The sequence below is a fragment of the Hemitrygon akajei genome, chromosome 5 (genome assembly GCF_048418815.1).
Source record: "Hemitrygon akajei chromosome 5, sHemAka1.3, whole genome shotgun sequence".
In the NCBI taxonomy this organism is placed as follows: domain Eukaryota; kingdom Metazoa; phylum Chordata; class Chondrichthyes; order Myliobatiformes; family Dasyatidae; genus Hemitrygon; species Hemitrygon akajei.
This window is the reverse complement of record NC_133128.1, coordinates 2524853-3678285: the sequence shown is the minus strand read 5'-3', so window position 1 is coordinate 3678285 and position 1153433 is coordinate 2524853. Positions and strand designations below refer to the sequence as shown.

Here is a 1153433-nt window from a genome sequence, read left to right as displayed (position 1 = left end):
CTACCTTTGAGGTTCTGTTTCTCAGCTTCCTTCCTAACTCTCTGTATTCTGTTTTCAGGACCTCCACCCTTTTTCTACCTTTGTCATTGGTATCAATATGTACCATGACTTCTAGCCACTTATCCTCCCTTTTCAGGATATTGTGGACGTGTTCAGAAACATCTTGGACCCTGACACCTGGGAGGCAAACTACCATCTGTGTTTCCTTTTCACATCCATAGAATTGCCCATCTGTCCCCCTGTCTATAGAGTCCCCTATTTATCCTGTTTAGTTCCCTACCCTTCCAAGCCACAGGGCCCGACTCAGCACCTGAGGCACAGCCAATGTTGCTTCCCCCAGGTAGGTCATCCCACACAACAGTACTCAAAATGGAGTACTTACTGTTGATGGGGACAGCCACAGGGGTGCTCTCCACTATCTGACATTTCCCTTTCCCTCTCCTGACTGTCACCCATTTTTCTGTCTCCTGTAGTCTTGGGGAGACTACCTCCCTGTAGCTCCTGACTATCACTGCTTCACTTTCTCTAACAAGTCAAAGGTCATCGAGCTGCAGCTCCATTTCCCAAACTGGGGTCTCTAAAGAGCTGCAGCTCGATGACCTGGCGCAGATGTGGCCATCGGGGGAGGATGGAAATCTCCTGGAAATCCCACATTTCTTGCTGGAACATTTTTCAATCATGTTGTCAATTTTATCTGCCACAGGAGCTGTCAGCCATCATCTTAGTAGCAGTGAACTTCCCACCTCAGGCCCGAGACAAACAGGCTCTAGACTAACTGAGCAACATAATCAACAGGCATGAAACAGTGCACCCTAATCCCTTCCCATCAGTTTGGGGGACTTTAACCAGGCCATCTTAAAAAGTTTATAAATAATTATTCTCAACATATCACTTGTGGAAGCAGAGGAGCCAACACACTGGACCACTGTTATACCACCATCAAGAGTGCTTACCGCGCCATCCCACGCCCACACTCTGGAAAGTCTGATCGTATGGTTGTACGTCTACTCACTGAGTGCCAGTAGCAGGACCAAAAAGATATGGACAAGGGAGGCGGAGAAGTGCTTATGGAAGACAGTATTCAGGGATTTACCTTTGAGTCGAAATAAATATGCCACGGTTGTCATGACTTCATTAAAGCCTGTGCAGATGAATATGTGCCTACGAGAATATTTAAGTTTGGTGATCTGGAGCTATACAGGAAGGCCAAGTACGACTTACATAGAACATAGAAATCTCTAACTGCACCCACTTCTCTACCTCCACATCAGGCATACAGCTTGTGTTTTCTACAGTGAAGCCTGACATAAAATGCTCAATTAATTCATCAGCCATCTCCTTGTCCCCTGTTATTATTTCTCCTGCCTCATTTTCTAGCAGCCCTATATGCACTCTCATTTCTCTTTTATTTTTAACATACTTGAAAAGACTTTTACTATCCACTTTGAAATTATTTTATAGCTTGCTTTCATATTTCACCTTTTCCCTCTGTAGGTTTTATAAAACTTCCCCAATCCTCTAACTTCCCACTAATTTTTCCTTTGTTATATGCCCTTCCTTTTGCTTTTACAATGGCTTTGATTACCCTTGTCAGCCATGGTTGTGCTATTTTACCATTTGAGTATTTCCTCATTTTTGGAATATACGCATCCTGCACCTTCCTCATTTTCCCCAGAAGCTCACGCCATTACTGCTCTGTCGACATCCCTGCCAGCAGCTCCTTCCAGTTTACTTTGGCCAACTCCTCTCTCATACCACTGTAATTTCCCTTACTCCACTGAAATACTGTTACATCAGACTTTACTGTCTCCCTATCAGATTTCAAGTTGAACGCAATGATATTGAGATCACTGGTTCCTAAGGGTTAGAAACATAGAAAACCTACAGCACAATACAGGCCCTTCGGCCCACAAAGTTGTGCCGAACATGTCCCTACTTTAGAAATTACTAAGTTTATCTATGGCCCTCTATTTTTCTAAGCTCCATGTACCTATCCAGGAGTCTCATAAAAGACCCTATCGTATTTGCCTCCACCACCTTTGCTGGCAGCCCATTCAACGCACTCACCATCCTCTGAGTAAAAAACTTACTCCTGACATCTCCTCTGTATCTACTCCCCAGCACCTTAAACCTGTGTCTCTTGTGGCAACCATTTCAGCCCTGGGAAAAAGTCTCTGAATATCCACACAATCAATGCCTCTCATCATCTTAAACAACTCTATCAGGTCACCTCTCATCCTCCGTCGCTCCAAGGAGAAAAGGCCGAGTTCACTCAACCTATTCTCATGAGGCATGCTCCCCAATCCAGGCAACATCCTTGTAAATCTCCTCTGCACCCTTTCTATGGCTTCCACATCCTTCCTGTAGTGAGGCGACCAGAACTGAGCACAGAACTCCAAGTGGGGTCTGACCAGGGTCCTTATATAGCTGCAACATTACCTCTCAGCTGTATCTCAGCCGTAAACTCAATCCCACGATTGATGAAGGCCAATGCACCGTATGCTTTCTTAACCACAGAGTCAACCTGCGCAGCTGCTTTGAGTGTCCTATGGACTTGAACCCCAAGATCCCTCTGATCCTCCACACTGCCAAAAATCTTACCATTAATACTATATTCTGCCATCATATTGGACCTACCAAAATGAGCCACTTCACACTTATCTGGGTTGAACTCCATCTGCCACTTCTCAGCCCAGTTTTGCATCCTAGCAATGTCCCACTGTAACCTCTGACAGCCCTCCACACTATCTACAACACCCCCAACCTTTGTGTCATCAGTAATTTTACTAACCCTTTTACCTTAAGCTCCCAAATTGCCTCTGGTTCGATACGTAACACCCAATCCAGTATAGCTGATCCCCTAGTAGGTTCAACGACAAACTGCTCTAAAAAGCCATCTTGTAGGCATTCAACAAACTCACGTTCTTGAGATCCGTTACCAACCTGATTTTCCCAATCGATCTGCATGTTCAGATTTCCCACGTCTACCATAACATTGTTCTTCTGACTCACCTTCTCTATTTCCTGTTGTAACCTGCGGTCCACCTCCCGGCCACTGTTGGGAGGCCTGTATATAAATGCCACCAGGGTCGTTTTACCCTTGCAGTTTCTTAACTCAACTCACAAGGATTCAACAACTTTGGATCCTATGTCACATCTTTCTACTGATTTGATGCCACTCTTTACCAGTAGAGTCACACCACCCCCTCTGCCAACCTTCCTATCCCTCTGATACAACGTGTAACCTTGGACATTCAGCTCCCAACTACAACCATCCTTCAGCCACGATTCAGTGACGGCCACAACATCATACCTGGCAATCTGTAATAATGTAACAAGATCATCCACCTAATTTCTTATACTACGCACATTTAGATACAACTCCTTGAGCACCGTAATTGCTATCCTTCCTGATTCCGCATCCCTAATGATTTGATACTCAGCCTATTGGCTGCAACTAAGTCCCATCACCTGCCTGCCCTTCCTGACAGTCTGACTGCACGCTATCTTTACTTTTTTACCATCCATCCTGTCCTAAGTCCCTTCACTCCGGTTCCCAGACCCCTGCCAAGTTAGTTTAAACCTTCCCCAACAGCCCAAACAAACCGGTCCACGAGAATATTGGTCCCCCCTCAGGTTCAGGTGCAACCTGTCACTTTTGAACAGATCATACCTTTCCCAGAAGTGATCCCAATGATCCATGAACCTGAAGCTTTGCCCCCTGTACCAGCTTCTCAGCCACATATTTATCTGCCAAATCTTATGGTCTAATATCTCCACCTCACTAACAATCAACACTGGTGCACCTCACGGATATTTGCTTAGACCATTGCTCTAATCTCTCTACAGCCATGATTGTCTGGCTCTTCATAGCACTAATGCCAATTATAAATCTGTTGTTGGCAGAATTTCAGGTGGTGATGAGAAGGCGTACAGGAGCAAGATAGATCAGCTGGTTGAGAGGAGTTGCAGTAACAACCTTGCACTTGAAGTCAGTAAGACCAGAGAACTGATTGTGGACTTCAGAAAGGGTAAGACAAGGGAATACACACCAGTACTCATACAGGGATCAGACGTGGAGAGAGTGAGCAATTTCAAGTTCCTGGATGACAATATCTTTGAGGATCTAACCTGAGCCCAACACATTGATGCAATTACAAAGAAGGCACGACAGCAGCTATATTTCATTCGGAGTTTGAGGAGATGTGATACGTCACCACAGACACTTACAAATTTCTACAGATGTACCATGGACGCATTCCAACTGACTGCATTACCGTTTGGTATGGGGGTTGGGGGGCACTGCGCAGGATCGAAATAAGCTGCAGGAAGTTGTAACCAGCACTATCTCTGGTTAGTCAGGGTGTCAAAGATCACAGGCAGTAGGCAGGAGAATGGGGTTGAAAGGGATAATGAATCAGCCATGATGGAATGGTAGAGCATATTCAATGGGCTAAATAGCCTAATTCTGCTCCTAGGCTTTATGCTCTTATAGTCTTAAAATGCCTTGAGTTTCCAGTTTGTTTGTTGTCTGTCAGAGAATTTGGACCCTTGTTGTAAGTTTAAAGAGTATACATTTTACTAACAAATCTATTTTGAAGTTTGTATATCAAAATCCATAGACTCAGAATCAGCCGTTGGCCCACATACATTTGCCATGAAACCTCGTGAATGAATCCGAGCTTGTTCAGTTTAACATGAACTCTTTCAGATAAGTCCCTGCAGATTTCTGTTTATCAGAAGACGCAACACAGAACAATACAGCACATGAACAGACCCTTCAGCCCATCTTGCCTGTGCCATCCAAGATGCAACCTAACTAATCCCACCTGCCTCTACATGGTCCATATCCTCCATTCCCTGCCTGTTCACGGACGTTTCTAAATGCTTCTTAAACATTTCTATCATATCTGCTTTCATCACCTTTCTTGGCAGCACATTTCAAGTACCAACCATTTTGTGTAACAAAACTTGCCCGACACATAGTGCATCGTTTTACAGCACAAGCTGTAATACCTGGGTTCAATTCCTCTGGCTGTCTGTAAGGAGTCTGCATGTTCTCCCTGTGACTACGTGGGTTTCCTCCGGGTGCTCAGGTTTCTTCCCACAGTCCAAAGACTTACAGTTACTATTAACGAGTTGTGGGCATGCTATGTTGGCGCAACAAGAATGGCGACACTTGTGGGCTGCCCAGTACAATCCTCACTGATTTGATTTGATGTCGAAGTCGAACAATACATTTCACTGGATGCTTCAATGTACATGTGATTAATTAAAAAGAAAGCTAATTTAAACTTAACCCCTGTCACCCTCAGCCAGTGGCCTCATGCATCTGACATTTCCATGCTGGGAAAAAGACCTTATCTATGCCCCTGATCATCTTCTAAATTTCTATCAGGCTCAGGCTCTGATGTTTCAGAGAAAAGAATCCACATTTGTCTAAGCTTTCCTCATAACAGAAACGGTCTCATCCAGGCAACATCTTGGTGAACCTCCTCTACACTCTCTCCAAAGCCTCCACATCCTTCCTATAATGAGGTGAACAGAACCACACACATTATTCCAAATGTGGCTAAATCAAAGATTTGTCAAGCTGCAATGTGACTTCCCAACCCTAAAACCAATGGCCCACCCATTGTGCCATGCACCTTTTTAACAGCCTGTCTGCTTGCACCCTCAACATCCCTCTCCATATCAATGCTCCTCAGGGTCCTGCCATTCACTCACACTTCTCTGGATTAAATTGCATCATGCCACTTCTCTGCCCCTTTCACCAACTGATCGACATTCTGCTGAATCACCTCACAGTCTTCCTCATGATCTACAACTCCACCAATTATTCTGATTACATCGGAGGTCCTAGCACTGATCTCCGTGGATCAGCACTGGTCATAAACCTCCAGTCAGAATCTCACCCTTCCACCGTGACCCTCTCAGTTCCACGGTCAAAGTGATAACTGGACACTAGCTCTCCAATTATTTTCATGCAGTTAAGCTGGCTAGGCTAGAGTTACTGCATTTATTGTTTTTCATCTTTCTGTGGGCTCGGACATCATTTCACTGCAGTTCTCTGGCTCCAGCTCATCCCCAAGCTGTTCCTGAGACGTTGAGTGTGTGTCTACAGACTTCTGAACCTCCTCCTTGATGGTAGTATTGAAAAGAGGGTTGATAGGTAGCCTTAACGACACCTTCTTGAGGCATTGTCTTTTGAAGGTGCACACACACACACACACACACACACACACACACACACACACACACACACACACACACACACACACACACACACACACACACACACACACACACACACACACACACACACACACACACACACACACACACACACACACACACACACACACACACACACACACACACACACACACACACACACACACACACAATACTGGAGGAACGCAGCATCGATGTGAAAGAGTTAACAGCTGACATTTCAGGCCCAGACACTTGATCAAGACTGAAACACCAACTGTTTACTCTTTTCCATAGAGACTGTCTCACCTGCTGAGTTCCGCCAGCACTTTGAGCGTGTTGCTTGGATTTCCAGCATCTGCAGATATTTTCATGTTTGTCAGCTTTTTTAAGGTGTCCATATGTCATAATGGGGGTGTTGGGAATGGACCCAAAAGCAAGACACAGACACTGAACTACCAGGAACAGGACTAGGCGTGAGAAGGAAGCAAGGAAAGTGAGGAAGAAAGGACGCTGGACATGACAAGGACTCCGGGCCTGTGCTAGGACTTGACAAGGACAGCGGAACCAGGACATGGAACTGGGAACTAGGAGCCTGGGCTTGGACTCCAAGCCAGACTGGAAAAGGACCCAGAACCTGGGTCTTGACTCGGGGTCGGACTCCAGACCCAGGCGAGGACAAGATGTGGCTACCAGACAAGGAGAGACACAGGACTGGACATGAGACTCATGGTCAGGACAAGGAAACCCCAGCACAGGACGAGGGAACCCCAGCACCGGGCTGGGCAAGGAACTCCTGGGCTGAGCGAGGCACATGGACAAGACAAGAACAGAGAGCCTTGGTCGAGGGAGAACAGGAACGCAGAACACAGAGCTGAGGGAGAGACAGGAACTTGGAACACTGAGCCGGGACCCCTCCTTGGGTACAGGACGTAGGGCCGGGATTCAATACACAGAACGCTGAACACGGACAGACAGTTCCCAATGCTAGGAAGCGGCAAAACGGCCAGACCTTCCTAGCAAAGCCGTGGACACAGACAGACAGTTCCAAACAGGGCGAGGCTCCAGGCAGAGGCGAGGCGAGGCGAGGCTCCAGGCAGAGGCGAGGCGAGGCGAGGCTCCAGGCAGAGGCGAGGCGAGGCGAGGCGAGGCTCCAGGCAGAGGCGAGGCGAGGCGAGGCGAGGCTCCAGGCAGAGGCGAGGCGAGGCGAGGCTCCAGGCAGAGGCGAGGCGAGGCTCACGACAGAGGCGAGGCGAGGCTCCAGGCAGAGGCGAGGTGAGGCTCCAGGCAGAGGCAAGGTGAGGCGAGGCGAGGCTCCAGGCAGAGGCAAGGTGAGGCGAGGCGAGGCTCCAGGCAGAGGTAAGGTGAGGCGAGGCGAGGCTCCAGACAGAGGCAAGGTGAGGCTCCAGGTAGAGGCAAGGTGAGGCTCCAGACAGAGGTAAGGTGAGGCTCCAGACAGAGGTAAGGTGAGGCTCCAGACAGAGGTAAGGTGAGGCGAGGTGAGGCTCCAGGCAGAGGCAAGGCAAGGCTCCAGACAGAGGCAAGGCTCGGCTCCTGGCAGAGGCTAGGCGAGTCTCCAGACAGAGGCGAGGCGAGGCTCCTGGCAGAGGCGAGGCGAGGCTCCAGGCAGAGGCAAGGCTCGGCTCCAGGCAGAGGCAAGGTGAGGCTCCAGACAGAGGCAAGGTGAGGCTCCTGGCAGAGGCAAGGTGAGGCTCCTGGCAGAGGCAAGGTGAGGCTCCTGGCAGAGGCAAGGTGAGGCTCCAGACAGAGGCAAGGTGAGGCTCCTGGCAGGAAGGTGAAGAGAAGGAATACAGACAAGGGGTTTGGACAGGAACAACCCAACAGCCAGAGGCTGACTCCTGAAGCTATTTATGAGGCCAGCCCAAACAAGAATCAGCTGCCATAACAGAAACTGGGGAAACCCGGAAAACCTGGAATAAAGAACACGGACCGGACCGTGAACTGGAATGCAGACATCATGATGCTGGGGAGGCTAGTGTCCATGATAGAACTGGCTGAGTTTACAACATTCAGCAGCTTTTTCTGACAGCTGTTGATGCCAGAACTTTCTCTGCCCATGAAACAAAAACTGGCCAGGAGTGTAGTGGGTGCCTGATATTCTAGCATCCCTTTCCTGCTAGTGAACAAAGACGAAACTAGGTGAAATAGGTCTGTACAGCCTAAGATGTAACAACTTGAGTAAGGCAGACCTGTGGGTAATATCTGTCAGAGGACCTATCCTTGGCCCAACATACTGATGTAATCATGAAGAAGGCATGTCAGCTGAAAGATAGTGACACCTGTGGGTTGCCCCCAGCATGTCCTCAGACTTCATGTAAGTGATATGTAGTGTGTTGTGCACCTTGGCCCAGAGGAATTTATTTTGTTTGGTGGTGTACGTGTATACGGGTGAATGAGAATAAACTGAACTTGAACTTTTCAGAGGCTTCGATGTACATGTGAGAAATAAAGCTGATCTAATGTAATCTAACTGAGAGAATGAGGGAAACAGACCTGGGCTCAGCCAGACAGTGAAGCTGAGCTCTGCCCTGGCCCCAGTCCACAAACACCAGGATTCATTCCCGGACAGAGCTTGTGTGGAACACAAAGTTGTGTTAAATTAAATAAATAATTATTCAAATGTTGAATGAAACGAATCCCCTCCACCTACACCATGTCCGGGTCCTTGCACTTCCCTCACATTCATGTGCCTATCTAAACGTCTCTTCAAAGTCTCTAATGTTTCTGCCTCTACCACCACCCCAGGCAGCCACCACTCTGTGTGAAAAACTTGCCGCTCACATCTCCTTTAAAATTGCTCCCTCTCACCTTCAATGTAGACCCTTCGTTTAGACAGATACTGTCAGTCTACTCTCTCTCTGCTTCTCATAATCTTATAAACCTCTATCAGGCCTCCCCTCAGCCTCCAGAGAAAACAACCTATCTGTCCAACTTCTGCCTTCTGATCTAGGCAACGACCCGGTAAAACTCTTCTGCACCCTCTCCAAAGCCTCGACATCCTTCCTGTAGGGGGTGAGCAGAACCGTGTGCTGTACTCGAGCACCCACTCTGCACATAGACAGCACACCGCTCACTCACTCACATTCATCTCACAGATTTCAGCCAGACACAGTCAACTCTCGCAATGAAAGGGCTGCTGTGTTGTGTCCAGCAACAGATGGCACTGCCCTCTGCTTCCAACACAACACAGCCAAAATGAAAATGAAACATACAACTGGCATTCAGGGAAACCAGATGGCCTTTCCAAACTGCTCTGCTCTCTCTGCCGTGAGTGATAGATCTGGTCATGAGAAAGCTGCTGGAATTTAAATCATTGGCCAGATGGACTATTCTACAAGATTCCCTCTGAGTAACAGTATAACATTGAGACCTGTACTCTACTCCGAGTGTACCAACCCGCCTCTCAAACAGGAGCTGTTGGGTTCAAACGTTTCAAAGGTACATTTACTGTCAGAGAAATGTATACAATATACATCCTGAAATGCTTTTTCTTCGCACCCATCCACGAAAACAGAGGAGTGCCCCAAAGAATGAATGACAGTTAAATGTTAGTGCCCCAAAGCCCCCCCAGCTCCCTGTCCCTCGCATAAGCAGCAGGTCCATGGTGTTAACTTGATAAGACAGGATGGAGAATGCTCAGCAAAGGGGATTTCATTTTACAGAGACACAAGAGACTGTAGATGCAGGAAACCTGGAACAACACACATTCTACTGGAGAAACTACTGGAGACAGTCAGAAAGAGTCTTTGCAGAATAAACAGCCCATGTTTCAGACCAAGACACTTAATCAGGACTGATGGTAAAATTGGGGATGGGAAGTATAACGAGGTGGGGGAAGGGTGGAGTAAGAGCGGACGGATGTTCAGCCCACAAAGCTGTACTGACCTTCTAACCTACTCCAAGATCAGCTAAGTGGGTGACAGCAGGAGAGGGTGAGGGAGTGTGGGAGTGATGGGAGGTGATAGGTGAAAGCAGCAAAGATCTGAAGAAAATGGAATCTGATAGGAGAGGATGGTGGAGCATAGAATAAGAGAATGAAGTGGGAGGAAACTGGAGGGAGGAATGGGGTGGGTGTTGATGGGCAGATGGAGAAGGGAAGGAGATGGGATGATGGGAGCCTGCTTGTACGTCCTCGAAGAACTCTAACAGATTTATATACCATATACCATATGATATAGGAGCAGAAGTAGGCCATTCGGCCCATCGAGTCTGTTCCGCCATTCAATCATGGGCTAATCCAATTCTTCCAGTCATACCCACTCCCCTGCCTTCTCCCCATATCCTTTGATGCCCTGGCTAATCAATAACTTATCTATCTCTGCCTTAAATACACCCAATGACTTGGCCTCCACAGTTGCTCATGGCAACAAATTTCACAGATTTACCACCCTCTGACTAAAGAAATTTCTCCGCATCTCAGTTCTAGATGGACGTCCTTCAATCCTGAAGTTGTGCCCTCTTGTCTTAGACTCCCCTACCATGAGCAATAACATTGCCATATCTAATCTCTTCAGGTCTTTTAACATTCAGAATGTTTCTACGAGATCCCCCCTCATTCTGCTGATCTCAAGAGCTGCCAGTTGTTCCTCACACGGTAACCCTTGTGAATCTTCTCTGAACCCTCCCCAATGTCAGTATATCCTTTCTAAAATAAGGAGCCCAAAACTGCACACAGTATTCCAAGTGCTTATAGAGCCTCAATATCACATTCCTGCTCTTATATTCGATACCTTTAGAAATGAATTACAACACTGCATTTGCCTTCTTCACAACCAACTCAACCTGAAGGTTAACCTTTAGGGTATCTTGTACAAGAACTCCCAAGTCCCTTTGAATCTCTGCATTTTGAATTATCTCCCAATCTAAATAATAGCTTTCCCGTTTATTTCTTCCACCAAAGTGCATGACCGTACACTTTACAACATTGTATTTTATTTGCCACTTCTTTGCCCATTCCCCTAAACTATCTAAGTCTCTCTACAGGCTCTCTGTTTCCTCAACACTACCCACTCCTCTGTCTATCTTTGTATCAGTGGCAAATTTAGCCATAAATCCATTAATACCGTAGTTCAAATCATTGACATACATCGTAAAAAGCAGCGGTCCCAACACCGACCGCTGTGGAACTCCACTGGTACCCAGCAACCAGCCAGAATAGGATCCCTTTATTCTCACTCTCTGTTTTCTGCCGACTTGCCAATGCTCCACCCACTTCAAGTGGAAGAAGGGCTAGACCTGCCCATTCACCTCCTCTCTCACCTCCATTCAGGGACCCAGATAGTCCTTCCAGGTGAGGCAACACGTCTACTCTATCTGTGTTCTCTATGTGGCCTCCTTTACATTGTTAAGACCCGACATAGATTGGGAGACTGCTTTGTTGAACACCTTTGCTTCATCCACAAAAAGTAGACTCTCTTGGCAGCCAACCATTTTAATTCCAATCCCCATTCCCATTCAGACATGTCAGTCCGTGGCCTCCTCTACTGCCAGGACGAGGCCACTCTCAGGTCAGGGAAGCAATACTTCATATTCTCTCTGGGTAGCCTCCAACCCCATGGCATGTACATTGATTTCTCCAACTTCAGGTAATTTTTCCCTTCCCCTTTCCCTCTTCTTCAATTCCCCCCTCTAACCCTCCACTTAACTCTTCTCTTCTCCTCACTTGCCTACTGCCTCCCTCGGTGTCCCTCCTCCTTCCCACTCTCCTCTCTTATCAGATTCCTTCTTCTCCAGCCCTTTACCTTTTCCACCCATCACCTCCCAATGTCTTGCTTCATCCCCACTCCACCATTCACATGGCTTCACCAATCACCTTCTAGTTTGTACTCATTTCCTTCCCCAACCTTCTTACTCTGGCTTCTTCCTTCTTCATTTCCAACCCTGATGAAGGGACTTGGCCTGAAATGTTGAATTTATTTCCATAGATGCTGCCTGACCTGCTGAGTTCCTCCAGCATTTTGTGTGTGTTGCTCAGTATTTTCAGCACTTACAGAATATTTGGTGTTTATGAAATCCTCTGTATGTATCCAGGTCCAACACTGCACAAGACCATCCTGGCCACCAAATGACAACTCTATCCACAATGCTCAATCATCACACTTATTCCATAAGACAAAGGAGCTGAAGTCAGCCATTCAGCCCATTGAGTCTGCTCCGCCATTTCATCATGAGCTGATCCAATCTCCCCTTTAGTCCCACTCCCCCGCCTTCTCACCATAACCTTTGATGCCCCGGCTACTCAGATACCTATCAATCTCTGCCTTAAATACACCCAATGACTTGGCCTCCACTGCCGCCCGTGACAACAAATTCCATAGATTCACCACTCTCTGGCTAAAAAGATTTTTTCGCATCTCTGTTCTAAATGGGCGCCCTGCAATCCTCAAGTCATGTCCTCTCGTACTAGACTCCCCCACCATGGGAAACAACTTTGCCACATCCACTCTGTCCATGCCTTTCAACATTCGAAATGTTTCTATGAGGTCCCCCCCCCCCATTCTTCTAAACTCCAAGGAGTACAGTCCAAGAACGGTCAAACATTCCTCATATGTCAACCCTCTCATTCCCAGAAACATTCTAGTGTATCTTCTCTGAACCCTCTCCAATGTCAGCACATCCATTCTTAAATAAGGAGCCCAAAACTGCACACAGTACTCCAAGTGAGGCCTTACTAGTGCCTTATAGAGCCTCAACATCACATCCCTGCTCCTACACTCTATTCCTCTAGAAATGAACGCCAACATTGCATTCGCCTTCTTCAACACTGACTCAAGCTGGAGGTTAACCTTAAGGGTATCCTGCACGAGGACTCCCAAGTCCTGTTGCATCTCAGAACTTTGAATTTTCTCCCCATTTAAATAATAGTCTGCCCGTTTATTTCTTCTACCAAAGTGCATGACAGTATATTTTCTGACATTGTAATTAATTTGCCACTTCTCTGCCCATTCCCCCAATCTATGCAAGTCTCTCTGCAGACTCTCTGTTTCCTCAGCACTACCGGCCCCTCCACCTATCTTTGTATCAACAGCAAACTTAGCCACAAAGCCATCTATTCCATAATCCAAATCGTTGAAATACAACGTAAAAAGAAGCAACCCCAACATGGACCCCTGTGGAACACCACTGGTAACCGGCAGCCAACCAGAATGGGATTCCTTTATTCCCACTCTCTGTTTCCTGCCAATCAACCAACGCTCTATCCATGTATGTAACTTTCCCATAATTCCATGGACTCTTATCTTGTTTAGCAGCCTCATGTGCGACACCTTGTCAAAGGCCTTCTGAAAATCCAAATACACAACATCCACTGCATCTCCCTTATCTAGCCTACTTGTAATTTCCTCAAGAAATTGCACTAGGTTTGTCAGGCAGGATTTTCCTTTAAGGAAACCATGCTGAGTTCTGCTTATCTTGTCATATGCCTCCAGCTACTCCGTAACCTCATCCTTGACAATCGACTCCAACAACTTCCCAACCACCGATGTTAAGCTAACAGGTCTATAATTTCCTTTTTGCTTCTTTGCCCCCTTCTTAAATAGCGGAGTGACATTTCCAATCTTCCAGTCCTCCGGAACCAGGTCAGAATCTATCGACTTTTGAAAGATCATTGTTAATGCCTCTGCAATCTCCACTGCTATTTCCTTCAGAAAATGAGGGTGCATTCCATCTGGTCCAGGAGATTTATCTACTCTTAGACTATTCAGCTTCCTGAGTACTTTCTCTGTCATAATTGTGACTGTGCATATTTCTCTTCCCTGACACCCTTGAATGTCTGGTATATTGCTGATGTCTTCCTCAGTGAAGACTGATGCAAAATACTTGCTCAGTTCCTCTGCCATCTCCTTACCTTCCATTACAATTTCTCCAGTATCAGTTTCTATATCTATATCTGCTCGCACCTGTCTTTAACTCTTTATATACTTTATATACTATTTATTGTTGCGTTTGTTATGTTATAACTGCACTTGCCCCTGGGAAACGCTGTCTCATTCTGCCCTGTAGAGCTGATGTATGGTTGGAATGACAATAACGTTTTTGAATCTTGAATCTTGAAAAAGCTTTTAGTATCCTCTTTGATATTATTTGCTAGCTTCCTTTCATTGTTCATATTTTCCCTCTTAATGACCTTCTTAGTTTCCTTTTGTAAGCTTTTAAAAACTTCCTAATCCTCTGTCTTCCCACTAATTTTTGCTTCCTTGTATGCCCTCTGCTTTGCTTTTACTTTGGCTTTGACTTCTCTTGTCAGCCACAGTTGCATCCTTTTTCAATTTGAAAATTTCTTCTTCTTTGGAATATATCTGTCTTGCACCTTCCTCACTTCTCGGATAAACTCCAGCCACTGCTGCTCTGCTGTCTTTCCCATTAGTGTCCCTTTCCAGTCAACCATAGCCAGTTCCTCTCTCATGCCACTGTAATTTCCTTTACTCCACTGAAATACCAACACGTCGGATTTCGGCTTCTCTTTCTCAAATTTCACAGTGAACTCAATCATGTTGTGATCACTGCCTCCTAAAGGTTCCTTCACTTCCATCTCTCTAATCACCTCTGGTTCATTACACAATACCCAATCCAGTACAGCCGATCTCCTAGTGGGCTCAACAACAAGCTGTTCTAAAAAGCCATCTCGTAGACATTCTACAAATTCTCTCTTGAGATCCAGTGCTGACCCGATTTTCCCAATCCACTCGCATGTTAAAATCCCCCACAATTATCATAACACTGCCCTTCTGGCAAGCCTTTTCTATTTCCTGTTGTAATTTGTAGTCCACATCACTGCAGCTGTTTGGAGGCCTGTAGATAACTGCCATCAGGGTCCTTTTACCCCTGCGATTTCTTAGCTCACCCCATGAAGATTCTGTGCCTTCCATCCTATGTCAACTCTTTCTAATGATTTAATATCATTTCTTACCATTAAAGCCACGCCACCCCCTCTACCTAACTGCCTATCCTTCCGATACACCGTGTATCCTTGGACATTCAGCTCCCAGAGACATGCATCCTTTAGCTATGTCTCAGTGATGGCCACAATATCATACCTGCCAATCTGTAACTGTACGACAAGATCATCCACCTTATTCCTTATGCTGCGTGCATTTAAGTATACCACCTTAAGTCCAGTATTTGGTACTTTTTACATTGATTGCACTGCAACTCATCTCAATGGCTGCAAATTTGCTCCATCACCTGCCTGTCCTTCCTGACATCTTTACTGCTCACTACCTTAGATCTATTTCCATTTTCCCTCTTCTCCACTCCATCATTCCGGTTGCCATTCCCCTGCCAAATTAGTTTAAACCCTCCCTAACAGCTCTATTAAACCTTCCCACCAGGATATTGGTCCCCCTAGGATTCAAGTGTAAACCATCCTTTTTGTATAGGTCACACCTGCCTCAAAAGAGGTCCCAATGATATAGAAACTTGAATCCCTGCCCTCTGCTCCAATCCCTCATTCCATTCCTACTCTCACTGTCACGTGGCATAGACAGTTATCCCGAGATTACTACCTTTGCGTCCTTCTTTTCAATTGCCTTCCTAACTCCTTATATTCTCCTTTCAGGACCTCTTCCCTTTTCCTACCTATGTCATTGGTACCTATATGTACCACGACCTCTGGCTCCTCACCCTCCCACTTCAGGATATCTTGGATGTGATCGGAAACATCCCGGACCCTGGCACCAGGGAGGCAAACTACCATCCGGGTCTCCTGACTGCATCCACAGAATCGCCTATCTGACCCCTAACTATCGAGTCCCCTATTACTACTGCCTTCCTCTTCCTTTCCCTACCCTTCTGAGCCACAGGGCCAGACTCTGTGCCAGAGACATGGCCACTGCCGCTTCCCCCAGGTAGGCTGTTCTCCCCCAACAGTACTCAAACAGGAGTACTTGTTGTCAAGGGGTACAGCCACTGGGGTACTCTCTAGTACTTGACTCTTCCCCTTCCCTCTCCTGACTGTGACCCACTTGTCTGCCTCCTGTGCTCCTGGTGTGACCACCTGCCTGTAACTCCTCTCTATCAACTCCTCACTCTCCCTGACCAGACGAAGGTCATCGAGCTGCAGCTCCAGTTCCCTATCACGGTCCCTTGGGAGCTGCAGCTCGGCACACCTGGCGCAGATATGAACGTCCAGGAGGCTAGGAGACTCCAGGATCTCCCTCATACGAAAGCGAGAACAACAAGCTGCCCTCACACTCATACTTCCTCTTTCCTCAAATAACAGGAAAAACTGAAACCTAAACCTACCTTGCCTCGCCTGTTTCCGCCTAAGCCCTTTGAGCCAGAAGACAGGATTTGTCAGACAAGATTGCCCTTTACAGAAACCATGCTGACTTTGACTTATTTTATCATTAGTCTCCAAGTACCCCAAAAACTTCATTCTTAGTAATGGACTCCAACACTTTCCCAACCACTGAGGTTAGGCCAACTGGCCTATAATTTCCTTTCTTCTGCCTTCTTCTCTTCTTAAAGAGTGGGGTGACATTTGCAATCTTCTACTCCTCTGGGATCAAGTGATTCTTGAAAGATCATTACCAATGCATCCATTATCTTTTTAGCAACCTTTTTTAGGACTCTGGTCTGTAGTCCATTTGTCTAGGTAACTTATCCATCTTAAGACCTTTGAGTTTATTTCACACTTTTTCCTTTGTAATAGCAATGGCACTTACTCTTGCTCCCTGACACTCTGGCAAACTACTAATGTCTTCCACAGTGAAGACAGATGCAAAGTACCCATTCAGTTCATCTGCCATTTCTTTGTCCCCCGTTACTACCTCACCAGCATCATTTTTCAGTGGTCCAATATCAACTCTCACCTCCCTTTTACTCTTTATACAAATGAAACAGGGAATCCTGTACATGTTATTCGACCTGAGTTCCAGGTCATCTTTGACCCACACAAGCTGTGACTTAAACTTCCTCACACTTTTGTGGATGGTATTAATCTGTTATTTCTTCAGGATCCTGCTGAGCCTTTCAGAAACTGTGGAAAGATAGAGAAGTCAGGTTCCTCCTCGTTGTTAGGAACCTCATGCATAATTGTCTTATTTCCTTTGGGAGACTCTCTGAGTCCAAAATAGTTTTCACTTAGTTAGTCAAAGTAGAAAGAACTGCTGTATGTTGGGAGGCATGATGGTGGCTGTTATTGTTGAGGTATAGGTCTGTATGAGTGGGTTTCTGATAGACACCATGTTTGAGGCTATTGTCCAGTTTCCATCGTACAAAAATGTCCAGGAATGGGAGGCAACAATTCGTCTCCGTCCCCATCGTAAATTGAATGTTCTATGTATACTGTTCAGATGGTCATGGTACTGGCAGAGTGCCTACAGTCCCATGAGCCAAGTAAACATCAAGGAAAATACTCGGGGTCACTTCCAGTCCCATCACCCCATCTTGCTGGAAGTCAGACTAAGCAGCATTGAGCTATAGGTTAATTGGAGTTATGGATTCATAGTATTATACTGTGAGGAAATAAATTCACCTAACTCACCCATGCCGTTCAGGGTGTTTACTCAAGTCAGACTCATTTGTCTACCTATGGCCAATATATCTCTAAACCTTTCCTATCCATAGGCCTGTCAAAATGCCTTTGAAAATTTATAGTTGTGCCCACCTCTCCCACTTCCTCAGGCAGCTTGTTCCCCATACTCACCAGCCTGTGAAAAACTTACTGCTCAGATCCCTTTTATATCTTCCCGTTTACCTTTTAACCTACATGCAGGGCCCACTTTATTAGATACCCCCTGCACACCACTCTTATAACGCATGGTCACTTGATTTACTGTCAGCTTAAACCAGACTGGCCATTCTCCTCTAACCTCTCATTAACAAGCGAGTGGTAGCTGTGTGGAATGAGCTTCCAGTAGAAGTGGTAGAGGCAGGTTCAATTTTGTCATTTAAAAAAAAATTGGATAGGTATATGGACAGGAAAGGAATTGAGGGTTATGGGCTGAGTGCAGGTAGGTGGGACTAGGCGAGAGTAAGCATTCGGCATGGACTAGAAGGGCTGAGATGGCCTGTTTCCGTGCTGTAATTGTTATATGTTATATGGTTAACAAGGTGTTTTCACCCACCGAATTGCAGCCGGGATGTTTTTTGTTTTTCACACCATTCTCTGTAAGCTCTAGAGACTGCTGTGCATGAAAATCCCAGGGATCAGCAGTTTCTGAGATACCCAAACCACGCCTTCTGGCAGCAACAATTATTCTACAATCAAAGTCACTTAGATCACATTTCTTCCCCATTCTGATGCTTGGTCTGAACAACAACTGAACCTCTTGACCATGTCTGCATGCTTTTGTGCATTGAATTGCTGCTATGTGTTTGGCTGATTAGATATTTGCATTAACAAGCATGTGTACAGGTGTACCTAATAAATTGGTCACTGAGTGTATGTCCTCTAATTTTAGACTAGGGAAAAGTCTGTGACCACTTACACTAACTATACCCATCAATTGTAAACATTTATACCGCCTCTCCTGGTCTATCCAGTCTTCCTTAATGCCTCAACACCTTCTGTCCAGGAAATAATCTTGTGAATATTTTCTGCACCCTCTCTCACAGAATCATGTCTTTCCCTCAGCAGGGCAACCAGAATCATACACAATACCACAAGCATGGAGTACCAATGCCTTGTGCACAGGTAACATGACTTCCCAAATCTTACACCTAGTATTCTGACCAATGAAGACAGGCATATCAAACAACTTCTTCAATAATCCAGCCATATAATTGAACCATAACCCATTGTGGGAGGAAACTTACACAGTCACGGGGAGAACGTACAAACTGCCTACAGAGGGCAGCAGGAACTGATTCCCAATCACTGATCACTGGCACAGTACAATTTTGCTGTAACCAACACACTACGTGGCAGCCCAGTGGAAGAGTTCGCAATGTAACTAGAACCTGATTAGTGCTTTACGCTGATGTTGGCAAGGGAAGAGAGATTGTACTGCAGGAGACTGTCAGAGTAGTCCCTGTGATCATTCCTGACCACCGGAAAGATCAGCTGGGGTTCCTGTTTCACTCATTTGGCACTGTAACACAGCGGTGATACGACCAGAAGCTGCATGAGTATTCTGGAGGCCGTGGTTCACATCCCGCTTAAAGCAGCCGGGGAATGTAAATTCAATTAAATAACACTGGGATTAAAAAGCTCTCCTTAGTGCTGGGGAGCACAAAACCACCAGATGGTCATAAAGAACAATCTGGCATTTTGTCATCCCCTGGGGGAAGGTAGCTGTCACCTTGACCTAATCTGGCCTGTGTGCAGCTCCAGGCTCATGGCTAAACCAGTCTCCTCCAGGACAACGAGGGGTCACTGACGAAAGCTAGACTTGCTCCTAATGCATAATAAATTATCTCACTTTAAGGGCCCTCTATCTTGCTATTTCATGCTCCTGTTATTTATTGCTATTTATTAATATTTACATTTGCACAATTTTTTGTCTTTTACATTCTTGCTCTTTCATTGATCCTGTTTACAGCTCCTATTCTATAGATTTGCTGAGTATGCAATCTGAATCTCAGGGTTGTATCTGGTGACATGTATGTACTCTGATAATAAATTTTACTTTGCACTTTAAAATTTAATAAGATCATAAGTACAGCTGTAGCTGACAAGGGAAGTCAAAGCTAATGTGAAAGCAAAAGAAAGGGCATACAACAAAGCAAAAATTAGTGTGAAGACAGAGGATTCAGAAACTTTTAAAAACCTACAGGAAGCAACTAAAAGAATCATTAGGAGGGAACTGATGAAATAGAAAAGCATGCTAGCAAACAATATCAAGATGGAGAGTACAAACTTTTTCAAGTATGTAAAAAATAAAAGAGAGATAAGTCTGGATAGAGGACTGCTAGAAAGACAAGGCTGGAGAAATAATAACAGGAGACAAGGAGATGGCAGATGAACTAGATGAGTATTTTGTATCACACTTCACTGTGGAAGACACTAGCAGTGTGCCAGATGTTGTAGTGTGTGAAGGAAGAGAAGTGGGTGCAGTTACTGTTACAAGGGAGATGGTGCTCAAAAAGCTGAAAGACCTAAAGGTACATTAGTCACCCGGACCCGATGAAAGAGGTAGCGGTCGTGATTGTGGAGACATTAGCAATGATCTTTCAAAAATCATTGGACTCTGGCACAGTGCCAGAGGACTGGAAAATTCCACATGTCACTCCACTCTTTAAGAAAGGAGGAAGGCAGCAGAAAGGAAATTATAGACTTGTTAGCCTGACCTCAGTGGTTGGGAAGATGTTGGAGACAGTTGCTAAGGATGAGGTTATGGAGTACTTGGTGACACAGGACAAAGTCAGCGTTGTTTCCTTAAGGGAAAATCATGCCTGATGAACCTGTTGGAATTCTTTGAGGAGATTACAAGTAGGATAGATAAAAGGGATGCAGTGGATGTTGTATATTTGGACTTTCAGAAGGCCTTTGACAAGGTGCCACACATGAGGCTGCTTGCCAAGTTAAGAGCCCATGGTATTACAGGAAAGTTACAAACATGGTTAGAGTATTGGTTGATTGGTAGGAGGCAGCAAGTGGAAATAAAAGGATCCCTGTCTTGATGGCTGCCAGTGACTAGTGGTATTCTGCAGGGGACGGTGTTGGGACCACTTCTTTTTATGATGTATATCAATGATTCAGATGATGGAATAGATAGCTTTGTTGTCAAGTTTACAGATGATACGAAGATTGGTGGAGGGACAGGTAGTGTTGAGAAAACAGGTAGGATGCAGAAGGACTTAGATGGATTAGGAGAATGGGCAAGGAAGTGGCAAATGAATTACAAGGTTGGAAAATGCATGGTCATGCACTTTGTAGAGAAATTAAAGAGGAGACTATTTTCTAAACGTGGAGAAAATCCAAACGTCTGAGATGCAAAGGCACTTGGGAGTCCTTGTGCAGAACACCCTAAAGGTTAACTTGCAGGTTGAGTTGGTGATGAGGAAAGCAAATGCAATATTAGCATTTATTTCAAGAGATCTTGAATGGGTATGAAAGGTTATGGGGAGAAAGCAGGAGACTATGGCTGAGAGGGAAAAATAAATCAGCCATGATTGAATGGTGGAACAGACTTGATGGTTCGAATAGCCTAATTCTGCTTCTCTTTCTTATAAGACCATGAGGCATAGGAGAAGAATTAGGTTATTTGGCCCATCGAGTCTGCTCTGCCATTCAATCATAGCTGATCCTTTTTTCCCCTCCTCAGCCCCACTCCCCAGCCTTCTCCCCGTAACCTTTGATGCCATGTCCAATCAAGAACCTATCAAGCTGTGCCTTAAATACACCCAACAACCTGGCCTCCATAGCTGCCTGTGGTAATAAATTCCACAAATCCACCACCCCCGACTAAAGAAATTTCTTCATTTCTCTGCTTTAAATGGATGCCCCACTATCCTGAGGCTGTGCCCTCTTTTCCTAGACTCCCCCAACATGGGAAACCTCTTTTCCACATCTAGTCTGTCTAGGTCTTTCAACATTCAAAAAGTTTCAATGAGATCCCCCCTCATCCTTCTGAATTCCAGCGAGTACAGACCCAGAGCTATTAAACATTCCTCATATGATAACCTTCTCACTCCCGAAATCATCTTTGTGAACCTCCTCTGGACCCTCTCCAATACCAGCACATCTTTTCTTAGATGAGGAATCCAAAACTGTTCACAATATTTAAGGTGAGGCCTCACCAGTGCCATATAAAGCCTCAGTATATTGAAGAAAATACAGGCCAACATTTGAATGTGTGGGCCTGAATCTGTCTTGTACTTGCTTCAATCAGAATGACAATTTCACTGAATTGCATATTCAATTGACAATTGCCTGGGAAAATCAACAAACTACATTGTTACAGGCTATAGGTCAATCAACACACACTAAATTATGGACAGAAATCCAGTAGTCAACCTTTCATAACTTGATTTTACAATCACCCACACTTTAATCCAATCACAGTCAATCACCAGAGTTAAAGCGTATTCAGTGGCTTCAACAATGCTATTTCAGAAGGATGTTGTAAATAAGGCAATGTTTAACTGGTAAAAGTGTTGCCATCATCATTGTGAATCGAAGCTGTCCTCAGCTTCACCACCATTGACAGCACCAGAGTCTCTGACTCTCCAATGGGAAGTAACAAAATCAATCAAACTTGTACCTTGATGCCGTTTCCAAGGAAACTGAAGTTTCCTTGTGCCAGTGGGATTGTTGTGGGAGGACAGTTAGACAAGGGAGGAAGAGAACAAATGTAATCCCTTCCTAAGTAGTCATATAATCTGCCGTAGTTCAAAAGAGGTTTGAGTGGGAGTTGCGCTCAGAATAAACTGAGTCAGATTTCACACTGAAGTTGGTCTCATGGATGGCCAGCACCCTTATCTCAATGATTAGTTCGACTCAGTGTCCATCTCTCTCATGTGTGGAATGTTATTGATGCTGTTCTTCACAAGGCAGGTGGCAACACGTGTGTGGAAACTATTCTGGTTTCTTCCACCTTCCTTTCCGGTCTGATGAAGGGTCTTGGCCGAAAAGTTGACTGTTTTCCCTCTCCACAGATGCTGCCCGACCTGTTGAGATCTTCCAGCATTTTGTGTGTGTTGCTCTGGATTTCCAACGTCTGCAGAATCTCTTGTGTTTATGATTGGGGTTCAATTTCACTGCTGTCTGTAAAGAGTTTGAGCGTTTTCCCTGTGACTGCGTAGGTTTCCTCCCACATTTCAAAGATATATAAGTTACGGTCAGTGAACTGTGGACATAAAATGTTGGTGCCAGAAGTGTGGGGACACCAGTAGGCTGTCCCCAGAATATCCTGGGGTGTGCATATGGTCCGTATCTCAACATTCCCTGCCTGTTAACACAAATGACACATTTCACTCTGTGTTTTGATGTACATGTGATTAATAAATCTGGATCTGGATCATCAATTTTGACAGATGGTGTGAACAATTTTTTCGAAAGGCAGGGAGGGACAGTCAGCATGAGCTCATGCCTGATAAACGTACTTGAGTGTTTCCAAGGAGGGTCAATGTATCTACGTGGATTTTCACAGGTCCGACAAGGTAGAGTGGGTATTGACTCATGGGATGCAAGGCAAATTGAGAGGAATTATGAAACTGGAAGGTTAATTCCAGGAGGTTTCCACATGGCTCAGCCCTCAGTTCCTCATGTGGGAACATAGAGCAGCATGGCACAGGAACAGGGTCTGCAGCCCAGCTGCCTGTCTATGGTTTGTACCTGTCCATCCCTTGCCTGTTCACGTGTCTGTGAGTCTGCTTTCATCGTCACCTTTGCTCTGGCTGAGACTGTGGGCTTGCTCCGCATGTCTATCTCTGGACTCACTTTCGTTCTGAATACTGTTAGCTTGCTTTTATTGTTTGCGTGATTTGGTTTTTTTCTCTCCCTGCACTTTGGGTGTTTGTTGGTCTTTTTTAGTGGGTTCTTTTTGTTTTCTTATTTTGTGGCTGCCTGTAAGGAAATGAATCTTAATGTTGTATAACATATACATTGCTAATAAACATACTTTGAGCACTGGGCAGTGGGTTCCAGCATGCACTAATCTGTAAAAAAAACTTGTCTCACATCTTCTTTTAACTTTCCCTTCTCACCTTAATCCTCTGCTCTCTGGCATTTGGCATTTCTACCCTGGGAAAGTCCTTGAATTTCAACCTTATAGAATGTAGAACAATACAGCACGGTATAGGCCCTTCAGCCCACAACATTGTGCCGACCTTTACCCTACTCGAAGATCAATCTAACCCTTCCCTCCCACATAGCCCACCATTTTCCTTTCATCCATTAAGGGTCTATTAAATGTCCCGAATGTATCTGCCTCTACCACCACCCCTGGCAGTATGTTTCACACACCCACACTCTCTGTAAAAAAACCTACCTCTGACATCTCCCTTATACCACAAAATCATAAGATATAGGGGCAGAATTAGGCCATTTGGCCCATCGAGTCTGCTCTGCCATTTCATCATGGTCGATCTAATTTTCCCCTTAGCCCCAGTCTCCTGTCTTCTCCCCATATCCTGTCATGCTCTGACCTATCAAGAATCTACATGTTCCACCAATTACTTTAAAATTATGGCCACTTGTATTAGCCATTTTCACTCTGGAAAAAGTCTCTGGCTGTCCACTCAATCTATGCCTCTCATCATCTTGCACACCTCTAACAACTTACCTTTCATTCTTCTTCACTCCAAAGAGAAAAGCTCTGGCTTACTCACTCTCTCCTCACAAGACATGTTCTCTAATCCAGGCGGTATCCTGGTAAATTTCCTCTGCACTCTCTCTAAAGCTTTCATGTCTTTACTATAATATGCTTCAGTCTACTCTGTCTCATAAACTTCTAACAAATCTTCCCTCAGCCTCTGCCATTCCAAATTTGTCCAACCTCTCCCTATATCTTATATGCTCTAATACAAGCAGCATCTTAGTGAACCCTTTCTGCACCCTCTCCAAATCCTCTACACTCTTTTAGTAAATGGGTGATCAGAAAAATACTACACATAGTACTCCACATGTGTCCTAACCAAAATTTTATATACTCTCTTATATGACTTAAATGAATAGAGTGATGAAGAAGTTTACAGTTAAATAGTAAAAACATGGCTTAGGCCTAAAGCTTAGGTTACAGTCTGCTAAACCTTTATGCTGAATATCACAGAGAACAGGTCTCTTTGGCAACCACAGTTCACAAAATGTCTACCATGGAGGTGAGGGAACAGAACCACATGTCCCTGTGTGTCTGTGCATGCCATGTACCGAGATGATCTCAGAAGCGGGTTGGGTGTCAGTCCACAGACAACTGAATGTGGATGTATGGAACTCAGTGTGGGGCAGGCAGAAACTCTTCCCATGGATAAACAGTGCCTGGAGGTGCACTTGCAGAGCTGGGACCATGGGATGAAGATAGGTGGCTCTTTCTCCTCCAGCACTTAAATGAGGACTGAGAAGCCTCCTCTGAGTGATTCTCCTGAAATTCTATAATTCTAGATTCAGGTAGCCCAGGAAATGAACGGATTAACAAACCAATCATCTTACCATAAACTATCTAATAAAACTCTGAGCTATTGAAAAGTACCTCAGGATAGTTCACAGTGTAACATTCCCAGCTGAAAACCATAAGACACAGGAGCAGAACTAGGCTACCGGACCCATTGAACCTGCTCTGCCATTCCATCGTGGCTGATTTATATTCCCTCTCAACTCCATTCTCTTACCTTCTCCCCGTAACTTTTGACACCCTGACTAATCAAAAATCTATCAACCTTTCCTTTAAATATACCCATATGACTTGGCCTCCTCAGCTGACTGTGGCAAAGAATTCCACATATTCACCACTTTCTGACTGAACAAATCCATCCTCATCTCTGTTCTAAATGGATGCTCCTCTATTCTGAGGCTGTGTCCTCTGGTCCTAGACTCCCCCATCCCCTCCACATCCACTCTTTCAATATTCAATAGGTTTCAATGAGATCCTCTCTTATTCTTCTAAACTCCAATGAATACAGACCCAGAGGCTTCAAATACTCCTCATGTGTTAACTTATTTATTCCTGGGATTATTCTCTTGAATCTTCTCTAGCCCTCTCAATGCCAGCACATCTTTTCTTACTAAAGGGGCCTTATGACTGTTTGGATAAGCACAGTTCCAATGCCTTATTCAAGTTTGCTGATGTAGGCCGAATCAAAGGTGGTGATGAATCAACACGTAGAAGGGAGATTGTAAATCCGGCTGAGTGATGTCATTACAACAAGCTCTCACTCAATGTCAGCAAGACCAAGAAACTGATTATAGACTTCAGGGGAAGGAAACCAGAGATCCATGAACCAGTCCCCATCAGAGGATCAGAGGTGGAAAAGGCCAACAACTTTAAATTTCTAGGTGTTATTATTTAAGAACACAGAAGACATTCTTAATTATGCAGAATTAATTATGCAAAGTGCATGACAGTGCCTCTAATTCCTCAGGGATTTGTGAAGATTCAGCATGACATCTAAAACTTCTATAGATGTGTGGTGGAAAGTATATTGACTGACTGTATCACAGCCTGGTATGGAAACACTAATGCCCTTGAACAGAAAATCATGCAAAAAGTAGTGGATACAGTCCAGTCCATCATGGGTAAAGCCCTCCCCACCATTGAGCAGATCTACATGAAACGCCATTGCAGGAAAGCAGCATCCATCATCAGAGATCCCCACCACCCAGGACATGCTCTCTCCTTGTAGCCACCACCTGAAAGAAGGTACAGGAGCCTTAGGTTCAATAAGAGTAATTATCTCTCAACCATCAGACTCTTAACCAAACAGGATAACTTCACTCAACTTCACTTGCCCCATCATTGAAATGTTCCCACAACCAATGGACTCACTTTCAAGAACTCTTCATCTCATGTTCTTGATATTTATTGCTTATTTATTTATATTGTTGTGTCTTCTTTTGTATTTACACTGTTTGTTGTCTTCTGCACTCTGGTTGAGCACACTAGTTGGGTTCATTAGTTATTACTCTATGGATATATTGAGTATGTCCACAAGAAAATGAATCTCAAGGTAGTTCATGTTGACATATACTGTATATACAGTCAACCTTCACTAATCCGACTACCTGTAATCCGGTTCCTTCGATAATCTGGCACTGATTTCAAATTTTCCGCGCAACTGTAATTTCAAATTTCCTGGGCTGCTGTACTAATCTGTTGCGCATTGTTTTGGTTGCGCTAGATTTGTTCATGTGTTGGCGCGCTCTTGTAAGCACAGACAGGCGATTCCTGCTTGTTTTCCTGCCTTAATTAATATCATTTGCGTGAGACGTGGCCGCCTGGCATCCGCCCGTCTCACCCGCCAGTGGCGAGGGAGCTGGCGCATGCTGGGTCAGTCCACCTTCTCACTCGCCTGCCGGCAGTCGCGCACTGCCCTCTGGCACCGCCTGACCGGCGCTCTGTTCTCTTCTGCCTATGACCTCAGATCAGACGTGGCGACCTGCTGAATTTAAGCATATTACTAAGCGGAGGAAGATAAACTAACGAGGAAAGAGCCCAGCGCCAAATCCCCGGCCACCTGGCGGTCATGTGAAATATGGCATATAGAAGACCTCTTTTCTCCGACTTCTGATCACCCAGATATGCTGCTACTATCATCAACAGTTTTTGAAGAAACTGTTGTGCCAGTTTCAGCACCAGTTCCTGATGCTTCACTCATTTTTCAAGATGAAGATGTTGATGATCCTGACAACCCCACACTTGCAGACGTGTAACTTTGCCTGAAGGTATATTAAATGTCTCACTTAGAAGCGGAAGTGTTCAACTGTTCTGTATAAGTTAATTCCTGTACATTTACCTGTACCCCTTATTTTATCTGTGCCTGTACAGTATATTACTTTATTAAAATTTCACTTGCTACTTATTTAATATTTCTGTTTCATTATTATCTAACTTGTATTGATTTACATGATACTTTAAAGGTATGATGAGGTGGTTAGCTATTGCTTAATGAGATCCTTCTGTATTTTGGCATTTTCATTAATCCGGCACTTCTGCAGGTCCCAATGGTGCCGGATTAGTGAAGGTCGACCTGTACTTTGATAATAAGATGTACTTTGTAAAACTGCCAGCTTGACCAATGCCTTGTAAAGCCTCAGCATTACATCCTGACCATTACAGTGTTTTCAAACAACATTTTCAATAACTGCACAGCCATCTTTAGTGTCTAGTATTCGTTGATCATGCCTAATTTTCTCTGAGAAGGTGGGGTGAGCCACCTTCTTGAACAGCTGCAATCCCTCTGGAGAAGCTGCCCCCATGGTGTTGGTGAGGTCAGGGTTCCAGGATTTGGCCACAGCAACAATGAAGGAACAGTGTTGGCACCAAGTTCTGGAAGTGGTGTATCCTGTTGTGGTTGGCAACGATTTGCTCTGCAGACTGCTGCCTTCATGTATTGGTTGTGAGGGAATGAATGTTCAGGATTTTGGAACAGGAATCACGGCTAACAATTAGGCTCAGCCCACCACAACAACTGGAAAAATAAACTCATTACAACTCTAGTCCATGTATTCAATTACAAGTCTCACTCATTGGAATGTGCTAAGTGATAAGTGGAACCGCATTAATAACACATTAATCTTTCGATTGCTGACATTTTCATATGTATCCCTCTTCCAACTGAATCACTTTAACACAAAATCATAACTTCACTAAATCATATGCAATTTCATGCTAATTCATCATTTTGTAACAAATGAGGCGCCAGTATGAAAGCCTTGAACCCTCTTGCTATATAAATATACCTTATTACTCCTATTCTAAAACTATAAATTTACAATTCTAATGTCTCAGTCAAGACAATGTTTTTTGCTGTGAGGAATGTTCATGTCTGGGGCTGGTGCCAAGTAGAAAATGTTGAATTGTAGACACGTACACCAAGACATTCAGAACTTAGCGACAAGATATGGCAAGAGCCTCCAACTTTCAAAGTTCAATGAAAATGTATTATCTATTCTAACCCTGAGATTTATTTTCTTGTGTGCATTCACTATAGATATAAATAAATAACATGGAATCAACAAAAAACTACACATAAAGATGAACAACCAATGTGCAAAAGAAGACAAACTGCAAATACAGAAAAGAACAATAATAAGAAATAAAGAAACAAACAAATAAATAAAAAGTAATACTGAGAACATGAACTATAGAAAGTGAATCTATAGGTGTGGACCAAGAAGAACGTGGTAACCTGTCTCAATGACTATCATCCAATAGAACTTATATGCACTGTGATGAACTGTTTTGAGAGGTTGGTCACAGACATATCAACTCCTGCCTGAGTGGCAGGTGGTCCTGTGCCTGGTAGAGCACCCAAACAGAAGAGCAGAAGCTGGAGGTCATTCAACCCCTCACGTCCTGTCTACTATTCCATGAGATCAAGGCTTACCTGTTATCTGAGCACCAACACTACTGATCCTCTTAACATCCAAAAAGTGACAAGAGAAAGATGTCCATTCTGTGTATTGATCAGCCCTGGGGAGCTTTATGTAAATACTGATCAACTGTCCTTCAAAGTACCCTGGGTGACAGCACAGTACTGTAGTAGTTAGCATAATGGTGTTTAGTGGCAGTGATCAGGGTTCAATTCCCACTGCTGTCTGCAAGGAATTTGTATATTCTCCTCATGTGAGTTTCCTCTGGGTGCTCCGGTTTCCTCCCCCAGTCCAAAGGGTTAGTGAGCTGTGGGCATGCTATATTGATGCTGGAAACAGGGGGCACTTGTGGGCTGCCCCCAGCACATCCTCAGACTAGGTTGGCAGCTGACGCATGACACATTTCACTGTATGTTCTGGTGTTTCAATGTACATGTGACAAATAAAACTAATCTTTAAAAATGATAAATAAGAGTAAAATATGAGAAATTTTGCAAATGCTGGAAAACCAAAATAACACACATACAAAATACTGGAGGAATTTAACAAGTCAGGCAGCATCTATGGAAATGAATAAACAGTCACTGTTTCAGGCTGAAACACTTCATCAGGACTAGAAAGGAAGATACCAGAATAAAAAGGTGGGGGAGGGGAAGGAGGCCAGCTGAAGCCAGGTGGGAAAGGTAAAGGACTGGAGAGGAAGGAATCTGACAGGAGAGGGGAGTGGACCATAGGAGAAGTGGAAGGAGGAGGGCATCTAGAGGGAGGTGATAGGCAGCTGAGAAGAGGTAAGAGGCCAGAGTGAGGAATAGATGATGAGGGGAGGGGGAAGGAGAAATCAATCTTTTTTTTACCGGAAGGAGAAATCAGTATTCAAGCCACCATGTTGGAGGCGAGCCAGATGGAATATAAGATGGTCTCATCCTGGCACGAGAGGTAGCCATGGACTGACATTTTAGAACAGAATGGGAATCGGAATGAAAATATTTGGCCACCGGGAGGTTCTACCTTTGGCGGATGGTGTGGAGGTGCTCAACAAATACTTCCAATAATATGGGGACATTAATGTTCCAGCACACCTCTGGGGGTTTCTTTGTGTTGACAGAGGTTGGGACCGGACTGTGGAATCCGAGGGGAGTTGTTGGAAAGACATGAGGATTTGTGTCAGTGGATGGCTCAGATGATGGAGAGCAAGACCTGCTCCTGAACTGACTCTACGTTTACACTTAATGCACTGAATTACTGCAAAAGATCAATTTAAAATCTATTCCACATTTCCTACAATATAGCTTTTTTTTAAGTGAGCAATTGGGAGGATATTTTATGTGGAACAATAGTCCCAAATCCAAGGCAACACTTCAAATAACAAAGGGATCTTTCCTCAGGCCTTGAACACTCATTAAGCACAGGCCAAGTTCTGTGTTTAAAATGCCTTTTGTCACTTCCTGTTGTAGATTTATCTTTCAAACAATAATGAAAACTTTCAAAGAAGCCATTCTTCAGCCCCAGTTACTCCCTCCCTCACCAACTCATTGCTCACAACTTAACTCCCTTTAACTCGTGGTACATCCACCCGGACTCATCGCTAACTGAAGGGTGTAATAAAGAATAATTTTGACAGGATCTGTACTCTGCAACGCTCTCAGCCAGGGTCCTTTGGTGACAGAGCAGGTAATAAGGTGAAGTATCACCAGCATTTTACCCATTCCAACTTGGAAATGAAATCAGCCAAATTCCATTTCAGCCACTGATCTGGAAATGAGTGAACTCAGCTGTGCTAAGAATGTAGATTAGAGAACAAAAATAGCAATTAGTTGAGTCCAGCTCAGAAGGTACAGCACAGAAGTTTTAAAAAATTTTTACTTTATTTTGAGAGACACAGCGTGGTACAGGCCTTTACGGCCCAACAAGACATACTGCCCATTTAACCCTAGCTTAATCAGAACAAATTACAATGACCAAATAGCCTAGTAACCTCTGGACTGTGGAATGAAAGTAGAGCACTCAGAACAAATCAAGGTGCAAACGGGAAGGAACTTACAAGCATGATGCACTTCATTGACAACAACTTGGCATTTAATACTATCATGATCCCAATACGAATTGTAACCCAGGTTAATTAAACCCAAAGCTCCACCTATAGAGGAACTAAAGATATAAACTATTAAAAGTGGAGTTAGTAGTAAGTATCTCTACCTTATTTGAAAACCTCAGGGTGAAAGCCCTGGAGGAGAGACGATAGCGATAAAAGATCGATTGAAGCTACAGCTATAACAAGCAGCAGCTGTAACAAGACAATACTGGCAGAGACCAGTGTCCAAGATCTCTACTGTATGACCGGGAACTAGTTCAGCTAAATCATACCAAGCGATTTGGTCATTTTGTTTTGTGTTAAGTATTGTGAAGAGACTTTCTGTGGATGACCAACTATTCCATCCAATGAACCAAGAAATAAGATAGCCAGCCACCCTGATGAAGATCCAGCGCAGGAACAAAATGTGTAATGATGTAGAGTAGTGGTAACCAACCTTTTAAGGCCAAGATCCCCTACCTCAGCCTTAGTGAAAGGCGAGATCGACCCCAGATCAATTAGTTACACGCATGTGCACCAGGGCAGAAAAGACTGGAAGTAAAACCCCGCAACCCAGAAGTAGAAATAATGTATGAACACCAGGGGCACCCACCCTTTTTTGCACTGTGGACCAATTTAATATTGACAATATTCTTGCGGACTGGCCGACGGTGGGCGGGGGGGGGGGGGGGGGCGGTGGTGCTAATCACGACCGGAATACAGCCATACTCGAAGTAGGTTCCTTATGTCCAGTCTATTCCGCAATTTAGTTTTCGCGGCTCTCGGCACTTAGCTTTTATCCCGCTTGCTCACGTTTTTTCTGCTCAAGAAACTCAACGCATTTTCCTTTAAGTGTAGGGTGCTTGGACTTAAGGTGCTGAAGCAGTTTTGAGGGCTTCATTGCCTCACTAGACAGCCTGCCAGCCCGAACTCCAGCCTCCCGCCCACCCACCGCCAGACTCTTTGGCCAGGTGTGGCTGGTTGTGGGTGGGGTGAGAGGACAAGGTCAGGGCCGGTGGTCCTCGTACTGGGGCCGCGGCGATCGCAGTCCGGAAAGAGTGACCGACTGAGTAAGGAATGCGACAGGGCGTGCGTCCGCCCTCTTGTAGGATCTATCGGCTGACAAAAGTTTGTTTCAGTAGATCGCAGCGCGGTAGCTGCTCTGATACTTACCAAACCCTGAGATCGTCTGCGAATATTTTAGCACCAGGTTCCCCACGAACATTCGGTGTGCTAAACAGGTTTAGAGGCGGCGCCCATCTGTCTGCGCTCCAGGCCAGTAGCAACGGCACTTCTCGCCGGCTGCGCGAGGTGGACCAGTGATTGCTGGCGCGCGGGTATCACTGCGTTTAGGTGACTGATGACCTTGCGTGGGTTCAAGTTCAATGGTGGCGTGACAGGGAATGAGGAAAGGTGCAGCTGACTCATATTGTTTCTTCGTGGCCCGGTGGTTGGGGGCCACTGAATTACACTGTGTAGTGCAGGAGAGCTACACGCATGCGCACTGGGCAGTAAGAACGGAACTAAAACCCCACAACCCGGAAACAATGCCTCAACAGTATTTGTGTATTTATTTTTCTTTTTTTTTCATGATCTACTGGGATCTCAAAGATCGACCAGTCAATCACGATCAATGGGTTGGCGACCACTAATGTAGAGGATTTAATACGGTCAGATGTATAAGTTTATTTTCATTCAAAGGATCCGAATTTGATTTTTTGCAAGAATTGATTATTTTTGCAAAGACTTTGATAAGTTACTGAAAGAGATTTACTTTGTTTAAAAGTTGTGATGTTGGAGAATTGTGAAAGGAGTTAAGGTGCATATTTGTAATATTTGAATTTGAATTTGTAGACATACCGATGAAGTTAACCATAAGAAAAGGAAATCAAATAGCTTTCTAACTAACTCGGAATAAATAAAAAGGAAAGGTTAGTTTGTAAACCTTTAGATAAGGAATAACACTAGATTTAATAAGTTAGAGAAATTGAAGCAATAAAGGTTATTCTAATGAATCTCACTGATTCTAACTAAACAGGGATCTGGTTTTTGTTGAAATCTGGGATTTGGAACCTAAACAGAATGCTGGAATTTTGAATTGCTCCTACTCATGTAAATATTTTGTATATCTTGCTTTTTTTTTTAAACAGATTTACCACCACAAGTGTGTGTTCTCTATTCACTGCCTCCTTCCGATACCTAGAGCTTCTGATGACCGACTTGCTCCTAGTGTAGTACTACATAATTTGATTTTTCTCTTAAAAAGTGCAGCGACCAGTCACACGACCAGCGCTACACAGGTGTTACATCATTATTAAGCTTCGTTCAAGGCTTCAATATTTCCTCGTTTTCCTCTCTTGCAGTCAACAGCTTCTCCACAATCTCCATCAGCACAGGTGCACCACAAGTTGTGTGCTTTGCCACCCTGCTCTACTCACTTTAGACTTATGACTGTACGGCTAAGCACAGCTCCAATGTCAGATTTAAGTTTGCTGACAATGCCACTGTCATAGCTGGATCAAAGGTAGTGATGTAACAGCCTACAGGAGGGAAATTGAAAACCTGGTTGAGCGGTGCCACAGCAACAACCTCGTAGTCAATGTCAGCAAGGCCAAGCAGCTGATTATTGAAACCAGAGGTCCATGAGCCAGTGGTTATCAGGGATTCGGAGGTGGAAACGGTCAACAACTTTAAATTCCTCAGTGCTATAATTTCAGAGGATCTATCCTGGATCCAGCATGGCAGCGCTTCTACTTTCATAGAAGTTTCAAAGATTTAGCATTTCACTAAAACTGACAAACTTCTATAGTGAAGTTTATTGAGAGGAGTGGAGAGTATGTTGACTGGTATGGAAACACAATGCTCTGATGTAGAAAATCCTCCAAAGAGTAGTGGATACGGCCCAGTCTACAACGAATAAAATCCTCCCCACCATTGAGCAAATCTATACAGAGCACAATCACAGGAAAGCAGTATCCATCAACTGGGACCCCCACCACCTAGGCTATGCACTCTTCTCACTGCTCCCATCAGGAAGAAGGTACAGGAGCCTCAGGACCCACACCACTAGTTTCAGGAACAGTTATTATCCCTCAACCATCAGGCTCTTGAACCTAAGGGAATAAACTTCACTCAGCTTCAATCGCCCCATCATTGAACTGTCCCCACAACCTGTGGACTCACTTTCAAGGACTCTTCTTCTCATGTTCTTAATATTTATTGTTCTATTATTATTATTATTATTATTATTATTATTATTATGCTTTTCTCTTTCTTTCTGTATTTGTGCCATTGGCTGTTGCTTGTCATTTTGACGTTTTCTTTCATTGTGTTTGTTGTACTAACTGTGAATGCCTGTAAGAGAATGAATCTCAGGGTTGTATATGGTGATATATCTGCACTTTGATAATAAATTTACTTTGAACTTATTTATCAGAATTATTCAAGTTCAATGAAATCAGTCTTCAATTGCAAGGAAATGAATGTGAATGTTATCAAAGTCAAGTCAGTTGTCTCTATGTTTCTGTCCAAGTTAACCCTATTTAAGTGCAACTTTGGCCATCGTGACACTCTCCAATTTCCAAACCTCTCTGAGTTGGAAGAGAGAAAGAATGCCAGGTGCTGATCTTCTATTGTACTGTGCCCACCTGGGTGAGCTGCATTAAGACATATCAGAGAGAATTCAGGATCTTCTCTTAATCCAAATTCCTGATTGGGTAATGTATTCATTCCTGAACACTTGTAATAAGGAATTAACAGGAAGGATGGAGAATGTACTCGCTACAAATTAACTTTGAGCTGAAGCCAAGGTTCAAAAAATCCCATCAAGAATTCTGGTTGCAGAAAGAAATCTCAAAATGCTCTGCTGCACTGTGGAAAAAGGTCATGATATCACCTTTAGAAACATAGAAAACCTACAACCCAATAAAGGCCCTTCGGTCCACAATGCTGTGCCAAACATGTCCTTACCTAAGAAATTACCTAGGCTTACCCATAGCCCTCTGTTTTTCTAAGCTCCATGTACCCATCCAGGAGTCTCTTAAAAGACCCTATCGTATCTGCCTCCACCACCGTCACTGGCAGCCCATTCCACGCATTTACCACTCTCTGCGTAAAAAACCACCTTCTGACATCTTCTCTGACCTTCTTCCAAGCACCTTAAAACTATGCCCTTTCGTATTAGCCATTTCAGCCCTGGGAAAAGGTCTCTGACTATCCACATGATCAACGTCTAACATCATATTTAGTGGAGCGCGGTTTCAGTGCACTCACTTAACTTCGTTCAAAGCAGCGAAAGAGACACAAATGACTGAAGGTGGGGATCTGAGACTCCTGATGCTGAGAGGCTGATATCACTGCACCAAGCCCATCCATCACACTGAAAGGTGAAAAAGCAATGAAGTAGTGAATGGTTGGACTACTAATGTACACTCTAAAATTGTTGATGAAATTGTTTTTGCTGTAATTAAATAAAAAATAATTTTATTTATAGCCTTAAAAATTAGAATAATTGTGTTATTATTTTCACTGCTTTGAACTTGAAGCTCAAGTTTTCTTTCATTGTGCATCATAAATGAAAATTCTTTATCATTTTTATATAATGGCTGGTAAGGGAGAGGAGGCACTGGAGATGTAGTCTGGGAGCCAAGGGAGTGGCACCAAAATTTTTGGGAGCCACTGGGACAGAAAGTTAGAACCTCTTTCACAGGATTGATATACAAAATAACGAGGGGCATAGATAGGGTAAATACAATCAGGCTTTCTCCACTGAGTTTAGGGGAGACTACAACCAGAGGTCATGGGTTAAGGGTGAATGATGAAATATTTCTGGGTAAACTGAGGGGGAATTTCTTCACTCAGAGGGTGGTGAGTGTGGAACAAGCTGCCAGCAGAAGTGGTGAATGTCGGTTTGATTTCAACATTTAAGATAAGTTGGGATAAGTGTATGGTTGGGAAGAGGGTGGAGAGTTCAATGGGTATTGAATTGAATTGACTTTATTACTTACATCCTTCATATACATGATGAGTAAAAATCTTTACGTTACGTCTCTATCAAAATGTGCAATGTGCAATTTATAGTAATTTATAATAAATAGTATGTACAATAGGACAGTCAATATAGCATAGAAATACAATTGTGTCAGCATGAATTAATCAGTCTGATGGCCTGGTGGAAGAAGCTGTCCCGGAGCCTGTTGGTCCTGGCTTTTATGCTGTGGTACCGTTTCCCGGATGGTAGCAGCTGGAATAGATTGTGGTTGGGGTGACTCGGGTCCCCAATGATCCTATGGGCCCTTTTTACACACCTGTCTCCGTAAATGTCCTGAATAGTGGGAACTCTCCCCTCCCATATAACCCTCCATTTTTCTATCATCCATGTGCCTATCTAAAAGTCTCTTCAATATCCCTAATGTATTGGTTTCTACCACCACCCCTGGCAGGGCGTTCCATGCACCCACCACTGTCTGTGTAAAAAAACCTATCTCTGACATCCTCCTATACCTTTGTCCAATTACCTTAAAATTATGCCCCTTGTATTAGCCATTTCCACCTTGACTATCCACTCAATCTATGTCTCTTATCATCTTGTACACCTCTATCAAATCACTTCTCATCCTCCTTCACGGAGAAAAGCCCTTGCTCACTCAACCTATCCTCATAAGGCATGCTCTCTAATCCATTCAGCATCCTGGTAAATCTCCTCTGCACCATCTCTACAACTTCCACATCCTTCCTAGAATGATATAAATACACCCGTATATTTGCTCGATGGTGGCTATTCCGTTACCACTCCTCCCTAAGGAGGGTCACCTGAATACCCCATTTGACTTTTGATTTCTAGTTTGGAAATCAGAAGTAAAATTCAAATCAACATCAAATCAAGTTTAGTTATCATTGAAACCATACATAAATATAGCTGAAAGATCAAATTGCTAAGTTTGCTATCAACACTGAAATGGGAGACAGGAACTGGTAACACGTACTGATGAACAGGCAAAAACTCTGCGTGCGCCATCCTTACAGATCACTCCATTAATAAGCAGATGGAGCGAGTTCAGAAGAAGCAATAACAGAGTGTAGAATAAAGTGTCACAGACAGAAAGTGCACGCAACTGACAATAAGGTGCAATGTCATGAAAAGGTCTGGTATGTATCACAGCCTGATATGAAACACCAATGGCTTTGAATAGAAAATCCTACAAAAAGTAGTGGATAAGGTCCAGTCCATCGTGGGTAAAGCCCTCCCTACCACTGAGCACATCTACTTGAATCTCTGTCACAGGAAAACAGCATCCATCGTCAGAGAGCCCCACCACACAGTACATGTTCTCTTCTTGCAGCTGCCATCACAAAGAAGTCCAGGAGCCTCAGGACCCACACCACCAGGCTCAGGAACAGTTATTACCCCTCAACCATCAGGCTCTTGAAGCGGAATAACTTCACTCACCCCATCACTACCTCAACTCTGACCTGATTCCACAAGCTATGGAAGGGAGTAGAGATAGCCCAGTAAATTATAGACCAGTGAGTCTTACTTCAGTGGTTGGTAAATTGATAGAGAAAATCCTGAGAGGCAGGATCTATGAACATTTGGAGAGGTATAATATGATTAGGAATAGTCAACATGGTTTTGTCAAAGGCAGGTCATGTCTTATGAGCCTGATTGAATTTTTTGCGGATGTGACTAAACACATTGATGAAGGAAGAGCAGTAGATGGATTTCAGCAAGACATTTGACAAGGTACCCCATGCAAGGTTTTTTGAGAAAATAAGGAGGCATGGGATCCAAGGGGACATTGCTTTGTGGATTCAGAACTGGCTTGCCCACAGAAGGCAAAGAGTGGTTGTAGATGGGTCATATTCTGCATGGAGGTCAGTGACCAGTGAAGTGCCTCAGGGATCTGTTCTGGGACCCTTACTCTTTGTGATTTTTATAAATGACCTGGATGAGGAAATGGAGGGATGGGTTAGTAAGTTTGCTGATGACACAAAGGTTGGAGGTAGAAACATAGACAACCTACAGTACAATATAGGCCTTTCAGCCCACAAAGTTGTGCCGAACATGTCCCTACCTTAGAAATTAATAGGCTTACCCATAGCCCTCTATTTTTTTAAGCTCCATGTACCTATCCAAAAGTCCCTTAAAAGACCCTAGCATATCCATCTCCACCACCATTGCCGGCAGCCCATTCCAGGCACTCACCACTCTCTGTGTAAAAAAGGTACCTCTAACATCTCCTCATTACCTCGTTGTGGTGTTGTGGATAGTGTGGAGGGCTGTCAGAGGTTACAGCAAGACATCAATATGATGCAAAACTGGGCTGAGAAGTGGCAGATGGAGTTCAACCCAGATAAGTGTGAAGTGGTTTATTTTGGTAGGTCAAATATGATGGCAGAATATAGTATTAATGGTAAGATTCTTGGCAGTGTGGAGGATCAGAGGGATCTTGGGGTTTGAGTCCATAGGACACTCAAAGCTGCTACGCAGGTTCACTGTGTGATTAAGGAGGCATACGGTGCATTGGCCTTCATCAACCGTGGGATTGAGAGGTAATGTTGCAGCTATACAGGACCCTGGTCGGACCCCACTTGGAATACTGTGCTCAGTTCTGGTCGCCTCACTACAGGATGTGGAAACTATAGAAAGGGTGCAGAGGAGATTTACAAGGATATTGCCTGGATTGGGGAGCATGCCTTATAAGAATAGGTTGAGTGAACTTGGCCTTTTCTCCTTGGAGCGACGGAGGATGAGAGGTGACTTGATAGAGGTGTATAAGATGATGAGAGGCATTGATCGTGTGGATAGTCAGAGGCTTTTTCTAAGGGCTGAAGTGGTTGCCACAAGAGGACACAGGTTTAAGGTGCTGGGGGGTAGATACAGAGGAGATATCAGGGGTAGGGTCTTTTAAGAGACTTTTGGATAGGTACATGGAGCTTAGAAAAATAGAGGGCTATGGGTAAGCCTAGTAATTTCTAAGGTAGGGACATGTTCGGCACAACTTTGTGGGCTGAAAGGCCTGTATTGTGCTGTAGGTTTTCTATGTTTCTATGACTCAATTTCAAACACTCTACAGCTCATTTTCTTGAAATTTATTGTTTATTTATTTATCATTATTTTGTTTTCTTTTTCCTTTTTTAAAAATTTGTTGTCTTTTGCTGATTGGTTGTATGTCCATCTATGTTGTGTGCAGTTTTACAATAATTCTACCGTGTTTCTTTGTATCTACTGTCAATCCCCTGAGAAGATGAATCTCAGAGTAGTATATGGTGACTTATATGTACTTTGAAAATAAATGAACTTTGAACTTTGAGGTAGATGAAGAGATCACCTTTATTGTACAAGAGGACTGTTCGAGAGTCTGAACATTGGAACAAGCTTGCAAACAGAAGCTAGAAATAGCAATGACATTTGAATATATTTCATTTGGTTAGGAGGCCACATATCTCTTTACAGGGGACAAGGAGCAAAAGGATCTGGAGCAACAATCACACAGCCCTGGAGTAGCTTGATAGAACAGAGTGTGAGCCAGGAGAGACAGCGCCACACGAACCCCGGTCCGGTATGAAAGCACAGCTTTACAGCTCACAGCACGCCAGGGTTCAAGGCCCACTGCTGTCTGTAAGGAATCCGTACATCCTCCCTGTGACTGCTGCTCTCTTCCATATGCTCTAGTTTTCTCTCACAATCCAGAGACATACAGCTAGGGTTTACTGGGTCACGGGTGTGCACCAGAAGCGTAATGACCCTTGGGGCTGCCCAGCAAAACCTTTGCTGATTTGGTTTGATGCAAACAATGCATTTCACTGAATATTTCATGTTTTAATGTAGTGTGGCTAATAAAGCTAATTTAATCTTTACTTGAAAAGAGAAGTTAATCTCAACAAGAATAATTGGAGAGTAAGTTGGTAGATGGTGATGAGCTGCTGGTAAATATTGTGACATAGTATGTTCCATTTCAAATGCAGGGATCCACCTGCTTCCTGATAACTCTATATGGATTAGATCACCAGCCAGGTTTACAATCTGACTGGTGGCATCCTTCGGTCTCGAGAGACCATGGATCTGCGCCTGGAGTTTCCAGGGCGCAGGCCTGGGCAGGGTTGTATGGGAGACTGGCAGTTGCCCAAGCTGCAGGCCTTCCCCTCTCCACGCCACCGATGTTGTCCGAGGGAAGGGCACTAGGACCCATGCAGCTTGGCACCGGTGACATCGCAGAGCAATGTGTGGTTAAGTGCCTTGCTCAAGGACACAAACACGCTACCTCAGCTGAGGCTCGAACCAGTGACCTTCAGGTTACTAGTCTGATGCCTTGCCCACTAGGCCACGCGCCAACACACAATCTGAGTAACTAGTTTATATGCTGAGGATTGAGGCTATTCTCTATTTTCTGTTTTTATTTCTAACATAAAGATCCCTTATTACCTGGGTAGATTTAGAGACCTTCCTTCGTACGCTGACAATAAGACTTGACAGAAATCATTAAAGTTATGAAAAGACAAGAAGTAGACCTCATGGATCAGTGATTTAAGACAGATAGGTTCAGAGGCACCAGGGACATGTGTGGAAGTTACGAAAACTTGTTTTGAGGCACAAAGTTATTGATCTCATCAAGGCGTGAGTTAGATTTGTGGGGAACATTGGAAAGAGAAGTGAAGAGGTTGCTGGAAGTGGCTGACATGAGAGACTGCAGACAAAGGAAATCTCAAGCAACACACCAAGGCCCAGGAGCAACTCAACGTGTCGGGCAGCATCCATGGAAGGAAAAGGAGGAGCAGGAGGTTGGATGCTGGGATGGAGACATCCCTCAGTCACTTGGCTTACTGAAGTTATTGAGGAATTAGCACAGAATTCCATCAGAGTGGATAACTTGATTAGCCTCAACACTGAACTGGTCACACAACTTACAATCTCACGATCAAGGACTCTACAACTCATGTTCTCAGTATTATTTATTACTTCTTTTTTATTAATATTATTGTTTTGTATTTACACAATATCTGTTGTCTTTTTCATACTGGTTGTTTGTCTGTCTTTGTGTGCAGTTTTACATTGATTCTATTCTGTTTCCACATACTTACTGTGAATGCCCATAAGAAAATGAATCTTAGGTTTCTACAGGTGACATATATGTACTTTGATAATAAATTTTCTTATAACTCTGAGAAACTTGAAGTGGAAATGTCCATTATTTTTTATCAAAAGCACCAATTCTGGGCTACAAAACTCATGGCATAGTACAACAAATGAATTATATTCCTGCAAATGGATCTACCTCACAACAGATTATTATTTTGGAGGAGTCCCAGTAGGAAACAACAGAAAAAGGTTCCCATTTGTTGCACAGATATAAACCAGAAACCCTTCCTTTTTCATGTGCAAACTATAAAATAATAGAAGCTGGTTGTCAGAGAGCAGGGAGCTTTCTGCTGGAGCTGATTAAATATTCTCAGCCTCACTGCCAATACGCCAACCCCAGAACTAGAGAATCCCCAGCCAGTCACTAGAGATGAATTCTTCTTGGAAACCCACCTTATTATAAAGAACACAAGAGATTCTGCAGATGCAAGGAATCCAGAGCAACACACACAACATGCTGGAGGAACTCTGCAAGCCAGGCAGCATCAATGGAAGGGAAAAAACAATCAACATTTTGCATCGGGACACTGGAAACGAAGGAGGAAGATGCCGGAATAAGAGCGTGGGGAGAAGGGAAGGAGGATCTCAGCCCAAATGGTTATCTTCTTCTTCTTCTTCATTTCTATAAATGCTGCCTGACATGCTGAGATCCTTCAGCATTTTGAGTGTGCCTTTAGAAAGAAAACATTTTATTTGTATTACATCTTTCTCTACCCTATCGAGATGTTACAAACAATTTATGATCAATTTTGAGACATGGCAAAACAGCTGTAATGTAAAGAGATTTGAGCACAAAAAGATCCCACAGAGAGCAGTGGGAGAAATGACCAGATGTCAGGAAAGCTCAGCAATGCCTCGACTTTCTGAGGAGGCTGAAACGAACTGGACTTTGCATATCTATACGTACTCCTATCTTTCTACAGATGCGCAGTAGCGAGAATGTGGCAACTCATGGAAACTGCACAAACCACAGTTACAACTATTTATGTACTTATGTACAGGAAATGACATGAAATAGCATTGAATCGTGAATCAGTTAATCACCTTTGACCAAGGGACAAACATTGGAGTTGATATGGGGGAAAATTATACAGAACTCAGGGCAGAAAGAAACCTTGATTTAAAACAACACAAGGATGATGCAGCATACCCTCAGTGCTGCACGTTGCCCAAACTCCACGTTCTGGAAAGGAAGCTGAACCCACAACGTTCAATCTCACACAACCACTGATGTAGAAGTCGATGTCAAAGTCAAGTTTATTGTCACACACAAGTACACAAGTGCAAAGGAGTAACCACCGAGCATCAGAATAGCAGCATAAATAAACATGAATTACACAAAACCATTTCAAGGAACTACTACATTTATCACCAAGTGATCAGAGTGATCACAGTGTTTCTGTACTGAGATGGCGAATATGGTTGTGACTGATCGTTCAGAGTGAACACAGTGTTTCTGTACTGAGAGGGTGATTTGGTTTGTGAATGTTGGTTCAGAGTGGTCACGGTGTTTCTGTACTGAGATGGTGATTAGGGTTGTGACCGTAGGTTCAGAGTGGTCACGGTGTTTCTGTACTGAGATGGTGATTAGGGTTGTGACGGTTGGTTCAGAATGGTCACAGTGTTTCTGTACTGAGATGGTGATTAGGGTTGTGACCGTAGGTTCAGAGTGGTCACGGTGTTTCTGTACTGAGATGGTGATTAGGGTTGTGACTGTTGGTTCAGAGTGGTCACGGTGTTTCTGTACTGAGATGGTGATTTGGTTTGTGAATGTTGGTTCAGAGTGGTCACGGTGTTTCTGTACTGAGATGGTGATTAGGGTTGTGACGGTTGGTTCAGAATGGTCACGGTGTTTCTGTACTGAGATGGTGATTAGGGTTGTGACGGTTGGTTCAGAATGGTCACAGTGTTTCTGTACTGAGATGGTGATTAGGGTTGTGACGGTTGGTTCAGAATGGTCACGGTGTTTCTGTACTGAGATGATGATTAGGGTTGTGACTGTTGGTTCAGAGTGGTCACAGTGTTTCTGTACTGAGATGGTGATTAGAGTTGTGACAGTTGGTTCAGAGTGGTCACAGTGTTTCTGTACTGAGATGGTGATTAGAGTTGTGACAGTTGGTTCAGAGTGGTCACGGTGTTTCTGTACTGAGATGGTGATTAGAGTTGTGACAGTTGGTTCAGAGTGGTCACAGTGTTTCTGTACTGAGATGGTGATTTGGTTTGTGACTGTTGGTTCAGAGTGGTCACGGTGTTTCTGTAATGAGATGGTGATTTGGTTTGTGACTGTTGGTTCAGAGTGGTCACGGTGTTTCTGTACTGAGATGGTGATTAGGGTTGTGACTGTTGGTTCAGAGTGGTCACGGTGTTTCTGTACTGAGATTGTGATTAGGTTAGTGACGGTTGGTTCAGAGTGGTCACGGTGTTTCTGTACTGAGATGGTGATTAGGGTTGTGACTGTTGGTTCAGAGTGGTCACGGTGTTTCTGTACTGAGATGGTGATTAGGGTTGTGACTGTTGGTTCAGAGTGGTCACGGTGTTTCTGTACTGAGATGGTGATTTGGTTTGTGACTGTTGGTTCAGAGTGGTCACGGTGTTTCTGTAATGAGATGGTGATTAGGGTTGTGACAGTTGGTTCAGAGTGGTCACGGTGTTTCTGTACTGAGATGGTGATTAGGGTTGTGACTGTTGGTTCAGAGTGGTCACGGTGTTTCTGTAATGAGATGGTGATTAGGGTTGTGACAGTTGGTTCAGAGTGGTCACGGTGTTTCTGTACTGAGATGGTGATTAGGGTTGTGACTGTTGGTTCAGAGTGGTCACGGTGTTTCTGTACTGAGATTGTGATTAGGTTAGTGACGGTTGGTTCAGAGTGGTCACGGTGTTTCTGTACTGAGATGGTGATTAGGGTTGTGACTGTTGGTTCAGAGTGGTCACGGTGTTTCTGTACTGAGATGGTGATTAGGGTTGTGACTGTTGGTTCAGAGTGGTCACGGTGTTTCTGTACTGAGATGGTGATTAGGGTTGTGACTGTTGGTTCAGAGTGGTCACGGTGTTTCTGTACTGAGATGGTGATTAGGGTTGTGACTGTTGGTTCAGAGTGGTCACGGTGTTTCTGTACTGAGATTGTGATTAGGTTAGAGACGGTTGGTTCAGAGTGGTCACGGTGTTTCTGTACTGAGATGGTGATTAGGGTTGTGATGGTTCAGAGTGGTCACGGTGTTTCTGTACTGAGATGGTGATTAGGGTTGTGACGGTTGGTTCAGAGTGGTCACGGTGTTTCTGTACTGAGATGGTGATTAGGGTTGTGATGGTTCAGAGTGGTCACGGTGTTTCTGTACTGAGATGGTGATTAGGGTTGTGACTGATCGTTCTGAGTGGTCACGGTGTTTCTGTACTGAGATGGTGATTAGGGTTGTGACTGTTGGTTCAGAGTGGTCACGGTGTTTCTCTACTGAGATGGTGATTAGGGTTGTGACCGTAGGTTCAGAGTGGTCACGGTGTTTCTGTACTGAGATGGTGATTAGGGTTGTGATGGTTCAGAGTGGTCACTGTGTTTCTGTACTGAGATGGTGATTAGGGTTGTGACTGATCGTTCAGAGTGGTCACGGTGTTTCTGTACTGAGATGGTGATTAGGGTTGTGACGGTTGGTTCAGAGTGGTCATAGTGTTTCTGTACTGAGATGGTGATTAGGGTTGTGACGGTTGGTTCAGAGTTGTCACAGTGTTCCTGTACTGAGATAGTGATTAGGGTTGTGATGGTTGGTTCAGAGTGGTCATGGTGTTTCTGTACTGACATGGTGATTAGGGTTGTGACTGTTGGTTCAGAGTGGTCACAGTGTTTCTGTACTGAGATGATGATTAGGGTTGTGACGGTTGGTTCAGAGTGGTCACGGTGTTTCTGTACTGAGATGGTGATTACGGTTGTGACTGTTCATTCAGAGTTGTCACGGTGTTTCTGTACTGAAAAGATGATTACGGTTTTGATGGTTGTTTCAGAGTGGTTACGGTGTTTTTGTACTGAGATGATGATTAGGGTTGTGACGGTTGGTTCAGAGTGGTCACGGTGTTTCTGTACTGAGATGGTGATTAGGGTTGTGACGGTTGGTTCAGAGTGGTCATGGTGTTTCTGTACTGAGACGGTGATTAGGGTTGTGACGGTTCAGAGTGGTCACGGTGTTTCTGTACTGAGATGATGATTAGGGTTGTGACTGTTAGTTCAGAGTGGTCACGGTGTTTATGTACTGAGATGGTGATTAGAGTTGTGACTGTTGGTTCAGAGTGGTCACAGTGTTCCTGTACTGAGATGGTGATTAGGGGTGTGACTGTTGGTTCAGAGTGGTTACAGTGTTTCTGTACTGAGATGGTGATTAGAGTTGTGACAGTTGGTTCAGAGTGGTCATGGTGTTTCTGTACTGAGATGGTGATTAGGGTTGTGACTGCTGGTTCAGAGTGGTCACGGTGTTTCTGTACTGAGATGGTGATTAGGGTTGTGACTGTTGGTTCAGAGTGGTCACGGTGTTTCTGTACTGAGATGGTGATTTGGTTTGTGACTGTTGGTTCAGAGTGGTCACGGTGTTTCTGTAATGAGATGGTGATTAGGGTTGTGACAGTTGGTTCAGAGTGGTCACGGTGTTTCTGTACTGAGATGGTGATTAGGGTTGTGACTGTTGGTTCAGAGTGGTCACGGTGTTTCTGTACTGAGATTGTGATTAGGTTAGTGACGGTTGGTTCAGAGTGGTCACGGTGTTTCTGTACTGAGATGGTGATTAGGGTTGTGACTGATCGTTCAGAGTGGTCACGGTGTTTCTGTAATGAGATGGTGATTAGGGTTGTGACGGTTCAGAGTGGTCACGGTGTTTCTGTACTGAGATGGTGATTAGAGTTGTGACTGTTGGTTCAGAGTGGTCACAGTGTTCCTGTACTGAGATGGTGATTAGGGTTGTGACTGTTGGTTCAGAGTGGTTACAGTGTTTCTGTACTGAGATGGTGATTAGGGTTGTGACAGTTGGTTCAGAGTGGTCACGGTGTTTCTGTACTGAGATGGTGATTAGGGTTGTGACTGTTGGTTCAGAGTGGTCACGGTGTTTCTGTACTGAGATGGTGATTTGGTTTGTGACTGTTGGTTCAGAGTGGTCACGGTGTTTCTGTACTGAGATGGTAATTTGGTTTGTGACTGTTGGTTCAGAGTGGTCACGGTGTTTCTGTAATGAGATGGTGATTAGGGTTGTGACTGTTGGTTCAGAGTGGTCACGGTGTTTCTGTACTGAGATGGTGATTAGGGTTGTGACGGTTGGTTCAAAGTGGTCACGGTTTTTCTGTACTGAGATTGTGATTAGGTTAGTGATGGTTGGTTCAGAGTGGTCATGGTGTTTCTGTACTGAGATGGTGATTAGGGTTGTGACTGATCGTTCAGAGTGGTCACGGTGTTTCTGTAATGAGATGGTGATTAGGGTTGTGACTGTTGGTTCAGAGTGGTCACGGTGTTTCTGTACTGAGATGGTGATTAGGGTTGTGACTGTTGGTTCAGAGTGGTCATGGTGTTTCTGTACTGAGATGGTGATTAGGGTTGTGACTGTTGGTTCAGAGTGGTCACGGTGTTTCTGTACTGAGATGGTGATTAGGGTTGTGACTGTTGGTTCAGAGTGGTCACGGTGTTTCTGTACTGAGATGGTGATTAGGGTTGTGACTGTTGGTTCAGAGTGGTCACGGTGTTTCTGTACTGAGATGGTGATTAGGGTTGTGATAGTTCAGAGTGGTCACGGTGTTTCTGTACTGAGATGGTGATTAGGGTTGTGACTGTTGGTTCAGAGTGGTCACGGTGTTTCTGTACTGAGATGGTGATTAGGGTTGTGACTGTTGGTTCAGAGTGGTCACGGTGTTTCTGTACTGAGATGGTGATTAGGGTTGTGATAGTTCAGAGTGGTCACGGTGTTTCTGTACTGAGATGGTGATTAGGGTTGTGACTGTTGGTTCAGAGTGGTCACGGTGTTTCTGTACTGAGATGGTGATTAGGGTTGTGACTGTTGGTTCAGAGTGGTCACGGTGTTTCTGTACTGAGATGGTGATTAGGGTTGTGACTGTTGGTTCAGAGTGGTCACGGTGTTTCTGTACTGAGATGGTGATTAGGGTTGTGACTGTTGGTTCAGAGTGGTCACGGTGTTTCTGTACTGAGATGGTGATTAGGGTTGTGACTGTTGGTTCAGAGTGGTCACGGTGTTTCTGTACTGAGATGGTGATTAGGGTTGTGATAGTTCAGAGTGGTCACGGTGTTTCTGTACTGAGATGGTGATTAGGGTTGTGACGGTTGGTTCAGAGTGGTCACGGTGTTTCTGTACTGAGATGGTGATTAGGGTTGTGATGGTTCAGAGTGGTCACGGTGTTTCTGTACTGAGATGGTGATTAGGGTTGTGACTGATCGTTCTGAGTGGTCACGGTGTTTCTGTACTGCGATGGTGATTAGGGTTGTGACTGTTGGTTCAGAGTGGTCACGGTGTTTCTCTACTGAGATGGTGATTAGGGTTGTGACCGTAGGTTCAGAGTGGTCACGGTGTTTCTGTACTGAGATGGTGATTAGGGTTGCGACTGATCGTTCAGAGTGGTCACTGTGTTTCCGTACTGAGATGGTGATTAGGGTTGTGACTGATCGTTCAGAGTGGTCACGGTGTTTCTGTACTGCGATGGTGATTAGGGTTGTGACTGATCGTTCAGAGTGGTCACTGTGTTTCCGTACTGAGATGGTGATTAGGGTTGTGACTGATCGTTCAGAGTGGTCACGGTGTTTCTGTACTGAGATGGTGATTAGGGTTGTGACGGTTGGTTCAGAGTGGTCATAGTGTTTCTGTACTGAGATGGTGATTAGGGTTGTGACGGTTGGTTCAGAGTTGTCACAGTGTTCCTGTACTGAGATAGTGATTAGGGTTGTGATGGTTGGTTCAGAGTGGTCATGGTGTTTCTGTACTGAGATGGTGATTAGGGTTGTGACGGTTGGTTCAGAGTGGTCACGGTGTTTCTGTACTGACATGGTGATTAGGGTTGTGACTGTTGGTTCAGAGTGGTCACAGTGTTTCTGTACTGAGATGATGATTAGGGTTGTGACGGTTGGTTCAGAGTGGTCACGGTGTTTCTGTACTGAGATGGTGATTACGGTTGTGACTGTTCATTCAGAGTTGTCACGGTGTTTCTGTACTGAAAAGATGATTACGGTTTTGACGGTTGGCTCAGAGTGGTCACGGTGTTTCTGCACTGAGATGGTGATTAGGGTTGTGACTGTTGGTTCAGAGTGGTCACGGTGTTTCTGTACTGAGATGATGATTAGGGTTGTGACGGTTGGTTCAGAGTGGTCACGGTGTTTCTGTACTGAGATGGTGATTACGGTTGTGACTGTTCATTCAGAGTTGTCACGGTGTTTCTGTACTGAAAAGATGATTACGGTTTTGATGGTTGGTTCAGAGTGGTCACGGTGTTTCTGTATTGAGATGGTGATTATGGTAGTTGTAAAAGAGGAATCATGGAATCATAGAAAAATACATCACAGAAACAGGGCCTTTAGCCGAAGTACTCTGTGATGAACTGTTTAAATTGCCTGGTACTATAGCCCTCCATACTTCCACTATCCATGTACCAATCCAGATTTTGAGCTTTCATGCACCACTTGTGCTAGCAGCTTATTCCACTCTCTCATTGCCCTCTGGGAGAAGAAGCTTTCCCTCGTGTTCCATTTAAATAATTCGCCTTTCACCCTTTACCCAAACTCTAATTGCAGTCCCATCCAACCTCAGTGGAAAAAGCCTGTTTGTATTTACCCTAATTATACCCCTCACAGTTTTGAATATCTCCATCAAATCTCCCCCAATTTTCTACATTTTAAGAAATACTATGCTAACCTATTCAATCTCTGGTCCTCCCGTCTCAGTGTTGTATATAGTAATATGTACCTACTTTGATATGAAATCTATTTTGACTTTGAAGTGAATGGTTGAATGGGAGGTAGCTGACCCTGAACCTGTTCTTGTGGCACTTCAGGCTTTTCTACCTCGTGCCCGATGGGAGATGTGGCCTGGCCAGTTGGTGGGGCTGTTTGATGATGGATGTTGCCCTCTTGAGGAAGTGCCTCCTGTCAATACAACTGATGGTGGGGAGGGATGTGTCAGCCAGCACCTACCTGCCTATGTGGTACAGGAGGCTTTTTCTCTGCAGCTGACAGAGAGATCCTGAGTGACATTGAGTCAGATTATCCTGTAGGCACCCACACCCACAGAGACATTTGTCCCAGCAAAGGAGGTAACACATTTCTTTGGGACAGGAGATCCCAGAAGAATATTATAAAAATAAAAGAACACTTTCAACACAGAAATTTTCACTTGAATTCCTTAGAGACTCTGAGTTTCTCTAAGAGCATTTTTTTTACTGTATGGGTTTCAATGAAAATAATTGCAGTTTTTATATCTTTAAGTACGAATGAGGAATGAAAATAGCAGCCACATGATGTGGAACTCCCTGAGGTGTACAGATTGCCAGATGAATAGAAATGACACTAAACTGCCAATGTCTAGCTAATGTAGCTGTGAGCTCTGTACATATATGGTTCTTTGTCAGATTGCCCAATTTATTCTTTTTTGAAAGCAAGGATAAACTGACCTGCCCTCTCTTATCTTAATCCCAGTTAATATGCATTGATGTTCCATGACTAATGTTGGTTACTGCAAAAGACGAAAGGATATCTCCCTTTCCAACTATTTCCCCAGGCTGCCGCAGGCAATGTTCAAATTCTTCATCTTTAATCCTATCATAACCATCCTTCATTCACACACACTGCAATGCTGCAACGCGTTCTGCTTGTCACTCGGTCTTTGCGTGTTCTGAGGGAAAGGGGAGCTTGGAGATGACTATTTATCACATGTATATTGAAACATACAGTGAAATATGTTAACAACCAACAGAAACCATGGAAATGTCGGGGGCAGCCTGCAGAACTGGCCACATATTCCAGCATTCCCACAATGTTCAGGAGAACAATAGCAACGTCACAACACTAACAAGGCAACAGCAAAACACCCACCCACACAGTCAACCATCCATCCCAGGACAGACTGCCTATGGGACTCCAGCCCTTGGCCCCGGACTCTCAGAATGTGGTCTTCACTAGTCAGGGCTCTGAATTCAGAGCTATGGATCAAGTGCTGGGTGATGGGATTAGCACAGAGGGGCCAAACAGCCTTGTTTCCAGGCTGTGAGATTCCATTATTCACATTATTGTCTCTTTAGATCTTTGGCCTTAGACATGAATGCTGTGTCCCTCTCATGACCTAATAACTGTTTCTAACAGCTTTTGTTTTGGTTTTGGATTCGCAATATCTGCCGTGTTTCTTTGGACACTCCATTGTCCACTATGCCAGTGATCATTGACCATGAGGTACAACAGTAGGATTAGGTCATTCAGCCCATTCCACAATCCAAATCAGAGTCAGGTTTATTATCACTGGCACGTGATGTGAAATTTGTTAACTTCACAGCAGCAGTTCGATGCAATACAGTTCTGATCCCTCTGTGAGGATTGGTATGTGTTCCTTCATCTTACCCTTCCTGAAGTCTACAATCAGCTCTTTCATCTTACTGATGTTGAGTGCCAGGTTGTTGCTGTGGCACCACTCCACAAGTTGGCATATCTCACTCCTGTACGCCCTCTCCTCACCACCTGAGATTCTATCAACAATGGTTGTATCATCAGCAAATTTGTAGATGGTATTTGAGCTATGCCTAGCCACACAGTCAGGTGTATAGAGAGAGTAGAGCAGTGGGCTGAGGTGTGGCTGATTTATAATCCCTCTCTACCTCATTGCCCTGCCTCCTCCCTGTAACCCTTGACAACCACTATATTTATTGGTTATTTATTTGGAGATCCAGCTCGGAACAGGCCCTTCCACTCCTTTGTGCCACACCGCCCAGAAACCCCCGATATAACCCTAGCCAAATCACAAGATAATTTACAATGACCAATTAATCTACTTACCATTACGTCTTTGGACTGTGGGAGGAAAGTGGAGCACGTACAACTCCTTATGAACATCAGCCACTCCTCTCCACAACCCCTCAGCACACTTCATCCCCTGTACACTGCCACCTTATGCTTACACTCCACAGCTCATATTTGCACAGCCACTGTCCTGTTGTATTTTCATCTACCCTGTTGCTTCCTAGAAGAGTTCCTCTTGCCAGAAGTCACTTAGTCACTTTCCTGCCAGAATCACCTTGTAGTGAAATTACTCCGACATCTAGCATTACTTTACATACAATCAGTCTAGGGATATAAACTAATCTTATATAAATGCAGCCACACTTAACAGTCACTTGGACATGGTGTTTTATAGAATTTTGCTTTTATACTAATGCATAATGTATGTTTTCCTGCTGCACCACATCTGGAGCAACAATCATTTTGTTCTCCTTTACACTCGTCGACTAAAGAATGACAATAAACAGTCTTGAATGGTAGATCTTGCTAATCAGGGACCAATTTATCCCAGTGACCTTGGGATATTTGCCAGGCCGTTTATCTGTCTGCCCAGCTGGCCACTGTCGCTGCAATAGAAGAATGACCTAAGTGCTGAATCTTTGAGCAGAAGAACCCAGCTGGAGTTACATTCACCAGTTACTAAACCCCTAACAGTAACTAATATTAGAATCCTGATGCAGGGTGCTTTCATTGAGACATACACTCCTTTCTACCCTTCGAGCTGTGTCAGCCAGCATGTCCCGACAGCCCCTATTTAACCCTAACCTAATCAAGGGACAATTTACAATGACCAATCAACCTACTAACCGGCACACACAAAATGCTGGAGGAACTCAGCAGGACAGGCATTTCTCTGGTTTATGATTGAACCTATAACTGGTACATCTTTGGACTGTGAGGGGAAACCAGAGGATCCAGAGAAAAACGATGCAGTCACAGGGAGAATGTATGGGGACTCCTTACAGAGGAGTAGGAGGTTATCCAGAAAAAGTGATAATTCCTCCCTCCCACGGACGCTGCTCGATCTGTTGAGTTCCTCCAGCAGACTGTTTATTGGCCCAGATTCCAGCACCTCAATCTCTGGTGCCTATGTATAAATACATTTATGTTACTGTTCAAAAGAAATGGTATCACAGAAACTCTCCACAGCTGACAGCCTAATAACAGACCTCAAAGTTGAAACAAGATCTGGGTCAGAAAGTCCATTTGGTTCACGTTTACTTTGGTGATGGACATAGAATGTCACAAGAGGATGAGGTGCTGTTTAATCATGCCAATCATTCCCAATCACCTAATCCCAGCAGGAGTACCCTGTCTCCTCCACACAGCCTTCTCTCAATCTATACTCAAACCTGATGCCACCTCATCAGACTTTTCACTGGATTTTACGAGAGAGTGAAGCGATGATTCTGGTATCACAAGGCAAAATACAACGGTACTTGCAATTGAACCATGTCTCAGAAAAAGTGAATGTCAATCACTCAGGTACTTTCCAGAAGCAAAATGCTGAGGAACTCAGCAGGTCAATCCACAACCATGGAAATGAATAAACAGGCCGAAACCCTTCTTCAGGAGTGAAAGGAAGGCGAAAGATACCAGTATGAAAAGGTAGGGGAGGAGAAGGAGGACAATTTTTGAAGGTGATAGGTGAGACCAGGTGGCTGGGAAGGGGGGATGAAGTGAGAAGCAGGGAGGTGATAGGTGGGAAAGGGAAAGAGCTGGGGAAGAAGGAATCCAATAGGAGAGGAGAGAGGCCCGTGGGTGAAAAGGAAGGAGAAGGGGCACAAGGGAATTGATAGCCCAGTGATAATAGGCAGCCGTCGATCCCAGGGGATCATGGGTTTGCGTCTCTGGTGGACAAGGCTAAGCAGCGTCTGTTGTGTAGAGTTCAATGCGGGAGTGACAATCCTTGCCACACTGTACAGCAGAGTGCTGAGGCAGCTCTGACGTCTTGGGCAGCTTGGGCACGGAGCTTTCGGCGGGCTCTCTCTCCCTCTGCTTGCCACTTCAGAGTCGTCTTATACCTCAAGAGACCATTCTTTACCTCCTTAGACACCTGTCTAAGGCAAGTGACTGCCACGTGTTGGTGCTAATACCAAGTGCCTTGCAAGTGTCCTTGTAGTGCAATTGGGGTCTTCCTTTTTCCAGACTCCAGCCCCTCAAGAGAAGGTCTTTCGATATGCGCCAAGTTGTGGCCAAGCCAGTGCGTTTGAGGAAGGTGAACATGGAGGTGATGCCTGTTCTCTCGAGCACTGTGCTGTTGGTAACCGTCTCTACCAGGTACTATCAAGTATGCATCTGAGGCAGTGCATATGGAAAGTGTAGAGTTGCTGCTCTTGCCTTGTGCACGGGGTCCAAGTTTCGCTGTTGATCTCGCTTTTGAGTGACTGGCAATCTGAGACAGTGGAGCCCAGGTATGTGAATTTGTGGACGACTTCCAGCTCATAGTCAACAATGTTAATGGATGACTTGTCACCAACGTATTGTCCCTTCACCTGTGTCTTCTTCAAGCTGATGGTCAAGACGAACTCTCTGCAGGCTTCTGCAGAGCGGATGATGAGATCTTGTGTCTCCTGCTGTGACTGCATCATCGGCAAACAGGAAGTCTCTGCACTTCGGTCCTCGGTCTGAGTCTGGACAGTCCGAAGAGGTTTCTGTCTTATCTTGAATGAAGATAAATATCCTCAGTGGTCTCCCCAAAGCAGACTGCAGAGAAGATGCTGAGCAGGGTCAGAGTGAGGACACAGCCCTGTTTAACCCTGCTGAGGATGTGAAAGGACTCTGATGTGGAGCCGTCAAACACTATGGTCCCCTTCATGTCGTCATGAAATGACCTGAGGATACAGAGTGGGATTGGGGGCAGCCAGTCTTGGCAAGGATCTCAAAGAGGCCCTTTCTGCTCATGAGGTCAAACGCCTCAGTAAGATCGATGAAGGTGACGTACAGTGCTTTCTGCTGTTCTCTGCACTTCTCTTGCAGTTGCCTGAGGGAGGAGATCATGTTGATGGTGGACCGCTCAGCTCTGAGCCCACACTGAGACTCGGGATAGACCCTTTCTGCGAGCAGCTGGAGCCTCTTCAGGGTGACTCGAGCAAAAAGCTTCCCCACAATGCTGAGAAGAGAGATGCTGCGATAGTTGTTGCAGTCACTCCTGTCACCCTTGTTCTTGTAGAGAGTGACGATGTTTGCATCCCTCATGTCTTGGGGTATGCTGCATTCTCTCCTCTGGGAGAGGATTTGGTGCAGTTCTGGGATGAGGGTGCCCTTGGCACCTCAGGAGGGATTCCATTTTTTTCTGGTGCTTTCGCAGAAGGAAATGCTTCCTGTGCCTCGCTGTGGGGTCTACATCAAATTCGATCATGGTGGGCAGAGGCTCAGTGATGTTCAGAGCTTTAGTTGTAACGACAGTCTCTCTGGCATACAGCTCCGAGTAATGTTTGATCCAGCGTCCCATCTATTGTCTTCTATCCTTGATGATCTCGCCCATTGATGACCTTAGTGAGGCAGTCTTGCTCTGTAATGGACTAGTGGCATGCTTGATAACGTTTTACATTCCTCTGATGTTGCCAGTGTCAGCAGCCTCCTGGACCTTGGAGCAGAGCTGGAGCCAGTAGTCATCGGCACACCGTCTGGCAGCCTGTTGAACTTTGTTCCGGGCAGACTGGAGCACTTGCAGGTTCTTCTCTCTAGGAGAGGATTTGTACGCTGTCGGTGCTTTTCTCTTCTCCTCAGTCAAAGGCAAAAGCGCTTCAGAGTGGGCCTTAAACCAGTCAGCAGACTTGACTGTCTTTTTTCTGAAGGTGGATATCACACTGTTGTAGATGGTGTCCCACAGGTTTTCTCATCTCTTGCTGACATTGATATCCGGAGAGCCAAGCAGAGCTTCCACCAGGCCTTGCACAAACTCGGCGATCTTTACAGGGTCACGAGTATTGCTGGTGTCAATGCGTGACTTCCCTTCTGTTCCGAAACGATGAAGTCTCCTCAGCTGAAGCTTTACCGCACTGCACGCAGGGGAGTGGTCAGTGTTGCCATCTGCATTCTGGTAACTGTGCGCAGGGGAGTGGTCAGTGTTGCCATCTGCATTCTGGTAACTGCGCGCCACCTTGACAGTCTGAAGCTTTACCGCGCTGCACGCAGGGAAGTGGTCAGTGTTGCCATCTGCATTCTGGTAACTGCGCGCCACCTTGACAGTCTGAAGCTTTACCGCACTGCACGCAGGGGAGTGGTCAGTGTTGCCATCTGCATTCTGGTAACTGAGCGCCACCTTGACAGTCTGAAGACTGCTGGATCTTGCCAGGTTGAGATCAAGTTGGTGCCAATGTTTGGACCTCGGATGTCTCCATGACACTTTGTGCTGAGGCTTGGTGTTGAAGAGGGTGTTGGTGATACAGAGGTCCTGTTGGCAGCAGAGTTCAAGGAGGCGCTGGTCATTTCCATCCATCTTTCCAGTTCTGAACTGTCCCAAACAGGAGGGCTGGCTGTGGTGGTCGCTGCCAACTCTTGTGTTAAAGTCACCGAGAATGAATAGTGGCTCTTGAGAAGGAACTTCTTTGATGGCAGTGCTCAGTTCATCATAGAACTTGTCCTTCTTGGGTAGAGGTTAATGTAGATGTATACGCAGTGATAATGCTAACTAGGCCCACAGATGTTTGAAGCTGAATCCTGCGCAGTCTTTCAGTTTCTTCGTTTGGTGGTATGATGGCGCCAACTAGGCTGTTTCTTATGGTGAAGCCATCATCAGGTTCTCTGGGCTATTCTGGTGGCTTTCCATGCCAGATGAAGGAGAAGTCTTCTTCTCAAAGGCTTCCAGAGGAAGAGAGCCTTGTTTCAATGTCCTTCTGCAGTCTGCTCAGTTGGTTGTTGATGACTGCGGTCTTGCGGCCTGGAGTTATGGCCTGTACATTCCAAGCACCTATCTTGAGGGCTGAATACTTTTGACTTCTCGTTTTTTTGCCACGTGTAGGTTATCGGTCCACCTGTCAGGGGTTCCTGAGCCCCACACAAGGCAGCACCTATTTGACTGGGGACTGCCCAGCTTGAGGCAGGTGGTAGATGCCCAGTCAGGTCCTAGGATCTTTCCCACCGTTAGAAGCAGCCCCTGGTACCTCACTCTGTGCCAATTGAGTGCAGTGGCTTATTACCGGTAACTGCTGCTTCTCATGTTGTGTCAACACTGAGTAGCGATGCTGGAGTGGGAAGATTTGAAGAACTGGCTGTTGCCCATGCAGCGGGTTCTCCCTCTCTACATCCAAAGGAAGGCCAAGCGCCAATACAGCTTGGCACCAGTGTCATCGCAGAGGTTGCCAAAGTGAAGTTGTAAACAACATCAAAGTGCCTGAGGGACCTCAACTCCGGATTTCTTCCTCAGGGTTTACTCCAAAGCCTTTCCCATGGGTGGGTATGACCACAAAGCAGTGGAGGTTTAAAATCAGAGTTTTCCTTCTCCTAGGTGGGCTGCTGTCCAAGGCTGATGGGCCTCACCTGCCCAAAGCAGCTGGTTTTGAGTTGCCAGTGGTCCAGCTTTGCCCCTTCTCTTGTTAGTAGAAACAGTTCCAACAGGCCGAGTAGCTAAGCCAATGTGAAGGCCAAGAGTTGGACTTTGTTGTCAGGGGCTGTTACAGTCACATGCCATTTGGAGCACTTTGTAGCTAGTGGGAGCTTATCCCCATTTCAGATAAGAGGTCAGAGTGGGGAATAGATAAAAAAAAGGGAAGGGGGAGGAAAAATAATTAATTACCAGGTTTGAGAAATTGATGTTCTTATCATCAGGGTGGAGACAGCCTAGATGGACTATGAGTTTTTGCTCCTCCAACCTGATAGAGGCCTCACCATGGCAGAGAGGAGGCTATCAACTGAGACATCCGAACGGGAATGTGGCCAGGAAGCCACCGGGAACTCCTGTTTGTTGCGGATGGAGTGGAAGTATTCAACAAAGTGATCCCCCAATTTATGTTGGGTCTCACCAATGTAGATGAGGCCACATTGGGAAAAGTGCTCTCAGAGAAATGTTTACACTGAGCCCAAGCAGGAAACAGGTGCCAGAAACTTGCTCGAAGAGGTTTTAAGCAGAGTCTGAATGAAGAAAGAGGAGCAACATAGGGAAGGGAATACAGAGTCTTGGACCGAGATAGCCAGAGGTATGGTCACCGACTCCAGAGCAAAGTGAGTGTGGGGCTGAGAAAGGGCAGAGGTATGGGACATGGGAGATCGCAGAGTCAAAATCAGAATCAGGTTTATTATCACTGACATATGTTGTGAAATTTGTTGTTTTGCAGCAGCAGTGTGAAGACATAAAGTATAAATTACAATAACATACAGGCTATATATTTCTTACATATATTAAATACTACGTAATGCAAAAAGAAAGCAAAAATAATGAGGTAGTTTTCAAGGATTCATGGACCATTCACAAATCTGATGACTGTTCCCAAGACACTGAGTGTGTGTCTTTACTCTCTGATGAGAAGTGAGCATGAATCTACAACTGTCTGCAGCTTTTCCTGATCCTGTGCACTGGGGCCTCCACACCAGAGGCAAGACAAGCAGCTAGAATGCTCTCCACAAGTGTATAAATCAAATCAGTCTCTGAGGAGAGCTAAGAGGAGAAGCAGAGAGGTGGAGAGGCTCGATCTGTAGGTCATGTTCATGGACATGCGGTGATGGTGAATGGAGCTTGGTGTGTAGACCATATCTCCTCTTTGATCGCATTTTTGTTATGTCACTCACAAATTTCTACAGATATATTCTGGAGACCATTCTAACTGGCTGCATCACCATATGGTATGGGAGCTGGTGGGGTACGCTGCCCAGAATCAAAGTAGAAAATTGTAAATTCAGTCAGCTCCATCATGGGCACTATCCTTCCCAGCATTCAGGACACCTTCAAGGAACAATGCCTCTAAAAGGCTGCATCCATCATTAAGGACCCCCATCACCCAGGACATGTCCTTCTCTCATTGCTACCATCAGCGAGGAGCTTCAGGAGTCTGAAGCCTCACACTCAATGATTCAGGAACAGCTCTTCCCCTCTATCATCCAGTTTCTGAATAGACAATAAACCCATGAACACTACCTCATTGCTTTTTTTTCTCTTTTTACTTATTGAATTTAACTACATATATATATAACTATGTAACTGTAAATTACAGAAGTATATACTGTATACATAGTTCTGTGATTTACAGTTTTTATTATTATATATTGAAATCTACTGCTGCCACGTAACAACACATTTGAGCACATATTCCAGTGATATTAAACCCGATACAGATTCAGATTCTCACAACTAAGTGGTTACAAACAAAGGCTCAGATTTGGGAAAGATCTTGGTCATGAATATGCTTAATCACTGTAGAACACATACAATTATTCAATAAAAACACATTATTGAAACATACATAAGGTTCTTTGAAAAGACCAAACATTCCATTCTATTCTTTTCTGAAATGAAGTGTTATATAGTGGTGTGACCTCGTGTTGCTGATTTGAAAGTAGCTTGCTGCTCTTTATTTAGTCACTGTGACATTAATTAATGAAGGTTATTGATCAAGGGAAACTTTTAACATTAACATAAGTAAATGTTATGACTGCAAAAAGGCTAATGAAGCTGTTGTCTTGAGGATATTGTAGGACATTCACAGTGCTAATTATATTGTAAATTATTTTGTGTACAAGTGCATTCAGATTCATCCTTCATGGCTTTTGTGCAGTTCTGGCTCAGGGTAAGATGGGCAGCGTGGTGTGCGGTCATGCAGAGGTTAGCGTGATGCTTTACAGCACCAGATATCAGGGTTCAATTGCCATCAGTGCCTGTAAGAGGTTTGTATGTTCTCACCATGACCATGTGGATTTCTTTCAGGTGCTCTGGTTCCTCCCACATTCCAAACACTTCCCAGTTAAGGTTAATAAGTTGTTGGCATCCTATGTTGGTGCCAGAAACATGGTGACACATGGGGTCAGCACCCAATACATCCTTGGGTGTGTTGGCATTGACACAAGTGATGTTTTTCAATGACAAATAAAGATCATCTCTAATATTTCTGATAAATTGCTGTACAGTTCCTCAGTAAGGGAAGAGACATCTGTCACAGAAGCTCTATACAGAGGAGGAAACCTGTACACCAGTGTCAACTCTTTCATGTCATGGTTGGAGGGCACCACAGGAACGTAGCGGTTAATGTGAATCTTTTACAGCTTAAGGTGTTCTGGAGTTCACAGTTCAATTTTGACACCATCCATATGGAGTTTGTACATTCTTCCTGTGAGTGTGTGCCCCGGTTTCCTCTTACAGCCTAGAGATGTACCAGTTAATAGATTAATAGGTCATGGTAGATTGTCCTGTGATTAGGCCGGGGTTAAATCGGTGTGCTGTTGGGTGGTGCAGCTCTGGGTCAGAAGAGCCTGGTCTGTGCTGTGTCTCTAAAATAAATAAATAACCGGAAATAGGGTTTTAATCCATTAAACCAGATGTCTCCGCCTCTCTTCTTGTCAAGGGCACCATCACTACAGCCAATAAGATGGATTTTTGGCCTCACAATCTACCTCGTTATGATCTTGTACTTTATCATTTACCTGCACTGTACTTGCTCTGTGGCTATGACACTTTACAAGGGACAGAGAACGTTCAGTGCAGTTAAACAATAAAATGCAAGGTTGTTACTGTTCTCCCTCAGTGATCTGATCTGTATGAACAGCATGCAAGACAAGCTTGTCACTGTATCTCAGTACCTGTGACAATAATAAACATTAAAGATGTGCTTTACATGTACTTATATCAAAACATACAATGAAATGTCAATGACTAACAGAGTCCGAGGATGTGCTGGGGACAGCCCACAAGTGTCGCAATGTTTCTGGCGCCAACACAGCATGCCCACAACTCACTGACCCTAACCCGTACGTCTTTGGGATCTGGGAGGAAACTGGAGCACCTGGAGGAAACCAACATGGTCATGGGGAGAACTTACAAACTCCTTTTGCAGACAGTGGTGGGTCTTCCAGTCACTGACGCTGTAAGGTGTTCTTCTGACCACTATTCTACTGTGCCGCCTTATACCAATATCAAATATTCTTCAGGTTGCAATGTGGTGAGAGGGAACAGGTTAATGGCGAGAAGCGGCATTTCATACAGACAGACACGAGTGACACAGCTGCCATGTTAATCAGCTTTCCCCTTGGCGCTTGGGCAAAGTCTCTCAATTTTTAAGGAATCTCATCTTCAGATACAAGATCATGCAGCTTCTACATCCTCGGAGCAATTGTCTAACTGCCACTTACTGTTAAATTGGAAAGCAGAGTGTGCGGTGAATAAGTATCTAGTGAAAGTTGAAGGATTTTGACAATGGCAGCACAGTGAGGGAAAAGAGACTTTCATCCACGATTGGAACCCAGATTAAAATGACATGGCTGTCCAGCCATGTACAGCAGCTTAGCCTGGTAAAACCATCAAAGCCCTTCACACAGGGTAATCACACAAAAATTAATTAGACCTCCAACCTTCAATTTTGATGGTTTAATTAAATTGTTGTCACCTTGCCTGTTCTCAGACACAGATTCATCTGCCCACATACAGCCTGATTATCTCCCATAAATTTAGGCTTTCAGTATATATTCCGCCTTGGAAGAAATGTGTGTCAACTTCTACCTATTTCAGCATCTAGATAAAACAACCACACTTATGCAAAAATAGTTGTTGAGGAGTGGCGTGTGGTGCTTGTAACTTTGAAGCACAAGAATGACGAAGTAATCTATAGGTGAACTTTGGGCACTTGCCAGTCAGTTTGAACTAGGAGCATCCTCCCCCACGATGTGGTACATAGGCAGGGGCCTTCAGGAGGGAAAGAGGAATCGGATCCAATTGCTCTACATAGACATGCAGTACATAGTGCCGTCAGAATCCGTGGGTGGGAAACAGGATCTTCCCCTTCAATCCGTGGGTGGGAACAGGATCTTCCCCTTCAATCCGTGGGTGGGAAACAGGATCTTTCCCTTCAATCCGTGGGTGGGAAACAGGATCTTCCCCTTCAATCCGTGGGTGGGAACAGAATCTTCCCCTTCAATCCGTGGGTGGGAAACAGGATCTTCCCCTTCAATCCGTGGGTGGGAACAGGATCTTCCCCTTCAATCCGTGGGTGGGAAACAGGATCTTTCCCTTCAATCCATGGGTGGGAACAGGATCTTCCCCTTCAATCCGTGGGTGGGAACAGGATCTTCCCCTTCAATCCGTGGGTGGGAACAGGATCTTCCCCTTCAATCCGTGGGTGGGAACAGGATCTTCCCCTTCAATCCCGTGGGTGGGAAACAGGATCTTCCCCATCAATCCGTGGGTGGGAACAGGATCTTCCCCATCAATCCGTGGGTGGGAACAGGATCTTCCCCATCAATCCGTGGGTGGGAACAGGATCTTCCCCTTCAATCCGTGGGTGGGAAACAGGATCTTCCCCTTCAATCCGTGGGTGGGAAACAGGATCTTCCCCTTCAAGTCTAGAGTTAGGTATGGTTATCCTCTCTGCCGTTGTGTTTGTATGTCAAATCCATCAGGAAGGACGAAAGCAGGAGAGTGATGATGTTGATGTGCTCCAGTGAAAAGCTCCCTGTGTGTGGACACCATCACCGTCATGAGCTTAGATTTGCATTCTGTTCACATCGTGATCAGCATCTGTGACCAGTTTGAGTTGGCACTGGCAACCTGACCATCCCCAGGTATCTTCTGACCAGTCCATTGTCCCATTCACCAACAGGCCTGAGTATCTGAGGGGCTGGAGTGAACATGCTAGGTTAAAGGAAAGCTGGGAGTGAACATGCTAGGTTAAAGGAAAGAGGGGGCAGTGCTCCCTCTGGATGACCAGGCAGGTACCCAGAGTCTTCACCACAGCTGTGCCTGATGCATATTGTCCAACTCTCCAGTCTTCTTCTCTTGTTCATCCAGAGATGCAAGCGTAAATGACATCAGTGGGTCACAATGCACTACACTCTGGATGATGGGAGCAAAAGCACATCTCGCATCACCCTCAAGGTGATGAGCAGAATGAGTGTGGAATGGAATTTTATTTCATTTGAGGTCCAGCGCGGTAAAATGTGCTTCATTAAATGTACGCTCAGAGGCCACTTTATTAGGTACTGGAGTAGAACCCCGTGTGGTCTTCTGTTACTGTAGTTCATCCACTTCAAGGTTTGATGTACTGCACGTTCTTCTGCATACCACTGTTGTGACGCGTGGTTATTTATGTTACTGTTGCCCTCCTGTCAGCTTGAACCAATCTGGCCATTCTCCACTGATCTCTTCCATTAACAAAGCATTTTCGCAAACAGAACTGTCACTCACTGAATGGTTTTTGTTTCTCACATCATTACCTGAAAACTCTAGAGACCATTGTGCATGAAAATCCCAGGAGATCAGCATTTGCTGAGATACTCAAACCACCCCATCTGACACCAACAATCATTCCACGGGTCAAAGTCACAGAGATCACATTTCTTCTCCATTTTGATGTTTGGTCTGAACATCAACTGAACCTTTTGACCATGTCTGCATGCTTTTATGCATTGAGTTGCTGCCACGTGATTGGCTGAGTGGATATTTGCATTAACGAACAGGAGTACAAGTGCACCAAATAAAGTGGGCCCTATGTCTCTGATTATCACAGCAAGTAGGATAGAGGCAGGAAAGCTGTTTCCACTGGTAGGTGAGACTAGAACTATGTGACGTAGCCTCAAGGTTCAGGGGAGCAGGTTCAGGATGGAAACTTCTTTTCCCAGACAGTAGTGAATCTGTGGAATTCTCTGCCCAGGGAACCAGTAGAAAATACATATTTATAAGACATAGTTAGATAGATTTTTAGATAGCAGAGGATTTGAGGATCCTGGGGAAAACAGGTAGGTGGAGCTGAGTCCATAGCTGACTAGCCGTGGTCCTGTTTAATGATGAGAAGCTTGACAAGCTGGATGGCCGACTCCTGCTCTTCATTCTTATGCTGGAGGCAATTCAGCATGTGATTTAAGATTTGGTTACGATCGAGTATTTTGTGTCCTTCCCTTGGGTATTTACCCAGTTTTTTAAAAAGTTCCTGTAGAATGGTTCCCACTGCTCCTTTAGACAAGTCATGTAGAGGAGGCCTGGTTCTGCAGTGGAGACAATTCAGTGGTGAGCGATGATAAACTACATGTCGTGAGGGGTCACAAAACAAGAGAGAACAGATATTTAACATGATAAGGCAACAAGGTAACTGAAGGCTAGGGACAGCAGGTTGTGGCCGTCTGGTTCGATGAGTGAACAAGGACTGTGGATGAGAGCTGGGTTTAAATAGGCTGCAGGTGATGAGTTAGAAACGAGTTGGAGGTGAGTCCTCTGAGCTGGGAGGAGTCTGTGAGTACAGGCCTGACAGGCTCCAGACACAGCAGCCTACTGCAAAGGAAAAACTCATCTCCTCTTTGGTTTTTTGGCATGACCTCCAAGCTAAATAGCAGCGAGATCGGGTCACTCAGCAGGGAAAATGGCCTGAAGATCCTCTGATTAATGAGCCCCTGCCACTTGAATCTCTGCTTCCTTATTTAAGCCAACAAAAGCACTTGTGATATTAAACTTCTGTTTCAAATCTCTCTTTAATCTTTTCTGATCTAAAGGGTGTGATTTCAGTTTCCCTAGGGTTTGATCCCCTCGCAGTAATCATGCAAATCTCCTCTGTATTCCACCCGAGCCCACAAGTGTACAGCAGTGAACAGGGGCATACTCTGACTGAGGTCTAACCCCGTGGTTCAGTGTGACACTCTTGTTTTCTGTGTCTCTGCTCATAAAACCAGGCATCAAAGTTCTTCACAGCTTGTGTGTGTGTCCATTTAGTGCAGCACGATTATGTAGAGGTTAATGTAACACTGTTACAGTGCCATCAACCCTGGTTCAATTCCACCGCTGTCTGTAAGGCATTTGTACATTCTTGTCGTGACCCCATGGGTTTCCTGCGGGTGTGCTGGGTTCCTCTCACAGTCCAAAGATCTATAGGTTAGTAGGTATGTTAGTGGTTAGTAGTATCATTAACCACTGATCACTTGGCTGGGCCAGAGTCACCATGTTGTATCAGAATCCCGTTTCATACCTATCAGGAAATATGCTGTTTTGACGCAGCAGTACAATGCAATACTTCATAGAAATAACTAGAGTATAAATTAGAATAAGAAATACAGTAGATTCCAGTTAATTGGGCCATCGGTTAACCAGGGCAGCTGTCTAACTGGGACAACACTTAAAGAACAAAAACTAAATTGAGAAAATAGCCAAAATATACTGATCCCAATGAACCAAAGTCCACTGTGTGTGTGTGTGTCTGTGTCTGTGAGTGTGTGTGTGTGTGAGTGTGAGTGTGTCTGCGTGTGTGTCTGTGTCTGTGAGTGTGTGTGTGTGAGTGTGAGTGTGTCTGCGTGTGTGTCTGTGTCTGTGAATGTGTGTGTGTGTTTGTGTGAATGTTTCTGTGTGTGTGTCTGTGTTTGTGTCTGTGAGTGTGTGTGTGTGTGTGAGTGTGAGTGTGTCTGCGTGTGTGTGTCTGTGAGTGTGCATGTGTGTGTGTGTCTGTGTGTGTGTTCTTGTGTGTGTGTGTGTGTAAGTAGTGCAAAAAGAGAACTTAAAAACATAAATAATGAGGTAATGTACTTGGGTTCATTATCCATTCAGAAAACCTAGGGTGGAGGGGAATAAGTTGTTCCTAAGTATTGAGTGTGCGTCTTCAGGCTCCTGTACCTCCTCGTCTGAATAAATAATAAATAAAAGGGACAATGGTTTAGTTCCATTGCAGTACAGCAATTAGCTTCATGTTGAGTGCCAAACTGACGGACATGAAATGTGTACGGAACATTACTTGACAAACACACACTCTGCATTACTGCCGAGCAAAATCACACACGCAGATGGACGTAACACTAGTGATTCCACTTCCTCAAGGTAAAGGCTGGTGAGTTGCCATTAAAAGTTGGACACTTTGATGTGACTGTATTTTCACTCTGGTTGTAAAATGTTTTGCTACCAATCTCACATAGTGATTAGATCAAGCAGTTTTTAGAAAAATAATGAGCCAAACCAGATGAAAAACACAGATAAGGGAAGTCAAGTTGACTGTTCCCTCCACATTAATCCAAAGGCTTTTAAAGTCTGTTGAAAAGGGTTACGTGGTCAGCGTTAAGTCATGAGAACTTAATGTCTATTGTTAATATTTTAGCAAGGCTGCAATAGTCGTCTCTAAAATGGTTCCAAACCACTTTCTAGAAAATGCCCTGTATTAATGTTAAATATTTTATGATGTTTTGGATTTTAGCTTTTCTCTCCATGCTGTGGTTCCATTAGTGCTCTGTTTCTATGTTCAACAACATTAATGTCGTCTGCCCACAACCATCACCTCTCCCACTTTGATTCCTTTCCTATTGAAATGCCTCTCACACATAATAAGTGTATATAATTCCACCACCTACTCTGTAAGCAAGTTCCAGACATCAACGTCTCTCTGTGTAAAACACTTAGCCCTCAGATCCACTTTAAAACTCCTCCCTCTCTCCTTAAACCTCCACCCTCTTGTTTCTGATACTCCGACTGTGGGGAAAACACATTTGCTTGTTTACTGTATCTGTGTCCATTAATGTTTTATATACCACTATAAGATCCTCCTTCACACCAGGGAAAACAAGACCAGCTTATCCCATCTCTCCCCAGAACAGGCAGATACGGTCAGAGAGTCACAGAAAAGTACAGCACAGACACTGGCCCTTCGGGCTATCTAGTCTGTGCCGACCCATTTAAACGGCCTACTCTCATCGACTCCCAAAGGGTGGTGTAAGACATCTCACCCCATGAGCAAAGTCCTGCGGCGTTTCCCCTGCAATTTCACACACACAGTGGGCGATAGCTGGAATCAGCACGTTTAAGATGCATTTAGAGCAATAGGTAAGGAATAGGATAATACGGGCAAATGGGATTAGTGTTGTACAAAAGCGACAGGTTGACGGGTTGGACCGAAGGGCTTGTTTCTGTGCTATACAGTGACTTTATGACTCTAACGTAGAGTGCAATCAATGACTGCATACGGTCCTCTTCAATCTCATAAAACACTTTCAACCCATCAACTGAGCTAATGGATAATCCCTCTCCAATCTGGCTGCTCACAACATGACTGAATACTGCAATGCCTTGGTTCAAACTGGCTGCTTCAACACAAACCTAATGCATTGGATCAGTCCAGTTCTCTCACCATTCTCCTACCCTCTCCCTCCTCTCCCTGTACCCTTTGACGCCATGACTAATCAGGAAAAGATGAACTTCCACTTTAAATACAGTGTCTATAAAAAGTATTCAACCCCTGCTCTGGAAGTTTTCATGTTTTATTGTTTTACAGCATTGAATCAGTGGATTTAATTTGGCTTTTTTGACACTAATCAACAGAAAGAGACTCTTTTGTGTCAAAGTGAAAACAGATCCCTACAAAATGATCTAGATTAATTACAAATTTTTAAAACACAAAATAATTGATTATATAAATATTCACCGTCTTTAATATAACACACCAAATCATCAGTGCTGCAGCCAATTGGTTTTAGAAGTCACATAATCAATTAAATGGAGATTTGTTTTGGGAGACCTGTGTACAGTGTTACGTACCCGTGACACTTGACAGTGGTACCCTTGTCATATGACAGGGGTTGAAGCTATAATGGACTTGAGGTAATGGTCTTGTGATGGTGGAGTGACGTCATTTTCCCGCCAGTAGAGGTCATGTGACAGTTTTTTTTTACAGGGTATAAAAGGAGGACCCCTCCCTGTGAGGAGGGGCAGTTCGCGGCTGGATTTGCCATGTTGACTTCATGCCACTGTGTAATTTAATGTTATGACACAGTTTAGTTGAAAGATGAAGTTTTATTTAATGCCTAAAATTTAAAAGGTCATTGCCAGCAGTTTCTGTATAATACTGCTAGTTGAGAATCAGTGGAGAGTGAAGATCGGAGTTCGGGAGTTAAAAGATCGAAGAAAGTCGATTTCGACGGTGAAACAGGTTCGACCTTGTTTGATCCTCATTCGGAAGGAATTCGTTGACTATCCCCATGTTAATCCCTGTGAATAGCAGAAAGGATTGGGAACAGTTTTGTAAAGGAAAGGTCAGTGCCTTTAAGCCGTTTCATTCTTCATCTTTCTAAATTCTTCGTGGGAAAAGTTCAATTTGGAATCACGGCGACACGATGTGAAAGAGAATTTAAATTGTCTTAAAAAGTCTCTCCCTTTAATGGACTGTAAGCATTTTGAACTTTTGCAGTACTACTTTGAAGAACTGTTTTTGCAACATCACTTTAAGAACTGTTTAAGCTGCCGCACAGCAGCTGATTTCCGGTTACGTTAGTGATTTATTTACTTTTGGGGGGTTTGTTTTCAGTGTTTAATAAACATGTTATTTGTTATAAAAAACCCCTGTCTCACTTATATATATTTATTGTTGCTTGAATCCGTAACAACAGTCACAGTTTTTCAATTGATTGTAGTAAAAATACACCTGTATCTGGAAGGTCCAGCTGCCGGTGAGTCAGTATCCTGGCAAAAACTACACCATGAAGACAAAAAAACACTCCAAGCAACTCCACAAAAAGGGTATTGAAAAACACAAGTCAGGAGATGGATACAAGAACATTTCCAAGTCACTGAATATCTCTTGGAGTCAATGATCAAGAAATGGAAAGAATATGGCACAGCTGTAAATCTGCCTGGAGCAGGCTGTCCTCAAAAACTGAGTGACCGTGCAGGAAGTGAGGGAGGCCACCAGGAGACCTATGACAACTCTGGAGGAGTTACAAGCTTCAGTGACTGAGATGGGAGAGACTGCACATACGACAGGCATTGAATGCCCAAACCCACAACCACAGGCACTGAACAATCACACCCACACCCACAGACACTGAACACCCACAGGCACAGACACTGAACACCCACACGCACAGGCACTGAACATCAAAACCCACAGGCACTGAACACCCACACCCACAGGCACTGAACGCCAACACCCAGAGGCACTGAACACCAACACCCAAAAGCACTGAAAACCCACACCCACAGGCACTGAACACCCACACCCACAGACACTGAACATCAACACCCACAGGCACTGAACACCCACACCCACAGACACTGAACACCCACACGCACAGGCACTGAACATCAACACCCACACGCACAGGCACTGAACACCCACACCCACAGACACTGAACACCCACACCCACAGACACTGAACATCAACACCCACAGGCACTGAACACCCACACGCACAGGCACTGAACATCAACACCCACACGCACAGGCACTGAACACTCACACCCACAGGCACAGACACTGAACACCCACACCCACAGACACTGAACATCAACACCCACAGGCACTGAACACCCACACCCACAGGCACTGAATATCCACACCCACAGGCACTGAACACCCAGACCCACAGGCACTGAACGACAACACCCAGAGGCACTGAACACCAACACCCAAAAGCACTGAAAACCCACACCCACAGGCACTGAACATCAACACCCACAGGCACTGAACACCCACACCCACAGGCACTGAAAACCCACACTCAGAGGCACTGAACACCAACACCCAAAAGCACTGAAAACCCACACCCAAAGGCACTGAACACCCACACCCACAGGCACTGAAAACCCACAACCACAGGCACTGAACACCCACACCCACAGGCACTGAAAACCCACACCCACACCCACAGGCACTGAACACCAACACCCAAAAGCACTGAAAACCCACACCCACAGGCACTGAACACCCACACCCACAGGCACTGAACATCAACACCCACACCCACAGCACTGAACATCAACACCCACAGGCACTGAAAACCCACACCCACAGGCACTGAACATCAACACACACAAGCACTGAAAACCCACACCCACAGGCACTGAACACCCACACCGACAGGCACTGAAAACCCACACCGACAGGCACTGAACGCCAACACCCACACCCACAGCACTGAACATCAACACCCACAGGCACTGAAAACCCACACCCACAGGCACTGAACATCAACACACACAAGCACTGAAAACCCACACCCACAGGCACTGAACACCCACAAACACACCCACACCCACAGGCACTGAACACCAACACCCAAAAGCACTGAAAACCCACATCCACAGGCACTGAACACCCACACCCACACCCACAGGCTCTGAACACCAACAACCACAAGCACTGAAAACCCACACCCACAGGCACTGAACACCCACACCCACACCCACAGGCACTGAACATCAACACCCACAAGCACTGAAAACCCACACCTACAGGCACTGAAAATCCACACCCACAGGCACTGAACGCCAACACCCACACCCACAGGCACTGAACATCAACACACACAAGCACTGAAAACCCACACCCACAGGCACTGAACACCCACACCCACAGGCACTGAACATTCACACCCACAAGCACTGAAAACCCACACCCACAGGCACTGAACACCCACACCCACACCCACAGGCACTGAACACTCACACCCACACCCACAGGCACTGAACACCAACACCCACACACACAGGCACTGAACATCAACACCCACACCCACAGGCACTGAAAACCCACACCCACAGGCACTGAACGCCTTCACACACACCCACAGGCACTGAACATCAACACCCACAAGCACTGAAAAACCACACCCACAGACACTGAACACCCACACCCACACCCACAGGCACTGAACGCCAACACCCACAGGCACTGAACACCAACACCCACAAGCACTGAAAACCCACACCCACACCCACAGGCACTGAACGCCAACACCCACACCCACAGGCACTGAACACCAACACCCACAGGCACTGAACACCCACACCCACACCCACAGGCACTGAACACCAACACCCACAGGCACTGAACACCCACACCCACACCCACAGGCACTGAACGCCAACACCCACACCCACAGGCACTGAACATCAACACCCACAAGCACTCACACCCACGCCCAGAGGAACAAAACGCCCACGCCAACACCCACAAGCACTGAAAACCCACACCCACAGGCACTGAAAACCCACACCCACACGCACTGCACATACACACTGACACCCACAAGCACTGAACACCCACACCCACAGGCACTGAACACCCACACCTACAGGCACTGAAAATCCACACCCACAGGCACTGAACGCCAACACCCACACCCACAGGCACTGAACACTCACATCCACAGGCACTGAATGCCAACACCCACACCCACAGGCACTGAACATCCAGACCCACACCCACAGGCACTGAATACCCACACCCACACCCACAGGCACTGAACACCCACACCCACACCCACACCCACAAGCACTGAACGCCAACACCTACACCCACACCCACAGGCACTGAACGCCAACACCTACACCAACACCCACACCCACAGACACTGAACAACAACACCCACAAACGCAGCACTGAATGCCAACACCTACACCCACACCCATAGGCACTGAACGCCAACACCCACACCCACAGCCACTGAATATCCACACCCACACCCATAGGCACTGAACGCCAACACCCACACCCACAGGCACTGAACATCAACACCCACACCCACAGCCACTGAACATCAACACCCACAAGCACTCACACCTACACCCAGAGGAACAAAACGCCATTGCCAACACCCACAAGCACTGAAAACCCACACCCACAGGCACTGAACGCCAATGCCCACACCCACAGGCACTGAACATCCACACCGACACCCACACCCACAGGCACTGAAAACCCACACCCACAGGCACTGAACATCCACACCGACACCCACACCCACAGGCACTGAAAACCCACACCCACAGGCACTGAACATCCACACCGACACCCACACCCACAGGCACTGAAAACCCACACCCACACCCACACCCACAGGCACTGAACGCCAATGCCCACACCCACAGGCACTGAACATCCACACCGACACCCACACCCACAGGCACTGAAAACCCACACCCACAGGCACTGAAAACCCACACCCACACGCACTGCACATACACACTGACACCCACAAGCACTGAACACCCACACCCACAGGCACTGAACACCCACACCTACAGGCACTGAAAATCCACACCCACAGGCACTGAACGCCAACACCCACACCCACAGGCACTGAACACTCACATCCACAGGCACTGAATGCCAACACCCACATCCACAGGCACTGAACATCCAGACCCACACCCACAGGCACTGAATACCCACACCCACACCCACAGGCACTGAACACCCACACCCACACCCACAAGCACTGAACGCCAACACCTACACCCACACCCACAGGCACTGAACACCCACACCTACACCCATAGACACTGAATGCCCACACCCACACCCATAAGCACTGAACGCCAACACCTACACCCACACCCACAGGCACTGAACGCCAACACCTACACCCACACCCACACCCACAGACACTGAACAACAACACCCACAAACGCAGCACTGAATGCCAACACCTACACCCACACCCATAGGCACTGAACGACCACACCCACACCCACAGACATAGAACACCCACACCCACACCCACAGCCACTGAATATCCACACCCACACCCATAGGCACTGAACGACCACACCCACACCCACAGACACAGAACACCCACACCCACACCCATAGGCCATGAACATACAAACTTACACCCACAGGCACTGAACGGCAACACCTACACCCACACCCACAGACACTGAACACCAACACCCACACCCACAGGCACTGAACGCCACACCCATACCCACAGGCACTGAACATCCACACCGACACCGACAGGCACTGAACACCCACACCCACACCCACAGGCACTGAACAACCACACCCACACCCATAGGCACTGAACGACCACACCCACACCCACACCCACAGGCACTGAACACCCACACCCACACCCACAGGCACTGAATGCCCACACCTACACCCACACCCACAGGCACTGAACGCCAACACCTACACCCACACCCATAGGCACTGAACGACCACACCCACACCCACAGACACAGAACACCCACACCCACACCCATAGGCCATGAACATACAAACTTACATCCACAGGCACTGAATGCCAAAACCTACACCCACACCCACACCCACAGACACTGAACACCAACACCCACAAACACAGCACTGAACGCCAACACCTACACCCACACCCACAGGCACTGAACACCAACACCCACAAGCACTGAAAACCCACACCCACAGGCACTGAACACCCACACCCACACCCACAGGCACTGAACGCCAACACCCACACCCACAAGCACTCACACCCACACCCAGAGAAACAAAACGCCCACGCCAACACCCACAAGCACTGAAAACCCACACCCACAGGCACTGAACGCCAATGCCCACACCCACAGGCACTGAACATCCACACCGACACCCACACCCACAGGCACTGAACGCCCACATCCACACCCACAGGCACTGAACGCCCACACCCACACCCACAGGCACTGAACAACAACACCCACAGGCACTGAACGCCCACACCCACACCCACAGGCACTGAACAACAACACCCACAGTCACTGAACACCCACACCCACACCCACAGGCACTCAACAACAACACCCACAGGCACTGAACACGCACACCCACACCCACAGGCACTGAACACTCACATCCACAGGCACTGAATGCCAACACCCACACCCACAGGCACTGAACACTCACATCCACAGGCACTGAATGCCAACACCCACACCCACAGGCACTGAACATCCAGACCCACACCCACAGGCACTGAATACCCACACCCACACCCACAGGCACTGAACACCCACACCCACACCCACACCCACAAGCACTGAACGCCAACACCTACACCCACACCCACAGGCACTGAACACCCACACCCACACCCATAGACACTGAATGCCCACACCCACACCCATAAGCACTGAATGCCAACACCTACACCCACACCCACAGGCACTGAACGCCAACACCTACACCCACACCCACACCCACAGACACTGAACAACAACACCCACAAACGCAGCACTGAATGCCAACACCTACACCCACACCCATAGGCACTGAACGACCACACCCACACCCACAGACATAGAACACCCACACCCACACCCACAGCCACTGAATATCCACACCCACACCCATAGGCACAGAATGCCAACACCCACACCCATAGGCACTGAACGACCACACCCACACCCACAGCCACTGAACAACCACACCCACACCCCTAGGCACTGAACGCCCACACCCACACCCACACCCACAGGCACTGAACATCAACACCCACACCCACAGGCACTGAAAATCCACACCCACAGGCACTGAACACCCACACCCACACCCATAGGCACTGAACGACCACACCCACACCCACAGACACAGAACACCCACAGCCACTGAACAACCACACCCACACCCCTAGGCACTGAACGCCCACACCCACAGGCACTGAACACCCACACCCACACCCACAGGCACTGAACATCAACACCCACACCCACAGGCACTGAAAATCCACACCCACAGGCACTGAACACCCACACCCACAGGCAGTGAACGCCAACACCCACACCCACAGGCACTGAACACCAACACCCAAAAGCACTGAAAACCCACACCCACACCCACAGGCACTGAACATCCACACCCACAAGCACTGAAAACCCACACCCACAGGCACTGAACACCCACACCCACACCCACACCCACAGGCACTGAACACTCACACCCACAGGCACTGAACACCAACACCCACACACACAGGCACTGAACATCAACACCCACACCCACAGGCACTGAAAACCCACACCCAGAGGCACTGAACGCCAACACCCACACCCACAGGCACTGCACATCAACACCTACAAGCACTGAAAACCCACACCCACACACACAGGCACTGAACATCAACACCCACAGGCACTGAACGCCAACACCATCACACACAGGCACTGAACATCAACACCCACACCCACAGGCACTGAAAACCCACACCCAGAGGCACTGAACGCCAACACCCACACCCACAGGCACTGCACATCAACACACACTAGCACTGAAAACCCACACCCACAGGCACAGAACACCCACACCCACACCCACAGGCACTGAACATCCACACCCACACCCACAGGCACTGAACACCCACACCCACAGGCACTGAACGCCAACACCCACAGGCACTGAACACCAACACCCACAAGCACTGAAAACCCACACCCACAGGCACTGAACACCCACACCCACACCCACAGGCACTGAATGCCAACACCCACACCCACAGGCACTGAACAACAACACCCACAGCCACACCCACAGGCACTCAACAACAACACCCACAGGCACTGAACACCCACACCCACACCCACAGGCACTGAACACTCACATCCACAGGCACTGAATGCCAACACCCACACCCACAGGCACTGAACAACAACACCCACAGGCACTGAACACCCACACCCACACCCACAGGCACTGAACACTCACATCCACAGGCACTGAATGCCAACACCCACAGGCACTGAACACCCACACCCACACCCACAGGCACTGAACACTCACATCCACAGGCACTGAATGCCAACACACACACCCACAGGCACTGAACATCCACACCCACACCCACAGGCACTGAACACCAACACCTACACCCACACCCACAGGCACTGAACACCCACACCCACAGGCACTGAACACTAACACCTACACCCACAGGCACTCAACAACAACACCCACAGGGACTGAACACTCACATCCGCAGGCACTGAATGCCAACACCCACACCCACAGGCACTCAAGAACAACACCCACAGGCACTGAACACCAACACCTACACCCACACCCACAGGCACTGAACACCCACACCCACAGGCACTGAACACCAACACCTACACCCACACCCACAGGCACTGAACACCCACACCCACACCCACAAGCACTGAACGCCAACACCTACACCCACACCCACAGGCACTGAACACCCACACCCACACCCATAGGCACTGAACGCCCACACCCACACCCACAAGCACTGAACGCCAACACCTACACCCACACCCACAGGCACTGAACGCCAACACCTACATCCACACCCACACCCACAGACACTGAACACCAACACCCACAAACACAGCAATGAACGCCAACACCTACACCCACACCCATAGGCACTGAACGACCACACCCACACCCACAGACACAGAACACCCACACCCACACCCATAGGCCATGAACATACAAACTTACACCCACCGGCACTGAACGGCAACACCTACACCCACACCCACAGACACTGAACACCAACACCCACACCCACAGGCACTGAACGCCCACACCCACACCCACAGCCACTGAATATCCACACCCACACCCATAGGCACAGAATGCCAACACCCACACCCATAGGCACTGAACGACCACACCCACACCCACAGCCACTGAACAACCACACCCACACCCCTAGGCACTGAACGCCCACACCCACACCCACACCCACAGGCACTGAACATCAACACCCACACCCACAGGCACTGAAAATCCACACCCACAGGCACTGAACACCCACACCCACACCCATAGGCACTGAACGACCACACCCACACCCACAGACACAGAACACCCACAGCCACTGAACAACCACACCCACACCCCTAGGCACTGAACGCCCACACCCACACCCACACCCACAGGCACTGAACACCCACACCCACACCCACAGGCACTGAACATCAACACCCACACCCACAGGCACTGAAAATCCACACCCACAGGCACTGAACACCCACACCCACAGGCAGTGAACGCCAACACCCACACCCACAGGCACTGAACACCAACACCCAAAAGCACTGAAAACCCACACCCACACCCACAGGCACTGAACATCCACACCCACAAGCACTGAAAACCCACACCCACAGGCACTGAACACCCACACCCACACCCACACCCACAGGCACTGAACACTCACACCCACAGGCACTGAACACCAACACCCACACACACAGGCACTGAACATCAACACCCACACCCACAGGCACTGAAAACCCACACCCAGAGGCACTGAACGCCAACACCCACACCCACAGGCACTGCACATCAACACCTACAAGCACTGAAAACCCACACCCACACACACAGGCACTGAACATCAACACCCACAGGAACTGAACGCCAACACCCACACACACAGGCACTGAACATCAACACCCACACCCACAGGCACTGAAAACCCACACCCAGAGGCACTGAACGCCAACACCCACACCCACAGGCACTGCACATCAACACCCACAAGCACTGAAAACCCACACCCACAGGCACAGAACACCCACACCCACACCCACAGGCACTGAACATCCACACCCACACCCACAGGCACTGAACACCCACACCCACAGGCACTGAACGCCAACACCCACAGGCACTGAACACCAACACCCACAAGCACTGAAAACCCACACCCACAGGCACTGAACACCCACACCCACACCCACAGGCACTGAATGCCAACACCCACACCCACAGGCACTGAACAACAACACCCACAGCCACACCCACAGGCACTCAACAACAACACCCACAGGCACTGAACACCCACACCCACACCCACAGGCACTGAACACTCACATCCACAGGCACTGAATGCCAACACCCACACCCACAGGCACTGAACAACAACACCCACAGGCACTGAACACCCACACCCACACCCACAGGCACTGAACACTCACATCCACAGGCACTGAATGCCAACACCCACAGGCACTGAACACCCACACCCACACCCACAGGCACTGAACACTCACATCCACAGGCACTGAATGCCAACACACACACCCACAGGCACTGAACATCCACACCCACACCCACAGGCACTGAACACCAACACCTACACCCACACCCACAGGCACTGAACACCCACACCCACAGGCACTGAACACCAACACCTACACCCACAGGCACTCAACAACAACACCCACAGGGACTGAACACTCACATCCGCAGGCACTGAATGCCAACACCCACACCCACAGGCACTCAAGAACAACACCCACAGGCACTGAACACCAACACCTACACCCACACCCACAGGCACTGAACACCCACACCCACAGGCACTGAACACCAACACCTACACCCACACCCACAGGCACTGAACACCCACACCCACACCCACAAGCACTGAACGCCAACACCTACACCCACACCCACAGGCACTGAACACCCACACCCACACCCATAGGCACTGAACGCCCACACCCACACCCACAAGCACTGAACGCCAACACCTACACCCACACCCACAGGCACTGAACGCCAACACCTACATCCACACCCACACCCACAGACACTGAACACCAACACCCACAAACACAGCAATGAACGCCAACACCTACACCCACACCCATAGGCACTGAACGACCACACCCACACCCACAGACACAGAACACCCACACCCACACCCATAGGCCATGAACATACAAACTTACACCCACCGGCACTGAACGGCAACACCTACACCCACACCCACAGACACTGAACACCAACACCCACACCCACAGGCACTGAACGCCCACACCCACACCCACAGCCACTGAATATCCACACCCACACCCATAGGCACAGAATGCCAACACCCACACCCATAGGCACTGAACGACCACACCCACACCCACAGCCACTGAACAACCACACCCACACCCCTAGGCACTGAACGCCCACACCCACACCCACACCCACAGGCACTGAACATCAACACCCACACCCACAGGCACTGAAAATCCACACCCACAGGCACTGAACACCCACACCCACACCCATAGGCACTGAACGACCACACCCACACCCACAGACACAGAACACCCACAGCCACTGAACAACCACACCCACACCCCTAGGCACTGAACGCCCACACCCACACCCACACCCACAGGCACTGAACACCCACACCCACACCCACAGGCACTGAACATCAACACCCACACCCACAGGCACTGAAAATCCACACCCACAGGCACTGAACACCCACACCCACAGGCAGTGAACGCCAACACCCACACCCACAGGCACTGAACACCAACACCCAAAAGCACTGAAAACCCACACCCACACCCACAGGCACTGAACATCCACACCCACAAGCACTGAAAACCCACACCCACAGGCACTGAACACCCACACCCACACCCACACCCACAGGCACTGAACACTCACACCCACAGGCACTGAACACCAACACCCACACACACAGGCACTGAACATCAACACCCACACCCACAGGCACTGAAAACCCACACCCAGAGGCACTGAACGCCAACACCCACACCCACAGGCACTGCACATCAACACCTACAAGCACTGAAAACCCACACCCACACACACAGGCACTGAACATCAACACCCACAGGAACTGAACGCCAACACCCACACACACAGGCACTGAACATCAACACCCACACCCACAGGCACTGAAAACCCACACCCAGAGGCACTGAACGCCAACACCCACACCCACAGGCACTGCACATCAACACCCACAAGCACTGAAAACCCACACCCACAGGCACAGAACACCCACACCCACACCCACAGGCACTGAACATCCACACCCACACCCACAGGCACTGAACACCCACACCCACAGGCACTGAACGCCAACACCCACAGGCACTGAACACCAACACCCACAAGCACTGAAAACCCACACCCACAGGCACTGAACACCCACACCCACACCCACAGGCACTGAATGCCAACACCCACACCCACAGGCACTGAACAACAACACCCACAGCCACACCCACAGGCACTCAACAACAACACCCACAGGCACTGAACACCCACACCCACACCCACAGGCACTGAACACTCACATCCACAGGCACTGAATGCCAACACCCACACCCACAGGCACTGAACAACAACACCCACAGGCACTGAACACCCACACCCACACCCACAGGCACTGAACACTCACATCCACAGGCACTGAATGCCAACACCCACAGGCACTGAACACCCACACCCACACCCACAGGCACTGAACACTCACATCCACAGGCACTGAATGCCAACACACACACCCACAGGCACTGAACATCCACACCCACACCCACAGGCACTGAACACCAACACCTACACCCACACCCACAGGCACTGAACACCCACACCCACAGGCACTGAACACCAACACCTACACCCACAGGCACTCAACAACAACACCCACAGGGACTGAACACTCACATCCACAGGCACTGAATGCCAACACCCACACCCACAGGCACTCAAGAACAACACCCACAGGCACTGAACACCAACACCTACACCCACACCCACAGGCACTGAACACCCACACCCACAGGCACTGAACACCAACACCCACACCCACACCCACAGGCACTGAACGCCAACACCCACACCCACAGGCACTGAACATCAACACCCACAAGCACTCACACCCACACCCAGAGGAACAAAACGCCCACGTCAACACCCACAAGCACTGAAAACCCACACCCACAGGCACTGAACGCCAATGCCCACACCCACAGGCACTGAACATCCACACCGACACCCACACCCACAGGCACTGAACGCCCACATCCACACCCACAGGCACTGAACGCCCACACCCACACCCACAGGCACTGAACAACAACACCCACAGGCACTGAACGCCCACACCCACACCCACAGGCACTGAACAACAACACCCACAGTCACTGAACACCCACACCCACACCCACAGGCACTCAACAACAACACCCACAGGCACTGAACACCCACACCCACACTCACAGGCACTGAACACTCACATCCACAGGCACTGAATGCCAACACCCACACCCACAGGCACTCAAGAACAACACCCACAGGCACTGAACACCCACACCCACACCCACAGGCACTCAACAACAACACCCACAGGCACTGAACACCCACACCCACACTCACAGGCACTGAACACTCACATCCACAGGCACTGAATGCCAACACCCACACCCACAGGCACTCAAGAACAACACCCACAGGCACTGAACACCCACACCCACACCCACAGGCACTGAACACTCACATCCACAGGCACTGAATGCCAACATCCACAGGCACTGAACACCCACACCCACACCCACAGGCACTGAACACTCACATCCACAGGCACTGAATGCCAACAACCACACCCACAGGCACTGAACATCCAGACCCACACCCACAGGCACTGAAAACCCACACCCACAGGCACAGAACACCCACACCCACACCCACAGGCACTGAACGCCAACACCCACACCCACAGGCACTGAACACTCACATCCACAGGCACTGAATGCCAACACCCACACCCACAGGCACTGAACATCCAGACCCACACCCACAGGCACTGAATACCCACACCCACACCCACAGGCACTGAACACCCACACCCACACCCACACCCACAAGCACTGAACGCCAACACCTACACCCACACCCACAGGCACTGAACACCCACACCCACACCCATAGACTCTGAATGCCCACACCCACACCCATAAGCACTGAACGCCAACACCTACACCCACACCCACAGGCACTGAACGCCAACACATACACCCACACCCACACCCACAGACACTGAACAACAACACCCACAAACGCAGCACTGAATGCCAACACCTACACCCACACCCATAGGCACTGAACGACCACACCCACACCCACAGACATAGAACACCCACACCCACACCCACAGCCACTGAATATCCACACCCACACCCATAGGCACTGAATGCCAACACCCACACCCATAGGCACTGAACGACCACATCCACACCCACAGCCACTGAACAACCACACCCACACCCACAGGCACTGTACACCCACACGCACAGGCACTGAACGACCACACCCACACCCACAGCCACTGAACAACCACACCCACACCCCTAGGCACTGAACGCCCACACCCACACCCACACCCACAGGCACTGAACATCAACACCCACACCCACAGGCACTGAAAATCCACACCCACAGGCACTGAACACCCACACCCACACCCATAGGCACTGAACGACCACACCCACACCCACAGACACAGAACACCCACAGCCACTGAACAACCACACCCACACCCCTAGGCACTGAACGCCCACACCCACACCCACACCCACAGGCACTGAACACCCACACCCACACCCACAGGCACTGAACATCAACACCCACACCCACAGGCACTGAAAATCCACACCCACAGGCACTGAACACCCACACCCACAGGCAGTGAACGCCAACACCCACACCCACAGGCACTGAACACCAACACCCAAAAGCACTGAAAACCCACACCCACACCCACAGGCACTGAACACCCACACCCACACCCACAGGCACTGAACATCCACACCCACAAGCACTGAAAACCCACACCCACAGGCACTGAACACCCACACCCACACCCACACCCACACCCACAGGCACTGAACACCAACACCCACACACACAGGCACTGAACGCCCACACCCATACCCACATGCACTGAACACCCACACCGACACCGACAGGCACTGAACACCCACACCCACAACCACAGGCACTGAACAACCACACCCACACCCATAGGCACTGAACGACCACACCCACACCCACACCCACAGGCACTGAACACCCACACCCACACCCACAGGCACTGAACGCCCACACCCATACCCACAGGCACTGAACATCCACACCGACACCGACAGGCACTGAACACCCACACCCACACCCACAGGCACTGAACAACCACACCCACACCCATAGGCACTGAACGACCACACCCACACCCACACCCACAGGCACTGAACACCCACACCCACACCCACAGGCACTGAACGCCCACACCTACACCCACACCCACAGGCACTGAACGCCAACACCTACACCCACACCCATAGGCACTGAACGACCACACCCACACCCACAGACACAGAACACCCACACCCACACCCATAGGCCATGAACATACAAACTTACACCCACAGGCACTGAACGCCAACACCTACACCCACACCCACAGGCACTGAACACCAACACCCACAAGCACTGAAAACCCACACCCACAGGCACTGAACACCCACACCCACACCCACAGGCACTGAACGCCAACACCCACACCCACAGGCACTGAACACCAACACCCACAAGCACTGAAAACCCACACCCACAGGCACTGAACACCTACACCCACACCCACAGGCACTGAACACCAACACCCACAAGCACTGAAAACCCACACCCACAGGCACTGAACGCCAACACCCACACCCACAGGCACTGAACGCCAACACCCACACCCACAGGCACTGCACATCAACACCCACAAGCACTGAAAACCCACACCCACAGGCACTGAACACCCACACCCACACCCACAGGCACTGAACATCAACACCCACAAGCACTCACACCCACACCCAGAGGAACAAAACGCCCACGCCAACACCCACAAGCACTGAAAACCCACACCCACAGGCACTGAACGCCAATGCCCACACCCACAGGCACTGAACATCCACACCGACACCCACACCCACAGGCACTGAACGCCCACATCCACACCCACAGGCACTGAACGCCCACACCCACACCCACAGGCACTGAACAACAACACCCACAGGCACTGAACGCCCACACCCACACCCACAGGCACTGAACAACAACACCCACAGTCACTGAACACCCACACCCACACCCACAGGCACTCAACAACAACACCCACAGGCACTGAACACCCACACCCACACTCACAGGCACTGAACACTCACATCCACAGGCACTGAATGCCAACACCCACACCCACAGGCACTCAAGAACAACACCCACAGGCACTGAACACCCACACCCACACCCACAGGCACTCAACAACAACACCCACAGGCACTGAACACCCACACCCACACTCACAGGCACTGAACACTCACATCCACAGGCACTGAATGCCAACACCCACACCCACAGGCACTCAAGAACAACACCCACAGGCACTGAACACCCACACCCACACCCACAGGCACTGAACACTCACATCCACAGGCACTGAATGCCAACACCCACACCCACAGGCACTGAACATCCAGACCCACACCCACAGGCACTGAAAACCCACACCCACAGGCACAGAACACCCACACCCACACCCACAGGCACTGAACGCCAACACCCACACCCACAGGCACTGAACACTCACATCCACAGGCACTGAATGCCAACACCCACACCCACAGGCACTGAACATCCAGACCCACACCCACAGGCACTGAATACCCACACCCACACCCACAGGCACTGAACACCCACACCCACACCCACACCCACAAGCACTGAACGCCAACACCTACACCCACACCCACAGGCACTGAACACCCACACCCTCACCCATAGACTCTGAATGCCCACACCCACACCCATAAGCACTGAACGCCAACACCTACACCCACACCCACAGGCACTGAACGCCAACACATACACCCACACCCACACCCACAGACACTGAACAACAACACCCACAAACGCAGCACTGAATGCCAACACCTACACCCACACCCATAGGCACTGAACGACCACACCCACACCCACAGACATAGAACACCCACACCCACACCCACAGCCACTGAATATCCACACCCACACCCATAGGCACTGAATGCCAACACCCACACCCATAGGCACTGAACGACCACATCCACACCCACAGCCACTGAACAACCACACCCACACCCACAGGCACTGTACACCCACACGCACAGGCACTGAACGACCACACCCACACCCACAGCCACTGAACAACCACACCCACACCCCTAGGCACTGAACGCCCACACCCACACCCACACCCACAGGCACTGAACATCAACACCCACACCCACAGGCACTGAAAATCCACACCCACAGGCACTGAACACCCACACCCACACCCATAGGCACTGAACGACCACACCCACACCCACAGCCACTGAACAACCACACCCACACCCCTAGGCACTGAACGCCCACACCCACACCCACACCCACAGGCACTGAACACCCACACCCACACCCACAGGCACTGAACATCAACACCCACACCCACAGGCACTGAAAATCCACACCCACAGGCACTGAACACCCACACCCACAGGCAGTGAACGCCAACACCCACACCCACAGGCACTGAACACCAACACCCAAAAGCACTGAAAACCCACACCCACACCCACAGGCACTGAACACCCACACCCACACCCACAGGCACTGAACATCCACACCCACAAGCACTGAAAACCCACACCCACAGGCACTGAACACCCACACCCACACCCACACCCACACCCACAGGCACTGAACACCAACACCCACACACACAGGCACTGAACATCAACACCCACACCCACAGGCACTGAAAACCCACACCCAGAGGCACTGAACGCCAACACCCACACCCACAGGCACTGCACATCAACACCCACAAGCACTGAAAACCCACACCCACACACACAGGCACTGAACATCAACACCCACAGGCACTGAACACCAACACCCACACACACAGGCACTGAACATCAACACCCACACCCACAGGCACTGAAAACCCACACCCAGAGGCACTGAACGCCAACACCCACACCCACAGGCACTGCACATCAACACCCACAAGCACTGAAAACCCACACCCACAGGCACAGAACACCCACACCCACACCCACAGGCACTGAACATCCACACCCACAGGCACTGAACGCCAACACCCACAAGCACTGAAAACCCACACCCACAGGCACTGAACACCCACACCCACACCCACAGGCACTGAACGCCAACACCCACACCCACAGGCACTGAACATCAACACCCACAAGCACTCACACCTACACCCAGAGGAACTGAACGCCCACGTCAACACCCACAAGCACTGAAAACCCACACCCACAGGCACTGAACACCCACACCCACACCCACAGGCACTGCACATACACACTGACACCCACAAGCACTGAACACCCACACCCACAGGCACTGAACGCCAATGCCCACACCCACAGGCACTGAACACCCACATCCACACCGACAGGCACTGAACACCCACACCCACAACCACAGGCACTGAACAACCACACCCACACCCATAGGCACTGAACGACCACACCCACACCCACACCCACAGGCACTGAACACCCACACCCACACCCACAGGCACTGAACGCCCACACCCATACCCACAGGCACTGAACATCCACACCGACACCGACAGGCACTGAACACCCACACCCACACCCACAGGCACTGAACAACCACACCCACACCCATAGGCACTGAACGACCACACCCACACCCACACCCACAGGCACTGAACACCCACACCCACACCCACAGGCACTGAACGCCCACACCTACACCCACACCCACAGGCACTGAACGCCAACACCTACACCCACACCCATAGGCACTGAACGACCACACCCACACCCACAGACACAGAACACCCACACCCACACCCACACCCACACCCATAGGCCATGAACATACAAACTTACACCCACAGGCACTGAACGCCAACACCTACACCCACACCCACAGGCACTGAACACCAACACCCACAAGCACTGAAAACCCACACCCACAGGCACTGAACACCCACACCCACACCCACAGGCACTGAACGCCAACACCCACAAGCACTCACACCCACACCCAGAGGAACAAAACGCCCACGCCAACACCCACAAGCACTGAAAACCCACACCCACAGGCACTGAACGCCAATGCCCACACCCACAGGCACTGAACATCCACACCGACACCCACACCCACAGGCACTGAACGCCCACATCCACACCCACAGGCACTGAACGCCCACACCCACACCCACAGGCACTGAACAACAACACCCACAGGCACTGAACGCCCACACCCACACCCACAGGCACTGAACAACAACACCCACAGTCACTGAACACCCACACCCACACCCACAGGCACTCAACAACAACACCCACAGGCACTGAACACCCACACCCACACTCACAGGCACTGAACACTCACATCCACAGGCACTGAATGCCAACACCCACACCCACAGGCACTCAAGAACAACACCCACAGGCACTGAACACCCACACCCACACCCACAGGCACTCAACAACAACACCCACAGGCACTGAACACCCACACCCACACTCACAGGCACTGAACACTCACATCCACAGGCACTGAATGCCAACACCCACACCCACAGGCACTCAAGAACAACACCCACAGGCACTGAACACCCACACCCACACCCACAGGCACTGAACACTCACATCCACAGGCACTGAATGCCAACACCCACACCCACAGGCACTGAACATCCAGACCCACACCCACAGGCACTGAAAACCCACACCCACAGGCACAGAACACCCACACCCACACCCACAGGCACTGAACGCCAACACCCACACCCACAGGCACTGAACACTCACATCCACAGGCACTGAATGCCAACACCCACACCCACAGGCACTGAACATCCAGACCCACACCCACAGGCACTGAATACCCACACCCACACCCACAGGCACTGAACACCCACACCCACACCCACACCCACAAGCACTGAACGCCAACACCTACACCCACACCCACAGGCACTGAACACCCACACCCACACCCATAGACTCTGAATGCCCACACCCACACCCATAAGCACTGAACGCCAACACCTACACCCACACCCACAGGCACTGAACGCCAACACATACACCCACACCCACACCCACAGACACTGAACAACAACACCCACAAACGCAGCACTGAATGCCAACACCTACACCCACACCCATAGGCACTGAACGACCACACCCACACCCACAGACATAGAACACCCACACCCACACCCACAGCCACTGAATATCCACACCCACACCCATAGGCACTGAATGCCAACACCCACACCCATAGGCACTGAACGACCACATCCACACCCACAGCCACTGAACAACCACACCCACACCCACAGGCACTGTACACCCACACGCACAGGCACTGAACGACCACACCCACACCCCTAGGCACTGAACGCCCACACCCACACCCACACCCACAGGCACTGAACATCAACACCCACACCCACAGGCACTGAAAATCCACACCCACAGGCACTGAACACCCACACCCACACCCATAGGCACTGAACGACCACACCCACACCCACAGACACAGAACACCCACACCCACACCCACAGACACTGAACAACCACACCCACACCCCTAGGCACTGAACGCCCACACCCACACCCACACCCACAGGCACTGAACACCCACACCCACACCCACAGGCACTGAACATCAACACCCACACCCACAGGCACTGAAAATCCACACCCACAGGCACTGAACACCCACACCCACAGGCAGTGAACGCCAACACCCACACCCACAGGCACTGAACACCAACACCCAAAAGCACTGAAAACCCACACCCACACCCACAGGCACTGAACACCCACACCCACACCCACAGGCACTGAACATCCACACCCACAAGCACTGAAAACCCACACCCACAGGCACTGAACACCCACACCCACACCCACACCCACACCCACAGGCACTGAACACCAACACCCACACACACAGGCACTGAACATCAACACCCACACCCACAGGCACTGAAAACCCACACCCAGAGGCACTGAACGCCAACACCCACACCCACAGGCACTGCACATCAACACCCACAAGCACTGAAAACCCACACCCACACACACAGGCACTGAACATCAACACCCACAGGCACTGAACACCAACACCCACACACACAGGCACTGAACATCAACACCCACACCCACAGGCACTGAAAACCCACACCCAGAGGCACTGAACGCCAACACCCACACCCACAGGCACTGCACATCAACACCCACAAGCACTGAAAACCCACACCCACAGGCACAGAACACCCACACCCACACCCACAGGCACTGAACATCCACACCCACAGGCACTGAACGCCAACACCCACAAGCACTGAAAACCCACACCCACAGGCACTGAACACCCACACCCACACCCACAGGCACTGAACGCCAACACCCACACCCACAGGCACTGAACATCAACACCCACAAGCACTCACACCTACACCCAGAGGAACTGAACGCCCACGTCAACACCCACAAGCACTGAAAACCCACACCCACAGGCACTGAACACCCACACCCACACCCACAGGCACTGCACATACACACTGACACCCACAAGCACTGAACACCCACACCCACAGGCACTGAACGCCAATGCCCACACCCACAGGCACTGAACACCCACATCCACACCCACAGGCACTGAACGCCCACACCCACTCCCACAGGCACTGAACAACAACACCCACAGGCACTGAACGCCCACTCCCACACCCACAGGCACTGAACAACAACACCCACAGGCACTGAACACCCACACCCACACCCACAGGCACTGAACACTCACATCCACAGGCACTGAATGCCAACACCCACACCCACAGGCACTGAACAACAACACCCACAGGCACTGAACACCCACACCCACACCCACAGGCACTGAATGCCAACACCCACAGGCACTGAACACCCACACCCACACCCACAGGCACTGAATGCCAACACCCACACCCACAGGCACTGAACATCCACACCCACACCCACAGGCACTGAACACCAACACCTACACCCACACCCACAGGCACTGAACACCCACACCCACAGGCACTGAACACCAACACCTACACCCACAGGCACTCAACAACAACACCCACAGGCACTGAACACCCACACCCACACTCACAGGCACTGAACACTCACATCCACAGGCACTGAATGCCAACACCCACACCCACAGGCACTCAAGAACAACACCCACAGGCACTGAACACCAACACCTACACCCACACCCACAGGCACTGAACACCCACACCCACAGGCACTGAACACCCACACCCACACCCACAGACATAGAACACCCACACCCACACCCACAGCCACTGAATATCCACACCCACACCCATAGGCACTGAACGACCACACCCACACCCACAGACACAGAACACCCACACCCACACCCATAGGCCATGAACATACAAACTTACACCCACAGGCACTGAACGGCAACACCTACACCCACACCCACAGACACTGAACACCAACACCCACACCCACAGGCACTGAACGCCCACACCCATACCCACAGGCACTGAACATCCACACCGACACCGACAGGCACTGAACACCCACACCCACACCCACAGGCACTGAACAACCACACCCACACCCATGGGCACTGAACGACCACACCCACACCCACACCCACAGGCACTGAACACCCACACCCACACCCACAGGCACTGAAAGCCCACACCTACACCCACACCCACAGGCACTGAACGCCAACACCTACACCCACACCCATAGGCACTGAACGACCACACCCACACCCACAGACACAGAACACCCACACCCACACCCATAGGCCATGAACATACAAACTTACACCCACAGGCACTGAATGCCAAAACCTACACCCACACCCACACCCACAGACACTGAACACCAACACCCACAAACACAGCACTGAACGCCAACACCTACACCCACACCCACAGGCACTGAACACCAACACCCACAAGCACAGAAAACCCACACCCACAGGCACTGAACACCCACACCCACACCCACAGGCACTGAACGCCAACACCCACACCCACAGGCACTGAACACCCACACCCACACCCACAGGCACTCAACAACAACACCCACAGGCACTGAACACCCACACCCACACTCACAGGCACTGAACACTCACATCCACAGGCACTGAATGCCAACACCCACACCCACAGGCACTCAAGAACAACACCCACAGGCACTGAACACCAACACCTACACCCACACCCACAGGCACTGAACACCCACACCCACAGGCACTGAACACCAACACCTACACCCACACCCACAGGCACTGAACACCCACACCCACACCCACAAGCACTGAACGCCAACACCTACACCCACACCCACAGGCACTGAACACCCACACCCACACCCATAGGCACTGAACGCCCACACCCACACCCACAAGCACTGAACGCCAACACCTACACCCACACCCACAGGCACTGAACGCCAACACCTACACCCACACCCACACCCACAGACACTGAACACCAACACCCACAAACACAGCAATGAACGCCAACACCTACACCCACACCCATAGGCACTGAACGACCACACCCACACCCACAGACACAGAACACCCACACCCACACCCATAGGCCATGAACATACAAACTTACACCCACCGGCACTGAACGGCAACACCTACACCCACACCCACAGGCACTGAACACCAACACCTACACCCACACCCACAGGCACTGAACACCCACACCCACAGGCACTGAACACCAACACCTACACCCACACCCACAGGCACTGAACACCCACACCCACACCCACAAGCACTGAACGCCAACACCTACACCCACACCCACAGGCACTGAACACCCACACCCACACCCACACCCATAGGCACTGAACGCCCACACCCACACCCACAAGCACTGAACGCCAACACCTACACCCACACCCACAGGCACTGAACGCCAACACCTACACCCACACCCACAGACACTGAACAACAACACCCACAAACGCAGCACTGAATGCCAACACCTACACCCACACCCACAGGCACTGAACACCCACACCCACACCCATAGACACTGAATGCCCACACCCACACCCATAAGCACTGAACGCCAACACCTACACCCACACCCACAGGCACTGAACGCCAACACCTACACCCACACCCACACCCACAGACACTGAACAACAACACCCACAAACGCAGCACTGAATGCCAACACCTACACCCATACCTATAGGCACTGAACGACCACACCCACACCCACAGACATAGAACACCCACACCCACACCCACAGCCACTGAATATCCACACCCACACTCATAGGCACTGAATGCCAACACCCACACCCATAGGCACTGAACGACCACACCCACACCCACAGCCACTGAACAACCACACCCACACCCCTAGGCACTGAACGCCCACACCCACACCCACACCCACAGGCACTGAACATCAACACCCACACCCACAGGCACTGAAAATCCACACCCACAGGCACTGAACACCCACACCCACACCCATAGGCACTGAACGACCACACCCACACCCACAGACACAGAACACCCACACCCACACCCACAGCCACTGAACAACCACACCCACACCCCTAGGCACTGAACGCCCACACCCACACCCACACCCACAGGCACTGAACACCCACACCCACACCCACAGGCACTGAACATCAACACCCACACCCACAGGCACTGAAAATCCACACCCACAGGCACTGAACACCCACACCCACAGGCAGTGAACGCCAACACCCACACCCACAGGCACTGAACGCCCACACCCATACCCACAGGCACTGAACATCCACACCGACACCGACAGGCACTGAACACCCACACCCACACCCACAGGCACTGAACACCCACACCCACACCCACAGGCACTGAACGCCCACACCCATACCCACAGGCACTGAACATCCACACCGACACCGACAGGCACTGAACACCCACACCCACACCCACAGGCACTGAACAACCACACCCACACCCATAGGCACTGAACGACCACACCCACACCCACACCCACAGGCACTGAACACCCACACCCACACCCACAGGCACTGAACGCCCACACCTACACCCACACCCACAGGCACTGAACGCCAACACCTACACCCACACCCATAGGCACTGAACGACCACACCCACACCCACAGACACAGAACACCCACACCCACACCCACACCCACACCCATAGGCCATGAACATACAAACTTACACCCACAGGCACTGAACGCCAACACCTACACCCACACCCACAGGCACTGAACACCAACACCCACAAGCACTGAAAACCCACACCCACAGGCACTGAACACCCACACCCACACCCACAGGCACTGAACATCAACACCCACACCCACAGGCACTGAACACCCACACCCACACCCACAGGCACTGAACGCCAACACCCACAAGCACTCACACCCACACCCAGAGGAACAAAACGCCCACGCCAACACCCACAAGCACTGAAAACCCACACCCACAGGCACTGAACGCCAATGCCCACACCCACAGGCACTGAACATCCACACCGACACCCACACCCACAGGCACTGAACGCCCACATCCACACCCACAGGCACTGAACGCCCACACCCACACCCACAGGCACTGAACAACAACACCCACAGGCACTGAACGCCCACACCCACACCCACAGGCACTGAACAACAACACCCACAGTCACTGAACACCCACACCCACACCCACAGGCACTCAACAACAACACCCACAGGCACTGAACACCCACACCCACACTCACAGGCACTGAACACTCACATCCACAGGCACTGAATGCCAACACCCACACCCACAGGCACTCAAGAACAACACCCACAGGCACTGAACACCCACACCCACACCCACAGGCACTCAACAACAACACCCACAGGCACTGAACACCCACACCCACACTCACAGGCACTGAACACTCACATCCACAGGCACTGAATGCCAACACCCACACCCACAGGCACTCAAGAACAACACCCACAGGCACTGAACACCCACACCCACACCCACAGGCACTGAACACTCACATCCACAGGCACTGAATGCCAACACCCACACCCACAGGCACTGAACATCCAGACCCACACCCACAGGCACTGAAAACCCACACCCACAGGCACAGAACACCCACACCCACACCCACAGGCACTGAACGCCAACACCCACACCCACAGGCACTGAACACTCACATCCACAGGCACTGAATGCCAACACCCACACCCACAGGCACTGAACATCCAGACCCACACCCACAGGCACTGAATACCCACACCCACACCCACAGGCACTGAACACCCACACCCACACCCACACCCACAAGCACTGAACGCCAACACCTACACCCACACCCACAGGCACTGAACACCCACACCCACACCCATAGACTCTGAATGCCCACACCCACACCCATAAGCACTGAACGCCAACACCTACACCCACACCCACAGGCACTGAACGCCAACACATACACCCACACCCACACCCACAGACACTGAACAACAACACCCACAAACGCAGCACTGAATGCCAACACCTACACCCACACCCATAGGCACTGAACGACCACACCCACACCCACAGACATAGAACACCCACACCCACACCCACAGCCACTGAATATCCACACCCACACCCATAGGCACTGAATGCCAACACCCACACCCATAGGCACTGAACGACCACATCCACACCCACAGCCACTGAACAACCACACCCACACCCACAGGCACTGTACACCCACACGCACAGGCACTGAACGACCACACCCACACCCACAGCCACTGAACAACCACACCCACACCCCTAGGCACTGAACGCCCACACCCACACCCACACCCACAGGCACTGAACATCAACACCCACACCCACAGGCACTGAAAATCCACACCCACAGGCACTGAACACCCACACCCACACCCATAGGCACTGAACGACCACACCCACACCCACAGACACAGAACACCCACAGCCACTGAACAACCACACCCACACCCCTAGGCACTGAACGCCCACACCCACACCCACACCCACAGGCACTGAACACCCACACCCACACCCACAGGCACTGAACACCCACACCCACACCCACAGGCACTGAACATCAACACCCACACCCACAGGCACTGAAAATCCACACCCACAGGCACTGAACACCCACACCCACAGGCAGTGAACGCCAACACCCACACCCACAGGCACTGAACACCAACACCCAAAAGCACTGAAAACCCACACCCACACCCACAGGCACTGAACACCCACACCCACACCCACAGGCACTGAACATCCACACCCACAAGCACTGAAAACCCACACCCACAGGCACTGAACACCCACACCCACACCCACACCCACACCCACAGGCACTGAACACCAACACACACACACACAGGCACTGAACATCAACACCCACACCCACAGGCACTGAAAACCCACACCCAGAGGCACTGAACGCCAACACCCACACCCACAGGCACTGCACATCAACACCCACAAGCACTGAAAACCCACACCCACACACACAGGCACTGAACATCAACACCCACAGGCACTAAACACCAACACCCACACACACAGGCACTGAACATCAACACCCACACCCACAGGCACTGAAAACCCACACCCAGAGGCACTGAACGCCAACACCCACACCCACAGGCACTGCACATCAACACCCACAAGCACTGAAAACCCACACCCACAGGCACAGAACACCCACACCCACACCCACAGGCACTGAACATCCACACCCACAGGCACTGAACGCCAACACCCACAAGCACTGAAAACCCACACCCACAGGCACTGAACACCCACACCCACACCCACAGGCACTGAACGCCAACACCCACACCCACAGGCACTGAACATCAACACCCACAAGCACTCACACCTACACCCAGAGGAACTGAACGCCCACGTCAACACCCACAAGCACTGAAAACCCACACCCACAGGCACTGAACACCCACACCCACACCCACAGGCACTGCACATACACACTGACACCCACAAGCACTGAACACCCACACCCACAGGCACTGAACGCCAATGCCCACACCCACAGGCACTGAACACCCACATCCACACCCACAGGCACTGAACGCCCACACCCACTCCCACAGGCACTGAACAACAACACCCACAGGCACTGAACGCCCACTCCCACACCCACAGGCACTGAACAACAACACCCACAGGCACTGAACACCCACACCCACACCCACAGGCACTGAACACCCACACCCACACCCACAGGCACTGAACACTCACATCCACAGGCACTGAATGCCAACACCCACACCCACAGGCACTGAACAACAACACCCACAGGCACTGAACACCCACACCCACACCCACAGGCACTGAATGCCAACACCCACAGGCACTGAACACCCACACCCACACCCACAGGCACTGAATGCCAACACCCACACCCACAGGCACTGAACATCCACACCCACACCCACAGGCACTGAACACCAACACCTACACCCACACCCACAGGCACTGAACACCCACACCCACAGGCACTGAACACCAACACCTACACCCACAGGCACTCAACAACAACACCCACAGGCACTGAACACCCACACCCACACTCACAGGCACTGAACACTCACATCCACAGGCACTGAATGCCAACACCCACACCCACAGGCACTCAAGAACAACACCCACAGGCACTGAACACCAACACCTACACCCACACCCACAGGCACTGAACACCCACACCCACAGGCACTGAACACCCACACCCACACCCACAGACATAGAACACCCACACCCACACCCACAGCCACTGAATATCCACACCCACACCCATAGGCACTGAACGACCACACCCACACCCACAGACACAGAACACCCACACCCACACCCATAGGCCATGAACATACAAACTTACACCCACAGGCACTGAACGGCAACACCTACACCCACACCCACAGACACTGAACACCAACACCCACACCCACAGGCACTGAACGCCCACACCCATACCCACAGGCACTGAACATCCACACCGACACCGACAGGCACTGAACACCCACACCCACACCCACAGGCACTGAACAACCACACCCACACCCATGGGCACTGAACGACCACACCCACACCCACACCCACAGGCACTGAACACCCACACCCACACCCACAGGCACTGAAAGCCCACACCTACACCCACACCCACAGGCACTGAACGCCAACACCTACACCCACACCCATAGGCACTGAACGACCACACCCACACCCACAGACACAGAACACCCACACCCATAGGCCATGAACATACAAACTTACACCCACAGGCACTGAATGCCAAAACCTACACCCACACCCACACCCACAGACACTGAACACCAACACCCACAAACACAGCACTGAACGCCAACACCTACACCCACACCCACAGGCACTGAACACCAACACCCACAAGCACAGAAAACCCACACCCACAGGCACTGAACACCCACACCCACACCCACAGGCACTGAACGCCAACACCCACACCCACAGGCACTGAACACCCACACCCACACCCACAGGCACTCAACAACAACACCCACAGGCACTGAACACCCACACCCACACTCACAGGCACTGAACACTCACATCCACAGGCACTGAATGCCAACACCCACACCCACAGGCACTCAAGAACAACACCCACAGGCACTGAACACCAACACCTACACCCACACCCACAGGCACTGAACACCCACACCCACAGGCACTGAACACCAACACCTACACCCACACCCACAGGCACTGAACACCCACACCCACACCCACAAGCACTGAACGCCAACACCTACACCCACACCCACAGGCACTGAACACCCACACCCACACCCATAGGCACTGAACGCCCACACCCACACCCACAAGCACTGAACGCCAACACCTACACCCACACCCACAGGCACTGAACGCCAACACCTACACCCACACCCACACCCACAGACACTGAACACCAACACCCACAAACACAGCAATGAACGCCAACACCTACACCCACACCCATAGGCACTGAACGACCACACCCACACCCACAGACACAGAACACCCACACCCACACCCATAGGCCATGAACATACAAACTTACACCCACCGGCACTGAACGGCAACACCTACACCCACACCCACAGGCACTGAACACCAACACCTACACCCACACCCACAGGCACTGAACACCCACACCCACAGGCACTGAACACCAACACCTACACCCACACCCACAGGCACTGAACACCCACACCCACACCCACAAGCACTGAACGCCAACACCTACACCCACACCCACAGGCACTGAACACCCACACCCACACCCACACCCATAGGCACTGAACGCCCACACCCACACCCACAAGCACTGAACGCCAACACCTACACCCACACCCACAGGCACTGAACGCCAACACCTACACCCACACCCACACCCACAGACACTGAACACCAACACCCACAAACACAGCAATGAACGCCAACACCTACACCCACACCCATAGGCACTGAACGACCACACCCACACCCACAGACACAGAACACCCACACCCACACCCATAGGCCATGAACATACAAACTTACACCCACCGGCACTGAACGGCAACACCTACACCCACACCCACAGGCACTGAACACCAACACCCACACCCACAGGCACTGAACACCCACACCCACACCCACAGGCACTGAACGCCCACACCCATACCCACAGGCACTGAACATCCACACCGACACCGACAGGCACTGAACACCCACACCCACACCCACAGGCACTGAACAACCACACCCACACCCATAGGCACTGAACACTCACATCCACAGGCACTGAATGCCAACACCCACACCCACAGGCACTCAAGAACAACACCCACAGGCACTGAACACCAACACCTACACCCACACCCACAGGCACTGAACACCCACACCCACAGGCACTGAACAACAACACCTACACCCACACCCACAGGCACTGAACACCCACACCCACACCCACAAGCACTGAACGCCAACACCTACACCCACACCCACAGGCACTGAACACCCACACCCACACCCATAGGCACTGAACGCCCACACCCACACCCACAAGCACTGAACGCCAACACCTACACCCACACCCACAGGCACTGAACGCCAACACCTACACCCACACCCACACCCACAGACACTGAACACCAACACCCACAAACACAGCAATGAACGCCAACACCTACACCCACACCCATAGGCACTGAACGACCACACCCACACCCACAGACACAGAACACCCACACCCACACCCATAGGCCATGAACATACAAACTTACACCCACCGGCACTGAACGGCAACACCTACACCCACACCCACAGGCACTGAACACCAACACCCACACCCACAGGCACTGAACACCAACACCTACACCCACACCCACAGGCACTGAACACCCACACCCACAGGCACTGAACACCAACACCTACACCCACACCCACAGGCACTGAACACCCACACCCACACCCACAAGCACTGAACGCCAACACCTACACCCACACCCACAGGCACTGAACACCCACACCCACACCCATAGGCACTGAACGCACACACCCACACCCACAAGCACTGAACGCCAACACCTACACCCACACCCACAGGCACTGAACGCCAACACCTACACCCACACCCACACCCACAGACACTGAACACCAACACCCACAAACACAGCAATGAACGCCAACACCTACACCCACACCCATAGGCACTGAACGACCACACCCACACCCACAGACACAGAACACCCACACCCACACCCATAGGCCATGAACATACAAACTTACACCCACCGGCACTGAACGGCAACACCTACACCCACACCCACAGGCACTGAACACCAACACCCACACCCACAGGCACTGAACACCCACACCCACACCCACAGGCACTGAACGCCCACACCCATACCCACAGGCACTGAACATCCACACCGACACCGACAGGCACTGAACACCCACACCCACACCCACAGGCACTGAACAACCACACCCACACCCATAGGCACTGAACGCCCACACCTACACCCACACCCACAGGCACTGAACACCCACACCCACACCGACAGGCAGTGAACACCCACACCCACACCCACAGGCACTGAACAACCACACCCACACCCATAGGCACTGAACGACCACACCCACACCCACACCCACAGGCACTGAACACCCACACCCACACCCACAGGCACTGAACGCCCACACCTACACCCACACCCACAGGCACTGAACGCCAACACCTACACCCACACCCATAGGCACTGAACGACCACACCCACACCCACAGACACAGAACACCCACACCCACACCCATAGGCCATGAACATACAAACTTACACCCACAGGCACTGAATGCCAAAACCTACACCCAAACCCACACCCACAGACAATGAACACCAACACCCACAAACACAGCACTGAACGCCAACACCTACACCCACACCCACAGGCACTGAACACCAACACCCACAAGCACTGAAAACCCACACCCACAGGCACTGAACACCCACACCCACAGGCACTGAACGCCAACACCCACACCCACAGGCACTGAACATCAACACCCACACCCACAGGCACTGAACATCAACACCCACAAGCACTCACACCCACACCCAGAGGAACAAAACGCCATTGCCAACACCAACAAGCACTGAAAACCCACACCCACAGGCACTGAACGCCAATGCCCACACCCACAGGCACTGAACATCCACACCGACACCCACACCCACAGGCACTGAACGCCCACATCCACACCCACAGACACTGAACAACAACACCCACAGGCACTGAACGCCCACACCCACACCCACAGGCACTGAACAACAACACCCACAGTCACTGAACGCCCACACCCACACCCACAGGCACTGAACAACAACACCCACAGTCACTGAACGCCCACATCCACACCCACAGTCACTGAACGCCCACACCCACACCCACAGGCACTGAACAACAACACCCACAGGCACTGAACGCCCACACCCACACCCACAGGCACTGAACAACAACACCCACAGTCACTGAACGCCCACACCCACACCCACAGGCACTGAACAACAACACCCACAGTCACTGAACACCCACACCCACACCCACAGGCACTCAAGAACAACACCCACAGGCACTGAACACCCACACCCACACCCACAGGCACTGAACACTCACATCCACAGGCACTGAATGCCAACACCCACAGGCACTGAACACCCACACCCACAGGCACTGAAGACTCACATCCACAGGCACTGAATGCCAACACCCACACCCACAGGCACTGAACACTCACATCCACAGGCACTGAATGCCAACACCCACAGGCACTGAACACCCACACCCACACCCACAGGCACTGAACACTCACATCCACAGGCACTGAATGCCAACACCCACACCCACAGGCACTGAACATCCAGACCCACACCCACAGGCACTGAATACCCACACCCACACCCACACCCACACCCACACACACAAGCACTGAACGCCAACACCTACACCCACACCCACAGGCACTGAACACCCACACCCACACCCATAGACACTGAATGCCCACACCCACACCCATAAGCACTGAACGCCAACACCTACACCCACACCCACAGGCACTGAACGCCAACACCTACACCCACACCCACACCCACAGACACTGAACAACAACACCCACAAACGCAGCACTGAATGCCAACACCTACACCCACACCCACAGGCACTGAACACCCACACCCACACCCATAGACACTGAATGCCCACACCCACACCCATAAGCACTGAACGCCAACACCTACACCCACACCCACAGGCACTGAACGCCAACACCTACACCCACACCCACACCCACAGACACTGAACAACAACACCCACAAACGCAGCACTGAATGCCAACACCTACACCCATACCTATAGGCACTGAACGACCACACCCACACCCACAGACATAGAACACCCACACCCACACCCACAGCCACTGAATATCCACACCCACACCCATAGGCACTGAATGCCAACACCCACACCCATAGGCACTGAACGACCACACCCACACCCACAGCCACTGAACAACCACACCCACACCCCTAGGCACTGAACGCCCACACCCACACCCACACCCACAGGCACTGAACATCAACACCCACACCCACAGGCACTGAAAATCCACACCCACAGGCACTGAACACCCACACCCACACCCATAGGCACTGAACGACCACACCCACACCCACAGACACAGAACACCCACACCCACACCCACAGCCACTGAACAACCACACCCACACCCCTAGGCACTGAACGCCCACACCCACACCCACACCCACAGGCACTGAACACCCACACCCACACCCACAGGCACTGAACATCAACACCCACACCCACAGGCACTGAAAATCCACACCCACAGGCACTGAACACCCACACCCACAGGCAGTGAACGCCAACACCCACACCCACAGGCACTGAACGCCCACACCCATACCCACAGGCACTGAACATCCACACCGACACCGACAGGCACTGAACACCCACACCCACACCCACAGGCACTGAACAACCACACCCACACCCATAGGCACTGAACGCCCACACCTACACCCACACCCACAGGCACTGAACACCCACACCCACACCGACAGGCAGTGAACACCCACACCCACACCCACAGGCACTGAACAACCACACCCACACCCATAGGCACTGAACGACCACACCCACACCCACACCCACAGGCACTGAACACCCACACCCACACCCACAGGCACTGAACGCCCACACCTACACCCACACCCACAGGCACTGAACGCCAACACCTACACCCACACCCATAGGCACTGAACGACCACACCCACACCCACAGACACAGAACACCCACACCCACACCCATAGGCCATGAACATACAAACTTACACCCACAGGCACTGAATGCCAAAACCTACACCCAAACCCACACCCACAGACAATGAACACCAACACCCACAAACACAGCACTGAACGCCAACACCTACACCCACACCCACAGGCACTGAACACCAACACCCACAAGCACTGAAAACCCACACCCACAGGCACTGAACACCCACACCCACAGGCACTGAACGCCAACACCCACACCCACAGGCACTGAACGCCAACACCCACACCCACAGGCACTGAACATCCACACCGACACCCACACCCACAGGCACTGAACGCCCACATCCACACCCACAGACACTGAACAACAACACCCACAGGCACTGAACGCCCACACCCACACCCACAGGCACTGAACAACAACACCCACAGTCACTGAACGCCCACACCCACACCCACAGGCACTGAACAACAACACCCACAGTCACTGAACGCCCACATCCACACCCACAGTCACTGAACGCCCACACCCACACCCACAGGCACTGAACAACAACACCCACAGGCACTGAACGCCCACACCCACACCCACAGGCACTGAACAACAACACCCACAGTCACTGAACGCCCACACCCACACCCACAGGCACTGAACAACAACACCCACAGTCACTGAACACCCACACCCACACCCACAGGCACTCAAGAACAACACCCACAGGCACTGAACACCCACACCCACACCCACAGGCACTGAACACTCACATCCACAGGCACTGAATGCCAACACCCACAGGCACTGAACACCCACACCCACAGGCACTGAAGACTCACATCCACAGGCACTGAATGCCAACACCCACACCCACAGGCACTGAACACTCACATCCACAGGCACTGAATGCCAACACCCACAGGCACTGAACACCCACACCCACACCCACAGGCACTGAACACTCACATCCACAGGCACTGAATGCCAACACCCACACCCACAGGCACTGAACATCCAGACCCACACCCACAGGCACTGAATACCCACACCCACACCCACACCCACACCCACACACACAAGCACTGAACGCCAACACCTACACCCACACCCACAGGCACTGAACACCCACACCCACACCCATAGACACTGAATGCCCACACCCACACCCATAAGCACTGAACGCCAACACCTACACCCACACCCACAGGCACTGAACGCCAACACCTACACCCACACCCACACCCACAGACACTGAACAACAACACCCACAAACGCAGCACTGAATGCCAACACCTACACCCACACCCACAGGCACTGAACACCCACACCCACACCCATAGACACTGAATGCCCACACCCACACCCATAAGCACTGAACGCCAACACCTACACCCACACCCACAGGCACTGAACGCCAACACCTACACCCACACCCACACCCACAGACACTGAACAACAACACCCACAAACGCAGCACTGAATGCCAACACCTACACCCATACCTATAGGCACTGAACGACCACACCCACACCCACAGACATAGAACACCCACACCCACACCCACAGCCACTGAATATCCACACCCACACCCATAGGCACTGAATGCCAACACCCACACCCATAGGCACTGAACGACCACACCCACACCCACAGCCACTGAACAACCACACCCACACCCCTAGGCACTGAACGCCCACACCCACACCCACACCCACAGGCACTGAACATCAACACCCACACCCACAGGCACTGAAAATCCACACCCACAGGCACTGAACACCCACACCCACACCCATAGGCACTGAACGACCACACCCACACCCACACCCACAGCCACTGAACAACCACACCCACACCCCTAGGCACTGAACGCCCACACCCACACCCACACCCACAGGCACTGAACACCCACACCCACACCCACAGGCACTGAACATCAACACCCACACCCACAGGCACTGAAAATCCACACCCACAGGCACTGAACACCCACACCCACAGGCAGTGAACGCCAACACCCACACCCACAGGCACGGAACACCAACACCCAAAAGCACTGAAAACCCACACCCACACCCACAGGCACTGAACACCCACACCCACACCCACAGGCACTGAACATCCACACCCACAAGCACTGAAAACCCACACCCACAGGCACTGAACACCCACACCCACAGGCACTGAACACTCACACCCACAGGCACTGAACACCAACACCCACACACACAGGCACTGAACATCAACACCCACACCCACAGGCACTGAAAACCCACACCCAGAGGCACTGAACGCCAACACCCACACCCACAGGCACTGCACATCAACACCCACAAGCACTGAAAACCCACACCCACACACACAGGCACTGAACATCAACACCCACAGGCACTGAACACCAACACCCACACACACAGGCACTGAACATCAACACCCACACCCACAGGCACTGAAAACCCACACCCAGAGGCACTGAACGCCAACACCCACACCCACAGGCACTGCACATCAACACCCACAAGCACTGAAAACCCACACCCACAGGCACAGAACACCCACACCGACACCCACAGGCACTGAACATCCACACCCACACCCACAGGCACTGAACACCCACACCCACAGGCACTGAACGCCAACACCCACACCCACAGGCACTGAACATCAACACCCACACCCACAGGCACTGAACGCCAACACCCACACCCACAGGCACTGAACATCAACACCCACAAGCACTCACACCTACACCCAGAGGAACTGAATGCCCACGCCAACACCCACAAGCACTGAAAACCCACACCCACAGGCACTGAACACCCACACCCACACCCACAGGCTCTGCACATACACACTGACACCCACAAGCACTGAACACCCACACCCACAGGCACTGAACGCCAATGCCCACACCCACAGGCACTGAACATCCACACCGACACCCACACCCACAGGCACTGAACACCCACACCCACTCCCACAGGCACTGAACAACAACACCCACAGGCACTGAACGCCCACTCCCACACCCACAGGCACTGAACAACAACACCCACAGGCACTGAACACCCACACCCACACCCACAGGCACTGAACACCCACACCCACACCCACAGGCACTGAACACTCACATCCACAGGCACTGAATGCCAACACCCACACCCACAGGCACTGAACAACAACACCCACAGGCACTGAACACTCACATCCACAGGCACTGAATGCCAACACCCACAGGCACTGAACACCCACACCCACACCCACAGGCACTGAACACTCACATCCACAGGCACTGAATGCCAACACCCACACCCACAGGCACTGAACATCCACACCCACACCCACAGGCACTGAACACCAACACCTACACCCACACCCACAGGCACTGAACACCCACACCCACAGGCACTGAACACCAACACCTACACCCACACCCACAGGCACTGAACACCCACACCCATACCCACAGGCACTGAACATCCACACCGACACCGACAGGCACTGAACACCCACACCCACACCCACAGGCATTGAACAACCACACCCACACCCATAGGCACTGAACGACCACACCCACACCCACACCCACACCCACACCCACACCCACAGGCACTGAACAACCACACCCACACCCATAGGCACTGAACGCCCACACCCACACCCACACCCACAGGCACGGAACACCCACACCCACACCCACAGGCAGTGAACGCCAACACCTACACCCACACCCATAGGCACTGAACAACCACACCAACACCCATAGGCACTGAACGCCCACACCCACACCCACACCCACAGGCACTGAACACCCACACCCACACCCACAGGCACTCAACAACAACACCCACAGGCACTGAACACCCACACCCACACCCACAGGCACTGAATGCCAACACCCATAGGCACTGAACACCCACACCCACACCCACAGGCACTGAACACTCACATCCACAGGCACTGAATGCCAACACCCACACCCACAGGCACTGTACATCCACACCCACACCCACAGGCACTGAATACCCACACCCACACCCACAGGCACTGAACACCCACAGCCACAGGCACTGAACACCAACACCCACACCCACACCCACAAGCACTGAACGCCAACACCTACACCCACACCTACAGGCACTGAACACCCACACCCACACCCACAGGCACTGAACACCCACACCCACAACCATAGGCACTGAACGCCCACACCCTCACCCACAAGCACTGAACGCCAACACCTACACCCACACCCACAGACACTGAACGCCGACACCCACACCCACAGGCACTGAATATCCACACCCACACCCATAGGCACTGAACGACCACACCCACACCCACACCCACAGCCACAGGCACTGAACGCCAACACCCACACCCATAGGCACTGAACGACCACACCCACAGCCACTGAACAACCACACCCACACCCATAGGCACTGAACGCCCACACCCACACCCACACCCACAGGCACTGAACACCCACACCCACACCCATAGGCACTGAACGCCCACACCCACACCCACACTCACAGGCACTGAACACCCACACCCACAGGCACTGAACACCCACACCCATAGGCATTGAACGCCCACACCCACACCCACAGGCACTGAACGCCAACACCTACACCCACACCCATAGGCACTGAACGCCCACACCCACACCCACAGGCACTGAACACCCACACCCACACCCACAGGCACCGAACACCCACACCCACAGGCACTGAACACCAACACCCATACCAACAGGCACTGAACATCAACACCCACAGGCACTGAACACCCACACCCACACCCACAGACACTGAACACCAACACCCGTACCCACAGGCACTAAACACCAACACCCACAAGCACTGAAAACTCACACCCACAGGCACTGAACACCCACACCCACACCCACGCCCACAGGCACTGAACGCCAACACCTACACCCACACCCACAGGCACTGAACACCAACACCCACAAGCACTGAAAACCCACACCCACAGGCACTGAACACCCACACCCACACCCACAGGCACTGAACGCCAACACCCACACCCACAGGCACTGAACACCAACACCCACAAGCACTGAAAACCCACACCCACAGGCACTGAACACCTACACCCACACCCACAGGCACTGAACATCCACACCGACACCCACACCCACAGGCACTGAACGCCCACATCCACACCCACAGGCACTGAACACCAACACCCACAAGCACTGAAAACCCACACCCACAGGCACTGAACACCCACACCCACACCCACAGGCACTGAACGCCAACACCCACACCCACAGGCACTGAACGCCAACACCCACACCCACACCCACACCCACACCCACAGGCACTGAACACCCACACCCACACCCACAGGCACTGAACAACAACACCCACAGGCACTGAACACCCACACCCACACCCACAGGCACTGAACACCCACACCCACAGGCACTGAACACCAACACCCACACCCACAGGCACTGAACATACAAACCGACACCCACAGGCACTGAACACCCATATCCACACCCACAGGCACTGAACGCCCACACCCACACCCACAGGCACTGAACAACAACACCCACAGGCACTGAACACCCACACCCACACCCACAGGCACTGATCACCCACACCCACAGGCACTGAATGCCCACACCGACACCCACAGGCACTGAACACCCACACCCACAGGTACTGAACACCAATGCCCACACCCACAGGCACTGTACACCCACACCCACAGGCACTGAACGCCCACACTCACACCCACAGGCACTGAACACCCACACCGACACCCACAGGCACTGAACACCAACACCCACAGGCACTGAACACCCACACCCACACCCACAGGCACTGAACGCCCACACTCACACCCACAGGCACTGAACACCCACACCCACTGGCACTGAACACCAATGCCCACACCCACAGGCACTGAACGCCCACACTCACACCCACAGGCACTGAACACCCCCACCCACACCCACACCCACTGGCACTGAACACCCATGCCCACACCCACAGGCACTGAACGCCCACACCCACACCCACAGGCACTGAACAGCAACATCCACAGGCACTGAACACCCACACCCACACCCACACCCACAGGCACTGAACGCCCACACTCACACCCCTAGGCACTGAACGCTCACACCCACACCCACACCCACAGGCACTGAACGCCCACACTCACACCCACAGACACTGAACACCCACACCCACAGGCACTGAACGCCCACACCCACACCCACAGGCACTGAACACCAACACCCACACCCACAGGCAGTGAACACCCACACCCACACCCATAGGCACTGAACGCCCACACCCACACCCACAGGCACTGATCACCCATACCCACAGGCACTGAATACCAACACCCACACCCACAGGCAGTGAACGCCCACACCCACACCCACAGGCACTGAACGCCCACACCGACACCCACAGGCACTGAACACCCACACCCATAGGTACTGAACACCAATGCCCACACCCACAGGCACTGTACACCCACACCCACACCCATAGGCACTGAACACCCACACCCACAGGCACTGTACACCCACACCCACAGGCACTGAATGCCCACACTCACACCCACAGGCACTGAACACCCACACCGACACCCACAGGCACTGAACACCCACACCCACACCCACACCCACAGGCACTGAACACCCACACCGACACCCACAGGCACTGAACACCCACACCCACACCCACAGGCACTGAACACCCACACCCACTGGCACTGAACACCAATGCCCACACCCACAGGCACTGAACACCAACACTCACACCCACAGGCACTGAACACCTGCACCCACAGGTACTGAACACCCACACCCACAGGCACTGAACATCCACACCCACACCCATAGGCACTGAACATCAACACCCACAAGCACTGAACACCCGCACCCACAGGTACTGAACACCCACACCCACATCCACAGGCTCTGCATGCCAATGGCCACATCCACACACACACACACACACACACACTCACACACACACACACACACACACACACACACACACACACACACACACACACACACACACACACACACACACGTACTGTACGCCCCCCAGGTACTGTATGCCCCCAGCAACTCCCATTGTAAAGCAAATATTCACTGCTACAGACTCACACTGTACACTAATAACAGTACTGCTGGCAACTTCAACATTCTGCAATCTCTTAATAACCAAGGACATTTCATTAACTTGGAAGTTTAAATGTAAAGCAGAAGTCAAAGACAGTTTTGTTAATTCTGGTTTGCACAATTAGCAGCCAGTGGCAGTGAGTCCCAGGTGAGCTCTATACACTTCTACACAATAGGTACAAATCTGACTGACAATGCATTTTAATCCATGTCGAGCATTGCAGTTCTCAGCTTTGTACTAAAACAAACTCATATTAGTTTGTTGTAAATCATGTCTTAAACCTAAGATCGATTTGTGTTGGTGTCACCAGGGACTTAAATCATTCTGGACAAATTCTATAGCCACCTCTATTCCTTCTGCTTCCAAATTCTTCCTCACATTACATTATGGAGGATTTTGAGTATTTCCTTGAGAGGGTAGCTGCAGTTGTAAAGGTGAAGCATATCTCAGTCTCCCTCCACATCGGCTCATGAGCAGGCATAAACTGTGCACCCTTCACTATCATCGAGTGGGATTTTGATCAGGCCAGCTTGAAGAAATCTCTGAACAACTATCATCAACATGCCACCTGTGGAAGTAGAGGAGCCAACTCACTTGACCACTGTCACATCACCATCAAGAATGCTTTCTATGGCAGGGCTATGGAGGGCTGTGGTCCTAGTCAGGTCGATGGAAGTAGGCAGTTTAATGGTTCAGCATGGACTAGATGGGCTGAAGAGCCTGTTTCTGTGCTGTACTTTTCTATGACTCCATGACTCTATGGCTGTACCTGGCTGTACTTCTATTCCCAGCCAAGATGCAGAGGCTAAAAACCGCAACATTATTGATGAGGGTCAAGAAGATATGGTCAAAGGAGGCGGTGGAGTGCTTACAGGACTTCTTTGAGTTAGTGGACTGGGCGATATTCAAGGATTTATCCTTGAGACTTGATGAATATGCCAGTTGTCACTGACTTCAGCAAGACCTGTGTGGATGAGCTTGTGACTTTGAGAACTTACCGGACATATACCCAAATCAATAGCCATGGATGAACCAAGAGATCTGTAGTCTGTTGAGGGCTAGATCTGAGGCATTCAAGACTGGTGATCCAGAACTATACATAAAGTCCAGATAACAACCCATGAAAGGCTATCTTAAGAGTGATGAAACAATTCTGATTGAGGTTATAGATAGAATTGGATGCATATCAGCTCTGGCAGGGTTTGCAGCCATTATTCCTACAAAGCAAAACCTAACATGAATGGCTGTGATGCTTCACACCCAGATGATAGATAGATAGATAGATAGATAGATAGATAGATAGATAGATAGATACTTTATTCATCCCCATGGGGAAATTCAACTTTTTTTTCCAATGTCCCATACACTTGTTGTAGCAAAACTAATTACATACAATACTTAACTCAGTAAAAAATATGATATGCATCTAAATCACTATCTCAAAAAGCATTAATAATAGCTTTTAAAAAGTTCTTAAGTCCTGGCGGTTGAATTGTAAAGCCTAATGGCATTGGGGAGTATTGACCTCTTCATCCTGTCTGAGGAGCATTGCATCGATAGTAACCTGTCGCTGAAACTGCTTCTCTGTCTCTGGATGGTGCTATGTAGAGGATGTTCAGAGTTTTCCATAATTGACTGTAGCCTACTCAGCGCCCTTCGCTCAGCTACCGATGTTAAACTCTCCAGTACTTTGCCCACGACAGAGCCCGCCTTCCTTACCAGCTTATTAAGACGTGAGGCGTCCCTCTTCTTAATGCTTCCTCCCCAACACGCCACCACAAAGAAGAGGGTGCTCTCCACAACTGACCTATAGAACATCTTCAGCATCTCACTACAGACATTGAATGACGCCAACCTTCTAAGGAAGTACAGTCGACTCTGTGCCTTCCTGCACAAGGCATCTGTGTTGGCAGTCCAGTCTAGCTTCTCGTCTAACTGTACTCCCAGATACTTGTAGGTCTTAACCTGCTCCACACATTCTCCATTAATGATCACTGGCTCCATATGAGGCCTAGATCTCCTAAAGTCCACCACCATCTCCTTAGTCTTGGTGATATTGAGACGCAGGTAGTTTGAGTTGCACCATATCACAAAGTCCTGTATCAGTTTCCTATACTCCTCCTCCTGTCCATTCCTGACACACCCCACTATGGCCGTGTCATCAGCGAACTTCTGCACATGGCAGGACTCCGAGTTATATTGGAAGTCTGATGTGTACAGGGTGAACAGGACCGGAGAGAGTACGGTTCCCTGCGGCGCTCCTGTGCTGCTGACCACCGTGTCAGACCTACAGTCTCCCAACCGCACATACTGAGGTCTATCTGTCAAGTAGTCCACTATCCAATCCACCATGTGAGAGTCTACTCCCATCTCCGTTAGTTTGTGCCTTAAGATCTTGGGCTGGATGGTGTTAAAGGCACTAGAGAAGTCAAGGAATGTAATCCTCACAGCACAACTGACCCCATCTAGGTGAGAGAGTGATTTGTGCAGCAAATACGTGATAGCATCCTCCACTCCCACCTTCTCCTTATACGCAAACTGAAGAGGATCCTGGGCGTGCCTGGTTTGTGGCCTCAGATTCTGTATTATCAGCCGCTCCATGGTCTTCATCACGTGCGACGTCAAGGCAACAGGTCTGAAGTCATTCAACTCCTTTGGTTGTGGTTTCTTCGGTACCGGGACAATACAGGATGTTTTCCATTGTCTGGGTACTCTTCTCTGCTCCAGGCTCATGTTGAAGATGCGCTGTAGTGGTTCTCCCAGCTCAGTCGCACAGACCCTCAGTAATCGTGGGGAAACTCCATCCGGTCCAGCCGCCTTGCTGGTACAGATCTTCCTCAGTTGACCTTCCACCTGTGCAGCCGTAATCCTGGGCGTGGGCAAGGTCTCCTGTGAGTGGCTATTTTCCTGTGTCTTTTATGCATGCTTTAAAAGGGAGAATAAAACTACACATATGCCAATCCATGGAGCATCCGGTGACTGTGTTTGCCTCAGATGGCAACAGCAGAACATCTTTCAAGAGGATGAACCCTCACAAGGCATCAGGACCTGATGGCTGTGTGTCAACATCTCTGACGATCTGTCCTGGACCAAACATATTGATGCAAATACAAAGAAGGCATGGCAGTGGCTATATTTCATTAGGAGTTTGAGGAGCCACCAAAGACACTCACAAATTTCGAAGATGTACTGTGGAGAGCATTCTAACTCACTGCATCACTGCCTGGTATGGGGGGGGGGGGGGTGGGGTGGGGTGGCGCTGTACAGGATTGAAATAAGCTGCAGAAAGTTGTAAACTCAGCCAGCTCCATCATGGACAATAGCATCCCCAGCATCAAGGACATCTTCAGAAGTTGATGCCTTAGAAAGGTGGCATCTATCATCTATCTCCCAATACCCAAGACATGGCATCTTCTCATTGCTACCATCATGAGGAGGTATAGGAGCCTGAAGACACACACTCAACATTTCAATAACAGCTTCTTCCCCTCTGCCATCCGATTCCTGAATGGACATTGAACCCATGGACACTACCTCACTTTTTAAAATATATAGTATTTCTGTTTTTTGCACAATTGTAAATCTATTCAATATACATACACTAATTGATTTAGTGATCTATTTATTATTATTATTTTATTTTATTTCTTCTGCATTATGCATTGTGTTGAACTGCTGTTGCTAAGTTAACAAATTTCACATCACAGGCTGGTGATAATAAACCTGATTCTGATTCTGGGCCAGATAGCCTAATTTTGCTCTTATCTTGTTGCAATGTATCTTTGCTGCAAAACAACTAATTCCACAACATCCGTCAGTGATAGTAAACCTGATTCATATTCTGACCAACTTGGTCTCCCTGTTCTTAAGCTTTGTCTTTGAATGTCCATTTCAAACCAATGCCATTTTATAAGCCTGAATTAGAGTTCATTTTTATCAAATTTAGCCAGGAAATGAATTGTGTTCTAGATAAACAGAAGGGCAATAGGTTCTCTTAACAGCAGGAGTCAATACAAGCAATTATAACGCTTGTCCTACAATTCATCGCCACTTCTCACTATTCTGCCTCAATATATCCCCATACGTCTTGAAGCCCCATCCTGGTCCAACCACGGAGGCACCACAGTCAGGAAAGCTCATCAATGCCACTACATCCTCAGAAGGCTAAAGAATTTTGGAATGTCCCCTTCAACCCTCACAAATTTTTATTGATGCACCATAGAAAGCATTCTACACATTTTGGTATGGTCATTGCTCTGTGATTGCAAGAAACTGCAGTTGACACAGCTCAGCACATCATGGAAACCAGCCTCCCCTCCATGGACTCATAGAAGAAACATAGAAAACCTACAGCACAATACAGGCTCTTCGGCCCACAATGCTGTGCCGTACATGTACTTACTTTAGAAATTACCTAAGGTTACCTGTAGCCCTCTATTTTTCTAAGCTCCATGTACCTGTCCAGGACCCTCTTAAAAGACCCTGTCATATCCATAGTGTAGATTCAGTCTACACTGCCTCAGTAAAGCAATCAACAAAATCAAAGACCCCGTCCATCCTGGACACTCTCTCTCCTTCTCCCTCTCACTAGGAAAGGACATACCATCAAGCTCAAGAATGCCTTCTACTCCACTGGTTAGATGATTAAACTATTGAATGATTGCCTAGTACAAGGGTTTGCAACCTGGGGTCCAGGTACCCTCCTTGGTTATTGGTAGGGGCAGAAGGAAGGTTGGGACCCCTGTTCTGGTATGACAAGATGGATTCAGTCTACCTGATTATGACTTTGCACCTTTCTGTGTACAGACACAGAATTTTCTCTGTAACTGGAACACTTTATTCTGCATTCTCTTATTGTTTTCTCTTGTACTAACTTGATGCACTGTTGTAATTAATTGATCTGTATGGACACATTTTTCACTGTATGTGAGACAACAATAATTCATTTTACCAAATATTTGCTGCATATTTCATAAACATGGACATATTTCCTTAACTCATTCATCAGTGAGAATTTGCTCAGCATGAACTGTTCTCTGTGCTGTCAACAGCGCTACCCCACATAACGTAACGGCTCATTCAGTGTGTCACTCACGTAACTGCGCAGACCCAGGAGAGTATCTGTGCCAAATGATGTAAGGCTGTTTGATACACACTGACACACATCACACAACATCAAAAAGTGCTTTTATGGGTCAAAAAGTCAGAAGTAGTAAGAAAATCAAAAGCCCTAAAATACAAACAGAAATGTGCAAAGTTTTCAGCAAGCGGCTCAGCACTGGAAATAGAAAGATACGTTGAAAGGTACGTGGAGGACCGCACTGAAACTGGGTACTTGTCTTGTTAGATTCTGGCTGGTGCTCTTCCCTGTATCACTCCATCCTTCCTGTGGACATTTCATTCCAAACATTAAAGATGAAGGCTTTGTTTCGGCAAGTCTGTCCCCTGTAACTCCACACTCACGCATCCTCTGTGTAAAAGATTCTTTCTTCTATCTTTCCATATTTCAGATCTTTATCCTCCTCTTCCTGATGTATCAGGGCAAATGATCTGCTACCTCTAACAACTGCTCTTCCAAGTCTTGAACTCAAATGAGTAGAGATGTGGAGTGGGAGCTGAACAGCAGCTGTTGGGGTGTGTGCATGAGGGAGAGGAGATGTGTGGCAGGGTGTGTGACACTATTAGTGTGCCCATTACAGACCAGTGACTCATGACCTCACCAGGTACTGCAAAATAGGAACTGGAGAGTGCTGCAGGTGCTGGCGGGTTGGTTGAACAAGCCAGGACTTCCCTCTTTGGCGCAAAAGAGCTGACTTGATAGAGGGGTACAGTACTCGGTGATAAAAGGCAAAGACTGAGTGGACAGCCAGAGACTTTTTCCAGGGTGGAAATGGCTAATACAAGTAGGCATAATTTTAAAGTGATTGGAAGAAAGTACAGGGATAAGGGGAATGTCAGAGGTAGGTTTCTACACCGAGAGCCGAGGGTGCGTGGAATGCACTACCAGGGGTGGTGGTAGAGGCAGATACACTAGGGACAATTAAGAAATTCTTAGATAGGTGCATGGATGACATAAAAATGGAGGGATATGTCAGAGGGAAGGGTTCAATTGATATAAGAGTAAGTTCAAATGTCAGCACAACATTGTGGGCCAAGGAGACCGTACTATGGTGTAATATTCTATGACATGTAATAATCCACTAGTCGGCAGCTGGCTGATGGTCATTACAAGAAGGTTAAAAGAGGATAAAGGGTCAGCACAACATGATGGGCCAAAGGGCCTGTACGGTGTTGTACGATATGGGATGGATCCACTGATAGGCAGCTGGCAGATGGTCATCACAAGATACAGCATCTGTTAAATTGTTTTGTCAGGATTCTCTCTATGTCAACAATGCATTGTGAAGCACAGGAAATGAAGCACACACTTACAACCCCTCTACCATGGCTGTGTACCATTGTGACAGAGGCCAGAAGGTCAGAACTGCATTTCACAGATGACCATATACTCCCTGCCATTGATGCTTCCTGACGTGCTGAGTAACTCCAGCATTTGTGTCTGAATTTCCAGCATCTTGTGTTTGCAGTGGAATAGAAAAGACTGTTATGAGTGCTGAAGAACCAGTTGCTGTTCAGTCAAACCACTGTTTGACTGAATTAAATTGAATGGACTTTATTTCTTACATCCTTCACATACATGAGGAGTAAAAATCTTTACGTTCCGTCTCCGTCTAAATGATCAATCATAGAAATTTATAATAATTTATAATAAATAGAACAGTCAATGTAACAGAAATCCACTCAAAACAGCATGAGCTAATCAGTCTGATGGCCTGGTGGAAGAAGCTGTCCCGGAGCCTGTTGGTCCTAGCTTTTATGCTGTGGTACATTTTCCGGATGGTAGCAGCTGGAATAGTTTGTGGCCGGGGTGACTCGGGTCCCCAGTGATCCTTTGGGCCCTTTTTACACACCTGTCTTTGTAAATGTTTTAAATCATGGGAAGTTCACAACTACAGATGCACTGGGCTGTCCACACCACTCTCTGCAAATCCTGTGATTAAGGGAGGTACAGTTCCCATACCAGGTAGTGGTGCAGCCAGTCAGGATGCTCTCAATTGTGCCCCTGTAGAAAGTTCTTGGGATTTGGGGGGCCCATACCAAACTTCCTCAACCATCTGAGGTGAAAGAGGTGCTGCTGTGCCTTTTCCATTACATGGCTGGTGTGTACAGACCACGTGAGGTCCTCAGTGATGTGGATACCAAGGAACTTAAAGCTGTTTACCCTCTCAAGCCCAGATCCATTCATGATAATCGGAATTAGCCCATCTCCATTCCTCCTGTAATCCACAACCAGCTCCTTTGTTTTTGCAACATTGAGGGAGAGGTTGCTTTCTGTGTGAGAGAGATGTTTCTTCCCATTATTGTTTGAGATTAGGCCAATCAATGTAGTATCGTCTGCAAATTTAATTAGCAGATTAGAGCTGTGGGTGGCGACACAGTCATGGCTATACAGGGAGTAAAGGAGGGGGGAGGGGGCTTTGTACACAGCCCTGAGGGCTTCTGTATTGAGAGTCAGAGGGGCAGAGGTGAGGGAGCCCACTCTTACTACCTGCCGGCGATCTGACGGGAAGTCCAGGATCCAGCTGCACAAGGCAGGGTGAACGCCGAGGTCTCTGAGCTTCCTGTCAAGCCTGGATGGAATTATGGTGTTGAATGCTGAACTGTCGTCCAATAACAGCATTCTCACATAAGCATCCTTCTTCTCCAGATGTGTAAGAATGGTTTGTAGAGCAGTGGCTATTGCGTCGTCTGTTGATCAGTTGTATTGGTAGACAAATTGTAGGGGCACCAGGTTGGGTGTAGCATGATGCAGATGTGAGGCTTGACCAGTCTCTCAAAGTGTTTGCTTATTATTGAAGTGAGTGTGACAGGATGCCAGTTGTTCAGGCATACATTTACAACCCCTCTACCATGGCTGTGTACCATTGTGACAGAGGTCAGAAGGTCAGAACTGCATCTGGTCTTTTTTGGCACAGGGACAATGGTGGATAATTTGAAACGGGAGGGCACTGTACACCGGGAGAGGGAGAGATAAAAAATGTCTGTAAAACACTCCTGCCAGTTGTGCTGCACACATTCTGAGTACTTGCCCTGGGATGCCGTCTGGTCCCGTAGCCTTGCAATTGTCCACTCGTTGGAAACACCTGCATACCTCAGCCTCACAGATAACCAGGTTGCAGGTTGTAGTGGTGGCTTTCCTCGGAGACTCAGAGTTAGCAACGTCGAACCAGGCGTAAAAGCGATTGAGCTCATCCGGGAGAGAGGCCGCGAGGTTGGCGGCACCACTACATTTGGCTTTGAAGTCTGCGATGGTATGCAGCCCTCGCCACAAAGTCACGTGTGCTATTCGATGTGAATCTTGACTCAGTCTTGTCCCTGTATTGTTGTTTCACAGCACTGATAGCTTTGCGCAGATCGTAGCTGCTTTTCTTGAGATCTAGCTGAGCGCCAGCGATGTAAGCTCAATGTCGCGTTGTAAGTTCTGCTCACACGGAACTACTGATCCAGGGTTTCTGGGTCGGGAAGACCCTGACCGACTTCTGGGGGACATCATCATCAATGCACTTCTGGATGAAGCACGTGACTCCATTCGTGAACTTGGAGACATCCTCATCATGGAAAACATTCCAGTCGATGTCATCGAAGCAGTCCTGCAGCATGGAGGTCGAATGGTCGGACCAACACTGGACGGTTTTAACTATGGCCGCCTCTTGTTTCAGCTTCTGCCTGTACATTGGCAAAATCAGGATCGAAGAGTGGTGTGATTTTTCAAATGCTGGGTGAAGGAGAGCTTTATAAGCGTTATGGAAGGGAGTGTTACAGTGGTCAAGTGTTTTATCTCCACAAGGAATACGTTAGGGAGCGGCGGCTGATTTGCAAGCCGCCTTATCCTCACCACAGTCATATACTGTAGATTTGGAACTGAGCTTGCGACACAGCCACTGTATGCGGTAGCATCTTTAGCCAGAGAGTAAAGACTTTAGACTAAGCCTGTGTGAGGAAATTACTTGTGGCAAAAGGCAGTCAGCCACAGGGGTGCAATTACATCAGCTTTCTTACACCTTACCCAGGTACTGGTGTTGGCAGCACACTGCTCACTCACTCCCTCCTTACAGCTGGGCACACTCATCTGGCATGGAGCTTCTCCATTGAGTAGGGTGCCATTAGACATCAGTGTCCACACCAACGTCAAGGCTAGGGCTCTCTCCGGATCTTATTAACCCCATACAGCTTGTCCACACCTTCACACACTGTGCATCAAATAAAGGAATGAGCTTAAGATGAAATATCCAGGGCTGATCCTGCAACTGCTGGGAATCCAGAGTAACAAACACAAAATGCTGGAGGAACTCAGCAGGCCAGCCAACATCTATAAAAATGGATACACAGTCGACCTTAAGGGCTGAGACACTTCATCAGAAGTAAAAAGTAAAGGGGAAGTTGACAGAATAAGAAGGGGAGAGGAGAAGGAGTACACACTAGAAGCTGATAGGTGAAGTCAGGTGTGTGGGGAAGGGGGGCCAAAGTAAGAAGCTGGGTGGTGATGGGTGGAATAGGTAAAGAGCTGGAGAATAGGGCATCTTCTTCTTCTAGCTTGTGCTCCTTCCCCTTCCCCCATCTTATTCTGGCATTTTCCTCCTTGTCTTGGCCCAAAACATCGACTACACTCTTTTCCACAGATGCTGATTTCCTCCAGCAATTTGTGTGTGTTGCATTTGGGCTGAAGTGTTTTCCACACTCACTGGTAGCACAAAGCTCCCTCGGACTTCACCAGGCAGCAGAGCTTGGGCTTGGATTTGGAGATAGGAACGTTGGGCAGGATGTTGATGAGACCACAACTGGAATATAATTTTATCCTTTTTCTCAAGGAAGCTTATAGCAAAATCAGAGGCAGTTTCAAAGAGATTCTTCATTCAATATCCTAGGATGAGACGATTGTCCTATGAGAGAGAGGCTGGAATGTTTGGAGTATTTAGAAAGGGGTGACATAATTGAAAAATATTCCATCCAAAGGGTGGATGTTGAGACATTTTCTTGACTGGGAGAGTCATAAACAAATAGTTCATATAGTCTCAAGAAATGGGGTTGGTCACTTATAATAATTTTTGCTCTGTATTTCTATTATCGTACGTTCAATGATATCCATTGGACAGAAGATATGAACGCCTGAAAGCACGTACCACCAGGCTCAAGGACAGCTTCTACTCCACTCTTAATGAACCTCTTGTGCAACAAGGTGGATTCCTGGCCTCATAGTCCAACTTGTTATGATCTTGCATTTTATTGTTCACCTGCGCTGCACTCTCTCAGTAGCTTTTACACTTTATTTTAAATTGTTATTGTTCTCCCTTGTTCTACCTCAATTCACTCTGTAATGATCTGATCTGTAAGAACAGTATACAAGTCAAGCTCTTCACTGGATCTCGGTACATGTGACAATAATAAACTAATTCCAATTCCAATACATTCAGAATCGGTGTTAATTCTCTCTCTCCGTCTCTCACTCAAGACAGTCACATTTATATCACTGATGAGATTCACCAACATTAAAGCAAATGACTATTCCCACCAGAATCAGGGTTAATATCAGCAGCATCTGTCGTGAAATTTGCTTTGCGGCATATGTCTTTAATGCTCTTGTCTACCTAAAAATTAATATTACTAATCCTGCTTCAAAGTGATCTACTGAAATTTATCCAGGACTGACAATTTCTCTGACAGAATGTGCTCTAATGACATATCCCACAGGGATGCCATCAAGCTGCCGACGCTTATTTCAATCTCTCAGACTGATCAAGTGCTTTTCTTTCAAGACTGAAACACAAATATTCCCTCTGTGTCATCTCCCTGTTAAATCTGCAGGAACAAAACTCACCCACCCTTCAAGAGGGAAATCAACCCTACTATGAGGCCTGACAAAGATACAGTTACTCTGCAGTAAGTCAATGTTCACAGATTACCCTCATTTTGTCATTGACATCATTGGGTACATAGGCACATTCAGAGGCAGATCTCCTTTCGGTGGGGTTCACGGTGAGAGCATGCTGGGCAAGGATACACCCTGGTGATAAAGTCATGGTTGAACTCCTTGGGGATAAAGCTATGGTCAAACACAGCGGTTTAACAAAATATCTAAAGCTTCAGACCTTTAAAGGGCTGTAAAACATAAAGAGTGATCATGTAACTCTGAAATTCAGGTCATCACCACAATGTGTTTTACAAAGTTAGTATGTCCTCTTGTATTAGCCATTCTCATCCAGGGTAAAAGCTGCTGGGTGTCCACTCCAGGTGTGCTCTGCCTCTTGTTATCTCAGCTGGAATCCTGCACAGCTACACAGAACATAGACTATGTAATAGTGCAGTACAGTCGGTGCTGACATTTTAATCTACACCAAGATCAATCTAACCCTTCATTGTCTTACGTAGTCCTCCATATTTCTTTCATCCATATGCCTATCTAAGAGTTAGATGTTCTAATGTATCTGACTCTAACACCACCCCTGGTTGGGTTTTCATGCCCCCACCGCTCTCTAACATTGCCTCGTACTATCCTCCAATCACCTTTAAAGTAAGTCCGCTCATATCAGTCATGCTGCCCAGGAGTGGACTGGCTGTCCACTCGATCTATGCCTCTTACCTTGTACACTGTTCTCAAGTTACCTCTCAACTTCCTTCACTCCAAAGAGAAAAGCTCTAGCTCACTCAATCTTTCCATTTCTCTCATCCAGGCAGAGTCCCCCTGCACCCAGATCCTTCCTATAATGAGAAGATCAGAACTGAAGACAATATTCCAAGTGTGGTCTAATATGGAGCTGCAACGTTAGCTCAGTCCTCTGACTAATGAAGACCAACACACGATCGGGTTCTTAGCCACCCCACGGCAGCTTTGAGGGATCTGTGGTGTGGACCCCAACGTGTCTCTTCCTGCCATTAGCCCTGTGCACTGCTGTCAAGTTCAACCTTTCAAAGTGTATCACTTCACAAACTGCTGGATTGAACTCCACCTGGCACTTCTCAGTCCGGCTGGACTGTTCTATGATCTCTATATTTTATCTGGGAAAAACTTCCTTTTACCGTAGAGTGGTTGCAGTCTGGAATATGATACCTGAGACGGTGGTGAGGGCAAAGACTCATTACATTTAAGAACCATTTGGACAAGGTCCTGAACCCCAAGTCATGATAGGATCCAGACCTAATAAGTGGGATTGTGTAGATTGTCAGCACAGCCAAAAGGCCTGTGCCTGTACTGCTTGGCTCTATAGCTTGTGGTTATTGTGTAAGCTCCTGCCTGGATCTCAATGTTGGATTAAAACGGTGTGTTTGCCCCTCCAATTACAGACCATAGTGAGGGGTACCTAGGCTGCAAATTGGAAGAATTTCAGCTTCCACTCCTGTGAGAACAAAAGTTTTATGGGCGACAGAGACCTGGTGGGTCAGAGGTCATGGTAGGCCCCATGAGTTACTCACTGTTCTGACAACATTCCTTCAGTGTTCTTGAGGACAGTATCCTGGATCCGGAATCTCAGCAGACTGAATTGCTTCAGTCCCAGAGAGAGCACTGAGGCACAGTGTGCAGTGCCACTACTTCTCTGTGCCAATGACTTGATTTAATCCCAACCTCTGGCTTTGCCTGTGTGGAGTTTGCATGTTCTCCCTGTGACCGGGTGGATTTCCTCTGGGTCTCCATTTCCCTTGCACATTCCAATGACGTGCAGATAGGTAGATAAATTATCCCTAGTGAGTAGGTGAGCATCAGAATTTTGGTGGCTGGTGGGTGAGATGATGAGGAAGTAGGGGGAATCAGACTGAATTAGTGTGAATGGATTATGTGTTCAAGGTGAAAGGTAAAATATTTCAGGAAACTTGAGGGGGATCTTCACTCAGAGGGCAATGCAAGTGTGGAACCTTTAAGAGAGGATTGATTACCTACATGAATAGGAGGAGTATGGAAGACGATGGTCCAAATGCAGAGCAATGGGATTAGGTTGAATAACAGTTTGGCATGGACTAGATGGGCCAAAGGGTCTGTTCTGTAGTGCTCTATGATTCTAGTTGACTGACGGTTGGTGTGACTCTCTGAGAACAGGAACATCCTCCTCAGGTGAGAATTTCACCACGTGGAGCCAAGAGCCACACATCAGGTCCAACAGGCCTCCGGAAATGCGAAGTCACAAAGCACAGAAACAGGACCTTTGGCCCAACTCAGCCATGCTAACCAAGATTCCCAGCTCAGCTCGTCTTTTGTCCCATTTGCCTGGGTTTGTCTTCCTCTCCATTCGCCTGTCCAAGTATCTTTTAAACATTGTTAATGTACCTGCCTCAACCACTACCTCTGGCAACTCATTCCACATACAGACTGTCCTCTGTGTGAAGATAACCTCATTGAAACATTCTGCACACTCCCTCTACTGTAGGATAGATAAAAGGAGAATCTCTCCAATACAAACTGCCTCCAGTCTTTATATAAATACCAGGTGGATCTCAAATGGCCTTTTAACATTTCACCATGATCACATCAAAAGTTAAGTAAATGCCAAGAAGGCATTTTTCAGTGTGGTGTTAACTCGAATCACCTGCAAACTGATCCATACCGTTTAACATCTTGTCTTTAAGATGGATTAACCTTCAGAGGGTATTTTATTTTCTATCTACAAGCCTCTGCAAAGAAAGATCATCTTCTAAAATTCAGTAAGAAATCTTACATTCTATAATATCTTAGCATGCCACCTTAAAAGAGTGTGAAGTGTTTCCCTCTAATAAGTTACGATGAAACACAGTAATCTGGTTTTAAAAGCAGCTGCCATTTTGTGCATAGTGAGGCTTTCCGAGCACACCATTTACTTGAGAGATTAACTGAACCTTCTTTATTTTAGCGATGCTGGTTTTGGGCATGTTTGGGAAGCTGTCCTTAACATTGCAACCAGCTGCCTTAACAATCGAACTGGTTTAACGTGGAGGCTGATTCTGCACCAGAATAAAATCACACTGACTGCTCTCCTATCAGTGACAGACACAAAGTATGAAGTCAATGCTACCTGAAATGTAGAGTCTCCTTGAAAGAAGATGAGGGGCATGAACCTTTCAGAAAGAATTCTTTTAACCGGCAGAAATTTGATGCACTGTTGCAATAATTTCAACTGAGATAAACAGCTTCTGCAGACTTCATAGTTGCTCAAGTAGCTGGTAATATGAAGTTCCTTGCAGACAAAATAGCGTTAAGACGCTGCAGGAATGTCACATAACAAGCAGCGTTGAGCATAGAGCCTGCTGCTGAAACAAACGTTCCTGGTTACTCATAAACATGCAAAGCCTTGTTATAAAGCTGGCAATCAGGGGAGAGTATTGAGATCTGTAATTACAATTACATTGCCCAATCTCCACCGGCAACTCGAAGACAAAAGGTTTATTACATTTTATTTTCCATTCAGAAGCTCAACGAATTGCAGATTAGAGATCAAGCCCTTGGGGTAAAGGCTCGGGTATTTTCAGCCAAGACACAGACTTTATGAGAAGTTCAGTGAGGACCAATAAATGTATTTGTAGTCTGTTATAATGAGATCTGATTGTGGGTCACCAGACCGAACCGTTCGAAGTGATTATTTACTCCTAGGAGGATACAAGATGGTTGAGGAGTTTACAATCGCTCCATGAGACCTTTAATTTAATCTACAGAAGGTGAATAAATAAACCAGAGGTCCATGTTTTTCTTCAAGACATCAGCATTCTGACAGGTCCTGCATTAATGGGATTTTTATGCAACTGATTCCCACTATTCGAGCTCTGGTTGGTCTGTTTATCTGCCTTTAGAAACTTTAGCAGCTCAAACAGATATACAGGCTGCTTTGTGCTCTCAAGAGCCTGTGATTGTGTACCAGTGGCGACAGATTGGATAATCCTTCTAATGAGTGAACATGGACATGATAAGCTGAAGAGCCTCCAGTACAATTCCATGGTGTAGTAACAGCAGGAATGGTGTCAAGACCAGTAGATGACCACAATGTGCCGAATGGCTCCATTCTACAAAATGTTTATTATATTCTGTGATTAAACAGCCTTCTGATTTATCCACGGCAATCAGCATGATTATCATTATTTTATGTCTTATTAGAAGGTCCCTCTGGCCCAGCAACCCACAATTTAACACAAAGTTAATTGTGGAACAATGATAGATGGACAGGGGTTAAATCAGCAGACCAGTAACCCAGAGAGCAGAACCTACATCAAAGGGATACCGGTTCAAATCCCACCACAGCTACAATATAACTTATACCTTCAATTAAAAAGTACAATTAATCTCACCACAACAGAGGCAGTGTATTCCAGGCATTCACTACTCTCTCTGTAAAAACAAGTTGCCCCATACATTTCTTTGATCAGTCCCTGTCTCACCTTCGATCTGTTATTGCTGTTATTCCACATTTCTACCCTGAGATAATGGTTGTGGCTGTCTCCCCAGTCTATGCTTCTCATAACTTATAAACTTCAGCAGCAACCTCAGACGCTCAGAAATACAACCAAACTTAAGCCAACCTCTCCTCCGAGCAAAGTGTATTGCCACGTCAAAGGTACAGTCAACAATGCTCAAAGGCTGTTAAACAAAATAACTTAAAGTTAATTGTCTTCATCAAAACAGACAAGCCAATAATGCTTTCTGAAATGTGAATAGGTGAGAGCTGATAGTTCTTTAAGGTTGTGACAAACGGGAGTGCTAGTGGGGACAAGCACCCACGGCCTATTAAATGGCATGTGCCTCAAAAAGCCATAAGACATAGGAGCAGAATGAGGCCAACTGGCCCATCGAGTCTGCTCCACTATTCAATCACGACTGATCCTTTTTCTCTCCTCCTTAACTCCACTTCCTGGCCTTCTCCCCATAAACTTTGATGCCATGACCAATCAAGAACTATTCAATCTCTGCCTTAAATACACCCAACGACTTGGCCTCCACAGCTGCATGTGGCAACAAATTCCACAAATTCACCAACCTTTGGCTAAAAAAAATTATCCGCATCTGTTTTGAAAGGGCAGCCCTCTATCCTGAGGCTGTGCCCTCTTACTATAGAACCATAGAACATTACAGCACAGAAACAGGCCTTTTGGCCCTTCTTGGCTGTGCTGAACCTTTTTTCTGCCTAGCCCCACTGACCTGCACCTGGACCATATCCCTCCATACACCTCTCATCCATGTACCTGTCCAAGTTTTTCTTAAATGTTAAAAGTGAGCCCACATTTACCACTTAATCTGGCAGCTCATTCCACACTCCCACCACTCTTTGTGTGAAGAAGCCCCCCCCTCCAATGTTCCCTTTAAACTTTTCCCCCTTCAGCCCTAACCCATGTCCTCTGTTTTTTTTCTCCCCTAGCCTCAGTGGAAAAAGCCTGCTTGCATTCACTCTATCTATACCCATCATAATTTTATATACCTCTATCAAATCTCCCCTCATTCTTCTACATTCCAGGGAATAAAGTCCTAACCTATTCAACCTTTCTCTGTAACTCAGTTTCTCAAGTCCCAGCAACATCCTTGTAAACCTTCTCTGCAATCTTTCAAGCAACACACACAAAATGCTGGTGGAACACAGCAGGTCAGGCAGCATCGATAAGGAGAAGCACACTGTCGACGTTTTGGGCTGAGACCTACTCTGATTTGCCTCAAGATAGCAAGCACCTCCTCCTCTTCAATCCGTATAGGTTCCATGACCTCACTACTTGTTTGCCTTATTTCCATTGACTCCATGCCAGTTTCCTTAGTAAATACAGATGCAAAAAACCCATTTAAGATCACCCCCATTTCTTTTGGTTCTATACATAGCCGACCACTCTGATCTTCAAGAGGACCAATTTTATCCCTTACTATCCTTTTGCTCTTAATATACCTGTAGAAGCTCTTTGGATTATCCTTCACCTTGACTGCCAAAGCTACCTCATGTCTTCTTTTAGCCCTCCTGATTTCTTTCTTAAGTATTTTTTTTGCACTTTTCATACTCCTCAAGTACCTTATTTGCTCCTTGTTTCCTGTACATTTTATACATCTCTCTCTTCTTCTTTATCAGAGTTCCAATATCCCTAGAGAACCAAGGTTCCTTATTCTTATTCACTTTGCCTTTAACCCTGACAGGAACATACAAACTCTGCACTCTCAAAATTTCTCCTTTGAAGGCCTCCCACTTACCAATCACATCCTTGCCAGAGAACAACCTGTCCCAATCTATGCTTTTTAGATCCTTTCTCATTTCTTCAAATTTGGCCTTTTTCCAGCTTAGGACCTCAACCCAAGGACCAGATCTATCTTTATCCATGATCAAGTTGAAACTAATGGTGTTATGAACTAAAGTGTTCCCCTACACACACTTCCGTCACCTGTCCTAACTCGTTTCCTAATGGAAAGTCTAATATTACATCCTCTCTAGTCAGTACCTCTATATATTGATTTAGAAAACTTTCCTGAACACATTTTACAAACTCTAACCCGTCTAAACCTTTAACAGTATGGGAGTCCCGATCAATATGTGGAAAATTAAAATCCCCTACTATCACAACTTTATCTTTCCTGCAGTTGTCTGCTATCTCTTTGCAGATTTGCTCCTCCAATTCTCGCTGACTATTGGGTGGTCTATAATACAACCCCATTAATGTGGTCATACCTTTCCTGTTTTTCAGCTCCACCCATATGGCCTCGGTAGACAAGCCCTCTAATCTGTCCTGCCTGAACACTAATATTTTCCCTGACTAGCAAAGCCACCACCCCCCCCCCCGCCCCCCACCCTTCATCCCTCTGCCTCTATCACATCTGAAACATCGGAACCCTGGAACATTAAGCTGCCAATCCTGCCCCTCCTGTAGCCAAGTTTCAGTAATGGCTGCAATGTCATAATTCCACGTGTCAATCCATGCCCTCAGCTTGGCAACCTTCCCCACAATACTCCTTGCATTGAAATCTTTAGCGTTTTTTGGCATCTTTTGGCATCCTTTGGCATTCATAGTAAAAGGATTTGAGTACAGGAGCAGGGATGTTCTACTGCAGTTGTACAAGGCCTTGGTGAGACCGCACCTAGAATATTGTGTGCAGTTTTGGTCCCCTAATCTGAGGAAAGACATTCTTGCCATAGAGGGAGTACAGAGAAGGTTCACCAGATTGATTCCTGGGATGGCAGGACTTTCATATGAAGAAAGACTGGATCGACTAGGCTTATACTCACTGAAATTTAGAAGATTGAGGGGGGATCTTATTGAAACGTATAAAATTCTAAAGGGATTGGACAGGCTAGATGCAGGAAGATTGTTTCCGATGTTGGGGAAGTCCAGAACAAGGGGTCACAGTTTAAGGATAAAGGGGAAGACTTTTAGGACTGAGATGAGGAAAAACTTCTTCACACAGAGAGTGGTGAATCTGTGGAATTCTCTGCCACAGGAAACAGTTGAGGCCGGTTAATTGGCTATATTTAAGAGGAAGTTAGATATGGCCCTTGTGGCTAAAGGGATCGGGGGTATGGAGAGAAAGCAGGTACAGGGTTCTGAGTTGGATGATCAGCCATGATCATACTGAATGGCGGTGCAGGCTCGAAAGGCTGAATGGCCTACTCCTGTACCTATTTTCTATGTTTCTATGCTTCTATGAAATGGACACACCTCAGAAGATTATTACCACCACTCACAACCCTTCTATTTGTGACTTTGCATGAACCTTTAACATCATTTATTTTCAACCCCGCTCCACTATCTACTCTGGCACTCTGGTTCCCATCCCCCCGCATATCTAGTTTCAAAGCACCCCCCCTCCCCAATAGCACTAACAAACCTCCCTGCAAGGACATTGGTCACCCTTGTAGTTCAGGTGTAACCTGTCTCTCTTGTATAGGTCCCACCTGCCCCAGAAGAGGTCCCAATGATCCTGAAATCTGAAACCCTGCCCCCTACACCAGTTCCTCAGCCACGTGTTCATCCACCAGAGCATCCTATTCTTACCCTCACTGGCACGTGGCACATGTAGCAATCTGGAGATTATTACCCTCGAGGTCCTGGTTTTTAACCTATCAAGCTCTCTATACTCACTGTTCAGGACCTCCTCACTCTTTCTTCCTACGTCATTGGTACCGATGTGTACCATGACATCTGGCTGATCACCCTCCCATATCAGAATGTTGTGCACGCAATCAGAGACGTCTCTGACCCTGACACCCGGGAGGCAACAATCCATCCGGGATCTTTGTTGCAACCACAGAACCTCCTGTCTGTACCTCTATCTATCGAGTCCCCTATCACTACCGCTCTCCTCTTCTTCCCCCCTCCCTTCTGCACTGCAGAACCAGACTCAGTGCCAGAGATCCGGCTGCCACAGCTCGTCCCAGGTAAGTCCCCCCTCTCCCCAACAGTATCCAAATCGGTATACTTGTTGTTGAGGGGAATGGCCACAGGGGAGCCCTGCTCTGCCTGCCCTTTCCCCTTCCCTCGCCTGATGGTAACCCAATTACCTGTGCACTGCTCCTTTGGCGTAACAACCTCCCTGAAACTACTATCTATAAACTCCTCATTCTCCTGAATGATCCGAAGGTCATCCAGCTCCTGGTCCAGTTCCCTAACGTGGTTTGGTAGGAGCTGCAGCTGGATGCACTTCTTGCAGGTGTCGTTGTCAGGGACACCAGAGGTCTCCCTGACTTCCCACACCCTGCAAGAGGAGCATTCCAACATCCTGCCTGGCATATTCTCTACTCTAAACAAACAAAACAAAACTTATTGGAACCTACCCTCACCTCTGCCTGTTCACGCCGAAGCCTGTTGAGCCAAAGCCATCCCACTCTGACTCAGTCCGCTCCGACGATGGCTGCTGTATATGACGGTCTTTTTTTTAAACCTTTGACGTGCTACGTCACGCGCCTGCACAGTTTGGCCTCTTTTCCCTGATCAGTTAAAAAAAATGGCTTCTCTCTGAGATGCCTTTACTTCTTCACTCTCCGCCTCTTGCTTCTCTTGTCCTAGACTCTTCCACCATGGGAAACATCCTTTCCATATCTACTCTGTCTAGGCCTTTCAACATTTGAAAGGTTTCAGTGAGATCCCCCCTCATCCTTCTGAATTCCAGTGAGTACAGACACAGAGCCATCAAACGTTCCTCACATGATAACCCTTTCATTGCAGAAAGGGACAATTCCTTAACCCACTATCCAATCACAGTACGATTCCTCAACCCACTTTATAAACACAAGAAATTCGGCAGATGCTGTAAATCCAGAGTAATACATATAAAATGCTGGAGGAACTCAACAGATGAGGCAGCATCTATGGAAAAGAATAAAGTGTTTACGGTTTGGGCCAAAACCCTTCAGCAGGACAGATGTTAACTTTTTATTCCTCTCCATAAATGCTTCTCACTTTATATACATTACCATGTGGCTAAAGTACCACTCCAATGCAGTATATATGTTTGCTGACAACACCACTGTTGTTGGCCAAATCAAAGATGGCATCAGATTAGCATATAGGAGCGAGTTTGAAAATCTGGTCCAGTGGTGCCACAACAACGACCTCTCAGTCAACATCGGCAAAGTCAAAGATCATTGACTATAGGAGGAAGAAGCCAAAGGTTCATGAATCAGCCCTCATCAGGGGATAAGAGATGGAGAGAGGATTGATAGCTTGAAATTCCTGCATATCATCCGAAAGAAGACACAACAGCACCTCTACTTATTGGAAGCTTACATAGGTTTAGCATTTCACCAAAAACTTTAATAAACTTCTATAGCTGATTGGTGGAGAGTATCCTGAGTGTCATAGCCTGACATGGAAACACCAATGTCCAGGAGTGGAAAAGGCCACAGAAAGACTAAATACAACCGAGTATTTCATGGGTAAAGCCCTCCCCAACACGGAACAAATTGAAATTCAGTGCTGCCACAGAAAAGCAGCATTCACCATCAAAGACACCCACTATCCGGTCCTGCTCTCTTCTTGCTACTACCATTAGGTAGAAGCTTCAGAGGCCTTAGGTCCCGTACCACCACATTCAGGAACAGTCATTAATCTTCAAGCATCAAGTTCCTGAACAGTGTGGATAACATCATTCACTAAATTCTTTCAAGGACTCTTTACAACTCGTGTGCTCGGTATTATTTTTATTTGCAGTTTGTGTTCTTTTTGCACACGGTTGTCAATCTTTGTCCGTTTATGCATAATTCTTCAAAAATTCTACTCTATTTCTTTATTTTCTCATAAATGCCTGCAAGAAACATAGAAGCATAGAAAACCTACAGCACAATACAGGCCCTTCAGCCCACTAAACTGTGCCAAACATGTACTTTAGAAATTGCCTAGGGTTAACCGCAGCATCTATTTTTCTAAGCTCCATGTACCTGTCCAGGAGTCTCTTAAAAGACCCTATTGTATCTGCCTCCACCACCATTGCTGGCAGCCCATTCCACGCACTCACCACTCTCTGCGTAAAAATACTTGCCCCTGACATCTCCTCTGTACCTACTTCCAAGCACCTTAGAACTGTTCCGTTTCATGTTAGCCATTTCAGCCCTGGGAAAAAGCCTATGACTATCCTATGAACACTGATTCTCAAGGCAGTATATTGTAACATATATGTTATCATATGAGTAGAAAGTACAGAAACCTCAGGACACACCACCAGGTTCAGGAGCAAGTGGAAATCCAAGCCCCACACACAAAATGATGGAGGAACTCAGCAGGTCAGGCAGCATCTGTGGAAAAGAGTAAACAGTTGATTTTTCAAGTGGAGACTCTTCACGAGTCTCGGCCCGAAATGTCGACTGTTTACTCTTTGTCATAGATGTCGCCTGGTCTGCTGAGTTCCTCCAGCATTTTGTGTGTGGGGCTTTTGAACCAGAGGGGCTTTTTCACTCAGCTTCACTTGCCCCGTCATTGAAACGTTTGCACAACCTATGGACTCTCTTTGCAGGATTCTTCATCTCATATTCACAATATTTATTTATTTATTGTTATTATTATTTCCTTTTTACTTTTTGTATTTGCACAGCTTGTTGTATTTTGCACACTAATTGCTTGTCGGCCCTATTGGGTACAGACTTTCATCGATTTGATTATGGTTCTTGGATTTACTGAGTGCACCCACGAGAAAATAAATCTCAGGGTTGTACATGGTGACAGAACCATAGAACTCTACAGCACAGTACAGGCCCTTCAGCCCTCCATGTTGTGCTGACCCATATAATCCTTTAAAAAAAAGTACTAAACCCACACTACCCCATAACCCTCCATTTTTCTTTCATCCATGTGCCTGTCCAAGAGGCTCTTAAATACCCCTAATGTTTTAGCCTCCACCACCATCCCTGGCAAGTCATTCCAGGCACTCACAACCCTCTCTGTAAAAAATTTACCCCTGATGTCTCCCCTAAACTTCCCTCCCTTAATTTTGTACATATGCCCTCTGGTGTTTGCTATCGGTGCCCTGGAAAACAGGTACTGACTATCCACCCTATCTATGCCTCTCATAATCTTGTAGACCTCTATCAAGTCCCCTCTCATTCTTCTACGCTCCAAAGAGAAAAGTCCCAGCTCTGCTAACCTTGCTTCATATGATTTGTTCTCCAGTCCAGGCAACATCCTGGTAAATCTCCTCTGCACCCTCTCCGTAGCTTCCACATCCTTCCTATAATGAGGTGACCAGAATTGAACACAATTCTCTAAGTGCAGTCTCACCAGAGATTTGTAGAGTTGCAACATGATCTCTCTACTCTTGAAGTCAATCCCCCTGTTAATGAAGCCTAGCATCCCATAGGCCTTCTTAACTACCCTATCAACCTGTGCAGCGACCTTGAGGGATGTATGGATTTGAACCTGAAGGTCCCTTTGTTCTTCCACACTCTTAAGTAACTGACCATTAATCCTGTACTCAGTCTTCTGGTTTGTCCTTCCAAAATGCATCACCTCACACTTATCCGGATTGAACTCCATCTGCCATTTTTCTGCCCAACTCTGCAGCCTGTCTATATCCTCTTGTAACCTTCAACAACCTACAGCTCCAACCACAACTCCTCCAATCATCCGCAAACTTACTCACCCATCCTTCTGCCTCTACATCCAGGTCATTTATAAAAATCACAAATAGCAGGGGTCCCAGGACAGATCCCTGTGGCACTCCACTAGTCACCGACCTCCAGGCAGAACACTTTCCTTCCACAACTACCCTCTGCTTTCTTCCTTTAAGCCAATTTTTTATCCAAACAGCCAAGGTTCCACTTATCCCATGCCTCATGACTTTCTGGATGAGTCTCTCATGAGGGATCTTGTCAAATGCCTTGCTAAAGTCCATGTAGACCACATCCACTGCCCTACCCTCATCAATTTCTTTTGTTACCTCTTCAAAAAACTCAATCAGGCTCATGAAGCACGATCTTCCCTTCATAAAGCCATGTTGACTATCCATGAGTAGACTGTACTTCTCCAAATGCTCATAGATCCTATCCTTAAGAATCCTTTCCAGTAGTTTGCAGACCACTGACATAAGACTCACTGGTCTATAGTTCCCAGGTTTCTCCCTATTACCTTTTTTAAACAAGGGAACTACATTTGCCATTCTCCAGTCCTCCGGCACTTCTTCTGTAGCAAAAGAGGATTCAAAGATCATAGCTAATGCTCCTGCGATCTCTTCTCTCAATTCCCACAACAACCTGGGGTGTATCATATCCAGCCCTGGGAATTTATACATCTTCTTAATGTTTTTCAGAAGATCTAGCACTTCTTCTTCCTTAATCTCCACATTGTCCAGCACACAGGCCGACTCTACTTCGACCTCATCCTGATCAAGATCCTTTTCACTTGTGAATACTGAAGCAAAGTATTCATTTAGGACCTCCCCAACCTCCTCCGTCTCCAGGCACGTGTTGCCCTCTTTATCCTTTAGCGGTCCCACCTTCGTTCTCCTTCGTACCTACATATACTGTAGGTAATTTGATCATAAATTTACTTTGAACTTTGGACAAACACAGATTATTGAATCTACAACATGACATTTACTTTTACAAAATCATTTACCACTTTATTAGGTACACCTGGTCATTAATTGAAATATCTAATCAGCTGGTCACGTAGCAGCAACTCAATACTTCAAAGCATGCAGGCATGGTCAAGAGGTTCCGACCAAACATCAGAAGGGGGAAGAGATGTGCTCTAAGTGACATTTACTGTGGATCAATTGTTGGTGCTAGATGGGGTGTTGGAGTATCTCAGAAACTGCTGATCTCATGTGATTTTCACACGCAACAGCCTCTACAGTTTATGAAGAATGGTGTGAGAAACAAAAAATATCTGATGAGCAGCAGTTCTGTGGGCAAAAGCACCCTGTTAATGAGAGAGCTCAGAGGAGGATGGCCAGACTGGTTCAAGCCGACAGGAAACTCAAATAACATACAGCAATGGTGTGTGGAAGAGCATCTCTGACTGCACACATCAAACTTTGAAGTGGATGGCCTACAGCAGCAAAAGACCAGGAACACACACTCAGTGTCACGGAGTTTACATCCAAAATGTTTTGGTAAACAGATAATAAAGCTCAGGCAAAGCTAAAGAAAACCAGGTTTCAATATCTCAGGATCATTCCCTGCAAAGAAGTGAAGAAGCTGTAGAAATAGCAGATAAGTACCCATGGATTCAGACAGCACAGAATGCCCCCAAGTCAGGTCCACCACCAACATAAACTGCAGAAAGAGCAGTTGTAAAAGATGTCCCCAAACGTCGACTGTACTCTTTTCCACGGATGCTGCCTGGCCTGCTGAGCTCCCCCAGCATTCTGTGTGTTCCGCATTCTCTAATTATTTTCGTTTTCTTCCAAGAGTCACAGAGTCTCTGTAATTCTAACACTTTATTCTGCATTGTTATTGTTTTACCTGGTTCTACCTCAATGCATATTGTAATTTGATAGGTATGAACAGCATTCAAGACAAGCTTTTCACTGAATCTCAGAAATAAACCAATAATGACAATAATAAGCTGATACTAATACCAATTCCAATCAAGAAATGTCAACTGCTCATTCCCTTCCATAGATGCTGCCTGACCTGCTGAGTTCCTCCAGTGTTTTGTGCGTCTTGTCCTGCATTTCCAGCTTCTGCAGAACATCTTGCGTTAGAAGTCCTAAGAATTGGGAACACTTTTGGAAGAAAGGAAAGAATGTCTAGAGCACATGGGTAACTGTGCAAGAAATATGTAAACAGACAGGAAACACTTCCATAGATTCAGATAAAGGAAAAGATCAGTAAATGTTATTTTGGCATATTCAATAATTAGACTGGACAATAAAGAATGGAAGAGAAATAAGCACTGTGTATCTATCTTGACTGAAGTGGAAATGGTTGAAAAGAACAGGTTTAGTAAGAATCGAAGCAAAATGGTTAGTGAAATTGTTTATTATCCCTGTCTTAGACAGTTTCTCTCAACAAAACAGTTACATACCACACTGAATGAAGGAAAAAAGCAATTCTTTTCACCGCCCAAGGTGACTCAGACTAACCAAGTGTAGTCATGTCTGTAATATAAAATATCTCTGCACAGAAAGCTGCCACCAACAGCACTCAGACATTGATGTGACTGCCATTGCTGACAGTATGAATGGTGGATGGGAGTTGGCACTGGGAGCACCTCTATCACTCTTCTTCAAGGTAGTCTCTGAACTCTTTTAGCATTTTGTGTGCTATTCTGGATTTGCAGATTCGCTGTGGAAGGTCCCCAGCCCTGCTGTGAATGAGGAGGGTTGTGCCTGGGGTTAGCAACACCAGCCTGTAAAAAGGCAGTGCCACAGAAACACCAGCAGAAACTCCAAAGACCTTATCTTTGGGAGAGGAAGGATACACCAAGTACCTGGTCTACACCTGGGAAAACTTGAAAGACTGGACCAGGACAGAGGACTCTGGCGAGCTGCTTTTAGGGGCTATGCCCCAGTAGGAGTGATGGGCTTAAGAAGAAGACACCTTTGGACTTCCAGCATATTCAGAATCCTTTGTATTTATTCCTCTCCATAGAAACTGCCTGACCTGCTGAGTTCCTCCAGCACTCTGTTTCTGTCTAGACTTCTGAGCTGCAGCCCCTGAGACCTGGACCTCCAAATCATGCCTTCGTACAGGGGTTCTGCTATTATCATTCGTGTCTGAGAGATGGGCTTTCTCATCAGAAATCCGTTGAAGATCCTGGTTTACCACCTGATTTTAAAAATAACTCTTCACAAAAATTCTCATTAAGCCAAGATAGTTATTCTCCCTTCCAGCAGATCTAATGTGTATGAATAGCATTTTTATTTTGAAATCGGAATGCCAGTATCAGCAGCTTTCTCTTTCAGTTCTATTTTCGATTCCTTCTCCCTGAAAAGAGGGCTGCACATTCCTGCATGCCATGAATATCAAAGCAACAGTCACATCTCCTGCGGCGGTGTCTGACTGCATCAGGGCTGTCAGGCTCCGGAGTGCATGAACTGGAAGGGCAAAGTGGGAATTGAAATTACGAGAGTATGAACAGTGGTTTTGTTACCCAATGCTTATTTTTTTACTTGATTTTGAGCCCTGCAGTGTCCCTACAGCAGATCAGTGAAGATAAGGAGTGGTGGTAGAGGCAGATACATTAGGGATATTTAAGAGTTTCTTAGATAGACAGATGGATGAAAGAAAAAGAAGGGCTATGTGTGAGGGAAGGGTTAGATTGATCTTGAAATAGTTTAAAAGTCTGGCACAACATCATAGGCCGAAGGGCCTGTGCTGTGCTGTAATGTTCTCTGTCTGTAAATAAATTCTGCAAGTATTGAATATCACAGGGCTATGGGCTACAGCAGGGTGTGTGGGAATAATCGGACAATAGCCAATGGATGTGGTAGGCTGAGGGAATTTCTTCCGATATGTTTAGTCATAGAATCATAGAGAACTAGAGCACAGAAACAGGTCCTTTGGCCCATCTAGTCCGTGCCAAACTGTTATTCTGCCTGTTTACCCATGTGGGTGTCGTCACCCACAGCTCCAGTCTGCTAATTAAATTTACCGACGACACTACATTGATTGGCCTAATCTCAAACAATAACAAGGTGGCCTACAGGGAAGAAGTCATCTCTCTGAAACAGTGGTGTCAGGAAAACAACCTTTCCCTCAAAGTTGCGAAAACAAAGGAGCTGGTTGTGGATTACAGGAGGAATGGAGATTGGCTAACCTCTATTGACATCAATAGATTTGGGGTTGAGAGGGTAAACAGGTTTAAATTCCTTGGCGCCATTTTCACACCAGACGGTTGAGGAAGTTTGGTGTGGGCCCCCAAATCCCAAGGACTATCTACAGGGACACAATTGAGAGCATCCTGACTGGCTGCATCACTGCCTGGTATGGGAACTGTACCTCCCTTAATCGCAGGACTTTGCAGAGAGTGGTGTGGACAGCCCAGTGGATCTGTAGTTGTGAACTTCCCATGATGCAGGCCATTTACAAAGACAGGTGTGAAAAAAGGGCCCGAAGGATCATTGAGGACCTAAGTCACCCCAACCACAATCTATTCCAGCTGCTACCATCCAGGAAATGGTATTGCAGCATAAAAGCCAGGACCAACAGGCTCTGGGACAGCTTCTTCCACCAGGCCATCAGACTGATTAACTTTTGCTGCTTTGAGTGTATTTCTATGTTTCATTGACTGTTCTATTTATTATAAATTATTATAAATTTCTATGATTGCACATTTAGACAGAGACATAACGTAAAGAATTTTACTCCTCATGTATGTGAAGGATGTAAGAAATAAAATCAATTCAATTCAATTCCTATCTGGATCATAGTCCTCTGTACCTATCCAACCCCTGTACTTACCCAAACTTCACTTAAATGTTGCAATCTATTTTTTACTTATTAAAATGTTTATTTATTTTTGGTATATTGCTTTGTATATGATATTATGATTGGAACCCGAGGTGATGCTGTGTATTTTTCACACTTACACTGACATTGATTCTGAAGGTTAAGAAAGATATTAAAAAGTTACCAAGTGCCATGACTAAGAGCTCTGCATGTGTTTTTGAAGTTGTGTGTGTAAGTTCTGTTGTCTGGAAGAAACATGTTGAATATAGAAGTAAGATAGCTGACTCCCATGAACTGAATGATCTTTTTCAGACATTTTTATGGCTTCTATATCTCATAGTTTTTGACAGTTTTGACATCTGGCTCAGCCAGGGGCCTGCTGGGCAGCCGGTCAGTACTTTCCAGCAGTTTTGTGTGTAGGGCTTGTTCTGCCTCCAGCTCACGTGCACTGACGTTGCCGAAGATGCAGCACTTCAGCACTGGACAGCTCCCACTGGGCAGGCCAGGCACCAAATTGCTAACCATCCCAATGGGTCAGACAGAGAAAAGAAAGGTTGAAGGTTAGCTTTATTTGTCACATATACATCAAAATATTGACACACAGTGAAATGCGTCAATGATCAACACAGTCCAAAGATGAGCTGGGGGCAGCTCGCAAGTGTCACTCTGCTTCTGCGACAAATATAGATTGCCCCCAACTCGCTAACCCTGACCTAGATGAGGGGAAAGCAGAGCACCCGAAGGAAGCTTATGATGTCACAGGGGGAACATATAAACTCATTACTGACAGTGGCGGGCATTGAATTCTGATCACTGGTGCTGTAAAGTATTACACTAGCTGTTACATTACTGTGCCGAGTCTTAGAGCAGTACAGGCCCTTCAGCCCAACCAGTCCATGCTAACCATGGTGTCCACATAGCTAGTTTCAACTTCCTGTATTTGGCCCATATCCCTCTGAGCCCTGTCCCTTCATGTACTTATTCAGGTGCTTCTTAAATTATACTATTATACCTGTCTCAATCACTCAGTAGTAAAGTCAGGCTTTTCAATCAGTTACACTAGGGGAGGTTGTAGAGGGGTAACGCCAGGCCACTGGGTTCAGTGGAAAAAGGTTATAGGTAGAGTGTAGGCATGGAGGGGACATAGCTTAATGGATCACTCGGGTACTATCAATTACAGAGCCACGGAACATGCTGCAAAGGAGATAAAATGAAGCACAAGGTGCACAGGTTTCAACTCCTCGACAAGAAGAAGTTTGAGGGAGAGATGGCTTAATGAATTTTGATTTTGAGTGCAAAACAACAACAGTGACAGGGAACATGAGGGATGAGTGAATTAATTAAAGTACACAGAACTCCAGAAATCCCTTGTAAATTCTGACATCATCTACTCAGTGAAATGAGGCCCAGCATGAGTGCTTGTCGTGTGATCTGGAACCCACATGAGTAAATATTGCAATAATGACACATACTCATTTCAAATCATAATGCCACTTCGATTGAAAAGAGATTGTTACACATTCAGTTATGTAGTTATAATTGGCAGAGTTTGTTACCTCATTGGTAGTGATTGGCAGTTCTGGGAAATATTCCGTAGTGTGTTGAGATACATGAAGCATTTTCTCGAGATGCTGGGGCCAGGAGATGGAATTAAACAACGATCAATGGGTTGTTGATGCAGAAGAGGAAAAGTGTTTTATATTAATTAGTTCTGTGCCGAAGTCATTTTATGAGCAGGAGATTTCATTTTCTTCACTTGGGCATGTCTGGCAAAAAGATGTTTGTACAGACTCAGCAAATGGGAGCAATACAGGTGAATCTAATATCAAAGCTAATTTCTGACAAATCCTGAACCCGATCTCTTCAGAACTTCGTATTACTCAAAACTACTTACCCATCTTCTCCCTGCATTCCTCAAACCTAAGACCTACTACCTCCTTCTTTCACATAGCTCACCAAAACAAAAACCCATATCGCAATGTGGTTTAATATCACATTTGTTGTTTAGTGGCCCCAGTACAGTGCAATACATAATAATTTAAAAAACTATAAATAACAAACAAGTAGTGCCAAAAGAGAGCAAAAAAAAGAAAAGTGAGATGCTGTTTATGAGTTCATCATCCATTCAGAAATTTGATGGCAGTGGCGAAGAAGCTGTTCCTGAAATGTGTATGCATCCTCAAGCTCCTTGATGGTAGTGATGAGAAGATGGCATGTTCCGGGAGAAGGAACTCTTTAACAACAGGTCCTTCAGCGAAACCACTCCATGCCAGCTCATACCCCTCTAAGACTCACCCTTCCTTGCATGTATTCGTGTTTCCTGAATGATATTGTGTCTATTTCACCACTCCATATACTCACAAGCTTCTGTGTGAAAATATTCTCCCTTAGGTTCCTCTTAAATCTCTCCACTCTCATTCTAAATCTATGCATCCTAGTTTTAGACTCCCCTATCCTGGGAAAATACTCGTTACCATCCATCTTACCCATGTCTCTCATAATTTTAAATACTTCAATAAGTTTACCCCTCATTCTCCTACATTCAAGGAGCAAAGGCCTTATCTAGTCGATCTCTCCCTACAACTAAGACCCTCCAGCCCCAGTAACATCCTTATAAATCTTTTCTTCACTCTTTCCAGTTTTATTATGATTTTCCTATAACAGGGTGATTAAAACTGTAGACATGTCTCCAAGTGTGGCCTCACCAACATCTTATACAATAGCAGCATTATTTCCCAACTCCCATACACAGTGTTCTGACTGATGAAGTGCCAAACATCGAAACATAGAAAACCTACAGCACAATACAGGCCCTTTGGCCCACAACGCTGTGCCGAACACGTCCCTACTTTAGAAATTACTTAGTGTTACCCAGAGCCCTCTATTTTTCTAAGCTCCATGTACTTAAACAGGAATCTCTTAAAAGACCCAATTGTATCCACCACAGTCACTGGCAACTCATTCCACGCACTTAACACTCTCTGCGTAAAAAATTTGCCCCAGCATCTCCTCTGTACCTACTTTCAAGCACCTTAAAATTGTGCCCTCTCACTATCTTCACTATACTTTCTGTGTAAACAATACCTACCTCTGACATCCCTCCTATACTTTCCTCCAGTTACCTTAAAATTATTCCCCATTGTATCAGCCATTCCTGTCCTGGGAAGAAGTCCCTGGCTGTTCACTCGATCAATGCCTCTGATCATCTTGCATGCCTCGATCAAGTCACCTCTCATTCTCCTTTGCTCCAAAGAGAAAAGGCCTAGCCTGCTCATAAGACATGCTCCCTAATCCAGCAGCATCCTGGTAAGTCTCCTCCGCACCCTCTCTAAAGCTTCCACATCCTTCCTATAATGAGGCAACCAGAACTGAACACAATATTCCAGATGTGGAACAGATACAGACACCTTCAGAATCAGAGTCAGGTTTAATATCACTGGCATATGTTGTGAAGTTTGTTGTTTTGCAGCAGCAGTACATTGTAACACATAATGATTTAGAAAACTATATATAAAATTAAATTAAACAAGTAGTGCAAGAAGAATTTGTGAGATTGTGTTCATGGTTTTTTTTTATCCGTTAGATATCTGATGGTGGAGAGGAATAAGCTGTCCCAGAAATATTAAGTGTGTGTCTTCAGGCTCCTGAACCTCCGCCCTGATGGTAGCAATGAGAAGGGGGGGGGGGAATGCCCTGGGTAGTGGGGGTGGGGGGGGGTCCTTAATGATGGATACAGCCTGTTGTAGGCATTGTCTTGTTTACAGATTTGACAACAACACTGAAGGAACTGGTCATTAACTTCAGGAATTGCCACAAACACCACTCCCCCCCCCACCCCACCCTCTCTGTATCAGTGCTGCACAGAGCCATCAAACACTCCTCATATGTTAATCCTTTCATTCCGGGGATCACTCTTGTGAATCTCCTCTGGTCTCTCTCCAATACCAGCACATATTTCATTAGGTAAGCGGCCAAAGCTACTCACAATACTCTGTGAGGTCTGGCCAATGCTTTATAAAGCCTCAGCATCCCATCCTTGCTTTTACATTCTAGTCCCCTGGAAATGAATGCTAACACTGTGCTTGTCTTCCTCATCACACATTCAAGCTGCAAATTAACCTTTAAGGAATCCTGCATGAGGATCCCAAGTCCCTTTGCACCTCTGATTTCTGAATTTTCTCGCTGTTTGGAACGCATCTCTCAAATGCTAAGGATGAAATCGTGATCTGCCAGTCAACTTTGTTGTAGCTATTACAGTTCATTTGACAACTCTTTCTGTCATTGTAGGACTCTATCTTGCACTGTTTTCTTTTTACTAGCTCAATGTATTGAATGATCTGCCTGGTACATAGGCAGAAGCTTGTGACAAAACCAAATTTGTAGTAAAACCAATCAGAGGCAATTTCAAAGATATTCACCAGGCCAATTCCTGGGATGGAATGGTTACGCTAATAAACCAAATCCCCAGGCATCACTCATCACAAGCTGAAAGAGCTTCTGGAGTCACTGGGTTTAAGTTTTTGTTTTGTACTTGTACTTTCTCTTCTCTTGTACACTGGTTGTTTGTCTTTGTGTGTAGTTTTTCATTGTTTCTATTATATTTCTTTGTTCTATTGTGAATGCCCACAAGAAAATGAATCTCAGGGCGTGATAATACTTCGATGATAAATTTACTTTGAACTTTGATACAGATTACATGGGGCACCAGGGTGGCGTAGCAGTAACCATGACGCTATTACAGTTGGAGCACGGGGTTTAATTCCAGTGTTGTCTGTAGGAAATTTATACATTCTTCACACGAGCATGTGGGTTTCCTCTGGGTGCCCCTGTTTCCAAAGAGTTTGTAATTAAACTGATCACTGTAAATTGTCCTGAGATTAGGCTGGGGTTATATCAGTGCCGGATGGGGCTGGCCCACCCTGTATCACCAAGTTAAAGGCAGAGAAAGTCATGGTTACCAGCAGAATAACACAAGAGAGTGAAGCCAGTTGTGATAAGTGGAAGTGTTGTCGTGCAGAGTGGACAGCACAAAACAGAGACAGTGCAGTGACTTTCTAGTGTAGGAATGAACTGTTCCAATACAATATTCACAATTTTCTTGTGGACATTCACAGTAAAGCCAAAGATAATAATAGAATTAGTGTAAAATTCCACCCAACAGGATGGACACCAAGTGTGCAAAAGACAACAAACTGGAAATATACAAGAAAAAAAGAATAAATAAATAAGCAATACATATTGAGAATTTGAGATGAAGAGTCCTTGAAAGTGAGTCTACAGATTGTGGAAACAGTTCAGGGACGGGATGAGTGAAGTTATCCCCTCTAGTTCAATGCCTGATGGGTGAGGGGTAATAACTCGTCCTGAATCTAATGGTGTGACTCCTGAGGCTCCTGTACCTCCTTCCTGCTGGCAACAGTGAGAAGAGAGCATGTTCTGGGTGATGGGGTCCCTGATGACGGACACTGCTTTCCTCTGATGGTACTCCATGTAAATGAATTCAGTGGTGGGGAGGGCCTTACCTGTGACAAATTAATACCTCGTTAAGAGGTTGATGAGAGGGTGAGCGCTAATGCAACAGGAAGAAAGTGTAACTGTGCTGGAGGGGACTTTCAACTGAAAGTCATAGGAAATATGAAGACAGGAAGGTTCCATATGCCCAGCCATGCCAGGACCACCAAATTAAAAAACGGACACTATTGCCCAGTCCATCACTGGCACCAACCTACCCACCATCAATGACATCGATACAGAAAAATGTCAGAAAATGGTCAGTAACATCATAAAAAATTCTAGCCACCCTGTCCATGAACTGCTTGCCCCACTCCCATCAGGGAAGAGGCCATGTTGCATCCACTCCAGGAGTAGCAGATTCAAAAACAGTGACTTCCCCAAGCAGTGAGGCTGATCAACACCTCCACCCACTAACCCACCCTCCACACCCCCACCACCACTACGTCATCATTTCCTGTCTACCACTTTATGTGCAGACACTCCTATGCCTAGTGTCTCTTTATGAACATACAATCTAATCTATGTATTTGTATTTATTGTGTGTTTTTCTGAATTATTAGAAACATAGAAAATCTACAGCACAATAAAGGCCCTTCGGCCCACAATGCTGTGCCGAACACGTACTTTCTTTAGAAATTACCTAGGCTTACCCATAGCCCTCTATTTTTCTAAGCTCCATGTACCTATCCAGGAGTATCATAAAATACCCTATAGTATTTTCCTCCACCACTGTTGCCGGCAGCCCATTCCACACACTCACCATCCTCTGAGTAAAAAACTTACCCCTGATATCTCCTCTGTACCTGCTCCCCAGCACCTTAAACCTGTGTCCACTCGTGTTAGCCATTTCAGCCCTGGGAAAAAGCCTCTGACTATTCACACGATCAATGCCTCAATTATTATTCTGCCCTTTATCTTAGTGTGTATTTTTTCTGCTGCATCAGATCAGGAGTAACAATCATTTTGTTCTCCTTTCCACTGTGTACTGGTAATGGCATGAAACAATCTGGAACGGGGACAAAGAGGACAATATTCCAAACCACTGAAAATAAACAGCATGTGAAAAGCAGAAGATAAATAAACAGGAAAATGAAGAGATTCCGAATTAAAATGTGTGTTACTTTGTACATAGAGAAATTGGGGAATGAGATTCATTAATTAAAATGTAATATTAAAAAATTGCAGCAGCTAAGCCATATTAATTTTGAAACTGTCAGAGCAAAAGGGACAGAAAGCAGCAGGGGTGGGAGTTGTACTAATTAGAAACAATATGATGCCATTCGAACAGAGGAATGTATGTAGAGGAACAGTCCCAAAAGAATTCCAAGTAATCCGAGTAACACTTGGGGATCTGTTATAGTACTGGGAGTATGTTACCAACTGTCAAACAAGAACAGCGATAGGCCATTCAGCTCCTTGAGAATCTCCCGTGATCCTAACCGACTGCAGCTGCTCTAAAACTTAAACCCATTTACTTGTATTTTCTTCACATCCCCTGAGACCAGTTACCAACAGAGGAAACAACCTTGCTAATTTAATTGCAGCAGCAATGTTTCCATCAGCTTTTATGTGGGGAAAAAAACAAGGAATGGAAACTAGGTTTAGTAATGAATCATGTCGTATCATCTGCTGGAACTGAAGGGCTTTTAATTATCCAAATTTAAACCAAGACGCAGATGATATTTGTGCTAAGCAAGGCTGGGTTGCCCCACAATATGTGCACTCGTGGTACAGGTCCCAGTTTAAAGTCCCACAGACCGCTATGGACTCGGTGCTGACAAGCTTCTAGGCTGTGTCAAAGCTGCTACACTGCGGGTGGAGAGGGATTCAGGCTCACAGGGCAGAACATATAATGAAAGTTAATATCAATGGAGAGAATTTAGGAGAGGTATAAAAGGAAAGATTAGAAAGCCTAAGAGGAAATATATATAAAAGAGGTGGAAACCATTAAGAGGTACCCCGAGGCACATTAGTACCAGGGACAGATAATCAGAATGGGAGTAGAGCTTCTGCAAGATAACAAGGTAATGTTGCTGCAGAGCACTAGGGATGCCATTGAAGTACTTTCTATCAAGAAGGTAGATATTGAAATTATGGAGTCACTGGGGGGGGGGGGGTTCAGTGAAGAGCAGTTAGTTGAGGCATCACTCAAAAAGATGAAAACATGTCTCTCAGCCTAGGGGGCAGCAAATAACAGAACAGACATATAAAAATGTTCATGCCTTTATTTCCATGCCAAAGCTGAGGCTTCAAGTCTGTCTCTGGCCCTCGGGGGATTGAGTCACACTGTCCCTGCTGCACCCCTACAAGAGGACACTCTGACCAATCTGAAAACATAACCATGCTGACAGGTGAAAGGAATCTACATTGGAATCCATGGATTTTTAGAATGTTTAGAAATGGAATGAGGCGCCACCAGGGGGAAATGAAAGGAAGACAGACTCAAAGTGAGACAGATCGATGAGACTTCACCCAGACACACCTCAAGTATGTCAACCACAACCACTGGTTACCTCAACCACTGCTCTACCCTCTCTGTATCTCTGACTGTGTGGCTAGGCACAGCTCAAATGTCATCTGTAAGTTCACCAATTCACATGTGTTGTAGGCAGAATCTCATATAGTGAAAGGAGAAGTGACTCTTTGAACAGGGTCGTACTCAGTGACAATAGACCAAGTGTTTGATTATGACCAAAAGTTTACGAAAGGTTCAAACAATTAAGTAGTGATAAAGATCTAGAAATTTATAAGGCTGGCAGGAAGGAGTTTAAGGATGAAATTAGGAAAGCCAGAAGGGGCCATGAGAAGGCCTTGGTGGACAGGATTAAGGAAAACCCCAAGGTATTCTACAAATATGTGAAGAGCAAGAGGATAAGATGTGAAAGATTAGGACCTATCAAGTGTGACAGTAGGAAAGTTTGTATGGAACCAAAGGAGATGGCAGAGGTACTTAATGAATACTTTGCTTCAGTATTCACTACAGAAAAGGATTCTGGAGATTGTAGGGATGACTTGCAATGGACTGAAAAGCTTGAGCATGTAGATATTAAGGAAGAGGATGTGCTGGAGCTTTTGGAAAGCATCAAGTTGGATAAGCCTCCAAAACCAGACAAGATGTACCCCAGGCTACTATGGTAAGCGAGGGAGGAGATCACTGAGCCTCTGGTGATGATCTTTGCATCATCAATGAGGACGGGAGAGGTTCCGGAGGATTGGAGGGTTGCAGATGTTGTTCCCTTATTCAAGAAAGGAAGTAGAGATAGCCCAGGAAATTATAGACCAGTGAGTTTTACTTCAGTGCTTGGTAAGTTGATGGAGAAGATCCTGAGAGGCAGGATTTATGAACATTTGGAGAGGCATAATATGATTAGGAAGAGTCAGCATGGCTTTGTCAAGGGCAGGTTGTGCCTTGTGAGCCCGATTGAATTTTTTGAGGATGTGACTAAACAAATTGATGAAGGAAGAGCAGTAGATGTAGTGTATATGGATAGTGTATAGGGTCTTTTAAGAGACTCCTGGATGCTTGGAGCTTAGAAAGATACATGGAGCTTAGAAAAATAGAGGGCTATGGGTAAGCCTAGGTAGTTCTAAGGTAAGGACATGTTCAGCACAACTTTGTAGGCCAGAGTGCCTATGTTGTGCTGTAGGTTTTCTGTGTTTCTATGTTTCAGGAAAGGCAAGTCAGAAGAACACACACCAGTCCTCATTGAGGGGTCAGTAGTGGAAAGGGTGAGCAGCTTCAGGTTCCTGGGCATCAACCTCTCAGGGGATCTATCCTGGGCCCCAATACATTGATGGAATCATGAAGAATGCACAACAGCAGCTGCACTTCTTTAGGAGTTTGAGGAAATTCGGTGTCACCAAAACTTGTAGCAAATTTCTATAGATGTACTATGAAGAATATTCTGACTAGATGAATTACCATCTGGCATGGAGGCTCCAATATAGATGCAGGATTGAAAAAACTGCAGGGGGTTAGAGACTCAGCCAGCTCCATCACGACCACAAGCCTCCACTGAAGGATATCTTCAAAAGGCAGTGCTTCAAGAAGGTGGTATCCATTATTAAAGACCCTCACCATCCAGCACATGCTCTCTTCTCATTACTACCATCAGGCAGAAGGTACAGGAGTCTGAAGACACACGCTTGACATTTTAGGAACATTAGGAATAGCTTCTGCCCTTCCACCATTAGATTTGTGAACGGCCCATGAACCCATGAACACTACCTTCTTATTTTGTTCTCTTTTTGCACTACTTATTTATTTTTTATATATTGCAATTTATACAAATGTATGCACTGCACTCCACTGAACAACAAACTTCACGGCACACGGCATGTCAGTGATGATAAACCTGACGGCAATTCTGAGGGACGAGAACTCGAGGTAACGTTGACGGCATCAGAGAGCTCAGGGTTGTTCCCACTGACAGTGCTGGAAACCTTCATCTGGCTTCATGTATATTTCATGTACCAAGTCCTGTCTGGGATGCTTTGAGGTCTTTCAAATGAGAGGTCTAGATGGAAGTCATCATTGGAATGCTACATCGAATGGTAGAAATACAGTGCAGGGGAAGGTCATTCAGTCCTTTGAATCCATGTGAGCCCTCTGCCTGTGGTTTGTGGTTTATCCCAGTCCCAGGCTTTACCCACAGCTCTACAATATTCAAGATTGTTTGATATTGCAAAGGAGAACAAAATAATTGTTATTCTGGATCTGATGCATAAAAAAAAGAAACAATAAGATTAAAAAACACAGTAATACTAAAAAACACAATAAATATAAATACATACGATAACTTATATACATAGATTGATTGTATGTCCGGAAATTGTCACTAAGCACAGGAGAGTCTGTACATAATGTGACTGACAGGAACTGATAAAGAAGTGGTGGTGGAGGGTGTGGAGGAGTGGGTTAGTGGGTGGAAGCGTTGATCAGCCTTATTGTTTGGGGAAAGTAATTGTTTTTGAATCTGGTGTTCCTGGCCTGTATCGTAACCTCCTTCCTGAAGGAGTGGTTTATTGTATTTTTCATGCACCATCTCAGTTCCCATGACTGACTTTTCACCATCCTGATGGGGAATGCATTCTAACTGCTCGCACTTCGTGTAAAGCTGTTCTCAATATTTCAGTTCTTTTGCCAAATCACCTTTGATTTGTGACCTTAGGCTGTCAGTATTTCCACCAACAGGGAGAGTTTCTCCCCTGTTCAGGCCCCTTTGCTCTGAACACATTATACCTCTTCCTAGCCTTCCCTGCTCAGGGTGGGGCTTGGAGAGGGGAAGGGATCAATTCTAGCTTTCTTGCCTTTCCCTGTAACCAGTTCATCGAATCAGAGGTCACCCCATTCAGAAATAGTCACATGATTACCACTTGACCTTTGAACTTTTCTATAATTTTTCCTGTAAGCCATCCGATAGCTTTTCATCCTATATGGAATATCAAACAGTATAGCACTGGATAGGCCACTCAGCTCACCATTATATTCCAATCTCGATGCCAGTATTTACTTATTTTTATTTGGAAGATGATAGCTCAGAACAGGCCCTTCAATCACTTGAGCTGGGCTGCCGGGCAACCCACCTATTCACCTGTAGCATAATCACAGGACAATTTACAATGACCAATTGACCTCCTAACCGGTACGTCTTTGGACTGTGGGAGGAAACTGCAGCATCCAGAGGACACCAATGCACATATGGGAAGGAATGTATAATCTTGCTTAAGAATGACGTTGGAATTGAACTCCAAGTTGTAAAAGGGTCACAATAACCACTACACCACTGTGGCAGTTCAATACATAGCTTCCTTTTCTGTAGGATCCATATCCCTCCATCTCCTTCACATCCACAAACTTTCTTAAAGTCCACCAAAGTTCAAAGTAAACTTATTACCAAGTACATACATGTCACCATATACAACCCTGAATATTCATTTTCTTGCTAGAATACTCAATAAATCCATAATTGAATAATAACAATGACAGAACCAATGAAAGTCTGAACCAACTGTGTGTTCAACCAACGTGCAAAAGTCAACGAACTGTGCAAAACAAAAAGAAGGAAATAAAAATAAAGCAATAACTATCAAGAGCATGAGATGAGGAGTCGTTGAAAGTGAGTGTATAGGTTGTGGATACAGTTCAATGATGGGGGGAGTGATGTTGAGTGAGATTATGTCCTTTGGTTCACCAGACTGCTGATGCCACCACCATCTCTGTGAGCTTACTCCAGGCACCTACGTACAATGGGTCACTGAGGGCAGTTGTGGAAGCCGCCTGTTTAGGCTTCTGTGTAAAAAAAACTTAACTCTCACGCCAACTTTAAACTTTCCCTTCTAATGTTAAAAATATGTCCTGTGGTGATTGACATTTCTACCCTGGGGAAGATTCAGACTGTCTACCCTATCTATGTCTTTCATAATTTTAAAATAGCTTTCCCATCAGATGAGAACAACCCAAGTGCATCCAATCTTTCCTCATACTCTCTGATCCAGGCAACATCATGGTGAACCTTTCTGCACCCCCTGCATAGTCTATACATCTTCCCCACCCTCGTTCAGTTCAGAACAGAGAAGGCTTACCTGGGAAGGCACTGACCACTTCGAGTCTCTGTGATAGGGCAACATTTATGACTCAGACCATCACCCCATCGGATCAAATACCACCTGTTCTCCCTGTGGTAGGATACAGTGACTACAGAACTCCTCAAGACCTACAGAACCCGAGTGGAAATGAGTTAATCATGATTCCAAGATGGAGCCGGAGAAGATTAAGAGTGGTGTGTGTTTATCCGTGTGTGTGTGTGTGCTCACCTGCGCATATGCCTGTGTATTGTGTTTCAGTAGATCTAAAATAAATAAATTCATTAAAAACAAAGTGGGTTTAAATTTTTTTTTAAATTATTTGTCACGTGCATCGAAACAAAGCGAAGTGCATCGTTCGTGTAAATTAATTCAGCGATGATTGTGCTGGGCAGCCCACAATGCCTCAGGTACCAACATAGTCTGCCCACAATTTACTAATCCTAATTCGTATTTCTTTGTAATGTGGGAAATAAAAATCACTGCACCCAGGGAAATCGACAGAGTCACAGGGAGAATGTATAATCTTTATATATTGGCAAGACCTTTGACAATGTGCCACACATGAGGCTGCTTACTAAGTTATGAACCTGTGGTATTACAGGAAAGTTACTAACATGGTTATAATATTGGCTGATTGGTAGGAGGCAGTGAGTGGGAATGAAAGCATCCTTTTCTGGTTGGCTGTCAGTGACTAGTGGTATTCCGCAGGGGTCAGTGTTGGAGCTGCTTCTTGTTATGCTGTATATCAATGATTTAGATGATGGAATAGGTGGCTTTGTTGCCAAGTTTACAGATGATACGAAGATTGGTGGAGGGGCAGGTAGTGTTGAGAATACAGGTAGGATACAGAAGGACTTAGACAGATTAGGAGAATGGGCAAGAAAGTGGCAAATGAAATACAATGTTGGAAAATGCATGGTCATGCACTTTGGTAGTAGAAATAAATGTGCGGACTATTTTCTAAATGGGGAGAAAATCCAGAAACCTGAGATATAGAGGGACTTGGGAGTCTTTAAGCAGAACAACCCTGAAGGTTAACTTGGAGGTTGAGTCGGTGCTGAGGAAGCCAAATGCAATGTTAGCATTCATTTCAAGAGGTCTAGAGAATACAAGAGCAGGGATGTGATGCTGAGGCTCCACCTTGAGTATTGTGAACAGTTTGGGGCCCCTCATCTTAAAAAAAGATGTGCTGGCAATGGAGAGAGTCCAGAGGAAGTTCACAAGAATGTTTCCAGGAATGAAAGGGTTATCATATGAGGAACGCTTGATGGCTCTGCATCTGTATTCACTGGAAATTAGAAGGATGAGAGGGGATCTCATTGAAACCTTTTGAATGTTGAAAGGCCTAGACAGAGTAGATGTGGAAAGGATGTTTCCCATGGTGGGAGAGTCTAGGACAAGAGGGCACAGCCTCAGGATGGAACGGCACCCTTTCAAAACAGAGATGCTGAAAAATTTCTTTAGCTAAAGGGTGGTGAACTTGTGGAATTTGTTGCCACCTGCAGCTGTGGAGACCAGGTCATTGGGTGTATTTCAGGCAGAGATTGAGAGGCTCCTGATTGGACATGGCATCAAAGGCTACGGGGAGAAGGCTGGGAACTGGGATTGAGGAGGAGAAAAAAAAAGGATCAGCCGTGATTGAATGGTGGAGCAGACTCAATGGGCCAGATGGCCTAATTCTGCTCCTATGTCCTATCTCTCATGGTCTAAACCCCTTACATTCAGTGGTGGGAATTGATCTCTGGTGCAGTAAAATGATTGTACTAACCCATACTCTACTGTACTGTCCATTTACATTAACTTTTGTTTGATGTCCAACGTGTACTGGATTTTGAAGGTTGTCACAGCTGGGGAGTCAGGGAGTGGTAATGGGGATAAGCTTGCACTGCCTGTGAAATGCTCCCAATGGGGTGAGCCTCAAACAGCCTCTGAAAACAAAGTCCAACTCCTGGCCTTCATGTGTGACTTAACTACTAAGCCCGGTGGAACTGCTTCTACTGACAGGAGAAGGGGCAATGGTGGATTACTGGCACCTTAAGGCCAATCTCTTTGGAGGAAGGGACTCATCTGCTGTAGTCGGCAGCTCACGTAAGAGAAGGAAAGCTCTGATTTCAAACTTCCGCTACCTTGCGTCTACACTTACTCGTGGAGTAGGCTTCAGGAGTAAACCCTAAGGAAAAATGCAGTGTCAGGATCCCTAAAGCAGTCCTACATTGAGTTCAATGCGAAGATGATGGTACTAAACTATATCAGTCACTGCTGTTCCTTTGGATTCTTCAGCTGCTTGGAAAGCTGGAGCCTGTCATGGGCAACAGCTCGATCTCCATATCGTACTGCCCAGGCTTGTGTAACAGAGCACCTCATTGTGTCATTAGTTATGACAGTACAAAAGTCTAATCAAAGTCTTATATTCACTCTTCATAACTTCGCCATGTCCACAGTCTGCCCCTGATGCAATATATTTAAATATCATTTTGAGCTTTTCAGCTGTATTTTTTCATGGAGACACTGCTTGTTCTGGCCAGAATGTATCATCCACCCCTGAGTGCGTTCTAGGCTCTGTCAGTAAAGAGCTGACCACCACTGGATGAGGACAGCCGCCAGGAGATGCTTCCACGAGAAGGTTGTAGAGCACATAGAGCAGCACAGAGCGAGGAGCTTTGTTACTGTGGAGGTACGGCTGGGTTTAAATGTTATTGAGAAATCCTAATCATGGCCCAGTGGTGCAGAAAATGCAGAAGTTTTGATGTAGAGTTGTGGTGTGGCACTGTTAAGTGAGAAGTGAAATTTCAAACATTTCTGTCAACTTTTGCAGTGTCAGCAGATCGGCTGATATTAGAGAATTTTGCTCCTGAATTTTTTGAAGGTAGAATTTGATGGGTTATGCAACTGGCAGCTGGAACCCATTAAAGGGACTCTTTACAAATTTGTTGTAGCCCCTTGGTAATTCCTTGTGTGAGGAAGAGAGTAATACACCTCTCCATGGCTGAGAACACAATGACAAGCTGTCAAACCTGTGATAAATACACATGAGTGTCAGGCCCACAGTTCAATGGATTTTTGTTTTTGCTTATTAATGGGGAGAGAGAGCTGAACGGCTTCTTACTAGGGACTACTCACCATCTAAATACAGTGCAGATCAAATGTTCACATTAATCTTTCTTACACACTCAGTGGCCAGTTTATTAGGTGCCTCCTGTTCTTAATAAAGTAGCCACTGAGTGTACGTTCATGGTCTTCTGCCCATCCACTTCAAGATTCAACATGCTGTGTGTTCAGAGATGTTCTCTGCACACCACTGTTGTAACGTGTGGTTATTTGAGTTCCTGTCACCTTCCTGTCGGCTTGAACCAGTCTGGCCATCCTCCTCTGACCTCTCTCATTAACGGGGCGCTTTCGCCCACAGAGCTGCTGCTCATCAGGTACTTTTTGTTTCTCACCATCCTTTATAAACTCTAGAAACTGTTGGGTATGAAAATCCCAGGAGATCAGCAGTTTCTGAGATACTCAAACCACCCCTTCTGGCACCAATAATCATTCCAAGGTCAAAGTCACAGATCACATTTCTTCCCCATTATAATGTTTAATGTGAACAATAATTGAACCTCTTGACCATCTCTGCATGCTTTTATGCATTGAGTTGCTGCCACATGATTGGCTGATTAGATATTTGCATTAATGAGCAGGTGTGCACGTGTAGTTAATAAAGTGACTCTTCACAAACCATTCCACAGCTATCTGGACTATATCTCTTCCTACCCTGTCACTCAAAAATGTCATTTCCTTTTCTCAGTTCTTCCATCTCCACCGCATCTGTTATCAGGATGAGGATTTCCTTTCCAGAACAGGGGTTCCCTTTCACCACCATTGACTATACCCTCACCTGCATCTCCTTCATTTCCAGGACATCCACTCTCACCCAATCTTTCTGCCGCTCTAATAGTGATAGAGCTCCTCTTGTCCTTACCTAGCACCCCACAAGCATCCGTATCCAACACATCATCCTCCACAGCTTCCGCCATCTTTAACGGCATCCCACCAAACACATCTATACTCCCCCCCCCCCCCCCCCCGACCACTTTCTGCAGGCATCGCTCTCTCCGTCATTCCCTTGTCCATTCATTCAAGTGATAATAAAACTAGGTTTGGAGTCAGATCCTGTAAGAGTGGCAGATATTCCCTTACAAAGGTTGCCAGTTAACCAGTAGTGGGATTTCAGAATTGGGCAGTTCCAGTCCATGTTATCGGGAACATAAACTAGCTTTCTATTCTAACTTTATTTCATTCCTCAAATATAAATTTCCCAGCCATGGTGGGATTTGAACATGTATCTGATCAAAAGGCTAGGTGTCTGGATGTTGTACCCTTTCCTGTCATTGCTTTCATAGCCTGGATGTGCCCTTAATCAAAGCTTGGAGTTCAGAGTCAGCAAGTCCTTAGGTATTCATGCAGAAAACACCATGAATGGTGTTCCTCAACCCAGCACTTTCTGTGTAGAGAGGACCCCTCTTGGGAACTACTCCAGCACCAACTGGCACCCTTTTTTACTGCTGGCAATCTGCCAGGGTCTCAGATCTGAAACAGGGAGAAAGAGTCTTCGTCTATATGCAGCTGAGGAATGAATAAGTGAATCAACAAATCTGGAGAAAGATTTGAAATGCAAAATTGACAGTGAACTATTTGGCACTCAGCTTCAGAACTGCATTTATATACATCTTCACACCCCTCCTCTTCATTCAAATTCATAAACTCAGGATTTTAAATTAAAACTCTTCTCCTTGTTTCCTGTAGTAATGTCTTCTTGTCATTATTTCTGTAATTTTCCCTGTTCACTGTAGTGCCTTACGGCTGAGCACGGCATTTTTTCACACTGAATTGCCCACCTATATCTCTCAAAATGCCAACTTTCCATTTTAATATTTTGGTTATGACCATAACACCCATCTTCAGCGTAATTTTTCAAAATTCATTTATTCTTTTTGTGGTCAATTTGTGGCCTCCTCTCCCCACCTTTCACCTCAGGGGAAACAGCCTCTCAGTATTAGTCTTCCAGCTACTCCGAGCTTTGAATTTAAGTGCGCTTTTGACAGCCTCAGGACATTCAGATGACATTACAGCCAGCAAAGTCCTCCTGAAGGGAAATGTGATCATGATGAGATAATTTGTTTATTTTATGAGGGAACTAAGAAATTACTTCTTCACATTAGAACTAATCTGTCGTACAGGATCCAAGTTGTAGATCAGTGCAGTTTTCTAATTGTTATTTCTAATGCCTGTGCTACGTGCAATAATTCCTTTCTGAGTTTTCAGTAGCAGAATAATGTACCGAGTGATTTGTGGTGCATTTTTAATTGGAACTTGTTAATGCATCATGTTGGGCCTCTCATGAATATCGGTGTGAATACAGTTCACATCTCAGTCAATTCGATCATGAGGACCAATGCCCTTCACTGACTGTGGAGCTGTGGTGAACTACATATACCTGTCTGGACACGCTCCCCCCCTGCTGACTGCTCCTGTGGCTCCTCCCACAGACCCCGGTATAAAGGCGATTGGAGGCACTGCTCCTCCCTCAGTCTCCAGGATGCTGTGTGGTGGTCACTTGCTGCTGACGGTGCTTTCTTCCAGCTAATAAAAGCCTACCTTGACTCACATCTCCGAGAATTATTGATGGTGCATCAGGAGTGTTACTGATGCTGTCATACTATGAACTAGACATTGGCAGTTGCAAGTTTGAGATCATAACACCTTAAGTTATAGGAGCAGAATTAGTCCATTTAGCCCAACAAGTTTGATCTGCCATTTTATCACTGCTGATCCATTTCCCTCTCAGTCCAAATCTCCTGCCGTCTATCCATAACCCAACATGCCCTGACTAATCAATAGCCTATCAACTTCTGCCTGAAATATCTGTGGCAAAGAATTCCACAGATTCACCACTCAATGGCTAAAGAAATTCCTCCTCATCTTCATTTGAAATGGACATCCCTCTATTCTGAGGCTGTGCCCTCTGGACCCAAGGTCCTCCACCATAGGAAACATCCTCTCCACATCCACTTTATCAAGGCCTTTCAACATTCGACAGTTTTAATGAGATCCCCCCTCATTCAATTGAACTCCTGTGAGAAAACATACTTTTACAAGATAAATGGAGATCTCCTAAATATTCTGTGTTACATCCTTCGGCCAGATTAACCATGCTGTGCATGATGTGTGGGCAGCCCTTTCCGTGGTGACTGCAAAATATTTCATCTGCTAAAAGTTATTTTGGGACATGCTGGGGGAAAGGAAGGTGAGGTATATACTGTATTTGAGGTGCTCTTTCAGAAGAGGCTTTCACCACACAATTGTGAGTAAGATTTTGGTTGATAAACAAAAGAGAATAAATGTCACTTGAGATCACTGTAGTGTGCAGTAGCTGAAAGATCTCTCAAGTAGCTGAGAAGTGAGAAAGGAGAGAGCCCGGGGTTCAGGCTAACAGTGTAGCAGCCCCTGTGGCAGAGAATGACAGCCCATCACACACTCCCAAACATTATCAGCACGTCTTCCCTGCCTACACTGAGTAGAATCAGCAGCAGTCTTTTCATGGGCTGTACATACCCAATTACAGCACTGCATGTAATCCCCTTCTATCTAATATTCCAATAAGGCCTCCTGCATCTCCGAAACAACATCACAATTACACAATTGAAAGCAGCTCCAGTTCTGCAGGATAATAAGCTGAACGCTGTTAAATCGAAGCAAATGTGTAAAGGGAGAGGTAAAAAGGAATTGCTATATTATGTGGTGATAAACGTGACATTAAAGAGATGACTTCCTGATCACACACTGAAGATAAAGATTAGCTTTACTTCTCACATGTACATCAAAACATCGCAGCGTACAGTGAAATGCTTCATTTGCAGCAACAACCAACACAGTGTGAGGATGTGCCGGGGGCAGCCCACAAGTGTCACTATGTTTCCGGCAGCAACGTAGCACGTCCACACTCACTAACCCCAACACGTACATCCCGAAACATCGAAACATACAGCCAAATGTCTCATTTGCGTCATGGGCTCCACAGTGGTTAGCATGATACTCACCCAGACCACACCTCCATGATGCTCACCCAGGCCACACCTCCATGATGCTCACCCAGACCACACCTCCATGATGCTCACCCAGGCCACACCTCCATGATGCTCACCCAGACCACACATCCATGATGCTCACCCAGACCACACCTCCATGATGCTCACCCAGGCCACACCTCCATGATGCTCACCCAGGCCACACCTCCATGATGCTCACCCAGACCACACCTCCATGGTGCTCACCCAGACCACACCTCCATGATGCTCACCCAGACCACACCTCCATGATGCTCACCCAGGCCACACCTCCTTGATGCTCACCCAGACCACACCTCCATGGTGCTCACCCAGACCACACCTCCATGATGCTCACCCAGACCACACCTCCATGATGCTCACCCAGGCCACACCTCCATGATGCTCACCCAGGCCACACCTCCATGATGCTCACCCAGGCCACACCTCCTTGATGCTCACCCAGGCCACACCTCCATGGTGCTCACCCAGACCACACCTCCATGATGCTCACCCAGGCCACACCTCCATGATGCTCACCCAGACCACACCTCCATGATGTTCACCCAGGCCACACCTCCATGATGCTCACCCAGACCACACCTCCATGATGCTCACCCAGGCCACACCTCCTTGATGCTCACCCAGGCCACACCTCCATGGTGCTCACCCAGACCACACCTCCATGATGCTCACCCAGACCACACCTCCATGATGCTCACCCAGGCCACACCTCCATGATGCTCACCCAGACCACACCTCCATGGTGCTCACCCAGACCACACCTCCATGATGCTCACCCAGACCACACCTCCATGATGCTCACCCAGGCCACACCTCCTTGATGCTCACCCAGGCCACACCTCCATGGTGCTCACCCAGACCACACCTCCATGATGCTCACCCAGGCCACACCTCCATGATGCTCACCCAGACCACACCTCCATGGTGCTCACCCAGACCACACCTCCATGATGCTCACCCAGACCACACCTCCATGATGCTCACCCAGGCCACACCTCCTTGATGCTCACCCAGGCCACACCTCCATGGTGCTCACCCAGACCACACCTCCATGATGCTCACCCAGGCCACACCTCCATGATGCTCACCCAGACCACACCTCCATGATGCTCACCCAGGCCACACCTCCATGATGCTCACCCAGACCACACCTCCATGATGCTCACCCAGGCCACACCTCCTTGATGCTCACCCAGGCCACACCTCCATGATGCTCACCCAGGCCACACCTCCATGATGCTCACCCAGACCACACCTCCATGATGCTCACCCAGGGCACACCTCCATGGTGCTCACCCAGGCCACACCTCCATGATGCTCACCCAGGCCACACCTCCATGATACTCACCCAGACCACACCTCCATGGTGCTCACCCAGGCCACACCTCCATGATGCTCACCCAGGCCACACCTCCATGATGCTCACCCAGACCACACCTCCATGATACTCACCCAGACCACACCTCCATGATGCTCACCCAGGGCACACCTCCATGGTGCTCACCCAGGCCACACCTCCATGATGCTCACCCAGGCCACACCTCCATGATGCTCACCCAGGCCAATTGAAAAGCTTGGATAGACTGAATGTGAAGAGGACATTTCCGATAGTGGGAGAGTCTGGGACTAGAGGGCACAGCCTCAGAACAGAGGTAAGGAGGAAAATCTTTAGTGAGAGGCTAGTGAATCTGTTGAATTCACTGTCATAGACAGCTCTGGAGGCCAAGTCGTTGATTATATTGATAGCAGAGGTTGATAGGTTCTTGTTCAGTAAGAGCGTCAAAGGTTATGGGCAGAAAGTACAAGAATAGGGTTGAGATGTATAATAAACTCAAGATGCGGTAGTAAATTGTATGAGACACTGGCTTTGTGGGAGAAGCCAGAGATTGGCAGTAGAGGATTGCCTCTCTGACTGGAGGCCTGTGACTCATGGAGTGCCACTGTGATTGGTGCTGGGTCTGTTGTTGTTTGTCAACTATATCAATGATAATGCGGTTCACTGGATGGCAAACTTAAGGATAAACACAAAGATTGAGGGTGTGGTGGATAGTAAGGAAGACTATCAGAGCTTGCAGAGGGAGCTGGACTAGATGGAAAATTGGGCTGAAAAATGGCAGATGGAACTTAATGCAGGCAAGTGTAAGGTGGACCAATCGGGTCTTATACAGTGAATGGTAGAGCACTGAGCGGTGTGAGATCTGGGAGTACAGGTCCGTGGTTCAGTGAAAGTGGCATGATAGGTAGCTAGTGTCGGAAAGAAAGCTTTTGGTGCATTGGCCTTCATAAATCAAAGTATTGTTTACAGGAGGTAGGATGTTATGTTGAAATTGTATAAGATGCTGATGACGCCCAATTTTAAGTATGGTGTGATCACCTTCCAACAGGAAAGATATAAATAAGGTTGAAAGAGTTCAGAGAAAATTCATAATGATGTTGCTGTGTCTGGAGGATATAGAAACATAGAAAACATACAGCACAATACAGGCCCTTCAGCCCACAATGCTGAGCCGAACAAGTACTTACTTCAGAAATTACCTAGGGTTACCCATAGCCCTCTATTTTTCTAAGCTCCATGTACCTATCCAGGAGTCTCTTAAAAGACCCTATCGTATCCGCTTCCACCACCATTGCTGGCAGCCCATTCCACGCACTCACCACACTCTGCGTAAAAAAACTTACCCCTGACATCTCCTCTGTACCTACTTCAAAGCACCGTAAAACTGTGCCCTCTCGTGCTAGCCATTTCAGCCCTGGGAAAAAGCCTCTGACTATCCACATGATCAATGCCTCTCATCATCTTATACACCTCTATCAGGTCACCTCACATCCTCCATCATTCCAAAGAGAAAAGGCCAAGTTCACTCAACCTATTCTCATAAGGCATGCTCCCCAATCCAGGCAACATCCTTGTAAATATCCTCTGCACCCTTTCTATGGTTTCCACATCCTTCCTGTAGTGAGGTGACCAGAACTGAGCACAGTACTCCAAGTGGAGTCTGATCAGGGTCCTATATAACTGCAACATTACCTCTCGGCTCCTAAACTCAATCCCACGGTTGATGAAGGCCAATACACCATACGCCTTCTTAACCACAGAGTCAACCTGTGTAGCAACTTTGAGTGTCCTATGGACTCTGACCCCAAGACTTATCTGGGTTGGCTCCATCTGCCACTTCTCAGCCCAGTTTTGCATCCTATCACTGTCCCACTGTAACCTCTGACAGCCCTCCACAACTATCCACAACACCCCCAACCTTTTTGTGTCATCAGCAAATTTATTAACCCACCACTCCACTTCCTCATCCAGGTCATTTATAAAAATCACAAAGAGTAGGGGTCCCAGAACAGATCCCTGAGGCACTTCACTGGTCACCGGCCTCCATGCAGAATATGACCCGTCTACAACCACTCTTTGCCTTCTGTGGGTAAGCCAGTTCTGGGTCTACAAAGTAATATCCCCTTGGATCCCATGCCTCCTTACGTTCTCAATAAACCTTGCATGGGGTACCTTATCAACTGCCTTGCTGAAATCCATATACACTATATCTAGAGGAGGGTGGCTGAGGGGAGTTTTGTTTAGGGGTAAGATATAAAAGCAAAATGGAGGAAAATGTAATTCATTATGTATTCTGTATTGTGTCATTCCTTCGTTAAAAATATATTTTTAAAAATTCTATGAGGTTCGTAAGGCATGACCTGCCTTTGACAAAGCCATACTGATTATTCCTAATTATATTATGCCTCTCCAAATGTTCATAAATCCTGCCTCTCAGGGTCTGTTCCATCAACTTACCAACCACTGAAGTAAGACTCACATGTCTATCATTTCCTGAGCTATCTCTACTCCCTTTCTTGAATAAAGGAACAACATTCGCAACCCTCCAATCCTCCGGAACCTCTCCCGTCCCCATTGATGATGCAAAGATTGCCAGAGGCTCAGCAATCTCCTCCCTTGTCTCCCACAGTAGCCTGGGGTACATCTTATCCGGTCTTGGAGACTTATCCAACTTGATGCTTTCCAAAAGCTTCAGCACATCCTTTTTCTTAATGTCTATATTGTTAGGGTTAATGTTAGGGTTAATTCGAGACTGCCATTACAGGTCAGGAGTGGCTCACGTAATGAGAGGGAGGGGGGAAGCGAAACTGGGGATTCCGCTACACCGCGAAACTACTAGTGTCACGAGATTCAGTAAACAAAAGAAACAGATAACTCGTGCTTGTATGACATCGGGCCAATAAGATGGACACAAGTGCCCGATGTTACCTAATATGTAGCGGGGGGTTGTGCTGGGGGGAAAAGGGATATAAATAAGAGCAGATTGTAAGGGGGGGTCGGAACGCGCCTTCTCCAGCGACTCCGTCGATTCGCTGTGCCAGTTACGAATTCTGCAATAAACCCAAGTTTTGTAATATTCCGGTGTTGGTTGTCTCTCTTCCTAAACGAACACAGGGCAGAATTTCAAGCCCAACATTTGGTGACCCCGACGTGGGGAGGGAGAGACAACACAGGCTGGCGGGTCCGACAGCAGACAACTTGCGGCCGCAAGCTCGACTAAGGTCAGGAAGTGCCTGTTATATCGAAGACTTCCACTAGATAGTTAAATCACTGAGTTAGATCTTGTCTGCTGACGGATCCTCACCAACCCCAAATTACCCTGGGAGAGATCATTCCCGGTGCAGAATCGTGACTGGTAAGTACTAACTCTTATCTGTTTTTAGGAAGATCCTCCGCCCGTGGAAAAGTCTTCTGAGTGAGGGTACCCGCCGCCCACAAAGGGCATAAAAGTCTCAGGAGTGAGGAGGAGAAGAGAAAAGTGTCGCGGTACACCGTAGTACACAGGGATACTGACGGCGCCTACCTTAGACTGGTTGTTAAGAGGAGAAATCTCCCACGCGAAGGTCAGGTTTTGAAAGGCGACCGTCCCACATTTGATCCTCTCTGTGTACTAGGGAGCCATGGAGCACTTCAATTTCGAGTTACCGAAACTCAGACATTTGTGTGTTGAGTAACAGAGTATATGAGAGTTTTTAGAAATATGGTAAAATTGATAACTGTGCGAGTTCAATAATCTAACAGTGAGCAGCCGCAGGGGTCGGACACCATCAAGGTAGGAGTGGAAGTGTTCCTCCGAGGCCCGGGGAAGCTCACCTGGAACGGAAAACGGTGGCATGGTCCATACCCTGTCACCGAGGTCTCCAACAGGGCATTAAAAGGTAAGAAGGGAGGGGAACAATAACTGGCATCATTTTCTGCTGGCTAAATAAGACCTCTGGCAAGTGGGGAGCGTTTCTGGGACAGTCGGCTCTAGGACTGTCTATTTCAATTGCTATCTTTATTACGTGTGGTTGTTGTTGCGGGACTATAGATCGAGCCTTGACCGGAAAGGATGGACCTCCACCGGCGTACCAGGCACCCTTGTTCCCGGTGGAAGGGGAGGACACGGCCCTCCCGGAAAGCGGACGCGCTATGGGAGGACACGGACTGAAATGGACCATGGCAAGGGGGGGATTGTGAATTTGTTCTTGAATAAGTTTTCTGAAATGTTGCATGCTACTTGTAAAAATTGCGGATGTTTAGGGAACCCCTACCCATATTTTGTGACCCTAGGTCGGACAAATCAGGATAAGCAAATAGGGAGGACACGCCAAAGAGTGCCGGGGGACGCTCACCTCCCTGCCTGATCCCGGCAGCCGCGGAAAAGCTTGTAAGGGATGTGGCCTCTGGGAGGCCAAGGGAGGGAGTGTTAGGGTTAATGTTAGGGTTAATTCGAGACTGCCATTACAGGTCAGGAGTGGCTCACGTAATGAGAGGGAGGGGGGAAGCGAAACTGGGGACTCCGCTACACCGAAACTACTAGTGTCACGCGATTCAGTAAACAAAAGAAACAGGTAACTCGTGCGTGTATGACATCAGGCCAATAAGATGGACACAAGTGCCCGATGTTACCTAATATGTAGTGGGGGGTTGTGCTGGGGGGAAAAGGGATATAAATAAGAGCAGATTGTAAGGGGGGGTCGGAACGCGCCTTCTCCAGCGACTCCGTTGATTTGCTGTGCCAGTTACGAATTCTGCAATAAACCCAAGTTTTGTAATATTCCGGTGTTGGTTGTCTCTCTTCCTAAACGAACACAGGGCAGAATTTCAAGCCCAACAATATGCTCAAGCTTTTCAGTCCTCTGTAAGTCATCCCTACAATTGTTCAGATCCTTTTCCATAATGAATACAGAAGCAAAATATTCATTTAGTACCTCTGTTGTCTCCTCCAGTTCCATACACACTTTCCTACTGTCACACTCGGTTGGTCCTATTCTCTCACGTCTTATCCTCTTGCTCTTCACATACTTGTAGAATGTCTTGGGGTTTTCCTTAATCCTGTCCACCAAGGCCTTCTCATGGCCCCTTCTGCCTCTCCTAATTTCATTCTTAAGCTCCTTCCTGATAGCTTTATAATCTTCTAGATTCCTATCATTACCTAGTTTTTTGAACCTTTCGTAAGCTTTTCTTTTCATTTTGACTAGATTTTCAACAGCCTTTGTGCACCATGGTTCCTGTACCCTACCACCCCTTCCCTGACTCATTGGAATGTACTTATGTAGAACGCCATGCAAATATTTCCTGAACATTTGCCACATCTCTGCCCTACATTTCCCTGAACATCTGTTCCCAATTTATGCTTCCAAATTCCTCCCCAATAGCTTCATATTTCCCCTTAATCCAATTAAAAGCTTTCTGAACTTGTCTGTTCCTATCCCTCTCTAATGTTATGGTAAAGGAGATAGAATTGTGATCACTGTCTCCAAAATGCTCTCCCACTGAGAGACCTGACACCTGACCAGGTTCATTTCCCAATACCAGATCAAGTACAGCCTCTCCTCTTGTCTAGATATTGTGTCAAGAAACCTTCCTGAACACACCTAACATACTCCATCCCATCTAAACCCCTTGCTCTAAGGAGATGTCACTCAATATTTGGGAAATTAAAATCTCAAACCACGACAACCCTGTTATTATTACACCATTCCAGAATCTGTCTCCCTATCTGCTCTTCGATGTCCCTGTTACTATTGGGTGGTCTATCAAAACACCCAGTTGAGTTATTGACCCCTTCCTGTTTCTAACTTCCACCCACAGAGACTCAGTAGACAATCCCTCCATAGCGTCCACCTTTTCTGCAGCCGTGACACTATCTCTGATCAACAGTGCCACGCCCCCACCTCTTTTGCCTCCCTTCTTGTCCTGTCTGAAACATCTAAAACCCGGCTCTCAAAGTAACCATTCCTGCCCCTGAGCCATCCAAGTCTCTGTACTGGCCACAACATCATAGCTCCAAGCACTGATCAAGTCTCTAAGCTCATTTACTTTGTTTATGATGCTTCTTGCATTAAAATAAACACATCTCAAAGCCTCAGCCTGAGCACATCCCTTCTGTATCACCAGCTTATCTTCTCTCTCGCATTGTCTCGAAGCTTTTTCTATTTATAGACAATAGACAATATGTGAAGGAGTAGGCCATTTGGCCCTTTGAGCCAGCACCACCATTTACTGTGATCATGGCTGATCATCCATATTCAGTACCCCGTTCCTGCCTTCTTCCCGTATCCCTTGACTCTGCTATCTTTAAGAGCTCTATCTAACTCTTTCTTGAAAGCATCCAGAGAATTGGCCTCCACTGCCTTCTGAGGCAGAACATTCCATAGATCCACAACTCTCTGGGTGAAAAAGTTTTTCCTCAACTCTGTTCAAAGTATCTCCCCATAATCGCAAAATTGTGCTCAAAGGCATTTTCCCTTTGGATGTGTTCCCAGAGATGTTCTTCCCATCCTTTTGTTGAAATATCCCATGCCATTAAATTTACAGAAGACAGTCAGTCAGAGTTCAAGCCAGAAGACTGTCAGATAGGTAATGTCATTCCTTCATTTAAGAAGGGCTTCTGGAATATCCTGGAAACGACAGACTGGTGAGACTTACATCAATGGTTTAGAACAAAGACTGTTACAGCAGAGGGACAGGCCTTTTGACCATGATGTTGTGCCAAGCTAATTAACCTAGTAACCAAGTGCCCAATTAAACTAATTCCTTCTGCCTACACAATATCCATACCCTTCCAATTCCTCTGCATTCCTGTGCCCCTTTTGGAGCCTTTGGAATGCCTTGCTTCTGTTGGCTTCCACTGTTATCCGAGACAAAGCATTCCCGATGCCCATCCCCATCATACAAAGTACATTCCTGACTCCCAACTCCCATCCCCATCCGAGACAGAACATTCCCGACACATCCTCATCTAGACAGTACGTTCCTGACACATCCTGCTTCAACTACTGCACAGAGTCTTGCCATCTTCAGAAGTTTTCTGATGACTCTGCCATAGTTGGATGCATCAGCAAGGGAGATGAGGCTGAGTACTGGGCTACGGTGGGAAACTTTGTCACATGGTGCGAGCGGAATCATCTGCAGCTTAATGTGAAAAAGACTAAGGAGCTGGTGGTGGACCTGAGGAGGGCTAAGGCACTGGTGACCCCTGTTTCCATCCAAGGGGTCAGTGTGGACATGGTGGAGGATTACAAATACCTGGGGATACGAATGGACAATAAACTGGACTGGTCAAAGAACACTGAGGCTGTCTACAAGAAGGGTCAGAGCCATCTCTACTTCCTGAGGAGACTGAGGTCCTTTAACATCTGCCGGACGATGTTGAGGATGTTCTATGAGTCTGTGACCAGTGCTATCATGTTTGCTGTTGTGTGCTGGGGCAGCAGGCTGAGGGTAGCGGACACCAACAGAATCAACAAACTCATTCGTAAGGCCAGTGATGTTGTGGGGGTGGAACTGGACTCTCTGACGGTGGTGTCTGAAAAGAGGATGCTGTCCAAGTTGCATGCCATCTTGGACAATGGCTCCCATCCACTCCATAACGTACTGGTTAGGCACAGGAGTACATTCAGCCAGAGACTCATTTCACCGAGATGCAACACTGAGTGTCATAGGAAGTCATTCCTGCCTGTGGCCATCAAACTTTACAACTCCTCCCTCGGAGTGTCAGACACCCTGAGCCAATAGGCAGGTCCTGGACATATTTCCACTTGGAGTAATTTACTTATTATTATTTAATTATTTATGGTTTCATATTGCTATATTTCTACACTATTCTTGGTTGGTGTGACTGTAACGAAACCCAATTTTCCTTGGGATCAATAAAGTATGTCAGTCTGTCTATCTGTCATTCCCATCCGAGACAGTGCATTCCCGACTCCCGTCCCCATCCGAGACAGTGCATTCCTGACTCCCGTCCCCATCCGAGACAGTACGTTCCCGACTCCCATCCCCATCGGAGACAGTGCATTCCCGACTCCCGTCCGTATCCGAGACAGTACGTTCCCGACTCCCATCCCCATCTGAGACAGTACATTCCTGACTCCCGTCCGTATCTGAGACAGTACGTTCCCGACTCCCGTCCGTATCCGAGACAGTGCATTCCCGACTCCCGTCCGTATCCGAGACAGTGCATTTCCGACTCCTGTCTGTATCCGAGACAGTACGTTCCCGACTCCCGTCCATATCCGAGACTGTGCATTCCTGACTCCCATTGCCATCATAGATTGGACATACCAGACACCCAGCACTGAGCACCGTCTGTTTGAAAAACCTCCGATAGATTTATGGAGTCATGAAAAACTTCAGCACAGAATTTATCTCACTCACTTTAATGGCATGCACTCTGATATTACACATTTCAACCCGGGCATAAAGATACCAGCTCTCAAATCTATCCATGCATCTCATAATCACATACTCAATAGTTCTGGAACAAATTTTTTCTCTTTGCCATCAGATGGGTGTGGAATGGTCCAGAAACCCATATCTCTACCCCACTATTTTGCTCTCTTTTTGCACGATTTATATTTTTATATATTTCTTGTAATACATAAAATATGGTAAATTTTATGTATTGTTCTGTAGTGCTGTAACAAAACAACAAATTACACAACATATATCAGTGATCTGCATTCAGAACCTCTATCAGATCTCCTCTCAGCCTCCACATTTGCAAAGAAAACAACCCAAGGTTGTCCAACCACTAATTACACTGGACAACAAATTTTTTCAAACGTGCTGCTTCCTCAAAATTTTTATTTGTTTATGATAGACTGCTTAAAGATGAATACAAATGTAATATCAGATTATTTGTATCATGTAGGAATTTGGAGAAACAACAAATTAACTTTTATTGAATATAATGTGTTTAATTGCATAATGGTGCTGATGCTTTGCAATAGTTCAACTAAGTTAAGAATATTTTGTTAATGATTTTCATTTGTACTCAGTGTCTGAAGCTTCTTGCTTAATTCACCAGCATTGATGGATTCCAGTTGCCCTGGTATCTTTTCTCCATGATCACAATGTTCTGGTGAAACCTTTCACCATGCTCGTCACTAACAGTACCAAGATTTGCAGGGAAGAAGTCTAAATGGGAATGCAGAGAAGGAATCTTTAGTGACATGTTGCATTTCATGGTTTTATATGCTTGAAGCATGCTTTCAACCAGCTGCATGTAGTTTAGTGCTCTGTAGACGCCGAGAAAAATTTCAACAACTTCCTTGAAAGCCTTCCAAGTGATTTTCTCCAGTCCCACTAGAAATTCTTCAAATTTCCTGTCATTGATGACCTGTTTGATTTGTGGACCAACAAAAATGCTTTCCTTAATCTTGGCATCAGTTATTCTGGGAAACATCTGTCTCAGATATCAAAGTCCTTCATAGAAATTTTTGTGCCTGCTGTTAGCAAATTCCATCCTTACAGTCCTGAACCCAATAATTATTACTCAAACCTGTCCTGCAATGCAGCAGCCGCACCGTCTAAGCATGCCCAAGAATGCCTGGACAAGATAGGAAACTTTCCAGCTTACATTGTAGGCAACATTTTAATTGACTTGAATTATGAATTGAAATACTAAACATAAGTTTATTAAAAATGGTGCATGATAGAGAAATTTCATGATCAGTAGTCCAAAAGACATCAAATACACCTAAAGGTATTCAAGAAGCAAAATCTTTGTTGTCCAGTGTTACTGGAAAAAATCCTTAGGGCTAGGATTTATGTAAATTTGGAAAGTCAGGAGCTGATCAGGAATAGTCATGACTAATTTGATATTAAGTTAGAAAACTGACAACGGCAGGGCTTTCGACAATCTCTGTATAATTTTGATAATACATTTTATTTATTTATTTTAGAGAAGGGCTCTTCCAGCCCACTGAGTCGCACCACGCAACACCTCCCCTATATACCAATATCTTAATCAAAGGACAATTTACAATGACCAATGTACGTCTTTAGATTGTTTAAGCACCTGGAGAAAACTCGCACCATCAGGGGAGAATGTAGAGACAGTGCTGGAATTGAACTCCAAACTTCAGAACTCTCCAAGCTGTATAGCCACAATGCTTTGGTGGTGTTCACCTGGTTAGCTAGTCCAGAGACGTTAAGGTACATAGGATTCAAGGAAGGTTGGGTCCCAGACTGGCTTGGGGATAGGTGGCAGAGGGTAGTGGTGGAGAGATGTGTGTCTGATAGGAAGTTAGTGACCAGTGGTATGTCACAGGGAGCCGTGCTAGGATGATTGGTTGTGTGATATGTCTAGTATGGGGGGGGGGGGGCACAGCACAGGTTTGGAAAAAGCTGCAGAGAGTTGTTAACTCAGCCATCTCTGTCATGGGCACTAACCTCCACAGCATCCAGGTCAAGTCAAGTCACTTTTATTATCATTTTGACCATAACTGCTGGTACAGTACATAGTAAAAATGAGATAATGTTTTTCAGGACCATGGTGTTACATGACACAGTACAAAAACTAGACTGAACTATGTAAAAAAACAACAGAGAAAGTTACACTAGACTACAGACCTACACAGGACGACATAAAGTGCACAAAAAACAGTGCAGGCATTACAATAAATAATAAACAGGACAATAGGGCAAGGTGTCAGTCCAGGCTTCGGGTATTGAGGAGTCTGATAACTTGGGGGAAGAAACTGTTACATAGTCTGGTCGTAAGAGCTCGAATGCTTCAGTACCTTTTCCCAGGTGGCAGGAGGGAGAAGCGTTTGTATGAGGGGTGTGTGGGATCCTTCATAAAGCTGTTTGCTTTGCGGATGCAGCGTGTAGTGCAAATGTCCGTGATGGCAGGAAGACAGACCCCGATGATCTTCTCAGCTGACCTCACTATCCGCTGCAGGGTCTTGCAATCTGAGACGGTGCGATTCCTGAACCAGGCAGTGATGCAGTTGCTCAGGATGCTCTCAATACAACCCCTGTAGAATGTGACGAGGATAGGGGGTGAGAGATGAACTTTACTCAGCCTTCACAGAAAGTAGAGACACTGCTGGGCTTTATTTGCTTTGGAGCTGGTGTTGAGGGACCAGGTGAGATTCTCCATCAGGTGAACACCAAGAAATTTGGTGCTCTTTACGATCTCTACCGAGGAGCCGTCGATGTTCAGCGGGGAGTGGTCGCTCCGTGCCCTCCTGAAGTCAACAACCATCTCTTTTGTTTTGTTCACATTCAGAGACAGGTTGTTGGCTCTGCACCAGTCCGTTAGCCGCTGCACCTCCTTTCTGTATGCTGACTCGTCGTTCTTACTGTTGAGAGCCACCACAGTCGTGTCATCGGTGAACTTGATGATGTGGTTCGAGCTGTGTGTTGCAGCACAGTCGTGGGTCAGCAGAGTGAACAGCAGTGGACTGAGCACACAGCCCTGGGGAGCCCCCGTGCTCAGTGTGATGGTGTTGGAGATGCTGCTCCCGATCTGGACTGACTGAGGTCTCCCAGTCAGGAAGTCTAGTATCCAGTTGCAGAGGGAGGTGTTCAGGCCCAGTAGGCTCAGCTTTCCAATCAGTTTCTGAGGGATGATTGTGTTGAATGCTGAACTAAAGTCTATGAACAGCATCCGAACGTATGTGCCTTTTTTGTCCAGGTGGGTCAGGGCCAGGTGGAGGGTGGTGGCAATGGCGTCATCTGTTGAGCGGTTGGGACGGTACGCAAACTGCAGGGGGTCCAGTGAGGGGGGCAGCAGGGTCTTGATATGCCTCATGACGAGCCTCTCGAAACACTTCCTGATGATGGATGTAAGTGCAACGGGACGGTAGTCATTTAGGCAGGACACTGAAGACTTCTTTGGCACGGGGACGATGGTGGCGGCCTTGAAGCACGTTGGAATGGTGGCGCTGCTCAGGGAGATGTTGAAGATGTCAGTGAGAACATCTGCTAGCTGGTCTGCACATCCTCTGAGCACTCTACCAGGGATGTTGTCTGGTCCAGCAGCCTTCCGTGGGTTGACCCTGCACAGGATTCTTCTCACATCAGCCACTGTGAGACACAGCACCTGGTCATTTGTAGGAGGGGTGGACTTCCTTGCCGCCATGTCATTTTCTGCCTCAAACTGGGCGTAGAAGTTTTTCAGTGCATCTGGGAGGAAGGCATCACCTACACAGTCAGGTGATGTTGTCTTGTAATTGGTGTTGTCCTGGATGCCCTTCCACATGCACCGCAAGTTGCTGCTGTCCTGGAAGTGGCTGTGGATTAGTTGGGCGAGTGCACGCTTTACCCCTCTGATGGCTCGGGACAGTTTGGCCCTTGCTGTTGTTAGAGCTGCCTTGTCACCTGCTCTGAAGGCGGAGTCGCGGGTCCTCAGCAGCGCACACACCTCTGCGGTCATCCATGGCTTCTGGTTAGCACATATAGTGATGGTCTTGGACAGAGTAACAACATCAATGCACGCTGATGTAGCTGGTCACTGATGCTGTGTACTCCTGTAAGCTGGTAGAGTCGCCATCGGTTGCAGTCTCCAGTCAGTGTGCTCAAAGCAGTCTTGAAGAGTAGAGATGGTTCCTGCTGGACAACTTTTAAAAAAGACAATGCCTTTAAAAGGCAGCATCAGTCATCATCAAGGCATGCCTTCTGCTTATTGCCACCATCAAAGAGCCTGAGGACACACACTCAACATTTCAGGAACAACTTCTTCCCCTCTGCAATCTGATTTCTGAATGGACAATCAGCCCAAGAATGCTACATCGCCATTTTATTTCCATCTTTTGTTCTCTTTTTGAACTACAATCACACACATAGCCCAGAAAAAGTATTCAGCACTCTTGGAAGAGTATTTATTTCAATGTTTTACAACATTGAAAAACAGTGGAGTTGATTCAGCCTTTTTTTCTGACACTGACCAACAAAACAAGACTCTTTCATGTCAAAGTAAAAACAGATCTCTACAAAGTGATCCAAATTAATTACAAATATAAAACACAAAATAACTGATTGCAGAAGTATTCACCGCCTTCAAGTCAGTATCGAGTAGGACATCTTTTTCAGCAATTACAGCCTTGAGTCTGTGTGGAAACGTCTCTATCAGCTTTGCACATCAGGACACTGCAATTCTTTCCCTATTCTTCTTTACAGATCTGCTCAAGCTCTGTCAGATTGCATGGGGATTGTGAGTGAAAAGCTTTTTTCAAGTCCAGCCACAAATTCTCAATTGGATTGAGGTCTGGAGTATGACTTGGCTATTCCAAGACAATAACATTGGTTTTTAAGCCATTTTTTGGCTTTACGCTTGGGGTCATTGTTTTGCTGGAAAACAAATCTTCTCCCAAGTTACAGTTCTCTGGCAGACTACATCAGCCTTTCCTCCAGGATTTCCCTGTATTTTGCTGCATTCATTTTACCCTCTATCTTCACAAGCCTTCCAGAGCCTGCTGCAGTGAAGCATCCCCACAGATTGATGCAGCCACCATCTTGCTTCACGGTAGGGATGGGGTGTTTTTAATGACACTATCCCTACCATGAAACAAAGCATTTAGTCTGATGGCCAAAAAGCTCAATTGTGGTTTAATTGTGACGGAGACGGAGGTGGAGTTAAGATGGTGCTAAATGGCGACTCCTTTGTTTGCATCTTCAGAAATAGCTCTATTTCCATCTTTAATATCTTTATTTTCCCGTCAGGGTTCTTGTGAAGCCCCTGAGCTGGAGTTACATGCTGACCTTGGTTCTTTGTGGGAATGGGACCCGTTCTCAGGACCGGCCGATGTTCAGCACGCCAAGGGGTCAGCCTGAGAGGCTGCCTAGTGTTTGGAAGCCTCAGATCTCAGGGCTCCGGAGACGGGCAGATCGAGGGTCAATGTCACAGCTGGAGACTTGTGTGTCATCAGGGAAGCCGGAAAATCTTCTGCTGTGGGCCCAAAGACCCGAGATCTTTGCGATCTTCAGGCACAGAGCTCGTTAACAGTGACAAAATGGACTTTTTAACAACGTAAATGAGTAGGTTGTTGTTATGTCTCCTGCTCGCTGTGAAAATGGAGGACACCTCCCTCTCCCTTATTAGGGAGAGAGAGAATTTGTGGGTTGCCAAATGCCGGATGAATTGCGATAGTCTTTGGGGTAACTGTAAGGTCTGTGTCCTTGCTATCACTTAGCTCACGCTTGTGCTCATTAGCGGGTGCCTTTTTGTTTTGCCGGTGGGGGGAGGGGGGCCGTTGCTTGCCAGCGCTTACATGTGGGAGGGGAAACTGGGGGGGGGGTACTTTGGGGTTCTCATATTTAACTGTCATTCATTCTTTGGGGCACTCCTCTGTTTTCGTGGATGGTTGTGAAGAAAAAGCATTTCAGGATGTATTGTATACATTTTTCTGACATTAAATTGAACCTTTGAATCAAACCATAGAACTTTCTTCTAGCTGACTTCAGAGTCTCCCACTTGCCTTCTGGCAAACTCTAGCCGATATCCTGTGTTTTTTTTCCCCCAACATTAGCTTTGTCTTTTCCACTCTCCCATAAAGCTGCAATTGGTGAAGCACCCGGGCAACAGTTGTTGTATGTGCAGTCTCTCCCATTTCAGTCACTGAAGCTTGTAACTCCTCCAGAGTTGTCATGGGTCTCTTGTTGGCCTCCCTCACTCATCCCCTTCTTGCATGGTCACTCAGTTTTTGAGGACGGCCTGTTCTAGGCAGATTTACAGCTGTGCCATATTCTTTCCATTTCTTTATTTTTCACTTAACTATACACCAAGGGATATTCAGTGACTTGGAAATTTCCTTGTATCCATCTCCTGACTTGTGCTTTTCAATAACCCTTTTGCAGAGTTGCTTGGAGTGTTCTTTTGTCTTCATGGTGTACTATCACCAGGATACTGACTCACCGGCAGTTGAACTTCCCAGCTACAATATTTTTACTATGATCAATTGAAGCAACTTGGCTGCACACAGGTCTCCAAGAACAGATCTCCATTTATTTAATTATGTAATCTCTAAAACTAATTGGCTTCACAAGTGATGATTTGGTGTATCATATTAAGGGTATCATACTTAGGCAATCAATTATTTGTGTTTTGTATTTGTAATTAATTTAGATCACTTTGTGGGGATCTGTTTTCACTTTGACACAAAAGAGTCTTTTTCTGTTGATCAGTGTCAAAAAACCAAATTAAATCCACGTTCAATCCAAATTAAAGCTAAATTCAATGTTTTAAAACAATGAAACATGAAAACTTCTTGGGGGGGGGAGTTGAATATTTTTATGGGCACTCTATATTTTTTCCTCATTCTTTATGGGTGGTGTGCATTTTTCCCTCCGTCTCGGGTCCTCTACCAGAGGCCTGGGAGCTTGAGGGCTCGGCGCAGTGTCCCTGCTGTTCCTAGTAGTGCGCTCTTCTGGACTGAGATCGCAGATGCTGTTCCCAGGATTTGTTGGAGTCACTCTCCCAGTCCAGGTGTCACAGCCCTAAGTGCTCCTATCACCACTAGGATTACTCTGACTTACATTTCCCACATCCTTTCTATCTGCTCTTTCAAGCCCTGGTGTTTCTCCAGCTTCTCATATTCTTTCTTCCTGATGTTACTGCCATTTGGGATTGATACACCTATTACTATTGCTTTCTTTGTTCCTTGTCCAGTGTTACTATATCTGGTCAGCAAGTCTATGTCTATGATCTCAGCAAGTGCATCGAGAAGGAAAAGGAGAAGGATATTGAATTGTGTAAGGTAAGGGAAACACGTAGGGAAGTTATGGAAACTATGATGATTAAAGAAGAGGAAGTACTGGCGCTTTTAAAGAATGTAAAAGTGGATAAGTCTCCGGGTCCTGACAGGATATCCCTAGGACCTTAAGGGAAGTTGGTGTAGAAAAAGCAGGGGCTCTGACAGAAATATTTCAAATGTCATTAGAAACGGGGATGGTGCCGGAGGATTGGCGTATTGCTCATGTGGTTCCATTGTTTAAAAAGGGTTCTAAGAGTAAACCTAGCAATTATAGGCCTGTCAGTTTGACATCAGTGGTGGGTAAATTAATGTAAAGTATTCTTAGAGATGGTATATATAATTATCTGGATAGACAAGGTCTGATTAGGAACAGTCAACATGGATTTGTGCGTGGAAGGTCATGTTTGACAAATCTTATTGAATTTTTTGAAGAGGTTACTAGGAAAGTTGACGAGGGTAAAGCAGTGGATGTTGTCTATATGGACTTCAGTAAGGCCTTTGACAAGGTTCCACATGGAAGGTTAGTTAGGAAGATTCAATTGTTAGGTATTAATATTGAAGTAGTAAAATGGATTCAACAGTGGCTGGATAGGAGATGCCAGAGAGTAGTGGTGGATAACTGTTTGTCAGGTTGGAGGCCGGTGACTAGTGGTGTGCCTCAGGGATCTGTACTGGGTCTAATGTTGTTTGTCATACACATTAATGATCTGGATGATGGGGTGGTAAATTGGATTAATAAGTATGCAAATGATACTAAGATAGGTGGTGTTGTGGATAATGAAGTAGGTTTTCAAAGCTTGCAGACAGATTTAGGCCAGTTAGAAGAGTGGGCTGAACGATGGCAGATGGAGTTTAATGCTGATAAGTGTGAGGTGCTACATTTTGATAGGACTAATCAAAATAGGACATACATGGTAAATGGTAGGGCATTGAAGAATGCAGTAGAACAGAGTGATCTAGGAATAATGGTGCATAGTTCCCTGAAGGTGGAATCTCATGTGGATAGGGTGGTGAAGAAAGCTTTTGGCATGCTGGCCTTTATAAATCAGAGTATTGAGTGTAGGAGTTGGGATTAAAGTTGTACAAGGCATTGGTGAGGCCAAATTTGGAGTATTGTGTCCAGTTCTGGTCACCGAATTATAGGAAAGATGTCAACAAAATAGAGAGAGTACAGAGGAGATTTATCAGAATGTTACCTGGGTTTCAGCACCTAAGTTACAGAGAAAGGTTGAACAAGTTAGGTCTTTATTCTTTGGAGTGTATAAGGATGAGGGGGGACTTGATAGAGGTATTTAAAATTATGAGGGGGATAAATAGAGTTAACGTGGATAGGCTTTTTCCATTGAGAGTAGGGGAGATTCAAATAAGAGGACATGAGTTGAGAGTTAAGGGGCAAACGTTTAGGGGTAACACGAGGGGGAATTTCTTTACTCAGAGAGTGGTAGCTGTGTGGAATGAGCTTCCAGTAGAAGTGGTAGAGGTAGGTTCGATTTTGTCATTAACAAAAAATTGGATAGGTATATGGACAGGAAAGGAATGGAGGGTTATGGGCTGAGTGCAGGTAGGTGGGACTTGGTGAGAGTAAGCATTTGGCACGGACTAGAAGGGCCAAGATGGCCTGTTTCCGTGCTGTAATTGTTATATGGTTAAATGGTTATATGATGACATCACTGTGTCCAAGACCATCACTACTCGCACTAACCAGAAGCCATGGATGACCACGGACGTGCGTGAGCTGCTGAGGACCCATGACTCTGCCTTCAGAGCAGTCGACAAGGCAGCCCTAACAACAGTGAGGGCCAAACTGTCTCAGGCCATCAGAGAGGCAAAGCGTGCAAACCCCCAGTGAATCCACAGCCATTTCCAGGACATCGGTGACACGCGACGCATGTGGAAGGGCATTCAGGACATCACCTGACTGTGCGGGTGATGCCTCCCTCCCAGATGCACTGAACAACTTCTACGCTCGTTTAGAGGCAGAAAAATGACATGACGGCGAGGAAGTCCACCCCTCCTCCAAATGACCAGGTGCCATGTCTCACTGTGGCCGATGTGAGGAGAACCCTGTACAGGGTCAACCCACGGAAGGCTGCTGGACCAGACAACATTCTTGGCAGAGTGCTTAGAGGATGTGCAGACCAGCTAGCAGATGTTCTCACTGACATCTTCAACATCTCCCTGAGCAGCGACACTGTTCCAACGTGCTTCAAGGCTGCCACCATCGTCCCCGTGCCGAAGAAATCTTCAGTGTTCTGTCTAAATGACTACCATCTCGTTGCACTTACATCCATTATCATGAAGTGTTTGGAGAGGCAATCATGAGGCACATGAAGACCCTGCTGCTCCCCCTCACTGGACCCCCTGCAGCTTGCGTACTGTCCCAACCACTCAACAGACGACGCCATTGCCATCACCCTCCACCTGGACAAAAAAGACCCGTACGATTGAATGCTGTTCATAGACTTCAGTTCAGCATTCAACATAATCATCCCTCAGAAACTGATTGGAAAGCTGAGCCTACTGGGCCTGAACACCTCCCTCTGCAACTGGATCCTAGACTTCCTGACTGGGAGACCTCAGTCAGTCCGGATCGGGAGCAGCATCTCCAACACCATCACACTGAGCACGGGGGCTCCCCAGGGCTGCGTGCTCAGTCCACTGCTGTTCACTCTGCTGACCCACGACTGTGCTGCAACACACACCTTGAACCACATCATCAAGTTCGCCGATGACACGACTGTGACGGGTCTCATCAGCAAGAACGATGAGTCAGCTTACAGAGAGGAGGTGCAGCGGCTAACGGACTGGTGCAGAGCCAACAACCTGTCTCTTAATGTGAACAAAACAAAAGAGATGGTTGTTGACTTCAGGAGGGCACGGAGCGACCACTCCCCACTGAACATCGACTGCTCCTCGGTAGAGATCGTAAAGAGCACCAAATTTCTTGGTGTTCAACTGACGGAGAATCTCACCTGGTCCCTCAACACCAGCTCCATAGCAAAGAAAGCCCAGCAATGTAATGCAGAAATGGCTAGTCTAACTTATATGTTTTGGTCATGTGTATGTTTAAATAATTTTTGGAGGGATGTGTTTGGAATATTATCTAAAGTTATAGATATGGATGTTCAACCTACTCCACTTACAGCAATTTTTGGGATTATTCCAGTGGAAGCAAGCAAAGTGTCTGCTTCCGCCCAACATGTGATAGCTTTTTCAACTTTACTGGCTAGGAGAGCTATTTTGTTACATTGGAAAGAATCTAACCCACCTACTGTCTTTTATTGGTTCTCCTCCATAATGTCATGTCTAAGCTTGGAGAAAATTAGAAGCCGGACATTTGATACATTCTTTAATTTTGAACAAATCTGGTGACCTTTTATTCAATATTTTCATATGATTTAATTTATTTTTATTTATTTTTCTTTATTCTCTTTTGGGAAAATCCTTATCCATGAAGGTTCGGAGATGACTGGAAGGATGTGTTTTTTTTCCTCTCTCTCTGTTTTTTTTTCTAATTTTATCCGCAATTGGACTGCCCAATCTTTCTTTTTCTTTCCTTTTTTTCTCTTTCTTTTTTTTTTTGTTTTTTGTTTCAGTTTAGTTAGTGGGTTTTTTTTTCCTTATCAATAAAATTTCCAATCTTTTTTTTTATGATTGTTATGAAGAGTTGTAGTTTTTGTTCTGTCTATTGTATATATAACAGCATAATATTTTACTTATTTGATTTTGATATTATATACTTTTTGTTTTTACTGTTGCTGTTTATATGTCTTTTATATTATCTACTTGTTAAACTCCTCTTCCAATTTGTATATTCTTTATTTGGAAATCAATAAAAAAGATTGAAAAATGAAATGAAAAATGAGAAAGCCCAGCAGCGTCTCTACTTTCTGCGAAGGCTGAGGAAAGTGCATCTCCCCCTCCCCCATCCTCATCACATTCTACAGGGGTTGTATTGAGAGCATCCTGAGCAGCTGCATCACTGCCTGGTTCAGAAACTGCACCATCTCAGATCGCAAGACCCTGCAGCGGATAGTGAGGTCAGCTGAGAAGATCATCGGGGTCTCTCTTCCCACCATTACAGACATTTACACCACATGCTGCATCCACAAAATAAATAGCATTATGAAGGACCCCACACACCCCTCATACAAACTCTTCTCCCTCCTGTCATCTGGGAAAAGGCACCAAAGCATTCGGGCTCTCACAACCAGACTATGTAACAGTTTCTTCCCCCAGGCCATCAGACTCCTCAATACCCAGAGTCTGGACTGACACTAACTTACTGCCCTCTACTGTGCCTATTGTCTTGTTTATTATTTATTGTAATGCCTATACTGTTTTGTGCACTTTATGCAGTCCTGATTAGGTCTGTAGTCTAGTGTAGTTTTTTGTGTTGTTTTACGTAGTTCAGTGTAGTTTTTGTATTGTTTCATGTAGTACTATGGTCCTGAAAAACATTGTCTCGTTTTTACTGTGTACTGTACCAGCAGTTATGGTCAAAATGATGGTAAAAAGTGACTTGACTTAACTTGCTTGGTTGGCCAGTACCTGCTTCTCAGTCTGTATTTGCAAGTCCCACAGGATCTCAACTCTGTCATTCTCCACTACCTTCTTGGGTGTTTCCCATTTGGACTTGGAGTATCCAATCCATACTCAGTGTCGATGTTCCTGTACACAGTTCCTGCAAATTGGTTATGCTGCCCCTGCCTGCACCTTGTACCCTGTGTTGGATGGTTTCAGTGGATTCCTTTCACAGTCTGTATCTTGGGTCTTGTGCAGCCATGATTGCTGTCCCTCAGTCCTGCCATTTCAAGCCATTGGTAGGGCTTCCTTATGTCAGTCACCTCTGATATCTGGCGATGGTACATCCTGTGCAGGGGCTAGTCCTGCCATGGCCTCTGGTCCACTGACTCTGCTTCACCCACTTCCAGTTGCATGTCCTCTGCCTGCTATCTGAGGTATTCTCCTAGCAGGTCATCCTGGGGGGCCATTTTCCTGACATAGTCATGGATGATTTGTATTTCTTCCAGGACTGTGGCCTTGACACCTCCAAGTCCCCGTCCTCCTTTATTCTGGTGGGTGTACTCAACACTGGACTTTGGGTGGAATCCTCAATGTATTGTTAGTAGTTTCTGGGTGCTGATGTCATCGGCTTCCAGTTGGTTCTTTGGCCACCACACTACTGCAGCTGGGTATCTGATGACTGATAGAGTGATTTTGTTCTTCCCATTCAACTGGCTTTTTAGGACTGTATACTGAACCAATCTCCACTTCCACCTAACAGGGGAACATCAAGTGGGCACATCCTGCATCTTCAAAAAGGTGGCATCCATCATTAAGGACCCCCCATCACATGCCCTCTTCTCATTGCTACCATCAGGGAGGAGGTACAGGAGCTTGAAGATACACTGTTGCCTATGGTGAGTTTCCCAGCCTAGTTCCCCTGCCCTATGGTCAACAACACTCAACTCAGGAACAGCTTCTATCCCGTCAACATCAGATTCCTGAATGGACAATGAACCTATGGACACTACCTCAGCATTTTTTCTCTTATCTGCATGACTTATTTATTTATATAACAATTCTGATCGTAATTTATAATGCATGAAATGCATTGCTGCCACATAACAACCAATTTCATGACGTACGTTTGTGATAATCAACCCAATTGTCATTCTAATTCTGCAGGGCCACTGAACCCGCCAACTTCATAGTTCATAAAGTACTTACGAAGGGTGATTGATAAGTTCATGGCTTAAGGTAGAAGGAGCTGAGTTATACAGCTCTTGTTACATGCACATGCAGGTCAACTCCTTGAGCGACTATGCAGAAAATTTGAAGTTAATAACTCATCTCCTTCTACCTTAGGCCACAAACTTACCAATCACCCCTGCTGTAGACTCTTCCTGGAGGTCCAAGATCCGTATGCTCCACGACCGCTGGACTAAGTGTGTAAATGTAGGAGGGGACTATGTTGAAAAATAAATGTGCTCGGTTTTATAAAATTCCGTCTGTGAGGATGCTGTGAGGATTACATTCCTTGACTTCTCTAGTGCCTTTAACACCATCCAGCCCAAGATCTTAAGGCACAAACTAACGGAGATGGGAGTAGACTCTCACATGGTGGATTGGATAGTGGACTACTTGACAGATAGACCTCAGTATGTGCGGTTGGGAGACTGTAGGTCTGACACGGTGGTCAGCAGCACAGGAGCGCCGCAGGGAACCGTACTCTCTCCGGTCCTGTTCACCCTGTACACATCAGACTTCCAATATAACTCGGAGTCCTGCCATGTGCAGAAGTTCGCTGATGACACGGCCATAGTGGGGTGTGTCAGGAATGGACAGGAGGAGGAGTATAGGAAACTGATACAGGACTTTGTGATATGGTGCAACTCAAACTACCTGCGTCTCAATATCACCAAGACCAAGGAGATAGTGGTGGACTTTAGGAGATCTAGGCCTCATATGGAGCCAGTGATCATTAATGGAGAATGTGTGGAGCAGGTTAAGACCTACAAGTATCTGGGAGTACAGTTAGACGAGAAGCTAGACTGGACTGCCAACACAGATGCCTTGTGCAGGAAGGCACAGAGTCGACTGTACTTCCTTAGAAGGTTGGCATCATTCAATGTCTGTAGTGAGATGCTGAAGATGTTCTATAGGTCAGTTGTGGAGAGCGCCCTCTTCTTTGTGGTGGCGTGTTGGGGAGGAAGCATTAAGAAGAGGGACGCCTCACGTCTTAATAAGCTGGTAAGGAAGGCGGGCTCTGTCGTGGGCAAAGTACTCGAGAGTTTAACATCGGTAGCTGAGCGAAGGGCGCTGAGTAGGCTACGGTCAATTATGGAAAACTCTGAACATCCTCTACATAGCACCATCCAGAGACAGAGAAGCAGTTTCAGAGACAGGTTACTATCGATACAATGCTCCTCAGACAGGATGAAGAGGTCAATACTCCCCAATGCCATTAGGCTTTACAATTCTACCGCCAGGACTTAAGAACTTTTTAAAAGCTATTATTAATGCTTTTTGAGATAGTGATTTAGATGCATATCATATTTTCTTTTACTGAGTTAAGTATTGTATGTAATTAGTTTTGCTACAACAAGTGTATGGGACATTGGAAAAAAGTTGAATTTCCCCATGGGGATGAATAAAGTATCTATCTATCTATCTCTATCTAAAATTGACTCCTTCTACCTTAGGCCACGAACATATCAATCACCCCTTGTAAATGTCACCATATACAACCCTGATATTCATTTCCTTGTGGGCATACTCAATAAATCCATATACAGTAATAGACAATCTCACTAATTTGAATGTCCAAGTAGTCCTCATAAACACTGTTGTCCATCTACTTGCTATCCTGATGATAACAGATCAAACAGAAACGTTGACAAATACAACTGACTAATTTCTAGGCCAGGGTCAAGGTCAGGGTGCTCTTGGTGATTAATAGCTTTGGGTACAAATCCACGTTTTACCTCTGTCACCTTCTTCCCAAATCTGTCCAGTCACATCTGAAGCGTTTGTCACCTGTCACAACCACTTGAAGACTATTCCACTCCAGCACTAGCAGGGTGTGAAGGGCAAGACCAGCCCAAACAAGTGTCCAAGACCAATGAAGAACATGAAACCATCTCCAGGAACAGCACAGTAGCTCCTGCAGTCACCGCCCTCCACAGTTTCACTGGTTCATTCCACACATTCAAAAGTTAGGAGAATCAGATTACTTCCACATTCTCGACATTTCTTACCACTCTGAAACAGCTGTGGCTGAATAATTTGTGTTAACTTTAGAAATTCAGCAACTTCACAATTTCATTAAGTTCAAAGGGGAACTTCACTGCCAGAATAAATTTTTAATTGGTTTTGGCAAGGTCTAAGATAGAGATCTGCGAACAGCCTGCAAAGTTGGGGAATTTGTCCTCGTGACAGGTTTCCTTATCCTCACTTTATTTGTTAGGATTTAATAATGGTACAGCTCCTTGGCACTACATGGATACTTACACAGCAGTCTGGGTGAGTGGCCTCAGTGGGACTGACTGTGTACACCTTCAGACACCCATGGGTACTTACACAGCAGTCTGGGTGAGTGGCCTCAGTGGAGATCAGTCCTGTCTGACAGGGGCACTGGATCTTGAAGAAGATGTGATGTACTCGTTCATATACAGGTTCAGTTTGAATCAACATTAGGACCCAGTTCAATCTCTTGTACAAATGTAGTGTCCACAGTTCTAGACTCATGGAGCAGAGAAAGCAAGGAAGCATTTAACATAAAATGCAAACAGATAGATTACTCTTTGCTGCACGTGCAAGATTAATCACTTCTTCAACAGCAAATGAAAGTGTTCACTCTACATCATTTATTTGTAAAATATAATACAGGGGGAACATTTTTAACTTGCCAAGATACAATTTTGGTTCTGGGTTTGTACTGAAATATCTCTCAGACCATGGCAGCCTACATGTATCATGTTGTGGTGAACTACATATACCTTTCTGGACACGCCCCCCTGCTGACTGCTCCTGTGGCTCCTCCCACAGACCCCGGTATAAAGGCGATTGGAGGCACTGCTCCTCCCTCAGTCTCCAGGATGTTGTGTGGTAGTCTCTTGCTACTAATTGTGGTCTCTTGCAGCTAATAAAAGCCTATCGTTCGCCTCCCGTCTCCGAGAGTTATTGATGGTGCATCACATGTGTATGTAGTTAGGGGTTATTCTAGAGTTATGAAAGTATGGGTGGTAGAACATCCTCTACATAGCACCATCCAGAGACAGAGAAGCAGTTTCAGTGACAGGTTACTATCGATGCAATGCTCCTCAGACAGGATGAAGAGGTCAATACTCCCCAATGCCATTAGGCTTTACAATTCAACCGCCAGGATTTAAGAACTTTTTAAAAGCTATTATTAATGCTTTTTGAGATAGTGATTTAGATGCATATCATATTTTTTACTGAGTTAAGTACTGTATGTAATTAGTTTTGCTACAACAAGTGTATGGGACATTGGAAAAAAGTTGAATTTCCCCATGGGGATGAATAAAGTATCTATCTATCTATCTATCTATTAATTAAACTGAGAACCAGTCTTCAGAAAATCAAACCAGTTCACTTTTTAACTGATTCATTGAGGACATGGGACATTCCTATTCTGAAATCACACAGGAGAAGACAACAGATATTCATGTTAGTTAGAAGTAATTGAAAACCAGACTGTGGCTAGAGAAGGCATTAGGGTGTATTAACACTTGGTTAAAGGCACAAGGATATCCTTACCACTGTAAAAGGCTTTACTATACTTACTATGCTAGTTAGCTGTATACTCAGGGATACTCTGGATGTCTAGAGTTCTAGGATCATCCTGCAGGAAGGATTGAATATTCAAAGAGTTTTGTGAGTTGGGATGTGCTCTCAATACAAATAACTTATTGTTACCTTGTAAATAAGGCCATTGAAACGGTTAGTTAAATCACTTAATGTCCATGTATTCAGAAGTATAAAACAATGTGTTGGGAGGGGAAATGGAAATTCTCTCCAGAAGATTTACCGTATCACAGCTCACTCACTGTTAAGACCCACACAAGTCTCACCTACAGAACATCTGATCAGGTTTGTGCTGAGGTTCGAGTAAAGGAGGATGAGGTGTACAAGATGATAAGAGACATAGATAGAGTGGACAGCCAGAGACTTTTTCCCAGGGTGGAAGTGGCAAATAGAGAAGGCATAATTTTAAGGTGATTAGAGGAAAGTATGTGGGGGATATCGGAGCATGGTCAGTGCATGGAACACAATAACAGGGGTGGTGGTGGTAGAGGCAGACACATCAGGGATATTTAAGAAACTCTAATGCACATGGATGATAGAAAAATGAAGGACTTTCGGGGAGTGAAGAGTTAAATTGATCTTAGAGTAGATTAAGCCCTTGGCTCAAAATTGTGGGCCAAAGGACCTGTACTGTTCTATAAAAAAAAAATGGAATCTGGCTGGAGGAGTGCAGAAGAGGAGACAAAAGCATACTTCACTATGGCCAGAGACTTTATCTTCATCTACTCTGAACAAAAGGGTGTGAGATGGGCATGGCCCCACAGGGAAGACTGTTTGTATTTGGAGGTATCACTAAATGGAAGACAGGACAATTTATTTGTCTTTCTGACCTGACTTGCTTCAGCACATCAGAGTTCATTGAACACTGAACAAAGCATATCACAGCACAGGAGAGGTCATTCAACCAAAGATGTTGTACAGACCTTTTCATCTACTCTAAGATCAACCTAATCCTTCCCTCCCACACAGACCTCCATTTTTCCCCACCCATGTGCCTCTCTAAGAGTACCTTAAATGTCCCTATTGAACCACCGCTAGCAGGAATTCCATGCCCTTAAATGTCCCTATTGTACCACCCCTAGCAGGAATTCCAGGCCCTTAAATGTCCCTAGTGTACCACCACCCCTAGCAGGAATTCCATGCCCTTCAATGTCCCTAGTGTACCACCCCTAGCAGGAATTCCAACCCTTCAATGTCCCCATTGTACCACCACTGGCAGGGATTCCATGCCCTTAAATGTCCCTATTGCACCACCACCCCTAGCAGGAATTCCATGCCCTTCAATGTCCCTATTGTACCACCACTGGCAGGAATTCCATGCCCTTAAATGTCCCTATTGCACCACCACCCCTAGCAGGAATTCCATGCCCTTCAATGTCCCTATTGTACCACCCCTAGCAGGAATTCCATGCCCTTAAATGTCCCTATTGCACCACCACCCCTAGCAGGAATTCCATGCCCTTAAATGTCCCTATTGTACCACCACCCATAGCAGGAATTCCATGCCCTTAAATGTCCCTATTGAACCACCCCTAGCAGGAATTCCATGCCCTTAAATGTCCCAATTGTACCACACCTAGCAGGAATTCCATGCCCTTAAATGTCCCTATTGTACCACCACCCCTAGCAGGAACTCCATGCCCTTAAATGTCCCTATTGCACCACCACTGGTAGGAATTCCATGCCCTTAAATGTCCCTATTGTACCACCACCTCTAGCAGGAATTCCATGCCCTTAAATGTCCCAATTGTACCACACCTAGCAGGAATTCCATGCCCTTAAATGTCCCTATTGCACCACCACTCCTAGCAGGAATTCCATGCCCTTAAATGTCCCTATTGCACCACCACTGGTAGGAATTCCATGCCCTTAAATGTCCCTATTGTACCACCCCTAGCAGGAATTCCACGCCCTTAAATGTCCCTATTGTACCACCACTAGCAGGAATTCCAGGCCCTTCAATGTCCCTATTGCACCACCACTGGCAGGAATTCCATGCCGTTCAATGTCCCGATTGTACCACCACTGGCAGCAATTCCATGCCCTTCAATGTCCCTATTGTACCACCACCACTAGCAGGAACTCCATGCCCTTAAATGTCCATATTGTACCACCTCTAGCAGGAATTCCATGCCCTTAAATGTCCCTAGTGTACCACCACCACTAGCAGGAATTCAATGTCCTTAAATGTCCCTATTGTACCACCCCTAGCAGGAATTCAATGTCCTTAAATTTCCCTATTGTACCACCACCCCTAGCAGGAATTCCATGTCCTTAAATGTCCCTATTGTACCACCCCTAGCAGGAATTCCATGCCCTTAAATGTCCCTATTGTACCACCACTGGCAGGAATTCCATGTCCTTAAATTTCCCTATTGTACCACCACCTCTAGCAGGAATTCAATGTCCTTAAATGTCCCTATTGTACCACCCCTAGCAGGAATTCCATGTCCTTAAATTTCCCTATTGTACCACCACCCCTAGCAGGAATTCCATGTCCTTAAATGTCCCTATTGTACCACCCCTAGCAGGAATTCCATGCCCTTAAATGTCCCTATTGTACCACCACTGGCAGGAATTCCATGCCCTTAAATGTCCCTATTGTACCACCACTGGCAGGAATTCCATGTCCTTAAATTTCCCTATTGTACCACCACCTCTAGCAGGAATTCAATGTCCTTAAATGTCCCTATTGTACCACCCCTAGCAGGAATTGCATGCCCTTAAATGTCCCTAGTGTACCACCACCCCTAGCAGGAATTCCATGCCCTTAAATGTCCCTATTGTACCACCACCCCTAGCAGGGATTCCATGCCCTTAAATGTCCCTATTGTACCACCCCTAGCAGGAATTCCATGCCCTTAAATGTCCTTATTGTACCACCACCCCTAGCAGGGATTCCATGCCCTTAAATGTCCCTATTGTACCACCCCTAGCAGGAATTCCATGCCCTTAAATGTCCTTATTGTACCACCACCCCTAGCAAGAATTCCATGTCCTTAAATGTCCCTATTGTACCACCCCTAGCAGGAATTCCATGCCCTTAAATGTCCCTATTGTACCACCACTGGCAGGAATTCCATGTCCTTAAATTTCCCTATTGTACCACCACCTCTAGCAGGAATTCAATGTCCTTAAATGTCCCTATTGTACCACCCCTAGCAGGAATTGCATGCCCTTAAATGTCCCTAGTGTACCACCACCCCTATCAGGAATTCCATGCCCTTAAATGTCCCTATTGTACCACCACCCCTAGCAGGGATTCCATGCCCTTAAATGTCCCTATTGTACCACCCCTAGCAGGAATTCCATGCCCTTAAATGTCCTTATTGCACCACCACCCCTAGCAGGAATTCCATGTCCTTAAATTTCCCTATTGTACCACCACCCTTAGCAGGAATTCAATGTCCTTAAATGTCCCTATTGTACCACCACTGGCAGGAATTCCATGTCCTTAAATGTCCCTATTGTACCACCCCTAGCAGGAATTCCATGCCCTTAAATGTCCCTATTGCACCACCACCCCTAGCAGGAATTCCATGCCCTTCAATGTCCCTATTGAACCACCCCTAGCAGGAATTCCATGCCCTTAAATGTCCCTATTGTACCACCACCCCTAGCAGGAATTCCATGCCCTTCAATGTCCCTATTGTACCACCCCTAGCAGGAATTCCATGCCCTTAAATGTCCCTAGTGTACCACCACCCCTAGCAGGAATTCCATGCCCTTAAATGCCCCTATTGTAACACCACTGGCAGGAATTTCATGCCCTTAAATGTCCCTATCGTACCACCACTGGCAGGAATTCCACGCCCTTCAATTTCCCTATTGTACCACCACCCCTAGCAGGAATTTCATGCCCTTAAATGTCCCTATCGTACCACCACTGGCAGGAATTCCACGCCCTTCAATTTCCCTATTGTACCACCACCACTAGCAGGAATTCAATGTCCTTAAATGTCCCTATTGTACCACCACTGGCAGGAATTCCATGTCCTTAAATGTCCCTATTGTACCACCCCTAGCAGGAATTCAATGTCCTTAAATTTCCCTATTGTACCACCACCCCTAGCAGGAATTCAATGTCCTTAAATGTCCCTATTGTACCACCCCTAGCAGGAATTCAATGTCCTTAAATTTCCCTATTGTACCACCACCCCTAGCAGGAATTCAATGTCCTTAAATGTCCCTATTGTACCACCCCTAGCAGGAATTCCATGCCCTTAAAAGTGTCTAGTGTACCACCACCCCTAGCAGGAATTCCATGTCCTTAAATGTCCCTATTGTACCACCACTGGCAGGAATTTCATGCCCTTAAATGTCCCTATTGTACCACCACTGGCAGGAATTCCATGCCCTTCAATGTCCCTATTGCACCACCACCCCTTACAGGAATTCCATGCCCTTAAATGTCCCTATTGTACCACCACTGGCAGGAATTCCATGTCATTCAATGTCCCTATTGTACCACCCTAGCAGGAATTCCAACCCTTAAATATCCCTGTTGTACCACCACCCCTAGCAGGAACTTTATGCCCTTAAATGTCCCTATGTACCACCACCCCTAGCAGGAATTCAATGTCCTTAAATGTCCCTATTGTACCACCCCTAGCAGGAATTTCATGCCCTTAAATGTCCCTAGTGTACCACCACTCCTAGCAGGAATTCCATGCCCTTCAATGTCCCTATTGCACCACCACCCCTAGCAGGAATTTTATGCCCTTAAATGTCCCTATGTACCACCACCCCTAGCAGGAATTTCATGCCCTTCAATGTCCCTATTGCACCACCACCCCTAGCAGGAATTCCATGCCCTTCAATGTCCCTATTGTACCACCCCTAGCAGGAATTTCATGCCCTTCAATGTCCCTATTGTACCACCACTGGCAGGAATTCCAACCCTTAAATGTCCCTATGTACCACCACCCCTAGCAGGAATTCCATGCCCTTCAATGTCCCTATTGCACCACCACCCCTAGCAGGAATTTTATGCCCTTAAATGTCCCTATGTACCACCAGCCCTAGCAGGAATTTCATGCCCTTCAATGTCCCTATTGCACCACCACCCCTAGCAGGAATTCCATGCCCTTCAATGTCCCTATTGTACCACCACCCCTAGCAGGAATTTCATGCCCTTAAATGTCCCTAGTGTACCACCACTCCTAGCAGGAATTCCATGCCCTTCAATGTCCCTATTGTACCACCCCTAGCAGGAATTTCATGCCCTTCAATGTCCCTATTGTACCACCACTGGCAGGAATTCCATGCCCTTCAATGTCCCTAGTGTACCACCACCCCTAGCAGGAATTCCATGCCCTTAAATGTCCCTATTGTACCACCACTGTCAGGAATTCCATGCCCTTCAATGTCCCTATTGTACCACCACCCCTAGCAGGAATTCCATGCCCTTAAATATCCCTGTTGTACCACCACCCTTAGCAGGAATTTCATGCCCTTCAATGTCCCTATTGTACCACCACTGGCAGGAATTCCATGCCCTTCAATGTCCCTATTGTACCACCACTGGCAGGAATTCCATGCCTTCAATGTCCCTATTGTACCACCCCTAGCAGGAATTCTATGCCCTTAAATGTCCCTATTGTACCACCACCCCTAGCAGGAATTCCATGCCTTTAAATGTCCCTATTGTACCACCACTGGCAGGAATTCCATGCCCTTAAATGTCCCTATTGTTCCACCACTGGCAGGAATTCCATGCCCTTAAATGTCCCTATTGTTCCACCACTGGCAGGAATTCCATGCCCTTCAATGTCCCTATTGTACCACCACTGGCAGGAATTCCATGCCCTTCAATGTCCCTATTGTACCACCACTGGCAGGAATTCCATGTCCTTCAATGTCCCTATTGTACCACCACTGGCAGGAATTTCATGCCCTTCAATGTCCCTATTGTACCACCACTGGCAGGAATTCCATGCCCTTAAATGTCCCTATTGTACCACCACTGGCAGGAATTCCATGCACTCACCACTCTAATGTAAAAAAAAACTTCCTCCCCTTTCCAGTTTCTTTCCGTATGCCATCAGTCTTATGAACACTTGAATTTTAGTCTATTATTATATCAAGTCCACTTGTACATTCAACGAGGTGGACCTCATTCTATATAGTTTATGATTATTTGCACTATTGTTTTTGTTTGCTTTTAATTCTGTACGGAGAGAGCTCAGGGAAATGGGGATGAAATTCCCTGTATGTGTCCTCATACTAGGCAATAATAAAGGATTCTGATTCTACGTTCCTCCAAGCACCTGAAAATTATACCCCGTTGTATTAGCCATTTCCACTCTGGGAGAAAGTCTCTGGCTGTCCACTCGATTTATACATCATATCATCTTGTACACCTCTATCAAGTCACCTCTCATCCTCTTTCACTCCAAAGAGAAAAGCCCTTGCTCACTCACCCTATCTTCATCAGACACACAGGAGTTCCTTTTCTGTTGCCCCTCTGTTTTCCTGTCAGACAAGCAGGTGAGAGGTAAGACCAGATGAAGGGGTAGGTGGGTGGGTGGTGAATCGAGAAGCTGCATCAGGATAGCGACAAGTGCATGAAATTGAGAGGAGATTTGATAGATGTATGCAAAATAATGAAGGGTAGAGATAGTGGAAAAACGACTGGTTGTATTTCCCGAGGTTGTGTGAGACTAGAACTAGAGGTATGGGTTAAAGGTGAAAGGTGAAATATTTCAGGAGAACTGGAGGAGAACTTTGTCACTCAGAGGGTGGCGAGAGTGTGGAATAAGCAGCCAGCAGAAATAGTGGATGCGTGTTTAATTTTAATATTTAAGAGAAGTTTTGATAAGTACTTGAATAGGAGGGGCATGGCCCAGGTGTGAGTCAATTGCAGCATAACAGTACAGTGTAGACTAGATGAGCTGAAAGGCCATTTTCTGTGCCATTCTCTCTGATTCTATGGACAAAGCTACAGAGTGACCCTTAGCCTGCGTGAAGACTGGAATCTGGGAAGTGTGTTCCAAATGGAGGTGCCTGGGGAAGCTGAGGGATTGTGTGGCTGTGTTACACCTGAAAGCTGAGCTGTTGCTGATGCACTGAAGATCAAAGTAAGGGGAACAAATGAACGTATGACAGCAGATGGATTATGGAGTGTGTTTTTGTTCTCCTGATAGGTTACACATTACAGTTGTAAAGCAGAATCATTTCAATACATGAACTGATAATAGAACAGAGGGATCCGGAGGCTCAGTCAGAGCTGCTTGTACAGGATTATTCCACATTGAGGAGATATCTGGGAGATTAAGTGGGGTGGATTTTGTGAAAATGGTTAATACATTTGTTATACACCATTAAGCTTCCAGAAATGTAATTTTTCACACTGTCATTTGCAAGGCTAATATAGTACAACATGCCACACGGTGTATTCTTTATTAAGCTTTGCTGTGTAAATAGTGAATGTATAAAGACACTTGAGCAGCAATGTCTCACTGCATGGCCGCTCCTGCCTGAGTGGTGGTATGCAATGGTAGAGAGGAGGGAGAAGGGTGCCCCCTCCCGTGTCGGTAGGGAGGAGGGAGAAGGGTGCCCCTCCGTGTCGGTAGGGAGGAGGGAGAAGGGTGCCCCCCCCCCCCCCGTGTCGGTAGGGAGGAGGGAGAAGGGTGCTCCCCGTGTCGGTAGGGAGGAGGGAGAAGGGTGCCCCTCCGTGTCGGTAGGGAGGAGGGAGAAGGATGCTCCCCGTGTCGGTAGGGAGGAGGGAGAAGGTGCCCCTCCGTGTCGGTAGGGAGGAGGGAGAAGGGTGCCCCTCCGTGTCGGTAGGGAGGAGGGAGAAGGGTGCCCCTCCGTGTCGGTAGGGAGGAGGGAGAAGGGTGCCCCTCCGTGTCGGTAGGGAGGAGGGAGAAGGGTGCCCCTCCGTGTCGGTAGGGAGGAGGGAGAAGGATGCTCCCCGTGTCGGTAGGGAGCAGGGAGAAGGGTGCCCCTCCGTGTCGGTAGGGAGGAGGGAGAAGGGTGCCCCTCCGTGTCGGTAGGGAGGAGGGAGAAGGGTGCCCCTCCGTGTCGGTAGGGAGGAGGGAGAAGGGTGCCCCTCCGTGTCGGTAGGGAGGAGGGAGAAGGATGCTCCCCGTGTCGGTAGGGAGGAGGGAGAAGGGTGCCCCTCCGTGTCGGTAGGGAGGAGGGAGAAGGGTGCTCCCCCGTGTCGGTAGGGAGGAGGGAGAAGGGTGCTCCCCGTGTCGGTAGGGAGGAGGGAGAAGGGTGCTCCCCGTGTCGGTAGGGAGGAGGGAGAAGGGTGCTCCCCCCGTGTCGGTAGGGAGGAGGGAGAAGGGTGCTCCCCGTGTCGGTAGGGAGGAGGGAGAAGGGTGCTCCCCGTGTCGGTAGGGAGGAGGGAGAAGGGTGCTCCCCCCGTGTCGGTAGGGAGGAGGGAGAAGGGTGCCCCTCCGTGTCGGTAGGGAGGAGGGAGAAGGGTGCCCCTCACCCCGTGTCGCTAGGAAGAAGGGTGCCCCCCGTGTCGGTAGGGAGGAGGGAGAAGGGTGCCCCTCCGTGTCGGTAGGGAGGAGGGAGAAGGGTGCTCCCTGTGTCGGTAGGGAGGAGGGAGAAGGGTGCTCCCCCGTGTCGGTAGGGAGGAGGGAGAAGGGTGCTCCCCGTGTCGGTAGGGAGGAGGGAGAAGGGTGCTCCCCGTGTCGGTAGGGAGGAGGGAGAAGGGTGCTCCCCCCGTGTCGGTAGGGAGGAGGGAGAAGGGTGCCCCTCCGTGTCGGTAGGGAGGAGGGAGAAGGGTGCCCCTCCGTGTCGGTAGGGAGGAGGAAGAAGGGTGCCCCCTGTGTCGGTAGGGAGGAGGGAGAAGGGTGCCCCTCCGTGTCGGTAGGGAGGAGGAAGAAGGGTGCCCCCGTGTCGCTAGGGAGAAGGGTGCCCCCGTGTCGGTAGGGAGGAGGGAGAAGGGTGCCCCTCCGTGTCGGTAGGGAGGAGGGAGAAGGGTGCCCCTCCGTGTCGGTAGGGAGGAGGAAGAAGGGTGCCCCCTGTGTCGGTAGGGAGGAGGGAGAAGGGTGCCCCTCCGTGTCGGTAGGGAGGAGGAAGAAGGGTGCCCCCGTGTCGCTAGGGAGAAGGGTGCCCCCCGTGTCGGTAGGGAGGAGGGAGAAGGGTGCTCCCCGTGTCGGTAGGGAGGAGGGAGAAGGTGCCCCTCCGTGTCGGTAGGGAGGAGGGAGAAGGGTGCTCCCCTGTGTCGGTAGGGAGGAGGGAGAAGGGTGCCCCCCCCCGTGTCGGTAGGGAGGAGGGAGAAGGGTGCCCCCCGTGTCGGTAGGGAGGAGGGAGAAGGGTGCTCCCCGTGTCGGTAGGGAGGAGGGAGAAGGGTGCCCCTCCGTGTCGGTAGGGAGGAGGGAGAAGGGTGCTCCCCCCGTGTCGGTAGGGAGGAGGGAGAAGGGTGCTCCCCCGTGTCGGTAGGGAGGAGGGAGAAGGGTGCCCCTCCGTGTCGGTAGGGAGGAGGGAGAAGGGTGCCCCTCCGTGTCGGTAGGGAGGAGGGAGAAGGGTGCCCCCTGTGTCGGTAGGGAGGAGGGAGAAGGGTGCCCCCTGTGTCGGTAGGGAGGAGGGAGAAGGGTGCCCCTCCGTGTCGGTAGGGAGGAGGGAGAAGGGTGCCCCTCACCCGTGTCGCTAGGAAGAAGGGTGCTCCCCGTGTCGGTAGGGAGGAGGGAGAAGGGTGCCCTCCGTGTCGGTAGGGAGGAGGGAGAAGGGTGCTCCCCGTGTCGGTAGGGAGGAGGGAGAAGGGTGCTCCCCGTGTCGGTAGGGAGGAGGGAGAAGGGTGCTCCCCGTGTCGGTAGGGAGGAGGGAGAAGGGTGCCCCCCCGTGTCGGTAGGGAGAAGGGTGCTCCCCGTGTCGGTAGGGAGGAGGGAGAAGGGTGCCCCTCCGTGTCGGTAGGGAGGAGGGAGAAGGGTGCCCCTCACCCCGTGTCGCTAGGAAGAAGGGTGCCCCCCGTGTCGGTAGGGAGGAGGGAGAAGGGTGCCCCGCCGTGTCGGTAGGGAGGAGGGAGAAGGGTGCTCCCCGTGTCGGTAGGGAGGAGGGAGAAGGGTGCCCCTCCGTGTCGGTAGGAAGGAGGGAGAAGGGTGCCCCCCCCCCGTGTCGGTAGGGAGGAGGGAGAAGGGTGCTCCCCGTGTCGGTAGGGAGGAGGGAGAAGGGTGCCCCTCCGTGTCGGTAGGGAGGAGGGAGAAGGGTGCCCCTCCGTGTCGGTAGGAAGGAGGGAGAAGGGTGCCCCTCACCCCGTGTCGGTAGGGAGGAGGGAGAAGGGTGCTCCCGTGTCGGTAGGGAGGAGGGAGAAGGGTGCCCCTCCGTGTCGGTAGGGAGGAGGGAGAAGGGTGCCCCTCCGTGTCGGTAGGGAGGAGGGAGAAGGGTGCTCCCCGTGTCGGTAGGGAGGAGGGAGAAGGGTGCCCCTCCGTGTCGGTAGGAAGGAGGGAGAAGGGTGCCCCCCCCCCGTGTCGGTAGGGAGGAGGGAGAAGGGTGCCCACCCCCGTGTCGGGAGGGAGGAGGGAGAAGGGTGCCCCCCCCCGTGTCGGTAGGGAGGAGGGAGAAGGGTGCTCCCCGTGTCGGTAGGGAGGAGGGAGAAGGGTGCTCCCCGTGTCGGTAGGGAGGAGGGAGAAGGGTGCCCCTCCGTGTCGGTAGGGAGGAGGGAGAAGGGTGCCCCTCCGTGTCGGTAGGGAGGAGGGAGAAGGGTGCTCTCCGTGTCGGTAGGGAGGAGGGAGAAGGGTGCTCCCCGTGTCGGTAGGGAGGAGGGAGAAGGGTGCCCCTCCGTGTCGGTAGGGAGGAGGGAGAAGGGTGCCCCCCCGTGTCGGTAGGGAGGAGGGAGAAGGGTGCCCCTCCGTGTCGGTAGGGAGGAGGGAGAAGGGTGCCCCTCCGTGTCGGTAGGGAGGAGGGAGAAGGGTGCCCCTCCGTGTCGGTAGGGAGGAGGGAGAAGGGTGCCCCTCCGTGTCGGTAGGGAGGAGGGAGAAGGGTGCCCCTCCGTGTCGGTAGGGAGGAGGGAGAAGGGTGCCCCTCCGTGTCGGTAGGGAGGAGGGAGAAGGGTGCTCTCCGTGTCGGTAGGGAGGAGGGAGAAGGGTGCCCCCCGTGTCGGTAGGGAGAAGGGTGCCCCCCGTGTCGGTAGGGAGAAGGGAGAAGGGTGCCCCCCGTGTCGCTAGGGAGAAGGGTGCCCCCCGTGTCGGTAGGGAGGAGGGAGAAGGGTGCCCCCCGTGTCGGTAGGGAGGAGGGAGAAGGGTGCCCCTCCGTGTCGGTAGGGAGGAGGGAGAAGGGTGCACCTCCGTCGGTAGGGAGGAGGGAGAAGGGTGCCCCCCCGTGTCGGTAGGGAGGAGGGTGCCCCTCCGTGTCGGTAGGGAGGAGGGAGAAGGGTGCCCCCCGTGTCGGTAGGGAGAAGGGTGCCCCCCGTGTCGGTAGGGAGAAGGGTGCCCCCCGTGTCGGTAGGGAGAAGGGTGCCCCCCGTGTCGGTAGGGAGGAGGGAGAAGGGTGCCCCTCCGTGTCGGTAGGGAGGAGGGAGAAGGGTGCCCCTCCGTGTCGGTAGGGAGGAGGGAGAAGGGTGCCCCTCCGTGTCGGTAGGGAGGAGGGAGAAGGGTGCTCCCCCCGTGTCGGTAGGGAGGAGGGAGAAGGGTGCCCCTCCGTGTCGGTAGGGAGGAGGGAGAAGGGTGCCCCTCCTGTCGGTAGGGAGGAGGGAGAAGGGTGCTCCCCGTGTCGGTAGGGAGGAGGGAGAAGGGTGCTCCCCGTGTCGGTAGGGAGGAGGGAGAAGGGTGCTCCCCGTGTCGGTAGGGAGGAGGGAGAAGGGTGCCCCTCCGTGTCGGTAGGCAGGAGGGAGAAGGGTGCCCCCCTCCCCGTGTCGGTAGGGAGGAGGGAGAAGGGTGCTCCCCGTGTCGGTAGGGAGGAGGGAGAAGGGTGCCCCCCTCCCCGTGTCGGTAGGGAGGAGGGAGAAGGGTGCCCCTCCATGTCGGGAGGGAGAAGGGTGCTCCCCGTGTCAGTAGGGAGGAGGGAGAAGGGTGCTCCCCGTGTCAGTAGGGAGGAGGGAGAAGGGTGCCCCTCCGTGTCGGTAGGGAGGAGGGAGAAGGGTGCTCCCCCCGTGTCGGTAGGGAGGAGGGAGAAGGGTGCTCCCCGTGTCGGTAGGGAGGAGGGAGAAGGGTGCCCCCCTCCCCGTGTCGGTAGGGAGGAGGGAGAAGGGTGCCCCTCCATGTCGGGAGGGAGAAGGGTGCTCCCCGTGTCAGTAGGGAGGAGGGAGAAGTGTGCTCCCCGTGTCAGTAGGGAGGAGGGAGAAGGGTGCCCCTCCGTGTCGGTAGGGAGGAGGGAGAAGGGTGCTCCCGTGTCGGTAGGGAGGAGGGAGAAGGGTGCCCCCCTCCCCGTGTCGGTAGGGAGGAGGGAGAAGGGTGCCCCTCCATGTCGGGAGGGAGAAGGGTGCTCCCCGTGTCAGTAGGGAGGAGGGAGAAGGGTGCTCCCCGTGTCGGTAGGGAGGAGGGAGAAGGGTGCTCCCCGTGTCGGTAGGGAGGAGGGAGAAGGGTGCTCCCCGTGTCGGTAGGGAGGAGGGAGAAGGGTGCCCTTCCGTGTCGGTAGGGAGGAGGGAGAAGGGTGCCCTTCCGTGTCGGTAGGGAGGAGGGAGAAGGGTGCCCCCCCTTGTCGGTAGGGAGGAGGGAGAAGGGTGCCCCCCCCCGTGTCGGTAGGGAGGAGGGAGAAGGGTGCCCCCCCCCGTGTCGGTAGGGAGGAGGGAGAAGGGTGCCCCCCCCGTGTCGGTAGGGAGGAGGGAGAAGGGTGCCCCCCCCGTGTCGGTAGGGAGGAGGGAGAAGGGTGCACCTCCGTCGGTAGGGAGGAGGGAGAAGGGTGCCCCCCCGTGTCGGTAGGGAGGAGGGTGCCCCTCCGTGTCGGTAGGGAGAAGGGTGCCCCTCCATGTCGGTGGGCAGGAGGGAGAAGGGTGCCCCTCCATGTCGGTAGGCAGGAGGGAGAAGGGTGCTCCCCCCATGTCGGTAGGCAGGAGGGAGAAGGGTGCTCCCCGTGTCGGTAGGCAGGAGGGAGAAGGGTGCTCCCTCCATGTCGGTTGGCAGGAGGGAGAAGGGTGCCCCCCCCATGTCGGTAGGCAGGAGGGAGAAGGGTGCTCCCTGTGTCGGTAGGCAGGAGGGAGAAGGGTGCTCCCTGTGTCGGTAGGCAGGAGGGAGAAGGGTGCTCCCTCCATGTCGGTTGGCAGGAGGGAGAAGGGTGCCCCCCCCATGTCGGTAGGCAGGAGGGAGAAGGGTGCTCCCTGTGTCGGTAGGCAGGAGGGAGAAGGGTGCTCCCTGTGTCGGTAGGCAGGAGGGAGAAGGGTGCTCCCTGTGTCGGTAGGCAGGAGGGAGAAGGGTGCTCCCTGTGTCGGTAGGCAGGAGGGAGAAGGGTGCTCCCTGTGTCGGTAGGCAGGAGGGAGAAGGGTGCTCCCTGTGTCGGTAGGCAGGAGGGAGAAGGGTGCTCCCTGTGTCGGTAGGCAGGAGGGAGAAGGGTGCTCCCTGTGTCGGTAGGCAGGAGGGAGAAGGGTGCTCCCTGTGTCGGTAGGCAGGAGGGAGAAGGGTGCTCCCTGTGTCGGTAGGCAGGAGGGAGAAGGGTGCTCCCTGTGTCGGTAGGCAGGAGGGAGAAGGGTGCTCCCTGTGTCGGTAGGCAGGAGGGAGAAGGGTGCTCCCTGTGTCGGTTGCTCTGATGATCATTCTGCCAACCAATGGAACCAGCCTCCGCTCCACAGACTCTTTCTGCACTCTTGCTTCCTCTGAAGAGCGGACAGCAAGGCAGCACTCCACCTGGACATTCTCTCTTCCCTCCCCTTTCACCGAGAAGACACAGCGAAGCCTGAAAACACATACTCCAGGATTATGGACAACTTGGAAGCACTGTTAAGCAGGAGTATGTACATCTGTAGTCATGTTTTTCTACAGATATGCAATAGAGAGCAGCCTGACAAGCTGCATCACTGCATGGTAGACAAACTGCACTGTAGCAGACAGAAAAGCTCTACACAGAACTGCCCACTGCATCACCAACACTAGCCTACACACCACCAAGGACATTTTACAAAAAGGTGCTGGAACATGGGCAGTAACATCATATAGGATCTCACCCATCCTGCTCATGAACTCCTTGTCAGGAAGGAGGCTACGTAACATCCACGCCAGAACCACCAGACTAAAAACAGTTACTTTCCCCAAGCAGTAAGGCTGATCGACACCTCTACCCACTAACCCACCCCTCCACATGCCCAACCACCACTAGTTTATCATTTCCTATCAGTCACCTTATGTACAGACACACGTCTGTCTAGCAACACTTTATGGACATACAACCACTCTATGTATATAAGCCATATTTTGTACTGTATCTATAATTATTGTGTTTTTTTATTGCATCGTAACTGGAGCAACAATTATTTTGCTCTCTTTTATACCTGTGTACCAGAAATGACATTAAACAAACTTGAATCTTGAATAGTTTACTTGGATGATGAACTCGTAACATCACAATTCACCTCCTTATGAACTTGCACTTTATTGTCCTCCTGCACTGCACTTGATCTGTAACTATCCTTGCTTTCCTTTGGACTACCTCAATGCATGGTGGACGATGGTAGTGAAATGATCTGTTAGTGTGGCATCCAAAATGAAGTTTTTCAGGATGATAGACTAATTTACCGTTATTTCAATCTACATGCATATACCCTGGAAAAAGCCATGTTCATTTATTAGAGATTTTGGGATGCACCTCCTGGAGACATGGATTCTGACTGGGAAAGTCCTGCCCAATATGCGACTAAGAGACCAGGCAATGAATATCCTTGTTTAGAGCAATCTCAAAAACTCAGTTGTGAAGTGAAGCTTCAAGAAACATGAGGTTGTTTCATTCCCAAATAAGAAAAACCCAAGGAATAGTGTAGGGAAGTGTATTGTCATGCACTTTGGAAGAAGAAATAAAGGCATAAACTATTTTCTAAATGGGGAGAAAATTCAAAAAAAATCAGAAGTGCAAAGGGACTTGGGAGTCCTCATCCTAAAGGTCAGCTTGCAGGTTGAGTCAGTGTTAGGAAAGGCAAATACAATACAAAGGAAAGTGCAACTAAAAAAAATCATTGGCAGGGAAAAGATGAACGTTGGGGAGAAAACTGGCTGCAGCTTGCGGCTGCTCACCAACACCACTCTGCCACCCCTCTCAAAGGGATTTTAAAGAACAGGAGGTGGTGCCGTATCAACAGAACTCGGCTCGAGATCTGCCTGTCGAGGAAGAGGAGGAGTACAATACAAAGGCACAAAAAAGGGATGAGATGAACATTCTTGCGACTTATCATCCAGAAGGAAAGGATTATGGGTTAATGAAAATCGATGAGCCCAGTACACCATACAACAGGATAATAGGAGGTGGTGATGATGATGATGAAGCTGCAATGAATGACTCTGAATTAAATATAAATATTACTGCAGAAATACTAGCTAAAGATAGCAGCTGAGGGAATTAATCCTAAAATCTTAGAACCAAAGGAAGAAAGTAGTGAAGAAGAGGAAGAATTAACAGCAGAAGAACAAGAAAACAAGAAACAGTTTGAAATGAAGAGGAAAATGCACTATGAAGGCATGAATTTCAAATTAGCAAGACAGTTAATAGCCAAGGAACTTGAAGATGAAGATGAGGATGACTTGAAAGAATCCCGACTTAAAGGACTTTGAAGTTGATACAGATGAAGAACGTTTTGAAAATGAAGATCCAGAATTATAGAACAAAGCCATTCTTAAACTCTGACATAAAATATTCCAGTTAACAGCATTAGCTATCATAAGTTTTTAACCTATTGATATGCTGTTGTGTTTTGTGGACAGTTGAACTTAAAATCAGAGGAGTTTCATCTGTGCAGTCAGAATTTGGCAGTTCATGTATTTCTACAGTAATGTAAATAAAATATTTTTGAGAGGTGAGCGGTAAGTTGCCAGTTTGCCTGTACTTCCGCACTTGCGCTAGAATTAGAAAACTGATGAAACACTTTTCTGGAAATCGCAATACTGTAGTAGTATATTTATTGCTTGATGCATAAAACAGAACATATTTCAGCTCCATACTTTGATCAGCTTGACATATTTCCATATGTGTGATACTGTGTCACTGGGTTAAGTTCTATTGATACCTGTGTGGTATCGTTTGTTTGCTGTTTATTTTGATATCTGATTACCAGTTCTAGTTTGTAACATTTTTTTTATTTGGCTATGGAGCTTGCCTTTTGAAAAGGGTTCAAAGAGGAAGTCTTGACTGGGGATTATCTTTCTTTGTTAAGATAATTTCAATGCTGCTGATGGTGTAAATTAAAACAATTGATAGTTGATGTTAACAAAGGTACTCTGGCCCTGTTTATAAGGAATCTTATCAATTGACAGGTGTAAAATATTTTAATAGCACCAGCACCAACAATAACACACCTATAGTTTGCTGTGGGTCAGTCTGTAAAACAAATGTCCTAACAAATAAAAACACAAAATGCTGGCAGAACTCAGCAGGCCAGAGAGCATCTATGGGAGGAGGTAGTGACGACGTTTCGGGCCGAAACCCTTCATCAGGAGGGCTAACAAAATTGTTTCATCATCTGTTGTAATAAACTGTTTGCATCAGGGAATGAAAATAGACAATAGACAATAGGTGCAGGAGTAGGCCATTTGGCCCTTCTAGCCAGCACCACCATTCACTGTGATCATGGCTGATCATACACAATCAGTACCCCGTTCCTGCCCTCTCCCCATAACCCTTGACCCCACTATCTATAAGAGCTCTATCTAACTCTCTCTTGAATGCATCCAGAGACTTGGCCTCCACTGCCTTCTGGGGCAGAGCATTCCACATATCCACCACTCTCTGGGTGAAAAAGTTTTTCCGCATCTCAGTTCTAAATGGCCTACCCCTTATTCTTAAACTGTGGCCTCTAGTTCTGGACTCACCCATCAGCGGGAACATGCTTCCTGCCTCCAGCATGTCCAATCCCTTAATAATCTTATATGTCTCAATCAGATCCCCTCTCATCCTTCTAAATTCCAGTGTATACAAGCCCAGTCGCTCCAATCTTTCAACATATGACAGTCCCGCCATTCCAGTAATTAACTTTGTGAACCTACGCTGCACTCTCTCAATAGCAAGAATATCCTTCCTCAAATTTGGAGACCAAAACTGCACACAATACTCCAGGTGGGGTTTCACCAGGGCCCTGTACAGCTGCAGAAGGACCTCTTTACTCCTATACTCAATTCCTCTTGTTATAAAGGCCAGCATGCCATTAGCTTTCTTCACTGCCTGCTGTACCTGCATGCTTGCTTTCATTGACTGATGTACAAGAACACCTAGATCTCGTTGTACTTTCCCCTTTTCCTAACTTGACTCCATTTAGATAGTAATCTACCTTCCTGTTCTTGCCACCAAAGTGGATAACCTCACATTTATCCACATTAAACTGCATCTGCCATACATTTGCCCACTCACCTAGCCTGTCCAAGTCACCCTGCATTCTCATAACATCCTCCTGACATTTCACACTGCCACCCAGCTTTGTGTCATCAGCAAATTTGCTAATGTTACTTTTAATCCTTTCAGCTAAATCATTAATGTATATTGTAAACAGCTGCGGTCCCAGCACCGAACCTTGCGGTACCCCACTGGTCACAGCCTGCCATTCTGAAAGGGACCGGTTAATCACTACTCTTTGTTTCCTGTCAGCCAGCCAATTTTCAATCCATGTCAGTACTCTGCCCCCAATACAATGTGCCCTAATTCTGCCCACTACTCTCCTATGTGGGACTTTATCAAAAGCTTTCTGGAAGTCCAGGTACACTACATCCACTGGTTAAAAGGGGTAAAAAGCTGCATGTTTATAATCTAAATGATGGCAGAGTTCTCAGTAAAAGTGTGCAGTATATATCTCCACAAATTTTGATTTCAGAAGTGCATTGGATTTGGTTTTGAGTGGCACAAGGTTATAAAGCTTTGAAAGCAAAACAAATAAAAGAGAAAAAAAAATCTCCTTGGAGCGACGGAGGATGAGAGGTGACCTGACAGAGGTGTGTAAGATAATGAGAGGCATCGATTGTGTGGATAGTCAGAGGCTTTTTCCCAGGACTGGAATGGCTAGCATGAGAAGGCATAGTTTTAAGGTGCTTGGAAGTAGGTACAGAGGAGATGTCAGGGGTAAGTTTTTTAATCAGAGGGTGGTGAGTGAGTGGAATGGGCTGCTGGCGGCGGTGGTGGAGGTGGATACGATAGGGTCTTTTAAGAGACTCCTGGATGGATACATGGAGCTTAGAAAAATAGAGGGCTATGGGTAAAGCCAAGGTAGTTCTAAGATAAGGACATGTTCAGCATAGCTTTGTGGGCGAAGGGCCTGTATTGTGCTGTAGTTTTTCTATGTTTTTATATCAAATATTGAAAGGTCTGGATAGAGTGAATGAGGACATGATGTTCCTTTTGTGGGAGAGTCTAGGACAAGAGGGAACTGCCTCAGGAGGAATTTGTGGATGCCAGGTCATTATATTTAAAATAGAGGTTGATAAGATCAGGGATTCAAAGGTTATGGGGAAAAGGCAGGAGAATGGGACTGAGCAGGATAATAAATCAGCCATGATAGAAAGGTGAAGCAGATGTGTTGGATCAAATGTGTTTACAATTCAACCGCCAGGACTTAAGAACTTTTTAAAAGCTATTATTAATGCTGTTTGAGATAGTGATTTAGATGCATATCATATTTTTTTACTGAGTTAAGTATTGTATGTTATTAGTTTTGCTACAACAAGTGTATGGGACATTGGAAAAAAAGTTGAATTTCCCCATGGGGATGAATAAAGTATCTATCTAAATGGCCTTTTTCTGCTCCTATATTTTATGGTCTTATGGACTCACAAGATCTGTTCTCCACAGGCCGCCTGTCAGTCGAACATCCACACGGTAGGAACAACCTCATCAAGGAAGATACCACAGTACAGTACAGGCCCTACATCCCGCGAAATTGTGCTGCCCTATATAAACATACTCAAAGTAACCCTTCCCTTCTACAGAACCCTCCATTTTTCTTACATCTTTTAAATGCCCCCAACGTACAGTATCTGCTTCTATCACCATCCCTGGCAGCACATTCCACACACCCACCACTCTCGGTGACATCCCCCACCCCCAAGCCCCTGTGCTCTTTTTCATTCGCTGTGGAGGAGTTCATTGCTGTACAGGCTGAACGGCCTGTTCACTGCTACTTTCCAGAACCCAACACGTGCACTGCCTTACAGCGCCAGTGGTCGACACAGAGGACCCACCCACTGTATCACTGTATTTTGGAATCCCTCACCCACAGCATGTCCTGCACACACCGACTGCCACTGTAGTGTTTGTGGGCATCATTGTGCTGCCGTTCAGTGACAACCCTCAGTGTATATAGTGAAACTCCAGCAGCGTTTGGAGCAATATGCAACATCAGTCATACATACAAACTAGTTCATCAGTGAGACAGATGGCAGGGGCGCTATGTGGCATGCCCCAGGCCCTAAAACTGCGGGGATGCCAGTTGCAGCTGCCCAGGGAAGGAGGCTTTTGAGGCTGTGTGGGAGAGAGCTGGAGTCCGTTGTAGGCTCGCCCCTCCCATCAGTGCCGCCCTCCAGTGTTTGCTCAATGGAAGACAAGATGGATGTATCTGTCTGCAGCTGCACTAGCGCATGATAAGGAACTGCTGAACCACCAGTCTGCAGGCCATGACACTCAGGGCCTTGAGCTAAATTATATTTAACACTAATCAACAGGAAAGTCTCTTCTGTGTCAAAGTGAAAACAAGTTTCTACAGTTATTACAATTATTAAACACAAAATAATTATTTGCAATAATTACTCACCACCTTCAAGTCAGTATTTAGTAGATGCATCTTTGGCAGCCTTGAGTCTGTGTGGACTCAAGTCCTCAAAGTCTCTATCAGCTTTGCACATCTGGACACTGCAATTTTCCCCCATTCTTCTTTATAAAACTGCTCAATCTCTATCTGATTGCTTGGGGATTATGAGTGAACAGCCCTTTTCAAGTCCAGCTACAAATTCTCAATTGGATTGAGGTCTGGACTCTGACTTGGCCACTCCAGGACATTAACTTTGTTGATTTTAAGCCATTCTTGTGTAGGTTTGGCTGTATGCTTGGGGTCATTGTCTTGCTGGAAAACAAATCTTTTCCCAAGTTGCAGTTCTCTTGCAGACTGCATCAGGTTTTCCTCCAGGATTTCCCTGTATTTTGCTGCATTCATTTTACCCTTTGCCTTCACAAGCCTTCCAGGGCCTGCTACAGTGAAGCATCCCCACAGCATGATGCAGCCACCATCTTGCCTCACAGTAGGGATGGTGTGTTTTTGATGATGTGCAGTGTTTGGCTTATGCCAAACATAACATTTATTCTGATAGCTAAAAAGCTCAATTTTGGCTTCATCAGACCATAGAACCTTCTTCCGGTTGACTTCAGAGTTTCCCACATGCCTCCTGGCAAACTCTAGCTATGATTTCATGTGAGGTTTCTCAACAGTGGCTTTCTCTTTGCCACTCTCCCATGAAGCTGCGACTCTGGTGAAGCACACAATCAACTGTTTTTGTATGTGCAGTCTCACCCATCTTAGCTACTGAAGCTTGTAACTCCTCCAGAGTTGTCATTAAGTCTCTTGGTGGCCTCCCTCACTAGTCCCATTATTGCACGGTCACTCAGTTTTTGAGGACAGCCTGCTCTAGGCAGATTTACAGCTGTGCCATATTCTTTCCATTTCTTGATGACTGGCTTAACTGTACTCCAAGATATTCAGTGACTTTGAAATTTTCTTGTATCCATCTTCTGACTTGTGCTTTTCAATAACCTTTTTGTGGAGTTGCTTGGAGTGTTCTTGTCTTCATGGTGTAGTTTTTGCCAGGATACTGACTCACCAGCAGTTGGACCTTCCAGATCCAGGTGTATTTTTACTACAATGATTGAAACACCTTGACAGCACACAGGTGATCTCCATTTAACTAATTATGTGACTTCTGCAACCAACTGGCTGCACCAGTGATGATTTTTGGCGTGCTGTATTAAAGGGGTGAATACTTATGCAATCAATTATTTTGTGGTTTATATTTGTAATTAATTCAGATCACTTTGTAGAGATCTATTTTCACCATGACACTAAAGTCTTTTTCTATGGATCAGTGCCAAAAAAAGCTAAATTAAATCCACTGAGATTCAATGTTGTAAAACAATAAAACATGAAAACTTCCAGGAGTGGGGGTTGAATACTTTTTATAGGCAGTAAGTATATATATATATATTTTGTGATTGTATGTATTTTCTGTTTTCGTAACTATATATGCTCTGTGTGGCCCCAGAGAAAAGCTGTTTTGCTTATGTTCATGTCACGGTTAAATGACAATTACACTTGAACTTGAACTTGAATTTTCAAAGGCCCCCTACATATGCTTTGGCAGTGCCCTTCACAAAGGTGCATTATCCTGATCAATTAATGTTATTCTCAACAACATTTCCCATCTGTTACAACCGAGTTCTTAATTAATATGTGTGGAAGTAATTAATAAACACTGCTGGAATGCCCCCAGCGCACCCTTGGGTGTGCTGGTCGTTAATGCAAATGATTCATTTCACTGTATGTTTCGATGTACATGTGATATTTAAGTTTGAATCTTGAATATTGACTTTAACAAAGAGATTGATTCTCATGTGTTAAAGATGCACCTAAGGCCTTGCCTATGTAAAAATGATATACAGTATATGTACCATGATAATAAATTTGCTTTGAACATTGATTTGTTTTCCCTTTGAACCATATTCTCCTGCCTTCTCCCTGTAAGCTTTGACACCCTGACTAATCAAAAACCTATCAAACATTGCCTTAAGTTTACCCAATGATTCAGCCTCCATAGCCAACAGTGGCAACGCACTCTACAGATTCAGCTGAAGAAATTCCTCCATCTCTGTTCTGAGCAATGTCCATGTATTCCAAGGCTGAGCCCTCTGGTACTAGAATCTTCCACTATCAGAAACAGCCTCTCCACATCCAGTCTGTCCAGGTCTTTCAATATTACAATCAGTTGCAGCAGTTATTGATCATCCTTCACTGCCCTTGAACTAGGCAACCTGCCAAAGAGAGGTGAAGGTAGGAGAATGGGGTCGAGCCATGATGGAATGGTGGAGCAGCCTTGAAGGGCCGAAAGGCCGAGTTCTGCTCCTGTGTCTTATGGTTTCTACCAGTCTGCATGTTTAATTGAGTTGACACTCTGCAGAAGGATTTGAACTTCAGCCCTACTCCAACTCCAAATTATTAACCACACTGCACCACATCCAACCCTAAACTGTGGAACAGAGGAAACTTCTGTAGGCTACATAGGAAGATACAGCGGTGAGTTTAATTTTTCAGAGACCTGGCGCAGAGTCAAGGCGGAGAACGGCCTCCCGATTTGCCATGAGATTACATGATTCTACACAGTCAATTGCTGCAGTTCAGTTAACAGGTTAAATGGAATGTAAACTACTTTCAAATGCACTTTAAATTGCCTTTTACTTCATTATGTTGTCAGTGCAGAAGTCAAAATACATTTTTTTGACACAACTTTCAAAGAAGAAGGAAATCGTCACCTACACAGATGAGAAAGTGACATATTTTGAAGATCAACAAATTTCCAACATCCTGAATCGATTTAAATTGATTCTGTTCAGATGATTAATTAAGTATATTTTTGAGTTCCTGTAATATGTTACTCTGAATTCAATGAATGTGTTGTGGTGAAATGAAAATGTCATCAAAGCACACAGGCAATATTGAGAGGAAACTTGCGTATGAATATCCTGAAAGAGCCATAAACAGTTTAAAGAATACCCATCACTGTTGTGCTAAATAATTACCTATTCAAGCTATTCAGTACAGGATTATGGTTATAATGAAACTCGTACAGAGGTTAGGAACATATCAATCTGTTACGTTAATGCAATAGCTAATGTCTTCAAGCCAGAAAGATTAGAAAGTGCGTTCTCACCCAGGGACCTTCAGTGAGGAGTGTACTGGACTCTTTGGCAGCTCCCACTGGAGCCGGGGATGCGCACTTTCTATTGACTCACGGTAAGAGCTGGAATATTTACCCCGAGGCTCACTGTCTGACTCAGGGGCAGGCCACCAAGATGGGGCTCTCAGCAATGCATTTTAGCACGGTAGCATCGAGGCTAATGTGATACTTTACAGTATCAGTGATTGGGGTTGATTCTCGCCGCTGTCTAGAAGCAGTTTGTATATTCTCCCTGTGACCATGTCTGTTTCCTCCTGCACTCCAAACACATACAGATTACGGTTAGTAGGTTGTAGGCACGCTACCTAGGTGCTGGAAGCATGGTGACATTTACGTGTCATTGATGCAAAAGATATCTGACTGTATGTACGTGAGACAGGTGGAGCTCATCTTACCACTGTAACCTCCTTTGGCCTCCACTGGCCAGAAACTGCTTCCCATCAGAAAGCGGCGCTGAGGGAACATTCACCCCACTAAACCTCGCACATCAACTCCAGTGGACATACAGCTAACCTGGACCTAGTCTCTCCGTGCAGATGGCTGGAGGTCATTTTGCCAGACTTGTAAGTTAATTGTCCTTGTGAAGCAGGAATGGGGTGGGGTGGAGTTTCCCTTTTCAGCTGCTGTAGACCTCAGGTGAAGATTTTCCCACAGTGCTAGAGATATCAGAATCAGGTTTATTATCACTGACAGATCTAATGGCAGAGGAGAAGCTGTTCCTAAGATATTGAGTAGAGGTCTTCTGGCCCCTGTACCTTCTCCCCTCTGATGGTGGTATGAGAAGAGGGCGTGTCCTGAGTACTGAGGTTCCTGCATGATGGACATGGCGTGCCAGAGTGTACCATGCTACTGCAGCTCAGTGTGTTGCAATTCAGAGTTCAATTCCAGTGTCCTATGCAAGAAAAGCTTGTTTGTCCTTCCTCCTGCTCCGGGTTCCTTCCACGGTCCAAAGAGGTACTGGTTAGGAGCTTAACCGGTCATTGTAAATTGCCCTGTGATTAGACTAGGGTTAAATCAGGGGGTTTCTGGGCAGCGTAGCTTGTTGGGGTAGAAGGGCCTGTTCTGTGCTGTCTCATTTTACTTGTAAATAAAAAATGAACACCAGTGAAGAACCAGTTACACATTTCCAGGAGAGCGCGGTACAGGCTCGGAAGGGAAGCTGCAGAGGGTGGTATAGACTGGGAGGGGAAGATGGAGGGGAAGACGGAGGGGGTGGTGAGGACGTGGGGAGGACGGAGGGAGTGGTGCGGACAGTGGGGAAGACGGAAGGGGTGGTGCGGATGGAGGGGGTGGTGCGGACATGGGGAAGACGGAGGGGAGGATGGAGGGGATGGTGAAGATGTGGGGAGGACGGAGGGAGTGGTGCGGACAGTGGGGAAGACGGAAGGGGTGGTGCGGATGGAGGGGGAGGATGGAGGGGGTGGTGCGGACATGGGGAAGACGGAGGGGAGGACGGAGGGGGTGGTGAGGATGTGGGGAGGACGGAGGGAGTGGTGCGGACAGTGGGGAAGACGGAAGGGGTGGTGCGGACGGAGGGGAGGATGGAGGGGGTGGTGAGGACGGAGGGAGGATGGAGGGGATGGTGAGGATGTGGGGAGGACGGAGGGAGTGGTGCGGACAGTGGGGAAGATGGAGGGAGTGGTGCGGACAGTGGGGAAGACGGAAGGGGTGGTGCGGATGGAGGGGGTGGTGCGGACATGGGGAAGACGGAGGGGAGGATGGAGGGGATGGTGAGGATGTGGGGAGGACGGAGGGAGTGGTGCGGACAGTGGGGAAGACGGAAGGGGTGGTGCGGATGGAGGGGGAGGATGGAGGGGGGTGGTGCGGACATGGGGAAGACGGAGGGGAGGACGCAGGGGATGGTGAGGATGTGGGGAGGACGGAGGGAGTGGTGCGGACAGTGGGGAAGACGGAAGGGGTGGTGCGGACGGAGGGGAGGATGGAGGGGGTGGTGAGGACGGAGGGAGGATGGAGGGGATGGTGAGGATGTGGGGAGGACGGAGGGAGTGGTGCGGACAGTGGGGAAGATGGAGGGGGGTGGTGCGGACGTGGGGAGAAGCTGATACAATGAGTCTTCATTCTTCTGGATTGCTCGTCGGGGGAAACAGTCTAATTTACCCTCCCCCACCCAACTGACTAATCTCATTCCCCCCTCAGCCAAACTGTCCAATAGCTGGGTAGAAACCTATTTCCCCTCCTGCCTTACCAATCTCATTTCCCTAATTCCAACTGGCTCTCACCTTGTCTAATAATAACATTTAAAAAAGTGAATAGGAAAGGTTGCGAGGGCTATTGGCCAAAGGTGGGATCAGTTTCAACTGGCTTCTTGGATGATTTGAGATTCAATGTCATTTCCAATACACAAGTGTAAATGAGAACAAAATAATTTTAACTCCGGATCTGATGCAGAACAAAAGCCAGTAAGATAAAGAGCATAATAATAATAAAAGAGCACAATAAATATGAATATGTAAGCTGGCCTATCTAGCCCCCTCACCAGGTGAACGATGTGTAAATACAGCCCATACACAATTATCCGACAGCAAGGAATAACAGATCATACACCACACACCAAAAGAAAGTGTATTTACTAATTTCAGCTTTATCAAACAGTTAATAAGAGAAAAAAAGGAAGAAAAGTAAGAGAAGAGCCTATTACAGCTGAACCAGTTTAAATGTGCACATGGCGTTGGAGCTCACATTGTCCTAAAACTTGGTATGACCATTACTCATGGTGCTGAATTCTCATCACCAATCACCAGTAGAGCTTCCCATCTTAAACTCCGTCTCACAAAGCACTCCTTCCAATTGCGTCTTCCCATCAAATCAAATCCACGGCATCACTCCTGATCATCTTCTCTCTGCATCTCCCAAGAACCCCACCAGAGTCCATCACAAATCTCTCTCCGCCCAGCTTTATTTAGAACCTTCTCCCAATTCCACCATCCTGACTGGCTGACACAACATTCCTAAGGTGAACATCATAGCCCCTTATCCTTAGCTGAAACCAAAACATTTTACTGCTTTTACAAAACACTACTAAACAAAATACCCCACAGCATTACTAGTAGAAACCTCAACCAGGGCATTACACTTATATACATTGATTGTACGTCCATAAAGTGACACTAGGCACAGGAGTGTCTGTACATAAGGTGACTGACAGGAAATGATAAAATAGTGGTGGTTGGGGGTGTGGAGGGGTGGATTAGTGGGTGGAGGTGTTGATCAGCCTCACTGCTTGATAAAAGTAACTGTTTTTGAGTCTGGTGTTCCTGGCGTGGATGCTACGTAGCCTCCTCCTTGATGGGAGTGAGAGAAGTGGTTCATGAGCAAGGTGGGTGAGATCCTTCATCATGTTACTGGCCCTTTTCCAGCAGCTTTCTATTTCTATGTCCTTGATGGCTGGTAGGCTGGTGTCGGGGATATGCTGGACAGTTTTGACTACCCGTTGGAGAACTTTCCAATATCTAAAAGACATGAATGGAAAAGGTCTAAAGGGATAGGGCCTAGCAAGAGCAAATGGGACCAGTGTAGATGGGAGGCATGGTTATCATAGATTACTTTGGCCAAAGGGCCCATTTCTATGCTGTATGTTGTAAAACAGCATGAAAAATGGCCATTTAGGTCAACAGGTCCATACTGACCACAGCTTTCTACCTGCTGGTCCCAGTTTCCCATGTTTGGTCCTGTACCTAGCTAAATCTCTCAAATGATGCAATTGTTCTGCCTTCCTGTGGCAGCTCATTCAAGATACACACTACCATCTGTGTAAAGAAGTTTCCTCTCAGGTCTCTTTTAAATCTTCCCTCTTTCCCTCTAATCACCTCTGCCTTGGCTCTCTAATTCCGCTTTCCAAACACTCCTGCCTGACTGTTCCAACCCTGACTGTCAGCTCTCTGGGCGAAGGCTGACAAAACCAAATTTGTTAACTTGACTTTGCAATTGATGTGATTCATTTCCTGTAAAGAGCACCAGTGGAATTCTCCTGGTTTTAATGCATATTTATCTGAAAATCAATGAAATTTCCCTCAACTTCTTTAAATGTTACAAACCCATTGCAATTGAACCAATTTAATGAGGCCTCTTGCTTTTTGAATTATGCAGTTACTTTGATCTTTCACAGAGTAACACAGTTACGTAGCTCCCAGTCTGTTTCTGCGATGACACTTAAGGTAATGAGCACATTCAGTGCACTGTGCACAATTAAACATCATATTCATCAGCCCACAGTCCCTCATTCACCACTAATTGGTACTAAGTTGGCAAATTCACTCATACTCGTTGCAGAGAGCAAAATGGATGCCTGAAACACTGGAACACTGTCCGGGGGGGGGGGGGGGGGGGGGGGTGTGTGTGTGTGTGTGTGTGTGTGTGTGTGTGTGTGTGTGTGTGTGTGTGTGTGTGTGTGTGTGTGTGTGTGTGTGTGTGTGTGTGTGTGTGTGTGTGTGTGGAAAGGACTTGTTTTGTTGCTTCTTGTGTTGTGTGTCCTTCTGCTGAACATTGTGGACATGCATTGTTGGTGCCAGATGATCTGAGCAATGGGATCACCATGCACAAAACAACACACACGAATGCCTTCACCATCTGGGAGATTTTAACCAGGCCAGTCAGAAAAAAATCACTAAGCAACTACCATAAACAGATCACTTGCAATACCAGAGGAAACAACACACTGGACCATTGTTACACCACCATCAAGAACACCTACCGTGTCATTCCACGCCCTCACTTCGGGAAGTCTGATCACTTGTCTGTACTTCTACTCCCTGAGTATAGGCAGAGACTGAGGACTGTAGCACCAGCAGTGAGGACCAAGAAGGTTTGGATAAGGGAAGCACAGGAGCACCTACAGGACTGCTTTGAATCAGTGGACTGGACTGTGGTCAGGGATTCATCATCTTTGTGTTGTTCTGCTGAGGGTTGTGGGCATGCTATGCTGGTGCTGGAAAGTGTCGTTGATACTTATGGGTTGCTCCCAGCATACCCTCAGTGTTGGTTGTTAACACAAACAAAATATTTCACTGTATCATAAACACAAAAGATGCTGGAAATCCAAAGCACCAGACATAAAATGCTGGAGGAACTCAACAGAAGAGACGGGAGAGGAATAAACCGTCGACATTTCAGGCTGAGACCCTTCATCTGGACTGGAAAGGAAAGGAGTAAAAAGGTGGGGGAGGGGAAGGTGATAGGTGAAGCATTCTCAATGTATACATGACAAATGAATTTGAATCTTGAATCTTCTGTTCTGTTAGAGGAACAAATTTGTAAAGAGATTTCAGACTGTTGCAAGAAACACAAGGTTGTCATAGTAGGTGATTTAAAATTTCCTCATATTGAATGTGAATTCCACACTGTAAAAGGACTTGATGGGATAGAGTGTGCCAAAATGTGTTCAGGAAAATTTCCTTCATCAGTACGTAGAAGTCCCAATGAGAGAACTTGCAATGCTTAATTTGCTATTAGGGAATGAGACAGGACAGTGATAGAAGTTTGTGTAGGGGAACACTTTGTATCCAGTGGCCACAACGCCATTAGTTTCAAAATAAAGTAAATATGAGGAAAGATAGATCTAGTCTGCAGGTTCTAAATTGAAGAAAGGCCAGTTTTGATGGTATCAGAAATGATCTGGTGAGTGTAAATTGGGACAGGCTGTTTTCTGTCAAAGGTGTACTTGGTACGTGGGAGGACTTTAAAAGTGAAATATTTAGAGTACAAAGCTTGTACTGTATGTGCCTGTCAGAACAAAGGGTAAAAATAACAAATGTAGGGAATTTTGGTTTTCAAGAGATATTGAGGCCCTGGTTAAGAGAAAAAAAGGAGGTGCATTGCAGATATAGACAAGCAGGATCAAATGAGGTGCTTATGGAGTACACAAAATGCAAAAGAACACGAAAGAAAGAAATCAAAAAGGCTAAAAGAAGGCATGAAGTTGCTCCAGCATACAAGGTGAAGGAGAATCCCAAGGGATTCTACAGTTACGTTAAGAGCAAAAGGATTGTAAGGGACAAAATTGGTCCTCTGGAAGATCAGAATGGTAAACCATGTGTGGAGCTGAAAGAGATGAGGGAGATCTGAAATGAATTCATGCATCTGTGTTTACTCGGGAGATGGACACAGAGTCTACAGAAGTGAGGCAAAGCAGCATCAACTTTGGGAGGTGGGGGATAAACTAGTGTTGCAGGGGGATGGGAGCCAGATTGCCAGAATAGATACATAGAAACATAGAAAATAGGTGCAGGAGTAGGCCCTTCGGCCCTTCGAGCCTGCACCGACATTCAGTATGATCATGGCTGATCATCCAACTCTAGAACCCTGTACCTGCTTTCTCTCCATACCCTGATCCCTTTAGCCACAAGGGCCATATCTAACTTCCTCTTAAATATAGCCAATGAACTGGCCTCAACTGTTTCCTGTGGCAGAGAATTCCACAGACTCACCACTCTCTGCGTGAAGAAGTTTTTCCTCATCTCGGTCCTAAAAGGCTTCCCCTTTATCCTTAAACTGTGACCCCTTGTTCTGGACTTCCCCAACATCGGAAACAATCTTCCTGCATCTAGCCTGTCCAATCCCTTTAGAATTTTATACGTTTCAATAAGATCCCCCCTCAATCTTCTAAATTCCAGTGAGTATAAGCCTAGAGAGTGGAGAAGTTGTGGAGACGGACATTGTTAAGACAAAGTCAGGAACCCAAAGGTTAAGCATGGTGCGACTAAGCTGTGCTGCGTATATTTCAATGCAACAAATATCACAGGAAATATCACAAATATGCTCAGGGCATGGAGCAACATGTGGAATTCAGGTATTGGCGCCATTAGTGAGACTTGGTTGCAGGATGGGCAGGATGGAAGATCAATGTTCTGGGGCTCTGTGGTTTTCCCTGCACAGAGGAGGAGGTGTTTGCTACTTTGAGACAAATCCCCAGAGCTTGACAAGGTGTTCCCTTGAAGGCAAGTTCAGATATTGCCAGGGCCCCAGCAGAGATAATTAAATCATCCTTAATGACAGGAAAGGTACCAGAGGATTGGAGGATAGCCAGTGTTCTTCTGCTCTTTAAAAAGGCTTTAAACATAAGCCAGGAAATTATAGGCCAGTCTGATATCAGTTGTGGGAAACTTATTGGAAGATATTCTAAGGGACCAGATATGTATAAGTATTAAGGACAGTCAGCATGGCTTCATACACAGTAGGTCATGTAGAGCTTTTCAAAAGAATGTAGCTGAAGGCAAATGTGGTGAACTAGATATACCTGTCTGACTGCTCCTGTGGCTCCTCCCAAGACCCTGCTGACTACCCCTGTGGCTCCTCCCACAGACCCCTGTATAAAGGCGACTGTGGCCTGCTGCTCTCCCTCATTTTCCCCAGGATGTAGTGTTGTTCTTCAGTCAATAAAAGCCGATATCTCACTTCCTAAGTCTCGGCGTGAGTTATTGATGGTGCATCAGCAAGCCTTCATGTTATCTACATGGACTTCACTAAGGCATTTGAAAAGGTCCTGCATGGGGGGCCCATCCAGAAGGTTCAGTCGTTGGGCATTCAAAATGAGGTAGTAAATTGGACAGGACATTGACTTTGTGAGAGAGGCCAGGGAGTGGTAGTAGAGGGTTGCCTCTCTGAGTGGAGACCTGTGACTAGTGGTGTGCCACAGGAATTGGTGCTGGATCGTTTGTTGTTTGTCATCTACATTAATGATATGGATGATAATGTGGTTAACTGGATCAGCAAATTTGCAGATGAAACCAAGATTGGGGGTGTAGTGGACAGTGAGGAAGGCTGTCAGGGATTGCAGAGGGATCTCCATCAGCTGGAAAAATGAGCTGAAAAATCGCAGATAGAATTTAATGCAGACATGTGTGAGGTTTAGCACTTTGGTAGGACCGACCAGGATAGGACTTCACAATGAATAATAGGGCACTGAGGAGCGTGGTAGAACAACTGAGAATACAGGTCCATAATTTGTTGAAAGTGGCGTCAAGGTTGATAGGGTCATAAAGAATGCTTGTGGCACATTGGCTTTCATAAATCAATGTGTTGAGTGCAGGAGATGGGATGTTATGTAGAAGCTGCATAAGACATTTTGGTCACCTACCTACAGGAAAGATATAAGCAAGGATGAAAAAATACAGAGAGAAATGACAAGGATGTTGCTGGGTCTGGAGGACCTGAGTTATAAGGGAAGATTGAATAGGTTAGGACTGTATTGTTTAGAATGTAGAAGATTGAGATAAGATTTGATAGAGGTATACAACATTTTGAGGGGTTTAGATAGGATAAGTGCAAGCAGGTTTTTTTTACTAAGCACAAACAAGAGAAAATCTGAAGATGCTGGAAATCAAAGCAACACACACAAAATGCTGGAGGAACTCAGCAGGCCAGGCACTCAGTCAGAAACATCGACTGTACCTTTTTTCCATAGATGCTGCCTGGCCTGCTGAGTTCCTTCAGTATTTTGTGTGTGTTGCTTTCTCTACTAACTTCGGGTGGGACTACAACCAGAGGTCATGGGTTAAGGGTGAAAGGTAAGAAGTGTAAGGGGAACATGTCGTGGGAGTGTGGAATGCGTTGCCACCATACATGGTAGATGGGGGCTAGATTTCAACACTGAAGAGAAGTTTGGATGGTAGGGTATGGAGTGCTATGATCCCAGTGCAATTCGATGGGAGTAGATAGGCAGCAAGGACTAAATGGGCCAAAAGGCCTGTTTCTGAGCTGTACTTCTCTATGACTCTATGTAAGTTCAAAATATTTAACCATATAAAACTCCTCATTTGTCAAATACACATGGGAGTGAAACCAGGATGAACAGCATTCCTCTGCACATGGTGGAAAGCTGGCTGCAGTTTGTGGCAGTAATTTGTACAGAATCACAGCACTGCATATTGTAATGAGGTCTTGTGTAAATTCCCTCCTTATTAACACCCCATCACACAGCACTCTCATTATGGGCTCTTTGTTATAACACTCACACTGTAACATCGTGCACTCACAGCAAGGTTATCAGTTATAACACTGACATGCCATCCAACTGTTATTATGATAGCTCTGTTGTACATTGCTCTCATTAAAAGATTTCTAGTAGCAATACCCTGCATGCACCTGCTTTTTATATAGTATTTTATAATAATATTTTAAAAAGTTGGAATTAAAGAAGCCCAGTTTTACCACAATCAGGGGTATTTATAGAGTAACTCAAGCAGGCTTTTTCCACTGAGACTGGTAAGATTAGCACAGCAGGTCATAGGTTAGGGGTGAAAGGTGAAATGTTTAAGGGGACCGTGAGAGGGTACTTCTTCATCCAGAGGGTGGTGAGAGTGCAGAGCAAGCTGCCAACAGAAGTGGTGGATGTGGGTCAACTGCAATGTTTAAGAGAAGTTTGGATAGATATGGAGGGGTATGGAGGCCTGTGGTCCAGGTGTGTTGATGGGACTAGGCAGAATAAGAGTTTGGTGTGGACTAGATGGGCCAAAGGGGGTGCTTCTGCTCTATAATGCTCTATGACTCTATGGAACTGCTCCCACTGTTCTGAGGTTTTTGAGATACCAGGCCACAGGGCCTTTCATGGCCAATGTGGACTTCCCGAGGTGTTTGATAGTAAGCATAAAATAGCAAGACTGAAGGCTGTGGGTTACACGGAAAGGAACCAAGACAGAGTGATACTGAAAGGTGTTTCTCAGACTGGAGAGACATCAGCTTGCAACTTCTGTATTGGAACCACAGCTGTGTGTGATCGATCTGGGGGTGTCGGAGGGGCAGTGAGATGCCATTCCAAAATCTGCAGAAGACTGAGACTGGGGAGGGCAGTGAGCTGTGGGGAGGGCAGCGACAGACTACAAAGAGATAAACGTAGGCTGTTGGAAGGACAGATGCCCTTATGTGGAGATGCAAGATGTCCTTTTGAAGACGGTTTGTGTGTTAAAGAATGTGAAGATGACAGATATTGTAAATGCTGTGTTCCGTTCTGGTTGCCCCTTTATAGAAAGCTTTAGTCAAGCCTAGTCAAGTCAACTTTTATTGTCATTTCCACCATAACTGCTGGAACAGTACATAGTAAAAATGAGACAACGTTTTTCAGGACCATGGTGTTACATGACACAGTACAAAAACTAGACTGAACTACGTAATAAAAAAACACAACACAGAGAAAGCTACACTAGACTACAGACCTACACTGGACTGCATAAAGTGCACAAAAACAGTGCAGGCATTACAATAAATAATAATTCAGCATCCTGGTTTTCTGAGGATAGGTCGAGCAAGCTAGGGCTTTGTTCTTTGGAGCAAAGGCTAATGCGAAGAGGCATAATTTTGAAATGATTTTGGAGATAGTAGGGGGGGGATGTCAGAGGTAAGTTTTTCCGCAGAGCGTGGTGTTTACTGCTGGGGTGGTTGTATAGGCAGGTACGTTAGGGACATTTAAGGGACTCTTAGATTGGCACATGGTTGAAATAAAAATGGAGAGCTATGTGGGAGGGAAGGGTTAGATTGATCTTAGAATAGTTAAAATATTGATACGATGTCGTGGGCCAAAGAACCTGTATTGTGCTGTATGTTTCTATGTCTGATGTTCTCAACAGGTGACAAAGCTGTCAATATTTCATGTATAAACCTAAGATTCTCCTGATGCTGAAAATCCAGAGTAATACACACAAAATGCTGCAGGAACTCAGCAGGTCAGGCAACGTCTATGGAAAGGAATAAAGAGTTGACAGTCTGGACTGAGGCCCTTCATCAGGACCTTGAAACATTTACTCCTTTTCATAAGTGCTGTCTGACCTGCTGAGTACCTCCAGCATTTTGTGTGTGTTACTCTGGATTTCCAGCACCAGCAGCATCTCTTGGGTTTATACATTGACAGCTTTGACACCAGTTGACATGGAAATGTACAGCACAATGCAGGTTCTTCAGCCCACTCATACATTATGAGTAAAGTTGAACTTTAAAAACTGGGGCAATGAGTATAAAATGCAGGCAGTTATGTTAAATCCGTGTAGAGAGCTGCAGCTGGATCAGTGAGATCAAATCTGGGTAATCTCCTTATGGCAGCAATGCTGTGGCTTTAGGGGAATTCACAGAAATTGCTCCATGGAGGTGATTAGACTGAAGAAACAATGTTTGTTCTCCCCAGAGAAGACTGAGGAGATTTGATCAAGGAGCTAACAGTCATGAAGAATTTAAATAGAACACAAGAGAGTGGAGCACAGAAACAGGCCTTCAGCCTACAATGTCTGTGCTGAACATGATACCAACAATGTCTGTGTTTAACATGATAGGGCTTCATGGGAGCATCTCGTTAGCACGACACTATTACAGCTTGGGGCATTCTGGCATTGGGAGTGCAATCCTGGGAGAGTCTGTAAGGAGTTTGTACATTCTCCCTGTGACCCTGTGGGTTTCCTCTGTGTGCTTCAGTTTCTTCCCACATGCTGGTTGGTAGCTTAATTGGCCATTGTAAATTGTCCTATGTAAGCATGACAGCACCTCAACTTCCTTAGGAGTCTGTGGAGATTCAGCATGACACCAAAAACTTTGACAGATGTCAGTGGATGTGTGGTGGAGAGTACATTGACTGAAACACCAATGCTTTGAACAGAAAATCCTACCAAAGGTAGTGGATCAGGCCCAGTACACCTTGGGTAAAGCCCTCCCAACCATTGAGCACATCTACACAGAGCACTGCCACCGGAAACAGCATCCATTATCAGAGATCACCAGCCAGGCCATGCTCTCTTCTTGCTGCTGCCATCAGGTAGAAACATAGAAACATCAAAAGCCTACAGCACAGTATAGGCCCTTCGGCCCACAAAGCTGTGCCAAACATGTCCCTACCTTAGAACTACCTAGGCTTTACCTTTAGCCTTCTATTTTTCTAAGCTCCATGTAGCCATCCAGGAGTCTCTTAAAAGATCCTATCATTTCCGCCTCTACCACTATCGCCGGCAGCCCATTCCACTCACTCACCACTCTCTGAGTAAAAAACGTACCCCTGACATCTCCTCTCTACCTGCTTCCAAGCACATTAAAACTGTGTCGTCTTGTCCTAGCCATTCCAGCCCTGGGGAAAAGCCTCTGACTATCCACATGATCAATGCCTCTCATTATCTTGTACACCTCTATCAGGTCACCTCTCATCCTCTATTGTTCCAAGGAGAAAAGGCCGAGTTCACTCAACCTATTCTCATAAGGCATGCTCCCCAATCCAGGCAACATCCTTGTAAATCTCCTCTGAACCCTTGCTATGGTTTCCAGTAGTGAGGAGACCAGAATTGAGCACAGTACTCCAAGTGGGGTCTGACCAGGGTCCTATATAGCTGCAACATTAACTCTCAGCTCTTAAACTCAATCCCATGATTGATGAAGGCCAATGCACCGTATGCCTTTTTCACCACAGAGTGAACCTATGTAGCAGCTTTGAGTGTCTTATGGACTCCGAAGTCAAGGCCCCTCTGATCTTCCACACTGCCAAAAGCCTTACCATTAATGCTATATTCTGCCATCATATTTGACCTACCAAAATGAACCACCTAACACTTATCTGGGTTGAACTCCATCTGCCACTTCTCAACCCAGTTTTGCATGCTATCAATGTCCCGTTGTAACCTCTAACAGCCCTCCACACTATCCGCAACACCCCCATCCTTTGTGTCATCAGCAAATTTACTAACCCATCCCCCCACTTCCTCATCTAGGTAATTTATTAAAATCACGAAGAGTAAGGGTCGCAGAACAGATCCCTGAAGTACACAACTGGTCACCGGCCTCAATGCAGGATATGACCCGTCTACAACCACTCTTTGCCTTCTGTGAGCAAGCCAGTTCTGGAACCACAAAGCAATGACCCCTTGGATCCCATGCCTCCTTACTTTCTCAATAAGCCTTGCATGGGGTACCTTGTCAAATGCCTTGCTAAAATCCCTATATATTACATCTACGGCTCTACCTTCATCAATGTGTTTAGTCACATCCTGAAGAAATTCAATCATGCTCGTAAGACACAACCTACCTTTGACAAAGCCATGCTGACTATTCCTAATCATATTATGCCTCTCCAAATGTTCATAAATCCTGCCTCTCAGGATCTTCTCCATCAACTTACCAAGCACTGAAGTAAGACTCACTGGCCTATAATTTCCTGGGCTATCCTTACTCCCTTTCTTGAATAAGGGAACAACATCTACAACCTTCCAATCCTCCAGAACCTCTCCCATCCTCATTGATGATGCAAAGATCATTGCCAGAGGCTCAGCAATCTCCTCCCTCGATTCCCACAGTAGCCTGGGGTACATCCCGTCCGGTCCTGGTGACTTATCCAACTTGATGCTTTCCAAAAGCTCCAGCACATCCTCTTCCTTAATATCTACATGCTCAAGCTTTTCAGTCCACTGCAAGTCATCCCTACAATCGCCAAGATCCTTTTCTGTAGTGAATACTGAAACAAAGTATTCATTAAGTACCTCAGCTATTTCCTCCAGTTCTATACACACTTTTCCATTGTCACACTTGATTGGTCCTATTCTCTCATGTCTTATCCTTTTCCTCTTCACATACTTGTAGAATGCCTTGGGGTTTTCCTTAATCCTGTCTGCCAAGACCTTCTCATGGCCCCTTCTGGCTCTCCTAATTTCATTCTTAAATTCCTTTCTGCTAGACTTATAATCTTCTAGATTCCTATCATTACCTAGTTTTTGGAACCTTTCGTAAGCTGAGAAGGCACAGGAGCCTCAGGACTTGCACCACCCGGCTTAAGAACAGTTATTATCCCTCAGCCATCAGGCTCTTGAAAGATAAACATAACTGACCCATCCAATGAGATGTTCCCACAACTAATGATCTCACTTTAAGGATTCCTTATCTTGTGACTTCATGGCCTTGTTATTTTTTGCTGTTTATTTATATTTGCATCTGCGCAGTTTGTTACCTTACTTTGATCTTTCATTGATCCTGTTATAGTTACTATTCTATAGATTTACTGAGTATGCCTACATGAAAATAAATCTCAGAGTTGTATGTGGTGACATATAGGTACTCTGAGAATAAAATTTACTTTGAACTTTGAGTATGGTTAAATAGGTGAGTTACCAGGTGATGAAGCACATTGGGCCGAAGGGCCATTCATCGCTATAACTCTAAATAAATAAATAGTATTAAGTTAAATCTCTTCTACTTGTACTTGATCCATATCTCTCTATTCCTGCAATTCATGTGTCTGTCTAAGTAGATCGTAAATAATCTACTTGCAACTAAAAGCAAAACTGCAGAAGACCAGCTAGCAGAGGGCAGGGACATAAGGGAGGAGAGGCAAGATGAGAAAACAACTTTCTGCAGTTCGTGGGGAGGAGATGGGAAGCAGGTGCTTGTTGGACTGGCATGATTGAAAATCAGTTTGGAAATGAATCCAATAAATAGTTGAAGATGGGAAAGCCTCCAGCAAGCAGGGCAGTGGGAGCATCTGGATTAACAGCATGGGCTGAGGCGGCCACATTCCGTCTGGTTCAATGAGGCCATCAAGCTGCTGTTACTTGCTTTTTAATTCTTTCTGTATGACGGCACTGCAACTTCAACACGTCCACAAGGGCTGTATCAAAGGGAGGAAAGAATGCTCTTACGATAATGCAAAGAGGATGTATCAGCAATAAATGTCTCCAAATCTCCTGGTTATTGCAACTTTGAGAATTCCATCATGATTCTCTCACCAATAATTGTTCTGGTTAAAGCAGATTTAGTGGTAATGCTTTGTACATTAGGTAGTGTTAGGGACTGAAACTGTTTACTTTCATTAGCAGCATCTTTCTACAAATCTTTTGCAAATGGCACCTATGCCACTGGCCCATCTGGCTGAAGGATTCTGTGCCAGGGAGCAGACTAGGCGAGCCGTCCGTACACAACGCTGCAGCGTGAGTGACAGATGTCACAGGTGGTTGATTAAGAAGGAAACCTGCATCTCCATAACACTCCTCACCAGAACCCCACTGTGAAAAACCGCATTTCCTTTCCCTCTACTGATTGCCACTGCAGGATAAGTAAAAGCAAAATCCTTCAAGAATGGAAATTAATTTAGGGAAAGAAAAAATTACTTCCAGAAGATACAGATCGGGTATTTGATACAGCTTAAATGAAGATGGAAGAAAATTATTTGGCTTGGCAAACTTCTGTTTGCCAGTCGTTGTCTGCCTTTGTTTTTGTGTAGCTTTTCATCGATTCTATTAAATTTCTTTGTTCTACTCTGAATGCCCTCAAGAAAATGAATCTCAAAGTAGTGACGCACTTAGATAATGAAGTTATGCTGAACTTCAAACTTTTAAAGACACAGAGCCTATTGAATTGGAACTCCTTGGAGTCATAGAATCATAGCAAAGTACAGCACAGAAACAGGCTCTTTGGCCCATCTAGTCTGTGCCAAACCTTCCAAGTGAAGAAGTTTCCCTTCATGTTCCCCTTAAATTTTTCACCTTTTACACTTAACCTATGACCTCTATTTGTAGTCACATCCAAACTCAGTGGAAAAGCCAGCATGCATTTACCCTATCTATACCCCGTATAATTTTGAATACCTCTATCAAATCTCCTCTCAATCCCCTACATTCCAAGGAATCAAGTCCTAACCTATTCCTTCCTATGAGTATCAGACTAAAAATTCCTTGGTACCTCAAAACACCTGCCACAATAGCACATTCGATTCAGAATTGAATATGCATGAGGCTGTGCAACAAAGACACCTTTACAAGTTGGAATAAATGACCAGTCATTTGCACTCTTCACCAGCGTGAGAGACATTGCAGGGAAGAAGTAGGTGGTGGGTCACCAGTGGGAGGAGAACTGCTCAAGATCATGATGGGGAAGGGAATGTGCATAGATGGAGAGTCAGGGTTATGTGCTGAGGAAGGCTGAGGTTGCAAACTAATGACAGGAAGAGTCACGTTCCTTAATTAGAAGAACTAAAATGCTGGAAATATACGCAAGTCAGGCAGCATCTGTGGAAGGAGAAATTGTGATATTTCACCTCAATGGTATTTCATTGCTGAGTTAGTATTATAATTAACAATGCACATTATCAACCTGGGTGCTTCCTTGACCCTTTACATCCAGCAATGACACAGTGGCAGCACCTCACCCAAAGTGGGTTCACTTATGCGGCTGTTAACTCAGCTTCAGATTCAGATTTTAGATTTATTTCTTTATCACACATACATCAAAACATCCAGTGAAATGTGTTGTTTACGTTAATGACCCAACACAACCTGAGGATGAACTGGGGGCAGCCCATAAGTGTTACCTCACATTCTGACAACACTATAGCATGTCCACATATTTAGGAGAACAACACAAACAACAAAAAAACAAGCCCCTTTCCCAACCACTATTGTATACAAACATGACACCAATCCCAGAATAGGCCACCTCCAGGACTCCAATCTCAAGTCCTTGGCATCAACACTCTCGGACTCGCAGACGTTAGGCATCTGACCTCCAGTCTCCGACTGCACACTGCATCAACTTGTATACAACTGTCCCATCGACAGCCCATTCGCTCTGGACCCCATCTCCTGCCAGGTTAGTTTGAACTCTCCCCAATAGCTCTAGTCAGTGATACTAAACCTGATTCTGATAGCTTTTAATTCTTTGCCTGTAATACCTGTTTATGGTCAGATCTGACAATGTTGCTCACAAATCCCTCATATTTGGGATAAACGGCAGCAAACTACTGCCGTCTTTTGATAACCAGTGTGGCACAGCCCAAACAAACAGAGTAAGAAGTAGCTTGTGGTAACAGACACATGATGCCTTGTCAGAAATCAGACATCTCCACACCTCCTCGCTCTGTGAAGTACTGTATCCTAAAGCATGGGTCGAAGTTCACAAATTTATTGTGAATCGTGAAAACAATCGCAATTAAATTTATACAAAAATACAATTTGCAGCAGGTAATATTATGTATGAAGAAAATAAATGCAAATTGCATTTTTTTCAGGTGTTGGGTATATTTAAATGATTCTGGTGACTAATTTTTGAGGATTGATGTGTGAAATAGAATATAAAAAGTTCACATTTTATTGTTATTTCGGGTTACTCTTGTCATCTCAACTGTCCTCCATCTCTCCCCTGAGGTACATGAACGTTAAGAGACTGAGTTTTTCAGAAGGTCTTAATTCCAGGGATTTTATGGGGTTTCAGTTATGTCAGTATCCCTGTGGAGCTGACTTGTGTTGTAAAATAACACTTAAATAGGTAATTGTAATGTGGAAAAGAGTCTCACCTTCTGAATCTGTCCCGCAGAGACTGTAATGGCAAACTGTATCCCTTACATTTGCCAAGCAATGGTAAGACCATACGACATAGGAGGAGAATTAGACCATTCCGCCCATCGAGTCTGTTCCACCATTCCATCATGGCTGATTTATCATCCCTCTCAAGCTAATTCTCCTGCCTTCTCCACATAACCTTTGATGCCCTGATTAATCAAGAACCTAGCAACTTCCACTTTAAATATACTCAATGACTTGGCCTCCACAGCCATCTGTGACAGAATTCCTCTGGTTAAATAAATTCCTTCTCATCTCTGTTCTAAGAAATGTCCCTCTATTCTGAGGCTGGGCCCTCTGGTCCTAGACTCTCCCACAAAAGGAAATATTCTCTGTACATTCACTCGATTTAGGCCTTTCAACATTCAATAGGTTTCATTGAGATCCCCCCTCCTCAATCTTCAAACTGAACCATGCTATGACACCAGTCCCAAACTGAACCATGCTATGACACCAGTCACCTTCACCAAATGAGATGAGGCACCAACACAGAGTGGGATGACTTGGATGGAAAAGCCCTAATGCAGTTGCAAGAAACACATGGATTGAGGTGGCACAGCAGCGCAGGGGTTAGCGTTTCGCTTTACAGCACTAGTGATCCGAGTTCAATTCCCGCTGATCTCTGTGAGGAGCTCCTGTTTCCTCCTACATTCCAGTGACATACAGATTGGAGTCACAGGTTGTTGGCAGGAAGCATGAAGACACTTGTCGGCTGTTCCCTAGTACAATCCTTGGACTGAGTTGTTTACCGACATAGATGAAGCTTTTCACTGTATGTTTTGATGTTACAATGTACAGTGTGTGGGACAAATAAAGCTAAATCTTTATCTTCCTTTCAGAATGGAGCTGTTTCCTTCCCTGCAGAAGGAAAGCAGGTGGCCCTGAGATTACTTTGGGTAGCTAGAGATGCAGGAGACTGCAGATGCTCGAATTTGGAGCAGAAATCAAACTGTTGGAGGATCTCAGTGGATCAACTGGCATCTGTGGAAGTGCAGGTGTTGGGTCGAGAACCTTCATTGGGTTCCTGCATCACCCCTCTGTCCCACAGATGCAACTCGATCCACTGAGTTCCTCCAGCAGTTTGCCTGTTGCTCCAGATCGCAGTATCTGCTGTCCTTGTCATAGAGTCATAGAGCACTGTAACACAGAAACGGGCATGTTGGCCTATCCATTCCCTGCCACTAACTTGTACTAGACAAAATAAAAGTTCATTTTCTCACTTTCTCCTTCTCATTATGAGTCTCAAATTGCAAACATTAACTGTTTCTCTCTTCATAGATACTGCCTGACCTGCTGAGTGTTTCCAGCAGTTCCTGTATTCATTAATGTGGTAAGTTGGATTAGAACCTTATTTGGTAGCAAGGGGGAGCAGAACTGGGGTACTGGTATAGGAGAAGCCTGGTGATTATAGAGCTGGGCACAATGGAATTGATACATCTCAAGACAGGAGATCGAGTGAGATGGATTCACCTGGAACTCAGGTTGAAAGAGATATGGGCCGTTGAGGGTAAATGGCATTGAAGTCAAGATCATCAAGGATTTGACATAATGAGTGGATCCGACCATCAGACACAGGAGCAGAATAAGGCCATTCAGCCCACCGTTCTGTTCCACCAATCCATCATGGCTCAACCTCTTTCTCATGCTTTCTCACTGTATTCTTTGAAACTTAGACTAATCAAGAACCTATCAACTGGTGCTTTAAATATACCGAATAACTTGGCCTCCACAGCCGTCCATGGTAAAAAAAAATCCAGATTCACCATCCTCTGGCTAAATTCCCCATGATCTCTGTTCTTAATGGATTTCTCTCTATTCTGAGGCTGTGCCCTATGATCCTAGACTCCCTCACAATAGGAAACATCTTCTCCACATCCATTCTATCTAGGCCTTTAAATATTTGATAGGTTTCAATAAGATCCCTTTCATTCTTCTAAACTCCAGTGAATACAGACCCAGAGCCATCAAACACTCCTCAAATGTTAATCCTTTCATTCCCACGATCATTTTTATGAACCTGCTCTGGATCCTCTTCAATGCCAGTACATCCTTTCTTACATTAGGGGCCCAAAACTGCACAGAATATTCTGTGCAATCTGACCAATGCCTTATAAAGCCTCAGCATTACATCCTTGTTCTTTTATTCTAGTCCTCTCAAACTGAATGTTAACATTGCTTTCCTTCCCACCAACTCAACTTGCAAGTTAACCTTTAGGGAATCCTGCACAAAGATTTCCAAGTACCTTTGCACCCCTGATTTTTGAATTTTCTCTTCACTTAGAAAATAACCTAAGCCTTTATTCCTTCTACCAATGTGCATGACCTGCACTATGGTCCATCTGCCACTTCTTCAGCCAAAACTGCAAAAGGTGCAGGAAAGGTTCACCAGGATGTTACCAGTGCTGGAGGACTTTAGTTACAAAGAGAGACCGAAATTGATTTCCCTGCAGTAAAGGAGGCTGAGGTGTATAAAATCTTGAGGGCTGTAGATGTTGGTTACAGAATTTTTTCACAGGGTAGTGGAATATAAAACCAGAGGCCACGGGGTTAAGGTGTAAAGATGTAAAGGGGATCTGAAGGGCAACATGGTGAACACGTGGAACCAATGGGTATAATGACCTTAGGAACACAGTGTTAGACAGGTAGATGGAGAGGAAATGTTGAGATGTGAGCTGATGGCGGACGAATGGGACTAGCTCAACCGAGCAATCTGGCTGTAGGATGAGTTGGGCCAAAGCATATTTCTGTACTGTATGAGTCACAGATAATTCACATGACTTTTATATGTTCTGGTTCTCTGTCATATGTCTGTATAAATTTTAATCCGTGTAAGATTATCAGTAATGATGACTGGAGATTTTCCTCATTGATACACACATCACTCCCAGAACTGAGATATCCCAGATCCACTCGTTGTGCATAATACAGATCCACCTAGATTTATTGAGCACTCGGCTCATCTAGAGTCATAGAGAGGTACAGCATAGAAACAGGCCCTTTGGCCCATCTAGCCCATGCTGAACCACTTAAACTGCCTACTCCCATTGACTTGCACCAGGACCATTGCCCTCCATACCCCTCACATGCACCACTTGTGCTGGCAGCTGGTTCCACACTCTCATGACTGTCTGAGTGAAGAGATTTCCTCTCATGGTCCCCTTAAATTTTTCACCCTTTGTCCTGAGCCCAAGACTTCAGTTGTAAAGTCTAGTCCATGCCAAACTGTTGCACTGCTCGCTCCCATCGACCTGCACTTCGAGCATAGCCCTCCATTCCCCTCCCATTCAAGTACTTATCCAAATATCTCTAAATGTTGAACTCAGACCACTTCTGCTGGTAGCTCATTCCACATTGTCACCACTCTCTGAAGTTCCCTTTCAGGTTCCACCCATATCTTCCAATCACTGCTTCTTGGTCAGCCTGTAGCTGAAAGCCCTGGTCAAATATTGACACACAGACTGATCTGTTCTGGTAATCCTACACTGCCTTTCTACATACTTTGTTCACACATTAAATTTTAGAACATCTGGAGGGAGTTGGAGGTTTGAACCAAATCCGAATTTATCCTTGTTTTATAATCTAGGATGCTTTTTGTCCAATAAACCTCACCAGCTACAGTTGACATTGGATCTGAAATGCTGGGCCAACCACCTTCGAGCAGAATGAGAAAATAACTGCTCCATTTTCAAGGTCCTCTCTGTAGTCTGCCTTATTATAGGCTCATCTCGTCCCCACTTCTCCTCATCAATGCAACTCCTGGTACGGGAAGCTGTGTGCTTGTAATTGCGAAGCAGATGCCGTCACCTGCAGAGCAATGTTCGTTTCTAATGAGAAAGCAAAAAAAATCCCAAAGTTTTCTGAGCTGGCAGGACTGGTGTTATTTAATAGTTATTAATCAAATATGAATCCTGTTCTAAATTAAGACCTGCCCTCCAAGATGTGTAATGTTTGACTTTATTGTCACAGTGAAGCATGGAGGAAATATGCTTCTTCAAACATCAAGTCTGTGCTGTTGGAGTAAGGCCACTCCAGCTCCACTGTTTGCTCATTCCAAACCCCCAGGTAACATGATGCTGCTGAAGCTCCAGGAAACAGAATTGGGAGTTCAAATCCGACTTCCTCTCTAATAGAGTTTGCATGTTCTTCTCGTGTGAAAAACATTTCCGGGTGTCCCAGCCTCCTCCCACAGTCCATACACGTACGGTTAGTAGGTAGGTTGGTCATGTAAATTGTCCTGTGATTGGCTAGAGTGAAATAGGGGTGCTGCTGGGAGGCACAGCTCGGAGGGTGGGAAGGGCCTGTTCTATGCTGTATTTCTAAATAAATAAACAAATAGCATCATGGACCGAGGGGCCTTCTGTGCTCACTTAGTGACACAAATCTAGTCCACTTTGCGATCAATTGCCAACGCCCTTCATGTCCAAATTAGTGCACAAAATCCAATTAATTACATCAGTTTACATGCAGTCAGTTTGGAAGCAGGTGCCAGGAAGACTGCCATGTTGGTTATTTACTTTGCCAGTGATGTACATTCACACTGGGTTCGGCAGACTTGCTTCAGAAAGGGTGTGTGTGTGTGTGTGTGTGTGTGTGTGTGTGTGTGTGTGTGTGTGTGTGTGTGTGTGTGTGTGTGTGTGTGTGTGTGTGTGTGTGTGTGTGTCCCCCTTTCCCCAGTGAGGGACAGTTTGTGTGTGTGTGTCCCTTTCCCCAGTGAGGGTCAGTTTGTGTGTGTGTGTGTGTGTGTGTGTGTGTCCCCTTTTCCCCAGTGAGGGTCAGTTTGTGTGTGTGTGTGTGTGTGTGTGTGTGTCCCCTTTTCCCCAGTGAGGGACAGTTTGTGTGTGTGTGTGTGTGTGTGTGTGTGTGTCCCTTTCCCCAGTGAGGGACAGTTTGTGTTTGTGTGTGTGTGTCCCTTTCCCCAGTGAGGGACAGTTGTGTGTGTGTGTGTGTGTGTGTGTGTGTGTGTGTGTGTGTGTGTGTGTGTGTGTGTGTGTGTGTGTCCCTTTCCCCAGTGAGGGACAGTTTATGTGTGTGTGTGTGTGTCCCTTTTCCCCAGTGAGGGACAGTTTGTGTGTGTGTGTGTGTGTGTGTGTGTGTGTGTGTGTGTGTGTGTGTGTGTGTGTGTGTGTGTGTGTGTGTGTCCCCTTTTCCCCAGTGAGGGACAGTTTATGTGTGTGTGTGTGTGTGTGTGTGTCCCCTTTTCCCCAGTGAGGGACAGTTTGTGTGTGTGTGTGTGTGTGTGTGTGTGTCCCTTTCCCCAGTGAGGGATAGTTTGTGTGTGTGTGTGTGTGTGTGTGTCCCTTTCCCCAGTGAGGGACAGTTTGTGTGTGTGTGTGTGTGTGTGTGTGTGTGTGTGTGTGTGTGTGTGTGTGTGTGTGTGTGTGTGTGTGTGTGTGTCTCCCTTTCCCCAGTGAGGGACAGTTTGTGTGTGTGTGTGTGTCTGTGTGTGTGTGTGTGTGTCCCTTTCCCCAGTGAGGGACAGTTTGTGTGTGTGTGTGTGTGTGTGTGTCCCTTTCCCCAGTGAGGGACAGTTTGTGTGTGTGTGTGTGTCCCTTTCCCCAGTGAGGGACAGTTTGTGTGTGTGTGTGTGTGTGTGTGTTTGTGTGTCCCTTTCCCCAGTGAGGGACAGTTTGTGTGTGTGTGTGTGTGTGTGTGTGTGTGTCCCTTTCCCCAGTGAGGGACAGTTTGTGTGTGTGTGTGTGTGTCCCTTTCCCCAGTGAGGGACAGTTTGTGTGTGTGTGCTTGTGGGAGCTGCTGATCCTCAGAGAGCTGTTTATTAGACTAAACAGGAGGAATTTTTCCTGGTAAATGTGGCATGAAGTTCCCTTCCTGCATGAATTATAATCCATGACCCATCACACTGGATGCTCTGGGAGAAGTGTACACTCCTCGATAGCCTGACATGTAGAGTACTAAGAACGGAGGAAGACATTTGAGCATCTGAAGATCCAATGTGGAAATGTTGCACACGATGTTGTGAAGTGGGAGTGTGAATTGTGTCAAATGTCAGCCTTGGACCTGGGCTGCTGCTGAGAACTGGATCAATGGGACCAGTGATTTTGGGCTATTCGTAAGCACACTCAGCAAAGCTGGTGAAAACAAGAGAAATGTGGCAATATTTCAGCAGCTTTCTCTCAATCTTTGACTATCCCATTAAGGTGAGGGCCATTTACAGTGTGGAATGTGCTGCCTGGGTTGGTGGCAGAGGCAGGTACATTAGGGAACTTTAAGAGACGTTTAGTTTGGCGTGTGAATGTGAGGAAAATGGAAGGATATGGACATTGTGTAGGTTGTTTAATTGACCATTTGATTTTTAATTTATTTGGTTCGGTGCAGTATTATGGGCTGAAGGGCCTGTTCCTATTGCTGTGCTGTACTGTTCTGTGTTCTATATTCTATGTTGTGATAATAACATAGACATCGAGAATTAAACATAGAACATAGAACAGTACAGGTGCTTCAGCCGACAATGTTGTGCCAACCTTTTAACTTATTCTAAGATCATTCTAACCCTTCCCTCACACAAAGCCCTCCACTTTGCTATCATTCACGTGCCTATCTATGAGTTTCTTAAATCTCTCTAATGTATCTGCCTCTACCACCACCCCTAACTGTGCATTCCAGACACCCATCACTGCCTGTGTAAAAACCCACTTTTGATATTCCCCCCTCTTATACTTTCCTCCAATCACCTTAAAATTATTCCCCCGGTATAAGCCATTAATGGTTACATTTAGCCAGTCCTCTCATATCATGCCTCCAGGAGCTGCTTAAAACAGATTTCAAAATGCCACAATCTAATTTCTCCGGGGCCCTTATCTAAAAAGACGGCAGTTTCTTCGTGCTGAAGTGATGCAATGTTCTTTAATTAAATGTATCTGATAGATCTGATTTGCACAAGAGGATGGTCACAGAAGTGGGAATACTGCTGAGATTGCACTGTAGATATTCTGAAATGTGTCTTGTCATTCACTGGAAACTCAAGTGAAAGATGGGAAGTGCTTGTCAGAAAAGAGACTTTATACAAAGAATTATCACGTGGTTTTGATTCTACACAGTGAAATTTGCAGGAGGTGCATAAATAAACACATCGATAACTAACTAATGCAAGATCAAAGTACTGTCTTAATTGGGTGACTTCCCAGGCACATTCAGAATAAAGTGCATTGTTAGCTCCAGGAGATTATCAGGAGATTCTGCCTCCTTTTCTAATCACTCTGGCACCATGATGGATTACAGTTGGCCATCACTTTACCATCACGATTACTGACTTTATAGAATTTGAGATTAAACAAACACATTTTCAGAAAAAACGCACACACTGAAGCCCTCGATGTAGTAGGTATGCCACACTTTGAGCAAGATGAATATTGAAACATCTGTCTTCAAAACATAGAATCTTTGCAGCAAGGCAGAAGAGAATCTCGGTGTGATACCATCGCAGACACTTCCTTTGCACAGCCTGCCTCAGAGCCTGCTTCACATTTCATTGTTCAATTCACCTGTCAGTTCTTTAGTGAGTGTCCTCAGGTCTATCAGATAAAGGGGGTTTGAGAAGAAATAAACTGTGCTTTCCCACATCTGTATGGAAAAGGTTTGAGGATCTGATTGGACCATTCCTTGACCCCGGCCTTCTCCAGGACTGAATCCAAGGTCTTGCTGAACCAGGGCTGGTGCAAAATACATTTCCACACAGAGAATAAAATTCATTCTAGTTGAAAATTTTAAAAATTTGCAAGAATAGGGGATAGTATGGGAGAATGGACTCACTGGACTGGTGTAGAAAGCCAGCAAACTGAGCGGCCTACCCCTGTGCTGTTGTCATCTTATACTCAGTGGCTACTTTATTACGTTCCACCTAAATCTAACATAATGGCCACTGGGTGTATGTTTGTGGTCTTCTGCTGCTGTAGTCCATCCACTTCAAGGTTTGATGTTTTGTGCATTCAGAGATGCTTTCCTACACCACGCTGTTGTGACACGTGGTTATCTGAGTTACTGTTGCCTTCCTGTCAGCTTGAACCAGTCTGGCCATTCTCCTTTGACCTCTCTCATTAACAAGCCCACAGAACTGCCACTCATTGGATGTTTTGTTTTTCACACCATTCTCTGTAAACTCCAGAGACTGTTGTGTATGAAAATCCCAGGAGATCAGCAGTTTCTGAGATACTCAAACCATTGGCATCAACAATCATTCCATGGTCAAAGTCACTTAGATCACATTTCTTCTCCATTCTGCTGTTTGGTCTCAATAAGAACTGAACCTCTTGACCATGTCTGCATGCTCTTATGCACATGACTGATTAGATATTTGCATTAACGAGCAGGTGTACAGGTGTACCTAATAAAGGGGTCACTGAGTGTAAAATCACTGTCATGTACAGGAAACTGACACGAGGACGAACAACCAGAGAAGCACACAGCAACCCACACCTCTTTTAAAGGAGCCACAATACAGATTTACTGGCCTGCTCAGCCAGCTTACATTGCTCACAGTTCCAAAGCTGGATGTTTGCATTGTCTGGGCAAGAATTTGCTGATACTGAGGCATTTCCGATGTTCCAATTTTGCTGTTGTCACATTAGTTTAATCAGGAGGGGTTTGCAGTGACAGAAAGAATTCAATGTGGCAAAATGTGATGTCATCATTTCCTCAGAAATAACAGAAAGTTGGAGTATATTTTTAATGGTGGAGATGGAAATTACTCATGTCAGGACGGAGTAAGTTGTGCTGGAAGTCAACATGCAGATAGAGCAAGTTCTGGATTGAGTAAATTCAAGAAACACAATAGAATCAATGAAAGATCACCTCCAACAGGATGCACAAAACCAATGTGCAAAAGACAACTAACTCTGCAAATACGAAAGAAAGAAAAAGAAGAAATGGTAATAATAGCAAATAAATACGCAACAAACATCAAGGGCATGAGATGGAGAGTCTTTGAAAATGAATACGTTGTGTTATGTTTGATTTTGAGAGGTAGTGCAGAGAGCACACCAGTAGGTCAGCAGACAGGATATCCAACTGAACTTTATTGATAACAGACAGACTTTATTGATCCCGAGGGAAATTGGGTTTCGTTACAGTCGCATCAACCAAGAATAGTGAAGAAATATAGCAATATAAAACCATAAATAATTAAACAATAAGAAGTAAATTACTCCAAGTGGAAATAAGTCCAGGACCAGCCTATTGGCTCAGGGTGTCTGACACTCCGAGGGAGGAGTTGTAAAATTTGATGGCCACAGGCAGGAATGACTTCCTATGATGCTCAGTGTTGCATCTCGGTGGATGCAACACTGCTTGTACAACATGTGAACTCATCCCATGTGGGAGTGGCTAACTGAGTGGTTAGGAATGACCTATTAACTACTTCAATAGATAAGTTTTGCAACCGTTCAGTGATGGAGCGAGAGAAATTGAGTGAAGTTATCTCCACTGGTTTAAGAGCTTGCTACATCAGCTCTGGAGGGGAATGGTGTGTTGGCCTGAACTGTAAGAGGAATTGAGTACAAACGGACAGAGCTCTGGTGAGCACACCTGGAATAATGTGGAAGCAGGCCCTTTGTCCTGACTGGTTCATACCAACAGTGTTGCCCAGTGAGCAAATCCCATCGGCCCATCCTGTCCATGGACCTATCCAGGTGGCTTTTAAATTTGCTAATGTGGTAGGGACTGAAGGAGGGCAAGGTCGGGAGTCTGATTCCTGATATGGCAGATCATAACCCATCTGCTTCAGCTTCTTACATTCACTCTTACAGCCTGTCGTGTTGTGGTCACAGATCATCAGAATTCCCAAAGTTAATTAAAAAAGGAATTGATAAGGAACAGGGGTAAGAATAGGTCACTCAGCTCTTCAAAGTTGCTCCACCATTCACTGACTTACATTAAACAAGGTGTCACAATACTCTTGCCACTATCCCCAAGGGTTTCTTACATTCTGCCCGTGACTACATGACCACAAGACCATAAGACATAGGAGCAGAATTAGGCCATTCAGCCCATTGAGTCTGCTCTGCCATTCCACCATGACTGATTTATTATCCCTCTCAACCACATTCTTCTGCCTTCCCCCGTAACCTTTGACATCCTAGGAGCCATCAGCCTCCACTTTAAGTACACCCAATGATGGCCTCCACAGCTGAATGTCTCAATAAATTCCACAGATTCACTACTCTCCGGCTAAAGAAATCTCTCCACACCTCCATTGCAAAGGGATATCCTTGTTTTCTGCAGTTGTGCCCTCTGGTCCTAAACTCCAGTCTATTGAGGCCTTTCAGGATTCAATAGGTTTCAATGAGATCTCCCTCATTCTTCTGAATTCCAGTGAGTAGAGACCCAGAGCCACCAAATGTTCCTTGCACATTAACCCTTTCATTCTTATGAGCCTCCTCAGGACTCTCACCAATGCCAGCAGGGGTTTCCTCTGGGTGCTCTGGTTTCCTCTCACAGTTCAAAGGTGTACAGGTTATGGTGAGTTGAGGGCATGTTTTTGGCATGAAAAGCGGGGGTTAGTATGTTGTGGGCATGCTATGTAGGCAACACTTATGGGCTGCCCCCAGCACATTCTTGGGCTCTGTTGGTCGTTAACACAAACAATACCTTTCACATGTGACAAGTAAAGCGAATCTTTAATGCTTACCTCCCCTTCTTTTCCAGTCTTGATCTCCCTTGTGCCATGAATATACTTGGGGCTGAGCAGCTCAGTGGTTTCTGGAGCAGAAACCTCCAAAGGCTCACAACCTTCTCCCTGTCTGGGCTAAATGACAGAGGGAAGAGGCAGCAGCAGGTACATATATCCTGAAACTGATGCTTGCTAATGTGTACAATGAAAGTTAGAGAATACAGAAACACAAAGGTTAAATTATAATAAATAAATTTGCAATTTGAAAAATAAATTATGAATAGATCTGTCTGCAATATTGGGCAATATTGTAAAATATGAATAGTGAGATATTAAAATTCTGAACCCACTCAACAGCAAATTACTTTTTAAGATTTTGTTGCATGTTAATGTGATGACTGTGTACAGAACAGTCAGCCCCATGTGTGGAATACCTAATGCACTTCCTCTTTGAGATTTCAACACATGTTCTACTTTTAATTTCAATATGAGGAGTTCTGAACGAAAGGTTAACTACAAGGTTATACTTCTGCGTTCATACTGTATACCTCTAGTAATTAGTTAATTTGGAGGCAATTAACTAATTAATATAAATATCTGCTCGATCTCTTGTGCTTTAATCAAGATTACATCAAATTTCATAACAGTTGTAACAGAGAAGTAGGCCAATCAGACAAAAAGGAGGTTTAGAAATTATCTACTTTTGGGAACTCAGAACTCATTGGATTCAGAAGCCAATTATCAGTAATGTGACCAGGAACCTATCAGGATTTCCAAGAATCCTCTGTTTCTCTACTGTCCTTTAGGAGAGTTAATCTATTGTCCCACCTGGTCTGGGCAATAAGTGACTCACTGAAAAATGTTTCCTGATATTATAATCATTAATGATGACTATATGTCTTTAACATTAGATTTTGGGCCTCATCTCCATACAACACTGACTCCATAAGATTGAACACCATACCAATTAGCTCTCAGTGTTCTCCAGGGTCTTGAACTAGGGACAATGGAATAGTTTATTATGGTCTCATTTTCAACGTCCCCACATCTGGACAGCTGCCATCAAAGGTGGGCACCATCCGACACCTCCATCAGAAGTGGAAGTAGGAGTTCTGTGCTCTTCATATCCCTCTATGGTCACCAGTGGCAGAGTCAGCGTTTAAAACCAAAAGACGTAGGAGCAGAATTAGGCCTTTGGCCCATCACTGCTCCACTATTCCATTATAGCTGATTTATTATACCTTTCAACTCCATTCTCCTGACTTCTTCATGTAACCGTTGATACTCTGACTAATGAATGGCCTGTCAAACTCCTCTTTAATTATAACAATTGGAATCAGAATCAGGTTTATTATCATTGGCATGTGTCTGGAAATTTGTTAACTTAGCAGCAGCAGTTCAATGCAATCCATGATAATATAAAAAGAAAAAAAAACAGTCAATATATACGTATATGTATATTGAATTGATTAACAACAGTGCAAAAACAGAAATAATATATATTAAAAAGTGAGGTAGAGTTCATAAGACATAGAAGCAGAATCAGGCCATTTGGCCCATCCAGTCTGGTCTGCCATTTCATCATAGCTGATCCAAATATCCTCTCAGCCCCAATCTCCTACCTTCTCCTCATATCCCTCCATGCCCAGACCAGTCAAGAACCTATCAACCTCACCCTTAAGTATACATAAAGACTTGGCCTCCATAGCTGCCTGTGGCAAAGAATTCCACGGATTCACCACTCTCTAGCAAATGAAATTCCTCCTCATCTCCATTCTAAAAGGACGCCACTGTATTCAGACGCTGTGTCATAGAAACATAGAAAACCTACAGCACAATACAGGCCCTTCGGCCCACAAAGCTGTGCCAAACATGTACTTACTTTAGAAATTACCTAGGGTTACCCATAGCCCTCTATTTTACTAAGCTCCATGTACCTATCCAAGAGTCTCTTAAAAGACCCTAACATATCCACCTCCACCACCATTGCCAGCAGCCCATTCCATGCATTTACCACTCTCTGCATAAAAAACGTACCCCTGACATCTCCTCTGTACCTGCTTCCAAGCACCTTAAAACTGTGTCCTCTCATGCTCGCCATTCCAGCCCTGGGGAAAAAGCCTCTGACTATCCACATGATCAATGCCTCTCATCATCTTATACTCCTCTATCAGGTCACCTCTCATCCTCCGCCACCCCAAGGAGAAAAGGCCAAGTGCACTCAACATATTCTCATAAGGCATGCTCCCCAATCCAGGCAACATCCTTGTAAATCTTCTCTGCACCCTTTCTATAGTTTCCCCATGCTTCCTGTAGTGAGGTGACCAGAAATGAACACAGTACTCCAAGTGGGATCTGACCAGGGTCCTATATAGCTGCAACTTTACCTCTCGGCTCTTAGACTCAATTCCACTATTGATGCTCCATATGCCTTCTTAAACACAGAGTCAAACTGCGCAGCAGTTTTGAGTGTCCTATGGACTCGGACCCCAAGATCCTTCTGCTCCTCCACATTGCCAAGAGTCTTACCATTAAAACTATATTCTGCCAAAATGAACCACCTGACACTTATCTGTGTTGAACTCCATCTGCCACTTCTTAGCCCTGTTTTGCATCCTATCAATGTCCCACTGTAACTTCTGACAGCTCTCCACACTATACACAACACCCCCAACCTTTGTGTCATCAGCAAATTTACAAACCCATCCCTCCACTTCCTTATCCAGGTCATTTATAAAAATCACGAAGAGTAAGGGTCCCAGAACAGATCCCTGAGGCACACCACTGGTGACCGACCTCCATGCAGAATATGACCCATCTACAACCACTTTTTGCCTTCTGTGGGCAAGCCAGTTCTGGATCCACAAAGCAATTTCCTCTTGGATCCCATGTCTCCTTCCTTTCTCAATAAGCCTTGAATGGGGTATCTTATCAAATGCCTTGCTGAAATCCATATACACTACACCTACTGCTCTACCTACATCAATGTGTTTAGTCACATCCTCAAAAAATTCAATCAGGCTCGTAAGGTACGACCTACCTTTGACAAAGCCATGCTGACTATTCCTAATCATATTACGCCTCTTTAATTGTTCATAGATCCTGCCTCTCAGGATCTTCTCCAACAACTTGCCAACCACTGAAATAAGACTCACTGGTCTATAATTTCCTGGGCTATCTCTACTCCCTTTCTTGAATAAGGGAACAACATCCGTAACCCTCCAATCTTCTGAAACCTCTCCCGTCCCCATTGATGATGCAAAGATCATTGCCAGAGGCTCAGCAATCTCCTCTCTCACCTCCCACAGTAGCCTGGAGTACATCTCGTCCGGTCCTGGAGCCTTATCTAACTTGATGCTTTCCAAAAGCTCCAGCTCATCCTCTTTCTCAATGTCTATATGCTTAAGCTTTTCAGTCTATAAAAAACATCCAGCAGAGTTATTCACCCCTTTCTGTTTCTAACTTCGACCCACAGAGACTCAGTGGATAATCCCTCCATGACTTCCTCCTTTTATGCAGCCATGACACTATCTCTGTTCAGCAGTGCCACATACCCACCTCTTTTGTCTCCCTCCTTGTCCTTTCTGAAACATCTAAAGCCTGGCACTCAAAGTAACCATTCCTGCCCCCGAGCCATCAAAGTCTCTGTAATGGCCACAGCATCATAGCTCCAAGTACTGATCCATGCCCTAAGTTCATCCGCTGTGTTCATCATGCTTCTTGCATTAAAATAGACACATTTCAAACCATTAGTCTGAGTGCGTCCCTTCTCTATCACCTGCCTATCTTCCCTCTCACACAGTCTCCAAGCTTTCTCCATTTGTGAGCCAACCACCTCTTCCTCCGTCTCTTCAGTTCGGTTCCCACACCGCAGGAATTCTAGTTTAAACTCTTCCCAATAGCCTTAGTATTGGGACGTTGGTCCCCCTCGAATTCAAGTGAAACCTGTCCTTTTTGTACAGGTCACGCCTGTCCCAAAAGAGGTCCCAATGATCCAGAAATCTGAATCCCTGACCCCTGTTCCAGTCCCTCAGCCAAGCATTTATCCTCCACCCCAATCTATTCCTATTCTCACTGTCGCGTGGCACAGGCAGTAATCCCAAGATTAATACCTTTGAAGTCCTGCTTCTCAACTTCCTTCCTAACTCCTGGTAGTCTGTTTTAAGGACCTCCTCCTTTTTCCTGCCTATGTCATTGGTACCAATATGTGCCTCTGGTCTTAGATTCTCCCACCATAGGAAACATCCTCTCCACATCCACTCTATCTGTGTCCTCTGGTCCTAGACTCCCCACTATAGGAAACATCCTCTCCACATCCACTCTATCTGTGTCCTCTGGTCCTAGACTCCCCACTACAGGAAACATCCTCTCCAAATCCACTCTATCTGTGTCCTCTGGTCCTAGACTCCCCACTACAGGAAACGTCCTCTCCAAATCCACTCTATCTGTGTCCTCTGGTCCTAGACTCCCCACTACAGAAAACATCCTCTCCAAATCCACTCTATCTGTGTCCTCTGGTCCTAGACTCCCCACTACAGGAAACATCCTCTCCACATCCACTCTATCTAGGCTTTTCACCTTTCAGTAAATTGCAATGAGGTCATACCTCATTCTTCTGAATTCCGGTCAGCACAGGCCCAGAGCCATCAAACGCTCTTTGTTTGACAAGCCATTCAATCCTGGAATCATTTTCATGAGTCTACTTTGAAACCTCTCCAGCTTCAACACATCCTTCAAAGATAAGGGGCCCACAACTGTTCATAATACTCCAAGTGAGACCTCACTGGAGCTTCACAAAGTCTCAACATTACATCCTTGCTTTTATATTCTAATCTGCCTGAAATGAATGCTAACATTCTATTTGCCTTCCTCACCACAGACTCAACCTGCAAATTAATCTTTAGGGAATCCTGCACAAGGACCCCCAAATCCCTTCATACCTCAGTTTTTCGTATTTGCTCTCCATTTGGAAAATAGTCAACCCTTTCATTTCTTCTACCTGCATGAGTATACACTTTCCAACACTGCATTCCATCTGCCATGTCTTTGCTCATTCTGCAAATCCCACTAAGTCCTTCTGTGGTTTCTCTACTTCTTCAAAGCTACCTGCCCCTCCACCTATCTTCATATCATCTGCAAACTTTGCAAAAAAGCCATCAATTCCATCATCCAAATCATTCACACATAATGTAAAAAGAGTTGGCCCCAACACAGACCCCTGTGGAGCACCAATAGTCACTGGCAACCGATCAGAAAAGGCTCCCCGTATTCCCACTCATTGCCTCCTGACAATCAGCCACTGCTTTATCTATGCTAGAATTTTTCCTGTAACACTTTGGCTTGTGAAGCAGCCTCATGTGTGGCATCTTGTCAAAGAACTTATGAAAATCCAAGTATACAACATCAACCAATTCTACTTTGTCTATCCTATTTCTTATTTCTTTAAAAAATTCCAACAGCTTTGTCAGACAAGATTTTCCCTTGAGGAAACCATGCTGACTACAGCCTATTTTATCATGTGCCTCCAAATACCCTGAGACCTCATCCTTAATAATTGACTCCAACATCTTCCCGGTCAGAGGTCAAACTAACTGGCCTATAGTTTCCTTTCTCCTGTCTCTCCCTTCTTGAAGAACGGAGTGACATATGCAATGTTCCAGTCTTCCAGAACTATTCTAGAATCCAGTCATTCTTGAAAGATCAGTACTAATGCCTCCATAATCTCTTCAACCACCTTTCAGAACCCTGGGTGCACACCATCTGCTCCAGGTGATTTATTTATCTTCAGACCTTTCAGTTTCCCAAGGACCTTCTCTCTAGTTATGATAACTTCACACATTTCATGACCCCTGACACCTGAACTTCCACCATACTGTTACTGCAGCGAAGACTGATGCAAAATACTTATATAGTTCGTCCACCATTTCATTGTCCCCAATTACTACTTCTCCAGCGGTCCAATATCCACTCTTGCCTCTCTCCTACACTTTATGTATCTGAGGAAACTTTTGGTATCCTCTTTATTCAATTAGAGACTGGTCAGTATAACATTGTGGGCATCACTGAGTCGTGGCTGAAAGAAGGCCATAGTTGGGAGCTTAACATCAAAGGATATACTTTGTATCAAAAGGACAGGCAGGAGGGCATAGGCAGTGGTATGGCTCTGTTGGTAAGAGACGGAATTACATCTTTAGACAGAGAATGTTGAATCTTTTTAGGTGGAGTTATGGAACTGTAAGGGTAAAAAAACCAGAGTGGGGATCATATATTGGTCTCCAAATAGTAGCCAAGATATGGGGTTGAGTTTGAAAAGGGAGCTGGAAAAGGCATTTAACAAGGAGATTGGGAAAATCAGGTTGGTGTTGGATTGTAAGAGAGGGGAGTCGTTGATGTGGGGTTGAGTTTGAAAAGGGAGCTGTAAAAGGCATTTAATAAGGGTAATGACACAATTGTAAGGGGGATTTCAATATGCAAGGAGGTTGGGAAAATCAGATTGGTGTTGGATCGTAAGAGAAGGAATTTGTTGAACGCCAATGAGATGGCTTTTTAGAACAGTGTGTGCTTGAGTCTACTCAGGGTAATGCTATCTTAGATTGGGTGTTGTGTAATAACCCAGATCTTATTAGGGAACTTGAGGTAAAGGAACCCTTAAGAGACAGTGATCATAATATGACTGAATTCATACTGCAATTTGAGAGGGAGAAGCATAACTCACATTATCAGTATCACAATGGAATAAAGGGAATTACAGAGGCATGAGAGAGGAGCTTGCCCAGGTGGATTGGAGGAAGATACTAATGGTGATACAGGCAGAATAGATACGGTTGAAGTTTACGGGAATAGTTCACAAGGCACAGAATAGATATGTCCCAGAGAGGAAGAAGTTCTCAAATGGCAGGGGTAGGCAACTATGGCTGACAAGGGAAGTTAAGGACTGCATAAAAGCCAAGGAAAGGGCATATAAGGTATCAAAAGTGAGTGGGAAGCTTTTAAAATTGAACAAAAGGTAATTCTAAAGCTATAATAAGGAAAAAGATGAACTATGAGGGCTAACTAGGCAATAATATAAAGCAGGATATGAAAAGGGTGTTCAGTTATATACGGGGTAAAAGGAAGGTGAGAGTTGATATCGGACCGCTGGAGACTGATGTTGGTGAGGTAGTAATGGGGAACAAAGAAGTGGCAGATGAACTTAATGGGTACTTTGCGTCAGTCTTCACTGTGAAAGACACTAGCAATGTGCCAGAGATCCATGAGTGTCTGGGAACAGGTGGATGTGCTATTGCTATTACAAAGGAAAAAAGCTAGAATTTTGTATAGCTGCATGACTCCGGTCCGACTGTGTACGCTGTTTGGGAATGTGTGAGAAAGAGGTTTGGTCGGTTTGGCCTGGAGCATTCTTTTGTCCTATTTTCAATGTTGGACACAGCTGCTTATACAGTTTGTGTTTAGTCACCTTACTGGGGCTGGAAGGAACTTTTTTCCAGCTTATTTTGGGCAGTCTTTGCGTAAGCAGTTCACTGGAGCTATTTGTATTAGAGGCGCTTAGCATGTTTTTTTAAAAGAAAAAAAAAACAATAATTAGGATAGTGGTGAAGTTGTTGTAGGCTTAACAAAGCAGGACCAAGAGTTGCATCGCTGTACAGTTTACTGGCGGAGACAGCAGAGTTCACCGACTGACTCAAGAGGCACAGGTGAGGAGGCACAGGTGAGCAGCAGGTAAAGCTTTTGTACTGGTTGAATAAAAAGTCACTAAATTACAGCTAATTCAATAAAGTAGGGACGATGCAGGATCAGGTGATGTGCTGTAGCTACATGATGTCGGAGCAGATGAACCCCATTGTGGTTCCTGGTGACCACATCTGCAGCAAGTGTTGCCGGATCGAGGAACTCAGGCTCAAAGTTGATGACCTGGAATCTGCGCTTCAAACACTGTGGCACATCAGGGTTGGGAAGTGTTACGTGGATTCTCTGTTTCAGGAGGTAGTCACACCAATTAGATTAGCTGCCTCAAATTCAGTCTGTGGTCAGGGACTGCGAGTGAGGTGGGTAGTGGATCCAAGAGACAGTGCTGGAGGAGACTCATTCCTTGAGCTTGTCCAACGGGTCTGAGATTCTTGCTCCCTGTGTGGATGAGGGTGGGGACTGTAGGAAGGATGAGCAACCTAACTGTGGCACCATAGTTCAGGGAGCCATTCAAAAAAGGGGAGGGAAGAGAAATACAGTGGTAATTGGAGATAGTATAATCAGGGGAATAGACAGAGTCCTCTGTCGTGGGGATTGAGTGTCCCAAAGACTCTGTTGCCTGCCCGGTGCCTGGGTTTGGGATATCTTATCTGACCTGAAGAGGAATTTGCAGTGGGAGGGGAAAGATCCAGTTGTTGTGGTCCATGTGGGCACCAACGACAAGGGTAGAATGAGTAAAGAGGTTCTGCTGAGGGAATTTGAGCAGTTCAGAACTAAATTAAAAAGCAAAACCAAAAAAGTCGTGCTTTCTGGATTACTACCTGAGCCACGTACAAATTAGCACAGGGTCGAGAAGATTAGAGAGTTAAATACATTGGTGTGGGAGAAGTGGGTTTCAATTCATGGGAAATTGGCATTAGTATTGGGGAAGGAGGGAGCTGTTCCATTGGGACGGGCTCCAGCTGAACCGTGATGAGACCTGGATCCTAGTGAATCGCATAGCTAGGGCTGTGGATAGGTCTTAAAACTAAAGAGTAGGAGACTGAGTTCAATAGATTGGAGAAGGATGGATAAAGTGGAAGAGAAAAGTGTAGATAAAGCTAAAGTAAAAGCAAAAGATACAAAAGAGAAATGTAAGAGTGGAGTGCAGAAAAGTTGAAGTGCAAAGGAGAAGATTACCAGATTTTAAAAGCACCATCAGTGTAAGGGCACACTATCTGAATGCCTGTGGTATTTGAAACAAGGTCAGTGAACTTGTGGCACAAATCAGTACAAAGGGGTTTGATCTAGTGGCCATCACAGAAATGCGGTTGTAGGGTGGAGAGGATTGAGAATTAAATATCCAAGGATATCAGGTAATACGTCGTGTGACCAATCCTGCCACGATGTGCAAAACATAGTTTACCACAATACGGAAGGATAGGCAGGAAGGTGAGGGAGGTGGGGTAGCTCTCTTAATTAAGGATGAGATCAGAACGATAGTGAGAGAGGATATATGATTGAAGGAGCAGAATGTTGAATCCATCTGGGTAGATATCAGGAATAGTAAAGGGAAAAAATTCACTGGTGGGAGTTGTCTATTGCCTCTGAATAATAATATTACAGTGCACAGGCAATAAACAGATAAATATCTGAGGCAAGTAGGAACGGAACAGCAGTTATCGTGGGGAACTCTAACTTGCATATAGATTGGCTGAATCAAGTTGGCGGAGGCAGTCTTGAGGAGGACATCATAGAATGCATCTATGACAGTTTCCCTGAACAGCATCTTACTGAACTGACAAGGGAACGTAGAAACATAGAAACATAGAAAATAGGTGCAGGAGTAGGCCATTCAGCCCTTCGAGCCTGCACCGCCATTCAGTATGATCATGGCTGATCACCCAACTCAGAACCCTGTACCTGCTTTCTCTCCATACCCCCGATCCCTTTAGCCACAAGGGCCATATCTAACTTCCTCTTAAATATAGCCAATGAACCGGCCTCAACTGTTTCCTGTGGCAGAGAATTCCACAGATTCACCACTCTCTGTGTGAAGAAGTTTTTCCTCATCTCGATCCTAAAAGGCTTCCCCTTTATCCTTAAACTGTGACCCCTCGTTCTGGACTTCCCCAACATCAGAAACAATCTTCCTGCATCTAGCCTGTCCAATCCCTTTAGAATTTTATACGTTTCAATAAAATCCCCCCTCAATCTTCTAAATTCCAGTGAGTATAAGCCTAGTCGATCCAGTCTTTCTTCATATGAAAGTCCTGCCATCCCAGGAATCAATCTGGTGAACCTTCTCTGTACTCCCTCTATGGCAAGAATGTCTTTCCTCAGATTAGGGGACCAAAACTGCACACAAGATTCTAGGTGCAGTCTCACCAAGGTCTTGTACAACTGCAGTAGAACCTCCCTGCTCCTGTACTCAAATCCTTTTGCTATGAATGCCAACATACCATTTGCCTTTTTCACCGCCTGCTGTACCTGCATGCCCACCTTCAATGACTGGTGTACAATGACACCCAGGTCTCGTTGCATCTCCCCTTTTCCTAATCGGCCAACGTTCAGATAATAATCTGTTTTCCTGTTAATGCAACCAAAGTGGATAACCTCACATTTATCCACATTAAATTGCATCTGCCATGAATTTGCCCACTCACCTAACCTATCCAAGTAACCCTGCATCCTCTTAGCATCCTCCTCACAGCTAACACCGCCGCCCAGCTTCGTGTCATCCGCAAACTTGGAGATGCTGCATTTAATTCCCTTGTCTAAATCATTAATATATATTGTAAACAACGGGGGTCCCAGCACTGAGCCTTGCGGTACCCCACTGGTCACTGCCTGCCGTTCTGAAAAGGTCCTGTTTACTCCCACTCTTTGCTTCCTGTCTGCCAACCAATTCTCTATCCACATCAATACCATACCCCCAATACCATGTGCTTTAAGTTTGCACACTAATCTCCTGTGTGGGACCTTGTCAAAAGCTTTTTGAAAATCTAAATATACCACATCCACTGGCTCTCCCCTATCCACTCTACTAGTTACATCTTCAAAAAATTCTATAAGATTCGTCAGACATGATTTTCCTTTCACAAATCCATGTTGACTTTGTCCGATGGTTTCACCTCTTTCCAAATGTGCTGTTATCACATCTTTGATAACCAACTCTAGCATTTTCTCCACCACTGATGTCAGACTAACCGGTCTATAATCCCTCGGTTTCTCTCTCCCTCCTTTTTTAAAAAGTTGGGTTACATTAGCCACCCTTCAATCCTCAGGAACTAATCCAGAATCTAAGGAGTTTTGAAAAATTATCACTAATACATCCACTATTTCTTGGGCTACTTCCTTAAGCACTCTGGGATGCAGACCATCTGGCCCTGGGGATTTATCTGCCTTTAATCCCTTCAATTTACCTAACACCACTTCCCTACTAACATGCATTTCCCTCAGTTCCTCCATCTCACTGGACCCTCGGTCCCTTACTATTTCCGGAAGAATATTTATGTCCTCCTTAGTGAAGACAGAACCAAAGTAGTTATTCAATTGGTCTGCCATGTCTTTGTTCCCTATGATCAATTCACCTGTTTCTGACTGTAAAGGACCTACATTTGTCTTGACCAGTCTTTTTCTTTTCACGTATCTATAAAAGCTTTTACAGTCAGTTTTTATGTTCCCTGCCAGCTTTCTCTCATAATCTTTTTTCCCTTTCCTAATTAAGCCCTTTGTCCTCCTCTGCTGGTCTCTGAATTTCTCTCAGTCCTCAGGTGTGCCGCTTTTTTTTTGCTAATTTATATGTTTCTTCTTTGGACTTGATACTATCCCTAATTTCCCTTGTCAGCCACGGGTGCACTACCTTCCCTGGTTTATTCTTTTGCCAAACTGGGATGAATAATTGTTGTAGTTCATCCATGCGATCTTTAAATGCTTGCCATTGCATATCCACCGTCAACCCTTTAAGTATCATTTGCCAGTCTATCTTAGCTAATTCACATCTCATACCTTCAAAGTTACCCTTCTTTAAGTTCAGAACCTTTGTTTCTGAATTAACTATGTCACTCTCCATCTTAATGAAGAATTCCACCATATTATGGTCACTCTTACCCAAGGGGCCTCGCACAACAAGATTGCTAACTAACCCTTCCTCATTGCTCAATACCCAATCTAGAATGGCCTGCTCTCTAGTTGGTTCCTCGACATGTTGGTTCAGAAAACCATCCCGCATACATTCCAAGAAATCCTCTTCCTCAGCACCCTTACCAATTTGGTTCACCCAATCTATATGTAGATTGAAGTCACCCATTATAACTACTGTTCCTTTATTGCACGCATTTCTAATTTCCTGTTTAATGCCATCCCCAACTTCACTACTACTGTTAGGTGGCCTGTACACAACTCCCACCAGCGTTTTCTGCCCCTTAGTGTTATGCAGCTCTACCCATATTGATTCCACATCCTCCAGGCTAATGTCCTTCCTTTCTATTGCGTTAATCTCCTCTCTAACCAGCAATGCTACCCCACCTCCTTTTCTTTCCTGTCTCTCCCTCCTGAATATTGAATATCCCTGGATGTTGAGCTCCCATCCTTGGTCACCCTGGAGCCATGTCTCTGTTATCCCAACTATATCATATTCATTAATAACTATCTGCTATCTAACATTAATAACGTGTTGTCTTAGATCTGGTCCTGTGCAATGAGACAGGTAAAATTAGTAATCGTGTAGTTAGGGATCTTCTTGGAAATAGTGACAACAGTATGAATGAGTTTCTCATACAAATGGAGGGTGCAATAGTTCGATCTAAAACCAGTAGATTATGCCAAAACAAGGGAGACCACATCGGGATGAGGAAGGATTTGGATTGGGTAGACTGGGAACCCAGGCTATATGGTGGGACAGTTGAGGAATGGTGGAAGAGTTTCAAAGAGATTTTTCACAGTGTTCAACAAAAGTATATTCTAGTTAAAAGCAAGGACAGTAAGGGTGGGGAGAGGCAGACTTTTCTCTCTGCGTTCCCTCCACGACTCCCTGGTCCACACATCCCTCCCCACAGATCTCCCACCTGGCACTTATCCCTGCAAGCGTAAGTGCTACACCTGTCCCTACACCTCCTCTCTTACCACCATTCAGGGCCCCAAACTGTCCTTCCAGGTGAGGCGACACTTCACCTGCTGCCTGGCCTGCTGCGTTCCACCAGCATTTTGTGTGTGTGTGTTACTTCACTTGTGAGTCTGTTGGGGTAATCTATTGTATCTGGTGCTCCCAGTGCAGCCTCCTCTACATCGGCGAGACTCGGCGCAGATTGGGGGACCGCTTCGTTGAGCTCCTCCGCTCCGTCCACAACAGACAGGATCTCACAGTTGCCACCCACTTCAACTTTGCTTCACATTCCCATTCGGATATGTCCATACATGACCTCCTCTATTGCCATGATGAGGCCAAACTCAGGTTGGAGGAGCAACACCTCATATACCGTCTGGGTAGTCTCCAGCCCCTTGGCTTAAATATTGAATTCTCCAATTTACGGTAATTCCCTCCCTCTCCTTTCCTCCATCCCAGTTTCACTCTGCCTCCTCCTCCAGCTGCCTATCACCTCTCTCATGATTCTGCCTTCTTCTACTACCCATAGTGCTTTCCCCTTACATTCCTTCTTCACCTCTCCTGCCTATCCCCTCCCTGCTTCCCCTCCCCCACCCCTTGATCTTTCCTCTTATTGGTTTTTCACCTGGCACATTCCACCCTCCCCCACCTTCTTTATAGGGCTCCTGCCCCCTCCCTCTTCAGTCCTGACAAAGGATCTCGGCCCAAAACGTTGACTGCTCGTTTCCACGGATGCTGCCCGACCTACTGAGTTTCTCCAGCTTGTTCTACATGTTGCATAGAGTTGGGGGTGATGTATTAGCATGGATAGAGGACTCGTTAACCAATAGAAAGCAGAGAGTTGGGATGCATGGGTGTTATTCAGTGGTGAGTGGTGTGCCACAGCGGTCGGTGCTGGGCTCGCAACTGTTCACAATATATATTAATAATCTGGAAGAGAGGACCAAGTGTAGTGTATCTAAGTTTGCTGATAACACTAAATTGAGTGGAAAACTAAATTGTGCAGAGGATATGGAGAGTCTGCAGAGAGATATAAATTGGATAAGTGAGTGGGCAAGGGTTTGGCAGATGGAGTACAATGTTGGTAAATGCAAGGTCATCTTCTTTAGAAGGAAAAAAAAGTGCTGATTATTATTTAAATGGTAAAAAATTACAGTATGCTATGCTGCTGTACAGGGGGACTGGGGAGTGTTTGTGCATGAATCACAAAAGGTTGGTTTACAGGTGCAGCAGGCTGTCAAGAAGGCAAATGGAATGTTAGCCTTCGTTGCTAGAGGGATTGAATTTAAGAGGAGGGAGGTTATGCTGCAACTGTACAGGGTACTGGTGAGGCCGCACCTGGAGTACTGTGTGCAGTTCTGGTCTCCTTACTTGAGGAAGGATATACTGGCTTTGGAGGCGGAAAAGAGGAGGTTCAGCAGGTTGATTCTGGAGATGAAGGGGTTAGATTGTGAGGAGAGACTGAGTCGCCAGGATAACCAGGGTCAACAAAAGATGTCAACAGTGGATGTCATTCACTTGGATTTTCAAAAGGTATTTGATAAGGAACCACAAAAGGCTGCTTATCAAGATAAAATCTTATGATGTTACAGGAAAGGTACTGGCTTGGGTGAGGAAAGGCTGACAGGCAGCAGGTAGGGAGTGGGAATAAAGGGGCCTTTCTGGTTGACTACCAGTGACTAGTGGTGTTCCTCAGGAGTTAATATCGGGACCACCACTTTTCACATTGTTTGTCAATGATTTGGATAATAGAATTGATGGTTTTGCGGCAAAGTTTTCAGATGATATGAAGATAGGTGAAGGGATAGGGAGTGCTGAGGAAACAATGCAATTGTAGTAGGACTTTGACAAATTGGAAAAATGGGCAAAAAAAGTGGCAGATGGCATAGAGTATCAGGAATGATAATGCATTTTGGTAAAAGGAACAATACTGCGGACAATTACCTAAATGGGGAGAAGGATCAAATATCAGAGGGAGAGGTGCAGAGGGACATAGGAGTCCTCGTGCAAGACTCCCAGAAAGTTAACTTACAGGTTGAGTCTGAGATAAAGCAGGTAAATGCAATGTTGGTATTTATTTCAAACGGAATGGAATATAAAAACAAGGAGATAATACCGAGCCTTTATAAAAAACTAGTCAGGCCACACTTGGCAACAATTTTGGGCCCCATATCTCAGAAAGGATGTCATTGGACAGAGTCCAGAGGAGGTTCAAGAGGATGATTCAGGGAATGAAGGGGTTAACATATGAGGAGCATTTGGGAGCTTTGGGCTTGTAATCACTAGAATTTAGAAGAATGCATTGAAACCTATTTAATGTTGAAAGGACGCAATAGGGTGGATGTGGGGATGATGTTTCCTATGGTGAGGGTATCCAGAACTAGAGGCAGCAGCCTCAAAATTGAGCGGTGACCTTCTAAAACAGGTAAGAAGGAATTTTTTAGCCAGACAGTAGTGAATCTGTGGAATGCTCTGCCACAGGCTGTGATGGAGGGTAAATCTGTGGGTACATTTAAGGCAGAAGTTGATCATTTCCTGATTGGTCAGGGCATCAAAGGATATGGCGAGAAGGAGGTGTATGGGGTTGAGTGAGATCCAGGATCAGCCATGATGAAATCTCGATGGACTGAATGTCCTAATTCTGCTCCTATGTCTTATGGTCTTATTCTTTAATATTATTGACCAGCTTACTTTTGTATTCTATCTTTACCTTCTTAACGACTTTTTTATGGTCTTCTGTTGGTTTTTAAAAGCTTCCCAATTTTCTAACTTCCTACTAAGTTTTGCTGTATTGTATGCCCTGTCTTTAGCTTTTATGTAGGTGTTGACTTCTCTTGTTTGCCATGATTGTGTCAGCTTTCCTTGAGAATACCTTTTGCTCTTTGGAATGTACAAACACGTTTGTACATACCCTGTATCTTGTGAATTATTTCCAGAAATTCCAGCCATTGCTGCTCTGCCGTCATCCCTGCCAGTGTTCTTTTCCAGTCAATTCTGGCCAACTCCTCTCTCATGCCTCTGTAATTCACTTTACTCCACTGTAAGACCATAAGACCATAAGATATAGGAGCAAAATGGGGCCTTTCAGCCCATCGAGTCTGCTCTGCTATTCAATCATGGGCTGATGCAATTCTTCCAGTCATCCTCACTCTCCTGCCTTCTCCCCATACCCCTTGATGCCCTGGCTAATCAAGAACCCATCTATCTCTGCTTTAAATGCACCCAATGACTTGGCCTCCACAGCCGCTCGTGGCAACAAATTCTACAGATTTACCACCCTCTGACTGAATTTCTCCGTATCTCTGATCCAAATGGACGTCCTTCAATCCTGAAGCTGTGCTCTCCTGTCCTAGACTCCCCTACCTGTAAAACTGATAAAACTGACTTTAGCTTGTCCTTCTCAAATTTCAGGGTGAATTAGATCATATTATGATCACTTGCCCCTTAGGGTTCTTTTCCCTTAAGGTCTCTGATCAATTCTGGTTCATTGCACAACACCCAATCCACAATAGCTGACACTCTGGAGGACTCAGCCCCAAGCTGTTCTAAAAAGCCATCTCGTAGGCACTTGAGAAATCCCCCTCCTGGAATCCACACAAACCTTATTTTCCCAATCCCTCTGCATATTGAAATCCCCCATGACTATTGTTACACTGCCCTCTGGCAGACATTTACTACCTCCCATTGTAATATGTAGATCACATCCTTATTACTGTTTAGGGGTTTATATACAACGCATCAGGGTCTTTTTACTCTTGCTGTTCCTCAGCTCTACCCACAACTATTCAACACCTTCTGACCCTAGTGATTTGATTTATCTTTCTAATGTTATAATTTCATTTTTATCCAACAGACCCACGCCACCTCTTCTGCCATCCTACCTGTCCTTTCAATACAATGAGTATCCTTGGACAGAAAGCACCCAGCTATAATCTTTCAGCCATGATTCAATGATGCCTAAACATCTTACATGCCATTCTGCAATTGTGTTGCAAGTCCATCTACCTTATCATACATAGTGCACATTCAAATATAATACACTCAGTCCAGCGTTGACCCGTTTTGATTTTATCCACTTTTACACTGCAACTCGCCCTGTTGACTGCAGTTTTACCCTATCAAGAGGCTCTCTGCAATGCTAACACTTGTTTCTGCATGCTGCTACTGTTTTCCCTTTCGTACTACCTTGATACATGTAACAATCTGACTGGAAGGCACATTTTTCAGGGTATCTCAGCTGATGTCACAATAATAACCCAAAGACCATTGCTCTGGGTTCTCGTGCAGGTACTGAATTCCCACTGCAGTCACTGTAACTCAACCCCACTCAGTCCACTGAATTCCCACTGCAGTCACTGTAGCTCAACCCCACTCAGTCCACTGAATTCCCAGTGCAGTCACAGTAACTCAACCCCACTCACTCCACTGAATTCCCAGTGCAGTCACTATAACTCAACCCCACTCAGTCTACTGAATTCCCAGTGCAGTCACTGTAACTCGACCCCACTCACTCCACTGAATTCCCAGTGCAGTCACTATTACTCGACCCCACTCACTCCACTGAACTCCCACTGCAGTCACTGTAACTCAACCCCACTCACTCCACTGAATTCCCACTGCAGTCACTGTAACTCAACCCCACTCAGTCCACTGAATTCCCACTGCAGTCACTGTAGCTCAACCCCACTCAGTCCACTGAATTCCCAGTGCAGTCACAGTAACTCAACCCCACTCACTCCACTGAATTCCCAGTGCAGTCACTATTACTCGACCTCACTCATTCCACTGAATTCCCAGTGCAGTCACTGTAACTCAACCCCACTCACTCCACTGAATTCCCAGTGCAGTCACTATTACTCGACCCCACTCACTCCACTGAATTCCCACTGCAGTCACTGTAACTCAACCCCACTCACTCCACTGAATTCCCACTGCAGTCACTGTAACTCAACCCCACTCAGTTCACTGAATTCCCAGTGCAGTCACTGTAACTCAACCCCACTCAGGCCACTGAATTCCCAGTGCAGTCACTGTAACTCAACCCCACTCAGTCCAATGAATTCCCAGTGCAGTCACTGTAACTCGACCCCACTCACTCCACTGAATTCCCAGTGCAGTCACTGTAACTCGACCCCACTCAGTCCACTGAATTCCCAGTGCAGTCACTATTACTCGACCCCACTCACTCCACTGAATTCCCACTGCAGTCACTGTAACTCAACCCCACTCACTCCACTGAATTCCCACTGCAGTCACTGTAACTCAACCCCACTCAGTTCACTGAATTCCCAGTGCACTCACTGTAACTCAACCCCACTCAGGCCACTGAATTCACAGTGCAGTCACTGTAACTCAACCCCACTGAATTCCCAGTGCAGTCACTGTAACTCGACTCCACTCACTCCACTGAATTCCCAGTGCAGTCACTGTAACTCGACCCCACTCACTCCACTGAATTCCCAGTGCAGTCACTATAACTCGACCCCACTCAGTCCACTGAATACCCAGTGCAGTCACTGTAACTCGACCCCACTCACTCCACTGAATTCCCAGTGCAGTCACTATAACTCGACCCCACTCACTCCACTGAATTCCCAGTGCAGTCACTATAACTCGACCCCACTCACTCCACTGAATTCCCAGTGCAGTCACTATAACTCGACCCCACTCAGTCCACTGAATTTCCAGTGCAGTCACTGTAACTCAACCCCACTCAGTCCACTGAATTCCCAGTGCAGTCACTGTAACTCGACCCCACTCACTCCACTGAATTCCCAGTACAGTCACTGTAACTCAACCCCACTGAATTCCCAGTGCAGTCACTATAACTCGACCCCACTCAGTCCAATGAATTCCCAGTGCAGTCACTATAACTCGACCCCACTCAGTCCACTGAATTCCCAGTGCAGTCACTGTAACTCAACCCCACTCACACCACTGAATTCCCAATGCAGTCACTGTAACTCAACCCCACTCAGTCCACTGAATTCCCAGTGCAGTCACTGTAACTCAACCCCACTCAGTCCACTGAATTCCCAGTGCAGTCACTGTAACCCAACCCCACTCAGTCCACTGAATTCCCAGTGCAGTCACTGTAACTCAACCCCACTCACTCCACTGAATTCCCAGTGCAGTCACTGTAACTCGACCCCACTCACTCCACTGAATTCCCAGTGCAGTCACTATAACTCAACCCCACTCAGTCTACTCAATTTCCCAGTGCAGTCACTGTAACTCGACCCCACTCAGTCCACTGAATTCCCAGTGCAGTCACTGTAACTCAACCCCACTCAGTCCACTGAATTCCCAGTGCAGTCACTGTAACTCAACCCCACTCACTCCACTGAATTCCCAGTGCAGTCACTGTAACTCAACCCCACTCAGTCCACTGAATTCCCAGTGCAGTCACTGTAACTCAACCCCACTGAATTCCCAGTGCAGTCACTGTAACTCGACCCCACTCACTCCACTGAATTCCCAGTGCAGTCACTATAACTCGACCCCACTCACTCCACTGAATTCCCAGTGCAGTCACTATAACTCGACCCCACTCACTCCACTGAATTCCCAGTGCAGTCACTATAACTCGACCCCACTCAGTCCAGTGAATTCCCAGTGCAGCCACTGTAACTCAACCCCACTCACACCACTGAATTCCCAGTGCAGTCACTGTAACACAACCCCACTCAGTCCACTGAATTCCCAGTGCAGTCACTGTAACTCAACCCCACTCAGTCCACTGAATTCCCAGTGCAGTCACTGTAACTCGACCCCACTCACTCCACTGAATTCCCAGTACAGTCACTGTAACTCAACCCCACTGAATTCCCAGTGCAGTCACTGTAACTCAACCCCACTCAGTCCACTGAATTCCCAGTGCAGTCACTGTAACCCAACCCCACTCAGTCCACTGAATTCCCAGTGCAGTCACTGTAACTCAACCCCACTCACTCCACTGAATTCCCAGTGCAGTCACTGTAACTCAACCCCACTCAGTCCACTGAATTCCCAGTGCACTCACTGTAACCCAACCCCACTCAGTCCACTGAATTCCCAGTGCAGTCACTGTAACTCAACCCCACTCACTCCACTGAATTCCCAGTGCAGTCACTGTAACTCAACCCCACTCAGTCCACTGAATTCCCAGTGCAGTCACTGTAACTCAACCCCACTCACTCCACTGAATTCCCAGTGCAGTCACTGTAACTCAACCCCACTCAGTCCACTGAATTCCCAGTGCAGTCACTGTAACTCAACCCCACTGAATTCCCAGTGCAGTCACTGTAACTCGACCCCACTCACTCCACTGAATTCCCAGTGCAGTCACTATAACTCGACCCCACTCACTCCACTGAATTCCCAGTGCAGTCACTATAACTCGACCCCACTCAGTCCACTGAATTCCCAGTGCAGTCACTGTAACTCGACCCCACTCACTCCACTGAATTCCCAGTGCAGTCACTATAACTCAACCCCACTCAGTCTACTGAATTCCCAGTGCAGTCACTATTACTCGACCCCACTCACTCCACTGAATTCCCACTGCAGTCACAGTAACTCAACCCCACTCAGTTCACTGAATTCCCAGTGCAGTCACTGTAACTCAACCCCACTCAGGCCACTGAATTCCCAGTGCAGTCACTGTAACTCAACCCCACTCAGTCCAATGAATTCCCAGTGCAGTCACTGTAACTCGACCCCACTCACTCCACTGAATTCCCAGTGCAGTCACTATAACTCGACCCCACTCACTCCACTGAATTCCCAGTGCAGTCACTATAACTCGACCCCACTCACTCCACTGAATTCCCAGTGCAGTCACTATAACTCGACCCCACTCAGTCCACTGAATTCCCAGTGCAGTCACTGTAACTCAACCCCACTCACACCACTGAATTCCCAGTGCAGTAACTGTAACTCAACCCCACTCAGTCCACTGAATTCCCAGTGCAGTCACTGTAACTCAACCCCACTCAGTCCACTGAATTCCCAGTGCAGTCACTGTAACTCAACCCCACTCAGTCCATTAAATTCCCACTGCAGTCACTGTAACTCAACCTCACTCAGTCCACTGAATTCCCACTGCAGTCACTGTAACTCAACCTCACTCAGTCCACTGAATTCCCAGTGCAGTCACTGTAACTCAACCCCACTCACACCACTGAATTCCCAGTGCAGTCACTGTAACTCAACCCCACTCCCGCCACTGAATTCCCAGTGCAGTCACTGTAACTCAACCTCACTCAGTCCACTGAATTCCCAGTGCAGTCACTGTAACTCAACCCCACTCACTCCACTGAATTCCCAGTGCAGTCACTGTAACTCAACCCCACACGGACGGCAGGGAAGGAGAGGTCTCTGTGAGCAGCTCTAAGCACTTGGCTGGCATGTTTGCAATCTGGGCCAGGAATTGGAGTTTGGAGGCTCAGTGTCAGTAGCTCTGAGGGTTTGGGGCTGAGGACTGGAGAATGTAGTTCTGGGTTTGGAGGCATGTCCGTGGGTGAGGGAGGGTAGCAGGATGGCCAATGGTCTTGTCTTGCTGTAGGCAGGCATGCAGAGGAGACGGGATGGCTTTGTTGGTAAAAATCAAATTACTGTCTTGGAAAGAGGACGATGTAGAACCCTTGTGTGTAAAGTTAAGAAACTGCAAGGGTATAACGTCCTCACTGGGAGTTGTATACACGCCTCTGAACAGTAGCCAGGATGTGGGATTTAAATTTCCCTGTGAGAAAGAAAAGGCATGTAATAAGGACAATGTTACAGAAGTCATGGGGGATTTCAATATGCAGGTTGACAGGGAAAATCAGGTTGATTCTGCATCCCAAGAGAGGTAATTTATAGAATGCCTACGAATGGCTTTTTAGAGCAGCTTGTGGTTGAGCCCACTAGGGGATCAGTTATTCTGGATTGGGTGTTGTGTAATGACCCAGATTTGATCAGGGAATTTAATGTAAACAAGCAACCTAATAGAGGTGTATAAGATGATGAGAGGCATTGATGGTGTGGATAGTCAGAGGCTTTTTCCCAGGGCTGAAATGGCTAACATGAGAGGGCACAGTTTTAAAGTGCTTTGAAGTAGGTACAGAGGAGATGTCGGGCAAGTTTTTACACAGAGGGGGTGAGTGCATGGAATGGGCTGCTGGTGACAGTGGTGGAGGTGGATACAATAGGGTCTTTTAAGAGACTTCTGGACAAGTATATGGAGCTTAGAAAAATAGAGGGCTATGGGTAACCCTAGGTAATTTCTAAAGTAAGTACATGTTTGGCACAGCATTGTGGGCCAAAGGGTCTGTATTGTGCTGTAGGTTTTCTATGTTTCTAAACCATTTGGAAACAGTGATCAAAATGTGATATAAAACCTCCTGCCTTTTCAAAGGGAGAAGACAGGTAGATGTAACGGTATTACAGTGCAGTAATGGGAATTACAGAGGCATGAAACAGGAGCTGGCCAAAGTTGATTTGGAAGGGGACACTAGCAGGGATGAAGGTAGATCAGGACTGGCTGGGGTTTCTGGGGGAAATTCAGAAGGAACAGGATAGATAATCCGAAAGAAGAAGAAATATTTTAAAGGGAGGATGAGGCAACCGTGGCTGACAAGGGAAGTCAAAGAAGGCATGAAAGCCAGAGAGGGCCTAAAATAGAGCAAAAAATCACTGGGAAGTTAGAGAATTGAAAAGATTTTAAAAACCAACAGAAGACAACAAAAAAAATCATAAGGAAGAAAAGGTGAAACATTTAAGTAAGCTAGCCAATAATATCAAAGAGAATACCAAAAGTTTTTTTCTGATATGTGATGTGTAAAAGAGAGGCGAGAGTTAATCTTGGACCGTTGTAAAATGATGCTGGAGAGATAGTAATTGGGAACAAAGAAATGGTGGATGAACTTAATAAGCATTTTGTGTCAGTCTTCACTGTGGAAGGCACTAACAGTATGCCAGAAATTCAAGAGCGTTGGGGGCAGAAGTGAGTGAAGTTGCTGTTACTATGGAGGTGGTAGTTGAGAAGCTAAAAGGTCTAAAGGTAGGAAGTCACCTGGACTAGATAAACGACAACTCAGTGTTCTGAAAGAGGGGGTTGCAGAGATTGTGGGGCATTAGTAATGATCAGGGGAGGTGCCAGAGGATTAGAGAATGGCAAATGTAGTTCCCTTGTTTAAAAAAGGTAATAGGGAGAATCCTGGGAACTATAGACCGATGAGTCTTACGTCGGTGGTCTACAAACTATTGGGAAGGATTCTTAAGGATACGATCTACGAGCATTTGGAGAAGTACAGTCTACTCAAGGATAGTCAACATGGCTTTGTGAAGGGAAGGTTGTGCCTCACCAGCCTAATAGAGTTTTTTGAAGAGGTAACAAAAGAAATTGATGAGGGTAGGGCAGTGGATGTGGATTTTAGCAATGCATTTGACAAGGTTCCCCACGAGAGACTCATCCAGAAAGTCATGAGGCATGGGATCAGTGGAACCTTGGCTGTTTGGATATAAAATTGGCTTACAGGAAGAAAGTAGAGGGTAGTAGTGGAAGGAAAGTATTCTGCCTGGAGATCGGTGACTAGTGGAGTGCCGCAAGGATCTGTCCTGGGACCCCTCCTATTTGTTATTTTTATAAATGACCTGGATGAAGAGGCAGAAGGATGGGTGAGTAAGTTTGCAGATGACACAAAGATTGGAGGAGTTGTGTATGGAGCTGTAGGTTGTTGAAGGTTACAAGAGGATATAGACAGGATGCAGAGTTGGACAGAAAAGTGGCAGATGGAGTTCAATCCAGTTAAGTGTGAGGTGATGCATTTTGGAAGGACAAACCAGAAGGCTGAGTACAGGGTTAATGGTCGGTTACAGGCAGTCCCTGGGTTACGTACGAGTTCCGTTCCTGAGTCCGTCTTTAAGTCGAATTTGTACGTTGGAACAAGTACATCCGGTATTATTTAGCATCAGTTCATCAAACGTTTGTCTTAGTATGTAGTATATATTTTACCTTTCTATGCATATAAAACTCTTAAGAAACGTATGTATTAAACCACTGCGTTGCTTAGTAATCATTGTAGCTTTCACCGGGGCAGGGCCTTTCACATGCTCCATTAGTCTCAGTTTATCCGTTATCCTTTAAAATTGTTCCGATTGTTGATCGACTGTGGCCTAATGCTTTTGCAATGACAGATGGCATTTCACCTCTTTCCAAATGCTTTATTATATCCACTTTATTTTCAATTGCAATCGCTTCCTGTCAATGGAACAGAAACACTCCGGGCGGCGGGTCCCGAGGTCCGCTGGGTCCTAAGGACCACCGCACTGAGACAGGCTAAATGGGACAAGTGGGGGCTGTGCTGGGTTTGGGTGTTTGATCCTCCACAATATTCAGCGTGGGAATTTAAACTGGAGGTGGCAGTGTTTTTTTACGAGGTCGAGTTGCGAGCTCGACATCAACCCGGCGTGGATGATACGGGAGTCACTGGATCGACATCGACCCAGCACGGGAGCGGTCTGTCACTGGATCAAACTCAGAAACCTCTGTTCTTGAGCCTGGCACTGATCTCACTGCACCACCAGTCGACTGGAACGGTGGGGGGGGGGGGTGGGGGGTGGAATGGGGTCAGGGCGAATCTTAATAAGAAAAATTTAAGCCAAATACTAAGTTAAACACTCAAGGCAGTGTCAATGGCAACGACTTAAAATGGCGAATGGCGTCGCGATCTGACTTAAAATGGCGGACGGTCTTCTCCTTCCTCGGTTCATAAGTACGAGTTGTCCGTAAGTCGGATGTTCAAAACTAGGGGACTACCTGTACTTAAGAGTGTGGATGAACAGAGGGACCTTGGGGTTCAAATCCATACATCCCTCAAGGTTGCTGCACAGGTTGATAGGGTAGTTAAGAAGGCCTTTGGGATGCTAGGCTTCATTAACAGGGGGATTGAGTTCAAGAGTAGAGAGGTCATGTTGCAACTCTACAAATCTCTGGTGAGACCGCACTTAGAGTATTGTGTTCAGTTCTGGTCACCTCATAATAGGAAGGATGTGGAGGGTGCAGAGGAGATTTACCAGGATGTTACCTAGATTGGAAAACAAGTCTTATGAGGCAAGGTTAGCAGAGCTGGGACTTTTCTCTTTGGAGTGTATAAGGATGAGAGGGAACTTGATAGAGGTCTACAAGATTATGAGAGGCATAGATAGGGTGGATAGCCAATACCTGTTTCCCAGGGCACAAATTGCAAACACGAGAGGGCATATGTAACCATATAACATATAACTATATAACAATTACAGCACGGAAACAGGCCATCTCGGCCCTTCCAGTCCGTGCCGAATGCTTACTCTCACCTAGTCCCACCTACCTGCACTCAGCCCATAGCCCTCCATTCCTTTCCTGCCCATATACCTATCCAATTTTTTTAAAATGACAAAATCGAACCTGCCTCTACCACTTCTACTGGAAGCTCGTTCCACACAGCTACCACTCTCTGGAGTAAAGAAGTTCCCAGTCCTGTTACCCCTAAACTTCTGCCCCTTAACTCTCAACTCATGTCCTCTTGTTTGAAACTTCCCTACTCTCAATGGAAAAAGCCTATCCACATCAGCTCTATCTATCCCCCTCATAATTTTAAATACCTCTATCAAGTCCCCCCTCACCTTCTACGCTCCAAAGAATAAAGACCTAACTTATTCAACCTTTTTCTGTAACTTAGGTGCTGAAACCCAGGTAACATTCTACAGACAGACAGACAGACAGACAGACATACTTTATTGATCCCGAGGGAAATTATTAAACCTCCTCTGTGTACTCTCTATTTTGTTGACATCTTTCCTATAATTCGGTGACCAGAACTGTACACAATACTCCAAATTTGGCCTCACCAATGCCTTGTACAATTTTAACATTACATCCCAACTCCTATACTCAATGCTCTGATTTATAAAGGCCAGCATACCAAAAGCTTTCTTCACCACCCTATCCACATGAGGTTCCACCTTCAGGGAACTGTGCACCATTATTCCTAGATCACTCTGTTCTACTGCATTCCTCAATGCCCTACCATTTACCATGTATGTCCTATTTTGATTATTCCTACCAAAAGTTAAGTTCAAAGTTAAGGGAGGGAAGTTTAGGGGAAATATCAGAGGTAAGTTGGTTGTGGGTACATGGAATGTCTTGCCAAGGATGGAGGTGGAGGCTAAAACATTAGGGGTATTTAAGAGCCTCTTGGACAGGCACATGAATAAAAGAAAAATAGAGGGTTATGGGGTAGTGTGGGTTTAGTACTTTTTTTAAGGATTATATGGGTCGGCACAACATGGAGGGCTGAAGGGCCTGTACTGTGCTGTAGTGTTCTAGTGTTCTGGGGGACTGGAAAATTGCAAATGTCACTCCAATCTTTAATAATAGAGAGAGGCAGAGGAATGGAAATTATTAGTCTGATGGTTGGGAAGATGTTGGGATGAAGTTTTGGGGTACTTGGAGGCATGTGATAAAGAAGGCCAAAATCAGCATGGTTTCCTTCAGGGGAAATCTTGCCTGACAAATATGTTGGAACTCTTTGAGGAAAGATCACGCAGGACAGACAAAGGAGAGTCAGTGGATGTTGTTTATTTGGATTTTTAGAAGGCCTTTGACAAGTGTCACACATGACCATGCTTAACAAGAACCCATGGTACCACTGGAAAGATACTAACATGGATAGAAGATTTGCATACTGGCAGGAGGCAGCGAGTGGGAATAAAGGCGGCCTGCTCTGGTTGGCTGCCAGTAACTAGTGGTGTTCTGTAGAGGTCAGTACTGGGGTGTACTTTTCACATTGCATATCAATGATTTGGATGAAGGAATTAGTGGCTTTGTGGCCAAGTTTGCAGACTATACAAAGATTGGTGGAGGGACAGGTAAATGTTGAGGAAGCAGGGAGTCTGCATGAGGACTTGGACAGATTGGGAAATTGGCAAAGAAGTGACAGATTGAATACAGCGTAGGAAAGTGTATGGTCATGCACTTTGGTGGAAGGAATGAAGGAGCAGACTATTTTCCAAACGGAGAAAATCCAAAAATCAGAGTTGGTGAGTCTTTGCAGACAATTCCCTAAAGGTTAACATGCAGGTTGCAAGGAAGGGAAATGTAATGTTAACATTTATTTTGAGAATATGAAAATTTCAAAGCAAGGATGTGATACTGAGGCTTTTTAAGGCATTGGTCAGATCACGCATGCAGCATTTTGAGCAGTTTTGGGCTCCTTATCTAGAAAAAGATATGTTGGCATTGGAGTAGGTCCAGAGGAGGTTCACAAGAATGATTCCAGGAATGAACGGGTTGACATATGATGAGTCTTTGATAGCTCTGGGCCTGTACTTGCTGGAGTTTAGAAGAATGGAGGGGAGATCTCACTGAAACTTATCAAATATACCAGATAGAGTGGATGTGGAGAGATGTTTCCTATGGTGAGTGAGTTTAAGACCAGAGGGTATAGCCTCAGAATAGAGGGACATCCATTTATAATGGAAATGAAGAGGAATTTCTTTAACCACAGTGGATGTGTGGAATTCATTGCCACAGATAGCTGTGGAGGCCAAGTTGTTGAGTATAGTTAAAGCAGAGGTTGATAGGTTCTTGATTAATCAGGGTGTCAAAGGTTACTGGGATATGGCATGAGAAGGAGTTGAGAAGGATAATAGATCAGCCATGACTGAATGGTGAGCAGAATTGATGGGCCGAGTGGCCTAATTCAGCTCCTATGTCTAATGCTGTTTCGTTGTTGTTGTTGTTACTCGTTGTGTTGTCCTGACAAACATTATGGGACAACTCGGTGAACCGAGCAGTATCTGTGGGGGGAAGGAATTGGTGATATTTCAGATTGAAGCTGTGAGTGGAGAGGGGAGATGGTTGGTATAAAGAGAAGTGGCGGATGAAGCAGGAGCCCATGTTCTCAGGCAGAGAGTGAGACCACAGGCAAGTTGTACCAGGTAGAGGAGGGGAGTGGCAGTGAAGTTGTGAGCGAATGGCAGATAAAGACAGACAGAGTGAGGGAGTGAAACAATACATTGAGAGACAGATGGAATGACGTGGTGGGAGAGGAGTGTCAGCTACTCGAGGGAACTGTAAGGCATCCCAGTGCTGGAGTCTGATGGTACAGTAGGTGAGAATGGGAATGAGTATGAAAGAGGTGCATGGCAGGTTCAACCAGAACTAGGTGGGGTTAGTGTCAGCCTGGGAAGGGGAGTGGCAATTGAAATAGCTTTCAATGCTTAGAATGGCTACCACCTTGCCAAACATTCGCCCAGGTTTCGTGATGCTGAGGAGGCCATAGAACAGGCTGAAGGAAGTGCAGGTGAATCTCTGCCTCACTAGGATGAGCTGTTTAAGGCTGTGTATGGTGGTGAGGGTAGAGGTGACTGCAAGGGGAAGTGAAACGGTCAGAGAGGGATTGGTATGGAGGGGTGAGTGGATCAGGGAGTCACACAGGGAGCAGTCCCTGCAGAATGCAGGAAATAGGGAGAAGATGTGACTAATGGTGGGACCTTTTTGCAGCAGGCGGAAATGATAAAGGATGATGCACTGGATGCAGAGACTCATAGGGATGAGGGGAAATCTATCCCTGTTCCATTTGTGGGGAGGGGGGGCAGGGTGAGATGCGAAGGACAAAAATCTGAAGAGGTGCAAGTTCAGGCAGAAGGGAAGTCAAACTTCCCAAAAACGGAGGACAGTTCAGATGCCCCAGCTTCAGAACAAATCAGGTAGAGGTGTACGAACAAGAAGAAAGGAATGGCATCCTCACCAGAGACAAGATGGGAAGAGGTCCAGTCTAGGCTGCTGTGTTGGTCAGTGAATTTATCATTAATCTCAGTAGAATGTTAATGACCTGAAATGGAGATGGAGACCTAGAAAAGGGAGAAATGAGTCAGAAATGGCTTGTGTGAATTTGAGGCCTGAGTGGACTTTAATGGTGAAGGTGATAAGATTAGGAAGCCACATTAACGTAACACAGACAGAGTTGGGAGTGGTACCAGAATTGGTTTGGAACAGAGATAATTGCATGTATCCACTGAATAGACAAGCACTGCTCGAGCCTGTGTGAGTACCCATGGCTAGTTTTTGTGGAAAGTGGGAAGAGCCAAAAGAGAAGGTGCTTAGGGTAAGAATGCACATGCCAGTATCTGTGGCCTCTTGTGTCTCTCTCTGGAGAAGAAACAAGGAGATGACAAAATGGTCTGAAGATGGTCAACAATTAAATTGCAGTGGGGAGGGACTTTGAGGAGAATTCTAATTTACAAAACAATCTGCCAAGTCACATTCCTACAAAAAGCAATACATATCGATTTATCAGGAATCTTCACAAGATTATACTTAGACATAACTAATAATCATATAATCATCTAACAATCACAGCACGGAAACAGGCCATTCCGGCCCTCCTAGTCCGTGCCGAACTCTTAATCTCACCTAGTCCCACCTACCCGCACTCAGCCCATAACCCTCCACTCCTTTCCTGTCCATATACCTATCCAATTTTACCTTAAATGACACAACTGAACTGGCCTCTACTACTTCTACAGGAAGCTCATTCCACACAGCTATCACTCTCTGAGTAAAGAAATACCCCCTCGTGTTTCCCTTAAACTTTTGCCCCCTAACTCTCAAATCATGTCCTCTCGTTTGAATCTCCCCTACTCTCAATGGAAACAGCCTATTCACGTCAACTCTATCTATCCCTCTCAAAATTTTAAATACCTCGATCAAATCCCCCCTCAACCTTCTACACTCCAATGAATAGAGACCTAACTTGTTCAACCTTTCTCTGTATTTTAAGTGCTGAAACCCAGGCAACATCCTAGTAAATCGTCTCTGCACTCTCTCTAATTTATTGATATCTTTCCTATAATTCGGTGACCAGAACTGTACACAATATTCCAAATTTGGCCTTACCAATGCCTTGTACAATTTTAACATTACATCCCAACTTCTGTACTCAATGCTCTGATTTATAAAGGCCAGCGTTCCAAAAACCTTCTTCACCACCCTATCTACATGAGACTCCACCTTCAGGGAACTATGCACTGTTATTCCTAGATCTCTCTGTTCCACTGCATTCCTCAATGCCCTACCATTTACCCTGTATGTCCTATTTGGATTATTCCTGCCAAAATGTAGAACCTCACACTTCTCAGCATTAAACTCCATCTGCCAACGTTCAGCCCATTCTTCTAACCGGCATAAATCTCCCTGCAAGCTTTGAAAACCCACCTCATTATCCACAACACCTCCTACCTTAGTATCATCGGCATACTTACTAATCCAATTTACCACCCCATCATCCAGATCATTTATGTATATTACAAACAACATTGGGCCCAAAACAGATCCCTGAGGCACCCCGCTAGTCACCGGCCTCCATCCCGATAAACAATTATCCACCACTACTCTCTGGCATCTCCCATCTAGCCACTGTTGAATTCATTTTATTACTCCAGCATTAATACCTAACGACTGAACCTTCTTAACTAACCTTCCATGTGGAACTTTGTCAAAGGCCTTGCTGAAGTCCATATAGACTACATCCACTGCCTTACCCTCATCAACATTCCTTGTAACTTCTTCAAAAAATTCAATAAGGTTTGTCAAACATGACCTTCCACGCACAAATCCATGCTGGCTACTCCTAATCAGATCCTGTCTATCCAGATAATTATAAATACTATCTCTAAGAATACTTTCCATTAATTTACCCACCACTGATGTCAAACTGACAGGTCTATAATTGCTAGGCTTACTTCTAGAACCCTTTTTAAACAATGGAACCACATGAGCAATACGCCAATCCTCTGGCATTGGACTATTGAATGAAAAAAAATAGTTAAGAGTGGGGGAGTGCAACTAATTGGAGACCTCACACACCTTTGCCTTTTCATTCAATAGTCCTTTGGTACAGATTCCTAATGAAACGATGTTTTCTCTACAAAGACAACTTGAACTAACATAAGACTCTGAAAGTTTCCCAACTCTTCACCAGGTACTTCTTTTTCATCCAGATAATATTTGCTGGTGTAGCAGACCCACTGACTGGAACATTAGTGTCACTGGGAATGAAACTTAGACATCTGCCTTTCAACTTCTTCAAATCTTTATGAAGAAGACTGCTTGTAGATAATGAACCCATGTGTGGCACTGCAGCACATTCATTAAACAAATCCAATAAAGCCAGCTAGCCAGAAAAGCAATACAGTAAAAATCAATACAGAACAGGTACCAAATCCATCTTCAAAGAACTCGCATCTTCGCCTTGAAATTAACCCCCCGCAACATTACAAATGAAGGAATTTGAGAATTCCTTCAGTGAACACGTCTCAATATTTCTTAATGAGATTTCCTAATTGCCTGCCCCAAAATTCAAAGCACTTTAATTGCTTATTTACAAGCAGACTATACATTCCAGCACATGTAGTTCCTGTAGCCGAATGAAGCTAAGCCTTGACGATATCCAAGGGTACAAGTACGTACTCCTCGGGCACCTTTGTACCTGGCACATTAATTAAGATGAATATGCTAAACTATTATCATAATGATTTCTCTCTTGGAAGGGGAACAAGTTATTCTCTGCACTGGCATTACAAGATCCATGGAAAACTGTGTAAAATCCTCCTCTCGAAGCCTGAAATCTGTACAGCTACAATTATCTTGTATTTTGCACAGAAGTTGGTGAATATGTACATTTAACCTTAAGTATTAATGGTGCAATTGCACTGCATGCATCTTCATGGAAGATGAGGTTCTGTTTAACTGTTAGTATTTATGGATAAATACTTCTGTCATGACTAAATGTAGTATTCAAAAGCCAAGGAGACTGATGAAGGAAGGTGGAGTGAATGGATTCACTCTGCCTGAGGGGTGAAGCACTGAATATCTGATCAGATTCATTCAATTTCCAGTCAATGCTTCAAGATTTCTGATGAATGGTCTTAGTGTAGACTGTTTATTGCCCCCCACAGATGCTGCCTGACCCACTGAATTCCTCCAGTGCTTTGTGTTATTTGAGATTTCCAGCATTGTCAGTCTCCCACGTGACTCTGGTAATCTCTGCTACAGAGAGGAAGGTTTGCAGGATCCCAGTAGGTGGTGGGGCAGGCAGTACCTGATTACCTCAGGTGAGGGGAAAACTGGATATCTCACACCTTCCAAGATATGAGAGGATCCTCCATTCCCCATTTTGGTTCTCCTCACCTGCTTATCACCTCCTTCTGACTCCCCTCCTCCTTCAAGATTCTTTCTTCTTTAGCCCTTTATCTTTTCAACCGATCCCCTCCCACTCTCTTGCCTCATCCACCTTCCCCCTCACCAATAACCTGCCAACTTGTCCTCCTTCCCTGCCTCTCCTTCTTACTCTGGCTTCTGCCCCCTACTTTCCAAACCTGATAAAGGGTCTTGGCCCAAAACGTTGACTGTTTATTCTTTTCCATTCATGCTGCCCGACCTGCCGAGTTCCTCCAGCATTTTGTGTGTGTTCCTTGGCTTTCCAGCTTCTGCAGGGTCTCTTGTGTTTCAGTTGTGAGAATGTAATGGGTACTGCAGCAAAGAGGTAATGACTGAGGAGCGAAGGAGGACAATAAGGAAGGCAGAAAGAACTGGGCATCAATTTATAGAACATGGAATACAGCACAGCACAGACCCATTGGCCCACGATGCTGTACGACCTTTTAACCTACTCTAAGATCAATTTTAAAGCTGTGCCCTCTAGCTCTGGGTACCCCCACTACAGGAAACAGGAAACATCCTCCCTACATCCACTGAATCTAGTCCTTTCAACATTCAGTACGTTTCAATGAGATTGCCTGTCATTCTTCTAAGTTCCAGTGAATACAGGCCCAAAGAAGCCAAACGCTTCTCATATGTTAACCCCTTCATTCCCAGAATCGTCCTCATGAACCTCCTCTGGACTCTCTCCAATGACAACACTTCCTGCCTGAGGGGCACAAAACAGTTGACAATACTCCAAGTGCAGCCTGACTAGTGTCTTATAAAGCCTCAGCATTATCTCCTTGCTTTTATGTTTTATTCCCCTTTAAATAAATGCCAACATTGCTTTTGCCTTTGTTACCACAGACTCAACTTGTAAATTAACCTTCTAGTTCCCTCTGCACCTTTGAAGGTTGAACCTTCTCCTCACTTAGATAATAGCCCACACTATTTTTCCTTTTACCAGAATGCATGATCATACGTTTCCTAATACCGTATTCCATCTGCCACTTTGTTGCTCATTCTTCCAATCTGTCTAAATCCTAAACACAAAGTACACTGCAGATGCTGTGGTCAAAGCAACATGTACAACATGCTGGAGGAACTCAGCAGGTCCGGCAGCATCTGTGGAAACGCTGACTGTTCATTTCCACAGATGCTGCCCGACCTGTTGAATTCCTCCAGCATGTTGTCTAAATCCTGTTGCAATCGCATTGCTTCCTCAGCACTACTTACCACTCCAGCTATCTTCATTTCATCTGCAAACTTTGCCACAAAGCCATCAATTCTATTCTGTTATCCATGCCTGTATATTTCCTGTAACACCATAGGATTTTATCTTGTTAAGCAGCCTCATGTGTGGCATTTATCAAATGCCTTCTGAAAATCCAAGAAAATGACATCCACTGCCTCTCCTTTGTCCACCCTGCTGGTTACTTTCTTGAAGAACTCTTAACAGATTTGTCAGGGAAGATTTCCCTTCACAGAAACCATACTGACTTCAACCTATTTTTTTCATTAGTCTCCAAGTACCTCATAACCTCATCCTTAATAATAGACTCCAACACTTTCCCAACCACTGAGGTTAGGCTAACTGACATATAATTTCCTTTTGCCTTCTTCCCTTCTTAAAGAGGGAGTGACATTTGCAATTTTCCAGTCCTCTGGGACCATGCCAGAATCAAGTGATCCTTGAAAGATCACAACCAATGCACCCATTACCTCTGAATTTCCGGCATCAGCAGAATCTCTTGGGTTTATACATGAAATATTGACAGCTTTGTCACCTGTTGAGAACATCAGACATAGAAACATACAGCACAATACAGGTTCTTCGGCCCATGACATCGTATCAATATTTTAACTATTCTAAGATCAATCTAACCCTTCCCTTCCACATAGCTCTCCATTTTTATTTCATCCATGTGCCAATCTAAGAGTCTCTTAAATGTCCCTAACGTACCTGCCTATACAACCACCCCAGCAGTAAACACCATGCTCTGCGGAAAAACTTACCTCTGACATCCCCTCCTCTACTATCTCCAAAATCATTTCAAAATTATGCCTCTTTGCATTAGCCATTTCCATCCTGGGAAAAAGTCTCTGGCTGTCCACTCGATCTATGCCTCTTATCATCTTGTACACCTCTATCAAGTCACCTCTCATCCACCTTTGCTCCAAAGAACAAAGTCCTAGCTTGCTCAAACTATCCTCAGAAAACCCACACTCTAATCCAGGCAGCATCCTGGTGAATCTCCTCTGCACCCTCTCCAAAGCTTCCTATAATGGGGCAACCAGAACGGAACACAGTATTTACAATATCTGTCATCTTCACATTCTTTAACACACAAACCGTCTTCAAAAGGACATCTTGCATCTCCACATAAGGGCATCTGTCCTTCCAACAGCCTACGTTTATCTCTTTGTAGTCTGTCGCTGCCCTCCCCACAGCTCACTGCACTCCCCAGTCTCAGTCTTCTGCAGATTTTGGAATGGCATCTCACTGCCCCTCCGACACCCCCAGATCGATCACACACAGCTGTGGTTCCAATACAGAAGTTGCAAGCTGATGTCTCTCCAGTCTGAGAAACACCTTTCAGTATCACTCTGTCTTGGTTCCTTTCCGTGTAACCCACAGCCTTCAGTCTTGCTATTTTATGCTTACTATCAAACACCTCGGGAAGTCCACATTGGCCATGAAAGGCCCTGTGGCCTGGTATCTCAAAAACCTCAGAACAGTGGGAGCAGTTCCATAGAGTCATAGAGCATTATAGAGCAGAAGCACCCCCTTTGGCCCATCTAGTCCACACCAAACTCTTATTCTGCCTAGTCCCATCAACACACCTGGACCACAGGCCTCCATATCTATCCAAACTTCTCTTAAACATTGCAGTTGACCCACATCCACCACTTCTGTTGGCAGCTTGCTCTGCACTCTCACCACCCTCTGGATGAAGAAGTTCCCTCTCACGGTCCCCTTAAACATTTCACCTTTCACCCCTGACCCATGACCTCTAGTTGTAGTCTCACCCAACCTCAGTGGAAAAAAGCACGTATGCATTTCCCCTATGTATACTCATCATAATTTTGTATACCTTCATCAAATCTCCCGTCTCCTATATTCATCCTCAAGTGATTTGCCAGTCCTGGATGCAGCTTCTCAATTTAACCCCCTGCTCCACTCACCATCCTTCCCCTCTTCTCTTCTCACCTAAAACCTGCCAGTTGACTATTTATTCCCTTCCAGAAATGGCCCAATCATCCACAAAAGGAAGCATCCTCTCCCCATCCATTTTATCAAAGCCTTCTAATATTCGATAGGTTTCAATGAGATCCCACTCATTCTTACAACTTCCAGTGAATACAGGCTCAAAGCTATCAAACATTCCTCATATGTTACTCCTTTCATTTCTGGAATAATTCTGGTGTACCACCTCTGGACCCTCTTCAATGCCAGCTCACCTTTTCTGAGGTAATGGGCCCACAGCTACTCCAAAGTGCGGTCTGCCCAATGCCTTATAAAACCTCAGCATCACATTGTTGTCCTTATATTCTAGTCCTCTCAAAATGAATTCTAATTTTTCATTTGCCTTCCTTACCACCCACTCAACCTACAAATTAACCTTCAGTGAATCCAGCACGAGGCCTCACAAGTCTCTTTGCACCTCTGATTTTTAAAAATCTTTTTCCCTATTTAGAAAATAGACTTCTTCCATCAAATCATAACCATACATTTCCCTACTCTATATTCCACCTGCCAACTCTTTGCCCATTCTCCCAATCTGTTCAAGTCCTTGTGCAGATTCCCCACTTCCTCAACACTACAGGCATCTCTATTTGTCTTTGCATTGTCTGCAAACTTGACCACAAAGTCATCAATTTCATTATCCAAATCATTGACATATAACATGAAAAGAAGCAGTCCCAATATCAACCCCTGCAGAGAATCACCTGTCACCGGCAGCCCCCTTTATCCCCCTCTGATATAACGTATAACCTTAGACATTCAGCTCTCAACTACAACTATCCTTCAGCCATAATTCAGTGATGGCCTCAACATCGTACCTGGTAATCTGCATATAATCATACATAAGCCCTCTTTTTTGCATTTATGCTGTCAATGACTACCTTTGTCAGACACAGTTGCCACATCCTCCCTTTAGAATACTTCTTCATCCTGCACCTTCCAAATTGTCCGAAGAAACTCTAGCCATTCCCAATCCACCGTCACCCTGCTAATGTCCCCTTCCAATCAACTTTGGCCAGCTCACCTGTCATGCCTCTGTCCTTAAGTTCCTTCATCAAATCCAGTTCATTACACAACACACAGCACAACACACAACACAACACACAACACAATAGGGTTTTCCATAGTAGGTTTAGCCATAGGCTGCTCTAAAAAGCCATCTCACAGGTATTCTACAAATACCTTTCTTGGGATCCAGCACAAACCTGATTTTTACAAACTCCTTGCATTTTGAAATCCTCCGTGACTATTTTTAAATTTCCCTTTTTACATGCTTTTTCTATTCCTTATTGAAATTTATATCCCACATCTTGGCTGCTATTCAGAAGCTTGTTTATAACTGCCATAAGGGTCTTTTTACAATTGTAGTTTCTTAACTTTACCCACAAGGATTCTACATCTTCCAATCCTGTCACCTCCTTCAAAAGATTTCATTTAATTTTTTGTACCAACAGAGCCACTCTACACCCTGCCTGTCCTTTCAATCCTATTTGCATCCTTGGATGCTAAGCTCCCAACAATAATTTTCTTTTAGCCATGACTCAGAGATGTCCACAATGTTATACCTGCCAAACTCTAACTGAGCTAGAAGATCATCTATCTTATTCTGTACATTGTGCTCATTCAAATATAACACCTTCAGTCTTGTATTCATCACCTTTTCGATTTTGCCCCTGTGTTGCACTTCACCTCATCCCACTGACTGCAATTTTCCCCTATCATCTGCCTGTCCTTCCACAGTCTGACTACACACTGTATCTGCTTGTTTACTGACTGTCCCATCACTCACAGTCTCACTACACACTGTATCTGCTTGTATACTGACTGTCCCATCATTCACTGTCTGACTACACAGTGTATCTACTTGTATACTGACTGTCCCATCACTCACAGTCTCACTACACACTGTATCTACTTATATACTGACTGTCCCATCACTCACAGTCTCACTACACACTGTATCTACTTATATACTGACTGTCCCATCACTCACAGTCTCACTACACACTGTATCTACTTGTATACTGACTGTCCCATCACTCAGTCTCACTACACACTGTATCTACTTGTATACTGACTGTCCCATCACTCACAGTCTGACTACACAGTGTATCTACTTGTATACTGACTGTCCCATCACTCACAGTCTCACTACACACTGTATCTACTTATATACTGACTGTCCCATCACTCACAGTCTCACTACACACTGTATCTACTTGTATACTGACTGTCCCATCACTCAGTCTCATTACACACTGTATCTGCTTGTATACTGACTGTCCCATCACTCACAGTCTCACTACACACTGTATCTACTTGTGTACTGACTGTCCCATCACTCACACTCACTACACACTGTATCTGCTTGTATACTGACTGTCCCATCATACACAGTCTCACTACACACTGTATCTACTTGTATACTGACTGTCCCATCACTCACAGTCTGACTACACACTGTATCTACGTGTATACTGACTGTCCCATCACTCACAGTCTCACTACACACTGTATCTACTTGTATACTGACTGTACCATCACTCACAGTCTGACTACACACTGTATCTACTTGTATACTGACTGTCCCATCACTCACAGTCTCACTACACACTGTATCTGCTTGTATACTGACTGTCCCATCACTCACAGTCTCACTACACACTGTATGTTCTTGACTGACCACAAGCAGTCTTAGCCTCCATTTAATGGATTATGTCGAGACCTGCACCAGCAGGTTCTGGTCACGCTGGCCTGTGTACGCATCAAACTCTCTTGCTCAGAGGATAGAATCCTCCATTAAGGAAAACGCTGCAGAAACTTTTACAACACTGAATAATTTTCATTCGAACTGTTAATCCAGATGAGAAGGCAAAACCTCTTGAAACAAAATGACAGGTCTGATGCAGGATCTTAGCTTGAAACAGTGACCATTCATTTCCTTCCATAGATGCTGCCTGACCTGCTGAGTTCCTTGAGCATTTTGAGTGTGTTGGTAAGGATTTCAAACATCTGCAGAATCTCGTGTTTGAGATTAATTTACTTAGAGTTCTCTTGTGTGTCAGTAAAAACAAAATGGCAACTGAAGTCTGCCATTGCCCAGAGAAAGAGGAAGCCGTTAAACACAGCGTAAATGATTGAGCTGTTGCATGCTAATAACTTCCTGCCAGCTCCCTCCCCTTGCACTGACCCACTCCGCTCCCTCCATATGGTTACATTGCTTCCTCTGCTGTTTACCACACTGCCAGCTCCACAATGGGGTGAGTACCTTCCTCCTGAATTCCTGATTGGGTTCATTAGTGGCCGGCTTCAATCCATGACCTCTGGTCTTGGCTCGAAAGCAGAATGATCTTCTGTACACTGTGAAGCGCTTCTCATTATCAGCAACGTCAACTTCTGACCCCAACAAGAGCTTGAAATTGCTCAAAACTTGCTGAAAATACTGAATTTTTTTAAAAAGCTCAAGGAATTCACAAGGCCACAGTTTGCAGAAAACGTGGGTTGAGCAGCATTGCTGGCGGCTTCCATTGGGAGGATTGCAATCTTGGTTCTTCTGTTATTTATTATTCATGCCATTTCAATGCCCTGAATGCATTGGGAAAGAGGAGAGGCTGCTGATCGGAAGCAAATTGACAACAGAACATCAGAGCACTGCGTGGTGAAATCTTAAGCTCTCAATATAATTCTGCAAAGAAGCAAACCCCTCTACCATTCTCTGTATTATTTCTAAATCATTTTGCAAATCTTCATGGCAATGAGATTACTATTAAAATAATACAGTTCCAACAAGGTACACTCATAACAGCAAAACTATTAAAAAGGCATAAGCCCAGAAGATCGAAGGGAAAGAAACAAGCTGATGAAAATCAACTAAAAAGACTATACTGTAGATGTTGGAAATCTGAAATAAAGACAGAAAATTCTGGAAGCTCAAGGCTGGTCAGTCAGCATCTGTGGGGTGAGAAAGACAGTTAATATTTTAGGTTGCCAAAACTAATGATGCCTTGACCTACAATATTAACTCTGTTTTGCTCTCTGCAGATGCTGCTTGGCCGGATGTTTCTTGTATTGTCTGTATTTATTGGTGGTAACTTAGATCAGAAACTATCTCAGTGACAGTGCAGAGGTGGGGTATTTAGCGACTGGTTAGCTGGTCTCAGGGGATTGGGCATAGCCCTGGACAGGTCCTCTGATTTCTTGTGGTAAATATAACCGACTTTGACAAAGCAGGGGGCCACATTTATCAAGTTCTCTGATGAATCCAGACTTGACAGTGAGGGTGAGCATCCTAGGCAATGAGAAGACATCAACAGATTGGCTGGGTGGGCAAGGAAGTGGCCATAGGAGAAGAGGAGTATTGGGTTTGGTTCAGGGAAAATAGACAAGGAACAAGTGGTGGCTACTGACAAACGTTGAGGAACAGAGGGATTGTGAAGGCACATCCACTCATCTCTAAAGACAGCAGGACAGGCCGTTAAGAAGGCAGACACTGTATTTGATTTTATTGGGCAAGACATAGAAAATTAAAGCAGAGGGATCATACCAGAACTGTAGAAATCTCCATTGAGGTCCTCAAGGTCATTCCTTCTCAAGGAAATATTTCCAAAATGATCTTTTCTATTCTTTGCTATACCTCGTCCCACTTTTTGCTGACCAGTGTTTTGGATGAAGTCCTATTTATCTTATATCCATTGTCGACCTCAAACAGCCCAGACATCAGACAGGTCTGGGAAAGGATCCCTTGACCTGAGGTGGTAGGAGAGGTCCCTGCACGGGTAACCCAGTCAGTCAACCCTATATCGCAGCAGGAAGGGAGCTAGATAGATAGACTTTATTCATCCCCATGGGGAAATTCAACTTTCCCCAAAGCTAAGACCAAAGCTCACGATGTCACAGCAGGTGAGCCCTCTTAGAAAAACTCTCCTGTGTGTTTTTTTAAGTCTGAGCCTTAAATTACTTGATTCTTTTAAATATTCATAAAATGTGGTCAACTAAAAGGCAAATATAACAAATCGCAGATGAACGATTCAAGCGGGAACTGGAATGAATTTTAAAGGTTAAAGATAAGCTTTATTTGTCACGTACATTAAAACATACAATGGAATGCGATGTTTGTGTCAATGACCAACACAGTCTGAGGATGTGCTAGGACAGGCCTTGAGTGTTGCCGTGCTTCTGGCTCCAAGATAGCACACCCAGAACTCACCAACCCGTACTAACCCATGGGTCTTTGGAATGTGTGAGGAAATAATCTACACTTTGTAGCTTTGCTACAGGGAGAGTATAGGAACACTTTACAAACAGTGTTGGGAGTTGAATCTGACTGCTGGTGCTGTAAAGTGTTACACTATTACACTTACACTGAATACTAGCGCTATAAAGCACTACACTATTACACTTAGACTGATTGCTAGCACTGTGAAGCATTACACTAATTATTACACTTACATTGATTGCTAGCACAGTGAAGCGTTGCACTATTACACTTACACTGATTGATCACACTGTAAAGCATGACACTATTACACTTACACTGATTGCTTATGCTGTAAAGTGTTACACCATTACACATACACGGATTGATGACACTAAAACATTACACTATTACACTTGCACTGATTGTTAGCACTGTAAAGCATTACACTATCTATTACACTTACATGTCAATAAAATTCAGTCAACAAAAGGGTGAATATGACAGATCTCAGATGAACAATTCAAATGGGAAGTGGGCTGAATATTGTGAGCTGAGAGAGGAACTGAGAATCTAATTGAGGGAAAGAGACATTTTTAGAAGATGAGAACCCAATTTATGAAGAGTGAGCTGGAAATAAAAGGGATAATGGGATAGAGTAAGAATCACAAAGATGATGAAGGGGGAGGCTACAATATTTAGTGTATACAGTGCACCATATTTTTGCGGATGACACTGACAAAGTCTCAGTACTGACCTATAATGGGATATTGGATGGGGTAAAAATTGATAAACATGGGGCATTAGAAAGGCAAGCTATGGTAAAAGTATGAACATTACTTGGGCCAGATGGGATGTGCACGGTGAAGATCTTATACCAGATTGCCAGCTTCCCGGACACAGGCAAGGTGGAAGACGTCACCGTCTTGATCACTGCAGCATATAAAGACAAGCTATGGAACTGCAGGTCACTCAACTCCACCCTGGTGCTGAGAAACAAGGGCTTGGGAAAACTTCAAAAAGCACTTGAGAAAGTTGAGGCTAAGAACATCCAGCATGGATTTGCAATGGGAAACCTGACTTATATTTCTGGTTTGGCTGTTGATAGGTACACAGGAGATGATAATGATGTTCTTTCCTAGGGTTGCAGTGTTTAATAGCAGAGGGTATGCATTTAAGGTGAGGGGGGAAAAGTTCAAAGGAGATGTGTGGGTAAAGTGTTGTTTTAGAGAGCGGTGGGTGCCTGGATTGCACTGTGAAGGGTGGTGGTGGAGGCAGAGACGTTAGAGGCATTTAGAGGCTCTTAGGTACATTCAGACAAGAGGAGCTGGAGCTGGGACGGGACACGGTCAGGTCAGGATTGTTTAGAATAAATAAAACAAAGTTGTGTCCACCAGCTGTAATGAGAGGGAACATGTTTAACATGATGGTGAAGAAAGGTGGTGGGGACAAGGAGAATGTGAGGGCAATGTATTTCACTGTAATGAATGCTGCGTAAAGAGATGGGAAAACAGTGTTAACCAAAGATTTCAATGGGGATTTTAGAGAGTTGAGCAAAGAAAATGGATGGGCCACAGGGATAGAGCAAGGTAATGATTACCAGGAATGTAAGGGTTAACATATGAGGAGTGTTTGATGGCTCTCAGCCTGTACTCGCTGGAGTTTAGAAGGATAATGGGTGATCTCACTGAAACCTATAGAATATTGAAAGGCCTAGATAGAGTGGATATAGAGATTATGTTTCCTATAGAGGGGGAGTTTAGAAGCAGAGGCATAGCCATGGAAAGGGAATAGAGATTAGGAGAAATTTCTTAAGCCAGTGGGTTGTGAATCTGTGGAATTGATTGTCAAAAAAATCTCTGGAGGCCATGACACTGAGTGTATCTAAAGCAGAGATTGATGGGTACTTAATTAGTGAGGGCATCAAAGGTCATGGGGAGAAGGCAGAAGAATGGAGTTGAGAAAGTTAATAAGTCAGCCATGATGGAATGGCAGAACACACTGAATAGGCTGAGAGGCCTAACTCTGCTCTGAGGTCTTACGGCTGAATAGGTCAGAAGTGAGTTGGCACACACACACACAACAAACTGAAAGGCCGTCTGAAAGCATTTAATTCGCCACGATTGTGCTTTCAGCAAAACAACACCACAAATCTCACTGATCCTTGTCCCTTCTTCCCATGGAACGACCAGAGAGCTGTTTCCGAATGATAGAAGGAGAGAAGTACTCAAACTTCATCAGTGAATCAGATGCTTCAGCTGCTGATGGACCTGTCCTACAGTCAGAGAGTGACACTACTGACATGTTGATGTCAAAGGAGATGGCCAATGGGCCCAAGTCAAAGGCAAAGTACTTCTTCACTGGAAAAACTCGAACATTAATAAGTTTAGCTTTATTTGTCACGTGTACATGGAAACATACAGTGAAATGTGTTATTTGTGTCAAATCAAATCAGCGAGACTTGTTTTGGGCAGCCCACAAGTGTTGCCAAGCACTTACTTCTTTGGAATGTTGGAGGAAACTGAAGCACCCAGATGAAGCCCAGGCCATCACAGGGAGAATATACAAGCTCTTTACAGACAGTGGTGGGAATCAAACCCCGATCTTATGCTGTTACACTGCGGTGCCTGCCAAGATCAATGCGTGTAAACATACAGTTTCTCCATTTCAGGATATTAATGTCAGGGCAAGAGGCATTCAGAATCATGTTACCTTTATAATTATTTTAAATATTGTTCTTACAATTTGCAGAACCATCTCACAAGCCCCAAAGTAGAGTGGGCAGATCAATAATCCTGTCATTATAACGTTGGTAGATATTTTTCGTGAAATTAAAACTCCTGTGCAACGTCCAGTTACTCCTTCCTCAATCCTCCCTTGTTCTAGAGATGTTTTCACACTCCTCAATATTCTCACAGTCTGTGTAATAATTATTTATCAACATACTTTCAGGAAGAATTTTAGTGCTCGGCCATCAGTATGATTGCCATGCTCTGAAGTGAAATGAAAACATTGAAATTTAGCAGTCAAGATTGTGGAGGCATTAGTAATGATCTTTCAAAAATCATTGGAATCTGACATGCTGCCAGAGGACTGGAAAATTGCAAATGTCACTCCACTCTTTAAGAAAGGAGGGAGGCAGCAGAAAGGAAATTATAGACCAGTTAGCCTGACCTCAGTGGTTGGGAAGATGTTGGATTCAATTAAGGATTATGTTATGGAGTACTTGGTGACACAGGACAAAATAGGACAAAGTCAGCATGGTTTCCTTCAGGGAAAATCCTGCCTGATAAACCTGTTGGAATTCTTTGAGGAGATTACAAGTAGGATAGCTAAAGGGGATGCAGTGGATGTTGTACATTTGGACTTTCAGAAGGCCTTGGACAAGGTGCCACACATGAGGCTGCTTACCAAAGTAAGAGCCCATGGTATTACAGAAAAGTCACTAGCATGGCTAGAGCATTGGCTGACCAGTAGGAGGTAGCGAGTGGGAATAAAAAGATCCTTTTCTGGTTGGCTGCGAGTGACTAGTGGTGTTCTGCAGGGGTCGGTTTTGGGGTCTCTTCTATGCTGTATCAATGATTTAGATGATGGAATAGATGGCTTTTTTGCCAAGTTTGCAGCTGATACCAAGGTTAGTAAGAGAGGCAGGTAGTGTTGAGGAAATGGAAGGCTGCAGAAGGATTTAGACAGATTAGGAGAATGGACAAGAAAGTGGCAAATGAAATACAATGTTGGAAAATGCACTTCAGCTGTAGAGATAAATCTGCAAACTATTTTTAAATGGGGAGAAAATCCAAAAATTTGAGATGTAAAGGGACTTAGGGGTTCTTGTGCAGAACAACCTAAAGGTTAACTTTCAGGTGAGTCAGTGTTGAGGAATGCAAATGCTATGTTAGATTACAACAGGAAATAGAAAAGGCGAGTCAAAAGACCAATGTTATGGAAGTCATGGGAGATTTTAACATGCAGATCGATTGGGAAAATCAGGTTGGTAATGGATCTCAAGAGACTGAGTTTCTTGATTGCTTTTTAGAGCAGTTTGTTGTTGATCCTACTAGGGGATCAGCTATACTGGATTGGGTGTTAAGTAATAAACTGGAGGCGATTAGGGAGCTTAAGGTAAAAGAACCCTTAGGAATCAATGATCACAATACGACTGTGTTCAACTTGAAATCTGATAGGGAGACAGTAAAGTCTGATGTAGCAATATTTCAGTGGAGTAAGGGAAATTAGAGCAGTATGAGAGAGGACTTGGCCAAAGTAAACTGGAAGGAGCTGCTGGCAGGAATGTCAGCAGAGCAGTAATGGCGTGAGCTTCTGGGGGAAATGAGGAAGGTGCAGGATGCGTATATTCCAAAAATGAGGAAATACTCAAATGGTAAAATAGCACAACCATGGCTGACAAGGGTAATCAAAGCCATTGTAAAAGCAAAAGGAAGGGCATATAACAAAGCAAAAATTAGTGGGAAGATAGAGGAGTGGGAAGTTTTTAAAAACTTACAGAGATCAACTAAAAAAATCATTAGAAGGGAAAAGATGGAATATGAAAGCAAGCAAGCAAATAATATCAAAGTGGATAGCAGAAGTTTTTTCAAGTATGTTAAAAATAAAAGATAAATGACAGTGGGATATGAAACTGCTAGAAAATGAGGCAGGAGAAATAATAATAGGGGACAAGGAGAAGGCTGATGAACTAAACGAGTATTTTGCATCAGTCTTCACTGTGAAAGACACTAGCAGTATGCCTGATGTTGTGTGTGAAGGAAGAGAAGTGGGTGCAGTTACTATTACAAGAGAGGAGGTGGTCAAAAAGCTGAAAGACCTAAAGGTACATAAGTCATCCGGACCAGATGAACTGCACCCTAGGGCGCTGAAAGAGGTAGCGTTAGAGATTGTGGTGGCATGAGAAATGATCTTTCAAAAATCTTTGGGCTCTGGCATGGTGTCAGAGGACTAGAAAATCGTAAATGTCACTCCACTCTTTAAGAAAGGAGGAAGGCAGCTGAAAGGAAATTATAGACCAGTTAGCCTGACCTCAGTGGTTGGGAAGACATTAGAGTCAATTGTTAAGGATGAGGTGATGGAGTACTTGGTGACACAGGACAAGATAGTACAAAGTCAGCATGGTTTTTTTCATGGAAAATTCTGCCTGATAAACCTGTTGGAAGTCTTTGAGGAGATTACAAGTAGGATAGATAAAGGGGATGTAATGGATGTTGTATATTTGGACTTTCAGAAAGCTTTTGATAAGGTGCCACACATGAGGCTGCTTACCAAGTTAATAGCCCATGGTATTACAGGAAAGTTACTGGCATGTTTAGAGCATTGTCTGATTGGTCGGAGGCCGCCAGTGGGAATAAAAGGATCCTTTTCTGGTTGGCTGCCAGTGACTAAAGGTGTTCCACAGGGGTCAGTGTTGGGACCACTTCTTTTTATGCTGTATATAAATGATTTAGATGATGGAATAGATGGCTGTGTTGCCAAGTTTGCAGATGCTATGAAGATTGGTGGAGGGGCAGGTAGTGTTGAGCAAACAGGTCAGATCCAGACAGATTTACACAGATTAGGAGAATGGGCAAGAAAGTAGTAAATGAAATACAACGTTGGAAAATGCATGATCATGCACTTTGTTAGTAGAGATAAATGTGTGGACTATTTTCTAAACAGGGAGAAAATCCAAAAATCTGAGATGCAAATTGACTTGGGAGTCCTTGTGCTGAACACCCTGAAGGTTAACTTGCAGATTGAGTCAGTGGTGAGGAAGGCAAATGCCATGTTAGCATTCATTTCAAGAGGTCTAGAATACAAGAACAAGGATGTGATGCTGAGGCTTTATAAGACACTGGTGAGGCTTCACCTTGAGTATTGTGAACAGTTTTGGGTCCCTCATCTAAGAAAAGATTTGCTGGCATTGGAGACGGTCCAGAGGAGGTTCACAAGGATGATTCCAGGAATGAAAGGGTTATCCTATGAGGAACATTTGAAAATTTTGGGCCTGTGCTCACTGGAATTTAGAAAGATGAGGGGGATCTCACTGAAACTTTTCAAATGTTGAAAGACCTGGACAGAGTAGATGAGGAAAGGATGTTTTCCATGGTGGGGGAGTCTAGGACAGGAGGGCACTGACTTAAGACAGAGGGGCGTCCATTTAAAAGAGAGATGCGGAGAAGTTTCTTTAGCCAAAGGGTTGTGAATTTGTGGAACTTGTTACCACAGGCATTTGTGGAGGCCATGTCATTGTGTGTTTTAAGGCAGAAATTGGTAAGTTTGTGTTTGGATGTGGCATCAAAGGTTAGAGGGAGAAGGCTGGGGGGGGGGGTGTCTTCCCATATTCTTTCACAAGACAATATGAAGGCATTTCATTGACTTATTAAGGAATGGCAGATTTCATGGTGGTCTGGTCATTTTGTGAGCCCAGAGTTCAAGCCTGGAGTTCAGGGATCCATCATCTGCTAGTCTGGAGGTAGAAATCCAAAGTCAATGCCCAATATCTGGAGACTGGAGGCCCAGAGTCCTGTCCTGGGTTGGAGGACTGCCCCTACATGTCCTTGGTGTGTTGGTTGATATCGGAAATGACACATTTTACTGCATGTTTCAATGTACATGGAATGAATAAATCTGAATCGGAATCTGAGATTCATTCCAATGACAAAACCGATCTAAGCAAATTATTCCCTTTGTAAAAAACTCAAATCCCAGAAGACTTGTTTAAATCAGAGACCTTGAAAGCACATGAAACAATTGCTCTCCCTCTAGGTACTGGGAAACTGCCAGACCTAGCAAGAAACAAAGGTTAACATTAGAAAGAAATCACTTAGGGCACTGGAATGGGGAAGTCTATTCACGCAGCTTGAATAAACTTGTTCAAGACTCAACAAATTCTGTTTCTGGACAGAGAACGTATTGTTGAGAAAAAAAAGTGTCCGTGGGGCTGAAATTAATCAAAATCTTCAGCTTTGATCGGGTTAAAGGTCTTTCCATTTCTGCAGGTTCTTTTCTTTAGTTCAGATCGAATCAGCTTGAATGGAGAACATTGTTCTGGCAAAGAACATATTTATATTCCTAATATTGTTGTCAGTGATGTTAGAATAACTTTGTCAGAGCAATAAGTGTGAGTGAGGCCATTAGAAAATGCTAACGAAGCCTTTATATTTTCACTGTTACTATAGCTCAGCAGTTTGATTTATTGCAGCAATAGAAATCAGTCCCAAAAATGTTTTTTGCTAATGTCTTGGTAGAGAGAATCTATCCAAATGACTCAGCTCTGTTAACAAAGGGCAGTCCTGTTTAAATCTGTCCATGGGTAATGAAGAGTTTGGCCCAATACCAAACGTTTTCACTGCAGTGGCAGACATGAGTACAACAGTACGCTTGTCACCATGGTCCAGGTTTACCAACAACATACAAGCTCGTTTGCAAGGCTCTAATCACATTCTAATGTACTCTGCAGTTGGGCACTTTAATATATACAATTACTTTGCCTTACTAATGTCAACCTGTCTCTACTGACTGCACATTCACCCAGATCAAAAGGTTTTGGATTATAGCTGATTCTGGGTGATTATTTCTAGACTGAGAGGCTAGTAAATACTGAGAGAGCCCTGTATTCTCCAACATTCCACCTCAACCAAGTATGCAAAATGCTGCTTTCTTTAATCTTGTCTGCTTAGACTCATTACCATTCTACATGTCTATCCATGGCCTCCTCTTCAGCCATTATGAGGCCATACTCAAGTTGGAGGAGCAACACTTCATATTCCTAATAACACTTCCAAGTCACGTATAGTCTTAAGTTAACTTTGTGTGTAATTAAAATTGTATGTCCTAATGTTTAATAAACTGGGCTTTTTGCTTTCAGTATGAGAGAGAGAGAGTAGCAGCACTGCCAGGACTTCATGCTGGTCAAAGTATGGAGCTGTCATCATGTTTTCTGGTAGATATGCTTTTGTAAATATTGGCAGTTTTCTTTTCACTATTTTTACTAATTTTTTGTGAGTTTGATTTTTGATGCACCTAATAAACAGCCTTTCTCTAAAGTGCTGAGGAACTCCAGGCCTTTTTCCTTTGGTCATAAGCCATGTATCTAAAACATTTCCTTGGTCTTACTGATATTGAGTGCAAGGTTGTTGCTACAACACCACTCAACTAGCTGACTGCATGCTATCTTTGCTTTTTTACAGTCTGTCCTATCCTAAATCCCTTTACTCTGGTTCCCATTCCCCTGCCAAATTAGATTAAACCTTCTATGATAACTCTAACAAACCAGCTAGCGAGCCTATTGGTTCCCTTCAGGTTCAGGTGCAACCCATCACTTTTGAACAGGTCATACCTCCCCCAAAAGAGATCCCAATGATCCAAGAACCTGAAGTCCTGCCCCCTGCACCAGTGTTTCAGCCTCGCATTTATCTGCCAGATCATCCTGCTTCTACCCTCACTGGCTCGTGGCACCGGCAGCAATCCAGAAATTACTACCCGGGAGGTCCTGCTTCTCAGCTTTCTACCTAGCTCTCTAAATTCTCTTTTCAGGACCTCTTTTTTTTTCCTTTCTATGTCATTGGTACCAATATGCACCAATTGCCTGCTCCCCCTCCCCCTCCAAAATACTGTCGATGTGATCCGAGCCATCCCTGACCCTGGCAACATACCATCCGGGTGTCCCATTCACGTCCACAGAATCTCCTGTCTGTTCCCCTGACTATTAAGTCCCCTATCACTACTGCTCCCCTCTTCTCCCTCATTCCCTTCTGCAGCATGGACCTATACTCGGTGCCAGTAACCTGGTCTCCGTGGCATTCCCCTGGGAGGTCATCCGACACAACTGTATATTTATTATTGAGGGGAATAGCCACAGGGGAGCTCTGCGCTAACCTCCTATTCACATTTTCATTTCTTCTGACAGTCACCCAGACACTTGCCTCCTGCAACTTTGGGGTGACTACTTCCCTGTAACTCTGATCGATGATCTCCTCACTCTCCCGTACAAACCAAAGGTCATCCAGCTGCTGCTCCAGATCCCTGACACGGTCTTCAAGGAGATGCAGCCGGATGCACTTTACACCGATGTTCCCTGGGAAACTCTGGGTCTCCAGGACTCCAACATCCAGCATGAAGAACACACAACAGCTCTATACATTAACCCCCTCCACCACCGGCACACAATGACCACAGTGTGCACCATCTACAGAAAGAAGTGCAGGTGCTCCAGCCTACTCTGACAGCACCTCCCACACCCCCAGTCTCCACCACCGAGGGGAGGCAATGACAACATGAGTGTGATATACCTGAGAATCACGTAATCAGATCTTTCATGCAAGCACATGGATAGTTGTTAGTCTATAGTGACAAGTAAGGATTAAATATTATTATAAATGGTACCAGCGAGCAGAACTACCATGTTTAACCCCAAGGATGTGATGCTGAGGCTTTAGAAGGCACTGGTCAGACTACATTTGGCGTCTTGTGAGCAGTTCTGGGCCCCTTATCTAAGAAAGGATGTGCTGGCATTGGAGAGCGTAACAGGGGAGTTTTGCGAGAATAATTCTGGGAAAGAAAGGGCTAATGTATGAGGAGCAGTTGATGGCTCTGGGTCTGTACTTAATGGTGTTTAGAAGAATGACAGGGGATCTCATTGAAATCTATTGAACATTGAAAGGCCTAGATAGAGTGGATGTGGAGAGCATATTTCTAATAGTGCATGAATCTAGGACAAGAAGACATAGCCTCAGAATATAGGGATAACAATTTAGAACAGATGAGGAGGAATTCCTTTAGTCAGAGGTTGGTGAATCTGTGGGACTCATTGCCACAGACGGCTGTGAAGGCCAAGTCATTGGGTAAATTTAAAGCACAGGTTGATAGCTTTTTGACTAGTAAGTCTGTCAAAGGTTACACAGAAAAGACAGGAGAATGGGGATGAAAGGGATAATAAATCAGCCATGATGGAATGGTGGACCAGACTTACTGGACTGAATGACCAAATTACACTAAGTACCCCTGACACAGTAAGACAAAAGGGAAACTTTCAAGTTTACAGCTTAGCTAGAGCCAACTCCACCTCTGAGTCAAAGGCTGACACTCCAGCTCTCACCACTGGTCCATTCCTGACAATGGCTGCTCCACTTGTCTGTTCCGCACTTTTATTTATTCCTCTCTGCACTGCTCCCACCACTGACTGGGCCGCCGGAATGACATCAAACACCTGCGAAGCTCTCCTCTTAAATGAGCGCAGCCGACCTACGAAATGCCTCCTCGCTCTGTGCTGCTGGATTGCATAAAATGGTACATTTCCATATCTCTGCTCATTCACTAACACAGGCAGTACATAAAATCAGTCAAACGCCATACACCATCACCCAATGTTTTATGATGCGTCTTGCATCCAATTTTCAAACACTCATTCTGTGGTTGTGATTGAAAGTCTTGGAATGGTTTACAACATAGAACATAGAACATTTCTGCACAGTACAGGCCCTTCAGCCCACAATGTTGTGCCGACCTTTTAACCTACTCTGAGATCAATCTAACCCTTCCCTCCCACATAGTCCTCTTTTTTTATCATTCATGTGCCTTTCTAAAAATCTCTAAATGTTTCTAATACATTTGCCTATCCTGAAATCTCTTTCAGGATGTTTCATGTACCCACCACTCTGGGTAAAAAATTACTTCCGACAACTCCCTTTATACTTTCCTCTAATCATCTTAAAATTATGCCACCTCATTTGAGGGGTTTGTTACAGCCTGGGCTATCCTAGCACCTCACGGCACACCACATCGCTCTTGGCAGAACCAGCAGTGCAGTAAGCTTCAGAAGTGTGAGAGCGGTCACAGTCAAAGGGCAGGAGGAATGCAGAGTGCCAGCTGGGTGGGCATGTGCCTGTGTCAGCAGCCACCTGTACATTTGCAAACAGGTGTGGTGTAGCTGTCACTGTTCATCCACTCGATAGATTTGTGGACTGCACCTTGGCTAATTTCCACACCTGACAACTGTGCTACTCTGGAAGAGCATGGTGGTGAAAAGCTGAAGGCAGGGGCAATCTGGATGGCCACTTGTCAGCTGGGGCAGTGACCTACAATGCGAACAGGATTCACTGCCAACGACAGCAGATGGAGCTGTCGGATTACGATAATAAAGCCAATCAGCTTTACCACCATCTGACCCGCTGCCAACCTAAAAATCAGAAGACCACCCAGGGCAGCAGGTGTCACCTCTCACCACTTAAACCCAAGCATCCACAAGACCAATATCCAGCCATCAGCTTCAGATGTGCAGAGCTAAAAGCAGTTCCAGTACTGTGGCACTCCCACAGCACTGGACAGAACATTAGACTAGATCACATATCCATAAAACACAGAAGCAGAATTAGGCCATTCAGCCCATAGAGTTGGCTCCACCATTCCAACATGGGCATGGCTGATTTATTATCCCTCTCAACCCCATGTTCCTGCCTTCTCCCCATAACCTTTGACACCCTTACTAAACAAGGACCTATCAGTCTCAACTTTAAATATACCACCTTCTGAATACTGAAGCATAACGTAATCTATAGAAAACAACCAGCCCTTTCTTCTAATACCTCTCAATGATCATCCTTTCCTGAGATGCTCTTGGCTGAGTGTTTGATGACACTGGAATTTAGAAGAATAAGGGAGGATCTCATTGAAACTTATCGAATGTTGAAAGAACTAGCCCTAGATAGAGTGGATGTGGAGTAGGAATGTCAAAACAAGTCGATGGGCTGAATGGCCTTATTCTGCTCCTATATCTTACTTCTGGTTTGCTTGCAACTTTTACAAACCTGGGCTCATATTTTTTATGTTATTTGATGCAATCATTCTGCTTATTCAGCTGCCGTGGCTATGGCCTTGTAATATTTCCTGCTTTATTCTCACAAAAATATTTTCTTTTCATGGCGTATAAGAAGACAGCAGAAAATCATTCAAACTGGCATGTTAGGCCAAAATTAGATTTCATTGTATTTGACAACAGCTCAATGTGCAGACTTTAAAAATCCCTTTCTGCCCGGTTATGGTTCAGTAGACAGCAGCTTTACATCTGAATGGTCCTTGTGTGTTTGAGACCTGGATCCAGTGACGAGTGGTGTTCCGCTGGGACCATATTGAGTTTGCTACTTCTCTTGTGTTAATAATCTGCATGACAGAATTGATGGCGTTGTGGCCAAGTCTGTAGGTAATGCGAAGATCGGTGGAGAAGCAAGCAGTGCTGTGGATCTCACCCAGTCCATCATGGGTAAAGCCCTCCCACCATTGAGCTCATCTACAAGAAGTGCTGTTGCAGGAAAGCAGTGTTCTTCATCAAGGACTCTCACCATCCAGGCCATGCTCTCTTCTCATTGCCGCCATCAGGCAGGACATAAAGGAGCCTCAGAAACGGTTATCACCCCTCAGCCATCAGGCTCCTGAACCAGTGAGTATAACTTCACTCACCCCAACATTGAAACGTTTCCACGACCAATGGACTCACTTTCAAGGACTCTTCATCTCATGTTCCTGATATTGATTGCTTATTTATTTATTATTATAATTGTGTTTGTTTTTTTCTTTTTCTGTTTGCAAAGTTTGTTGTCTTTTGTACATTGCTTGTTTGTTTGTCTTGTTGTGTGTGGTCTTCCATTGACTCTATTGTATTTCTTTGTATTTACTGTGAATGCCCACAAGAAAACAAATCTCAGAATATGACAACATATATGTTCTTGGATAATAAATTTACTTAGAACTTTCAACTTTTGAACAACATACAAGTCAGCAGGTGATGGAAAAGTCTACATTGCCCAATGAGTGCGGTTCCAATAACTCTCATCCAGAATGAAGTAGACTCCCTCCACTTCCTCTTATCCACCCTCTATACATTAACCCCCTCCACCACCGGCACACAATGACCACAGTGTGCACCATCTACAGAAAGAAGTGCAGGTGCTCCAGCCTACTCTGACAGCACCTCCCACACCCCCAGAGTCCACCACCGAGGGGAGGCATGACAACATGAGTGTGATATACCTGAGAATCACGTAATCAGATCTTTCATGCAAGCACATGGATAGTTGTTAGTCTATAGTGACAAGTAAGGATTAAATATTATTATAAATGGTACCAGCGAGCAGAACTACCATGTTTAACCCCAAGGATGTGATGCTGAGGCTTTAGAAGGCACTGGTCAGACTACATTTGGCGTCTTGTGAGCAGTTCTGGGCCCCTTATCTAAGAAAGGATGTGCTGGCATTGGAGAGGGTAACAGGGGAGTTTTGCGAGAATAATTCTGGGAAAGAAAGGGCTAATGTATGAGGAGCAGTTGATGGCTCTGGGTCTGTACTTAATGGTGTTTAGAAGAATGACAGGGGATCTCATTGAAATCTATTGAACATTGAAAGGCCTAGATAGAGTGGATGTGGAGAGCATATTTCTAATAGTGCATGAATCTAGGACAAGAAGACATAGCCTCAGAATATAGGGATAACAATTTAGAACAGATGAGGAGGAATTCCTTTAGTCAGAGGTTGGTGAATCTGTGGGACTCATTGCCACAGACGGCTGTGAAGGCCAAGTCATTGGGTAAATTTAAAGCACAGGTTGATAGCTTTTTGACTAGTAAGTCTGTCAAAGGTTACACAGAAAAGACAGGAGAATGGGGATGAAAGGGATAATAAATCAGCCATGATGGAATGGTGGACCAGACTTACTGGACTGAATGATCAAATTCTGCTCTTACGTCTAATGATCTCATGGAAAGTCTTGGCAGCTGGTTGGACTCACTGTGACCGGTGATCGGTCTAACTGTGTCGAGTGGTTTGACTCACTGTGATTGAGGTTGGTCTCACTGTGTTGGTGATTGGACTCACTGTGAGGGTGATCGGTCTCACTATGTCGTCTGATTGGTCTCTCTGTGAGGGTGATTGGACTCACTGTGAGGGAGATTGGTCTCACTGTGAGGGAGATTGGTCTCACTGTGAGAGTGATTGGTCTCACTGTGTTGGTGATTGGACTCACTTGAGGGAGATTGGTCTCACTGTGTCAGGTGATTGGTCTCACTGTGAGGGTGATTGGACTCACTGTGAGGGAGATTGGACTCACTGTGAGGGAGATTGGACTCACAGTGAGGGTGATTGGACTCACTGTGAGGGTGATTGGTCTCACTGTGAGGGTGATTGGACTCACTGTGAGGGAGATTATTCTCACTGTGAGGGAGATTGGACTCACTGTGAGGGAGATTGGACTCACAGTGAGGGTGATTGGTCTCACTGTGAGGGAGATTGGACTCACAGTGAGGGAGATTGGTCTCACTGTGAGGGTGATCGGTCTCACTGTGTCGTCTGATTGGTCTCACTGTGAGGGTGATTGGACTCACTGTGAGGGAGATTATTCTCACTGTGAGGGAGATTGGACTCACTGTGAGGGAGATTGGACTCACAGTGAGGGTGATTGGACTCACTGTGAGGGTGATTGGTCTCACTGTGAGGGTGATTGGACACTGTGAGGGAGATTATTCTCACTGTGAGGGAGATTGGACTCACTGTGAGGGAGATTGGACTCACAGTGAGGGTGATTGGTCTCACTGTGAGGGAGATTGGACTCACAGAGAGGGAGATTGGTCTCACTGTGAGGGTGATCGGTCTCACTGTGTCGTCTGATTGGTCTCACTGTGAGGGAGATTGGACTCAGTGAGGGAGATTGGTCTCACTGTGAGGGTGATTGGTCTCACTGTGAGGGTGATTGGACTCACTGTGAGAGTGATTGGACTCACTGTGAGGGAGATTATTCTCACTGTGAGGGAGATTGGAGTCACTGTGTCGTGTGATTGGTCTCACTGTGAGGGTGATTGGACTCACTGTGAGGGAGATTGGTCTCACTGTGTCGTCTGATTGGTCTCACTGTGAGGGAGATTGGACTCACAGTGAGGGAGATTGGTCTCACTGTGAGGGAGATTATTCTCACTGTGAGGGTGATTGGTCTCACTGTGAGGGAGATTATTCTCACAGTGAGGGAGATTGGACTCACTGTGAGGGAGATTGGTCTCACTGTGAGGGTGATTGGTCTCAATGGGAGGGAGATTGGTCTCACTGTGAGGGAGATTATTCTCACTGTGAGGGAGATTGGACTCACTGTGAGGGAGATTATTCTCACTGTGAGGGAGATTGGACTCGCTGTGAGGGAGATTGGTCTCGCTGTGAGGGTGATTGGTCTCACTGTGAGGGAGATTATTCTCACTGTGAGGGTGATTGGTCTCACTGTGAGGGAGATTGGACTCACTGTGAGGGAGATTGGACTCACTGTGAGGGAGATTATTCTCACTGTGAGGGTGATTGGTCTCACTGTGAGGGAGATTATTCTCACTGTGAGGGAGATTATTCTCACTGTGAGGGTGATTGGACTCACTGTGAGGGTGATTGGACCTAAAGCTAACCTGTACATCACTGGAATGTGGGAGGAAACTGTTCTCCATATGATCACAGGGAGAATGTACAAACTTCTTACAGCGGCCGGTATTGAACCGTAACTTTACAGCTGGCATTGCATAGTGTAACACCAGCTATCATGCCACCCTGACAAGTGGAAGATTATTGACAAGTGATGGTTAACAGCACTGTCAACGAGACCTCCACTCCTCTGCTGGGGGTGGATTGGGAGCAGTGTGTTATTCAGGCAAACTGAAATAGTTTTGTCTTGTATGAATAAATCAAAATGGGGCAGTTTTTCACCTTATCAGTTAGGAACCAGCATTGAAACCATCAGAAACAGCTTGTCTGGAGCCTCAGTTATTTACACCAGAGATGCAATATCTCAACTGTATCTTGCACAGAGTGAAACTGCCAGCACACCATGCTGGCACACCTGGCTGGAATTTTTGTGTTGTCATTTTTCAGCATTTTGCTTGTGGCACGACTGCACAGGGGCGTGGACATCAGTGAGTTAGACCAGTGGGAAGAATTTAAAAAGAAAACAGCTTTATAGAGTGTCATCGAAGTAGAGGGAGTCAGCGTAGGAGTGCTTTGGCTCAACAAGGCTTCAGCGATAATGGTCACCTCACTACAGGAAGGATGTGGAAACTATAGAAAGGGTGCAGAGAAGATTTACAAGGATGCTTCCTGGATTGGGGAGCATGCCTTATGAGAATAGGTTGAGTGAACTCAGCCTTTTCTCCTTGGAGCGACGGAGGATGTGAGGTGACCTCATAGAGGTGTATAAGATGATGAGAGGCACTGATCATGTGGATAGTAACAGGCTTCTTCTCAGGGCTGAAGTGGCTAACACCATGGCAAACACTGTTTTAAATAGGTACAGAGAGATGTCAGGGGTAAGTTTATTTACAGAGAGAGTGGTGAGTGCGTGGAATGAGCTGCCGGCGATGGTGGTGGAGGTGGATACGATAGAGTCTTTTAAGAGTCTCCTGGACAGGTACATGGAGCTTAGAAAAATAGAGGGCTATGGGTAACACGAAGTAATTTCTAAAGAAAGTACATATTCTGCACGGCATTGTGGGCTGAAGGGCCTGTATTGTGCTGTAGGTTTTCTATGTTTCTACATTTCTATTTCTGGACCTGTATTGAAGCCCAATTCTTACAGGTTTTTAACTAGTGCTAACGTCATGGCACACAGCTCTTGCTGTAGTTTGTCATTTATAGAAATAAAAGTATAACTGTAGTTAGACAGGAACCTTTACCCAACGCCCAAATAATTTGCTAACAATTATAAAGTAAAGGAACTATTACACCCTCAGGGAGAAACATCATATCGGCATAATAAATGAATCTGAACAAAGTTAAAACTGTCAATAAAACCAAATCAATTCTTAAAAACTAAGTATGTGTTTGGATTTCTCTGGAGGAACAAACAATGGGAGGGGGGTCCCAACAATTATGTTCCCTTTTGCAACCCCTCTCTGAGGGAACCCTTTGGTCATCAGAATATAAGACCATAAGACATGGGAGCAGAATTAGGCCATTCAGCCCATCAAGCCTGCTCTGCAATTCCATCATGACTGATTGCAGTTCCCACTCAACCCCCAACACCCCCTGACAACCCCCACCATATCCTTCGATGCCCTGACCTGTCAGGAAACGATCAACTTCTGCCTAAAGTATACCGATGGATTTGGCCTCCACCACGATCTGTGGCAGAGCATTCCACATATTTACTACTCACTGGCTAAAAAAATTCCTCCTTATCTCTGTTCTAAAGGATCACCCCTCAATTTTGAAATCGTACCCCCTAGTTCTGGATACCCCACCAGAGGAAACTCCACATCCATTGTATTTAGTCCTTTCAACCTTTGGTAGTTTTCCATGAGATCCCCCACACTCTCCTAAATTCCAGTGAGTACAGGCCTAAAGCTGTCAAACACTTCTCATATGCTAACCCTTTCATTCCTGAAATCATCCTCGTGAACTTCCACGAGACTCTCTCCATTGACAACACATCCTTTCTGAGATATGTTGACTGTTGACAAAAAACTGCTGACAATACTCCAAGTGCGGCCTGACTAGTGTCTTCTCAATATTTAGAATTATCTCCTTGCTTTTATCTTCTATTTCCCTTGAAGTGAATGCCAGCATTGCATTTGCTTTCTTTGCCACAGACTCAACCTGTAAATTATCCTTCTAAGAGTCTTGCACAATGAATCCTCTGCATCTCTGATGTTTGAACCTTCTCCCCATTTATATAATAGTCCACACTATTGTTCCTTGAAGAAAAATTCATTATACATTTCCAACAGTGCATTCTATCTGCCCCTTTTGTTCCCATTCTTCCAATTTGTCAAAGTCTGCTGCAATCACATTGTTTCCTCAGCATTACCTAGCCCTTCACCTATCTTCGTATCATCCATAAACTTTGCCACAAAGCCATCAAGTCCATGATGTAAATCATTGACAAACTGTGAAAAGTAGCGGTCCCAATACTGACCCCTGAGGAACATCACTAGTCACTGGCAGCCAACCAGAAAAGGCCCCTTTTATTCCCACTTGTTGCCTCCTGCCTGTCAGCCGTTCAGTTATCCATGGCAGTATCATTCCTGTAAAGCCATGGGATTTTATCTTGTTAAGCAGCCTCATGTGTGGCACCTTATCAAACGCCTTCTGAAAATCCAAGTAAATGACATCCACTGACTCACCTTTTGTCCACCCTGCTTGTTACTTCTTCGAAGAACTCTAACAGATTTGTCAGGCAAGATTTCCCTTCACAGAAACCATGCTGACTTTGACTTATTTTATCATTAGTCTCCAAGTGCCCAGAAATCTCATCCTTAATAATAGACTCCAACACTTTCCCAACCACTGAGATTAGGCTAATGTGCCTATAATTTATTTTCATTTGTCTTCCTCCCTTCCTAAAGAGTGGAGTGATATTTGCAATCTTCCAGTCCTCCAGGACCATGCCAGAATCAAGTGATTCTTGAATTATCATGACCAATACATCCATTATCTCTTCAGCAACCTCTCTCAAGACTCTGGGCTGTAGTCCATCTGGCCCAGGTGACTTAACCACCTTAAGAGCTTTGAGTTTGTCTTGCAATTTTTCCTTTGTAATAGCAATGGCACTCACTCCTGCTCCCTGACACTCATGGATCTCTGGCACACTGCTAGTGTCTTCCATGGTGAAGACAGATGCAAAGTACCTATTAAGTTCATCTGCCATTTCTTTGTCCCCATTACTACCTCACCAGCATCATTTTCCAGTGGTCCAATATCAACTCTCTCCTCCCTTTTACTCTTTACATAACTGAAAAAACTTGGTATCCTGCTTTATATTATTGGCTAGTCTCCCTTCATATTTCATCTTTTCCCTTCTTTAGTTGGGCTTTTTTAGTTTCATTTGTTGTATTTTAAAAACTTCCCCATCACCCAACTTCCCACCGACTTTTGCTACCTCATATACCCTTTCCTTGGCTTTTATACAGTCCTTAAGTTCCCTAGTCAGCCACGGTTGCCTACCCCTGCCACTTGAGAACTTCTTCTCTAAGGGACAGATCTATCCTGCACCGTGTGAATTATTCCCAGAAACCTCAGCCATCTCTGCTCTGCCGTCATCCCCACCAGCATCCTCCTCCAATCCACCTGGGCAAGCTCCTCTCTCATGCCTCTGTAATTCCCTTTATTCCATTGTGATACAGATACATGTGACTTGTGCTTCTCTCTCTCAAACTGCAGTATGAATTCAATCATATTATGATCACTACCTCCTAAGGGTTTCTTTACTTTAAGTTCCCTGATCAGATCAGGGTTATTACACAACACCCAATCTAAGATAGCCTTTCCCCGAGTAGGCTCAAGCACAAGCTGCTCTAAAAAGCCATCTCATAGGCATTCAACAAATTCCCTCTGTTGCGATCCAATACCAACTTATTTTTCCAATCCCCTTGCATATTGAAGTCCCCCATTACAATTGTGTAATTACCCTTATTACATGCCTTTTCCAGTTCCCTTTGAAAACTCAAACCCACATCTTGGCTACTATTTGGAGGCCTATATATGATTCCCATAATGGTTTTTTCACCCTTGCAATTTCCTAACTCCACCCACAAAAATTCAACATTCTCTGACCCTATGTCACCTCTTTCTAAAGATATAATTCCATCTCTTACCAACAGAGCCACACCACCACCTATGCCTTCCTGCCTGTCCTTTCAATACAAAGTACAAACGTTTGTATGTCCTTTAATGTTAAGCTCCCAACTATGGCCTTCTTTTGGCCACAACTCAGTGATGCCCACAACGTCATACCGACCTATCTGTAATTGCACCACGAGTTTGTCCACCTTATTCCGAATGATACATGCATTTCAATACTGAACCTTCAGTCCTACATTCTTCATCCTTTTTAATTTTGCCTCTGTGGTACAATTTAATTCTTTGCTCTGCATTTGTACCCAGTCATTGGCTTGTTCTTCCTTACATTCATATAACACCCATCATCTACTGGAGATCTGCTGGCTCATCCTCAGCTCTATCATCCTGGTTCCCATCCCCCTGCTATATTAGCTTAAGCCACTCCCAACAGTTCAGGTAAATCTGCCTGTAAGAATATTGGTCCCCCTTAGATTCGAGTGCAACCCATCCCTTTTGTACAGGTCACACCTGCCCGAGAAAGAAGTCCCAATTATCCAGAAAACTGAATCCCTGTCCCCTGCTCCAGTTCTTCAGCCACATAATTCATCTGCCACCTCATTCTATTCCTATCCTCACTGTGGTGTGGCACAGGCAGCAATCCTGAAATTACTACCTTTGCAGTCCAGTTTCTCAGCTTCCTTCCTAACTCTCTGTATTCTCTTTTCAGGACCTCCTCCCTTTTTCTTCCTATATCATTGGTTCCAATATGTATCATGACTTCTGGCTGCTCACCCTCCCTTTTCAGGATATTGTGGACATGTTCAGAAACATCATGAACCCTAGCACCTGGAAGCAAACTCCCATTTGTGTTTCCTTTTCGCATCCACAGAATTGACTGTAGAGTTGCTTATTATTGCTGCTATCCTCTTCAGCTCCCTACTCTTCTGAGCTACAGGGCCAGGCTCAGTGCCAGAGGCATGGCCAATGTTGTTTCCCACAGATAGGTCAATGTCCCAACAGTATTTAAAATGGGAAGACATAAGAAAGAAAAGCAATGATGTTCTAAAAAGAGAATTTAGAGAGCTAGGTAGAAAGCAGGACCTCCCGAGTAGTAATTTCTGGATTGCTGCCTGTACCTCGTGCCAGGGAGGGTAGAAACAGGATAATTTGGCAGCTAAGGGCATAGCAGAGAATCTGGTGCAGGAGGCAGGGCTTCAAGTTTTTGGATAATTAGGATCTCTTCTGGCGGAGGTTGCAACTGAACCCTAGGGGGACCAATATTCTCGCGGGCAGGCTTGTTAGCGTTATTGGGGAGGGTTTAAACTAATTTGGTAGAGGGGTGGGAACTGGAGTGAAGGGACTCAGGAAAGGGTGGATGGTAAAAAGGTAAAGATAGCGTGCAGTCAGACTGTCAGGAAGGGCAGGCAGGTGATGGGACTTAGTTGCAGCCAACAGGCTGAGTATCAAATCATTTGGGACGCAGAATCAGAAAAGATAACAATTACGGTGCTCAGGATGTTGTATCTAAATGTGCGTAGTATAAGAAATCAGGTGGACGATCTTGTTGCAATATTACAGATTGTCAGGTATGATGTTGTGGCCGTCACTGAATCGTGGCTGAAGGATGGTTGTAGTTGGAAGCTGAATGTCCAAGGTTACACGTTATATCGGAGGGATAGGAAGGTAGGCAGAGGCGGTGGTGTGACTCTACTGGTAAAGAGTGGCATCAAATCATTAGAAAGACGTGACATAGGATCAGAAGATGTTGAATCATTGTGGGTTGAGTTAAGACAGCGGCTGGGAGGTGGACCACAGGTCACAACAGGAAATAGAAAAGGCAAGTCAGAAGGGCAATGTCATGGGAGGTCTTAGCCTGCTGGTCAATTGGGAAAATCAAGTTGGTAATCGATCTCAAGAGCGTGAGTTTGTTGAATGCCGAAGAAGTGGCTTTTTAGAGCAGTTTGTCATTGAGCCTACTAGGGGCTTGGCTATACTGGCAGGATTGGTTACGTAATAAACCAGAAGCGATAAGGGAGCTTAAGGTAAAGGAACCCTTAGGAACCAGTGATCACAACACGGTTGTGTTCAATTTGAAATTTGATAGGGAGAAAGTAAAGTCTGATGTAGCAGCATTTCAGTGGAGTAAGGGAAATTACGGTGGTATGAGAGGGGAGTTGTCCAAAGTAAACTGGAAGGGATGTCAGCAGAGCAGCAATGGCGTGCCTTTCTGGGAAAAATGAGGAAGGTGCAGGACATAAGCAAAAGAATGGTTATACAAAAAGCAAAAAATTAGTGGGAAGTTTTTAAAAACCTACAGAGAGCAAGCAAAAAAAAACTTTAGAAGGGAAAAGATGAAATAATGCAGCAGGCTAGCAAATAATATCCAAGTGGATAGTAAAAGTTTTTTCAAGTATGTTAAAAATAAAAGATAAATGACAGTGGATATAGGACTGCTAGAAAATGAGGCAGGAGAAATAATAATGGGGAACAAGGAGATGGCTCATGAACAAAATGAGTATTTTGCATCAGTCTTCACTGTGGAAAGCACTAGCAGTGTGCCAGATGTTGTAGTGTGTGAAGGAAGAGAAGTGGGTGCAGTTACTGTTACAAGAGAGAAGGTGTTCAAAAAGTTGAAAGACCTAAAAGTACATAAGTCACCTGGACCAGAGGAACTGCACCCTAGGGTTCTGAAAGAGGTAGCATTAGAAATTGTGGTGGCATTAGAAATTATCTTTCAAAAATTATCAGGCTCTGGCATGGTGCCAGAGGACTGGAAAATTGCAAATGTCACTCCACTCTTTAAGAAAGGAGGAAGGTAGCAGAAAGAGAACTATAGTCCAGTTAGCCTGACCTCAGTGGTTGGGAAGATGTTGGAGTCACTTGTGAAGGATGAGGTGATGGAGTACTTGGTGACACAAGACAAGATAGTACAAAGTCAGCATGGTTTCCTTCATGGAAAATCCTGCCTGACGAACCAATTGGAATTCTTTGAGTAGATTACAAGAAGGATAGATAAAGGGTATGCAGTGGATGTTGTATATTTGACTTTCAGAGTGCTTTTGATAAAGTTAATAGCCCATGGTATTACAGGAAAGTCACTAACATGGTTAAAGTATTGGCTGATTGGTAGGAGGCAGTGAGTGGGAACAAAAGGATCCATTCCTGGTTGGTTGCCAGTGACTAGTTGTGTTCAGCAGGAGTCAGTGTTGGCACCACTTCTATGTATGCTGCATATAAATAATTCAGATGATGGAATAGATGGCTTTGTTGCCAAACTTGAAGATGAAACGAAGATTGGTGGAGGGACAGGTAGTGTTGAGGAAACAGGTAGGATGCAGAAGGGCTTGGACAGATTAGGAGAATGGGCAAGAAAGTGGCAAATGAAATACAATGTTGGAAAATGCATGGTCATGCACTTTGGTAATAGAAATAAATATGGAGACTATTTTCTAAATGGAAATCTGAGATGCATAGGGACTTGGGAGTCCTTGTGCAGAACACCCTGAAGGTTATCTTGCAGATTGAATCAGTGGTGAGGAATGCAAATGTCATGTTAGCATTCATTTTAAGAGGTCTAGAATACAAGAACAAGAATGTGATGCTGAGGCTTTATAAGGCACTGGTGAGGCCTCACCTTGAGTATTGTGAACAGTTTTGGGCCCCTCATCTTAGAAAAGATGTGCTGGCATTGGAGAGGGTCCAGAGGAGGTTCAGAAGGATGATTCCAGGAATGAAAGGGTTATCATACAAGGAATGTTTGATAGCTTTGGGTCTGTACTCGCTGGAATTTAGAAGGATGAGAGGGGATCTCATTGAAACCTTTTGAATGTTGAAAGGACTAGACAGAGTAGATGTGGAAAGGATGTTTCCCATGGTGGGAGAGTCTAGGACAAGAGGGCACAGCCTCAGGATGGAACAGCACCCTTTCAAAACAGAGATGCGGAGAAATTTCTTTAGCTAAAGGGTGGTGAACTTGTGGAATTTGTTGCCACCCAGGTCATTGGGTGTATTTAAAGCAGAGATTGAGAGGTTCCTGATTGGACATGGTATCAAAAGTTACAGGGAGAAGACTGAGAACTGGGATTGAGGAGGAGATAGAAAAAAAGGATCAGTCAAGATCGAATGGCGGAGCAGACTTGATGGGCCAGATAGTCTATTCCTGCTCTCATGTCTTATGGAATACTTATTACTGAGAGGGACGGTCACAGGGTTGTTCTCCACTTGCTGACTTACTCCCTTCTCTCTCTTCAGTCATCTATTTATCTGTTTCCTGTAACCTTGGGGTGACTGTCTGTATGTAACTCCTCTCTGTCACCTCTTCACTTTCCCTGACAAGCCTGAGGTCACTGAGTTGCAGGTTCAGTACTCTAACTCGGTCTCTTAAGAGCTGCATCTTGAAGCACCTTGCACAGATCTGGCTAATGGACCAGGTAGTTTTTTAAAATTTCATGATCGCAAGAGTGAATTCATAATTTGCATCTATCTCTTGATTTTAGAGACAGAGATTTAAGAATATAATTTTTAATCGATGATCCAGGTGGGATTTTGTTTAATTGGAGACTCGTTGTACACTCTACCTTATGTCGCTAAGTATAACACACAGAGGATTGTGGCAAAAGACAGGTGCATCAGCACTGACTCTGTTAGAGAACAACAACACATTTCTCACTGTGATTCATGTACATCTGCAGAGGCTAGTAGTGCAAAAACTTGGTGAAACCAAGTCCATTTTTGCCTGAGACGCAAAATGATAACAGCTGATACCAATGCTCCTAAAATGCATGACATTTGTTTCTCCACAATACCGGAGACAGAAACCAAAATAGTTTCTTTGTTTACACTTCTCACAGCCTCATTAAAGCAACCAACATTATCAAAGAGTTCACTGCCCCGGGATGTTCTCTCCTCTCCCATCTGGCAGAGGATATAAAAGCTTGCAAGCACATACCATTATGCCCAAGAATGGCTTCTATCTTAGAGTTATAAGACCATTAAATGCTTCCCTAGTACAAAAAGATGGACTCTTAAACTCACAATCTAGCTCATTGTGATCTTGTCTAACTACAGTGCAGTTTCTCTGTATCTATTACACTTTGTTCTGCATTCTATTATTTTACCTGGTTCTACCTCAATGCATTGTGTAATGATCTGATCTGTGTGAACAGTACGTAAGTCAAGTTTTTCACTGTACCTCCGCACATGTGACAATAATAAACCAATTCCAAAAGGTAAGTGCAAAGCTGAAGTTTGCTGTAAAGATCATGAGGAATGAAATAACGTTTTTGCTTAAATGGTTCGCAGAGGGATTGACAAGCTTTGGATTCCCTGAAAAACCAAGTATTCATCAAATGGATCACAATGACATTCAAGGTCAAGTTCACAAGGAATCAGCCAGAAACTAAATTCATCTTATTTTTACTGACCTAATGTACCTCTGAAACCTGACCTGGAGAGCCAGTGCACAAAACAAAACATGAAAGCAATCCCCAGTGTCAAAATAGCTTGAGAGGGAAATCATGAAATACCGGTAACTGAAAAACACAGAGAGTATTTGCAAATCCTTACTATCGAAGAAAAGATGTGCCGGCATTGGAGAGGGTCTAGAGGAGGCTCATAACAATGAACCCAAGAATGAAAGGTTAATGAATGAGGAGTGTTTGTTGGCTCTGGGTCTACTCACTGGAGTTTGGAAAAATGGTGGGGAGAATTCATTGAAACCTATCTTCTAGTTTAAGATGGCACTTGTAAAGCACAGCAATGATTTTGCTGGTAGCAAAGAAAACTGCTAATTACTTTATTAATCACACATTTTCTCAAAAATGATCTCTGCAATGAATAGCCTGTAACCTCCCTTTCACATTGAGCTTTGAAACTGTCTGTACGAACTGGCATTTTTGAGGTGCGGATTGAAGTCTCGGAGGTGCAGGATAGGTGCGCTGTGGCGCGTATGCACTCAATCCAGTCGGCATGAGCCAATTTTGACAACTGCTGGAGCAGACATGGAGCAGCAGATCCAAAGTGAGGCAAGACACAGTCGAGGCAGCAGGGCCAGGCCCGAAAGGGAGGAATTAGCTGATAGCTAATGACTGATTTAAAGGCCAGGCTAAATTGCAAAGGTCAGGGGGTTGGGGCCAGAGCAGAAGAACAGGTCAGTGTTCAGCTCACTGCACTGTGAGGTTTACTTTGTCTCTGTGCTGAACTGAGGCTGTGGCCTGCAGCTAATGGGCTCCTGGACCAGCTGTGACTGACTTCATGGATTTGCTTTCATGAATTTCGGTTCTGAATGTAATTTGGTTACCTTTATTGTTTCACAATTTGTTTTACTGTACGTTGAGTGTTTGATGATTTTTATTAATGGGTTCTGTTGGGTTTCTTTGTTTTGTGGCTGCCTGTAAGAAGACAAATCTCAAGTTTGTACATAGTATACATACTTTGATAATAAATGTACTGTGAACTTTGAAATATTAAAATGCCTGAATTGAATGTATGCGGAGAGGATGTTTCCTATAGTGGGGGAGTCTAGGACCAGAGAGCGTAGCCTCAGAATAGAGGGTCATCCACTTAAAACAGAGATGAGGAGAAATTTCTTTAACTAGAGGATGGTGAATCTGTGGAATTCATTGCCAGGAACTGCTGAGGAGGCCAAGTCACTGGGTATATTTAAAATGGAGGCTGATAGGTTCGTGATTAGTCAGGGCATCAACGGTTACAGGGAAAAGGCAGGAGAATTGGGTTGAAAGGGATAATAAATCAGCCATGATGGAATGGCAGAGCAAACCTGATAGGCCGAATGGCCTCATTCTGCTCCCATGTTTACGGTCTCACTTTGGTGATTAGTTTACAACTAACTGCTTCTGGATTACGGGATTCATTATCACACATACATGGAAACATACAGCGAAATGCACCAGCACCCCCAAGGGTGTGGTGGGGCAGCCCGCAGGCGTCACCACACATTCCAGCACCAACATAGCATACCCACAATGCTCAGCAGAACAAAGTTCTGATAGAGGTATTTAAAATTATGAGGGGGATAGATAGAGTTGACGTGGATAGGCTTTTTTCATTGAGAGTAGGGGAGATTCAAACAAGAGGACATGAGTTGAGAGTTAGGGGGCAAAAGTTTAAGGGTAACATGAGGGGAAATTTCTTTACTCAGAGAGTGGTAGCTGTGTGGATTAAGCTTCCAGTAGAAGTGGTAGAGGCAGGTTCGGTATTGTCATTTAAAGCAAAATTGGATAGGTATATGGACAGGAAAGGAATGGAGGGTTATGGGCTGAATGCGGGTCAGTGGGATTAGGTGAGAGTAAGCGTTCGGCACAGACTAGTGGGGCTGAGATGGCCTGTTTCCGTGCTGTAATTGTTATATAGTTACATGGTTATAATTTTGAAGCTTATGGATAACTGGTGATAAATTACAGCAGGTTACAGATAGGCTGGTGGAAGGGGGCAGATGTGTAGCAGATGAGTTTTAACGTGGAGGAATGTGAGGTGATGCATCTCACCATAAGAACATCAGACATAGGAGCAAGATTAGGCCATTCAGCCCATTGAGTCTGATTCACCATTCCATGATGATACCAAGAATGAGGAGAGACTACATGGGATCTTGTTGTAAAATGACCGTAGGAGGGCAGGGAGCTGGGGTATGGGGGCACAAGTTATCAATAGTGGGAGGGCAGCTGAAAATGTCCATCAAAGGGCACACACAATACCTAGCTCTGTCAACAGAGGTACAGAGGATAATGGCAGGGGGGCATTGGGGCTCATGTTGAACTGTGATAAACCACTGGTTCAGCCTCACCAGGTGGTTATGTTCAATTCTGTCACCTTGCTATTGGAAAGATGTGATGTTGGAGAAGGTCTGGAGGAGAGTATCTCCTGGGATGAGGAATCACAGTTACTAGGATCAATTGGAGAGGCTGGAACTGTTTCATTGGAGGAGAAATTTGTTAATGTATACTGTGATGTGGGGTCTGGGCAGAGAGGAGAGTGGGAGGTGTTCCCATTGGTAGAGGTTGAAGGCCAAGCATCACAGGTATCCCATGTAGTGATCCATGCTCTGTTCATCCTCCTTACCCTCGTAGTGTTAAAATAAACACACTTCAGCCCATGTGTATTACCTTGCTCCTACCCGCTCCTGCTTACAGACTTAGAGATCATGACATCTACCTTCTACTCCATCCCTCCACATACATACACACACACACACACACACACACACACACACACACACACACACACACACACACACACACACACACACACACACACACACACACACACACACACACACACACACACACACACACACCTTTAGGAACAGCTTTGTCATCAGACAATGAACCCACTTATGACACTACCTCATTATCTTTGCTTTATAGCTGTGAAGCTTGGGTAACCTACAGCCGTCACATCAAGTCCTTGGAGCGTTTCCACATAAGCTGCCTTCAGTGCATCCTGGGAATTACCTGGTGTGAGTGGGTGCCTCACACTGAAATACTTGTAAAGACCAACTGCAGAAGTATTGAGGCCATGATCACCCAGCGTCAGTTGCAGTGGCTGGGGCACGTGATAAGGATGCCCCCATGTCGGCTACCCCGCAGAGTGTTATACGGCCAGCTACATCATGGTCGATGCTCAGCTGGAGGGCCGAAGAAGCGCTATAAGGATCAGATGAAGAATGCTTTAAGGAAGTGTAAGATCAGACCTGAGGACCTGGAGGATGTTGCTGCTGACCATAACACTTGGCGACAGCTGTGTAGGGACGGGGTTCGTATTCTGGAGATGGAAAGAACAACCAGAAGACAGCAGAAGAGAACCAGGAGAAATGCAGCCATGGTTGCCATCACTACCACCACTACCATATTAACATGTCCCACCTGCAATAGAACTTGTGGGTCCAGGACTGGACTGTATAGTCATCAAAGATCTCACCGTTAAAGGTATTTTTGTCGTCATCGGATTCCGATGGACAACCGAAGAGAGAGAAGAGGGAGATCTTTGCTTCCTTTTTGCACTACTTATTGCAGTTATTAATTGATTTTGACCGGTTCATCCACAGCTGGGCATGGAAACACCAATGCCCTTGAATGGAAAATCCTACAAATAGTAGAGGATACAGCCCAGTCCATCAAAGGGTAAAGCCCTCTCCACCTATACATCTACATAGAGCTTTGTCATGGGAAAGCAGCATCCATCATCAATGACCCCCACCACCAGGTTCAGGGACAGTTATTACCCCTCAACCATCAGGCTGTTGAACCAGAGGGGTAACTTCACTTAACTTCACTCACTCCATATCTGCAGATTTTCTCTTGTTTGTGATTGCTTCACTCATTCATCACCGAACTGTTCCCACAATCTACGTCTGTATTCACTTTCAAGGACTCTTCATCTTATGTTCTCAACAGACATATTGATTTGTTTGTTTGTCTATTTATTAATTATTTTCTTTCTTTTTTGCATTAGCAGAGTTTTATGTTTTTTAGCACATTTGGTGTTTGCCCTTCCTATTGGGTGTGGTCTTTCATTGATTCTATTGTGTTTCTTCTATTTACTCTGATTGCCTGCACAGTTGTGTATGGTGAGATATATATACACACACGCATACACTTTGAGAATAAATTTACTTTGAACTTTGATTTTATGTATTGAATTACATTGTTGCCACAAAACAACAAATTTCACAACATATGTTGGTGATACTAAAGGTGATTCTGATTCTGATTTTGACCTGGTGCTCTGGCTCTGGTTCCCAGCCAAATCAGTTTAAAACCATCCTCTTCAGTAGCATTTTCCCAACAACCAGTGTTAGGCTAGCTCGTACATCATTTGCAGATTTCCTTCTCACCTTTTCAAAACAGTAGAGCAGCACATTCAATTCTCCAAACTAAAAGAACAACTTTCAAATCAAGTGAACATTGGAAGATTATAAATGAATATCTGTAACTAGAACATTGAATGTAGAGAAGCACAGTACAACACAAGAACAAGCCCTTCAGCCACAGTGGTGAATCTAACCTATTAAATTAGTAATCAAATGGCCAACCAAACTAATCCCTTCTGCCTACTCAATGTCCATAAGACAATACGAGGTAGGAGCAGAATTAGGCCAATCAGCCCATTGAGTCTGCTCCATTTTATCATGGCTGACCCACTTCCCTCTCATCTCCTTTCTTCTGCCTTCTCTCCATAACCTCAGAACTATCAACCTCCTCCTTAAGTACACCCAATGACCTGGCCCCCATTGCTGCCTATGGCAATGAATTCCACAGCTTCACTACCCTCTTGCTAAAGAAATTCCTCTTTATTTCCATTCTAAATAGATGTCCCTCTATTCTGAGGCAGTGACCTCTGGTCCTACATTCCTCCACTACAGAAAATATCCTCTCCTTGTCCACTCTGTCTAGGCCTTTCAATATTCAATATAGTTCAATTAGATTCCCCCTTCATTCCTTGCTTTTATATTCAAGTCCTCTTGAAATAAATGCTAACATTGCATTTGCCTTCCTCACCACTGACTCAACCTGCAAATTAACCCTCAGGGAATCCTGAACAAGGACTCCCAAGTCCCTTTTCACTTCAGATGATTGAATTTTCTCTCCAATTAGAAAACAATCTACACTTTTATCCCTTTTACCAAAGTGTATGACCATACACATCCCAACACTGTATTCTATCTACCACTTCTTTACCAATTCTCCTACCTGCCCGCAACACTATCTGCCCCTCCACCTATCTTCATATCGTCTGCAAACCTGGCCACAAAAGTATCAATTCTGTCATCAAAATCATTGACATTTAGCATAAAAAGAAGTGGTCCCAACACTGACCGCTGTGGAACACCACTAGTCACTGGAAACTGACTAGAAAGGTTCCCTTTATTCCCACTCCTTGCCTCCAGCCAATCAGCCAATTGCCTATCCATGCTAGTATCTTTCCTGTAATACTATGGGTTCTTATCTTATTAATCAGCCTCATGCACAGCTCCTTGTCAAAGGCCTTCTGAAAATTCAAGTACACAACATCCACTGATTCTCCTTGGTCTATCCTGCTTGTTATTTCCTTAAAGAATTCCAACAGACTTGTCAGGATAGATTTTCCCTTAAGGAAACTGTGATGACTTTGGCCTATTTTATCATGTGCCTCCAAGTACCCTGTGACCTCATCCTTCATAATCGACTCTAACACCTTCCCAACCGCTGAGGTAAGGCTAACTGGCATATAATTTTCTTTCTTTGGCCTCCTTTGTTTCTTGAATTGTGCAGTGACAGTTGCAATTTTTCAGTCCTCTGGAATCAATTGATTTTTGAAAGATCTCTCCTTCAGACACCTCTTTCAAAACCCTGGGGTGTAGTCCATCTGGTTCAGATGATTAATCTACCTTCAGACCTTTCAGCACCCAAACACCTTCTCCCTAGTAATAGCAATTGCATGCACTTCTGCCGGCTATCACTCTTGATCTTCCAGAACACTGCTACTGCCATCCCCAGTGAAGACAGATGCAAAATACTTATTCAGTTTGTTCGCTATTTCCTTGTCCCCTGTTTCTACCTCTCTAGTGTCATTTTCCAGCAGTCCACTCTACTCTCGTCTCTCTTTTACTCTTTGTATATCTGAAAAAACCTTTGGTATCCTTGATAAGATAGTCTCTTGAGCTGAGAGCCTAACTTGTCATGAGCTTGCACCTAATTGTCTACCTGTACTTTCTCTGGAACTGAAATACTTTACTCTGCATTCTGTTATTGCTTTTCCTTACAGCAGCCTCAATGTACTAGTGTAATGAAATGATCTGTCTGTTTGGCAAGCAAAACAGGGTTTTTCACTGTTTCTTAGTATGTGTGACAGAAATAAACCAATTTACAAAGAGACGTATCTTTACTTGCCCCTCCTTCCCAAGATCACTCCCTCTGTGATTCATTTGTCTCCCCCACTACTCCCTGGCTTTTCATTGAATACTGTGAAACAACATCACACTTCCACAAGTTGTGCAGAGGTCAAACATAATGATTGGGCACAAGTTTAGTTGGTTGAGTTACCTCCCTCTTTACTGTAATTCCAAAATAAAAGTGGTTCAAAATATGGACTACTTTGGAAAACAAATGACAAACCTTAGCTTCTGGCTTCTGCCCCCTTCTTTTCTGGTCCTGATGAAGGGTCTTGGCCCAGAAAGTTGACTGTTTATTCCTCTTTTCCTCTTCATACGTAGATGCTGCCTGACCTGCTGAGTTCCTCCATAGAAACATAGAAAATAGGTGCAGGAGTAGGCCATTCGGCACTTCGAGCCTGCACCACCATTCAGTATGATCATGGCTGATCATCCAACTCAGAACCCTGTACCTGTTTTCTCTCCATACCCCCGATCCCTTTAGCCACAAGGGCCATATCTAACTCCCTCTTAAATGTAGCCAATGAACTAGCTTCAACTGTTTCCTGTGGCAGAGAATTCCATAGATTCACCACTCTCTGTGTGAAGAAGTTTTTCCTCATCTCAGTCCTAAAAGGCTTCCCCTTTACCCTTAAACTGTGACCCCGCATTCTGGACTTCCCCAACATTGGAAACAATCTTCCTGCATCTAGCCTGTCCAATCCCCTTAGAATTTTATACGTTTCAATAAGATCCCCCCTCAATCTTCTAAATTCCAGTGAGTATAAGCCTAGTCGATCCAGTCTTTCTTCATATGAAAGCCCTGCCATCCCAGGAATCAATCTGGTGAACCTTCATTGTACTCCCTCTATGGCAAGAATGTCTTTCCTCAGATTAGGGGACCAAAACTGCACACAATACTCCAGGTGTGGTCTCACCAAGGCCTTGTACAACTGCAGTAGAACCTCCCTGCTCCTGTACTCGAATCCTCTTGCTATGAATGCCAACATACCATTTGCCTTTTTCACCGCCTGCTGTACCTGCATGCCCACCTTCAATGACTGCTGTACAATGTCACCCAGGTCTCGTTGCACCTCCCCTTTTCCTAATTGGCCACCATTCAGATAATAATCTGTTTTCCTGTTCTTGCCACCAAAGTGGATAACCTCACATTTATCCACATTAAATTGCATCTGCCATGAATTTGCCCACTCACCTAACCTATCCAAGTCACCCTGCATCCTCTTAGCATCCTCCTCACAGCTAACACCACCACCCAGCTTTGTGTCATCCGCAAACTTGGAGATGCTGCATTTAATTCCCTCGTCTAAATCATTAATATATATTGTAAACAACTGGGGTTCCAGCACTGAGCCTTGTGGTACCCCACTAGTCACTGCCTGCCATTCTGAAAAGGTCCCATTATTCCCACTCTTTGCTTGCTGTCTGCCAACCAATTCTCTATCCACATCAATACAATATCGTGTGCTTTAAGTTTGCACACTAATCTCCTGTGTGCGACCTTGTCAAAAGCCTTTTGAAAATCCAAATATACCACATCCAATGGTTCTCCCCTATCCACTCTACTAGTTACATCCTCAAAAAATTCTATAAGATTCGTCAAACATGATTTTCCTTTCACAAATCCATGCTGACTTTGTCCGATGATTTCACCGCTTTCCAAATGTGCTGTTATCACATCTTTGATAACTGACTCTAGCATTTTCCCCAGTGTTTTGTGTGTGTTGCTCTAGGAATGTTAGTTTAGAATCATCTAGACGATTCATCCTCCCCATTTGATATTGTTTTTTTTTTCATTTTCAGTTTGTGCTTTAAGAAGTTATGCCTGGTTAGGAACAGCAAACATCTGAATGTTCAAGTTAACACAAGAGGGTCACAACCAATTTTCCACATACAAAATCAGCATTTAAAATCTAATACAGTAACATTTTCAAAGCTATCTAAGTTATGTATCAATAAACCTGCCCAGTGCAGCTGTAATAATGATTTGCAGCACTGTTTAGTTCAACCAAAGAATATAATGGAGGAGGTAGAGGCAGAAGGTAGTTATACTGCCCTTTCGCAATATACCTGGTCACAACATATTGATGCAGCTATAAAGAAGGTAAGACAGGGGCTATATTTCATTAGTAGCTTGAGGAGATTTGGTTTGTCACCTAAACCTTCAAAAAGTTCTACAACTGTACTATGGAGAGCATTTGTGGACTGGCTGCATCACCGTCAGGTATGGTGGGGGAGGCCACTGCACAGGGCTGATGTATGTTGTTGAAAGTTGTAAAACTAGTCAGCTCCATCATGGGCACCAGCCTCCATAATATCCAAGACATCTTCAAGAAGTGGTGCCTGAGGAAGGCAGTGTCCATCATTAAGGACCCATATCACCAAGGATATGCCCTCTACACATTGTTACCATCAGGAAGGAGGTACAGAAACCTAAAGACACACACTCACCAAACAGGAACAGCCTCTTCCCCTCCGTCATCTGATTCCTAAATGGACATTGACCCGTGAACATTGCCTCACTACTTTTTTAGTTCTGTTTTTGCTTTTCTTATTTTAACTTAACTATATATAGAAACACATAGATATATATATAGAGAGAGAGAGAGAGAGAAACATAGAAAACCTACAGCAACATACATGCCCTTCGGCCCACAAAGTTGTGCCGAACATGCCCCTACCTTAGAAATTACTAGGCTTACCCATAGCCCTCTATTTTTCTAAGCTCCATGTACCTATCCAAAAAATCTCTGAAAAGACCCTATCGTATCCTCCTCCACCACCGTTCCGGCAGCCCATTCCACGCACTCACCACTCTCTGAGTAAAAAACTTACCCCTGACGTCTCCTCTGTCCCTACTCCCCAGCATCTTAAACCTGTGTCCTTTTGTGGCAACCATTTCAGCCCTGTGAAAAAGCCTCTGACTATCCACATGATCAATGCCTCTCATCATCTTATACACACACACACACACACACACACGCACACTCGCACGCACACACACACACACACACACACACACACTCACACACACACATATGTAGTAATTCAGGTATAAATACTGTAATTCAGGTTTTTTTCTATATTTATTATGTATTACAACGTACTGCTACTGCAAAGTTAACGTTTCACGATATATGCCGGTGATATTATCAGATCGGATTCCTTTCAGCTTTAGACCAGCCAAGCCTGGTGTCTCTGGTGGAACCCAATTCACGTGAATGGGTGAGCAAAGACATATGGACTCACTGGAGACTACAGATGCTGGAATCTGACGCAACACAGAACCTGCTGGAGGAACTCAGTGGGTTAAGCAGCATCAGTGAGAGAAAATAATTTGTCAATGTTTTAGGTGGAAACCCTATATCAAAATATATATCTTGTATTTTGAGATTTTCTTTGTCTTTATTTTAGCTACATTAATACATTTAATTAATTGTTTGTAGAATTTTCTGATGTAAAGACAAAGTATTTGTTTAATATTTCAGCGGTTTCAGCTTCTGCCCGTCTCTATATCCAAGGGACCCACATCTGATTTTCCTACTGTCTCTCTTTTCACTTCAAGAAGCTTTTACATCAATTTTTTACATTTCTTCTCTGCTTATTTTAATATTCTATCCCTCCCAGTTTTAATATTTTTGTCATCTGTTGCTGGATCTCTGAACTCTCCCAACTGTAAAATATTACACCTACTGGCAAATTATATACAGTATTTCTTTAACATTATGTTAAATCTCTCTAATAAGTTATAAAAACATTGTTCAACAAATGGAACTGAAAGATAAGAACCTCAGGTTTCACTGCTGCTTGTCTTTTATGCAGTTATTTGGGAGTAAAATTGTTTCCACTTCTGTAGAGTTGGACATGACAGCTGGAAGAGTGCCCACGAGAGTTCATTACCCAAAACCTCGGCACAACAGGAAGTGTAGGTTTCATCAGACTGATATGTTCGGGGAGGCCAGGACAGACGTGAATTGAAATAAACTTCAAGAAAAACGTCACACTAACTTCAGAATTAGGATAAAGGAGGCCCCAAAAACACTTTTGACATTCTATGGAGCAGCTTTACAAAAGTGATATGGTTTCTTAAGGATATCCTATTCGTGACAATAAAATATTCTTTGCTGACAAATAACACCAGAAAAAAAGCCTTCAATAAGACCTAGAATATCAATAATCAATATATCTCAATGCAAGTGAACATATCAGTCCAATCCAAAAGTTCTATTGCTACATAAGGCCATAAGAAGTAGGAGCAGAATCAGGCCATTTGGCCCATTGAGTCTGCTCCACCATTTGATCATTGCTGATCCATTTCCCTCTCAGCCCCAAGCTTCTGCCTTCTCCCTGTAACCTTTCATGCCCTGACTAATAGAGGAAGCTTCCTCTCCACAACCATTCTAACCAGGTCTTTCAACATGTGGTATGACAAGGTATGACTACATGAACCGGAGAGCTTGTGCTTGTTGTTCCACTCTCCCTCCATCCTATTCCATTGGAGAGCCAAAAACTAAATAGCTATCTCCTTCTAAGCGACACACACAAAATACTGGAGGAACTCAGCAAGCCAGGCAGCATCTATGGAAGAGTACAGTCGACATTTCAGGCCAAGACCCTTCTTTTTCTCTTAGTTTTCCTCAGTTCTCTTTGGCTACACCACTGACAGCACGCTGACTCACTAGAGTGGTACCAAAAACATCCTTGCCTTGCTTGCTTCCTGCTGCTGGCTGGCGTGGGGGAAAGCAGTCTCCACAAATGAAAGGTTAACGTGTGAGGAATGTTTGATGGCTCCTAATCAGTATTTGCTGGAGCTTAGAAAACTGAAGGGGGTGGGGGGCAGGATCTCATTGTAACTTACTGAATATTGAAAAGTCTAGATAGAGCGGATGTGAAGAGGATGTTTCCTACAGTGGGAAAGTCCAGGACCAGAGGCCAGAGCCTCAGTATAGAGGGCCATCCATTTAAAACAGAGATGAGAAGGAATTCCTTTAGCCCGCGGGTGGTGAATCTGTGGAATTCATTGCCACAGACTGCTGTGGAGGACAAATCATTGGATATATTTAAAGCAGAGGTTGATAGATTCTTGATTAGTAAGGGCATAAAAGGTTACAGAGAGAAGGCAGCAGGATAGTGTTGAGGGGGATAGTAAATCAGCTACTTTAGAAGGGTGGAACCAAATGGCCTAATTATGCACCTATGTCTTATGGTCTTATCGGAGGTGATGGGACAGAGGGGAGGGTCCATGTGGTCTACCCACACAGGTTTGAGGTGTGACCAGTCCTAGTCATGGACACACTGATTCTGTCTGTTGAGACCCACATCTCAGCACCGAGCGGCTGCATCTCTCACTCCTGTCACTGAACCATACCCACCGACAGCCTCTCTATGTCGTATAACAGGGCAGTTCACAGCCAGCTGGATTCAGTCCGGTACTGCAGACTGTCAGTCACACATCCAGCTATCTATACTCCTCTAAAGACCAGTGTTAACACGGATTCTATTAATTGAGTGGTGCCACAACAACAACCTCTTACTCAATGTCAGCAAGAACAAGGAGCTGATTATTGAAACCACAGTTCCATGAGCCAGTCTTCATCATGGGATCAGAGGTGGAGAGGGTCAGCACACTTTAAATTCCTCAATGTTATCATTTCAGAGGACCTGTCCTGGGCCCAGCAAATAAGTGAATCTACTTCCTTAGAAGCTTGTGAAGATTTGACATGACATCTAAAACTTTGAAAAACTTCTGTAGTTGTGGAGAGTATATTGAGTGGCTACATTCTGAGTATCTTTACGGCTCTCAAGATCATGCATACCTGTGTCAAGTCAGTCCTCAGCTTTCTTCACTCCGGGGAAAACAAGCCTAGCTTGTCCAATCTTTCCTCATAACTACAGTCCTCCAATCCAGGCAACATCCCTGTGATAATCTCCTTTGCTCTCTCACCAGCGTAACCACATCTTTCCCATAGTATGGTAACTGGAATTGCACACTATACTCCACATACAGCCTAACCAGTGAGTTGGAACATTACAACAGAACATGCCAATGCATACATTCTATACCCCAACTATGAAGGCAAATATGACAAATGCTTTTGTCTTTATCCAGCCACATTCAGGGTATTATGGGCTGGAACAATGTTCCTAAGTGCCCTACCATTTACTATATCTACCCTGTACCTATTTGACTTCCAAAAATGCATCATTTTATACTTGCCATGATTAAATTCCTGCCACTGCTCCATCCAACTTTCCAACTGATCTATATTCTATTGTAGCCCAAAACAATTTTCTTTGCTACCCACACCACAATTTTTTGTGTCTGAGCACCACTCCCTGTGGTACATCATTAGTCCCAAGTTTCCATTCAGAAAATCGTCTGTTCACCACTACCTTTTGTCTCTTGTGACAAAGACAGTTTTGGATCCAGTTAGTCAATTTGCCTTCAGTCCCATAAGACTTATTCTGGACCAGTCTACCATGCAGGACCATGTGAAATGCCTTGATAAAGTCCATAGACAAGAGCTGGACTCATCAGTCTCCTGTGCTACCTCCTAGAAAAATGCAATCAGATCAGCAAGATAGTGTTCCCCTCCACAAAGCTACATAACTCTCCTTTATCAGCTGCTGCCCTTCCAAATGTACAGAAATTCTATTTCATAGGGTTTTCTCCAATAATCTCTCTAATAGTCACGTAAGACTCACTCTTATCCCTTCTGCCCTTCTTAAATAAAGGAACAACCTTCTGGTGCCTTGTCTTTGGTCAACAGTGGTGTAAAGTCTCTGTCAGGGCTCCAGCTTTCTCTTCCATTTTTTCTGCCATAGCATCCTGAGATAAACGTCATCCAGCCCTTCCAACCTTCTGTGTTCTAAGGCATTTTATTTATTTTTTACTATTTATTTCGAGACACAACACAGAAATGGCCCATCCAGCCCTTCGAGTTGTGTCGCCAAACAACCCCTGATTTAACGCTTGCCTAATCACGGGACAATTTACAACCTACTACCTGATATGCACCTGATGAAAACCCACACATTCCACAGGGAGGAAGTACAGACTCCCTATAGAGGACACCAGGATTGAAGTCCAAACGCCAACAGTATCACAGTAAACACTACAATATTGTGACATCTAATACATCCACCTTCTCCAGTGACCAGCTTTCCGTCCCTGAACTCATAATCCACCATGTCTTCTCAATGAATACAGACGAGGAGGATATGTTTAGATGATGTTCCCAGGCTCCAGGCTCCTTAGGTTCTCCCTAGTTTCTCTGCCAGTTTGATGTCACCATTGGGAGTCCCTTAAAATGTCTGGAGTGACAGACTAATACACAACTGAAACAAGCCCTTCAGCCCACCATCTATACTAACCCAATTTACCAGCACTTATCCACAGCCTAGCAAGCCTTGGTAGGGAGATGGCTAGATCCTTGCTTTCAAGGTCAGTGGTGAACACTCTCACTGTGTATAATCCAGGCCAGTAATAGCTGCAGACTGCAGGGGGTGACCCCATGCCCTCACAAATGCAGAGTACAGATTAAAGGCAATACCAGCTCTGCAGCGGATGCTGACAACTCACAGAGAAATAATTGTCAATCCACGTCCAGGGAATTTAGTGACTAATAATTGTCATGAGGTAAGAATATTACCTAAAGACCAACAGAATTGATTCATGTAGCTGAGGATCATTTTTGTGACTGTAAAGCCCAATAGTTTAGATTATAACCCATAAAATATAATTAGTAGTTGAACTATGGATATGAACTACGGGCTGAAAGTATTTTCAATCCTTTCCTACTGTTTAAGTCACCAGCTATCATGTGTCTCTGACATAATACCGTTAAGCAAAAGATAACAAGCTTTAATAGAGGAGTGCAATGTCTCCAGTCTTTGGAAGAGGGAGAAGATAAGGCAATAAAGCCCTACAGGTTAAGATGAGCTAACTCGTTAGGGGAATCATAAAATATAAAACATCACAAAAACAGAACAGAATAGCATTTTCAAATCTTGTACAGACTCAAAATGTCTCCAAAAAAAACCATATAATCAATTCTTCTACAAAGTGAAAGGTATGCACGTTTCCCAGATCCTCTGTGTGATCTGCACCAGTCACCAGTTCATCACATCCAAAATGATTATGTTGAGCTTCAGGGCTTTCTTAAACTGGGATAAAGCACCAAGATTTTTCTATTCATTCAAGAGATGTGGCTTTGCAGGCGGAGCCAGCATTTAATCACCTGTCCCCAATTACCCTTGAGAAGATAATGGTGAACTGCCTTCATGAACCACTGCAGTCCATGAGGTGTAGGTCCACCCACAGTGATGTCAGGGTGCGAGCTCCAGTGATGGTGAATATGAAGGAATAGTGATAGGTCAGGATAGCATGGTGGGTTGGTGGTGGTGCTCCCCTCCCTTTCCAGTCTTGATGAAGAGTTTTGGCCTGAAAACATTGACTGTTTATTCCTCTCCATAGATGCTGCCTGACCTGCTGAGTTCCTTCAGCATTTTGTGTGTGTTGCTCTGGATATCCAGCATCTACAGAATCTCTTGTGTTTATTTTTGCTGCTCTTTCCATTTCAGCTGGTAGAAGTGGTGGGTTTAGAAGGAGCCATCTGAGGAATCTTGGTGAGTTATTGCAGTATTCATTGGATTTTTACATGGTTCATCCATATGCATAGATGTCACAGATGGATGTTATATCATCTGCTAACTTAACAAAGTTTTCATCCATGACAGACAGCAGAGGTCCCCACAAGGATCCCTGTGGAACATTACTAGTGACAGACCTCCAGCCAGCAACCACTAGCCTCTGTTACACGTTATTATTTCACTGCAGAAAATTGCAAGGCAGCAGCACTAATTAAAATAAGCAATAAAATTGTAATCGCTTGTAGTGCTCTCACAATGATAAATGTACCTGTAATATTCACATTTTTACATTTCTATGTATGGTCATAAACTTCCTTGTCTACAGCTATTTATAGCCTTTACGGTTCAACAGCACTTCACTCCACTCACAGAGGTGAAATCAGAAACTCCAAACATAAGACCATAAGACGTAGGACCAGAATTAGGCTATTCAGTCCATTGAGTCTGCTTTGCCATTCCATCATGGCTGATTTATTATCCCTCTGAGCCCCATTCTCCTGCCTTCTGCCCATAACCTTTGACACCCTTCCTAATCAAGAACCTATCAATCTCCACTTTAAATATACCCAATAATTTGCCCTCCACAGCTGTCTGTGGCAAAGAATTCCATAGATTCACCACCCTCTGGCTAAAGAAATTCTTCCTCATCTGCAAATATTGAAAATGTAAATGATTAGACAGCACAGATATAACTGAGGAAGGAATGTAGTGATACCCTCTCAGACAGGAGAGCTAATAATCATGTAATCCAGTGCTGGGAATTACAGTGTATGTTACATAACATACACACCTTCCCCATAAATCACAGCAAAGGCCATAATAGGCCAAATTGTCCTGGAGAAGTAACGGTGATGTAAGGCACACAAGGTCAGAATTTGACAATGCCCTATGAATGGTGCAGTTCCTGAACTCCCTGCTTACTGAAGCTGCTCCACGTTTTGTAATGCAGATACTGCATCTTGCCCTTAACCTCATTGTAATTTGTGCTAGATTGGGATATTAATTGCCCATTAAACTCTCTGCAGAAAACTAGTGTTGGCACTTAATAGCATTTTTAATGAAATGATCATTGTTAATACAATGGTAATCAATCTCTGTGGCAAAGAAAATGACCAATTAAAGTGGTCCTCCCATCCCTGCGTTACCACATCACTGGCACCAGCTCACCAGCCACCAAGGACATACTGTATATACAGAAAGGTGCCAGGAAAGGGCCAGTAACATCATGAAAGATCCCACCCACTCTGCTCCTGGATTGTCTGTCCCACTCCCATCAGGGAGGAGGCTACATAGCATCCACACCAGGACCACCAGACTCAGAAACAGTTATTTTCCCAAAGCAGTAAGGTTGATCCACACCTCCACCCACTAACCCACCCTTCCACCACCCCAACTACCACTACTTTATCATTACCTGTCAGTGTCACCTTATGTACAGACACTCCTGTGCCTAGTGACACTTCATGGACATACAATCAATGTGTGTATATCAGCAATCATATGCATTTATCTATATTGTGTTTTATTATTATTATTGCCATTGTGTTCTTTACCTTTCATGACTTTATCGGGCTGCATTGGTCTAGAGTAACTATTATCTTGTTCTCCTTTACACGTGTGTACTGGAAATGACATTAAACAACCTTGAAACTTGAATTTCATCAACTGTTAAGAAAATGTTAAGCAGAACACAGAACAGTGCAGTGCAGGAAAGGCCCTTTGGCCCACAGTGTCTACGTTGAACATGATTGCAAATTAAACTAATCCCCTCTGTCTGCATGGACAATATCCCTGCAAATTCATGTACCTTTTGAAGATTGCTTCCATCACCTCCCCTGACAGGATGTTGCAGGTACCCACTGCAATCTGTGTAAAAAATTTTCCCCCCTCTCACCTTTAAGCTGGGAGAAAAAGGACTATCTACTTTACCTATGCCTCTCATAATTTCCCCTCGGCATCCAACCCTTCAGAAAAATGCAATCCGTTTGTCCAAAAACCATTCCTATAACTTCTATTGAGGCAATATCCTGGTGAAGCTCCGTGCACCATTCCAAAACATCGACTTCCTTCCTATAGTGTGCTGACCAGAACTGCACTTGTTGCTGCAAGTGTGGCCTGACCAGAGTTTCAGATAACTGTAAACTGACTTGCTGACACTTGTACTCAATGTCCAGACCAACAGAGACATCACTACCATCTCACAAACAAGAGAAAATCGGCAGATGCTGGAAATCCGAGCAACACACACAAAATACTGGAGGAACTCAGCAGGCCAGGAGAAAGTTTCAAAAGTTGAGGCAAGTATTGGGTAGGTCATGGCAGCTGAGATCAGCCCCGTGATTTGTTCATCCTGCAGCATGTGGGAAATCAGGGATACTTCCAGTGTCCCTGACGACTATGTGTGCAGGAAGTGTGTCCAACTGCAGCTTCTGGCAGACCACATTGAGCGTCTGGAGCTGTGATTGGATTCATACTGGAGCATCCGCAATGCTGAGAAAGTCGTGAATAGCACGTTCAGTGAGTTGGCCACACTGCAGGTAAAGGCGACACAGGCAGAAAGGGAAGGGGTGGCCACGAGACAGCGTAGCAGTAGGCAGGTAGTGCAGGAGTCCCCTGAGGTCATCTCCCTCCTAAACAGATATACTGTTTTGGATACTGTTGGGGGAGATGTCTCATCAGGGGAAGGCAGCAGCAGCCGAGTTCATTGCACCATGGGTGGCTCTGCGGCACAGGAGGGAAGGAAAAGGAGTGGGAGAGCTATAGTGATAGGGGATTCGATTGTAAGGGGAATAGATAGGCGTTTCTGTGGCCGCAAACGAGACTCCAGGATGGTACGTTGCCTCCCTGGTGCAAGGGTCAAGGATGTCTCTGAGCGGCTGCAGGACATTCTGGAATGGGAGGGTGAACAGCCAGTGGTCGTGGTGCACATAGGTACCAACAATATAGGTAAAAACGGGATGAGGTCCTACAAGGTGAATTTAGGGAGTTAGAAGATAAACTAAAAAGTAGGACCACAAAGGTAATAATCTCTGGATTACTACCAGTGCCACGTGCTAGTCAGAGTAGAAATCGGAGGATATTTCAGATGAATGAGTGGCTTGAAAAATGGTTCAAATTTCTGGGGCATTGGAACCAGTTCTGGGGGAGGTGGGACCAGTATAAACAGGACGGTCTGCACCTGGGCTGGAATGGAACCAATGTCCTAGGGGGAGCGTTTGCTACTGCTGTTCAGGAGGCTTTAAACTAATGTGGCAGGGGGATGGGAACAAGTGCAGAGAGACAGAGGGGTGTAAAATGAGGGTAGAAGCAAAAAGTAGCAAGGTGAAAAGTAAAAGTGGCAGGCAGGCAAATCCAAGGCAAAAAGCAAAAAGGGCCACTTTTCAACATAATTACATAAGGGCTAAGAATGTTGTAAAAACAAACCTGAAAGCTTTGTGTGTCAATGCGAGGAGCATTCGTAACAAGGTGGATGAATTGAATGTGCAGATAGTTATTAATGAATATGATATAGTTGGGATCACAGAGACATGGCTCCAGGGTGACCAAGGATGGGAGCTCAACATCCAGGGATATTCAATATTCAGGAGGGATAGACAGGAAAGAAAAGGAGGTGGGGTAGCATTGCTGGTTAGAGAGGAGATTAACGCAATAGAAAGGAAGGACATTAGCCTGGAGGATGTGGAATCAATATGGGTAGAGCTGCATAACACTAAGGGGCAGAAAACGCTGGTGGGAGTTGTGTACAGGCCACCTAACAGTAGTAGTGAAGTTGGGGATGGCATTAAACAGGAAATTAGAAATGCGTGCAATAAAGGAACAGCAGTTATAATGGGTAACTTCAATCTACATATAGATTGGGTGAACCAAATTGGTAAGGGTGCTGAGGAAGAGGATTTCTTGGAATGTATGCGGGATGGTTTTCTGAACCAACATGTCGAGGAACCAACTAGAGAGCAGGCCATTCTAGATTGGGTATTGAGCAATGAGGAAGGGTTAGTTAGCAATCTTGTTGTGCGAGGCCCCTTGGGTAAGAGTGACCATAATATGGTGGAATTCTTCATTAAGATGGAGAGTGACATAGTTAATTCAGAAACAAAGGTTCTGAACTTAAAGAAGGGTAACTTTGAAGGTATGAGATGTGAATTAGCTAAGATAGACTGGCAAATGATACTTAAAGGGTTGACGGTGGATATGCAATGGCAAGCATTTAAAGATCGCATGGATGAACTACAACAATTATTCATCCCAGTTTAGCAAAAGAATAAACCAGGGAAGGTAGTGCACCCGTGGCTGACAAGGGAAATTAGGGATAGTATCAAGTCCAAAGAAGAAACATATAAATTAGCAAAAAAAAAGCGGCACACCTGAGGACTGGGAGAAATTCAGAGACCAGCAGAGGAGGACAAAGGGCTTAGTTAGGAAAGGGAAAAAAGATTATGAGAGAAAGCTGGCAGGGAACATAAAAACTGACTGTAAAAGCTTTTATAGATATGTGAAAAGAAAAAGATTGGTCAAGACAAATGTAGGTCCTTTACAGTCAGAAACAGGTGAATTGATCACAGGGAACAAAGACATGGCAGACCAATTGAATAACTACTTTGGTTCTGTCTTCACTAAGGAGGACATGAATAATCTTCTGGAAAGAGTAAGGGACCGAGGGTCTAGTGAGATGGAAGAATTGAGGGAAATACATGTTAGTAGGGAAGTGGTGTTAGGTAAATTGAAGAGATTAAAGGCAGATAAATCCCCAGGGACAGATGGTCTGCATCCCAGAGTATTTAAGGAAGTAGCCCAAGAAATAGTGGATGCATTAGTGATCATTTTTTTAAAAAATCCTTAGATTCTGGATTAGTTCCTGAGGATTGGAGGGTGGCTAATGTAACCCCACTTTTTAAAAAAGGAGGGAGAGAGAAACCGGGGAATTATAGACTGGTTAGTCTGACATCGGTGGTGGGGAAAATGCTAGAGTCAGTTATCAAAGATGTGATAACAGCACATTTGGAAAGAGGTGAAATCATCGGACAATGTCAGCATGGATTTGTGAAAGGAAAATCATGTCTGACGAATCTTATAGAATTTTTTGAAGATGTAACTAGTAGAGTGGATAGGGGAGAGCCAGTGGATGTGGTATATTTAGATTTTCAAAAGGCTTTTGACAAGGCCCCACACAGGAGATTAGTGTGCAAACTTAAAGCACCCGGTATTGGGGGTATGGTATTGATGTGGATAGAGAATTGGTTGGCAGACAGGAAGCAGAGTGGGAGTAAACGGGACCTTTTCAGAATGGCAGGCAGTGACTAGTGGGGTACCACAAGGCTCAGTGCTGGGACCCCAGTTGTTTACAATATATATTAATGATTTAGATGAGGGAATTAAATGCAGCATCTCCAAGTTTGCGGATGACACGAAGCTGGGCGGTGGTGTTAGCTGTGAGGAGGATGCTAAGAGGATGCAGGGTGACTTGGATAGGTTAGGTGAGTGGGCAAGTTCATGGCAGATGCAATTTAATGCGGATAAATGTGAGGTTATCCACTTTGGTTGCAAGAACAGGAAAACAGATTATTATCTGAACAGTGGCTGATTAGGAAAAGGGGAGATGCAACGAGACCTGGGTGACATTGTACACCAGTCATTGAAGGTGGGCATGCAGGTACAGCAGGTGGTGAAAAAGGCAAATGGTATGTTGGCATTCATAGCAAAAGGATTTGAGTACAGGAGCAGGGAGGTTCTACTGCAGTTGTACAAGGCCTTGGTGAGACCACACCTAGAATATTGTGTGTAGTTTTGGTCCCCTAATCTGAGGAAAGACATTCTTGCCATAGAGGGAGTACAGAAAAAGTTCACCAGATTGATTCCTGGGATGGCAGGATTTTCATATAAAGAAAGACTGGATCGACTAGGCTTATACTCACTGGAATTTAGAAGATTGAGGAGGGATCTTATTGAAACGTATAAAATTCTAAAGGGATTGGACAGGCTAGATGCAGGAAGATTGTTTCCGATGTTGGGGAAGTCCAGAACGAGGGGTCACAGTTTAAGGATAAAGGGGAAGCCTTTTAGGACCGAGATGAGGAAAATCTTCTTCACACAGAGAGTGGTGAATCTGTGGAATTCTCTGCCACAGGAAACAGTTGAGGCCGGTTCATTGGCTATATTTAAGATTAAGTTAGATATGGCCCTTGTGTCTAAAGGGATCAGGGGGTATGGAGAGAAAGCAGGTACAGGGTTCTGAGTTGGATGATCAGCCATGATCATACTGAATGGCGGTGCAGGCTTGAAGGGCCGAATGCCCTACTCCTGCACCTATTTTCTATGTTTCTATGTTTCTATGGTATACAGGGGGCCACACTGGGAGCACCGGTCACAATACGTGACACCAACAGACTCACAGGTGAAGTGTCGCCTCACCTGGAAGGACTGTTTGGGGCTCTGAATGGTAGTGAGGGAGGGGGTGTAGGGCCAGGTATAGCACTTGTTCCACTTGCAAGGATAAGTGCCAGGAGGGAGATTGGTGGGGAGGGAAGAATGAACAACAGAGTCACTTAGGGAGCAATCCCTGAGGAAAGCTGAGTGGGGGAGGGAAAGAAGTGCTTGGTGGTGGGATCCCATTGAAGATGATAGAAGTTACAGAGAATTATATGCTGGATGTGGAGGCTGGTGAGAACAAGAGGAACTTATCCCTGGTAGCGTGGCAGGAGGATGGGGTGAGAGCAGATGTGTGTGAAATAGAAGAGAAGCACGTCATTGAGGGTAGCATTAATGGTGGAGGAAGGGAAGCTCCTATCTTTGAAGAAGGAGGACATTGCCTTCATTATGGAATGAAAATCCTGAGAGCAGATACAGCAAAGACTGAAGAATTGTGAGAAGGGGGGTGGCATTTTTACAAATAACAGAGTGGGAAGAGATATAGTCCAAGTAGCTGTGCGAGTCTGTGGGTTTGTAATAGATGTCAGTAGATAAGCTGTCTCCAGAGATAGAGACAAAGAGATCGAGAAAGGGGAGGGAGGTGTTGGAAATGGACCAGGTAAAATTGAGAACAGAGTGGAAGCTGAAGGCAAAGTGGATAAAGTTGATGAGTTCCACATGGGTGCAGAAAGCAGCACCAATGCAATCATTGATGTAGCATAGGAAAAGTGGGGGATGGCCACCAATGTAGGCTTGGAACATAGGCTGTTCCACATAGCCAACAGAAAAGTAGGCATAGCTGGGACCCATGCGAGTCCCCATGGCTACACCTTTTGTTTGAAGGAAGTGGAAGGAGCCAAAGGAGAAATTATTTAGAGTGAGGACGTTCCGCTAGGCGAAAGAGAGTGATAGTGTAGGGGCACTAGATGGGTCTGGTGTCCAGAAAGAAACAAAGAGAAAGAAACCAAGTAGCTGTGGGGTACTTGGGGTAGCTGTGAAGTAGCCCTTCCTGGTGGGAGATGGAGGTGTGTAGACTGGACATCTGTATTGAAAATGAGATGATGAGGGCCAGGGAACCTGAAATCATTGAAAAGATTTAGAGCATGTGAAGAGTCAGGGACGCAGATAGGAAGGGACTGAACTAGGGGGGATAGAACAGAGTCGAGGTATGTAGATATGAGTTCAGTGGGGCAGAAACAAGCTAAAACAATGGATGTACCTGGACAAGCGTGTTTATGGATCTTGGGTAGGAAGTAGAAATGGGAGGTATGGGGTAAGGAAACTATGAGGTTGATGGCAGTGGATTAGAGATCCCCAGAGCTAACAAAGTCGGTGATGGTGTGGGAGACAATACCCTAGTCTACCATAGCACTATCATTTGTCTTCTTTTCTACCCCATCCACTATGTGGTCACTTTCCAGGAGCTTTGGGTGAGCTCTTCATGAATCCTCTATACATCAATGCTCTTAAGGATCCTGCCATTTACAGTGTACTTCCCCCTGCATGGGACCTCCCAAAGTGCAACACCTCACGCTTGCGTGAATAAACCTGATCGACCATTTCTCTGCCCGTATTTCCAATGGATTGATATCCTGCTATATCCTCTGACAACTTCATCACTGTTCACAACTCCTCCAGTTTTGGCACCCTCTGTAAACTTGCTCAACAACCCACTGGTATTTTCATCGAAATCAATTTTATCTATCAGAAACAAAAGAGGCTGCTTTTTTAATTTTCTTACTCTCTGATCCTTTTCTCTCCTTTAGTCTAATGATCACTTCCTTCAACTTAGTTTTCTTTCTGGATCTGATTTGCCTTCAGCTCATCCTACTTCCTTTTCTGTTGTCCCTCTGGTCCTCGGTTCAGTAAGGTTTGCTCCCACTGTTCACTCAGCTTGTCACTGTCATTGACCTCACTGTGGCATTAGAAGCTCACATTTCTAGCCTGTTGCACAAGGAACTATTCCAGTCTAATGGTCTACGAGTGCTCCTGTACAAGTGCAGATGTATGAGTGCAGGTGTACAAGTACAGGTGTACGAGTGCAGGTCTACGAGTGCAGGTGTACGAGAGCAGGTGTACGAGTGCAGGTCTACGAGTGCAGGTGTACGAGAGCAGGTGTACGAGTGCAGGTCTACGAGTGCAGCTCTACGAGTGCAGGTGTACGAGTGCAGGTGTACGAGTGCAGGTGTACGAGTGCAGGTCTACGAGTGCAGGTCTACGAGTGCAGGTGTACGAGTGCAGGTGTACGAGTGCAGGTGTACGAGTGCAGGTCTACGAGTGCAGGTCTACGAGTGCAGGTCTACGAGAGCAGGTCTACGAGTGCAGGTCTACGACAGCAGGTCTACGAGTGCAGGTGTACGAGTGCAGGTCTACGAGAGCAGGTTTCCGAGTGCAGGTCTACGAGTGCAGGTGTACGAGTGCAGGTCTACGAGTGCAGGTCTACGAGTGCAGGAGTACGAGTGCAGGTGTACGAGTGCAGGTCTACGAGAGCAGGTGTACGAGAGCAGGTCTACGAGTGCAGGTGTACGAGTGCAGGTCTACGAGAGCAGGTGTACGAGTGCAGGTGTACGAGTGCAGGTGTACGAGTGCAGGTGTACGAGTGCAGGTGTACGAGTCCAGGTCTATGAGTGCAGGTCTACGAGTGCAGGTGTACGAGTGCAGGTGTACGAGTCCAGGTCTACGAGTGCAGGTGTACGAGTGCAGGTCTACGAGTGCAGGTGTACGAGTGCAGGTCTACGAGAGCAGGTGTACGAGTGCAGGTCTACGAGAGCAGGTGTACGAGTGCAGGTCTACGAGTGCAGGTGTACGAGTGCAGGTCTACGAGTGCAGGTGTACGAGTGCAGGTGTACGAGTCCAGGTCTATGAGTGCAGGTCTACGAGTGCAGGTGTACGAGTGCAGGTGTACGAGTCCAGGTCTACGAGTGCAGGTGTACGAGTCCAGGTCTACGAGTGCAGGTGTACGAGTGCAGGTCTACGAGAGCAGGTGTACGAGTGCAGGTCTACGAGAGCAGGTGTACGAGTGCAGGTGTACGAGTGCAGGTGTACGAGTACACAGAGTACAGGGTGCCAGGTAAGTGAGTCACAAGCACGAACACTATAACCATGTCACAATGCAATGGAGGTAAAGGAAATGTGGCCTCAGAATGATGAGGACCAGGGAAGTGGGGTGGCAGGCATGACAGGAGAAGCCATTGCAGTGTTAGAGTCATCAAACACTACAGCACAGAAACAGGCTCTTTGGCCCATCTACTCTGTGCTGAGCTACTAATCTCCCTGAATGGAAGAAGTCAGTGGCCTTGACAGGCCAAAGATGGAATACAGAGCAACAAGCAATCTGCTGGAGTAACTCAGAGTCTGTGAAGGGAAGAGGAATTGAACTGCATCAGAGCTGCACAGAATGCATCTGATTTGAGCTAAGAGGCAGGATGGTGATGATTACCCCGCTGTGGGTATTCTGACAGGCTTCAAATGCCAAGAGGAAGGCTGAGGAGTGAATCTCTGGGAAGTTACAGATGTGTGGAAGCATCAAAGCCTGGTGCCACTGGAACAATACCAAAGGGGAGTGAGGGGCAATTCCTGAACGGCACTCAGAAGAGCTTCCTCCAGATACTCTTAGCCTGAGGTGAAGTGGGTCTGATCCGTCTGGGAAATGACCTGGGCAAATGGGAAGACTTAGATGGCAGTGATTCACAGTATCATAATTAGTCACAGAATAGGGACAGGAATCACATAAGGTAAATTTCTAATCTGCAGGACCGATGAGGCAAGAACTCTGCCATCAAATGATGGTGCTGAAAGCTTGTTCTGTGACGTGAATCAGAATTAACCTCACAGCAGCTCCAACGAGATGAGATAGATTTCGCCAAAATGAAACAGAACATCAGAAAAGCTGGAACAGAATAACAAGAAATATTTAAGAAGGGGATTTTTCAGTTTGACACTCGTCACAAGCTGAAGAAGGAAAGATAAGGGAAGGGAAGCTGGGGTCCCTGGATAATGAGGGAATTACAGCAGTGACTGGGTGGTCGGTGAAGCGTAGAACACACTGTCTAAATCTCACCCATCAATGAACCTGCATTGCAATCTCATACAGTCAGGCACATGAAAAAACACACCAATGGATTCTTTGTAGCTTCAGATGAAGTATTCTTCTGAAGTATTGCCTCATAACAGCCTCTTGAATTGATTTACTTGTTACAGGATACAAAATCAATGTCTGACTTAATCACCTTTATTCAAACAACTTGACCACAATATATGTCACTCAGATAAATTGATAACAAATGTCCTAATCTATTGTCAGTGATATAATGTAAATGATTATTAATTAAACTGACATCCAACTAATGTCAAGTTTATTATTCTAGAAACTCACTATCACTTGGGAAAATAGTGAAAATATTTATGATACACAGGAACTGAACTATAAATTCATAATCTTTGAGGTTAAAATCGGGAAGGCTGCAGAGACCTGATTTACAATTGCCAGCTTTACAGTCCCACTGTAAACAAGCTGAACACAGAACTTAGAAGAATACAGCACAGTACAGGCCCTTCAGCCGACGATGTAGTGACAACCCTTTAACCTACTCTATGATCAATCTACCAACTTAGAGGAGTACACAGCATCAGTGACCAGCTACATCAGCAAGTGCATTGATGATGTTACTCTGTCCAAGACCATCACTATATGTGCCAACCAGAAGCCATGGATGACCGCAGAGGTGCGTGTGCTGCTGAGGTCCTGCGACTCCGCCTTCAGAGCAGGCGACAAGGCAGCTCTAACAACAGCAAGGGACAAACTATCCCGAGCCATCAGAGGGGCAAAGCGTGCACATACCCAGCTAATCCACAGTTACTTGCAGGACAGCGGCGACAAGGTTTGGCAAATAAGGTGGAAGTAAATCCGAAAGGCTTCTACAGTTATATTAAAAGCAAGAGGATAGTGAGGGATAAAATTGGTCCCTTAGAGAATCAGGGTGGTCAGCTATGTGTGGAGCCGAGGGAGATGGGAGAGATTTTGAACGATTTCTTCTCTTCGGTATTCACTAAGGAGAAGGATATTGAATGGTGTAAGGTGTGGGAAACAAGTAAGGAAGTTATGGAACCTATGACAATTAAAGAGGTGGAAGTACTGGCGCTTTTAAGAAATTTAAAAGTGGATAAATCTCCGGGTCCTGACCGGATATTCCCCAGGACCTTGAGGGAAGTTTGTGTAGAGATAGCAGGAGCTCTGACGGAGATCTTTCAGATGTCATTAGAAACAGGGATTGTGCCGGAGGATTGGCGTATTGCTCATGTGGTTCCATTGTTTAAAAAGGGTTCTAGAAGTAAGCCTGGCAATTATAGACCTGTCAGTTTGACATCAGTGGTGGGTAAATTAATGGAAAGTATTCTTAGAGATAGTATTTATAATTATCTGGATAGACAGGATCTGATTAGGAGTAGCCAGCATGGATTTGTGCGTGGAAGGTCATGTTTGACAAACCTTATTGAATTTTTTGAAGTAGTTACGAGGAATGTTGACGAGGGTAAGGCAGTGGATGTAGTCTATATGGACTTCAGCAAGGCCTTTGACAAAGTTCCACATGGAAGGTTAGTTAAGAAGGTTCAGTCGTTAGGTATTAATGCTGGAGTAATAAAATGGATTCAACAGTGGCTAGATGGGAGATGCCAGAGAGTAGTGGTGGATAATTGTTTATCGGGATGGAGGCCGGTGACTAGCGGGGTGCCTCAGGGATCTGTTTTGGGCCCAATGTTGTTTGTAATATACATAAATGATCTGGATGATGGGGTGGTAAATTGGATTAGTAAGTATGCTGATGATACTAAGGTAGGAGGTGTTGTGGATAATGAGGTGGGTTTTCAAAGCTTGCAGGGAGATTTATGCCGGTTAGAAGAATGGGCTGAACGTTGGCAGATGGAGTTTAATGCTGAGAAGTGTGAGGTTCTACATTTTGGCAGGAATAATCCAAATAGAACATACAGGGTAAATGGTAGGGCATTGAGGAATGCAGTGGAACAGAGAGATCTAGGAATAACAGTGCATAGTTCCCTGAAGGTGGAGTCTCATGTAGATAGGGTGGTGAAGAAGGCTTTTGGAACGCTGGCCTTTATAAATCAGAGCATTGAGTACAGAAGTTGGGATGTAATGTTAAAATTGTACAAGGCATTGGTAAGGCCAAATTTGGAATATTGTGTACAGTTCTGGTCACCGAATTATAGGAAAGATATCAATAAATTAGAGAGAGTGCAGAGACGATTTACTAGGATGTTACCAGGGTTTCAGCACTTAAGTTACAGAGAAAGGTTGAACAAGTTAGGTCTCTATTCATTGGAGCGTAGAAGGTTGAGGGGGGATTTGATCGAGGTATTTAAAATGTTGAGAGGGATAGATAGAGTTGACGTGAATAGGCTGTTTCCATTGAAAGTAGGGGAGATTCAAACGAGAGGACATGATTTGAGAGTTAGGGGGCAAAAGTTTAAGGGAAACACGAGGGGGTATTTCTTTACTCAGAGAGTGATAGCTGTGTGGAATGAGCTTCCTGTAGAAGTAGTAGAGGCCAGTTCAGTTGTGTCATTTAAGGTAAAATTGGATAGGTATATGGATAGGAAAGGAGTGGAGGGTTATGGGCTGAGTGCGGGTAGGTGGGACTAGGTGAGATTAAGAGTTCGGCACGGACTAGGAGGGCCGGAATGGCCTGTTTCCGTGCTGTGATTGTTATATGGTTATATGGTTATGGACACGAGGTGCATGTGGATGGGCATCCAGGACATCACCAATTACAAGACAACATCACCTGTCTGTGCGGGTGATGCCTTCCTCCCAGATGCGCTGAATAACTTCTACACCCGGTTTGAGGCGGAAAATGACGTGGCGGCGAGGAAGTCCATCCCTCCTACAAATGACCAGGTGCTGTGTCTCTCTGTGGCCGACGTGAGAAGAACCCTGTGCAGGGTCAACCCACGGAAGGCTGCTGGACCAGACAACATCCCTGGTAGAGTGCTCAGAGGATGTGCAGGCCAGCTAGCAGATGTTCTCACTGACATCTTCAACATCTCCCTGAGCAGCACCACCGTTCCAACGTGCTTCAAGGCCACCACCATCGTCCCCGTGCCGAATAAGTCTTCGGTGTCCTGCCTAAATGACTACCGTCCTGTTGCACTTACATCCATCATCATCAAGTGTTTCGAGAGGCTCGTCATGAGGCATATCAAGACCCTGCTGCCCCCCTCACTGGACCCCCTGCTGTTTGCATATCGTCCCAACCGCTCAACAGATGACACCATTGCCACCACCCTCCACCTGGCCCTAACCCATCTGGACAAAAAAGACACATACGTTCGGATGCTGTTCATAGACTTTAGTTCAGCATTCAACACAATCATCCCTCAGAAACTGATTGGAAAGCTGAGCCTACTGGGACTGAACACCTCCCTCTGCAACTGGATCCTAGACTTGCTGACTGGGAGACCTCAGTCAGTCCAGATCAGGAGCAGCATCTCCAACACCATCACACTGAGCACGGGGGCTCCCAGGGTTGCGTGCTCAGTCCACTGCTGTTCACTCTGCTGACCCACGACTGTGCTGCAACACACAGCTCGAACCACATCATCAAGTTCGCCGATGACACGACCGTGGTGGGTCTCATCAGCAAGAACGACAATTCAGCTTGCAGAGAGGAGGTACAGCGGCTAACAGACTGGTGCAGAGCCACCAACCTGTCTCTGAATGTGAACAAAACAAAAGAGATGGTTGTTGACTTCAGGAGGGCACGGAGCGACCACTCCCTGCTGAACATCGACGGCTCCTCGGTAGAGAGCGTAAAGAGCACCAAATTTCTTGATGTTCAACTGACAGAGAATCTCACCTGGTCCCTCAACACCAGCTCCATAGCAAAGAAAACCCAGCAGTGTCTCTACTTTCTGTGAAGGCTGAGGAAAATCCATCTCCCACCCCCCATCCTCATCACATTCTACAGGGGTTGTATTGAGAGCGTCCTGAGCAACTGCATCACTGCCTGGTTCGGAAATTGCACCATCTCGGATCGCAAGACCCTGCAGCGGATAGTGAGGTCAGCTGAGAAGATCATCGGGGTCTCTCTTCCTGCCATCACGGACATTTGCACTACACGCTGCATCCGCAAAGGAAACAGCATTATGAAGGACCCCATGCACCCCTCATACAAACTCTTCTCCCTCCTGCCATCTGGGAAAAGGCTCCAAAGTATTCGGGCTCTTACGACCAGACTATATAACAGTTTCTTCCCCCAAGCTATCAGACTCCTCAATACCCGAAGCCTGGACTGACACCTTGCCCTACTGTCCTGTTTATTATTTATTGTAATGCCGGTACTGTTTTTGTGCACTTTATGCAGTCCAGTCTAGGTCTGTAGTCTAGTATAGCTTTCTCTGTGTTTTTTTTATTACATAGTTCTCTCTAGTTTTTTGTACTGTGTCATGTAAACCATGGTCTTGAAAAACATTGTCTTATTTTTACTATGCACTGTACCAGCAGTTATGGTCGAAATGACAATAAAAGTTGACTTGACTTGACTTGAATCTAACCCTTCCTCCCACATCGCCTTCCATTTCTCGATCATCCATTTGCCTATCTAAGAGTCTCTTAAATATCCCGAATGCATCTGCCTCTGCTACCATCCCTGATGCACGTTCCACACATGTGAAAGAAGTTTGACTTGCTACATTGAATTCTGGGGTGCAATCGAAAGTCACATCCCCTTCATTAATTGCCTGTTTCTTCCACTACAGCCTAGTTCTGTCACATCTGTCCAGAGTGGAGGCCAGCCGACTACCCTGAGATGAGGCTTCTGTGGGAAGGAGAGACATCCGGAGGATCTCATTCTGTGCCAGTTACCATTGGGTATGAGAAACAAAGACAGTCAAGGAATAAGTTTTTGAAAACTATTCTATTCTTCACCATTTGTTTTTGTTCTGCTGTTGGCTTACTGACAGGATATGTAGTCATTGACAGAGCAAGAAACCATCCCTGTGACTCAACAAGTCCACAATGACCATTGACTTCCATTTACACTGCTCCGACATTAATCACAACTTTTAATTATCCCCACATTCAGAATCAGATTTATCTCTCACATATACACGTACATGGAAACACAGTGAAATGCATCCCCCCGCGATTCTATCTTTATTATTGCTGGGACTCTCGCCAACATCACTCTCGAATGTTTTTTACGAGGGAGGAGGGAGTTGGGGGTCAGTGTGCTTGAGAACTTATTTTTTGTTCTTTCTACACTGTAACTTCCTTTGGGATCAATAAAGTATCTATCTATCTATCTATCTGTCTGTCTGTCTATCTGTCTGTCTATCTGATCTGTTTTGCTCAGTTTTGTGCAGGAGAAGAGATTTGAGGGTTGATGTGCCTGTTCTGTTTTTGTTCATTTTTTTATGAGGAGGTGGAATTTGGGGTTTGATGGTCATGCTGTCTTTCTTTTCTTTCTTGGTTTCATGACTGCCTAGATAATTGAAGAATTTCAGAAGTAGATACTTTGATAATAAATGAACCTTTGAATCTTGGAACCCATGAATCTTTGTGGGACCATCTTCAGATCATCGTGACAGGACTCTGAGAAGGCAGCTTGCCATCTCCTTGCCAAGCCATGAGGGATGGGTAATAAATGCTGGCCTGGCCAATGGAACTCACGTCCCAGGTATAAACAATATACACATTGTTTTGTTATTGCTGAGGTCAGGGACAACATGCTGGAGACCGGGAGAATGACATGAGAAAAGTGGGTAGCACTCCCATACTCAGCATATTTTCACATTCTGGCAGTGTCGGCATCATTACCTGTCCCAAATTATCTTCGACTAGTGATATGGGGACCACAATGCATCACCTTTGTCCTTTCCTGTCACTTCAAGTAACAATAATTATGGTTCTGATGCTTAAAGTCATGATCAACAAACATTAATATCATTAACCTCCTCCAGATTTCTCTAATTTGGTACTTAGAAGGTTTTAATAGTATTGGGCGGAGCCAATATGTGTTAAAGAAGAGGATGTTGAATTTATCTCTGGGTTTGGCTTGGTTTATTGTTATAGTCACATATACTGGGGTAAGTGGAAAACTGTATTGTATGCTATCCATCCAGATCAATCCATCACATCAGTTCATTGAGGTAGTACCAAGGGACATCATGAAATCATAATGGATCCAAAATTGCTAAAGTATAGCTTTATTTGTCACGTCACAGCCATACTGTGAAATGCAACGTTTGTGTCATAGACCAACACAGCACGGGGATGTGCCGGGGCAACCCACAGGTATCACCATGCCCAGGCACCAGCACAGCAAGTCCACAACTCACTAACTCTAACCCATACATCTTTGGAATGTGGGAGGAAACCGGAGTACACAAGGGAACCCACACAGTCATGGGGAGAATGTACAAACTCCTTACAGGTAGTGTGGAATTTAATCCCAATCACTAACACTGTCAAGTGTTACACTAAATGCTAAGTAACGTACTGTGCAAAACTGGATGATGGTTTGAGCTGTCAGCAGGACGTGGGAATATGGATTGGCTCAGTGAATGGGTAAGGATGAACTGCAGAAAAATTTCACTTCATACACTTTGGTTGGAAAAACAGAAAAGCAGAATGCTTTCTAAATGATAAGAGATCAGGAAGTTTTGGGAGCTGGGTAACCATACATTACATATGGCGTATCTAGATCAAGCAAGTAAAAAGGCTATTGATAAATTGGCCTTTTCATCAAAACAATTTAGTTACAAAAATAAAGACATACTAAGAATATATTCAAGCAAGAGGTTCATAGAATTTTGGATATTAAGGGACTGTTGGGAGATGTAGGTAGTGCAGTAATGATTGGTCACGAAGAGTGAACAGGTACAAGGAGCCAAATGCCCTCGCTCCCATTTCTTTGGCTTGTATTTCTCCTCCTCACTTCTCTAATCACTTGTGGACAACCAATGGTCTAGGAAATTTTTCACTCAATTCAAGCCTTTCTTTACTTCCATCCTGTTGACAATTCCTGCCTCATTCCCCCATTCTCTCAATCTCAACCTCACTAACTTACTGGACATTCCATTTTCTTTACTCACCCCCAAAATGAGCTAAACACATTAATTAAGCATAGAGTCAAAGAAAAGTACAGCACAGAAACAGCACCATCGGCCCATCTTGTCCATGCCAAACCTTTTAAACTGCCTACTCCCAAAGACCTACACCAGGACCATAGCCTTCCATACCCCTACCATCCATGTACATATCCAAACTTCTCTTAAATGATAAAATCCAGCTCACAATCACTACTTGTGCTGACAGCTCATTTCACACTCTCATGACCTTTTGAGTGAAGAAGTTTCCCTTCATGTTCCCTTTAAATTTCTAATTTTTCACCCTTAACCCACGAGCTCTGGTTGTAGTCCCACCCAACCCCAGTGGGTGGGAGCCTGTTTGCATTAACCTTATCTATACCCTTCATAATTTTGTATACTTCTATTGCATCCCCTCTCAGTCTTCCGTGATCCAAGGAATAAAGTCCTAAGCTATTCAATTTTTCATTATAACTCAGGTCTTCCAGACCCTGCAGCATCCTTGCAAATTTTCTTTTGATTCTTTCAAGCTTGTTTACATTTTTTCTATAGGGAGGTGACCAAAACTACACACAATACTCCAAATTAGGCCTCACCAATGTCTTATACAACTTCAGCATAACATCCATCTCCTGTCCTGAATACTTTAATTTATGAAGGCCAATGTGCCAAAATATTTTTATGCCCTTATTTACCTCTGACACTACTTACAATGAATTATGGACCTGTGTTTTCAGATCCCTTTGTTCGACCACACTCCTCAGTACCCTACCGTTCATTGTGTAAGACCTACCCTGGTTGGTCCTACTAAAGTTCACACCTCACACTCGTCTACATTAAATTCCATCTGCCATTTTTCAGCCCATTTTTCCAGCTGGTCCAGATCCCTCTGCACACCATGATAGCCTTTCCACACTGTCCACTATACCCCCAATCTTGGTGTCATCTGCAAATTTGCTGATCCAGTTATCCATATTATAATCTAGACCATTGATATAGATGATAAACAACCATGGACCCAGCACCGACCCCTGTGGCACAACACTAGTCACAGGCCTCCAGTTAGAGAGGCAACCCTCTACTACCACTCTCTGGCTTCTCACACAAAGCCAATGTCAAATCCAAATTACCTCATCTTTAATGCTGAGCAACTTTCTTGACTAACCACCCATGTGGAAATGTGTCAAATGCCTTACTAAAGTCCATGAAGACAACATCTATTGCTTTGCCTTCATCCTCTGTCCTGGTTAAGTATCTTAATTATTGTATACAAATACAAGAGATTCTGGAAATCCAGAGCAATGCATGCAAATTGGTGAAGGAACTCAGCATGTCAGGCAACATCTGCGGAGAGGAATAAACAGTCAACTTTTCAGGCTGAGACCCTTCATCGGAACTGGAAAGGAAAGGCGAAGAAGTCAGTATTGGGAACAGAAGGAGTAGAAGCTCGGACATCCCTCAAAGAGACTTTGCAGTGGAGCAGTAAATCACAAATACAAGAATCATGGTCCTATTTACAACAGCATTGGAGAGATATAGGAACAGACAAGTTAGAAAAACGTTTAATTGGAGTAAGGGGAATTACGAGGCTATCAGGCAGGAAATTGGAGGCTTAAATTGGAAACAGATCTTCTCAGGGAAAAGTACGGAAGAAATGTGGCAAATATTCAGGGGATATCCATGTGGAGTTCTGTATAGGTACGTTCCAATGAGACAGGGAAGTTATGGTAGGGTACAGGAACCGTGGTGTACAAAGACTATAATAAATCTAGTCAAGAAGAAAAGAAAAGCTTACAAAAGGTTCAGAGAGCTAGGTAATGTTAGAGATCTAGAAGATTTTAAGGCTAACGGGAAGGAGCTTAAGAAGGAAATTAGGAGAGACAGAAGGGGCCATGAGAAGGCCTTGGCAGGCAGGATTAAGGAAAACCCCAAGGCATTCTACAAGTAGGTGAAGAGCAAGAGGATAAGATGTGAAAGAATAGGACCTATCAAGTGTGACAGTGGGGAAGTGTGTATGGAACTGGAGGAAAGAGCAGAGGAACTTAGTGAATACTTTACTTCAGTTTTCACTATGGAAAAGGATCTTGGTGATTGTAGTGATGACTTTCAGCAGACTGAAAAGCTTGAGCATGTAGATATTAAGAAAGAGGATGTGCTGGAACTTTTGGAAAGCATCAAGTTGGATAAGTCACCAGGACCAGATGAGATGTACCCCAGGCTACTGTGGGAGGCGAGGGAGGAGATTGCTGAGCCTCTGGTGATGATCTTTGCATCATCAGTGGGGACGGGAGAGGTTCCAGAGGATTGGAGGGTTGGGAATGTTGTTCCCTTATTCAAGAAAGGGAGTCGAGATAGCCCAGGAAATTATAGACCAGTGAGTCTTACTTCAGTGGTTGGTAAGTTGATGGAAAAGATCCTGAGAGGAAGAATTTATGAACATTTGGAGAGGTATAATATGATTAGGAATAGTCAGCATTGCTTTGCAAAGGACAGGTCGTGCCTTACAAGCCTCATTGAAATTTTTGAGGATGTGACTAAACACATTGATGAAGGAAGAGCCGTAGATGTAGTGTATATGGATTTCAGCAAGGCATTTGATAAGGTATCCCATGCAAGGCTTATTGAGAAAGTAAGTAGGCATGGGATCCAAGGGAATATTACTTTGTGGATCCAGAATTGGCTTACCCACAGAAGGCAAGGAGTGGTTGTAGACGGGTCATATTCTGCATGGAGGTCAGTCACCAGTGGTGTGCCTCAGGGATCTGTTCTGGGACCCCTACTCTTTGTGATTTTTATAAATGACCTGGATGAGGAAGTGGAGGGATGGGTTAGTAAGTTTGCTGATGACACAAAGGTTGGGGGTGTTGTGGATAGTGTGGAGGGCTGTCAGAGGTTACAGTGGGACATTGATAGGATGCAAAACTGGGCTGAAAAAATGGCAGATGGAGTTCAAACCAGGTAAGTGTGAAGTGGTTCATTTTGGTAGGTCAAATATGATGGCAGAATATAGTATCAATGGAAAGACTCTTGGCCGTGTGGAGGATTAGAGGGATCTTGGGGTCCGAGTCCATAGGACACTCAAAGCAGCTGCACAGGTTGACTCTGTGGTTAAGAAGGCATATGGTGTATTGGCCTTCATCAATCGTGGAATTGAATTTAGGAGCTGAGAGGTAATGTTGCAGCAATATAGGACCCTGGTCAAACCGCACTTGGAGTACTGTGCTCAGTTCTGGTTACCTCAGTACAAGAAGGATGTGGAAGCCATAGAAAGAGGAGATTTACAATGATGTTGCCTGGATTGGGGAATATGCCTTATGAGAATAGGTTGAGTGAACTCAGCCTTTTCTCCTTGGAGTGACGGAGGATGAGAGGTGACCTGATAGAGGTGTATAAGATGATGAGAGGCATTGATCATGTGGATAGTCAGAGGCTTTTTCCCAGGGCTGAAATGGTTGCCACAAGAGGACACAGGTTTAAGGTACTGGGGAGTAGGTACAGAGGAGATGTCAGGGGTAAGTTTTTTACTCAGAGGGTGGTGAGTGCGTGGAATGGGCTGCCAGCAATGGTGGTGGAGGCAGATACGATAGGGTCTTTTAAGAGACTTTTGGATAGGTACATGGAGCTTAGAAAAATAGAGAGCTATAGGTAAGCCTAGTAATTTCTAAGGTAGGGACATGTTCGGCACAACTTTGTGGGCCAAAGGGCCTGTATTGTGCTGTAGGTTTTCTATGTTTCTATGTCTATTTTCAACTCTTTGTCACAACAAAGTGACAATATACTTAGAACAATACAGTAGAGCAGAGAACACAGAACACTGCAGCACAGAACAGGCTCTTTGGCCCACAATATTAGGCTGATCTTTTAACCTACTCTAAGATCAGTCTAACCCTTCCTTCCTCCATAGCCCTCCATTTTTCTGTCATCCATGTGCCTTTGAGTCTCTTAAATGTCCCTAATGTATCTACCGCTACCACCACCCATTTACTGACAAGACATGACTAGTATAGTGAATTTCATTACAGAATCGTAGGGTGACATTGCAACAAGAATCAGGCATACCCAGATATTACAACCCAACACAGTGTGAGGGAACCGGCTAAAAGCACAGCCCCTGTAGCTTAGAATTAGTTTTGTTTGGAGATCTGAACTCCACAGACTGGGAACTTAAGTAAACCGTTCACTTTTTCAAATTGTGTAGGTGTGCTATTGAAATACAGAAGTCGCCATGGCTTGCCTCACTATGTTACTTCCAACAGCTTGAGGACAAAGTCAGTCATTTTGCTTCAAATAAACAGAAAATCTTAACGGGTGCTTACAAGATACAGTCACGTCTGAAATGGCAGTAAATGTAAGGGAAACCACTTGTGCCCTTGTAAAGTATTAAAATCTCTGCAATGTGGCGGGCTGTCATCTTGGGGTGAGGTGGACGAGGTGGGGGGGGGGGGCAGTTATAAAATGGAAAAGCACATGGGAGAGAGCTGCAGTGTTGTGCCAAAGACACAGGGAAAAGGCATAGTGTATTAATCAGATCATTTTGTTGGGAGCTGTTCTAAACAAAAATGCTTCCAGCAATCACAATCAGCACTGGGTGCATTTGCATCCATATCTCGCCCCCGTGAAATCATCCATTAATGCAATGGGTTTGGATTATCCTGCGATGGAACCTTGTAAACGTGTTCTCGTTGGTAATTTAAGTGAACCTCGAGTGGCTGGAAGTGCCCACCCCACTGATATTCACCATAACCTTTGAATACCAACTGGATTGTACTGCCTTTACATACTTCACCATCCACCTCTGTGACAATTCCTGTTCTCCCCGGAAATCTATTGCCCTGGAAATATTCCAGCAGAAATGAAAATGTTGCTGTTTTGAGAGGACATGATCTATGTAGCAGACAGCCCCTATGGATCCATTATGCACCCTTCTGTCAGGAGCAGGAATGTTCACTTGCCAGGGAAGAAATGGGAGCAGCCACAAGACCATAAGACAAAGGAGCAGAGTTAAGCCATTTGGCCCATCCAGTCTGCATATTACTAATTTATTTTCCTTCTCAACCCTATTCTCCTGCCTTCTCCCCATAGCCTTTGATACCCTTTCTAATCAAGAACCTACTCAACTCAATATACTCAATGTCCTGGCTCCCACAGCCATCCATGGTAATGAATTCTACAAAGTTACCACACTCTGCCTAAAGAAATTCCTCCTTATCTTTGTTCAGAGGCTTTACCCTCTGGCATTAGTGATAAGGATTGTTTGATGCAGTGAGTCACTTGATCTGGATCTCCTGAGTGGTTCTGAGAAGTGCCTTTCCATAATGAGTTCCTTCTAGTGTCACAATGATGGCTTCAGTCTGTTGGGTAAATGACACCAGGGATGTTTACCATGAACAGAGAGGAAACACAGTGGTGAAAATACATGGAAGTGCCCAGGCTTGTTTCACCACTGGGATAATTCTAATGGACAGACTGTCATAGTTCCAATTTCCAGCTAAACGTTTCTTGTTTGTCTCCTGTCATTGAAAAAAATCAAGTGTATCTAACATACGTACTAATGTAAGTGTTACTACATTCTGCATACCCGACTGAGATTGTTATAATTTAACCTTGTTTGGAATTGACTCATGGTGAGTGCTAAGTTGCTGGCTGATGCAACCCAATGACACCACTTTAAAAGTTTTTAAGGTGCGAAACATGAGCCGTCGCTTAGACTGTGGGGAACGTGTGCTGTCAGTGGCCGTTACCTGATATTGTAAGGCAGTGACTTATCCAACAAAAGAAGACAGCTTCTCCAACACTTAATCCACCATACATAATACATCATTGTCAAAATGCTGCAGATATTGAAAGCACAGGAAGGATCTAGAAAGAGTAAAATAAGCAAGAGCACATTGAAAATGCCAGAGAGCCAGTCACCTTCAAAAAGGCAGCTTTTCATGCACCTAATGATGGAGTAGGAAGGGTCTTATTAAATCCACACTCCCTTCATTCACAGTTAAATATGGCTTGAATGACTTGAGCTTATAACACTAATTTGTCACATCACTGGACCATCTCAATGCTCGTAATTGTTCGGATGATAAATGTCAGTCACATGACTTTCCAGCTCTAAATAAACTCCGAAGCACAAGTTGCTATCGTGAATCAGAAGCTGTGGCCAGCCTCGGCTGGTTGGCAACATAAAGACTAAACCACTGAAGCCCCCATGTGTATGCAACTCCACTTGCCCCAACACAGAAATTATCCCACAACCCATGGATTCACTTTCAATGGCTCTTCATCTCATGTTCTCAATATCTATTGCTTATTTATTATTACTATTATTTCAGCTTGTATTTGCAAAATTTGGTGTTTTATGCACAGTGTTTGAATGCCCAAGTTGGTACAGTCTTCAATTGATTGTGTTATAGAACATAGAACATAGAACAGTATAGCACAGTACAGGCCCTTCGGCCCATAATGTTGTGCCGACCCTTAAACCCTGCCTCCCATATAACAACCCCACTTTAAATTCCTCCATATACCTATCTAGTAGTTTCTTAAACTTCACTAGTGTATCTGCCTCCACCACTGACTCAGGCAGTGCATTCCACGCAGCAACCATTCTCTGAGTAAAAACCCTTCCTCTAATATCCCTCTTGAACTTTCCACCCCTTACCTTAAAGCCATGTCCTCTTGTACTGAGCATTGGTGCCCTGGGGAAGATGCGCTGCTGTCCACTCTATCTATTCCTCTTAATATCTTGTACACCTCTATCATTTCTCCTCTCATCCTCCTTCTCTCCAAAGAGTAAAGCCCTAGCTTCCTTAATCTCTGATCATAATCCATACTCTCTAAACCAGGCAGCATCATGGTAAATCTCCTCTGTACCCTTTCCAATGCATCCACATCCTTACTATAGTGAGGTGACCAGAACTGGACACAGGACTCCAAGTGTGGCCTAACCAGAGTTTTATAGAGTTGCATCATTACCTCGCGACTCTTAAACTCTATCCCTCAACTTATGAGAGCTAATACCCCCTAAGCTTTCTTAACTACCCTATTACCTGTGAGGCAACTTTCAGGGATCTGTGGATATGTACCCCCAGATCCCTCTGCTCCTTCACACTACCAAGTATCCTACCATTTACTTTGTACTCTGCCTTGTAGTTTGTCCTTCCAAAGTGTACCACCTTACACTATTCTGAGCTGAACTCCATCTGTCATTTCTCAGCCCACTTCTGCATCCTATCAATATCTCTCTGCAATCTTCGACAATTCTCTACACTATTCACAACACCACCAACTTTTGTGTTGTCTGCAAACTTGCCAACCCACCCTTCTACCCCCATATTCAGGTCGTTAATAAAAATAATGAAAATAGGGGTCCCAGAACAGATCCTTATGGGACACCACTAGTCACAACCCTCCAATCCGAATGTACTCCCTCCACCATGACCCTCTGCTTTCTACAAGCAAGCCAATTCTGAATTCACCTGGCCAAACTTCCCTGGATCCCATGCCTTCTGACTTTCTGAAAAAGCCTACCGTGTGGAACCTTATCAAATCCTTTACTAAAATCCATGTAGATCACATCCACTACACTACCCTCATCTATATGCCTGGTCACCTCCTCAAAGAACTCTAACATGCTTGTTAGACATGATCTGCCCTTCACAAAGCCATGCTGACTGTCCCTGATCAGACCATGATTCTCTAAATGCACATAGATCCTATCTCTAAGAATCTTTTCCAACAGCTTTTCCACCACAGACGTAAGGCTCACTGATCTATAATTACCTGGACTATCCCTACTACCTTTTCTGAACAAGGGGACAACATTTGCCTCCCTCCAATCCTCCGGTACCATTCCCGTGAACAACAAGGACATAAAGATCCTAGCCAGAGGCTCAGCAATCTCTTCCCTCGCCTCGTGGAGCAGCCTGGGGAATATTCCGTCAGGACCCGGGAACTTAACTGTCCTAATGTGTTTTAACAACTCCAACACCTCCTTTCCCTTAATATCAACATGCTCCAGAACTTCAACCTCACTCATATTGTTCTTACCATCATCAAGTTCCCTCTAATTGGTGAATACCAAAGAGAAGTATTCATTGAGGATCTCGTTCACTTCCATAGCCTCCAGGCACATCTTCCCACTTTTATCTCTAATCGGTCCTACCTTCACTCCTGTCATCCTTTTCTTCTTCACATAATTGAAGAATGCCTTGGGGTTTTCCTTTACCCTACTCGCCAAGGCCTTCTCTTGCCCCCTTCTTGCTCTTCTCAGCCCCTTCTTAAGCTCCTTTCTTGCTACCCTATATTCCTCAATAGACCCATCTGACCCTTGCTTCTTAAACCTCATGTATGTTGCCTTCTTCCACCTGACTAGATTTTCAACCTCACTTGTCACCCAGGGTTCCTTCACCCTACCATTCTTTATCTTCCTCACCAGGACAAATTTATCCCTAACATCCTGCAAGAGATCCCTAAACATTGACCACATGTCCATAGTACATTTCCCTGCAAAAACATCATCCTAATTCACACCCGCAAGTTCTAGCCTTATAGCCTCATAATTTGCCCTTCCCTAATTAAAAATTTTCCTGTCCTCTCTGATTCTATCCTTTTCCATGATAATGCTAAAGGCCAGGGAGTGGTGATCACTGTCCCCCAGATGCTCACCCACTGACAGATCAGTGACCTGACCCGGTTCGTTACCTAATACTAGATCTGGTATGGCATTCCCCCTAGTTGGCCTGTCAACATACTGTGACAGGAACCTGTCCTGGACACACTTAACAAACTCTGCCCCGTCTAAACCCTTGGAACTAATCAGGTGCCAATCAATATTAGAGAATTTAAAGTCACCAATGATAACAGCCCTATTATTTTTGCACCTTTCCAAAATCTGCCTCCCAATTTGCTCTTCGGTATCTCTGCTGCTACTAGGGGGCCTATAGAATACCCCCAGTAGAGTAACTGCTTCCTTCCTGTTCCTGACTTCCACCCATGCTGACTCACAAGAGGATCCTGCTACATTACCCACCCTTTCTGTAGCTGTAATAGTATCCCTGACCAGTAATGCCACCCCTCCTCCCCTTCCCCCCCTTTCTATCCCTTTTAAAATACTGAAATCCAGGAATATTGAGAATCCATTCCTGCCCTGGTTCCAGCCAACTCTCTGTAATGGCCACTACATCATAATTCCATGTATGTATCCAAGCTCTCAGTTCATCATCTGTGTTCCTGATGCTTCTTGCATTGAAGCACACGCACTTCAACCCTTCTACCTTACTACCTTTACACCTTCTATTCTGCTTCTCTTTCCTCAAAGCCTCTTTATATGTTAGATCTGGTTTTACTCCATGTACTATACTTGCAGCTCCCGCATGACCTTTATCCTCCTCCACCTCACTATCTGCTCTAACACTCTGGATCCCCTCCCCCTGCAAATCTAGTTTAAACCCCCCGGAGCAGCACTAGCAAACCTTCCCGCAAGGATATTAGTCCCTCTCCAGTTCAGGTGCAACCCATCCTGTCGGAACAGGTCCCACCTTCCCTGGAACAAAGCCCAATTGTCCAGAAACATGAAGCCCTCCCTCCGGCACCACCTCCTTAGCCACGTATTTAGCTGCATTATCTTCCTATTTCTCGCCTCACTAGCACGTGGCACGGGTGGCAATCCTGAGATTGCAACCCTGGAGGTCCTACCCTTCAAATTTGCACCTAACTCCCTAAACTCTCTTTGCAGGACCTCCTCCTTCTTCCTATCCACATCATTGGTCTCTACATGGACCACGACATCTGGCTGCTCACCCTCCCTCTTGAGAATATGGCGAACTCGATCCGAGATATCGTGGAGCCTGGCACCAGGGAGGCAACAGACCATCCGGGATTCTCGATCTCTTCCACAGAACCTCCTATCTGTCCTCCTAACTATCGAATCCCCTATCACTACTGCTCTCCTCTTTTCCCTCCTTCCCTTCTGAGCTGAGGGTCCAGTCTCGGTGCCAGAGACGCAACCACTGCAACTTGTCCCTGGTAGGTCGTCCCCACCAACAGTATCCAAAATGGTATACTTATTGTTGATGGGAACGGCCACAGGGGAGCTCTGCTCTTCCTGTCTATTCCCCTTCCCTCTCCTGACAGTCACCCAGCTACCTGTCTCCTGACTTTTAGGGGTGACTATCTCCCTGAAACTCCTGTCTATTTCTGCCTCTGCCTCCCGAATGATCCGAAGTTCATCCAGCTCCAGCTCCAGATCCAGTTCCCTAACACAGTTTGTCAGAAGCTGCAGCTGGATGCACCTTTTGCAGGTGTAGTCATCAGGGACAATTGTACTCACCCTGACTTCCCACATACTGCAAACAGAGCACCCGACTGCCCTAACTGCTGCCTCCATTACCTACTCCTAAGCTAATTAGATTAATTAAAGGAGCTTACCCAGCCTTAACTCACTGGGAGCAAGCTCGTCCTCAGCCTCTGCTCGCGAAAGCCTCTCAAGCCAAAGTCTTCCTACTCTGTCTCTGTTATAGTTATTAGTCTATGAATTTACTGAGTACGCCTGCATGAAAATGAATTTCAGGCTTGTATATGGCGACAGATATGGACTTGGATAATATATTTACTTTCAACTTTGGCGAGGAGCGTTGGTACCCTTTACTTTGGCACCTGTACTGAAATTCAGCTTTGATGTTAGATCATAAGACCATGTGACACACAGAAGGAACAGAAATACACCATATGGCACTGTTTCATTCCATCATGGCTGATTTATTATCTCTCCTTTTCATTTCATGTCAGCTGAAGGGTCCAAGGGCAGCTGCAAGGATTAGCATGTCAATTCTGTTCTCTTGTCAGTACTTTTCTTGTGTTTAACTTTACTATGTTTACCTACCATTTTTATGTAATCATCTACATATGTGTAATTGTTTCATAGATTTTCTAGTTATTGCAGTATAACTGATTCTGAATTTTCGGGGCAGCTTCACTGTTTTTCAGCAGCACTTGTCACACCAGGTGAATCTGACTATTTCGTAGGTTAGTGGTCATCACTGGAATGTTGTCCTCTTCGCACCACAACTTTGTTTTTATAACATTATCACATCTGTTAATATGATTTGTCGATATTATTTTATGTGTGGTCTATGATATGTGTACCTTAGTCCCTGAGGAGCATTGTTTTGTTCAGCAGTATACATGTGCATGGTTGAATGACAATAAACTTGAACTTAAACTTAATAAACTGGTCATAACCACCAGGTTTTATGCCTCATTTTTGACTTCCAAAGAACCTCTGGATCAATATCACCAGACAGAAAGATACTGTATCTACTCTCTTTCTTTTGGGAGAGAATTTCAATTTGATATCTGCTTCAGGGAGGAACTCATTTCATCACATACCCTGGGGAGGTATATGGTTGCTGTAAATCTTTGTGGAGATACGTCATGCTGACTATCCCTAATTAGTTCATGTTTATCCAAATACTCATATATCCAGTCCCTTAGAATACCTTCCAATAACTTTCCCACAGCTGATGTCAGGCTCACTTGCCCATAATTTCTTGTTTTTTTTACAGCCTTTCTTAAACAGCAGAACAACACTGACTATCCGCCAATCCTCTGGTACCTCAGCTGTCACTAAGGATGATTTAAATATCTCTGTTAGGCCCTGTATTTTCTGCAAATGCCTCCAGCAGGGTCAGAAATAGTACTCTGTCAGTCCTTAGGGACTTATTGACCCTAATTTGCCTCAAGATCATAAGACATAGGAGCAGGATTAGACCATTTGGCCTATTCATTCTACTCTGGCATTTCATCATGGCTGATCCAATTTTCCACTCAGCCCCAATATTCTGCCTTCTCCCCATACTTTCATGCCCTGACCAATCAAGACAGCAAATGACTCCTCTGTAATCAGTATAGGGTCTATGGAGTTGATGGCATTTTGCCTCACTTCTATAGATTCTGTGTCCATCTCCTAAGTGACTACAGAAGCAAAAAAATCATTTATCATCTCTCCCATCTCTTTCGGCTCCACTCATGGATTACCATTCTGATCTTCCAGAGGACCAATTTTGTCCCTTTCAATCCTTGGGATTCTCCTTCACTTTGTCTGCCTGGGCAACCTCATGCCTTTTTTAGCCCTCCTGATTTCTTTCTTAAGTGTTCTCTTGCATTCCATAAGCACCTCATTTGTTCCTGCCTGCCTATACCTGCAATGCACCTCTTTTTGTTCTGAACCAGGGCCTCAATATTTCTTGAAAACCAAGATTCCCTAAATCTGGTATCTTTACTATTGTTAAGAGTGAAGAGCATAACCTTTAGGTATAAAATCATATTGATGAGTTTGTAAGTGGTCACATAGGATATTGTGGGCTGAGTCTTGTGAAAACAGTAGCCAGCATAGACATGTATCTGAAGGAACACTCATTCTTCTAAATTCCTGTGGGTAGAGGTTCCTACCTGGAGTTGGACTGCGCCCTATCAGTGAGTGGAGCACGATAAAAAGCAACAATTTCGTTTAGGTCTGCCGCAGCAGATGAAAAGAGGCAGCACATCAAGGGAGTTTTTGCAGTGGACTGCATCTAATTAGTAAGTGGGAGCACAACAAGAATCAATTAATTCATTCAGGTCCGCCACTGAAGCTGAAAAAAGGCAGCACTTCATGACAGATTTTGGAGTTGGACTGTGCCCAATCAGTGAACAGGATTCATTAGGAAGAGTGAATAAAAATAAGGCAGGTACAAGCGGGGCAGACGTATTGGAGTGCCTTTGCTTCATCAGGCTTGGCTGAGGTAAGTATTTGGTAGGTTTCTTCTTCCTCTTTACTTTCTCATTTCTTGTCTGTTAGGGCACAGATGTACAGTGAGAATGACTCCAGGGGTAGAGACCTCCAGGCTCCCAGATAATCACACCTGTACCAGGTACACTGAGCTGCAGCTCCTCAGAGAATGTATTAAGGAACTGGAGCTGCACCTCAATGACTTTTGGCTCATATGGAAAACTGAAAAAGTGATAGAAAGGAGCTAATAGTAAACACAAAGTACACTGCAGATGCTGTGGTCAAATCAACACGTACAAACAAACTCAGCAGGTCAGGCAGCATCCGTTGAAACGAGCAGTCAACGTTTTGGACCGAGACCCTTTGTCAGGACTGAAGAAGGAGTCCTTCCAGGTGAGGCAACACTTCACTTGTGAGTCTGTTGGGGTAATCTATTGCATCCAGTGCTCCTGGTGTGGCCTCCTCTACATCAGCGAGACCCGACACAGATTGGGGAACCGCTTTGTCAAGTACCTCCACTCCATCCGCCACAACAGACAGGATCTCCCGGTTATAACCCACTTCAACTCTGCTTCACATTCCCATTCAGATATGTCCATCATGGCCTCCTCTACTGCCATGTTGAGGCCAAACTCAGGTTGGAGGAGCAACACCTCATATACCGTCTGGGTAGTCTCCAGCCCCTTGGTATGAACATCAAATTCTCCAACTTCCGGTAATTCCCTCCCTCTCCCTTCCCCCATCCCAGTTTCAATCTGCCTCCTCTTCCAGCTGCCTATCACCTCTCTCATGATTCTGCCTTCTTCTACTACATATAGTGCTTTCCCCTTACATTCCTTCTTCACCTCTCCTGCCTATCCCCTCCCTGCTTCCCCTCCCCCACCCCTTGATCTTTCCTCTGATTGGTTTTTCACCTGGCACATTGCACCCTCCCCCACCTTCTTTATAGGGCCCCTGCCCCCTCCTTCTTAAGTCCTGACGAAGGGTCTCGGCCCAAAATGTTGACTGCTCCTTTCAATGGATGCTGCCCAACCTGCTGAGTTCATCCAGCTTGTTTGTACGTATATTCCAAGATGGCGGCGCGACGCAGCTTGCAGCGGCCACTCTGGAGCTGATTATCTGTTATTTGTGAAGTGGGGTGCCGTGCGCAATCATAATCGATTGAAAACATATGTGGGAGCATGGAGGAACATCGGGAACATCTCCAGGAAGACCTTCTTCATTGCTGCTGCTGCTGTGATCTGGGACTCTGCTGGGAAGAATAGGCCCCCAGACCCCGGGGTCGCGTTGTCGATGGCTGTTGGCGGGGCCGTCTTAATACGCTCGGCAGAGGATGGTGCTCGGAGAAGCTGTGCCGGAGGGGATGGTCGTCGGCTCGGAGGTTCGACGGACTCAGAGTCCGCTGCAGTCAGGTCGCTTTCGGTGTGTGCTGCGTCTGCGAGGCTGGGTTCGACGGAGCTTTCATTGTGTGCTGTGTCTGTGAGGCTGAGTCGGGCGGTGCTGTGGAAGTCTATAGCGGGGGTACTCTCTTCTGCCGCCGGCGTGGGATGGCGAGTCTGTCGGGACCCTGGGGACTTGTGGAAACTGTGTGGTGATTTCTTTTGAACTTAGAGTCTTTTAACATCTTTGGACTATTTTTACTGTGCCCATGGTCTGTTTTTTTTTTATCAATTATGCTATTGTTTGCACTGTTGTAACTGTATGTTGTAACTATGTGGTTTTTGTGCAGGTCTTGTAGCTTTAGTTTTTGGTTTTGTTTGTCTGGTGGATTTGGAGCTCCTTTCTGGGGAATGCGCTAAGACGGTAGCGCGATATTAATACGCAGCAGCCTCTCTGGACTCTGGATTGGGGATTGCCAAACGTTATGTGGATTTTCTGGTGCAGTCTGTTTTGTCATGTGCTTTTGTGATATCATTCTGGGGGAACGTTGTCTCATTTTTTAACTGCATTGCATTTGTGGTTTCTAAATGACAATAAACTAAATCTGAATCTGAAAGGAGCTACAGGGAGGTAGTCACTTCTAAGTTGCAGGAGGCAGTGACTGAATGGAGAAGGAGGGGAAGTGAGCAGCCTCTGCCGAGTACACCTGTGGCTGTTTCCCTCAATAATAAGTATACCACTTTGGATACTGTTGAGGGGGATGACCTACCAGGGGGAGATGCAGTGATTGGGTCTCTGGTACTCTGCTTCAGAAGAGAAGAGAGGTGAAGAGGACTGCAATGGTGATAAGAGTAGGAGGAATTGAGACAAGATTCTGCGGGCGTGATAGAGACACCCGGATGGTACATTGCCTCCTAAGTGCCAGGGTCAGGGATGTCTCAGATCAGGTCCACAGCATTCCAGTGAGCAGCCAGAAGTCTTGGTAAATATTGGCACCAATGACATAGGTAGACAAGGTGAGGAGGTCCTGAAGAGAGATTTTAGGGAGCTAGGTAGTAGGCTGAGAAACAGAACCTCCAGGGTAATCATTTCTTGATTGCTGCCTGTGCCTCATGCCAGTGAGGGAAAGAATAGGATAATTTGCAAGTGAATACATAGCTGAGTAACTGGTGCAAGGGGCAATCTTTCAGATTTCTGGATCATTGTGATCTCTTCTGGGGAAGGCATAACCTGTACAAAAGGGATGGTTTACACTTGAACCTGAGAGTCAAGATTGTTAGAGCTGTTCGGGAGGGTTTAAATTAATTTGGCAGGGGGATGGGAACTAGAATGGATGGGTTGAGGATAGAGTAGTTGGTTTACAAGCACAGTGTTTATGAGGCTGCTGGCAAGGAGAGGCTCATGATCAGTAAATATTGCAGTCAACAGATGAGTTGCAACGTAATGAGGGACAAAATCGAAATAGAGGACTGAAGTGTTGTATTTGAATGCACACAGTAAATGGAATAAGGTAAATTAACTTGTAGTACAGTTACAGATTGGCATGTATGACGTGGGCATCACTGAATTGTGGATGAAAGAAAATTATAGCTGGGAGTTTAACATCCAAGGAAACACATTGTATTGAAAGGACAGGCAGGTAGGCCAAGTGGGTGGCATGGTTCTATTGGCAAAAAAATGAAATCAAATCATTAGAAAGAGGTGACATAGGTGTAGAATCATTGTAGATAGTGCTAAGGAACTGCTGGGGTAAAAAGACCCAGATGGGGGTTATATACAGAACCCCAAACAGTAATAAAGCTGTGGTCTACAAAACTACAACGGGAGATAGAAAATGATTCTGGGATTGAATGGCTTGTCATATGAAGAGCGTTTGATGGCTCTGGGCCTGTATTCACTGGAATTCGGAAGAATGAGAGGTGACCACATTAAAAGCTATCAGACGTTGAAAGGCCTTGATAGACCAAGGGATACAGAATCAAAATAGAGGGATAACCATTTAGAATGAAGTTAGAGGAATTTCTTTAGCCAGTGAGTGGTGAATCTGTGGAATTTGTTGACACAGGGGGCTGTGGAGGCCTAGTCATTGGGTATGTTTGAGACAGATAAATTTTTAATTAGTCTGGGCATGGAGGGATACGGGAAGAAGGCAGAAAATTGGGGCTGAGAGGGAAATGGATAAGCCATGATGAAATGGTGAAGCAGACTCGATGGGCCTAATGGCCTAATTCTGCTCCTATGTTTTATGGTCTCCTGATCTTTTCCTCATAGCACATTCCCTCCATATCTGAGATGACCTGAAAATCCTTCTCTGATCAGCTATCACTGAAACAATATCTATCCTTCAAAAGCAGGGTCAAAATCATTCAGCACACTCGAGATGTGGCCCCACTCACATGTCACTCAGCTATACTAAGGCTTCCCTACACTCGTACTTAACCTCCCTGAAATCGGGGCTGGCATTGTTTCCCCCATCTCTAGTTAATTCATTTTCTACCATTCCATCAGCCTTTGCGATTAGCTACAGCACTTGGCTTAACCTGAGCTATTACCAAACCATGTCACTTCTCATTCCTTCAGACCGTACTGCGACAACATTCGATCTTTAATAAAATCTCTTTCAGAAACAAGAGGACCTGATAGAATTGAACAGTTCACTGAGGTGGACGTCAGATATACAATAAAGTCTTTCTGAACTTCAATAAAAAATCTTACATAAGATGCCTTACTGTGCATGGAGTGGCAATTTTAGAGTCATGGTTCAATGCCAAGAATGTTTCTAAATACACTTTAAAGAAAAAAACTTCACTGACACTATTTCAAAACTTTCGCAAGGCATCAGGAATGTGAGAAAACAAATGGGCTGTGAGACTAATGAATACCCTGCCACCACCGAGCTCTCATCACAGCGAGCTGTTTACTGTTTACTGTACTGTTTATTGTTTACCTGTACTGTGCACTTCACTTGCATTTTGAATTATATTTAAATAATTTTTTTATGGTAACATTTTGTTCTATATGCTGTGTGTAATATATGTTTTGTGAGTGCACCGTGGTCCAGTGGAATGTTATTTCATTTGGTTGCATCTCGTGGGATTGAGTTCAAGAGCCGAGAGGTAATGTTACAGCTATATCGGACCCTGGTCAGACCCCACTTGGAGTACTGAGCTCAGTTCTGTTCACCTCACTACAGGAAGGATGTGGAAGCCAAAGAAAGGGCGCAGAGGAGATTTACAAGGATGTTGCCTGGATTGGGGAGCATGCCTTATGAGAATACGTTGAGTGAACTCAGTCTTTTCTCCTTGGAGCAATGGAGGATGAGATATGACCTGATAGAGATGTATAAGATGATGAGAGGCATTCATCATGTGGATAGCCAGAGGCTATCCCAGGGCTGAAATGGCTAGCATGAGAGGGCACAGTTTTAAGGTGCTGGGGAGTAAGTACAGAGGAGACGTCAGGGGTAGGTTTTTTTTACACAGAGAGTGGTGGGTGCGTGGAATGGTTTGCCGGTGACGATGGTGGAGGCGGATATGATAGGGTCTTTTAAGAAACTCCTAGAAAGGTACATGGAGTTTAGAAAAATAGAGGGCTATGAGAAACCCTGGGTAATTTCTAAAATAAGTACATGTTCGGCACAGCATTGTGGGCTGAAGGGCCTGTATTGTGCTGTAGGTTTTCCATGTTTCTATGTACAGTCAGATGATAATAAACTTGAACTTGAATGTAATTAAGTTGTGAAGAATTTATTTTTACTAGTTTATTTGTCAAAATAGTTAATAAACTTTAGCCAAGATCTAAGAATACAAGAGGTGTAAGAGTATTTTCTGCATGTACATCAGCTGAATTCTCTCAGAATGAGAACACTTATCAAAAATGACTCAATTTCAACTACGATCTCAAAGCAACAGATGTAACATAACCCAATCTTTTGTATGGAATTGAAAGTTATTTTAGATAAGTTTTCCATAGAGCAAAGTATATGGTGAAACAGATTGTGGTACACCAATCCTCACAATTTAAAAAAATCCAATTTCTCACATCCTAATGTGTTATAAAAATAAAGCTTTCTCATCATGTACTTTGTTTCTCTGTGAGTTGGCTGCAACAGCAAAACAATCCACTTGTGGTTTGATGTGAAATAAAATTATTTTAAATGTTTTCTGTGCACAACTGATGGCCAGAACTCTTTCCAGTTGCTGGATGCTTCAACAATTCAGCCCAGTGCCCATCTTTCCTGCCTCACAGTGCGGTATGATGTCTTATTCACACGCATCTCACTTGTCCAGCACCTCTCCATCTTCTGTGGGTAAGGTGACCACTGCAACCAGCATTAGAATGCCATAAGATGTAGATACAGAATGAGTCAATCCGCCTATCAAGTCTTCTCCACCATTCTATCATTGCTGATGTACTATCCTCTCAACCCCATTCTCCTGACTTCTCTCCGTAACCCTTGACACCCTTACTAATCAAGAACCTATCAATCTCTGCTTTAAATATACCTAATAACTAGGCCACCACAGCCATCTGTGGCATTAAATTCCACAGATTCAGCACCTCTGACTAAGCTAAAGAAATTCCTCTTCGTCTCTATTCAAAAGGAGGAAAATACTTTCCAATCTGCTCAAGTGCACACCCCCAGAAGTTTCAATCCAATCTGGCTCACAGTGACACAGAAACATAGAAAATAGGTGCAGGAGTAGGCCATTCGGCCCTTCGAGCCTGCACCGCCACTCAGTATGATCATGGCTGATCATCCAACTCAGAACCCTGTACCTGCTTTCTCTCCATACCCCCTGATCCCTTTAGCCACAAGGGCCATATCTAACTTCCTCTTAAATATAGCCAATGAACCGGCCTCAACTGTTTCCTGTGGCAGAGAATTCCACAGATTCACCACTCTCTGTGTGAAGAAGTTTTTCCTCATCTCGGTCCTAAAAGGCTTCCCCTTTATCCTTAAACTGTGACCCCTCATTCTGGACTTCCCCAACATCAGAAACAATTTTCCTGCATCTAGCCTGTCCAATCCCTTTAGAATTTTATACGTTTCAATAAGATCCCCCCTCAATCTTCTAAATTCCATTGAGTATAAGCCTAGTCGATCCAGCCTTTCTTCATATGAAAGTCCTGCCATCCCAGGAATCAATCTGGTGAACCTTCTCTGTACTCCCTCTATGGCAAGAATGTCTTTCCTCAGATTAGGGGACCAAAACTACACACAATATTCTGGGTGCGGTCTCACCAAGGCCTTGTACAACTGCAGTAGAACCTCCCTGCTCCTGTACTCAAATCCTTTTGCTATGAATGCCAACATACCATTTGCCTTTTTCACCACCTGCTGTACCTGCATGCCCACCTTCAATGACTGGTGTACAATGACACCCAGGTCTCGTTGCATCTCCCCTTTTCCTAATCGGCCACCATTCAGATAATAATCTGTTTTCCTGTTCTTGCCACCAAAGTGGATAACCTCACATTTATTCACATTAAATTGCATCTGCCATGAATTTGCCCACTCACCTAACCTATCCAAGTCACCCTGCATCCTCTTAGCATCCTCCTCACAGCTAACAACACCGCCCAGCTTCATGTCATCCGCAAACTTGGAGATGCTGCATTTAATTCCCTCGTCTAAATCATTAATATATATTGTAAACAACCGGAGTCCCAGCACTGAGCCTTGTGGTACCCGACTAGTCACTGCCTGCCATTCTGAAAAGGTCCCGTTTACTCCCACTCTGCTTCCTGTCTGCCAACCAATTCTCTATCCACATCAATACCATACCCCCAATACCGGGTGCTTTAAGTTTGCACACTAATCTCCTGTGTGGGGCCTTGTCAAAAGCCTTTTGAAAATCTAAATATACCACATCCACTGGCTCTCCCCTATCCACTCTACTAGTTACATCTTCAAAAAATTCCATAAGATTTGTCAGACATGATTTTCCTTTCACAAATCCATGCTGACTTTGTCCGATGATTTCACCTCTTTCTAAATGTGCTGTTATCACATCTTTGATAACCGACTCTAGCATTTTCCCCACCACCGATGTCAGACTAACCGGTCTATAATTCCCCAGTTTCTCTCTCCCTCCTTTTTTTAAAAAGTGGGGTACATTAGCCACCCTCCAATCCTCAGGAACTAATCCAGAATCTAAGGAGTTTTGAAAAATTATCACTAATGCATCCACTATTTCTTGGGCTACTTCCTTAAGCACTCTGGGATGCAGACCATCTGGCCCTGGGGATTTATCTGCCTTTAATCCCTTCAATTTACCTAACACCACTTCCCTACTAACATGCATTTCCCTCAGTTCCTCCATCTCACTAGACCCTCGGTCCCTTACTATTTCCGGAAGATTATTTATGTCCTCCTTAGTGAAGACAGAACCAAAGTAGTTATTCAATTGGTCTGCCGTGTCTTTGTTCCCTATGATCAATTCACCTGTTTCTGACTGTAAGGGACCTACATTTGTCTTGACCAATCTTTTTCTTTTTACGTATCTATAAAAGCTTTTACAGTCAGTTTTTATGTTCCCTGCCAGCTTTCTCTCATAATCTTTTTTCCCTTTCCTAATTAAGCCCTTTGTCCTCCTCTGCTGGTCTCTGAATTTCTCCCAGTCCTCAGGTGTGCCGCTTTTTTTTGCTAATTTATATGTTTCTTCTTTGGACTTGATATTATCCCTAATTTCCCTTAGCAACCTCCTCACAGCTAACACTGCCGCCCAGCTTTGTGTCATCCGCAAACTTGGAGATGCTGCATTGAACTCCCTCGTCTAAATCATTAATATATATTGTAAACAACTGGGGTCCCAGCACTGAGCCTTGCGGTACCCCACTAGTCACTGCCTGCCATTCTGAAAAGGTCCCGTTTACTCCCACTCTTTGCTTCCTGTCTGCAAGGAAGTGCAGGGCACCGCTTTGTGCATCTGCAAGGGCAAACACCCACTAAACACATCAGGAATATTCACACCTCTTGTGCTTGTATCTTCCATGGCAGGTGTCATCTTGGAGAACTGTGTAATGTTTTGGTTGACCTGTTATACGAATGACGCAGTTAAACTAGAAAGTGTACAGAGAAGATTTATTAGGATATTGCTAGGATTAGAGGACTTGAGTGAAAGGGAGAGGTTGTCCAGGCTAAATCCTTATTCCTTAGAACACAAGAGATTGAGGGGCAACCTCTTCATAATGTTTAAAATGATGAGAGGCATAGATTTAGGGTAGTATATTGGTTAGTGTAACACTATTACAGTGTCAGTGACCTAGGTTCAATTCCACCGCGACCTGTAAGGTGTTTGTACATTCTCCCAGTGACCACACAAGCTTCCTCCTGGTGCTCTGGTTTCCTCCCACATTCAAAAGATATTAGTAAGGGTTAGTAAGTTGTGGGCATGCTACGGTTGCATGGTGATATTTGAAGACTGACCCAGCACATTCTCAGACTGTGTTGGTCGTTGATGCAAACAAGATTCAAGATTTTTAATGTCATTACAAGTGTATGGAGAACAAAATAATTGTTACTCCAGCAGTCCACTGTATGTTTTGATGTTTTGATGTACTCATGGCAAATAAATCTAAACTTTAAGCTCAGATGCCTCATAGGTTGCAAGGAATGATCAAACCTGAACATCGACGGCTCCTCGGTAGAGATCGTAAAGAGCACCAAATTTCTTAGTGTTCACCTGACGGAGAATCTCACCTGGTCCCTCAACACCAACTCCATAGCAAAGAAAGCCCAGCAGCATCTCTACTTTTTGCGAAAGCTGAGGAAAGTCCATCTCCCACCCCCTCCCCCATCCTCACCACATTCTACAGGGGTTGTACTGAGAGCGTCCTGGGCAGCTGCATCACTGCCTGGTTCAGAAATTGCACCATCTCGGATCGCAAGACCCTGCAGCGGATAGTGAGGTCAGCTGAGAAGATCATCGGGGTCTCTCTTCCTGCCATTACGGTCATTTACACTACATGCTGCATCTGCAAAGGAAACAGCATTATGAAGGACCCCATGCACCCGTCATACAATCTCTTCTCCCTCCTGCCGTCTGGGAAAAGGCTTCGAAGCATTCGGGCTCTTAAGACCAGACTGTGTAACAGTTTCTTCCCCCAAGCTATCAGACTCCTCAATACCCGAAGCCTGGACTGACACCTTGCCCTATTGTCCTGTTTATTATTTATTGTAATGCCTGCACTGTTTTTGTGCACTTTATGCAGTCCAGTGTAGGTCTGTAGCCTAGTATAGCTTTCTCTGTTTTTTTTAATTATGTAGTTCAGTCTAGTTTTTGTACTGTGTCATGTAACACCATGATCCTGAAAAACGTTGTCTCATTTTTACTATGCACTGTACCAGCAGTTATGGTCGAAATGACAATAAAAGTTGACTTGACTTGACTTGACTTGACCTATCCATTACTATTAGTGACCTCAGCTCAAGTCTGGAGCCTTTCTCTCCAAGTAGTTATTCAAGCAAGACCAGGTCTGCGATCCAACTCTGTGAGTGATCTCCTCCACCCTCCTGTCTAACCGCAGAGTTAGAAAAGAACAGAAGGAATTTCTCTCATCCGAGGAGACAGGTCAACTCCAGCTCTTCAGGTCTTCAGACCTGGTCATACTTCTCACTGTATACTTGCAGTCCTGCTCTCTACTGACAGCATAGCCATGATGATATGGGACCCTGCAGTACGTTCTGGATCATTTAAAAACATAAAGCAGCTTTATTTCGCACAGGAAGTGTTGTGTGTCGTCTGGTGCTTTTACAGCTCCAAGCATCAGAGTTTGGGGTTCAATCAGGAGTTTGCACCTTCTCCCTGTGACCATGTGGCTTTCCTCCAGGTTTCCTCCCAAAGACGTGAGGGTTGTTGTAAATTGCCCTGTGATTAGAGTAGTATTAAGTAGATGGGTTCCTGAGTGTTACACCTCATTGGGCCAGAAGGGTCTGTTCCATGTTGTATCTCAAAACACATAAATGCACATGGAAACTTTGGAACATACAGTCAAATGTGTCGTTTGTGTCGACTTAAGATTTGCTGGGGGCAACCCACAAGCATCCCAATGCTTCTGGTGCTAACATAGCATGTCCACAACTTACTAACCAGAAACTCGACTTCTTTGGAATGTGGGAGGAAACCAGAGCACCCAGAGGAAACCCATGCGGTCTCAGGGACAATGTACAAACAGTGGCAGAATTGAACCTGGATCGCTGGAAGTGTAAAGCAGTACACTAGCCGCTATGCCAACATGTAGTTCCTGTGCACATCAGGATTATGTGATTACACCATTAACCTGAAAAGACGAGTGGTAACATCGCTGAAACCTTTTTGCCTGCATCACCTTTACATTTCAGAGGTTGTCACAAAGTTACACACTTAGGGTTCACCCTCACTGACTCAAGCCCACTATGGAGCAGACAGCCTAAGGAAAACCTGACTTCACCTCTTGCGCTACAGGAGCAGTTGTCTCTAAAGCTGTGGTGTCAGGACCACACTGAACTGTAGTGAGACCTGCACTCAGCAGAAGTCATGGTTCAAGGTTCAAAGTTCTCTAACGGTCTCCCTAAAACATGAAGAAGAGTGCAAGAAAAGCCAGCACCATCCAAATAAGGCTACATCTGTCTCTGAGTGCAATCACTGCTCTGACTACAGTGACGCCTTGCTTTGTCTCTGGACTCAAGACTTTTACTTAGCTCTGAGCTGAACTGACATTGTGGCCTGTTCCGACTGCAGTGACACCTGGCTTTGTCTCTGGACTCATGGTGTTTACTTATCTCTGTGCTGAACTGACACTGTGACCTGCTCTGGCTACAGTGACACCATACATACTCTGATAGTAAATATACAAAGTATTTTAAGCTTTGTGAATGCTTTGATAGACATTTCACACACTGTTCTCCAGCAGATTAGAGGCAAATCTGTCATCTCTCAAAACTGAAGGAGCCAAAGAAGAGAGAAATTGAAAAGTGTTAGTGTTCCGAGGGAGTTTTGGACGTCCTTGTAGAAAATTAATGAAAGGTTGAGCAAGGAATTGAGAAGGCAAAAGCCTACTGGCCTTTAATGAAAGAGAATTTAAGTACATGGGTAAAGGTTCCTTACTGTAATTAAACTGAGCTCTGGTGTGACTGCACCTGTGAACGGGTCTCATCTCCTCTCTGAAGAACAGCTATATTTGTGATAATGGTTGGAGATTTTATTGATGTATTTTAATAATGCTCTCAGGTGCATGGGGCACAATCTCCACATTTATTAGTAGCATAGATTAGCCTTCACGCAGATGTGGATGGCCTAGTGGACCAGAGAGACGTGTGGGAGGGGAAATATTGCACAGAAACATGCATGGAGCTCAGAAGGCAAAGACATAAGGAATTGAGCCAAGAGTGAGTCACTATTCATGGTGTAGTATGGCAGAAAGGCTTTTCACTCAAATCCTCCTCAAAATTCCTACTCTCAGCTTCAAAATGGAAAAATGATTTTATCCATCTTGCCCTGCTTCTCAATGTTATAAACTTCAATCAGGTCACCCCTCTGCCTCCTTCGCTCCTGGGAAAACAAGCCCAGGCTCCCAGTTTCTCTCCTAATTAAAACCATTCAATCTTGGCGAATCTCCTCTGCCTCTCTCCAGCACAGTGACATCGCTCCCAGAAATGCATACAATACACATGTGGCTTAACCAGCATTTTGTAAAGCCAGTTCACGGTTTATTGACAGGACCGACAGTGGGGGAGCTGGAAGGCCTTGGTTGTAGCGTAGACTAGGCCACGTGCCACGGTGTAGCTTGTTGTAACCACACGAGAGAGATGACGCCAGGGGCGATGTGATGTGCAGTGTCAGTGCTGCCCTCCAGTGTTTGCTGAGTGGAAGACCAGCTGGATTGCGTTGATCTGCAGACTGCTACATACTTGTTCTTGCCGATAACATTCACGCACTCAGGGACTTTGGTTATTTTGTATATAACTCTGTGTGACTGCATGTTTAATGCTATCTTATATGTGCTATATGTGCCCTGTGCTGTGTGTGACTGTTGGGTCTGTCCTTTGGTCCCAGAAGAAGACTTTCATTAGGCTGTATTCATGGGTATTCATGCATGGTTGAATGACAACTAAACTTGAACAGAATGTGTCAACCTTTAGATTGCATGATCAACCTATGAAGACAAGTACATGTCCCTTTTACCAGCTTATCTACCCATTTTGCAACTTTCAGCCGACTATGGACTTGAACGCTCATGTTCCTCAGTCCATCAACATTCCTTGATACTTTACCACTTACTGTGTACATTTCGGGTAGATGGAGCTTGTAAGCCTGGGAAGGCAGTCCACCTAAGAGATGTAAAACTCTGATTTCAAACCTCTGCTGCCTTGTGGCCATATCCACTCATGGGAAAGGTTTCGAGAGTAAACCCTGAGGACAAATCTGGAGCTGGAGTCCCTAAGGCAATCCAACGTTGCCTTCAATCTTGTTCTGGCATCGCCTGTGAAGACATGGGTGCCAAACTGTATCGGCCATTGCCCTTCCCTTGGACAACATCGGTGTTGTGGAAAGGGGAGACTTGCTGCATGGGCAACAGCCGGTCTTCCATACAACCTTGGCCAGGCCTGCGCCCTGAAGAAGACTTTCCAGGCGCAGATCCATGGTCTCGCGAGACTAATGGATGCCATATATACATACATACTGTGTACTTTCTACCACAATTTACTTCTGCAGGTAAGGGGGCTGGGGACTGTTATTGTCACTGTTTTTATCTGTGAGTGAGGGAGTCAGGGACTGTTATTGTCACTGTTTTTATCTGTGAGTGAGGGAGTCAGGGACTGTTATTGTCACTGTTTTTATCTGTGGGGGAGGAGGTCTGTGAATTTTGTTTCTTTTCTTTTTTATGCCGGGGGGGGGGGGGAGAGTTGATGTCTTTTCTTTCATCAATACCCATGGTCTTTCTGTATTTCATGGCTAACTGGAGAAGACAAATATCAGAGTTTGTATTGTTCATGCATACTTTGACAATAAAATGAACCTTTGAACCTTTAAACCTTTGAACACTTGGCCTGTCTTTCTACCTAATTTATTTCTTCCTGTAACTTTAAAGACATCTTATGGTCTTTACAACATTGGCAAAGATTTTCTTGTGTTTGCGTTTTTAAATCCACAACCTATGGACTCACTTTCAAGGATTCTTCTCATGTTCTCAATATTTATTGTTTGTTTGTTTGTTTATTTATTTATTATTGATACAATTATTTATTTATTTTTCTTTCATTTTTGTATTTGCACAATTTGTTGTCTTTTGTACACTGGTTTTCTGCCCTGATGGATGCGATCTTTCATTGATACTATTATGGTTATTAGATTTATTGAGTATGCCTGCAAGAAAATGAATCTCTGGATTGTACATGGTGATAGATATGTATTTTGGTAATAAATTTACTTTGAACATCATATCCAGTAGTCACAGAAGTGACACCAGTTGCTCACCCTACCTTCTCCGTCACTTCAACAATTTTGTTTTCTTTCTTTCTCATTCCTGACTAAGAGGCTTGGACCTGAAATGTTTACTGATTATTCTTCTACAGATACTGCATGACTCAGTATAGAACGGAGAACATAGAAATCTACAGCACATTACAGGCCCTTTGGTCCACAATGTTGTGCTGACCATGTAGTCTATTCTAGAAAATGCCTAAAATTTCCCTAGCACATAGCCCTCTATTTTCTAAGCTCCATGTAATTATCTAAGAGTCTCTTAAAAGACCCTATTGTATCCGCCTTCACCACCGCCATCGGCAGCCCATTCCACACAATCACCACTCTCTGTGTGAAAAACTTACCTCTGACACCCCCCCCGTCTCTACTTCCAAGCACCTTAAAACTATGCCCTCTTGTGTTAGCCATTTCAGCCCTGGGAAAAAGCCTCTGGCTATCCACACGATCAATACCTCTCATCATTTTATACACCTCTATCAGCTCACCTCTCATCCTCCGTCACTCCAAGGAGAAAAAGCCAAGTTCACACAACCTATTCTCAGAAGGTGTGCTCTCCAATCCAGGCAAAATCCTTGTAAATCTCCTCTGCACTCTCTCTATAGTCTCCACATCCTTCCTGTAGTGAGGTGACAGGAACTGAACACAATACGCATTACGCTATGTTTCATTTTTATTTCAGATTTCCAACACATGAAGAACTTTTAACATTTTGATCGACAATAACAGCTCGGATTGGATGTAGAGATTCCAGTGAGAGGGTAAGCAGACAGAGATGCTCACTCTGGAGAGAAAGCCAGCCAAGAGCATATTGGAAGAGTTTTCAAGACTGCAAAATTTGGGTAGACTATTTTCCAATATATTCTCTCAGCACATGCAGTGATCACTAACTGTGGAGAGTGAAGGCTGACTATAAACACTTTACCACTGAGGTTGAGAAATCTATAGGACAGACTTTACTGAGGAGTTAAATTCAATAAATAATTTGACAATGAAAGAGATTATGGGATCCAAGGGATAAAATACTTTTGAAACTTTGTGAAGCACAGAGAGGCCAAAATAATGTTGCTCTGTTTGCTAGCAACATACACTTCAGTGATTTCTGCTGCCAGTGACTAACTTTTGACAAAGCACAAATTTATTTCTCTCCAAGAGCTTTTCTTTGGTGAAGAGAGTTTTTACACAGCTGATGGAACAAATAGTACAAATTCGATCACCTTCAGAACTAAGACTGCATGACTTCCTTTAGTAATCTTATGCTGAGTTCCTGCAGCTCTAAGGCACTCGCGACGAAGTGGGAGTCTAGAACCAGAAGACACAGCGTCAGAATAGAAGGGCTTCCTTTTAGAAAGGATATAAGAGGAATTTCCTTAGCCAGAGAGTGGTGAATCTGTGGAATTCATTGTCATAGGCAGCTGAGGAGGCCAAGTCTTTATGTATATTTAAGGCAGAGGTTAATAGCTTCTTGATTGGTCAGGGCATGAAGAGATACGGGGAGAAGGCAGGAGATAGGAGGTGAGAGGAAAAGGAGCTAAGATGAAATAGTGGAGCAGACTCAATGGGCCAAATGGACCTATATCTTATAGAAAGTAAATCCTACAAATGGTCAAATTCCAAAATAAAGCGGAAAATGCAGTGATGTATGATAACAGAACTCAACTATCAAAGCTACTTCCTCACAGCTTCATCAGTCTGAGTTCAATCTTGACACCAGTGCTGTCTGTGGGGAGACTGTAAGTTGTCTCTGTGAAATGTGTGCTTTCTCCCACACCCATGGTAATGAGGAGTTTTATCAGGGTGCTGCCTGGACTAGAGAGCATGCCTTAGGAGGTTAGATTGAGCAAGCTAGGCCTTTTCTCTTTGGAGCAAAAGAGGATGAGAGGAGATTTGATAGAGGTGTACAAAATGACAAAAGGCATAGATCAAGTGGATAGCAGTGATTTTTCCCAGGGTGGAAATGCCTAATATGGGAATGGCTAATGGGAAATGGCTAACAATAAAGAAGCAATCATAATGATAAGAGTTGTAGAAAAGAACAGCATAAAAACAGGCCCCTCAGCCTATCCATTCTGTGCTGAACCATTTAAACTGCCTACTCCCATTGACCTGCACCAGGACTATAGCCCTCCATATCCCCTACCGTCCATGTACCTATCCAAACTTCTCTTAAACATTGAAATTGAGCTTGCATGCATCACTTGTGCTGGCAACTCATTCCACAATTTCACGACCCTCTGAGTGAAGAAGTTTCTCCTCATGTTCCCCTTAAACTTCTCACCTTTCACCCTTAACCCATGACCTCTGGTTGTAGTCCCACCCAACCTCAGTGAAAAAAGCCTGCCTGCATTTACCCTATCTATACCCCTCATAATTTTGAATACCTCTATCAAATCTCCTCTCAATCTTCTTCATTCTAAGGAATAAAGTCCCAACCTATTCAATCTTTCTTTATAGTTCAGGTCTTCCAGACCCAGCAAGGTCCTGGTAAATTTTCTCTGTACTCTTTCAACCTTGTTTACATCTTTCCTGTAGGTAGGTGACCAAAACTGCAAACTTGACAAGAAGACACACAAGGAAGGGAGTTAAATACAATTATCAAATCACTAATTAACTGTAATATGGGCATTAGGCCTTACCAATGTCTTATACAACCTCAAAATAAAATTCTATATTCTGTACTCAATAGTTTGATTTATGGAGGCCAATATCTCAAAAGCTTTCTTTCCAACTCTATCTACCTGTGAAACCACTTTCAAGGAATTATGGACCTGTATTCCCAGAACCCTCTGTTCAACCATACCCCTCAGTGCCCTACCATTTACTATGTAAGACCTACCTCGATTGGTCTTACTGAAGTGCAATACCTTGCAACTGCCTGCATTAAATTCCACCTGCCATTTTTCACCCCATTTTCCAGCTGGTCCAGATCCCACTGCAAGACATGAGAGCCTTCCTTGCTGTCCACTACACCCCCAATCTTGGTGTCATCCTCAAATTTTACTGATCCAGTTAACCACATTATCATCCAGATCATTGATAAAGATGTCAAACAACAAAGCACCCAACGCCGATCCCTACGGTTCTCCACTGGTCACAGGCCTGTGATCAGAGAGGCAACTATCTACTACCACTCTTTGGTATCTCCTACAAAGCCAATGTCTAATCCAATTTACTACCTCATCTTGAATGCCAAGTGACTGAGATTCCAAGAATGGTTCCAGAGTAAGAGAAAGTTGCAAATGCCGCGCTACTCTTTAAGGGAGGGAGGTTGAATAAAGGAAATTATAGGCCAGTTAACACAAGGAAATCTGCAGATGCTGGAAATTCAAGCAACACACTCAAAATGCTGGTGGAACGCAACAGGCCAGGCAGCATCTATAGGAAGAAGTACAGTCGAAGTTTTGGGCCAAGACCCTTCGTCAAGTCCTTCGTCACCAGCATTTTGTGTGTGTTGCTTATAGGCCAGTTAGCCTGACTTCAGTGGTTGGGAAGATGCTAGAGTCCATTATTAAAGATGAGATTTCAGAAGTACTTGGAGGCACATGATAAACTAGGGCAAAGTCAACAGGGTTTCCTTAAGGGGAAATTTTGCCTGACAAGTTTGTTGGAATTCTTTGAGAAAATAGCAGACAGGATAGACAAAAGGGCAATTGGTGGATGTTGAGTACTTGGATTTTCAGGATTTTGACAAGAGGCCATGCATGAGGCTGCTTAACAAGATCAGAGCCCAATGTATGAAAAGAAAGATACTAACATAGATAGAAGATTGATAATTGGCAGGAGACCAAGAGTGGGAATAAAGGGATCCTTTTCTGTTTAGATGCCTGTGAGTAGTGGTATTCTGCAGGTGTCAATATTGGGACTGCTTCTTTTCACATTCTATGTCAGTGATTTGGATGACTGAACTGATGTCTGTGTGGCCAAGTCTGCAGATAATCAGAATCAGAATTATTATCACCGGCCTGTGTAGTAAAATTTGTTAACTTAGCAGCAGCAGTTCAATGCAATACATAATACAGAAGAAATAAATCAATCCTTCAATTACAGTATGTGTATATTGAATAGATTAAAAATCATGCAAAAACAGAAATAATATATATTAAAAAAGTGAGCCAATGTTCACGGGTTCAATCCATTTAGGAATCAGATGGCAGGGGGAAGAAGCTGTTCCTGAATCACTGAGTGTGTACCTTTAGGGTTCTGTATCTCCCACCTGATGGTAACAGTGAGAAAAGGGCATGCCTTTCTGAGACACCACCCCCCGAAGGTGTCCTGGGTAGTTTGTAGGCTAGTACCCAAGATGGAGCTCACTAAGTTTATGACCCTCTGCAGCTTCTTTTAGTCCTGTGTAATAGCCCCCCCCCCCGCCACCCCCCCATACCAGACAGTGATGCAGAATACTTTCCATGGAACATCTTTAGAAGTTTTTGAGTGTATTGGTTGACATATCAAATCTCTTCAAACTCCTAATGAATTATAGTTGTCTTGCCTTCTTTATAGCTGCATTGATATGTTGGGACCAGGTTAGGTCCTCAGAGATCTTGACACCCAGGAACTCGAAACTGCTTACTCTCTCCACTTCTGGTCCCTCTATGAGGACTGGTATGTGTTCCTTCATCTTACCCTTCCTGAAGTCCACAATCAGCTCTTTCATCTTACTGATGTTGAGTGCCAGGTTGTTGCTGTGACACCACTCCACTAGTTGGCATATCTCACTCCTGTACGCCCTCTCATCTTCATCTGAGACTGGAAGATAGTGTTGAGAAAGCAGGGGGTCTGCAGTAGGATTTGGATAGATTGGGAGAATGGGCAAAGAAGTGGCAGGTGTAATATACTGCAGGCAAGTGTATGGTCATGCACATTGGTAGAAGAAATAAGTGCGTAGATGAATTTAAACAGGGAGAAGATTCAAAAATCAGAGGTGCAATGGGACTTAGAAGTCCTTGTGCAAGATTCCAGAGATTCACAAGATTAACTTGCAGGTTGAGTCAGTGGTAAAGAAGGCAGGGAGAGGTCAAAATAGAACAGGCCTGTGTGCTGGACATTGTGGAGATTAAGGAAGAAGAAGTGTTGGATCTTCTTAAAAACATCAAGATTGATAAGTCCCCAGGGCCAGACGTGATATACCCCAGGCTGCTGTGGGAAGTGAGAGAAGAGATCGCTGGAGCAGTAGCTATGATCTTTGAATCCTCTTTGGCTGCAGAGGAGGTGCTGGAGGATTGGAGAATGGCAAATATAGAATCCTGGGAACTATAGTCCGGTGAGTCTTATGTCGGTGGTCTGCAAACTATTGGAAAGGATTCTTAAGGATAGGATCTACTAGCATTTGGAGAAGTACAGTCTACTCAAGGATAGTCAACATGCCTTTGTGAAGGGAAGGTCGTGCCTTACAAACCTAATTGAGTTTTTTGAAAAGGTAACAAAATAAATTGAAGAGGGTAGGGCGGTAGATGCGGTCTACATGGACTTTAGCAAGGCATTTGACAAGATCCCTCATGAGAGACTCATCCAGAAAGTCATGAGGCATGGGATAAGTGGAATCTTGGCTGTTTGGATAAAAAATTGGCTTACAGGAAAAAAGCAGAGGGTAGTAGTGGAAGGAAAGTATTCTGCCTGGAGGTCGGTGACTAGTGGAGTGCCGCAGGGATCTGTCCTGGGACCCCTGCTCTTTGTGATTTTTATAAATGACCTGGATGAAGAGGCAGAAGGATGGGTGAGTAAGTTTGCGGATGACACAAAGATTGGAGTAATTGTGGATGGAGCTGTAGGTTGTCGAAGGTTACAAGAGGATATAAACAGGATGCAGAGTTATGTAGAAAAGTGGCAGATGGAGTTCAATCCGGATAAGTGTGAGGTGATGCATTTTGGAAGGACAAACCAGAAGGCTGAGTACAGGGTTAATGGTCGGATGAATAGAGGGACCTTGGGGTTCAAATCCATACATCCCTCAAGGTTGCTGTGCAGGTTGATAGGGTAGTTAAGAAGGCCTTTGGGATGCTAGGCTTCATTAACAGGGGGATTGAGTTCAAGAGTAGAAAGGTCATGTTGCAACTCTACAAATCTCTGGTGAGACCGCACTTAGAGTATTGTGTTCTGTTCTGGTCACCTCATTATAGGAAGGATGTGGAAGCTATGGAGAGGATGCAGAGGAGATTTATCAGGATGTTGCCTGGATTGGAAAACAAGTCTTATGAGGCAAGGTTAGCAGAGCTGGGACTTTTCTCTTTGGAGCGTAGAAGGATGAGAGGGGACTTGATAGAGGTCTACAAGATTATGAGAGGCATAGTTAGGGTGGATAGCTAGTACCTGTTTCTAAGGGCACAAATAGCAAACGCCAGAGGCCATATGTCAAAGTTAAGGGAGGGAAGTTTAGGGGAGACATCAGGGGTAAGTTTTTTACACAGAGGGTTGTGGGTACCTGGAATGATTTGCCAGGGATGGTTGTGAAGGCTAAAACATTAGGGGTATTTAAGAGCCTCTTGGACAGGCACATGTATGAAAGAAAGGTAGATGGTTATGGGGTGGTGTGCGTTTAGTACTTTTTTTAAGGAATATATGGGTCGGAACAACATCGAGGGCTGAAGGGCCTGTACTGTGCTGTAGTACTCTAGTGTTCTAGTGGAAATGCAGTCTTAGCATTCATTTCAAGAGGATTAGAATATAAGAGCAAAGATTAATGCTGAGTCTTTATAAGGCCACACTTGGAATATTATGAGCAGTTTTAGGCCTCTTGTTTAAGAAAAGTTGTGTTGGCATTGGAGAGGATCCAGAGGAGGTTGATGAGAATGATGCCAGGAATAAAATGGTTAACTATGAGGAGTGTTTGATGACCCTGGCCTGTACACAATAGAGTCCAGAAGAATAACGGGGGATCTCATTGAAACCCATCGAATGTTGAAATGCCTAGATAAAGCAGATGTGGAGAGGATGTTCTCTACAGTTGAAGAGTCCAGGAGCAGAGAGCACAGCCTCAGAATAGAGGGATATCCATTTAGAACAAAGATGAGGAATAATTTCTTTAGCCAGAGACTGGTGAATCTGTGGAATTCATTGCCACAGAAGGGTGTGGAAACCAATATATTGAATATATTTAAAGTAGAGGTTAGTAGATTCTTGATTAGTCAGGGCATCTAACGTTATGAGGAGAAGGCAGGAGTATGGGGTTGAAAGGGATAATAAATCAGCTTTGAAGGAATTGAGGAGCATACTCAATGGGCTGAATGGCCTAATTCTGCTCCTAAGTCTTATGATCTATTGTTTGTTAATTACAACATAAAATAATTACAAAATAAAATACAACATTAAAACATAAAATTAATTAATACATCACACTGCATAATTTGAACAAAACTTAATATGTTCCCACAGTAATCGGCCCTGTCTAAAAGAATTCAGCCGCTGATATACATCAGCTGTTCTCAAACACAATGCACTTTATATGGCGAGAGTATAGTGCTCGGCATGTTACAGCCTGCATCACAGTGCACTAAGCAGTCAGCTGCAAATTACAGTAAGCCATCAGCAGGAAGACAACTTGGCATGTATAAAATGGAGAATGTTTGCAAATGAAAACGGCAGCAGTATTCTCTCAGACTCTGATCCATAATTCAACGGGGCTTTGTAATCCGACACATCTCTTTGCAGGCTCTCAGACTCCCAGACAGCGGTAACACAAAGTCTGGGACAGTGAACATGTTGTTGTGCATGTTGGGCCATCAATTATGTTCCAGTTAATGAGGTTTAATTTATGATAGCAGGATGGTGCACGTTTTTGCACGGATTGTTTATCTGACTCTAACTGAACGACTGCAGCACTGCAGTGCTCAAGGACGGGAAGGAGAATCTTACAACCACGGACATTGCTGTGGGTTCTAGGCGCTCTCGCAGGCGGGCACCTGAAAGGGGATTACAATCACATACGTGAGAATGCCCACATTCCAGCCAATTAGGGATTCTGGTAATTGTATTTAACTCTCTTCCCTGTCTGTCAGCCTAGTCAAGTCTAGTCCAAGTGCAAAGGGAGAGACGGCAACACTCAGTTTTAATAAGAATGCCTTTTCCAGAATGTGGGCTAAGGTCAGCAGGGAGTCTTCAATCAAGACTTAACAAAGCTGACACATGAGGAAGAGAGTTAAATACAATAACCAAAACCCTAATTGGCTGGAATGTGGGTATTCTCATGTGCTTGATTGTCATTCTCTTTCAGCTGCTCACCTGTGAGAGCGCCCAGAACCCATGGCAATGTTGTGACAGAGAGAACTGTTTCTACAGGCACACAAACCAGCCATTAGGTGATGAATACAATTGACTTTCAGCAGCAACAATCAATAAAACCTGGGGTACATCTGCAATGGTGAGTGCAAACACTGGCAGGCAACTCTGGAAATCATGGAACACAGCAGAGAGTACTGAACAACACACACAAAATGCTGGAGGAACTCAGCAGGCCAGGCAGCATCTATGGAAAAGAGTATATTCGACATTTCGGGCCAAGACACTTCAGCAGGAAATGTTGACTGTACTTTTTTCCATAGACGATGCCTGGCCTGCTGAGTTCTTCCAGCATTTTGTGTGCATTGCTCGGATTTCCAGCATCTGCAGATTTTCTTTTGTTTGAGAGAGTACTGGAGATACTCAGTAGGGCAGGCAGGATCATGGACAGGACACAGTTAATACTTCATGCCAATGACCTACCATCAGAACTGGAGAAAGGTAGAACTGCAAAGAGTATTAAGCTGCAGAGAAGAGAGGAGATATGGTGAGGACAGAAAGGAAGAGCTGTGCCAGAGCGGAGAGCGAGAGATTCAAGTGTTGGGCTCAGTACCAATTTAAAGAGGTGCCAAACATGCAGAAAATGTTGAAAACACTCAGTAGGTTGAGTAGCATCCGTGGACAGAGAGACAGAAACAATGAGCCAAGTCAATTCCTCGTCTTTAGTCAATATATACAGTCCTCTGTGATCAAGAGCCTTGCAATGGGCTTCTCTGAGTCCCTTTACATCATTGCTGGTAACTTCAATCAGGGGTTTCCATAATACTATCAGCACATCTCCTGTTCCACTAGGAGCCCAAACACCCTTGACCATTGCTATAATTTTAACTTCTCCCTGCTTCAGGCTGAGGTTACCCCCTGCTTTAAGAAGACCACTATCATACTGGTACCCAAGAAAAACAAGATGATGTGCTTATTGACTATTGCCCAGTGGCTCTGACATCTGCTGTCATGAAGCAGTTTGAGAGGCTTGTCATGGGACTCATTAATCCTGGCCCTACACTCCTCTCTGAGCACAAGGCACATCTCACCCATGTCAATCACTCACCATGGCCAAAGCCAAATGGATTTCTGTAGCAGTTGTACTTCCATCATGGTATACATGTGGATATCTGGGTTTACCCACAGAAATATCGACTACCCTTAGAACTTTGGGGTAATGAAAAATGTTATCTCTTGCTGAGATCCAAACTCTCCAACCATGGAAGCTCTACAACTGTAAAGCACACAATATTGATGAAAACTCCTTCAAAGACCATTTCATGATGCAGGGGCTCGGCCCAAAACATCGACTCTTTATTCACTTCCATAGATACTGCCTGACATTCAGAATTCCTCCAGTATTTTATGTGCGTTGCTCTGGTTTTCCAGTATCTGCAGAATTGCATATCTTTTCCACACTATAGTACACAGAATTGTCCATGACACATCCCCAGACACTGTTAAACAACACATCCCCAGACACTGTTAAACAACACATCCCCAGTCACTGTTATACAACACATTCCCAGCCACTATACTACACATCCCCAGCCACTGTTATACAACACATTCCCAGCCACTATACTACACATCCCCAGACACTGTTATACTACACACCCCCAGCCACTGTTATATGAGACATTCCCCAGCCACTGTTAACTACACATCCCCAGCCACTATACTACACACCCCCAGACACTGTTATATTACACATCCCCAGCCTCTGTTATACAACACAATCCCCAGACACTGTTAAACTACACATTCCCAGCCACTGTTATACTACATATCCCCAGACACTGTTATACTACACATCCCCAGCCACTGTTATACGACACATCCCCAGCCACTGTTATACGACACATTCCCAGACACTGTTATAGTACAAACCCCCAGACACTGTTATACGACACATTCCCAGACACTGTTATAGTACAAATCCCCAGACACTGTTATACTACACACCCCCAGCCAATGTTATATTACACATCCCCAGCCTCTGTTATACAACACAATCCCCAGACACTGTTAAACTACACATTCCCAGCCACTGTTATACTACACATCCCCAGACACTGTTATACTACACATCCCCAGCCACTGTTATACTACAAATCCCCAGCCACTGTTAAACAACACAACCCCAGACACTGTTATACTACACATCCTCAGCCACTGTTATACGACACATCCCCAGCCACTGTTATACGACACATTCCCAGACACTGTTATAGTACAAACCCCCAGACACTGTTATACGACACATTCCCAGACACTGTTATACGACACATCCCCAGACACTGTTATAGTACAAATCCCCAGACACTGTTATACTACACATCCCCAGCCACTGTTAAACAACACAACCCCAGACACTGTTATACTACACATCCCCAGCCACTGTTATACGACACATCCCCAGCCACTGTTATACGACACATTCCCAGACACTGTTATAGTACAAACCCCCAGACACTGTTATACGACACATTCCCAGACACTGTTATACGACACATCCCCAGACACTGTTATAGTACAAATCCCCAGACACTGTTATACTACACATCCCCAGACACTGTTATAGTACAAATCCCCAGACACTGTTATACTACACATCCCCAGACACTGTTATACGACACATTCCCAGACACTGTTATACGACACATCCCCAGACACTGTTATACGACACATTCCCAGACACTGTTATACCACTCATCCCCAGCCACTGTTATACGACACATTCCCAAACACTGTTATACCACTCATCCCCAGCCACTGTTATACGACACATTCCCAAACACTGTTCTACGACACATCCCCAGACACTGTTATAGTACAAGTATAGGTATAAGTATACTGTTTTGAATACTGTTGGTGGGGATGACCTACCAGGAACAAGCTGCAGTGGTCCTGTCTCTGGCACTGAGGTTGGACTCTCGACTAGGAAGGGGAGGAGGGAAGAGAAGAGAGCGGTATTGATAGGGGATTCTATAGTCAGGGGGGCAGATACGAGATTTTGTGGGGAAGACCGGGAGTCTCGGATGGTACGTTGCTTCCCTGGTGCCGGGGTCAGAGACATCTCAGATCGGGTGCAGGTTATTCTCGAGAGGGAGGGCAAGAATCCAGATGTTGTGGTCCATGTAGGGACCAATGACGTGGGTCGGATGAGTGAGGGGGTCCTGCGTAGGGAGTTCAGGGAGTTAGGTGCGAAGCTGAAGAGAAGGACCCCCAGGGTAACAATCTCTGGATTGCTACCTGTGCCACGTGCGAGTGAGGCAAGGAACAGAAAGATTAATACGTGGCTGAGAGGATGGTGCAGGAGGGAGGGCTTCAGGTTTGTAGATAATTGGGCTTTGTTCCAGGGACGGTGGGATCTGTTCCGAAGGGACGGTTTACACCTGAAATGGAGCGGTACTAACATTCTTGCAGGGAAGTTTGCTAGTGCTTCTTGGGGGGGTTTAAACTAAATTTGCGGGGGGCGGGGATCCAGAATGTGAGAGAGGATAGCGAGAGGAAGAATAAAGGACAGGGGGGGACTACACGGTTCCGGAATATTAAGTGTGTAGTAGAGAAAGGTGAGGCGGAACAAGTGATAAGGAGGACACATGTACAGAGGGATGGTCTGACGGAACATGGAGTTAAATGTGTTGAAAGAATAAGTAAATTTAGGAAGGACAACAAAATTCTAGGGGCGTATAGCCCGATGGGAGTTCGGGGAGCTGGGTTAAGCACAATAGGCAGCGATTCAAACAGAGAGAGGAGAAATGGGCTAAAAATTCTATATCTGAATGCACGGTGTCAGAAATAAGGCGGATGAGCTTGAAGCCCAGGTGCGAATGGGTAACTATGATGTTGTTGGGATAACGGAGACATGGCTGCAGGGAGATCAGACCTGGGAAATGAATGTACAAGGGTATACGTGCTATCGTAGGGACAGAAATGTGGGCAGAGGGGGTGGGGTGGCCCTGTTGGTGAGGAATGAGATTCAGTCCTTTGCAAGGGGGGACATAGGGTCAGGAGAAGTAGAGTCTGTGTGGATAGAATTGAGGAACAGTAAGGGCAAAAGGACCCAAATGGGTGTTGTCTACAGGCCACCAAACAGTAGCATGGATATTGGGTGCCAGTTGAATAGGGAGTTAACATTGGCATGTGGCAAAGGTAATGTCGCAGTAGTTATGGGGGATTTCAACATGCAGGTGAACTGGGAGAATCAGGTTGGTGCTGGACCACAGGATAGAGAGTTTGTAGAGTGCCTACGGGATGCATTCTTGGAACAGCTTGTACGAGAGCCGACCAGGGACAAGACTATTCTGGATTTAGTGTTATGTAATGAACAGGATTTGATGAGCGATCTTGCAGTAAGGGAGCCATTAGGAGGTAGTGATCATAATATGATAAGTTTTTATCTGCAATTTGAGAAGGATAAGGGCAGCTTGGAGGTGTCAGTGTTGCAGTTGAACGGGGAAACTATGGAGCCATGAGGGAGGAGCTGGCCAAAGTTGACTGGACGGATAGCCTAGCAGAAAAGACAGTGGAACAGCAATGGCAGGTATTCTTGGGAATAATGCACAAGGTGCAAAATCAGTTCATCCCCCGGAGAAGGAAGGATTCAAAGGGGGGAAAGGGGCCACAGTGGTTGACAAAGGAAGTCAGAGATTGCATAGCATTAAAAAAAAGGAAGTATGACAGAGCTAAGGTGAGTGGGAGGACAGATGATTGGGAAGTTTTTAAGGAACAACAGAACTTAACTAAAAAGACAATACGGGGAGAAAAAATGAGGTACGAACGCAAGCTAGCTAGGAATATAAAGGAAGATAGCAAAAGCTTTTTTAGGTATGTGAAGAGAAAGAAGTTAGTTAAGAACAATGCTGGGCCCTTGAAGAATGAATTAGGTGAAATTGTTATGGGAAACAGAGAAATAGCAGAAGAATTTAATGAGTACTTTAGATCTGTTTTCACTAAGGAAGACACAAGCAATCTCCCAGATGTATGGATGGGCCAAGGGCATAGGGTAACAGAGGAAATGAAACAGATTGACATTAGGAAGGAAACGGTGTTGAGAAGACTGATGGGACTGAAGGCTGACAAATCCCCAGGTCCAGATGGTCTGCATCCTAGGGTACTAAAGGAGGTGGCCCTGGAAATTGCGGATGCATTGGTAATCATTTTCCAATGTTCCTTAGATTCAGGATCAGTTCCTGAGGATTGGGGAATGGCTAATGTTATCCCACTTTTTAAGAAAGGAGGGAGGGAGAAAACAGAGAACTATCGACCTGTCAGCCTGACATCGGTGGTGGGGAAGATGCTAGAGTCCATTATTAAGGATGAAATAGTGGCATATCTAGATAGCAGTGATAGGATTGGGCCGAGCCAGCATGGATTTACCAAGGGTAAATCATGCTTGACTAATCTGTTGGAGTTTTTCGAGGATGTAACCAGGAAGTTAGACGGGGGAGATCCAGTGGATGTAGTGTACCTCGATTTTCAGAAGGCATTTGATAAGGTCCCACATAGGAGATTGGTGGGTAAAATCAAAGCTCAGGGCATCGGGGGGAAGACATTGACATGGATAGAAAACTGGTTGGCAGATAGAAAGCAAAGGGTAGCGGTGAATGGGTGTTTCTCGGAATGGCAGGTGGTGACTAGTGGGGTGCCACAGGGCTCGGTATTGGGACCACAGCTGTTTACAATTTACATCAACGATTTGGATGAAGGCATTGAAAATAACATCAGCAAATTTGCTGATGATACTAAGCTGGGTGGCAGTGTGACATGTGATGAGGATGTTAGGAGAATTCAGGGTGACTTGGATAGGCTGGGTGAGTGGGCAGATACTTGGCAGATGACGTTTAATGTGAATAAGTGTGAGGTTATCCACTTTGGGAGTAAGAACAGGAAGGCAGATTATTATCTGAACGGTGTAGAGTTAGGTAAGGGAGAAATACAAAGAGATCTAGGAGTCCTTGTTCATCAGTCACTGAAGGTGAATGAGTAAGTGCAGCAGGCAGTGAAGAAGGCTAATGGAATGTTGGCCTTTATTACAAAGGGAGTTGAGTACAAGAGCAAGGAAATCCCCTTGCATTTGTACAGAGCCCTGGTGAGACCACACCTGGAGTATTGTGTACAGTTTTGGTCTACAGGGTTAAGGAAGGACATCCTGGCTGTTGAGGAAGTGCAGCGTAGATTCATGAGGTTAATTCCGGGGATGTCCGGACTGTCTTACGCAGAGAGGTTAGAGAGACTGGGCTTGTACATGCTGGAATTAAGGAGATTGAGAGGGGATGTGATTGCAGCATATAAGATCATTAAGGGATTGGACAAGATAGAGGCAGGAAATATGTTCCAGAGGCTGGGAGAGTCCAGTACCAGAGGGCATGGTTTGAGAATAAGGGGTAGGTCATTTAGGACAGAGTTAAGGAAAAACTTCTTCTCCCAGAGAGTTGTGGGGGTCTGGAATGCACTGCCTCGGAAGGTAGTGGAGGCCAATTCTCTGGATACTTTCAAGAAGGAGCTAGATAGGTATCTTATGGATAGGGGAATCAAGGGATATGGGGACAAGGCAGGAACCGGGTATTGATAGCAGTTGATCAGCCATGATCTCAAAATGGCGGTGCAGGCTCGAAGGGCCGAATGGTCTACTTCTGCACCTATTGTCTATTGTCTATTGTCAAACCCACAGATACTGTTATACGACACATTCCCAGACACTGTTATACTACACATCCCCAGACACTGATATACTACACATCCCCAGACACTGTTATACTACACATCCCCAGACACTGATATACTACACATCCCCAGCTACTGTTATACGACACATTCCCCAGCCATAAGAAACTGCTAACAATTTATTTCTATGTTCATATTTTCAAATGCTGGCCTTGCCTGGAGCAGTCTAACATTGAGAACAGTTGTACGCTCGGCTGAAGTTGGGGTGGTTACAGGTTTATTTCAGATGGTGGTAATAATGCAAGCAATTTGTGGTAATAAATCAAGAATGACACACAAGATGTTCATTGGCAAAACATCAAAGTACATTTGGTCTCTTGCAGCAGCTCTGAGTGAGTCGTCTACCTTGCATATTCGTTCTGACACACTGCCCTTTTCGATCTTTACTTGCATCTCATTCTCCTTGTCATATTTCACCAATTGTAATTGCAATGTTTATACTCATCTGTAACAGAGGAGCACAGCCAGCCATGGCCTAATGCTGAGATCATCGCCTTTCAGAAAAGAAACACTCTTGGGTTCGCATCTATACTGTGTAACACTTACCCAACAGGCTGGTATATGTCTAGGGGAAAAGGAGATCCAGCCACACACCAACCCCACCTCCCGTACACGCAGGTGCTGTGAGAATCAAATTTATGCCTCGCGCCCGCACACAGTATCAAATTCACACCAGATACTGTTATGAAATACACTTTAAAGAGTTTACTAAAACTAAAAGAGTACTAGGCAATACAATATATATGAAAGGAAAGAAAAAAAACAAAAGGCGCCAACTTATCAAAGTTCAGTCAGTTTAGTGCACATCGTTGGAGCTCAACCATCGAACCATTCGACCCCTCGTCGCTTGCCTCCGACCTCCACGTCTTCGCACCTGGGACCACCCCCGGTGGTCAACCAAGCAGTGCAGCGCACGTCCACTTTCCTCGGCGTCTTCCTCTCGACTCTCCTCAAAAGACCGCGAAACCCCCCCCCAAGTTCCCAGCCTCACAAGACAAAATAACATTCCCCATTGGTTAACAAATGAATACAATCCCCATATCAGCAAGTCTAAAGCTAAACAACTGCGAGAGAAACACTTATCAGACAAAGAAGCATTCCTACTCTTAACAAACCAAAGAAGCCATTTTGAGTAACATACACAGGACATTGTACAACTGTCAATCACAGCCTGATACATTACTGACAAATAGAGGACAGAAACCTTCAGACTCTGAAAGAAAATGCAAGTTAACTTTTAGATCAATTTTTCTGTATCTTACAAGAAAATTTACATTCTATCTCATAATCGCCTGCAAAATGCTGGAGGAACTCAGCAGGCAAGGCAGTGTCTGTGGAAAAGAGTACAGTCGATGATTTGGCTCAAGACCCTTCATTAGGTCCCGCTGAAGGGTCTCAGCCCGAAACATCGACTGTAATCTTTTCCATAGATGCTGCCTGGCCTGCTGAGTTCCTCCAGCATTTTGTGTGTGTTGCTCAGATTTCCAGCAGATCTTCTCTTGTTTGTGATTCTATCCCATATTACCCGTGTTTCCCAATGTTGGTCTCTCCTTTCTCCATGCATGATATTTCTTGTGCACAGTCAATTACATGGTTGAGAGACAGGTTGATGAGGCAACTTAATTGCACTTGTCTCAGTGAATTCGTCTTAACTGATCTGTCATTATTTCCTGAAAAGAGACAATTCTTTCCTCAGATTCTCCTTTCCCTACACTGATAAAATAATAAAATTCACTGTCATATCCCAACTGCCCTGCCACCTAGATGACTGAACCTTTAAGGTGAGATATTGTTACTAAACCTCCTCACTATTAGTATACTTGTTTGCCCTCCTCTTGCAACAGATACCCAGGGGAGCGTGAGATGTCTGCTGCACATGATACCCAGGTGTAAGGCACAGGAAGATGAGGTAAGGTAGAAGGTTAGGCTTTAAATGCCGCATTCTCTCATAAACTGGAATAAATATTCTCCAGTCAAAAGCTGTAATGATGATGAATGGAGCAGCTGGTGTAGGTGCTCCCACAGATGACAATGTGATCCATAGCTCCAGCTTTCTGCCACACTGTCTGCTTATTATTATTCTCAAGTAGTCATACACTTCCAGTACCACAAGTTTCAGCCCATAGCACCATAAAATATTGGAGCAAATTTATGCCATTAGGCCCATCAAGTCTGCACCACCATTCAATCATGGCTGATTATTTATCTTTCAACTCCATTCACCTGCCTTCTCCATGTAACCCTTAATTCCTTTGTCAATCAAGAAATGATCAATCTTTCCCTGAAAACACCCAATGATTTGGCCTCCACAGCTGTCTGCGGCAATGATTTCCACAGACTTACCACTTTCTGTTCCAAATGGATGTCCTGAAACATCGACTGTACTCAATCACTTATGAAAGGTAAATAGAGGGACATCCATTCAGAACAGAGATGACGAGAAATTTCTTTAGACAGAGAGTGGTGAATCTGTGGAATTCATTGCCATAGACAACTACTGAGGCCAAGTCATTGGGTATCTTTAGAGTCATTGAGTCATAGAATACAACTACAGAAAAACAGGCATTTCAGCCCATTTAGTCTATGCCAAACCATTAATTTGCCTAGTTCCATCAACCTGCAACCCAACCATTGCTCTCTATACCCCTCCCATCCATGTGCCTATCCAAATTTCTTTTAACTGTTGAAATCGACCCCACATCCACTACTTCTACTGGCAGCTCGTTCCACACTCTCACCACCCTCTGAGTGAAGATGTTTCCCCTTAAATATTTCACTTTTAACCCATGACCTCTAGTTCTAGTCTCCTCAACTTCAGTGGAAAAAGTCTCATTGCATTTACTTGTCTATACCTCTCATAATTTTGAATACCTCTATCAAATCTCTCCTCAATCTTCTATGTTCTAGGGAATAATGTCCTAACCTATTCAACCTTTCCCTATAACTCAGGTCTTCAAATCTGGGCAACATACTTGTTGATCTTTTCTTTCAATCTTATTTACATCTTTCCTTGTAAGTAGCTGACCAAAACTGCACATATTACTCCAAATTAGGCCTCACCAACATCTTGTACAACTTCAACATAACATCTCATCTCCTGTACTGAGTACATTGATTTATGAAGGCCAATGTGCCAAAAGCTTTTGTTTTGACTCTAACTACCTGTGACACAACTTTCAAGGAATTATGGATCTGTATTCCCACTGTTCTACAGCCACTCCTCAGTGAAGGAGACGAGGGGGTTCCATTACCAGAAGTTTGAGAAATTGATGCTCCCCCACATTCCTTCACCATCCCCCATCTCCTGTTCCCCATCTCACCTTATCTCCTTGCCTGCCCACCACCTCCCTCTGGTGCTCATCTCATCTTTTCTTTCTTCTATGGCCTTCGCTTCTCTCCTATCTGACTCCCCTTCTCCAGCCCAGTATCTCTTTCATCAATCAACTTCCCAGCTCTTTACTTCTTCCCTCCCCTCCCAGTTTCACACCTTGTGTTTTACTCCCTCCCCTCTCCCACCTTTAAATCTACTCCTCATCTTTTTATCTCCAGCCCTGCCAAAGGGTCTTGGCCCAGAAAGTCAACTGTACTTTTTCCATAGGGGCTGTCTGGCCTGCCGAGTTCCTCTGTTACAAATTCTCTCACTTGAGATTCAGCATCAACTCGATTTTCACAATCTACCTGTGTACTGAAATCCCCCGTGACTTTCATAACATTGCTCTTTAGACATGCCTTTTCTATGTCCTGTGGTTGAGGATGGTTTAACTATCTTTGCCAGGACCCCTGTAATTTCTGCACAAGCCTTTCACAGGGTCCAAGGGAACACTTTGTCAGGCCCTGGGGATTTATCCACCTCAATTTGCTGCGAGACAGCAAACAACTCCTCTGTAATCTGGATAAGGCCCATGGCCTTGCTGCTGATTTGCCTCATTTCTATAGACATTCCCTGAGTAAATACAGATGTAAAAAATCCATTTAACATCTCCCTCATCTTTTTTAGCTCCACATGTAAATTACCACTCTGAACTATTGAACCAACTTTTGTCCGTTGCAATCCTTTTGCTCTTAAAGTATCTGTAGAAGCCCTTAGGATGCTCCTTCATCCTGTCTACTACAGCAACCTCGTACCGAGGTTTAAACTGAGTTTGATAGGTTCTTAATTAGTCAGGGCATCAAAGGTTATGGGGAGGAGGCAGGGGAATGGTGTTGAGAGGGATAATAAATCTGCCGTGAATAAATGATGGAGCAGATCCAATGGGCCAAAAGGCCTAATTCTGCTCCTGTATCTTAGGACTTTATGATCTTGCCTGAAGAAATTCTTCCTCATCTCTGTTCCAAAAGGGACGTCTCTTTTTTCTGATGTTGTGCCCTCAGATCCTCGATTCGCCCATTGATGGAAACAGATGAGTTTGTCCTTTTCCCCCTTGGTACAGTCAGGGTCCAATGTTACTAAGGTTCACTGCTCTCGCATCTCCCAACTGCAGACAACTCCTCTCCTGCTTACTCGAATGACCTCCATTGTGCCATAGAGGACCAAGTGGCAGCTGTGAAAGGAGAGCTTGAACAACCAAAAGATCCAACCACAACCACAGCCACCACTTACCCTTGTTCACACCGTAACAGAGCATGTGGACCCTGGATTGTCCTCTACAGCCACCTGAGGACCCACCAATGGACAACCCCTCAGGACAGCATCATACTCAACTCGAGCTATCACACTCCTATTTGTACCATGTATTATTTCCGGCGAATTCAGCATCTCAATGGAAAGCAGCCAAAGTAACCAGAACCAGTAAATTGTTGGGACACTTTAAGTTGTAGGGATGCCTCAAGAATTGCAGAGGATGGATGAGAGATGTTTGTAAGAGGAAAGCAAATTACTGCACTGTTACTAACAGGTGGTTCCCAGTTGATACAACAGTTTGAGGATAGGTGGGCAGAAAGCAGACAATGCAAAGCTCTGCTGGGGCAGTTGCAAGCATTGTTTCCCGTCCTGACTGTTGGTGCTGAACCACAGTGCGAGGGAAGAGCTCTGTAGCAGATATCTATCCAGTGTGAGGGCACTGCCAACCAAGGAGTTCGAACATCCTAAGTTAGTTATAAGTCAGACAGAGAATTAGTAAAGTAAGCAATGAACAATGTTTGATATAGAACTGCAAGAGGCTGTAAATAATCAAGGCAGGTTTAAATCTGAATCTGAATGTAGTAAAATGAAAACGTTAATGGAAATTCCGGAAGAAAGAGGCCTGGTATATGGCAGTGGGATGACAGAACCTTGCTGAGTGTCTGCAACAGTATGACAAAGCCAGCTTATAATTACTTTCCACCTATACACTGGATAAATCAACACTCCCACCGATGGTGATTAGAACCAGCTACTGTAGTAAGTGGACTGTGTACAAACAACCCTCAATACTGATCATGACAATGGGATGAAATTTAAACACAGGCAGTTTGATGATGTATTGGATCTATTGTCTTTCAGGATCGGCACTACAAATAACAGCCCAATACAGCAGTAATCTTATAAAGCCCTTCAAATTATTTTCCTGACTAGTTTTATATGAATGTTCAATTCACTCACTTTAGACTTAATTTTTGTGAAGGCTTGACAAGAGTAAGAAGGTAATTCATTTGCATGTGAAATCTATTTAACAGCCAAATTCATCCACAATGTTCAATCCTTACAAGCTGGGAGCATTAATGACACAATAATGCTGTCTTTATTGGGACAGCAATGAAGGGGCATTGTAAAAGTCTTTCAAATCTTTTCTATACAATGGAATTAAACTACAAGAGCCGCCTCGGGACGTGTTATACAACAGAGATGATGAATATATCGAGGTGGTGATTCACACTGAAGTACTTGGTTACTCACCACAATATCTGAAATATCACTAGATCAACAACAAATTGACAAGCGATTTAACCATCAACAACATATTGACAAGCGATTTAACCATCAACAACATATTGATGAGCGATTTAACCATCAACAACCCCAACAGATCCTGATGACACTACTCATCTTCTAGAGCAGGGGTTCCCAACCATTGTGCTGCCATTAACCCAGGGGTCACTGGGCCCTAGATTGAGACCCCCTGCTCAAGAGTATTCAGCACACAATCTCTATCATGCTTTTCTCCAATTCTCCTTCCCCAGTTACCTTTACAGAGATGTTAACCAGTTCATTTTGATAATTCAGTTTCAATGTTGTCAAGTGTGGTTTTTGTAGAATAAGCTGTCCCCTCTTCCAATATCATTATAAATTCCTCCAATATCATTTGCTTTGAACATTTCTTGCACATTACATACTGTCACATTTCAGACATAACTCTCCAGCATCACAAACAAACATTACTCACGTCCATGAGTTTCCTATTCAAATAAACACATTACCATCTCATCGTAGAACAGTCTGAGTACAGCTTCATGTCACCCAGTGACAGTCCGTCATTGCTAACATCTGTAATTTGACTTACCTGTGGAGAGAAAAAGACAAAAGTTCAAGAAACATTTCCAACATCAGTAAAGTAATAAAAACAATGTGTTCTGAGCTTTGTGAAATTATTGGGGTTAATCTGTACAGTGAAACATCCAGAACAACCAGTTTTACGTGGCATTCAATGGACAAGTAGTGAAGGCCATTGACAGTTTCCTGTTATCCACTTGTTTCACTGACAATGATCAACCATAGGCCCAATAACTCCATCAGGAAACAGTTGCTTCTGACACTGCATTTCATAAACAATCTGATGTGGACTTAACAACACAACACAAACAGTACCATTCCCCTGCACAGCATGTTTCAAATTCTTTGTAGACAGTTATCAGGCAGAAAACATCACCTCTTAAACCCTCAATATAAATTGATTTCAGGACTCACACCACCAGCTTCAGGAACAGTTATTACCACTCAACCATCAGGCTCTTGAACCAGACTTTACTCACCCCATCTCTGAACTGTCCCCACAACCTATCGACTCACTTTCAAGAGCTCTTCAGGGTTCCCAGGATAGAAATTGCAGAGGTACCCAATCTCATGTTCCCAACTGTTATTGCTATTTTATTCATTAATATTATTACTTCTTATTTCTTTGCAGTTTGTTATCTTCTGCACTCTGAACATACTAGTGGGCAGTCTTTCGTTGATTTTGTTATGATTATTCTTTAGATTTAATGGGTATTCGCACAAGAAATGAGAGATCACTGGGCGCAAAGAAGAGGCTGGGAATATCAATAACTGTAGCGCTTCTCTTCCTGACAAACTTAACATATTCTACGCAAGATTCGAACAGAAGAGGAGCGTCCCACCCCCGCTGGATGAACCGGATCTGGTGGCATCAAGATTCATCGTCACTGAGGAAGACGTTAGAAGAGCCTTCCTGAAGATAAATCCAAGGAAGGTGACGGGCCCAGATGGCATCCCAGGATGGGTTCTCCGGGCCTGTGCAAGCGAGCTAGCTGGAATGTTTGCTGACATCTTCAACTGCTCCCTGCTTCAGTCTAAGATCCCCTCGTGTTTTAAGAAGGCAACGATAATCCTGGTGCCGAAGAAAAGCAAGCTGGCATTCCTGAATGACTACCAACCTGTGGCTCTGACATCAATTACTATGAAGTGCTTCGAGCGATTGGTTATGGCACACATCAACCATGATCTACCGGTCAACCTCGATGCTTTGCAATTCGCCTACCAGAGCAACAGGTCAATGGCAGATGCCATCTCTCTGGCACTACATCCCTTCTTAGAACACCTGGAGAATAAAGACGAATATATAGGGCTCCTTTTCATTGACTACTGCTCTGCCTTTAATACCATCATTGCAAATAAACTGATTCCTGAGCTCCGCAACCTGGGTCTTAGCACTCAGATCTGCAGCTGGATCTTCAACTTCCTCACAGACAGGACCCAAGCTCTCCTCTACAATCACTCTGAGCACCGGTGCCCACAAGGCTGTGTACTCAGCCCCCTGCTGTACTCACTGTACACCCATGATTGTGTAGCCAAGTTTCCACTGAACTCAATATATAAGTTTGCTGATGACACCACAATTGTAGGCTGTATCTTGGGTAATGATGAGTCTGAGTACAGAGAGGAAATTAAGAACCTGGTGGCATGGTGCGAAGACAATAACCTATCCCTCAACGTTAGCAAGATGAAGGAATTGGTTGTTGACTTCAGAAGGAGTAGCGGACCGCACAAACCAATCTACATCGGTGGTGCGCAGGTGGAACGGGTCAAAAGCTTCAAGTTCCTTGGGTTGAATATCACAAATGATCTGACTTGGTCTAACTAAGCAGAGTCCACTGCCAAGAAGGCCCACCAGTGCCTTTATTTCCTGAGAAAGCTGAAGAAATTTGACCTGTCCCCTAAAACCCTCACTAATTTTTATAGATGCACCAAGAAAGCATTCTTCTAGGGTGCATCACAACCTGGTATGGAAGTTGTCCTGTCCAAGACAGGAAGAAGCTGCAGAAGATTGTGAACATAGCCCAGCACATCACACAAACCAATCTTCCATCCTTGGACTCACTTTACACCACATGCTGTCAGAGCAGTGCTGCCAGGATAATCAAGGACACGACCCACCCAGCCAGCACACTTTTTGTCCCTCTTCCCTCCGGGAGAAGGTTCAGGAGCATGAAGATACATACGGCCACATTTGGGAACAGCTTCTTTCCAAGTGATAAGACTGCTGAACAGATCCTGACCTGGATCTGGGCCGTACCTTCCAAATATCTGGACCTGCTTGCAGTACCTTACTTTCCCTTTTCTATTTTCTAATTATGATTTATAATTTAAATTTTTATTATATTTACTTCGATTTGTACTTCAGGGAGCATGGAGCGCAGAATCAAATATCGCTGTGATGATTGTACACTCTAGTATCAATTGTTTGGTGACAATAAAATAAAGCAAAGTAAAGAAAATGAAACGCAGGGTTGCATTTGGTGACATAAATGTACTTTGTTAATACATTTAATTTGAACTTTGAACACATACTGAGGCACAGTAAAAAACTTTGTTTTGCTTGCCATCTGTAGAGATAATTAATTTCATTACAGGAGTACATTGAGGCAATACAAGGGAAACCAATAAAACATAATTGTAATGTCAGACTGCTAATCACTGTATGAAGCTATGCCCATCCTATTGAAGGAGAGACATTTGTTGTCTGAATCTCAGAAAGGGCATTTGTTTTAAAGAATTAGGGTCACTTAACATTTTCCAATTCACACTCAGCAGAGCCAGAATCACTCTGCTGGATCCCCAACCAGGAGGTGAAAATGAAGAACATTCTCAAGTACAGGAGTCCAAATGGACATGTTGGCAGCTGCTCCCACTCACAAAGTGCTCATGGTCCCTTCAGCCAGCTTCTCGACTCGGTAAGTTCCGATCATAGGTCCATAGGTCGGGGGAAATCGAAGTCCTTTACAAAAAGGCAAGAAATGCAAAGTGCCCAGGACTGGAAATGTCTACAGAAAGTGGTGGATACAGCCCAGTCCATCACAGGCAAAGCCCTCGCCACCATGGAGCACATTTACGAGGAGCACTGCCACAAGAAAGCAGCATCCATCACCATCCAGGCCATGATCTCTCCTCACTGCTACCATCAGGCCTTAAGTCCCAAACCAACAAGTTCAGAAATGGTTTTTACCCTACAACCGTTAGGCTCCTGATCATGTGTGAATAACTGCACTTACCTCAACTCTGAACCTATTTAACAACCTACAGATTCACTTTCAAGGACTCTACAACTCATGCTGTCAGCACAAATTATTTTCTCTTTATTTGCAAAATTGATTGTCAGTCTTAGTTTATGTATATTTTGACAAATTATACTGTATTTCTTTACTTTCCTCTGTGCCTTCAAGAAAATGAATCTTATGGTAGTACATGGTGACATATACCGTACGTACTTTGATAATAAAATTGCTTTGACTTTGGAAAGTATTGTTATATTTATATGGACCATAAGACCATAAGGTATAGGAGCTGAATTAGGCCATTTGGCTCATCGACTCTGCTCCACCATTTCATCATGGCTGATCCAATTTTCCTCTCAACCCCAGTCTCCTGCCTTCTCTCCGTATCCCTCCATGCCCTGACCAATCAAGAATCTATCAACTCTGCCTTAAAAATACATATCCACAGCAGGTTGTGCCAAAAAATTCCACAGATTCATCACACTCTAGCTAAAGAAATTCTTCCTCATCTCAATTCTAAAAGGATGCCCCTCTATTCTGAGGCTGTGTCCTCTGTGTTTTAGACTTTCCTACCATAAGAAACATCCTCTCTGCATCCACTCTATCAAGGCCTTTCACCATTCAATACGTTTCTATTAGGTCACCCCTCATTCTTCTGAATTCCAGTGAATGCAGGCCAACAGCCATCAAACGCTCTTCATATGACAAGCTATTCAATCATGGAGTTACTTTTGTGAACCTCATTTGAACACTCTCTAGTTTCAGCACATCCTTTCTAAGATAAGGAGCCCCAAACTGTTCACAATACTCCAATGTGAGGCCTCATACATATGACTACATAAAGTCTCAACATTATATCCTTGCGTTTATATTCTAATCCTATTAAAATGTATGCTAAAATTGTATTTGCCTTTCTCAACACGGACTCAAATTGCAAATTAACCTTTAGGGAATTTTCTCTCCATTTAGAAAATAGCCAACCCTTTCATTTCTTTAACCAAAGTGCTGACCATACACTTCCCGACACTGTATTCCATCTGCTATTTCTTTGGCCATTCTCCTATCCTGTCTGTCGTTCTGTAGCCTCTGTACTTCCTCAAAACTACCTGCCCCTCCACCTATCTTCATATTGTCTGCAAACTTTGTGACAAAGCCACCAATTCCATCATTCAAATCATTGACATATGATGTAAAAGCAATTGGTTCTTACACAGGCCCCTGTGGAACACCACTATGCACAGGCAGCCAATCAGAAAAGTTTTTCCCACTCTTTGCCTCCAGCCAATCAGCCACCGCTATACTCATGCTAGAATCTTTCCTGTAACACCATGGGTCGTTAACTTGTTAAGCAGCCTCATGTGTGGCACCTTACATCATCTGATTCCCCTTGTCTATCCTGCTTGCTGTTTCTTCAAAGAATTCCAACAAATTTGTCAGGGAAGATTTTCCATTGAGGAAACTATGCTGACTATGGCCTATTTTACTATGAGCCTTCAAGTACCCTGAGATCTCATCCTTAATAATCAACTCCAACATCTTTCCAACCGCTGAGGTCAGACTAACTGGCCTATAGTTTCCCTTCTCTGCCTTTCTTCCTTCTTGAAGAGTGGAGCGACATTTGCCATTTTCTATTCTTCTGGAACCATTCCACAATCTAGTCATTCTTGAAAGATCATTAGTAATGCTTACACAATCTCTTTAGCCACCTTGCCACCTCCTTCAGGATGCTGGGGTGTATACCAGCTGGTCCAGGTGACTTACCTACCTTCAGAAGTTTCAGTTTCCCAAGAACATACTCTCTCGGTATCTCTAAGAAAAATCTTATCCCCGCTGGTTCAGTCCCTTCCTACCTACATCTGTGACACCTCACACGCTCTTGATCTTTTCAAGGATTTTAGGTTCCCTGGCTCCATAATCCTATTTTTACTATGGATGTCCAGTCCCTACACACCTCCATCCCTCGCTAGGAAGGCCTCAAAGCTCTCCATTTCTTTCTGAACACCAGATCCAACCAGCTTCCCTCCAAAACCCTCACTCTAAATAATTTCTCCTTTGGGTCCTCCCACTTCCTTCAAACTAAAGGGGTAGCTATGGACACTTGTATGGGTCCCAGCTATGCCTGCCTGTTTGTCAGCTACGTGGAACAGCCCACGTTCCAAGCCAACAGTAGTGGTCCCACACTTTTCCTACACTACATCGACGACTGCATTGGTGCTGCTTCCTGCACCCATGCTGAACTCGTTGATTCCATCCACTTTGCCTCCAACTTCCACCCTGCCCTCAAATTCACCTGGTCCATTTCTGACACCTCCCTTCCCTTTCTCAATCTCAGTGTCTCAATCTCTGGATACAGCTTATCCACCAATGTCTATTATAAATAAACAGATTCTCACAGCTACCTGGATTATACCATGTCCAACCCTGCTACTTGTGAAAATGCCATCCCCTTATCTCAATTCCTTCACATCTGCACTCAAGATGAGGCTTTTCATTCTTGAACAAAGAAGACGTCCTCTTTTTCAAAGAAAGGGGCGATCCATCCTCCACAATCAATTGTGCCCTCAACCACAACACTTCCATTTCACGCACGTCTGCACTTACTCCATTCCCCCGCCAAGCTACCAGGCCCAAGGTTCCTCTTGTCCTCACCTACCAATCCACCAGCCTCTGTGTTCAGCACATAATTCTCTGAAAAGTCTGCCATCTCCAACTGGACCCCAGCACCAAACACATCTTTCCCTCCCCCCCCACCACTTTCTGCTCTCCACTGAGATCGCTCCCTACACGACTTCCTTGTCCATTTGTCCCTCCCCACTGATCTTCCTCCTGGCACTTATCCTTGAAAGCAGAACAAGTGCTACACTTGTCCCTACACCTCCTCCCTCACTACCATCCAGGGCCCCAAACAGTCCTTCCAGGTGAGGCAATATTTCACCTGTGAGTCTGCAGGCTTCATATACTGTGTCCAGTGCTCCCTATGTGGTTCCTGTATATCGGTTAGACCCAACATAGATTGGGAGACTGCTTCGTCGAGCATCTACACTCCGTCCGCCAGAACAAGCGGTATCTCCCAGTGGCCACCATTTTAATTTAACTTCCCATTCCCATTCCCATTCTGATATGTCCATCCATGGCCTCCTCCACTATTGGGATAAAGCCTCACTTCGGCTGGAGGAACAACACCTTATATTCCGTTTGGGTAGCCTCCAACCTGATAGCATGAACATCGACTTCTCAAACTTCCAGTAATGCCTCCCTGTTCACTATTTCCCATCCTCTTAGCCCTCTCTCATGCTATCCCTTGCCTGCCCTTTGCCTCCCTCTGGTGTTCCTTCCACCCTTTTTTCTTTCTTCTATGGCCTTCTGTCTCTCTCACCAATCAACTTTCTAGCTCTTTGTTTCATCCCTTCCAATCCAAGTTTCACCTTTCTCTCACTTGAAGTTTCTTCAAGTTTCTCTCTCCGCTCCTCCACCTTTCAAATCTATTCCTTACCTTTTGCTCTCCAGTCCTGCTGAAAGGGTTCAGCCTGAAACGTTGACTGTCCTTTTTTCCATAGATGCTACCTGGCCCGCTGAGTTTCTATAGCATTTTGTGTGTGTTGCTCAGATTTCCAGCATCTGCAGATTTTCTCCTGTTTGTGATTTTCTCCCTATTTATAGTAACTACATACACTTCATGACCCCTGACACCTGGAACTTCCACCATACTGCTAGTGTCTTCCACAGTGAAGATGATGCAAAATACTTATTTCCTTGACCCCCATTACTACCTTTCCAGCAGTCTGATATCTCTGTTTTTCACTTTATGTATCTGAAGAACCTTTTGGTATCTTCTTTAATATTATTGGCTAACTTACTTTCGTATTCCATCTTTACCTTCTAAATGATTTTTTTTAGTTGCCTTCTGTTGGTTTATAAAAGCTTCCCAATCCTCTGACTTCCCACTAATTTTTGCTCTATTATATACCCTCTCTTTGGTTTTTATGTTGGCTTTGACTTGCCTTGTAAGCCACGGTTGTGTCATCTTTCCTTTGGAACACTAGCTTCCTCCTTGGTAAGTATATATCCTGAGCCTTCCAAATTGCTTGCAGGAATTCTGGCCATTGCTGCCCTGCCATCATCCCTGCCAGTGTTCATTTGCAATCAATTCTGGCCCGCTCCTCTCTCATGCCTCTGTAATTCCCTTTGCTCCACTGTAATACTGATACATCCAGCTTTAGCTTCTCCTTTTAAAACTTCAGGGTGAATTTGATCATACTATGATCACATGCCCCTAAGGGTTCCTTTACCACAAGCCCAGTAATCAATTTTGGTTCATTGCAGAACATTCAGTCTAGAATAGCTGATCCTCTAGTGGACTCAACCATGAGCTGTTCTAATTAGCCATCTTGTAAGTCCTCTAGAAATCCCCCCTCCTGGAATCCAGCACCAATCTGATTTTCCCAATCTACCTGCATGTTGAAGTCTCCCAGGACTATTGTAATATTGTTCTTTTAGCATGCATTTTCTATCTGCCATTGTTAATTGCAGGCCACATCCTTACCGCTGTTAGGGGGTCTTTATACTACTCCCATCAGGGTCTTTTTACCCTTACAGTTCCTTAGCTCTATTCACAATGATTCATCACCTTTCAATCCTAATGATTTGATCTGATTTTTTTACCAACAGCACAATGCTTCCCCTCTGCCTTTCTGCCTATCCCTTCTCTACAATGTGTATCCTTGGACATTAAGCTCCCAGCTATAATCTTCTTTCATCCAGTGATGTCTACAACATCATATCTGCCAACTACAACTGTGCTGCTAGTTCATCTACCTTATTCCACATGCAGCACGCCTTCAAATATAACACCTTCAGTCCTGTATTCACCTTTTTTGATTTTGGCCACCTTTTACATTGCAACTCCTGTTGATTGCAATTTTGCCTCTCCTCATGGCATAGTAGCTCTGTTTGTAAACCCAGTATTTTCAGCACTATTATCCACCTTTCCTACCATACTTCTCGCACCATGCTCAATCTTTTGATTCCTAACTTTGTCTGAGGCCTTTGTTTGAGATCAACAGCCTTGATAAGACAACAACTAGAGTTATGGGAGCAGTTTTGTCTCACCATTAATGGATTATAGCCAAAGTTCAACAGACTAATCTACAGGACGGCAGAACAGAGTCTGATGAGAAGAGGATGGGTTGACTAGCCTGTATGCAACAGAATTTAGAAGAATGTTGTGATTTGTCATTGAAATATAAAACAGGTTTACAAGGTGCACAGGCTGGCTACAGGAAGATGGTTCCACTGGCTGAGCTGTTTTGAACCAAGGGGCATAGACTCAGGTCCCAGGGTAAGATCGTGAGATTTCTTCATACTTGCCATAGAAGGACAAATCACTGAGTATATTTAAGGAGGTAGGTTTCAAGATGCAAAATGCATCAAGGTGTGTTGGAAATGGATGGGAAAGTGGTGCCGAGAGAAGATCAACCATGATCAAGAAATGTTCAAAGAAACATGGCCCACTAACATTCCTATTCTTACATAAAACTTTGAATACTACAGCACAGTACTGGGCCTTCATCCAATGATGTTGTGCTGATCTCGTAACCTACTCTAAAATCAATCTAGCCCTTCCCTCTCACATGGCCCTCCACTTTTCCATCATCCATGAGCCAATCTAAGAATCTCTTAAATGCCCGCAATGTATCTGCCTCCACCAATACCCTTGGCAGTGCCTTTCATGCACCCACCACTTACTGTGTGAAAGAAACCTACTACTGACATCCCCCCTATACTTTCCTCCAATCACCTTAAAATTGTAGCTTCCTGTATTAGCCATTTCTTCCTGGGAAAAAAAGATGCTGATTGTCCACTCTCTTCTGTGCTTCTCGATTTTAGTTCACATGCATTCTTCCTTTATATGAACTATTTTTTAAAGTTATAGTAATTTTATGTCTTTGCATTGTACTCCTGCCACAAGACAACAAATTTCACATCATATAGACAGTGGTAATAAAGGTGCCACTTGATGGAAACAGTTCACACTCCTACACATTAAGTGATATTCCAACGATATTTTGCACATTGTACAGAGCTTCCCAGAACATGATCAGAAATCTCCATGAGTCTGGCTGATGTAAGGGAAGCTGGAGTGAAAGAGAGACAGTTTTGGAGGGGAGTATTGGTAGTGAGGAGGGCGGGGTACCTTAAGAAGAGATTTCCAGCACAGAGGGTGCTGGCTGATGCATGATGAGATTAAAGGAGAGGACACCAAATGCTAGAAAGCAGCCGACATAACAGAGTGCCAGCATACGACAGGCTTGGAGGAGGAAGATGGGGGAGATTTCGGATCAATTTAGAAGGAATGGGTGGAAGCAGGAAAATGTACAATTGTCACCTAGAGGGTTTCATCATCAACAATCCAATGTATTTTTTCTTTGATATTTAGTTCTCTAAAATCTGTGATTATACCTTCCATACAGCAATATAAACTGCTTTTCAAGTGAACAGTTCAATTTTTCAAAAACACAAGAATTCTGCAGATGCTGTAAATCCAACATATACAAAATTCTGGAGGAACTCAGCAGGTCAGGCAGTATCAATGGAGGGGAATAAACAGTCAAAATTTCCAGCCGAGACCCTTCAGGACTGGAAAGGAAGGGTTAAGATGCCAGAATAAGAAGTTTGGGGGAGCAGAAGGAGTACAAGCCAGAGGGTGATGTGAAGGTGGCTGGGTGGAGGAGGGAGGATGAAGTAAGAAGTTGGGGGGTGATAGTTGGAAAAGGTTAAGGACTGAAGAAGAAGGAATCTGATAGGATGGGAGAATGGACCATGGGAAAAAGGAAAGGAGGAGGGGCACCAGGAGCAGGTGGGAAGAAGAGGTAAGAGGCCAGAGTAGGGAATGGAAGAAGAGGGAATGGGGAGGGGAAATTACCAGAAGGAGAAATCATGCATCAGATTGAAGACTACTTAGTGGGAGTATGAAATGTTGCTCCTCCACCCTGAGAGTGGCTTCATTGTGGCAGGAGACAAGGCCATGGACCAACATGTTGGAAGAAGAATGGGGATAGGAGTTAAAACGGGTGGCCACAGGGAAATTCAGCTTTTTTTATGGAACAGAGGTGTTCAACATAATGGTTCCTCAGTCTACATTGGGTCTTGCCAATGTTGAGGAGGCCACATTGGGAGCACTGGATATAATAGACTACCCCAACAGATTTGCAGGTGAAGTGTTGCCTCACCTGGAAGGATTGTTTTGGGCCCTGAATGGAGATGACAGAGGAGGTAAATGAGCAGATGTAGTACTTTTTGCAGGGAAAGGTGCCCTGGATGAAGAATGAATGGATGAGGGACTCAGGGAGGGAGAAATCCCTGCAGAAAGTGGAGGGAGGTAAAGATATATGTTTGGTGGTAGGGATCCTGGAAAGGAAACCCTGCTCTTTGAAAAAGGAGGACATCTCTGATTCTTGGAAAGGGAAGCCTCATCTTGGGAACAGATGTGATGCAGATGGAGGAAGAGAAAAAGGAATGGCATTTTTACAGGAGACAGAGTGGGAAGAAGTATAGTCAAAAGGGTATAGGTAGGTTTATGAAAGATTTTGGTAGGCAGTTTATCTCCACAGATGGAGTCAAAGAGATTGAGAAAGGGAAGAGAGGTGTCAGAAATGGACTGAGAGAATTTAACAACAGGGAGAAAGTAGGAGGCAAAGTTGTTGAAATTGATGAGCTCAGCATAAATGCATGAAGCAACAGCAATGCAGTCATCAAAGTAGCACTGAAGAGTTAAATTTTCATTGTGTTTGGACGACTGTTAAACTGAATAAAAAAATAAGTCCAGAAGTAAAAGAACTGGGTAATACAGTCAACATGCATGGATGTACCACAGTCTGTCAGTGCTCCTCTTCTGCAGCAACCTTGTCTTTCTCATTCTGAGATAATACCTCTGATGAAAATGGAAGCAGATACCAAAAACAAGCAAAAGTACCTCATGAGAAAAAAGTTGGCAGATAATTGAGTCTTCATCTATTAAATATTCTTTTGCACAAGCAATAACCATGCTAAGTCATTGAGCAGGTGTGCTCCACACAGTGCTGATTGTTGGCATGGCACCAGGGTGATGACTACAGTGATGGACTATGATGGGTACAACCTTTCCTTTCTCCCTTCAAGGCCAAGATAATGCAGCAAGTTCTGCTTCACCACTGACAGAGGGAGGAAACTGACATTGAGAGAAATAGAAAAATCGAAAAACAGTCCTAGTCTGGTGGAAATAGCCATGGTGTTGCTGTCAGGTTGTTCGCCAGCACTGCTCAGCAAGGTTTAACATCACAACTGTAGAATACTGATCAAATTTTTTCTTCTTTTAGGAACATATGACCAATTCAACCAGGAAGGGTTGCTTGTCAAACATTTCTTTAGTGCTTTGGTTGCAAGTATCATGGGTTGGACAATACAACTGACTTCCTGATTTCCTCTTCTCATCTCAGGCAATAGACAAATTTGTACAGTGAACTGAACAAATTGCCTCTTCCAGGGCTTTTGACTCTCTATAAACCCATCCAAGCCCTGTCACCAGTGGATCAACTCTGACTATGCCTTCACCGGGCTCATCGGAACAGATTTCTAAGCTTGCTTTTGACACAAACGTGAGAAATGATGATGATGCAAACAGCAGAAAGACTCATGCTGGAGGCAGGAGAGATTTCCACCCCCAGAAACAGTGAGGATTTGTTTTGTTTCAATACCACTATCCGGCCTGCCATCAAGGACATATACACAGAAAAGTGCTGGCAAAAGGGCCAGTAACATCATGAAGGATGCCACCTACCTGCTTATAGACTGTTTGTCCCACTCCCATCTGGGAGGAGGCTACATAGCATCCACACCAGGAGCACCAGACTCAAAAACAGTGACTTTCCCCCACAGTAAGGCTGATCAACACCTCCTCCCACTAACCCACCCCTCCACACCCCCATCACCACTACTTTATCATTTCCTGTCAGTCACCTTATGTACAGACACTCCTGTGCCTAGCATCACTTTATGGACATACAATCAATCTATGTATAAAGCTATCTTATGTATTTATAATTATTATACTTTATTAGTACTATTTTCTTTATCTTTTCATGCTTTATTTGTTCTGCATCAGATCTGGAGTAACAATCATTTTGTTCTCCTTTACACTTGTTTACTGGAAATGACATTAAGCAATCTTGAATACAGTCAGCTCTTCATATGACAAGCTGTCCAATCCTGGAATCATTTTCATGAACATCCATTGAACTTTCTCCAGTTTCAGCATGTGGAAACCATAGAGAGGGTACAGAGGAGATTTACAAGGATGTTGCCTGGATTGGGGAGTATGCCTTATGAGAACAGGTTGAGTGAACTCAGCCTTTTCTCCTTGGAGTGACGGAGGATGAGAGGAGACCTGATAGAAGTATATAAGATGATGAGAGGCATTGATCGTGTGGATAGTCAGAGGCTTTTTCCCAGGGCAGAAATGGCTGACATGAGAGGGTGCTGTTTTAAGGTGCTTGGAAGCAGGTCAGAAGAGATGTCAGGGGTAAGTTTTTTACGCAGAGAGTGGTGAGTGTGTGCAATGGCTGTCGGCGACGGTGGTGGAGGCGGATACAATAGGGTCTTTTAAGAGATTCCTGGATAGGTACATGGAGCTTAGAAAAATAGAGAGCTATGGATAATCCTAGGTAATTTCTAATGTAAGGACGTGTTCGGCACAGCATTGTGGGCCAAAGGGCCTGTATTGTGCTGTAGGTTTTCTATGTTTCTATGTTGACATTGAGGAAGCTCAAACAGGATTTAAAAGAATGAGGTTGTTTTAGCATAATTATCGAGGGCCTTTGTCATGTCACACCTAGAATACTGAATGCCTTCACTTAAAATTCATTTAGGATTGGGATCAGCAGATTTCTGGATGTCAGAGGAATGGAAAGAAAGCAGCTATGAGTTTATTGAATGTTGAGACATGTCTTTGGGCAGAATTGCCTGAATTTCCATGTCCTCTTGTCCAATGTTTTTCAGGCTGGTAATACCTTGTTTTGAGAGTTCTCGTCTTTGATTTTAAACCATCCCACTTGGTGGGCTACTCACTATCTCTGTCATCTACTCTGATCTGGAGTTACAATTATTTTGTTTTCCTTTGCATGTGTGTGGTGTGAGGCCCAGTGGTTAAGGCGTTGGGCTAGTGAACTGAAGGTTGTGAGTTCAAGCCCCAGCCGAGGCAACGTTTTGTGTCGTTGAGCAAGCCACACATTGCTCCAGTCCACCCAGCTGAAAATGGGTACTGGCAAAATGCTGTGGGTTAACCTCGCGATAGACTAGTGTCCTATCCGGGAGGGAGAGTCTCGTACTCTCAGTCACTTCATGCCATAGAAACCTGCATATGTACTGGCCTGATGAGCCTATAAGGCTCGGGACAGACTTTAATTTTAACTTTAAATTTTGCACTTTTGTACTGGAAATAACATTAAATAATCTTGAATCTTGAATACCACTATCCCACATTCATCAAAGACATCTGTTCCATTTCTATTCAGTCAGTTCATCCCTACGTTAATCAATCCACACACTTACAACACGTCCCCAGAGGATTTAGGGCCTGGTCTGGATTCGAAATCCCTCCCTGAACTCCATGATTCTCTGCAGCTCTCTCTGTTTTGAGGTACCCCAGTGCAGTGGGATATTATCAATGTAAGTGCCAACCCAGCACTGAAACCGCCTATCTGCCATCTAGGACATATAAACATAAAGCTGCCAGAAAAGGGCCAGTAACATCATGAAGGATCCCATCCACCCTGCTCATGGACTGTTTGTCCGACTCCATCAGGGAGGAGACTATGTCGCATCCACGCCAGGACCACCAGACTCAAAAACAATTTCTTTCCCTAAGCAGTAAAGCTGATCAACACCAACACCCACTAACTCCACCACTACTTTGTTGGTTCCTGTCAGTTCCTATGTACAGCCTAATGTCACTTCATGAACATACAATCAATCTGTGTTTATAAGTCATCTTATGTATTCATATTTATTAAGTTTTTAAAAATTATTATTGTGTTCTTTATGTTATGCTTTTTTGGAGCTGCATCGAATGCTGCATCCTTCATGCTTGTGTACAGGAAATGACATGAAACAATGTTGAATGTTGATTAGGTGGATGGCATGGTTCCCTGAGAGAAGGTAAAATAAACCAGTTGGAAGGCACGACAATATCATTCAGTCTCATTCGTGTTACTGGAGCTGGCTGGAGATATTGTTCGATCATGAAATCATCAGAGGCAGTTTGCGAGTGACCTGGAGGTAATAATCTGATACTTGATGCAGATGTGTGTAATTGCCCACCAGGGAACCAAAGTTGCAAACTTTCCTGCCCCAATCTGAAAGATAATGAAAACTATGAACAAAGTCCTCCAGTCTAAATTCATACCTCCTGAAATTAGATTTCCCCAAGCATCTCTGTCTCCCATTTAACTACTGAAATAACCATAGATCTTGAGTGACAAATGTTTTGGAGAATTTTAGGTCCTGTCACAGAACTTGAAAAAAAAGTGTGAAAAGGTTTATTGATGCAGAAAGAGAAATAACTGGTCATTAAAATCCGTACAACAGCAATCAATGACAGACGTTGCCTTCACAGGGCAGTGCAAACTACATCAGTACAAATAAAAGCTGTTGTTGTGTGCCAAGAAACAATTAAGGAATGTTCAAAACGTCTTTATATCTGTCCTTGTCTCATTAGAAATTTATTTACAATATCTCTACCTTGCTCTATCTAAAACCCGCACTGGAACTGAATTGTACTGAAGCTGGAATTAGCAGCTACATATTGAAGCAACGTTTTTACAAAGTTGTTTCACATTGATTTTAACAGAATGTACGGTCCTGTAATATGTTTTTTTTTGGAATTACAACAGATTCATAAGGTGGGTAAAGGGATAAATACAAAAAACACACATAAAATGCTGGAAGAACTTGGCAGGTCAGGCAGTGTCTATAGAGAGGAATAGACAATAGACAATAGGTGCAGGAGTAGGCCATTTGGCCCTTCCAGCCAGCACCGCCATTCACTGAGATCATGGCTGATCATACACAATCGGTACCCCGTTCCTGCCCTCTCCCCATATCGCTTGACCCCACTATCTATAAGAGCTCTATCTAACTCTCTCTTGAATGTATCCAGAGACTTGGCCTCCACTGCCTTCTGGGGCAGAGCATTCCACATATCCACCACTCTCTGGGTGAAAAAGTTTTTCCGCATCTCAGTTCTAAATGGCCTACCCCTTTTTCTTAAACTGTGGCCTCTAGTTCTGGACTCACCCATCAGCGGGAACATGCTTCCTGCCTCCAGTGTGTCCAATCCCTTAATAATCTTATATGTTTCAATCAGATCCCCTCTCATCCTTCTAATTTCCAGTGTATACAAGCCCAGTCGCTCCAATCTTTCAAAATATGACAGTCCCGCCATTCCGGTAATTAAACTTGTGAACCTATGCTGCACTCCCTCAATAGCAAGAATGCCCTTCCTCAAATTTGGAGACCAAAACTGCACACAATACTCCAGGTGGGGTCTCACCAGGGCCCTGTACAGCTGCAGAAGGACCTCTTTACTCCTATACTCAATTCCTCTTGTTATAAAAGCCAGCATGCCATTAGCTTTCTTCACTGCCTGCTGTACCTGCATGCTTGCTTTCATTGACTGATGAACAAGAACACCTAGATCTCGTTGTATGTCCCCTTTTCCTAACTTGACTCCATTTAGATAGTAATCTGCCTTCCTGTTCTTGCCACCAAAGTGGATAACCTCACATTTATCCACATTAAACTGCATCTGCCATACATTTGCCCACTCACCCAACCTGTCCAAGTCACCCTGCATTCTCCTAACATCCTCCTCATATTTCACACTGCCACCCAGCTTTGTGTCATCAGCAAATTTGCTAATGTTACTTTTAATCCCTTCATCTAAATCATTAATGTATATTGTAAACAGCTGCGGTCCCAGCACTGAACGTTACGGTACCCCACTGGTCACAGCCTGCCATTCCAAAAGGGACCCGTTAATCACTACTCTTTGTTTCCTGTCAGCCAGCCAATTTTCAATCCATGTCAGTACTCTGCCCTCAATACCATGTCCCCTAATTTTGCCCACTAATCTCCAATGTGGGACTTTATCAAAAGCTTTCTGGAAGTCCAGGTACACTACATCCACTGGCTCTCCCTTGTCCATTTTCATAGTTACATCCTCAAAAAACTCCAGAAGATTAGTCAAGCATGATTTTCCCTTCATAAATCCATGCTGACTCGGACTGATCCTTCCACTGCTATCCAAATGTGTCGTAATTTCCTCTTTTATAATTGACTCCAGCATCTTTCCCACCACTGACGTCAGGCTAACCGGTCTATAATTCCCTGTTTTCTCTCTCCCTCCTTTATTGAAAAGTGGGACAACATTAGCCACCCTCCAGTCAGCAGGAACTGTTCCTGAATCTATAGGACATTGGAAAATGATTACCAATGCATCCATGATTTCTAGAGCCACCTCTTTAAGTACTCTGGGATGCAGACCATCAGGTCCCGGGGACTTATCAGCCTTCAGACTCAACAGTCTATCCAACACCGTTTCTTGCCTAGTATAAATTTCCTTCAGTTCATCCTTTACCCTAGTTCCTTTGACCACTATTACATCTGGGAGATTGTTTGTGTCTTCCCTAGTGAAGACAGATCCAAAGACAGTTCCTTTGGCCACTATTACATCTATTAATAGAGTCAAAGTTTTGGGCTGAGACCCCAGTCCTGATGATATTCCTTGCTAGAACTGAAAAGGATCGAGATAGAGGGGATGTGGGAGGGAACTAGTTAGAATGTTTAATCAGATCAGCTCTCTGTAGGAAGAAGAGCAGCCTGTGGTTGAGCCCAACAGAGTATCAACTATTCTAGATTGGGTATTGTGCCATGAACCAGAATTGATTAGAGACATTAAAGTAAAAGAACTTAAGGGGCAAGTGATCGAATTCACCCTGAAATTTGAAAAGGAAAAGCTCAAGTCAGATGTACCAATATTACAGTGGAGTACTGGGAATTAAAGGGGTTTGAGAGAGGAGTTGCCAGAATTGATTGCAAAAGAACACTAGCAGGGATGACGGCAGAGCAGCAATGGCTGGAAATTCTGGCAGCAATTCGGAAGGCATGGAATATATAAATGCCAAAGAGGAAGAAACATTCTAAAGGAAAGATGACACAACCGAGTCAAAGCTATTATAAAAGCCAAAGAGAAGGCATATAATAGAGCAAAACTAAAGGGAAGTTTGAGGATTGTGAAGTTTCTAAAAACCAACAGAAGGCAACTAAAAAAGTTATTAAGAAGGCAAAGATTGAATACAAAAGTAAGCTCCCCAAAAATATTAAAGGGGATATCGAAGGTCCTTTCAGATACATAAAGTGTAAAACAGAGGGGAGAGTGGATATCAGATCACTGGAAAATGATACTTGAAAGGAAGTAATGGGGACAACAAAATGGTAGATGAAGTGAATAAGTATATTTCATCAGTCTTCACTGTGGAAGACACTAGCAGTATGGTGGAAGATCCAGCTGTCAGGGGGCATGAAGGGTCTGAAATTACCATAAATAGAGAAAAGGTTCTTGGGAAAGTGAAAGGTCTGAAGGTCTTTAAGTCATCTGGACCAGATGGTATACACCTCAGAGTTCTGAAAGAGGTGGCTGAAGAGATTGTGGAGGTATTAGTAATGATCTTTAAAGAATCACTAGATTCTAGAATGATTCCAGAAGACTGGAAAATTGCAAATGTCGCTCCACTCTTCAAAAAAGGAAGAGAAGCAGAAGAAAGTGTGCAAACTTAAAGCACACGGTATTGGGGGTATGGTATTGATGTGGATAGAGAATTGGTTGGCAGACAGGAAGCAAAGAGTGGGAATAAACGGGACCTTTTCAGAATGGCAGGCAGTGACTAGTGGGGTACCGCAAGGCTCAGTGCTGGGACCCCAGTTGTTTACAATATATATTAATAATTTAGACGAGGGAATTAAATGCAGCATCTCCAAGTTTGCGGATGACACGAAGCTGGGCGGTGGTGTTAGCTGTGAGGAGGATGCTAAGAGGATGCAGGGTGACTTGGATAGGTTAGGTGAGTGGGAAGTTCATGGCAGATGCAATTTAATGTGGATAAATGTGAGGTTATCCACTTTGGTTGCAAGAACAGGAAAACAGATTATTATTTGAACGGTGGCCGATTAGGAAAAGGGGAGATGCAACGAGACCTGGGTGTCATTGTACACCAGTCATTGAAGGTGGGCATGCAGGTACAGCAGGCGGTGAAAAAGGCAAATGGTATGTTGGCATTCATAGCAAAAGGATTTGAGTACAGGAGCAGGGAGGTTCTACTGCAGTTGTACAAGGCCTTGGTGAGACTGCACCTAGAATATTGTGTGCAGTTTTGGTCCCCTAATCTGAGGAAAGACATTCTTGCCATAGAGGGAGTACAGAGAAGGTTCACCAGATTGATTCCTGGGATGGTAGGACTTTCATATGAAGAAAGACTGGATCGACTAGGCTTATACTCACTGGAATTTAGAAGATTGAGGGGGGATCTTATTGAAACGTATAAAATTCTAAAGGGATTGGACAGGCTAGATGCAGGAGGATTGTTTCTGATGCTGGGGAAGTCCAGAACGAGGGGTCACAGTTTAAGGATAAAGGGGAAGCCTTTTAGGACCGAGATGAGGAAAAACTTCTTCACACAGAGAGTGGTGAATCTGTGGAATTCTCTGCCACAGGAAACAGTTGAGGCCGGTTCATTGACTATATTTAAGAGGAAGTTAGATATGGCCCTTGTGGCTAAAGAGATCAGAGGGTATGGAGAGAAAGCAGGTACAGGGTTCTGAGTTGGATGATCAGCCATGATCATACTGAATGTCGGTGCAGGCTCGAAGGGCCGAATGGCCTACTCCTGCTCCTATTTTCCATGTTTCTATGTTTCTAAAGTAACCTATTGGCCTCAGTGGTTGGGAAAAAGTTGGAGTCAATTATTGAGGATGAGGTCTCAGAGTACTTTGAGGCACATGATAAAATAGTCAGTACACACCATAGTTTCCTCAAGGGAAAATCTTGCCTGACAAATCTGTTGGAGTTTTTTGAAGAAATAACAAACTGGATAGACAAAGCAGAATCAGTTGATATTGTGTCCTTGTTTTTCAAAAGGCCTTTGCAAAGGTGCTACACATATGGCTGCTTAACAAACTACAAGCTCATGGTATTACAGGAAAGATTCTAGCATGGACGAAGTAGTGGCTGACTGACAGGAGACAGAAAGTGGGAATTAAGGGAGCCTTTTTTGGCTGGCTTCTGGTGATTAGTGATATTCCACAGGGGTCTGTGGTGAGATTGTTTCCTCTTACAAACGTTTGTACATTAAAATGTCAATAATTTGGATGGTGGAATTGATGGTTTTGTTGCAAAGTTTGCAGACAATATAAAGATGGGTGTAGGGGAAGATAGTTTTGAGAAAGTGGAGAGGCTACAGAACGACTTAGACGGATTAGGAGAACTGGCAAAAAATGGCAGATGGAATACAATGTCGGGAAGTGTATGGTTATGCACTTTGAAGGAACAAATGAAAGGGTTGACTCTTTTCTGAATGGAGAGAAAATACAAAAAACTGGTGTTTTTTTGTGCAGAATTCCCTAAAGATTAATTTGCAGGTTGAGTCTGTAGTGAGGAAGGCAAATGCAGTGTTAGCATTCATTTCAAGAGGACTAGAATATAAAAGCAAAGATGTAATGTTGAGATTTTATAAAGCACTGGTGAGGCCTCACTTGGAGTATTGTGATCAGTTTTGGGCCTCTTTTCTTAGAAAGGATGTGTTGAAACTGGAGAGGGTTCAAAGAAGGTTTGTGAAAATGATTCCAGCATTGAATGGCTTGTCATATGAAGAGCATTGAATAGCTCTGGGCCTGTATTCACTGGAATTCAGAAGAATGAGGGGTGACTTCATTGAATTTTATTGAATGGTGAAAGGCCTTGAGAGTGTGGATGTGGAGAGGATGTTTCCTCTGATGGGAGAGTCTAAGACCAGAGGACACAATTTCAGAATAGAGAGTCGTCCTTTTAGAATGGAGATGAGAAATTTCTTTCGCCAGAGTGTGGTGAATTTGTGGAATTTATTGCCACAGGCAGCTGTGAAGACCATGTCTGTATATATATTTAAGGCAAAGGTTGATAGATTCTGGGATGGTCAGGGCATAAAGGGATATGAGGATAAGGCAAGAGATTGGGGGCTGAGAGGAAAACTGGAGCAGTCGTGATGAAATGGCAGAGCGGACTTGATGGGTCAAATGTCCTAATTCTGTTCCTACGCCTTATGGTCTAAGAAACTTCAAAGGTGGTATGAATTTTTGTTTGTTTGTTCTAATTGCCCTATAATGCTTCACTTTCTAAAAGGGATCTTTGTGTAATACCCTGAGTATATGTTGAACTTAGTAATTCAGAGATAGTAATTTAGTACTGCCTAAAGTTTGATTGGAGTACTGCACAGACTCAGTCGAAGTGTTCCTGCACAAATCCAGCAAAGAGCTTTAAAATTCCAGTCTCTAGAAAAGAGAGGTCATCGTGGGAGCAGTCATTATCGGTGGTCTGAGTCAGAGTGATAGGCTTTGGCTCAACAGGGTTTCAGCGAGAACAGGCAGAGGCAAGGTAAGTGGGTAAGTTCATCTCTTATTTCTTTTTTCTTATTTAATTCTTAAGAGAATAGGGGTATGTCTACAGAACCAGTTTTTGGTTCTGGGTGTCAGGTGTGGGATTTTTGAGAGACTTCTAGCCTTCCTGATGGCCACATCTGCACCAGATGCATTTGGCTGCAGTTACTTCGAGACTGTGTTAGGAAAGTGGAGCTGCAGCTCGATGTCCTTCAGCTTGTTAGAGAAAGTGAAGCAGTGATAGACAGGAGCTACAGGGAGGTAGTCTCCCCAAGACTACAGGAGACTGATAAATGGGTGACTGTCAGGAGAGGGAAGGGGGAACATCAGATAGTGGAGAGCATCCCTGTGGCCGTCTCCCTCAACAATAAGTACTCCATTTTGAGTACTGTTGGCGGGAACGATCTACCTGCGGGAAACAACAGAAGCCGTGCCTCTGGCAGGACTGAAGGTGCTGTATTTAAATGCATGTAGCATTCGGAATTAGGTGGACAAACTCATGGTGCAATTTGAGATTGGTCGGTATGACGTTGTGGGCATCACTGAGTCGTGGCTGAAAGAAGGCCATAGTTGAGAGCTTAACATCAAAGGATATACGGTACCTTGTATCAAAAGAACAGGCAGGAGGGCATAGGCGATGTGGCTCTGTTGATAAGAGATGGAATTACATCATTAGAAAGAGATGACAGAGGATCAGAGAATGTTGAATCGCTGTGTGTGGAGTTAAGAAACTGCAATGGTAAAGAAAACATTATGGGAATCATCTATAGATCTCCAAATAGTCGCCAAGATGTGGGGTTGAAATTTCAAATGGAGCTGGAAAAAGCATGTAATAACGGTAATGACACAATCATAATGGGGGACTTCAATATGCAAGGGGATTGGCAAAATCAGGTAGGTGTCATCGCAGGAGAGGGAATTTGTTGAATGTCTATGAGATGGCTTTTTTAGAACAGCTTGTGCTTGAGGCTACTAGGGGAAATGTTACCTTTGATTAGGTGCTGCGTAATAACCCAGATCTAATTAGGGAGCTTAACGTAAAGGAACCCTTAGGAAGCAGAGGTCATAATATGATTGAATTTGTACTGCAATTTGAGAAAAGAAGCATAATTCACACGTATCAGTATCACAATGGAATAAAGGGAATTACAGAGGCACGAGAGAGGAGCTTGTCCAGGTGGATTGGAGGAGGATACTGGTGGGGATGATGGCAGAGCAGAGATGGCTGAAGTTTCTGGGAATAGTTCACAAGATGCAGAATAGATATGTCCCACAGAAGTAGTTCTCAAATGGCAGGGGTAGGCAACTGTGCTTGACAAGGGAAGTTAAAGACTGCATAAAGACCAAGGAAAGGGCCTAAAAGGTAGCAAAAGTGAATGGGAAGTTGGATGACTGGGAAGCTTTTAAAATCCAACAAAAAGCAATTAAAAACCTAGAAGAAGGGAAAAGATGAAATATGAGGGAAAACTAGCAATAATATAAGGATACTAAAAGGTTTTTCAGTTATATAAAGAGTAAAAGGGAGGTGAGAGTTGATATTGGACCATTGGAAAATGATGCTCACAAAGTAGTAATGGGTAACAAAGAAATGACAGATGAACCTAAAGGGTACTTTGCATCTGTCTTCACTGAGGAAGATACTAGCAGTTTGCCAGAGGACCGTGAGTGTCAGGGAGCAGGAGTGAGTGCCATTGCTAATATGAAGGAAAAAATGCGAGGCAAACTTAAAGGTTTTAAGGTGGATAAGTCACCTGGACCAGATGGACTACATTCCAGAGTCCTGCGAAAGGTTGCTAAAGAGATAGCACATGCATTGATCATGGTCTTTCAAGATTCGCTTGATTATTGCATGGACCCGGAAGACTGGAAAATTGCAAATGTCACTCCACTCTTTAAGAAGGGAGGAAGGCAAAAGAAAGGAAATTATAGGCCAGTTAGCCTAACCTCAGTGATTGGCAAAGTGTTGGAGTCTATTATTAATGATGAGGTTTTGAGGTACTTGGAGACTAATGATAAAATTGGTCAAAGCCACCATGGTTTCTGTTAGGAGAAATCTTACCTGACAAATCTGTTAGAATTCTTTGAGGAAGTAACCCACAGGGTGGACAAAGGAGAGGCAGTGCATGTCATTTACTTGGATTTTCAAAAGGGATTCAGTAAGATGCCACACATGAGGCTGTATAACAAGATAAAGTCCTATGCCATTACAGGGAAGATACTAGCATGGATAGAAGAATGGCTGAAAACTAGGAGGCAGTGAGTGTGAGTAAAAGGGGCATTTACTGGTTGGCTGCCAGTGACTAGTCGTGTTCTTCATGGGTCAGTATTAGGATAGCTACTTGTTATATTGTTTGATAATGCTTTGGATAATGGAATTAATGGCTTTGTGACAAAGTTTGTAGATGATATGAAGATAGGTGGAGGGGTAGGTAGTGCTGAGGAAGTAATGTGATTACAGCAGGACTCGTGTAAGACTCCCAGAAGGTTAATTTACAGGTTGAGTCTGTGGTAAAGAAGGCAAATGCAATGTTGGCATTTATTTCAAGGGGAATAGAATATAGAAGCAAGCATATAATGCTGAGACTTTATAAGACACTAGTCAGGCTGCACAGTACTGTCAACAGTTTTGGGCCCCATATTTCAGAAAGGGCGTGTTATCATTGGAAAGAGTCCGGAGGAGAAAGTTCACGAGGATGTCTCCGAGAATGAAGGGGTTAACATATGAGGAGCGTTTGGCAGACTTGGGCCTGTACTCACTGGAATTCAAAAGAATGCAGGGGATCTCACTGAAAGCACACTAATGTTGAAAGGACTAAATAAGGTGGATGTGAAGAGGATGTTTCCTTTTGTTGTGGTATCCAGAACTAGAGGGCACAGTCTCAAAACTGGGGGCAACCTTTTAGAACAGAGGTAAGGAGGAGGTTTTTTTAGCCAGAGAGTGGTGCATCAGTGGAATGCTCTGCCATTGACAATGGCTGGGGCCAAGTCCGTGGGTATATTTAAAGCAGAAATTGATAGTTTCCTGATTGGTCAGTGTATCAAGGGATATGGTGAGAGGGCAGGTGTATGGGGTTAGCCATGAAGGAATGACGAAGCAGACTCAATGGGCTGAATGCCTGTGGTCTAACCTTTGGTCACACAGTCCAGATCGCTGAGACCTGAGACCATCTCCCCCTGCAGCAGCGGACAGCTGTGTGTAAACAGTGAAGCTGCTAAAGATGGCTCTTGTGTTCCCTGGGGCAGGCTCAAGGTCTTGTTCTCTGTACTAACATTCAGGATCAACACCCTTTTCTATTTCGTCTGACTTCAGTTGCTCTATTGAGTGAATGTTTATCAGAAAGAGGAAAGTAACACCACTAAATGACAGGTTTTCACAGCTGGTAATTGTGGCTTTGGCTGCTGGCACAGTAGGTGCATTCAATGAGCAGTCAAAATACACAAAGCTAAGTATCACAGATTTGCTTCTAGATCTACGTGCAGCGCAAGGAAGTTAGACCAAAACAAACAGTGTTGCAGTGGAGAATCCAGCCTGATATTTGCACAGCTTTAAAATGCAATATAGTTACCTATCACTGTCATTCACAGGGTAAGGTAACTTAGTGGATGGAGCTGATCTAGGGAAGTGAGGGGCAGGAAGTTCAACGCTACCCTGACCAGGAACACTGAGGCTGTTAGGGTTTCTGTCACAAATTAATCAAATTTGAGTTCAAGAGCCTCAAGGTAATGTTACAGATCAATAAAATTCTGGTTGGACCACACGTGCTCAGTTCTGGTCACTTCACTAATGGAAGAATATGGAAGCTTTAGAGAGGGTGCAGAGGAGATTTACCAGGATGCTGTCTAGATCAGAGAGTATGTCATATGAGGATAGATTGAGCGAGCTGTGGCTTTTCTCTTTGGAGTGAAGCAGGATGAGAGGGGTACAAGATGATAAGAGGCATACATAGAGTCAATAGCAAAAGGTATTTGAATAAAAATTTACAATTTTAAAGAGACCATGATGCTCAGAAATTCTATAGAGCTGGCAAGATAAGTTGAAATAGATATTAGATAAACACATGGGTTCCTTAAGGTTGTTATAGCCGGGGGTGGTAAAGGGGACAAGCTCCCACTACCTAGTAAATGCTCCCAATGGTGTGTGTCTCAGATAGCCTCTGACAACCAAATCCGGCTCCTGGTCTCCGATTAGCTACTAAGCCCAGTGGAATCATTTCTACTGACAAAATGGGCAATGGCACCTTAAATGCAATGCTTTAATTGGCACCTTAAAACGAGTCGCTTTGGGCAGATGGGGCTTGTCAGCCATGGCGGGCAGCTCATCCAGGAGAGGGAAAACTCTGATGCTGAGCCTCTGCTGCCTAGGATGTAACATCCATGGTCAACCCTGTCTGATGGAACCTCAAGCACATGGGATCCTTGGAATTATAGTGCACAGACAGAATTCAAAGCTGATCAAGCGGTGGTAAGCTGCTTGGGCCTGAACTGGAGAGATCTGTGCAATGATCATCCAACATAAAGGAAGGACAATTCCCTCTGGAACAGATCCTGGGAACTATATTTTCAGAAGGTCACCTGGCCTTAGAGAAGGCCTGGGAATAAAGGAATTAATTCTGCAGGAAACTAGAAACATTTTCTTTTCTTTAGAGAAGAGAAAGCTAAGGGGAGATTTAAGAGAGGCTTTCACAATTGAATAAGCATTTGGAGTAAATGATAGTCTACATCTAAAGGGTGCAGATGCAGAGGCACACTGGAGTCTGGAGACACAGGACACTGGGATCTGATGCCAAAATAATCTGCTGGAGGACCTCAGCAAGTCAGGCAGCATCTGAGGAGGCAGAGGAAGTGTCAACATTTCAAGTTTAGACAGTCTATAGCAGGATCTGAAGAGATGTAAAAGTGGATTCAAAACTCAAGTTCAAGAGGGACTTGATTATTTCATGGAAAAGGTCAAATCTGTAAAAATTCTTGGGAAGACTAATTGAAAACCTGTAACCAAGTATCAGCCATGATGGAATAGTGGAGCAGACCTGGTGGACCAAATGGCCTAATCTTGCTCCTATGTCCTATGCTCTTAAGACCACTCCATTATCCTTTGTTGCAACCCTAGGCACAGCTGAGAGTACAGACACATGTCGAAAACATGGAAGTTAGTGAGGCTCCAGGGAATGACAAGCTGTTCAGACCCACCCTCTCTCCACTGCATTTCTAGTTAACATTCAATTACTTGAGAACATAGAAACATAGAAAATAGGTGCAGGAGTAGGCTATTCAGCCCTTCGAGCCTGCACCGCCATTCAGTATGATCATGGCTGATCATCCAACTCAATACCTTGTACCTGCTTTCTCTCCATATCCCCTGATCCCTTTAGTCACAAGGGCCATATCTAACTTCCTCTTAAATATAGCCAATGAACCGGCCTCAACTGTTTCCTGTGGCAGAGAATTCCACAGATTCACCACTCTCTGTGTGAAGAAGTTTTTCCTCATCTTGGTCCTAAAAGGCTTCCCCTTTATCCTTAAACTGTGACCCCTCGTTCTGGACTTCCCCAACATCGGAAACAATCTTCCTGCATCTAGCCTGTCCAATCCCTTTAGAATTTTATATGTTTCAATAAGATCCCCCCTCAATCTTCTAAATTTCAGTGAGTATAAGCCTAGTCGATCCAGTCTTTCTTCATATGGAAGTCCTGCCATCCCAGGAATCAATCTGGTGAACCTTCATTGTACTCCCTCTATGGCAAGAATGTCTTTCCTCAGATTAGGGGACCAAAACTGCACACAATATTCTAGGTGCAGTCTCACCAAGGCCTTGTACAACTGCAGTAGAACCTCTCTGCTCCTGTACTCAAATCCTTTTGCTATGAATGCCAACATACCATTTGCCTTTTTCATCGCCTGCTGTACCTGCATGCCCACCTTCAATGACTGGTGTACAATGACACCCAGGTCTCGTTGCACCTCCCCTTTTCCTAATCGGCCACCATTCAAATAATAATCTGTTTTCCCGTTCTTGCAACCAAAGTGGATAACATGTAAGACGAGCTCAGAGCAAGGCTGGTGTTCCAATGGGAATCTGAATCAGGTTTAATATCACTAGCATATGCCATTGAACTGGTTATTTTGCAGCAGCAGTACATTGCAATATATAATAAAAGCTATAAATCACAATAATCAATCAATCAATCAATCAAGTAAGTAATGCAAAAAGAGAACAAAAAAAAGTGATGCAGTGACCATGGGTTCATTGCCCATTCAGAAACCTGATGGAGTGGGGGTTAAAGCTGTTCCAAAAACATTAAGTGTGTGTCTTCAGCCTCCTGTACCTCCTCCTTGATGGTAGCAATGAGAAGAGGGTATGGGGGTCCTTAATAATAGATCCTCCCTTTCTGAGACATCACCATTTGAAGATGTCCTCAATGCTGGGAAGGCCAGTGCCCGTGATGAAAATGGCTGAGTTTGCAACTTTCTGCAGCTTTCTCTGATCCTGTGCCGTGCCCCCTCCGTACCAGACAGCAATGCAACCAGTTAGAATGCTCTCCACAGTACCTCTGTAGAAATTCGTGGAAGTCTTTGGTGCCACACCAGGTCTCCTCAAACTCCTAATGAAATATAGCCACTTGTTCTGCTTTCTTTGTGATTGCATCAATATGTTGGGCTCAGGATAGATCTTTAGAGATGTTGACACCCAGAAACTTGAAACTGCTCACCCTTTCCATTGCTGATCTCTCGATGAGGACTGGTGCGTGTTCCCTCAACTTCCCCTTCCTGAAGTCCACAATAAATTCCTTGGTCTTACTGATTTTGAGTGCAAGGTTGTTATTGTGACACCACTCAACCAACTGATGTCTCTCACTCTTGTACGCCTCCTTGTCACCATCTGAAATTCTGCCAATAATAGTTGTGTCATCGGCAAACTTATAGATGGCATTTGAGCTGTGCCTAGCCTCACAGTCATAGAGAGTAGAGTAGGGGGCAAAGCACACATCCTTAAGGTGCGTCTGTGTTGATTGCCAGTGAGGAGGAGATGTTAGTTCAATTTGCACTGACTGTGGTCTTCACATAAGGAAGTCAAGGATCCAGTTGCAGAGGGAGTTATAGAGGCCCAGGTTTTGGAGCTAGTTGATCAGGAACTACTATGTTCTTTGATCAACTGAAACATGGCTCAGCCCAACTCCCCAGCCACCCCCCCCCCCCCCCCCCGACTCAATCATCTCAATCATCCTGTGAGGGGACTTTCCAGCTACTGCATGGACCATAGAGTATTCTTGGGCAAGATAAGAGATAATGACTTCTGCTTCATGATCATTGCTTTGTAATATACTGAGGTGTTGGTCTCAGCTTATTTCAGCTCTCTTGATCTAGAAAAATTGTTCAGGAAATGTCACCCCTTTTATCTACTGAGGGAATTCACCTCTGCCAACTTATCAATGCTCTATATGACCTTGTGCCAATGTCAAGGTGGCACTGGACAAATTATACCCAGCTGTCAACTCTTTAGACTGCAAAACCTGAATGTTGCCAGGGACTTCAATCAATCTAAGTAGATGAGACAGAGTATGGGAAGAGTTTGTGTATTTTGTTTTATTGTGTAGTTAGAATAATAACCTAGCTCTAAATGTCAGCAAGATGAAAAAGGTGATCAAGAAAATGAATCAACATTTGTACTTTCTCAGGTGCCTGAGAAGATTTGGCTTGTCCAAGAAGATTGTCTTGAACTTCTGCAGACACTATCGAAAGTATCCCGGAAGATTGAAGCTCAGCCTGGTATAGCAACTGCCCTGTTCCGGACCCAGTCCACTTCAGGCTCATCACTTCTTTCCATCCAGTCCTTCTTAGCACCTTGTTTCAGGAAAGTTGACTATATCAACAGGCACACACACCACCCTGGCCATTCCTTTTTCTGGAGAGGTTCCAGCGGAGGTTCATGAGAAAGATTTCGAGAATGAAAAGGTTAATGTATGAGGAGTGTCTGACAGCTTTCTGTCTGTACTCACTGGAGTTTAGACAAATGAGGGGAGATTTCATTGAAACCTATCAAATATTGAAGGAACTGGAGAAAGTGGATGTGGAGAGGATGTGTCCTACAGTGGGAGTCTAGGACCAGGGGGCACTGTCGCAGAATTGAGGGATGGCCATTTAGAACACTGATAAGATGAAATTCCTTTACCCAAGGGGTTGTGAATTGGTGGAATTTGTTACCTCAGGCAGCTCTGGAGGCCGGGGTTGTTGGGTATATTTAAGGCAGAGCTTGATAGGAGATGCTATCAAAGGTTACAGGGAGAAGGCTGGGGAGTGGGGCTGAGGAGATGGCAAAAAGGATCAGCCAGGATTAAATGGCGGAGCAGACTCAATGGGCCAAATGACCTAATTCTGCACCTATGTCTTATGGTCTATATTTAAAGTGTCAGTCAAAGGTTATGTGGAGAGGGCAGGAAAATGGGGTTGAGAGGGATAATCATGATGAAATGGCAGAACATATTCAATGGACCAAATAGCCTTATTCTGCTCCTATATCTTATGGATATCAACCCATTCTGCTGGGGTGAGTAGCAGAGTTAACTATTCACTTTACTCTGAGATCACAAATGCTGGAGGAGGGATGAGGCTTATCCTGGGACAGCTCAGCACTTTTACAATGCTTGACTCCCCTAAACAATAACCAGAGGTGGAACCAAGAGCATCAGTGAAGGGAAGCAATTACATTTCCTGTAATGAACACACAGACTGCGGTACACTGGGCCTTGTTGATTGCATTGCAATGAGGGCAGGCTAGACTGGAAGCTGCAGAAAGGGTTCAGGGGCTAGGAAGAGTCTCAACTCTTGTCTTATGTGGAAAGACAGCCTTGCAATTGGATAGAAAAGGGCATTACATTTCTATTTCTAGCCTTGGGATGGAAGGGAAGTCACTGACGAAGACCTGGAGATGGTTGTGGCAAGGATATTATTCCAACTCTTGCAGGTCTGGGATAATTAACAACCTTAAGTATCTTCCTTTTAATGAGACAAGGTTCCAGCCAGCGGACAGCTTTCTCCATGATACCCAAACACATTGATAGCACATTTGGTCAAAAGGTGTTTGTTGTGAGAGAGAGTTTATTATTCCTCAGCTTGGGAGTCTGATAAAGGCTGAAATCTGATGGTCCCTGCCAAACTCGAGCTGAACATTAGTGAGCAATTATTGGTAAGTAATAACATAATTAAACTCTCCTTGATCTTCCAGCCAGTTACAGGTATCAATTTTAACTGACATTTTGATGACAAACTCTGCCATCTTCATCAAGGTTGATGCTTGGGCATGTTTAGTCCGGTGGCATTTATACCCCCATCACCCATCCCTCCTGATTTGTTAGTACTCATCCAATCAGATCTCTGCTGTCACACAATTGAAGTCCAGTTCGTACTTAGAGCGAGAGATTTGTCTATGTAAAAATTCTTTTCCTCTAGTTTTATTTTAATGGCTTCCTTCATCAAGCTGTCCCAAAAGCTATTAGCACAGCACAGTAATTCTGTGCTGTCGAAGTTAATCCTATGGCCATTCCAGACTCGGAGAATCTCCACAAGGAAATAAGATGAATACACACAGAATGGCTATAAGGTGAAGGAAAGCAATCGGGCCCCTAAAAGGGCCGACGGAAAAACCAGGAGACCTAACAATGAGGAGGAACCCGTCGCCACTGCCTATCTTCCCTATATTTCCACTGGTTCTGGAAGGATTTCAAGAATCCTGAATAAATGCCGGATTAATACCATCCACAAACCCATAAGGAAGTTCAAATCACAGCTTATGTAGTTCAAAGATGACCTGGGACTCAGGCTGGCTGGCGTTTACAGGATTGCCTGTGAGTGCAGAGCAGCGTTGGGAAAGCACTAGATCATTTTTCAATAACATATTTGATAATGGGGAAGTGGGCAACGTGCAGATGCACTGGTTGACATACCGGTAATTTCAATAAGCATCAGCCAGAATACTCTGAGGAATGAGGGAGGAATCAGATGAGAAGTTGCCAAAGCTTAAGACAAATTCTGACAGGCAGATGAGACTGTTAGTGGAAGGGCACTGGCTGGATTTTCTTCAGGAAAGAAATAGAGGGCCCTATGATCTCCTTGATGGGGGATGAAAATATATAGGGAACAGACAAGGGAATGAAAAATTGAGCTTATTGGGGCCAGAGAAGGCAGGATAACAATGGCTCTACTAGGGCAGTCCTGTCATTGGATCTTGGGTGAGGGGTAGATGTGGGCAATGCAGTGTGATTTTATCCCTTCTCACTTTCAAAATAGCACCATGGGCTACTCCTCCGAGGGGTGGCATCACGATGCTGTTTGTAAACAAGAAACAGCCCATCCTGACACATTTCAAATTATAGTTGCTGACTTCCACTAGGCCTGTTTGAAGAAAACCCTGCCCAATTATCTCCAGCATGTAACCTGTTGCACGATAGGTCCCAAGACACTAGACCACTGCTACACAATGATAAGGAATGCTTATCGTTCCTTCCCAAGACCGTAGTTTTGACAAGTCAGATCATTTAGTTGTACTCCTGCTACCTGCATTCAGACAGAGCCTAAAGAGCAAGGCCTCAGAGATCAAGATAGCCAAGAAGTGATCAGGATAGGCTGAGGAACAGTTACAGGATTGCCTTGAGTCAGTGGACTGGACAATGATCAAGAGCTCATCTGAGGAACTGAATGACTACACCAGGGTGGCTACAGACTTTATTCAAACAGCTGTGGATGAGTGTGTCCTGACAAAATTGTTCAGGGTTTTCCCCAATCAGAAGTCCTGGATGAACAATGAAATCGAAATCTCCTGAGAGCCAGATCGGAGGCATTCAAGTCTGGAGATCAAGGATGCCACAAGAGGTGCAGGTCTGATCTCCAGAAAGTTATTTTTCAGGCAAAGTGGAGATTCTGGACTGGACTGGAATCAATGAGGGACGATCAACATCTATGACTGGGTTTGAATGTCATAACTTCCTACAAAGCTAAATCTTTGGTTTCAGTATCTGAAGATGATGTGCAGGCTGTCTTCAAGAGAGTGAATCGAGTGTAAGCATCCGGTCTGGTCGGAATACCTGGCCAAGTACTGAAGATCTGTACCAACCAACTGGTTGGTGTATTCGTACATATTTTCAACCTCTTGCTCCGGCAGTGTGATACCCACCTGCTTCAAACAGTCTTCAATCGTACTGGTGCCCAAGAAGAGCATGGTAACCTGTTTAAATGACTATCGCCCACTGACATATACATCCACAGTGGTGAAGTGTTTTGAGAACCTAGTGTTCAAGCGTATCAGCTCCTGTCTGAATGAAGACTTGGATCTGCTCCAATTTGCCTACCAAAGCAAAGCATCTTGTTGGCTTTTCACACAATCCTGGAATATCTGGACAGGAGTATTTTTTTAAAAAAAGGGACCCAGCAAATCAAGAAACAACAGCCACGTGACTGGATTTGTTGGAAGTGCTGAAGGGATGGTTGAGAGTTTAATTAAAGAGTTTACAGTTCCTAAAGTCACAAAACATCAGAACAGGCCCTTCAGCCCAACATTCACGTGGCAACCAATAAGCATCCATTTTAATCTAACACGTTTTATTCTCCCCACGTTCCCCCTCTGGTCATAGGGACAAGATGCCAACACAACTAGACAGGAGCTGAGGTCAGCGTTGAACCTGGGTCCGAAGACTGTGAGCCTCAACACCAACTGTCATCCTAAAAATGTGAAGTTCAGCTTCTCTTTCCACAGGGTCAGGAGTTTGTGAATAAGTGTTAGACACAGGAATAGCAAAGAATGGAGGGGAATTGGCATGCAGAAGAGATTGAGTTTAATTTGGTATTGTGTTCAGTTCAGATACCATGGTCTGAAAGGTTAGTACTGCTCTGTAAGACCATAAGATTAGAAGACATAGGAAAATTGGATCATGTCTAATTAAGTCTAAGTTCTGTGTTCTAAGCTGTGAACACTTAACATTTAAACACTTAACAATTAAACACTTAACAATTAAAACTCAGTGATCATGAGGAGGTTCTTTCTCTTGATTTGGGCAGGTCCACGCCTGGACAATTAAATAACAGTGGGAAGAATACAATTAAATATTCTCGAAAACCAAAGAGCTTTGGCCTGACAGTCAGAGTCAAAGGAAATAGTGGCACCAACAGTAAAAATTAGGCAAAAGCCCTGCAAAATGTATCTAAGAAGTAGGAAATAAATGATGAAATATGATGTCAATCAAGTGGAGTTAGGTCAGAGGAACTTCACCAGGATGAATTCAGGAATGAAAGTCATGCAGCGTGCAAACACACTATTGTATTCAACCCAAACTATCCATGTTAACCAATCTGACTACCTGAATAGTCCCATTTGGCTGCGTTTGGCCCACGTTCCTTCAAACCTTTCCCAACTATTTGAATGCCTTTTAAACTTTGTAATTGTAGCCCACTCAGTACTTCCCTTTGCAACTCATTCCAGATACCCACCACCCTCTGTGTGAAAAATTACCTCTCAGGCCCCCTTTAGCTCTTTCCCCTATCACCTTGAACCTACACCTGCTATCTTTAGATTCCTCACTCTGGGAAAAAGACTGAATATCAACTTTTCTATTCTCCTCATGACTTTATAAACCTCTGAAAGGTCACCCCTCAGTCTTGTTCGCTCCATGGAATACTGACCCAGCCTGTCCAGTCTCTCTTTCTAACTCAAGCCCTACAGTCCCAGCAGCATTCCTGGAATCATTTCTTTGCTCTCTATAGCCTTATAATATCATTCCTACAGCTAGGAGACAAAAACTGCATGATTGTGCCCTATAAGGAAAGTTTAAATGAGTGTGGACTCTATTCACGGTATTTCCAAAGAATGCGATGAAATTTCATTGAAACCTATAATTTTCTTAAAGGGCTGGACAGAGTAGATGCTGAGAGGTAGTTTCTTGTTATGGGAGAGTCCAGACCCCAGGACATGGTCTCAAAATCAGAGGGAGCCCATTTAAGACCGACATGTGGAAGACTGTATCATCTCAAGTCTTTGGAACTCCTTGCCACAGAGAGCAGCGGGGGGAGGGGGAGGTGGGGAAGAGTCCTTGGGTATATTAAAGACCAAGGGAGACAGATGTCTACAGTTATAAGATATCAGCCTAAGAGCAAGGTAGAATTGCAGAATGTTGGATTAGCCATGATCCTACTGGAGGACTGAATGAATTCCTCCTGATCTAATGGTCCTATCATTAACTGTGTTCAGATCAGATGGTCCTGCAATATCAACAATCCTGATCACTTGGAATTTTTTGTCTCCCACAAGAGACAACTGGCAAGTTTGAGTTGATATTGTGATATTAAATATGTGTGTTCATGTGCTGTCAAAATTTAAACAGTACGGAGAAAACTAACAAGGAAGTTGCTGAGACTTCAGGACCTGAGTCTTGAAGGTTGAATAGGTTAGGACTTCATTCCCTGTAACGAAGGAGAATGAGGAGAGATTTGATAGAGGTATATAAAATTATGAGGGGTATAGATAGGGTAAATGCAGGCTGTTTTTTACAATTGAATGAGACTACAATTGGAGGTCATGGGTTAAGGATGAAAGGTAAAATGTTTAAAAGGAACATGAGGGGGAAGATCTTCACTGTGTGAGCATGGAACAAGCTGCCAGTGGAAGTGGTAGATGCGGGTTCAATTCTAACATTTAAGAGAATGTTGGATAGGTACATGGATGGAAGGGGTATGGAGAACAATGGTCTGAGTGCAGGTTGATAGGACTAGGCAGAAGAATACTTCAGCATGAACTAGAGAGGCCAGAGAGCCTGTTTCTGTGCTGTAGTCCTCCATGATTCTATGACTCTATGATCTGCATGGACAAAAAACTTAGCACTCAATTACTAATTAAGATTAGCATGGAAATTGTTGGTAATACTTGAAACATTTCACAAATCACTCTAACAAACAAGTTCAATTGAGCAGTTAATCTAATGCTTTGTTACTAGAAGCACCATGAAGAAAATGGATTCTCTCTGTCATGAATAAGTCACTACAAATGGAATATTTTGAATGAAGTGTAAGAAAGTAGAAAGGTAAGCCCTGCTGATGACTAGCATGTTTTATGTCACACTCAGGCTTTGAAAGCCTCTGACATCTTGTTCAGGTGATGAAGTACTTCTGTGAGTTCTTGCACATTGCACATTAGGCCCTCACTGAGCTTTCAGTGGATGACAAGCACCATCAGTTCAGATGCTTCATCACAAGGGGGAGAAATAATTCCCAGTTACATCACCAAATAACCCATAGGACCACAAAAGTGGGCAGTTTACAGTACAGAGGCACAAAATGTTTTGGAAGGTTCATAGGAACCTCTCCATGACTAATGTCTGTAGAACATAGAACAGTACAGTCCTTTCAGCCCACGCTGTTGTGCCAACCCTTTTAACCTACCGCAAGATCCCCTTCCCTCCCACACAGTCCTCTATTTTTCTATCATCCAAGGTAAAACCTCGAACTTAGCTACATTAAATTCCATCTGCCATTTTCAGCCCAATTTTCCATCTGATACAGATCTCTCTGCAAGCCATGATAGCCATCCTTATTGTCCACTGCACCTCCAGACTTAATGACATCTGCAAAGTTGCTGATCCAGTTAACCACATTATCATCCAGGTTATTGACATAAATGACAAACAACAAAGGGCCCAACACCGATCCCTGAGGGATCTGCATCAGCTGGAAAATGAGCTGAAAACGGCAGACGGTATTTAATGCAGTAAGTGCGAGGTGTTTCACTTCAGTAGGACCAACCAGTGTGGGTTTTACACAATAAATGGTAGGGCACTGAGGAGTGTGGTAGAATAAAGGGATCTGGAAATACTGGTCCATAATTCATTGAAAGTGGTGTCGAAGTAGGTAGGAAAGTTTTTGGCATGTTGGTCATCATAAATCAAAGTATTGAGTACAGGAGTAGGGATGTTATCTTGAAGTTGCATAAGATGCTGCTAAGGCCCAATTTGGAGTCTTGATTGCAGTTTTGGTCACCTACCTACAGGAAAGATATAAATAAGACTGAAAGAGTACAGAGAAATTTGACAAGGACGTTGCCAGATTAGAATTTTAATAGTAGGAAGTAGGAAATTGAGAGGAGATTTGATAGAGGAATTCAAAATTATCAAGTTTAAATATAGGGTTAAGTTAAGCAGGCTTTTCTCACTGAGGTTGGGTGGGACTACACAGAGGTCATGGGTTAAGGGTGAAAAGTGAAAAACTTAAGGGGAACATGGGGGGAAACATCTTCACTCAGAGGGTGGTGAGAGCGTGGAACAAGCTGCCAGCAGTAGTAGTGCGTGTGAGCCTGATTTCAACATTTAAGAGAAGTTTAGATTGGTACATGGATGGTAGGGGCATGAAGGGCTTTGGTCTTGGTGTAGGTTGATAGGAGTAGGCAGTTTAAAAGGTTTCAGCATCGACTAGATGGACTAGTAGGGGACTCCATAGTGAGAGGTACAGAAAGGGGTTTCTGCGGCAACAGGCGGGATTTAAGGATGGTGTGTTGCCTCCCTGGAGCCAGGATCCAGGACGTCATGGACCGATTGCAGGATATCCTCAAGGGTGAAGGTGAACAGCTGGAAGTGGTAGTGCATGTCGGCACAAATGACATCGGGAAAAAGAGGAAAGAAATTCTGCAGCATGACTTCGGGAGAACTTGGAAGAAGGCTGAAAAGCAGGACCTCCAGGGTGGTTATCTCCGGTTTGCTTCCAGTTCCTCGTGCTGGAGAGGGCAGGAACAGGGAGATATGGGAACTCAATGTGTGGCTGAGGAGCTGGTGCGGCAAACAGGGTTTTAGATTCTTAGACCACTGGGATCTGTTTTGGGATAAGAATGAATTGTACAAAAGGGACGGGTTGCATGTTAACAGGCGGGGGACCAGCATTCTGGCAGGCAGGTTTGTCACTGCTGCATGGGTGTGTTTAAACTAATAAGTGGGGGGAGGAGACGAACTGGAAATATAAGGATGGAGTTAAAGGGAAAGAGAGAATAAGAAAAGTTAAGAAAGACAACAGAATTGACGGGGGCAGAAAGCTCAGGAAGAGATCGGAGAGTATGGCCAAGTGCAATAGGGATCGATGTGAGAAGCGAGGGGAGTAATGGATTAAAAGCATTATATATGAATGCACAAAGTATAAGAAATAAAGTGGATGAGCTTGAAGCTCAGTTGGAAGTTGGTAAGTATGATGTTGTAGGAATAACAGAGACATGGCTGCAAGAGGACCAGGGCTGGGAAATGAATATTCAAGGATATACATCCTATTGAAAGGACAGACAGGTGGGCAGAGGGGGTGGGGTGGCTCTGCTGGTGAGGAATGAAATTCAGTCTCTTGCGAGGGGTGACATAGAATCAGGAGATGTAGAGTCAGTATGGATAGAATTGAGAAATTGTATGGGCAAAAAGACCCTAATGGGAGTTATCTACAGGCCCCCAAATAGTAGCCTGGGTATAGGGTGCAAGTTGAATCAAGAGCTAAAATTAGCATGTCGCAAAGGTAATACTACGGTTGTAATAGGGGATTTCAACATGCAGGTAGACTGGGAAAATCAGGTTGGTACTGGACCCCAAGAAAGGGAGTTTGTGGAGTGCCTCCAAGACAGATTCTTAGAGCAGCTTGTACTGGAGCCTACCAGAGAGAAGGCAATTCTGGATCTAGCATTGTGTAATGAACCGGATTTGACAATGGATCTCAAGGTAAAGGAGCCATTAGGAGGTAAGTGACCATAATATGATAAGTTTTAATCTACAATTTGGGAGGGAGAAGGGAAAATCGGAAGTGTCAGTATTACAGTTGAACAAAAGGGACTATGAACCCATGAGGGAGGAGCTAGCCAAAGTTGACTGGAAGGATACTCTCACAGGGATGACAGTGGAACAACAATGGCAGGTATTTCTGGGAATAATACAGAAGGTGCAGGATCAGTTCATTCCAAAGAGGAAGAAAGATTCTAAGGGCAGTAGGGGGCGACCGTGGCTGACAAGGGAAGTCAAGGACAGTATAAAAATAAAAGTGAAAAAGTATAACATAGCAAAGATGAGTGGGAAGCCAGGGGATTGGGAAACTTTTAAAGAGCAACAGAAGATTACTAAAAAGGCAATACGGGGAGAAAAGATGAGGTACGAAGGTAAGCTAGCCAAGAATATAAAGGAGGATAGTAAAAGCTTCTTTCGGTATGTGAAGAGGAAAAAATTAGTTAAGACCAAAGTTGGGCCCTTGCAGGCAGAAACAGGTGAATTTATTATGGGGAACAAGGAAATGGCAGACGAGTTGAACAGGTATTTTGGATCTGTCTTCACTAGGGAGGACACAGACAACCTCCCAGATGTAATAGTGGCCACAGGACCTAGGGTAACGGAGGAACTGAAGGAAATTCACATTAGGCACAAAATGGTGTTGGGTAGACTGATGGGAATGAAGGCCAATAAATCCCCAGGGCCTGATGGTCTGTATCCCAGGGTACTTAAGGAGGTGGCTCTAGAAATCATGGAAGCATTGGTAATCATTTTCCAATGTTCTATAGATTCAGGATCAGTTCCTGATGATTGGAGGATAGCTAATGTTATCCCACTTTTTAAGAAAGGAGGGAGAGAGAAAACAGGGAATTATAGACCAGTTAGCCTGACATCAGTGGTGGGGAAGATGCTGGAGTCAATTATAAAAGATGAAATAATGGCACATTTGGAAAGCAGTAACAGGATCGGTCCGAGTCAGCATGGATTTACAAAGGGGAAATCATGCTTGACTAATCTTCTGGAATATTTTGAGGATGTAACTATGAAAATGGACACTGGAGAGCCAATGAATGTAGTGTACCTGGACTTTCAGAAAGCCTTTGATAAGGTCCCACATAGGAGATTAGTGGGCAAAATTAAAGCACATGGTATTGGGGGTAGGGTACTCACATGGATAGAAAATTGGTTGGCAGACAGGAAACAAAGAGGGATTAACGGGTCCTTTTCAGAATGGCAGGCAGTGACTAGTGGGGTACCACAAGGCTCAGTGCTGGGACCGCAGCTATTTACAATATACATTAATGATTTAGATGAAGGGATTAAAAGTAACATTAGCAAATTTGCAGATGACACAAAGCTGGGTAGTAGTGTGAAATATGAGGAGGATGTTAGGAGAATGCAGGGTGACTTGGACAGGTTGGGTGAGTGGGCAGATGCAGTTTAATGTGGATAAATGTGAGGTTATCCACTTTGGTGGCAAGAACAGGAAGGCAGATTGCTATCTGAATGGTGTCAAGTTAGGAAAAGGGGAAGTACAATGAGATCTAGATGTCCTTGTTCATCGGTCACTGAAAGCAAACATGCAGGTACAGCAGGTAGTGAAGAAAGCAAATGGCATGTTGGCCTTCATAACAAGGAGAGTTGAGTATAGGAGCAAAGAGGTCCTTCTGCAGTTGTACAGGGCTCTGGTGAGACCCCACCTGGAGTATTCTGTGCAGTTTAGGTCTCCAAATTTGAGGAAGGACATTCTTGCTATTGAGGGAGCGCAGCGTAGGTTCACAAGGTTAATTCCTGGGATGGTGGGACTGTCAAATGTTGAAAGATTGGAGCAACTGGGCTTGTATACACTGGAATTTAGAAGGATGAGAGGGGATCTGATTGAAACATATAAGATTATTAAGGGATTGGACATGCTAGAGGCAGGAAAAATGTTCCCGATGTTGGGGGAGTCCAGAACCAGAGGCCACAGTTTAAGAATAAGGGGTAGGCCATTTAGAACAGAGTTGAAGAAAAACTTTTTCACCCAGAAAGTTGTGGATCTATGGAATGCTCTGCCTCAGAAGGCAGTGGAGGCCAATTCTCTGGATGCTTTCATGAAAGAGTTAGATAGAGCTCTTAAAGATTGCGGAGTCAAGGGATATGGGGAGAAGGCAGGAATGGGGTACTGATTGTGTATGATCAGCCATGATCCCATTGAATGGCGATGCTGGCTCAAAGGGCTGAATGGCCTACTCCTGCACCTATTGTCTGTTGTCTAGAAGGCCTGTTTCTGTGCTGTACTTTTCTATGACTCTCTAATCTTCTGTCGCTACCCTGTCTCATTCCCGAACAGGAGATCTAGTATTGCTCTCTCTCTCGTTGGGACTTCCATGTACTGATGAAGGAAACTTCTCTGAACACATTTGACAAATCTGTCCCATCTAGTCCTTTTACAGTATGGGAGCTCCAGTCAATCTGGAAAGTTAAAAATCACCTACAATAACAACATTGTGTTTCTTGCAGCAATCTATGATTGCTTTATAAATTTGCTCCTTTAAATTCTTTTGACGGTTGGTCGGTCTATAATAGAATCCCATTAATATGGTTATACCTTTCTTATTCCTCAGTTCTATCCTTAAAGCTTCACTGGATGAGCTCTCGACTCTTCTGACTAAAATGCCACCCCTCCTTATCACATCTAAGACAATGGAAGCCTGGAACATCAAGCTGCCAGTCCTGCCTCTCCCGCAACCAAGTCTCACTAATGGTTACAATTCCACATGCTGATCTATGCCCTAAGCTCGTCTGCCTTTCTTACAATTGTTCCTACATTGAAATATATGCAGCTCAGAATATTAGTCCCACCATGCTCATCCTTTTGATTTTTGACCTTGTATGTTCATTTAACCACATCTTTCTTCACCACTCCACTATATGTTCTGTTGTTCCCTGCAACTCTAGAAAGGTTCTGAAAGGGTTCAAGAAATTAAAAAAAAGTCTGTTCTAGTAGCACATGGTAAACACAAGAGATTCTGCAGATGCTGGAAACCCCAGTACAACATACACAAAATACTGGAGCAGTTCAGGCAGCAGCTATGGAGCAGAACTGTCTATGCTTCAGGCTGAGACCTATCATCAGGACTGGAAAGGAGGAGGGAAGAAGCCAGAATAAGAAGGTAGGGGAGGGAAGAAGTACACAATGGAAAGTTTAGAGGTGAGACCAGGTGAAGGGGAAGGTGTAGCAGGTGGGTTGGGATCTAGTGGCAGGTGAGTTTGTAACCAATGAAGGTGAATTAAAGATGATTGGGAATAAATGGTAAGGCACCATAAAGAAGAAGAATTATGTAGCTATTGTTGTGATTGAGAATGTGCTGCCTGAATCTGTTGTTGAATTGGTATCAGAATAGGAACTTACAAAGGGAAATTGGATAAATATTTGAAGAACTGCAGGACCAACAGAAGATCAGAGAATTAGACTAATTAGAGGTTCCTTCAAAGAGCCAGCGCACACCATATCAGCAGAATGGCATCTATCTGTGCTGTGCCTTCTCATGGTTGTAAGAACGTGAGGAAAAGTACACTACGTGATAAAGCTTTTAAGCAGCAAAGTAGAAGAAAGAGATACACGCACAACTTAATTAAGTTGTTAAAAAGATATGGAATTATTGAGGTATGGATTACAAAACCAAAGAGATAACAGAAACTAATATAAATCTTTGAATATCCTGCATTTAATATATGCAAATAAAAAAGGATCTGGTCCCTTTGAAATAGCTATAAAACCTACATTTCAGGCCCTGCACATACATGAACAATTGTATAAGTCAATGGCTCACAGGTTCCATTTAATATCAGAGAATGTATACAGTATAGAAGCTGAAATTCTTACTCTTCACAGACATTCATGAAACATAAAAAATCCCAAAGAATGAATGACAGAAAAGCGTTTGAACCCCAAAGCACCCTGGCCCCCTCCCACACACAAGCAGCAGTAAAAGCACCACCCCCCAACTGTCTCAGCAGAAGTATCACCCCCTACCTGTCTCAGCAAAAGTATCACCCCCTACCTGTCTCAGCAAAAGCATCACCCCCCCACCTACCTCAGCAAAAGCATCACCCCCCACCAACCTCAGCAAAAGCATCACCCCCCACCTGTCTCAGCAAAAGCATCACTCCCCCACCAACCTCAGCAAAAGCATCACCCCCCACCAACCTCAGCAAAAGCATCACCCCCCACCTGTCTCAGCAAAAGCATCACTCCCCCACCAACCTCAGCAAAAGCATCACCCCCCACCTGTCTCAGCAAAAGCATCACCCCCCACCTACCTCAGCAAAAGCATCACCCCCCCACCTGTCTCAGCAAAAGCATCACCCCCCACCTACCTCAGCAAAAGCATCACCCCCCCACCTGTCTCAGCAAAAGCATCACCCCCCCACCTACCTCAGCAAAAGCATCACCCCCCCACCTGTCTCAGCAAAAATATCACCCCCCCACCTGTCTCAGCAAAAGCATCACCCCCTACCTATCTCAGCAAAAGCATCACCCCCCCACCTGTCTCAGCAAATGCATCACACCCCCACCTGTCTCAGCAAAAGCATCACCCCCCCACCTACCTCAGCAAAAGCATCACCCCCCACCTGTCTCAGCAAAAGCATCACTCCCCCACCAACCTCAGCAAAAGCATCACCCCCCCACCTGTCTCAGCAAAAGCATCACCCCCCACCTGTCTCAGCAAAAGCATCACCCCCCACCTATCTCAGCAAAATGCATCACCCCCCACCTATCTCAGCAAAAGCATCACCCCCCCACCTGTCTCAGCAAAAGCATCACCCCCCCACCTACCTCAGCAAATGCATCACCCCCCACCTGTCTCAGCAAGTGCATCACCCCCCCACCTATCTCAGCAAATGCATCACCCCCCACCTGTCTCAGCAAATGCATCACCCCCCACCTATCTCAGCAAATGCATCACCCCCCCACCTACCTCAGCAAAAGCATCACCCCCCACCTGTCTCAGCAAAAGCATCACTCCCCCACCTGTCTCAGCAAAAGCATCACCCCCCACCTACCTCAGCAAAAGCATCACCCCCCACCTGTCTCAGCAAAAGCATCACCCCCCACCTGTCTCAGCAAATGCATCACCCCCCACCTGTCTCAGCAAAAGCATCACTCCCCCACCTGTCTCAGCAAAAGCATCACCCCCCACCTACCTCAGCAAAAGCATCACCCCCCACCTGTCTCAGCAAAAGCATCACCCCCCACCTACCTCAGCAAATGCATCCCCCCCCACCTGTCTCAGCAAAAGCATCACCCCCCACCAACCTCAGCAAATGCATCCCCCCCCACCTGTCTCAGCAAAAGCATCACTCCCCCACCTGTCTCAGCAAAAGCATCACCCCCCACCTACCTCAGCAAAAGCATCACCCCCCCACCTGTCTCAGCAAAAGCATCACCCCCACCAACCTCAGCAAATGCATCATCCCCCCCACCTGTCTCAGCAAAAGCATCACCCCCCACCTATCTCAGCAAAAGCATCACCCCCCCACCTGTCTCAGCAAAAGCATCACCCCCCACCAACCTCAGCAAATGCATCACCCCCACCTGTCTCAGCAAAAGCATCACCCCCCCACCTGTCTCAGCAAATGCATCACCCCCCCACCTATCTCAGCAAAAGCATCACCCCCCCACCTGTCTCAGCAAATGCATCACCCCCCTACCTGTCTCAGCAAAAGCATCACCCCCCCCCACCTGTCTCAGCAAATGCATCACCCCCCCACCAACCTCAGCAAAAGCATCAGCCACCGCCACTACCCAGTGTGCAAGCAACAGCAAAGCCGTCAAAGAAATCATAATCTGAAGTTCATAAAAAAACACTGTTCATCCCAACACTTTGGCAAGTGCAGGCTCTCTCTCTATCTTTTTCTCTCTCACTCTCTCTCTGACAATGGGGAGAGAGAGGTATCACTCCTGCCACAGCGAGAGGGAAACCAACATTTCCGTTATGATCCGGACAGAGGATTCTTTTGCTTCATGAGCCTTCAATCCTATGGAAGGATGGAAGGAAGACTCTGTGAACTGTGAGATGTCAATTGATACAAATCATTTGGCTGAATTTTCCCCCATTAGTTAAACAAACTAAACAGACTGGATTAATGTCATCACTTTAGCTTGTCTTCACACACTAATATTAAAACAATAAACACACTACATTGAGTTATCATGTCTAAACATAAAAGCAATTTTCTTAATTCCTGCTTTAATTATTGTCACCTTTATCACTGGGATTTTTAACACACTGAAGCCTGCTGGCAGCTAATTCCCATTGGACAATGTGGTGGTATCCATCAGTCCATCAGTTCAAAGGGAGAAACAGAGTGAGCAGGAAAAGTGAGGATGTTTATTGCACAATTCAGTGCCCTCAGCTTCCTGTTCAAAAATTCTTCGAAAATAAAAAATGTGCATTATTTCCATGAGTCTTAGCCCCTGAGAAATACTCAGTGGCGACATCCAGGAGTAGAAACAGTAACAATGGAGACAATATTTCTGTTTGAGTTTCTTCAGATCATAGAGTCATACAGCACAGATCAGGCTCTTCAGCTCAATTCCTGTGCAGGGTCAACCCACGGAAGGCTGCTGGACCAGACAACATTCCTGGTAGAGTGCTCAGAGGATGTGCAGACCGGCTAGCAGATGTTCTCACTGACATCTTCAACATCTCCCTGAGCAGCACCACGATTCCAACGTGCTTCAAGGCCACAACCATTGTCCCCGTGCCGAAGAAGTCTTCAGTGTCCTGCCTAAATGACTACCGTCCCGTTGCACTTACATCCATCATCATCAAGTGTTTCGAGAGGCTCGTCATGAGGCATATCAAGACCCTGCTGCCCCCCTCACTGGATCCCCTGCAGTTTGTGTACCGTCCCAACTATTCAACAGATGACGCCATTGCCACCACCCTCCACCTGGACAAAAAAGACACATATGTTCGGATGCTGTTCATAGACTTCAGTTCAGCATTCAACACAATCATCCCTCAGAAACTGATTGGAAAGCTGAGCCTACTGGGACTGAACACCTCCCTCTGCAACTGGATCCTAGACTTGCTGACTAGGAGACCTCAGTCAGTCTGGATCGGGAGCAGCATCTCCAACACCATCACACTGAGCACGGGGGCCCCCCAGGGCTGCGAGCTCAGTCCACTGCTGTTCACTCTGCTGACCTACGACTGTGCTGCAATACACAGCTCGAACCACATCATCAAGTTCGCCGATGACACGACCGTGGTGGGTCTCATCAGCAAGAATGACGAGTCAGCTTACAGAGAGGAGGTGCAGCGGCTAACGGACTGGTGCAGAGCCAACAACTTGTCTCTTAATGTGAACAAAACAAAAGAGATGGTTGTTGACTTCAGGAGGGCACAGAGCAACCACTCCCCACTGAACATCGACGGCTCCTCGGTGGAGATCGTAAAGAGCACTAAATTTCTTGGTGTTCAACTGACGGAGAATCTCACCTGGTCCCTCAACACCAGCTCCATAGCAAAGAAAGCCCAGTAACATCTCTACTTTTTGCGAAGGCTGAGGAAAGTCCATCTCCCACCCCCCATCCTCACCACATTCTACAGGGGTTGTATTGAGAACATCCTGAGCTGCTGCATCTCTACCTGGTTCGGAAATTGCACCATCTCGGATCGCAAGACCCTGCAGCGGACAGTGAGGTCAGCTGAGAAAATCATCAGGGTCTCTCTTCCTGCAATCACGGACATTTGCACTACACGCTGCATCCGCAAAGGAAACAGCATTATGAAGGACCCCATGCACCCCTCATACAATCTCTTCTCCCTCCTCCGTCTGGGAAAAGGCTCCAAAGCATTCGGGCTCTCACAACCAGACTATGCAACAGTTTCTTCCCCCAAGCTATCAGACTCCTCAATACCCGAAGCCTGGACTGACACCTTGCCCTTCTGTCCTGTTTATTATTTATTGTAAATGCCTGCACTTTTTTTGTGCACTTTATGCAGTCCTGTGTAGGTCTGTAGTCTAGAGTAAGCTTTCTCTGTGTTGTTTTTTTTTTAATTACATAGTTCAGTCTAGTTTTTGTACTGTGTCATGTAACACCATGGTCCTGAAAAATGTTATCTCATTTTTACTATGTACTGTACATAGCAGTTATGGTTGAAATGACAATAAAAGTGACTTGACTTGACTTCATTCATGTCAAACCAGTTACCTGTCTGAGCCATCTCCATGCTGTCTGTGTTTGGCCCATATCTCTGTAAACTAGGGATTCCCAGCCTTTTTATGTCATGGACCTTTACCATTCACCGAGGGGCTTCATGGGCCTCAGGTTGGGAACCCCTGCTCTAAACCTTCTTTGACCATGTACCTGCCCAAGTGTCTTTTAAACATTGTCACTGCATTTTCCCCTATTACTTCCTCTGGCAGTTCTCTCTATAACCACCATCCTGAGAATGAAAAAAAGTGCACCTCTGGCCCACTTTAAATTGTACCCCTCTTACTTTAAATGAACTTACTTCAATGAACATAGAACAGGAAAAGGCCTTTAATCATGTAAGATCACCCTTTAATCACCTACACTCCAGGGAAAAAAGTCCCAGCATATCTAGTCTCTTTTAACTCAGACCCTCTAGTCCTATTATCATCCTAGTCTAACTTCTCTGCATGCTCTCTAGCTTAATTAAACCCTTCCACAACAGCACACAATACGTAGCAATGGTTTCCACAGCTATAATATGATGTCTTTGCCACCTCATTTATCTGTGTTGCCCCTTCTATTTTTCAATCAATAAACCACTTGTTTAACACAAAGGTACCAAATTTATCTCCCTGCGTATAAAGGGAAAAGTAACCATAGAAATGACAAATACATCTGCTTTCTGATCTCCACGACTCTTTGGGGAATTAGTCACATCTACACTGAGGAAAGGCTCTTATTAATCACACAGCTATGTTATTTTGCAAAACTGATTCTCAGGAGGGAGAATAATCTCAAGGTAATTCACATCCTTCTGTGGGTGACTGAGAGCTGAATATAAAAGAGAATGTTGAAGTTGACTTGCAAGTTGTTGATGCAGCTTGGATTAGAGAGCATGATTTCTGAGGATAGGCTGAGCCAGCTTGGGCTTTTCTCCATGGAGTGAAGGAGTGTGACAGAGGTGAGCAGGATGATAAGAGGCATCGATTTAGTGGATAGCAGTGATTCTTTTCCCAGAGGGGCAAATGCCTCCTGTGAGAGGGCATAATTTCAGAGTTATTGGAGTTGAGTATGGCGGGGGGTGGGGGATGTAAGAAGCATTTTTTTTAACATTGAGAGGGGTGAGTCCATGGAATACGCTGCCACATGTGTTGGTAGAGGCAAATATATTAGGGACATTTAAAAGCCACTTAGGTAGGCATATAGATGATAGAAAAATGGAGGACTGTGGGAGAGAAGAGTTCAATTGATCTCAGAGCAGGTACACGGTAGGCACAAAACCATGATAATGTTGTACCATAAAGGAACCACTGAATGAGTGATGGAAGCTGCTGGTCTTCAGAGAATCCTTGTTATCGGACCACTCTGAGCTGACATGTCCTTGGAAGGAAAACAAACTTTCAGCATTTCAGCATAAGAGTAGGGGTGTCTTACTCCTATTAGACAGAGCCCTAGTGATATTGCTTTTCAAATATGGCACCCAATTTAGATTCCCATTGAAGGAAGAGGACAGAGGAAGTGCAGTACAGGTTCACCAGACTAATTCCTGAATGGTGGCACTGTCCAGAACCACACGGAGTCTCAAAATTGAGAAGAAATCTCACTTATAACCATATAACAATTACAGCACAGAAACAGGCCACCTCGGCCCTTCTAGTTTGTGCCAAACGCTTACTCTCACCTAGTCCCACCTACCTGCACTCAGCCCATAACCCTCCATTCCTTTCCTGTCCATATACCTATCCAATTTTACTTTAAATGACAATACCGAACCTGCCTCTACCACTTCTACTGGAAGCTCGTTCCACACAGCTACCACTCTCTGAGTAAAGAAGTTTCCCCTCATGTTACCCCTAAACTTTTGCCCCTTAACTCTCAACTCATGTCCTCTTGTTTGAATCTCCCCTACTGTCAATGGAGAAAGCCTATCCACGTCAACTCTATCTATCCCTCTCATAATTTTAAATACCTCTATCAAGTCCCCCCCTTAACCTTCTATGCTCCAAAGAATAAAGACCTAACTAGTTCAATCTTTCCCTGTAACTTAGGTGCTGAAACCTGTTTATATGAACAAAATCAATACAGGGCTTCTGAGGATCAATGCAGAGACAATACACCTCTTGGCAAAGTAAACTGGGAACTAATGTTCTCAAAATAAAGGATCAACCATACAGACATAGCTGAGGAAGAATATCTTTATCCAGAACGGAATGGATATTTGGAATTCATTAGTAAATAAAGTTGAAGAAATATCATCAGAGTGTACTTAAGACAAATATCGTACAGGAATGTGGTAAAGGCCTGTACTGTGTGTGTAGAGTTCTGTATCATAGAGGAACAAGGTAAAGTCCCGTACCATGTGTGTAGTGCTCTGTATCGTAGAGGAACGAGGTAAAGGCCTGTATTCTATGTTTTAAACAAACAAATGGCCATATCGAAGGATACTGTCTTTCTGATGCTGCTCAGAAAGCAGGATCACAATTGCTTCTTCAATGATTAACCGCATATTATTTTTTAAGTTTTAAAATTAAGATCAAAACCATTGTATCAGCAATACATGGGTAGAACTGAAATAAATTAAAAGGTCTAATTTCTTAATGGAAGATTGGATAGAAAGCACTTGAAGATTGCCTGGCAAGCTGTGGATTGAATGGCATTTGAAGATTAACTGTGCAGTTGTCCATTAAATGGTTGGTTATAGTTTGAGCAGGGAGATGTAAATTAAAAAGATGTATCTGCACAGTAAGGTCTTTGATCAATGAACTACTTCCAGAGCTCTGGTGGAAAATCATTTAGAGAGTGTATTGGCCAAACTGGAGATAATCTTCTCAAAAATTCTCTCTTATGCCACGGTGATTTTGTGCAGATATTATCGTTGATTAATGAAGTAGTGACAATAATTATGGTCTTTAAGGGAAAAAGGATGAGGCTTGTTGCTTATTTACATGTATTCACTGTTTTTACATTAAAAAATATTACAGAGACAAATTGAAATAAGTAAGAACATAAGAAATCGTTGCCATCTGACTCATCGAGCCTAGTTCGCCCTTCAATAACATCGTGGCTGACCTGGATGGGTACTCAACTCTCCCTACTTGCCTCTTCCCCAGAACCCTTAATTCCCCTGCTATGCAAAAATCTGTCCAACTATGTCTTAAATATATTTAATGTGGTGGCCTCTACTCCTTCCCTGGGCAGAGAATACCACAGATTCACCACTCTCTGGGAAAACTAGTTCCTCCTCATCCCCATACTAAATTCACTCCTAGCCTGATCTGCCAGTGGAAACAACCTTTCTATCTATCTATCCCTTTCATCGTTTATATGTTTCTGTAAGATGATATTTCATTGTTCTGAATTCCAGTTGTATTGTCCCAGGTGACTCAATCTCTCCTCATAGGTTAACAGCCCCGCTCATCTCTGGAATCAACCTGGTGAACCTCTGCACCGCCTCCAAAACCAGTATATCCTTCCTCAGGTAAGGAGACCATCCAGAACTGCATGCAATACTCCAGGTACGGCCTCACCAGTACCCTGTATAGTTGCAGCATAATCTCCTTGCCCTTAAATTCAATCCCGCTGGCAGTGAAGGCCAGCATTGCAATTTGCCTTCTTGATAACCAGGAAAGCAACCTTTTGTGATTCATGCTTACGCACTTCCAAGTCCTGCCGCACAGCAGCGTGCTGCAATCTGTAACTATTTCACCACGTAGCAGATCTTCTCTTTTCCCTTTGTATTTACTCCATCTGCCAGACCCTTGCTCATTTACTTGACCTATCTATATTACTCAACACCATACTGAAATGGTTAAATGTCTGGGGTGCGATTTGAACCTATAAAGCTTTGCCACAGGGCTATAGCTGTCAATCACTAACATGGCATGTGTTGGTCTCAGGGTAAGGGAAATGGAGGTAGTGGAAACCCAGCTTACACTGCCTGTATCTTAGCCTGACAGTCACCTCTTTCATACCAATTCCATTGGAAGTCTGCTGGTGAGAGAATGGAAAATTCCAATGTCTTTGGTCGAGAACGACTACTCTAAAATGTATCAGAATCAGAACCAGAATCAGGTTTATTATCACCAGCATGTGACATGAAATTTGTTAATTTAGCAGCAGCAGTTCAATGCAATACATAAAGACATAAAATAGAAGAAAAAACAATAATAAATAAATACATCTTATTCAGTATACTTTATACAGTATACATGTGTTGAATAGATTAAAAATTGTGCAAAAAAACAGAAATACTATATATTTAAAAAAAGTGAGGCAGTGTCCAACGGTTTAATGTCCATTTAGGAATCGGATGGCAGGGGGAAGAAGCTGTTCCTGAATCGCTGAGTGTGTGCCTTCAAGCTTCTGTATTTCATACCTGATGGTAACAGTGAGAAAAGGGCATGCCTGGGTGCTGGAGGTCCTTAATAATGGACTCTGCCTTACTGAGACACCGCTCCTTGAAGATGTTCTGGGTAGTTTGTAGGCTAGTACCCAAGATAGAGCTGACTAGATTTACAACCTTCTGCAGCTTCTTTTGGTCTTGTTCAGTTGCCCCTCCATTCCAGACAGTGATGCAGCCTGTCAGAATGCTTGCCACGGTACAACTATAGACGTGTTTGAGTGTATTTGTTGACATGCCAGATCTCTTCAACTTACTAATAAAGTATAGCTGCTGTCTTGCTTTCTTTATAACTACATCAATATGTTGGGACCAGGTTAGATCCTCAGAGATCTTGACACCCAGGAACTTGAAGCTGCTCATTCTCTCCACTTCTGATACCTCTATGAGGATTGGTATGTGCTCCTTCGTCTTACCCTTCCTGAAGTTCACAATCAGCTCTTACATCCTACTGATGTTGAGTGCCAGGTTGTTGCTGTGACACCACTCCACTAGTTGGCATATCTCACTCCTGTACGCCCTCTTGTCACCACCTGAGATTCTACCAAAAACAGTTGTGTTGTCAGCAAACTTACAGATGGTGTTTGAGCTATGCCTAGCCACACAGTCATGGGTATATAGTGATTAGAGTAGTGGGATAAGCACACACCCCTGAGCTGCACCAGTGTTAATCGTCAGGAGGAGGGGGTGCTATCTCCAATCCGCAGAGATTGTGGTCTTTCAGTTAGGAAGTCAAGAATCCATTTGCAGATGGTGGTATAGAGGCCCAGGTTCTGCAACTTAAGACCATAAGATATATGAGCAGAAGTAGGCCATTCTGCCCAGAGTTTGCTCCACCATTCAATCATTGGCTGATCCAATTTTTTCAGTCATCCCCACTCCCCTGCCAGCTTCCCATATCCTTTGATTTTCTGGCTAATCAAGAACCTACCTATCTCTGCCTTAAATAAACCCAGTGACTTGGCCTCCACAGCCACTCGTGGCAACAAATTCCACAGATTTGCCACCCTCTGACTAAAGTAATTTCTCCGCATCTCTGTTCTAAATGGATGTCCTTCAATCCTGAAGTCGTACCCTCGTGCCCTAGACTCCCCTACCATGGGAAATAACTTTGCCATATCTAATCTGTTCAGGCCTTTTAACATTTGGAATGTTTCTATGAGATCCCCCCTCTTTCTCCTGAACTCCAGGGAATATAGCCCAAGAGCTGCCAGATGTTCCTCATACGGTAACTCTTTCATTCCTGGAATCATTCTCATGAATCTTCTCTGAACCCTCTCTAATGTCAGTACATCCTTTCTAAAATTAGGAGCCCAAAACGGCATACAATACTGTAAGTGTGGTCTCACGAGTGCCTTATAGAGCCTCAACATCACATCTCTGCTCTTATATTCCATACCTCTAGAAATAAATGCCAACATTGCATTCGATTTCTTCACCACCAACTCAACCTGGACTATTGTGGGAATGATGATATTAAATACTGAGCTATAGTCGGTGAACAGCATCCTGATATAGGTGTTTGTGTTATCCAGGTGGTCTAAAGCCGTGTGAAGAGCCATTGAGATTGCATCTGCTGTTGACCTATTGTGACGATAGGCAAATAGCAATGGGTCCAGGGCCTTGTTGAGGAAGGAGTTCAGTCTAGTCATGACCCACCTCTCAAAGCATTTCATCACTGTAGATGTGAGTGCTACCAGGCGACAGCCATTAAGGGAGCTATGTTATTCTTCTCAGTCAGTGGTATAATTGTTGAAACAGAGATCACAGGGTCATCAGGTGCAGCAGGGATCTTCACAGCTGTAGCTGTATTCTCCTTTTCAAAGCAGGCATAGAAGGTGTTGAATTCATCTGGTAGTGAAACATCGCTGCCATTCATGCTACCGGGTTTTGTTTTGTAGGAAATAATGTCTTGCAAACCCTGCCAGAGTTGTTGTGCATCTGATGTCACCTCGAACCTCATTCTACATTGTCTCTTCACCCTTGAAATAGCCTTGCTGAAGTGATGGCGTGGAAGAGCACGGTAGGCATTCTTGATGGTGGTGTAGCAATGATCCAGTGTGTTGCTTCCTTTGGTACTGCAAGTGATTTGTTGATGTTGCAGTGCACACCCGGTTCATTCAGCCAAGTGGTATCGGACCAGGTTAATGAAAGGCATCAACCAGATTAGAGTGACTCCACAACCCAACATACATCACCACACTAAACTCCACAGCCTTATTTCTCCCAGCCCCACATAAACATCCACCAGCCCTACCCTCCAACCGAATCCTAAAGTCCAAGGGGGCATACACCTTACTAACCCTAGGTGCACCCCCACAAACACAATGATTTGTATAAGGAGAGGGAAGATCCAATAAAGGCAAGTGTTGGACCTGGTTAATGAAGGCACGGGCCAGTTCAAAGTGGCAGGGTTGCGTGACACTGAATCTCGAGTGACAAGATCAAGAAGCACAAGAGGGATGATTCTCCCACTGTCTGCATACTCTCAACCTCAATGTAATTATTGATTTTGAAATTTCTCCTTTTGTAAAAATGTGGCTTACAAAGATAATTGAGAGTTCCCATTGTATGGGTATCAAAAACAGGAGAACACAGGTTTAAGGTGAGAGGAATCTGTTTTAAAGGGAGTTTGAGGGGTAGGGTTTATTTTACAGAGCAGTTGATGTTTGGAACTCACTGCCGGAAGAGTTGGTGGAGTCAGATACAGTCAGAGATGTTTAGACAGGCACTTGAATTGCAAGGTGTAAAAGGATACCATTTCAATATAGGCAAATGCGATTAGTGTAGATGGGCAAAAAGGATAGGATAGACATAATGGACTGCAGGACCTGTTTCTCTGCCGTAGAACCCTGGCAGAAACCATTCATACTCCATAGTTTAAGGAAATATTTTCATAAAAATCTGAAATTCTAACTGCAAGAATCATCAAGTTTAATTTTTTTCTTTCTCATTAGGGGTTGTTTTGGAGTTAATTATGTAGCTAGCAACTAGAAATGTTATTAACTTTGCTTCAAGTATTGGATATCAATTGCATTCAGTGGTAATTGAACATCACTGTTGAGCAAGAGCTTGCAGCCTGCCAGTGTATGTTGTCTGGAGCTGGAGACTTTGGAAGGTACGACCCAACACTATAATTAGGAGTCTGTTAAGTTTACACTTTATTTCCACTGAGTGTTAAGTTTGTCTCCAAAGTGTAACAGCAACTTGAATGCACTTGTTGTGCATATAATTAATGGATATTTATATAACTATGCAACTCAGGATAACAGCTGGAGTGCAAGATGATATGATGATGTGATTTTTCACTAAAGAATTTAACTGAAAAACTGGGCATATCTGGTAAAAAGATTGTGTGTTAAAGAGGATTAGAGTGACAGAGCTGTCACTGGCTCAAGCCATTAGCTTTCATCACTACTACTGAGACAAATTGCTGTGGGTTTTTTGACCTGGCTTTAATTTGTAATTTAGTTCAAATAACATTTCATAAAATTTTTTTAACAATAAATCTCTGGATTATTGATAGGTTTTGTTCAAATCCTTGTTTATTTTTCACCTTTTGCTTAAATATGAGTCCGCTGGAGGCCAAAGAAGTTGGCCTGTCCTGGGTTTGGAGACTGTGTATGTGCATGGTGGGTGGGAGGGAGGAACAGGGCTTGTTCCACTGTTGTTGCTTTGTTCTGTTTTATTGTGCTCTATGTTGTTCTGCCAAACATTGTGCTGGAACCAGAATGTGTGGCGACATTTGTGGGCTGCCCCTGCACATCCTCAGTGTGTTGTTAACACAAATGACGCATGTCAAAGTGTAAGTTTCGATGTACATGTGATAACTAACTCTAAAATCTGTAATCTACCACAATGGTCTTTTTTTTAAAAAGAGATAGCCCAAAAGTAGGAAACATGAAAAATTGAGCCTGAGCTGACCTACAGAATAAATGGTAGAGACTGCTTTCAAATGGCATCACGATTCTGTCTCCCTGAGGAATAGGGGTTCTGAACATAAAGTACTCAGGAGGAGGACCTAACGTACATTGGAAAATGCACCTCACAGCCCAGAAATTGCACTCAATTAGAAACTTGAGTTTTGGACTGCAAGGGAATTTCCCCTGGTGAAGTGCTGAAGGATTTGAACATTGTTGACTGCATTCACCCATCATACTCGGGGCTTTCCACACCATCCACTTTTCTTCACAATTCCTCCATATGTGAAGAGCTCCCTACACCTAATGTGGTAGGCTGGTCCACACACATTGTGCGGAGTATACTGCAGGAGCTCTGTGTTCAGCACCTGTCAGTTAAGTCACAGGTCTAAAACTGTATTAGACAGGGAAGATTTGTAACTGACGTGATGCAGATATCAAACAAATTTTAAAATGAAATGAAATGATTTCCCCTATATTGTGAATGACAGCAAGCAACTGAATTGTGTTGTATATTTGTAAATCTATGAAAATGGTATATTGTTCAAAAAAAATCCTTTAAAAAAAATAGGCTTCTCACAGCCTGCCAAGCCATTTTAACTTGATTATTTCCAGATCTCATATATGCGCTTTCATTAAACAACTGGAACCCTGTCTCTTCCCAACTCATCTGATGCTGAAACCATCATTGAAACCCTTCATACCTCAGGGGCCAACCATTCCAATGTATTCCAGCTTTCCTTCCTCATTCCCAACATCTGTGTGGCTAGACGCAGCTCAAAGGTCAGCTATGAAATGAGAAGGCGAACTGAAGTGAGATATACCAGATGGTTGAGTGGTATTCAAACAACAACCTTGCACTCAACATCAGTAAGACAAAAGAGCTGGTTGTGGACTTCAGGAAGGGTAAGACAAGGGAACACAAAGCGATCCTCATAGAGGGATCAGAAGTGGAGAGACTGAAAAATTTCAAGTTCCTGGGTGCCAAGATCTCTGAGGATCTAATAGAACCATAGAACATTACAGCACAGAAACAGGCCTTTTGGTCCTTCTTGGCTGTGTCAAACCATTTTTCTGCCTAGTCCCACTGACCTGCACCTGGACCATATCCCTCCATACCCCTCCCATCCATGTACCTGTCCAAGTTTTTCTTAAATGTTAAAAGTGAGCCCGCATTTACCACTTCATCTTGGCAGCTCATTCCACACTCCCGCCACTGTGTGAAGAAGCCCCCCTTAATGTTCCCTTTAAACTTTCCCCCTTCACCCTTAACCCATGTCCTCTGTTTTTTTTCTCCCCTAGCCTCAGTGGAAAAAGCCTGCTTACATTCATTCTATCTATACTCATCATAATTTTATATACCTCTATCAAATCTCCCCTCATTCTTCTACGCTCCAGGGAATAAAGTCCTAACTTATTCAACCTTTCTCTGTAACTCAGTTTCTCAAGTCCCAGCAACATCCTTGTAAACCTTCTCTGCACTATTTCAACCTTATTAATATCCTTCCTGTAATTTGGTGACCAAAACTGCATACAATACTCCAAATTCGGCCTCACCAATGCCTTATACAACCTCACCATAACAATCCAACTCTTATACTCAATAATTTGATTTATAAAGGCCAATGTAACAAAAGCTCTCTTTACGACCATATCTACCTGTGACACACCTTTTAAGGAATTTTATATCTGTATTTCCAGATCCCTCTGTTCTACTGCACTCCTCAGTGCCCTACCATTTACCGTGTATGTTCTACCTTGGTTTTTCCTTCCAAAGTGCAATACCTCACACTTGCCTGTATTCAACTCCATCTGCCATTTTTCAGCCCATTTTTCCAGCTGGTCCAAATCCCTCTGCAAGCTTTGAAAACCTTCCTCACTGTCCACTACACCTCCAATCTTTGTACCATCGGCAAATTTGCTGATCCAATTTACCACATTATATATCAATGGACCCAGCACTGATCCCTGTGGCACACCACTAGTCACAGGCCTCCACTCACAGAAGCAATCCTCCACTACCACTCTCTGGCTTCTTCCATTGAGCCAATGTCTAATCCAATTTACTACCTCACCATGTGTGGTGAACTACATATACCTGTCTGGACACGCCCCCTGCTGACTGCTCCTGTGGCCCCTCCCACTGATCGTGGCTCCTCCCACAAATCCCGGTATAAAGGCGATTGAGGCCTGAGCCCGGCCCTCAGTCTCCAGGATGTAGTATGGTGGTCAACTACTGCTTGTTCTTTCTTCCAGTCAATAAAAGCCGATATCTCGCCTTCACGTCTCAGAGAGAGTTATTGATGGTGCATCACCATGTATACCTAGCGGCTGAATCTTCCTAACTAACCTCCCATGCGGGACCTTGTCAAAGGCCTTACTGAAGTCCATGTAGACAACATCCACTGCCTTCCCTTCATCCACTTTCCTGGTAACCTCCTCGAAAAATTCTAATAGATTTGTTAAACATGCCCTACCACGCACAAAGCCACGTTGACTCTCCCTAATAAGTCCCTGTCTACCCAAATACTTGTAGATCCTATCTCTCAGTACTCCTTCCAATAATTTACCTACTACTGATGTCTAACTTACCGGCCTATAATTTCCTGGATTACTTTTAGAGCCTTTTTTAAACAAAGGAACAACATGAGCTATCCTCCAATCCTCCAGCACCTCACCCGTAGATACCGACATTTTAAATATATCTGCCAGGGCCCCTGCAATTTCATCACTAGTCTCCTTCAAGGTCCGAGGGAATACCCTGTCAGGTTCAGGGGATTTATCTACTCTGATTTGCCTCAAGATAGCAAGCTCCTCCTCCTCTTTAATCTGTATAAGTTCCATGACCTCACTACCTGTTTGCCTTATTTCCATTGACTCCATGCCAGTTTCTTTAGTAAATACAGATGCAAAAAGAATTTAAGATCTCCCTCATTTCTTTAGGTTCCATACATAGCCGACCATCAGAAACCTGGATCATTTAGCTGCCAGTCCTGCCCTCCTGTAGCCAAGTTTCACTAATGGCTATAATGTCGTAATTCCATGTGTCAATCCAGGCCTTCAGCTCGTCAGCCTTCCCCACAATACTCCTGTCATTGAAATAGACACACCTCAGAAGATTATTACCACCACACACAACCCTTCTATTTGTGACTTTGCATGAACTTTTAACATAATTTATTTTCACCACTGCTCCACTATCTGGTTCTATCTGGTTCCCACCCCCCCTGCAAATGTAGTTTAAACCCCACCCCCCAATAGCAATAACAAACCTCCCTGCAAGGATATTGGTCCCCCTGTAGTTCAGGTGTAACCTGTCTCTCTTGTATAGGTCCCACCTGCCCCAGAAGAGGTCCCAATGATCCTGAAATCTGAAACCCTGCCCCCTACACCAGTTCCTCAGCCACGTGTTCATCCGCCAGAGCATCCTACTCTTACCCTCACTGGCACGTGGCTCAGGTAGCAATCCTGAGATTACCACCCTCGAGGTCCTGCTTTTTAACCGATCAAGCTCTCTATACTCACTGTTCAGGACCTCCTCACTCTTTCTACCTATGTCATTGGTACCGATGTGTACCATGACATCTGGCTGATCACCCTCCCATATCAGAATGTTGTGCACGCAATCAGAGACATCCCTGACCCTGGCACCCAGGAGGCAACAAACCATCGGGGAGTCTGTCACGACCACAGAATCTCCTGTCTGTACCCCTGACTATTGAGTCCCCTATCACTACCACTCTCCTCTTCTTCCTCCCTCCCTTCTGCACTGCAGAACCAGACTCAGTGCCAGAGATCCGGCTGCCACAGCTCGTCCCAGGTAAGCCATCCCCCCCCCCCCCCCCCCAACAGTATCCAAATTGGTATACGTGTTGTTGAGGGGAATGGCCACAGGGGAGCCCTGCTCTGCCTGCCCTTTCCCCTTCCCTCGCCTGATGGTAACCCAATTACCTGTGCACTGCTCCTTTGGCGTAACAACCTCCCTGAAACTACTATCTATAAACTCCTCATTCTCCTGAATGATCCGGAGGTCATCCAGCTCCTGCTTCAGTTCCTTAACGCGGTTTGTTAGGAGCTGCAGCTGGATGCACCTCTTGCAGGTGTCGTTGTCAGGGACACCAGAGGTCTCCCTGACTTTCCACATCCTGCAAGAGGAGCATTCCAACATCCTGCCTGCCATTCTCTCTACTCTAAACAAACAAAACAAAACTTATAGGAACCTACCCTCGCCTCTGCCTGTTCACGCCAAAGCCGTCCCACTCTGCTGCCCGCTGTATATGGCGGTCTTTTTTTAAAAACCTTTGGCGCTCTACGTCATGTGCCTGTGCAGTCTAGCCTCTTTTCCCCGAGTAGTGCAAAAAATGACTTCTCTCCGAGATTCCTTTACTCCTTCACTCTCAGCCTCTTGCCTCGATTTAAAAATCAATGCAAAAATCAAAAATAAATATCATCCCAACATATCAATGCAGCTATAAAGAAGGCAAGACAGCAGCTATACTTCATTAGGAGTTTGAAAAGAACTGGTTTGTCACTTAAAATACTCAAAAACGTCTGTAGATGTACTGTAGAGAGCATTCTGACAGGCTGCATCACTGTCTGGTGTTGGGGTGGGGGGTGTGGGCTAATGCATAGGACCAACAGAAGCTACAGAAAGTTGTAAAGTTAGTCAGGTCCATCTTGGGTACTAGCCTCTGTGGAATCCAAGACATCTTCAAGGAGCGGTGCCTCAGAAAGGTGCGTCCATTATTAAGGACCCCCGTCACTCAGGGCGTGCCCTCTTCTCATCGTTACCAACAGGAAGAAGGTACAGAAGCCAAAAAGCACACACTCAGTCATTCAGGAACAGCTTCTTCCCCTCTGCCACCTGATTCCTAAATGGACATTAAACCCATAAACATTATCTCACTTTTTTATATATATAATTTCTGCTTTACACTATTTTTAATCTAACTAAAGGTCAAAGTAAATTTATCAGCAAAGTACATATATGGCATCACTCATCTTCTTGCGGTAATCACAGTAAATACCAAATAACACAATAGAATCAATGAAAAGTCGTACACAGCAAAGACAGACAAACAACCAATATGCAAAAAAAGACAACAAACTGTGCTAATACAAAAATAAAAATAAAACAAAATAATAACAATAACAATAAACAAGCAATAAATATTGATAACATAAGATGAAGAGTCCTTGAAAGTGAGTCCATTGGCAGTGGGAACATTTCAGTGATGGAGCAGGTTAAAGTTGAGTGAAGTTATCCTCTCTGGTTCAAGAGCCTGATGATTGGAGGGTAATAACTGCCCCTGAACCTGGTGGTAAGTCCTGAGGCTCCGGTACTTCCTTCCTCATGGCAGCAGTAAGAAAAGAGCATGGAAAATGTAGTGCAGGTCAACAATAAGGTGCAAGGGCCTCGATGAGATAGATAAGACTCTCAAACAGACTTCAGATACTATAAAGATGAACTTGTGATCTCTCCATCTTCCTTACTGCAGCCTTGCACCTTGCTGTCTACCTGCACTGCACTTCCTCTGTAACTGTGATATTTTATTTCTGCATTCTGTTATTGTTTTATCTTGTATGACCTCAATGCACTGTGTAATGAATTGATCTGCATGATGTCAAGGGTGACCCTAGTTTGTAATGGGGTCCAGAATAGACGCTATGAACTGTGCTGCTATTAAGAGAGAGAGAGGGAGGCGTCCAGCGCAGTGAGAGAGAGACAAAGACTGCTCGAAAGATTGATGTTATGCTTTCTCTACCAGTTGTTTACCTTTCCACAAGGACACTTGCCTGCTTGTAAAAGTTCTTACAGAGAGAGCGGAGGCCGGAGCAGGTTGACGGACAGCTGGTGTCCAACCTGTGGAGATAAAAACCAGGTCCGCTGTTACACAGACAGTCACACCACAAGATACACAGTTTGGACACTGAATGAGCATTGTTGCACCCACAAGAAGGTGGGGTTTTGGAGGATCAATTCAGGGAAATCGATCAGTGGCTCACAGTGTGAAAAGGTGCGACCAGTGGGGAATTATTCGTGTGTCCATCCTTGCCTGGGTGATAATTCCACCACTGAAGAATGATCGTACGTATCATGGTCATAGTCAGTGACCACAACAGGACTTTGGAAGACAACGGGAAGATCGACGGCATCACCTCTCATCTCTCTTTCTCCAACATTACTCAAATAACTATCTGGAGCTGAACTGAACTCTGTTCACCATCGTAAGACTGTACCCATTTACCCCTAGGTTTGAAAGAGCCTAGTATTGTTCCTATTTCTATATATATATATATATATATAATTGCTAACCTGTTCAATATATTTGCACATTGCATACTCACAATGTGTTTTCCATTTCTGCTGGTTCTTTAACCCGGTCACGGGGTACGTGACAATGAACAGTGTGCAGTATACTTTGTGTGTATTACTCTGCACTTTCAGCATCTGCAAGGCAAATTTTCCCACTGTACCTCAGTACATGTGACAATAATGTAATTATTTATTGAAATACAGTGCTGAATAGGCCCTCCTGGGCCTTTGTGCTATGCCACCCAATAAATCTCAATTTCGACCATAAGATTATAAGATATAGAAGCAGAATTAGGCCATTTGGCCCATCGAGTCTGCTTTTCCATTTCATCATGGCTGATCTAATCTTCCTCTCAGCCCCAATCTCCTGCCTTCATTCCGTATCACTTCATTCCCTGAACAATCAAGAACCTATCAATCTCTACCTTAAATATACATACAGACTTGGCCTCCACATCTGTCTGTCGCAACAAATTCCACAGAGTCACCATTCTCTGGCTAAAGAGATTTCACCCTAATCTAGCTTAGGTTGAACAAGTTAGGTCTTTATTCTTTGAAGAGTAGAAGGTTGAGGGGGGACTTGATAGAGGTATTTAAAATTATGAGGGGGATAGATAGAGTTGACGTGGATAGGCTTTTTCCATTGAGAGTAGGGGAGATTCAAACAAGAGGACATGAGTTGAGAGTTAAGGGGCAAAAGTTTAGGGGTAGGTAACACGACGGGGAACTTCTTTACTCAGAGAGTGGTAGCTGTGTGAAACGAGCTTCCGGTAGAAGTGGTAGAGGCAGGATCGATTTTGTCATTTAAAAAAAATTGGATAGTTATATGGACAGGAAAGGAATGGAGGGTTATAGGTTGAGTGCAGGCAGGTGGGACTAGGTGAGAGTAAGAGTTCAGCACGGACTAGAGGGGCCAAGATGGCCTGTTTCCATGCTGTAATTGTTATATGGTTAATCACGGGACAATTTACAATGACCAATTAACGTATCAACCGGTACATATTTGGACTCTTGGATGAAACCGGAGGACCAAGTGGAAGCCCACATGGTCACGGGAAGAATGTACAAATTCTTTATAGGTAGCGGTGAGGAATGAACCCAGGTCACTGATAGTGTAAACCATTGTGCTAACCATTACGCTACCATGCCACCAATTTTCTAAAAGCCTATGAGTATTTTCTGGGAGAGAGTATCTCCTTGAAGCAAAGATGGATGAGAGGAATTCTGATGGAAATATACCAGGCCAAAATGTGTTTACTTGGGGTAAATAGAAGAAAGCCGTTTCTATCAAGGGCCGATTCAAGCACCAAAGAACATTCATTCAAAATGGTAGTAAAAGTTACAGGAGATCAGTGAAAATATTTCAGTGTCTTAATCGTAGAGCTATACTGAACAGAACTAGGCCCAACTCATCTATGCTAAACACAGTGTTTTTCCGAACTCACTCCATTTGCCTGCCTCTAGCCCACATCCTTCAAAACCTTTCCTATGCACACACCTGTCCAAATGCCTTTTAAACATTATAACTATACCTGCCTCTACCAATTCCTCAGCAACACACACAAAATGCTGCAGGAACTCATCAGGTCAGGCAGCATCTATGGAGAGAAATGAACAGTTAATGTTCAGGCCGAAACACTTCATCAGACTGAAAAAAGAATGCAGAAGCAAGAATAAAAAGGAGAGGGCCGGGGAGGAACTCAAGCTGGCAGGTGATACCCACCTACCTCCCCCCCCCCCACCTAGTCCCACCTATCACCCTCCAGCTTCTACTTCTCCCCCTCCCCCATTCTTATTCTGGTTTTTACCCTCTTCCTTTCCAGTCCTGAAAAAGGGTCTTGGCCTGAAATGTGGACTGTTAATTCTCCTCCATAGATACTGCCTGACCTGCTGAGTTCATTTGGCATTTTGTAAGGGATACTCTGGATTTCCAGCATCTGCATAACCTCTTGTGAGTATCAATTCTTCCTTTTTTGGCACAGAGAGCAATTACCCCTGGAACTCTTTGCCTGATGGAAGTCACTTTAATACAAATAACAATCAGACTAAGGATAGAATCGCATTGACCATGATTGTCACAAGAAAATTGGAAAGGTACACAGAGAGCTGAAAGAAAGAGGGAGGAAATAGAATCAGAATCAGGTTTATTATCATTGGCACGTGTCGTGAAATAGGACTTGATGGGCCGAATGGTCTCTTTTCTTGCGACATCAGCTCTATGATTCTGAGAATGACTGGGCCACATGCAGTGCATTCACAGAGGCAACTCATTGCTCACTTTCTCAAGCAGTGTTTCCAGCTGCTTCACAGAGACTAGGGCAAAGCACAAATAATTGACACAAGGAATGTGTGTGGCCAGTGGGGGTGGGTGAAGGTCTGCATTGAAATATGGCAAGTTCTTGCAATTGTTCTCTATTTTTTCCCACATCTGTGTGATTAATAGCAGGAATTGGAAATGAATAAGCTCCATTTTTTAGTTCTTCATTCACAGCCAACATTTCCCCATTCTTTGATTCACACATTTGATCATTTCCGTTTTAAATGGCTTGCTTTTAATTCCTCCCATTCTGCATTGGAGAGAGATCACAACACGATGACAGGCTTCAGCACAGCCAATCCAGTAGTTGGCCAAATCCCAGGTGCCCTTTTCACTTCCTGCATCTCTTTATCCCTCTCCCTCTCTGCCTGCAGTCAGAAGGTCATGGGTTGAAGACCCATGGCAGAGACTTGAGTGCATGATTCAGCCCTGCCAGAGCAGCTTGCCACTACAGCCAGCCCACACCCATTGGGAGCAGGCTTGAGACCGTTCCAGCTCAATTCACCAAGTATCTTTAGCAGCTGTCAAACAACAAGAGCATTTTAAATCATCTCCCAGAGATGAAAAAGATTGAAAAAGATTGAGAACAGAACAGGAAGCAGAGAGTTCATTGCTGACTCAGACTCTCAGCTCTCCCAGTATTTAACTGAAAACTCATTACAGTACCAGATGGCTTCAGTATACCCCTAAATAAAGTGTTACACCATGATAATGTGTTCAGAGAAAATAAAGTAAAATTGCAGTTTGTGTTTTCAACATTTTACGACTGTACATATTAGCATAACAGTATGTAGGGTGTAGCTTGTCCACACCAGATCACAGAGTGTTACACGAAAAAAGTAGCCTATGGAGCTTTCCTCGCGACGATTCCGTCTGTCCCATTCTTCAGCCTTGCAATTATCACAAGACACAAGACAGGATAGAGGGGCGATCATTTAAAACAGAGATGCAGAGAAATTTCTTTAGCCAGAGGGTGGTGAATTTGTGCAGCTGTGGAGGCCGGGTCGTTGGGTGTACTTAAGGCAGAGATTGATAGGTTCTTGATTGCGCATGGTGTCAAAGTTTATAGGGAGAAGGCCGGGGAGAGGGCTGAGGAGGGGAAAAAAATGATCAGTCATAATTGAATAGCAGAGCAGACTTGACGGGACAAATGGCTTCATTCGGCTCCCATGTCTGTATGAAAAAATCTGGATTTGGAGTCCCTAATACAGTACTAATTGAGTTCAATGCTGACTCCTGCAAAGCTGCTGCTACCAAAGTGTATCAGTTTCTGCCATTCCTTCAGGTTCATCAGACGCGTGGAGAGTGGCAGTTTGATAGAGCTTGCTCTTCATATCGTACCGTCCAGGTTTGTGTATCTAGGTAGCTAAGACGCAATATCCATGGTCAACTTTGACTGACAGAGATGGATGTGCAAGTCAGGGAAGGAATAGAATGACAGTACAGAGATGAATGAGTGGCTAAGGAAGAGGTGCAGAGGGCAGGGTCATACCTGAATCCAAGGGGGACAAATATACTTGCAGTAGGTTTGCTAAAGCTGTTGAGGAAGGTTTAAACTAATTTAGCAGGGAGATAGGAGCCAGATTTATAGGGCCGAGGATAGAGCATTTGGTATACAAGTGGATGCAATGTGCAGTGAGACTCTCAGAAAGGACAGTGGGTGGAGTTAAGAAACTGTAAGGGTTAAAAAAAAATATTATATAGGCCTCCAAATAGTAGCCAGGATGTGGGCTTGAGATTGCAAACAGAGTTGGAAAAGGCACATAAAAGGGTAATGACCCAATTGTAATGGTGGACTTCAATATGCAAGGGGATTGGGAAAATCAACTTGTAAGAGAGGGAATTTGTTGAATGCTTACAAGATGGCTTTTAAGAACAGCTTGTGCTTGAGCCTACTTAGGGAAAGGTCATCTTAGATTGGGTGTTGTGTAATAAGTCAGGTCTTATTAGAGAGCTTAATGTAAAGGAATCCTTAGGAGGCAGTGATCATGATGTGGTTGAACTCATACTGCAGTTTGAGAGGGAGAAGCATAAGTCACAGGTATCAGTATCACAATGGAATAAAGGGAATTACAGAGGCACGAGAGAGGAGCTTGTCCAGGTGGATTGGAGGAGGATACTGGTGGGGATGATGGCAGAGCAGAGATGACTGAAGTTTTTGGGAATAGTTCATAAGTTGCAGGATGGATCTGTCTCGGAGAAGAAGTTGTTCTCAAATAGCAGGGGTAGGCAATCATGACCGACAAGGGGAGTTGTGGACTGCATAAAAGCCAAGGAAAGGGCATTTAAGATAGCAAAAGTGAGTGGGAAATTGGATGATTGGGAAGCTTTAAAATCCAGCAAAAGTATAGTAAAAAGCTATAAGAAGGGAACAGATGAAATATGAGGGCGCAGTAACCAATAATATAAAGCTAGATACGAAAAGGTTTTTCAGTTATATAAAGAGTAAAAGGGAGATGAGAGTCAATATTTGACCATTAGAAAATGATGCTGGTGAGGTACTAATAGGGGACAAAGAAATGGCAGATGGGTATTTTGCATCTGTCTTCACTGTGGAAGACCCTAGCAGTGTGCAGAGGTTCGTGAGTGTCAGGGAGCAGGAGTGAGTGCCATTGCTATTATCAAGGAAAACGTGCTTGGCAAACTCAAAGATCTTAGGTGGATAGGTCATCCCAGCCAGATGGACTACATCCCAGAGTCCTGAGAGAGGTTGCTGAAGAGATAACGGATGCATTGGTCATGATCTTTCAATAATTACTTTATTCTGGCATGGTCCCAGAGGACTGGAAGATGCAAATGTCATTCCACTCTTTAAGAAGGGAGGAAGGCAAAAGAAAGGAAATCATAGGCCAATTTGCCTAACCTCAGTGGCTGGGAAAGTGTTGGAGTCTATTATTAAGAATGAGATTTTGGGGTACTTGGAGATTAATGATAAAATAAGTCAAAGTCAGTATGGTTTCTGTGAAGGGAAATTTTGCCTGGCAAATCTGTTAGAGTTCTTCGAGGAAGTTGTTACATGTTTCAGGGTGAACGAAGGAGAGGCAGTGGATGTAATTTACTTGGATTTTCAGAAGGTGCTTGATAAGGTGCCACACGTGAGGCTGCTTAACAAGATAAAATTCTATGGTGCTAAAGGAAAGATACTGGCATGGATAGAGGAACGGTTGACAGGCAGGAGGCTGCAAGTGGGAATAAAGGGGGCCTTTTCTGGTTGGCTGCTAGTGACTAGTGGTGTTCCTCAGGGGTCAATATTAGCACTGCTACTTTACACATTGTTTGTCAGTGATTTGGATAATAGAATTGATGGCTTGGTGGCAAAGTTTATGGATGTTACGAAGATAAGTGGAGGGGTAGGTAGTGCTGAGGAAGCAATGCGATTACTACAGAATTGAGACAAATTGGAAGAATAGACAAAAACAATAGCAGATGGAATACAGTGTTGGGAAATATATGATAATGCATTTTGCCAAAAGAAACAGTGCGGTCTACTATCGAAATGGGGAGAAAGTTCAAACATCAGAGGTGCACTTAGGCATTTATTTCAAGGGGAATAGAATGCAACAGCAAGGAAATAATGCTAAAGCTTTACTAATTAGGATGCACTTCATTAACAAACCTTCCCGCTAGGATATTAGTCCCTCTCCAGTTCAGGTGCAAACTGTCCAGTTTGTACAGGTTGCACCTTCCCTGGAGGAGAGCCCAATGATCCAAAAACCTTATGGCCTCCCTCCTACACCAACTCCTTTGCCATGTATAATCTTCCTAGTTCTGGCCTCATTAGTATTTGGCATGGGTAGCAATCCTGAGATCACAACCATGGAAGTCCTGCCCTTTAACTTAGCATGCTCTGCATGCCACCTTGACTGAACAGAAGAACACTTTTAGTAATAAATTAAGACAACTGCGCTGCTCCAGAGAGCACTATATGAAGTCTTTCTTACCCTCAGCCATTTGGCTCTACAATGAAGTGATAACCCCATCCTGTTAGACTGTTATTAACCCTTGTTTTCAAGAGCTGTTTTAAAGCTCTGCTTATCTCTGTTCACCACACGGTGCTATCAAGACACCCTGTGCAATACTACCATCACTTCTTATCTGGATGGTGTAAATGTGCACCATTACTATATAATATTATGCTAGTTCTTGCACTACCATCTTAAATGGATGAACTTGTAAATCATGTAATCTTTGCCTTGTAAACTTGGACATCTTATTTTCAGGTAACTTATTTTTTATAAGTTCTTACTTCTTTTCTAATATTTGTATATCTGTGCTATTGAGATACTTTGGTATTAATAAAGTATCATTCTAAATCTCCAAACTCCCTTTGCAGAACCTCATTACTCGTCCTAACCATGTCATTGGTACCTTCATGGAGTTTGACTTCTGGCTGTTTGTCCTCCCAATTAAGAATGCCGAGGACTCGATCCGAGATATCCCAGACCTGGCACCCAGGAATTAACACAGCATCCAACAATCTCGTTCTCACCTACAGAAACTTCTGTCCATTCCCCTAACCAGTGAATCCCCTATCACCACAGCGTGCCTCTTCACCCTCACCTTCCCTTCTGAGCTGCAGAGTCAGACTCAGTGCCAAAGATCCAACCACTGTAAGTCAACCCACCCCACAACCGTATCCAAAGTGAATATGCCAGAATTCCTGTGAGATTTGGTTTTTAGAACAACTTGTGATTGAGCTCACTAGAGGAAAGGCAATTCTGAATTGCATGTTGTGTAATGATCCAGATTTGATAAGGGAGCTTGAGGTAACGGAAACCTTAGGAAGCAGTGATCATAATATGATTGAATTGATGATTGATGTGCATAGTTACATGAAGGTGGAATCTCATGTGGATAGGGTGGTGAAGAAAGCTTTTGGTATATTGGCCTTTATAAATCAGAGCATTGAGTATAGGAGTTGGGATGTAATGTTAAAATTGTACAAGGCATTGGTAAGGCCGAACTTAGAGTATTGTGTACAGTTCTGGTCACTGAATTATAGGAAAGATGTCAACAAAATAGAGAGAGTACAGAGAAGATTTACTAGAATGTTACCTGGGTTTCAGCACCTAAGTTACAGGGAAAGATTGAACAAGTTAGGTCTTTATTCTTTGGAGCGTAGAAGGTTGAGGGGGGACTTGATAGAGGTATTTAAAATTATGAGGGGGATAGATAGAGTTGACGTGGATAGGCTTTTTCCATTGAGAGTAGGGGAGATTCAAACAAGAAGTCATTTGAGACTTAGGGGGCAAAAGTTTAAGGGTAACATGAGGGGGAACTTCTTTACTCAGAGAGTGGTAGCTGTGTGGAACAAGTGATGCACCATCAATAACTCACTCTGAGACGTAAAAGCGAGGTATCGGCTTTTATTGACTGGAAGAAGGAATGAGCAGTGAGTGACCACCATACTACATCCTGGAGACTGAGAGGCCGGGCTCAGACCTCCATCACCTTTATACAGGGGTCTGTGGGAGGAGCCACAGGAGCAGTCAACAGGGGGCGTGTCCAGACAGGTATATGTAGTTCACCACATTGAGCTTCCAGTAGAAGTGGTAGAGGCAGGTTCGGTATTGTCATTTAAAGTAAAATTGGATAGGTATATGGACAGGAAAGGAATGGAGGGTTATGGGCTGAGTGCAGGTCAGTGGGACTAGGTGAGAGTAAGCGTTCGGCATGGACTAGAAGGGCCAAGATGGCCTGTTTCCATGCTGTAATTGTTATATGGTTATATGGAATTCACCCTGCAGTTTGAGAGGAAGAAGCTAAAGTCAGTGCATTAAAGGGTATTATGAAGGCATGAAAGAGGAACTGGCCAAGTTTGATTGGGAGGGATCACTAGAAGGGATGAAGGCAGAACAGCAATGTCTGGAGTTTCTGAGGATAATTCAGAAGGCACAGAATATATACATCCCAAAGGTGAAGAAATAGTCTAAAGGGAGGATGAGGTGAGAAGTGAAGTTAAAGTCAGCATGAAAAATATTGAGAGGATATATACACAGAACAAAAAGTAGTGCAAAGTTAGAGGACTGGGAAGCTTTTAAAAACCAACAAAGGCAACTAAAAAGCAGAAGGAGAGAAAAGATGAAATAGGAAGGTAAGGTACCCAGAAATATAAAAGGGGATATGTAAAGATCTTCAGATACATGAAGAGGAAAAGAGAGGCAAGAGTGGATAAGGACCCATGGAAAATTATGCTGGAAAAATAGTAATGGGGGACAAAGAAATGTTGTATGAACTTAATAAGTATATTGCATCAGTTATCACTGTGGAAGATACTAGTAGATTGCCAGAAATTTGAGAGTGTTGGCGGCAGAGGGGAGTGTACTTGCTGATGCTTAAGAGCAGGTGCTTGGGATACTGAAAGGGCTAAAGGTAGATAAGTTACTTGGACCAGGGTTCTGAAAGAGGTAGCTGAAGAGATTGTGCAGGCATTAGAAATGGCCTTTCTAGAATCACTAGATTCTGGAATAGTTTCAAAGGGCTAGAAAATTGCAAATGACGCTCCATTCTATAAGAAGGGAGGGAAGCAGAAGAAATGAAATTATAGGCCAGTTAGCCTGACTTCAGTGGTTGGGAAGATGCTTAAATACTGGTCGAAGGGAAAAAGGCTTAAACTGTTTTCTAAATGGGAAGAAAATACAAAAAATCAGAGGTCCAAAGGGACTTGACAGTCGTTGTGCAAGATTCTCTAAAGGGCATAGCCTCAGAATAAAGGGAAATCCCCTTAGAATAGTGATGAGGAGAAATTCCTTTAGCCAGAGGGTGGTGAAGCTGTGGAATTCATTGCCATGGACAGTTGTTGTGGTGGCAAAGTCATTGGGTATGTTTAAAGCAGAGGTTGATATGATCTTGATTAGTCAGAGCATCAAAGGTTATGGAGAGAAAGCAGGTAAATGTTTTTTGAGAGTGATAATAAATCAACCATGATGGAATGGTGGAGCAGACTCTGGGCAGAATGGCCTAATTCTGCTCCTGTGCCTTATGGTTAAGGCCTTTTTAGCCAATCCATCTGAATAGATGAGGGTCCAGCACTGATCACTAAGGTAGCCCTTTGAAAACAGTCTGCTAACCAAAGAACAATCAGTTAATTCCAGATACTCGAAATCTTGAGCTACACACACAAAATGCTGGAGGAATTCAGCACGTCAAGCAGCACCTATGGGAAGATGTACTGTCGACGTTTCGGGCCGAGACCCTTCGTCAGGACTAACTAAAAGGAAAGATAGTATCCCTTACTATCTTTTCTTTCGGTTACTGTAGTCCTGACGAAGGGTCTCGGCCCGAAACGTCGATGGTGCTTCTTCCTATAGATGCTGCCTGGCCTGCTGCGTTCCACCAGCATTTTGTGTGTGTTGCTTGAATTTCCAGCATCTGCAGATTTCCTCGAGGTTGGTAGTCTGATGGCTTGGGGGAAATCTGTTACATAAATAAACAGCTGAATGGCGGTGTCTGGGATTCTGTCCGTTTCTGTACTCCCGCCGAGTATTTCATTGCCACAGATGTAGTCCAATTTAATGTCCATTGGAGAGCAGAATGGACGGGAGAGCTGGCCAGCTAGGGCTTGCTTTTTTCCTGGCACGGACTCCTGCCCGTTCACCTCGCTTCTGCTTCCTCGCACACCGCGTACGCTGTCCCCACCTCCGGCCACCGGCATCAGGCAACTCCGAGGACTGCAGGCCCGATTCCCTCAGCAAGCCGAGGTCACGCAATCTAACCAGCAGATTTTCATGAAGGTTTGTTTTTGAGCGATCTCTGTATTGTAGCAGTATCTGGCGATGGTAGATAGTCGCTCTGTTATCCATTGCCCTAAACCCTAATTGTGCCTTAAAATTAGATTAAAAAACTGAACTAAAGTAGCACCAGATCCGAAAGGCCACTGCTGCTGTGTGCCGCGCCGCCTACTGGCCATACACATTGCCTGATCTGCTGAATTCCCTCAGTATTATGTGCGTTGCAGTTAATTCTTACTTGAATTGAATTGTTTTTTGTCCTTTAACCCAAGGTTTAAACCAACCAGGGCTCCCAACCTTTTTGAATGGCATAGACCACCATTATTAAGCAAGGGGTGTGTGAATGCCAGGTTGAGAACCCCTGCTTCAACCAATATTCCATGCATGCTAACTACTCATCTTGAACATAGCAACTCCAATAGACTTTTTTTTTGTTCTAATAATGTATTTTGTTGCAGAATTTGTGCACAAGTTTATGTTTCAGTTGTGAATGCTGCTTAACTGATAGTCCTTGTCTGTGATGGTACTGTGAGTTTCTCATCGCACCTGTACAGACATGAACTTCAGATTACCGTAATAAACTCAATTTTGACGATTAAATTTACTTTGAACTTTGGCTCTAATCTTTAGATCATACACTCTGCCTTCTAAACATCTACCCCAAATGTTCCATCATTTCTTAAAATCTTGAAAACTTTGATAATTTCTTAACTTTCCACATGTTGGGACATACACAGCACCTTACACATACACAGCACCTTGCACAATCTCTCCCATATTTGAAGCTCAGTTATCATTCTTTTAAATCAACATTGCATTCTCTCTGCCGAATACCTCCCAGTTCAGATTACAGGGTGCCTAGAGTGCTTTAACCTGAGCTAAAGGTGCTCGAGCTCTTATTTGTAACTACTTGGAAATATAAACAAAAACAAAAGAGCCTTTATCCTAATTGCAAACAATGATGTTGGCTTTCTGCGGTTCGCAGAAAATGATTGTTCAAACAGGAAATGTTGATGACCCATGGGGATTTAAGCTGGAACTGAAACTGAGCCAATCGTTTGTACAGGCTGAATGAACAAAGAGTTGAAGGAGAGGCCCTCTGCATGGATACAATTCTACTGATTTGTTCCATTTGCCTTAGCAACTCCTCCAGAACCAATAGTGTAGAGATGAGGAATGTTTTATATTAAATAATGTAAAAGTCGCAATTGTTTGTTTTGCTTTGATTATGTTATCACACAGGACATTGACAGAAAGAGTAAATCTTTAAGATATTAATGAGATTGAGGTTTAGCAGTCTGCAATTCACATTGAATGGTCTCTGTAATCAGGTACTATTTCAGCAACTCCCTTCAGGACTACAGGCTCAGCATGTGTAATGAATGGATGTGCCACTGTAATCCAGCTTCCTTCTGTTGCCTGCTCCTCCATGGTGGAGTTTGCAGATGCAGGGTCTGGGTGCCTCTTTAACGCTGATGGAAGGGGTGCAAACATGGGGAAAACACTCAGTCTTTTCAAAGTGGGGATGACAGTGCATACCCAGATACAGATTATATTAATAATTGACTATCTATGGGCAGCACCAGATGTAATTTGCTTTGACACAAAAACCACCTCCAGCTTGCCTATCAGTTCCGTTCCTGTCTGAAACAGGCCTACAGCCTGTATTCATGCTAACCGTACAGTACACATCTGATAGATAGATAGATAGATACTTTATTCATCCCCATGGGGAAATTCAACATTTTTTCCAATGTCCCATACACTTATTGTAGCAAAACTAATTACATACAATACTTAACTCAGTAAAAATATGATATGCATCTAAAATCACCCTCTCAAAAAGTATTAATAATAGCTTTTAAAAAGTTCTTAAGTAGTTTACTTAAATACATTGAGTCCTAACCCCGGCACTTTAACATATCTTACTCCTGGCGGTTGAATTGGAAAGCCTAATGGCATTGGGGAGTATTGATCTCTTCATCCTGTCTGAGGAGCATTGCATTGATAGCAGCCTGTCGCTGAAACTGCTTCTCTGTCTCTGGATGGTGCTATGTAGAGGATGTTCAGGGTTTTCCATAATTGGCCGTAGCCTACTCAGCTCCCTTCGCTCTGCTACCGATGTTATACTCTCCAGTACTTTGCCCACGACAGAGCCCGCCTTCCTTACCAGCTTATTAAGACGTGAGGCGTCCCTCTTCTGCGCTACAGAAGGTTATTTTAAGAGCAACCAAAACAATTCTGATTGAAGCTATCAACAGAATCAGACACATATCAGCTCTGGTAGGACTTGCAGGCTGTTATTTCTTACAGTGCAAAACCTAACATCATGAGTGGCTGTGATGCTTCACACACAGAGAAGCTCAATGCCTGTATTCACACTTTGCTGCAAATCCCTGCAGCATCCAGTGACCTAAGGATGTAGAAGAAGAAATTTGTAAAGAGATCACACAGTGTTGTAAGAAACATAAAGTTATACTAACAGGTGATTTTAACTTTCCACGTATGACTGGGAATCCCACACTGTAAAAGGGCTAGATGGGGTAGAGTTTGTCAAATGTGTTCAAGAAAGTTATTCTTCATCAGAACATAAAAGTGCAAACAAGAGAATGTATGATACTGGATCTGCTATTACAGAATCAGACAGGACTGTCAGGCCTGTCAGAGTAAAAGGTAAAGATAACAGATGGAAGGAGCCTTGCTTTTCAAGAGATATTGAGGCCCTGGTTAAGAAAAAAATGGAGATGCACAGCAGATATAGACAGAAAGCAACAAATGAGGTGCTGATGGAGTATAAGAAATACAAGAGAATACATAAGAAATAAATCAGGAGGGCTTAGAGAAAAGGCATACAAGGGGTGATTGATAAGTTCGTGACCTAAGGTAGAAGGAGTCAATTTTAGAAAACCTAGCACATTTATTTTTCAATATAAGTCCCCTCCTACATTTACACACTTAGTCCAGCAGTCGTGGAACATACGGATCTTGGACCTCCAGGAAGTGTCCACAGCAAGGGTGATTGATAAGATCGTGGCCTAAGGTAGAAGGAGATGAGTAATACAGCTCTCGTTACATGCACATGAAGTTCAACTCTTTGAGTGACTATGCAGAAAGTTTGAAGTTAATAACTCATCTCCTTCTACCTTAGGCCATGAACCTATCAATCACCCCTGTAAAGTTGTTCTAGCAGACAGCGTGAAGGAGAATCCGAAGGGATTCTACGGATATGTTAAGGGCAAAAGGATTGCAAAGGACAAAACTGGTCCTCTGGAAGTCCAGATTTGTAATCCATGTGTGGTGCCAAAACAGGTGGGGGAGATATTAAATATTTTTTTTTGCATCTGTATTTATTCAGAAGACAGACACAAAGTCTATAGAAGTGAGGCAAATTGGCATCAACTTTATGAACCCTGCACTGACTACAGAGGAAGAGGTGTTTGCTATCGTAAGGCAAGTCAGGATGGATAAATCCCCAGGACCTCAAACTCTACGGGAGGCAAGTACAGAAATTGTCGGGGCCCTAGCAGAGATACTTAAATCAACCTTAGTAGACTTCCGGTAAGATGGCGATCGCTTAGCTGCTCCGAACTTTTGTTCCGTTACTGTCGCTACCTTTGCACTAAATGTCTCCATTTTATAAAGCTTAGTTAGGAATTATTTCGGTATCTCTTACTTGCCTGTGAATATATCTAACCTACAATGTCTAGCAAGAGTTCTAAATCCGGGAGAAAAGAAACTACAACCTCGTCGGACGTGACGATGGAGGCGCTTGAAAATCTCCGAGACGAAATCTTAAAGGAAATTAAAACCGCTTTCAAACAGTTAGAAGAGAAACTGGATTGGATCAACGATAAAGTGGACAAACATGCTGAACACTTATCTCGCATCGATTCGACTTCTGAAGCTTTAGAAAGTCGGGTTCGATACTTGGAGACTCTCTGTTCCAGCTTAGAGGAAAAATCTAATAAACTTCTTTCCAAAACGGTGGATCTCGAAAATCGCACCAGACGCTGCAACATCAGAATTCTGGGATTACCAGAGGCAACTGAGAAGGGGTCAACCGTGAAGTTTTTCGCCGAGTTTCTCTGTGAGATATTCGGGAAGGATCTGCTTCCAAACCCGCCTGAGCTGGAACGGGCACACAGAGTCTATGTCTCTCCCGGAATTCTGGGATCCCGTCCACGACCAGTAATCTTGTGTTTCCATCAATACCAGGTAAAACACAGTCTGATTGTGGAGGCACGTCGCAGAGGCTCTTTTTCTTTCCAGGATACAACCATTCGCTTTGTGGAAGATTTTGCACCCCAGACCTTAAAGATGCGCGCTGAGTAAGAAGGTTGGCGTCATTCAATGTCTGTAGTGAGATGCTGAAGATGTTCTATAGGTCAGTTGTGGAGAGCGCCCTCTTCTTTGTGGTGGCGTGTTGGGGAGGAAGCATTAAGAAGAGGGACGCCTCACGTCTTAATAAGCTGGTAAGGAAGGCGGGCTCTGTCGTGGGCAAAGTACTGGAGAGTTTAACATCGGTAGCTGAGCGAAGGGCGCTGAGTAGGCTATGGTCAATTATGGATAACTCTGAACATCCTCTACATAGCACCATCCAGAGACAGAGAAGCAGTTTCAGCGGCAGGTTGCTTAAGAACTTTTTAAAGCTATTATTAATGCTTTTTGAGATGGTGATTTAGATGCATATCATATTTTTTTTACTGAGTTAAGTATTGTATGTAATTAGTTTTGCTACAACAAGTGTATGGGACATTGGAAAAAAGTTGAATTTCCCCATGGAGATGAATAAAGTATCTATCTATCTATCTAAAGGTGTAATGAAAGTGCTTTTTGATCGTGGTTTCAAACCTTCCTTTCGTAATCTTGCTGACCTAAGAATCAAGTTTAATACCGGGGAATTCAAGTGGATCAAATCAGCGAGGGAAGCTGAAGCGTTTGCGGCAAGTCTTCCGGCTATCCAGTCATCTTCGGAATCTGATCGGACCTCCTAAAATGGTGGATAAGTACTCCTCGTAGTAAAATTACTTTCTCTGGACTCGGAATTCACTTGAATCACTCAGACATTATTCACTGAAACTCTAAAGGCTGTTGACAATCTCTCCTGGGATTTGGTGTGTGTGTAATCTATTTTTACCTCTGTATAACTTTACCTGCAGAGTTCTACAACTAAATCTAACTTGTTTTGGAGGTTTGAAGTCTTTAGTGAAGGCCTCCCTGTTTGTCGGTTCACAGTTCAACTGCTGATTTATTTTTCCTCTGTTTTAAATACTTATTTATTTTATCTTTTTCTTTTCTTCATCCCCTTTTTTTTTCCATTCTCTGAATGTTTTTTTTCTCCCTTCTCGGTAAACGGTTGATAAATACTCGTCTTGAATTTATAATTCTCCCCTTCCTCTTTTTTTTCTTTTTCCTTCTTACCTTTTTTTTTCCCCTTTCTCTTACTTTATTCTTCTATAATATTTCGCGGGTAGGTTAGTTTTGATTTTCTTCCGATTCGCTCTGTATTAAGTTGTATATCTCGGCAGAAGGTGTTCTAATCTGTAGTTATGTTTTCTAGTGCATAAACTAGTTACTGTTTGTTATAGCATTTATACGGAACTGCTGTCAATGACACAGATCTGGAAGTTGTATTTGGGTTAATTTTTCTGGTAGAGCTAGCTACTTGTTTTGGTAGCCGTCTAGTTTTGGGTTGTGTGGGTGGGATGAGTTTTCCAGTTCCAACATTTCTTTATTGTTTAGGACATGTTTATATTTTGACCTTACAAAGCTATGTTTACATCTCTGCTCCCAGACTGCTATTGTACCGCTTGATTTTTTATATGCCTGCTGCCTTTTATGCATTAGTAATTGATAATGGCTAGTGCACTTAAATTTGTGAGCTGGAATGTAAAGGGACTGAACCACCCTGTTAAAAGGAGGAAGGTATTCTCACATATTAAACAACTCAAAGCTGACATTGCTTTCCTCCAAGAAACTCATATCCGTTGTTTCGATAACTCCCGGCTTCTGTCCAAGTGGGCGGGTCAGCATTTTCATTCATCCTTTGCCGCTAAAGCTAGGGGAGTCTCCATTCTTATTAACTCAAATATTCCTTTTGAACTCCATAATAAAATATCGGACACAAACGGCCGTTTTATTATTGTTTCTGGTAAACTATATAACACTAAAGTTGCCCTAGCAAACCTGTATGCCCCCAACTTTGATGATGTTAACTTTTTTGAACGGTTTTTTTCCTCACTACCAGACTTAAACTCATACTCTCTTATATTGGGTGGTGACTTTAACTGTTGGTTGGATCCTAAACTGGACCGATCGTCCTCTGTTACCAGATCACCTACCAAATCTGCCTTAGCTATTCAGTCGTTTCTCTCTAATTTTGGTATCTCTGATATATGGCGTTTCCTCCATCCTACGGAGAGAGATTATTCCTTTTTCTCACATGTTCACCATACCTTCACTAGAATTGACTATTTCCTACTCGATAACCAACTTATCCCATTTGCCCACACTTGTGACTATCAGAGTATACTGATTTCTGACCATGCCCCAATTACCCTCTCTCTGAACTTTCCCGGTCTCCCTCAGAGGAACAAACACTGGCGGTTCGATTCAACTTTATTATCGGATGATGATTTCGTAAAATTTATTAAAGACCAGATAACCTTCTATTTTAACACTAATACATCACCTGAAGTGCCATCCCAGATTGTCTGGGATGCCATGAAAGCATATTTGAGGGGTCAAATAATCTCTTACACAGCAAATCTCAATAGAAGATCCCGTGCAGATCGAGCAGACCTCATTAACCAGATTAAAGATGTGGATCAATTATATGCCCAAACTAAGAACCCTGAATTATACAAGAAGCGCGTTGAACTCCAAACTAAATTTAACCTTCTGTCCACTCAACCTGTCGAACGCCAACTTCTCGAAAGCAAGAGCTGCTTTTACATTCATGGGGATAAGTCTGGTAAATTCCTAGCCAATCAGCTGAGGCGTTCCAAAGCCAAACAACATATTACAAAGATCCGGAAGGAGAACGGAGACTTTACATCGGATCATTTAGAAATTAATGACGCATTTAAAAAATTTTATTCTCAGCTTTATTCCTCTGAATCCCTGAATGACAATATCTCTGTGGATCAATTTTTACAGAATCTGAATATCCCCTCACTTTCATCTGATTTCAAAGCCAAACTTAATGCGCCTATATCACTAGAAGAAATATCTTTTGCAATTTCTGCACTGTCCTCAGGGAAATCTCCTGGACCTGATGGGTTCCCTATGGAATTTTATAAATCATTCTCCTCACTTCTTTCTCCTCAGTTACTCTCAGTATTATCTGATTCGTTTAACTACGGCAAATTGCCACCCTCTTTCAATGAGGCATCTATTATTCTTCTTTTAAAAAAGGGCAAAGACCCAACAGAGTGTTCCTCGTACAGGCCGATCTCTCTGCTCAATGTTGATGTAAAGATCTTAGCTAAAGTGTTGGCTCATAGATTAGAAACCGTTATTCCCTCCATTATCTCTGATGACCAAACAGGCTTTATTAAAAACCGTCTCCCTTTTTTTAACATTCGGCGTCTATTTAATATTTTATACTCAGTTCCAACTGGGACTCCAGAATGTGTTATCTCCCTCGATGCAGAGAAAGCATTTGATTGTATAGAGTGGAACTACCTTTTTGCAGTCTTAGAAAAATTTGACCTCGGCCAAAGTTTCATCTCTTGGATCCAATTGCTGTACCTGTGTCCTACTGCTTCTGTTCTAACTAACTTTCAGAAATCCCAAGTATTCAATCTCAAACGTGGCACCCGTCAGGGATGCCCCTTAAGTCCCTTTCTCTTTGATTTGGCTATAGAACCTCTGGCGATAGCATTTCGAAAATGTCCTGAACTGACCGGGATTTGGAGAGGGGGTGTTGAACATAAAGTCTCTCTCTATGCTGATGACTTACTACTCTTTCTCTCATATCCGTCTACATCCTTACCTCTAATGTTTTCACTTCTTGACCAGTTTAGCCAGATCTCTGGCTATAAACTCAACTTACATAAGAGTGAACTTTTCCCAATTAATAAAGAAGCACAAGAACTAATATTTTGAGATCTCCCTTTTAAAGTAGTCCATAATCAATTTACTTATCTTGGAATTACAGTCACAAGGAAGTTTAAAGATCTCTTTCGTGAAAACTTTGTCAACCTCTCATATGCTACAAAACAGAGTCTGGTACAATGGTCACCTCTATCTATGTCCTTGGTAGGTCGTATCAATGTTGTCAAAATGTATGTTCTCCCCAAATTCTTATACTTATTTCAATCTATCCCAATTTTTATTCCTAAATCTTTTTTTGATTCCTTAGACTCTATTATTTTGTCATATCTGTGGCAGAATAAGCGCTCTAGAATTAATAAAATCCACCTCCAAAAATCTAAAAAAGAGGGTGGCATGGCTTTACCTAACTTTCGCTTATATTACTGGGCAGCTAATATACGTTGTGCTGCCTTCTGGTCTTTCTTCCACGGTCAACCTGAGTGCCCTAACTGGGTGGCAATGGAGTTGAGCTCCACTAAAGAATTATCTATATCTGCACTTCTTGGCTCTGCACTCCCTAGCAGTCTGCCCAGATCAATAGCTAATCCTCTGGTTAGACACACTTTGCGTATATGGGCTCAGTTCAGGAAATGCTATGGTTTCCAGGGGTTTTCCATTTCTAGCCCTGTCGCACATAATCACCTTTTTTTACCTACCACGTTCGATTCAGCATTCCATGTTTGGTACAGGAAGGGCATTAGACATTTTGAAGATCTCTTCATTGATAACCGCTTCACTTCTTTTCAACAGCTCTCTGTTAAGTTCAACCTGCCTAACGCTCACTTTTTCAGATATCTCCAAATCCGACACTTTACTGCTCCTTTAATTCCTAACTTTCCTGAAATGCCTGCGAAAAATGCTATGGACCTATTTCTCTCCATTAATCCACTAGGTAAAGGTTTAATTTCAATTATCCAAGATAAACTAGCAGCCTTACGACGGGCCCCTGTGGATAAAATTAAAATGGCCTGGGAGCAGGATTTAAATATCTCCTTATCCGAGGAGAGCTGGGACTCAGTTTTCAAATCGGTTAACTCAACCTCTCTTTGTGCTCGCCATTGTCTCTTACAGTTTAAGATTGTTCATAGAGCCCATATGTCTAAATCTAAACTATCTCGATTCTACCCTAGCATTAGTCCGCTCTGTGATAAATGCAAGAGGGGCGTGGCCTCTCTCATCCATATGTACTGGCTCTGTCCTAGCTTGGAGAAATTCTGGAAAGATGTCTTCACTACACTATCGGGTATTCTGAATCAGCACCTAGAACCTAACCCCTTAATTGCTCTGTTCGGTTTTTGGGGCGAGACAGATTTATGTCTGGGTCCGACCAAATGCCGAATAGTATCCTTTGCCTCTCTCCTGGCGAGACGCTTGATCCTCCTTAGATGGAGAGATGTTGCCCTGCCCACTCATGCGCAATGGCTTAACGACATTATGGCCTGCTTGGACCTCGAAAAAATTCATTATTCAGTTCTCAATTCGGATTTAAAGTTCCATAAGATCTGGGGGCCTTTTATCGAGTACTTTCATAACCTTCCTCTTGACTAGGGTTTTTTTTTCTTTTCAGTCCCTTGCTTTCAGCTCCCTTTTTTTTCTGGTAGTAGGCATTATTATCCTCTGTTGCTAAGTGTATTTACAGTCTGGGAGTTTGACTGTCCGGACTTATACTCTCTATATTGTGTGGTGGTTGGTCTGGAATTGTTTTTTTTTCTTGTGTTGTGGGGTTTGGGGAGGACACTAAGCTCACTTGTCTTTAATTTAGGTGCTTTTTTGTTAAATTCTCTTCCTGTGTAGCATATTGTTATTGTATGCTTAACCTTGCTCTATATTAATGCTCCTCATTGGGATTTGGGGTTTTTAATTTTGTAAAATGTTTTGAAAAACTAATAAAAAAATCAAAAAAAAAAAAATCAACCTTAGTGACCAGAGAGATACCAGAGGATAGGAGGATGGTTGATGTTGTTCTGCTGTTTAAAAAAGGCTCTAAGCATCAACCAGGAAAATGTAGGCCAGTGAGTCCGACACCAGTTGTGGGAAAGTTATTGGAAGGTGTTCTAAGGGATTGAATTGAATTGACTTTATTACTTACATCCTTCATATACATGAGGAGTAAAAATCTTCACGTTATGTCTCCATGTGCAATGTGCAATTTATAGTAATTTACAAAAAATAGTATGTACATCAGGACAGTCAATATAACATAGAAATACAATTGTATCAGCATGAATTAATCAGTCTGATGGCCTGGTGGAAGAAGCTGTCCCGGAGCCTGTTGGTCCTGGCTTTTATGTTGCGGTACCGTTTCCCAGATGGTAGTAGCTGGAATGGTTTTTGATTGGGGTGACTCAGGTCTCCAATGATTCTCAGGCCCTTGTTACACACCTGTCTTTATAAATGTCCTGAATAGTGGGAAGTTCACATCTACAGATGCGCTGGGCTGTCCGCACCACTCTCTGCAGAGTCCTGCAATTGAGGGTAGTACAGTTCCCATACCAGGCAGTGATGCAGCCAGTCAGGATGCTCTCAACTGTGTCCCTGTAGAAAGTTCTTAGAATCTGGGGGTCCATACCAAACTTCTTAAACCATCTCAGATGAAAGAGTTGTTGTTGTGCTTTCTTTCACCACACAACCAGTATGTACAGACCATGTGAGATCCTCGGTGATGTGTATGCCGATGAACTTAAAGCTGTTCACGCTCTCAATCCCAGATCCATTGATGTCAATAGGGGTTAGCCTGTCTCCATTCCTCCTGTAGTCCACAACCAGCTCTTTTGTTTTTGCAACATTGAGGGACACTATGTCAGGGTGATGACTTCTTCTCTGTAGGCTACCTCATTATTATTTGAGATTCAGCCAATCAGTATAGTATAGTCAGCAAATTTAATCAGCAGATTGGACCTGTGGGTGGCGACACAGTCATGGGTATACAGAGAGTAAAGGAGGGGGCTTAGGACACAGCCCTGAGGGGCTCCTGTGTTGAGATAGACTGTGGACCAGATATATCAGTATTTGGATAGACAAGGACTGATTAAGGATAGTCAACATGGCTTTGTGCATGGTAAATCAGGCCAACCAGTCTTATGGAATTACTTGAGGAAGTTACCAGGAAATTGGATGAAGTCAAGGCACTGGATGTTGTCTACATGGTTTTCAGCAAGGCATTTGACAAGATCCCGCGTGGGAGGTTGGTCAAGGAGGTTTGGTCACTTGGCATTCAAGATGAGGTAGTAAATCGCATTAGATATTGGCTTTGTGGGAGAAGCTGGACTGTGGTTGTAAATGGTTGCATCTCTGACTGGAGGCCTGTCACTAGTGGTGTGCTATAGGGATCGGAGCTGGGTCCATTACTTTCTGTCATCTATATCAATGATCTGGATGATAATGTGATTAACTGGATCAGCAAATTTGTGGATGACACCAAGATCAGAGGTGTAGTGGACAGTGAGGAAGGCTATCATGGCTTGCAGAGCGATCTGCATCATCTGGAAAAATGGCCTGAAAAATGGTAGATGGAATTCAATGCAGACAAGAGCAAGTTTATGCGCTTCAGTAGGACCAACCAGGGCAGGTCTTAGAGAATGAAAGGATCATTCAAACAAACAGGAGCAAACAAATGGATCCGGTCCATAATTTGTTGAAAGTGAGGTGACAGGTAGATAGGGTCGTAAGGAAGGCTTTTAGCATTTGTAAATCAATGTGTTGAGTACAGGAGATACGATATTATGTTGAAGTTGTATAAGATGTTGGTGAGGCCTAATTTGTGTACTGTGTGCAGTTCTGGTCACCGACCTACAGGAAAGACGCAAACAGAGTTGAAAGAGTACAGAGAAAATTTACAAGGATGCTGCTGGGTCTAGAGGACCCGAGTTATAAGGAAAGATTGAATAGGTTAGGACTGTATTCCTTCAAATATAGAAGATTAACGGGAGATTTGATAGAGGTATACAAATTATGAGAGGTGCAGATAGGGTGAATGCAAGCAGGCTCACACCCATTGAGTTGGGTGGGACTACAACCAGAGGTCATGGGTTAAGTGTGAAAGGTGAAATGTTTAAGGGGAACATGAGGGCAAACTTCTTCACTCAAAGGGTTGTGAGAGTGTGGAATGAGCTGCCAGCATGTGGTGCATGCGAGCTTGATTTCAACATTTAAGAGAAATTTGGAAAGATACATGGATAATAGGGATATGGAGGGATATGGTCCTGGTGCAGGTCGATGGGTGTAGGCAGTTTAAATAGTTTCAGCAAGGACTAGATGGGCCAATGAGCCTGTTTCTGTGCTGTACTTCTATGACTCTATGTCCCTGTGATCTCTATCTCAGAGGCTGCCGTGAGAAAATCTTTCTGAAGTATGAAACTTCGTGTACCTATGACAACCAACTGGTGGGAGTGTATAAGGCCATCTTCTATTTCTCACTGCTGCTGTTCAAGATTGCCACCTGCTTCAAAAGGGTGACAATCGTACCAGTGCCCATGAAGAACTGCCACAACAAATATCATACAGTTGCTTTGAGAGGTTGGTCATAGCCTAACCAATGACCTGGGCCTGCTGCAATTTGCCTATCACCACAATAGGTCTACAGCGGATGCAATCTCACTGACTGTCCACATGGCCTTGGGTCACCTGGGCAACAGCAATTCTTACATCAGGCTACTGTTTATTGAATACAGCTTAGAGTTCAACACAATCATACCCTCAGTTTTAATCCACAACCTCCAAAACCTGGGCCTCTGTATCTTCTGCAATTGGATACTTGACTTCTACAGCTGGAGAACACAGTTTGTGTGGATCAGAAATAACATCTCCTCCTCGCTGACAATCAACACTTGTGCGTGCTACTCTCTCAACACCCACAACTGTGTGGTTAGGCACGGCTCAAATGCCATCAAAAAATTTGCCGATAACACAACTATTGTTGGCAGAATTTCAAAGAGTGATGAGGAGGCGTACAGGAGCGAGATAGATCAGCTGGTTGAGTGGTGTTGCGATAACAGCCTTGCACTCAATGTCAGTAAGACCAAGAAATTGATTGTAAACTTCAGAAAATGTAAGATGAGGGAACATACAGCAGACTTCATTGAAAGATCAGAAGTGGACAGAGTGAGCATTTTCAAGTTCCTGGGTGTCAACACCGCTGAAGAGCTATCCTGAGCCCAACATGATGATGCATTTGCAAAGAGAGTCATTTCATTACGAGTCTGAAGAACTTTGGAGGCCTGATTAGCAGTGGGAATACAGTACTTCGAGGAGGTTACTCACAGGTCAGCAAAGCTTGTATAAAAGGGAGCTTCGTGCAAGTTTGGACTTTCCAGAGGCCCAATCAGCAACAGGAGTAGAGCACTGCAAAGTAAAAAAACGTACTGGGAGTCTCTTAAAAGACCCTATCGTATCTGCCTCCACCACCGTCACTGGCAGCCCATTCCACGCACTCACCACTCTCTGAGTAAAAAACTTACTCCTGACATCTCCTCGGTACCTACTTCCAAGCACCTTAAAACTGTGTCCTCTTGTGCTAGCCGTTTCAGCCCTGGGAAAAAGCCTCTGACTATCCACATGATCACTGCCTCTCATCATCTTATACACTTCTACCAGGTCACCTCTTATCCTCCCTCACTCCAAGGAAAAAAGGCCGAGTTCACTCAACCTATTCTCTTAAGGCATGCTCCGCAATCCAGGCAACATCCTTGTAAATCTCCTCTGTACCCTTTCTATGGCTTCCACGTCCTTCCTGTAGCGAGGCGACCAGAACTGAGCACAGTGCTCCAAATGGGATCTGACCAGGCTCTTATATAGCTGCAACATTACCTCTCGGCTCCTAAACTCAATCCCATGATTGATGAAGCCCAATGCACCATATGCTTTCTTAACCACAGAGTTAACCTGTGCAGCGACTTTGAGTGCCCTATGGACTCAGACCTCAAGATCCCTCCGATCCTCCACACTGCCAAGAGTCTTACTATTAATACTAAATTCTGTCATCATATTTGACCTACCAAAATTAACCATCTCATACTTATCTGGGTTGAACTCCATCTGCCACTTCTCAGCCCAGTTTTGCATCCTATCAATGTCCTGCTGTAACCTCTGACAGCCCTCCACACTATCCACAATAACTCCCACCTTTGTGTCATCAGCAAAGTTACTAACCCATCCCTCCACTTCTTCATCCAAGTCATTTATAAAAATCACTAAGAGTAGGGGTCCCAGACCAGATCCCCGAGGCACACCACTGGTCACTGACCTCCATGCAGAATATGACCTGTCTACAACCACTCTTTGCCTTCTGTGGGAAAGCCAGTCCTGGATCCACAAAGCAATGTCCCCTTGGATCCCACGCCTCCTTACTTTCTCAATAAGCCTTGCATGGGGTACCTTATCAAATGCCTTGCTGAAATCCATATACACTACATCTACTGCTTTGCCTTCATCAATGTGTTTAGTCACATCCTCAAAATATTCAATCAGGCTCGTAAGGCACGACCTGCCTTTCACAAAGCCGTGCTGACTATTCCGAATCATATTATGCCTGTCCAAATGATCTCTACTCCCTTTCTTGAATAAGGGAACAACATCCACAACCCTTCAATCCTCTGAAACCTCTCCCGTCCCCATTGATGATGCAAAGATCATTGCCCAAGAGTCAGCAATCTCCTCCCTCGCCTCCCACAGTAGCCTGGGGTACATCTCATCCGGTCCCTGTGACTTGTCCAACTTAATGCTTTCCAAAAGCTCCAGCACATCCTCTTTCTTAATATCTACATGCTCCCATGGATGTGGAAAATCATGGAACCTGACAGTTTCCCTGATGACTACACCCACAGGAAGTGCAGACAACTCAACTCATGAAAACTGCATTAAGAAGCTGGAGCTGGAGTTGGATGAATTGAGGATCATCTGGAGGCAGAGCAACTGATAGATATGACTTCTGAGCAAGTGGTTACACCCACAGTGTAGAATTTGGGGAGTAGATGGGTGAACGCTGTGAAAGGTAAAAGGAGAAAGAAGTCAGTACAGGGTCCCCCTGTAGCCATTCCCCTCAGCAACAGGTATAGCCCTTTTGGATATCGATGAGGGCAATGACCTATCTGGGCAAGGCAACAGCAGCCAAACCTACAGCACGGTGGTCGGTTGGCTCTGAGCCTCAGAAGGGTAGGGTGAAGTCAGGTGGAGTAATAATCAAAGCAGACTCAATAGTTAGGGGGACAGAGGTATTCTGTGGCAGCAAAAGAGACACCAGGATAGTGTGTTGCCTCCTGGGTGCTAGGGTCCAGAATGTCTCTGAACTGTTGTAGAATATTCTTGAAGGGGAGGTTGAGCAGCCATAGGTCAGGATACATGTTGGTACCAATGACATAGGCGGGAGAGGGGTCGAGGTCCCTGCAGTAAGTTTGGGGAGTTAGGAAGGAGGCTGAAGAGCAGGACCGCCGAGGTGGTAATCTCCGGATTACTCCCAGTGCCACGAGCTGGGGAAGGTCAGAACAGGAAGATAGCGCAGATGAATGAGTGGTTGAGGAGATGGTGCAGGGGGCAGGGTTTCAAGTTCTGGGATCATTGGAACCTTTTCTGGGGAAGGATTGACCTGTACAAGTGGGACAGGTTGCACCTGAACTGGTGGGGAACTAATATCCTGGGAGGGAGGTTTGCTAATACTACTGGGGAGGGTTTAAACAAGATTTGCAGGGGAGTAGGAACTTAAGTGAAAAAGCAGAGGATGTGGTGATTGGCACACCAGTAGAGACAGACTGTAGGGAGCTTATGAGGATGGATAAGCAGATGATAGAGCAAACATGTACTCAGCCATTTGGTTTGAGATGTGTCTATTTTAATGCAAGGAAGATGAACAAGGCAGATGAACTTAGAGCGTGGATCAATACCTGGAACAATGACATTGTGGCCATTACTGAGACTTGGATGTCTCAGGGGCATGAATGGCTATTGAACATGCTGGGCTTTAGATGTTTCAAAAGAGATAGTGAGGGAGGCAAAAGAGGTGAGGGGAGTGGCATTGCTAATCAGGGATAGTAACACAGCTGCAGAAAATGAAGAAGTCATGGAGGAATTGTCTTCTAAGTCAGTGGAGTTCCACACGGGTTGGTGTTGGGACCACTGCTTTTTATGATGTATGTCGATGATTTGGACAAAGGGATTAATGGATTTGAGCTAAATTTGCCGATGATATAAAGATAGGTGGAGGAGTAGATAATGTTGAGGAAACAGAGAGCCTGCAGAGAGACTTAGATAGTTCAGTGGAGTGGGCAAAGAAATGGCAAATGAAATATGATGTTGGAAAGTGTATGATCATGAACTTTGGTGGAAGAAATAAACAGACAGACTATTATTTAAATGGGGAGGGAATTCAAAATGCAGAAATGCAAAGGAACTTGGGAATCCCTGTACAGGATACCTGAAAGGTTAATCTCCAGGTTGAGTTGGTGCTGAAGAAGGTGAATGCAATGTTGGCATTCATTTCTCGAGGTATAGAATACAACAGCAGGAATGTGATGTTGAGGCTCAATAAGGCACTCGTGAGACCACACGGAGTATTGTGTGTAGTTTTTGCTTCCTTATTTTAGAAAGGATATACTGTACATGGATGGAAATTACAATGAACATTTACAAAATGGAGAGGATAACAGCATCTGTTAATCATAAGCTGGAACAATTTGATTCATACTGGGAAAAATGGTTTAACTACATAATGCCTCATAGGCCTGATTTTATTCTCACAAATCAATGAATCTGTTGTAAAAAAAATCACTCCCTACTTGTTCATAGTTCTTTCCTTTTGCTTGTTTTTTCTTCCCACTCTTTTCTACGAGTGTATACCCCAGATAAATACTTTGTGGAGATTTTGTGATATATATGATTATATGATATATATGTACAATGTCTGAAATACATCTTATGGAAATACTTGTTTGATGAACTTCAATAAAAAAAAATACAAAAAAAGAAAGGATATTCTGACATTAGAGAAGGTTCAGAGAAGATTCACGAGAATGATTCCAGGAATGAAAGGGTTAATGTACGAGGAACGTCTGGCAGCTCTTGGGCTGAATTCCCTGGAGTTCAGGAGAATGAGGGGGGATATCATAGAAACATTCTGAGTGTTAAAAGGCCTGAATAGATCAGATATGACAAAGTTATTTCCCATGTTAGGGGAATCTAGGACAAGAAGGCACGACTTCAGGATTGAGGGATGTCCATTTAGAACAGACATGCGGAGAAATCACTTTAGTCAGAGGGTGGTAAATATGTGGAATTTGTTACCATGAGCAGCTGTGGAGGCTAAGTCATTGGGTGTATTTAAGGCAGGGATAGATAGGTTCTTGATTAGCCAGGGCATCAAAGAGTATGGGGAGAAGGCAGGGGAGTGGGGATGACTGGAAGAATTGGATTAGCCCATGATTGAATGGCAGAGCAGACACGATGAGATGAATGGCCTACCTCTGCTACTATATCTTATGATCTTAAAGCAACATATTTCATAACACATGCCAGTGCTATTATATCTGATTCTGATTGTGACCTAGATGCTTTTCCAATGTTATGAGAGTTTCTGTCTCGAGCATCCTTCCATGCAAGGTATTCCAGATTCCAGCCTCTCCCTGGCAGGAATAATACTTGTTCACATACCCTCTCAACTACCTTGAAATATGTCCCGTGGCTTTAGATATCGGTAAATGTTTCCTTATGTTCACCAAGTCACTGCCCTTTGTCAGTTTGTATGAAAGTATGTCAACTCACCTTAATTCAACCCAAACAATAAACATGTTGAACCTATACTACACCAAAATTTTCTGACCAAAGGCGGCGTATGTATTGTTATTTTATTTAATAGTGCCCCAGCTGATATTGACTGATCGAACATCTACCGAGCAGCTAAAGAAAAATTCCTTGCAGTGGTTGCAGAAAATCAATGTGATGGCTGCGGAAGATGGGACTACAAATGGATCCCCCGAGTCTTCAAACATATACTTGGCGGCTCTTTATACCATGATTTGCTTACAGGAAACCTAGCCTCGACCCATTTTTTCTGGAAACATGGAGAAAGAGGTATGATTAAAGCTGAGGATTGCAGATTTTCATAATGTCTGGAGACTTGGAATGCAGTACGAGGAATATCAATAAAAAAGTAAGTCATTAACCTTCCACTGAAGTCTCACATGAGCAGCATGCTGCAATGAAAAGTGGAATAAAAATGTATGCATTCAGGCATACCTGTCAATCTCAAGAAGCAATTTTTGTATTCCACTCCCAGCTCTGTACCTCTGTTGGGCAAATGAGGTTTAAAAACCACAAATATTTCACTCGACGCAGCATGAACTGTTTAATGTCTATCACAAGTCACTGTGCATTGTTGGACAAAATAAACTTCAAAGTTCAAAATAAATGTATTGTCCAAGTACATCTATGTAACAATAAACAAACTTTGAGATTCATTTTCTTGTGGGCATTCACAGTAAATACAAAGAACAACAAAAAAATAATAAATATTGAGAACATGAGATAGAATCCTTGAAAGTTAGACTATAGGTTGTGGGAACATTTCAGTGCTGGAGTGAATGAAGTGGAGTGAAGATATCCCCTCTGGTTCAAGAGCCTGATGTTTGAGGGGCAATAACTGTTCCTGAACCTGGTGGGGTGGGTCCTGAGTGTATGAAATCACTAATAACTGGGAAAAGCAGAAACAAATGCCCCTTGCAAAATAACATCTTTGGCCAACCATATCTTTTCTGACTATCTTTGGACTGTAAGTTGAGTAGTTTTTGTTGCACAACCAAAGCCTGCAACAGTTTCCGGAGAAGTTGACAGGGCTGGAAAACTGCATTCCCATCAGTCAGCGTTATTCAAGCCTATACTTAACTGAGCTCTTGCAGAATAATGGGAACCTCAGAAATAAATTAAATGAAGAACCACCAAAATGAATATCAAAAACCACCCAGTGAGTTAAATCTGCAGGTTGAGCAAAAGTCAGTTTAAACTAAGAGAGAGGAACTCAAATGGATTACATTAACCGACTGAACTCCTTGACTATCACTCATCAGTACCCATTACAGAGTATAAAATATGCATATGTGGATGATGGCATGTCATTTTTTTATAATTCTGTGCAAGGTCTACCAGCATTTGATCTAATTTCCAAACGCACACACGATGCCTGCAAGCATTCTTTTTCCAGAGTACATCCCCTGGGATTGTATTCTACAACAAAGTATATTTGGAACATCATCCACTGAAAAATGTTGAATGGATTACAGGGGAAAACAGAATACATTGAAGAATGCATGGTGTACTGCAGGTAGAATCACTGAGATCTTTAGGAAATAAAGTTTGACAGCACAGGTCTAGATGTTTATCATTCCATGTTTCATACTGATGGGATATATTACAGGACAATGGAAACTGCATTATTCAGTCAAGTTTAAACACAAGATAAACACAGTGTGTATCCAGCAGTATCATTTCTCCTGCTTTGCCTCTGAATGAACATTTGTGATTTATTTTGTAATGAAGGAATGTGTGTGAAGGATCAGCCATTCACTGCAGGGAATTACCACTGACAAACAGCTGTAGTGAAGATGAGCCATGCATTGGGAGGGTGCTAATTGTCCTGGATGTTTAGTCAACCGTGGCGATGATCCCAGAAATTGATCCATGCTATTCTTAGTTCCATATGAGGGGAGATTGATAATTTTGTGGCCTAAGGTAGGAGGAGATGAGTTATTAACTTCAAACTTCCTGCATCATCACTCAAAGAGTTGAACTGCACGTGCATGTAACGAGAGCGTCTTGGACCTCCAGGTTGTCCACAGCAGGGGTGATTGATAAGTTTGTGACCTACGGTAGAAGGAGATACAGCTCTCATTACATGCACATGAAGTTCAACTCTTTGAGTGAAAATGCAGAAAGTTTGAAGTTAATAACTCATTTCCTTCTACCTTAGACCACAAACTTATCAATCGCCCCATGCTGTGCACCACTTCTGGAGGTACAAGATTCGTATGCTCCATGACCACTGGACTGTGTGTAAATGCAAGAAAAATAAATGTGCTAGGTTTTCTAAAATTGACTCCTTCTACCTTAGGCTACGAACTTATCAATAACCCCTCGTACTTCCATAGGAGGCCTGGGGGTAGCCCACAAAACTGGTGCCATGCTTCCGGTGTCAACATGTCAAGCCCATAACACTTAACTCATACATCTTTGGAATATGGGAGGTAACTGGAGCACTCGGAGGTAACCCAAAAGGTCTCTGGGACAATATACAAACTCCTTACAGACTGCAGCAGGAAGTGAACCCAGATCAAGAGCATTGTAACTGCAGCTACGCAACTGTGCCGACCTATCCAACAGTTGACACAGATACAAGAGGGAGGAGAGGGAGCTGAATCCTGCTTGTCACGCAAATAAGAACAAGGTCATGCAAGACTTAGTCTAAGCTAAATTACTATGGCAGCTGGAGTTCACCTCAGGCACAAAGACACTGCTGTCAAGGAAGGGTGATTACCCAGTGATCAGAAACTGTACCTGCATGATCTGTGACCACAGACAGGGTTTACATGCTGGGAGGAAAAGAAAGGGTCAGGTACCCCGCTGGTAGCTTTTACACTGAGACTAAGTACACAGAAATAAATAGTATTCGGAGTGGGCTACTTGGCCCCTCAGACTTATCCCTTCGTTTAATAAGATCATGGCTAATTGGATAACTACCTCATCTCTAGATTCAAATCTACTTTTACCTTATGGTATATTAAAACTCCATCTATTTCTGTTCTATATATATTCAATATCTTTGCTTCTACCATCCTTTTTCAAAGAGTTTCAAAAATTCAATCTGTTGAGAGAATAAAAATTGTCCATTCTGTAATGGACATGCTACAGCTTATTTTTTTTAAAGAATAAAATCCATTTTAGATTTTTACGCATGATAAAACATCCCCTTTATGTGCCTTGGGATCTTCGACACTTCAACCAAGTGCACTCTCAACTCCAGCAGATACAAGGCCAGATGCGCAACATCTTCTTGTTGAACAACATTCCCATCCAGGAACAAGTCAAGACAACCTTCTCCAAAATGATTCCAACACATAACATCTTCCCTTAAATAAGGTAACCAGTACTGTATACAGTACACGAGATACAATCATATCAATGGCCTATGTAACTGAGGTGCAACCTCCCTTCCTTGGTACACAATTCTTTTAACTACAAACTTCCCTAATGACTTGTACACCATCCTTTTGAGATTCATATATTTGGACATCCAGGTCTGTCTGTAATACACAGTTCTCCACAATCTCTTGCTATTTAGATAAATAGTTTAAAGAGTTTTATTGAATACCTTCATTAAATCCTGATGAGGGGTCTCAGCCCAAAACTATTCATTCCCCTCCGTAGATGCTGCCTGATCTGCTGAGTTCCTCCGGCATTTTGTGTGTGTGTTGCTCAAGAGTTCCAGCATCTACAGCCCTCATGTATTACTTCCCATTTTCCCACATTATACTCCAATTCTGGAGGCCGAGTCATTGGGTTTATCCAAGGTGGATTGATAGGTTCTTGATTAGTCAGAGCATCAAAGACTATGGGGAGAAGGCAGGAGAATGGAAATGGGAGAGATAATAAATACAGCAATGAACAACAGACTTGATGGGTTGAATGACCTAATTTTGCTCCTCTGACTTCTGGCCTTATATCATGCCCTGGTTCACATCTTTACTGTTATGCTGTAGGTATAGCAGCTCTGTAAGAGCAATCTGTTCTACTTTCAGTCTGGGTTATTGTTGAAGGGAAGGGATGATGTGGAATGTGTAAGATGCTGGAACTGGGGGGGAGGTTTTTTTTGGTGAGGAACACTGAGGTTCGTCTTGGGGTTTTTGTTCAGCGGGAGCTGAAGAGGGAAGACGCCGGGGAGAACCGATCATAAGATACAACCCAATGGGAGATCCGTTTGTTCAAGATGGATTGCGAGCAACGTTCGGAAGGTGGTGTGTGCTTTCACACAGACCGAGGGCCCAGCGCATGAGTGACAGAGAAGCTCAAGTTGAGCTCCACCTTGTACACATTTCATTGTTTAATTAGAATAGGCCTTTTTTGTTTTTCTTTACTAACCCTTAAGTTAAGATGATTCATTAATATAATTCCTTTAATCATATGCAATGTACTGTCTGTTATTTTGTGTCATGAATTTGTAACAGGGTAGCAAAATACACAGCATTCACACAAACTGGGGTTTGAGGTGGGAGAACTGTCTCAATCTCACAGGTGTGGCGGAACCGGAGAGTGTCTTCCCTAGACTTATGCAGCCAAGGAAACCAGGATGCTTCAGTTATTCGTTAGTTCACTTCTGAACTTACCTACAACCATCAGTCTCCTGAGGTACTGTGGATAACCTACCTCACTCACCTCAACTCTGAACTGATTCCACAATCTACAGACTCAATTTCAAGGACTCTACATTTCAGTATTATTTATTTTCACAATTTGTCTTCTTTTTCATATTGGTTGTTTATCAGTCTTTATGTATAGTTTTTCATAAATTCTATTGTATTTATTTTCCTGTAAAGAAAATGAATCTCAAGGTAGTGTATGGTTAACATATGTACTTTGATACATGTATATTTACTTCAACTTTGACCTTCCTATGTCTTCCATAACCACCGTTTGCTTTTTCACAATTTACTTTTCTACGTATGGTTAGCAAGTTAACAACTGTAATTAGTCATTAACATAAATCATAACAAGTTAAGCTTTGTGTCACACCAGTCTTTACAGACTTTCACCAACATTCTGCTCCCTGTTAGCCACCCATACAATAAGCTTTATTTTTCACAATAGTTATTCAGAATAGAAGAAGTTACTCTTTTAGAAGAGATAAGGAGGAATTTCTTTAACCAGAGGGTGATGAATCTGTGGAATTCTTTGCCACAGGCAGCTGTGGAGACCAAGTCTTTATGTATATTTAAGGCAGAGGTTGATAGATACTTCACTGTTCAGGGCATGAAGGGATATGAGGAGAAGGCAGGAGATTGGGGCTGAGAGGAAAATTGGATCTGCCATGATGAAATAGTAGAGTAGACTTGAAGGGCCAAATGGCCTAATTCTGCTCCTTTATCTCATGATCTTATGCTTTTATTCCACTGCAGAGCATGTCATCATTACTATTTGTCACTTATCAATACCAACACTGTCCCCACCCCCGACCATGATTCAATTAATTGCCCTTTGTAGAGCAGAACCCAGGTTAAAGGGAAGTCTGAGTCCTGGCTACAATCTGACACAGTTGTGGGAAGGAGAAAGAGGGATTAAAGTGGGTGGTAGGCCAGAAACTATTGATTAATTTCTATTTGAACAGATTGGAAGGGCTTGGCTTTGAAACAAAGCTGTTAAAACAGCACAGAAATGAGAAGTTGGTAAAAATTCTGATTAATATACGTTTTCCATGAGATCTGTAAATAGGGGCATGCATAGGTATTGCAGTTGACCATCTATTGAGGTATACGTACATGTTGGTAATGTTATGGAGCAAATGTATACGTGCCCTTAACCTCAAGTTATATAGTAGATACACTCAGTGTATGTAGATGCCTACTGTACTTAATAAATTGGCCACTATTGCATGTTCATTTGTTCAGCTGCTCTAGCACATCCGCTTCAAGGTTCCACATGTTGTGCATTCAGATTTCCCCTCCTTCACTGGCAGCATCTTGAGAGGGAAATGGACAGTTGAGATTTCAGGTTGAGAACTTCCATCTGGATTTCTAATAAAGAGTCTCGACTCAAAATTAACACAGTTCATTTCCTTACAGCACTGAGTTGCTCCAGCATTTTGTGTGTACCTTTAGGCAAATATTAGACTGATTGCACATTTTAATCAGCATTTTCATTATTCAGAATTCCAATGAAGATGTTCTAGCTGATCAAATTCATTCTGATCAAATTCTTACTGTGAAATAAAGCAACGTAACAATTATATCTCACCTTATCTAAACAAGTGTTTTATCTAAATTCATCTGTAAAACATCATATCGACCTCCTGATGTGATTTAAAAATCACAAGAGGACATTATTGTTACATGCCTGGTTACTCTCTTATTCTGTTAGATACTGCACAGCAAAAGATCATCACTAAATCTTTAAACTGCTATCTTATAGAGAGGGTAGTCACACTGAAACTCAGATGCACCTGATGGGCATTTATGATTATTATATTTTAATATATTTAAAGATACAGTATGGTAACAGGCCCGCCTGGCCCAACAAGCCCCTGCTATACAATTTCATCCATGTGACCAATTAAACTACTAACCTTGTATGTCACTAGAACATAGAGCACCCTGAGAAAGCCCACACAGTCATGGGGACAAACATACAAATTCCTTACAGACAGTAGCAGGAATTGAACCCAGGTCATTGGCATTGTTAATAGCATTATGCTAAAACTACAATATTGTGCCATATTTGGTCTTCTTTATGTATAGACCATAAGACCATAAGCTATAGGAGCGGAATAGGCTATTTGCCCCGTTGAGATTGCTCTGTAATTTCATCATGATTAATCCATTTCCCTCACCCCAATCTCTAACCTTTCATGCCCATGACTAATCAAGAATCTATAATCCTCTGCCTTAAATATAGCCAATGACTTGGCTTGCACAGCTGCCTGAGGCAACAAATTCCATAGATTTACCACTCCCTGGTGAAAGAAATTCTTCATCTCCATTCTAAAAGGAAATCCCTCTATTCTGAGGATGTGTCCTCTGGTTTTAGATTCTCCCATCAGACGAAACGTCCTCTGTAAATCTACTCTGCTAAGGCCTTTTAGCATTTGATAGGTTTCAATGAAAGTCCCCCTTCATTCTTATGTATTGCAGTGAACGGAGGCCCAGGGCCATCAAACACTCCTCATATGATAAGGCTTTCAATCCCAAAATAATTTTCATGAGCCTCCTTTGAACCCACTCCATGTAAGCACATCTTTTTAGTGGCCTAAAACTGCTTACAGTACTCCAAATGAGGCCTCACTAGTGCCTTATAAAGCCTTAACATTACATCCTTGCTTTTACATTCTAATCCTCTTGAAATGATTGCTAACATTGCACTCACCTGCAAATTAACCTTTAGGGAATTCTGCACAAGGACCTCTAAGTCCCTTTGCACATCAGTATGTTTTGAATTTACTCCCATTTAGAAAATAGTCTATGCTTTTGTTCCTCCTACCAAAGTGTGTGACCATACCCTTTCCAATACTGTATTCCATCTGCCACTTCTTTGCTGATACTTCTAATCTAAGTCCTTCTGTAGCCTTTCTGCTTCCTCCATATGACCTGCTCCTCCAACTATCTTCATATCATCTGCAAATTTGGCCACAAAGATCACAAGGTCACAAGACAAAGGAGCAGAAGTAGGCCATTCAGCCCATCAAGTCTGCTCCGCCACTCCACCACGAGCTAAACTATTGTCCCATTTAGTTCCAATTTTTGGCTTTTTCCCCATATCCCTTGATACCCTGACTACTTAGATACCTATCAATCTCCTCCTTAAACACCCTCAATGATCGGGCCTCCACAGCTGTATGTGGCAACGAATTCCATAAATCCATGACCCTCTGGCTAAAAAGATTTCTTCTCATCTCTGTTTTAAATGGGTACCCTCTACCCTCTAATGATTAAAGGCCCGAAACACCTGACGATCTCAAAGTGCATTACTGATGATGTGTTCCAGGGCACACCCGGTTCGTTGAACCAAGTGGTGTAGGACCACAATAATGAAAGGCATGGGCCAGATTAACCTGGCTTCACCACATGAGCCTATCCGCCATAGCACCTCATACATCACCACTCAAAACTCCGCAGCCTTACATCTTCCAGCCACCAGCCCAACACTCAAACCTAACCCTGTGCCCTCTTGTCCTAGACTCACCCACCAAGGGATACAGCCTTTCCACATCTACTCTGTCCAACCCTTCAACATTCGAAATGTTTCTATGAGATTCCGTCATAGGATCCAAGAGCTGACAAATGCTCCTCATATGTTAGCCGCTGCATTCCAGGAATCATCCTCGTAAATCTTCTCTGAACTCTCTCCAACATCAGTACATTCCTTCTAAGATAAGGGGCCCAAAAGTGCACACATTATTCCAAATGAGGTCTCACCAGTGCCCCATTGAGCCTCATCAACACTTCCTTACTCTTACTACACTATTCCTCTTGAAATGAATGCCAACGTAGCATTCACTTTCCTTACTGCCGATCCAACCTGGTGGTTAACCTTTTAGGGTATCCTGCACAAGGACCCCCAAGTCCCTTTGCACTTCCGATTTTTGTATTTTCTTCCCATCTAAATAATAATCTGCCTGATTATTTCTTTTTCCAAAATATACAACCGTACATTTCTCAACATTATATCTCATCTGCCATTTCTTTGCCCACTCTCCTAAACTGACCAAGTCTCTCTGCAACCTTTTTGTTTCTTCAACACTTCCTGCTTCTCCACCTATCTTGGTGTCATCTGCAAATTTAGCCACAAAACCATTTAATCCATAATCTAAATTATCAATATACAGTGTAAAAAGAAGTGGCCCCAACACCGACCCCTGAGGAACACCACTAGTAACCGGCAACCAACCAGAATAGGATCCCTTTATTCCCACCCTTTGCTTTCCGCCTATCAGCCAATGCTCCACCCATTCCAATATCTTTCCTGAAATTCCATGGGCTGTCATCTTATTAAGCAGTCTCTTTATGCGGCACCTTATCGAAGGCCTTTTGAAAATCCAAGTACACAACATCCACAGCCTCTCCCTTGTCAATCTTATTTGAGATTACCTCAAAAAATTCCAATAGGGTGGTGAGGCAGAATCTTCCCTTCATGAAACCATGCTGGGTTGGGCCTATCTTGTCATGCACCTCGAGGTATTTCATAACCTTGTCCTTGAGGATCGACTCCAATAACTTTCCAACTACCGATGTCAGACTAATAGGTCTGTAATTTTCTTTTTGCTGCCTTCCTCCTTTCTTAAATAGCAGAACTACATTTGTGACCTTCCAATCCTCCGGAACCATGGCAGAATTTATTGATTCCTGGATGATCATTTCCAATGCCTCCACAATCTCCAAAGCCACCTCCGTCAGAACCCGTGGGTGCACCTCATCCGGTCCGGGAGACTATCCTTACTCCATTTAGCTTCCCAAGTGCTTTCTCTCTAGTAATCTTCACTGTACCTGATTCTATTCCCTGAGACCTCTGGCTATCAGGTATGTTGCTAATGTCTTCCACTGTGAAGACTGATGCAAAATACTCATTTAGTTCCTCTGCCATCTCTTTGTTACCCATAATAATTTCTCCAACATCATTTTCAATCGGTCCTATATCTATCCGTGTCACTCTTTTACTCTTCATAAATTTAAAAAAACACTTAGTATCCTTTTTTATGTTAATTGCCAACTTCCTTTCATAATTCATCTTTTCTGCCCTAATGACTTTATTAGTTTCCTTCTGTAAGTTTTTAAAAGTCGTCCAGTCCTCAGTTTTCCCACTAATTTTTGCTTCCTTGTATGCCATCTCTTTTGTTTTTATTTTAGCCTTAACATCTCTCGTTAGCCACATCTGTGCCATTTTTCCATTCATGATTTTCTTTTTTCTTGGAATATATTTTTCCTGCACTTTCCTTATTTCTTGTAGGAATTTCATCCAATTCTGCTCTACCATCCCTCCATCTAACTTACTTTTCCAATCAACTTGGGTCAGTTCCTCTCTCTTTTTTTTGTAATATAGTTTTTTATTTAAGTTCATCATCAAACAAACATTTCCATAAGATGTATTTCAGACATTGTACATACATATCATATAATCATATATATCATAAATCTCCACAAAGTATTTATCTGAGGTATACACTTATAGAAACGAGTGGAAAGAAAAAACAAGCAAAAGGAAAGAACTATGTACAAGTAGGGAGTGATCTTTTTTTTACAACAGATTCATTGATTTGTGAGAATAAAATCAGGCCAATGAGGTGTTATGTAGTTAAACCATTTTTCCCAGTATGAATCAAATTGTTCCAGCTTATGATTAACAGATGCTGTTATCTTCTCCATTTTGTAAATGTCTATTGTAATTTCCATCCATGTATTTAAAGTTGGGCTCTCCTGTGATAACCATTTCCTAGTAAGAGTCTTTTTACCAGCCATCAACAGTATATTCATTAAAGATTTATCTCTTTTCAACCATTCTTGAGGTATATATCCAAAATATATGGTCCTACTCTCCAAGGGTATTTCACATTTAAAGATATCTTGTAGGGCATTGTGTATCCCCCTCCAATAGTTTTTGATAACAGGGCAGTCCCAAAAAATAAGATAATGATTTGCATTTTGATTTCCACAATTTCTCCAGCAAACAGGGAGGTTACTATCATAATGGGATTTCTGAGAGGGTGTAATAAAATATCTTATCAAGTTTTTCCATCCAAACTCCCCCCATTTCTGTGAACTGGTACACTTCCATTGATACCTCCATATTGTTGTCCATTCTTCCTCAAATATAATTATCCCTCCTTCCTTCTCCCATTTGTTTTAATGTATGAAGTCGAATGTGTTTTAAGATTTGACAACCCCTTATACATGCTTGAAATGATTCTACTACCATTATCTGAATTATATGCTTTTCTAAAGAGCTCTATCAAGCATGTACTTGCCCTGGTTACATTTTTAAGCGTCTTATTAACATATTGTCGCATCTGTAAATACCGATAAAAATCTTGTTTTTCTAATAAGTGTTTCTCTTTAAGCATTTCAAAACTGAACAGTGTTCCTTCTTTCATTATGTTGCAAAGAGCTGTTATTCCTTTAGTTGTCCAGTCCTTAAATCTAGCATCCAATTTATTTGGTGTAAAATCAGAGTCATATGCACACCATTTAAGAATTGCAATATATCCCTGTAGATTATATTCTTTTATAGTAGTTTTCCATATTTTAAGAGTCAATTTCACCCATGGGTTATCAATAGTATTTATGTACCTCTGCGGTTGTTATCAACCAAAATTGCTTGTATGGGGATGGGAAGTACCCGCTCCTCAATGTTTTTCCATTGACTGCCATATGATGGGTTGCACCAACATATCACAGCTCTCAACTGTGCGGCAAAATAATAATCTCTAAGAGAAATTAGGCCCCATCCCCCCTTTTCCTTTGCTAATTGCAAAGTTTTGAGATGAACTCTAGGCCTTTTACCCTGCCAAATATACCTTGGTAGCATCTTGTTCCATTCACTGAATTGATTTTGATTAATCTCTGTTGGCAGGGTCTGAATGAGATATAACAGTCTGGGCAGTATATTCATTTTAATAGACTCAATCCTTGAACTGAGACTGAAAAAAGGAATCAGGCTCCATCTTGCCACATCTTCCTTAACTTTTTTATATAAAGGCTGATAATTACATTCTGATAATTTTGCCAAATCTTTTTGCATAATGGTGCCCAAATATTTGAAAGACTCTGTATGCCATGCCCAGGGGTATCTACTTTCAGTTTCTCTTGGTGGTCTATAGTAATATGAAAGTAATTGTGTTTTATCTATGTTGATCTTGTATCCTGATAATTGACCATATTGTTCAAAGGATTGCATCAATTTAGGTAAAGAGTATGTTGGTTGCCCACAGATAGATCAAAATGTCATCTGCATAACAAGCCAATTTATGCTCTGTCCCTTTAATAGTAATTCCCCTGATATCTTTATTTTGTCTGATGGTTGAGAATGAAATAAATAGTTTGGCTAAGCAAGAAATCAGAGAAAACTTAATGTTTCTGAAATAGAGACATTATGAAAGTGGATCAAAATCTATGAAAATACTGGCATAGAAACTGAAAAAAAAATAGCAGAAAATACAATTCATTGAATTAGGGACCCAAGAACGGAAATGATAAAAAATAAGCTAAGTGAAATTCAAGAAGCTTTTGAAGTGTTTTACAAAACTCTATATTCCAAAGTTTTGAGCTAATGGTTGCAGATATAACATGAAGAGTAGCGGTGACCATGCACAACCCTGTCTCATGCCCCTTTCTAGGGTAAGACTATTTGATAAATATCCATTGATTTTAATCCTAGCAGTGGGATTGTCATATAGTGTCTGTATAGTTTTAATAATTATGTCTTGGAAACCAAATCTATGTAAAACTCTGTAAAGAAAATTCCAATTAACTGAATCAAATGCTTTTTCAGCATCCACACTTATCATTATTGCTTCGATTTTATTTTTTTGTATATGATCCATAATGTGAAGTGTCCTTCGTATATTGTCTTGTGTCTGGCATTGTTGTATAAAACCTGTCTGATCGTTACGTATCAGTATGGGTAGAAACTCCTCTAATCGTTTGGCCCTGATGGAGGTAAATAACCTATAATCTACATTAAGAACGGATATTGGTCTAAATGACCTGCATTCCATTTTATCCTTGCCTTCTTTTGGTATAGCTGAGATTATCGCTTCCTTCCAACTGGGTGGCATTTGTGCCTTTTTTAGCGCCCAGTTCAGTGTGGGCAGTAAAACAGGAATTAACTCATTTTTAAATTCTTTGTACCACTCTATCATGTATCCATCTGATCCTGGTGACTTGCTTAATTTAAGCCTACTAATTGCAGTTTTTAATTCAACTTCAGTTATGTCAGCAGTCATCGTTCTATTTTGTTCTTCGCTTAAAGTGGGTAACTCTAGAGAATTCAAGAAGGTGACAATTTGGGTTATGCTTCCCCCTGGAACTTTGGAATCTAGAGTTTTGTAAAACACTTCAAATGCTTCTTGAATTTCACTTAGCTTATTTTTTTATCATTTCCGTTCTTAGGTCCCTAATTCAATGAATTGTATTTTCTGCTATCTTTTTTTTCCAGTTTCCATGCCAGTATTTTCATAGATTTCGATCCACTTTCATAATGTCTCTGTTTCAGAAACATTAAGTTTTCCCTGATTTCTTGAGTAGCCAAACTATTTATTTCATTCCTAATTCTTTTAATTTCCCCTAAAGTATCCTGTGACAAATTCAATTTGTGTTTTTTCTCTAGTTCCTTCAGCCTATTTTGTAATTCCTCTAAAGTTTTATTCCTCATTTTTTTCTTATATGAAGACATTGCTATAATTTTCCCTCTTAAGACCGCCTTCAGAGTATCCTATAAAATGGGAGGTGAAACCTCTCCATTATCATTAAATTCTAAGTAAAGACCAATTTCTTTTTTAATTTGTTCCTTAAAGTATGGATCATTGAGTAGACTTGAATTTAGTTTCCAAATAGTATTCTTTGGTTGTAGGGAGATGAGGCTAAGTACAGGGCTACAGTGGGAAACTTTGTCACATGGTGTGAGCAGAATCATCTGCAGCTTAATGTGAAAAAGACTAAGGAGCTCGTGGTGGACCTGAGGAGGGCTAAGGCACCGGTGACCCTTGTTTCCGTCCAAGGGGTCAGTGTGGACATGTGGAGGAGTACAAATACCCGGGGATACGAATGGACAATAAACTGAACTGGTACACTGAGGCTGTCTACAAGAAGGGTCAGAGCCGTCTCTATTTCCTGAGCAGACTGAGGTCATTTAACATCTGCCAGATGATGCTGAAGATGGTCTACGAGGCTGTGGTGGCCAGTGCTATCATGTTTGCTGTTGTGTGCTGGGGCAGCAGGCTGAGGGTAGCAGACACCAACAGAATCAACAAACTCATTTGTAAGGCCATTGATGTTGTGGGGGTGGAACTGGACTCTCTGACGGTGGTGTCTGAAAAGAGGATGCTGTCCAAGTTGCATGCCATCTTGGACAATGTTTCCCATCCACTCCATAATGTACTGGTTAGGCACAGGAGTACATTCAGCCAGAGACTCATTCCACCGAGATGCAACACTGAGCGTCATAGGAAGTCATTCCTGCCTGTGGCCATCAAACTTTACAACTCCTCCTTCGGAGTGTCAGACACCCTGAGCCAATAGGCTGGTCCTGGACTTATTTCCACTTGGCATGATTAACTTATTATTATTTATGGTTTTATATTGCTATATTTCTACACTATTCTTGGTTGGTGCGGCTGTAACGAAACTCAATTTCCCTTGGGATCAATAATGTCTGTCAGCCTGTCTGTCTGTAGGTCAAAATCAACAGATAAATATATAGGTGCATGGTCACTTACATCTATTGTCCCAATTCCACAGGTGTTTATTTTGTCTTTGTCTTTTCCAAATGTTATGAAGTAGTCTATTCTTGTATATACAGAATGGGGAGCAGAATAACGAGTGTAATCCCTTCTGTCGGGGAAAAGGTCCCTCCATATATCGATTAAACCAACATCCTCAAAAAGTGTATTAACTTTCTTATGTAAAGATTTTGTTTCATAGGTTTTTCTATTGGAAGAGTCTAAGTTTGGTTGTAATTGTAAATTTAAGTCTCCCCCACATATCAGGTGACCTTCTATTTCCGTTACCATGATATCAGTAATTTTCTGAAAGAAACCAATATCACTTCCTGGGGATGCGTCTATATTCAATAGAGTAACTGAATTTCTGTCTATATTCCCCCTTACCAGAATATATCTGCCCTCTTTATCTCCCATTTCAAATACTTTTTCAAAATTTAGCTTACTTGAGATAAGAATAGCAACTCCTCTCCTATGTCCTGATTTATATGAGGAGAAAAACAAATTAGTGAAGCTCATTCTCTCTAGTTTTTTATGGTCATTATCACTTAAATGAGTTTCCTGTAAATATACTATATGGGCTTGTTCATCTTTCATTTTGGATAAAATTATCTTATGTTTGATTGGATTTAATAGCCCATTAACATTAAAAGAAATGAATTTTACCTTGTCCTTAGCCATCTGTATTTATCTGTCAATGTATCATTGAAATTAGAATAAAACTTAATCGATCTACTCCCTGAACAAATAAGAACCAAGAAATAAAAATAATAACAAAAATGGCAACGAACTTGTGATTCCAAGGCTGAGGTCTCTAGTAGATGACCCTGCGTTGAGCTAGAGGAAATGTCTAGCTGTGGGGGATAACCCCTCCTACTTGTGAGTTGAGGGCCCCCATTGCAGTATTCATAAGTCAGTGAACAAATCTATTACGCAGAAAAGATTTCGCTGTGTAATCCTCCTATATATACATATATATACACACACACACACACACACATATATATATATTACATACATACACATATATGCACACATATATATATTCTCATTTTGGTGGGGAAAAAGGAGTAAGTGAGCGAATAAAGAATAACAACTAAGTAATATAAAATCCACATTATAATAAGTATTTCTCGAGATAAGTATATCACCGTCTACTTTTGCTTCCGTTTAGCTTCTCAACATTTTTAAAGTTAGCCAAACCTTATGGCTCTTCTGAAGGGGGTGAGGACTGTCTTTGGGAAACTCCTGGTCTCTTCCTGGTATATTTCTCTCAGCCTTCTCAATTCTCGCACTATTTCCCAAGCGGAGTGGGATAATTCCTCAGCCAGGCTTTCCCTCGTTTTGGTCACGCTGACGGGCAACCCTCTGGCCTTAATGTCTGTAGTCGCCTCTTCCACTGTCTGGTACAACCGCATTCCGTCGTCATAAAACACTCGAAGCTTAGCAGGGTACGGAGTTTGAAATCTAATCGTTTTTTGCTTTAGTAGTGGCTTTACTTCAGAGTATTCTTCGTATTTCTGCAGGAACGCGCGGGGGTAATCTTGGTTGAAGTACATTAATTTATCTTCTAAAAACACGCTCTTCTTACCCCAGGCCCTTCATAGAATCTCTGCCTTGGTGCTGTACCGAAGGAATTTAATTATTATTGAGCATGGCTTATCTTGGGTAGACTTCAGGACTAACACGTGGTGGGCTCTTTCGACTTCCAGCTCCATAGCCGATGGAAGATCCAACGCGTCCCGCAGTAACTTTCCGACAAACTCCTTCATAGACGAGCCCTCCGCTCCTTCGGGAACGTTGTAGATTCTGATATTTTTCCGCCATGATCTTCCCTCCAGGTCAAGCAGTTTACCTTCTTGATGATTTAGTATTTTAATTGTCTTACTCAATATCCGTTCTACGTTTTGAACGTGATCTTCCACCTTTTCAATTCGAGTCTCTGCCACCGCTATTTTTTGATTGACGCTGGCGAGCTCTAACTTAATATCATGTAGCTGCTGCTTTATATCTTTCTGGAACTCCCTTATCTCTTTCAGAATTTCGATCATATTCACTGCTTCGCCTGAACGAGGCCCAGTGTCCGCCTCGCTAGCACGCAGTCCGGTAGGAGAGCCGCTCGCTGCACTCCTTTTGGCTGCAGGCTCCGCAATGTTGCTTGTTTTATTTCCATTCCTTTTCCCCATTCTTGCCCCTCTTTTCAGTTCAAATATTTTTCAAAAAATACTATATTTGATGGGTTAACGGGGCTTAATATGCGTTTTTCCGGAGCAGCTAGTGACTTAAGCTGCCATTCTCGATGATGACGTCACTGGAAACCCAGTTCCTCTCTCATACCACTGTAATTTCCTTTGTTCCGCTGATATATCAGTACACCTGATACCACCTTCTCCTTTTCAAATTTGAAACTGAACTCAATCATGTTATGATCACTACTTCCAAGGGGTTCCATTACCTCTAGCTCCCTAATCACCTCAAAGCCATTAATTCTTTCATCCAAATCATTGACATATAATGATGAGGGGCATTGATCGTGTGGATAGCTAGAGGCTTTTTCCCAGGGCTGAAATGGCTAACATGAGAGGGCATAGTTTTAAGGTACTTGGACGTAGGTCCTGAGGGGATGTCAGGGGTAAGTTTTTCATACAGAGAGTGGTGGGTGCATGGAATGGGCTGCCGGTGGTGGTGATGGAAGTGGATCCAATAGCGTCTTTTAAGAGCCTCTTAGATAGTTACATGGAGCTTAGAAAAACAGAGGGCTATGTGCTAGGGAAATTCTATGCATTTCTACAGTAGATATCATAGTCAGCACAAGATTGTGCGTTGAAGGGCCTGTAATGTGCTGTAGGTTTCTATGTTCTATTTTCTAATTTAAAAAGGAGCAATCCCAACACAGACCCCTTTACTCCCACTCTTTGCCTCCTACTGATCAGCCAATGATTTATCTATGCTAGCATCTTTCCCATAATACCATGGGCTCTTAACTTGTTAATCCACCTCATATTTGGCACCTTCTCAAAGGCTTTCTAAAAATCCAAGCACTCAACATCCACCAGTTCTCTCTTATCTAGCCTGGCTGTTGTTTCCTCAAAGAATTCCAACAGATTTGTGTGGCAAGATTTCTCCTTAAGGAAACCATGCTGATTTTGGCCTATTTTATCTAGTGACTCCAGGTACCCCAAAACCACATCCTTAACCACATTATTTTCCCAACCACTGAGGTCAGACTAATTAGCCTGTAACTTCACCTCTTCTGTCTCTCTCCCTTCTTGAAGAGTCAAGTAACATTTGCGATTTTCCAGTTCTCTAGAACCAAGCTAGAATCCATTGATTCTTGAAAGATTATTACTACTGTCTACACAATCTCTTCAGCCACCTTGGCCAGAACCCTGGGGCATTGACCATCTGGTCCAAGTGACTGGATCTACCTTCAGACCTTTCAGTTTCTCAAATACCTTCTCCCTAGTAATGGCAACTTCATTCACTTCTGCCCCCTGATACTCTTGAAGCTCTAGCATATTGCTAGAACCCTCCACAATGAAAACCAATGTAAAATACTTATTCAGTTCATCCACCATTTCCTTGTCCCACATTACTGGAGGCAACATACCATCCAGGTGACTCTATTGTTCCCACATAATCTCGTCTCTATTCCTCTGACTATTGAATCTCCTATTAATACTGCAGTCCTCTTCACCTCTCTAGTCACTGTGGCTCCACCCTAGAAGATTGTCTCCCTCAACTGTATCCAAAGTAGAAAACTTATTATTGAGGGGAACGGCCAAAGGGATACATTGCACTGGCTACCCATTTCCCATCCTTTCCCTGACAGTCACCCAGTTATCTGCCTTCTGTAATCCCAAGTGACTACCTCCCTGTAGCTCCAATTTCTCACTTCATCAGTCTCCTATATGAGCCCAGGGTCATCGAGCTGCTGCTCCAGTTTCTTAATACATTCTCTGGAGTGCTGCAGCTCAACGTACCTGGTGCAGAATTCCCACATCTCACACAATCTCAAATGTATTCATACTTGGTAGACTTTGGGTACACTTAACTCAAATAGTGAAAGTGATTTAAGAAGGTACAGACATAACTTGCAAAATTAATACAAGTTAATCAGATTTTAACTGTAAGTTTAAGTAAAGAACAATGCCTATGTTCCACATTGGTTATCCGAACACCACTGAAAAAACATTGGAAATAGCCAGCAGGTCAGATTGACTCTTGAGGAATATTTATGTTACCAATGATAAAGGATAAAGTTAACTAAGAGTAGCTGAGAGGAGAGGTTTGGAAAGTTTGCCTGCTGCCTTTCACTTTGGCTGAATTAATTACATGTTAAACAGAGGGCCACGTGGATACTGAAGAAATGTGTGTTGAGCAAGTGCAGTCAGCAAATCTACCAGGGATGGATCACTGACACTTGATCAATCTGAACAAGTCTATATCAGAATGAAAAGAATTTGTTGCTTTGAATTACCATTCCTGATCAATAACTGGCAAAATCTAGAATTGATCTGTTGCTGCAGGCATTGTGAAGTTAATTTTCCCATATAAAACACCACACTGCAACACCAATGAATTTCATAGTCTGCACTTCTTACACTTTCATATTGATGCAATCTTTTTGAAAAAAAGTTAGAGCAAGTTTCAAGGATTGATCGAACAGGGAGCTGTGTTCTTCACTTTATTATTTATGCTATAACGACATCAAAAACCTTGGTTTAATCTACCCTGAATCCCTCACAGACAATACAGATCACAGAATATCTGAATGTAACAAAACAGAAATGGTTTTAATGCATCGGGTATTGGACAGAACTCTGGAAAGAGGGAGCAGTCCTGTCAGGAAAGGCACACTTGAATGAGGATGGGGTCAGTGGCCCTGCAAATCAACTCACCAGAGCTGACGATGAAGCTTTCAGGATCTGAATCAACTTCCTTATATGATGTGAAATTGGTTATTTAGTGGCAGTAGTACAGTGCAAAGACAAAATTACTAGGAATTACAATATAAATCGTGCAAATATAGAGGAATAAAGAGTTCATGGACAGTTGTGAAATTTGATAGCAGTTTCTAAATCATTGAGTGTGGGGCTCCTGTCCCAACTCCCTGACAGCACTAATGAGAAGAGGGTATGTCCTGGATGGTGGTGGTCTTTAATGTCCTCCTTGAAGCACCTCTTCTTAAAGATATCCTCAATGGTGGGAAGGCTTGTGTCTGTGATGGACCTGGCTGGAATTACAAACTTTTTCAGCCTCTTACAATCCAGTGAGTCCTAGGCTCCATACCAGGCTCTGCAGCCAGTCAGAATGCTCTCCACCATATATCTGTCAAACTTTTACCAGAGACTAAATCTGAGTGGAGGATGTTGGTGAGGAGAAATTTAGAATATTAAGCAGAAAGGGTGTAACAATAACTAGAGTTTGTCAGGAAGTTAAAACTTTAAGAGGCTACCCCCAGTTTGAGCCAGAGCAGAAAAGTATTGTGAAATGGCAGAATTGAAGGTTTTATCAATGCATGAGGCATTGTGACAAGAATGACCAAAAGAGAAGGGAATTATGCAACGATTAAAGTGCTGAGCAAATCAGTGGATCGAACAGCATCCATGGGCGGAAAGGAAAGGAACCGGTCCTGATGCTGAGTTTCAGTGCGAAACGTTGGCTCACTGAATCCCTCCAGTTGACTGTTGTCCCAGATTCCAGAATCTGTTTTTGAGAAATAAATGGATGTGATCTACTCACCATTACAGGGTGAATTTGCACATTGCTCAAGGTCGCAATATACTTATGTTTTTTTTTAAAGAAGATAATGGGAAAGACAGATATGGAGTCATCCAGGAAGTAAAGAGTAGGATAAAGGCATCCCACAGGAAAGATTTTAGCTCAGAAAAAATAATTAAAAAATATAATCAGTTTGGGTGAAGCAAAGAAACAAGGGTAAAAAGGAATTAGCTTGGAACGTGGCACAGTATACACAAGAACAGGCCCTTCAATTAAACCAATTAAACTAGTAATTAAAGGTGAACTAAACTAATCCCTTCTGCCTACACAATGTCCTCATTCCTCCACATTCTCTTCTTACACACAAAGTAAAAGCTTTTTAAAAAATCAGGAATTAAAGAGAGACATAACAAAAGTCATGAGGGATTTGAATCTACAAAGTGATTGGCAAACCAGATTAGTAACAAAAGAGGCAGAGAAATTCATGGAGTGTATCGAGATTTTTCCCATTTTACTATGTTGAGGAATTAACGATGGAACAGTCTATCTTAAAAAAAAGTAATGTGCAATGGGAAAGTGTTAATTAACAATCTGGTAGTTAAGGAGTCTATAAAAGGACTGAAAATGATTCAGTTCAATCTGAATAAAGCAACCATGAAACTGAGGCATGAGATGGCAAAGGCAGAATGACAAACTTCATTAGAAGCTGCAATGAGACGGTAAGAAAACTTTCACCCAGCTGGGTGGTGAAAGCTTGGAACTCACTTCCTGAAAGGCTGAATCTCAAGATCGATTGACATTTGGAAAGTGAGGTCAGTCTAGTAAAGAGGCTCTGAGGTAAAAGAAGGCCAATTCCTGCTTCTCATTGGTCTCGTTTATGGCAGAGGGCAGTTGGCCCATTAGCTTCTTGGCTATCAGACTAAATGCTATGGTTGGCATAAGCCAAATACTGGATATCACATCATCTCTTCCGTGAAGCATGGTGGTAGCTGCATCATGCTGTGGGGATGCTTCACTGCAACAGACCCTGGAAGGCTTGTGAAGGCAGAGGGTAAAATGAATGCAGCAAAATACAGGAATTCCTGGAGGAAAACCTGATGCAGTCTGCAAGAGATATGCAACCTGGAGAAGATTTATTTTCCAGCAAGAAATGATCCCAAACATAAAGCCAAAGCTACACAGGAATGGCTTAAAAGCAACAAAGTTAATGCCCTGGAGGGGCCAAGACAGAGTCCAGACCACAATCTAATTGAGAATTTGTGGCTGTACCTGTAAAGGACTGTTCACTCACGATCCACATGCAATCCGACAGAGCTTGAGCAGTTCTGGAAAGAAGAATGGGGGAAAGTTGCTTTGTCCAGATGTGCAAAGCTGGTTGAGAGATTTCCACACAGACTCAAGGCTGTAATTGCTGCCAAAGGTGCATCTACTAAATGCTGACTTGAAAGGGGCTGAGTACTTATGTAATCAATTATTTTCTGTTTTATATTTGCAATTAATTTAGAACACTTTGTAGAACAATTTAGTCGGCCGCATCTTGGGTACCAGCCTACAAAGTACCCTGGACATCTTCAGGGAGCGGTGTCTCAGAAAGGCAGCATCCATTATTAAGGACCTCCAGCACCCAGGACATGCCCTTTTCTCACTGTTACCATCAGGTAGGAGGTACAGAAGCCTGAAGGCACACACTCAGCGATTCAGGAACAGCTTCTTCCCCTCTGCCATCTGATTCCTAAAAGGACATTGAACCCTTGGACACTACCTCACTCTTAAAAAAAATATATAGTATTTCTGTTTTTGCACAATTATTAATCTATTCAATATATATACTGTAATTGATTTACTTGTTTATTTATTATTATTATTTTAGTTTCCTCTTCTTCTATATTATGTATTGCATTGAACTGCTGCTGCTAAGTCAACAAATTTCACAACACATGCCGGTGATAATAAACTTGATACTGATTCTGAGATCTATTTTCATTTTGATACAAAAAATAAGCCAAATTAAATCCACTGTGATTCAATGTTGTAAAACAATAAAACATAAAAACTTACAAGGGATGTGAAAACTTTTTATAGGCACTGTATGTCGTGAAATTTGTTGTTTGCAACAGCAGTACGTTGTATCACATAATAAAAAAATTATAAATTACAATATATAAATCAAAGATTACATAAAAATTGCTAAAAGAGAGTAAAAAATTGAGGTAGTGCACATGAGTCCATTAATCATTCTGTAATCTGATAGCTGTGGAGAAAACTCTGATCCTGAAACATTGAGTGTGAGTCTTCAGCTCCTGTACCTCCTCATTGATAGTGGTAAAGAAGAGGTCATCGGCATCAGCAGTAGTGGAAGGTAGGAGGAACACCACCAAACGCGGTGAGTTCTTTCTCCTTGAAAAGGGGTTTTTCTTGTTTTTTAAACTATAAAAAAGAGATGGGGTCTAGTGGAGCAGCCATTATTGGAGTGGGTACGAGAGTCAGAGAGGTAACTTAGAGGCTTTGACTCCAGCTGCTTCAATGAGAAGAGGCTGAGGCCAAAGAAACAAATTAGAAGGGGTAGCCCATTGTACAGTGCAGGCAGGATGGCAGATATGGCAGTGCAATGATCCTGCTGCAGGATGTGGGAATTCATGGAACCTGATGGTCTCCCTGATGCCTACATCTACAGGAAGTGCAGCCAACTCCAGCTCCTGAAACACCACATGAAGGAGCTGGAGCTGGATGAACTAAGGATCACCCGGGAGGCAGAGCATTGATAGACAGGACTTCTGAGTAGGTGGTTACACCCAGAGTGCAGAATTCGGGGAGTAGATGGGTGAACACCAAGAGAGGTAAAGGGATAAAGAAGTAAGTGCAGGGTCCCCTGTGGACAGACCCCTCAGTAACAAGTATACCCCTGCGGATACTGATGAGGACGATGACCTATCTGGGCAAGGCAGCAGCAGCCATGCCTTGGTGCTGAGCCATAGAAGGGTAGGGTGAAGTCAGGTGGAGCAATAGTCATATGGGACTCGATAGTTAGGGGGACAGATAGGAGATCCTGTGGCAGCAGAAGAGACACTGGGATAGTGTGTTGTCTCATGGGTGCTAGGGTCCAGGATGTCTCTGAGCATTTTCAGAATATTCTTGAAGGGGAGGGTGAGCAGCTGGAGGTTATAGTACATGTTGGTACCAACGATATAGGTTGGTGAGTAGAGGTCCTACACAGTAAGTTTAGGGAGTTAGGAAGGAGGCTAAAGAGCAAGACCTCCAAGATGGTAATCTCCGGATTACTCCTAGTGCCACGAGCTGGGGAAGGTCAGAACAGAAAGATCATGCAGATGAATGAGTGGCTGAGGAGATGGTGCAGAGGGCAGGGTTTCAAGTTATTAGATCATTAGATGTATGGACATGGCCTCCTCTACTGCCATGATGAGGCCAAATTCAGGTTGGAGGAGCAACACCTCATATATCGTCTGGGTAGTCTCTAGCCCCTTGGCATGAACATTGAATTCTCCAACTTCCCATAATTCCCTCCCTCTCCCTTCCCCCATCCCAGTTTCAATCTGCCTCCTCCTCCAGCTGCCTATCACCTCTCTCATGATTCTGCCTTCTTCTACTACCCATAGTGCTTTCCCCTTAAATTCCTTCTTCACCTTTCCTGCCTATTCCCTCCCTGCTTCCCCTCCCCCACCCCTTGATCTTTCCTCTTATTCGTTTTTCATCTGGCACCTACCAGCCTTCTCCACCCTCCCCCCACCTTCTTTATAGGGCTCCTGCCCCCTCCCTCTTCAGCCCTGATGAAGGGTCTCGGCCCAAAACGTTGACTGCTCATTTCCACGGAAGCTGCCCGACCTGCTGAGTTCCTCCAACTTGTTGTACGTGTAGCTTAAGAATGAAATTCGGAGAACTAGAAGGGGCCATGAGAAGGCCTTGGCGAGCAGGATTAAGAAAAACCCCAAGGCATTCTACAAGTATGTGAAGAGCAAGAGGATGAGCTGGGTGAGAATAGGATCAATCAAGTGTGAAAACATGTGCATGGAGACTGAGAAGGTAGCAGACATACTTAATGAATATTTTGCTTCAATATTCACCAGGGAAAACTGTTGGGGATTTGTGGGGATGACTAACAGCGGACTGAAATGAAGAAAGGGGTTGTGCTGGAGCATTTGAAAAGCATTAAGTTAGATAGGTTGCCGGGTCTTGTCAAGATATACCCCAGGCTACTGTGGGAAGCGAGGGAGGCAATTGCTGACCTTCTGGTGATGATCTTTGCATTATCAATAGGAACGAGAGAAATACCAGAGGATTGGAGGATTGTATATGTTGTTCCCTTGTTCAAGAAAGGGAGTAGATTAACCCAGGAAATTATAGAACATTGAGTCTTACTTCAGTGGTGGGCAAGTTGTTTGAGAAGATCCTGAGATTTATAAGTACTTGGAGAGACATAATCTGATTAGGGATAGTCAGCATGGCTTTGTCATGGGCAGGCCTAACCTTGTGAATTCTTTGAGGATGTAACAAAACACATTGACAATGCTAGAGCAGTGGATGCAGTGTATATAGATTTCAGTAAGGCATTTGATAAGGTTCCCCATGCAAGGCTCATTCAGAAAGTGAGGAGGCATGGGATCCAAGGGGACCTTGCTTTGTGGATCCAGAATTGGCTTGCCCACAGAAGGCAAAGGGTGGCTATAGAGGGTTCGTATTCTGCATGGAGGTCAGTGCCCAGTGGTGTTCTGCTAGGATCTGTATTTGATTTTTGTGATTTTTTTATAAATGACCTGTATGAGGAAGAAGGGTCGTTTAGTAAGTTTGTTGATAACACAAAGGTTGGTAGTGTTGGGGATAGTCTGGAGTGTTGTAAGGGGAACATCGATACGATGCAGAACTGGGCTGAGAAGTGACGGATGGAGTTCAACCCAGGTAAGTGTGAAGTGGTTCATTTTGGAAGGTCACAGTTTAAGACAGAACATAATATTAACGGGAAAACTCTTGGCAGTGTGGACGATCAGAGAAATCTTGGGGTCTGAGTCCATAGGACACTCAAAGCTGCTGCACAGGTTGACAGTGTTGCAAAGACATCTTGAATTCTTCTTGGTGTGTTGCCTTCATCAACCATGGGATTGAATTCAAGAGCAGTGAGGTAATGTTACAGCCAGACAACACCTTAGTTAGACCCCATTTGGAGTACTGTATCAGTTCTGGTCACCTCATTACAGGAAGGATGTGGATACTATAGAGAGAGTGCAGAGGAGATTTACAAGGACGTTGCCTGGATTGGAGAGCATGCCTTCTGAGAATAGGTTGAGTGAACTTGGCCTTTTCTCCTTGGAGTGACAGAGGATGAGAGGTGACCTGCTAGAGGTGTATAAGATGATGAGAGGCATTCATCATGTGGATAGCCAGAGGCTTTTTCCCAAGGCTGAAATGCACAGTTTTAAGGTGCTTAGAAGTAGGTACAGGGGGAATGTCAGAAGTAAGCATTTCACACAGACCGTGGTGGGTGCATGGAATGGGCTGCCAGTGAAGGTGGTAGAGGTGGAGACAATAGGGTCTTTTAAGAGACTATTAGATAGGTACATGGAGCTTAACAAAGTAGAGGGCTATGCACTAGGGAAATCCTATGCAGTTTCTAGAGTAAGTTACATGGTTGGCACAATCTTGTAGGCTGAAGGGCCTGTAATGTGCTGTAGATTTCTGTGTCCTGGATAGTGAGAGACCTTCATGATGACTGCCACCTCCTTGAGGCATTTCCCTTTAAGGATGTTAAACATAGAAACATAGAAAACCTACAGCACAATACAGGCCCTTCAGCCAACAAGGTTGTACCAAACATGTCCCTACCCTAGAGATTACTCAGCTTACCTATAGCCCTCTATTTTTCTAAACTCCATGAACCTATCCAAAAGTCTCTTAAAAGACCTCCACCAACTTTGCCGGCAGCCCATTTCACACACTCACCATTCTCTGAGTAAAAAACTTAACATTGACATCTCCTCTGTACTTACTCCTCAGCACCTTAAACCTGTGTTCTCTTGTGGCAATCATTTCAGCCCTGGGAAAAAGCCTCTGACTATCCACATGATCAGCGCCTCTCATCATCTTATACACATTTATCAGGTCACCTCTCATCCTCTGTCGCTCCAAGGAGAAAAAGCTGAGTTCACTCAACCTATTCTCATAAGGCATGCTCCCCAATCCAGGCAACATCCTTGTAAATCTCCTCTGCACCCTTTCTATGGCTTCCATAACCTTCTTGTACTGAGGCGATCAGAACTGAGCACAGTACTCCAAGTGGGGTTTGACCAGGGTCCTATATAGCTGCAACATTACCTCTCAGCTCCTAAATTCAGTTCCACGATTGATGAAGGCCAATACACCATACGCCTTCTTAACCACAGAGTCAACCCGCACAGCTGCTTTGAGCGTTCTATAGACTCAGACCCCAAGATCCCTCTGATCCTCCACACTGCCAAGAGTCTTACTATTAATACTATATTCTGCCATCATATTGGACCTACCAAAATGAACCACTTCACACTTATCTGGGTTGAACTCCATCTGCCACTTCTCAGCCCAGTTTTGCATCCTATCAATGTCCCGCTGTAACCTCTGACAGTCCTCCACACTATCCACAACACCTCCAACCTTTGTGTCTTCAGCAAACTTACTAACCCATCCCTCCACTTCTTCATCCAGGTCATTTATAAAAGTCATGAAGAGTAAGGGTCCCAGAACAGATCCCTGAGGCACTCCACTCGTGACTGACCTCCATGCAGAATATGACCTGTCTACAACCACTCTTTGCCTTCTGTGGGCAAGCCAGTTCTGGATCCACAAAGCAATGTCCCCTTGGACCCCACGCCTCCTTACTTTCTCAATAAGCCTTGCATGGGATACCTTATCAAATGCCTTGCTGAAATCCATATACACTCATTTACTGCTCTTCCTTCATCAATGTGTTTAGTCACATCCTCAAAAAATTCAATCAACATGTTCTCAATGCTGGAGAGGCTAGTGCCCATGATAACTTCCTGAAGCTTTTTCCACTCCTGTGTTGTGGCCCCTCCATACCAGATAGTGATGCAACCAGTTAGAATGCTCTCCACGGTACATCTGCCTCCACTCACAGGCAGATGGAGGTGGAATGCTTGAGATTTTGTTAAAAACAGATAATTACAATGAGAGAATATAAACAGAGAAAACAAATGGTAAACAGAATCAAAGTGAAGAGCAGATTGAAAACATATATTTAAGAAACACCTCTTGTGAAAGCACGTCTTTCTTGTTTCTAGAAAATTCTTGTGATGGTCTTTACCAATGGGTAGCTAATCTTGTAGCAGACATGGGGAGCTGTTAGTATGATACAAGTTCCTTTGGACAGGACGTGAGCAGTAGGCGTCACAGAACGAAAGCTCAAATATATCACTTCCAATGTTCTTGTCTACGTCCAAATGTAAGGACAGGGGATTGTGAGCATAACTGAAGCAGGCACTGGGTTCGCTCTGTAACACAGTTAGGTAAACAGAACTATCACATGAGGAAAAAAATAGACAACACATTCATGGTATGTCAAGAAATATCTATGTCAGGATGCTGTTTATTGACTACAGTTCAGCATTTAACACAATAATTCCTGCAGTCCTGATCAAAAAACTCCAAAACATGGGCCTCTGTACCTCCTTCTGCAACTGTATCCTTGACTTCTTAACCAGAAGCCACAATTTGTGCAGATCGGAAATAATATCTTCACCTCACTGACTATCAACACTGGCGTACCTCAGGGATGTGTGCTTAGCCCACTGCTCTACTTCCTCTACACCCAAGACTATCTCACTAGGCATAGCTCAAATGCCAAATATAAGTTTGCTGATGCTGCAGCTATTGTTGGCAGAATTTCAGATGGTGATCTGGGTGTGTACAGGAGCAGGATAGATCAGCTACTTGAGTTTGTCACAGCAAAACTTTGAACTCAAACAAGAGAAAATTGGCAGATGCTGGAAACCCAAGCAACACACACAAAATGCTGGAGGAACTCAACAGGCCAGCCAGCCAGCATCTGTGGAAAAGAGTACAATTGATGTTTCAGCCGAGACCCTTCAGCAGGAGGCTTGAACAATGGCAGTAAGATGAAAGAGCTGACTGTGGACTTCAGGAAGGGTAAGACGAAGGAATACATACCAATCCTCATAGAGGGATCAGAAGTGGAGTGAGTGAGCAGCTTCAAGTTCCTGGGTGTCAAGATCTCTGAGGATCTAACCTGGTCCCAATGTCAGGAAGACCAAGGAATAGATTGTGGACTTCAGGAAGGGGAAGAAGAGGGAGCTCACCAGTCCTCAGAGGGATCAGAAATGGAAAGAGTGAGCAATTTTAAGCATCTGGGTGTCAATATCTCTGAGGACCTATCCTGGACCTAACATATTAACACAGCTACAAACAAGGCACCACAGCAGCTATAGTTCATTAGAAGTTTGAGGAGATTTGGTATGCCACCAAAGACCCTTGCAAATTTCTAGATATACATAGAAAGCATTTTAACTGGCTGCATCACCGTCTGGTATGGGGGTGGGGGGTGTTATTGCACAGGATTGAAATAAGCTGCAGAGTTGTAAGCTTAGGCAGCACCATCATGGGCACCAGCCTCCACAGTATCCAGGACATCTTTAAGGAGAGATGCCTCAAAAAGGCAGCATCCATTATTAAGGACCTCATCACCCAGGACATCCCGTGTTCTCATTGCTACCATCAGGAAGGAAGTACATGCTCAACGATCCAGGCACAGCTTCTTCCACTCTGCCATTTGAACTCTGAATGGACATAGAACATTATCTCATTACTTTTTTATTTCTACTTTTGGACTACAGGTACTTATTTAATTTAACATATTATATATGATATACACACACATACATATACATATTGGGTTGATATTATGTCCATCATGGCTGATTAATTATCCCTCAACCCCATTCTCATGCTTTTCCCCCCATAACCTTTGACATCCTGACTAATCAAGAACCTATCAACATTTGCTTTAAATATAATGAATATCTTGACCTCCACAACCATCTGTGACAAGGAATTTCACAGATTTACCACCCTCAGAAATTTTTCTTAAAGGGACATTCTTGTATTCTGAGGCTGTGTCTCTGGTCCTAGACTCACCCATTACATAAAACATCCTCTCCAAGTCCACTATATCTAGCTAACTACCCCTTTCAGTGTTCAATAGGTTTCAATGAGATTCCACCATTTTCTAAACTCCAGTGAGTATAGGATCAAATGTTGTTTTTATACACCAGCCCTTTCACTTCTGGAGTCATTCTGTGAATGTCCTCTGATCCCTCTAGAAAGCATTTGATACAACATCAAAACAAGTGAGGGGATTCGAAGGAGTTGGGATTGTTCTTCTTGGAGCAGGAAAGGTTTGAGGAGTGAGCAAAGATATAAATGGTTTTCATGAAATAAGGATCAGTTACAAAAAGACAAATGGTAGAGTGAGATTCAGAGGACCATGCCAACCAAGGCACTGACTGCCTCCATTTGGCTAATATCCCTCTAAAGCAGGGGTTCCCGACTTTTTTTTAATGCCATGGTCCCCTACCATTAACCCAGGGGTCTGTGGACCTAAGGTCGGGAACCCTGCTCTTAACCTTCCCTATCCACATGATACAAATTGAAATCTGGATGCTACCATCCGTGTAATGGTAGCAAACTCAATAGGAATTTGAAAAGTGGTAAATTCATGAAATCCCTCTATAAACACAAATTATTGATGTTACAATTGTATCATAGAATGCACCCAAGAAATACCAATTAAAATATACAAAGCTATTAGAACAGATTATCTGACCACGCAGAAACCTTGTGACAATCATTGAAGAGACAGCATTCCCTTAAGAGACTGAAGGACAGAAAAAATACATATACTTGAAATCTGAACCCAAACTAGGAATGCTGGGAATACTCACCCAGATTAGACATTTGATGAAGGGTCATTCATCCAAAGTGTTAAATCAGTTACTTTCATAGAACATAGAACAGCAGAACATGGTACTGGCCTTTTGGCCCATGATGTTGTGCCAATCTATTAACCTACTCTAAGATCAATCTAACTCTTCCTTCCCATATACATAGACCTTCATTCTCCTATCATCCATATGCCTATCTAAGAGTCTCTTAAATGCCCCTGTATCTGGCTCTACCATCTCCCTGGAAGGATATTCTATGCTCTCATCGCTCTCTGTGGAAACAGCTACTTCTGACAACCTCCTATACTTTCCTCCATTCACCTAAAATTATGCCCCTTCATATTAGCCATTTCTGCCCTAGGAAAACTTCTTTAGCTATCCACTCTATCTATGCATCTTATATACCTCTGTTGTCACCTTTCATCCTCCAAAGACAAAAACCTTAGTTCACTCAACCATTCATCATAAAACATGCTCTCTAATCTAGTCAGCATGTGGGTAAATCACCTCTGCACCTTCTCAAGAACTTCCACATCTTATAATGAGGCGACCACAACTGAGCATTGTACTCTAAATGTGGACTAACCAGGCTTTTAAAGATCTGTAACATTACCACACGACTCTGACTACTGAAGGCCAACACACTGTCTGCCTTCTTAATAACCCCATCAATTTGTGCGACAATTTTGAGCAATCTATGGACGTGGATTCCAAGATCTCTCTGTCCCTGCACCCTGCTAATTCATCATAGTTCATATCGACCTGATGAGTATTTAAGTACTTTTTGTTTATGTTCATGGAAAAGATGTTGTAATGGTTGTGTCATAAACCCAGCAGTAGGATGAGGATAGAAAAATAAGTGGCATCATACACAGATGCACATGGTGGATCATAAGACCAGAATTAGGCCATTTGGCCCATTGAGTCTGCTCTGTCATTTCATGGCTGATCCATTTTCCCTCTCAGCCCCAATCTCCTGCCTTTTCCCCAAATCCCTTCATGCCCTGACTAATCAAGAATCTATCAAACTCTGCCTTAAATATAGCCAATGACTTGGCCTCTACAGCTGCCTGAGGCAACAAATTCCACAGATTCACCACTCTCTGGCAAAAGAAATTCCTCATCTCCATTCTAAAAGGAAATCCCTTTAGGATCTCCTTTTAGAATGTGTCCTCTGGTCTAAGGATGTGTCTTCTGGTCTTAGACTCCCCCACCAGAGGAAACATCCTCTCTAAATCTACTCTGCCAAGGCCTTTCAACATTTGATAGGTTTCAATGATACTCCCCCTTCATTCTTCTGTATTACAGTGAGCAGAGGCCCAGAGCCATCAAACGCTCCTCATATGATAAGGCTTTCAATCCAAAATCATTGTTGTGAACTTCCTTTGAATCATCTCCACTGTCAGCACATCCTTTCCAAGATGAGGGGCCCAAAATTGCTCACAATACTCTAAGTGAGGTTTCACCAGTGCTTATAAAGTCTCAATGTTACATCCTTGCCTTTATCATCACTGTTGAGCTTGGGGTGTTTTACTCAATGTTGGCTGCCATGGCCTGGAGCTACACTGAGAACTTTCAAGAGGAGAATGAAGTGAGTAAAGAAGGGCGGAGAGAAACATGGGGTTTCCAAGCTTTGGGCCTAGCCACCTGAAGGAATGATCACGGTGGGAATTACATTTGGAAATGATAAACTGATGAATGTTTGTACCTCAGACTAAGTGAGTGGGGGAGATTGGAAAACAAGAAAGAGAATTTTAAAATTCAAATATTGTCAGACTGTAGTTCTGAGAGCAAATACTGAAAGAGAAGCTTCATTGAGGTCTCAGAGCAGTATGGCTGACAACAGCATTTCAATGCCCAGAGTGGGCAGTATGGCTGACAACAGCATTTCAATGCCCAGAGTGGGCAGTATGGCTGACAACAGCATTTCAATGCCCAGCGTGGGCAGTATGGCTGACAACAACATTTCAATGCCCAGCGTGGGCAGTATGGCTGACAACAGCATTTCAATGCCCAGAGTGGGCAGTATGGCTGACAACAGCATTTCAATGCCCAGCGTGGGCAGTATGGCTGACAACAGCATTTCAATGCCCAGAGTGGGCAGTATGGCTGACAACAACATTTCAATGCCCAGTGTGGGCAGTATGGCTGACAACAGCATTTCAATGCCCAGAGTGGGCAGTATGGCTGACAACAGCATTTCAATGCCCAGAGTGGGCAGTATGGCTGACAACAGCATTTCAATGCCCAGAGTGGGCAGTATGGCTGACAACAGCATTTCAATGCCCAGCGTGGGCAGTATGGCTGACAACAGCATTTCAATGCCCAGAGTGGGCAGTATGGCTGACAACAGCATTTCAATGCCCAGAGTGGGCAGTATGGCTGACAACAGCATATCAATGCCCAGCGTGGGCAGTATGGCTGACAACAACATTTCAATGCCCAGCGTGGGCAGTATGGCTGACAACAGCATTTCAATGCCCAGAGTGGGCAGTATGGCTGACAACAGCATTTCAATGCCCAGCGTGGGCAGTATGGCTGAAAACAGCATTTCAATGCCCAGAGTGGGCAGTATGGCTGACAACAGCATTTCAATGCCCAGCGTGGGCAGTATGGCTGAAAACAGCATTTCAATGCCCTGAGTGGGCAGTATGGCTGACAACAGCATTTCAATGCCCAGCGTGGGCAGTATGGCTGACAACAGCATTTCAATGCCCAGCGTGGGCAGTATGGCTGACAACAACATTTCAATGCCCAGAGTGGGCAGTATGGCTGACAACAGCATTTCAATGCCCAGCGTGGGCAGTATAGCTGACAACAGCATTTCAATGCCCAGAGTGGACAGTATGGCTGACAACAGCATTTCAATGCCCAGCGTGGGCAGTATGCCTGACAACAGCATTTCAATGCCCAGAGTGGGCAGTATGGCTGACAACAGCATTTCAATGCCCAGAGTGGGCAGTATGGCTGAAAACAACATTTCAATGCCCAGCGTGGGCAGTATGGCTGACAACAGCATTTCAATGCCCAGAGTGGGCAGTATGGCTGACAACAGCATTTCAATGCCCAGAGTGGGCAGTATGGCTGACAACAGCATTTCAATGCCCAGAGTGGGCAGTATAGCTGACAACAGCATTTCAATGCCCAGAGTGGGCAGTATGGCTGACAACAGCATTTCAATGCCCAGAGTGGGCAGTATGGCTGACAACAGCATTTCAATGCCCAGAGTGGGCAGTATGGCTGACAACAGCATTTCAATGCCCAGCGTGGGCAGTATGGCTGACAACAACATTTCAATGCCCAGAGTGGGCAGTATGGCTGACAACAGCATTTCAATGCCCAGAGTGGGCAGTATGGCTGAAAACAACATTTCAATGCCCAGCGTGGGCAGTATGGCTGACAACAGCATTTCAATGCCCAGAGTGGGCAGTATGGCTGACAACAACATTTCAATGCCCAGAGTGGGCAGTATGGCTGACAACAGCATTTCAATGCCCAGAGTGGACAGTATGGCTGAAAACAACATTTCAATGCCCAGCGTGGGCAGTATGGCTGACAACAGCATTTCAATGCCCAGAGTGGGCAGTATGGCTGACAACAGCATTTCAATGCCCAGAGTGAGCAGTATGGCTGACAACAGCATTTCAATGCCCAGCGTGGGCAGTATGGCTGACAACATTTTAATGCCCAGAGTGGGCAGTATGGCTGACAACAGCATTTCAATGCCCAGCATGGGCAGTATGGCTGACAACAGCATTTCAATGCCCAGAGTGGGCAGTATGCTCAGAAGAAAACTGGTGTTGGAACTGGATTCCCTGGTCTAAGAGCAGGAGGGTTGTGTCCAAGAGGAGGATGCAGCAGAAGGTATAGAGCATTATGGGCAATCAGTTTCACCCCCTCCATAACATAATGGACAAACAGAAGAGCACTTTTAGCAGCAGACTAATTCTACTGAGGTGCCCCACTAAACGTCACAGGAGATCCGTGAGACTCTACAACTCCTCCTCCTTAAGTATACAAGTATAAGATTTCATTGCACATCTGTCTTTTGCACTATTACTTTTTAATGCACATTTTGTATTTTTTTGTGCCTCAATGCTTACATTTTGTATTGTAAAGTATATTCTTCTGACTAAGCAACCTTGCAACAATAATTTCTGTGTTGCCTTTAAGGCATTTGTTTAGTTTATTATATTTTCGTTTTAGTAATTCGTTTGTTATCGTTTTCTAGTTAAAGTTAAGGTTGTTTAAAGTAAATTCGTTGTCTGTGATATATCACGGCATGCGATGACGTCACACACGGTTTCGCCGCGTCTTGTGGGAAAATACCGGTTTGGAGAAACGGGAAGGAGGGGGCTTATGTGTGCAGGATCAGCGCGAGAAAAGTTTTCTTTCTATGCACTAGAAACATTAGAGAAGCAACGCCGTAAGTTCATGAGATAATCGATATGTTGAATTAAAAATGTTAATGCTGATTCTGTTAAAAGTAATGACGGCTGATAAAGTTTATGTTTTTTGTTACTTAAAGAGTTGCGGATAGTTTGTGTTGAAATGTATTTAAAGCCAGTCGATGGGGTAGGTAGATTCTGACTGTATGTTGCACTTTAATGTAATAAGGTTGTTGTAGTTTTACTTTTGCAAGTATTTATGATGTAAATGTGATGTCAAGAAGGAAACAAATACTGTATATATTTTGTATTGTTTTATCAACAGTTTTCACCATACGTTAATGTTGAAGAGTGAACAGTAAATGGTTAATCTTACTGGGACTGCCTCATTGACTGGTTTATGCTTGGTGTTTAGTTCAGAGTTCTTTTACACCTGTGCGAGAACACTACAATTTCCTTTGGGATAAATAAAGTTTTATCTTGTCTTATAAACTCCTTGCCACCTCCTCTTGTCTCTGCCATGTCCATCATCATCACCATCACTACTTCTCCATTATTGTCACTCTGTTTCCATCTGTTGAGCATTGGTGCAGAGGGCCAGTCAATAGCTAACCAAACTGTAATAATTCGCTGGATGCAGAGTGAGGGACTGCTCAGTGGGTTGGCTCCAGCATGCCAGTCCTTGCTGTGAAACAATGGCTCAGCTACAGTGTGCAGGAAAGTGAAGCTGCTTGCAGCTCGTCTCATTACCATTGACTAACACAGCAACAATGCTCAATTATTGCAAGCTTCGAAATAAAAGATGCTAAAACATCAAGTAGTAGAATTTTAATGTGTCTCATGACAAGTTATTAAATTATGTGCACATGTAAAGTGTGTATCTGCCAGCTCCTGCCATTTAAACCACTGTTAAATTGAGCTTCAAAATGGTGGACAAAGTGGCGTAGAAAGACAGATTTGAGAATCTTTTAAACAACAACCATTACATCCATTAACACTCTCTCTTTATTATGCAGCGCTGCTGCCGGTTGGTGAAAGTTAAACAGAAATAACCACAGTGTTGTTAAGAGTGATGGCGCTGAGCTATGCTCCGAGGCTTCCAAACTGTGCAATCACCAAAAACGTAATCTTCTATCATCTCCGTCCCTTTTATCACAATATATGAAACAGAAACGTGCAAAGGAACAGGAAGAGACCTCATCTCCATTAAATGATCATAATTGATCAGCTAAAGTTATTGCCTACTTTCTCTCCATATTGAAGCCAGTTGTAAGATCAGGGTTCAATTCCCATCACTGTCTGTAAGGAGTTTGTACTTTCTCCCCATGACCACATGGATCTACTCTGGGTGCTCCGCTTTCCTCCCACATTCCAAAGATGTTTGTGAGTTGTGGAAATGCTGTGTTGGTGCCAGAAATGTGACAACACTTGAGGGTTGCTCCTAGCACAATCCTCGCAAATTTGATTTGATGCAAATGCCATTTCACTTATATCTTGATGTAAACATAAGTTTGTGCGAAATCCTCATGTTTTAAACACTAGCAAATAGAAAGCTTAACTGCACTCCTCCTCTTCCTGTGCCAGTCCTACATTTGCAAGGATAAGTTTGTTCTCCCTAAAAAGCAAGTATATTCTTCTTCCAACAGGAGTCTGGAGCGAAAGACAACACTTAAGCTGTGATCTCTCCCAACTACAGCAAGGCGTCCTTGCTCCTGCCATCTACATACTACCTGCCTTGTTAACTGCCTGTTGTACCCGCTCGCTCTCTTGTATTGAGTGGAGTACAAGCTCACTGCACCTCTCTCTTTCCTACGTACTGATGTCCAGATGGGTAATCTCACCTTTATATGCATTAGAGTGGATCTGACAGAGCAATGCAACTTTATGAGGAGCATAGATAGGGCAGACAGTAGTCATCTTTTTCATGTGGCAAGGGTGTCCACTCTGGTACGTGGCATATTTTCTATATATCACAAGGCAAAGGGTTAAGGTGGAGTTTAAGAGGTTTAGAGGAAGGCGGTTTTCACCCAGAAGTTGGTTGGAAGCTGGAATGGCAAGGGTGGAGACTGACAATATTCAAGGGGCAACTAGATGAGAACTTGAATTGTCAAGGTGATGAAGGGCCATGGCCATGGACTAATCACCGATAAATGGGATTAGTACAGATGGTCGGAATGGACATGGTGGGCTGAAGGGTCTGTTTGCCATACAACTCTTTCACATGTACTTTAATTTTGCACATTAATCTCATAGATTCCCAATTGTATTCAATACAATCACATACATCAGCCCTCCCTCATCTGTACTACATCATCACAGAATTCCAATCTGTTACTTAGCATATTCTCTGATAAATAAATGTTGATGTTGTCCAGCATTTTCCCCACCATTGATATCAGCTAATTGGACCAGAGTCCACAGTTTTCTCTCCACCTTCTTTTTATTTTTAGCATAACAGAAATACATTAGATATCCTCCAGTCTACTGAACTGTTCTACGGAACTTTGGAAAATGACCAGCAATGTACTCATGACATTGAAGCCACTTCTTTAAATACACTTGGATGTAGATTATCAGCCCCTGCTGATCTATTGGTCTTTAATTTGTCAACTTCCCTAACAAAATTTTCTCTCTAATGCTGCTACATTGATCTTAATCAATTCCTTGCTCTCAATAGACCAAACATTTCTCAGGTTATTCGTATCCTCTTTTGTAAATATGAATTTAATTGGTCTGCTATTACTTCGTTCCCCACAATAAATTCTCTGTTTCTGACTAACAGACTTACATTTATTTTCACTAATCAATTTCCCCAAACATCGAAAGAAAATTTTACAGTTGGTTTACTCTCATTCTCTCTTTTCTCTTTCTAATCAATCCCATTGTCTTCCTTTGCCAAACTCTGAACTGCACGCATTCCTCAGGTTTTTTTCAGCCCACTTTATGTGTCTCCTCCTTGGATCAAATATTCTCCCCTCTGTAATGGTTGAGCCACCTTTTCAAGGTATTTTTTTCATATCAGACAGGAAAGACAATTGTAATGCATCCGTGTGCTCCTTAATCTCAAGTTCAGCTGTTTGCTTTATTCTGCAATTAGTCTAGACACCAATGCAGGTTGACTTGGAACACTTTAAGTTACAATACTTAAGTGTACATTTAAAAAAAATATCTATAGAATGTTATCAACAGCTGACTGTTCAGGCATTGAAAGAAGATAACGAGATGCTTCCACTGTGACTTTTCCAGTTGGTGTGGATGGAAGTCTGGCCACGTGTTCTTTTGACCCCTTTCCAATGTTGGCCCGATAAGTAAGCTCACAGTAACCCTTCATACTTTCCTTTACTCTGATTCAGGACCTTGGTCTCAGAATCAACTCCCCCATTGTCCATCCTAATGAAGATTTCATTCATGTTACTGCTGTTCTTCTCCAGAAGACCCAGAATAATGTTTCTTAATTAATCCTTTCTTATGACACCATATCCACTCTATAGTAGTCTATTTTCCAGTTGGATTCCCAACACATTAGTCCACAAATCCTTCATGAGTAATTTCTTGCTCTACTATATAATTGATAATTTGATTTACATAATCTATACAAAATTACAGTTGTACCCTTATCATGTGCATCTCTTATTTCCTGTTCAGTGCCATGCCTTACATCACCACTTTTGTTTGGGGTCTGTATGCAATAGACAATGTTTCTAGCTCCATCCATTCAGGATTCTCTGGACTACAAACAATTTCTAAACACGAGAGATTCTGCAGATGTGGATAATCTTGAGCAAAATGCACAAAATGCTGGGAGGAACTCAGCAAGTCAGGCAGCATCTGTGGAGAAGAGTGAGTCCTGATGAAGTGCCTTGACTTGTTTGCTCTTTATGAGATAACATATGCCACTGAACAGATCTGACAACTACAGTAAGTACGGTGCAAAAGCTGTGTACTTTAGATGGGAAAGAAATCTGATTCCCTCTGTGTGTCAAATCCTCTTCACTGTGAACTATTTAATGATGTTGCACAGTGACACAGTGACTTTTGTCCTCTAAATCCCAAAATGAAAAGCTCTGGTCTCATATCCTTCCCACTCTCACCCCCTCACACCTGCCACTGAAGCAGATGCAGAAAGGTGCAGTTCTGACATGCCCAGGATATGTGAAACAGACCGAAATATACTCTGCATTTCTACAGGTATACCATGGAGAGTGTTCTAACTGGTCAGCAATGGAGGGGCCACTGCAGAAAGGCAGAAAGTTGTGAAGTCATACTATTCATTCTGGATACTAGCTTCCCTAACATCAAGGTCATTTTCAGAAGGCAATACTTCAAAAAGGTGGCATCCATCATTAAGAACCTCCGCCTCCCAGGACATGCTCTCTTCTCATTGCTATCATCAGGGATAAGTTACAAGAGCCTGAAAACACAGTGTTTCCCTCCTTCAGTGTTACAGGTTCTCTCCTGCCAACAAGCTACATGTTGAAAACTTACAAAATAATCACATTCTAAATGCACTTCAGGGAACAAACTAAATTGTAAGGAATGCAAAAAAAAATGGTCAAGGTGTTTGGAGCCATTTTCTGAATTAACTTAAGGTTATTAAAATTGATACATTTTAATAACACAGCATTTTACCTTTGCAGATGACAGTTTCTGCTCTGGTGGTCTCAGAGCATTCAATAATATTAAAACTAAATTTATACATAATGAATGATCACATCAATCTGTATCACTGTCTCAAGCACCAACGGCAGAAACAGATTTAACACTGCTCTGTATGGCTTAGCAAGATTAATTCTGTATTAATACTTTGATGCTGTCAGGAGAATTTTTTTTTAAATTCTGACAATTATTTTAGGTTACCTCAAGCAAATCCTAAGCTAATTTTTCTTTGATTTATTACAGAGTGAGCTCCTGATCTCAGACATGCCACTATGGGGAGCTGGAAGCCAAAGGATCAAAATGACATAATGGCAGCAAAGAGCATTGAATTCTGGATATCTCAGCAACTCATGAACAGCTGCTTATAGCAGCTCTCTCGTCTGTCTATCAGAATCAGAATCAGGTTTATTATCACTGACAGATATTGTGAAATTTGTTGTTTTGTGGCAGCAGTACAGTGTAATACATAAAATTACCATAAATTACAACAAAAAAATTAAAAAATAAGTAAGTAGTGCAAAAAAAGAGCAAAATAGTGAAGTAATGCTTGTGAGTTCATGAACCGATCACGTCTGATGGCAGAGAGGGAGAAGCTGTTCCTGAATCGCTGAGTGTGTGTCTTCAGGCTCCTGAACCTCCTCCCTGCGGTAGTGATGAGAAAAGGGCATGTCCTGCCTAGTGAGGGTCTTTAATAATGGATGCTGCCCTTTGAAGATGTCCTCAAAGGTGGGGAGACTAGTTTCTTAACCAGACACATACCACAAGATACAAGAAATAAATACTTGATTTATTTCAAACATATCCAATAACTATACTTTCAGGCATGCAAAGCCACTTTGAATGTTGAAATCTCAGTCAGAGTATTGATCGGGCTGATGCTATCGACCTGTGCACAGGTTAACCACTGCAGCATTCCTGAATAGAACAGATGGGTTCAAGGAGGGGAATCATCACAGAAAATAAAATCCACGGCTGACAAAACTTCACAAAATGTACCTGGACTTCTCAAACATGCTGCAAAATAGAGGTTCAAATTACAATCCAGAAGAGTATTTAGTAAATTGCTCAGAAATTTGAGAATGCCTAAATGGTAATACTCTGATGGTCTGGGAGTCCAAAGATGTCATTGCGGCATGGCCAATGTCGAGTGTAAACCACCAGCAGAGCCTAAGTGAAGACTTAAGAAAATTAGCCTCAGGGTGGTGGTTGGTGGTCCAGGGAAGTTATTTATTCTCCCTCTCGCAGTGCATTACTGGCGCTGTAGCCCCAACTGCAGATTGATTGATACAATACAGGCAGCAATCTGAGGAACAGCCATGGTCCATTGGGGAGTGTTCTCAGTTCTACAACAGAGATGAGGAGCAATTTCTTTAGTCAGAGTATGGTGAATCTGTGGAATTCATTGCTACAATTGGCTGTGGAGCCAATGTCATTGGGTTTATTTAAAATGGAAGTTGATAGGTTCTTGGTTAGTCATGGTGTCAAAGGTTACAGGGAGAGTCAGGTTGAGAAGTATAATAAATCAGCCATGATAGAATGGCAGAACAGACTTGATGGGCCAAATGGCTAATTCTGCTCCTATGTCTCATGGTTTTATGGCTGAAATTTATGGGTTTATGCTCCATCAGAGTACAAATTTTTCATCTGAAACCTCAGTGCTATAGCGCAGAAGCATTACACCGCTGGATGTGACATCACAGGTTGACATAAAAGTTCCCCATGGCTTTATTTCAAAGAACAGAGGAGTTCTTCTCAGAGACTGAAAACCAAAAAAAAAACAGAAATTAAATATCAGAAATAGTATAGAAAATACCAGGCACACTCAGCAGGCCAACCAGCTTTTGTGGAGGTAAATGGATATTAAGCATTTTTTGAGTTGAGACCCTTCATCTGGTCAAAACATTGACTGTATATTCCCCTCTCCCCCACCCCCACAGATACCACTCGAACTACCCAAGTTCCTCTGGCACATCGTTTCCTGTTCCAGATTCCTGTGCTCCTCATTTCTGATAAACTGCATGAGCACTCCTGGCATACAAGAGGCTGCCTGAGTGGCAGAATTTAGAACCATTGCAGTCAAACATGAAAGATAAATCCGACCCACTGCCCAGGGTGCTGTTGAGAACAGAACCAAACCCCCAACAAAGCTTTTACAAAGAACAATATGTCATAAGCACCTGGTTTGACCTATAGAGTAAACAAGCAACAGACCAACTGAGTACCTGATGAATGAATCCCATAGATCGTTGGTGGTGCATTTACAACTGGGAAATAATATCACACAGGAAGATAAACAAGGGCTGCTGTAACGTACATTGGAACAGAACTAATTGGGTAATAATTTGCAACAACCTAATGAAAATAATAAAAGCATAGCAAACATCAATGAAGTTACTCTGTCACCCAGGCTGCTGGTGAACAAAAATTCACCAGAGGCAATTTTGCCTGAGATCCACTGTTCTCTTTGTCCATTTTTGTCTCTACAAAAAATTGAGCCATCAATCATCAAAGAACTCACTGTGGAAATGAGATTATACCCTAGTTGTCTTCTTCAATGTCAAAAGATACTTTAGGATCTAATAGGGCTATTAGACTTCCCTGAGGACAAGACAGAGCAGCTGCTGGAATTCCTTGGTCATCACTTGGCCATGTGCCAAAAGAATAGTCAGCTATTTAAAGTCAGCTATTGTTGCATAAGTAATATCAAAAGAGATGTAAGTATTTTAAAAGAACAGAAGTAGCTGGAGAGAATAGGGTCTCTCAGAGACCAAGGGGACATTGTTGTATGGAGCCACAGGAGATAGAAAGGTCCTTAGTGAATACTTACAGATATGTTTTTACCATGGAAAAAAAGATATGAAGACTTCAAAATCAAGAAAAATAAATGGGGAGGGCTTGGGGATAATCTGCATTATAGTAGAAGTGGTGCTTGATGTCTTAAAAGGTATGAAGATAGACAAATCTCCAAGGTTTGACCAAGTATATCCAAAAAGACTGTGGGAGCCCAGATTGAGATATCTGCATCACCATTAGCCACAGGTGAGGTGCCAGTGGAATGGAGGGTGGTGATTGTTGTGCCATTATTAAAAAAGAGCAGCAAAGAAAAATGTGGGAACTGTAAACCAGAATCATCTGTGGAAGGGATTGTAAGTACTGCAGAGGTTTCTGAGGGATAATGTATATGTAGATCTGAAAAGACAGTGGTTGTTCAGGTGCAGTCAGTATGGTCTTTTGTGCCAAAGATGATCTTACAAATTTGATTAAGTTTTTTGATGAGTTGACTAAGAAAGTTGATGAAAACAGGGCAGTAGACATGGTCTATATGACCTTAAATGAGACAATTAATATGGTTTAACATAGTAGCTGAAAGATGATATCGCTAGGAATCCAGAGAGAGCTAGCTAATTGAATACAGAATTTGCTTGACGGTAGAAAGTAGGTGAGAGTGGTAAGTTGTTTCTTGGACTGGAGGTCTGTGACTAATGGTATACCTCAGGGGTTTGTGCTGGGCCCACTGCTGTTTGTCATTTATATTACTGATTTGGATAAGAATGTACCTGGCATGATTAGTAAGTCTGCAGATGACACTAAAAATGGGGGCATAACGGACAATAAAGTATCAAAAATTACAGAGATCTTGATCAGCTGAGTAAGCTGCCAGAGAAAGCAATAGAGGCAGGTCAACAGCAACAGTTAAAAGACATTTAAATATATACATCAATAGGAAGAGTTTGTAGAGGAATGTGTCAAACATGGATAAATGAGACTTGCTTGCAGGGCATCATGGCTGGCATGGAGGATAAGGTCAAGGGGTCTGTATAACTCCAAAAGAATCACAATCAGGTTTATTATCACTGACGCAAGTCGCGAAATTTGTTGTTTTTCAGCAGCAGTACAGTGTGATACATAAAAATGGCTCTAAGTATAAACAGTGCAAAAGAAGAATAACAAGAGTGTTCATGAAATAACATCTCATTTTTTAGATTTCTTAATTTAAATGTCAAAAATACTGAATACTAAAGGGCATAATTTCATTGTTAACCAGTCTGGGTAAATAGTAAAGAGCAGAATTTCACCACAAGAGCTGACAAGGCGGATGCTGAGAGGATTTGCCCCTCAGTTGGGGACATAGAATTTCACCTGCTGCGCAGGTTGACTCTGTGGTTAAGAAAGCATACGGTGTATTGGCCTTCATCAATTGTGGGATTGAGTTTAGGAGCCCAGAGGTAATGTTGCAGCTGTATAGGACCCTGGTCAGACCCCACTTGGAGTACTGTGCTCAGTTCTATCGCCTCACTATAGAAAGGATGTGGAAACAATAGAAAGGGTGCAGAGGAGATTTACAAGGATGTTGCCTGGATTGGGGAGAATGCCTTATGAGAATAGGTTGAGTGAACTTGGCTTTTTCTCCTTGGAGTGACGGAGAATGAGAGGTGACCTGATAGAGGTGTATAAGATGATGAGAGGTGTTGATTGTATGGATAGTCAGAGACTTTTTCCCAGCGCTGAAATGGCTAACATGAGAGGGCACACATTTAAGATGCTTGGAAGCAGATACAGAGGAGATGTCAGGAGTAAGTTTTTTTACGCAGAGAGTGGTGAGTGCAGATACGATAGGATCTTTTAAGAGACTCCTGGACAGGTACGTGGAGCTCAAAAAAATAAAGGGCTATGGGTAGCCCTAGGTAATTTCTAAGGACATGTTTGGCACAGCTTTGTGGGCTGAAGGGCCTGTATTGTGCTGTATGTTTTCTATGTTTCTATGTCAACCAGTCTGGGTAAATACTAAAGAACAGAATTCCACTGTTAACCAGTCCAGTCTCTATATTTAAGAAAAGATGTGATTGCATTGCAGGGTAATTAAGGTTCTGAGAATGAAAGGCTTGCTGTATGAAAGATGCCTGAGTGAATTGGGTTTATACTCATTGGAGTTGAGAAGGTAAACACAACTGAAACAGGAGAGATTCTGAGGGGGGCTGACAAGGTGGATGGATGCTGAGAGGATTTTCCCCTCAGTTGGGGTATCCAGACATGACAAAACAGCACAGGAACAGGTCCTCCAGCCCACCATGCCTGCACTGACCAAGATGCAATATTAAATAAATCCTATCTGCCTGAAAATGTAGATAGCCCTCTATTTACTTCCAGTTCATGTGTCTGTCTAAATACCTTTTAAATATTGCATTCAAACTCCCAGGCAATGCATTCCAGATACCCACCTCTGTAAAAAATTGCCTAGCCAAATCCTTTAAATCTACACCCCTTACCTCCCCCCATACTAAACCTACATCCTCTAGCAGTTACATTTTAACAATGGACAAAAGACTCTGACTGTCTAACTTCATTTCTGCCTCTCTTCATTTTATAAACTCCTATCAGGTTGCCCTTCAGTTTCCAATGCTCTGGAAAAGACAACCTAAATGTGTCCAACCTCTCTTACAGCTAATAAAGTCCAATCCTAACATCATCCTGGTGACCTAACCTGAACCTTCTCCAAAGATCAGTCTCCTTCCCGTATGCCCTTCCACAGGAACTTCTACTTCCCACAACCACCTTTGACAGAGCATCTTACTAAATGTCTTCTGGAAATTAAGTACAGGTATTGGCATCTGGGTTTCTTTCTCCACGGGACATTTTCCTGTCTATATTTCCACATGAAGACCATTCAGCCCAATGTCTGCTCCACCAATCAGGGCTTCCACCTCTCCACCCATTCTCCTACTTTCTCCACAAATGAATGGCAGCATTCTACAAAAGGTCTCTCAATGAGTATTTATTTGGTCTTTATAATATAGAAATGATCACAAGTAAATTTAAAATAATGTGAAATGGATAAATTTGAAAGTTTGTCTCTAAGATTTATTAAGCATTGGTATTTATGTACATTTTAAATATTGTAGATACAGAACATCTTAAAATGACATCAAGTCACTATCATTGCATTATTTATCCCAAGGCAATTCCAGCTTATGCACTCACAAACAAGAGAAAATCTGCAGATGCTGGAAATCTGAGCAACACACACACACACACACACACACACACACACACACACACACACACACACACACACACACACACACACACACACACACACACACACACACACACAAAATGCTGGAGGAACTCAGCAAGCATCTATGGAAACTGAGTTGCTAGAGCTGGATAGCTGTGACACTACCTTGTTAGTTAATCTAATTGAACAGTCATAAATTTAGGGAGTGTTGGAAAATTAAAACCAGAGCAACAACTAATTTCACTACGCTCCTGGCATACCCTAGGGCCTCGGCTTTAGGGAACCAGCTCATGACTGTTGCCCTGCCCTCGTGCCTATCATTTTTATGTGACTGTTCCACTTAGTTTTTTTGTTGGGGTGAAGTGCAGGACACTGATGGTAGGGGACTTGCTGATGTAATGCCACTGACTGTCCAGGAACGGCAGCTGGACACTTTCCTCTGCCTGGTTGCTGAGACATTTCTCAGGACATGTGTCTCATCTCTTGACACGTTGTGGCATGAATTGTCAACACACATCTTGCTTCATTTGCTGAGGGGAATCATTTGCAAATATCCCAATCTCTGACCTTGTGGTGGAAAACTGTTTATTAATGAAACAGCTGAAGATCATTGGCTCTTCAGGGTTCCCAACGTGGGATCCACAGACTCCTTGGTTAATGGTAGGGGTTGATGGCGTAAAAAAGATTGGGAACCCGAGTTGGTTCTTGAATACTAAGACACCTGACCTGAGAAGCTACATTAAGATGGCACCTGCGTACAATGCTACCAAGGTGGATGTCTTCTACATAGACCATGAAACCATATATTTCACTTTTATGTCTTTTACATTTGTTTTTCGTCTAGAACATGATTCCGAACTGTTGGAGCCTATGAATTGCAATTTGGAGATTGTTTAGGTGTTTCAGCGCTCTGCTGTCCCCGAGAGGATTCTGGGAGACAGAGGCATTGTGTACGAACCTCATAGTGAGATGGCTGCGGGATCAGACATGAGCCATTATACATCTCCATTCCACCAATTAAACCGACAAGGGTGAATTTAGACATTTTTTACATTCTGTATTTAGTTTTAGTCCTATAGATTTTTATATTCTGCATTTTCACCCGATCTTTCTCATTATTTGTGTGTGGGGAAGGGTATTTGGGAGTCGATGTGCCTATTCTGGTTTTGTTCATTTTTTTGTGAGGGGAAGGGGGAATTGGGGTTGATTATCACGCTGCCATTCTTTTCTTTCTTGGTTTTATGGCTATCTGGAGAAGAAGAATTTCAGAGCTGTACACTTTGATAATAAATGAACCTTTGAACTTTTGATTTATTACTAACAACCACAGGCTATTGCTGCAATGGCTTGAGTGCTTTACCTTTTGTACCCATGGACATCCAACAGTGTGAACACAACTGAGCAAAGTGAGCTAAGTTGAGCATGTTTCATTGGAGGAGTATCTGAGAAACAGTGATCATGCGGCTAGGGAAAAGCAGGAAAATAAAAAGGAGCAATGAATAATGAAGAATGGATATGAACGAGTTAGAATGGACCTGGCTCAGGTGGAATACACCTTCAAACATATCCTGACCCTTCACTGTTCACCTGACAGAAACAGTATTTGTTTTTCCACTTTAAAAAAATCTATTCAATATATGTAATTGATTTCCTTGTTTATTTATTATTATATTTAAAATTTTATTTATTATTTATTTATTTTTTCTCTGCTGGACTATGTATTGCATTGAACTGCTGCTGCTAAGTCAACAAATTTCATGTCACATGCCGGTGATAATAAACCTGATTCTGATACTACCACCATTGGTACAGAATCCTTAGATCTCACACCATCAGGTTCAGGAATAATCATTACCCTTTAATCATCAGACTCCTTAAGCAGCATGGATAATGCCATTCACCAGAACTCTGAAATGTTTCTACCAACTGCAGATTCACTTTCAAGGATTCTTTACAACTCATGTTCTCAGTATTATTTTTACTTGCATGGTTTTTCTTCTTTTGTACACTGGTTGTTTGTCAGACTTTGTTTATAGTCTTTCATAATGAAATTTTTATTTTTCTCCTGTAAATGCCTGCAAGAAAATTAATCACAGGGTAGTAGATAAGTATTTGATAATAAATTTACTTTGAACTTTGAGGAGGAGGGCTAGTGGTGCTGTGTGAAGGAACATTCAAGCCCAGAGCTCCATGTGGAGTATGATGACAGGAAGTTTGAATTCAAATTAAAAAAATAAGAAGATAAATGTTGATTATCAGGTTCAAAATAAAATGGGGAATTTTAAAAAAGTGCAAGTTAGAATTGTGGAAGGAAAAAGCAACAAAGAGTTTATGATAGTAGATGAGTGACCACCACAAAGAGGAAGACTTAGTTACTAGCCTATTATCATAAATAATAAGGGGACCATAAATTTGATATAATCATACAAAACCATAAGATATAGCAGCAGTATTAGGCCATTTGACACATCAAGTCTGCTCCACCATTTCATCATGGCTGATTCGATTTTCCCCTTAGCTCCAATCTCCTGCCTTCTCCCCGCATCCCTTCATGCTCTGATCAATCAGAAACTATCAACCTTTGCCTTAAATATACATAAAGACTCGGTCTCAACATACAAAATGTAAAAGGAAAGTCAGCGAAGAACAGAACAGATTAAGAACTGCTTTGAGGACATTGCTGGCATATTAAATGACAATCCACAATAATAGATCGACAAAATAATGAGATGGTACCAAAAAGACTCGGAGTGTTCAGAGTGGAAAAGTCAAAGTTGGCAAGGCAATCCTGGGCTGCTGAAAAATGTCAAGGTAGAAACTGTGAAGATGCTGATATTAGATCTGTTAATTTTTCTGGAATTTTGGAATAGTGCCAGAGGTCAGGGGGGTTTAAAAAGCACCATGCTGCTTGACGTGGACAGAACAAGTAGGTAACTGCATGCCACCTCACGTAACATCTGGTAGAGACTAGAACCTGGCACTAAGTGAAGGTCATTTGGAAAACTAGGATTAGAAACATTTCTGAGGACACAAATGGATTTGTTCATGTAGAATGCACTTAACAAATCTGATGGAGTTTTAAAATTAAATAACTAAACAAATTGATGAAAGGAGTGCAGAAGCCATTTGATTAAGAGATATGTAATAGACTTATTAGCAGAATGCAGTCCATCAGGTTAAACAACATCAGCATCAATCATGCATTAGCTGAGGGACAGAACTCAGCATGGTGGAAGATGGATGTTCACTGGGCTGGGGAGAGGAATCCAAAGCTGCATCCAAGAGGGCTGCACCCCAGCGCAATCTGTGCCACATTCTTTGGTAGAAAAATGAGTACAGGCAAGAGGAATTAAAATACACAACTCTCAAGGGAGTACAGGAAAGGAGACAGACATTTATCCATATGAATCTCAGAAGCATACAACAAAAACTGGAGGAGTACAAAAGGTTAGGGAGCATCTATGGAGGAAATGAACAGTTGGCGTTTTGGGCCTTGACTGTTGTTAGTTCCTCTGGCTTTTTCAGTTGTTCTGCATTTCCAACATTGGCAGTTTCTTGCCTCTATAAGACAAACAAGGTAATATAGTTGTTTGAAAGCAAACAGAATCCTTCAGGTCAGGCAGCATCTATGGAAATGAATAAACAAATGGTCGACATTTCAGGCCAGGACCCTTCTTCAGCACTGGCTCTTGATGAATGGTCTCAGACCAAAACACCAACTATTTATTCATTTCCATAGATGCTTCCTGACCTGCTGAGCATTTTGTCTGTGTTATTCTGGATTTCCAGCATCAGCAAATCTCTTGTGCTTACATAGTAAAAACAGAATCCTTGCTTTGATAAAGTGCAAAAATACAGAGATCATGGTCAAGTTGATAATTCACTGCACGGACCTCAACAGCTGGGAAAGCAGTTCTAGAGAAGAGACCCTCTGAGGCTGAATACAGGTCAGCTATAGTACAGCGAACACATTCAAGGGTACATGTTACCTAGACTTGGCAAGCCTCAGCAATGTAGGTCCCAAAAAGAGTGCAGGAATGAAGGATGGAAGTATTAAAGGAGCCTGTGTGAGTCAGTGAGCAGAAAGGGTAATGGGGGAGCAGACACTCATGCTAGCACACAAGCAGCACAAGCTTGGATAGCCTCGAGTCTACTGGGGCCAGTGTGGCCCAGTGTGGATGTAACAAACCTATAGATGATAGCTTTTTCAGTAAGACCCAAGACAGAGATGGAAAACAGAGGTGAAAATGGGCAGTCTCACTCCTAGAATCTTAGATAGAACATAGCACAGTACAGGCCCTTCGACCCATGATCTTGTGCTAACCTATTAACCTACTCTAAGGTCAGTCTAACCCTTCTCTCCCATATATCATCCATGCGCCTATCTTAAATGTCCCTAATGTATCAGCCTCTGCCCTCATCCCCAGCAGGGAGTTCTAACACCTACTATTCTAGGCATAAAAAAACAACTTTGACATTCCCCCCATACTTCCTACCAATCACCTTAAAATTAAGCCCCCATGTATTAGCCAGTTGTACCTGAGGAAAAGTCAATGGCTGTCCACTTGATCTATGGCTCTTATCATCTTGTCCACCTCTATTAAGTCACCTCCCATTCTCCTTCGCTCCAAAGAGAAAAGCCCTAGCTTGCTCAAACTATCCTCACAAAGCATGCACTCTAATCTAGGCAACATCCTGGTAAATCATCTGTGCACTCTATCTAAAACTTCCACATCATTCCTATAGTACCTCAATCAGAACAGAACATAATACTCCACTGCGTTATTACTGCAATGCTGTTCAATATTAACATGAAATTTGACAGAATTGATTTAGAGAAAACGCTTTCACTGGAAAGAGGGTCAGCAAAATCTTCGCATACAAGATAGTGGATTGCAAGAAGGGGAAATCTTCACTGAGTGGTGAGCAGTGGAAAGGGTGAGCAGCTTCAAGTTCCTGGGTGTCAAAATCTCAGAAATCAGGAACCCAACACATTAATGCAATCAAAAGGAGACACATCTGTAGCTATACTTCTATCATAATTTGAGGAGTAGTATGTCACCAAAGATTTGAACATTTCTACAGAAATACTGTGGTGTGCATTCTGACTGGTTGCATCATACTTGGTATGGAAGCTCTTATACAGACAGTCACACAAGGCTGCAGAAGGTAAGAAACTCAGCCAACTCCATCAAGGCCACAGCCCTCCCAGCCATTAAGGACATCTTCAAGAGTGGGGTGTTGTGAATATTCCATCAACTACTTCATTATTCACAAGAGATCCTGCAGAGACTGGAAACTAGAACAACACACACAAAATGCTAGAGTGACTCAAAAGGTTAGGCAACATTTATGGATAAGAATAAACAGTTGAAATTTCAGGCTGAATCAGGAACAAATGAAGGGTTTAGGTCCAAAGCGTAAACTATTTATTCATCTCCCCAAATGCTGCCTGACCTGCTGAGTCCCTCCAGCATTTGTGCATGTGTTACACTACCTCATTACTCCACTTTTTGTACCATTTATTTTTGTAATATATAGATTTGCTTGAAGCTATCATTAAAGAAGAAATAGCAAAGCTGTGATGTATTAGCATGGATAGAGGACTGGTTAACTAATAGAAAGCAGAGAGTTGGGATGCATGGGTGTTATTCAGTGGTGAGTGATGTGCCACAGCGGTCGGTGCTGGGCTTGCAACTGTTCACAATATATATGAACGTTCTGGAAGAGGGTACGAAGTGTACTGTATCTAAGTTTGCTGATGATACTAAATTGAGTGGAAAGGCAAAGAGCACCAAGTTTCTTGGTGTTCACCTGACAGAGAATCTCACCTGGTCCCTCAACACCAGCTCCATAGCAAAGAAAGCCCAGCAGCATCTCTACTTTTTGCGAAGGCTGAGGAAAGTCCACCTCCCACCCCCATCCTCATCACATTCTACAGGAGTTGTATTGAGAGCATCCTGAGCAGCTGCATCACTGCCTGGTTTGGAAATTGCACCATCTCGGATCGCAAGACCCTGCAGCGGATAGTGAGGTCAGCTGAGAAGATCATTGGGGTCTCTCTTCCCACCATCATGGACATTTACACTACATGCTGCATACACAAAGGAAACAGCATTATGAAGGACCCCATGCACCCCTCATACAATCTCTTCTCCCTCCTGCTGTCTGGGAAAAGGCTCTGAAGCATTCGGGCTCTCACGACCAGACAATGTAACAGTTTCTTCCCCCAAGCTATCAGACTCCTCAATACCCGAAGCCTGGACTGACACCTTGCCCTATTGTCCTGTTTATTATTTATTGTAATGCCTGCACTGTTTTTTGTGCACTTTATGCAGTCCTGTGTAGGTCTGTAGTCAAGTGTAGCTTTCTCTGTGTTGTTTTTTTTACGTAGTTCAGTCTAGTTTTTGTACTGTGTCATGTAACACCATGGTCCTGAAAAACATTGTCTCATTTTTACTATGTACTGTACCAGCAGTTATGGTCGAAATGACAATAAAAATGACTTGACTTGACTTGTGCAGAAGATATGGAGAGTCTGCAGAGAGATATAGATAGGTTAAGTGAGTGTGTAAGGATCTGGCAGATGGAATACAATGTTGGTAAAGGTGAGGTCATTCACTTTGGAAGGAAAAATGGAACGCTAGATTATGATTTAAATGGTAAAAGGTTGCAGCATGCTGCTGTGCAGAAGGACTTGGGAGTGCTTGTGTATGAATCACAAAAGGTTGGTTTGCAGGAACAGTAGGCTATCAAGAAGGCAAATGGAATTTTGGCCTTCATTGCTACAGGGATTGAATTTAACAGCAGGGAGTTATGCCACAACTGTACAGGGTACCGGTGAGGCTGCATCTGGAGTAATGCATGCAGTTCTGGTCTCCTTACTTGACGAAGGATATCCTGGCTTTGGAGGTAATGCAGAGGAGGTTCACCAGGTTGATTCCAGATTTTGAAGGTTTAAGACTATGAGGAGAGATAGTGTCACCTGGGACTGTACTCACTGGAATTCAGAGGGATGAGAAGAGATTTTATAAAAGCACATAAAATTATGAAAGGCATAGATAAGATAGAGATTAGAAAGTTGTTTCCACTGGTATATGAGACCAGAACTAGGGGACATAGCCTCAAGATTTGGGGGAGTAGATTTAGGATAGAGATGAGGAGGAATTGCTTTTCCCAAAGAGTGGTGAATCTGTGGAATTTTCTGCCCAATGAAGCAGTGGAGGCTACTTCAGTAAATATATTTAAGACAAGGTTGGATAGATTTTTGCATGGTAGGGGAATTAAGGGCTATGGGGAAAAGGCAGGTGGGTGGAGATGAGTCCATGGTCAGATCAGCCATGCATGATCTTATTGAATGGTGGAGCAGGCTCAACAGGACAGATGGCCAACTCCTGCTCCTATTTCTTATGTTCTTATTTTTGTGTCTTTGAACTGTACCGCTGCCGCAAAGGAACAAATTTCATGTCATATGTCAGAGTTATTAAATCTGATTCAGATAATAAATCTGAATTTGATTCTATAACAATGAGATTGAAGATAATTATCTCATCATTGTAATAGGGAAAAGGAATGCAGTGAATTGCTAAGATCAGGAGTGTGAGGCTGAAAGGACAAAGGTACAGCTTGAGGAGTGAATTTTGAGGGTAATTGGATAGATCACTGAAGAGGAGAGACTTTCAGGACTACAGGAAGAGTAGGGAGTGGGACTAATTTGGGTACTCATTCGAGGAATGGGCACCAAGAAAGCCACCCACATTGAGCTGGTTATTAACTTTGGCAGACTGTATGAACATGACTAGATTCTCCTCCAGAAAGGCAATGACCACCAATTGTGATCATCTATTTGCTATGCAAGTCCAGACAGCAATACTTTCACACTCCACATTTGCAGCTTCCATTTATTTCATACCTGTGATGTGGTAACACACCCACAAAGGCTAAATCCAACTGGAAACAGACACGTAGCTAAAAGCTCATGGTGCCAATGTATTTGGGAAAAGATGCATTCTGTGGAATCTTTTGGAGGTGAAGGACATGGAGAGTTTAAGGAGGAAATTTAGAGCCTCATAGACAAACACCTGCTAATGATAGAGAACGGGAAATTCAGACTTTTGTCAATTGCAGAATTAGGATTTACAGGAATTATTGGAGATTTCTGACATGGACATGAAGGAATTCCTTCAATACAAGAATCAAAAGGTGTTGCAGAGCTAATAGAATGGCAGTGAAGTTAGAAGTGCGGACGGTACTTGGCATGCTACCAAAATGTTACAACTTGTTATAGCAAGATATGAAGTCACAACCAATGGATGTTTAACTCCTCAACAACGAGACCATCATAATCATTGCCCAGACATATGAGCATTTGCATAAACTACAAGGGCAAAATAACCCTTTTTAGGTGCATTGCAAGTAACAAATAGAAAAGTTGTGCTCATCAACTATGTGATATCAGATAGTATACATGGAGAGTTCCTTCCAGGTAGTAAAAATGACAGGTGTGCATTTATGCAAGACCATAAGATATAGGAACAGAATTAGGCCATTTGGCCCATTGAGTCTGCTCCACCATTTCACCATAGCTGATCCAATTTTCCCCTGAGCTCCAATCTCTTGCCTTCTCCATGTATCCCTTCATGCCCTGACCAATCAAAAATCGATCAACCTCTTGCTTAAATATATGTAAACACTTGGCCCCCACTGCTGCCTGTGGCAACAAATTTCACAGATACACCACTTTCTGGCTAAAGAAATTCCTCCTCATCTCTATTCTAAAAGGACGCTTCTCTATTCTGAGTCTCTGTCCTCTGGTCTCAGACTCTTCTCATCTTCATCTCTTCTCTCTTCTCATCCAGAAGGATCTTCTCTCACATCCACTTTATCAAGGCCTTTCACCTTTGGACAGGTTAAAGCAGCACCATTCAGAGTATGCTGAAGTATTTCACAACCAATCAAGTACAGGTGTGGCTGCTATTCAATTGCCAGAGAATTTGCTCATGGCAAGCTCCTACAAACAACAATGGGTGGTGAACTGACTGTTTTTGTAACTGTTGATTGGGATAACTATTGTCCAGGGCTTTACTGATTGGTCCCAGACTCTTCAAAAGTGCATTGTGGAATCTTTTCTGTCCACCCCAGGGGGCAGTCAGTGTTGTAGTGGAATGTCACATCTGAACAAAAGCTTCTCCAACCAAGTTCTCCTTCTGCAGTGTGGGCTGATTCTCTAGAATGGTATGTGAACCAAACCTTTGGACGAAGTACAGGCAGCCAATATCATGTCTCAGAAAGTAGATTCACATCACTTACTATACATAAATCAGTCTATTCCATTCAAAATTATCTATTTTGTGCTGAACTAACACAAAGTTTATCCTGTAGATATATGTTCATTAGATGTTGTATCATGACTGGTCAAGCTAATTTTATAAATGACATTCAGCAATCAGAGAAGACAAATGCCTTCCAAAAAGTCTGAGCTGGATCTCCGCCCACACTGCCTCGAAGAAGTAAGTGTTCCAGCAAACTGTTCCTCTCAATCATTGTAATCATGATATGCTACAATAGATGAGAAATAGGAGATACAATTATTGCAGATTTTCAAAATGACACATTGCACAGTTTTCTGAAGATAAATACATCTGAAAGCAAGCATAAAATGTTTGTTAATTAATGCTTTCAACACTTACTTTACTGAATATTCTGGAACAGCATATCAGTCATCTTCCGCAGAACGTCTTTTTAAAGGATTTTTATAGGCATGCGTTTACTGTTGGCCACAAATACATTATGATGAATGAGTAGAATTGGAGGAAAATGGACTTCATACTTCAATATAGTTCCCAGAGTGGTGAGATGGGAAGCTAGGGAGATGTGCAGGCAGAGGTCAAAGCAAAGAGTAGAGGTGTATTAAACACAAGGGTGAAATGTAGAGGGAATAGGAAGGCAGGAGGAGGCACCAGTTGGGTCAAATGGGCTGTTATTACAGAAGTTGAAATAATTTTACATAGTGCAGCCAGGAGTCTGTCGGCTACGTGAAACAGTTGAAACCAGTTAGTACATTTTCAGATGTGGTCACTGAGATCACGCAAAAAGACAGGAGCCAACAAGAGCATAACAAATCCAGTAAAGCTAATGAGGGCACCATTCATAGAATTCACCCTGCAGGCTGAGAGGGAGAAGATAAAGTCAGGTATATCAGTATTACAATGAAGTAAAGAGAATTACTGAGGCATGACAGAGGAGCTGGCCAAAGATGATTGGAGGGAAATGACAGGAGAACATGATAGCATTATGGCAGAACAACAATGGCTGGAGTTTGAGAGAACAATCTGGAATGTGTGATCGATACATCCCAAAGTTGAAGAAGTATTCCAAAGGGGGAATAAAACAAGGGAAATGGCTAACAAGGGATGTTAAAGGCAGCATAAAAGGAAAAGAGGGGACATATAATAGAGCAAAAGTTGGTGGGAATTTAGAGGATTGGGAAGCTTTTAAAAACCAGTAGAACAGAAGACAACTAAAAACTTGAGAGAAAAGATGAAATCCAAAAGGTAAAAGAGGACACACACTGTTCTTTTTCAGAAAGATAAAGAGTAAAACAGAAGCAAAAGTTCTTATTGGACTGCTGGAAAATGACACTGGAGAGGTAGTAAAGGGGGACAAAGAAATGGTGGAGGAACTGATTGAATATTGAGAGTTAGTCTTTACTGTGCAAGACACAAGCAGAATGCCAGAAATGCAAGAGTGTCAGGGAGCACAAGTGAGTGCCATTGTTATTACTAAGGTAATGAGAAGGTGTTTGTGAGACTGAAGGTCTAAAGGTAGATAAGTCACCTGGATCAGATGCTGCACAATACCCCAGAGTTGTGACAGAGCTAGCTGAAGAGATTGTGGAGGCATTGGTAATGATCGTTCAAAACTCACTAGATCCTGGATTTGTTCTGGAGTCCTGAAAAATTGCAAATGTCACTTCACTCTTTAAGAAAGAAGGGAGGCAGGAAAAAGGAAATGATAAGCCAGTTAGCCTGACCTCCGTGGTTGGGAGTCCATTTTAAGGCTAAAGTTACAGGGTACTCAGAGGCACATGACAAAATAGGCTAAAGTCAGAAGAAAGTTGAGGAAATCACTGACAGAATAGACATGCAGTGTCAGTGAATGTTGTTTAAACCATAAGACCATAAGATATAGCAGCAGAGTAGGCCATTCAGCCCATCGAGTCTGCTCTGCCATTCAATCATGGGCTGATCCAATTTTTCCAACCATCCCCATTCCCCTGCCTTCTCTCCATACCCTTTGATGCCCTGGCTAATCATGAACCTATCTATCTCTGCCTTAAATACTCCCAATGACTTGGCCTCCATGGCTTCTCGTGGAAACAAATTCCACAGATTTAACACCCTCGGACTAAAGTAATTTCTCCACATCTCTGTTCTAAATGGACGTCCTTCAATCCTGAAGTCGTGCCCTCTTGTCCTAGAATCCCCTACCATGGGAAATAACTTTGCCATATCTAATCTGTTCAGGCCTTTTAACATTCAGAATGTTTCTATGAGATCCACTCTCATTCTCCTGAACTCCAGGGAATACAGCCTCGTATGGTAACCCTTTCATTCCTGGAATCAAGCTCATGAATCTTCTCTGAACCCTCTCCAATGTCAGTATATCCCTTCTAAAATAAGGAGCCCAAAACTGCACACAATACTCCAACTGTGGTCCCACGAGTGCCTTATAGAGCCTCAACATCACATTCCTGCTCTTATATTCTATACCTCGAGAAATGAATGCCAACCTTTCATTCGCTTTCTTCTCAACCAACTCAACCTGGAAGTTAACCTTTAGGGTATCTTGCACAAGGACTCCCAAGTCCCTTTGCATCTCTGCATTTTGAATTCTCTCTCAACCTAAATAATAGTCTGCCCATTTATTTCTTCCACCAAAGTGCATGACCATATGGTTTCCAACATTGTATTTCATTTGTCACTTCTTTGCCTATTCACCTAAACTATCTAGGTCTCTCTGCAGGTTCTATGTTTCCTCAACACTACCCACCTATCTTTGTATCATCGGCAAATTTAGGCACTAAACCTTTAATACAGTAGTCCGAATCATGGACATGCATCATAAAATCAACAGTCACAACACTGACCCCTGTGGAACTCCACTGGTAACTGGCAGCCAGCCAGAATAGGATCCCTTTATACACACTCTGTTTTCTGATGAGCAGCCAATGTTCCACCCATGCTAGTAACTTCCCTGTAATTTCATGGGCTCTTACTTTGCTAAGCAGCCTCATGTGCGGCACCTTGTTGCACCACGTCTACTACATCTCCTTTGTCTACCCTTCTTGTAATTTCCTCAAAGAATTGCATTACATTTGTCAGGCAGGACTTTCCTTTCAGGAAACCATGCTGGCTTTGGCCTATCTTGTCATGTGCCTCCAGGTCCGTAATCTCATCCCTAACAATCGATTCCAACAACTTCCCAACCACTGATGTGAGGCTGACAGGTCGATAGTTTCCTTTCTGCTGCCTCCCACTCTTCTTAAATAGTGGAATAACATGTGCAATTTTCCAGTCATCCGGTACAATGCCAGAATCTATTGATTCTTGAAAGATCATCCTTAATGCCTCCGCAATCTCTCCAGCTACTTCCTTCAGAACCTGAGGGTGCATTCCAGCAGGTTCAGGAGATTCATTCACCCTCAGACCATTTACTTGGATTTTCTGAAGGCCTTTGGCAAGGTGCTGCACAGAGAGCTGCTTGACAAGAGCCCATGGTATTACAGGAAAGATACTTGCATCGATAGAAGATTGGCTGACTGCAGGAGGCAAAGAGTTGGTATAAAGGCTATTCCAGTCAGCTGCTGGTGACAGTGGTGCTCTTCAGGGGTCAGCATTTCTTCTTACTTTGTATGTTAATGATATGGATGATGGATTTGATGGCTTTGTGGCCAAGTTTGAAGATGATACAAAGATAGGTAGGGGGCTGGTAGTGTTGAGGAAGCAGGGAGTCTGTAAACAGACTTGGGCAGATTGGGAGAATGGACAGAGCAGTGGCAGATGGAATATAGTGCAGGGAAGTGTATGGTATGCTCTTTGGTAGAAGGAATAAAAACACAAACTGTCTTCTAAAATGGGAGAAACTACAAAAATATGAGGTTCAAAGGGACTTGGGAGTCCTTGTGCAGAACTCCCTAAAGGCCAACTTGCAAGTTGATTTGGAGGTGAGGAAGGCAAATGCAATATTAGCATTCATTTTGAGACGACTAGAATATAAAAGCAAGGATGTGATGCTGAGGCCTTACTTGGAGTACTGTGAGCAGTTTGGGCCCCTTATTTAAGGAAAGGTATGTTGGCATTAGAGAGGTTCCAGAGGAGGTTCACAGAATAATTCTGGGTATGTAAGGGTTAAAGTTTGCGGAGGTTTCATTGGCTCTAGGTTTGTACTCATTAGAGTTCAGAAGAATGAGTGGGAGGGGGGAAATCACATTTAAACCTTTTGAGTATTGAAAGGCCAAGGATATCTAGAGGATTTTTCCTATAGTGGGGGAGTCTAGATCAAGAGGACACATCCTCAGAATAGAGGGATATCCATTTAGAACAGAGTTGAGGAATTTCTTTAGCCAGTGGGCAGTGAATGTGTGGAATTCATTGCCACCTACAGCTGTAGATGTCAAGTCATTGATCATATTTAAAGAAAAGGTTGACAGATTTTTGGTTAGTCAGAGCATCAAAGGTTACGGGGAGAAGGCTGAAGAATAGGGTTGAGAGGACTGATAAATCAGCCATGATGGAATGGCAGAGCAGACTCAATAGGCCGAGTGGCCTACTTCTGCTCCTATGTCCTACTTAATAGTCAGTTCATGGAAGACAGAACAGTCCTTAAACAGGCCCTTTGGCTCATGATATGCTGACTGTAATGCCATTTTAAAGTAATCCCATCTGCCTGCACATAGTCCCTGTCCTCCATCCACTCTGATCATGAATCTGTCTAAATGCCACTCAGATGTTGCTATTGTACCAGCTTTCACCACCTCTTCTGGCAGTTCATCCAGGCTCCCACCAGTCTGTGCCGAAGAACATTTTCCAGAGAAAAAAATCCAAATTTATCCAGCCTTTCCTTGTAGCTAATACTACATTATCCAGGTTATATCCTGGTGAAACCCTTCTGCACCTCCCCAAAGTCTCCACATTCTTCCTGCAATGGGATGATCATAACTGTACATGTACGCCAAATGTGACCTAATTGAACTTTTATATAGCAACAACATGACTTTCCAACTTGTCGAAACAATGCACTGACCACTGTCTTGATTGTACTATGCTCCTCGTCCTTGTCTTTCCCCTTGGTGAATGCCAATACACAGTTTTCATTTTGTGCCTTGCCCACTTCCTTCCTTTCTCTTTAAGTAGTCCTACCCTTGCCCTATTACCCTTTTGTTTATATGTATGAAATACCTTGAGATTCCCCTTAATATAAGGATATTTAATGCACTAGTCCAGGCACTAGGTTCATCTCCTTTACTCATAATACCCCTCACATTGAAATAAACACTCTTTCAGCCCATCATTTCAATCATTGTTCTGCCTATCCTTTCTTCTAACCTTATTTGACCTAACTTCCACTTTCCCCTCAGTCCCCCCACTTTCTGAGCTACTGCTCTGGCTCCCCACCCACTTTAGTTCTTCAGCTCAGGCCCTTTAGCTGCAGGGTTTTTTTTTATTTTCACTTCAAATGAAAATGCAAGTACCAAAAATGGTTAGGAGGGCAAATCACATTTGCTCTTTCACCAGGAAGTTTCAATACAACACTAATACAGATTCTACAATCACTCTGGGGAGATCACACCTAGGGAGAGGTGAAACTTGTTGTCCAGTAAAGGAAGAATATGACAGTATCAGACGAGATACAAAACAGCTTCACAAGATTAATTCCTGAGACAAGGGGCTTCTTCCACGAGACACAGCAAGGTTGACCTGTACTCAGTGGAGCCTGGAAGAACAAAAGATGGTCTCAAGAGGAGAAGACTAGGTAGATGGCAAAACATTGTCTCCTTGGGTGAATAGTTCAGGACTGGGATTCACAGTATTTTGACCTCACTTTATTTCAGACCTCACTTGAAGAGTTGTAAAACTGGAATGTTCTACCCTTTGCATTTTGAAGAGCAAGATCAATTGATTTTGGACTAGAGGACAGTAAAATTTTGGGGATGAGGCAGAAAGGTTTTTACTGACTAGAAGAGAAAGCTCAAGGGAAAATGGCCTTTACCTATTCTGGTGGCAGTCTCATTTATACACTCAGATAAATCTTAATTTTAAAATTTATGCTAATTGAGGGAGAATTAATGGGGAGAATTTTAACCTCCTTCAAAACAGTGGCTGCAAGTGGTTTCTGGGATGCAGGTTAACATCACAACCAGAAAACTGCATTTGAAGTCTATGGTCTTCCTCAGTACTTCTTATTTTGAATGAACGTTCTTAGTGTTGTAAAGGCACAGGAGCTGAACCTGAACTCATAACAGTCTGACTGAGTCAACAGTAAGATCCACTGATCAACAGTGTCCCCTAATATCTATATCATCTATATTTTGTCTACAGTAAAACAAGTTGCACATTAAGCTATTCATCAAGTGGTTTAATAAATTGAGAATACGAGAGGTCTCCTGGCTCACTTTACACCAGGCAGTCGTACCTCTGTAGCAAGCTATGTGTTAAGTCTCTCCCTTAAGAAACAATGATCCTTTTCTTGAACCAAACCTTTCATCTCTACTGGACAGTAGAACAAACTATTTCAGCTGCTTTAATGCACCCCTTTAGCATCAAAATGGGTTGCTTCATTCTTGTTTTATACCAATATTCTCACATCAATGATGTCACTTCCTTGCACAAAAGCCGAGCAAAGCTGACAAATCGCAGGCTTGTTGTAGCTGGATTCCTCATTTATTTAACCAACAGACTGTATCTCAGTAGAACTGGAACAAATATATTCAAACCAAATCTTTGCCCAGAACATTGCTGTGTGTGTGCAGAATTCTCAAACAGCCCACTGCAGTGGCAGCATACTTATTCCAGCTCTGCATTGAACAGGCTAATGACTGTGAATCTGGGAGCTTTAATATTACTTAACAATTAATAGCCGTCAAGCACCAGACTATTCAAGTACTCATTAGGTCTGAATAATATTAATCATCATGTTGTTTTGACAATGCAGAAAAATATTGTTTTTTTGGTTTACATTAGGAAGAATGTTCACAGAGATTTGTATCTTGGAAATGTGTTCTGTTTGTGTTGACCTCCTTCAGTGACAAAATAACCTGGAGAGAGTTGATTTAATAAATGGGGAAAGTGGGCTTGTTGGGAATGTAGTGACACCTCGCTAGGTCTATTGTAGGTTCTTAAGTGGTTCTGGAGATTTGATGCACTGGCAGCAGTTGGATGCTGTAAATAGGGTGCACTAACTCCAACTCCAAGTCGCAAGAGGATATGGGCTTACAGCCATCAATCTTCAGTAGCAGACTTCTAGACTCCAGAGACCAGTGCTTCTTTCCAAAAAAAGAGGGCAGGTCAGCCTGGACCATTCTTGTCCACATCAACAAAAGGACAGATATCTGGGAATAAGTCACCAGTTTATCAGATGGTTCAGGATTGTGCTTAAAGAAACCACAGAAAGAACACACTGCTGGTTAAAAGAAGGACAAAAGGCCAAAGAAAGTGTTGTTGTTTAGCAGGGGTGAAGTAATGAATTCTGCATTCATCAAGGTTATAATTGTCAAAGGAGGGTTGCCCTTTCTCATGTCCAATTCTACCAAGCAATCACAGGTTATTACCACCAACTGCAGAATGAAGCATCATAGATGAGTCTGACCTGAGAAAAACCTCGTGATTCAATGGAATTTGGTTTAAGTGGTAGCCAGATTATTTTTTCAAGAATCCACTGTGCAAAGTCAACACTTACTCAAACAATGAATCCTCAGAATCTATCAAGAGTGGTTGCAAGTGGAGCAGATATTAGGTGAAATTTTAGGAATCATCATGGAGTTCTCCTTCATCACTATTGTGGAAGGCACTATTAGCCTGAAACTTAACCAGACCAGTTACTTAAATACAGTGAAGACCAAACTAGTGAAACTCAATCAGAGCAGCTATGAAAATGTAATGAAGACAAGAGGAGGTTTTGTTATAGCCTTTGGAGACTGTTGACTGTAAAAGCACCAATGGGATCCCCTACCTCAGAGGTAAAATCTAAGTAATTTCAAAATGTGTGTTTTCATCTCGATCTTCACAGTTTAATGGTTGTTATGAGCGTCAGTGGACAAACAATTTCACACAAGATTCCCTGATCATTCCCTGATATAAAATGATTGAAGTATTTAACAGCAGGGTACTAAAACTAGGCTGCACTTGAAACTTGAGTCAATACTCGATTAAGCAATCATTATAGTCATGGAATTATAGAGTGGTGATGGCATCATTTATTGTAAAATACAAGATAAACCCAAATCATTTCTGGATCTGCAACCATGGCAACTTGGATGGATGACACACTAGGAAAAGGGAAAGAAAGAAATGGAGGAATTCAAACCCAAGCCCAAATACTCTCCCGTTTCACAACTCTGGATACACCATCCACCCTTAACACAACTTTAACCCAGCAACATAACAGTAGTTTTATGATTTAAGAAGAAGACTGATGTTAAGTAATAGGCATTTTATCATCTGGTTTGGCTATAGTATTTAGAGACTAAGATAGTTGAATAGATCGTTGGGGATTTGAACTTCATGAGCAGTCCACAGCTTAAATTAGGAGCAGAACCACTCTTCTGGAGAGTGAATACATGGAAAGGTTAGGCCTTGATGGTATCCCTGGCCATGTCCTGAGATCCTGTCCAGGTTATTTGGTGGGGGTATTTATAGAGACAATTTTAGCCTCTCCCAACTGCTTTAAGAAGACCACTATCATGTTGATATCTAAGCAAAACAAGATAATGTACCTTAACAATAATTGCCCAGTGGCATCATGGAATTCTTTGAAAGGCTGGTCATGATATACATTAACTTCAGTCTTCCAGACAACCTCAACTCACTGCAATTCACCTACCACTGAACAGGTCTACAGTGGACACAAGGTCGCTGACCCTACACTCATCTCAGGAGCATAGGGACAGTAAAGACATCTGGTCATATTATTGTTTAGTGACTTCATATTCAACTTCAATACTACAATTCCAAGCAAACTCATCACCAAAATACAACCCTAGGAATCAATGCCTCCCTCTGCAACTGGATCCTTGACTTCCTGACCAGCATACCTCAATCAGTCAGGATAGACAGAAACACCTCCACCAGAATTATTCTAAACAATGGGGCTCAAGAAGGTTACATCCCCAGGCCCCTACCCCACTCCCTGTACATTCATGCCTACACGGCCAGATTCTGCTCTAACTCCATCTACACGTTTGCAGATGTTACCACTTTAGGGGGCTGTATTTCAAATAACGAAGAGTCAGAGTACAGGAAGGACATAGAAAGCTTTGTGACATGGTGTCATGACAACAACCTTTCCCTCAATGTCAACAAAGGAGCTGGCCATTGACTTCAGGAAGGGGGTGGTGCACATGCTCCTGCTTACGTCAACAGTCTTGATGTTGAGAGAGTTGAGAGTTTAAGTTCCTAGTAGTGAACATCTCCTGCACCCTGTACTGCTCCAACCATGACATTAGCATGGCCAATAAAGCTCACCAACACCTTCACCTCCTCAGAGGGCTAAAGAAATTTGACATGTCTCCATTGACACACGCCAATTTTTATCATTATACACCATAGAAAGCATCCTATCCAGATGCATCATGGTTTAGTAGGGCAACTGCTCTGCACATGACCAAAAGAAAATGCAGACAGTTGTGAATAAAGCTGAACGTATTACAGAAACCAGTGTCCACACTGATGCACCATCAATAACTCACGCTGAGACTTAGGAAGTGAGATATTGGCTTTTATTGACTGGAAGAATAAACAGCACTACATCCTGGGGAAAATGAGGGAGAGCAGCAGCCCACAGTCGCCTTTATACAGGGGTCTGTGGGAGGAGCCACAGGAGCAGTCAGACAGGTATATCTAGTTCACCACACACACCATGGACTCTGTCTATACTTCTTGCTAGCTCAGTAAAACAGCCAGTATATTTAAAGACTCCCGCCCCCCCCCCCCCCCACCACCTGTACATTCTATCTTCTCCCATTTTCCATCAGGCAGGAGATACAAAAGCCTGAAAGCATATATCACCAAGCTCAAGGGCAGGCTACATAAGACTATGTTCTCATTGAACAGTCCCCAGCATGAGGTGGATTCTTCACCTCATAATCTACCTCGTTAAGACCCTGCGCCTTACTTTTATGTGACTGCACTTTCTCTGTAGCTTTTACACTTCATTCTGTATATTAGAGTCATAGAAATGTACAGTACAGATACTGGTGTAGGATAGATCTGTCCCACAGAAGAAGTAGTTCTCAAATGGCAGGGGTCAGCAACTGTGGCTGACAAGGGAAGTTAAGGACTGCATAAAAGCCAAGAAAAGGACATGTTAGGTAGCAAAAATGAGTAGGGATGGATGATTGGGAAGCTTTTAAAATCCAACAAAAGGCAAATAAAAAAGATTAAAAATGAGTGCAAGCTAGCCGATAATATAAAGCAGGATATTAAAAGTTTTCTCAGTTATATAAAGAGTAAAAGGCAAGTGATAGTTGATATTGGACAACTGGAAAATGATGCTTGTGAGGTAATAATGGGGGACAAAGAAATGGCAGATGAACTTAATGGGTACTTTGCATCTGTCTTCACTGTGGAAGATACTAGCAGTGTATCAGAGGTCTGTGAGTGTCAGGGAGCAGGAGTGAGTGCCATTGCTAGTACAAAGGAAAAAGTGTTAGGCAAACTCAAAGGTCTTAGGGTCAATAATTCACCGAGACCAGGTGGACTACATCCAGAGTCCTGAGAGAGGTTGCTGAAGAGATAACGGATGCATTGGTTATGATCTTTCAAGAATCACTTAATTCTGGCATGGTCCTGGAGGAGGGGAAGATTGCAAAATGGCATTCCACTCTTTAAGAAAGAAGGAAGGCAAAAGAAAAGTAGTTATGGGCCAGTTAGCTTAACCTCTGTGGTTGGGAAAGTGTTGGATCTACGATTAAGGATAAGGTTTCAGGAGACTAATAATAAAATAAGTCAAAGTCAGTCTGGTTTCTGTAAGGGGAAATATTGTCTGATAAATCTTACAGTTCTCTGAGGAAGCAGGGTGGACAAAAGGAGAGGCAGTGGATGTTGTTTACTTGGATTTTCAGAAGGCATTTGATAATGTGCCACACATGAGGCTGGTTAACAAGATAAAATCCTATGGCATTACAGGAGAGATACTGACATAGATAGAGAAATGGCTGACAGGCAGGAGGTAGCAGGTGGCAATAAAATGGGCCTTTTCTGGTTTGCTGGCAGTGACTAGTGGTGTTCCTCAGGGGTTAGTATTGGTATCACTACCTTTCACTTTGTTTGTCAATGATTTGGATAATGGAATTGATGGCTTTGTCACAAAATTTGCAGATGATACAAAAGTAGGTGGAGGGATAAGCTGTGCTGAGAAAGCAATGTGATTGCAGCAGGAAGAATGGGAAAAAAGTGGTAGATGGAATAGAGTGTAGGGAAATGTATGATAATACATTTTGGTAAAAAGAACAATAGTGCGGACTATTATCTAAATGGGGAGAAGGTTCAAATATCAGAGGTGCAGAGGACCTTGGCGTCCTTATACAAGACTCCCAGAGGTCTGTGGCAAAGGCGGCAAATGCAATGTTGGCATTTATTTCAAGGGAAATGGAATATAAAAGCAAGGTTATAATGTGGAGTCTTCATAAGACACAGTCAGGCCATACTTGGAGTCTTGTCAACAGTTTTGGGCCCCATATTTCAGAAAGAATGTGTTGTCATTGGAGAGAGTTCAGAGGAGGTTCACAAAGATAATTCCAGGAATGAAGGGGTTAACGTATGAGAACTGTTTGGCAGCTTTAGGCCTTTATTCACTGGCATTTAGACGAATACGTGGGGATTTCATTGAAACCTACCTAATGTTGAAAAGACTAGATAGGGTGGATGTGGAGGGGATGTTTCCTATGGTGGGGTATCGAGAACTAGAGGAACAGCCTCAAAATTGAGGAGCAACCTTTTAGAACAGAGTTAAGGTGAAATTTTTTAGCCAGAGAGTAATGAATCTGTGGAATGCTCTGCCACAGACAGTGATGGAGGCCAAGTCTGTGGATACATTTAAGGCGGAAGTTGATAGTTTCCTGATTGGTCAGGGCATGAAAGGATATGGCGAGAAGGCAGGAGAAGGCAGGGGTTGAGTGGGATCTGGGATCAGTCATGATGGAATGATGCAGCAAACTTGATGGGATGAATGACCTAATTCAGCTCCTTTGTCTTATGATCTAAGTCTCACTTATGGCTACATTAATAAATGCATATGTTAGAATGGTATTCCTGGACTACACTTCAGCATTCAACACCATAATTCCCTCCCCTCTCGACAGGAAGCTCAGGGACCTCGGCCTGCACCTCTCCTTGTACAGCTGCATCCTAGACCTCCTATCGGATCGCTGGCAGTTGGTAAGGATGGGCTCCCTCACCTCTGCCCCTCACAGATACCTTCCAGGATTGTGTCCTGAGTCCCCTCCTCTACTCCCTTTACACCCATGACTCCAATCTACAAGTCTGCAGATGGCACAATATTTATCTGCCTTATTTCTAGTGGTGATAAGACAGCCTGCAGAGGAGAGGTGAACACCCTGACACAGTGGTGCCAAGATAACAACCTCTCCCTCAATGTCCAAAAAGCAAAAGAGCTGATCGTGGATTACAGGAGGAACGGAGACAGGCTCGCCCTGATCAACATCAATGGGATGGCAGTGAGAGGGTGAATAGTTTCAAGTTTCTCGATGTATACTGTACCGAGACTATACAGACCAGCTGTGGGGCAAGAAAAGCACAACAGTGTCTCTTCTACCGCAGGCAACTGAAGAAGTTCAATATGAGTCCTCAAATTCTCAAGCCCTTCATTGAGAGCATCTTGACTGGCTGTATCACTGCATGGTACAGGAACTGCACCAAACTTGATCACTGGGAACTGCAGGGTGGTACAGACAGCCCAGCACATCTGTGGATGTGAACTTCCCTCCATTGAGGACATTTATAGCAGCAGGTACATAAAGAAGGCCTGGAAGATCATTGGGGTCACCAGTAACCCCAACCATAAACCCTTCGTCCACTATCAACTCTGCCCTCCGTCGCGTCTCCCGTATTTCACGCACCTCTGCCCTCACCCCATCCCCCCGCCAGCCCACCAGGGATAGAGTCCCCCTGGTCCTCAACTATCACCCTACCAGCCTACAGATCCAACGCATAATCCTCTGTAACTTCCGCCACCTCCTACGTGATCCCACCACCAACCACATCTTCCCTTCCCCCCCACTCTCGGCTTTCCGCAGGGATCGCTCCCTACATGACTCCCTTGTCCATTCATCCCCCCCATCCCTCCCCACGGACCTCCCTCCGGGCACTCATCCCTGCAAACGGAAGAAGTGCTACACCTGCCCCCACACTTCTTCCCTCACTACCATCCCAGGCCCCAGACAGTCCTTTCAGGTGAGGCACCACTTCACCTGCGAGTCAGCTGGGGTGATATACTGTATCCGGTGCTCCCGATGTGGTCATTTATACATTGGGGAGACCCGCCGCAGACTGGGAGAACGTTTCACCGAACACCGGCGCTCGGTCCTCCAGCAGTGGCGGGATCTCCCCGTGGCCACACACTTCAATTCCACAGACCGCTCCCACTCCAATATGTCTGTCCATGGCCTCCTCTACCGTCAAGATGAGGCCACATGCAGGTCGATGGAGCAATACCTTATCTCTTGCCTAGGTAGCCTCCTTCCTGCCGGCATGAACATCCAACTCACTGACCTCCGTTGATACCCCTGCCCCCCACCCTTACCCCCATCCCTATCTATTATTTTAGTCTGGTTCTCTTTCTCTCTCTTTTTCCCCCCTCACTATAATCTCCCCCCAGCCCTACCTTTCTTTCTCTTTTATTTCCCATAATTCTCCACCTTCCCCCTAGCCCATTTCCCTCTAGCCCATCACTTCCCAGCTCTCTACTTTATCCCTCCCCCACTTCTTATCCCCCCTTGACCATCCCATGTTACTTCACTCCTGATGAAGGGTTTCGCCCCGAAACGTCGTTATTACCTCCTCCCATAGATGCTGTCTGGCCTGCTGAGTTCTGCCAGCTTTTTGTGTTTTTTATTGATTTCCAGCATCTGCAGATTCACTCGTGTTGCCCATAAACTCTTTCAGCTGCTTCTGTCTGGCAAACAGTACCACAGGATTAAAGCCCGGACCAAAAGTTTCTATGTACCAGCCATTAGACTTATAAATTCAGATGTCTGTACATTGAAATGGAGTTATAAATCAATGATTTCTACTCCCTCATATTGTGGGATTGATGTAAGATTTAAATAAATAAAGTACAATATCATAATTCCATGTATTGATCCATGCCCTAAGCTCATCTGCCTTTCCTACGATACTTCTTGCATTGAAATAAATGCAGCTCAGGACACTAGTCACACCGTGCTCAACCTTTTGATTCCTGACTTTGCCTGAGGGCTTATCAACATCTGTCTTGACAACCTTTCTGCTAACTGTTCTGGAACTCTGGTTCCCATCCCCCTGCAACTTTAATTTAAACAATAAACTTTGTTATTTTACCTCAATGCACTTTGTAATGAATAGAAAAGTAGGCAAGATAAGCTTTTCATTCTATCTTAGTACATCTGATAACAATGAATCAGACTGGGAATTCTGTGCTGAGTGGCTCACCTCATGAAAACCAAACCACGTTCTCCCATCCACAAAACACAAGTCAGGAAACATGGAATACTCCTCATCTGCGTGGACAAGGGCAGCTCCAACAACTCAAAAGCAGCAGGGGACTATCCAGGACAAAACTATGCAGTTGGTTGGCACTTTATCCACTACCGTAAATATTCATAAACACCTCCTTCTGTCCACCCCTCCCCACCAACCAACCTAAGCTGCATGCTTCGCCTGGTCCATTTTATGCTACTGACACATGACTGCACTGCTAGATCCACCTCAAGCGGAACCATCAAATTCACTGATGAGACAGCAGTGGTTGGCCTTATCAACAATGACAATGAGACAGCGTAGACACCTATACAATTCATCTTCAGAATCTGGGTGTTGTTGCTAGGCCAACATTTATTTCCCACCCCTTGTCACCCACACAAAACGGTGAGCCAGTTTAGTGAACTGTTGCAGAGCTCGTGGTGAAGGCATTTCTACAGAGCTGTTGGAGAAAGACTTCCAGGACTTAAGACCATCAGACATAGGAGCAGAAATAGGCCTCGTGGCTCATCAAATCTGCTCCAGCAATTCATGATTTATTATCCCTCTCAATCCTGTTCTCTGGTCTTCTCTCCATAATCTTTTGCACCCTGATTAATCAAGAACCTATCAACCTCGTAAATATACCCAAATACTTGGCCTCCACAGCCACCTGTGGCACTGAATTCCACAGGTTCACTACTCTCTGACTAAAGAAATTCCTTCTCATCTCTAATCTAAATGGACATTCCTCTGTTCTGAGACTGTGTCCTCTTGTCCTAGACTCCCCCAATATAGGGAATATCCTCTCCACATCCACTCTATCCAAGCCTTTCATAGAACATAGAATATAGAATAGTACAGCACATTACAGGCCCTTCAGCCCACAATGTTGTACTGACCCTCAAACCCTGTCTCCCATATAACCTCCCACCTTAAATTCCTCCAAAGTTGAAAAACCTTCCTCTAATATCCCCCTTGAACTTCCCTCCCCTTACCTTAAAGCCATGTCCTCTTGTACTGAGCAGTCGTGCCCTGGGGAAGAGGCGCTGGCTGTCCACTCTATCTATTTCCTCTTAATATCTTGTACACCTCTATCATGTCTCCTCTCATCCTCCTTCTCTCCAAAGAGTAAAGCCCTAGCTCCCTTAATCTCTGATCATAATCCATACTCTCTAAACCAGGCAGCATCCTGGTAAATCTCCTCTGTACCCTTTCCAATGCTTCCACATCCTTCCTATAGTGAGGTGACCAGAACTGGACACAGTACTCCAAGTGTGGCCTAATATTGACTTGCAGGAGGCCTAGAGTAAGAATAAAGGGGACCTTTTCTGGTTGGCTGCCAGTGACTAGAGGTGTACTGCAGGGTTCTATGTTGGGACCACTTCTTTTCACTATATGTGTGTCCTTGGATGTTAAGCTCTTAACTCTTCTTTTTTTTTCTCCAGTCCTGCTGAAGGGTCTCGGTCCAAAACATCGATTGTACTCTTTTCCATAGATGCTGCCTGCCCTGCTGAGTTCCTCCAGCATTTTGCCTGTGTTACTTGGATTTGCAGTATCTGCAGATTTTCTCTTGTTTGTGATTAGATGATGGAATTAATGGCTTTATGGCCAAGTTTTTGAAAGAATTGAAAGAATACTTTCAATATTCAATAGGTTTTAATGAGATTACCCCCTTATTCTTCTAAATTCCAGTGAGTATAGACACAGAGCCATCAAATGCTCTTCATATGTTAACCCTTTTATTCCTGGAATCATTCTCGTGAACCTCCTTTAGATCCTCTCCAATGGCAGCACATCTTTCACCTGCTCCTATGTCTGATGGTCTTAAGTCCTGTAAGTCTTTCTCCAACAGCTCTGTAGAAAAACCTTCACCACGAGCTCTGCAACAGTTCACTAAACTGGCTCACCGTTTTGTGTGGGTGACAAGGGGTGGGAAATAAATGTTGGCCTAGCAACACCACCCAGATTCTGAAAATGAATTGTATAGGTGTGCTTTCTATAGAAAGTAGTAACTGTCTCCACAAGTCTCCAGGTGGAATGGACCTGCATCAGTGCTGCCCAATTCCACAGGACTGGAAGTGGACCACCCTGCAGTGCATTTTGGGAAGAGCTGTTGAACTGTTCTGCAACATTCTCAAATTTACCATTAGATGTGTGGTAGTCAGATGTTGACAGATCATTAGATGTATATCCCTCCAATGTGAATCCCTCGGCAGATGCAAACTGTGGGCTGCTACTCATTAAGATTCTTGATACTTCAATATTTCCTCAAATTCTGTGCAAGTATGAAAAATAATGCTAAAATGATGGATGAGAGGTGACCTGATAGAGGTGTATAAGATGATGAGAGGCATAGATTGTGAGGATAGCCAGAGGTTTTTTTCCCAGGGCTGAAATGGCTAACACGAGGAGGGCACAATTTTAAGGCGCTTGGAATAGGTACCAAGGGGATGTCAGGGGTAAGTTTTTCACACAGAGAGTGGTGGGTCCGTGGAATGCACTGTTGGTGGCGATGGTGGAAGTGGATACAATAGGGTATTTTAAGAGCCTCTTAGATAGGTACATGGAGCTTAGAAAAATAGAGGGCCATGCGGTGGGGAAATTCTAGGCATTTTCTAGAGTAGGTTACATGGTCGGAACAACATTGTGGGCCGAAATGCCTGTAATGTGCTGTAGATTTCTATATTCTATGTAACTTCTATGGAAGTGTGACTGTAATAATCATACAAAGAGAGCAGGGTATACAGTAGCTGTGTAACTAACAAGGCCTAGCACTGATCTTCAATCAATGCCCATCTCATACCATGCTAATAGCTGCTTACAACAGATGACAGATTTGCAATCAGAGGTGTTACGGATCTGCAGATAAAACCTACTCTGCCAATGTTTGTTCAGGGAGCGACAGCTTCTTTCTGTTCCACACACATCAACTACCAAGAGTGGCTGCCTCTTGGAATGAAAAGTTCAAAATAGAGAAGGAGGCATTCAGGTGCCCCTGAAGTTCAAAGTTCAAAGTAAATATATTATCAAAGTATGTATACTGTATGTCACCATATACTGCACTACCATGAGATTCATTTTCATGCACACATTCACAGTAAAACAAAGAAATACAAAAGAAGCAATGAAAAACTAGACACAAAGATTGACAATTTGCTAAAGAAGACAAACTACAAATACAAAAAAAACTTTAAAAATGATGATAATAATATTCAGGGAATCTTGGTTTTCAAGAGATATTGAGGCTTTGGTTAAGAGGAAAATGGAAGTGCATAGCAGGTCTTGGCAAGTAGGAACAAATGAGTACAAGAAATGCAAGAGAACACTTGAGAAAGAAAGCAAGAATGCAAGAAGGCATGAAGTTGCTCCAGCAGACAAGGTGAAGGAGAATCCTAAGGGATTCTACAGATACGTTAAGAGCAAAAGGATTGCAAGGGACAAAATTGGTCCTCTGGAAAACCAGATTGGTGATCAATGTGCAGAGCCAAAACACATGGGTGTGATCTTAAATGAATTCTATGCTTCCATATTTGCTCGGGAGACAGATACAGAGTCTGTACAGGTGAGACCAACTTCATTACAGACGAAGAGGTGTTTGCCACCCTCAGGCAAATCAAGGTAGATAAATCCCCTGACAAGGTGTTCAATTGGACCCGAAGGGAGACAAGTGCAGAAACTGCTGGGGTCCTAACAGAGATATTTAAAACATCCTCAGCGAAAGGACAGGTATCAGAAGACTGGGAGATAGCCAATATGGTTCTGCTGTTTAAAAAAGGTTCTGAACAGAAACCAGGAAATTATAGGCCAGTGAATCTGATATCAGTTGTGGGAAAGCTATTGGAAGGTATTCTAATGGACCAGATATACAAGTATTTGGATAGGCATGGGCTGATTAAGGATAGGCAGTATGGCTTCGTGCGTGGTAGATCATGTCTAATCAATCTTATCAAGTTTTTTCAAGAAAGTTACCAGGAAAGTTAATGAAGGCAAGGCAGTGGATGTTGTCTACATGGACTTCAGTAAGACATTTGACAAGGACCCACATTGTCAAGAAGGTTCAGTCATTCGGCATTCAGGATGAAGTTGTAAATTGGGTTAGATGCTGGCTTTGTGGAAAAGGCCAGAAAGTGGTAGTAGATGGTTGCCTCCCTGATTGGTGACCTGTGACTAGTGGAATGCTGCAGCGATCAGTTCATTGTTATTTGTCATCTATATCAACGATCTTGATGATAATGTGGTAAACTGGATCAGCAAATTTACAGATGACACCAAGAATGGGGTGTAGTGCACAGTAAGGAAGGCTATTATGGCCTGCAGAGGGATCTGGACCAGCTGGAAAAATGGGCCGAAAAATGGCAGATGGAATTTAATGCAAACAAGTGCAAGGTGTTGCACTGCAGTAGGATCAACTAGGGGAGGTCTTACACAGTGAATGGCAAGGCATTGAGGAATCTGGAAATGCAGGCACATAATCCGTTGAAAGTGATGTTACAAGCTTTTAGCCTTCATAACTCAATGTATTGAGTACAGAAGGTGAGATGTTATGTTGAAGGCGTTGGTGAGGCCCAACTTGGAGTATGGTGTGCAGTTTTGGTCATCCCTTCCTATAGGAAAGATGCAAATAAATTGGAAAGAATGCAGAAAAGAATGACAGGGATGTTGCCGGATCTGAAAGACCTGAGTCATAAGGAAAGATTGAATAGGTTTGGACTGTATTCTTTAGAATATAGAAGATTGAGAGTAGATTTAGTAGAGGTATATAAAATTGATAGGGTATATGCAAGAAGTTTTTTTTCCCCAATGAGATTGGGTGGGGAGTCTCAAGATGGCGCTCATGGAGTAAACTGCTTCTAGGCTTTGCTCCAAACCTTTTACATCTTTTTAACCTACAAACACCCCTTAAAGGATCTTTTTATACTTATTCTAAAGGGGTCTAAACATACAGAATTTTTTCTTTTTAACTATTTGAATTACTCTCAACTTGTTGAAATGTCTAGAGCAAAAGAATCGAAACAGACGAAAGAACCGATAACTTTAGAAACAATTGTGCAGCTTATAGAAGACAAATTTGAAGAACTGGAGAGAAAAATAACCATAAAGTTTTTTCGGTTTGATGAGCATTTGAAATTTGTGGAAGAAAAGCTCCAGACGCTTTCACTGGAATCACAAAAACAACAAGCAAGTATTTTGGCTCTTGAAGAAGCCGCTCGCAAGAAAGATCGTATAATTGAAAAAATACAAGAAGAGCAAACTTCGACTTCTCAACAGATGGATCGCTATAAAATTAAAATTACTGATTTGGAAAATCGCTCTCGAAGACAAAATCTTCGGTTAATTGGGATCCCGGAAAAATTTGAAAGCGGTGATCTTACCGTTTTCTTCTCTAAATTCCTAATGGATGTCCTGGGCTCAGAGGTACTGGATATTCCTCCTGTAATTGATCGGGCACATCGGGTCTCCAGATTTCAGGTGGATTCAAGCTTGAAACCACGACACGTAATTCTCCGGATCCATTATCCCCATATCAAAGAACGTTTGATTCAGGCAGCTCGTAAAAAAGGCATGATAACCCATCAAGATTTCAAATTTCGCATTTTGGAGGATTATAGCCCGGAGGTCTTACGGGCTAGGCTGGCTTTTAGATCGGTTATGTCGAATTTTCACCAGAAAGGCTACAAGCAAGCGCTGTTATTTCCAGCACACCTGAGAGTCACTCTTCAGGATGGATCTTTTCGGCTGTTTAAATCGCCAATGGATGCTCAAGGTTTCCTGGAACAATGACATTCTATCGGGCTGACCAATGTAATCTAGCCTATAGATTTGGATCTGCTATAGATTGACGTTTGGTTTTCTTTTGGTATGGTTTACATGTATTTCTTACATACGGTTAAAGCTTTTTTTTGCTGGGTTTATTCTGACTTTATATTTTTTCATATTATTAATCTATTAGCGTTGAAAATAACCTATTAGGATTTTTTCTTCCTTTTTGCTTTTCTTTTTTTAAATCGATATATGCTCTCTTTTACACTTTTAACATTTGAATATTACGATTGGGAAAAAAATAAAATGGCGTTTCTTCTTCCCGACAGGCTCTAGTGTTTGCAGCGTCATAACTGTTTTGATGTGTTTGAAAGTTTTAAACTTTCATTTATTGTTTTAATTCTTTTTTTTAAACCCTTTTGTTTATATACATTTATAACACTAATTTTATATTTTAACTTTTGTTATATCAACCCTTTTTTATAATGTGGGTTGTTTGTATTTTTTTTTAACTTTGTTACGTTTGAGTTGCCGTCTTGAGACAAGGGGGTAATTTTAGTATTAGATCGCTCGCTTGCCTCTTTTTGGCTTTTTTCCTGGGGTTTTGAGGGTGGTGGGAGGGGGATTTTTCTTTTTTCTCTTTTTTTCGCTTGCTTTTTGCTTAGTTTTATTTCATGGGCTTATATGAAACTACAAAAATGGCTGCAGTGCTGTGACTTCCGGTTTCTCCTTGAACTTACTTCCTTCTTCTGGGTTCATGAGTTCACTTTTCTTTCAAACTCATGTGTCAACTGTAATATATATTGTCAATATGGATAAGACTATTAACTTTGTTTCTTGGAATACTAATGGTTTAAATCATCCGATCAAACGGAAAAAAATATTCAAAGTATTCCATAGAATGAATGCTAATGTTATTTTTGTACAAGAGACTCATGTAAGGAAGGTGGATAGTCAGCGGTTGTTTAGGTTTTGGAAGGGCCAACAGTATCACTCAAATTTGCAAGCTAAAGTGAGAGGTGTTTCTATTTTTATAGACTCATCAACTGCTTTTATACATCATGAAACAATTTCAGATCCGCAAGGTAGATTTTTGCTTATTACTGGTTTACTTTTTAATCAAAAAGTTATTTTAGTTAATGTTTATGCTCCAAATACTGACTGTCCTGAATTTTTTAAATGCTTATTTACATCCTTTCCCAATCTGAATCAATGTAGATTGATAATGGGCGGGGATTTTAATTGTTGTCTAAACCCTTTGATGGATAGATCCAAGCCCATTCAAACTTTTCCGAATAAATCGGCTTCTCTTATTAATTCTTTTATGATTGATTCAGCTATTTGTGAAATTTGGCATTTTTTACACCCTAATGACAAAGAGTTCTCATACTTTTCCCATGTGTATCATAATTACTCAAGAATTGATTACTTTTTCATTGATCAGCATTTACTTACAGATGTTATGGATTGTAAATATGACTCTATTACTATATCTGATCATGCACCTTTGAAGTTATCTATTAAGGTGACGGATTCATATATTAGTACTAAAGGTTGGAGGTTTAATCCTGGTTTACTGCAGGATTCTGACTTTGTCAACTTTATTAAACAACAAATTGATTTGTTTTTCTCAATAAATTCTACAGCAGAGATCTCTAGTGGAATTTTGTGGGATACTTTTAAGGCATATATTCGTGGACAGATTATTTCATATTCTGCTGGAGTTAGGAAACGAACTAATTCTAAAATATTAACATTAGTTGATAAAATCAAGGCAATTGACAAGATCTATTCATTGACCCCTAGTAAAGAACTTTATAAAGAAAGAATGGAACTTCAAATGGAGCATAGTTTATTATTAACATCTTCGATTGAAAGTCAGTTAATTAAATCGAAAGCTCAATTCTATACATATGGAGATAAGTCTGGTAAACTACTAGCTAACCAATTGAAAATTGCTTCGGATAAGTGACAGATTACTAGGATTCGCAAACAAGATGGTACTTTGACGATTGATCATAAAGTGATAAATAAAGCCTTTCAAGATTTTTATAATTCCTTATATCAATCAGAATGTACTAAGGACTCTTCTATAATGAATGAATTCTTAAGGAAATTGAATATTCCAAAAGTAACTGTTGAGGATAGACTATTTTTGGATACACTTATTACGGAGTCTGAAATAGAAAAGGCTATTTTTTCAATGAACTCGGGTAAAGCTTCGGGTCCAGATGGTTTTTCTGCAGAATTTTTTAAATCCTTTTTTTCCAGACTCTCTCCTTGGCTTTGTAAAATTTTTAAAGATGCATTAAGTATAGGTAAACTACCACAATCTTTTTATGAAGCTTCTATTTCTTTAATTCTTAAAAAAGATAAAGACCCTACTGAATGTGCATCCTATCGGCCTATATCTTTGCTGAATACGGATTTTAAGATTTTTAGTAAAATTTTGGCTATTAGATTAGAAAATATATTGCCTCGGATTATTTCTGAGGATCAGACTGGATTTATTAAAAATCGCTATTCATCCTTTAATCTTAGAAAATTAATTAATATTGTTTATACCTCTTCATCTAAAAGCCCAGAATGTGTCATCTCTTTAGATGCCAAAAAAGCATTTGATAGAGTCGAATGGTCATATTTATTTAATACATTGCAACATTTTAATTTTAGCTCAAAATTTATATCATGGATTAAATTAATATATCAGAAACCTTTAGCTTCGGTCTTCACCAATAATCAAAGATCCCCTTTTTTTCAGTTATTTCGGGGTACAAGGCAAGGTTGTCTTTTAAGTCCTTTATTATTTGACATTGCTTTAGAACCCTTGGCTATAGCCATTCGTGAATCACCCAATATTTTAGGTATTACCCGTGGGGAGACGATGTATAAGGTATCATTATATGCGGATGATTTGTTATTATATATATCTGACCCTGAAAGATCTATTCCTGCTATTTCTTCTTTGCTTGCTCAATTTAGTAATTTTTCTGGATATAAATTGAATTTTAATAAGAGTGAACTTTTTCCATTAAATATGCATACTTCAATTTATAATCATGTACCATATAGAATTGTTACAGATTATTTTACTTATTTAGGTATTAAAATTACTAAAAAACATAAAGATTTATTTAAAACTAATTTTTTACCTTTAATAGACCAAATTAAGCAACTTGCTAATAGGTGGTCTCCATTATCTTTGTCTTTGGTAGGCAGAGTTAATGCCATTAAGATGATGATACCACCTAAATTTCTATATCTGTTTCAAGCATTACCAATTTTTATTCCCAAATCTTTTTTTGATATGGTTGATTCTAAAATATCTTCGTATTTGTGGCAGAACAAAAATCCTAGGCTAGGTAAAAAATATTTACAGAAGCCTAAGAAGGAGGGCGGCTTGGCTTTACCAAATTTAAGATTTTATTATTGGGCAGTTAATATACGGTATTTGATATTTTGGACACAAGAATCGACTACAGTTGCTGGCCCACAATGGGTGAATTTGGAATGTAAATCTGTGCAAGATTTCTCATTGATCTCAATCTTAGGATCTTCACTTCCTTTTTCGTTACTCAAAATGAATAAACAGATAACTAATCCCATAGTCAAGTATACATTACGAATCTGGTTTCAATTTCGTAAATTTTTTGGTTTGAATAAGTTTATGCTGTTAAGTCCTATAATATCTAACTACTTCTTCCGACCATCATCTATAGATCAAGCTTTTCTTTTATGGAAAACAAAAGGTATAACATGTTTTCGTGATCTGTTTTTGGATGATAACATTATGTCCTTTGAACAGTTATCTAATAAATATAATTTATCTAAAACCCATTTTTTTAGATATTTACAAGTTAGAAATTTTCTATATAATGAACTAAAATCTTTTACGAAAGAATGTCCATTGGACATTACAGAAAGAATTTTAGCTCTCAATCCTTGTCAAAAGGGTTTAGTAGCTATCATTTATAATATGATTATGAAAGTACAGCCAGATATATCAGAAAAAATTAAGAAGGAATGGCAGGAAGAATTGCATTACCCTATATCTACTGAGCAATGGGAAAAAATTTTATCATTGGTAAACTCATCCTCTATCTGTGCTAAACATGCTCTAATACAATTTAAGGTTGTACATAGAGCTCACATGTCTAAAGATAAACTTGCTCGATTTTATTCTTACGTTAATCCAACCTGTGATAGATGTCATTCTGATATTGCTTCATTGACTCATATGTTTTGGTCTTGTCCTTGTTTACAAAACTATTGGAAAGATATTTTTAATATTATTTCAAGAGTTTTAAATATTAACCTCCAACCACATCCTTTTACCGCAATTTTTGGTCTACCAATGATAGATAATAAGCGTTTATCCGCTTCATCCCAACGAATGATTGCATTTGTTACACTAATGGCTAGAAGATCTATTTTACTGAATTGGAAAGAAATTAACCCTCCAACTGTATTTCAGTGGTTTTCTCAAACTATTTCCTGTTTGAGTTTAGAAAAAATTAGAAGTGTGGTTTTTGATTCTTCAGTTAAATTTGAGGAGACTTGGAGACCATTTATTCAACATTTTCATATGAATTAAATGGTCTGATCCTGAACCTTATTGTTACTATCATGAATTGTATGGATGGAGGTTCGGAGTCATCAGCATTACTGTATGTATTTAACATTATGCAATTGCCCATGTTAGTTAGTTTTTTTTTATTATTAGTTGTTTTTTTTAATTCTTTTAGTTTTTTTTGGGGGGGGGTTCTTTTTCTCCTTTTTCTTTTTTTTTCTTAATTCCTTTACATTAATATTATGAGTTTGGGAGACTTTATATATTGATTAATACATATCTGATTGTTAATTAATCTATTAATTGTGTACTCTCAAACGTTTTGTACTTATATTTTACTTATGTTTTTCTTAAAATTAATAAAAAGATTTGAAAAGAGATTGGGTGGAACTACAACCAGAGGTCATGGGTTAAGAGTGAAAGGTGAGAAGTTTAAGGGGAACATGAGGGGAAACTTCTTCACTCAGAGGGTCATGAGAATGTGGAATGAGCTGCCAGTAGAAGTGTTGCATGCAAGCTCACTTTCAACATTTAAAAGAAGCCTCGATAGGTACATGGATAGTAGAGATATGGAGGTCTATAGTCACGGTACAGGTTGATGGGAATAGGCAGTTTAAGTTGTTTCAGCATGGACTAGATGGGCCAAAGGGCCTGTTTCTGTGCTGTATTTCTCTGGGACTCTAATAATAATAAAGCAAATGAATAATACTGGAGACATGAAACAAAGTGTTCTTGAAAGCGAGTCTGTAGGGTATTTAATCAGTTCAGAGTTGAAGTGGGTGAAGTTATCGATGTTGGTTCCAGAGCTTGATGGTTGAAGGGTAATAACTGGTATGGAAACTCCAATATACACATTCACAAGAGGTTGCAGAGGGTTGTAGACTCAGCCAGCTTAATGATGGGCACAGCTCTCCCTGCTTTCAAGGACATCATCAGAAAATGATGCTTCTAGCAGGCAGCATCCATTATGAAGGACCCTTACCATCAAGTCATCCCCTTGTCTCATTACTGCCAGCAGGGAGGAGACACAGGAGCCTAAAGATCCATAATAAATAGTTTTTCACCTCCTCTATCAGATTTTGGAATGGTCGGTGAACGCATTAATACCACCTTGCTGTACTTCTTTTGCACAATTTATTTATGTTTATTGTAATGTAGTAATTTTCTGTCTCGTAATGCTGCCACAAAACAATGACTTCCATGACATATGTCATTGGTAATAAACCTGATTCTGACTTTTGAACGGTGCATGAACCCATGAACACTACTTTGTTATTCCTTCTCCCCTTAACTTTTAGTTTTGTAATTTATAGTAATTCTATGATTTTGCTCAGTGCCACTGGCAAAAATAACAAATTTCACAGCATCTAGGTCAGTGATCATAAATATGAATCTGATCACTTCTTCAATTACTCTGCACAGCCTTTCATGAAGACAAAAATGGGGAAATTGAAAACGAAGACTTTAGAGCACAAAGATCCCAAGGTAGCAGAGATCCCTCCTCTCTTTTCACTCAAAGGTGAAAAATCTGCAACAAGCACTTCCGAGCACTGGAAGTTCAGCCCTAATACCATCTCTGCAGAATCCGTCAACTTCACTGCAGAATAAGTGAATTGTTGCTTTCCAGACCAACCCTCAGCAGCACTAAGGCTCCATTGGGCAAAGCATGTCAGTCGCATACCCAAAGCCAAGATTCAGAACAGACACTCTGTTCCAGGCTCTGTCAGAGAAGGCATTACCAGAAACCCTGAGGCTCATGGTCATTCCAAGTGAAGAGATACATTTGGGGTGACACAAAACATGAGCCAATGACTTGGCAAGGCAAGGTTATATGTACATTATGGATGGAATATACTTAAGATTCAAGATTGTTAAATGTCATTACCAGTACACAAGTGTAAAGGAGAATGAAATAATTGTAACTCCAGATGTGATGCAGTGCAAAAGTAAACACAATAACATAAAGAACACAATAATAATAAAAAATACACAAGAAATATAAATAAATAAGATAGCTAAAATACATAATTGATTGAATGTCCATAAAGTAGTGCTAGGCAGAGGAGAGTCTGGAGATAAGGTGACTGACAAGAAATGATAAAGTAGTGGTGGTGGTTGGTGTGGAGGGGTTGGTTAGTGGATGGAGGTGTTGATCAGCCTTACTACTTGAGGAGAGCAACTACTTATGAGTCCGGTGTTCTTGGCATGAATGCTATGTAGCCTCCTCCCTGATGGGAGTGGGACAAATAGTCTATGAATAGGGTGGATGGGATTCTTCATGATGTTACTGGCCTTTTGCCAGCACCTTTCCATCCTATCGGACTATCTTTGATATCGTCTGTGGCTTCATCAATCATCTCAGCACCAGAGCTGAAGCAAGCCGCCTCAATCCCGAGAGTCCCCTTAAAACAACGGTAACTTTCAGAACATATATTTTCAGCACTATTTCAACATTCTTTGAAGTCTCTTGGGCATGTTATTTGTAAGCTACTGATTCTGGAGGATAGTGATCTAGTTTCATATTCTTCTTGTCCTGGATTCAGACTTATTGTAGTCAATAAAGTCACAGTTAATTCAATCTGTTCACAACTCGTTTTGTTAATACTCATATGGTTCTGTGATCAGCTCTCCAGACAGTTTCACTCTGTGTCATTCTGAATTGAGCTACAGCAGTTTGAAGAGTGTTAATGTCAAGGAAGAACAAGGTACCAGTGTGCTGGTGTCAGCTACTTTGAATCCTGGTGATTCTCCTCACAATCACTTGGTGTGAGCTCTCTGTGTTTTCATTACACCCGAGCCACACTGCAGGCAGCGTTGGGCCAGTTGAGGCAGTCAGGAGATCAGGTACCAACCCCATTCCAGAACATACCATATCCCTCCTAAACAACAGAGTAAACTGTCTGTGAAATTTCATTTCATCGATGTTCCACATCAGTCCATAAACATTGCGTTCATGGAAGAAAACTGACAAATGTTTATCATGACTGAATTATTTATTCATCCATTTTTTCAAAGTCATTGTCAATGTGACAATGATTGCTATCCATTCTGCAGCTCTCACACCATCTTTGGCACTGAACTGATCTCAAATGACAATTTCTTCCTGCTGTAGCACAAGGAAATGTGTGGAGTTCAGCCAGAAATGTCAACTGTTTCTTTAACCATGTAACCATATAACAATTACAGCACGGATCAGGCCATCTTGGCCCTTCTAGTCCATGCCGAATGCTTACTCTCACCTAGTCCCACTGGCCCGCACTCAGCCCATAACCCTCCTGTCCATATACCAATCCAATTTTACTTTAAATGACAATACCGAACCTGCCTCTACTACTTCTACTGGAAGATCATGCCACACAGCTACCACTCTCTGAGTAAAGAAATTCCTCCTCATCTTACCCTTAAACTTTTGCCCCCTCTCAACTCATGTCTTCTTGTTTGAATCTCCCCTACTCTCAATGGAAAAAGCCCATCCACATCAACTCTATCTATCCCCCTCATAATTTTAAATACCTCTATCGTCCCCCCTCAACCTTCTACGCTCCAAAGAATAAAGACCTAACTTGTTCAACCTTTCCCTGTAACTTAGGTGCTGAAACCGAGGTAACATTCTAGTAAATCTTCTCTGTACTCTCTCTATTTTGTTGACCTCTTTCCTATAATTCGGTGACCAGAACTGTACACAATACTCCAAATTCGGCCTCAACAATGCCTTGTACAATTTTAACATTACATCCCAACTCCTATACTCAATGCTCTGATTTATAAGGGCCAACATACCAAAAGCTTTCTTCACCACCCTATCCACATGAGATTCCACCTGCAGGGAACTATGCACCATTATTCCTAGATCACTCTGCTCTACTGCATTCCTCAATGCCCTACCATTTACCATGTATGTCCTATTTGGATTATTCCTACCAAAATGTAGCACCTCACACTTATCAGCATTAAACTCCATCTGCCATCATTCAGCCCACTCTTCTAACTGGCCTAAATCTCTCTGCAAGCTTTGAAAATCTATGTCATTATCCACAACGCCACCTACCTTAGTATCATAAAGTACCTTAGTATCTTTTCCTCAGATGTGAACATAGGCCACATCTCGCAAAGACACAGCGTATCAGGAGATGTGGCCTATGTTCACACTTAAACAGGAGAGTGACAGTTGCCAGCATTTCAGTTATTCCTGCCTGTACAGTATCTACAATGTTCCTGCCTGTACTTGTGATGTCCCCACCACGTTCCTGCCTGTACCCGCCATGTCCCCACCAGATCCCCAGCACGCCCCTGCAATGCTCCTGTGAGCTTCAGCTTGTTTGTGTATCGGATTTCCAACTTGCAGATTTCTATCTGTGGTTTACTTTCGCGTATTAGCTTCTTGTATTTACACAGTGGAGTGTTACACAACTCACTTAACCCAGGAGTATCAGTGAAGCAAATCTGTTTATCACAGCAGTCAAAACCCAATTGCGAAACTTATTGCAGCAACTGACATGTGAGACTGTGCTGTAAGTAATGGCTGCCACATCAACCTTCCGGCAATACTTAGTCTCCACATTAATGCACACAGCTTTTCTTTTAACAGCACTGAATAACTGGTGAACTGATTTATAAACCCATTCTAATTCTCTAAAATATCAACAATACTGGTGTATTTGGCACTTCTCAGACACTTGTGTTCCACCACACTCCCAATTACAGAACATAGATCAACATAGCAGAGGAATGGACCCTTCAGCCCACAACACCTGTGCTAAGCCTGCTGCCAATTTAAACTAATCCCGTCTACTTATACATGGTCCATATCCTCCATCCCTTGCCTGTCCGTGTGTCTGTCCGCATGCTCTAACAGGCACCACTCTGTAAAAAATCTTTCGGCATTTCAACGCTGCCCCACTCACCTTTAATCTAAGCCTGTTAGTATTTGACATTCCTACCCTGAGAGAACGACTTTGATTGTCTATGCTCTCCATGCCTTTCATAATTGAAGATACTCTGTGAGGTCACTACTCAGCCTCTGATACTCCAGGGAAAACAACCCAGATTTGACCAACCTCACTCTTATCTAGGCATCATCCTGGCGAACCTCCCCAAAACCTTCACATCCTTCCTGTACACTACTCAAAATGTGGCTTTATACTCAATGCCCCAATAGACAAGGCAGGTGTGGCATAAGCCTTCTTTCTATCTACTCATGTTGCCATTTACAGGAAGCTATGAATATGTTGAAAGATATAGCACAATATGGATTACCTCAATCATTTACAGATATGGGAGGAGAAATGGCAGATGGAATTTAATTCATCCAAAGTGAGCTGCGGCACTTTGGGAAACAAATGGAAAGGAAACGTAAACAGTTAGTGGAAGGACTGTAACAGTACTGATGTACAGAGATATCTGGGGCTTCAAGTTCACAACTCTCTGAAAATGGTTACGCAAGTTGATGGAATGGCAATGAGGGTATACGATATGTTTGCCTTATTAATCAAGGAATTGAGTTCACAAGTCAGGATGTTATGTTACTTTTTTTATATAAAACTCTGGTTAGGCTGCATCTGGCATACTGCATTCAGTTCTGGTTGCCCCAGTATAGGAAGGATGTGCAGGATTTAGATAGGGTGCACAAGAGGTTTACGAGGAAGCTGGGCAAACTTGGCTTGCTTTCTCTGGATCAGCAGAAACTGAGAGGAGACTTGATAAAAATTTATAAAATTTACAGTGACAAAGTTAGTGTAGAGCCAGTATCTTTCTCCTAGAGTTGATATCAAATAGGGATTTAAGGTGAGAGCGGGCAAGGTTTTTTTACATTGAGAGTTTTGAGTGTCTTGAATGATGGAAACATGATGGAAGCAAATATGATAGAGATCCATAAGAGGCTCTTAAATAGGCTCACGAACAGAGAGTTACAGACATTCTGCAGGAAGAAGTGAGCTTAATTAGTTCACCACAACATCATGGGATGGTCTTGTACTCTACTGAAGTAGATTAGGAGATCAAGAGTACACGTTTAACATATAAAAACAACTTACTCTTGCTCTTAATTTATTAGTTCATCTCCAGGCTCATATGTTTTTCCTTTTTTTATACTGCACTCTACTCAGTTTAAGACTCAGCAGTCTCACTCTAGCAGCAAAGGCACTGGCAGAACAATTTAGTGCTTACTCTCAGTATGTGCGGTGCTCCAGTGTTTATACTGTGGAACCATGTATTCAGTCAGCCAAGGAACATCAGGAGAATGTGCTTGTTACACTGCCAGTCAATGCTCACTAGCCCAACCATAAAACAATTATTATTCATAACTGAGAGTAACACCACAAAACCAAAAGCAACATGTATACTTCACAGCAAGGTACACAAAACCACACAAAGGAATGGTGCTCACATACTGAGGTGACTTCATGAATCTCTTTCACAGTTTCTTTTGCATTCACTTCATGGATTTCAAGATGCTGACATGGTTATAAACTATTCTCTGACATTATCATGCACATCCTGCAAACTTTGTAAGGCTTTCTACACAGCCAGGTAGTTAACCAAACAATGAGAACCACATCTAACAATCACGTCATTATTTCAAGATTTCAATGCTCCTCCTTTAAAGAGCAGACACACCTGTGAGTTGTTAAAGTAAGCACCGATGTTTGACAGAATGATTAAAACATGACAGCAGCATGTCTTTCTGACAACCCCCAGGACATGATTCAAAACCACTCACAGCCCAACCCTGAAGTCATATAGATAACCTCTTTGTTAGAATACAAGGCACCCCACTCCTCTCTGCCTCAGGGATGCTGAGTTCCTCCTGTAAAGAATGCTTTATAGCTTCAGTCCAAGAGTAAAGCTGCACTGTATGGTTTAGTGATTCACAACAACCCTTGTGTGACCATTTCTGGTGAGTTAACCACAGTGAACTATGTAATCATGAGATGAAAGGATTGCACGCTCTACCTCCCTAACATCGTGTTATTCACGGCAGGTGCCATGTTGCACAAAGGGCCAAATACTCATTTTTGATGCAGCTTTACTGAAATATTGCACTAGAAAGTGAGGGTGATTCATTTCTGATCAAATACTGAGAGTGTATTCAAACCACAGTATCCCTCCTGTATACAGAACATTGAACCTTCAAACCGTGGTGAAGACTGAATGGATATAGAATCACCTGGCAGTGCTCTTCAATGAGGCAGATGAAAGCAAATGTGGGACTACTGATAGCAAGACAGTCTGAAAAACAACTCATCCTATTGTTCCCTTAGTCATTACATTAAAGGTTAAAATTCCTCCATTGTACAGGGATCAAATCTTTCTTCCTTTTCTCTGTGCCCAGATTGTGTGCGAGGGAGGAACAGATGCCTCGGGAAATCTACATATGAATATAAACATTGGTAATAAAAAAAGCTTTCCTTTAAACAATTCAGCAATTTATTTCAGAATTATTTTTCAGTTTGAGTCCTGCAAGATCAAAGAATATTGATTCCGAGCACTATATATTTTGACAATACTAGTGTGGATAATCTGGAAAAGAATGTTTTCAGTTTGGTAGGAAAGAGAAGTGAAATGTGCAGCTGGCCGCTGTAATAGGAAAGTTGGAGACTTGAAGCATAGGTTCTGAAAGGCTTAATGTTTATTTCTTTTTCCCTCTTGTTTGTTTAATTCATTTGCAAGGGGCAAAGGCAATAGAAGCCCACAGATACCAATATTTTACAATAATACCATAACATGCTGAAAGTCTACATTAAGCAAAGGAGCACTCATGGGTTCTGTCTGACATTAATGATCACATCTCTATGGAGAGAAAGATGGTTTCAAGCTCTGTTGCTCAGTTATTGCCATTGTTTTATACATGAATTTCTCATATCTCAGTGTTTTGTAGTTTTTTTATTTTATTAATATGAACTGAAAATTCTCAAGAAAAGCCTGCAGCCAGGCCCTAATTGTGACATTTAAAAGTCTGATGTGTACTATTCTAGTGAAATTATTACAACATTTAATTGCCTTCGTATTAATGCAGAGGGAAGTCTTTGCCAGTGTTTCACAACTACAATATATATATGTTGTGTAATTCTAATACCATTCTCCTGACTGCTCAACCCAATTAATCTTTAACATTCTGTTCCACCAGCAATAGGATGTTCTAGACTTTCCTTCAGCAACAGTTTCTGGCAGAGATTTAATTTTACAACCAGCCCTGTGGAAATTGTTTCTGAAATTATTTTAGATTAGTGTCCTGTTATCATTTCACCTTCCAATGGAAATGTTTCATTATTCACCTTTTACAATCTATAATATTACTCTGAAGCTTTCTAGGAGAAAAATGTCCTAACTTATCCTCACAAATGTACCCGATATGCTTTGGCAAAATCTGTGAAGCTATACAGAATTCTTTCAATTGTTTTACATCTTTCCTTGACTAGAGATCAAAATCAAACAGTATGTTAGACTGAGATGTTCCTTTGCTTCTGAAATGAACGGAGAGAATGCTGGAATACTCAGCAGGTCAGGCAGCATCTATGGAGAGAAAACACCAGATTAATTAGCTTTGTTTTGTTCTCACAGATGCTGTTTGGCTGCCAAACACTTTCAGAATTCTCAGCGTTTGCTTTTTTTTGCATTCTTTTCACCTTCTTTCCTCTATTATGAATTTAACCATAGTACTCTTCCTTGTCATTTAAAAGAACAATTATTTTAAATCATTTTGAACTATTATCCTCTTATCTTTAATTAAGAAGGTGGGAAATTTAGACAGATGAAGAAAAATGTCTTCACTCCGAGAGTGGAGAACCTCTGTAACCCTCTGCCACAGAAGACTGTGGAAGACGGTTACTGAATATATTTAAGAAGGTTGAAGAATTCAAGACACAGAAGATATTTGGGACATGGAGAGAGAATGGGGACATGATCTTGAACCAGAAGTTCAACCATGATCATATTAAATGCTGGAGATACTTTATGAATGGCTGACGTCAACTCCTACCTTTTACATTTCTTGGTTAATGATCCTGCCTCTTATCAAGATCTCACTACATGTGCAATGGATTCAGTTTGATTCTTAACCTTTTGATACAGAATTTTCTTCTTGGAAAGTCTGTTTGCCAATCTCTGTTGAGATGGATATTCAACTGGCAGTCAAGACTCTCTGGGTGATAGTTTCATAAGAGAGGAATGTTAACCCAACAGCAGACACACAACTTGGCTTGAAAGCTCTGCAGTGTGGGCTATATTTTACTGTCAGAACTATTATTCTGCATGTGAGATGTTAAGCCAAGGTCCTAAATTTTTTTTAGGAACTAGCAGGAATGAGATGTTGTTATCCATCAGCCAACATCACTGGAATAACTGAGGCAAACATTATCTGTTGCTTCTGGAGGGATTCTGCTGTAAGAAATGTGGTTCTTATGACAGTCAAATAACAACTTCAGTGCTACACTTTAGAAATTCTTCAATGGCTTCAGCAATTTCTGAACATGTTGGAATTTCAGAAAAACAAGACTATTCATTCTTTCCAAAATGTTTTACTTGATGTTCGTCTTCTATTAATTGCAGCCGACATACATTTTTTCATCATGATGGTTTATCAATGCCTTCCTGACATCTTGTTATTTGGATAAGATGCAATGCTCTATCCTACATATGTATTTTTGCAGTGAAGCATTTCATATCCAAATATCATTTTTCCTACATTACGGCCGTGATTGCACTTCAAAACCACTTCTCTTCGAGAGACTGTGAAAGGTGCAATATAAATGCAAATCTGTCCTTTATTAAACTTTATAGAAATAAGTAGAGGTTCCATCCTGCAAAGTGGATACCAAATGCAAAATATTCAAGGCGTGCTGAATTCAGAGCGTGTAGCCCAACCAGTGTCATTTCGATATGGTGAAGGTTCCCTTGATCCATCAATCCAATCTAAATTTAAACATTGATACTGCATCCACCTTAACCCCATGTCCTGGAAGTGAATTTCACAGCCTTAAACTCAAAATTCCACATGTAGAAAGTTTTCACTCTTTTTTATTTTCAATGCCATTATTTTATCATATATCTTTGGTGCCTCGCACATGATGTTTATAGAAGGTACCCCACAGACAGGCTCACCAGTGGTATTGGCTTTCTTCAAATTTTCTTCACCTATACAAGGTACAGGTTGGAAGTCTAATAAAATACAGCAAGTGTAGAAGCAAAAAAAACACGGGAAATTCAAAAGCACATAGGGTAAAAGCATGCATTTCATTTTCACCTATCCTTCTGAGTTAATGTAATAGATCAGGTGCCACAGCTGCAGTGTGTACCTACCCCAGAGAATGAAAAGGACCACAGGTGACAAGTCCATAAGATATATAAGTAGAATTAGTTTATTTGGCCAATTGAGCCTTCTGTGTCATTTCATCATGGTGATCTATTTTTCCTCTCAACACCAATCTCTTGCCTTCTCCCCATATCCCTTCATGCCCTGACCAATCAAGAATCTATCAATTTCTCCACAGCTGCCTGAGGCAACAAATTCCATAGATTCACAACTCTCTAGCTCATATATGTCAAACTCAAGGCCCGCGGGCCAAATCCGGCCCGCGGTGGAATTATCTTTGGCCCGCGAGATAATATCTAATTACTATTAAAGCCAGCCCCAGTAATCGAAGCGTCTATGGCATATGATATGGCTAATGCTGAGTTTATTCAGGTACCAGGTTTTCAGGGTTTTTAGTGTTTATTCGGCAGTCTTGCTCGGCAGTCTTCTTCAGAAGAAACGGAATTTGTAAAGTGAAACACTTTGTAGTTATAGCAGAGACTGAGACACATGAGAGCAGGCTGAAAAAACGGAGGCAACGAAAGCTGCGTTCGCACACGTCCGACTGATCCAGCCCACATGAAGCTGCATTTTGCTCTATCCGGCCCGTGACCTAAAATGAGTTTAACACCCCTAGCTAAAGAAATTTCTCCTCATCTCCATTCTAAAAGGATGCCCCTCTCTGTTGAGGCTGTGTCCTCTAGTCTTAGTTTCTCTAACCATAGAAACATCCTCTCCACATCCACTCTATCAAGCCCTTACATCATTTGATAGATTTCAATTAGATCGCCCCTCACTCTGCTGAATTCCAGTGAATACAGGCTCAGAACATCAAAATGCTCTTCATATGACAAGCTGTTCAATCCTGGAATCATATTCATGAATCCTTTTGAACCCTATCCAGTTTCAGCACATCCTTTCTAAGATAAAACTGTTCACAATACTCCATGTAAGGCCTCACCAGTGCTTTATAAAGTCTCAACATGATATCCTTGCTTTTATACTCTAGTCCTTTTGAAATGAATACTAAAATCACATTTGCCTTCCTCAGCACAGACTTATGCAAATTAACCTTCAGGGAATTTTGCACTAGGACTCCCAAGTCCATTTGTGCCTCAGATTTTTATAAATCCTCTCCTTTTAGAAAATAGTCAATGCTTTCATTTGTATGATCATACACTTTCTGGCACTGTATTCCATCTCCCACTTATTTGCCCTTTCTCCTAATCTGTCTAAATGCTTGTTGCCTCTCAATTTCCTCAAAACTACCTGCCCCTCCACTTACCTTTGTATCATCTTTAAACTTTGCAATGAAGCCTTCAATTCCAACATCCAAATCATTGACATATAACATAAAAAGAGTTGGTCCTAACACAGACCCTTGTGGAACCCACTAGTCACTGGCAGCCAACCAGAAAAGGCTCCCTTTATTCCCACTCTGTGCCTCCTGCCAACCAGTCACTGCTTTATCCATGCTAGAATCTTTCCTGTAATACCATGGGCTCACAGCCTGTTAAACGGCCTGATGTGTGGCACCTTATCAAAGGCCTTCTGAAAACCCACGTACACAACATCAACTGATTCTCCTTTGTCTATCCTGCTTGTTACTTTGTCAAAGAATTCCAACAGATTTGTCAGGCAAGATTTTCCCTTGAGAGCAGCTGACTATGTTTTCCCATGCTGACTACGGCCTATTTTATCATATGCCTCCTAGTACCTTGAAACCACATCCTTAATAATCGACTCCAACATCTTCCCAACCACTGAGGTCAGACTAACTAACCTATAATTTCCGTTCTTCTTGAAGAGTGGAGATCCATTTGCATTTTTTCAGTCTTCTGGAACCATTCCAGAATCTAGTCATTCTTGAAAGATCATTACTTATGCCTCCACAATATCTTCAGCCACCTCTTTCACAACCCTGGGGTGTACACCAACTAGTTCAGGTGACTTATCTATCTTCAGACCTTTCAATTTCCTAAGAATCTTCTCCCGGTAACTTCACACACTTCATGACCCCTGACATCTGGAACTTCCACCATTCTGCTCGTATCTTTCACAGTGAAGACTCATGCAAAATTCTTATTCAGTTCATCGACCATTTCCCTGTCATTCATTACTACTATTCCAGCATCGTTTTCTGGTGGCTCAATATCCACTTTTGCTTCTCTTTTACACTTCATGTATCTGAAGAAACTTTTGGTACCCTTTTGGCTAGCTTACCTTTGTATTCTAACTTTACCTTCTTAATGACTTTTTTAGTTGCCATCTGTTGGTATTCCAATCCAACTTCCCACTAAGTTTTGCTCTATTATATGCCCTCTCTTTGGGTTTTATGTTTGCTTTGACTTCTCTTGTTAGCGACAGTTGTGTCATCTTTCCTTTAGAATACTTCTTTCTATTTGGGATGTATATATCCTGTCCCTTCTGAAATGATCCCATAAATTCCAGCCACTGCTGCTGTGCTGTCATTCCTGCTAGTGTTCTTTTCCAATCAATTCTGGCTAACTCCTCTCTCATGCCTCTGTAGATCTCTTTACTCCACTGTAATACTGATACATATGACTGTAGCTTCTCCTTCTCAAATTTCAGGGTGAATTTGATCATATTATGATCACTTTCCCCTAAGGTTTCTTTTTACCTTAAGTTCTCCAATCAATTCTGGTTCATTGCACAAGACCCAATACAGAATAGCTGATCCCCTGGTGGGCTCAACCACGAGCTGCTCTAAAAAGCCACCTTGTAGGCTTTCTAGAAATTCCCCCTCTTGGAATCGAGTTGCAACCTGATTTTCAAAGTCTACCTGCATATTGAAATCCTTCAAGTCTATTGTAAAATTGCCCTTTTGGTATGCATTTTTTATCTCCCTTTGTAATTTGTAGACCACATCCTTACTACTATTTGGGGGTCTTTATATATCTTTTTACCCTTGCAGTCTCTTATCTCTGTCCACAATGATTCAATACCTTCCAACCCTATGTCACCTCTTCCAAATGATCCGATTTCATTTTTTATCAACAGAAAAATATTATCTCCCAGCTATAATCTTCTTTCAGTAATGATGCCTGCAACATCATACATGCCAATCTATAACTGTGCTACAAGTTCATCTACCTTATTCCATATACTGCACGCATTCCAATATAACACCTTCACTCCTGTATTCATCTTTTTTGATTTTGTCTGCCTTTTAAGTTGTAACTTATCCTGTTGACTGCAATTTTGCCCTCTCATCAGACTGTCCTTGCTAGGAGTCTCACTTCACATTGCCTGTTTGTAAACCAACTACCTTGCCTTCAGCACTGTCACTCCAGTTCCCAACCCACTACCAAATTAGTTTAAACCCACCTAAGCAACCCTAGCCAGTCTGCCCACAAAGATATTGGACCTCTTGCATTCAGGTGTAAGCAGTTCCTTTTGTACAGGTTGTACCTTCTCCTAAAGCAGTGGTTCCCAACGTGGGGCGTATGCCCCACAGGGGGGTAATTTGATTTTTAAGGGGGGCAATTCGAGAATGAGTTATTAACAGTGAATTTTTTCTAGTAAGGCTGTGTGAGTATGAGTGTGTGTGCGAGTTAATACATGTGTATATACAATATGCATACATAAAAATACTTGTGTGTATGTACATGTGTAATTGCGTATGTACTGTATATATAGTGTATCACCATCATTACAACCATCAAATGGATTTCATAATTAAATTAATGAATTGACTGATGTAGGAAGGAACGAATGAACAAGTCCAAACGCGTAAGAAACTCGTACGAGGTCGCGCCAATGCTGCTTTTTGCAGCCATAAGCCATCCTACTCTTGGACAAACCTTGCCGTCTATACTGGTTCAAAATCCAGGAACTCCTAATCATCAGTATTGTGAGGCCATATTTATCATTTTATTTCTCAATGACAGGAAAGGGCTAAGCATGATGTCAGTAGGTCCCCTTGCACATCAGAAGATAATGAAGCCACAGGTGTACACTGAAACAGGAGGGTTAAAGCAAAGGCTAAAGGTAATGATCTGAAATGTGGACTTTGTTTCTCTTCCCACAGATGTGCTCTGACCTGCTGAGAGTCTCCAGAATGTTTTGTTTTCTTTTTAGATTTCCATTCCTTGCAGTGTTATGATTTTCACCAACTGCTGGGGAGTCTGAAATTTAAATCTTAGTATCAGTAGTCATGGCTTCTTCCAACCCCTCTGCAGATGTCCTCCTGAAGAAGTCCATGCCACCCCTATCATCTGTGTCCACTCAACTCTTACTCCTCTGCCCACCCAATACTGCGCGAAATGTGAATGAGCACAATGCCGGAGAGTATCTACAAACGTTTGTACAAACAACCTGCTGGAGGAACTCAGCGGGCTGAGCAGTGGCTGGGGAGAGAAAGAATTATTGATATTTCAGGTCGAAACCCTACCCCAGGACAACAGGAATATTATACTCAGTGTAATATGCTCTCACTTTGTCCTCAGAATGATGCTGAGGATTATACTTCAAATGAAATATTGAACTGATTCAAATTCAAGCTCAAGTTCAATTTACTGTCATTCAACTGTACAGACGTATAACACCAAACAGCCATCCTCTGGACCAAGATGTAAAACACAGTACATGTAACCAACATAAAACAAAGTAATATTACCACAATTAAATTAACAAATAATAAGTTGCATTTACAACACAAATTAAAAAGTAAACTGTGTAACATGACTGGTACTTTATAACAAGGAGACCAGCGTGGATCCTGACTTCTTGTTCAGAGGCATTTATTTATTTATTTATTTGTATTATTTCGATACAGCTTGGAACAGGCCCTTCCCACCCAATGAGCCATATTGCCTAGCAACTCAATTAATTAACACAAGCTTAATCACAAGACAATTTATAATCACTAATTAACCTACTAACCTGTACATCTTCGGACTGTGGGAGGAAACACATGCGGTCATAGGAGAACTTAAGCTCCTTACAGATGGCACTGGAAGTGAACTCCAAACTCTGATGCCCTGAACTGTAGCAGAGTTGCACTAATTGCTACTCCACTTTGGACCATCAGATGTAAAAGGTTGCACACAGTAGTTTAAGAATAGAAGAGAGACACTTGCTAACATCAGCAACACATTGAAAAGAAGCCCATCCCATTTCCTTTTTATCATCTATGCAAGGCATAAGGGTGTCACAATCAGAATCAGGCTGAATATCACTGGCATACGTTGTGCAAATGTTGTCCTTGTGGCAGCAGTAGAATTCAATACATAATAATAGAAAAAATATGAATTACACTATGTATACATATAATAGTTAAATAAGCAGTGCAAAAATAAAAATAATTAAGTAGTGAGGTAGTGTTCAATGTCCATTCAGAAATCAGATGGCAGAGGGGAAGATAGCTGTTCCTCAATCATTGAGTGTGTGGCTTCAAGCTATTGTACCTCCATCCAGATGGTAACAATGAGAACAAGGCATGTCCTGGGTGATGGGGGTCCTTAATGAATGATGCCACCTTTTTGAATCATCACTCCTTGAAGCTGTCCTGGATATTGCAGAAGCTAGTGCCCATGACACAGCTAACTAAGTTTATAACTCTCTGTGCTTCTTTTGATCCTGTGCAGTAGCCCCATCCAGACCAGAAAGCGTTGCAGCCGGTTAGAATGCTCTCCATGATACATCTGTAGAAATTTGCAAATGTCTTTGGTGACATACCGAATCTCTTGAACTCCTCATGAAATATAACTGCTGTCATGCCTTCTTTGTCTCTGCATCGATATGTTGGCCCAGGGTAGATCCTCAGAGGTACTAACACCCAGGAAATTGAAATTGCTTGATATTTTCACAGACAAAGAGTGATACCTCCTGGAAACAGGTCCCTCAGCCTATTCTGCACCCATATTCTGTGCCCCAATGTGCCTCCTGAAAGGAGTATTCCTCATGTTCTACAAATCACCCAGCTGAGTCAATGACCACACATAGAGCTTGCCAGGTGAACACATCAGATCTCCTGAAGGTCATTTATGAACCAGAACGACATTTACAATGATCCAGTAGTTTCACATCACTGTCTTCCAGATTTAAAATCAGTGGTCTGAATCTCTCAAAACTAGTACTGTAATTTCATCAGTACACACTGCTGAAGATTTTGGATGTATATTCCCTGTGGTTTGCAAACACAAGCATTTAATTGGATAAAGTTTGTTTTTGAACCTCCTGAATGTATTACATTACATCTTTTACAACTGATATCAAAAGTGCATGAGCCTAATTTCACTATAATTCAGCATCTTCAGGTGATTCCAGTTTAAGACGGCACTACCAAACATGTGCGACAGCTCTCTGGTAGTTCAAAAGGCAAGACATTCGGCTTAAAATGATACTAATAACACTTTTTCTTAAGTAAATTATCACCACAAATAATGAAGAGGCAAACAAAGGTGAAGTGAGTTCGATGGATGAACCATTGGAGATGGAGTGAGCCAGTGGGACAAGAGAAATCAAGGCAAAAGAGTTCCGATTTAAACGATATACTGGAATGACAGGGCAATCCAGATCAGAGCAGTGAGCCAATTTTGCATGCTCTCCTACGATGGTGACTCCACTTTCAATGATGCTGAGGCCATGAAGACTGCCCCCAGCTGCTGTGCTCCGTGCCCAGTAATATGATGGACTGATACCGAGGCTTGGACCTACCCCAGGCTGATCCAGGTTTGGATCTAACACAAGAACACTAGAAATAGGAACAGGAGTAGGCTACCTGGTCTGTCGAGCCTGCTCCATCATTCAATAAGGTCATGGCTAATCTGGCCGTGGACTCATGTCCACATTAGACCATAAGATATAAGAGTGAAGTAGGCCATTCTGCCCATCAAATCTGCTCCACCATTCAGTCATGGGTTGATCCGATTCTTTCAGTCATCCCCACACCCCTGCCTTCTCCCCATTTGCTTTGATGCCCTGGCTAATCAGCAATCTATCTATTTCTACCTTAAATGCACCCAATGCAGCTGCTCGCTCCAACAAATTCAACAGATTTACCACCCTCTGACTAAAGTAATTTCTCTGCATCTCTGTTCTAAATGGATGTCCTTCAGTCCTGAAGTTGTGTCCTTTTGTCCTGGACTCCCCTACCATGGGAAATAACTTTCCCATATCTAATCTGTTCAGGCCTTCTAAAATTGAGAATGTTTCGATGAGATCCCCCTCATTCTCCCAAACTCCAGGGAATACAGCCCAAGAATTCCTCATACGGTAACCTGTTCCTTCCTGGAATCATTCTCGAGAATCTACTCTGAACCCTCTCCAATGTCAGTATATCCTTTCTAAAGCCCAAAGCTGCACACAATACTCCAAGTGTGGTCTCAAGAATATCTTATAGAGCCTCAACATCACATCCCTGCTCTTTTATTCTATACCTTTAGAAATGAATGCCAACATTGCATTCACCTTCTTCACCACTGACTCAACCTGGAGACTGACATTTAGGGTATCTTACACAAGATCTCAGAAGTCCCTTTGCATCTCTGCATTTTGAATTCTCTCCCCGTCTAAATAATAGACTGCCCATTTATTTCTTTCACCACAGTGCATGACCATACACTCTCCAACATTGTATTTCATTTGCTACTTCTTTGCCCATTCCCTTAAACTATTGTAAAGGGGGTTTCTTCTTTTCCTTTGTTACTGTGTATGTAATCAAAATGGCGTCTTTGTTTTGTTAAAAGTAGGAATGCTGGCGCCTTTGTTAAAAGTAGGAATGCTGGCGTCTTTGTTATGATAAGTGCTGGAAGCTTGTTTGGGACTGTAAACTGATTGTTGGCGGGGATTTTGGGGAGTCGGTGCGATGGAGTGAGAGAGAGAGGACGGGATGCTGGGTGACGGAACGGACCCCGAGCGGGGGTCCCCGGCCCAAGGGTTTCGGTGAGGAGAGGAGACGGAGACAGAGGAGTGTGGAGTGTCTGGTCGACCACCGTGGGGGTCCCAGGAGGCGGGTCGAGGAGTTCGGAGGGGATCGAATGCCAGAAGACTTCAGTAATTGAGCTCCAACGGTTGTGCACGAAGTGGTTTGGACTTTGATAAGTTTGGCGCCTTTTCTTTTTTTTCTTCTTCATATATACTGTATCGTTAGTAATCGCTTAGTTATAGTAATCTTTATAAATTGCACTCATTTAATCGCATAAGGTGTACTGTCTGTTTTTTGGGCAAGGCGGGGACATCACACAGCATCCACACCAGCTGATTACCCAGTTTGGCGGGGCCGAAGGCTGCTTCCCCTAGACTAGAACGAGTTTGAGCGATGCCTGAGGCGACCCAGGGGTTACACTATCTAAGTCTCTCTGCAGACTCTCTTTTTCCTCAACACCTCCTGCTCCTCCACCTATCTTTGTATCTTTGGCAAAGTTAGCCACAAATCCATTAATCCCATAGTTTAATCATTGACATCATAAAAAGCAGCAGTCCCAACACCAACCCCTGTGGAACCCCACTGTTAACTGGCAGCCAGCCAGAATAGGATCCCTTTATTCTCACTCTGTTTTCTGCAGACCAGCCAATCCTCCACCTATGCTAGTAACTTCCCTGTAATTCCATGGGCTCTTATCTTGCTAAGCAGCCTCATGTGCGGCACCTTCTGAAAAATCCAAATACACCACGTCTACTACATCTCCTTTGTCTACCCTGCTTGTAATTTCCTCAAAAAATTGCAGTAGGTTAGTCAGGCAGGATTTTCCTTTCAGGAAACCATGCTGGCTTTGGCCTATCTTGTCATGTGCCTCCGGGTACTCTGTAATCTCATCCCTAACAATCAATTCCAACAACTTCCCAACCACTGATGTCAGGCTAACAGGTCTATAGTTTCCTTTCTGTTGCTGCCTACCTTTCTTAAATAGTGAAGTAACATTTGCAATGTTCCAGTCATCCGGTACAATGCCAGAATCTATTGATTCTGTTAAGATCATTGTTAATGCCTGCGCAATCTCTCCAGCTACTTCCTTCAGAACCCGAGGGTGCATTCCATCAGGTCCAGGAGATTTATCCACTCTCAGACCATTAAGCTTCCCGAGTCTCTTAAATGATACTCTTAGATGTCTTCCACTGTGAAGACTGATGCAAAATACACATTCAGTTCCTCTGCCATCTCTGCATCTCTCATGGCAATCCCTCCAGCATCATTTTCTATTGGTCCTATTGCTACACTCAACTCCCTTTTACCCTTTATATACTTAAAAAAGCTTTTAGTATCGACTTTGATATTAGTCACCAGCTTCCTTTCATAATTCATCTTCTCCTTCCTGATGACCTTCTTAGTTTCGTTCTGTAAGTTTTTAAAAGCTTCCCAATCCTCTATCCTCCCACCAGCTTTCCCTCTCTTTTGCTTTTACTTTGGCTCTGACTTCACTTTTTAGCCACGGTAGTGTTCTTCTTCCATTTAACATTTTTTTCTTATTTGGAATATATCTACTCTTATTGCATAAACTCCAGCCATTGCTGCCCTGCTGCTCTTCCTGCTAGTATCCCATTCCAGTCAACTTCGGCCAGTTCCCCTCTCGTGCCATTGAAACTTCCTTTATTCCACTGAAATATCAACACATTGGAATTTAGTTTCTCCTTCTCAAATTTCGAAGTGAACTCGATCATATTGTGATCAGTGTCACTGAAGAGTTCCTTAACCCTTATCACCTCTGGATCATTGCACAACACCCAATCCAGCACAGCCGATCCCCTAGTGGTCTCAACAACAAGCAGTTCGAAAAACCCATCCTTTAGACCATATATGTCAAACTCAAGGCCCGCGGGCCAAATGCGGCCCGCGGTGGAATTATCTTTGGCCCGCGAGATAATATCTAATTACTATTAAAGCTGGCCCCAGTAATCGAAGCGTCTATGGCGTATGTTATGGCTAATGCTGAGTTTATTCAGGTACCAGGTTTTCAGGGTTTTTAGTGTTTATTCGGCAGTCTTGCTCTGCAGTCTTCTTCAGAAGAAATGGAATTTGTAAAGTGAAACACTTTGTAGTTATAGCAGAGACTGAGACACATGAGAGCAGGCTGAAAAAACGGAGGCAACGAAAGCTGCGTTCGCACGCGTCCGACTGATCCGGCCCACATGAAGCTGCATTTTGCTCAATCCGGCCTGTGACCTAAAATGAGTTTGACACCCCTGCTTTAGACCTTCTGCAAATTCTCTCTCTTGTGGTCTAGTACCAGCCTGGTTTTCCCAAACCACTTTCATGTTAAAATCCCCAACAGTTAACTCCAATTATCCTTCCTGCCTTTTCCCCATAATCCTTAATACCCCTACTATACAAAAAACTATCCAATATTGTCTTGAACATCTTCACTGAAGTAGCCTCCACTGCTTCATTCTGCAGGAAATTCCACAGACTCCCTACTGTCTGGGAAAAATAGTTCCTCATGATCTCCATCTTAAGTCTACTCCCCTGAATCTTAAGGCTATGTCCTCTCATTCCAGTCTAATCTACCAGTGGAAACAACTTCCCTGCCCCTATCTTACATAGCCCTTTCATAATTTTATATGCTTTTATAGAATCTCCTCTCACCCTTCTGAATTCTAGCAAGAACAGTCCCAGAGTTCCAAAGAGACAGGGAAGTTATGGCAGGGTACAGGAACCGTGGTGTACAAAGGCTGTGATAAAACCAGTCAAGAAGAAAAGAAAAGCTTACAAAAGGTTCAAAGAACTAGGTAATGTTAGAGATCTAGAAGATTATAAGGCTAACAGGAAGGAGCTTAAGAAGGAAATTAGGAGAGCCAGACGGGGCCATGAGAAGGCCTTGGTGGGCAGGATTAAGGAAAACCCCAAGGCATTCTCCAAGTATGTGAAGAGCAAGAGGATAAGACGTAAAAGAATAGGGCCTATCAAGTGTGACAGTGGGAAAGTGTGTATGGAACTGGAGGAAATGGCAGAGGTACTTAATGAATACTTCGGTATTCACTATGGAAAAGGATCTTGCTGATTGTAGTGATGGCTTGCAGCAGACTGAAAAGATTGAGCATGTAGATATAAGAAAGAGGATGTGCTGGAGCTTTTGGAAAGCATCAAGTTGGATAAGTAGCCGGGACCAGATGAGATATACCCCAGGCTACTGTGGGAGGAGTGGAAGGAGATTGCTGAGCCTCTGGTGATGATCTTTGCATCATCAATGGGTACGGGAGAGGTTCCGGAGGATTGAAGGGTTGTGGATGTTGTTCCTTTATTCAAGAAAGGGAGTAGAGATAGCCCAGGAAATTATAGACCAGTGAGTCTTACCTCAGCGGTTGATAAGCTGAAGGAGAAGATCCTGAGAGGCAGGATTTATGAACATTTGGAGAGGTATAATATGATTAGGAATAGTCGGCATGGCTTTGTCAAGGGCAGGTCCTGCCTTACGCGCCTGATTGAATTTTTTGAAGATGTGACTAAACACATTGTGAAGGAAGAGCAGTTGATGTAGTGTACATGGATTTCAGCAAGGCATTTGATAAGGTACCCCATGCAAGGCTTATTGAGAAAGTAAGGATCCAAGGGGACATTGCTTTGTGGATCCAGAACTGGCTTGCCCACAGAAGGCAAAGAGTGGTTGTAGACAGGTCATATTCTGAATGGAGGTCAGTGACCAGTGGTGTGCCTCAGGGATCTGTTCTGTGACCCTTACTCTTCATGATCTTTATAAATGACCTGGATGAGGAAGTGGAGGGATGGGTTAGTAAGTTTGCTGATGACACAAAGGTTGGAGGTGTTGTGGGTGGTGTGGAGGGCTGTCAGAGGTTACAGCGGGACACTGATAGGTTGCAAAACTGGGCTAACAAGTGGCAGATGGAGTTCAACCCAGATAAGTGAGAAGTGGTGTATTTTGGAAGGTCAAATATGATGGCAGAATATAGTATTAATGGTAAGACTCTTGGCAGTTTGGAGGATCAGAGGGATCTTGGGGTCCGAGTCCATAGGACGCTCAAAGCAGCTGCGCAGGTTGACTCTGTGGTTAAGAAGGCTTATGGTGCTTTGGCCTTCATCAGTTGTGGAATTGAATTTAGGAGACGAGAGGTAATGTTGCAGCTATATCAGACCCTGGTCAGACCCCACTTGGAGTACTGTGCTCAGTTCTGGTCGCCTCACTACAGGAAGGTTGTGGAAGCCATAGAAAGGGTGCAGAGGAGATTTACAAGGATGATGCCTGGATTGGGGAGCATGCCTTATGAGAATAGGTTGAGTGAACTCAGCCTTTTCTCCTTGGAGCTACGGAGGATGAGAGGTGACCTGATAGAGGTGCATAAGATGATGAGAGGCATTGATCATGTGGATAGTCAGAGGCTTTACCCAGGGCTGAAATGGTTGCCACAAGAGGACACAGGTTTAAGGTGCTGGGGAGTAGGTACAGAGGAGATGTCAGGGGTAAGGTTTTTGCTCAGAGAGTGGTGAGTGTGTGGAATGAGCTGCCGGCAACGGTGGTGGAGGCGGATATGATAGGGTCTTTTAAGAGACTTTTGGATAGGCACATGGAGCTTAGAAAAATAGAGGGCTATAGGTAAGCCTAGTAATTTCTAAGCTAGGGATATATTCAGCACAACTTTGTGGGCTGAAGGGCCTGTATTGTGCTGTAGATTTTCTATGTTTCAGATAACACTATCTCTCCTCATAGTCTCTCCCCTCATTGCTGGAATTTCTTCTGCACCACCTCCAAAGCCAGTATATCCTTCCAGAAATAAGGAGACCAGAACTAAATGGAGTACTTCAGATGTGGCCTGACCAGTACCCTGTACAGTTGCGGCATAACCTCCCTGCTCTGAAATTCAATCCCTCCAGTAATGAAGGCCAACATTCCATTTGCCTTCTTGATAGCCTGCTGCACCTGCAAACCAACCTTCTGTGATTCTTACACAAACACTCACAAGTCCCTCTTTACAGCAGTATGCTACAATTTTTTAGCATTTAAATAATAATCTGATCTTCCATTTTCCTTCCAAAGTGGATGACCTTGCATTTACCAACATTGTACGCCATCTGCTAGAGCCTTGCCCACTTACTTAACCGATATATATCTCTCTACAGACTCTCTGTATGTTCTGAACAATTTGCTTTTCCACTCTATTTAGTCTCATCAGCAATCTTAGATACACTAGACTTGGTCTCCTCTTCAAGAATGTTAATGTACATCATGAACGGTCGCGGGCCCAGCACCAACCCCTGCGGCACATCGATCATCACTGATTGCCAACTAGAGTAACACCCATGTATCCCAATGTTGGAAGTCAAATCCAGATAAAGTCACTCAGAGACCGCCTAAGTACAAACTCTTTAGTCAAAGCACCCGGGGCTTACTCAGTTAGTCGCTCAAACAGGACCAGTCTGCCTGTGACTGTTCTTGCCCGATCCACCAAACTAACTCACAATTCCCCTTACAACACAGATAGACTGTAGATCCTGTCCCTTGAAATGCCCTCCAGTAACTTTCCCACCACTGATGTTAGACTCACTGTCCTGTACTTCCCTGGCTAGTACAAGTAGGTCTTCTTAAATAAAGGCACAACATTAACCATACTCCACTCTTACAGTGCCTGACTCTTGACCAAGGTTTTAATGTATGTTAAGATCATTGGGGCTGGATGATGAAAACAGTAAATCAGTCTATGTACAAAAACAAAAATGGCAGCTTGCAGAGGCAGCTCGAAGGTGCAGCCAAGCTCATTATGATTGTAGGAACCATCTCAAAGGGCCATATCATCTATTCCCTCTCTGATTATTTTTGATGTACTTAATTCTAATGAGGAAATTAATTGTTGGGTTGGGAACTATGGTTCATCCTCAGTTGAAGTACTGTAAGCAGTTCTGGTTCATCAGACTGACGGGCAGAGGGGGTGGGGTGGCTCTGTTGGTGAGGAATGATATTCAGTCCCTTGCAAGGGGGGACATAGAATCAGGGGATATAGAGTCAATATGGATAGAACTGAGAAATTCTAAGGGTAGAAAGACCCTAATGGGAGTTATCTACAGGCTCCCAAACAGTAGTCTGGATATAGGGTGTAAATTGAATGAAGAGTTAAAATTGGCATGTCGCAAAGGTAATGATACAGTTGTCATGGGGGATTTCAACATGCAGGTAGACTGGGAGAAACAGAATGGTACTGGACCCCAAGAAAGAGAGTTTGTGGAGTGCCTCCGAGATGGATTCTTAGAACAGCTTGTACTGGAGCCTACCAGGGAGAAGGCAATTCTAGATTTAGTCTTGTGCAATGAACCGGATTTGGTCAGGGACCTTGTGGTAAAGGAGCCATTAGGAGATAGTGACCATAATATGATATGTTTTAACCTACAATTTGAGAAGGAGAAGGGAAAATCGGATGTGTCAGTATTACAGTTGAACAAAGGGAACTATGGAGCTATGAGGGAAGAGCTGGCCAAAGTTCAATGGAACAATACCCTAGCAGGGAAGACAGTGGAACAACAATGGCAGGTATTTCTGGGAATAATGCAGAAGGTGCAGGATGGGTTCATTCCAAAGAGGAAGAAAGATCCTAAGGGGAGTAAGGGGCGGCTGTGGCTGACAAGGGAAGTGAAGGACAGTATAAAAATAAAAGAGAAGAAGTATAACATAGCAAAGATGAGCAGGAAGCTGGAGGACTGGGAAGCTTTTAAAGAGCAACAGAAGATAACAAAAAAGGCAATACACAGAGAAAAAATGAGATACAAAGGTAAACTAGCCAAGAATATAAAGGACGATAGTAAAAGCTTCTTTAGGTATGTGAAAAGCAAAAAAATAGTTAAGACCAAAATTGGGCCACTGAAGACAGAAACGGGTGAATTTATTATGGGGAACAAGGAAATGGCAGATGAGTTGAACAGGTACTTTGGATCTCTCTTCACTAGGAAAGACACAAACAATCTCCCTGATGTAATAGTGGCCAAAGGAACTAGGGAAATAGATGAACTGAAGGAAATTTATATTAGGCAAGAAACGGTGTTGGATAGACTGTTGGGTCTGAAGGCTGATAAATGCCCGGGACCTGATGATCTGCATCCCAGGGTACTTAAGGAGGTGGCTCTAGAAATCATGGATGCATTGGTAATCATTTTCCAATGTTCTATAGATTCAGGATCAGTTCCTGTGGATTGGAGGGTGGCTAATGTTGTCCCACTTTTCAAGAAAGGAGGGAGAGAGAAAACAGAATTATAGACCGGTTAGCCTGACGTCAGTAGTGGGAAAGATGCTGGAGTCAATTATAAAAGAGGAAATTATGACACATTTGGATAGCAGTAGAAGGATCAGTCCGAGTCAGCATGGATTTATGAAGAGAAAATCATGCTTGACTAATCTTCTGGAGTTTTTTGAAGATGTAACTATGAAAATCGACAAGGGAGAGCCAGTGGATGTAGTGTACATGGACTTTCAGAAAGCTTTTGATAAAGTCCCACATAGGAGATTAGTGGGCAAAATTAGGGCACATGGTATTGGGGGCAGAGTACTGACATGGATTGAAAGTTGGCTGGCTGACAGGAAACAAAGAGTAGCGATTAACGGGTCCTTTTTGGAATGGCAGGCTGTGACCAGTGGGGTACCGCAACGTTCGGTGCTGGGACCACAGCTGTTTACAATTTACATTAATGATTTAGATGAAGGGATTAAAAGTAACATTAGCAAATTTGCCGATGACACAAAGCTGGATGGCAGTGTGAAATGTCAGGAGGATGTTATGAGAATGCAGGCTGACTTGGACAGGCTAGATGAGTGGGCAAATGTATGGCAGATGCAGTTTAATGTGAGGTTATCCACTTTGGTGGCAAGAACAGGAAGGCAGATTACTATCTAAATGGAGTCAAGTTAGGAAAAGGGGAAGTACAACGAGATCTAGGTGTTCTTGTACATCAATCAATGAAAGCAAGCATGCAGGTACAGCAGGCAGTGAAGAAAGCTAATGGCATGCTGGCTTTTATAACAAGAGGAATTGAGTATAGGAGTAAAGAGGTCCTTCTGCAGCTGTACAGGGCCCTGGTGAGACCCCTCCTGGAGTATTGTGTGCAGTTTTGGTCTCCAAATTTGAGGAAGGACATTCTTGTTATTGATGGAGTGCAGCGTAGGTTCACAAGGTTAATTCCCGGAATGGCGGGACTGTCATATGTTGAAAGATTGGAGCGACTGGGCTTGTATACACTGGAATTTAGAAGGATGAGAGGGGATCTGATTGAAACATATAAGATTATTAAGGGATTGGACACGCTGGAGGTAGGAAGCACGTTCCTGCTGATGGGTGAGTCCAGAACTAGAGGCCACAGTTTAAGAATAAGGGGTAGGCCATTTAGAACAGAGATACGGAAAAACTTTTTCACCCAGAGAGTGGTGGATATGTGGAATGCTCTGCCCCAGAAGGCAGTGGAGGCCAAGTCTCTGGATGCTTTCAAGAGAGATTTAGATAGAGCTCTTATAGATAGCGGGGTCAAGGGATAAGGGGAGAGGGCAGGAACGGGGTACTGATTGTGTATGATCATCAATGATCACAGTGAATGGTGGTGCTGGCTAGAAGGGCCGAATGGCCTACTCCTGCACCTACTGTCTATTGTCTATTATCATATTATAGGAACGTTGTGGAGGCTTTGAAGAGGGTTCAGAAGAGATTGACCAGAGTGTAACCTGGTTAGAGAACATTAGCTGTAAGAAGAGGATGGATAAACTTGGCAAACAGGAGGAAATCTGCAGATGCTGGAAATTCAGGCAACACACACACACAAAATGCTGGTGGAATGTAGCAGGCCAGGCAGCATCTATAAGGAGAAGCACTGTCGACGTTTCAGACCGAAACCCTTCATCAGGACTACAGTAACTGAAAGAAAAGATAGTAAGAGATTTGAAAGTAGAAGGGGGGGGGGGGAATGCGAAATGATAGGAGAAGACTGGAGAAGGTGGGGTGAAGTCAAGAGCTGGAAAGGTGATTGGAAAAAGAGATACAGAGCTGGAGAAGGGAAAGGATCATGGGACGGGAGGCCTAGGGAGAAAGAAAGGGGGAGGAGAGCACCAGAGGGAGATGGAGAACAGGCAAAGAGTGATGGGCAGAGAGAAAAAAAAGAGGCGGGGGGAAAACAAATAAATCAGGGATGGGGTAAGAAGGGGAGGAGGGGCATTAACGGAAGTTAGAGAAGTCAATGTTCATGCCATCAGGAAGGAGGCTACCCAGACGGAATATAAGGTGTTGTTCCTCCAACCTGAGAGTGGCTTCATCTTGACAGTAGAGGAGGCCATGGATAGTCATATCAGAATGGGAATGGGACATGGAATTAAAATGTGTGGCCACTGGGAGATCCTGCTTTTTCTGGCGGACCGAGCGTAGGTGTTCAGCGAAACAGTCTCCCAGTCTGCGTAGGGTCTCACCAATATATAAAAGGCCACACTGGGAGCATCGGACACTCTGTATCTCTTTTGCCAATCACCTTTCCGGCTCTTAGCTTCACCCCACCCCCTCCGGTCTTCTCCTATCATTTTGCATTTCCCCATCCCCCTCCCACTTTTAATTCCCTTACTATCTTTTCTTTCAGTTAGTCCTGACGAAGGGTCTTGACCTGAAACGTCGACAATGCTTCTTCCTACAGATGCTACCTGGCCTGCTGCGTTCCACTAGCATTTTTTGCGTGTGTTGGAGAAACTTGGGTTATATACTCTGGAATGTAGGAAACTGAGGGACAACCAGGTAAAAGTATATTAAATTATGAGAGGAATTGATAGAGTCTTTATCCTAGGGAGAAAATGTCAAACGCTATAGGGTATAGGTTTACGATGAGGGGGGAATGGTTAAAGGGGATTACAAGGTGAGTTGTTTATTATAATACATAGTGACTTGTGGGTGACTAGAAAGTGCTGCTAAAAGTGGTGGTGGAAGTAGATTCAGATTTAGACTTATTTATCACATTTTCTATACATCAAAATATAATACAGTGAAATGCATCATTTGCATTAAGAACCAACAGAAGCAATGGATGTGCTGGGGACGGACATTCTGGTGCCAACATAGCATAGCCACAGCGTTAGGCAGAGCAACACAGAATAGAAAAGAACAGAATCCTACGAGCAGGAAAACAAGCCCTTTCTTCACTTCCACCCACCCACAGATGCAGAAGGTCTTGCAGTCTAGGACAGGCCTCCAGGCTTCCAGGGGTTGTACATTAATGCAGAGTTGCATTCATGCACTAGGGGAAGTCTGGGCTCAGATGTTGTTTGCAGGTCCATTCCCTTCAGTCAAGAATGTCGTGGGGCTTATCGACCAAACTTATTTAGATGCTTTGTCATTTACCTTCTACACCTGAACTACTGAGATTCCAATGACCTTGGTTCTGGAGTATTGTTACTCAATGGAACTAGACAAGGTTTGGCACAGACTAGATGGGCCAAAAGGCTTGTATCTTCGCTGTAGTACTCTATGACTGTACTGATCAGGTGCACATCAGCTCTAAAGACTAACTCCACCTCCAGAGAAACTTGTGGAGATAAGGTGAGAAAGACTGAGAAGTGTTTTGGAACAATGACACAGCGCAGTTGGACCCAGGTCTTCACTGAGATGGATTCTGTTCTAGGCACTGATTCAAATCATGAACTGCAGCCTTTTTCATTTTTGAGCTTCTTGTTGGTGGAAGTGGTGAGAGGAATGAGTTGGACATGTTGCTGTGGGATGGTCAAGGGCGCATATCCAGCACAGAGTCACAGTGTGGAGGGCTTCCCACACTGTTAACTGCCCCTCAGACCCTGGTTCATGGCCTTCATGCTCTCAGTGGGGTGGGTGTAGATGCTGGGCTGTACAACACTGAGAAAACTATGCATCCAATGAGTGTTGGTGAGTAGTGGCTGAGGGTTCTGTGCTCTGCCTAACCACGTGTATTCTATTGCTTCTCTGCCTTCAGAAACCTTTTCATTCAGAATCCTCTTTCTTTGCCCTAGAGGAAAGGTGGAGCTTCCAATCTGGAAAACACTTGAACCACTTAATCTCCTGGTCATTCTCATCAAACTGTTTCTCTTTGATAGAGAACCCAGCAATAAACCATCACTTTGGGAAAGTGCATTTTTCTATTTACAAATATTGATGATTCATCCCATCACAAAATTCATTAAAGAGAAATACTGCAAAGTTTCTTCCACACCTCTGATCAAACTAGCTTCTTACTAACCATTCAATGGAAGTAATGCAGACTGTTTTGAAAGGTAGCACACATGTGAGGTTGCCAACAGAAATTAATTGTTCTGCTTTTCTGAAAGAAAAAGAGACAAATAGAAGCTTTCTGGCTGCTGTGGTTTGGGGGTGGAAAGTGTTTATCTCACTCATAAAAAAAACTCAGTGATGTTAGCAATAAGATCTCAGTTCTAATTATCCACAAACTGAACAACTCCAGCATGTGGCAAACGCCTTAAGGTGTGAAAGGAGTGATTTTGCACTGTATAAAACATAGTGTTTTCTATTATATTGTGTTGCAGTGTGGATAACACATCGAGGTAGGGTGGCTTCAGAGGAAAGTAATTAGGTTTTAAATGGTGGGAGAATGGAAAATGTTGGTGTTCAGAGGGACCTGGTCTTTATACATGAATCACTGAAGTTAATGTGTGGGTATGAACACAATTAGGAAATAAAATAGTTTAATTAGTCTTTATTGCAAGAGGATTTGAAGAAAAGAGTAAAGATCTGGTGCTGAAATGAAGAAGGGCTGTGGTAAGCCCACTCGTGGAATGAGAAGGACATATGTGACAAAGGCTGTACAATAACTTCACCAGGTAAAAGACTAGGTTGCAGGCATTTTCCTATGAGGAAAGATTTAAAAAGTTGGGCCTGGGAATCTGTAGAATTGAAAAGAATGCAAAATAAAGAATGAAGGTTACAAGTTTCTATTAGAGTGGTTCCTTGAGGTTGTTATAGCCGGGTGGGGGGGAGGGTTAGAAGGGATAAACTCCCGCTGCCTATTAAATATTCCCAATCGTGTGCATCTCAAATAGCCTCCAACAATCAAGTCCAGATCCTGGCATTCACATTTGGCATAGTTACAAAGCACGCAGAACTGATAGGAGAACGGCTGTTGTACGAAAGCAGCATCCATCATCAGAGATCCTCACCACCCAGCCGTGTTCTTTCCTAGTTGCTGCAATCAGGTAGAAGGTACATGAACCTCAGGACTCATACCACCAGGTTGAAGAACAATTACTACCCCTCAACTATCAGACGAAGGGTAAATCTATCAGACGAAGATTTAGAAGCAGAAGTAGGCCATTCAGCCTATCGAGACTACTCCGCCATTCAATCATGGGCTGATCCACTTCATCCCATCATCCCCACTCCCCTGCCTTCTCCCCATAATCCTTTGATACCCTGGCTAATCAAGAACCCATCTATCTCTGCCTTAAATACACCCAATGACTTGGCCTCCACAGCCGCTCATGGCAACAAATTCCACAGATTTACCACCTTCTGACCAAAGTAATTTCTCCACATCTCAGTTCTAAATGGACGTCCTTCAATCCTGAAGTCATGCCCTCTTGTCCCGGAATCCCCTATCATGGGAAATAATTTTGCCATATCTAATCTCTTCAGGCCTTTCAGCATTTGTAATGTTTCTATGAGATCCCCTCTCATTCTCCTGAACTCCAGGGAATACAGCCCAAGAGCTGTCAGACGTTCCTCATACAGTAACCCTTTCATTCCTGGAATCATTCTTGTGAATCTTCTCTGAACCCTCTCTAATGTCAGTATATCCTTTCTAAAGTAAGGAGCCCAGAACTGCACACAATACTCCAAGTGTGGTCTTACGAATGCCTATAGAGCCTCAACATCACACCCCTGCTCTTATATTCTATACCCCGAGAAATGAATGCCAACATTACATCCGCCTTCTTCACAACTGCCTCAACTTGGAGGTTAACCTTTAGGATATCTTGCACAAGGACTCCCAAGTCTCTTTGCATCTCTGCATTTTGAATTTAATCCCTATCTAATAATAGTCTGCGTATTTATTTCTTCCACCAAAGTGCATGACCATATGCTTTCCAACATTGTATTTCATTTGCCACTTCTTTGTCCATTCCCCTAAACGATCTAAGTCTCTCTGCAGGCTCTCTGTTTCCTCAACACTACCCGCTCCTCCACCTATCTTTGTATCATCGGCAAATTTAGCCACAAATCCCTTAATACCGTAGTCCGAATCATTGACTTACATCGGAAAAAGTAACAGTCCCAACACCGACCCCTGTGGAACTCCACTGGTAACCGGCAGCCAGCCAGAATAGGATCCCTTTATTCCCACTGTCTGCTTTCTGCTGAGCAGCCAATGCCCCACCCATGCTAGTAACTTCCCTGTAGTTCCAAGGGCTCTTAACTTGCTAAGCAGCTCATATGCGGCACCTTTTCAAAGGCCTTCTGAAAATTCAAGTACACCATGTCTACTGCATCTCCTTTGTCTACCCTACTTGTAACTTCCTCAAAAGTTTACAGTACATTTGTCAGGCAGGATTTTCCTTTCAGGAAACCATGCTGGCTTTGGCCTATCTTGTCATGTGCCTCCAGATACACCGTAATCTCATCCCTAACAATTGATTCCAACAACTTCCCAACCACTGATGTCAGGCTAACAGGTCTATAGTTTCCTTTCTGCTGCCTCCCACCCTTCTTAAATAATGGAGTAACATTTGCAATTTTCCAGTCATCTGGTACAATGCCAGAATCTGTCAATTCTTGAAAGACGATATATCGATAACACTTCTGCAATCTCTCCAGTTACTTCCTTCAGAACCCGAGGGTGCATTCCATCAGGTCCAAGAGATTTATCCAACCTCAGACCATTAAGCTTCCTGAGCACCTTCTGAATCATAATTTTCACTACACAAACCTCACTTCCTTGACATTCTTAAATGTCCGGTATACTGCAGATGTCTTCCACTGTGAAGACTGATGCAAAATATGCATTCAGTTCCTCTGCCATCTCTGCATCTCTCATGGCAATCCCTCCAGCATCATTTTCTATTGAAAAGTGCAGGGGTGAAAACAGCAGTGGTGTGCGCTTAGCCCACTGCGCTACTCTCAATATACCCATGACTGTGTGGCTAGGCATAGCTCAAATACCATCTATAAATTTGATGACAATACAACCTTTGTTGGTAGAATCTCAGGTGGTGATAAGAGGGTGTACAGGAGTGAGGTATGCTAACAAGTGGAGTAGTGCTGCAGCAACAACCTGGCACTCAACGTCAGTAAGACGAAAGAGCTGATTGTGGACTTCAGGAAGGGTAAGACGAAGGAGCACATACCAATTCTCATAGAGGGATCAGAAGTGGAGAGAGTGAGCACTTTCATGTCTCTGGGTGTCAACATCTCTGAGGATCTACCCTGGTCCCAACATATCGATGTAGTTATAAAGAAGGCAAGACAGCAGCTAAACTTCATTAGGAGTTTGAAGAGATTTGGTACGTCAACAAATACACTCAAAAACTTCTATAGATGTACCTTAGAGAGCATTCTGACAGGCTGCATCACTGTCTGGTATGGTGGGGTGGGGAGCTACTGCACAGGACCGAAAGAAGCTGCAGAGGATTGTAAATTTCGTCAGCTTCATCTTAGGTGCAAAGTACCCAGGACATCTTCAGGGAGCGCTGTCTCAGAAAGGCAGCGTCTGTTACTAAAGACCTCCAGCACCCAGGGCATGCCCTTTTCTCACTGTTACCATCAGGAAGGAGATACAGAAGCCTGAAGGCACACACTCAGCGATTCAGGAACAGCCTCTTCCCCTCTGCCATCCGATTCCTAAATGGACATTAAACCATTGGACACTACCTCACTTTTTTAATATGCAGTATTTCTGTTTTTTCATGTTTTTTAAAATATACTGTAGGTAATTGATTTACTTGTTTATTTATTATTATTATTATTTTTCTCTTCTAGATTATGTATTGCATTGAACTGCTGCTGCTAAGTTAACAAATTTCACTTCACATGCCAGTGACAATAAACCTGGTTCTGATTCTGCATGAGCACCAGCTTGCTCTCCACATCGTGTTGCCCTGGCTTGCGCATACAATGTAGTCACAGCTAAGACACAACATCCATGGTTGACCCTGATTAACCGAGGGCCTTTATTAGAGTGATGACCTCTGATATTCCCCATGACTGGGATGTCTGGAATCACAGTAACATTTCAATATACAGGTTTTGCATTCAGGGTGGAGAAAGAAGAAATGCTTTTACCCAGAGGATGGTGAACCTTTGTAAGTGTCTAACCAGGAGAGCTGTACCATCAACATCCAGGAGGTCACCAATGGCAAGAACCTCAACTGGTTGACCACATTAATACAGTGATGACAGCAAGTCAGAGACTGAGTATTCTGCAACAAGTGAGTTACTTGTTCATCCACAACATCAAACATTCCTCTCCTCCATCAGCTGCACATCATGACTGCAGTGTGAACCATCCAGAACTCATCCACTGTCACCAAGATGGTCAAGGGGTGTGTATCCCTGCTAATAACATCATTTGTAGCTTCATTACAATCATACACCATCCTGGTTTAGAAATGTATAACTATTCTTTCAGTGTCATTGAGTTTAGCATACCACAAAGCACAGGAGTAGACCCCTCAGCCCACAATAATTAACCACCTAACCAAACTAATCAGTGCTGTGTATACAATGTCCATATCCTTCCATTACTGCATATTCATGTTCTTGCCTGGTCCACACCATCTTCTGCTGAAGTGTTCACCTGTGAGTCGGCTGGTGTGGTGTACTGCGTCCGGCGCTCCCGGTGCGGCCTTTTATATATTGGTGAGACCCAATGCAGACTGGGAGACCGTTTCGCTGAACACCTACGCTCGGTCCACCAGAAAAAGCAGGATCTCCCAGTGGCCACACATTTTAATTCCACGTCCCATTCCCATTCTGATATGTCTATCCATGGCCTCCTCTATTGTCAAAATGAATCCAAACTCAGGTTGGAGGAACAACACCTTATATACCGGCTGGGTAGCCTCCAACCTGATGGCATGAACATTGATTTCTTTAACTTCCGTTAATGCCCTTCCTCCCCTTCTTACCCCATCCCTGACATATTTAGTTGTTTGCCTGTTCTCCATCTCCCTCTGGTGCTCCCCCCCCCCCTTTCTTTCTCCTGAGGCCTCCCGTCCCATGATCCTTTCCCTTCTCCAGCTCTGTATCACTTTCGCCAATCACCTTTCCAGCTCTTAGCTTCATTCCAACCCCTCCGGTCTTCTGTTATCATTTCACATTTCCCCCTCCCCCCACTACTTTCAAATCTCTTACTATCTTTCCTTTCGGTTAATCCTGACGAAGGGTCTCGGCCCGAAATGTCGACAGCGCTTCTCCCTATAGATGCTGCCTGGCCTGCTGTGTTCCACCAGCATTTTGTGTGTGTTGTTGTTTGAATTTCCAGCATCTGCAGATTTCCTTGTGTTTGCCACACCATCTTCTTGTAGCTTTCATCAACCAGCCTGAAGTCCAACACCATTAGGTTTAAGAATAGCTACTTCCCTTCAACAAGTCAGTTCTAAAAGTTAAAGATTAGCTTTACTTGTCACATGTATATTGAAACATCCAGTGAAATGAGTCACTTCTGCCCTGCCTCTTGAACTTAATACTTCAACTAATCAAAGCACATATGAAATACACCTTCCTTCTCACACTATACACCCGTGTAGCCACTTTCAGGGTGCTATGGATGTGGATTCCAAGGTGCACCTTGACATCTACACTTTAAAGGTTTTGCCATCAGAAGTGTATTGTTTTGATCTCCCAAAGTACAACATTTTATACTTGGCCAAATTAAACTTTACCATTGCTCCATCAATATCTGTAACTGATCTAAGTTCTGAACTTTCCTTTCATACAGCACAAGGCAGGCTATAGTGCTTATACATGTGCCCAACAACATTTCCCAAAGGCACAGGGAAAAGCAATAACTGTCAGCCTTTTCAGTGATGTCAATGTATGAAAAATAAAAAAAATAAAAATTAGCTTCTGTCATCAAGAGTTAATGCAATTGTGCTCAAAATTTAAAACATTTAAAACCAATGTCCAGCTCAGCGACACAGCTAATCTGCTACTGCTGCAAACAGCTAAACTCTACCTGAGAAGCTGCATTTTCTTTGTACTGACCTTTATAAAACAGTAACTGAAACCCATATACATACAAGTTATGATATCATTTCTTAGCTTGGAGGCAAACACATACAAGGGGCTGATTTTAATTATATTTTATACACTGAATCACAACTCACCACAAAAATGAAAGGCATTTGCACCTTTGAAATCTGATAGGTAGAATTAGTTTGTCTAATATTCTCAATGAATTGTTTTCTTCAAGTTAACAGCCTGTGGAATAGATCTACAGTATGCATTAACTGCAGAAAGAGCAAAGCTGAGCGTTGAAACAGCACTTCCCGAGCAGTGCAGTTCCTGTGCACATTGAAGTTAGTGGAAAATAACATCAGTAACACCACAGGTTTGTACAGTCATAGGAGTCACAGAGCAATACAGGCCCTTCAATCCAACCAGTCCATACTAACCATGGTGTCCATACAGCTAGTCTCAAGAATCTGTGCTCCACCCACATCTCTCTAAGCCCCACCCCACCATGTACCTGTCCAAGTGCTTCCTAAATGATACTATTGCACCTGTCTGAACCATTTCCTTTGGTAGCTTGTTCCATATAGCCACCGCTGTCTACTTGAAGAATTTTCCCCTCAGGTCCCTTTTCAATTTTTTCTCTCTCACCCTAAACCTATGCCCCCTAGTTTTTGACTTTCTTACCCTGGAGGAAAGACTGTTACAGTCCACATTATCTGTGCCTCTCATAATTTTAAACATTTCTTTCAGGGTACCCTTCATTGCCCTACATTCCATAAAGATTTAGCCTGACCAACCTCTCCATATAACTTGGACACTTTAGTTCTGGCAACATCCTCTTAAATCTGCTCTGTACTCTTTCCAGTTTAATCATATACTTCCTATAACAGGCTGACCAAAACTGTACACAGTGCAGCATCACCAATATCTTATACAACTGTAACATAATGTTCGAACTCCTATACTCACGGTCCTGACTGATGAAGGCCAGCAAGCTAAGGGCCTTTTTCACCACCTTTCTACCTCTGTCAATGAACTATACACATTCACTCCTAAGTCCCTCTGTTAATTATACTCCCTCCCTCCCTCCCTACTAATCACAGTACAAGACCATAAAACATAGGAGCAGAATTAGGCCATCCAGCCCATCAAGTCTGCTCCACCATTCAATCACAGCTGATCCTTTACAAGGAATCATCCTTGTAAACCTCCTCTGGACCCTCTCCAATGCCAGCATATCTTTTCTAAGATGAGGGGCCGAAAACTGTTCACTATATTCAAAGTGAGGCCTCACCAGTGCCTTATAAAGCCTCAGCATCATATACATGCTCTTGTATTCAAGACCTCTTGAAATGAATGCTAACATGGCATTTGCCTTCCTCACCACCGACTCAACCAGCAAATTAACCTTCAAGGTGTTCTGCACAAGGACTCCCAAGTCCCTCTGCATCTCAGATTCCTGGATTTTGTCCCCATTTAGAAAATAGACCGCACATTTATTTCTACTACCAAAGTGCATGACCATGCATTTTCCAAAGTTGTATCTCATTTGCCATTTTCTTGCCCATTCTCCTAATCTGTCTTTCTGTATCCTTCCTGTTTCCTCAACACTACCTGCCCCTCCACCAATCTTCGTATCATCTGCAAATTTGGCAACAAAGCCATCTATTCCATCATCTAAGTTATTTATATACAGCATAAAAAGAAGTGGTCCAAACACTCACCCCTGCGGAACACCACTAGTCACTGGCAGCCAACCAGAAAAGGATCCTTTTATTCCCACTCACTGCCTCCTACCAATCAGCCAGTGCTCTAACCATGTTAGTAACTGGTTGGCTTTCCAAACGACACCACCTGACATTTATCAGGGAGAGCAGAATTGCATTGAAATGTCTGGACAGATTGAGACTGCATTTAAGCTCGTCAGACAGAAGAACCCACTGGCTGGCTGACTGGTGAAGGGGGGTCGACTGGACACATCGCCTGAAGCAGCTGCAGGCGATGGAGAAGGCTACTTTCAGGGCTGGGAGGGAGAGGATGGGATTGCGGGGAAGCACCACACCCAGGTCATTGCCCACAACCACCATTCAGTTCCTCTCCTATCCCACCGCTTCAGTACCTACCGGAGTGTCTGCTGCTGATGTAGCAGGTGGGGACAGGGTGGAGGAAAGGTTCATAGTAGAAGACAGCCACAACATGGGTAGAGTGCAATGGAACATTTTGGATTTGATAGAACCACATGCTGCCAGCTTGCTCGACATCTGCAAGCTCACAGTGAGGCAGCAAGTTACCCTTGGTCTCTGTGAGTGAGCAATGAGGGAGAAGGTAGTGCTTGGCCTCTGTGAGTGCACAGTGAGGGAGCTGTAGTGTTTGGTTTCTGTAGGCTCGCCATGAGGGAGCAGATCGCACTCGGTCTCTGTGAGTGCACAGTGAGGGAGCAGGTAGGGCTCGGCCTCTGTGAGTCAGCAGTGAGGGAGCAGCTCACAGTTGGGCTCTATGGCACGCAATGAGGGAGCAGGTGTTGTTTGATCTCTGTGATTACACACAGGGAGGCTTCCCAGCTGAACAGGTGAGAAGACAGCTGAAACGTCTCCACCCAAGCAAGGCTGCGGGCCCGGATGGTGTCAGCCCCAGGGTGCTCAAAGCCTGTGACCCCCAGCTATGTGGAGTACTTCACCATGTCTTCAACCTGAGCTTGAGTCTCCAGAGGGTTCCTGTGCTGTGGAAGACATCCTGCCTCGTCCCTGTACAGAAGACGCCATGCCCCAGTGGCTCCAATGACTACAGACCAGTGGCATTGACCTCACACATCATGAAGACCCTGGAGAGACTTGTTCTAGAGCAACTCCGGCCTATAGTTAGGCCACACTTAGACCCCCTCCAGTTCGCCTATCAGCCCTGACTAGGAGTTGAGGATGCCATCGTCTACCTGCTGAACCATGTCTACGCCCACCTGGACAAGCCGGCGAGAACTGTGAGGGTCATGTTTTTTGACTTCTCCAGTGCATTCAACACCATCCGCCCTGCTCTGCTGGGTGAGAAGTTGACAGTGATGCAGGTGGATGCTTCCCTGGTGTCATGGATTATTGATTATCTGACTGACAGACGTCAGTACATGCGCTTGCAACACTGTGTGTCAGACAGAGTGGTCAGCAGCACTGGGGCTCCACAGGGGACTGTCCTGTCTCCCTTTCTCTTCACCATCTACACCTTGGTCTTCAACTACAACACAGAGACTTGCCATCTTCAGAAGTTTTCTGATGACTCTGCCATAGTTGGATGCATCAGCAAGGGAGATGAGGCTGAGTACAGGGCTACGGTGGGAAACTGTCACATGGTGCGAGCGGAATCATCTGCAGCTTAATGTGAAAAAGACTAAGGAGCTTGTGGTGGACCTGAGGAGGGCTAAGGCACCGGTGACCCCTGTTTCCATCCAAGGGGTCAGTGTGGACCTGGTGGAGGATTACAGATACCTGAGGATACGAATTGACAATAAACTGGACTGGTCAAAGAACACTGAGACTGTCTACAAGAAGGGTCAGAGCTGTCTCTATTTCCTGAGGAGACTGAGATCCTTTAACATCTGCTGGACGATGCTGAGGATGTTCTATGAGTCTGTGGTGGCCAGTGCTATCATATTTGCTGTTGTGTGCTGGGGCAGCAGGCTGAGGGTAGCGGACACCAACAAAATCAACAAACTCATTCGTAAGGCCAGTGATGTTGTTGGGGTGGAACTGGATTCTCTGACGGTGGTGTCTGAAAAGAGGATGCTGTCCAAGTTGCATGCCATCTTGGACAGTGACTCCCATCCACTCCATAATGTACTGGTTAGGCACAGGAGTGCATTCAGCCAGAGACTCATTCCACCGAGATGTAACGCTGAGCGACATAGTAAGTTATTCCTGCCTGTGGCCATCAAACTTTACAACTCTTCCCTCGGAGTGTCAGACACCCTGAGCCAATAGGCTGGTCCTGGACTTATTTCCACTTGGCATGATTAACTTATTATTATTTATGGTTTTATATTGCTATATTTCTACACTATTCTTGGTTGGTGCGGCTGTAACGAAACCCAATTTCCCTTGGGATCAATAAAGTATGTCTGTCTGTCTGTCTGTCTGTCTGTCAGGTCGCGCTTGGTCTCTCTGAGCACCCAGTGAAGGTGAATGTAGTGTTCGCTCACCTCGCCACAATTTTTCCAGTGGGGTGCACCCATTTAGCAGTAACCCTCACCTTCATCCCACTGGCAGCCATGCCGAACTTATACTGATATGGGGTTTATATTTTCTCAGACATAACATTAATTCCCTTAGAGTGTTTTAATTACATTAATTTACTAATTATTTCATCTGTAAGCACAATGCAGAAAGAATAGTGATGAGCATCACCACTAATATCACTAGATACAGTTGCATTTGAAAGTTGTGTTATATTATCACTATTCGGAACTGATTCCATTATAGCTATTCCAATAATCCATAACTACAAGCACTTCCCTATAGGTCAACATGCTGTGATTGTGTCTACCTAACTCCATTACTGTTCTGATGGATGTTGTGGGTAAAATACAGATTGTTCATATTTGTTCACTTTACCAATAACTGAATGACAGTGTGCATCTGAGATAATTTTATTCAGATAATTGAATGGCTGATGAATACACATGTTTAAGTGACATTTTCTGGCTGCTATTTCAAGTGATCTACTGTCAAAATGCAAACAGATATTGTACAAATATGATAAAGATGAAAACGTAATCCCTCGATTGTGAAAGTCCTTCACTTCATCTGACACTTGCAGCAAGCAACTCAAATTCTACCAGGTGGTATGATTGCGATGATGGTTCAGATATGTAATTTCCTCTGATGAATACTGGAAACAGTGCTGCGGGAAAGGGTGGACGATGTGCGAGCTCTCTGCCAACTGCGGCTGCAAAACAACTGAAATAAGAAACAGACTAACCCACGTCTTAACATTTGTAATGAAATCAGGTTCATTCATAATCTCAAAGTATGTGGGAAAAGTGATTACGACAGTGCCTATTTTGCTTGAGAGGGGATGGACACAATTCAATTGGAGAAAGTATTTTAACTTAAATAAGACCAACTGGAAAACTGAGGGATAAGTTAGCTCAGAGAAAGTGGAAAAATGAAATGTAAAATTCTTAAGTATACAAAAAAATGGCAAGAATTTAAAACTATGTTTCATTCGTCTAAAAGAAATCTCCGATCCCTGAGTACATAGATAGGGTGAATATATCCATTCTTTTTCCCAGAGTTAGGGGAATCAAGAACTAGAGGGCAAAGGTTTTAGGAAAAAGGGAAGAAATTCAATAGGCACCTGAGGGACAACATTTTTAAACAAAGGATTTTATGTACAGTATATGGGAAGACCTGCGAGAAGAAGTGGTGAGATGGAATAGAGTTGGACAGTTACATGGATTGGAAAGGTTGAGAAGGTCATGGGCCAAATTCTGGTAAATGGAACTAGTTTTGATGAGATGCCTCAGTCAGGATGGACCAGGCCTGTTCTGTGCTGTATAACTCTATGAAGTAAACACTACAAAACAAAAACGTTCCTTTCAGTGGTGAGGAAGGCAAATGTGATGTCAGCATTCATTTGAGAGGACTAGAATATAAAAGTAAGGATGTCATGCTGAGGCTTTACAAAGCTTTGGTCAAACCAGAAAGGGGTATTCTGCGAAGTTTCAGGCCCCTTACCTAAGATTCCAATCCAGATGGTTATGATCATTGAGTTTTCTAGACTTCCATCAGTGTAAAGTGTACGTATAATTAATAATATCTTAATCACAGAGTCCATTGCTAAATGTATTGTGAGCAGTTTTGGGCCCCTTATCTAGGAAAGGATGTGCTGGCATTGGGGAGGGTCCTGAAGAGGTTCATGAGAATGACCACAGGAATAAAAGTATTAACATATCAGGAGCATTTGATGGCTCTGGGCCTGTACTTGTTGGAGTTTAGAAAATGAAGGGGATCTCATTGAAACCTATCGAATATTGAAAGCCAAGATAAAATGGATGTGGAACGGATGTTTCCTAAAGTTGGGGATTCTAGGACCAGAGTGCTCAGCCTCAGAATAGAAGGATATCCCTTTTGAATAGAGAATAGGAGTAATTTCTTTAGCCAGGGGTGGTGAACTTGACTGTGGAGGCCAAGTCTTTATGTATATTTAAGGCAGAGGTTGATAGATTCTTGACTGGTCAGGGCATGAAGGGACATGGGGAGAAGGCAGGAGATTAGGGTTGAGAGGAAAATTGAATCAGTCATGATAAAATAGCAGAACAGCACAATGGGCCAAATGGCCTAATTCAGCTCCTATATTTATTGGCCTTATAGTAATTTATTGTCACAGAACGATTGTAGTGCCAAGTCATTGGGTATATTTAAAACAGAGGTTGATAAGTTATTGATTGACAAGGGCATCAAATGTCACTGGTGTGTATTTAATATTTCAGTAATATTTGAGTTATTTTGTAAATACATTGCTTGATTAAGCATTCTTTGTTGTTTATATAATTCATTATGGTTGTATATGCTGCCTTGATTTAAACAAGCACAAAGCTAGACTCACATTTTGGACTCCTGGGTGTTCCTTTGAAAGAGATACTGTTTGAACTTACAAAAGATAACAACAGAGAGAATTTAAAAACGCAAAACGAGGAAATCTGCAGATACTGGAAATTCAAGCAAGACACACAAAATGCTAGTGGAACGCAGCAGGCCAGGCAGCATCTATAGGAACAAGTACTGTCAACATTTCGGGCCGAGACCCTTCGTCAGGACTACAGTAACTGAAAGAAAAGATAGTAAGAGATTTGAAAGTAGAAGGGGGAGGGGGAAATTTGAAATGATAGGAGAAGACTGGAAGGGGTGGGGTGAAGCTAATAACTGGAAAGGTGATTGGCAAAAGGGATACAGAGCTGGAGAAGGGAAAGGATCAAGGGACGGGAGGCCTAGGGAGAAAGAAAGGGGGAGGGGAGCACCAGAGGGAGAACAGGCAAAGAGTGATGGGCAGAGAGAGAAAAAAAAGGAGAGGGGGAAATAAATAAATCAGGGATGGGGTAAGAAGGGGAGGAGGGGCATTAACGGAAGTTAGGGAAGTCAATGTTCATGCCATCAGGTTGGAGGCTACCCAGACGGAATATAAGGTGTTGTTCCTCCAACCTGAGTGTGGCTTCATCTTGACAGTAGAGGAGGCTATGGATAGACATATCAGAATGGGAATGGGACGAGGAATTAAAATGTGTGGCCATTGGGAGATCCTGCTTTCTCTGGAGGACAGAGTGTAGGTGTTCAGCGAAACGGTCTCCCAGTCTGCGTTGGGTCTCAACAATATGTAAAAGGTCACACCGGGAGCACCGGACGCAGTATACCACACCAGCTGACTCACAGGTGAAGTGTCGCCTCACCTGGAAGGACTGTCTGGGGCCCTGAATGGTGGTGAGGGAGGAAGTGTAAGGACAGGTGTAGCAGTTGTTCCACTTACAAGGATAAGTACCAGGAGGGAGGTCAGTGGGAAGGGATGAGGGGGACGACTGGACAAGGGAGTCATGTAGGGAGCGAACCCTGCGGAAAGCAGAAAGAGTGGGGGAGGGAAAGATGTGCTTGGTAGTGGGATCCCGTTGGAGGTGGTGAAAGTTATAGAGAATTATATGCCTGGAGGCTGGCGGGGTGGTAGCTGAGGACAAGGGGACCTTATCCCAAGTGGGGTGGCGGGCGGATGGGGTGAAGGCAGATGTGCGGGAAATGGGAGAGATGCGTTTGAGAGCAGAGTTGATGGTGGAGGAAGGGAAGCCCCTTTCTTTAAAAAAGGAAGACATCTCCTTTGTCCTGGAATGAAAAGCCTCATCCAGAGAGCAGATGCGGCGGAGACAGAGGAATTGTGAGAAGGGGATAGCATTTTTGTAAGAGACAGGGTGGGAAGAGGAATAGTCCAGGTAGCTGTGAGAGTCAGTAGGTTTATAGTAGATATCAGTAGATAAGCCATCTCCAGAGATGGAGACAGAAAGATCAAGAAAGGGGAGGGAGGTGTTGGAAATGGACCAGATAAATTTGAGGGCAGGGTGAAAGTTGGAGGCAAAGTTGATGAAGTCAACGAGCTCAGCATGCGTGCAGGAGGCAGCTCCAATGCAGTCATGGATGTAGCGAAGGAAAAGAGGGGGACAGATACCCGTATAGGCTTGGAACATGGACTGTTCCACAAAGCCAACAAAAAGGCAGGCATAGCTGAGACCCATACGGGTGCCCACGGCTACACCCTTGTTTTGGAGTAAGTGGGATGAACCAAAGGAGAAATTATTGAGAGTAAAGCCTAATTCCGCTAGATGGAGGAGAGTGGTGGTAGAGGGGAATTGGTTTGGTCTGGAATCCAAAAAGAATTGGAGAGCTTTGAGACCTTCCTGGTGGGGGATGGAGGTATATAGGGACTGGACAACAGAGAGAAGGCAGAAGAATGGGGTGGGAAAGGATAATGATCAACCATGATAGGCCACATGAAAGTTTGGAGAGGAGGGGACTTCAGTCAGGTTGGTTGCCCGAGGATAAAAGGCAGGAGCGGGTTACAGCAGCTTAACAGCTTTGAACAATGGCCAATTGGCATTTGGGATTGATTAGGAAGAGAAAATTAAAGAAAGGCAGGGGCAGGTACAACAACCATCATCTGAGTGGACAGAGTCAGAGTGGTGTTCTTATGGCTTTAGCTCTCCGAGGCTTCAGCAAAGAGAGCTTTCACTCAGAACAAACAAAGGAAAGAAAGCTCAAGTTTTTTTTCCTTCTCTTTATATCTGTTCAACCAGCAAAGTGGAGATTACAGGCAGGATAGTGAAATGCCCATCTTGCGGGACGCGGGAAGGCAGGGTGATCTACAGTGGCCTGATGACTGCAGCTGCGAGAAGTTCATCCAGCTGCAGCTTCTAACAAACTGTATTAAACAGTTGGTGCAGGAACAGGATGAATGCAGATCATTCAGAAAGCTGAATGGCTTATAAATAGGACATATAGAGAGGAAGCAACATCCAAGTGCAGGACACAGGAAACTTGGTAACAGGAAGGGAAAGCGGTTAAAGAGGCAGTGCAATACTCCTGTGGTCATTTTCCTCAATGACAGGTTTACCATTCTGGATATTGACTGGGGTGGGGGGGGTGGAATGACCTAACAGTGGAAAGTCACAGCGATCAGGACTCAGTGAGTCTGTCTCTGTGATACAGAAGGGAAGGGGGGAAAAGAAGCACACTGTAGTGATAAGGATTCGTTAATTAGGGGAATGGACAAGAGGTTCTGTGGGTGAGAACAAGAGTACCGGATTGTATGTTGCCTCCCAGTTGCAGGGTCCGGGATATCTCGGATCAGTATTCCTAAGTGGGAGGGTGAACACTCAGAAGTCATGGTCCAACATGGGGAGGATGGGTGATGAGATTCTGCAAAGTGAGTTCAGGGGGTTAGGTGCTAAGTTAAAGAGCAGGACCTCCAGGGATGTGATCTCAGGATTACACCCGTGCCACGTGTTAGTGAGGCCAAAAATAAGAAGTTTATACAGTTTAATATATGGCTAATGATCTGGTGTAGGAGGGAGGGCATATGATTTTTGGATCATTGAGCTGTCCTCTGGGGAAGGTGGGATCTGTACAGAACAGACAGTTTAGACCAAAACTGAAGAGGGACTAAAATCCATGTGGGAAGGTTTTAATGCTGCATGGTGGGGTTTAAACTAGAGTTGCAGGGGGATAGGAACCAGAGTTCCAGAACAGTTAGTGGAGAGGGTGTGGAAGCAGGAATTGGTAAGACCTCAGTCAAAGTTAGGAATCAAAATGTTGAGCATCGGGCGACTAGTAAACTGAGCTGCATATATTTCAATGCAGTAAGTATCGTAGGAAAGGAAGATGCTGAAGATAAGGTAGCTGGTTTAACAACAGGGGCAATGTGTAGTGAGAAGAGACTGTTGATAGGGCAAAATTGCAGTCAGGATGAGTTGCAACATGAGGGTAGTTAACATTAGGGTAGTTAAGAAAGCTTATGGGGTGTTAGCTTTCATAAGTCGAGGAATAGAGTTTAAGAGTCATGGGGTAATGATGCAGCTCTATAAAACTCTGGTTAGGCCACACTTGGAGTACTGTGTCCTGTTCTAGTCGCCTCACTATAGGAAGGATGTGGAAGCATTGGAAAGGGTACAGAGGAGATTTACCAGGATGCTGCCTGGTTTAGAGAGTATGCATTATGATTAGAGATTAAGGGAGCAAGGGCTTTATTCTCTGGAGTGAAGGAGGAGGAGAGGAGACATGATAGAGGTATACAAGATATTAAGAGGAATAGATAGAGTGGACAGCCAGCACCTCTTCTCCAGGGCACCACTGCTTAATACAAGAGGACATGGCTTTATGGTAAGGGGTGGAAAGTTCAAAGGGGATATTAGAGGAAGGGTTTTTTACTCAGAGAGTGGTTGGTGCACGGAATGCATTGCCTGAGTCAGTGGTGGAGGCAGATACACTAGTGAAATTTAAGAGTCTACTAGACAGGTATATGGAGGAATTTAAGGTGGAGGGTTATGTGGGGGGCAGGGTTTAAGGGTCAACACAACATTGTGGGCCGAATGGCCTATACTGTGCTATATTGGTCTTTGTTCTTTATAAAAGGTGGACAAAATCGAAGAGGACTGAAGGTGTTGTATTTGAATGTGTACAGTATACAGAATAAGGTAGAGTAACTTGCAGCACAGTTGCAGCTAGGCAGGTATGTTGTTGTAGGCATTACTGAATCATGGCTGAAAGATTATAACTGGGAGCTTTATGTCCAAGGATACACATTCTATCAAAAAGATAGGCAGGAAGGCAGAGGGAGTGGCATTGCTCTGTTGGTTAAAAATGGAATCAAGTCATTAGAAAGAGGTGACATAGGGTCAGAAGGTGTTGAATCATTGTGGATGGAGCTAAGGAACTGCAAGGGTAAAAAGACCCTGATGGGAGTTGGATACAGACCCCCAAACAGTAGTAAGGACGTGGCCTAAAAATTACAATGGGAGATAGAAAATATTCGGTCTGGGTAGTCTCCAACCTGGTGTCATGAACGTTGATTTCTTGAACTTCCGGTAACGCCCCTCCCCATCTCCTTCACCATTCCCCATCCCCTTTTCCCTCTCTCACCTATCTCCTCGCCTGGCCATCGCCTCCCTTTGCTGATCTCCCCCCTTTTCCTTTTTCCATGGCCTTCTGTCTTCTATTAGATTCCCCTTTTCCAGCCCTGTTTCTATTTCACCAATCAACTCCAGCTCTTTACTTCATCCCACCTCCTACCAATTTCACCTATCACCTTTTAAATCTCCCACCTTTGAAATCTTTTTTTCTCCTGCTGAAGGGTCTTGGCTCGAAACGTTGACTGTATTTTTTTCAATAGATACTGCCTGGCCTGCTGAGTTCTTTCAGCATTTTGCTTGTGTTGCTTGGATTTCCAGCATCTGCAGATTTTCTCTTGTTTGTGGAGAGATGGAAAATGCATGCCAAAAGGGCATTGTTACAATAGTCATGAGCGACTGCAATATGCAGGTAGATTGGGAAAATCAGGTTGGTGCTGGATTACAGGAGGGGAAATTTCTAGAGTGCCTATGCAAGAGCTTTTTAGAACAGCTTGTGGTTAAACCCGCTAGAGGATCAACTATTCTGTTTTATGAACCAAAATTGATTACAGAGCTTAATGTAAAAAAAAAACCCTTTGGGAAATAGTGATCATAAATGATGCAATTCACTCTGAAATTTGAGAAAGAGAGGCTAAGTTCAGGTCTTTCAGTATTATGGTGAAGTAAAGGGAATTACAGAGCCATGAGAGAGAAGTTGGCCAGGCCTGAATGGAAAAGAACACTGGCAAGGATGATGCTACAGCAGCAACGGCTGGAATTTCTGGAAGCAATTTGGAAGACACAGGATATATACATCCCAAAGAGGAAAGAGTAATTTAAAGGAAGGATGACACAACCATGGCTAAAAACAGAAATATTAAGACTATAAGACCATAAGACAAAGGAGCAGAAGTCAGCCATTCGGCCCATCGAGTCTGCTCCACTATTTTATCATGAGCTGATCCATTCTCCCATTTAGTCACACTCCCCCGCCTTCTCACCATAACCTTTGATGCCCTGGCTACTCAGATACCTATCAATCTCTGCCTTAAATACACCCAATGACTTGACCTCCACTGCCGCCCGTGGCAACAAATTCCACAGATTCACCATCCTCTGGCTAAAAAAATTTCTTTGCATCTCTGTTCTGAATGGATACCCTTCAATCCTTAAGTCAAGCCCTCTCGTACTAGACTCCCCCAACGTTGCCACATCCACTCTGTCCATGCCTTTCAACATTCGAAATGTTTCTGAGGTCCCCTCTCATTCTTCTAAACTCCAAGGTGTACAGTCCAAGAGCGGTCAAACATTCCTTAACCCTCTCATTCTTGGAATCATTCTAGTGAATCTTCTCTGAACCCTCTCCAACATTAGCACATCCTTTCCTAAATAAGGAGCCCAAAACTGCACACAGTACTCCAAGTGAGGTCTTACCAGTGCCTCATAGAGCCTCAACATCACATCCCTGCTCCTAGATAGATAGATAGATAGATAGATAGATAGATAGATAGATACTTTATTCATCCCCATGGGGAAATTCAACTTTTTTCCAATGTCCCATACACTTGTTGTAGCAAAACTAATTACATACAGTACTTAACTCAGTAAAAAATATGATATGCATCTAAATCACTATCTCAAAAAGCATTAATAATAGCTTTTAAAAAGTTCTTAAGTCCTGGCGGTAGAATTGTAAAGCCTAATGGCATTGGGGAGTATTGACCTCTTCATCCTGTCTGAGGAGCATTGCATCGATAGTAACCTGTCGCTGAAACTGCTTCTCTGTCTCTGGATGGTGCTATGTAGAGGATGTTCAGAGTTTTCCATAATTGACCGTAGTCTACTCAGCGCCCTTCGCTCAGCTACCGATGTTAAACTCTCCAGTACTTTGCCCACGACAGAGCCCGCCTTCCTTACCAGCTTATTAAGACGTGAGGCGTCCCTCTTCTTAATGCTTCCTCCCCAACACGCCACCACAAAGAAGAGGGCGCTCTCCACAACTGACCTATAGAACATCTTCAGCATCTCACTACAGACATTGAATGACGCCAACCATCTTAGGAAGTACAGTCGACTCTGTGCCTTCCTGCACAAGGCATCTGTGTTGGCAGTCCAGTCTAGCTTCTCGTCTAACTGTACTCCCAGATACTTGTAGGTCTTAACCTGCTCCACACATTCTCCATTAATGATCACTGGCTCCATATGAGGCCTAGATCTCCTAAAGTCCACCACCATCTCCTTGGTCTTGGTGATATTGAGACGCAGGTAGTTAGAGTTGCACCATATCACAAAGTGATATTCTTCTATACTTTATTCTTCTAGAAATGAATGGCAACAATGCATTCACCATCTTCACCACCTACTCAACCTGGAGGTTAACCTTAAGGGTATACTGCACGAGAACTGCCAAGTCCCGTTGCATCTCAGAACTTTGAATTCTCTCCCCATTTAAATAATAGTCTGCCCATTTATTTCTTCTACCAAATTGCATGACCGTACACTTTCTAACATAGAACATAGAATAGTACAGCACATTATAGGCCCTTCGGCCCACAATGTTGTGCTAACCCTCAAACCCTGCCTCACATATAACCCCCCACCTTAAATTCCTCCATATACTTGTCTAGTAGTCTCTTAAACTTCACTAGTGTGTCTGCCTCCACCACTGACTCAGGCAGTGCATTCCACGCATCAACCACTCTCTGAGTGAAAAACCTTCCTCTAATATCCCCCTTGAACTTCCCACCCCTTAACTTAAAGCCATGTCCTCTTGAACTGAGCAGTGGTGCCCTGGGGAAGAGGCGCTGGCTGTCCACTCTGTCTATTCCTCTTAATATCTTGTACACCTCTATCATGTCTCCTCTCATTCTCCTTCTCTCCAAAGAGTAAAGCCTTAGCTCCCTTAATCTCTGATCATAATCAGAGATTATGATAATAATAATTATTATATTATTATATATTATTATATTAATATTATTATTATAATCATAATCATAATCAACCTCTTTAAACCAGGCAGCATCCTGGTAAATCTGCTCTGTACCCTTTCCAATGCTTCCACATCCTTCCTATACTAAGGCAACCAGAACTGGACACAGTACTCCAAGTGTGGCCTAACTAGAGTTTTATAGAGCTGCATCATTACATCGTGTCTCTTAAACTCTATCCCTCGACTTATGAAAGCTAATACCCCATAAGTTTTCTTAACTACCCTATCTACCTGTGAGGCAACTTTCAGGGATCTGTGGACATGTACCCCCAGATCCCTCTGCTCCTCCACACTACCAAGTATCCTGCCATTTACTTTGTACTCTGCCTTGGAGTTTGTCCTTCCAAAGTGTACCACCTCACACTTCTCCAGGTTGAACTCCATTTGCCACTGCTCAGCCCACTTCTGCATCCCATCAATGACTCTCTGCAATCTTTGACAATCCTCTACACTATCTACAACACCACCAATCTTTGTGTCATCTGCAAACTTGCCAACCCACCCTTCTACCCCCACATCCAGGCCATTAATAAAAATCACAAAAATTAGAGGTCCCAGAACAGATCCTTGTGGGACACCACTAGTCACAACCCTTGAATCTAAATGTACTCCCTCCACCACGACCCTCTGCCTTCTGCAGGCAAGCCAATTCTGAATCCACCTGGCCAAACTTCCCTGAATCCCATGCCTTCTGACTTTCTGAATAAGCCTACCATGTGGAACCTTGTCAAATGCTTTACTAAAATCCATGTAGATCACATCCACTGCAGGACCTTCATCTATATGCCCGGTCACCTCCTCAAAGAACTCTATCAGGCTTGTTAGGCACGATCTGCCCTTCACAAAGCCATGCTGACTGTCCCTGATCAGACCATGATTCTCTAAATGCCCATAGATCCTATCTCTAAGAATCTTTTCCAACAGCTTTCCCACCACAGACGTAAGGCTCACTGGTCTATAATTACCTGGACTATCCCTACTACCTTTTTTGAACAAGGGGACAACATTCACCTCCTTCCAATCCTCCTGTACCATTCCTGTGGACAACGAGGACATAAAGATCCTAGCCAGAGGCTCAGCAATCTCTTCCCTCGCCTCATGGAGCAGCCTGGGGAATATTCCGTCAGGCCCCGGGGACTTATCCGTCCTAATGTATTTTAGCAACTCCAACACCTCCTGTCCCTTAATATCAACATGCTCCAGAACATCAACCTCACTCATATTGTCCTCACCATCATCAAGTTCCCTCTCATTGGTGAATACTGAAGAGAAGTATTCATTGAGGACCTCGCTCACTTCCACAGCCTCCAGGCACATCTTCCCACTTTTATCTCTAATCGGTCCTATCTTTACTCCTGTCAACCTTTTGTTCTTCACATAATTGAAGAATGCCTTGGGGTTTTCCTTTACCCTACTCGCCAAGGCCTTCTCATGCTCTCTTCTTGCTCTTCTCAGCCCCTTCTTAAGCTCCTTTCTTGCTACCCTATATTCCTCAATAGACCCATCTGATCCTTGCTTCCTAAACCTCATGTATGCTGCCTTCTTCCACCTGACTAGATTTTCCACTTCACTTGTCACCCATGGTTCCTTCACCCTACCATTCTTTATCTTCCTCACCGGGACAAATTTATCCTTAACATCCTGCAAGATATCCCTAAACATCGACCACATGTCCATAGTACATTTCCCTGTAAAAACATCATCCCAATTCACACCCGCAAGTTCTAGCCTTATAGCCTCGTAATTTGCACTTCCCCAATTAAAAATTTTCCTGTCCTCTCTGATTCTATCCTTTTCCATGATAATGCTAAAGGTCAGGGAGAGGTGATCACTGTCCCCCAGATGCTCACCCACTGACAGATCTGTGACCTGACCCGGTTCATTACCTAATACTAGATATAGTATGGCATTCCCCCTAGTCGGCCTGTCAACATACTGTGACAGGAATCCATCCTGGACACACTTAACAAATTCTGCCCCATCTAAACCCTTGGAACTAATCAAGAGGCCAATCAATATTAGGGAAGTTAAAGTCACCCATGATAACAACCCTGTTATTTTTGCACCTTTCCAAAATCTGCCTCCCAATCTGCTCCTCGGTATCTCTGCTGCTACCAGGGGGCCTATAGAATACCCCCAGTAGAGTAACTGTTCCCTTCCTGTTCCTGACTTCCACCCATACTGACTCAAAAGAGGATCCTGCTACATTACCCACTCTTTCTGCAGCTGTAATAGTATCCCTGACCAGTAATGCCACCCTTCCTCCTCTTCCCCTCCCCTGTCCCTTTTAAAGCACTGAAATCCAGGAATATTGAGAATCCATTCCTGCCCTAGTGCCAGCCGAATCTCCGTAATGGCCACTACATCATAATTCCATGTATGTATCCAAGCTCTCAGTTCATCACCTTTGTTCCTGATGCTTCTTGCATTGAAGTACACACACTTTAGCCCTTCTACCTTACTACCTTTATACCCTTTATTCTGCTTCTCTTTCCTCAAAGCCTCTCTATATGTTAGATCTGGCTTTACTCCATGCACTTCTTTCACTGCTCTATCGCTCTGGGTCCCATCCCCCTTGCAAATTAGTTCAAACCCTCCCGAACCATGCTAACAAACCTACCTGCGAGGATATTGCTCCCCCTCGAGTTCAGATGCAACCCATCCAATCTGTACAGGTCCCACCTTCCCCAGAAGAGATCCCAATGATCCAAAAATCTAAAACCCTGCCCCCTGCACCAACTCCTCAGCCACGCATTCAACTGTCATCTCCTCCAATTCTTACCATCACTATCACGTAGCACTGGCAGCAATCCTGAGAACGCCACCCTTGAGGTCCTGTTCTTCAGCCTTCTGCCTAGTTCCCGAAACTCACACTTCAGGACCTCATCCCTCTTCCTGCCTATGTTGTTGGTCCCAACATGTATCACGACTTCTGGTTGCTTTCCCTCTCGTACCAGGATGTCGTGCACCCAGTCAGAGACATCCCGGACCCTGGCACCCGGGAGGCAACAAACCATGCGGGTTTCCTTCTCACGTCCACAAAATCTCCTGTCTGCTCCCCTGACTATAGAGTCTCCAATGACGACAGCTCTCCTCTTCTCCGTCCCATCCTTCTGCAACACAGGGTCAGATTCAGTGCCAGAGGCCCTGCCACCGTGGCTCACACCTGGTCGGTCGTCCTCACCAACAGCATCCAGGACGGTAAACTTATTATTCAGGGGAATGGCTACAGGGGTGCTCTGCACTGCCTGTCTACTCTCCTTCGCTTTCCCCCCTCGGACTGTCACCCAATGACCTGCTTCCTGCAGCCTAGGTGTGACTACTTCCCTGTAGCTCTCATCTATGACTGACTTATTCTCCCTTATAAGTCTAAGGTCATCTATTTGCTGCTCCAGATTCCTCACACGGTCATTGTATTTCATTGTATTTCATTTGCCACTTCTTTGCCCATTCCCCCAATCTATCCAAGTCTCTCTGCAGACTCTCTGTTTCCTCAGCACTACCGGCCCCTCCACCTGTCTTTGTATCATCAGCAATCTTAGCCACAAAGCCATCTATTCTATAATCCAAATCGTTGATATACAACGTAAAAAGAAGCAACCCCAACACAGACCCTGTGGAACACCACTGGTAACCGGCAGCCAACCAGAATGGAATCCCTTTATTCCCATTCTCTGTTTCCTGCCAATCAGCCAATGCTCTATCCACGTATGCAACTTTCCCGTAATTCCATGGGCTCTTATCTTGTTTAGCAGCCTCATGTGCAGCACCTTGTCAAAGGCCTTCTGAAAATCCAATTACACAACATCCACTGCATCTCCCTTGTCTAGCCTTCTTGTAATTTCCTCAAAAAATCGCAATAGGTTTGTCAGGCAAACCTTTAAGGAAACCATGCTGAGTTTTGTCTATCTTGTCATATGCCTCCAGGTACTCTGTAACCTCATCCTTGACAATTGAATCCAACAACTTCTCAACCACAAATGTCAAGCTAACAGGTCTATAATTTCCTTTTTGCTTCCTTGCCCCCTTCTTAAATAGCAGAGTGACATTTGCAATCTTCTAGTCCTCTGGAACCATTCCAGAATCTATTGACTTTTGAAAGGTCATTGCTAATGCCTCCGCAAACTCCATAGCTACTTCCTTCAGTACACGAGGGTTCATTCCATCTGGTCTGGGAGATTTATCTACCCTTAGACTATTCAGCTTCCTGAGTACTTCCTCTGTTGTAACTGTGACTGCATACACTTCTCTTCCCTGACACCCTTGAGTGTCCGGTATACTGCTGATGTCTTCCTCAGTGAGACTGATGCAAAATACTCGTTCAGTTCCTCCGCCATCTCCTTATCTCCCATTACAATTTCTCCGGCATCATTTTCTATCGGTCCTATATCTACTCTCACCTGTCTTTTACTCTTTATATACTTGAAAAAGCTTTTAGTATCCTCTTTGATATTATTTGCTATCTTCCTTTCATTGTTCATCTTTTCCCTCTTAATGACCTTCTTAGTTTCTTTTGTAGGCTTCTAAAAACTTCCCAATCCTCTGTCTTCCCACTAATTTTGCTTCCTTGTATGCTGTCTCCTTTGCTTTTACTTTGGTTTTGACCTCTCTTGTCAGCCATGGTTGCATCCTTTTTCCATTTGAAAATTTCTTCTTTTTTTAGAATATATCTGTCTTGCACCTTCCTCACTTCTCGCATAAACTCCAGCCACTGCTGCTCTGCTGTCCTTCCCACTAGTGTCCCTTTCCAGTCAACTTTGGCCAGTTCCTCTCTAATGACATTGTAATTTCCTTTTCTCCACTGAAATACCGACACATCGGATTTCGGCTTCTCTTTCTCAAATTTCACAGTGAACTCAACCATGCTATGATCACTGCCTCCTAAGGGTTCCTTCACCTCAATCTCTCTAATCACCTCTGGTTCATTACACAATACACAATCCAGTACAGCCGAACCCCTAGTGGGTTCATCAACAAGCTGTTCTAAAAAGCCATCTCGTAGACATTCTACAAACTCTCTCTTGAGGTCCAGTGCGGACCTGATTTTCCCAATCCATTCGCATGTTAAAATCCCCCACAATTATCATAACACTGCTCTTCTGGCAAGCCTTTTCTATTTCCTGTTGTAATTTGTAGTCCACATTACTGCAGCTGTAGGGAGGCCTGTATATAACTGCCAAGAGGGTCCTTTTACCCTTGCGATTTCTTAGCTCAACCCATAAAGTTTCTGCACCTTTTGATCCTATGTCACCTCTTTCTAATAATTTAAAATCATTTCTTTCAAATAAAGACATGCCACACCCTCTGCCTACCTGCCTATCCTTCCGATACACCATGTATCCTTGGACGTTCAGCTCCCAGAGATATACATCCTTTAGTCACATCTCAGTGATGGCCACAATATCATATCTGTAGCTGTACGACAAGATCATCCACCTTATTCCTTATGCTGCGTGCATTTAAGTATAACACCTTAAGTCCAGTATTTGCCACTTTTTGCTTTGATTGTACTGCAACTTTATTGCACTACAACTCATGCCAATGACTGCAAATTTGCCCCATCACCTGCCTGTCCTTCCTGACATTTTTACTGCTCACTATCTTAGATGTATTTCTGTTTTCCCCCTCCTCCGCTTTATCATTCTGGTTCCCATCCCCCTGCCAAATTAGTTTAAACCCTCCCTAACAGCTCTATTAAACCTATTAAATATTACATTTAATATTAAAAATAATATTAAAAAGGATACCAAGACAGTAAAAGAAAGGTGAGAGTGGATATTGGACTGCTGGAAAAACAATGTTGGAGAGGTAGTAATGGGGGACAACGAAATAGCAGATGAACTGATAAGTACTTTGCATCAGTCTTCACTGTAGAAGACACTAGCAGTATGGTGGAAGATCCAGGTGTTGGGGGACATGAAGTGTGCGAAGTTACCATAACTAGAGAGAAGGTTCCTGGAAAACTGCAAGATCTGAAGACAGATAAATCACTTGGACTAGATGGTGTATACTCCAGAGTTCTGAAAGAGGTGGCTGAAGAGATTGTGGAGGTATTAGTAATGATGTTTCAAGAATCACTAGATTCTGGAATGGTTTCAGAAGACTGGAAAATTGCAAATGTCACTCCATTCTTCAAGAAGGGAGAGAGGCAGAAGAAAGGAAACTAGAGGCTAGTTAGTCTGACCTCAATGGTTGGGAATATGTTGGAGTAGATTATTAAGGATGTGGGCTCCGGGTACTTTGAGATACATGATAAAATAGGCCATAGTCAGTACAGTTTTCTCTAGAGAAAATCTTGCCTGACATATCTGTTTGTATTCTTTGAAAAACTAACAAGCAGTATAGACAAAGGGAAATTGGTTCATATGTTATGCTTAGATTCTCAGAAGGCCTTTGACAAGATGCCACACATGGGGCTACTTAACAAGCTACGAGCCCATGGTACTACAGCCAAGATTCTAGCATGGATAAAGCAGTGGCTGGTTGGCAGGAGGCAAAGAGTGGGAATAAAGGGAGCCTTTTCTGACTGGCTGTTGGTAACACAGGACTCTGTATTGGGACCAATTATTTTTATGTTTTATGTCAATGATTTGGATGATGGACTTGATAGCTTTGTTGCAAAGTTTGCAGATGATAAGAAGATAGGTGGAAGGGCTGGTGGTTTTGAGGAAGTAGAGAAGCTATAGAAGGACTTAGACAGATTAGGAGAATGGGCAAATAAGTGGCAGATGAAATACAATGTCAGGAAGTGTTTGATCATGCACTCTTGTAGAAGAAATGAAAGGGTTGACTATGCTCTAAATGGAGAGAAAATACAAAAAAACTGAGGTGCAAAGGGACTTAGGAGTCTTTGTGCAGGATTCCCTAAAGGTTAATTTGTAGGTTGAGTCTATGGTGAGGGAGGCAAATGCAATGGTAGCATTCATTTCAAGAGGTCTAGAATATAAAAACAAGGATGTAATATTGAAATTTTATAAAGCACTGGTGAGCCCTCACTTGGAGAATTGTGAGCAGGTTTGGGTCCCTTATCTCAGAAAGGATGTGTTGAAACTAGAGGGGGGTTCAAATGAGATTTACAGAAATGGTTGCAGGATTGAATGACTTTTCATATGAAAAGCATTTGATGGCTCTCGACCTGTGTTTACTTAAGAAAAATGAGGGTGACCTCTTTGAAACCTATTGAATGGTGAAAGGCCTTGATAGAGTGGATGTGGACAAAATGTTTCTTTTGTGGGAGAATCTAACACCAGAGGACATAGCCTCAGAATGGATGAGTGTTCTTTTAAAATGAAAGTAAGGACGAATTTCTTTAGCCAGAGAGTGGTGAACCCATGGAATTCTTTACCCAGGCAGCTGTTGAGGCCAAGTCTTTATGTATATAAAGAGACTGATAGATATTTGGTTGGTCAGGGTATGAAGGAATACAGAGAGAAGGCAGGAGACTGGGTCTGTGAGGACAATTGGATCAGCCATGATGAAATGGTAGAGCAGATTGGATGGAAGGTTATGTGGGAGTGAAGGGTTAGATTGATCTTAGAGTACGTTAAAAGATCATCACATCATGGGTCATCAGGTCTGTACTGTAATAACATTCTATGTTCTCTGCACAAATATGTAAAAATGGGATGAAATGTGAGCAAAAATAACTTGAATTATAACAGGGAATAAAGATAATAAGATACAGGAGAAGAATTAGACCATTTGGCCCATTGAGTTTGCTTTGCTATTTCATCATGGATAATCCATTTTTTTCTGAGCCCTGATCTCCTGCCTTCTCTCCATATCCATTCATGTGTTACGAATGTGCCACAACTCTGAGGGGCCGAAGGGTACAAAGTCGCCCCCTCCTTCTTGAGAATCGCAAGATCGCTATTAATTCGGGTCTGGGACCCAGGAAATGAGAGAGAATCCACAAGGTTTGGAATGTGTCCTGGCCTCAGCGAAACAAAACCATTGATAACGGCTATTGTCTCTTGGAGACAGAATTGTGTATTGAGTACTGTACTATTCATTGAAGCCCCTCAGGGGACGACCAGAGTGGGCTGGTTGAGGGATTGCGTCATCCCAACCTGATTGACATCTGAGACCCCGTGAGTAAGGATAAAAGAGGGTCTGGGGAACAACCCCTTTAGACGCACCAGGAGAAACGCTAGAAATCCTGTGACAGCGTTTAATAGCGACAGCCGGTGGGGGGCTCGTGTGCGTCCTGCCCTTGCCTGGGATTGGTGGGCTCGCCACGGAAGAACGGCTTAGCTAAAGGAGAGGCCACAAGTGAATGGCCACACCAACGAGACTCTGACGGATCGAAATCATAAAAGGAAAGCCGGCAAGTTTCTCAAAATCTCTCTCTCTCTCCAACCATTGCAACCCAGCGGTCCCCAAAGGCTGCAGCCTGCATGAACTGAGTGACTTTTATATTTCCATCGGACAATACATTATCGCCTAGACAATGATAGAGCTATTTCTTATTGATTATTATTATACCCGCACTTTAGATTTAGTATTGACGATGTATATTATCTGTATATTTGCATTGATATTATTTTTGTGTATTTTTACTAATAAATACTGTTAAAAATAGTACCATCAGACTTCAATGGACCGCTCTATCTTTGCTGGTAAGTGACCCAGTTACGGGGTTTGTAACACATGCCTTGACCAGTGAAGAATCTATCAACCTCTGCCTTAAGTATATATAAAGACTTGGCCTCCACAGTTACCAGTGGCAAAGAAATTCCACAGATTCACCACCCTCAGGCTAAAAAAATTCCTCCTCATCTCCATTCTAAAAGGACAAAACTCTATTCTGAGGATGCGTCCTCTGGTTTTAGACTCTCCCATCACAGGAAACATAGGAGATAAAGAAAAGCCTAAAGCATTTAATAAATACTTTCAGAGAACAAGTAGTAGCAGAGAGGATAAAGAATCAAAGGAAACAAAATAATAGGAAAACTGGCAGAGTTGTGCTGAACCCAGGTTGCTGAAGAAGAAAGCTGCAGAAATAATGGATGGGATGAGAAGCAACTTAGTGGACTCTGGAACGATACCCGAGGATTGGAAAAAGGTGAATGGAACTGTAGCATTTCAGGAACAGGGAAGAAACAATAGGAATAATTCTGACACTGATGTAACCAGTTGTTTTATTGTTAAAGTGCACTTCTGTATTCACCCTGGTAATGCTAAAATAGCTGCCTGTGCCTTTAAGAGAAAATGGTTTGCACGTGTGGAGTAGAAAGAAGAGTTACAATGTTCTAGAACGAACTTCAAATGCTGAGAGTTGCTTTTCCAAAGTTTGGTGAGGAAAGGTGAATAACATTTGATAATATCCACATCAAATCATTTATACTTATTTGTAAATCTAGAATATCGGTAATCTGACATGTTTTACATGTGGATGTTTTAGATTTTCATGAGTAAGGGATTGGCACTGGATAGTGTGGTTGTGCAAAATTCCTTAGTGGCCTGGTAAGTTAGTCTTTCTAGTGATTTTAACTAAAGGCAGCATATTGCAGAAGTTTATTTTTGTCTTACTTTATTGTTTCATGACCGAATGGGAACATAATGGAGTAATGTGAATGTGTTAATCTGTTCACGTAACGTGAGCAAGAAGAATTCGTTTCAGGGTCTAGCCTATAGGTGTTCAGAAGTTAAGTATGTGTGTGCCAGTATACTTTTTAATTAATATGTGATGAATTCATTCAAATTTTTGATGTTGTGTATGAGATACAGGGTTGGTGGAATTCTAATATTGTTTGTATTGTTTTTTCTTTAGAATTTTCTTCTAAACTTCTAAAAAATAGTTTTCTATATTTTGTTTTATTTATTTTTATAATGCATACATAACTAGTTGATATACATATATGGACCAAAATTAAGTTGAGACTGTAACAGCAGAAACTGTATTTTTTAAATTAATTTTGTCATCTTTATTTTGATATCCACTTTCTGTAGTAAAACATTTAAAATTGATAAAGGAATTTAAAGATCCAAAAAAGTGTTTGTTGTCCTGAGTGTGTATTTTTCCCAGGTTACAAAACTGGAAAAATTGGAAGTCCATTATTGATGAGGTGCTTGAAAAATCAGTATAATTACGGAGAGTTATCATGATTTGAAGAAAGTGGTGTAGGGAAACCATGGGAGCTTTGAGGATTGATCATTGATAAGGACAAATTTGTGGATTCAAATTCATAGAAACATAGAAAACTTACAGCACTATACAGGCCCTTTGGCGAACAAAGTTGTGCCGAACATGTCCATACCTTAGAAGTTACTAGGTTTACCCTCTATTTCACTACGCTCCATGTACCTATTTAAAAGCCTCTTAAAAGACCCTATCGTATCCGCCTCCACCACTGTTGCTGGCAGCCCATTCCACGCACTCACCACTCTCTGAGTAAAAAGCTTACCCCTGACATCTCCTCTGTACCTACTGCCCAGCACCATAAACCTGTGTCCTCTTGTGGCAACCATTTCAGCCCTGGGGAAAAAGCCTCTGACTATCAACACAATCAATGCCTCTCATCATCTTATATACCTCTATCAGGTCACCTCTCATCCTCCTTCGCTCCAAGGAGAAAAGGCTGAGTTCACTCAACCTATTCTCATAAGGCATGCTCCCCAATCCAGGCAACATCCCTGTAAATCCCCCCTGCACCCTTTCTATGGCTTCCACAACCTTCCTGTAGTGAGGTGACCAGAACTGAACACAGTACTCCAAGTGGGGTCTGACCATGGTCCTATATAGCTGCAACATTACCTCTCGGCTCCTAAATTCAATTCCACGATTGATGAAGGCCAATACACCATATGCCTTCTTAACCACAGAGTCAACCTGCACAGCTGCTTTGAGCGTCCTATGGACTCAGACCCCAAGATCCCTCTGATCCTCCACACTGCCAAGAGTCTTACTATTAATACTATATTCTGCCATCATATCTGCCTACCATAATGAACCACTTCACACTTATCTGGGTTGAACTCCATCTGCCACTTCTCAGCCCAGTTTTGCATCCTATCAATGTCCCGCTGTAACCTCTGACAGCTCTCCACACTATCCACAACACCTCCAACCTTTGTGTCATCAGCAAACTTACTAACCCATCCCTCCCCTTCCTCATCCAAGTCATTTATAAAAATCACGAAGAGAAAGGGTCCCAGAACAGATCCCTGAGGCACTCCACTGGTGACTGACCTCCATGCAGAATATGATCTGCAGACAAGCCAGTTCAGGATCCACAAAGCAATGTCCCCTTGGATCCCATGCCTCCGTACTTTCTCAATGGGCCTTGCATGGGGTACCTTATCAAATGCCTTGTTGAAATCCATATACACTACATCCACTGTTCTTCCTTCATCAATGTGTTTAGTCACATCCTCAAAAAATTCAATCAGGCTTGTAAGGCACAATCTGCCCTTTACAAAGCCATGCTGACTATTCCTAATCATATTATGCCTCTCCAAATGTTCATAAATCCTGCCTCTCAGGATCTTCTCCATCAACTTACCAACCACTGAGGTAAGACTCACTAGTCTATAATTTCCTGGGCTACCTCCACTCCCTTTCTTGAATAAAGGAACAACATCGGCAACCCTCCAATCCTCGGGAACCTCTCCCGTCCCCATTGATAATGAAAAGATCATCGCCAGAGGCTCAGCAATCTCCTTCCTCGCCTCCCACAGTAGCCTGGGGTACATCTCATCCGGTCCCGGTGACTTATCCAACTTGATGCTTTCCAAAAGCTCCAGCACATCCATATAATATAACCATATAACAATTACAGCACAGAAACAGGCCATCTCGGCCGTTCTAGTCCGTGCTGATGCTTACACTCACCTAGTCCCACTGGCCCACACTCAGCCCATAACCCTCCATTCCTTTCCTGTCCATATACCTATCCAATTTTACTTTAAATGACAATACCGAACCTGACTCTACCACTTCTACTGGAAGCTCATTCCACACAGCTACCATTCTCTGAGTAAAGAAATTCCCCCTCATGATACTCTTAAACTTTTGCCCCTTAACTCTCAACTCATGTCCTCTTGTTTGAATCTCCCCTACTCTCAATGGAAAAAGCCTATCCACGTCAACTCGATCTATCTCCCTCATTATTTTAAATACCTCTATCAAGTCTCCCCTCAACCTTCTACGCTCCAAAGAATAAAGACCTAACTTGTTCAGCCCTTCCCTGTAGCTTAGGTGCTGAAACCCAGGTAACATTCTAGTAAATTTTCCCTCTCCTCTCTCTATTTTGTTGATATCTTTCCTATAACTTGGTGACCAGAACTGTACACAATACTCCAAATTCAGCCTTACCAATGCCTTGTACAATTTTAACATTACATCCCAACTCCTATACTCAATGCTCTGATTTATAAAGGCCAGCATACCAAAAGCTTTCTTCACTACCCTATCCACATGAGATTCTAGCTTCAGGGAACTATGCACCATTATTCCCAGATCACTCTGTTCTACTGAATTCCTCAATGCCCTACCATTTACCACGTATGTGCTATTTGGACTATTCCTACCAAAATGTAGCACCTCACACTTATCAGCATTAAACTCCATCTGCCATCATTCAGCCCACTCTTCTAACTGGCCTAAATCTCTTGGCAAACTTTGAAAATCTACTTCATTATCCACAACGCCACCTACCTTAATATCATCTGCATATTTACTAATCCAATTTACCACCCCATCATCCAGATCATTAATGTATATGACAAACAACATTGGACCCAGTGCAGATCCCTGAGGCACACCACTAGTCATCAGCCTCCAACCTGACAAACAGTTATCCACCACTAGTCTCTGGCATCTCCCATCCAGCCACGGTTGAATCCATTTTACTACTTCAATATTAATACCTAACGATTGAACCTTCCTAACTAACCTTCCATGCGGAACCTTGTCAAAGACCTTACTGAAGTCCATATAAACAACATCCACTGCTTTACCCTCGTCAACTTTTCTCGTAACCTCTTCAAAGAATTCAATAAGATTTGTCAAACATGACCTTCCATGCACAAATCCATGCTGACTATTCCTAATCAGACCCTGTCTATCCTGATAATTATATATACCATCTCTAAGAATACTTTCCATTAATTTACCCACCACTGACGTCAAACTGACAGGCCTATAATTGCTAGGTTTACCCTTTTTAAACAATGGAACCACATGAGCAATACGCCAATCCTCTGGCACCATCCCCGTTTCTAATGACATTTGAAATATTTCTGTCTAAGCCCCTGCTATTTCTACACCAACTTACCTCAAGGTCCTAGGGAATATCCTGTCAGGACCCGGAGATTTATCCACTTTTATATTCCTTAAAATGCCAGTACTTCCTCCTCTTTAATTGTCATAGTTTCCATAACTTCCCTACGTGTTTCCCTTACCTTACATGATTAAATATCCTTCTCCTTACTGAATACTCATAGTGATCCTCTCTCTTAATATCTACATGCTGAAGCTTTTCATTCTGCTGAAAGTCATCACTACAATCACTAATATCCTTTTCAATAGTGAACACTGAAGTAAAGTATTCATTAAGTACCTCTGCTATTTCCTCCAGTTCCATACACATTTTCCCACTGTCACACTTGATAGGTCCTATTCTTTCACGTCTTATCCTCTTGCTCTTCACCTACTTGGAGAATGCCTTGGGGTTTTCCTTAATTCTGCCTGCCAAGGCCTTCTCATGGCCCCTTCTGGCTCTCCTAATTTCCTTCTTAAGCTCCTTCCTAGTAGCCTTATAATCTTCTAGATCTCTAACATTTCCTCGCTCTCTGAACTTTTTATAAGCTTTTTTCTTCTTGACTAGATTTATTACAGCCTTTGTACACCACGGTTCCTGTACCCTACCATAACTTCCCTGTCTCATTGGAACATACCTATACAGAACTCTACACAAATATCCCCTGAATATTTGCCACATTTCTTCTGAACTTTTCCCTGAGAACATCTGTTTCCAATTTAAGCCTCTAATTTCCTGCCTGAGAGCCTCATTATTCCCCTTATTCCAATTAAACACTTTTCTATTCCTATCTTTTCATATCTCTTTCCAATGCTACTGTAAAGGAGAAAGAATTATGATCACTATCTCCAAAATGCTGTTCCACTGAGAGATCTGACACCTGACCAGGTTCATTTCCCAATACCAAATCAAGTACAGCCTCTCCACTAACACCAACAAACTCTACCCCATCTAAACCCCTCGCTCTAGGGAGATGCCAATCGATATTTGGGAAATTAAAATCTCCCATCACGACAACTCTGTTATTAATACACCTTTCCAGGATCTGTTTCCCTATCTGCTCCTTGATATCCCTGTTATTATTAGGTGGCCCATAAAAAACACGCAATAAAGTTATTGACCACTTCCTGTTCCTAACCTCCACCCACAGAGACTCCACGGACAATCCACCTTTTCTGCAGCTGTGACACTATTTCTGATCAACAGTGCCACGCTCCCACCTCTTTTGCCTCCGTCCCTGTCCTTTCTGAAACATCTAAAACCCAGCACTTGAAGTAACCAATCCTGTCCCTGAGCCATCCAAGTCTTTGTAATGGCAACCACATCATATCTCCAAGTACTGATCCATGATCTAAGATCATCCTCTTTGTTCACAACACACCTTGCATTAAAATAGACACATCTTGAGGCTTCGGTCTGTGCGTGTCCCTTCTCTATCACCTGCCTATTCTCCCACTCGACTGTCTACAAGCTCTCTCTATTTGTGAGCTAACTTCCTCTTCCCCAGTCTCTTCAGTTCAGTTCCCACCCCTCAACAATTCTAGATTAAACTCTCCCCAGTAGCCTTAGCAAACCTCCCTGCCAGGATATTGGTCCCCCTGGGATTCAAGTGCAACCTGTCTTTTTTGTACAGGTCACACCTGCCTCAAAGGAGGTCCCAGTGATCCAGAAATCTGAATCCCTGTCCCCTGCTCCAATCCCTCAGCCACGCATTTATCCTCCACCTCATCCTATTTCTGTTCTCACTGTCGTGTGGCACAGGCAGTAATCCTGAGATTACCACCTTTGTGGTCCTGCTTCTCAACTTCCTTCCTAACTCTCTGTAGTCTTTTTTTCAGGACCTCTTCCCTTTTCCTACCTATGTCATTGGTACCAATATGTACCACGACCTCTGGCTGTTCTCCCTCCCATCACAGAATATCTTGGACACGATCAGAAACATCTCAGACCCTGGCACCTGGGAGGCAAATTACCATCCGAGTTTCTTTCCTGTGTCCACAGAATCGCCTGTCTGACCCCCTAACTATAGAGTCTCCTATCACTACTTCCTTCCTCTTCCCTTCCCTACCCTTCTGAGCCACGCTTCCCCCAGGTAGGCTGTCCCCCCCCACAACAGTACTCAAACAGGAGTACTTATTGTCAAAGGGTACAGCCGCAGTGGTACTCTCTAGTACCTGACTCTTCCCCTTCCCTCTCCTGACTGTGACCCACTTGTCTGTCTCCCATGGTCCTGGTGTGACCACCTACCTATAGCTCCTCTCTATCACCTCCTCACTTTCTCTGACCAGGCGAAGGTCATCGAGCTGCATCTCCATTTCCCTAACTTGGTCCCTTAGGAGCTGCAACTCGACACACCTGGTGCAGATATGTCTGCCTGGGAGGCTGGGAGATTCCTGGACCTCCCACATCTGACACTGGCCTCAAACACATACTTCCTACCTCACCTCATCCCGTTACTGCCTAAGCCCGTTGAGCCAAAGCCCTACTACTCTGCTGCCTCTCACTCCGCTACCCGCTCCAACGCTGCCTGCTGGATATGGCTGCCTTCTTTTTAAGCCTTTCATGCTCTACTGACTGATGTCACGCGCCTGCGCAGTCTCGCCTCTCTTTAACCTGAGTCGTAAAAAAAACTCCCAGCGCTGCGAAAAGTCAGCAGTTCATTCGCAGCCTTCTTGCTTCGACTCAGCTCGGTTTCATTCAGTTACCTCACAAGAAGTAAAAAAATACACAAAAATTATAGACTTAAGAAAGTCAGATGAAAATGCTAGATTCACACAGAGGCAGAGGAAAAGCTATTTTTCACCAGCTTGCCTGGATCAGTTTTCACCTATTCATAATTTATATTAATTTGCCATTTATATTTAATAATTAGATGAAAAGACAACAGAACATCAAATTTTCTGATGGCAAGCAACTCAGAGACAAGTGATGTGCAGACACACAGAATGTAAAAGGATTGTTACAACAATAAAGGAGATCATTCTGCCCAACTCTGTGCACAGTAATCCATTCAGTCCCTCTCTCCCATAGACAATGTCAAGATTGTACAGAGTGGGATTAGTTAGACTGTTGTTAACTGGATCCAATATAGGTTTGTGCCTCAAAAATGGCCTGATGAGATGTATCCCAGGTTGTCATGGAAGGCCAGGGAGGAGAATGCTGGAGCTGTGACAGAGACCCACTACGTCTTTGAACTGTCAAAGGAAACCAGAGCACCCAGGGAAAACCAACGCATTCCACGGCGAGGACGTTCCTTACAGAGCGGCACCAGAATTGAACTTCACGTTGAGCTGTTCAAACTGCTACACTATGTCACTGTAGATGAAGCAGATAATTACCGGGAAAGGATTCATCTGTACACAGAGAGGGAGATGTTAATCAAGCATAATTAGCATGGTTTATTAAGGGGTGTATACAGTATGTGTCTCTCCAATTTGATGGCATTTTTCCAGCAGGTGACACAGCATGTTCAGGAGGACAGTTATGGAGGGGCTTTTGACACGTACTCCTGTGGGAAACTATAAAAGATTAGAGCCTGCAGCATCCGGAATACTTTGGCAGACTGAATGCAAAACAAGGACAAAGCTGTACAAGATGGACAGGTACATCTAAAGTGGAAGGGAACCTGTGTCTTTGAAGACAGATTTGCTCATGCTACTTGGCAGGGATATCGAAAATTCAATAGTTTTGTTAGAGGTGGAGAAATTAACTTGAATGTAGTGCAGAAATCAAACAGACTGAGGTAAGTTAGTGCTCCTAGTTCAGAGAAGTGAGAATAAGTGGAGAGGATCAGTATTGACTGTAGCAATTCCCACACTTCACATGACAGAAATCTGCCATACACAGCTGCAGAATACCAACTTGTTTAAATAGTAGAGCTGCGGAACAGGTACACAGCATTGAGGAATTGACTTTGGTACAGGAAAAAATAGCAAGTTAACATTACACCGACCAGTACACATCAACCGGGACTCCTCCTGGTTAACAGTATACTGACCAGTACACATCAATAGGGTCTCCTCCTGGTTAACAGTATACCGACCAGTACACATCAACCGGGACTTCTCCTGGTTAACAGTATACCGACCAGTACACATCAATCGGGTCTCCTCCTGGTTAACTGTATACTGACCAGAACACGTCAACAAGGTCTCCTCCTGGTTAGTTCATTAGCAATGTTGAGTATCGAATCAGACCTTCCAGCTGCAGCTGCTTCAGTGATAATGAACAGACCTGGCTGACAGAGCTGCTGAGCTCTGATTAATATCTAAATGTGCACAAATTTAGACGATTCATCCAGTTCAGCCTCCTGATATTCAAGGAAACCCTCAAACTAAATGAATGGTGAAACATTCTGCTGTACCCAATTAGATTGAGAAAATAAGTCCAAGGAATACTTCACAATGGCAATCGGACTCAGCAGGGGGCCATCATAAACAAGAAATATTGCAGATGCTGGAAATCCAGAGTGACACACAGAAAATGCTGAAGGAACATAGCAACTCAGGCAGTAACTATGGAATTGAATAAACAGTAGACGGTTCAGGCTGACACCCTATCTCAAGAAGCCATTATGCCTGTTGTAACTGAAGAGATTGCCAATATTCTCAGTCTTGGCAGAATCCCTGCTTAAAACTAGCTTGCAATGACATTTACCAAGCAACACACTCAAAAATGGTAGAGGAACTCAGCAGGTCAGGCAGCATCTATGGGAAATAGTACAGTCAACCTTTCAGGCCAAGACCCTTTGGCAGGACTGGAGAAAAAAAAGCTGAGGGGTAGATTTTAAAGGTGTGGGAGGGGAGAGAGAAACACAAGGTGATAGGTGAAACCTGGAGGGGTGGGATGAAATAAAAAGCTGGGAAGTTGATTGGTGAAAGAGATACAGGGCTGGAGAAGAAGGAGTGTGATAGGTGGGGATAGAAGGCCATGAAAGAAAGAAAAGGAGAAGCTCCAGGGTGAGGGAGGCAGTGGGCAGGCAAGTAGATAAGAAAAGGCAGTGGGAGAAGGAAAAGGCAATGGGGACGTGAAGGAGAGATCTTGACAGATCTTTTGTACAATAAAGATGAGCTCTTGATCTTTCAGCCTACCTCATCATAGCCCTTGTACCTTATTGTCTACCTGCACTTTATAAGTGTAACTGTATCACTATGCAGTCTGTTATTATTTTCCCTTTGTACCAGCTCAAAGTACTTTGGAATGCTCTATGCAGATGGTATGCAAAACAAATTAAACTGATTATTAGCTCTGGACAGAATATCTGCTGGGAGAAAACTTTGCCCAACTCAATCAGGAAAAACAACAGTTTTGAAATTCATCTGGACAACACTCAGTAACTCATGTTATCAAAGTGCAAGTGAAATTAACAAATCCTGACCATGTTTCAGTGTGAGTTAACAACAGTTAACAAGAAAAAGCATTAATTTGTGGAAATTTTTTGTACCCCAGTTCCCATTTTAGGGGTATTTAGATCTTGCAAGTATATCAATATTGATATAATTTTTTTCTGCAGGATGACTGACACTGATCTCTCACAGACAAGGAAAGAGATTTTAGTAAAGTAGAAGGTTGAAACTAAATGATGCTTACAGGGTTGGGTGCATCTCTCTGGCAGTTTGAGAGGGCTCAAAACTTGGAGAGAGAGAGGACATGGGAGATACTAGAATCAGGAGCAAACAACAACTTGCTGGAAGAAGTAGAAAAGGGAAGATCATATCCACAGATGCACAAAGGGAAGGTCACATCTACGGATGCATGTGTAACCAGGTGACATTGAATATCATTTTTTATTGTTAAAGTGCACTTATGTATTCACCCCGGTAATGCTAAAATACCTGCTTGTCCCTTTTAGAGTAAATGATTATGTCATTATGCACAGGTGGAGTAGAAAGAAGAGTTCAAACAAGAGAAAATCTGCAGATGCTGGAAATGTGAGCTGGAGGAACTCAGCAGGCCAGGCAGCATCTATGGTAAAAAGTACAGTTGGTGCTTTGGGCCAAAACCCTTCAGCAGAAAGAAAGTTGCAAGGTTCCAGAAAGGACATCGAATGCTAGCTGTATGGTGAGGAAAGATTTTTGCAAGGTGGCAGTGCTGGATAACGTGGTTGTGCCAAGTTCCTTATCTGCCGAGTATGTTAGGCTTTTTAATAACTTAAACTCCAAGGCAATATATCAGAAAAGTTTATTTTTGTCTTTCTTTATTGTTTCATGACTGAATGTGAATGTAACAGAGTAATGTGAATGCGTTGATCTCTGTTCATAAAGTGTGAGCCAGGAGAATTCATTTCAGGGTTTAGCCTATAGATTTTTGGAAGTTAAGCAAGTGTGTGCCAAAGTGAGTATATTTCTTAGATAAGATGTATTTATTCATATTTTGATGTTGTATATAAGGTCCAGGTTGGTGGGATTCTAATGTTGTTTGTATTTTTTTAAAGAAATGCCACTACTGTATTGTATATTGGTTTTGTATGTTTTGTTTTACTTATTTTCATACTGCATACATAACAAGGGTGTGGTCTGAAATTAATCTGAGATTGTAACAGCAGGAACTGTGGTTTTTTAGTTTATTTTGTCATTTTTATTTTGATACCCTCTTTCTGCATTAAAACATCTAAAACAAATAAAGGAATTAAAGACCCAAAAAAGCATTTGTTGTCCTGCGTGTGTATTTTTCTCCAGGCTACAAAACACATGTTCTTCCAGCTGTTTAGGTTTTGCTTAACTAGACTTGGTTTTGTCCCGGAAACAAATCAAACTGCACCCAATGCTCTGAAAGTCAAGTTCAGGGACACACTCACTCAGAATCCTTGCCTCAGGACCCTTGCAGGTTTTCTCCTCTGAATCAAGGCAGTTTGCTGCTTCCTGCTACATTTCAGAGGTTCAAGAACAATGGTAACAAAGTAGGAATTATGCCCATTTTCACCTATGCAACTTTTCCATCAGTTGCAGGAGACACTTGGCTTCACAATTCATTTGTTCATTGTATGCCAGATCGTGTGATGTGGATAATGATAGTGTTTCCATGACTATGATTGTTCTTGGCAAATTTTTCTACTGAAGTGTTTTGCCATTGCCTCCTGTGTAGGGTCTTTACAAGAAGGGTGCCCCCATCTTGGGGGGAATACTCTTCCGAGATTGTCTGCCTGGCATCAGTGGTCACACAACCAGGACTTGTGATATGCACCACCTGCTCATACGACCATCCAGCAGCTGCCACCATGGCTTCATACGGCCCTGATCAGAAGGAGCGCCTTACACCCCCTCTGGTGGAGAAGTAACTTCACCCCACCACCCTGCTTCACTACAGAGCTCCTAAAATTACAAGCATTCATAGAGGGCACGCATCTGTTTGTACTTACAAATACCAAACCCTCTGGCAAACTCCAGAAGTAAACTATCTGTCAAGAGCACTGTTCTTTGGATGCCTGTGCAGGTTCGTTTAACCACTTCTGGAGAGCTCCACCACCCTCCACTCATTCTTGAAGAAGCTAGAAGAAATCTGGTGACATTGTGGTGCAACTCATCAAGGCTACTCCCTAGATAGATGCTACCAAAGTGGAAAATTCAAGGCCTCACTCCCATGGTCCCTGAAGAAAGAAGCAACAGACAGCACAGCTATAAACCTTTGTTTGTATTTGCCGACAATGGAATTTATTAATTATTTTCATTATTTCTTGAAGCCAGAAGGTCATTTTAATACCCAGAAACACCACCATTTTCTAAGCTAACAATTTTACTAAGACAGCCATGAATGAAAAAATTACATCAGATATAGTGTGCCTAAATTAACCTCAAATAGACCCATTGTCTGATGCAGCAGGTTACTCGTAGATGTACAGAAGATTATTAGACAAATAACAGTCAAGGATTGGAGGTAACTTTTCAATATTAATGGCTTTTAAAGATTCACAATGCAGATTCTCAGTGTTTCAAGACAAATGCAAATCATGGTAGCCCATTTTTGACTGGCTATTGCTGCTTTAGTCTATCCCATTTCATGTGTGCTCCAGCCTGGGCTCAAAAAATTAAATTATACGTTGCATAAATTTGTTTGGCATTCTCCAATCTCATAAATTGAGGAGTTTAAATTATTAAAGTAATTCTGCAGGTAGAATAAAAGAAATTATAACCATTAGTGAAAGGGCCTTAAAATTCAGAACAAATACATAATATACCTTTAAACAAAGTACAGGAAAAACAACAGGAACTTTACCCAAAAAGCTAATGAAATATTTAAACCATTAATATACTTCAATCAATTAGAAACATTAAAAGATATAAAGCAGATAAATAGAATTGAGACAGATAAGCCAGGGTCTATCCAAATGCTGGGATAGCCTGAAATAGGCTTGAGGTTATAAAAAGACTCCTCCTATATTTAAGTGTTTTTTGAACCGAGCTGCAACATGATACTGGCAAGCCAGGGATGTGGGAACATTGAGGACAGACTGAAATTTAGCAAACTGTTTTTGACTTGACAATGAAAATTAAATTATTTACAATATTAAGTGAAGAGATAGTTTCTCTGAATAGGAGTACAAGCAATTTTTATTTGAAGGTGGATAACATCAGCAGTGCCCTCAACATGTCAAATATTATTGATCAGGGATTACGATTAAACTCCTTTTCCAAGTGATTAAGCTTGTAAACTGTGCTGGACCAATTAAGATGCGCAAAGAAAAGCCAAAGCACAGACACTTTAAAGCCTCCAGGCCAGATCTTTTATATACCAAACCAAAACACTGAAAATGATGGAAATCTCAACTAAAAGAACAAAATACCAGAAACACTCAGCAGTTCAGACACTATCAGTTGAAAGGGAAGCAGAGTTGATGTTTCAGGTCATGTTTCGATGACATACATACAGAAAATAGAGGAAAAATACAGTGCCATAGAATGAATACACAGGAATTATCTGATCTCCTGAATGCCTCATTCAGAATGTCCAGGCATGACCTGTATTTACTCTGTTCAATTACATTTTTCATATCGTGGAATACATTTCCAGAGAACTTCACGGGCATAATCAAACAATGGGCCATATACTTGATCATAAGGGTGAAATTTACCCACTGCATTTTACCTATCACCATAAAAAATAAGTCTATAGCAGACATGCCATGCAGGCTTGGATCTCCTGGACAATGCAAAAACCTGTCAGGTTGCTGTTCATTGACAATAGCTCAACATTTAACACCAGCATTCCTACAATCCTGATCAAAACCTGGGCCTCTGTACATCCCTCTGCAACTGGATCCTTGACTTCCTAACCAGAAACCACAATCTGTGCAGATTGGAAATAACATCTCCACCTCACTGATGATCAACACTTGCACACCTCAGGGATGTGTGCTTAGCCCACTGTTCTACTCCCTCTACACCCATGACCGTGTGGCTATGCAAAGCTCAAATGCCATCTCTAAATTTGTGGATGAAACAACCGTTGTTGGCAGAATTTCAGTGGTGACAAAAGGCTGTACAGGAGTGAGATATATCAGTTAAAAAACACAAAATGCTGGCAGAACTCAGCAGGCCAGACAGCATCTATGGGAGGAGGTAATAACGATGTTTCGGGCCAAAACCCTTCATCAGGAGTTGTGGTGAACTACATATACCTGTTTGGACACGCCCCCCCCCCCCCCCCCACCGCTGACTGCTCCTGTGGCTCCTCCCACAGACCCTGGTATAAAGGCGATTGGAGCCACAGACCCTTCCTCAGTCTCCAGGATGTTGTGTGATGGTCACTTGCTGCTTGTGCTTTCTTCCAGCCAATAAAAGCCTACCTTAACCCACGTCTCAGAGTTATTGATGGTGCATCAGGAGTGAAGTAACATGGGATGGTCGAGGGGAGATAAGAAGTGGGGGGAGGGATAATGTAGAGAGCTGGGAAGTGATAGGCTGGAGGGAAATGGGCTAGGGGAAGGTGGAGAATTATGTGAAATAAAAGAGAAAGAAAGGTAGGGCTGGGGGGAGAGATTATAGAGAGGGGGGGGGGGGAAGAGAGAGAAAGAGAACCAGACTAAAATAATAGATAGGGATGGGGGTAAGGGTGGGGGGCAGGGGTATCAACGGAGGTCAGTGAGTTGGATGTTCATGCTGGCAGGAAGGAGGCTACCTAGGCGGGATATATCAGTTAGTTGATTTGTGTCACTGCAACAGCCTTGCACTCAGTGTTAGCAACACCAAAGAGCCAATTGTGGACTTGACAAAGGGTAAGACAAGTGAACACAAGCCATTCCTCATAAAGGGATCAAAAGTAGTGAGAGTGAGCAATTTTAAGGTCTTGGGTGTCAGAATCCCTGAGGACCTAACCTGGTCGCAACATATTGATGTGGCTATGAAGAAGTCAAGGGGCCATATCTTATTAGGAGTTTAAGGAGATTTGGTTTGTCAACTAAGACACTTGGAAACTTATACAAATGTACCGTAATGAGTATTCTGACTAGCTGCATCCCCATCTGGTATGGGGGTAGGGTGTCTACTGCAGAAGATCAAAGTAAGTTGTAGAAACTTGTAAAGTTAGCTCCATCATGGGTACTAGCCTCCATAGTATCCAAGACATCTTCAAGGAGCGATGCCTTAGGCAGGCGGTGTCCATCATTAAAGACCCCCAGCACCCGGGACCTGTCCTCTTCTCAATGCTATCATCAGGAAGGAGGTACAGAAACCTGAAGGTACACACAATGATTCAAGAACAGCTTCCTCCCCTATGCCATCTGAATTCTAAATGGCCACTGAACCCATGGACACTACCTCACTACTTTTTTGGGGGGTTTTTGCACTACTTATTTTAACTTAACAATTTAATAGACATAAATAAAATTAATGTAATTCAGTTTTTTGTTTTCTATATTTATTTATCATGTATTTCATTTTACTGTGGCCATTAAGCTGACAAATTTCATAACATATGCTGGTGATATTAAACCTGTTCTGATTTAAGGAATAACCTGCAGAAGATGGGCTACAAGGGAATTCCATATTGAGAGACAGGACAGTGTTAGAGGTCAAAATCCATAAGACCATAAGACATAGGAGCAGCATTAGGCCATTCCACCCATCTAGTCCACTCCACCCTTTCAATCATGGCTGATCTTGGATCCCATTCACCCTATAGACCTGCCTTCTCACCATATCCCTTGATGACCCAACCAATCAGGAATTTATCAACTTCCACTTTAAATATACCCATGAACTTGGCCTTCACCGCAGTCTATGGCAGAGCATTCCACAGATTCACTACTCTTTGGCTAAAAAAATTCCTACATGCTTCTGTTTTAAAAGGTCGCCCCCTCAATTTTGAGGCCATGCCCTCTAGTTCTGGATACCCCCTCCAGAGGAAACACCCTCTCCGCATCCACTTTATCTAGTCCTTTTAACATTCAGTAGGTTTCAATGAAATCTCCATGCATTCTTCTAAATTCCAGTGAGTACAGGCCCAAAGCTGCCAGACGCTCATCATATATTAACCCCTTCATTCCCAGAATAATCCTCGTGAGTCTCCACTGGACTCTCTCCGATGACAACACATCTTTTCAGAGTAAACACAAAGTACACTGCAGATGCTGTGGTCAAATCAAGACATACAAAAAAGCTGGATGGACTCAGCAGGTTGGGCAGCATCCGTTAACAAAAGAGATAAGGGGTCCAGACCTGTTGACAATACTCCAAGTATGGCCTGACTAGTGTCTTATAAAGCTTCAGCATTATCTTTTTGTTTTTATATTCTATTCCCTTTTAAATAAATGCCAACATTGACTTTGCCTTCTTTACCACAGATCCAACCTGTGAATTAACCTCTGGGAGTCTTGCACGAGGACTCCTAAGTCCCTCTGCACCTCTGATGTTTGAACCTTCTCCCCATTTATATAATAGTCTGCAGTATTGTTCCTTTTACCAAAATACATTACCATACATTTCCCAGCCCTGTATTCCCTCTGCTACATTTTTGCCCATTCTTCCAATTTGAAATCAAGATGATACAGAAGGCAAGAATTGGTGGAGACTATGGAGAGTTACAGAGGATTTTAGGCTTTGCCGGCAGAATAGAACATGTAGATGTACAGCACAGAATCAGGTCATTTGGCCGTGATTGTACATCTGCCTGCACATGCCTTATCCCTCCATCCCCTGCCTGTTCTAAATGCCTCTAAAACACCTCTGTCATAATCTGCTTCCACCACAACTGATAGTGCAATTCATGCATCTACTACTCACTGTGCAAAGAACCTGCCCAGCACATCTCCCTTAAACCTTCCCTCCTCATCTTAAAGCTATGTCCTCTAGTGTTCGATATTTCTACCCTGACAAAAAGACTCTGATTGCTTACCCTAATTATTGTTATCGTAATTCCCCCTCAGCCTCTGATGATCTGGGGAAAACAGCCCAAATTTGTCCACTCTTTCTTTCTATCTAATGTAACCCTCAGGTTCTGTCAGCTGCATAGACCAGGAAAGACAATCTCTGGCCCCACCAATCGTATGAGATTGAGGTGCAAAACCTCCTGTTTGTGTGGATGCTGCGTGATGTGTCACCCTGTTACAAATCACGCACGAAATAACAGAGTACACCAAATGCAACTAAACGGTTTAACTTTATAATTCCTATTTTGACTAAGGGTTAGTAAAGTAAAACAGAAAGAAGAGGCCTGTGTGCTGGACAATGTGGAGATTAAGGAAGAAGTGTTGGATCTTCTTAAAAACATCAAGATTGATAAGGCCCCAGGGCCAGACATTCTATACCCTAGGTTGCTGTGGGAAGTGACAGAAGAGATTGCTGGAGCATTAGCTATGATCTTTGAATCCTCTTTGGCTGCAGGGGAAGTGCTGGAGGACTGGAGAATGGCAAATGTAGTTCCCTTGTTTAAAAAAGGTAATAGGGAGAAACCTGGGAACTATAGACCGGTGAGTCTTACGTCAGTGGTCTGCAAACTACTGGAAAGGATTCTTAAGGATAGGATTTATGAGCATTTGGAGAAGTACAGTCCACTCATGTATAGTCAACATTGCTTTGTGAAGGGAAGATCGTGACTCACGAGCCTGATTGAGTTTTTTGAAGAGGTAACAAACAAAACTGATGAGGGTAGGGCAGTGGATGTGGTCTACATGGACTTTAGCAAGGCATTTGATAAGGTCCCTCATGAGAGACTCATCCAGAAAGCCTTGAGGCATGGGATAAGTGGAACCTTGGCTAGAAGAATGAGAGGGGACTTGATAGAGGTCTACAAGATTATGAGAGGCATAGATAGGGTGGATAGTCAGTACCTGTTTCCCAGGGCACCAATAGCAAAACACCAGAGGGTATATGTACAAAATTAAGGGACGGAAGTTTAGGGGTGACATCAGGAGTAAGTTTTTTACACAGAGGGTTGTGAGTGCCTGGAATGACTTGCCAATGATGGTGGTGGAGGCTAAAACATTAAGGGTATTTAAGAGCCTCTTGGACAGGCACTTGGCTGAAAGAAAAATGGAAATTTATGGGGTAATATGGATTTAGTACCTTTTTTTAAGGATTATATGGGTCGGCACAACATAGAGGGCTGAAGGGCCTGTACTGCGCTGTAGTGTTCTATGGTTCTAAAAGAAAAGGCATATCTTTGCTTGAAAATACTCCTGTAATGGTTTTCTTGCAGTTGAGTATTAGAAGCTGTTTGTGCATTCATGGCCAGTAGCTAAGTCCTGATCTAGCAGTGACCGATGGCTCATGGAATGCTGCTGGGAAGTGAATTAGTTCTGGTCAAGTGGATGCACCATGTGGGACAAGATGGCTGGTCTTCGTCAGGTAGGTCAGCCTTGCTAGATGCATAGTTACCAACCTGTCCTTGTCCTGAGCACTGAAGTATCTGGAAAAGGTCAGGGATGAAACAAGCCAGTGGAAGAACACAAAGAGCAGCATCACCCAATCAGTCAACTAGCATCTGTAGACAATACTTCAGCTCAAAACTCGAAGTAAATTTATTATCAACATACATATATGTCACTATATACAACCCTGAGATTAATTTTCTTGTGGGCATTCACAGTAAATACAAAGAGAAAAAATAAAAATAATAAATAAACAATAAATATCAAGAACATGAGATGAAGAGATCTTGAAAATGTGTCAAAAGGTTGTGGGGACAGTTCAGGGATAAGAGGAGTGAAGTAGAGTGAAATTATCCCCTCTGGTTCAAGAGTCTAATGGTTGAACGGTATTAATTGTTTCTTAACCTGGTGGTGAGGGTCATGGGCTCCTGTACCTCCTTCCTGATGACAGCATCAAGAAGAGAGCATGTCCTGTATGGTAGGTGTCACTAACGATGGATGCTACTTTTCTGTGACAATGCTCCACATAAATGGGCTCAGTGGTGGAAGGGCTGTACCTATAATGGACTAGGCCATATCCACAAGTTTTTGTCGGCTTTTCCATTCAAGCTCATTGGTGTTTCCATACCAGGCTGTGACGCTCAGCAAGCTTTCCTCAGAAAGCCATATTTTAGCAACTGTACTCGGATTTGTTTTCCCTTAAAAAAGCAACCCAGGTATTATTTGATTTAACAGTGTCCTTATACTATTACAACAACATAAATGTACAAGCTTGGCCACTAACAAGGAGAGAGTTTTGCATTTGTACAGCTCTTTTGTACCCTTAGAACATTTCAGGAATGGCACCTCCTGTGAGATATTTTGAAACACCTGTTACTGCTGGTGCACACAAACCATTTACTTAGTTGCTGTTTATTAAAATAACCCATCTGGAATTTCAAATCACAGCTTCTAATTCCTTTCAAGAAGCTTCACCTTTGTTATTTCTCTTTCAAGGCGTTAGGAATAACAAGTTAAATCATTGTGGGGGCTGGAGTCAGTATCCACAAAGTGATGGAGTGGTTTAAAAATAACTGAAGATGAGCTGGCCCAGATAATTGCTTCCCTGTCACGAGAACCGACTCAGAGTAAACCTATCCATTCCATTAGATTGTGTAAAAGGACACATTAGAGCTGTAAATATGGTATAAATGTGAATTGTATGCAGGATTCAAAACAAACAGGTATTCCATCTGCTGCTTTATTTGATGAGAAAATCTGCTCATTAGTTTGTGCCAATAAACAGTGAAACCTGTGCTCTGTGCTGCAAAATCCAGCTGGCAGTAACAGAAAGGGTTCCTGGTCTTGGATGTGCGTTTGTCATAGTTGTGACCATTTGCCCTCAGAAAAGAGGTCATAGGCTCAGGACAACAGGAATGGGGAATTAAAATGGAGAATGTTGGAAATACTCAGCAGACTCAGCTGTACTTGTGGAGGAAGAGAGGAAAGCAGTTAACATTTCAGCTTAATGATGTGTCATCAGAAATGAAGGAACGATATTCACAACCTACTGTCAGCCAGCACCATTCTCTTCACCTGGTCCTCACCCAGTTGCACATATTCACATCACCTCATCCCCCTCTTCAGAACTTAAAACATGTGTGACTTCTACCTTTGGCAGTTCTGATAAATGGTCTGAAATGTAAACTCAGTTTCTCTTTCCTCACACACTGAATGGTCTGGCAAGTATTCCCAGTTCAAAAGTTAAAAAGTTCATTTAATATCAAAGTAGGTATCCATATACAACTCTGAGATTTGTCTTCTGATAGTCACAAAACAAAGAAAAAACTTGAAAGTTATTCTGAGAGAAACATCAAACTCACCCACTGCACAAAAAGAACAGCATCACAATCATTAATCCTCCAAACCTCCCATGCATAGAACCATAGGACTATAGAACACTACAGCACAGTACAGGCCCTTCAGCCCTCCATGTTGTGCTGACCCATACAATCCTTAAAAAAAGTACTAAACCCACATTACTCCATAACCTTCTATTTTTCTTTCATCCATGTGCCTGTCCAAAAGGCTCTTAAATACCCCTAATGTTTTAGCCTCCACCACCATCAAGTCATTCCAGACATTCACAACACTCTATGTAAAAAACTTACCCCTGATGTCTCCCCTAAACTTCTTTCCCTTAATTTTGTACATAGGCCCTCTGGTATTTTGCTATTGGTGCCCTGGGAAACAGGTACTGACTATCCACCCTATCTATGCTTCTCATAATCTTGTAGACCTCTATCAAGTCCCCTCTCATTCTTCTACGCTCCAAAGAGAAAAGTCCCAGCTCTGCTAACCTTGCTTCATATGACTTGTTCTCCAAACCAGGCAACATCCTGGTAAATCTCCTCTGCACCCTCTCCATAGCTTCCACATCCTTCCTATAATGAGTTGACCAGAATTGAACACAATACTCTAAGTGCGGTCTCACCAGAGATTTGTAGAGTTGCACCATGACCTCTCTACTCTTGAACTCAATCCCCCTGTTAATGAAGCCTAGCATCCCATAGGCCTTCTTAACTACCCTATCGACCTGTGCAGCGACCTTGAGGGATGTATGGATTTGAACCCCAAGGTCCCTTTGTTCATCCACACTCTTAAGTAACTGACCATTAATCCTGTACTCAGTCTTCTGGTTTGTCCTTCCAAAATGCATCACCTCACACTTGTCCAGATTGAACTCATTCTGCCATTTTTCTGCCCAACTCTGCAGCCTGTCCATATTCTCTTGTAACCTCTGACCACCTACAGCTCCATCCACAACTCCTCCAATCATCGTGTCATCCGCAAACTTACTCACCTATCCTTCCACCTCTACATCCAGGTCATTCATAAAAATCACAAATAGTAGGGGTCCCAGGACAGATCCCTGTGGCACTCCACTAGTCACTCCACCGACCTCCAGGCAGAATACTTCCCTTCCACAACTACCCTCTGCTTTCTTCCTTTAAGCCAATTTTTTATCCAAACAGCCAAGGTTCCACTTATCCCATGCCTCATGACTTTCTGGATGAGTCTCTCATGAGGGACCTTGTCAAATGCTTTGCTAAAGTCCATGTAGACCACATCCACTGCCCTACCCTCATGTTTTGGTGAAAGCATGGAATTACATGCAACACACACACAAAATTCTGGAAAAACTCAGTAGGCCAGGCAGCAACTATAGAAAAGAATATGGTTGACATTTCTGGCCGAATACCTTCATCTCATCCAGATAAAGGATCATGGCCCGAAATGTTCACTATACTCTGCAGAGTTCCTCCAGCATTTTGAGTGTGTTGCTTAGATTTTCAGCACCTGCAGATTTTCTCTTGTTTGTGGTTGGACTTATATGCTACCATTTAGTGCACCAAATACTAGGCTGAGATAAATTTCTAGATTCAGCTTTTTAAGTTTGCAGTCAGTTTTGCAACATCTTAGCTTATCAAAATTTCATATGAAATATCAGCTTTATTCCATGGCATTAGAGGATGTCAGCTACAAGTAAATAATGTGAGTTGAGATTGGATCTTCGTAGACAGCTGAAAAGAGGATCAATGGGATATAATTTACAAACATGACTCAGAAACCATTTAAGTAGTCTGCTGATTTCTCAGTTTCTCACTATTGCATGTTTATTGAAGAGTTTTTCTGCTTGTAAGTAGCTAAGTGTCCTCAACAGTGTCATAGTGAGGGACTTTATCTTCCCCTCGACTGATTGGAACTTCCTGAGTACAAGAAGCTTAAATGGGGTGGGATTTTTTTAATGCATCCAATCAGGATTCTTAAAACACTTTTTGGAGAGTCCGACTAGAGGAGAAAACATACTGGACCTGTCATTTATATTTTACCTTTTTATTTACAGTGCAGAATAGGCCCTTCCAGCCCTTTGAATTCCACCACCCAACAAAACCTGACAGCCCTGATTTAACCCTAAACTAACCTTGGGACATGTTAGAATGAGCAATTATCCTTCTCTTTGGACTGTGTGAGGAAATCGGAGCTCCTAGAGAAAACCCACACATTCAACAGTGAGGACAGACAGAGACTCCTTACAGAGGATGCCTTGAGTGAACTTTGAACTCCGACACCCCAAGCTGTAATAGCATTGAGCTAACTGCTACACTACCGTGGAAATAAGCCAGGTCAGGTGACTGACATGAGAACGGTGTACATTTTGGGAAAAGTGACGACAACTGGTCAAGACAGGAGCTAAGGGGTGCTGATTGGGAGCAACTGCTGTCACATAAGTGTGAATTGTTTAAAGACCGGCTGATCAGAGTTCAGGATTGGCATGTTCCAGAAAGAAGTAAGGGCAAGGATGGTAAGGTAAGCAAACCTTGGATAATCTGAGGGGTCCTAAATCTAAGCAAGATAAAGAAAGGATAGGTAAGGGCTAGAACACAGAACAAAGAATATAGAACATTATGTACATTACAAGCACTTCTGCATATGATATTGTGCCGACCTTTTAACCTACTCTAAATCTAATGCTTCCCTCTCAAATAGCCTTCTATTTTTCTGCCATCCATGTGCCGACCCAAGAGTTTCTTAAATGCCATAATATATCTGCCTCAGCCAACACCCTGGCAGTAAGTTCCATGCACCGACAAATATCAATGTAAAGAAATCCAAGACCTTGGCCTTAATACTTCTTCGTGCAATTGAATTCTTGATTTCCTTAGTTACACACCCGTTCACCCGTACAACCTCAGTTCAGATGGGCAGCAGCATCTCCTCCACAATCTCCATTAGCACAGGTGCACCACAAGTCTGGTGTGTTTAGCCCCATACTCTACTTGCTTTGCACTTTTGAAAGGCACATCAATATAAAGGGAATAGAAGGATATGGATAATATACAAGAGATGGATATTTACTCTACATTGTCATCAAGATCAGTGCAACATAGTGAGCCGAATGGCCTGTTCAGTAGTGTTGTATGTTTCAAAAAAATAGACCATAAGATGTAGGAGCAGATGAAGGCCATTTGGCCTATTGAGTCTGCTCCACCATTCAGTCGCGGGCTGATCCAATGCTTCCAGTCATCCCCATCCCCCTGCCTTCTCACCATACACTTTGATGCCCAGGCTAATCAAGAAACTATCTATCTCTGCCTTAAGTACACCCAATGACTTGGCCTTCACAGCCACTTGTGGCAACAAATTCCACAGATTTACCACCCTGTGACAAATGTAATTTCTCTGCAGCTTTGCTCTAAATGGATGTCCTTCAATCCGGAAGTCGAGGCCTCTTGTCCCAGACTCCCCTACCATGGGAAATAACTTTGCCATATCTAATCTTTTCAAGCCTTTCAACATTTGTAATGTTCCTATGAGATCCCCTCTCGTTCTCCTGAACTCCAGGGAATACAGCCAAAGAGCTGCCTCATATGGTAACCCTTTCATTCCTGGAATCATTCTTGTGAATCTTCTCTGAACCCTCTCCAATGTCAGTATATCCTTTCTAAAATAAGGAGCTCAAAACTGCACACAATATTCCAAGTGTGGTCTCACAAATGCCTTATAGAGCATCAACATCACATCCCTGCTCTTATATTCTATACCTCTAGAAATGAATACCAACATTGCATTCGCCTTCTTCACCACCAACTCAACCTGGAGGTTAACCTTCAGGGTATCCTGCACAAGGACTCCCAAGTCCCTTTGCATATCTGCATTTTTAATTCTCTCCCTATCTAAATAATAGTCTGCTCATTTATTTCTTCCACCACAGTGCATGACCATACACTCTGCAACACTGTATTTCATTTGCCACTTCTTTGACCATTCCCTTAAACTATCTAAGTCTCTCTGCAGCCTGTCTGTTTCCTCAACACTACCCACTCCTCCACCTATATTTGTATCATCTGCAATCTTAGCCACAAATCCATTAATCCCATTGTCCAAATCATTGACATACATTATAAAAAGCAGCAGTCCCAACACCGACCCCTGCAGAACTCCACTGGTAACCGGCAGCCAGCCAGAATAGGATCCCTTTATTTCCACTCTCTGTTTTCTGCCAACCAGCCAATGCTCCACCCACACTAGTAACCTCCCTGTCATTCCATGGGCTCTTATCTTGCTAAGCAGCCTCATGTGCGGCACCTTGTCAAAGTCCTTCTGAAAATCCAAGTACACCACATCCACTACTTCTCCTTTGTCTACCCTGTTCATAATTCCCTCAAATAATCGCAGAGGGTTTGTCAGGAATGATTTTCCTTTCAGGAAACCATGCTGGCTTTGGCCAATCTTGTCATATGCCTCCAGGTATTCTGTAATCTCATCACTAACAATTGATTCCAACAACTTCCCAACCACTGATGTCAGGCTAACAGGTTTATAGTTTTCTTTCTGCCTCAGACCATTAAGCTTCCTGAGCACCTTCTCAGTCGTAATTTTCACTGCACAAACTTCACTTCCCTGACATTCTTGAATGTCCGGTATACTGCAGATGTCTTCCACTGTGAAGACTGATGCAAAATACTCATTCAGTTCCTCTGCCATCTCTGTATCTCTCATTACAATATCTCCAGTGTCATTTTGTATTGGTCCTATATCTACCCTTGACTCTCTTTTACCCTTTATATATTTAAAAAGACTTTTAGTATCTTTATTTAACATTGGTCGCCAGCTTCCTTCCATAATTCATCTTTTCCTTCCTAATGACCTTCTTAGTTTCCTTTTGCAAGTTTTTAAAAGCTTCCCAGTCCTCTTTCTTCCCAATAGCTTTGTGTTCCTTGTATGGTCTCTTTTTTTGCTTTTACTTTGGCTCTGACTTCACTTGTCAGTCACAATAGTGTCTTTCTTCTATTTGAAAATTTCTTCTTATTTAGAATACAGTATATCTGGCTTACACTTCCCTCATTTTTCACAGAAACTTCAACGATAGCTGATCTGCTGTCCTTCCTGTTGGTGTCCCTTTTCAGTCAACTGTGGCCAGTTCCCCTCTCATGCCATTGTAATTTACTTTATTCCACTGAAATACCAACAAATTGGAATTTAGATTCTCTTTCTCAAATCTCAAAGTGAACTCAATCATATTGTGATCACTGTACTCTAAGGATTCCTTAACCTTAAGGTCTTATATCACCTCTGGATCATTGCACAACACTCAATCCGGTACAGCTGATCTCCTAGTGGACTCAACCACAAAGTGTTCTAAAAAACCATCCCTTAGACATTCTACAAATTCTCTCTCTTGAAATCCAGTACTGGCTTGGTTTTCCCAATCCACTTTCATGTTAAAATCCCCAACGATTATCATAAGATTATCATTCTGACACACCTTTTCTAACTCCTGCTGCAATTTGTAATACACATCCCGGATGCTGTTTGGAGGCCTATATACAACTGCCATTAGGGTCCTTTTATCCTTGCCATTTCTTAACTCAACCCATAGAGGCTCTAAACCTTCCAATCCTATGTCATTTCTTTCCAATGATTTAATATTAATTTTTATACACAGAGCCCCTCGGCCTACTGACCTATCTTTCCGATATGCCATATATCCTTGGACATTCAGCTCCCAATGGCAGCCATCCTTTATCCAAGTTTCAGAGATGGCCACAACATCATTTCCTAAAATGCAGCTAAATTTCAAGATCATACATTTTATTTCTTATGCTGCGTGTATTCAAATATAACATTTTCAGTCCAGTATATGTTGCTTTCTGTTTTAACCACACCTCTATTGCCCTGTAACTCATCCCACTGGATGTGAGTATGTTTCATCTCCTGCTTGTCCTTTCCATTTTTGATTTACTTGTGTTTTTTGTGTCCTCAGCCCTATCACAGCAGTTCCCATCCCCTTGTCCTCCAAAATCCTGGTGGGGATGTTTGCTAAGGCTACTGGGGAGAGTTTAAATTAGAATTGTTGGGGGTGGGAATCAAACTGAAGAGACTGGGAGAAGAGGAGGTTGGCTCACAAATAGAGAAAGCCTGTAGACAGTGCGAGAGGGAGAATAGGCAGGTGATAGAGAAGGGATGTGCTCAGACCGAAGGTTTGAGCTGCATCTATTATAACGCAAGGAATATTGTGAACAAAGCAAATGAGCTTAGAGCGTGGATCAGTACTTGGAGATATGATGTGGTGGTCATTACAGAGACTTGGATGGCTCAGGGACAGGAATGGTTACTTCAAGTGCCGGGTTTTAGATGTTTCAGAAAGGGCAGGGAGGGAGGCAAAAGAGGTGGGGGCACGGCAATGTTGATCAGAGATACTGTCCCAGCTGCAGAAAAGGTGGATGCCATGGAGGAATTGTCTATGGAGTCTCTGTGGGTGGAGGTTAGGAACAAGAGGGGTCAATAACTTTACTGGGTGTTTTTTATACGCCCCCCGATAGTAACAGGGATATCGAGGAGCAGATAGTGAAACAGATCCTGGAAAGGTGTAATAATAACAGAGTTGTCATAATGGGAGATTTTAATTTCCCAAATATTGATTGGCATCTCCCTAGAGCAAGGTGTTTAGATGGGGTGGAGTTTGTTAGGTGTATTCAGGAAGATTTCCTGACACAATATGTAGATAAGCCTACAAGAGGAGAGGCTGTACTGGATTTGATTTTGGGAAAGGAACCTGGTCAGGTGTCAGATTTCTCAGTGGGAGAGCATTTTGGAGATGGTGATCATAATTCTATCTCCTTTACAATGGCATAGGAGAGAGATAGGAACAGACAAGTTAGGAAAGCATTTAATTGGAGTATGGGTAATTCTGAAGCTATCAGGCAGGAAATTAGAAGCTTAAATTGGAAACAGATGTTCTCAGGGAAAAGTACAGAAGAAATGTGGCAAATGTACAGGGGATATTTGTGTGGAGTTCTGCACAGGTATGTTCCAATGAGACAGGGAAGTTATGGTAGGGTACAGGAACTGTGGTGTACAAAGGCTGTAATAAATCTAGTCAAGAAGAAAAAAGCTTATAAAAGGTTCAGAGAGCAAGGAAATGTTAGAGATCTAAAAGATTATAAGGCTAATAGGAAGGAGCTTAAGAAGGAAATTAGGAGAGTGAGAAGGGGCCCTGAGAAGGCCTTAGAAAAATAGAAACATAGAAAACCTACAGCACAGTACAGGCCCTTTGGCCATCAAACTTGTACCAAACATGTCTCTACCTTAGAAATAATTAGGTTTACCTATAGCCCTCTATTTTACTAAGCTCCATGTACCTATCTAAAAGCCTCTTAAAAGACCCTATCGTATACGCCTCCACCACCGTTGCCGGCAGCCCATTCCACGCACTCACCACTCTCTGAGTAAAAAACTTACCTCTGACATCTCCTCTGTACCTACTGTCCAGCACCTCAAACCTGTGATCTCTTGTGGCAACCATTTCAGCCCTGGGAAAAAGCCTCTGACTATCCACATGATCAATGCCTCTCATCATCTTATACTCCTCTATCAGGTCACCTCTCATCCTCCGTCACTCCAAGGAGAAAAGGCCGAGTTCACTCAACCAATTCTCATAAGGCATGCTCCCCAATCCAGGCAATATCCTTTTAAATCTCCTCTACACCCTTTCTATGGCTTCCACATCCTTCCTGTAGTGACGTGACCAAAACTGAGCACAGTACTCCAAGTGGGATCTGACCAGCTTCCTATAGAGCTGCAACATTACCTTTCGACTCCTAAATTCAATTCCACGATTGATGAAGGCCAATACACCGTATGCCTTCTTAACCACAAAGTCAACCTGCGCAGCCTACCATGGCGGACAGGATGAAAGAAAACCCCCAAGGCATTCTACAAGTATATGAAGAGCAAGAGGATAAGACGTGAAAGAAGAGGACCTATGAAATGTGACAGTGGGAAAGTGTGTATGGAACTGGAGGAAATAGCAATGGTATTTAATGAATACTTTACTTCAGTATTCACTATGGAAAAGGATCTTGGTGATTGTAGTGATGACTTGCAGCAGACTGAAAAGCTTGAGCATGTAGATATTAAGAAAGAGGATGTGCTGGAGCTTTTGGAAAGCATCAAGTTGGATAAGTCACTGGGACCGACTGAGATGTACCCCACGCTACTGTGAGAGGAGAGGGAAGAGACTGCTAAGCCTCTGGCGATGATCTTTGCATCATCAATGGGGATGGGAGAGATTCCAGAGGATTGGAGGATTGAGGATGTTGTTCCTTTATTTAAGAAAGGGAGCAGAGAATGTCTAGGAAATTATAAACCAGTGAGCCTTTACCTCACTGGTAAGTTGATGGAGAAGATCCTGAGAGGTAGGATTTATGAATATTTGGAGACATAAAATATGATTAGGAATAATCAGCATGGCTTTGTCAAGGGCAGGTCGTGCCTTATGAGCCTGATTGAATTTGTTGAGGATGTGACTAAACACATTGATGAAGGGAGAGCAGTAGATGTAGTGTATATGGATTTCAGCAAGCCATTTGATAAGGTACCCCATGCAAGGCTTATTGAGAAAGTAAGGACCCAAGGGGACATTGCTTTGTGGATTCAGAACTGGCTTGCCTACAGAAGGCACAGAGTGGGTGTAGATGAGTCATATTCTGCATGGAGGTTGGTCACCCTGAGGCCAGTGCCTCAGGGATCTGTTCTGGGACCCTTACTCTTTGTGATTTTTATAAATGACCTGGATGTAGAAGTGGAGAGATGGGTTAGTAAGTTTGCTGATGACACAATGGTTGGAGGTGTTGTGGATAGTGTGGAGGACCATTAGAGGTTACAGCGGGACATTGATAGGATGCAAAACTGGGCTGAGAAGTGGCAGATGAAGTTCAACCCAGATAAGTGTGAAGTGGTTCATTTTGGTAGGTCAAATATGATGGCAGAATATAGTATTAGTGGTAAAACTCTTGGCAGTGTGGAGGATCAGAGGGATCTTGGGGTCCGAGTTCATAGGACGCTCAAAGCAGCTGCACAAGTAAGACTTCATACGGTGTATTGGTCTTCATCAATCGTGGAATTGAATTTACGAGCCAAGAAGTAATGTTGCAGCTATGTAGGACCCTGGTAAGACCCCACTTGGAGTACTGTGCTTAGTTCTGGTCAGACCCCACTTGGAGTACTGTGTTCAGTTCTGGTCACCTCACTACAGGAAGTATGTAGAAACTATAGAAAGGGTGCAGAGGAGATTTACAAGGATGTTGCCTGGATTGGGGAGCACGCCTTATGAGAACACCATCCACAAATAGCTGACGATACAACTGACCCCACTGGAGGAAGGGCAGGACTGGCTGATGCAGGTACCGGTGTTTAGGTGTTTTAAAAGGAATAGGATGGGAGGTAGAAAAGGTGGGAAGGGGTGTGGTAGTAGCATTACTGGTCAGGGATAGTATCATGGCTATAGAAAGGGAGGACGCTGCAGAGGGAGTGTCCACTGAGTAGGTGTGGGTGGAAAAGGATCTTAGCGATTGTAGAGATGATTTACAATGGATTGAAAAACTTGAGCAGATAGACATTAAGAAATATGATGTGCTGGAGCTTTTGGAAAACATCAAGTTGGATAAGTCTCTGGGACTGGATGACATGTACCCCAGGATACGGTGGGAGGCAAATGAGGAGATTGCTGGGCCTCTGGCAATAATCTTTCATCATCATTGGGGACAGGAGAGGTTCTGGAGGATTGGAGGGTTGCAGATGTTGTTCCCTTATTCAAGAAAGGGAGTAGGAATAGCCCAGGAAATTATACACAAGTGAGTCTTACTTCAGTAGTTGGTAAGTTGATGGAGAAGATCCTGAGAGGCAGGATTTATGATCATTTGGAGAGGCATAATAGTCAGCTTGGCTTTGTCAAAGGCAGGTTGTGCCTTACAAGCCTGATTGAATTTTTTGAGGATGTGACTAAACACATTGATGGAGGTAGAGCAGTAGATGTAGTGTATATGGATTTCAGAAGGCATTTGATAAAGTACCCCAGGCAAGGCTTATTGAGAAAGTAAGGAGGCATGGGATCTAAGAGGACCTTGCATTGTGCATCCAGAACTGGCTTGCACACAGAAGGCAAAGAGTGGTTGTAGACAGGTCATATTTTGCATGGAGGTCAGTGACCAGTGGTGTGCCTCAGTGATCTACTCTGGGACCCCTTTTCTTCATGATTTTTATAAATGACCTGGTGAGGAAGTGGACGAATGGATTAGTAGATTTGTTGATGACACAAAGATTAGTAGTGTAGTAGATCGTGTGGAGGGCTGTCAGAGGTTACAGCAGGACATTGATAGGATGGAAAACTGGGCTGAGAAGTGGCAGATGGAGTTCAACCCAGATAAGTGTGAGGTGGTTCATTTTGGTTGGTCGAATATGATGGCAGAATATAGCATTAATGGTAAGACTCTCAGCAGTATGGAGGATTAGAGGAATCTTGGGTCCGAGTCCATAGGACACAAAAGGCTGCTGCACAGGTTGACCCCTTAGTGATGAAGGCATACGGTGCATTAGGTTCATCAACTGTGGGACCTTGAAGGAGACTAGTGTTGAAATTGCAGGGGCCCTGGTGGATATATTTAAAATGTCGGTATCCACGGGTGAGGTGCCGGAGGAGCTCATGTTGCTCCGTTGTTTAAAAAAGGCTCTAAAAGTAATCCGGGAAATTATAAGCCGGTAAATTTGACGTTGATAGCAGGTAAATTATTGGAAGGAGTATTAAGAGATAGGATCTACAAGTATTTGGATAGAAAAGGACTTATTAAGGAGCGTCAACATTGCTTTGTGAGTGGTAGGTCATGCTTAACCAATCTATTAGAATTTTTTGAGGAGGTTACCAGGAAAGTGGATGAAGGGAAGGCAGTGGATGTTGCCTACATGGACTTCAGTAAGGCCTTTGACAAGGTCCCGCATGGGAGGTTAGTTAGAAAGATTCAGTTGGTAGGTATACATGGTGAGGTAGTAGACAAGTGTGAGATATTGCACTTTGGAAGGACAAACCAAGGTAGAACATTCAAGGTAAATGGTAGTACACTGAGGAGTGGAGTAGAACAGAGGGATCTGGGAATACAGATACATAATTCCCTAAAAGTGGCATCACAGGTAGATAGGGTCGTAAAGAGAGCTTTTGGCACATTGGCCTTTATAAATCAAAGTATTGAGTATAAGAGTTGGAATGTAATGGTGAGGTTGTACAAGACATTGGTGAGATCGAATTTGGAGTATTGTGTGCAGTTTTGGTCACCTAATTACAGGAAGGATATTAATAAGGTTGAACGAGTGCAGAGAAGGCTTACAAGGATGTTGCCAGGACTTGAGAAACTGAGTTACAGAGAAAGGTTGAATAGGTTAGGACTTTATTCCCTGGAGCGTAGAAGAATGAGGGGAGATTTGATAGAGGTGTATAAAATTATGATAGGTATAGACAGAGTGAATGCAAGCAGGCTTTTTCCACTGAGGCTGGGGGAGAAAAAAAAACAGAGGACATGGGTTAAGGGTGAAAAAGGAAAAGTTTAAAGGGAACATTAGGGGGAGCTTCTTCACACAGGGAGTAATGGGAGTGTGGGGTGAGCTGCCAGTTGAAGTGGTGAATGCAGGCTCACTTTTAACATTTAAGAAGAACTTGGATAGGTGCATGGATGAGAGGAGTATGGAGGGATATGGTCTAGGTGTAGGTCAGTGGGACTAGGCAGAAAAATGGTTCAGCACAGCCAAGAAGGGCCAAAAGGCCTGTTTCTGTGCTGTAATGTTCTATGGTCCTATGGTTCTATGGATTGAGTTTAAGAGCTGAGAGGTAATGTTACAGCTGTATAGGACCCTGGTCAGACCCCACTTGGAGTACTGTGCTCAGTTCTGGTCACCTCACTACAGGAAGGATGTGGAAACTATAGAAAGGATGCAGAGGAGATTTACAAGGATGTTGCCTGGATTGGGGAGTATGCCTTATGAAAACACCATCTACAAATAGCTGACAATACAACCATTGTTGGTAGAATCTCAGGCGGTGACGAGAGGGCGTACAGGAGTGAGATATGCCAACTAGTGGAATGGTGCCACAGCAACAACCTGGCACACAGAATCAGTAAGACGAAAGAGCTGATTCTGGACTTCAGGAAGGGTAAGACAGAAGGAACACATACCAATCCTCACAGAGGGATCAGAAGTGGAGAGAGTGAGCAGCTTCAGTTTCCTGGGTGTCAAGATCTCTGAGGATCTAACCTGGTCCCAACATACTGATATAGTCATAAAGAAGGCAAGACAGCTGCTGTATTTTATTAGGAGTTTGAAGTGATTTGTCATGTCAACAAATATGCTCAAAAACTTCTATAGTTGTATCGTGGAGAGCATTCTGACAGGCTGCATCACTATCTGGTATGGAGGGGCTACTGCATAAGACCAAAAGAAGCTGCAGAAGGTTGTAAATCTAGTCAGCTCCAGCTTGGGCACTAGCCTACAAAGTACCCAGGACATCTTTAGGAAGTGGTATCTCAGAAAGACAGTTTCCATTATTAAAGACCTCCAGCACCCAGGGCATGCCCTTTTCTCACTGTTATCATCAGGTAGGAGATACAGAAGCCTGAAGGCACACACTCAGCGATTCAGGAACAGCTTCTTCCCCTCTACCATCTGATTCCTCAATGGACTTTGAAGCTTTGGACATTACCTCACTTTTTTAATATACAGTATTTCTGTTTTTGCACATTTTTTAATAATCTATTCAATATACGTAATTGATTTACTTGTTTATTTATTATGTTTTATTTTATTTATTATTACTGTTCTTTTCTCTCTCTCTCTACTAGATCACGTATTGCATTGAACTGCTGCTATTAAGTCAACAAATGTCACATCACATGCCAGTGATAATAAACCTGATTCTGAATCGGACAGTCAGAGACTTTTTCCCAGGGCTGAAATGGCTAACACAAGAGGCACAGTTTTAAGGTGCTTGGAAGTAGGTACAGAGGAGATATCAGGAGTAAATTTTTATGCAGAGAGTGGTGAGTGCGTGGAATGGGCTGCCAGCAATGGTGGTGGAGGCGGACATGATAGTGTCTTTTAAAAGACTCCTGGATAGCGGGCACCTGGAGGTTAGAAAAATAGAAGGATCTGGGTAATCCTAGGTAGTTCCTAAAGTGAGTACATGTTCAGCACAGCATTGTCGGCTGAAGGGTCTGCATTGTGCTGTAGGTTTTCTATGTTTCTATTCAATATACATAAGCTGTAATTTATATATTTATTTATTTTTTATTATTTTATTTTTTATTCTATATTATGTATTGCATTGAACTGCTGCTGCTATTAACAGATTAACAGATTTCACAACACAAGCTAATGATAATAAACCTGATTCTGATTCTACATTCCCATGAGTAAGTGAAGGTTTTTCAAGAGACTTTGGGAAATTCGTTGAAAGGCTTTGTTTGCTCTTGAGAACCTTTTTCTGAGACAATGTTTCAGATGTTGGACGTGTTGCCCATGATCCAAGTCTCTATGCTGGACTGGCACTGGTCTGCCATTCCTGCTGAGGGATGTGGAGATGCTGCAGAAATGTCATTGGTGGTGACCTCTCCAAATGTTCTGGTGTATCAGGACATGAGATGCCCACCTGAGGATATCCAACTTCTGACTTGCTATTGGAACTACAGTATTTATAAATCTATTTCCCTGGTCTTGTTGAGTCTTTAGCCCAATGAATCCATGCTGTCCAAATTGTCAACTTGAACTAGTCCCATTTCCTTGTATTTGACCCATATCCCCCAAAATCTTTCATCTCTAAATGTCTTTTCAACATTGTAACTGTAACCACCTCTACCACTTCCTTTAGCAGCTCATTTTATATACCTGCCATCCTTGGTGTGAAAAAGGTACACCTCAAACACCTTTTAAAATTATTTTTATTCAGAGAGATATAGTACAGTAACAGGCCCTCCAGTCCAACAAGCCTGCATGGCCTAATTACACCCATGTGACCAATTAACCTATTAATGTGGGAAGAAATGTGAGCACCTGGAGGAAACTCACACAGTCATGGGGAGAACATGCCAAACTACTTACTGATGGTGGTCAATATTGAACCCAGGTTACTAGCACTATAATAACATTATGTTAACTGCTATGCTACTATGTCACCCTCTCACTTTGAACCTGTGCCAGCTACTTTTAGACTCTTCAGCCCTATGAGAAAGACTGTGACAAACTACCTTATAGAACATAGAATAGTACAGCACATTACAGGCCCTTCGGCCCACAATGTTGTTCTGACCCTCAAACCCTGCCTCACATATAACCCCCCACCTTAAATTCCTCCATATATCTATCTAGTAGTCTCTTAAACTTCACTAGTGTATCTGCCTCCACCACTGACTCAGGCAGTGCATTCCACGCACCAACCACTCTCTGAGTGAAAAACCTTCCTCTAATATCCCCCTTGAATTTCCCTCCCCTTAACTTAAAGCCATGTCCTCTTGTACTGAGCAGTGGTGCCCTGGGGAAGAGGTGCTGGCTGTCCACTCTGTCTATTCCTCTTAATATCTTGTACACCTCTATCATGTCTCCTCTCATCCTCCTTCTCTCCAAAGAGTAAAGCCCTAGCTCCCTTAATCTCTGATCATAATCCATACTCTTTAAACCAGGCAGCATCCTGGTAAATCTGCTCTGTACCCTTTCCAATGCTTCCACATCCTTCCTATACTGAGGCAACCAGAACTGGACACAGTACTCCAAGTGTGGCCTAACTAGAGTTTTATAGAGCTGCATCATTACATCGCGTCTCTTAAACTCTATTCCTCGACTTATGAAAGCTAATACCCCATAAGTTTTCTTAACTACCCTATCTACCTGTGAGGCAACTTTCAGGGATCTGTGGACATGTACCCCCAGATCCTTCTGCTCCTCCACACTACCAAGTATCCTGCCATTTACTTTGTACTCTGCCTTGGAGTTTGTCCTTCCAAAGTATACCACTTCACACTTCTCCGGGTTGAACTCCATCTGCCACTTCTCAGCCCACTTCTGCATCCTATCAATGTCTCTCTGCAATCTTTGACAATCCTCTACACTATCTACAACACCACCAATCTGCAAACTTGCCAACCCACCCTTCTACCCCCCATTCAGGTTGTTAATAAAAATCACGAAAAGTAGAGGTCCCAGAACAGATTCTTGTGGGACACCACTAGTCACACCCCTCCAATCTGAATGTACTCCCTCCACCATGACCCTCTGCCTTCTGCAGGCAAGCCAATTCTGAATCCACCTGGCCAAACTTCCCTGGATCCCATGCCTTCTGACTTTCTGAATAAGCCTACCATGTGGAACCTTGTCAAATGCCTTACTAAAATCCATGTAGATCACATCCACTGCACTGCCTTCATCTATATGCCTGGTCACCTCCTCAAAGAACTCTATCAGGCTTGTTAGGCACAATCTGCCCTTCACAAAGCCATGCTGGCTGTCCCTGATCAGACCATGATTCTTTAAATGCCCATAGATCCAATCTCTAAGAATCTTTTCCAACAGCTTTCCCACCACAGACGTAAGGCTCACTGGTCTATAATTACCCGGACTATCCCTACTACCTTTTTTGAACAAGGGGACAACATTCGCCTCCCTCCAATCCTCCGGTAGCATTCCTGTGGACAACGAGGACATAAAGATCCTAGCCAGAGGCTCAGCAATCTCTTCCCTCGCCTCATGGAGCAGCCTGGGGAATATTCCGTCAGGCCCCGGGGACTTAACCGTCCTAATGTATTTTAATAACTCCAACACCTCCTCTCCCTTAATATCAACATGTTCCAGAACATCAACCTCACTCATATTGTCCTCACCGTCATCAAGTTCCCTCTCATTGGTGAACACCAAAGAGAAGTATTCATTGAGGACCTCGCTCACTTCCACAGCCTCCAGGCACATCTTCCCACTTTTATCTCTAATCGGTCCTACCTTTACTCCTGTCATCCTTTTGTTCTTCACATGATTAAAGAATGCCTTGGGGTTTTCCTTTACCCTACTCGCCAAGGCCTTCTCATGACCCCTTCTTGCTCTTCTCAGCCCCTTCTTAAGCTCCTTTCTTGCTACCCTATATTCCTCAATAGACCCATCTGATCCTTGCTTCCTAAACCTCATGTATGCTGCCTTCTTCCACCTGACTAGATTTTCCACTTCACTTGTCACCCATGGTTCCTTCACCTTACCATTCTTTATCTTCCTCACTGGGACAAATTTATCCCTAACATCCTGCAAGATATCCCTAAACATCGACCACATGTCCATAGTACATTTCCCTGCAAAAACATCATCCCAATTCACACCCGCAAGTTCTAGCTTTATAGCCTCATAATTCGCCCTTCCCCAATTAAAAATTTTCCTGTCTTCTCTGATTCTATCCTTTTCCATGATAATGCTAAATGTCAGGGAGCGGTGATCACTGTCCCCCAGATGCTCACCCACTGACAGATCTGTGACCTGACCCGGTTCATTACCTAATACTAGATCTAGTATGGCATTCCCCCTAGTGGGCCTGTCAAAATACTGTGACAGGAATCCATCCTGGACACACTTAACAAACTCTGCCCCATCTATCTCTGCCCCACCTTATCTCTCTTCATCATGTGAAGCCTCAGCCTCCTGTGGTTCAGGATAAAAAGTCCCAGCCTATCTATTCTCCTGAGAGCTCAAGCCTTCCAGACCCAGTAACATGCACATAAATGTTATAGTGGTGGATGGAGCTAATGAAGTGAACTGCTTTATCCTGAATCGTGTTGAGTTTCCTCAGCCCTGCTAGAACTGTACTCTTCTAGGCACATAAAGAGTATCCCATCACATTCCTGACATGTCCAGGGAATGGGGTGCCAGTGGGTGAGTCTCTCATCACGGAATATCCAGCCTCTGCCCCACTATTTATCTGATTGTTTCAATTGAGCTTCTCACCAATATTGATGGTGTGGGACTCAGCAATACTGTGCAACTGAATGCTATTTATTAATTGGAAGAATGCAAGGATTGTGGCAATTAGTACATATTTATTTAATGAAAAAAGATAATTATATGAAGCAGAAAGAATATGCTGAACGAGGGAGAGATGAGGATGCTTTGGAGTGTTAATCAATTGGGCTGAAGGCACTGTTTCTATTCTATAGAATCCCAAACAGTTTTAGAGCATAATCCGGTGGAATTGTTAACAACTAGAAAAATCACAGCAGCTACTTATGCATTCATTCTTTTGCAATATACAAGAGGTAAGTTCAAATAGAATTTAACATCACATTTTTGGGAATGATGCAATGCATACAAAAGCATCTTTGTTCACAAAAGGAAGACATCTAAAGGTTTAGCCCTAGATTCAAAGAACCATATGGGTATTATTGTACAGTGGAAAAAAAGGGTAACGTTTTGGGATGAATTATTTCAAAGTTCATGTATGCATTATCTTCGGGTTATCCAGGAAACATCAATAGCTGAATGCCTTTTGCAAACTTTTGAGTGAACTCAGCTGAAAACTGAAACAAGTAAAGCAATTCATCTGTTAAAAGCAAAAACCCAGAATTAATCAAAACGTGTTTGGGACATGAATCAATTGACCTAGGAAAACTGAAGTAGTTGACCTTTGAAGCTGAAAACTGATTGCATAACTGTGCCTAGGGTGAGCAGAGCTGTCCTAGTTCATTGTGACATGCTATAAATGTTAGCTATGCTCAGTGATCCTGGCAGAAAATGAGGAACAATAGGAGCAACAGAATCTGAAAATAATAGTAATCAACAGAAGGCCAACTGAATAGAATAGAAACCTGAAAAGGATCCACACACACACACACATCTTCACTTATACAGCGTCAATTCCAGAGCAAAATGGGGATCTTGATCACTTGGGTAATTGGGCTGAGGAATGGCAAATGGAGTTTAATTTGGATCGGTGTGAGGTGTTACATTTTGGGAAAACAAATGAGTATGGCATTTTCCCAGGGTTAATGGCACCTAACAGCGACTCCTTCATTTGCATCTTTGGAAACAGCTCTATTTCTATCTTTAATATCTCTATTTTTCCCTTTCAGGGTTCTTTTTGAAGACCCTGACCTGGAATTACATGCTGACTACGCTTCTTTGTGGGAATGGGACTCACTCTTGGAGTTTCACAACTGGCTGTTATTCGACACACCGAGGGCTTAGCTTAAGAACGCCGCTTGGCTTCGGAGGACTGAGTTTTCATGATTCTCGAGATGGGGGGATCGGAGGTCGGTGTCCGAGCAGAAGACTGATGTGTCATGGGAGATGGAAGATCTGAGGCTGTGTGCCCAGAGACCCGAGGTCTTTGGGCACAGAGCTCGGATAAAGCAACACAATAGACTTTTAACATTGTAAGCCAGCGAGTTGTTTGCTATGTCTCCCCTCTTGCTGTGAAATGGAGACACCCCTTTCTCCCTTATTAGGGAGACAAAGCCTGTGGTATGCTGAATGCTGGGTGAACAATGTGGTCTTTGGAGTACAGCAAGTCTGTCTTTGCCATTGCCTTGCTCACGCTTGAGTGCTCGGTGGAAGGTGCCGATGCTTTTTTTGCCGGTGGGGGCAGGGGGGGATTATTGCTTGCTGCTGCTTCGCACAGGAGGGAGGGGAGCTGGGGAACACTTTGTGGTTCTAACATTTAACTGTCATTCATTCTTTGCGGCACTTGTGGATGGTTGCGAAGAAAAAGCACTTCAGCATGTATAATGTATACATTTCTCTGACATTAAATGTACCTTTGAACCTTTGAACAAATCATTGAATGGTTATTCCTTTCCATAGATGCTGCCTGACCTGCTGAGTTCCTCATGCATTTTGTATGTTGCTTAGGATTTCCAACATCTGCAAAATCTCTTGTGTTTATACCCTTTGTAGTTTTATGTACTTCAATCATGTTTAAAACTGCTCTGCTCCATGGAAAACAGACTTCTCCAGTCTCCTCTTGTTACTGAACTGTTGCATCCCAGGCATCATCCCAGATGAGCTTCTTGCTAAATATTGGAGCTGCACTCATCCAGCTAAATGTTCCTTGACTTGTATCTTGTAGTCAGTGGAACAGCTTTGGGTTGACACAAGATGAATTACTCCCTACACTCCCCAGCTGGAAATGGCACATATCAAAAACTCTATTCTTGCCACATTGAACACTTACCAACATGCTTACCAACAGAGCCATTCTACAATAGATGCCATAGCATCTGTCTTGCACCTAACATACCGAGAAAAATAGGACACTTATGTACTGTATGTCAGAAAGATGCTTCTGGATTTCAGATTGGTGTTCCACACACCTTGATGAGAAAACCCCTACTCCTCGGTCTAAAGACATCATTGCGTAACTGGATATTGGACTTCCTAACAGATCTCAGATAGTCAGGATGCATCTTCCTAATCCTTCCGTGAAGTTGGATATTTTTCAGTGTGAATGCTTTCATTATAAATGTTAGATTTTGACAGTTAATGTTTCCAGAGCAGTGAAAATAGATTTTCTGATTCCCAGTAAAATCTTAGCATAATATTGAACTATAATGGCAGTAATTTCTTAATAATTCCAGAAACAAATGAGAATAGAACTATTCACAAGAACTCTAATAGACAAGTTAGTTGGAACATTTGCTTTACTTTGCTGCTCAGTTTGTTGAAATCCAGCTTTTCGTGGCTCTAAGTGATCCATCAAAATTGTATGGACAGGAAAATATAAACTGCTACAATAAAATTGGGCTTTCATTAAAATTATTTTTGTCTTTGAATGGAGATCCAGTGGTTGAGTATCAAGAGGACACAGAGTTATCAGGAGAGACTATATAGCATGGGAGTGTATTGGAGAGATTTAAACTAATTTGGCAGGGGGATGGGAACCGGAATGATAGAGTGGAGGAGGGGGAAAACAGAAATAAATCTAAGATAGTGAGCAGTAAAGATGTCAGGAAGTACAGACAGGTGATGGGGCAAATCTGCAACCATTGGGATGAGTTGTAGTGTAATAAAGTTGCAGTGCAATCAAAGCAAAAAGTACCAAATACTGGACTTAAGGTGGTATACTTAAATGCACGCAGCATAAGGAATAAGGTGGATGAATTTGTCATACAGCTACAGATTGGCAAGTATGATATTGTGGCCATCACTGAGACGTGGCTAAAGGATGCATGTCTCTGGGAGCTGAACGTCCAAGGATACACGGTGTATAGGAAGGATAGGCAGGTAGGCAGAGGGGGTTTTGTGGCTTTATTGTAAGAAATTATGTTAAATCATTAGAAAGAGGTGACATAGCATTGAAAGGTGCAGAATCTTTATGGGTTGAGCTAAGAAATCGCAAGGGTAAAAGGACCCTCTTGGCAGTTATATACAGGCCTCCCTACAGCTGCAATAATGTGGACTACAAATTACAACAGGAAATAGAAAAGGCTTGCCAGAAGGGCAGTGTTATGATAATTGTGGGGGATTTTAACATGCGAGTGGATTGGGAAAATTAGGTCGGCACTGGATCTCAAGAGAGAGAATTTGTAGAATGTCTACGAGATGGCTTTTTAGAACAGCTTGTTGTTGAGCCTACTAGGGGATTGGCTGTACTGGATTGGGTGTTGAGTAATGAACCAGAGATGATTAGAGAGATAGAGGTGAAGGAACTCTTAGGAGACAGTGATCATAACATGATTGAGTTCACTTGGAAATTTGATAAAGAGAAGCTGAAATCTGATGTGTCGGTATTTCAGTAGAGTAAAGGAAATTACAGTGGTATGAGAGAGGAACTGGCCAAGGTTGACTGGAAAGGGACACTAGCAGGAAGGACGGCAGAGCAGCAGTGGCTGGAGTTTATGCGAGAAGTGAGGAAGGTGCAAGACAGATATATTCTAAAAAAAGAAGAAATTTTCAAATGGAAAAAGGATGCAACCGTGGCTGACAAGAGAAGTCAAAGCCAAAGTAAAAGCAAAGGAGAGGGCATACAAGGAAGCAAAAATTAGTGGGAAGACAGAGGATTAGGAAGTTTTTAAAAGCTTACAAAAGGAAACTAAGAAGGTCATTAAGAGGGAAAAGATGAACTATGAAAGGAAGCTAGCAAATAATATCAAAGAGGATACTAAAAACTTTTTCAAGTATATAAAGAGTAAAAGACAGGTGAGAGTAGATATAGGACCGATGGAAAAGTGATGCCGGAGAAATTGTAATGGGAGATAAGGAGATGACAGAGGAACTGAACGAGTATTTTACATCAGTCTTCACTGAAGAAGACATCAGCAGTATACCGGACACTCAAGGGTGTCAGGGAATAGAAGTGTGCGCAGTCACAATTACGACAGAGAAAGTACTCAGGAAGCTGAACAGTTTAAGGGTAGATAAATCTCCCAAACCAGATGGAATGCACCCTCATGTTCTGAAGGAAGTAGCTGTGGAGATTGCAGAGGCATTACCGATGATCTTTCAAAAGTCAGTAGATTCTGGCATAGTTCCAGAGGACTGAAAGATTGCAAATATCACTCTGCTATTTAAGAAGGGGGCAAGGAAGCAAAAAGGAAATTATAGACCTGTTAGCTTGACATCGGTGGTTGGGAAGTTGTTGGAGTCAATTGTCAAGGATGAGGTTACGGAGTACCTGGAGGCGTATGACAAGATAGGCAGAACTCAGCATGGTTTCCTTAAAGGAAAATCCTGCCTGACAAACCTATTGCAATTTTTGGAGGGAGTTACAAGTAGGCTAGACAAGGGAGATGCAGTGGGTGTTTTGTATTTGGATTTTCAGAAGGCCTTTGACAAGGTGCCGCACATGAGGCTGCTAAGCAAGATAAGAGCCCATAGAATTATGGGAAAGTTACATACGTGGATTGAGCTTTGGCTGATTGGCAGGAAACAGAGAGTGGGAATAAAGGGATCCCATTCTGGTTGGCTGCCGGTTACCAGTGATGATCCACAGGGGTCCGTATTGGGGCCGCTTCTTTTTTCATTGTATATCAACAATTTGGATTATGGAATAGATGGCTTTGTGGCTAAGTTTGCTGATGATACAAAGATAGGTGGAGGGGCTGGTAGTACTGAGAAAACAGAGAGTCTGCAGACAGACATGGATAGATTAGGAGAATGGGCAAAGAAGTGGCAAATGAAATACAATGTTGGAAAGTGTATGATCATGCTGTTTGGTAGAAGAAATAAATGGGCAGACTATTATCTAAATGGGGAGAGAATTCAAAGTTCTGAGATGCAACGGGACTTGGGAGTCCTCGTGCAGGATACCCTTATGGTTAACCTCCAGGTTGAGTCAGTGGTGGAGAAGGTGAATGCAATGTTGGCATTCATTTCTAGAGGAATAGAGTATAGGAGCAGGGATGTGATGTTGAGGCTCTATAAGGCACTGGTAAGACTTCACTTGGAGTACTGTGTGCAGTTTTGGGCTCCTTATTTAAGAAAGGTTGTGCTGATGTTGGAGATGGTTCAGAGAAGATTCACTAGAATGATTCTGGGAATGAGAGGGTTAACATATGAGGAACGTTTGACCGCTCTTGGACTGCACTCCTTGGAGTTTAGAAGAGTGAGAGGGAACCTCAGAAACATTTCGAATGTTGAAAGGCATGGACAGAGTGGATGTGGCAAAGTTGTTTCCCATGGTGGGGGAGTCTAGTACAAGAGTGTGTGACTAAAGGATTGTAGGGCATCCATTCAGAACAGAGATGCAAAGAAATTTTTTTTAGCCAGAGGGTGGTGAATCTGTGGAATTTGTTGCCAAGGGTGGCAGTGGAGATCAAGTCATTGGGTGTATTTAAGGCAGAGATTGATAGGTATCTGAGTAGCCAGGGCATCAAAGGTTCTGGTGAGAAGCCGAGGGAGTGGGACTAAATGGGAGATTGGATCAGCTCATGATGAAATGGTGGAGCAGACTTGATGGGTCGAATGGCCGACTTCTGCTCCTTTGTCTTATGGTGTTCTCTAAGGCAAAGAGATTGACAGGAGAGTGTACAGGGGTTTATAAACCCATAAGGGTCACAGATATTGTACACTATCACAGTCTTTACCTCTGTTCAGGGAAGTCTAATGAGGTTTATAAACCCACAAAGGACACAGATATTGTAGAACAGCCATGATTGTTCTAAACAAGTGCTCCGTAAGGTTGTGTCCTCAGCTCTTACTCTACTCCCTGTGCACTCATGAATGACTGGCTGGTATCTCCATGCAATTAACACCATCTACACGTTTGCAGATGATACCACCATAGTGGCCGCATCTCAGAGTACAGGAAAACAAAAGAGAGCCTATTGATATTGTATCATAACAACCATTTCACGTGAATATCACTAATAGCCTGTCATGGTCCAATGACATTGATACCACAGCCAAAAAAGCTCACCAATGCCTCTACTTCCTCAGCTGGCTGGAGAAACTTGCAACGTCCCCCATTAACATTAGCTATTTTTATATATGCACCATAGAAAGAAAGCTATTCAATGTATCACATTTGGCAGAGCAGCCCAAGACTGCAAGAAACTGCAAAGAGCTGTGGACAGCCTACTGCTTCCTTGTGCAAGATACACTAAAGGTTAACCTCCAGGATGAGTCAGTTGTGAAGAAGGCGAATACAATGTCGTCAATCATTTCTAGAGGCATAGAATATAAAAACAGGGATTTAATGTTGAAGCTCTATAAGGCACTCGTGAGACCACACTTGGAGTACTGTGTGCAGTTTTGGGCTCCTTAATTTAGAAAGGATATACTGACATTGGAGAGGGTTCAGAGAAGATTCATAAGAATGATTCCAGGAATGAAAGGATTACCGTATAAGGAATGTTTGGCAGCTCTTGGGCTGCATTCCCTGGAGTTCATGACAATGAGGGGGTATCTCATAGAAACATTCTAAACGTTAAAAGGCCTGAGCAGATTAGATATGGCAAAGTTATTTCCCATGGTAGGGGAGTCTAGGACAAGAGGGCATGACTTTAGGATTGAAAGATGTCCATTTGGAACAGAGATGCGGAGAAATTATTTTAGTCAGAGGATGGTAAATTTGTGGAATTTGTTACCACGAGCGGCTGTGGAGGCCAACTCATTGGGTGTATTTAAGGCAGAGATATATTCTTGATTAGCCAGGGCATCAAAGGTTATGGGGAGAAGGCAAGGGAGTGGGGATGCCTAGAAGAATTGGGTCAGCCCATGATTGAATGGTGAGGCAGACTCAATGGGTCAAATGGCCTTCTTCTGCTCCTATACCTTATGGTCTTATGGTCTAAAACTGCATAGAATACTCCAAATTAGGCCTCACCAAGTCTTGTACAACATCAACATAACATCCCATCTTCTGCACTCAATACATTGATTTATGAAGGTCAATGTGCCAAAAGCTTTCTTTACAACCCTATCTACCTGTGACAGAACTTTCAATGAATTATGGACCTGTATTCCCAGATCCCTTTGTTTTACCACACTCCTTAGTACCCTACCGTTCACTGTGTAAGGCCTACTCTGGTTGGTCCTACTGAAGTACAAAACCTCACACTTATCTGCATTAAATTCTCGATGGGCCAAATGGCCTACTTCTGCTCCTATATCTAATGGTGATTTTTTGACTGCATTCATGGGTATTCATATATGGTTGTAAGACTATTAAACATTACCTTGAAACCAGCTTGCTCTGCTTGAACTCAGTCTGCGCTTCTCGCTGTCAACATAATCATAAGCCAGTAATTCTCACATCTCCCATGGGTCAGGAATGTCAAAAACCTGAAAGCATGTACCACCTTCCACAAGGACAGCTTCCACCCCACTTTTATACAACTAATGAATGGTACCCTAGTATGAAAGAGCTTTGACCACCTGCCTGTGTTGAAAAGCCAGCAGCAAAAGAGTGACAGTGAAAAAAAGCTTTGACGAGCAATCATTCTACATTTGGGATAGACTAGAAGAGCAAATAAAAGGAAGGCAGGGGCAAGTGCAATGGCTATCGTCTGAGTGGAGCGAGGTTTCAGTAGAGAGAGGCTTCAGTCAGAGAAAGAAAAAGGAAAAGCTCTAGGTAAAGCTTTTTTCCCTTCCCTTCTTTATATCTACTCAGTTAGGACAATAGAGATGCCACGCAGGATAGTTGAATGCTCTTCTTGCAGGATATGGGAAGGCAGGGAGACCTCCGGTGTCCCCGACGATTACAACTGTGAAAAATGTATCCAGCTGCAGCTTCTAACAATTCGCATTAAAGAACTGGATCTGGAACTGGATGATCATTGGGGAGGCTGAGGGGGTGATAAGATAGGATATATAAAGAGGTAGTTACACCCGAGATGCAGAACACAGGAGACTGGGTGACAGTCAGGAAGGGGAAAGGGGTTAAGGAGCTCGTGCAAAGTACCCCTATGGCTATCCCTTTCAACAACAGGTATATCACTTTCAATACTGTTGCGAAAGGGGTTGACGTCACAGAAGAAAGTCACAGTAGTCAGCTCTCTGGCACTAAATCCAGCTCTTTGGCTCAGAAGGGAAGTGGGGAGAAGAGGCAAGCTGTGGTGATAGGGGATTCATTAACTAGGGGTTGGAACATGAGTTTTTGTGGGTGAGAACATGATTTCCAGATGTTATGTTGCCTCCCGGGTGCTAGGGTCATCGTTCTTAAGTGGGAGGATGAACAGCAAGAGGTCGTGGTCCATTTAAGTACAAATGACATTGCTAGGACGAGTGACTTGGACGAGTGCACAGGGAGTTCAGGGAGTTAGGTAATAAGTTAAATTCCAGGACCTCCAAGTTTGTGATCTCAGCATTGCTACCATGCCACATGCCAGTGAGGCCAGAACTAGGAAGATTACACAGTTTAATACATGGCTAAGGAGTTGGTGTAGGAGGGAGGGCATAAGATTTTTAGATCATTTGGCTTTCTTCCAGGGAAATTTGGACCTGTACACACGGGATGATTTGCACCTGAACTGGAGGGGGACTAATATCCTAATGGGAAGGCTTGATAATGCTGCATAGTGGGGTATTAACTAGAAGGGAAGGGGGATGGGAACCAGAGTGCCAGAGTAGTTCATGGAGAGGTTGTGGAGGCAGGTGTTGATAAGACCTCAGACAAAGTTAAGAAGCAAAACCTTGAACCTGGTGCGAATAGAGACTTGAGCTGCATATACTTCAAGGGAAGAAGTATTTTAGGAAAGGCAGGTAATAGTGCTAAAGATGAGATAGCTGGTTTACAAACAGAGACAATGTGCAGTGAGGAGAGGATGTTGACAGGGCAAAATGGCAGTCAAAAAGATGAGCTGCAACATAAAAGGCAGGCAGAATCGAAAAGGGTGAATACAGGACTGAAGGATATATTTGAATGCACACAATATACGGAACAACATAGATGAACTTGGAGCAGACCTGCAGATTGGCATGTATGATGTTGTAGGCATCATTGAATCATAGCTGAAAAAAAGATGATAACTGGGGAGCCTAATGTCCAAGGATACACATTGTATCAAAAGGATAGGTAGAAAGGCACAGGGGGGTGGTGTTTCTCTGTTGGTAAAAAGTTAAAATAAAATCCTTAGAAAGAAGTGACATAAGGTTGGAAGGTGTTGAATCATTGTGGATAGAGATAAGGAACGCAAGGGTGAAAAGACCTCGATAGCAGTTGCATATAGATATCCAAACAGTAGTAAGGATGTGATCCACAAATTACAACCAGAGACAGAAAATGCATGCCAAAAGGGCAATGCTACAATAGACATGGGGGATTTCAAAGGCAGGTAGATTGTGAAAATCAGGTTAGTGCTGGATTCCAGGAGGGGGAATTTCTAGAGTAGCTTTTTAGGGCAGCCTGTGGTTGAGCCTACTAGGGTATCAGCTATTCTGGACTGGGTGTTGTGCAATGAACTGGAATTGATCTTAAGGTAAAAGAACTCTTAGGGACAAGTAACACACACAAAAAGCTAGTGGAATGCACTGGGAGATCCTGCTCCCAGTGGCCACATATTTTAATTCCACGTCCCATGGCTGGAATTTCTGGAAGCAATAAGATATATACATCCCAAAGAGGAAGAAGTATTCCAAAGGAAATACTGTGTGGAATGAGCTTCCTGTAGAAGTAGTAGAGGCCAGTTCAGTTGTGTCATTTAAGGTAAAATTGGATAGGTATATGGACAGGAAAGGAGTGGAGGGTTATGAGCTGAGTGCGGGTAGGTGGGACTAGGTGAGATTAAGAGTTCGGCATGGACTAGGAGGGCCGAGATGGCCTGTTTCCGTGCTGTGATTGTTATATGGTTATATGGAAAGATGAATAACCGTGACTAACAAGAGAAGTCAAAGCCAATATAAAAGCCAAAGAGAGGACATATAATAGAACAAAAAATAGTGGGAAGTTTGAGGATTGGAAAGCTTTTAAAAACCAACAGAATGCAACTAAAAAATTCATTAAGAAGGTAAAGATGGAAAATAAAACCAAGCTGGTAAATAATATTAAAGTAGATACCAAAAGTTCCTTCAGATACATAGTGTAAAAGACAGGTGAAAGTGGATATCAGACCTCTGGAAAACTATGCTGTAGAGCTAGTAATGGCGGACAGGGAAATTGAGGATGAATTGAATAAGTATTTTGCATCAGTCTTCACTGTGGAAGACACGAACGGAATGGTGGAAGTCCTAGGTGTCAGGGTCATGAAATGTGTGAAGTTATCATTACTAGAGAGAAGGTTCTCAGGAAACTGAAAGGTCTGAACATAGATAAGTCAGCTGAACAAGATGGTATACATCCTTGGAATCTCAAAGTGGTGGCTTGAGAGACTGTGGAGGCATTAGTAATGATCTTTGAAGAATCACTAGATTCTGTAATGATTCCGGAATACTGGAAAATTGAAAATATCACTCCAATCTTTAAGCAGGAAGAGAGGAAGAAGAAAAGAGATGATAGACCAGTTAGTCTGACTTTAGTGGTTAGGAAGATGCTGCAGTTGATTATTAAACAGGAGTCTCAGGGTACTTGGACTCTGTAGTCAGCATGGCTTACCCAAGGGAAAATTTTGCCTGACAAATCTGTTAGAATTCTTTGAAGAAATAACAAGCAGGATAGACAAAGGAGGATCAGTTGATATTGTGTACTTAGATTTTCAGAAGGCCTTTGACAAGGTACCACACATGAGGCTCTTTACCAAGCTACGAGTCCATGCTATTAGAAAACATAGAAACATAGAAAACCTATGGCACAATACAGGCCCTTCGGCCCACAATGCTGTGCTGAACATGTAATTGCTTCAAAAATTACCTAGTGTTACCCAAAGCCCTCTATTTTCCTAAGCTCCATGTACCTATCCAGGAGTCTCTAAAAAGACCCTATCGTATCCACCTCTACCACCATCGCCAACAGCGCATTCCAAGCACTCACTACACTCTGCATAAAAAAAACTTTCCCCTGACATCTCCTCTGTACCTACTTCCAAACACCTTAAAACTGTGAGCTCTCGTGTTAGCCATTCCAGCCCTGGGAAAAAGCCTCTGACTATTCACACGATCAATGCCTCTCATCATCTTATCAGGTCACTTCTCATCCTCCACTACTCCAAGGAGAAAGGCCAAGTTCACTCAACCTATTCTTATAAGGCATGCACCACAATCCAGGCAACATCCTTGTAAATCTCCTCTGCACCCTTTCTAGCTTACACATGCTTCCTATAGTGAGGCGACCAGAACTGAGCACAGTACATCAAGTGGGGCCTGACCAGGGTCCTATATAGCTGTAACATTACCTCCTGGCTATTAAACTCAATCCCACAGTTGATGACGGCCAATGCACTGTATGCCTTCTTAACCAGGGAGTCAACCTGCACAGCAGCTTTGAGTGTCCTATGGACTCAAACCCCAAGATCCCTCTGATCCTCCACACTGCCAAGAGTCTTACCATTAATACTATATTCTGTCATCATATTTGACTGACCAAAATGTAGAGTTATAATGAAATGGCTTCTTTGTGAGTAACTGATGAGCTAATGCTCTGTTTAGTTGGAATGCTTGGGTTATAATATTGATAATGGATAAAACTAACCAATGGAAGCAACGTTATTCTATCTGTATGTGTGGGAACCCGGAGTGAGTACGCGGGATTTTTCAGGAGGAGAACCGAAGGGGAAGGACGTGCTGGATGCGCTCTGGTTGACCACTGAGATTGGTCCCAGGCGGCTGGTTGAGGAGGTCGGAGGAGATTGAATGGTGGACCGAAGGCTTCGATAATTGAGCTGCAACGGTTGTGCATGAATTGATTGAACTCTGATAAGTTTTGGCGCCTTTTTCTTTGCTTTTTATATTGTATCGCTATTAATTACCTAGTTCCAGAAGATTTATAAAGTGTACTCTGTAAACATACATTGTGCGCTGTCTGATATTGTGTGTGGGGGTTTGCATCAATGTGCATTACACAGCATCTACGCAAACGGGGGACGCGGTTTGGCGGGTGGACGGATTTTCTGCTAGACATGCACAAGCCGATAGCCCTGGGCGTTACACTTTCATAAGCTTTTCTTTTCTTCTTGACTAGATTTTCAACAGCCTTTGTACACCATGGTTCCTGTACCCTACCTTCCTTTCCTTGTCTTATTGGAATGTACCTATGCAGAATGCCACGTAAATATCCCCTGAATATTTGCCAGATTGCTGCCGTACATTTCCCTGAGAACATCTGTTCTCAATTAATGCTTCCAAGTTCTTGCCTGATAGCTTCATATTTCCCCTTACTCCAATTAAACATTTTCCTAAATTGTCTGGTTCTATCTCTCCAATGCTATGATAAAGGAGATAGAATTGTGATCACCATCTCCAAAATGCTCTCCCACTGAGAGACCTGACACCTGACCAGGTTAATTTCCCAATACCAGATCAAGTACAACCTCTCCTCTTGTAGGCTGATCTACATATTGTGTCAGGAAACCTTCCTGAACACACCTAACAACCTCCACCCCATCTAAACCCTTTGCTCTGGGGATATGCCAATCAATATTTGGGAAATTAAAATCTCCCACCATGACAACACTGTTATTATTACACCTTCCCAGAATCTGTCTCCCTATCTGCTCCTCGATGTCTTTGTTACTATTGGGTGGTTTACAAAAAAACACCCAGTAGAGTTATTGACCCCTTCCTGTTTCTAAGCTCCACCCACAGAGACTCCGTAGACATTCCCTCCATGACTTCCTCCTTTTCTGCAGCCGTGACACTATCTCTAATCAGCAGTGCCATGCCCCCACCTCTTTTGCATCCATCCCTGTCCTTTCTGAAACATCTACAGCCTGGCACTCTAAGTAACCATTCCTGCCCCTGAGCCATCCAAGTCTCTGTAATGGCCACAACATCATAGTTCCAAGTACTGTTCCATGCTCTAAGCAATCCACTTGGTTCATGGTGCTTCTTGCATTAAAATAGACACATCTGAAACCATCGGTCTGAGCGCATCCCTTCTCTATCACCTGCCTATCCTCCCAACACACTGTCTCAAAGCGTTTTCTATTTGTGAGCCAACCACCCATTCCTCTGTCTCTTCAGTTCGGTTCCCACCCCCAGCAATTCTAGTTTAAACTTTCCCCAATAGCCTTAGCAAACCTCCTTGCCAGGATATTGGTCCGCCTCAGATTCAAGTGCAACCCTTCCTTTTTGTACAGCTCACACCTGCCCCAAAAGAGGTCCCAATGATCCAGAAATCTGATTCCCTGTCCCCTGCTCCAATCCCTCAGCCACACATTTATCCTCCATCTCATTCTGTTCCTATACTCACTATCACATGGCACAGACAGTAATCCCAAGATTATTCCCTTTGAGGTCCTGCTTTTCAACTTCCTTCCTAACTCCCTGTAGTCTGTTTTCGGGATCTCCTCCCTTTTCCTACCTACGTCTTTGGTACCAATATGTAACACGATCTCTGGCTGTTCACCTTCCCACTTCAGGATATCATGGATGTGATCAGAAACATCCCGGATGCTGGCACCTGGGAGGCAACCACCATCCATGTTACTTTCCTGCGTCTGCAGAATCACCTGTCTGACCCCTTAACTATAGAGTCCTCTATTACTGCTGCCTTTTCCCTTTCCAGATTCTGTCTGAGAGGCGCGGCCACTGTTGCTTACCCCAGCTAGGCCGTCTCCCCCGACAGTATTTAAATAGGAGTACTTATTGCTAAGGGGGACAGCTGCTGGGGTACTGTCTAATATCTGACTATTGCCCTTCCCTCTCCTATTACCCACTTATCTGTCTCCCGAGTCCCCGGTGTGACTAGTTGCCTATAGCTCCTCTCTGTCACTTCCTCACTTTCCCTGACCAGACGAAGGTCATCGAACTGCATCTCCCGTTCCCTAATTTGATCCCTAAGGAGCTGCAGCACAATGCACCTGTTGCAGATGTGGCTGTCCGGGAGGCTGGGAGTCTCCCGGACATCCCATATCTGACACCCAGTACAGAACACTGGCCTCACAGACATACTTCCTGTTTCTATTCTGCACAAGTAACATACCTCGCCTCAACCTGTTATCGCCAAAGCCCCACTGAGCCAAAGCCCTTCTACTCTTGTCTATCTCTACTCTGATGCTCAGTCTATGAAGCTGTCCTCCTTTTAAACTCTTCCCACTGGTCTAACTCGCTGGTGCCCATATGCTTACACAGGAAAGATTCTAGCATGGATAAAGCAGTGGCTGATTGGCAAGAAGCAAAAAGTAGAAATAAAGGCAGCCTTTCCTGGCTGGCTGCTGGTGACTAGTGGTGTTCCACAGTGGTCTGTGTTGGGACCAATTCTTTTTATGTTTCATGTCAGTGATGTGAATGATGGAATTGTTGGCTTTGTTGAAAAGTTTGCAGATGATGTGAAGATAGGAGGAGGAGCAGGTAGTTTAGAGGAAGTAGAGAGTCTACAGAAGGACTTAGACAGATTAGGAAAATGGGGGAAAAAATGGCAATATTATTTTCAAATCAATTCAGCCCAAATCCTCTTTCGTGCTTCTGTAATTCCCTTTACTCCACAATAATACTGATACATCTGACTTTAGCTTCTCCTTCTTAAATTTCAGGGTGAATTCTATCATATTATGATCACTTGCCTCCAAGGGTTCTTCTACCTTATGCTCCCCAATCAATTCTGCTTCATTGCATAACACCCAGTCCAGAATGGATGATCCTCTAGTGGGCTCAACCACAACCTGCTCCAAAAAGCCATCTCATAGGCACTGTAGCAAATCCCCCTCTTGTAATCCAGCATCAACATGATTTCCCTAATCTACTTGTATATAGAAGTCCCCCATGACTATTGTAACATTTCCCTTTTATATTAGAAAGGATATGCTGATACTGGAGAGTGTTCCAAGGAGGTTCACAAAAATGATTCCAGTATTGAATGGCTTGTCATACAAAGAGTGTTTGATGGCTCTGGGCCTGTATTCACTTGAATTCAGAAGAATGAGGGGTGACCTCATTGAAATCTGTTGTGAAAAGATTTGATAGAGTGGATGTGGAGAGGATGTTTCCTGTGATGGGAGATTCCAAGACCAGAGGATACAGTCTCAGAATAGAGGGACATTCTTTTAGAACAGAGATGAGGAGGAATTTCTTTAACCAGATTGTGGTGAATCTGTGAGAATGCAGCTTTGGAAGCCAAGTCTTTATGTATATTTAAGGCAGAGGTTGATAGATTCTTGATTAGTCAAGACATGAAGGGATATGGGGAAAAGGTAGGAAATTGAGGCTGAGAGGAAAATTGGATCTGCTATGAAATGGCAGAGCAGACTCTATGGGCCAAATGGCCTATTTCTGCTCCTACATCCTATAGTCTTATGCATAAGATGGACTCTTGACCTCATTAGACACCATGTTATGGTCTTGCACTTTGTTGTGTACCGACGCTGCTCTTTCTGTACCACTTTATTCTGCATCTTGTTAAGTTTTCTACCTTGTTCTACCTCAACGCAATGTTGGAATGAATTGATGTGTATAAACAGCATCCATTCAAGGTTTTCACTAAACCTTAGGACATGTGGCAGTAATAAACCAATTCACCAATTTACCAAGAGGGGATAGTGCTAGTTACAAAACCAATGTTTAGAAAACAATCAGACAGGTATGTACATTCCTTGGTATCAACACCTCTGAATATCAATCTTGAGCACTACATAGTGATGCAATTACAAAGAAGACATGACAGTGACTATATTTCATATGGAGTTTGTGAGTGTCTCTGGTATGTACCAAAGACATTCACAAATTTCCTCAAATGTACCATAGAGAGCAATCCAACCAGTTGCATCACCATCTGGATTGGAAAAAAGCTGCAGGAAGTTGTCAACTCAGCGAGCTCTATCATGAGCACTAACCTCTCTAGAAAATCATTTGTGCTTAAGGTTCCCAACCTCTGGTTTAGAACAATACTGGTGAAACACGAGCAAGTGAGACTACTGTTAATAGGCTTTGACTACAAATCTCTATGCACCTCATTTTATATACTTCTATCAGGTCTCCCCTCAGCCTCCAACACTCCAGAGAAAACAATCCAAGTTTGTCAATCTAAGTCCTGCCAAAGGGCTTTGGCCCGAAATGTTGACTGTACTTTTTTCCATAGATGTTGCCTGGCTTGTTGATTCCTCCAGCATTTTGTATGTGTTGCTTGGATTTCCAACATCTGCAGATTTTCTCTTGTTCAAGTTTGTCAACCTCTTCTTTTAGCATATATTCTTTAATCCTGGTGAATCTATTTGGTATTGTCTCCATTATTAGTGAGGTGAACAGAAATGCACAAAACACTTCAATGTTTTATACAGCTGAAACATAACTTGCCAGCTTTAATACACAATGTTTCAACTGATTAAGGCAAATATGCTGTGTGCCAGCTTTACCACCTTATCCCATTGTGTTGTCACTTTGCAGGAGCTATGGCTTCTGCCCCAAGATTCCTCTGCACATCAATGCTCTCTAGGGTTCTGCCAGTTAATGGGTACTTTCTTCTTGCATTTGACCTCCACTTTCTTGTTCTTCAATCCAGAACCAAGATCATTGTTATCTCAAATCAGAGAAGGATCTCCCAATACCCTCACCATGCCACTCACCAACCCCATCAACTTGTATCTGGCCCACCTGTGGCAGAATCTGTGACAAATTTGCTCAATCTACTCAGAACCCCAGGAGACTCCCTAAGAAGAACGGTGACAATTATATGTACGACTTCAATAAGTTAAAGATAATTATTGAAATAATGTGATTTGTTCATTTTGCTCTCTGTGCACAGTCTTGACATTAAATGTAAAGATTCTTCATCTTTGGTTTATTGTTCCTAGTTATTAGTGTAGAAACACTATTGATTCTCTCCTGTGTATATGTCACCTCTCTTTATTTGGTATTCTGAAAGGCAATAGAGTTAAGGTAATCATGTCATTGGTGGGGTTAGGGTGGGGTAGTGCATAGCAGAACTGAAAATCTGAAGACTGGCTGTGAAATTTCAAAATCCAATGTGACTTATACGTATCAGTGCATCACCTCTGAGGGATGCTTTTGTGTCCTTAATACTCTTTCATGATATAAATAATCCGGCCCTCTATGGGATAAATACAAGATACCAATCACTTTCACATTTCAGATATACTTAACTTGAAGTAACTGACATTACACATTTCATAACCATGAGCACTTTTGATTTCTCAATCCCCACCAAGGTCATTCTGACATTAACATCTGTGGTTCTATTAACAATGTGGAACTCAATATTGTCCCTGAAAAAAGTGAGCAAAATGAACAGGCGTTCACTGTGATGGCCAGCTCCAACCTTGTAATTCATTGCATGGTCACTTTCAAGGATTTATGCAAGTTCAGGTAAATATTATCTGGAAAAAAATGGCAAATTCTGGAAACACTCAGCAGGTCAGGCAGTATCTGGGGAGAGAAACCAAATTAATATTTCAGGTCAATGACCTTCCATCAAAACTTTGATTAAACTACTACTTCTGAATATAATTTCTTTGAATCTTCTCTGTGAGTTAGATTTAATTAATGAAGTAAAATCTTACTATATGCAATTTATGAGCTTTTATATTCACATTTTTTAAAGCTGGCATATTTACTTCTACAACTCAGACATTTTATTAACTTTTCAACATTTGGCACATGAGAGCAGTGCAGCTAAAATGTTTATAAAAGAGGAGTATCAGAGGGATTAAAAGGATTTGAACTGATAGAAGTAATGATTGTCAAATATGAACCTGTGCAGATTGTTTTTAATGACCAAGTTACAAGACTGAGTAGAAATGGAAACAACCACATCTGAGTGTCCATCTAGGACCACATCCCACACATTTGGGAAGAGACCATTATCTCAGAGGATCTCAGATACACATATTTGTGATCATCTTCAAGAAAGGAGAGAAATCCACCTCTAGTAACTACAGAGCTGTCCCTGCTATTCCCTGCCGTCTCCTACAGAGTTTCAGTGATGAGTACCAGGAGTCTGATACTCAAAAATGCCTTGAATCTTCTCTGCTCAATTGGTAATCTTTTCCACCTTCTCTAAAGCCCCCGGACCAGAACTCACTTCATCACATGAATCTTTTAGCCACACATTTGTCTCTCAAATCTTACAGTATTTGCAGATGGCTAGGGAGAAAATCAGAGATGGTAATTTTTAAAGTTCTGCTTTCTAATTTAGTGCTTAGCTCCTCATACTGGCTGTACCAATGGAGTGATTTCTGTGATGATAGGACTCACATCAAAGAGATTTGGTTGGTTCAGCCTTGAGTATAGGAGAATAAGAGATGATCGCGTGGAAACCTATTCACTCCTAACATGTATGGATAGACTAGATAGCAGAAGAATATACTGAATGGCTGGGTAGATAAAACCAAGGAGTCACAATCACAGGATATGGAGACTGCTATTTAGAACCAAAGAAAAAAGAAATTTCTTTACCCAGAGGCTGGTGAGTCTGTGGAATTTTCTACACAAGGACACAGTAGAAACAAAGTTATTAAGTATATTCAAGTAGGTAGACCTCTTTCATAATGACAAAGTGATCAAGTGATATGGAGAGAGGGCAAGGGCAGGGAACTGAAAGCTATTATCAGCCAGGAGTAGGCTCCTGTTTTATTTTAATGCACAGAATCCTTTGTCCTGCCTATGACCAGATCCTCTTCAGCGCAGAGCAGATATCCCAAATTCTAGCATTAGGCAAGCAACACAGTCTACTGGACTTCTGTTCTTTACAGCAGAGAACAGAGCCACTCTCACACTATATTCTTAATTGTTCCCTCAGCCCGAATAGCTTTTTGTATCACAGCAGCATGAACAGTTTGTCAGCCATACTGAAGCCCCACTCAATCCAAACAAGCTGAGAAAACTATAACCCACTGACTGCATGTTCCCCAGTGCCCAACTATTTCCCCTATATCACTTTGCATGGTTCATTTTTGTTCATACTTCTCCAGACAGAATTCCACTTTGGTCTTTGTGCCCACCAAAACATTCCATTGATAACTTCCTGTACCCATGTAATTTCTTCTCATTGACTACAGTAGGACAGAGGAAAACTCAACTGTTGGCCTACACCGCAAGATCAACAGACCTTTCAGCTTCCCAGCACATTCTCCCTAGTAATAGCAACTGAACTCACTTCTGCCCCCTGACACTGGCATACTGCAAGAGTCTTTCATAGTGAAGACTGATGCAAAATACTTGCTCAGTTTGTCTGCCATTTCCTTGTCCCCCATTACTACCTCTCCAGCGTCATTTTCTAGCAGTCTGAAATCTATTCTTGCTTCTATTTTACTGCTTATATATCTTTTTATACCCTCTCCCTCTCAAACTGCAAGGTGAATTCTATCATATTAAGATCAATGCCTCCGAAGGGTTCCTTTACTTTAAGCTGCCTAATCAAATGCACACGTCTGTTGAAATCACTGAATATGCACCATGAGAAACAAGGGGCCAAGAACTGAGCCCTACTGATCCCCACTGTGTGCAACATTATTCGCTAGATTTCCCAGCAACCATCACCCTTTCTTTCTGCCACTCAGTTCAATTCCACACTTACCTTGGATCTTCTGGGCACAATTAAATTAAATGTCTAAACTGACAAACATGAAGCCAAAGCAAAGTTAGCTGTTGAGCTTGATCAAAAATGTGTTTATAGAAAAAGAGATTTTGAATTCAAAAACTTCAAACCAGCCAATGAAGGGCAGAGCTCACAAGAAGCTTGAGATGGAGGAAAGCAAAATTCAGAGAGACATTCAACTAGAGACAATTATAGAAAGAGGCACAGATAAGGATTATAGGTGATGGAGGCTGAGTGATGAGAAACTCACTACTTACTTCATGGTACTCACAGTGACAAAGATTGGCATTTATCCTTTCCTGATCAAATTTTACCCCAGGAACAGAAATGTGATTTTCTCTCCACAGATATTGCCTAATCTGATCTGTTCCCACCATTTTCTAACTTTAATTCCAATTTCCAGCATTTGCCAAGGTTGTTGGTACCAAGATTTATTTATTTTGCTTTTATATAGGTAGGAAAAGGGAGGAGGTTCTGAAAGCAGACTACAGGGAGTTAGGAAGGAAGTTGAGAAGCAGGACCTCAAAGGTAGTAATCTTGGAATTACTGCCTGTGCCACGTGACAGTGAGTATAGGAATAGATTGAGGTGGAGGATAAATGTATCACTGAGGGATTGGAGCAGGGGGCAGGGACTTCTGGATCATTGGGACCTCTTCTGGGGCAGGTGTAACCAGTACCAAAAGGACGGGTTGCACTTGAATCTGAGGGGGACCAATATCCTGGCAAGGAGGTTTGCAAAGGCTGTTGGGCAGAGTTTAAACTAGAACTGCTGGGGGGCAGGAACCAAACTGAAGTGATGAAGGAAAGGGAGGTTGGCTCACAAATAGAGAAAGCTTGGAGACAGTGGAAAAGGGAGGACAGGCAGGTGATAGAGAAGGCATGCACTCAGACTGATGATTCAAGGTGTGTCTATTTTAAGCGAGGAGTATTTTGAAAAAAGCGATGAGCTTAGAATATGCATCAGCACTTGAAAATATGATGTTGTCAATAACTCTACTGGGTGTTTTTATGAACCACCCAATAGTAATAGGGAAATCAAGGAGCAGATAGGGAGACAGATTCTGGAAAGGAGTAATAATAACAGGGTTGTTTTGGTGGGTGATTTTAACTTACCAAATATTGATTGGCTTCTCCCTATAGTGAGGGGTTTAGATGGGGTGGAGTGTGTTAGGTGTGTTCAGGAAGGTTTCTTGACACGATATGTAAATAAGCCTACAAGAGGAAAGGCTGTACTTGATCTGGTATTGCGAAATTAACCTAGTCGTGTGTTAGATCTCTCAGTGGGAGAGCATTTTGGAAGTAGTGATCACAATTCTATCTCCTTTACCATAGCATTGGAGAGGGATAGGAACAGACAAGTTAGGGAAATGTTTAATTGGAGTAAGGGGAAATATGAGGCTATCAGGCAGGAACTTGGAAGCATAAATCGGAAACAGATGTTCTCAGGGAAAAGTACGCAAGAAACGTGGCAAATGTTCAGGAGATATTTGCATGGAGTTCTGCGTAAATACGTTCCAATGTAACAGGGAAGCGGTAGGGTACAGGAACCATGGTGTACAAAGGCTGTTGGAAATCTAGTCAAGAAAAAAGGTTATGAAAGGTTCAAAAAACTAGATAATGATAGAGATCTAGAAGATTATAAGGCTAGCAGGAAGGAGTTTAAGATTGAAATTAGGAGAGCCAGAAGGGGCCATGAGAAGGCCTTGGCAGACAGGATTAAGGAAAACCCCAAGGCATTCTACAAGTAAATGAAGAGCAAGAGGATAAAACATGAGATAATAGAACCAATCAAGTGTGACTGTGGAAAAGTGTGTATGGAACCAGAGGAGATGGCAGAGGTACTAATGAATACTTTGCTTCAGTATTCAATAAGGGAAAGGATCTTGATGATTGCAGGAATGACTTGCAGCGGACTGAAAAGCTTGAGCATGTAGATATTAAGGAAGTGGAAGTGCTGGAGCTTTTGGAAAGTATGAAGTTGGATAAGTCACCGGAGAGGCATAATATGATTAGGAATAGACATGGCTTGTCAAAGGCAGGTCGTGCCTTACAAACCTGATTGAATTTTTGCAGACATGACTAAACAGATTGATGAAGATAGAGCCATAGATGTAGTGTATATGGATTTTAGCAAGACATTTGATAAGGCAAGGCTTATTGAGAAAGTAAGGAGGCATGGGATCCAATGGGACATTACTTTGTGGATCCAGAACTGGCTTTCCCACAGAAGGCAAAGAGTAGTTGTAGACGATTCATATTCTGCATGGAGGCCAGTGACCAGTGGGGTGCCTCAGGGATGTGTTCTGGGAACCCTGCTCTTCTTGATTTTTACAAATGACCTTGGATGAAGAAGTGGAGGGATGGGTTAGTAAATTTACTGATGACACAAAGGTTGGGGGTGTTGTGGATAGTGTGGAGGGCTGTCAGAGGTTACAGCGGGACATCGATAGGATGCAAAACTGGGCTGAGAAGTGGCAGATGGAGTTCAACTCAGATGAGTGTGAGGTCGTTCATTTTATTAGGTCAAATCTGATGGCAGAATACAGCATTAATGGCAGGACTCTTGGCAGTGTGGAGGATCAGAGGGAGCTTGGGGTCTGAGTCCCTAGAACATTCATAGCTGCTATGTGCAGGTTGACTCTGTGGTTAAGAAACCATATGGTGTATTGGCCTTCATCAATTGTGGGATTGAGTTTAAGAGCCGAGAGGTAATGTTGCAGCTATATAGGACCCTGGTCAGACCCCACTTGGAGTACTGTGCTCAATTCTGGTCGTCTCACTACAGGAAGGACATGGTAACCATAGAAAGTGTGCAGAGGAGATTTACAAGGATGTTGCCTGGATTGGGGAGCATGCCTTATGAGAATAGGTTGAGTAAACTCGGCCTTTTCTCCTTGGTGCGATGAAGGATGAGAGGTGATCTGATAGAGGTGTACAAGATAATGAGAGGCATTGATCATGTGGATAGTCAGAGGCTTTTTTCCCTGGGCTGAAATGGCTAGCACGATAGGACATAGTTTTAAAGTACAGAGGAGATGTCAGGGGTAAGTTCTTTTATGCAGAGAGTGGTGAGTGCGTGGACTGGGCTGCTAGCGATGGTGGTGGAGATGAAAATGATAGGGTCTTTTCAGAGACTCCTGGATGGATACATGGAGCTCAGAAAAATACAGGGCTATGGGTAAGCCTAGGTAGTTCTAAGGTAAAGACATGTTTGGCACAGCTTTGTGGGCCGAAAGGCTTGTATTGTGCTGTAGGTTTTGTATGTTTCTATGTTTTATAGTCTTAAATATTTATTAAGATTATCTACAATCTTTCCTTTTCCCAGTGTAAATATTCCCAGGTACACTATCTCTTCAATTAATGCAGTAGCTAATCCTATGCATAATTTAATTACCATTCACTGCACAATCTCAGAAGCACCCTACCATACAACCCGTGGCCAGTATTGTCCGACTTAATTCTATTTATTCTTTTCTAATGTGCAGCTTGTTTCAATGATTTAATTACCACTCTCTCCATTTCCCATTCCCATGTCATCTCAGTATTGAGCTTACTTAGTTGTTCATTATTATTTCCCAAACTATAATTTTGTAATTACAATTTATGAAGGCTGAATCATGCCAGATAACCTAACTGAACCTTTTAAAGCAGTGATTGCAATAATAGACAGGGGATGTTAATACATGCTATTTCAAGGACCTTTTGGAAAATATCTGATACAAATACTTGGACTGATAGCCAAACCTGATACTTGTCACATACAAAACCTCTCATGGTCCTAGAACATATCTGATACAATCAAGAAAACTCACTAATTCCTCTCCTTTCTGAGGAGGCTGAAGAGATCTGAACTTTGCACATCTATACTCAGGTCATTCTACAGATGTGTAGTGGAGAGCACCCTAACAAGCTGCATCACTGCATGGTACAGAAACTGCATGCGGCAGACAGGAAGACTCTACAATGGTTAGTCAAAACTGCCCAATGCATCACTGGCACCAGCCTATCAATCATCTAGGACATATATACAGAAAGGTGTCAGAAAAAGACAAGTAACATCATGAAGAATCCCATAGACCCTGCTCCTGGACTATTTGTCCCACTCCCATCAGGGAGGAAGCTATGTAGCATCTACGCCAGGACCAACAGACTTAAAAACAGTTACTTTCCCCAAGCAGCAAGGCTGATCAATACATCTACCCATTAACTCCACCACTTCTTTATTATTTGCTGTCAGTCAGCTTATGGGCATGCAATCAATGTATGTATATGTATATAAGCTCTCTTATGTACTTACATTTATTGTGTGTGTTTTATTATTATTGTGCTCTTTTTTTTTGTGTGTTGCATTGGATCCAGAGAAAAAAATGTTTAATTCTCCATACATGTGCATTGGAAATGACATTAAACAACCTTGAATCCTTGAATTATCGATTTGATGGAATTGTTGATTTGGCAAGGAGATTGACTGAGCATGAGTCAGAGTTGGAAACACATCTTTCTAACTTCAGCCATCTATGGAGAAGATGTTTCCTGTGGGTGGAGAGGATGTTTACTATGGCGGGAGAGTCTAAGACCCGAGGACACAGCCTCAGAATAGAGAGGCATCCTTCAGAATGGAGATGAGGGGGAATTTCTTTACCCACAGAGTGATGAATCTGTGGAATTCTTTGACACAGGCAGCTGTGGAGGCCAAGTCTTTATGTACATTTAAGACAGAGGTTGATAGATTCTTGATTGGCCAGGGCATGAAGGGACACAGGGAGAAGTCGGGAGATTGGCCTGAGAGGAAAATTGGATCAGCCATGTTGAAATGGTGGAGCAGATACAATGGGTCAAATGGCCCAATTCTGCTCCTATGTCTTATGGTCTTATTTATAATTGGATCCCACCACCAGACATATCATCCCCTCCTCTCCCCTCTCTTCTTTCCCCAAGTCCCTATGTGGTGTACTTGGATTTTCAGAAGGCCTTTGACAAGGTGCCACACATGAGGCTGCTTAGCAAGCTAAGAGCCCATGGAATTACAGGGAAGATATTAGCATGGGTGGAGCATTGGCTGGTCGGCAGAAAACAGAGAGTGTGAATAAAGGGATCCTATTCTGGCTGGCTGCCGGTTACCAGTGGTGCTCCACAGGGATTGGTGTTGAGACTGATGCTTTTTACGATGTATATCAATGATTTGGACTATGGTATTAATGGATTTGTGGCTAAATTTGCCGATGATACAAAAATAGGTGGAGGAGTGGGTAGTGTTGAGGGAACAGAGAGCCTGCAGAGAGACTTAGGTAGTTTAGGGGAATGAACAAAGAAGTGGCAAATGAAATACAATGTTGGAAAGTGTACGGTCATGCACTTTGGTGGAAGAAATAAATGGGGAGACTATTATTTAGATGGGGAGAGAATTCAAAATGCAGAGATGCAAAGGGACTTGGGAGTCCTTGTGCAGGATACCCTAAAAGTTAACCTCCAGGTTGAGTCAGTTGTGAAGAAGGCAAATGCAATGTTGGCATTCATTTCTAGAGGTATAGAATATAAGAGCCAGGATGTGACATTGAGGCTCTATAAGGCACTCGTGAAACTACACTTGGAGTATTGTGTGCAATTTTGGGCTCCTTATTTTTGTAAAGGAAATACTGACATTGGAGAGGGTTCAGAGAAGATTCATAAGAATGATTCCAGGAATGAAAGGGTTACTGTATGAGGAACGTCTGGCAGCTTGGAGCTCAGGAGAATGAGGGGGAATCTCATAGAAACATTCCAAATGTTAAAAGCCTGAACAGATTAGAGATGGCAAAGTTATTTTCCCTGGTAGGAGATTTTAGGACAAGAGGGCACAACTTCAGGATTGAAGGACATCCATTTAGAACTGAGATGTGGAGAAATTACTTTAGTCAGAGGGTGGTAAATCTGTGGAATTTGTTGCCACTAGCGGCTGTGGATGCCAAGTTATTGGGTGTATTTAAGGCAGAAACAGATAGATTTCTTGATCAACCAGGGCATCGAAGGGTATGGGTTGAAGGCAGGGGAGTGGGGATGACTGAAGAATTGGATCAGCCCATGATTGAATGGCAGAGCAGACTCGACAGGCTGAATGGCCTACTTCTGCTCCTATATCTTATGGTCCTATGGATTGTTATCACTATGAACCCCTTGTCCACTCATCGCATCCCACCGATTCCCCTCCTTACCCAGGCACTCACCCCTGTAACTGTACTTTTCTATGCTCCACCATCCGAAGCCCTTCCAGGTGAAGCAGTCATTCACAAGTGAATACTCAGTGTCATGTTTCGTATCCAGTGCAGCCTCCTCTACATCAGTGAGACTGCATACAGAATGGGGTCCATTTTGCCAAGCATCTTCATTCCAACCACCGTGCCAGCTAGGATCTCCAAATGGCCAGCTATTTTAATTCCACTTTTCATTTCCCACTGACATATCTGCCCCAGGATTGCTCTGCTGCCAGGCCAAATGCAAAGTGAAGGAACAGCACCTCATGTTCAGCTTAGCAGTTTCCAATCTGATAGAATGAAGTCAAGTCATATTTATAGTCTTTTAACTATATACGTATATATATATACAACCTATATAACCAGATAATGTATATAGAAATGAGACAACTTTTCTCCAAACCAGGGTATAAAACACAGTAGTATACATAACACATATGATACACGATAACTTATGAAGGTAGGATAAAATCTACAGATGAACTTCCTGAATCTGCTGCCCTTCTGTCCCCTTTCCCCTTTTTCTTTTTCTATCTTCTCCTAATTCCATATCTTCACCATCGCCATCTGTCCATCATCTACACACTACTTTGTGGAAGGAGCTAAAGCTGGTCCTGGAGGTATGTCTGGAAATAAGGGAAGGCTAATCTCAAAAATATAAGAGAGGACCTGGAGAAAGTAGACTAAGAGTGGAAATTGTGGGTAAGATGTTTGCTCAGAAGTAGAATAAACTAGTGTTCAGGGCCAACATGTTCCCATTATGGTAAAAAGCAAAGATGACAAGTTTCTTCAAGAGACCTAAAACATTCTCTTTCTTGACATCAACATACCCTAGAATATCAGCCTACCCCACACTGACCTCATACTCTTCCATGTCCTTCTCCTTGGTGATTACCAATGCAAAGTACTTTGCCCACATCCTTTGGCTCCAAGCATAAATTCCTTCTTTTGTCCTTGAATGGTCCTACCTCTCCCTAGTTTCTCTTTGATTTTAATGTACTTATATATAAAATGTCTTGGAAATTTCCTTAATCCTACTCACCATGGATACTTCATGGCTCCTTTTGGTCCTTCTGATTTCGTCTAAATCTGTCTAGTTTAAAATAATATTTTATTTGCTTTCAATGATTTAAGTATGTTCTTGTTCTTTGCAAATTGATAGTCTGTGTCTAACATACATTACTGATTGGAAAATCAGAGTTTTCCCCAAATGGTTTGTAGAAAAAAAGAACAGTGTGAAGGTTTAGGTCTGTTGTGTCTTGTCCTTACTGATAAGAAACGTTGAATTAGCCAAAATCTGGAATTTGATGCATGGTTGTGCTCTTTTCATCTATTAGTTGAAAGCAGTCAGTTAGAAGTCATATCATACAGTATACTTAATTCCCTTTGAAACAGGGCTGGATGATTTTAATTTTTTGTAACAGACATTTATCTGCTCTGCAGTTGAAAACACTAACCTTTTGCAGTCTCTTGAGCTGATAAATTGCTCGTTAGAACATTACTCACCTGTAGACAGCAGCAATGGAAGGTATATTTTCTGACCACAAGCTCCCATCATAAAGCTTGATCCATCAGGAATGCACTTCATGTTTTACTCTTTGACTGTCAGAGTCAAATAGTATGGATAGACCCTTCAGCCCACTGGCTCTGCATCGACCATCAGGCCCTAATTTATGGTAATCCTGTATGAATCCTACTTCAATCTCCCTGCATTCCCAATAGTTCTTCACAGATTCTACCATTCACTTTCACTTCAGGCGATCGACAACAGCCAGTTAACCTACTGACCAGCACATCACTGAGTTGTGTAAGGAAATTGGAACACCAATAGGGTATGGTCACAGGGAGGGAGAACACTCAAACTTTACTTCCAATAACTTATTTGTACATTATTTAACATTCTCATAAGAGTCAGTTGCTGCTACTGCTGCAGCTTTACAGTTCCAGTGATCCAGGTTCAATGCTAACCTCAGGTGCTATCCGTGCAGAGTTTGCACATTCTCCCTGAATGATCTGATTTCCTCCCACATCACAAAGACCAGTTGGCAAGTTACTCTATAGGCTAATGGCAAAGGAAATCAGAATGGTTGACAAGCAGTTGTAAGGGGAATGAAATATTGGGATGAGACAAAGATGAAAAGGACTAAGCCTCTCCCAGGAATCAGCATGCACCTGTAGGGAGGCATCACTTTCTCTGCGTCATTACTGTGCATCTGATGAAATGCTCCTCTCCAGTGGCTGACTCTCACTAACCTGGTGACACTGGCAATAATTGAAGAAATGGAACCAGCTTACAACCGTTGAGATTCAGGGCAGGCTTCTCAGTATGCTATTCACAGGGGCAGCTTTGTTGAGCTACTTGAGAGTTTTGGAGCACTTTCCACTGCAATCCAAATGTGTACTGTACAAGCCAGAAAGGCTGAAGGTGAATAGTTCATCACAGGAAAACATCTCTCGTTCATGCTAATAGAACCATGACTGGCATATAAAAATAGACGGTATAAGCTTATAGAAGTAATTCAAAAAGCAGCAGTTCTGGAGACTAAACATGGCTTTCTCATGGGCAGAAAGCTCACTAGTTTTAAGGGGAAAGCAAGATAGGAAAAACACATTAAAATATTCTATGTCTCCTCATAAATGGCACAAATATTGCAAACCAATGGACTGGTAAGATCTGAGTGCAGTACTCCAGATGTGGCTAAAGCTAAAGTAGTATACAGCTGCAACAGAACTTATTGACTCTTAAGTGCAGTGCCAGAACTGATAAAGGCAAAGAGCTATAAGCACGAGAAGCTAAAGGACATTCACATTAGTTAAAGAAATAAAAAGAGCATAAAAAGCCAATGAGTTTGAAAACCCTGGGGTTTAATAACGGTAGCTGAAACAATCTGCAGGAGTCAGAAAGGAACAAAAATATCCCTACATAGCATTTAAAGGCAGTGAGAAAATGGCGAACCACCTTGCAAAGGGACTGTGAAAATGGTGAACTCTTTCAAAAACAGTGGGAAAAGGGAGAACTAACAAAGGGAGTGAGTAAATGGTGAACTGTCAAATGAAGTGAGAAAATAGGGAAATATATAATATTAATTATACTATAGATTAAATATACTATAAATTATAATATAATAACTTATAATAATATAATAACTTAACCTATAAATTAATTATACTATAGAATATAGTATTAATGGTAAGACTCCTGGGAGTGTGGTGGATCAATGAGATCTTGGGGTCCGTGTCCGTAGGACACTCAAAGCTGCTGCGCACATTGATAGTGTTGTGTGGTGTTTGCCATTCATCAACCATGGGATTGAGTTCAAGAGCTGTGAGGTAATGTTATAGCTATATAAGACCTTAGTTACACCCCACTTGGAGTACTGGGTTCAGTTCTGGTCACCTCACTACTGGAAGGATGTGGATATTATAGAGAGATTGCAAGGATGTTGCCTGGATTGGAGAGTGTGCCTTATGAGAATAGGTTGAGTGAACTTGGCCTTTTCTCCTTGGAGCAAAGGAGGATGAGAGGTGACCTTATTAAGATGTATAAGATGACGAGAGGTATTGATTGTGTGGATAGCCAGAGGCTTTTTCCCAGGTCTGAAATGGCTAACGTGACAGGGCACAGTTTTAAGGTACCTGGAAGTAAGTACAAGGCGGATATCAGACGTAAGTTTTTCACACAGAGGGTGGTGGGAGCGTGAAATGCACTGCTGGCGATAGTGGTAGAGGCAGAGTCTTTTAAGAGACTCTTGGATAGGTACCTGGAGCTTAGAAAAACAGAGGGCTATGCGGTAGAGAAATTCTAGGCAGTTTCTAGAATAGGTTACATGTTTGGAATAACATTGAGGGTTGTAGGGCCTGTAATATGCTATAGATTTCTATATTTTATATTCTATCAAATGGAGTGAGAAAATGGTGAACAATCCAAGGGTTGAGGAAATTGTGAAGTATCTACCAATGGAGGAAGAAAATGGTAAACTATCAAAGAGTAACAAAAAGATGAACTATCAAAAAGAGCCAGAAAACTATGAACTTGCAAAGGGAGTGAGAATATTGTGAACTATCGAAGGAAGTGAGAAAATAATGAACTGAATATCAAAGTGAGTGAGTGAGAATATTGTGAACTATCGAAGGAAGTGAGAAAATAATGAACTGAATATCAAAGTGAGTGAGAAAATGGTGAACAGTCAAAAGGAGTGAGAATATTGTGAATTATCAAAGGGAGTGAGAAGCTGGTGAATTATCTATCAAAGGGAATGAGAAGATGGAAAAATATCAAAGGGGGTGAGAAACTGATGAATTATCTATCAAAGGGAATGAGAAAACTATGAATTATCAAAGAGAGTAAGAAAATTGTGAATTGTCTATCAAAGAGAATAGGAAAATGGTGAACTGTCAAAGGGATTGAGAAAACGATGAACTATCAAAGGGGGCGAGAAGATGGTGAACTATGAAAGAGTGTGGAAAAATGGTAAATCTATCTGTCAAAGTAGGTAAGAAAATAGTGAACTATCCAAGGGAGTGAGAAAATTGTGAACTATCAAAGGGTGTGAGAAAATTGTGAACTGTCAAAGGGAGTTAGAATATTGTAAACTACAAAAGGAGTGAGAAAATTCTGTACTGCATATCAAAGTGAGTGAGAAAACGGTGAATTGTCAAAAAGAGCGAAAACTATGAAAGTGTGAGAAAATGGTGAACTATTAAAGGGAGCAAAAAAGTGGAGAACTATATATCAAGCACTGGTCCAACACTATTAGAATGGAAATGCTAAAAATTATTAAGTACTTGATCACAGTACACAAATGATTGGGCAAATTCAACATGATTTTATTACAGGGATACTGTATATGACAAATCTGTTCAATGCTTTTTCGATTGTAACTAGCAGAGGGTCACAGTGGGAATATTAAATATTTTATTTTCAAATAGAATTTGATATAATGCTAAAAAGTAATTATTACAAGAACAAAGGACAGCAGCAGGAGTAGGGTGACTCATCCCCTCAAACCTGCCCCACAATTCAATGTGATAATAGCTAATCCACCCTAATCCTCAACATTTCTATGCCAGTTCAATGGTTTCCCAATCTTCCAAATATTAATTCATCTCCCCATTCAATGTTTCTATTAACCAAGACTCATTAGTCCACTGGGGTGGAGAATTTAGAGGCTGATATATCTGCATAGAGTGGGTCACAGGGTATTTATAAGGTATATGGATGAACACCTAGATAGAAGACAGTAAGTTCAAGCAAATGGGTCATTCTTTGGACCCCCAAGCAAGTGTGACTCTACGAACATCAGGTCATGGGCCTCAGCTGTTTCCAATCAACATCAGGAACTAAAGTGAAAGGGCAAATGTAAATATCCAGATTTGTCACCAATACAATACAATTAGTCAAGGATACAAAAAAGCTTTAAAAGGGAGTGACAAGAAATGGCAATGACCTTTCAAAAGGGAAGGTCATTGAGGTTGGAGAAGCAAATGTTACTTGCCACTGAAAAGACAAAGGCCAGACCTCAATGTTGTTAACATTTGCTGCATGCAGGCATAAATTGCTTCAGTTGTTTAGAAAGTGTAAATAAAACAGAGCATGGTGGTATTACCAGCAAGCATGCATAATCCTGATCTTATCAGAGAAAGACAATCATCCATGGAACAGTTGAAGATAAGTGTACATTGTGGATTCCTTCAGAGATGTCCTAGGACTGGGTTGATTGACCTCTGTAACCAAATTGTTTTACTTGGTGTGAAGTATGGTTTCAACTATTTTCCCCTTGATGCCCACTGACTTCAGTTTTCCCACGGCACCTTGGTGCCTCACACTTGGTCAAATGTTGCCTTGAAGTCTCACTGTGGAATTCATTTATTCCATACAAATTTAGAAACATAGAAACCCTACAGCACAATATAGGCCTTTTGGTCAACAAAGCTGTGCCAAACATCCTTACCTTAGAACTACCTCAGCTTACCCATAGCCCTCTATTTTTCTAAGCTCCACGTATCCATCCAGCAGTCTCTGAAAAGACCCTATCATTTCTGCCTCCACCATTGCTGCCGGCAGCCCATTCATGCACTCACCACTCTCTGAGTAAAAAGCTTAGCCCTGACATCTCCTCTGTATCTACTCCCCAGCACCTTAAACCTGTGCCCTCTTCCGGCAACCATTTCAGCCCTGGGAAAAAGCCTCTGACTATCCACACAATCAAAGCCTCTCATTATCTCGTACACCTCTATCAGGTCACCTCTCATCCTCTATCATTCCAAGAAGAGGTCAAGTTCACTCAACCTATTGTCATAAGGCGTGCTCCCCAATCCAGGCAACATATTTGTAAGTCTCCTGTGCACCCTTTCTATGGTTTCCACATCCTTCTTGTAGCGAGGCGACCAAACTGAGCACAGTACTCCAAGCGGGGGCTGACCAGGATCCTATATAGCTGTAACATTACCTTTTGGCTCCTGAACTCAATCCCATGATTGATGAAGGCCAATATACCATATGCTTTCTCAACCACAGAGTCAACCTGCGCAGCAGCTTTAAGTGTCCTATGGACTCAGACCCCAAGATCCCTCTGATCCTCCACACTGCCAAGAGTCTTACCATTAATACGAAATTCTATCATCATATTTGACCTACCAAAATGAATCACTTCACACTTATCTGGGTTGAACTCCATCTGCCACTTCTCAGCCCAGTTTTGTTACCTATCAATGTCCTGCTGTAACCTCTGACAGACGTCCACACTATCCACAACACCTTCAACCTTTGTGTCATCAGCAAACTTACTAACCCATCCCTCCACTTTCTCATCCAAATTCATTTATAAAAATCACTAAGAGCAGGGTTCCCAGATGAGATCCCTAAGGTGACCAACCTCCATGCGGTATATGAGCCGTCTACAACCATTCTTTGCCTTCTGTGAGTAAGCCACTTTTGGATTCACAAAGCAATGTTCCCTTGGATCCCATACCTCCTTACTTTCTCAATAAGCCTTGCATGGGGTACCTTATCAAATGCCTTTCTGAAATCCATATACACTACATCTACTGCTTTACCTTCATCAATGTCTTCAGTACCATCCTCAAAAAATTCAATTAGGCTCGTAAGGCACGACCTGCCTTTCACAAAGCCATGTTGACTATTCCTAATCATATTATGCCTCTCCAAATGTTCATAAATCCTGCCTCTCAGGATCTTCTCCATCAACATACCAACCACTGAAATAAGACTCACTGGTCTATAATTTCCTGGGCTATCTCTATTCCCTTTCTTGAATAAGGGAACAACATCTGCAACCCTCTAGTCCTCCGGAACCTCTCCTGTCCCCATGGATGATGCAAAGATCATTGCCAGAGACTCAGCAATCTCCTCCCTTGCCTCCTACAGTAGCCTGAGGTACATGTCGTCTTGTCCCAGTGACTTATCCAACTTGATGTTTTCCAAAAGCTCCAGCACATCCACTTCCTTAATATCTACATGTTCAAGCTTTTCAGTCCGCTGCAAGTCATTCCTATAAGCACCAAGATCCTTTTCTGTAGTGAATATTGAAGCAAAGTATTCATTAAGTACCTCTGCTATCTCCTCTGGTTCTATAAACACTTTTCCACTGTCACACTTGATTGGTCCTATTTTCTCATGTTTTATCCCTTTGCTCTTCACATACTTGTAGAATGTCTTGGGGTTTTCCTTAATTCTGTCTGCCAAGGCCTTCTCATGGCCCCTTCTAGCTCTCCTAATTTCATTCTGAAGCTCCTTCTTGCTAGCCTTATAATCTTCTAGATCTCTATCATTGCTTAGTTTTTGAACCTTTTGTAAGTTCTTCTTTTCTTCTTGACTAGATTTACAACAGCCTTTGTACACCACGGTTCCTGTACCCTACCATCCTTTCCCTGTCACATTGGAATGCATCTACACAGAACCCCACACAAATATCCCCTGAACACTTGCCATATTTCTTCCCTATGTTTCCCTGAGAACAAGTTGTGATTTGGAAAAAGTTGTGATGGAGTCTGCAGTTTAGACCCTAGAGTGTAGAAAAATGAAAGGAGATTTGATAGATAGAGGTATACGAAATTATAAAGGGTATAGATAGGGTAAATGCAAGCAGGATTTTCCACTGAGGTTGGGTGAAATTACAACTAGAACTCATGTGTTAAGTGTGAAAGGTGAAATATTTAAGGGGGACATGCGGAGGAAAATATTCATTAAGAGGGTGATAAGAGTGTGGAATGAGCTGGCTGACCAAGTGTGGATGTGGATTTGATTGCAACATTTAAGAGATGTTTGAATCTGTGCATGGATGGGACCGGTATGGAGGGCTATGTTCTGGGTGCAGGCCGATGTGACTAGGCAGATTATAGTTCGTCATGAACTAGATGGGCCAAAAGGCCTTTTTCTGTGCTGTAGTATTCTATGACTCTATTACCCCGTCAATAACTGACAAAATCCAAACAGAACAGCAGGGAAGTATGTATTAAGGAGTAAATGCTGTTTAATAGCAGTTTACAGTTATGTGTAATGGTATGGTGTTTCCAAAGCAGAAACAAATAACTATAGATAAGGTGATCAGCAAAGAAAAGCAATGTTTTTCTAATCACTTGTGTTGAATATTGATTGATGGGTGTTGGAAAAATATTCTATTGTTTCAAAAGACTTTGAATACAAGAGGTACCCTGGAGACAGAGTAGAGAGTATAAGGGGTTGCCACCACTCTGCTATTCTCTGATCATCTGATTATCACCAACTAAACATATGATTTCACACACTCAGTTCTTCAGGCAATTAATTACATTTCAGGCAAACTTTCTAATTCCGTCAGTATCTTCGAAACTTAGTATGTAGAATATAATCAAATGTTTAATAATTGTTTTCAGTAAAATATGTCCATTTTTGACTATTGTAAATAAATCTGAAACATTTCTCTTTTAGCAAAGGTTATATTTAAGTAATATAAACCTTTATGAAATCTACAGAGTATGCATTAACCATAAATATTAATGGCCGGAGCCGTGGGTGATCCTAGTTGCAAAATCTCAGATGTTATCTATAAATTTTCATGCAGATCTTTCCAAAATGGTTCACTTAAAATATCACATATCTGAACAATTATAATGCTAACTGATGCACAGTCTCTGACAGATTCATTCAGATTGGGAATTTACTAAAAGCTTTCATTAGAGCTTAGTGTATGCTGTCAGTTTCAGAATAAATAATAGATGAAAATTTAACACCGGAAGAAGTATTGTTGCAACCTACTACAGCTCCCAATACAGTGAAACTGACAGGATAATTTCAACCTTTAAAGAACACTCAAAATTAGGGAAGTCCTGACAACTAAAGCATTAATAATTTGCCTGCTCCTCAGCATCTAAATTCATTTGCAAGGTAAAAATTTGTATTGATCAAATAAACATTATATCAATAAACTGTTATTTTAATAAGTTAAGGAACTACACCAGATCAAAAAATCTCTTGTGGTGTTCTTACTAACATGGGTCTGATTTTTAAATACAATATTTGAGATCAATTTATGTAAAAATTGTGGACATAAACCTAAATTTTATAATAAAAACAAGAAGAGTGCTTGCTGGAAATACTCAACAGGTCAAGCAGCATCTGTGGAGAAAGGGTGACAGATTAACACTTCAGGTCAATGATTTTCCATCAGAATTGCACAAAAGAGTTAGAGCTCAACGATGTTTGAAGTTGCAGAGAAGGGGAAGTGATAGGCAACATGTAGTGGTAGTGCTGCTTGAAGAAGGTTATAGAAATTTGCTCATCCCAGATTACCTGAATGGAGGAGGTACCAGAGCAGAGAGAAGGTCATATATGTAGAACTGTAAAATATAAACTAGAGAAGCAAAGAGTGACAAATGTTGTATATCTAAAATGAAATGGAAACTGCTGGATACATTCAGCAGGTCAGGCAGCATTTCTTCAAACAGTGAAATGGTATGAATGTTGTTGATTGATGATCATTTATCAGAGTTGGAAAGGCTGTTTATCTGAAACTACTGAATGCAGTATGATGTAGCAAGGGCTGGTTACATACCAGGACAGATAGTATTCCATGAGTTCACACAGACTCCCAAGCTCATTCCCACCTCTCTGACTTTGGCCTTTGACTCAGTTCCACCAGAGTCTAAGATAAGCTCAGGGAACTAGATCTCATCTTCTGACTAGGATGTAGGATGACTTGGCCCTTCACTTCAGTTAAGGACCAACTCCAGTCTGATCAGAACTGACCAGTTCAGATGAAAGCTCATTAACTGCCTTTCTCCCTCCATAGATGCTGCCTGATCTCCAGACTTCCAGAACTTGCAGCATTTTCCAACACTTTTTTCCTGTTTTTCCCATTTTCATTCATCTCCTTCTTTTCTGTCTGCTTTTCCAACCTAACAACTACTGTCAGACCTTTCTCTCCCCATAGATGATCATAAAACAATAAGATATAGAAGCAGAATTAGGCCATTTGTCCCATCAATTCTGGTCCAACATTTCATCATGGCTGATCCAATTTTCCTCTCAGCCCCAATCTCCTGCCTTCTCCTTGTGTCCCTTCATGCCCTGACCAAACAAGAATCTATCAACCTCTGCCTTAAGTATGGATAAAGACTTGGCCTCCACAGCTGCCTGTGGCAAAGAATTCCACAGGTTCACCACTCTATGGCTACAGAATTTCTCCCTCATCTCCATTCTAAACGGATGTTTCTCTATTCTGAGGCTCCGTCCTCTGGTCTTAGACTCTCCCATCCTCTCCACACCCTCTCTATAAAGACCTTTCACAATTTGATAAATCTCAACAACGTTCTTCTGAATTCCAGTGAATAGAGACCCAGAGCCTTCAAATGCTCTTCATATGACAAGCCTTGAATTATTTTTGTGAACTTCCTTTGAACTCTCTCTAGTTTCAGTGCATTCTTTCTAAGATAAGAAGCCCAAAAGTGTTCACAATACTTCAAGTGAGGCCTCAGCAGTGCTTTATAAAGTCTCAACATTACATCCTTGCTTTTATATTCTAGTCCTCTTGAAATGAATGTGAACATTGCTTTGCCTTCCTCAGCATGGACTGAACCTGCAAATTAACCTTCAGAAAACCCTGCATAAGGACTCCCAGATCCTTAAGCGCTTCAGTTTTTTTTTGTATTTTCTCTCCATTTAGAAAATAGTAAACTCTTTCATTTCTACCGAAGTGTTTTACCATATATTTCCCAATGAGGATGTCTCCAAGTTCAAGGAAGGGGTCAAGAGCTTCATTCAGAAGGACTTTGTCCCCCAAAAATCAGGGTCTATCCAAACCAGAAACCCTGGATCAATAGTTTCATGCACGCTGCACTCACCGTATGAGTCAGAGCTTTCGCTGCCAGTAAGCACCAGGAACTCAAGAAATGCAGTTACAATCTACACAAAGTCATCAAGGCAATGAATTGACAATACAGGGGCAAGATCCAGACTCAACTCTCCACCAACAACACACACAGCTTCTGGCAAGGTCTGCAAACCATTGCAGACTTCAAAGATAAATGCAGTGGTGCTGCCAACACCACTGCCTCTCTCCCTGATGAGCTAAACTATTTTGTGAGCAAACACAAGGAAATCTGCAGATGCTGGAAATTCATACAGCACACACAAAATGCTGGTGGAACACAGCAGGCCAGGCAGCATCTATAGGAAGAAACACTGTCGACATTTCGGGCCGAGACGTCCCAAGTGTCCCAAGGGTCTCGGCCCGAAACGTCGACAGTGCTTCTTCTTATAGATGCTGCCTGGCCTGCTGTGTTCCACCAGCATTCTGTGTCTGTTAAACTTTTTTGTGCTCGGTTCGATGTTGCCAATACTGATACCCTTGAGGAGAGCTTCCGAAGCGACCTGCACCTTGGTCATCTCTGAGGCTGAAGTACGCAGGTGTTTCCAATGGGTGAACATTCGCAAGGCTGCAGGACCGGACGGCATCCCAGGGCGAGTACTCAGGATGTGCACGGCACAACCGGCAGGTGTGTTTGCAGACATTTTTAGTCTCTCCCTCTCCCAGTGTAGAGTTCCCTCCTGTTTCAAAACATCCACCATTGTCTCTGTACCCAAAGAGACCAAGATTACATGTCTGAACAACTGGTATCCTGTTGCACTCACCTCAATAATAAGTAAATGCTTTGAGAAGCTGGTCAAGGACTATATCTGCAGCACTCTACCACCCACACTGGACCTCCTACAAATCGCCTACTGACACAACCGATCGGCAGATAACATAATAGCCACTGTTCTACACACCATCCTGACACATCTGGAGAAGATTGCTTATGTGAGAATGCTGTTCTTGGACTACAGTTCAGCATTCAACACCATCATTCCCTCCAGGCTCGACAAGAAGCTCAGAGACCTCAGCCTTCATCCTGCCTTATGCAGCTGGATCCTAGACTTTCTGTCAGATCACCGGCAGGTGGTAAGAGTGGGCACCCTCACCTCTGCCCCTCTGTCCCTCAACACAGAAGCCCTCCAGGGGCTTAGCTTCCTCCTTTACTCTCTGTACACCCGTGACTGTGTCGCCACCCACAGTTCCAATCTGTTAATTAAATTTGCAGATGATACTACATTGATTGGCCTTATCTCACATAATAATGAGATAGCCTACCAAGAAGAAGACAACACCCTGACAGACTGGTGTCATGAAAACAACCTCAATGTCACAAAGACAAAGGAGCTGGTTGTAGGCTACAGGAGAAACAGTGATAGTGGATCTGGGGTTGAGAGAGTGAACAGCTTCAAGTTTCTCAGTGCACACATCACCAAGGATCTCACTTGGTCTATACATACTGGCTGGGTGGTGAAAAAAGCACAACAGTGCTTCTTTCACCTCAGATGGTTGAAGAAGTTCGGCATGAGTCCCCAAATCCTAAGGACTCTCTACGGGGACACAATTGAGAGCATCCTGACTGGCTGTTTCACTGCCTGATATGGGAACTGTACTTCCCTCAATCGCAAAGCTCTGCAGAGAGTGGAGTGACAGCACAGCACATCTGTGAATATGAACTTCCCACTTTTCAGAACATTTACAGTGACAGGTGCGTAAAAAAGGCCAAAGGGTCATTGGGGACCCCATGTCACCCCAACCACAAACTGTTCCAGCTGCCACCATCCGAGAACTGGTACCGTAGCATTAAAGCCAGGACCAACAGGCTCTGGGATAGCTTCTTCGACCAGGCCATCAGACCAATTAATTCATGCTGAGACAACTTTACTTCTAAGCTATATTGACTGTCCTGTTGTATATTTTACTGTACATACTATTGATTACAAATTACTATAATTTGCACATTTCACATTCAGACTGAGACATAATGTAAAAATTTTTAGTCCTCATGTATGTGAAGTATGTAAGAAATAAAGTCAATTCAATTCAATTCCATCTGCCATTTCTTTGCCCATTGTCCTAATCCGTGTAAGTCCTTCTGTAGCTTCTCTACTTCCTGAAAGCTATCTGCTCCTCCATCTGTCTTAGACAATAGACAGTAGGTGCAGGAGTAGGCCATTCGGCCCTTCTAGCCAGCACCGCCATTCACTGTGATCATCGCTGATCATACACAATCAGTACCCCGTTCCTGCCCTCTCCCCATATCCCTTGACCCCGCTATCTATAAGAGCTCTATCCAACTCTCTCTTGAATGCATCCAGAGACTTGGCCTCCACTGCCTTCTGGGGCAGAGCATTCCACATATCCACCACTCTCTGGGTGAAAAAGTTTTTCTGCATCTCTGTTCTAAATGGCCTACCCCTTATTCTTAAACTGTGGCCTCAAGTTCTGGACTAGTTCCCATTAGCGGGAACATGCTTCCTGCCTCCTGTGTGTCCAATCCCTTTAATAATCTTATATGTTTCAATCAGATCCTCTCTCATCCTTCTAAATTCCAGTGTATACAAGCCCAGTCGCTCCAATCTTTCAACATATGACAGTCCCGCCATTCCGGTAATTAAACTTGTGAACCTACGCTGCACTCCCTCAATAGCAAGAATGTCCTTCCTCAAATTTGGAGACCAAAACTGCACACAATACTCCAGGTGGGGTCTCACCAGGGCCCTGTACAGCTGCAGAAGGACCTCTTTACTCCTATACTCATTCCTCTTGTTATAAAGGCCAGCATGCCATTAGCTTTCTTCACTGCCTGCTGTATCTGCATGCTTGCTTTCATTGATTGATGTACAAGAACACTTAGATCTCGTTGTACTTCCCCTTTTCCTAACTTGACTCCATTTAGATAGTAATCTGCCTTCCTGTTCTTGCCACCAAAGTGGATAACCTCACATTTATCCACATTAAACTGCATCTGCCATACATTTGCCCACTCACCCAACCTGTCCAACTCACCCTGCATTCTCATAACATCCTCCTGACATTACACACTGCCACCCAGTTTTGTGTCATCGGCAAATTTGCTAATGTTACTTTTAATCCCTTCATCTAAATCATTAATGTATATTGTAAACAGCTGTGGTCCCAGCACCGAACGTTGCAGTACCCCACTGGTCACAGCCTGCCATTCCGAAAGGGACCCGTTAATCACTACTCTTTGTTTCCTGTCAGCCAGCCAATTTTCAATCCATGTCAGTACTCTGCCCCCAATACCATGTGCCCTAATTTTGCCCACTAATCTCCTATGTGGGACTTTATCAAAAGCTTTCTGGAAGTTCAGATTCACTACATCCACTGGCTCTCCCTTGTCCATTTTCATAGTTACATCTTCAAAAAAACTCCAGAAGATTAGTCAAGCATGATTTTCCCTTCATAAATCCATGCTGACTTCTACTGCTATCCAAATGTGTCATAATTTCCTCTTTTATAATTGACTCCAGCATCTTTCCCACCACTGACGTCAGGCTAACCGGTCTATAATTCCCTGTTTTCTCTCTCCCTCCTTTCTTGAAAAGTGGGACAACATTAGCCACCCTCCAATCAGCAGGAACTGTTCCTGAATCTATAGAACATTGGAAAATGATTACCAATGCGTCCACGATTTCTAGAGCCACCTCTTTAACTACCCTGGGATGCAGACCATCAGGTCCCGGGGACTTTTCAGCCTTCAGACTCAACAGACTATCCAACACCGTTTCTTGCCTAATATGAATTTCCTTCAGTTCATCCATTACCCTAGTTCCTTTGGCCACTATTACATCTGGGAGATTGTTTGTGTCTTCCCTAGTGAAGACAGATCCAAAGTACCTGTTCAACTCATCTGCCATTTTTTTGTTCCCCATAATAAATTCACCCGTTTCTGTCTTCAATGGCCCAATTTTGGTCTTAACTTTTTTTTTGCTATTCACATACCTAAAGAAGCTTTTATTATCCTCCTTTATACTCTTGGCTAGTTTATCTTCGTACCTCATTTTTTCTTGGCATATTGCCTTTTTTGTTATCTTCTGTTGCTCTTTAAAAGCTTCCCAGTCCTCCGGTTTCCCGCTCATCTTTGCTATGTTATACTTCTTCTCTTTTATTTTTATACTGCCCTTTACTTCCCTCGTCAGCCACGGCAGCCCCTTACTCCCCTTAGGATCTTTCTTCCTCTTTGGAATGAACCCATCCTGTACCTTCTGCATTATTCCCAGAAATAACTGCCATTGTTGTTCCACTGTCTTCCCTGCTAGGGTATTGTTCCATTGAACTTTGGCCAGCTCCTCCTTCATAGCTCCATAGTTCCCTTTGTTCAACTGTAATACTGACACATCCGATTTTCCCTTCTCCTTCTCAAATTGTAGGTTAAAACATATCATATTATGGTCACTACCTCCTAATGGTTCCTTTACCTCGAGGTCCCTGATCAAATCCGGTTCATTGCACAACACTAAATCTAGAATTGCCTTTTCCTTGGTAGGCTCCAGTACAAGCTGTTCTAAGAATCCATCTCGGAGGCACTCCACAAACTTCCTTTCTTGGGGTCCAGTACCATTCTGATTCTCCCAGTCTACCTGCATGTTGAAATCCCCCATGACAACTGTATCATTACCTTTGCGACATGCCAATTTTAACTCTTCATTCAACTTACACCCTACATCCAGACTGCTGTTTGGGGGCCTGTAGATAACTCCCATTAGGGTCTTTCTACCCTTAGAATTTCTCAGTTCTATCCATACTGACTCTACATCCCCAGATTCTGTGTCCCCCCTCGCAAGGGACTGAATATCATTCCTCACCAACAGAGCCACCCCACCCCCTCTGCCAGTCAGTCTGTCCTTTCGATAAGATGTATATCCTTGAATATTCATTTCCCAGGCCCTGTCCGCTTGAAGCCATGTCTCTGTTATTCCCACAACATCGTACTTGCCAATTTCCAACTGAGCCTCAAGCTCATCTACTTTATTCCTTATACTTCATGCATTCATATATAATACTTTTAATTTGTTACTCCCCTCTCCTTTCATATCAATTCCTATTTCACTTGGCCATACTGTATGATCTCTTGTTGAGTTTTCTACTCCATTGATTCTGTTGTCCTTTTTAACTTTTCTTATTTTCACTTTCCCTTTAACTCCATCCTTATATTTCCAGTTCATCCCCTCCCCCCCACTACTTAGTTTAAACACATCCGTGTTGCAAGTGGCAAACCTGTCTACCAGAATGCTGGCCCCCGCCTATTAAGGTGCTACCCGTCCCTTTTGTACAATTCATCCCTACCCCAAAACAGATCCCAGTGGTCCAAGAATGTAAATCCTTGCTTCTTGCACCAGTTCCTCAGCCACACATTCAGATCCATTATCTCCCTCTCCAGCACGAGGAACTGGAAGCAAACCAGAGATAACCACCCTGGAAGTCCTGCTTTTCAGCCTTCTTCCGAGTTCTCTGAAGCCCTGCTGCAGAATGTCCTTCCTCTTCTTCCCGATGTCATTTGTGCCGACGTGCACTACCACTTCTGGCTGTTCACCTTCACCCTTGAGGAATCCTTGCAATCCGTCCGTGATGTCCTGGATCCTAGCACCAGGGAGGCAACATGCCATCCTTAAATCTCGCCTGTTGCTGCAGAAACCCCTTTCCGTACCTCTTACTATGGAGTCCCCTACTACCACAGCTCTTCCTGATGTCTGACTCCTCGGCTCTGCTTCTGCACCAATTTACAGCTCGCAGACCTGCCCACCTCTCAGACTGGCAGTATCTTCTGTCCTGACAACTTCCAAGAGGGTGAACCTGTTTACAAGAGGTAAATCCCCTGGGGTCTCCTGTACTTCAAGCATCGTCAAGCACTTCCTCATCGTCGCCCCCTTTCTCTCTTCCAGTATCCTCAGTGTAATGACCTCACTGTAGGTCCTGTCAAGAAAATTCTCATTTTTGCGGATAAACCTGAGGTCATCCAGTTCTTTCTTCAGTGTTGCAACATGCTCCTTCAGAAGCTGAATCTGGACACACTTTCCACAGCTGTAGCAGCCGGGGGCACCATCAGTGTCCCTGACCTCCCACATCATGCACGTAGCACACTCAATTAGCTTAGTGGTCATGTCTTCACCCTCTCCAATTGTGCCTGGCATAATCTCCTCCCTCAGCCTCCTCACCGAAGACTCTCGAGCCAAAGACTAGCACTTTTCGCACCAGGCACTTCCCTCGACCAGGTCTTCATATCATCTGCAAACTTTGTATCAAAGCCATCAATTCCATCATTCAAATCATTGACATATAATGTAAAAAGAATCGGCCCCAATACGCACCCCTGTGGAATATCACTAGTCACTGGCAGCCAACCAGAAAAGGCTTCCTTTATTCCTTCTCCTTGCTTCCTGCTAATCAACCACTGCTTTATCCAAGCTATATTCTTTCCTGTAACACCATGGGCACATAACTAGTTAAGCAGCCTCATGTGTGGCACCTTGTCAAAGGCCTTCTGAAAATCCAAATTCACAACATCAACCAGACAGACAGACATACTTTATTGATCCTGAGGGAAATTGGGTTTCGTTACAGTCGCACCAACCAAGAATAGTGTAGAAATATAGCAATATAAAACCATAAATAATTAAATAATAAGTTAATCATGCCAAGTGGAAATAAGTCCAGGACCAGCCTATTAGCTCAGGGTGTCTGACACTCCGAGGGAGGAGTTGTAAAGTTTGTTGGCCACCAACTCTCCTTTGTCCATTCTGTTTGTTATTTCTTCAAAAAATTACAACAAATTTGTCAGGCAAGATTTTCTCTTGAGGAAACCATGCTGACTACAGCCTATTTTATCAGTGCCTCCAAGTACCCTGAGACCTCATCTTTAATAATCAACTCCAATATTTTCCCCAACTACTAAGGTCAGACTAACTGGCCTATAGTTTCTTTTCTTCTGCCTCTTTCCCTTTTTGAAGAGTGGAGCATCATTACAATTTTCCAGCCTTCCGGAACCATTCTAGAATCTAGTGAGTCTTGAAAGTAATTTACTAAAGCTGTTTGATTTGCAGAGCACTTCCTACATTCTTTGTTTTAGTTTGGGGTTCTCTTGGAGTATTTTTGTTTTTTTTTATTACCTATTACAATGCTAGTATATCATACTTTTGTTCTTCTTACATTAAAAATTATGGAATTCTCAAGTTCCCTGTATTTGTCTCAACATTCTGTAATTATAAATGAACTTATGGTGCTGCAGCACCATGTTCAGCCCGTTTATTATCTGTTGCTGCTATTTTTGTAGACTTTGCCCTCCCTGGTAGCATACACTTCTTTGATTCAAGATTGCTTAATATCATTTCATGTACACAAGTGTAAAGGAGAATGAAATAATTGTTACCCCAGATCCGAAGCACTACAAAAAAAAACACAATAAGATAAATGAACATAATAATAATAAAAGTGCAATAAATATAAATACATAAGATAGCTGATATAAATAGACTGTTTTTATGTCCTGTATAAATTCATAGCAATGCCATTGGCAAGAGATTCTCGCTCACAGTGCTGAATTCTATAGGAACATCTCAAATCAAATCAAGTTTAATTATCATTCAACCATACATGACCACAACCAAATGAACAACATTCTCTGGGGGCAAGGTGAAAAACATTAACAGCACATTCAAAATAGTGAGCAAAAATAAATATAGTCACACAAAAAGCACGTATATAGTCCAAGACCCTCAGCGACATGACCAACAAAGTTATGGTACAATTTACCGACAGTGCACAGACGCACACAATTCGGCCTGTCATCCCACTAATTGAACACTGGAGGGCAGCACCGATGGGAGAGGCCAGTCCTCAGCCAAGCACGCATGCAATGTTGCATTGGCTCCAACATCTCCTCATCAGGACTGCAGCAGCAGGCAAGTCCACACTTTGAGGTCTAGTTCTCACTACAATTGAGGCTACGCAGCTCCCATGCAGCCTGCCTCAATACCAAACAAGGAAAACAGGCCAGCAGAATCTTACGTCATCAATAAAATCTTACATGTCCAACAGGATCTTGCAATCATGAGAGAAATATCCAAGACAATCACTGATGGTTACAATAATCCCTGCCTTGGCTCATGCATCTATTATGCATCTAGTATTGGGTTACAGTCAGGAAGGGGAATGGGGTTATGGAGCCTGTGCAGAGAAACTCTCTGGCCAGACCCTTCAACAACAGGTATATCATTTTAGATACTGTTGGAGGGATAACAGAGGACCTAATAGAGAAAAGTCACAGTAGTCAGATCTCTGACTCAGAAGGCAAGGGCGAAGAAGAAGCATGGTGATGATAGGAGATTCATTATTTTGGGCAACAGGCAGGAGGTTCTGTGGGCAAGAACTATATTGCCAGATGATATGTTGCCTCTGGGGTGCCAGGGTCTGGGATATCTCAGACTGAGTCCTCAGCATTCATAAGTTGGAAAGTGAACAGCCAGAAGTCATGGTCCATATTGGTACCAATGACATGGGTAAGATGAGTGACAAGGTTCTGCATAGGGAGTTCAGTGAGTTAGGCTTTACGTTAAAGGGTAGGACCTCTAGGGCTATGACCTAAGGACTGCTACCCATGTCTTATGCTAATAAGGCCAGAACTAGGAAGATTTAATACAAGGCTAAGGAGTTCGTGTAGGCGATGGCATAAGAATTTTGGATCACTGGGCTCTTTCCAGGGAAGGATAGTTTGCACTTGAAATAGAGGGGGACTAATATACTAAAGGGAAATATTTTTAATGCTGCACGAGGACGGGAGGGGGGTAGTGTGGGTTGCAGGAGGATGGGATCTAGAGAGCCAGACAGTTAGTGGAGAGCTTGTGGTGCCAGATGTAGGTAAGATCTCAGACAAAGTTAGGAATCTAAAGGTTGAGCATGGTGAGACTACTTGTCCTGAGCTACATATATTTCAGTGCAAGAAGTATTGTAGGAAAGGTGGATGATATTGCTGAAGATGAGGTAGCTGGTTTACAAACAGAGTAATGTGTAGTGAGGAGAGGCTGTTGACAGGGAAAAATTGCAGTCAACAGGATGAGTTGCAATGTAAAAGGTAGAGATATTTGGAATAAGGGAGATGAATTTGTAGCACCGTTGCAGATTGGCATGTATGATGTTGTAGGCATCACTGAATCATGGCCGAAAGAAAATTATGGCTGGGAGCTTAATGTCCAAGGATACACATTTTACTGAAAAGACAGGAAAGCAGAAGGGGCAATATTGCACTGATGGTAAAAAAAATGAAATCAAATCATTAGTAAGAAGTGACATAGGATTGGAAGATGTATCATTGTGGATAGAGCAAGGGTAAAAAGATCCTAATGGGAGTTGTATACAGACCCCCAAACTGTAGTAAGGATGTGGCTACAAATTACAATGGTAGATAGTATATGCATACCAAAAGGACAACATTACAATATGCAGGTAGACTGGGAAAATCAGCATGGTACTTAATTCCAGGAGAGAAGATTTCTAGAGTGCCAATGAGGTGGCTTTTTAGAGCAGCTCAGGTTTGAGTCCACTTGGGGATTAGCTATTCTGGTTTTGGTATTGTGTAATGAATCAGAATTGATTAGAGAACTTAAGGTAAAAGGACCCTTAAAGACAAGTGATCATAATATGATTGAATTTACCCTGAAATTTGAGAAGCAGAAGCTAAGTCAGATCTATCAGTATACAGTGGAGTAAAGGGAATTACAGAGGCATGAGAGAGGAATTGGCCAGAATTGACTGAAAAAGAATACTGGCAGAGATGACAGCAAAGCAGCAATAGCTAGAATTTTGGGAAGCAATGCACTAGGCACAGGATATATACATCCCAAAGAAGAAAAAATATACTAAAGGAAAGATGACAACTGTGGCAAACAAGAGAAGTCAAAGCCAACTTAAAAGCCAAACAGAGGGCATATAATAGAGCAAAAATTAGTGGGAAGTTAGAGGATTGGGAAGTTTTAAAAAATCAATGGAAGGCAACTAAAAAAGTCATTAAGAAGGTAAAGATAGAATATGAAAGTCAGCTAGCCAATAGTATTGAAGAAGATATCTAAAGTTTCTTCAGACATGTAAAGTTAAAAGAGAGGTGAAAGTGTTTTCTAGCAGATTGATATCCAATGTTGAAGAGGTAATAATGGGGGACAAGCAAATGGAGGACGAACTAAATAACACACGCAAAATACTGGCGGAATTCAGCAGACCAGGCAGCATCTATGGAAAAGAGTACAGTTGGCATTTTGGGTCGAGACCCATCAACAGGACTCGGGGTCTGGGCCCAAAATGTCGACTGTACTCTTTTCCTAGATGCTGCCTGGCTGCTGAGTTCCTCCAGCATTCTGTAGGCATTGCTTAGATTTCCAGCTTCTGCAGATTTTTTCTTGTTTGAGATTGGATGAACTGGTTAAGTATTTTGCATCAGTCTTCACTATGAAAAATACTAGCAGTATTGTGGAAGTTCCAGGTGTCAGGGATCATTAAGTATGTGAAGTTACCATAACTAGAGAGAAGGTTCTTGGGAAACTTAAAGGTCTGAAGATAGATAGGTCACCTGAACCAGATGGTGTGCACCCTTGGGGTCTAAAAGAGGTGACTGAAGAGATCGTAGAGGCATTATTAATCATCTTTCAAGAATCACTAGATGCTGAAATGGTTCCGGAAGACTGAAAAATTGCAAATATCACTGCACTCTTCACGAAGGGCGAGAGGCAGAAGATAGGAAATGATAGGTCAGTTAGTCTGACCTCAGTGGTTGAAAGATGTTAAGAAGCAATGATTAAGGATGAAGTCTCAGGGTATTTGGAGGAACATGTTAAAATAGTTTGTAGTCAGCAAGGATTCCTCAAATGGAAATCTTGCCTGAAAAATCTGTTGGAATTCTTGAAGAAATAACGAGCAGAATAGACAAAGGAGAATTGGTTGATGTAGTGAACTTGGATATTTAGAAGGTCTTTAACAAGGTGTCTCACATGAGTCTGCTTTAACAAACTGCGAGCAAATGTAATTACAGGCATGATTCTAGCATGGATAAAACAGAGGCTGATTAGCAAGAGGCAAAGAATGGGAAGAACGAGGACCTTTTTAAGAAAAACTTAGATAGGTACATGGATGAGAGGGTATGGTCCAATCATCTAGGACCAGAAGGCCTATTCTGTGCTGTATCTCAATGAAAAAAAAACTCAGTAACATGCTGGTTAGTAAATGAATTAGCTCCTGTAAATTGTTGTGGTATAGCTGGCTGGTAGGAGATTAATGAAGAGTTGATGGATATATGAGAGAATAGATTACAAAGTGAGGGAATGGGATAGCTTTGAGAACCAATATAGACTTCATCGGCTGACTGGCTTCCAATGTCATAATGAAATAGAAAATGTGCCTTTGAGTATTTCTTTAAACTAGCACCATCTCTCTGGCCATAACTGAGCCTGGTAGACCATAAGACCATAAGACATAGGAGCAGAATTCGGCCATCTGGCCTTTCAAGTCTGCTCCGCCATTCAACTATGGCTGATCCTTTTTTCTATCTCCTTCTCAATGCCAGTTCCCAGCCTTCTCTCCGTAACCTTTGATGCCATGTCCAATCAAGAACCTATCAATCTCTGCCTTAAATACACCCAACAACCTAGCCTCCACAGCAGCATGTGGCAACAAATTCCACAAATTCATCACACTTTGGCTAAAGAAATTTCTCAGCATCCCTCATCCCTGTTTTAAAAGGGCGTCCCTCTATCCTGAGGCTGTGCCCTCTTGTCCTGGACTCTCCCACCATGGGAGACGTCCTTTCCACATTTACTCTGTCAAGGCCTTTCAACATTCGTAAGGTTTCAGTGAGATCACCCCTTAACCATCTGAATTCCAGTGAGTACAGACCCACAGCCATCAAAAGTTCTTCATATGATAACCCTTTTATTCCTGGAATCATGCTTGTGCACTTCCTCTGGACCATCCTCAATGCCAGCACATCTTTTCTAAGGTGAGGGGCCCAAAACTGTTCACAATACTCAAGGTGAGGCCTCACCAGTGCCTTATAAAGCCTCAGCATCATATCTTTGCTCTTGTATTCTAGACCTCTTGAAATGATATGAAATGGTATTTGCCTTCTTCACCACCGACTCAAACTGCAAGTTAACCTTTAGGGTGTTCTGCACAAGGACTCCCAAGTCCCTCTGCATCTCAGATTCCTGGATTTTCTTCCCATTTAGAAAATAGTCTGCACATTTATTTCTACTACCAAATGTATGACCATGCATTTTCCAACATTGTACTTCATTTGCTACTTTCTTGCCCATTCTTCAAATCTATCCAAGTCCTTCTGCATCTTACCTGCTTCCTCAACACTAATTGTCCCTCCACCAATTCTTGTATCATCTGCAAACTTGGCAACAAAGTCATCTCTGCCATCATCTAAATCATTAAGTAAAGCATAAAAAGAAATGGTCCCAACACCGACCCCTGCGGAACACCACTAGTCACTGGCAGCCAACTGGAAAAGGATCCATTTTTACCCATTTGCTGCCTCCTACCAATCAGCCAATGCTCTAACCATGTTAGTAACTTTCCGGTAATACCATGGGCTCTTAACTTGGCAAGCAGCCTCATGTGCAGCACCGTGTCAAAGGCCTTCTGAAAGTCCAAACATACAACATCCACTGTATCCCCTTTATCTACCCTACTTGTAATCTCTTCAAAGAATTCCAACAGGTTCGTTTGTCAGGCAGGATTTTCCATGAAGGAAACCATACTGACTTTATACTGTCTTGTCCTGAGTCACCATGTACTCTATCATCACACCCTTAACAACTGACTCTAACATCTTCCCAACCACTGAGGTCAGACTAACTGGTCTATAATTTCCTTTTTGCTGCCTTCCTCCTTTCTTAAAGAGTGGAGTAACATTTGCAGTTTTCCAGTCCTCTGGCACCTTGCCAGAGCCCAATGATTTTTGAAAGATCACTTCTAATACCACCACAATCTCTAATGCTACCTCTTTCTGAATCCTAGGGTGCAGTTCATCTGGTCCAGGTGACTTATGTACCTTTAGGTCTTTCAGCTTTTGAGCACCTTCTCTCTTGTAACAGTAACTGCACCCACTTCTCTTCCTTCACACACTACAAAATCAGGCATTCTGCTTGTGTCTTCCACAGTGAAGACTAATGCAAAATACTCATTTAGTTCATTAGCCATCTCCTTGTCCCCCATTATTATTTCTCCTGCCTCATTTTCTAGCGGTCTAGATCCATTCTCATTTCTCTTTTATTTTTAACATAGTTGAAAAAACTTTTACTATCCACTTTGATATTAATTGCTAGCTTGCTTTCATATTTCATCCTTTCCTTTCTAATGATTTTTTAGTTGCTCTCTGTAGGTTCTTAAAAGCTTCCCAGTCCTCTATTTTCCCACTAATTTTTGCTTTGTTATATGCCCTTTCTTTTGCTTTTACAATAGCTTTGACTTCCCTTGTCAGACATGGTTGTACTATTTTACCATTTGAGTACTTCTTCATTGTTGGAATACACATGTCCTGTACCTTCCTCATTTTTCCAAGAAACACACACCATTGCTGCTCTACTGACATCCCTGTCAGCATCTCCTTCCAGTTTACTTTGGCCAACTCCTCTCTCATATCACTGTAATTTCCCTTACTCCACTGAAATACTGCTACATCAGACTTTACTTTCTCCCTATCAGATTTCAAGTTGAACACAAACAAACTTTCTGGAGTTGGATGGCGGGTGGCGACTCCAGTGGAGTCGATGCCTCAGCATTGGTCACAGTTGATTTGCTAAGGTCATATATTTTACGCATAAATACTTGTTCTGAAAGTGGAACTTTTTCCAAATGCAACAATGGTAGTTTTTCTCCAGAGAGCTCAGGCCTCTTGATGAACACATCAGAAGGATGAACAGAAGTGGAAACTGAGCTGTGTCCTGGATTGTGATTTTATTTTATGCATTGTGGTCAGTGAAACTAGTGCACTTTCAGAAAGGTGGCTCTGAGACACAATCCTGTGCCCAGTCTCACCATGGATGTTTATTGTAGTTAGAGATGGCCCCCAAGCTACATAGAACATAGAATAGTACAGCACAGTACAGGCCCTTCAGCCCACAATGTTGTGCCGACCCTTAAACCCTGCTTCCCATATAACCCCCCACTTTAAATTCCTCCATATTCCTCCAAGATGATGGGAATGCTCCACTGTTTCCAGGATCTGAACCTTGTGCCCAGTTGTGGAAGTCATTTACTTTCTAATTATGGCATAGAAGACCAGTCAGCCATCAGGTCTGGTTACCCTTTGCTGAACTCTCAAATCCTTCTTCAGATAACGAGACCAAATCTGCACATGGTATACAACTCAATCTTACCAAGGCCCTGAACAACTGCAGCAAGACACCTCTGCTTCTCTACTCAAATCCCCTTGCTATGAAGGCCAGCATACTCTTTCTATTAACCCCAGCTGCATCTACATGCTTACTCTCAATGACCAGTACACAAGGACATCCAGATTGCTTTGCTGTTCCCCCTTTTGCATTCACCTGAGTGAATAACCTGACAGCCATCCACATTTCACTGTATCTGTCATATAATGCCTACTCTCTCAACCTGTCCAAGTCACAATGGAGATTCTCTTCCACCAGCTCAGAGCTCACATTCCCATCCAGCGAGAGAAATTCAAATGTGCAAATACATAAGCTATGGGCCAATACATCACAGTTACATTCCTCTCACCATCAGTAGTATCTGCAGAAGGCACAGCATCAAGAAGGCAATGCCCATCATTAAAAACACAAAGATATCAGAAGTCCTGAGAAATGCACTCAAAATGCCAGAGGAACTCAGCAAGTCAGGCAGCATCTATGGTGGGTAATAAACAGTTAATGGCTCTTCATCAGGATTGGACAGGAAGGAGGCAGGAGCCAGAATAAGAATGTGAGAGGAAGGGAAGGAGTACAAACTGCCAGGTGATAGGTAAAACCATGTGGGGGGAAGCTGGGTGGAGGGGGACCAGGATGAAGTACGTATGAAGTTGGGAGGGGGTAGATGGAAGAGGCCGAGGAAGAAGGAATCTATTAACAGAAGATAGTGGACCATGGAACCAGAGGAGGAGTTAGGGGAACAGAAAGAGATGATAGGCAGGTGAGGTGAAGAGAGAGGGAGAGAAGGTAACCAGAATGGGGAGAAAGAGAGAAGATAATTTAGAGAAATTGATGATCATGCATCAGTTAGTTAAAGAAATCATCAAAGATCCTCAGCATCTGGCTATGCCATCTTCTTGCAGCCACCATTATGCAGGGGGTACAGAAACCTGAAGTCTCACACACCAGGTTCAGAAATGACTATTCCCTTCAACCATTCAGTTGTTCAATCAACCAGAAAAACACTAATCACAATAGTTTCTCAACAATATGACAGTTTTGGTCACTTTATACTAAATTAACTTTGGTATTTACATCATTAGATAAGCAGCATTCACAAGAAAATCATGAATTAAACGTAATTTATAAAAACCATCACAAAATGCTGGAGGAACTCAGCAGGTCAGGCAGCATCTATAGAAATGAATAAACAGTCGACATTTCGGGCAGAAACCCTTCTTCAGGACATTTTGATGATTTCCCTTCTTGTGTTTGTGATAAACATAAGCTGTATAATTTATGTTTATTTTTGTGAGTTGGTGCTTATACAATGATCTGTGCCTGTGAGACTGCTGCAAGTAGGTTTTTCATCGCACCTGTGAATATGACAATAAACTCGACTTTGAGCTCCTGCCAACCTGATTCTCTCTCTGAAAGCAAGCGTAGAAGAAACTTAGCCTGGGTAATTCTCCCCACACTGAAACATCTGCAGCGTCTGCCACTGTATCTGCGTGTTCAGATCTTGACAACATAGTTATCTCAGGATCCATTGGAAGATTAGAGTAAAGATCATCCCAAAACTGAGGTCACTTTATAAGTTTAATATCTGAAATCAGATACTTTTTTCAATGGAAAATTGACTACTAACATTTTCCAACTAGTCCATTTACACTGACAAATTCAGTAACATTAAATAATACATTTTAGAAATATAATGTGGTATTTGTGTTCTGCCAAGCCCAATCCTGGAAAGTTTCACTGGAAAAAAAAAACAGCATGTGGTTTGTGTTTCCCTCTCGGTACATGTGAGAAAAATAAACTAACTACCAATTACCAATGACCAGTCCTTAACTCCATTACAGGTTCCCTGCATTACTAGCTCAGGGTTTTTCAGTGTACACGTACAAGATAACATTAAAATTATGCCAAGTCCCTGTAATGCCAGGTAAGGCATTGAGTTAGGCACCAGTTTCCAGTGCTGAAAATTAAATCCAGAGTAGATGACAGCCTTCTAGACATAGTGACCATAAGGGTCCACTGTTCAATGGGTCTTAGAACACTTGCCACTGGCGACTATTGTAAAATACAAAAGTACTCTATGATAATTGGCAACTTCTCTGAAGTTAAGATTATATTGTATGGAATAAATGTCTCACTGGTATGTATTTTTGAGACTAGAGTGGAGACAGACACACTCTGCATATAGAACAGCCCTGGGGAAACACTTGATGCTGGTGCTGAGAAGTATGCACAATTACCACATTCAAAAGGGAAAGTGAACGGGTTTACAACATCGTACAGTGGAGCCCTTGGTCTATTACAAACCATTCTTATGCTAATGGAATCCTTGGTTATGTCAAGACTGTGAAAATCATGAAACATTGATCAACTGAGGAAATAAGTATAAAATAATGGTAAAACAAAGGGTCTTTGACCTGCATCATAAATTCTGTCTTTCTCCCCAAAGCTATGTCCCAATCTGCTGATTATTTCTAACATTCTGGAGCCAGCAAATATTTTGACATATACCAAGAACATAAAACATAGAACAGTACAGTTCCTTCAGCCCATGATATTGTCCTAACCTTATAACTTACTCCAAGATCAATCTAACCATTTGTCTATCTAAGAATCTCTTAAAAGTCCCAAATATATTTGCCTCTAACACCACACCTGGTAGTGCGTTTCATGCACCAACCACTCTCTTATCTTTAACATCCCTCCTCCTATTAAGTCCCTTCATAATAGCAATTTGCACTCTTGGGGGAAAGGCTCTGGCTGTCCACTCTACCTGTGCGACTATAAACTTCTGTTAAGTGACGTCTCACCTCCTTCACTCCTGAGATAAACCTGAGCTTGCTCAAGCTATTCTCATAAGACATGCTCTTTCATCCAGATAGAATCTTGGTAAATCTCCTCTATACCTTCTCCAAACCTTCGACATCCTTGAGGTGATCAGAACTGGACACACTACTCCGAGGATGGAGATGTTGGAGTACAAGTAGAGACAGCTTGTAGGGAGTTTGTGAGGAAAGATAGGCAGATATTAAAGCAAAGATGCACTTATCCTGATGGTATGAGATGTGTCTATTTTAATGCAAGGAGTATCATAAACAAGGTGGATGAACTTAGAGCATGGATCAATATGTGCAACTATGACATTGTGGCCATTACAGAGACTTGGATGTCTCAGCAGGAATGGGTGCTGTGTGTGGCAGGCTTTAGATGTTTCAAAAAGAACACAGAGGGAGGCAAAAGAGGTGTGGGCATGGCGTTGCTAACTAGGAGTTGTGTCACGGCTTCAGAAAAAGAGCAAGTCATGAAGGGTTGGTTTACTGAGTTAGTGTGGGTGGAAGTTAGAAACAGGAAAGGGGTAATAACTCTTCTGGGTGTTTTTTTATAGACCCCCCTATAGTAACAGGGATATCGAGGAGCAGATAGGGAAGCAGATACTGGAACGGTGCAATAATAATAGGGTTGTTGTGATGGGTGATTTTAACTTTCCTAATATTGATTGGCATCTCCTGTACGCAAGGGGTTTAGATGGGGTGGAGTTTGTTAGGTGTCTTCAGGAAGGTTTCTTGACACAATATGTATATAAGCTAACTAGAAGAGAGACTGTACTTGATATTTTAATTTGGAGCAAGAAAGCTGCAGGTGAGTGGCTGATTTTTCAGAGTAAAGGGAGTTTTTTTTACTGCTCGGGGTTAAAGAGAGGTGAGACTGCACAGGCACGTGACATCAGCCAGTAGAATGCGAAAGGTTTAAAAAGAAGACTGCCATATCCAGCGGGCAGTGGAGTGAGAGGTAGTAGAGTTATATGGCTTTGGCTCAACGGGCTTAGGTGGTAACGGGATGAGGCGAGGTAGGTTTACCTGTGCTATTTGCAGAAAGGAGGTAGTATGTGTGTGAGGCCAGTTTTCTGTGCTTGGTGTCAGAGGTAGAGGGTCCTGGACTCTCCCAGCCTCCTGGATGGCCATATCTGCACCAGGTGTGTTGAGCTGCAGCTCCTGAGGGACTGAGTTAGTCAGGTCAAGTCAAGTCAAGTCACTTTTTATTGTCGTTTCCACCATAACTGCTGGTACAGTATACAGTAAAAACGAGACAATGTTTTTCAGGATCATGGTGCTACATGAACAATACAAAAACTACACTGAACTACGTAAACCAACACAAAAACTATACTAGACTATAGACCTACCCAGGACTGCATAAATTAACACAGAACATTACAACAAATAATAAACAAGACAATAGGTGCAGCAGAGGTCAGTAGGTTGGTAGTCTGATGGCTTGGGGGAGAATCTGTTACATAAATAATCAGCTGAATAGCAGCGTCCAGGATTCCGTCTCTTTCTGTACTCCTGCCGAGTATTTCATTGCCACAGATGTAGTCCAATTTAATGTCCATTGGAGAGCAGAATGGACGGGAGAGCCAGCCGGCTAGGGCTTGCTTTTTTCCTGGCACGGACTCCTGCCCGCTCGCCTCACTTCCACTTCCTCACACACCACTTATGATGTCACCAACTCTGGCCACCGGCATCAGGCGACTCCGAGGACGGCAGGCCCGATTCCCTCAGCAAACTGCAGTCGCGCAATCTAACCAGCAGATTTTCATGAAGGTTTGTTTTTGGGCGATCTCTGTATTGTAGCAGTATCTGGCGATGGTAGATAGTTGCTCTGTTATCCATTGCCCTAAACCCTAATTGTGTCTTAAAATTAAATTAAAAAACTGAACTAAAGTAGCACCAGATCCGAAAGGCCACTGCTGCTGTGTGCCGCGCTGCCTAGTTAGGGAACTGGAGATGCAGCTCGATGACCTTTGCCTGGTCAGGGAGAGCAAGGAGGTGATAGAAAGGAGTTATAGGCAGGTGGTCATGCCAGGGCCACGGGAGGCAGACAAGTGGGTCACAGTCAGGAGGCGGAAGGGGAAGAGTCAGGTACAAGAGAGTACCCCTGTGGCTATGCCCCTTGACACTAAGTACTCCTATTTGAGAACTGTTGTGCAGGGGACAGCCTATCTGAGGGAAGCAGCAGTACCCGTGCCTCTGGCACAGAGTCTGGCCCAGTGGCTCAGAAGGGTAGGGAAGGGAAGGGAAGAGGAAGGCAGCAGTGATAGGGGACTCTATGGTTAGGGGGTCAGACAGGCGATTCTGTGGACGCAGGAAAGAAACTCGGATGGTAGTTTGCCTCCCAGGTGCCAGGGCCCAGGATGTTTCAGATCACATCCATGATATCCTGCAGTGGGAAGGTGAACAGCCAGAGGTCATGGTACATATTGGTACCAACAACGTAGGTAGGAAAAGGGAAGAGGTCCTGAAAAACAACTACAGGGAGTTAGGAAGGAAGTTGAGAAGCAGGACCACAAAGGTAGTAATCTCGGGATTACTGCCTGTGCCACGCAACAGTGAGAATAGGAATAGAATGAGGTGGAGGATAAATGTGCGGCTGAGGAATTGGAGCAGGGGGCAGGAATTCAGATTTCTGGATCATCGGCACCTCTTTTGGGGCAGGTGTGACCTGTATAAAAAGGACGGGTTGCACTTGAATCCTAGCGGGACCAATATCCTGGCGGGAAGGTTTGCTAAGGTAACTTCAGAGAGTTTAAGCTAGAATTGTTGGGGGGTGAAAACCAAACAGAAGAGACTAGGGAAGAGGAGGTTGGTTCACAAATAGAGAAAGCTTGTAGACAGTGCGAGAGGGAGGATAGGCAGGTGATAGAGAAGGGATGTGCTCAGACTGAAGGTTTGAAATGTGTCTATTTTAACGCAAGTAGTGTTGTGAACAAAGCAGATGAGCTTAGAGTGTGGATCAGTACTTGGAGATATGATGTGGTGGCCATTACAGAGACTTGGATGGCTCAGGAACAGGAATGGTTACTTCAGGTGCTGAGTTTTAGATGTTTCAGAAAGGACAGGGAGGGAGGCAAAGGAGGTGGGGGCGTGGCACTGTTGATCAGAGATACTGTAACGGCTGCAGATAAGGTGGACGCCATGGAGGGATTGTCTACAGAGTCTCTGTGGGAGGAGGTTAGGAACAGGAAGGGGTCAATAACTTTACTGTGTGTTTTTTATAGGCCGTCCAATATTAACAGGGATATCGAGGCGCAGATAGGGAAACAGATCCTGGAAAGGTGTAATAATAACAGAGTTGTCATAATGGGAGATTTTAATTTCCCAAATATTGATTGGCATATCCCCAGAGCAAAGGGTTTAGATGGGGTGGAGTTTGTTAGGTGTATTCAGGAATAATTCCTGACACAATATGTAGATAAGCCTACAAGAGGAGAGGCTGTACTTGATTTGGTATTGGAAATGAACCTGGTCAGGTGTCAAATATCTCAGTGGGAGAGCATTTTTGAGATAGTGATTATAATTTTATCTCCTTTACAATAGCATTGGAGAGAGATAGGAACAGACAAGTTAGAAAAGTGTTTAATTGGAGTAAGGGGAATTATGAGGCTACCAAGCAGGGAATTGGAGGCTTAATTTGGAAACAGATGTTTTCAGGGAAAAGTACGGAAGAAATGTAGCAAATACTCAGGGGATATTTGTGTAGAGTTCTGTATTGGTATGTTCCAATGAGACAGGGAATATATGGTAGGGTACAGGGACTGTGGTGTACAAAGGCTGTAATAAATCCAGTCAAGAAGAAAAGAAAAGCTTACAAAAGGTTCAGAGAGCTAGGTAATGTTAGAGATCTAGAAGATTATAAGGCTACTAGGAAAGAGCTAAAGAAGTAAATTAGGAGAGGCAGGAGGGGTCATAAGAAGGTCTTGGCGGGCAGAATTAAGGAAAACCCCAAGGCATTCTACAAGTATGTGAAGAGCAAGAGGATAAGAAGTGAAAGAATAGGACCCATCAAGTGTGACAGTGGGAAAGTGTGTATGAAACCGAAGGAAACAGCAGAGGTACTTAATGAATACTTTACTTCCGTATTCACTTTGGAAAAGGATCTTACTAATTGTAATGATGACTTGCAGCAGACTGAGCATGTAGATATTAAGAAAGAGGATGTGCTGGAGCTTTTGGATAGCATCAAGTGGGATAAGTAGCTGGGACCAGACAAGATTTGCCCCAGGCTACTGTGGCAGGCAAGGGAGAAGATTGATGAGCCTCTGGCAATAATCTTTTCATCATCAATGGGGACGGGAGAGGTTCCGAAGGATTGGAGGGTTGCGGATGTTGTTCCTTTATTCAAGAAAGGGAGTAGAGATAGCCCAGGAAATTACAGACCAGTGAGTCTTACCTCAGTGGTTGGTAAGTTGATGGAGAAGATCCGGAGAGGCAGAATTTATGAACATTTCGAGAGGTATAATAGTCAGAATGGCTTTGTCAAGGGCAGGTCATGCCTTAAAAGCCTCATTGAATTTTTTGAGGATGTGACTAAACACATTGATGAAGGAAGAGCAGTAGATGTAGTGTGTATGGATTTCAGCAAGGCATTTGATAAAGTAACCATATAACCATATAACAATCACAGCACGGAAACAGGCCATTCCGGCCCTCCTAGTCCGTGCCGAACTCTTAATCTCACCTAGTCCCACCTACCCGCACTCAGCCCATAACCCTCCACTCCTTTCCTATCCATATACCTATCCAATTTTACCTTAAATGACACAACTGAACTGGCCTCTACTACTTCTACAGGAAGCTCATTCCACACAGCTATCACTCTCTGAGTAAAGAAATACCCCCTCGTGTTTCCCTTAAACTTTTGCCCCCTAACTCTCAAATCATGTCCTCTTGTTTGAATCTCCCCTACTCTCAATGGAAACAGCCTATTCACTTCAACTCTATCTATCCCTCTCAACATTTTAAATACCTCGATCAAATCCCCCCTCAACCTTCTACGCTCCAATGAATAGAGACCTAACTTGTTCAACCTTTCTCTGTAACTTAAGTGCTGAAACCCAGGTAACATCCTAGTAAATCGTCTCTGCACTCTCTCTAATTTATTGATATCTTTCCTATAATTCGGTGACCAGAACTGTACACAATATTCCAAATTTGGCCTTACCAATGCCTTGTACAATTTTAACATTACATCCCAACTTCTGTACTCAATGCTCTGATTTATAAAGGCCAGCGTTCCAAAAGCCTTCTTCACCACCCTATCTACATGAGACTCCACCTTCAGGGAACTATGCACTGTTATTCCTAGATCTCTCTGTTCCACTGCATTCCTCAATGCCCTACCATTTACCCTGTATGTTCTATTTGGATTATTCCTGCCAAAATGTAGAACCTCACACTTCTCAGCATTAAACTCCATCTGCCAACGTTCAGCCCATTCTTCTAACCGGCATAAATCTCCCTGCAAGCTTTGAAAACCCACCTCATTATCCACAACACCTCCTACCTTAGTATCATCAGCATACTTACTAATCCAATTTACCACCCCATCATCCAGATCATTTATGTATATTACAAACAACATTGGGCCCAAAACAGATCCCTGAGGCACCCCGCTAGTCACCGGCCTCCATCCCGATAAACAATTATCCACCACTACTCTCTGGCATCTCCCATCTAGCCACTGTTGAATCCATTTTATTACTCCAGCATTAATACCTAACGACTGAACCTTCTTAACTAACCTTCCATGTGGAACTTTGTCAAAGGCCTTGCTGAAGTCCATATAGACTACATCCACTGCCTTACCCTCGTCAATATTCCTCGTAACTACTTCAAAAAATTCAATAAGGTTTGTCAAACCCTTATGCAAGTACCCCATGCAAGGCTTATTGAAAAAGTAAGGAGGCATGGGATCCAAGGGGACACTACTTTGTGGATCCAGAACTGGCTTACCCACAAAAGGCAAAGAGTGGTTGTAGACTGGTCATATTCTGCATGGAGGTCGGTCACCAGTGGAGTGCCTCAGGGATCTGTTCTGGGACCCTTTCTCTTTGTGATTTTTATAATTGACCTGGATGAGGAAGTGGAGGTATGGGTTAGTAAGTTTGCTGATGACACAAAGGTTGGAGGTGTTGTGGACAGTGTAGAGAGCTGTCAGAGTTTACAGCAGGACATTGATAGAATGCAAAACTGAGCTGAGAAGTGGCAGATGGAGTCCAACCCAGATAAGTGTGAAGTGGTTCATTTTGGTAGGCCAAATATGAATGCAGAATATAGTATTAATGGTAAGACTCTTGGCAGTGTGAAGGATCAGAGGGATCTTGGGGTCCGAGTCCATAGGACGCTCAAAGCAGTTGCATAGGTTGACTCTGTGGTTAAGAAGGCGTATGGTGTATTGGCCTTCATCAATCGTGGAATTGAGTTTAGGAGCTGAGAGGTAATGTTACAGCTGTATAGGACCCTGGTCAGAACCCACTTGTAGTACTATGCTCAGTTCTGGTCACTTCACTACAGGAAGGATGTGGAAACTATAGAAAGGGTGCAGAGGAGGTTTACGAGGCTGTTGCCTGGATTAGGGAGCATGTCTTATGAAAATAGGTTGAGTGAACTCTGCCTTTTCTCCTTGGAGTGACGGAGGATGAGAGGTGACCTGATAGAGGCATACAAGATGATGAGAGGCATTGATCGTGTGGCTAGTCAGAGGCTTTACCCAGGGCTGAAATGGTTGCCACAAGAGGACACAGGTTTAAGGTGCTGTGGAGTAGGTACAGAGGAGATGTCAGGGGTAAGTTTTTTACTAGAGAGTGGTGAGTACATGGAATGGGCTTCCGGCAACAGTGGTGGATGTAGATCCGATATGGTCTCTTAAGAGACTTTTAGTCTCTTAAAAGAGACTTCCGGCAGACCACAGTACGTGCGCTTGCAACACTGTGTGTCAGACAGAATGGTCAGCAGCACTGGGGCTCCACGGGGGACTGTCCTGTCTCCCTTTCTCTTCACCATCTACACCTCAGACTTCAGCTACAACACAGAGTCTTGCCACCTTCATAAGTTTTCTGATGACTCTGCCATAGTTGGATGCATCAGCAAGGGAGATGAGGCGGAGTGCAGGGCTACGGTGGGAAACTTTGTCACATGGTGTGAGCAGAATCATCTGCAGCTTAATGTGAAAAAGACTAAGGAGTTGGTGGTGGACCTGAGGAGGGCTAAGGCACTGGTGACCCCCGTTTCCATCCAAGGGGTCAGTGTGGACATAGTGGAGGATTACAAATACCTGGGGATATGATTGGACAATAAACTGGACTGGTCAAAGAACACTGAGGCTGTCTACAAGAAGGGTGAGTGCGGTCTTTATTTCCTCAGGAGACTGAGGTCCTTTAACATCAGCCAGACAATGCTGAGGATGTTCTACGAGGCTGTGGTGGCCAGTGCTATCATGTTTGCTGTTGTGTGCTGGGGCAGCAGGCTGAGGGTAGCAGACACCAACAGAATCAACAAACTCATTTGCAAGGCCAGTGATGTTGTGGGGGTGGAACTGGACTCTCTGACGGTGGTGTCTGAAAAGAGGATGCTGTCCAAGTTGCATGCCATCTTGGACAATGACTCCCATCCACTCCATAATGTACTGGTTAGGCACAGGAGTACATTCAGCCAGAGACTCATTCCACCAAGATGCAACACTGAGCGTCATAGGAAGTCATTTCTACCTGTGGCCATCAAACTTTACAACTCCTCCCTTGGAGTGTCAGACACCCTGAGCCAATAGGCTGGTCCTGGACTTACTTCCACTTGTCATGATTAACTTATTATTATTTAATTATTTATGGTTTTATATTGCTATATTTCTTCACTATTCTTGGTTGGTGCGGCTGTAACGAAACCCAATTTCCTTCGGGGTCAATAAAGTATGTCTGTCTGTCTGTAGATAGGTACATGGAGCTTAGTAAAATAGAGGGCCTAGTAAAATACAGGGTAAACCTATTAACTTCTAAGGAAGGGACATGTTCGGCACAATTTTGTGAGCCGAAGGGCCTGTATTGTGTTGTAGGTTTTCTATGTTTCCATGTTTCTACCTGGTATTGGGAATTGAACCTAGTCAGGTGTCAGATCTCTTGGTGGGAGAGCATTTTGGAGGTGGTGTCTCCAACTCTATCTCCTTCACCATAGTGCTGGAGAGGGAAGGAACAGACAATTGGGGAAAACATTTAATTAGGGTGAGGGGAGATATGTTGCTGTTAGGCAGGAACTTGGGAGCATAAATTGGGAGCAGATGTTCTCAGGGAAATGCACAGCAGAAATATGGTAAATTGTATAGGGAACATTTGCATGGAGTTTTGTACAGGTATGTTCCATTGAGGCAGGGAAAGGATTGTAGGGTTAAAGAACCATGGTGTACAATGGGTGTAGAAAATCTAGTTAAGAAGAAAAGAAAAGCTTACAAAATGTTCAAGAAACTTTGTACTGCTGGAGATCTAGAAAATTACAAGGTTGCTCGGAAGGAGCTTAAGAATGGAATGAGGAGAGCAAGAAGGGGCCATAACAAGGCCTTGATGAGCAGGATTAAGGAAACCCCCAAGGCATTCTACAACTATGTGAAGAGCAAGAGGATAAGCTGTGTGAGCATAGGACCAATCAGGTGCAAAAGTGGAAATGTGTGCATTGAGTTGGAGGTGGTACCGGAGGTACTTAATGAATACTTTGCTTCTGTATTCACCAGAGAATAAGACCTTGGCAATTGTGGGAATTGCTTACAGCGGACTGAAACATTTGAGCATATAGACATTAAGAAAGAAGATGTGTTGGACCTTTTAAAAAGCCTTCTTTCTTCAGTGGTTGGTAAGTTGATGGAAAAGTCAGGTCCTATTTTGCATGGAGGTCAGTGCCCAGTGGTGTGCCTCAGGGATTTGTTCTGGGACCGCTTCTCTTTGAGAGTTTTATAAATGACCTGGATGAGGAAGTGGAGGGATGGGTTAGTAAATTTGCTGATGACACAAAGGTTGGGGGTGTTGTGGATAGTGTGGGGGCTGTCAGAGGTTACAGCGGGATATCAATAGGATTCAAAACTGGACTGAGAACTTACAGATGGAGTTCAACCCAGATAAGTGTGAGGTGGTTCATTTTGGTAGGTAGGTCAAATATGATGGCAGAATATATTATTAGTGGTAAGACTCTTGGCAGTGCTGAGGATCAAAGAGATTTTGGGGTCCAAGTCCATAGGACACTCAAAGCTGCTGTGTAGGTTGACTCCGTGGTTAGGAAGGCATACGGTGCATTGGCCTTCATCAACCATGGGATTGAGTTTAAGAGTCGAGAGGTAATGGTATAGCTATACAGGACCCTGGTCAGACCCTATTTGGAGTACTGCGCTCAGTTCTGGTCACCTCACTACCCCAGGAAGGATGTGGAAACTATAGAAAGGGTGCAGAGGAGATTTACAAGGATATTGCCTCATTTGGGGAGCATGCCTTATGAGAATAGGTTGAGTAAACTCGGCCTTTTCTCCTTGGAGTGGCGGAGGATGAGAGGTGATCTGTTAGAGGTGTATAAGATGATGAGAGGCATTGATCGTATGGATAGTCAGAGGCTTTTTCTCAGGGCTGAAGTGGCTAACATGAGAGAACACAGTTTTAAGGTGCTTGGAAGTAGGTACAGAGAAGATGTCAGGGGTAAGTTTGTTATGCAGAGAGTGGTGAGTGCGTGGAATGCATTGCCGGCAATGGTGGTGGAAGCGGATACAATAGGGTCTTCTAAGAACCTCTTAGATGGGTACATGGAGCTTAGAAAAGTAGAGGGCTATGCGCTAAGGAACCTCTAGGCAGTTTCTCCAGAACAGTACGTTACAAGGTCGGCACAACATTGTGAGCTGAAGGGCCTGTAATGTGCTGTAGATTTCCATATTCTATGTTCTATGTTCCAAGTGTGGTTTAACCAGAGTTTTATAGAACTGTAACATCACCTTGCAGCGCTTGAACTCAATCACTCGACTAGTGAAAACCTCAACACACCATATGCCTTCTTAACCATCCTATCAACTTGCACAGCAACTTTGAGGTATCTATGGACATGGATCTCAAGATCTGTTGTTCTATACTGCCAAGAATCTTGATATTAATTAACTCTGTATTCTGCCTTCAAATTCCACCTTCCAAAACGAATCCCTTCACACTTTTCTGGGCTGAACTCCATCTGCCATTTGTCAGCCAGGCTATGTATCCTGTCAATGTCTCATTGTAACCAATGACAGCCTTCTACACTATCTACAACATCACCAATCAAGAAGATAAAAACCTTTGAACTATCACAATGACTGGTCTTTATTGCATTAAGGCCTGGAGTATCTACTACAGGCATCACAAAACTCTGGTTTTGTATTTTTAAAATATACAAAGCCACTAATACTATCTTTGTGAAATCCTCAAATTTCACTGAAAGGTTAGACAAACCAATATCAGTGTCTTTCCCCGGGCTAACATCCCAACAATGGAGCTTTAGTTCCCCTAGTTAGCTGCATCTCTTTGGCCACATCAGCTGCAAGCCCAATACAGGACCCATGTATCAGACCATTTGTTCCAAACTCTGTCACGGGAGGACTGAAAAATATCAAAATAATGCTTAAACCTTCTTTGAAGACATGCAAATCTGTACTGCTTCTTGCTAACCTATGACTGCTCAAAATAGATGATAGTTTTAAGAACTTCAAGGTACTGCATGGGGATCACACAGAAGGCCTGTGTAAGTAATAGAAGGCATGTCACAAACTAACCACCTCCCTCATCCCATGACCAATCAGTGAAAGCATCTCCAATTCACATATTGGCCTCATCAGCCATCTCATAATCCAAAAACTCAGAATGGAATGAAGTCACCCTTAATCCTGAGGGACTGTCTAAGAAAAAGATCAGAAATCAATTATGTAAAGGAGCATGTAACACACACAAAATGCTGGAGAAACTTAGCAGGCCAAGCAGCACTTATGGAAAAGAGTATAGATGATGTTTTGGGCCAAGACCCTTCAGAAGTTCTGCTGAAGTGCCAGCCCGAAACATTGACTGTACTTTTTTCCATTGACGCTGCCTGGCCTGCTGAGTTCCTCCAGCATTTTGAGTGTGCTACTTGGATTTCCAGCATCAGCAGATGTTCTCTTGATTGTGTAAAGGAGCAATCAATACCTTGTCCACACTCCATGTTTGTATCTAAAGTTCAGAAATAAATGGAGAAAGGCAAGTTTGATTGCATCTTAACTCTCTCATGTTTGGGGCAAAGAGATGGCATTGCAGCAACGTATGCAAAACATCAACAATTTATAAGAATAGAATGAAGCAGTAATAATCCAGTAGCAATGCCATAAAACAGACTTTTGATGTGTTCATACACTGACTGAATAGCAAAGTGATAATTGAGATCATTGCAAGCCATATTACAATAGTGTGGTGAAAATTTATTGTTACATAAAACTTAATTTTTTCATGTAAAATAGAAATGAGTTGAGATTATGTCAGAAACATGTCAACAATGAGATTCTGATTCATTATCTGATCCTATTACCAGCTTTCAACCAATGAAGTATCTGTATGTAAAAGTGATGTAACTGACAAAAGGCTCTCATTACATTAATTACAAGTCCATGATTAAAACCATGGTGTGTGTTCAATGCTCTATAATCGCATGAATGATCTTTCTGGCTCAGAAGGCATTTGAAGCAGACTCTACTCTGTCCCTGCAAAGTCCCCTCAATGTCAGAAAAAATTATTTCATGCAATATTAATTTGATGAAAACTGCAATGACCTTGATGACAATCATGGGGTCTGCAAAGGAAGAACATAAGATCTGCAGTCCAATTGTTTGTACTCTGATTCTGATTGTGTTATTTAACTCTTCTGCTGTGGGCCCAGCATAGCTAGGTACCTGAGAGGTTGGAGGCAGATATCATGCAGGTGGAAGTAAGGGCTTGTACTTACACAAATAACAACTTTGCTGATGTCAGTGTCTGTGGTAATTAGGCCATATTGGGATCATACAGCCTTGTGTTCAGGTGCTGGTATCCACTAAAGTCAAACTCACCTGAGATCAGTGGCTGGTCCTTCAGTTGCCTTGGCAGCAAAATTCAAAAATTCACTTCCTAATAACTCCTGTCTCCCTTCATTCCTGAAAATCCATCACTTTGTCCAGACTTCTGATCGCTTATCCTGCAGCTTCATGGAAAACTTCATCTGATAAAATGTCCATGAAGTACCTTGGTGTCACAGGAAGTAGTTGCCAGGCCAAGTTGAACTGGGGTACACCACATATATACACATACATGCATACACACATATACAAAATGCACATTCACCTCATACATAAACAAGCACATATACACATAACACATACACACAGTAGGCTCAAGACTGAGCAAAGATAAACAAAACAGAGGGAACTTAACTTGAGGAACAAAACAAGGCACAAGTCCACTGAAAACTCAAATGAGACACAGGTGGAAATAATCAACTAATCATCTGGGGAGAAAGAATGTCGAAGCATGGAGGACACTGGTGGCCACCAGTCATCAGTGTGAAGCACGACACTGGGAACATTTTGTTTCATTGAAACGCCTATGGTACCTGACAAGTTGCTGCTACTGATTATTCTCCAAAACACACTGGAATTCAGGCTAAGCTGTGATTTTAGTCCTGCTTGAATCACATACACTATTAGGCTCACATTCTAAAGGATCACAGATGGGTAACGTGGATAATGCATCACCTTCACAGTTTACTGGAGAGAAAAGACCAGGACCACTAAGGTAATCTGTTCCATTGGAATAAATTCCATTTGGGGATATTTATGTTATCCTGCAGTTTTATTCTTAGTTTCCATTTCCCTTATACATGACATAGGCTAGTGAAATATCATTTTTCACAGTAAATCTGCAGCAATCCATAGTAATATTTTTATTATATTGATCAACATAACTAAAAATGAATACAATCCAGAAATATCTGAAATAAAAGTAAACATTGCTGAAACAAAGCATTTGGTCAGAAACTGGCATGGTTTCGAAGGGCTGATAATTTCAAGTACTATTCCACTTTTCAAGAAGAGAGGAGGAAGCAGTCAGGCCAGATAGTCTGAATTCAGTGGTTGGAAAAATGTTGCAGTTGATTGTTAAGGATGTGGTTTCGGGGTACTTGGTGGCCATCATAAAATAGGGCAAAGTCAGCATGGTTATCTTAAGGGAAAATCTTTTTGACAAACCTGTTGGAATTCTTTGAAGAAATAACAAGTAGAATAGACAAAGGAAAATTATTGAATATTGTGGACGGATTTTTAGAAGGCCTTTGATAAGGTGCCACACATAAAGAGAGGAAATTTCAAGAGTGCCTACAACATTGCTTTTTAGAGCAGCTCATGGCTGAACCCACTAGGGGATCAGCTATTCTGGCTTGGGTGTTGTGTAATGAAGCAGAATTGATTACTATAGACGGTAGAAGTACTGGTAGATGGTACTGGTAGATGGTAGAAGTACTGTAGAAGTTAAAAGAACCATCAGGGTAAAAGATCATAATATAATCAAATTCATCCTGAATTTGGAGGAGAGGTAAAAGTCCTATATATCAGTATTACAATAGAGTAAAGGGAATTGCAGAGGCATGAGAGAGGAATTGGCCAGAATTGATTGGAAAAGAACACTGGCAGGGATGATAGCAGAGCAGAAATAACTGGAATTTTGGGAAGCAATTTGGAAGGCACAGGATAGATACATCCCAAAGAGAAGCATTCTAAAAGATAGATGACACAACTGTGACTAACAAGAGAAGTCAAAGCCAACATAAAAGCCAAAGAAGGGGTATATATTTGAGCAAACTTAGTGGGAAGTCAGAGGATTGGGAAGTTTTAAGAAAAACCAACAGAAGGCAACTAAAAAGGTCATTAAGAAGGTAAATAAGAAATACAAAGGTGAGTTAGCCAGTAATATTAAAGAGGATACTAAGAGTTTCTTCAGATACATAAAGTATAGAAAAGAGATGAGACTGGATATCGGACCATTGAAAAACGATGCTTGAGAGATAGTAATGGGGGAAAAGGAAATGGTGGAAGAACCGAATAGGTATTTTGCATCAGTCTTTACTGTGGAAGACACTAGCAGTCTGGTGGAAGTTCCAAGTGTCAGAAATCATGAAATATAGGAGCTTACCATTACTAGAGAGAAGGTTCTTGGGAAACTGGAAGGTCTGAAGGTAGATAAGTCACCTAAACCACAAGATGTACACCCTAGGGTTCTGAAAGAAGTGACTGAAGAGATTGTGGAGAAATTAGTAATGATCTTTCAAAAATCACTATGGATCCAGAATACTGGAAAATTACAAATGTCACTCCACTCTACAAGAAGGGAGAGAGGCAGAATAAAGGAAATTATAGGCCAGTTAGTCAGTTGGGAAGATGGTGGAGCCAATTATTAAGGATGAGCTCTCAAGGTACTTGGAGACACATGATAAAATAGGCTGTCGTCACTATAGTTTCCTCAAGGGAAAACCTTGCCTAACAAATTTGTTGGAATTCTTCACAAACAACAAAGGAGAATCAGTTGATTTTGTGCACTTAGATTTTCAGAAGGCCTTTGACAAAATGCCACACACGAGGCTGTTTAACAAGATACAAGTCCATTGTATTGCAGGAAAGATTCTAGCTTGGATAAAGCAATGGTTGATTGGCAGGAGGCAAAGAGTGGGATAAAGGGAGCATTTCTGATTGGCTGCCATGACTAGCGGTGTTCCGCAAGGACCTGTGTTGGGACCAATTCTTTTTAAGTTATATGTTAATGATTTGGATGATGGAATTGATAGCTTTGTTGCAAAGTTTGCAAACAAAATGAAGATAGGTGGAGGGGCTGATAGTTTTGAGGAAGTAGAAAGGCTACAGAAGACTTAAATTAGAAGAATGGGCAAAGAAATGGCAGATGGAATAACAGGGTCAAGAAGTGTTTGGTCATGCACTTACATAGAAGAAATGAAAGGGTTTACTATTTTCTAAATAGTGAGAAAATACAACAAAAAACTAAGGCTCAAAAAAACTTGGGAGTCTTTGTGCAGGATTCACTAAAGGTTAATTTGCGGGTTGAGTCTGTAGTGAGGAATGCAATTGTGATATTAGCAGTCATTTCAAGACGACTAGAATATATAAGCAAGAATGTAATGTGAGTTTATAAAGCACTGCTGAGGCCTCACTTGGAGTATTGTGAGCAGTTTTATCTTAGAAAGGATGTGCTAAAATTGGAAAGGGTTCAAAGAATGTTCATGAAAATAATTCCAGGTTGGAATAGCTTGTGATATTAAGAGTGTTTGATGGCTCTGGGTCTGTATTCACTGGAAATCAGAAGAATGAGGGCTGGGTGACCTCTGTAATGTATGGATCTATTTCTTTTCAAATAATGACTCCCCTTAGAACTTCGGATGGAGTATTATCTACACATGCATCTCTCTCTCTCTCTCTCTCTCCCCCCCCCCCCCCAATTCTGAATACACCAGTTAAAGCACCAAATTTCTTGGTGTTCACCTGGCGGAGAATCCCACCTGGTCCCTCAACACCAGCTCCATAGCAAAGAAAGCCCAGCAGCGTCTCTACTTTCTGTGAAGGCTGAGGGAAGTCCATCTCCCACACCCCCACCCTCATCACATTCTACAGGGGTTGTATTGAGAGCATCCTGAGCAGCTGCATCACTGCCTGGTTTGGAAATTGCACCATCTTGCAGTGGATAGTGAGGTCAGCTGAGAAGATCATCAGAGTCTCTTCTCCCGCCATCAAGGACATTTACACTACACGCTGCATCTGCAAAGGAAACAGCATTATGAAGGACCCCTTGCACCCCTCATACAATCTCTTCTCCCTCCTGCCATCTGGGAAAAGGCTCCAAAGCATTCGGGCTCTCACAACCAGACTATGGAACAGTTTCTTCCCCCAAGCTATCAGACTCCTCAATACTCAGAGCTTGGACTGACATCTTGCCCTATTGTCTTGTTTATTATTTATTGTAATGCCTGCACTGTTTTTGGGCACTTTATGCAGTCCTGTTTAGGTCTGTAGTCTAGTGTAGCTTTCTTTGTGTGTGTGTTTTTTTTTTTTTACGTAGTTCAGTCTAGTTTTTGTACTGTGTCATGTAACACCATGGTCCTGAAAAACGTTGTCTCATTTTTACTATGTACTGTACCAGCAGTTATGGTCAAAATGACAATAAAAGTGGCTTGACTAAAGCCTGCTCCTGCAGGTGTGTTTTTACTTTAATTGATATTTGGTTGCAAAAACACAGCAAATTGGCGATGAGTACAAACCTGATGCAAGAGAATATCACCCACTGCACCTACAGCTATGGGACAATTACAGAATGAGATAGTGACAGGAAAGAGTTAAACAGTATGGAGTAAGCTGTCACGGATGCTAATAAAGGTAGCATAAGTAACTGCATAGTACACAGTGAAATATGCACAACTAGCAAAGTTAAAGTGAAAATTATACATCAATGGTTTTAGTTGGGAAAGTTGACAAATTTGATAGTACTAATGAAGGCTGGGAGTTGTACATCAAGAGGGTTGAACTGTATTGTAAGGTGAATGATGTGGGTGAACAAAAGAAAGTTTCTTAACTTAATGGGTGCTAGAATGTACAGTATCTTCTGCAACTTTGTAACCCCTGAAAAGCCAACGAGCAAGATCTTAGACAGAATTGATACAATTTTACACAATTACTTGAGCCCTAAACTGCTGGTAATAGTTGAGAATTTAGATTTTTCTAAAGGAACCAGTTAAAGGATGAAGGCATTTCTGAATACATCGCAGAACAGTGCAAACTTTTCCAGTACTGTGACTTTAGAGGTGGACTTACAGATGCATCAACGGATAGACTTGTATGTGGCATGTATAGGCAAAATACTCAAAAGAGGCTACTGTCAAAATGAAACCTAACCTCAGAATAGGCATGGACCATTGCAATATTGTTAGAGACCACAGGAAAGGGTGCAGCAGAACTACAGAAAAGAGGTTAGAATGTGAAATGCACAATATGTCCCTGAATGGTGCAGCAATCCAAAAAGGTTATTGATGTGGCAAATCCTCCCATGATGCAAATGACTGTTGGTTCAAAGAAAAAGTGTGAATAAAGTGTGACAGATAAGGTCACAGAGAGAGTGTGCAAGTTACAGACACAAAACTAAGCAAACACATAATGTGACCGAATATGAAACAGGATCAGACTACAGTGTCTGACAAAGATGAGCTATCATGTCTAGAACTACATAGTGTTACTGAAGCAGAACACAAAATCATATGGATCACAATAGAAGTGTCTTGTGTGAAACTGTAAATGGAGCTGGATAAACAGTCAGCTTTGTCTATGATTTCAGAGGCTGACTACAACACACTGTTTTCTAAGCTACCATTAGGGAAGACCTCAGCAAAACAGGTGAAAAAGTGTCTCCTAAAGGCAAAATGAAAGTGAATGTGACCTATCAAGGCTGAACACAGCATTTGGAGTTTTATGTGCTGAAGAGAGGAGGACTGGCACTTTTGGACGTGAATAGTTGAGAAAGATCAAACTAGACTGGCACACAATCAAACCTCTCAATGAGTCATCAACAGGCAACTGCAGTCCAAATGGTAACTCTAACCAGGGACCATCACAGCTGCTTAATGCTAATGAGAAGGTGTTTGAGAGAGGTATTAGTAAACTCAAAAGCATGAAAGCCAGAATTGAACTGGATGAAGCAGCAACACCAAGTTTCCTTAAAGCAGATTCAATACCGAATGCACAATGTCCTAAAGTTGACACTGAACTTCAGAGCTTGCAGGAGTTTGGAATTCTCTCCAAGGTTGAGTGAAGCAATTGGGCCATGCCCATTGTTCCAGTGATCACGAAAGGGAAGGCTGAAGCCTTTTGTACATGTAGGGATTTCAAAGTGAGCATCAACCTGGTGCTGCATACTGTGCAGTATCCCCTGCCATGAATACAAGACATTTTTGCATCTTTGGCAGGTGAGGTTTTCCAAACACTGACTTCAGACAGTGGTTTTCAATTACTGACTTGTCACATGCCTATCTGCAAATGGAGATGGAGGAGACAAGAAAGAACACTCCCAAGGAAATGGTACATTATAATCATCTTGTCTTTGGTGTCACATCAGCCCATCAATTTGACAAAGAGCAATGGACCAGGTGCTCTAAAGTATCCCAGGAACACAATGTTATCTTGATGACATCATTGTGACTGGCAAGAATGATGAAGAGTACTTCCAAACCTTGGTAAAGTGCTTACCAGGCTGAGTGAGTATGGTCTGCGCACAAAGAGAGAGAAGTGTGAGTTTTTCCAAGAATGAAATCACATATTTACTTTATTTTATTGTCACCAAACAATTGATACTAGAGTGTACAATCATCACAGCGATATTTGATTCTGCACTTCACGCTCCCTGAAGTACAAATCGAATACAATAAAAATTTAAATTATAAATCATAATTAGAAAATAGAAAAGGGAAAGTAAGGTAGTGCAAGTCAGGTCCAGATATTTGGAAGGTACGGCCCAGATCCTGGTCAGGATCTGTTCAGCAGTCTTATCACAGTTAGAAAGAAGCTGTTCCCAAATCTGGCCTTACGAATCTTCAAGCTCCTGAACCTTCTCCCGGAGAGAAGAGGGACAAAAAGTGTGTTGGCTGGGTGGGTCATGTCCTTGATTATCCTGGCAGCACTGCTCCAACAGCATGTGGTAAAGTGAGTCCAAGGATGGAAGATTGGTTTGTGTGATGTGCTGGGCTATGTTCACGATCTTCTACAGCTTCTTCTGGTCTTGGACAGGACAACTTCTATACCAGGTTGTGATGCACCCTAGAAGAATGCTTTCTACGGTGCACCTATAAAAATTAGTGAGGGTTTTAGGGGACAGGCCAAATTTCTTCAGCTTTCTTGGGAAGTAAAGGTGCTGGTGGGCCTTCTTGGCAGTGAATATGTCCACAATATGTCGGGTGGCAGGAGAGAGCCAGGTCTCCGTGAAACAGAATATACAGCAGTTCTGCATCTCCCTGCAGTAGGTGAGTCTCCCTTTAAGATCATCCACCTTGTTCTCTATGGCTTGCATATTAGCTAGTAGGATGGTGGGCAGAGGGACCCTAAAGCCCCTCCACTTCAATCTGACCAGCAGCCCAGCTCTTTTTCCATGTTTCCTCGGTAAATAGTGCATCTTTCCAGGTTTTCATTGATGCAGTGTGTTGTTGGCAGCTCTTTGAAGTTGGTGGACGCATCCTGCAGGGATCGATTAGCAGGTCACGTCATCGGGTGCTCCAGGTTGGGCCGAGTGACCACTTGCAACTGCCAGGGGCCCGGGCTGTCAATTGGGTTGGGCCCCGAAGCCAACACTTAATCCCAGAGGGCTGGGCTGCCAGCTGAAACAAGTCCGTGAACTGAGTCACAGTTGAGGAGGCCTCTGCTCCAGCCGAGCCCCGGGCTCGATTTCCAAGGTCTGCAGTGGAGGCCTCAGTTCCGGCAGCTGTGGATGGCCACCAACTGGGCTCTACGGTGGTTGCTCCGGGGAATTATTGTGGGCATGTCTTTGACAAGCATGGCTTAGCTAAGTCACAAGAGAAGACTGAAGTAGTGCTACAGGAACACAAACTGGAAAATGTATCACAACTCAGGTCATACATGGACCTTGTAAACTACTAGCACCAGTTTTTCCCAAACGTTATTACAGTGCTGTATTCATTGAATGCATGCTGCAGAAAAGAGCAAAGAGAAAATGGTCAGAAAGATGTGACAGAGCATTCAAGGAAACAAAGAGGCTAATATCATCTGATGAACTGCTCACCCATTACGACCCATCACTGCCCATCAGACCAGTGTGCAGTGCGTCCACTTCTGGTATTGGAGCCATTGTCACATACAATGAATGATGAATCTGAGCGTCTGATTGCATTTGCTTTAAGATCACTGACGAGCACAGAATGCAACTCCACACAGATCAACTGAAAGGCCTTACTCTAATAAGGGAATAAATAAGTTCCACCGCTGCCTCAACGGACAAAAGTTTACACTGATGTCAGATTACCAGCCCTATGTGTTCCTTTTCAATCCTAGGAAGGGAATTCCAGTGATGCCAGCTACCAAGTTACAACTTTGGACACTGTTCCTAGGATCCCACTCTTATAACTGAAACACTCGGAATTTCTCGGCTGCATAAGTCTAGGGAAGACTATCTCTGGCCCTGCCAAATGTGTGAGATTGAGGCACGAACCCACCTCAAAACTCCTGTTTGTGTGGATGCTGCATAATTCATTATCCGGTTACAAATAAGTGCCACAAAATAAAAGACAGTACACCACATACAATTAAAAGATTTAGCTTTATAACTCTTAATTTGACTAATGGGTTAGTAAAGAAAGAACAAAAAAAAGCCCATTTTAATGAAGCAGTCTAATGTGCACAAGTTGGAGCTCCCAGTTTCCCTGTTGCCAATTCTCCATCGATCCCACCCTGGGCTTCATCGAATCACGGCCCCACTCCGGGTCAGATTCGATGACCTCTTCTCTCCAGCGTCATCGCTCATCATCTCTAACAAAAGCTCCAAGCTCAACTTTAGTGTCCCTCACCAGATAAACCTCCCCAAATTCTGACCATCCTAATTAGATGGCACACATTTTCCTATCTCTTATCTTCAACAGTAACCCAAACCTAAGCTGAAAAACAAGCAGCTCGCACAGAACAGCACAAAATGAAATACAGAACAGCAGAACAGTAAAAAATATGAACCAGGGCATTAAACTCACCTCCCACCAAAATAGTCATGTCCTCATGACTTTTAAATAATTTGTCATCCTGTCATTAATAACACTGTTTTCAAAGGAATTTTGTGATATCAGAACCTCTAATCCATTTGCAAAGGGTAGTGACATACAGTATGTGCATGAAGAGTATTGCAAGTACTCTGTAAGTGTAATGAATGCAGTCTTACACTCATCACCTTCCCCAATACAGACCAAATTGTGAGCAGTTCTTTCAGAAAATTTTCTTGGTCTTCCAGACCTCAACTTGACCTCCACCATTTCTGTTAACCACCATTTCTTAATTACATTATGAACTGAGGAAACAGCTACCTGAAAACACTTTGCTATCTTCTTATAGCCTTCTCCTGCTTTGTGGGCATCATTTATTTTAATTTTCAGAGTGCTAGGCAGCTGCTTAGAGGAGCCCATGGCTGCTGATTGTTGGGACAAGGATTGAGGAGACAGGGTATTTATAAAGCTTTGAAATTTGCATCACCTGGCCTTTCCTAATGATGACTGTGAACAAGCCATAGCACTAACGAGCTAATTAAGGTCTAAGACCTTGGTAAAAGTTATCTGAGAGCTCAAATCTCTTGGGGTGCCCAAACTTCCGCATGGTGCTCCATTCCTTTTTTTTCCACTCTAAAATTATACAAAACAAAAATAATACACTAATCTTGCTTAAAATGTTGAAAAGAATGTTGCATCTTTAACTTTATGACTTTTGGAGATCAGTTTATCTTCTACTCACTTAACTATTCACAGTAACAGAAATTTTGACCAGAGATGCCCAAACGTTTGCATGCCACTGTATGTGTATGAAGAGTATTGCAATTACTCTGTCAGTGTAATGAATGCAGTCTTCCACTCATCGCCTTCCCTAATACAGACCAAATTGTATGTATTCCGTAGGTCTAGCTTTGTGAATACCTGCACTCCTTTCAGCATCTTGAAAGCTGTATTCATGAGTTGAATGGAGTTAGTGATTCTCGGCCATTATGTGGTTTAATTATGAGTTTGTTGAATGCTTATGAGATGGCTCTCTAGAGCAGTTTGTCATTGAGCCTACCAGGAGATCAGCTATACTGGATTGGATGTTCTATAATGAACCAGAGATGATTAGGGAGCTTAAGATAAAAGAACCCTTAGGAGACAGTAATCACAATATCATTGAGTTCAAATTGAAATTACATATTGATGCATCATCAATAACTCTCTGAGACGTGAGGCGAGATATCGGCTTTTATTGACTGGAAGAAAGAACAAGCAGCAATTGGCCACCATGCTACATCCTGGAGACTGAGGGCAGGGCTCAGGCCTCAATCACCTTTATACCGGGGTCTGTGGGAGGAGCCACAGGAGCAGTCAGCGGGGGGGGGGGGGGGTGAGTCCAGACAGGTATATGTAGTTCACCACACATAGGGAGAAGGTAAAGTCTGACATAGCAGTATTTCAGTGGAGTAAAACAAATTACAGTGGTATGAGCAAGGAGTTGGTCAAAGTAAATTGGAAAGAGCTGTTGGCAAGGATGACAGCAGAACAGCATGATGTGAGTTTCTGGAGAAAATGAGAAAGGTGCAGGATGGATGTTTTCCAAAAACAAAGAAATACTCAAATGGCAAGATTGTGGAACTGTGGCTCAATTGTACTGTGATGAGAATCCTTGATGAGGATGAATTGGACCCAAATGCTGGGGTATCTGAAGCAAAGTCTGAGACAGATATGACACTAGATCTGAGCTCAAAACTAACACTAGATGATATCACGATTAAACACCACAGTTCAGGTGTTCCTTAAATACACAATTCTTGGCACTTGAAACATGATTACCATTTAGCGGGACCATCCTGAACCCTTAAAGGGGTCACCTCAGCAAATGTACTCTAGGGAGTTTGAATGTCTAAATCCTGGAACCTGGCACAGTTGGGGCCATCTCATAACACTCATGGTCCCAGAGCATATCCTACGCAATCAGGAAAGCTCACCAACACCTCTACTTTCTGAGGAGGCTGAAGAGAGCTGGACTATGCACGTCACGTCATTATATAGATATGCGGTAGAGAGCATCCTAACAAGCTGCATCATAGTATGGAACTACACTGTGGCGGACAGGAAGGCTCTACATCACAAAGCATCCCACCCACCCTGCTATGTGTCAGGACAACCAGACTCAAAAATGGTTACTTTCCTCAAGCAGTAAGGCTGATCAACATCTCTACCATGAACTCACCCCACCACACCCAACTCCACATCACCACTACTTTATCATTTTCCTGTCAGCCACCTTATAAACAGACATTCCTATACCTAGCGTCACATACAATCCATCCATGTACATAAATTACTTTATGCATTTATATTTATTGAGGTTTTTCAATTATTATTGTGCTCTGTACCTTTTTGAATGTTTTTGTGCTGTGTTGGATCAGGAGTAACAACTATTTTGTGCTCCTTTACACTTGAGTTTTGAAAATGACATTAAACAATCTTGAATCTTCAATCTTCTATTTTTACTTCAGACTGACTCTAATTGCGATAGTTGCAGCAAAGTAAAGGAGCCCAACAATCTGAACAATCAACACAGATTTCCTTTGGTGTCATCTTTAATATCAAAGGCAAAGGTAATGATGTTTGAAATAAGCCATGTGCAAGCACAACTAGCAGCAGGAAAAGAGTTTAAGTGACACAATAGTCAAGGAACTTGATAGTCAAGGAATCTCTGTGGCCGTGAGGTGATCTTTCCCTGGGCAGGATGGTTGGAGCAGGTGCAGAACTTTTTGACATGGGACATTTGGTCTATGTTGGCACTTACAACATAGGCAAGAAGGGACATGAGGCCCTGAAAAGGGAATTTAGAGATTTGGGTACAAAATTTGAAAACAAGACCTCCAGGGTTATAACCTCAGGATTACTCCCTGTGTCACATGCCAGAGAACAGAGGAAAAGGAAGGTAGGACAAAAGGAGCTGGTACAGGGATTAGTCTACAGATTTTCGAATTATTGGGATTTCTTCTGGGACGAAATGACATGTCCAAGATGAAAAATGTGTAGTTAATAACTTTGTAGATGACACTAAAATAGGTAGTCATTGACAATGAAGACCGTTATCAGGATTTAAAGGGGGATCTTCATCAGCTGGAAAAGTGGTCTGACAGTGAAGAAGGATATCAACATTTACATTTACATTGACAGTGAAGGTGGTTATCAACATTTACATTTACAATGACAGTGAAGATAGTTATCAGAATTTACATGAGAATCTTCATTAGCTGGGGAAGTGGACTGAGGAATGGCGGAATTTAATTTGAATAAATACGAAGTGTTGTATTTTGGGATGACAAATGAGGATGGGATTTTCATAATGAATGGCATGACCCTGGAGATGGTGTTGTAGAACAGAGGGACCTAGAAGTACATGGTTCCTTGAAAGTGGTGCCACAGATACACAGGGAGGTGAAAAAGACTTTTGCCATGCTGGCCTTCTTCAGTCTAGTGTACTGAGTACAGGAATTGGAAGGTTTCATTGCAGTTATACAAGATATTGGTGAGGCCTCATTTGGAATATTGTGTCCAGTTTTTGTTGCCCTGCTCTAGGAAAAGATGCCATTAAGCTGGAGAGGATGCAGTTGAGATTTATGAGGACGTTTCCAAAATTCTAGGTACTGAATAATGAGGAGAAGGAGTGAAGGTTGGGACTTTGTTCATTGGAATGTAGAAGAATGAGGGATGACCTTATAGAGGTGTATAAAATTACGGGGGCATAGGCAGGGCCAATGCGCAGTCTTTTTCCAGGGGTAGGGTAATCAAGAACTAGAGGGCACAGATTTGTGAGGTGGGAGGGTCTTTTTCTCCCAGACTTTGGTTAGTATATGGAATGAGCTGCCAAAGGAAGTGTTTGAGCCATGTACAATAACAATAAAACTTTTTGGCTGCAATGAGCAAAGGTAGGTTTGGAGAAAAAAGGGTGCAGAATTTCATGAAAAGAACACCTCTCCAACTGTTAAGCATGGGGGTCGTTTGATCATGCTTTGGGCTTGTGTTGCAGCCAGTGGCATGGGGAACATTTCACTGGTAGAGGGAAGAATGAATTCAACTAAATACCAGCAAATTCTGGAAGCAAACATCACACCTTCTGTAAAAAAGCTGAATATGAAAAGAGGATGGCTTCTACAACAGGATAATGATCCTAAACACACTTCAAAATCCACAATGGGCTACCTCAAGAGGCGCAGGCTGAAGGTTTTGTCAAGGCCCTCACAGTCCCCCACCCTAAACATTATCAGAAATCTGTGGATAGACCTCAAAAGAGCAGTGCATGCAAGACAACCCACAGAACTCTGCCGGCAAAAGTGGTGGAGGCAGATACGATAGGGTCTTTTAAGAGACTTTTGGATAGGTACATGGAGCTTAGAAAAACCGAGAGCTATGGGTAAGCCTAAGGTAGGGAAATGTTGTGGGCCAAAGGGCCTGTATTGTGCTATAGGTTTTCTATGTTTCCATGTTTTTTTAACTAGTAGCCTTCTGCAAGGAAGAATGGGTGAAAATCCCCTAAAGAATTGAAAGACTCTTAACTGGCTACAGAAAGTATTTACAAGCTGTGATACTTGCCAAAGCGGGTGTTACTAAGTACTGACCATGCAGGGTGCCCAAACTTTTGCTTCAGCCCCTTTTCCTTTTTTGTTATTTTGAAACTGTAAAAGATGGAAATAAAAAGTAATCTTGCTTAAAATATTAAAGAAATGTGTCATCTTTAACTTGATGCCTTTTGGAAATCAGGTCATCTTTTACTCACTCAGCTATTCACAGTAACTGAAATATTGACCGGGGTGCCCGAACCTTTGCATGCCACTGTATCTCACTAGGTGGTAGCACTCAGTTGCTCTGGTGCTCCGCTTCATCCCCTTCACGATCCTGCTGAAACTCCGCCTGTCCTCAGATAGTCCTCCTGATTCACCTGCCTCAGCGTGAGAAGTGTTGGAATCTCCTCCTCAGTCAGTGGGGAGTAAGCAAAAAGCAGCGTATACGACACCCTCATTTCCTCATCCTCTGAGTCCATATCCCATTCAGGGTTGGGGGTTGGTCTAATCTTTCCTTTTGTTGGTCCTTCAGTCTCTCCACATCGCCGCAGAGTCCTCTTACTAGGTGTAGGGTTCAGGTCGGGCTCTGGGTCAACCTGCACCTATTGTTCCAGAGGTAGAAGGTGGTTCCGACTGAGAACCTTAACAGGCCCATTCTCATCCTCTGGTTGCATCTGGAAAACTAGTATGTTTGGCACCAGATATACATCGGGCATAGCCACCCAGCAGTCAGCCAACTTGTGCTTCCCAGGTAGCCCCAAATGCCTTATGAGGACTCAATCTCCCAGCATGAGATAGGAGAATCTAACCTTTTGATCAAACCTCCTTTTATTTCCTTGCTACTGCTTGGTAGTCACAATCTCAGCTAATTCATAAACCTTTTTCAGCTCCCTTCTCATATCAGACACATACTTCAGATAATTCTTTGATGGTAGATCATCCTCACCAGTCCCAAAACAAAGGTCGCTGGGGAACCTTGACTCATGTACAGACATCAAATAATATTGGCAAATACCTGGTAGCTTCATTTTGTGTACAGTTGTAGCAGTGGACCAGATGTCCAATATGTCAACTCCACTTGATCTTTTTGCTGATTTCCAAGGTTCCGAGCATGTCTAGAAAGGTCCAATTATATCTCTCGGGTTGGGGATCACCCAGCAGGTAATAAGGCATAGTCCTCAACTTCTCCACTTCAAGCATGCTCAGTAACTCATATATAAGCATAATCTCAAATTCCCATTCCTGATCACTATGTATCCGCCTGGGGAGGCCATAATAAATTAAATACTTCTCCCATAACACTTTGGTCACTGTGGACACCCTCTGATCCTTGGTAGGCATATCTGGTGTAATGATCTGTAATGACCAAGACATTCACCATGCTGCTGGCATCTGGCTGTATTGACAGGAAATCCACACCAGGTCAAGGGTGCCACACTCTGCAAGTGAGACAATGGAGCAACCCTCATTGGCAGTATCTTCCTTCATATACATCGAATGCACAACTTGGGTCCTCTTTGACCTCTAGCTTCATTCGGGGCCGGTAGAACTGATCTCTGAGCAATCCATATGGCTTTTCAACCCCCAGATGGCCAGAATCATCATAAAGTGACTTCAACACAATCTTCCAATACAGAACCAGCTGAGAATGCAGAGGCTGGTCCAGACACAATGTGACCTGGTATAGGATCTGGTTCCTCAACTCCAATCTGGATCATTCTCTCAGTAACTGAGACACCATAGTGTGTTTCACCCTCTCTGCATGGGCCATGTCTCCCTTTTTGACCACTGACCAAATGGTACCAATGCCCAGGTCATCTTGCTGAGCAGCTGCCACTTCTCCAGGACTCAATTCCGGCAACAGGTTTGGCTTCAGAGCAGTCAGGTTGCAGTAAGCTTGTGGAATAGCACCATCAGAAGCTCCCAATTGATCTACCGCTCGATCCTGCCCTTGCCTTTCCTCTGCTTTCACCATGATGGAAAACTGGCATATGGCTTTCTCTCCAGGTATAGGAACGCTTTCTAATTCTTCATCCCTGTTCAGCCCTTCATGTGAACATCGGGACAGAGCATCAGCATCAATGTTCCTACTTCCCAGACGGTACTTCAGGCTGAAATTATAGGCAGACAACGATGTCAACCACCGATGGCCTGTGGCATTCAATTTTACTGAGGTTAGGATATAAGTTAGGGGATTGTTGTCCATCTTCACCTCAAATTTGGACCATAGAGGTAGTCACTCAACTTATCCACCACAGCCCATTTCGATGCCAAGAACTCCAACATGCATGGGATAGTTTTTCTCAGAGGGTAACAGACTCTGGCTGACAAGTGCAACTCTGTGCCCTGATCCTGATACAGGACACTCCCTAAGCCCTCTCTGCTGGTATCCGTATCAATACATAAGGCAATCGGTGGTCTGCAAAAGCTAGCACAGGTGCTTGTGTCAGCAGCTCCTTCAGCAACTGAAAGGCCTCTTCACATTTTGCATCCCATCTCGCTCAGGGTGAAGATAATCTTTACTTTCCTCGCCTTTTGTCCTCTTCCCTTTCTTCCCCAAGGGAAGATAACTGCATAGAAGCTGATTTAAAGGGTGATTCACTTTTGTCCTTCATGAACCTCCGATAGTACCCACAGAACCCAAGGAATGAGCACAAAGCGCTTACAGTCTGGGACCTTGGCCATGTGGTCACCGACTCCATCCTGTGAGACTGTGTGCCCAACATAGTTGACAGATGTCTTGCAGAACTGGCACTTGTCCAGGGAAAGTTTTAACACTTCAGCTTTCAGGCCGCCCAGCACCTTTAGTAGCCTCGCTTCATGTTCCTCCAAGGTGGACCCAAACACTATGAGGTCATACATTTACACCAATATCTCAAGCAAGTTCATATCCCCCACTGTTTTCTCCATAACATGCTGGAAAGTCGCAGGAGCTCCTGATATTCCCTGGGGCATCCTTTCAAACTGGAAGAATCCCACTGGGGATATAAATGCCATCTTCTCTTTGTCAGCCTCCCTCATGGGGATCTGGTAGTATCCATTCCTCAAGTCCAGCACACTGAACCACTTCGCACCCCTCAGATAGGCCAGTGCATCTTCGATTCTCAGGACCGTATACTGATCGAGGACGGTATGCCTGTCATAGCTTCCCATTCTTCTTCATGGCCACTACGACTGGGGACGCAGAGAGGCTTCTGGACTCAGTGATGATCCCAGCTTCCTTCAGCTTCCACAAATGCTGCCGAACATCTTCCATCTCTCCAGTGGCCAGTTACCGTGACTTTTCTCTGAACAGGGTGTCCTCGATCACCCGGATTGCATGGCGAGTGCTCTTGGAACAACCCACATCAAACTTGTCAGTAGAAAAGACACCTTCCAGTTTCAACATCATCTCTATCAACCTCCTCTTCCAACCCACAGGTACCGGGGAGTCCCCAAAGTTGAATGAGTCAGCAGTCAACTTTCCCTTTTTCAAAAAGAGTTTCTCCCTGGCTTGTCTCACAGGGATACTAGATATTACCATCACTGGGAAGAGGTGTGCCAGGGGCATCCCCTGCTTGAAGGTGACCTCTCTCTTCATAGTGTTCCTGACAATTACTGCTTTCCTATTTGTGTGTACAACTGAGGGTTTCTGCAGTTTGGGCCTCACTAGTACCCCAGCAGGTAAGCCCAACTCCTCTTCGTGGTCTTCTGGATCATCCACCAAGAGGGCCTCGGCCTCAGGCATTCCAGGAAATTTTGGATTTCCCATCACTCTCACTACTTCCCTGGGCTGTAACACGATTGGTTTTGACTGGGTGAACCATGCAGTCCCTCGTCTTAGCTCATTATCCAGCCCAGTGCAGCTACGCACTTCCTCAAAAGCAGCTCAAAACAGGGTGAATGGACAACGTTCTGAGGAAGCTCTCTCCAGCTCTCTTGCTGCAGGCTCCCAGGAGTCTCCTCACAATAGGAGTGTTAGTCTCCACAAGAATTGAAACTCTACCCTTCTCAACGGGGTCCGTACAAACCAGTGCTAATGCATCAAGGACCTCAGCCACTCGCACATCTTCCTCCAGCTTCATTGACAAATAACCATCATATATGGACTAAGGCCCCAGATCTCTAGTGCACCGAGTGGTGTCAATGGTAAATGTGTCAAATACTGATTGTAAAACCAATGGTACAGCAAAGTGACCTGCAATCCTATGTCGAGTATGGCTCTAGCATAAATACTCTCTATCCGTAGTGATACACTGGAGCTTGGCCCCACTAAGCCTTCAAGAATAGGGTTTTTTTGCTTTAGGGTGTTCCTTGATATATTGCTTGGAACATGTTCCCCCAAGACGCCAGGCTGTTCCCTCATGAATCTCTTCTAAGTTTCCTGATGTCTCTCTCTGCATCGGTACATGGGAGCTCACTCTCCAAGGGGTTTCCTGTTGTTCACACTCCTGCCTAAAGTGTCCCTCTTCACCACAGTTATAACAGACAATACCAGCCACTCCTCTTCACATGGGACCCTGGCCACTAGCAGCCCTCTGCTTAAACTGTCACCTTAGGGGGTCCACCTCCCTATCAACTCCATTGTACGGGATTAAGGGGCACACCCACTGATAACAACCGGGACATCTCACCTTTTCTAGTGTTTGCAAGTAGGCTGCAGAAGTGGCAAGGGCATTCTGTGTCTTTACGGCTCTCACTACGTCAGCAGCCTGGCCTCTCAAACTCTCAACCAATCCCTCTTTTTTTATGTCATCAGAGCACTGCCATTCATCTAACAACTGAGAGGTATGCACCGCCTAACTTCTCTTTTCCCTCGGGGGTGGGCTTCACCCCAGAGAACATTCTCAGCTTTCGATAGCTATGACCCTCTGCCTGGGCACTGCCATTTATTCGCCAGGGAGGTAAGGGCTGACACCAACTCAGAAGTCCCACTCTTCACTGGGGGGCTCATTAAACATTCCAAATCAGACCACTCCTTCCATTCTCACGGCAGAAACGAGAAGCAACCTGTCTTTGAAGTCTTCACCCCCAGCTACAGGAGACTTGGCTTGCGATTAGGCTCACTCTCCAACACCCTCTTCCTCCCGGAAAGTATGGACAGCCCACGCCCCCCCCCTCCCGGGGCCCCAATAGTACCAAGTAGTTCCACTGCCATTACATCAGCATTAGTCTAAACTAAAACAAAGTCTCTGCCCACCATTTTATCAAACCTCCTCTCCACAATCGTAACTGTTCCTAAGGCTTTAATAGTACTTAAAGTTCGAATTAACAATTCATCAGGGATACAAATGTCGACCCCACTCAACACGCATGCATTCGTTACCAGTAACCCTGTGGATTTGCTCCACTGCTCAACCCCTCCAGCATCCTTAACCACATATTGTAATCACTTTACAGGACAATAGTTTAGCACACACGTAAACACACAACCATTGATCAATGCTCAAGGCAATCACACAGCTTCCAACGAAATCGATCTTGGGCGATACCCCAAAACACTCTGATTTCCCTGGCTGCATCAGTCTAGGGAACACAAATGTCTTCCCCACCAAATGTGTGAGATTGAGTGAGCCCACCTCAAAACTCCTGTTTGTGTGGATGCTGCATATTTCATTATCCGGTTACAAATAAGTGCCACAAAATAACAGACAGTACACCACATACAATTAAAAGATTTAGCTTTATAATTCTTAATTTGACTAAAGGGTTACCAAAGAAAGAACAAAAAAAAAATGAAGCAGTCTAATGTGCACAAGTTGGAGCTCCCAGTTTCCCTGTTGCCAATTCTCCATCAATCCCACCCTGGGCTTCATCGAATCACAACCCCACTCTGGGTCAGATTCGATGACCTCTTCTCTCCGGCGTCATCTCTCTTCATCTCTCTCTAACAAAAGCTCCAAGCTCAACCTTAGTGTCCCTCACCAGATAAACTTCCCTGAATCCAACCATCCTAATTAGATGGCACACATTTTCTTATCTCTTATCTTCAACAGTAACCCAAACCTAAGCTGAAAAATAAGCAGCTCACACAGAACAGCACAAAATGAAATACAGAACAGCATAACAGTAAAAAATATGAACCAGGGTGTGGTAAACTATGTGTATACCTGTCTGGACACACCCATCTGCTGACTGCTCCTGTGGCTCCTCCCACAGACCCCTGTATAAAGGCGATTGGAGGCACTGCTCCTCCCTCAGTCTCCAAGATGTCGTGGTCACGTTTGCAGCTAATAAAAGCCTATCTTTTGCCTCCCGTCTCCGAGAGTTATTGATGGTGCATCACAGGGCATGACATAACGTACAGTTTAAATGTATCAAGTAACACAGTAATAGAACATAGAACATAGAATAGTACAGCAGATTACAGGCCCTTCGGCCCACAATGTTGTGCCAACCCTCAAACCCTGCCTCCCATATAACCCCCCACCTTAAATTCCTCCATATACCTGTCTAGTAGTCTCTTAAATTTTACTAGTGTATCTGCCTCCACCACTGACTCAGGCAGTGCATTCCACGCACCAACCACTCTCTGAGTAAAAAACCTTCCTCTAATATCCCCCTTGAACTTTCCTCCCCTTAACTCAAAGCCATGTCCTCTTGTATTGAGCAGTGGTGCCCTGGGGAAGAGGTGCTGGCTGTCCACTCTGTCTATTCCTCTTAATATCTTGTACACCTCTACTTACTTTACTTTATTGTCACCAAACAATTGATACTAGAGCGTACAATCACCACACTGATAGATTGTCACTTCTTCCACAGTTGCTAACTGAAGAAGAAAAGTATTCATACTGAGACCCAGCAGAAGTGTTCCAGACAGTATCGGTGGACTAGTTGCCGGTACAAAATTCATTAATACAAAGAGAAACAAGGAATGACTGACATTGTCAAAAGTCTATGTCATCTCCATGCAAGAATGGTCAGCTCATTGTAACGCTATGTTTCTAGAGTTCTCAGTGAGACAAGACCAAGTGTCAGTTTGTGAAAGACACAGATCTGTGGATCTCGTGTGTGGTTCCCTCTAAACTGTGTACTAGTGTGTTAGAAAATCTGCATGAAGGACACCTGGGTACAGTCAAGATGAAGAGTCTCACCTGGAGCTCACTGTGGTACCCGGTAATAGATAAACAGATTGAAGACTTAGTTTGAGATGCCAACAAGTTAAAAATCACCCTCATAGGCATTGTTACACCCATGGGGGCTGTCATCACCATGGTACAGAGTACATACTGCCTTTGCTGGGCCATTCACATAACACAGGTTTCAGATTGCTGTGGCCAGAAGTTAAACCAATGAAGTAAACCACCTCAAAAAAAAATGTTCCTGCACTGATGACTATCTTTGCCAGAAATGGCTTACCTGAACAAATTGTGAGTGACAATGGATGACAATACCTGTCAGAGGAGTTCAGACTTAAAAAATGGCATCAGATATTTCAAGTCAGCTCCTCACCACTTAGCACCAAATGGGTTAGCTGAATGGTTTAACCAAGCCTTCATGAAGTCCATTAAAGCTATGTGCAAGTAGGACATTTCTCTACAGCACAAGGTGGACAACTTCCTTTTTGTGTATTGAAACTCTATTCATGCTGTGACAAATCAAACACCTGCAATGCTGTTCATGAGCAGGAACCTAAGATCTTGCATAGGCTTCCTGAAACCAGACCTACGGAGTGAAGTGCAGAATAAACAGTTCAATCAGTTGCCAAGTGAATCAGCATGGAGCTTCCAGATTGGACAGGAAGTCCTAGTGTGTGATTACCGAGAAGACAAGTGGACACCCAGTAGGATAGCTACAAGAACTGGACCTCTGATGCACGCAGTGGATGTTGGAAATCAGACATGGGGATGTCATGTGGACTAGATACTGGTTGCGTAACCGAAGAACATACCTGAGCATGCAACAAGATGGACACAACATGACACTAGCAACTGAGAACATTGTCTTCAACAAGACACCTACCAAACCTGATGCACTCCTCAGGTCCAGAGGTGCAATGACTTCTTTTCTTTGTGAGCAATGACTCCCGTTAGCACTATATATAGATCTGTTGCCTACGCATGCACATTTCTTTCTCTCTCTCAATGTAGCTGTAAAGATACCTCATTAAAACCAATCTAGTGGTGAAAGGCCTTGATACAGTGGATGTGGAGAGAATGTTTTCTAGGATGAAAATGTTAAGACCAGAGGACAGAGCCTCAGAATAGAACAGAGATGAGGAGGAGTTTCTTTAGCCAGAGAGTGGTGAATCTGTGGAATTCTTTGCCACAAGCAGCTGTGGAGGCCAAGTTTGTGTGTGTATTTAAGGCAGAGGTTGATAGATTCTTGATTGGTCAGGGCATGAAGGGATATGGGGAGAAGGCAGGAGATTGTGACTGAGAGGAAAATTGGATCAGCTGTGATAAAATGGTGGAGCAGAATTCTGCTCCTATATCTTATGGTCTTAAGCCCTTAAATGTTTATGGAATAGGCAACCAGTGCCAATTGCCTTTGTGGCCATTCCCCTCAGCACCAGGTATACCACTTTGGATACTGCTGGGGGCAATTACCTAGCAGAGGATAGCCACAGTGGTTAGCTATCTGGTACTGAGTCTGGCTCTGCGGCTCAAACGGAAAGGAGGTAGAAGAGATGAGTTGTAGTGACAGGGAATTTGTTGGTTAGGGGAACACAAAGGAGGTTCTGTGGATGAGAAAAAGACTCCTGGATGATCTAATGTCTCCAGAGTGCCAGGGTCCAGGGTATCTCAGATCAAGTCCACACCATTCTTAAGTGGGAAGGTGAGCAGCCAGAGGTGATGGTCCACATCGGCACAACTGACACGGGTAGGATGGGCGATGAGGTTCTGCAAAGTGAATTCAGGGAGATAGGTGTTAGGTTAAAGGACAAGACCCCCCAGGGTTGTGATCTCAGGACTGTTACCGTGGCACTTGCTAGTGTGGCCAGAAACAGAAATATCATACAGTTTAGCACATGGCTAAGGAGTTGCTGCAGGAAGAAGGGCTTCAGATGTTTGGATCATTGGTTTTGAGCTCTCTTTCAGGGCAGATGGGTACTGCACAGAGGGACAGCTTACACCCGAACTGGAGGGAGGTTAATATCCCTGTGGGAAAGCTACACATGGGGGAGGTTAAACTAGAGTTGCAGGGAGGTGGGGCACCAGAAAGGATAGTGGAGTAGTTGTGGAGAAAAATGTTAAGCCTACATACAAGGAGAACTGTAGGAAAGACGATGAGCTTAGGGTATGGATTAGCATGTGGAATTATGACAACGTGGCCATTAGTGAGATTTGGTTGTAGCAGAGGCAGGACTGGCAGCTCAATGTTCCAAGTTTCTGTTGTTTTAGATGTGACAGAGTGGGAAGGATTATAGGGCAGTAGTGGCATTACTAGTCAGGGGAAATCTCACAGCATTACTGAATCAGGACAGAGTGGAGAGCTCGTCTAGAGGCTTTATGGGTAGAACTGAGGAATAAGAATGCCATCCTTTTAGAAAAGAGATGAGGAGGAGTTTCTTTAGCCAGGTGGTTGTGGAATTCTTTGCCACAGGCAGCTGTGGAGGGAAAGTCTTTATGTATATTTAAGGCAGAAGTTGATAGATTCTTGATTGGTCAGGGCATGAAGGGATACAGGGAGAAGGCAGGAGATTGGGGCTGAGAGGAAAATTGGTTCAGCCATAATGAATTGGCAGAGCAGACTCGATGGGCCAAATGGCCTAATTTTACTCTTAAATCTTATTGTCCTATAGTCTTAACAAGATCCCAGGGTATTACAGGAAAAATATGGCCGTAGCTGCAATATGTACTGCCATAAAATAGACCAGTTACTCACCAAGGCTATCTTGTTGAAGCCTCCCCAGTCAATAACTGAACTCATCAAGAAAGGCACTAGCAGCAGGTGTAGGGGACTACTCGATGGTTCCTCTCCAAGTTGCACACTATCCTGACTTGAAACATATTGCAGGTCCTTTATTCTCTCAATGTCTAGGTGCTGGAACTCCAAATAATGAATCCAGTACAATAAAATACGACACTTGACCTCATAATCTACCTTGCTACAGTCTTGCATCTTATTGTCTGTCTGCACTGCATTTTCTCTGTAACTGTCAAACTTTATTCTGTATTCACTTATTGTTTTACCTTGTAATACCTTAATTGCACTGTTGTAATGAAATGATCTTTATAGATGGTGTTCAAGATAAGTGACAACAATAAGTCAAATTACTGTTTTACCCTTCTCAACAGCATTCAAATTCAAGTTTAAATTTATTGTCATCTGACTGTACACATATACAACCAAACAAAACAGCATTTCTCCGGACCACAGTGTATCCACAAGATATATATCACACACAGCACATAAAATTAACTATTACCATAATAACACAGGTAAACAATAAACAGTAACAGCATTGTGGGAGTCAGAAAGTACTTCACAACCGTCTTCTACATAAAGATTATCAATGGCAGTAAATGCTAGCCTTGTTAACATTAACTATATCTGATAAGAGTATAAACATTAAAAAAAATGTCAAGACGTATTTATTTTTATTGTGGGTTATCACCCCAGAGGAAGGAAGTTGGGAGGCAGAAGGAAGTCTCATGAGGCGGTTATTAAACACATTTTTAAGGCATTACACAAGTTAATAAATGCAAAAGACAGGCAATCTCTCCTCATACCTTCAATCCTGGAGTCATTCAATGTGCTCAAAGTTTGTGCCCAATTTGCCCTTACAAAGGTGTGATGTCTTTTTGTTAGCTCACCACAAATAAGAACCAGTACTCCATCTACTTTTATAGTTTGGAGTCATACAGAAAAGAAACAGGCCCTTCAGCCTATCTAATCAGTGCTGAACCATTTTGTCAACACATCCAGTTGAGCAGACAGGGAGATAGCATACTCGACCACTGCTACTCTCCCTTCCACAATGCTTACAAAGCACTCCTCCATTCACCGCTTGGGAAATCTAACCACTCCTCCATCCTGTTTCTGCCTTTGTACAGGCAGAAACTGAAACAAGAGACGGCCACTGTTGATCCGACCATGAGTTTCCATGTTACAGGACTGCTTTGATTACGTCAACTGGAATGTTTTTCATGAAGAGGATATCTTCGAGTTCACAGAAGGGTTCACGAGCTTCATCTGCAAGTGCATTAAGGATGTTGTCTCCCCAAAAATCGGTTAGGTTCTATCCAAATTAGAAACCCTGGATCAACAGCTCCATGCATGCTGCACTTACCATGCAAGACAGAGCTTTCGCTGCCAGTAACCAACAGGAACTCAAGAAATGCAGCTATGATCTATGCAAAGTTATCAAGGCAGCAAACTGACAATAGAGGAACAAGATGCAGACACAACTCTCCACCAACAAAACATGCAGCTTATGGCAAGGTCTGCACACCATCTCAGACTTCAAAGCTAAGTGCAGTGGTGCTGCCAACACCACTGCCTCTCTTCCAGATAAGCTAAATCTTTTTTGTGCTCGGTTTGATGTTGCCAATACTGAATCCCCTGAGGGGAGCTACCGAAGCAACCTGCAACTTGGTCATCTCTGAGGCTGAAGTACGCAGGTGTTTCCAACGTGTGGACAGTCGCAAGGCTGCGGGACCGGACGGCCTCCCAGGGCGAGTACTCAGGATGTGCACGGCACAACCGGCAGGTGTGTTTACAGACATTTTTAATCTCTCCCTCTCCCAGTGTAGAATGCCCTCCTGCTTCAAAACGACTGGTGTCCTGTCACACTCACCTCAATAATAAGCAAATACTTTGAAAGGCTGGTCAACAACTACACCTGCAGCACTCTACCACCCACACTGGAACTCCTCCTCTAATCCTCATGCATTAGAGTATTAGCTATTGGAGAAGTTGGATAATTTTCTCTGGAGCATCGGAGGCTGATTGGAGATCTTAGAAGTTTATATTATTGCAAGAGGCATATGGGTAGATTGTCAGAATCTTTTACCCAGTTCATCCTCTGAACCCCAGATCCACTGAATTGAATTGACTTTATTTCTTACATCCTTCACATACACGAGGAGTAAAAAATCTTTACGTTACGTCTCTGTCTAAATGTGCAATGTGCTACCATAGTAATTTATAATAAATAGAATAGTCAATGTAACATAGAAAACCACTCAAATCAGTTAATTCAGTTAATCATTCTGATGGCCTGGTGGAAGAAACCTATTGGTCTTGGCTTTTAGGCTGCGGTAGCGTTTCCTGGATGGTAGCAGCTGGAATAGATTGTGGTTGGGGTGACTCTGGTCCCTGATGATCCTTCAGGCCCTTTTTTCATACCTGTCTTTGTAAATGTCCTGAATCATGGAAAGTTCACAACTACAGATGTGCTAGGCTGTCCACACCACTCTCTGCAAATCCTGTGGTTAAGGGAGGTACCGTTCCCATACCAGGTAGTGATGCAGCCAGTCAGGATGCTCTCAACTGTGTCCCTGTAGAAAGTTCTTCGGATTTGGGGACCCATAACAAACTCATTGTAAAATTGCCACCATCTCCAAAGCATCCTTCATGTAATGTGCCAACCAAATTTTTATATCAGTTGTAACATCACTTCCTAACTTTTATACTCAGTGCCCTAACCAATGAATGCAAGCATGGTGATGGCCTTCTTTACCATCCTATGTCCTTGTGTTGCCATGAGGGAGCTATGGACTTACACCCAAAGGTCCTTCTGTGAATCAATATTTCAAAGGATCTTGCCATTCACTGTCTACTTCCCTCTCATGATTAATCTCCAAAGTGCAACATCCCTCACATAGAACCATAGAACATTACAGCACAGAAACAGGCCTTTTGGCCCTTCTTGGCTGTGCCGAACCATTTTTCTGCCTAGTCCCACTGACCTGCACCCAGCCCATATCTCTCCATACACCTCTCATCCATGTACCTGTCCAAGTTTTTCTTAAATGTTAAAAGTGAGCCCGCATTTACCACTTCGTCTAGCAGCTCATTCCACACTCCCACCACTCTATGTACGAAGAAGCCCCCCCCCCCAATGTTCCCTTTAAACTTTTCCCCCTTCACCCTTAACCCACGTCCTCTGATTTTTTCTCCCCTAGCCTCAGTGGAAAAAGCCTGCTTGCATTCACTCTATCTATACCTATCATAATTTTATATACCTCTATCAGATCTCCTCTCATTCTTCTGCGCTTCAGGGAATAAAGTCCTAACTTATTCAACCTTACTCTGTAACTCAGTTTCTCAAGTCCCGACAACATCCTTGTAAACCTTCTCTGTAATCTTTCAAATTTATTAATATCCTTCCTGTAATTTGGTGACCAAAACTGCACACAATACTCCAAATTCGGCCTCACCAATGCCTTATACAACCTCACCATAACTTTCCAACTCTTATACTCAATACTTTGATTTATAAAGGTCAAAGTACCAAAAGCTCTCTTTACTACCCTATCTAACTATGATGCCACTTTTAGGTAATTTCGTATCTGTATTCTCAGATCTCTCTGTTCTACTGCACTCCTCAGTGCCCTACCATTTACCTTGTATGTTCTACCTTGGTTTTTCCTTCCAAAGTGCAATACCTCACACTTGTCTGCATTAAACTCCATTTGCCATTTTTCAGCCCATTTTTCCAGCTAGTCCAAATCCCTCTGCAAGCTTTGAAAACCTGAATTAAACTCCGTCTATATTTCTCTGTCCAATCTCATTTTGATTATATCCATTGATGGTCTTCCTCATTATTCACAACTCCTTGTGTATGGTTTGCAAATTTACTAATCATCCAATTTACATTTTCATCCAAATCATTAATATATATCACAAATAACAGAGGTCTTAGCAATTGTCCCAGCAAAATACTACTGATCACAGATCTTCAGTCAAAGAAACACCCCCATCACTGCCTTTCCAGTCTTCAATGACCAAGACAATTTTGAATCTAATCTACCAAGTCACTGTGATATTTTGGTGATTCATGTTTTTAATTAAATGTTAATTTTCAGGCAATGTCAAGTAAATGCTCCTCCAGAATACCCTCTGTAAATTTTGAAACAGCATTATCTAAGTTCAGACAATGTTTACATGCACAACAAAAAGCCAAAAAGCAAGTTGAATAATTTTCATTAATTCTTTGGATGTCTTCTCTGTGTCCATGTGAAAAGATAAGTCTTCTAAATGGATGTAACAAATCTGAATAATGCTCTGTATTATGATCAAAATGTACTTAATGGCAAAACTTACTGCATTTCAATCTAATTTCTGCACCAGCTCCATGAAATTATATGCTTAGTAACAACTTACTCACAGAAGTTTTTGGGTTCTGTCAAAGTCACTCAGCTCCTGACTTTATCCAACATGGACAAAAAAACTGAATTCCCATTGTGAAGTGACAGTAACTGCCCTTGACATCAAGGCAGCATTTGATTGAGTATAGCATCACAGAACTCTGCCTGAACTGAGTCAATGGGAATTAAGGGGAAAACCTTACATGGGCTGTAATCATTCCTGGCACAAAGGAGAAGGCTATGGTGATTGGAGGTCACCTCTTCACCTCAACAACATCAAGAGTTCCTCAGGTAGTGTCTTATACCAAACCACCCCTTAGCTGCTTGATTAGTGAGCTTCCCTCAATCAGAAGGTCAGAAGTGGGATACTTGCTGGCATTCAGCATATTCGTGATTCCTCAGATAATGAAGCAGTCTACAAGTGAGTCTACAAGTGAGGCCAATATCCAGGCCTGGGCTGATAGGTAACAAGTAAAATCCATACCTCACAGGTACCAGGCAATGGTGATGTCCAAAAAGAGAGAATCAACTCTCACCCTCTGACCTTCAAATGCATCACTATCACTACATCCCCCTCTAGTGGGGGGGATGGGAGGGGGCATACCATTTAGTAGAAACTGACCAGGCGTATCCATATTCACAGATTGGATACAAAAGCAGGTCAGAGGCTGGGAATCCTGTGGTGAAGAACTCAGCCCCTAACTCTGCAAAGCCTGTCCACCAACTGCAAGGTTCAAATCAGGAGTGTGAAGGACTATTCCCCCTTTCCTGGATGAGTGCAGCTTCAAAAACACTCTAGAAGTTTGAAACTATACAGGATTCAGCAGCTGTTTGATAGGCATCCATCCACCAGGGAGATAAAGGTAAAGAACTCTTAGGAGGCAGTGACCATAATATGATAGAATTCATATCTGACGTGAGAGCATCTTTCAGGAGGCTGAACACAAAGAGAGCATCTGGCCCAGACAATATACCTGGCCAAGCGCTAAACACGTCTGCTGAGAACTTTAATCTTTCAGTCGGCAGTCTGAGGTCCCACCTGCTTCAAGGAGACTTCAATTAATCCAGTGCCTAAGAAGAATGTATAACCTGTCTCAATGACTATCATCCAATCACACTTACATCCATTTGTAATGAAGTGCTTTAAGAGATTAGTGATCAACTCCTGCATGGCAAGCAGTTTGGATCCACTCAGATTTGCCTACTGTCACAACATGTAACAGAAGATGCCATTTAATTGGCTCCTCACTCAATCCTGAAACAACTGGACAGAGAAGGTGCATACATTAAGATGTTCTTCATTGACTACAGCACAGTATTCAATACCATCATCCTCTCAAAACTAATCAATAAGATTCAAGTCTCAATCCCTCTTTGTGCAACTGGATCCTCGATTTCCTCACTTGCAGATCCCAGTCAGTTTGGAATGATAACAACATCTCCTCCACAGTCTTCCTCAACACAGATGTGCTTACCCCTTGTGTGCTTACCTCCTGTTCTACTCACTTTATGCTGATAAGAATGTGGCTAAGCACAGTTCCAATGCCATATTTAAGTTTGCTGATGACATCACTGTTGTTGGCTGGAGCTCACATCCTCCACCTTTGATCTAGCCAATGAAAGAGAGTCTGCAAATGCAGGAAATCCAGTGAAACACACAGAAAATGCTGGAGGAACTCAGCAGGTCAGGCAGCATTTATGGAAATAAATAAATAAACAGTAGACATCTCAGGCCAAGTCCTTCAATCAGGATTAAGAAAGGAAGGGAGAAGACAGCAGAACAAGAAAGTGGGAGGGAGGGAAGAAGGACAAGCTACAAGGTGATAGATGAAGCCTGGTGTGAGCAAGGGGGCATTAACCAGGTATGTATCTGGGAGGTGACAGGTGAAGCCAGGTGGGTGGGGGAGGGGCATGAACTAAGAAGTTGGGAGGTGATAGGTGGAAAACCTATCTGGAGAAAAAGAAATCTGATAAGGTCCCATCAATGTAGAGGAGGCCACATTGGGATCATTGGATACAAATGACAACCCCAACAGAATAAAGAGCTGCAGAGAGGTATTCACCCGTAAGTTGCAGAAGGCAGGTCCTTGGATGACTGTCTGGAGAAGAAAAGGGAATAGGCAGCCAGTGAAGAGTACTCCTGTGGCTATTACCCTCAATAATAAGTATACCACTTTCCATATGTTTGGGGGGGGGGAACAACATAGTAAGGGCAAGGGACAGTGTCCAGATCACTGGCTCTGAGTCTAGCTCTGTGGCTCAGAAGGGATTGGGAGAAGAGGAGTGCAGTAGTGATAGGGGATTCTATAATTAGAGGAGCAGAAAGAGGATTCTGTAGACATGAAAGAGACACACGGATGGTATATTGCCTCCCAGGAGCCAGGGTCAGGAATGTCTTAGTTCAAGTCCATGGCATTCTAAGGGGGATGGGTGAACAGTCGCAAGTCGCAGTACATCATTTTCACCAACAACATAGGTAGGAAAAGGGGTCCTGGAGAGGGAATATAGGGAGTAAAGTTGAAAACTGAAAAGCAGGAACTCCAGGGCAGTAATCTCTGGATTGCTGTCTATGCCACATGCCATTGAGGGTAAGAATATGATGATTTAGCAGAGAAATGCGTGGCTGAGGAAATGGGGCAGGGCAGGATTTCAGATTTCTTAATTATTGGGGTATCTTCTGGGGAATGTATGACCTGTATGAAAGAACAGATTGCACCTGAACCTGAGGAGGACCAATATCCTTGTGGGCAGCTTTACCAGAGCTCTAGGGGAATGTTTAAACTAATTTGGCAGGGGGATGGGAACTGAACTGATAGGGCTAATGTTGGGGTAATTGGTATACAATTAGATGCAGTGTGTAATAAGGCTGTGATTAAGAACATGCAGATGACAGGGCAAAATTGCAGTCAGTGGGATGAGTTAAAGTGTAATGGGCTGCAATAAAAAATGGCGATGAATACAGGACTGAAGGTGTTACATTTGAATGCTGCAATATACAGAATAAGGTAGATGATTATATGCTGCAGTTAGAGATTGGCAGGTATAATGTTGTGGGCATCTCCGAGTCACGGCTAGAAGAATGTGAAAGTTGGGAGGTTACCATTCAAGGATACACATTGCATCAAAGGGCAAGCAAGTAAGCAGAAGGGGTGGCATGGCTCTATAGGCAGAAATGAAATCAAATCCTTAGAAAGAGGTGACATAGGATCAGAAGGTGTAGAATCATTGTTGGTTAAGAAACTGCAAAGGTTAAAAGAATCTGTTGGGAGTTACTGTATATACGTGCCTCTGATGTCGCAGCTCAGGAGGATTAATGGCGTCCAACGGTGACTCCTTTGCTTGCATCTTCGGAAACAGCTCTATTTCCATCTTTAGTATCTCTATTTTTCCCTTTCAAGGTTCTTTTGAAAATCCTGACCTGGAGTTACACGCTATGGTTCTTTGCGGGAATGGACCCACTCTTGAGGCTCCATAACTGGCCATTGTTCGGCATGCCTAAGAGTCCGGCTCGAATTCAGAAGCCTATGATCTCGAGGCTCTCTGAAGAATGGTGTATCGAGGGTCAGTGACACAACAGGAGACCCATGTGTCATTGGGGGGGTGGGGTGGGGGTTAGGATATCTGCTGTGTGCCTGAAAACCCAGGATCTTTGCAGTATTCAGGCACAGAGATCGAAAGAAACGACGTAACGGAATTTTAACATCATAAACCAGCGAGTTGTTTGTTATGTCTCCCTGCTCGCTGGGAAAATGGAGACATGTCTTTTTCCTTTATTAGGGAGAGAGAGAACCTGCGGTATGTCGAATACTGGGTGAAACGCGAAGTCTTTGGGGTAACTGCAAGTCTGTGTCTTTGCTCTCGTTTGAGTGCTCGGTGGTGGTGCCGATGCTTTTTTTTGCCGGTGGGGGAGGGGGACCGTTGATTGCTGCCGCTTATGCGTGTGAGGGGGGAGCTGGAGAGTGACTTTGGGGTTCTAACATTTAACTGTCGTTCATTCTTTGGGGTACCCCTCTGTTTTCATGGATGGTTGCAAAGAAAAAGCATTTCAGGATGTATTTTGTATACATTTCTGACATTAAATTGTACCTTTGAACTGTAGCCAGAATGTAGGATACAATTTTCAACAGAAGATGGAAAAGGCATGTAACAAGTGAAAAGTTGCAATAATCATAGGGGATTTCAATATGCAGTTAAATTGGGTAAATCTGTTTTGTACCTGATTTCAGGAAAGGGAATTTGTAGAATGCTTATGAGATTGCTTTTTAGAGCAGCTTGTTGTTGCGCCCACGAGGGGAAAGGCAATTCTGGATTGGGTGTTGTGTAATGAACTAGATTTGATTCAGGAGTGTAAGGTAAAGGAACCCTTAAGAGTCAAGGATTATAACATGATAAAATTCACCCTGCAATTTGAGAGGGAGAAACTGAAGTCAGATGTATCAGTATTATAGTGGCATAAAGGGAATTACAGAGGCATGAGAGAGGAGCTGGCCAAAGTTGATTGGAAGGGGACAGTAGCAGGGATGATGGAGAACAACAATAGCTGGAGTTTCTAGAAGAAATTCAGAAGGTAGTAAGAAAGAAGAAATAATATTCCAAAGGCAGGATGAGTCAGCTATGACAGATTGCAAATGTCACTCCACTCTTTAAGAAGGGTTGGGGGGCAGAAGAATTATAGGCCAGTTAGCCTGACTTCAGTGGTTCAAGAGATATTGGAGTCTGTTATTAAGGATGAGGATTAGAGGTAATTGGAGGCACATGATAAAATAGGGCAAAATTAGCAAGGTTTTCTCAAGGGAAAATCTTACCTGACAAATTCATTGGAAGTCTTTTAGGAAATAACAGTCAGGGTAGACAAAGGAGATTCAGTGGATATTGTTTATTTTAATTCTCAGAAGGCCTTTGACAAGGTGCCACAGGAGGCTGCTTAACCAGATAAGAGCCCACAGTATTAAAGGAAAGGTGCTAACATAGACAGAAGGCTGACTGGCAGGAGGCAAAAAGTAGGAATAAAGGGGGCCTTTTCTGGTTTGCTGCTGATGACTAGTGGTGTACTACAAGGGTGCATGTTGAAACTACTTCTTTTCACATTGTATGTCATGATTTGGATTAAGTAATTGATGCCTTTGTGGCCAAGTTAGTGGATGATACAAAAATAGATGGAGGAGCAGGTGGAGTTGAGGAAACAGGATGTCTCCAGAAGGACTTAGACAGATTAGGGGAATGGACAAAGAAGTGATAGATAGAATAGAATGTAGGGAAGTGCATGGTTATGACCTTTGGTAGAAGGAATAAAAGTGCCTAGTATTTTCTAAATGGTGAGAATGTTCAAAACTCCAAAGTGCAGACTTGTGAGTCTTTGTGCAGGATTCCTTAAAGGTTAACTTGCAGGTTGAGTCAGTGGTCAGGAAGGCAAATAGAATGTTAGCAATCATTTTGAGAGGACTAGAAAACAAAAGCAAGGATATAATGTTGAGTTTTTATAAGGAACATAGAGTATTGTGAAGGTTTGGACTCCTGATCTGAGAAAGGATGTATTGGCATTGGAGAGGCTCCAGAGGAGGTTCACAAGAATGATTCTGGGAATGAAAGGTTAACATATGAGGAGTGTTTGATAGCTCTGGAGCTGTATTTGCTGGAGTTTAGAAGAATGTGAAAAGAATGTGAAGGGATCTAACTGCCAACTATCAAATATTGAAAGGATTAGATAAAGCAGATGTAGAGAGGATGTTTCCTGTAGTAGGGGAGTCTAGGACCGCATAGCACAACCTCAGAACTGAGGGATGTCCATTTAGAACAAAGATGAGAAAAAAATCTTTAGCCACAATCTGGTGAACCTGTGGAATTCATTGCCACAGATGGCTGTGCAGACCAAGTTATTGGGTATATTTAAGGTGGGGCTTGACAGGTTCTTGCTAATTAGGGCATCAAAGGTTATGGAGAGAAAGCCAGAAAAAGGGATTGAGACAGATAAAAAAGCACCAATGATGGAATGGTGTACCAGACTCGATGGGCTTAGTGGCCTAATTCAGTTCCTGTGGCTTATGGTGAATCTGGGAGCCAAGTCACCAGGTGCATTTAAGGCAGTGGTTGATAGGTTCTTGATAAGTCAGTGCATAAAAGGCTATGGGGAGAAGGCAGGAGAATGGAGCTGAGAGGGAAATGGATCAGGCTTGATAAGATGGTGGAGCAGACTCAATGACCAAATGTTCTAATTCTGCTCCCATGTCTTATGGACATGAGGAACTCTATCCCTGTTAAAGTAGCAGGAAGATGGGGTGTGCACTGATGTCCGGGAAATAGAAGAGAAGAAAACAGCTTTGACTATGGAGAAAGGAAACCCTGTTCTTTAAAGAAGGAGGACATAAATGATGTCCTAGAAAGTAATGATTCATTCTGGGAGCAAATATACAGGAATGAAAAAAAAAACAAATGACATTTTTACAGGAAATAGGGTGGAAAGAGGGATATTGAAGATAGCCATGGGAACAGTGGATTTATAAAAGATATCAGTAGACGGAGAGATCAAGAAAGGGAAGAGGCATGTCAAAAATGGACAAAGTTAATTTAAGGGCAGTGTGGAAGTTGGAGGCAAAGTGGATGAAATTGATGAGCTCAGCATGAAATGCATGATGCTGCACCAATGTAGGTGCCAAAGTAGCCAGAAAGAGTTTGGGAGAGTTACCAAGGAAGACCTGGAATATCAACTATTCTATGTGGCCAATGAAAAGACAAGTATAACTGGGACGCATATGGGAGCCCATGGCTACACCTTGAATTTGGAGAATGTGAGAGGAGCTGGAAGAGAAATTGTTGAGGGTGATGACCAGTTCCACCAGACAGAGGGTGGTGGTGGAGGGTAATTGGTCAAGTCTGTGTCAAGAAAGAAGCAGACAGCTTTAAGGCACTCATGATGAGGTTAAAAGTGTATAGGGACCAAGGTTTCTTCTGACTTTTTTTACTGTTGCACAGACCAACTATTTCTCTGAGTAGGAAATTTTTGCATGTCCTGAGAACTACATAGCACTTTAATAAAAGATTATATAAAAGAAAAGTCCAGCTGCATGGCAATGAAGGTTATGTGCACAGAAGCATTTGAGTTACTATGCAGTCGTATACCCATGCAGCTTACAGGAACAGTGATAGGGACTCGATATCCATGGTGAAAATGAGGTGGTCAGAGCCAGGGAATTGAAAGTTGTTTCGGAGATCAAGAGCACTCCAAACTCACGAGTTCCACCAGCTGGAAAAACAAGGGCAGCAAAGCACCAACAGGGAACATCAACCCCTGAATATGGCATCCAAGCTACACAGCATCCTCATTACGAAATACATCCCTGTTTTTCACCGTCTTTGTATCAAAACCCTGGAACTCACTCATTAACAGTGCTGTGGGTAGACCCGCATCTCAAGGGCTGCTGTGATTTAAAAAGGCAGCTCACTACCACTACGGAGGGGTAATTAAATGCTGGTTCAGCTAGCAAAACCTGCATCCTTTCAATGACTAAAATACAACAGATTAACGTGAGTAATGTTGTAATCAAAGATCAGTTGATGTTGTGTACTTGGATTTTCAGAAGGCTTTTGGAAAGGTGCCACACATAAAACTACTTAACAAGCTATGATCCCATGGTATTACAGGAAAGATTCTAGCATGGATAAAGCAGTGACTGACTGGAAGGAGGCAAACAGTGGGAATAAAGGGAGCCTTTTCTGGATGGCTACCAGTGACTGGTGGTGTTCACAGGGGTCTGTGTTGGGACAGATTCTTTTTACATTTCTTGTCAATGCTTTGGATGATGGGATAGATGGCTTTGTTGAAAAGTTTGCAGATGATACGAAGATAGGTGGATGGGTGGGTAGTTTTGAGGAAATAGAGAGGAAGTAGAAAGACTTAGACAGTTTGGGAGTACAGGCAAAGAAACGGCAGATGGAATACAGTGTTGGGAAGTGGATGGTCATGCACCTGGGTAGAAGAAATGAAAGGGTTGACTATTTTCTAAATGGAGAGAAAATACAAAAAAACTGAGGTGCAAAGGAACTTGGGAGTCCTTGTGCAGGATTCCCTAAAGGTTAACTTGCAGGTTGAGTCTGTAGTGAGAAAGGCAAATGCAGTGTTAGCATTCATTTCAAGAGGACTAGAATATAAAAGCAAGGATGTAATGTTGAAACTTTATAAAACACTGGCGAGGACACACATCGAGTATCATGGGCAGGTTTGGGCCCCTTATCTTAGTAAGGATGTGCTGAAACTGGAGTGGGTTCAAAAAAGATTCATGAAAATGATTCCAGGATTGAATAGTTTGCATTATAAAGAGCGTTTTATGGCTCTGCACCTGTATTCAGTAGAATTTGGAGGAATGAGGGATGACCTCATTGAAACCTATTGAGTAATGAAAGGCCTTGATAGAGTAGATGTGGAGAGGATGCTTCCTGTGCTGGGAGAGTCTAAGACCAGAAGATATGGCCTCAGAATAGAGGGGTGTCCTTTTAGAATGAAGATGAGGGTTAATTTCTTTAGCTAGAGAGTGGTGAATCTGTGAAATTCTTTGCCACAGGCAGCCTTGGAGGCTAAGTCTTTATGTATATTTAAGGCAGAACTTGATAGATCCTTGATTGGTCAGGGCATGAAGGCATATGGGAGAAGGCAGGAGATTGGGGCTGAGAGAAAATGGTATCAGCCATGATGTAATGGCAGAGCACACTCGATGGGACAAATGACCAAATTCTGCTCTATATCTTGCGGTCTTATGGTCTTAAGATTGCCTGAACTTAGAGTAATAGTGGGAATGCAAAGATTTTTAAACCCTGAAATTAGTCTCGAAGGTGAGGATGGAGCAGTTGTGTGTCATGATTTTTAATTAAATTTACCAACCAGAACCAGAACTACCTCTCCTGTATGCTGCCATTTAACATCTCCGAGAGATACTCAATAGATAAAACAACGTCTATGGAGAGAGAAAAACAGTTATCTTTTCAGGTCAAGAACCTTTCATCACAACTGATGTTTCTCTTCCACAAATATGTTCTGGCCTACATGCTATTTCTAGCATATTCTGTCCATGCTAGCACCTACTGGTTATTGGTTTTCCAGTTGTCTGCTTGTCCTCTCCTCTCCTATTGCTGGTTCTAAGCCTGCCAACTAGAGCCCCTTCTTTCATTAGAAGGCATAAGGTAAGCAGGGGTAAGATAAGACAGGCATATAGGGTGGTAGAGGACTTGAAGGGGGTCCTGCCTGAGCAGTACTGCCCTGACTACTTGTGACAAAGGAGGACACCGAGCTGGATAAAACATCCTTTGTAGACTATTTGATAATGATTCTCCACCAGCCACACATTATCTAGATTCAGACCAATCTTATTCTAGAGAAGGGTAATACATGGTGAGCAATTTCCAACCATCAAAAACTGACAGATTAACTTTGATTCAACTGCTTTCATCCATATAGAACATTTACCAACATATAAATAAATGTATGTACAGGGAGACCCTACACAATTTGGTGTTCTTTCACTGATTCTGTTATCATTAATATTCTATAGATTTGTTGAGTATGGCCATAAGTAAATGAATCTCAGGTTTAAATTTGGTGACATATACGTACTTTGATGATAAGGTTTACTTTGAAATTGAATTGTATACCACTTTATTCTTCCAGCATTTATTACCCATCCTGAATTATTATCAAATGTTAATCTGCATTTATAAATCTCTGCAGGATTTCAAGTGAACATACTCCCACAGAGCTGCTGGATCAGGAATTTCAGGATTTAGATCCAGTGGTGATGAGGGGAAAGTTTTTTTCCTTCCCCCTTCCTTCTTCTTCTATTGCCCACTCTAACCCAACCTCAAATCGAAGACCAAAACAATGTTCCATGTATGGTCTCACTTAAGTACAGGTCCACAATCCCTTATCTGAAATCCTTGAGGCCAGTTGCATTTCAAAATTCAGAATTTTTTGGATTTCAGAATCTCTCCTTATTGGTTCCAGGACCCGCCGCAGATGCCAAAAAACACGTATGCTCAAGTCCCTTATTTAACCTGGCTCAGAGAGGGTGGACTTTAGCACCCAGCGGAGCTCCAGACCACACACATCCTCCCATATACTTTAAGTCATACTAGATTACTTATAATACCTAATACAATGTAAATGCTAAGTAAATAGTTGTTATATTGTATTGTTTAGGGAATAATGACAAGAAAAATATTTTATTTCCAACAAAAATATTCAATAAAACATAAAAATATACAGCTTCAAACGAATTGAATCAAACACATGGTAAATGACTTATTGGAATAAATGTAGAACGTCACTGTCACTATAAAACTTCAGTAACTTGTCTTTCTGTTTCTTTAAATCATATACAGTGGTAGCTCCAACACCATATTCTTCAGTAAGACGCTGCACAGACACACCACAATCAAGCTTCTCCAATAACTCCACTTTCTGCATTATTGATAATGATAGATGCTTCCTTCTCTTTTTCTCATTGTTACCCATAGGGGTATCTGCAGCTCTTTTTGACATTTTCAGTGTGAAATTAAACACAAAGTCAACAGTGAACACAAAATATCAGTGAACAGCAAATGCACGTGTAACCAGCACAAGCACTGAGCCACAATTGACGTCTGGCAGCCCCTGCTAATGCTGCTACGTCACACCTGAGTGACATCAGTTGTTGGCGAAAAACTTCAGTTTTTGGATCTTTTTGTTATTTCAGAATTTCGGATAAGGGTTTGTGGACTTGTACTATATAATTGTGATAAGATATCTCTACACTTGTACTCAAACCCTCGTGCAAGATAGGGCAGAAAACTGGTTCCTGTAACTAACGATACAAAACTGCAGATGTGGAGATATGAAACAGAAACAGAAGATGCTGGAAGTACTGAGCAGGCAGCATCTGTGGAGAGAAAGGATTAATCCTTCAGCTTGAAGATTCTGTGAATAAGAGAAAAAAGATTTTAAATTGCAGAGAAGGAGGAAGCAGAGATGGTTTGGACAATGGGAATATCTGTGATACATTGAGACCAGAGTTGCTTAGAGGGTGACTTTTTAATGGGACCTTAAGAGGTAAAGATCCACAAGGGTCCTGGAGGAACGTTGTTTTGTTTTTACTGTGTACTGTACCAGCAGTTTATGGTCAAAATGACAATAAACTTGACTTGACTTGACTTGACTAAGGATTGGTGAGGGGGGAGTTGGGAAAGGGTAGCTACTTGTCTGTAATCTGTTAAATCATATGACCAACCACACCAAGGTGCCCACACATCCATTCCCAGGAACTAAGCAACCAACAATTATTATCAAGCATTGGATTATAATAAAAGCTCTCATCTCTGCTGTTGAAACAGCTACAAGTTTGCACATCTGCTACTGAAGCAGATCATTTATCTTTCGCACAGCAAACAAAGAAAGGAAATTCATGACTGACTGGAAACTTGTGCATGATTTGTTCCTTGTTGGACAGTGTTACAATCTCAAATGTAGATTTTATATGCTTTGCACTATTTTCAAGTGTTATTGTGGAGACAAGTGCAGTGCGATTGATGATGTCATCACACACACAAATAACACTGAGGGATTGGCATCCATTCTAGGGTGCATCCAGTGTGAAAATCCCTGCCTTATTTCTTGCACAAATCTTGTAAGCACTTGCAAGGATTTTTGTTGTTATTTCACAGAAATTGGTACCATTGAGTCCGACCTTGCAGAATACATACCTGTCCTGTTTTAGTAAAAAAAAAATTAAAATATAAAATGAATAAATCCATTCAAATGATGCTTCAGACACCAGTATACTTTACTGAGATTCTAAATTTGAAATGTAAATCAAGCTTCCTGAGTCAGTGCTATATTCAGAATGAGTTTTGGACACAGTAGCGCAGGAGTCATACACTGCATATGGCAAATGATAAGAGCGGGACTTGGTAATTGCATTTTCTTGGTGAAGAAAAAATTATCTCAGAATTTCAAATAGATCATTCAGTGTGTTTGTTGTTTAAGAACAATCTAAACATGAAAGGTATCATAGATGGTCTAATTCTGAAGCTAGTAGGAAATAACAAACGGTCCCTGGTGTATGCTTAGAATTTACCTACACAATCCTTCACTAATTAAATTTCTGCATTGAGAAAGCTGCACTCTACTGTTACACATTTGAGATTAACATAATTATATCACATGAAATTATGATTGCATACCTGCCTGAGGTTTTCAAAATTTGACTTTTCTTGCATTGTGGATATAGTCCCCTCACGTTCCATGTTTCAAGTCAAGGCTAAAAATAGCATACTGCCTGCTACTATCATTTCAACATGTTCTAGTCAAGGTCATTGCAGTAATATTCTGCAAAAACACAAAATGTCAAAGATCACATTATACCTTGCTTCCATTTTCATTACTTCAATCAATGTTTAATTCAATGGCTTGGCAGCTCTCCCTGACCTGTGTCTTAGTCCCTAGTGTTACTTCAGACACTGCAATCATCACTAGCCTGTTATTAGGCCCCAAAAAAGATTTATCTTCTTTATCTCTGAAGTTTAATTCTTTATGGTCCAAAGAAAAATTAAATTACAGGCCACCTCAACTCAAGAGAGATTTTGTTCACAATTACTCTGGGAATTGTTCATTCCCCTGTGAGACAGAATCAAGTTTGCCTATCCTATAATGAAGAGACATCAACAATGAAGGTATTGTAATTGCAATCAACAGCTGAACAGGTGAGGAAGCATTGCTGATCAGCAAGTTCAAGAAAAGGAAGTTCTGATTTGTGAAAAAATCCTCCAAAGCACAGGATCACAAGAGACTGCAGAGGGTTCTAGGTTCAGCCAGTTCTATTATAGGCATAATCCTGCTCATCATCAATGGGCAGTATCTCGAGAAGGCAGAATCCATCACTAAGGACCCTTACCATTCAAGACATGTCCTCTTCTTGTTATTACCATCAGGGACGAAGCACAGAAGACTGAAGAATGCATTGAACATTTTAGGAATAACTGCTTCTCCTCTGTCAGCAGATTTCTGAACTGTTCATGAACACCACCTCATTATTCTTATTTTTGCACTACTTATTTATTTTGTAATTTATAGTAATTTTTATGTCTTTGCATCATGCTGCTGCCACAAAACAACAAATTCAACATCACATAAATCAGAGATAACAAACATGATTCTGATTTTAAACCTGTGTTGCCATTGCTGTTAGATTCTCTTTGCCAATTGGCATTTCACTTTGATCAAAGAAGTTGAGGGGAGAGCAGAATTGGGCTCTTTTGAATGGTCCTTTACGATGGAACCTCCCATCTCTTGAACCTCCAGATGTCCTAATATCAAATTCAAACCTTCATTAATATAAATATAAAATGTGAATAAGATTTTTGGAATATCACTTTCATAAACACCACAAATCTGGAAAAGCTGAATTGAATTAATTTTATTACTTACATCCTTCATATACATGAGGAGTAAAAATCTTTACATTACGTCTCCAGCTAAATGTGCAATGTGCAATTTATAGTAATTTATAATAAATAGTATGTACAACAGTTCAATATAACATAGAAATACAATTGTATCAGCATGAATTAATCAGTCTGTTGGCCTGGTGGAAGAAGCAGGCCCAGAGCCTGTTGGTCCTGGCTTTTATGCTGTGGTACCATTTCCCGGATGGTGGAAGCTGGAATAGTTTTGATGCTGAGTGTCAGTTTTAGTAGGCAGACTTGTCTAAATATATATAGCTAGGGTGTCTAATACTTGCACAGTGGAGCATATTATGTCTTACCAGTTACTGAATAACACTTAATACTACTGAACTAACACAAAGCTAAGGACGCAGATTGGGGGACCACTTCGTCGAGCACCTCTGTTCCATCCACCACAACAGACAGGATCTCCCGGTTGCCACCCACTTCAACTCTGCTTCACATTCCCATTCGGATATGTTCATACATGGCCTCCTCTACTGCCATGATGAGGCCAAACTCAGGTTGGAGGAGCAACACCTCATCTACCGTCTGGGTAGTCTCCAGCCCCTTGGCATGGACATCGAATTCTTTAACTTCCAGTAATTCCCTCCCTCTCCCTTCCCCCATCCCACTTTCACTCTGCCTCCTCCTCCAGCTGCCTATCACCTCTCTCATGATTCTGCCTTCTTCTACTATACATAGTGCTTTCCCCTTACATTCTTTCTTCACCTTTCCTGCCTATCCCCTCCCTGCTTCTCCCCCCCACCCCTTGATTTTTCCTCTGATTGGTTTTTCACCTGGCACCTACCAGCCTTTTCCTTCCCACCCTCCCCCCACCTTCTTTATAGGGCTCCTGCCCCCTCCCTCTTCAGTCCTGATGAAGGGTCTCAGCCCGAAACATTGACTGCTCATTTCCACGGATGCTGCCCGACCTGCTGAGTTCCTCCAGTGTGTTGTACGTGTTGCTTTGACCACAGCATCTGCAGTGTACTTTGTGTTTACTCTTATTTCTATTTCTCTACCACCTTCCTATTTTAACGAATATATAGTATAGTACAAAAATCTTAAGCACTATCACTATATATATATAGATATGTGTGTGTGTGTGTGCGCCTAAGATTTTTGTGCAATACTGCAGGTTTTCTGCTAATTACACTTGTGGGTTAGGTATTCCAGGTTCGGTGCCTACCAAACAAGAGTCATACATTATAAATTCTGTACATATGAAAATAGTTGGCAGCAATTTAACTCCTAAGCTGCAGAAGTATAAGATGAATTCTGTCTAGTTACAGGGATTTTTGAAGGATTTCCTTATGATCAGCTAGCAGGTCAAATGTTATCCTTGCTAACCATACCATCCTTCAAAGTAGGCTAACCCAGCACTAAAACCAAGCTTAAACCTTTCAGTCTAGAAGGAGACAATTTTGCTTTGAGCATTTGTATGAGCACTAGTAAAAGTACATTTCGTTATCCATGATGACAAATTAAGATTAAACACTCAATATATTTCATTCATATTAAGGGCAGGAACAAATGTAACAGGGAACATCATCAGAAGCCATCCGGCCACATGCAGCACAAGTGCTTCTTCCACAATAATTACTTCTCATTAACCTGGAAGGTACAAGTCAGTCACTCTGAAGACTCACATTTGATTTCTCAGAGTCTAAATGTGGAGATAATAGTTATTCTATTGAACTAACAGCAACAGTTTGCTTAATTTATAATCAAATGCAGGAGCACACACCAGATAGACAGCACGTGGAATTAAGGATATGTTTTGAGAATGCAGGAAATATCCTACATTAAATGATGAGATGATATTTAAGTAAACAGCACTCTGTAGTTATGTACCATAAAATCTACTCTATCGTCAAAATGTAATCCTGCTGCAACACGCTGAAAGTAATGGGGGTATATTGAAATAATTATTTTCCAAAAATCACAGAAATGCTGCGAGGGTGTTACAAACAATAAATGAGCTTTAAAACTCAACTGTAATGCAGGTCAAAGCTACAGACATTGATGGGAGGAAGATACCTCAAAGAGTGGTAAAATGAATTTTGACAGGAATGCAGGAATCTGAGTTGAAATCCAGCAGGACAGAATAACACCATTTAGTCAAATTATGTTAATATTTCATTGAATGGCAAAACTTAAAGGTGAACCATAAGACAATATAAGACACAGGAGCAGAATTAGGCCATATGACCCATCCAGTCCATTCCACCATTCAATCTAACTGATTTACAGTATTATTCCTCTCAATCCGATTTCCTGCCTTCTCTCTGTAATCTTTATCACCTTTCTTAATCAAGAATCTATCAACCTCTGCTTTAAATATGTCCAGTGACTTGGCCTCCACAACCGCCTGTGGCACCCACTGCTGTAACAAGTTGCTGAGTTCTAAGCAGTGCAGGTGAAGGTGACTCCACTCTCCCAATGAGGAACAGAGCTTGGAGCAAATGTACAGTGAAAAATTATGCTTATTTCGTGCTTTATATAATAGTGGTAAAAATATATACAGTTTACTGCATGCAATGTTTGCTAAATGTGTTCTCAGACAGTATGGACATTGTACACTTATCTTATGTACCACAACCTTTAAGCAGAACTGATTCTATAATTGAACAAAATAAATTCCCTTGTTGTTGTTGAAAAACACCTCCCTTTGCCTTGGATTAGACAGATACATGGTTTCAGACTTCTTGAGGCAGGAAAATATATTGAATAATTTCAGAACAAACTTTTGCTGCCTGAGGAATGCTTACCTCATTCAGATTCACTTGGTTGAAAGAACTTCTCAGTATTTACAGTGAAACAATGCTTCATAAATCTTACTAATATTTCCTCACACCTTGCCTAAATTTACTTCCAAAATATATATTATATTCATAAAATTGCATAGAACATAGAACATATGACAGTACAGCAGAGTATGGGCACTTCGGTCCATGACATTGCGTTGATTTATATAAACCTACTCTATGATCAATCAAACCTTTCCCTCCTACACAGCCCAAAACCTTCAATTTTTCTATTATCCATGTGCCTGTCTGAGTGTCTCTTAACTGTTCCTAACTTATCAGCCTCAGCCACTAACCCTGGCAGTATGTTCCAGGCACCCACCACTCTCTGTGTAAAAATCCGAAATCTAATATCTAATTCCCTAAACTTACCACCACTCACCTTAATATGATGTTTTCTGATATTAGCCACGGCCACTCTAGGAAATATGTGCTGACTCTCCACTCTACACCTGCCTCTTATAGTTTATACAACTCCATCAAGTCACCTCTCATTCCTCTTGGCTTTCACTTGCATAACACTGTTTTCATAAGACGTGCTCTCTAATCCAGGCAGCATCCTCATAATTCTCCTCTGCACACTTTCTAAGGCTTCCACATCCTTCCTATAAAGAGGTAGCCAGAATACAATACTTCAAGTGTAGTCTAATCAGAGTTTATAGAGCAGCAACATTACCTCAGAGCTCTTGAACTCAATCCCCTGTCAGATGAAGGCAAAGAGATGCTTAGTAAATAGGAGGGTCTCAAACATGAAATATTGAAAGTAAGTTTAGAGAACCTTGGTTATTGAAGGATATTAAGGCTCTGGTAGTGGGAGAAGCCAGCAAGTGATAGTTAGGGTGGTAATTGTCTTTCTGACAGGAGAGCTGTAATACCAATACACCTCAGGGATCAGTGCTGGGTCTGTTGTTTGTTATCTATATCAACGATCTAGATGATAATGTGGTAAACTGGATCAGCAGCTTTGTAGATGACACCAAGATTGGGGGTGTAGTGACAGCAAAAAAGTCTATCAACTGGATCTGGACCAGTTGGGAAAATGGGCTGAAAAATGATTAATGGAGCTTAATGCAGACTAGTGTAAAGAGTTGCACTTTATGGGAACAAACCAGACTTACACAGTTACACAGTTAATGGCTGAATTTTGAGATATGTGGTAGCTCAAAGGGTCCCGGGAATACAGATTTATAATTCCTTGAAAGTGACATTACAGTTAGATACATTCATAAAGAGAGCTTTTGGCATATTGGCCTTTATGAATCAAAGGATTGAGTACAGGAGGTGTGATGTTATGTTGAAGTTGTATAAGACATTGGTGAGACCAAATGTGCAGTATTGTGCGTAGCTTTGGTCAACTACCTATAGTGAAAACTTACATGGATGTTGCCGGAACTTGAAGACCTATGTTAGAGGAACGGGTTGTAGAGGTTAGAACTTAATCACTGGAGCACAGAATAATGAGATGAGATCTTATAGAGATTTCTTCAAGGGTATAGATCGGGTGAATACATGCAGGCTCTTTACCCTCAAGTTGGGTGACACTAGAAATAGTGCTCACAGCTTTAGGGAGTAAGGTGAAATATTTAAAGGGGAATCACCTTCACTCAGAGGGCGGTGAAGCTATGGAATAAACTGCCAGCAGAAGTGTTCGATGGATTCTCAATTGTAACATTTCAATCATAAGATCATAAGACCATAATACAAAGCAGAAGAATTATTCCATTCAGCCCATTAAGTCTGTTCTGCCATTCCATTGTGGCAGATCTATTATCCCTCTCAACACTGTTCTTCTGCCTTCTTCCCATAACCTTTGATGCCCTTACTAATTAAGAACCTATCAACCTTTGCTTTAAATATACCCAATGACCTGGCCTCTGCAGCCATCTATGGCAATGAATTTCACTGTTTCACCACCCTCTGGCTAAAGAAATTCCGTCTCATCTCTGTTCTAAAGGGATATTCTATTTTGAAGCTGTAAAATGCATAGGTACATGGGTGGGAGTGGCATGCAGGGCTATTAACTGGGTGTGGGTTGATGGGACCAAGCAAAAAATCCAATTGGCATGGACTGGATGGACCAAAGGACCTACTTGTGTGCAGTAATGGTCTACGACTTCCCAATTTACTATGATGAAAGACAAGGATGCAGAGAACAAACATATTTTATAACTACCACATCAACACTTCCTACAAAAATTACACCCGGTGGAATGAAAAACTAACTCCTAAACAGCAATAGAAAATAATGGACAAATAAAATTTGATTAAATGAATATAAAATGATTCAGGCTTCTCATGATTCAGGGCATTTACAAAGACAGGTGTGAAGAAAGGGCCAGAAGGATCACTGAGGACTTGAGTCACCCAAACATAATCTATTCCAGCTGCTACCATCCGGGAAACGGTACCGCAGCATAAAGCCAGGACCGACAGGCTCTAGGACAGCTTCTTCCACCAGGCCATCTGACTGATTAACTTATGCTGATTTGAGTGGATTTCTATGTTACATTGACTGTTCTATTTACTATAAATTATTATAAATTACTATGATTGTACTATGCACATTTAGACTGAGATGTAAACGTAAAGATTTTTACTTCTCATGTATGTGAAGGATGTAAGAAATAAAGTCAATTCAATTCAATTCAAAAGGAAAAATAAACTTTTTAACTATAAGGTAAAACCATAATATTATCCTTTAAGAAACCTCCCCAGCAGACGAAGTTGACTACATTAATGTGTTCACTTGAACTGTGTGAACAGTACTGCTGATGGGAAAACAGCAAGACAGAATGGAGATTCAGCATGGATCTAATTTCAATGTATTTTCTACCTCAAAAGGCCAGCATTTTCATCACAACCAATATGTTATTGGCTGTACTAGACTGCGCATGCAATTTTACAATCTATAATCCCAGCAGGCCCTATTCAGTCAGATTATCCTTTCTGCTGCTCTGAGCTGTGTGCACAGAGACCCTAGATGATCTTCAATTGAAGTGGGCAACAAGTCTCATCGTTGGCAAGCTGGAATCAATTTCAGTCCTGTTTCGGAAAGCACCAGATAATTTTTGTATTCCTTGTGAAAAGCTGCCACAGTTTTAAATGTATGAAAGAGCCATGAAGAAATATCTATGTCTCCTGGTATATTCTGATGTGGGAGAACAAGCACAGTGTTGTGTATTTGGATGCAGTTGAATGAGAATTATACCCTGTGTACATACATTTCTCTAACATTGGGACACTGACCTTAATGCCAACAAGGCTAACACAAGTGTCAGCTGACATTTGACAGTTTGCAAAAATTTCAATGGAGTCACTGGAATGGAAACAGACCCTTATCCCAATACATGGTGACTATGTTCCCCAGGAAGCTAGTCCTATCTGCCTGCATTTTACCTATAGCCCTCTAAACTTCTCCTCTCCATGTATATATGTAAATAGATTTTAAATGTCACTAATGTGTCCGCCTCAACCACGCACCATTTCAAGCAGCTTATTCCAAATATACACCACTCGTTGTGAAAAGAAGCTATCCCTAATCTCATCACTGATCTTAAACCTATGCCCTCTTGTTTTAAGTTCAAAGCTCAACGTAGATTTATTATACAACTTTGAGATTCATTTTCTTGCAGGCAGCCGCAGGAGAAAAAGAAATACAATGGAATCCATGAAGAAACACCCATTATAAAGACTGACAAACATCCAATGTGCAAAAGAGGACAAATAGTGTCAATAATAAAAAGTAAACAAATAATACTCAGAATATAAGCTGTAGAGTCCCTGGAAGTGAAGTAAGTCCACAGGTTGCACCTCCTGTTTTATACATATGCACAGCGTATGCCATATGTTTTACTAGGCAATCTGAGCAGAATCTGAATATATATTGAAAACTAATTATACAGCGCTTAAGTTCCTCTTTCTTGTGAAAAGACCATAAGAACATAAGCCTTAGGATCAGAATTAGGCCATCCAGCCCACCAAGTATGCTCCACCATTCCATTAGGGCTGATTTATTATCCCTTTCAACTCCACTCTCCTGCCTACTCACTGTAAACTTTGATGCCATGATGAATCAAGAACCAATCAATCTCTGCTTTAAATATACCCATTGACCTGGCCTCCACAGCTACCCGTGGGAACGAATTCCACAGATTCACCACCATCTGGCTGAAGAAATTCTGTTTCAACTAAATATTTCTCTATTCTGAGGCTGTGCCCTGGAGGAAACATCTTCTCTACATCCACTTTGTCAATGCTTTGCAATATTTGATAGGATTCCTTCAGATTCCACTCCCTCCAATCTTCTAAACTACAATGAGTACAGGCCCATGCCATCAAACACTCCTCATATGTTCACGTTTTCATTCCCGGAATCATTCTTGTTTACCTCTTCTGGACCCTCTCCAATGCCAGCACATTTTTTCTTACATAAGGAGTTCTAAACTGCTCACAATACATTTAGTAATGGACTATGTGGTTAGAAATTATTAATTATGCATACACTTTACATAGGTGGAGAGGGTTGGAAATTCGAAAATCATAACCATCAAAAGTGAATTGAAATCAGATTATTTTTGGCACTTGCATCAATGTACAGTGAAAGGTTTGTCTGGCATACTGTTCAGACAGATCAATTCATTACACAGTGCATTGAGGTAACAGAATGTAGAATACAGTGCTACAGTTACAGAACAAGAGCAATGCAGGTAAACAATTTCAAGTAGGTAAAGTGCAAGGTCATAATTATATAGACTGTGAGTCTATCTTATTATACTAACTAAGGGAACCATCCAATAGTCTTATAACAGTAAGGTAGAAGCTCTTCAGACATTCAGAGAATGTCTGGGGTGGATGGAGTCCTAAATTATATTGACCGCCTACTGAGACAGTGAGAAGTATAGACAGAGTCCATGGAGGAGAGTCTGCTTTCCATGATGTGCTGAGCTGTGTCCACTCTCTGCAGTTTCATGCAATCATAGTCAGAGTTGTTGCCATACCAAGCCTATGGTATACAGATAAAAATTGGTAAGTATCAGTGGGGACATGCCAGATTCATTGAAGGTGACTACATTGATGGGTGAGAGTCTAAGAGATTAATCACATCAAATCTGAAGTAGACTCACACAACAGGCAAAGACAGGTAGCACCTAAATAAAAAGACAAGCCTAGGACATTATGCAATATTACAGCCCAGTCCCAAGCCGGTTATTTTGTATATACAGTGCTATGCAAAAGTTTGGGCACCCTTGGTCAAAATTTCTGTTACTGTAAATAACTAAGCGAATAAAAGATGAACTGATTTCCAAAAGGCATAAAGTTAGAGATGACACATTTCTTTAATATTTTAAGCAAGATTACTTTTTTATTTCTATCTTTTACAGTTCCAAAATAACAAAAAAAGGAAAAAGGCCCAAAGCAACAGTTTGGGCACCCTGCATGGTCAGTACTTTGTAACACACCCTTTGGCAAGTATCACAGCTTCTGTAGCCAGCTAAGAGCCTTTCAGTTCTTGTTTGGGGGATTTTTGCCCATTCTTCCTTGCAAAAGGCTTCTAGCTAAAAAAAAATGGAAACATAGAAAACCTACAGCACAATACAGACCCTTTGGTCCATAAAGTTCTGCCGAACATGTCCCTACCTTAGAAATTACTAGGCTTGCCCATAGCCCTCTATTTTTCTAAGGTCCATGTACGTATCCAAAAGTCTCTTAAAAGACCCATAGTATCCGCCTCCACCATCTTTGCCGGCAGAGTTCTGTGAGATTCTTGGGTCGTCTTGCATGAACTGCTTTTTTGAGGTCTATCTGCAGATTTTCGATGATGTTTAGGTCAGGGGACTGTGAGGGCCATGGCAGAACCTTCAGCTTGCACCTCTTGAGGTAGTTCATTGTGAATTTTGAAGTGTATTTAGGATAATTATCCTGTTGTAGAAGCCATCCTCTTTTAATCTTCAGCTTTTTTTTAGACGGTGTGATGTTTGCTTCCAGAATTAAATCAGATGTTTGCTGATACTTAATTGAATTCATTTTTCCCTCTACCAGTGTAATGTTCCCCGTGCCACTGGCTGCAACACAAGCTCAACACATGATCGATCCACCCCTGTGCTTAACAATTGGAGAGGTGTTCTTTTTATGAAATTCTGCACCCTTTTTTGGCCAAACATACCTTTGCTCATTGCAGCCAAAAGGTTCTATTTTAACTTCATTAGTCCATAAGACTTATTTCCAAAATGCATCAGGCTTGTTTAGATGTTCCTTTGCAAACTTCTGACACAGAATTTTGTGGTGAGGATGCAGGAAAGGTTTTCTTCTGATGACTCTTCCATGAAGGTCATATTTGTGCAGGTGTCGCTGCACAGTAGAACAGTGCACCACCACTCCAGAGTCTGCTAAATCTTCCTGAAGGTTTTTTGCAGTCTAACAGGGGTTTTGATATGCCTTTCTAGCAATCCTCTTGGAAAGTTTTGAAGCAGTTCTCTTGGAAAGTTTTCTTGGTCTTCCAGACCTCAACTTGACCTCCACCGTTCCTGTTAACCACCATTTCTTAATTACATTATGAACTGAGGAAACAGCTACCTGAAAACGCTTTGCTATCTTCTTATAGCCTTCTCTTGCTTTGTGGGCATCATTTATTTTAATTTTCAGAGTGCTAGGTAGCTGCTTAGAGGAGCCCATGGCTGCTGATTGTTGGGACAAGGTTTGAGGAGTCAGGGTATTTATAAAGCTTAGAAATTTGCATCACCTGGCCTTTCCTAATGATGACTGTGAACAAGCCATAGCCATAACAAGTTAATTAAGGTCTGAGACTTTGATAAAATTTATCTGAGAGCTCAAATCTCTTGGGGTACCTAAACTTTTGCATGGTGCTCCTTTCCGTTTTTCCACTCTAAAATTATACAAAACAAAAATAATACACTAATCTTACTTAAAATGTTGAAAAGAATGTTGCATCTTTAACTTTATGACTTTTGGAGATCAGTTCATCTTCTACTCACTTAACTATTCACAGTAACAGAAATTTTGACCAGGGATGCCCAAACTTTTGCATGCCACTGTATGTGTATGAAGAGTATTGCAATTACTCTGTCAGTGTAATGAATGCAGTCTTCCACTCATCGCCTTCCCAAATATGGACCAAATTGTATGTATTCCGTAGGTCTAGCTTTGTGAATACCTGCACTCCTTTCAGCATCTTGAAAGCTGTATTCATGAGTTGAATGGAGTTAGTGATTCTCGGCCATTATGTGGTTTAATTATGAGTTTGTTGAATGCTTATGAGATGGCTCTCTAGAGCAGTTTGTCATTGAGCCTACCAGGAGATCAGCTATACTGGATTGGATGTTCTATAATGAACCGGAGATGATTAGGGAGCTTAAGATAAAAGAACCCTTAGGAGGCAGTAATCACAATATTATTGAGTTCCAGTTGAAATTTCATCGGGAGAAAGTAAAGTCTGACGTAGCAGTATTTCAGTGGAGTAAAGCAAATTACAGTGGTATGAGCAAGGAGTTGGTCAAAGTAAATTGGAAAGAGCTGTTGGCAGGGATGACAGCAGAACAGCATGATGTGAATTTCTGGAGAAAATGAGAAAGGTGCAGGATAGATGTTTTCCTAAAACAAAGAAATACTCAAATGGCAAGATCGTGGAACTGTGGCTCAATTGTACTGTGATGAGAATCCTTGATCAGGAGAATTGGACCCAAATGCTGAGGTATCTGAAGCAAAGTCCGAGACAGAGTATTACAGGGATCCCCAACCTTTTTTGCACAACGGACCGGTTTAATATTGACAATATTCTTGCGGACCGACTGACTGGGGTGGGGGGGGGGGGTTGTTAATCACGACCGGAATATAGGTGAAACAGCTCCTCCTCCCACTCATGGACATGTAAGACACAGTCTTTTTCTGTCCGCCTTTAATCTCCCCCTTTTCTGACTTAAACTTTGAAATTTCAACTTTATTCAGTCGGATCTGAGCAACAGTTATAATTATGGCCACTTTAAGAAACACCAAACGGAACCCGGATCCAAGCAACGGAAAGTCTAAAAAAGCTGATGAGTTTTCAGAGGAACCCCCTTGGGTGAAGAGATTAGAGTCTCATATCAGCAGTATCGGCACTGAAATAACCCAACTAAAAGAGAAATTTGAAGAAAAAATTGACTCTCTGAGCCTCGATCTTAAAGAAGTTATTCGAAATGCAGCTGACCTTTCTTCTCGTTTGGAAAAGGCTCAACAACGAATCATGGATCTGGAAGCTCAGTCGCGTCGGAATAATATTCGAATTGTTGGATTAAAAGAGAAATCAGAATCTGCCAACACACTGGATTATTTTGCTAAAATGTTTCAGTCTTTATTTCCGGAGGTTTGTTCGCAACCCACGGAGATTGAAATGGCTCAGAGAACCGATGCTTTAAAACTTTTGCATCAAGGTAAAAACAGGAATATTGTTGTGCATTTTCTCCATTTTAGAGACAAAGACCGCATTATTAAGCTTACAAGAAAACAAAGGTTGTTTCAATTTCAAGGTTCGGAGATTCACTTTTTTGACGATTTTCCACGCGAAATTGTTAAGAAGCGTGCTGGATTTGCTTCAGCTATGAGATTAGCGTATCAAAAAAAGCTCTTCCCATCATTAAAAATATCCAGCTAAATTAAGGCTTTTTGTCAAAAATTCTGGAGCTCATATTTTTGATGACCCAGCCGAAACATTGTGTTTTATTAACTCTTTGCCCGACGAGTCTGATGACGAGTCTGAAGCCTGAAGTTTGAATGATCTACAACAGTTTGATTGTCTCGTGGCATAAAGAGTGATGAAATTGGAAGATTTGATGGTTATAGAAAGTCTTTACCTTAAGATTTATGTTTATCTCTGAAAAAGACTGGTTTGGATGGTTTTAATCTCAGAAGACATAATGGAAGAACTGTTGAAAGACTGTAGATAACTTTGAACCATCTAGAATTTTTTCTCTGCAGCATTTAAATAAACTAACTTTTTTTTTGTTCCGTATGCTTTTGTAAAGATCTTTTAAGTAATTATTTGTATTTCTTTATATTTTAAAGATAGATTGGATAATTTAAAGATGGCAATTGTTTTTCTTTTGTGCAAATATTTCAAGAATTGTTTTGGTTGTGTTTTTCTTTCCTTATCTAATACTATGAAGGTTACTTTCAAAACTGAAGGTTGTTTTGTTTTACAAAAAAAAAACTGTTCCTTCCAATTTAATTATATTGAGATACATGTTGACTATAACGAGTTTTATGTTTGGTAGAGGGAGACACAGATCACTTTTTTCATTTTTTAAATTTAGGTAGGTGGAGTTTATAATCGCTTCTATGCTTTTCTTGGGGCTTGCGTCGATCGATATCAACTTATTTCTGGGCTTTGTAGTTTGGGTGTTTTTTTTCTTTTTTTATCCCCATTATGGAATCCCGGAGCATACGCAAATTATTATTATTGTTCATCTCTGCCATTTTCGGCTATCTTATCCTGACATGCATCTAAATATTCTTTTTAGATACAAAGTCTCATGATGATATCTAAACAGTTAAATGTTTTAAGTTGGAATGTCTGTGGTTGGAACCATCCTATTAAGCGTAAAAAATCATTTAAAATTATTAACCGATTCCAACCTGATACAATTTTTGCTCAAGAGACGCATATCAGGTTATGTGATAAAAATCAATTTTTTAAATTTTGAAAGGGTTCTCAGTTTCATGCAAACTCTCAGAGTAAAATTAGAGGTGTTTCTATTTTTATTGATTCCAATATCCCTTTTAATCAGGAGGATATTATAGCCGATATTAATGGTAGACTTTTGCATGTTAAAGGATTAATTTATAATAGGAAAACGGTTTTGGTTAATATTTATGGACCAAATGTAGATGATACCTCTTTTTTTAAAGCTGTCTTTGCTCTATTACCTGATTTAAATGAATATATGTTAGTAATGGGTGGTGATTTTAATAATTGTTTAAATCCTTTAATGGATAAGTCATCACCCAAACATCAACTCCCTAATCGTTCTGCATCTCTTATTAATTCCTTTTTAATTGATTATGGTCTAATTGAAATATGGAGGCATATGCATCCTAGTGATAGAGAATACTTTTTTCTCACATGTTCATAATATATATTCGAGAACCGACTATTTTATAGCTGACCCTTGACTTCTAATTAATGTTCAGAAATGTGAGTATGATGCAATTGTTATCTCTGATCGTGCTCCTTTTATCCTAATATTTGAACTGAAAGATGTTGCTTCTACCAGACCATTTTGGCGTTTTCCAGAACACTTGTTACAAAGTTCAGAATTTGTTGAGTTTATTGAAACTCAGATAAAAGAGTCTTTTTCTCTTTAATAATACAGGAAACGTCTCAAAGTTAGTAATTTGGGATACATTAAAAGCCTATTTACACGTTCAGATTATTTCGTATATAGCAAAACTGAAGAAACAAACAAGAAGAGAACTAGATAAAATCTCTAAACAAATTAAAGAATTAGATAACTTCAATGCAACCTCTCCAAATGTTTCATTTAAAAGAGTAGAGTTACAATCACAATATAATTTATTATTAACATATCCTATTGAAGGATATTTGCTTAAATTGAAAAGTCAATTTTAAATTTTTGGGGATAAAAATAACAAGCTCTTAGCTTCCCAATTAAGAGCAGCTAAAGCTAAAAGACAAATTTTAAAGATTCATAAAAATAATGGAGATATAGCAAGTAACCATGAAGACATTAATAATAATTTTCAAGATTTTTATTCTGATCTTTATAGATCTCAATTTCCTGCAGATTCCTCCAAAATGAAGGCTTTTTTAAATATAAGATTAAATTTCCTCAAATTTCTGCTGAAGATCAACAGATGCTGGATGCTCCAATTACCGAGCATGAAATTCAGAAAGCTATTCTATTAATGCAATCAGGTAAAGCTCCTGGACTTGATGGTTATTCGGTAGGATTGTACAAAAAAATTGAAAAATTACTTTCTCCGTATCTTTTGGAAATATTTCATGAATCCTTTGAGAAGGGTAGTTTACCTTCTTCCTTTTATGAAGCATCTATTTCCTTAATCCTTAAGAAAGATAAAGATCCTACTGAATGTTCATCGTATAGACCTACTTCACTATTAAATGTGGATGCAAAAATTCTCTCTAAGATAATGGCTAACCGCTTGGATATTTTTTAAACTAAAATCATCTCTACGGATCAAATGGGCTTTATTTAAGGCTGTTACTCTTTCTCCAATGTTCGGAGATTGATAAACATTATATATTCACCAATATCTAAGCAACCTCAATGAGTTATCTCTCTCGACGCAGAAAAGGCATTTGATAGAGTTGAGTGGCCATTTTTGTTTAAAATATTAGAAAAAATTGGTTTTGGTAATAATTTTAATAGGTGGATTCAAATGATTTATAAGAATCCTATTGCCACAGTTATTACTAGTACTTTCAGGTCCTCTTTTTTTCACTTTCTCGTGGTACTAGACAGGGATGTCTGTTAAGCCCTTTATTATTTAATCTTGTATTGGATCCTTTGACAATAACACTACGTGAAGCTAAAAATATTCATGGTATCTCTATGAATGGAACCATGCATAAGATTTCTCTTTATGCAGATGATCTTTTAGTGATTATTTTGAATCCTGAGGAATCAATTCCTAATCTTTTGGAAACACTAAAAGATTCTGGTAAATTTTCAGGATATAAACTTAACTTGAATAAAAGTGAATTGTTTCCATTAAATGCCCCTGTTTTTATATATAATGATATTCCTTTTAGAATTGTTAATACTTTTAAATATTTAGGTATATAATTACTAAAAAATATAAAGATCTTTATAAAGCTAATATAGTTCCTTTAATGGATTCCATGAAACAATTATTTTCTAGATGGAATCCACTTACTCTCTCTTAAATAGGTCATATCCGTGCTGTGAAAATGATGATTTTACCTAGATTTTTATATATTTTCCAAAATATACCTATCTTTTTAACTAAAATTTTTTTTTGATCAAACTGACTCTCATATTTCTTCCTTTATTTGGAACAATAAAAGACCAAGAATTAATAAGTAGCATTCACAAAAACCTAAAAAAGATGGTGGACTTGCACTTCCTAATTTAAGACTGTATTATTGGGCTGTTAATATGAGACAATTATGTTTTTGGCTATATTGGCTCGACAAGAGCCCAAAACTACTATGGGTTGATTTGGAATTAAAAGCTGTTAAACAATTTCATTTAACTTCAATATTAGGAGCTCCATTACCTCTACAACTCTCTAAAATTCCAAATTTAAATCTTTACCCTGTTATTAAACAGTCCTTACGGATTTGGTTTAAGTTTCCAAATTCCTAAAATTTTAAACAATTTAAGTTGTCTAGTTTTTTATATCAAAACTTTTTATTTAAACCTTCAATAACTGATCCCATTTTTCTCCTATGGAGAAATAAAAGGATCTGTTCTTTTACAGATTTATTTTGTGATGGTCGATTATTGACTTTTGAAGAGTTAATTAACAAATATTCTCTCGCTCATACACATTTTCTGCAATATCTTCAGGTTAGACATTTTTTACAACAATATTTATCTAAGTTTCCATATTTGCAAGAATCTGATTTGTTGGTTACCATTTTGAAGTTGAATCCTTTAGTGTGAGGTTCCATTAGCAGAATTTATAATTTACATTTGTTACAAAAAGCGAACCTCTCACTAAAGATTAAACAAGATTGGAAGAAAGAACTTAATATGACCTTTGTTAATGAAGATTGGTTGCGAGTTTTGAAAAACATAAATTCCTCTTCTATATGTGCCAATCACTGTTTAATTCCATTTAAAATTGTTCACCATTATTATTTAACGAAGGAGAGACTATCTAAAATATTCCCTAGTATAGACAACCACTGCAGTAGGTGTAAAACTGAAGTAGCTAATTTGTCACATATGCTCTGGCCATGTTCTTTATTAAAACTGTTTTGGAAATCTTTATCTTCTACAACTTCTAAAGCTCTTAAAATTAATTTACAACCTAACAGATTGACTGTTCTATTTGGAATAGTTCCGCATCATATTCAGGGTATTTCATCTTAAGATCAACATGTAATTGCATTTGTTACATTATTGGCAAGAAGGGCTATTTTATTAAAATGGAAAGATACCTCTGTCCCTACACTGATTGAATGGTTTTCTCAAGTAATGTTATGTCTCAGTTTGGAAAAAATTAGAAGTAGAACTTTTGATCCCCGATTTGATTTTGAGAGAAGATGGAGATCTTTTGCAAAATATTATCATTTAATTTGAATTATTTTATATGGTTTCCTTCCAATCTTATTCTACATAAATATGAATTGGCTGTTGATGATTCTTTTTCTTTATATATATAGATGATGGTAAGACATATTGCTCCTGGGGTTGATTCCTAATGGGTTTTTTCCCCATTTTTTGTAGTCAATGGGTTTTTTATCTTAGTTAGATGGGGTTCTTTTTTTTCTTCTTTTCCTTACATAGTTTTTTTTTCATTTTTATATATTACAATCAGTTTTTTGTCTTCTTTAGCTTTATTAATTGTATGTATATTAATTTGTTGAAGTTTTGTATCATCTTATAGCTGTAGAAGATTATGTACCAATAAAAAGATTCTAAAAATGCAATATAGCTGAAACTATAAGTCACTTATAAGTGGCTAATTAATACACTCAATTTTGTTTCCAAAAGGGTTTATCTAATGAATTTAATATTAACTCACAGTGCATATTTTCCTCGCATGAATATAGTGATAAGTCAATTATAGGTCACTTATAAGTGAATAGCATCATAACATTTTAAGTAACATAGAACAAACATAGAACATAGAATAGTACAGCATATTACAGGCCATTCGGCCCACAATGTTGTGCCGACCCTCAAACCCTGCCTCCCATATAACCCCCCACCTTAAATTCCTCCATATACCTGTCTAGTAGTCTCTTAAACTTCACTAGTGTATCTGTCTCCACCACTGACTCAGGCAGTGCATTCCACGCACCAACCACTCTCTGAGTGAAAAACCTTCATCTAATATCCCCCTTGAACTTCCCTCCCCTTACCTTAAAGCCATGTCCTCTTGTACTGAGCAGTGGTGCCCTGGGGAAGAGGTGCTGGCTGTCCACTCTATCTATTCCTCTTAATATCTTGTACACCTTTATCATGTCTCCTGTCATCCTCCTTCTCTCCAAAGAGTAAAGCCCTAGCTCCCTTAATCTCTGATCATAATCCATACTCTCTAAACCAGGCAGCATCCTGGTAAATCTCCTCTGTACCCTTTCCAATGCTTCCACATCCTTCCTATAGTGAGGCGACCAGAATTGGACACAGTACTCCAAGTGTGGCCTAACTAGAGTTTTATAGAGCTGCATCATTACATTGTGTCTCTTAAACTCTATCCCTTGACTTATGAAAGCTAACACCCTATAAGCTTTCTTAACTACCCTATCTACCTGTGAGGCAACTTTCAGGGACCTGTGGACATGTACCCCCAGATCCCTCTTCTCCTCCACACGTTTGGATATTAAACACACAGTTCATATTTTCCTCATATGAACATATAAAATCATTGCAACCCATCAATATTGGTGAATCAGTGGGAGCCCTGGGCTTGTTTCCCTACAACAAGACGGTCCCATCGAGGGGCGATGGGAGACAGCAATACTCAAAGGGGGTTCCTTATGTCCAGTCTATTCTGCAATTTACTTTTTGTTGCATTCATTGCAGAAAACTGCGCTTCACAGAGATACAATGTTGGAAATGGAAACAACGTTTTCAGTGCTTTCGTGGCTATCTCAGGATATTCAACCTTGACTTTGATCCAGAATGCTGGCAGAGATGTTATATCAAACATTTATTTCAGCCCACTGCCATTTGCAAGTTCAAGGAGTTGCTCTTCTTCCCACGCTGATCATGGATGATTCACCGGGGACATTCACAAATGGGTCATGGACCCATTCCTTTTCATGTCTTGGGTCATTTGCGGTTGGGAAAAAAATGCTCGAATTCTGTCGACAGCGAAGTTAGGTGATCGTGCAGCAGCTGTGAGAAGGACGGTGCAGCCTCACTCTCTCCCAAAATCCCAACTAATGTTGGGAACATTTCAAATATGCCCCTGTCCACTTGCCGTCCCCACAGTCCCAGTTTGGCTTTGAAAGCAGACACTTTATCTGCCAATTTAAAGACAGTTGTCATTCTCCCCTGAAGTGACAAATTGAGTTCATTGAACAGGTTGAAGATGTCACACAGATAAGCGAGTTTTGCTATCCACTCCTCATCACTGAATTGTGCTGCCAGTGGTGACTTTTTTCCTGAATGAAATCTCTGTAGCTGCTCTCTTAACTCAAAAACCCTGGCCAGGATTCTTCCCCCTTGATAACCACCTGACTTCAGTGTGAAAGAGAAGGCATTTGTGCTCTGTATCCATTTCCTCGCAAAACTGCTCAAACAGACTTGAGTTAAGGGTTTTTACTTTGATGTGATTGATAACTTCGACAACGTCACTCAATTCACTGTTAAGATCAGGTGACATTTTTCAGCTAGCCAGCATTTCCATGTGTATGACACAGTGTGTAGACTGGCATTCAGGAGCAACCTCTTTGATTCAGGTAGTGAAACCAGACAGCCGTCCAGTCACAGCTGCAGTCCTGTCTGTGCATATTCCAACACAGAATGACCAGTCCAGTTTGCCTGACATGTAGTCATTCAAAGACTTGAATAGTTCTGCCCCAGTTGTGTTAGCTGGTAGTGGCAGTGCGCACAACATATCCTCGTGCACATCGTCTTGAAATATATATTGCACATACACCAGCAGTATTGTCTTGTTGTCAACATTGGTAAACTCGTCAACCTGGATAGCATTCCATGATGACTTGTTAAGCCGTTCCAACAGCTGTGCTTCAATGTCCTCCGCTATGTCATCAATTCTCTGTGAAATTGTGGTAGCTGAAAGAGAAACCTGTGCCATCTTGTTAGCTGCAGTTTCTCCCAACAGTTCACAGCACATGTCCTTGGCAGCAGGCAGAATCAATTCTTCACCAACAGTGAAAGGCTTCTTTGCCTTAGCAATACGGCTAGCCACTAACTACAATGCTCTCAGAGCAGCAGCATTTGTGGAGGTGGTGGCTCTCAGCACTTGCTTCTGTCCCGCTTGCTCATGTTTTTTCCACTCAAACAACTCAACGTGTTTGCCTTTAAGTGCAAGGTGCTTGGATTCAAGGTGCCGAAGCAGTTTTGAGGACTTTATTGCCTCATTAGATAGTTTGTCTCCACATATCACACACAGGGGGCTTGGAGCGTGTGAGTCACCGGTCGCAATAAAGCCATATTTTATGTACAACTCGTCGTGTTTTCTGTTGAAGGAGGCTTTCTTTTTTTTTGTGGTCTTGGCCTCAGCTGTTTCTGCATTATCAATATCGTTATGCCTTTTATGTCCCCTACCACCTCTTCCAAAGAAGCTCTCAAGCGACGTTAGATAGACGTGATGTGAGATGTGAGAGAGTTAGATAGAGCTCTTATATATAGCGGGGTCAAGGGATATGGGGAGAGGGCAGGACTGGGGTACTGATTGTGTATGATCAGCCATGATTACAGTGAATGGTGGTGCTGGCTAGAAGGGCCGAATGGCCTACTCCTGCACCTACTGTCTATTGTCTATTGACGTTTGTTTTTTACTCATACTGACTGATGACCTTGCATGCGTTCAAGTTCAACAGTGGGCTTGACAGGGAAAGAGAAAAGGTGCAGCTGACTCATATCATTTCATATCACCAAATCATATCATTTCTAGTTTTGTGAATACCTGCACTCCTTTCAGCATCTTGAAAGCTGTATTCATGAGTTGAATGGAGTTAGTGATTCTTGGCCATTATGTGGTTTAATTATGAGTTTGTTGAATGCCTATGAGATGGCTATCCAGAGCAGTTTGTCATTGAGCCTACCAGGAGATCAGCTATACTGGATTGGATGTTCTATAATGAACTGGAGATGATTAGGGAGCTTAAGGTAAAAGAACCCTTAGGAGGCAGTAATCACAATATTATTGAGTTCAGGTTGAAATTTCATAGGGAGAAAGTAAAGTATGACGTAGCAGTATTTCAGTGGAGTAAAGCAATTAACAGTGGTATGAGCAAGGAGTTGGTCAAAGTAAATTGGAAAGAGCTGTTGGCAGGAATGACAGCAGAACAGCATGATGTGAGAACAAAGAAATACCCAAATGGCAAGATCGTAGAACTGTGGCTCAATTGTACTGTGATGAGAATCCTTGATGAGGATGAATTGGACCCAAATGCTGGGGTATCTGAAGCAAGGTCTGAGACAGAGTATGACACTAGATCTGAGCTCAAAACTAACACTAGATGATATCACGATTAAACACCACAGTTCAGGTGTTCCTTAAATACACAATTCTTGGCACTTGAAACATGATTACCATTTAGCGGGACCATCCTGAACCCTTAAAGGGGTCACCTCAGCTAGATGTACTCTAGGGAGTTTGAGTGTCTAAATCCTGGAACCTGGCACAGTTGGGGCCATCTCATAACACTCATGGTCCCAGAGCATATCCTACACAATCAGGAAAGCTCACCAACGCCTCTACTTTCTGAGGAGGCTGATGAGAGCTGGACTATGCACGTCACGTCATTATATAGATGTGCAGCAGAGAGCATCCTAACAAGCTGCATCATAGTATGGAACTACACTGCGGTGGACAGGAAGGCTCTACATCACAAAGCATCCCACCCACCCTGCTATGTGTCAGGACAACCAGACTCAAAAATGGTTTACTTTCCTCAAGCAGTAAGGCTGATCAACATCTCTACCATGAACTCACCCCACCACACCCAACTCCACATCACCACTACTTTATCATTTTCCTGTCAGCCACCTTATAAACAGACATTCCTATACCTAGCGTCACATACAATCCATCCATGTACATAAATTACTTTATGCATTTATATTTATTGAGGTTTTTCAATTATTATTGTGTTCTGTACCTTTTTGAATGTTTTTGTGCTGTGTTGGATCAGGAGTAACAACTATTTTGTGCTCCTTTACACTTGAGTTTTGAAAATGACATTAAACAATCTTGAATCTTCAATCTTCTATTTTTACTTCAGACTGACTCTAATTGCGATAGTTGCAGCAAAGTAAAGGAGCCCAACAATCTGAACAATCAACACAGATTTCCTTTGGTGTCATCTTTAATATCAAAGGCAAAGGTAATGATGTTTGAAATAAGCCATGTGCAAGCACAACTAGCAGCAGGAAAAGAGTTTAAGTGACACAATAGTCAAGGAACTTGATAGTCAAGGAATCTCTGTGGCCGTGAGGTGATCTTTCCCTGGGCAGGATGGTTGGAGCAGGTGCAGAACTTTTTGACATGGGACATTTGGTCTATGTTGGCACTTACAACATAGGCAAGAAGGGACATGAGGCCCTGAAAAGGGAATTTAGAGATTTGGGTACAAAATTTGAAAACAAGACCTCCAGGGTTATAACCTCAGGATTACTCCCTGTATCACATGCCAGAGAACAGAGGAAAAGGAAGGTAGGACAAAAGGAGCTGGTACAGGGATTAGTCTACAGATTTTCGAATTATTGGGATTTCTTCTGGGACGAAATGACATGTCCAAGATGAAAAATATGTAGTTAATAACTTTGCAGATGACACTAAAATAGGTAGTCATTGACAATGAAGACGGTTATCAGGATTTACAGGGGGATCTTCATCAGCTGGAAAAGTGGTCTGACAGTGAAGAAGGATATCAACATTTACATTTACATTGACAGTGAAGGTGGTTATCAACATTTACATTTACAATGACAGTGAAGATAGTTATCAGGATTTACATGAGAATCTTCATTAGCTGGGGAAGTGGACTGAGGAATGGTGGAATTTAATTTGAATAAATATGAGGTGTTGTATTTTGGGATGACAAATGAGGATGGGATTTTCATAATGAATGGCATGACCCTGGAGATGGTGTTGTAGAACAGAGGGACCTAGAAGTACATGGTTCCTTGAAAGTGGTGCTACAGATACACAGGGAGGTGAAAAAGACTTTTGCCATGCTGGCCTTCTTCAGTCTAGTGTACTGAGTACAGGAATTGGAAGGTTTCATTGCAGTTATACAAGATATTGGTGAGGCTGCATTTGGAATATTGTGTCCAGTTTTTGTTGCCCTGCTCTAGGAAAAGATGCCATTAAGCTGGAGAGGATACAGTTGAGATTTATGAGGACGTTACCTAAATTCTAGATACTGAATAATGAGGAGAAGGAGTGAAGGTTGGGACTTTGTTCATTGACATGTAGAAGAATGAGGGATGAACTTATAGAGGTGTATAAAATTACGGGGGCATAGGCAGGGTCAATGCGCAGTCTTTTTCCAGGGGTAGGGTAATCAAGAACTAGAGGGCACAGATTTGTGAGGTGGGAGGGTCTTTTTCTCCCAGACTGTGGTTAGTATATGGAATGAGCTGTGTTTGAGGCATGTACAATAACAACATTTAAAAGCCATTTGGACAGGTACATGGATATTGACCAAATGCTGACAAATGGGACTGGCTCAGATGGGAATCTGTGTGAACCAAAGATGATTCCATGCTAGATGATTCTTGGAAGGTTGTACCTGAACTGGAAGGGGTCCCAATAGCCTTGTGGTGGGGGGCAAAATACAAGATGCTGCAGTGCTTGTGCAAAAACCTGAGGTACAGCAACTGCAGAGGAAAATGGACAGTTAAGTGGTTCAAGCTCAGATTCTTCTTGTGGACTGGAAGAGTTGAGACGAGAGTCAGTACAAAAAGTTGTGGGGAAGGGGCAGAACAAGAGCCAGCAGGCTGCTGGATCCAGGAGAGAAGGGTGATAGACAATGGAGGAGGGGAGTGTGGAAATAGTGATGAGGCTGGAAGGTGAAAGATGGAGGCAACAAAGGGCTGCAGATGATGAATGCTGATAGAAAAGGAAGGTGGATTGCGGAAACAATTATGAGAAGTGGGCTGGGAATAAGGGAACAATACGAGCAGGAATTCAGTGGGAGAGTGTGGCTGGTGGGCAAATAGAGTTAATGGAGGAGGGAAAGGAAGGGTGAAGGAGGGCTGGAGGACATGGCAGTATTGGGTGTGTGAAAGAGGAATCAGGTAGATCAGGCGGAAAAAGAAAAGAGAGAGAGGGCAACACAGAATTAATTAAGCCAATGACATTTAATCCATTTTGCCTTCACATGGTCCATATCCCTCCTTTCTCTGCACATTCATGTACCTGTCCAAGAGACTCTTAAAAATCTCTATCATAATTGGAGTACAGAAGTTTCAGATGCGACTGGGGACTGCGTGACTCAACTGATCAGGGAGAGCATTACTGCAGCACTCAGTAAGTGACAAAATTTTAAGGGAATTGGAGGACATAAGAAATGATTCTCTGATTCTGGTGAACAGTGGGTTAAAATTAAGTGCCAGCTTGTGTATGCTCTGTTCTGTGAAAAATTGCAGAGACTGTCCTTGACTGAAATAAACTGCCTTCAACAACACACACAAAATGCTGGTGGAACACAGCAGGCCAGACAGCATTGATAGGGAGAAGCACTGTCGACGTTTCGGGCCGAGACCCTTCATCAGGACTAACCAAAAGGAAAGATAGTAAGAGATTTGAAAGTAGTGGGGGGAGGGGGAAATGCGAAATGATAGGAGAAGACTGGAGGGGGTGGGATGAAGCTAAGAGCTGGAAAGGTGATTGGCGAAAGTGATACAGAGCTGGAGAAGGGAAAGGATCATGGGACGGGAGGCCTCAGGAGAAAGAAAGGCCGGGGGGGGGGGAGCACCAGAGGGAGATGGAGAACAGGCAAACAACTAAATATGTCAGGGATGGGGTAAGAAGGGGAGGAGGGGCATTAACGGAAGTTAGAGAAGTCAATGTTCATGCCATCAGGTTGGAGGCTACCCAGCCAGTATATAAGGTGTTGTTCCTGTAACCTGAGTTTGGATTCATTTTGACAATAGAGGAGGCCATGGATAGACATATCAGAATGGGAATGGGACATGGAATTAAAATGTGTGGCCACTGGGAGATCCTGCTTTTTCTGGCGGACCGAGCGTAGGTGTTCAGCGAAACGGTCTCCCAGTCTGCGACGGGACTCACCAATATATAAAAGGCCACACCGGGAGCACCGGACGCAGTATACCACACCAGCCGACTCACAGGTGAAGTGTCGCCTCACCTGGAAGGACTGTCTGGGGCCCTGAATGGTGGTGAGGGAGGAAGTGTAAGGGCAGGTGTAGCACTTGTTCCGTTTACAAGGATAAGTGCCAGGAGGGAGATCGGTGGGAAGGGATGGGGGGGACGAGTGGACAAGGGAGTCGGGTAGGGAGCGATCCCTGTGAAAAGCAGAAAGGGGGGGGAGGGAAAAATGTGTTTGGTAGTGGGATCCCATTGGAGGTGGCGGAAGTTACGGAGAATTATACGTTGGACCTGGAGGCTGGTGGGGTGGTAGGTAAGGACAAGGGGAACCCTATCCCGAGTGGGGTGGCGGGTGGATGGGGTGAGGGCAGATGTGCGGGAAATGGGAGAGATGCGATTGAGAGCAGAGTTGATGGTGGACGAAGGGAAGCCCCTTTGTTTAAAAAAGGAAGACATCTCCTTCGTCCTGGAATGAAAAGCCTCATCCTGAGAGCAGCTGCGGCGGAGACGGAGGAATTGTGAGAAAGGGATAGCCTTTTTGCAAGAGGCAGGGTGGGAAGAGGAAAAGTCCAGGTAGCTGTGAGAGTTTGTAGGCTTATAGTAGATATCAGTAGATAGGCCATCTCCAGAGATGGAGACAGAAAGATCAAGAAAGGGGAGGGAGGTGTCGGAAATGGACCAGGTAAATTTGAGGGCAGGGTGAAAGTTGGAGGCAAAGTCAATGAAGTCGACGAGCTCAGCATGCATGCAAGAGGCAGCGCCAATGCAGTCGTCGATGTAGCAAAGGAAAAGAGGGGGATGGATACCGGTATAGACTTGGAACATGGACTGTTCCACAAAGCCAACAAAAAGACAGGCATAACTGGGACCCATACGGGTGCCCATGGCTACACCCTTGGTTTGGAGGAAGTGGGAGGAGCCAAAGGAGAAATTATTGAGAGTAAGAACTAATTCCGCTAGACAGAGGAGACTGGTGGTAGAGGGGAATTGGTTAGGTCTGGAATCCAAAAAAAAGCGAAGAGCTTCGAGACCATCTCGGTGGGGGATGGAGGTATATAGGGACTGGACGTCCATGGTGAAAATAAGACGGTGGGGGCCAGGGAACTTAAAATCATTGAAAAAATTCAAAGCATGAGAAGTGTCACGAACATAGGTGGGAAGAGATTGAACAAGGGGGGATAAGACAGTGTCAAGGTATGCAGAAATGAGTTCAGTGGGGCAGGAGCAAGCTGAGACAATAGGTCTACCTGGACAGGCAAGTTTGTGGATCTTGGGTAGGAGGTAGAAACGGGAAGTGCAGGGTGTGGGAACTATGAGGTTGGTGGCAGTGGATGGGAGATCCCCAGAGCTGATAAGGTTGGTGATGGTATAGGAGACAATGGCCTGGTTCTCCTTAGTGGGGTCATGATCAAAGGGTAAATAGGAGGAGGTATCAGAGAGTTGTCACTGTGCCTCAGCCAGGTAGAGGTCAGTACGCCAGACAACAACAGCTCCCCCCTTATCAGCAGGTTTTATAGTGAGGTTGGGATTGATGCGGAGGGAGCGGAGAGCAGAGCGTTCGGAAGGAATGAGGTTGGAATTGGAACAGGGTGTGGTGAAGTCAAGACGGTTGATGTCCCGTTGGCAATTAGCAATAAAGAGATCCAGAGCAGGCAGAAGCCCAGAGCAGGGTGTCCATAAAGAGGAGGAGGGTTGAAGACGGGAGAAGGGGTCATTGGTGGGGGTAGGAGAGTCCTTGTCAAAGAAGTAAGCTTGGAGACGGAGATGGTGAAAGAAGAGTTCAGCGTCATGGCGCACGCAGAACTCACTGAGGTGTGGGCGAAAGGGGACAAAGGTGAGGCCCTTAATGAGGACAGAGCGCTCTGCCTCAGAGAGTTGAAGGTCGGAGGGAATGGTAAAGACTGCCTTCAGTTTGTTTAGATTAACAACTCACAGCTGTCCCTTTGAGAACGACCTGTGGGCTGTATTTTACATAGGTTGCATATCTCATGCCCTACAACGTCACATCACTGATCTATGTTCCCACCTTTGTCTTTTCAAGTTTTACTGATAAGGCAAGAATTTGTCTGTAATTAAAACCCGTGATATAGAGTACTCTCTTATCTAAGTAATTAAGTTTTGTTGTAACTGATTTGGTGGGAATATCCATGAAACTGATTGTTCTTTGTTTTGCCAGTTCTATAAATTGTCATGTTCCTGAGTGTTAGACTGAAAGCTCGTCAGAGCCGCCAGAGAGAGAGAAAGTTTCTCTCTCTGATGATCGGCTCTGAGTTTTTCTTGCTGGCTGAGCTTGAAGAAATAAACTGGTGTAAAGGACAAAGTAAAGACTTGTGTGTGGTGTGGTTATTTGGTCCGGTAAATTTAAGTTTACATAAGGATACCCTGAAGGGACTGACAAATGTGTGGTACATCTTAAAAGAAAGAAAAGGGTGTCACTTTGATGGGGTTATATTATAGGCCTCACAATCGGTAGCAGGAATTAGAAAACAGATATGTTGTCAGATCACAGTTTGATGTATAAACAATAGGCTAGTAGTATGGAGGATTCTGCCTTCCACAGTTTTGAATGGGATTGCTGTCGAGTAAGGGAATTTGATGAAGTGTAATTTGTAAATTGCTTCCAAGCAATTTATTTAGATATTTAACAGAGTGTGCAAAGAGTCATATGAGGGAAGGGGATGTACAAGAGATTGAGGGTGGAAAGGTGATGAACATTTCTGTGGAGGGCATCTTTGTGCTCAGTGGCCATAATTTAATATTTTCTTGTAGGAAAAGGATAAGGATGGTGCTGGAGTTAAGGCCTTAACTTGGTGAGGGCTGATTTCAATAATGTAAGACAGGAACTAGGAAAAGTAGATTAGGAGCAATTGCTTGAAGGAAAAAGTATATTGAATAAGCGGGAGATTTTGAAAGGTGAGGTAGCAAGAGTGAACAGACTCATCATAAGAACATAAGAAATAGGAGCAGGAGTAGGCCATCCAGCCCACGAGCCTGCCCTGCTTTGCAATAAGATCATGGTTGATCTGTCCGTAAACTCAGCTCCATTTACCTGCTTTTTCCCCATAACCCTTAATTCCCCTGCTATGCAAAAATCTATCCAACTGTATCTTAGATATATTTAGTGAAGAAGCCTCAGTTACTTCCTGGGGCTGAGAATTCCACAGATTCACCACTCTCTGAGAAAAACAGTCTCTCCTCATGTCCATCCTAAATCTTCTCCCCTGAATCTTGAGGCAATGTCCCCTAGTTCTAGTCTCACCTACCAATGGAAACAACTTTCCTACTTCTATCTTATCTATCCCTTTCAAAATTCTGTATGTTTCTATAAGAACCCCTCTCATTCTTCTGAATTCCAGAGAATATAGTCCCAGGAGACTCAATCTCTCCTCATAGGTTAACCCCTTCATCCCTGGAATCAACCTGGTGAGCCTCATCCGCACTGCCTCCAAAGCCAGTATATCCTTCCTCAATTATGGAGATCAGAACTGTACATAGTACTCCAGGTGCAGCCTCACCATAACCCTGTATAGTTGCAGCATGACCTCCCTGCTCTTGAATTCAAGTCCTCTAGCAATGAAGGCCTACATTACGTTTGCCTTCTTAATAACCTGTTGTACCTGCAAGCCAACTTTTTTCAATTCATGCCTAAGCACTCCCAAGTCCCTCTGCACAACAGTATGCTGCAGTCTTTCACCATTTAAATAATAATCTGTTCTTCTATTAGAAAAGCCTTCTGGAAATCCAGGTATACGACATCCATCTGTTCCCCTCTATCATGATCCTGTTAAGTGTAAAAGGTAAATATGGTAAGGTTAGAGAGATTTGGGAACCTTAGTTTACAAGGGAAATTGAAGGCTTGATTAGGAAAAAGAAGAAACATAAAGGCATTTGGTGTCAAATGAATCCTTTTAAGTTTATAGGGGATAAAGGAGAAGAAAGCAGTTAGGAGTGTAAAATAGTCATGAAATGGCCTTAGCAAGGAGGATTAAAGAAACTCTCAAAATCGCTAACAAACATATTAGAAGCAAGAGGGAAACTAGGGAAAGTTCAAAGTAAATTTATTATCAAAGTACATATATGTCACAATATACAGCCTGAGATTTGTTTTCTGGTAGGCATACTCAATAAATTCATAATAGAATAATAACCATAATAGAACAGAGAACATAGAGGTTTACAGCACATTACAGGCCCCTTGGCCCACAATGTTGTGCTGACCATGTAACCTGCTCCAGAGACTGCCTAGAATTTCCCTAGCACATAGCCCTCTGCTTTACTAATCTCCAGGTACCTAGGTAAGAGGCTCTTAAAAGACTCTAATGTATCTGCTTCTAAAACCGCCGCTGGCAGTGCAATCTAGGCACCCACCACGCTCTGTGTGAAAAAATTACCCCTGACATCCTCTCTGTACCTATTTCCAAGCACCTTAAAACTATGCCCCCTCATGTTAGCCATTTCAACCCTGGGAAAAAGCTTCTGGCTATGCACACAATCAATGCCCTTCATCATCTTCTACACCTCTGTCAGGTCATCTTTTATCCTCAGTTGCTCCAAGGATAATAAAATCTATGAATTAATAATAGAATCAAAGAAAGACCACAACAATTTGGGTTTCATCCTAATTGAATATTCTGATTGAAATTCAGCAGGGAGAATGTGGAGAATGGAGAGTTAGGGGAGGTGTGCACTGATATTCTTTGGAGAGGGTGCAGAAGAGGTTTGCCAGGATGCTGCCTGGTGTAGATGCCATGTATCATCATGAGAGGATGGAGGGTTGTCTTTTCTGGAGCAGTGGAGACTGAGGGTATATCTGAGAGAGGCTTACAAGATTATGAGAGGATTAAAAATAGAGCACACAGACAGTATCTGTTTCCCAGGGTAGATGTGTCTAATACCAGAAGGCATACATTGAAGGAGAGAGGGGGTAGGTTCAAGGGGGATATGAGGGGTAAATTTTTTACTCAAAGAGTTATGAATCCCTCAAATGCACTGATGGTATGGTGGTACGGATAAATACATTAGAGGCTTTTAAGAGATGTTTGGATAGGCACATGGATGTAAGAAAGATGGAGGGTCATGGACATGGTATAGGTAGAAGGAATTAGTGTTTGGGTGTTTTTGATTCGCTTCTTAGCTGGTTCAGCACAACATTGTGGGTCAAATGGCCTGTCTCTGTCTTGTTCTAGATTCTATATTCTATGTTCTGTTATTCCCTCTGGTTCAAGAGCCTGGTGGTTGAGGGGCAATAATTATTCCTGAACTTAGTGATGTGAGTCCTGAGGCTCCTGTACCTATGTCCTGGTGGCAGTAGTGAGAATAGAGTGTGTCCTGGCTGGTGGGAGTCCCTGATGACAGATGCTGCTCTCCAGTAACAGCATTCCATGTAGATTTGCTCAATGGTGGGGAGGGATTTACCCATGATGGACGGCTATATCCACTACTTTTTATAGGACTTTCCATTCAAAGACATGGGTGCTTCGGTACCAGGCTGTGATGTTGTCAGTCATATACTCTCCACTGCACATCTGTAGAAGTTTGTCAAAGTTATAACCATATAACAATCACAGCACGGAAACAGGCCATTCCGGCCCTCCTAGTCCATGCCGAACTCTTAATCTCACCTAGTCCCACCTACCCGCACTCAGCCCATAACCCTCCACTCCTTTCCTGTCCATATACCTATCCAATTTTACCTTAAATGACACAACTGAACTGGCCTCTACTACTTCTACAGGAAGCTCATTCCACACAGCTATCACTCTCTGAGTAAAGAAATACCCCCTCGTGTTTCCCTTAAACTTTTGCCCCCAACTCTCAAATCATGTCCTCTCGTTTGAATCTCCCCTACTCTCAATGGAAACAGCCTATTCACGTCAACTCTATCTATCCCTCTCAAAATTTTAAATACCTCGATCGAATCCCCCCTCAACCTTCTACACTCCAATGAATAGAGACCTAACTTGTTCAACCTTTCTCTGTATCTTAAGTGCTGAAACCCAGGTAACATCCTAGTAAATCGTCTCTGCACTCTCTCTAATTTATTGATATCTTTCCTATAATTCGGTGACCAGAACTGTACACAATATTCCAAATTTGGCCTTACCAATGCCTTGTACAATTTTAACATTACATCCCAACTTCTGTACTCAATGCTCTGATTTATAAAGGCCAGCGTTCCAAAAGCCTTCTTCACCACCCTATCTACATGAGACTCCACCTTCAGGGAACTATGCACTGTTATTCCTAGATCTCTCTGTTCCACTGCATTCCTCAATGCCCTACCATTTACCCTGTATGTTCTATTTGGATTATTCCTGCCAAAATGTAGAACCTCACACTTCTCAGCATTAAACTCCATCTGCCAACATTCAGCCCATTCTTCTAACCGGCATAAATCTCCCTGCCCTCATTATCCACAACACCTCTTACCTTAGTATCATCGGCATACTTACTAATCCAATTTACCATCCCATCATCCAGATCATTTATGTATATTACAAACGACATTGGGCCCAAAACAGATCCCTGAGGCACCCCGCTAGTCACCGGCCTCCATCCCAATAAACAATTATCCACCACTACTCTCTGGCATCTCCCATCTAGCCACTGTTGAATCCATTTTATTACTCCAGCATTAATACCTAACGACTGAACCTTCTTAACTAACCTTCCATGTGGAACTTTGTCAAAGTCCTTGCTGAAGTCCATATAGACTACATCCACTGCCTTACCCTCATCAACATTCCTCGTAACTACTTCAAAAAATTCAATAAGGTTTGTCAAACATGACCTTCCACGCACAAATCCATGCTGGCTACTCCTAATCAGATCCTGTCTATCCAGATAATTATAAATACTATCTCTAAGAACACTTTCCATTAATTTACCCACCACTGATGTCAAACTGACAGGTCTATAATTGCCAGGCTTACTTCTAGAACCCTTTTTAAACAATGGAACCACATGAGCAATACGCCAATCCTCCGGCACAATCCCCGTTTCTAATGACATCTGAAAGATCTCCGTCAGAGCTCCTGCTATCTCTACACAAACTTCCCTCAAGGTCCTGGGGAATATCCGGTCAGGACCCGGAGATTTATCCACTTTTAAATTTCTTAAAAGCGCAAGTACTTCCACCTCTTTAATTGTCATAGGTTCCATAACTTCCTTACTTGTTTCCCACACCTTACACCATTCAATATCCTTCTCCTTAGTGAATACCGAAGAGAAGAAATCGTTCAAAATCTCTCCCATCTCCCTCGGCTCCACACATAGCTGACCACCCTGATTCTCTAAGGGACCAATTTTATCCCTCACTATCCTCTTGCTTTTAATATAACTGTAGAAGCCTTTCGGATTTACTTCCACCTTATTTGCCAAACCAAACTCGTAACTTCTTTCAGCTTTTCTAATCTCTTTCTTAAGTTTCCTTTTACATTCTTTATATTCCTCGAGCAATTCCTTTACTCCATGCTGCCTATATCTATTGTAGACATCCCTCTTTTTTCGAACCAAGTTTCTAATATCCCTTGAAAACCATGGCGCTTTCAAACCTTTAACCTTTCCTTTCAACCGAACAGGAACATAAAGATTCTGTACCCTCATAATTTCACCCTTAAATGACCTCCATTTCTCTATTCCATCCTTCCCATAAAACAACTTGACCCAATCCACTCTCTCTAAATCCCTTCACATCTCCTCAAAGTTAGCCTTTCTCCAATCAAAAATCTCAACTCTAGGTCCAGTCCTGTCCTTCTCCATAATTATATTGAAGCTAATGCTATTGTGATCACTGGTCCCGAAGTGCTCCCCAACACATACATCTGTCAGCTGACCTATCGCATTCCCTAACAGGAGATCCAACACTGCCCCATCTCTAGTCGGTACTTCTATGTATTGTTGCAAAAAACTATCCTGCACACATTTCACAAACTCTAAACCATCCAGCCCTTTTACAGAATGAGCTTCCCAATCTATGTGTGGAAAATTAAAATCTCCCACAATCACCACCTTGTGTTTACTACAAATATCTGCTATCTCCTTACACATTTGCTCTTCCAACTCACGCTCCCCATTAGGTGGCCTATAATACACTCCTATCAGTGTTACTACAACTTTCCCATTTTTTAGATTTTCCCAAGTTTTAGATGTCTCCGAATCTTTGCAAATTCCTAAGGAGGTGGAGGTGCTGCCACGATTTCTTCATAATTGCACTTACTTGCTGGGCTCAGGATAGGTCCTCAAAAATAATAACACGGGGGAATTTAAAGTTACTGATCCTTTCTACCTCTAATTTTCCAATGAGGAGTGGCTCATGGACCTCTCACTTCCTCCTCCTCAAATCAATAATCAGCTCTGGAAAGATCCAGAATTGGCTTGCCCACAGAAGGCAAGAGACTCTGATTTTCCACACTGCCAAGAGACTTAGCATTAATACTGTATTCTGTCTTCAATTTTGACCTTACAAAATGAACCACTTCGCAGTTACCTGGGCTGAACTCCATCTGCCACTTTTCAGTCCAGATCTGCATCCTATCGATATCCCACTGTAATCTCTGACAATCTTCTCTGCCAAGAGTCTTAAGAAGGTATATGGTGTGTTGGCATTCATCAACCGTGGGACTGAGTTCAAGAGCCATGAGATAATGTTACAGCTATATAAGACCTTAGTCAGACCTCACTTGTGAGTACTGTGTTCAGTCCTGGTCATCTCACTATAGATACTATAGAAAGAGTGCAGAGGAGATTTACAAGGCTGTTACCTAGATTTGAGTATGGCTTATGAGAATAGGTTGAGTGAACTTGGCCTTTTCTCGTTGGAGTGATGGAGGATGACAGGTGACCTGATGGAGATGTATAAAATAATGAGAGACATTAATAGTGTGGATAGCCAGAGGCTATTTCCCAGGGCTGAAATGGCTAACACGAGGGGGTATAGTTTTAAGGTGCTTGGAAGTAGGTACAAGGAGGATGTCAGGCATAATTTTTTCACACAGAGAGTGGTGGGTGCATGGAATGCACTGCTGGCGGCGGCAGTGGAAGCGGATACAATAGGGTCTTTTAATTGCCTCTTAGATAGGTACGTGGAGCTTAGAAAAATAGAGGGCTATGTGATAAGGTAATTCTAGGCTGTTTCTCAAGTGAATGTACACGTTACCATGTACTACCTTGAGATTCATTTTCTTGCAGACATTTACAGGAATAAAAAGAAATTTAATAGAGTTTTATGAAAAAATATACATAAGCAAAGACTGACAGATGTTGAGATTCCAGTTATAGTACACATCCTACTAAACGAGGCCTTGCAGGCAATGTAGTTGCAAGAGTGCTTTTGATAAGGAGCTCTCTGAGAGGTAAATTGAACTATTCTTTACACCTACTAGATATGTGGGAGTAGAGAAATAACCTGAAAGATAATTTTGCAATCTCTTCAATAAACCTGAAAAAGTATCAGTTATTTGTTTTGTCCTTCATAGAAAGAATTTGGTGTGAACATCAGTTTTTTTTACCTGATACCAAATTGGGTGATGGATCAGTCAAATGCGTTAGAGTGGTATTAATTAATCAGTGTGCATTGCATTGGCTTCAAATTAACTTCAAAGAGACGCTATTTTAATTGATTATACTGCGTGAAAGACAACTTTGATCAAATAAAGATAACTTCCCCCACATACTCCAGCTTTGATGCAAATAATTAAAACATCATTTACTTGAAGAAAGAAGTTTCAATGGGATGGATCTTCAATCTGTTATTAAATGTTCACTTACCCAGAAATCACCCAGTATTTCATTGATAGTTTTTAATGATTTACTGTCAGATGCTCTGTGTATGAATGTTTCAGATGAAATGGACTGCTCTGTGAATGTCTCTAATAGCTCATTTATCAACAATTCACAACTATATTTATGCCAGTGAATTTTTAAATAGTAAAACAGTAAAACCATAAGGTTCCAGGATCAATTTCCCATCAATTGTTAGTTTAAAAAATCTCAGTTAAAAAAGAACAACAGGACTGGTCAGATTCTGCTATATTGCCTGCCAGAACCATGGTTTACACTTGAAGTATGGTCACTTGAGCCAGCTTCTGGGGGCTTTTCCGCTTTCATTTCAGGCATTGTCAACTCAAGGAAAAAGCAAAACACAATTCATAATGATGGAGATCAGATTAACATGGAATGGACTTTGACCAATCACTGAGCAGGAGCATGAGAAGAGAGCTACCTTTTCACTTAGGTTCGCACTCAAGATGAAAAAGGCAATGCTTCGTGGCAGTTTTTCGGTGTTGGACTGCAAGCAATCACTGACCGGGACTAATTAGAAAAGGCAAATAAGGCAAGTGTGAGGAGAGAGGCCATTCATGGAGCTGACATCAGTGTGAGTGGACCAGTGTTGGAGTGGCTTTGGCTTATCAGGCTTAGGCAAGTTGACTATCTGGTAGGTTTCTTTGAATTTCTACATTCTTCATTTCTTGTCTGTTAGGCACAGTTAGTGCAGTGAGAATTGCTCCAGGTGTTCTGTTTTGTTCTGCAGGTGAGATGTGGAAGTTCTAGGAGACCTCCAACCTCCTGGATAAGACCATAAGACATAGGAGCAGAATTAGGCCATCTGGCCCATCAAGTCTGTTCCGCCATTCAATTATGGCAGATCCTTTTTCTTCTCCGACTCAACCCCAGTTCCCAGCTTTCTCCCCATAAACTTTGATACCATGTCCAATCTAGAACCTATCAATCTCTACCTTAAATACACCCAACAACCTGGCCTCCACAGCTGCATGTGGCAATAAATTCCACAAGTTCACCACCCTTTGGCGAAATAAATTTCTCTGCATCTGTTTTGAAAGGGCACCCCTCTATCCTGAAGCTCTCCTGTCCTAGACACTCCCACCATGGGAAAGATCCTTTCCACATCTACTCTGTCTAGGTCTTTCAACATTCAAAAGGTTTCAATCAGATCCCCCATCATCTTTCTAAATTCCAGCGAGCACAGACGCAGACCCATCAAACGTTCCTCATATGATAACCCTTTCATTCCTGGAATCATCCCAGTGAACCTCCTCTGGACCCTCTCCAATGCCAGCACATCTTTCTAAGATGAGGGGCCCAAAACTGTTCATAATTCTCAAGGTGGGGCCTCACCAGTACCTTATACTCAACAGTTTGTGACTGTTCAATGCAGACTATTTTATTTACCACAGGAATTCACTACTGTCCTCATAGTCGGTGTCTACATTTCCCCCAGTGCTAATGCTAAGAAGGCGCTCTGTGAACTGTATGGAGCTATTAGCAAACTGCAGAACGCACACCCTGATGGACTGTTTATTGTCGCCGGAGATTTTAACCACATGAACTTTAAGTCAGTGCTCCTCAAATTCCATCGGTATGTGGATTTTGCAACTGGGGCGAAAATGTGTTGGACCTGGTTTACACAAACATCCCCGGCGCATACCGGCAGAGCCCCGCCCCCACCTCGGTTACTCAGACCACATTTCTGTTATGATAATCCCAGCATACAGACCGCTCGTCAGACGCTCCAGACCTGAAGCAGGTGAAAACCTGGCCAGCAGGAGCCATCTCTGCTCTTCAAGACTGCTTTGAGCACACTGACTGGCACGTGTTCAGGGAGGCTGCAACTGATGGCGACTCTACCAACTCAGAGGAATACACGGCACCAGTGACCAGCTACATCAGCAAGTGCATCGACGACGTCACTGTGTCCAAGACCATCACTATACGTGCTAACCAGAAGCCATGGATGACCGCGGAGGTGCCTGCGCTGCTGAGGAACCATGACTCTGCCTTCAGAACAGGCAACAAGGCAGCCCTAGCAACAGCAAGGGCCAAACTGTCCCGGGCCATCAGAGAGGCAAAGCATGCACACGCCCAGCTAATCCACAGCCACTTCCAGGACAGCGGCGACATGCGGTGCATGTGGAAGGGTATCCAGGACATCAACTACAGGACAACATCACCTGACTGTGCGGGTGATGCCTCCCTCCCAGATGCGCTGAATAACTTCTACGCCCGTTTTGAGGCAGAAAATGACATGGCGGCGAGGAAGTCCACCCCTCCTACAAATGATCAGGTGCTGTGTCTCATCGTGGCCGATGTGAGAAGAATCCTGTGCAGGGTCAACTCACGGAAGGCTGCTGGACCAGACAATATTCCTGGTAGAGTGCTTACAGGATGTGAAGACCAGCTAGCAGATGTTCTCACTGACATCTTCAACATTTCCCCGAGCAGCACCACCATTCCAACGTGCTTCAAGGCTGCCACCATCGTCCCCATGCTGAAGAAGACTTCAGTGTCCTGCCTCAATGACTACCATCCCGTTGCACTCACATCCATCATCATGAAGTGTTTCGAGAGGCTCGTCATGAGGCACATCAAGACCTTGCTGCCCCCCTCACTGGACTCTCTGCAGTTTGCGTACCGTCCCAACTGCTCAACAGATGACGCCATTGCCACCACCCTCCACCTGGCCCTAACCCACCTGGACAAAAAAGACACATACATTCGGAAGCTATTCATAGACTTCAGTTCAGCATTCAACACAATCATCCCTCAGAAACTGATTGGAAAGCTGAGCCTGAGGGGATTGCAACCTTCCTCTGCAACTGGATACTATTCTTCTTGACTGGGAGACCTCATTCAGTCTGATTCAGAGGCAGCATCTCCAACACCATCACACTGAGCACGGGGCCCCCCAAGGCTGTGTGCTCAGCCACTGCTGTTCACTCTGCTGACCCATGACTGTGCTGCAACACACAGCTCGAACCACATCATCAAGTTCGCCGATGACACGACCGTGGTGGGTCTCATCAGCAAGAACGATGAGTCAGCTTACAGAGAGGAGGTGCAGCGTCTAACGGACTGGCGCAGAGCCAACAACCCTGTCTCTTAATGTGAACAAAATAAGAGAGATGGTTGTTGACTTCAGGGGGGCACAGAGCAACCACCCCCGCTGAATATCGATGGTTCCTCAGTAGAGATCGTTAACAGCACCAAATTTCTTGGTGTTCACCTGGCGGAGGATCTCCCCTGGTCCCTAAACACCAGCTCCATAGCAAAGAAACCCCAGCAGCATCTCTACTTCCTGCGAAGGCTGAGCAAAGTCCATCTCCCACACCCCATCCTCATCACATTCTACAGGGGTTGTATTGAGAGCATCCTGAGCAGCTGCATCACTGCCTGGTTTGGAAATTGCACCATCTCGATTGCAAGACCCTGCAGCGGATAGTAAGGTCAGCTGAGATCATCATCGAGGTCTCTCTTCCCGTCATTACGGACATTTACACTACATGCTGCATCCGCAAAGCAAACGGCATTATATGAAGGACCCCACACACCCCTCATACAAACCCTTCTCCCTCCTGCCATCTGTGAAAAGGCACTGAAGCATTCGGGCTCTCAGGAACAGACTGTGTAACAGTTTCTTCCCCCAAGCTATCAGACCACTCAATACCCATTGTGTGGACTGATACTCAGAGCCTGGACTGACACCAACTTACTACCCTCTACTGTGCCTATTGTCTTGTTTATTATTTATTGTAATGCCTGCACTGTTTTGTGCACTTTATGCAGTCCTGGGTAGGTCTGTAGTCTAGTGTAGTTTCTAATCTGTTTAAGTCCTGTTTAAGTTCCTAATCTGTTTAAGTCCTTCTGCATCCTACCTGTTTCCTCAACACTACCTGCCCCTCCACCAATCTTTGTATCATCTGCAAACTTGGCAACAAAGCCATCTATTCCATCATTAAATCATTTATAGACAGCATAAAAAGAAGTGGTCCCAACACTGACCCCTGCAGATCACCACTAGCCACTGGCATCCAACCAGACAAGGATCCTTTTATTCCCACTCGCTGCCTCCTTCCAATCAGTCAATGTTCTAACCATGTTAGTAACTTTGCTGTAATATCACAGGCTCTTAACTTGGTAAGCAGCCTCATGTGTGCTACCTTGTCAAAGGCCTTCTGAAAGTCCAAATATACAACATCCACTGCATCTCCTTTATCTATCCTACTTATAATCTCCTCAACGAATTCCAACAGGATCGTCAGGCAAGATTTTCCCTGAAGGAAACCATGTTGACTTTGTCCTATCCTGTCCTGTGTCACCAAGTACTCCGTCATCTCATCCTGAACAATTCACTCTAACATCTTCCCAACCACTGAGGTCAGGCTAACTGGTCTATAATTTCCTTTCTGTTGCTTTCCTCCTTTATTAAAGAGTGGAGTGGATAACCACATCTGCACCAGGTGCTACAAGAAGTAGCTCCTCAAAAAATGTATCAAAGAACTAGAGTTGCAGCTTGATAAACAGGCTTTTACGGGAGAATGAGGAAATGATTGATAGGAGGTACAGGGAGGTAGTCATCATAGGTTGCAAGAGGCAGATAACTGGGTGACTGTAAGGAGAAGGACGGAAAATGGGCAGTCAGAGCAGAGTACACCCGGTGACCATTCCCCTCAGTATAGCGCTTGCGATAATGTTGAGGAGGATGACCAAAGGGGGAGGGGGAGGAGCGATGGGGGGGGGGGGGTCCATAGTGACCAGATCTCTGGCACTGAGTCTGGTGCTATGGCTTATAAGAGAAGAGAGGTGAAGAGGACTGCTGTAATGATTGGAGATTCCATAGTCAGAGGAAAAGAGGCAAGATTCTGAGGGTTCATTGAGACACTCGAATGGTATGTTGCCTCACAGATGGCAGGGTCAGGGATGTCTTGGATCAGGTCCATGGCATTTTAAAGGGAGATAGAGAGGAGTCATGTCTTGGTACATATTGGCATCAATGACATAGGTAGGCAAGGTGAAGAGAGATTTTAGGGAGCTGGGAGATAGCTGAAAAACTAGATCTTCAGGGTAGTAATCTCTTGATTGCTACCTGTGCCACGCACCAGTGAGGGTAAGAATAGGATGATTTGACAGATGAATCTGTGGCTGAGGAACTGGTGCAGAGGGCAGGGGTCAGATTAATGGATCATTGGGATCTCTTTTGGGGAAGATACAATTTGTACAAAGTGCATAGGTTACACTTGAACATGAGGGGGGGCCAACATCCTTGTGGGCATGCTTACAAGAGCTGTTCAGGAGGGTTTAAACTAATTTGGCAGGGGGATAGGAACCGGAGTGATAGTGCTGAGGATAGTAGTTGGCTTAAAAACAGAGACAGTGTGTAGTGAGACTGCTAGCAAGGAGAGACTGATAATAGGGCAAAATTGCAATCAAGAGGATGAGTTGCAATGTAAAAGATGACAAAATCAGAAGGGTGAATAGAGAACTGAAGGTGTTATATCTGAATGCACACAACATACGGAATAAGGGAAATGAAATTGTAGCAGTTACAGATTGGCATGTATGACATTGTGGGCATCACTGAATCGTAGCTGAAAGAAGGTTATAGCTGGGAGCTCAGTGTCCTAGGATACACATTGTATTGAAAGCACAGACAGGCAGGCAGGTTGGTATGGCTCTGTTAGTAAAAAAATGAAGCTAAATCATTAGAAAGAGGTGACATCGTATTGGAAGGATTAAATCATTGTAGGAAGAGTTAATGAACAGAAAGGGTAAAAAGACCCCGATGACAGTTATATAAAGACCCCCAACCTGAAGTAAAAGATGTGGTCTACAAATGACAACAAAAAATAGAAAAATCATGTCAAAAGGGGCTCTGTAACAACAGTCATGGGGGATTTCAATATGCAGATAGATTGGGAAAATCAGGTTGGTGCTGGATCCCAAGACGAGAATTTCTAGAATAATGACAAGATGATTTTTTAGAGCAGTTCATGGTTGATCCCACTTGGGGATCAGCTATTCTGGCTTGGGTATTGTGCAATGAACCACAATTGATTAGAAAGCTTAAGGTAAAGGAACCCTTAGGGAAATTTAATCATAATATGATTGAATTCACCCTGCAATTTGAGAAGAAGCTAAAATTCGATGTATCAGTATTACTGTGGAGAAAAGGAAATTACAGAGGCATGAGATAAGAGTTGGCCAAAATTCATTGGAAAAGAACACCAGCAGGGATTATGGCAGAGCAGCAATGACTGGAAATACTGGGAGCAATTCAGAAGGCGCATCCCAAAGAGGAAGAAGTATTCGAAAGGCAGGATGATACAATTGTGGCTGACAAGAGAAGTCAAAGCCACCATAAAAGTAAAAGAGAGAGCATAGAATAGAGCAAACATTGGTGGCAAGTTAGAAGATTGGGAAGATTTTAAAAACCAACAGAAGGCAATTTAAAAAGACACTAGGAACGAAAGATGGAATACCAAAGTAAGCTAGCCAATGTTATTAAAGAGGATACCAAAAGTTTCTTCAGGTACATGAAATGCAAAAGAAAGTGGATATTGAACCACTGAAAAATGATGCTGGAGAGGTAGTAATGGGGGAGAGGGAAATGGTGGATTAACTGAATACATATTTTGCATTAGTTTTCACTGTGCAAGACACTAGCAGTATCTCATAAGTCTGAGAGTCTTGGGGGCGGAAATGTATAAAGTTGCCATTACTAGGGAGAAGGTTCTTGGGAAAGTGAAAGGTCTGAAGGTAGAGAAGTCACAAGGACCAGATGGTGTACACACCATGCTTCTGAAAGAATGTGAAGTAATTATGGAGGTATTAGTAATGATCTTTAAATAAACAGTAGATTCTGGCATGGTTCTGGAGGGCTGGAAAACTGGAAAAGTTACTCCTCTTTTCAAGAAGGAAGGAAGGCTGAAGAGAGGAAACTATAGGCTAGTTAGTCTGACCTCTGTGGTAGGGAAGATGTTGGAGTCCAGTATTAAGGATGAGGTCTTAGGGCATTTGGAGGCACATGATAAAATAGGCTGTAGTCAGCATGGTTTCCTCAAGGAAAAATCTTGCCTGACAAATCTGTTGGAATTCTTTGAAGAAATAGTAAGCATGATAGACAAAGAATTGGTTGATGTTGTGTACTTGGGTTTTCAGAAGGCCTTTGACAAGGTGTGACAAATGAGGCTACTTAACAAGGTACTAGTTCATGTTATTACAGGAAAGATTCTAGAATGGGTAAAGCAGTGGCTGATTAACAGGAGGCAAAGAGAAGGAATAAAGGGAGTTTTTTTCTGGGTGGCTGCTGGTGACAAGTGGTGTTAGTGCTGTTATGGGAGCAGGATTAGACCATTTGGCCCATCAAGTTTGCTCCACCATTTAATCATGGCTAATCCTCTTTTCCCCCCTTGGTCTAATGTAGCAGCCTTCTCCCTATAATCTTCGATGCTGTGTCCAATCAAAAACATATCAAGTGCTGCCTTAAATACACCCAATGGCCTGGCCTCCACAGCTGCCTGTGGTAACAAATTCAACAAATTCACCACCCTCTGGCAAAAGAAATTTTTTCACATCTCTGTTTTAAATGGACTCCCCTCTACTGTGAGGCTGTATCCTTTTGTACCTGACTTCTCCACAATGGGAAACATCCTTTCCACATCTACTCTGTCTAGGCCTTTCAACATTTGAAAGGTTCAAATGAGTTCCCTCCTCATCCTTCTAAATTCTGGTGAGTATAGACCCAGAGCTATCAAATGTTCCTCATATGATAACCCTTTCATTCCCAGAATCATCCTTGTGAACCTCCTCTGAACCATCTCCAATGTCAGCACATCTTTTCTTAGATGAGAAGCCCAAATCTGTTCACAATACTCAAGGTGCGGCCTCACCAGTGCCTTATAAAGTCTCAGTATCACATCCTTGTTCTATTCTAGACCTCTTGAAATTAACGCTAACATTGCATTTGCCTTCCTCATCACTGACTCTACCTGCAAGTTAACCTTCAGGGTGTTTTGCACTAGGACTCCCAAGTCCCTTTACAACTCAGATGTTTGGATTTTCTCCCCACTTAGAAAATACTCTGCCTATCCTTTTTATAAATCATTGATATACAGCATAAAAATAAGTGGTTTCAACAACGACCCCTGTGGACCACCACTAGTTACTGGCAGCCAACCAGAAAAGAACCTTTTAGTTCACACTCACTGCAATCAGCCAATTCTCTAACTAACCAAGCCAGTGAATTTCCTGTAATACTATGGGCTCTTAACTTGGTAAGCAGTCTCATGTGTGGCACCTTGTCAAAGGCCTTCTGAAAGTCCAAATATACAACATCCACTGCATCCCCTTAACCTATCCTACTTGTAATCTCCTCAAAGAATTCCAACAGGTTTGTCAGGCAAGATTTTCCCTTGAGGATACCATGTTGACTTTGCCCTATCTTGTCCTGTGTCACCAAGTACTCCATATCCTCATCCTTAACAATTGACTCCAACATCTTCCCAATCACTGAGGTCAGGCCCACTGGTCTATAATTTATTTTTTTTCTGCCTTCCTTCTTTCTTAAAGAGTGGAGTGACATTTGCAAATTTCCAGTCCTCTTGCACCATGTCCAATGAATTTTGAAAGATCATTACTAATGCCTCCACAATCACTACTACTACCTCTTTCAGAACCCTAGGGTGCAGTTCGTCTGGTCCAGGTGACTTATGTACTTTTAGGTCTTTCAGCTTTTTGAGCACCTTCTTCTTTGTAATAGTAACTGCACTCACTTCTCTTCCCTCACACCCTTCAGCATCTGGCACACTCCTAGTGTCTTCTACAGTGAAGACTGATGTAAAATATTCATTTAGTTCATCTGCCATCTCCTTGTCTCCCATTATTTCTTCAGCCTCATGGTCTAGCAGTCAGCTTACAGAGAGGAGGTGCAATGGCTAACAGACTGGTGCAAAGCCAACAACCTGTCTCTGAATGTGAACAAAACAAAAGAGAGGTTGTTGACTTCAGGAGGGGACGGAGCGACCACTCCCCCGCTGAACATTGATGGCTCCTTGGTAGAGATCATTAAGAGCACCAAATTTCTCGGTGTTCACCTGGTGGAAAACTCACCTGGTCCCTTAACATCAGCTCCATAGCAAAGAAAGCCCAGCAGCGTCTCACTTTTTGCGAAGGCTGAGGAAAATCCATCTCCCGCCCCCCCCATCCTCATCACATTCTACAGGGTTTGTATTGAGAGCATCCTGAGCAGCTGCATCACTGCCTGGTATGGAAATGCATCATCTCGGATCGCAAGACCCTGCAGCGGATAGTGAGGTCAGCTGAGAAGATCATTGGGGTCTATCTTCCCACCATTATGGATATTTACACTACACGCTGCATATGCAAGGCAAACAGCATTATGAAGGACCCCACGCACCCCTCATACAAACTCTTCTCCCTCCTGCCATCTGGGAAAAGGCACCGCAGCATTCGGGCTCTCATGACCAGACTATGTAACAGTTTCTTTCCCCAAGCCATCAGACTCCTCAATACCCAGAACCTGGACTGACACTAGCTTACTGCCCTCTATTGCGCCTATTGTCTTGTCTATTATTTATTGTAATGCCTGCACTGTTTTGTGCACTTTATGCAGTCCTGGGTAAGTCTGTAGTCTAGTGTAGTTTTTTTTTCTGTGTTGTTTTATGTAGTTCAGTCTAGTTTTCGTACTGTTTCATGTAGCACCATGGTCCTGGAAAACATTGTCTTGTTTTTACTGTGTACTGTACCAGCAGTTATGGTTGAAATGATAATAAAAAGTGACTTGACTTGATATCCACTTTCATCTCTCTTATTTTATACATATTTGAAAACTTTTACTATCCAATTTGATATTGTTTTGCTAGCTTGCTTTCATATTTAATCTTCCCCCCAATGATTCTTTTATTTGCTGTCTGTAGGGTATTAAAAGTTTCCCAATCCTCTGTCTTCCCAATAATTTTTGCTTTGTTGTATGCCCTCTCTTGTGTGTTTACATTAGCTTTGACTACGTTGTCACCCACAGTTGTACTATTTTGCCATTTGAGTATTTCCTTGTTTTTGGAATTCATCTATCCTGCACCTTCCTCATTTTATCAGAAACTCACACCATTGCTGCTCTGCTGTCATCCCTGCCAGCACCTCTTTCCAATTTACTTTGGCCAAGTCCTCTCTCGTACCACTGTAATTTGCTTTACTCCACTGAAATATTCTATCATCAGACTTTTCTTTCTCCCTATCAAATTTCAAGTTGAACTCACTTATATTATGATCACTCTCTCCTAAGTGTTGTTTTACCTTAAGCTCTAAAATCACCTCCAGTTCATTACATAACACCCAATCCAGTATAGCTGATCCCCTAGTAGGCTCAACAACAAACTGCTCTAAAAAGCCATCTTGTAGGCATTCATTAAACTCACTCTCTCGCATCCATTTCCAACCTAATTTTCCCAATCGACGTATATGTTGATACCCCCATGACTATCATGCCCTTTTGACACATTTTTTCTGTTTCCTGTTGCAAGCTATGGTCCACATCCCAGCTACTGTTTGGAGGCCTGTATACCACTGCCACCAGGATCCTTTTATCCTTGCAGTTTCTTAACCCAACTTACAAGAATCCAACATCTTTGATCCTACATCACACCTTTCAACTGATTTGATGCCATTCTTTACCAGAAGAGCCATGCCACCCCTCTGCCTACCTTCTTATCCCTCCAATAGAATGCGTAACCTTGGACATTCAGCTCCTAACTACAACCATCCTTCAGCCACACTTCAGTCATGGTCACAACATCATACCCAACAATCTGTAAAATTGTTCCACAGGGGTCTATGCCAAATTAGTTTAAACCCTCCCGAATAGCTGGTGTTATGGTGAAACGGTGGAGCAGTCTCGATGAGCCAAATGGCCTCATTCTGCTCCTATATCTTATTGTCTTAAGGACATTCCCTCATCATCCCTCTCCCATCAGGCAGAAGTTGCAAAAACTTAAAAGCACATTCCACCAGGCTTAAGTACAGCTTCTATCCTATTGTTATCAAACTCTTAAATGGACCTCTTGTACAATAAGATGGACTCTTGACCTCACAATTGACCTTGTAATGAGCTTGCACTTTATTGTTTACCACACTGCTCTGTTGCTGTTACACTTTATCCTGCATTGTTATTATTTTATCTTGCTCTACCTCAGTGGACCATTGTAAGGAACTGATCTGGATGGACGGTATGCAAGAAAAGTTTTTCAATGAACCTTGGTAATATGACAATAATAAACCAATTTACCTGCGTTATACAAGCAGTGAGGAGATATGGGTAAGGTAAGGCCATATGAGAAGTACTTTGTGCAGTTTTGGTGAAAGCCCTTCAGAAAATGTTTTGGCCTTAGGAGCAGTGCTGTGTCAGTTCACCGGGAAAATAGAGGGTTGAGATGTGAGGTGAGATTTAGTTACATAAGCTCATATGCATGATCTCATTGAACCATGCAAGATCCTGAGAGGGAATGACAGGTTCATTCCTAACTGGCTATTTTCTGTGGTTTATGCATCTGGAATTACTGCTCAAGCATTTCGGATGAGACGAGGAGAAAGCTCTTTCCCTCCACAGAAAGTAATGAATGTTAGTACATTATGGATCAGAGACTTTTCAGTGCTAAGGGAATTAAATGATATAAGGGTAGGTAGGATTGGAGTTGAGAATCTGTCATGATTCATTTAAGAGCAGATTTAAGGCAAGCATATATACTGATCATCAGCTAAGATTTTACATATAGATAATACTGCATATGTTTAATATTGTACACGAGGAGCTACAGAGCCCAGTGACATGATGTTGGGGCAACAACATTTTCTTCAACGTCAGCAAGACATAAGAAATGGACAATGACTTCAGAAATTGGGGCAGAATACAAACCCCTGTATCTATCAATGGTGGTGAGTTGAGAAATTCTACTTCTAAGGGGTAAATCCTATCAATAACTTGACCTGGTCCAGTCATCTACATCTTGCTGACAATCAATACTGGCACACCTCAGGGGTGTGTGCTTCACCCACTGGTTTAGTCTCTCTACACAAATGAATGTGGGCTAGGCATAGCTCAAATAGCATCTATAAATATGCTGATGATACAACTATTTTGGCAGAATGTTATATGGTGACAAGAGGACCAAGGCATTGTCTCTTTTGCCTCCTTCCATTAGATAGATGATACAAAAGTTTATGAATACTTATCACCAGGCACAAGGACAGATTCTATCACATTGCGTTGAGACTACTGAACATATTTCTTTTACAGAAAAAGGTAACTCTCAACTTCCCAGTCTACTTCATCATTTATCTACCAGTACTGCAAACTCTCTGTAAGTGTAAAACATTATTCTGCATTCAGAATTGTTTTTGCTTTTGTACTACATGATATATTTCTGCATGGATGGCTTGCAAACGAAGCTTTTCACTGTATCTTGGTATACGTAGCAATAATAAAACAATTACATGATAGGCAGTATCTGTGCAAAAAAAACAGAACTCAAGTTTTAAGAAATCTGCAAAGCTTTTATTTTAGATCTCCAGTTTTTTTATACGTTTGTCTAAAAATTCAGTTTAAGATTTACCTGTGGAAGATTGGAGAGCCTAGTAAACATGGCACTACATATTTTAAGTTGTAAAGTTAGAAGAGAGAAAAATAATATTGGTCATAGGGGATTTCAATATGTACATAGATTGGTAAAATCAGGCTGGTGCTGGGTTCCAGGAGGGGAAATCTCTGGAGTGCCCATTAGATGGCTTTTTAGAGCAGCTCATGGTTGAGCGCACTAGGGGATCAGCTTTTCTGGATTGGGTATTGTGAAATGCACCAGAATTGATTAGAGAGCTTAAGGTAAAAGAACACTGAGGGGTAAGTGATCATAACATGATCAAATTCATCCTGAACTTTTAGAAGGAGAAGCTAAAGTCAGATGTATCTCTATTACAGTGGAGTAAAAGGAATTACAGAGGCATGAGAGAGGAGTTGGCCAGAATTGATTGGAAAAGAACATTGGCAGGGATGACAGCAGAGAAGAAATGGCTGGAATTTCTGGAAACAATTCGGAAGGCACAGCATACAGTATATACAGTGTATAAGATGATGAGAGGCTTTGATTGTGTGGGTAGTCAGAGGCTTTTTCCCAGGGCTGAAATGGCTAGCACAAGAGGGCACAGTTTTAAGGTGCTTGGTAGCAGGTACAAAGGAGATGCCAGGGGTAAGTTTTTTATGTAGAGAGTGGTGAGTGCGTGGAATATGCTGCCGGTGACGGTAGTGGAGGCAGATACGATAGGGTCTTTTAAGAGACTCATGGACAGGTACATGGAGCTTAGAAAAATAGAGGGCCATGGGTAACGCTAGGTAATTTCTAAGGTAAGGACAGGATCAGCACAGCTTTGAGGGCCTAAGGGCCTGTATTGTGCTGTAGGTTTTCTATGCTCTTTCTGTGTTCTATGTTCTACATCCCAAAGAGGAAGAGGGAGAAGCAAAAGTCACATGTATCAGTTTTCAAAGGGATTAAAGGGAACTGCTGGGGCATGAGAGAGGTGCTTGCCCAGGTGGATTGGAGAAGGATACTGGCGAGGATGACAGCAGACCAGAAACGGCTGAAGTTTCTAGGAATAGTTCACATGGCACAGGATAGATAAGTCCCACAGAGGAAGAAGTTCTTTAATGGTAGAGGTAGGCAACTGTGGCTGACAAAGAGAGTTAAGGACTGCATAAAAGCCAAGGAAAGGGCATACATGGTAGCAAAATTGAGTGGGAAGTTGGATGATTGGGAAGCTTTTAAAATCTAACAAGAGGCAACTAAAAAAGCTGTAAGTAGGGAAAAGATGAAATAAGAGGGCAGACTAGCCAATAATATAAAGCAGGATACCACTAGTTTTTCAAGTCAAGTCGAGTTGCTTTTTATTGTTGTTTCGACCATAATTGCTGGTACAGTACACAGTAAAAACGAGACAACGTTTTTCAGGACCATGGTACTACATGAGCAATATAAAAACTACACTGAACTACGTAAATCAACACAAAAACTACACTAGTCTACAGACCTAACCAGGACTGCATAAAGTACACAGAACAGTGCAGGCATTACTATAAATAATAGAACATAGAACATAGAATAGTACAGCACATTACAGGCCCTTTGGCCCACAATGTTGTGCCGACCCTCAAACCCTGCCTCCCATATAACCCCCCACCTTAAATTCCTCCATATACCTGTCTAGTAGTCTCTTAAACTTCACTAGTGTATCTGCCCCCACCACTGACCCAGGCAGTGCATTCCACGCACCAACCACTCTCTGAGTAAAAAACATTCCTCTAATATCCCCCTTGAACTTCCCTCCCCTTACCTTAAAGCCATGTCCTCTTGTACTGAGCAGTGGTGCCCCGGGGAAGAGTTGCTGGCTATCAACTCTATCTATTCCTCTTAATATCTTGTACACCTCTATCATGTCTCCGCTCATCCTCCTTCTCTCCAAAGAGTAAAGACCTAGCTCCCTTAATCTCTGAACATAATCCATACTCTCTAAACCAGGGAGCATCCTGGTAAATCTCCTCTGTACCCTTTCCAATGCTTCCACATCCTTCCTATACTGAAGCAACCAGAACTGGACACAGTACTCCAAGTGTGGCCTAACCAGAGTATTATAGAGTTGCATCATTACATCGCGACTCTTAAACTTTATCCCTCAAATTATGAAAGCTAACACTCCATAAGCTTTCTTAACTACCCTATCTATCTGTGAGGCAACTTTCAGAGATCTGTGGACATGTACCCCCAGATCCCTCTGCTCCTCCACACTACCAAGTATCCTGCCATTTACTTTGTACTTTGCCTTGGAGTTTGTCCTTCCAAAGTGTACCACCTCACACTTCTCCAGGTTGAACTCCATCTGCCACTTCTTAGCCCACTTTTGCATCCTATCAATGTCTCTCTGCAATCTTCGACAATCCTCTACACTATCTACAACACCACCAACCTTTGTGTTGTCTGCAAACTTGCCAACCCAACCTTCTACCCCTACATCCAGGTCATTAATAAAAATCACAAAAAGTAGAGGTCCCAGAACAGATCCTTGTGGGACACCACTAGTCACAACCCTCCAATCTGAATGTACTCCCTCCACCATGACCCTCTTGCCTTCTGCAGGCAAGCTAATTCTGAATCCAATTGGCCAAACCTCCCTGGATCCCATGCCTTCTGACTTTCTGAATAAGCCTACAGTGTGGAACCTTGTCAAATGCCTTAATAAAATCCATGTAGATCATATCCACTGCACTACCCCCATCTATATGCCTGGTCACCTCCTCAAAGAACTCTATCAGGCTTGTTAGACACAATCTGCCCTTCACAAAGCCATGCTGACTGTCCCTGACCAGACCATGATTCTCTAAATGCCCATAGATCCTATCTCTAAGAATTTTTTCCAACAGCTTTCCCACCACAGATGTAAGGCTCACTGGTCTATAATTACCTGGACTATCCCTACTACCTTTTTTGAACAAGGGGACAACATTCGCCTCCCTCCAATCCTCCGGTACCATTCCAGTGGACAACGAGGACACATTGTGTGTCCTATCTGACATATGGGGACCAAAGCTGGTGACAGTACTCCAAGAGTGGCCTGACTAGTGTCTTATGAAGCTTCAGCATTATCTCCTTGCTTTTATATTCTATTCCCCTTGGATTAAATGGCAACATTGCATTTGCAACAAAGACAATAGGCACAGTAGAGGTCAGTAGGTTGGTAGTCCGATGTTTTATAGTTATATAAACAGTAAAAGAGAGGTGAGAATGGATATTGGACCACTGGAAAATGATACTGGTGAGGTAGTAATGGGGACAAAGAAATGAAAGATGAATTTAATGGGTACTTTGCATCTGTCCTCACTGTGGAAGACATAGAAACATAGAAAATAGGTGCAGGAGTAGGCCATTCAGCCCTTTGAGCCTGCACCGCCATTCAGTATGATCATGGCTGATCATCCAACTCAGAACCCTGTACCTGCTTTCTCTCCATGCCCCCTGATCCCTTTAGCCACAAGGGCCATATCTAACTTCCTCTTAAATATAGCCAATGAACCGGCCTCAACTGTTTCCTGTGGCAGAGAATTCCACAGATTCACCACTGTCTGTGTGAAGAAGTTTTTCCTCATCTCGGTCCTAAAAGGCTTCCCCTTTATCCTTAAACTGTGACCCCTCATTCTGGACTTCCTCAACATTTGGAAACAATCTTCCTGTATCTAGCCTGTCCAATCCCTTTAGAATTTTATACATTTCAATAAGAACCCCCTCAATCTTCTAAATTCCAGTGAGTATAAGCCTAGTTGATCCAGTCTTTCTTCATATGAAAGTCCTGCCATCCCAGGAATCAATCTGGTGAACCTTCTCTGTACCCCCTCTATGGCAAGAATGTCTTTCCTCTGATTAGGGGACCAAAACTGCACACAATATTCTAGGTGCAGTCTCACCAAGGCCTTGTACAACTGCAGTAGAACCTCCCTGCTCCTGTACTCAAATCCTTTTGCTATGAATGCCAACATACCATTTGCCTTTTTCACCGCCTGCTGTACCTGCATGCCCACCTTCAATGACTGGTGTACAATGACACCCAGGTCCCGTTGCATCTCCCCTTTTCCTAATTGGCCACCGTTCAGATAATAATCTGTTTTCCTGTTCTTGCAACCAAAGTGGATAACCTCACATTTATCCACATTAAATTGCATCTGCCATGAATTTGCCCACTCACCTAACCTATCCAAGTCACTCTGCATCCTCTTAGCATCCTCCTCACAGCTAACACCGCCGCCCAGCTTCGTGTCATCCGCAAACTTGGAGATGCTGCATTTAATTCCCTCGTCTAAATCATTAATATATATTGTAAACAACTGGGGTCCCAGCACTGAGCCTTGCGGTACCCCACTAGTCACTGCCTGCCATTCTGAAAAGGTCCCATTTACTCCCACTCTTTGCTTCCTGTCTGCCAACCAATTCTCTATCCACATCAATACCATACCCCCAATACCGTGTGCTTTAAGTTTGCACACTAATCTCCTGTGTGGGACCTTGTCAAAAGCCTTTTGAAAATCTGAATATACCACATCCACTGGCACTCCCCTATCCACTCTACTAGTTACATCTTCAAAAAATTCTATAAGATTTGTCAGACATGATTTTCCTTTCACAAATCCATGCTGACTTTGTCCGATGATTTCACCTCTTTCCAAATGTGCTGTTATCACATCTTTGATAACCGACTCCAGCATTTTCCCCACTACTGATGTCAGACCAACCGGTCTATAATTCCCCAGTTTCTCTCTCCCTCCTTTTTTAAAAAGTGGGGTTACATTAGCCACCCTCCAATCCTCAGGAACTAAACCAGAATCTAAGGAGTTTTGAAACATTATCACGAATGCATCCACTATTTCTTGGGCTACTTCCTTAAGCACTCTAGGATGCAGACCATTTGGCCCTGGGGATTTATCTGCCTTTAATCCCTTCAATTTACCTAACACCACTTCTCTACTAACATATATTTCCCTCAGTTCCTCCATCTCACTAGACCGTCGGTCCCTTACTATTTCTGGAAGATTATTTATGTCCTCCTTAGTGAAGACAGAACCAAAGTAGTTATTCAATTGGTCTGCCATGTCTTTGTTCCCTGTGATCAATTCACCTGTTTCTGACTGTAAAGGACCTACATTTGTCTTGACCAATCTTTTTCTTTTCACATATCTATAAAAGCTTTTACAGTCAGTTTTTATGTTCCCTGCCAGCTTTCTCTCATAATCTTTTTTCCCCTTCCTAATTAAGCCCTTTGTCCTCCTCTGCTGGTCTCTGAATTTCTCCCAGTCCTCAGGTGTGCCACTTTTTTTTGCTAATTTATATGTTTCTTCTTTGAACTTGATACTATCCCTAATTTCCCTTGTCAGCCATGGGTGCACTACCTTCCCTGGTTTATTCTTTTGCCAAACTGGGATGAACAATTGTTGTAGTTCATCCATGTGATCTTTAAATGCTTGCCATTGCATATCCACCGTCAACCCTTTAAGTATCATTTGCCAGTCTATCTTAGCTAATTCACGTCTCATACCTTCAAAGTTACCCTTCTTTAAGTTCAGAACCTTTGTTTCTGAAAAAACTATGTCACTCTCCATCTTAATGAAGAATTCCACCATATTATGGTCACTCTTACCCAAGGGGCCTCGCACGACAAGATTGCTAACTAACCCTTCCTCATTGCTCAATACCCAAACTAGAATGGCCTGCTCTCTAGTTGGTTCCTCGACATGTTGGTTCAGAAAACCATCCCGCATACATTCCAAGAAATCCTCTTCCTCAGCACCCTTACCAATTTGGTTCACCCAATCTATATGTAGATTGATGTCACCCATTAGAACTACTGTTCCTTTATTGCACGCATTTCTAATTTCCTGTTTAATGCCATCCCCAACCTCACTACTACTGTTAAGTGGTCTGTACACAACTCCCACCAGCGTTTTCTGCCCCTTAGTGTTATGCAGCTCTACCCATATCGATTCCACATCCTCCAGGCTAATGTCCTTCCTTTCTATTGTGTTAATCTCTTCTCTAACCAGCAATGCTACCCCACCTCCTTTTCTTTCCTGTCTATCCCTCCTGAATATTGAATATCCCTGGATGTTGAGCTCCCATCCTTGGTCACCCTGGAGCCATGTCTCTGTGATCCCAACTATATCATATTCATTAATAGCTATCTGCACATTCAATTCATCCACCTTGTTACGAATGCTCCTCGCATTTACACACAAAGCCTTCAGGCTTGTTTTTACAACACTCTTAGCCCTTATACAATTATGTTGAAAAGACACCAGCAGTGTTCCAGAAGTCTGCTAGTGTTAGGGAGCAGCAGTGAGTGCCACTGCTATTACAAAGGGAAATCTCAGAGTTCTTAAAGAGTACTGGATGATTGCAAATGTCACTCCACTCTTTTAAGAAGGGAGGAAGGCAAAAGAAAGAAAATTATAGGCTTGTTAGCCTAACTTCAGTGGTTGGGAAAGTGTTGGAGTCTATTATTAAAGATGAGGTTTCAGGGACTAATGATAAAATAAGTTAAAATCAGTACAGTTTCTGTGATGGGAAATCTTTCAGGAAGTAACAAGCAGGGTGGACAAAGAAGAAGCAGTGGATATCATTTCCTTGGATTAAGTTGGAAGAATGGGCAAAAAAGTGGCAGATGGAATACAGTCTTGGGAAATATATGATAATGCATTTTGGTAAAGGGAACAATAATCCAGACTATTATCTAAATGGGGAGAAGGTTCAAACATCAGAGGTGCAGAGGGACTTTGGCATCCTTGTACAAGACTCCTAGATGCTTAATGAGACTGTGATAAAGAAGGCAAATGCAATTTTGCCATTTAATTCAAGGGGAATAGAATATAAAAGCAACAAGATAATGCTGAAGCTTCATAAGACACTAGTCAGGCCGCACTTGGAGTACTGTCACCAGCTTTGGTCCCCATATGCCAGATAGATGCGTTATCATTGGAGAGAGTCCAGAGGAGGTTTACGAGGATGATTCTGGGAATGAAGGGGTTAACATAAAAGGAGCATTTACCAACTTTGGGCCTGTACTCACTGGAATTTAGAAAAATGCAGAGGGATCTCATTGAAACCAACAGAATGTTGAAAGAAATAGATTGGGTGGATGTGGAGAGGATCTTTCCTCTGGTGGGGGTATTGAGAAATAGAGGGCACAGCCTCAGAACTAAGGGGTGGCACTTTAGAAGACAGGTAAGGAGGAATTTTTTTAGCCAGAGAGTAGTGATTCTGTGGAATGTTCTGCCATAGACTGTGTTGGAAGCCAAGTCTATGGGTATATTTAAGGCAGAAATTGATAACTTCCTGATCAATTAGGGCATCAAAGGATATGGCGAAAAGGCACGTGTATGGGGTTGAGTAAGATCCAGGATCTGCCATGATGGAATCATGGAGCAAACTCAATGGGCTAAATGGTCTAATTCTGCTCCTATGTCTTATGATCTAAATATTCTAACGATCAGATGACACAACCGTGGCTAACAACAGAGTCAATGCCAACATAAAAGCCAAACAGAGGGCATATAATAGAGCAAAGATTAGTGGGAAGTTAGAGGATTGGGAAGCTTTTAAATACCAACAGAAGGCATCTAAAAAGTCATTAAGAAAGTAAAAGAAATCTAGTCAATAACATTAAAGAGGATACCAAAAGTTTCTTTAGATACATAAAATGTACAAGGGAGGCAACAGTGGATATCGGATCGCTGGAAAATGATGTTGGAGAGGTAATAATGGGGGGCAAGGAAATAACAGATGTACTATATAAGTATTTTGCATCACTCTTCAATGTGGAAGATACAAACAGTATGGTAGAAGTTTTGGGTGTCAAGGGGCATGACATGTGTGAAGTTACCATAATTGGAGAAGGGAAACTGAAAGGTCTTAAGGTAGATAAGTTACCTAGGCCAGATGGTGTACACCCCAGAGTTCTGAAAGAGAATGTGGACGTATTAGTAATGATTTTGGGTGGCTGGAAATGTATAGACCATAAAGGAACTTCGGTAAAGGAATGAGAGTCAACGCCTGGATGTTTATCATTAATAATTTTTATTTTATTGTAAATAAGTCTTTAATCCTTGCCTAAAGTTTGAGAGTCAATGATGTTTTATTGTAAACATCTTTAATTTGAATAGGAACAGAGACCCAATGTATAATTTATTGTAAATAACTTTATTTATTGTATAAGGAGTCAGATTTAATGAATGGTTTTTTCTATGTAAATAACTTTATTTTGTAATATTCCTGAATAAAGTATTTTTGAAAAAATATTAGTAATGACCTTTAAAGAAACGGTAGATTCTGGCATGGTTCTGGAGGACTGGAAAACTGGAAATATCACACCCCTCTTCAAAAAGGGTGAGAGGCAGAAGAAAGGAAATTATAGGCCAGTTAGTCTGATCTCAGTGGTTGGGAAGATCTTGGACTTGATTGTCAAGGATGTGGTTTTGGTATACTTGGAGGCATTAGATAAAATTGGCTGTAGTGAGCATGGTTTCCTCAAGGGAAAATCTTGCCTGGCACATCTGTTGGGGCCATCTCTCCCAGACTCACTTGCTGGAGACTGCTGTCTCTCCCAGTGTCAGTCACTGGAAACTGCAATCGCTGCCAGTCTCACTCGCCAGAGACAGAGACTCTTCCTGTCTGACTCACAGGAGTCATGCCATTCAGCCTTGATGAAATGGTGGAGCAGACTCGATGGGCCAAATGGCCTAATTCTGCTCCTATATCATATGGTCTTATGGTATAAATCAAAAGGATCATTTTACAGGATCCATCAGATGTGTGGCATGATATTTCTGAATGTGACCTACGAAGGTCCCTTCCTATAATAAGACAAACACAGAGATAATCATTTTAAAGGGTGAACAAGGTACATGAATAGGAAGAATATGAAGGTCTATGGTCCGAATACAGGTCAATGGGACTAGGCAGATTAATAGTTCAGCACAGAATAGATGGGCTAAAGAGACTGTTTCTGCACTGTAGTATTCTCTGACTCCATGCTCCATGCTGAACAAACGTAGAATTTAATTACCAGGAGTTGAAATTTCCTTCCATATTCATTCCGTAACTGGTAAAGTGTAAACTTCAGGTAAAAGTCAGTGTCGCAAATATTACTGACATCTTTAAATCACTTCTGTAAATCAGTGGTGTGATTATAACAATTTTCAACTGAACTGTTTACAACAATTGAACTTCCTGTCTTCTCCATTTTATAAAACTGACAGTCAGCAAATGAATATTTTAATAACTAACATTTTTTTGATATTGAATGGATATGGCTACAGAAGAACCTCTAAGATTTCATGCTCACAGTGGACAACTTCGCATAACAACTGAATATTGAGGACTTGAGTGTGGACTTTAGTGCTTCACAAGCTATCTTACCTCCATTCAATTCTAGGGAATAAAATCTGGCTGCAGCATTATGCCATCTGCATCTGATAATTATCATGTCATAGGTAAAATGGGGAAATCGTGCAATTCTTGAAATTAGTACCACTATTCAATTAGATGATGTCTGCTATATGCACTCTAATACCAATGCCGAAGAAGATTCAAGATTCAAATTTATTTGTCACATGTACATTAAAACATGCAGCAAAATGTGTTGTTTGCATTAACAACAAATACACCCAAGGATATGTCATGGGGGAGCCCACAAGTGCAGCCACATGCCTACCATGCCCACAATGCTCAGCAGACCAAAACTGAACACGACATTCCTCCCTCCCACCCATACACATACACAGTCCATAATCTCAGGAAAGTTCTCCAGTTCCAGCCTCTGACAGACACAGATTTGAGCCTGCAGACATCGGACTTCAACCTCCCCAGTAGACTCACACAGAATTACAGATGATCAGTTCATTCTCAGGCCTTGATTTTCAGCAACAATCCCAGGACACGCCAATCACAAAACACTAGGTCTCAAAATCGAGACTCGCCAAAGCCAGGAACACGAACAGTTGGTATCAAACTCCCGTCTCACTGATTTGCAAACTCATTGGAGGTCACTGGAACTCGTTCCTCCTACCCACATGGAACTCTGACTCTGGAATCTGCCGACAATTTACTGATGGGGGGTGTGGGGATTCCCTCATCCACTCTCTACTGGGGATGTCCCACATTTCTATTGCAGCAATGGTTGGAATCTCTGAAAGCAATTTGGAAGACAAGGAATATATATATCACAAAGAGGAAGCAGTATTCCAAAGGAAAGATGACACAAACCTGGCTAACAAGAGAAGTCAAACCCAACATAAAAGCCAAAGAGAGGACATATGATAGAGCAAAGATTAGAGGGAAGTTAGAGGATGTGGAGGCTTTTAAAAACCAACAGAAGGCAACTAAAGAATTCATTAAGAGGTAAAGATGGAATACAAAAGCAAGCTAGCCAATAATATCAAGTTTCCTCAGATACATAAAGTGTAAAGTGAGGTGCAAGTAGATATCGGACCACTGGAAAACAATGCTCAGAGATTGTAATGGGGGACAAGAAATGGTGGATGAACTGAATAAGTACTTTACATCAGTCTTCACTGTGGAAGACACTAGCAGTATGGTGGAAGTTCCAGGTATCAGGGGTCATAAAGTGTGTGTAGTTACCATTACCAGAGAGAAGGTTCTTGGGAAACTGAAAGGTCTGAAGGTAGATAAGTCAACTGGACCAGATGGTGTACAGCCCAGGGTTCCAAAAGATGTGGCTGAAGAGACTGTGGAGGCATTAGTCATGCTCTTTCAAGAATCACTAGATTCTGGAATGGGTCCAGAAGACTGGAAAATTGTAAATGTCACTCCAATCTTCAACAAGGGAGAGGGGAAGAGGAAACTATAAGCCAGTTAGTCTGTGCCTCAGTGGTTGGGAAGATGTTGGAGTTGATTATTAAGGACGAGGCCTCAGAGTACTTGGAGGCATGTGATAAAATAGGCCATAGTCAACGTGATTTCCTCAAGGGAAAATCGTGCCTGACATATCTATTGGAATTTTTTGAAGAAATAACAAGCAGGATAGATAAAGGAGAATCAGTTGATGTTGTGTATTTAGATTTTCAGAAGTCCTTTGATGAGGTCCTACATGAGGTTGCACAGGAGTCTGTGTTGGGACCGATACTTTTTATGTTATATGTCAATAATTTGGATGATGCAATTGATGCCTTTGTTGCAAAGTTTGCAGACAATATTACGATAGGTGGAAGAGTAGGTAGTTTTGAGAAAGTAGAGAGGCCTCAGAAGGTCTAGACAAATTAGGAGAATGGACAGAGAAATGGCAGTTGGAATACAGTGTGGAAAAATGTATGGTCATGCTCTTTGGTAGAAGAAATAAATGCATATACTATTTTCGAAATGGAAAGAAAATTTAAAAATCCAAGGTGCAAAGGGACTTGGAGTCCCTAAAGTTCATTTTCAGGTTGAGCTTGTGGTGAGCAAGGCAAATGCAATGTTAGCATTCATTTCAAGAGGACTAGAATATAAAATCCAGGATGTAATGTTGAGACTTTATAAAGTACTAGTGAGGTCTCCCAGACAACCTAACCCACTGCAATTCACCTAGTGCCAAAACAAGTCTACAGTGAACAGCATCACCTTGGTCCTAATCTCATCTCTGGAGCATCTGGACAAGAAGGAGACCAAAGTTATTGTTTATTGACTGCAGCTCTACCTTTAAATAATATGCTTCCAAGTAATGTCATCTTCTAATCCTGGTGCTCAGCCCTCTCTTTGCAACTGAATTCTTGACTTCCTGACCAACAGACCATAATCTGTAGTAATAGGCAGAAACACATCCACCACAATTATTCTCAATAATAATGCCCTGCAAGGCTGTATCCACAGAACCCTATTCTATACTCTCTGTACACTCATGACTGATGACTGTGTGGCCAGATTCTGTTCTAACTTTACAGATGATACTATGATAGTAAGCTTCATCTCAAATAATGATGGGTCAGAGTGCAAGAAGGAGATAGCCATGGTGTCAATGATTTCAGGAAAGAAAATGGTGCACATGCTTCTCAATGATGCTCGGGTTGAGTGAGTTGAGAGCTTCAAGTTCCTAGGAGTATACATCACCAATAGCCTGTCTTGGTTCAACCATGAGTATGTCACCAAACACTCATGCAGATTTCTACAGATAAATGGTGGTTGCATCATGACTTGATATGGATGTGCTAATGTGCAGTATCAAAAGAGGCTGAAGAGAGTTGCAGACTCAGTCAAACCTATCATGGGCACAACCCTCCACAACATCAAGGTAATCTCTAAGAGGCAGAGCCTCAAGAAGGAGGCATCAATCATTGACGTTTGCTATCTAGGTCATACTCTTTTTTCATTACTTCTTTCAAGGAAGAGCTACAGGAGCCTGAATACATAGACTCAATATTTTAGGAACTGTTTTTTCCCCTTCTGCCATTAGATTTCTGAATGGTTCATGAGTTCTACCTCTTTATTTCTGTTCTGTACGATTTGTTTTTGTCTTACACTGTACTGCTGTCACCAAACAACAAATTTCATTACATATATCAGTAATAATAAAACTCATTCTGATGTATCCTTTGACACTCACTAAATCTTTTTGATGCATCCTGTCTGGATTCATCATGGCACAGTATGCCAGCTACTCTCCACATGAGTCCAGAATCTGCAGAGAGTTGTGAACAAAGCATCAAGGAAAATATCCTCCTTCCATGGACTCTTTCTACACATCTCACTGCCTCAGTAAAATAGCCATAATAATCAAAGTCTACCTGCACTGCACTTTCTCAGTACTGTAACAATTTATTCTGTACTCTTTCTGTTTTCCCTTGTACTACTTGATGCACTGTTTTAATGAAATGATCTGTATGGACAGTATGCAAGACAAGTCTTACTGCACAATTGTGGAAAAAGCTCAGTACATCACACCTCTTGTATGATAAGATCAACTCCTGGTCTCACCATCTACCACGGCACGATCTTGCATTTAACCGTTTACCTGCACTGCGTTTTCTCAGTATCTTTTACACTTTATTCTGCATTGTTTTTGTTTTACTCTATTCTAACTCAATGCACAATGCAAAGATTTTATCTGTAAGGAACAGTATGCAAGACAGGCTTTTCACTCTATCTTGGTACATGTGACAACAATAAACGAATACCAATTATAAACCAATTTTCTAATATACCAAACTGAATGCCTCTTCTCCAGTTTAAGCAGTAATGGGACAAGGATTCTCACAAGTTATTGAGGATTTTACAATTTCTGAAGGAGGCTTTGAGAACATCCTTGAATTGTTCTGTCTGTCCAACAAGTAATCTTATTCCCATGAGCAAGCTTGGAGGAGAGTATCTATTTTGAGAGATTATTGGGACAGGAAAGGTCTCTGACATTGCTTCTCTCATTCTGCTGGTAAACTTGGACAAATATATTCTGACACCATTTAAATTACCTTTCCAGTGCACATCAGGGCAACTACAGATGAGCAGTAATGTGACTTTTCTAATATTGTTCACATTCTGAAGAAAAAAGAATGCCAGAGCAGGGAGAGCAGTCGACATTGTGAGAGTCTCAAGAGTGCTTTACTGGACTTGAAGCTGAAATGTTTCTCACACTAAGAAAATACCGAATTATTGACTACTCTAATTCATTTTCCCACTTACATTCCTAATGGCACTTTTGGGTATTATTCACTCCCAAGAAACCAATATTATAATGCCCTGACATGATCTTCAAAGTGAATAAATAGAACTTGAACTCACTCAGATTGCTTTCATATTACAATAAATGTGAGTGGTTTAACTAAAAAATAACAATATTTATATAATATTTATACAATATTTATATAATCATCCTAAAAAGATCCTGCTTTTCCTAAGTCCACAATCAGTTCTTTGGTCTTACTGAGTGCAAGGTGTTGCTATGACACCACTCATCTGGCTGATATATCTTGCTCCTGTACGCCTTCTCTTCACCATCTGAAGTTCTGCCAGTAATAGATCTATCATCAGCAAATTTATAGAAAGGATTGGAGCTGCATCTAGCCACACAGACATGGGTATACACAGTAGAGCAGTGGGCTTAGCCTAAATCCCTGAAATACACCAGTGTTGTTCATCAGCGAGATGGAGATGTTATTTCTGATTCGTACAGATTGTTGTCTTCCAGTTAGGCAGTCGAGGATCCATTTGCAGTGGGAGCTACAGAGGCCCAGGTTCTGGAGTTTTTCGATCAGAACTGTGGGAATGATTGAAGGAATGTAGGAATGTAGAAAGCAGAATATTTTACCAGCAATGGAATATGTTAAGGCATAGTGTGACCAGGCAACAGAAAAATCAAAACTGGGATTTAAATATAGCAAAGTACAACATACGTAGGGTGCCATGATAGTGTAGCAGTTATTAGCTCAGGGTGCCTAAGTTCATAGTTCATTTTCAGCATCCTCTGCAGAAAATTTGTACATTCTTCCTGTGTGCACTTGCATTTCCTTCCACCCCCCCCCAAAAAAGTGTACCAGTTAATGGATTCTAAATTGTAAATTTAATATCTACTAACTGATTATTGTAAGATACCCTGTAATTAGGCTAGGGCTAAATAGGTGGGTTGCTGGATGGTGTGGCACATTGGGCTAGAAGGGCCTGTTCCACATTATAACTCAAAATAAATAAATAAACATATTTAGGAAAGATAGATGAACAGTTGAGGTGGAGGAGTCTTACTTATCAAAAATAACTGAATAACTATATAAAGTGTGATGCAAACCCCAGTAACAGAAATTAAATCAAAAGGTACAGCAATAAATGATTTTTAAAAAAATGTTTAAACTGGATTTGCTGGGGAATGTGAAGTTACAGAGACTGAACAAGTTGACTAATTTCTTAGAAGAGGGAACAAAGAGTATCATTGAGGGCAAGGCAGTGGTTGTGATTTACATAGACTTCAGTCAGGCATTTGACAAAGTCCTACATGAAAGACTGGTTCAATGGATTAGGGCCTGTGGGACCCAGGGCAAGTTGTCAAAGTGGACCCAAAACTGACCTGGAAGTAGTAGACAGAGGGTGTTACCAAAGGATTTTTTTTTGTAATTGGATGCTTGCGACTAGTGGTGTTCCATGGGGATTGATATTGGGACCCTTGTTTGTAATATACCTGAATGACTTGGATGTGGATGTTGGATGTAGATAAAACAAAGTGTGGAAATTGTTGAAAGTGTGGAGGTAATCTCAGAATGTAAAGATATTACAATGTACATGGAACATAAAACAGTTCAGCATAGTACAGGCCCTTTGGCCCAAGATGTTGCACCAACCTTTTAATCTTTTCTAAGATCAATCTAACCCTTTCCTCCCACGTAGCGCTCCATTTTTCTTTCATCCATGTGCCTATCTAAGAATTTCTTAAATATTCCTAATGTATCTGTCTCTATGACCACCCCTGACAGTGAATTCCACATGTCCACTACTTTCTGTGGAAATGACCACCTTTGATATCTCCAAAATACTTTCCGCCAATTATCTCAAAATTAAGTCCCTTCATGTTGGCTATTTCCATCCTTGGAAAACGTCTCTGGCTGGCCATTTGAGGAGATACCAGGAAAATTGATGAAGGAAAGGCAGTGGATGTTGTCTACATGGATTTTAGCACAGTCTTTAACAAGTCCCCACATGGGAGGCTGGTCAAGAAGGCTCAGTCAATTTGCATTCAGGATGAGGTAGTATATTAGATTCAACATTGGCTTTGCAGAAAACCAAGAGTGGTAGTAGGTGGTTGCTTCCCTGACTGAAGGCCTGCAACTGGTTGTGTACTGCAGGGATTAGTGCTGGGTCCATTGTTGTTTGTCACCTATATCAATGATCTGGATGATAATGTGGTAAACTGGATCAGAAAATTTGCAGATGACACCAAGATTCAGGGTGTAGTGGGTAGCAAGGAAGACTATCAAAGCTTGCAGTGGGATCTGCATCAGCTAGAAAAATGGGCTGAAAATGACAGATGGAATTTACTACAAATGCACATGCTGTGTTACATTTGAGGTCAAACCAGGCAGAACTTATACAGTGGAGGGTGGGGAACAAAATGGTCATTGGGGTTGGAGAGGATTACGGGAAAGGGAAAAAAATGGGAGGAACAGATTTAGATGGGAAGGAAAGAGAAAGGAGAACACAGGAGACAAAGGTTTACACTGATCATCAGGAATTTCATATATTGAGAAAAAATTATGACTTGGACAAGTCTTTTTTCTTTACCAATAATGTGTACATAATTCTGACGTCTTGTGCAATTGCAATGTCAAGATTGTGAGTCTGAAAGATCCCCTGCCCATTGAGTAGAGGAAATGTCTGCTGTAAACCACAGACCAAATGATTCCAAAAGCAGCTTACACTCTGAAGAATTAGTATTTGATGATGTGCTCTACCTGTCCACATTGCCTCCCAGCTAGAAAGACACAGGAAAAGGAGGGAGTCATAAAGTCCTTTGACTACGTTGTGCTACCCTTAGTTCATCATCAGTTTGCTCTTTTGTTACTTAGTACTTGAGACATCCTATCAGTCTTAGTCTTTCATATTTTGATTGATCTGGCATGTGCAGACTTTTCAGAAATCCAGCTTCAGGTTTACTATTATACTCCATCTTTTCACCCTCAGGATATTACACAGCACTTTCATAGCCCATAGATTACCTTTAAAACACAGTGCCTTCTTGAAAAAAAAATGCACAGCAAGCTCTCATTCTTGGCAGCTAACCTTTAAACCCTAATTGAACTATTCATAGTTATTGTCGATGGATGAAAATGAACCTAGTTAGACTGAGATGTCACACAAAAGGGAGGGAAAAATAAGGAAGCAGGTCCCTCTTGATAAGTCTTTGAAAACCACTGAAAGAAATATTGATCAATGGCAAAGTCTTTGAAATGTATTGCTTTCTCTTCCTCTCAGCTAAGGAATGTTTTATATTGTAGGAGTTGGGGGTGGTGGTGGTGATGGGGAATATATTCTTAATTAACTGATTGCATTAAAATCTGATAGGAGAAAACATCATAGAATATTGAAATAGATCATTTGTTTTTAAAAATAAATGAACAAATGTATCTACTGTAAACATTTGGAAATCTCCCCCAAGGTTTGGTTGTTAATGATCTTTCTTATCCACTGCCCAGTTTGGACAGGGTGGGCTTTTTTAAATTAAAATATTAATAATCAGCAATCCAATTTGCATAATATGCTAATACAATCCATTTTCTGTTTGTTATTTCATTTGTTCCTTGACAAGCAAATGAAAAAAAAAAGAATTTTGGATGACTAATGGAAAGTATGAGGCATATTAATCATAGTGTTAAAAACAACATGAATTCAAATTTACTTATATTAGTTAATAAGTACAAGATGAGTTTTAAGCTAAAAATAAAACAGAAAATACTGTTAATGCTCATTTGCTAATAAAAAGTAAGGAACTGTGTTAATGCTTTGAGTCAATGGCCTTTGTTCGATATTTGTGTCTGTCAGAATATTACCATTCACTGTGTAACTACACCTATGAATGGACAAGTGCTGCAAAGACATTTTGTCATTCAACAGTTTTTGCCCCTTATTACCAGGCTCTGCTACATCAGTAAAGCCTTGATTCCTCGTGTATGAGCTGGAAGGCTAAAGCAAACATTCAATTTGTGCTGTTTGAATTCTTTGTGTTCAATAATTTCAGTCAGAATGCAGATGGTAATACTATGCAAAGCCCTGGACAGTATAATATGGTGAGAAATTGGTTTCTGCGCTGCAGTTCTGGTCAGACTTTGGCAAGTTATATCACCAACCTTTTGTTTTGAACCCTCACCTACAAAAGACCATAGGATCTTTGAAGTACTGATCTTTCTGCTCCTCTTCAAGTTACATTAATAATAATTCTTCGATTAGTAACAAACACATAAGCTGCATTTCCATCACTTGTTAAAAGAGATGGATTTATTTTTTGCTGGAACTATGTTCAGTACATTTAGAAGAATACTACCAACTCTATGAACACCGAAGACAGGTTCTTTTCCAAACTTGACTTCCAAGTTATCCACAATTCCCATACACAAACTGAAGACATAAGAAACTGTACATGATGGTATCTGGAGCAAACAATAAACTGGTGGAAGAACTCAGCAGGTCAAGCTGTATCCTCTGAGGCAACGAGATGGTCGATACATCTATGGTTGAGATCCTGCATCAGGCTCCGAAACATCAGCCACTCCTTTGCTTCAACAGATACTGCTTGGTGCATTCATTTCTTTCAAGTTTATTTTATTTAAAATAAGGTCAAAGTTCAAAGTAAAATTTATTATCAGGGTACATGCATGTCACCACATACAACCCTGAGATTATTTTTCTGTGGGCATGCAGTGACTGTAAACAGGATCAATGGACAACAAACTGTGAAACTGTAGCTATAAATAAATAATGAGCATGAACTAACAAGAGTCCTCAAATGAGTGCAGTTATCCCCTTTTGTACAAGAGCCTAATGGTTGATGGTTAGTAACTGTTCTTAAATCTGGTGGTGAGAATCCTGAGGCACTTGTACACTTGTACCTTGTACTAATGGCAGCAGCGAGAAACAAACAAGGCCTAGGTGGAGAGGATCTCCGATGATGGATGCTACTTTTCAATGGCAACATTTCATGTAGGTGTGCTCAATGGTTGAGAGGGTTTTATCTGTAATGGACTGGGCCAATTCCACTACCTTTTGTAGGATTTTATGCTCAAAGGCATTGGAGTTCCCATACCAGGCCATAATGCAGCCAGTCAACATACTTTCCACCACGACTTTATTAAATTGTAGAGTTATACAATGCAGAAAATGCACTTCAACCCAACTGGTCCTTACTGACCAAGATATACCATCTAGGCAATTCAGTGCCCTATGCCTACCATTCCATACCCAAACTACATCTCAAGAAGTCTGATCACTTGGCTGTTCCTTGCCTACCTACACACAGGCAGAGGCTAAAGAGCAAAGCTCCAGAGATTAGGACAACAAAGAGGTGGTCCAGGGAGGCAGAGGAGTTGCTATGGGATTGCTTTGATTTGGTGGACTGAACCATGTTCAAAGACCCAACTATGGATCTGAATGAATGCAGCACGGTTGTCACAGACTTTATTAACACTGTTGTAGACGAGTGTGTCCCCACAAAATCATCCTGACTCTTCCCCTGCTGGAAGTCATAGATGAACCATGAGATCCACAATCCACTGGGGACCAGATCAGAGACGTTCATGTCAGGTGACCAAGAAAGTTATAGAAGGTCCAGGTACAACCTCATGGGTGAAGTGGCAATTCCAGAATAAGCCAGAATCAATGAAAGATGCTCGACAGGTATAGCAGGACTTAAATGCTATCATCTCTTACAAAGTAAAATCAAACAACATAGGCAACAACAAGGCTTCACTTCTAGATGAGCTCAATGCCTCCTGTGCTCACTTTGACCATTAAAACATGGAGGAAAACACGAACTCCCACAGCCCCTACTGATCCTATGATTTCAGTCTCTGAAGTCAATGAGCGAGAAGCATTCAAGACATTGAGTCCACAAAAAGCACCCAGCCTAGATGGAGTACCTGGACAGTACTAAAGACCCATGCAGATTAACTGGCTGGAGTGTTCATTATATCTTTAACATCTTGCTTCAGCAGTCCGAGGTACCCACCTGCATCAAGCAAGCTTCACTTATACTAGTACCTAAGAAGAACGTGATAATCTGCCTCAATGACTATAGTCCGGTAGCATTTACATCCGCAGTGATGAAGTATTTTGAGAGGTTCTCAGACAATCCCTGCCTGAGAAGCAGCTTGGATCTGCACCACTTTGTCTACTGGCACAATAGGTCTCATTGGCTCTTCAATCAATCCAAGAAAGTCTGGCCAGCAAAGATACATACACCAGGATGTTCTTTATCAACTACAGCTTGGCATTCAATACAATCATCACCTCAAAACCAATCAATAAACTTCATGACCTTGCCTCAATATCTGCCTGTGCACTTGGATCCCCAATTTCTTCACTTGCAAACTCCAGTCAGTTCAGATTGGCAACATTTCCTCCACAATCTCCATCAGCACAAGTACACCACAAAGCAATGTGCTTAGCCCCCTGCTCTACTAGCTTTACACTTATGACTGTGTGGCTAAGCACAGCTCTAATGTCATTTTCAAGTTTGCTGTCATAGTCTGAATCAAGGGTGGTGACTAATCAGCATATAGAAGGGAGATTGAAAATCTGAGTGGTGCCAAAACAACAATCTTTTACTCAACATCAGCAAGACCAAGGAGCTAATTGTGACTTAAAGAGGTGGAAGCCAGAGGGCCATGAGCCAGTCCTTATTGGAAGATCAGAGGTGGAGAGGGTCAGAAGCTTTAACTTCCTTGATCTTATCATTTTGAAGGACCTGCCCTTGGCACAGCATGTTAAGTGCAATTATGAAGAAAGCACAGTACAACCTCTACTTCATTAAGAGTTTGCAATGATTCAGCATGACATCTAAAACTTTGACAAACGTCTATAGATGTGTAGTGGAGAGTATATTGACTGGCTGCATCACAGCCTGGTTTGGAAACACCAATACCCTTGAATGGAAAAGCCTATAAAACATAGTGGATACCGCCCAGCTCATCATGTGAGGACATCAGCGAGGACATCAGTCCTCACATCATGTGAAGACATACCCCCCACCAGTGAGGACATCTACATGGAGCATTGTTCAAGAAAGCAGAATCCATCATCAGGGAACCCCCATCACCCTGGTTATGGTCTCTTCTGATTTGTGTTACCAGGACGAAGTTACAGGAGCCTCAGGACTCACACCACCAGGTTCAGAATCAGAATCAGAATCTGGATTAGTATCACCGGCATATGTCATGAAATTTGTTAGCTTTGCATCAGCAATACAATGTGATTATAATAAATATAGAAAAACACTGTGAACATATGTGTATATTAATTAATTAAATTAAAATAAGTATGAAATTTAAAAAATGGTAGTGAGGTAGTGTTTAGGGGTTCAGTATCCATTTAGAACTCGGATGGCCGAGGGATAGAAACTGTTCCTGAAACACTGAGTGTGTGCCTTCAGGCTTCTCTACCTCCTTCTTGATGGTAATAATGAGAAGAGCGCATGTCCTGAGGTGGTGGGGTCCTTAATGATGGATGGCACCTCTCTGAGGCACCACTCCCTGAAGATGTCTTGGATACTACAGAGGCTAGTACACATGATGGAGCTGTTACTACTCCCTGCAGTTTAATTCTATCCTGTGCAGTAGCCCCCTCAAGCCCCCATACCAGAATACCAGACAGTGATGCAGTCACACAGAATGTTCTCTACCATACATCTCTAGAAATTTTCAAGTGTTTTAGGTAATAAACCAAATCTCCCCAAACTCCAAATGAAATATAGCTGCTGTCTTGCCTTCTTTACAGCTGCATTGATATGTTGGGACCAGGTTAGATCCTCAGAAATATTGACACCCAAGAACTTGAAATTGCTCATTCTCTCCACTTCTGATCCCTCTCTGAAGATTGGTTGGTGTTCCGTTGTCTTACCCTTTCTGAAGTACACAATCAGCTCTGCAGTGTGCAAAGCACACATCCCTGAGGTGAGCCAGGGTTAATGGTCAGTGAGGTGGAGATGTTATTACCAATCTGCACAGATTGTGATCTTCTGGCTCGGAAGTTGAGGATCCAGATGCAGTCAGGGGTACAGAGGCACAGGTTCTGTAGCTTATTGATCAGGACTGTAGGAACGATGGGGCAGTCAATGAACAGCAACCTGACATTGGTATTTGAGTTGTCCAGGCTACATGAAGAGCCATTGAGATTGCGTCCGTCATAGCCCTATCGTGATGATAGGCAAATTGCAGTGGATCCAAGTCCGTGTTGAGGCAGGAGTTGATTCTAGCCATGACCAACCTCCCAAAGCATTTCATCACTGTAGATGTGAGTGCTACTGGATAATATTCATTAAGTCAGCTCACACTTCTGTCACGTATCCCGTGACTGAGTTAAAGAATCACAGAACCAGCAGAAATGGAAAACACAATGGAGTCTGGTATTGCTATAAACTAATAGTGTTTATTAGTAACTAAGCAATACAGTAATATGAATGCAAATATATTGAACAGGTTAGCAATGATATAGTTTTATATATATATATATGTGGAAATAGGAACAAAACTAGGCTCTTCCAAACATAGGGGTAAATGAGTACAGTCTTACAATGCGATGAAGAGAGTTCAGTTCAGTTCGTGGTATTTAGTTGAGTAACGTTGGAGAGAGAGAGAGAGAGATGAGAGGTGACCTGGTGCCACCGATCTTCCCGCCGTCTTCTGAAATCCTGTTGTTCTCCGAAACCCTGTTGCAGTCACCGACTTTGACTATATCATGTACGACCGTTCTTCAGTGGTGGAATTATCACCCAGGCAAGGGTGGACACACAAATAATTCCACACCGGTCGCACCTTTTTACACTATGAGCCACTGATCGATTTCCCCGAATCGATCCTTCAAAACCCCACCTTCTTGTGGATGCACCAGAGCTCGTTCAGTGTCCGAACCTGCGTGTCTCGTGGTGTATCTCCGTGTGTCTCAGTGGATCTGATTTTTATCTCCACATGTTGGACACCAGCTGCCCATCAACCTGCTCCTCCCTTTTCTTTCTGTAGGCATTTTGCAAGCAGGCAAGTAACCTTGGGGAAAAGGTAAACAAGCTGGCAGAGAAACAATAACATCATCTTTCAAGCAGTTTCTGACTCTCTCTCTCTCTTAATATTGCTCTGGATGTCTCCCTCTCTCTCTTAATAGCAGCATAGTTCATAGGGTCTATTCTGGACCCCTTTACAAAGTAGGGTTACCCCTAACACTTCACTTCTGGGCACTGGTATAATTGTTGCCCTTTTGAAGCAGGTGAGATCATCTGACAATACCCTTGCCCAGTTGGTTGGCATAAGTTTTCAGAGCCTTACCAGGTACTCCATCAGGGCCTGCAGCCTTGCAAGGGTTCCACCTCCTGAAGGCCAGCCTGACATTAGCCTCTAAGACAAGAGGTCACAAGGTCACTTGGTGCAGCAGGGATCCTCACAGTTGTAATTTTATTCTCCATTTCAATGTAAGCATAAAAGGTATTGTGGTTGTCTGGTAGTGAAGCATCACTACCATTCATGGTGTAGGGTTTCACTTTTTGTTACGTACCCGTGGGTATCTTGTGACTGTCACATGGCCATGCTGACAAGGCTCTGCTGTGCATGATGTAATGGTCTTGTGATGGTGGAGTGATGTAATTTTCCCACCAGTGAGAGGTCATGTGATGGCTTTTTCCAACAGGGTAAAAAAGGAGAACCCCTTCCTGTGACGCAGGTCAGTTCGTGATTTAATTCGTCAGTGACTCCGTTCTGCTGTGTATTTGATTTTATGACACAGTTTCGTTTTAAAAGTGGAATTTTAATTTTTACTGTAAGAATTGTTGTGCCAGCAGTTCTGAAAATCACTGCCAGTTAAAGTCCATTCGGAGAGTGAAGAATTATCGAAGTTCGGGAAGCCAAAGAATCGAGAAAAGTTGGTGTTGTCTGCGGTGAAACAGGTTCGACCTTATTTGATTTTCTTTCGAAAGGTATTAGTAACCTGCAATCCAAGATGACTCCTGCTAAAAGAGCAGAAAGAGCTGGATGTAGGGTTTCGCCAAGGAAAAGGTCAGTGCCTTTAAGCCATTTTATTTCCTTCATTGTAAATCCTTCGGGCAAGGCATACTTTGGCTGGGATCAGCAGTAACGTCACGAAAGAGAATTTATTACTTCAAGTAAAGTCTCTCCTAATCATTTTGGACTTTTTGCAATACTACTTTAAAGAAATAAGTTCGCATTTCTCACTTTAAGAAATGTTTGAGCTGCCATATAGCTGCCGACTTCTGGTTAAGTTAGTCGTTTGTTTACTTTTGGTTTTTTTTTTTAGCAATGTTTAATAAAAGTTTTATTTGTAATTAAAAAACCTGTCTCAATTATATATTCATTGTTGCTGGATCGTAACACTTTGTAGGAAGTAATGACCTGCAAACCCTGCCAGAGTTGATGTGGATCCAATGTCACCTCCAACCTCGCTTGGAGTTATTTCTTAGCTCTTGAAATAGCCCAATGCAGGCCATACCTGGTTATCTTGTACATCTTAAAGGCCATAAATATAGCCCTCAGCAGAATACAAAATTCCTGGTTCATCCAAATCTTTTGATTTACAGTAAGTTTTCCTAGGCACACAATCATCCACACAGGTTTTAATGAAGTCAGTAACAACTGTGGTGTACTCATCCAGACTCAAAAGATGAATCCCTGAATAGTGTCCAGTCCACCAATTCAAGGCAGTCCTGTAAAGCATTCCTGTGGCTCCCTTGTCCATACCTTCTTGGGCCGCACTACTGGTCTTCAGTCTCTGCCTGCACTCCAGGAGTAGAAGTACAGCCAGGTGATTAGACTTTCCAAAGTGTGGGCTTGACACAGCATGGTAAGTACACTTGACGGTGGTGTAAAAGTGGTGAAGTGTGTTGTTTCCTCTGGTACTAAAAGTGACTTGAAGTAAATATTTCAAGCTGACCTGGTTAAAATCCCCCAAAATGTTGGGGAAGGCATCAAGATGTGCTGTTTCATGACTGTTGATCACATTACTCAGATCATCTGGAGCCTGTTTGACATTGGCCTAAGGCGGAATGTATGCTACTACCAAAACGATAGCTGAAATCTCCTACAGCAGGTAAAATGGACAGCCCTTGATCATAATGTGTTCCAGATCTGGTGAACAAAACTGGCACAGCACCATCACATTTTTACACCACGAAGAACTGATTATGAAGCAACTCCACCCCCACCTGCCTGTAGTGTTAAAAGACACAGCAGTCCTGTCGTGGTGGTGTATTGTGAACCCGTCAATCTGAATCGCTGCGACCAGAACGTTAGAAGTTAACCAAGATTCCGTGAAACAAAAAAAATGAAATGGCTTTTAATGTCTCTCTGGTACAGTGCCCTAGCACAGAGACCTTCAATCTTATTTAACAGAGACTGAACGTTTGCCAGCAAGATAGTCAGTACTGGAAGCCGAAAATGTCTTTTTTTAATCACACTATTAGCCTGTCACAACAACCACATTTCCGCCGCTGTCACTTTAAGGGACAGTCCACGGGCCGCAGATCTATTTACATCAGATTTAAGCAGCTATGCATTGCTCAATCACATTAAAACATCGCTATTAATTGTACGGAGCTCAGATGCAGTTGTGGTTGTCAGATGAAGCTGACTGAAACGGGAATATTCTGGCCCACAAAGTTGTGCTGAGCAGGTCTCTACCTTAAAATTACTAGGGTTATCCATAGCCCTCTATTTTTCTAAGCTCCATGTACCTATCCAAAAGTCTCTTAAAAAATCCTATCATATCCACCTCCACCACCATTGTCGGCAGCCCATTCCATGCACTCACCAATCTCTGCATAAAAAACTTACCTCTGACATCTCCTCTGTATCTACTCCCCAGCACCTTAAACCTGTGTCCTCTTGTGGCAACCACTTCAGCCCTGGGAAAAAGCCTCTGACTATCCACACAATCAATGCCTCTCATCATCTTATACACCTCTATCAGGTTACCCCTTATCCTCCATTGCTCCAAGGAGAAAAGGCCTAGTTCACTCAACATGTTTTCATTAGGCATGCTCCTCAATCCAGGCAACATCCTTGTAAATCTCCTCTGCACCCTTTCTACGGCTTCCACATCCTTCCTGCAGTGAGGCGACCAGAACTGAGCACAGTACTCCAAGTGGGGTCTGACTAGGGTCCTATATAGCTGCAACATTACCTCTCAGCTCCTAAATTCAATTCCACGATTAATGAAGGACAATACACTGTATGCCTTCTTAACCACAGAGTCAACCTGCACAGCTGCTTTGAGCGTCCTATGGACTCAGACCCCAAGATCCCTCTGATCCTCCACACTGCCAAGTCTTTCCATTAATACTATATTATGTCATCATATTTGACCTACCAAAATGAACCACTTCACACTTAACTGGGTTGGACGCCATCTGCCACTTCTCAGTCCAGTTTTGCATCTTATCAATGTTTCACTGTAACCTCGGACAGCCCTCCACACTATCCACAACATCTCCAACCTTTGTGTCATCAGCAAACTTACTAACCCATCCCTCCACTTCCTCATTCAGGTCATTTATAAAAATCACAAAGAGTAAGGGACCCAGAACAGATCCCTGAGGCACAATATGACTTGTCTACAACCACTCTTTGCTCTCTGAGGTTGATCGTTTCCATCACAGAGGCCTTACAATTTGTCTTTAATTGACACCCCGGAGTCAACAGTTATTATCTCTCAACCTCAGGTTCTTGAACCAAAGGGGTAACTTCACTCAACTTCCTTCGCTCTATCACTGAAATGTTCCCACAACATACGGCCTCACTTTCAAGTAATCTTCATCTCATGTTCTCAATATTTATTGCTTATTTATTATTAATATTTCTTTATTTTTGCATTACAGTTTGTTGCCTTTGCACCACCCATATTAGTACAGTCTTACATTGATTCAGATTTATTGAGTATCCATCCATGAAAATAAATCTCAGGGCTGTACTGAGTATAGTGAGGAAAGTCACAGAAGAGAATGGGAGAGGAAAGGCACGTTGTGGTGATCGGGGATTTGTTAGTTAAGGGAACAGAAAGGAGGTTCTGTGGGCGACAATGAGATTCCCTGATGGTATGTCAACTCCTGAATGCCAGGGTCTGGGACATATTGCATCAAGTCCTCAGTATTCTTAAGTGGGAGGGTGGACAGTCAGAAGTTGTGGTCCAAGTAGGTACCAATGATGTGGGTAGGCTAAGTGACAAGGTTCTGCATAGACAGTTCAGAGAGTTGGATGCAAAGTTAAAGGGCAGGAACTCCAGCGTTGTGACGTCAAGATTGCTACCCATGTCACATGCTATTGAGGCCAGAACTAGGAAGATTATACAATTTAATATGTGGATAAGGAGTTTAGTGTAGAAGGGAGGGCATAAGATTTTTACATCATTGAGCACCCTTCTGTGGAAATTGGGACCTGTACAGAAGGGATGGTATGCATCCGAACTGAGGAGTGGGGAAACTAATAACTTAGCAGGGAGGTTTGTTAATGCTGAAAGATGGTGTTTAAACTAGAGTTCAGGGGAATGGGAACCAGAGTACCAGAGCAGTTAGTGGAGAGGTTGTGGAGGGAGATATTAGTAAAATTTCAGGCAAAGTCAGAAGTCAGAAGGTTGAGCATGGTGTAATTAATGTCCTGAACAGCATATATTTCAATGCAAGGAGTATCGCAGGAAAGGCCGATGAGCTCAGGGCATGGAGCAACACCTGGAATTATCATGTTGTAGCCAATAGTGAGTCTTGGTTGCAAGAGGAGCAGGACTGGCAACTCAGTATTCTGGGGTTCTATTGTTTTAGACATAACAGAGTGGGAGGGATTAAAGGAGGAGTGTTGGCGTTACTAGCCTGGGAAAATGTCAGGAAAGTGCTCTGTCCAGACAGACTGGAGAACTCGATTAGTGAGGCATTATGGGTGGAACTGAGAAATAAGAAAGGTATGACCATGCTAATGGGGCTATATTACAGATCACCCAACAGTTTTAGGGATTTAGAGAAACAAATTTGTGAAGAGATCGCAGACTATTGCAAGAAACACAAGGTTATTATAGTATGGAACTTCTCGGCCTGAAACATTGACTGCACTCTTTTCCATAGATGCTCCCTGGCCTGCTGAGTTCCTCCAGTATTTTGTGTGTGTTGCTTGGATTTCCAGCATCTGCTGATTTTCTCTTGTTTGAGGTTGTTATAGTAGGTGATTTAACTCTGCACATATTGACTGGGAATCTCATACTGTAAAAGGACTAAATGGGATAGAGTTTGTCAAATGTGTTCAGGAAAGTTTCTTTCATCAGTATGTGGAAGTCTCAAAAAGCAAGCATGCAATACTAGATCTGTCATTAGGGAATGAGACAGGGAACGTAGGGAACATGACAGAAGTTTGTGTAGGAGAACACTTTGTATCCAGTTACCACAATGCCATTAGTTTCAAAGTAAATAGGCAAAGAGATGGGTCAGGTCCGTGGGTTGAGATGCTAAACTGAAGAAAGGCTAATTTCAATGGTATCAGAAATGATCCGGCAAATGTGGATTGGGGCAGGCTAATTTCTGGCAAAGGTGTTCTTGAAAACTGGGAGGCCTTCAAAAATGAATTTTGAGAGTACAAAGCTTATATGTGCTTGTCAGAATTTAAGTAAATAAAAAAAGTGAAGGGAACCTTGGTTTTCATTAGAAAATGAGGCCCTGGTTCAGAGAACAAAGGAAGTGCACAGAAGGTGTAGGCAAGTAAGAACAAACAAGATACTTCAGGAGTATAAGAAATGCAAGAGAATACTTAAGAATGAAATTAGGAGGGCAAAAAGAAGGCATGAGGTTACTTTAGCAGACAAGGTTGAGGAGAATCCTAAAGGATTCTACAGGTATGCTAAGAGCAAAAGGATTGCAAGGGACAAAATTGGTTCTCTGGAAGACCAGAATGGCAATCCATGTGTGGAGCCAAAAGAGATGGGGGAGATCTGAAATGCAATCTTTGAACCTCTATTTACTCGGGAGATGGATACAGAGTCTATAGAAGTGAGGCAAAGTGTGATCAATATCATGAACCCTGTGCAGATTACAGAGAAAGAGGTGTTTGCTGTAAGAATAGATTGATTTGGCAGGTGAAAGTGTGGCTGAGGAACTGGTGCAGGGGGCAGTGGTTCAGATTTATGGATCACTGGGATCTCCTCTGGGGAAGGTATGACCTGTACAAAAGGGACGGGTTAAACTTGAACCCGTAAGGTTCCAAATATCCTTGTGGACAGTTTTGCTAGAGTTGTTCAGGAGGGTTTAATCTAATTTGGCAGGGGGATGGGAACCAGAGTGATAGTGCTGAGGATGAGGTAGTTGCTTTACAAACAAAGACAATATGTAATGGGACTCCAAGCAAGGAGAGGCTAAAGGAGGCCAAAATTGGAGTCAACGAGATGAAAGGCAGACAAAATTGAAAATGGTGAATACAGGACTGAAGGTGTTATATTTGAAAGTGCCCTGTATACAGAATAAGGTAGATGAACTTTTAGCACAATTACAGATTGGCATGCATGATATTCTTGGTATCACTGAATCATGGCCGAAAAAAAATTATAGCTGGGTGTTTAACGTCCAAGGTTACGCATTATATTGAATGGACAGGCAGGTAGGCAGAGGCACTGATGGTAAGAGATGAAATCAAATCATTAGAAAGTGGTGACATAGGATTGGAAGTTATTTTATCATTGTTGGTAGAGCTAAGGAACTGAAGGGAGTTGTATCAGTGGTATACAAATTACAATAGGAGAATCAGAATTGATTAGGGAGCTTAAGGTAAAAGAATTGTCAGCGGAGGTGATCATATTCACTCAAAAATTAAGATGTATCAATATTACAGTGGAATAAAAGAAGTTACAAAGGCATGAGACAAAAGTGTGAATTTCCGGACACGAGAAAATAACATACTAGACCAAGTCTACACAAATATTCCAGGAGCATTCAAAGCAACCCCATCTGCACACCTAGGACAATCAGACCATATCTCCCTCACACTGAGCGCAGCTAACAGACCACAGATCTGCAGAGTAAAACCAACCATCAAGACAGTACATGTGTGGTCTCAGGAAGCCACCTCAATGCTACAGGACTGTTTTGACAACACAGATTGGGGCTTGTTTGCAAAGGGAGCAGACCTGGAGGAATATGCTGGTTCAATCCTAGGATATATTAAGTTTTGCACAGAAAATGTAATAACACAAAAGACAATTAAGGTGTTTCCCAATCAAAAGCCATGGATTAACAGCAATGTGAGGGCACTGCTCAGGAGCACGATGCAGCCTTCAGGTCAGGAGACAAACAAGCCTAAAGTGAAGCACGGGGGAACCTCCGCAGGAGCATCAGGGATGCAAAGCGCAAATACAAATTGCACATTGAAAATCAGTTTGATTACAACAACCACCGCAGTATTTGGAAAGGCATCAAGGCGCTGACAGACCACAAAACCAATAATTTGCTGCCAAATGATGATGCCACATTGCCTGATGTCCTAAACCAGTTCTTTGCCCACTTTGAAACTCAGAGGGAGGAAGCTGCTCCACTCATCAATCTACCTGACGATGAGTCCACACTGGTCCTTAAGCAACGTCAGCTGAGATCCACCCTGAGGAAAGTGAATGCGAGTAAGGCAGCTGGCCCAGACGGAGTGCCCGGCCAGGTACTGAAAGCATGTGCCGACCAGCTTGCTGAGGTGTTTACAAGTATATTTAACCTCTCACTGCAACAAGCTGCTGTTTCAACATGACTTAAAACCTCCACCATCATCCCAGTGCCCAAAAACTCAGCTGTGAAGTGCCTGAATGACTATTGCCCTGTAGCGCTGACACCTATAGCCATGAAGTGCTTTGAGAGACTTGTGCTCTCACACATTAAAGCTATAATCCCACTTGATCTGGACAAACACCAGTTTGCCTACCGGGCAAACTGCTCTACAGAGGATGTAATCACAACAGCCCTCCATATTGCTCTGACTCACTTAGAGAAACCAAACACCTATGTGAGGATGTTATTTGTGGACTTCAGTTCTGCATTTAACACAGTCATCCCCCATAAACTGGTCAGCAAACTGAACATTCTTGGCCTTGGTTCCTCCCTGTGCTCATGGGTCATGGACTTTCGCACAGACCGACAACAGCAAGTCAGAGTTGGTAAGCACACCTCCACCACTCTCATCTTAAAAATAGACACCCCGCAGGGCTATGTGTTGAGTCCTATGCTCGACACACACTTCACACATGACTGCACCCCCATCTACACCTCCAACTCCATAATTAAATTTGAGAATGATACCACAGTGGTTGGCCTGATCTCGGACGAGGATGAAACAGCCTACAGGCTCGAGGTGGATCATCTGATGGAGTGGTGTAAGGACAATGACCTGGTCCTTAACACTTCTAAAACAAAAGAGATGATCATTCACTTCAGGAGATCAAAGGACAGAGTACACACTCCCCTCCATATATGTGGAGCGGTAGAGGAAAGTGTGGAAAACCTAAAGTTCCCTGGAGTTATGTTGTCAAAACAGCTGACATGGACCACCAACTCCTCGCTGCTTGTAAAAAAGGCACAACAAAGGCTCTTCTTCCTCAGCAAGCTGAAACAGGCCAAACTCCTACAAAAGCTGTTGCTTAACTTCTATAGAAGCACAATTGAAACCATCCTGACCAATAGCGCCACAGTGTGGTATGCCAGCTGCACAGCTGCTGAGCGACAAGACCTGCATCGCGTGGTGAAAGCGGCCCAGCGAATTGTCAGGATGGAGCTCCCAGGACTGGACACCATCTATTCCAGCAGACTCAGGAGGAAAGCAATCAGCATAACCAGAGACACCACACACCCCGGCCACTCCCTGTTTGACCCTCTGCCATCCAGCAAAAGGTTCAGGACACTAAAAGCCAGAACAAATAGACTGAGGAACAGCTTCTACCCCAGAGCTGTGGCCTCCATCACACCACTCCCACAGAGCAATGATTGAAACTGTGAGCACACACATGCACACACAAGGACTCAAATACTTACACTAATGGCACTTTGTACATTACTGTGATATTCTGGTACTGCTACAACTTATTTTCTGCTACTTATCTATTTAATACTGTTTTTTTATTACTGTCTTGTTTTTATCTACGGCTTTATTTAATTGCCTGAGAGGAAGCTAAACAGAGTTTCATTGTACCTATGTATAATGACAATAAAGATCATTCAATTCAATTCATTCAATGAGACAGGAGTTGGCCAAAACTGATTAGAAAAGCACTCTGGCAGGGATAAGCCCATAAGACCATAAGATAAAGGAGCAGAAGTAGGCCACTCGGCCCATCGAGCCTACTCCATCATTCAATCATGGGCTGATCCAATTCTTCCAGTCATTCCCACTCCCCTGCTGTCTCCCCATACCCTTTGATGCCCTGGCTAATCAAGAACCTATCTATATCTGCCTTAAATACACCCAATAACTTGGCTTCTATAGCCGCCTGTGGCAACAAATTCCACAGATTTACCACCCTCTGACTAAAGTAATTTCTCTGCATCTCTGTTCTAAATGGACATCCTTCATTCTCATGACACTTCTATGCCCTAACAGGAATGAACACATAAGAACAGAAAAAGAACAACTTACCAGATACCCTACCTTGGCCAAGTTTGATCTCACCTAAGCCTGATGAGTCAAAGCCACCTGAAACACTGGCACACTCAAAGAGTAGACACTCTGCTTGCACTTGTGTTATTTTTATTGGCCATTTCCAATGAATCCCTCTCATTGATTTTTCCCAGGGTAAGGGTACCTAAAACTAGAGGGCATAGGTTTATAGGGAAAAAGGAAAGATTTAAATGGGATCTCTATGACTCTGTAAAGCTCAAGTGCTTCATCACTCATTTTTGAATTCAACAATTACAGTTTCTTTCCAGTCAACAAGATTTGTTGACTGGAAAGAAACACAGGTGCTTCTTCTTCATTATCACTTGTTGATATCCTCTTCTTGAATCCTGAAACTGTTCTTGAATCGCTCAGTGTATGGCTTCAGGCTCCTGTACCTCCTACCTGAAGGTAACACAGATAAAAGGGTGTGCCCTGGGATAACCTTTTCATTCCCAGAATTATCCTTGTGAACCACCTCTGAACCCTCTCCAACGCCAGCACACCTTTTCTTAGATAAGGAGCCCAAAACTGTTCACAATACTCAAGGTGAGGCCTCACCAGTGCCTTTATAAAACCTCAGCATCACATCCCTGCTCTTGTATTCTAGACCTCTTAAAATGAATGCTAACATTGCATTTGCCTTCCTCACCATCAACTCTACCTTCAAGTTAACCTTTAGGGTGTTCTGCACAAGGACTCCCAAGACACCTTGTATCTCAGATGTTAGGATTTTCTCTCCATTTAGAAAATAGTCTGCACATTTATTTCTTCTACGAAAGTACATGACTATGCATTTTCCAACATTATATTTCATTTGAAACTCTCTTGCCCATTCTGCTAATCTGTCTAAGTCCTTCTGCAGCCTTTCAGTATCCTCAACAGTACCGACCCCTCCACCAATCTTCGTATCATCTGTAAGCTTGGAAACAAAGCCATCCATCATCTAAATCATTGATATACAGCATTAAAAAAAGTGGTCCCGACACCGACCCCTGCAGAACACCACTAGTCACTGGCAGCCAATCAGAGAAGGATCATTTTATTCCCACTTGCTGCCTCCAACCAATAAACCAATGCTCTAACCATGCTCGTAAAATTCCTGTAATACTATGGGCTCTTAACTTGGTAAGTATCCACATGAGTGGCACATTGTCAAAGGCCTTCTGAAAATCCAAATATACAACATCCACTGCATCTCCTTAATCTATCCTACTTGTAATCTCCTCAAAGAATTCCAACAGGTTTATCAGGCAAGATTTTCCCTTCAGGAAATCATGCTGACTTTGCCCTACCTTGTCCTGTGTCACCAAATACTCCATAACCTCATCCATAACAATTGACTCCAACATCTTCCCAAGCTCTGAGGTCAGGCCCACTGGTCTATAATTTCTAGTTTTTCAGCCTTCCTTCTTTCTTAAAGAGTGGAGTGATATTTGCAGTCTGCCAGTCCTCTTGCACCATACCAGAGTCCAATGAATTTTGAAAGATCATTACTAATGCCTCCACAATCATTATCGCTAACTCTTTCAGAACCCTAGGGTGCAGTTTATCTGGTCTGGGTGACTTATATACCCTTAGGTTTTTCAGCTATTTGAGCACCTTCTCCCTTGTAATATTAACTACACTCACTTCTCTTCCACCACACCCTTCAACATCTGGCACACTCCTAGGGTCTGATGCAAAATACTTACTTAGTTCATCTGCCATCTCCTTGGTTCCCATTATTTCTCCGGCCTCATTTTCTAGCAGTCTTATATTCACTCTCAACTCTCTTTTATTTTTTACATACTTGAAAAATCTTTTACAATTGTTTCAAGCAACACACACAAATGCTGCTGGAACGCAGCAGGCCAGGCAGCATCTATAGAAAGAGGTACAGTCGACATTTGGGGGCGAGACCTTTCATCAGGACTAATGAAGGGTCTCGGCCCGAAACGTCAACTGTACTTCTTCCTATAGATGCTGCCAGGCCTGCTGCGTTCCACCAGCATTTGTGTGTGTTGCATGAATTTCCAGCATCTGCAGATTTCCTCATGTTTGCGCTTTACAATTAGTTACTAATTTGCTTTCATATTTCACCTGTTCCCTCCTCATGATTCATTTAGTTGCTCTCTGTAGGGTTTTAAAAGCTTCCCTATCCTCTCTCTTTCCAGTAATTTTTGTTTGTTTTATGCCCTCTCCTGCTTTTACATTAGCTTTGACTTCCCTTGACAGCCACGGTTGTAGTATTTTGCCATTTGAGTATTTCTTCATTTTTGGAATGCATCTATGCTGCACCTTCCTCATTTTTCCCAGGAACTCACAACATTGCTGCTTTACTGTCATCCCTGCCAGCATCACCTTCCAATTTACTTTGACAAACCCCTCTCTCATACCACTGTAATTTGCTTTACTCCATTGAAATATTGTTACATCAGACTTTACTTTTTCCCTATCAAATTTCAAGTTGAACTCAATCATATTGTGATCACTACCTCCTAAGGGTTATTTTACCTTAAGCTCCCTAATCACCTCCCAATCCTGTATCGCTGATCCACTAGCAGGCTTAATGACAAACTGCTCTAAAAAAGCATCTTGTAGGCATTCTACAAACTTGAGAATCATTTCCAACCTGATTTTTCCACATGACCTGCTTGTTGAAATCTCCCATGACTATGATGTTATTGATGGTCTAAAATTTCCTGGGAATTCCACTGTAAATCTTTCAAACAAATCTAACATTGAAGAGCATTTTGAGCAGGTATATCCTCCAAAGTACTGTGACTGTCTTCCCAATGAATTATGGTTCCTGTTGTATAGGTCTCAGCCCCTGAACCCAACCATCGAGCTCTGTATTTTTTTGAATTGTACTTTTTTACTGGTTTGTGAGCAGGGACTCTGGTAGGCTTGGAGAGTGTGTAGTTCTTTATATTCGCCCCCTCATGATAAACATTGAGATAATTACTTACTTGATGGATGTGAATTCCATTGTTCTTTCATCCTCCATTTTTAGTGTACTCATCATCTTACAGATATGGTCTATCAATCATTTCCCAAAGAACAGTGTTTGCTTATTTGAACCTTTATTTGCAACATTATTTCCCAAAATCTATATTTTTCCAAAATCGCCAGTTAGTCTGAACTATTTTTGATGAAGTGGGGAGCAACTCCTCAGATGGATTCTGCCATTCTCTTATCTTCTCATAACTGAGACAGGAACCCAATAGTATCAAAAATATGTAAGTTCAATGCCCACTCTGGTGTTTCTCTAAGCTCGACTCTCCCTTGACTACATGCTTTAATAGGTAAAGTTATTACTTATGAAAACAAAATCAAATGATTTGATATGGTGACAAGAGGGTGCACAGGAGTGAGATATGCCAACTAGTCGAATGGTGCCACAGCAACAACCTGGCGCTCAACATCAGTAAGACGAAAGAGCTGATTGTGGACTTCAAGAAGGGTAAGACGAAGGAACACATACCAATCCTCATAGAGGGATCAGAAGTGGAGAGAGTGAGCAGTTTCAAGTTCCTGGGTGTCAAGATCTCTGAGGATCTAACCTGGTCCACAAATAAAAATGTAGTCATAAAGAAGGCAAGACAGCGGCTATACTTCATTAGGACTTTGAAGAGATTTGGCAATCAACAAATACACTCATAAACTTATATAGGTGTACCGTGGAGAACATTCTGAAAGACTGCATCACTGTCTGGTATGGAGGGGCTACTGCACAGGACCAAAAGAAGATGCAGAGGGTTGTAAATCTAGTCAGCTCCATTTTGGATACTAGCCTACAAAGTACCCAGGACATCTTCAGAGAGCAGTGTCTCAGGAATGCAGCGTCCATTATTAAGGACCTCCGGCACCCAGGGCATGCCCTTTTCTCACTGTTACCATCAAGTAGGAGGTACAGAAGCCTGAAGACGCGCACTCAGCAATTCAGGAACAGCTTCTTCCCCCCTGCCATCCGATTTCTAAATGGACTTGAACCCTTAGGCACTACTTAATTGTTTTTAATATACAGTATTTCTGTTTTTTGCACTTTTTCAATTAATTCAATATATGTATACTGTAATTGATTTACTTAGTTATCATTATTTTTTTCTCTTCTATATTATGTATTGCATTGAACTGCTGCTGCTAAGTTAATAAATTTCACGTCACATGCCGGTGATAATAAACCTCATTCTGATTTTGGTTCTGGTGCCTCAGGGATCTGTTTTGGGCCCAATGTTGTTTGTAATATACATAAATGATCTGGATGATGGGGTGGTAAATTGGATTAGTAAGTATGCTGATGATACTAAGGTAGGAGGTGTTGTGGATAATGAGGTGGGTTTTCAAAGCTTGCAGGGAGATTTATGCCGGTTAGAAGAATGGGCTGAACGTTGGCAGATGGAGTTTAATGCTGAGAAGTGTGAGGTTCTACATTTTGGCAGGAATAATCCAAATAGAACATACAGGGTAAATGGTAGGGCATTGAAGAATGCAGTGGAACAGAGAGATCTAGGAATAACAGTGCATAGTTCCCTGAAGGTGGAGTCTCATGTAGATAGGGTGGCGAAGAAGGCTTTTGGAACGCTGGCCTTTATAAATCAGAGCATTGAGTACAGAAGTTGGGATGTAATGTTAAAATTGTACAAGGCATTGGTAAGGCCAAATTTGGAATATTGTGTACAGTTCTGGTCACCAAATTATAGGAAAGATATCAATAAATTAGAGAGAGTGCAGAGACGATTTACTAGGATGTTACCTGGGTTTCAGCACTTAAGTTACAGAGAAAGGTTGAACAAGTTAGGTCTCTATTCATTGGAGCGTAGAAGGTTGAGGGGGGATTTGATCGAGGTATTTAAAATGTTGAGAGGGATAGATAGAGTTGACGTGAATAGGCTGTTTCCATTGAGAGTAGGGGAGATTCAAACGAGAGGACATGATTTGAGAGTTAGGGGGCAAAAGTTTAAGGGAAACACGAGGGGGTATTTCTTTACTCAGAGAGTGATAGCTGTGTGGAATGAGCTTCCTGTAGAAGTAGTAGAGGCCAGTTCAGTTGTGTCATTTAAGGTAAAATTGGATAGGTATATGGACAGGAAAGGAGTGGAGGGTTATGGGCTGAGTGCGGGTAGGTGGGACTAGGTGAGATTAAGAGTTCGGCATGGACTAGGAGGGCCGGAATGGCCTGTTTCCGTGCTGTGATTGTTATATGGTTATATATGGTTATATGATGTCAGACCTGATGAGAGTTGCAAGGATTTTCTATTTCATATTTCTAGCATTTGCATTATTTATGAAAGGTTTTAGTGAATATTCTCTCTGATTACTGAGGGCCTGTGCGACTGAGCTGGGAGAACCACTACAGCGCATCTTCAACATGAGCCTGGAGCAGAGAAGAGTACCCAGACAGTGGAAAACATCCTGTATTGTCCCGGTACCGAAGAAACCACAACCAAAGGAGTTGAATGACTTCAGACCTGTTGCCTTGATGTCGCACGTGATGAAGACCATGGAGCGGCTGATAATACAGAATCTGAGGCCACAAACCAGGCACGCCCAGGATCCTCTTCAGTTTGCGTATAAGGAGAAGGTGGGAGTGGAGGATGCTATCACGTATTTGCTGCACAAATCACTCTCTCACCTAGATGGGGTCAGTTGTGCTGTGAGGATTACATTCCTTGACTTCTCTAGTGCCTTTAACACCATCCAGCCCAAGATCTTAAGGCACAAACTAACGGAGATGGGAGTAGACTCTCACATGGTGGATTGGATAGTGGACTACTTGACAGATAGACCTCAGTATGTGCGGTTGGGAGACTGTAGGTCTGACACGGTGGTCAGCAGCACAGGAGCACCGCAGGGAACCGTACTCTCTCCGGTCCTGTTCACCCTGTACACATCAGACTTCCAATATAACTCGGAGTCCCGCCATGTGCAGAAGTTCGCTGATGACACGGCCATAGTGGGGTGTGTCAGGAATGGACAGGAGGAGGAGTATAGGAAACTGATACAGGACTTTGTGATATGGTGCAACTCAAACTACCTACGTCTCAATATCACCAAGACCAAGGAGATGGTGGTGGACTTTAGGAGATCTAGGCCTCATATGGAGCCAGTGATCATTAATGGAGAATGTGTGGAGCAGGTTAAGACCTACAAATATCTGGGAGTACAGTTAGACGAGAAGCTAGACTGGACTGCCAACACAGATGCCTTGTGCAGGAAGGCACAGAGTCGACTGTACTTCCTTAGAAGGTTGGCGTCATTCAATGTCTGTAGTGAGATGCTGAAGATGTTCTATAGGTCAGTTGTGGAGAGCGCCCTCTTCTTTGTGGTGGCGTGTTGGGGAGGAAGCATTAAGAAGAGGGACGCCTCATGTCTTAATAAGCTGGTAAGGAAGGCGGGCTCTGTCGTGGGCAAAGAACTGGAGAGTTTAACATCGGTAGCTGAGCGAAGGGCGCTGAGTAGGCTACGGTCAATTATGGAAAACTCTGAACATCCTCTACATAGCACCATCCAGAGACAGAGAAGCAGTTTCAGCGACAGGTTACTATCGATGCAATGCTCCTCAGACAGGATGAAGAGGTCAATACTCCTCAATGCCATTAGGCTTTACAATTCAACCGCCAGGACTTAAGAACTTTTTAAAAGCTATTATTAATGCTTTTTGAGATAGTGATTTAGATGCATATCATATTTTTTACTGAGTTAAGTATTGTATGTAATTAGTTTTGCTACAACAAGTGTATGGGACATTGGAAAAAAAGTTGAATTTCCCCATGGGGATGAATAAAGTATCTATCTATCTATCTATCTATCTATCTGAAGCAGACCAGAGAACTCATGCCTTTTTCTCCTACCCCTCATTGGCTTTAATGAAGACAAATCATGTCTTGTTTTTGGTCCAAAAGCATATGAGCCATTTTTAAAAAAAATAAACATTCCGAATTAGATTATGTGTTGTTTATTTTCATTGATTATTTTGGGTATTGACCATGGCCAATCTTGATTAACTATCTTGAACTGTCCTTAAGAACCACTGGTTAAAGTACTGTCAGCCTTATTGGTTTGAGATGAATACACAGGGACATTGAGGAATAATGTCCCCAAATCAGGAATCCAAATCTTAGAATGCAGATTCCTTGTTAATTCAGCATTTGGTTCCTGCATTCTATCTGCCCATTTTTTAATCTTTATCAGTAGTAGAACAGGAACAGGCCCTTCAGTCCACATTTTTTAAAATTCTGTAATAATGGTTGATTATTCAACCGCAACACTGTGTTTCAGGAGTCTCCTCAAACATTTAGCTGCCAGCAAGCACAATTTCATTTAATGAACAAAAATGAATCACTAGTTAAGGTTATTTTTAGTTTTGGCAGCTGGGAAATTACTGTAGCAAATTTGGCAGCCTGAGCGCTTTGTGATCAAATGTCTGTGAAATGTATTCCTACTTAGACTTTACAAATGTTCTGTTTATTAATAGCAAAGGCCTACTTAGAGTGTAACTTGGCCACTGAACTCAACATTTTTATATGTTTTAGAATTATTATTCAGAATTACTGATAACAGGTATTAGTTCAGAAATTTGGAAACCAGGAAATTAAACTTTACAGGCACTTAAACAGGAATAGTCAGTGGTGCTCCCAAATCAAGATCTCAGTAGAATAGAATTTAATAGTATCGTATCCGTGAGGACAAGAGATTGATACTAAATAGCTACCCTGAGGTTGGCTTTCATCTAATTAGCTTTTGAAAATTGTAGAACATGATAACAAGAGCTCAGCAGATAACCATGTCGCTACTTCAGTATTTCTAAATTGTTCTCAAAGGTATACCCCTGAGGCCATTAAGCATCAACAAACAGAATGTGATCACATGTAGGTCAGACCAGGCAGCGATGCTCTCATTGCAAGTCTCTGATGAAGGAGGTGAATTTTTGGTCCAACCTAATTGTTAGCTGTTATCTTGAAATTTATTTTCCAAACTTATTACAATGACATTTAAACTTTCAAACCATCATTTGCTAGACTACTAAAAGGAGCACAAGTCCGCCTGAATATTTAGCTCCTCAGGGCCTTGTTAATGCAAGATAAGTAATTCAAATTAATTTTAATTGGATAGTAATTACAGCTAAACTTTATTCGAGTTTGCTGCCTGCAAAGAAATATGACATCACCTCCATAAAATATGCAACACATTTCTCAGAAAGGATGTTCATTGTGATGTGATATAGTTTTAATCAATTCTGCCAATCAATGCATTACAGTCTGGAGTTTAAAGTACCTATTGTATTATTAACTTTGTTTAAACTCGCAGGCCCATTAGACCGAGACCAGCATGTTTTGTAAAGGATAACTCAGGTAAGGTCTGTGCTCCAACAGACCTGTAAATGCTTCTCATAATGAAACCACGTTCCACTTGGAATCATGCAGCAGGAAAGAATGCCATTCAGTTAATCATACCAATGTTATCTCTTTGAAAGACAAGTCATATTATCCCTCTTCCCTCCTGTTTTAATAGAACTGTTTATTCCATGACTCTTGACCTACTGTTCTTTCAGTTCTATATTCCAGATCCTAATAAATCGGAGACAAAAGGAAATTATCCTTGCCTTTCTAGATTTTTTGACATAATGTTGATAAAATAACCATGAGCAATCTGTCCATAATCACAGGAGAATGTTTTTCTTTCTATATCAGCAGTTCTTCATCATTTTGTAGATCTTTATGATATAGCCTCTTATCAGTAAAATATAATTCACATGAAGAGTCAGAGTCATAAAAAACTACAGGACACAAACAGGACCTTCAGTTACTCTAGTCTGTGCTGAACCATTTAATTTGCCTAGTACCATTGACCTCCACCCAGACTATGACTCCATACCCCTGTAATCCATTTCTCTTTAACGCTGAAATCCACCACTTGCACTGGCAGCTCATTCCACACTCTCAACACCCTCAGAGTGAGGATGTTTCCCTCCAACTTTTCACCTTTCACCCTTAACCCATGACATCTAGTTGTAGTCTCACTCATCCTCAGTGGAAAAAGCCTGAATGCATTTACCTAATCAATACCACTCATAATTCTGTATACCTCCATCAAATCTCCCCTCAATCTTCTACGTCCTAGGGAATAAAATTTTAATCTATTCAATACTTCCTTATAACTCAGGTCCTTCAGTCTCAGCAACATCCTTGTACATTTTTTCTGTACTCCTTCAGCCTTATTTAAATCTTTGCTGTAGACCGGCTGAACCACCGCACCCACTGAACGGAACTCACTGGGTTTGCGGGGAAAGGGCCTACTTGTGGCTCGCAGGAGAGGCAGCTAGCCGATGGGACACCCAACAAGAGAGCAGAAATTGGATGGGATGCCGCTTCCTGGCTTACCTTGTACCCCACATGTGAATGGGTGAAAACCCTGGACCAGCACCCTTCCCTTCTCTGGCAAAAGCGAGGAATCTTACAACCGGAGCGCTTCTCGATGGTAGCTTTCCCCTATCTATGGGGCAGCCTACAATTCAAAGGAAATCATCAACCTGGCCACAGTTTTGGAGGAGATGGCCAATAGTACCACTAAGGCAATGGACGGCATCCAGGATCAGGTGAGGGCCATCACTAAATAGCCCTTGATTTTGTTCTGGCTCACAAAGGAGGTGCATGTGCTGTTACAGGACAAGAGTGCTGCAACTACTTCCCAGATGAATCAGAGAACATTACTTCTCTCTCTGCTCACATTCAAAAGGAGGTAAATAAAACCCAGAAAATCAGAGTTGACCTACATGGCTTTAGCTCAAAAGGAGGATTGTGGCCCTTCAGTGACATTTTCGCAGGATGGAGCGGTATACTGCCACACTACGCTATCATCATCGCAGGAGTACTCATACTTATTGCACTTTTCTGATGGTTATGGCCCCTTGTCAGCCGGTGCTTTTGTCCCACACCGACAGAGATGTTTATACAAAGAGTCAATAGACAATAGACAATAGGTGCAGAAGTAGACCATTCGGCCCTTCGAGCCTGCATCGCCATTCTGAGATCATGGCTGATCATCTACTATCAATATCCGGTTCCTGCCTTGTCCCCATATCCCTTGATTCCCCTATCCATAAGATACCTATTTAGCTCCTTCTTGAAAGCATCCAGAGAATTGGCCTCCACTGCCTTCCGAGGCAGTGCATTCCACACCTCCACAACTCTCTGGGAGAAGAAGTTTTTCCTTAACTCTGTCCTAAATGACCTACCCCTTATTCTTAAACCATGCCCTCTGGTACTGGACTCTCCCAGCATCTGGAACATATTTCCTGCCTCTATCTTGTCCAATCCCTTAATAATCTTATATGTTGCAATCAGATCCCCTCTCAATCTCCTTAATTCCAGCGTGTACAAGCCCAGTCTCTCTAACCTCTCTGCGTAAGACAGTCCGGACATCCCAGGAATTAACCTTGTGAATCTACGCTGCACTTCCTCTACAGCCAGGATGTCCTTCCTTAACCCTGGAGACCAAAACTGCATGCAATACTCCAGGTGTGGTCTCACCAGGGCCCTGTACAAATGCAAAAGGATTTCCTTGCTCTTGTACTCAACTCCCTTTGTAATAAAGGCCAACATTCCATTAGCCTTCTTCACTGCCTGCTGCACTTGCTCATTCACCTTCAGTGACTGATGAACAAGAACTCCTAGATCTCTTTGTATTTCTCCCTTACCTAACTCTACACCGTTCAGATAATAGTCTGCCTTCCTGTTCTTGCTCCCAAAGTGGATAACCTCACACTTATTCACATTAAACGTCATCTGCCAAGTATCTGCCCACTCACCCAGCCTATCCAAGTCTCCCTGAATTCTCCTAACATCCTCATCACATGTCACACTGCCACCCAGCTTAGTATCATCAGCAAACTTGCTGATGTTATTCTCAATGCCTTCATCTAAATCGTTGATGTAAATCGTAAACAGCTGTGGTCCCAATACCAAGCCCTGTGGCACCCCACTAGTTATCACCTGCCATTCCGAGAAACACCCATTCACCGCTACCCTTTGCTTTCTATCTGCTAACCAGTTTTCTATCCATGTCAATATCTTCCCCCCAATGCCATGAGCTCTGATTTTACCCACCAATCTCCTATGTGGGACCTTATCAAATGCCTTCTGAAAATCGAGGTACACTACATCCACTGGATATCCCTTGTCTAATTTCCTGGTTACATCCTCGAAAAACTCCAATAGATTAGTCAAGCATGATTTGCCCTTGGTAAATCCATGCTGGCTCGGCCCAATCCTGTCACTGCTATCTAGATATGCAACTATTTCATCTTTATTAATAGACTATAGCATCTTCCCCACTACTGATGTTAGGCTAACAGGGCGATAGTTCTCTGTTTTCTCCCACCCTCCTTTCTTAAAAAGTGGTATAACATTAGCCATTCTCCAATCCTCAGGAACTGATCCTGAATCTAAGGAACATTGGAAAATGATTACCAATGCATCCGCAATTTCCAGAGCCACCTCCTTTAGTACCCTAGGATGCAGACCATCTGGACCTGGGGACTTGTTAGCCTTCAGTCCCATTAGTCTACTCATCACCGTTTCCTTCCGAATGTCAATCTATTTCAGTTCCTCTGTTACCCTATGTCCTTGGCCCATCAATACATCTGGGAGATTGCTTGTGTCTTCCCTAGTGAAGACAGATCTAAAGTAATTATTAAATTCTTCTGCCATTTCTCTGTTTCCCATAACAATTTCACCCAATTCATTCTTCAGGGGCCCAACATTGTTCTTAACTATCTTCTTTCTCTTCACATACCTAAAAAAGCTTTTGCTATCCTCCTTTATATTCCTGGCTAGCTTGCGTTCGTACCTCATTTTTTTTCTCCCCGTATTGCCTTTTTGGTTAAGTTCTGTTGTTCCTTAAAAATTTCCCAATCATCTGTCTTCCCACTCACCTTAGCTCTGTCATACTTCTTTTTTTTTTAATGCTATGCAATCTCTGACTTCCTTTGTCAACCACTGTGGCCCCTTTCCCCCCTTTGAATCCTTCCTTCTCCGGGGGATGAACTGATTTTGCACCTTGTACATTATTCCCAAGAATACCTGCCATTGCTGTTCCACTGTCTTTTCTGCTAGGATATCAGTCCATTTAACTTTGGCCAGCTCCTCCCTCATGGCTCCATAGTCTCCTTTGTTCAACTGCAACACTGACACCTCCGATCTGCCCTTATCCCTCTCAAACTTAACATATTAACATATAAAAACTTAACATATTATGGTCACTACCTCCTAATGGCTCCTTTACTTCAAGATCGCTTATCAAATCCTGTTCATTACACAACACTAAATCCAGAATAGTCTTGTCCCTGGTCAGCTCTCGTACAAGCTGTTCCAAGAATGCATCCCTTAGGCACTCTACAAACTCCCTATCCTGGGGTCCAGTACCAACCTGATTCTCCCAGTTCACCTGCATGTTGAAATCCCCCGTAACTACTGCGACATTACCTTTGCCACATGCCAATGTTAACTCCCTATTCAACTTGCACCCAATATCCATGCTACTGTTTGGGGGCCTGTAGACAACACCCATTAGGGTCTTTTTGCCCTTACTGTTCCTCAGTTCTATCCACACAGACTCTACTTCTCCTGATCCTATGTCCCGCCTTGCAAAGGACTGAATCTCATTCCTCACCTACAGGGCCACCCCACCCCCTCTGCCCACATTTCTGTCCCTACGGTAGCACATATACCCGTGTACATTCATTTCCCAGGTCTGATCCCCCTGCAGCCATGTCTCCGTTATCCCAACAACATCATAGTTACCCATTCGCACCTGAGCTTCAAGCTCATCCACCTTATTTCTGACACTTCGTGCATTCAGATATAGAATTTTTAGCCCATTTCTCCTCTCTCTGTTTAAATCACTGCCTATTGTGCTTAACCCAGCTCCCCGAACTCCCCTCGGGCTATACGCCCCTTGAATTTTGTTGTCCTTCCTAAATTTACTTAAACTTTCTGCACATTTAACTCCATGCTCCGTCAGACCATCCCTCTGTACATGTGTCCTCCTTATCACTTGTTTCGCCTCACCTTTCTCTACCACACACTTAATATTCCAAAACCGTGTAGTCCCCACCTGTCCTTTATTCTTCATCTCACTATCCTCTCTCACATTCTGGATCCCTGCCCCCTGCAAATTTAGTTTAAACCCCCCCAAGCAGCACTAGCAAACTTTCCTGCAAGAATGTTAGTACCGCTCCAGTTCAGGTGTAAACCATCCCGTCGGAACAGATCCCACCTTCCCTGGAACAAAACCCAATTATCTAAAAACCTGAAGCCCTTCCTCCTGCACCATCCTCTCAGCCACGTATTAATCTGTATAATCCTTCTGTTCCTTGCCTCACTCGCACGTGGCACAGGTAGCAATCCTGAGATTGTTACCCTGGAGGTCCTGCCCTTCAGCTTCGCACCTATCTCCCTGAACTCACTACGCAGGACCCCCTCACTCATCCAACCCATGTCGTTGGTCCCTACATGGACCACAACATCTGGGTTCTTGCCCTCCCTCTCGAGAATAACCTGCATCTGATCTGAGATGTCCCGGACCCCGGAGTCCTGCTAGAAGGAAGGTGACTTCAGAGAGACTGAGGTGCAAATACTGAGGATGGAGACTACAATGACATGGAAAGCCCTTCGGCCTATCCCAAGGGTTACTATTCACCCTTCTTATAGGAATATGAAAATTAAGACATACAACAACCCCGACATTGATAATCCTAGTTGTCATGAAATGACAAAAGGAGAGGATGAGGAATTATACGCAGAATTAAAAGGGCTAGAATCTAACTGACTTATTGGCAACTTGACAAATCATTCTGTGAGAATAATGTGTGAACAAAGAAGTCTTTTTGCATGGGAAAACTTCTTGGTCTACCCTTACCTGCATGTGAGAACAATGCATAACAGCGGCTCCACACAATATTCTGGGCTCACTTGGCTGCAGATTTTCTTAAGCTCGGTGAGCAGAGACTCTGTGTTGCCAACTGAGAACATAAGCTTGCTAATAAACAGTATGTACTTTTAAGTAAATTGTGTTTGACAGTTATTCCTGGGTCTGAACTTAAAGGCCTGTGGTAGGGAGACAGATCAACAAGATTAACTGGCCTTTCTTAAATATCAGAACAACACTAGCTATCCTTCAATCCTACAGTACCTCACCTGTTGCTAAGGATAATTTAAATATCTCTGCTAGAGCCCTTGCAATTTCTGCACTTTTCCTCCCACAGGATCCGAGAGAACATCTTGACAGGCCCTGAGGAATTGTCCACCCTGATTTGCCTCAAGACAACTTCCTCTGTAATCTGTATTGTGTCAATAACCTCACTGTTGGTTGTTTCATTTCTATAGACTCTGTGTCTGTCCATCTCCCAAATAAATACAGATGAAAAAAATCCATTTAAGATATTTCCCACCTCTTTTGCCCCCACACAGAGATCCGTTCTGATTTCCAGATGACCAATTTTGTCCTTTGCAATCCTTTTGGTCAATATATCTGTAGAAGCCCTCTACTAGAGTAACGTTCTGCCTTCTTTTAGCCCTCCTGGATTTTTTTCTGAAGTGTTCTCTTGCATTTCTTATACTTCTGAAATACATCATTTGTCTCCAGATATTTCTCTATTTCAAAGATCTTGAAACATATTTTTTAAACCTTGCATGTTTAGTGTTCCATTAATGGAAGTTATTTTTAAAATTGTCCCTATTATTTCCTTTCAATTTACCCAATATGATTAATTTTGTTGCTAGGAGGGAGAATATATTCTCTGAGGTAAAATGAACTGTAAACTTGGCACAGAGAGTTTTGCAAGTTTAATTCCAAGAATAAATCTATGAGGACAAATTAAGTAGGATGGACCTAAATACCTTGGAGTTTAAAGAAATTAGGTTATTTCACTGATATAAAAAAAAGATTCTTGCGATGTTTCCATGAATGCAAGGTCTATAACCAAAGGCCATAACCTCGGGATAAGGTTTCAGTATTTATAAGCAGCCAAGCCAAAGGGAAACTTCTTCAATCAGAAATTTTCAACATCAAAGGTTTTAACTGAGATGTCTACAACTGAGTTCAATAAATATTTGGGTATTGAGAAAATTACATGGTAAAGTATGGCAGGGAAGTGAATTTGATATAGTTGAGTTATGACCTCAGTAGAGAACACTTATCAGATGGCTTATTCATGCTATATCAGGGATAGACAACACTCTGTACTTGATTCAATGATTGGTTCAATTGCAAGTGTGATCTCACAGATTTGAAGAGGACTCTTTCCCATGTATGTGGCCCCATCTCCAGTTGTCTCCCATCAACTTGGACTGCCTGACACAGATCCAAGGCATCACTCTGTCAAGATGATGTGGTAGCTGGAATGTAACAGCCACCCATGTTAGTAATGACATTATCATGCATAGGTAATGCCCATTTCTCAAGATAGAAGATCAAAAACCTGGAAAATCCAGAACATTAAAGACAGCCCCAACAGCAGCAGATCTGTACATTATTTGCTATTATGGCCCGAGTTTCTCAGTCACTTGCTCTGCCCCATTTCTGAAAACTAAATCAAGCTTTGCCCTCTCCCTAGTAGGGCTGTCTTAAGAAACTGTCCTGAACCTGCTGGATCCACCCCATCTAAGCCCTAGGCACTATGGATTTTCAGCTTACATCAATTAAGTTAAAATCCCCAATCCTCTCTCCTGCTATGACATCACTCTCTATTTGCTGCTGCTTCATGCACACATGCTGAGCTCATCAATTTCAACAACTTTGCCACCAATTTCCACCCAGCCCTTAAATTCACTTGGTCCATTTCTGATACCTTTCTCACATTTCTTGATCTCTCTGTCTTCATCTCTGAAGACAAATTGTCTGCTGATTCCCATGGCTATCTTGACAATACCTCTTCCCACCATGACTCCTGTAAAAATGCTATTCTTTTTATTCAGTTCCTTCATCTCTGCTGTATCTGTTCACAGGATGAGGTTTTCCTTTCCAGGACATCAGAGGTGTCCTCCTCCTTTAAAGAACCTGGTTTCTCTTCCTCCACCATTGGTGCTGCCCTCACCCTCATCTCCTCCATTTCCTCGACATCTGCATTCACCCCATCTTCCCGCCACGTTATCAGAGATAGAGTTCCACTTGTACTCAACTACCACCCCATGAGCTTTGTATCCAATAAATTATTCTCCACACCTTCCACCATCTTTAACGGGATCCTACCACCAAACACATCTTTATCTTCCCCTCCCCCACTCTCTGTTTTCTGTAGGGATTGCTCCCCCTGTGATTCCCTTGTTCATTTGTTCCTCCCGACAAATCTCCCTCCTGACATATACCCATGAAAGCAAAAGAAATGCTACAACTGGCCATTCACCTTCCCCTTTACCTCCATTCAGGGCCCCGAACAGGGTGCCTTTTCAGATGAGGCAACACATCAACTGTGAATCTGTTGGGGTTGTTTATTGTGTGTGTTAATCTATTATTCTTGCATCCTTTTTCAATTTCCTTGCATATAACCTGTAGCACCCAAGGTCCCAAAACATGCGTCCACTGTTATACTAAGATAAAGAATGCCTACCATTCCATGCCCAGACCACATTTCGGTAAATTAGATCACTTGGCTGTCCTTCCCCTACTAGCATATACACAGAGGCTAAATAGCAAAGCTCTAAAGATGAGGCCAACAAAGAGGTGTCATGGGAAGCTGAGAAGTGGCTACGAGATTGTTTTGAGTCAATGGACTGGGCTGTATTCAAGGACTCGTCTATAGATCTAAATGAATACAGCATAGTTGTCACAGATTTAATAACACAGTTGTAGATGAGTAGGACCCCACAAAATTATTCAGAGTCTTCCCCAACAAGAAGTCCTGGATAAACCATGAGATCCACAATCTGCTGAGGGCTAGATCAGAGGCATTCGAACTTGGTGACCAAGGAAGTTACAAAACATCCGGGATAAGATCTCTGGAAAGCCATCTCACAGGTGAAGTAGCAATTCTAGACTAAACTTGAATCAACAAAGAATGTTCAACTGTTGTGACAGGGCTTGAATACTACCATTTCTTATATAATTAAATCAAGCGACAAGGGGACAAAAGAGATTTGCTTCCAGGTGAGCTCAATGCCTTCTATGCTCACTTTGTTAGCCAGTGTTAATCCACTGTTTAAAAAAGGCTTAAACAAAAACCTAGAAATTACAGGCCAGTGAATCTGACATCAGTTGTGGGAAGGTTATTGGAAGGTATTCTAAGGGAATAGACGTATAAGTATTTGGAAAGACATGGACTGACTAAGGATCATCAGCATGGCTTCATGCGTGTTAGATCAGGTCTAACCAATCTTATAGAGTTTTTCAAGGAAGTTACCAGGAATGTGGATGAAGGTAAGGCAGTCGATGTTGTGCACATGGACAAGACATTTGACAAGGACCGCATGAAAGGTTGGTCAAAAAGGTTCAGTCATTCAGCATTCAAGATGAGGTAGCAAATTGGATTAGATATTGGCTTTGTGGTGGTAGTAGATGGTTGCCTCTCTGACTGGAGGCCTGTGACTTGGGTGCACAAGTGGTGACTCACTGCACAGTCAATTTACGATGACACCAAGGTTAGAGGTGTACTGGACAGCAAGGAAGCTATCGTTACTTGCAGAGAAATCTGCATCAGCTGGAAGAAAGGGCTGAAAAATAGCAGATGGAATTTAATGCAAACAAGTATGAGGTTTTGCACTTTGGTAGGGTAGATCTTACAGAGTGAACTGTACTGCACTGAGAATTGTGGTGAAAAGGGATCTGGGAATACAGTCCCTAATTCATTACAAGTGGCATTTCAGGTAGGGTCATAAAGAAAGCATTTGGCACATTGGCCTTCATAACTCAGGAGATGGGATGTTATGTTGAAGTTGTATAAGATGTTCTCACTGACATCTTCAACATCTCCCTGAGCAGCGCCACCGTTCCAACGTGCTTCAAGGCCACTACCATCGTCCCCATGCCGAAGCAGTCTTCAGTGTCCTGCCTAAATGACTAGCCGTCCCGTTGCACTTACATCCATCATCATCAAGTGTTTCGAGAGGCTCGTCATGAGGCATATCAAGACCCTGCCGCCCCCCTCACTGGATCCCCTGCAGTTTGCGTACCGTCCCAACCGCACAACAGACGACACCATTGCCATCACCCTCCACCTGGACAAAAAAGACACATACGTTCGGATGCTGTTCATATACTTCAGTTCAACACAATCATCCCTCAGAAACTGATTGGAAAGCTGAGCCTACTGGGCCTGAACACCTCCCTCTGCAACTGGATCCTAGACTTCCTGACTGGGAGACTTCAGTCAAACCGGATCGGAAGCAGCATCTCCAACACCATCACACTGAGCACGGGGGCCCCCCAGGGCTGTGTGCTCAGTCCACTGCTGTTCACTCTGCTGACCTACGACTGTGCTGCAACACACAGCTCGAACCACATCATCAAGTTTGCCGATGACACGACCGTGGTGGGTCTCATCAGCAAAAATGACGAATCAGCTTACAGAGAGGAGGTGCAGTGGCTAATGGACTGGTGCAGAGCCAACAAACTGTCTCCTAATGTGAACAAAACAAAAGAGATGGTTGTTGACTTCAGGAGGGCATGGAGCGACCACTCCCCGCTGAACATCGATGGCTCCTCGGTAGAGATCGTAAAGAGCACCAAATTTCTTGGTGTTCACCTGGTGGAGAATCTCACCTGGTCCCTCAACACCAGCTCCATAGCAAAGAAATCCCAGCAGTGTCTCTACTTTCTCATCACATTCTACAGGGGTTGTATTGAGAGCATCCTGAGCAGCTGCATCACTGCCTGGTTCGGAAATTGCACCATCTCGGATCGCAAGACCCTGCAGCGGATAGTGAGGTCAGCTGAGAAGATCATCGGGGTCTCTCTTTACGCCATTACAGACATTTACACTACATGCTGCATCCACAAAGGAAACAGCATTATGAAGGACATCATGCACCCCTCATACAATCTCTTCTCCCTCCTGCCGTCTGGGAAAAGGCTCCAAAGCATTCGGGCTCTCACGACCCGACTATGTAACAGTTTCTTCCCCCAAGCTATCAGACTCCTCAATACCCAGAGCTTGGACTGATACCTTGCCCTATTGTCCTGTTTATTATTTATTGTAATGCCTGCACTGTTTTTGGGCACTTTACGCAGTCCTGTGTAGGTCTGTAGTCTAGTGTAGCTTTCTCTGTGTTTTTTTTTATGTAGTTCAGTCTAGATTTTGTACTGTGTCATGTGACACCATGGTCCTGAAAAACGTTGTCTCAGTTTTACTATGTACTGTACCAGCAGTTATGGTCGAAATGACAATAAAAGTGACTTGACTTGACTTGATGTTGATGAGGCCTAATTTTGAGTATTGTGTGCAGTTTTGGTCACCTACCTACAGAAAGATGTAAACAAGGTTGAAAGAGTACTGAGAAAATTTATAAGGAAGGTGCTGGGTCTAGAGGACTTGAGTTATAAGGAAAGATTGAATAGGTTAAGATTGTATTCCATAGAATGTAGAAGACTGAGAAGAGATTTGATAGAGGTATACAAAATTATCAGGGCTATAACCAGTTTAGGGTGGAAGGTGAAAATTTAAGGGGAACATGAGAGGAAACTTCTTCATTCAGAAGGTCAAAAGAGTGTAGAATGAGCTACCAGCACAAATTGCACAAGCAAGCTCAATTTTAATCTTTAAGAGAAGTTTGGATAGGTACATGGAAGACAGGGGTATGAAGGGCTATGGATCCAGTGCAGGATGATGGGAGTAGGAAATTTAAATGGTTTTGACATGGAGTAGATGGGCCAAATGGCCTGTTTCTGTGCTGTACTTCTCTATGACCATCAAAACATGGAGAACCATCACAAACTCCTACAATCCCCAATGGTCCTATGATTTCAGTCTCTGAGGTTGATGTGCAAGCAGCCTTCAGGAGGGTGAACCCAATAAAAGTATCCTGCCTGGACAGGATACCTGATCAAGTAATAAAGACCTGTGCTGATCAATGGCTGGAGTGTTCACTTAGTTCTTTAACCTCTTGCTTCAGCAGTCTGAGGTACCCACCTGCTTCAAGCAGGCTTCAATTATACCGGTACCTAAGAAGAACGTGGTAACCTGCCTCAGTGACTGTCTTCCAGTCACACTTGCATCCATGGTAATGAAGTGTTTTGAGAGGTTGGTGATGAAACATATCAACTCCTCCCTTAGTAGTGACTTGGATCTGCTCCATTTTGCCTACCTGAGCAACAGGTCAACAGCAGACACCATCTCATTGGCTCTTCACTCAACCCTGTTACATTGAGACAGCAAAAGTGCATATATCAGGGTGCTCTTTATTGACCACAACTCAGCATTCAATACAATCATCCCCTCAAAACTAATTAATAAACTTCAGAACATTCGCCTCAATACCTTCTTGTGCAATTGGATCTCTAATTTCCTCACTTGCAGACCTCAGTCAGTTAGGGTTGGCAACAACATCTCCTGCATGATCTTCATCAGCACAGGTGCACCACAAGGCTGTGTGCTTAACCCACTGCTCTGCTCGCTTTGCAAATACGACTGTGTGGCTAAGTACGACTCCAAAGCCATATTCAAGTTTGCTGATGACACCACTGTCATAGGCCAAATCAAAGGTGGTGATGAATCAGCATATAGGAAGGAGACTGAAAATCTGGCTGTGTGGTGCCATGACAACAACCCCTTACTCAATCAGCTTTTCCTGAGGATCGAGTTTGCTAATTTTTTGAGAAATTAGGTCTTGTTTATTCTCTTCCATTTCCATAGCACTTACGTCATCCTTCTCTTTCATTTCTTTTTTCTTCTTTAAAGGATGAGTATCTTGATCTTGGGAACGTGCATTTATTTCACTGGAGTATTCTCATATTAATCCTTCTATTGCTCCTTTTATGATCTGATCTCTCCTGATGGTTTCCTCATCTAAAACATCACCTGACGAATCCTCTGTTTTCATATCTCCAGTGACTCCTACCTTTTTAGCCTTCCATTCAACCAGCTGGACTTTGGTCATTGCATGTCCTTTTATAAGCAGCTTTTTGTCTCCTGCTTGAAGGTTATGCAATAACCTTATTGCATGCAGAATAAATTCTGCTTCTTTATATTCACAAAAGCCGAATGCTTGCAACTTTCCTGAAGTTCTTTCAACTCTCTTCCAGCTTAAAACCAAGCCATATTTTGCAAGTAACTGCCTGATAAGCATATCAGAAGCTTTCTCAAATACATCGCCTATAAAAATTGTAGTCAGACCACTACTTTCATCACTTTCAAGCTTCATCTGAGCAGCATGGTCCTTCCTTGGTCCAATATACTTTCCAACCAGAGGCACAGTGGCTGGCACCAACATCTGCTTGTCCTGTTGGGTAAGGGTTTATAGTGTACAGCATGGAGACCATCCAGTACCTTTTCAAATTCACTTTCAGTTGACTCGATTGCAGGGGATGTGGCATGCAACTGGTGGACGGATCTCCAATCAAGCTGTAGTTTTCTCATCTGTTCATAACCCCACAATGCTGGCCTTTCTGCTTTTACCACTTACAAAGTGGCTTGTTGGTTGTTGAATTTCACTGTTATGTATGTCATTCCCACAGGAGTTACCTTTTTTCCAGTATAAGTTCTTAGTTGAATATTTGCAAGCTTCAGTTTAGTATCTTTGAAATGCCATTCAAACTCATTTTGTGGAATGACTAAATCAGATGAGCCCATGTCCAATTCCATTTATCTGTTGTTTACTTCTGGTTTAAGCCATATTGCTTGTTTATTATTAGTTTTCTATTGTAAACATCAAGGCTAGTTGGTCCTGTGTCACTCTCCTCATTGTCAGATTTTTTTCATCAATAGCATGCAGATTAGTGCTCTTTTTGAAACTGTAATTTGATTTTTTAGCTTTTTTTCTTCCCTGTGCAGATCATTTCTATTTGGTCACCCAACATGTTTTTTGTATGAGTCCTACTTTGTTGCATTTTCTGCAAGTTTTGCCTTTAAATCTGCGTTGGTCTGGGCTATGTGAGCCCCTACCACAATGATAACAATTTGTTCAACAGGCTGGTTTCTGTTTAGATTTTGCAATTTTGTTCAGCTCACATTCATTCCTGACTACAACTCAATTGCATCTCTGTCTGCTCTTTCCATTGGTGCAGCAATTCCAACAGTTCTTTTAAATGTAAGTAGTGCCTTTGTTAGGGGACATTTTTTAGTGCTTTCTTTGTAAGATTTCACAAACAAAACAATCTCTCAGTGCATCATTAAGCTCATTACAGAACCACAAAAGCTCAGACAATCTCTTCAGTATAACCACATATGCTGAAATGAACTCCCCTTCTGTTTGATTGGGCTTTCGATACCTAAAATGTTCTGCAATCAACAATGGTCCTGGTTCTAAATATTCGTGCCTTACTTTCATGATATTCTTTGTCTTAGAATTCTTTGAGGAGAATAGGATAGATAAGGGGGAAGTAGTGGATGTTGTAAATTTGGACTTTCAGAAGGCCTTTGACAAGGTGCCACACATGAGGCTGCTTACCAAGTTCAGAGCCCATGCTATTACAGGAAAGTTACTAACATGGTTAGAACATTGGCTGATTAGTAGGAGGCAGTGAGTGGGAATAAAAGGATCCTTTTCTGGTTGGCTGCCAGTGACTAGTGGTGTTCCTCAAGTGTCGGTGTTGGGACCACTTCTTTTTATGCTGTATATAAATGATCTAGATATTTTGGCTTTGTTGCCAAGTTTGCAGATGATATGAAGATTGGTGGAGGGGCAGGTAGTGTTGAGGAAACGGGTGGGATGCAGAAGGACTTAGACTGATTAGGAGAATGGGCAAGAAAATGACAAATGAAATACAATGTTGGAAAATGCATGGTCATGCACTTTGGTAGTAGAAATAAATGTGCAGACTATTTTCTAAACAGGGATAAAATCCAGGAATCTGAGATGCAGAGGGACTTGGAGGTCCTTGTGCAGAACACACTGAAGATTAACTTGCAGGTTGAGTCGGTGGTGAGGAAGGCAAATGCCATATTGTAGCGGTGTGCTACACACAGCACTGGAATAACAACAGGTAGACGGTGAGTTGAAGTTGCATTAAAGCTTTATACAAACTTCGCGGCCTCGCTTTTAAGCCTTCTCGTTTCCGCCCTCCCCGGACAGGAATGCTGTAGGGGGCGCATATTCACAGTCCCTCCCTGCGTGCGGGCTTTTCCCCTTGCTGGTGAAGAAGGCCTGGTGCCCTTTTTGAGGCCGGCCTCCCTGCCGGCATGCACCATTTTGTGAGCCGATTCAAGTGCGCTGGAAAGAGGGTCGCCACAATATAACCATTAATTTCAAGAGGTCTAGAATACAAGAGCAAGGATGTGATGCTGAGGCTTCATAAGACACTGGTGAGGCTTCACCTTGAGTATTGTGAACAGGTTTAGTTCCTCATCTTAGAAAATAGGTGCTGCTATTGGAGAGGATCCAGAGGAGGCTCACAAGGATGATTCCAGGAATGAAAAAGTTATCACACGAGGAACATTTGATGGCTCTAGGCTTGTACTCACTGGAATTCAGAAGGATCGGGGGAGTCTCATTGAAACCTTTTGAATGTTGAAAGGCCTGGACAGAGTCGATGTGGAAAGGATGTTTCCTACAGTGGGAGAGTTTATGACAAGAGGGTACAGCCTCAAGATAGAGGGGTGCCCTTTTAATACAGAGATGTGAAGAAATTTCTTTTGCTAAAGTGTGGTGAATTTGTGGCATTTGTTGCCACATGGAGCTGTGGAGGCTAGGTCATTGGGTGTATTTAAAGCAGATATTGATAGGTTCTTGATTGGTTAGGAATCAAAGGTTAGGAACTGGGGTTGAGGAGGAAATAAAAGAAAAGGATCAGCCATGATTGAACGGTGGAGCAGACTTGATGGACCAGATAGCTTAATTCTGTTTCTATGTCTTATGGTCTTATATCAGCAAAGCTAGTTTTGGCAGGCTAGTTTGGAACAGTCAAACTTGAAGCAAACTGTATGCCTTTCAGCCCAATGCATTCAGCAAAATTAGTACTTGTTTCTCATTGGTTATTTCATTTGCTTCAAAAGACTGTTCAATTAGCTCAGTATACATGATCCAGTCACCCACTGAGTAATCAAATGCGTCTATCTTTCTGATGCAGCCAGCCACTTCTGCTCTCTTTTTTCTTATTATTATTACCCAGTATTCAATGCTTATGAACCTGTTAATTCTTCTGCTTGCTGTCCTTTTTTTAAGACTTGACCGCTCCTGCATGTGCTCCATTGTTTTTCACTCAACTATTCCTTGTTACACCTTATTTTGAACTTGGATATCTCGCTGTACTTCAACAGGTTGCTAGCCATTCCATCTCAGGGTTGTTTTAAAGATGCCTTGTTTCCACTGTTATGTGTTGTAACCCCGAAACATAAAATTAATTGAAAGCATAACAAAAGAGTCTGAAATGTGAATCTAATTTTGTATTTACTTTAAGTGAGGTGTGAACCTATTAAATGCCTCATGTGTGGCCATTTGTCAAAGGCCTTCTGAAAGTCCAAATATACAACATCCACTGCATTCCCTTTATCTATCCTACTTGTAATCTCGTCAAAAAATTCCAACAGGTTTGTCAGGCAGGATTTTCCCTGAAGGAAACTATGCTGTCTTTGTCCTATCTTGTCTTGTGTCACCAAGTAGTCCATCACCTCATCCTTAACAATTGACTCAAACATCTTCCCAACCACTGAGGTCAGGCTAACTGGTCTATAATTTCCTTTCTGATGATATGGCAGAGAAGACTCGATGGGCCAAATAGCCTAACCCTGCTCCTATAACTTATGGTTTAAGAGTGAGATTGCAGTCACGTCAGGAAACCCCCTCAGGTGAAAAATGAAGCAAATGCCTGAGCAACAGCAGAGACCTCACAGAAGGAAGAAATTTGGCGCAGAGCCAAACTCAGGCCTGAAACAGAAAGGCCTTCAGGTAACACCACCTTTGACCCTTCACTGGAAAATCTGTTCAGAGACTTTTTGTCTGCCCAATGGAGCAGAGATTATGCTTTGAGAAAGGAACTCCAAATCCTGCTGTAACACCCTGGGAAAGGTTTCATGCTTATGTATTGGTCTTTCTGTAGAAGCAGTGTTTGGGTTATATTTAGAGATAACGGGTGCTTTGGAATGTGAAGGTGTTTTCGGGAGGATGTTTTCATGCCATGTGCCTGACACCAGGGTGATCTATGTCTTTTGTTCGGTGGGAAATGAAGAGAGAAGACAGTGGAATGGAGCCATGATCCAATAAAGGCCAGAAAAATTGAAGGAGGATTGGCGAAGCAGAAACCGTGAGCTCCAACTTGTGCACATTAGACTGTTTCATTAAAATGGGCCCTTTTCTTTTTTCGCTTTTTCTTCACTAACCCTGTAATTAAATTAAGAATTATAAAGCTGAATCACTTAATTCTATGCGGTGTACTGTATGTTATTTTGTGGTACTGATTTGAAACTGGGTAACAAATCAGGCAGTATCTACACAAACAGGGGGATTTTGGGGTGGACTTGCATCTCAATCTCACCTGTTTGTTAAGGCCAGAGATTGTCTTCCCTAGACTTATGCAGCTGTCAGAACCTGAGGGTTACACTTCAGAAGGGTACCAAGATGCCTTCTTATCAACAAATTGATGATATTGTGAACTATCTCCTCAGGTGTGAGAGGATGGCCAAGATTTGATTTAAATCGCAGCAAGAGGCAGAGAGGGAAGAGGTAAAAGAAGCTCGGAGAGAAGCTTTTTTATAACTGATAAGGGCAAAGAGGCTAGACTGCGCAGGTGCATGATGTAGCGCACCAAAGGTTTAAAAAGAAGATGAAGTTTTCAACGGTTATTTAAATTGCAGCAAGAGGCAGTGAGGGAAGAGGTAAAAGAAGCTTGGAGAGAAGCTGGGTTTTTTTAACTGGTCGGGGCAAAGAGGCTAGACTGCGCAGGCGTGTGACGTAGCACTCCAAAGGTTTAAAAAGAAAAACCGCCATATACAGAGGACATTGTCACAGTGGACTGAGGCAGAGTGGGTCGGCTTTGGCTCAATCAGGCTTCGGTGAGGACAGGCAGGGGTGAGGTTGAACGGGGCACAACTGCGCAAGTGAGTGAAAGTCGGCCTCTGAGATCAGCGGGGGAATTTAAAAAGCGAGCAGAGGCTGAGTACGAGCTTCACTCCAGGTGAGGTAAGGCCGGGTAAGCTCCTTTAATTAATCTAATTAGCCTAGGAGTAGGTAATGGAGGCAGCAGTTAGGGCAGTTGAGTGCTCTGTATGCAGTATGTGGGAAGTCAGGGTGAGCACAATTGTCCCTGATGACTACACCTGTAAAAGGTGCATCCATCTGCAGCTCCTGACAAACTGAGTTAGGGAACTGGAGCTGGAGCTGAATGAACTACAGATCATTCGGGAGGCAGAGGCAGAAATAGACAGGAGTTTCAGGGAGATAGTCACCCCTAGGAGTCAGGAGACAGGTAGTTGGGTGACTGTCAGGAGAGGGAAGGGGAATAGACAGGAAGAGCAGAGCACCCCTGTGGCCGTTCCCATCAACAATAAGTATACCGTTTTGGATACTGTTGGTGGGGACGACCTAATAGGGACAAGTTGCAGTGGTTGCATCTCTAGCACTGAGACTGGACCCTCAGCTCAGAAGGGAAGGAGGGAAAAGAGGAGAGCAGTAGTGATAGGGGATTTGATAGTTAGGGGGACAGATAGGAGGTTCTGTGGAAGAGATTGAGAATCCCGGATGGTCTGTTGCCTCCCTGGTGCCAGGGTCCGCGATATCTTGGATCGAGTTCTCAGTATTCTCAAGAGGGAGGGAGAGCAGCCGGATGTTGTGGTCCATGTAGGGACCAATGATGTGCGCAGGAAGAGTGAGGAGGTCCTGAAAGGTGAATTTACGGAGCTAGGTGCCAAGTTAAAGGACAGGACCTCCAGGATAGCAATCTCAGGATTGCTACCAGTGCCACGTGCAGGTGGGTTTAGAAATAGTAAGATAGTGCAGATCAACACGTGGCTGAAGACATGGTGCAGGAGGGAGGGCTTCAGATTTATAGATAATTGGGCAGTTTTCCAGGGAAGGTGTGACCTGTTCCTGCGGGACGGTTTACATCTGAACTGGAGAGGGACAAATATTCTTGCAGGTAGGTTTGCTAGAGATGCTTCAGTGGATTTAAACTAGATACGAAGGGGCAGGGGAAGCAGAGTGTAGGAACAGATGTATGGGAGAAGGAAGAAAAAGAAGACAGAAAAGTTCTTTGTACTGTTAGAGATAAACAGAGAGGAAGAGGTGGAGAATTTCTTAAATGCATTTATTTTAATGCTAGGAGCATTGTAAGAAAGGTGGATAAGCTTAGAGCATGGATTGATACCTGGAAATATGATGTTGCAGCTATTAGTGAACCATGGTTGCAGGAGGGGTGTGATTGGCAACTAAATATTCCTGGATTTCGTTGCTTCAAGTGTGATAGAATTGGAGGGACAAGAGGAGGAGGTGTTGCATTGCTTGTCAGAGAAAATATTACAGCGGTGCTCTGGCAGGATAGATTAGAGGGCTCGTCTAGGGAGGCTATTTAAGTGGAATTGAGGAATGGGAAAGGTGTAGTAACACTTATAGGGGTGTATTATAGACCACCTAATGGGGGAGAGAGAATTGGAGGAGCAAATTTGCAAGGAGATAGCAGATATTTGTAGTAAGCACAAGGTTGTGATTGTGGGAGATTTTAATTTTCCACACATAGACTGGGAAGCCCATACTGTAAAAGGGATGGATGGTTTAGAGTTTGTAAAATGTGTGCAGGATAGTTTTTTGTAGCAATACATAGAGGTACCGACTAGAGAAGGGGCAGTGTTGGATCTCCTGTTAGGGAATGAGATAGGTCAGGTGACGGACGTATGTGTTGGGGAGCACTTCGGGTCCAGTGATCACAATACCATTAGTTTCAATATAATTATGGAGAAGGATAGGACTGGACCTAGGGTTAAGATTTTTGATTGGAGAAAGGCTAACTTTGAGGAGATGCGAAAGGATTTAGAAGGAGTGGATTGGGACAATTTGTTTTATGGGAAGGATGTAATAGAGAAATGGAGGTCATTTAAAGGTGAAATTTTGAGGGTACAGAATCTTTATGTTCCTGTTAGGTTGAAAGGAAAGGTTAAAAGTTTGAGAGCACCATGGTTTTCAAGGGATATTGGAAACTTGGTTTGGAAAAAGAGGGAGATCTACAATAAATATAGGCAGCATGGAGTAAATGAGGTGCTTGAGGAATATAGAGAATGTAAAAAGAATCTTAAGAAAGAAATTAGAAAAGCTAAAAGAAGATACGAGGTTGCTTTGGCAAGTGAGGTGAAAATAAATTCAAAGGGTTTCTACAGTTATATTAATAGCAAAAGGATAGTGAGGGATAAAATTGGCCCCTTAGATAATCAGAGTGGACTGCTATGTGTGGAGCTGAAAGAGATGGGGGAGATTTTGAACAATTTCTTTTCTTCGGTATTAACTAAGGAGAACGATATTGAATTGTGTAAGGTAAGGGAAACAAATAGGGAAGTTATGGAAACTATAACAATTAAAGAAGAGGAAGTGCTGGCGCTTTTAAGGAATATAAAAGTGGATAAATCTCTGTGTCCTGACAGGAAATTCCCTAGGACCTTGAGGAAAGTTACTGTGGAAATAGCACGGGCTCTGACAGAAATATTTCATATGCCATTAGAAACACGGATGGTGCCGGAGGATTGACTTATTGCTCATGTGGTTCCATTGTTTAAAAAGGGTTCTAAGAGTAAACCTGACAATTATAGGCCTGTCAATTTGACATCAGTGGTGGGTAAATTAATGGAATGTATTCTTAGAGATAGTATATATAATTATCTGGAAAGACAGGCTCTGATTAGGAACAGTCAACATGGATTTGTGCATGGAAGGTCATGTTTGACAAATCTTATTGAATTTTTTGAAGAGGTTACTAGGAAAGTTGATGAGGGTACAGCAGTGGATGTTGTTTATATGGACTTCAGTAAGGCCTTTGACAAGGTTCAGCACGGAAGGTTAGTTAGGAAGGTTCAATCGTTAGGTATTAATATTGAAGTAGTAAAATGGATTCAACAGTGGCTGGATGGGAGATGGCAGAGAGTAGTGGTGGATAACTGTTTGGAGGCCAGTGACTAGTGGTGTGCCTCAGGGATCTGTACTGGGTCCAGTGTTGTTTGTCATATACATTAATGATCTGGATAATGGGGTGGTAAATTGGATTAGTAAGTATGCAGATGATACTAAGGTAGGTGGCGTTGTGGATAATGAAGTAGGTTTTCAAAGCCTGCAGAGAGATTTAGGCCAGTTAGAAGAGTGGGCTGAACGATGGCAGATGGAGTTTAATGCTGATAAGTGTGAGGAGCTACATTTTGGTAGGAACAATCCAAATAGGACATACATAGTAAATGGTAGGGCATTGAAGAATGCAGTAGAACAGAGTGATCTAGGAATAATGGGGCATAGTTCTGTGAAGGTGGAATCTCATGTGGATCGGGTGGTGAAGAAAGCTTTTGGTATGCTGGCCTTTATAAATCAGAGCATTGAGTATAGGAGTTGAGATGTAATGTTAAAATTGTACAAGGCATTGGTAAGGCCGAATTTGGAGTATTGTGTACAATCATGGTCACCGAATTATAGGAAAGATGTCAACTAAACAGAGAGAGTACAGAGAAGATTTACTAGAATGTTACCTGGGTTTCAGCACCTAAGTTACAGGGAAAGGTTGAACAAGTTAGGTCTTTATTCTTTGGAGCATAGAAGGTTGAGGTGGGACTTGATAAAGGTATTTAAAATTATGAGGGGGATAGATAGAGTTGACGTGGATAGGCTTTTTCCATTGAGAGTAGGGCAGATTCAAACAAGAGGACATGAGTTAAGAGTTAGGGGGAAAAAGTTTAAGGGTAACACTAGGGGGAATTTCTTTACTCAGAGAGTGGTAGCTGTGTGGTACAATCTTCCAGTAGATGTGTTAGTGGCAGGTTCGGTATTGTCATTTAAAGTAAAATTGGATAGGTATATGGACAGGAAAGGAATGGAGGGTTATGGGCTGAGTGCGGGTCAGTGAGACTTGGCGAGAGTAAGCATTCGGCATGGACTAGAAGGGCCAAGATGGCCTGTTTCCGTGCTGTAATTGTTATATGGTTTTTTGATATTGCAATGTCCAGGAATGGTTACTTCAAGTGCCAGGGTTTAGATATTTCAGAAAGGACAGGGAAGAAGGCAAAAGAGGTGGGGGTGTGGCACTGTTGATCCGGGATAGTGTCATGGATGCAGAAAAGGGGGACGCTATGGAGGGATTGTCTACGGAGTCTCTGTGGGTGGAAGTTGGAAACAGGAAGGGGTCAATAACTTTACTGTGTTTTTTTTATAGGCCGCCCAATAGTAACAGGGATATTGAGGAGCAGAAAGGGAAACAGATCGTGGTAAGGTGTAATAATAATAGAGTTGTCATGATGGGAGATTATAATTTCCCATATATCGATTGGCATCTCCCTAGAGCAAGGTGATTAGATGGGATGGAGCTTGTTAGGTGTGTTCAGGAAGGTTTCCTGACACAATATGTAGATAAGCCTACAAGAGGAGAGGCTGTACTTGATCTGGTATTGGGAAATGAACCTGGTCAGATGTCAGATCTTTCAGTGGGAGAGCATTTTGGAAATAGTGCTCATAATTCTATACAGACAAGTAAGAAAAGCGTTTAATTGGACTAAGGGGAAATTGGAAGCTTAAATTGGAAACAGATGTTCTCAGGGAAAAGTATGGAAGAAATGTAGCAAACGTTCAAGGGATATTTGTGTGGAGTTTTGTATAGGTGCGTTCCAATGAGACAGGGAAGTTATGGTAGGGTACAGGAAACTTGGTGTGAAAAGGCTGTTATAAATCTAGTCAAGAAGAAAAGAAAAGCTTACAAAAGGTTCAGAGAGCTAGGTAATGTTAGAGATCTAGAAGATTATAAAGCTAACAGGAAGGAGCTTAAGAAGGAAATTAGGGGAGCCAGAGGGGACCATGAGAGGCCTTGGCGGGAAGAATTAAGGAAAACTCCAAGGCATTCTACAAGTATGCGTTGAGCAAGAGGGTAAGATGTGAAAGAATAGGACCTATCAAGTGTGACAATGGGATAGTGTTTATGGAACTGGAGGAAATAACAGAGGTAGTTAATGAATACTTTACTTCAGTATTCACTATGGAAAAGGACCTTGGTGATTGCAGTGATGACTTGCAGCAGACTGAAAATCTTGAGCATGTAGATATTAAGAAAGAGGATGTGCTGGAGATTTTGGAAAGCATCAAGTTGGATAAGTCCCCAGGACTGGATGTGATGTACCCCAGGCTACTGTGGGAGGCGAGGAAGGAGATTGCTGAGCCTCTGGCGATGATCTTTGATTCATCAATGGGGATGGGAGAGGTTCTAGAGGACTTTAGGGTTGCAGATGTTGTTCCTTTATTTAAGAAAGGGAGTAGAGATAGCGCAGGAAATTATAGACCAGTGAGTCTTACCTCAGTGGTTGGTAATTTGATGGAGATGATCCTGAGAGGCAGGATTTATGAACATTTGGAGAGGTATAATATGATTAGCAGTAGTCAACATGGCTTTGCAAAGAGCAGGTCGTGCCTTACAAGCCTGATTGAATTTTTTGAGGATGTGACTAAACACATTGATGAAGGAAAAGCTGCAAATGTCGTCAAGACATTTGATAAGGTATCCCATACAATACTTATTGAGAAAGTAAGGAGGCATGGGATCCAAGGGGATGTTGCTTTGTGGATCCAGAACTGGCTTGCCCACAGAAGGCAAAGAGTGGTTTTAGACAGGTCATATTCTGCATGGAGGTCACTGACCTGTGGTGTGCCTCAGGGATCTGGGACCCTTACTCTTCGTGATTTTTATAAATGACCTGGATGAGGAAGTGGAGGGATGGGTTAGTAAGTTTGCTGATGACACAAAGGTTGGAGGTGTTGTGGATAGTGTGGAGGGCTGTCAGAGTTTACAGCGGGACATTGATAGGATGCAAAACTGGGCTGAGAAGTGGTAGATGGAGTTCAACACAGATAAGTGTGAAATTCTTCATTTTGGTAGGTCAAATATGATAGCAGAACAAAGTATTAATGGTAAGACTCTTGGCAGTGTGGAGGATCAGAGGGATCTTGGGATCTGAGTCCATAGGACACTCAAAGCAGCTGCATAGGTTGACTCTGTGGTTAAAAAGACGTACGGTGTATTGGCCTTCATCAATCGTGGGATTGAATTTAGGAGCCGAGGGGTAATGTTACAGCTATATAGGACCCTGGTCAGGCCCCTCTTGTAGTAATGTGCTCAGTTCTGATCGCCTCACTACAGGAAGGATGTGGAAGCCATAGAACGGGTGCTGAGGAGATTTACAAGGATGTTGTCTGGATTGGGGGGAATGCCTTATGAGAATAGGTTGAGTGAACCCGGCCTTTTCTCCTTGGAACGGCAGAGGATGAGCGGTGACCTGATAGAGGTGTATAAGATGATGAGAGGCATTGATCGTGTGGATAGTCAGAGTCTTTTTCCCAGGGTTGAAATGGTTGCCACAAGAGGACACAGGTTTAAGGTGCTGGGGAGTAGGTACAGAGGAGATGTCAGGGGTAAGTTTTTTACTCAGAGAGCGGTGAGTGCGTGGAATGGGCTGCTGGCAATAGTGGTAGAGGCGGATATGATAGGGTCTTTTAAGAGACTTTTAGGTAGGTGCATGGAGCTTAGTAAAATAGAGGGCTATAGGTAAGCCTAGTAATATCTAAGGTAGGGACATGTTCAGCACAACTTTGTGGGCCAAAGGGCCTGTAGTATGCTGTAGGTTTTCTATGTTTCTATGTCCTGAGGAGGAGTGGGCCTGCCATCTAGTTGCACTACTGACAAGTAAAGCTCTGAAAGCCTACATTGCAATGGATGAAGGCCGTTCTGACAACAATTATGACCTGAAGGAGATGCTGCTGGGTAAATTTGATATCTTGACAGTTCTATTTCCAACGTTTCTGTTCCAGTAGTCACCCACCGAAACATACTATTGCCTAAAGGGTCTCCACCGGTAATGGATTTGGTCAGAGCAGAGGTCCAAGGACAGGATTGTTAGGGGCATTGTTCTGGAGCAGCTGTTGTGGGTTCTTCCTCCAGACACCAGAATATGGGTCCAAAGGCATGAGCTAGTGATGGACTCACTGTAGCCCAAAGGCCATGCAGTACTTAATGCCTATAAGAGGGAGCCATCAAGGTTTCCATTCAAAGCAACAGAGACTCTTACCTTATAAGGGACTCTCAGGGTAGTTCTGCAGAATTGGGGAGTGTGAGAAATGAGTGCAACCAACCTTTGACTTTTATTTGCTACTATTGTCAGCAGCCAGGTTATAAGTCCTCTGTATGTCCTCTCAAGAAACCCAAATTGTCATGTATGTGCTATGTACTAAGAGAGGGAGAATGTAATGATGATGATAATGACTGTAATGATTGTGAGTATGCTAATGGAAAATAAGCAGAATGTGAAGAGAAAGAAACTATGTTTATAATATCAAATTTAATGGAAAAGCTGTTAAGCTCCTTTAGTTTCTGGTAGCTCACTGTTATTTATTAAGAAAAGTCATGCCCCTGCCTTTGGTGTTGACTCCAGTCACCAACCACTTGTCCAATGTGTCAATGTTAACTGGAAGTCTGAACCACTGGCAGAACTCATTATTAAGCTGTTTGACCCAAATTATTTGATGAAATGGGCTAGCACGAGAGGGCACAGTTTTAAGGTGCTTGGAGGTAGATAGAGAGGAGATATCAGGGTAAGTTTTTGGTGCCGAGAGTGGTGAGTGTATGGAATGGGCTGCCGGCGATGGTGGTGGAGGTGGATATCATAGGGTCTTTTAAGAGACTCCTGGACAGCTATATGGAGCTCAGGAAAATAGAGGGCTATGGGTAACCCTAGGTAATTTCTCAGGTAAGGACATCTTCGACACAGCTTTGTGGGCTGAAGGGCCGGTATTGTGCTGTAGGTGTTCTTCTTCTTCTACTATGAAAGTGGAGGTGCTGGAGAAATTACCAGTTGACATGACTCTGGAGAAGAGATCTGCCTGTGTTACATGAGTTACCGAGTAAGGAAAATAGCCAATCACATTCATCTGTTACACTATCTACGAGTAGGTAGTGCTGTCTCTTGTTTTGTCATAACTCATGCTAAAACCAAAGCAATGGACAGATTACAACCTCTACCTAACTTGGATGCTAGTCTGTGCAAGGGAGGAACTAAAAGACCTAGAAAGTAACGCCGACAATAGCGCCACGAGAAATATGCTGATTCTCCTGCCTCTGTTGATATTTGTACAGATGATGTACCCATTGATGATGACTTGGAAAGGGTCATAGAGGCCTGGAAAGGTTGACCTCTCCCATCAAATCAAGTTTAATTATCATTCAAACCATATATGGATACAGTCGAATGAGGCAGTGTTCCTCTGGGGCCAAAGTGCATAACATACAATCAAAATAAGAAGAGGTAAAAAGACACACACATTGTTTTGAAGAAACCACATGTATAGTCCAAGTCCCTGAGCAACTTGAAAAACAATGGTACAGCTCTTGGAAATCCACTCAGTCATTCCACTGAAGGGTAGCACTGATGGGAGAGGCCAGCTCCCAACTGAGCATGACTCGCACACTCCACCACCTCCAGCGTCTTCTCACCTGGACTACAGTAGCAGGCAAGCATGTGGCTTGAGGCCTAGTCCTCTCTCCAACTGAGACCACACTGCTGACTCATTTCCTGTCTCACCACCAAACAAGGGAAACAAGCTTACGGCATGAATGAACTCTTCTCAGGCTTCCAGCCAGGTACATGTAACAATTATAACCGATGTTTCAATGACAAACTCTGCCATCTTCTTCAGGTATGATACCTGGCATGTCTAGTCTGGTGATATTTATACCCTTATATTCCCTTCTGGCTGATTGGTTGGTCCTTATCCAATCAAGTTTTTGCTCTTCCACCTTGCTTACAATTGAATTCCAATTCTTACTTAGAGCAAGACATTTGACTTTGTTAAAATTTTTTACTCTACCGGTAGTTTTATTTTAATAGCTTCCTTTACAAAGTGGTTCCAAAAGTCATCGGCATGGCACAGTAGTTTTGTGCTGTTGAAGTTAATCCTATTGCTATTGTGAATGCAATGTTCTGCTACCTCCAATTTCTCTGGATAACCTAAATGGATACACCTCCTGTGCTCCTCGATGCGCAGTTCCACCATGCATCCCATCTGGCTGGCAGACACTCCACCGCATCCACAGGGAATCCTGTAACCACCAGCCAGCTTGAATCCCAGGTCATCTTTGACCCACGTCAGCTGTGACTTGAGTTTCTTTACTGGTTTGTGGATGGTATTAATCCACTATTTCTTCAGGATCCTGGTGATCCTTCAAGAAATTGTTCTGGATTCCAGAAATCCAGAAAGGTTTGCAGGGAGGTGGTTGTCTTATGAACAATGAAACTGAGATTTTCAGAGAAGATTCAAAAGAGCCAAGGAATATGGGTAATAGTTCCAGAATAATCTGTCAGTAATTTAGGACCAAGATAAAGAGAAATTATTTTATGTAGATGATTATTCATTATTATTTTATTATTTGTTAATTTATTTGTGGTAATATGACTTTATGTGTTGTGTGTGAGTTATATGTACTATGTGTGTACCTTGGTCCAGAGAAATGTTGTTTTGTTTGGCGGTATACATGTATGCTGGTGAATAACAATAAACTTGAACTTAAATCTCAGAGATCAATGGATGCTTGGTTGTGGATTGCATTCAGAACTGAGAATGAGAGATACTAGGGATCATGTGATTGGTTAACAAAGAGTACTTACTATCCCAATATGATCAAATACTGTATTAAATGATCAACTGGACAGTTTTAGTACCCACTTTGCATGTTTGTATACAGTACAATAGGCATATGAATTTAAATTTGAATCAAAGGAATTAACTGCTTTCCTAGTGCTATTAAATTTCAGCTACTTAAGCAAATGACATACATTTTGAGATTGCACTCCTTATTTCAACAATAAGTATATAATGAACAACCCTATAATGTCGTATCACAACACCATAAGATACAGGAGCAGAATTAGGCCATTTGGTCCATTGAGTCTTCTCTGCCATTTCATTACGGCTGATCCTATTTTCCTCTCATACCCAATCGCCCGCCTTTGCTTCGTATCCCTTCATGCCCTGATCAGTCAAGAATCTATCAACCTCTGTCTTAAATATACATAAAGACTTGGCCCCCACAACTGCCTGTAGCAAAGAATTCCACAGATTCACCACTCTGGCTAAAGAAATTCCTCCTTATCTCCATTCCAAATGGAAGCCCCTCTAGCTTGAGGCTGTGTCCTCTGGTCTTAGACTCTCCCAGCACAGGAAACATCCTCTCCACATACACTCTAACAAGGCCTTTCACCATTCAAAAGGCTTCAATGAGGTCACCCCTCATTCTCCTGAATTCCCAGAGCCATCAAATGCTCTTTACATGACAAGCCAGTCAATCTTGGAATCATTTTCATGAATCTCCTTTGAATCTTCTCCAGTTTCAGCACATCCTTTCTCAGATAAAGGGACTAAACCTACTCACAATACTCTATGTGAGGCCTCACCATTGCTTGAAAAAGTTTCAACATTACAACCTTGCTTTTATATTCTAATCCTCTTGAAAAGAATGCTAACATGGCATTTGCTTTCCACATCACAGACTCAAACTGCAAATTTCCTTTGTCCCAAGTCCCTTTACACCTCAGTTTTATTTGCATTTTCATTCCATTTAGTAAATAGTCAACAGTTTCATTTCTTCTACCAAAGTGCATGACCAAACATTGTATTCTACCTGACATTTCTTTGCCCAGTCTCCTAATCTAAGTCCTTCTATAGTCTCTCTACTTCCCCAAAAATACCTATCCCTTCACTTATCTTCATATCATCTGCAAACATTTCAACAAAGCTATCAATTCCATCATCCAAATCATTGAAAAATAATGTACAATGAGTCAGTCCCAACACAGACCTTGTGGAACAATGCTAGCCACCGGCAGCAAGCCAGAAAAGGCTCCCCTTATTCCCATTCTTGGCCTTCTGCCAAGTAGCCACTGCTTTTTTCATGCTAGAATCTTTGTGTAATATCATGGACTTGTAGCTTGTTAAGCAGCCTCGTCTGTGGCACCTTGTCAAAGGCCTTCTGAAAATCGAAGTACACAACATCAACTGATTTTCCTTTGTCCATTCAGCTGTTTATTTCTTCAAAGAATTCCAACAGATTTTTCAGGCAAGATTTTCCCTTGAGGAAATCTTGCTGACTATGGCCATCTAACTCCAAGTACCCTGAGATCTCATCTTTAAAAATCAACTCCAAAATTGTGCCAGTTACTGAGGTCAAACTAACTGGCCTATAGTTCCCTTCCTTCTGCCTCTCTCCCTTCTTGAATTTTCTAGTCTTCTGGAACCACTCCAAGATCTTGTGATTCATCCATTAGTAATGATCTTTCAAGAATCTTTGAGTTAACAGATCTATTTTTATTTATTTCATCAACTAATCCAACATATGTTATTTGCATACTCTGTTGCTTACTGTTAAATTTAAATTCTGCTTATGATAATATCCTGATTAATAAATAAGTCTTAGTTCCTGATTTTGTTGTCTGCCTTATTTGATAATTATCAAGGATTGGTTAATTCATTCACACCAGCTTGAGTGGATCCTGATGGGAAATAGGGGGTTTAAAAGCTATTATAATCTAAGACAATTGATGCCAAATTTAAGCATCATTAACTCTGAGTAGATAATCATCCCCAGGTGTATCTTTGACAAGATAGTAAGGTACAGTAGATTTGTCCAAAGCGCCAACAGATATTCTCATTGGAGTATAAATCGCAGTGTTCACACAAATTCATGCCTCTGCTATCATTACCTATAACCAAAAATCACACCTACAGTGTTTGAAATAATACATTGGTATATACCTCAAACAAGAGAACACCTATAGATGTTGGAAATCCAAGCAACACACACACACACAATGCTGGAGTAACTCAGCAGGCCCGGCAGCATCTATGAAAAAGAGTGCAGTCAATGTTGAGTGTACTCAATACCTTATTTCTTTTTTACCCTTTCTATAAACATTTCCTAAATCCTACATCACTCCCTCAGTACCTCTCTAAATCTTACTGACAACTAGAACTGTGATATATAAAAGACCTAGATGAAAATGTAGATGTTTGTTAGTAAGTTTGCAGAGGATATGAAGATTGCTGGTGCTGCTGTGCTTGCATGATGGGGGTCGGTGCTTCTGCTGGTGCAAGTGGTGGGAAGGGGAGGGAGAGGGTTGATACTTCTGCCGTTGCTTGTGTAATGGGAAGGGAGGAGGAGGGGGAGGGCTTTGGAGTACTGATGTTTCTATCATACATTCTGTGGGGTTTCCTTTTTCATGGATGCCTGCAAAGAGTAAGAATTTCAGGTTGTAAAATGTATACATTCAGTACTGAATATATGAATTTCCCCATGGGGATGAATAAAGTATCTATCTATCTATCTATCTATCTATCTATGATATTAAATTGAACCATTTGGACCATTTGATTTGTGGATACCTTAGCAAAGTGGCAAAAGATACAATGGATATAAATCAGTGGATATGGCTGGAGAAATTGTAGATGTAGTTTAAACTAGCCGAATGTGAGGTGTTGCACTTTGGGAGATCGAATGTAAATAGACAATACACTGTTAATGACAAGACCCTTTATCAATGATGTTGATGAGCAGAGGGATCTTGGGATCCAAGTTCATAGCTCCCTGAAAGTGGCTACACAGGTTGACAGAGTAGTAAAGAAGGCTTATGGCCTGCTTACTTTTATTAGTTAATGACTGAGTTCAAGATTCAGGTAATTATAATGTAACTTTACAAACCATAAATAGACCACTTTGCAGTATTGTGTTTAGCACTGGCTATCTCATTATAAGAAAGCTGTCAAGGGTTTGAAAAGGATTTATCAGTATGTTGTCTAGATTTGAGGGTGTGTGCTACAAGAAGAGGTTGGACAAACTTGATTTATTTTCTTTGGAGTGGTGGAGGCTGAGGGGAGATCGAATTGAAGTTTATAAGATTATAAAAGACACAGATAGCCAATATCCATTCCCATGATAGAAATATCTAATACAAGAGTGTATGCATTTAAAGTGAGAGAGTAATTTCAAAGCAGATATGCAGGGCAAGTTCTTCTTATAGAGAGTAGTGAATGCCTGGGCTTGTGATGCACAATTTGTCTTCTTTTGCACATTGGATTTTTGTCAGTCTTTGTTTATGCATTGTTTTTCCATAAGATCTGTTACATTTATTAATTTTCTTGTAAATGCCTGCAAAAAGTGAACAAGGTAGCATATGGTAATATATAGTATCCTGTTTATGTACAAAGTACATTTTGATGTCACTTAGACAGAATTCATTTTTACTTGCATCAACAACACATAATACTGTATGTAAAACATGAAAAAATTAGTGTAAGATCTCAGCAGGAACGCAGCATCAGTGGGAAGAGAAATAGAGTCAATGTTCCAGGTAAAGAACCTGTCATCAGAACTGGAAAGTCTGTTTAAAATTGCAGAGAAGGACATGATGGAAAGAATAGAAGTCACCAAGAGGAATTTCAGTCCGTTTCTTTTACTTTTGCTGTTTCTTTCTCCCAGTACTTAATAACAAAGTAATAATCCTTTATTACTACCACCCAGTGACTCTGACATCTGCTATCATGAAGTTCTTTGATAGGCTGGTCATGATCTCATTAATTCCAGCTTTCCAGGCAACTTCGATCCACTGCAACTCACCGACCGCAAAAACAGGTTTACAGCAGATGCCATCTCTCTAGCTCTACATTCATATCTGGAGCATCTAGACAGTAAAGACACCTATATCAGACTGTTGTTTATTGATTAAAGCTCCATCTTCAATATTATAATTCCAAGCAAATTCATCAACAAACTCAGGCCCTGGAAGTCAATGGCTCCCTCTGCAAATGGATCCTTAACTTCCTGACACACAGAAGTAGGGATATACAGAAACACCCCAACCAGAATTATTCTAACCTCTGGTACTCCAGAAGGTTACATTGTCAACCCCCTACCCTACTCCCTGTATTCTCATAATGACATGATAAAATTCTGCTCCAACTCCATCTACAAGTTTGCAGATGTTACCATTGTAATGAGCTGTAAATAATAGTGAATCAGAGTACAAGAAGGAGGTGAAGTCATGTTGTCATTCAGTGTCAACAAAACAATAGAACTCATTGGATTCAGGAAGGAGGGAAGTGTACATCCTCCTTGCACATCAGTGGTGTTGAGGTTGAGAGGGTTGAGAGCTTCAAGTTCCAAGGAGGGAACATCATCAATAGGTTGTACTGGTATCAGTACCACATAGGCATCATGTACAATAAAGCTCGCCAACACCTCTAGTTCCTCAGGAGCCTAAAGAAATTTGGCATGTCTCCATTGACTCTTACCAATTTTTATTGATGCCCCAAAGAATGCACTGTCTGTATGAATAACGGCTTGGTATGGAAACTGCTCTGCACTGACTGCACAAAACTGCAGAGTTATGGACAAAGCTCAGCACTTCACTGGAACCAGCCTCCCCCCTCCATGGACTGTCTAAACTTCTTGCTGCCTCTGTAAAGCAGCCAGCATAATCAAACACCCCACCCAACCAAGGCATTCTCTCTTCTCCCCCCCCCCTCCATTAGACAAAAGATAAAAAAGCCTGAAAACACATACCATTATGCTCAAGGGCAACTTCTCCCCAACTGTCATAGGACTATGAAATAGTCCTCTAATGTGATAAAGTAAAATCCTGACCTCAGATTCTATCTTTCACTGTGGAAGATACTAGCAGTATGGTGGAAGCTCTAGGTGGAATATTAAATAAGCTAGCCAATAATATTAAAAGGGATACCAAAAGTTTCTTCAGATACCTAAAGTGTAAAACAGAGATGAGAGTGGATATCAGACTGCTGGTAAACAATGCTAGATAGGTAGTAAAGGGTGTCAATGAAATGGTGGACAAACTGAATAAGTATTTTCCATTAGTCTTCACTGTGGAATACACTAACAGTATTGTGGAAGTTCTAGGAGTCCGAGGGCATGAAATGTGTGAAGTTACCATAACTAGAGAGAAAGTTCTTGGGAAACTGAAAGGTCTGAAATCACAAGGTAGCACATGATAGGTCACCTGAACCAGATGGTGTACACCCAAGAGCTCTAAAAGAGGTGAATAAAGAGATTGTAGAGGCATTAGTAATGATCTTTCAAAAATCACTAAATTCTGGAATGGTTCCAGTAGACTGGAAAATTGCAAATGTCACTCCACTCTTCAACAAGGGAGAGAGGCAAAAGAAAGGAAACTATAGGCCAGTTAGTCTGACCTCAGCGGTTATAAAGGTGTTGGAGTCGATTATTAAGGATGAGGTCACAGGGTACTTGGAAGCACATGATAAAATAGGCCGAAGTCACCATGGTTTCTTCAAGAGAAAAATCTTGCCTGACAATTTAAGGGAGCCTTTTCTGGCTGGTTGCCAGAGATCAGTGGTGTTCCACAGGGGTCTGTGTTGGGATTCTTTTTATGTTACATGTCAATTGAACATAGAACACAAAACATAGAAATCTACAGACTCTTCAGCCCACAATGTTGTGCCAAGCACGTAACCTACTCCAGAAACTGCCTAGAATTACCCTACCACATAGCTTCCTATTTTTATAAGCACCATGTACCTATCTAATACGCTTCTAAAAGACCATATCGTATCCGCCTCCACCACCATCGCCAGCAATGCAGTCTGTGCACCCAGTGCACCCATCACTCTCTGTGTGAAAAACTTACCCCGACATCCACTCAATACCTACTTCCAAGCACCTTAAAACTATGCCACCTTGTGTTAACCATTTCAACCCTGGGAAAAAGCCTCTGGCTATCGACACGATCAATGCCTCTCATCACCTATATACCTCTATCAGGTCACCTCTCATTCTCTGTTGCTTCAAGGAGAAAAGGCCAAGTTCACTCAACCTATTCTCATGAGCACGTTCTGCAATCCAGGCAACATCCTTGTAAATCTCCTCTTCTCTTTCTATTATATCCACTTCCTTCCTGTAGGAGGTGACCAGAACTGAACACAGTACTCCAAGTAGGGTCTATATAAGACCAAAGTCTTATATAACTGCAACATATCTCATGACCCTTGAACTCAGTCCCACAGTTGATGAATGCCAACACACCATATGCCTTCTTAACAACACTTTCAATCTATGCAGCAGCTTTGAGTGTCCTATGGACACGGACCCCAAGATCTCTCTGATCCTCCACACTGCCAAGAGTCTTATCATTAATACTATGTCTTCAAATTTGTCCTACCAAACTCCATCTGCCACTTCTCAGCCCAGTTCTACATCCTATCGATGTCCCACTGTAACCTCCAACAACCTTCCAGACTATCCACAACAGCCCCAACCTTTGTGTCATCAGCAAACTTACTAACTCACCTTTCTACTTCTTCATCCAGGTCATTTATAAAAATCTGAAAAAGGGGGGAGGGGGTCCCACCACTGGTCACTTACATCCATGCAGAATACGAACCACCTACAACCACCCTTTGCCTTCTGTGAGCTCACCAATTCTGGATCCACAAAACAATGTTTGCTTGGATACCATGCCTCTTTATTTCTGAAGGAGCCTTTCATGGAGAACCTTATTAAATGCCTTATTGGAATTGATATACACTCCATCCACTGCTCTACCTTCATCAATACAGTATGTTTTGTTACATCCGCAAAGAACTCAATCAGGCTCATAAGGTACAACATGTCCTTGACAAAGCCATGCTTACTTTCCTTAATCAGATTATGTCTCTCCAAATGTTCATAAATCCTGTTTGTCAGAATCTTCTCCAACAACTTTCCCACTACTGAAGTACGACTCACTGGTCTTTAATTTCCTGAGCTATCTCTACTTTCTTTCTTGAACAAGGAAACAACATTTGCAACCCTCCAAACTTCTGATACCTCTCCCATCCCCATTCATGATGCACAGTTCATCACCAGAGGCTCAGCAATCTCCTCCCTTGCTCCCCATGGTAGCCTAGGGTATATCTCATCCAACGATTTGGATGATACAAAAGTTGCAGATGATATGAAGATAGATGGAGGGGCAGGTAGTTTTGAGGAAGTAAAGAGGCTACAGAAGGAGTTAGACAGATCAGGAGAATGGGTAAAGAAATGTGTGATGGAATACAGGGCTGGGAAATGTCTGGTCATGCACTTTGGTATAACAAATGAAAGGGTTGACTATTTTCTAAATGGAGAGAAAATATAAATAACTGAAGTGCAAAGGGACTTGGGAGTCATTGTGCAGGATTCTTTGAAGGTTAATTTGCAGGTTGAGTCTACGGTGAGACAAGCAAATGCAATGTTAACCTTCATTTCAAGAGGACTAGAATATAAAAGCAAGGGTGTAGTGTTGAAACTCTATAAAGGATGTGCTGAACAGGAGAGGTTAAAAGGAGTTCACGAAAATGATTCGAGGATTGAATGACTTGTCATATGAAGAGTGTCTGATGGCTCTGGGGCTGTATTCATTAGAATTCAGAAGAATGAGCGGTGACCTCATTGAAACCTATCAAATAGTGGAAGGCCTTGAAAGAGTGGATGTGGGAGAAGACACAGCCTCAGAATAGAGGACTGCCCTTTTAGAATGGAGATGAGGAATTTCTTTAGCCAGAGAGTGGTGAATCTATAGAATTCTTTGCCGCAGGCAGCTGTGGGGGCAAATCTTTATGTATATTTAAGACAGAGGTTAATAGGTTCTTGATTGGTCAGGGCATGATATGGGCAGAAGGCAGGATTGAGGCTTAAAGGAAAATTGGATCCGCCATGATGAAATGGCAGAGCAGATTTAATGGCTAAATGACCTAATTATGCTATGTTATGGTCTATGGTCTCAATATGAACTTGCACATTATTGTCTACCTGCACTGCACTTTCTCTGTAATTGTAACACTTCATTCTGTATTTTATTAGTGGTTTCCCATGTACTACATCAGTGCACTGTTGTAATGAATGTGGTTGCATCCAAAACAAGATTTTCAATGTATACCAGTACCTGGGACAATAATAATGAACTAATGATAACAGTGTTGCATGTGTGCATGTAGGACTTTGCTGTGTGCAAGTTGGTTACTATGATTCTAACATTACAATACTGACGGGCAGGACAAAAATTGTAGGAGTCTCTGAGGGAGGACTGAAAGAAGAATGTACATTTACTAATATAGAGTACAGGAAGCGAAGATTGTATTGAAATGTTTCTGAGAAGTACTGTCTCTGAGGCAAAGGTTTTCAGAGTCGGTGGTGACAGAGATCTGTGGTCATTTGTGAACTGAGTTTCTGCCAAAGGCAAGACGTCCTAGCTTGCATCATGAAAGAATATAATTATGTGTGTCAGATACAACTTATCTTTAGCAAATCTGTACCAGCTGTCTTTTATTAATACATGATACTTAAATAAGAATTAATTTTGTTCTTGACAATTATTACCATCAGGTAGAAGGTACAGAGGCCTAAAGACACACACTCAGCAATTCAGGAACAGCTTCTTCCCCTCTGCCATCCATTTCCTAAATGGACATTGAATCTTTGGACACTACCTCACTTTTTTTAATATACAATATTTCTGTTTTTGCACATTTAAAAAAAATATTCAATGTATGTAATTGATTTTCATGTTTATTTATTATTATTATTGTGTTTATTTTATTTATTTTTTCTCTCTGCTAGATTACGTATTGCATTGAACTGCTGCTGCTCAGTTAACAAATTTCACATCACACGCCAGTGATAATAAACCTGATTCTGATTGTCTTAGTAAGTTAATCCAGCAGCCCTGCAGTTACCAGCTTTAATTCTTCCCTAGTATTGAGTTTATAGAATCATAGAAAATTCATGACAAGGAAGGAAGCCATTCTTTCCAACAGATCGATGTCAGATTAAAAAGATTAAAACAACACACACAAAATGCTGGTGGATTTTGTGTGTGTTGTTTGAATTTCCAGCATCTGCAGATTTCCTCGTGTTTGCTCTTTAAAAAGATTAAAACTGTAATCCTCCCTCCCAGTACTTGATCAGTAGCCCTTCATATAGGCAGCCAAATGAGTTTGAAATCACTTACAAAATGACTGCAGCGTGGAAGTTGGCTGATCCATTCAATATGTACTGGTTCTTTGAAAGAGCAATTCAGCAATTCCTACTTCCCTGCCCTCTCTCTATAGCACTTTTTATCTTTCAATATGAAATCTATCTCCACTTCTAACTCTGACAATGAATTACAGACCATGACCATTTACTGTGTAAATATGTTTTGTTCATATCACTTTTGGGTCTTTTGTCAGTCACATGAAAGTGCTATGTTCTCTGATTCTAGATCACTCTGCCCATGAGAACAGCTATTCTTCTGTTTCCTCCTTGTCAAACTATATGGCCAACTATTATCATTTTCAAACTTCCTACATTCAAGTCTAAACCATGCAAAAGAAACTAGATCGCAAAGTATTGAGCCTTGTGGAACGCCACTTTTAAAAACCTTCCACTGAATTTGCCTTTAGGTCTCATGCATCTTTAGCTTCTTGACCAGACTTCCATGCAGGACCTTCTCATAAGCCTTGCAAAAATTCAGGAAGACCATATCAAACTCATCGCTGTCTTCAACTCTCCTTGATACCTTCTTAAAAATCCATGTGAAATGAAGATTAAAACATTGTGCTCAGTCTCAGGATTCAGGATGCTTTTCAACCAGAGAGACAAAACATGCTAAATTGTTCCTTTTTAAAAAGGTGCAAGAAGAGAGATTGTTTGGACCCTAACCCTATTCCTGGTAAATGGCAATTCAAGGTAATAAAACAGTTAATAAGCAACATGCAGAAAATGCTGGAGGAACTCAGCAGGCAAGGCAGAATCTATGGAAAAGAATACAGTTAATGTTTCAGGCCGAGAACCAAGGTTTCTATAGATGCTACCTGGTCTGCTGAGTTCTTCCAGCATTTTGTGTGTGTTGCTTGGATTTCTAGAATCTGCAGACTTTCTCTTGTCTGCAATTGAAAAACAGTAAATATATATTTCAAAGAAAGGATGTATAAAGCTGACCGGTTAGTAAATACAGATTCAAGAGTACCTTTCAAAAGACAACAGAATTTATAGTTGAAGAAAAATGCAAGCATACAGAGAAAGAATGAGTGTTTTGGGCTAATTGGATGGCTCTACTTTTGGGCTTCATTTTGTTTTGCTGTCTGTGAAAGTCATACACATTTTGCATTAAAAACAGTCTCAAAACATCTATAGATTAGTGACTCTTTTCAGCGTGCGTATATATATATATATCAAGGCAGGCCTCCTGCAGCACGTTTCTCCTAAATGAAATAGATAAAATCTGAGATCAAATGTCCTAAAAGTCTTGCTTACATGACCAACTTAAATTTCAGTAAAAATACTACTTCAAACCAATGTCCACAAGAGAAGAATAAGCTAATCAACCTGAACTATTCCAAACTTGTCTGCAGATGACACCATTATTAATGTCATGTTCAGCTACATGAAAACAATAACACAGATCTTCACAGATCTCACCAGGACAGCTAAGTGAAAGAACATCAAAGATAAACTCAGGCAAGCAAATTCATTTATCGAACAGAGAAGTATCTACTTCAATCACACATCACAAGTACACAACATTTTCAGTCAAATTTACAACATGCAGGGATTAAAAATAGTCATTTGTGTAAATGAAAGTGTTAAGAATAGCTTCCTCCATCAGGAGATAGCCAGATAAATATAGAGTTTTGCATCTGAAGACACAAATAGAGTCAGACGGACAGTGATGCAAGCCAGTGTACTACTTATGTGATCATATGCTGATGATCATGCTGTTGCTGTTTTCAGGCAGTTAATTATGTAAATTAATTATTTTAAACCATATGTTGTCATTTAAGGTTAACTGAAGCTAGTTCTGCTTTTAAAGATTTACTTGCAAAAGGAAATTACATTCTAATTTCAGTATTATGTAACCTATCCTCATGAAAATTCTCTTCAGCCTGGTTCCCAGTTTTACCCAGATAGATCCATAATCCTGGAACATAATTACAGCAATGTTTGGATTCATAGTCATACAGCCCTGCAGCACAGAAACAGGCTCTTCAGCCCATCAAGTCCTTGACCTGGTTTTCTGCCTAGTCCTATCTACCTGCACCCAGACTATAGCCCCCCAAATCATCCTTGTACCTATCCAAACTTCCTATAAGTATTACAATTGAACACAGATCTACCATTTTCACTGGCAGCTTATTCTACACTCACACCACCCTTTGAGTGAAGATGTTTACTCTCAGATTACCTAAATATTTCATCTTTCATCCTAAACCAAGACCTCTAATTCTCAACTCACTCAACCTCAGTGGAAAAAGCTTGCATGCATTCACCCTATTTATAATCCCCAATTTTATACATGTCTAAGGTTCATCCCCATTCTCCTGCACTCCAGGGAATAAAGTCCTAACCTATTCAACCTTTCCCTATAACTTAGGTCCTCAAGTTCCAGAAACATCCTTCTAATTTTTTCTTCATTCTTTCAAACCTATGAATATCACCTTTCCTGTACGTAGGTGATCGGAATGACACACAATATTCCAAATTTTGACTGATCAACATGTTGTAAAACGTCAAAATAACATAATAATTTCTGTATTCAATACTCTGATTTATGAAGGGCAATGCAGCAAAAAACACAAGAGAGTTTACAGATCTGGAAATCTTTAGCAACAGATAGAAAATGCTGGAGGACCTCAGCAAGTCAGGCAGCAGCTATGAAGTGCCAGATGTTCTCTTTACAACCCTGGTTTGACTTCCCAAAGTGCAACACCCCACACTTGTCTGCATGAAATTCAATCCTCCATTTTTCAGCTCATTTTCCCAGCTGGTCAATATCACTTTGCAAGTTTTGATAGGCTCTTCTCTGTCAATTATACCCCCAGTCTTGTTGCCACCCATACTCAAATCAGCTGATTCAGTTTAATACATTGTCATCTGTAATATTGATGTAGATGATAAACAACAAAGAACCCAGCACTGATCCCTGTGGCACACCACTAGTCACAGCCCTTCAGTCAGAGGGACAACCATCTATTACCACTCCCTGGCTTTTCCCGCTAAGACCATGTAGAATCCAATTAGCTACTTCACTCTGAATGCCAAGTGTTACAAATAAGTGGCTACCCCAATTAGCTGACAGCCCAGTTAACCAGAATCTACTGAATATGGATAGACATGGCCTAATTAGGGATAGTTAGCAATGCTTTGTGTGAGGTGTGTCATGTCTAATCAATCTTATACAGTTTTGAGGACGTTGATGAAGTGGACCTTTTCTACCTGGACTAGTATAAGATTGGTTAGACATGAAACACCATACACAAAGCATTGCTAACTATTCCTAATTAGGCCATGTCTATCCATATTCAGTAGATTCTGGTTAACTGGGCTGTCAGCTAATTGGGGCAGCCACTTATTTGGAACAACTCTTTGTTACGTAACCCCATAACCAGGTAACTTACCAGCAAAGATAGCGGGATCAGCTGAGTCGGATGCTACTATTTTCAAACGTTTTATTCAAAAAAGGGCACAAGCGTATGGTTAATACAAAACATTCAGATCATATACATCGTCAAAACTCAATCTAAAACACCGGTGTAATAATAATCAATCAGAAGTAAGCTCTATAGTTGTCTAGGGGTAATACTGAGTCCAATTGAAATGTAAAGAGTCACTCAGAAGTTTGCAGGCTTTCCCTTTTGGGAACCGCTGGGGTTTTCACGTTGTAGAGAGAGAGAGATGATTTAGGAAGGATAAACACTTGCCCGTTGTCTTTGCAGAGCAAATCCTTGGAATCAGGGGAGCAGGCTTCCCCGTTGTTAGTTAAAAGCAGTCTTTCGTTGGTTCTAGCCACAGATTCAACATTTGGAATCTAACGCACGTGGCTTCCTTCAAAATGGCTTCCTGCTCCCACGGGAATCGGTATCGTGCTTCCTTGGTGTCTCCTTGGTGCGTCTGAGGGTTTCCCCCCCTCAGACCCTCCTTTATACTTCTTCACGGGATCGCAGGTGTCAATCAGGTTGCAGGTAATGCGATCTTTCTCTCAACCAGCCCACTTTGCACGAGGGCTTTTCACGTGGTCTCCATGAGACAATAGTCAATGTCGCCTTTATTCTGCTCCTTGGGAGAACGTGGTCTTCCGCACGTCTCTCTCTCTCTCTCTCCCATTTTCCTGTGTCTATTCAGCACATCTCTTTCTCTCTTGGGTCAGTTGACCCCCCCACCTCGACTAAGGCTCTTGCGATTCTCACAAAGGAGGGGGCCGAGGGCATAACATCTTAAAGAACAAAAACTAATTGAGAAGATAGTCAGGATTTCCTTCATTTATTTGGGACACTGTGCTGCTTAATCAGGAGAGGAGATTGTTGCCAAACAGTTCCTAACTGGTGTCAGTTAGTTGCATGCACTTGTATTAGACACCACATCATGCTAAGAGCAGATAGTTTTTAAACAGCATCAGTTGTGTGTGTTGGTGTTCAAAACGCAGTGATAGCTGGTGAAAAATAAGTAGCAAGACAAATCAGAACTGTTTTGCTTACAGAGATTTCAAGCAATCCAGCTTGAAATTTGTCAATGCCAACAATGGCCAGAAGTGAAAATGAAACAATATCACAACTTAAACAAATTAGAAACTATAAAGAATTTAAATCTATCAATAATTATCTTGAATGTTACAATGAAAATTAAGATTTGGAAGATGCAGTTGTCAAAAGAATTGTATGAAGATAGTTAAATATCTCCGTTAGGTGACTGTGCTAATATTGTTTATTTACAGTCAATCAAAAGAACACATACACTGGGTGAATTCCTCAGTTAATAACTACAAACGTTTGTATTAGGAACCAATACAATTTTTACAGTACTGTAGAAGTATTGGTAATATTCCAATTTGTCCTGTACTTTACTTAACTATGCAATTTATAACTAAGTGAAATAGTAGTTTGCCTTTTTTAATACCTTTTAAACTATTTTCATGAAATTTCAGCTATTTGGGGTAGCTGTTTAATTGGGTCAAAATATACTGACCTTGATGTGTCCTATTTATCTGGAATATTCTATAATGATTCATTCACAACTGATATCAGGCTTACCAGCCTGAGATTTCCTTGCTTATTCTTCAAGCCTTTCTTGAACAATGGAACAACATTGGAGCAATCCTCCACTCCTCCAGCATTTCAACCATGGCTAAGGAAGGGAAATACCTCCGCCAGGGCCACTGCAATTTCTGCACTAGCCTCCCTCAATATCTGCAGAGACAGCTTGTCAAGACTGGGAGATTTATGCACACTAATTCATGTCAAGACAGCCCACATGTCTTTCATTAACTGGATGCAGCCCATGACCTCACTACTCTTTTACCTCAGTTCTATAGTCTCTGTGTCTAACCCGAGTGAATACAGACACAAAAAATGTTTAAAATCTATCCGTCTCTTTTTGCTTCATGCATAAATGACCATGCTGATATTGAGAAAACTCTAGACCATGAGACCAACAAGCAGAATTAGAAGCAGGCTAGTCGGAGCATTGACTCTACTCCACCATTCTATCATGGTTGATTTATGATCTCTCTCAACCTCATTCTCCTGCCTTCTCCCGTAACATAGAAAAAGTATTCTCAAGGCAGAATGATTCAACCATAGCTGACAAGATAAGTCAATGCCAAAGAGTGGGCATATAATAGAGCAAAAATTAGAGGGAGTTAGAGGTTTAGGAAGCTTTTAAAAACCAACAGAAGGCAACTAAAAGAGTCATAAAGAAGGAAAAGATGGAATACAAAGGTAAGCTAGCCAACAATATTAAAGAGGATACCAAAAGTTTATTCAGGTATATAAAGTGTAAAAGAGAACTGAGAATAGATAGAATAGCTGGAAAATGATGCTGAAGAGGTAGTAATGGGGGATAGGGAAATAGCAGATGAATTGAATAAGAATTTTGCATCACTCTTCACTGTGAAGACACTAGAAGTATGCTGGGAGTTCGAGAATGCCACAGGACAAAAGTGAGCAGTTAGCATGACTAGGGAGGTGACTGGGAAATAAAAGGTCTGAAGTTAGATAAGTCACCTGGACCAGATGGTCTACACTCCAGGGTTCTTAAAGGGGCAGAGGAAGAGATTTTGGAGGCATATGTAATTATCTTTCAAGAATCAATTGATTCTGACACGGTTCTGGAGGACTGGAAAATGGCAAATGTCACACCACTCTTCAAAAAGGGAGAGAGAAAGAAGAAAGAAAATTATAGGCCAATTATTTTGACCTCAGTGGTTGGTAAGATGTTGGAGTTTCTTGTTAAGGATTCTATAAAGCACTGGTGAGGCCTCAGTTGGAGAATTGTAAACAGTTTTGGGGCCCTTATCTTAGAAAAGATGAGCTGAAACTGGAGAGGTTTCAAAGGAAGTTCACAAAAATGATTCCAGGATTGAACAGCTTGTCACATGTGAATGTTTGATGGCTCAGGGCCTGTATTCCCTAGAATTCAGAAGAATGAGAGGCAACCTGATTGAAACCTATCGAATGGTGAAAGTCATTGATAGAGTGCATGTTTCCTATGGTGGAAGAGTCTAAGACCAGAGGACGCAGACTCAGAATAGAGAGGCATCCTTTATTTTAGAAAAGAGATGAGGAGGAATTTCTTTAGCCAGAAAGTGGTGAAACTGTGGAATTTTGTGAAAGTAAGCATTCGGCACGGACTTGAAGGGCCGAGATGGCCTGTTTCTAAGCTGTAATTGTTATATGGTTATATCGTCCCGTTAGCATGGTCATATCTTTCTATCACTCAGTTTCACCCATAACACCTCACTAGACAAGTTTTCCTGTCTGTCCCCTCACTGAGCACTACCGTGACATCTTCCCTGTCTAGTAACGCCATCTGTCCTCCTATAATCCCTCCCACTCTATTGCATCTGTGGGAGTGGACCTGCAGAATATTGACATGCCATCCTTGGCTTTCTTAAAATAATTCCAACAGATCTGTCAGGTAAGATTTTCCCTTAAGGAAACCATGTTGGCTTTGACCTATTTTATCATGTACTTCCAAGTACACAGAAGTCACAAAAAACCAGAAGATATAGGAGCAGAATTGGGGCATTTGGCTCATGAAATCTGTTGCACCATTTCATCATGGCTGATCCAGTTTTCCTCTCAAACCCAATCTCCTGCATTCTCCCCGTATCCCTTCATGCCCTGACCAATCAAGAACCTGTCAACTACAGTGTCTAAAAAAACTATTCAAGCTTTTCCTCCTGGAACCTTTCATGTTTGATTGTTTTACAACATTGAATCACAATGGATTTAATTTGGCTTTTCTGACAGTGATCAACAGAAAAAGGCTTTCATGTCAAAGTGAAAACATATTTCTACAAAGTGATCTAAATTAATTACAAATATAAAACAAAAAATAATTGATTGCATTAAGTATTCACTCCTTTTAATATAACACACCAAATCATCATTGACGTGGCCAACTGGTTTTAGAAGTCACATAATTAGTTAAATGGAGACCTATGACCAGGAGCAATCGATATGAAACTGAGACAGGGTTCATAAACAAATCCCGAGATTTATTAACTTCTGCTCAAAAACATCAAAAAGAAAACAAACAACTAACTTAACGGAAAGTTAACAGTTAGGCGGCAATATCTAACAAACAGTCAAACATAGAAACTGTTCTTAACGAGTTCTCATCCAAGCACAGACTTAAAGTGGTAAATTTAAAAGCCCATGTGATTTATACAGTCATTAAGTAGAGACTTCCCCGAAACAACGATTCCTTCGAAGTAATGACGAATCTGCCGATCATAGCTGAGAGATGCCTTGTCCGAAAAAACCACAAGGAAATAAAAGGAACTGACCTTTTGACTGGAGGGTGGTCACTGCACAAACCTTCCCACCTTGCAGGGGTTTAACTCATATGTGCATGCCACAATTCCCGAACAAATTCAAAAAGACTGATCATTCCCAAGACGCTGAATGACATTAACTTTATCCAATCCTTTGAACTCGGATAACTCTGGTAATGCCTTCACTCTCCGATACTGGACTGTAAGGGAAAAATAAACGCGCAACAAACAAAACTGATGGAGCCTCCACACCTCCGACTGGCAACAACATCGCACAAAAATAAAAATGCGTCATAGTCGCGGCTTTTGTTTAAATACCATTTGGAACATGCCATCACGTGACATAACATCACCCCACTCACAAGACCATTACATCATCCCATTGCCCCGTGTTCAAACTATGGGCATGTAACATCAGCCAAGGTGTTTCAATTGATCATAGTAAAAGTACACCTGTATCTGGAAGGTCCAACTGCCGGTGAGTCAGTATCCTGGCAAAAACTACACCATGAAGACAAAAGAACACTCCAAGCAACTCGGGAAAAAGGTTATTGAAAAACACAAGTCAGGAGATGGATACCAGAACATTTCCAAATCACTGAATATCCCTTGGAGTACAGTTAAGTCAATCAATAAGAAATGGAAAGAATATGGAACAGCTATAAATCTGCCTAGAGCAGGCTGTGCTCAAAATCTGAGTGACCATATAAGAAGGAGATTGATGAGGGAGGTCACCAAGAGACCTATGACAATCTGGAGGAGTTACACACTGCAGTGGCTGAGATAGGAGAGACTGCACATACAACAACTGTTGCCCGGGTGCTTCACCAGTCGGAGCTTTACGGGAGAGTGGCAAAGAGAAAACAACTGCTGAAAAAAACTCACATGAAATAGAACCATAGACCCATAGAACACTACAGCACAGTACAGGCCCTTCAGTCCTCCATGTTGTACCGACCCATATAATCACAACCTCTAACGCTACCTCTTTCAGATCTCTAGTTCCAAACCATAGGTGCAGTTCCTCTGGTCCGGGTGACTTATGTACCTTCATGACTTCCACCCATACTGACTCAGTTGGTATCTTCCCTTGCTGCAGCAAAGATACTCTCCTTGATTTGCAATGCTACTCCCCAACCTCGTTTCCTTTCCTCCCTGTCTCCCTTGAAACATCTAAACCCTGGATACACGAGTAATCATTCCTGCCCTTGTGACAGCCACCATATAACCATAGAACACTACAGCACAGTACAGGCCCTTCAGCCCTCCATGTTGTGCCGACCCATATAATCCTTAAAAAAAGTATTAAACCCACACTACCCCATAACCCTCCATTTTTCTTTCATCCATGTGCCTGTCCAAGAGGCTCTTAAATACCCCTAATGTTTTAGCCTCCACCACCATCCCTGGCAAGTCATTCCAGGCACTCACAACCCTCTGTGTAAAAAACTTACCCTTGATATCTCCCCTAAACTTCCCTCCCTTAATTTTGAACATATGCCCTCTGGTGCTTGCTATTGGTGCCCTGGAAAACAGGTACTGACTATCCACCCTATCTATGCCTCTCATAATCTTGTAGACCTCTATCGAGTCCCCTCTCATTCTTCTACATTCTAAAGAGAAAAGTCCCAGCTCTGCTAACCTTGCTTCATATGAGTTGTTCTCCAAACCAGGCAAATTCCTGGTAAATCTCCTCTGCACTCTCTCCATAGCTTCCACATCCTTCCTATAATGAGGTGACCAGAATTGAACACAATACTCTAAGTGCGATCTCACCAGAGATTTGTAGAGTTGCAACATGACCTCTCCACTCTTGAACTCAATCCCCCTGTTAATGAATCCTAGCAACCCATAGGCCTTCTTAACTACCCTATCAACCTGTGCAGCAACCTTGAGGGATGTATGGATTTGAACCCCAAGGTCCCTCTATTCATCCGACCATTAACCCTGTACTCAGCCTTCTGGTTTGTCCTTCCAAAATGCATCACCTCACACTTGTCCAGATTGAACTCCATCTGCCATTTTTCTGCCCAACTCTGCAGCCTGTCTATATCCTCTTGTAACTTTCGACAACCTACAGCTCCATCCACAGCTCCTCCAATCTTCGTGTCATCTGCAAACTTACTCACCAATCCTTCTGCCTCTATATCCAGGTCATTTATAAAAATCACAAATAGCAGGGGTCCCAGGACAGATCCCTGCGGCACTCCACTAGTCACCGACCTCCAGGCAGAATACTTTCCTTCCACAACTACCCTCCGCTTTCTTCCTTTAAGCCAATTTTTTATCCAAACAGCCAGGGTTCTAGTTATCCCATGCCTCATGACTTTCTGGATGAGTCTCTCATGAGGGACCTTGTCAAATGCTTTGCTAAAGTCCATGTAGACCACATCTACTGCCCTACATCCACCTTGGCTAAGGATTGCCAGAAGGTCTGCGGGAAATTCTGAAGTCAGCTGGAAGAAGGTTCTGTGGTCTGATGAAATCAAACTTGAGCTTTTTGGTCATCAGACCTCATGCTATACTAGACAGAAGCCAAACACCATATATCATGAAAAACACATCTCCCTACCGTGAAGCATGGGCTGGCTGCATCATGCTGTGGGAATGCTTCACTGCAGCAGGCCCTGGAAGGCATGTGAATGTTGAGGGTAAAATGAATGCAGCCAAATACAGGAAAACCTAACGCAGGCTACAAGAGAACTGTGACATGGGAGTAGATTTGTTTCCCAGCAAGACAATCATATCAAGCATAAAGCCAAAGCTACATAGGAATGGCTTAAAAGCAACAAAGTTAAAGTCCTGGAGAGGCCAACTCAGAGTCCACACCTCAATTGAATTGAGAATTTGTGGCTGGGCTTGAAAAGAGCTGTTTACTCACGATCCCCATGCAATCTGACAGAGTTTGAGTAGTTTTGTAAAGAAGAATGGAGAAGAATTGAAGAGTCCAGATGTACCAAGTTAATAGAGAAGTATCCACACAGACTTAAGGCTGTAAATGCTGTCAATGGTGCATCTACTAAATACTGACTTGAAGGGGGTGAATAATTACACAATCAATTATTTTGTGCTAAATAATTGTAATAAGTTTAGACCAATTTATAGAAATTTGTTTTCACTGTGATATGAGAGACTTTTCTGTAAACCCACTGTGACTGAATGTTGTAAAACAATAAAACATGAAAACTTTCAAGGGGAGAAAATACTTTTGATAGGCATTATATATTGCAGACCATCCAACAGTCCATGGGATTTTGAGAAACAAATTTGTAGAGAGATCTAAGACTGTTGTATGAAATATAAGGTTGTTATCATAGATGATTTTAAATTTCCACAAATTGACTAGGTCTCCAAAACTGTTTAAAGGACTAGATGGGATAGAGGTTGACAAATGAATTCAGGAACATTTCTTTAGTCAGTTCGTAAAAGTCCCAAGAAGTGTGTAGTACTTGATCTGCTATTCGAGAATGAGACAGAAGTTTTTGTCAGGAAACACTTTGCATCTAGCAATCATAATAAAATCATAAGACTATAAGATATAGGAGCAGCATTAGTCCATTTGGCCCATCGAGTCTGCTCCAGCAATTCATCATGGCTAATCCAATTTTCCTCTCAGCCTCAGTTTCTTGCCTTCTCCCCACATCACTTCACAGCTCTATCTCTAAATCCTTAAAAAGTCTCTAATTATGGGACCTTGTCTAAAGCCTTGTTAATATCCATGTGGAAAACTTCTACTGTGTTGCGCTTTTAAACTTCTGGGTCACCTTTTCAAAACAACTCAATCAAATTTATAACATCTCCTCCTCGCTGACGATCAACACTAGTGCACCTCAAGGGTGCGTTCTTAGCCCACTGCTCCACACTCCCTATACCCATGAGTGTGTCGCTAGGCATAGCTCAAATACCAACTATAAAATTGCTGATGATACAACGATTGCTGGTAGAATCTCAAATGGTGACGAGAGGGCGTAAAGGAGCAAGATATGCCAACTAGTGGAGTGATGTCACAGCAACACCTGGCATTCAACATCAGTAAGTCGAAAGAGCTGATTGTGGACTTCAGGAAGGATAAGACGAAGGAACACATACCAATCCTAATAAAGGGATCAGAAGTGGAGAAAGTGAGCAGTTTCAAGTTAGAAACATAGAAACAAAGAAAACCTACAGCACAATACAGGTCCTTTGGCCCACAATGCTGTGCTGAACGTGTACTTCAGAATCAGAATCAGGTTTATTATCATCGGCATGTGACGTGAAATTTGTTAACTTAGCAACAGCAGTTCAATGCAATACATAATCTAGCAGAGACAAAATAAATAAATAAAATTGAAAAAAAAATAAATAAACAAGTAAATCAATTACATATATTGAATAGATTTTAAAAATGTGTAAAAACAGAAATACTGTATATTAAAAAAAAGTGAGGAAGTGTCCAAAGATTCTATTTTAGAAAATTGGATGGCAGAAGGGAAGAAGCTGTTCCTGAATCGCTGAGTGTGTGCCTTCAGGCTTCTGTGCCTCCTACCTGATGGTAACAGTGAGAAAAGGGCGTGCGCTGGGTGTTGGAGGTCCTTAATAATGGACGCTGCCTTTCTGAGCCACCACTCCCTAAAGCTGTCCTGGGTATATTGTAGCCTAGTGCCCAAGATGGAGCTGACTAGATTTACAGCCTTCTGCAGCTTCTTTCGGTCCTGTGCAGTAGCCCCTCCATACCAGACAGTGATAGCTGTCAGAATTTTAGAAATTACCAAATGTTACCCATAGCCCTCTATTTTTCTAAGCTCAATGTACCTATCCAGGCTTCCAGATACTCATCCAATGACTGAACCTTAATGCTACCTTATTCCTCTATGTATGAAATCTTGCTTCTCCAAATTATCTTTAGGAACTTCTATGTATGAGCTTCCTGTAGAAGTAGTAGAGGCCAGATCAGTTGTGTCATTTAAGGTAAAATTGGATAGGTATATGGATAGGAAAGGAGTGGAGGGTTATGGGCTGAGTGCGGGTAGGTGGGACTAGGTGAGATTAAGAGTTCGGCACGGACTAGGAGGGCCGGAATGGCCTGTTTCCGTGCTGTGATTGTTATATGGTTATATGGTTATATGGTATGGAAACCAAAAGGATAAAAGTGGAAAATCTAAATCAGCACTAATTAAAATTTAAATCAATTAATTTAATCATTCAATAAACTGAACAAATTAGCAGAAAGCTTAAAAACTGAGGACACATAAATGAAGTAAATGCAACAAACTAACAAAAATAGCATTAGATCTGACAAAAATAACACAAAACAGGAGCAGGGCATTGGTAATGATGAGATGGGGGAGATAAATAAAATTAATGAACTGGGGAATCATTCTATCTCTAACCGACAGTAAGATGTGTGGTGCAGACTTCTCAAGCAGAGAGAAGTTCAATAAAATGCTATGTAAATTAATTCTACAGAAGACCTGATACGATAAACAAATGAATGCATATATTTGACACAAAATAAACGGGAACAAATTCAAACCATTAATAATGGGAACTACTGAATTAAATAAATTCAGCAACATGGAAACAACTGCAGAGAAATTCAAACCAATAAATGAACTTCATAAATGCAGTATTACATGAACTGGGTGACAATTTCAAAGAAAGAAATGAATGAAATTAAAAGCAATGTGCTTGATGAGTAGCAGGGAGGAACAGGAAATGGAATGGATTTCAAGGAATTATAAAGAAAAAGCCAATAAACTGCAATTTAGTTCCATCCTGACCTTGAAACCAAACAAAATAAACTTTATCACTAACAAGAGAAAATCGGCAGATGCTGGAAATCCAAGCAGCACACACAATATGCTGGAGGAACTCAGCAGGCCAGGCAGCATCTATGGAAAAGAGTACAGACCTGCCAAAGAGTTTCAACCTGAAACATCAACTGTGCTCTTTTCCATAGATAATGCCTGGCCTCCAGAGTTCCTCCAGCATTTTGAGTGTGTTGCAAAGTAAACTCTATACCCTTACATAAAATAAAACAGCTTTTTTTTTGCACCCTACATAAAATGAACTGAAAGTCTTGGTAAGGAAGAACCAGAGAGAAAACAGGGAAGGGTGGAGGAATGGCCGGGGATGATTGAAAGACAGAGATAAATAGAACAGGGGAGTCTCCTTAGAATCAAGATCCTTAGAGTTAACTGAGATTTCAAGTGGGGGTTGAATAAGGATGAGGAGATGGGAAAGAGGGTAATATGGCTAAAGAAAAAAGAGATTGCAGGTAGCCTCCAATCATTTGGCAATATTCAGTAGAATGTGTAGAGTGAGATATAGCTTTAGAAAGCTGGACTATGGTCATTAGTAGAATGTGCAGTTTGGTAGAGTGTCATTGAGTGGTTCTGCTCAAAGGAGTTTCGTAGGAAAATGTGCATTCAAGTTACCTTTATACACCTTCACAGCTTTCAAAATCAGAATCAGAATTAATATCATTGCTTAGGTCACGAAATTAATTGTATTGCATTAGTAGTACATTGCAACACATAACAATTTTTTAAACATCTAGAAATTAAAGTAAGAGATATATATATAAAAATAATTTAAATTAGTAATGCAAATAGAGAGCAAAAAAAAAGAAAAAGCAGTGAGTTAGTGTACTTGGGTTCATTGTCCATTCAGAAATCTGATGGTAGAGGGAAAGAAGCTGTTCCTGAAATGTCGAGCATGTATCTTCAGGCTCCTGTATTTCCTCATTAATGGTAGTAATAAGAAGAGACCATGTCCTGGATGACAGGGATCCTTAATGATGAATGCCACCTTCATGAGACATCGTCTTTTGAAGGTGTCCATGATGCTGGAGAGGTTAGTGCCCATGATGGAGTTCATAACTTTTTCATCTGAAATCTTTAGACTCACAGGAACAGATCAATGAACCTGTTAAGATGTATAACTACTCCTCCCTCCCCATCATCTTCAGCATGGGATCTCCCTTGGGCTATGTACTAAGTCCACTGCTGTACAATCAGCTCACACGTGACTCCACAGCCAAGAACCCAAGCAATCACATTGTTAACTTCGCCACTGACATGACAGTGGTGGGGCTCATCACTAACAACAATGAGACAGCCCACAAGAGAGGAGGTGGAAGAGCTCAAGGCCCAGTGCCGGGTAAGTAACATCTTCCTCAATACCAACAAGACAAAAGAGATGGTTATCAACTTCCAGAAAAATCATGGCACTCACATCCCTCTTTAGATTGGCAGCAGCAATGGAAACAGCAGGCAGTTTCAAATTCCTGGGGGTGCACATCATGCATAACCTCTCATGGTCCCAGAACAAATCCCTCACAGTCAAGAAAGCTTACCACTGCCTCTGCTTTCTGAGACTGAAGAGAGCTGGACTATGTAGATTAATACAATCATCCACAGATGCACTATTGAGAGCATCATGACATACTGCATCATTGTTTGGTATGGAAATTGCACTGCAGCAAACAGAAAGGGGCTATAGCAGGTGGTCAAGTCTGCCCAATGCATCACCAGCGCCAGTGTATCTGCCATCAAGGACAAACAGACAGAAAAGAGCTGGAATAAGGATAGCAGTATCATAAAGGATTCCATCCACCCTGCTCAAGAACTGTTTGGCCCACTCCAATCAGGGAAATGGTGACGTAGCATCCATGCCAGGTCCACCGGACTCAAAAACAGTTACTTTCCATAAGGAGTAAGGCTGATCAGCAACTGCACCCATTCACTGGGAACCGAATTGAAGAGACTGGGGAAGAGGAGGTTGGCTCACAAATAGAGAAAGCTTGTAGACAATGTGAGAGGGAGGAAAGGCAGGTGATAGAGAAGGGACGCGCTCAGACCAAAGGTTGAAGATGTGTCTATTTTAACGCAAGGAGTGTTGTGAACAAAGCAGATGAGCTTAGAGCATGGACCAGTACTTGGAGCTATGATGTGGTGGCCATTACAGAGACTTGGATGGCTCAGGGACAAGAATGGTTACTTCAAGTGCCAGTTTTAGATGTTTCAGAAAAGACAAGGAAGGAGGCAAAACAGGTGGGGGCATGGCACTGTTGATCAGAGATAGAATCACTGCTGCAGAAAAAGTGAACGCCATGGAGGGATTGTCTACAGAGTCTCTGTGGGTGGAGGTTAGGAACAGGAAGGGGTCATTAACTTTACTGAGTGTTTTTTTATAGGCCGCCCAATAGTAACATGGATATGGAGGAGCAGATAGGGAAACAGATCCTGGAAAGGTGTAATAATAACAGAGTTGTCATGATGGGAGATTTTAACTTCCCAAATATCGATTGGCATCTCCCTAGAGATAAGGGTTTAGATGGGGTGGAGCTTGCTAGGTGTGTGTAGGAATCTTTCTTGACACAATATGCAGATAAGCCTACAAGAGGAGAGGGTGTACTTGATCTGGTATTGGGAAATGAACCTGGTCAGGTGTCAGATCTCTCAGTGGGAGAGCATTTTGGAGATAGTGATCATAATTCTATCTCCTTTACAATAGTGTTGGAGGGAGATAGGAAAAGACAAGTTAGAAAAGAGTTTAATTGGAGTAAGGGGAATTATGAGGCTATCATGCAGGAAATTGGAAGTTTAAATTGGGAACAGATGTTCTCAGGGAAAAGTATGGAAGAAATGTGGCAAATGTTCAGGAGATACTTGGGAGAAGTTCTGCACAGGTACGTTCCAATGAGACAGGGAAATTATGGCAGGGTACGGGAACCGTAGTGTACAAAGGCTGTAATAAATCTAGTCAAGAAGGAAAGAAAAGCTTACAAAAGCTTCAGAGAGCTAAGTAATTTTTAGAGATCTAGAAGATTATAAGGCTAACAGGAAGGAGCTTAAGAAGGAAATTAGGAGAGCCAGAAGGGGCCAGGAGAAGGCCTTGGGGAGCAGGATTAAGGAAAACCCCAAGGCATTCTACAAGTATGTGAACAGCAAGAGAAAAAGATGTAAAAGAATAGGACCTATCAAGTGTGACAGTGGAAAAGTTTGTGGAACCCGAGGAGATAGCAGAGATACTTAATGAATACTTTACTTCAGTATTCACTGTGGAAAAGGATCTTGGTGATTCTAGTGATGACTTGCAGCAGACTGAAAAGTTTGAGCATGTAGATATTAAGAAAGAGGATTTGCTGGAGCTTTTGACAAGCATCAAGTTGGATAAGTTATTAGGACCAGACGAGATGTACCCCAGACTACTGAGGGAGGCAAGGGAGGAGATTGCTGAGCCTCTGGGGATGATCTTTGCATCATCAATGGGGATGGGAGAGGTTTTGGAGGATTGGAGGGTTGCAATCCATTATTGTGGATTATTGTTCCATTATTCAAGAAAGGGAGTAGAGATAGCCCAGGAAATTATAGACCAGTGAGTCTTACCTCAGTGGTTGGTAATTTGATGGAGAAGATCCTGAGAGGCAGGATTTATGAACATTTGGAGAGGTATAATATGATTAGGAGTAGTCAGCATGGCTTTGTCAAGGGCAGGTTGTGCCTTGTGAGCCCGATTGAATTTTTTGAGGATGTGACTAAACACATTGATGAAGGAAGAGCAGTAGATGTAGTGTATATGGATTTCAGCAAGGCATTTGATAAGGTACCCCATGCAAGGCTTATTGAGAAAGTAAGTAGGCATGGGATCCAAGGGGATATTGCTTTGTGGATCCAGAACTAGCTTGCCCACAGAAGGGAAAGAGTGGTTGTAGACAGGTCATGTTCTGCATGGAGGTTGGTCACCAGTAGAGTGCCTCAGGGATCTATTCTGGGACCCTTACTCTTCGTGATTTTTATAAATGACCTGGATGAGGAAGTGGAGTGATGGGTTAGTAAGTTTGCTGATGACACAAAGGTTGGTGGTGTTGTGGATCTTGTGAAGGGCTGTCAGAGGTTACAGTGGGACATTGATAGGATGCAAAACTGGGCTGAAAATAGGCAGGTGTTCAACCCAGATAAGTGTGAAGTGGTTCATTTTGGTAGGTCAAATATGATGGCAGAATATAGTATTAATGGCAAGACTCTTGGCAGTGTGGAGGATCAGAGGGTTCTTGGGGTCCGAGTATATAGGACGTTCAAAACCGCTGCGCAGGTTGACTCTGTGGTTAAGCAGGCGTATGGTGTATTGGCCTTCATCAATCGTGGCATTGAATTTAGGAGTTGAGAAGTAATGTTGCAGCTATGTAAGACCCTGGTCAGACCCCACTTGGAGTACTGTGCTTCACTACAGAAAGGATGTGGAAGTCATAGAAAGGGTGCAGAGGAGATTTACGAGGATGATGCCTGGATTGGGGAGCATGCCTCATGAGAATAGGTTCACTGAACTCAGCCTTTTCTCCTTGGAGCGACGGAGGATGAGAGGTGGCTTGATAGAGGTGTATAAGATGCTGAAAGGCATTGATCGTGTGGATAGTCAGAGGCTTTTTTCCAGGGCTGAAATGGTTGCCACAAGAGGACACAGGGTTAAGGTGCTGGGGAGTAGGTACAGAGGAGATATCAGGGGCAAGATTTTTTTACTCAGCGAGTGCTGAGTGTGTGGAATGGGTGGTGGAGGAGAATACGATAGGGTCTTTTAAGAGACTTTTGGATAGGTACATGGAGTTTAGAAAAATAGAGGGCTATAGGTAAGCCTAGTAATTTCTAAGGTAGGGACATGTTCGGCACAACTTTGTGGGCCAAAGGGCCTGTATTGTGCTGTAGGTTTTCTATGTTTCTAACACATCCCCAACTACCACTAGTTATCTTTTCCTGTCAGAGTCACATTATGTACAGATACCTAACCTGTACCTAACCCCACTTTATGTATATACAATCAGTCTATGTATATGAGCTAATCTTATATATTTAAATTCCTTGTGTTTTTATTGTGCTGCATTGGATCTGGAGAAATAATCATTGTATTCTCCTTTACACTTGTAGACTGATAAATGACACTAAACAATCTTGAATTGTGAATCTTGAATCTTCGAAGTATCAGAAGTTTGAGGGCAGGAGGACAAACAAAATAATAGGGCTTGTATAGAGGAACAGAGAGATCTTAGAACTCAGATTATTTATCATGCATGCCTTTACTTTGTCCTTCACCTCACATTTTTGATTAATTTCCTGATTCACCCTTTGTCAATCCATTTCTCTGCTTCTAACACTCTATCTTTGGCACTGAAGCATTTCTCTAAGGCTACATTCACACTACACCGGATAAATCCATAACCAAAGCTTTTTCTCTTCATTTTTACCCTCCGTCCACACTAAAATAGTTTTTCATCTGCCCTCTTCGGCCCTCTTTTATGGATCAAGCTTTTCTCTTATGGAAAACAAAAGGTATAACATGTTTTTGTGATTTGTTTTTAGATGATAGTGTTATGTCCTTTGAACAACTATCTAATAAATATAATTTACCTAAAACCCATTTTTTTAGATATTTGCAAGTTAGAAATTTTTTGTATAATGAGTTACAGTCTTTTCCAAAATTATGTCCATTGGACATTACCGAAAGAATTTTAGCTCTGAACCCTTGCCAAAAGGGTTTAGTAGCTATTATTTATAATATGATCATGAAAATACAGCCAGAAGCATCAGAAAAAATTAAGAAGGAATGGAAAGAAGAACTTCATTGTCTTATATCCGCTGAACAGTGGGAGAAAATTTTACTATTAGTCAATTCGTCCTCTATTTGTGCTAAACATGCCCTAATACAATTTAAGGTTGTACATAGAGCTCATATGTCTAAGGATAAACTTGCTAGAATTTACTCTTATGTTAATCCAACCTGTGACAGATGTCATTCTGATGTTGCTTCATTGACCCATATGTTTTGGTCTTGCCCTTGTTTACAAAATTACTGGAAAGATATTTTCAGTATTATTTCAAGAGTTCTGAATATCAATTTCCAACCGCATCCTTTCACTGCAATTTTTGGTTTACCAATGGTGGATAATAGTCGTTTATCCTCTTCATCTCAACGATTGATTGCGTTTGTTACATTAATGGCTAGAAGATCTATTTTATTGAACTGGAAAGAAATTAATCCTCCAACTATATTTTAGTGGTTCTCTCAAACTATCTCTTGTTTGAGTTTAGAAAAAATTAGAAGTGTTGTTTTTGATCCTTCAGTTAAATTTGAAGAAACTTGGAGACCATTTATTCAACATTTTCATATGAGTTAAATTGTCTTTTCCTAAACCTCACTCTGATTATCCTTAATTATTTGGATGGAGGTTCGGATTTATTGGCACTACTGTATGTACTTAACATTATGCAATGGCCCATGTTGGTTAGTTTTTTTTTCTTTCTCTTTTTTTGGGGGGTTATATTTTTTTCTTTTTGTCTCTTTTGTTCATAAATACTTTGAGTTTGGGAGGCTATATATACTGATTATTATATATTTGAATGTCTACTTAAACTATTACCGGTAATTATGTACTCTCAAACACTTTGTATTCATGTTGCATTTATGTTTGTTTAAAAATTAATAAAAAGATTTAAAAAGAAAAAGAGAAAGGATCTAAAAAGCGTAGATTGGGACAGGTTGTTCTCTGGCAAGGATGTGATTGGTAAGTGGAAGGCCTTCAAAGGAGAAATTTTGAGAGTGCAGAGTTTGTATGTTCCTGTCAGGGTTAAAGGCAATATGAATAAGAATAAGGAACCTTGGTTCTCAAGGGATATTGGAACTCTGATAAAGAAGAAGAGAGAGATGTATAACATGTATAGGCAACAGGGAGGAAATAAGATGCTTGAGGAGTATAAAAAGAGTAAGAAACTACTTAAGAAAGAAGTCAGGAGGGCTAAAAGAAGACATGAGGTTGCTTTGGCATTCAGGGTGAAGGATAATCCTAAGAGCTTCTACAGGTATGTTAAGAGCAAAAGGATAGTAAGGGATAAAATTTGTCCTCTTGAAGATCTGAGTGGTCGGCTATGTATGGAACCAAAAGAAATGGGAGAGATATTAAATGGGTTTTTTGCATCTGTATTTACTAAGGAAACTGGAATGGAGTCCATGGAAACAGGCAAACTAGTAGGAGGTCATGGAACTTATACAGATTAAAGAGGAGGAGGTGCTTGCTGTCTTGAGGCAAATGAGAGTAGATAAATCCCCAGGACCTGACAGGGTATTCCCTTGGACCTTGAAGGAGACTGGTGTTAAAATTGCAGGGGCCCTGGAAAAAATATTTAAAATGTCAGTATCTACGGGTGAGGTGCCAAAGGATTGGAGGATAGCTCATGTAGTTCCATTATTTAAAGAAGGCTCAAAAAGTAAGCCGGGAAATTATAGGCCGGTAAGTTTGACATTGGTAGTAGGTAAATTATTGGAAGGAATACTAAGAGATAGGATCTACAAGTATTTGGATAGACAGGGACTTATTAGAAAAAGTCAGCATGGCTTTGTGCATAGTAGGTCATGTTTAACCAAACTATTAGAGTTTTTCAAGGAAGTTACCAGGAAAGTGGATGAAGGGAAGGCAGGGGATGTTATCTACATGGACTTCAGTAAGGCCTTTGAAAAGGTCCCGCATGGGAGGTTAGTTAGGAAGACTCAGTCGCTAGGTATACATGGAGAGGTAGTAAATTGGATTAGACATTGGCTCAATGGGAGAAGTCAGAGAGTGGTAGTGGAGGATTGCTTCTCTGAGTGGAGGCCTGTGACAAGTGGTGTGCCACAGGGATCAGTGCTGGGTCCATTGTTATTTGTCATCTATATCAATGATCTGGATGATAATGTGGCAAATTGGATCAGCAAATTTGCTGATGATACAAAGATTGGAGGTGTAGTGGACAGTGAGGAAGGTTTTCAAAGCTTGCAGAGGGATTTGGACCAGTTGGAGGAATGGGCTTAAAAATGGCAGATGGAGTTTAATGCGGACAAGTGTGAGGTATTGCACTTCGGAAGGTCAATCCAAGGTAGAACATACAAGGTAAATGGTAGGACACTGAGGAGTGCAGTAGAACAGAGGGATCTGGGAGTACAGATACATAATTCCCTAAAAGTGGCATCACAGGTGGATAGTGTCATAAAGAGAGCTTTTGGTACATTGGCCTTTATAAATCAAAGTATTGAGTATAAGAGTTGGAATGTAATGGTGAGGTTGTATAAGACATTGGTGAGACCGAATCTAGAGTATTGTGTGCAGTTTTGGTCACCTAATTACAGGAAGGACATTAATAAGGTTGAAAGAGTGCAGAGAAGGTTTACAAGGATGTTGCCAGGACTTGAGAAACTGAGTTACAGAGAAAGGTTGAATAGGTTAGGACTTTATTCCCTGGAGCGTAGGAGAACGAGGAGTGATTTGATAGAGGTGTATAAAATTATGATGGGTATAGATAGAGTGAATGCAAGCAGGCTTTTTCCACTGAGGCTAGGGGAGAAAAAAACCAGAGGTCATAGGTTAAGGGTGAAGGGGGAAAAGTTTAAAGGGAACACTTCTTCACCTAGAGTGGTAGGACTGTGGAATGAGCCGCCAGATGAAGTGGTGAATGTGGGCTCACTTTTGAAATTTAAGAAAAACTTGGACAGGTATATGGATGAGAGGGGTTTGGAGGTATATGGCCCAGGTGCAGGTCAGTGGGACTAGGCAGAAAAATGGTTCGGCACAGCTTCTGTGGTTCTATGCTTCTATGGTTTTATGGTAACTCAACAAATGCGCACCAAGTCTTTCACGGTGAGATTCGACACCAAACATGTTGCTTGTTTTCGGTAGATATGTCCTGCTCATGCGCAGTAGGAGGAGATTTGCCGAAGTATCCATTTCAATGTGGACAGATATATTTTTTTAAATGCCTATCGTTTTTACGTGAAACTGGCATTTTCAAAATTATCCGGTCTAGTGTGGACGTAGCCTAAGTTTAATCAAGAGGCCCATTGTTGTTTTATGAAAAAGGGTCTGGGATGTTTCTGATCGCGTCCACGATATCCTGAAGTGGGAAGGCGAACAGCCAGAGGACGTGGTACATATTGGTACCAACAACATAGGTAGGAAAAGGAAGGAGGTCCTGGCAACCTTCCTAGAGCAAGGGGTTTAGATGGGGTGGAGTTTGTTAGGATGTATTCAGGAAGGTTTCCTGACATAATATGTCGATAAGCCCACAAGAGGAGAGAGTGTATTGGATCTGGTATTGGGGAATGAACCTGGTCAGGTGTCAGGTCTCTCGGTGGGAGAGCATTTTAGAGATAGTGATCATAATTCTATCTCCTTTACCATAGCATTGAAGTGGGATAGGAACAGACAAGTTAGGAAAGCATTTAATTGGAGTAAAGGGAAATATGAAGCTATCAGGCAGGAACTTGGAAGCATAAATTGGGAATAGATGTTCTCAGGGAAATGTATGGCAGAAATGTGGTAAATATTCAGCAGGTATTTGCGTGACGTTCTGCATAGGTACATTCCAATGAATCAGGGCAAGGATGTAGGGTAGAGGAACCATGGTGTACAAATGCTGTTGAAAACCTAGCCAAGAAGAAAAGAAAAGCTTATGAAAGGTTCAAAAAACTAGAAAATGATAGAGATCTATAAGATTATAATACTATCAGGAAGGAGCTTAAGAATTAAATTAGGAGAGCCAGAAGGGGCCATGAGAAGGCCTTGACGAGCAGGATTAAGGAAAACCCCATGGCATTCTACAAGTATATGAAGAGCAAGAGGAAAAGACATAAGAGAATAGGACCAATAAAGTGTGACAGTGGAAAAGTGTGTATGGAACCGGAGGAGAAAGCAGAGGTACTTAATGAATACTTTGCTTCAGTATTCACTATGGAAAAGGACCTTTGCGATTGTAGGGATGACTTACAGTGGACTGAAAAGCTTGAGCATATAGGCATTAAGAAAGAGGATGTGCTGGACCTTTTGGAAAGCATCGTTGGATAAGTCATCGGGACCGTATGAGGTATTATGTGGGAGGCAAGGGAGGAGATTGCTGATCCTCTGGCAATGATCATTGCATCATCAATGGGGACGGGAGAGGTTTCAGAGGTTTGGAGGGTTGCAGATGTTGTTCCCTTATTCAAGAAAGGGAGTAGAGATAGCTCAGGAAATTATAGACCTGTGAGTCTTACTTCAGTGGTTGGTAAGTTGATGGAGAAGATCCTGAGAGGCAGGATTTATGAACATTTGGAGAAGCATAATATGATATAGAATATCCAGCATGGCTTTGTCAAAGGCAGGTCATGCCTTAAGAGCCTGATTGAACTTTTTGAGGATGTGACTAAACATGTTGATGAAGGTAGAGCAGTAGATGTAGTGTATATGGATTTCAGCAAGGCATTTGATAAGGTACCCTATGCAAAGCTTATTGAGAAAGTAAGGAGGCATGGGAGCTAAGGGGACATTGCTTTCTGGATCCAGAATTGGCTTGCCAACAGAAGGGAAAGAGTGCTTGTAGATGGGTCAGATTCCACATGGGGTTTGTTGACCAGTGGTGTGCCCCAGGGATCTGTTCTGGGACTCCTTCTCTTTGTTGTTTTTATAAATGATCTGGATGAGGAAGTGGAGGGATGGGTCAGTAAATTTGCTGATGTCACAAAGGTTGTGGGTGTTGTGGATACTGTGGAAGGCTTTCAGAGGTTACAGCGGGACATCGATAGGATTGAGTTTAAGAGCCAACATGTAATGTTACAGCTTTATAGGATTCTGGTCAGATCCCACTTGGAGTACTGTGCTCATTTCTGGTCACCTCACCAAAGGAAAGACGAGGAAACTATAGAAAGGGTGCAGAGGAGATTTACAAGGATGTTGCCTGGATTGGGGAGCATGTCCTATGAGAAAAGGTTGAATGAACTTGGCCTTTTCTCCTTGGAGTGACGGAGGATGAGAGGTGACCAAATAGAGATGTATAAGATGATGAGAGGCATTAATTGTGTGGATAGTCAGAGGCTTTTTCCCAGGGCTCAAATGGCTAGCACTAGAGGGCACAGTTTTATGATGATTGGAAGTAGGTATAGAGAAGATGTCAGGAGTAAGTTTTTTTATGGAGACAGTGATGAGTGCATGGAATGGATGTTGGTAGCAGTGGTGGAGATGGATACGATAGGGTCTTTGAAGTGACTCCTGGATAGGCACAAGGAGTTTATAAGTATATGGAGATAGAGGGCTATGGGTAACCCTAGGCAATTTCTAAAGAACATGTTCAGCACAAGATCGTGGGTCGAAGGACCTGTATTATGCTGTTGGTTTTCTATGTTTTCTATATTTCCATATTCTATGTTAGTTTTACCCTGGTCACCCAACTAGTTCAGTCCTTCCAATATTGTTTCATAGCAACATCGTTTCCACACTTAATTCCTATTTTTCCTTATTCTTATTGACTCTGATTCGTTAACTCTGTTTCCCCACAGATGGTGCTTTGACCTGCTGAGTGTCTTCAGTACTTTTTTCTGTTCTCATTTCAGATTTCTAGCAACTGCACTTTTTATTTTTCAGGGCAGTTCAATTTCATTTGTGCATTTCAGTTCCTTATCCTGAAGTTTGAATGTCTACTTAAACTATTACCGGTAATTATGTACTCTCAAACACTTTGTATTCATGTTGCATTTATGTTTGTTTAAAAATTAATAAAAAGATTTAAAAAGAAAAAGAGAAAGGATCTAAAAAGCGTAGATTGGGACAGGTTGTTCTCTGGCAAGGATGTGATTGGTAAGTGGAAGGCCTTCAAAGGAGAAATTTTGAGAGTGCAGAGTTTGTATGTTCCTGTCAGGGTTAAAGGCAATATGAATAAGAATAAGGAACCTTGGTTCTCAAGGGATATTGGAACTCTGATAAAGAAGAAGAGAGAGATGTATAACATGTATAGGCAACAGGGAGGAAATAAGATGCTTGAGGAGTATAAAAAGAGTAAGAAACTACTTAAGAAAGAAGTCAGGAGGGCTAAAAGAAGACATGAGGTTGCTTTGGCATTCAGGGTGAAGGATAATCCTAAGAGCTTCTACAGGTATGTTAAGAGCAAAAGGATAGTAAGGGATAAAATTTGTCCTCTTGAAGATCTGAGTGGTCGGCTATGTATGGAACCAAAAGAAATGGGAGAGATATTAAATGGGTTTTTTGCATCTGTATTTACTAAGGAAACTGGAATGGAGTCCATGGAAACAGGCAAACTAGTAGGAGGTCATGGAACTTATACAGATTAAAGAGGAGGAGGTGCTTGCTGTCTTGAGGCAAATGAGAGTAGATAAATCCCCAGGACCTGACAGGGTATTCCCTTGGACCTTGAAGGAGACTGGTGTTAAAATTGCAGGGGCCCTGGAAAAAATATTTAAAATGTCAGTATCTACGGGTGAGGTGCCAAAGGATTGGAGGATAGCTCATGTAGTTCCATTATTTAAAGAAGGCTCAAAAAGTAAGCCGGGAAATTATAGGCCGGTAAGTTTGACATTGGTAGTAGGTAAATTATTGGAAGGAATACTAAGAGATAGGATCTACAAGTATTTGGATAGACAGGGACTTATTAGAAAAAGTCAGCATGGCTTTGTGCATAGTAGGTCATGTTTAACCAAACTATTAGAGTTTTTCAAGGAAGTTACCAGGAAAGTGGATGAAGGGAAGGCAGGGGATGTTATCTACATGGACTTCAGTAAGGCCTTTGAAAAGGTCCCGCATGGGAGGTTAGTTAGGAAGACTCAGTCGCTAGGTATACATGGAGAGGTAGTAAATTGGATTAGACATTGGCTCAATGGGAGAAGTCAGAGAGTGGTAGTGGAGGATTGCTTCTCTGAGTGGAGGCCTGTGACAAGTGGTGTGCCACAGGGATCAGTGCTGGGTCCATTGTTATTTGTCATCTATATCAATGATCTGGATGATAATGTGGCAAATTGGATCAGCAAATTTGCTGATGATACAAAGATTGGAGGTGTAGTGGACAGTGAGGAAGGTTTTCAAAGCTTGCAGAGGGATTTGGACCAGTTGGAGGAATGGGCTTAAAAATGGCAGATGGAGTTTAATGCGGACAAGTGTGAGGTATTGCACTTCGGAAGGTCAATCCAAGGTAGAACATACAAGGTAAATGGTAGGACACTGAGGAGTGCAGTAGAACAGAGGGATCTGGGAGTACAGATACATAATTCCCTAAAAGTGGCATCACAGGTGGATAGTGTCATAAAGAGAGCTTTTGGTACATTGGCCTTTATAAATCAAAGTATTGAGTATAAGAGTTGGAATGTAATGGTGAGGTTGTATAAGACATTGGTGAGACCGAATCTAGAGTATTGTGTGCAGTTTTGGTCACCTAATTACAGGAAGGACATTAATAAGGTTGAAAGAGTGCAGAGAAGGTTTACAAGGATGTTGCCAGGACTTGAGAAACTGAGTTACAGAGAAAGGTTGAATAGGTTAGGACTTTATTCCCTGGAGCGTAGGAGAACGAGGAGTGATTTGATAGAGGTGTATAAAATTATGATGGGTATAGATAGAGTGAATGCAAGCAGGCTTTTTCCACTGAGGCTAGGGGAGAAAAAAACCAGAGGTCATAGGTTAAGGGTGAAGGGGGAAAAGTTTAAAGGGAACACTTCTTCACCTAGAGTGGTAGGACTGTGGAATGAGCCGCCAGATGAAGTGGTGAATGTGGGCTCACTTTTGAAATTTAAGAAAAACTTGGACAGGTATATGGATGAGAGGGGTTTGGAGGTATATGGCCCAGGTGCAGGTCAGTGGGACTAGGCAGAAAAATGGTTCGGCACAGCTTCTGTGGTTCTATGCTTCTATGGTTTTATGGTAACTCAACAAATGCGCACCAAGTCTTTCACGGTGAGATTCGACACCAAACATGTTGCTTGTTTTCGGTAGATATGTCCTGCTCATGCGCAGTAGGAGGAGATTTGCCGAAGTATCCATTTCAATGTGGACAGATATATTTTTTTAAATGCCTATCGTTTTTACGTGAAACTGGCATTTTCAAAATTATCCGGTCTAGTGTGGACGTAGCCTAAGTTTAATCAAGAGGCCCATTGTTGTTTTATGAAAAAGGGTCTGGGATGTTTCTGATCGCGTCCACGATATCCTGAAGTGGGAAGGCGAACAGCCAGAGGACGTGGTACATATTGGTACCAACAACATAGGTAGGAAAAGGAAGGAGGTCCTGGCAACCTTCCTAGAGCAAGGGGTTTAGATGGGGTGGAGTTTGTTAGGATGTATTCAGGAAGGTTTCCTGACATAATATGTCGATAAGCCCACAAGAGGAGAGAGTGTATTGGATCTGGTATTGGGGAATGAACCTGGTCAGGTGTCAGGTCTCTCGGTGGGAGAGCATTTTAGAGATAGTGATCATAATTCTATCTCCTTTACCATAGCATTGAAGTGGGATAGGAACAGACAAGTTAGGAAAGCATTTAATTGGAGTAAAGGGAAATATGAAGCTATCAGGCAGGAACTTGGAAGCATAAATTGGGAATAGATGTTCTCAGGGAAATGTATGGCAGAAATGTGGTAAATATTCAGCAGGTATTTGCGTGACGTTCTGCATAGGTACATTCCAATGAATCAGGGCAAGGATGTAGGGTAGAGGAACCATGGTGTACAAATGCTGTTGAAAACCTAGCCAAGAAGAAAAGAAAAGCTTATGAAAGGTTCAAAAAACTAGAAAATGATAGAGATCTATAAGATTATAATACTATCAGGAAGGAGCTTAAGAATTAAATTAGGAGAGCCAGAAGGGGCCATGAGAAGGCCTTGACGAGCAGGATTAAGGAAAACCCCATGGCATTCTACAAGTATATGAAGAGCAAGAGGAAAAGACATAAGAGAATAGGACCAATAAAGTGTGACAGTGGAAAAGTGTGTATGGAACCGGAGGAGAAAGCAGAGGTACTTAATGAATACTTTGCTTCAGTATTCACTATGGAAAAGGACCTTTGCGATTGTAGGGATGACTTACAGTGGACTGAAAAGCTTGAGCATATAGGCATTAAGAAAGAGGATGTGCTGGACCTTTTGGAAAGCATCGTTGGATAAGTCATCGGGACCGTATGAGGTATTATGTGGGAGGCAAGGGAGGAGATTGCTGATCCTCTGGCAATGATCATTGCATCATCAATGGGGACGGGAGAGGTTTCAGAGGTTTGGAGGGTTGCAGATGTTGTTCCCTTATTCAAGAAAGGGAGTAGAGATAGCTCAGGAAATTATAGACCTGTGAGTCTTACTTCAGTGGTTGGTAAGTTGATGGAGAAGATCCTGAGAGGCAGGATTTATGAACATTTGGAGAAGCATAATATGATATAGAATATCCAGCATGGCTTTGTCAAAGGCAGGTCATGCCTTAAGAGCCTGATTGAACTTTTTGAGGATGTGACTAAACATGTTGATGAAGGTAGAGCAGTAGATGTAGTGTATATGGATTTCAGCAAGGCATTTGATAAGGTACCCTATGCAAAGCTTATTGAGAAAGTAAGGAGGCATGGGAGCTAAGGGGACATTGCTTTCTGGATCCAGAATTGGCTTGCCAACAGAAGGGAAAGAGTGCTTGTAGATGGGTCAGATTCCACATGGGGTTTGTTGACCAGTGGTGTGCCCCAGGGATCTGTTCTGGGACTCCTTCTCTTTGTTGTTTTTATAAATGATCTGGATGAGGAAGTGGAGGGATGGGTCAGTAAATTTGCTGATGTCACAAAGGTTGTGGGTGTTGTGGATACTGTGGAAGGCTTTCAGAGGTTACAGCGGGACATCGATAGGATTGAGTTTAAGAGCCAACATGTAATGTTACAGCTTTATAGGATTCTGGTCAGATCCCACTTGGAGTACTGTGCTCATTTCTGGTCACCTCACCAAAGGAAAGACGAGGAAACTATAGAAAGGGTGCAGAGGAGATTTACAAGGATGTTGCCTGGATTGGGGAGCATGTCCTATGAGAAAAGGTTGAATGAACTTGGCCTTTTCTCCTTGGAGTGACGGAGGATGAGAGGTGACCAAATAGAGATGTATAAGATGATGAGAGGCATTAATTGTGTGGATAGTCAGAGGCTTTTTCCCAGGGCTCAAATGGCTAGCACTAGAGGGCACAGTTTTATGATGATTGGAAGTAGGTATAGAGAAGATGTCAGGAGTAAGTTTTTTTATGGAGACAGTGATGAGTGCATGGAATGGATGTTGGTAGCAGTGGTGGAGATGGATACGATAGGGTCTTTGAAGTGACTCCTGGATAGGCACAAGGAGTTTATAAGTATATGGAGATAGAGGGCTATGGGTAACCCTAGGCAATTTCTAAAGAACATGTTCAGCACAAGATCGTGGGTCGAAGGACCTGTATTATGCTGTTGGTTTTCTATGTTTTCTATATTTCCATATTCTATGTTAGTTTTACCCTGGTCACCCAACTAGTTCAGTCCTTCCAATATTGTTTCATAGCAACATCGTTTCCACACTTAATTCCTATTTTTCCTTATTCTTATTGACTCTGATTCGTTAACTCTGTTTCCCCACAGATGGTGCTTTGACCTGCTGAGTGTCTTCAGTACTTTTTTCTGTTCTCATTTCAGATTTCTAGCAACTGCACTTTTTATTTTTCAGGGCAGTTCAATTTCATTTGTGCATTTCAGTTCCTTATCCTGAAGTTTCCTCACCAATGCCACCCTCCTGAACACGTTTGTGCATTTCAGGTGAATCCATTGTAAATATTTCAAGGAATTCTACCTACCATGTCTCTAAAAGGTTTGCAATGAGACCAATGAGAATGTAATATTCCAGCAAAGTTTCATTTCCACTGAAGAATCCAGGAACTTCCGGATATTAATATTTTACTGAACATACATCTATTATGTACTTTGGAAAATAGTCAGATCAAATTTTAATCTCTGTCAGGTTCTTTCCATATCTTCTACTTCAAAATATAATCAGGACAATGAAGCTGTTCCATGTTCTTAAAAATGTTGTAAAATTCATTTGAATTGTTCACATAAAATGACATTCAAATATTCTCTTTTTTTTACACAGTTGTTAGTCAATCTGCATCCAGAATTCACTCCTTTTTGTGTCCATATCTCCCTCATTTAATAGCAATGTTAAAACTAAAATCAATCAAGGTTTTACACATATATGATTATTTCAAAGAAGAATATTGTGAATATATTAAATGTGTACAGTGGGGAGTTCCTAGTTATACCACAAGAGGACAAATCCATCAAGTACAAATCAGCTGTTCTATTTAAATCAGGACATCTCAAGGATGCAATCTAAGATGAAGTTCTGGATCTATTGAGAATTACATGAGGTAAAAATGTATAACTTCATTCTGTCTCTTACCTACTTAAAAACCCAAAGGATCAAATATGAATCTCATTATGGAAATAAAGATCCACAAAAATAACAGGTTGAAGAATTTAAGGAAAAAGTCCTACTGTATCATGAGAAGAAGTATGATGTGTTGCAACCATGAAGAAAATAGTATTCAACTATTTAACTAATTTGCAGTAGTGAGTGAGTAAGAGACTTTGTTGCAGGTCAGAAGCCACTTGAAAAGAACAAGTCTTGTCCGGATTGAGACAATTTGAAGTAGCAAGGGAGCTAGAAATATCGTTGCAGGAGCTATTTGAAAACTGCAAGTCTCATCCAGAGTCAGCTTTATTTGAGCCAATAAAAAGAAAGGATGTGTGAGCAGAGCGGCCATTATGTGAGTGGACCAGTATTGGAGTGGGAGGCTCTAGCTCAACAGGCTTCGGCGAGAACAGATTGGGTATCTAAATAAAATTCCTCATAAGTTTTTTCTTCTTCTTCTCTGTCTGTTAGTACATAGCTAGTGTACTGAGAATGTTTCCAGAGTTAGTGGCATGTTCTCTGTTTGAAATGTGGTAACTCTGGGAGACCTCCAATATTCCTGAAAGCTAATTCTCTAAGAAGTGCATCAAGCTGCAGCTCCTTGGAGACAGTGTTAAGGAACTGGAGCTGCAGCTTGATGACCTTCAGCTCATATGGGAGAATGAGAAGGTGATAGATAGGAGCTACAGGGAGGCAGTCACCCCTATGTTACAGGAGGCAGGTACCAGGGTGGCTGTCAAGAGAGGGAAATGGAATAGACAGCTCGTGCAGAGTACCGCTGTGGCTGTTCCCCTCAGTAATAAATATACCACTTTGGATACAGTTAGAGGGGTCGAAGTACCAGGGAAAGCCACAGCGAGCAGGTCCCTGGCACTGATCAGGCTCCGTGGCTCAAAAGGGAAGGGGAGAAAAGAGGACTGTGGTAGTGGTAGAGAATTCCATAGTTAGAGGAGCAGACAGAGATTCTGTGGATGTAAAAGTGTCACCCAGATGGTATTTTGAAGCCTGCTGAGTTCCTCCAGCATTTTTTTGTGTGTTGCTTGGGGTTCCAGCATCTGCAGATTTTCTCTTGTTTGTGATTGGGTGACAGAATTGATGACTTTGTGTTGAGGAAGCAGGAAGGCTGCAGAAGGACTTAGACAGCTTAGGAGAATGGGCAAGGAAGTGGCAGACAGAATACAGTGTCGGGAAGTGTATGGTCATGCACTTTGGTAGAGGAATAAAAACATAGGCTATTTTCTAAACGATAAGAAAATTCAAAAGTCTGAGGTGCAGAGAGACTTGGAATTCTTGTGCAGGATACCCTAAAGGTTAATTTGCAGGTTGAGTCAGTGGTTGCAAATGCAATGTTAGCATTCATTTCAAGAGGACTAGAATGTTATGGTCCGGAGCCCGCATTCCGGGTCTTGATCCGGTCCGCGAACTCCGGACTCCAGGTCTTGTAGCTGTCCCTCCTTTCACCCTTAAGCCCAGATAGGATCATCTTGGCTTAAGGAGGTGCACCTGAGACCTATCGGCTGGCAGGTGTATATATAGGGGTTCTGGGACTGAATCTAGTTGGTTTTTTTTTTTTTTTGCCAGGGTGGTTGCTGCATGTGGTTTGGAACTTGTTGAGGGAAAGAGAGTGGGGAAAGGAGTGGGAATTGCTGGGAGGGGGTTGCCCGGGTCTGGTAATGGCAGACAAGGTGAGAGGAGGGGCTGAGGGAAAGAGAGTGGAGAAGGAGTGGGATAGGGATTTGGGATCAGAGTTGGGCAGCTGGGGAGAAATGGATTATTGTGAAGGGAGAAATATAGGGAATAAGGAGATAATGAGGGGATGGATGAATGAAAACTGAGACAAAGGGAATAAAAGAATAAGAAATGACAGTGGAGAGAGTTCTGAAAGTGAGGAAGATGAACAAGTTCAGAGAGGAGGTGTTGTCATAATTAGGTTTAATGAGTAGGTGCAAGGACACATGAAGAAAATTAACCTGTTTATGCTAACAACAACTCTGACAAATAAGATAGGGGAAATAGTATTTGCAAAAGTCCTTAATGGTGGCAATTTATTGGTAAGATGTGCGAATGAGGAACAACTTGAGAAAGCACTCAAGCTAAAAGAGATAGGAAAATGCAAGGTGGAATATACAGGGAGGGTGGGAGCACGAAATGGTGGTTGTAAAGGAGGGATCATTGGTGTACCAATGAGTATAAACATGGAGGAGTTGAAGAGGAATATCAAAGGGGGGAAAGTAATTAATGTTTTAAGACTGAAAACAACAAAGGAGGGAATGAAAAAGGAAAGTGAAACAGTATTGATTGAATTTGAAGAAGAAAGAGTGCCAAGGAAAGTGTTCCTGGGTTTCATGAGTTACCCAGTAAGGGTATATGTGCCAAAGCCATTGAGGTGCTATAATTGTCAAAGGTTTGGACACATAGCTAAAAACTGTAAAAGGCAAAGGAGATGTGCTAGATGTGGGGATGATCATGAATATGGAAAGTGCGGAACAGGAGTGCAACCAAAATGCTGTAATTGTGGAGGAGCTCATAATGTGGCGTATAGTGGGTGTGAGGTTATGAGATGGGAGAATAAAATTCAAGAAATAAGAGTGAAAAGAAAGATCACTTATGCAGAAGCTGTAAGAATGTCAAGAGAACAGAATAATGCTCCTAATGACCAGAGAGCAATAGGGATGCAAGAGATGCAGCGAAGAGTAAATGACAGGATTTATGTGGAAAAAAAAGCTCTAGTAACATTCATTGCAGGAGTCATTAATAGTATGGCAGAGGTAAAGTCGAAAAGTGACAAAATTCAGCTGGTGGTCAAAGCAGCAGTAAACCATTTAGGGTTAGTAGGACTGATATGGGAAGAAGTGAGGGAGAACCTCACTAATCAGTCAAGCCAGCAAGTGTCATAGGTTGGTTAGTACTCATTATGGTGATTCTTTTGCAATGGAATGCAAGGAGTTTACTGGCCAATGGCCAGGAATTTAAGGACTTTATTAAGGAAATGGTTGTAAAACCGGATGTAGTGTGTATTCAGGAAACTTGGTTGAAACCAGCTTTAGACTTTGTGGTACATGGGTATACAATGATAAGGAAAGATAGAACTTTAGGGGGAGGAGGAGGTTGTGCTATGTTAATCAAGCAAGGTATAGTGTATCGAGTACTGGAAAAAGGAGATGATCAGGAATACATAGTGGTGGAAATATGGGAGAGAGGGGAGGGAGTGGTTATAAATAACTACTACAATCCATGTAAAAGGTTGGATTTGGACAGCCTACTAAGGATACAAGGACAAAATAGACAAAGTAGTGTGGTGTGCAGATTTCAATGTTCACAGCACAATATGGGGGGATCCGATTACAGATTCAAATGGAACGGTAATTGAAGAGTTGATGGAAGAAAGGGATTTGGTATGTATGAATGATGGTAGAGGAACAAGGATAAACATAACAACAGGAACTGAGTCAGTATTAGATATTACATTAGTGTCTAATGTCTTGGCTGGCATCAGTAACTGGGGAGTTTGGACGGCTTCAACCGTAGGCAGTGATCACTACCCAGTTTTATGTTCAGTGGGTGAAAGAGTTGAAATAAGACCAGGTGGGGGAGTCCCAAAGTGGGTGTTTGGAAAAGCAGATTGGGGTTAGTTCCAGAAGTTAAGTGAAGGAGCATTGACAAAGATTGACATTTCTGGAGATATAGATGAATTAAACAGTCAGATGACTTCAGCAATTATTATGGCAGCAGAAGGATCTATACACAAGAGTAAAAATAGGATGAATAGAAAAATTGTGCCATGGTGGACAGAGGAATGTTGTCAGGCTGTAAAAAAAACAAAAATAGAGCATTCAGGCTAGTTAAAAGAACCCATAATATGCAGCATTTGATTCAATATAAGAAGGCACAGGCAGTGGTGAGAAGAACTATATGTCAAGCTAAAAGGGCAAGTTGGAGGAGTTTTTGCAACAAAATAGGAAGAACAATGCCTGTGGGAGAGGTATGGGGAATGATTAAGAGGAGGGGGGGAAGATAGAAGGGATTGGGAGTATCCAGTAATGATACCTGAGGAGGAAACAGCAGTCTCCAGCAGGGATAAGGCTGAGATCATGGCCAAGTCATTTGTAAAGATACATAGTTCAGAAAATTTGTCTGAAGAAGGGAGAAGGAGAAGGGAAAGAACAATGAGTCAATACCCAGGTGTGTTAAACAGGAGGAAAGAAACAGATGCTATAATTGATGATCCATTTACTTTGGCAGAAATGGTGACAGCAATAAAGAGATCGAGACCAACCTCCCCAGGGAAAGATCTAATATGCTATGCTATGTTATGTTAAAAAATCTAGGAGAAGGAGCGCTCTTGAAGTTACTGTGTTTTTATAACAGAGTGTGGGAGGAGGGAAGGTCACCAAGTGCATGGAAAGAAGCAGTAGTAATTCCAATAAGGAAACCTGGCAAGGATCCGTCAAAACCCACTAGCTACAGGCCAATAGCACTAACATCAAATATATGTAAGGTAATGGAAAGGATGATAACTGAAAGGTAATCATATGATCTTGAGAAGAGAGGAATGCTGGCAAGTTATCAGTGGTTTTAGGAAGGGAAGGAATTCCATGGACTCAGTGATAAGGTTAGAGACTGAAATAAGAAAGGCCCAGGCAAATAAAGAATCAGTAGTTGCAGTGTTTTTTGACATTGAAAAAGCCTATGATATGATGTGGAAGGAAGGATTATTAATTAAACTGCACAAGATGGGGGTTGGGGGGAGAGTTTTTAATTGGATTAAAGATTTTTTGTTTGGTAGAAAAATCCAAGTTCGGATTGGATCAGAATTATCAAAACAGTACATAGTGGGAAATGGCACACCTCAGGGTAGTGTGATTAGCCCATTACTTTTCATCATTATGATCAATGATGTCTTCACAAAGGTACCAGTGGATATAGGTAGGTCACTGTTTGCGGATGATGGGGCCTTATGGAAAAGAGGCAGGAACACGGAGCATAAAATCAGGCAACTACAAGGAGCAATTGATGAAGTGGTAGAGTGGGGTTATGATTGGGGATGTAGATTTTCAGTGGAAAAAACTCAAACTGTATTTTTCACTAGGAAAAGAATTGAAGTAGGGAAGAAGTTGAGGATGTATGGGATTGAATTAGAAAGGGTTGGATCATTTAAATTTCTGGGAGTTATATTTGATTCACGATTAACATGGGCAGACCATATCAGGAAAGTTGAGGAGAAATGTAAAAAAGTAATAAACTTAATGAGATGTTTGACTGGTAGGGAATGGGGAGCAAGTTGTTCAGCATTAAAGAGAATGTATGTGGCTTTAGTAAGATCTGTGTTGGATTATGGAAGTGTAGCATATGGATCAGCAGCTAGGTCTCTTATAAGGAAACTGGATGTGATTCAAGCTCAGGTTTTGAGAGTGTGCAGTGAGGCTTTTAAAACATCGCCAGTATCAGCCCTGCAGGTAGAAATAGGAATAATGCCTTTGGAATTAAGAAGGATGCAATTGATGGCAAACTACTGGATTAATTTGCAGGGACACAATGATTCTCACCCTGCTAAAGGAATGTTGCAGGAGTCCTGGGAAAATGGGAGGTTTCAGAGGGAAAACTTTAATAGGGTAGGGAATGATCTTGCTAGATCATGTGGAGTGTTTGATCTAAGGATAAGTCCTTCAGTAGTTTATCCAGTTGTAGCTCCATGGAAGCTGGTATGGCCTAACGTAGACTGGCATTTGTTAGAGGTAAAAAGGAAAGGAAAGTATAAAACTGATTTGGTAAGTGCATTTAACTGTCATGTGATGGAAAAGTATAGTGATTATACTCAGGTCTATAAAGATGGTGCTAAGGAACCTGAGACAGGAGTGACAGGGTTTGGGGTTGCTATACCAGCAAAAGCAATTGCAATCAGCAGAAGAACATCTGATAAGTTAGCGGTGTATACAGTGGAGATGATGGCAGTGTTGGTTGCGTTGGGTGGAGAAAACTAAACTAGTCAAAGTGTTGATATGCTCAGATTCATCTTCAGTACTAGCAAGTTTAAGGTCTTCTCACTCAAACAGCCAGCAAGATGTACTTCATGAAGTCCTTCAGTCAGTCACAAGAGTTGCAAATCAGGGAGGTCAGGTTAAATTTCTATGGGTTCCAGCTCATGTAGGGGTGAAGGGCAATGAAAGGGTGGATGAGTTGGCAAAGAGGGCAATAAAGAAAGAAAATATAGAAATGCACATTAGTATCAGTAAAGCAGAGGTTAAGTGTGTAATCTGGGAAAAAATTAACCAAATGTGGCAAGAAAGATGGGACAGGGAGGGGAAAGGGAGGCATTTATATCAAATACAAAAAAGTGTTGCAGGTACTAGGGTAGGAAGTAGATACAGAAGAGAGGAAATTGTGTGGACTAGGTTAAGGCTGGGGCACTGTGCACTAAACCAAACATTGAAATTGATAGGGAAACACCAGACAGGATTGTGAGAGGAATGTCAGGAAGAGGAGTCAGTAGAGCATGTAGTTCTGAGTTGCAGGAAGTATGGGATACAGAGAGAGATTATGAGAATTAATCTAAGGGAATTGGGGGTGCAGGAATTCACATTAAAAGGTTTGCTGGGCATGGGTGAGAGAACACAGGTCAGGGTATTTTTAGCTTTCTTAAGGGGTACAGGGTTTTTTTTTATAGGATATGATGGATAAACAGAAATAGGGTACTAGGATGGGGAGGATAAAGTGTAGGTTAGGGTATGTGTATGTGTGCGATTGGGTGAAGAGATTTAGAATGTGAGTCCATCGCATACTCCGGAGCAGAAGGTGGCGGTAATGCACCATTAAGCTGGGTGCCAACCGCCGTAAAACAAGACAGAGAGAGAGAGTCTAGTTGGGGGTTGTTCTGTTCCTCTGTGGGTCTTGTGCTTGCTGTTCTGTCTGGTTTGCTTTGTTTGTGCTGTTTGCCTGGCTATCCTGTGCTGACCCTGGCTTGGAGTATCCACTGTTAATCATCTAGTTCTGTAAGTCTGTTCTTGTAGTCACCCTGGACTGAGCTCCCTTCTGATCCCTTGCCTCTGTTGGGTAAGCAGGCTAGACTGCTGTTGCCTGGTGGGAGACTCTGACCCTTTCCTACCCCTTACTTCTGATAGGTTGTGCCCTGTAACCTGCTCAGGCCCCTGTGTCTGGGGTCCTGCCTTCGCCCAGGACTCCGGGATCCTGCCTTCGCCCAGGACTCCGGGATCCTGCCTTCGCCCTGGACTCCGGGGTCCTGCCTTCGCATGCCATGGTGTCCCCATCTTGTTCTATCCTTTAGTTCCTGTCCTGTCCCTAGTACTTCAGTGCCTGCGTCCTGCATTTGGGTCCAGTCTCCATGTCCCCCTTGTGACATAGTATTACATTATTGCTTTTATATTCTATCAGAATCAGGTTTATTATCACTGGCATGTGACGTAAAATTTGTGAACTTAGCAGCAGCAGTTAATGCAATACATAATCCAGCAGAGAAAAAATGAATTAATAAGAAGAATAATAAATAAAATAAAAATAATAATAAAGAATAAACAAGTAAATCAGTTATGTATATTAAATAGATTAAAGTGCAAAACCAGAAATACTGTATATATATATTTTTTTAAAGTAGGTAGTGTCCAAAGATTCAATGTCAATTTAGGACTCAGGTGGCAGAGGGGAAGAAGCTGTTCCTGAATCACTGAGTGTGTGCCTTCAGGCTTCTGTACCTCCTTCCTGATGGTAACAGTGAGAAAAGGGCATGCCCTGGGTGCTGGAGGTCCTTAGTAATGGACATTGCCTTTCTGAGACATCACTCCCTAAAGATGTCCCGGGTACTTTGAAGGCTAGTACCCAAGATGGAGCTGACTAGATTTACAACTTTCTGCAGCTTCTTTCAGACCTGTGCAGTAGCCCCTCCATACCAGACAGTGATGCAGTCTATTAGAATGCTCTCCACAGTACAACTACAGAAGTTTTTGAGTGTATTTGTTGACATGCCAAATCTCTTCAAACTCCCAATAAAGTATGGCCGTTGTCTTGCTTTCTTTATAACTACATCAATATGTTGGGACCAGGTTAGATCCTCAGATCTTGACACCCAGGAACTTGAAGCTGCTCACTCTCTCCACTCCTGGTCCCTCTGAGGATTAAGGAGTATTGTGAGCAGTTTTTGGCTCTTAATCTAAGAAAGAATGTGCTGAGATTGGAGAGGGTTCAAAGGAGGTTTATAAAAATGATTCCATTATTGAAAAGCATTTGATGACTCTTGGCCTGTATTCACTGGAACTTAGAAGAATGAGAGGGGATCTCATTGAAATATATCTTATGTTGGAAGGTCTCAATAGAGTGGATGTGGAGAGCAAGTTTCCTATAGTGAAGGAGTATAGGACCAAAGGGCACAACCTCAGAGTAGAGGGATGTCTATTTAGAATGAAGATGACAAGGAATTTCTTTAGCCAGACAGTGGTGTATCTGTGGAATTTGTTACCACAAGTAGCTGTGGAAGACAGCTCATTTAGTATACTTAAGGCAGAGGTTGATAGATTTTTGGTAAATCAGAGCATGAAAGGTTACGGGAGAAGGCAGGAGAAAGGAATTGAGTGGGAAATGGATTAGCCAAGATGAAGTGATGGAGCAGACTGAATGGGCTGAGTGGCCTAATTCTGTTCAAATGTCTTAATAGTTTTATGGTAACATTTTTGAGGTCCTGAAGTCATATGTAGTTGAAGGACTTTGGGAAGTAGGAAGGGGAGATTCCTTTGGCACTGCACCACCTCTCTGTCAGGAGGCATTTGTTCAAGATGGACAGGTTACACTTTTAGAAGGTTGAGACTACTGTCTAAATAGGTGTAATCAGGTGACCGTTGAATATCTGTTTATTGTTAAAGTGCACTTACTGCATGTATTCACCTTGGTGACACCAAAATAACTGCCTGTGCCTTTAAGAGAAAACTGTGGAGTCCAACGAGCAAACATGAGGAAATCTGCAGATGCTGGAAATTCAAGCAACACACACAAAATGCTGGTGGAACGCAGCAGGCCAGCCAGCATCTATAGGAAAAGTACAGTCGACGTTTCCGGGTCTCAGCCTGTACTGTACTTCTTCCTATAGATGCTGCCTGGCCTGCTGTGTTCCACCAACATTTTGTGTGGGTTGTGTGAGTCAAACGAAGAGTTGCCATGTTCTAGAAAGGACGACATTCAAATGCTTTTCCCAGGTTTGGTGAGGAAAGGTGAATAATATTTGATAATATCCATGTAAATTCATTTATACTTGTTTGTAAATCTAGAATATCAGTAACTTAACGTGTTTTACATGTGGATGCTTAAGATGTTCACGAGTAAATTGATCAGCACCGGATAGTGTGATTGTGAAGTTCCTTAATTGGCCTACTAGGTTAGTGTATTTTAGTAATTCAACTACAAGGCAATACAAGATAAGTTTATTTGTCTTTATTGTTTCATGACTGAATGTGAATGTGTTAATCTCTGTTCACGTAGTGTGAGTGAGGAGAACTCATTTCAAGGTCTATCCTATATTTGTCTTGAAGTTAAGCACGTGTGCCAAATGTGAGTATATATCAGTTGATATGAGATGTATTTATTCATATTTTCGATGTTGTGTATAAGGTACAGGGTTGGTGGGATTCTAATGTTATTTGTATTGTATTTTTGTAGAAATGCTACTACCATATTGGTTTTGTATATTTTGCTTTAGTTATTTTCATACTGCATACGTAACAAGGGTGTGGTCTAAAGTTAAACTGAGATTGTAATGGCGGGAACTGTTTTTTAAAATTTATTTTGTCATTTTTATTTTGATACCCTCTTTGTGCAATGAAATATCTAAACCAGATAAAGGAATTTAAGACCTGAAAAAGTATTTGTGGTCCTGCATGTGTATTTTTCCCCAGGCTGCATAGGTAATGACTATACCTCAAATTTGACTCAACAAATGACATGACTGGCACCTACATTTCTTGGATGGAGGCTGTTCAGTCAAGAAAAATAAAAGTTTGTAACAATATTGAGCTAGGAAGATGTTATAGTACTGGAGAGGATAGATGAAGTACAGAATCTATTTGGTTGGATTTAATGAGCAAAAAGCTACTTGTCATTTACTGGGAGTATTCTATGACACACCAATAGTGATAGCTCCCTTTACATTTGTTCCATTAATTCAATACTGCTGGACCACTATTTTTTCCTTGCATATTTTCTTCTGATTCAGAATTGTTTTATGTCATTTCCTGTTCACGAGTGTTAGGAGAATGAAATAATTGTTACTCTAGTTCTGATGTAGCACAAAAATCTAAGCTCATCCACCTTTCTTACAATTCTCCTAGCATTAAAATAAATGCATTTAAGAAATTCTCCACCTCTTACTCTCTGTTTATCTCTAATGGTGCAAACAACTTTACTATCTTTTTCTTCCTTCTCCCATACATCAGTTCATACACTCTGGTTCCCCTCCCCCCTTGTATCTAGTTTAAATCCACTGGAGCTTCTCTAGCAAACCTACCTGCAAGAATATTTGTCCCCCTCCAGTTCAGATGTAAACCGTCCTGCCAGAACAGGTCCCAACTTCCCTGGAAAACTGTCCAATTATCCACAAAGCTGAAGGCCTCCCTCCTGCACCATGTCTTCAGCCACGTGGCACTGGTAGCAATCCTGAGATTGCCATCCTGGAGGTCCTGTCCTTTAACTTGGCGCCTAACTCCCTAAACTCACCTTTCAGGACCTCCTCACTCTTCCTACCCACGTCATTGGTCCCTACATGGACCACAACATCTGGATGCTCACCCTCCCTCTTGAGAATACTGAGAACTCGATCTGAGATATCGCGGACCCTTGCACCAGGGAGGCAACAGACCATCCGGGATTCTCGATCTCTTCCACAGAACCTCCTATCTGTGCCCCTAACTATCGAATCCCCTATTACTACTGCTCTCCTCTTTTCCCTCCTTCCCTTCTGAGCTGAGGGTTTTACTCTCGGTGCCAGAGACGCAACCACTGCAACTTGTCCCTGGTAGGTCGTCCCCACCAACAATATCCAAAACGGTATACTTATTATTGATGGGAACGGCCACAGTGGTGCTCTGCTCTTTCTGTCTATTCCCCTTCCCTCTCCTGACAGTCACCCAGCTACCTGTCTCCTGACTCTTAGGGGTGACTATCTCCCTGTAACTCCTGTTTATTTCTGCCTCTGCCTCCCGAATGATCCAAAGTTCATCCAGCTCCAGATCCAGTTCCCTAACATTGTTTGTCAGAAGCTGCAGCTGGATGCACCTTTTACAGGTGTCATCAGAGACAGTTGTGTTCACCCTGACTTTCCACATACTGCAAATGGAGCACTCAACTGCCCTAACTGCTGCCTCCATTACCTACTCCTAAGCTAATTAAATTTATTAAAGGATCTTACCCAGCCTTACCTCACTTGGAGTGAAGCTCGTCCTCAGCTTCTGCTTGCCGAAGCTTCTTGAGTTGTGCCTTCCTACTCTGTCTCCCTCTACTATGTTGCCTGCTCCGTTAATCTGCTTGCTTTTTAAATTCTCCCGCTGCCTCACGGGCTGACTTTCAAGCGCTTGCGCAGTCATGCCCCATTCAAACCTCGCCTCTGTCTGTTCTCGCCGAAGCCTGTTGACCCAAAGCCGTCCCACTCTGCCTCAGTCCACTCCGACGATGGCCACTATATGGTGGTCTTTTTTTAAACCTTTGGCGAGCTATGTCACATGCCTGTGCAGTCTATCCTCTTTTCCCTGATCAGTTTTTTTTTTTAAATGGCTTCTCTCCAAGATGCAGTTACTTCTTCACTCTCTGCCTTTTGCTTCGAATCAAAAGCAAGTGGCGGATTCAGGGATTCATCTTCGAACCTGGATGAGTATGCGGCAGTTGTTACCAATTTCATTAAAACCTGTGTGGATGAGTGTGTGCCTACAAAGTCTTACTGCACATTCGCAGACCAAAAGCCATGGATAAACCAGGAGTACGCTGTCTGCTGAAGGCTAGATTTGTGTCATTCAAGTCTGGCGATCCAGGCATGTACCAGAAAACCAGGTATGATCTGCGGAGGGCAATTTCAAGGGTAAAGGGACAATTTTGAATGAAGTTGATGGCAGCCACCTCACTGACGATCAACACTGGTGCACCTCAGGGGTGTGTGCTTAGCTCATTACTCTACTCTCTCTATTCCCATGACTGTGTGGCTTGACACAGCTCAAATAGCATCTATAAATTTGCTGATGATACAAGCATTGTTGGTAGAATCTCAGGTAGTGACGAGAAGGCGAACAGGAGTGAGATATGCCAACTAGTGGAGTGGTGTCACAGCAACAACCTGGCACTCAACGTCAGTAAGACGAAAGAGCTAATTGTGAACTTCAGGAAGGGTAAGATGAAGGAAAACATACCAATCCTCATAGAGAGATCAGAAGTGGGGAGAGTGAGTGGTTTTAAGCCCCTGGGTGTCAAGATCTTTGAGGAGCTAACTTCGTCCCAACATATTGATGTAGTTATAAAGAAGGCAAGACAGCGGCTATACTTCATTAGGACTTTGAAGAGGATTGGCATGTCAACAATTACACTCAAAAGCTTCTATAGTTGTACCATGGAGAGCATCCTGACAGGCTGCCTCACTGTCTGATATGGAGGGAAAGAAGCTGCAGAGGGTTGTAAATCTAGTCAGCTCCATCTTGGGTACTAGCCTACAAAATACCCAGGACATCTTCAGAGAGCAGTGTCTCAGAAAAGCAGCATCTATTATTAAGGACCTCCAGCACCCAGGGTATTCCCTTTTCTCACTGTTACCATCAAGCAAGAGGTACAAAAGCCTGAAGGTGCACACATAGGCTTCAGGAACAGCTTCTTCCCCTCTGCCATCAGATTCCTAAATGGACATTGAATCCTTGGGCACTACTTCACCTTTTTAATATACAGTATTTCTGTTTTTTGTACTTTTTAAAATCTATTCAACATACATATACTGTAATTGGTTTACTTGTTTATTTATTATTATTTTTTTTTATCTTCTAGATTATGTATTGCGTTGAACTGCTGCTGCTAAGTTAACAAATTTCACATCACATGCTGGTGATGATAAACCTGATTCTGACATCGGATGCATGACAACTCTGGCAGGACTTGCAAGACATTACTTCTGTGAAACCTAATAGCATGAATGGCAGCGATGCTTCACTACCAGATGAATCCAACGTCTTCTATGCACTCTTTGAAAGGAAGAATATAACTACAGCTGTGATGATAAAAACACAAAATGCTGGCAGAACTCAGCAGGCCAGACAGCATCTATTGGAGGAGGTAGTGACGACGTTTCGGGCCGAAACCCTTCATCAGGAATGAAGTAACATGGGATGTTCGAGGGGGGATAAGAAGTGGGGGGAGGGATAAAGTAGAGAGCTGGGAAGTGATAGGCTGGAGGGAAATGGGCTAGGGGAAGGTGGAGAATTATGGGAAATAAAAGAGAAAGAAAGGTAGGGCTGGGGGGAGATTATAGTGAGGGGGGGAAAGAGAGAGAAAGAGAACCAGACTAAAATAATAGATAGGGATGGGGGTAAGGGGGGGGGGCAGGGGTATCAACGGAGGTCTGTGAGTTGAATGTTCATGCCGGCAGGTAGGAGGCTACCTAGGCAGGAGATAAGGTATTGCTCCATTGATCTGCGTGTGGCCTCATCTTGACGGTAGAGGAGGCCATGGACAGATATGTCGGAGTGGTAGTGGTCTGTGGAATTGAAGTGTGTGGCCACAGGGAGATCCCGCCACTGCTGGAGGACTGAGCGCCAGTGTTTGGTGAAATGGTCTCCCAGTCTGCGGCGGGTCTCCCCAATGTATAAATGGCCACATCGGGAGCACCGGATACAGTATATCACCTCAGTTGACTCACAGGTGAAGTGGTGCCTCATCTGAAAGGACTGTTTGGGGCCTAGGATGGTGGTGAGGGAAGAAGTGTGGGGGCAGGTGTAGCACTTCTTCCGTTTTCAGGGATGAGTGCCTGGAGGGAGGTCGGTGGGGAGGGATGAGGAGGATGAATGGACAAGGGAGTCATGTAGGGAGCGATCCCTGCAGAAAGCCGAGAGTGGGGGGGAGGGGAAAATGTGGCTGGTGGTGAGATCACGTAGGAGGTGGCGGAAGTTACGGAGGATTATACATTGGATCTGTAGGCTGGTAGGGTGATAGGTGAGGACCAGGGGGACTCTATCCCTGGTGGGCTGGCGGGGGGATGGGGTGAGGGCAGAGGTGTGTGAAATACGGGAGACGCGATGGAGGGCAGAGTTGATAGTGGTCAAAGGGAAGCCCCTTTCTTTAAAAAAGGAAGACATCTCCTTTGTCCTAGAATGAAAGGCCTCATCCTGAGAGCAGATGCGGCGGAGGAATTGAGAGAAAAGGATAGCATTTTTGCAGGAGACAGGGTGGGAGGAGGAATAGTCTAGGTAGCTGTGGGAGTTAGTAGGTTTATAGTAGACATTGGTGGATAGGCTGTCTCCAGAGATAGAAACAGAAAGATCTAGAAAGGGGAGGGAGGTGTCGGAAATAGACCAGGTGAATTTGAGGGCGGGGTGAAAGTTGGAGGCCAAGTTAATGAAGTCGACGAGCTCAGCATGTGTGCAGGAAGCTGTGATGTTCCCTGCTGCACCTGTGATCTTTGTCTCAGAGATCGATGTTAAGCTGTCTTTAAAGAGAGTGAACCCCGCAAGGTGCAAGGTCCCAATGGACTACCTGGTTAGGTTCTGAAAACCTGTGCCAACCAACTGGGAGGAGTATTCCAGGACATTTTCAACCTCTCACTGGTATGGGCGGAAGTTCTCACTTGCTTCAAAAAGGCAACAATCATACTAGTGCCTCAGAAGAACAGCGTGAGCTGCCTTAATGACTATCGCCTGGTAGCACTCACATCTACTGTGATAAAATCCTTTGAGAGGTTGGTCATGACTAGGCTGAACTTCAGCCTCAGCAAGGACCTGGGACCATTGCAATTTGCCTATCACCACAATAGGTCACCAACAGATGCAATCTCAATGGCTCTTGATGCAGCTTTAGACCTCCTGGACAACACAAACACCTATGTCAGGATGTTGTTCATTGACTATAGTTCAGCATTTAATACCATCATTCCCAGAATCCTGGGTTAGGGTTAGGGAATTTGCAGAACCTGGGCCTCTGTACCTCCCTCTGCAATTGGAACCTCAGCATCCTAACTGGAAGACCACAATCTGTGCAGATTGGTGATAACATCTCCCCCTCGCTGATGATCAATACTGGTGCATGCACCTCAAGGGTGTGTGTTTAGCCCACTGCTCTACTCTCTATATACCCATGACTGTGTGGCTAGGCATAGCTCAAATACCATCTATAAATTTGCTGATGATACATTGTTGGTAGAATCTCAAGTGGTGACAAGAGGGCGTACAGGAGTGAGATATGCCAACTAGTGGAGTGATGCCGCAGCAACAACCTGGCACTAAACGTCAGTAAGATGAAAGAGCTAATTGTGGACTTCAGGAAGGGTAAGACGAAGAATACATACCAATCCTCATAGTGGGATCAGAAATAGAAAGAGTAAGCATCTTCAAGTTCCTGTGTATCAAGATCTCTGAGGATCTAACCTGGTCCCAACATATTGAAGCAGTTATAAAGAAGGCAAGACAGAGTTTGAAGAGATTTGGTATATCAACAAATAACCACAAAAACTTCTGTAAATGTAGTGTGCAGAGCATTCTGACGGGCTGCATCACTGTCTGGAATGGGGGGGGGGGGGGTGGCGGCTACTGCACAGGACTGGAGAAAGCTGCAGAGGGTTGTAAATTTAGTCAGCTCCATCTTGGGTACTAGCCTACATAATACTGAGAACATTTTCAAGGAACAGTGTCTCAGAAAGCCAGCGTCCATTATTAAGGACCTCCAGCAGCCAGGACATTCCCTTTTCTCACTGTTACCATCAGGTAGGAAGTACAGAAGCCTGACGGCACACACTCAGTGATTCAGGAACAGCTTCTTCCCCTCTGCCATCTAATTCCTATTTCTGTTTTTGCACAATTTTTAATTTATTCAATATACATATACTGTATAAAGTATATTGAATAAGATTTACTTATTTATTACTATTATTTTATTTTTTCTTCTATATTATGTATTGCATTGAATTGCTGCTACTAAGTTAACAAATTTCACATCAGATGCCAATGATAATAAACCTGGAGGCTACCTAATTCTGGAGGCTGAGGGGCAGCCTTTCAGATGTTTATAAAATATGTGGGCATTGATAAAATACATAATTACATTTTTTTCCAAGGGTAGAGGAGTCTAAATCTAGAGGACTTAATTTGAAGTGAGAAGAGAAATATTTAGAGATCTGTGGATCAGCTTAAGCAGCCAGAGAAGATGGGGTTTAGTAAAGTTGAGGGGTGACCTTATTCAAACAAGTAGTGGCCCATCTTTGTGTACAGTACAATGGAACAGGGTGTATGGGATGTCCAGGGAGGGTAAGCACCTCTGATGAAGCAGCTCATTGTGTCCATTCTGGAGAGGCTCACTCACCTTAGGGCCCCACTGGACACTCACTCTCACTTGTGGCTCCAAGTAGCTGTATGCATGCAACAACAGCCACAGCCTGATACACCACACTGACGGGTGGGCTAAACCAACTGAGAGTAGCCAGCAGCCTCACACCTTGGTGAGATAGGGACATGCCTGTGCTAGCATGCAAAGTCAGCTCTGGCAGACTAGGTGGATGGTATCTACAGTGAGATCCAATAGCCAGGAGGGCAGTAATGCACTACTCTGTGGAGACCGAAAACCATCACAAGGCACAAGAGATGTCATGGTTATCCACTACAACCAAGGAAGACCCCATTTGTGCTGTTTGCTCATATAACTGGACCCGGACTTCTAAGTTAAAGAGTGCGGAACTCCCACACAGGTTATCCCCATTATTGTTGGACAGGATGGAGAACTACTACAATGTCCCATAATGAAAAGCCTGATGTACAGAGGAATTTCTTTTCACAGACAGTGGTTAATCTCTGGAATTCTGGGCCCTGGCAGGGGGTGGAAAACAGAAGTAGACTGAGTAGAGGAGAACGAAGAAATGGCAAAGAAGAAGGATTGAGGCTCAAATTGAGGATCAGCCTTGCTCATATGAAATGATGGGGAGGTGTGAAAGGTTTTATGGCCCATTCTGACTTCTATTTACCTATGTTCATGTGGCTGTCTCCTTCATTGCTGATCTCTATCAACATAGGAAATAAGTGTTTTAGGGTCATAAAAACCAAAGGAATCTCACCCAATATCTGTCCACAATTTGGGAGGAGGTTAAAATTCATTCCCACAAGTTTAAGTGAAGGTTTTGTGATCTGATTTATTGTTGACTGCTTGTTAAGACACAGTACGAATTTACAGTCAAACATGCTATACCAGAACAATCTTCAAGAAATGCAAATAGCTGTTGTGACAAGGGTCCCCATGATGTCAAGGTCTATTTGTAATCACAATGAGAGGTAAGCAAAATATAGACCCTTGTTTCTCAGAAGCCAATGAGAAATTGTTAAATTAAATTATTGAAATATTAAATGATTCCACTAAGTGTAAATTGAGATATTTTCTATGTAATGACAAGATGGCCGTGTTCAAAACACATGTTGAATTGAACAGAGCAATCTACTTTAGAAAAAGCATTTTTATATATTTTTTCAATACTCTAAAACAGTAACAAGCTTAGACTTTTGTCTGGCTAAGAATTTTCACAACCTTGGATTCAATTTAACTCAAGGGTATAAGATTGATGGTCTGGTATACCTTTTGGTGACAAAGGGATTTAAAGGTTTTGATCAGAGCGGCTAGAACAGCCTGAATGTCATATGATATTGCTTTGGAGGCAGTCTACGGTTTAAGATGAATTGCTTCTCATAAAGACCTGCACCAAATGACAAGATTCAAACCACAAGGTCCCAATCTGTGATGACATGCCACTGCAAAGCTACTGTCTTTCATTTTATACTCATAGGACCAAACTGATGGATTTTGGCTATGATAGCTATTTTATAATAAAATGAAAAAATGTTTGCCTGAATTCATTTTGAGGCATAGGTGGAGACCAAAAATAAATTGTGAGAAAACAGTAGCTGCTTGATCTGTAGCTTATCAATACGCTCATCAGTATCAATTCTATAACCTTTACAATATTTTCAAATGTAGAATCCATGCATGCAACTTGGAACAATCTCAAAGAGTAGCAGCATAAGCCTTTATTGTGATTTGCTGTGCAATATTTATTGGTTATCGAAGTTCCACTGCTGCACACCATTGAAGTGTTTTCGGCGATATATTCATATTTCTTATTTCCACAAAGAAAGGCCTTTGTTAATTCTAAGTGAGATTCACCACAGTCATGGGGTAATACAACATACATCAAGCCACTCATCACACTATATATCAGCTGACTAGTGACAACAAATGTATACTAATTACAGCTTCCTGCACTTGATTGGTTGAGTATTTCATTGACTAATTGCAGGATTCTTTCTCTATTTGAATAAACCTAAATTAATCCTCCTCCAAAATGAAGTAGCTGAAACACTACTAGGCTTGCAAATGACCTCACACTAACAGGAGGTTTAGAATCACAGAGAAATAGAGCTTGTACAGCATAGAAACAGGCTCTTCAGCATCCAAGCCAGCCATCATGCCTAGCTAGAATTATACCATTTGCCTGCATTAGTTCCATATCCCTCATTTATACATATGCCTCCAACACATCTTTGAGCAACTTGTTTCAGACACCAATTGCACTGTATGTGGAAAAAAAAATCTTTCAGATGTCACCTTAACCCCATGCTCCTGTGTTTTAGACATCCCTATTAAGGAAAACATATTCTTGCTATCGATTCTATAGCTATTCTGTTAATAATCTTGTATAGCTCTATTATGTCACCTCCCTTCCTCCATCACTCCTGTGGAAATTGACCTAGCCCTTCCAATCTCTGCTGATAATTCAAGCCCTCCAATCAAGGCAACATTTTTGTGAATCTTTTCTGCACATCTCCAGCTTAATCATGTATTTCTTATAACACAGTTACCAGAACTACACACAGTACATCAAGTGAGGTCTAACCAATGGTTTCCTAAGGAAGGCACATTCAGAAAGTCAGGAGGCATGGGTTTCAGGGAAACTTGGCTGTGTGAATTCAGAATTGCTTGCCCACAAAAGATAAAGGGTAGTAGTAAGACCATAAGATGTATCAGTAGAATTGGGCTATTTGGCGTATTGAATCTGCTCTGCGATTTCAGCATGGCTGATCCATTTTCCCTCTCAGCCCTAATCTCTTGCCTTCCCTCCATAACCCTTCATGCTCTGACCAATCAAGAATCCATTGGCCTCTGCCTTAATTATACACAAAGACATGGCCTCCACAGCTGCCTGGGGCAACAAATTTCACAGATTCACCACTCTCTAACTAAAGAAATTCATCCTCTTCTCTATTCTAAAGGGACTCCACTCTATTCTGAGGCTATGTTCTCTGGACCTAGATTCTCCCACCTTAGGAAACATCCTCTCCATATCCACTCTATCCAGGCCTTTTACCATTTGATAGATTTCAATGAGGTCAGCCCTCAATCTTTTGAATTCTAGTTGAGTACAGGCCCAGAGACCAAGGTCAGTGAGTAACTGGCAGTCTTACTAAACACCAAGGAGGTTTATAAAATTATAAGGCAGAGTAATAAGATAGACAATCAGAAACTTTTCCCGGGTAAAGGGAAAATGCATAGGTTTTTGGTGAAAAGAGAGAAATTTAAAGGAAATCTGAGAGGCAAGGTTTTCAAACAGGTGGTGATAGTTAAATGGAGCGAGGTGCCAGAGAATCTGGTATTGACAGAAGAAACTACATTTTAAAAGCATTTGAATGAGTACATAGATAAATAAAGAGTAGAGGGAAAATAGGAATCTGTAGATAAGCATCACATTTGGCATTGATGAGTTGGGGCAAAATGCTAATTTCTATGCTGTAAAGCTTTATGATATTCTATCATATTCAGATCTCAAGAATGAATTTAAAGAATCCTTCATTCCGGGAAGATTCCAGTTAATCTCTTCCATATCTCATTCAATGCTTCCAGGCCCTCCATGAAGTGTTGCACTGTGAACTGGACAAACTGTCACTTGACGGCAGAACCAGTGTTTTAGAATAAATGGACCTGTCTTTGTTTATAAAATTCTGGTATCCAATATACTTTACCAATTCTCCTTCAATCCGTCCAACCATTAGCAAATGCCAGTTTATCAATGTAGAGCAGGACTTGTCACATATATTAATCAGAGTTATTCAAGCTCAGCCCATTAGTTGACAGGAAACTGCACAATCGTCTTTTTAAAATGGATTACTAGTTCAGAATAGGAGATAACTTGAAGGGAGATTCAGCATGTTGGAATGCCGTGTACTTGCCTACTTCAGCACAGAAGAGGTCATTTGGCCTTTCAGATCCATGTAGGCTCTTAGCTCAACAATCCTATCAGTCCCACTGCATCTCTTCTTATTTCCCTACATCCTGCAACAGACTCTCCCTCGTATGGCCATCAATTCCCTCTTGATTCTTATGCCACTCCCCTACATTAAGAGGAGATTTCGAGTAGCCAGTTAATTCAGCTGCATGTCATTGGAATGTGGGAAGATATCAAAGCATTCCATCGAAACCAAAGTAGTCACAGGGACCACATATAAATTGCACACAGGTGACACCCAGGGACAGGGTCTAATCTAGGTCCTTGCAAATATATAGCAATAGCATTAACTGCTGTGCCAGTGTGTGGCACCAGGAATCACCAACATTTGTCCCCAGATGATGTTAATTACATCCTGCTGAATGCACTCAGCACTCAGGGCTACCAGAAATAGAGACTGGAAATTTTCTGTGGTACTAGGAGCAATATAAGTAACCTGTGTTTAGAAAGGCAAACATTTCAATCATTTGTTCCCAGGCTCCATCAGTAGAGTTCTGTAACTTGCTGTTAGAAGACAAATGAGAATGATCTGGGATTTGTTGCCCATTGATTTCTTCAATTTATTTTTCTCTCCTATGGGAGAAATAGTCAATGTTCACTGAACACCTTCCTCTGAAGGGTTAGTCAAGACAGAGTGCTCATTATAAAGGGAATTAAATTGGACAACATATATTCTGCAGCTCTTGAATAAATTATACATTGTAATTTATTTAGGAATAAAGGATAGCTAATTATGAATTTTATAAAATCAAACAAATTTCAATATTTATTTTTCTTATGAGACTGATTAGATAACATCTGGAACACTGCTTCAATTCTGTCATCACACTTTAGGAAGGACATTAAGAAACTAATAAGGGATTTACTAAGAGATTTAGTGATAGATTTACAACAATGGTTCTAGTGATGAGGGATTACAGCTTCAAGATTAGAATGGTGAGAAATTTGGGTTGTTCTCCTTGGGACAATGGATAGATTTGAAAGAAGAGCAAAAGATATTAATGGATTTAGAGAGAATATAGTACAATAGAATTTCCCAACAGCTGATTGCTCAAGGAACTGGGGGCACATATTTAAAGTAATGCTCAATAATTACAGAAGTGATTAGAATGAAAAATATTTTTAGCAGAGCGAGTTTATGATCTGGAATCTGTAAAGACTGAGGTGAAAATAATGAATGTGATTCCAGAATTTCCAAGCAGAATTTGGAGCAAGAAGGATGCAAGTGTATGGCTGATCTTTCGGAGCAAAGGGAGTTTTTTAATACTCAGGTAAAAGAGAGGCAAGACTGCGCAGGCGCCAGTAGAGCGCAAAAGGTTTAAAAAGAAGACTGCTGTATACAGTGGGCAGCGGAGTGAGAGGGTAGCAGAGTGATAGGGCTTTGGTTCAACGGGCTTAGATAGAGCTCTTAAAGATAGCGGAGCCAGGGGATCTGGGTAGAAGGCAGGAACGGGGTACTGATTGTGGATGAAGGTGAGGTAGGTTTACATAGAACATAGAACACAGTACAGGCCATTCAGCCCACAATGTTGTGCCGACCCTTAAACCCTGCCTCCCATATAACCCTCCACCTTAAATTCCTCCATATACCTGTCTAGCAGTCTCTTAAATTTCACTAGTGTATCTGCCTCCACCACTGACTCAGGCAGTGCATTCCACGCACCAACCACTCTCTGAGTAAAAAAACCTTCCTCTAATATCCCCCTTGAACTTTCCTCCCCTTAACTTAAAGCCATGTCCTCTTGTATTGAGCAGTGGTGCCCGGGGGAAGAGGCACTGGCTGTCAACTCTATCTATTCCTCTTAATATCTTGTATACCTCTATCATGTCTCCTCTCATCCTCCTTCTCTCCAGAGAGTAAAGCCTAAGTATCATAATGCATACTCTCTAAACCAGGCAGCATCCTGGTAAATCTCCTCTGTATCCTTTCCAATGCTTCCACATCCTTCCTACACTGAGGCGACCAGAACTGGACACAGTACTCCAAGTGCGGCCTAACCAGAGTCTTACAGAGCTGCATCATTATCCTGCGACTCTTAAATTCTATCCCTCGACTTACAAAAGCTAACAGCCCATAAGCTTTCTTAACTACCCTATCTACCTGGGAGGCAAATTTCAGGGGTCTGTGGACATGTATCCCAGATCCCTCTGCTCCTCCACACTCCCAAGTATCCTGCCATATACTTTGTACTCTGCTTTGGAGTTTGTCCTTCCAAAGTGTACCACCTCACACTTCTCCGGGTTGAACTCCATCTGCCACTTCTCAGCCCACTTCTGCATCCTATCAATATCTCTCTGCAATCTTCGACAATCCTCAACCCTATCCACAACACCACCAACCTTTGTATCATCTGCAAACTTGCCAACCCACCCTTCTACCCCAACATCCAGGTCGTTAATAAAAATCACGAAAAGCAGAGGTCCCACAACCGATCCTCATTGGAATCCACTAGGCACAACCCTCCAATCCGAATGTACTCCCTCCAGCACGACCCTCTGCTTTCTGCAGGCAAGCCAATTATGAATCCACCTGGCCAAACCACCCTAGATCCCATGCCTTCTAACTTTCTGAATAAGCCTACCGTGTGGTACCTTGTCAAATGCCTTACTAAAACCCATGTAGATCACATCCACTGCACTATCCTCATCTATATGCCTGGTCTGTCATGGTCTGGTCCGAAGTCTGCATTCTGGTTCACGGTCCGGTCCGCGGACTCCGGACTCCAGATCCTCCAGCTGCCCTTTGTTTCGGTTGGACTTAACCATAAGCACCTGATGCTCATCTTGTTGGCTGGGCATATAAGTGGTCCTCGGATTGAGTGTGGTTGGGGGGTTGTCTTGTCAAGCTTCCCTGGAAACAAATGGCTGGTGGAAGGTTAGAATGGCCACTTGCCATCTTTAGGCTGGGATGGAGAACCATTATTCTTGGAGCCTTGCTGTCAGTAGTCGGAGCTGTCAGTGCGGTATGGATTTGGCTGTTTCCTGGGCCAGCTGGGTGGCTGTCAGCCACTCTGAGCTAGGTAGGGATCTGGTTGTTTCTGTAGCAAGCCAAGGTTGCTGGCTGTAACTGTGACTCGAAGCAACCCCAATGCAGAGATGGAACTGTCTGTTGTTCTTTGGTGTTTGTCTCTTCCTGTCCTTGCCCTGTGGGGTAAATCAGGCTGTTCTGCCATTGCTCTGCAGGGGGAATCTGTCTTGTCTTGACAGTCCAATTTCTCAGGTAAGGCCGAATGCAAACAAGCAGCAAAGCATTGCTGTGCTTTGTCCAAGTCTTGATGAGCACTACAATGACAAGTATGGAGTTAAATACCATCATAATGAAATAATAATTACTGACACATGCATATTCACTAGTGCAATTGCCGTAACTGCTGCACTGCCAAATCTGTGGATGTGCCATTATCTCAAACAATATTGAGATGGCCTACAGGGAAGAAGTCATCTCTCTGACACAGTGGTGTCAAGAAAACAACCTCTCCCTCAATGTTGCAAAGACAAAGGAGCTGGTGTGGATTACAGGAGGAATGGATACTGGTTAACCCCTATTGACATTGATGGATCTGGGGTTGAGGGTAAACAGCTTTAAGTTCCTTGGCACCCACATCACTGAGGACCTCACGTGGTCTGTACACACCAGCTGTGTAGTGAAAAAGGCCTCTTTCACCTCAGACGGTTGAGGAAGTTTGATATGGGACCCAAATCCCAAGAACTTTCTACAGGGGCACAATTGAGAGCATCCTGACTAGCTGCATCACTGCCTGGTATGGAAACTGTACCTCCCTTAATCACAGGATTCTGCAGAGAGTGGCGCGGACAGCACAGTGCATCTGTAGTTGTGAACTTCCCATGATTCAGGACATTCACAAGGATAGATGTGTACACAGGGCCCGTAGGATCACTGGGGACCCAAGTCACCTCAACCACAATCAATTCCAGCTGCTACCATCCAGGAAATGGTACCGCAGCATAAAAGCCAGGACCAACAGGCTCCAGGACAACTTCTTCCACCAGGCCATCTGACTGATAAACTCATGCTGATTTGAGTGTATTCTATGTTACATTGACTGTTCTATTTATTATAAATTATTATGATTGCACATTGCACATTTAGACGAGAGACGCAACGTAAAGATTTTTACTCACGTATGTGAAGGATTTAAGAAATAAAGCCAATTCAAGTATGGTTTCCATGTGCCTGACACATCTTTTGGACTTTTGAGGAAATAATAGGCAAGATAAACAAAGGAGACTTATTGAATGTTGTTTATTTAGATTTTCAGAAGGCATTCGACAAAGTGGCACACATGAGGCTGCTAAAACTGATAAGAGCCCATCTGGTTGGCTGTCTGTGACCAGTGGTGCTCCACAGGGTTGATGTTGGGATGGATCCTTATTACATTATATGTCAATGAGAGAATTGATGGCTTTGTGGCCAAGTTTGCAGATGATACAAAGACAGATGGAGGGGCAGGGAGTTTGCAGAATGACTTGAACAGATGAGAGAATGGGAAAAGAAGTGGAAGTTGGAAGTATATGGTCATGCACTTTTGTAGAAGAAATAAAGGTGTAGACTATTTTCTAAACAGGGAAAGAATTCAAAAATCAGGTGCAAAAACACTTGGAAATCCTTATGTGGAATTCCCTAAAGGTTAATTTGCAGATTGAGTCAGTGGCAGGGAAAGTAAATGCAGCGTTAGCATTTATTTCCAGAGGACTACAATATAAGAGCAAGGATGTAATGCTGAGGCTTTACAAGGCATTGGTCAGATTGGACTTGAAGTATTGTGAGCAGTTCTGTGCCCTTATCAAAGAAAAGATGTGCTGGCTTTGCAGAGGGTCCAGAAGAGGTTCATGATAATAATTCCAGGAATGAAAGGGTTCACAAATAAGGCGCGTTGATGGCTCTGGGTCTGCACTTACTGGAATTTAGAAGAATGAGAGGGGATCTTATTGAAACCTATCAAATATTAAAAGGTCTGAACAGAGTGGATTTGTGGAGGATGTTTCCTATAGTGGATGAGACTAGAACCAGAAGGCACAGTCTCAGAATACAGTGATGTCTGTTTAGAACAGAGATGAGGAGGAATTTCTTTAGCCAAAAGGGAGTGAATCTGTGGAATAAATTGCTACAGATATCTGTGGAGGCCAAGTCAATGAGAATACTACATTTAAAGTGGTGGTTGATAGTTTTTGATTAGTCAGGGTGTCAAAAGTTATGGGGAGAAGGCAAGGGAATGGGGTTGAAATAGATAATAAATCTGCCATGATGGAATGGCAGTGCAGACTTGATGGGCCAAATGGCCTGATGGCCTAATTCTGCACCTGTCTTATGGTCTAAAACAAGTCTGTACAACTCCTCTTAATACAGTTTTCTAATTCAGGCAGCATCCTGGTAAATATCTTCTGCAAATTCTTCACATCCTTCCTGTCATAGGGCAAACAGAATTCACTTGATCACAACATACATACTGCCAACCAAAGAATGAAGACTTTCATCAAACTCATTAACCTAATTTACCTGAATACAGCTAACAAATTATGCTCATGACAGCCAACTTACCAAGTGGACTTCAAACAGACATTAAATGCCCTGATCTAGGGCATTTAGTGCCTACAGTTTTATGTTTCTGCTTTTACCATTTTGGTTGAGATGCACTTACAATTGCAACAAGCCTATTGGTTGATTATTTCCCTGTCCCTGCCCATGTTTCAACAAGATCATCAGTTACCACAGCCATACTTCTTTCAAAGAAAGTGTTCTTTCTATCTGTTGAAGGAATAAAATGCCTTGGCAGAGTTCCTTCTGAAAGGACTATAGTCCTAAGAAGTTCCACAAGATTATTACTGCATCTGGAGTTAACAAACACGTTAAGGAATCAGCAGAGTACAATGATAAAATGGAAATTTTTACTGAGTATCATCTCTGTAGGACGACAACTTTACATAGGCATGATAAAAAGCAGCATCCACCATCAAAGATTCTCGCTGCTGTCATCAGGTAGAAAGTACCAGAATCTCAGGACTCACACCACCAAGTTCAAGAACAGTTACTACCCCTCAACCACCAGGTTCTTGAACAAAAGGGGATAACTTTCACATAGTGGGATCAGAAGTGGAGGGAGTGAGTAGTTTAAAGTTCCTGGGGTGTCAAGATCTCGGAGGATCTAACCTGGTCCCAACATATCGATGTAGTTATAAAGAAGGCAAGACAGTGGCTATAATTCATTATAGATGCACCGTGGAGAGCATTCTGACAGGCTGAATCACTGTCTGGTATGGAGAGCCTACTGCACAGGACTGAAAGAAGCTGCAGAGGGTTGTAAATCTAGTCAGCTCCATCTTGGGTACTAGCCTACAAAGTACCCAGGACATCTTCAGGGAGCGGTGTCTCAGAAAGTCAGCATCCATTATTAAGGACCTCCAGCACATAGGGCATGCCCTTTTCTCACTGTTACCATCAAGTAGGAGGTAGAGAAGCCTGAAGGCACACAGTCAGCGATTCAGGAACAGCTTCTTTCCCTCTGCCATCCGATTCCTAAATGGACATTGAACCCTTGGACACTACCTCACTTTTTTAATATACAGTATTTCTCTTTTTTGCATGTTTTTTAACCTATTCAATATATGTATGCTGCAATTGATTTACTTATTATTCATTATTATTATTTTATTTTTTCTCTTCTATATTACGTATTGCATTGAACTGCTGCTGCTAAGTTAACAAGTTTCACGTCACATGCCAGTGATAATAAACCTTATTCTGATTCTTATTCTGAACTTCACTCATTTAATTACTCATTTATCTTGTTAATTCATGCTTGTTATTTATTGCTACTTATTTATTATCTGCAGTTGTATAGTTAGTTTACAGTTTAGAGTTCCTGATGTTTACAGTTTTACAGATGTTGCTTTCAGTTACTGCTCTATGGATTTGCCCACAGAAAAATAATCTCAGGTTGTTCGTGGTAACATGTATGTACTCTGATAATAAATTTTACTTTGAACTTTGATAAAATGGTCAGTAGAAGATTTTATATTCTAATGTTGATATAATTATTCAGACAATATTAGAGCAAATAACAGGCAATATTTGATATTAAAAGTTATAAAAAGTAAACAAGCTTTTAATCTGTATTGTTTCTCAGATACATGTCTAAATCTGTTTCGATCTGGTCATTCAAATCTCTTTCTGGATGAAACACATAACAGGGATGATATGATTATCTTCTATGCTGATGGAAACTCAAATGAAGACCTCGTGGTGACTGCAGCAACACAACTTAAACATAGAGCCACGTTATCTGTGATTATCGCTCCAATCTGTTTCAGGGAACAGCCCCCGACATCAGACATTTTAGCCTCGCTCCAAAATCTTGTTGTCAATAATCCTACATTCCAAAAAATAACATCTCTTGCCCAGACTTTTTCATGCATTTCTCTCATTTCAGATGACATGAATAACAGACCAAAACCATTCATCTCATACTACCAAGATGGCAAAACTAAACAACAGAAAAATCTCACTAGATTCTGTCACTAATGACAAAACAAAATAATGGGCACTACAGCAAATAAACAGAAAATAATATGGATATTTGAGAGGGCAGTGATCTTGAAGACATCATTACTGCCTCACTTCACTAATCAAAGTCTTGTTCTGTTGATGAACACAAATAAAATGTCATCAAGAATTAGCACATGTACTTTACATACACATAATAAAGATCCAACAGCAAGTAGCAACTGACATTTCTGAATTTCTTCATGTTGATATATCATAGTTTTGTATGTAAGCACCAGAAACAGGAAATACAATTATTGTCAGCTTGTATGAGAACCAAATCAGATTATAATCAAATGGTGTACTCTCAAGGAGCAATCAAGAGGCTTCTTCTTTAACCAAAAAAATCTGAAATTATTTAAATTAAAATTGGATAAAGGGAGAGTATTTTATAATGTTAAGCTGAATAAAGATATTCACTCAGTGGTGACTTTATTAGGTACACCTGTGCATATGCTCATTATTACAAATATCTAATCAGACAATCATGTGGCAACAACTCAATGCATAAAAGTGTGCAGACATGGTCAAAAGGTTCAATTGTTGTTCAGACCAAATATCAGAATGGGGAAGAAATGTGACCTGACCATGGACAAACTCAGCAGGTCAGGCAGCATCTATGGAAATGAATAAGCAGATGACACTTCAGGATTAGAAAAGAAGATTAAAGAAGCCAGAATAAGAAGGTGGGCTATGGAAAGGAATACAAACTAGAAAGTGATAGGTGAAGCCAGGTGGGTGAGGGAAATGAAGTAAGAAACTGGGAGGTAGAAAACTGGAAACTGGGTGGAAAAGATAAAGGGATGAAGAAGGAATCTGATAGGAGAGGAAAGTGGACCATGGGAGAAAGGGAAAGAGGAGGGGCACCATGTAAGGGCTATAGGCAGGTGAGAAAAGGGAAGAGTGGAGTCAGAGAGGAGAATGGAAAAAGAGGGAAGGGGGACTGGGATAAAGTACCAGAAGTTAGAGAAATTAATTTTCATACTATCAGGGTTGGAGGCTACATAGGTGGAATATGACATGTTTCTCCTCTATCCTAAAAGTGACCTCATCATGGCAGAAGAGGAGGCCATGGACTGACAAGTTGGAAGGGAATGGGGTTGTAATTAAAATGGTTGGTCACCAGGAAATCCTGCTTGTTGCAGATGGAGTATAATCTGGATAAGTGTGAAGCGTAGCAGCTTGACAGTTTATGTGTAAGAGGAAAGTATACAATAAATAGCAGGACCCTAAGAAGCACTGATGAATAGAAACATCTTGGGGAACAAGTGCATTGCTCACTCAAAGTGTTACACACGTGGATAGAATCGTAAAAAAGGCATATGTCATACTTTACTGGTTGGCACATTGAGAATAAACTTAGGAAGTCACAATGCAGCTACATAAAACATTGCTTAGGCCTCAACTGGAATACTGTGTGCAGTTCTGGTCACTGCATTTTAAGAAGGATGTGGAGACTTGCAAAGAGAGCAAGAAGATATTGAGCAGGGTATAGTAGTAGCTACAAGATTGAACAAATTTCAGTTGTTTTCTCTGGAGACTGAGGGGTGAGCTGACAAGAGTATATAAAATTATGAGATTCATTGATGGGGAGGATAGTCAATCTTTTTCCAGGTGGAAACGTCAAAGACTAGAGGACATAGCTTTAAGGTTAGAGAGGGAAAGTTTAAAAGAGGTTTGTGAACTGCAATATGTAATTTATTTAAGAGCTATAGAAGCCATTGTCCAATATTGTTCTCTATATAATGTGCATTATGCCTTGTCTAACCCATCAGAGGAAGAGGTTCAGTGAACACTTGATTGGTTTTCCCATATGAGAGAAAAATAAATTGAAGAAATCAATGGGCAACAAATCTCTGATCATTCTCATTCATCTTCTAATAGTTAGTTACAGAGCTCCAATCACAAAAACCCAAGAACATCTGATTGACATTTCTGCCTTTCTGAACACTGATTAATTTGTTCATACAAATTCAATTTGATTTTCTCCACAGATTTTCTTTCTCTGAACTTTTCTTCTGGTAATACGGAGTAAGTAAGTGACTTGTAGATAATATACTTATTTAAAGCATCTGGGCATTGGTGAGACGTACCTTCCGGAACTGGAGATCCTGAGACTGCATTGGCATTTGATGTTGACACTATGGTTTTATAATGGAATAGAATCAACTAATATCACATGAACTGTCTATCAATAGACTGTCCGCAGTAATTCTGACAGGTCTAGTGATGTTATCTTGTATTCATTAGAGCACATTATACTCACTTCCTTCCATAAACTAACAAAAAATTCTCAAATCTTAAACTTTCTTTCAGAATGAAAACATAATCTTCAGATATTGCTCATAAATTAGAAGAAAATACTGAAGGCACTCTTCAGTATTGCATATCCACTGATGAACACAAGATAATATCACTTGCCATGTTCTGTTAGCATTCATGTACACCTTGACTGGAAATGCACTTCATTATTGAGAGACTCCTGACACTGCTCCTGCCATGCCCTTCTGCACATCACTGATGGTTTAAAGGAGACTGGGCATTCATTAGTTGGACTGGATATGTTCTACTTCTGGTAGACGTAACCATAAGACCATAAGATATTTAAGCCAAATTCAGTCATTCAGCCCATCAAGCTTGCTCTGGCATTCAATCGTGGCTACACACACAAAATGCTGGTGGAACGCAACAGACCAGGCAGCATCTATAGGAAGAAGTACAGTTGACGTTTTGGGCTGAAACCTTTCGTCAGGACCCATTATGCATTATGATCAGAGATTAAGGGAGCTAGGGCTTTACTCTTTGGAGAAAATGAGGATGAGAGGAGACATGATAGAGGTATGCAAGATATTAAGAGGAATAGATAGAGTGGACAGCCAGAGCCTCTTCCCCAGGGCACCACTGCTCAATACAAGAGGACATGGCTTTAAGGTAAGGGAAGGGAAGTTCAAGGGGGATATTAGAGGAAGGTTTTTTACTCAGAGAGCGGTTGGTGCGTGGAATGCACTGCCTGAGTCAGTGGTGGAGGCAGATACACTAGTGAAATTTAAGAGACTACTAGACAGGTATATGGAGGAATTTAAGGTGGGGGGTTATATGGGAGGCAGGGTTTAAGGGTCAGCACAACATTGTGGGCCGAAAAGCCTGTACTGTGCTATACTATTCTATGTTCTATGACTGAATCATAGCTCAAAGAATTTTACTCCCTCAAGTTGCACATGTAAGATTTAAACAAACTCAATTCAAAGCTCAAGTAAGTGGTTTGGAAGGTCAAAAGAGCCCATGAAATTTCCTTTGTGAACAGGATCAAGGAGAATTTCAAGGCATTTTATACTTGTAATACCGTGGTTCATAAGTTTACTATTATGCTGTTTGTATTTCATTTATGCTGTTCTGTAAGAGCAGCTTGTTTTGAGCTTGCTCCATTTTCAGCTTGTTTGGGTTACTGTTGAAGGGATGATGTGAAATGTGTGTCATCCAATTAGCGGGAGGCTTTCTTGGTGAGGGACAATAAGGTTGGTCTTGCTTTTTTTTTGTTCAGCAGGAGATGAGGAAAGAAGATGCTGGGGAGAACCAGTCATAGCATACAATCCAGTGGGAGACCCGTTGTTTGAGATGGATTGTGAGCGATGTTCAGAAGGTAGTGTAGACGTTCATGCTGATGACAGCCCAGCTAGTGAGTGACAGAAAAGTTCAAGGTGAGCTATAGCTTGTGACAATTTGACTGTTTAAATAGAATGGGTCCTTTTCTTTTTGTTATTCTTTACTAACCCTTTAGTTAAGATACACAAATATAATTCCTTTAATCATATGCAGTGTACTGTCTGTTATTTCATGGCACCAATTTACAACAGGGCAGCAAATTACACAGCATCCACACAAATTGGGGTTGGGGTGGGAGAGCACCTCAATCTCATGAGCTTGGCAGAGCCAGAGTTTTTCTTCCCTAGATACACGCAGCTAAGGAAACCAGAGGGTTCCATATTTATATTAAGAAAAAAAGGATAACTAAGGGGATCCATTCAAGAATAAAAGAGAGAATTTGTGCTTGAAGTTAAATCAAGTGATTGAGGTAATAAATGGCAACATTGAGAAGTAATCGCAGGGTAGTGAAAATAAAGTGAGGCATGTTGATGTGCCGGTACATATTGAGATTAAGGAGGATGTAGCGCTGGGTCTTCTATAAAGAATTAAAATTGATAAACCCCCGGGGCCTGAGGGATATATGCCAGAATATTGAAAGAAGCAAGTGAGGAGATTGCTGAGGCTTTCATAAGGATTTTTGTGTCTTCACAAGCATGAGGTGAGGTTCCAGAGGACTGGAGAGGAACAAATATTGTGCCTTTGTTCAATAACAGAAATAAGGACAATCCAGGTAATTATAGGCCTACAGGTAGGGAAGAATACTGAGTTTTAAAATTTACGTAAATTTGGAAATGTATGGCCTGCTGAGAGTCAGGCAACATGAATTTGTGCAGGTTAGGCAGTTCATGTCTTATAAACTTGTTTGACTTTTTTGAGGAGGTGACAAAGAGGTGTTTGAAGAAGGTAACACAGTTGACTTTACCTATATGGTTTTTAGTAAAGTGTTTGGTAAGATAACTCATAGTGGGTTTATGCAGAAAGTAAAGATGCAGGGGTTTGGGTTTGCAAGTTTTGACACCGGACTGGCTTGGCAACAGAGAATAAAGAGTGGGGGAGGAAGGCTGTTATTCTGGCTAGAGGTCTTTGATCAGTGGTGTTCTTCAAGGATTGGTGCTGGGAATGCTGTCATTTGCTTTAATTGGTAGAGGTATTGATCATACGTGTAAGGAAGTCATGCAGCAGCTGCATAAAACTTTAGTCTGACCACACAGACTATTGTGCAATTTCTTGTCATGCCATTACAGGAAGGATGTGGAGATTATGGAGAGGATGGGGTGTAGACAAAGTTTACGAGGATGTTGCCTGGTTTAGAAGGCATGAGCTATCAAGACTGGTTGAACAAACGTGGTTTATTCACCTTAAAGCATCAGAGGCTGAGGAGAGACTTGACTGAGGCTTGAAAATTATGAAAGACATAGATAGGGTAGACAGCCCGAATCCTCCTAGGTTGGAAATTTCAAACAACACAGGGCAGAGATAGGCCAGATTGTCCAAATCTCTTCCCTGGGTTAGAAAACACCACACCACAGGACATGCTTTAAAGCTTAGAGGAGGCAAATATTTTTATGCAGAGAGAGATAAATGCCTGGAATGAGTTACCAGTGGTAATATTGAAATCTGCCACTTTGGTGGAGCTTAAGAGGATGTTAGATATGAAGAGAATGGCAGGATGTGGATGATACACAGGAGGTTCTTTTGTCACTTTCTTGCCTATTCTCCTAATCTGTCTAAGTCCTTCTGCATCCTACCTGTTTCCTTAACACTACCTGCCCCTCCACCAATCTTTGTATCATCTGCAAACCTAGCAACAAAGCTATCTATTCCATCATTAAATCATTTATATACAGCATAAAAAGAAGTGGTCCCAACAATAACCCCTGCGGAACACCACTAGTCACTGGTAGCCAACCAAAAAAGGATCCTTTTATTCCCACTTGCTGCCTCCTTCCAATTAGCTAATGCTCTAACCATGTTAGTAACTTTCCTGTGACACCATGGGCTCTTAACTTGGTAAGCAGCCTCATGTGTGACACCTTGTCAAAGGCCTTCTGAATGTCCAAATATACAACATCCATTACATCCCCTTTATCTATCCTACTTGTAACCTCCTCAAAGAATTCCAACAGGTTCATAAGAAAGAATTTTCCCTGAAAGGAAACCATGCTGACTTTGTACAATCATGTCATGTGTCACCAAGTACGCCATCACATCATCCTTAACAATTGACTCCAACATCCTCCCAACCACTGAGGTCAGGGTAACTGGTCTATAATTTCCTTTTTGCCACCTTCCTCCTTTCTTAAAGAGTGGAGTAACATTTGCAATTTTCCCGTCCGCTGTCACCGTGCCAGAGTCCAATGATATTTGAAAGATCATTTCTAATGCCACCACAACCTCTAACACTACCTCTTTCAGATCTCTAGTTCCAAACCATAGGTGCAGTTCCACTGGTCCGGGTGACTTATGTACCTTCATGACTTCCACCCATACTGACTCAGTTGGTATCTTCCCTTGCTGCAGCAATGATACTCTCCTTCATTTGTAATGCTACTCCCCAACCTCGTTTCCTTTCCTCCCTGTCTCCCTTGTAATATCTAAACCCTGGATACACGAGTAATCATTCCTGCCCTTGTGACTTCCACCATAGAACTATAGAACTCTACAGCACAGTACAGGCCCTTCAGCCCTCCATGTTGTGCCGACCTATATAATCCTTAAAAAAAGTATTAAAACCACACTACCCCATAACCCTCCATTTTTCTTTCATCTATGTGCCTGTCCAAGAGGCTTTTAAATACCCCTAATGTTTTAGCCTCCACCACCATCCCTGGCAAGTTATTCCAGGCACTCACAACCCTCTGTGTAAAAAACTTACCCCTGATGTTTCCCCTAAACTTCCCTCCCTTAATTTTGTACATATGCCCTCTGACATTTGCTATTAGTGCCCTGGGAAACAGGTACTGACTATCCACCCTATCAATGCCTCTCATAATCTTGTAGACCTCTATCAAGTCCCCTCTCATTCTTCTACGCTCCAAAGAGAATAGTCCCAGCTCTGCTAACCTTGCTTCATATGACTTGTTCTCCAAATCAGGCAACATCCTGGTAAATCTCCTCTGCACTCTCTCCACAGCTTCCACATCCTTCCTATAATGAGGTGACCAGAATTGAACACAATACTCTAAGTGTGGTCTCACCAGAGATTTGTAGAGTTGCAACATGACCTCTCTACTCTTGAACTCAATCCCCCTGTTAATGAAGCCTAGCATCCCATAGGCCTTCTTACTACCCTATCAACCTGTGCAGCAACCTTGAGGGATGTATGGATTTGAACCTCAAGGTCCCTTTGTTCATCCACACTCTTAAGTAACTGACCATTAATCCTGTACTCAGTCTTCTGGTTTGTCCTTCCAAAATGCATCACCTCACACTTGTCCAGATTGAACTCCATCTGCCATTTTTCTGCCCAACTCTGCAGCCTGTCTATATCCTCTTGTAACCTTCGACAACCTACAGCTCCATCCACAACTCCTCCAATCTTCATGTCATCCACAAACTTACTCACCCATCCTTCCACCTCTACATCCAGGTCATTTATAAAAATCACAAATAGCGGGTGTTACGTCCGTGGCCCCCTTCTTTTTGAGAATCGCAAGATCACTATTAAGTCAGTTCAGGAGACCCAGGAAATGGGAGAAAGACATGCAGAATCCACAAAGAGTTTGGAATGGGTCCTGGCCTCCGAAAGGTGGAACCATTGATAACGGCTATTGTGTCTCGGAGACGGGATTGTGTATTGAATACTGTACGATGCATCGAAGCCCCCAGGCAATGAACCGAGGGGGGGTTGGTGGAGGGATTGCAGCATCCCAACCTGATTGACATCTGAGACCCTGTGAGTCAGGATAAAAGAGGGTCTGGGGAACAGCCCCTTCAGACGCACCAGAAGAAATGCTAGAACTCCTGTAACAGCGTAATAGCGAAAGCCGGTGGAAGCAGCCCACGTGCGTCCTTTTCCATTTGCCTCAGAATTGGTGGGTCTTGCCACGGAAGAACGGTTTTAGCTAACGACAAAGGAAAATTCAGCCCCCACCGACTCTTGAAGGATTGACCTCATAAAAGGAATGGGCAAGTTTAACTCTCTCTTGACTCCAACCAAAGGCTGCAGCATACAGTTTGAATGAACTAAAGTGACTTTTATATTTCCATCGGACAATACATTATCCCCTAGACAACGATAGAGCTATTTCTTATTGATTATTATTATACCCGTGCTTTTAGATTTAGTATTGATGACGTATATTATATGTATGTTTGCATTGATATTATTTTTGTGTATTTTTATCAATAAATACCGTTAAAAATAGAACCAACAGACTTCAACAGACCTCTCTATCTTTGCTGGTAAGTGACCCAGTTACGGGGTACGTAACACAGGGGTCCCAGGACAGATCCCTGCGGCACTGCACTAGTCACCAACCACCAGGCAGAATACTTTCCTTCCACAACTACCCTCTGCTTTCTTCCTTTAAGCCAATTTTTAATCCAAACAGCCAAGGTTCCACTTATCCCATGCCTCATGATTTTCTGGATGAGTCTGTCATGAGGGACCTTGCCACATTATATTATTTTGAGCAGCTTTGGTCACCTACCTACAGGAAAGGTGTAAATAAGGTTGAAAGAGTACAGAGATAATTTACAAGGATGTTGCTGGGTCTGGAGGACCTGAGGTTTAAGGAAAGATTGAATAGGTTAGGACTTTATTCTTTGGAGCTTACAAGATTGAGAGGAGATTTGATGGAGGTATACAAAATTATCAGGTGTATAGATAAGGTAAATGTAAGCAGATTTTTCCACTAAGGTTGCAAGAGACTATAACAAGAAGTCATGGGTTAAGGGTGAAAGGTGAAAAGTTTCAGGGCAACATGAGGGGAATCTTCATTCAGAAGGTCATGAGAGTGTTGAATGAGCTACAAGTGGTGCATGCAAACTCAATTTCATCATTTAAGAGAAGTTTGGATAGGTACATGGACCTTAGGGGTATGGAGGGCTGTGGTCCTGGTGCAGGTCGATAGGAGTAGGCTGTTTAAGTGGCTCAGCTCAGACCAGATGGGCTGAAGGGCCTGTTTCTGTGCTGTATTTTTCTATGACAACATTAAGATTCCCTATATTGATCCATGCTGTACATTCATTATTCATTAAAATAGACACATTCAACCTATCCCACTTTCTGCAATTTAGCCTTATCAACTGTCTATCCTTCTAACAGACTCTCTACACATTGCACTTACCTGTACATCAATTACCCCTTCCTCTGAATCTTATGCTGGATCCCATTCTTCTACCAAACTAGTTTCAACACTTCCCAACATCTCTACCGTAAGAAAATTGGTCCCCTCAAATTCTGGTGCAACCCACCTAATGTCATACTCTCCAGAAGAGATCTCAATGATCCACAAATATGAAAGGCTGCTGCCTGCACCAGTTCCTCAGCCATACATTCATCTACCAAATAAATCATCCCATTCTTTCCCTCACTTGCAGACGGCAGAGGCAGTAATCAGATTACTATGCATCAGGTACTGCTTTTCAACTTCCTTTCTGCACACAATTCCAAGAGGAAGTACGTTCAGAAATCTAATAAAGCACAAAACAGATCCAAAGTCATGTTTTAAATCTATGAATCAAGAGCAAAAAGTAGAAAATAATCATAGGTTTCTCAGCATAGCATGTGCTAGCTATGGCTGTAGAAGTGAGACATGCTGTAATGATGACACTTTTTATGCAATTCATAAGCACAAAATCTGATGCATTAAAAGGGATAAATAAACTTATGTTGGCAATAAAATGTCAAGTGTCACATCAGGGTCTTGAATCTCTTAGAACACAGGACTTCAATAAGACGACCATCATTTGTCACTAAACACCAAGAAATCTGCTAATGTTATCTGCAATGTCATGTCAACCATGTCTTATCAAAGGCAGATGGATGGAATGGTGGGGGAGGGGGAACATGAGAAATGGCTTTCTTAAGTGTAATTATTTGATCTAATAACAAACTGAAAGCATTTCTTTTGCAAAGAAGATAATCAAAAAGAATCATTTATGACTCCTTCATTAACCCAGTATACTTCAACTTTTTAGATTGGGTATTGAGCAATGAGGAGGGGTTAGTTAGCAATCTTGTCGTGCGAGGCCCCTTGGGTAAGAGTGACCATAATATGGTGGAATTCTTCATTAAGATGGAGAGTGACATAGTTAATTCAGAAACAAAGGTTCTGAACTTAAAGAAGGGTAACTTTGAAGGTATGAGACGTGAATTAGCTAAGATAGACTGGCAAATGATACTTAAAGGGTTGACGGTGGATATGCAATGGCAAGCATTGAAAGATCGCATGGATGAACTACAACAATTATTCATCTCAGTTTGGCAAAAGAATAAACCAGGGAAGGTAGTGCACCCATTTCACAAGGGAAATTAGGGATAGTATCAAGTCCAAAGAAGCAACATACAAATTAGCCAGAAAAAGCGGCACACCTGAGGAGGACAAAGGGCTTAATTAGGAAAGGGAAAAAAGATTATGAGAGAAAGCTAGCAGGGAACATAAAAACTGACTGTAAAAGCTTTTATAGATATGTGAAAAGAAAAAGATTGATTAAGACAAATGTAGGTCCCTTACAGTCAGAAACAGGTGAATTGATCATGGGGAACAAGGACATGGCAGACCAATTTAATAACTACTTTGGTTCTGTCTTCACTAAGGAGGACATAAATAATCTTCCGGAAATAATAGGGGACTGAGGGTCTAGTGAGATGGAGGGAAATACATGTTAGTAGGGAAGTGGTGTTAGGTAAATTAGAGGGATTAAAGGCAGATAAATCCCCAGGGCCAGATGGTCTGCATCCCAGAGTGCTTAAGGAAGTAGCCCAAGAAATAGTAGATGCATTCGTGATAATTTTTCAAAACTCCTTAGATTCTGGATTAGTTCCTGAGGATTGGAGGGTGACTAATGTAACCCCACTTTTTAAAAAAGAAGGGAGAGAAAAACTGGGGAATTATACATCGGTTAGCCTGACATCGGTGGTGGGGAAAATGCTAGAGTCGGTTATCAAAGATGTGATAACAGCACATTTGGAAAGCGGTGAAATCATCGGACAAAGTCAGCATGAATTTGTGAAAGGAAAATCATGTCTGACGAATCTTATAGAATTTTTTGAAGATGTAACTAGTAGAGAGGATGGGGACAGCCAGTGGATGTGGTATATTTGGATTTTCAAAAGGCTTTTGACAAGGTCCCACACAGGAGATTAGTGTGCAAACTTAAAGCACACGGTATTGGGGGTATGGTATTGGTGTGGAAAGAGAATTGGTTGGCAAACAGGAAGCAAAGAGTGGGAATAAACGGGACCTTTTCACAATGGCAGGCAGTGACTAGTGGGGTACCGCAAGGCTCAGTGCTGGGACCCCAGTTGTTTACAATATATATTAATGATTTAGACAAGGGAATTAAATGCAGCATCTCCAAGTTTGTGGATGACACGAAGCTGGGCAGTGGTGTTAGCTGTGAGGAGGATGCTAAGAGGATGCAGGGTGACTTGGATAGGTTAGGTGAGTGGGCAAATACATGGCAGATGCAATTTAATGTGGATAAATGTGAGGTTATCCACTTTGGTTGCAAGAACAGGAAAACAGATTATTATCTGAATGGTGGCCAATTAGGAAAAGGGGAGGTGCAACGAGACCTGGGTGTCATTGTACACCAGTCATTGAAAGTGGGCATGCAGGTACAGCAGGTGGTGAAAAAGGCAAATGGTATGTTGGCATTCATAGCAAAAGGATTCAAGTACAGGAGCAGGGAGGTTCTACTGCAGTTGTACAAGGCCTTGGTGAGACCGCACCTAGAGTATTGTGTGCAGTTTTGGTCCCCTAATCTGAGGAAAGACATTCTTGCCATAGAGGGAGTACAAACAAGGTTCACCAGATTGATTCCTGGGAAGGCAGGACTTTCATATGAAGAAAGACTGGATCGACTAGGCTTATACTCACTGGAATTTAGAAGATTGAGGGGGGATCTTATTGAAATGTATAAAATTCTAAAGGGATTGGACAGGCTAGATGCAGGAAGGTTGTTTCCGATGTTGGGGAAGCCCAGAACGAGGGGTCACAGCTTAAGGATAAAGGGAAAGCCTTTTAGGACCGAGATGAGGAAAAATTTCTTCACACAGGGAGTGGTGAATCTGTGGAATTCTCTGCCACAGGAAACAGTTGAGGCCAGTTCATTGGCTATATTTAAGAGGAAGTTAGATATGGCCCTTGTGGCTAAAGGGATCAGGGGATATGGAGAGAAAGCAGGTACAGGGTTCTGAGTTGGATGATCCGACATGATCATACTGAATGGCAGTGCAGGCTCAAAGGGCCGAATGGCCTACTCCTGCACCTATTTTCTATGTTTCTATGTTTCTATGTTCTTGGGTTCCATTGACTTAGATGTAATAGAGTGGATTAAAGGGAAGAGGTGGCATTACCAACAGGGAAAATGTTATAGCTGTGCTCAGTCAGGTCAGAGTAGACAACTCATCTCGTTAAGGCTTTATGGGTAGAATTGAGAAATAAGAAAGGTATGACCATGCTAATGAGATTATAGTATATTATACCACCCAACAGCCTATGACATTTCATCATCATTATTATTGTGTGCTGTGTTGTATGATGGTCATGTTCTCATAACCATAATTGTTCTTGGCAAATTTATCCATAGAGGTCATTTGCCATTGATTTCTTCTGGGGAGAGGCTTTACAATAGACAGGTGACCCCATCCATATTTAGAGATTGTCTGCCTGGCATCAGTGGTTGCATAACCAGGATCTGTGATATGCACCAGCTGCTCATATGACCATCCATCATCTGCTCCCATGGCTTTATGTGACCCTGATTGGGAGTTAAGCAGATGCTACACCTTGCATGAAGGTGACCTGCAGGCTAGTATAGGGAAGAAGCACCTTATACCTCCTTTGGCAGAGTTGCTTCTCAAATCTGCCATGTAATGCATCTAGAGTACTGGGTACAAAATCATTATTACTTAAGGAAGGATGTCTTGACAGATTTCAGAGAAGAAAAGTTAAAGGAGATTACAGATTTGGGAACATACAACAACAAATAGCTCCCCTGCCCCCACTTTCTAACTCTGACTCCTCATCTTTTTTTTCACCAGTTCTGCTAAAGGGTCTCGGCGAAAAATGTAGATTGTAATCTTTTCCACAGATGCTGCCTGGCCTGCTGAGTTCCTCCAACATTTTATGTGTGTTGCTTGGATTTCCAGCATCTGCAGTTTTTTTCTTGTTTAGAACAAATAATCTACTGGAAAGAGTCATGCAACATCTGTGGAAGGAAAGGAACTGTTCATGTTTTGGTCTGAAATTCTGCATCAGGACTGAGATGTGGAGAGAATGTTTCCTCTATGGGATAACCTACAATGAGAAGTTACTGTATAAAATAGTAGTCATTATTAATGATAAGGCAATTCTTTTTTCTCACAGGGAGATGCAAGTCCTTGGAGTGTAGGGAAATTGCAGGCTAGTACTTGCAATCAGAGTTTGAATCCAATGGTCTGGATTGTCTCCTCTGCTGCATCGCAAGAAAAGCAGTGGGCTATTCTTGCTCCTGGAATATTATTTCTTTACACTATCTCTAAGACAGAGATTTTTTTTCAAATAAAGAGATTAAAACCTGTATGAAAAGGACAGGTTGCATTTGAATCAGAGGGGGACTAATATCCTGGCAGGGAGGTTTGCTAAGGCTATTGGGGAAGAGTTTAAACTAGAAAGGCTGAGGGGTGGGAACCGAACTGAACAGATGGAGGAAGGGGCAGTTGGCTCACAAATTGAGAAAATTGCAGACAGTGTGAGAGGGAGGATAGGCTGGTGATAGAGAAGGGATGCGCTCAGACTGATAGGCTGGTGATAGAGAAGGGATGCGCTCAGACTGATGATTTGAGATGTGTCCATTTTAATGCAAGGGGTATCATGAACAAAGCAGATGAGCTTAGAGTGTGCATCAGTACTTAGATCTATGATGTTGTGGCCATTACAGAGACTGAGATGGCTCAGGGGCCAATTGACAGACAGACAGACATACTTTATTGATCCCGAGGGAAATTGGGTTTCATTACGGCGGTACCAACCAAGAATAGTGTAGAAATATAGCAATATAAAACCATAAATAATTAAATAATAATAAGTAAATTATGCCAAGTGGAAATAAGTACAGGACCAGCCTATTGACTCAGGGTGTCTGACACTCTGAGGGAGGAGTTGTAAAGTTTGATGGCCGCAGGCAGGAATGACTTCCTATGATGCTCACTGTTGCATTTCGGTGGAATGAGTATCTGGCTGAATGTACTCCTGTGCCTAACCAGTACATTATGGAGTGGATGGGAGTCATTGTCCAAGATGGCATGCAACTTGGACAGCATCCTCTTTTCAGACACCACCATCAGAGAGTCCAGCCTACTTAGAGTGCCAGCCTTTAGTTGTTTTAGAGAGGACAGGGAGGGAGACAAAAGAGGTGGGTATGTGGCACTGCTGATCAGAGATCGTGTCACGGCTGCACAAAAGGAGGAAGTCATGGAGGGATTGTCTACAGAGTCTCTGTGGTGGAAGTTAGAAACAGCAAGGGGTCAATATCTGTTTTTATAGACCACCCAATGGTAGCAGGGACATCGAGGAGCAGATGGGAAGACAGATTCTGGAATGGTGCAGTAATAACAGGGTGGGAGATTTTAATTTCCCCAATATTGATTGGTTTCTCCCTACAGTGAGCAGTTTAGGTTGTGTGGAGTTTGTTAGGTGTGTTCAGGAAGGATTCCTGACACAACATGTCAATAATCCTACAAGAGGAACAGACAAGTTAGCAAAGTGTTTAATTGTAATAAGGGGAAATATGAAGCTTTCAGGCAGGAACTTGGAACCATAAATTGGGAACAGATGTTCTCAAGGAAATATACGGCAGAAATGTGGCAATTATTCAGGGGATATTTGTGTGGCATTCGGCATAGGTACATTCCAATGAGACAGGGAAAGGATAGTAGGGTACAGGAGCCATGGTGCACAAAGGCTGTTGAAAAGAAGAAAAGAAACGCTGACAAAAGGCTTAAAAAACTAGGTAATGATAGAGGTCTAGAAAATTATAAGGCTAGCAGGAAGGAGTTTAAGAATGAAATTAAGAGAGCCTGAAGGGGCCATGAGAAGGCCTTGGCGAACAGGATTACAGAAAACCCCGAGGCATTCTACAAGTATGTGAAGAGGATAAGATGTGACAGAATAGGACCAATCAAGTGGTACAGTGGAAAGTATATATGGAACCAGAGGAGATAGCAGAGGTACTTAATGAATACTTTGCTTCGGTATTCACTACAGAAAAGGACCTTGGCGATTGGAGGGATGACGTACAGCAGACTGAAAAGCTTGAGCATATAGACATTAAGAAAGAGGATATGCTGGAGCTTTTGGAAAGCATCAAGTTAGATAAGTCACCAGGACTGGACAAGATATACCCCAGGCTACTGTGGGAGGTTGCTGAGCCTCTGGCGATGATCTTTGAATCATCAATGGGGACGGGAGAGGTTCCAGAGGATTGGTGGGTTGCGGATGTTGTTCCTTTATTCAAGAAAGGGAGTAGAGATAGCCCAGGAAATTATAGAGCAGTAAGTCTTTCTTCAGTGGTTGGTAAGTTGATGGAGAAGATCCTGAGAGCAGGATTTATGAATATTTGGAGAGGCATAATATGATTAGGAATAGTTAGCATGGCTTTGTCAAAGGCAGCTCATCCCTTATGAGTCTGATTGAATTTTTTGAGGATGTGACCAAACACATTGATGAAGGTATAGCAGTAGATGTAGTCTATATGGATTTCAGCAAGGCATTTGATAAGGTACCCCATGCAAAGCTTATTGAGAAAACAAGGAAGCATGCGATCCAAGGAGACATTGATAGTATGCAAAACTGGGCTGAGAAGTGGCAAATGGAGTTCAACCCAGGTAAGTGTGAGGTGGTTCATTTTGGTAGGTCAAATATGATGGCAGAATATAATATTAATGGTAAGACTCTTGGCAGTGTGGAGGATCAGAGGGATCTTGTGGTCCGAGTCCATAGGACACTCAAAGCTACTGCGCAGGTTGATTGTGGGGTTAAGAAGGCATACGGTGCATTGGCCTTCATCAACTGTGGGATTGATTTCAAGAGCTGAGAGGTAATGTTACAGCTATATAGGACCCTGGTCAGACTCCACTTGGAGTACTGTGCTCATTTCCGGCCACCTCACTACAGAAAGAATATGGAAACTATAGAAAGGCTACAGAGGAGATTTACAAGGATGTTACCTGGATTGGGGAGCATGCCTTATGAGAACAGTTTGAGTGAACTTGGCCTTTTCTCCTTGCAGTGACGGAGGATGAGAGATGACCTTTTAGACGTGCATAAGATTAGAGGCATTGATCGTGTGGATTGTCAGAGGCTTTTTCCCAGGGCTGAAATGGCTGACACGAGAGGGCACAATAGGGTATTTTAGGAGACTCCTGGATAGGTACATAGAGCTTAGGAAAATAGAGGGCTATGGGTAAACCTAGGTAATTTCTAAAGTAAGAACATGTTCGACACAGCATCATGGGCCAAAGGGCCTGTATTGTTTTCTATGTTTCTTACAATGTTTCTATGTTTTTATGTTTCAATGTTTCTAAAACTGTATGTACTGTAGTTCTCCAGCTGTGGTATCACAAAAATCTGGTAAAATTACAGCAAGACTGACTTAAACTAGGAAACATGATGGCACCACTGACCAACAGCAACATTTTACAGACAGCACACAAAACTTCAAGATACTCTTGTAGAACTACCTCTGAACTACAATTGCTGTGGTCTGGAGCCTGTAATTTCCCTTTTAACAATGTACTTTTGAACTGACTATACAATCTGGCACTTTTATGATCTCCTGGGGTATTTGGCATACTAGACTCTCAAGAATGCAGGTACAGCCAGGGCAGCCATCGCAGGGGGTGTACACTGCATTGAGGTCTGATGGGGGAAGACAAATCCATTGTCAGCTTCATTACTCCGCACTGATTAAAGTGTTGAGTAAGATTAAAATCATCAAGGATTAGAGTGGAAAACGTACAGGTGTTCAGCGCCATTTCCCTTCAGTTGACCACTGTTGGGCAGGAGATGCAGGAGTCATGGGTCCCAATCCTCGAGGTTTGGGAGCAGTTTTTGTCCTGCAGTCATCGAGCTCCTGAATGGGCTTCACTTGCCTCTGCGCTGAACAGGCTCCGTAGATACGGACTCACTTTTGAGGACTCTGCAATTAATGTTCCATGTGTTCGTTTGAATTCTTTTTTCTACTGTTTGCACAATTTGAACCGGTTTACTCACTTCAGCACTAAACTGACTATTCAACAATGGCCTGCAACCATCGGCACTCGCCTCAGTGCTGAAATGGCTTTGTGGCTGTAGACTCAGTTTCGGGGACTCTGCTGATCATGGTCTTGTGTGTTATTTGAATGCAGCAGGCCAGGCAGCATCTATAGGGAGCAGCACTGTCGACGTTTCGGGCTGAGACCCTTCGTCAGGACTAACTGAAATGAAAGATAGTAAGAGATTTGAAAGTAGTGGGGGGAGGGGGAAATGCGAAATGATAGGAGAAGACCGGAGGGGGTGGGGTGAAGCTGAGAGCCGGAAGGGTGATTAGCAAAAGGGATACAGAGCTGCAGAAAGGAAAGGATCATAGGACGGGAGGCCTAGGGAGAAAGAAAGGGGGGAGGGAAAAAACTAAATATATCAAGGATGGGGTAAGAAGAGGAGGAGGGGCATTAACGGAAGTTAGAGAAGTCAACGTTCATGCCATCAGGTTGGAGACTACCCAACCGGTATATAAGGTGTTGTTCCTCCAACCTGAGTGTGGCTTCATCTTGACAGTACAGGAGGCCATGTATAGAGATATCAGAATGGGAATGGAATGTGGAATTAAAATGTGTGGCCACTGGGAGATCCTGCTTTCTCTGGCGGATAGAGCGTAGGTGTTCAGTGAAATGGTTTCCCAGTCTGTGTCAGGTCTCACCAATATATAAAAGGCCAGACCAGAAGCACCGGATGTAGTATACCACACCAGCCGACTCACAGGTGAAGTGTCGCCTCACCTGGAAGGACTGTCTGGGGCTCTGAATGGTGGACAGAGAGTAAGTGTTCAGTGAAACGGTCTCCCAGTCTCCCCTCCTCCACTCCTTACCTCATCCCTTATTTATTTATTTATTCCTTCCCCCCCCCTTTTCTCTTTCTTTTTTTTCTCTCTCTGTCCCTCTCACAATTACTCCTTGCATGTTCTCCATCTCCCTCTGGTGCTCCCCTCCCCCTTTCTTTCTCCCTAGGCCTCCCGTCCCATGATCCTTTCCCTTCTCCAGCTCTGTATCTCTTTTGTCAATCACCTTTCAGGCTTTCAGCTTCACCCCACCCCCTCCGGTCTTCTCCTATCAATTTTGCATTTCCCCCTCCCCCTCCTACTTTCAAATCTCTTACTATCTTTCCTTTCAGTTAGTCCTGACGAAGGGTCTCAGCTCGAAACATCGACAGTGCTTCTTCCTATAGATGCTGCCTGGCCTGCTGCATTCCACCAGCATTTTGTGTGTGTTGCTTGAATTTCCAGCATCTGCAGATTTCCTTGTGTTTGCTTGTGTGTTATTTGTTTATTCTTTTATTATTTTCACAATTTGCACTTTTTTGCACATTGGGTGTTTGATACTATTTATTATGTTAGGTTTATGAATGAGTTCTAATGTTTTTTTTTGTGAGGCTCCCTGCAATATGAATCTCAAGGTTGTATACTGCAATGTGATTTGGTGTAAGTATTTGTTCAAGTTATATTTGGACTAATATGTCAAAGAAATAAACCCATGATGTGCTTCCTATATATAGATCTGAAAATTAAATCTGAATATCAAATCTGAATCTTAAATTGGATTCACTGCTGCCATAAGTGAATGATCAACAATAACATTCATTTCACTCACAACTCAAAACGTTCCATGCTCATACACAAAACTGCACATTCTCAAGGTTCTATTGGCTGCGTAAGTCCAGGGAAGACAATCTCTGGCCCCACCAAACATGTGAGATTGAGGTGCAAAACCTCCTGTTTGTGCAGATGCTTCATGATGTGTTACCCTGTTACAAATCAGTACAACAAAATATCAGACAGTACACCATATGCAATTAAACAATTTAGCTTTATAATTCTTAATTTGACTAAAGGGTTAGTAAAATAAAACAAAAAGAAAAGGGCCTATTTTAATGAAAGTCTAATGTGCACAAGTTGGAGCTCACAACTTCCTTTCCGCTGATATCCCGGTGCTTCATTGACTCCCAGCCCCATTCAAAGTCCACTCCTTTCTGGTGTCTACGACAGCTCCCTTCTGGCATCTTCAACCGAATAAAAGACCCAAATCACCTCAGTCTCAGGCACACAACAAGAAAAAACACTCCCTTCATTGGACAGCGCACATTCCAAAGCCCCCATTGTCTCTAGCCATAACCCAAACACTCCTGCTATTGAAAAACCATTGCATTGGCAGTAAAATCTTTCCCAGGGTGTTACACTGACATAGAATAAATATTAGTACAGTGCAGCAACAGGTCCTTCAGCTACAATGAATATTTGGAGAGGTATAATATGATTAGCAACAGTCAGCATGGCTTTGTTGAGCTTGATTGAATTTTTTGAGGATGTAACTAAACACAGTGATGAAGGAAGAGCAGTAGATGTAGTGTATATGGATTTCAGCAAGGCATTTGATAAGGTACTCCATCAAAGGCTTATTGAGAAAGTAAGGAGGCTTGGGATCCATGGGGACATTGCTTTGTGGATCCAGAACTGGCTTGCCCACAGAAGGCAAAGAGTGGTTGTAGATGGGTCATATTCTGCATGGAGGTCGGTCACCAGTGGGGTGCCTCAGGGATCTGTTCTGGATCCCTTACTCTTCGTGATTGTTATAAATGACCTGGATGAGGAAGTGGAGGGATGGGTTAGTAAGTTTGCTGATGACACAAAGGTTGGAGGTGTTGTGGATAGTGTGGAGGGCTGTCAGAGGTTACAGCAGGACATTGATAGGATGCAAAACTGGGCTAAGAAGTGGCAGATGGAGTTCAACCCAGATAAGTGTGAAGTGGTTCATTTTGGTAGGTCAAATATGATGGCAGAATATAGTATTAATGGAAAGACAATTGGCTGTGTGGAGGATCAGAGGGATCTTGGTGTCCGAGTCCATAGGATGCTCAAAGCAGCTGTGCAGGTTGACTCTGTGGTTAAGAAGGCATACAGTGTATTGTCCATCATTAATCGTGGAATTGAATTTAGGAGCCGAGAGGTAATGTTGCAGCTACATAGGATCCTGTCAGACCCCACTTGGAGTACTGTGCTCAGTTCTGGTCACCTCACTACAGGAAAGATATGGAAACTATAGAAAGGGTGCAGAGGAGATTTACAAGGATGTTGCTTGGATTGGGGAGTATGCCTTATGAAAACAGGTTGAGCGAACTCGGCCTTTTCTCCTTGGAGCGACAGAGGATGAAAGGTGACCTGGTAGAGGTATAGTAGATGATGAGAGGCATTGATCGTGTGGATAGTCAAAGGGTTTTTCCCAGGGCTGAAATGGTTGCCACAAGAGGACACAAGTTTAAGGTGCTGGGGAGTAGGTACAGAGGAGATGTCAGGGGTAAGCTTTTATACGCAGAGAGTGGTGAGTACATGGAATGGGCTGCCGGCAACAGTGGTGGAGGTGGATACGATAGGGTCTTTTAAGAGACTTTTGGATAGGTACATGGAGCTTAGAAAAATAGAGGGCTATGGGTAAGCCTGGTAATTTCTAAGGTAGAGACATGTTCAGCACAACTTTGTGGGCCAAAGGGCCTGTATTGTGCTGTAGGTTTTCTATGTTTCTATGATCTTGTTGCAATATTACAGATTACTAGGTACATATGATGTTGTGGCCATCACTGAATTGAGACTGAAAGATGTTTGTAGTTGGGAACTGAATGTCCAAGGTTACACATTATATCAAAGGGATAGGAAGGTAGGCAGAGGGGGTGGTGTGGTTCTACTAGTAAAGAATGGCATCAAATTAGTGGAAAGATCTGACATAGGATCAGAGGACTTTGAATCCTTGTGGGTTGAGTTAAGAACCTGCAAGGGTAAAAGGACGTTGATGGAAGTTATATACAGGCCTCCCAACAGTGGCTAGGAGGTGGACCACAGGTTACAACAGGAAATAGAAAAGGTGAGTCGAAAGGGCAATGTTATGGCAGTCATGTGAGATTTTAACATGCAGGTTGTTTGAGAAAATCAGGTTGGTAATGGATCTCAAGAGAGTGAGTTTGTTGAATGCCTAAGAGGTAGCTTTTTAGAGCAGTTTGTCGTTGAGCCCAATGGCAATCAGCTATACTGGATTGGGAGTTATGTAATGAACTGGAGGTGATTAGGGAGGTAAAGGTAAAAGAACTCTTAGGAAACAGTGATCACAATATGGTTCTGTTCAATTTGAAATTTGATGGGGAGAAAGTAAAGTCTGATGTAGCAGTATTTCAGCGGAGTAAGGGAAATTACAATAGTATGAGAGAGGAGTTGGCCAAAGTAAATTGGAACGAGCTGCTGGCATGGATGTCAGCAGAGCAGCAATGGCGTGCATTTCTGGGAAAAATGAGGAAGGTGCAGGACATGTGTATTACAAAAAGAAGACGTGCTCAGATGGTAAAATAGTACAACTGTGGCTGACAAGGAGAGTCAAAGTCATTGTAAAAGCAAAAGAAAGATATACAACAAAGCAAAAATTAGTATGAGATTGGGGATTGGGAAGATTTTAAAAACCTACTGACAGCAACGAAAAAAAATCATTAGAAGGGAAAAGATGGAATATGAAAGCAAGCAAGCAAATAATATCAAAGTGGATAGCAGAAGTTTTTTCAAGTATGTTAAAAATAAAAGAGAAATGAGAGTGGATGTAGGACCGCTAGAAAATGAGGCAGGAGAAATAATAAGGGGGTCAAGGAGATGGCTGATGAACTAAATGAATATTTTGCATCAGTCTTCATCGTGGAAGACACAAGCAATATGCCTGATGTTTTAGTGTGTAAAGGAAGAGAAATAGAAACATAGATAGAAACATAGAAAACCTGCAGCACAATACAGGCCCTTCGGCCCACAAAGCTGTGCCGAACATGTCCTTACTTTAGAACTACCTTGGCTTACCTATAGCCCTCTATTTTTCTACCCTCCATGTATCCATCCAGGAGTCTCTAAAAAGACCCTATCGCTTCTGCCTCCCTTCACAACCGTCACCGGCAGCCCATTCCACGCACTCACCACTCCCTGAATAAATATAAACTTACCCCTGACATCTCCATTGTACCTACTTCCAAGCACCTTAAAACTATGCCCATCATGCTAGCTATTTCAGCCCTGGGGAAAAAGCCTCTGACTATCCACATGAACTATGCCTCTCACTACCTTGTATACTTCTATCAGGTCACCTCTCATCCTCCGTCGCTCCAAGGAGAAAAGGCTGAGTTCACTCAATCTATTCTCATAAGGCATGCTCCCCAATCCAGGCAACATCCTTTTAAATCTCCCTTGCACCCTTTCTATGGTTTCCATGTCCTTCCTGTAGTGAGGTGACCAAAACTGAGCACAGTACTCCAAGTGGGGTCTGACCAGGGTCTGATATAGCTGCAACATTACCTCTCAGCTCTTAAACTCAATCCTATGATTGATGATGGCCAATGCACCGTATGCCTTCTTAACCACAGAGTCAACCTGCACAGCAGCTTTGAGTGTCAATAGACAATAGGTGCAGGAGTAGGCCATCTGGCCCTTCGAGCCAGCAATGCCATTCAATGTGATCATGGCTGATGATCCAGAGAATTGGCCTCTACTGCCTTCTGAGGCAGAGCATTCCACAGATCCACAACTCTCTGGGTGAAAAAGTTTTTCCTGAACTCCATTTTAAATGGCCTACCCCTTATTCTTAAACTGTGGCCTCTGGTTCTGGACTCCCCCAACATCGGGAACATGTTTCCTGCCTCTAGCGTGTCCAATCCCTTAATAATCTTATATGTTTCAATCAAATCCCCTTTCATCCTAAATTCCAGTGTATACAAGCCCAGTTGCTGCAATCTTTCAATATATGACAGTCCCGCCATCCCGGGAATTAACCTCGTGAACCTGCGCTGCACTCCCTCAATAGCAAGAATGTCCTTTCTCAAATTTGGAGACCAAAACTGAACACAATACTCCAGGTGTGGTCTCACCAGGGCCCTGTATAACTGCAGAAGGACCTCTTTGCTCCTATACTCAACTTCCCTTGTTATGAAGGCCAACATGCCATTAGCTTTCTTCATTGCCTGCTGTACTTGCATACTTATTTTCAGTGGCTGATGTACACGAACACCTAGATCTATGGACTCAAAGCCTAAGATCCTTCTGATCATCCACACTGCCAAAGAGTCTTGCCATTAATGCTATATTCTGCCATAATATTTGACCCACCAAAATGAACCACTTCACACTTATCTGGATTGAACTCCATCTGCCACTTCTCAGCCCAGTTTTGCATCCTATCAATGTCCCACTGTAACCTCTGACAGCACTCCACACTATCCACGGCACCCCCAATCTTTGTGTTATCAGTAAATTTACTAACCCATCCCGTCCACTTCCTCATGGAGGTCATTTATAAAAATCACAAAGAATCGGGGTCCCAGAACAGATCCCTGAGGCACACCACTGGTGGATACAGTTACAGTTACAAGAGAGAAGGTGCGCAAAAAGTTGAAAGACCTCAAGGTCCATAACTCACCCAGACCAGAAGAACTGCAGCATAGTGTTCTGAAAGCTATAGCATTAGAGATTGTGGTGATATTGTAAATTATCTTTCAAAAATCATTGGACTTTAGCATGGTGCCAGAGGACTGGAAAATTGCAAATGTTACCCTACTCTTAAGAAAGGAAGAAGGCAGCAGAAAGGAAATTATAGATCAGTTAGTCTGACCTCAGTGGTTGGGAAAATATTGAATTCAATTGTTAAGAATGAGGTGATAGAGTACTTGGTGGCACAAGACAAGATAGTCCAAAGTCAGCGTGGTTTCCTTCAGGGAAAATCCTGCCTTATGAACCTGTTGGAATTCTTTGAGGAGACTGCAAGTACGATAGATAAAGGGGATGCAGTGGGTGCTGTATATTTGGACTTCTAGAAGGCCTTTGACAAGGTGCAACGTATAAGGCTGCGTACCAAGTTGAGAGCCCACGGTATTACAGGAAAGTTACTAACATAGAACATTGGCATTGCTTCTTTTTATGCTATATATAAATGATTTAGATAATGGAATAAATGGCTTTGTTGCCAAGTCTGCAGATGATAAGAAAATTGGTGGAGGGGCAGGTAGTGTTGAGGAAACAGGTAGGATGCACAAGAACTTAGACAGATTAGTTAAATGGCAAGGAAATGGCAAATGAAAAACAATGTTGGAAAATGCATGGTCATGCACTTTGGTAGTAGAAATAAATGTGTGGACTATTTCCTCAATGGGAAGAAAATACAGGAATCTGAGATGCAGAGGGACTTAACAGTCCTTGTGCAGACCACCATGAAGGTTAACTTGCAGGTTGAGTCAGTGGTGAGGAAGGCAAATGCCATGTGAGCATTCCTTACAAGAGGATGTATTGCTGAGGCTTTATAAGGCACTGGTGAGGCCACCTTGAGTATTGTAAATAGTTTTAGGCCTTTAATCTTAAAAAAAATGTGCTGGCATTGGAGAGGTTCCAGAGGAACCTCACAAAGATGAATCCAGGAATGAAAAGGTTAGCATACAAGGAACATTTGATGGCTCTGGATCTGTACTCACTGAAATTCAGAAGGTTAAGGGAGGATCTCATTGAAACCTTTCAAATGTTGAAAGGCCTAGACAGAGTAGATGTGGAAAGGATGTTTCCCATGGTGGAAAAGTCTTCAACAAGAGGGCATAGCCTCAGGATAGAGGGGCGCCCTTTCAAAACAGAGATATGGAGGAAGTGTGGTGAATTTGTGGAATTTGTTGTCACATGCAGCTGTGGAGGCCAGGTCACTGGGTATATTTAAGGCAGAGAACAATAGGTTTTTGGTTGGACATGGCAATAAAGGTTATGGGGAGAAGGCCGGGTGCTGGGGTTGAGGAGGAGATAGAAAATAAGAACCATGATTGAATGGCAGACCAGACTAGATGGGCCAGATGGTCTTATAGTCTCAAACAGATTATCTGCCTGCTTGTGGCTTACGTACCTGCATTCCATGCTCGTTCATGGGCCTTGTAAACACTACTATCATGTCTGCTTCCACCTATTTCCTAGGCAACACACTGCAAGCACCTACCAATTTCTGAGTAAAAACATTGCCACATGAATTTATTTATCCCCTCTCACCATAAAAGCTATGCCTTCTAGTATGTGAGATTTTCTCCCTGGGAAAAAGGACTCTAATTATCTGCCTTGTCTCTGCCTCTCATAAATTTATATACTTCTCTCAGTTCGCCCCTCAGCTTCCCACAATCTAGAGAAAACAATTCAAGTTTCTCCAATCATTCCTTTATAGTATTACCCTCTAATGCAGGCAACATCCTGCTGAACATTTTCTTCTGCACACTTTCCAAAGCCTCCACATCCTGTTACAAGGGAGTGACTGGGGACAAACCCAAGTGCAGGCCACAGGCATGGAGACAGGTTCGAGAGGCACTAGCACAGTTGCGAACGTGGAACAGATAACCAGAGGAGTCTTGACTCAGAGACAAGGTTTACATAGAATATCCAGGGAATGGAGCAGGGCTGAGAACTAACACTCCTAAGGGATCAGGAAACAAGGTTTGCACACACTAGAATCAACGAACTGGTGACCCATGACTGTGCCACCAGAGATCTTATCCTATATTCTCTAATGGAAACCAGATGTGCTGTAATTAATTGAACTAGCAGCAAATGGGGATCAGATGACAGGAATTAAGGCATAATCAAGGAGGTAGGAGTGAGATGGGGGATAGTCAGACACGACCATGACACATCCTTCCTGTAATGTGGCAACCAGAACTTCACACACCACTACAGATGTGGTTGTATCAATATTTTACAACGCTGCAACATGAACTTCTTAATCTCCCCTTTTATATTCAACACCATGACCATTTCTTTTACACCTGAAGTATACTCCCTACCTGTTTGGATGAGTGTAGCTCCAACAACATTCAAGAAATACAAAACCTTTCTGGAATAAAGAAGCCTAATTGGTATACAATCCACTTCTTCAAATGCTCATTTCTTTTAACATTGGAAAAACATAACACCATTTACAGGATACAATGCAGCAACTCAACAAAGCTTTGTCAATAGCACCTCCTTTGCTTTGAAGGCCAAGGTAGTGGACACAATGAATATTACCTCAGATAACCATCATTTCATCACTGTCATTCAATCTAAATTTTTGAATATCCTACCACTACAACTGTGGAAAATTATTCTCTTTATTCACCACTTTTCAAGACTACTGCAGTTGATAAACCCAGCTCACTACTGAAAGGTGTTGTAATCTATCCCACTTGGTTCAGTCCCTGCCCAGTTACATCCATGACATCTTGATCTCCTCAACAACTTTCAATTCTCTGTCCCTGACAGCCTCATTTTCACCATGGATGTCCAATCTCTATAAACTTCTATCGCGATCAAGGAGTTTGGAAAGCTCTCTGCTTCTTTCTCAACAGAAGACCCAAGCAGTTTCTCTCCACCACCACCCTCATCTATTGACAGAACTAGTCATCACTGTCAACAAATTCTCCTTTGGCTTCTTCTACTTTCTCCACATTTGAGGTGTATGTAGCCATTGGCACCCATATGGGCCTCAGCTGACCCTACCCTTTCATTGGTTAGGAAGAATGGTTCATATTCAAAGCTTTGCTAGGTAATGCTGCCCAATTCTTCATGAGCTAAATGACGACTGCACTGGTGCTGCTTCATACACCCCAGTTGAGCTTGTCAATTTCAGTAAGACCACAAGATGTAGGAGCAGAATTAGGCCTTTTTCTGCTCTGCCATTTCATCATACCTGATCTAATTTTCCTCTCAACACCAACCTCCTGCCTTTCCCTCGTATCCCTTCATGCCCTGACCAATCAAGAATCTATCAACATCTGCCTTAAATATACATAAAGACTTGTCCTCCCCAGCTACTTGGGGCAAAGAATTCCACAGATCCACCACTCTCTGGCTAAAGAAATTCATCTCCGTTCTAAAAGGACACCTCTCTATTCTGAGGCTGTGTCCTCCGGTCTTAGATTTTCTTACCATCAGATACATGTACTCCACATCCACCCCATCAAAGACTTTCATTATTCAAGCAACACACACAAAATGTTGGTGGAACGCAGCAGACCAGGCAGCATCTATAGGAAGAAGTACAGTCAATGTTTCGGGCCGAGACCCTTCGTCAGGACTAACTGAAAGAAAAGATAGTAAGAGATTTAAAAGTGGGAGGGGGAGGAGGAAATCCGAAATGATAGGAGAAGACAGGAGGGGGAGGGATGAAGCTAAGAGCTGGAAAGGTGATTGGCAAAAGGGATACACAGTTGGAGAAGGGAAAGGATAGATAGATAGATAGATAGATAGATAGATAGATAGATAGATAGATAGATAGATAGATAGATAGATAGATAGATAGATAGATACTTTATTCATCCCCATGGGGAAATTCAACTTTTTTTCCAATGTCCCATACATTTGTTGTAGCAAAACTAATTACATACAATACTTAACTCAGTAAAAAAAATATGATATGCATCTAAATCACTATCTCAAAAAGCATTAATAATAGCTTTTAAAAAGTTCTTAAGTCCTGGCGGTAGAATTGTAAAGCCTAATGGCATTGGGGAGTATTGACCTCTTCATCCTGTCTGAGGAGCATTGCATCGATAGTAACCTGTCGCTGAAACTGCTTCTCTGTCTCTGGATGGTGCTATGTAGAGGATGTTCAGAGTTATCCATAATTGACCGTAGCCTACTCAGCGCCCTTCGCTCAGCTACCGATGTTAAACCCTCCAGTACTTTGCCCACGACAGAGCCCGCCTTCCTTACCAGCTTATTAAGACGTGAGGATCATGGGACAGGAGGCCTAGGGAGAAAGAAAGGGGGAGGGGAGCACCAGAGGGCGATGGAGAACAGGCAAGGAGTGATTGTGAGAGGGACAGAGAGAGAAAAAATAAGAGAAAAGGGGGGGGGGAATAAATAAATAAATAAGGGATGGGGTAAGAAGGGGAGGCAAGGAGACTGGGAGACCATTTCGCTGAACATTTACTCTCTGTCCACCAGAGAAAGCAGGATCTCCCAGTGGACACACATTTTAATTCCATGTCCCATTCCCATGTCTATCCATGGCCTCCTCTACTGTCAAGATGAAGCCACACTCAGGTTGGAGGAACTACACCTTATATTCTGTCTGGGTAGCCTCCAACCTGATGACATGAACACTGATTTCTCTATCTTCCGTTAATGCCCCTCCTCCCCTTCTTACCCCATCCCTTATTTACTTATTTATCCCCCCCCTTTTTTCCTCTCTTTTTTTTCTCTCTCTGACCCTCTCACAATCACTCCTTGCCTGTTCTCCATCTCCCTCTGGTGCTCCCCTCCCCCTTTCTTTCTCCCTAGGCTCCCTGTCCCATGAACCTTTCTCTTCTCCAGCTGTGTGTATCCTTTTTGCCAATCACCTTTCCAGCACTTAGCTTCATCCCTCCCCCTCCTGTCTTCTCCTATCATTTCAGACTTCCCCCTCCCCCTCTCAAATCTCTTACTATCTTTTCTTTCAGTTAGTCCTGATGAAGGATGTCAGCCCGAAACGTCGACTGTACTTCTTCCTATAGATGCTGCCTGGCCTGTTGTGTTCCACCAACATTTTGTGTGTGTTGCTTGAATTTCCAGCATCTGCAGATTTCCTCATGTTTGCACTTTCATTATTCAACAGCTTTTAATGAGGTCACCCCTCATTCTTCTGAATTCCAATATAGGTGCAGAACCATCAAACATTATTCATTTGAGAAGACATTCATTTCCTGGGATAATTTTCATGAACCTGCTTTGAATTCTATCCAGTTTCAGCATATCCTTTCTTAGATAAGGGACTTAAAACTTCTCACAATACTCCAAGTGAGGCTTCACAAGCGCTTTATAAAGTCTCAACATTACATCTAGTCCTCTTAAAAAGAATGCAAACATTGGATTTGCCTTCCTCACCACTGACCCAACTTGCAAATTAATCTTTAAGGAATCCTGCACAAGGACTCCCAAGTCCCTTTGTTTTTCATTTTGTATTTTTTCTCCATTTAGAAAATAGTCAACTTTTCATTTCTTCTGCCAAAGTGCATAACTATTCACTTCCCCATACTGCATTTCACCTGCCATTTCTTTGTTCATTCTTCTAAACTGACTCAGTCTTTGTAGCCTCTCTTCTTTCTCAAAATGACCTACTCCTCCACCTATCTTCATATTGTCAGTAAACTTTGCAATAAAGCCAACAATTCCATCATCCAACTCATTAACATAACATAAAAAGAATTGGTCCCAACACAGTCCCCAGTGAAATGCCACTAGTCATCTCCAGCCAACCAGAAAAGGCTTCCTTTATGTCCACTCTTTGCCTCCTGGCAATCAGTCACTGCTTTATTCATGCTGTGTAATACTTTGGGCTCATAGATTGTTAAGCAGTCTCATGTCAAAAGCCTTCTGAAAATCCCAAGTGCACAACATCAACCAATTCTCCTTTGTCTATCTTCCTTGTTATTTCTTCAAAGAATTCCAAAAGATTTGTCAGGCAAGATTTTCCCTTGAGGAAATCATGCTGACTATGGCCTATTTTATCATGTGCCTCCAATTACCCTGAGACCTCATTCTTAATAATTGATTCCAACATCATGCCACTGAGGTCAGACTAACTGGCCTATAGTTTCCTTTCTTCTGCCTCTCTCCCTTCTTGAAGAGTGGAGTGGCATTTGTAATTTTAGAAATTTCCAGAACCATTCCACAATCTAGTGATTCTTAAACGATCATTACTAATGCCTCCATGATCTCTTCAGACACTTCTTTCAGAACCCTGACATGTACACCATCAGGTTCTGGTGACTTATGTACCTTCAGATCTTTCACTTTCCCAAGAATCTTCTCTCTAATTATAGTAACTTCACACACTTCATGACCCCTGACACTTGGAACATCCACCATACTGCTAATGTCTTCTGTAGTGAAGACTGATGCAAAATACATATTCAGTTCATCCGCAATTTCCTTGTCCCCCATTGCTACCTCTCCAGCACTATTTTCCAGCGGTCTGATATCCACTTTCGTCACTCTTTTATACTTTATGTATCCGAAGAAACTTTTGGTATCCTCTTTAATATAATTAGCAGGCTTACTTTTGCATTCCATCTTTACTTTCTTAATGACTTTTTTAGTTGCCTTCTGTTGGTTTTAAAAAGCTTCTCATTCCTCTAACTTCCCATGAAATTTTGCTCTATTATATGATGTCTCTTTGACTTTTATGTTGGCTTTGACTTATCTTGTTAGCCATGGTTGTGTCATCTTGCCTTTAGAATTCTTCTTTCTCTTTGAGATGTATATATCCCATGTCTTTCAAATTGCTTCTAGAAAGTCCAGCCATTCTTTCCCTGTTGTCACCCCTGCCAGTGTTTTTTTCCAATCAATTCTGGCCAACCACTTCCTCATGCCTCTGTAATTCGCTTTACTCCACTGTAATACTAATACATCTGACTTTAATTTACCTTTCTCAAATTTCAGGCTGAATTCGATCATATTATGATCACTTGCCATTGAGGTTTTTTTTACCTTAAGTTCGTTTGTCAATTCTGGTTCATTGCACAACACCCAATCCAGAACAGCAGATCTCCTAGTGGGCTGAACCATGAGCTACTCTAAAAAGCCATCTCACAGGCACTCTGGAATTTCCCCCTCTTGAAATCCAGCACCAAACTGATTTTCCCAATATTGAAGTCCCCAAGGACTATTGTAACATTGCCCTTTTTGCATGCATTTTCTATCTCCCACTATAATTTTTAGGCCACATCCTTACTACTGTTTGGGTGTCTGTATACAACTCTCATCAGGGTTTTTACCCTTGGAGTCCTTAGCTTTATCGACAAAGATTCAACACCTTCCGACCCTAATGATTAAATTTTCTCTTTCTTATGATTTGATTTCATTTTTTTACCAGTAGAACAATGCCACCCCCTATGCCTTCCTGCCTGTCTTTTTGATACAAAGTGCATCCTTGGACGTTAAGCCCCCAGCTATAATCTTCTTTCAGCCATGATTCAGTGATGCCCACAACATTATGCCTGCCAATCTGCAACTGTACAGCAAGTACGTCTACCTTACTCAATATACTGCGCACATTCGAATATAACACCTTTAGTTCTGTATTCATCCTTTTCAATTTTGTCCGCCTTTTACATTGCTACTCATCCTATTGACTGTAATTTTGCCCTATCAACAACTTCTCCTCACTACAGACTACCTCTGTTTGTAAACCAGGTAGCTCATCTTCAGCATTATTATCTGCTTTTCCGAGATTTCTTGCATTCAAACATATGCAGCTCAGGACACTATTCGCACCATGCTTAACCATTCGATTCCTGACTTTGCCGGAGATCTTACCAACATCTGCTTCCACAACCTCTTCACTAACTGTTCTGGCACTCTGGTTCCCATCACTCTGCAATTCTAGTTTAAACCCCGTTGTGCTGCATTAACAAACCCTCCCGCTAGGATATTAGTCTCCCTCCAGGTCAGGTGCAAACCACCCCATCTATGCAAGTCCCACCTTTCCTGGAAGAGAGCCCAATGATCCAAAAATCTTCTGCCCTCCCTCCAACTCCAACTCCTTAGCTATGTATTAAACTGTATAATCTTCCTAGTTCTGTTCTCACTAGCACATAGCACGGGTAGTAATCCTGAGATCACAACCCTGGAGGTCCTGCCCTTTAAATTAGCACCTAAATCCCTGAACCACCTATGCAGGACCTCATCCCTTGTCCTACACACGTATTGGTACCTACATGGACCATGATTTCTGTCTGTTCACCCTTTCACATAAGAATGCTGAGGGCTCAATCCGAGATATGACAGACCTTAACACTAAGAAGGCATCCAGGAATTTTGATGTCACCCACAGAACCTCCTGCATGTTCCTTAACTAACAAATCCCCTCTCACCACAGCATGTCTCTTTTGCCCCTTTCCTTTCTGAGTCACAGTGGCAGGCTCAGTGTCAGAAACCCAACCACCATAATTTTCCTCTGTTAGATCATTCTCACCCCCCTTAGACAGTGGACACTTTGGATAGTTGTCTCCTGTGCCTCCAACTTCCATCATGCCGTTAAATTCACTTGGTCCATTTATGACACCTCCCCTCCCTTTCTCAATCTCTCTGTCTCCATCACTGGAGACAAACCATTTTACCTACATCTTTTATAAACTTACTGATTCCCACAGCTATCTTGGCTATACCTCCTCCACTCTATGTCCTGTAAAAATACTATGGCCTTTTTCAGTTCCTCCATCTCTACTGCATCTGTTCCCAGGATGATGCTTTCCTTTTCAGGATATCAGAGATATGCTCTTTCTTCAAAAATGGGGTACCCTTTCCTCCACCATTGCTGTTGCCATCACCCACATCTCCTCCATTTACCAGACATCTGTGCTCACCCCATCTTCCTGCCACCTTAAAAAGGATAGAGTTCCTCTTGTCCTCACCTACCACCTCAGCAACCTCCACATTCAACAAATCTTCCTCCATAACTTCTGCCATCTTCAATGGGATCCTACCTCCAGATACATCTTTATCACCCCCACCCCACTACCCTCAGTGATCACTCCCTCCATAATTCTCTTGTTTAATTGTCCATCCCCACTAATCTTCCACCTGTTACATTGCCCTGCAAGTGACCAAATTGCTACACCAGTCTATTTACCTCCTCCCTTACCTCCATTCAAGACCCCAAACAGTCCTACCTGGTGAGGTAACACTTCACTTGTGAATCTTTTGGGGTGATCTATTGTATCTGGTGCTCCTGCAGCAGCCTTCTCTACTTTGATGAAACCCAACGTAAATTAGGAGACTGCTTTGTCGAGCACCTCTACTCCATCCACCAAAAGTGGAATTTCCCAGCAGCCAATCATGTTAATTTCTGTCCCCATTCCCTTTCCAACATGTCAGTTCATGGCTTCCTCTTTTGCCATGACAAGGCCTCTCTCAGAGTGGAGGAGCAACACCTCATATTCTGTCTGGGTAGCCTCCACCTGATGGCATGAACATCAATTTCTCCTTCCAGTATTTTTGCCCTCCCCCTTTCCTCATTTTCTATTTCCCCACTCTGGCCTCTTACTTCTTCTCCTCACCTGTTTATCACCTACCCTGATGCCCCCCTTTCTTCCCTTTCTCCCATTGTCCTCACTCCTCTCCTATCAGATTCCTTCCTTTCCCATTCAAATATATTGTCACCTGACTGTACATATACACAACCAAACTAAAGAAGGTTTCTCCGGACCACGGTGCACCCACACACTCACATATATCATAAACCAAAATATTATACTATATGTAAGTAAGTTAATAAATATAATTCAAAATGCATGTAGTAAAGTAAAGCACAGATAAACAGTAAACTACTTGTTGTTCTAGTGATGAAGCTTCACTGGTGACAGAGTTCTCAGTAGTCTCGCAGCTTGAGGGAAGAAGCTGTTACACAGTCTGGCAGTCGTAGTCCTGATGCTCTGTACCTCTTTACTGATAGTAAAGCCAACAGACACCAACAGAATCAACAAACTCATTTGTAAGACCAGTGATGTTGTGGGGGTGGAACTGGACTCTCTGACGGTGGTGTCTGAAAAGAGGATGCTGTCCAAGTTGCTTGCCATCTTGGACAATGACTCCCATCCACTCCATAATGTACTGGTTAGGCACAGGAGTTCATTCAGCCAGAGACTCATTCCACTGAGATGTAACACTGAGCGTCATAGGAAGTCATTCCTGCCTGTGGCCATCAAACTTTACAACTCCTCCCTCGGAGGGTCAGACACCCTGAGCCAATAGGCTGGTCCTGGACTTATTTCCGCTTGGCATGATTAACTTATTATTATTTAATTATTTATGGTTTTATATTGCTATATTTCTACACTATTCTTGGTTGGCGCGGCTGTATCGAAACCCAATTTCCCTCGGGATCAATAAAGTATGTCTGTCTGTCTGTCTGTAATGGGTCAAAGTAGGATGGTGGTAGGGATTCTCAACAATGCTTTAGGCCCTTAATCGGGAACACTTCCAGCAACTGTCACATTTCGGGAGAAGGGGACCCTGAAGATCTTCTCAGGGGATTTTACTGTCCTCTGTAGGGTCTTGCAGTTCAATGCCTTGCAGTTTCCATACTGCACAATGATACAGCCAGACAGGACACACCCAATGGTGCTCCCGTAGAAAGTTGTTAGAATTGGGGCGGGGACCCTTGCATGCCTTAATCTCCTCAGAAAGTGTAGCTGCTGCAGGGCCTTCTTGACTAATGAGGAAGTGTTGAGGGTCCAGATTAGATTGTCCATTATGTGAACACCAAGGAACTTTGCACAATAGGAAGAAGTCAACCTGTGCCTTCCTGAAGTCCACAATCACCTCTTTAGTCTTATCCATGTTGAGACTCAGTTTGTTGTTCTCGCAGCAACTGACAAGCCCCTCTACCTCCTCTCTGTATACTGACTTATCATTGTTGCTGATAAAGCCAGCCACTGTAGTGTCATCAGCAAACTTGATGATGTGGCTTAAACTGAATCTGGCAGTGCAGTCATGAGTCTGCAGTGTGAACAACAACAGACTGAACACACAACCCTGGGGGCACCAGTGCTCAGCATGATAGAGCTTAAGATGTTGCTGCCAACTCAGACTAAGTGGGGTCTTACCATCAAAAAATTTAAGATCCAGTTACAGAGAGGGGTGTTGAGTCCCAACAAGGGCAGTTTACCCACCAGTCTCTGAGGGATGATCGTGTTAAATGCTGAAATCGATGAACAACATCCTGGCACACGAGGAGGGACAGAACAGAATGGAGGGCCAAGGCTATGGCATCACCAGTGCACCTATTTGAGCAATGAGTCCAATGTAGCTGGAAGGTAGGTTCTTATACATTCTATTACCAGCCACTCAAAGCACTTCGTGATTGTCTTGAAGTCAGTGCCACTATGTGATGATGATCATTTAGGCCAGTTACCGTCACTCTCTTGGACATCGGAATGATGGTGGCTATCTTGAAGCCTGCAGGGACAGTATATTGTTTCAGAGAGATATGAAAGTTGTCTGTTAAGATAGCTGTCAGCAGGGCCAGAGTCCCTCAGCACCTGACCTCTCCCAGGATGGAGGAGCAACACTTTTACCTTTCCCACACACCTGGCTTTATCTATCATTTTCTAGTTAGTTCACCTTCCCCCTCAATCACTTTTTTGTTCTGGTCTCTTTCCCCTTCCACTCCAGTCCTGATGAATGGTCTCGACCCGAAATGGTGACTAACCTGCTGAGTTCCTACAGCATTGTGTGTATTGCTCCATATTTCCAGCATCTACAGAATCTCTGGTATTTGTAGTTAGGTGCTAAATCCTTGGCAATTTCAACTGCCTATTTCCAGAGTTTATGAATTCACAAAAGGAAGTTAAAAATTAAATTTACATGATGAATAAGGAAAATCGAAAAAAAGAAATGAAATATTTTCTGTTTCTGTGGGGTTATTTTGTCTTCCAACAATACATTGATACTTTTTAAAATGAATTATCCTGCATTGTTATTTTCTGAAATGCTTTTCTGAAAGCCTTTCAATACTTCTTCCTTTTCTAAAGCTACCATGGGTATCATGGCCAGTTTAAAATTGTTTTCACTTACTGTGCATACATATTCATAGTCAACAGCAGCTTGCCTTCAAATTGTACCAATTTTTTCAAACCCGTGACTGGGTGACTTCAAGATTAAAACTAGTAACATACATTAAAAATACATACCACAATATTTTCTTCAATGATTTATCTTCAAATTATCCAAGGATATAACATGAAAATCATGCATTAGACAGGCTGCAGATTTCCTGCTCTATCAGGTACATATCAATGTCAAAGGTACCAAAGGCAACAGCTTATGATCACAGCTAGCGGCTATCAAACCTAGTCATCCAGTAATCTGCTGGCTTCATTTTGCTCTATGGGGTATCAAAGGTTAGCAATCCAAACAAAATTGTCAGTCTAAATAAATGACAGTTTTGGTAAAATTATCCAAACTGTGTCTGGAGTGTGTTTTTTGGAATGTGATTATTGGATAGTATGTGTGATGTGCAGTGGATTTACTTCTTGCTATCTTACAAAATTCTCTAGATCCTGGGAAGAACCCAGGGGATGGAAAATAGCAGCATACTACCCCAGTTAAGTAAGTAGAAAGCTGGAAACTGTAAGCCAATTATCTTGATTTCTGTCAATGGAAAAATCATGACATGAGGAAAATGGTGATGGCAATAAAACATCTGGAAAATTACAATTAAGATCAAGCCATCTCTACGTGATTTTGTCAAGAGGAAATGTTGTTTTCCACATTTATCAGCACTATTTGGGGATGAACCATTCAGTTTGATAAAGGGGAACCAGATGCATTGCACTTGCAGTTCTAGAAAGAAATCACTATAGTGCCAAATGAAAGAATAAAAGATTCAAGGTTTTATGACTTTGAGGTAATATATTTGCATGGATGACAGCAACACTAACTAAAAAACACAGGAATGTAGAAAAAAGTGGCAAGATTTTAGAATGAGACAAGAAAATGAAGAGTTTCTTTACTCAGACTGAATCTTTAGTATTTTCTATGCCACAGAGCTGTCAAGACTCAATCATATTACAGATTTGAGACAGAGGTTATGGGTCTTTAATAGGAAAGTAAAAACAAGGCTGGGGAAACTAGACTGGCTCCAACAATGCTCACAAGAAGATCACCAAACAGCATATCTTCTAACTAGGCACATTATAACTATTAGGAATCAACAATGAATTTAACAACAATCTAAAAGCAAAAACTACAGATACAAGAAATCTTAATAAAAATTTAGAAATGGTGAAGGTACTCAGCAGTTCAGTCAGCATATTTGAAATGAGAAACAGATTATCTGTTTTTATTATTGAATTTAACAATTTCAGATCACCAACCTTTCCAGTTTGTGTCAGAACTGGCCATTTCTGATAAAAGATCACAACCCAGCAACAATGCCTCTATTTTTTTCTTCCCAAAGCTACTGCCTGAACTGTTGAGTATTTCATTTGCTCCTTTTTATTGCAGTTTTCTAGTAACTGCACTGTTTTGTATCTTACAGTTCCAGTAATATTTTATTTTATCTCGATTCTCATTCATCTCCCTCTACTTATGTCTCCTTCAAGAAGATCAACTGTAATAAATATCTTTTGTATGTCCTCTCAGCTGGTATAGCCACCACTGGTGTCATTCAGTCTCTTTTGGTCTCCACCCTATCACAGATACACCCTTTATTCTGTCTACTTTCCTCTTTTCTCAGTGACTTAAAACACATTGAATTTTAGTTTTTCCCCAAGTTCAGTTAAATAGTAATCAACCTGAAACATTAATCTGTTTTTTCTCTCATAACAGATGCTGCTAGACTTGCTGAGTATTTTCAGTATTTTGTTCTTAATTTTAATTTAATTCAATACAGTGGAGGCTCAAGTGCAGTGAGGACCAAAGAGCAATTTACTGACCTTGCGGGTGTTGTGCTGGAAAAACCATGTTGCCTCAATGCCCCGGGCCAGGAGCTCCAAATACAACATGGTGCAAGTTGCCCTGCCATGTACAAAAAACGAGTTGCATGAGAAATAGTGTCATTCCGCATGTCCCTGATGTGGAAATCTTGTCCAAATTGTTAAATGACTCACACCTATAGCTGCCCAGTCAAGTTTCCAGAATGATGTAAAATGAAACAGAAAATGGCAGCTTCATATCTTATTCCAGAAAAGTAAAAGTTGACTGTTTTCTCATGTAATTCTGGGGTAAACAGCATCGCGCAAAAAGGAGAGGAGTTTGGAGAGTATCTTAGCCCGTCAAAGCCCTTTGGACTGAGGTGGGATGCAAAAGGGAGACATGGCTCAGGCAGAGAAGAGGAAACATGCGGCGGTGCCTCCATTACTGAGAGAATGGCCTCAGTTGGCATTGCGGAACCAGATCCTATACCAGATCACATCACTTCCGGACCAACCTCCGCATAAGAAGAGTTATGATCAAAAGGTGAGGTTCTCCCAACTCCTGCTGGGAGACTGAGTCCTCATAAGGAATTTAGGGCTACCTGAGAATCATAAGCTGGCTGATAGCTGGGCAGCTATGCCCTATGTTGTGGAGGGTCAGATGGTAAACCTGCCAGTTTTCCGGGTGAAACCAGAGGATGGAAATGGGCCTGTCAACATTTTCTACTGGAACCACCTTCTGCCTCTGGGACGAGAGGTGCAGGTAAACCCAGAGGCAGACACTATACCCCCCTTAATCGCAGGACTCTGCAGAGGGTGGTGCGGCCAGCCCAACGCATCTGTAGTTGTGAACTTTGCATGATTCAGGATATTTACAAGGACAGGTGTGTAAAAATCGGTTGTAGGATCATTAGGGACCCAAGTCACCCCAACTGCAATCTATTCCAGATGTTACCATCTGGGAAACAGTACAGCAGCATTAAAGCCAGGACCAACAGCTTCTTCCAACAGGCCTTCAGGCTGATTAACTCATGCTGATTTGAGTGTACTCTATATTACATTGACTGTTCTATTTATTATAAATTATTATTAATTACTACGATTGCACATTGCACATTTAGATAGAGATCTATTGTAATGCCCTACCATTTACCACGTATGTCCTATTTGGATTATTCCTACCAAAATGTAGCACCTCACACTTATCAGTATTAAACTCCATCTGCCATCTTACAGCCCACTCTTCTAACTGGCCTACATTTCTCTGCAAGCTTTGAAAACCTACTTCATTATCCACAACACCATCTATCTTACTGTCATCTGCATACTTACTAATCCAATTTACCACCCCATCATCCAGATCATTAATGTATATAACAAATAATATTGGACCCAGTACAGATCCCTGAGGCACACCACCAGTCACGGGCCTCCAACCTGACAAGCAGTTATCCACCACTACTCTCTGGCATCTCCCATCCAGCCACTGTTGAATCCATTTTACTACTTCAATATTAATAACTAACGATTGAACCTTTCTAACTAACCTTCCGTGTGTAACTTTGTCAAAGGCCTTACTGAAGTCCATACAGACAACATCCACTGCTTTACCCTCGTCAACATTCCTAGTAACCGCTTCAAAAAATTCAATAAGATTTGTCAAACATGACCTTCCACGCACAAATCCATGTTGACTGTTCCTAATCAGACCCTGTCTTTCCAGATAATTATATATACCATCTCTAAGAATACTTTCCATTAATTTACCCACCACAGACGTCAAACTGACAGGCTTATAATTGCTAGGTTTACTCTTAGAACCCTTTTTAAACAATTGAACCATATGAGCAATACGCCAATCCTCCGGCACCATTCCCAATTCTAATGACATGTGAAATATTTCTATCAGAGTTCCTGCTATTTCTACACTTACTTCCCTCAAAGTCCTAGGGAATATCCTGTCAGGACCCGGAGATTTATCCACTTTCATATTCCTTAAAAACGCCATTACTTCCTCTTCTTTAATCACCATAGTTTCCATAACTACCCTACTTGTTTCCCTTACCTTACACAATTCAATATCCTTCTCCTTAGTGAATACCGAAGAAAAGAATTTGTTCAAAATCTCCTCCATCTTTTTTGGTTCCACACATAGCTGTCCACTCTGAATCTCTAATGGACCAATTTTATCCCTTACTATCCTTTTGCTATTAATATAACTGTAGAAACCCTTCGTATTTATTTTCACCTTACTTGCCAAAGCAACCTCATATCTTCTTTTAGCTTTTCTAATTTCTTTCTTAAGATTCTTCTTACATTCTTTGTATTCCTTGAGCACTTCATTTACTCCATGCTGCCTATATTTATTGTAGATCTCTCTCTTTTTCCGAACTTAGTTTCCAATATCCCTTGAAAACCATGGCTCTCTCAAACTTTTAACCTTTCCTTTCAACCTAACAGGAACATAAAGATTCTGTACCCTCAAAATTTCACCTTTAAATGACCTCCATTTCTCTATTACATCCTTCTGTGGTGGTTCAGTCCGAAGTCCGTGGTCTGGTCCACGGACTCCGAACTCCAGGTTTTCCGATGGTCCCTTGCTGTGGTTGGACTTAACCAGAAACACCTGAGGCTCATATTGGAACTGGGAATATAAGTGGCCCTGGCATTGAGTGTGGTGTTGGAGGGGGGGTCGGCCGTCCGTCCGTCCGTCCGTCCGTCCATCCATCCATCCATCCATCCATCCATCTTGTCAAGATACTCATGGCACAGATGGCCGGTGGAAGGCTGGAATGGACTCTTGCCATCCTTGGGGCCGCATTGGAGAACCATGGCTTCTGGGAGCTTTGCTGGTAGTAGTTGGAGCGGTCTTTATGGTATGGATTCAGCTGTTTCCTGGGCCAGCTGGGTGACTGTCAGCCACTCCGAGCTAGGTAGGGATCCGGTTGCTTCTGTAGCCAGCCAAGGCTGCCGGCTGTAACGGCTACTCGGAGCTACCCCGATGCAGAGGTGGAACTGTCTGTTGTTCCTTGGTGTTTGTCTCTTCCTGTCCTTGCCCCTGTGGGGTAAGTCTGGCTGTTCTGCCATTGCCCTGTGGGGGGAATCTGTCTTATCTTGTCTTTGCCTCCATCGGGTAGGTCAGGCTGTTCTGCTGTTACCCAATGGATGGTCCTGCCCCACCTTGGTGTGAAGTTATAGATGAGTCCCGGCCTGTCCCTGGATAAGCCCCGGCTCTATGTTTGTGTACTGTTCTGTTTCATGTCATTGTCCTGTTAAAGATGAGTCTTGGCTTGTCGGAGGATCCATGTTGATGTACAGTTCCTAATCTACCCCTAGCTCCAGCCTCCAAGTACCCCAAGCTCCAAGCCTGCGGCTCCATGTTGATGTACAGTTCCTAATCTACCCCTAGCTCCAGCCTCCAAGTACCCCAAGCTCCAAGCCTGCGGCCTCCAGCCTCAAGCCTCGACCCAAGCCTGCGGCCTCCAGCCTCAAGCCTCGACCCAAGCCTGCGGCCTCCAGCCTCAAGCCTCGACCCAAGCCTGCGGCCTCCAGCCTCAAGCCTCTAGACCCAAGCCTCGACTCAAGCCTCAAGACCCCAAGTCTCTAGCCAAGCCTCGTCACGTCCTCGTCTGGGTTTGGGGGTCTGAGCCCAAGGCAAGACCCAGGTTCTGGGTCCTTGTCCAGTCTCGGGCTCGGAGTCCACCTCAGGCTCCTTGTTCCCCATCCCTCGTCCTGGTCCTGCTTCCCCTGCCTAGACTGCATCCCGTCCTGTCCTTGGGTTCCATCTCATCCTGTTTCAGGGACTCCAGTGTCTGTGTCCTGCAGTTGGGTCCTGATTCAACACCTGACTTATGACACCTTCCTATAAAACAAATTGTCCCAATCCACTCCTTAAAACCCTTTTAGCCTTTCTCCAATCAAAAATCTCAACCCTGGGTCCAGACCTATCTTGCTCCATAATTATATTGAAACTAATGGCATTGTGATCACTGGACCCAAAGTGCTCCCCAACACATACCTCCGTCACCTGACCTATCTCATTCCCTAACAGGAGATCCAACACTGCCCCTCCTCTAGTTGGTACCTCTATGTATTGCTACAAAAAACTATCTTGCACACGTTTTACAAACGTAGATAAGTTTATGATAAGATAAATGTAGATAAGTCACCTGGACCAGATGGTGTACACCTCAGGGTTCTGAAAGAGATGGCTGAAGAGATTGTGGAGGCATTAGTTATTACCTTTCAAGAATCACCAGATTGTGGAATGATTCTGAAGATTGGAAAATTACAAATGTCACTCCACTCTTCATCAAGGGAGAGAAGCAAAAGAAAGGAAACTATAAGCCAATTAGTCTGACCTCAGTGGCTAGGAAGATATGGAAGTTAATTATTAAAGATGAAGTCACAAGGTACTTGGAGGCACATAATAAAGTATGCTGTATTCAGCAAGGTTTCCTCAAGGGAATATATTGCCTGACAAATTTGTTGGAATTGTTTGAATAAATAACAAGCAGGATAGACTAAGCAGAATCGGTGGATATTTTATACTTGGATTTTCAGAAGGCCCTCTGACAACGTGCCACACATAGCAAGCCACGAGCCCATAGTATTACAGGAAAGATTCTACCATGGACAAGGCAGTTGCTGATTGGCAGGAGGCAAAGGGATCCTTTTACGTTATATGTCAATAATTTGGATGATGGAATTGATGGCTTTGTTGCAAAGTTTACAGACGATATGAAGATAGGTAGAGGGCAGGTAGTTTTGAGGAAGTAGAGAGGCCACAGAAAGATTTAAACAGATTAGGAATATGGACAAAAAATGGCAGATGGAATACAGTGTCGGTAAGTGAATGGTTATGCACTTTGGTAGATGAAATGAAAGGGTTCATGATTTTCTAAATGGAAAAAATACAAAAAAACTGAGGCACAAGGGAATTTGGAGTCCTTGTGAGGATTCCCTAAAGGTTAATTTGTAGGTTGAAACTGTGCTGAGGGAAGCAAATGCAATGATAGCATTCATTTCAAGAGGATTAGAATATAAAAGCATGGATGTAATGTTGAGACTTTATATAACCATATAACCATATAACAATCACAGCACGGAAACAGGCCATTCCGGCCCTCCTAGTCCGTGCCGAACACTTAATCTCACCTAGTCCCACCTACCCGCACTCAGCCCATAACCCTCCACTCCTTTCCTGTCCATATACCTATCCAATTTTACCTTAAATGACACAACTGAACTGGCCTCTACTACTTCTACAGGAAGCTCATTCCACACAGCTATCACTCTCTGAGTAAAGAAATACCCCCTCGTGTTTCCCTTAAACTTTTGCCCCCTAACTCTCAAATCATGTCCTCTCGTTGGAATCTCCCCTACTCTCAATGGAAACAGCCTATTCACGTCAACTCTATCTATCCCTCTCAACATTTTAAATACCTCGATCAAATCCCCCCTCAACCTTCTACGCTCCAATGAATAGAGACCTAACTTGTTCAACCTTTCTCTGTAACTTAAGTGCTGAAACCCAGGTAACATCCTAGTAAATCGTCTCTGCACTCTCTCTAATTTATTGATATCTTTCCTATAATTCGGTGACCAGAACTGTACACAATATTCCAAATTTGGCCTTACCAATGCCTTGTACAATTTTAACATTACATCCCAACTTCTGTACTCAATGCTCTGATTTATAAAGGCCAGCGTTCCAAAAGCCTTCTTTGCCACCCTATCTACATGAGACTCCACCTTCAGGGAACTATGCACTGTTATTCCTAGATCTCTCTGTTCCACTGCATTCCTCAATGTCCTACCATTTACCCTGTATGTTCTATTTGGATTATTCCTGCCAAAATGTAGAACCTCACACTTCTCAGCATTAAACTCCATCTGCCAACGTTCAGCCCATTCTTCTAACTGGCATAAATCTCCCTGCAAGCTTTGAAAACCCACCTCATTATCCACAACACCTCCTACCTTAGTATCATCAGCATACTTACTAATCCAATTTACCACCCCTTCATCCAGATCATTTATGTATATTACAAACAACATTGGGCCCAAAACAGATCCCTGAGGCACCTCGCTAATCACCGGCCTCCATCCCGATAAACAATTATCCACCACTACTCTCTGGCATCTCCCATCTAGCCACTGTTGAATCCATTTTATTACTCCAGAATTAATACCTAACGACTGAACCTTCTTAACTAACCTTCCATGTGGAACTTTGTCAAAGGCCTTGCTGAAGTCCATATAGACTACATCCACTGCCTTACCCTCGTCAACATTCCTCGTAACTACTTCAAAAAATTCAATAAGGTTTGTCAAACATGACCTTCCACGCACAAATCCATGCTGGCTACTCCTAATCAGATCCTGTCTATCCAGATAATTATAAATACTATCTCTAAGAATACTTTCCATTAATTTACCCACCACTGATGTCAAACTGACAGGTCTATAATTGCCAGGCTTACTTCTAGAACCCTTTTTAAACAATGGAACCACATGAGCAATACGCCAATCCTCCGGCACAATCCCCGTTTCTAATGACATCTGAAAGATCTCCGTCAGAGCTCCTGCTATCTCTACACAAACTTCCCTCAAGGTCCTGGGGAATATCCGGTCAGGACCCGGAGATTTATCCACTTTTAAATTTCTTAAAAGCGCAAGTACTTCCACCTCTTTAATTGTCATAGGTTCCATAACTTCCTTACTTGTTTCCCACACCTTACACCATTCAATATCCTTCTCCTTAGTGAATACCGAAGAGAAGAAATCGTTCAAAATCTCTCCCATCTCCCTCGGCTCCACACATAGCTGACCACCCTGATTCTCTAAGGGACCAATTTTATCCTTCACTATCCTCTTGCTTTTAATATAACTGTTGAAGCCTTTCGGATTTACTTCCACCTTATTTGCCAAACCAAACTCGTAACTTCTTTTAGCTTTTCTAATCTCTTTCTTAAGTTTCCTTTTACATTCTTTATATTCCTCGAGCAATTCCTTTACTCCATGCTGCCTATATCTATTGTAGACATCCCTCTTTTTTCGAACCAAGTTTCTAATATCCCTTGAAAACCATGGCGCTTTCAAACCTTTAACCTTTCCTTTCAACCGAACAGGAACATAAAGATTCTGTACCCTCATAATTTCACCCTTAAATGACCTCCATTTCTCTATTACATCCTTCCCATAAAACAACTTGACCCAATCCACTCTCTCTAAATCCCTGCGCATCTCCTCAAAGTTAGCCTTTCTCCAATCAAAAATCTCAACTCTAGGTCCAGTCCTGTCCTTCTCCATAATTATATTGAAGCTAATGCTATTGTGATCACTGGACCCGAAGTGCTCCCCAACACATACATCAGGGCATAGTACAAGTGAATCCTCACTTGGGGTATTGTGAGTAGTTTTGGACCCCTGATCTTAGAAAGGATGTTCTGAAACTGGAGAGGGTTCAAAGGAGGTTCATGAAAATAATTCCAAATTTGAATGGCTTGTCATATGAAGAGCGTCTAGACCATAAGACATATGAGCAGAATTTCACCATTCAGCCCATCTAATTTGCTCAGCCATTCTATCATGGTTGATTCCAAATCCCACTCGACTCTATATATCTGCTTTCTAGACATATCCTTTGATGCCCTGACTGAACCAGAAATGAATAACTTCCGCCTTAAGTATACCCACGGACCTGGCCTCCACCGCAGTCTGTGGCTGAGCATTCCACAGATACATTACTTTTGAGCTAAAATATATCCTCCTTACCTCCATTCTAAAAGGTTTTGATGGTTCTGAGCCCGTATTCATCAGAATTCAGAAGAATGAGTGATATCCTCATTGAAACCTAATGAATGGTAAAAAAGCCTTGATAAAATGGATGTGGAGAGGATGTTTTCTACGGTGTGGAGCTGCTGTGGAGGCCTAGTCTTTACATACATTTAAGGCAAAGGTCAATAGGTTCTTGATTGGTCAGGGCATGAAGGGATATGGGGGCAAAGCAGGAGATTGGGCTTGAAAGGAAAATTGGATCAGCTATGACAAAATAGTGGAACAGATTGGAAGGGCCAAATGGTATAATTCTACCCCTATAGCTTATGGTCTTACGTTTATCATGGGTTATTTGGACCAAAGGGCTTGTTTCCATGCTGTTTATGCATTGTGTTGCTGAATGGCTAGAGGTGGACCTCGAAAGACTTTGCTTCAATTTACCCTGTGAGAAATGATGGGAAGATCCCTGAGTGGACTCTGTTCACTGCTGAACTTGTGTCATTTTGGAATGATGCTCATGGTTACAGTGTGCCTATGGTTTTCACTCTCTTTTTGATGGATATTTTTCAAGCCATATCCCAACTCAACATAACAAGGCCTTAAGACCTGACAGCATCCTCAATAAAGTGCTAAAACTAGGCAGCAGTGTTTAGCATGATGCTGTTACAGCTCAGGGCATTGGAGTTCAGAGTTCATTTCCAAGCTTGTTGTTTCCTTCTGTGTGCATGTGGATTTCCTCTGGACAATCTTGCTTCCTCCCACATTTAAAAAATAGTTAGTGGGTTAATTGTTAATTGTAAATTGTTCTGTGATTAGGCTAGGGTTAAATCAGTGTGTTTCTGAGCTAGAAGAGCCTGTTCACACTGTTTCTCTAAATAAATAATAAAATTAAATAAAATTACCAATGGTGTATGAATAAATTGGTAATGAACCAATTCTTATGTGAGAATGCAGTTCTTGGACTACAGTTCAGCATTCAACATCATAATTCCATCCAGGCTTGACAGGAAGCTCAGAGACCTCGGCCTTGACCCTGCCTTGTGCAGCTGGATCCTGGACTTCCCGTCAGATCGCTGGCAGGTGATAAGAGTGGGCTCCCTCACCTCCACGCCTCCGACTCTCAACACAGGAGTCCCTCAGGGCTGTGTACTAAGTCCCCTCCTTTACTCACATGGCTGTGTCACCGCCCACAGCTCTAATCTGCCAATGACACTACTTTGATTGACCTAATCTCAAACAATAGTGAGGTGGCCTACAGGGAAGAAGTCATCTCTCTGACACAGTGGTGTCAAGAAAAAAAACCTCTCCCTCAGTGTTGCAAAAACAAAAGAGTTGGTTGTGGATTACAGCAGGAATGGAGATGGGCTAATCCCAATTGACATCAATGGATCTGGGGTTGAGAGGTTAAACAGCTTTTTTAAGTTCCCGACATCCACATCACTGAGGACCTCACATGGTCTGTACACAACAGCTGTGTGGTAAAAAAGGCACCACACCACACTCTTTCACCTCAGACGGTTGAAGAAGTTTGGTATAGGCTCCTAAATCCTAAGGACTTTCTACAGGGGCACATTGAGAGCATCCTGACTGGCTGCATCACTGCCTGGTGTGGGAACTGTACCTCCCTTAATCGCAGGACTCTGCAGAGAGTGGTGCGGACAGCTCAGTGCATCTGCTATTGTGAACTTCCCATGATTCAGGATGTTTACAAAGACAGGTGTGTAAAAAGGGACTGTAGGATCATTGGGGACCCGAGTCACCCCAACCAGAGTCTATTTCAGCTGATACTGCAGGATAAAAGCCAGGACCAACAGGCTCCAGGACAGCTTCTCCCACCAGGCCATCAAACTGATTAACACACTGATTTGAGTGGATTTCTATGTTACATTGACTGTTCTATTTATTATAAATTATTATAAATTACTATGATTGCACATTGCAAATTTAGACAGAGACGTAACATAACTCCTCTTGTATGTGAGGAATGTAAGAAATAAAGTTAATTCAATTCAACCTTTACACTGTTCAACTAAGATACTCAAATTCAAAAAAACTAGCCTAACATTACTTGTTCTTTGTTCATTTTAATTCCTACAGCAAACCTTCTCTTTTCTCTTGTAAATTTAGATCAGAACAGTCTTGATTTTATGGATGCTCAGATTTAAATGTAGTTGAGATCTGAAGATCAGATTTGATATATGTGTAAAGGCTTTAAATGAATCTCTTACCTTCTCTTTCCAAGGATAAAATATTTACAATCCCAAGGGCTATTACAAAGCACTGACTATTTTAGATCATATATATGATGGAATTAAATAGTTGAATGTAATTTTATTGAAAACATCAAACATCTACGAGCATTTGGAGAAGTACAGTCTACTCATGGATAGTCAACATGGCTTTGTGAAGGGAAGATCGTGCCTCACGAGCCTGATTGAGATTTTTGAAGAGGTAACAAAAGAAATTGATGAGGGTAGGGCAGTGCATGTGGTCTACATGGACATTAGCAAAGCATTTGACAAGGTTCCTCATGAGAGACTCATCCAGAAAGTCATGATGCATGGGATAACTGGAACCTTGGCTGTTTGGATAAAAAATTGGCTTAAAGGAAGAAAGCAGAGGGTAGTTGTGGAAGGAAAGTATTCTGCCTGGAGGTCAGTGGAGTGACTAGTGGAGTGCCACAGGGATTTGTCCTGGGACCCCTGCTATTTGTGATTTTTATAAATGACCTGGATGTAGAGGTGGAAGGATTGGTGAGTAAGTTTGCGGATGACATGAAGATTGGAGGAGTTGTGGATGGAGCTGTAGGTTGTTGAAGGTTACAAGAGGATATAGACAGGCTGCAGAGTTGGGCAGAAAAATGGCAGATGGAGTTCAATTTGATCAAGTGTGAGGTGATGCATTTTGGAAGGACAAACCAGAAGACTGAGTACAGGATTAATGGTCAGTTACTTAAGAGTGTGGATGAACAAAGGGACCTTGGGGTTCAAATCTATACATCCTTCAAGGTTGCTGCACAGGTTGATAGGGTAGTTAAGAAGGCCTATGGGATGCTAGGGTTCATTAACGGGGGATTGAGTTCAAGAGTAGAGAGGTCATGTTGCAACTCTACAAATCTCTGGTGAGACCGCACTTAGAGTATTGTGTTCAATTCTGGTCACCTCGTTATAGGAAGGATGTGGAAGCTATGGAGAGAGTGCAGAGGAGATTTACCAGGATGTTGCCTGGTTTGGAGAACAAATCATATGAAGCAATATTAGCAGAGCTGGGACTTTTCTCTTTGGAGCATAGAAGAATGAGAGGGGTATGGTAGAGGTCTACAAGATTATGAGAGGCATAGATAGGGTGGATAGTCAGTACCTGTTTCCCAGGGCACCAATAGCAAACACCAGAGGGCATATGTACAAAATTAAGGGAGGGAAGTTTAGGGGAGATATCAGGGGTAAGTTTTTTACACAGAGGGTTGTGAGTGCCTGGAATGACTTGCCAGGGATGGTGGTGGAGGCTAAAACATTAGGGGTATTTAAAAGCCTCTTGGACAGGCACGTGGATGAAAGAAAAATGGAGGGTTCTGGGGTAGTGTGGGTTTAGTACTTTTTTTTAAGGATTATATGGGTTGGCACAACATGGAGGGCTGAAGGGCCTGTACTGTGCTGTAGTGTTCTATGGTTCTATGGTTCTATCATTGCTGTGGTCAAAGATATTGGATGTAAAGTCAAAAAATATGGAATGACAAAGGATAAAATAATTTGTTATTTTAAGAATATATTTCAGTGAAACATTCGGAGTGTATGTCGCTCCAGGAGATGCTATCACTTGACTAGCATGTTAACCTAATGATTATAACACATAAAATAATCCCAAGTGATCTTTTATGCAGTCTAATAGACCCCAATGGGATTATTTGAAAAGAAGCAAGCTGTTTTGCTTCTTTGTTTTTCTTGACAAACGTTTACCCTAAACCAATGAAAAATTCAAATGGCTTTTATCCTGAGCTCATAACTATTTTTCAATCAGATTACAATTTATCAAAGGCAAAGTAAGAAATTAATCTTAGGGTTATACATAGTGACACATATGTACTTAGATAATAAATTTACTTTGAACTTAAATTGATTACCAACATACATATATGTCATCATATACTACCTCAAGGTTCATCTTTTACAGGCATTTATAGGAAAATAAAGAAGAACAATATAAAAAAATTATACATGAACTAATATTGACAAACAACCAATGTGCAAATAAGTGCAAATAAGAAAATAAAGACATAATACTGAGAACATGAAAACTTAGTAGAGTCACAAACAAGAGAAGATCTGCAGATGCTGGAAATTCAAGTAACATACATAAAATGCTGGAGGAATTCTGCAGGCCAAGCAGCATCTATGGAAAAATGTCTAGTCGATGTTTCAGGCCGAGACCCTTCAGCATGACTGGAGAAAAGAAGATGAGGTGTAGATTTAAAAGGTGGGGGGAGGGGAAAGAGAAACACAAGGTCATAGGTGAAAATGGAAGGGGGAGGGATGAAGTAAAGAGCTGGGAAGTTGATTGGTGAAAGAGATACTGGGCTGGAGAAGGGGTGAGTCTGATAGGAGAGGAGAGAAGACCATGGAAGAAAGAAAAATGGGAAGGAGAGATGGGGGTGGATTACTGGAAGTTCAAGAAATCAATGTTCATGCCATCAAGTTGGAGGCTACACAGACGGTGTCGTTCCTCCAATCTGAGTATGGCGTCATCGCAACAGTACAGAATGCCATGGACTGACATACTGGAATGGGAATGGGAAGTGGAATTAAATGGGTGGCCACTGAGAGATCCTGCTTCTTCTGGCAGATAGAGTGCAGGTGCTCAGTGAAACAGTTTCCCAATCCCCATCAGGTTTCACCAATATACAGGAGGCCACACCAGGAGCACCAGGCACAGTAATATGACCCCAACAGATTCACAGGTAAAGTGTCACTTCTGCCAGAAGAACTATTTGGGGCCCTAAATGGTAGTGGTGGAGTAGGTGTAGGGGCAGGGCTTAGCACTTGTTCTGCTTGAAATGATAAGGTGCTAGGAGGGAGATCAGTGGGAAGAGATGAATGGACAAGGGAGTCATGTATGGAGCAATCCCTGTAGAAAGTGAAAAGTGGGGAGAGAAAGATGTGCTTGGTGGTGGGATCCCATTGGAGACGGCAGAAGTGCTGAATGCGGACACTGGTGGCGTGGTAGATGAAGACAAAAGGAACCCTATCCTGGTGGGGAGGATGGTGTAAGAGCAGATGTGTGTGAACTGGCAAGATGTGGTTGAGGGCATCATTGGAAGTGGAGGAAGAGAAGCCCCTTTTTTTTGAAAAAGGAGGAGGATATCTCCTTTGTTCTTGAATGATAGAGTTCTGGAATAGTAAAGTCTTTGATTTCCTCTACTTTCTTAAAAGTTTGCAAAGATTCAGCATGACATCTAAAACTTTCATAAACCTACAGATGTGTATTGGAGAGTAAATTCACTGGCTGTATCACAGCCTGGTAAGGAAACACCAATGCCCTTGAACAGAAAATCCTACAAAAGGACCTGGACACCATCCAGTCCATCACAGGTAAAGGTCTCCCCACCATTGAGCATATCTACATGGAGTTTTGTCACAGGGAAGAAGCAGCCATCATCAAGGATCCCCACCACCCAGGCCATGCTCTCTTCTCACTGCTGGCATCAGGAAGAAAGTACTGGAGCCTCAGGACCCATCTCATCAGGTTCAGGAAGAGTTATTACCCCACAACCATCAGGCTTTTAAACCAGTAGGATAACTTTACTCAACTTCATCACTTGTCCTATGCAGAACCCCGGTCACTCATCCTACCTATGCCATTGGTACCTATATGGACCACAACCTCTGGCTGTTTACCCTCCTACTTAAGAATGCTGAGGACTCAATCCAAGATGTCCCAGAACCTGGCACCTGGGAGACAACATATCGGAATCTTGTTCCAGGAATATTTGCATTTGCACACTTTGCTGTCTTCTGCACTTTTGTTGATCTTTCATTGATCCTATTACAGTTACTATTCTATAGATTTGCTGAGTATCCCCACAGCAAAATGAATCTCAGGGTTGTAAATGGTGACATATAGGTACTTTGAAACTAAAATTTACTTCGAACTTTGAAACCTATTAAATATTGAAAGGACTATTTAAATATTGATAGAGTGGGGAAGTCCAGGAAAGCACACCATCAGACTAGAGGATGTCCATTGAGATTAGAGATGAAGAGTAATTTCTTTAGCCAGGGAATGGTGCATCTGTGGAATTTATTGCCACAGACAACTGTGGATGACAAGTCATTGGATTTACCTTAAGTGAAGGCTTATAGGTTTTTGATTAGATAGGCATCAAATGATATGGGGAGAAGGCAGGAGAATGGGATTGAAAGCAATAATAAATCACATTCATAATAAATGGTAATTTTTCAATGAACAGAACATGATATGGAGCAACCACAGTCATCCTGCTGGTTCCAAAGTAATGTAATTGGAGCATAATTTACAGCCACCGACATTGAGTCAGGGTTCACTTTAAGAGGCTGGTCTGACATAATGACATAATTTCATAAAGGACTTTTACCACTCTTTGTTTGCAGTATTTGGGAGTACCATAAGTGAGTTTTTTCATAACCATAAAACACCTCCATAGCTTTTATTTGCAAAAGCCTACATTGGTGACTCCAATGGTCTAGGACGATTCCAGAGTTTATGAACATGTCCCGATGCACTGGCAACACATTCACTTTGAATCAGCTGGAGTTTTGGGAGCAAAATGCCATTGCTTAGTTTGTTCAAGCCGAGGCACAATTCATGCTGCTAGAAATTCCAGACAACACCAAATATTTCTCTGTGGTGGCATTGCTCACCGACTCCATGGCTGCGAGAGTGGTGAGTCTACTAGAACACCTGCCTGAACATGATAAACACCAATCACTGAAAACTCACCTTCTACAGACTTTTGGACTATCAGAGTCTAAGCACACCGAACAGTTGTTCTCTTTGCATGCTCTCAGTGCTAATGGACCACATTCTCTCTCCTGGGAAATCACCCTCCTTGTTTTATTTTTAAAGAATTCTTCATGCAAAGAAAAAAGCTTGATCAAATTCGCATAACCCTCGCTAAAGTACCTGTGAAGGACTATAGGAAGCTTGCTAAAATGGCTGATAGTCTATATGCAGTCAGGCAGCGGTACATCATTACTCCTTTCCTCGCCTCAATCAGCAAGGCCCCCAATGTAAGGAGGCCTGCAGGTGCGAAACAGACGATGTTAGGCCTTTATTTTTACCATGCTTGCTTTGGTACGAGCACCAGGAAGTGCCAACTGCCTTGCAGCTTTGACAGTGCCATCACATAGGAACATCAACTGTGGATTTCAGCTACCAGCTTCATCTACTGTTCATTACAGACACCCTTTCAGAGTTACACTTTCTGTGTGACATGGATGCTCAAGTGAGTGTGCTGCCAGCATCACCTACAGGTGAAGGCATGAGAAGGCAAATAGCAACAAAACCTCACTGGAGGCTGCAAACGGCAGCAGGATACAGACTTCCAGGACACGACAGATGACACTCTGTTTCAGTGGGTGATGTTACACATAGGAGTTGGTCCTGGCTAAGGTGGCTAGACCTCTGTTCAGTGCAGATTTTCCATTTGCCCAAGGACTATCAGTCAATCTTAAGAACTGTCGGCTTTTGAATGTCAAAGATTTTGGGTCATTACCTCATTTCCCTAGTAAGTACCCCACAACGACTCTGTCAAGCACATGCGCCTTTGCATGTGAGTTGATTCAACTGCTGGGCAAAGTCCCAAACCTTACCAAGCCCACATTCTCCACTACAGTCACAAAATATGAGATAGAGCTCCACATTTCTGCAACTGACCTGCCAGTCCTTGCCCATGCATGTAGACTGGACCCAGAAAAGTTGGCAATTGCAAAGGCTGAGTTTGTCAACATGGAAAGACTTGGCATTGTATGCCAGTCAAATAGCTCCTGGGCTTTAACTCTCTATATGGTTCCTAAGTCCAATGTTGGCTGTCACCCATGTGGTGATTAATGATGGCCCCTGATTGTTACCCAGTCCCACACATCCAAGACTTTTTGACATGCCAGAAAGTAACTTTTTCCAAAGTTGATTTAGTAAGGGGTGATATTTCTATCATCAGGTGCCTATGTGCTTGAAGGACATTCCCAAAACAGCTGTAATAATTCCATTTGGCCTCTTTGAGTTTCTGCACATGTCATTTGGTCTGAAAAATGCAGCACAGATCCTCCAATGGTTGATCTGTATTAAATGTCTGTATTAAAAGACATAGATTTTCCTTTTGTTTACCTGGATGACAAACTTACCCACAGTGCATCCAAATTTGAAAACGTATCTCATCTCCGCACACTTTTCGAGTGTTTAAGTCAATATGGGTTGATTATTAACCCTGTTAAATGCCAGTTTTGGCTCTCAACTATTCCCTTTCTCAGCCAATGCATCTTTGCAGAACATACTGCGAAGATGTAGGGAAAAAGGAAGAAAAAGATAATAAAACTGATCGCATCGTTAGGGACAAACAGAGAGGAAGAGGTGGAGAATTTCTTAAATGCATCTATTTTAATGCTAGGAGCATTGTAAGAAAGGTGGATGAGCTTAGAGCATGGATTGATACCTGGAAATATGATGTTGTAGCTATTAGTGAAACATGGTTGCAGGAGGGGTGTGATTGGCAACTAAATATTCCTGGATTTCATTGCTTCAGATGTGATAGAATTGGAGAGACAAGAGGAAGAGGTGTTGTGTTGCTTGTCCGAGAAAATATTACAGTGGTGCGCTGGCAGAATAGATTAGAGGGCTCATCTAGGGAGGCTATTTGGGTAGAATTGAGGAATGGGAAAGGTGTAGTAACACTTATAGGCGTGTATTATAGACTACCTAATGGGGAGCGAGAATTGGAGGAGCAAATTTGTAAGGAGATAACAGATATTTGTGGTAAGCACAAGGTTGTGATTGTGGGAGATTTTAATTTTCCACACATAGACTGGGAAGCCCATTCTGTAAAAGGGCTGGATGGTTTGGAGTTTGTAAAATGTGTGCAGGATAGTTTTTTGCAGCAATACATAGAGGTACCGACTAGAGAAGGGGCAGTGTTGGATCTCCTGTTAGGGAATGAGATAGGTCAGGTGACGGACGTATGTGTTGGGGAGCACTTCGGGTCCAGTGATCACAATACCATTAGTTTCAATATAATTATGGAGAAGGTTGAGATTTTTGATTGGAGAAAGGCTAACTTTGAGGAGATGCGAAAGGATTTAGAAGGAGTGGATTGGGACAATTTGTTTTATGGGAAGGATGTAATAGAGAAATGGAGGTCATTTAAAGGTGAAATTTTGAGGGTACAAAATCTTTATGTTCCTGTTAGGTTGAAAGGAAAGGTTAAAAGTTTGAGAGCGCCATGGTTTTCAAGGGATATTGGAAACTTGGTTTGGAAAAAAAGGGAGATCTACAATAAATATAGGCAGCATGGAGTAAATGAGGTGCTTGAGGAATATAGAGAATGTAAAAAGAATCTTAAGAAAGAAATTAGAAAAGCTAAAAGAAGATACGAAGTTGCTTTGGCAAGTGAGGTGAAAATAAATTCAAAGGGTTTCTACAGTTATATTAATAGCAAAAGGATAGTGAGGGATACAATTGGCCCCTTAGAGAATCAGAGTGGACAGCTATGTGTCGAGCTGAAAGAGATGGGGGAGATTTTGAACAATTTCTTTTTTTCGGTATTCACTAAGAAGAAGGATATTGAATTGTGTAAGGTAAGGGAAACAAGTAGGGAAGTTACGGAAACTATGACAATTAAAGAGGAGGATGTACTGGCACTTTTAAGGAATATAAAAGTGGATAAATCTCCGGATCCTGACAGGATATTCCCTAGGACCTTGAGGGAAGTTGGTGTAGAAATAGCAGGGGCTCTGACAGAAATATTTCAAATGTCATTAGAAACGGGGATGGTACTGGAGGATTGGCGTATTGCTCATATGGTTCAATTGTTTAAAAAGGGTTCTAAGAGTAAACCTAGCAATTATAGGCCTGTAAGTTTGACATTAGTGGTGGGTAAATTAATGGAAAGTATTCTTAGAGATGGTATATATAATTATCTGGATAGACAGGGTCTGATTAGGAACAGTCAACATAGATTTGTGCATGGATGGTCATGTTTGACAAATCTTATTGAATTTTTTGAAGAGGTTACTAGTAAAGTTGACGAGGGTAAAGCAGTGGATGTTGTCTATATGGACTTCAGTAAGGCCTTTGACAAGGTTCCACACGAAAATGGATTCAACAGTGGCTGGATGGGAGATGCCAGAGAGTAATGGTGGATAACTGTTTGTCAGGTTGGAGGTCGGTGACTGGTGGTGTGCCTCAGGGATCTGTATTGCGTCCAGTGTTGTTGTCATGTACTTTAATGATCTGGATGATGGGTTAGTAAATTGGATTAGTAAGTAAGCAGATGATACTAAGGGTAGGAGGCGTTGTGGATAATGAAGTAGGTTTTCAAAGCTTGCAGAGAGATTTAAGCCAGTCAGAAGAGTGGGCTGAACGATGGCAGATGGAGTTTAATGCTGATAAGTGTGAGGTGCTACATTTTGGTAGGAATAATCCAAATAGGACATACATAGTAAATGGTAGGGCATTGAAGAATGCAGTAGAACAGAGTGATCTAGGAATAATGGTGCATACATAGTTCCCTGAAGGTGGAATCTCATGTGGATAGGGTGGTAAAGAAAGCTTTTGGTATGCTGGCTTTTATAAATCAGAGCATTGAGTATAGGAGTTGGGACGTAATGTTAAAATTGTACAAGGCATTGGTAAGGCCGAATTTGGAGTATTGTGTACAGTTCTGGTCACCGAATTATAGGAAAGATATCAACAAAATAGAGAGAGTACAGAGAAGATTTACTAGAATGTTACCTGGGTTTCAGCACTTAAGTTACAGAGAAAGGTTGAACAAGTTAGGTCTTTATTCTTTGGAGCGTAGAAGGTTGAGGGGGGAACTTGATAGAGGTATTTAAAATAATGAGGGGGATAGATCGAGTTGACGTGGATAGGCTTTTTCCATTGAGAGTAGGGGAGATTCAAACAAGTTGACATGATTTGAGAGTTAGGGGGCAAAAGTTTAAGGGTAACATGAGGGGGAATTTCTTTACTCAGAGAGTGGTAGCTGTGTGGAATGAGCTTCCTGTGGACGTGGTAGAGGTAGGTTTGGTATTGTCATTTAAAGTAAAATTGGATAGGTATATGGATAGGAAAGGAATGGAGGGTTATGTGCTGAGTGCGGGCCAGTGGGACTAGGTGAGTGTAAGCGTCGGCATGGACTAGAAGGGCGTAGATGGCCTCTTTCCATGCTGTAATTGTTATATGGTTATATGGTTATACAAAACCCTTCCCATCAAAAGTAGCCACTACTATTAATTTCCAACTGCGCCACACTTCTAAAAAAACTACAGTTTTTAGGCATGGTGAGTTTCTATCACTGCTTCATTCTATGAGCTGCTGAACTTATACTTCTCCAATACAATGCATTTAAAGACAATAATCCTAATCAAGTGCTTGACAGGTCAGCAGACATAACCAAGGCATTTGATGGTACCAAACAAGCTCTTTCCAACATGACCCTACTGATACACCTGCTCCCCAATGCATCTATAGCAAGTACAACTAACACTTCAGACTAAGCTGTGGGTACTGTGCGTGAACAGTTAATCAGAGGTGTGTGGCAGCAGCTCGCCTTCTTCAGCTAGCAGTTCCATCCCCATGAAAGGAAGTACAGCACATTTCACCATGAGCTTCTCAGTCTCTATCTGGCTGTTCACCATTTTCATTTTCTTCTATAGGGTCTACATTTCACAGTGTTCGTTGTCCACAAACCCCTCGTGCATACGATGGCCAAAATATCAAGCTCTGGGTCTGCACAGCAGCAATGACAACTGACCTACATATCAGAGTTCACAATTGATGAACATATCAAGAGGAAAAATAATGTCATGGCTGATTGCCTCTCACAGCCAGCCATTTAAGCATATACATAGCAGCTGACTATGCCAGCATGGCAGCTGACCAAGTTGCTGACCCAGAGATCTAGGCTTACTAATCAACAATCATCAGCATAAGGTTGGCTGATATTAAGTTTGGCAAAGCTGAGGTTTCTCTCTTGTGTGATGTCTCAGTCACCCTCGCATCATAGTCCCCACAAACTGAAGGCAGACTGTTTTGACTCCACACATGGCCTCTCGCATCCGGCTAAAAGGCCTCGCAGAAACTGGTTACACTGAAGTTTGTGTGGAACAGCCTGAGAAAGGACATGCATGATTGGACTGTAGCCTGTGTTGAGTGCCAGGGGGCAAAACATAACCATCAAGTTCAGACACCATTGGCACCTTTGAAGACCCTGAGCAACAGTTTGACCATGTCAAACTGGACCATTTTGGTCTGCTTCCCCCCCCCCCCCCACCACCACGATTTCACACACCTCCTTACCATGATGGATCATACCACCAAGTTGCCAGAGTTCATCCCTCTAGCATTGACAAAGGCCACAGATGTGGCTTGGCTGTTCATCAGCACTTTGGCACCCCGTCTGATATTTCCTCTAACCACAGTTCACAGTTCATTTCAGACCTCTGGGCTGCAATAGCCCAGAACCATGTTGTTAGGCTACATCACACCATGGCATATCACCCGCAGTCCAATGGCCTATGTGAGCGACTTTAGAGTGCAGAGTAAAGTGTAGAGTGCCCTCCTGCTTCAAATTATCCACCATTGTCCCTGCATCAAAAAAACCCAAGGTAACATGCCTGAATGACTGGCATCCTATCGTACTCACCTCAATAATAAGCAAGTGCTTTGAGAGGCTGGTCAAGGACTACATCTACAGCATGCTACCACCCAAACTGGACCCCCTACAATTCGCCTATTGCAACAGCCACTGCTCTACAAACCATCCTGACACATTTGGAGAAGAAGGATGTTTATGTGAGAATGCTGTTCTTGGACTACAGTTCAACATTCAACATCATAGTACCATCCAGGCTTGACAAGAAGCTCAGAGACCACAGCATTGACCCTGCCTGTGCAGATGGATCCTGGACTTCCTGTCAGATTGCCAGCAGGTGATAAGAGTGGGCTCCCTCACCTCCACCCCTCTGACTCTCAACACAGGAGCCCCTCAGGGTTGTATACTAAGTCTTTACTCCCTGTATACCCATGACTGTGTCGCCACCCACAGCTCTAATCTGCTAATTAAATTTGCTGACGACACTACATTGATTGGCCTAATCTTAATCAATAACGAGGTGACCTACAGAGAAGAAGTCATCTCTCTGACACAGTGGTATCAAGAAAACCACCTTTCCTTCAATGTTGCAAAAACAAAGGACCTGGTTGTGGATTACAGGAGGAATAGAGATGGGCTAACCCCTATTGACATCAATGGATCTGGGGTTAAGAGGGTAAACAGCTTTAAATTCCTCGGTGTCCACATCACCGAGGACCTCATGTGCTCTGTACACTCCAGCTGTGTGGTGAGAAAGGCACAACAGATGGTTGAGGAAGTTTGGTATGGGCCCCCAAATCCAAAGAACTTTTTACAGGGGCACAATTGAGAGCATCCTGACTGACAGCATCACTGCCTGGTATGGGAGCTGTACCTCCCTCAATTGCAAGATTCTGCAGAGAGTGATGTGGACAGCCCAGCACATCTGCTGTTGTGAACATCCCATGATTCAGGACATTACAAAGACAGGTGTGAAAAAGGACCCGAAGGATCACTGGGGACCTGAGTCACCCCAATCACAATCTATTCCAGCTGCTACTCCCTGGGAAACGGTCCGCAGCATAAAAGCCAGGATCAACAGACTCTAGCACAGCTTCTTCCACCAGGCCATCAGACTGAATAACTCACTCTGAGTGTATTTCTATGTTACATTGACTGTTCTATTGATTGTAAATTACTATGATTGCACATTGCACATTTAGATGGAGATGTAAGGATTTTTACTCCTCATGTATGTGAAGGATGTAAGAAATAAAATCAATTCAATTCAATTTTAACACTCCTTAAAGGCTGCTCTGAGGTCTTTCATCTTCATTCCACCCTCCTCAGTAAATTCAATTCCTTTGCACCTATTCCTACCTCCCATCAAGGCATACGGCACTCTTGGGTTCTAGTTGACGAACATTCTTCCTTGTTTATCTTCGTCCAATTCCCCTTAGACATCTTGCTATGGCTCATTCCACATTTTGAATGGACAGAAAATACTTCCATCATCTATAAGAGGGGTAAACCTGATGTATTTTGGTAGATCATCTTAAACCAGCCCACCATGTTACCATGCCCCTGCCATCACAACATAACCATGAGCATGTCAACACATCTCTGGATAAGCCAGATATCTCTGTTGTTCTCCCACACAAGGAATATAGAACCTGAGCTGGCGGCTCATCCAAGCTCCACAAAGACTCTCAATGCCAGTTTTAGTGAATCTGGGGAGCCTGTGCATGGTAATGTAATTGGTGGTTACATACATAATTCACAGTTACTGACATTGAGTTGGGATTCACTTAAAGTGGCTGATCTGACATGATGACATAATTACATAAAGAAATTTTATTGCGCTTTGTGTTCAGTGTTTGGGAGTACCATAATTGAGTTATTACAGTTTATCATAAACATAACATGCCTCCATCATTTTTATTTGCGAAAATTTGCACTGGCAAAGCAACAGAACATCTCTTGATGAGAACAAATCTAGGTTTTCTGAATAAAGGGTCAAAGGATAGACTTATAGTGTTTGCAGTTTTTTTGGTTTTCAATTCATACTGTGCAACATTATTTGTTTATCACCTCTATTAGGAAATATCAAATCACAGGACATGCCAACAAAACTACCTTAAATTGCACATTCCTAAATGCACTACTTAGAATCTGAAAATCAACTTATTCATTTCAAATGGCATAAGACCTCTGATGAAATAGTAATGAGGGTAACATATAATCATGTTAAGCATTTGTAAATATTGTAAACAACAATTTTCAGGCTCATTAGTTACCAGCAAGAACAGGTTTAACAGACAAACAAGAACAGTGGTTTTGTTAAACATTATTATGTTATTATTGAACATTCAGCCATTTGATGAGGAAAGGGCAACATTAGATTCCCAGAAATTTATCAGATTTAAAAGTATTACCATAGCATTTTATTTCACTGAGAAAATCAAAATTACAGCATTCCATTTTAACATAGCACCATAACATAAAGAGCTCAGTTGGCAAAGTATTCTAACTGAAACTTAAGAATTAAAATTTCTAGAATATAAAAGCAAGGATGAATGCTTAGACTACATAGGGTATTGGTCAGACCGCACAAACTATTGTGAGCAATTTTGGACCCTTATCTAAGAAAGGATGTGCAGACATTGGAGAGTCCAGAGCAGGTTAATGAGAATGATTCTGGGAATGAGAGTGTTAATGTATGAGGCACATTTGATAGTTCTGGGTCTGCGCTTGTTGAAGTTTAGAAGAATGAAGCGGAGTGAGGGGTTCTCATTAAAACCTACTGAATATTGGAGGCCGAGACAGATTGGATGTGGAGAGGGTACTTCCTATTGTGGGAGAGTCTAGGACCAGATGGCACAGCTTCAGAATAGAGGGATGTCCATTTAGAACAGAGATGAGGAGGAATTTCTTTAGCCAAGGCTGGTGAATCTGTGGAATTCATTGCCACAGACAGTTGAGGAGGGCAGCTCAATGGGTGTATTGAAAGTATAAGTTGATAGGTTCTTGATTTGTAAGGACATCAAAGGTTAACAGAGAGAAGACAAAAGAATGGGGTTGAGAGGGATAATTTAATAGTTTGTCTAGATGGACCAAAGGGCCTGTTTCTTTGCTGTAGTGTTCAATGACTCTATGACTCTATAACTCTAAAATCACTATGATGGAATGGCACAGTAAATTCTATGGGCCGAATGGCCAAATTATTCTCCTATGTCTTCTAGCTATATGTTCTCAAAAGTGTCACAGGGGAATTATGGGATGTTTAAGAGAGAATAATTTGCAGAGCAAACCAAAAATAAAAAGACAAAGAATGGGAATGATAGGATGGCTCTGCTGCGAATCAGCATAGAATTAATGGACCAAGTGGTCTTCTTCTGTGCTGTACTAAGTTAAAGAAAAGGGTATTGATATGACATGACTATGTGTACTAATGGATTAATTCCTGGCTACCTGACCTGAGCTTGAAGGGACATGACTAGATGCATTGGGTTTTGAATAGGCTGTAATATGCTGGCCCCCTACTCATTACTTTAATCAGCTCAATTTCGTATTAGGCAGAGGGGTAGCTTGAGAGACATCCTTCTGGAAAGCAGACAGGCCATTTGTCTCAGAGTAGGAAAGTGATAACAGCCAATGTCTTTGTGCAGATTTGGTTGGGATTAAGGGATGGAAAATTTATAAGCACAAAGTGTCAGTTGAATTCAGATCTGCTATAATTCAGTCAGGTTCAAGATCGGTATTTCAGAATCAGAATCAGGTTTATTATCACCGACGTGACATGAAATTTGTTAACTTAGCAGCATCAGTTCAATGCAATGCATAATCTAGCAAAGTGAGAAAAAATAATAATACATAATAAAACATAATAAACAACTAAATCAATTATGTATATTGAATAGATTTAAATAAAAATGTGCAAAAACAGAAATACTGTATATTAAAAAAGTGAGGTAGTGTCCAAAGCTTCAAAGTCCATTTAGGAATCAGATGACAGAGGAGAAGAAGCTGTTCCTAAATCACTGAGTGTGTGCCTTCAGGCTTCTGTATCTCCTACCTGATGGTAACAGTGAGAAAAGGGCATGTCCTGGGTGCTGGGGATCCTTAATAATCCTTAACACTCCTTAAAGGCTGCTCTGAGGTCTTTCATCTTCATTCCACCCTCCTCAGTAAATTCAATTCCTTTGCACCTATTCCTACCTCCCATCAAGGCATACGGCACTCTTGGGTTCTAGTTGACGAACATTCTTCCTTGTTTATCTTCGTCCAATTCCCCTTAGACATCTTGCTATGGCTCATTCCACATTTTGAATGGACAGAAAATACTTCCATCATTTATAAGAGGGGTAAACCTGATGTATTTTGGTAGATCATCTTAAACCAGCCCACCATGTTACCATGCCCCTGCCATCACGACATAATCATGAGCATGTCAACACATCTCTGGATAAGCCAGATATCTCTGTTGGTAAATGGTAGGGCATTGAAGAATGCAGTGGAACAGAGTGATCTAGGAATAATGGTGCATAGTTCCCTGAAGGTGGAATCTCATGTGGATAGGGTGGTGAAGAAAGCTTTTGGTATGCTGGCCTTTATAAATGAGAGCATTGAGTATAGGAGTTGGAATGTAATGTTAAAATTGTACAAGGCATTGGTAAGGCCGAATTTGGAGTATTGTGTACAGTTCTGGTCACCGAATTATAGGAAAGATGTCAACAAAATAGAGAGAGTACAGAGAAGATTTACTAGAATGTTACCTGGGTTTCAGCACCTAAGTTACAGAGAAAAGTTGAACAAGTTAGGTCTTCATTCTTTGGAGCGTAGAAGGTTGAGGGGGCACTTGATAGAGGTATTTAAAATTATGAAGGGGGATAAATAGAGTTGATGTGAATAGGCTTTTTCCATTGAGGGTAGGGGAGATTCAAACAAGAGGACACGAGTTGAGAGTTAGGGTAGCTGTGTGGAACGAGCTTCCAGTAGAAGTGGTAGAGGCAGGTTGGGTATTGTCATTTAAAGTAAAATTGGAAAGGTATATGGACAGGAAAGGAATGGAGGGTTATGTGCTGAGTGAGGGCCAGTGGGACTAGGTGAGAGTACGCGTTCAGCACGGACTAGAAGGGCCGAGATGGCCTGTTTCTGTGCTGTAATTGTTATATGGTTATTTGACATTTATGTTCCCTAAGCAAATAACAATCCACAATTACAGTGTGCAAAGAAAATTTCTTTAAATATCTTTTAAAATAAATATTGCAACATTTGCAGACAAAGCAACCACTACACAAATAAAAAATGAGAAATTATCACAAACATTTATTAATTTTAAATATAAATTAAATTAGCCATCTAGATTCAATGATGATTCAAACTGCTCAGATATTATACTACCCAGAATAATGTAGTTAATTTTAATCTTTATATTTAACCATTATAAATTGGATTGATAATTTTTGAATATCAAAGGAATCAAGGGATATGCTAAAATCTTACTGAATGGCTGAGATGACACAAAGGGCCAAAAGGCCTACTACTGATTTTGTTTCTTATATTCTGATCCAAACTCTGTGATGAACCTCTGCCAATATTTCATATTTTATGTTTAGGAACATTTTGAAGTTCATTGCCAAATATAGAAAACTGATTAAATCAACATGAATTATGCATATCCAAGAACAAGTAATGGATTGCTTGAAACACCAGGAAACAAAAAAAGTAATAGTGTACATTTCTTCGGTAGGACAAATTCAAAATCATCATAATATCAAGTAAGCTTCAATAAAAAATAAACCTACAGTTAAAAGATGAAAAAAGAATGTACCTAACCAATTAAATCACAGAATGGATACAGCATAGAGGGAAGATATTCACCCAATCTACCTAAGAGTCCAGCCATATCACGTCCGCACTAGTGATACTTGGTGGTTGGCATGGAAGTATTGGGCTGAAGCTATATTACTCTCTGAATACCCACAGATCTGCAATAACATTTAGATACTTATCCAAGCCACATATATAAGCCCACTTTTTAATACTACCAATGATTTTTCTTTATTACTCCCCATTCCAGATCATAATTACTCATGCTGTAAAAAAAATTGCCTCATGTCATTTTCTGCCATTTGTTGTCAATCTATTTCATCTAGCTCATAACCCTTTTTATGATGGAAACAGATGATCTCTACCTTAACTCTACTGATTTTCATAGTCATAGAGAGATATAGCACAAAAGCTGACCCTTCAGGCCATCAAGTTTTCACTGATCATTGGCATTAATCCTGTATTATTTGCATTACGCATTAAGGTCAAATTAAACATCCATATCAGATTTCCTCACAACCGCAGTTGTTCCAAGATGAATAATCCCAGTCCATAGCTCTCTGTAAATGGCAAGAGAAGTAGAGAGTGCTGCTTGCTTATCTTCGTCGGTTGGGGCACCAAGTGTAAAGGTCTGGAAATCATGTTACAGCTGTAAAATATTTTGGTTAACACACATATGATTACATATGCAGTTCTGATTACCATGGCTTTAGAAAAAATGCAAACGAGGTTTGCCAGGATGTTGCCAATAAGGAGAGGTTGAGCAATCCAATGGAGACCTTAATCTCAGAGTAATTAATGGTGACATATATATATTTGTGGTAGTCCTTCAGATTCGAAGAAGACACACTGTTGTGCAGTTCATCTGTGGACACTGAGGTGGCTCTGCAGTCCCAGTCTGGAAGCGCAGAGTCTAGCACAATGGGCACACTGGAAGTCCGTTGTTGTAAAATTGTGGCTGCTGTTCTGTGATGCTGCTCTTGGTTTTCCATCAGTTTTTGGCAGCACCTGTCTTCTAAACTGGCTTCATAGCCCAGGCCTCGCCAGCGGGTTCAGTCAGCAGCCGCAGCTTCTAGTTCCCTTAGCTGGATGTCACAGTAACATAGTTTCCTTCACAGCATCTTTGTAGCGCTTGCATGGATGACCTTGAGGTCTCTTTCCGGTCTCCAGTTCACCACAGAGCAGCTGGCGAGGCATACGGTGGTCGTCCATTCTGGTGACGAGTCCCACCCACCACATCTGGGCTCTGATGATCAGGGACTCAATGCTGGTGGACTCCGCTCCACGACCTCCAGGTTGGAGACACAGTCTTGCCAAGAATGCCATGAATGAAGTGGAGGGCACACATGTGAAATTTCTCCATTTGTTTGATGTGTCGTCGGTACAGAGTCCAGGTCTCACATCCATTTAGGAGAGAAGGGATGACCACAGTTGCTGAGATTTTCAGCTTTGTGGAGATGCAGATGTTGTGTTGATTGAGCCTTGATGATCCTTGAGTCAATTTCTTTGTCCAAAGACCCATCACTCGAGATGATGCTTTCCAAGTATTTGAAGCTGTTTACATTTGTCAGCTGGGTGTCATCAACAGTAATTTTTGGTTCTATGTGGTTGGTGTTTGGCATAGGCTGGTGAATTACTTCTGTCTTGTTCAGGCTGATAATCAGGCCAAAGAGCATAGCAGTGTCTGAGAATGTGTTCAGCATCAACTGTAGATCACTGTCTTTGTGCGCCAGGAGCGCACAGTCATCAGCAAAGAGGGTTTCTTTAATGACTGTATGGAGGCACTTCGTCTGTGTGTTCAAGTGGCAAAGGTCAAAGAGGGAGCCGTCCAATCGATACCTGATGTACACTCCCTCCTTCAGACCTTGACAACATGCAAGTGAAGAACAGATTTAGCAGGACTGGGGCTAGTACACAGCCCTGCTTCACCCCATTGGAAATGGCAAATGCAGCTGACGTATCACCACTGCAAAGGACCTGTCCTGTTATTCCGTCGTGGGGCAGCTGAATCATCTTTATGAATTTCCTGGGGCATCCGTAACGTCTCAGGATGATCCAGACAGCTTCCCTGTTTACAGTGTCAAATGCCTTTTTCAGGTCAACGAAGACAGAGTAAAGAGGCTTGTCCTCCTCGATGTACTTCTCCTGGACTTGCTTCACAGCAAATATCATGTCTACTGTACTCTGTTCTAGACAAAAGCCACTGCACCTCTGGGAGGTTCCTTTCCGAGACAGTGACAAGTCTGTTCAGGAGAATTTGGGAAAAAATCTTGCCTGCGATGGACAGCAGTGAGATACCCCTGCAGTTTCCACAGTTTGATTTGCTTCCCTTGCTTTTGTAAAGAGCCATGATGAGGACATCGCAGAAGTTGTCAGACATCTCCTCTATGATCCAGATGTCTTCCAGAATATCTTGGGACGCCTGTAAGGCACTTAGGCCTAATGCTTTGTAGATCTCAGCAGGAATGCCATCCTGCCCTGTTGCTTTATTTGAGTTCATCTGCGAGATCACTTTCTTGATCTCATCAGTAGAGGGCAGCATGTCTAGGTCATCCAGGACTGGCTGCTGAGGGATCTGCTGTAAGACATCAGGATCAACTGTGGATGGCCTATTGCCTATTGAGTAGGTTAGAAAACTGTTCAGCCCAGTGGTTTTTCAGTCCCTTGGAAATGCACTTTCATAATAAATTTACTTTGAACTTTGAACTAAAGTTTTGAGAAACATAATGACAGCAGATGTCAAAGAGTGGAAATCATAAACACAAGAGATTCTGCAGATGCTGGAAATCTAGAGTAACACACACAAATTACTGAAGGATCTCAGCAGGGCATGCAGCATATACAGAGAGAAATAAACAGTCCTCGCCTAAAACTATTTTTTATTTCCATAGATGCTGCCTGACCTGCTAAGTTCCTCCAGCATTTTGTGTGCCACTCTCAGAGAGTGGAAATATCAAATAACAGAGGGCAAAGGTTCTTAACAAGAAAGCAAGAAATTTTAAAGAAGATTTACAAGGAAAGCTTTTTTTCAGAGTAGTAGGTGTCTGAAATATGCAACAAAGAAGATGGTGAAAGCAAATAGGATAACCATGTTTCCAAGGAATTCAGACAGGGATAAGAACAGGCAGGAAATGGAGGAATATAGACCATTGTGAGCAGATGACCATAAGGCCATAAGATATAGGAGCAGAAGTAAGCCATTCAGCCCATTGAGTCTGCTCCGCCATTCAATCATGGGCTGATCCAATTCTTCCAGTCATCTCCAGTCCCCTGCCTACTCTCCACACCCTTTGATGCCATGGCTAATCAAGAACCCATCATCTCTGCCTTAAATACACCCAATGTCTTGGCCTCCACAGCCACACATGGTAACAAATTCCACAGATTTGCCACCCTCTGACTAAAGTAATTTCTCCGCATCTCTTTTCTAAATGGACGTCCTTCAATCCTTTAGTCATGCCTTCTTGTCCTGGACTCACCTACCATGGGAAATAATTTTGCCATATCTAATCTGTTCAGGCCTTTTAACATTTAGAATGTTTCTATGAGATCCCCACTCATTCCCCTGAACCCCAGGGAATACAGCCCAAGAGCTGCTAGACGTTCCTCATATGGTAACCCTTTCATTCTTGGGATCATTCTCGAGAATCTTCTTGGAACCCTCTCCAATGTCAGTATACAGTATGCTTTCTAAAATAAGGAGCCCAAAACTCCACATGATACTCCAACTGTGGTCTCACAAGTGCCTTATAGAGCCTCAACATCACATCCCTGCTTTTATATTCTGTACCTCTAGAAATGAATGCCAACATTGCATTTGCCTTCATCACCATCGACTCAACCTGGAGGTTAACCTTTAGGGTATACTGCACAATGACTTCCATGTCCCTTTGCATCTCTGCATTTTAAATTCTCTCCTCATCTAAATAATAGTCTGCCCATTTATTTCTTCCATCAAAGTGCATGACCATACACTTTCCAAAATGGTATTTCATTTGTCACTTCTTTGCCCATTCCCTTAAACTAAGTCTCTCTGCAGACTCTCTGTTTCCTCAACACTACCCACTCCTCCACCTCTCTTTGTATCATCGGCAAATTTAGCCACAAATCCATTAATCCCATAGTCCAAATCATTGTAAAAAGCAGCGGTCCCAACACTGACCCCTGTGGAACTCCACTGGTAACTGGCATCTAGCCAAAATAGGATCCTTTTATTCCTACTCTCTGTTTTCTGCCAATCAGCCAATGCTCCACCCATGCTAGTAACTCTCTTGTAATTCCATGGGATCTTATCTTGCTAAGCAGCCTCATGTGCGGCACCTTGTCAAAGGCCTTCTAAAAATCCGAGTACACCACATCTACTGCATCTCTTTTCTCTACCATGCTTGTGATTTCCTCAAAATATTGCAGTAGATTAGTCAGGCAGGATTTTCCTTTCAGGAAACCATTGCTGGCTTTGGCCTATCTTGTCATGTGCCTCCAGGTACTCTGTAATCTCATCCCTAACTATCGATTCCAACAACTTCCCAAACACTGATGTCAGACTAACAGGTCTATAGTTTCTTTTAGCTGCCTCCCACCCTTCTGAAATAGCGGAAGAACATTTGCAATTTTCCAGTCATCCTGTACAATGCCAGAATCTATCCATTCTTGAAAGATCATTGTTAATGCCTTCACAATCTCTCCAGCTACTTCTTTCAGAACCCAAGGGTGCATTCCATTAGGTCCAAGAGATGTATCCACTCTCAGACCATTGAACTTCCTGAGCACCTTCTCAGTTTTAATTTTCACTGTATATATTTCACTTCCCTGACACTCTTGAGTGTCCAGTATACTGCAGATGTCTTCCACTGTGAAGATTAATGCAAAATACGCATTCAGTTCTTCTGCCAACTCTGCATCTCTCATTACAATATCTCCAGCATCATTTTGTATTGGTCCTATATCTGGCCTCAACTCTCTTTTACTCTTTATATACTTAAAAATGCTTTTAGTTTCTCTTTGATATTAGTCACCAGCTTCCTTTCATAATTCATCTTTGCCTTGCTAATGACCTTCTTAGTTTCCTTCTGCAAGCTTTTCTAAACTTCCCAATCCCCTATCTGCCACAGGGCGCGGTATTGGGACCACAGCTGTTTACCATTTACGTTAACAATTTGGATGAAGGCATAGAAAATAACATCAGCAAATTTGCTGATGATACTAAGCTGGGTGGCAGTGTGACATGTGATGAGGATGTTAGGAGAATTCAGGGTGATTTGGATAGGCTGGGTGAGTGGGCAGATACTTGGCAGATGGTGTTTAATGTGAATAAGTGTGAGGTTATCCACTTTGGGAGTAAGAACAGGAAGGCAGATTATTATCTGAACGGTATAGAGTTGGGCAAGGGAGTAATACAAAGAGATCTTGGAGTCCTTGTTCATCAGTCACTGAAGGTGAATGAGCAAGTGCAGCAGGCAGTGAAGAAGGCTAATGGAATGTTGGCCTTTATTACAAAGGGAATTGAGTACAAGAGCAAGGAAATCCTCTTGCATTTGTACAGAGCCCTGGTGAGACCACACCTGGAGTATTGTGTACAGTTTTGGTCTCCAGGGTTAAGGAAGGACTTCCTGGCTGTAGAGGAAGTGCAGCGTAGATTCACGAGGTTAATTCCTGGGATGTCTGGACTGTCTTACGCAGGGAGGTTAGAGAGAGTGGGCTTGTACACGCTGGAATTAAGGAGATTGAGAGGGGATCTGATTGAAACATATAAGATTATTAAGGGATTGGACAAGATAGAGGCAGGAAATATGTTCCAGATGCTGGGAGAGTCCAGTACCAGAGGGCATGGTTTGAGAATAAGGGGTAGGTCATTTAGGACAGAGTTAAGGAAAAACTTCTTCTCCCAGAGAGTTGTGGGGGTCTGGAATGCACTGCCTCGGAAGGAAGTGGAGGCCAATTCTCTGGATGCTTTCAAGAAGGAGCTAGATAGGTATCTTATGGATAGGGGAATCAAGGGTTATGGGGACAAGGCAGGAACCGGGTATTGATAAGGAATTGATCAGCCATGATCTCAAAATGGCGGTGCAGGCTCGAAGGGCCGAATGGTCTACTTCTGCACCTATTGTCTATTGTCTATTGTCTATCTTCCCAAAGGCTTTGGCTTCTTTGTATGCCCTCTCTTTTGCTTTTACTTTGGCTCTGACTTCACTTGTCAGCCACGGTAGTGTCCTTCTTCCCTTCAAAAATTTCTTCTTATTTGGAAAATATGTCCAGCACTTCCCTCATTTTTTTGCAGAAACTCCAGCCATTGCTGCTCTGCTGTCCTTCCTTTAGTGTCTCTTTCCAGTCAATCTTGGCCAGTTCCACTCTTAAGCCATTGTAATTTCCTTTATTCCACTGAAAAACTGACACATTGGAATTTAGTTTCTCCTCAAATTTCAAAGTGAACTCGATCATATTGTGATCACTGTTCCCTATGGGTTCCTTAACCTTAAGCTCTTTTATCACTTCCGGATCATTGCACAATACCGAATCCAGCACAGCCGATCCCCTAGTGGGCTCAACTACAAGCTGTTATAAAAGCCATGCCTTAGACATTCTACAAGTTCTCTCTCTTGAGGTCCAGTACTGGCCTGGTTTTCCTAATCCACTTTCATGTTAAAATCCCCAACGACTATCATCACATTGCCCTTCTGACATGCCTTTTCTATCTCCTGTTGTTATTGGGGTTTAGTGTAATTTGGCAGAATAGTTAACACAGACATCGTGGGCCAAAGGGTTTGTTCCTCTGCTCTATTGGCAGTTGTGAGTTTGTATATTAACTTATTATTGTCACATGTATTGCAGTACAGTGAAAAAAGTCTTTCATATCATGCATATACATCAATTCATTATAACAGTGCAGTGAGGTAGTACATTTCAAATATTGAATGGTCTGGATAGAGTGGATGTGGGTGGATTTTTCATATCATGGGTGAGTCTAATACCGGGGGAGAAAATAGAAGGATCTCAGACTAGAGAGACATCTGCATATAACAAAGATGAGCAGAAATTAGGTGGAGCTTTGGAGGAATGATGGTGCCTAACGGCAACTCCTTTGCTTGCATGTTTGGAAACACCTCTATTTCTACTCTTAATATCTTTTTTTTCCTTTCAGGGTTTTTTTGAAGACCCTGACCTGGAGTTACACATAGGCTTCAGTTCTTTGCAGGAATGGGACCCATTCTCAGGGTTATATGACTCTCCGCTATTCAACATGCCAAGGGTTTGGCCTGAGAATCTCGATTGTGTTCAGAAGCTTAAGATCTCAGGATCTGGAGATGGGCAGATCGAGGGTCGGTATCAGGGCCGGAGACTCGTGTGTCGTCAGGGAGGCCGGAAAATCTTTCACTGTGGGCCCAAAGACCCAATATCTTTGCAATCTTCAGACACAGAGTTCAAAAAAAGTGACAAAACGGACTTTTAAGATTGTAAACCAGCAGGTTACTGTTATGTCTCCTGTTCGCTGTGAAAATAGGGGACACCTCCCTCTCCCTTGCCAGGGAGAGAGAGAGAACCTGTGGGTTGTCGAATTTTGGATGAAATGCAAAGCTTTTGGGGTGACTTTGGTCTGTGTCTTTGCTATTGCTTGGCACACGCTTGGGCTCGGTAATAGTACCAATGCGCATTTATTTTTGCTAGTGGGAGGGGGGGATCATTGCTAGCAGCTGCATACATGTGGGAGGGGGAGCTGGGAGTTACTTTGAGGTTCACACATTTAACTGTCGTTCATTCTTTGGGGCACTTCTCTGTTTTCGTGAATGTTTTGCAAAGGAAAAACATTTCAGGATGTATATTGCATACATTTCTCTGACATTAAACTTGAATTTTGAACCTTTGAAATTTCCTTAGCCAGAGGGTGGTGAATCTGTGAAATTCATTGACAAGACAGATGTGAAAGTCAAATAAATGAGTATATCTAAAGCAGAGCTTAATAGGGTCTTGACATGGTGTCGAAGGTTATGTGGAGAAGGCAGGAGAATGGGGTTTGAAAGAGATAATAAATCAGTCATGATCAGACTAAATGGGCTGAAAGGCCTAACTTAGCTCCTCTGTCTTATAGTCTACAAGGTAAAACAATAGCAGCGTACAGGCTAAAGTGTTACATTTACAGACAAAGTGCAATACAGGCGAACAAAAAGTCATAATGAGGTAGATTGTGAGGTCAAGAATACACCTTATCATACTAGGAAAACATTTTAACAGAAGGATATGAGCAACAGAGGATGAAAGGTGAACTGATACAGGTGTATAGGATGAGAAGCATCCATCGTGTGGATAGCCAGAGGCTTTTTCCCAGGGCTGAAATGACTAACACCAGGGGGCACAGTTTTAAGGTGCTTAGAAGTAGGTACAGGGGGGTGTCAGAGGTAAGTTTTTCACACAGAGAGTGGTGGGTGCATGGAATGTACTGCCAGTGAAGGTGGTAGAGGCGGAAAAGACTCTTAGGGACATTGAACTTAGGAAAATAGAGGGCTATGCAATAGGGAAATTCTAGGCAATTTCTATAGTAGGTTACATGGTCAGCACAACATTGTGGGCCAAAGGGCCTGTAATATGCTGTATGTTTCTTTGAATCTGTGATAGCTGATGCTAGGTGGTAGATACTTTTAGACATTTGCATCTTCTGCCCTATGGGAACAAAACATAGAACTGTGCAACCCCTATTGAGATCAATCAAACTGGGGTTGAGAGGGTGAACAACTTAAAGTTCCTCAGCACACATATCACTGAGGATCACACGTGGTCAGTACACACCAGCTGTGTGGTGAAAAAAGAACAACAGCACCTCTTTCACCTCAGACAGTTGAGAAGTCTAGTATGAGTCCCCCAGTCCTACGGACTTTCTACAGGGGCACAATTGAGAACACTCTGACCGGCTGCATTACTGCCTGGTATGGGAACTGTACTTCTCTCAATCGCAGGGCTCTGCAGAGAGTGGTGCAGACAGCCCAGCGTATCTGTAGATGTGAACTTCCCACTTTTCAGGACATTTACGGACACAAGTACATAAAAAAGGGCCTGAAGGATCATTGGGGACCTATGTCATCCCAACTACATACTGTTCTAGCTGCTACCACCCAGGAAATGGTACCACAGCATAAAAGCCAGGAACAACAGGCTCTGGGACAGTTTCTTCCACCAGGCCATCAGACTGATTAATTCACGCTGATACAATTGTATTTCTATGTTATATTGACTGTCCTGTTGTACACATGATTTATTACAAATTACTATAAATTGCACATTGCACATTTAGACGGAGATGTAACATAAAGAGTTTTACTCCTCGTGCGTGAAGGATGTAAGAAATAAAGTTAATTCAATTCAATTCATAGGAACAGGCTTAATTAAATTAGTAATCAAATGTCCAACTAAATTAATTCCTTCCATCTACACAATGTCCATATCCCTCCAGTCCAGGGTTTTCCAACATGGGGTCTTCAGATCCCTTGGTTAATAGCAGGAGTCCATGGCATAAAAAAAGTTGAGAACCCATACTTCAGTATCTACCTATTCATGTGTCTATCTACGAGCTTCTTAAACACCTCTATTATACTGGGCTTCACCACCATTCCTGGCAGCACATTTCAGGCACCATCACTCTCTGTGTAAAATAACCTTCTGAGACATCATCATGGTTTTGGAGTGGGATAGGAGCAGACAGTATGGGAAAGTATTTAATTGGGTGAGGGGAAATTATGATACTACTATTATGCAGGAACTTGAAAGCATAAATTTGCAACAAATGCACCAGCGAAATAGAACACAGAACATAAAACATAAAAAACCTACAGCATAATACAGGCCTTTCAGACCACAAAGCTGTGCCGAACATGTCCTTACCTTAGAAATTACCTAGGGTTACCCGTGGCCCTCTATTTTTCTAAGCTCCATGTACCTATCCACCACCGTCACCGGCAGCCCATTCCACATACTCACCACTGTGTAAAAAACTTACCCCTGACATCTCCTCTGTACCTACTTCCAAGCACCTTAAAACTGCCACAGGGCGCGGTTGAATCTGTGGTTATGAAGGCACATGGTGCATTGGCCTTCATCAATAATGGGATTGAATTTAGGTGCTGTGAGGTAACATTGCAGCTATATTGGACCCTGGTACCCTGGTCAGACCCCACTTGGAGTACTGTGCTCAGTTCTGGTTGCCTCACTATAGGAAGGATGTGGAAACCATAGAAAGGGTGCAGAGGAGATTTACAAAGATGTTGCCTGGATTGGGGAACATGCCTTATGAGAATAGGTTGAGTGAACTATGATTCTCCACACTGTCAAGAGTCTTACCATTAATACTATACTCTGCTGTCATATTGGACCTACCAAAATGAACCACCTCACACTTATCTGGCTTGAACACCATCTGCCACTTCTTAGCCCAGTTTTGCATCCTATCAATGACCCGCTGTAACCTCTGACAGCCCTCCACACTAACCACAACACCTCCAACCTTTGTGTCATCAGCAAATTTATTAACCCATCCCTCCACTTCCTCATCCAGATCATTTATAAAAATCACAAAGAGTAGGGGTTCCAGAACAGATCCCTGAGGCACACTACTGGTCACAGGATTAGTATCAGATGATAGTAGTGTAGCAGATGTTATTCCTTTATTCAAAAATAGGAGTAAATATGACCCTGAGAATTATAGTGAATCTTATTTCAATGGTGGAGAAATTATTAGAGAAGATTCTTAGAGTCAGGATTTATAAGTATTTGGAGAAGCATAGTCTGATTCCGGATAGCCTGCATGGCGCTGTGAGGGTTAGGTCATGCATCATATGCTTGATTGAATTCTGTGAGGATGTGACAAAGTACATTGATGAAGGTAGACTAGTGGATGTGGAGTACAGTACATAGATTTTAGTAAGGCATTTGACATTAGGGGTATTTAAGAGCCTCTTGGACAGGCACATGGATGAAAGAAAAATGGAGGGTTATGGGGTAGTGTGGGTTTAATACTTTTTTTTAAGGATTATATGGGTTGGCACAACATGGAGGGCTGAAGGGCCTGTACTGTGCCATAGTGTTCTAAGGTTCTATGGTTCTATGGACAGTAGGCTTATTCAGAAAGTCAGCTGGCATGAGATCCTTGGATACTTGGGAATTGTTTTGCTACAGAAGGCAGAGGGCAATTGTGGATGGAATGTATTCTACCTGGAGGGAAGTGACCAGTGGAGTTGCACAGGGATTTGTTTTGTGATCCCTGCTTTTTGCGATTATTTTATAAATGACTTGGAGGAGGAACTGGAAGGGTGGGTTAGTAAGTTTGTAGATCATATGAAGGTTGGTAGAGTTCTGGATGGTGTAGAACAGGGGTGGCCAAACCACGGCTCGCGAGCCACATGCGGCTCTTTGGCATTCAATGTGTGGCTCATGGAAATATGTTGGTTGACCTTTTTACGACGTGCTGCCATTGCGTAGAAATGAATGGGAAAGCATTCTGGCAATAAATAGAACCACGGGAAATCCCTTGAGACTTAACTCCATCGCTCAAGAGTTGGTGAGAATCGCTACATAGCACTGAAGACAGAGGCGCGAGTTTCAAAATACACGACATAGATCTACATTGTTGGGTGCTGAAGGCAAAAGTAGCGCTGACGTAGATCTACGTCGTTTGGCACTCAAAGTGTTAGTGAGTCTAGGCCTGACCTCACTCACGTCATGTACATTAACGCAGTGTAACACAGGACGCTGAATTGTGCAGACCTAATTGGTACACTGCAGATACAAGTTTTGTTTACAAGTGGCTGTAAAAATTTTGTGAAAGAAGATGGCGTCATCAAATTGTAAGAAACGAAAATATGAAGATGAAAACAGACATTTTAAGCCACAGTGGGAAGAAGATTTTGCATTCACCGTTAAAGGAGGTAAACCTTTGTGTCTTATCTGCAATGTGTCACTCAGTCATTATAAAGCCAGTAATTTGAAATGCCACTATGAAACAAATAACAAAAACTTTTCAGCTGATTATCCATATAAATCTGAATTACGGAAAAACAAATTAACTGTGTTAAAATCATCTCTAAATAGCCAAATATTATCTAAATATTATGATAAGAATGTAACTTTGTAAGGTGGTATCTGATTAAAATATCCCTAATTTTATTGGTTTGCTTTTTTTTTACATATTTTCCTCCATATTTTGACCAGATATTTACTTAAACAAATAAATATCATTAAAAATATGTTTTTTCCTTTTTATTTTTATTTTTGGCAGTCTCATCTTATGTTACTGAAATGCAAATTTGCATATTTTTCTTAGATGTTCCCGTAGTCCATTACGGACTACGCTCAATATAGTTAAAACAATCATCAGTCAAGATTTTTAAAACATTTGGTATATATGTACATTATGATTACTGAAACTACTACAAATTAACTGTTTAAAAAACTACATGCATGAATAAATATTGTTGAGTACATGTATTTCTTAACATTTATATAAAATTTTTGTAACAAAATGTGTATGTAACAATAAAAACATGTATGTAAATTTTGTTCATGTCTTGCGGCTCTCAAACATCTGAAGTTAATCGTATGTGGCTCTTACATTAAGTAAGTTTGGCCACCCCTGGTGTAGAAAGCTATTGTAGGTACAGTGCCCTGGGTAAGATTTCTACTGCTATGCTATAAAGTACTTTTATTTTAGTAGTTTTCTGTAAAAGCAATGCGTCCTGCTAGTGTGAATGTTTTGTTTTTGGCTAAAGATAAGAAACCATGTTGTTAACTTAGGAATGTGATGTCAGCCAATAAGGGTTGTTTTGGTACGTGTTGTAACCTTCTGCCTAGTGGAACATCCGAGAGTGTTGGCCAGGAGCAGATTTCTGAAGGACAGTAGCATGGTCTTGGTTTTTTTCTTGGGGGAGGGGGAAGCTGCAGCACAAGGGAAGATGCCACAGAGTGCAGTTCGAAGGAGAGTCCCCACTGTAAGAAGTGCTTTGGGGAGATAAGTGGCTCCAAGGAGGAAGAGCCAATAGTTCTGAGAGAGCCAGTTCGTTCGAGATGGTCTTCAAGGAAAACTTGGACTGTGGCGGGTATCTTCAGCAGACTATGGGTTCAGTGCATGAGTAAAGCAATACGCCTGACTAGTCCAGAAAAGAGCTCCAAAGTTTATGGGCACATTTAGACTGGTTTAACTGTAATGGGCCCTACTAATTTTCTTTCTTTTTCTGTAACCGTTTGATAAGGTTGAAAATTTGGTAAACATATTTCTTTTGTAATTTTATGCTGATATACAATCTGTTAATTTCCTGGCGAATAACTTTGCATGGAGCAGTACTTACATAGCATTCACTCCAATTCATGTTCCTCCCACCTTTCTTGTTTGTTTGAACCCCAAATCATACGGACCTTAAACGTATATTGCTTGTGAAAGGTAGCCTTCTCACCGCAGAGTCACGGGGCTGTTAGCAGAGTTAGCTAATGAGCCAAGTTTATATATGAGCCCAGTGAGAGGGTTACATAGGTTACAATGGGACATTGACAGGATGTAGAGCTGAGTTGAGAAGTGACAGATGGAATTCAACTCAGGAAGTGTGAAGTGATTCACTCTGAAAGGGTGAATTTGAAGGCAGAATATTGGGTTAATTGCAGTATTAACAACAGTGTGGAGAAACAGAAGGATCTTGAACCATGTCTATAAATCCCATAAAGCTGCTGCACAAGTTGACGATGATGACGATGCTGAGGATGTTCTACGAGCCTGTGGTGGCCAGTGCTATCATGTTTGCTGTTGTGTGCTGGGGCAGCAGGCTGAGGGTAGCAGACACCAACAGAATCAACAAACTCATTCGTAAGGCCAGTGATGTTGTGGGGGTGGAACTGGACTCTCTGACGGTGGTGTCTGAAAAGAGGATGCTGTCCAAGTTGCATGCCATCTTGGACAATGACTCCCATCCACTCCATAATGTACTGGTTAGGCACAGGAGTACATTCAGCCAGATACTCATTCCACCGAGATGCAACACTGAGCGTCATAGGAAGTCATTCCTGCCTGTGGCCATCAAACTTTACAACTCCTCCCTCAGAGTGTCAGACACCCTGAGCCAGTAGGCTGATCCTGGACTTATTTCCACTTGGCATAATTTACTTATTATTATTTAATTAATTATGGTTTTTGTATTGCTATATTTCTACCTATTCTTGATTGGTGCGACTGTAACGAAACCCAATTTCCCTCAGGATCAATAAAGTATGTCTGTCTGTCTGCAGGGTGGAGATATACTTCTACCAAAGAGGTGTACGGTACTCCTTTCCTCCTGCAGATCACCCTTGGGCAAGGTGTAGCAACTGCTTAGACCCCCAATTAGGATCACGTGAAGCCATGGAAGCAGGTGATGGAAGGATAGTTGTATGAATAGTTGGTGCATATCACAAGTCATGGTTATGCGACCACTGACACCAGGAAGACAATCTCTGAGGAGTATTGATAATGGCTAGGGTCACCCATCTTGTAAAGAGACTGCCCAGAAGAAGGTAATGGCAAACCACTTCTCTAGAATTTGCCAGGAGCAATCATGATCACATAATGATTGCTCATGTCATAAAACTTGGCACATGTTGAATGAATGAATGGTGTATTGGCCTTCATTTATTGGAGGATTGAGCTCAAGAACCACAATGTAATAATACAGCTCTATAAAACCATGCTTAGACCACATGGACTATTGTGTTCAGTTCTGATAACCTCATTATATTCCTATGTAGAAGCTTCAGAGAGTGTGCAGAGGAGACTAACCAGGATGCAGCATGGAATAGAGAGCATGTCTTATGAGCATAGGTTGAGCAAGCTAGGGCTTTTCTTCTTGCAGCAAAGGAGGATGAGGCATGACTTGACCAAGGTGTCCAAGATGATAAGATGCAAAGTAAGAGAGGACAGCCAGAGACTTTTTCCCAAATTGAAAATGGCTAGTATGAGGGGACATAATTTTAAGTAATAGGAAGAAAGTATAGGGCAATGTCAGATGTATGTTTTTCACACTGAAGGTGGTGGGTGTCTGGAATCCTCTGCCAGGAGTGGAGCTGGAGACAGATATATTAGCGACATTTAACAGACTCTTAGATCGGCACATGAATGAAAGAAAAATATAAGGCTTTGTGGAGGAAAAAACTCCGCAAAAAGGTTATTGAAAAGCACAAGTCAGGAGATGGATACAAGAACATTTCCAAGTCACTGAGTATCCCTTGGAGTACAGTTAAGTCAATCATCAAGAAATGGAAAGAATATGGCACAGCTGTAACTCTGCCTATAGCAGGCCCTCCTCAAAACCTGAGTCACCATGTAAGAAGGGGACTAGTGAGGAAGGCCACCAGTCATGGCTTTACAGGAAAGTGGCAAAGAGAAAGCCACTGTTGACAGAAGCTCACGAGAAAACTCAGCTAGAGTTTTCCAGAAACCATATGGGAGACTTTGAAGTCAGCTCGAAGAAGGTTCTAGGGTCTGATGAAACCAAAATTGAGATTTCCTGTCATCAAACTAAACACTGCTCCTGTCTCCTATGGTCTTAACTCCACAGAATTATGTGGGGATAAGACCATAAGAGACAGGAGCCGAATTAGGCCATTCAGCCCATCGAGTCTGCTCAGCCATTCTACCAGAACTGATCCCAAATCCCGCTCAATCCTGTACACCTGCCTTCTCACCATTCCTTTGATGCCCTGACTGATCAGGAAACTAATAATTTCCATCTTAAATATACCCACGGATGAAGCCTTCACCGCAGTCTGTGGCAGAGCATTCCACAGACTCACTACTCTCTGGCTAAAAAAATTCTTCCTTACCTTTGTTCTAAAATGTCACTCCTCAATTTGAGGCCATGCCCTCTAGTGTTGGATAACCCTACCATAGGAAACATCTTCTCCACATCCAGCTAAATAAGTCCTTTCAACGTTAGTTTGATTTCCATGAGATCCCCCTGCATTCTTCTAAATTCCAGTGAGTACAAGCTCAAAGCTGCCAAACTCTCCTCATAAGTTAACCCCTTCATTCCTGGAATCATCCCAGTGAGCCTCCTCTGGACTCTCTCCAATGACAACACATTCTTTCTGAGAAATGGGGCCCAAAACTGTTGACAGTACTGTGAGTGCGGCCAGCCTGACTTGTGTCATATAAAGGCTCAGCGTTGTCTGCTTGTTTTTATATTCCGTTCCCTTTGAAATAAATACTAAACATTGCATTTGCCTTCTTTACCACAGACTCAACCTGTAAATTAACCTTCCGGAAATCTTGCACAAGGACTCCTAAGTCTCTCTGCACCTCTGAAATTTGAACCTTCTCCCCATAAGATAATAGTCTTCACTAAAGTTCCTTTTACCAAAATGCATTATCATGCATTTCCCAACACTGGATTCCATTTGCCACTGTTTTTACCCATTCTTCCAACTTGTCTAAGTCCTGCTGCAATTGCATTGCTGCCTCAACACTACCTACCCCTCCACCTATCTTTATATCATCTGTAAACTTTGCCACAAAGCCATCAATTCCATTGACAAACAATGTGAAAAGTAGCAGTCCCAATACTGACACCTGTGAAACATCATTAGTCACTGGCAGCCAACCAGAAATGGCTCCTTTTATTCCTACTCACTGCCTCCTGCCTGTCAACCATTCCTGTATCTTTACTGTAACACCATAGGACCTTATCTTGATAAACAGCTTATAAGTAACGCCTTATCAAATTTCTTTTAAAAATCCAAGTAAATGACATCCACTGCCTCTACTTTGTCCACCCTGCTAGTTACTTCCTCAAAGAACTCTAACAGATTTGTCAGGCAAGTTTTTCCTTTACAGAAATCGTGCTGACTTTGACTTTTCCAAGTACCCCAAAACCTCATCCTTAATCACAGACTCTAACACTTTACCAACCACTGAGGTTAGGCTAACCGGCCTATAATTCCCTTTCCTTTGCCTTCTTCCCTTCTTAAACAGGGGAATGACATTTGCAATCTTCCAGTCCTCCAGGGCTATGCCAGAATCAAGTGATTCTTGAAAGATCATGACCAATACATTTGTAATCACTTCAGCAACCTCTCTTAGTATTCTGTGAAGTAGTTCATCTGGCCCAGGTGATTTATCCACTGAAGACCTTTGTGTTTGCCTACTACTTTTTTCTTTGCATAACAATGGCACTCACTCCCACTCCCTGACACCCACAGAACTCTTGGCTTACTGCTAGTGTCTTCCAAAGTGAAGACAGATGCAAAGTACTTATTAAATTCATCCACCATTTCTTTGTCCCCCATTATTACCTCACCAGCATAATTTTCCAGTGGTTCAATATCAACTCTCACCCCCTTTTACTCTTTACATAACTGATAGAAACTTTTGGTATCCTGCTTTATATTATTGGCTAGTTTGCCCTCATATTTCTTTTGCTATTTTAGGTATGTTTTGTTGGATTTTAAAAGTTTCCTAATGATCCGATTTCCCACTCACTATTACTACCTTATATGCCCTTTTCTTGGCTTTTATGCAGTCTTTAACTTCCCTGTCAGCCATGGTTGCCTACCGCTGCCATTTGAGAATTTCTTACTCTGTGGGACATATCTATCCCGCGCCTTGTGAACTATTCTTAAAATCTTCAGCCATCTCTGCTTTGTTGTCATCCCTGTCAGTATCCTCCTCCAATCCATCTGGACAAGTTCCTCTCTCATGTCCCTGTAATTCCCTTTATTCTATTGTGATACTGCTACATGTGACTTATATTTCTTCCTCGCAAACTGCAGTATAAATTCCATCATATTATGATCACTGTCTCCTAAGGGTTCCTTTATATTAAGCTTCCTAATAAGATCTGGGTTATTGCACAACACGCTATCTAAGATAGCCTTTCCCCAAGTAGGCTCAAGCACAAGCTGCTCTAAAAAGCCATCACATAGGCATTCAACAAAGTCCCTCTCTTGTGATCCGACACCAACCTGATTTTCCTAATCCCCTTACATATTGAAGTGCCCCATTACATTTGTGTCAATTTCCTTAGTACCTGCTTTTTCCAGCTCCATTTGACAATCTCAACCCCACATCTTGGCTACTATTTCGAGCCCTATATATTATTCCCAAATGGTTTTTTCATCTTTATGATTTTTTAACTCCATCCACAGAGGTTCAATATTCTCTGACCCTCTGTTGCCTCTTTCTAAAGATGTAAACAGGTTGAGTGAACTCAGCTTTTTCTCCTTGGAGCAACGGAGGATGAGAGACAGACAGACAGACATACTTTATTGATCCCGAGGGAAATTGGGTTTTGTTACAGTCGCACCAACCAAGAATAGTGTAGAAATATAGAGGTGACCTGATAGAGCTGTATAAGGTGATGAGAGGCATTGATCGTGTGGATAGTCAGAGGTTTTTTCCCAGGGCTGAAATGGCTGACACAAGAGGGCACAGGTTTAAGGTGCTTGAGAGTAGGTACAGAGGAGATGTCAGGGGTAAGTTTTTTTACACAGAGTGGTGAGTACGTGGAATGGGCTGCTGGCAACGATGGTAGGGGCGGATACGATAGGGTCTTAGAAACATAGAAAACCTACAGCACAATACAGGCCCTTTGACCCACAAAGTTGTGCCGAACATGTCCCTACCTTAGAAATTACTAGGCTTAGCTCCATGTACCTATCCAAAAGTCTCTTAAAAGATCCTATCGTATCCGTCTTTTAAAAGACTTTTGGATAGGTACATGGAGCTTAGAAAAATAGAGGGCTATGGGTAAGCCTAGTAATTTCTAAGATAGGGACACGTTCAGCACAACTTTGTGGGCCGAAGGGTCTGTATTGTGCTGTAGGTTTTCTATGTTTCTATGTAATTCCATCTCTTACCAACAGAGCCACACCACTGCCTATGTCTTCCTGCCTGTCCTTTCGATATAATGTATATCCTTTGATGTTAAGCTCCTAATTATGGCCTTCTTTGAGCTACAACTCATTGATGCTCACAACATCACACCAACCAATCTCTAATTGTGCCACGAGTTCGCCCACTTTACTCCGAATGCTACACACATTAAAATACAGCACCTCCAGTCCTGAATTCCATGCCCTTTTGAATTTTGGCTTTGTGATACAACTTAACTCTTTGCTCTGTCTACATTTGTACCCAGTCATTGGCTTGTCCTTCTTTATATTCATGTTGCATCCATCATCAACTTGTAAACCTGCTGGCTCATCCTCAGCTCTATTATACTGGTTCCTACGCCCCTGGGATGCTTCACCTTAGCAGGCCCTGGAAGGCTTGTGAAGGTAGAGGGTAAAATGAATGCAGCAAAATACAGGGAAATCCTAGAGGAAAACATAGTGCAGTCTGCAAGAGAACTGTGACTTTGGAGAAGATGGGTTTTCCAGCAAGACAATGACCCTAAGCATAAAGCCAAAGCTACACAGGAATGGCTTAAAAGCAACTAAGTTAATATCCCAGAGTGGTTAAATCAGAGTCCAGACCTCAATCCAATTGAGAATTTGTGGCTGGACTTGAAAAAGACTATTGACTCACAATCCCCATGCAATCTGACAGAGCTTGTAAAGGTGAATGGGGAAAAATTGTAATGTCCAAATGTGCACAACATGGATAGAGACCTATCGACACAGACTCAGACTGTAATTGCTTGTAGTGTTTAATAATTGTAATAAATTTAAACCAATTTGTAGAAATTTGTTTTCACTTTGACATGGAAGGGTCTTTTCTGTTGATCAGTGTCAAGAAAGCTAAATTAAATCCACTGTGATTCAATGTTGTAAAACAATAAAATGTGTAAACTTCCGGGGGGGGGGGGGGGGGGGTGGTGAATATTTTTCAGAGGCACTGTACATCAACAGATTTTTGCTCAAGAAATTCATTGATTGTAAAGATACCAGACATAAAAGACTGTTATTGCATCTGTTCTAACCTTCGGATGACTCCACAAGTCTATATTGTGGTAGACAGTAAAACAAAAATAGTTTTTATGCTGTCTGAAGCTCTGACAGTAAAAATGATGTCTTGTAAAAAAGAACCAAGGACAGTACAGTGTAAAAATAGGCCCTTTGGCCCACAATGCTGTGCCAAACTAACTAAATTAGTAATCAAATATCCTTCCATTTCCAGCACATTTATGAACACCTCTATTGTACTTGCCAACACTACCATCCCCTGGCGGCACCCACCACTCTGTGTAAAAAACTTGCAGATCTCCTTCAAACTGTCCCTCTCACCTTAAATGCACGCCCTCTTGCATTAGACATATAACCCTTTGAAAAAGATACTGACTGTATAAGCCTCTTATAATATTATAAACCCTAACAGATCTTCTAAGGTTCCTAAAGTTGTTATAGCTGGGGTGGTAATGGGGATAAGCTCCCACTACCTATTCAGATTCAAAGAGTCCAAGCATATTCAGTTCAGCTCAGTATTCGTTACCTGTTGGCTGCCCCATTTTAAAGTTGCCCAAAATAGCATCAAAAAGAGGAGCCACCAGACACACATAATGTAAACCACAGAGTCCAATACGCAAACCGTGTCAATTAAACTATGCCCAAGACCCCAGACACTGGCACCATCCTCCAACAGTATTAAGGGAAAGAGTGACCATTTGACTGCAGGGACCTTCCTCCGGCAACAGCGAGTGAGGCGGATAGACAGCACTGAACACCCACTTGCCTTCCACACTCGCCACTATGATTTCAATCTTCCACAGTGCTTTAATCAGTGAGAAATGATGTTGATGATGGGCTCACACCCTGCCTGCAGGCTTCTTGGCCCCAAGGTCGTATCTTTCGCTCGAAGCCTCACAGAACCTCCTTGGACACAGCAAAGCGCTGGGTCACTCAATTAGCCAGATAACACACCACCAAAATGTAGATCACAGGCTCCAACAGTAGCAGAACCATATTTGAAAAAAAAATGAAGACGTAAAAGAAATGAAAAAAAAAGTTTCATGATCCATCTGCAGGATATTGTCCTTGGTCGCATTGCTCGTTTGCGCCATCTTATTTTGTGATTGAATATTAAATGCTCCCAATGGCATACATCTCAAACAGCCTCTGACAACCAAGTCCAGATATTAGCCTTCACAGGTGTCTCAGCTGCTAAGACCAGCGGTACTGTTTCTACTGACAGGAGAAGGGGCAAAGGCAGCTTACTGGCACCTTCAAAACCAGTTGCTTGAGGCAGATAGGGCTTATCAGCCGTGGTTGGTAGCTCATCTAGGAGGAGGAAAACTCTGATCCAACCCTCTGCTGTCTTGCAGCTATACCCGCTCATACGGATGGCTTCAGGAACAAACCACAAGTGAAAATCTGGAGTTGGAGACCCTAAGGCAGTCCGATGTTGAGTTCAACATTAACTGACAACTCATGTAATGTTACTGGTGCCAAACTATTATCAGTGTCTCTGTACCTTTGTGTTTATCAGATGCATGGAGAGTGGGAGCTTGCTATAAGAACATCAACTTGCTTTCCATATCATACTGCCCTAGCTAATGTATAAAGACAGCGAGGACACATCCATGGTCAACCCTGACCAGCAGAGGCCTCTATCAGATCTCCTCTCAGCCTCTACTACTCCAGAGAAAACAAAGTTTGTCCAAGCTCTCGTTATAGCATGTGTTCTCTGATCCAAGCAGCATCCTGGTAAACCTCTTTTGCACCCTCTACAAAGCCTTGATGTAGCAACCGGGAATGAATACAATACTCCAGATGTGGCCTTTTACCAAATGCAGTTATGTATTCAGAAATTTCTCTTCCCACTCACTTTCTATTGGTGAGTCAGATATATGTCTCAAGCAGGTATCCTCATGAAATTAAGATAAAATTATGAAGAATAAGGAAAAACATATAGTCTTCAATAAACCAGACTGTGATATGAGTAGCAAAATACAGAGGGGCTTTTGTGAAAAAAAGAACCTCTTTAGATTCCACATAAATTTTGTTTCCATTTCTGCTTTTTAGAATATAAACATATAACATTACAGCACAGTATACTAAGTTTTATATCAGTAGTGGGCAAACTACTGGAGTGCAGTCTTAGAGATTGGATTTACAAGCTTTTAGAGAAGCATGGTGTGCCTGGGGATAGTCAACATAACTTTGTGAGGGACAGGTTGTGCCTCACAAGCTTGATTAATTTTTTTGAGGAAATGACAAAACAAATTGATGAAAGCAGAGCAGTGGATGTGGAGAATATTTTAGTAAAGGTTTGACAAGGTAGGCTCATTAAGAAAATCTGGAAGCATGGAATCCAGGGAAACCTGGCTGTTTGAATTCAGAAACAGCTTGACCACTGCAGTCAGAGGGTGGTAGTAGATGGAGTGTATTCTGCCTGGAGATCCATGACCAGTGATGTTCCACAGGGATCTATTCTGGGACCCTTGGTCATTATAATTTTTATAAATGACTAGATTAGGAAATGGAAGGGTGGGTTAGTAATTTGGAGAGACACAAAGGTTGATGGTGTTGTGGATAGTGTAGAAGGTTGTCAGAGATTACAATGAGACACTGACAGGATGCAGAGCTGGACTAAGAAGTGGCAGATGGATTTCAATCTGGAAAAGTGTGAAGTGCTTTGACCAGCGACCAATCAGTGTTTCGGATTGATTAGCAAGAGCAAATTAAAGGAAGGCAGGGGCAAATGCAGCAGCCGTTATTTGAGAGGGTAGAAGAAATGAAAGGGTAGACTATGTTGTAAATGGAGAAAAAATACAAAAAACTGGGTGCAAAGGGACTTGGCAGTTCTTGTGCAGGATTCCCTAAAGGTTAATTTACAGGTTGAATCTGTGGTGAGGAAGGCAAATGTGATGTTAGCATTCATTTCAAGAGGACTAGAATATAAAGCAAGGATGCAATGTTGAGACTTTATGAAGCACTTGTGACCTCATGTGGAGTTTTGTGAGCAAGTTTGGGCCCTTTGTTTTAGAAAGGATGTGCTGAAACTGCAGAGGGTTCAGAAGAAGTTCATGAAAATGATTACATGATTGAATGGCTTGTCTTATGAAGAGCATTTGATTACTCTGGGCCTGTATCAACTAGAATTCAGACGAATGAGGGGTGACCTCATTGAGACCTATCAAATAGTGAAAGGCCTTGATAGAGTGGATGTGGTAAGGATGTTTCCTCTGATGAGAGAGTCTAAGGACAAAGCCTCAGAATAGAGGGGTGTTCCTTTACTTCATTTTCAATGGAGATGAGGAGGAATTTCTTTAACCAGGGAGTGGTGAATCTGTGGAATTTTTTGCCACAAGCAACTGTGGAAGCCACACCTACGTGTATATTTAAAGGAGAGGTTGATAGATTCATGATTGGTCAGGGCATGAAGGTATATAGGGAGAAGGTAGAAGATTGGCGCCATGATGAAATCACAGAGCAGATTCAAGGGGCTAAATGACCTAATACTAATTCCTATATCTTATGGTCTTAACATAGAGGAACAAAGTGATCTTGGGGTCCATGTCCATATATCCCTCAAAGTTACTATTCAAAGTGAAAAGATGGTTAAGAATGCTTACGTGTGTTGGTCTTCATTATTTGGAGGATTGAGTTCAGTAGCCACAAAGTAATGTTGAAGCTCAATAAAATTCTAAAATACTTGACTATACTTTGAATATTGTGTCAGTTCAAGAAGGATTTGGAAGCTTTAGAGAGGGTGCAGGGGAGATTAGTGTTCCTCTGGGGCCAAGGTACAAAACACAGTACATATAGTAACACACAGCATACAACACATATACTTACAATAACACATACAGTCACAAAATAACTTTAGGAAAAGAACCTGAGTAACATGGACTGAAGATTGATGGTGTTGGCCTGGAGTGACATTTCTGCAAGAACAAGCATGCAGCAGTTCCTCATTGCACACAGGATAAGTCACAGATAAAGACAGAGTGGCTAGTCTTGCATTGGGTCAGCCGCAGATGAAGGCAAATTAACTTGCCTCATGATGGGCTGACCACAGGCAAAAGCAAATCAGCTTGTCTTGCACTGGGTACACTGCAGACGAAGGCACATCAGCTAGTCTTGTACTGACCAAACTGCCGATGAAGGCAAATCAGCTGTCTTGTGCTGGGTCAGCTGCAGGCAAAGGCATTCCAGCTTGTTTTCCAGGGATTATACACTGGAGAGCAGTACCAGTGAAAAAGCCAGCCTCAAGGGGCCAGCCCTCAACCCAACACAGATTCCAGTATGTCTGCCATGCCTCTATTCTTTCCAACACCACCTCCGGTGCCTCCTTCCCTCGGTGGCTGTAAACGGCAACACCGCTGTATGAGGACTGAGCCACAGAACAAATGAGACTGCACAGCTTCCCTGTTGTCAGTCTCGCCAATGAACCAATGAACCAGTCTTGCAGTATTTTATATTACCAATGTCCAACAGAATTTTGCGTTCACAAGAAAAATATTTAAGACAAACACTTTTGCACCGTTTGAGAGGCTACTACGTTTAAGCGCACCACCATTTTACCTCATCTTATCTTTATGAGGATAGGTTGAGCAATCTAGTGCCAACATTTTAAACTATTCCAAGATCAATCTGATGCTTCCCTCACACATAGTCCTCCATTTTTCTTTCATGTGCCTATCTCAGAGTCTATTAAATGTCCATAATGTATCTGTCTCTACCATCATCTCTGTCCAGGGGTTCAGGGTTTTTCTTTTAGTAGCAAAAGTGGCTAAGATGTGACTTGACAGAGGTGTACAAGATGATAGGAGGCTCTGATTTAGTGGACAGCAACCACATTTTTTCCCAATGCATAAATGATTGATATGAGAGGGCAACACACACAAAACACTGGGGGAGCTCAGCAGGCTAGCCAGCTTCTATGGAAAAGAGTACAGTCAACTTTCTGGCCCGAAACCCTTCAGCAGTCCTGTTTGTTGCTTGGACTTTCAGCATCTACAGATTTTATCTTGTTTGTGATATGAGAGGGTATAATTATAAGATAATTGGAGGAAAGTATATGGTGGATGTCAGAACTAGTTTGTTTTATACAGTTGGTACATGGAACACCCTGACAGGGGTGGTGGTAGAGACTGATAGGGACATTTAATAGACTCTGAGACAGGCACATGAAAAATGGAGGACTATGTGGAAGGGAAGCATTAGACTGATCTTGGAATAGTCTAAAATGTTGGCACAACATCATGGACTGAAAGTTCTGAACTGTGCTGTACTGGTTCTATGGAACAAAGGAGGTGTCAGCGATATTATAGATAGCAAGAAATTCTAGATGACACAAATGCTGTTGATGCTATCTAAGAGAGTGTGATAAAAACTTGGTAATCATAGATAATCTGTCTGCTTAAGGAGTAAATAAAAGAAGGTGAATAAGATTATGAAGAGTAAAAAGGCAAAGAAATCATGTTAGAACAGTGAAAGCAGCAGAATTGTTATGTAGCATCTGTGCAAAGAAAACTAATCTTACATCAGAAATGGGCAGTTCTGACAAGCAAATTGTTATCTTTAATTGTTATATTTAATAACAAATTCCAAAAGCTGTGACATGTCTAAAAATATGATGATGTGCTGTTCTTTGGGATAAATTTTATTTTTTGACGCAGTGGGGAAGAGCGAAAAAGGGAGTTCATATTGGATGTTGATACAAAATTAAAATGACTGGCAGCAACAGCAGAATGGAGGACTTCTGTAAATGAAATCTCAAAATGGGATGCATTGTGACCAGTTTTCCAGATGCAAGTTGGATACTGGCAGGAATGATGGCAGAGTAGAGATGGCTGAAGTTTCTGGGAATAGTTCACAAGGCGCAGGATAGATATGTCCTACAAAAGAAGAGATAAAAAAATAGATATGTACTCAAATGACAGGGATAGGCAACCATGGCTAACAAAGGAAGTTTATGACTGCATAAAAGACAAGGAAAGGGCATATAAGGTAGCAAAAATGAGTGGGAAGGGCTAGGCAAACAAAAAGGTCTCAAGGTGGATGTCACCTGGGCCAGATAGACTACATCCTAGAGTCCTGAGAGAAGATGCTGAAGAGTTAACAGTTGCATTGGTCATGATCGTTCAAGAATCACTTGATTTTGACCTGGTTCTGGAAAAGTACTGGAAAATTGCAAATGTCACTCCACTCTTTAAAAAAGGAGGAAGGCAAAAGAAAGGGAATTATGGGCAAGTTAGCCTAACCTCAGAGGTAGGGAAAGTGTTTACATCTATTATTAAGGATGAGGTTTTGAGGTACTTGGAGATGAATGACAAAATAAGTCAAAGTCAGCATGGGATCATGAAAAGGGAAATCTGTTAGAGTTCTTCGAGGAAGTAACAAGCAAGGTGAACAAAGGAGGGGCAGTGGATATCATTTACTTGGATTTGCAAAAGACATTTGATAAGGTACCACAAGATAAAATCCTATAGCATTATAGGAAAGATACTGGCATGATAAGCAGGAGGCAGCAAGTGGGAATAAAAGGGGCCTTTTCGAGGTTCCGGTGATGTCATCGTCCAGAATGGCAGCTTAAGTCAATAGCTCCTCCAGAAAAACGCATATTTGCCCTGTTAATCCATCAAATATAAGATTTTTCGAAAATATCTGATTTGGTAAGGCGGGCAAGAATGGGGAAAAAGAATGGAAATTAAAAAAAGCATCACTGCAGGTCCTGTAGATGACAGGCGTGCAGCGAGCGGCTCTCCTATCCAAACGCGTGGTAGCGAGGCTGACGATAGGCCTCGTTCAGGCGAAGTGGCAAATATGTAAAAAATTCTGGAAGAGATACGTGAGTTCCAAAAAGACATAAAACAGCAACTAAATGATATCAAGTCAGAGCTCGCCAACGTCAATCAAAAAATAGCGGTGTCAGAGACATGAATTGAGATGGTGGAAGATTGTGTGCAAAACGTGGAACGGATACTAAGTAAGACAATAAAAATATTAAATCAAGAAGAAAATAAACTGCTTGACTAGGAGGGAAGGTCACGGCGGAAAAGTATCAGGATATACAATGTTCCCGAAGGAGCAGAGGGTTTGTCTATGATGGAGTTTGTATGAAAGTTGCTGCGGGACGCGCTAGAGATTCCTTCGACTATGAAGCTTGAAATTGAGAGAGCGCATCATGCGCTCACCCCGCGGCCTACTGCAGAGAAGATAAGCCACGCTCAATAGTAATTAGATTCCTTCGATACAATACCAAGGCGGAGATTCTACAAAGGGCCTGGGGTAAGAAGAGGGTGTTTTTGGACGGAAATTGATATATTTCGATTAAGATTACCCCCCGGCGGTCCTGCAGAGACGTAAAGAATACTCTGAAGTAAAGCGAATACTAAAGCAAGGAAAGATTAGATTCCAAACCCTGTACCCTGCTAAACTGTGAGTGTTTTATGAAGATGGGATGCAACTATATCAGATAGTGAAAGAGGCAACTACAGACATGAAGGCCAGAGGGTTGCCCATCAGCGTGATCAAACCGAGGGAAAGCCTGGCTGAGCAGTTATTCCGCTCTGCTTGGGAAATAGTGAGAGAATCGAGAAAGCAGCAGACAGGAGGAGGGCGAGAGAAATATATCAGGAAGAGACTGTTAGATTTCCGAAGACAGCCCTCACCCCCTCCAGAAGAGCCATAAGGTTTGGCTAACTTTAAAAGTGTTGAGAAGCTAAACGGAAGCAAAAATAGATGGTGATATACCTATTTCGAGAAATATTTATCATAATGTGGATTTTATATTACTCAATTATTCTATTTTATTCATTCATTCACTCCTTTTCCCCACCTAAATGAGAATATATATATGGGAGGAATACACAGGGAAATCTTTTCTGTGTAATGGATATAGATTTGCTTACTTACTTATATGGGTACTGCAATGGGGGCCTTCAACTCACAGGTAGGAGGGGTTATCCCCCACTGCTAGACGTTTCCTCTAGCTCAACCAGGATCATCTACTAGAGACCTCAGCCTTGGAATTACACCTTCATTGCCTTTTTTTTCTTATTTGCGTTTCTTGGTTCTTATTTGTTCAGGGAGTAGATTGATTAAGTTTTATTCTGCTAATTTCAATGATATATTGACAGATAAATACACATGGCTAAGGACAAAGTAAAATTCATTTCCTTTAATGTCAATGGGCTATTAAATCCAATCAAACGCAGTGGAATTCTATCCAAAATGAAAAAAGAACAAGCCCATGTAGTATATTTACAGGAAACTCACTTAAGTGATAATGAGCATGGAAAACTAAAGAGAATGGGCTTCACTAATATGTTTTTCTCCTCATATAAATCAGGACATAGGAGAGGTGTTGCTATTCTTATCTCAAACAAGCTAAATTTTGAAAAAGTATTCAAAATGGGAGATAAGGAGGGCAGATATATTCTGGTAAGGAGGAATATAGATGGAAATTCAATTACTAAATTGAATATATACACACCCCCAGGAAGTGATATTAGTTTCTTTCAGAAAATTACTAATATTATGGTAACGGAAACAGGTCTCCTGATATGTGAGGGAGACTTAAATTTACAATTACAACCAAAGGTAAACTCTTCCAATAGAAAAACCTATGAAACAAAATCCTTACATAAGAAAGTTAATACACTTTTTGAGGATGTTGGTCTAATTGATATATGGAGGGACCTTTTCCCCAACGGAAGGGATTACACTCATTATTCCCCATTGCGTATATACATGAATAGACTATTTCATAACATTTGGAAAAGACAAAGACAAAATAAACACCCGTGGAATTGGGACAATAGATGTAAGTGACCATGCACCTATATATTTATCTGTTGATTTTGACCTACAACCAAAGAATACTATTTGGAAACTAAATTCAAGTCTACTCAATGATCCCTACTTTAAGGAATAAATTAAAAAAGAAACTGGTCTTTACTTAGAATTCAATGATAATGGAGAAGTTTCACCTCCCATTCTATGGGATACTCTGAAGGCTGTTTTAAGAGGGAAAATTATAGCGATATCTTCATATAAGAAAAAATAAGGAATAAAACATAAGAGGAATTACAAAATAGGCTGAAGGAACTAGAAAAAAAACAAATTGAATTTGGCACAGGATACATTAGAAGAAATTTTAAAAATTAGGAATGAAATTAATAGTTTGGCCATGCAAGAAATCAGGAAAAACTTAATGTTTCTGAAACAGAGACATTATGAATGTGGATCTAAGTCTATGAAAATACTGGCGTGGAAACTGAAAAAAGGATAGCAGAAAATACAATTCATAGAATTAGGAATCCAAAAACAAAAATGATAAAAAAATAAGCTATGTGAAATTCAAGAAGCTTTTGAAGTGTTTTACAAAACTCTATATTCCAAAGTTCCAGGGGGAAGCATCACCCATATTGACATTTCCTGAATTCTCTAGAGTTACTGACTTTAAGCGAAGAACAAAATAGAACGATGACTGCTAACATAACTAAAGTTGAACTAAAAGCTGCAATTAGTAGGCTTAAATTAAGCAAGGTATACAGCAGAGTAGTACAAAGAATTTTAAAATTAGTTAATTCCTGTCTTACTCCCCACACTGAACTGAGCTCCAAAAAAGGCACAAATGCCTCCCAGCTGAAAGGAAGCGATAATCTCAGCTATACCAAAAGAAGGCAAGGATAAAACGGAATGTGGGTCATTTAGACCAATATCCGTTCTCAATGTAGAGTACAGATTATTCACCTCCATCATGGCCAAACGATTAGAAGAGGTGCTACCCATACTGATACATAACGATCAGACAGGTTTTACACAACAACGCCAAACACAAGACAATATACAAAGGACACTTCACATTATGGATCATATACAAAAAAAAATCAAAATAGTGATAAGTGTGGATGCTGAAAAGGCATTTGATTCGGTTAATTGGAATTTTCTTTACAGAGTTTTACATAGATTTGGTTTCCATGACAGAATTATTAAAACTATACAGGTATTATATGACAACCCTACTGCTAAGATTAAAATCAATGGATATTTATCAAATAGTCTTATGCTAGAAAGGGGCATGAGACAGGGTTGTGCATGCTCACTGCTACTCTTCGCATTATATCTGGAACCATTAGCTCAATACATAAATTGAAGATATCAGGGGAATTACTATTAAAGGGACAGAGCATAAATTGGCTTGTTATACAGATGACATTTTGATCTATCTAGGGCAACCAACATATTCTTTACCTAAATTGATGCAATCCTTTGAACAACATGGTCAATTATCAGGATATAAGATCAACATAGATAAAACCCAATTACTTTCATATAACTATAGCCCACCAAGAGAAATTGAAAGTCGATATCCCTGGGCATGGCAAACAGAGCCTTTCAAATATTTGGGCATCATTATGCCAAAAGATTTGGCAAAATGATCAGAAAGCAATTATCAGCCTATATATAAAAAAATTAAGGAAGATATAACAAGATGGAACTTAATTCCTTTTTTTTAGTCTCAGTTTAAGGATTGAATCTATTAAAATGAATATACTGCCCAGACTATTATATCTCTTTCAGACTCTACCAATAGAGATTAATCAAAATCAATTCAATAAATGGAACAAGATGTTATCAATATATATTTGGCAAGGTAAAAGGCCTAGAGTTTGCCTCAAAACTTTGCAATTAGCTAAGGAAAAGGGGGATGGGGCCTACCTTCTCTTAGAGATTATTATTTTGCAGCACAGTTGAGAGATGTGATATGTTGGTGCAACCCATCATATGACGCTCAATGGAAAAACATTGAGGAGTGGGTACTTCCCATCCCCACACAGGCAATTTTGGCTGATAACAACCTACAAAGGTACATAAGTACTATCGATAACCCATGAGTGAAATAGACTTTAAAAATATGGAAACCTATTATAAAAGAATATAAACTAGAGGGAGATATTGCAATTCTTAAATGGTGTGCATAGGACTCGGATTTTACGCCGAATAAACTGGATGCTAGACTTAAAGACTGCTCAGCTAAAGGAATAACAGTTCTTTGCAATATAATGAAAGAAGGAACACTGTTCAGTTTTGAAATGCTTAAAGAGAAACACTTATTAGAAAAACAAGACTTCTGTTGGTATTTACAGATGTGGCAATATGTTACTCGGACGGTTAAAAATGTAACCAAGGCAAGTACATGTTTGATAGAGCTATATAGAAAAGCATATAATTCAGATAAAGGTAGTAGAATAATTTCAAGCATGTATAAGGGGTTGTCAAATCTTAAAACACATTTGACTTCATACATTAAAACAAAATGGGAGAAGGAAGGAGGGATAATTATATCTGAGGAAGAATGGACAATAATATGAAGGTATCAATGGAAGTGTACCAGTTCACAGAAATGGAGGGAGTTCAGATGGAAAAACTTGATAAGATATTTTATTGCACCCTCTCAGAAATCCCATTATGATAGTAACCTTCCTCTTTGCTGGAGAAATTGTGGAAATCAAAATGCAAACCATTATCATATTTTCTGGGAATGCCCCATTATCAAAGACTATTGGAGTGGGATACACAATGCCCTACAAGACATCTTTAAATGTGAAATACCCTTGGAGAGTAAGACCATATATTTTGGATATATACCTCAAGAATGGTTGAAAAGAGATAAATATTTAATGAATATACTGTTGGTGGCTGGTAAAAAGACTCTTACTAGGAAATGGTTATCACAGGAGAGCCCAACTTTAAATACATGGATGGAAATTACAATGGACATTTACAAAGTGGAGAAGATAACAGCATCTGTTAATCATAAATTGCAACAATTTGATTCATACTGGGAAAAATGGTTTAACTACATAACACCTCATTGGCCTGATTTTATTCTCACAAATCAATGAATATGTTGTAAAAAAAAAGATCACTCCCTACTTGTATATAGTTTTCTCCTTTCGCTAGTTCTTTCTTTCCTCTCTTTTCTATAAGTGTATACCTTAGATAAATATTAGGTGGAGATTTGTGGCATATATGACTATATGATATATATGTACAATATCTGAAATACTTCTTATGGAAATGTTTGATGATGAGCAATAAAAAATAAATTACAAAAAAAAAGGGGCCTTTTCTTGTTGGCTCCTGGTGACTTGTGGTGTTCTCAAGGGTCAGTATTGTGACCGCTGCTTTTCACATTGTTTGTCAATAATTTAGATAATGGAATTGATGGTTTTGTGGCAAAGTTTGTGGATGATATGAAGATAGGTGGAGGGGTAGGTAGTGCTGAGGAAACAATGCAATTGCAGCAGGACTTAGACAAATTGGAAGAATGGGCAACTAAGTGGCAGGTGGAATATAGTGTTGGGCAATGTATGATAATGCATTTTGGTAAAAGGAACAATAGTGCGGACCATTATCTAAATGGGGAGCGGTTCAAATATCAGAGGTGCAGAGGGACTTAGGAGTCCTCGTGCAAGACTCCAGAAGGTTAATTTGCAGGCTGAGTCTGTGGTAAAGAAGGCAAATGCAATGTTGACTTTTATTTCAAGGGGAATAGAATATAAAAGCAAGGTCATAATGCTAAGCCTTTATAAGACACTAGTCAGGCCGTACTTAAAGTATTGTCAGCAGTTTTGGGCCCCATTTCTCAGAAAGGATGCGTTGTCGTTGGACAGAGACCAGAAGAGGGTTCAACAGGATGATTCCAGGAATGAAGACATTATCATATGAAGAGTACTTGGCAACTTTGGGCCTATAATCACTAGAATTTAGAAGAATGCGGGAGGATCTCATTGAAACCAACCAAATGTTGAAAGGACTAGATAGGGTGGATGAGGAGAGAATGTTTCCTATGGTGGGTATATCCAGAACTAGAGGGCACAGCCTCAAAATTGGGGGACACCCTTTAGAACAAAGGTAGGGAGGAAATGTTTTAGCCAGGGAGTAGTAAATCTGTGAATGGTCAGTCACAGACTGCGGTAGAGGCCAAGTCCGTGCGTATATTTAAGGCAGAAGTTGATTGTTTCCTGATTGTTCAGGGCTTCAAAGGATATCACAATAAGGCAAATATATGGGGTTAAGTGGGATCCGGGATCAGCCATGATGGAATGACCGAGCAGACTCAATGGTCTTAATGGCCTAATTCTTCTCCTATGTCTTCAATGGTTTCAAAGGTACATTTAATGTCAGAGAAATGTATACAATATACATCCTGAAATACTTTTTCCTCGCAACCATCCACAAAAACAGAGGAGTGCCCCAAAGAATGAATGACAGTTAAATGTTAGAACCCCAAAGCCTCCCACCAGCTCCCTCTCCCATGAGTAAGCAGCAGCAAAGCATCAATAAAGACACAGACTTAGGTCTCTGGGTACACAGCCAGAGATCTTCCATCTCCCATGACACACCAATCTCCAGCAGAGGCACCAACCTCGAGTCCGCCCGCCTCCACAGCCACAAATTCCGAAGGCAAGCTAATCTTCTAGGCTACATCCTTGGTATATTAAATAATTATGGTCTTCTGTAAACAATTTTACCACAGTTGAAATTGAGCTCTTTGGAAACTCAGCCTAATGATTCTGTGCACAATTCACTGTTGCAACTAGTCTTCATGCAACTAGTCACACAACACATCTTCCTTCACTGATGACATGAACTGGACCATTGGATTTTACCTGCAACCTTTCTTCAATAGTCACAGTAAAATTTGGAGCACATCATGCAAAAACATTAATTAAAGTAGCTTCAATTTGACATTTTTGGAGAAGGAACGTGGAGGATCAGAACAGGAGTGCGGCGGGAGCCGTTTTGATCTTTGGAGAAGGAAAAACATTAATTAAAGTAGTTTCAATTTGACATTTTTGGAGAAGGAATGCGGAGGCTCAAAACAGGAGTGCAGCAGGAGCCATTTTGATTTTTTCTTATTCTCATCAGAGTTAAGAGAGGCGAGACTGCGAAGGCGTGTGACGTTGGGCAGTGAAGCGCGGAAGATTTAAAAAGGGCAGAAATTCTAAATCGGGTTTCATTTGGAGCAAGAAATCGGAGGATCAGAACGGGAGTGCAGCAGGAGCCATTTTGATTTTTTCTTATTCTCATCTGAGTTAAGAGAGGCGGGACTGCACAGGCATGTGACATTGGGTAGTGAAGCAGGGAAGATTTAAAAAGGACACGCCTTATACAATGGGCAGCATCATTTGCAGGCAACGAAGTGAGCCGAGAGCAGAGTGTAGGCTTAAGGGCTTTGGCTCAACGGGCTTAGGTGGAAGCGGGCGAGGCAAGGTAGGTTTAGGTTTCAGTTTTTCCTGTTTTTTGAGGAAAGGGGAAGTATGAGTGTGAAGGCAGCTTGTTGTTCTCAGTGTCGGACGTGGGAGGTCCTGGAGTCTTCTAGCCTCCCGGATGTCCACATCTGTGCCAGGTGCACCGAGCTGCAGCTCCTCAAGGACTGTGTTAGGGAACTGGAGCTGCAGCTCGATGACTTTCCTCTGGTCAGGGAGAGTGAGGAGTTGATAGAGAGGAGTTACAGGCAGGTGGTGACACCGGGGCCATGGGAAGCAGACAGATGGGTCACGGTTAGGAGGGGGAAGAGGAAGAGTCAGGTACTAGAGAGTACCCCAGTGGCTGTACCCCTTGACAATAAGTACTCCTGTTTGAGTACTGTTGGGGGGAACAGCCTACCTGGGGAAAGCAACAGTGACCATGCCTCCGGCACAGAGTCCGGCCCTGTAGCTCAGAAGGGTAGGGAAAGGAAGAGGAAGGCAGTAGTAATAGGGGGTCAGTTAGGCGATTCTGTGGACGCAATCAGGAGACCCGGATGGTAGTTTGCCTCCCTGGTGCCAGGATCCGGGATGTTTCTGATCGCACCCAAGATATCCTGAAGTGGGAGGGTGAGGAGCCAGAGGTCGTGGTACATATAGGTACCAATGACATAGGTAGGAAAAGGGAAGAGATACTGAAAGGAGAATATAAGGAGTTAGGAAGGCAGTTGAAAAGAAGGACGCAAAGGTAGTAATCTCGGGATTACACTATGCCACGTGACAGTGAGAGTAGGAATGGAATGAGGTGGAGGATAAATGTGTGGCTGAGGGATTGGAGCAGAGGCTCAATTCAAGTTTCTGGATCATCGGGACTTCTTTTGGGGCAGGTGTAACCTGTACAAAAAGGACCGGTTACACTTGAATCCTAGGGGGACCAATATCTTGGCGGGAAGGTTTAATAGAGCTGTTATGGAGGGTTTAATTTGGCAGGGGGATTGGGAACCAGGATGATGGAGTGGAGGAGAGGGAAAACAGAAATAGATCTAAGGTAGTGAACAGTAAGGATGTCAGGAAGGGCAGGCAGGTGATGGAGCAAATTTGCAGCCATTGGGATGAGTTGCAGTGCAATCAATGCAAAAAGTACCAAATACTGGACTTAAGGTGTTATACTTAAATGCATTCAGTATAAGGAATAAGGTGGATGATCTTGTTGTACAGTTACAGATTGGCAGGTATGATATTGTGGCCATTACTGAGACGTGGCTAAAGGATGCATGTCTCTGGGAGCTGAACGTCCAAGGATACACGGTGTATCAGAAGGATAGGCAGGTAGGTAGAGGGGGTGGTGTGGCTTTAATGGTAAGAAATGATACTAAATCATTAGAAAGAGATGACATAGGATCGGAAGGTACAGAATCTTTAAGGGTTGAGCTAAGAAATCGCAGGGGTAAAAGGACCTTGATGGCAGTTATCTACAGGCCTCCAAACAGCTGCAGTGATGTGAACTACAAATTACAACAGGAAATAGAAAAGGCTTGCCAGAGGGCAGTGTTATGATAATTGCAGGAGATTTTAACATGCGAGTGGATTGGGAAAATCAGGTCAGCACTGGATCTCAAGAGAGAGAATTTGTAGAATGTCTACGAGATGGCTTTTTCGAACAGCTTGTTGTTGAGCCCACTAGGGGATCGGCTGTACTGGATTAATGAACCAGAGGGGATAAGAGAGATGGAAGTGAAGGAACCCTTAGGAGGCAGTGATCACAACATGATTGAGTTCACTGCGAAATTTGAGAAAGAAAAGCCGAAATCCGATGTGTCGGTATTTCAGTGGCGTAAAGGAAATTACAGTGTCATGAGAGAGGAGCTGGCCAAAGTTGACTGGAAAGGGACACTAGCAGGAAGGATGGCAGATCAGCAGTGGCTGGAGTTTATGCAAGAAGTGAGGAAGGTGCAAGACAGATATATTCCAAAGAAGAAGAAATTTTCGAATGGAAAAAGGATGCAACCGTAGCTGACAAGAGAAGTCAAAGCCAAAGTAAAAGCAAAGCAGACGGCATACAAGGAAGCAAAAAATAGTGGGAAGACAGAGGATTGGGAAGTTTCTAAAAGCTTACAAAAGGAAACTAAGAAGGTCATTAAGGGGGAAAAGATGAACTATGAAAGGAAGCTAGCAAATAATATCAGAGGATACTAAAAGCTTTTTCAAGTATATAAAGAGTAAAAGACAGGTGAGAGTAGATATAGGACTGATAGAAAATGACGCTGGAGAAATTGTAATGGAGATAAGGAGAATGGCAGAGGAACTGAATGAGTATTTTGCATCAGTCTTCACTGAGGAAGACATCAGCAATATACCAGACATTCAAGGGTGTCAGGGAAGAGAAATATGTGCAGTCACAATTACGACAGAGAAAGTACTCAGGAAGCTGAATAGTCTAAGGGTAGATAAATCTCCTGGACCAGATGCAATGCACCCTCGTGTTCTGAGGGAAGTAGCTGTGGAGATTGCGGAGGCATTAGCAATGATCTTTCAAAAGTCAATAGATTCTGGCCTGGTTCCGGAGGACTGGAAGATTGCAAATGTCACTCCGCTATTTAAGAAGGGGGCAAGGAAGCATAAAGGAAATTATAGGCCTGTGAGCTTGACATTGGTGGTTGGGAAGTTGTTGGAGTCGATTGTCAAGGATGAGGTTATGGAGTATCTGGAGGCATATGACAAGATAGGCAGAACTCAGCATGGTTTCCTTAAAGGAACATCCTGCCTGACAAACCTATTGCAATTTTTTGAGGAAATTACAAGTAGGCTAAACAAGAGAGATGCAGTGGATGTTGTGTGTTTGGATTTTCAGAAGGCCTTTGACAAGGTGCCGCACATGAGGCTGATAAACAAGATAAGAGCCCATGGAATTACAGGATGTTACATACGTGGATAGAACATTGGTTGATTGGCAGGAAACAGAGAGTGGGAATAAAGGGATCCCATTCTGGTTGGCTGCGGGTTACCAGTGGTGTTCCACAGGGGTCCGTGTTGGGGCCGCTTCTTTTTACGTTGTATATCAACAATTTGGATTATGGAATAGATGGCTTAGTGGCTAAGTTTGCTGATGATACAAAGATAAGTGGAGGGGCCAGTAGTGCTGAGGAAACAGACAGTCTGCAGAGAGACTTGGATAGATTGGGGGAATGGGCAAAGAAGTGGCAAATGAATTACAATGTCAGAAAGTGTACGGTCATGCACTTTGGTAGAAGAAATAAATGGGCAGACTATTATTTAAATGAGGAGAGAATTCAAAATTCTGAGATGCAACGGGACTTGGGAGTCCTCGTGCAGGATACCCTTAAGGTTAGCCTCCAGCTTGAGTCAGTGGTGAAGAAGGCGAATGCAATGTTGGCATTAATTTCTAGAGGAATAGAGTATAGGAGCAGGGATGTGATGTTGAGGCTCTATAAGGCACTGGTAAGATCTCACTTGGAATACTGTGTGCAATTTTGGGCTCCTTATTTAAGAAAGGATGTGCTGACATTGGAGAGGGTTCAGAGAAGTTTCACTAGAATGATTCCGGAAATGAGAGGGTTAACATATGAGGAACATTTGTCTGCTCTTGCACTGTACTCCTTGGAGTTTAGAAGAATGAGGGGGGACCTCATAGAAACATTTCGGATGTTGAAAGGCATGGACAGAGTGGATGTGGCAAAGTTATTTCCCATGGTGGGGGAGTCTAGTACGAGAGGACATGACTTGAGGATTGCAGGGCGCCCATTCAGAACAGAGATGCGAAAAAAAAATTTCAGCCAGAGGGTGGTGAATCTATGGAATTTGTTGCCACGGGCGGCAGTGGAAGCCAAGTCATTGGGTGTATTTAAGGCAGAGATTGATAGGTATCTGAGTAGTCAGGGCATCAAAGATTATGGTGAGAAGGCGGGGGAATGGGACTAAAGGGGAGATTGGATCAGCTAATGATGAAATGGCAGAGCAGACTCGATGGGCCGAATGGCCGACTTCTGCTCCTTTGTCTTATGGTCTTATGGACATTGGACACACAGGAGATGACAGCTGCTGGAGTTTGGAATAATAAATAATCTGCTGGAAGAACTCAGGGTGTCAAGCAATATCCGTGAGAGAAAAGGAATTGATGCAATCCTGATTCAAGATTTTAACCGGAAAAATTGACAGTTTTACTGTATGTACACACACTGACTACTGCATTGTCCCCATTATGTTGTACAAAGAAAATAGAAGCAGTTCATGAAACCCATTGCACCAACTAGCAAGCAGCTATGCATCCTAAGTCTAATTTAATTCTATTTTATTTAGGATGTAGAAAGAAAGCAGAGCAAAGGAAACCCATTTTGAATTAAAATACATGCAAGCCCCTCAAGCACAGGACTAAACACCAGGATTGAACCCAGTCACTGGAACTGAGAGGCAGCTGCCTCATTATGCTGCCCATAGGTCCTTTAGGTCTAAGGCTTTTCTCAGTAAACAACCCACTAAAAAGGTTACAATGTTTATGAGCTTGCCTGGAGTTTCTGTCAGAAACTGCTTTTTGAAGATCTCCTTGATAGCGGAGCTAATACCCATGATGGAGCTGCAGCAACTTGTGGAGTTTCAAATAGAAGCTCCACAAGCTGCCCCAGCTCCATCATGGGTGCTAGCCCCACCATCAAGGACATCTTCAAAAAGCAGTGCCTCAAGAAGTCAGCAGCTATTATTGAGGATCTTCATCAAACAGGATTTTGCCCTCTTCTCATTAGTACCATGGGGGAGGTGATACAGGAACCTGAAGATACACACTATAATGTTTTAGGAACAGCTTCTCTCCCTCCACTATTAGATTTCTGAATGGTCCATAAACCCATGAACATTACCTCACTATTTTTCTTTCTTTTTGCACTATTTATCTGTTTTGATGTTTCTTATTGAAACCTATAGTAATTATTATGTATTGCTACCACAAAACAACAAATTTCACTATATACATCAGTTATAATAAAACTAATTTTGGCTCTGATTCAGAAGTTTGACTTTAATTCAAAATTCTGCATGTAATATTGTCATTGCCCTATTTTAACATATTTTTGCAAATTTCACAAATTTCAATGAGATTTCAAAATGAGTTTGAATGCAACTGAGTTTATGTTCAGAACAACAAACAAAAGTAGACTCAGAGTCATACAACCTGGAAATAGGCCCCCTTCAGCCGAAGTGATCCATATTGATTGTTGTCTAACATGCCAGTCTGATCTGCCCGCGTATGACCTGTAGCCCTCTAAATCTCTCTTATATGTATACTGTACATACCCACATGGCTTTTACATGTTGCCAATGTGCCTACCTCAACCAAAATCTCTAACAACTCGTTCTAAAAACGTACCAGCCTTTGCGTGTGAAAGTAGCCCCCGATGTCCCTTTTAAACCTCCCACCTCTGATCTGAAACCTAAGCCCCTTTGTTTTTAGCACCCCTTCCTTGAGAAGAAGATCATGTCCTTTCACCCTATCTATGCTCCTCGTGATCTTATATATCTCTATCATATTACCCCTCAATCTTCTGTATTCCAGGGAATAAAGCCCTCGTCTACACAACCTCTCCTTGTAACTCAGGACCCTATGTTCATGCAGCAGCCTAACAAATCTTTACTGCACTCTTTGTATTTTAATAACATGTTTCCTATAACAGGGTGACCTAAACTCTCCACAATTCTCCAAGTGAGGCATCACCAGTGTCTTATATAACAGCATATAACTTCCCGACTATTATACTCAATGCCCTAACAAACGAAGGCCAGTGGGCCAAACAACATTTTCTGACCCTATCTATCTGTGATGCTGCTTTCAGTGAACTACACTCTTGAAGTTCAGGTCCCTCTGTTCTAAAGAAATCTTCAGGCCCGACCATTCACTATATAAGCCCTACCCTGATATGATGTCCCAAATCTCCAGAGTTTATGTTCAGAACAACAAAGAAAAATTAAATTCAACTCAGTCATACAGCATGTAAACTCAGAGTCATACAGCCAGACAGACAGACATACTATATTGATCCCAAGGGAAATTGGGTTTTGTTACAGTCGCACCAACCAAGAATAGTGTAGAAATATAGCAATATAAAACCATAAATAATTAAATTATAATAGGTAAATTATGCCAAGTGGAAAGTGGCTCAGGGTGTCTGACACTCCGAGGGAGGAGTTGTCCCGTCTGCCCACAGAGTCATAGAGTATGGGTACCATCTGCCCACAGAGTCATAGAGAAGTACAGCACAGAAACAGGTCCTTCAGCCATTCTAGTACTTGCCAAAATCATTTACACTGCACTGGGACCAGAGCCCTCCATATCCTTACAAACCATGTATCTATCCAAACTTCTTAGAATGAGAAGAGGCAGAGCAGAGTAATGATGGCACTAAATGCCGACTTCGTTGCTTGCATCTTTGGAAACAGCTCTACTTCCATCTTTAATATCTTTATTTTTCCCTTTCAGGGTTCTTTTGAAGACTCTGACCTGGAGTTACATGCTGACTTTGGTTCTTTGCAGGAATGGGACCCATTCTTGGGGTTTCACAACCAGCTGTTTCTCGACACGACAAGGGCTCAACCTAAGGGTCCGGATCGGATTTGCAAGCCTAGGATCTCAGGGCTCTGAAGACGGGCAGATTGAGGGTCGGTGTCACAGCAGGAGACCCGTGTGACATCAGAGGAGTTGGGATATCTGCGACTGTGCATCTGGAGACCTGAGATCTTTGCGATGTTCAGGCACAGAGCTCAGTGGAAGCGACATAATGGACTTTTAACATCGTAAAACAGCGAGTTGTTTATGTCTCCCTGCTCGCTGGGAAAACTGAGACACCTCCTTCTCCTTTATTAAGGAAAGAGAGAGAGCCTGTGGTATGTCGTATATCAGGTGAAACATGAAGTCTTTGGGGTCTGTATCTTTGTTATTGCTTTGCTCATGCTTGAGTGCTCGGTGGCGGGTGCCAATACTTTTTTTGCCAGTGGTGGGAGGGGGGACTGTTGCTTGCTGCCGCTTATGCGTGGGAAGGAGGGGAGCTGGGGGGCCTTTGGGGTTCTAATATTTAACTGTTGTTCATTCTTTGGGGCACCTCTTTGGTTTTCATGGATGGTTGCAAAGAAAAAGCATTTCAAGATATATATTGAATACAGTTCTCTGAAATTAAGCTTGACCTTTGAACCTTTGAGATGTTGAAATTGAGCCTGCATGCGCTACTTGTGCTGACAGCTCATTCCACACTCTCACAACCCTCTGAGTGAAGAAGTTTCCCTTCATGTTCCCCTTAAACTTCTCATCTTTCACCCTTAGCTCATGGCCTCTGGTTGTAGTCCCACCCAACCTGAGTAGAAAAAGCCTTCTTGTATTTACCCTATCAATACCCCTTATCATTTTGCATACCTCTATCAAATCTCCCCTCAATCTTCTATGTTCTACGGAATACAGTCCTAACCTATTCACTCTTTCTTATAACTCTGATGCTCCAGACCCAGCAACATCCTTGTGAATTTTCTCTGCATTCTTTCAACCTGGTTTACATGTTTCCTGTAGGTAGGTGACCAAATCTGCACACAATACTCCAAATTAGGTCTCACCAAGATCTTATACAACTTCAACATAACCTCCGTCTTCTGTACTCAATATGTTGATTTATGAAGGCCAACATGCTAAAAGCTCTCATGACACTCTCTACCTATCAAGCCATGTTTGACCCATAACCCTCTAAACCTTTCATATCCATGTACCAATCTACATGACTTTTAAATGTTGCTAATGTACCTGTCTCAAACACCTGGGAGACTGATATCTCCCAAATCACAAAAACTCACATTTTTCTGGATTGAAAGCCATTTGCAACCTCAACCTATACACTTAGCTGATCGCCCTAAAATTTTTCATAACCTTCTACATTACCTACAACACCATCTATTTTAGTATCAAATTCTGTTCCCTAAGCAGAAATTCCTGATAATAAAGACTTTGCAGATTTAGGAAATGTTCTTTATAATTGAACCCAGTTTAGTGATCAATTCAACTGTAGCTTCACAGCAAAAATTCTTCTACCAGCTAAATCCACTTTGAAGCACACACTGTCAAACCACCATTCGTCAATGCCATTATATCTATCAACCAACAAATAGGTGTAGTGACTGGTATCAGGGATCTCCTGGCAGTCTTCCAACTAAAATAGAAACAAAAGCTTCAAAACAATGTATTTTTAAAGAACAACTTGCATGTGGCTAAATGCTGATATTAATGTTTTATCTCAATTCTTTATTTTCACATTCTGAAGATACTTTAGTAAAAAATGCATTATATGGATATCCAACTGCATTGGAATGAAGATGATGCTGATGCCACCTAATCAAGGGTATTCCGTCTGGGTGATGTACAGACAAAGATAAATAAGGAAAGAGGGAAGTAAATAAACAAATAATGCTGGAGTTGTGAAATGTAGAACACACACTGCAGTATATCTGAAATAAAAGAGACCATAAGACCATAAGATATAGGAGCAGAAGTAGGCCATTTGGCCCATTGAGTCTGCTCCACCATTCAATCATGGGCTGATCCAATTCTTCCAGTCATCCCTACTCCCCTGCTTTCACCTCATACCCTTTGATGCCCTGGCTAATCGAGAACCTATCTATCTCTGCCTTAAATACACCCAATGACTTGGCCTCCACAGCCACTCATGGCAACAAATTCCACTGACTTACCACCCTGTCACTAAAGTAATTTCTCCACATCTCAGTTCTAGAAGGACGTCCCTCAATTCTGAAGTCATACCCTCTTGTCCTAGAATCCCCTACCACGGGAAATAACTTTGCCATATCTAATCTGTTCAAGCCTTTTAACATTTGGAATGTTTCTATGAGATCCCCCCTCATTCTCCTGAATTCCAGAGAATACAGCCCAAGAGCTGCCAGACGTTCCTCATTCAGTAACCCTTTCATTCCTGGAATCATTCTCGTGAATCTTCTCTGAACCCTCTCCAATGTCAGTATATCCTTTCTAAATTAAGGAGCCCAAAACTGCACACAATACTCCAAGTGTGGTCTCATGAGTGCCTTATACACTCATAGTGATTTAGATGCATATCATATTTTTTTACTGAGTTAAGTATTGTATGTAATTAGTTTTGCTACAACAAGTGTATGGGACATTGGAAAAAAGTTGAATTTCCCCATGGGGATGAATAAAGTATCTATCTATCTATCTATCTATCTATCTATCTATCTATCTATCTACAGCCTCAACATCACATCTCTGCTCTTATATTCTATACCTCTAGAAATTAATGCCAACATTGCATTCGCCTTCTTCACAATGGATTCAACCTGCAGGTTAACCTTTAGAGTATCTTGCACAAGGACTCCCAAGTCCCTTTACATCTCTGCATTTTGAATTTTCTCCCCATCTAAATAATAGTCTACCCATTTACTTTTTCCACCAAAGTGCATGACCATACACTTCCCAACATTGTACTTTATTTGCCACTTCTTTGCCCATTCCCCTAAACTATCTATCTCTGCAGGCTCTCTGTTTCCACAACACTACCCGCTCCTCCAGCTATCTTTTTATCATTGGCGAATTTAGCCACAAGTCCATTAATACCATAGTCCAAATCGTTGACATGCATCCTAAGAAGCAACGGTCCCAACACCAACCCCTGTGGAACTCCCCTGGTAACCAGCAGTCAGCCAGAATTGGATCCCTTTATTCCCACTCTCTGTTTTCTGCTGACCAGCCAATCCTCCACCCACGCTAGTAACTTCGCTAAAATTGCATGGGCTCATATCTTGCTAAGCAGCCTCACGTGCAGCACCTTGTCAAAGGCCTTTTGAAAATCCAAGTACATCACGTCTACTGCATCTCCTTTGTCTACTCTGCTTGTAATTTCCACAAAAAATTGCAGTCAGTTTGTCAGGCAGGATTTTCCTTTCAGGAAACCATGCTGGCTTTGGCCTATCTTGTCATGTGCCTCCAGGTACTCCGTAATCCCATTTCTAAAATCGATTCCAACAACTTCCCAACCACTGATGTCAGGCTAACAGGTCTATAGGTTCTTTTCTGCTGCCTCCCACCTTTCTTAAATACGGAGTAACATTTGCAATTTTCCAGTCATCTGGTACAATGCCAGAAACTATCCATTCTTGAAAGATCACCGTTAATGCCTCCGCAATCTCTCCAGCTACTTTCTTCAGAACCCAAGGATGCATTCCATCAGGTCCAGGAGATTTATCCACCCTCAGGTCATTAAGCTTCCTGAGCACCTTCTCAGTCGTAATTTTCACTGCACAAACTCCACTTCCCTGACACTCCTGAATGTCCGGTATACTGCAGTCTTCTTCCTCTGTGAAAACTTTTGCAGAATACGCATTCAGTTCCCCTGCCATCTATGCAGCTCTCATTACAATATTTCCATCATCATTTTGTACTGCTCCTTTATCTAAGAAGGTTGGCGTCATTCAACGTCTGTAGTGAGATGCTGAAGATGTTCTATAGGTCAGTTGTGGAGAGCGCCCTCTTCTTTGTGGTGGCGTGTTGGGGAGGAAGCATTAAGAAGAGGGACGCCTCACGTCTTAATAAGCTGGTAAGGAAGGCGGGCTCTGTCGTGGGCAAAGTACTGGAGAGTTTAACATCGGTAGCTGAGCGAAGGGCGCTGAGTAGGCTACGGTCAATTATGGAAAACTCTGAACATCCTCTACATAGCACCATCCAGAGACAGAGAAGCAGTTTCAGCGACAGGTTACTATCGATGCAATGCTCCTCAGACAGGATGAAGAGGTCAATACTCCCCAATGCCATTAGGCTTTACAATTCAACCGCCAGGACTTAAGAACTTTTTAAAAGCTATTATTAATGCTTTTTGAGATAGTGATTTAGATGCATATCATATTTTTTACTGAGCTAAGTATTGTATGTAATTAGTTTTGCTACAACAAGTGTATGGGACATTGGAAAAAAAGTTGAATTTCCCCATGGGGATGAATAAAGTATCTATCTATCTATCTATCTACCCTCGACTCTATTTTACCCTTCATATACTTAAAAAAGCTTTTATCTTCTTTGATATTAGTCATCAGGTTCCTCTCATAATTCATCTTTTCCTTCCGAATCACCTTCTGAGTTTCATTCTGCAAGTTTTTAAAATCTCCCCAATCCTTTATCTTCCCACTAGCTCTGGCTTCCTTATATGCCCTCTCTTTTGCTTTTACTTTGGCTCTGACTTCACTTGTCAGCCACAGTAGTGTCCTTCTTCCCTTTGAAAATTTCTTCTTATTTGGAATATATCGGTCTTACACTTCCCTTATTTTTCGCAGAAGCTCCAGCCATTGCTGTCTTTCCTGTAAATGTCCCTTTCCAGTCGACTTCGGCCAGTTCCCCTTTCGTACCATTGTAATTTCCTTCATTCCACTGAAATACTGATACATTGGAATTTAATTTTTCCTTCTCAAATTTCAATGTGAACTCGATCATATTGTGATCACTGTTCCCTAAGGATTCCTTAACTTTAAGCACTCTTATCACCTCTGGATTATTGCACAACACCCAATCCAGCACAGCCGATCCCATAGTTGGCTCAACAAGTTGTTCTAAACAGCCATTCCTTACACATTCCACAAATTCTCTCTCTTGAGGTCCAGTACTGACCTGGTTTTTCCAATCCACTTTCATGTTAAGATCCCCAACAATTATCATGACATTGCCTTTCTGACACACCTTTTCTATCTCTTGCTGTAATTTGTAATCCACATCCCAGCTGCTTTTTGGAGGCCTGTATACAACTACCATTAGGGTCCTTTTACCCTTGCCATTTCTTAACTCAACCCATAGAGACTCTATACCTTCTAATCCTATGTCATTCCTTTCTAATGATTTAATATTATTTCTTATACACAGAGCCACATCATCCCCTCTGCCTACTAACCTATCTTTCCGATACACCGTATATCCTTGGATGTTCAGCTCCCAATGGCAGCCATCCTTCAGTCAAGTTTCAGAGATGGCCACAATGTCATACTTGCCAATCTGTAGCTGAATTTCAAGATTGACCATTTTATTTCTAATGCTGCGTGCATTCAAATACAACACTCTCAGTCCAGTATTTGTTGCTTTCTGTTTTAACTGCATCATGCCTCTATTGTCCTGTAACTCATGCCACTGGCTTTGATTAAGCCTAATCTCCTGCCTGTTCTTTCTATCATCTCTGTTGCACGTTATCTTTGATTTATTTCTGTTTTCCCCTTCCTCAGCCTTACCACTCCGATTCCCACTCCCCTGTCAAATTAGTTTAAACCCTCCTTAACAGCTCTATTAAATGTGCCTGCTAGGACATTGGACCCCTTTGGGTTCAGGTGTAACCTGTCCTTTTTGTACAGGTCATACCTCCCCCAGAAAAGGCCCCAATGATCCAGGAATCTACACCAGTCTCTCAGCCACACATTAATACGCCTGATCATGCTATTCTTGCACTCACTAGCATGTGGCACAGGCAGCAATCCTGAGATTACTACCCTAGACGTCCTGCCTTTCAACTTCCTACCTAACTCCCTGAATTCTCTCTTCAGGACCTCCTCCTTTTTTCTACCTATGCCATTGGTACCAATGTGTACCAAGACTCTGGCTGTTCACCCTCTCCCTTACCAAAAATATTGTAAAATCTTCATTTAAAGAAAAGCTGAGAAAATGTTACATGTTAATTACCTCACAGCAGAATTAGTGAGTTCTTACACAAACAAATAAGGCTGGACTTCCTAAATTGTTACATTCAATGTTAATTCCCAAGGATTTCAAAGTTCAGAGTAAATTTATTATCAAAGTACATGTATGTCATCATATACCACCCTGAGATTCAGTTTCTTGTGGGTATACTCAATAAATTCCTAAACCATAATAGATTCAATGAAAGGCCGCACCTATAGGATGGATAACTGGTGCACAAAAGACACCAAGCTGTCCTCCTATATGTTGATTTTTCACCACCTTTGATTTGGACTAGAACAGTGGTGTCATCAGCAAACTTAAATATTGCATTAGTGCTATGCATAGCCACAGAGTCATTAGTGTAAAGTGAGAAGAGCAAGGAACTAAGCACAGAAGATTGTGGTGCACCTGTGCTGATAAAGATTCTAGAGGAGATGTTGTTGCCACTCCAAACTGACTGGGGTCTGCAAGTGAGGAAATTGAAAACCCAATTGTACAATGAGGTATCTTGGCCAAGATCCTGAAGCTTATTGATTAGTTTTGATTATCGCATTGAATGCCAAGCTGTAGTCGATAAAGAGCATTGTGATGTATGCACCTTTGCTGTCCAGATGTTCCAGTGTTGAGTGTTGAATTTGTCACAGTCCCAACTGTTAATTTCCCATATTCTCCTAATTCCCTTTGATTGTGGCACACCTGGTTCTCATCTAAACCTGCAGCATAAATATGCCAGCTTTGCATCAACTCATCGCAAGATCGTTGCTTTAGTCAATGTGGTAATTCACGTTCTCAGCCACTTAGGATTGTGTATTCTAAACTTTACTTCAGTACCGAGGTTTACCTGTGTGACTCTGTCTCTCCGTGTCAAGATATGTATTGCCTGCTGCTTGGCTTTCCATTTGCCGTTCAGCTCCAGCCACGCTCACGCCCTCGTCTGCATCCTAACTCTACCTCCATGCTAGTGTTCTGCATTTGGGTTCGCCCGTTCCTTGCAACAGAATGACCTGGCCACCATGGACCCAGCGGACACAAACACCCTTCAACAAGCCCTTGCCAGCCAGGGTACCCTCCTGGGACAGCACGACCAACTCCTCCGGGAGGTCATGGAGAACCTCCATTCCCTGTCTGCTCATGTCACGCAGATCAGTAACCAGGTGGACCGTGTCTCCACTCATATCACTCAACTCACTCCTGGAACCCAGCCTAGCCAGCCCAGACAGCCTGAGGCGGCAAACCCCACATGTCTCCAGTGGGGGCATACTTCCCAGTTCACCTGCCATCCTGGAATCGGTTGAACTCTGTCCCTTTTGAAGCAACATTTCTGGTGGCCCACCATGGATGCTGACACTCACTCCTTCATCTCTGCCTGTACTGTGTGTGCCCACAGAAATGCCTCCCATTGGCCACTTGCCTGGCTGCTTCATCCCCTACCAGTCCCTGGCCACCCTTGGTCCCAGGACTATGGATTTCATCAGTGGACTACCCCCTTCACATGGTAACACAGCTGTACTCACCAAGGTGGACCATTTTTCCAAAGCCATGCACTTCATAGCCCTTCCCAAACTCCCTACAGCCCGTGAAACAGCCAACCTCCTTGTCCAACTCATCTTTTACCTTCATGGAATTTCCTCTGACATTGTTTCTGACCAGGGCCCCCAATTCATCGCCCAAGTCTGGAAATCCTTCTGTCAAGCCCTCGGAGCTTCAGTAAGTCTGTCTTCTGGTTTCCATCCACAGATTAACAGTCAAACGGAGTGAGCAAATCAGGATTTGGAAGCAGCACTGAGCTGAATTTCCACCAGTAATCCGTCATCCTGGAGCACCCATCTCATTTGGGTTGAGTATGCTCACAACCCTCTGGTCAGCACCGCCACCGGTATGTCTCCTTTCGAATCCTCCCTAGCCCGAAAATCAACCCCCTCTGTTTCCTGCCCATGAAGACGACATCACCATGCCTTCAGTTCAGGCCCATCTCTGCTGGTGCCGCAAGGTCTGGAAGGATGCACGCTCGGCCCTGCTCCGCTCTGCTGACCACAACCGGAGTATCGCCAATTGCCACTGAATTCCAGCACCCAACTATCAGCCTGGTCAGAAGGTTTGGGTCTCTTCAAGAGACATCCCCCTCAAATCTGAATCCAAGAAACTCACCCCTCATTACATCAGACCATTTGAAATCGAGAGCATCATTAACCCTTCAGTGGTCAAACTCAAACTACCCAGATCCATGCGCATTCATCCCACGTTCCACGTCTCCCAACTGAAACCTGTGTTTGTCAACCCTTTGTGCCCTCCTGCTGAGCCTCCTCCACTCGCCCAGGTCATCGATAATTACCCAGCTTGCACTGTCCGGCAAATACTGGATGTGTGCCGCTGAGGCAGGGGTTTCCAGTACCTCGTCGATTGGGAGGGATACGGTCCTGAGGAGCACACCTGGATCCCCCACTCCTTCATCTTAGAACCTTCTCTCATCCGAGATTTCCATCACGACAATCCAGGCAAGCCTGGTGGTTCACTTGGGGACTCCCGTTGGGGTGGGGGGGGGCGGTATTGTCACAGTCCCGACCGTTAATTTCCCATATTCTCCTGATTCCCTTTGGTTGCGGCACACCTGATTCTCATCTAAACATGCAGCATAAATATCACGGCTTTGCATCAACTCATCGCCAGATCGTTGTTTTAGCCAGTGTGGTAATTCACATTCCCGGCCGTTTAGGATTGTGTATTCTAAGTTTTACTCAGTACCGATGTTTACCTGTGTAACTCTGTCTCTCCGTGTCAAGATAAGTTTTGCCTGCCGCTTGCCTTTTCATTTGCCGTTCAGATCCAGCCACACTCACGCCCTCATCAGCATCCTAATTGATGCACCATCAATAACTCACGCTGAGACTTAGGAAGCGAGATATCGGCTTTTATTGACTGGAAGAATAAACAACACTACATCCTGGGGAAAATGAGGGAGAGCAGCAGTCCACAGTCGCCTTTATACAGGGGTCTGTGGGAGGAGCCACAGGAGCAGTCAGACAGGTATATCTAGTTCACCACACTAACTCTATCTCCCTGCCAGTGTCCTGCATTTGGGTTTTCCCGTTCCTTGCAACAGAATTACTAGTAGTACACTCTCATATACAGTTGATCGCCATTAACTGAGCCTTTGGTTAATCCAGACAACTGCTTATTTCTGACAAATCTTAAAAAAAATAAACTAATCCAGAGCACCCCACTTTGTTTCATTGGGACTCATGCCTTGTGGCTATGACACCACACTTTGCTGAGAGCAAAGTTTTTAAAAAAACTTCAGTTGGGTGTTTTTATGTTCTAAAGGCAGTGATTTTTGTCACTGATAGTTGGCGAGAAATAAGTAATTCAAAACTGATTTGCTCACTGAAGTTTCAAGCATTCAGGCTTGGAGATGCCAGAAAGAGTCAGGAGCGAAAATGAAATGATTTCACTCTTTCAACAAGTTAGGACCTACAAAAAATTTGATTGTATCAATAATTGTACTGAAAGTTAACCTCTATTTGGATATCAATGATATGAATGCATTCTCAGTTTTTAAAGCAACACATACAAAGTGCTGGAAGAACACAGCAGGCCAGGCAGTATTTATGGAAAAGAGTAAACATTCCAACATTTCCACTGATACCCTTCATCAGACTGAAATGACTGTTCGGGATCAATAAAGTATGTCTGTCTGTCTGTCTGTCATTTAGCTTTTAAAACACAGTTTGAAAGAAACTTCATGAAAACTATAAGACCCATAAATGTAAGCATGGGAGTACCTCAAAACTGCTCTGTTAATCAGCATGACAACTTCTGATATGATACTCCTCACATACACTTTCCTGCCCTTTAATGAAAAGAAACCTACCTATCTCCTCTATGGGCAAAGAGTTCAATGATTCCACCCTCTGAGAGAAGATTTCTGCTGTCTCTTGACAATCAGCAGTATTTTGATGCCGTGATCTCTACCCCTTTGATCACCTTTCACCTCACACTTCACAGTCTCTGAGGAGACTGTGATCAAAATATGATTGAGTAAAACTTGGAATTTGATAGGGAGAAAGTCTGACATAGCAGTATTTCAGTGGAGGAAAGGAATTTAGTGGTATGAGAGAGGAGTTGGCCAAAGTAAATTGGAAGAAGATGGTGGCAGGAATGACAACTGTGAAACAATGGTTTCTGGAAAAAATGAGGCAAGTGCAAGATAGATGGATACCCCCTCCATCTTGAGGCTGTTTCCTCTTGTTCTAGACTTTCCCACCACTTTCACATCCTTTCCACATCGACTCTGTCTAGGACTTGCAACATTCCAAAATGTTGTAAAATGATGTATTCCAAAAACAAAGAAGTACTCAAATGGCAAAATAGTACAATTGTGGCTGACAAGGGAAGTCAAAGCTAATGTAAGATCGAAAGAGGGGGCATATAACAAGGCAAAAAATTACTGGGAAGACAGAGGATTGGGAAGCTTTTGAAAACCTACAGAAAGCAACTAAAAGAATCATTTGGGAGGGAAAAGATGAAAAATGAAAGCAAGCTAGCAAACATTATCAATGTGGATAGTAAAAGCTTTTTCAAGTATATAAAAAGTAAAAGAGATGAAAGTGGATATAGGACTACTAAAAATGAGGATGGAGAAATAATAATGGAGGATGGCAGATGAAATGGTTATCATATGAAGAATGTTTAATGGCTCTGGCTCTGTACTCGCTGGAATTTACAAGGATGAGGAGGGATCTCATCAAAACTTTTCGAATGTTGCAAGTCCTAGGCAGAGTCGATGTGGAAAGGATGTGAAAGTGGTGGGAAAGTCTAGGACAAGAGGAAACAGCCTCAAGATGGAGAGGTATCCATTTAAAACAAAGATGTGGGGAAATTTCTTTAGCTAGAGGGTTGTGAGTTCGTGGAATTTGCTACCACAGTCAGCTGTAGAGGCCAGGTCATTGAGTGCACTTAAGACGGAGATCGATAGGTTCCTGATTGGCCACGGCATCAAAAATATGGGAAGAAGGCCAGGAAGTGTGGTTGAGGAAGGGTAAAAAAAAGAATCATTCACCATTAAGTGGTGAAGCAGACTTGATAGGCCAAATGGCCTAATTTTGCTCCTATGCCTTATAGTCTATGGTACCTTACCCCTAGCACACACAAAATACCATCATGTACCCCACTCTGAAACCCCATCACTCCATATTCCTACTCACCACCTTTAGTTTTTTAAACTTTTATAAGAGCATAAGATCATAAAATATTGGTGCAGAATTAGGCCATTTGGCCCATTGTGTCTGCTCCACCATTTTATCATGACTGATCCATTTTCCCTTTCAGCCCCAGTCTTCTGACTTCTCCCCATATCCCTTCATGCACTGACTAATCAAGAATCTATCAACCTTGCCTTAAATATACAGAACCCAAAGACTTGGCCTCCACAGCTACCTGTAACAATGAAATCTGCAGCGTCATCACTCTTTGGCTAAAGGACTTCCTCCTCATCTCCATTCTAAAAGGGCACAGCACACCTCTAGTATGAGGCTGTGTCCGCTTATCTTAGAGTCTTCCAGCACAGGAAACATCCTCTCCACAACTACTCTATTGAGGCCTTTCAACATTCAACAGGTTTCAATGAGGTTACCCCTCATTCTTTTGAATTCAGTGAGTCCAGTCAAATGCTCTTCATATGACAAAACTTTCAATCTTGAAATTATTTTTGTGAACCTCCTTTGAACCCCCTCCAATGTCAACACATCTGTTCTTAGATAAGGGGTCAAAAACTGCTCACAATACTCCAGGTGAGGCCTCACTAGTGCCTTATAGAGCCTCAACATTACATTGTTGCTTTTATATTCTAGTTCCCTTGAAATGAATGTTAACAACGCATTTGCATTCCCCACCACTGACTCAGTCTGCGATTTAACCTTTAGGGAATCTGCACAAGGACTCCAAGTCTCTTTGCAACTCAGATTTTAGAATTTTCTCTCCATTTAGAAATAGTCTACCCAAAATGCATGACCATACACTTCCTGGCACTGTATTCTATCTGCCATTCTCCTTATCTGTCTAAATCCTTCTGTAGCCTCTCTACTTCCTCAAAACTACCTATGCCTCCACCTATCTTCATAACGTCTGTAAACTTGGCTACAAAGCCATTAATTCCATCAAAGTCATTGACATATAACATACAAAGAAGCAGTCCCAACCCAGACCCCAATGGTACACCACAAGTCATGGCAGCCAAACAGAAATGCTCCCTTTAATCCCACTCTTTGCCTCCTGCCAATCAGCCACTGCTTTATACATGCTATAATCTTTCCTGTAATATCATAAGCTCATAAGTTGTTCAGCAGCCTCATTTGAAGCACCTTGTCAAAGGCCTTTTAAAATCCAAGTACACAACATCCACTGATTCTCCTTTGTTTATCCTGCTTGTAATTTCTTCAAAGAATTCAAACAGATTTGTCAGGCATGATTTTCTCTTGAAGAAGCCATGCTGTCTACAGCTTGTTACATCACGTGCCTCCGAGTAACCCAAAGCCACATCCTTAACAATTGACTCCATCAACTTACATTGGACAGGGTTCAGAGAAGATTCACAAGAATGATTCCAGGAATGAAAGGGTTACCATATGAGGAACATCTGGCAGCTCTTGGGGTGTATTCCCTGGAGTTCAGGAGAATGAGGGGAAATCTCATAGAAACATTCCGATTGTTAAAAGGCCTGAGCAGATTAGATATGGTAAAGTTATCTCCCATGGTAGGGGATTCTAGAACAAGAGGGTATGACTTCAAGATTGAAGGATGTCTTTCTAGAACTGAGATGTGGAGGAATTACTTTAGTCAGAGGGTGGTAAATCAGTGGAATTTGTTGCCATGAGCGGTTTGGAGGCCAAGTCATTGGATGTATTTAAGGCAGAGATAGACAGGTTCTTGATTAGCCAGGGCATCAAAGGATATGGGATGAAGGCAGGGGAGTGGGGATGACTGGAAGAATTGGATCAGCCCATGACTGAATGGCGGAGCAGACTCGATGGGCCAAATGGCCTATTCTGCTCCTATATCTTATGGTCTTATCTTCCCAATGACTTAATTCAGCCTAACTGGCTAATAAAAACATAGAAACATAGAAATGTACAGCACATTACAGGCCCTTCAGCCCACAATGTTGAGCCGACCACACAACCTACTCTAGAAGCTGCCTAGAAATACCCTACCACATACCCTTCTATTTTTCTAAGCTCCATGTACCTATCTAAGAGTCTCTTAAAAGACCCTTTTGAATCCACTCTACCACCTTCGCTGGTAGTGCATTCCATGCACCCACCACTATCTGTGTGAAAAACTTACCTCTGACATCTCCTCTGTACCTGCTTCCAAGCATCTTAAAACTATGCCTCCTCTTGTTAGCTGTTTCAGCCCTGGGTAAAAGCCTTTACCTATCCACACCTCTCATTATCTTATACAACTCCATCAGGTCACTTCTCATCCTCTGTCACTCCAAGGAAAAAAGGCCAAGTTCACTCAACCTATTCTCAGAAGGTATGCTCTCCAATCCAGGCAACATCCTTGTAAATCTCCTCTGCACTCTCTCTACAGTATCAACATCCCTCCTGTAGTGAGGTGACCATAACTGAACACAGTATTCCAAGTAGGTTCTAAGCATTACCTCATGGCTCTTGAACCCAAGATGAAGGCCAACTCATCAGACACTTTCTCAACAACACTGTCTACCTATGGACATGGGCCCCAAGATCTCTCTGATCCTCCACACTGCCAAGAGTCTTAGCATTAATATTATATTCTATCTTCAAATTTGACCCACTGAAATGAACCACTTCACACTTATCTGCGCCGAACTCCATCTGCCACTTTCCAGCCCAGTTTTGCATCCTATCGACATCCTGCTGTAACCTCTGACAACCCCCAACCTTTCTGTCATCAGCAAACTTACTACCCACCCTTCTACTTTCTCACTCAGGTCATTTATAAAAATCACAAACAGGAAGGGTCCCAGAACAGAATCCTGCGGAATACCACTGGTCACCATCCTCCATGCAGAATACAGACCGTCTACAAGCACCCTTTGCCTTCTGTGGGCAAGCCAATTCTGGATCCACAAAGCAAGGTCTCCTTCGATACCATGCCTCCTTACTTTCAGAAGGAGCCTTGTATTGGGGACCTTATCAAATGTCTTACTGAAATAATTACCATGTATTGGAAGGTACTAATGTTGTGTAACAACAAATCTCATGACCTAGAAAAGTGATATTGAACCTGGTTCTGATTACACAGAGCTTTTCACTGATTCTACTGTTTTCTTTTGTAAATTCCTGCAAGGAAACAAATCTCAGGGTAGAATATGGTAACATAAACGTAATTGAATAATAACTCTGAGTCTTGAACCCCACCACTCCCACCCTCTGAGCCCTCACCTCAGGGACAACCCCATCACCAAATGGTCCATTTCCATTTGATGACTCCCTCTTCCCTCCATGTCCTACTGGGTGAGGTGGTGGGTGAGATTCCCTGTGTAGTAGGTTGATAAGCAGCTCCACTATGCTTGGTCCCAATCCCAGCTGCAAAGGGAGGAGGGGAGGGGGTTGAGCACAAGGCCAGGAACTCCCATCCTGTCAAAAACCACCAAAGCCACAGAAATGCCAGCAGAAGCCCCAAAGGCCTCTCATCACTGGTAGAGGAAGGATCTTTGCCCAGAAAGCTTATGGTGAAGGCAGAAACCATGGGGCCAATGAATTTTCTATTGGCCCAGGACTGAAGGACTCTGTTGAGCTGCTGTTGGTGGCCTATGCCCCTGTAGGGGTGATGGGCTTAAGAGGATGGTGCGCGGAGTTCGATGTCAGGGGATGGAGAAAGAGCTGGCTGATTTCATTGTGGAGGATTGATCAGACCAGGGTGGGAGATGTAATCTACATAGACTTTAACATGACTATTAACAAGGTCCCAGATGGTAGACCGCTCTGGAAGATAGTGTGAGACACAGAGAGATCTGTCTGACTGATTTACAAATCAAATTAGACATTCTACAAATTCTCTTGAGATCCAGTATTCACTTGGTTTTCCCAATCCACTTTCATGTTAAAATCCTCAACGGTTATGATAACATTGCCCTTGTTAGGGTTAATGTTAGAGTTAATTCGAGACTGCCATTACAGGTCAGGAGGGCAGAATTTCAAGCCCAACACCCTTCTGACATGCCTTTCTGATCTCCTGCTATACTTTGTAATCAACATCCCAGCTGCAGTTTGGAGGCCTGTATACAACTGCCATTAGGGTCCTTTTACCCTTGCCATTTCTTAACTCAACCCATAGAGACTCTACACCTTCTGATCCTATGTCATCCCTTTCTAATGATTTAATATTATTTCTTATACACAGGGCCAGACCACCCACTCTGCCTACTAACCTATCTTTCCGATACACTGTAGATGCTTGAATGTTCAGCTCCCAATAGCTGCCAAGTTTCAGAGCTGGTCACAACATCATACTTGCCAATTTGTAGCTGAATTTCAAGATTGTCCATTTTATTTCTTATACTGAGTGCATTCAAATATAACACTTTCAGTCCAGTATTTGTTGCTTTCTGTTTTAACTGCACCACACCTTTATTGCCCTGTAACTTATCCCATTGGCTCTTACTATGCCTCATCTCCTGCCTATCCTTTCTATCATCTCTGTTGCACACTATCTTTGATTTATTTCTGTTTTCCTCTTCCTCAGCCCTATCACTCTGGTTCCCATCCCCCTGTCACATTAGTTCCTTTGTGAAGTCCAGACTAACCTCTTCCTGTGACAGCTATAACAACTGCATATTAAAGTGGAGTAAAGGGAATTACTGAGGCATGAGAGCAGTGTTGGCCAAAATTGATTGGAAAGGAACACTGGCTGAGATGATGGCAGAGCAGCAATAGCTGGAATTTCTGAAAGCCATTAAGAAGGTGCAGAATATATTCATCCCAAAGATGAAGAAGTATTCTAAGACAAGATGACATAGCTGTGGCTAACAAGAGAAGTCAAAGCCAACATAAAAGCCATATAATATGGGCATATAATAGAGCAAAATTAGTGGGATTTAGAAATTTGGGAAGCTTTTAAGAGCCAACATAAGGCGACTAAAAAAGTAATTAAGGGAGAAAAGATGGAATTTGAAGGTAAGCTAGCCAATAATATTAAAGAGGATACCAAAAATTCCTTCAGATACATAAAATGTAAAAGAGAGACCAGAGTGGATACCAGATGGTATAAACCCCAGGTTCAGAAATAGGTGGCTGAAGAGATTGTGGAGGCATTAGTGATGATCTTTTAAGAATCAATTGATTCTGGTGATTCTGGAGGACTGGAAATTTGCAAATATCACTCCACTCTTCAAGAGAGAAGAAAGGTAGAAACATTGAAAACTTTTGCATGTTGAGAAGCCTAGACAGAGTAGCTGAGCAAAGGATATTTCCCATGGTGGGAGAGTCTAAGACATAAGGGCACAGCCTCAGGATAGAGGGGTGCTGTTTCAAAACAGAGAAGCAGAGAAATTTCTTTAGCCAAAGGGTGATTAAATTTGTGGAATTTGTTGCCACATACAGCTGTGGAGGCTAGATCGTAGGGTGTACTTAAGGCAGAGATTGATAGGTTTTTGATTGGAAATGGCATCAAAGGTTATGGGGAGAAGGACAGGAACTGGAGTTGAGAGGAGAAAAAAAAGGATCAACCATGATTGAATGGCAGAGCAGAATCGGTGGGTCAGATGACCTAATTTTGTTCCTATGGTCTTATTTAGAACAGAGATGCAGAGAAATTACTTTAGTCAGAGGGAGGTAAATCTGTGGAATTTGTTGCCACAAGTGGCTGTGGAGGACAAGTCATTGGGTGTACTTAAGGCAGAGATAGATAGGTTCTTGATTAGCCAGGGCATCAAAGGATATGGGGAGAAGGCAGGGCAGTGGGAATGACTGGAAGAATTGAATCAGCCATGATTGAATGGTGGAGCAGAATCGACAGGCCAAGATCAGTTGCTTCAGGTGTGATAGAGTAGGAGGGGCCAGAGGAGGAGGTGTTGCATTGCTTGTCCGAGAAAATCTTATGGCGGTGCTTTGGAAGGATAGATTACAGAGCTCCTCTAGAGAGGCTATTTGGGTGGAATTGAGGAATGGGAAAGGTGTAGTAACACTGATAGGAGTGTATTATAGGCCACCTAATGGGGAGCGTGAGTTGGAAGAGCAAATGTGTAAGGAGATAGCAGATATTTGTAGTAAACACAAGGTGGTGATTGTGGGAGATTTTAATTTTCCACACATAGATTGGGAAGCTCATTCTGTAAAAGGGCTGGATGGTTTAGAGTTTGTGAAATGTGTGCAGGATAGTTTTTTGCAACAATACATAGAAGTACCGACTAGAGATGGGGCAGTGTTGGATCTCCTGTTAGGGAATGCGATAGGTCAGCTGACAGATGTATGTGTTGGGGAGCACTTCGGGACCAGTGATCACAATAGCATTAGCTTCAATATAATTATGGAGAAGGACAGGACTGGACCTAGAGTTGAGATTTTTGATTGGAGAAAGGCTAACTTTGAGGAGATGTGAAGGGATTTAGAGAGAGTGGATTGGGTCAAGTTGTTTTATGGGAAGGATGGAATAGAGAAATGGAGGTCATTTAAGGGTGAAATTATGAGGGTACAGAATCTTTATGTTCCTGTTAGGTTGAAAGGAAAGGTTAAAGGTTTGAAAGCGCCATGGTTTTCAAGGGATATTAGAAACTTGGTTCGGAAAAAGAGGGATGTCTACAATAGATATAGGCAGCATGGAGTAAAGGAATTGCTCGAGGAATATAAAGAATGTAAAAGGAAACTTAAGAAAGAGATTAGAAAAGCTGAAAGAAGATACGAGTTTGGTTTGGCAAATAAGGTGGAAGTAAATCCAAAAGGTTTCTACAGTTATATTAAAAGCAAGAGGATAGTGAAGGATAAAATTGGTCCCTTAGAGAATCAGGGTGGTCAGCTATGTGTGGAGCCGAGGGAGATGGGAGAGATTTTGAACGATTTCTTCTCTTCGGTATTCACTAAGGAGAAGGATATTGAATTGTGTAAGGTGTGGGAAACAAGTAAGGAAGTTATGAAACCTATGACAATTAAAGAGGTGGAAGTACTGGCGCTTTTAAGAAATTTAAAAGTGGATAAATCTCCGGGTCCTGACCGGATATTCCCCAGGACCTTGAGGGAAGTTTGTGTAGAGATAGCAGGAGCTCTGACGGAGATCTTTCAGATGTCATTAGAAACGGGGATTGTGCCGGAGGATTGGTATATTGCTCATGTGGTTCCATTGTTTAAAAAGGGTTCTAGAAATAAGCCTAGCAATTATAGACCAGTCAGTTTGACATCAGTGGTGGGTAAATTAATGGAAAGTATTCTTAGAGATAGTATTTATAATTATCTGGATAGACAGGATCTGATTAGGAGTAGCCAGCATGGATTTGTGCGTGGAAGGTCATGTTTGACAAACCTTATTGAATTTTTTGAAGAAGTTACGAGGAATGTTGATGAGGGTAAGGCAGTGGATGTAGTCTATATGGACTTCAGCAAGGCCTTTGACAAAGTTCTACATGGAAGGTTAGTTAAGAAGTTTCAGTCATTAGGTATTAATGCTGGAGTAATAAAATGGATTCAACAGTGGCTAGATGGGAGATGCCAGAGAGTAGTGGTGGATAATTGTTTATCGGGATGCAGGCCGGTGACTAGCGAGGTGCCTCAGGGATCTGTTTTGGGCCCAATGTTGTTTGTAATATACATAAATGATCTGGATGATGGGATGGTAAATTGGATTAGTAAGTATGCCGATGATACTAAGGTAGGAGGTGTTGTGGATAATGAGGTGGGTTTTCAAAGCTTGCAGGGAGATTTATGCCGGTTAGAAGAATGGGCTGAACGTTGGCAGATGGAATTTAATGCTGAGAAGTGTGAGGTTCTACATTTTGGCAGGAATAATCCAAATAGAACATACAGGGTAAATGGTAGGGCATTGAGGAATGCAGTGGAACAGAGAGATCTAGGAATAACAGTGCACAGTTCCCTGAAGGTGGAGTCTCATGTAGATAGGGTGGTGAAGAAGGCTTTTGGAACGCTGGCCTTTATAAATCAGAGCATTGAGTACAGAAGTTGGGATGTAATGTTAAAATTGTACAAGGCATTGGTAAGGCCAAATTTGGAATATTGTGTACAGTTCTGGTCACCGAATTATAGGAAAGATATCAATAAATTAGAGAGAGTGCAGACACGATTTACTAGGATGTTACCTGGGTTTCAGCACTTAAGTTACAGAGAAAGGTTGAACAAGTTAGGTCACTATTCATTGGAGCGTAGAAGGTTGAGGGGGGATTTAATCGAGGTATTTAAAATTTTGAGAGGGATAGATAGAGTTGACGTGATTAGGCTGTTTCCATTGAGAGTAGGGGAGATTCAAACGAGAGGACATGGTTTGAGAGTTAGGGGGCAAAAGTTTAAGGGAAACACGAGGGGGTATTTCTTTACTCAGAGAGTGATAGCTGTGTGGAATGAGCTTCCTGTAGAAGTAGTAGAGGCCAGTTCAGTTGTGTCATTTAAGGTAAAATTGGATAGGTATATGGACAGGAAAGGAGTGGAGGGTTATGGGCTGAGTGCGGGTAGGTGGGACTAGGTGAGATTAAGAGTTTGGCACGGACTAGGAGGGCCAAGATGGCCTGTTTCCGTGCTGTGATTGTTATATATATATATATATGTTATATATGATCAGTTTTTAACTGTACCTTGGTACATGTGACAAATCCGTGTTTACTGTCCATAACTAGGTCATGCTTTTCAAAATGCTCATAAAACCTACCCTTAACAATCCTTTCCAATAGATTTCCTACCATTGTTATGAGGGTCACCAGTTTATAATTTCCAGAATCATCACTATTTCCCTTCTTGAACAATCTTCCAGGACCTTGCCTGAGACCATAAAGGTCTGGGTCAAAGCCTATGTTGAACATGTGCTGTGCACAGGTGCGCACGCACATACTTTTTTCAACCAGCGCACAAAGGAAATTAATATGCGCACAAAATGTTAGTTACCCAAAATAATGTAATAATAAATAATTATACTTATTGAAAATAATCTTTTAGCTAAATGTTTCTGTTAACTAGATAGTCGGCTTTTCAAACACCACAATGCACGGCACTAGTTTATGTAACCTCACCTTTCCTGTTCCAGTTTGTTCAGCTGCATCACAGCAGCAGCCATCTTTGGCGGACAGTGTTCATATTGTAAAGTTTACAAAGATCTGCTTCAAATCCTGTAGGTAGCTTACTAAGTTTTTATTGAAAAAAATATTGTTTCACTCTGTCGAATTCAAAAGAAGCGAAGGGCGTGAAGCACAAAAGAACTGCAAATTTGTTTAAAGTTGAATGGCTTAAAAAAATAGTAGAAACTGCTACACCGAAAACGTCACAGTGGATACAAGTTCACTGTTGACTTTTATAAATAGTCTTTGTGTTCATTTAGAAGAAAGGTTTCCTGAAGATGAGGTACAAGAATGGTCAGCTTTTGATTTCTCCACAATTGCAGATTGTGACTTCACATTTGGTGATGAACACGCTAATGCTTTATGTATAAAATATCATGATTTTCTAGTTGAAAATATTGTAATAGTTAGACAGTTAAATGATTTCAAATTTTCTGTGCAAGAAAAAATTAAATCCAAACTGATTCCAAACTTTGCTCAAATGGTGGCATTTGTACTTCAAAATGAACAGTTTTGTGACCTTGCACAGTTGATGAACATTGAGGGAACTTTTCTTGCATCTAGTGCGGACTGTGAGCGAGGTTTTAGCCTAATGAATCAACTCAAAAACAAGCTGAGAATTTAGGTGAATGTCATTTGGATATGTTAATGAGAATCAAAAGCTATCAACTGGATGGAAGTTCTATTAGTCTAGATAGAGTTTACAAAGAATGGGTAAATGCCAAAGACAGGAGAGAAAAAGTAACTCAGTGACTGAAATATGTATGTTGATTTGTTGTTATTGTGTGCAGTTTTATGTCAAATATTTTATAGACCTACATAAACTGTGCCATGTGTGCATTCAGTGCGCACATACTTTTGTCACAGGGAAAAAATTTGCACAACATAAGATTTTTGTGCACACTGACAATTTCATCCCTTGTCTCTCTTAATAACCTAGGGTATATCCATCAGGCCTTGATGTCTTATCGACTTTAACATTCTTCAAGAGATTCAACACCACCTTTTTCTATATCTCAAAATGCTGGAGCATAGTATCGGGCTCATCTCTGATTTTACTATCCTCCCTGTCCTTTGCTTCAGTGAATACTGATGCTAAGTATTCATTTAGGACCTCATCCTTCATCTCCAAGCACATGTTCCCCCTTTATATTGAGTTGTCCTCCCCTCCTCCTACTTATCCTTTTGGTCTCGATGTAAATATAGAACATCTTGGGATTCTCTGAAATCCTACTTACCAAGGACTTTTCATGGCCCTTCTTAACTTTTCTAATCCCCTTACTGAATTCCCTTATTGCTTTCTGTATATTCCTCAAGGGTGTTGTTCAATTTTAGCTTCCTGAACCTTACATGCACTTCCTTTTTCCTTCTTGACTTCCTCTCTTGTCGTCCAAGGTTACCTTACCTTGTTATCATTGTTCATTCTTTGTTACTGGAAAATACCAGTCTGTATTCTGTACAATTGGTCTTTAAACAACTTCACATGTCATATTTTGGATGCCCAAACACAACTGATCCCAATTAACTCTCACTTGCTTCGGCCTAATGCTCTCATAATCTGTTTGATGTTGTGGTGTTCACCAAACTCGGCAATTAGCTTGCAGACATTTCATCACCAGTTGAGGCGGCATCCTCAGTGCACGGTTGTTTGTGTTTCTCTCTGGGAGTGCTCATGTTTATACAGCCTCCCATTCACTTGCCTTGGTCCTGATTGGCTACCCCTTCAAATGACCTTTGAATTTCATTGGCTCGTATTTCTTTATGTTACCTAAAGTTCACAAGCCAGATGTCCCACTAAATCCATTGTATCTCTACCAGGAACACCAGCATACAAACTTGCAATAGAACTCTGAAGGCAGCTAAAACACCTGCTACGTAGCTCCCAATATTCCATCAACAGTGCAAATTTCTTAAATTGGATTAAAAACACTAAGATGGAAGAAGATGAAATCTTTTGATGTTACAGCGCTGTTTACTTCAGTCAACCTACACTTGCCAAGAGAAACCATGAAAAAACTACAGAAGCCAAATATGAAGCACAGACACTGACACCCAGCAGCAAAGGTAAACTATTAAACCTTTGGCTATCAATACATTTCAAGTTTGAAGGGAAGATTTATAAACAACTCAAAGGAACGCCAATGGAACCACTGATATCCAGCTTCATCACCGAGGCCGTGATACAAAGGCTTGAAAAGATAACGCTTCCAGTCCTCAAACCCAAACTCTGGGTAGGATATCTAGATAACACCTTTGTCATACTCAAATGAAATGAAATAGAGGATACCTTTAACCAATCAACAACATATTCAGCGCCATCAAGTATACAATGGAAAGAGAAATTAACATCAGACTCATATTCCTGGATGTACTTATCATGAGAAGGACAGACTGTACATTAGAGGCATCCAGAAGGGTACACACACACGAACCAAGTACTGAACTATCACATCAACCCAGCCTGCCTCAAGTAAAGCTGCATTTGCACCTTATTTAAGAGAGCACAAACACACTGCAGCACCATTGAACTACAGGCTAGGAAAGAGAAGCACTTTTTCAAAGTGCTCCAGAATGATGGTTATCCATGGAATTTCATCAGGAGATGCTTACTAATGACAGAAAGTCATGCAGGCCCTACTCAGTGTGCATTGAAATGCACAACCTTGCCCTACACCAAAAATATTTCAGAAATTACAGCTCAACTGCTCAAACCTCATGGCATCATAATCACTCACAAACCAATGGTGACTTTAAGGAAATTTGTCTCGAGGGCCAAGGTACCAGTAAAGATAACCAACAAAAGCAATGAGGCCACCTGTGAAGACTGCAGCAAGAACTACATTGGCCAGACAGGAGGTAAACTCTCAACTCGTTTACGGGTACACAAACTGATGGTACAGAGACATGTTCCACTGTTGCTTATCCTGATACATGAAGACCAAGAAGGACACCACTTTAACTGTAACACTGCAGAGGTTTTGGCACACACAAACAAGAGGCAGGCACAAGAATATTTAGAAGTGTGATTCTCTTCTGATAGCTCTGTAAACAAACATATCAAAATAGAGGCCATCTATGAACCCCTAAGAGCCAAAGAAACATGAGCCAATAGAATTCAAAGGTCAACTGAAGGTGTAGCCAATCAGGACTGAATCAAGTGAACAGGTGAGGGGGGGGGAATATATGACTGCAAGCACACCCAAAGAAAAACACAAACAACTGCGTACTGAGACTGCTGATGAGACATCTGTAAACTAACTGCCAAGCTTGGCAAACACTGCAACATTAAACACCTCAATCTGAGCTACCAATATTCACCACTACCCTAAACTCTCATAATCTGTCCTCCCCTAATAACAGTTTCTCACAAGGCCTATTTTTATTCTTATTCATAGGGATTCAGGATAAATTCTTCAGACTTCGGGAGTTGGGATAACTGTTTCTAAATGTTCCACCATCGAAAGGTCAGTCACTTGGCAAGGCTCATTTCCCAAGACAAGATCCATGATAACCCCTCCTCCAACTGGATTGCCCAAATATGTTTGTTTTAAAAAAGAACTCTCCTGGATGTACTTAACAAATTTTGCCCCATCTAATCCTCTCACACCTGGAGGTCCCTTATTGGGGAAGTTGAAGTCATCTAGTAGGACAACCCTGAAAGAAAGAAAAGAAGGACAGTTATATCTGCTATCCTGACTAGTTCCAGCACTAGGAAACTTTTCCCAATAGCACAGCTGTCTAAAACATAAAGGCTTAGCTTTAGGAGACACAGGAGAAACTGCAGATGCTGGAATCTGAAGGAACAGACACAAAATGCTGGAGGAACTCAGTAGATCAGGCAGTATCTATGGAGGAAATGAACAGTCGACGTTTTGGGCTAGATCCTTCATCTGGATTGGAAAGGAAGAGGACAGCAGGCAGAATAAAAGGTTAGGGGGAGAAGGATGAGCAGGAACAGGGATGGCAGGAGGGAGGAAAAGGGTTTTAAAGTAGGGGATGATTTGAGAAGCTTGGAGATGGTAGGCTGAGGAGGCAAAGGGCTGAATAAGGAAGAATCTGATAAGAGAGGACAATTAACCAGGCAATAAAAGGAAGACAATGGATAATCAGACGGAGGAAGATGACAACAATAAGCAGATCATGTGGGTGAAGGAGAAAAAAAGAAAAGGGGTAAAAACACAAGGACAAGGGAAGGTGGTGGGGGCAATGGGGGAACGGGAACAAGAGTTGAGTGGTTACTGGGAATTAGAGCATAGATCTAGAACACAGAATATAGATATAGAACAGTACAACACAAGAAAAGGAACTTCGGTCCACGATGTTGTGCCAGACTAATTAGCAATTAAAACCCCATCTAAACTAATGTCCATATCTCTCCATTTTCTACGTGCATGTGCCTAGCTTAGTATCTCTTCAACATTCCTATTAAATTTGCCTCCCCCACTACAACAGAGAGCACTTTCCAGGCATCCATCACTCTGAGGTAAAAACCTGCCCCACACATTTTCTCGCTTTAAATGCATACTTTCTGGTATTTGATACTTCAACTCTGAGATAAAGATACTGCCTGACTGCTCTATCATTGCCTCTCATAATCTTATAAACCTCCATCAGATCTCCCCTTAGCCTCTGCTGCTCTGGAGAAAACAACCCAAATTTGTCCAACCTCTCCTTGTAGCACATCCCCACACTCTCAACATCCCTCCAACCAGAACTGAATGCAGCACTCCAGCTGTGGCTTAACTAGAGTTTTATAAAGGTGTAACATAACGTTAAGATATCTGAGCTTTATAACAAAGGCTTTATAACGTGAGACAGGGTCAGGGGTTAAGAAATTTAGAGTGGATCTGTAAAAGAACTTTATTATCCAGTGATTGGTTGGAAACTGGAATACTATGCTTGACTGATTTTCCACACTAACTTTAAAGTCACCTGATTCACAGAAAAATTTATTATATATAAATTTGAAAAATTTTTTGGTGTACTAATAGCAGTAATATCCAATAGTGCAGAGAAGACCTATCAGTAGCACAGCACCAAGTCCCTGAAAGTGTAGGATTATTGGAAATTTGCCTTATTCATAAGGCTGTTTATAGAATTTACTACATGTAATCTGCCTCACTCACTACATTAAATCAATCATTACATTTCAAAAGTCCCTTATTCATTTCAAGTCAAGTCAAGTCAAGTCACTTTTATTGTCATTTCAACCATAACTGCTGGTACAGTACATTGTAAAAATGAGACAACGTTTTTCAGGACCATGGTGTTACATGACACAGTACAAAAACTAGACTGAACTACGTAAAAAAAACAACACAGAGAAAGCTACACTAGACTACAGACCTACACAGGACTGCATAAAATGCACAAAAATAGTGCAGGCATTACAATAAATAATAAATAGGACAATAGGGCAAGGTGTCAGTCCAGGCTTCGGGCATTGAGGAGTCTGATAGCTTGGGGGAAGAAACTGTTACATAGTCTGGTCGTGAGAGCCCGAATGCTTTGGAGCTTTTTCCCAAATGGCAGGGGGGAAGTCCTTTGGTGCATCCAATGGTCAAATGTGAACATTCATCGCTAGACCAGCATTCCTGATGCACTAAGTAGTCTGCTAAAATAATATTTGAATCTGATATCAGCATGTTGATGTCTCATGAAATCACCATGCAGGAGAAAAGTGAAACAGGAAAAAGGACAATACTCATATTCCTGTATTAGTTTTCAAAAGCAGCAACAGATGTAAATTCTGATACTTCTATCTGTTTACCCTTTCTTTTAGAAATGAGGCATGTCAAGGAAGCATTAACAGCTGAAAGAGAAGACAGTCGGAACAATATGGTGAAAAAGAAATTCTTCTTAATTTTGCCTAATAGTGAGCAATAATGTCAAGCACAACATGAGCGCAGTCGAAAACTGAGCACCATAAGAGGAACAGTGTCATTATCTTTGTGATATTTAGCAGTTTATTCTGCAATTTTCAGTGAATCAAAAGGATAAGCTATATCAGGCTGCAAGAGTTACCATTTGTAAATTCCCATATATTTTCAACATGTTCTTTTTGCAGACCCTGAGAGTATGATCCCAGCCTCAGGCACTGTAACAATCAATGCTGATGAATGACGAGAAATGGTTTCTTTATTGTGGTCCTCACTCAACAGAAAGATTCCATTATCTCTTTAAACATCTTCACTCCATCAAACTGACAGGGGCAAGCAGTTGCATAGTCTACTGCCTTTCTCAGCCACACTCTGGTAGCTCATTATATATAGACAGAAATTGAAAAATAACAAAATTTCAAAGAAAATTTCCTACCTGTGCACCAAAAATATTTGTGAAGTGTTTCTTTCCTATTATGTATTGAGTCTTTAATTTTTTTAATCTAAGTATTTATTATGAAATGTAATTGAAAATTTCCTAAATAAAGGACCGCTTCACCTAGACGTACTTGGGCCTCTATATGATTGGAAGAAGTGAAGTAGAAGAGCAGTTATGGCATGATCTAGAACGTCATGGAGAGAACTGTCCTTACAGAATGCTGAAATGGCAGTTGAGTGGAAGGTATTTAAAGAGGTGGTGTTATTTTGAAAGTATCAAAAAAATACTTGCATATTATATGTGAAGGTTTATAATCTGGAAGCTGAAGGTTAGGCGGTTAGGCATAGAAAGGGTAAAGACAAAGTTGCAGCAAAAGGAGCGTACACTGTTGAATGCCGTGTTACCATTGGATCAACTTGACTGTGCCCCTCCTGCTCTATGGTAATCAGTTACAGGATTTTGATCCTATGAACAATGCTGCCCTACCCCTTCAACTTGGTGGGTTAGGGAGATGCCAGAAAAGAATGACTTGCGCATCGATAATTCACCTTAGCTGTATGGAGTAGACAAAGAATGGGGATACCTCAGAATATCAATGAAGTCTTTTATCTAGAACTCAACACCTCATTTTGCAAATGGATCCTTGACTTCCAGACCAACATACTGCAATCCAATAAGAATAAGCAGCAACTGATCTTCTGTCATGATTATCCTCAACACTAGTGCCCCTCAAGACCATATCCTCACCTCACTACTCCATTCACTATACACTGACAAAAGTATGGCCAGATTATGCTCTAACTCCATCTACATATTAGTAGATTATACTGTTGTTGTGGGGTAATTCTGATTCAGAAAGGAAGAGAAAATTCAAAATTCATAGGTAAAAAGGGAGTCCTCGTACAGGATTCCCTACAGGTTAACTTACAGATTGAGTGAGGTAGAAAATACAATGTTACCATTCACTTTGAGAAAACTAGAATATAAGAAGGATGTGATGCTGAGGCTTTATAAGGTATTGGCCAGACGGCACAGAGTATTGAAAGCAGTTTTGAGGTTGTTTAATTATCATTCACCATACATGAATATAGCCAAACGAAACAGTGTTCCTTCAGAACCAATGTGCAAAGCACATAGCACAAAGAGCACATATGGTTATAATTTCAGAAAAAGCATACTGTCACAAAGAGATGAAAAATAATAATATAGCCCAAGAGCCTGTGTGGCAGCTTGTCCTGGTCCAGCTTATTCTTTCACCGAGCAAACACCAGAGGGCCACTTCTCGAAGAAAGAATCTGCTGGAACTGCAGAATGTCCAGAGATGTTCACAAGAATGATTCTGGGAATGTAAGTGTTAACATATAAGGAGCATTTCATGGCTCTGGGTCTATACCAGCTGGAGTTTAGAAGAATGAGGTGGTGGAATCTCATTTAAACCCATGGAATATCGAAAGGCCTAGATAGAGTGGATGTGCAGAGGATGTTTCCTTTGGTATGTGATCAAAGAAACTAATAAATTTTTTTAGATGTACTGTGGAGAGCATTCTACCTGGTTGCATCACTGTCTGATATGGGCAGGGCGGAGGGGTGGGGTAGTAGATGTGCTACTGCACAGAATCGAAGTAAGCTGCAGACAGTTATAAACTTAGTCAGCTCCATCATGGGCATGAGCCTCCGTATATTCCAGGACACCTTTGAGGAGTGAGGCCTCAAAAAGGCAGCTTCCATCATTAAGGATCCCCATCACTCAGGTCATACTTCATTCTCATTGCTACCATCAGGGAGAATGTACAGAAGTCTAAAGGCACACACTCAGTGATTCAGGAACAGCTTCTTCCCCTCACCATATGATTCCTAGATAAATATTGAACTCATGCAGCTTTAAAGTACCTCACTTTTTTAATATACATTATTTCTGTTTTTGCACTATTTTTAATCTATTTAATATACATACATATGCTTACTGTAATTTATTTTTCCTTCCATATTATCATGTATAACATTGAACTGCTGCTGCTAAGTTGACAAATTTTACAACATGTATCAGTGATAATGAACTTGATTCAGATTCTCAAAATAGCACAATGGAACACAGAACATCAAAGTGCTAGTGAGGCCAGAAATAGGAAGATTATATAGTTTAACACATGGTTAAGGAATTGGTGTAGGATAGAGGGCAGAAGATTTCTGGATCATTGGCTCTCTTCCAGGGAAGGGGGACCTGTACAGAAGGGTCAATTTGCATCTGAACTGGAGGGGTACTAATATTCCAGCAGGAAGATTTGTTAATGCTTTACGGTGGGGTTTAAGCTAGAGTTGAAGGGGAATAGGAACAAGATTGCCAGAACATATTTGTCAGGCAAGATTTTCCCTTGAGGAAACCATGCTGACTACAGCCTGTTTAATCATGAGTCTTCAAGTACCCTGAAATCATATCCTTAACAATCAACTCCAATATCTTCCCAACCAATGAGGTCAGACCAACCAACCTATCATTTCCATTCTTCTGCTTCTCTCCCTTCTTGAAGAGTGGAGTGACATTTGCAATTTTTCAGTCTTACAAAACCATTCAGAATCTTGAGATTCTTGCAAGATCGTCACTAAGCTTGTCTTACAAAACTCCTTGAAACTTTCTTCCCTTACCTTCTAGTCATGCCCTCTTGTACTTAACATTTCTAACCTAGACTCTCTATGCTTCTCATGATTTTATATAGTTCTATATAGTTTAATGTAGTCTCACCCTTTAGCCTCCAATCCCAACATGCAGCTGGTTGAATCTACAATCTTCTGCAACCTCTTTTGATCACAAAGTAAGAAAATCAGCTTGTAAGCAAGAAATGTGTGCAATGAAATAAGGGACATTTAATGAAAAAGTGCTGTAAATTAGCATCATAGGGTTAATTTGATGTTGACCTGTTCATTGCTTGAGCAAATCTGCAAATAATAACATAAACCATAACATCATATTAATTTTGCATCATTTTGAGCTAGGTGGTGTTGGCGCGTGGCCTAGTGGATAAGGCATCGGTCTAGTGATCTGAAGGTCACTGGTTCGAGCCTCAGCTGAGGCAGCATGTTGGGTCCTTGAGCAAGGCACTTAACAACACTGGTGCCAAGCTGTTTGGGTCCTAGTGCCCTTCCCTTGGACAACATCGGTGGCGTGGAGAGGGGAAGGCTTGCAGCTTGGGCATCTTCCGGTCTCCCATACAACCCTGCCCAGGCCTGCGCCCTGGAAACCTATGTTTCAAAATAGATAAAAATATATAATATATAAATATTACCAAATGCGATTTAGTGAAAAAAAATCAATAACTTTACTTGACCATCCAAAATAAATAGAGAGAGATCCAAACCACTCCAATGATAGCTACAAAGCAGAGCGCTCATTGTTTTGAAAACAGGAAGATTTATTTTAGTTGATTTGTTCACACCAAAAGATGGATCAAACTTGACTCAACCTTTCACTTCAGCAGTCTGATATACCCAGCTGCTTCCAGTGGCTGAGAATGCAGTAACCTGCCTCAATGACTATCATCCAGCAGCTCTTACATCCACTGTGATGGTGGTTCGAGAGGTTGATCATGAAGCATATCAACTTCTCCTTGAGGAGTGACTTTAATCCATTTTAATTTGTCTACCGTCACAAAAGGGTAAGAACAGATGCCATTTCATTGACTCTTCATTCAGCTCCGGAACTCCTGGACAATGAAGATGCTTATGACAGGATGCTCTTTGATTACAGCTCAGCAATCAACATTATCATCCCCTCAATATTCATTGCTAAGATTTCAAGTCCTGGGTCCCAATACCCCCTCGATTTCCTCACTTGTAGATTCTAGTCAGTAAGTATTGGCAACAACACCTCCTCCAGAATCTCCACCAACACAGGTGCACCACAAGTCTGTGTTTAGTCCCCTGCTCTACTCATTTTATACCCATGATTGTGTGCCTAAGCATGGCTTCAATGCCATATTTGTGTTTGCTCATGACACCACTGTCACTGGCTATCAAAGGTGGCAATGAATCAGCATATACAGTACTGTAAGAATGAGACTGAAAATCTGGCTAAGTGGTGCCAGATCAACAACCTCTCATTCAATGTTAGCAAGACCAAGGAGCTGATTATTAACTTCAGGAGGAGGTCCATGAGCCAATCCTCATTAGGGGACTGGATGTGAAGAGGGTCAGTAAATTTAAATTCTTTGGCATTAACGTATCAGAGTATCTGTCTTGGGACCATACGTAAGTGCCCCATCATAAAGAAATTATAACAGCGTCTCAACTTTCTAAGAAGTTTGCATGTTACCAAAAACTTGATGAGCTTCCACAGAGGTACAGTAAGAAATTAATCTTGAGATCTAGTTTGCTCATTGAAAAATTCTGATAGCTTTAAGTGCAAAATTAAGTGCACATTTTGAAAAACTACTCTAAATATACTGCTCAGTCATCACAAAATATAAACTAGGCAGCAGGACTTCTCACGCTTTGAATTTTTTCAATGATTTTAAGTTCCCTGGCCCCAACCGCCTTATTTTCACCATGGACGTCCAGTCCCTATATACCACCACCCCCCACCAGGAAGGTCTCAAAGTTCTCCGCTTCTTTTTGGATTCCAGACCTAACCAGTTCCCCTCAAACACCACTCTCCTCCATCTAGTGGAATTAGTCCTTACTCTCAATAATTTCTCCTTTGACTCCTCCCACTTCCTCAAAACTAAAGGTGTAGCCATGGGTACCTGTATGGGTCCCAGCTATGCCTGCCTTTTTGTTGGGTATGTGGAACAGTCCATGTTCCAAGCCTATGCGGGTATTCGTATAGCTTGTTGACTTCATTAACTTTGCCTCCAACTTTCAACCTGTCCTCAAATTTACCTGGTCCTCTTCCAACACCTCCCTCCCCTTTCTTGATCTTTCTGTCTCCATCTCTGGAGACGACTTATCTACTGATATCTACTATAAGCCTACAGACTCTCATAGCTACCTGGAGTATTCCTCTTCCCACCCTGTCTCTTGCAAACATGCCATCCCCTTCTCGCAATTCCTCCGTCTCCGCCACATCTGCTCTCAGGATGAGGTTTTTCATTCCAGGACGAAGGAGATGTCTTCTTTTTTTTTAAGAAAAGGGGCTTCCCTTCCTCCACCATCAACTCTGCTCTCAAACACATCTCTCCCATTTCACACACATCTGCTCTCACCCCATCCTTCTGCCATCCCACTCAGGATAGGGTTCCCCTTGTCCTCACCTACCACCCCACCAGCCTCCTGGTCCAACATATAATTCTCTGTAACTTCCGCCACTTCCAACGGGATCCCACTACCAAGCACATCTTTCCCTCCCCCGCCTTCCTACTTTCCGCAGGGATCACTCCCTACGTGATTCCCTTGTCCACTTGTCCTCCCCATCCCTCCCCACTGATCTCCCTCCTGGCACTTATCCTTGTAAGCGGAACAAGTGCTACATCTGCCCTTACACTCCCTCCCTCACCACCATTCAGGGCCCCAGACAGTCCTTCCAGGTGAGGCGACACTTCACCTGTGAGTCAGCTGGTGTGATATACTGCGTCCGGTCTTCTATATATTGGTGAGACCCAACGCAGACTAGGAGACCGTTTCGCTGAACACCTACGCTCTGTCCACCAGAGAAAGCAGGATCTCCCAGTGGCCACACATTTTAATTCCACGTCCCATTCCCATTCTAGTATGTCTATCCATGGTCTCCTCTACTATCAAGATGAAGCCACACTCAGGTTGGAGGAATAACACCTTATATTTCATCTGGGTAGCCTCCAACCTGATGGCATGAACATTGATTTCTCTAACTTCTGTTAAAGCCCCTCCTCCCCTTCTTACCCCATCCCTTATTTATTTATTTATCCCCCCCCCCCCTTTCTCTCTCTCTCTTTTCTTTCTCTCTCTGCCCCTCTCACAATCACTCCTTGCCTGTTCTCCATCTCCCTCTGGTGCACTCCTCTCCCTTTCTTTCTTCCTAGGCCTCCTGTCCCATGATCCTTTCCCTTCTCCAGCTGTGTATCCCTTTTGCCAATCACCTTTCCAGCTCTTAGCTTCATCCCTCCCCCTCCTGTCTTCTCCTATCATTTCGGATTTCCCCCTCCCCCTCTCACTTTCAAATTTCTTACTATTGTTTCTTTCAGTTAGTCCTGACGAAGGGGCTTGGCCCGAAACGTCGACTGTACTTCTTCCTATAGATGCTGCCTGGCCTGCTGCGTTCCACCAGCATTTTGTGTGTGTTGCTTGAATTTCCAGCAGCTGCAGATTTCCTGGTGTTTGCAGCAGGAGTTGTGATGTGTGCCTAAGTTTTTCTCCCTAGAAGTCACTTGTACTAAGCTCCATATATAAAAAGTTATGTTATCTAGAACATTTTATATGCTCTGGAATTAGCAAAATTCTTAAATAATCATCATTATAAAATTAGAACTACATTGGCTGCTAGAATATTGTGCACTGGAAAACATTATATAAAAAAAACACCGGTAGGAAACAAGGTGAAGTAAACTTTAAGGAACCAGTCAAATCCACTGCAAATTGTTCACTATTATAAATAACACCACTTCCTAATTTATCACAGTCATCTAATCTTAATGCATTGAGTGTGGTCTTCATGCTTCAGTACCTCCTACCTAAGAGGTAATAAAGCAAAGTGGACATGTCTTAGATAACATGTGAATTACTGATAGATGTGGCTTTCTTGAGACACCACCTCTTCAAGGTGTCATTGGATGATAGGCAGAGTTTTGCCCATGATGGAATTGGCTAACTCTATAACGCTCTGCAGCCTCTTGCAATCCTGTGCGTTGGACAAAACATGGAAGTACCTTCACAAACTCCCACAGCCCTTGACTACCTTGTGACTTCAGTCTCAGAGGCAGACATGAGAGCATCCTTCAGGAAGGAGAACTCACGGAAAGCATCTGGCCCAGACAGGGTCCTGGCCAAGTACCTATACTGATCAACTGGCTAGAGTGTTCACATATATCTTTAACCTCTCACTTTAGCAGTCTCAAGTACCTACCTGTGTCAAGCAGGCTTCACTTATACTGGTGCTCAAGAAGAACATGATAACCTGCCTCAATGAGCATCATCCAGCAGCACTTACATCCACTGTGAAAAAGTTCTTTGAGGGGTTAATGATGAAACAGATCAACTTCTGCCTGAGAAACAACTCAGATGCATACCAATTTGCCTACTATCACAACAGGTTTACAGCAGATGTCATTTCATTGGCTATTCACTCAATCCTGGAATATCTGGACAGTGAAGATGCATACATCAGGGTTCTCTTCATTGACAACAGCTCTACCCTCAAAACTAATCAATAATCTTCCAGACTAGGCCTCAATACCTCCTTGTGTAACTGGATCCTCGATTTCCTCATTTGCAAACCCTAGTCAGTTTGGATTGGCAACAACATACCGTCCACATTCACCATCAACACAATTGCACTACAAAGTTCAAAGTAAATTTATTATCAAAGTACATGCGTCGCCATATACAACCCTGAGATTCATTTTGTTGTGTCTGTTCAACTACATATCAATTAAATAAAAGAGCGCATGCAGGAGATGGTTTTAACTAGTGAATTCACTTGGAGTGAGAGAGATAGAGAGAGAGAGAGAGAGCAATGCGCATAGATAGACAACAAATCAATATGCATGCGTAAACAATAGATCAATGCGTAGTGCTAAGGGAAGTCATTGATCTAAAAGAAATAGATCCATAAATTACACCTCCTCCCCTTTAGATTAATGCGATATAAAACTGTATATATACAAAACATTCAATTTCCTTTTCGTAAACCATATTCCAAATAAACATGCTCTCACAATAATGGTCCATAAATAACTTCACTATATTAAAGATTCCGTCTTTTAGGTGGTGCTCTGGTTCTTTCCAGATAGCGCCTCTGGACCTGTGGAGTGGCGTCAGGTTTGGTAGGTGTCTTGTCTAAGACAATGTTTTCATTTTTGTGTGTCACATTGCTGTCTGTGATATAATCATCACTGAGAGGTAAGTCCAGGAGTGGCTGTAATAGATAGATAGATAGATAGATACTTTATTCATCCCCATGGGGAAATTCAACATTTTTTCCAATGTCCCATACACTTGTTGTAGCAAAACTAATTACATACAATACTTAACTCAGTAAAAATATGACATGCATCTAAATCACTCTCTCAAAAAGCATTAATAATAGCTTTTAAAAAGTTCTTAAGTAGTTTACTTAAATACATTAAATACAATCAACCCCGGCACTTTAGCATATCTTACTCCTGGCGGTTGAATTGTAAAGCCTAATGGCATTGGGGAGTATTGACCTCTTCATCCTGTCTGAGGAGCATTGCATCGATAGCAACCTGTCGCTGAAACTGCTTCTCTGTCTCTGGATGGTGCTATGTAGAGGATGTTCAGGGTTTTCCATAATTGACCGTAGCCTACTCAGCACCCTTCGCTCAGCTACCGATGTTATACTCTCCAGTACTTTGCCCACGACAGAGCCCGCCTTCCTTACCAGCTTATTAAGACGTGAGGCATCCCTCTTCTTAATGCTGCCTCCCCAACACGCCACCACAAAGAAGAGGGCGCTCTCCACAACTGACCTATAGAACATCTTCAGCATCTCACTACAGACATTGAATGATGCCAACCTTCTAAGGAAGTACAGTCGACTCTGTGCCTTCCTGCACAAGGCATCTGTGTTGGCAGTCCAGTCTAGCTTCTCGTCTAACTGTACTCCCAGATACTTGTAGGTCTTAACCTGCTCCACACATTCTCCATTAATGATCACTGGCTCCATATGAGGCCTAGATCTCCTAAAGTCCACCACCATCTCCTTGGTCTTGGTGATATTGAGACGCACCAGTAGTTTGAGTTGCACCATATCACAAAGTACTGTATCAGTTTCCTATACTCCTCCTCCTGTCCATTCCTGACACACCCCACTATGGCCGTGTCATCAGCGAACTTCTGCACATGGCAGGACTCCGAGTTATATTGGAAGTCTGATGTGTACAGGGTGAACAGGACCGGAGAGAGCACGGTCCCCTGCGGCGCTCCTGTGCTGCTGACCACCGTGTCAGACCTACAGTCTCCCAACCGCACATACTGAGGTCTATCTGTCAAGTAGTCCACTATCCAATCCACCATGTGAGAGTCTACTCCCATCTCCGTTAGTTTGTGCCTTAAGATCTTGGGCTGGATGGTGTTAAAGGCACTAGAGAAGTCCAGGAATGTAATCCTCACAGCACCACTGACCCCATCTAGGTGAGAGAGGGATTTGTGCAGCAAATACGTGATAGCATCCTCCACTCCCACCTTCTCCTTATACGCAAACTGAAGAGGATCCCGGGCGTGCCTGATTTGTGGCCTCAGATTCTGTATTATCAGCCGCTCCATGGTCTTCATCACGTGCGACGTCAAGGCAACAGGTCTGAAGTCATTCAACTCCTTTGGTTGTGGTTTCTTCGGTACCGTGACAATACAGGATGTTTTCCACTGTCTGGGTACTCTTCTCTGCTCCAGGCTCATGTTGAAGATGCGCTGTAGTGGTTCTCCCAGCTCAGTCGCACAGGCCCTCAGTAATCGTGGGGAAACTCCATCCGGTCCCGCCGCCTTGCTGGTACAGATCTTCCTCAGTTGACCTTCCACCTGTGCAGCCGTAATCCTGGGCGTGGGCAACTTGTGTCCATCTTGTTGGATGCAGTCGACTCAAGTGTGTTCTTTGGTTGAGCATCCAGTATCTAGTCCACATGACTTCTCCAAGTGAGATCGCTAACATTCACGCTACTTACTGTCGTTACATATCTAGAGAAGAAGGATGCTTATGTGAGAATGCTGTTCTTGGACTAAAGTTCAGCATTCAACACCATAATTCCACCCAGGCTCGACAGGAATCTCAGAGACCTCGGCCTTGACACTTCCTTGTGTCTCTGGATCCTGGACTTCCTGTCAGGTCACCAGCAGGTGGTAAGATTTAGCTCCCTCGCCTCCACCCCTCTGACTCTCAACAGAGGAGCCCTTCAGGGGCTGTGTACTAAGTTCCCTTCTTTACTCTCTGTATACTCATGACTTTGTCGCCACCTACAGCTCTAATCTGCTAATCTGCTGACGACACTACATTGATTGGCCTAATCTCAAACAATAACGAGGTGGCCTACAGGGAAGAAGCATCTATCTGACACAGTGGTGTCAAGTAAAGAACCTCTCTTGAGAGCATCCTGATTGGTTGCATCACTGCCTGGTATGGGAACTGTACTTTCCTTAATCTCAGGATTCTGCAGAGAGTGGTGCAGACAGCCCAGCACATCTATAGATGTGAACTTCTCATGATTCAGGACAGGTGGTGTAAAAAGGGCCTGAAGGCCTGAGTCACCCCAATCACAATCTATTTCAGCTGCAACCATCCAGGGAACGGTACCACAGCATAAAAGCCAGGACCAACAGGCTCCTGGACAACTTCTTCTACCAGACCTTCAGGCTGATTAACTCACACTGATTTGAGTGTATTTCTATGTTACATTGACTTTTCTATTTATTATAAATTACTAGGATTGCACAATGCACATTTAGATGGAGATGCAACATAAAGATTTTTACTCCTCATGTATGAGAAGGATGTAAGAAATAAAGTCAATTCAATAGTGAATCAATAGTGAATAGTGAATAGAGTGAACATCAGTGGTCCAGTTCTAGTGGTAGGAGCTATCCTACCAGGTGTCCACTTGTCTTTTCAGTAATCACACGCTAGGACTTCCTGCCCAACCTCAAAGCTCCTTGTTGCTTCATTTGGCAACTGGCAGAATGTTTGTTCTGCACTTCCCTCCACAGATCTGGTTTCAGGAGGTCTATGTGAGATTTCAGATTCCTGCTCATAAACAGCATTGCAGGTGTTTGATTTGTCATCGTATGAAAAGAGTTCAGAAACACAAATAGGAAGTTATCCACCTTGTGCTGTAGAAAAATGTCCTTCTTGTCCTTCACTTTAATGGACTTCTTGAAAGTATGGATAAACTTTTCGACTAGCACATTCATTGCAGGCTGGTGAGGAGCTGACTTGAAATATCTGATGCCATTTTCTTCATAAACAGTCTAAATTTTTCTGATGTGTATTGTGATCTGTTGTCTCTCACAATTCAAATGAGCATCCACAGCAATCAGAAACATGAAGTCCAGAAAATTCAATATGTACTCTTTGCCATGGTGATGATGGCCACTCCCACAGGTGTAAAAATGCCAGTGGGGGTGCATTTTGAACTTCTTGGCATCTTAAATAGCTTTTGGCCAAGTCTTCAATATGTTTACTTATTTCCTTCTCAACCACTTTGTCATTAACATTAAGCAGTTGTGCCAATCTCTGGTTAGTAGTAGCATTTGGGTTGCAGTTGCCTGTTGATGCCATACTGAGAGCTTTGATTGAGTGCCAGTTTAGTTGGATTTTCCTAAACCATTCACATCCAAAAAGTGCTGGCCCTCCGCTATTCAATACATAAAGTTCTAACTGCTGTGTTGACCTCCATATGTCACACTCACTTTCAGTTTACCTTTGGAAGACAGTTTTTCACCTGTGTTGGTCTTTAGCATCACTGATGTCTTCTCTAATGATAGCTTAGAAAAAACATTGTAGTCAGCCTCTGAAATTATTGGCAAAGCTGACCTTGTATCCAGCTCTATTTTCAGTTTTACACCAGACTCATCTATTGTAATCCATATGATTTTGTGATCTGCTTCAGTAATACTATACAGTTCTAGGCATGACCGTTCACCTTTGTCAGACTGTGCAGTCTGTTTCACATTCAGTCACTTTATGCATTTGATTAGTTTTGCGTGTGGAACTTTTCAGACAGTGGTTTTTCTCTTTGGTTGTACTTTTTGCCTGATTTGCACATTCCCTCAGTGTGACCTTGTCTGTGACACTTTCTGCAAACTTTTTCTTTCAAACAACAGTCATTTGCATCATGGGAGGATTTGCCGCATCAATAACGGTTTTGGCTTTTTGCACCATTCAGGGGCAAGTTATGCATTTCACATTCTAACCTTTTTTTCTGTAGTTCTGCTGCACCTTTTGCTGCAGTCTCTAATGATATTGCAATGCTAATGTAAGGTCTCTTTCTGCCAGTAGCCTCTTTTGAGTGCTTTGACAATGCATGCCACATACAAGCCTGTCTCTTAATACGTCAGAAAGTCCATTTCTAAAGTCATAGTACTGAGAAAATTTGCACAGTTCTGTAATGTATTCAGAAATGCTTTCATCCTTTGACTGGTTCCTTTTGTAAAATCCAAAACCTCAGTTATTACCAGCACTTTATGGCTCAAGTATTTTGTAAAATTGTAACAATGTTGTCAAACATCTTGCTTGCTGGCATTTTAAGTGTTACTCAGTTGCATAAGAGACTGTACATCCTACAACCCATTAAGCTAAGAAATGTGGGGCCTTTCATTTGCTCCTCCATATTGTTTACATTACAATACAGTTCCACCCTCTCAATATACAACTCCAACCTTCACTAGCGTTATCAAATTTGTCAACTTTCCCAACTAAAGCCACTGCCATGTTATTTTCACTTTAAATTTGCCAGTTGCATGTTTTTCATAATGTACTATGCTGTACTCACTCATCCCTTTGTTAGCTTCTATGGCTTACTCTGTACTGTTTAACTCTTTCCTCTCGCTGTTTCGTCCCACAATGGTGTTGTCACTGTAGGTGATATTCATGATATTCTTGGACATTCAGGTTCGTACTCATTGCCCATTTGTTGGGTCTGTGCAACTACATATCAATTCAATAAAAGCCACATGTGGGAGATGGCTTTAACCTGTATTCACATTGCAGGGAGGAAGAAAAAGAGCAATGTGCATGTGTAGACAACGGATCAATACCTAGTGCTGAGAGGAGTCATTGCTCCAAAAGATATAGATCCATACGTTACAAATCTTCTTGCAGGCATTCACAGTAAGTGCAAAAAACAGGATAGAATCAATGAAAGACCACACCCGCTTCCCCCCCCCCCACTGATAGGATGGACAACACCAATGTGCAAAAGATAATAAACAGTGCAAACACAAAATCAGAAAAAAATAATAAATAATCAATGAGTATTGAGAAAATGTGTTGTACAATGCTTGAAAGTGAGTTTAAGACTGTGTGCTTAGCCCCCTGCTCTACTCGCTTCGTCCCTATGGCTGTGAGCCTAAGCACAGCTCCAATGTCATGTTTAAGTTTGCTGACAACACCACTGTTGTTAGCCAAATCAAAGGTTGTGACAAATCAGCCTAGAGGAGGGAGGTTGAAAATCTGGCAAAATGGTGTCACAATGAGGCAGAGATAGACAGGAGTTTCAGGGAGATAGTCACCCCTAGGAGTCAGGAGACAGGTAGTTGGGTGACTGTCAGGAGAGGGAAGGGGAATAGACAGGAAGAGCAGAGCACCCCTGTGGCTGTTCCCATCAACAATAAGTATACCGTTTTGGATACTGTTGGTGGGGACAACCTACCAGGGACAAGTTGCAGTGGTTGCATCTCTGGCACCGAGACTGACCCTCAGCTCAGAAGGGAAGGAGGGAAAAGAGGAGAGCAGTAGTGATAGGGGATTCGATAGTTAGGGGGACAGATAGGAGGTTCTGTGGAAGAGATCGAGAATCCCGGATGGTCTGTTGCCTCCCTGGTGCCAGGGTCTGCGATATCTCGGATCGAGTTCTCAGTATTCTCAAGAAGGAAGGTGAGCAGCTGGATGTCGTGGTCCATGTAGGGACCAATGATGTAGGTAGGAAGAGTGAGGAGGTCCTGAAAAGTGAGTTTAGGGAGATAGGCGCCAAGTTAAAGGACAGGACCTCCAGGATGGCAAACTCAGGATTGCTACTAGTGTCACGTGCAGGTGGGTTTAGAAATAGTAAGATAGTGCAGATCAACACGTAGCTGAAGACATGGTGCAGGAGGGAGGGCTTCAGATTTATAGATAATTGGGCAGTTTTCCAGGGAATGTGGGACCTGCTCCAGTGGGACGGTTTACATCTGAACTGGAGGGGGACAAATATTCTTGCAGGTAGGTTTGCTAGAGAGGCTCCAGTGGATTTAAACTACATACGAGGGTGGAGGGGAACCAGAGTGTAGGAACAGATGTATGAGAGAAGGAAGAAAAAGAAGACAGTAAAGTTCTTTGTACTGTTAGAGATAAACAGAGAGGAAGAGGTGGAGAATTTCTTAAATGTGTTTATTTTAATGCTAGGAGCATTGTAAGAAAGGTGGATGAGCTTAGAGCATGGATTGATACCTGGAAATATGATGTTGTAGCTATTAGTGAAACATGGTTGCAGGAGGGGTGTGATTGACAACTAAATATTCCTGGATTTCATTGCTTCAGATGTGATAGAATTGGAGAGACAAGAGGAAGAGGTGTTGTGTTGCTTGTCAGAGAAAATATTACAGTGGTGCTCTGGCAGAATAGATAAGAGGGCTCATCTAGGGAGACTATTTGGGTGGAACTGAGGAATGGGAAAGGTGTAGTAACACTTATAGGGGTGTATTATAGACCACCTAATGGGGGAGAGAGAACTGGAGGAGCAAATTTGCCAGGAGATAGCAGATATTTGTAGTAAGCACAGGGTTGTGATTGTGGGAGATTTTAATTTTCCACACATAGACTTGTGTGGAAAATTACTGTAAAAGGATAATGAGGTGGGATTTCAAAGCTTGCAGGGAGATTTATGCCGGTTAGAAGAATGGGCTGAACATTGGCAGATGGAGTTTAATGCTGAGAAGTGTGAGGTTCTACATTTTGGCAGGAATAATCCAAGTAGAACATACAGGGTAAATGGTAGGGCATTGAGGAATGCAGTGGAACAGAGAGATCTAGGAATAACAGTGCATAGTTCCCTGAAGGTGGAGTCTCATGTAGATAGGGTGGTGAAGAAGGCTTTTGGAACGCTGGCCTTTATAAATCAGAGCATTGAGTACAGAAGTTGGGATGTAATGTTAAAATTGTACAAGGCATTGGTAAGGCCAAATTTGGAATATCGTGTACAGTTCTGGTCACCGAATTATAGGAAAGATATCAATAAATTAGAGAGAGTGCAGAGACAATTTACTAGGATGTTACCTGGGTTTCAGCACTTAAGTTACAGAGAAAGGTTGAACAAGTTAGGTCACTATTCATTGGAGCGTAGAAGGTTGAGGGGGGATTTAATCGAGGTATTTAAAATTTTGAGAGGGATAGATAGAGTTGACGTGAATAGGCTGTTTCCATTGAGAGTAGGGGAGATTCAAACGAGAGGACATGATTTGAGAGTTAGGGGGCAAAAGTTTAAGGGAAACACGAGGAGGTATTTCTTTACTCAGAGAGTGATAGCTGTGTGGAATGAGCTTCCTGTAGAAGTAGTAGAGGCCAGTTCAGTTGTGTCATTTAAGGTAAAATTGGATAGGTATATGGACAGGAAAGGAGTAGAGGGTTATGGGCTGAGTGCGGGTAGGTGGGACTAGGTGAGATTAAGAGTTCGGCACGTACTAGGAGGGCCGAGATGGCCTGTTTCCGTGCTGTGATTGTTATATGTTATATGTTATAAAAGGGATGGATGGTTTGGAGTTTATAAAATGTGTGCAGGATAGTTTTTTGCAGCAATACATAGCAGTAGCGACTAGAGAAGGGGCAGTGTTGGATCTTCTGTTGGGGAATGAAATAGGTCAAGTGACGGAAGTATGTGTTGGGGAGCACTTCAGGTCCAGTGATCAAAATACCATCAGTTTCAATATAATTATGGAGGATAGGACTGGACCCAGGGTTGAGATTTTTGATTGGAGAAAGGCTAACTTTGAGGAGATGCAAAAGGCTTTAGAAGGAGTGGATTGGGACAATTTGTTTTATGGGAAGGATGTAATAGAGAAATGGAGGTAATTTAAAGGTGAAATTCTGAGGGTACAGAATCTTCATGTTTCTGTTAGGTTGAAAGGAAAAGTTAAAAGTTTGAGAGAGCCATGGTTTTCAAGGGATATTGGAAAATTGGTTAGGAAGAAGAGAGAGATCTACAATAAATATAGGCAGCATGGAGTAAATGAGGTGCTCGAGGAATATAAAGAATGTAAGAAGAATCTTAAGAAAGGAATTAGAAAAGCTAAAAGAAGATACAAGGTTGCTTTGGCAAGTAAGGTGAAAATAAATCTGAAGGATTTCTACAGTTATATTAATAGCAAAAGGATAGTGAGGGATAAAATTGGTCCCTTAGAGAATCAGAGTGGACAGCTATGTGTGGAGCTGAAAGAGATGGGGGAGATTTTGAACAATTTATTTTCTTCAGTATTCACTAAGGAGAAGGATATTGAATTGTGTAAGGTAAGGGAAACAAGTAGGGAAGTTATGGAAACTATGACGATTAAAGAGGAGGAAGTACTGGCGCTTTGAAGGATATAAAAGTGGATAAATCTCCGGATCTTGACAGGATATTCCCTAGGACCTTGAGGGAAGATATTGTAGAAATAGCAGGGGCTCTGACGGAAATATTTCAAATGTCATTAGAAACGGGGATGGTGCCGGAGGATTTGCGTATTGCTCATGTGGTTCCATTGTTTAAAAAGGGTTCTAAGAGTATACCTAACAATTATAGGCCTGTCAGTTTGACATCAGTGGTTGGTAAATTAATGGAAAGTATTCTTAGAGAAGATATATATAATTATCTGGATAGACAGGATCTGATTAGGAACAGTCAGCATGGATTTGTGCGTGGAAGGTCATGTCTGACAAACCTTATTGAATTTTTTTGAAGAGGTTACGCGAAAAGTTGATGAGGGTAAAGCAGTGGATATTGTCTATATGGACTTCAGTAAGGCCTTTGACAAGGTTCCGCATGGAAGGTTAGTTAGGAAGGTTCAATCATTAGGTACTAATATTGAAGTAGTAAAATGGATTCAACAGTGGCTGGATGGGAGATGCCAGAGAGTAGTGGTGGATAACTGTTTGTCAGGTTGGAGGCCGGTGACTGGCGGTGTGCCTCAGGGATCTGTACTGGGTCCAATATTATTTGTTATATACATTAATGATCTGGATTAGTAAGTATGCAGATGATAGTAAGGTAGGTGGCGTTGTGGATAATGAAGTAGGTTTTCAAAGCTTGCAGACAGATTTAGGCCAGTTAGAAGAGTGGGCTGAACGATGGCAGATGGAGTTTAATGCTGATAAGTGTGAGGTGCTACATTTTGGTAGGAATAATCCAAATAGGACATACATGGTAAATGGTAGGGCATTGAAGAATGCAGTAGAACAGAGTGATCTAGGAATAATGGTGCATAGTTCCCTGAAGGTGGAATCTCATGTGGATAGGGTGGTGAAGAAAGCTTTTGGTATGCTGGCCTTTATAAATGAGAGCATTGAGTATAGGAGTAATGTTAAAATTGTATAAGGCATTGGTAAGGCCGAATTTGGAGTATTGTGTATAGTTCTGGTCACCAAATTATAGGAAAGATATCAACAAAATAGAGAGTACAGAGAAGATTTACTAGAATGTTACCTGGGTTTCAGCACCTAAGTTACAAGAAAAGGTTGAACTAGTTAGGTCTTTATTCTTTGGAGCGTAGAAGGTTGAGGGGGGAACTTGATAGAGGTATTTAAAATAATGAGGGGGATAGATCGAGTTGACGTGGATAGGCTTTTTCCATTGAGAGTAGGGGAGATTCAAACAAGTTGACATGATTTGAGAGTTAGGGGGCAAAAGTTTAAGGGTAACATGAGGGGGAATTTCTTTACTCAGAGAGTGGTAGCTGTGTGGAATGAGCTTCCAGTGGAAGTGGTAGAGGCAGGTTCAGTATTGTCATTTAAAGTAAAATTGGATAGGTATATGGACAGGAAAGGAATGGAGGGTTATGGGCTGAGTGCGGGCCAGTGGGACTATGTGAGAGTAAGCATTCAGCATGGACTAGAAAGGCTGAGATGGCCTGTTTCTGTACTGTAATTGTTATATGGTTATATGGTTAGAATGCTCCTCACCATTCCTCTGTAGAAATTTGTAACAGCCTTTGGTGACATACCAATTCTCTTCAAACTCCTAACAATGTCAGGCCACTGGTGTATTTGCTTCAGAATTGTATCAATGTATTGAGCTGAGGATAGGCCCTCTGAGATGTTGACCTCCCAGGAACATGAAGTTGCTCACCTTTTTTACTATTGACCCACACTCAATAAGGACTCAATAAGGTGTGTGCTCTCTTGACTTCCTCTTCCTGAAGTCCACAATTATTGTCTTCGTCTTGCTGATGTTGATTGCAAGATTGTTATTGGAACTACTCAACTATTTGATCAAAGAAAAGTGTGCAGGATTTTCACAGTAAATGGTAGGGTCCTGGCAAGTGTTGTAGAACAGAGGGATCTTGCAATACAAATACATGGTTCTCTGAAAGTGGCATCACAGGATAGTGAAGGCACACTGGCCTTCATTAGTCAGGGGACTGAGTATTGAAGCTGGGATAATATGTCAAAGTCAAAGTAAATTTATTATCAAAGTACATATCCACTATGTCTATCTTGAGATTCATTTTCTTGCAGTTGTACAAGATATTAGTGAAGCTGCATTTTGAATATTAAATTTGGTTTGGGACATCCTGCAATAAGAAAGGGGCCATTAAACTGGAAAGAATACAGAAGAGCTTTACAAGAATGTTGCTGGGATTTGAGGGACTAAATTATGGAGGGACTTGAGCAGTTTGGGATGTTTTTTCCTTGGAGTGTAGGAAAATGAGAGGTGATCTTATTGAGGTGTATAAGATTATGAGGGGCACATATAGGATAAATGCATCTTTTTCACAGGGTTGGGAATCAAGACGAGAGGGTTTAAGGTAAGAGGAAAGAGATTTAACAGAAACCTGAGCGGCAAATTTTTCACACAAAGAATCATCAGTGTAGAGAATGAGCTGCTAAAGAAAGTGGTTGAGGCAGGTATATTAACACTTTGCGAGCTCCATCATGGCCAAATAGCTTCTTCCCATCTGCCATCAGATTTCTGAATGGTCTATGAACACTACCTCACTAGTTCACTTTTGCACGATTTATTTTTATAATGTATTGCACTGTGCCACGGCCAGAAAACAACAAATTTCACAACATATGTCAGTGATCATAAGCCTAAACCCACTTCTGATTCTGGAAATCATTTAAAAGGTACTTGGACAGGTAGATGGACAATTAAGGGTTAGAGGGATATGGCCCCAATGTAGGAATTGCTTAGATGGAAGCTTTGGTCAGCATGAACCAGATGAACCTGCTCTCTGTTATATGATTCCATGACTCTATGACCAGAACTACCTAAGAAATGCCAGCAATTCCTTCCCAAATTGCCAACATTTCCTAATGTATGCATCAGAAAGTTTTGGATTCCTCTGTGAATATACATAAAAATCTTGAATTAGTCACTCCTCACAAAAGATTTGTTATTTGCATTATAAGACCATAAGACATAGAAGCAGAATTAGGCCACCATCTGCTATATAGGACGCTGGTCAGACCCCACTTGGAGTACTGTGCTCAATTCTGGTTGCCTCACTACTGGAAGGATGTGGAAGCCATAGAAAGAGTGCAGAGGAAATTTACAAGGATGTTACCTGGATTGGGGAGCATGCCTTATGAGAATAGGTTGAGTGAACTTGGCCTTTTCTCCTTGGAGCGAAGGAGGATGAGAGGTGACTTGATAGAGGTGTACAAGATGATGAAAGGCATTGATTGTGTGGATCGTCAAGAGGCTTTTTCCCAGGGCTGAAATGGTTGCCACAAGAGGACACAGGTTTAAGGTGCTGGGGAGTAGGTACAGAGGAGATGTCAGGGCTAAGTTTTTTACTCAGAGAGTGGTGAGTGCATGGAATGGGCTGCCGGCAACGGTGGAGGAGGCAGATATGATAGGGTTTTTATGAGGTTTTTAGATAGGTTCAGGGAGCTTAGTAAAATAGAGGGCTACAGGTAAGCCTAGTAAATTATGAGGTAGGGACATGTGCGGCACAATTTTGTGGACCGAAGGGCCTGTATTGTGCTGTGGGTTTTCTATGTTTCTATGTTTCTCTATCTGGTTGATCAAGTCTGCTCCACCATTCAATCATGGCTGATCGGTTCTTTTCTATCTCCTCCTCAACACCAGTTCCCGACCTTCTTCCCGTAACTCTTGACGCCATGTCCAATCAAGAACCTATTAATCTCTGCTTTAAATACAGCCAACAACCTGGCTTCCACAGTAGCATCTGACAATAAATTCCAGAAATTCACCAGACTTCAGCTAAAGAAATTTCTCTGCATCTCTGTTTTGAAAGGGCGCTCCTCTATCCTAAGGCTATGCCCTCTTGCTCTAGACTCTCCCACCATAGGAAACATCCATTCCACATCTACTCTGTCTTGGCCTTTCTGCATTCGAAAGGTTTCAATGAGATCCCTGCTCATCATTCTCAATTCCAGCGGTTACAGACCCAGAGCCATTAAACGTTCCTCGTATGATAACCCTTTCATTCCTAGAATCATCAGTGTGAACCTGCTCTGGACCCACTCCAATACCAGCACATTTTTCTAAGATGAGGGGCCCAAAACTGTTCACAATACTCAAGGTGAGGCCTCACCAGTGCCTTAGAAAGCCTCAGCATCACATCATTGCTCTTGTATTCTCTAGACCTCTTGAAATGAATGCTAACATGGCATTTGCCTTCCTCACCACCGACTCAACCTGCAAGTTAACCTTCATGGAGTTCTGCACAAGGACTCTCAAGTCCCTCTGCATCTCAGACTCCTGGATTTTCTCCCCGTTTAGAAAACAGTCCACACATTTATTTCTACTACGAACATGCATGACCATGCATTTTCCAACATTGTATTTCATTTGCTACTTTATTGCCCATTCTCCTAATTTGTCTAAGTCCTTCTGCATTCTACCTGTTTCCTCAACACTAACTGCCCCTCCACCAATTTTTGTATCATCTGCTAACTTGGCAACAAAGCTATCTATTCTATCATTAAATCATTTATATACAGCATAAAAAGAAGTGGTCCTAACTCTGACCCCTACTGAACACCACTTGTCACTGAAAGCCAACCAGAAAAGGATCTTTTTATTCCCACTTGCTGCCTCCTACCAATCAGCCAATGCTCCAACCATGTTAGTAATTTTCTGGTAATACCATGAGCTCTTAACTTGGTAAACAGCCTCATGTGTGGCACCTTGTCAAAGGCCTTCTGAATGTCCAAATATACTACATCCACTGCATCCCCTTTATCTATCCTACTTGTAATCTCCTCAATAAATTCCAACAGGTTCATCAGGCAGGATTTTCCCTGAAGGAAACCATGCTGACTTTGTACTATCTTGTCCTGTGTCACCAAGTACTACAAAACCTCATCCTTAACAATTGACTCCAACATCTTCCCAATCACTGAGGTCATGCTAACTGGTCTATAATTTCCTTTCTGCTGTCTTCCTCCTTTCCTAAAGAGTGGAGTAATATTTGCAATTTTCCAGTCCTCTGGCACCATGCCACAGTCCAATGATTTTTGAAAGATCATTTTAATTGCCACAACAATCTCTAATGCAACCACTTTCAGAACCCTGGGATGCAGTTTCTCTGGTCCAGGTGAGTTATGTACCTTTAGGTCTTCCAGCTTTTTGAGCACCTTCTCTCCTGTAACAGTAACTGCACACACTTCTCTTTCTTCACACATTACAACATCTGGCACACTGCTAGTGTCTTCCACAGTGAAGACTGATGCAAAATACTCATTTGGTTCATCAGCCATCTCCTTGTCCCCTGTTATTATTTCCCCTGCCTCATTTTCTAGCAGTCCTACATCCACTCTCATTTCACTTTTATTTTTAACATACATGAAAAAACTTTTACTATCCACTTTAATTTTGTTTGCAAGCTTGCTTTCATATTTCATCTTTTCCCTTTGAATGATATTTTTAGTTGTTCTCTGTAGGTTTTTAAAAACTTACCAATTCTCTATCTTCCCATTGATTTTTATTTTGTTGTATGCCCTTTCTTTTGCTTTTACAATATCTTTGTGACTTCCCTTGTCAACCATGATTGTGCTAATTTACCATTTGAGTATTTTTTCATTTTGGAAATACACAAGTCCTGCACCTACCTCATTTTTTGCTGAAACGCACGCCACTGCTGCTTTGCTGACGTCTCTGCTAGCAGCTCCTTCCAACTTACTTTGGCCAACTCCCTTCTCATACTACTGTAATTTCCCTTACTCCACTGAAATACTGCTACATCAGACTTTACTTTCTCCCTATCAAATTTCAAGTTGAACACAATCATATTGTGATCACGGGTTCTTTTACCTTAAGCTCCCTAATCACCTCTGGTTCATTACATGACACCCAATCCAGAACAGCTGATCCCCTGGTAAGCTCAACAACAAACTGCTCTAAATAGCTATCTCTTAGGCATTCAACAAACTCACTCTCTTCAGATCCAACCTGATTTTCAAAATCGACCTGCATGTTAAAATCTCCCATGACTACCATAACATTGCCCTTTTGACTTGCCTTTTCTAATTCTTGTTGTAACCTGTACTCCACCTCCCAGCCACTACCGGTATGCCTGTATATAATTGCCATCAATGTAATTTTACCCTGGCAGTTTCTTAACTCAACCCACAAGGATTCAACACCTTCCAATCCTATGTCACATCTTCCTACTGATTTGATACCATTCTTTACCAGCAGAGCCACACCACCCTCTCTACTTACCTTCCTATCCCTCTGATATAACACGCAACCATGGATATTCAGCTCCCAACTACAACCATCCTTCAACCATAATTCAGTGATGGCCACAGCATCATACCAGGCAGTCTGTAATAATGCAACAAGATCACCCACCTCATTTCTTATACTACATGCATTTAGATACAACACATTGTGTACCATATTTGCTATCCTTTCTGACTCTGACTTTATGACTTTATATTTTTCACAGAGTATTATAGCAATGCTTAAGGTTCCTTAAGATTGGTACAGCCGGGGGTGGTTGTGAGGTAAGAGTGGCCTCCTTCACCTCTGCCCCTCTGACCATCAACACAGGTACTCCTCAAGACTGTGTACTAAACCCTCCCTTTACGCTCTGTATACTCATGACTGTGTCACCACCCACAGCTCCAATCTGCTAATTAAATTTGCTGATGACACTACAGTGATAGGCCGAAAGTCAAATAATAATGAGTTAGACTGCAGAGAAGAAGTCATCACTCTAACACAGTGGTATTCCTGGCAGAGTGCTCGGAGGATGTGCAGATCAGCTAGTAGATGTTCTCACTGACATCTTCAACATCTCCCTGAGCAGTGCCATCGTTCCAACGTGCTTCAAGGCCGCCACCATCATCATCCCCATGCTGAAGAAGTCTTCAGTGTCCTCCCTTAATGACTACTGTCCTGTTGCACTCACATCCATCATCATGAAGTGTTTCGAGAGGCTGGTCATGAGGCACATCAAGACCCTGCTGCCCCCCTCACTGGACCCCCTGCATTCCGTGTACCGTCCTAACCGTTCAACAGACGATGCCATTGCCATCACCCTCCACTTGGCCCTAACCCACCTGGACAAAAAAGACATGTACGTTGGAATGCTGTTCATAGACTTCGGTTCAGCATTCAATATAATCATCCCTCAGAAACCAATTGGAAATCTGAGCCTACTGGGCCTGAACACCTCCATCTGCAACAGGATACTAGACTTCCTGACTGGGAGACCTCAGTCAGTCCAGATTGGGAGCAGCATTTCCAACACCATCACACTGAGCACAGGGGCTCCCCAGGGCTGTGTGCTCAGTCCACTGCTGTTCACTCTGCTGACCCACGACTGTGCTGCAATACACAGCTCGAACCACATCATCAAGTTCACCGATGACACGACCATGGTGGGTCTCATCAGCAAGAACGAGTCAGCATACAGAGAGGAGGTGCAGCGGCTAATGGACTGGTGCAAAGCCAACAACCTGTCTCTGAATGTGAACAAAATGTTGACTTCAGCAGGGCACGGAGCAACCACTCTCTGCTGAACATCGACAGCACCTCGGTAGAGATTGTTAAGAGCACCAAATTTCTTGGTGTTCACCTGGCGGAGAATCTCATCTGGTCCCGCAACACCAGCTCCATAGCAAAGAAAGCCCAGCAGCATCTCTATTTTCTGCAAAGGCTGAGGAAAGTCCATCTCCCACACCCCCACCCTCATCACATTCTACAGGGGTTGTATTGAGAGCATCCTGAGCAGATGCATCACTGTCTGGTTCGGAATTTGCACCATCTCAGATCACAAGACCCTGCAGCGGATAGTGAGGTCAGCTGAGAAGATCATTGGGGTCTCTCTTCCCGCTGTTACAGACATTTACACTACACACTGCATCCGCAAAGCAAACATCATTATGAAGGACCCCACACTCCCCCCCCCCCCCATACAAACTCTTCTCCCTCCTGCCATCTGGGTAAAGACACTGAAGAATTTGGGCTCTCATGACCAGACTATGTAAGTTTCTTCCCCCAAGCCATCAGACTCCTCAATACCCAGAGTCTGGAATGACAGCAACTTCCTGCCATCCAATGTGCCTAGTGTCTTGTTTATTATTTATTGTAATGCCCGCACTGTTTTGTGCACTTTATGCAGTCCTGGGTAGGCCTGTAGTCTAGTGTAGTTTTTTCTGTGTTGTTTTTACGTAGTTTAGTGTAGTTTTTGTACGGTTTCATGAAGCACCATGGTCCTGAAAAATGCTGTCTCATTTTTACTGTGTACTGTACCAGGAGTTATGGTCGAAATGACAATAAAAAGTGACTTGACTTGACTTGACTTGACTTGGTGTCAAGAAAACAACCTCTCCCTCAATGTCACAAAAGCAAAGGAGCTGGTTGTGGACTACAGGAGGAATGGAGGCAGGCTAACACACTAACAGCATCAATGGATCTGGAGTTGAGAGGGTGAACAGCTTTAAGTTTCTCGGTATACACATCACTGAAGATCTCACGTGACCTGTACATACTGGCTATGTGGTGAAAAAGGCACAACAGTGCCTCTTTCACCTCAGATGGTTGAAGAAGTTTGGTATGGGCCTCCAAATGCCTTCTACAGGGGCACAATTGAGAGCATCCTGTCTGGCTGCATCATTGCCTGGTATGGGAACTGTACCTTCCTCAATCACAGATCTCTGTAGAGAGTGGTGTGGACAGCCGAGCGCATCTGTAGTTAATAGACAATAGACAGTAGGTGCAGGAGTAGGCCATTTGGCCCTTCTAGCCAGCACCGCCATTCACTGTGAACATGGCTGATTATACACAATCAGTACCATCTACAGTATCATCTGTAGATGTGAACTTCCCACTATTCAAGACATTTACAAAGACAGGTGTGTAAAACTGGCCGAAAGGATCATTGAAGACCTGAGTCACCCCAACCACAAACTGTTCCAGCAGCGACCATCTGGGAAATAGTACCGCAGCATAAAAGCCAGGACCAACAGGCTCCGGGCCAGCTTCTACTACCAGGCCATCTGACTGATTCATTCAAGCTGACGCAACTGTATTTCTACTTTGTATTGACTATCCCTGTTATACGTAATATTTATTATAAACAACTATAAACTGCACATTGCACATTTAGATGGAGATGTAACATCAAGATTTTTACTCCTAATGTATATAAAGGATGTAAGTAATAAAGTCAATTCAATTCAACTCAATTTAAATGCACCCAATAATGTGTGTCTCAAATAGCCTCTCACAACCAAGTCCAGCTCCTGGTCTTCACGTGTGGTTTAGCTACTAAGCCCAGCAGAACCATTTCTCCTGATATAAGAAGAGGCAAAGGCAGGTTACTGGTGCCTTAAAACCAGTTGTTTCAGGCACATGGGGCTCATAAGCAGTAGTTTGCAGTTCATCTAGGAGAAAGAAAACTGATTTCAAACCTCCGCTGCCTTGCACTATACTCACTCATTGTGAAGGCTTCAGTTCTAAACTGCAAGGATGAATCTAGATTTCTTAAGGCAGTCCCATGTTCAGCTCAATGCTGATTGGTAACTCCTGCAACACTGCTGCTCCCAAACTACAGCAGTCTCTGCCGTTCCTTTGGATTCACCAGTTGCAGGGAGAGGAATACCCTGCTACATGGACAACAGCTTGCTCTCCATACTGTACTGCCCTGGCTTGTATATTGGCTTGCATACCACATAGGCAGCTGGGATGCAACATCCATAGTTGAAAGTACATAGTTCAAAGTTAAATTTATTCGTAGTGCAAATATGTCATAGAAACATAGAAACACAGAAAACCTACAGCACAATACAGCTCCTTCGGCCCACAAAGTTGTGCCGAACATGTCCCTACCTCAGAAATTACTAGGCTTACCTATAGCCCTCTATTTTACTAAGCTCCGTGTACCTATCTAAAAGCCTCTTAAAAGACCCTATCATATCGGCTTCCACCACCATTGCTAGAAGCCCATTCCACGCACTCACCACTCTCTGAATAAAAAACTTACCCCTGACATCTCCTCTGTACCTACTCCCCAGCACCTTAAACCTGTGTCCTCTTGTGGCAACCATTTCAGCCCTGGGAAAAAGCCTCTGAATATCCACGCTATCAATGCCTCTCATCATCTTGTACACCTCTATCAGGTCACCTCTCATCCTCTTTCACTCCAAGGAGAAAAGGCCGAGTTCGCTCAACCTATTCTCATAAGGCACTCTCCACAATCTAGGAAACATCCTCGTAAATCTCCTCTGCACGACTTCTATGGCTTCCACATCCTTCTTGCACTGAGGCGACCAGAACTGAGCACAGTACTCCAAGTGGGGTCTTACCAGGCTCCTACATAAATGCAACATTACCTCTTGTCTCCTAAATTCAATTCCACAATTGACGAAGGTCAATACACCATACGCCTTCTTAACCACACAGTCAACCTGCACAGCTGCTTTGAGCGTCCTATGGACTCGGATCCCAAGATCCCTCTGATCCTCCACACTGGCAAGAGTCTTGCCATTAATACTATATTCTGCCAACATATTTGACCTACCAAAATGAACCACTTCACACTTATCTGGGTTGAACTCCATCTGCCACTTCTCAGCTCAGTTTTGCATCCTATCAGTGTCCCGCTGTAACCTCTGACAGCCCTCCACACTATCCACAACACCCCCAACCTTTGTGTCATCAGCAAACTTACTAACCCATCCCTCTACTTCTTCATCCAGGTCATTTATAAAAATCACGAAGAGTAAGGGTCCCAGAATAGATCCCTGAGGCACTCTACTGGTGACCAACCTCCATGCAGAACATGACCTGTCTACAACCACACTTTCCCTTCTGTGGGCAAGCTAGTTCTGGATCCACAAAGCAATATCCCCTTGGATCCCATGCCTACTTACTTTCTCAATAAGCCTTGCATGGGGTACCTTATCAAATGCCTTGCTGAAATCCATATACACTACATCTACTGCTCTTCCTTCATCAATGTGTTTAGTCACATCCTCAAAAAATTCAATCGGGCTCACAAGGCACAACCTGCCCTTGACAAAGCCATGCTGACTACTCCTAATCATATTATATCTCTCCAATTGTTCATAAATCCTGCCTCTCAGGATCTTCTCCATCAACTTACAAACCACTATAGTAAGACTCACTGGTCTATAATTTCCTGGGCTATCTCTACTCCCTTTCTTGAATAAAGGAATAACATCTGCAACCCTCCAATCCTCTGGAACCTCTCCCGTCCCCATTGATGATGCAAAGATCATCGCCAGAGGCTCAGCAATCTCCTCCCTCACCTCCCACAGTAGCCTGGGCTACATCACATCCGGTCCCAGCGACTTATCCAACTTGATAACTTTCTAAAAGCTCCAGCACATCCACTTTCTTAATATCTACATGCTCAAGCTTTTCAGTCTGCTGCAACTCATCACTACAATCACCAAGATCCTCTTCCATAGTGAATACTGAAGTATTCATTAAGTACCTCTGCTATTTCCTCCGGTTCCATACACAATTACCCACTGTCACACTTAATAGGTCCTATTCTTTCATGTCTTATCCTCTTGCTCTTCACATACTTGTAGAATGCCTTGGGGTTTTCCTTAATCCTGTCTGCCAAGGCCTGCTCATGCCCCTTCTGGCTCTCCTAATTTCCTTCTTAAGCTCCTTCCTATTAGCCTTAAATCTTCTAGATCTCTAACATTACCTAGCTCTCTGAATCTTTTGTAAGCTTTTCTTTTCTTCTTGACCAGATTTATTACAGCCTTTGTACACCACGGTTCCTGGACTCTACCATAACTTCCCTGTCTCATTGGAACGTACCTATACAGAACTCTACACAAATATCCCCTGAATATTTGCCACATTTTTTCCGTACTTTTCCCTGAGAACATCTGTTTCCAATTTAAGGCTCCAATTTCCTGCCTGATAGCATCATAATTCCCTTTACTCCAATTAAAAGCTTTTCTAACTTGTCTGTTCCCATCTCTCTCCAATGCTGTTGTAAAGTAGATAGAATTATGATCACTATCTCCAGAATGCTCACCCACTGAGATCTGATACCTGACCAGGTTCATTTCCCAATACCAAATCAAGTACAGCCTCTCCTCTTGTAGGTTTATCTACATACTATGTCAAGAAACCTTCCTGAACACACCTAACAAACTCCACCCTATCTAAACCCCTTGCTGTAGGGAGATGCCAATCGATACTACAGTAAGACACATACTCCACTCTCCCCTCCTACCCCTCCTCACAGCCCCCCACCCTGCTCTCATGACTATACCCCTCCCTCACCTGAAACCAACACAGTGGGCTTCACAACTGAACAGGTGAGAAGACAGCTGAAACGTCTCCATCCAAGCAAGACTGCAGGCCTGGATGGTGTCAGCCCCAGGGTGCTCAAAGCCTGTACCCCCAGCTATGTGGAGTATTTCACCATGTCTTCAACCTGAGCCTGAGTCTCCAGAGGGTTCCTGTGCTGTGGAAGATGTCCTGCCTCGTTCCTGTACCGAAGATGCTGCGCCCCAGTGGCACCAATGACTACAGACCAGTGGCATTGACCTCCCACATCATGAAGACCCTGGAGAGACTTGTTCTAGAGAAGCTCCGGCCTGTGGTTAGGCCACACTTAGGCCCCCTCCAGTTCACCTATCAGCCCCAACTAGGAGCTGAGGATGCCATCGTCTACCTGCTGAACCGTGTCTACGCCCACCTGGACAAGCCGGCGAGCACTGTGAGGGTCAGTGCGTTCAACACCATCCACCCTGCTCTGCTGGGTGAGAAGCTTACAGGGATGCAGGTGGATGCTTCCCTGGTGTCATGTATTATTGATTACCTGACTGGCAGACCACAGTACGTGTGCTTGCAACACTGTGTGTCAGACAGAGTAGTCAGCAGCACTGGGGTTCCACAAGGGACTGTCCTGTCTCCCTTTCTCTTCACCATCTACACCTCAGACTTCAACTACAACACAGAGTCTTGCCATCTTCAGAAGTTTTCTGATGACTCTACCACAGTTAGATGCATCAGCAAGGGAGATGAGGCTGAGTACAGGGCTACAGTGGGAAACTTTGTCACATGGTGCGAGCAGAATCATCTGTAGCTTAATGTGAAAAAGACTAAGGAGCTGGTGGTGGACCTGAGGAGGGCTAAGGCACCGGTGACCCCTGTTTCCATCCAAGGAGTCAGTGTGGACATAGTGGAGGATTACAAATACCTGGGGATACGAATGGACAATATACTGGACTGGTCAAAGAACACTGAGGCTGTCTACAAGAAGGGTCAGAGCCATCTCTATTTCCTGAGGAAACTGAGGTCATTTAACATCTGCCGGACGATGCTGAGGATGTTCTACGAGGCTGTGGTGGCCAGTGCTATCATGTTTGCTGTTGTGTGTGCTGGGGCAGCAGGCTGAGGGTAGCAGACACCAACAGAATCAACAAACTCATTCGTAAGGCCAGTGATGTTGTGGGTGTGGAACTGGACTCTCTGATGGTGGTGTCTGAAAAGAGGATGCTGTCCAAGTTGCATGCCATCTTGGACAATGACTCCCATCCACTCCATAATATACTGGTTAGGTACAGGAGTACATTCAGCCAGAGACTCATTCCACCAAGATGTAACACTGAGCGTCATAGGAAGTCATTCCTACCTGTGGCCATCAAACTTTACAACTCCTCCCTCGGAGTGTCAGACACCTTGAGCCAATAGGCTGGTCCTGGACTTATTTCCACTTGGCATGATTAATTTATTTTTATTTAATTATTTATGGTTTTATATTGCTATATTTCTTCACTATTCTTGGTTGGTGCGGCTGTAACGAAACCCAATTTCCCTCGGGATCAATAAAGTATGTCTGTCTGTCTGCCTGTCTGATACTTGGGAAATTAAAATCTCCCATCACGACCACTCTGTTATTATTACACCTTTCCAGGATCTGTTTCCCTATCTGCTCCTCAATATCGTTGTTACTCTTGGGTGGCTTATAAAAAACGCCCAGTAAAGTTATTGACCCCTTCCTGTTCCGAACCTCCACCCAGAGATTCTGCAGACAATCCCTCCATGGCATTCACCTTTTCTGCAACCATGACACTATCTCTGATCAACAGTGCCACACCGCCACCTCTTTTACCTCGCTCCCTGTCCTTTCTGAAACACCTAAAACCTGTCATTTGAAGTAACCAGTCCTGTCCCTGAGCCATCCAAGTCTCTGTAATGGTCACCACATCATATCTCCAAGTACTGATCCATGCTCTAAGCTCATCCGCTTTGTTCACAACACTCCTTGCATTAAAATAGACACATTTCAAACCTTCAGTCTGAGCGCGTCCCTTCTCTATCACCTGCCTATCTTCCTTCTCGCACTGTCTACAAGCTTTCTGTATTTCTGAGATAACCTCCTCTTGCCCAGTCTCTTCAGTTCGGTTCCCACGCCCCAACAATTCTAGTTAAACTCTCCCCAGTAGCCTTAGCAAACCTGCCCGCCAGGATATTGGTCCCCCTGGGATTCAAATGCAACCCATCCTTTTTGTACAGGTCACACCTGCCCCAAAAGTGGTCCCAATGATCCAGAAATCTAAATCCCTGCCCCCTGCTCCAATTCCTCAGCCACACATTTATCCTCCACCTCATTCTATTCCTATTCTCACTGTCGCGGGGCACAGGCAGTAATCCCAAGATTACTACCTTTGCGGTCCTGCTTTCTAACTTCCTTCCTAACTCCCTGTACTCTTTTTTCAGGACCTCCTCCCTTTTCCTACTTATGTCATTGGTACCAATATGTACCACGACCTCTGGCTGTTCTCCGTCCCACTGCAGGATATCTTGCAAGCGACCTGAAATATCCTGGGCCCTGGCACCTGGGAGGCAAACTACCATCCGAGTTTCTTTCTTGCATCCACAGAATCGTCTGTCTAACCCCCTAACTATAGTTGCCTTTCACTACTGCCCTCTTCTTCCCTTCCGTACACTTCTGAGCCACAGGGTCAGAATCTGTGTCAGAGGCATGGCCACTGTTGCTTCCCCCAGGTAGGCTGTCCACCCCCCCCCCCCCAACAGTACTCAAACCGGAGTACTTATTGTCAAGGGGTAAAGCCACAGAGATACTCTCTAGTACCTGACTCTTCCTCTTCCCCTTCCCCCTCCTGACTGTGACCCACTTGTCTGTCTCCCGTGACCCTGGTGTGACCTATAGCTCCTCTCTATCACCTCCTCACTCTCCCTGACTTGGCAAAGGTCATCGAGCTGCAACTCCAGTTCCCTAACTCAGTCCCTCAGGAGCTACAGCTCGACACACCTGGTGCAGATATGGCTGTCCGGGAGGCTGGGAGACTCCAGGACCCCCCACATCTGACACTGAGCACAGAAAACTGGCCTCACACACATACTTCCTACCTCGCCTGCCTAAGTTCGTTGAGCCAAAGCCCTCTCACTCTGCTGCCCGCAGGATATGGCGGTCTTCTTTTTAAACCTTCTGCGCGTGCTACTGGCTGACAATACACACCTGCACAGTCTCGCCTCTCTTTAACCCGAGTAGTAAAAAACTCCCTTTGCTCCGAAAAATCAGCCATTCACTCGCAGCCTTCTTGCTCCGAGTATGTCACCATATACAACCCCAAGATTCTTTTTCCTGTGGGCACCTTCACAAATCTATAAAACAGTAAGTGCAAACAAGATCAATAAAGAACAAACTGAAGTCCTTAAAGTGAGACCATTGGCTGTGGGAATTCCAGAAAGAGAATCAGTGTAGTTATGCCCTTTTGTTCAAGAGCCTAATGGATGAGTTGTAGTAGCTGTTCTTGAACCTGGTGGTTTGAGTCCTGAGGCACCTGTACCTTCTACTTGATGTAGCAGTGACAAAAGAGAATGGCCTGGTTGGTGAGGATCTTTGCCAATGGATGCTGCTTTTCTACAGCAACATTTCATGTAGATGTGCTTGATAGTAGGGAGGGTTTACTCGTGATGAACTGGTCCAAATCCACTACTTTTTGTAGGATTTTCTGTTTAAAGGCATTGGTGCTCCCTACTGCAGCCAGTCTGAACATTTTCCACCACACATCTAGAGAGATTTGCTAAGGTTTTTGATGACATGCTAAATCTCTGTAGATTCCTGAGGAAGCAGAGGCACTGTTGTGCTTTCTTTGCAATTATATTTATACAATGGGTCCAGGACAGATCCTCTGAGATAGTGACATGCATAAATTTAAAGTCAACCCAAACCAACAGCGGACCTCATTAATAGGAACGTACACCCCAATTCCTTTGGGGAAGGCATGAGGGAGAAAGTAGGCGTGTTCATTTTATCAGAGTATGATGGCTAAAGGGACAAGGTTACTAACTCAATTATGCTTTTTTAAAATTTATTAAGTGCATTTATATGTGGGAAGGTTTGTTAATGCTGCACGGTGGGGTTTAAACTAGAGTTGCAGGGGGATGGGAACCAGAACACCAGAACAGTTAGTGGAGAGGTTGTGGAGACAGATGTTGGTAAGACCTCAGTCAAAGTGTGGAAACAAAAGTTTGAGCATGGTGCAACTAGTCTCCTGAACAGCCTGTATTTCCAAGCAAAAGTATTGTGGGAAAGGCAGATAATAGTGCTGAAGGTGAGGGAGCTGGTTTACAAACAGAGGAAATGTGTAGTGAGGAGAGGCTGTTAATAGAGAAAAATTTGCAGTCAACAGGATGAGCTGCAATGTAAAATGCAGACAAATCTGAAAAGGGTGAATACAGCATTGAAGGTGTTGCATCTGAATGTGCCCAGTATACAGAATAAGGTAGGTGAACTTGCGGCACGGTTGCAGATTGGCAGGTATGATGTTTTACAGGTATCACTGAATCATGCAGAAAGATTATAGCTGGGAGCTTAATGTCCAAGGATACACATTCTATTGAAAGAATAGGCCGGAAGGCAGAGAGGGTGCCATTACTCTGTTGGTAAAAAAAAATAAATCAAATCATTAGAAAGATGATTGCTCGTAAAAAAACAAGGGTTGAGTCAGGAACGTTCATACCGTGACCCGGTTAATCCGAAAGGAGACCGATCCTGACACTATGCGCCAGCAAGAATGGCTGACTGTCTGGTGTGACAAGCTATGACATGAAATTAGAAAGAGGTGACACATAGGTTCTAAAAGTGTTGAATCATTGTGGATAGAGCTAAGGAACTGCAAGAATAAAAAGACCCTGATGTGAGTTGTATACAGACCGCCCCACCCCCCTCCAAAAGGTAGTAAGGATGTGGCCTATTTATTACAATAGGGGATAGATAATGCATGCCAAATGGGCAATGTTACAATAGTCATGGGGGACTTCAATATGCAGGTAGATGGGTAAATCAGGTTGGGGCTTGATTACAGGAGAGGGAATATATAGAGAGCTTATGAGGTGGCTCTTTCGAGCAGCTTGTGGTTGAGCCCAGTAAAGGAACAGCTATTCTGGATTAGGTGTTGTGCAATGCTCCAGAAATGCTTAGAGACCTTATATAAAAGAACTTGGGGGCATGAGAGAGGAGTTGCCAGAATTGATTGGAAAAGAACATTTGCAGGGATGACAGCATAGTAGCAATCGCTGGAATTTCTGAAAGTAATTCAGAAGGCACAGGATATATACATTCCAAAGAGGAAGAGGTATTCTAAAGGAAAGATGACATAACTATGGCTAACAAGAAAAGTCAAAGCCAACATAAAAGCCAAAGAGAGGGCATACAACAGAGAAAAAAAATATAGTGGGAATTTAGAGGATTGGGAAGCTTTTAAAAACCTACAGAAGGCAACTAAAATAGTCATTAAGAAGGTAAAGATGGAACATGAAAGTAAGCTAGCCAATTAATATTAAAGAAGATACCAAAAGTTCCTCCAGATACATAAAGTGTAAAAGAGGTGAGAGTGGATATTGGACCACTAGAAAATGATGCTGGAGAGGTAGTACAAGAGGACAATGAAATGGCAGACGAACTGAATAAATATTTTGCATCAGTCTTCACTGTAGAAGACACCAGCAGTATGGTGAAAGTTCCAGCTTTCAGGGGGCATGAAGTGTGTGAAGTTACCATAACTAGAAAGAAGGTTATCGGTGTAATGTATTATGTGAGTATTCGTAGGTCAGAGTGCATATGACGTCAGAATGCGGGGTTTTGTAAAATGGAAGTCTGGTGAATAAACGTGTGTGTTTAATACTGTGGTGTCCGAGTCACATTAACGCTATATGGTGTCAGAAGAAAGCAGAAAAGAAAGGAAGAGAAGACACGTAAAAAGATGTCACAGTTACAGCCACCGTCAAGTTTAAGCCTACGAGGTAATATTGCTGAGAATTGGAAGGTACGGCTCCAGCAGTTTGAGCTGCTTTGCACCGTTAGTGGCGTAGATGACAAGATGGAGAAAGTGCAGTGTGCTACGTTTCTGCATGTGGCTGGAGCAGACGCAATAAAGGTTTGCAACACGTTTGTCTTCCAAGAGGGTGAGCGAGATAAAATTGAAGTGTTGAAGAAGAAGTTTCAAGATTACTGCGAACTGAGAAAAAACCTACCGTACATTCGACACATATTTTTTACGAGGGCTCAAGGACCGACAGAGACTATAGACGCCTACGGAACAGATTTGAAGAACAAGGCAAAAAACTGTGAGTTCGGACAACTGCATGATTCTTTAATCCGCGACAGGATTGTATGCGGCATACAAGATGATCATGTGAGAGGCAGGCTGTTGAGAGAGGCGGAGCTTACATTGGAAAAAGCGATTGATATGTGCCGTGCTAGCGAGATCACGTCGAGTCAGGTTAAAATGCTTAATGAAGAGACTGAAGTATACAAAATAAAAGCTGTGAAAACTGACAAGAGTAGGACAAAGCCAGCTCCACAGGATAATCAAAAGGAAGTTAACTGCAACAGATGTGGTTATAAACATGGATACAAAAAATGTCCAGCCTTTGGTAAGACATGCAAATTACACAGAAAGAAAAATCACTTTGCAAAGATGTGCAAATCGCAGGAGCAAGCAAGGAAAATGCATGCTGTGGAACAGAGTGAGTGCAACAGTGACATGTTCATTGGAACAATTGAAGTGGAACAGGGGGTATGCATCAAGAATATTGATAATGCAGAGATGGATGTTGAAGATGAATGGACTCAAGATCTGACAATAAACAGGAGGAATGTGACATTTAAGCTTGACACTGGGGCGAAGTGCAATGTAATGTCAGCAGAAACATTCAACTCACTGGACATCAGAGGAAAACTTGGAAAATCCACCTGCAAGCTTGTTGGATATTTTGGCCACAAGACAGCGTCATTGGGAAAGAAAACACTCACCTGTGTGTATAAAGGACAGAAACACAAGATAGAGTGTGAGATTGTGCAACAGCATGTTTCGGCAATACTAGGCAGAGCAACATGCATAGAGCTAGGCCTGGTGAAGCGAATCTATGGTGTTGAGAAAGAATGACTTTCTCAAAGACTTTACTGACTTGTTTTCTGGACTAGGATGTTTACCAGGGAAACACCATATCCAGATTGATCCAACTATTGCACCAGTCGTGCATGCTCTGAGGAAGGTTCCAGTAGCTCTCAGGGATCGAGTAGTGGAGGAATTACACAGAATGGAACAGAAGGGAGTCATAACGAGAGAAATAGAACCAACCGACTGGGTGAATAGTATGGTGACAGTGGTCACAGAGAAAAAGATTAGGATTTGCATGAATCCACAAGATTTCAACTGAGCCATCAAAGAGAGCACTATCCGCTGCTCACGGTTGAAGAGGTTGTCTCCCGCATGCCTAATGCAAAATACTTTTCAGTATTGGATGCAAATCAAGGTTTCTGGCAGATCAAGCTGGATGAAGAAAGTTCCAAATTATGCACTTTCAACACGCCCATGGGGAGATATCGTTTCCTGCGTCTACCCTTTGGGATTTCTCCTGCATCAGAGGTGTTCCAGAGGTCAGTGGCACAATTGATTGAAGGCCTGGATGGAGTGGTCAGTATCATTGATGATTTGCTGATATGGGGTGACACCATTGAGGAGCATGATCAGAGATTGAGGAAGCTTCTGGAGAGAGCATGTGAGTTCAACCTAAAACTGAACAAAAGTAAATGTAGGATCAGAACTACAGAGATCAAATACATAGGTCACGTACTCAGCGCTGATGGGCCAAAACCAGATAATGAAAAGATCAGGGCTGTGGTACAGCTACCACCACCTGAAGACGAGCAAGGACTTTTGAGGTTCATGGGCATGATACAGTATCTTGCCAAGTTCATTCCCAACTTATCGGAGGTCAGTGCTCCACTTCGAAAGCTACTAGAGAGCAACACTGAATGGCATTGGGAAGATGAACAAAAGAAAAGTTTTGACACATTGAAGCAGTTGGTTACCAATGCACCAGCACTCAAGTTCTACGATGTCAATAAACTGGTGACAATGTCTGTGGATGCCAGTTCGGAAGGAATAGGAGCTGTTATACTGCAGGATGGGAGGCCTGTGGCGTATGGATCACGAGCACTTACAGACTGTCAACGCCGATATGCTCAAATCGAGAAGGAATTACTTGCCATAGTGTATGGGTGTGAGAAGATCCACCAGTATGTATATGGCAAAGAAATCCAGGTTGAGAGTGATCACAAACTACTTGAGAGCATCTTCAAAAAGCCACTTCATCAAGCTCCTATGAGGCTGCAAAGGATGCTTCTCAGGCTACAGAGGTACACTCTCACAGTTACCTATAAGCCAGGAAGAGAACTGCAAATCGCTGATGCTTTGAGCCGTGCTTACCTCAAAGAGCAAAAGGAAGAGTTGCTAGGAAGAGAGCTGGAGGTCAACTGGGTTACACCTCAGCTACCTATTTCTGAGGAGAAGTTGAACATGTTCAGGAAAGCGACTGCAGAAGATCCTGAAATGCAAATGCTAAGAGACATTACAATGAACGGATGGCCAACAGAAAGAAAAGATGTTCCAAAAGAAATACAGAAATACTGGATATTTAAAGAGGAAATTAGCTATGCATCAGGACTAATGTTCAAAGCGGCAAAACTCATAGTACCAAATCAAATGAGACAGGAAATGCTCAACAGAATTCATGAGTCACACCTGGGGATAGTGAAATGTAAAGAAAGAGCAAGGGACATTCTCTATTGGCCAGGTATGTCAACTTAGATAGAGGACATTGTGTCTCAGTGTGCTGTTTGTAATGAAAATAAAAACAGCAATCCAAGAGAGCCTTTGCTTCCCCATCCACTACCAGGAAGACCATGGGAGAAGCTTGGCACAGATCTCTTTCACTACAATGGTGCAGAATATCTGCTTTGTGTGGACTACTATTCAAAATATCCGGAAATCACCAAGTTAAGTGACACGTCCAGTCAAGGTGTCATTACTGCAATGAAGTCGACATTTGCAAGACATGGTATTCCAGATATTGTCGTCAGTAACAATGGTCCACAATATGCCAGTGGTGAGTTTAGAGAGTTTTCAGAAAGCTGGGAATTTCAATATGTTACTTCCAGTCCTGGGAACGCTCAGTCTAATGGACAAGCAGAGAGAACTGCACAAACTGTGAAGAACATGCTCAAGAAGGCACAAAGCAGCAACAGTTACCTGTATATTGCTCTGCTTGAATACTGCAACACACGGACTGAGGGTGTGGGGTTCTGTCCTGCACAGCTGTTGATGGGACGTCGTCTGAAGTCCAAGCTGCCAACATCCACAACTCTACTGACTCCTGAAAGTAATGCTCAAGTACATGACAAGCTAAAGTACAAGCAAATAAAGCAAAAGAGCTACTATGACAGACATACAAGACAGTTACCAGATCTGCATGTAGGTGAAAATGTCAGAATACAGAGAGGAGACACTTGGCAGCCAGCTGTGGTTGTGAACAGGCATCAGCAACCAAGATCCTTCACAGTTCGCACGCCGGATAGAAGAGTCTACTGGAGGAACAGGAAGCATCTGCTGAAGACAGGTGAGAGGGTGTTTCCATGTACAGATACACAGGACATTTCCACAGATACAGACATGGAAACAAACGACACCAAGAGTGAGGGGCATGACGAAACCCCACGACGCAATGACGGTGAAAGTTCAGCGCAGACAGACCGAGGTGGAAATGCAGACACAGAGGTTACTCGAGAGACCGACTCTGAAGGACAAGCACAGTCACAGTTCTATCGCACAAGGTCTGGGAGACAAGTCAAACTTCCAGCTAGATACAGAGACTAGATCTACCTACAGTCTCGCACAGTTTAAGACAAAATCATACATGTTATAAGTTCCAAGGTGTGAAATAAAAGGTTTATTAGTCTATGTTAGTAAAAGAAAATATACTGCTGTTAGTATTGTAAGATACAATGTAGAATACAATATAAGAAGTTAAGATTTTTATTAGTTTATGTCATGGCTGTTGTAAGGTTAGAAAGTCATACCTAGAAGCATTGTTTTGGTAATTCACAGTATTGTTAAAAAAAAACTTGAGAAGGGGGATGTAATGTATTATGTGAGTATTCGTAGGTCAGAGTGCGTATGACGTCAGAACGCGGCATTTTGTAAAATGGAAGTCTGGTGAATAAACGTGTGTGTTTAATACTGTGGTGTCCGAGTCACATTAATGCTACAATTGGGAAACTGAAAGATCTGAAGGTAGATAAGTCACCTGGACCAGATGGTCTACACCCGAGAGTTCTGAAAGAGGTTACTGAAGAGATCATGGAGGCAGTAGTAATGATCTTTCAAGAATCACTAGATTGTAAAATGGTTCTGGAAGACAGGAAAATTGCAAATCTCACTCCAGACTTCAAGATGGGAGAGAGACAGAAGAAAGGAAACTATAGGTCAGTTAGTCTGACCTCAGCCGATGGGAAGATGTAGGAGTCGATTATTAAGGATGAGGTCACAGGGTACTTGGCAGCACATGATAAAGTAGGCTATAGTCAGCAAGGTTTCCTCAAGGGAAAAGCTTTCCTGACAAATTTGTTGGAATTCTTTGAAGAAATAATAAGCAGGGTAGACAAAGGAGAATTGGTCAATGTTGTGCACTTGGGATTTTCAGAAGGCCTTTGACAAGGTGCCACACAAGAGGCTGCTTAACAAGCTCTGAGCCCATGGTACTACAGGAAAATTTCTGGCATGGATAAAACAGTGGCTGATTAGCAGAGAAAATAGTGGGAATAAAGGGACCCTTTTCTGGTTGGTTGCCAGTGACTAATGGTGTTCCACAGGGGTCTGTGTTGGGGCCACTTCTTTTCAAGTTATATGTTAATGATTTGCATGATGGAATTGATGGCTTTGTTGCAAAGTTTACAGACAATATGAAGATAGGTGGAGGGGCAGAAAGTTTTGAGGAAATAGAGGGGCTACAGAAGGACTTCAGATTAGAAGAATGAGCAAAGAAATGGCAGATGGATTAGTGTCAGGAAGTCTATGGCCATGCACTTTGGTAGACAAAATGAAAGGGTTGACTAAGGGTTTCTAAATGGAGAGAAAATACAAAAAAACTGAGGCACAAAGGGATTTGGGAGTCCTTGTGCAGGATTCCCTAAACGTTAATTTGCAAGATGAGTCTGTGGTGAGGAAGGCAAATGCAATATTAGCATTCATTTCAAGAGGACTAGAATATAAAATCAAGAATGTAATGTTGAAACTTTATAAAGCTCTGGTGAGAATATTACTCAGAATATTGTGAGCATGCTTGGGCCTACTTATCTGAGAAAGGATGTAGTGAAAGTGAAGATGGTTCAAAGGAGTTTCACGAAAATGACTCCAGGATTAATTACTCATCATATGAAGAGCGTGTGATGGCTATGGGCCAGTATTCATGAGAATTCAGAAGAATGAGGGATGATCTCAATGAAACCTATTGAATGAATGGATATGATATGATAGAGTGGATATGGAGAGGATGTTTCCTATGGTGGCACTGTCTAAGACCAGAGGATTCTGCATCAGAATAGAACGGCGTCCTTTTAGAATGGAAATGAGAAGGAATTTTGTTATCCAGAGAGCGGTGAATCTATGGAAGTTGTTGTCAGAGGCAGCTGTGGAGGCCAAGTCTTTATGTATATTTAAGGCAGAGGATGATATATTCTTGATTGGTCAAGGCATGAAGGAATATGGGGAGAAGGCAGGAGATTGGAGCTGAAAGGAAAATTGGATCAGCCATGATGAAATGACAGAGCAGACTTCATGGGCCAAATAGTCTAAATCTGCTCCTATATCTTCTGGTCTTATATGACTTTAAGATAAGCTGTTTGAACCATTTCATCAACTTTAATAATATTTAAAATGTTTCCAAATATTTTTAAGTGTCAAAATGAATTTTGGAAGTATGATTCTGATGTGAATATGGTGCATTTAGAGCAATCAAGCAATTATTATATTAGAGGAAATTGTAACTCATCTATAACTGGAAAAAAGATTTACATCTTTCATGTCCCTTTAAGATCTTTAAATTTTTTTTACAAGCAATTAAATATAATTGAGGAGTAATCAGAGTTTTTTCCAAACTGGCTCTCCTAAATAGCAATGCAATAATGGCCAAATAATCTGTCTTTGTAATTATGATCAAGAAATAATTATTGGCCTTGCCACTGGAATGAACTATATTTCTCCTTAGCATATTGCAATGAGAATTTTTTTTCATTTCAGCTCGCCTGAAAGACAGGAAGTATAAGCAGTATAGGCCTTTAACACTATAATGAATTTTTGTGCTCCAAGTCTGGAGTGGAATTTGAAGCCCTTTTCTCTGAGAAGTCATGTTTCAAAGCCAAAGCCAAGAAAAAATGTTTTTTTTTCCCACTTAGGACTTATTTATTGTGGTAGAACTCAAATTGCTCTAACTGCTCTAACTTTAAGACAAAAAAAAAGGGAAAGTAGCGCAAGTAGTGGCAGCAGATTCCATAGGAACTCTCAAAAGGTTGACATACTCAACTCAAAAGGACTTAATTGTCAGGTTTTGGAACTAAATCCAACATAAGGAAATAAACTGAAAGGTTCTTTCAAAGATACAGCTAGGTGTTGAATGATCTTTCAACAAAAAGAAATTGCTGGAGATACTCAGTCGGCTGGGCTACATCTGAAAAGAGAAATGGTGAGGCAACATTTCAGGTCAACATCCTTCATCTAGATTAAAAGGGTAAACATGAGACAGCCAGTATAGAGAGGTTAATGAAAGGGTGAAGCAAGAGATAGATGCATCCAGGTGAGATGATATGCAGAGGGAGGAGGGAAGACTGGAAATAGTGGCAGATATTGAAAGGTTAGGTGGTGGCAACAAAGCAAACCTAGGGAGATATTGCCAAAGGTCACTAATTTCTTTGAGCCTCTCCAGCAGTTTGACGTTTACTGCAGTTTCCAGCATCTGCAAACTGGAATTGGTTTATTATTGTAGTAAGGTAGAGTAAAAAATAACCTGTCTTGCATACCATCCATTCAGATCAATTTATTACAATAGTGCATTGAAATTGTACAAGGGGAAACAATAACAAATTGCAGAATAAAGTGTTACAGTTCCAGAGAAAGGGCAATACAGGTAAACAATATTGTGAAAGACTATAATGAGGTAGTCTGTGAGGTCAAGAGTTGATCTTATTGTTCTCGGGGAAAGTACAGAGCCTTGAGCCTTGTGGTACATGCTTTCAGGATTTTGTATCTTCTACCCAATTGTAACGGGTGGGGGGTCCGCTGGAAGAAAAGAGAATATCCAGTATGGATGAGGTCTTTGATTATGCTGGCTGCTTTACTAAAGTAACGAGAAATATAGACAGAATAAAGAGAGGGGAGTCTAGTTGCTGTACTGTGTCAACAAAGCTCTTGCAGACACAGGCAGAGCAGTTGCTATATCAAACCATGATGCATCTGGATAGGATGCTTTCAGTGCTGCATGGATAAAAATTGGTGATGATCAAAGCGAACATAATTGAAGAGATACTACAGTATAGAAATAAAAAGTCATATATTTACCTAGAGAAAAAAATAATCGAGAATACAAAGAAGAAAGATTAAAGAACATTGATGTTGGTCAAATGCATTATGGGTGTCTAACACTTCCTTTTTGATTTGTGACGACATCTGAAGGATTATTCAAAGTGGACTGTTCCTTTAAAAAGAGAGAGAGGGAGCGAACAGTGTGTGTACTATTTCAGGGAGAAAGAGCAAAAAAAAAGTCTGTGAGTTGCCATGGCAGTAGCAAGGCAGAACTATATGATGAACAGCTGGTGTTCAGCACTTGTGGAATATATACAAGGTCAACTGGCTTTGTAATGAGACACACGAGACACGCCAGACACCAGAGACAAGGAAGACACTGACACTGGTTGAGCTTAGTGCACCCACGGCAAAGGTGTTTTTGCTCACAGTGTGGACAAAGGGGTGGCCGGTGGGGAGCTATCGGTGTGTTTAACCCTGGCCTGGGTTGATAGCTTACCGTGGAAAACTGGCATTTTTGTTTGTGTGGTCACAGTCGGTGACTTTAATAAGTTTCGGGAGCAGGAGGACGACGTGGAAGATTCGACGGCATAGGCACTGGGAAGACAAAACATCTCTCTCTCTCTCTTCAAACTACTCAACTCAAATTCCAGAACTGAACTGACTGCATACCTATACCATCATAAGACTGTATCATTTCACCACCTAAACTGGAAGAAGTTTGGGAACTTTATTTATTCACTTATTTATGCATATACTTTGCTAACCTGTTTATTTTGTTTTATATTACTCTATCATGTAGTTACTAATAAAATAGTGTTTATAACAGAAGAATCAGACTCCAGCTGCGTCCATTTCTGCTGGTCCTTTTTAACCCGTTATGGGATACGCAACAGATTGAACATCTCTTTTTTACCCCATAATGGTGTTTTCAGCAGAATCAATACTGTCATATTTTAGACACAATAGAATGGGCGGGATTAAAGGGTGGTGTTACTGGTCAGGGAAAATGTCGCGGCAGTGGTCCATCAGAACATACTGGAGAACTTATCTAGTAAGGCTTTATGGGTGGAATTGAAAAAGAAAAAAAGGTATGACCACATTAATGGGACTATATTACAGACCACCCAACATTCCTACAGATTTAGAGGAACAAATTTACAGAGAGATCACAGAATGTTTCAAGCAACATAAGTTTATTATGGTAGGTGATTTTAACTTTGCAATATTGGCTGGGACTCCCATACTGTAGATGAATTAGATGGGATACAGTTCGTCAAATGTGTTCAGGACTGTTTCGTTAATCAGTTCGTAGAAGTCCCAACGAGGGAGTATGCAATACTTGATTTGCTGTTAGAGAATGAGACAAGAAGGATGACAGAAGTTTGTGTAATATAACAATTTGCATCTAGTTAACACAATTCCACTAGTTTCAAAGTAAATATGCAAAAAGATAGATCTAGTCCGCGCATTGAGATTCTAAATTGGAGAAAGGCCAATTTTGATGGTTTCAGAAAGTATCTGGCAGGTGTGGACAGGCTGTTTTTTGGCAAAGGTGTACTTGGAAAGTAGGAGGCCTTCAAAAGTGAAATTTTGAGAGTACAAAACTTATATGTGCCTTTCAAAATGTAAAGATAACACTTAAGAAAGAAATCAGGAGGGCTAAAAGAAGCCATGAGATTTCCCAAGCAGATAAGGTGAAGGCGAATCCTAAGGGATTCTACAGCTACATTAAGAGCAAGAGGACTGTGTGGGACAAAATTGGTCCTCTGGAAGATCAGAATACTAATCTACATGTACAACCAAAAGAGATGGGGAGATCTTAAATGAATTCTTTGCATCTGTATTTACTCAGGAGACAGACACAGAGTCTATAGAAGTGAGGCAAAGCAGCATCAACTTCATGGACCCTATACAGATTACAAAGGAAGTGGTGTTTGCTGTCCTGAAGCAAATTAGGGTGGATAAATCACCAGGGCCTAACAAGGTGCTCCCTCGGACCCTGTGAGAGGCAAATGCAGAAACTGTTGGAGCTATTTGAATCATCCTTAGCAACAGGTGAGGTACCAGAAGATTAGAGGATGGCCAGTGTTGTTCTGCTGTTCAAGAAAGGCTCGAAAAATAAAACAGGAAATTACCTTATCATTCACTGTGTAAGACTTAACCTGGTTGGCCCTACTGAAGTGCAACACCACACACTTGTCTGCATTAAATTCCATCTGCCATTTCTCAACCCATTTTTCCAGTTGGTAACAATCCCTCTGCAAATCCCTTAGACAGAGTGGTGAGCCTAACATCAGTAGTGAGAAAGTGGTTGGAAAGTATTCTGAGTAATGAGATGTATGAATTTTTGGATTTAAACATGACTTCATGCGTGGTAGATTATGTCTAACCAATCGGAAAGAGTTTTTCGGGAACTTACCAGGACAGTTGATGAAGGCAAAGCAGAGGATGTTGTCAACATGGACTTCAGCAAGGCATTTGACAAGATCCTGCATGGTAGATTGATCAAGAAAGTTAAATCACTTGGCATTCAAGATCAGGTAGTAAATTGGGTTGGACATTGGTTTTGAGGGAGAAGCTAGAGAGTGGTAGTAAAAGGTTTCCTCTCTATCTGGAGGCCTGTGACTAGTGGAGTGCCACAAGAATCGATGCTTGGTCTCTTGTTGTTTGTCATGTATATCAATGATCTGGATGATAATGTATTAACTGGATCAGTAAATTTGCAGATGACACCAAGATTGGGAGTATACTGGACAGCGAGGAAGGCTATCATGGCTTGCAGAGGGATCTGGACCAACTGGAAAAATGGGCTGAAAAATGGCAGATAGAATTTAATGCAGTCAAGTGCATAGTGTTGCACTTCAGTAGGACCAACCACGGTAAGTCTGACACAGCGAATGGTAAGGCATTGAGGAGTGCAGTAGAACAAAGGGATCTGGAAATACAGGTCCTTAATTCATAGAAAGTGGCATCACAGGTAGATATGACTATAAAATGCTTTTGGCACACTGGTCTTCATAAATTAAAGTATTTAGTACAGGAGATAGGATGTTATGTTGAAGTTGAATAAGACATTGGTAAGGTCAAGTTTGGAGTACTGTGTGCAGCTACATAGGAAAGATGTAAATAAGGTAGAAGAGTATAGAGAAAAGTTACAAGGATGTTGCTGGGTCTGGAGGACCTGAGTTGTAAGGTCCAAATGAATATGTTAGGACTTTGTTCCTTGGAACATAGAAAATTGAGAGGAAATTTGATAGAGATATACCAAATTATGAGGTGTATGGAAAGGGTAAATGCAAGCAGGGTTTTTCCACTGAGCTTGGGTGCAACTACAATCAGAGGTCATGGGTTAAGGGTGAAAGTTGAAAGGTTTAAGGGGAATATGAGGGGAAACTTCTTCAATCAGAGGGTCATGAGAGTGTGGAACGAGTTGCCAGTACATGTGGTGTATGCAAGCTCGATTGCAATGTTTAAGAGAAGTTTGGATATGTACATGGATGGTAGGATTATGTAGGATAATGGGCTCAGTGCAGGTTGATGGGAACAGGCAGTTTAAATGGTTCTGAATGGACTAGATGGGATGAAGGTCCTGTTTCTGTTCAGTACTTTTTATGACTCTGTGACTCTAGTGGCTGTCCATGGTCCTGAGGGTATGTGCTTTTAGGCTTTTGTATCTTCTCCTTGATGGGAGTGAGAAGAAGAGATAATGTCCAGGGTAGGTGGGGTCTTTGATTATGCTTTGACTTTGTCTGCTTTACTAAGGCAGAGAGAATTGTACACATAATCTATGAAAGAAAGGCTGGTTTCCGGTAATTGTTAGGGTAAAGGATGCTACTGAAATGACACTCTCGAGAAAGACCTAAAGACATAGGAGCAGAATTAGGCCATTTGGCCCATTGAGTCTGCTCAACCATTCAATCATGACTGATCCTTTTTTCCCACTTCAGCCCCTCTCCCCGGCCTTCTCCCTGTAACCTTGATGCCATGTCCAATCAAGAACCTATCAAGCTCTGCCTTAAATACACCCAATGACCTGGCCTCCACAACTGCTTGTGGTAATAAATTCCACAAGTTCTCCACCATCTGGCGAAAGAAATTCCTCTGTTTCTCTGTTTTAAATGGACGCCCCTCTATCTGGAGGCTGTGCCCTCTTGATCTAGACTCCCCCACCATATGAAGCATCCCTTCCACATCTACCACGTCTAGGCCTTTCAGCATTCAAAAGGTTTCAATAAGATCTCTCCTCATCCTTCTAAATTCCATCAAGTACAGACCCAGAACTATCTAACATTCCTCATATGATAACCCTTTCATTCCTGAATCATCATTGTGAACCTCCTCTGAACCCTCTCTAATGCCAGCACATCTTTTATTTGATGAGCTCATAACTATTTGCAATACCCAAGGTGCCCCCAACAGTACCTTATAAAGCATCAGCAACACATCCCTGCCCTTGTATTCTAGACCTCTTAAAATGAATGCTAACATTGCATTTGCCTTCCTCACCACCGACTCAACCTGCAAGTTAACCTTTAGGGTGTTCTGCACAAGGACTCCCAAGTCCCCTTGCATCTCAGATTTTTGGAGTTTCTCCCCATTTAGAAAACAGTCCACACATTTATTTCTACTACGAACATACATGACCATGCATTTTCCAACATTGTATTTCATTTGCTACTTTATCGCCCATTCTCCTAATTTGTCTAAGTCCTTCTGCATCCTACCTGTTTCCTCAACACTAACTGCCCCTCCTCCAATTTTTGTTTCATCTACTAACTTGGCAACAAAGCCATCTATTCTATCATTACATCATTATATACAGCATAAAAAGAAGTGGTCCTAACTCTGACCCCTACTGAACACCACTAGTCACTGGCAGCTAACCAGAAAAGGATCCTTTTATTCCTACTCACTGCCTCCTAACAATCATCCAATGTCCTAAACATGCCAGTAACTTTTGTGTGATATGGCTCTTTATTTGGTAGGAGCTTCATGTGTGGTACCTCATCAAAGGCCTTCTAAAAGTCCAAATATACAAACTCCACTGCATCCCCTTTATCTATCCTACTTGTAATCTCCCCAAATAATTCCAACTGATTCATCAGGCAAGATTTTCCCTTAAGAAAACCATGCTGAATTTGTCCCATCTTGTCTTGTGTCATCAAATATTCCATAACCTCATCCATAACAATTGACCCCTACATCTTTCCAACCACTGAGGTCAGGCTAACTGGTCTATAATTTCCTTTCTGCTGCCTCTCTCCTTTCTTAAAGTGTGGAGTGACATTTGCAATTTTCCAGTCCTCTAACACCATGCCAGAGTCCAATGATTTTTGAAAGATCATTAGTAATGCCTCCACAATCTCTACCACTACCTCTTTCAGAATCCTAGGGTGCAGTTCAACTGGCCCAGGTGACTTATGTACCCTTAGGTCTTTCAGCTTTTTGAGCATCTTCGCCCCTGTAATTGTATAGTAACTGCACTCATTTCTTTTCCCTCACACCCTTCAACATCTGACACACTGCTAATGTCTTCCACAGTGAAGACTGATGCAAAATACTTCTTCAGTTCATCTGCCATCTCCTTGTCCCCTGTTATTATTTCTCTGGCCTCATTTTCTAGCTGTCCTATATCCACCGTCATCTCTCTTTTTTTACATACTTGAAATAGCTTTTACTATCCTCTTTGATATTGTTTTCTAGCTTGCTTTAATATTTCATCTATTTTTTCCTAATGACTCTTTTAGTTGCTCACGGTTTTTAAAAGCTTCCCAATCCTCTCTTTTCCCTCTAATTTTTGCTTGTTGTATGCTGTCTCTTTTTGTTTTTACATTAACTTAGACTTCCCTTGTTAGCCAAGGCTGTACTATTTTGCCATTTGAGTATTTCTTTGTTTTTTGAAACATCTATCCTGCACCTTCCTCATTTTTCCCAGAAACTCACGCCATTGCTGTTTTGCTGTCAGCAGCTCCTTCTGACTTACTTTGGCCAACTCCTCTCTCATACCACTGAAATACTGGTATGTCAGACTTTACTTTCTCCCTCTCATATTTCAAGTTGAACTCAAATCAAATTGTAACCACTGCCTCCTAAGGGTTTTCTTTAAACCTTAACCTCCCTAGTCACCTCCAGTTCATTACATAACACCCAATACAGTATAGCTGATCCCATAAGACCATCAGACAAAGGAGCAGAAGTCGGCCATTCGGCCCATCGAGTCTGCTCCGCCATTTTATCATGAGCTGATCCGTTCTCCCATTTAGTCCCACACCTTCTCACCATAACCTTTGATGCCCTGGCTACTCAGATACCTATCAATTTCTGCGTTAAATACACCCAATGACTTGACCTCCACTGCTGCCCGTGGCAACAAATTCCACAGATTCACCACCCTCTGGCTAAAAAAAATTTCTTCGCATCTCTGTTCTGAATGGATACCCTTCAATCCTTAAGTCAAGCCCTCTTGTACTAGATTCCCCCACCATGGGAAACAACTTTGCCACATCCACTCTGTCCATGCCTTTCAACATTGGAAATGTTTCTATGAGGTCCCCCCTCATTCTTCTAAACTCCAAGGAGTACAGTCTAATTGCGGTCAAATGTTCTTCATATGTTAACCCTCTCATTCCCAGAATCATTCTAGTGAATCTTCTATGAACCCTCTCCAATATCAGCACATCCTTTCTTAAATAAGGAGCCCAAAATTGCACACAGACCTCCACGTGAAGACTTACCAGTGCCTTATAGAGCCTCAACATCACATCCCTGCTCCTATACTCTATTCCTCTAGAAATGAATGCCAACATTGCCTTTGCCTTCTTCACCACCAACTGAACCTGGAGGTTAACCTTAAGGGTATCCTGCACGAGGACTCCCAAGTCCCATTGCATCTCAGAAATTCCCTCCTCATTTAAATAATAGTCTGCCCGTTTATTTCTTCTACCACAGTGCATGACCATACACTTTCCAACATTGTATTTCATTTGCCTCTTCTTTGCCCATTCTCCCAATCTATCCAAGACTCTCTGCAGACTCTGTTTCCTCAACACTACTGGCCCCTCCACCTATCTTTGTATCATCAGCAAACTTAGCTACATCCATAATCCAAATTGTTGATATACAACATAAAAAGAATCGGCCCCAACACGGAACCATGTGGAACACCACTGGTAACTGGCAGCCAACCAGAATGGGATCCCTTTATTCCCACTCTCTGTTTCTTGCCAATCAGCCAACACTCTATCCACATATGTAACTTCCCCGTAATTCCTTGAGCTCTTAGCTTGTTTAGCAACCTCATGTGCTGCACCTTGTCAAAGGCTTCTGAAAATCCAAATACACAACATCCACTGCATCTCCCTTGTCTAACCTACTGGTAGTTTCCTCAAAACATTGCAATAGGTTTGTCAGGCAGGATTTTCCTTTAAGGAAACCATGCTGAGTTCTGCCTATCTTGTCATATGCCTCCAGGTACTCCATAGCCTCATCCTTGACAATCGACTCCAACAACTTCCCAACCACCGATGTCAAGCTAACAGGCCTATAATTTCCTTTTTGCTTCCTTGCCCCCTTCTTAAATAGCGGAGTGACATTTGCAATCTTCCAGTCCTCCAGAACCAGGCCAGAATCTACTGACTTTTGAAAGATCATTGCTAATGCCTCCGAAATCTCCACAGCTACTTCCTTCAGAACACGAGGGTGCAATCCATCTGGTCCAGGAGATTTATCTACCCTTAGATTATTCAGCTTCCTGAGTACTTTCTCTGTCGTAATTGTGACTGCGCATACTCCTCGTCCCTGACACCCTTGAGTGTCCGGTGTACTGCTGATGTCTTTCTCAGTGAAGACTGATGCAAAATACTTGTTCAGTTCCTCCACCATCTCCTTATCTCCCATTACAATTTCTCCAGCATAATTTTCTCTCTGTCCTATATCTACTCTCACCTGTCTTTTACTCTTTATATACTTGAAAAAGCTTTTAGTATCCTCTTTGATGGTATTTGCTAGCTTCCTTTCATAGTTAATCTTTTCCCTCTTTATGACCTTCTTAGTACCCTTTTGTAAGCTTTTAAAAACTTCCCAATCCTCTGTCTTCCCACTATTTTTTGCTTCCTTGTATGCCGTCTGCTTTGCTTTTACTTTGGCTTTGACTTCTCTTGTCAGCCACGGTTGCATCCTTTTTCCATTCGAAAATTTCTTCTTTTTTTGAATATATCTGTCTTGCACCTTCCTCACTTCTCACATAAACTCCAGCCACTGCTGCTATGCTGTCCTTCCCACTAGTGTCCCTTCCAGTCAACTTTGGCCAGCTCCTCTCTCATGCCACTGTAATTTCCTTTTCTCCACTGAAATACTGACACATCGGATTTCGGCTTCTCTTTCTCAAATTTCACAGTGAACTCAATCATGTTATGATTACTACCTCCAAAGGGTTCCTTGACCTCAATCTCTCTAATCACCTCTGGTTCATTACACAGTACCCAATCCAGTACAGCCAAGCCCCTAGTGGGCTCAACAACAAGCTGTTCTAAAAAGCCATCTCGTAGACATTCTACAAATTCTCTCTCCTGAGATCCAGTGCCGACCTGATTTTCCCAATCCACTCGCATGTTAAAATCCCCCACAATTATCATAACACTGCCCTTCTGGCAAGCCTTTTCTATTTCCTGTTGTAATTTGTAGTTCACATCACTGCAGCTGTTAGGAGGCCTGTGTATAACTGCCATCAGGGTCCTTTTACCCCTGCGATTTCTTAGCTCAACCCATAAAGATTCTGCACCTTCTGATCCTATGTCACCTCTTTCTAATGATCTAATATCATTTCTTACCAATAAAGCCACGCCACCCCCTCTGTCTACCTGCCTATCCTTCCGATACACCGTGTATCCTTGGACGTTCAGCTCCCAGAGACATGCATCCTTTAGCCACGTCTTAGTGATGGCCACAATATCATACCTGCCGATCTGTAGCTGTACGACAAGATCATCCACCTTATTCCTTATGCTGCGTGCATTTAAGTATAACACCTTAAGTCCAGTATTTGCTACTTTTTGCTTTGATTGCCCTGCAACTTTATTGCACTGCAACTCATTCCAATGGCTATAAATTTGCCCCATCACCTGCCTGTACTTCCTGACATCTTTACTGCTCACTATCTTCAATTTATTTCTGTTTTCTATCTCCTCCGCTCTATCATTCCAGTTCCCATCCCCCTGCCAAATTAAGTTAAAACCTTCCTAACAGCTCTATTAAACCTTCCCACCAGGATATTGGTCCCCTTCGGGTTCAGATGTAACCCTTCCTTTTTGAACAGGTCATACTTCCCCCAGAAGAGATTCCAATGATCCAAGAATCTGAAGCCCTGCCCCCCTGCACCAGTGTCTCAGCCACACATTCATCTGCTTGATCCTACTATTCTTGCCCTCGCTAGCACGTGGCACCGGTAGCCATCCTGAGATCGAGGTCCTGTTTCTCAGCTTCCTTCCTAACTCCCGGAAATCTCTCTTCAGGACCTCCTCCCTTTTCCTATCTATGTCATTGGTACCAACATGTACCAAGACAGTTGGCTCTTGCCCTTCAGAATATTCTGGACCCGATCCAAGACATCCCGTACCCTGGCACCTGGGAGGCAACACACCATGCGGGTATCTCTATCAGGCTCACAGAATCTCCTGTCTGTTCCCCTGACTATGGAATCCCCTATGACTATCGCATTCCTCTTCTCCCTCCTTCCCTCCTGCACAACAGTGCCAGGCTCAGTGCCAGTGACCTGGTCACCGTGGCCATCCCCTGTCAGGTCATCCAAAATGATTTACTTGTTGCTGAGGGGGACAGCCACAGGGGTGCTCTCCACTATCCGCTCATTTCCCTTCCTTCTCCTGACAGTCACCCAGTTTTCTGACCCCTGTAGCCTAGGGATGACTACCTCCCTGTAGCTCCTGTCTATCACCTCTTCACTTTCCCTAATAAGCAGTAGGTCATCAAGCTGCAGCTCCAGATCCCTAACACGGTCTTTGAGGAGCTGCATCTCGGTGCACCTGGCGCAGATGTGGCCATCAGGGAGGCTGGAGGTCTCCCAGGATTCCCACATCTGACACCCTGAACAAAGCACTAACCTGGCAGACATGCTACCTAATTCTACAGGAATGAAACAAGAAAAAATAAGTCTACTCACCTACTTACCTCGCCAAACACACAAACTTTTTAAACCATTAGCTCATACCGTTAGCTGTGTGAGCCCTGCTGTTCCTCCGCCTGTCCGGGCTGATTTGCCAAGGCTCCTTGGCTCAATGAAAAACTGCTCTAAAAAGCCTTCTTGTAGGTATTTAACAATCTCACTCTCTTGAGGTCTATTGCCAAGATGATTTTCCTAATTAACATGCATGTTGAAATCTCCCATGACTATCATAACATTGCCCTTTTGACACAACTTTTTTAATTCCTGTTGTAACCTGTGGACCACATTCCAGATACTGTTATGAAGCCTGTATGCAGCTGCTATCAGGATTCTTTTACACTTGTAGTTTCTTAACACAACATCTTCTGATCCTATGTCACATCTTTCTACTGATTTGATGGAATTCTTTACCAGCAAAGCCACGCCACCCCTTCTGCATATCTTACTTCAGGCTTACTTCCCTCACAGGAAAATAGCCACTCACAGGAGACCTTGCCCACGCCCAGGATTACGGCTGCACAGGTGGAAGGTCAACTGAGGAAGATCTGTACCAGCAAGGCGGCTGGACCGGATGGAGTTTCCCCACGATTACTGAGGGCCTGTGCGACTGAGCTGGGAGAACCACTACAGCGCATCTTCAACATGAGCCTGGAGCAGAGAAGAGTACCCAGACAGTGGAAAACATCCTGTATTGTCCCGGTACCGAAGAAACCACAACCAAAGGAGTTGAATGACTTCAGACCTGTTGCCTTGACGTCGCACATTATGAAGACCATGGAGCGGCTGATAATACAGAATCTGAGGCCACAAACCAGGCACGCCCAGGATCCTCTTCAGTTTGCATATAAGGAGAAGGTGGGAGTGGAGGATGCTATCACGTATTTGCTGCACAAATCACTCTCTCACCTAGAGGGGGTCAGTTGTGCTGTGAGGATTACATTCCTTGACTTCTCTAGTGCCTTTAACACCATCCAGCCCAAGATCTTTCTTTCTTTTCAAATCTTTTTATTAGTTTTTTAAAAAAAAAACAGAAGAAAAATATTGTTACAAGACATTTGAGAGTACATAATAGATTGATAAACATTCAAATATATATTGATCCATACATAGAATCTCTCAAACTCATATAATAATATAAATGATTAAGAGAAACCCCCCCCCAAAAAAAACAACAACTAAATAGAAAAAAAACTAACCAACATGGGCAATCGCATAATGTTATATATATACAGTAGTGCCTATGACTCCCAACCTCCATCCACACAATTCAGGATAGTGACAATAAGGTTCAGGATCAGACCGTTTAATTCATATGAAAATGCTGAATAAATGGTCTCCAAGTTTCCTCAAATTTAACTGAAGAATCGAAAACCACACCTCTAATTTTTTCTAAACTTCAACAGGAAATAGTTTGGGAAAACCACTGAAATACTGTTGGAGGATTGGCTTCTTTCCAATTCAGTAAAATGGATCTTCTAGCCATTAGTGTAATAAATGCAATCATTCGTTGGAATGAAGCAGATAAACACTTATTATCTATCATTGGTAGGCCAAAAATTGCAGTAAAAGGGTGTGGTTGGAGATTAATATTTAAAACTCTTGAAATAATATTAAAAATATCTTTCCAATAGTTTTGTAAGCAAGGACAGGACCAAAACATATGAGTTAACGAAGCTATATCAGAATGACATCTATCACAGGTTGGATTAACATACGAGTAAAATCGAGCAAGTTTATCTTTAGACATATGAGCTCTGTGTACGACCTTAAATTGTATTAGAGTATGTTTAGCACATATAGAGGATGAGTTTACCAATAATAAAAATTTTTCCCATTGCTCAGTAGAAATAGGGCAATGCAGTTCTTCCTGCCATTCCTTCTTAATTTTTTCAGATATATCTGGTTGTAGATTCATAATCATATTATAAATGATAGCAACAAGACCCTTTTGACAAGGATTAAGAGCTAAAATTCTTTCTGTAATGTCCAATGGACATTCTTTCGAAAAAGACTTTAGTTCATTATATAAAAAATTTCTAACTTGTAGATATCTAAAAAAATGGGTTTTAGATAAATTATATTTATTAGATAATTGTTCGAAGGACATAATGTTATCATCCAAAAACAGATCACGAAAACATGTTATACCTTTTGTTTTCCATAAATAAAAGGCTTGATCTATGGAAGATGGTCGAAAAAAGTAATTAGCTGTTATAGGACTTGACAGTATAAACTTATTCAAACCAAAAAATTTACGAAATTGAAACCAGATTCGTAATGTATACTTGACTATAGGATTAGTTATCTGTTTATTCATTTTAAATAACGAAAAGGGAAGTGAAGATCCTAAGATTGAAATCAATGAGAAATCTTGCACAGATTTACATTCCAAATTTACCCATTGTGGGCCAGCAACTGTAGTCGATTCTTGTGTCCAAAATATCAAATACCGTATATTAACTGCCCAATAGTAAAATCTTAAGTTTGGTAGAGCCAAACCGCCCTCCTTCTTAGGCTTCTGTAAATATTTTTTAGCTAACCTAGGATTTTTGTTCTGCCACAAATACGACGATATTTTAGAATCAACTGTATCAAAAAAAGATTTAGGAATAAAAATTGGTAATGCTTGAAATAGGTATAAAAATTTAGGTAGTATCATCATCTTAATGGCATTAATTCTACCTACCAAAGACATAGATAGTGGGGACCACCTATTAGCAAGTTGCTTAATTTGATCTATTAAAGGCAAAAAATTAGTTTTAAATAAATCTTTATGTTTTTTAGTAATTTTAATACCTAAATAAGTAAAATAGTCTGTAACAATTCTATATGGTACCCGATTATAAATTGGAGTATGCATATTTAATGGAAAAAGTTCACTCTTATTAAAATTCAATTTATACCCAGAGAAGTTACTAAATTGAGCAAGCAAAGAAGAAATAGCAGGAATAGATCTTTCAGGATCAGATATATATAATAACAAATCATCTGCATATAATGATACCTTATACATCGTCTCCCCACGGGTAATACCTAAAATATTGGGTGATTCACGAATAGCTATAGCCAAGGGTTCCAAAGCAATGTCAAATAATAAAGGGCTTAAAGGACAACCTTGCCTTGTACCCCGAAATAGCTGAAAAAAAGGGGATCTTTGATTATTAGTGAAAACCGAAGCTAAAGGTTTCTGATATATTAATTTAATCCATGATATAAATTTTGAACTAAAATTAAAATGTTGCAAAGTATTAAATAAATATGTCCATTCGACTCTATCAAATGCTTTTTCGGCATCTAAGGAGATGACACATTCTGGGATTTTAGATGAAGAAGTATAAGCAATATTAATTAATTTTCTAATATTAAAAGATGAATAACGATTTTTAATAAATCCAGTCTGATCCTCAGAAATAATCCGAGGCAATATATTTTCTAATCTAATAGCCAAGATTTTACTAAAAATCTTAAAATCCATATTCAGCAAAGATATAGGCCGATAAGATGCACATTCAGTGGGATCTTTATCTTTTTTAAGAATTAAAGAAATAGAAGCTTCATAAAAAGATTGTGGTAGTTTACCTCAGCCCAAGATCTTAAGGCACAAACTAACGGAGATGGGAGTAGACTCTCACATGGTGGATTGGATAGTGGACTACTTGACAGATAGACCTCAGTATGTGCGGTTGGGAGACTGTAGGTCTGACACGGTGGTCAGCAGCACAGGGGCGCCGCAGGGAACCGTACTCTCTCCGGTCCTGTTCACCCTGTACACATCAGACTTCCAATATAACTCGGAGTCCTGCCATGTGCAGAAGTTCGCTGATGACACGGCCATAGTGGGGTGTGTCAGGAATGGACAGGAGGAGGAGTATAGGAAACTGATACAGGACTTTGTGATATGGTGCAACTCAAACTACCTGCGTCTCAATATCACCAAGACCAAGGAGATGGTGGTGGACTTTAGGAGATCTAGGCCTCATATGGAGCCAGTGATCATTAATGGAGAATGTGTGGAGCAGGTTAAGACCTACAAGTATCTGGGAGTACAGTTAGACGAGAAGCTAGACTGGACTGCCAACACAGATGCCTTGTGCAGGAAGGCACAGAGTCGACTGTACTTCCTAAGAAGGTTGGCGTCATTCAATGTCTGTAGTGAGATGCTGAAGATGTTCTATAGGTCAGTTGTGGAGAGCGCCCTCTTCTTTGTGGTGGCGTGTTGGGGAGGAAGCATTAAGAAGAGGGACGCCTCACGTCTTAATAAGCTGGTAAGGAAGGCGGGCTCTGTCGTGGGCAAAGTACTCGAGAGTTTAACATCGGTAGCTGAGCGAAGGGCGCTGAGTAGGCTACGGTCAATTATGGATAACTCTGAACATCCTCTACATAGCACCATCCAGAGACAGAGAAGCAGTTTCAGCGACAGGTTACTATCGATGCAATGCTCCTCAGACAGGATGAAGAGGTCAATACTCCCCAATGCCATTAGGCTTTACAATTCTACCGCCAGGACTTAAGAACTTTTTAAAAGCTATTATTAATGCTTTTTGAGATAGTGATTTAGATGCATATCATATTTTTTACTGAGTTAAGTATTGTATGTAATTAGTTTTGCTACAACAAGTGTATGGGACATTGGAAAAAAAGCTGAATTTCCCCATGGGGATGAATAAAGTATCTATCTATCTATCTATCTATCTATCTATATCTTCCTAACCTACCGATACTCTTGAAGGCACCTTCCATAATTTTGCTGATGTTTGAGAGTAGACTGAAAAAGTAATAATTGACTAAAGAGAATGCTGCCTGACCTGCTAAGTATTTCCAGCATCTCCTCTTTTTATTTTCTCGCTGTACCACATGAGTTTGACTAAAGGCATTTCAGTTACTGCAGGAGTCTTCGGCACTACAGCCAGGATGCTACTGTACACAACTGTTGTTAACAGAATCTCAAATGGTGACAAGAAGGCATATAGGAGTGAGACAGATCAGCTAGTTCAGAGGTGTCACCACAGCAGCCTGCACTCAATGTCAGTATAACCAAAGCATTAATTGTGGACTTCTGGAGAGAAAAGTCAGAAGAATACACAGCAGTCCTCATCATCAGTATTGGAAAGAGTGAGTTGCTTCAAGTTTCTGGAGATCGACATCTTTGAAGATCTATCCTGGGGCCAACCATGAAGAAGGCATAGCAGCGACTATATTTCATTGGGAGTTTGAGGAGGTTTGGTAAGTCACCAAAAACTCATGCAAATTTCTATTGATGTACTGTGGACACCATTCTAACTGGTTGTATCATTGTCTGGCATGAATGCACAAATGCAGAGGTCCGGAGCTGTAGAGGGTTGTAAACTCAGCCAAACTATTCTTCCGCCTAGTTCGAATCAGAATTGGGATTAATATCATATAACCACTTAACAATTACAGCACGGAAACAGGCCTTCTCAGCCCTTCTAGTCCGTGCTGAACACTTACTCTCACCTAATCCCACTGACCCGCACTCAGCCCATAACCCTCCATTCCTTTCCTGTCCATATACCTATCCAATTTTGCTTTAAATGACAATACCGAACCTGCCTCTACCATGAAGACCTAAGAAGGTTGGCGTCATTCAATGTCTGTAGTGAGATGCTGAAGATGTTCTATAGGTCAGTTGTGGAGAGCGCCCTCTTCTTTGTGGTGGCGTGTTGGGGAGGAAGCATTAAGAAGAGGGACGCCTCACGTCTTAATAAGCTGGTAAGGAAGGCGGGCTCTGTCGTGGGCAAAATATGGGACATTGGAAAAAAAGTTGAATTTCCCCATGGGGATGAATAAAGTATCTATCTATCTATCTATCTACTGGAAGCTCATTCCACATAGCTACCACTCTCTGAGTAAAGAAGCTCCCCCTCGTGTTACCCTTAAACTTTTGCCCCCTAACTCTCAACTCATGTCCTCTTGTTTGAATCTCCACTACTTTCAATGGAACAAGACTATCCATGTCAACTCTATCTATCCCCCTCATAATTTTAAATACCTCTATCAAGTGCCCCCTCAACCTTCTATGCTCCAAAGAATGAAGACCTAACTTGTTCAATCTTTCCCTGGAACTTAGTTGCTGAAACCCAGGTAACATTCTAGTAAATCTTCTCTGTACTCTATTTTGTTGACATCTTTCCTATAATTCGGTGATATATATATCACCAGCAGTCGTCATGAAATTTATTGTTTTGCAGCAGCAGTACATTGTAATATATATGTAATAAAAAAATTAAGTACAATGAGCATATATAAAAATATTAAATAAATAGTGCAAAAAGAGAGAGAATAATACTGGGGAAATATTCGTGTGTTCAATGTCCATTCAAAGATCTGATGGTGGAGAAAAAGAAGCTGTTCCTGAAACATTAAATGTGTGTCTTCAGGATTCAGTACCTCTTTCTTGATGGTAGCAATGAGAAGAGGGCATGTCCTGAATGATGGGGGCCCTTAATAATGGATGCCGCCTTTCTGAGATATTGGTAGTGTTATGAGTGCTGAACAGACCTGATGGAAATGGGGTGCAGAGTTAACCATTTCCCCCCCCCTTTGAGAACTATGAACTATTGCTATTACTATGCTGCTAATGAGAGATAGAGATGAAGCACAGAAGCAGGGACATCTGCTACAGATAAGAGAGAGAGAGACACACATTTGATTTATGTATTATGGCTTCTTCACTGATTGTTTACCTTTCACTACAAGGACGTTACTTTGCTCGTTAACATTCCTGAGGAGACAGCAGGAGTGGCCTACTTTGATGGACATTTTGAATTGATGGATGGGCTGATACCCGTCAGTGGGAATAAAATACAGGTGTGGGGAGACACCCTCGGACGCACCAGTGGACACTGACCGAGTGTTGTGCACCCACAGGAAGGTGGGGGCTTCGAGGACTGAATCAGGAGATCGGTCAATAAAGCTCACAGTGTGACGGCAGGGCCGGTGGGGACTTGTGTGTGTGTCCACTCATACCAGAGTGACGAGTCCACTACAGAAGAACGGTCTAGCCGAGAACGAAGGGATCATAACTGAATGACCACAACGGTACAACGGAATCAGAATACAACAGAAAGTTTGCTGGCTGCAGCAATCTCTTGCTCGCTCTCTCTCTCGCCAACAAATTACAATACAACAACCGTACCTACCTCAGCACACATGAACTGAACTGAACTCTATGTTCTCTTATGACAATTCATTTACCCCTAGATATTGATAGAGCTTGTTTATTATTGTTGATTATTATTCCTACACTTCTATGTTTATTATTGCTAACCTGTTTTATATGTATATTTGCATTTTTGATATTGTATTGCTTAGTTTACTAATAAACACCTTTAGTTTTCGGTACCACCAGACTCCAACGGATTCTTCTATTTCTGCTGGTCTGTAAACCCAGTTACGGGGTACGTAACAGTAGTATAAAAATTGCTGTTCTATGCTAGGTGCCATCTTTAATCTTCAGTTTCTCTTCACTAGTAAACCCCTATCACTGTCCTGTTTAACTTTTCTCTGTTCTATCACCTCTTAATAAAATGATCTGAATCAACAAGTTTTGGGCCTCTTCCCTGACTTCTAAAAGAGCTTTGGATTAAAACACCAGAATCTAACATGGCCATATTCACCTGTGATGCCACTTCCAAAGAATTATGGATCTGTATTCCCGGATCCCTTTGAAAAGCCATAAGTCTATGGTAGTGTAAAAAGGTTGTCAGTAGTGCTCTGTTTATTAAATAGGATTAGGATCATGTAAGTCAGCTCAAAAACCTAACATCTGTAGGTGAGTAGCTGTCCCTGAACCTGTTGGTGTGGTATTTCAGGCTTCTCCACCTCATGCTCAACTGTAGCAATGAGAAAAGGCATGACATAGATGGTGGGAATTCTTGGTAAGAGATGACACTTTCTTGAGGCAGCAGCTCAAGTAGATGCTTTAAATAGGGGGAAAGATAGTGCTTGTGATAGACCATGGAATGTCCACTAGTTTAAATCTAATGTTAAATCATGTTATGAAGCAAAAGGAAAATTCTATAGATGCTAGGAATCTGATATTGATATTGTGATTTGTACTTCCTCTGAGAACTTTCAAATAGTTCTGTTTGAATAAATATTTACAGCATTCATTTAATTTAAAATGATGATGAGTCTACATAGAAAATTATTCATAATTTAGCACTAATTAAGTAATTGAGAAGCAGAAAAAATAATATGGATGGAATTTACACCATAACAGAGGAGTTGTTTGAACATTATTGAAGACCTGCTCTCCCCAACATCAAGAACATTTACAAAAGACCATGTCTCAGGAAGGCGACATCCATTATTAGGTGATCTCCACCATCCAGGCCATGACTCTTCTCTTGTGGTGCCATCTGGCAAGAGGTACAGGAACCTAAAAACTCTCACCTAAAACTTCTTCCCCACTGTCATCAGGTTCTTGTACTAACTTGAAGTATCATAATTTTATTTTGGATATGTCTTTTTCTCACTCTCAAGTTAAGTTAATGTATTTATTTTGTTTATTTTGTCATGTAACTTATATTATTTTAAGTTTATGTTAACTTATCTTTATCATGTTTATATTGCAACATAATTATGACAATAAACATGAAATTGAATTTCAGCTGTGCCTTGGTGTATAAAACAATCTAATCCTCCTGCCTGAAGCATAATTTTCTCTTAAATAACACTGAAATGCACGTTAAATACCAAAAAGACCCTTTCAAATAAAGTACTTTGGTACATATATTCCTAGCTACTATCAACACATATTTTTAATAAAAAAGCCAGTCTCTACAAGAGTGATATAATACTTATACAACAGATTTTGGTGGAAGTTGAGAACACTTCCACAAAAAGGAATTGATAACATTAAGTTTGCATTTGATGGATTTCTAATAAACAAAATTAATAAAAGATCAAGGGAAAAATGGCAGGTATATGGAGTTTAGTCAGTAATGAGTCATGATCTTACTGAAAGGCAGGACAAGCCAGAGGGGCTAAAATTGCTTGCCCCTGATTTCCCAGTTTGAATAGAGACCAGAGAGAAAATGGTGTGACTAATCCAATCAGAAAAAACAGACTGCTCTTAGAAGTACCTTGATGAAGTTCCATACCTCATTTTCTTCTTTCATTATACTCTTAGCCAGCAGGACTTTATCTTTATTCTATCACTCAAGGCCCTCACCATCCAGGACAAGCCCTCTTCTCATTACTATTATCATGGTAATATTATTAATAGGAGGTACAAGACCCAAGATGGCAGCACGACGCAGCTTGCAGCGGCCACTCCGGAACTGATTATCTGTTATCTGTGAAGTGGAGTGCCGTGCGCAATCATAATCGATTGAAAACAGACGTGGAAGCACGGAGAAACATCAGGAACTTCCAGGAAGACCTTCTTTGTTGCTGCTGCTGCTGTGATCCGGGACTCTGCTGGGAAGAACAGGCCCCCAGTCCTCGGGGTCGCGTTGCCGATGGCGGGGCCGTCTTAATACACTCGGCAGAGGATGGTGCTCGGAGAAGCTGTGCTGGAGGGGATGGTCATCGGCTCAGAGGTTCGACGGACTCAGGTCGCTTTTGGTGTGTGCTGCGTCTGCGAGGCTGGTTTCGACGGAGCTTTCATTGTGTGCTGCGTCTGCGAGGCTGAGTCGGGCGGCACCGCGGAAGTCCATAGTGGGGGTATTCCCTTCTGCAGCCGGCGTGGGATGGCGAGTCTGTCGGGACCCTGGGGACTTGTGGAAACTGTGGTGATTTCTTTTGAACTTACAGTCCTTTAACATCTTGGGACTATTTTTACTGTGCCCATAGTCTGTTTTTTTTATCAATTATGCTATTGTTTGTACTGTTGTAACTATATGTTGTAATTATGTGGTTTTGTGCAGGTCTTGTAGCTTTAGTTTTTGGTCTTGTTTTTTGTCTGGTGGATTTGGAGCTCCTTTCCGGGGAACACGCTAGACGGTAGCGCAATATTAATACGCAGCAGCCTCTCCGGACTCTGGATTGGGGATTGCCAAACGTTACGTGGATTTTCTGGTGTAGTATGTTTTGTCATATGCTTTAGTGATATCATTCTGGGGGAACGTTGTCTCATTTTTTTAACTGCATTGCATTTGTGGTTTCTAAATGACAATAAACTGAATCTGAATCTGAAATCTATACTCAATGATTCAGTAACAGCTTCTTCCCGTCAACCAATAGATTGCTGAATGATCCATTCACAACCTCGATATTTCTTTGGTTTTGGCACTATTGATGAATATTGAGACATGACACTCATTTTGTGCACCACGAGACTGTAATGTTTTTGGTTATACAGGTGACTTACAAACAAGTTCAACCCTAATTAACAAAAAGTGATAAAACCAGATGGGATACTTATTACTTATTATTGTTTCACATACGCTCTCTGGAAAACAACAGTAAAACAACTGAAAAGAATGGCAGTGTAATAATCTTTCATGTGTATCTTTTCATTATTTGTAAAATCAATGGAAAAAAGATAGATGGACGAAATCTTTTCCACACAATTGTGACTGCACATAAAATCAAATAGTATTTCAGACTATAAAGTCACTACTTTGTACTTGTTGTGTGGCTAGAAGGCAAACAAGCACCTCTCCTTTACCTGCTTGACCAGACTTCTTGTGAAATTGTGACAACATAGACTAATTCTTGAAATATATTGTTTTACACTCCAAGGCAACTTCCCTTCCTACAGGAACAGAAATTAGTTAGAGTTGTGTCCAGTTTAAGCTCTTGCTTTAGGCAATGAGAAAGTTAGTAAGGGACCAAAGAAGGTTGCAACACACAAATGTTTTGATACTTTTACAGTGTATATCTAAAAAAAATCCAAAATGTTTATTTAAAAGTCACTTAAGATGAGCTTATCTTATTCAGTTAAGCTGGAGCTTACTGGGATGTAGCTTTATTTAATTAAAAGGTATAGCTACCTGTACTTGATAAGCATATTATCCTAAGTTATGACAATAGACAATGCACAAGAAACGTGCTAATGTCATACTTGCTGAATCATATTCAAAATAATCATAATTTAAAATAAAAAGGAGGTTTTGCTTACATTTCCTTCCTCTCTTTCAGCAAGGACCTAGAGAGAAGCCCTCCATTGGCTGGGGTCAACCATGGATTTTGCATTCTAGCTGTACATGAAATCCAGGGCAGTATGAAATGGAAAGCAATCTGGTGCCTATGCAGCAGGATCATCTTCTCCATGCAGCTGGTGAATCCAAAGGAACAACAGAGACTGATACAGCTTGGCACCAGCGGCATTGCAGGAGTTGCCAGTCAGCAATGAACTCAAAGTAGGGCTGCCTTAGGGACTTTAGCTCTGGATTTTTCCATTGGGGCTTACTCCCAAAGCCTTCACCATGGCTAGAAATAGCCAGAAGACAGCAGAGGTTGTATAATTAGAGTAAGGACTAATTGCACCAAAATATCACACATACTAACAAAAGACTTAAATAAATTTGGCCCCAAACAATCATGCACACAATCGTTGAGTTCACTTAAAACTTTGGTGTAATTGAAATTTACTATTTTCCTTGCAAATGCTGCTTATCCGATGCTATATGCCTCTGAAGCTGTTGCAAATATGTTCTTTGTTGCACCTGTGCATACATGTACTTGTGTATATCACAATAAACCTATGACTATTTATCTATTAACTAAAAATAAAAACAGAACTGATCTGTGACAATATAATTGCATATATATGTTTGTACCATGAGTTAACAAAGTCTACCATTCAGATTTAAATTTTAAAATTGAAACTATCATTTGCAGACCGAGTTCTGTCTTGCCTGCTTGTACACAAACATTGGCTCCCCAAGTTACAAATGACATGAATCACGGAATTCCAACAATACACAAATTCTCCCGTACATTATTAAAGCATTTTTCAAGCTAGTAAAAGTAATTATAAAAAGTTCCACGGTATTCATTAATTATTGGATGTAGTATACATTAAGTAATTTCAATTATGGATAATGATATAGTTGATCATTCAATGAAGTGAAGGACATGTATATGTCTTTATGTGTATGTATAACCACATGATGTAGATGTTTCTGACTTGCAGGGAGTTTGATTTATGGAAGGATCTCTGCAAAAGAACTTTCCGATAACCCAGGGGATGTTTTTCTGAGATCCTCACTGAAGGAGATGGATTCTACTATATCAGTTCTCCCTGATATCTTGAAAATTTCTCCTTAACCTTTTAAATGGCAGATTGAAAAGGAAGAACCTATTTCCTTTGGCAAAGAGGTCAAAAACCAGGTTTAAAAGAATTGGTAAATGAATTACAGAGGAGAAGAAGGGTGTAATTACTACCTGAAAGTGTTGCAGAATTAGAACTCCCAAATTTTAAAAATGCCAAGTTGTGTTCTTTGAAGGCATTGCACTGCAGGACTAATGATGAAATCTGGAAGATCGGAAAGTTGGATAACTCTTTGTTAATGTCCTTCCATGTCACTGATTTGCTACTGATTTGCTCATAGTTGACTATTATTTTCACTTTGGCATCCATGGAAATCTTGAAATGCTCCCTTGTTTATTCAACTAATGAGTAGTGATTCTAATAGTGGGGGAAACATCAATCAGTATTTCCCTCCAGTCTGAAAATAATAAACTACTCTCTAACTCTCAGTCAGTTTTGTACTCTAGTTACCGCTGTACCTTAAGCCCCCAAAAAATTCCTCCTTACCTCTATTCTAAAGGGTCACCCCTCAATTTTGAGGCTGTGCCCTCTAGTTCTGGAAATCGCCACCAAAGGAAACATCCTCACCATATCCATCCTATCAAGTCATTTCAACATGCAGTAGGTTTCAATGAGATTTCCCCGCATTCTTCTAAATTCCAGTGAGTATAGGCCCAAAAGCTGCCAAATGCTCCTCATAGATAATTTAGAGAGCTAGGCAGAAAGCTGAGAAACAGGACATTCAGAGTGGTAATTTCTGGATTGCTGCCTGTGCCATGCGCCAGTGAGAGTAGAAACAGGATGATCTGGCAAACTAATGTGTGGCTTAGAAGCTGGTGCAGGGGGCAGGGCTTCAGATTCTGGGATCATTGGGATCTCTTCTGGCGGAGGTATGATTGTACAAAAGGGACGGGGTGCACCTGAACCTGAAGCAACAAATATTCTCACAGGCAAATTTTTTAGAGCTGTTGTGGAGGGCTTAAACTAATTTCGCAGGGGTGTGGGAACCATAGGGATGGGACTCACGATAGGATGAATGGTGAAAAAGAAAAAAGAGCATGCAGTCAGACTGTCAGGAAGGGCAGACAGATGATAGGACATAATTGCAGCCAGCATGGTGATTATCAGTGCATTAGGGATGCAGAATCAAAAAGGGAAGCAAATACAAATACAGTACTCGAAGGTGGATGATCTTGTTCCACTATTACAGATTGTCAGGTATGATGTTGTGGCCATCACTGACTTGTGGCTGAAAGATAGTTGTAGTTAGAAGATGAATGTCCAAGGTTACACATTGTACCGGAGGGATAGGAAGGTAGGCAGAATGGGTGGCGTGGCTCTGCTGGTAAAGAATGGCTTCAAATCAGCAGAAAGATGTGACAGGAGCAGAAGATGTTGAATCCTTGTGGGTTGAGTTAAGAAACTGCAAGGGTAAAAGGACCCTGTATGATAGTGCTGAGGATGAGCCAGCAGATTTACAAGTAGATGATGGAGTTAACATGAATGTAAGGAAGAACAAGCCAATGAGTGGGCACAAATGCAGACAGAGCAAAGAGTTAGATTGCAAACATGAGGAAATCTGCAGATGCTGGAAATTCAAACAACAGTGTTGAAAGAGTTAGATTGTACCACAGAGGAAAAACTTAAATGCTCGTAGTATTCAAAATAAAGTGGACTAACTCGTAGCACAATTAGAAATTGGTCGATATGATGTTGTAGCCATTACTGAGTCGTGGCTGAAAGAAGGCCATAGGTGGGAACCTAACATCAAAGGATATACCTTGTATCATAAGGACAGGCAGGAAGGCAGAAGCGGTGGTGGTGTGGTGTGTAAGACATAGACTTACATCTTTAGAAAGAGGTGACATAAGGTCAAAGAATGTAGAATATTTGTGGGTGGAGTTAAGAAACTGCAAGGGTGAAAAAAACATTATGTGAATCATATATAGCTCTTGAAATAGTAGCCAAGATGTAAGGCTGAGATTGCAAAGAGAGCTGGAAAAGGCAAGTAATAAGAGTAAAGACACAATTGTAATGAGGGACATCAATATGCAAGGGGATTGGGAAAAACAGATTTGTGTCAGATCACAAGAGAGGGAATTTGTTGAATGCCTATGAGATTGCTTTTTAGAGCAGCTTGTACTTGAGCCTACTTGGGAAAAGGCTATCTTCGATTGGGAGTTCAGTAATAACCCAGATGTTATTAGGGAGCTTAATGTCTAGGAACCCGTAGGTGACAGTGATCATAATTCATACTACAATTTGAGAGGGAGAAGCATAAGTCACATGTATCACTATCACAGTGGAATAAAGGGAATTACAGAGGCATGAGAGAGGAGCTTACCCAGGTGGATTGGAGGAAGATACTGGCGGGGATGACAGCAGAGGAGAGATGGCTGAGGTTTCTGCGAATAGTTCATAAGGCGCAGGATAGATATGTCCCACAGAAGAAGATCCCATCTGGCAGGGGTAAGCAACCATGGCTGACAAAGGAGGTAAAGGACTACATAAAAGCCAAGGAAAAGGCGTATTAGGTAGCAAAAGCGAGTGGGAGGTTGGATGATTGGGAAGCTTTTAAAATCCAACAAAAGACAACTAGAAAAGCTATAAGAGAAAAGATGAACTATGAGGGCAGACTAGCTGATAATATAAATCACGATACCAAAAGCTTTTTCAGTTATATAAAGAGTAAAAGGGAAGAGAGAGGATATTGCACCACTGGAAAATGATGCTGGTGAAGTTGTAATGGGGAACAAAGAAATGGCAAATGATCTTAATGGGTACTTTGCATCTGTCTTCACTGTGGAAGAGTCTAGCAGTATGCCAGAGATCCGTGAGTGTCACAGAGCAGGAGTGAGTGCCATTGCTATTACAAAAGAAAAAATGCTAGGCAAATCCTCAGGTTGAAGGAACAACACCTTATATTCTAAACACAAAGTACACTGCAGATGCTGTGGGCAAATCAAGATGTACAAAAAAGCTGGATGAACTCAGCAGGTTGGGCAGCATCCGTTGAAAGAAACAGTCAACGTTTCAGGTCGAAACCCTTCATCAGGACAAAGGGTTTCGACCTTATATTCTATCTGGTTAGACTTCAACCTGATGGCATGAACATCGATTTCTCGAACTTCCAGTAATGGCACTCAGCCTCTCCTTCACTATTTCTCACCCATATTTCCCTCTTCATCTTATCTCCTTGCCTGCCCATCACCTTCCTCTGGCGCACCTCCCCTCTTTTCTTTTTTCCATGGCATTCAGTTACCTCCTATCGGGCTCCCCTTTCTCCAGCCCTGTATCTCTTTCAATATTCAACTTCTCAGCTCTTTACTTCATCCCTCCCCACTTCCGGTTTCACCTATCACCTGTGTTTCTCTCTCCCTTCTCTCAACTTTTATATCTACTCCTCATCTTTTTTTCTGCCATCCTGCCAAACTATCTCGGCCTGAAAGGTCGACTGTACTTTTTCCATAAATGCTGCCTGTCCTGCTGAGTTCCTCCAGCATTTTGTGTGTGTTGCAGGGATATGATGTTGAGGCTTTCTAAGGCACTGTTGAGGTCTCACCTTGAGTATTGTGAACAGTTTTGGGCTCCTCATCTAAGAAAATATGTGTTAGCATTGGAGAGGGTTCAGAGGAGGTTCACAAGGATGATTCCAGGCAGCTGTGGAGGCCAGGTTGTTGGGTGTATTTAAGGCAAAGTTTGATAGGCTCTTGATTGGACATGGCATCAAAGTTTACAGGGTGGAGGCCAGGGAGGGGGGCTGAGGGGCTGAGGAGGGGGATAAAGGATCAGCCATGATTGAAGAGCAAAGCAGACTTGATGGGCCAAATGGCATAATTCTGCTCCTATATCTTATGGTCAACAAAGCTTCTTTATCATCCTAGTGTCTTTGAGGATCTATAGACTTGAACCCCAAAGTTCCTCTGTTCCTCAATTTGCAGTATTAACTCTGCTTCTCTTTCCAGAGATGTTACCTGTCCTGCAGAGTACTCTCGATTTTGTTTATATTTTAGATGAAGGAACGATGTTTCCCCTGTTAGGACAGGAGGTTTGGATTGCAATGAAGAGAAACTTCTTTACTCAGTGGATCCTGGAATTCTTTACCCCAGGGGCTCAGTCATTGTGTTCATTCAAAACACAAATTGATAAGAGTTCTAAACGTTGAAGGGAGTCAAAGATAGTCAAAATAGTTCAGGAAAAAGACACTTAATTTGAAGATTAGATAGGATCCAGGAAAAGCTAGTTAACTGGATCTTTAATTGGCTCAATGGTAGGAAGCTGTGGGTATTGGTGGAAAGTTGTTTTTTTTCCTGACTGGAAGCCTTTGACTAGTGGTATACCATAGGAATTGATGCTAGGACTTTTTCTGTTTGATATTTAGACAAACAATTTAAATAACAATGTAGCAAGGCATGGTCAGCAAATCTGCAGATGATACTAAAATAGTTGGCATTTTATACAATGAAAAAGCTAGCAAAAATTACAGAGAGATTTTGTAAATGGGTCAGGGATTAACAAATGGCTTTCAATTCATATAAGCTTGAGGTGCTTCATTTAGGCAAGTCAAACCAGGATAGAACTTTAGTGAATGATAAGGCTCCTGGGGAGTGTTGTAGAACAAAGGAATTTATGAGTAGTCATATAAATTCACTGAAAGTGGAATCATAGGTAAACAGGGTGGTGAAGAAGGCACTTAGCACACTGGTCTTCATCAGTATAGAATAGAGTATTGTATACAGTTTTGGTCACCCCATTGTTGGAAAGAAGTCATTAAACTGGAAAGAGTGAACAGATGATTTACAAGGATGTTGCCTGAGTCATAGAGAGATGTTAGGCAGGCAAGGACTTTATTCCTTAAAGAGGTTATAAAATCATAAGAAACATAGATAGGGTGAATGGACGGTCTTTTTCCCAGAGAAAGGGAACCAAAAACTAGAGGGCATAGGTTTAAGGTGAGAGCAAATTTAAAAGGGACCTGACAGGGAACTTCTCCATGTGGAGGGAAGTAAGTAAATGGAATGTGCTGCCAGAGAAAGTTGAGGTAGATACAGTAACAATATTTTAAAAGACATTAAGAAAGGTATGTATATGGATATACATACATACAATATATGGATATTGTCATTTAAAGTAAAATTGGAGAGGTATATGGATAGGAAAGGAATGGAGGGTTATGGGCTGAGTGCGGGCCAGTGGGACTAGGTGAGTGTAAACATCGGCATGGACTAGAAGGGCCGAGATGGCCTGTTTCTGTGCCGTAATTGTTATATGGTTATATGGTATATGATAGGAAAGTTTTAGAGCAGGTATTCCGAACCTGGGTTCCACAGACCCCTTGCTTAATCATATTGGTCCATGGCATAAAAAAGGTTGGAAACCCTTGGTTTAGAGGGATGTAGGCCAAATAGAAGCAAATAGAACAGAAATTATGTTAAATGGTTAACTTGGACAAGTTGGGTTGAAGGGCCTGTTTCAGTGGTCTATTACTCCATGATTCGATTACCCATGATCTGAATGAATGGCAGAAATGGCTCAAAGGGCTAGATCATCTGGTCACACTTCTTAAATTCTCAGAATATGAAAAGACTGCATGGTGCAAAGAACATTTCCCTGATGCCCAATAACCCTAATAATAATGTCATTAGAGACTACCCACATCAGGGAAAGCATATTGTTCAAAATCTAACACTTTAAATATATTGAGAATAATAGTTGCCTGGGGAGTGATAAAGAAGTCATTTCACTCAACAGGCTATAACAGCCATCTGAACTATGATTAGATTTCAGACATAAAAACCCTCCCTTGTATTGATCTGTAATGTATATGACTTAAATGCCTGTAGTGTTTAATCAGCTTTTGGTCAGATCCCTGATTTATAAAAAATTCTAATAAAAAATCAGCAATTGATAGATAGATAGATAGATAGATAGATAGATAGATACTTTATTCATCCCCATGGGGAAATTCAACATTTTTTTCCAATGTCCCATACACTTGTTGTAGCAAAACTAATTACATACAATACTTAACTCAGTAAAAATATGATATGCATCTAAATCACTCTCTCCAAAAGCATTAATAATAGCTTTTAAAAAGTTCTTAAGTAGTTACTTAAATACATTAAATACAATCAACCCCGGCACTTTAACATATCTTACTCCTGGCGGTTGAATTGTAAAGCCTAATGGCATTGGGGAGTATTGACCTCTTCATCCTGTCTGAGGAGCATTGCATCGATAGCAACCTGTCGCTGAAACTGCTTCTCTGTCTCTGGATGGTGCTATGTAGAGGATGTTCAGGGTTTTCCATAATTGACCGTAGCCTACTCAGCGCCCTTCGCTCAGCTACCGATGTTATACTCTCCAGTACTTTGCCCACGACAGAGCCCGCCTTCCTTACCAGCTTATTAAGACGTGAGGCGTCCCTCTTCTTAATGCTGCCTCCCCAACACGCCACCACAAGAAGAGGGCGCACTCCACAACTGACCTATAGAACATCTTCAGCATCTCACTGCAGACATTGAATGACGCCAACCTTCTAAGGAAGTACAGTCGACTCTGTGCCTTCCTGCACAAGGCATTGTGCATTAATTGTGATATAATTAATACAAGCAATTACTAACTTTCCATAACTTTATATCAATTGAAGACACAGGAATCCTTAAAGGTATTTTCAATCTCTCATTACTACAGTCAGAATTTCTCACCTGCTTCAAAAGGGCAACAATTATACGAGTGCCCAAGAAGAGCAGAGTGAGCTACCTTAAAGACTATCATCTGGTAGCACTCACATCGACGGTAATGAAGTGCTTCAAGAGGTTGGTTATGGCTATAATGAACTCCTGTCTCAGCAAGGACCTGGATCAACTGCAATTTGCCTATCACCACAATAGGTCTACAGTGGATGCAATCTCATTGGCTCTCCATGCAGTCTTGGATCACCTGATAATACTAGTACTTATATCAGAATATTATTTATAGAGTACAGTTCAGTGTTTTACACAATCATTCCTACAGTTATGATTGAAAAGCTCCAAAACCTGGGCCTTTTTAATTCCCTTTGCAAAATGGATCCTTGACTTCCTTACCAGAAGACTAGTCTGTGCACATTGGAAACATCTCCACCTCATTGATAATCAACACTGGTGCACCTCAAGGATGTGTGCTTTGCTCACTACTTTACTCTCTCTACACCCATGTCTGTGTGGCTAGGCACAACTCAAATGTCATCATTTGCTGATGACACAGCTATCAATGGCAGAATTTCAAATGGTGATGAAAAGGCGTACAGGAGCAGGATACATCAGCTAGCTGTGGTATCATGAGCACTAGCCTCCATAGTATCCAGTACATCTTCAAGAAGCGATGTCTTAAAAAGGCGGCATCCATCATTAAGGAACCCCATCACCCAGCCCAAGCCCTTTTCTCATTGCTACCATCAGGGAGGGGGTACAGGAACCTGAAGACACATACTCAATGATTCAGTAACAGCTTCTTCCCCTCTTCCATCATATTTTCTGAATAGACAATGAACCCACGAACACTACCTTACTACATTGTTTTGCATAGATATATTTACTACAATTCACAGTTTTTATTATGTACTGCAATGTACTGCTGCCATATAACATTAAATTTCATGACATAAGACGGTGATATTAAACCTGATTCTGATCAGGATCTGCATATAGATTAACCTCCTGAACTAATTTTTTTCAGTTTGGTACTAAGTCACATCATAATTTTAAGAAGACGTCAGTTTTAAGAAAAAACACGTATCCTTTAAAAGGTACCTTTGACACTGGAGGTAGAACTAGACAACAGCAATGTTGACCCAAGACCCACTAGATACTAATAAGTACATAATACAAAATAATTTTAAAAATTTCAAACTTCTATTATCTAATTTGTTTTCAAATAAGAATATGTTTTGTTTCATTTCCAATGATTTGCTTATGAAATGTGAGCAATAAGGAATTTGTCATTTTCCTAGTCTTCAGTACAATTGGATTAGGTTGTAATAGTTTCAATTTACAAGCCAACAGAACTCCTAAAAGACTGCAATAATCTTTTGCTCTGATATACTGTAAAGGTCTCAGCAATCAATAATGTACTAAATGGAACTATTGAATTTTAATTCAGCATCTTCTACATATCACATTCTCCCTTTAAAATCAGCATTATGATCTATTGTGACATTCTGAAAAAGAATAATTAAAAATAAGGTTGTGAAAAGAGATGGTCGAAGTTCATGCAATCCTAGAAAGGATTATAAATTGCTTTCTCAGATCAGTTAGGGATGGACAATAAATGTGGCATATCCTAGATTACAAGATAAATGCATTTCTCAATAACATTTTCACATTGATAATAGTGTTTTGTTTTATCAGGGTAAACTAGATTCTTTCATTTTATTTAAGTTCGTCTGATGCAGCTTTATAGTACACATTTTCAAAACAAAAAAAATTACAGAATATGAGAAATAGTTGAGGATATTAAGAAATTTAACATATCATAAATAACACAACAGGCTTGGGGGAGGGTGGTAAATAATCTACCACTCTCTCGACATTCCACTTCCTCCTGCCCCTACCTGCAACAGATAAGCCAAGAACTATGACCATCTCTTTGGGACTTGCAAGGCTTTAGTTAACAAAGGTTTTAGAAGTAATATTATTCTTCTACTAGAGAAGAAACTACATTCAAATTGCAAAGGGAGTGGGAAAAGGTATGCAATAAGGGTATTGACACAATTGTAATGGGGGACTTCAATATGCAAGTCAAGTCAAGTCACTTATATTGTCATTTCAACCATAACTGCTATGTACAGTACATAGTAAAAATGAGACAACGTTTTTCAGGACCATGGTGTTACATGACACAGTACAAAAACTAGATTGAACTTCGTAAAAAACAACACAGAGGAAAAAAAAACTACACTAGACTACAGACCTACCCAGGACTGCATAAAGTGCTCAAAACAGTGCAGGCATTACAATAAATAATAAACAGGACAATAGGGCAGTAAGGTGTCAGTCCAGGCTCTGAGTATTGAGGAATCTGATAGCTTGGGGGAAGAAACTGTTACATAGTCTGGTCATGAGAGCCCAAATGCTTTGGTGCCTTTTCCCAGACGGCAGGAGGGAGAAGAGTTTGTATGAGGGGTGCATGAGGTCCTTCATAAAGCTGTTTGCTTTGCGGATGTAGCGTGTAGTGTAAATGTCCGTAATGGCAGGAAGAGAGACCCCGATGATCTTCTCAGCTGACCACACTATCCACTACAGGGTCTTGCGATCCGAGATGGTGCAATTTCCGAACCAAGCAGTGATGCAGCTGCTCAGGATGTTCTCAATACAACCCCTGTAGAATGTGATGAGGATGGGAGGTGGGAGATGGACTTTCCTCAGCCTTCGCAGAAAGTAGAGAGGCTGCTGGGCTTTCTTTGCTATGGAGCTGGTGTTGAGGGACCAGGTGAGATTCTCCGCCAGGTGAACACCAAGAAATTTGGTGCTCTTAACGATCTTTACCGAGGAGCCGTTGATGTTCAGTGGGGAGTGGTCGCTCCATGCCCTCCTGAAGTCAACAACCATCTCTTTTGTTTTGTTCACATTCAGAGACAGGTTGTTGGCTCTGCACCAGTTCGTTAGCTGTTAGAGGTTGGGAAATTCAGGTTTGTGTTGTATCACAAGAGAGGAAATTTGTTGAATGCCCACGAGAAGGCTTTTTAGAGCAGCTTGTGCTTCAGCCTACTTAGAGAAAGGCTATCTTAGATCAGCTTTTCTGTAATAACTCAGATGTTATTAGGGAGCTTAATATAAAGCAACCCTTAGGAGGCAGTGATCATAATATGATTGAATTCATACTGCAGTTTGAGAGTGAGAAGCATAAGTCACAGTTATCAATATCGCAACAAAATAAAGGGAATTACAGAGGCATGAGAGAGGAACTTGCCCAGGTGAATTGGAGGAGGATACTGGTGGGGATGACGGTTGAAGTTTCTGTGAATAGTTCACAAGTTGCAGGATAGATATGTCCCACAGAAAAAATTGTTCACAGATGGCAGGGGTAGGCAACCGTGGCTGACAAGGGAAATTAAGCACTGCATAAAAGCCAAGGAAAGGGCATATAAGGTAGCAAAATTGAGTGGGAAGTTGGATGATTGGAAAGGTTTTAAAATCCAACAAAAGACAACAAAAGAAACTATAAGAACAGAAAAGATGAAATATGAGGGCAAACTAGTTAATAATATTAAGAAGGAAACCAAAAGTATCTTCAGTTAATATAAAGAGTAAAAGGGAGATGAGAGTTGATATTGGATCACTGGAAAGATATGTAATAATGGGGAACAAAAAATGTCAGGTGAACTTACTAAATAAGTACTTTGCATCTGTCTTCACTGTAGAAGACATGAGGAGTGTTCCAGAGGTCTGTGAGTATCAGGAAGAAAGAATGAGTGTCATTACTATTACAAAGGAAATAGTGTGAGGGAAAATCAAAGGTCTTAATGTGAATGTTAGCTGGACCAGATGGAATGCATCCCAAAGTCCTGAGAGAGCTTGCTGAAGAGATAAAGGATACATTGCTCATGATGCTTCAAGAATCACTTGATTCTGACATGGTCCCAAGAGTGCAAATTTCACTCCACTCTTTAAGAAGGAAGGAAGGCAAAAGAAAGGAAATTATAGGCCAGTTAGCCTAACTTCAGAGGTTGGTAAAGTGTTGAAGTCTTTTATTAAGGATGATTAAGGACTATTAAGGACGTAGACAAATTGGAAGAATAAGCAAAAAAAAAGTGGCAGATGGAATACACTGTTGGGAAATGTATGATAATGCATTTTGGTTAAAGGAACAATAACGTGGAGTATTATCTAAATGGGGAGAAGGTTCAAAGATCAAAGATGCAGAGGGACTTAGGAGTCCTCGTGCAAGACTCCCAGAAGGTTAATTTACGGGTTGAGTCTATGGTAAAGGAGTCCATTGGCATTTATTTCAAGGGGAAGAGAATATAAAAGCAAGGAGATAATGCTGAGCCTTTATAAAACACTAGACAGGCCACATTTGGAGTATTATCAGCAGGTTTGGGCCCCATATCTGAGAAAGGATGTGTTGTCATTGAAGAGAGTCCAGAGGAGGTTCACAAGGATACTTCCGGGAATAAAGGGGTTAACATGAGTGGAGCATTTGGCAACTTTTGGCCTGCACTCACTGAAATTCAGAAGAATGGGGGGATTTCATTGAAACCTACCAAATGTTGAAAGGACTAGATAGAGTGAATGTGGAGAAGATATTTACTAAGGTGGGGGCATTCAGAACTAGAGGGTACAGCCTCAAAATTGAGGGGCAATCTTTTAGAACAGAGGTAAGGAGGAATTTTTTTAGCCAGAGAGCACTGAATCTGTGGAATACACTGCAACATTCTGCAGTGGAAGCCAAGTCCATGTGTATATTTGAGTTGGAAGTTGATCGTGTCCTGTTCAGTCAAGGCATCAAAAGAACTGGCGAAAAGGCAGAGGGAAACTGGAAAAATGGGCCAGAAAATGGCAGATAATGTTTAATGCAGACAAGTGTAAGGTGTTGCATTTCGGAAGGACAAATCAAGGTAGGACATACACAGTGAATGGTAGAGCACTGAGGAGTGCGGAGGAATAAAGGGATCTGGGAGTTCAGATACATAATTCCCTGGAAGTGGTGTCACAGGTAGACGGGATTGTAAAGAAGGCTTTTGGCATCCTGGCATTCAGAAATCAAAGTATTGAGTATAGGAGTTGGGATGTTATGGTGAGGTTGTATAAGACACTGGTGAGGCCAAATTTGGAGTATTGTGCGCAGTTCTGGCCACCTAACTATAGGAAGGATATTAATGGGGGTTCCGGTGACATCATCGTCCAGAATGGCAGCTTAAGTCACAAGCTCCTCCGGAAAAACGCGTATTAAGCCCCGTTATCCCATCAAATATAATATTTTTCGAAAAATATTTGAACTGAAAAGAGGGGCAAGAATGGGGAGAAGAAATGGAAATAAAAAAAGCGACACTGCGGAGCCTGCATCCAAGAGGAGTGCAGCAAGCAGCTCTCCGACCCAACCGTGTGCTAGCGAGGCAACTGCTGGGCCTCATTCAGGCGAAGCAGCAAATGTCTTCGAAATCCTGAAAGAAATAATGGAGGTCCAGAAAGATATAAAGCAGCAGCTCCGTGATATTAAGGCAGAGCTCGCCAGCGTTAATCAAAAAATAGCGGTGGCAGAGACTCAAATTGAGAAGGTGGAAGATCGCGTTCAAAACGTGGAACAGATACTGAGCAAGACAATAAAAATAATACATCACCAAGAAGGTAAACTACTTGACCTGGCGGGAAGATCACGGCGGAAAAATATCAGAATCTACAACGTTCCCGAAGGAGCGGAGGGCTCGTCTACGACGGAGTTTGTCGAAAAGTTACTGTGGGACGTGCTGGATTTTCCCTCGGTTATGGAGCTGGAAGTCGCGAGAGCCCACCGCACGTTCGTTCCGAAACCAACCCAGGATGGAAAGCCACGCTCAATAATAATAAAATTCCTGTGGTACAGCACCAAGGCGCAGTTTCTACAAAGGGCCTGAGGTAAGAAGAGTGTTTTACGACAATAAATTAATATATTTCGACCAAGATTAACCCCCCGCGGTCCTGCAGAAACGCAAAGAATACTCTGAAGTAAAGCGAGTACTAAAGCAAAACAAAATTTGATTTCAAACTCCATACCCTGCTAAACTTCGAGTGTTTTATGACAACGGGACGCGGTTGTACCAGACGGTGGAAGAGGCGACTACAGACATGAAGGCCAGAGGGTTGCCCGTTAGCGTCACCAAAATGAGGGAAAACTTGACTGAGGAATTATCCTGCTCCACTTGGGAAATAGTGCGAGAATCGAGAAGGCAGGAGACGGGAGGAGGCCGAAAGAAATATATCAGGAAGAGACCGGGAGTTTCCCAAAGATAGTCCTCACCCCCTTCAGAAGCACCATAAGGTTTGGCTAACTTTAAAAATGTTGAGAAGCTAAACGGAAGCAAAAGTACATGGTGATATACCTATCTCGAGAAATACTTATTATAATGTGGATTTTATGTTACTTAGTTGTTATTCTTTATTCTCTCACTTACTCCTTTTTCCCCACCAAAATGAGAATATATATATGTGTATGTAATGTGTGTGTGTATGTATGTAGATATATACATACAGGAGTACACAGGGAAATCTTTTCTGTGTAATGGATTTGTTCACTGACTTTTATGAATACTGCATTGGGGGCCCTCAACCCACAAGTAGGAGGGGTTATCCCCCACAGCTAGACATTTCCTCTAGCTCAACGCAGGGTCATCTACTAGAGACCTCAGCCTTGGAATCTCATGTTCATTGCCATTTTTATTGTTATTTGCGTTTCTTGGTTCTTATTTGTTCAGGGAGTAGATCAATTAAGTTTTATTCTAATTCCAATGGTACATTGACAGATGAATACAGATGGCTAAGGACAAGGTAAAATTCATTTCTTTTAATGTCAATGGGCTATTAAATCCAATCAAATGTACGAGAATTTTATCCAATTTGGAACCATTTGATACATACTGGGAAAAATGGTTTAACTACATAATGTCTCATAGGCCTGATTTTATTCTCACAAATCAATGAATCTGTTCTGTAAAAAAGAAGATCACTCCCTACTTGTACATAGTTCTTTCCTTTTGCTTGTTTTTTCTTTCCACTCTTTTCTATGAGTGTATACCTCAGATAAATACTTTGTGGGGATTTGTGATATATATGATTATATGATATAGATAGATAGATAGATAGACAGATAGATAGATAGATAGATACTTTATTCATCCCCATGGGGAAATTCAACATTTTTTTCCAATGTCCCATACATTTGTTTTAGCAAAACTAATTACATACAATACTTAACTCAGTAAAAATATGATATGCATCTAAATCACTCTCTCAAAAAGCATTAATAATAGCTTTTAAAAAGTTCTTAAGTAGTTTACTTAGATACATTAAATACAATCAACCCCGGCACTTTAACATATCTTACTCCTGGCGGTTGGATTGTAAAGCCTAATGGCATTGGGGAGTATTGACCTCTTCATCCTGTCTGAGGAGCATTGCATCGATAGCAACCTGTCGCTGAAACTGCTTCTCTGTCTCTGGATGGTGCTATGTAGAGGATGTTCAGGGTTTTCCATAATTGACCGTAGCCTACTCAGCACCCTTCGCTCAGCTACCGATGTTATACTCTCCAGTACTTTGCCCACGACAGAGCCCGCCTTCCTTACCAGCTTATTAAGACGTGAGGCGTCCCTCTTCTTAATGCTTCCTCCCCAACACGCCACCACAAAGAAGAGGGCGCTCTCCACAACTGACCTATAGAACATCTTCAGCATCTCACTACAGACATTGAATGACGCCAACCTTCTAAGGAAGTACAGTCGACTCTGTGCCTTCCTGCACAAGGCATCTGTGTTGGCAGTCCAGTCTAGCTTCTCATCTAACTGTACTCCCAGATACTTGTAGGTCTTAACCTGCTCCACACATTCTCCATTAATGATCACTGGCTCCATATGAGGCCTAGGTCTCCTAAAGTCCACCACCATCTCCTTGGTCTTGGTGATATTGAGACGCAGGTAGTTTGAGTTGCACCATATCACAAAGTCCTGTATCAGTTTCCTATACTCCTCCTCCTGTCCATTCCTGACACACCCCACTATGGCCGTGTCGTCAGCGAACTTCTGCACATGGCAGGACTCCGAGTTATATTGGAAGTCTGATGTGTACAGGGTGAACAGGACCGGAGAGAGCACGGTCCCCTGCGGCGCTCCTGTGCTGCTGACCACTGTGTCAGACCTACAGTCTCCCAACCGCACATACTGAGTACATATGTACAATATGTACAATGAGTATATATGTACAATGTCTGAAATACATCTTATGGAAATGTTTGTTTGATGATGAACTTCAATAAAAAAATAAATTACAAAGGAAGGATATCAGTAAGATTGAAAGAGTGCAGAGAAGATTTACTAGGATGTTGCCGGGTCTTCAAGCGTTGAGTTACAGGGAAAGATTGAACAGATTAGGACTTTATTTCTTGGAGCGTAGAAAAGTGAGGGAGGACTTGACAGAGGGGTATAGACCGAGTAAATGAAAGTAGGCTCTTTCCACTTAGATTAGGAAAGATAATTACAAGAGTACATGGCTTTAGGGTGAAAGGTGAAAGGTGAAAGGTTTAGGGGAATGTTAGGGGGAACTTCTTCACTCATAGTGGTGGGAGTATGGAACGAGCTGCCATTTAACGTGGTAAATGCGGGCTCACTCAAGTTTTAAGAATAAATTGGATAGATACATGGATAGGAGAGGTCTGGAGGGTTATGGACTGGTTGCAGGTCAATGGGACTAGCAGAATAACGTTTCGGCACAGACTAGAAGGGCCAAGTGGCCTGTTTTCTGTGCTGTAGTGTTCTATGGTTCTATATAAACACATCAGTGCAAACATGTCCCTATTAGTGAGAACAGTGAGATTGTGGAGCACATTAACACTGCAAAGGAGAAGGTCTTGAAATGGTAACTGGGGATAAATCCCTGTTACCTGACCAAATGTATCCTAGGATGTTAAAGGAAACAAGGGAGGAGATTGCTGGGGCCCATGTAAAGATTCTTGAATATGCTTTACCCACTGGTGCAATCGTGGAAAATGGGAGGAAAGGCAGCAAGGATAAGCCAGGGAACTACAGGCCAATGAACCATAAATACATAGCAGGAAAGCTAATGGAAGAGATTCTGAGAAAAGCAAGGAGTGATTAGGTAAAGTCAGTATGACTTCATGCATAGGAAATCATGTCTCATAAATTTGATTGAGTTGTTTGAAGAAGGGATCAAAAGGATTGGGAGCACTCTGGTAGATGTTGAGCACATGGACTTGAGTAAGGCCTCTGGGTTCTGCCGGAAAGGCTGATCCTGGTTTAGAAACCATTAGATGCATGGTAAGCTAGCCAACACAGTCCAATGTTGGTTTCATTACAAAAGGCAGCGGTGGTAGTGGCAGGCTGTTTTTCAGATTAGCAGCCTGTGACTGGTGGTGTGCCACAGGGATCAGTGCACAGTACCTCTTTTTTTTATATCACATATATTAGTGAGTTAGATGAGAATGTAGGTGATATGAATGCTAAATTTGTAAGTATAAAATGTTCACCTACATCAGCTGAGGCATTGAATACAGGAATTGAGACATCATGATAAAGTCATTGATCTGTGCTACAATTGTGTGCAGTTCTGGTCTGCAGGACATAGTAAATTTTTTACACAAAGACTATACAGTATGTAATGAATTACCAGTGGTGTAATCTGGAAGAGCTGCCTGAGGAGGGAGCAGAAGCAGAAACTGTAACAACATTTAAGAGGAATCTGGACAAGAACTTGAATGAACAAGGTATAAATGGATATGGAATTAATGCAGGCAAGTGGGATTAGTATATTGGTGAGGCTGGAATAAAACTCTGTTCTATGCTATTCAGCACTATGGGGTAACATAGTAGAGATGCCAGACAGGATAGTTGAATGCTCCTCTTGCAGGATATGGGAAGGCAAGGAAACCTCCAGTGTCCCTGACGACTGCAACTGCGCTAAGTGCATTCAGCTGCAGCTTTTAAAAATCCATGTTAAGGAGATGGAGCCGGAACTGGATGAACTTCAGATCATTTGGACAGCTGAGGGGGTGATAGATAGGACTAATAGAAAGGTAGATAACACTCAAGGTGCAGGACACAGGAGACTGGGTGACAGTCAGGAAGGGGAAAGGGGTTAAGGAGTCAATGCAGAGTACCCCTGTGGCCATTCCCCTCAACAACAGGTATATCACTTTGGATATTGTTGTGGGGGTGGGGGGTTGACCTAACAGTGGAAAGTCACAGTGGTCATATCAATGGCACTGACTCTGGCTCTGCGACACAGAAGAGAATGGGAGAGAAGAGTCACAGTGTGGTGATAGGGCATTTGGTAGTTAGGGATACAGACAGGAGGTTCTGTGGGCAAGAACAAGAATCCTGGATGATATGTTGCTTATCTGGTGCCAGGGTCCAGGATACCTCAGATCGAGTCTTCAGCATTCTTAAGTGGGAGGATGAACAGCCAAAACTTGTGATCCATGTAGGTACCAATGACATTGGTAGGACAAGTGACTTGGTTCTGCATATGGAGTTCAGGGAGTTAGGTACAAAGTTAAAGGATAGGACCTCCAGGATTATGATCTCAGGATTGCTACCCATGGCATGTGCTAGGAAGATAATACAGTTTAATATGTGGCTAAGGAGTTGGTGTAGGAGGAAGGGCAAAAGATTTTTGGATCGTTGGGCTCTCTTCCAGGGAAGGAGGACCTATACTGACAGGATGGTTTGTACCTGAACTGGAGAGAGATTAATATCTTTGTGGGAAGGTTTGTTAATGCTATATGGTGGGTTTAAACAGAGGAAATGTATAGTGAGGAGAGACGGTTGATAGGACAAATTGCAGTCAATAGGATGAGATGCAATACAAAAGGCAGACAAAATCAAAAGAGGGTGAATACAGGACTGAAGGTGTTATATTTGAATGTACAAAGTATATAGAATAAGGTAGATGAACTTGCAGCACAGTTGCAGATTGGCATTTATGATGTAGGTATCACTGAGTCATGGCTGAAAGAAGATTATAACTGGGAGCTTAATATCCAAGGATATGCATTGTATCAAAAAGACAGGCAGGAAGGCAGAGGGGGCAGCATTGGTCTGTTGGTAAAAAATGAAATCAAATCATTGGAAAGAGGTAACATAGGAGCAGAAGGTGCTGAATCATTGTGGATAGAGCAACGGAACTGCAAGGGTAAAAAGACCCTGATGGGAGTCGTATATAGACCCCAAAACAGTAGTAATCATGTGGTCTACAAATCACAATAGGAGATAGAAAATGCACGCCAAGTCATCGTGGATTTCAATATGCCAGTAGATTGGGAAAATGAAGTTGGTGCTGGATACCAGAAGGGGGAATACCTAGAATGCCTACAAGATAGCAACTCATGGTTGAGCCCACGAAGGGATCAGCTACGCTAGATTGGATGTTGTGTAATGAACTGGAATTAATTAAAGAGCTTAAGGTAAAAGAACCCTTAGGGGAAATTGATTATAAAATGAACAAGTTTGCCCTGAAATTTAGGAAGTTAAAGTCAGATGAATAGTGTTATAGTGGAGTAAAGGGAATTACAGAGGCATGAGAGAGGAGTTGGCCAGAATTGATTGGAAAAGATCACTGGTGGGGATGATGGCAGAGCAACAATGGCTGGAATTCCTGCAAGCAATTTGGAAAAACACGAATAGAAAACCAAAGAAAGGCCATATAATAGAGCAAATATTAGTGGGAAGTTAGAGGATTGGGAAGCTTTTAAAAAACAACAAAAGGCAACTTAAAAAGTCATTAAGAACGTAAAAATGGAATATGAAAGTAACCTAACCAGTAATATTAAAGTGGATACCAAAAGGTTCTTCGGATACATAAAGTGTAAAAGAGGCAAGAGAGGGTATCAGACCACTGAAAAACAATGCTGGAGAAGTAGTGAGGGAAAAGGAAATGCCAGATGAACTTAATATACTTTGGTTCAGACTTCACTGTGAAAGACATTAGAAGTATGCTGTAAACTCCTGGTGTCGGGGGTCACAAAGTGTTTGAGGTTGCCATTACAAGAGAGAAGATTCTTGGGAAACTGAAAGATCTGAAGCTAGGTAAATCACCTGGACCAGATGGTGTTCACCCCAGGGTTCGAAAAGAGGTGGCTGAAGAGATCGTGGAGGCATTGGTAATGATCTTTCAAGAATGGTAGAATAGTTCCGGAAGACTGGAAAATTGCAAATGTCACTCTACTTTCTTCAAGAAGGGAGAGAGGCAGAAGATAGGAAACTATAGTTCAACCCAGATAAGTGTGAGGTGGTTCATTTTGGTAGGTCAAATATGATGGCAGAATATAATATTAATGGTAAGAGTCTTGGGTGCAGAGTAAATAGGACACTCAAAGCTGCTGTGCAGGTCAGCTCTGTGGTTAAGAAAGCATATGGTGCACTGGCCTTCATCAATCATGGGACTGAGTTTAGGGGCCGAGAGGTAATGTTGCAGCTATAAAGGACCCTGGTCAGACCCCACTTGGAGTACTATTGAATGGTGTAAGGTCTTGATAGAGTGAATGTGGAGAGGATGCTTCCTGTCGTGGGAGAGTCTAAGACCAGAGGACACAATCCTAGAATGAAGATGAGGAGAAATTTATTTAGCCAAAAAGTGCTGAATTTGTGGAATTCTTTGCCACAGGCAGCTATAGAGGCCAAGTCTTTATGTATAATTAAGGCAGTGGTTGATAGATTCTTGATTGTTTGGGGCATGAAGGGATACAGGGAGAAAGCAGTTGATTGGAGCTGAGAGGAAAATTGAATCAGACATCACTCAATGGGCCAAGCGGCCTAATTCCGCTCTTACATCTTATGGTCTAAGATGCTTGTGTTGATTGTAGATTGGTTAATGGGGGTAAAAATAGGAATTAACAGGTAATTTGTCAGTTGTAAGTGTATGATGTGGGTGCCACACATTTTATAATTCACAGTATATCACTAACTTGGATTAGGATAACAAACATAATAAATTCAGAAAATATTTAAATAACTGGACACCAGAAATCTGAAACAAACCCAGAAAATGTTGAAAACAGGTAACAGAGAAACAGAATTTCATGTTGATATATAATACATCCAAGGAATGACAGGAAGCTTAGTGGCAATGTTATTTCTGAGGGGTATGCGGAGAGGTTTCAAGAGGATAATTGATAGATTATGTAAATACAAAAGGAAATGGCAAGCAATTACAGGGAGAAAAATATGAAGTCATCAAGCTGGCAGAGAAGTAGAAAGTCTTACAGAGTAGATATATGGATGATCTCTTTCATGGATAGGGGTGTCTGCAACCAGGGGTAAAGGGGATTGTGGAAGCTCAGTTGCTGCATATATTCAGAATCAGAATCAGGTTTATTATAACCGGTATATGACATGAAATTTGTTAACTTAGCAGCAGCAGTTCAATACAATGCATAATCTAGCAGAGAAAAAAATAAATAAAATTTTAAAATAATAATAAATAAACAAGTAAATTATGTGTGTTGAATAGATTTTAAAAAGTGCAAAAACAGAAATACTGTATATTTAAAAAAAGTGAGATAGTGTCCAAAGCTTCAATGTCCATTTAGGAATCGGATGGCAAAGGGGAAGAAGCTGTTCCTGAATCACTGAGTGTGTGCCTTCAGGCTTCTTACCTCCTACTTGATGGTAACAGTGAGAAAATGGCATGCCCTAGGTGCTGGAGGTCCTTAATAATGGATGCTGCCTTTCTGAGACACCGCTCCCTAAAGATGTCCTGGGTACTTTGTAGGCTATGCCTAAGATGGAGCTGACTAGATTTACAACCTTCTGCAGCTTCTTTCGGTCCTGTACAGTAGCCCCTCCAGACCAGACAGTGATGCAGCCTGTCATAATGCTCTCCACGGTACAACTATAGAAGTTTTTGAGTGTATTTGTTGACATGCCAAATCTCTTCGAACTCCTAATAAACTATAGCCGCTGTCTTGCCTTCTTTATAACTACATCGATATGTTGGGACCAGGGTAGATTCTCAGAGATCTTGACACCCAGGAACTTGAAGCTGCTTACACTCTCCACTTTTGATCCCTCTATGATGATTGGTATGTGCTCCTTCGCCTTACCCTTCCTGAAGGCCACAATCACCTCTTTTGTCTTACTGACATTGAGTGCCAGGTTATTGTTGTGGCACCATTCCACTAGTTGACATATCTCACTCCTGTCCACTCTCTCATCACCACCTGAGATTCTATCAACGATGGTTGTATCATCAGCAAATTTATAGATGGTATTTGAGTTATGCCTAGCCACACAGTCATGTGTATATAGAGAGTAGAGCAGTGGGCTAAGCACACACCCCTGAGATGCGCAAGTGTTGATCGTCAGCAAAACGAATATATTATCACCAATCTGCACATTCTGTGGTCTTCCGGTTAGGATCCAATTGCAGAGGGAGGTACAGAGGCCCAGGTTCTGCAACTTCTCATCAGGATTGTGGGAATGATGGTATTAAATGCTGAGCTATAGTCAATGAACAGGATCCTGACATAGGTGTTTATATTGTCCAGGTGGTCTAAAGCCGTGTAGAGAGCCATTGAGACTGCGTCTGCGGTTGACCTATTGTGGCAATAGGCAAATTTCAATGGGTCCAGGTCCATGCTGAGGCAGGAGTTCAGTCTAGTCATGACCAACCTCTCAAAGCATTTCATCACTGTCAATGTGAGTGCTACCGGGCAACAGTCATTAAGGCAGCTCACGTTATTCTTCTTGGCACAGGTTTTCAGAGCCTTACCAGGTACTCCATCTGGACCTTCTGCCTTACGAGGGTTAACTCAACATTCTAACATCAGCCTCTGCGACAGAAAGCACAGGATGATCAGGTGCAGCAGGGATCTTCACAGCTGTAGTTGTGTTCTCCCTTTCAATATGTACATAGAGGGCATTGAGTTCATCTGGTAGTGAAGCATCACTGCCATACACGCTATTGGGTTTTGCTTTGTAGGAAGTAACGTCTTGCAGACCCTGCCAGAGTTGCCAGAGTTTGATTCAAATCAAAGATTGACAGATTTGTGAATGTAAAGAGCAGTATGAGATGTAGGATACAGGTCAACCTTGATCTTAATCAATGACAGACAGGCACAAGAAAGCCAAATGACTAGGAAAATGACAATGACCGATCTCAATTGGGCAAACCAGTTGAGGGATGTGCGAGAAGCTGTATCTGAGCTCACAGGTCTCAGATCCTAAAAAGTGCAGTGTGATTTAGGGAAGTTTGAATAACTCATTTCTGGAGGAAATGAGATTAACTTAAACTGATTCCTTCTAAGCAATCAACAAATGAAAATCAAAATGAATAACTGCTGATACGAGAAACCTGAAACAAGAACAGAAAATACTGAAAACACTCAGCAGGTGTAACAGCATCTAAGGAAGAGAAATATAGTTAATGTTTCCAGTCAAGAATCCTTCATCAGTTCAAGGCACGACTGTGCAGGCGTGTGGACATCAGCAAGTTAGACTGGCAGGAAAAATTTTATAAGAAGACAGCTTTATAGAGTGGCTGGTAGAGGAGAAGGACATTAGCTTAACGGGGCTTCAGCAATAACAGATCGAGGTGAGGGAAGTTACTTGTGAAGAATAGGAATAGGAAATATGTCTGTGAGGTCGGTGTTCTGTACTGGGTGTCAGATGTGGGATATCTGGGAGACTACCAGTCTCCTGGATAGCGACATCTGCGCCAGTTACATAGAGCTGCAGCTCCTTAAGATGCAGCTCGATAACCTTTGGCTGGTTAGGGAAAGTAAGGAAGTGATAGAGAGGAACTATAGGCAACTAGTCACACTGGGGCCTCAGGAGACAGATAAATGGGTAACAGTCAGGAAAGGGAAGGGCAAGAGTCAGATACTAGAGTGTATCCCAATGGCTGTCCCCTTAACAATAAGTACTCCTGTTCTGAGTACCGTTGGGGGGTGGGGGGAACAACCTACCTGGAGGAAGCAACAATGGCTGCACCTCTGGCACAGAGTCTAGCCTTGTGGCTTAGAAGGGTAGGGGAAGGAAGAGGATGGCAATAGTGATAAGGGACTCTATAGTTGGAGGGGGGCAGACAGGCTATACTGTGGACGCAGGAAAGAAATGCAGATGGCAGTTTGCCTCCCAGGTGCCGGGGTCCAGGACGTTTCCAATTGCATCCACGATTTCCTGAAGTCAAAAGGTGAACAGCCAGAGGTTGTGGTACATATTGGTACCAAAAACATAGGTAGGAAAAGGGAGGAGGTCCTGAAAACAGACTACAGGGAGTTAAGAAAGAAACTGAGAAGCAGGATCTCAAAGGTAGTAATCTTGGGATTGCTGCCTGTGCCATGCAACAGTGAATTTCAAAATAGAGTGAGCTGGAGGATAAATGCGCAGCTAAGGGATTGGAGCAAGGGGCAGGGATTCAGATTTCTGGATCATTGGGACTTCTTTTGGGGCAGGCGTGACCTGTACAAAAAGGACAGGTTGCACTTGAATCTGAGGGGGACCAATATCCTGGCAGGGAGGTTTGCTATTGGGGAGAGTTTAAACTAGAATTGCTGGGGGGTGGGAACTGAACTGAAGCGATGGAGGAAGGGGCAGTTGGCTAACAAATAGAAAAAGCTTGTAGACAGTGTGA

General features: G+C 43.3%; 1 pseudogene; it reads left to right on the top strand.

Moving 5' to 3' along the window:
- Positions 1-195555: 195555 nt before the first annotated feature.
- On the top strand, positions 195556-198335 carry LOC140727434 (protein phosphatase inhibitor 2 pseudogene; annotated as a pseudogene).
- The last annotated feature ends 955098 nt before the right edge of the window (positions 198336-1153433 follow it).